At 46.4% G+C, this 1,153,433-nt stretch overlaps 1 protein-coding gene across 1 annotated transcript; it reads left to right on the forward strand.

Annotated features, from left to right (window-relative positions):
- The first annotated feature begins 280,750 nt into the window (after positions 1-280,750).
- Positions 280,751-946,614, forward strand: LOC138285069 (40-kDa huntingtin-associated protein-like). The gene is made up of 12 exons (XM_069224556.1): positions 280,751-280,877; positions 298,376-298,422; positions 366,119-366,191; positions 431,145-431,304; positions 523,906-523,974; positions 590,510-590,630; positions 657,482-657,574; positions 697,165-697,229; positions 739,894-739,975; positions 850,558-850,604; positions 850,699-850,754; positions 946,209-946,614. The coding sequence occupies exons 1-12, from the start codon at positions 280,804-280,806 to the stop codon at positions 946,288-946,290; spliced, it is 969 nt and encodes a 322-aa protein (XP_069080657.1). The 5' UTR covers positions 280,751-280,803; the 3' UTR covers positions 946,291-946,614.
- The last annotated feature ends 206,819 nt before the right edge of the window (positions 946,615-1,153,433 follow it).

Genomic DNA, 1,153,433 nt, shown 5'->3' on the forward strand with positions numbered 1-1,153,433 from the left:
AATGTAGACAGAGAACACACATCCCTTGTTTGCTGGACCTGTATAAACGTTGGAGCTATTGCCCCAGATGTTGTTCTAGTTTCAAGCTCTGTGTGACCAAGGAGGGGGTGTTCTGAGAGGACTACTGCACAACCAGAACTGGTGACTGCCTGACAGAGAACTTATCAAAGGTGAGGGGATATCACCTGGGGTCTAATATGGAGGAAGAACCTTTTACCATATCCTAGAATGTCTGGTGAGTCCTGCCTGAAAAAAGAAGGAAAGAGTGAGCCAACCTAAGGGGAGGAGCTGGCTGCTGCTGTGAGTAAGAGTGTTTGTTCTGTGGCCTTTGGGTCTGTCCACCAGTGATTCAAGAGTGTGACTGGCATGCTCTCGACTCAGAGTTGGTCACCTAATATTAGGAAGCATCTGTGGCACAGTTAAAGTGTGCCTGAGCAAATCCCCCATCATCCCTGCTTTCGCAGCCATGGCATTTGCCTGTGTGTGCCCATGCAGCCTGCACCATTCAAGAGGGGATTAGCATTTACACATAGCTCTGGTTCATGTGCCCCAAATGATGGTTTGCTGATGTGGCCATGACACTGGTCATTACATGGCAAAGCAGGCTGTACATCTGATGGGGAACCCTGTGAACCTGTGGCATCTTCCCCAAGATGCACCAGACTGCATGTTTAGTACTTACTAACCATGTGCCATGTGGAATGCACTGCATAAAGAAGAATCGGATCCATCAAGACACTTGTCCAGAATATGCAGAAGCACTGATTGGCTGCCCATGATCCTAACTCCCAGCTGCCCAATTGGACCTGCGCCGGGATGTAGGACAGCAACGCCTCCTTACCCAAGGGAGGTTCAATCAACTACTGGTAATCTGTTACTGATGCTGACAACTGCAGTGCCATCAGTGTAGGAGCGATGAGGCGATTTCTGTTAAATCCCTTGACGAGGTACACTGAAGGGTTTAGGATGCCCTTAGGAGGAGCCTGTGAGGAGCTGTCCATTGCAAGTTCCAACTTCAAGAGTGCAAAGAATTGAATAGCAGTTCTGAAGTAGCTTTCTGGGAAGAATGGTTTCACCTTCATTAATAGGTAGAGCTGGTACCAGGCTGTTATGATTTTGGGCACTATGGGGGTCATTCTGACTCCCGCCGGCCGGCGGGAGCCGCCAGAATACCGCTACGCGGTCAGAAGACCGCCGCGGTAATTCTGAGTTTCCCGCTGGGCTGGCGGGCGACCGCCAGAAGGCCGCCCGCCAGCCCAGCAGGAAACCCCCTTCCATGAGGATGCCGGCTCCGAATGGAGCCGGCGGAGTGGAAGGGGTGCGACGGGTGCAGTTGCACCCGTCGCGATTTTCAGTGTCTGCTTGGCAGACACTGAAAATCTTGGTGAGGCCCTGTTAGGGGGCCCCACGACACCCGTTACCGCCAGCCAGGTTCTGGCGGTCAAAACCGCCAGAACCAGGCTGGCGGTAAGGGGGTCGGAATCCCCATGGCGGCGCTGCATGCAGCGCCGCCATGGAGGATTCCCCTGGGCAGCGGTTTCCCGTATCTGACCGCGGCTGTACCGCCGCGGTCAGAATGCCCATGGGAGCACCGCCAGCCTGTTGGCGGTGCTCCCGCGGTCGTTGGCCCCTATGTGTTCCTTGGGGCTGAGGTTGGTGTCAATGATGAATCCAAGTGAATTGCCACAGACTGAAAGATTTAGTTCAGATCCTTCCAGGTCCTTAGGATTGAGACAAGTTTGGTCTTGTTGTTGCTTGTTGTTCTTGACAACTAGCAGGAACTCTGTTTTGATGGGACTGAGCTTCAGGTAAGTGCTAGACACTCAGGACTGGATTAGGTCCTAGCAATTTAATGCATTTAATGCCTGGAGTGGAGTAGTCTTTCAAGTAAAGTTGTGTGTCATCAGCACATTGGTGAATGTTGATGCTGTTATCACCGAGTAGTTTCCCAAGGGGCTCATGTAAGTTTGACCATGACAAGGGATAACATGGAACATTTGGATCGTTCAGGTGAGGGCAAGTTTCTTGGTCTTTGAGGTGCCCATGTGAATGAACGGCGTAGGTTGAATACTTAGGAGTGAAACAGTGAAGTACATTGTCAGTGAATTCAGTTTGAGACTTCAGAGTGTAGATGTGGTTAGGATAATTGATCATCTTCATCTTTGGTCATAAAGTCATCTTCTTTTACGTGAAAGGTAGCTGTCTGTTGCCGGTTGATATGAAGCTTAATTAGTAAACGTGCAGTAGATGGTTGTCAATGATGTGATGTTCGAGTTGAGTGTAGGCTGCTTTTTCCATGATCGTGTTGATGAAGGGTGGGTGAATGAAGGGTCAGTAGTTGGTGAGGTCATTGAGGCCTAGAGACAGGTCATTATTTTTGGAAAAGCCCAACACAGAACAGATCCTGCCCCAGGAGTGAGAGAGGATCTGGCCTGGGTTGAGACTTCTGGGCAGATGTCTTGATTAAGGAGATGTTGATGATAGTAAATGGGGTGGGAGAGCTTATCCACGCATTGATGAAGGGCCACATCTTCACAGGGCTGACTTTGAGGGAGATGAGTATGTAGATAAATATCTATGAGACACAGGTTTGAAGGATGACCGTTCTGGCATGCTACATGGAGGTGTGTATATAACTGGGAAGCAGGGTTTGTGTTGTCACTATGCTGCCCAATCTGTGGTTTATCAGTGGAGAGTTTGATGAACTGGTCTTTGGAGTGGGGTTAGGAGGATCAGAGGTGAGGTGGGGTCAAAGCAGTGTTTTATTGTCTTGAATAGAGTTATGCTTTTGATGGCATTTTCAATTATGGTTTTGGCATGGTTCTTGGCTTTGGTAGATGTGATAAGTTATTTGCGTGTCGTGCAGGGGGACCTCAGAAGGGTGAGTTCACGAGTGATTCTGCTTTTCTCCAATTTTTTCCTGTCTGCACATATAGCGTTTATTGTTGGCAAGTTCTTTGGATCACCAGGGTGGTGAAATGGTTGACTTGCACTTTCATGTTTGAATTAGAGTGTGAGGCTTCCCAGAAATGTTTTGAAGCCATTTAGAATGGTTGAAGAAGTGGCGGGTGAGAGATGAGTTCAAGCATTTGTTTGTCTGAATGTTTGTTGATCTTTTTTGGGTTGATCTGCCTTTGAGGCCGGTCGGGGGAGTCATCAATTGCATTCTTTGCCTAGGTAATGATACTAGTTACTGACAGCTAGCCTAGGTCTGACACACCGGCAGCACAGTTTCCCTTGGCCTGTAGCATTCTTCTAGTCCTCCTAATGCATACCTTCAAAATCCGTAAATTAAATGACAAGCCCACGGGGAGAAGAAGGGGGCACATAGGTAACAGGGGAGAGATCTTACCAGCAGAAGCAAGAAATTTTGGGCCAGATGTAGTCAAATCCGATTTTGCGAATCGGAAATTGCGAGTAGCACAGACACCGTCGATTCGCTATGGGGTCACAAAGACCCATCTCATTAATATTAACGAGGTGAGTTGCATTTTGCGACCCCATAGCGAGTCCCTGCACTCACAGGGATGGTGGCCTGCTGAAGACAGCAGACCTCCATGTCTGTGACTGCTTTTTAAATAAAGCAGTTTTTTTATTTTTATTTTGCAGCCCGTTTTCCTTAAAGGAAAATGAGTTACAAAATAAAAAAAATAACGAAACCATTTGGTTTCGTTTTTTCAGAGTAGGCAGTGGGCCATTGGATCACTGCCTGCTCTGAAAAAACATTTTGGGCAACATTCACAAAGGGGAAGGGGTCCCATGGGGACCCCTTCCCTTTTGCGAATGGGTTATCACCAGTGTGACATTGGTGGTAACTGCGAATTGCTTTGCGACCGCATTCGCGGTCACAAAGCAATTTAGCATCGAGATACGAGTCGCAAATAGGAAGGGGGCACCCCTTCCTATTTGCGAGTTGCATTCACAATTTGCGAGTCGGTACCGACTCGTAAATTGTGAATGAGCATCGCGATGAGCATTTTTCATGGCGCAAACTGCGATTTTCACAGTTTGCACCATGCAAAATGCTTCCTACATCTGGCCCTTTGTTACCAATCTACAGTGAACAAATCACTAGTAAAATCATCAGACTGGCTCAGTTTTGTATGACACATCTTAATTGTAACATTGTGGGGCCTAATATACATCATGTCCAGGTCTGGATGTTTCATATAGAGTATTGTCTCAAGTTCTAAGGCCAATAACTGGTGAGTTATGACCAGTTCTGGAGGCTGTATCACAAGTATTGTGTTTAGAGCTGAAGGCCTAATCTGGAATATTGTGTCAATTTCTAAAGCCAGATATATCATATTTTGGGAACACTCCTTGAGGCCACACTTGACGTACTTTGTCAAGTGCCTGAAGTTATGCCTGGAGTATTGTGTTCAATTCTTGCTGTCTCATCCTTCGGTATTATTACTCCTATAAATCTATAGACATATAAGAAGCACTGCATTCAGTTCTGATGATCTTATCTGGAATAATGTGTTAAATATCTGAATCCCCATATTTTGTGGGGCCCTCAATGTTTTCCAAATATTGCTGCATCTATTTGAGGGATGGTGTCTGGAGTTTTGTGTCTTGTTCTGAAGACTATTGTAGGTTTTTACAAAATAGTTTTATTAAACAATTGCCCAGTGCACAACACATACAGACAGAGAATCAATTGTAGGATACACATCGCAAGGTGACAGGTCACAGCAAAGTTTTAAGAGTCATCCATAGCACACATAAAGCATAAAGTCATCAACATTAATGTGATGCATTTCAACATCAAGAGGAGTCAACATTGCATGCCTAACCCCCCAAAGTGGCGCACAACATACAGTCCCTAGCATCATCCTCTATAGGCTTGCCAATTATTCCAAACCCTTTCCCATTTCTTAGGGAAGCCCCTAATCTGGTATACCATGTGTTCTGCATGCTGGCACCAGTCCAGATCAGTTTCCCAGTCTTCAACCCTTGGGGGTCTGTCTGCCACCCTAGCCCTTGCTATATGCGTTTAGCTACCCCCACTGCCAACACCAGCCTGATCCTCTGATATTTAGGCCACATCCCATTGCCTGTTATTGGTAGGAGATGCCATCGAGCATCTAGTGGGAACATAAGACGAGTAACCTGGGCCATTATCCGTGTTAACTCACTCCAGTATTGTTGAATTGATCAGGCACTCCCATACTATGTGAAAGAAAGAACCAATCAGACCACACCCCCGGGTCCACAGATTCAACTCACACCAACCCGAGTATTCTTTCTGGAATAGTATGACCTATGTAGTATTCTGAATAGGACTAAGCGGATCTGAGGCCTGATGGCCAACTCTTGAGGGTTCTACTCCTCCTTCACCCAGTCCTTGTCTTCAGTGAGACCAAGATCTCCCTCCCATGCCTCCTGCAGCGCCCAGAGGGGATCAGGAGAATTATTAATCAGTTTCTTATATGTCAGAGAAACAGCTCAGAGTTCATAAACCACCTTACTATAAAGGTCTGGGTTTGTTTTGTAGGGCGTATTTTGCAAAACATATGGTAGGTGGGGGAGAGTCATCATCTTGAAGAAAATAGCCCTGCCTTTCAAGGATAGAAGCAGCAACCACCTTTGGTCAACATCACTGCAGAGGTGATCCAACTGAGGAAGAAGGTTTCTCTTCATGAACTCTGAAAGCATCCCTTGTGACATGGATGCCTAACTAGTGAAATACATCCCGCACCACTGGGGCTGCACATCTCGATGGTAATCGACGAGCATCTCCAGTAAGAGGGAAGATAAGGAACTTACCCATTTAATCTGATACCCTGAGTAATCCTCGAAGATGTGGAAAATATTCAATATCCTGTCCACCGTAAGGTGAGATTGCATAACATACAACAGGATATCATCTGTGTAGAGAGAAATTTGTTCTTCTTAGTCCCCACTCCAGCTAATGCCTCGTATAAGCAGGTCCTGGCATAAGCATGCCACCAGCGGCTCCAGTGCAAGCGCAAAGGTCACCTGGGACAAAGGGCGGCCTTGCCTCATGCCCCTATGAAGAGCGAATGGCTGCGACAAGGAGTTGCTGACTCGCTCCCTGGATAACGGGGCCTTGGAGAGCAGCGTGATCCACCCACAGACTTTGGAGCCGAATCCCAATCTAGTGAGTGCAAATAAATAGTTCCATTCAATACTATTGAATGCCATGTTAGCATCCAATGAGAGAAGCACAGAGTGCACAGCCTGAGGGGGCTGCAGTAAGATGGAGCACCCTATAAATAGATTTCATCATGTTTCCCTATGTGGTATAAAGATGGACTGAGCTGGGTGTATTATTGTGGTGATTACCTTCCGCAGTCAGGTTGCAAGCAATTTCACTAGCACCTTCTAATCCAGGTTTAAACGTGTTATGGGCCAGTACGACCCACAGTTTACCTTCCTTAGGAATGACCACTACATGACCGCCCAGAACATTTCTAACATAGACCCCACAATTTTATCGGCCACACATTTATATAGTTCCACAGGCAGGCTGGTAGGCCCAGTTGCCTTTAAGGATTGCAAGTCTCGGAAGGCTCCCTGAATTTCCGATATCGTCAGGTCTTGATCTTAGGCCCCCCCTATCTTCGTCTGTAAGCATTTGTATGGAGATGTCCTCTAGGAAATCAGCACAGTCGTCACTTGATCTAGTTGTCGTGGATGTGTACAGTCCATCATAGTAGACTGCAAATGCTTCCACTATGTCAGGATCAGTCATGTGTAGTTTTCCACTAGCAAACCTCTATAACCCAGGTCCATACCCTGTCTCTTTTGTCCAGCCAGGCGATCCGTTTGCTGGCTTTATCGTCTACATCGTACAGGTGGCACTGAGTCACCAGTGCATATGTCCGGGCCTTGTTTTCAGTGAAAACCCTCAGCTTGTGCTGTTTAAGTCATAGACTATGTCTAGGGTTATCTGTCTCCCCTTCATAATAGAGGCGGCAATGGCAATGATCTCACTTTCTAGCGCTTCAGTGTTTAACTTCATTTCTTACTTTTTCTCCCCAATCAGAGCTTGAGCATGCCTGCAAGCCAGTGCCTTGAAGGCTTCCCACAGGATGTTGGCAGAGTCTACAGTCCCTTTATGGTCTAGGAAGTACTTATCTGTCCTTTCTCTGACTTTATCCCTGAAAGTATTGTCTTTGAGGAACCAGGGGGTCCATCTTTGGGGTCATCACTGACGTCCAGGGCTAGACAGTAGAAGCTCAACATGGAAGTAGTCTGAGATGCCACGTGGTATGTGGATAGCGCTTCTAAACTGGCCAGCATAAATGTGGTGGGCGAAGACATAATCTAGTCAGGAGCGACTCCCATGTGCCGTAGAGATATGTGTGAATTGACGTGCAGTTGGATTGTGTTCCCTCCATAGGTCGAGCAAGCCTATAGCATCCACAAATGCCCGAAGGGGGCCAGGCTCTCCACTACCAGAAGAGATAGGATCCCTGTCTAACTCAAGATACATTAGTTCATTCATGCCCCTCCCAAGAACCAAAATACCAGGTGTCAACTCCTACCGCATAGCACTGAGTGCAGAGAGAGTCTCTGCATGAAATCACGGTGGTACATAACTAGAGAAAATGTTGAGTGTGCCCCAAATAGCCCCAGAGGGTCATGCCATGTACTACGTGGAATGAAAGGGACAGAGGTTTTTATAAGGATCCCAGCCCCACCTTGAGTTAGAGGTATACCATGCATGGGCTAATAATGTGTACCCAAATGGATCCAGCGCCTTGTAGTGGTTTCCCTCAAGGTGACCCTCCTGTAGGAGTACCAGGTCTGGGGTTTGCCTACAGTGATACTGTAACTCAACAGTATGTTTGATTTTAGTACTCAGGCCATTGGCATTCCACATCATGATTTTCAGGGTCAAGTGAGTGCATGTTCCCATATTGTGGATGGAAACAAGTGTGCCGCCACACTAGGGTCATAAAACTCACCACTGTGTATTCATCCTATGCGTCCCTAACCCTCTAAAACAGATGCCTAGCGTCACTGAGTCAACATGATAACTGCATAATGTAACCAAGCTAAAACATCAAAAATGCTCTAACATAAAACAAGACTAACATTGTTGCATTACCCAACCAAGAAACTCCTCCCTCCCTGGTACCCTGCAATGCAGGCTCAGAACTGCCCACCACCCCAACTTGCAGAACCCCTATTGCCCAAACTATGAATTGCAAAACATCAGGTTGGTCGGCTCCACCCAGACAGACCAAAGAAATAACACATTTCGAACTAAGAATTGTATATACCCCTGTGTCACCAAATAGCATGCCAGTACTTGCATGTTTGCCACATTATCACCATCAGGTTTGTCCCTCTCTCCAGAGGCAAGCAATTTCTGTGTCCACCCGTTCAATAGGCACAGGGCACAGTCCAAATGCACCCAGTGCTATCAATTTATTTGTCAGCAGCAGTAACATTGCCTACTCCATCGTGCAGGTGGGATCCAAGCTTCCTCGGCCAAAGGCCACTGCATCACTCCAGTCAAAGGACTTTCAGAGTATCGCCTCCCGACTGTGCCGGCCCACTGGCTGCAGGAGTCTCAAGCAGCTGGTTGTGAACTGGACCCTTTGAGGGCCTCACAGATTCTGCTGGCCAACAGTGCACCAGCACTCCAGCCAGTCCTGAGCCTCATTTTGGTGAAGTGCCAGGACTTGCCCCCTGCCACTTCTCACAGTCTCGCTGGGTACAACATCATATATTTAAGTTCCTTGGTTCGCAGTGCCTTTTTAACTTCGTCAGATCTGCAATGCTGGCGCTGGACCTGCAAGGTGAAGTCCGAAAAGAAATGCACCATAGCATTCTCGTATTGGAGGTCACCATGACATTGTGCCACCTGCAGGATTGAGTCTTTGTCACAATAGTTAAAAACCCTAGTAATAATGGTCCACGGAGAGGCCCCAAGTCGGTGGCACTGGTGTCCTGTGCACCTTTTCAGTAGTGAAAACGTTTGACAGATGCAAGGGTTTGAGAGTGAGATTCTCTAAGAAGAGTTCAACACTAGGGCCCTCAGCCCCTTCAGGGACCCCCACAACACTGATATTGTTTCTGGACTCTCTGCCTTCCTTATCTTTCAGTTTAGCAGTCACCATGGCATTTTGTTTGTTGAGGTATTGTACTTGTTCCTCCAGCCTCTTGGTAGTGGACTTCATGGAGTTAATTCATCCTTGGTGAGTTTTTTCGTTATTTTCTTAAAGTTAGCTATCAGTAGTGTACCATTTATGGTCACAGCATTAATTTTTGGTTCAATAGTGCTCTATAGATCTTGGATGGCAGACATTATCTCCCTCAGGGATGGCTCTGCTGTGTCTAGGTGAGCCATCTTTGTCTCGGCGGCTTCATGACGAGGTCTAGCCACAGCATTTTTATCCATGTTGGATTGGAAGGTGCCCTATTTCTCACCATTACTCCAGACCCCCACGGTGGTTCCCCAGTGGGTGTCCTCCAGTCAACACCTTTCCCACTCACCGGATATAGGTCAGAATTACATCCAGTACGGTCCACCGCAGCCCAGACTAAGAGTTATGATCATAAATAGAATGTCAGTCTCACAAATGTTGGATTTTACATCAGATTCTTCCAAGTGCACCCCCTCAGAAGAATACCACTATTTTAAGATAACTATCCACCCCTGGTGCTAGTCCAAAGCACTCCTCCAGGACCCAACAGCGAAAAACAGCAATTCCCTTTTCAGTGCCTACATGCTTGACAACGCTAGTGTGTTCCTTAGCTCTGACTTTTGTGGTAGAAATGGGGAGGGATTGCCAGTGCCACTGACCCGCTGCTTGCAGGCCCCGCTGAAGAGTGGCAGGGGTGAACTATACTGCGGGAGGGCCTTCTGGGTCTCGCTGATCCCCCGACGTGCCAAGAACTTAATGAAGGCCCACTGGATCCCAGGCGCCCCACACCGACTGATTTTGGGCCCAATGAGACTCACTCCACTTCATGTCCAGACCATTCCGATATCAGTGGTGTTGGGAGGATGGGGCTCTCTTTCCCAAATCTCCTGCTGAGACTCACCACCGAGGCCTAGGCATCTGTGTCCCCATCGGTTGCTTCTACATCAGGTAAGGGGCCAGCAAATACCAGCGTGGGTACAGGATCTCTTGGCCCGGTCCGGGCTGCATGTTTGGTGGTGCAGATGCCAGCCAAATCCCGTTTGTGGACACTCCCATGCCTACGTCGGTCAGGCGTCAGGCGTCAGGTGCAGTGCCCCCAAGCTGGCTCAGCTGAACTTCTCTCCACAGTGCCGCCCAAGATGGGATGGCCCTCTTCAAGCCACCCACTGAGCGCTGTAATCGTAAGCCCGCCTCACGGGGCTCACTATGTAATGTAAAAAACAGAGATGTGTGCTGATGGTTGGGGTTTAAGGATTGTTGGCCGCGGAGCTCAGCTAGTACAGCCGTCCTAGGCTGTGCTTGACCACCCCCACCTTTTTAGGTTTTTTATGCAGTTCTGAAGGCCATCTGCAACATATTGTGAATGAGTAATACAATGTCACAATGTCTTCAGATACTAGAAAATTTTACAAATACTAAACAAGAAAATAAAATAAAAACTACATGTCCATCTCTCTCTCTTTATATAGAGCCACTCTGTAGTTATAGTTCAGATTCCCAGGTATAGGATTTCCTTTGAAATGTGGTCACTAATAATGTTGCTCCTGTTTGACGAATTTCCACAAAACGTTCAAGCCCTATTGCTTTTTCTACATTTACAGAGGATGGACAGTTTCATGGTAATTGGTCAAGGGGGTGCAAAGATAAAAAGGAGATCCCAAAACATGTTTTCCCCACTGCATTCTCCATAGACCTTTGTATCTTGTATAGGGCAAAAACCACTTAACAGATTTACACAAAATTTTGGAGGATTACACACTATGGTGCGCAGATGATCCTTTTAAGTAGTACAGGTAAGTAGGGTAAGGATTCTTTAAGTTATAAGGCTTTAAACCTTAGTGATATCTATTATTGCTGTATTTTCCTGAAGTTGCGAGGAAGTACTGCAGTAGATGGCGATGACAAGTCATTATGTGGTTGGCTAGTTACTGTCTTTACAAAAGTTAAAGGCAGCCATGTTGTTTTTAGGTACACTCTGATTGTGTTCTATGTTGCACACTTAGATATAGTATTAGGTTTGATATTTTTTCCCGTCCCTATTACTGCTTTATTAAAGTGATAATAGGTAGGGAAAAATGTGTATAAGTCTCTATATAATTTTTCCAAATGTACTGTGGTACCAATTATAAATGTAAAAAAGTATGTTACAAAATCAAAAGTACACTGTACTATTCTATATTTAAAAAATATAGGGCCACAAGGTTTTAGCGGATGCAAATGACGAATTGGGCCGTTTGTAACTGGTTAAAAGCCTTTTTACATGCACCAACCCTATTTGGTGAGCCAGTAACCTATTGCTGATTCACAAAATAGGGTTTGTGATTCGGTATTAGGAAGAGGCGTGTTAAGAGAGTCCCTTCCTAATGCGAGTTTTGGGGTCATGTATGAATGTTTTGTAACCGGAATGGGGTCGCAAAATATTCATACTTTACCGACTCCATGAAAGAGGTGGTAACCCATTCACAAATGGGAAAGGGGCCCAAAGGGACCCCTTTGCATTTGTGAATCTGGGCGCCACCATTTTTTAATTGCAGGCAGTGGACCTGTGGACCGCAGCCTGCTCTTAAAAAGTGAAAAGAACACTTTTCATTTTTAATTTTGAATTGCATCCCGTTTTCCTTTAAGGAAAACGGGCTGCATTGAAAAACATTGCTTTATTTGAAAGGCAGTCACAGACATGATGGTCTGCTGACCCCAGCAAGCCACCATCCCTGTGAGCGCAGGCCATTCCCAATGGGTCACAAATTGCAACCTGCCTCATAAATATTGGGGAGGCAGGTCCTTTGCGACCCATTTGGGAATTGCAAACAGTGTCTGACACACTGTTGTACATCGCATTTTGCAAGTTACTTGAGAGTTGCAAAAAGTTGCAATTAGGAACTCGGAAAATGGTGTGATCATACATGTGGCCTATAGTGTAGTATAGTGTATTTTCTATTTTTAACTATTGAAATGTTCACAAAAAAGTCTACCCAGTAACGAGGTAATGCCTACAAATTACTGTAATACTTAGTTTTTTAAAATAAATGCACAGACCTCCCTGAACTGCTGTAAAATATATATAGAAAATTATAAATCAATTTCTCTACCTAGTAACACTTCAATAAAGTGGTAATAGGTAGGAAACAACAATAAAACCTACTACTTACCTATGTCTTTTTTTTTACCATAATAATAACTTTATTTCGCCTAAAAGCCAAAAAAGCAATTACAAGAAAATAAATACATGTTATTTATAAAAACTCATTTAAGGTCTTAAAATGTAATTAAAATCAAAATCCATAAAATCACTGAGTTGATAAAACCTCACTGGCAGTCTCTCTGGTAAATCCATTACTACTCAGTGTCATCTTATAAGTCACAATACCAACCAAGTATATTAGTAATATTACAAACCAACCAAGTGTGAGCTCTCCCTAGATCTCAGAACCCAGGCACATTGAAGGTACCTTGTTACAGCAAACACAACCTAGTCACTGGAATCACTTTTCCATATACAAAGTGATTCCCTATGGCTCTTTACACCAAGGAGCCTGCATAAGGGGTCCTATATCTAAGACCCTAACCCTGAATGCAGTGAAACACAAAATGCAGCCAAGCTGCTATAAACTACATGGTTGCGTTTCACATTTGGTAAACACAACCATTAGTCAATCACATACTGCCTTATTGTGCTCATGTAACATGGCACAATATATAAGAAAGTATTTTAAAACTTATAACTTTAACACTACCTACACTATTCATACATGCTACCAAAAATTTACATTTACACCTAATGATGTATTTTCCTGACACATTACATCTACATCTGCTCAAAGTCTTTCACGTTACGTCTATTTGAATTACCACACTCCAGTCTATGCCACTGCACTCTACTTTATGCTCTTACAATAAACGTCACTCCAACTATGTCACTCCCACAATATGCCACTATCCTCTACCCCATTCCACTTTACACCACTGACCTGTATGTTATTACACTCTGCGCCATTCCATTGTATGACACTCCAGTCTGCACCACTGAAGTGCACGCAACTCCATTCTATACTACTCCACCATATCCTATTCCCCTATATGCCACTTCACTGTAAACCAATTCGTTGAACAACACTGGACTGTATGCTATTCCAATGTATGCCACTGCACTGAACACCACTCAGCTATGCACCACTCCATTGTACAACAATCTACTGTGCTATTACACTGTACATCACTCCATTCTATGCCACTGCTCTCTATGCTACTCCACTTTATGCCAATCGACGCCAATCCACTACACCCCAATAAACTCTATGCTATTCCTCTGTACAACACTCCATTCTGGGCTATTGTACACTATTACACGGTATGCCCCTCCACTCTACATCACTACACTATACACCAGTAACACTCAATATTATTCCACTCTACAGCACTCCACTGTAGAGTCCACTGTAGACTCCACTCTGTGCCACTGCATCCCATGCTATTCCACTGTACAACACTCCACTGTACCCCACTCCGCAGTTAGCTATCACATGGTACACAACTAAAGTCTATCCCACTACACTCTACTTCACTCCACTGTACAACACTACACTGCACGCCACTTTACAGTATTCCACTGTATGCCACTAAACTGTACCTCGCTCTACTCTGTCCCACTCTACCATTAGCTACTCCACTCTACGCCATTACATACCACTCTACCCCACTCTAATGTACAGTATTCCAATGTATGCCACTCTATACTTCTCCACGCTATTTCACTGTAAGTCACTACACTGTAGCTCTCTCCACTCAAGGCCAGTCCACTCTACAACACTTCATTGTACCCCACTCCAATCTATGCCACTTCATTGTACACCACTACACTCTACCTTATTCCACTGTATGCCACTATAAACCACTTCACTGTAGGCTATTCCACTGTATGCTGCTCAACTGTATGCCACTCAACTGTACACCACTCCATTGTCCAGCAATCCACTGCATGCTATTCCACTGTACGACACTCTAATGTATGCTGTACCACTGTATGCCACTCTACTGTACCCCGCTCTATCCCACTCCACTCTGTTCCACTCTACTGTACTCCACTCCACTACATGCCACTTCAGTCTTTCCCACTGCACTCAACTGTACTTTACTCTTTGCTACTCCTGCCCATGCTATTGCACTGTACGCAACTCCACTCTCGTCACTGCACTCTATACTATTACAGTTTCCGCTACTCCTCTCTATGCCGCTCACTGTGTGCTGTTTCTCTCTATGCCACTATGTTCTACACCACTCCTACGTATACCACTCTGCTGTAAGTTATTCCACTCTATGTCACTCCACTGCACACTATTGCACTGTATGCCACTACATTGTAACTCTCTCTACTGTACACCTGTTGCTCCATTCATCGCCACTTAACTCTACACTACTTCACTGTATGTTATTACACTCTAGCATACTGCACTCTATGCCACTCCACTGTTTGACACTTCTTTGAAGTAACTATTGCCCTTTAGATATACTAACGTATGTAACTTGACCAGTGCTTAATTTGGGGGCACCAGCAGTTATTTTGGGGGGCCAGCACTTATTTCATTTCATCAGGCATTTACTGCAAGCAAAAGACAAATGGGAAAGATGGAAGAGAAAGATGGAAAAGTGTCATAAAGGGAAAAAGCACAAAGCTACAAGAGTGAGCTGAAGGGGCAGAGAGGGGCACAAGATAGTCTTAGGATTATGCTGCCTCAGTCTTCTATGCTCAAACATTTAATTGCAGCAGCCGTGTGTTTGAGAGGAGAGCTTTGGCTAACAGCATGTTTTAATTTATAAATTAAGCACTGCACTTGGCTTTTTAGTTAGTTCTGTTTGTTGTTTAGGTTTCTGTTAACCGCCCTGGGAGTTTCTGACTATGCAGCGGAGGGACAGTTCTTTGAAGTAACTATTGCACTTTAGAAACCCTATTGTGTTGTATTGTATTGGCACTCTGCTGAATGATATTCTACTGGACGCCACTCCACTCTATGCCGATCCCCTCTACACCACTCCACTCTGTGTGATTCCGCTGTATGCCATTCCGAAGTGCGAAACTCCACTTTACACAACTCCACTGTAAGCCCCTCCACTCTAACCTACTCCACCCTAAACCACTACACTCTACAGCACTCCTATGTGCACTATTCCACTGCATGCCACTCCACTGTATGCCACAGAAGTCAGTGCCACTCCTCTATGCTCTATGACACCAAACTCTACGCTATTCCACTGTATGTAACTCCACTTTATCCCACTCCACTCTACACTATTCTGCTTTGTGTCACTTCACTTGTTTCACTACACACTACGCCACTCCACTCTACACCACTCCACTCTACGCCTACACACTTTTCCATTGTAAGCAGCTACACTCTATGCTGTTCGACTTTATACCACACTACCACACTCCATTGTACACAGCTCCACTGTATGCTATTCCACTGTACACTACTCCACTCTACCCCACTTCATGGTAAGCTATTCAACTCTAGCCATTGCAGTTAACACCACTCTACTGCATGCCACTACACTATACAACACTGTACTCTATGTTATTCCACTGTTGTAACTCCCCTCTAACCCACTCCACTCTATGCTATTCCATTGTATGTCACTCCATTTCACTCCACTTCACATCACTCCACTGTAAGCTATTCCATTCTACACCACTCCACTGTATGCTACTCCATTCTATTCTACTGTACTCCACCCAACTCCCCTACATGCCCCTCCATATGTTCTGCTCAACAACACTATACTCCACTCAACAACAGTTTGTGCCCCACCACTATGCCACACTATACTCCATGGTACAGCACCACACTGTACAACAATGTACTTGTCTCAGTGCAACTGTACATTCTATAGTAGTTTACAATACTATGTAACTCCCTCTATGCTGCTGTACCCAAGTTCATATTCTCTATGCTGAGACACACTACTCCACTTCTGCACTTAACTGTACACCACTTTATGTCACACACCTAAACAACAGTCAATCCAACTCCACGCTACAATACTGCACTCTACCCCACATCACTCCACTGTACAACACTTTAATCCACTCTGTGACACTTCACTCTATGACACTTTCTGACATTCTACAACACACCAGTCCACTCCACTGTACCAGACTCCACTCCACTCTACAGCACTTTTACTCCACTGTACTTCACCCCACGCCATTGTAGTCTAGAACACGCTACTACATTCTGTGGTCACCACTCCACTGGACTCCACCACACATTACTTCAATGCACGATACTTCACCCCACTCCATGACATTGTACAATACTGCACTCTACACTGCCGCACACTACTACACTCTACTCACCTTTATGCAGCTCCACTCTACCAGACTTTACTACACTCTTTGCCACTATACAAAAATGTGCTCAACTGTGTTCCCCTGCACTACACAATACAACCCTCTACTCCACTCTGTACCCCTACACCCCAGTGTGCAGCATTCTTCTCCACTGTACGACACTTGCTGAAACTCTACGACACACCACTCCACTATACTATACAAAATGCCACTTCTATTTATAACAATTTACTTGACTCTACAATACACCTGTCCACTCTAGTGCACTTAATAGCACTGTACTACACAACATGCCACTACACTATATACCTATTTACTTAACTTTACACTCCATGACTCCACTGTACTCTACTCTGCAGTACTCCACTCCACTATACTCTACTCTACTCTACTCTACTCCACTCCACTGTACCCCACTTCCCTGTACAACTCTACATTCTACGCCACTCCAATGTACACCACTCCACTGTAGTCTATTGCACTGTACTCCACTCCACTGTACCACGCTCCAATATACTCCACTCTACTGTACTCTACAACACTATACTCTACGTTAGTACGTTCTACCCCACTCTCCTCCACCCTAATCTACCACACTCCACTTAATTAACATTCAACTCAACAACAGAAAACTGTACAATTTGAAGATAGAAAATTATTAAAAATAAAAAACGACTGAAATTCAATGAAATAAACAAATGTTAGACCTTTGGAAAACTTAATTTATTCTTTTTATACAAACTAAACTTAAAATACACAATCAGTACAAATTCTCAAGATATAGTTAGACCTTAAATTTATAATTTACACACCCCCTTTAAATTATTGTAAATATATTTATTCTTTACCCACAAACCAAACTTAAACCACACAAAAATTTAAATTTCTAAACTTTTACTTAAACCTTTAATTTATAATGTATGCAGATTATTATAACTTGTGTACCTCCATGCCAATTTTATACAACTCGGTAGCCAACCTCCATTTACTATAACTTTGTGCCTTCTTTATGAACTGCTTATATTGTTAAATATTATCTCACTTATACTATCTAAAATAATAGAAACAAGAACAGTTATGACATTGGAAACGAGTGGCAATTCACACCAATCCACTGTATGCTATTAGACTCTACACCACTCCATTCTATGACACTCCAGTCTACGCAACTCCATCTAACACCCCTCTACTCTACGACACTCCACTCTATGCTACTCTACTCTGTGCCACTACACTCTAATGTATTTCACTGTATGCAACTCCACTTGACACCACTCCACTATACACTACTCCACTATGCGCCATTCCACTGTACCCTATTATAGTCTACACAACTCCACTGCATGCCACTTCAGTCTATACCACTCCACTGAATGCCACTCAACTCTAGGCAGCTACACTCAACTCTACACTGATCCATTCTATGCCACCCCCCTCTTAGCCACTCAACTGTACGGAACTCCGCTCTAAGGATATTCTACTGTATGCCACTCTGCTCTACGCCACTCCACTGCATGCCACTACAGTCAATTCTGTTTCACTCTACACCATTCCACTCTACTCTACTATACACCACTCCGTCCTACGCCACTCATATCTTTGTTATTATGCTGTACTCCACTACACTCTACTCCCTCCACTCTACCTCACTCCACTCTACAACATTCCACTCTATGCTATTCCACTCTGCATCACTCCACTGTACACCACTCTAGTCTTTACCACTCCAGTCTACACAGCTCCACTGCACAGCATTCGACTCTACGATTTTCCTCTGTATGTAACTCTATGCCACTCCACTCTATGTTGTTCCTCTGTACGCAATACGACTCGCTGCCACCCCACTCCATGTTATTTGACTGTACACCACTCAACTGTAGGCCATTTCATTCTACTCCACTCTACCACAGTCCACTCTACACCACTCCACTTTACACAACTCTATTCTATGCCACTCCACAGTATGCCACTCCAGTTTACACCACTACACTGTAGGCTACTGCACTCTATTCTACTGTACGCAATGCCACTCTATGCCCCAGCAGTCTATGTGATCCCACTCTATGCTTCACCATACCAAGCCTTTCCACTGTATGCTATATCACTCTGCACCACTCCACTGTACACTACTCCAATCTACGCTAATCCACTGTACACCACTACACTGTACCTCAGTCCACTCTATGCCACTGCACACTGTGTGACTCTACTTCACTCTACACCACTCCACTGCACCCTATTCCAGTGTATACCCCTCCAATCTACTCCTCTTCAGTCTAGGCCATTCCACTCTATTCCACTCCACTCTGTGCCACTCTATCCCACAAAACTCTATGGTACTCCACTCTACTCCACTCCACTCTATGCCACTCCAAATTAAGCTACTCCACTCCATGCACCTCCACTCTACACCACTCTACTCTACACTATGCCACTCCATGCTACTCCACTCTACACAGTTCCATTCTACGCCACTCCACTTTCCGTCACTCCACTCTATGGTACTCCAGTCTATGCAACTCCACTTCAACTCTATGCCACTTCACTCACCAAACCTCCACACTACGCCACTCCAATATATACCACACAACTTTACACCACTCCACTATATGCTGTCCCACTCTACTCCACTCTACTTTATGCTATTTCACTGTATGCCACTATGCTCTACACTATTCCACTCTACGCCACTCCAGTCTACACTATAACATTGTACACCACCACACTCTACCCCCACTGCAATGTATGGTATTCTACTCCACTCTATCCACTCCAGTCTTCGCCACTCCAGTCTACACCACTTCCCTCTTAGCCAATCCCCTCTATGCTATTCCACTCTACGCACGCCACTCCACTTTATGCTGTTCCACTGTATGCCACTCCTCTCTTTGCCACTCCACTCTACACAACTCCTCTCTACACGACCCCACTCTACGCCACTACAATTTACACTATTCCAGTGTACACTACCCCATTGTACCCCGCTCAATGACTCTGTACTCCACTCAACATTCGTCTATGCCCATCCACTCTACCACACTATACTCAGAATACCACTCCACTGTACAATGCACTCCTGTCAGTGTGAGTCTGCAGCACTCCACTTTACACTGTGCCACTGTACCACACTCTATGCCATTCTACAACAGTCTATGCAACTCCTTCTCTGCCGCTCCACCCCACTTTACTCTACTCTAGGAGGCACTACTCCACTCTATTCCACTACTGCACTTTATGCCACTCCACTGTATGCTATTTTATGGCACTCAACCCTACAACAGTGTTTGTCACTCCAGTCTACATTATAACATTGTATGTCACTACACTCTGACCTGCTCCACTGTACGCCATTCCACTCCCTCTATGCATCTCCAGTCCTCACCACTCCAGTCTATGGCACTCCAGTCTACACCACTCCACTGTTCGTCACTTCACTCTGTGCCATTCTAATCTAGACTAATTTACTGTATGCACCTCCACTTGACTGCACTCCACTCTACGGTATTCCTTGCCACTCCAGTCTGCAGTATTCCACTGTAGGCTGCTCCACGGTATGCTGCTCCATTGTACCCACTTGACTGTATGCCATTCCTCTTTAGAAAAACACAAAAGGATGATGGACGGAGTGCTGAACAATGCAAACACTTACCCCAGTCACAGATCTGGGTTTAATCCATCGTTCTTTTGCTCACTATGCCACCCCAGTTTGGACGCAGCCAAATGCAAATCAGTCTTGACCCTGCTCCTCATGGGAACAGTCCAACGCAGAACTGCCAAACTAGGTCCCTCCCTGGACCGGAAACAAGCATCCTAGGACTGGTTTCGGGGTATCACCCTTCATCAGCCAGGCTAGCTTGAATCCAGTGGCACAGTGAGCTCGGGACCCATGTCTGGGCATACCCTTCCCACTTAGGGCAATTTGAGCAAAACACAAAAGGATGATGGACTGAGTGCTGAACAATGCAAACACTCACCCCCAGTCACAGATCTGTGTTAAATCCATTGTTCTTTTGCTCACCATGTCACCCCAGTTTAGTCCCATCCATATGCAAATCAGTCTTGACCCTGCTCCTCATGGGAACAGCCCAGCCCGAACTGCCAAGCCAGTGTGTTCCCATTCCACTTTAAACAACTCCACTCTATGTGGCTCCTCTACACCACTAAACTCTACGCTATTCCAGTGTATGCCACTCCATGGTACACAACTCCACTCCATGCGACATCGCACAACTTTACTGTACAACAGTCTGCTCCACTCTACAGTACTCCACTCCACTGGACTCTACTCCAATGCACAACACTTTACCCCACTCTGTGCCACTGCAGACACTCCACTGTACAGCTCTCCACTCTATGACACTCTACTCTATTCTAGGCAACTCAACTCTACAAGACTCCACAACACGCTGTGCTACAATATCATAATCTACTCCATTCTATGCCTCTACCCGCTTACACTGTGCAACCCTCTACCCACCTCTATGTCCCTGCACTCCACTGTACAACACTCTACTTCACTCTGCTTCACTTACCCACACTCTGCTTAAACTACACAAATATTAAAAATGCTAAAGTTAAAGTTTAAATTTTACATTTAAGCAATGCCTTTAAATTACTATAACTTTATTTCTTCTACACAAACCAAACTTAAACTACACACACATTTGACATTCTAAAGTTACACATATACCTTAAAATTTCTAATTTATGCACCACCTTCAAATTATTATAACTTGTGCACCTCCATTCACGGTGTATGGGACTTGGGAGCCAAACTTCATTTATTTAAGTATAAGGTATAACTATAATGTTAACATTTCTAGTGTTTGTGTATTCAAGTTTGGTTTGTATAGAAAGAATAAATAAAGTTTTCCTAACTACAACTAAGGTTTAACCTTAGTTTTACAGGGATGTTATAGTTAGGTTCTGAATTTTCACGCACAAAACCATAGAAATTCAGCTGTGATAGTTTGAGTAATTTCATAACTTGTGCCCTAGGGCAACTATGATTTGCACCCCCGCCATGCACAGTTTTCTTATCAGTAATTTTATTACAAATGTTGCAGTGATAATAACAATAATGCTATGGAACATACCATGAATTATGTAATATGTGGGACAATTAGCTGTGCTTGGCAAGGGTGTGTGTTATAGTTACCTTAGGGCACAGGTTATAGTTAGTTGAAATAACTTGAAATATAGCAGCTCAAATTTCTATGGTTGTGTGTGTGTAAATTCAGAACCTAACTATAATGTCCCTGTAACCTTTGTTTTTTTTTTAGTGGATTTGTTTTTTTTTTAATGCAGCAGGGGTTGGCCACATGGCCTGGGCCCTGCGCCCAATATGGCATCAAACTTTGCACCACACACAGCAGAGGTTGGCTGCAGGGCCTGGCCTGTGGCAAGGCCCTGCGCCCAACCCACTATAGGCATCCAACGCCACGCAGAGCCCTCGGCCACGCGAGCTCATTGTTGCTAATAGGGATACCGACATTCTCTGTTCTCAACAGGAGTTAACAAGAAAAAACTCAGTTGTCACAGTCACTACAGAATATATTGTGCCCTAAAAGATCAACAATGCATTAATCTCCATCCAGGACTTCAAATAATTTTTCAAGGTGGAACTGCAGACAAAAGCACACTTGCTTTGCCTTGCCCAAGAGCAAGAAGCTAGGATGATTTGTACTTTATGGAAGTGGAGTTTCAACTGGGGCACCTGCTTTGTTTTTTATATTTGTAAGAGCTCCCCGTTGAGGTTTAATTGTTCTGAAATGATCATCAGTGCCAGAATGCATACTGACCTGCCTATTTATCCAACAAGAGGCCACAATTTTGCACAAAATGTCTATAAAACTGGAGTACTTTCTGCTGGTTAATTAGTAAGTGCTACCTCGTTGGGTAAATGTATAGTGTATATTTCACACTACAACTGCATAAAGGACCGTGAGGTAATGTCTACAATGACCTTGTGTGTCTGTAACTTTGGCAATGTGATTGCTCTTCAAGTGTCTTCATACAGAAATCTGCAATAACATGAATCATCGTGTAGAAAATATGACAAGACTACAAAGAGTTGAATCTCCACCAAAGAAGGGTACTTCCTCTTAATTATATGTAGTAAGTGCTTCTTTGTTTGGTGGATATATGCTCATATTCCTCTGTATTCAAAAGGTGTTTTCTTGGCCTCAATAGCCCCGTGGTCCCTTCGGGCTTCCCATCTTCATTGGGAGCCAGCATTGCTGCTCCATGCAGGGAGCAGCTAAAAATGTTGCTTCCTTCATGCAGGAGCAATCTTTTCATCTATTTTCCTGCTGGGTTCACAGCAGGTAGGAAAACAGCTTAAAAGCCCGCTCCCAGCAAGCAGGAGCAGTCTACCTGAACAGTTTGCTCTTGCTTGGTGGGAGCTGTCAAAGCTCCCGCCAAGCAAAAGCAAACTGCTATCTCCTGAAGGTGCATACCTTGGGAGATAGGGAGCTTGCCCTGGGGGGTGGCAGTCCCCAGGGCCATTAATAGCTCCATGACGGTGTGGGGTCGCACAGCCCCCCTTCTTCATTTTGCACAGGGCCAGCCCTGGGGAGGTGGTTGTCACTGGGGCCAAATATGGCATGGGCCTCCCACTTTTAATTTGCCATGAGCAGGAGAGGTGGTGGTCCCTGGAGCTGAATAAGAAGTTCTGTGGCCTGGGCAGGTGGTGGTTCCCGGGGCAGTTTGAGATACAGGAGGAGGGTCCACAAGACCCCCCTCTTATTTTCCGCACATGCCCGGGTAGTTGCCGTCCCTGGAGCCTTTAAATGCCTACAAAGGGGGGCTGCAGAGCCACCTCCTATTATTGCTGGCATAAAGCACCGCAGAGGTGGCAGTACCCTGGGCTCAAACTGCCTTTGGGGAGGAGGGCTGCATGTACCCTCTTCCCCTTTTTTTACATTTAAGAATGCCCTAGGACTTGGCCCACCCGGGGGCTGAAAGAAAAACAAATGTGGGGAACCACACCTTTTTTTAAACCTTTCTCTGGATACGCCGATCTACCACGGTTTCAGTGAAATGTTTTTTTTTAAAATGCTCTTTGGCCCTCGCGGGATCCCTGCGGGACTGACGCACCAGGCCTAGAGGGTCAGGGTATTCCTGCCATGCCCCATTTTCTTTATTATAAAGTTTAGTTTTTGGGTTCGGCTGAGTCCGAGTCCCAAAATGGCTGCCAACACTTCCTGGTTGAAGTGTCAGCCAATCAGATATCAACACAAGGACTGTCGGATCCGTTGAGGATTTGCGCCCCTAGGTATCTATTTTTTTTATTCCTTAATATCTCAAAAATTACTGAACGGATTTACACCAAATTACAAAAAGGACTCTTTCTGGACCAAGAGCTATCTTTCTGCCAAATTTGGTGTAATTCCGTCCAGCAGTTCGGGCTGTAGTCATGTTCAAAATCCCTATGGGAAATTGCATGGGTAAACCGCGTTTTGGGACACCCCTCCCCTCTATTTTCCCAGCCCCTGCTTGATGAATCACCCAGGAACTTTCAAAACCAAAGCTGAAGTGAGTGGTGTACTATTTTTGAAAATTTTGTGAAGATTCATCTAACAGTTATTTCCAAAATAAAAAATGCTTTTCCTATGGAACCTAGGTAGGTAAGTCATACAATATATATATATATATATATATATATATATATATATATATATATATATATATATATATATATATATATATATATATAAAAAACAGTGGTTGTATACATAGACATGACAAAATATATTTGTAAGGGTATAGGGCTGAGGTTGTCCTTGTACATGGAACAATGCTTCCAGTTATAAGCAGATACTCCAGTTATAAGCAGATACATCAATTTACAAGATAATGGGCCTGATTACGACCTTGGCAGATGGGATACTCTGTCACAAACGTGACAGATATCCCGCCCGCTGTTTTACAATTTCCATAGGATATAATGGAACTTGTAATACGGCGGTCCGGATATCTGTTATGTTTGTGACGGAGTATCCCATTCACCAAGGTCGTAATCAAGCCCAATGTGTATATCAGACCATCTAAATACTGTTACTTGTTTTCATCTTGTGCTAAAACTTTAATAAGTGTCATGTGCATATATGTATGCATGCATATCACTACATATTTCCATGTGCTGGTATGTTTCCATGCAAGTATATGTTAATTTCCCCTACTTGTTGATAAAAATTAAATGTATTTTCTCTTCAACCTTTGTCCCATCCTATTTCTCTCAGACGCATCTCAACCCTTTCCAACTACTAAGAACTCCCAAACATTCTTTTCAAAATCTACCCTTCTTTTTAAACAATTCACCCAAATAATAGGCGCCCATATCCATTACTCCCAATAACAACATCCCTTTTCTAATACACTCCCCTTATTCTATCCCTACTCAGAACATTAATCGCACAAGAACTTGACAGCACAAACTTACCACAGCTAATGTACAAGGAAAAAATTAAGCACATTCTAAAATTGTGTAATCCACCCTAAGCATTGGTGGAGTCCTCAGACTGCATCAGTGGGACTATCAGGTGGAAACAGGTATTGTGTATAATTTCTATAGGTGTAAAATTGCAAACGAGCCTTGAGGGACAAGACACCTCATCGATGATGTGTGGGAGGAGAAATTGTCAAGAATTACTTTTTGAGACTGATTTTCCAGAAAGTAGGCAAACCTTCTTAATACATGTCCAGAGGTACACATATCTGGTAGCCTACTGAGCAGGATGGTATAAGTCTACAGTATTGCCTACAGTACTAAATGTCACTGGAACATATCACAATGATAGGGTATGTGACACTGTCTCCATCAGAGGCCCTACGAAGTTTGTCTGTGGAAGATAATGCCTAATCTGTTCCACTTCCAGGGCAGAAACCGAGTGGCTTCTCATCTATAACAGCATTATTCTCTATGTGAGAACTAAGGGCCAGATGTACCAATGTCCTGAAATGCGACTCGCAAATTGCAAGTCAGACTGACTCGCAATTTGCGAGTCGCAATTCAGGATGCAGGATGATGTCCCTGACACCATCTGCGACTTGCAAGGGGGTTGCAAAGGCCCACCTCATTAATATTAATGAGGTGGGTCGCAATTTGCGACCCCCTTGCAACTTGCAGCACTCACAGGGATGGTGGCTTGCTGGAGACAGCAGACCACCATATCTGTGACTGCTTTTAAATAAAGCAGTTTTTTTTGTAATGCAGCCCATTTTCCTTAAAGGAAAATGAGATGCATTACAAAATGAAAACATGAAACGTTTCAGTTTCATTGCCCTGAAAAAATGTTTTTGCAGGCCATTCACATTTTGTGGTCACAGAGCAATGTAGCAATGTAGCATCGCGCTGCGCTGTTTGCGACTCGCAGTCACGTTTTGAGAGTCGGTAACCAGGTTACGGACTCGCAAAATGGGAATTGGGTATCGCGATGTGGGTTTTGCACGTCGCAAACAGCGAAATTCGCTGTTTGCGACGTGAAAAAACCTTTACTACACCTGGCCTTAAGTGGTATAGCAGCGTGGTATTGCATTATCTTGGCAGCTGCTGGCAATAATGCAATAGGCCTGTATCTGTCATGGATGGTAGGAATTCGGTTCTTTAGCAGGGACCTACAAGACTTCCCTCATGCCCTTTGGGAATTAAGCCTCGATTTTGAGCTGAATTAATCAGCATGAGTGAAAAGTTTCCAAATTATGGGAGCTTACAGATGAAAGATCTTGATTGGTCGAGAATCCAAGGGGGGTCCAGACGTATAATTCCTGATAGTCATAAGGATTTGGGACTCCAAAATAAGCACAAATGAGCCTAACCCTTGATTTCTAGCTTTGTCGAGGATACATGTGGAAATTCGGTTGTCAGATCATGGAAAAGTGCATTTCTGAACTTTAATCTTTAGTTTTTAATATTTTTTTTCGTACACCACATCCAATTGTTCCTTGCACCTAACCTCATATTTATGACCAGTTTTTACTACAAGCAGCAGGGGTTGGCGCAGGGCCAAGCCTTTGACCAGGCCCTGCACCCAATCCTCTGCAGGTGTCCACTTTTGCTGTATATATGGCCTCCAGCGTCGCCTCTCTTTGACGTTATTTTATTATTTTTGTATTTCTTTTTTTATTTGTTATCATGCCTGAACCCTAGTGAAGTCCTGATCCCTGATCGATTGTTGGACCTCCCCGGGAAGTGGGTTTCATAGACCAACAAGGGGGCATCCAACAAGGGACCAGGCCCTGTTGCTTGACATTTGTGGACCTGTGGCTCGGTTTTGCAGCCCTTGGGTGCCACACTCAGCCACAAAATATACTTTAAAAAAATTATTCTTAAATTGGAAGTTCCTTTGAGACCCCTCACAACCAAGCCAAGGGGTGAGGAGGTGGTACTTCTAGGCCCCATTGACTCTTTTCCATTTATTTTTCAGGATTTGGGTTCCAGTAATGGTTGCAGCCAGCCAATCAGAGAGCTTTGGATTAACAAAAATGACCATCGGGGGAAAAGCTCCCTCATGATGTCAGGTTTGAATTGTTTTTTTTTATTTTGCACTCCTGGGATTTCCACAATCCCAAGTTCGCTGACCTTCCTGGATGAAAGTTACACATGTCTCCCCCAGGAAATGTAACTTCTTCATGCAACTTTCTAGAAGACTATTGAACGGATTTGCAGAACAGCACCGAAGGTATTAAGAAAACAAAGCATTATTTTTCATTGGAATCTTTGATCTAATAATAATGACACAAGTTCTGTTTCGGCCTATTTAATTTATATGGCGGGGGCATCGGCAATGGTGTGCATTGTGTGCATTCCATATCATAACTGGCAAATTTAAGGGCTTTCCAGTGTTTTGATTCTTGAACCATTACTAAATTTCAATTGTTATTTTCAGTGATTTTGTTTTTTAATGCTGTACTGTATTCACCTTCTATGTTCCCACTCCACGCTATGCATGGTGTTCAATAGGTGTTGACCAAAGACCCATCATTTTGACAACTCCCACTGAGTTTCTGGCTGCTGTCTTGGGTCACGCACAACAGGCATTTGGCCGCAGGATCTCACCTTCGGTTAGGCCCAGCATTCCACTCTCCAAATCCCAAGGATATTGAAATGGAAATTTTGTGCCACAAAAAAGGAAATTTTGAGGTACACAACTGAATTGTTTGCAGCATTCAGCTGCACATTATTTTGAAGACATTCAATGCTCATGCAAACTTTAATGATTAATGATGGACTGTGGAGATTCTGTAGGTGGCGTTCCCATTTTATTTTACAAAGTATAGTGGACTCAAAAGATGTGACAGATAGTGATTACATTTTATAATGATGGTGAGAAGCTAGTGCTGCAATTGTCCTTCACCAACACAAACTCACGACAAGCTTTTTTTTAAAAGAAATCACATGCAGAAAAATAATATTCACTAAAGGGCCATGCATCAATATCACATTTATGATATGAAAAGTATGTGAATTATGACCCACAAGATAACCCATCTTAACAACAGCCCATGATTGGTGGTTTATATGTGTCTGCACTTTATGCAAAGCTAAGGCTGCCACATAGCTCCATGCCAACAGGGAGATTTTGTTCCAATCATAGATTCCTTCTAGATATCCCTTTTCAGCAGTTGTTAGTGTTGCTCCAGCTTGTTCCACTGAAAAAAACATAAGAACCCCCATAATCTGTTAGGATATGAAATAGTACAGGAACAAACGGGGGTCCAGGAGAAACCTGCGTCTGCGATACGTGCTGACCCCTGTGAGATATGCTTGTGTGGTCCTAGTGCTGTTTGCTGGCACAGGGATACGTTCTTCAGAGCCTCTAATTTGCTTTCATTGTGTTACGGGCGGCATCTAAAAGGGGGGTAAGACAGGTTTCACACCCAGTAAGGCCTAACACAAATGTCTCACTTAAAGGACTATCAGTGCTCCTTTTATTCAAGTCTACCGACAGCTGAGAGCTAGCTAATGCCTAACAATTTGATGCCAGACTTATCAACTGTATATGCATAAAGATGTTGCACTTACCATTCTTTTCATCGCTGCAGCCTTTTACTTTTTGCTCCTGGCTTTCACTTTCATACCTGCTGCCTTGTATGTAGCATTGGCTGTGTTCCTTAGCAAGGCTGTGTCGTAGTTTGGACTCTTGCTCTAGGCAAGACTGCTGGTTTAAGGATGACAGTACTTTTGTTTGTAGGTGACTATGCCTATCCTATCGCAACTGTCGTCCCAACCTTACTGGCTCACTAGCAGCACATCACCAGAAACACAATAATAAAAGGTGATTTGTGGCAGCCTTTATGCATGGACTTGAGAATAAGACATCTCAGGGAGTGTCGTGGTTAAACGGAGATTACCCCTTTCTCACAGATATATTGTCTCATTCAAACACAGGCAATGACAAAGATGCAGTAAAGTTTCAATAGTTTTTATTTAACTTAACTGCAATTTGCGATATGTTGCATGGGCTGCAATGATTTGGATAATAAAAAGTACAAGAAACAGAATTGTGAAGATGAGAGTCATTATTACAAAGACCCTCACCATCTTGCAATGCATGTAAAAGACGTAAGAGGTGTAATATGCCCTAACACACTAATATGATAGGCCTAACCTCCTACCTAAAGGAGAGCTGGGTTTGTTAAACCTAATCTGCCAATGCCATGTCCATGAGAGGAGCCCCCAACCCTTGTTACCTTGGAATGAGGTCTCTATCTCAGACTCTGCAGGGATACGAAGACTGGGTCAGCGTCAAGACGACGTGCAGCATCGATATCAGCAATGGTGGCGACCCCCTCTGGTCGGAATCCCTTTGATTAACTGTCTAAAGTGCGATGTATTTATACAGATCTACCAGGACCCCTGACGTAGGTGTGTTCCCAAACAATAAATAACAGACATGCTTGTGACGCCAATTATTATAAACAAATCCCTCGAAAGTATAGAGAGGGAAAATCCCTAAATGTGAACACCTACTGTTTGTTTGTCTTTGTCGCTTGATCTCGCGCCATAGCGCGGTAGCACTGATAATGCAAAGCATAACAAGTGGCCTAACTATAAACAAGGCAGCCATCTTAGATTAATTAAATAATTAAATGAGCTAAGACAGAGCAAGCTAAGTAGGTTAAAAGTCACTAGGTGACTGGGGCACGAGTCTGCAAGCCAAAGGCTAAGCTATCTCCTGTAATCCCATTAAAACAAACTAGGATTCACTACAGCTAGACTGGCCGTACCCTGCATCGGGCGTTTCCACAGGTGGCTGGAAGGGTGCAAGGACGCTTTTGTTAGGTGGTGAATCAGAGGTGATTTTGTAGCAGTGCAGCAGTTTTAAAAGCACTGCAGAGTTCCCTGTATATCCAACAGTTTTCAGGCAACTATAACAGTGGTAAGATAATTGTGGTGAATAATGTACCCACTGCAGAGAGATCCTTTGTCTAGTGTCAGTTTTGACTCATCCAAGGTAGCTCAGAGGGTTAATATGCCTGCTGCAAAGAACGTGTACTATGCAGATCACAGAACGGTATTTTATGTGCAGAGGTCATTGGAATACTACTTTTGACACAGGGATCTGTTTGTTATTGTACAGTTTCTAAGCTACAATCATAATCTAGCACAGTGAGCTATGAAGAAAGTTCAGTTTTTTCCCAGTCTTTGATTATCCTAATTTTGTTAAAAAGAGTTTGCTTGGGTAGAAATATTTTTTTATTATTAAAGTCAACTCTAACCACTGTTTAAAAATCCAGAATCCTGAATGTATGCTTCTCCAGACCAAGCACTGTTAGAAAATGCCTACAAGTAGGCATGACATGTGACTCATACACTTTGCCGTCCCCTTTGTCTTATGTAACATTTTCTATACACTGATTTTAACACATATGAGTCATTGTCTCTGCATGCACGTGTAAAGTAAAGTGCTCCAACACCCTAGGCTGGTAAATGAGGTATTATAAAGCAAATGAAATACATGTGAGATGGGGACTGTGGAGAGATGAGAGACACTGTTACAGGGTGATGGTGAGGGCATCATTGAAGCGCCCCAATAAAGATTGCCGTATCCTGGTGCACTGTAAGGTTATCATGTACAATGCTTTAAAAACTAATACAATTGATTATATAATTAAAATGTGTTGTAGAATGCACTGTTTTTGCCATTTTTTTCCACAGTTGTTTGGGGAGAAGAACCCTCGTAATGGTCAGGCCTGCTCGCCATGCACCCTTCAGGGACTGATCTGACAAACTTTGCCAGGGCTGTTTTGGGATCCCAGTCCGGCCCTGATCCTTAGCCTGCATCAGTGGGACTATCAAGCGGAAACAGGAGTTGTGTATAGTCTCTATAGGTGTAACATTGCAAACAAAATAAGCAAAGCATCATAGCCAAAGATTGATCATAGATAATACATAGATACCGATACAACGCTGAGCCTTGAGGGACAAGACACGTCTTCGCTGATGTGTGGGAGGAGAAATTGCCAAGAATTACTTTTTAAGACTGATTTCCCAGAAAGTAGGCAAACCAGCTTAACACCTGCCCAGAGATACCTATATCTCTATGTATACATGTCTATAGCATTGCCTACAGTGTCAAATGTCACTGCTGCCTTGTACTTCGTGTTGCTGACTTTTCTACTGCACCCCTACTGCTTTTAAATCTTTTTACTTCTTTTTTTCAGCTGGGGTCTAACATGCTATTTGCCCTGCTGCTTTCCAAAGCACCCAAAGCTCCACTTAATTAGCAGGCAGGGCAATTCTCTCCTTCCAGATCACTTCAGGCACGGTTGTAAGTCCTGAACTTTTGTGTGCTAGCCTAGTGCATTCTGGGTGTTTTAGTCTTGTTTTCCTTCTGTTCATTTAACTAGACTAACACACCTGAAATCGATGATTTGTTGGTCGAAAGTTCAGGCCTAGAAACATATTGTCTCTAGTGAGCTGAAAAGAAGTTTAATGCAGAGGCCGCCCCGAACAGAGGCATCGAGGGCTGGTGCCATAATGGCTGCCTTGGACCCATAAGGACCGGTTTGACAGGTTATGTGGCTGTCTGGCAGTAACATCAAAGGGCTAGTGTGCCCCTGCCCTCCCCCCGCTAGGTGAAAGCGCGCCGGGTTTGGCGCAAAGCAAAGTGGGCCAATGGGAGGGGGGTGAGTTATGGTTTAAACCCCCAAAACATGACATGACTCTGCATCTCGTAAGGAGCCCAGCCATCTAAGAAATACTCAAGCCGTGGTACTCTGCCTCCCTGTCTTCATCGCTGGCAGCCGGTGGGTTCGGCAACTGAGGATCGCTGCATCTTCGGCCATACAACACGGCCCGAAGGAAAAACACCCGGCCCCACCCATTGGAGGTGAGCTCCCTTAAAAGAGCCGTGTTACAATTTTACATCCGTCGGCTTACTCGAATCCCTTCTCTAGGGTTACCTGGGGCCTTCTTGGCACACGTTGGTCAGTGCTTTAATTTTTAAACATGAGGCCAGATAAATCTCAGGATTTTAGCAGCGGCAAGCACATTTTCGAAGTCACTATTCTTATTAGAGACAAGCACGCTGCAAGATAAATCCCCAGTTTTACATTGGGAAGAAACTTTTGCGTAATAGACTATTGCTTTGTGAAAAATATATGGCGGTGCATTAGACTTTGTAAGGTTTTGGCGGGATTTAAATGCACTACCTGCTGACACGATTCAGGCAGTGTGACATGGCCTGCACTGCTAGGAGGTCTGGGAGCAGGCCTGTCAGCGCTACACAACCCAGACCCCCTCCATCTACCACATTACAGTGACAGGTCGCTGCATGACAGACATGGAGGACTTAGGCCACAGCGAGCAGCCAGACGAGGTGGAGGAGATGCTGACCAGAATGAGGATGGCAGCGGAGAATCACAGGAAAGATTGGCTGCACCGCAAGCTGGACAAGTACATGGGACCAAGTCACAGTGAGCAGCCAGCGAGTGGATCGTCAGGCACCTGGGTTGATTCAGAGAAAACGAACGCTCAAACTGAGGTGTTGCCAAGACCAAAGAAGCGACAGAAAAATGAGAACAAGGAACCCAAGAAGGGTGTCGGCACGAAGGGTCTAACTCTAGGGCCAGCGGGACTGCCGCCTGCAGCCACTCTGCGATGAGGGGATTGAGCAGCGGGGGCAGGGCGAAGGCATCCAATGGTGAGCATATAAGTGCAATTGTTAAAGTGTTTAAAATAGTTTGCCCCCTTGCTGTTCAGCGGCAGTGGTGCAGCACTAAAGCAGGCTCTCCTGGGAGGGGGGAAGGGTTTGCGATCCAGTAGTGCGAGGGAGACAGAGGAGCACTCAGGTGTGAACAGGGCAGTTCAGAGTCAAGCACATCACCATGGAGCAGTAGGTAGCAGGGCACTTACAGTTAAAAGCCTGGTATCAGCAGGTCAGGTGCTGAAATCTTACACAAGGCCCTCACTGGGACAGCCCTCAATGATCACTAAGGTGACAGGATTAGTGTGGCTGATACCCCAAGCAGTTAAAGAGAGAATATGGAAGGAGTTTATCAACATATTCACCCTCCTAGAAATACAACTAGACGGCCTGGACCTGACCGTTTCTGATAAGAAGGAAGAGGACAGGTGGGAAAGGAAGAGACTGAGGAAAGAAAGGAGCTTTGGCAACTGGTTAGATGCTTTTAGGGGAATGGCATGTGTCATAGTAGAGAAGTTCCCGCACTGCGTGGATCACCTATGGCTCTATGAGTCTAAGACACATGATGCGAATAGACAATTTCCGGGTGATACTTGGCTGTAATACGACAAGGGGTTCATACTCAAAATGCAGGCACATCCGGGATGGAGTGAAATGAGGAGAATTTGTCTGGGTACATTCATAAAATGATGGTGGACAAAGAGGTCAAGGCTTGGGCAGAGAAGGGTGAGCAACCCTTTTGGCCCACCCACTTCAAGGGGAGTCAGGACAGGAATAGGTCAACAAACAGGCACAAATCACTCCATAGCTGGAGAACGCCCAGCGACAGGGAGCCACTAGCGATATATTGGAAATATGACACTGATGAATGTATTAGGGGGGCAGCATGACACACCTGCTCCTCATGTGGGAGACATCACCCAGCATGCAAACAGAACAAACATTGAACAGACCATAAGGAAAAGAAAAAGAAGCATTAGTCAGGGTGGGACATCTGGTGGCGGGGGTCACGTGGAGTGGACAGGTTTTCAGCTGGCCAGATCTACCATCAACATGCATCTACTCCAAAGGTTAACCAATGAATACACTAACAAAGAGAATGCTAGCTTGCTGGTAAAGGGCTTTGAGGAAGGATTTGTAATGTAATACTATTTGAGGGTGTCACATCTATGGGGAGGGGGTGGAATTTGAAATCAGCACAGGAATACCCTGAGGTGATGCAGCAAAAAATCAAGAATGAGAAAGGCCTGGGACGCATAGAAGGTCAGGTCTCCAAGAGCTTGATAATCTCACCCCCTTGGTGTAGTCCCCAATAAAGAACCAGGACAGTACAGACTCATTCAACATCTTTCATTCCAAGAGGGTGCATTGGTAAACAATGAGATTGACCCGGAAGCATGCTCTGTGGGGTACAGTGGAGATGCCATCGACTTGATGAAGGCAACAGGCATTGGAGTCCTCATGGCAAAGGCAGACCTCAAATCCACTTTCTGACTCTTCCTGGTTCACCTGGCAGGATATCTACTAGGTTTCCAATACAAAGGGCAGGTTTACTTTGATAAGGCCATGCCAATGGGTTGCTCAATATCCTGCTCATATTTTGAGCGCTTCATTACGTTTTTGGAGTGGGCTTTAAGAGGCACCCACGGGGAGACAAACTGCACTACCTAGATGACTTTTGTGGGAGTGTGGAATGTTGGAACACACTTTGGACATTTCTAGGGCTGGAAAAGGTGTTAGGAGTCACCCTGGCGGCTGAGAAGACAAAGGGCCCAACCACATCATTAGTGTTCCTGGGCATTGAGTTAGACTCAGTTGGGGGTACATCCAGGCTTCCAGAAGACAAGGTCACTGGGGTGAGAGAGGAGATCAGCACCCTATGCAGTAAAGAGAAGGCAACCCTTAGAGAGCTACTAAGAATGATTGACAAGCTGAACTTTGCAGCGATTGTTATACCAGCAGGGATGGTGTTTGCAGGACTCTTAACCAGACTGAAGCAGGCCTGTGGGACAAACACCACATCAGGCTGGAGGCAGGAGTAAAAAGAGAATTAGCTATTCAGGATTCCTTCCTGACCCAATTTAATGGACTCCTCATTTGGAGAGAGGGATGGGTGACGTCCAAACAAATGGCCCTATTCACGGACGCGGCTGGCAGCCACGGTTTTGGGGCTATACTGGGTAAAGACTGGTGCACAGAGCAATAACCCAGAAGATGGCACAAATTGGGTGTCACTGGCAACATGACCTTCCTCAAACTGTTCCCAATAGTGGTAGTCCTAACGGTGTGGAAAAAGAGGTTGCAGGATATGATGATCACACTGTGATCTAACAACCAGGGAATGGTCCAGGCCATAAATAGGGGAACAGCCACATGCCCGGATACATTAAGACTTATGAAGCATATGGTTAGGTTGCAGCTTGAGGGGAACCTTGACATTGGGGTGAGACATGTCCCATGCATAAAGAACTCACTGGTGGATGTGCTCTCTTGTTCCCAGATGGATGGGTTCAAAAAGCTAGCACCGGATGCTCATCAGAAAATGACACCTTTTCACAAAAGAATTGTGGGAGGTGGCAGAGCAAACCTGTCTATACTAGTTGAGCATGCCCTCACACCTAGCACAGCTAAGTGTTACAACAAAGATATCAACACTGTGATGAAGATGGGGGGGATTGCAGTAGTTGGGAAACCCGGAAGCCACGATTGGGGCAGTGGAGTGCTTAATCGAATGGGCCTATTATCGAAAGAAGACAAAGTCCTGGGCGCAAGCCCACTTAGGGGAAGTGGCCCATTTTTCAAAGCCAAGAGCAGGCAGGATCCCAGGGCCTCCCATTACATTAGAATAGCCATGAAGGGTTGGAAACACCTTGAAGGGAAGAAACATGATGCAAGGTGTCCCATGTATTTCGAAAAGCAGATCCGGTTAATCAACGCCCTAGGAAATAGTGGCTGACAATCCGTGTAAGTTCTCACTATTCAGGATGGCCTTTACAATAGCATTTTTGGGGCTTTCAGGCTGAACAAACTTGGGGCCCCCAGCAAAGAGAGACGCAGGCTCTGCTTGCTTATAAGCTTTGATGTCAGGTCAGAGTTAGACAAGGTTCAATTTCTGCTCAGGAAATACAAAATGGATCAGCAAGGCAAGGGAGCATGAGTACAGATCAGTTGCATAGAGGATCCAAGATACTGCCCAGTGTGCTGCTTACACAATTATGTGGTGATATGACCCAGTCAGGCAGGCAACCTCATAAATACATGGAAACGGTAATATGCTGAGCAGATACCGGTTCACGGTGGTCATGTGCAAAGCCCTGGAGCTAGCAGACTTTACCCCCTCCTTATTTGGGTCTCACTCATTCAGGATAGGGGTGGCCACAATAGCAGCACAACATGGGTTGCCCGAAGCAGGCATCAAGGAAGTTGGCAGATGGCAATCCAAGGCTTACACAATGTATGTAGGATCACAACTGCTATGAGCAAGCCCCCCGGCGTGCCACAGCTACAACTGACATAAGTGTTTTTGTTGCCTGGATAGGGGCTCGGCCCAGAACACAGTGGTGGTCGGGCAGCCATTTATCCAAAGAATGCTAGTCTGGTGAAACCACAACTACGGCAGTCAAGCAGGAGGCCCGAGAGCCACAGACATCAAATGGTGGGGCTACAGAGGGATGAGAAGGGGGCCAGCTTTCCGCAACACTGACCAGACTGCACACATTGACTTCCAGGCACCCTGAGGTCTTGAGCATACACTTGGGGGGTCAAGGACCTTGCTCAGTTTGGCAGAAAAGATCTCCTCAATGAGATTCGTTGGGTTTAACAGACGTGGCATGGTAATTTGGTAATACAACTATAATACGGTCCGAGATCATCCCCAGGCTCACATGGCTTGGGGTCATGTCTTACAGTGCGCTGGACAACTTAAAGAAAAAGCTGAATATTGCAGTTAGTAAATACTGCAAGGCAAACAGCCTTAATACCTTCCAAAATGGCCTAATTCACCTGAGACACCCAGAGTCAATCACCCTGTACGGGGTGCACTTTCCAAGGAAGGGATGGGTGTGTTTAGCTCCAATCTATGGGCAGCCCTGGTTCTCGTGGGCTGCGTATAATAAAAAAAAAAAAAAGAAGAAAATGATCTACAACAATAATACAGGAGGGAACCGCCTGGAGACATGAGCCTCACAAGCGACATGTCTATGAAAAGAGGGACTGTTGTTGGTAAGGCGCCTCATCTGGTAAGGCAGTGTGCCAAGGAAAGGCCACTCACCCTTGCCTTACAGCAGAGTGAATCAGGCCGATAGGTGGAGTAAAAGGAGCATGGCACTCGAAGCCCAGACCCATCGGAAAGACGGCAGGGCACAAAAACACACAGACAAGATAGCTAGTCGGGCCTAAGTAGCAGAAGGAGGCTACCTCCATTACAAGCAGAGTAAACCCCCCAAAAATCCTGAGGACCCCCAATGCGATATGTATAATTTCCTAAAAGGAAAAGGTGCCAGAAAGGAGGTCAAGCAGATGACAGGACTGGATGGAGATGTGAAAACCCTGATGTATGACCTAACAGCAATATATGATTTATGACCTGCCACTCACGATTGATTTATGACCATGTCCCGATGAATTACGATGCTTCCATGATTCATGACACATTAATGGTTTTATGACTCCGTCACCTTGAGGTGTGACTGGGTTCCTGTGAACATGCTTCCAAAAAAAAAAAATACAATTTGCTGCCATATTTTTCCCATAATCTAAACAAGTATATATGTCTTGTGTAATCATTTATCACAGATAAAATTAAGTGTGTTTGAGAGGACTGCAGTAGACTAGGTGCAGGAGATAGCAGACAACCTTCCTTCTCGCCTCTTCCCCCTGCCTTCAACCCAAGCTCAATCTGACCGTGTCCACATCAGCCTGCAACGATACAATACATTCTCAGTCATAAACACACTATCAAACATGTATGTGCACAGACGCTCACTTTACCCTCACTCTTATACACGCAGTTGGCATTAGCACAGGAGCTCATCAGGGGGCTTTCTTCTTCAACTTTTATGTTAACAATTATTCTCACATTCAGGGAACCTTTGTGAAATAAATTAATGGATGGTGATTTTATGAGGTTAATGATTACCTTGGGTACACAAACTCATCTCACATTTTATTCATGCAAGTACCTTCAAGTTCTGGATTTTCACTCACTGATTGGTTGCTGGTGTTGTAAATCTGCCTGAAATGGACAAATGGGTTCCTCATCAGTGCAGTCTCTGCTAGGCTTGACCCACCCAGAGAGACCACAGGTAGGGAGGCCTCATAGAGCAGAGCCTTTGTGGGCCTCTAGTGCACAGACCTCTCAAGTGTTCACAATTCTTAGGCATGAGACCTAATTTGCATATTGATGGCATCACTGGAAGTGAGGCCACACACATCCTTGACACTGATGACGTCATAAAACGTCACACCTGTAAAATGGTTTAAATTGTCAAAATAAATGTAACACAAATAAAGACTGAAATCTCTCTAAAGTAAGTATACAAAAAACTGCAGTAAACAGATAATATTTGCTGGGGTTCGGGTGGTAGTCTTGCAGCATGACTCTGCTCCCGCTCCCCGAATCTGATGTCCAAGTGTTGGGCCATATGGCCGCCCTCACCTTCTCTCTGGCCTTTGGTCTGCCTGCTGGGTTATTGCCTCGAGCTCTGGTTGGTGTTCAACAGTTGTTGAAAAGCAGCTGTCTGTGTTAACTTCCTGGTGCCTCTGCTGAGAGATTCACACATCCTGGGTGACTGATGATGCCCCCTTCTACTAAGCCACATATCGCGTCTCATACTAAAGCAGCACTGGGGTTGGCATCTGGCTATGCTCCAAAAGTCTAGTCCTGAAACCAGTGCCAGTGCCACACATCACTCTGAGGCTTGTGGTGGGCCGATACTGGCACAGATACCCTTCTTAGATTTATCCATCTGTTTGACCGCCTGCCGCTCCTAAGACCAGTCAAGATAAGCCTGTGTTGGCCTCCCCCAACCTTACTGCCCTTAGCTCTCTTCATGTAGATAAGGTCCCCACACACCCACAGTGTACCCCAGTCATTGTTATGAGTTACCTAGGCTCAATCAGTACTTATAATAAATTGCCATCATCACACTGTGACAGGGGAATCTGGGCTGTTCAGACTTCTGGTCGCAGCACAGGTTTGTAGCGGTCATGTCTGACCACAGCACCCTTGGGCCTCTGTCACTGTCACAGCAATGCCTCTGCTGGTCTAGCACATATTGCACCACACACCGTGCCACAGATCTTTCCTGGCATGTTCTCACCCAGAAGTTTGCCAACAAACTGAGTGAGATTGGGTGCAGGTCTGTGGGCAGACTAGCTATGCAATACCATGGTGCTGCACATGTTAAGAAAAATGACGCGCCCTTTACCTGAGCCCACTGAAGCCAAGCCAAGCCAAACTAAGCCCATTGTTAACCTGCAGATGCTCCTGACAGGCCTGCTCAAGCACTCCATGTGGCCCATGCTAGCAATGCTATGTACTGCCTTGTTGGCCTGTGTGAGTCATTGCCTCAGAGTCAAGACTTCAAGTGAGAAAGAAGCCCTCGGGAGGTGCATTCTGACACTGTGATAGTCTCTGGGGGTGCAATCAAATCTATGGGGACTCAATGGAAATGTGAGTGAGAATCCTCTGTCTCAGTATGACAGCTGATTTTCTGACCAATCTGTGTAATTCCCATGCTCAAGTACTCCAGGTAGGCCATGCAGGAAGCTATCCATTGACAACTCAAGGTTCCCATTTGGGAATACCAAATAGCGATTTTTAGCAAATCGTTAAATGGGATTCGCAAAATGCGATGTAACAACACCATTGCAGAATTGTTTGCGATTTCTCACAATGGCAATCGCAAGTAGCGAGTACCAAATAGCGATTCGGTAAAAGAGCGAATAGGTATTTGGAAATCGCAAATTGCGATTCCTGGATTCAGGAGCAGCTTGATGACATCACAACCAGGAAGTGGGTCAGTCCATGCTGTTTCCAGAAGCCAGATGAGCAGGCAGAGAGACCCAGCACAGCACCAGGGAGGCACTCAGGAGAGTCAGACAGGACCAGAAAAAACTATGGCCACTAAAGGGAATGAGAAGGACAAAGGAGAGAGAAAGAGAAAACTGAAATTCAGTGAGCAGGAATTGGAGGTGCTCACAGAAGAGGTGGTCAAGAACCATGACCAATTATTTGGCAAACACTCACTACAGGTCCCAGAAAGTGAGAAGAGGAAAATGTGGACTGACATCCAGACCAAAATACGCACAGTGGGTGTTACGCAGCGTTTCATCAAGGAGATATGCAAGCGATGGTATGACTTGCGATAACGTGCCAAAGAAAGGGTTTCAAGCGAGCTGAAGGAGGCAAGGAGCACTGGAGGAGGATCACCCACCCAGACACTGTCCATCCCCATGGAAGACATGGTGGAATCAACACTGCTGCTTGAAGCAGTTAGTGGTGTCACTGACATTGATACCTCAGGCACACCTGTCACCAGCAAAGGTAAGGGCAGTAATGATTTGAATCACCATATGTGCATGTACAAAAGCCCCTTAGAAAATTGCAATGGCACTATGCACAGTGATAAGTAGTCCATACCACATATTCCATTCAACACAACAATGCCTTATGGGAGTGGTAGTCCATACCCCAAAAGTGCATCTACTACATAAATAGTTATATAGTGTAAAACCAAACAGAGAAATAACACAACAGACAATTAGAGACACTATGCCAGGGGAAATGTTTATCATGACAGTAACTGTGAGATTACAAATGCAAGGTGAACATCATGAATGACGGCTGTTGCAGATGTTCCGGGCCCTAACGCAGCAGAAAGTAGAAAAGAGGGGAATGACGAAAGCCAGCCACAGGCAGATTAAAACATCAGTGAGTCCATCGTACAAGCACCAACTAGACGCAGGGCAAGAGTGCTACCCCTCCCTGAATTTACTGTGGACTCTGATGAATTGCAGGAAGAAGTACCTTCACCACCTTCAGAGGTTAGAAGCACCGACAGACAGCAGTCCCTGTTCCAGCATCAGTCTGCTCCCCTCAGGCGGAGTCATGAAGAAAGCAGACAGTGCACAGAGGAAGGTGAGGGCCCATCACTTTTTGGTGGCCTTGAGGCATCCATGTTGAAAGTGCAGCGCCTAGAATGTAAACGCATTAGATCAACATGGGATCAATGCACAGGCAGTTGGTGTCTCACAATAGCAACATGTGCAAGCTGCATGAGGGACAGCAAACTATAGCAGAACATATAAGGGAGATGACAAATGCCATTAGAGAACTCTGCACAGTAATGCAGCAGGAGCCCGTCACCCACTGTAGGCGCCATCACTAATTGATGGGCAGGTTGGGTGTGTTCAGCAGATCTGTCAATCTGCTCACTACCACAACTGCTTTGGTGTCACGACGTGCTGTGGCCATGCAAGTGGAAATGGCAAATTGCAGTCGGGGCGTTGCATGAGGATTGGTGCAAGTCACCAATGTATTGGAGACAATGCAGACAGCCCGGAGTGCTATAAACTGCAAACTGGGTGGTAGGGATACTGAGGAGTTCTCTAGCCTCAGCAATGTCACAGCCCCTGTGATGGATACTAGGCATCGCAGTTCCAGCCACAGCACTGTCTCTGAACCCGCAACAAGAGGTGCCACTGAGCCTACTGAGCGTTCAAGAGGAATGCGTGGGCGTAACAAGTAATGTCGAGGAGTACAGGGTACTTGCATATCATGTAGCAATGCATTGATACTATGATGTCAATAGTGTCACACTGTAATTGGGACCTGATTGTGTATTTTATATACTTAGGTCCTATTCACACATATATTACCTGAGGTCAAGACAATAAATGTGATCCCTACAGAAATAAATGAAAGTAGACATGGTGTTGTCATTACTTACATCAGAAATAGTTGTGCGTAATCTAAGCACATGTTTGCCTGCTCTCTGCTGCACTTGTTCTGTCTGCTGAGTGAAGGGGAGGCAAGGGGTCATCATCCTCATCGGAGTCTGGCTCTGTGGGTTCCACCGATATGCCTCTTGTCATAGCGATGTTTTGCAACATTGCACATGTGGCCACGATTTTGTAGGTGGTTTCCGGACTGTATTGCAGTGCGCCCCCAGTCTTGTGCAGGCATCGGAAACGACACTTCAGCAGGCCAAAGGTCCTCTCAATCACGCTACATGTCCTCTTGTGTGCTGCATTGTATCTCCTTTCACTTGGCGTGGCAGGATTGCGATAGGTTGTTAAGATGAAGGACTGCACTGCATATGCACTGTCTCCTAGAATGACAGGAGAGTAAAATGAGTTATTGTGTGACATCACATAGACATTATGCAACATTGTTCACTGTTATATTACTAAGTAGGTATCCTTCGCCAAACTCCCCAGCAAGAAGTCTTGTGTGTATTCCGCTGTGCCTGAAGATGTACGAATCATGTGTGCTACCTGGGTATCTGGCCACAAAATCAGTTATCGTGTTAGAGGCATTCCATGTGACATGGATGATCATAGAATGTGTACTCTTCCTATTCAATATACATACTCTGTGGCAGATAGTGGACAGATTGCTACATGTGTCCCATCAATGCAGCCAGTTACATATGGATTAGGCTACCTGGTAGAAATCAAATTTGGTGTTTTGCAAATCCAATGGGGTGTTGGCGAATTTTATGTGCAGATGGATTTTGGTTAACATTGCATTTAGGAATGCATTAAAGAAGTGTGAAAGCGCACTTTGAGATACACCTCTAGCTGCTGCTATGACCCCTTGACAGCTTCCTGAGGCTCAGAGGTGCAGGGAGCATAATACCTGCACATGAGTGGGTATGACATTGGTTCACTGTGTGTGTTGCTGCAGTAGGGGTTGTAAATCAGCTATTAAGCCAAGTATTATGGCTCAACCTGTACTTGTCAAAAATCTCCTTCCCTGTCTGTTCAAATAGGGTAATGTGCTCTTGTCTCTCCTCCCTCTCTTCAAACCTGCCAGGATCCTCATCCTCCTCGCCATGACGTAGAGTACAGTCATTGTTGAAAAGAGCTGATGCATTCTGGGCCTCTTTATATAGGTTGTACCTTTTTACCACCTGATTTCAATTTGTGGTAAATTGCACATGCAAAAACTCAAGTTTCAACTAATCGCAATTTGCGAATGCTTGATATTTTGCATTGCGATTCGGTATTTGCAAATCGCAGCCTGCGATTCACAAGATCTAGTTGCAATTTTAGGGAATATTTATATTGCACAGTGAATGCCTTTCATACATCATGAAAGGCAATTTTGCATTCGCAAACTGTGGAATTTACCGATTCGCACCGTTTGCGGATGCAAAATCCTTTGATACATCTAGCCCTTAGTCTGTTTAAAATAGCGTTAGGGCCTGATTTATATCTTGGCGGTAAAGGTTCAGCCATTGACCTTTTGACTGAAAAACTGACCACCACCGTGGCGGTCCCCCTTCTCTATTTAGATGCTAGTGGGCCCATACGTAAAAGACTCTCTGCTGTCACCACCAAGAATCACTGCCCTCGTCGATGGTGCCATAGGCAAAAGTAGCTGGTGGCAGAACTCCAGCCCCTTTTCCGGCCTAGCCAATCATGATGTGCATTCTCTCCGATGCAACTGTGGCGGTTAAACCTCCACACCTGAGTTGGCAGATTGGGAGGAATAAAAGCACAAAACTCACCTTTTTTGAGTTTACACATTTCCTGCCGCCATGAACCCGGTCATAAAAGCCCTGCTCTTGCTGCAGTTCTTGGACCAAGAAGAAAATCAACTCTATTGTTGCCAGAACAGAAGGTTAGCAACTGATAAACCTGTCATGCTCAGAATTGTTGCTGTACAGTATCATTGGAATAAAGCTTGTTTAACAAAGGGTTTTAAACAACAGTACAATGACGGGCAAAGCATATGCCTGTAGTGTTGTGCTTAGACTTTGAGGTATTGGTAGTACCCACCAATCTGGCACTAACTGCCTTCATGGCAATGGACACCTATACCATAAATGAGAGCAATCCCAAAAAACAAATGTGTCCATACAGGTATGTGCAAGAATGTTCCCGAACTAACATATCAAATACATACATAGTATCCCCAATAGGAAATAGTCAGTTCAATAATACTGTAGCAATTGCAATACAAAATGGTACACAGGGGTGTAAACAGAATGTACAACCAGTCTTACCTCCAAACTGATAAAATGGCAGAGAGATATGAAGGCCACATGTCCTGTTGGTGTCTGCCATTTTTTACAAACAGTAGATTGAATTTAACCCCAAAGTGTCTGATTCTCTGTGTAATGCATATGGGCATATTAGTGACACATCATGTCAAAATAAACACACATGCATTCTCCAGTCACAATATTAGAAACACATATAAGTTTGGTTTAAGTGTCCAATAACATGATGAATGCTTGTACCAAAATTAACATGTCACTCACACAACTACAAATGAATGTATGCATTCCAAAGATATCCAAAAATTAAAAACTGTGGTTATCACTGTCACAATTGAGAATAAGTGCATGGCACACACATTAGCAGAAATAACATCGTCAGCAAACAATTAGAAACAATCCAATAATAAGGCCAGAACAAAGTAATTTTCAAACAAAAATATTTATAATGAAAATGAGATAATTCTCTTAAAATTCAATTCCAAAATAAATTGTATGAGAAAGGGTCAAAGCCCAAATGTCCAAATCCTGAGTTGCATATGCAGTACTTGCCTCCTATTCACAGTGCCAGAATCAACCTTCACTGGAAGGGGCATCTATTGGGCAGAGAGCAGGCACATCAATGATCTTACTGGAGGGTCTTTGTGTGTGGGAGTGGTTTTGGGAGGGGTTGGTGGTGTTTAGGAGGGGTGGGTTGGTAAGTGGAAGGGGTAGGTTGAGATGTGGAGGGGGTGGAAAGACATTTGGGAGGGGCGGATTTACTTTTTTGAGGGATGGGTTGGGATTTGGAAAAGGTCATGACAAAAAAATGGGTAGGATAGTTGGGAGGGAGTTCAGGTTGGGAGATAGAAAGCGATTCAGTGGCTGTTGTGCATGTGCCTGTTGAAGCTGTGGGTGCCTGAGGGTCTTGTGTAAGTGCTGTAAGTTCTGCTTTGTGTTTTTTACTGATTATCTGTTGTGTGGGTGGGTGTTTGTGTTCAGTATGTGTGTATGTGGATGTGTCTGTTGTGGAGGTGGTGTTGTGGTGTCTGTGGGTGTGCTTGTGCATGTGTGTGTTGTGGTGGGTGTGGTGAATATGGGTGTACTTGTGGTGTCTGTGGGTGTTTTTGTTATGGGTGTGCTGATTGTAGGTGTGCTGGTGGTGTGTGTGGGTACCGGTGTGGTGGTGGGTGTGGTATCTACAGGTGTGCTAGTGGTGGATGTTTGTGTTGCGGTTGTTGTGGTGCCTGTGGTGGTGGAGTATGTGGTGTCTGGATGTGTGTATCTGCATGTGTGTATCTGCGTTTCTTGGTATGTTGGTGTGAGGATGTGCGCTTGTGGTCGTTATCGTGGGTGCATGCAAATGTTTGAGTCTACTTGGGATAGGGCTGGGTGGAGGGATTTTGGATGAGGAAGGGGTAGGAGTCTGGGCACAAAGTTGGGTGGGTGGGTAGGAGACGCTCAAAGAGAAGGCCAGACCCTGGAATGACCGCTCTACGCCAGACAGGGCACTGTAAGTGTCATCCAGGTAAGCCAGCATCTGGGTATTCTGGCCAGCCAGCCTCTAGATGGCATTCAGTAATGTGGTCTGGGCTACAGCAATAGTCCTTAAAAGATTTACAGTCTCCTGACTGAGCGCAGCATGGGACACTGGGGCAGTAGGGGAGGTGCTTCCAGCAAAGGTGATGCCACCCCTTTTGGGGGGGTGGCTACTGCCAACTGGGGGGAAGCAAAAGGGACAATAGAGATTGGAATGTGGGTGGCAGACGATGATGCAGGTGTAATAGTCGTTCCAGGGTCTGTGCTGCTGCTATGGACTGGTCTTCATTGTTGGCCTCCAAAGAAGATGTACGTGCCAGTCCCTTCACTCTCTGTGCCACTGGCTCCCTCAGTGTCTGTGGTGTCCACACTCGAGCCACAATAGCCAACTTCCTCCCCACTGATGTTGACGTCTTTGTCTTGCCCAGACAATGCTGAAAATACAGATGAGTAGCCGCGCTTCAGAAATCCTGATTGATTAATTGATTGATTGAAACTGGAATTGTGAGTTACATAGACAGATATTACAGTTTATCCTTTCAGGTGACTTTACATTTCCATGCGCAGACATATACCACAGTGGCAAAATACATTCTGTACCCAGCTAAATCATTCAGTTCCATACGTTCGAATCCCAACACTTCACCCATGAAGAAAAAGGGCCAAATTAGTCTGTGGACAAAAGAATTAACCAGTTAGCTAGTCAATCATTTCCCAACCAGACATGTACCTGTTCCTTTGGGGTCCTATAGAGTTGGCTGTACAGGGACAGGACTTCCCTAGCAAGAAGCTCCAACTCCTCCTTGCTGAATGCAGGGGTCTTCCCACCTGCTTTGCCTGGCATCCTGGCTCCCATATGGTGGAAACAGGAGCAACAAGCATTTACAATGCAACGGGTCTCGCGTTTGCTCATGTTAGAGCTGATTGCGTTGTAAACTCCTAACCCGACTTTTCACCTATCTGGTAAAAGGGCATTTCTGTACATAACCCAAAAAAGTGAAATTAACTATGTAAAGCGCTCGACTTCTGCCACGCGAGATCGCGCTCTTAAATTAAAGAAAAAGAAGCCCACGAGCCCGATGGAAAACAGCGAGCCTCACATGTTTTCTGTACTTGGTCGCTGCGCTCGAGGAGGGCTAGCTACCGGAAAGGGCATGACGTATGCGTGCCTTCAACTAATGAAAGCAAGCAGATTTTATTAGGCAAGCCCACGAACCAATAAAAAACACTGATGTGAAGTTGACAGGGCTCCGAGCCCTTTTCTAAATACTAAAGAGTCTCGCTGCGATACGCATGCGCGAGCGCATGCAACGCAGGCTCAACCCTAAAAAATTAGGAGGTCCTGTTGGCTGCAGTGTTAGGAGGCAGGTGAGCCTTTTTTCAATACACGGCGTACAAGTACATGGCGGATGCAATCCGTGATGGAGACGGACACAGCCATTGGCTTTCGTATGTAGCCACCACAAATGTTAGCCTACAGCAGGGTCCGTTGTGGATGGTACCACCTACTACGCAGTCAACTTCTGTCGACGGCCATTGGGTAGCCAATGTCCTGACGGCAAATTGTTAGAGCGTCACCAGCTCTCACAATAGAGGCTAGTTTATTTATAAATTTCAGATACGACGACACTGATCTTGGCAAGATAGGACATAATAAAATGTGAACCGTGATTGTGTTTGACATCGATAGTGCCGCAGGTTTAGATGCCTGGACACGACCGGTGGACCCTTCCTGTAGTCACCCAATAAGGTGTGCCAAATCACAGTTGCCTGCTGCATGCTCCACAACATCACCCTGCGATGGAACATCCCAGTAATCACAGAGGAGAGGGAAAGTGAAGAGCCACTGGGTGAGGATGTCGAAAAGCCCATTGAAGATGACAGTGGTGAAAAAGGAGCTGATGTAGGAAAGTACCATCTTTCTTGGCATGTTTCCACCAATTTCTACTTGTTTGTCAGTGTGTTTTGCCTGTCTCACTGGGATCCTGCTAGCCAGGACCCAACTGCTCATAGTTTGTGGCCTATGTGTGTTGTCAGTATGCTTAACTGTGTCACTGAAGTTCTGATAACCAGTAATCCGGTGCTTATGCTCTTTATACTTACCAAATTTGTCACTACACTTTAGTTACTCAATATTCCAATTCTGACTGGCACACTGGACCCCCCTTATAAGTCCCTAGTATGTGGTACCTTGGTACCCAGGGCATTGGGGTTCCAGGAGATCCTTATGGGCTGCACTATTTCTTTTGCCGCCCATAAGGATCTCATACAAACATTTCATCAGGAATGCCACTGCAGCCTGAGTGAAATAGTGCACACAATATTTCACAGCCATTTTCACTGCACTTAAGGAACTTATAAGTCACCCACATGCCTAACCTTCATTTACCGAAGACTAGCTGCAAAGTTACTGTGTGTGAAGGCACCCTTACACTAGCAAAGGGGCCCCCACATTGTCCAAGACCAATTTTCCCCGGACTTGGTGAGTGCAGGGATACCATTATAAGGGTGCACTCCATATATGTCAATACATATATGTAGCTTCACAATGGTAACTCCGAATATGGCCGTGTGAGGTGTCTACGATCATGGAATTGTCCCTCCAATCCAAATCTGGTATTGGGGGAGCAATACCATGCACCCTGGGGGCTCCAGCCCAGTACGGCCAAACCAGCTCTCTGAGGTTTCCATTGCAGCCCCAGCTGCTGCCACCTCACAGACAGGTTTCTGCCCTCCTGGGGACTAAACAGCTCTATACCAGGAAGGCAGAACAAAGCATTTCCTCTGGGAGAAGGGTGTTACACCCTATCCCTTTGGAAATAGGTGTTACAGGCTTGGGAGGGGTAGCCTCCCAGAGCCTCTAGAAATGCTTTGAAGGGCACAAATGGTGCCGTCCTTGCATAATCCAGTCTACATCGGTTCAGGGACCCCCAGTCCCTGCTCTGGTGGGAAACTGGACCACGGAAAGGGCATTGACCACTCCTCTGTCCATCACCACCACAAAGGTGGTGCCCAGAGCCCCTCCAGAGTGTCTCTGGCATTAGCCATCTTGGATTCCAAGGTGTGGGGACCCTCTGGAGAACTCTGGGTGGCTAGTGCCAGCAGGTGACGTCAGAGACCCCTCCTAATAGGTGCATACCTGGGTAGGTAGCCAATCCCCCTCTCAGGGCACTTTATGGTCTCTCCTCTGGGTGTTTCCTCAGATTCGGTTTGCAAGATTCCTCCAGGACTCCTCTGCATCCTCTGCTTCAGCTTCCGACCGTCGGATTAACTGCAGACTGCTCCCAAAACCGCCGTAACTGCAACAAAGTATCCAGGACAACTCCTGTGGCTGGCAACTTCAGCTCCAGACAGCTTTTGCAACAGTTTCCAAGGTGTGCACGCTCTGAGGACGGCCTGTCTTCACCGGAGAACCAGAGGAATCTCCTGTGAGGTGACAGAGTCACTACCCCTGCTTCTGCGGGCACCCTTCTGAGACGGCAACTGGCACTCTGGGACTCCTTTCTCGGTGACAAGCATGATCCTTGGAACACAGGTGGTGGACCGAAGTGACCCGGACTGTCAAAAGGCTCAGCTGTCCAAATTTGGTGGATGTAAGAGCGTGCCTCCCCATGCTGCGACAGTACCCCTGTGCACTGCGTCTTCTGCAGCTCCTTGGGCTTCTGTGCACTTCTTCCAAGAATCCTTCGTGCACAGTGTAACTCAGGTCCCCAGCACTCCATCCTGAGTTGCACAGCTCCCTGAGGAGTTCTCCGGCCCGTGTGACCTTCCAGTGTAGCGCTGCGACGACCACACTTTGCATCTTCTTTGTCCCCATGTTCTGGGACTTCTGTGGGTGCTGCCTGGTCTTCTGAGGGCTCTCTGAAGTGCTGAGAGTTCCCTATGTCTCCTCAGTCTGAGTTGAGACCACCAGGTCCCTCCTAGGTCTAGGCAGCTCCTTTTTGACACAAACCATGTACTTGCTTGAACCAAGGCCTTTTGGTGGAATCCAGTGACGCAAACAGCCTGCATCCAACAAATCGATGTGGGACATCTGCACCAAGCTGGAACCCACAGCCATCTTCTTTGGTTCTCTTCTGTACTTTTCTTCTGACCGGAGAATCCACTTTTGGACCCTCTTCTAGGTTGGCAGGGGCTCCTGTCCTTCCTGTATTCTTCTCCGACTTCTGGACTCAGTCTCCTCTTTTCACAAGTCTTCAAGTCCAGAAATCCATTGTTTGTTGCTTTCAGTCTTGCTTGGTTCTTGCAAAATCCTTTATCACGACTTGTAGTGTGTCCTGAGGAAACTTGCTGTACTTTACTCCCGCTTTCCTGGGCTCTGGAGTGGGGTACTTTACTTACCTTTGGTGTTTTGCTACACTCCCAGTGCCCCTCTACACACTACACTTTCCTTGGGGGAAGTTTGTGATTCGCATTCCACAATTTTAGCATATGGTATGTGTTGCCCCTAGGCCCATTGCAATCCATGGTATTTTCTACCGTTTGCACTATTCTATGACTGTGCACTTACCTGATTTTGGTTACTAGTGTATATACTGTGTATAATACTTAACACCAGAAGGAGTATTGCTTCTAAGATATTTTTGGCCTTGTGTCACTAAAATAAAGTACCTTTATTTTTTGTAACACTGAGTATTGTCTTTTATTGTGTATTAGTACTGTGCAACTATAGTGGTATTGGACGAGCTTTGCATGTTTCCTAGTTCAGCCTAAGCTGATCTGCTACAGCTACCACTAGACAGCATAAGCTGCTAGAACACTGCTTACAGTTCACTAATAAGGGATACCTGGATCTGGTATAAGGTGTACGTACCTCAGGTACCCACTACAAGCCAGGCCAGCCCCTTACAGCTGACCTACATCAAGATGTGATTGATTACTTCTTCAACTGAGTGTAAGTTTACCTTTATGTATTGTAACCTCCAATGACAGAGCATCTTGTGACATAGGGAGCATATCAGTCTGCAACGATAATTTGGTAGGGATGGTCAGTTCAGGAAAGTCCAAGGCAAAGACGTTAGTGGATCAGAGTTTCCTTACATTGGCTACTGTGATTATTGACATAGATTAACTTTGCTTGTACAAAGTATGTGTGCCCTCCTAACTTGTCATTTGATACAAATTTATTATGTGAAATCATTAATTATCCCTTGTTATTCTGTTTCAGGGTCCTTCACCATGCCATCTTCATTTGGATATTTCAAAGGTGTGACATCTGTGGTGATATGTTGCTGTTGGAAAGTACAAAGTGAGCATGTGTTGATCCTGGGATGGACACCCACTTGAGATGGACAGATCTTGTACAGAGACAACTTGCACTGTTGTAGAATGGAAGTTCATGAGATTGTATCAGATCTATTTTCTGTGTGATGGTGCCATCAAGGCTGTGTTCAGTGTAAGAAGCTGTTGATATGTCTTCTTATGGTTGAAAGAACTTTTTTAGCTCAGCACTAAATAGTGATTGTGTCATTGTACCAGATACTGTCACTGTGTCCTGTAATGGTCATGTTGCCTCATATTTTGTTACTGCCATGACTTAGACTATTGATATTATTGAAGTAGGATTCCTATTATGAGAACAGGCTGTAGGGCTCCAACTGAGATCATGCATCAATGATGCTTTGCCTATTTACTTTCTTTCCATACAATATTCCTTTTCTTCCATTGTGTCAAGGTTATGGAGCGTCCACCCCGGAATGGCACAGACTATTCGGGTTAGGCATGGTTTGTGAAACTCAACTCTGATTTCTTCAAGGAATTGTTAGTTACATATGTACATTCCCAATCCATTATGAATTGTCTTTGTTTTGTTTGAATGAAATGGGTAAAACATTACCTCTTCGACATTTCTCATTTTCATGGCACAATAAATTCAACAAGAGTCTTGTAGTTTGTTTCCATGTAATTTATTTGCATGACACAGAAGAACAGAAAGGCAAATAAAAAAATGTGAAAATAAACAATAAAAGTGTATCATAGTAGATGAAAGTATAGTAGTAGAGTCAAAACCAGTTTGGAGTCCAATGTACAACTTACAGCTGTGCTCAGAAAACATAAATGTGTCCCTAAAATAATCCAGCGAGTGAATGGTAGACACACACTGGAGGGAATTAGGATTGGATTCTCTTGGAGGTGGTGGTGGCGGTCTTCCCATCTTCTCCTGACGGTCTGAATGACAGTCCCCTCCCAGGAGGTGGGGGCACAATTGCAGGGACTGGGGTGGGAGGAGCAGCCTCCTCATGTGGAAGGGCCTACGTGTCTCTGGCAGGTAGTGGTGTACTTGGGCCAGATGTAGAGGGAACACCGACAGGGGCAGATGGAATGGGAAAAGCCCTGCTCACATGGTGGTGTATGTCATTTCGAACCCCAGTCAGAAATCTCATATTTTCATTGTGGTTCTGTATTTCTAACATGAGCTCCCTCTGCACCTCCTTGAACTCCTGGAGCTCAGTTACATCTTGGCCCATCATGTGTTGGGACTGTTGTACTGCTTCCAAGACTCGGTCAATGATGGTCAGGCTGAGAAAGACCCCAGTGGCCTCTTGTGGTTGACCCACAGATTCCCTCTCATGACCCCTTCCCCCACTACCCTGGTCCTTGAAGCAGTGTTCCCCATCCCACTGGGTCCTGGCATAACTGGAGGTTATATTGGTGGTGTCTCAACAGCAGCCAGGGCTGGATGGCACAGGATTGGTGTGTATCTCCTCGCTACATAGGAAGTGGAGGTGCCCTTATGCTGAGATGGTGTTGCAGCTGGGGTGGGAGGTGTAGGTGTGGACTGAGTGTGACTCACTGAAGCTGTCTGGCCAGACAGACCAGATGGACCAGCTGGCTCGTGATCATCCAGACTTTCAGCAGTGGAGTTCTCACTGAAGGCTTGCTCCTGGTCTGGAGCGGAGGTGTCTTGGGGGGCCTCCACTGGCCCGGAGGGTTTCGACCTGAGAAGGATGCAGAGAATATATCTTTATCTACGAATGGGGCAACCTAAAAGAGTAAAAACAGAGTGATTGACTGATTACTTCTTTGTGTGATTTTCATTGTTTTACACATGGAGGCTGATTTACACAGATGACATATCCAGTGATGACGTTGGAGACATGTCCTGAAATGCAAACGTGTTGTTTCTGAATAATACATTTCGTGAAGCAGACATTCAACCCAAAACAGTGGAGAGTAGATAATAGTACTGGACCATTCCAAGACCTAGCAGCCTACGAAAAATGATAATCAATGTTGTTCAACTTAGCATTGAAACTGTCATTGGTCATCATACAGACAGTGCAAAGCATATTATGTGTGGCTACTACTTCTATTTAGCACACCACAACACACTGTTTGAAATCTTGGATTCAAAAGACTATAAACAATGTGAGCATTTATATCATTTCAACATAGCTATGAGAAGGTGTCAACATGCTTGAGGTACACAACAAGTGACAATTTAATCCATGCAATGACATGGTGACTGTTAAATACACAGTTTTTTTAGATGTTTGCACATATGGAAGTTAAGGAAGACGGAGCAAGATTACTTTGCACTATTTTTTTGCAGATACAAAAACGGCATCATGGTAGTTGTAGTCATCAGTTGACACCATAGACAATACTTTAAAAAAAAAAAAACTTACACATATCTGTTTCATTGCCTGTAGTGAAGATGAAAACACATTTACAATGTGCACACATATGGGTATGATGTGTATAGGTGTAAATACCAACTACAGACACCATACCTTTCTGTGTAAACAGATGCAGTTTTGAACCTGGTTTGGGGAGAACAGTAACATACATTGATGAAAAGCAAGGGACTGAACAAATGCAAGGGATAATCCATGGGGGACAACATGCAATCTGACTACACATATTGCACATAGTTAAAGATAGCTATACAACCACAATGCTAGTAATTGTTATGAAACAAGATATTTTGTGTGACCTGTTTTGTAAGGGTGTTGAACCATTCTAAACATCTCACTTAAGGGTAGGACTCCATTTTTGATTGTTGAGACATTGCTAAATGCAACTTACCAGACTTCATTCCACCAAGGATTCCAGTCAAGCCTTCAGGATGTAGGATCTGCAAGACCTTCTCCTACCAGGGAAAGAGTTGTAATGGGGGCTTAGAGATCCATCAACAGTTCTCTGGGCCTCTAGGTGACGCTTGGAGGCCAGTGAATGCACTCTCCCCTGCAGGTCGTTCCACCTCTTCCTAATCTCCTCCTTTGAGCGCAGATTGTTAGATACAGAATTCACTCTGTCAACTATTCTAGACCACATTTGCCTTTTTTGATGTATGGTTGTATTGTGTACTTGTGCTCCACAAAATTGTGGCTCTACTCTCATGATTTCATCCACTACGACAGACAGCTGTCCCTCTCTGAAACAGGAATTTCTCCTCCCTGCCATTATCATTTTTTTCTAAACAAATCTAGTGCACAAACAATGAAGGGTACTGAAATAAAGTCAAATTGACAAAAAACACAGAGGGAGAGGAAAACAGAAAAAAAAACCACCTCCTGTGTTGTGAATTCTGCTGGGTGTCTAGTCTGCTGCTGTGTGATGGCACAGGATCATGGTTTAAAATTGAGTGTGCTTTATAGTGTGTTTTGCAGGTTTTCACAATTGTTCAATATACAACAGGTGTGGGCTACTAGCATCCAACCAATGACCACAGCCATAGTACTATACTGAATGGATCCCACAACGGACTCCTGCTGTTATGGGCCCATTGCTGAAACACCACCAGCATGACTATGTGATCTAAATAGGCTCTGCAGTATCCCTCTGTCAAGATGGCAACAAAGGGCCTGATCGTCAGCGTTGGAGTCCGCCGCATTGACTGAAGGATGCAGCTTGGACGACGGAGTGAACTCAGCTGCAATACATCTAAATTTGGCGGGCAGAACACTGTCAACTTGATGGTCTTTTCAGGCCCGCGATGACGGATCTTGGCGTAAGACCATCAAGATCTAAATCAGGCCCTAGGTTTGCTTTGCAATTGGGTGTCGCGTGTGACGTAGAAGGAAATAATTTAATTGCTGTGTCCAATATTGCCATGAAACCATAATATTGTGAGACTTTTTAATCTGCAAGCCATTCAAGCTGTGGGCAACAGCTTCTGACCTGTTTGACATTGTTGACAGCTTCTAGTGCTTCCATAACTTAAAATGGGAACACAATGCTCCTTTCATGTATGTTGCTATGGCAGTATTAAATGGCAATGTGTTTAAAAGGACTGTACATGTTATGTGGACTCACTGGGAAGCCCTTGCTGTCTGAAACATGGACTTGAACTTGAGAATATGATGAATTCTGCTATAAAACTGTTAATTTCACAAAGACTTATCTCACAATAGTTTATTTATTTGCAATTTTATGTGTAGAAATTGAAGCTAAACATGATGGTTTGGAGATTCACACAGTAGTCCAGTAGTTATCCTGGGGGAGTGTGCTGAGTCATATCTTTTAATTGTGGAATGAACTATGTCAATTCCTTCCAGATTTCGATCCCTGTATAGCACAGTTATTTATACTCCTCCCTGGCTTGCAGTTTAAGCATAGCTTGCCAACATCTTTGATAGATTAAGTTCCTTGAATCTGACTTTGCAAGCAGCAGAAAGCACTTCTTAACCATGAATAAAAAAATTCTGCCTCCAAGAAACTGCTGAAGTTATGGAGAAAAATAATTGAAGCTGTTCTGGTTTATCCATTCCAGTGTTTTTCAGAACCTTCCAGAATTAGATCCCTGCAAAGCTCAGTAATTTATAGTCCTCTCTGGCTTGTGTTTTAAGCATAGCATGCCAACATCTTTGATAGATTAAATTCCTTGAATCTGTCTTTGCAAGTAGCAGAAAGCACTTCTTTACCTTAAATAAACCAATTCTGCCTTCCAGAAGCAGCTGAAGTTATGGAGAAAAATAAATGAAGCTGTTCTGATGTATCCATTCCACTGTTTCCCAGATACTTGTGAGAAAATGGAATAATGCCTTCAAAGTGTTGCTGAGGTAATAAAAAAGTAATATGGCTTTCGTCAGAGGCAGTGTACAAATGTCTTTTCCTGGGGCAATGATAAAATGAATGACTGGGTCTTTAATCTTTTTCTGGTTGAGATGTGGGCTTGTTTCCCGATTTGCATTCAGGATGGTCTATTTGAGCTCCAGAGTACTGAAGGCGGAGTGCTATTCAAGACTGGACATGGAACACAACCTGACAATGGCAGTAACAAGAATCCACAGTCTAACTACAGTTGCATTAGTTCAGAAAGATGTTATTATCTAGATATATTGTCACATTATGTGTTCTATGGGGAAAGTAATGCACCTCTGAACAATTTTGTGCAATGTTTTTGAAGACTTTTAATTTTAACTGTGTGCTAACCCTCTTTCACCTAACCATAGTCACCACTCACAAACCTTTAGTCTACAAAAGACTGTAATTGTGTAGAATATTATTTCCTCACTGGGAAATGATTTGCCACAGATCTGAGGGTAGAGATGGTTGTTGATGATGCCATATATACACATTTCCATAAATTGTCTAATCAAATTCAATGCCAAATACAAATTAGGAGTTGAGGTGCTTGATTCCTAAAAGTCGAGGGGGAACGTTTGGTTTAAAGAAGCTTCAAGATCTCTGTGTTACATGTTAAGGTGCTTGCTTTGGAGAAACACAAAGTCAGGATTTAAAATGTGTGGCGGGGCTACAGAACCCGGTGCTTTGGGTTATGTGTACTAATAACTCATTTTTAGTAGCCAAAATAAGCCTTTTTAGCAAACTCAGGATAACAAAAGGTTGAGAAAACAGTTCAATGAAGTTCTAAACATATGCCTTGCAGTTTGCTTGCAGCTCCTTGGTAGTGATTTACAACTAACAGTGCTATATTACAATTATTATTATGTAATACCTGCACAAGGATTTTGTGACAAAAGTGATAACACACTGAGATATCAGTCTGAAATATAACTCAGTCTTCTGCATGGTACTTCTTGTGCTTTGCAGCAGGCAGTCTTACCCGAAATGCTATTCTATAATAAGTCAAACCTGTAACTAGACAGACACAAAGGGGGTCATTCTGACCCTGGCGGTCGGTGACCGCCAGGGTCACCGACCAGGGGAGCACCGCCAACAGGCTGGCGGTGCTCCGTCGAGCATTCTGACCGCGGCGGTTCAGCCGCGGTCAGAAACGGAAAGTCGGCGGTCTCCCACCGACTTCCCGCTGCTCGGGAGAATCCTCCATGGCGGCGGAGCGCGCTCCGCCGCCATGGGGATTCTGACACCCCCTACCGCCATCCTGTTCCTGGCGGGTCTCCCGCCAGGAACAGGATGGCGGTAGGGGGTGCCGCGGGGCCCCCGTAAGAGGGCCCCACAAAGTATTTCAGTGTCTGCAATGCAGACACTGAAATACGCGACGGGTGCCACTGCACCCGTCGCACCCCTGCAACTCCGCCGGCTCCATTCGGAGCCGGCATCCTCGTTGCAGGGGCATTTCCGCTGGGCCGGCGGGCGCTCTTTTGGAGAGCCCCCGCCGGCCCAGCGGAAATGTAAGAATGGCCGCCGCGGTCTTTTGACCGCGGTGCGGTCATTTGTCGGCGGGACTTTGGCGGGCGGCCTCCGCCGCCCGCCAATGTCGGAATCAGGCCCAAAGATCTCCTCACAAGTGCATTAACCACCAAAGTCATCTTACCATTATTGTACCCTGGAAATTGCTTTGTATCCAAAGATCCCCGCAGAAATTTTAAAATGCAACCATTTTGACCAATTACGCTAGACAGAACCTATTTACTTACATTTGTCCTTGTTACCCATTTCTTTATGGCAAAGGTTTGTAAAAATAAATGTATAAGTTGACTGTCAAACTCCCTTCCCATTGCTACTTCCTTTTATTTCTGCTACTACACCTTAACACCAAATTAATGGAATCCTGGAGTAGATATTTTCCATTTCTAGCACTGATGTTAAAGCAAAGCCCAGCACTGGAAACTCGTGTCCGTGATGACAGAGCCATCTAATAACTTTATACACTGGTACAATGCTCACTTTTTTACTTTTTACTTTAGTGATTTTGTCTCAAGTGCTCTAAAGATGCCAGTAGAAAGAATGTCTTTGCCCGATTTCGGTAGCGAGTAATTTCCTTTGGGATATTTAAATATGTTTTATTGAGCACGATTACTTAGATAAAAAAAATATATATAGCAGAACACTCTACTGTGGAAAAGCTCAAGCTTGTTTTCAAAAACTCTTTAAGGAAATACCAATGTGTTTAAATATAGGACAGGCCACTACAGATATAAAGTGTGTGCTCATCTTATTGTAACTAAATACAGAGAGATCACTGCCACTGTTGCCCTCCCCAGTCCCTGATGCAAATCTAATATCAGAGGAGAGAGGAGGGCTATGTTTCATGCTGCCAATGTTTGGAGCACATCTTCTGGAAGCAGGTAGGCAGCAAAAATACACTTCTCTGCTCCCTTTACTTCATTCAAAGGTATGTTTTAGCATGCTGCATGCAGAGGCAAAGGGGTAGCCATTGGCCCAGAAAGCAAGACTGTAGGGAGACTTTGTTTATTTTGAGGCACCTGGACTTGAAATTGCGGTGTGATGCACATCAGCAGATTTTGTGGTAAGTATATGATTTCAAAAAATTGCAAAAAGCAGAGTAGGGGAGAGGAGGAGGGTGGTAAATAGAGGTGTGCAACATCTTGCTAGATATGGTGCATTTCTGCCCTCTCCGTTAAACATTTGAAGGTGTCTTTATGTGTTTGACAGTGTCAAAGGTTTGATAAATCTAGGCCTAAGGGCGAACATAGAAATCTTGACTGGGCAAAGGCACCAAAAGTATACGCTGGTGAGGGACCTTTTCTGGGTGTGAAATTTGCATTTTTCCTGCTCTGAGCTTCCTGCCAAAAAGCAACAGCTTCACTGGGACTGCACCCAGTGGCAGGACCTTTGGGAGCCACTTTGTCTATAGCCAGCTCCCTTGCACCACTGACGATTTTGTACTTCCATTTTTGAGAGTATGTTCCAAGGTAAAACCTGTGACCAGGGAACCCTGGTTTTTGTACTGATCCCACGCCTCATTGTGGTTGGCCTCAAATTGTGCCTAGGTTTTGTCTACCACAACCAGTTAACTGTGGTTGACACTGGACTCTTTTTGGTACAACAGTTCCCCTTACAGGAGTTTTGTTGTTTTAGTGTCTTTTTATTATTATGATTTTTTTTCCTAATTTGGTTTGGGACTTTTTTGTGTTGTCTTTTGTCTTTATTACTATTTTTGGACTGCATAAATATTTCAACATTGCCCTATGTTAAATCTATCTGTTTTGTTCTGTGGCATAGCTACCAGTTAATCTAGTGACTTTGAGGGCTCATCCTGGCAAGGTCTATGATTATTCCTTGGGGAGAAGGGAGTCACCCACCACAAATAATAATCCATTATTGGTGAAAAATAGTGTTCAGTGGTAGGATCCTGGACTTGTGTTTGGCAGTTCTTCTCAGTGATTGAAGTTAGAATTAAAAATACCTTTTTAAATTTGATAGTAAACATTTACTTTTTGGATTTTTTACTGGCTTTTGGTTTTAATTGGGTCCTTTTTTCAAATGTATTCTGCCCTCCAGTCTCAGTATGGTAGAGCTGAAGAAGATGTGCAAGGGGAGAAGGCTAAGGCTAATTTGTTTGAGTTTTATTGTGTTGTGTTTTGACTTTATTACAGTTTTAATCCTGAATAAATACTTTAAAGATTGCCCTAAATTAATCTTGTCTACTTTATGCCATAGCTACAATGGGGTTGAGCTCAAGTTAGTTTATGACTTTGAGGGTTCACCCTAATAAGGATTGTGATTATTCTTGGGGTGGGTAGTCAACCACCCCAAATAATAATGAAATTTCTTACAGAGGGCGTAACTGGTTTGAAAACCTGAAGGATCCACTGGTCATGAGTAATTGCCCACCAGCCGGAAAAATGGTTAGCCCACCTTCCTCCATTCTCAGATGACAGCTAGGAGGAAATTAAAGCGGCTTGGTGACGGCTGCAGCGAATAACATGGAGGATTAGGAATGTGGCACCTGATGGTGGCTTCATCCCCTACTGGTAAGGTTGCTGTAGGAGACATGAAAGGACTGAACAGGCCACTGGATAGACTGAGAGTGTTCTGCCTGGTGATAGGCAAGGCCCTTCAGGCATCCATTAAATTTACAATTTTATTAGTGGAACTGTCAGGCAGGGGAAAGTTGCCCCAGAGACCAAGATATAGGTCTACTGCCTTTGAAGCGCCTCAGAGCCCAGTCTGTTTTTTTAACCAAACACCCTAAACCACACGTTTTAGGACAGGATGTTACCTGCCTGGTACATGGTCATGTTCCCCAGTCCTGTGTGCCCAGCTAAAAGTGTATCTTGTATCCTGACTTTTATTTTGGATGTGACGTCATGCTAATCTAGTCTTTACACAAAGGCCTAGGATTGTCCTTGACATTGCAAGGTTTAGTTGTGAGTTGAATTGTGTGACCAGACATTTTTAGGAGACAAAGTGGCCTATTGACACTGTCGTGCAATGTTCTTCTGTTAAGTGAATACCCAGAACTTTGCATTGGCATCCTGTGTGCATGGAATGTTTATTCCTTTAAGTCTCAATAGGAATATATAATGTAGCTTACCAACTTATTTTTGCCTGACTGGAACTGATAAGTTCCTTCTTATTTTCTACAAACTCGACATTTTGTAGGATGGAGAAATGAATTCTAATAAATAGGGATTGACATCTGGTGTGCACACAACTTTCTGTGGGTGTGTTGGCCAAATAATAGGAATAACAAAGAAAAGATTCTCTTGAGAGCAAGCGCCTACAGGAATGGGAATACTGCTCTTCTGGTCAGAAGATGTTGAAGTGCACCATGCATATTTCGCGCCTGCTTGAAGAGTCTTCTGAAGGTAATCATGACCAAATCTGATTTTTTAAGGTATGGTGGTCGGCGTTTCCTTAAATGGTTCTTCCTGCATCAAAACCATTTTGGAGCAGATTTCTGTTATCTGATATTAATGATTGTATTCCTGCCAGCACACCTCTAATCTTAGCTGCCAAGTTACCCTGGTCCATGCGTGAATAGCTGTTCTAATCCTGTTTTTTCCTCTACACTCTTGGACTTGTAGTCCTGTTTTATAGTAGAATAAAACAGAACTACAAGGCCCAGAATTCAAAGGAAAAAAACCTGGGCTGGAGCAGCACATCAGGCATGGACTTGGCAGGGTGGCACCATAATGGGGAAAGCACACTACAGGCAAATTAGCCACTATTTAATCAAAACTGAACCTCAAAGATTCCTGAAACATTGGAAGTGATGGACAGTTGGCATGGCAGGGAGGATGAGCCCCTAACAGAAGAGACTGATATTAATCACATCCTGCTAGGCAAGAACTGTGGCCTCAAATCCGCAGATGGCAAAATAGATAATATACAAAAAAGTATGCAAAAAAGTAATGGATGGCATGCTTGAACTTATCTCAGCTACTGGTAATTACCTGTGCCATAGCCTGTACCAGTGTTAGTTGGCACACTATGCCACCTCAATTTGGACCCAGCCATATGCAAATACGTTTTGACCCTGCTTCAGTTGGGATAGTGCACCCTGAACTGTCAGGGTAGGACCTCATTGAACTGGAACACAAGCAACCCAGGATTGGGTTTCTCCTAGTTAGGGTTATTTAGCCAGGTATTGTTTGGTTCCAGTGATGTAGTGTGCACTGGACACATGTTTGGGCATACATGTCCCACTTAGGGTGACACACTAAAGTTTACAAAAAAATAATGAATGGAATGCGTCAATTCATCTCAGCCACTGGTAAGTCCATGTCCATGGGCAAACTAAAGAGCTTTGTAGACAGCGCTTCTATTGGAGCTAGTTGATCACCACAGTTTTTCTGATATTTGTATTGTGGAAAGGGCACACAGATCATTGGATCCAAGACCACTACTGGGAGCAACGTTGCATTCAGTGATTATTGAACTTTAACAATTACCTGGACTACAATGCCCAGTAACCAAATCAAATCAAATCAAATCATAAACATTTATAAAGCGCGCTACTCACCTGTGCGGTTCTCAAGGCGCTAGGGGGATGGGGTTACCTCTGCTCGAAGAGCCAGGTCTTGAGTTGCCTCCGGAATGCGGATTGGTCCTGGGTGGTCCTGAGGTTGGTGGGGAGGGAATTCCATATCTTGGCCAACAGGTAGGAGAAGGACCTCCCACCCGCCGTGGTGCAGCGGATGCTAGGGACAGCGGCGAGAGCGAGGTTGGCGGAGCGAAGTTGACGGGTGGGTGTGTAGAAACTGAGGCGGCAGTTGAGGTATTCGGGTCCCTTGTTGTGGAGGGCTTTGTGTGCGTGGGTGAGGAGTCGGAAGGTGATCCTTTTGTTGACGGGAAGCCAGTGCAGGTGTCTCAGGTGGGCAGAGATGTGGCTGTTGCGGGGTATGTTGAGGATGAGGCGGGCGGAGGCGTTTTGAATTCGTTGCAGACGTTTCTGGAGTTTAGCGGTGGTTCCTGCGTATAGGGTGTTGCCATAGTCCAGGCGGCTCGTGACGAGGGCGTGGGTCACGGTCTTTCTGGTGTCGGCGGGGATCCAACGGAAGATCTTTCGGAGCATGCGGAGGGTGAGGAAGCAGGAGGATGATACGGCGTTGACTTGTTTGGTCATGGTGAGAAGTGGGTCCAGGATGAAGCCGAGGTTGCGTGCGTGGTCTGAGGGGGTTGGTGCGGTGCCAAGGGTCGTGGGCCACCAGGAGTCGTCCCAGGCGGTCGGGTTGTTTCCGAGGATGAGGACTTCCGTTTTGTCTGAGTTCAGTTTCAGACGGCTGAGTTTCATCCAATCTGCAACGTCTTTCATTCCATCTTGCAGGTTGGTCTTGGCGCTGGTGGGGTCCTTGGTGAGGGAAAGTATCAGCTGAGTGCCGTCGGCGTAGGAGGTGATGATGATGCTGTGTTTGCGTATGATGTCGGCGAGGGGGCTCATGTAGACATTGAAGAGAGTCGGGCTGAGCGAGGAGCCTTGTGGGACGCCGCAGATGATCTCGGTGGAGTCTGAGTGGAAAGGTGGGAGGTAGACTCTTTGGGAGCAGTTGGAGAGGAAGGAGGTGATCCAGTCCAGGGCCTGTCCTTGGATCCCGGTGGAGCGGAGGCGGGTTATTAGGGTGCGGTGGCAGACGGTGTCGAAGGCAGCCGAGAGGTCGAGGAGGATGAGGGCGACTGTTTCTCCGTTGTCCATCAGGGTTCTGATGTCGTCTGTGACTGAGATGAGGGCGGTTTCTGTGCTGTGATTGGCTCGGAATCCCGACTGAGAGGGGTCGAGTAGGTTGTTGTCTTCAAGGAAGTTGGTAAGTTGCTTGTTGACCGCCTTCTCTATGACTTTGGCAGGGAAGGGGAGGAGCGAGATGGGGCGGAAGTTCTTCACGTCGCTTGGGTCCGCCGTAGGTTTCTTCAGTAGGGTGTTGACTTCAGCGTGTTTCCAGCTCTCGGGGAAGGTGGCAGAAGAAAAAGAGCTGTTGATGATGGTCTGGAGATGCGGGGCGATGATGTCGTCGGCTTTGTTGAAGATGAAGTGTGGGCAGGGGTCCGATGGGGCACCGGAGTGGATGGAGTTCATGGTGGCTTTGGTCTCTTCCGTGTTGATGTGAGTCCAGGCGTTGAGGGTGATGGCTGGGGTTGTAGGTTCTGTGGTGGTTGGCTGGGTTTGGTGTCCAAAGCTGTCGTGTAGGTCGGTGATCTTACGATGGAAGAAGGTGGTGAGGGAGTTGCAGAGGTCTTGTGAGGGCGTGATGGCGTTGGCGTTAGGGTTGGAGAGCTCTTTGACGATGTTGAAGAGTTCTCTGCTGTTGTGACTGTTTTTGTCCAGTCTCTCTGTGAAGGAATTTCTTCTGGCGGCGCGGATCAGTCGGTGGTGGTCGCGTGTGGCGTTCTTGAGGGCAGTCATGTTATCTGCGGTGTGGTCCTTGCGCCAGGCTTTCTCGAGGGTGCAGCAGGATTTTTTTGATTCCTTGAGGGCATCAGTGAACCAGAGAGGTTTTTTGGTGTTGGTCTGTCTTGGGAGGCGTCTGAGGGGAGCGAGGTTGTCTGCGCAGTTGGTGATCCAATGCGTGAGGCTGAGGGCTGCAACGTTGGGGTCAGTGGAGAAGGGGGTTGGTTGTCGCTGAGAGTGGAGAGAAGCTGTTCCGCGGGGATTTTGTTCCACTGTTGGCGTGGGATGGGTTGTGTGCGGAGGTGGCGAGTCTCGCGTCGGAAGGTGAAGTGGACACATCTGTGGTCGGTCCAGTGTACTGTGGAGGAGTGGCTGAAGGATACGTGGTTGCTGGCGGAGAAGATGGGGTCAAGTGTGTGTCCGGCGATGTGGGTGGGAGTGTTCACCAGTTGCTTGAGACCGAGGTTGGCGAGGTTGGCGAGCAGGGCGGTGGTGTTGGGGTCGTTGTTCTGTTCCAGGTGGAAGTTGAGGTCACCGAGGAGGATGTAGTCCGGCGAGGCAAGGGCGTGCGGGGAGATGAAGTCAGTGATAGAGTCGCTGAAGAGGGCGCGTGGTCCAGGGGGTCGGTAGATGAGAGTTCCTCTGAGGGTGGTCCTGGGGTCAGTGTGAATCTGGAAGTGCAGGTGTTCGGCGGCGAGGGGGGTGTCTTCGGTGGAGGTGGTGACGTTAATGGAGTCCTTGAAGACGATGGCGATTCCTCCCCCTACTTGGTTGGTGCGGTCTCTCCTGGAAATCTTGTAGCCGTCGGGGATGGCTATGGCGATGTCGGGTGCCGAGGAGGCGTTCATCCAGGTCTCAGTGATGAAGGCGACGTCCGGTGCGGTGGAGTCCAGGAGGTCCCAAAGTTCAACGGCGTGCTTGTGGACGGAGCGTGCGTTGATCAGGATGCATTTGAGGTGGTTGTTGGCGCGTGGGCTGGCGGGCGTGGTGGTTTCGTGGTGGAAGGTGAGTTTGCAGGTGTGACATACGAAGGGTCCGTGGGTACGTTTCGGGTTGGCTTGGAAGCAGGTGCTGGAGTGCCCCGGGTTGAGGGCGTGGAGGGTGATGGGGTCGTAGCGGTGCTGCGGGGTTTGGGAGTGCTGGGGACCAGGGGTCGTGGCGCTGGGCGCGGTCCAGGCGCGGACGGGCGCAGACGGGCTTGCCTTTAGCGCACCCGCTGCGCAGCGGGCGCCATAAGAGGAAGGAGGGGTCAGCTGGGGGCGGGAGTGGGGCGACGAATGGGAGCAGGGAGGGCGGGGGCGAGCAGGAGTTGGCGGCGGGAAAGCGGAGGGTGGGGGGTCAGGTAGAGGGGAGAAAAGATAGGGGAGGGGGGTTAAAGGTGGAGGGGAGTAGAGAAGAAAGATAGGAAGATAGGGGAGGGGGGGTTACAGAGGTGGAGGGGAGTAGGGAAGAAAGATAGGAAGATAGGGGAAGGGGGGTTACAGAGGTGGAGGGGAGTAAGGAAGGACAGAGAGAAGAGTCAGGAGCCGAAGAACAGAAGAACAGCCGAGGAAGAGCAGAGCAAGCAGCAAGGGGCTGCAGCAGAGGAGCAGAGAGCGAAGGGAAGAAGGACGGTGGAGGAGCGGAGAGAGGTAGGAGGGGAGAGCAGAGGGCAGAAGACAGAGGCACAGGAAAAGAGGTGAGTAGCGCGGGGCAGGGCGAGGGGCTGGGCGGGGGGGATACTTACTGTATTTTCGCAGGACTTGCTTGGAGGTTTCAGGAGCCTGGGCTGGTGGAGCTGCAGCGGCAGGGGGAGCGACCTACCCTTGGGTCAAGGGTCGCTAATTCTGTCGCGCAGCGGCCGCCTTAAGAGGGAGGAGGGGGGGAGGGGTCAGCTGGGGGCAGGGGGTGGGAGTGGGGCGACGAATGGGAGCGGGGGTGGCGGCGAGCAGGAGGTGGCGGCGGGAAAGCGGAGGGTGGGGGGGTCAGGTAGAGGGGAGAAAAGATAGGGAAGGGGGGGTTAAAGGTGGAGGGGAGTAGGGAAGAAAGATAGGAAGATAGGGGAGGGGGGGTTACAGAGGTGGAGGGGAGTAAGGAAGGACAGAGAGAAGAGTCAGGAGCCGAAGAACAGAAGAGAGAAGAGCCAAGAAGAAGGTGAAGAAGAGGAGCGAGGAGTCAGGAGCCGAAGAGCAGAAGAGAGAAGAGCCAAGAAGAAGGTAATGAAGAAGAGGAGTCAGGAGCAGAAGAGCAGAAGAGAGAGGAGCCAAGAAGAAAGAAAGGTAAAGAAGAAGAGGAGCGAGGAGTCAAAATCCGAAGAACAGAGGAGAGAAGAGCCAGGAAGAAGGGTAAAGAAGAGGAGGAGAGAAGAGTCAAGGAAGAGGAGTCAGGCAGAAGAGGAGATACCTGAGAAGCAGAGGATACGAAGAACACAGATGAAGAACACAGAAGAAGGACCAGGGAAGAAGAGAGAACACACAGGACGGGGTGCAGGGAAGAAAGAAGAACACAGATGAAGAACACAGATGAAGAAAGAAGAAAGCACACGCAGGTCGCGTTGTAGAAGAGGAGGAAGATACACAGATGAAATACACAGAAGAAGAACACAGATGAAGAACACAGATGAAGAACACAGATGAAGAAAGAAGAAAGCACACGCAGGTCGCGGTGTAGAAGAGGAGGAAGATACACAGATGAAATACACAGAAGAAGAACACAGATGAAGAACACAGAAGAAGATCAAAGATGAAGAAAGAATCATGAAGAGAACGCGGTGAGGAAGAGGAGCGGGCCGAGGAAGAGCAGAGCATGCAGCAAGGGGCTGCAGCAGAGGAGCAGAGAGCGAAGGGAAGAAGGACGGTGGAGGAGCGGAGAGAGGTAGGAGGGGAGAGCGGAGGGCAGAAGACAGAGGCACAGGAAAAGAGGTGAGTAGTGCGGGGCAGGGCGAGGGGCTGGGCGGGGGGGTACTTACTGTATTTTTGCAGGACTTGCTTGGAGGTTTCAGGAGCCTGGGCTGGTGGAGCTGCAGCGGCAGGGGGAGCGACCTACCCTTGGGTCAAGGGTCGCTAACTCTGTCGCGCAGCGGCCGCCATAAGAGGGAGGAGGGGTCAGCTGGGGGCGGGGGGCAGGAGTGGGGCGACGAATGGGAGCGGGGGCAGGGGAGAGCAGGAGGTGGCGGCGGGAAAGCGGAGGGTGGGAGGGTCAGGTAGAGGGGAGAAAAGATAGGGGAGGGGGGGTTAAAGGTGGAGGGGAGTAGGGAAGAAAGATAGGAAGATAGGGGAGAGGGGTTACAGAGGTGGAGGGGAGTAGGGAAGAAAGATAGGAAGATAGGGGAGGGGGGGTTACAGAGGTGGAGGGGAGTAAGGAAGGACAGAGAGAAGAGTCAGGACCCAAAAAACAGAAGAGAGAAGAGCCAAGAAGAAGGTGAATAAGAAGAGGAGCGAGGAGTCAGGAGGCGAAGAGCAGAAGAGAGAAGAGCCAAGAAGAAGGTAATGAAGAAGAGGAGCGAGGAGTCAGGAACAGAAGAGCAGAAGAGAGAGGAGCCAAGAAGAGCGAAAGGTAAAGAAGAAGAGGAGCGAGGAGTCAAGAACCGAAGAACAGAGGAGAGAAGAGCCAGGAAGAAGGGTAAAGAAGAGGAGGAGAGAAGAGTCAAGGAAGAGGAGTCAGGCAGAAGAGGAGATACCTGAGAAGCAGAGGATACGAAGAACACAGATGAAGAACACAGAAGAAGGACCAGGGAAGAAGAGAGAACACGCAGGACGGGGTGCAAGGAAGAAAGAAGAACACAGATGAAGAACACAGATGAAGAAAGAAGAAAGCACACGCAGGTCGCGGTGTAGAAGAGGAGGAAGATACACAGATGAAATACACAGAAGAAGAACACAGATGAAGAACACAGAAGAAGATCAAAGATGAAGAAAGAAGCATGAAGAGAACGCGGTGAGGAAGAGGAGCGGGGCCGAGAAAGAGCAGAGCACGCAGCAAGGGGCTGCAGCAGAGGAGCAGAGAGCGAAGGGAAAAAGGACAGTGGAGGAGCGGAGAGAGGTAGGAGGGGAGAGCGGAGGGCAGAAGACAGAGGCACAGGAAAAGAGGTGAGTAGTGCGGGGCAGGGCGAGGGGCTGGGCGGGGGGGTACTTACTGTATTTTCGCAGGACTTGCTTGGAGGTTTCAGGAGCCTGGGCTGGTGGAGCTGCAGCGGCAGGGGGAGCGACCTACCCTTGGGTCAAGGGTCGCTAACTCTGTCGCGCAGCGGCCGCCATAAGAGGGAGGGGGGGGAGGGGTCAGCTGGGGGCGGGGGGCAGGAGTGAGGCGATGAATGGGAGCGGGGGGGCGGGGGCGAGCAGGAGGTGGCGGCGGGAAAGCGGAGGGTGGGGGGGTCAGGTAGAGGGGAGAAAAGATAGGGGAGGGGGGTTAAAGGTGGAGGGGAGTAGGGAAGAAAGATAGGAAGATGGGGAGGGGGTTTACAGAGGTGGAGGGGAGTAGGGAAGAAAGATAGGAAGATAGGGGAGGGGGGTTACAGAGGTGGAGGGGAGTAGGGAAGAAAGATAGGAAGATAGGGGAGGGGGGTTACAGAGGTGGAGGGGAGTAAGGAAGGACAGAGAGAAGAGTCAGGAGCCGAAGAACAGACGAGAGAAGAGCCAAGAAGAAGGTAATGAAGAAGAGGAGCGAGGAGTCAGGAGCAGAAGAGCAGAAGAGAGAGGAGCCAAGAAGAAAGAAAGGTAGTTAAGAAGAGGAGCGAGGAGTCAAGAACCGAAGAACAGAGGAGAGAAGAGCCAGGAAGAAGGGTAAAGAAGAGGAGGAGAGAAGAGTCAAGGAAGAGGAGTCAGGCAGATGAGGAGATACCTGAGAAGCAGAGGATACGAAGAACACAGATGAAGAACACAGAAGAAGGACCAGGGAAGAAGAGAGAACATGCAGGACGGGGGCAGGGTAGAAAGAAGAACACAGATGAAGAAAGAAGAAAGCACATGCAGGTCGCGGTGTAGAAGAGGAGGAAGATACACAGATGAAATACACAGAAGAAGAACACAGATGAAGAACACAGATGAAGAATACAGATGAAGAACACAGACGAAGACCAAAGATGAAGAAAGAAGCAGGAAGAGAACGCGGTGACGAAGAGGAGCGGGGCCGAGGAAGAGCAGAGCACGCAGCAAAGGGCTGCAGCAGAGGAGCAGAGGAGCAGAGAGCAAAGGGAAGAAGGACGGTGGAGGAGCGGAGAGAGGTAGGAGGGGAGAGCGGAGGGCAGAAGACAGAGGCACAGGAAAAGAGGTGAGTAGCGCGGGGCCGGGCGAGGGGCTGGGCGGGGGGGGTACTTACTGTATTTTCGCAGGACTTGCTTGGAGGTTTCAGGAGCCTGGGCTGGTGGAGCTGCAGGGGGAGCGACCTACCCTTGGGTCAAGGGCCATGAACCAAGGATCATCCTTTGCATTTTACCCAGACTTCATTGCGGCAGTGCAGACAAAAAGAAAGTGTTTATGGTCATTAAGAGGCAACTAAGGTAGCACAACATCGAGTGCTCTGCAAAGCTGAAGATATCACTAGATGAGAAACCAAGCTTCTTCACTGATGCTAAGGAATCTTCCAACTTTGCCAAGAAATATGGAGAGAAGTCTGCAAGGACTACAGTTGACATTGAAATGGATGCAGCCATATCCCCGAAAGAGTGAGAAACCTTAGTGATGGTGACTGGACCTGGAACCGCATTGCCACTTTTGTGTGTGTGTCTGATGGTGTTCTGCTACTATGCAAGACTTCACTGATATCTGCTAAAGGTGAGCTATGTTCACAAACCGGTGGCCATAGCATCAAGGCCTTATGCAAAGCTGGCACAGGCCTACAAACTTCTGGAACTGGCTAGTGTTAGAAGGACCAGTAATGTTCTTTATGTTGCACTGTCAGGTAGACAGAGGGCTCTACTGGCACAACTAAACCATAAATTGCTGTCCTTTAGAGAATTTGTAGATTAGGAAGTGGCTTTCCTTGGTAAATATGAGGAGGACAAGCACCCTGGGAAGGGGTTGGTGTAGGCTCTCTGAAACCAGAAAGCAGAATATGTAGTTATAGGAGTAGAAGAACAGTAATAGAAGATTCACAGGGACTGCCCATGGGAGACTCAGAGGATGTATTCACTGGTTTCTCAGATTACTATATATAACTATATGATGCAAAGACACAAGTAGATGAAGAGCAGCTAGATGAATACAGAGAGAGCGTAGCACTAGCATGGTTAGAAGACACGCATAGACAGTTCTTTTCTAAACCTACTAGTACAGTGAAGGTGATCTCACCAGGCAGAGGGCCACATAGTTGATGGCCTCAACCATTAAGCCTACTATGTGTTCCAAGAGGACAATCCGCACACTTAAATCATTGAAGAGGTATTGACTACTGAGACGTTGCTCCAGTCCACTAGAGAAGTTATTATTACAGTTTTGGTGAAATCTGTCAAGCGCAGGCTGCTTTGCACGCCCTGCAGACTATTTCCCTTAAGCAATGTTGATAACCAAATCTTTGTCAAAATCAACGCTGATCGCCACACCCCCTCCCTAATTTATAGATTGAGCCTACAAGATCATTCCAGGTTTATCCAGGTATCCAGGCAGGGATAAATCTTTCGAACACCGTTTGTTGTTTGCTGTCCGCATTCAGCTCAAAGCAGAGCTAACAGTAGTCTCTGTCCTGCAGAGAGGGCCTTTGACTCCTTAGAATGCCTGTTCCTCCTGCTGGAGGTTGTAGGAGACTACTCTCATTTATTGATCAAACGTTTTTAATCTGTTCTGGCCAAAGTAAGAATTAATTGCCATGTCTCTAAGCTACTTAGGGGGATCGGGTCAGGGATGTCCTCTATCCTCACTTTTGTTTGTGTTAGCTATGGAGGTCCTGGCATGCTGGCTCAGGGAATATCACACGCTAAGAGGGTTAAAATTCCTCAGAGAGTGACTATTAGTAATGTATTTGGGTAGCATACTTCTGTTTGTCAAACACCCTGGTGAGAACATGTCTCTAATAATCACAGACGTTTCTAAGTTTGGACATAGCTCTGCTACACTAATAAACTGGAACAAGTCAGAGGTTTTCCCATTAACCTCTAGTACAAAGCAGATACAGTTAGAGTTTCTGCTACTCTGCTGTAAGTTGGTAATTAAGTACTAAGGCGCAAAAGTGCACAAGAGCTGCGGCTTCACACTTACTGAAGACTGTAGCCCAGTGTTTTAAAAGATTGCTAGCCAGGCAGACGCTGAATTACTCTGCCATTGTCCTTGGCCAAAATGCTTGCTATAATCAAATCAGATACAGTGCTGAGGTTCCACTACGTTTTTGTCAATGTCCCTACAATATCTCCTAAAAGATTCTTCTAAATACTCCACTCCATCCTCTTACAATCGGCATGGGCCATCAAGATACCATTTATCAGGTGAGGAGCTATGACACCCCAATATGAGGGAGGGTTATGTCCCTAACTTGGAGATTGGTTTACATGCAGCTCATGCTAAATTTGCAACACACTAGTACCATACACACCTACATATAGCACTGGAAGGAGAACAGTTAGAGGAAGGCACGTTACAGAGAATGATTGCCATAAAACTTAAAATACCTAATGTGGAATCATGGACAGTGAAGCCTACTTGCTTGTTGTGGTATGTGTTGGGACGCTGATTGGATTTCCTCCAATCTTCTCACCAGCAATGCAGATAGTGTAAAATCTGGTGTTGTTACTAGAAACGGAAAATTCTCCCCTTGCCACACTGCAAAGGCAAGGCACAAGTCAAATGGGATGAGTGGGGGATTCCTACGGCTCAATGATTATAAAAATGTAGAGCCAATAACTTACTGGACATCTTCACATACTTTTGCACAACGCACACACTGAAGGCCGGGTGTTTGAAGTTCCCTAAGAAAACCGTAGATTTGTCAGTGTGAAACAAATCATACATGCACAGAGCACTAGGTGGGCGCGGTGTTGAGACTGTATGAAGGACCTAACCAGATGTGGAGTGATAAGTCTGATACATGAAATACAAATAGGGGAATAGATTTTGGAGGAGTGCTGTTCACAGACGCAGGACGTCTCTATGAACTATAGACAATGATTAGGTTTTAAACACCTGCACCGTGCTTGTTATTCTTCATTTATGTTGCATTAGGTTGACTCTGGATGTAACATAGCCTCAATTTACACAGAAGCCATGATGCGCATGCTGATTTCATGCACCTCAGCCCTTAGTGAGTGTTGGACACAAAAATGGTTAGCCTGTCTGGCATGATTTATTATAACATCAATTACTTTTATGTGCTAGTGCTCTTAGGGACGTCTCTTGGAGAGTCATAAATTTGCTAAACAACCTTGAGACAGCTAAGTAAGAATTTACTGCACAGGAACGTTATTTTCCCTTCTTTTTTAGCGAGTTGCCCACCTTCCTGAGTCAGCGTTCCAACACCCCATTTCTTTAAATAATGCAAAGATGAATAGGCACATCTCACAGTTAGTTCAATAAATCCAAACTTAAGGCCCCAGACATCTTGAAAAATGTTAAACGTTTGGCAGTTAGAACGAGGATTTGCAGAGTGCACACTCAGCACATCACAATCATGTACCAAGGTGATGGACATTCCATTGGGATTGCGTTGAGCTGATAGTGACATCAAAAATGATGTGTGGATGACCAAAATGAAGGCGTTTTGGATATTAATTACAGGCTAAAAGCCGCGAGAAAGCTTGTGATGTATAAGTGAAACATGTTGGCTGTCTGGCTGTGTTTTCTGAGGAAAATTGGACGAATAATAAAGAATTGAATTTTAACAGCATGAATACATCAGCAGAAAATGTGCTGATTTAGGCATTTTAAATAGTTAAAGGGTGGACAGCATTAACATTGATGCATGGCCCTCCTTCTCGACAGGCTGTACGATCTGGCACACTGTAGCAAATATGCCAACACCAACGCCAGCTCACCTCCCGTCTGTTCACGCCTGCAGGACATTTAAGTTCTTTTCTACTCCTACTTAGCTGCCCAGATGGAGATAGACCATATCAGAAATTATGAGATGTTAAGGACAGGCAGGGAAGAACTAAACAATAATACAGGAATTAGGTAACAATATGGGATCAGTATATACGACTTGTGAAATACAATATTTATATTGGGAAATGTGATATGCATGACATCAGATTCTGTGGCTGTTGTGTACCATGCCTGTGATATTCACAATGTTAGTGTCTAGGTCTAGAGAGAGATATGCGTTAATGATACTAAGCCATAAAGAGGTCTTTGTAGTTTCACCAATTGCAGAGAAAAAAGTGAGTTTCCAATAACAGCTGATTACGAAGTGGTAACTTTGAAATGTCTTACTAAGTAAGAATGCTGACAAGGAATGAATAAGAAAAAAAAGAAAAATGTAAGCATGCATTAGTGAAATGAGGGGGTAGCAAGTTATCCGTATTCTCCTCATCATTGTCATCTTCAAAACAAGGAACATGTTCCATTCCTTGAAGAGCATCGGAATTAGACCCAAAATGGCCTCCAGCCTCTTGAAATATTCCCTCTATGACAACGGGACAGGAATAAAGGCAACCTCAAACTGAGGCGGTTGCAAGTAAACCCCATAGAGAAATATGGGAAGCTCCCTAGCTGACTGGAACGGAAGCCATTGGAGCAAGGACCGGTGTTGGAACCAGAACACTTGACGAAGCCTTCTCCAAAGGTGTTTTTCTCTGCTGGTTGAAGAACAGGCTAAGACAGAACAGGGTAGGTCAGTACTGGGGAAGGACGCATCAGTGGAAGACTAACTGGAGGCCCAATGGATCCATGGGCCCCAAAGACACATCTGGGACACCTAACTTTTCTGAAAAGTAGCAGCATGGCTTCCTTGAAGGTTGCAGTGTGCTGAGAGTCAGTGATGGCCCAGAGAATTTTACGTGCATCCACTAAAGAACCTGGATTCAGTTCGAATCAGACATCGATGCTGGGGGCACTCTCGTTAAGCACCTACTGTAGGACTTCTGCTGAGAGTGGGAGTGGCGTGTAGGTAGTACCCATACTTGTGTTTTTTTGTGATTTCTCTCGGACTTGTCTTTCATCTTCCCCCTGGATTTACCTGAAATGGTGAACATGGGTGTGGGAACAACCTTGCTACTTGGAATGGGACTGGCCCTGCTTCTTGTGCTCATTAATGTAAAATTTGGTTTACTGCTCCCTGAAGGCCCTTGGATATATGAGGGAGCATGTGTCACAGGACTTGAAGTCATCAGCAGCAGATGTCTGTGACCGCCATCTACTTAAGACAAGCAAAGTATGATTTAAACCCTGTCATTTGTGGGGAGACATCCGTGCGCACTGTCCAGAATTTTTGACAAGAGCTTTGTAAAAGAACCAAGTCTCTGGCTCCACATTGAAGGGCACAGAAAAGCAGAGCTGACATAGGGGTGACAGCTATTGGATTGTCATGTCCGGAGGGGGGATGGAGTCATGACGTGGCCAATGGCGTAATGTCTGGCACTCATGGGCCATTGCAGAGAGTTTTCTGGTATTCTGGCACCTGCAGGGGCTCCTAAGATGAGGATTCCATGGTTAGGAGTATCCACCAGAAAGGTTTCATACGTTGTTTGCTATAGCCTTCTTAAAATAAACTATATTACTTTTAACCACATTGGGGGATTTTTTGTAATGAAATAAAGCAGTCTTGACTGAGTGTTACCACTGGCTGCTTGGGGTTACTTAAGTTATTCGATATGCAGAAAATCTAGGTGTGACTCTGGCCCCTGGTGTTTTCTAGCAAAATCAGAACAAAGTTAGTAGGTGCTTGCGGGTCCCCTTAGCTAATCCTCAGTTAGATGCAGATTGCATTGTTTTGATGAAATGACAAGTGTACTAGAGTAGACAGATATAGCAAGAGAGCTTAATGACAGATGCAGTCAAGATGTACTAGAGTCAACCAGAGCACTGTCCTGACCACTGAGTTTAGGGCCTGGACAAGGCAAAGGAAGAACACATACAGGCAGCCTCCCATGATCCCAATCATCTTCTTTACAATAATGTCAATGTTTTCGAAAAGGATCCAGTCCCTGAAAAATAACATTCTTCCCTGCCACCCAGACCTGAACCCAGGAAATAATTACATTTGGCACAAAATTGGCAGCTGATTTTAACAAGGCTCATAAATTCATGGAAGCTTCCTGTATCATTTTCGAAAATCAGAAATGTTATGGATCAAATCTGTTTATTATTTTAGCAGCACTGAAACATATAAATACAAAATATGAAATGCAAATACAGTACATCACAGTGCTATAGATGGTATATATCTCTGCAGCAGAATCTCTAAGTCCACTGACCATAAATCTTCTAGGCTAACTCTAAATTTGGCTCAGAGGAGTCTCGGTACAAATCTCTTCTTGGTAATAGAATTAGCATGCGGAGCGCATCTAAAAATCTTCCAAACTGCGAGTCCCGTAAATAAAGACCAAACAAACATACACATAGAACGAAACACATTAACAATGCTCCCCCTCCCCGACTATATCATCTTCCTGTCTCTCAATCATTCCTACCTTCCTCCCACCAAATCCAAGCCCTCTGACAGCTCTAAATCAAGCATTCTAATCATGGTTCAAGTCAGCCTCAGGACTCTCAGGTAAGCTGGGCATGTCAACTCTGTAAATTCTGCTGATAGAATCTGCAGAAATGGCTTCCATAATTCACTCAATTCCCCCGTCAGCGGCTGCGAGGCCAATGTGAGTTTCTCCATGGCAAGAATAAACCAGAGTTTCTGGAGCCACGCATTACATGTCGGGACCCTATCCGTACCCCACATGGTTAGGATCAGTAGTAGGGCTACTTTAAGTGCCAGAGCCATCTGTCTCCCCCTCAACGACTTCAAGGGAAAGGTAAGGGGATTAGGCAGCCCCAGCAAGATGTATGAAAGAAATCTGGGGATGTTAGTGTGGAACGCTAAATCAATCTCGTCAATAATGCCCTCCCAATAGCGATGAAGTTTGGGACAGTGCCAAAGCAGATGCACAAGTGTACCCGTGCCTCCGAATCTCCTCCAACTGAGGTCAGATTTAGCAGGGTCCCATGTGTGTATACGCGCCGGGGTGTAGTACCAGTAGGAGGCCACCTTGTATGACGTCTCCGTCCCACTGCATTATAGGCTGTGTGATGTATTCTGCAGAAAATACTGTCCCACTCCTCATCTGAGAGCTCCCTCTCCAACTCCCTCTCCCATCACAACTGTCCTCTAGTCCTAGGCAGGCGCTGTTCCCTCTGCAAGAGCTGATAAAGTTCTGAGATGACTCTCTTATCGTCTCTCTTTAACAGGAGCCATTTCTCGAATGGCGTAAGGGGTCTATCTATCAACGCCCTGTTTGCCGGCTGCAGTGCCCAGTGCCGTATCTGATAATACATATAATACATCAATCTATCTGCCTCCATCAAGCCATACGCTTCCCTCATCTGTTCAAAAGACAAGACCCCCTGTTCGTCAAAGAGACCCCCCACCCTTTTACAGCCCCCCCTCGTGCCAGAGTCTCAGAGCCTCCAGCTGAAGCCCAGGCTCAAAGTCTGGATTTGCACCTATGGGAGTCATCGTGAATGGGAAGGACGTCAGGCCGGATCGACTGGCCACTGCATCCCATGTGTGCAGCGTGACCCCCGTAATTGGGGAGGAATAAAGTCCAGTTGCCTTATGTCTGCTTCAAAGCCATGGCTCCTTCCATATATGCGAGCCCGCCACAGCCTGGTCCATGAAGCACCAATGTTTCTCAGTGAGCCAGCTGTTCCACTCCATAAGAAAACGCAGCTGTGTCGCCTGAAAGTATTGCTGGAGGCAAGGGATCGCTAAACCTCCCCCACTCTTAGTACGGTATAGCATCCGTTGTGATAACCACGCATCGCCCCTCCCATATAAAGTTCAGAATCGCCGATTGAAGAGTAGCCATCATTCTCGGGGGAGGACTTAGCGGAAGCACCTGAAACACATAGAGAATGCGCAGCAAGATTGTCATCTTCACCTCCGCCACCCTACCCAGCCAAGACAGTTTGTGCCTGCCGCATGATTCAAGATCTCGCTGAACTTCACGAACCAGCGTCGCATAGTTCAGGCTCGCTGTCTTAGCGACCGAGGCCGCTAGCTCTCAACTCCCAAATAGGGAAGACTCAAGGACGACCAGAGAAAGGGGTAGCTAGCTCTCAGGTCTGCCTCATGATCCGGTCTCACCGACAAACCGAGAACCTGAGACTTCTGCATATTAACTCGAAATCCCGAGACCTGACCAAACTCAACTATTATCTCCATGAGCGCTGGCAGTGAGGTTGCAGGCTCCGCCAGAGTAAGGATCACGTCATCCGCATAGAGGGTGATGAGATGGTGGTCTCAGCCAAACTTCACCCCCGAAACCAAGGGACTCCATATATAGCGCAAATAAGAGGGGAGAAAGCGGGCATCCCTGTCTGGTCCCACGTCCGACCGGAAAGGCAGGGAGAGCACCCTATTAACTCAAACCGCTGCCCTGGGTGACCGATAAACGCAACCGATCCAAGACCTGAAAACGGGGCCCAACCCGAATCACTCCAACACTTTAAAGAGATAGTGCTAATGAACCCTATCAAACGCTTTTTCAGCGTCGATAGAGAGGAAGAGCGCCTCCCTACGGGAGCGATCCGTTTTATCCAACAGGTGCAGGAGCCGTTTCGTATTGTCACCGCATTGGTGGTTTGGTATACAAGGAGAGACAAATTCCTGCGAGACCAGGAAAAAATCAAGCTGAGCGTAAGTCTTGGTTGCCGCCGAGTAAAAGGAGTAATCTCGGAGCTTAGGGTTCAACTTTCTCCAGATATCCTCCAACCCACAATCAGCCAGCCACTGACGCCAGCCACTGACGCCCCACCTCCGATAAGGCCCCGGTTTGTCCAAAGCACTGGCCAGAGCGGTCAAGCTTGTTGTCCATCACCAAGTTAAAATCTCCCCCCACTAAAATGGCACTATCTGGTGAACTAAGAGTTGGGGAGATCACCTGCCTCAGGAATGCCTCTTGCTGGACATTCGGAGCATAAAGAGAGGCGATAGTAAAAGAGAAGGCCCCAAGTTTTATTCTAATGGCCAGGAATCTGCCTTGTACTTCATGTATCCTCCCCACTATCTCCCCAGAGAAGGTCCTGGAAAGCAATATTGCTACGCATGCATGCTTTGTAGTTGCTGAGGACCAAATCTGCCTAGGAAACCACCTTGAGCGCATGTGATTTGTGTCCTTATGGAACAAGTGTGTCTCCTGCAGTAAACATATGTGACACCCAGATTTCTCCAGACCTTACAGAATCGCTAAGCGCTTAGTCGGATTATTCAGCCCACGGACATTTAAGCTAAGACACCTAACCGTCATACAGCACAGGAAAGCAGTTGTTCAGGTGGGAAGGAGCTCTAAGGAGGGGCCAAGATCCAGAACCGGACCCCTGCCGCTCCAGCTCACATAGCCAAACCTCCGAAACCATGCATGACCAAGCTCGCAGGGAAGCATACAAACAAATAACCAAAATGCACAACAGGTGCCTATACCAACAACGTCCTCTCTCCCACTTCCTAAGAGGTAAAAGTCTCAGCTGGGCTGTAGAACCACACATGTTCCTCCCCCAAGTCCGCCGGCTCCGCCGCCCAGACCCTTTCACTTAGCCACAGGACCGTGGCCAACAGCCTGGGCCGGCCAGAAAGTCCCCATCGCTCTTCATTTAGGCACTTGTCCCGGCTGCCACACTGCTCACTGCCGACTGACGCTCCGAGATCTGCTCAAACGCGGTAGGGCGTTGCTGTTTCTTTCTCCTTTCTTTCCTCCGCCAGCGTGGACCGTCGCCGTCGGTTGAACTCAACTTCGAACCCGAAGCAGGGGTGTCTTCCTCCAATCCCAGGATCCGGTTAGCCTCCGATATTGACTTCACCTGGTGAAGCTGTTCCTCCCAGCGAAAAACAAGGCGGAACGGATGGCCCCACGAGTAGGACACCGCCCGCTCGTGCAGGTGCTCTGTGATGGGTTTAAACTCACGCCGTCTTGGCAAAGTCCGAACCGAAAGGTCCTGGTATAGTTGAAGCTGATGCCCTCTAAAAAGGACCTGTTGGAGATCGCGGGCCTTTTGCAGTATACTTTCTTTCAGCCCAAAATTATGGACACATGCTAGGATGTCTGGCAGGCAATCCCCAGCTCCTCCAGGTTAGCCCACGCGGTGGACTCTATCGAGGGTGATCTCTCGGGTCTCTAAGACCGAGCGAAACAGCGCCACCACGAAGGCTCTAATGTCCTCCTTCTCAGCCCCACACGGCACTCCTCTAATGCGGATGGTGTGTCTGCGCGACCGGTTCTCCGGGTCCTCCACCGTCATCTGTAGGAGATCCTGCTGCTCCCGCAGGCGTAGAACCTCCTGCTGCAGGTCCGCCACCTCCTCGCCGCGGATAATTTCACCATCCTCAACCTTCGTCAGCCGCTCACCCAGGGATGAAAGCTCAACTCTCAGCTCCTTCACCTCATGAGATATGTCTTTGCGGAGTGTGTGGAGGTCACTCCTAAGTGAGTCGAACAAGGAGGTAAGAAAGCCCTTAGTGACTGGAGCTGCCTCATCCTCTGTCGCCTCCCTCACTGTCTCTGGGGTCCTCGTGGTCGGCAGCTCCTCCAGAGCCCCTCCTGGCACCTGGCGCCCGCTGGTCAGCATATCTCGAACCGTCCGGTCCCGCTTAGGCTTAGAGGTCGCCATCCCTTCCGCCCACTCACTGCAAGTAAGCAAATCTCCGACTGTCCACTTCCCAGAGTCGCTGCAGGCCACTTCTTCTAGGCCTCAATCCCTTGTCAAGGACATCAACCCTCCAGCTAAGATAGTCCATGGGCCTCCTCATAGCCCCTCTCACCTCCACTCCGGGTATGGCCCTCACGCGCCGTCCGCTCCACTGGGTTGCAGCACTGGTCTTCTTCAGGGAGCTCAGCTCCAGATGGAAGGTGGGCCCACCGATCCGCTCCCTCTTTCTTCTTTGGGGTTCCCCTGGCAGGGTCCAAAATGGACGGCCCGGTCGTCACCTGGGCCCGGCTCCAGGCCCCCACCGGGCCTCCAACGCCGGTCTAACATCACCGCGGGGGCGCAGCTCCCTCCAGGGGCGTCGCCGCACCCCCAGCAGCCTATCGAAGAGCCCGCGGCCCCTGCGCTCCACAGTCCCTGCCGCCGGTCTGGCACTCCCGAGTCCGCACTCCTCGGGTGCGGCGGCCCCGCACTCCACGAGGCCGCAGAGAGCCCCCAGTGTCCCCAGGTCCCGCATCCAGGCAGCAAATTTCGGGCCTACACGGCAGAGCTCGGACCAACACGTCCGCTCACGCCGCCATCTTGGCCACGCCCCCGAAATCAGAAATTTTAGAAACCTAGAATAACAAAAGAGATTTAGCTTCAGTTAGCAATTTGAAGATATAGGTATTAATTAAGACCCATGAGTTTGTGCTTCCAAAGAAATGTCTGTGACAAACTAGCCTGACCAGCAGCTTTGTCAGATCAAGTTCATTTGGCACCCAGTAAAGCCTCATTTTTCACAGTAGGGTCGGTATCCTTGTCCTAAATAGTGGGTCTTCAATCTTCTGTACAGACGTGATCACTATCAAGAGGCAACCATTCCTCTGAGGATATGCCCGAGCTGTTAGGTATATGTCATTTTTTGTAAACAAAAGCTACTCGATGAAAAACGTGTGTGCTTTTATAATTGATACATAAGCCTAACCTTCATGCTTCCCTGCCTGTAAATGTGCAGAAGACATTTTTTGGATTTCTTTCAGCTCCACTCATTTAAGTCCTCCTTTAGCCTAAGCATTTTCAATGCTGCTTTAATCCAGCTACATTTGGAATCAAACCAAAGTAGGACTTTTTACATCTTGTAGGAGCGAACAAAGCAGGCACAAGGTTATTCACTAGTTTTTCCAAAGCTTGAATAACCATAATGGAGCTACTGACTCATGTCTTTTGTCTTCTGCCATTCCATGAACAACACGAAGGGCTTGAATTACATCTTGACAGTGTTATTGCCAAGCTGCATCGACGGCAGACCCGAGAAGACCTTCAAGACGACTGTGTTCCACTTTCCATAGTAAGATGTTACAGCTCTGCAAGCGAAAGACTGGCGACAGACTACTGACAGAGGGAAATGGCAGCGGGACCCAATGAACTTTGTACAATAGCAGGGGCTATGGAATAGAGGTTAGTTACACACACACTGTACCTTAGCCACAGGTGTCCCCCCTGCACTACACACTGTACAACACACCACATACACACCATCATCCTTTACAATTCCAACACAACTCTTAGTTGTTGAAAACACACATTGACATACATCCACGTCACAACACACACACACCTTTGACACTGCACCCACACGTGGCAGAACCAATGCAACTACACACTCAGCTACACAAACACACTAACCCACAAGCACAACTGCACATATCACGACAACGTCTGCCACATTATAACACTCACCTGAATGTGTCACACGGCCACCTAACATACACAACACCATCAATCACATATGCAAGTGACACACATACAGATACAACCACATCACCCACTCCAGCTCCTTGCACCTCAATCAGTTAATCCACACATACACACACACACATATTTGTACTGACTCACATAAACAACAGGTAGCACAAACCTACCAGTACAGGTCCCATTACAAGGCACACACATGGATACCGTTGTCAAGTGTGAGAGTACCATCATTGTGGTGCCAGCATTCATTTGGCAATGAGTAATGACACCACAATGACATGCATATAGGTGTGCGATATGTGTTGTGTACAAGTGTGTCCCCATCCTGTCTGACAAATGCATGTCACAGTGATTTAAAATAATTCCCATGTCCCGATCTCCCATGTCCTGACCACCTGTATAGTGCCCAACCAATGTGCCGTGGCAATGCAGGGACCCTACCTGTGATTTTGACGATGGAGGGTGTAGTGTTTTCTCTGTGGGATGGTGGCAGAAGTGATGGCAGGTGTTGTCCAGTCATGTACAGTCCTAGAAGGGGGTGAAATTGGGAAAGAAGCTGTTTTTTCACTTGATTCCACCCCAATCTGCCAACTCAGAAGTGGCCACTTTGTTCTTGGTGGTAAGGCACATCCAAACCCGCACAGCGGGAAGGGTGACTGGGGTCCCTCCGGCATCCATTTTTCCATCTCCTGCCGTTGACTCAGATGGTGTTCCTTGGTGGAGGCAGTGGTTCAAATGTGGACTTTCACCTATGGGACCGCCGACATCTAAATGCGTTGAGCGGACCGTCATTGCGGCAAATGTGTTTACAGTCGACTGCGGGACCATTACTGCCAACATCTAAATCAAGCCCTAAGTCCCAAAAAAACGTTTGCGTGTTCTGGAACATTTACTTGATATTGTACTTTTCTCTTCACTCTTACCCTGTTTCAACAGATCACCTCATCAGAGTTTAGGCAACAGAGAGACACAAAGGCATTGACCCAAATTCTGATAATCAAAGAGATAATTGGGATACAATCACACTCAGGAGCATTCATTACTTGACATTACACTCCAGATGGCACCATGTAAACATTAACTAGGAAATAGACAATGATGGAAGAGAAGCTGGGGGAGCAGGGATGTCTCCTGAAGATTGACTGAGCACGACAGTCTCCACCAGCTCTTTTATTCAGCTGCTAACACGCATAACTAGCCGTAGACATACATAGCTCCTCTCAAATGTACTCTTTGTTTGAGGGAATGATTGCAAAAAATGTGCAAACGTCCTTATCAGTTTAAAAAATGATAACAAGTTGTGAAGGGGTAGAGTTAAAAGCCTCGAGCTGAAGAAAAATAATTTCACAATATTACTGTTGTCAACAAGACCCAGCCTTATTCTTTTATGCCTATCTGCAAATGTTTATGTTTTGCTGCTCTGCTAATGGCAGAGGCAAACAAGTGGTTTGAGGCAAAGTAAACACTTTCAAGTTTCAAGGTGCTATGCTCCTCTTTACCCATTTAGTGGTTAGCCACTAAAGACCAAGGAATTGTTGGGGTTAGGACCTCCACTAATAAGAACTAAGCCTACTTCAGCAAGGTCCTCCTTTTGTATGCAACACTGATTCTTAAAATTCTTTCCATCATGTTCTGTGAAGCCTTCATTTGCCTATCTGCTGAAGGTTTCCAGGAGTCTTTAATTGTGAACAGGTGACAGGACACTCTCTCTTTGTACGGCTAATGCCTAGAACTATTTCCCTTTTTTGATCAGGTCACAAGTAATCATGCATGGCTTAGGAAATTATGCAAGAGTTGAATCTTTGGGTATACACCCTGTACTAAACTGATTTGTTGCAGTATGGTTTTATAGCAGTGGCAATTTACTTCTGATTGCCTTTACTAGTGATGTGATACCCTGCTGGGTCTCTGCGTGTGCTTTATAGACCTGCAAAAATAAACTAAAAACTCTAAAGACCCTGGTCTGCCTCATATGTTCTAATCTGCATACTATGAGTGTTGAGTTTGACCTGATTGGCGGCTGAGGTCATAGTGGCTGGGACAGGAGGTCCACCTAATTGTTCCTAGGCTACACCTGTGGTTATTGAGATCATTTTTGTTAGCTATGGGGTTTAGATGAAGGGCCCTGATGTCCACCTGGTGAGTCTAGAAAGCTGGTTCATGGGCCCTGAGGGCCTGCTGATGAGTCTAAGAGGTCCAGGTGAAGGAGCTTCATGATTGTTTGGTTGTTTTGCCAACAGTAATGGCAATGTTGTGTTTACTACCCTGGTCAGCAGCATCACCAGTCAAAGCTGTCAGTGCTGCCCTCAGAGCAACAAGAACCAACCCTAGCAGTGTGTGTTGCCTTTGGAGCACTTGACACCTGGACCAGTATTCCATTTTATCTTTGTGACAGCAGTAAAGTACCATGGTGGGTGAACTTCCTTGATGGCAGCAAACATCAGCAATAGCTGTACATCCAGCGACTACCAACCATAGGGGGTTATTACAACTTTGGAGGAGGTGTTAATCCATCCCAAAAGTGACTGTAAAGTGACGGATATACCACCAGCCGTATTACGAGTCCATTATGTCCTATGGAACTCGTAATACGGCTGGTGGTATATCCGTCACATTTGGGACGGATTAACACCTCCTCCAAAGTTCTAATAACCCCCAATAGTGTTTAGCATTATCCTGTGAGCAGCTGACCAGAAATAGCAATGAATTCTGCCCTTGGGCAGCAGTGAAAATCCATAGTGGCTTGTGATGCCTTGAAACCAGCATGCAAGAACCGCAGTGTTTGCTGTTCTGGAGGCAGCATTTAACTGTACAAACATCTTGCTGTCTTTGGGGCAGCAGCCAATACATATACAATGACCAAAATCATTACCCATAATACTTGTACTGCCTTGGGGGAATCAGTGAAATGTGTGGAAGCTTCCTAGGGAGCTGCTGACTCCAGTAGTAGTGGCTAATGTTGCCTTCAGACAGTGATATGGCTTTTTCATATGCCTTCCATATCGCATGTGTTGCATTAGTGGCAGCCTTATTTAGTGCTGGTCTTATGGGTGCAGTAAGTAGTTTCTATATATATATCCTTTATGGGCATTAATATCTATATGTTATCTTTTCTGTATAGTCCTGTAGTTAGTGTGGTCCTTTTCCCGATCCCCTTTCTCTCTAGGTTAGATCCAGAGCATACTGGCAGGATGGAATTGCATGTTTAAGTGTCCAAACTCTCTATACTTGATGCCTGCTTCACAAACCTGACAGTGTGTGCATGTAATTGTAGTAGAGGATGCCAATGTTGATATCTATACTTTGCTAGTGCTTGCAGATGTTTTCCTCGTCCATCACGTGCCTTGATATTAACTTAATTTCATATCACATTCCTATTTTATGGGGGGGGGGGAGTTCTTTGTATTTTTAGCTTATTCTGTTATCCTTCTTGCCAGGTTTTCTTTGATATAAATGAACACAACATTTTGAACAATGTTTCTCTGTGTGTCTTCTTTATAGTTTTTTTATCACATTAAGTTTGTTTAGTGAAAGCATGTACAAAATGTACTATGTTGTGAATTATATTTTTCAGGTGCTTATCTTCATGTGCAAGTATGCAAATCATATTTCAGCTCAGACTAACCTTTTTAGCTGTGTCAGTGAAGAGGTAGACTGCCTAGTAGGCTGTCAGGCATGTTCACTGAGGCTTTTGGGTGTCATTGGCTATCCATGTGACAAGTGTTGTCCTACCCCTGGAGCCACTTAACTGCCAAATACTTTTTTTTAGGCTTTGACTTTTGCAGCATAAGACGTTTGAACAATCAAGGATTCTATGTCAGGACCATAGGCTCCGATTATGCTTTTCTTTCTTTACCTCAAAATTTTCAGCAGCCAATCACATTAAGTAAACAAGAAAAACTACATTACCTATATCCCCCAGCACATCTCATATCACATGCTCCAATAATATGCAATCACCCCACATAAGTATAGATGCCACCATTTTGTGTCCTTTTTCTCTGCTGCTTTGCAGCCAGATAAGTACTTTTCCCCTTATTGAAGGCATTGTTATATTGTGCAGTATTATTCATTTTGCCCCTTTATGATCGCAGGTATATGATTAACTGATCAGCACTTTGCCACAATGTTGTAGTGAAAACACAAGACTACACTTGTGCTAATAATTAGAGTAGTCAGGTTCCGACGCTCTTGTCTCTGTGGAGCAGGGAGCCGATTCTGCGCGTCTATCTGACGCGTGCAGTCCTATTTCTAGGCCAATTGAATCACCACTCAGTGCATGTGCAGAGTTACTGGCAGCTCTGAAATTGACTAATAAAGCACACGTCAGTTTCTCTGCACATCACTTAGCCCCGACTGTTGCCGTGGTGACAGGTCCATTAAGAACTGCTCCCCTCACGCCCTGTCTGGTAATTACAGGGTTGTAAAATCGACAAAGGCTTGCCTAGAGTGTCTCCAGGCGGCTCCCACCACTTTTTGATTGAGGCACAAAATAATAGGCTGGGCAGGTGTCCCACTCCCCCTTCTTTTCTCTTGACTACTCTGTGAAAACTATTAAAATTAAGAGAATGGCACAATGGGAGCCTTACGAGGCTGAGGTAGAATACTACGTTGTTGGTGACCAGTTTGAACTGGGCTTGGGGGAGGCCCTGGAGTGCAGTGTGCAGCAATCAGTGAATAAGGCACTTGTTGAGCTTTGGGCTCTTTTACAGGGCATTTATGTGATTTTGCGCACCAACAGGGCTGGCAACCAATGCTCGCTCCAACTGGCAGTGAAACTGTCCCTTCAAGAAAGGGAAAATCTAAGGCCCAGCCTAACATACATGCTGACGCATTTAAGTAGTTAAGACGCAAGTGAGTCTCGAAGCATGATTATAGTGACCCCTCCCAGGGAGGAACTCCTCCTTCACGCACTTCCACAGTTGCAGATTCTCAGGGGTCGGACTCTTCCTCACATGGTGAGGATAGAGATAAAGAGGACACCCCAGGCCCTAGTGAAAAGATAAGGTCCAGTCCGAAACCCCTCGGGTACTAACTTTTGACTCGGTGGATATAATCTACCCCAGAGCATCCAATTGGGCACCTTCTACAGAGGTGACGAAGTATGTTCAGTCCCACCTCCTACAGAGCTTTGATAAAGAGGTGGATGCACAACTACCCAATGAATGCCCTAGACCAGATTTGGCAGGCAAAGTGGCGGATATGCCAGAGGTAGTCCCGACCATGGTTATCTTTATGAAAAAATATGCCAAGGACCCCAAGAAGGGCCTTGACAGAGCATGGTGAAACTGCCAACACAAGCTCCTGGATGTTGTTGGACCACTGACTAAAATACCAGAGCTACCATTCCAAGCCAAAGAGTCCAACTCTCCAGTAGACCTAGAGGACTTAATTGTTTGGGCACAGAGAGCCATTTGTCTGTTGGGCAACACCAACTGTGCCATTTTGACAGAACGTCGAAGATCTATTCTGCTGATGATAGACCCTAAACTCAATGACTTAGCCACCTCTGAGGCCGGCCGGTGGCAGAAGGCTTGCTATTCAGAGGTCCATTTGTTGAGGAACTCTCCAGATTCTGCTCCACTTATGCCACACTCCACAAAGCTCAAATGTTGCTCAGAAAAGTTCAGCAGGGGCCTTTTTGGCAGGGCCAGACGCTATGGAGGGTGGGTGTCAGGCCGAGGAAATCCCCAAGGCTGTCAGTATGGCTGCTCCCCTGTGGCAAAGGGGGTTGGTATGGAGATCACTTGGAGCCTACATTCTACCCTAACCGCATCAGAGGTGGTCGGTTCTGTGGCGGGCGACACGGACAACAGGGAACTTCCCAAGACACAGGATATTCTGCAAAGCATTAGTCCTTTTTTCCAAGATACTCTTGGAGGAAAGAGTGGGCCTGTTCCCGGGCAATTGGAGACAAATCTCCAGGGATCCATGGGTCTTAGACACCATCTTGTGGTTCAAACTAGAGTTTCACGACACACCAGTTGGCCCCTCCAAAACAACTGTATTTTTCCCAAACAGAGCAGTCTTTTATAGACTCAGAAGTTCAAACACTTTTGGACAAAGGGGCAATAACTGCAACAACTCCCCATCCCAGGGGGGTTATAAGCTGGTCGAAAAGAAAAGAGGGGGTTTTCAATTGGTGTTAAACTCAAAGAGTTCAACGTCTGGATTTTTTACATACATTTCAAAATGTAGGGCATTAATTTACTAAGAGATATTCTCCATGAAGGCGACTGGACGGTCCGCTTAGACTTAAAGGACCCCTACCTGTCAGTTCCGAGATTTCCGACTCACAGATGATTCCTGCAATTCCTTTGGCAAGGGCAATGTCTAGAATTTGTGTGCATTCCCTTCGGCCTATCATCAGTGCCATGGTGCTTCACCAAGCTGATAAACCCAGTGGTGGAGGCTCTGAGAGCTCGGGGGTCCGTCTAATTGTATATCTGGACAATCTCCTTTTGATGGCCTGAGATCCTTTGACACACAGGACTCATTTATCTTGGACAATTCAACTTTTGCAGAGTCCAGGATTTTTAGTCAACTTGCAGAAGTCAGTCTTAGCCCGGGGCCAACAGATGGAATTTTTGGGATTCGAGATAGATTTGATCCGAACGCAGTTAGTCGTGTCCCTCCAGAAGATTTGGAGTATCAAGAAGGAATTGAGGTTTGCACTGTGCAGACAGACTGTGTCATTGAGATCGATAGCCAGAATTGTAGGTCTCTTGGCTTCATCAATCCAAGCTATATTCCTGGACCCCTTCATTATGTGCTCTTCAGAGATTGAAAATCCAACATCTTTGGAAGGGCCTGGCCTACTCGGAGCTAAGTCCCCTTTCAGACAAAGTCAGGTTGGAACTGAATTAGTGGCTGGAACACATGGAGCCTTGGAATGGCAGAGCCATTTTCTGCACAGCCTCAGAGGTAGAGATAGAATTGGATGCCAGCCTTTGGGGCTGGGAAGGTGAGATGCGGAACATTAACAACAGAAGGTCGCTGGTCGGAGAAGAAAATAGGTCTCCATATCAACTGCCTCAAACTCCTAGCAGGCTCTTTCACCATCAAGAGTCGTTCCCCTGTCAAGACAGACTGTTGTATTTTGCTGAAGATGGACAATATCTCAGCGGTACGTTATGTAAACAAGTTGGGGGATAGGAAATCCAGGCTCTTACCTGAGATTGCCAAGGACTTCTGGCATTATTGCCTCAGTCATCGGATTTCCCTCACATCAAAGTATCTGCAAACAAGAACAATCTGATAGCAGATTGGCAATCCCGGCATCTACGGGATTTCCGCAAATGGAAATTGAATCCCTTAGTATTCAATCAACTTCTCAAGAGATGGGGTCCATGCAATGTGGACCTGTGTACATCTCAGCTCAATCAACAACTTCCCCTGTTCTTCAGCTGGTGACAAGATCTGGAAGCTTAAGCCACAGACACTTTTCTCTAAGACTGGTCTCAGACACAGGGGTATGCCATGCCCCCATTCCTTATGCTCCCAAGAGTCTGACTCAGCTCAAACGGCAGAACTCAGAGATTATCTTCATGACTCATATTGGAGAGTTCAACCTAGGTTCCAAGTAGCTGTATGTTTAGCGAGTGCTCCTCCAGTTCGACTTCCTATCCTTACGGATCTCTTATTGGACCCAGAAGGATGTCCTCACCAGCTAGTCCTGTCAGATCAGCTAAGGTTGATGGCCTGGATGGTTTCAGGGAAAGATGGTATACCCCAGGTTTTTCACAACAAGCTGTGGACTTCATCAGATAAGCTTGGTCTAGTAGCACCCACAAGCGTTATTCCTCAGCTTGGAGGAGATGGTGTGCTTGGTGCAACAAACAGGGTATTGATCCCCTGGGGGCAGAATCCTGTATGGTAATAAATTTCCTTTTGGATTTGACATCCTCAGGTCTGGCCTATAGAACTATGAATAATTTCAGATCGGCTTTCTCGGCAGGACATGTTCAAGTGGATGGTAAGCCAATTGGTGAACATCTACTGATATGTAAATAGGTGAGAGGTATTCGTATGTATAATCCTCCGAGGCCCAAGTATGCATCTTTGTGGGATGTGAATGTGGTGCTCAGATTTCTAGAGCGATGGCAGACAAACAAGTACCTATTGCGTAGACAAATTTCCTCTAAGCTGACCATCTTGCTATGCCTGATATCATGTAAAAGAGTGTCTGATGTTCGGGCCCTTGACCTCACAGGCAGAGTTTATTCCCCAGAGGGGGTTTCATTCACTATCACTCGATGGACCAAATCTAAATCCAGGTTGGTAACATACCCAAGTTTTCCAGATAATTCATAACTTTGCGTAGTTCAATGTTTAAAAGAATATGACACTGCTACTTGAGATTTGAGACAGGAGTCTGGTGGACAGTTACTCATTGCATTACAAAAACCTTTTAGACCAGTGTTTTCAGCGACCTTAGCCAGGTGGGTAATACGGCTGCTGGCGGAAGCTGGTATTGACATTTCTGACTTTGGTGCTCATTCAACCAGAGGAACTACGGCGTCCAAGTCGTTTGTGTTAGGTTCCCCCATTGAGGACATTATGAGAGCTGCAGACTGGTTGTCAGAATCTACATTTTGAAAGTTTTATTAAAAGCCTATTGCAGATGTAGCGTCTGTGGTGGTGACGCAGCTTTAAACTAGAATAATCGGAGCCCCCGGTCCTGACATCGAATAAAAAAATGTCTAGCTTTCGCATCAAGAATTTTCGATTCTATTAAGGACACAGAGGCAAGAATTATCCCAGCCACTAATCATAAGATTTGTACTCAATGATATTATCTGTATACATAGAATGTGATATCCAAATTTTAAAGTACAAATTTCATGTAATTGTTGCTGTGATCTGTAAAAAGGTTTTATATTTGGAGGTGATTTTTCTTGTATTTCAGGAAATGAACAAAAGAGAGGTTGAACAGATTCAGCTCATCTGGGTCAGGATTTCCTTGGAGCATAGTTATGAAGAGCTTATTGTCTAATTCATTATTGGGACTCTGGTACTGAAGTGGGTCGTCAGCCTTGTTGATTGTGCGACATCCCAGTTGGATTGTTGGCAAGTTATGGAATCAACATTTGGATCGATATAGACTTGGTAACTATTACCCTGTTTCTCATGAAATATGCAGTATGTATGGCATTATCCTACAAAGAAAGAGGACACAAAATGGTGGCATCTATACTTATATGGGGTGATTGCATACTATTGGAGCATGTGGTATGAGATGTTCTGGGGGACATGAGTAATGTAGTTTTTCTTGTTTACTTAATGTGATTGCTGCTGAAATGCTTGAAGTAAAGAAAGAGAAGCAAAATATTCACCTCGTTGTTCTTCATAGAATTGAAAATCCTTGATGCGAAAGCTAGACATTTTTATATTACTGTAGAAGGGTGATTGTTAGGCAGAAAATTAGTTTCAGTCAGAACATATATACATATATCACACAATAACTTAAAATACCCTAACGGTTTTCTATTATTTTTAGAAAAGAAGTAATACTTTAATTGTGTTTAATATATATATTTGTGGGGAATGTGGCCAGCAAGATGGCCCACAGGACGCCTCTCTAAAAAGCTGCCATCTCTGATTGCACTATCCTGTATAATCCTTACATTGCTGGCGAAGATATTGCCCTAGCAACACAGAACCTTCCACCCCAAAAGCCACAAAGGCTCCGGCGCGAATGAGAAATGGCGGAGGTGATCCGACAAACAAAGGAAAAGACCGGGGCCTTCTGCGGCCCGCACGGACGGTGACTAGAGTAGGGACCTTTACCGTGGACAGTGGAGTTCACGCAGATACGCCGGAGAGGCTGGCGGTGCAAAGCGACAGGCTGATTGAGGCACAGCTCACCTGGGAGCGTGGTGAACGACAGCAGCGCTGACTTGGCTGACTCTGCTCACATGGGGGAGAGTGACACTAGGAGCTGCGTGACCCAGCGAAGTCCACGAAGAGCAGCGACCTCTGGCGTGTGCTCCTTTGGTGAACACATGCAATGAATGTAGCTTGGAGTGAGCTGCACTACATGGCTGGGGAGCCCCTGAGGCGAGCCCGAAGAGGCTGGAGAAGTGCACAGCCATCGCTGGAGGCGCATGTAGACTCTGAGCGATAACTCCCGCACTTGTCTCACTTCAGTCATTTGACTTGATACCGCAACTATGCCAGTAGTGTGCATAAAATCATACATACATGCCACATTTGGTAGTGGATAAATTGGCCTCTTTTATTTTCATAACAGACGTGTAATTGCCCGCAAACTTCTTAACTTTGCTAAAACCCATCACCATTTGTAAATTGTACAGATTATAGTCACCATAACACATTTTGCATACAATTCAATAATACAAGACTTCAGCTGAGTTTCCAATTATTTTTTAAAATAATGTTTTGCAGTGACTGGTCGGCCTTTAAGTCCTGGCCCCTGTAATGTCTTTTCGTTCCGTTATGGGCATGAGTAATCCCACGTTTAGTTTTTGGAGGGGTCTTAATCAGCGCGTTGTACAAGGTCTTGCTGTCCGTGTGTTCCTGGCTTAAAAGGGGGCTCCTTAAATGTCCCCCCAGCCTCGTTGGGCTTTGTTGCCCTGTCGCTCATTGGGAGGTTTGAATGCCTCAAACCTTCCCCATTGGTCGACTTCACTGGTTCTTGGCACCTTTCTTCCCCACTTGTTTATTACTGGAGAGGTGGGGGAGGAAACGACCCCCTTGGGGAGAGAGATCCCCGTAGATTCTTAAAACTGGTAGAACTGGTTCCTTCCGGGTCCCAGGCGGCCGTTATGGCGCTGGCCCGTGATGCCCCCTGCGGGGTGGCCTTTGCTCAAAACAATGATTGCTGCAACTCACACAGTGGAAAGATCGACACCTACATCAGGTACTGTGTTCTCCTTAGCAATTGGGCGTTTCTGGCACTTGGCTCCCCTTGAAGTCATAGAAAATGTACCCAGAGACCGGCCTGTATGGGGATGGCGGTCCATCATTGACTCACTCACCAGCTTCGGCTCTCAACAGTGAACTTGGGGAAAACATTATGTATCGGCTGGACTATGCCCTGCCTGAGCACTTGGGTGGAGGTGGCTACGGAGAATCTCACTGACCTATGGTCTTGGTCGCTGGTGGTGGCACAGCAGCAGGTAACATTACTTTCCTGGTTGTATCTGAGGGGCAGGCATTCAGTGTAAAAGGAGAAGCTGTCTGCATCACTGGGCTGGTGATGCCCGAAGCCTATATGTGGGGCCACTCTGCTGTGACTGTTTGTCCTGGGGGAGCCATTCCTGAGTGGCAAAGCTGATGCCCGGGCTCTGATGCTGAGAGACTTATCTCATGCCTGTAAGTGCAAACAATAAACTGACGCCCAGTGATTGGGTGTATAAAGGAACAGCGGTTGATGAGTAGGAGTGGTGCTGCTGACCCTGTGACCAGTTGGAATGTGGGGAGACCTGTCATGGGCACCCTCTGACATTTGCCCAACACCGGTTCTTTGATGCAAGCAATAATCCAGACTGAGATTTGAGTACTACTGTTCACCACTTGGGGGCTGTGCTGCAGTTGTTCTCCTTTCTGTGCATTGAGGCTTCTTACACACCAGAGATACGTACAGCCTGTAATATCAGAGAGGAACGACACTATAGATTGCTCAACATGGGTCATGACAGACCGCCAGAAGCAGGTACTGAGCAACATCATTACGCAATACTGTAGGAAGGTAGCCTCTTTCTGGCCTTGTTACCACCACTTTTAGCCTGTTTGTGAGTAGATGTCAGGGTGTTTTTACTGTCTCACTGGGATCCTGCTAGCCAGGGCCCAGTGCTCATAGTGAAAACCCTATGTTGTCAGCGTGTTTGATATGTGTCACTGGGATCCTGCTAGCCAGGACCCAAGTGCTCATAAGTTTGTGGATTGTATGTGTTCCCTGTGTGGTGCCTAACTGTATCACTGAGGCCCTGCTAACCAGAACCTCAGTGTTTATGCTCTCTCTGCTTTCTAAAATTGTCACTGCAGGCTAGTGACTAATTTAACCAATTCTCATTGGCACACTGGAACACCCTTATAATTCCCTTGTATATGGTACCTAGGTACCCAGGGTATTGGGGTTCCAGGAAATCCCTATGGGCTGCAGCTTTTCTTTTGCCACCCATAGGGAGCTCAGACAATTCTTACATAGGACTGCCACTGCAGCCTGAGTGAAATAACGTCCACGTTATTTCACAGCCATTTTCACTGCACATAAGTAACTTAGAAGTCACCTATATGTCTAACCCTCACTTGGTGAAGGTTAGGTGCCAAGTTACTTAGTGTGTGGGCACTAGCCAAGGTGCCACCACATTGTTCAGGGCAAATTCCCCTGACTTTGTGAGTGCGGGGACATCATTACACGTGTGTACTACATATAGGTCACTACCTATATGTAGCGTCACAATGGTAATTCCGAACATGGCCATGTAACATGTCTAGGATCATGGAATTGTTACCCCAATACCATTCTGGTATTGGGGGGACAATTCCATGCATCCCCGGGTCTCTAGGACAGAACCTGGGTACTGCCAAACTGCCTTTCCGGGGTCTCCACTGCAGCTGCTGACAACCCCTCAGACATGTTTCTGCCCCCCTGGGGCCTGGGCAGTCTGGTCCCAGGAAGGCAGAACAAAGGATTTCCTCTGAGAGAGGGTGTTACACCCTCTCCCTTTGGAAATAGGTGTGAAGGGCTGGGGAGGAGTAGCCTCCCTCAGCCTCTGGAAATGCTTTGATGGGCACAAATGGTGCCTATCTCTGCATAAGTCAGTCTACACCGGTTCAGGGATCCCCCAGCCCTGCTCTGGTGTGAAACTGGACAAAGGAAAGGGGAGTGACCACTCCCTGACCAGCACCTCCCAGAGGAGGTGCCCAGAGCTCCTCCAGTGTGTCCCAGACCTTTGCCATCTTGGATTCAGAGGTGTTGGGGCACAATGGACAGCTCTGAGTGGCCAGTGCCAGCAGGTGATGTCAGAGACCCCCTCTGATAGGTGCTTACCTTTCTCAGTATCCAATCCTCCTTTTGGGGCTATTTAGGGTCTCTCCTCTGGGCTATTCCTCAGATAACGAATGCAAGAGCTCACCAGAGTTCCTCTGCACTTCCCTCTTCGACTTCTGCCTAGGATCGACCGCTGACTGCTCCAGGACGCCTGCAAAACCGCAACAAAGTAGCTAGACGACTACCAGCAACATTGTAGCGTCTCATCCTGCTGGCTTTCTCAACTGTTTCCTGGTGGTGCATGCTCTGAGGGCTGTCTGCCTTCACCCTGCACTGAAAGCCATGAAGAAATCTCCAGTGGGTCGACGGAATCTTCCCCCTGCTAACACAGGCACCAAACTTCTGCATCACCGGTCCTCTGGGTCCCCTCTCATCCTGACGAGCGTGGTCCCGGGAACACAGGAGCTGGGTCCAAGTGTCTCCCACAGTCCAGTGGCCCTTCTGTCCGAATTTGGTGGAGGTAAGTCTTTGCCTCCCCACGCCAAACAGTAATCCTGTGCACTGCGTGATCTGCAGCTGCTCCGGCTTCTGTGCACTTTTCCAAGGATTCCTTTGTGCCTAGTCTGGGTCCCCAGCACTCCGTCCTGCATTGCCCAACTCGCTGAGTTGGACTCCGAAGTCGTGGGACCCTCCTTTGTGACTCTGAGCTGACCGCTGTCCTCAGATCTTCTAAGTGCCTGTTCTGGTACTTCTGTGGGTGCTGCCTGCTTCTGTGGGGGCTCTCTGAGTTGCTGAGCGCCCCCTCTATCTCCTCCTCCATGGGGCAACATCCTGGTCCTTCCTGGTCCCCAGCAGCACCCAAAATCCTCAACCGCGACTCTTGCAGCTAGCAAAGCTTGTTTGCGGTATTTCTGCGTGGGAACACTTTTGCATCCTCCAGCACGCTGTGGGACATCTTCTCACCAAAGGAGAAGTTCCTGGCACTTTCCGTTGTTGCAGAATCTTTGGCTTCTTCCACCCAGAGGCATCCATTTTGCACTTTCATCCAGGGTTTAGTGGGGCTCCTGCCCCCCCCTGGACACTTGCGTGACTCTTGGACTTGGTCCCTTTCCTTTACAGGTCCTCAGGTCCAGGAATCCATCTTCAGTGTTTTGCTGGTGGTTGTGTTTCTTGGAGAATCCCCTATCTCAACTATACTGTCTTTCTGGGGTAGTAGGGTAACTTTACTCCTACTTTTCAGGGTCTTGTGGTGGGGTATCTTTAACACCCTTACTGTTCTCTCACAGTCCCAGCGACCCTCTACAACCTCCCATAGGTCTGGGGTCCATTCGTGATTCGCATTCCACTTTTGGAGTATATTGTTTGTGTTGCCCCTAGACCTATGTCTACCTATTGCATCCTATTATGATTCTACATTGTTTGCACTACTTTTCTTACTGTTACAAACCTTTTGGGTTTGTGTACATATAATTTGTGTATATTACTTACCTCATAAGTGAGGGTATCCTCTGAGATACTTTTTGCATATTGTCACTAAAATAAAGTACCTTTATTTTTAGTAACTCTGAGTATTGTGTTTTCTTATGATATTGTGCTATATGATATAAGTGGTATAGTAGGAGCTTTGCATGTCTCCTAGTTCAGCCTAAGCTGCTTTGCTGTAGCTACCTCTATCACCCTAAGCTGCTAGAAACACCCCTATTCTACTAATAAGGGATAACTGGACCTGGCACAGGGTGTAAGTACCTCAAGGATACCCGCTAGAAGCCAGGCCAGCCTCCTACAAATACACAATGCCTTAGCAGGCTACCCACAGAATCACCTCACAGGGCAGGGGAACACCTGAGCGTTCACTGGAGCTAGCAGTGGAACCTTCGAGGGCTGCATTAATGGAGGCCATACAGGGTTCAAGACTGGCGTTGGAGGGGCAGATTGCTAGGGTATCAACAGAAGTAAGGGCCAGATGTAGCAAACTTTTGCGAGTCGCAAATGGCCCGATTCGCTATTTGCGACCACGCAAAATAGGAAATGGGATGCATCCCATTTCCGACTCGCAAAATGCGATGCGAGCCGTTACCGACTCGAAAAATTAATGACCCCATTTTGCGACCCGCAAATAGGAAGTCGCAATTTGCGCGTTGCAAACCATATGCAATAGCAACTCGCAAATTGCGACTAGTCGCAAAAAGCCCAGTTTGCACTTCCCATTTACCACTAACTCCGAGCAGGTGGTAACCATTACCAAAGTATAAAAGGAGACCCAGAAGGCACCTGGGTTACTCAAGATGGCGGAGATATACCTGATAGCAGTGAGGAGGAGAGCCCACGCCGCACAGCAGAGGAGGAGGAAAAGCCAGAGACAGGAGAAGATTTACAGAACAAGGCAGACCCTCTTCCAGCAAACTGAGGAGGAAATTTATGACAAATATAGACTTAGCAGCACAGCTATACTAGATTTAATAGATTTACTCAAACCACAGCTAGAACGCCAGACTGTGCGCGGCTGCGCCGTCCCTACGCATGTGCAAGTGCTATGCTCACTGCACCTCTTGGCCTCGGGTAGCTATCAGGGGGTCATTGCTGTGGCAGGTGGGGTATCCCAAAGTGCACTATCATGGTTCTTTAGGGCATTCTTAGATGCCTTTCTCACACACATTTCCCGATACATATACCTACCCAGGAATGTGGCAGAAATCAACAGTACCAAGTTGGAATTTTACCGGATTGCCAACTTCCCCCATGTCATACGGTGTGTAGACGGGACACATATTCAAATATGCCCTCCTGCAAACCTGGAATACCTGTTCCGCAATAGGAAGTGTACCCACTCACTCAACATATAGGTGGTATGTGACGCCCATTATATCATCACTGACATGGTTGCCAAATTCCCAGGCAGTACCCATGACTCCTACATTTTTAGGCACAGTGGGATACACCAACGCCTGGAACGTGGGGAGTTTGGAGACGGATACCTCCTAGGAAGAGCTGAATACACCTTGAAGGCATGCACACAGGTCAATGTGCAAACCACCCATTCCTTGCTAATAGTGTACGTTTTGTGCCCAACAGGTGACAGTGCATATGCACTACGTCCATGGATACTGACTCCGTACTTAACACCCAGCAATGATTGCGAGAGGCGATACAACAGTGCACATAAGAGGACCAGGAACATCATAGAACGAACCTTCGGATTGCTGAAGGCAAGGTTCAGATGCCTCCACCGAAGTGGAGGTGCCCTCCAGTATACCCCAATAACGGCATTCAAAATAGTTGTTGCATGCGCTATCCTGCACAACATTGCCACCCGACGTGGGCTACCTCTCACCCCTGAAGACCCTGATTCTGAGGATGAAGAGCAAGAGCAACCACATCGCCATCATGGGGATAGGAGTATCGCAAATCAAGGCCGACTGAGACGGGAACACATTGCAAACCAATACTTTGGAAGTTACGTGCAAACTTCTACTATACTCAAATTTAACAAAGAGTCCATGTGTTAAGTGGAAAGAACAAATGATTTAATAAGTGCAAATAACCATACTATGTACATGAAAAACAGTTCAGGGGCTTCAATAGTCCACCTGGCATGGGGACACATTGACATCATGTGCCCCAACCCCAGGGACAGTGTGGAGCTCACACCCTACGGCGGCCTCGGCCAGCCTGGCTGGTACTAGGTGGGTCAGCAGTGCTCTGCCTTGTGCTTCCACTACGTAGCACCCTGGTGTCACCGGCAGAGACACTGCTGACAGTGGAGCCCTCCTCACTGTCCTGTGGGGTGTCGCCTTTGCCCCTGGCCACCTGCCGTGCCTCCATTAGGTCTATTGCATGGTTGATCTGGCCCAGTCCCCATGCCACATCACCCGCAAAGTGGCCCATGTCCACCTGGAGGCTGACTGTTCGCCTAGACAGCCCTGTTGTGTTAACAGCCAGCCTAACTATAGAGGAGGCCATCCTGTCCAGGCGTTGCAGCAGCTGGCGGTCCCTGCGCCATGCACTGTCACTCAGTGTTAGCAGTCCTGCCACCAGTTCGTGCATAGACAGTGCAATACCCCACTAATCCTCCTTAATTGTTGGTTTTGCAGGCGCTGACCCTGTAGCAGATGGGCCTCTGTTGGTGTTGTGGAGGCATGCCCTGACTCTGCCTGCTGCTCTGCTGTTGTTATCCTACGTCGCCTGTGCAGCGGTGGAGGCCCTGTATTGTCTGACGTGGCACTCTGGCTTGTACCTGGTGCAGGCTCGCACACCACTATTGCAACAGGTGTTTCCAGAGAGGGCATGGTGTTGGTGGCACAGGGAGCAGTGGTGGCTGGTCCTGTTGTCTCCTCTCTGTGCTGGCTGACCAGTGGCCCCTGGCTGCTTGGGTTGGTGGGGGTGTCTTGTGGGAGACCTGTGGGACATAGGAAACACACTGTCAGTGTCTACTATCTGTTATTGACTTCCTAATAAACAATTGCCTATGAACTGCCTACTTGACTACATTGCCCATAATGCATCATTCTGGTGTTTGCTACTCTGAAATGGAGCTATCTTGGCTGTGCATGCCCCTGTGTACAAGGTGGGTGGGGGTATGGCATTGATGGGGGTACATGCATATCACATGGTATTCACCGGTTGATGGTCCTGGCTCAGAGGTGTCCAGATCTCCCATTCCACTGACAGCCTCAGGCTCAAGTGTCTCCTCTACCCTTTCCTCCAGGGGTGTGGGTGGTGGTACCGTCGATGGTCCCCCTCCTGTGCTTCTCATCTCCCAGAGCCGCTCTGCCACCCTCTCCTTGGTCCCGGAGCGCAGGTCATACCACCTTTTCTTAAGTTCTTCCACACTCCGGTGGCTGACCCCCAGGGAGTTGACCTTGTCCTGGATATCCTGCCATATTCTTTTTTTTTCTGTGTCTGGCACAGTGAGGGCTGCCCTGCCAAACAGGCGTCATGGTGCTGACAGCACTCATCTGCTAGCACCTCCAACTCCTTCTCAGCAAACTTTAGCTTCCTTTTCCTGGGAGTGTCAGCCATGGTTGCTGGAGCTCTGTTTGTTAGCTGTGCTGCAGTTGAAAAGGGTGTGGTCCTCCCTCCTCCCAGGTGTATTTGTAAACTTCCTGGCTGTGATGTCATCATCATGTGCCAGGAAGTGTTTTCCTGAGTGTTCTGTAGTGATTTCCAGAGTGTTCTGCAGCACCTGCTTTCAATTTTCAGCACAGTCGCAATTTGCAACACCCACTCGCAAATTGCGAGTCTGTTTTTTGTGCGGTTGCAAAAAGCGACATCGCAAACAGCGGACTCGCTATCTGCGGTGCAACTCCGTGTGCGAGTCGCAAATTGTCCTCGCACTTTCTACCTGCATTGCAGTTAACGACTCGCAAATTGCGAGTCGCTATTTTTTACCTACCTACATCTCGCCCTAAATCTCCTGCCCGCGGACTTACGAAAAATAGCTGACAAATTGAACACTGCGGAGTCCAATATCACGACTACAAGCTGACGAGCAACAGCATAAACAACAGGTGATGCGCCTGATTGTGACCATGACTACGCCTGAAGACCGAGCTGAGGATGCAGAGGGCCACTCGAGAAGAAATAATATACAAGTGTTGGGTTTCCCGGAGCACATGGAAGGTCAGTCGATGGAACGATTCATAGAACAATGGGTGACAGAAGAACTGAAGCCAAAAGGATTATCCAAACACTTTGTCATTGAACACGCGCACAGGGCACTGACACTCATGCCACCTCTGGGTGCCCCGCCTAGGGCTATAATAGCGCACCTGCTCTGAACTATAGAGATAGGGATGAGATACTGAAGGTGGCCAGACAGACATTGATGCCACAGTTTAAGGGACACAATATCGCAATATACCCTTACTACACACAAAAGGTGCAGGAACGTTGCAAAATGTTTGTGGAGGCAAAAGAGCGCCTACAATCTATATAACTTCTATATGCTACTCTATCCCGCCAAACTGAAAGTTATAGGTGTAGGAGGCTGGCCTGGTTTGTAGTGGTTACCTAAGGTACTTACACCTTGTACCAGGTCCAGTTATCCCTTATTAGTGAAATGTAGACAGTGTCTAGAAGCCAAGCTCTCTAGGGGTAGTGAGGATGAGCAGCTAAGGCTTAACTTGGAGACATGCAAAGCTCATGCAATACCACTGTAGTGACACAGTACTCACACACATGAAAGAAAATACTCAGTGTTACAAAAAATAAAGGTATTTTATTTTGGTGACACAAATGCCATAAATATCTTAGAGACTATACTCCTTTAGGAGGTAACTAATATACACAGTATATACTCTAGAATGCTGAATTAGATGTTACAACAGTTAGAAAACAGTGCAAATTGTGAAAATCACAATAGTTAAAATGGGCCTAGGGGGAACACAAACCATATACTAAGAAAGTAGTATGCGAAATTCGGTTTCCTACCTAGGCATGTGTGTGTAGAGTGCACTACAAATATTAGAAAACACCAAAGGTAAGTAATAGAACCCACCCCAGAGCCCAGGAAAGCAGGAGTAAATCACAGTAACTTTCCTAGAACACACAAGAACACGAGAAAGAAGATTATGCAAGAACCAGAAGAGACTGCCAGACACCATTGATGGATTCCTGAACCTGAAGACCTGTGGAAGAAGGGGACCAAGTCCAAGAAGCACTGAAGAGTCCAAGGAGAACAGGAGCCCCTGCTAACTTGGATGAAGGTGCAAATGAAGAACCACCGGTGAAGAACAACGGTCAGTTCTGCACCTAAGAAGACAGAAGCGGGTTCCAGGTTGGTGCAGATGATGTCCCACATCGGATGGATGATTGCAGTCTGGTTTGCATTGCTGGATTCCGCCCACAAGCCTTGGCACATGCAAGGCTCGCGGTTAGTGGAAAATGGCACTGGCCGGGACCAGGTTGGACCTGGTGGCCTCTACCCAGGAGGGGAAACATAGGGGGCTCTCAGCAACTCAGAGATCCCTCAGAGGACCAGGCAGCATGCACAGGAGTCCCACAGCTCGAAGACAAAGGTGTTGCAAAAGGAGGCCCACGCAACACTACACAAAGGATCCCACGCCGCCGGAGAACCACACTGGAGGCTGTACGCCGCAGGAAGGAGTGCTGAGGGCCGGAGCTGCACTGTGCAAGAAGAACTTCGGGGAAGGATGCCAACAAGCCTTGGCAACTGGAAAACAGGCAGTGCATGGGGGTACTGTCTTGCATGTTTAGGCAAGCTCTTATCTCCACCAAAGTTGGAAAGTTGGATGTCTGAACCATAGGGACCACTTCAGTCCCCCACCCGTGTTGCTGGATCCACTGACTTCTTCAGGAGAGGGGATCCAGGCCACCAGTCATTGCTGCAGAGGGGTGCCTGCTGAAGCAGAGAAGTGACTCCTTCACTTCAAGGGAGATTCCTTCGTTCTCCTGGTGCAGGCTGAAGACGGCTGTCCTCTGAGGATGCACAACTGGGAAACAGTTGCAGTTGCTGGCAGGAGCTAAAGATAAAATGTTGCAGAAGTTGTCTTTGCTTCTTTGTTGCAGTTGTAGAGTTCCTGGAGGGTCCAGATGCAGTTTCTTCGGTAAGAAGGTGAAGTAAAGGATCGAGAGGATTCCTGCTGGAGTCTTGCAATTCAAATCTGAAGAACCACCCAAGAGAGAGACCCTAAATAGACCTGAAAGGGGGATTGGTCGGCTACACAGGTAAGCAACTATGAGGGGAGTGCTCTGACGTTACCTCCTGGCACTGGCCACTCAGATGCGCCCAGAGTTCCCTGCCACCTTGGAAACCAAGATGGCAAAACCCAGGGACAGTCTGGAGGAGCTCTGAGCACCACCCCCGGGGTGGTGATGGACAGGGGAGTGGTTACTCCCCTTTCCTTTGTCCAGTCTTGCGCTAGAGCAGGGACTGGGGGTCCCTGAACTGGTTTAGACTGGATTATGCAAGGAGGGCACCAATTGTGCCCTTCAAAGCATTTCCAGAGGCTCCGGGAGGCTACCCCCATGCCTGTAACACCTATTTCCAAAGGGAGAGGGTGTAACATCCCTCTCCCAAAGGAAATTATTTGTTTTGCCTTCTTGGGCTTGAGGTGCTCAAGCAACAGGAGGGCAGAAACCTGTCTGAGAGGTGACAGCAGCTGGGGCTGCCTGGAAAACCTCAGAAGGCTGTAATGGCAGCGCTGGGGGTCCCCTGAGTGCATGGAATCATACAACCAAGACTTTCAAAAGCCTTGGGGTATGATTCCAACATGTTTGATACCAAAGATGGCCATATTCAGAGTTACCGTTGTGAAGCTGTACATAGGCAGTGACCTAGGTCCAGTGCACGCGTACAATGGCATCCCCTCACTCACAAAGTCTGGGAGAATGGTCCTGAAGGTCATGGGGGCGCCTCTGCTAGTGCAGGGGTGCCCTCACATACAGGTACTCTGCACCCAGCCTTCAGGACTAGAAGGCCTGCAATATGGGTGACTTATAAGTGACCTGGTGCAGTGTAAATGGCAGTGAAAGGGTGCATGCACCATTTCACACAGGCTGCAATGGCAGTCGTGTAGAAGCATTTGCATGGGCTCCCTATAGGTGGCAAAAGAAATGCTGAAACCCGTAGGGATCCCCTAGAACCCCAATGCCCTGGGTACCTAGGTACCATATACTGGGGACTTATAAAGGGGCACAAGTATGCCAATTGTGAGTGAAATCTTGGATTGCCAGTATCCTAGAAAAATAATTTAAGGAAGGGAGCATAACTACTGGGTCCTGATTATCAGGATCCCAGTAGACACAGTCAAACACACTGACAAACTGGCCAAAAGTGGGGTAACCATGCTAGAAAGTGGCTCCTTTCCTACAATAGATGCAGGAAAGACACACTTCTTTGAACGACCAAAAGACGTTTGGTCCTGGCTGGACATGGCAGGGACTTCCCAGCATCGTCCCCTTGCAAAACAGAAGCTTTCAACATCAGCAGAAAGCAGAGGAGGTCAAGACGTAAACGCCCTGACAAGAAGGTTTGCACGGATACAGGAGGCTCAGGCTGAGTAGTTATGCATGAAGATGTTACAATAACAGCGACGCCTGCTGATCTGCAGTAGTTGGATGAGACCCTCAGGGGAACGAACCCTGACAATGAGGAGGAATCGGATTAATTGGTGGGCTCTGAGGATATCCCGAATACCGTGATCTGACAGTCAGAATGTCCCTCCTATCTTCATCTTCCCACTTGAGAGCCTTCGCTCTGAGACTGAGGGCTTAGACGAATGGAGCAATTGCTATCATATATCAATGTCTAACACAAGCAAGATTAAATTCCTTTCCTGGTATGTGCGGGGCTAGGCACTTCTCGAAAAAGGTACAGTGTTCTTCCTGCTTAAACGGCATGGAGTGGGTATTAGCTGTCCGCAGGAAGCTCATCTTACAGAGGAGGAAGCAAACAAGTTGGCACAAAAATGGAGGGGTCAAATGTACTATTATTTGTCATACTCCAGAGGGATTTTGATGTGGTTCGCACCAGGCATCCCATTCGCATTGACATATATGGAGGCAGATGTGGAGGGGAGATACCTGTTACTACAAGGTAGGTTGAATGGAGTGGCCATGACCTTTGTAAATTCCTATGGGCTGAATGTGAACAATGACTCATTCTGTGGTGTGAAAAGGGATTCCATGTCTGCAGTGGCTGATATTGGCTTGCATTGGATGGGAGATTACAATTGCATAATTGATGGTGAACTAGATCGCCGCCCCCACGCCACAATACTAAATCGAATATGACATCAGAATTACAAGGACTTACAACACAGTTGGGGCTATGTGACTTACTGAGAGAGACGCACCCGTTGAAGCGGGAGTACACGTTACTCACCAACACATGTCACATTCAGTAGGCTAGATCACATAATGATGGCTCGGCACTTGGCCCCCAGAGTACTCGGGGAGAATCACTTGCCACAATGTTTGTCTGATCATGCATTAGTAACATGCACATTCAAATGGGGTGGGACAGTTACATGGAGATTTCCAGCCGAGGTGCTACAGGACAGTCTTGGTTGGGAAACACTGGCGGAGGCAGTGAAAGATTATCTCAAGACCAATTGGTTGACCACACAGAGTCACACTACAAAGTGGGAGGCAATGAAGGCTGTTTTGAGGGGGAGATGCATGGGCCTTTCATGTGGAGTATGTAAAACCCTCCAGTCAGAGCTCCTGTGCAAGCAGGGTGCTCTGGCGGAACTACAAAAAACTCCACCCTGGGATGAACAGGTAAGGTACGAGGAGACCATCTTGTGCAGTCAGGTGACATCTGTAAGGCACAGATTTGAACACTACTCCTTGAAGCCTTACCATCAACTATCACACAGAGAAAGAGTTAGCTCCGGGCGCCTCCTAGCCTGGATACTTCATCTCCAGGGACTGATGTATATACACAGCATGCTATCCTGTGCACGTTTAGGGATCACATGGAGCTGGTGTATACTAGTCCCCGCGGCCCAGATCAGGAGTGCGTTTTGGCCGTACTGGCGAGTCTACCTCTCCTGCAGGTGGGGTAACTAGCAGATCAAGAGCTGGTTGCTAACCTCACATTGGAGGAGGTATGACACACATTGGCATGCCTCCTTAGGGGGAAGTCGCCTGGGAGCGATGGATTTCCTGCTGACTTTTAGCAAGCCTACACAGCGGAACTTGTGCAATGACTACTAGAGGTAAATATAGAAGCAAGGGGTAGAGGAGTGCTGCCTCCATCCATGAGAGAGGAGTGTATCACCATATTTCTAAAACCAGGTTCAACGCCCTCTTACCCATCATCCTATGGTCCACTCATGATGATAAACACAGACACTAAAGTCCTTTCCAAGGTTTTTACTTTCTGGCTGTGACCGTTGATTTCTCAACTGATACTTCCAGACCAGTGCAGTCTTATTTTATTTTTTTCATAAATCTGTTTATTGACATTTTATCATTACATTGCTTCATGTTTTGATACTAGTTTAATTTTGACATAATATGATGTGCATTGTTTACAACATTAAGTATTAGTTGATAAATAGGTAACACAATGTTACAGCATATTGTATAGCATATACTCGCAGTTATTCAACTATTTATCTCGTTCACTGTGCTGCCTGCTGTCATACAGTGTTGTTTTTATTGTTTAGTATGCTTTACCATTGTCAGCCCGTGGATACAGTTTGAGAGGTCAGTAGTATATTTAGCGTCCATCAGCCAGCGCGCCGCTTGACAGCGTTCGCTGGCGTAACGTTGTTTCCATCACAAATGTTCAACTGAGGCGACTTTGTTAAGGAGGCAGAGATTATGTACTTTATATACACTAACCTTTGAATAAAAAAAGAAAAACAATGGTAACATTTGCCGGTAACAGACACTTGTACAAGTTTTTTGCATGTAAATATTTCCCTGTCGGGTGGGGATCACATTACAACAAATCGGTTTGCTGGTGGAGGGGCTGGGCCAGGTGTCAAGTCAAGTGAATGCTGTCCTCCTGCCTCCCAGTGTCGTAACGTTTCTCGCCAACTTTCACATTCAGTCCCCCCATGCAGTGCATTTTCTCATCAGCAGATACTCGTTCGTGCTAGTCCAATCCCTCCTCTACTGGGCACACTCCCATGTTACGCAGCCCCAGCAACAATCCCTCCCAGCAGGCGGACAGCGGAGACTGTTGCAGCCCCAGGACCTACTCCCGCTCCAGCACTGTGCCGTCTGCCCCCGCCCACACCTCGAGAGAGCGTCTCCAGGCCTGTACCAGCGGAGGATCTGGTGATTTCCACCTGCGAGTCACTAATCGCTTTGCCACAATGAGTCCTAAGTCCGTAAAGCGCACCTCCGCTCTGCGCTGCTTGCTTCTGGGGAATAGTCCCAGAATGCATACCTCCCATGTGAAGGGTATTCGTTGTGATATGCAGTCCGACAAATTGTCAATTACCACCCTCCAGTAGGGGCCCAAGCTAGGACAGGACCACAGCATGTGTAACAAGTCTGCTCCGATCTTGAGGCATCAGGGACAGGCCGCATCTCCGCGAGCGAAGTATCTGTTCACGCGGGCTGGCATAAGGTAGGCTCTGTGCACTATATAGTATTGAATTAAGCGAAATCAAGAAGTGCGAGGCACGTTAAGGTGGCCTGAAAGAGCAGACCTCCATCGCGCTATTGCAATCGAATCGCCAGTGTCCGTTTCCCATGCCGCGCGTAGTGTTTCGTTCTCAAGGGCGGTTTGGACTAACCAGCTAATCAAATGGTGCCCCCAACCCACCACTTGTAGATACTGAATCAGTAAGTGAGTAGGAGGAGCCACCGAGATGTCTCCCCACCCGGATCCCAGAGCCCTCACCAAGGAGCAGTATAATAGAAACTGGCCAGGTGGCAATCCCATCTCCTGGAGCCTAGCAAAAGGGAGCAACTGGGTTTCTTCATAGAGATCTTCCAGTGTGTACAATTCAATTTCGTGCCATGTGCGTAACTAGGATTCTGACGTGACTCTGGGGCCTCTTGGCGTGCCCAATAGCGCTAGGGCCGGCGCAAAGGGGATTACCGAATCTGTGAGGCGGAGTGATCGGCAGAAACATTTGTGGACCACTCTAAGAAACAGTTGCTGCAGGGTCTGTGCATGCGTGAGTGGGTGAAATAAGTGCTGTATCTGCTGGAGCGACCACGCAGCCATCCAAAGGCATCTCTCCCCTCTCCACAGCTGCAGCCAGAAGTGGAGGAAGAGGCCGCCAGGCTCCACCAGCCCCCTTGAGGGCCCGCTGGCACCGGGCCCACACCCAGTCCCAGTGCGGGACCCGCGCGGGCCGTGCGCTCACCTCTTTGTCCAGCTGCGGGGGGGCACTCCCCTTCCTCAGGCCACGTCTGCTGGCAATCGGGGGGGGGGTGACCCGGGGGGCCCCGGGCCAGGCGCACGGTTCCTCCTGCTCCGGCCGCTCCTCCCCTCGCGGCCGCTCCTCCCCTCGCGGCCGCTCCGCCTTGCTGCCCAGTTCACAGGTGCGGCCCGCGCGGCCGCGACCCTACTCAGCTGCCGCAGGCCGCTGAGGGTCCGCTTGCGGCTCACGCGAGCCCCTGAGACTTCTAGGCTCCAACCCGATCTGTTGGGGAGCGATGTGTCTCCCCAGTCCCCTCTAGTTGTGACGAATAAGCCAAATGCGGCGCGGAGCTCTAACGGCTCACGTCTGCCATGTTTGGTGGCTTGGCCACGCCCACCCCAGACCAGTGCAGGTTTATACCAGAGCTGAACATGACTATGAACCTAGTAATACAGATGCATGTTATGCATGAGGTTGATGAGTGAGGGCAGGACCTAGTGGTGGCATCTGTTGACATAGACAGGGCCTTTGACACTGTGAACTGGCAATATTCAATGACCGTACCGCAAGGAATGGGATTTGGACCACAGTTTAGATCGGGAATACAGCTATTATATACTGACCCTATTGCAGGGTCAGACGGGCCGGTTATGTTCTTACCCATGCGGGTGAGTAGGGGGACAGGGCAGGATTGTCCGCTGCCCCCACTGCTCTTTGCAATAGCACTGAAATCCTTGCCAATACAAATTACATGAGAGATGTCAGAGTGTGGTATTTGAGTGGGGAAGGTGACACATTTAGTGTCACTTCATACCAATGATACATTATTCTATCTTATGTCTCCCAGGGAATGACTGCCCTTGCTCTTGCAATACCTTGATAGTTTTGGAGACCTTACCGGATTATTGATTATTCAATGTAAATCGCTTGTGTTCCTATTGGGTGGGCAGTAGTAGCATTGGGCGATATAAGCTGGTGCCCTCTAATTATCTCTAACGTACCTACATCACTCCAGTACGTCTGCATAGGATAGATTCCAATAGCACTAGTGGATGTCACCGCTGTTTTGAAAGCAAAGCTTCATTCCTGCACTTGGCATGGCACTGCCCATTAGTTGGGGAGTTCTGGGATGCTGTGATGCTACACCTGACAGAAGTGTGTGGCATTAAAATACCACATAAACAACTAGTATGCTTAAAACCATGTAAAGACAGGAAGATGAAATACAAATTCAGTCAATTAACTCCATTAGCGAAACAGAGGGTAGCAATTACATGGATTAATCAAGTGGGCCCAAGTGTGGATGGTTGGAAAAGGGATGTGACAGAATGGATGGTGGCATAGGAAGCCTGCCTAAGAAGATGTAGGCGAGGCAGGGTGCTAGAAGACCTGCAGGTATGGGAGACATTATTGATGAGGTCTGAGGGAAGGAAAAGAGAGACCCTGGAAGGAACGAAGGTTGAAAAAGGATGACTACATGGGATGGTAGGGTTGGGACCTGCACAACAGGAGAGAAGCACATGGGGATCAGTATGGGAGATATACGGGTAACAACTGTTGGTCCATGATTTGAGATATTATGTTTATGCTACATGTCAATTACACAAAAATGTCTGTGATCTTTCCTTTCCTAAGGATTTGTTAAAATATTTTATATCTGTATTAGCTTTAATGATGGAAAATAAAATGATAAAGATTATTTAAAATATATATATATATAGTTCTTTGTTTATTTTAGAGTGGTGTAGAGCCTGTGATTGCTCAGGAGTGTTGTGGAGCCATATTAAGACCTAATATGTACGAGCTAAAGGAGCCCAATAAAAGTTTCTCAATTCTGCAAAGCCAAATCTTTAGTATCTTCCTGAAGACTAAAAGTTTCCCACTGGACCTAATTTCCAGTGGAAGAACATTCTTCACTACAGCCAGTTGCTAGAAGAAGGCTCTACAGCCAGTCTTATTTTCCTAAACATAGGGACTGTCAAGAGAGACACTGCAGCAGATCTTAAACGTGTGTAGGGTGGTCCTAGGAGACCATTTACCTAATGAATGTTGGGCCCATGGCATGCATGGCCTTACAATAAATACAGAGACATGTGAAAAGTACCCTCTTCTTCATGAGGACATGTATATGGAGCACAAGTGACATAGGGCTACAGCGATGTAGCAGTCATCCTGGAACATTTTGGACAAGTTGCAATTGGTTGATGGTACAGGTACGAAGGCCAAAATACAGTGCGTTAACAAAGTCAATCTGTGACTCTACTGCCACATGCAAAGTGGTGTAGTTCAGATTACTGGACAAAAAAAGGCAGAATTTACTTCAGTACTTTGAGATGAAGAAAACAGTAATAAAGACATATAGCACTCAGTATCCTTATGGTCTCTGCATGTCCCTGTGGGCAATTGGTAACACCTCTGCGCTTTTAAGTATTCTCTGTGCAGTCTTTTGACCTACCAGTGTCAGTCTTACTACAGCAGGACGAGAGACATGCAGAGTCTGGCTTACCTGGGGTATCCAGGCGTTTAAGTGTCAGTCTTAGTTCACTATGTGCCTTCAGTGGCAGTCAGGACTGCAGGCAGGGATAATGCACGTTTTTATCACACTGGCACAAATAGTAATCAGCTTTCTGTTGGTAGAGAGATTGTGACCTGTGTACCAGCAGAGGGGGTTTAGGATGTGTTTTGGCTGCAGTTACAAAGAGGAAAGGCTGACAGCTGGCTCCAGGTCAGGCAAGCCTATGGCTTCTTGCAGGTTCAGAGGGCATTGTTGGTGTGTGATGCACCTCGCTGGGCACAGAGAAAAGGAAGCCATGGACTCCAGTGGCTGTAGTGCAGTGCCAGGAGAACAGATATGCTTCATCGAACTAAGGGCCTAATTACAAGTTCGGCACCTGAGCCGCCACAACCCCTAATACAGGAGGGGTGAGGCTGACATCAAAGTGGTAGCCTCACCACCGTCGTATTACGATGTTTCCACCAGGCTGACCAGCAGAAACGTCATATTACAACGTGTCCGCTGGTCAGCCGGGGACAACAGTGTAGCGGCATTGGCCTTGACTCCATCAGGGTGCTGAGGCCAATACTGTTGCATGCAGCACCTTCTGAATGCGCACTGTCTGCCATAGCTTCGTGATCGTAGCACCCCTGTAACCTCCAACTCTGCTTTTCCACCAGCCTTTTCATGGCGGGCCCCCGCCATGGAAAGGCTGGCAGAAAGGAAAGTTGTGGTCAGCATGGCAATGCAAAACTAGTCACCGCTGTGGCTGACTATGACTTTTGACTGACACCAACCCGTCAGGATCCCTGATCCTGGCAGAGGCGTTGGTCTCTTGGCAGTCTGACCGCCAGACCGAATGCCAGGATTGCGGCGGTCCGACCACCACTGCAAGTTTGGCGGTCTCAGGACCCATAAACTCAGAAAAAGCCCCTAACTGCTTCTGAATTGTCATCACAGTGGAATTAGTGCAGGTGTGTTTTTTTTGGGCCAATCTAGTCATAAACGTCTGGAGCTACTGCACTCCGACCACATTCATGGGACAGCCCTGAAGGCCAAAGAATTAAGCCGGCAGGAGAGACAGACCTTGGCCAATTTAAAGCAGTCTGTCTAACAACTTCTTAACCATCTCCATGTTCAAATAGGGTCACACAGCTGCAATCTTCTTTTAGGGGTTTGATAAGAGGGCTGATGGCTTAGTGGACTAACCCGTCACTGGAGGGTCCACTCAGCCTTTCATCCAAGTTCTGAGGTCAATGAAATGAGTATCAATGAGTTGGGTAGCAATAAACAACTGTTATTCAGCTCCAAAAATCCTATGGGTGAACATGTGCTTAAGAAATTCATGTCATGTTATGTTATTAGAACTTTACTTTCTGTCCTCTACAATCTTGGGTTGCGTTGAGCTAGGCTGCAGTCAGAAGTCTCTGACCCTGCCTCAACTTGGGAGTACTGAATCAACGCAGATCCACTACTTGTCTGGCAGTTTACCTCCTTCACCTTTCAAATTACAGGAAGTCTTTTCCTCACCCTTGGAGTATATTGTAAACTATTACAAAGCATACTTGTGGGTTGTCTTATCTATGGTACTCTTCCTTTGTCTAGGCAGGTGTACAGAGCTTCTTAAAGATAAAAGACGAATTATGAGTTGACCCACCGTAACAAGTGACAGGTGTGCCCAGCAAAGTGTCCACTGAATTTCGGAGTTGTCCCTAATATTTTGTAGAGATTCAATAGTGCATACTCAACAAGCAAGAATCCAGCAACAGCTTCTGATTGGCCAGGTGTGTAATGGCTCCAATACTTATAGGCAGTGAACATTATGGAAAGTATGCCTGTCCTCCCCATGGGAACCAAAATTACAGCCCACCTTTGATAGCTGCATGCCTTTTTGTTTATTTCCCTACCACTCAGATTTTCCTGCAGTGCCTCATTTTGTATTGGGAGATAGGCGATACGTGATATTAGCATTTCATGAGCATTCCTTATTCTTTTTGCAGATGTTTCATTTCTCTGATCACAAGCTAACCTGCTGGAAAAGGTTTTAACGAGTCAATTGAACGCTGTGTGAATTCAAATCAGATATACTCGTGGCTTTAAAATGCCGCTCAGGGGGGACAGACAGGGAATGGGAGACAGCAAACCTTTAAGGCACCCTACAACCATTAGCTCCATGTACATGCAAGGGGATTCCTTCCTCGTAGCCTAAAACAATCCATTTGCAATTGGGATATAAAGTAACACCTAACACTGCAGACAGTTCCTGACTATCCTCAGACCAATACTCCAAGAGCAATGTGCAGTCCACAAATATATGTATGAGATTGGCATTATCCGCCCCACGCCGTAAACAAGAGGAGTCTTTTCTTCAACCTCATTGATGTAATTTTAGGAGTGTAGTCAAGATCATAAATAAATCTAAAATGGTGAATTTTAAGTTTAGCTGTACTAACAACTTTATGGACTGTAGTAATGCTACTAGATATATCTGAGCCCATAACTCACTCATTTAATTTAGTTGTCAATCTTTCAGCAATGTGCTGTACTTTTTCTTCATTCTTATCAGTGAATATTTCATATCGACTGTAAATCGCATGCTTAGAATCATACTGATAGAAACACTCAAAAGAGCAGAATTCCTTTAAAATGTATTTCCCAAATTTTAAATGTAAAGAAAAAGTAATGGAGCAGTAGCTAAGCTACTTACAAAATCCATTTCTCGGTATACCATACGTTGTCTGTAGTTGACTAAAAGTACAAAAGGTGGCATTATGAAAAACAAAATGCCAAACCATTGCCAAAGTCCCTACAATTATTAGGAAGTGCTGGACTGTTCCATATCAGAACGTATTCAGCAATACCGTAAAATTTCAGATAAATATTCTAACCGTGTGTAAACACTTCTAAATGGTTAAGTTTACATTTCTTGAAATAGGAGTGTTCACTGAAGAAAAGCAATCTGCTGACAACAAGCTGTGAAGGACATAAATCTCAAAGAGAGCAACAACAATCACTAATACCCGATATATGAAGTAGCCAACCCCCCAATGCTGCCCCATAGCAATATCTAAAATAGGGAAGTCTTACACTAACTCAGTTTATGAGTAGCTTCATAGAACATAGAGGCTGTTTATACCACAAATAAATCTATTAATGATGGAATCACTGCATTTGAAAATGCAAAACGATCACACGTGATATAGCTCTAAAAAGGTAGATTTGTTTTTCTTGACATAACCATTTTTAGGTTCGAGTGTGCGCAAGCACTCTGGCCCCTAATGTAAGCTCCCTGTGGGCTTTTAACCACTCCGATCAGTTTAGTTGGTTCATGGACTTGCCTTTTAAAATTCGCTTGATTTCATTAGTGAAAGGCATGCATACCTCATGCCTTTTCCGGTGTTTAGCCCTCCTCAAGAGCACTGGTAAGCTATTGAAAATATATGAGGTTCAGTGTTTTCCGAATGGCTTCTGCACTATTTCTTTTTATTTGCTGTCTAGCACGATCTCTCTGAGCAGTAGTTGAGCGCTTTGCATGACATCAATCCTGTTCAATGGATAATTTTACTTTTGCCCGTTACTTGGATAATTCTACTTATGCTAGTTACATGGATCATTGCACTTTTGCCTATATGTTTCACTGTGAGCGAACTTCAGTTTCATTTTCTGTGTCTCCTTCAAGCTCATGGCGACTGTCGGCTTGCATATGTGAAACTGTTTTACTTTTCATTTTCAGTTTATGTGGCAAGAAAAGTCCGGTTAGAAGTTTACAACGCCAATAGCTCCAAGCCAAGCAAATGTGAGACCCATTGCATTGCAAATGCTTGTTATAATAAGGCAATGACCTGTAGACAAGCAATTCCATTTACCCATTATGGTTGTAGATTTTCTTAACACCAGGTTATAATTCAGATCTAGATTCAATGTTTGGGTAAATTTTAACTGCCAAACAAGTAGCTAATTCTACAAATCCTTTATCCAGGATTTCAGGCGTCATAGAAATAATTATTAGAGGCTTATCAGTATTGAGACAAACTCCAGAAATAAAGCCAAATCTTTGCTGGGATTGCAATCGCCCATACAGATTGCCAAGGTCAGATGTAAATACAGCTATGTCATTGGCATATGCTGTGTTCGTTTGTTTGCATCTATGGAAAGATACCAGTACAATATCCCTCACCTTATCTAGTTGAATTAGGAGAAGCTCCAAATACAGGGCAAAAATCAGGGGAGACAAAGGAAGCCCTCCTTGTGCCATAAGATATCGTAACCAAACATACATGATTTGAACAGACTTTAAACCCTCAGGTGCCCAGGACAAGGTGGTATCATCCTCGTCTATGGCGCTCAGGCACCAGGGACGTAACCACCTCGTCCTGGTACAGGCACTGGGGGGAAGCACTACCGCTCTCCCCGAGGGCCTCACACACGACTCCCATGGGTAGGGATGAAAGGGGAATTGCTTCTCCTTCCACCCGCGCCCCCCGCCAGTGACATCTGATGACATCAGAGCACAATTGTGCACTGACCTCAACAGAGGCCGCCCCAACTGCACTGGAAGCTCACCTTCCAGCACGGATCGGAAGAGAAATGCTTTGGGGGCAGGCAGAGGCATCAAAGGAAAGGAAAGGCCTTTCCTTTTCTTTTAGGTCTCTGAGCATTTCTGACACCAGGGATGTTTTTTTAATTTTTATTTATGTATAAGGGGAGTGGCCCCATTGGCAAGGGCTGCTCCCAGGGGAACAATTTATTATTAGGCCTTTTCTGCCCGCCCAGGGGCAGATCGGCCTATTTTAATTAGGCCGATCTGCCAGAACCCACTAGACATCAGGTATACGTTTTTTAAACTTTTATACATGTTGGCAGCGACTCCTTAGTCAAGGTTCGCTCCCCTGGGGGGTAAATTGTTATTAGGCCATCGGCCTATTTTCATTAGACCAATTTGCCCCCACGGGGGCAGAAGCCACTAGACACCACAGATTTTTTCAGGCAAGGGTCGCTCCTCTGGATAGCAAATTTATTTTAAGCCATTTCTGGGGGAAGATCGACCTATTTTGATTAGGCCGATCTGACTCCTAAGGGACAGAAACCAGTAGGCACCAGGGATTATTTTTATTAAATGTTTTTACTAATGGGGAGCGACCCCTTAGGTAAGGGTCACTCCCCTGGGGGCAATTTTATTTTAGGCCATTTCTGCCCCCCCCCCCCCCCCTTGGAGGCAGATCGGCCTATTTTTCATAGGCAAATCTGCCCCCAAGGGTGACAGAAACCACTAGACACCAAGGAGGTTATTTTGCGCCAATTTCACGCAAAGGGAGTGACCCCTTAGGCAAGGGTCACTCCCCTGGGGGGCAAATTTATCTTAGGCCAATTCTGCCCCCCCTTGGGGGCAGACCAGCCTATTTTTATTAGGCCAATCTGCCCCCAAGAGGGTCAGAAACTACTAGGCAGCAGGGATCTTTATTTATTTTATTTTTTTACAGATGGGGAGTGACCCCTTAGGCAAGGGTCGTTCACCTGAGCGGGCAGATTTATTTTAGGGCATTTCTGCCCCCTTTGGGGGAAGATCTGCCTATTTCAATTAAGCAGATCTTCCCCCAGGGGGGCAGAAACCATATAGGCACCAGGGATTGGTGTGTGTGTGTTTTGTTTGGGGGGCAGATAGAGGCATCAAAGGGAAGGAAATGCCCCCACCCCAACTGAAGGGGGTAACAGTCTTTCAGCTCTCCCTCCACATACTAAAAGATCTTATACCACAGCAAGCAAGAGGACATTTGATTATTTTGGGTTTTGGTTTTACATTTGGGCCATGAGAGCTTGTCTAACTCTCAATATCGTCCCACTTGGAATGGTGAGGGCTGCACTTTTTGGACTTTTGGGACGCTGTCATGTAGAAAAATCTATGAGACCTAGACACATTTGAAAACCACATCTGGGTGAGTCCAAGTTGGTGTGCTTCACATGTCCCCCACACCATTTTCTTACCCACAATGTCATGCAAACCTCCAACCTTGCTTGAAATCACACATTTGTCCCACATTTTTGTGATGGAACCTTCCGGAATCTGCAGGAATCCACAAAATTCCTACCACCCAGCACTGTTGCATCTATTCCAATAAAAATTGTGCCTCACTTGTCAGCCTTAAAACGTTTTTTTCCTTCCAAAGGTAAGTCAGTGTGTGAAAAAGACTTCTATTTGAGAAATGCTCTGTAATTCACATGCTAGTATGCGGACCCCGGAATTCAGAGATGTGCAAATAACCACTGATTCTCAACACCTTATCTTGTGCCCATTTTGGAAATACAAAGGCTTCCTTGATACCTATTTTTCATTCTTTATATTTCAGCAAATAAATTGCTGTATACCCAGGATACAATGAAGGTGCATGGTGCAGCTCCTTTATTGACTCTGGGCACCTAGGCGTCTTGATGAACCTATAAGCCCTATATATCCTGCAACCAGAAGAGTCCAGCAGATGTTGCAGTGAAGGCGGGACACCAAACAACTCTAAATAAGGCCACATGTCCTGAAATCCACAGCCTTGGAGTGTTGTCATTCCACTAAAATTGCTTATGAGCCTGCTTGTCATTCTTCTTGTGCTGCGATCGACCATTCCTTTTCTTACGTCGTCTCATCACAGAAGAATTTGTAAAGCTTGTAACCATTTAGTATTTCTGGGTCCCCATCTGATCACTGCCCTCCTGGTACGTTGACGGATAATCTCCTCTACTGTTCCACAACCAAGTGATTAAAGAAAGTCATTATGCTCTTCTTTCCAGTGTTTCTTTTGGGGTGAGCCGAAGATCTCCCGCATGAAACCTCTTCCTGCCCAAAGAGATCTCAACCTCACTGGCATAACTACCTCAAAATTAGACGCCACTGAACTCTTTTTTTGGTAAACCACTCAAAAGTTGTCTTGATACAACTTTCTGCCATTATCAAAGTTAACAGCATAGTTTCAGATTATCAAGACTGTGGTACTGAATCCACACCTGATAAACCCTAGGATGACCACAATCTGACTGGCTCAGAAATGGTTCTCTGGGGCATTAGATATAGTCCATTATCCAACTCTACTACAAAGGATAGAGGACATTGGAACTTACATGTATGGGAATGAGAATCCTCATATCTTCAAAGAAGGCAAAATATAATCCTCCTCCAACTCTTTGAATTCCCAACTCTCAAGACAGAATCAGGCATCTCATAAGGCTCCCCATTGAATCCCTTCTCTTTAATCCCTATCAATCCTATCTCAGCTTGTAGCAGACAGTATGAACTCTTATAACTTCTCTTGCTAAACCTAGGTTGATGATACCAAGCTCATCCTAAAACTGAAACACCTTGTGAATATAGTTGTGTGCGCAGTGAGATTTATTGCAGCAGACAACTGAATGCATGAAGCCATCTCAAACTCAATATATCATGAACTATGGTTTTCACCTTTGGTAAATGAGCTACCTTCAGCCATCTTGCTCAATGGCCCCTGGAACCCTGGAGATGCCCCCATTGTTTCCAGCTTGGTTAGAATTTGATCTCCCTCTCCTCCCACGCATCACTCTGGTAACCAAGGCCTTCTTCTATACACCCAGAATCTTGCTGAATATTATTCTTATGTGAGAGTCCCTCATCAGGTCCAGGTCACAGTAGCCTTAGGTGTGTCCTTCCGGGATCCTACAAAGAAAACGTATGTGGGGACACCAGTGTGTCTTCTACATAGACTACAACAGATCCACAACTCTGCCATCAGATCTCTACTCCAACTCTGAACTAAATATTACATATCTCCATTCCTTCAATGCCTCTACTGGTTGACAGCGTCCAGACATTTATCATTTAAGGCTCTGGGTATCACACACTAAGCTGCTCTTGGTACTGTTGGAGTATCATTTTTTGTACAGATCATGAAGGGCTAGAATTACCTCCATATCTGGACAGGAATTCTCACCAACCACCAGGAATTCCAGAGAGCCTTTAAAACGTTGTTGTTGCTCCCTTATGTATGAACTCTTTCCGACCTATTAAAGTTGCTCCTGCCACTCCACCACCCAGAGGCTCGAAAATTGACACTAAATGGGTACTGGCAATTTGTCCATAGTCCAACGTTCTCCTGGAGGAGGTATATGAATATCCTAGGCTACACTACAACAATTGTGCTCTTCTGTATCATTGGCTCTTTTATGTGCAGCCCAGGCCTAAAACAACAAGACTGATCACTCTGTGCTTCACTTACTTTACCAATCACGCATTACCTGGCATGTCTTTTTGGAGCAGTTCGTCACAGCGGTTCAGGGGCGTGCCAGTGCTTATTTATGTATTTACTTCATATGTTTGTATAGCGCAGCGTCTAATTCTCACAGGAGTATCACGGCACTTAAACTGCAGTGACTAAGAAAGGCAACCGTGAAATTTAGAAATGTCAAGTTTCCAGAAGTTTTCTTGACCTGCCGAAGTTGCGACAAGAGCAAATATGAAACGGTAACTTGTACTAATAAAGGGGGGCTAGTTTAAAAAACGAGCACCCTTAATTTCGGGTAATACATATGCGCCGAGGAGTCAGTAATGCCTTTCCCGTAGACCTCAAGTATTTAGATGGTTGGCACCATGAAAGCCTCATACGAAGGTAGGCGTGCTTGTTATCAAACAAAGCTCTATGTATGAGACAAATGAGTTTAAACATATTGTGCTTCCTTACGGGTACCCAATGCAAAGCTTTTAGGGCCAGTCCAGAAAAAGAACCAGGAGGGATGTTTACAAACCTGGCGGGCTGCAGTGTTTTGTCCTACCTGAATTTATAACACTTTACAAAAATGCAAAACGTAATACGAGGTAATACCTTACAAATCCTTTTAGAAATATTAAACAACCAACGAAGCAATCCTAATATTAATCAGAAAAATCAGCGCTGTCAGAGCCTGGTAATTCAGTTATAAGTAAACATTTGTGTACAACGCTAAATGACACAGTTAATGTGCTGATTGATAGGAAGCAATGGGATAGCTGTAAAACAGGTTGATATGTGGACTGGCATGTGGTATTGGTCACATCAGACATATTTGACTTAGCTAGAGGCATTTTATGACTAAATGAGGTGAACAGAAAATTGGTTTTGTTAAGCAGATGTGCATGGTGGTTAGGTAATGCTACAACAACATGTGCAAATCCCAAACATATTACTTACACATGGTAGGCTAACAGTTGAAAAGTGAATATACATGGTGAAGCACATCTTAATAGCGGGGCATAGGTAGCAGGGTGAAAATGAAGGATCCACTTTTTTACATTAAAAACAGATCCTGGAGGCCTGCTGGTTTTGTGATATTTCCTAGTTTAGAAGACTATTTTTTAACATGTTTGTGCAATATGTCCATAACAGCAGGACGTGTATAAGCATTCCATATCCCCTCAAGTCCCTGCAGTACCAGAACCTCAGTCATTTTAGCAGTACATGCCAACCAATGCAATAGCATCAAGGCACATAGTTAGATATGGTGCAAATGCATTGGTCAAAACATCCTAATCACGATTGAATGTTACCATTTTCTAGGTATTATAAATGCAGGGGCATTTTGAGAATGTGAATGTCCAGATTACGTACCAGCAACCTTCATAAAGGCCTATCTTTTGAGGCGGCCTCATCTCCAGTGCAGGAAACATGAGTAGATATTGCTGAAAATACAAGATCTTCCACGACTATTGGGTGCCATAAAGGTGTTGACATTCCAAGCACACCAATGAAATATTAAAGCCACCATAAAAGACCAAATTCTTTGGGATGGTAGGGAGCATTTGGAACGAGTGTGACAAGGAAGACATATATTAAGTACAACAACACGTTTGTAATAAGGGTATTACTGCCCACCTCTTTTGTGCCCCTATGGATTAAGACACACAAAAACACACTAGAGATAATATTTATGTAAGCCCCCATAAAGCAGGAAGAAACCATAGGAGGGAAGGCAGTCCTGGACAAAAAAAACACATACATTTCATTAGGCAATGGATAGGGGAAAACAAATCAACAATACAATTCAATTAGTCTTAAAAATCAATCAACCAATCAATCAAATGTATTGTTTGGTTAGTAAAAATCATAACAAAACATTGTTAAAGGGAGACTCGCTTAAAACAATTATGAAAGTTAAAAGGAGATTGAACATTCTACCATTGCACCAGGGAGAGAACAGCTTAATCGCCCGAATGCACGCAGCTGTAATTGAAATGAAGTCTTAACAGTTGCAGTTTACTGTCAACCGTTTTATGAATAACAGCCTGTTGAAATATTCAGGGTGGGATAATCATCCCTTCTGTGCCTCTAATAGAACTGAAGATTCTTATTAGCAATAGGTTGAACACTTTTCATCGCATTGCAGAACCATAGGAGAATATTAAGCTAGTGCAAAGCTGAATAAGAACCAATGATTCAACATCCCTAATAGGTTTACAATAAAATTGCTTGCAGCCTCAAGCTCTCTTCTTACACAGTTCCTAGCAAATAATGTTATGCCTTAGAACCCCTGGTACAAGGGATTCCAAACGCAGGTGTATCGATCCCAGCTTCAGATATTCCCCATTTAATCTGTCCAACTAGGATGGTTTTAGAAGCTGCCAGTTGGCTGCCTCGAAGACAGGCAAGCTTTTTCATACAATCTTTACAGACCGTTAGGCGTTCCACAGCACACAGTTTAGCATTATTGGGGAAAACAGGATATAACTAGGTGCCTTTTACAATAGTGAAAAACCTTTACTAGAATCAATAATCTACTTGCTAAATTCAGAGCTCAAACATGTAACACTTGTTTGTAAGAGACCAGACAAAGCAACATAGCCAAGTTTGCCAACAGTTTTTTCTTTGAGCAGGCCTTGAAAAATAATAAAAATGTTTATTGAGATCCAAGATCAGAGCAGAAGATTCATATTACGCTCAGGGCGAAAAAGACACATAGCATTTATAACATCACATTTCCTTACCTTATACCATCACTTGGCAGCAAAAGCATCCACAATTAACAATACTAACACTACCATTTCTCAAAAACTGACCTTGCCAACCCTTAAGCTATTTTAATGTTTTCTATTGGCTCCATAAAACTTCCCCAAGTTTGGGAGAATCTCTTGGTCCTTCCAGATCTCATCGCATACATCCACTCCTGTTTCCGTACTCGTTTCCTTTGATTTACCCATTCCTCAACATTGGGAATACACGAAGTGTGCCAATTTTATAGTAGGAGAGATCTGGCCACAGCCGTGGTGATATAGACCAGTTTTACCCATCTGGGTGCAGTTTCACCCCGGAGTCATAGCCCAAGACCAGCAACCACACGCTGGGTACTATTTCAATATGTAAGGCCATTTATAGATACCTGAGCACCGTGCCCCAGAGCACTCGAATAAGCACACATTTGCCTAGCACATGTGTCCAGTTTGCTATGGCCTCTGTATGACATTGAAAGCAGTGACTAGGCCAGTTGGGATTTACCTGGGCTAGAAATTGCGGGGTGCAGTAGACCAGCCATTTCCTAAATAAAAGCATTCTATGCCAATTAGCTCCTCTCAATACACTGAAATTTAACCAATTGATTTTCTCCCAGATTTCTTTTGTTAATTTTAGCCCTTCGTATTTCTCCCATTTGCTAGTTGCTCTTAAAACGAGATCTGGGCCCTTCAGCTCTATAAACAGCCTTTTCCATTCACCAGCACATCTATCACCCGCGGGGTCTACCAGTTCTTTAACTATCTTTCGAGTGTCCCATATCTGATCGCAATCCAAATTGGCAAGACTCTTAAGTATAGTTCTATAAGACCTCATGAGCAAAAAGTAGCCTTTCACAGCTACCCCTAGATTCGCCAGAGTGATTTACTGCCAGCTAGAAAATCTCCAACATTCCCATATCCGGCATACTCACACTTCCTAATTACATCCCGATTAAGCAGAGTGCCGGATCTTATTATCAATTCAGACAGGGGAGTGAAAGTATTCACATATGAGATTGCATATCTCTGAAAGAAATCTGATCTCTTTCTAAAGAACCATTTCAATAACGCATTTTCTTTGGAAATTTCACTATTTGTGTAGCATCCCTTACACTGTGCTCCCTAAAGAATAATTCCCAAAAGTCTTGCAGGAATAAGCCTCTATAGAGCGTAGCTACCTTAAATTTGGCCATGTATTGTGCAAAAAATGTGAAGTAATAGTCTTTGACATTGGGGAGTGCCAAGCCTCCCTTTTCCAAAAATGCATATAAAGTGCTTAGTGCAACTCGAGAAGTTTTATTGCACCAAATAAACAATATAAATAATTATTCCAATTTAATAATAAAAAAGGGGATAGTTAACACGCATGGGAAGGCTGATAATCGAAAGTTAAATGGTAGCAAAATTGGCATTTTAATCAAGGTGACCGTCCCTAAAATAGTTAGAGGAAGTTCTCCCCACTATGCTAATAAAGTCTGAGTTTTAGAAAGCAGGGGAGCAAAGTTAAGATCATAAAGATCTTCGATTTTCTATGAGAATCTAGCCCCCAAGTATCTTTCAGGTCAAGAGTTCACACAAGGCATCAATCCTGTACCCCCCATTTGCTCAAACAGAGCAAATATTTTGAAGGCTTTTTCTGAGAACTTCTGTTATTGTCAAGAAATAAAATATCATCAGTGTACAGCTTAATCTTCAACATCCGCTTAATGGGGGGGGGGGGCAGGGGCAGATCATTTTATTTTGTCTAATTGCAATAGCCAGTGGTACAATAAACAGAGCAAACAATATAGGCAAAAGGGGACATCCCTGTCAAGTGCCCCGGCAAAATTGTAGTTTACCCACATTTGCATAATTAATTATTATGTTGACTTCCATATTGTGATCCATCCTTTGTACCAACCCCAAGATCTGAGATGGAACGCCGAATTTAGCTAAAATATCAAATAGCGTGTCCCATACCACTAGATTTTTCTGCGTCCAATAAAAGAATGGCAGCTGGGATATTATTAATAGAGAAATAATCCAATGCCTCAGAGAGAAAGTGTGTATTAGTTACCAATTGACGACCAGCAATAAACCCATACTGATTGTGATGAACCAAATTTGGCAGCTATCGAATTGAGACGGTTAGCCAGACGCTTCATAACAATCTTATAGTCAGAGTTAAAGAGCGTAATTGGTCGATATGAGTTACGATCTTCACTATCTTTATCTTTTTTTAGGAAGCTAACTACATTTCCTGCACGAAATGAGATCGGAATAGTGCCCCCGTTCAGCATGTTATTGATTACGAGCAGAAAATAATCTGCCAACACATCAATCAAAGTTTTTAAAAATTCTGCTGGGATGTCATCAGGGCCACAAATCTTACCATCCAGAAGGTTTTTGATCACCTCCACGAGATCCTACTTAGTAAACAGGCAAGATATGGCTTCCCTGTCTTTCTTGGACAGAGTGGGAATGTTGAGCCCACATAAGAAATCCCTGATAGCTGACGAGTTGACTACTTGGTTCCGGCTATATATAAGTCTGTAATGTTCTAGCATAATTTCTCCAGGACCATTTGTGGCAGGAACTATTCCAAGCTTCAAGATCTAACGATAACAAGTACTTTTGGGAACTCTTGACCAAAAGACAAAATGGTGGCAGGAATTTTCCAGACAATCATATACAACCGGAAAGCTGGGTGGAGCACTTTTCCAGTCTCTATGCTCTCCCAGCAGATCTGATGGTATATGATGAAGATTCCTCTCAAACAGTAAGATCAAATTCATGTTCTAGTCTGCCTTTACCTGGGGGAGGTGCCTATACCGCTGATGATTGCATCTTTTTTTCCATCAATGAAACTCTTGATGCCATTAGTTCTTTAAAACCGGGTAAAGCCCCTGGGCTGGATAAGCTCCCAGGAGACCCAAAATATGGTCCTGGTATATAAATGCAATCTCAAATCGTATAGCTGCAGGGGGGCCAATTCCTGACACATGGAAGGGAGCTGAAATTATACCAATCTACAAAAAAGGTAACGTTAATCTTCCCACCAACTACAGACCGATTAGCCTCATCGATAATTAACAAAAGATTCTTGCTAAACAACTCCTACAGAGGCTAACCGGCTGGGTTCAAGACCACCAGATACTTTCCCCACTTCAGGCTGGTTTTCGCTTCAAAACAAGTATGGTTGATCATGTCTTTAGGCTGACTGTTTTGTACTAGAAATATGTTGTTCTTTCAAAACAGCCTTCATATGTAGCATTTATAGATTTTCAATCTGCCCTTGACCTGGTCCCCAGAGCTAAACTTTGGGAAGTGTTAGGTAGACTGAGGGTCCCAGTCGACATACTACTTTTGCTAAAGCGACTTCATGAAAACACCTACGCAGAAGTGAGATGGGGCAAGCAAGGCGAGTTGACCGAAAAAATCCCCCTTAAAAGGGGAGTTCGCCAAGGCTGCGTGTTGCCCCCTTTATTATTTACCCTTTTTATTAATGAGGCGGTAAAGAATCTAATTACATGCCAGAACGATGCCCCATCTCTGAATGCACAAAAGATCCCTATTCTCCTTTTTGCGGACGATTCACTTCTCATTTCAAAAACACCAAGGGGGTTGCAAACTTTAGTTGACAGAGTCAAGCTATTTTGTAGTGAACATGGGTTGGAGGTAAACATCAGTAAAACTAAATTGATGGTGCTTTGTACTGGTCTCAGTAAAAGATGTACCATCAATATTGATGGACTTCCTTTGAACAAAGTTAGCTTCATAGATTATTTGGGTGTTAGGCTAACCAGTAAATTATCTTGGGAAAACCAAATTTCGAAGAGTGCGGGGCTGTTACAATACAGAGCTGCGCCCATACTGCACTTTTATTGAAGTTCTACAACAAAGGCAGTATCCCCTGCGATCAAAATCGACATAGCCAAAGCGCAGGGAGCTGCCTTGTATGGGGCAAAAGTATGGGGATACAGCAATTGCAGTCAGATATCAGTGGGCGAAAATAATTTTGCAAGGGCTTTAATTGCATGTCCCCGTAGTACACCTTTGATTCCTCTTTTTTATGATTTGGGGTTAAATCGGGTAGCCAACATAGTTGTTTTAAGACCTCTTTTATACTGGATAAGGATATGGACTACTCCCGAGTTGGAAATATACAAGGTTTCATTACTCGATCTATTAAAAAGCCAAAATGTTGCTACAATTCCATGGATCAGACATGTGTCCCACTGGGTGATTACTGGGAAAATCCTTATAATCTAGAGAGACGCCACAAAAATGTTCTAAAATCAGTTTATTGGTCCTATGTAAGGGACAACTATATCAGTAAATCACATGGTCATTTGACGAATCTTTATATTGATCTTCAATGGCTTCTGCAATATGAACCTTATTTAGATATCATACCCGATCTGCAGGGTAAGAGTTTGTACGCAAGATTTCGGTTTGGAACTCTACCACTGCAGTCCTTAAACAGTAGCTGGGGGCCATCCACTTTTTCTGATATATGCCTTGTATGTGGCAGTGCCTCAGAAACTGTTGCTCATTTTATGTTTTTTTGTCCTGCATATTTTACCCCACGGTCAAAATGGATTCGTAAAATTTGTCAAGATATGGGATTAAATAATTGTACTTCTGCACTAAGGATTTTAAAAACTCACAGTTCATATGATCTTATTATTGCAGTTAGCAAGTTTTTAGTAGCTGCGTGGCATATACGTCACTGTTTTTTAAAAAAACAAGAATTTATGAAGCTGACTTAGATGGAATTTTTAGGTGTATCTTGATTTTATTTATATGTATCAATGTTTTATATTTGATTATAGATGATTGTATTTAATTGTGATTATTTATTGTACTGTGTTGCTTTGATGGTCAATGGACCAAATAAAGCTTTCTTCTTCTTCTTCAATTTCTCCCACTTTCCTGTGCTCCATGTATCTTACCCCCATGGTTAGACATTTTAATGCATGGATTATATTACAAGCCACTTGGTCGCATGCTTGCCAGGCTAAGAATCTACCCGTGAAATTACTTTCCTCATACACACTTTGCTTGTGAGCTTGGTATATCCCCTCGGACTTTAAAAAATACTGGTTGGAAAATTCCCGCCTAGGCCGTCTAATAGTTTTTTATTCATTCTTGTGGGATACTTAAGTAAGGAATTTGGCTAGTCTCTTATGGACTTCTTCTAAAGCCTGACCTTGTTTTCTGTTGATACCCCTATTAGCAGCATCCTTTGCAATCAAAATCCCTCTTATATATAGTTTTAATGAATCCCACACAATACTGGGAGTGGCTGAATTGTGGTTCCTACTAAGAAAATCTCTAATCTCCTTTTTACAGACCAGAACCCATCCTTCCTCTTGAAGGTGTTGCTTATTAAATATTCACCTCCTAGGTCAAAGCATGTTCCTTTCCAAAAATACTTCCATAATGAGGGTTGCATGGTCTGAGAGGCCACTAAGCAGTGACCGATGACCGTTAAAGTTCAAAGTTTTGGTTAACAAAAAAAAAATCAATCGAGACGAGCTTTTAAATTGGCTGGAGAGGCATGCATAATCTCTTCTAATTGGAAAAGCGATCCTCCAGGGATCGCATAGCATCATCAATCTTAAATAGTTCTAAAAAACATTTGCAACCCTAGGTTTTGATTGTTTCTTTCCTTTTGCTGCTTGAGCTGTTGAGAGCCCTTTATAGTGTACTGAGTTTTTAAACATGACAAAATCCCCCAGTTTTTTGGCTGGAATATGAGTCTCTTGCCGTAGAATTACAGAGGGATTTTCTGCTTTAACCCATGATTTGATTGCACCCCTCTTCTTCCTGTTATTTAGGCCATTAAAGTTCAAAGAGACCACCTTTAACGTAAATTTTTATCTCGCCAGTTAGTCAGATAAGCACTAGGACATGCTTCAAGGATAACAAAAGCTGATTCGGACTACCATAGTTTATACTCCACGGTTCTCCTCCCCATGCCTGTGAGAAAGTAGCCTCTTTCTAGTATGGTTACCCCCATTTTTGGCCTGTCTGTCAGTGTGTTTTGACTGTGTCACTGGGATCGTGCTAGTCAGGACCCCAGTGCTTATGGTTTGTGGCCTACATGTCAGTATGTTTCACTGTTTTCTAAATTGTCACTGGAGTCCTGCTAATCAGGACCCCAGTGCTCATGCTCTCTCTGTATCCAAATTTGTCCTTACATACTGGTAACTTAGTATTTCACTCCGAATTGGCATACTGGTCCTCCCTTATAAGTCCCTAATATATGGTACCTAGGTACCCAGAGCATTGGGGCTCCAGGGGATCCCCGTGGGCTGCAGCATTTCTTTTGCCACCGATAGGGAGTCCATGCAAAGGCTTCTAGCCGGACTGCCATTGCAGCCTGTGTGAAATAGTGCATGTACTATTTCACAGCCATTTTCACTGCACCAGGTCACTTATAAGTCACCTATATATCAGGTCTTCCAACCTTAAAGGCTGCGTGCTAAGTACCTGTATGTGAGGGCACCCGTGCACTAACAGAGGTGCCCCCACAACATCCAGGCCCATTTTCCCGGACTTCGTGAGTGCGGCACGCCATTTTATGCGTTCACTGGACATAGGTCAATACCTATGAGCAGCATCATAATGGTAACCCCGAATATGGCCATGTAAGGTGTCTAACAACTGGGAACTGTACCCCAATACTGATTCCAGTATTGGTTGCACAATCCTATGCACTCTGGGGGTTCCACAGTGGACCCCCAGAACTGCCATACCAACATTTGAGGTTTTCCAGGCAGCCCCAGCTGCTGCCACCTCACAGACAGGTTTCTGCCCTCATGTTGCTTGAGCAGCTCAAGCCCAGGAAGGCAGAACAAATGATTCCCTTTGGGAGAGGGGTGTTACACCCTCTCCCTTTGGAAATAGGTGTTACGGGCATGGAAGGGGTAGCCTCCCAGAGTCTCTGGAAATGCTTTGAAGGGCACAGATGGTGCTCTCCTTGCATAATCCAGTCTACACCAGTTCAGGGACCCCCAATCCCTGCTCTGGCGTGGAACTGGACAACGGAAATGGGAGTGACCACTCCCCTGTTCATCACCACCCCAGGGGTGGTGCCCAGAGCTCCTCCAGAGTGTCCCTGCGTTTTGCCATCTTGGATTCCAAGGTGGTGAGGCACTGTGGGAGAATCTGAGTGGTCAGTGCCAGCAGGTGACGTCAGAGACCGCTCTTGATAAGTGCTTACCTGGTTAGGTGACCAATCCCCCTTTCAGGGCTATTTAGGGGCTCTCCTTTTGGTGTTTCTTCAGATTCAGATTGCAAGACTCCAGCAGGAATCCTCTGCACCCTTTACTTCATCTTCTACTGACGTAACAGCCGCTGACCACTCCAGGAACTGTACAAAACTGCAACAAAGAAGGAAAGACGACTTCTGCAACATTGTAACTTCCAGCAACCTACCAACAACTGCAACAGTTTCTAGGTCGTGCATCCCCTGAGGACTGCCTGTCTTCAGCTTGCACCAGAAGACCCAAAGGAATCTCCCGTTGGGGAACGGAGTCACTTCCCTGCTTCAGCAGACACCTCTCTGCAGCGACGACCAGTGGCGTGGGTCCCCTCTCCGGATGAGAGGTGTGGATCCAGCAACACGAGTAGTGGACTAAAGTGACTTTGACAGTCCCAACGTCCAGCTGTCCAACTTTTGTGGAGATAAAAGCTTGCCTCCCCACACAAGACAGTACCCATGTGCACCATGTGACTTGCAGTTGCCAAGGCTTGTGTGTGACCTTCCAAGAAGTTCTTCATGCACAGCACAGCTTAGGCCCTCAGCACTCCATCCTGCGATGCACAGCTTCTTGAGTGGTTCTCTGGCAGCGTGGGATCCCTTTGTGTCGTGCTTCACAGGCCTCCATTTGCACATTCTTTGTCCCCATGCTGTGGGGCTCCTTTGTGTGCTGGATGGTCATCTGAGGGCTCTCACAGTTGCTGAGAGCCCCTTCTGTCTCCCCCTCCTGGGTAGAGGCCACCAGGTCCCTCCTGGTCTCAGGCAGCGCCATCTTCCGCTAACCACAAATTTTGGGTGTGCCAATCTTGTTGGTAGAATTCAGTGACGCAAACCAGACTGTATTCATCCATCTGGCGTGGGACATCTTCAGCACCAACAAGGTACCCACGTATGTCCTCTTTGGTGCAATACTGACTTTGTCTTCTCACCGTGGTTCTTCTTTTGCACCTTCATCCGGGTTAGCAGTGGGTCCTCTTCTCTCTGGTCTCTTTAGTGCTTCTTGGACTTGGTCCCCTTTTCCCAAAGGTCTTCAGGTCCAGGAATCCATTGTTGGTGTCTTGCAGTCTCTTCTGGTTCTTGCATAATCTTCTATCATGACTTCTTGTGTGTTTCAGGAAACCTACTGTGATTTACTCATGTTTTCCTGGGATCTGGGGTGGGGTCTATTGTTTACCTTTGGTGTTTTCTTACACTCCCAGCACCCCTCTACACATTACACTGGCCTAGGCGGGAAATCGACTTTCACATTACACTATTTCAGTACCCGGTTTGTGTTCCCCCTATGCCCATTGCAACCTATTGTGATATTCACTATTTGCACTGTTTTCTGACTGTGTACTTACCTGTTTTTGGTTACTATTGTATGTATTGTGTATAATACTTACCTCCTAAGGGAGTATAGTCTCTAAGGAATTTTTGGTATTTTGTGTCACTTAAAAAAAAATACCTATATTTTTGTAACACTGTGTATTGTCTTTTATGTGTGTGAGTACTGTGTGACTACAGTGGTATTGCAAGAGCTTTGCATGTCTCCTAGTTCAGCCATGGCTGCTCTGCCTACAGCTACATCTAGACAGCCTGGCTTCTAGACACTGACTACATTTCACTAATAAGGGTGTAAGAGGGGGTCAGAAAATGGAGGGATGCAATAGTATCTTTATAGAATGATTTATTAAAGTAAAATATGGTAATAGCAGTCTCTTAAACTGTTGTCTTTGGTGGACCTCTAGTCTTTTCTTCTCTTTGCCTTCTTTGTGGGACTTCACGCTTTTCCTCTTGCTCTTCTTTCTTTTCCCCAGGGTCAACTCAGGAGGAGCATGCAAAGGAAAGACGAACACAGGCAGCTGGTAAGTATATTCTTCCTTATTCTCTCTCTTTTCCCTCTCTAGTTCCTTCTTCCTTTTTTTTTCGCTGTCACTTTTCTGGGCGGGATTTTCCCTTGTTCTCACTCTCTGTCCCTCTTCTTCTGCTGTGGATCTCTCCTTATTGTTTCTCGCTGCCACCCTCTGCCCTTCCACTATTCTCGATTTGTTTTCCTTTCTTCCTTTTCCTTTCTTTTTATCTCTCTCTTTCTTTTCTTCTCTGGTGACTGTTGTCTTTTCTTTTCTGTCTTTCACTGGCTTTTGCTGAAATTTCTATTTCTTGATCTTTTCCTTTGTTATCTGAATAAAAATAAATTGGTGCGACTATCGTCTCTTGCGTTCTCTTTCTGTTCCTGTTGTTTTTTTCAACTAAATGTTTTTCTGAACAAATGGGTACTTCGAGGCCTCAGTTTTAGTTTGAGGGAAAAAAAAATATTTAAAAAAAGTCAAAAAGCTTCCTGCAGCTGAGACCGGGATCCGGTTCTTTATTATGTGGGCAAAAAGGGGGTTTTAAACTAAAAGAATACTGAACTGAAGCTACCAATGAAAATAAACAATAACCCTAGAACCACTAATCCCAACAAATATGATCTTCATTAAAACAACCCGTCTCCGCCTTCCAACCTCCCCTCCCGTCCTGTACCTGGTTAGGCCATGCTCTCCAGAGCGTGGCCTGTTTCAGCGTGCTGCGTCCTCCTGGTTCCCTGCTCTGAGGCGCAGCAGTCGGCTGGGTTCATCCTCCTTGGCGACGCCATTGTCAGGTTCCCTGAAGCGTACTCCTCCAGTGGTTGCCGTCTCTCATGGGTGGTGCAGGCCCTTAAAAAGCCCCACTGAATCATCTCCGTTCGTCTCATCAGGAAATGCACAGAGCACGTCCAGGCCAGGAATGTTGTCACTGGAAGTCCCCCCGGGGCCTGCTTGACCCAAGACCGTACCCCAGGGGCACCTAGGGGCGTCTTCCGCCGAGAACACCCCGTCACAAAGGGATAACTGAATATGGTATAAGGTGTAAGTACCTTTGGTACCCATTACAAACCATGCAGCCTCCTACAATGCCACCATGTATTGGAATTCTTAGAGTCTCATTTGTATCCCTCCAAAAATTTGACCTGTACCAGCACACATTGGATTTATTCACATTTATGATCTAATTTCTCCCCCTTCCCCATTGATTAATTCCTTTATTCATCTTTAGGAACTCATTTTTACCACTTCCCCAATAATTAAAGCCACCCCTTACTGCTCCCCTACTCTGTATGTCTCTGGTCCCCCGCTCCCTCTTAGTGACCTGCACCTTGGGGCCCTCCCACCTGGGCATTCCGGGGCCACTTCCCACCGCCACTGTCTTTAGGTGACCCCGCTTCTACCTATCACCCCCAAAAAAAAACGGAATCTCAAAAAGGTGCCTTGACATGGCACCCTTATCGCCTGGAGCAACAGAGATGAGTTGTAATGAGTTATTTGTGACACTTTGTGCTATATAAGCAAGCTCCCCCAGGACTCTTGTGTGATTCATGACCATAGCAACTTATTCTGCTGCCCTGACCTCCCGTTTACATTTCGTATTGTGTGCAAAAGTGTTTTGGCTGCACCAACTGTTTGTAGTATATTTTACCGGTCCTTAAAGAAAACTTTAAGTTTTGATTGCTGTACGAGCCCCTTTGGGGCCCCAGCTTTTTGAAAGTCAGGAAGTCTCCTCCATGCGGCCAAGGCAGACATCTCTGAAAATGTTTTAAGAGTGTATTTGCCAGGAATCTGATATGCCTTTGTTTTAATTGCCTGTGAAAGAATGCGCTCTTTCATACGATAATCCCCAAAATTCACCAAAATTGTCTGAGGATATTTTGCACTGGGGGCCTCTCTGCTGGCACTGGATGAGCTCGTGTTATAGTAAGGTCTACAGTTCTGTCTACTGATTCAGGGAGGACATGCTGGCTTATACTTTCTGTAATTAAGTTAATTACAGTCTGCCCATTTTTGCGACCTTCTGTCATCCTAGTATACCTTAAATTAGATCTGAGTGATCGATTCTCCGCATCATCCATCCAAATCTGCAAGTACATTAATTCTGATTGACATTTGGAGACTGATGTTTCCAGATGGGTCCCCCCATCTTCCAAGTCTGAAACTCGTTCCTCAACCTCCTTGATACGGGTGCTCAGTTGTTGCATATTACTACTTATAAGATTTAACTGTGCTTCAGTCTTTTGATTTGTCTCTTCTTGTGACAGGTTCAAGGTTTTTAGCTCGCTCAAAATTTGAAGAATAGGATTTTGTGTTAGGGTATCGACATTTCCTTCCTTTACTCTTTCTTCTTCGGTTGGATTGCTTGGCTGGGAGTGCTCCAGATCCACCTGTAGGAGGGCAACTGCATTTCTGACCTCCTGCTGTAGCGGCCCATTATCCATAGACCATTGGGAGATGCAGTCGGTGCCATATCAAAGGGTATGAAGGGGTCTGAGCAGCGTTGGGTATTGGGCAGAGAACTGCCTTCAATGAATAATGGATTATTTTGATCCTGACTGCCTTTTTGCCATTGTACCGCTTGGCTGAGTTGTCTTCAGAGTTTCCTTAAGTTCCTTACATCCCCCTGTACTAAATAATGGATACTGCGAGCACCCACTGTGAGAAGCTGGCCTGGTTTGTAGTGGGTACCAGAGGTACATTCACCTTATACCAGGTCCAGTTATCCACCTTAGTGAAATGTAGGCAGTGTCTAGCAGCTTAGGCTGTCTAGTAGTAGCTGCAGCACAGCAGCCAAGGCTGAACTAGGAGACAAGCAAATCTCTTGCAATACCACTATAGTCACACAGAACTTATACAGAAGAAAGACAAATACTCAGTGCTACCAAAAATAAAGGTACTTTATTTTAGTGACACAAGGTCAAAAGTATCCTAGAGGCTATACTCCCTTTGGAGGTAAGTATTATACACAATATATACACTAGTAACCAAAATCAGGTAAGTACACAGTCATAAAATAGTGCAAACAGTGAAAAACACAATAGGTTGCAATGGGCCTAGGGGCAACACAAACCATATACTAAAATAGTGGAATGCAGATATTAGTTTCCCCCCTAGGCAGGTGTAGCATTTAGAGGGGCGATGGGAGTGCAAGAAAACAGCAAAGGTAAGTAAAATATCCTACCCCAGAGCCCAGGAAAACAGGAGTAAATTGCAGCAAGTTTCCTCTGAACACACTAGAAGTTGTGGTAAAGAATTATGCTAAAACCAAGTAAGACTGCAAGATACCAACGATAGATTCCTGGACCTGAAGACCTGTGGAGAGAGGAGACCAAGTCCAGAAGTCGATGAAGAGTCCACGAAGGACAGGAGCCCCTGCTAACCCAGAGGAAGGTGCAAAAGTGGATTCTCCGGTTGGAAGAAAAAGTCAGAAATGCATCAAAGAAGACAGCAGCGGGTTCCTGGTTGGTGCAGGAGATGTCCCATGTCGAGTAGAAGAATGCAGGCTGGTTTTCATTGTTGGATTCTGCCAACAAGCCTTCGCTCACGCCAATGTTGCTCTTGGCGGGAGAAGGTGCTGCCTGGGCCCAGGAGAGACCTGAGTGTCTCAACTCGGACTGAGGAGAAAGAGGGGGCTCTCAGTACTTTAGAGTACCCTCCGAAAAACAGGCAGCACCCAGAAGAGTTCCACAACACTGGGAAAAAGGAGTTGCAAATGGCGGTCGTCACAGCACTACACAAGGGGATCCCACGTCGCCAGAGAAAAACTCAGTGAGCTGAGCGTCACAGGATAGAGTGCTGAGAACCTGTGTTAAGCTGTGCACAAAGGATTCTTGGAGGAAGTGAACAGAAGCCCAAGGAGCTGGAGAACCCGTGTTGCACAGGGGTACTGTCTGGCACCGGGAGGCAAGCTCTTACCTCCACCAAATTTGGACAGTCAGGGTCACTTCAGTCCACCACCTGTGTTCCAGGGATCACGCTAGTCAAGATGAGAGGAGACCCAGAGTACCGGTCGTCGCTGCAGAAGGGTGCCTGCTGAAGCAGGGAAGTGACTTCGGGCCAGATGTAGTAAAGTTTTGCGAGTCGCAAATGGCCCGAATTGCTATTTGTAAATGGGATGTAAAAATCCAATTTCCGACTCGCAAAAAGCGATGCGAGCCGTTAGCGACTCGCAAAAATTGCAACCCCATTTAGCGACCCGCAAATAGGAAGTCGCAATTTGCGAGTCGCAAACCATATGCAATTGCAACTCGCAAATTGCGACTAGTCGCAAAAAGCCCATTTTGCATGTCCCATTTACCACTAACTCAGAGCAGGTGGTAATCATTACCAAAGTATAAAAGGAGACCCAGAAGGCATCTGGGTTACTCAAGTTGGCGGAGATATACCTGATAGCAGTGAGGAGGAGAGTCCACGCAGCCCAGCAGAGGAGGAGGAGGAGCCAGAGACAGGAGAAGATTTACAGAGCAAGGCAGACACTCTTCCAGCAAACTGAGGAAGTCATCCCTACGCATGTGCAAGTGCTATGCTCACTGCACCTCTTGGCTTCGGGGAGCTATCAGGGAGTCATTGCTGTGGCAGGTGGGGTATCTCAAAGCGCACTGTCAAGGTTCCTCAGGGCATTCCTAGATGCCATACTCACACACATGTCTCACTTCATATACCTACCCAGGAATGAGGCAGAAATTAACAGCACCAAGCTGGACTTTTACCGGATTGCCAACTTTCCCCATGTCATAGGGTGTGTAGATGGGACACATATTCAAATATGCCCCCCTGCAAACCTGGAACATCTGTTCCGCAACAGAAAGTGTACCCACTCACTCAATATTCAGGTTGTTTGTGACGCCCATTATGTCATAACCGACATTGTTGCAAAATTTCCAGGCAGTACCCATGACTCCTACATTTTTAGGCACAGTGGGATACACCAACGCCTGGAACGTGGGGAGTTTGGAGACGGATACCTCCTAGGTAGAGCTGCATACACCTTGCAGACATACACACAGGTCACTGTGCACACCAACCAAGACTTACTAACAGTGTAATGTTTGTGCCCAACAGGTGACAGTGCATATGCTCTACGGCCATGGATAATGACTCCGTTCTTAACACCCAGCAATGATTCCGCGAGGCGATACAACAGTGCACATAAGAGGACCAGGAACATAATACTGTAGAACGCACCTTCGGATTGCTGAAAGCAAGGTTCAGATGCCTCCACCGCAGTGGAGGTGCCCTCCAGTATACCCCCATTACAGCATTCAAAATTGTTGTCGCATGCGCCATCTTGCACAATATTGCCACCCGACGTGGGCTACCTCTCACCCCTGCAGACCCAGATTCAGAGGATGAAGAGCAGGAGCAACCACATCGCCATCATGGGGATCGGAGTATAGCAAATCAAGGCAGACTGAGGCAGGAACACATCGCAACCCAATACTTTGGAAGGTACGTGCCAACTTCAACCATACTCACCTATTGACCAAATACTCCATTTCTTAAGTGGAACAAAAAAACTATTTAATATGTGCAGAAATTGAACTATTTACAATGACTAACTGTTCATGAACATCAAAAAGCAAACCATGCATGGGGCACATTGCTGTCATGTGCCCCAATATCAGGGACAGGGTTCAGTCTATGTCCTACGGCGGCCTCTGCCAGCCTGGCTGGTCCCTGGTTGTTCTGCAGTGCTCTGCCTGGTACTCCCACTCCGGAGCACCCTAGTGTCACTGGCAGAGACACTGCTCACTGTAGAGCCCTCTTCGCTGTCCTGGGGGGGTGTCCCCTGTGCCCCTGGACAGATGCCGTGCCTCCATTAAATCGATCACATGTGTGATCCGGCCCAGGCCTCTAGCCACATCCCCTGCAAAGTGGCCCATTTCAACTTGGAGGCCAACTGTCCTTCTCGACAGGCCAGTCGTGTTAACTGCCAGTCTGCCTATTGATGTGGCCATCCTGTCCAGCCTCTGTAGCAGCTGACGGTCCCTGCACTGCCCACCCTCACTCTGTGACAGTAGTCCTGGCACCAGTTCCCTCATGGACAGGGCTAGGTCCCCAGTGTTTGTGCCAATCACGTCCAATTGGGAATGGAGCTGCTGCATGCTGGCCTCATTGCTCCTCACAAAGCGGTGCAGCACCCCACTGATTCTCCCTAACATATTGTTCTGCAGGCGCTGACCACGGAGCAGCTGTGCCTCGGTGTTGGTGGTAGATGGACGGCCGGACTCAGCCTTCAGCCCTGCTCTCCTGAACCTGCGTCGCCTGCGCACTGGTGGATGCCCTGTGTGCTCTACTGTGGCACTCCTGCCTGTTGCTAGCGCAGCCTCCTGACCCACTGTTGCAGCAGGTGTTGAGATCACGGGGATGGTGTTGGTGGTGCAGGTGAGAGTGGTGGCAGCTCCTGTGATGTCTTCATGGGGCTGGCTGCTGTGGCTTATGGTGGTGTCTTGTGGGAGACCTGTGGGACATGGGGAACAGACTGTCAGTGTCTACTATCTGTTGCACACTTCCTAATAAACATTTGCCTATTTACTGCCTACTTGACTACATTGCCCATAATGCATCATTCTGGTGTTTGCTACCCTGAAATGGAGCTATCTTGGTTGTGCATGCCCCTGTGTACATGGTGGGTGGGGAGTATGGCATTGATGGGGGTACAGGCATATCACATGGTACTCACCAGTTGATGTAGTGGGCTCAGAGGTGTCCAGATCTCCTATTCCTGTCACTGCCTCCTGCTTCCACCCTTTCCTCCAGGGGTGTGGGTGATGGTACGGATGATGGTCGCCCTCCTGTGCCTCTCATCTCCCGGAGCCTTTCTGCCACCCTCTCCTTGGTCCGGGAGCAGAGGTCATACCACCTTTTTTTGATTTCATCCACACTCCTGTGGCTCACCCCCAGGGAGTTCACTTTTTCTTGAATCTCCAGCCAGAGTTGTTTTTTGGTTGCGTCTGGCACATTGAGGGCTGCCTTCCCAAAGAGTTCATCATAGTGCTGACAGCATTCTTCTGTCAGCACCTCCAGCTCCTTCTCAGAAAATTTGAGTTTTCTCTTTCTTGGTGTTTCTGCCATTGTAGCTGCTGTCCCTCCTGTTTGCAGTTCAGCAGTTTAAAATGGGTGTGGTCCTCCCTCCTCCCAGGTGTATTAGTAAACTTCCTGGCTGTGATGTCATCATCATGTGCCAGGAAGTGTTTCCAGAGTGTTCTGGAGTGGTTTCTGGAGTGTTCTGCAGCACCTGCAATCAATTTATATGCAACTCGCAATTTGCGACACCCACTCGCAAATTGCGAGTCCGTTTTTTGCGCGGCCGCAAACAGCGACCTCGCAGAAAGCGGACTCGCATTCTGCGTTGCGACTCCGGGTGCGAGTCGCTAATTGTACACGGACATTGTACCTGAATTCCTATTAGTGACACACAATTTGCGAGTCGCACATGCTCGCAAATTGCGAGTCGCTAATTTTTTTGTACCTACATCTGGCCCTTCATCACTCCACAGGAGATTCCTTTGGTCCTTCTGGTCCAGAATAAAGACAGGCAGTCCTCAGAGCCTGCACAACCTGGAAACTGTTGCAGTTGCTGGCAGGAGCTGAAGTTACAGTATGTAGTCGCCGTCTTGGATACTTTGTTGACATTGTAGAGTTCCTGGTGCAGTCTGTGGTTGATCCGATGATCAGAAGCTGAAGCAGAGAATGCAGAGGAGTCCTGTTGTAGTCTTGCAAACCAAATCTGAGTTAACACCCAAAGGAGAGACCCTAACTACCCCTGAGAGGGGGATTGGCTACCTAACAAGGTATGGACCTATCAGGAGGGGTCTCTGACATCAACTGCTGGCACTGGCCACTCAGATGCTCTCAGAGGGTCCCCACACCCTGGAATCTAAGATGGCTAACATCAGAGACACTCTGGGGGAGCTTTGGGAACCACCCCTGGGGTGGTGATGGCCAGGGGAGTGGTCACTCCCCTTTTCCTTTGCCCAGTTTCGTGCCAGAGCAGGGACTGGGGGTCCCTGAACCAGTGTAGACTAAACTGGATTATGCAAAGAGGGCACCGTTTGTGCCCTTCAAAGCATTTCCAAAGGCACTGGGAGGCTACCGCTCCCATGCCTGTAACACCTATTTCCAATGGGAGCGGGTGTAACACCCCTCTCCTAAAAGAATTGCATTGTTCTGTCTTCCTGGGTTTGAGCTGCTCAATCCCCAGGAGGGCAGAAACCTGTCTGTGAGGTGGTAGCAGCTGGGGCTGCAGTGGAAACCCCAAAGAGCTGGTTTGGCTGTACCAGGGTCCATGGTGGAGCCCCCAGGGTGCATGGAATTGGCCCCCCAATACCAGAATTGGATTGAGGGTACAACTTCACACTCTTAGACACCTCACATGGCCATATTCGGGATTACCATGTGAAGCTGCATATATGTATTGACCTATATGTAGTGCACGCTTATACTGGTGCCCTCACACACAGTAACTATGCACCTAGCCTTCTGGAACTGAAGGTTGGACATATAGGTGACTTATAAGTTACCTGGTGCAGTGGAAATGGCTGTGAAATAGGGCTTGCACTATTTCACTCAGGCTGCAATGGCAGTCCTGAAGAAAGGTTTGTATGAGCTCCTTATGGGTGGCAAAAGAAATGCTGCAGCCCATAAGGATCTCCTGGAACCCCAGTACCCTGGGTACCTAGGTACCATATACTAGGGACTTATAAGGGGTGTCCAATATGTCAATCTGGAGTGGAATATGAAGTCACAAGACTATAGTGACAAATTTAACAACAGAGAGAGCATGAGTTTTGGTTAGCAGAACTCCAGTGACACAGTCAAGCATACTGACAACACAGTAATATATACTGACATATAGGCCATAAACTATGAACACTGAGGTCCTGACTTGAAGGATCCCAGTGAGACAGTAAAAACACACTGACAAGCACTGATAAACATGTCAAAAATGGGGGTAACCATGCTAGAAGAAAGCCACCTTCCTACAACTTCTTCCACTTTCCTGAGTGCCCCTGGCGACAGTCTTTAGTCCAATCTTTTGCTCTAAGTGAGAAAGTTCTTGCCTGGAGTTGACAGTTTTATCCAGGTTCCCAGGTTTACAAACCCCTCTACTATCGTTTGCCAGCTCAGTGTATCCCAATTCAGGATCTGAACCCAGACTGGTGTTTTGTGATGCCAATATCGGGGTAGTGGAACTAAAAGTCGGAAGGGAGGTAGAAGTGGAGAGGAGAGTTGTCTGGAGTGGTACTTTTGCACCTGAGCTTGCCCCGGAAATTTTATGAAGAACCATTGGGCGCTTACTCCTCAAATTGTATACCGTTTTAGGAGACTTAACGGTAGCACAGCCCTTGATCTGTGAATCATCGTTGAGTCAAAGAGGCACACGTAAGTCTCCTTTGTACTGTAGATGCACCTGGGGGCCACACCCATGACTACCCAGGCCACCTCCGTGACCACCCACAGCAACCTCCAGCCCAACCAGAAAGCCTAGCTCCACTCTTCCTGAGAGGGCCAACTTAGCGCCTACTCCTTTTCAAATATAAGCCACAACTAGTCCACTGAATTATATATCTCAGACGCTTTTGCATCCCTTATAAGTGTCCCACATTATAATCTGGGCATGGGACACTGTCCGTTTCCCATTACTGAACATGCCGCAACCAGAATCTGCTAGCTCCAAAGCTGGCCAGTTGAAAGGTTGTTATAGTGGTTTTGTATCTTTGAAAGGGGGTTCCGCAATAGAGCAGTAACAACTATTGCCTCATTTCATTTTTCTCTGGTAAAGCACCCAAGCAGTGCTATTACTGAATGGAATGGGGAGGGAGGGTCATGAACTGCCAGGAGGAGCAACAAGGGTAGGGGAAACTTCCCTTCAGTCTGCGTGTAGCCAGTGTATGAAGTGGTTCACCCCCCCCCCCCCACTCCTGGGCTTGTAATCCCTCCTATAATGCCTCCTCTGACTCTTCCTCCTCTTGCTGGGCTAGTTGTGCTCATCTCCTTCCTGCAGTTCCTCTTCTGACTCTTTCTTTCCACCAATCAGCCCGCAGGTCTGACAGCAGTCTGGGCTGCAGCACAGCGCATCTTTATCATCCTCACTCCATTCCCCTCTGCGCCATCCAGCGATTCAGCTGTGGAGCATAACAGGACCTCCTACGCTGTTTCCACAGTCAAATCATAAAAATGTTACCAGACCTGCAGGTCTAGTGACTTAAATAATCTGCTCAACCTAACTGTAATGCTCTTAACCTACACACTGGTTTCAAATTATGTAATCCTAGGTAAGTATTTAAATTCACTGAGCTGCTATTTTCTTAATCACATATGACAGCACCTTTAACTGTGTTAGTGCAGCATGTCTGCTGTACAAAAAACTCTTGTTTAACAGACTAGGGGGGTCATTCTGACCCCGGCGGTCCGAGACCGCCGGGGCCAGGGTCGGCGGAAGCACCGCCGACAGACCGGCGGTGCCCCGCAGGGCATTCTGACGCGGCGGTTCGGCCGCGGTCAGATGCGGGAAACCGGCGGTCTCCCGCCGGTTTCCCGCTGCCCTGCAGAATCCTCTATGGCGGCGGAGCGCGCTCCGCCGCCATGGGGATTCTGACACCCCCTACCGCCATCCTGTTCCTGGCGGGTCTCCCGCTAGGAACAGGATGGCGGTAGGGGGTGCCGAGGAGCCCCCGTAAGAGGGCCCCACAAAGTATTTCAGTGTCTGCTATGCAGACACTGAAATACGCAACGGGTGCCACTGCACCCGTCGCACCTTCCCACTACGCCGGCTCAATTCTGAGCCGGCGTCCTCGTGGGAAGGTTGATTTGCCCTGGGCTGGCGGGTGGCCTTTTGGCGGCCGCCCGCCAGCCCAGGGCAAATCCCAAAATACCCTCAGCGGTCTTTCGACCGCGGAGCGGTATTTTGGTGGGGGAACTTCGGCGGGCGGCCTCCGCCGCCCGCCGAAGTTAGAATCACCCCCTAGATGTTTGCCAATATAATACAAATCTGGCTGCATGTAGGATACACATGACCCCTGACTGGTCTTCATTAACAGTGTTGTCATCGAGGCAAGAATGTTTCTCTAATCATGGTTCAAAACTATCACTTTTAATGAATATGTATCTAAAACATGAAGTGGTAGCTGTAGGAGGCTGGCTCAGTTTATGGTGTACACCAGTGGTTACCAACCTGTGGTCCGGGGACCCGTGGGGGTTCTCGAAGTCTTCTCAGTGGGTCTGCAACTGCTTAAAAAATAAAAGAATATTAACACATGAGGTCCCCAGCTTTCATCAATGACTCAGTGGGAGGTCATCGGATTCCAATAATGATTCAATGGGGGTCCCCGGGTTGCATTAATGATAAAGTGGGGTTCCACAGAAGTCAAAAGGTTGGGAACCACTGGTGTACCCCTATGGTGTGGCACCTTATACTGAGTCCAGGCCATCCTTAGTAATAGTGTATAGGTGTCCAGATAGCAAAAGCTCTCTAGGGGTAGCTGAGGCGAGCAGCTTTAAATCTTTGCATCTCACTTCTGAAATAGAAAAAGGTGCATTTGTAATAACTGATATATTTTGAATTATTTGTACTATTTATTTACAAACTATTTAAACGTAAACTGACATCCTGCAGCCTTTTCTTTCTCAGTGATTGTCAAATAGCTTACTTTACAAAATCCTTTAGCTGTATTAAGAGAAATAAACACAATTTTTCAGGATAAGATAAGCTGCACTTATTAAAAAGACAGTGACATTTGACCTCTGTCCTTGAACAGACAGTAAATGTGCCAAGATAAAACATGATTTAAAGGCATTTTTATTGATCATTCATTTTCTGAATTAACAGAACACCTGTTCCCTTGCAACTCAAGTTTACTCACCAGAACGGACTAGTAGGTCCTAAAAATAGCTCGACTTGAAAAAATCTCACTTGCCATAGTGAGTGGAGGAGTAGATTTTTCGAGGCCTGTAGAGGAATACATATTAGGAAGCCAAGTTAAAAAAAATCATAGAACAATGTTAACATTGTATAGCTTAGCATACTTTGGTTCAGAGGAATGAGCGTCTGATTCCTTTCATGAGCTCATAGACAAGAGGATGCTGGCTGCTTGGGAGCTGAAAATCTGGTGATGGTTTATTGAGATGGCCGGCCTGCAAGTGTTGCTAGTGCAATAGGCCAGGGTCTCATCATTCAACTTTGAAAGGAAGTTAAAAACCAGGATATGTTTAATACCATGGAATGCAGATACATTCATCAAAACATTGTTGCCATGATGCCACACAGCACTTGTCCATGCTACTTGACCAAACATTAATGAAAGAAGAAAGAAGCTTATCTGAAAGTACAGGGGCCAGGATCACATAAAATACACCACAGCAATATATGCAGAGATCTCAATAGCATCCGTGGGTGAGGAGGATCCTGAGGGAATGGAATAAGAGGAGAAAGAGGAAAGCCCGATCTGAAGAGTACAGAAAACTTCCAGCAGAGCTGGAAAGTAGATTGTAACCGACAGATGAGTTGGTAAGATGAGGGCTATCCATTGTTGTCTAATTTAGGACACCGCCCTCAGTATCTCTATAAAGGCCATCCTTTTGCCCATAAGTTTCTTCCTTGCACCTGGATGGTGATATCACCTCCTTTCACCAATCTCAATTTAGGAATGGTATGTGTGCCATCACCCACTAGAAGAATGATAATTCCCAGCACCTCAACTCTTTCAAAAAGGAAATCTTGGTGTTTGGTTACTTGTCTGCCTTGGACTCTGACAGCCTCTGATGCTATCCAATTTGGTCAATAGCCATCACCCATCACCCCTCCACAGTATCTGGGCATCAGTTCTTCTAAGCTTTTTAGAACATGCTTTTTTCTGTAGCAAGTGCTAAGGAAGAGTCTTTCTCTTCTTCCTGTTCGTTATTGTAGAACTCAGGTCTAAACCTTTGTTACATCTAGGTTGGATTACTGCAGTTTTCCTCCCTTTAGCCTTCTGTACCTTAATCATCAGAACTTGGCAGAAAAGCTCAGCCTTGGGCCGAAGGAGCTGCATATTTTAGAAGGAGTCTTAGCTTTCATGGAAGAAACATATTGGCCTTTGTTAAATTCAAATTATTTTCTTTTCGCTACTTGCCAACAACATAGTACATGTCCCTGCAGCTCACCTCCTACAGATCCCTAAGGTCAAGCCAGTAACAATGTGTAGTAGACCTTTCTCTACCCTTAAAGGTTGTGCATTGTATTACTTGCCCCTGGACCGTCAGTCTATCTTTTCATTATCTTTGTTTAGTAAGCATCTCAAAAGTCATTTGCTCTCTTAATCAGGATATTGCTTCCAAATGTCTAGTGCCAGGAGACCCAGTTTGTGGTAATTACAATCTCTGTAGCTTCTCAGTCAATCAAGGGGGTTAATGCATTGTTAAATCCTTTGGACAAGCTTTGAAGAAAGGCACCTCTCCCCTCAGCCATTGAATCTTACTTACAGCTGCAGGAGAAGGGATGCTAAGAGTTGAGGATGGGAAGAGGTGTACATTGCATGAACCCATAACGGACATCAGTTTGGCAAAGAGGAGAGGATTCAGCATTAAATTGATGAGTTCTGCAGTCAGCTTGGTGGTTCCTTGGAGGTACTCCACAGATACCGTCAGAGAGACTCCAGAAATTGTTTGGCAAAAGGACTTGCCAGAAGCGTGAGATAATGTGTATGCTAACTCTCATTCATACAACTTTCTTCCAGTGGCAATGGCCAGTGTTCTGCATCTTGCACTCCAGCCTGATCTGCTGGCATCTAATTTGTCCACAATATCTGGACATTCACTAAATATCTCCTGCTCTTACAAACATAGGTGTGGTCCTGCTGCCACTGTATTTCCTGCTTGGAATCGGAAAGAGGCAGATGGTGTTGGAATACAGGCCTTACTGCAGGTGAAGGGTCTTCAGCCTCTGGAGGTCCCTGGAGCATAAAGGACCTGAATATGTGCCTGACTGGAGAATGCTGTGAAGTCTACAATTCTTGCCTGAAGTTGAACAGACATCTGCTGACACAGGAGAAATTGCTTTAATTCCTTCTTCATCAGCTTTATTTTAGAATTAGGAAGTTGAAAGAAAGTAAAAAGTGAAATCTATTTTCCTGCATTAAAAAGATGCCATAACTGGTGAAGCAGAGTTATCAACCACTTAAGATGGAGTAGCAAACAAGATGGAAATGAGAGTCATGGCATTGAGATAGTTAGGCACACTCTTTCCTTCCTCAAAACGTCTGTCACCAGCCTCTTCGGCTTCGTGGAGCACCACAGTGCTGATGAAAGCCCAATTTGGAGAGCAGTAAATGTATGAATCTGATTCTACCACTGCAGCTTGAGAGGTCTCTGGTGAGGGTGGATGGGCAATGACAAATAAGTGTAATTTAGATCCAAACAAATCATTCAATTGTTTTTCTGCAAAAGAAGGCAAAGAATGTAAATACCTTTCAACTTGAAGTGTCTGTATAGCAGCCATATCCTGTGGTTGACCACTAATCTAGCACGTCCTCCTTACTTCACAGGAAATATTTTGCTTCATATCATTATGCCATTATTCAGGATAATCTTGTACTGTTGTCCAATGATGTGTTGTTCAGGAGGCACTAGGTTTTCAGTCACCAAAGTGATACCTGTGTCCCTGTAGGCCTGGGCTTCAACACCATTTATGGAAACTGTCTGCCTGTACTTATCCATTTTAAGGGGACAAGCAGCCAGTGTGGCATTGCCAATGCCACCAGGTGTGACGGAAACTGTCTTGAGACTGACTACCCCAGTTTCAATGATGGACCCATAAGTGAACCCAACTACACCCTTATTTTGACTGTTGCCAGCAGTCCCACCACTATTACCACTACTGCTAGGGGCACTAGAGTTTGATGTATTAGTGGTGGTAGTCTCAGGGGGTTTACCTGGGCAGGACTTATCCCCTGGCCTATGGCCTTTATGTTTACACACATAGCACACAGGCTTTTTAATGCGTGTGTGTTGTGAAGAAGAGGAAGAATTTGATTTATCCCCAACCCCTGAAGAGTGTTTAGGATTTGAAGAAGGATCTTTAGTTTTAGATTTCTTACCATCTTTCTTCTTGCCATCCTTGTCACCTCCCGTATGAACTTTTCTGTTCACTCTTGTTCTGACCCATTTGTCTGCCTTCTTTCCCAAATCTTGGGGAGAGGTCAGATCTGAGTCTACCAAGTACTGGTGCAACAAATCAGACACACAATTGTTAATAACATGCTCTCTTAGAATAAGATTGTACAGGCTTTCATAGTCAGAAACTTTACTGCCATGCAACCACCCTTCCAAGGCATTCACTGAACAGTCCACAAAATCGGTCCAGTCTTGAGAAGACTCTTTTCTGGTGTCTCTGAACTTAATCCTGTATTGTTCAGTGATTAAGCCAAATCCATCCAATAGTGCATCTTTCAAAACTTTGTAATTATTGGCATCACTTTCTCTGACAGTAAGGAGCCTATCCCTACCCTTTCTAGTGAAAGATAGCCACAAAAAAGCAGCCCACTGCCTTTGAGGGACCAACTGTACCATACAGGCCCTCTCAAGTGCAGCAAACCACTTATTAATGTCATCCACCTCCTTGTAAGGGGGGACTATCTTGTGCAGATTCCTGGAATCTTGCTCTCTAACAGGATTGCTATCAGAAATACTACTGCTGCCACCATGGGGAACTAACCCCAACCTCTGTCTTTCCCTCTCTATGTCTAGGGATCCCCTATCTAAGGCCAGCTGCTGCTGTTTAAGCTTCAGCCTGGTCTCTTCTACCCTCAGCTTTCTGAGTTCCCTTTCTATTAAGATATCCTCAGGGTTGGTGGGTCGGGAATGTTTAGACACAGAGGAAATGTGAGAAGTTACAGAGGGAGACCTGTCCCTAACTGTCTGGACCCTAGTAACCTGGCCTCTAGGGGTGAAAGATGCCCTACTGGTGTGGGACCCTCTAACACAACCAGTGTCACTAGGTGCCCTGCTAGGGGGCAGGACCTTGTGAGAACCCTCCCCAGCTTCCTCATGGAACTCCTCTGAGTCTGACTGGGAAGCTTCCCCATTTTCTAACCTCTCCTGAGATGGGCCAGACTGGTTCTGGTCATCTACAATGAGCATGTTAAAGAGAAATTATTTTGTAGGATTCTTACCTATAATCAAACCTCTATCCAGGCAGAGACCCCTCAAACGTCTATAGTCCAAACTCTCATATGTTGCATTAACAGATTTGGGAGTGGGCTCTACAACAGACATGATAGAAAAGGTTTAAGGATAGTGAGCGAAAAAGTTTTAGAACTTTAGAAAGCACAGAGAAATAAACGTTTTCAAAAACTTTTCAGAACTTTGTTAAAAGTTTTAAAGTAGAAACGTAAACAGTTTTGGTTAAGTGTACATATACTGAACTATTTGGTATAAGATTTTCTTATGAAAAGCACCAAATGACAAAGTGCTAAAGCAGTTGGAAGTACTTATCCCACTGCTGCCACCAATGTAGGAGGCTGGCCTGGCTTATAGTGGGTACCTTGTGGTACTTACACCCTGTGCCAGGTCCAGTTACCCCTTATTAGTAGAATAGAGGTGTTTCTAGCAGCTTAGGCTGATAGAAGGTAGCTATGGCAAAGCAGCTTAGGCTGAACTAGGAGGCATGCAAAGCTCCTACTATACCACTTATATAATATAGCACAATCTCTTAAGAAAACACAATACTCAGAGTTACTAAAAATAAAGGTACTTTGGGGGGTCATTCTGACCCCGGCGGTAATTACCGCCATGGCGTAGGTTGGCGGTAGCACCGCCAACAGGCCGGCGGTGCTCCACCGGGCATTCTGACCGCGGCGGTACAGCCGCGGCCAGAAGCGGAAAGCCGGCGGTGTACCGCCGACTTTCCGCTGCCCGTCAGAATCCTCCATGGCGGCGGAGCGCGCTCAGCCGCCATGGGGATTCTGACACCCCCTACCGCCATCCTGTTCATGGCGGTTCTCCCGCCAGGAACAGGATGGCGGTAGGGGGTGCCGCGGGCCCCTGGGGGCCCCACAAAGTATTTCAGTGTCTGCCTAGCAGACACTGAAATACGCGACGGGTGCAACTGCACCCGTCGCACCTTCCCACTCCGCCGGCTCAATTCTGAGCCGGCCACCTAGTGGGAAGGTTGATTTGCCCTGGGCTGGCGGGCGGTCTTTTGGCGGCCGCCCGCCAGCCCAGGGCAAATCTCAGAATCACCGCCGCGGTCTTTTGACCGCGGTGCGGTGTTCTGACGGAGGCCGTCCGCCAAGGTCAGAATGACCCCCTTTATTTTTATGACAATATGCCAAAAGTATCTCAGAGAATACCCTCACTTAGAAGGTAAGTAATATACACAAGTTATATGTACACAAACCCAAAACAGGTAAGTAACAGTAAGAAAAGTAGTGCAAACAATGTAGAATCACAATAGGATGCAATAGGTGAACATAGGTCCAGGGGCAACACAAACCATATACTCCAAAAGTGGAATGCGAATCACGAATGGACCTCAGACCTATGGGAGCTTGTAGAGGGTCGCTGGGACTGTAGGAAAACAGTAAGGGTGTCCAAAATACCCCACCCCAAGACCCTAGAAAGTAGGAGTAAAGTTACCCTACTACCACAGAAAGACACAATAGTTGTGATAGGGGGATTCTGCAAAAACCACAAGCACCAGAAAAACACTGAAGACGGATTCCTGGACGTGAGGACCTGCAAGTCCAAGGGTCGCAATAGTGTCCAGGGGGGCAGGAGCCCAGGAAACCCCGGATGAAGGTGCAAAAGGGCTGCCTCCGGGTGGAAGAAGCCAAAGATTCTGCAACAACGAAAAGGGCTAGGAACTTCTCCTTTGGATGGAAGATGTCACACGGCGTGCTGGATGTTGCAGAAGTGTTTCCATGCAGAAATACCACAAACAAGCCTTGCTAGCTGCAAGAGTCGCTGTAGAGGGTTTTGGGTGCTGCTGGGAACTACGAAGGAGCAGGATGTCGCCCCTTGGAGGAGGAGATAGAGGGGGCACTCAGCAATTCAGAGAGCCCCCGCAAAAGCAGGCAGCACCCGCAGAAGTACTGGAGCAGGCACTTAGAAGATTTGTGTCAAAAGGAGGGTCCCACGACATCATAGTGCAACTCAGAGGGTTGAGCACTGCAGGACAGAGTGCTGGGGACCCAGGCTAGGCTGTGCACAAAGGAATCCTTGAAGAAGTGCACAGAAGCCGGAGCAGCTGCAAATCACGCAGTACACAGGTTTGCAGTCTAGCGTGGGGAGGCAAGGACTTACCTCCACCAAACTTGTACTGAAGGATCACTGGACTGTGGGGGACACTTGGATCTAGCTTCTGTCTTCCAGGGACCACGCTCGTCAGGATGAGGGGGGACACAGAGGACCGGTGATGCAGACTTTTGGTGCCTGCGTTAGCAGGGGGGAAGATTCCGTCGACTCACGGGAGATTTCTTCTTGGCTTCCAGTGCTGGGTGAAGGCAGACTGCCCTCAAAGCATGCACCACCAGGAAACAGTCGAGAAAGCCGGCAGGTTGAGGCGCTACAATGTTGCTGGTAGTCGTCTTGCTACTTTGTTGCGGTTTTGCAGGCGCCCTGGAGCAGTCAGCGGTCGATCCTTGGCAGAAGTCGAAGAGGGAAGTGCAGAGGAACTCTGGTGAGCTCTTGCATTCGTTATCTGAAGAATACCCCAGAGGAGAGACCCTAAATAGCCAGAAAAGGAGGTTTAGCTACCAAGAAAGGAAGTTTGGCTACCAAGAGAGGTAAGAGCCTATCAGAGGGGGTCTCTGGTGTCACCTGCTGGCACTGGCCACTCAGAGCAGTCCAGTGTGCCCCCAACACCTCTGAATCCAAGATGGCAGAGGTCTGGGACACACTGGAGGAGCTCTGGGCACCTCCACCGGGAAGTACTGGTCAGGGGAGTGGTCACTCCCCTTTCCTTTGTCCAATTTCGCACCAGAGCAGGGCTGGGGGATCCCTGAACCGGTGTAGACTGGCTTATGCAGAGAGGAGCACTATCTGTGCCCATCAAAGCATTTCCAGAGGCTGGGGGAGGCTACTCCTCCCCAGCCCTTCACACCTATTTCCAAAGGGAGAGGGTGTAACACCCTCTCTCTGAGGAATTCCTTTGTTCTGCCTTCCTGGGCTGGGGCTGCCCAGACCCCAGGAGGGCAGAAACCTGTCTGAGGGGTTGGCAGCAGCTGCAGTGCAAAAGAAATATTGCAGCCCATAGAGATCTCCTGGAACTCAAATACCCTGGGTACCTAGGTACCATATACAAGGGAATCATATGGGTGTACCAGTGTGCCAATGAGAATTGGTCAAATTAGTCACTAGCCTGCAGTGACAATTTTAAAGCAAAGAGAGAGCATAAACACTGAGGTTCTGGTTAGCAGAACCTCAGTGATACAGTTAGGCACACATATAGGCCACAAACCTATGAGCACTGGGGTCCTGGCTAGCAGGATCCCAGTGACACAGTTAAAACACCCTGACATATACTCACAAACAGGCCAAAAGTGGGGGTAACAAGGCTAGAAAGAGGCTACCTTCCTACAGGATGTAAGAGATGATTTTCTCTTAAGTAATCTCCTCATCAATGTAGGATGAAACCAAGGGATGCCACAATGGGAGGGGATTCATTTAAATTTATAATTGAAAGAGAGAAGCACAATTCATCCCAACGATAAAAAACTCAAAAGAGAGATGTCAGTGTACTAAAAACAAAGAAAAACAACCCCTATAAAGTATGATGACATAATACAGTGGGTTCTTCACCCCCTGCACTAATACTGAAAATCAGTAGAGAAAGCTACCATGAGTGAGGGGCTCAATGCCACAACAAGCTAAGTTCTTAGTATTGCAGTTTACTAACAATATCAATCAAGCTTGCAGCAGCAATGTGGTGGGAGGACTCAACAGGAAAGAGTCAGATTGGAAGACCCATGTGCAGGCTTACTAAGCTACTGGCTCACTGGCGTTCACTGCTGAAGAGAGCTTTCACCTCCAACTATAGCTTGCAATGGTATTCAGGTGGTGCGCAAGAAATAAATCTATGCTGCATGAGTAAGATCAGCTCTGCTTTTTCTGTAGCAGTTATAAAGCCACTGCTAAGTTCGAAGTGCCTAAAATAGCCCAGAGAGCCCAGCATCTTGTCTCATCAGTCTTGCAGTCTTGCAGTCTTGCAGGGAGCTACGCCTCTGGACACACCAGCCATTCCCTACAAACCACTAGCTTGGTTTAGCATACCACCAACAAGAACGTAGGATAAACAAACAAGCCCTCAAGATGTACCAAGCAGACCTCACAATTTACCAGTTAGACCTCGTGACTTAGTGGCCAGACCTCACTAGCGACTAGTTAAACCTCACCGCCCACAACCTGAAGCTTAGTAACCGTCAGAAAATCCTCAAGAAGTGTTTTGTTGGATATTGCTCAATCATCCTTTCATGAAGGTTATAAGGAGGCTGGCCTGGTGTGTGTGTGTGGTGGGTACCTAATTTGCATGTGATGCTTTCAAATTGTTTAATCTAAGTTGTAAACTCTTTCTACCAGTTCGCACCCAAAAAATTACCATAATCCATGTTTTTCTTCCTAAATTAGATTTGAGCCCACCAGTCAGGACAGCCCCTAAGGTGGCCTGAGCTGAGGTGACCCCTACCTTTAGAAATCCTCCATCTTGAGATTGGAGGATCCCCCCCAAAAGAAATAGGAATGTGCCACCCCCTCAGGGAGGAGGCACAAAGAGGGTGTAGCTACCCTCAAGGACAGTAGCCATTGGCTACTGCCCCCCAGACCTAAACACACCCCTAAATTTAGTATTTAGGGGTGACCCTGAACCCAGGAAATCAGATTCCTGCAACCTACAACATGAAGAAGGACTGCTGACCTGAAAGCCAAGACAGAGATGACGGAGACAACAACTGACTTGGCCCCAGCCCTACCAGCCTGTCTTCAGACTCAAAGAACCTGCACAGCGACGCATCCGACAGGGACCAGCGACCTCTGAGGACTCAGAGGACTGCCCTGAACCCGAAGGACCAAGAACCTCCTGAGAACAGTGGCACTGTTCGAAAACTGCAAGAACTTTGCAACTTTAAAGCAACTTTCAAAGAACTCTCTCTTCCCGCCGGAAGCGTGAGACTTTTCACTCTGCACCTGAAGCCCCCGGCTCGAGTTCAGGAGAACCAACATTGCAGAGAGGACTCCCAGGCGACTATGACGATGTGAGTACCCTGAGTCGACTCCCCTGCACCCCCACAGCGACACCTTCAGAGAGGATCCAGAGGCTTCATCTGACCGTGACTGCCTGGTAACAAGGAACCCGACACCTGGACCAAGCACTGCACCTGCAGCGCCCAGGACCGAGACGAACCACCTACCAGTGCGGGAGTGACCAGCAGGCGGCCCCCTTCCTAGCCCAGTCAGTGACTGGCCCGAGAAGCCCCCCTGTGCATTGCCTGCATCGCCTAAGTGACCCCCGGGTCCGTCCATTGCTTTCATTAGCAAACCTGATGCCTCCTCTGCCTACTGCAACCGGCTGCCCCTGTGCCGGTGAGGGTGTGTTTCGTGGGCTTGTGTGTCCCCCCCCCCCCCAGTGCTCTACAAAACCCCCCTGGTCTGCACCCCGAGGACACAGGTACTTACCTGTAAGCAGACTAGGACCGGAGCACCCCTGTTCTTCATAGGCGCCTATGTGTTTTGGGCCCTCCTTTGACCTCTGCACCTGACCGGCCCTGTGTTGCTGGTGCTCTGGCTTTGGGGTTGCCTTGAACCCCCAGCAGTGGGCTGCCTATGCCCAGGAGGCTGACTGTGTAAGTGCTTTATTTCCTGAGAAACCTAACCAAACTTACCTCCCCCAGGAACTGTTGATTTTTGCACTGTGTCCACTTTTAAAAAAGCTTATTGCAATTTTAACCAAAACTGTGTGGACTACTTGTAGGAGGCTGGCCTGGCTTATAGTGGGTACCTGATGATACTTACACCTTGTGCAAGGTCCAGTTATCCCTTACTAGTAGATTAGTAGTGAGAGAGCGTAGCTTATATAGTCTATATTAACATGAAATGTTTATGAACTAATGTATAATAATGCCGCATAGAAACTGTATTAACATGTTTTGCTAAAACGTGCACTTAAAATGTGCCCACAGGGAGTGACCGCCAATGTATACGGGGACGAATAAAAATGACTAATGTTGATGAATTATTATAAGTAAAGATGGTTTTACACTAATTATTAATGGTTATGTTATTAAAGTTTTGCTAATAAATTTTGTAGGCCTTAGTTATCATGAGTTGAGGCCTAGCTGTCTGACTCTCATATTAAATGTATTTTTCTAACGTGCAGTGTGCTGACTTGTTAAAGGACATGAACTCTTGTTTTTTAAAAGCTAGAAGCTGAATGTAACTGTAGTAGATCAGTTCTCATGAAATTCATCCTGCCTGTAGTAACATTTTAGCTGAATGTAATGTAGATTAATGCTATGTACAAGGTCGCCTAAACAATGGAGCCACTGACCGAAGATGTGCAAAGGACCACGAGACGATGAAATCATACCGGACATTCCACCGCTAAAGACGTCAATCATAAGCACCAATAAAATACGTGAGAACTGTTATGGGGTAACAAATTTGATGAGCTAATTTGATTTTAATTGGTTAAAGATAGTGGAGTGCAACCCCTTGTCCAATTAGATTTTAGGGGAATGTACAACGAAAAGGGGATAAGAACCTTTGACACCAGGAAGTAAACCAGAACGGAGGGAGAACAAGAGGGATAGGAGAGAGACTAGGGGACATGCTGATGCGATTTGCTATGATCCAGACACTTTGTCACTTTGCTTAGTGACTTGATAAATTTTAGATTAGAACCGTCCTTGTCCTTAGATTGCCCATATTACACTTTACCTCCATATGAGGGAAGTGCCCCTTTTACCTGAGCCGAGTTCCTGACTGATGGCGAACCAACTGATGTCCTGAAGACGAAGACTGAACCTGAGTGCTGACCCAAACTTGGAGGGTAACTATATGACAATGAAATTGTGATTGTCTGTTTGCTTTTCCTTCCTAGGTACCAACTGCTTTTCTTTTGACAGAGACCTTAGTTAGATGTTTTTCCAAATTGATGTTACTAAATTGTTTTGCATGAAGCCCAACATGCCAATGCTAATTCGAGGTTAGGTGAGGGGTTCACTGAACTGATGCAAATAGACAAATGACCGAATCTATGCTTTGCTGAACAATGCGCTAATATACTCTGCTTAGAATAATCTATGCTGACGTTGTGTTGTATTCTAATGTTTGTGATTCTTGCTTTGATTAAATCTTATCAGAGTTGCCATATTGTGACTCTGCTATTGTGCTTTTTGGTTTTGAGATTAATAAACTTGCTAGTAGTATTGTAACCAATAGGGAATAAATAATATAAAATTCATACTAAATTGGTGTGGTTATTCATGACTGAAAGGTCATGGTGGTGTCTTGAGTTTAACTAAATGTCATAAACTAAGGTGAAATGCATTGTGGTAATAAATATTGATGATATTATTGACGTATTGATTGACATGTTGATTAGCTATCTCGTCCTAAGGTGTCTTCCAACAGGGTCAAAAGATTAATTTGCCTAAAACGAGTCCCGATGTGTAATAATTCATCATAAAGGGACGCGTTAACAGTTCTGGTAGCAGAGCGACGGTTTAGGCCCTTTGGTGCCCTAGGACGTAGGACTATTGTTTTAAATTGTTTTTCAAGATAATGCAAATTGGAGGTATGATGTGTTTCTAAATTCCCCCTGACTTTCCCGGGATCTTGGAGCCTGCCTAAGTGAGTAGGGTATGTTTTCGGCGTTTTGGTATGTGTGATGTAGAATTTGCGCTTCCTCAGCTTATGCATATTGCAGATGGTTTGTGAAGTTTGTGTGAATATAGGCCAGGTAATGTTGTTTTAGTAGGAGTGGGCGTACGCCGCAGTATGAGAGTAGGGAAGTCAGCGTACTTCATGTGAGTGTGGCACTTTGTGCTCAATAATTATCCACGTGGTTGGTTGGTGATGTACGGACCCGTCGTGGTCTAAGACTCTGGAGTATATTGACAAGTGTATGAGACACTTGGGTTTATGTTGTAATTTGTGCGGTTTAATAGGTCAATTGGGCGTGGTTGACAAGTCGAGTTTGAGTCAAAGTGTATGAGTGAAATTTTCGATGGAGATTTGGCAAGTTCTAAAGTGCACTAGGACGAACCATTGACAAGTCGAGAGTAGGATTTGCGGGTTGAATTCTGCTTGCGTATGCGGGAGCTGAGAAGGAGAGAGGAGCGGCCGAGGCTTCAAGTGAAATCTCTGTAAAGTTCTGAAGCGAATGTGTTACCCTTCCTGTAGTAAACCGGCAAATTTGGGTTTTTGTTGTTAAAGGTGCTCGCAATATATTGCATTAGTTTTGTGTGAGGAGGACAAGCCGCAAGACTTTGGGCCTGATTCTGACCCCGGCGGTTCCTTACCGCCGGGGCCAGGGTCGGCGGGAGCACCGCCAACAGGCTGGCGGTGCCCCGCAAGGCATTCTGACCGCGGCGTTTTTGCCGCGGTCAGAAGTGGAAAACCGGCGGTCTCCCGCCGGTTTTCCGCTGCCCTGGGAATCCCCATGGCGGCGCAGCTTGCTGCGCCGCCATGGGGGATTCTGACAGCCCATACCGGCATCCTGTTCCTGGCGGTTCTCCCGCCAGGAACAGGATGGCAGTATGGGTTGTCGTGGGGCCCCTGGGGGCCCCTGCAGTGCCCATGCCAATGGCATGGGCACTGCAGGGGCCCCCGTAAGAGGGCCCCACTCTGTATTTCAGTGTCTGCATTGCAGACACTGAAATACGCGACGGGTGCCACTGCACCCGTCGCACCTTCCCACTCCGCCGGCTCAATTCTGAGCCGGCGTCCTCGTGGGAAGGGTCTTTTGCACTGGGCTGGCGGGCGGCCTTTTGGCGGTCACCCGCCAGCCCAGTGCAAAAGCCAAAATACCCTCAGCGGTCTTTCGACCGTGGAGCGGTATTTTGGAGGGGGGAAGTCTGGCGGGCGGCCTCCGCCGCCCGCCAGACTCAGAATGACCCCCTTTGTCAGGTGCAGTGTGTGTGAGCGTGACGTCAGTGGTGCTGCACTCGGATAGGTCAGTTGCTGAGAGGGGTCGTGCACGGATTGGCAGCCGTCTGTGAGAGGCAATAGGTTGAGAAAGGTGGGTAAAGAGTGTCCTGGGAATTAAAGTCACTTTCTGATTAGATTCAAAGCAAAATAAAAGACTTAAAAAATTAATATTTTCAAGGCTTTAAAGAGCGCTCTGAAAGGAGACGCATACATTATGGCGAGTGAGGGGTAGCCTACACCGCCTGAGGGTACTCCAGCTTATATAGTAATGGAGGAAAAGGGAGTGGCGCATTTCCTGTGGATGAAGCAGTGGCGCAAATTAACAGAGAAGGAGGAATGTTTAGCGTTTCCGGAGCATGGAACATTCAATACAAGAATTTTAGGGAACTTGAGGTGGATGTTACGTGTCCAAAAGCCGCCTCCGAGACCAGCTCAGTATGAGGCGTTAGCAGTCTGGGATTTAATGGCCATACGACAAAGACAGCAAAGACTTGAAAGGAGAATAAAAAGGGCAGGAAAGACTTTAGCCAAAGCTAGATGGGACAATGAAAGCAAAATGTGGAGAAGGGGAATAATTGACGGACTTAAATTGTTTCCGGCAATTACACAAGAAGATGAGACACAGGGAAAGAAAGCCGCCTGTAAGACAGACAAGGGCTCTAATAAGTCTAAAGAGACTCAGAAGTCTTGGGTAGACGAAGATGATTCAGACGATGAAGAGTTTCTTAATCAGTTGTTACATGATCGCCCGCCACCATATGCCATAAATGGCACTGCTCCAAGCACTAGTGCGGGTCCTGGGAATCCAACACAAAGTAAGGAAGTTACAAATGCAATGCAGACAAGTGATGCAGTTTTGATACAGAAGGGTGTCAGTGTACCCACTGCACCAGACGCGCAGATACAGTTGCAACCTCTTCCACAGATACAGAGGATTTATCCAGAAGTCCCAGTACTAGAGACAAGTACGAGTCTGATGGTGCCGCCTGATGCGATATACACCAGATCAAAGCTAGTACAGATTGAGCCAACTCTGCAATTGCTGCCCCAGCCGCAGCAACAACTGATTCCGGGTTACAATCCAGTGGCAGGGCCTCCGTTAGTACCTGCACCAGCCACAGTGAGTCAAGCTTTGGGATTTACTGCTCCACGGGGTTTGGGACCAGGTCAGACACCAGCTGCCATATCATTACCAATTACTGTTGGTCCCCCCGTACCATTGTATTCGCAGGGTAAGCCTGATGTGTGTGATCAGCAAGTAAGAACCCTAGAGGTAGTAAGAGGAGAGTTCACAGGAACTCCCCAGCCAAAAACAACAAGAGAACAATCAGCAGAAGGACTCCGGTCCTTGTTAGACCACAGTCCGATTGGGGCTCCTTTGGAGGCAATGAGACAAACAGGGTTAAGTGTGCTAGCCCCACAAACAATGAGTACAAATACATCCCAGTCACCACTGATGCATTCAGGGAACATTTCGTTGCAAGGTTTTTTTGCACAACAATTGAACGAGTGGTTAGAAAGGACTTATGCTTCCCAAAATACTGCGGTAACCACAGATAAGCCAGAAATGGAAGAATACCTGAATTTTGTGAGACTGGGCGTAGAAGCTGCGGAACTAGTGGAAGGAACAGTGGGGGCAAACAGATTAGAGTCATACACAGAAGCAGAATTGAGGTATCTCTGCCCCAAGATCACTAAAGAAGTGGGCAAGGTGCATCAGAGGTTGGCAAATCTGGCAGACAAGTACAACATAGACATTGGGAATACTAAACATTTGAAAAGAAGCTACAGATTAGACTTTTATTCTAAAGATTTTGAGCACATGAGATCTACCGGAATGAAAGCGCATCTTAAAGAGAAACTGCAAAGTGCGCAAATCTGGGGAGTCTTAGAGAAGTGGGAAGGCAGATGGGCAAAGAAAAGAGATAAAGAGAAAAGTGAAGGTCCGGAACCAAATCAGGGTAAAGCCGCACCGGACACGGGGACAGTAAAGATGTTGCCAATGAGAGAAACAGCTGGAGGGGTTCTAGTTCATGTACCGTGGTCTAAGGGAGACATCCTGTCATTTACAAATGATTATCCCAGGTTGAGGGAGAAGCCGATAGAATGGTACCAGCAGACAGATAGGTTTGTGAAACTTGCGAAATGTCTCTGGTAGGACTTGAATACCCTGTTTGAGATTATAGTTACACCGACTTATGGCTCGCGTGCAAGAGGGGTGTGGATTGGCCGACACAGGAACCGGCAAGGGATAAGGTGACTGGAGCACCATCTGAGGAAGTGATGAAGTACTATCATAAAGTGATTGAATTTTTGAAGCAGAAAGTTTCGCCGAAAGTAACTGACTGGCAGAAAATCGATCGAACCTCACAGGAAGCTAAAGAGTCAATTCATGCTTATTATGAGAGATTGTTGAAAGCGTTCAAGCACTACAGTGGCACTGAAACCATAGAGCCGAAAGACATGAATCATCTTGTGTTTAGATTTGTTGAAGGGCTGAAACCAGAGATTAGCCAGGTGATTGAAAATCATTTGATCTGTTGCCAGGCAAAGCCGATTGATGAGGTGTTGCAGTATGCAAAATACTGTAGTGATGAGATTGAGCTGAAGCAGAGAAAGTTGAAGGAGGAAGTGATGGTGATGCAGATTAAGGCAGCGCAGGCAGGGATGCAGGGAAATGGAATCCAGCAGATGGTACAGCAGCAACCGCAAGGGAATGGCATGTTTCAGGCACAGCTGAGAGGCCGAGGTCAGGGTTTTGTGAATCCCGGTCCAGACTTGAACACTGTTGTGGTTCAAAATGAAGTACAGGGGATGAAAAAGATGTCACCATGTCACGTGTGCGGGGGCGTGGGGCATTGGAAGCGTGAATGCCCAAATGTGGTGCAGGATGGTGTTGTTCAACAAAGCAGTGATGTCAGTACATTTCAAAATGTAAGGGGTCCAAAAGTGAGGGGCCAAAATCAAAACTTCCAGAATAACATGGTTCCGATGCAGGGGTTACACACCATGCAGCAAATACAAATGCCGCGTGTTCAACCAGCACAAATGCAGCAGGTACAACAGCAGGTTCCCCTGGTACCTAGACAGCAAATGCAATTACCATTAGCTCCAATGGGACAGAAACAGGTGATGCTTCCTCAGCAGGCCACAGGCCAAATGATGGGTCAAAATAACACAGTGCAACAGTTCCCATTGCGTGGTGAGGATGGAATAAATGATGAATGGTCGGATGATAGTTCAGACAGTGAGGAGTGCAGACTTGCAGCGACCCTAGAAGTAGATCAGGGGGGACCCTATGTAGTGGGAAAAGTGATGGGTCACAAGGTTTCATTCCTGGTTGACACAGGAGCTACACGCTCTACAGTCAGAAGTGCAGAGGTTCAGAAATTGCCACTTTCACGGCGAACCACAAGGGTGGTAGGAGTGGCGAATCAGTATTTGACAAACCCGGTTACAGACCCAGTTCAAGTTGAGATTGGAAACTTCCAGGGATTACATAAATTTGTAGTCTGTGATTCTAGTCCAGTATCCCTACTCGGAAGAGACTTAATGTGCAAAACAAAATGTTCGATTACCTGTTCTAATGAAGGGATTGAAGTGCAGACAAACAGTGATGATGAAGGGGACGATGGACAATTTACAGATCTAGAGACGGAAAGCACAAATGAGGAATACCCTTGGATGACCTTATTCCCAATGCTTACAGTGACTGACTTGCCGCCTGAGTTGCAGGGAACAGTGACAGAGAAGGTGTGAGACCTGACAGGAAAAGATGTAGGACTGATAAAGGGAGTAGAACCGGTTAAGGTACAGGTTAAGCAGAACGCAGTGTTTCCTCAGGTGCCGCAGTACCACATGGCACAAGATGTCCTCATTCAGGTATCACAGATAATTGCAGGCTTTATAAAGCAAGGAGTTCTGAAAGAAGTGACGAGCAGCCCGTGTAATTCACCAATAATGGGTCTGAAAAAGCCTTGTGGGAAGGTTCGAATTGTTCAAGACCTGAGGAAAATAAATGACATTGTGGTAAAGTGTTGCCCCATAGTGCCAAATCCAGTGGTGATCATGTTTCAGGTTCCGTGTGATGCAGAGTGGTTCACAGTTGTGGACCTGTCTCAAGCATTCTTTTTGCTGCCTCTTCATGAGGACAGCCAATTTCTCTTCAGTTTCAAATTCCTGGATAAGGTGTACAGTTGGTGCAGAGTTCCTCAAGGGTTTTCTGAGTCACCGTCCATCTTCAATAAGATATTGAAGAAGGACTTGGAGTCGCTGGAACTGCCTTTCAGTTTGACTCCGGTACAGTACATTGATGACTTGCTGATTGCATCCAGAACAAAAGAGGACTGTAGGTATGACACAATTGCCTTACTGAACTATTTGGGATAAAATGGACATAAAGGTGGTCATTCTGACCTCGGCGGTAAAAGGCGCCTACCGCCGGTCAGAAATCCTCCATAATCCCGCCGCGGTCGCGGAAACCCACCACGGTCATTCTGACCCGCAGAAGGCAAACCTCCGAAAATCCGACCGCCACAACAGACCGCCAGACCAGCGGTCGGCGGAAAGGTGGAGGTGACCAAACCTCCACCGCCACGCCAACAGAAATACGCCCATGCCATTACGACCCACGAATCCACGCGGCGGTCATTCAAACGCGGTATTCCATTGGCGGGACACACCGGCGCGGTCAGAATACACACAAACGAACAAAACTCACCCACATTGGACGATTTGAATCCCACACACCTGATACACATACACACACCACTCCCACACACACAATACAATATAAAACACCCACCCACATCACCCACAAACCCCTACGCTTAAAAATTCGTAAAGAAGACAAGAGCGAGACACCAGCATCCAAAACATAACAGCCACAGCCACTCAACACCATCACCCACACACTATCCACACACAAAACAACACACACCACCACACTCAACTCACTTAAATACACATACTCCACCCCACACATCATACACACCACCCCATGGCACCCCAAAGACAACCCCGCTTCACAGACGAAGAACTCAGGGTTATGGTGGAGGAAATCGTTCGTGTAGAGCCCCAGCTGTTCGGCACACAGATACAATACACCAGCATTGCCCGGAGGACGGAGCTATGGCAGAGGATTGTCGACAGGGTGAACGCAGTGGGACAGCACCCCAGAAATCGGGAAGACATCAGGAAGCGATGGAACGACCTACGGGGGAAGGTGCGTTCCATGGTATCCAGGCACAACATCGCCGTGCAGAAGACTGGCGGAGGACCCCCACCTCAACCCCCACAATTCACATCATGGGAGGAGGAAGTCTTGAACATCCTGCATCCTGACGGCCTCGCAGGAGTCGGCGGAGGAATGGATACTGGTAAGTTGAAGCTTCAATACTGCTTCCCCCCCACCTGCATGCCAAATCAGACCCCAACCCTCACCCCCATCCTCGAACCCCACCCTCACCCCCACCCCCATCCTCACCCCCACCCTCACCCCCACCACCATCCTCACCCCCACCACCATCCTCACCCCCACCCCCAGCACACCTATTCCCCGCCAATGTCTCACCATCACAACCCACACATCCCAAAACCTAGGCCTGCATGCGTCCACTAAGCATGGACACCCATCACCAAAGCATGCCCAATGCATATACACATCCCCCCCACAAGCCACCCTCACCAAAGCCCCCACACACGAATGCCAGCACTTGGGGACACGGGAACCCACAGATACACCCATATGCCACACATTGAAACTATAACCATACCTCTATACCCCTGCAGGACCCGACCGTCAACACACCGCGGCGGAGGGGCCAGAATTATCCACACCCCCCACCCAAGAGGCCGTCAGCGATGACAGCAGCTCTGTCGATCTGGACACCGATGACCAGCCCGGACCATCGGGGACCTCTGGACAGTCGGTTCCCCTCACACAGGCACAGGCCACTATAGACCCTAACCCCTCTGGGAACACCAGCACAGCTCCCACCCAGCGGGCCCATGCCTCTGTCTCCAGGGCGCGTCAATCTGCGGTGTGTCTACCACTACAGGGCACCCAGGATAACCCACCACCCCAACAACAACAGGGACCTGGGGGCAGTGGTAGTGGGCACACCGGCCAGGGGGCAGAGGCCCAGGGAAACAGGGCAACTCGGCGGGCAGCTGTGCGACAGGGGGGGGAGGAGAGGCCCAGGGAACCCACTCTCCACGAGGTCCTCACCACCATCATGGGAGCATACAACCGCTCCCAGGAGACGATGGCGACGGTACTGGCCCGGTTCCAGGAGATCCAGGTGCTGCAGGAGGAACACTATCGGGGGTACAGGGAGGACATCAGAGCCATCAACACCACCCTGGTTACCATGGTAGGGCTGCTGCAGGACCTCGTAAACAGCAGGGCGGACACTGAACAACACCCAAGGGCCCCTGCCACTAGCCTGGACCAAGAACAGCCATCCACCTCCGCCGGCGCTAGTGGACAGGAGGCCCCCGCACAGCAGCAGCCCACCAGACCCCCACCTCCTGCAGGAGAAGAACCACCCCGCAAGAGGGCCCTGAGATCTCGCAAGACAGAGTAGGATGTCAAGACCCCCGCCAGCAATGGATACCACCTGATGTCATCCCACTGTCCCACATTGTCACCCTGTCCATCCTCGAACTGCCCATGCTCCATCTCTCCACAGGCCTCTGGACAATGCACCTGTGTGACTGTTACTCTGGACTCTGCCATGGACATTCCTTCACCATAGCCCCCACCCACTTGAAACCACCCATCCCATTTTGAGCACTTCAATAAACACCTATTTTGCACCAAAATATCAGGAGTCTGGCTGTGATTTCAATAGATTGTAATTGACATGACAGTGCAAATATGTCCTTGTACATGGTGAAGTCAACAAACAGCTGCCACAAAGCTGTAGTCCATGGGGAAACGAAGCACAGGACTCGTAGTGGGGACCCCAGATCTGAAATAGGGAGGGAAAAGCCAAAACTCAGTCATCATACACTGGGGCAAATAGACAGGCAGCAGAGATGCTGCAGAGTAGTTAACATTTACTAAATTATCTTTGAAATGTTACCTGTGTCCTATTGGAAGTACTGTTCAATGATTCTGTCCCTGTTGTCTGTTTCAGCCCCGTCGTCTTCCTCCTCGTCACTCTCCTCAGGTTCCACCGCTGCCACAACACCACCGTCTCGACCATCCTCCTGCAGGAAAGGCACCTGGCGGCGCAAAGCCAGGTTGTGAAGCATGCAGCAGGCCACGATGATGTGACACACCTTCTTAGGTGAGTACATTAGGGATCCACCGGTCATATGCAGGCAGCGAAACCTGGCCTTTAGGAGGCCAAAGGTGCGTTCGATCACCCTCCTAGTACGCCCATGGGCCTCATTGTACCGTTCCTCTGCCCTGGTCCGGGGATTCCTTACTGGGGTCAGTAGCCACGACAGGTTGGGGTACCCAGAGTCCCCCACTAGCCATACACGGTGTCTCTGTAGCTGTTCCATCACGTAAGGGATGCTGCTATTCCTCAGGATGTAGGCGTCATGCACTGACCCTGGGAATTTGGCATTTACATGCGAGATGTACTGGTCAGCCAAACACACCACCTGGATGTTCATTGAATGGTAACTTTTTCTGTTCCTGTACACCTGCTCCCTGTCTCTTGGGGGAACCAAAGCCACATGGGTCCCATCAATGGCACCAATTACGTTGGGAATATGTCCAAGGGCGTAGAAATCACCCTTCACTGTACCCAATTCGCCCACATCAGGGAAAATGATGTAGTTCCTCACGGATTTCATCAGGGCAGACAACACTCTGGATAACACCTTCGAAAACATGGGCTGAGACATCCCGGAAGCAATTCCCACGGTTGTCTGAAATGACCCACTTGCCAAGAAATGTAGTACTGACATGACCTGCACCAGAGGGGGAATCCCTGTGGGTTGGCGGATGGGGGACATCAGGTCGGGCTCCAGCCGGGCACACAGTTCATGGATAGTGGCACGGTTAAGACGGTAGGTCAGGATAATGTGGCGTTCTTCCATTGTCGACAGGTCCACCAGCGGTCGGTACACGGGAGGATTCATCCGTCTCCTCGCCCAACCCAGCGGACGGTGCCTAGGAAGGACAACATGGAGCACACAGTCAAGCAACCCACAGGTACGTACTCACAGCTAGCACAGTATACGATTCTCTATGCAGTGAATGGCGTGTCTGAGTGGCTATGCAAGGCCTAGGCCTGTGTGACGCAGTTGAAATTGAGCCATGTGGGCCCTGGAAATGGCGGCTGCCTGACCTGTGAAGTGTGACAATGGGATGTGAGGTCAATGCGCTGGCGTGGCACACCGCGGCGGGCGGCGGGCGAAGACCGCGGCGCGAAGCCGCATTGGTTAACATTGAAGCCTATGGGTTTCAGGAGCCAATGGCGAAGGGCGCCGGCGGTGGCGGGACGCACCGCCGCGGTACGCACCGCCGCGGACGTGACCGCCATTTTCTATCTACTTATCCACTTGCGACTTGAACTTTCACAGGAGAGGACCTATACTGCAAGTGTTGCTGTGACCTCGGTCTGGAAGGGACAATGGCTGCTGCGACTGGGGAAAGGGCCCCTGCCTTCACTGGAGAGGAGTTGGAGAAACTTGTGGATGGGGTCCTCCCCCAGTATGCGCTACTCTACGGTCCTCCAGACCAACAAGTGAGTTTAATTCAATCTGGATTTGGGGCCACTGGCTGGCTTGGGGGCCTGGCGGGGATGGGGGGCATGTTGGGGCTGGCGGGGGGCCTGGCGGGGGGCCTGGCGGGGATGGGGGGCATGTTGGGCCTGGCGGGGGGCCTGGCGGGGATGGGGGGCATGTTGGGCATGGCGGGGGGCCTGGCGGGGGGCCTGGCGGGGATGGGGGGCATGTTGGGCCTGGCGGGGATGGGGGGCATGTTGGGCCTGGCGGGGGGCCTGGCGGGGATGGGGGGCATGTTGGGCATGGCGGGGGGCCTGGCGGGGGGCCTGGCGGGGATGGGGGGCATGTTGGGCATGGCGGGGGGCGTGGCGGGGGGCCTGGCGGGGATGGGGGGCATGTTGGGCATGGCGGGGGGCCTGGCGGGGGGCCTGGCGGGGATGGGGGGCATGTTGGGCATGGCGGGGGGCCTGGCGGGGGGCCTGGCGGGGATGGGGGCATGTTGGGCATGGCGGGGGCCTGGTGGGGGGCCTGGCGGGGATGGGGGGCATGTTGGGCATGGCGGGGGGCCTGGCGGGGGGCCTGGCGGGGATGGTGGGTGTTGGGCCACTGGAAAGGAAAATGCTGAGTAACTTGAACGTGGTATTTCTCCCTCCCTGTACGTGTCACATAGGTCCGCGCCCATGAGAAGATCGGGATTTGGCGTGCCATCGCCAAGGAAGTCCGGGCCCTGGGGGTCCACCATCGACGGGGCACCCACTGCCGCAAGAGGTGGGAGGACATCCGCCGCGGGACCAAGAAGACCGCCGAGTCTCTGCTGGGGATGGCCTCCCAACGTAGGCGGGGTGCCTGCCGTCAACTGAGCCCCCTGATGTTCCGGATCCTGGCGGTGGCCTACCCTGATTTGGATGGGCGCGTGAGGGCAGCACAGCAGACACAAGGGGGTGAGTCCAAGCATTATCTACTCTGTTGTCGCGCAGTGGAGGTGTCTGGGTGGGGGAGGAGGGCTGTGGGTCCCCCTAGGCCAGGGCGATATCTGTAGGCTGGGCACCCCAGTAAGCCCCTGTGTCCCCAGCCACCACCCTCAGTAGTTTGTCAGTACAGCCATCCCTGGGCCGTGTCATCCATGGGTGCAGTTGTCAACTCTAGGCGTGTAGGGCATGTTCCACGGAATGCGTAGCGGACCCCAAGTGCGCAACTTAGTGCAGGGGGCATCTGTGTCTGTCATGTCCGCTAACTGTACCGGAGATCCATGTAATCAATATCCCTTTATTTCTCTCTCCCCCCCCCTTTTTGTTTGTCTTTCTGTGCTTGTGTGCATCAGCATCATCAGGCGGAGGAGAAGTGGCATCGGGGCAGGAGGGAGCTGCATCTCACATGGCCCAGGAGGGCCATGCCACAGAGTCAGACTGGACCAGTGAGACGGAGGGCGAGGGGAGCTCCACGACGGGGACAACTGGAGCCTGCAGCGACACGGACACGTCCTCGGAAGGGGGCTCCCTTGCGAGGGTGGCACCATCCGTGCCCCCCGCCATTACAGGTACAGCCGCCACCCAGCGCACCATCTCCGCCCTCCCAGCAGCCCCTCCGCGTTCGCCCCGTGCCCGCTCTGCCAGGAAGCCGGGCATCTCCTTCGCCCCAGGCACCTCAGGCCCTGCCCCTGTTACCCCCGCTGCCCTCAGTGAGGAGGTCATTGACCTCCTCCGAACGCTCATTGTTGGGCAGACTACCCTTTTGAATGCCATCCAGGGGGTGGAGAGGGAGGTTCATCGCAGCAATGCGTACCTGGAGGGCATTCATTCGGGTCAGGCTGCCCATCAGCGATCGTTCCAGGCTCTGGCCTCAGCACTGACGGCAGCCATTGTCCCTGTCTCCTGCCTGCCTCTACTAACTCCCTCCTCCCAGTCTCCTGTTCCTCTGCCTGTCCCACCCACACCATCAGACCAGCCTGCACACACCTCAACACCCAAGAGAAGCTCATCCAAACATAAGCACCACAGATCACGCAGACATTCACACACGCAACATTCCGATGCAGACATGCCAACAGTCACTACCACCTCTGTGACCCCCACCTCCTCGTCTCCCTCCTCCCTCCCTGTGACGTCTACACTCACACCTCCATTCACCTCACCATCAGCCAGTGTTTCCATCACCAGCACACCCTCCACTCCAGTCCGCACACGTGCAGTCACCACCCCCACTGCCATTTACACGTCCCCTGTGTCCTCTCCCACTGTGTCTGTCACCCCCTCTTCCACACCACACAAACGCAGCCACCCACCCACCCAACAGGCCGACGACTAAGGAGGGCAAGGGCAGCAAGTTGGAGAGGTCAGGCAGCAGGCCTGCTGCCCAGGAGGAGCCCACAACCCCCATAGCCGCTGCCCCGGGAGGAACCGGCACAGCTGCCCCGGGAGAGCCCACCAGCCCCATAGCCGCTGCCCAGGGAGGACCCAGCCCAGCTGGCCAGGAGGGCCCCACCACCCACAGCCCAGGTGGGCAGTGAAGGAGCACCATCCCCGCTGCCCAGGAGGGCACCACCAGGCATTTAGCAGTTGGCCATAGACCGTCCGCCGTCTCAAGAACCGCTGAACTGGGCCCTTCAAGGCAAGAACCGCTGAACTGGGCCCTTCAAGGCAAGAACCGCTGAACTGGGCCCCGCCGTCTCAAGAACCGCTGAACTGGGCCCTTCAAGGCAAGAACCGCTGAACTGGGCCCCGCCGTCTCAAGAACCGCTGAACTGGGCCCGCCGTCTCAAGAACCGCTGAACTGGGCCCTTCAAGGCAAGAACCGCTGAACTGGGCCCTTCAAGGCAAGAACCGCTGAACTGGGCCCCGCCGTCTCAAGAACCGCTGAACTGGGCCCCGCCGTCTCAAGAACCGCTGAACTGGGCCCTTCAAGGCAAGAACCGCTGAACTGGGCCCTTCAAGGCAAGAACCGCTGAACTGGGCCCTTCAAGGCAAGAACCGCTGAACTGGGCCCCGCCGTCTCAAGAACCGCTGAACTGGGCCCCGCCGTCTCAAGAACCGCTGAACTGGGCCCTTCAGGGCAAGAACCGCTGGCCCTTTGGCAGACGTGGCGGGGCAGGATCTATCTCGGGCAGGGCTGCAGGATGTCCTCTGGCCAACTTGCCTCCTCCAGTGGCAGTGGGGTCTGTTATGGACTGTATGGACTGTGGCTTTGCTCTCCCCAGGATGGCCCAGTGGGCAGGCCACCCACTGTATGGACTGTTTGGACTGTGGCTTTGCTCTCCCCAGGATGGCCCAGTGGGCAGGCCACCCACTGTATGGACTGTATGGACTGTGGCTTTGCTCTCCCCAGGATGGCCCAGTGGGCAGGCCACCCACTGTATGGACTGTATGGACTGTGGCTTTGCTCTCCCCAGGATGGCCCAGTGGGCAGGCCACCCACTGTATGGACTGTTTGGACTGTGGCTTTGCTCTCCCCAGGATGGCCCAGTGGGCAGGCCACCCACTGTATGGACTGTATGGACTGTGGCTTTGCTCTCCCCAGGATGGCCCAGTGGGCAGGCCACCCACTGTATGGACTGTATGGACTGTGGCTTTGCTCTCCCCAGGATGGCCCAGTGGGCAGACCACCCACTGTATGGACTGTGGCTTTGCTCTCCCCAGGATGGCCCAGTGGGCAGGCCACCCACTGTATGGACTGTATGGACTGTGGCTTTGCTCTCCCCAGGATGGCCCAGTGGGCAGGCCACCCACTGTATGGACTGTATGGACTGTGGCTTTGCTCTCCCCAGGATGGCCCAGTGGTCATGGAGTCCCCTCGTGGATCTGGCGTCGTGTACTCAAGTGGCTGAGGTGCCCCCCCTTCCCTTCCCCCTGAGGTGCCTGTCCTATTTTCTTTCTGATGCCCCTGCAGTGTTCTCTCCGTGGAGTTCTTGTCGTGGGACTGGGCCTTGCCCCTTTGCACAGGACCCCTGTGATCCACGGACAGTGGTTGGACTACATTTAGTAGCTGTATATATTTTGTACATAGTTTATTTATTTTTTGGGATTAATGGCGTACATATTTCAATATATCTGCCCGTTTATGATCTCTTCTTTTGGTCTTTGCATTATTTCGGAGGGGGGTGGTTTGTGGGTTGTGACAGTGATCTGTGGGAATGCATTGATGTGTGTGTTGTAGTGGGTGTGGGTGGGTGGGTGTGTGCCGGTAATCTTTTCCCTCCCCTGTGTCGTAGGTGCAGTACTCACCGATGTCTTCCGCGCCGCCGGGCGTGCTCCTGGTATATGAGGAGGAATAGGAGTGCGGGGATGACCTGTAACTCTGGCTCCATACTGCCGGAATCTCGCGTGGAGTGCGTAGAGGTGAGCGTTTTCCCGTTCGTAGTCTGTTTCCGCCGTGTTCTTATCGGCGGTGCTCCCGCCCCGGAAAAGGTGGCAGATTGGTGGGTAGTAATAGGGTGGGCGGTACTTTGTCTGCCGCCGGGCTGTTGGCGGGAACCGCCGCGCTGTTTGTTTGTACCGCTGTGGCGGTCGGAGTGTTAAGTTGGCGGGCTGTGTTGGCGGTTCCCGCCAGGGTCAGAATTGCATATTTTAGACCGCCGGCCTGTTGGCGGCTTGGCCGCCGCTTTATCACCGACCGCCAGGGTCAGAATGAGGGCCAAAGTGTCCCCAAAGAAGCTGCAATACTGTCAGAAAGAGGTGAAGTATTTAGGTCATTTAATTGAAAAGGGCTCCAGGAGAATATCCAAAGAAAAGGTGACAGCCATACTGCAGATGAATCCCCCGACAACAAAAAGAGATGTCAGGATGTTTTTGGGAATGCTGGGCTACTGTTGTTAGTGGATTCCCAACTTCTCGATTATCTCCAAACCTTTGGTGAAATTGACAGGTAAAGAAGTTAAGGATGACCCAGGTACTATAATCATGTCAGAGGAAGAGATTGAGGCATTCATGGAATTGAGAGAGTGCATGTGCAGGGCGCCAGCTTTAGGTATGCCTGACTACACAAGCCTTTTCTACTGTTTTGTCATGAACGTGATGCCCGTTCTTTGTCTGACTTAACACAGGTCCATGAAGGTGGAAACAGCCCAGTAGCATATTTTTCAGCTACTTTGGACCCAGTCGCAGCAGCCTTACCGGGTTGTTTCCGCGCAGTTCCAGCAGTTGGTCAGAGCCTCACACAGTGTGAAGGCATAGTGATGGGACATCCCTTAACAGTAATGGTTCCACATTCAGTTGAAATTCTGTTAACCCAAACTAAGACTCAGCACATGACAAATGCTAGGCTGACAAGATATGAAACCATTATACTCGGGCTCCGAATGTTTCCCTCAAGAGGTGTACTGTATTGAACCCAGCAACTTTACTTCCTGTTGAAAATGCTGAGATTAATAATACTGAGGAAGTAGAACATGATTGTCTTGAGGTAACCGAAGTATGCACCAAACCCAGACCCGACATTAAAGATACACAGTTAGAAGAAAATGATGACATTATGTTTGTTGATGGTTCATGCTTGAGAGACTCAGTCGGAATACTGAGAGCTGGTTATGCCGTGTGCACAATCACCAGTATCTTAAAAGCTTCCTGACTCAAAAGAGTGTACTCCGCACAAGTGGCTGAATTAATTGCCCTTACTAAGGCATGCCACGTAGCTGAAAATCTGAAAGTCACTATCTATACTGACAGCAGATACAGATTCAGAATTGTGCCTGATTTTGGCCAATTGTGGTCACAGAGGGGTTTCATGACCTCTTCTGGCTCACCAGTGAAAAATGGCGAAAAGATTAAGGATTTGTTGCATGCGATTCAGTTACCTCTTGAAATTGCCGTGGTGAAATGCAATGCTCATGTTAAATCACAAGACTTTGGGGGTGATTCTAACCCTGGCGGTCGGCGATAAAGCGGCGGCCAATCCGCCAACAGGCCGGCGGTCGAAAAAATGGAATTCTGACCCTGGCGGGAACCGCCAACACAGGCCGCCACATTTACACTCCGACCGCCGCAGCGGTGCAGACAAACAGCGTGGCGGTCACCGCCAACAGGCAGGCGGCAGACAATGTACCGCCCACACTATCACAACTCACCAATCCGCCACCTTTTCCGGGGCGGGAGCCCCGCCGATAAAAACACGGCGGAAACAGACTACGAACGGGAAAACGCGCACCAAAACACACTCCACGAGGAAGGAGGACAGCATGGAACCCGAATTAAACATCCTACCTGCTCTCGTCTACCTTCTCATCTACCACGAGTACGAACTCCGGCGCAGACGACAACGGTGAGTACTGCACCTACGACACACGGGAGGGGGGAGGAGGGAAGCTTACGGCACACACATATGCGACCCCCCCCCCAAACTATGTACACACTAATGCAGAGCAACAATGCACAGTGACACCACCCAAACCCCCCTTAAGAATGCAAAGACAGAAATAAATTGGGACCATTTTTTTAAATAAAAAATAGACTCTGATATGGAGTGATCAACTATGCAAAATATCCATAACAAAATGATACTATGTACACTGCCATGGAGAACCGAGGCAATCAGTCCTGTACATGAAAGTTAAATGGAACAGTCCGTGGGCTACAGTGTAGCGACACAAGGGCAAAGCCCACACAGGAGACCTGAGTCCTTTGGAGAGAACACTGCAGGGGCATCTGATGAAAAAATTACAGGCACCTCAGGGGGAAGGGAAGGGGGAGGCACCACAGCCACATGACGCCAGATCCACGAAGGGGCCACCATGCCCATTGATGTATCCTGGGGAGTGCAAAGCCACAGTCTCTCAAGTCTCTACAGTGGGTGGGTTGCCCACTTCACCATCCTGGGGAGTGCAAAGCCACAGTCTCTCAAGTCTCTACAGTGGGTGGGTTGCCCACTTCACCATCCTGGGGAGTGCAAAGCCACAGTCTCTCAAGTCTCTACAGTGGGTGGGTTGCCCACTTCACCATCCTGGGGAGTGCAAAGCCACAGTCCATCTGGTAGATGACAGTGTCCACTGCTCAAGGAGGAGGCATGGTGGGCACAGTGAACCATAAACAGTGCTTGAGAGGAAGGGCTCAGCGGAGCGGTGCTTGAGACGGCGGGGCCCAGCGGAGCGGTGCTTGAGACGGCGGGGCCCAGCGGAGCGGTGCTTGACAGGAAGGGCCCAGCGGAGCGGTGCCTGAGACGGCGGGGCCCAGCGGAGCGGTGCTTGAGACGGCGGGGCCCACCGGAGCGGAGGTTGACAGGAAGGGCCCAGCGGAGCGGTGCTTGAGACGGCGGGGCCCAGCGGAGCGGTGCTTGAGACGGCGGGGCCCAGCGTAGCGGTGCTTGACAGGAAGGGCCCAGTGGAGCGGTGCTTGACAGGAAGGACCCAGCGGAGCGGTGCTTGAGACGGCGGGGGCCCAGCGGAGCGGTGCTTGAGACGGCGGGGCCCAGCAGAGCGGTGCTTGACAGGAAGGGCCCAGCGGAGCGGTGCTTGAGACGGCGGGGCCCAGCGGAGCGGTGCTTGACAGGAAGGGCCCAGCGGAGCGGTGCTTGAGACGGCGGGGCCCAGCGGAGCGGTGCTTGACGGGAAGGGCCCAGCGGAGCGGTGCTTGAGACGGCGGGGCCCAGCGGAGCGCTGCTCTTCTGCACGGCGGGGCCCTGTTCAGCGGTGCTCTTCTCCACGGCGGGCCCTGTTCAGCGGTGCTCTTCTCCACGGCGGGCCCTGTTCAGCGGTGCTCTTCTGCACGGCGGGGCCTGTTCAGCGGTGCTCTTCTCCACGGCGGGGCCCTGTTCAGCGGTGCCTATCTTCACGGCGGGCCCTGTTCAGCGGTGCTCTTCTCCACGGCGGGCCCTGTTCAGCGGTGCTCTTCTCCACGGCGGGCCCTGTTCAGCGGTGCTCTTCTCCACGGCGGGGCCCTGTTCAGCGGTGCCTATCTTCACGGAGGGCCCTGTTCAGCGGTGCTCTTCTCCACGGCGGGGCCCTGTTCAGCGGTGCCTATCTTCACGGCGGGCCCTGTTCAGCGGTGCTCTTCTCCACGGCGGGCCCTGTTCAGCGGTGCTTTTCTCCACGGCGGGCCCTGTTCAACGGTGCTCTTCTCCACGGCGGGGCCCTGTTCAGCGGTGCCTATCTTCACGGCGGGCCCTGTTCAGCGGTGCTCTTCTCCACGGCGGGCCCTGTTCAGCGGTGCTCTTCTCCACGGCGGGCCCTGTTCAGCAGTGCTCTTCTCCACGGCGGGCCCTGTTCAGCGGTGCACATCCAGTAGGTCAAGGGAGCCAGACCTGGCCTGGACTCCCTGCTCAGTCGCCCTCCGACCGTGATGCTTCTGGACCCTTCGGGGACGGAGTCCTGGGCCCTTTGGTGTCCTCCTTTCCAGCTGGGATGTGGCATGTGGGGCCCACCTGCTCCGCGCTCCTGCTGCCTGACTTCTCCGCCCTGCTGCCCTTACGCTCCTTAGATGGGGCTCTCGGGCCCTTGCCTCCCCTAGATGATGTGGCTGGTGAAGTGGGCGAAGTTTGCTCCTTGGGGGCAGCCGTGTCAGTCCTCGCACGGCGGCCCTTGTGTTTCCTGGTCCTCTTGCCGGGGGGGGGGCTGGATGTGTCCTTGCTGCTGATTGAGGTGTCACTGCTGGCAAAGGGTGGACTCCAGAACCCATGCACAACAGTGACACCCGAAGCTGGGCTGGTGGTGGCTGTGGTGCTCTTGGGACTCTTTGCAGATGGAGGGGGTAGGTCATCGGAGGGAAAGAGGTCAAGATTAGCCAGGAAAAGTTTTTTAGGGCCAAGGTAAAGGGTAGGAGAAGTGGTGATGGGAGTGGAGGAAGAGGATGTGGTTGTAGGAGAGTCAGGTGTGCTGTCATTGGGTGAAGGTGCTGGTGCTGTAGGCTGTCGTGAGGTGGATGTCTGTTGAGTGGGTGGCTGCCTGCGTTTGTGTGTCTTGGAAGAGGGGGTGACAGACACAGTGGGAGAGGACACGGGACGTGTAAATGGCAGTGGGGGTGGTGACTGCACGCGTGCGGACTGTACAGGAGGGTGTGGTGGTGATGGAAGCACTGGCTGATGTTGGTGTGCATGCAGGTGTGAGTGTAGACGTCACAGGGAGGGAGGAGGGAGACGAGGAGGAGGGGGACACAGGGGTGGCAGTGACTGTTGGAATGTCTGCATCTGGGTGTTGCTTGGGTGAGTGTTTGTGGGATCTGTGGTGCTTGTGTCTGGATGAGCTGCCCTTGGGTGTTGAGGTGTGTGCAGGCTGGTCAGATGGTGTGGATGGGATAGGCTGAGGAACAGGAGACAGAGACAGGCTGGAGGCAGTCAGAAGAGGGAGGCTGGAAACAGGGACAATGGCTGCCGTCAGTGCTGAGGCCAGAGCAGTGAACGATCGTTGATGGGCAGCCTGACCCGAATGAATGCCCTCCAGGTAGGCATTGCTCCGATGCACCTCCCTTTCAACCCCCTGGATGGCATTCAAAAGGGTAGTCTGCCCAACAATGAGCGTCCTCACAAGGTCAATGAGCTCCGCACTGAGGGCAGCAGGGGTGACAGGGGCAGGGGCTGAGGTGCCTGGGGCGAAGGAGACGCCCGCCTTCCTGGGCGAGCGGGCACGGAGCGTAGGCTGAGGGGCTGCAGGGAGGGCGGGGCTGGTGCGCTGGGTGGCGGCTGTACCTGTAGAGGCGGGGGTCCCGGATGTTTCCGCCACCGCTAGGGAGCACCCATCCGAGGACGTGTCTGTGTCGCTGCTCTCACCACCGGTTCCCCGTTGTGGTGCTCCCCTCGCCCTCCGGATCACTGGTGCCCTCGGTGTCTGTTCCTGGGCCCACCGGGGCCTTGTGACTTGCAGCTCCCTCGTGCTCCGATGCCAAATCTCCTCCGCCTGATGATGCTAATGCACACATGCACAAGAAGATGAAGAAGAAGGGTGGGGGGGAGAAAAAAGAAGACCAGGTTGAGTGCATGCAATGTCAACACCGTTGGCGGAGAGGACAGACACAGGAGCCTCATGCACTAAGCCGCGCATTCGGGGTACACTACTCAGTACTTCTGACTAAGACAACAGGTCAAGAGAGGACAAACACGCAGATGTGTGAGGCTGGACCATCAATAGCTGTACTTGTCACCCTACAGAGGTGGGGGCCGGGAGCACAGGGCCATGCCTAAGGGAGAGGACTACACTACAGAAAGCGCCCTGGCCTAATGTCACCCACAACCCTCCTCCCCCACCCAGACGCCTCCACTGCGCAGAAAGATAGCAGAATGTGCTGATACTCACCCCCTTGTGTCTGCTGTCATGCTCTCAAGCGCCCATCCAAATCAGGGTAGGCCACCGCCAGGATCCGGGAAATCAGGGGGGTCAGGGTACGACTGGCACCCCTCCTAGGTTGGGAGGCCATCCCCAGCAGTGACTCGGCGGTCTTCCTGGTTCCGCGGCGGATGTCCTCCCACCTCTTGCGGCAGTGGGTGCCCCGTCTGACGTGGACCCCCAGGGCCCGGACTTCCTTGGCGATGGCACGCCAAATCTCGACTTTCTGATGGGCGCTGACCTATGTGACATGTACAGGGTGGGAAGGAAACATTCATCAACTTACTGCATGTTAGATGTGATTGGCCCCCCCTCCCCAACCTTGCCATATGGCACATGCTCTCATCTGTCGTGCGTTGCACTCCTCATTCGCCCCCCACCCCACCAACTTACATCCACCCCACTCCACACAGGCATCGCCCATTCCATGTGCACCCGGGGTACTTACCTGTTGGTCTGGAGGACCGTAGAGTAACGCATACTGGGGGAGGACCCCATCCACAAGCTTCTCCAACTCTTCAGACGTGAAGGCAGGGGCCCTTTCCCCAGTCGCAGCAGCCATTGTCACTTCCAGACCGAGGTCACAGCAGCACTTGCAGTATAGGTCCTCTCCTGTGGATGATCAGGTCTCGAGTGATTAGGCAGATAGAAAATGGCGGTCACGCCCGCGGCGGTGCGTACCGCTACCGCTGGCGCACCTCGTCATTGGCTCCTGAAACCCATAGGCTTCAATGTTACCCAATGCGGCTCCGTGTAGCGGTCTTCGACCGCCTACCGCCACGGTGTGCTCCGCCAGCGCATTGACCTCACATCCCATTGTCCCACTTCACAGGTCAGGCAGCCGCCATTTCAAGGGCCCACATGGCATAATTTCTACTGTGTCACGCAGGCCTAGGCCTTGCATTGCCACACATACACGCCTTTCAAAACAAAGATAACCGTGTGCTATGCAAGCTGTGGTGAACGTACCAGTGATTGGCTTGACTCTGTGCTCCATGTTGTCATTCCTAGGCACCGTCCGCTGGGACTTGCGAGGAGAAGGATGAATCCTCGCGTGTACCGACCGCTGGTGGACCTGTCGACAATGGAAGAACGCCACATCATACTACGATACCGACTTGACCGTGCCACTATCCATGAACTGTGTGCCCAGCTGGAGCCAGCCCTGATGTCCCCCATCCGCCAACCCACAGGAATTCCCCCTCTGGTGCAGGTTCTGTCAGTCCTCCATTTTCTTGCAAGTGGCTCATTCCAGACAACAGTGGCCATGTCATCTGGAATGTCTCAGCCTATGTTTTCCAAAGTTTTGTCTAGAGTGTTGTCTGCCCTGACGAAACACATGCAGAGTTACATTATATTCCCTGAGGAGGTTGATTTGGCCACTGTGAAGGGTGATTTTTATGCCCTTGGACATATTCCCAACATCATTGGTGCCATTGATGGGACCCATGTAGCCTTAGTCCCCCCAAAAGACGATGAGCAGGTGTACAGAAACAGGAAAAGTTACCATTCTATGAACGTCCAGGTGGTCTGTTTGGCTGACCAGTACATCTCCCATGTGAATGCCATGTTCCCTGGGTCAGTGCATGACGCGTATGTGATGCGTAATAGCAGCATCCCTTATGTGATGGAACAGCTACAGAGACACCGTGTGTGGCTAATAGGTGACTCTGGTTACCCCAACCTGCCTTGGCTATTGACCCCAGTGAGGAATCCCCGGACCAGGGCTGAGGAACGGTACAATGAGGCCCATGGGCGAACTAGGAGGAACATAGAAAGGACCTTTGGGCTCCTGAAGGCCAGATTTAGGTGCCTGCATATGACAGGGGGATCCCTGATGTACTCACCAAAGAAGGTGTGCCAGATCATCGTGGCCTGCTGTATGCTTCACAATCTGGCATTGCGACGTCAGGTGCCTTTCCTGCAGGAGGATGGTCCAGATGGTGGTGTTGAAGCAGCTGTGGAGCCTGCGGAGAGTGAAGAGGAGGAATACTCAGAGGACGACACAGACAACAGGGACAGAGTTATCCAACAGTATTTTCAGTAGCACACAGGTAAGAATCACCCACGCCATTTTACTTTTCCTGCAAGCCTCCTGCTTCTCAACTTTGTCTATGACCCCCCAGTTCTTTTAAACTGATGTTTGATTTTCCCTTCCCTTTTCAGTGCTGTATGACCCACTCCGTGACTACTGCTTGGTTAGCCCATGGACTAATGCTTATTGATCTCGGTTTGTGTTCAGCACAAAGTTAACAGAACATAATTGATCGGTAATGTGTTATACATTTGTAAATAATACAGCCTGACTCCTGTTTGATTTCAGTGCATTGAGTGATTTATTTTTTGTGCTAGATAATGGTACATGATATAAACACGGTGATGGGTGGGGGTGGAGTAATGGCCATGGCAGAGTCCAGTTCTCAGTCTCACAGGTGCATTTTCCATATGCCTGTGGAAGGATGGAGCAGGGGCAGTTCAAGGTTGGACAGGGTGGCAATGTGGGACAGTGGGATGACTTCAGGGGGTGTCTCATGCTGGCGGGGGTCTTGACATCCTACTCTGTTGATTTTTTTGATCTCAGGCTCCTCTTGCGGGGTGGTTGTTCTTCAGCAGGAGGTGGGGTTCTGGTGGCCTGTCGTTGTGGTGGGGCCTCCTGTCCACTAGCGCCGGCGGAGGTGGTAGGCTGTTCCTGGCTAGTGACAGGGGCCCTGTGTGGTGCCACATGGTCCCGCAACGTGTCTTCTATCCGGTTGAGGGCCTGGACTATGCTCCCCATAGCGGTAGAGATGTTGGTGAGTTAATTGCTGAACCCCATGTAGCGTTCCTCCTGCTGTGCCTGGATCTCCTGGAACCTGGCCAGTACCGTCGCCATCGTCTCTTGGGAGTGGTGGTAGGCTGCCATGATGGTGGTGAGGGCCTCTTGGAGAGTGGGTTCCCTGGGCCTCTCCTCCCCCCCCTGTCGCACAGCAGCCCTCCGAGTTGCCCTGTTTCCCTGGGCCTCTGTCCCCTGGACGGTGTGCCCACTACCACTGCCCCCAGGTCCCTGTTGTTGTTGGGGTGGTGGGTTAGCCTGGGTGCCCTGTAGTGGCAGACACACCGCTGATTGACCTGTCCTAGAGACAGAGGCATGGGCCCGCTGGGTGGGAGCTGTGCTGTTGTTCCCAGAGGGGGTTGGGTCTGCTGTGGCCTGTGTGTGGGGAACCGACTGTCCAGAGGTCCCCGATGGTCCGGGCTGGTCATCAGGTTCCAGGTCTACAGAGCTGCTGTCATCACTGGGGGCCTCTTCCGGGGGGGGATGGACATTTCTGGACCCTCCTGGCCGGTGTGTTGGCGTTCGGGTCCTGCATGGGGTAAGAGAGTATGGTTATTGTTTCTGTGTGTGCTATTGCGTCCCATTGATTGGTGCCGTTGTCCCCCAGTGCTGCCATTCCCTTGGGGGAGGTGTTGTGGGGGTGTTTTGGGGGGGGGGGTATGTGCAGTGGTCATGCTTGGGTGATGGGTGTCCATAGTTTGTGGTGGCATGCAGGGGTTGGTGTTGGGTGGGTTGTGCTGGAGAGACATTCTCAGGGAGGATGTGTGATGGGGGGTTGGGGGTGAGGGTGGTGGTGGGGGTTAGCATGCTGGGGGGGGTGAAGTAGTGGAGATTGTACTTACCAGAGTCCATTCCTCCGTGTACTCCAGCGAGGCCATCAGGATGCAGGATGTTTAGTACCTCTTGCTCCCATGCTGTGAATTCGGGTGGAGTGGGTGGGGGTCCCCCGCCAGTCTTCTGCACTGCGATGTTGTGTCGCGAGACCATCGAGCGCACCTTTCCCCTTAAGTCGTTCCAGCGTTTGCGGATGTCGTCTCGATTTCTGGGATGCTGTCCCACCGCGTTGACCCTGTCCACGATCCGCTGCCATAGCTCCGCCTTCCTGGCTATAGTGGTGTGCTGCACCTGTGAGCCGAAGAGCTGGGGTTCAACTCTTATGATTTCCTCCACCATGACCCGGAGTTCTTGGTCCGAAAAGCGTGGGCGCCTTTGGGGTGCCATGGGGTGGTGTGGATGAGGTGTGGGGTGGTGTATATGGTGAAGAGTGTGTTGGTGTGTGGTGCTTTGTGCTTCTATGTGGTGTGTGTGATGGTGTAGTGTGCCTCTGTGTGATGTAGCTCTCTATTCTGTGATGTGTCTCTCTCTCCTTCGTCTCTGATCTTCGGTCGTAGGGGTTTGTGGGTGATGTGGGTGTGTGTTTTATAGTTGTATGGATGTGTGGGAGTGTTGTTGGTATGTGTGTCAGGTGTGTGTATTTCAAATTGCCCAATGTGGCAGTGTTTTGTATGTGTGTGTGTATTTTGAGCGCGGCGGTGTGTACCGCCAATGGAATACCGCGGTTGAAAGACCGCCGCGTGGATTGGTGGGTCAGAATGGCATGGGCGTGTTTGTGTTGGCGTGGCGGTGGAGGTTTGGTCATCTCCAGTTTTCCGCGGCCCGCTGATGAGGCGGCCTTCCTTGGATGTCGGGTTTTTGGCGGATTCACAGTTGGTGGTCAGAATGACCGTGGCGGTTTACCGCGGCCGCGGCGGTAGTATGGCGGAGTTCTGACCGGCGGTATGGGCCTTTTACCGCCAAGGTCAGAATGACCCCCTTTGTGTCAATGGGAAATGGCTATGCAGATCAAGTCGCAAGGTTTTGCGCATTGAACTGTATATCATTCAAGGAGCAGTGGGAACTATTACCTGAAACTGAAAATGAAACCTGCTTAAACTTTGAATTAAGAGTGGTTGATACATTAGATGAGCTAAAATCACTGCAGGGCCATGCTAGCAGAGAAGAAAAGCGCTCCTGGCAGAGAATGCAATGTGTACAAAGGTCTGACGACTTGTGGGTCTCAGAGGAGGGGAAATTGTTTTTGCCAAACAGTCTTTTGTCACAGTTTGCAAGGCTTTACCGTGGACAGGCACATCTTGGGAGAGATGCAATGATCAGATCATCCAAAATTGATTGGTTCAATCCAAAATTCAGACAAGCCGCAGAGGTTACCTGTCACAGGTGCATCATCCTTCAACAGATGAATGGAGGAAAAGGGACTGTGGTGACTTTGAGCCACATATGGAGAGCTGGAGGTCCGTTTAGCAAGATGCAGATGGATTTCATTGAGAGGCCTGTGTGTGGAGGCTTGAGGTACGTGTTGGTGATTGTGTGTGTTTTCAGTCATTGGATTGAAGCATACCCTACATGTAGGAATGACAGTCTCACAGTGGCAAAGCTGTTGCTCAGAGAGTTAATACCACGTTTTGGATTCCCGATCTCTTTAGAATCAGATAGGGACAGACACTTCGACAATGAGATGATAAAGCTCTTGTGTGCTTCATTAGACATTGAACATTAGCTGCATTGTAGCTACCGCCCTGATGCATCAGGACTAGTGGAACAGATGAATGGTACCTTGAAATCGAGAATGGCAGAGATGTGCGCAGTTACCAATATGAAATGGCCAGACGCATTGCCCTTAGTGCTGATGTCAATGAGAAACACACCTGATAAGAAGACAGGACTATCCCCCCATGAGATTCTGATGGGCAGAGCTATGAAGTTGCCCGCAGTACCTGCAAATGCTCTTGTGAATATCACAGATGATATGGTGTTGGACTACTGCAAGGGTCTGGCTGATGTGGTCCGCTCTTTTTCTCACCAGGTGGAGGCTAACACATTGCCACCGATCAGTGATCCAGGTCACACCCTGAAAGCCGGTGACTGGGTGGTTGTCAAGAAACACGTGAGGAAGTCGTGTTTGGAGCTGCGTTGAAAGGGGCCATACCAAGTAATACTGACAACAACCACTGCTGTGAAATGCGCAGGTGTTCCAAACTGGATACATGCCAGTCACACAAAGAAGGTGACATGTCCAACTGATGAGGAACTTGAAGTGTCCAAAACAACAACTGCAGAGAAGGAAGTCTCAGGGCAGGAGAGTATTCAAAGGGGAACTGTGACGGGCTGGAACCTGTTCGCCCGCACTCGGACTTCGCTTGTGCTGACGCTGCCACTGGTGGCCACAGGCAGCCCGGCTTCCCATCCCGTGATTGGCTGGACGATCGGGAGTGGCGGGATGTCAGGAAGTCAAAACCGCCGCTGTCCGAACGTACGGCGTTCGCTGGTTGTGAGGAAGGAGTTGGAGGCAAGAGAGGAACCGTGAACCATTCCTCGAAGGAGGATTCTGGAGAAAGCAAGGCGGACGACGAAAGCAGAGAATGGAGCCCAAGTAGGAGCCGGAGACAGCGGAACATTTGTATACTGGAGGAGACGGGTGGAGACGATTGCCGGAAGCCCCGATACCCAGCAACCGGGAGGACGAGCCGCTGCATCCCGCCACGCTTCCGGAAAAGCGTGGCAGTACAGGTGCGTGGGACCACGTCCCTGAACCCGAGTGAGAGATTTGAGTGAAGGGGGGGGAAGTGAGAAGAGAGAGAGAGAGCGACAGACAAGGGGCACGAGCACAACACAAAGGGGGGGGGAAGGAACGGAATCGAACTGGGGTTGACATAGAACTTACCACTGAACACCGTAGAGCACAATAACCAGACTAGGCCACCGAAGGCACCGCGCACAGGATAATGAGCACTGCAGAGGAATAACAAGACAGGAAGCACATACGTTAAAGTAAGAATCACCCGGAGAAATGTACCCATGAGAAGAACAGTAAGATAGGAAAGAAACATAAGGAAGACTTAAAGTAATGAGCAAATAGACAAGAGTACCTAGTCCACTTACCGATATTATTCTCTTCTCTCCACATGCGCCTCCCGGGGAGCACCCTACGGAAAGGGAACAGAAAAGAGAAGAGTGAAAAGCAGACCGCGAAGAACACCCCACCACCCTATACCCAGCATTCAAAGACTAACGAATACGTACCTGCTCATTTCCACATAAATTACTCCAAATAAAACTTCCTTGGTGTCACAACTACCATACGGTCACAGGAACTGAGACTGAAGGAGAGCCCACTGAGGACGGCTTAGTCCCTCAAACAGTAAACGAGTTCGAGAGAAGTGACAGTGAGCCTATCTCAGCAGAGGCAACAGGAGAACCGAGACAAGGAGAGGTTCTCCCAGAAGTAGACAAATACGGGTTTGAACTTGAGCCTGTTACAGACCTTGAAGACTAGGGGGAAGGAGCAGAAGGAGGTCAAAGTACACCGACTCTTCCTGAGCCCGTAGCAGGTCCATCAAGAGAAAACACCCTAGCACAAGAGGAGGGTGCTGTTCAACGTCCTGAAAGGTCAAGCAGGAAAAAAACGCATAAAGGTGATAACTGGCCTAAGAAACAAGCGGCAAGAGTGAAAGTCGTCCCTTGTGACACAATAGAGGAAGAAGTCGATACAACCAGAAGGGAAGATCTTAGTGAAGGAGAGTTGCACAGTAAACGCAGATTGAAAAGAAAAAGAGTCGCAAACAAAAGGTACGCAGGTCCTGAATGGGCATATGCAACATCAGCTGAATTGCAACAGGAATTCTTGGCGTTCTGTTTTGATAGAGAGGTACCAGGTCAATACTACGGCACCTGAATTCAAACAAGAGAAAGAGACTGTGTTACAATAGTGAAATTGAGACTGAAATCTGAAAAGCTGAGAAAAGAGACTGATAAATTACTGGATGTGACACTGATAACTTGAATTGACTCTGAAAACCGATTATGACAAGCTGTTAATCTGATTTGACAAAAGGGTCCTGGGGTGAGTGAAAACGCTGTAAATACTCGCAGAAAGAAAGAGAGATTTTGCATTAAGAAAAAAAAAAAGAGAGAGCTTTTAAATCGTCCTCAAGTTGATTGTTTGTTTTGTGTCTTCTGCTATTTGATTCTTTACAGATCATGGCTTACACTAGAGGTAGTAGCAAAAAATGTAGGGTGTGTGGTTGGTTAAGTGCTATCTTAGGTATTGTGTGTGCAATAATAATTATAGGTGTGATTGCGGGAATGCCATGGTTGGATAAAAAGGTGACTAACAATGCTTCAAAACCTGAGACTGCTACACTAACACCGTGGGAAAAGTTTGAGCAGGATGCAAAATGCTTGCATGAGGGAACTAATTCAAAAGGGGAACTTTCTATTAAAGTCTTCTATCACTTGCTGAATGAGTATGTTGATACTATGGATGCCAGAAATTGTTATGTGGGCACAAAGATTCCTTCATCAGTACAAGAAGGGGTCACCTATCATAATTTGCCTCTAACATACGGGATAAGCTGTAGCTTGCTATTAACAAGATTCTATGACCAGAAACATGTGCAATATTTTTATTCTAATTTAGATGTAGTGTTTTCTTTTGTGCCTGTGATTGAATTTCTGAACAAGTTAGCCAACAGCATAGCATAAAATTAGTTAGGGGTTTCTTTGAGCTGACACTAACATTTGGGACAGCTTATGCACACCACCACAATCTAACCTGCTTACTAACACCTGTAGAAAAGAGTTTCTTAGATCACACTGATGATAGACGCAAAGCACTGAAAGAAAGGCTAGACAAAGGACTAGAAAAACGCACATATGCAAATGATTATGCTTACACCGCAATAAAGACACAAGGCAAATTAGCTATATATGTATTGCATGTAGGTAGGCTTTGTATATATAGGCCAAAATCTGAGTATGATACTTTATTTGTGGGAACGCGTGAATGCAGGCATGTGTTTTTATTTCAGAGTAAATGGACGTTCATGTTAAATGGACAGGATCCAGCGATCCCTGGGATCTATTATATATGTGGACTTAATGCTTATTACCATCTCCCTAAGGGATGGTATGGGACATGTTATTTGGGAATAGTTTTCCCAAAGATCTACCAGATTGATGACTTAAAGCAAATTCCTAAAATGTCTGAATTACAACATGCTAGACAAAAGAGAGAGACAGCGGCTGCTGTCATTGGTGACATATTTGGAGCCATAATTCCTTCAGTAGGGGTTATCCTAAACTCCATAAAGATTCAAAAGTTGTCTACTATTGTGGATAACATAATGACAGATTTCACAGGGGCTATACTCCTGATGGATACTGAACTTGCTGCGGAAAGAGCTATGACTCTTCAAAACCGGCTTGCTTTAGACATTCTTTTAGCAAAGAGTGGTGGAGTCTTTAAGATGCTTAACGAGCGTCATTGCTGTACGTTCATTCCTGACAATAGCAAAAAGATTAGAAGTATGCTTACTAATCTAACAAGAGATAGTGCAGATTTGAAGGAGCTGAAGGAACCTGGAGTTTGGGAGAAAGTTGGGAAAGGAATTACTAGAGTAGGGAGTTGGTTTAGTAATATTTGGAATGGGGTACTTGCTAAAATATTAGGGGGTCTATTAATTGTCCTGATTTATTTATTAGGTTTATGGGGAGAATGCAAAATTAATGAAAGAATTAAAAGAAATGTGACAAAACGAAGTAAAAGAAATGAAGAAAATGAAAGGGAGAAAATGTTTAAGGAAATTTGGGAAAGTTCACACAAAGGTCAAGATGTTGAAATGTGCATTATGCGCAAGGTGAAAGGTTGAAAGGGAAAGGTTTGTGTGATGACAAAGGTCATCAGAGGAGGGACTGAGAGAGCGCAGCTTATATAGTCTATATTAACATGAAATGTTTATGAACTAATGTATAATAATGCCGCATAGAAACTGTATTAACATGTTTTGCTAAAACGTGCACTTGAAATGTGCCCACGGGGAGTGGCCGCCAATGTATACGGGGACTAATAAAAATGACTAATGTTGATGAATTATTATAATTAAAGATGGTTTTACACTAATTATTAATGGTTATGTTATTAAAGTTTTGCTAATAAATTTTGTAGTCCTTAGTTAGCATGAGTTGAGGCCTGGCTGTCTGACTCTCATATTAAATGTATTTTTCTAAAATGCAGTGTGCTGACTTGTTAAAGGACATGAACTCTTGTTTTTCAAAAGCTAGAAGCTGAATGTAACTGTAGTAGATCCGTTCTCATGAAATTCAACCTGCCACTGGGTCTCCAGCCCGGCGGCCGTGACAATACCGCTGCCGGTATTTTGACCCGGCTTACCGCTGTGGATTTCCAGCGGTAGGAACCGCCATGGATTTCATGGCGGTAAGCACTATCAGAGCCAGGAAATTCCTTCCCTGGCACTGATAGGGGTCTCCCCCACCCCCCACCCCGACTCCCACCCCTACACCCCCCACCACCCTTGCCAACCCGCAAAGGTGGCAGGGCCCCCCTCCCGACCCCGACTCCCGACATTACCTTACACATACACACCCGACACGCATGCAGGCACCACCAACACACATACACGCACACACACTGACATACATGCCAACATCCACACACACAGTCAGACACGTACACCCACATTCAAACATACACGCACACATCCATACAGACATACCTACAGACATACACGCACTCATTCCCATACACACAACACCCCTGCAAGCATACACGCACTCACACGCCCCCTCTACATACACACACACACACACCCCCATGCACACACACAACACACAACACCACCCCACCCCCCTCCCCTCACGGACGATTGACTTACCTGTTCTGTCGATCCGCCGGGAGGGGACGGGTGCCATGGGGGCAGCTCCGCCGACACCACACCGCCAACAGAACACCGCAGCGCAGAATCACAGGACGTGATTAGCTGGGCGGTGTTCTGTTGGCGTGGCGGTGGAGGTGGAGCAACCTCCACTTCCCCGCCGCCCGCAAGTATGGCTGTTGGCGGCTCTCCGTCGCAAAAACGACGGAGGGCAGCCAACAGTCATAATACGCCAAGCGGCAAACCGTCACTACTGGCGGTCTTCCGCACGGCGGTCCCTCTGTGGTCTTGTTAAAAGACCGCCGAGGTTGTAATGACCACCTTTGTCACTTTGCTTAGTGACTTGATAAATTTTAGATTAGAACCGTCCTTGTCCTTAGATTGCCCATATTACACTTTACCTCCTTATGAGGGAAGTGCCCCTTTTACCTGAGCCGAGTTCCTGACTGATGGTGAACCAACTGATGGCCTGAAGACGAAGACCGAACCTGAGTGCTGACCCAAACTTGGAGGGTAACTATATGACAATTAAATTGTGATTGTCTGTTTGCTTTTCATTTCTAGGTACTGTAGGAGGCTGGACTGGCTTGTAGTGAGTACCAAGGGGTACTTGCACCTTGCACCTTGCACCAGGCCCAGTTATCCCTTATTAGTGTATAGGGTGTCTAGCAGCTTAGGCTGATAGATAATGGTAGCTTAGCAGAGCAGCTTAGGCTGAACTAGGAGACGTGTGAAGCTACTACAGTACCACTTAGGGGGTTATTCTAACTTTGGAGGAGGTGTTAATCCGTCCCAAAAGTGACGGAAAAGTGACGGATTTACCACCAGCCGTATTACGAGTCCATTATATCCTATGGAACTCGTAATACGGCTGGTGGTCTATCCGTCACTTTACCGTCACTTTTGGGACGGATTAACACTCCTCCAAAGTTAGAATAACCCCCTTAGTGTCATATGCACAATATCATAAGAAAACACAATACACAGTTATACTAAAAATAAAGGTACTTTATTTTTATGACAATATGCCAAAGTATCTTAGAGTGTACCCTCAGTGAGAGGATAGGAAATATACACAAGATATATATACACAATAGCAAAAATATGCAGTATAGTCTTAGAAAACAGTGCAAACAATGTATAGTTACAATAGGATGCAATGGGGAAACATAGGGATAGGGGCAACACAAACCATATACTCCAAAAGTGGAATGCGAACCACGAATGGACCCCAAACCTATGTGACCTTGTAGAGGGTCGCTGGGACTATTAGAAAATAGTGAGAGTTAGAAAAATAACCCTCCCCAAGACCCTGAAAAGTGAGTGCAAAGTGCACTAAAGTTCCCCTAAGGACAAAGAAGTTGTGTTAGAGGAATAATGCAGGAAAGACACAAACCAACAATGCAACAACTGTGGATTTCCAATCTAGGGTACCTGTGGAACAAGGGGACCAAGTCCAAAAGTCACAAGCAAGTCGGAGATGGGCATATGCCCAGGAAATGCCAGCTGTGGATGCAAAGAATCTTCTACTGGACAGAAGAAGCTGAGGTTTCTGCAGGAACGAAAAGGGCTAGAGACTTCCCCTTTGGTGGACGGATCCCTCTCGCCGTGGAGAGTCGTGCAGAAGTGTTTTCCCGCCGAAAGAACGCCAACAAGCCTTGCTAGCTGCAAATCATGCGGCTAGCGTTTTTGGACGCTGCTGTGGCCCTGGAGGGACCAGGAGGTCGCAAATTGGACCAGGAGAGAGAGGGGACGTCGAGCAAGACAAAGAGCCCTCTCAGCAGCAGGTAGCACCCAGAGAAGTGCCAGAAACAGGCACTACAAGGATGCGTGAAATGGTGCTCACCCGAAGTCGCACAAAGGAGTCCCACGTCGCCGGAGACCAACTTAGAAAGTCGTGCAATGCAGGTTAGAGTGCCGTGGACCCAGGCTTGGCTGTGCACAAAGGATTTCTGCCGGAAGTGCACAGGGGCCGAAGTAGCTGCAAAAGTCGCGGTTCCCAGCAATGCAGCCCAGCGAGGTGAGGCAAGGACTTACCTCCACCAAACTTGGACTGAAGAGTCACTGGACTGTGGGGGTCACTTGGACAGAGTTGCTGGATTCGAGGGACCTCGCTCGTCGTGCTGAGAGGAGACCCAAGGGACCGGTAATGCAGCTTTTTGGTGCCTGCGGTTGCAGGGGGAAGATTCCGTCGACCCACAGGAGATTTCTTCGGAGCTTCTGGTGCAGAGAGGAGGCAGACTACCCCCACAGCATGCACAAGCAGGAAAACAGTCGAGAAGGCGGCAGGATCAGCGTTACAGAGTTGCAGTAGTCGTCTTTGCTACTATGTTGCAGGTTTGCAGGCTTCCAGCGCGGTCAGCAGTCGATTCCTTGGCAGAAGGTGAAGAGAGAGATGCAGAGGAACTCGGATGAGCTCTTGCCTTCGTTATCTAAAGTTTCCCCAGAGACAGAGACCCTAAATAGCCAGAAAAGAGGGTTTGGCTACCTAGGAGAGAGGATAGGCTACTAACACCTGAAGGAGCCTATCAGCAGGAGTCTCTGACGTCACCTGGTGGCACTGGCCACTCAGAGCAGTCCAGTGTGCCAGCAGCACCTCTGTTTCCAAGATGGCAGAGGTCTGGAGCACACTGGAGGAGCTCTGGACACCTCCCAGGGGAGGTGCAGGTCAGGGGAGTGGTCACTCCCCTTTCCTTTGTCCAGTTTCGCGCCAGAGCAGGGCTAAGGGGTCCCCTGAACCGGTGTAGACTGGCTTATGCAGAATTGGGCACATCTGTGCCCAAGAAAGCATTTCCAGAGGCTGGGGGAGGCTACCCCTCCCCTGCCTTCACACCATTTTCCAAAGGGAGAGGGTGTCACACCCTCTCTCAGAGGAAGTTCTTTGTTCTGCCATCCTGGGCCAGGCCTGGCTGGACCCCAGGAGGGCAGATGCCTGTCTGAGGGGTTGGCAGCAGCAGCAGCTGCAGTGAAACCCCAGGAAGGGCCGTTTGGCAGTACCAGGGTCTGTGCTACAGACCACTGGGATCATGGGATTGTGCCAACTATGCCAGGATGGCATAGAGGGGGCAATTCCATGATCATAGACATGTTACATGGCCATATTCGGAGTTACCATTGTGAAGCTACATATAGGTAGTGACCTATATGTAGTGCACGCGTGTAATGGTGTCCCCGCACTCACAAAGTTCAGGGAATTGGCTCTGAACAATGTGGGGGCACCTTGGCTAGTGCCAGGGTGCCCTCACACTAAGTAACTTTGCACCTAACCTTTACCAGGTAAAGGTTAGACATATAGGTGACTTATAAGTTACTTAAGTGCAGTGTAAAATGGCTGTGAAATAACGTGGACGTTATTTCACTCAGGCTGCAGTGGCAGGCCTGTGTAAGAATTGTCAGAGCTCCCTATGGGTGGCAAAAGAAATGCTGCAGCTCATAGGGATCTCCTGGAACCCCAATACCCTGGGTACCTCAGTACCATATACTAGGGAATTATAAGGGTGTTCCAGTAAGCCAATGTAAATTGGTAAAAATGGTCACTAGCCTGTTAGTGACAATTTGGAAAGAAATGAGAGAGCATAACCACTGAGGTTCTGATTAGCAGAGCCTCAGTGAGACAGTTAGTCACTACACAGGTAACACATTCAGGCACACTTATGAGCACTGGGGCCCTGGGTTACCAGGGTCCCAGTGACACATACAACTAAAACAACATATATACAGTGAAAAATGGGGGTAACATGCCAGGCAAGATGGTACTTTCCTACACACCCCCCCCCCCCAAACAAAGGACAATAAGACTAGCCATGACCTGATGAGTCTTCATTGTCTAAGTGGAAATATCTGGAGAGTCCATCTGCATTGGAGTGGCTACTCCCAGGTCTATGTTCCACTGTATAGTCCATTCCCTGTAGGGATATGGACCACCTCAACAATTTTGGCTTTTCACCTTTCATTTGTTTTAGCCAAAGTAGAGGTTTGTGGTCTGTCTGAACAATGAAGTGAGTGCCAAACAGGTATGGCCTCAACTTCTTCAGTGCCCAGACCACAGCAAAGGCCTCCATCTCAATGGCAGACCAACGCTTTTCTCTAGGGGTCAACCTCCTACTAATGAAAGCAACAGGTTGATCCTGGCCCTCAGAATTAAGTTGTGATAGGACTGCCCCTACTCCTAATTCAGATGCATCAGTTTGGACATAGAATTTTTTAGAGTAACAAGGGCTTTTCAGGACAGGTGCAGAGCACATGGCCTGCTTCAGCTCCTCAAAAGCTTTCTGACAGTTTGCTGTCCATAATACCTTTTTAGGCATCTTTTTGGAAGTGAGGTCATTAAGAGGGGCTGCAATGGAGCCATAGTTCTTAATGAACCTCCTGTAATACCCAGTGAGGCCTAGGAAGGTTCTCACCTGAGTCTGAGTGGTAGGGGGAACCCAGTCAATAATTGTTTGGATTTTCCCCTGTAGTGGTGCAATCTGTTCCCCACCAACAAGGTGTCCCAGATAAACCACCTTACCCTGCCCTATCTGGCACTTTGAAGCCTTGATAGTGAGGCCTGCCTTTTGCAGGGCCTCCCAAACTTTCCATAGGTGGACCAGGTGATCATCCCAGCTGGAGCTAAAGACAGCTATATCGTCCAAATATGCTGCACTGAAAGCTTCCAGCCCTTGCAGGACTGTGTTCACCAACCTTTGAAAAGTGGCAGGTGCATTTTTCAAACCAAAAGGCATTACAGTAAACTGGTAATGTCCTCCTATGGTTGAAAATGCAGTCTTAGGTTTAGCATCTTCTGACAATTTGATCTGCCAATACCCTGCAGTCAAGTCAAAAGTGCTTAGATACTTGGCAGATGCCAGTGTATCTATGAGCTCATCTGCCCTGGGTATAGGTTGAGCATCAGTTTTGGTTACCAAGTTGAGACCTCTATAGTCTACACAAAACCGCATTTCCTTCTTTCCATCTTTGGAATGGGGTTTTGGTACCAGTACCACAGGAGAAGCCCATGGACTGTCAGAGTGCTCAACCACTCCTAGTTCTAACATTTTCTGGACCTCTTGCTTTATGCAGTCCCTGACATGGTCAGGCTGCCTATAGATCTTACTTTTGACAGGCAAGCTGTCTCCAGTATCTATAGTGTGCTCACACCAAGAAGTGGTACCTGGCACAGTAGAGAAGAGTTCAGAGAATTGATCTAGGAGGTTTATGCAATTGTCTTTCTGCTCAGCAGTAAGACAATCAGCCAAAACTACACCTTCCACCAGAGCATCTTGTTCTGTGGAAGAGAAGAGATCAGGTAGAGGATCACTGTCTTCTTCCTGTCCCTCATCTGTTGCCATGAGCAGGGTGAGATCAGCCCTGTCATAGTAGGGTTTCAGGCGGTTGACATGGAGCACCCTAAGGGGACTCCTGGCAGTGCCTAAGTCAACTAAATAGGTGACTTCTCCCTTCTTTTCAACAATTGTGTGGGGTCCACTCCATTTATCTTGGAGTGCTCTTGGGGCCACAGGCTCCAAGACCCACACTTTCTGCCCTGGTTGGTACTGAACCAAAACAGCCTTCTGATCATGCCATTGCTTCTGGAGCTCTTGGCTGGCCTGAAGGTTTTTACTGGCCTTTTTCATGTACTCAGCCATCCTTGATCTGAGGCCAAGTACATAATCCACAATATCCTGCTTAGGAGCTTTTAAAAGTTGTTCCCAACCCTCCTTTACAAGTGTGAGTGGACCCCTAACAGGGTGTCCAAAAAGAAGTTCAAAGGGGCTGAAGCCCACTCCTTTCTGGGGTACCTCCCTGTAGGCAAAAAGGAGGCATGGTAGAAGGATATCCCATCTCCTGCGGAGTTTTTCATGGAGACCCATAATCATGCCTTTGAGAGTTTTATTAAATCTCTCCACCAGTCCATTTGTTTGTGGATGATAGGGTGTTGTGAACTTGTACGTTACACCACACTCCTTCCACATGGCCTTTAAGTATGCAGACATGAAATTGCTTCCCCTGTCTGATACTACTTCCTTTGGGAAGCCCACCCTGGAAAATATTCCCAGGAGGGCCTTTGCCACTGCAGGTGCTGTAGTGGTCCTTAAAGGAATAGCTTCAGGATATCTTGTGGCATGGTCCACTACCACCAAGATAAACCTATTGCCTGAAGCAGTAGGAGGGTCAAGGGGGCCAACTATGTCAACCCCTACCCTTTCAAAGGGAACCCCAACCACAGGCAGTGGGATAAGGGGTGCCTTTGGGGTGCCACCTGTCTTGCCACTGGCTTGACAGGTTTCACAGGACTTACAAAATTCCTTTGTGTCCTCAGACATTCTAGGCCAATGAGACAGGGGAACAATCCTGTCCCAAGTTTTCATTTGTCCTAGATGCCCAGCTAGGGGAATGTCATGTGCCAGGGTTAGGAGGAACTTTCTGTACTCCTGAGGAACCACTAATCTCCTGGCAGCTCCAGGTTTAGGATCCCTATGTTCAGTGTACAAGAGGTTGTCCTCCCAGTAAACTCTGTGAGAGTCACTGACATCCCCATTAGCCTGTTTGACAGCTTGCTGTCTGAGACCCTCTAATGTGGGACAGGTTTGCTGTGCCACACTCAGCTCCTCTCTGGCAGGCCCCCCTTCACCCAAAAGCTCAGCAGTGTCTGCTTCCAGCTCCTCTGGTGTAGGTTCTGCACAGGGAGGGAATTCTTCTTCCTCAGAAGTTGAATCCACTGTAGAGGGAGGGATAGTAGGAAGTGGTTTGCTTCTACTAGCCCTAGCTTTAGGGAGCACTTGGTCCATTGTTCCAGGATCCAAGCTTCCCTGTCCTTTTTGCTTTTTGGCCTGAGCCCTTGTCAAAGCAAAAATATGCCCTGGGATGCCCAGCATTGCTGCATGGGCCTCCAACTCCACATCTGACCAAGCTGATGTCTCCAAATCATTCCCTAATAGACAGTCTACAGGTAAATCTGAAGCTACCACAACTTTCTTTGGACCAGTAACCCCCCCCCCAGTTGAGATTTACAACAGCCATGGGGTGGCTAAGTATGTTGTTGTGAGCATCGGTTACTTGGTACTGGTGACCAAGTAGGTGTTGTTCAGGGTGGACCAGTTTCTCTATGGCCATAGTCACACTGGCTCCAGTGTCCCTGTAGGCCTGAACCTCAACACCATTTATTAGGGGTAACTGCTTGTACTTATCCATATTAAGGGGACAAGCAACTAAGGTGGCTAAATCAATAGCCCCCTCAGAGACTAACACAGCCTCTGTGGCCTCCCTAACAAGGCCAACCCCAACTAAGTTACCAATAGTGAGCCCAGCTACTCCCTTGGATTGGCTATTAGTAGGTTTGCTCCCACCACCACTGCTATTAGTAGGGACACTAGGAGTAGCAGTAGGGGTTGTAGTGGTAGGAGCATTGGTGCTTTTCTTTGGACAACTGGGATCTGTTGTCCAATGGCCTTTTATTTTACATAAATAGCACCATGGGTTATTTTCCTTGTTCTGATTAAAAGAGGATTTGGGCCCACCACCCCCACCAGAGTGTTTTTGTGGGCCTGATGAAGACTCATTTTTAGATTTGTCCCAAACCCTTGTCAGAAGACTTACCATCCTTCTTTTTGTTGCCATCTTTGTCACCCCCTGTATGAACTTTTCTGTTCACCCTTGTTCTGACCCATTTGTCTGCCTTCTTTCCCAATTCTTGGGGAGAGGTCAGATCAGAGTCCACCAAGTACTGGTGCAACAAATCAGACACACAATTATTAAGAATATGCTCTCTCAGGATCAAGTTATACAGGCTGTCATAATCAGTAACTTTACTGCCATGTAACCACCCCTCCAAGGCCTTCACTGAATGGTCAATGAAATCAACCCAGTCTTGTGAAGACTCCTTTTTGGTCTCTCTGAACTTTATCCTGTATTGTTCAGTGGTTAAGCCATAACCATCCAGGAGTGCATTCTTAAGAACTTGGAAATTATTAGCATCATTTTCTTTCACAGTAAGGAGCCTATCCCTACCTTTTCCACTAAATGATAGCCATAGGATAGCAGCCCACTGCCTTTGAGGGACATCCTGTACAACACAGGCCCTCTCAAGTGCAGCAAACCACTTGTTAATGTCATCCCCCTCCTTATAAGGGGGAACTATCTTGTGCAGATTCCTGGAATCATGCTCTTTTGCAGGATGACTATGGGGAATACTGCTGCTGCCACCATGGGTTTCTAAACCCAACTTCTGTCTTTCCTTCTCTAGTTCAAAAGACTGTCTATCCAAATCCAGCTGTTGCTTTTTAAGCTTCAGTCTGGTTTGTTCCACCCTCAACTTATTGAGTTCCCTCTCTAACATTCTGTCATCAGGGTTGGTGGGAGGGACATTCCTAGATACAGAGGTATGATGGGATTGAACAGAAGGAGACCTGTCCCTTACAGAAGCCACCCTAACAGCTTGGCTAACAGAAACATCACTACCAGTATGGTGAGAATAAATGCTTTTGCTATGATGTGAGACAACACTATTTGTATGGTGTGGCTCATCATCATTACCAACTATGCTAGACTGTCTAGTAATGGGCAGGCTAGGAAGTTTCTTTCCAGAATCTTTTCCTGGGGGAGTCCCTGGATCAGATTGAGAACCATTGGCTACTTTTTCAACAGATGGGGCACTTTTAGCCTTATCCTGTTCTCTAAGCATGTTAATTAACAGTTCTAAGGAAGGATTCTTCCCTACACTCAAACCTCTCTTTATGCAGAGACTCCTTGCTCCTTTCCAGCTAAGGTGATCATATGCAAGTTTGGACAGATCAACATTTTGGCCTGTGCCAGACATTTTTAGAGAGAGTTAAAAGTGATAGAAAAAGAGAAAAAAGTTTTCAGAACTTTTTAGAAAGACAGAAAAAAACTTTTTAAACTTTTAAGAACTTTTTGAAAGTTTTAGAAGTACTTTTCAGCACTTAGAAAAGAGTGAAAAGAGGAAATGCAAAACTTTTTGGCTATGTGTATATACACTGGTCTTATTTTGTATATTTTTCTCTTATGAAAAGTACAATGACAAGAGTGGTAAGTAGTCTCAAAGCACTTATCCCACCGCTGCAAAACCAATGTAGGAGGCTGGACTGGCTTGTAGTGAGTACCAAGGAGTACTTGCACCTTGCACCAGGCCCAGTTATCCCTTATTAGTGTATAGGGTGTCTAGCAGCTTAGGCTGATAGATAATGGTAGCTTAGCAGAGCAGCTTAGGCTGAACTAGGAGACATGTGAAGCTACTACAGTACCACTTAGTGTCATATGCACAATATCATAAGAAGACACAATACACAGTTATACTAAAAATAAAGGTACTTTATTTTTATGACAATATGCCAAAGTATCTTAGAGTGTACCCTCAGTGAGAGGATAGGAAATATGCACAAGATATATATACACAATAGCAAAAATATGCAGTATAGTCTTAGAAAACAGTGCAAACAATGTATAGTTACAATAGGATGCAATGGGGAAACATAGGGATAGGGGCAACACAAACCATATACTCCAAAAGTGGAATGCGAACCACGAATGGACCCCAAACCTATGTGACCTTGTAGAGGGTCGCTGGGACTATTAGAAAATAGTGAGAGTTAGAAAAATAACCCTCCCCAAGACCCTGAAAAGTGAGTGCAAAGTGCACTAAAGTTCCCCTAAGGACAAAGAAGTCGTGTTAGAGGAATAATGCAGGAAAGACACAAACCAACAATACAACAACTGTGGATTTCCAATCTACCTGTGGAACAAGGGGACCAAGTCCAAAAGTCACAAGCAAGTCGGAGATGGGCATATGCCCAGGAAATGCCAGCTGTGGATGCAAAGAAGCTTCTACTGGACAGAAGAAGCTGAGGTTTCTGCAGGAACGAAAAAGGCTAGAGACTTCCCCTTTGGTGGACGGATCCCTCTTGCCGTGGAGAGTTTGGCAGAAGTGTTTTCCCGCCGAAAGAACGCCAACAAGCCTTGCTAGCTGCAAATCATGCAGTTAGCGTTTTTGGACGCTGCTGTGGCCCTGGAGGGACCAGGAGGTCGCAAATTGGACCAGGAGAGAGAGGGGACGTCGAGCAAGACAAGGAGCCCTCTCAGCAGCAGGTAGCACCCGGAGAAGTGCCAGAAACAGGCACTACGAGGATGCGTGAAACGGTGCTCACCCAAAGTCGCACAAAGGAGTCCCACGTCGCCGGAGACCAACTTAGAAAGTCGTGCAATGCAGGTTAGAGTGCCGTGGACCCAGGCTTGGCTGTGCACAAAGGATTTCCGCCGGAAGTGCACAGGGGCCGGAGTAGCTGCAAAAGTCGCGGTTCCCAGCAATGCAGCCCAGCGAGGTGAGGCAAGGACTTACCTCCACCAAACTTGGACTGAAGAGTCACTGGACTGTGGGGGTCACTTGGACAGAGTCGCTGGATTCGAGGGACCTCGCTCGTCGTGCTGAGAGGAGACCCAAGGGACCGGTAATGCAGCTTTTTGGTGCCTGCGGTTGCAGGGGGAAGATTCCGTCGACCCACGGGAGATTTCTTCGGAGCTTCTGGTGCAGAGAGGAGGCAGACTACCCCCACAGCATGCACAAGCAGGAAAACAGTTGAGAAGGCGGCAGGATCAGCGTTACAGAGTTGCAGTAGTCGTCTTTGCTACTATGTTGCAGGTTTGCATGCTTCCAGCGCGGTCAGCAGTCGATTCCTTGGCAGAAGGTGAAGAGAGAGATGCAGAGGAACTCGGATGAGCTCTTGCATTCGTTATCTAAAGTTTCCCCAGAGACAGAGACCCTAAATAGCCAGAAAAGAGGGTTTGGTTACCTAGGAGAGAGGATAGGCTACTAACACCTGAAGGAGCCTATCAGCAGGAGTCTCTGACGTCACCTGGTGGCACTGGCCACTCAGAGCAGTCCAGTGTGCCAGCAGCACCTCTGTTTCCAAGATGGCAGAGGTCTGGAGCACACTGGAGGAGCTCTGGACACCTCCCAGGGGAGGTGCAGGTCAGGGGAGTGGTCACTCCCCTTTCCTTTGTCCAGTTTCGCGCCAGAGCAGGGCTAAGGGGTCCCCTGAACCGGTGTAGACTGGCTTATGCAGAATTGGGCACATCTGTGCCCAAGAAAGCATTTCCAGAGGCTGGGGGAGGCTACTCCTCCCCTGCCTTCACACCATTTTCCAAAGGGAGAGGGTGTCACACCCTCTCTCAGAGGAAGTTCTTTGTTCTGCCATCCTGGGCCAGGCCTGGCTGGACCCCAGGAGGGCAGATGCCTGTCTGAGGGGTTGGCAGCAGCAGCAGCTGCAGTGAAACCCCAGGAAGGGCAGTTTGGCAGTACCAGGGTCTGTGCTACAGACCACTGGGATCATGGGATTGTGCCAACTATGCCAGGATGGCATAGAGGGGGCAATTCCATGATCATAGACATGTTACATGGCCATATTCGGAGTTACCATTGTGAAGCTACATATAGGTAGTGACCTATATGTAGTGCACGCGTGTAATGGTGTCCCCGCACTCACAAAGTTCAGGGAATTGGCTCTGAACAATGTGGGGGCACCTTGGCTAGTGCCAGGGTGCCCTCACACTAAGTAACTTTGCACCTAACCTTTACCAGGTAAAGGTTAGACATATAGGTGACTTATAAGTTACTTAAGTGCAGTGTAAAATGGCTGTGAAATAACGTGGACGTTATTTCACTCAGGCTGCAGTGGCAGGCCTGTGTAAGAATTGTCAGAGCTCCCTATGGGTGGCAAAAGAAATGCTGCAGCTCATAGGGATCTCCTGGAACCCCAATACCCTGGGTACCTCAGTACCATATACTAGGGAATTATAAGGGTGTTCCAGTAAGCCAATGTAAATTGGTAAAAATGGTCACTAGCCTGTTAGTGACAATTTGGAAAGAAATGAGAGAGCATAACCACTGAGGTTCTGATTAGCAGAGCCTCAGTGAGACAGTTAGTCACTACACAGGTAACACATTCAGGCACACTTATGAGCACTGGGGCCCTGGGTTACCAGGGTCCCAGAGACACATACAACTAAAACAACATATATACAGTGAAAAATGGGGGTAACATGCCAGGCAAGATGGTACTTTCCTACAGGTACCAACTGCTTTTCTTTGACAGAGACCTTAGTCAGATGTTTTTCCAAATTGATGTTACTAAATTGTTTTGCATGAAGCCCAACATGCCAATGCTAATTCGAGGTTAGGTGAGGGGTTCACTGAACTGACGCAAATAGACAAATGACCGAATCTATGCTTTGTTGAACAATGCCTTAATATACCATGCTTAGAATACCCTATGCTGACGTTGTGTTATATTCTAATGTTTGTGCTTCTTGCTTTGATTAAATCTTATCAGAATTGCCATATTGTGACTATGCTATTGTGCTTCTTGGTTTTGAGATTAATAAACTTGCTAGTAGTATTGTAACCAATAGGGAATAAATATCATAAAATTCATGCTAAATTGGTGTGGTTATTCATGACTGAAAGGTCATGGTGGTGTCTTGAGATTAACTAAATGTCATTAACTAAGGTGAAATGCATTGTGGTAATAAATATTGATGATATTATTGACATATTGATTGACATGTTGATTAGCTATCTCGTCCTAAGGTGTCTTCCAACAGGGTCAAAAGATTCATTGGCCTAAAACGAGTCCCGATGTGTAATAATTAATCATAAAGGGACGCGTTAACAGTAGTGTTCTAGCAGCTTAGGCTGATAGAGGTAGCTAAAGCAGAGAAGCTTAGGCTGAACTAGGAGACATGCAAAGCTCCTACTATACCACTTATATAATATAGGTACTATACCATAAGAAACACAATACTCAGGGTTACTAAAAATAAAGGTACTTTATTTTAGTGACAATGTGCCAAAAATATCTCAGAGGATATACTCCCTTAGGAGGTAAGTAAAATACACAAAATCTACACACAAACCAAAATCCGGTAAATAAACAGTTAGAAAAATAGTGCAAACACTGTAGAATACAGTAGGATGCAATAGGCCTAGGGGCAACACAAACCATATACTAAGAAAGTGGAATGCGAACCACAAATGGACCCCTAGGCTAGTGTAGTGTGTAGAGGGTTGCTGGGAGTGTAAGAAAACACTAAGGGTGTCCAAGATACCCCAGCCCAAGACCCTGGAAAGTAGGAGTAAAGTACTACTATTTCCCCAGAAACACACTAAACTTGTGATAGAGGATTTTGAAAAGACTACAACAGACTGCAAAGCATTGAAGATGGATTCCTGGACCTGAGGACCTGCAAAGGAAGGGGACCAAGTCCAGGAGTCGTGAAAGTGTCCGGGGGGGGAAGGAGCCCACTAAACCCTGGATGAAGGTGCAAGTAAAAGGGTGCTGCCCGGGCCCAGGAAGGACCAGGATGTCGCCACTTGGGAGAGGAGACAGAGGGTGCCCTCAGCAACGTAGGGAACCCACGCACAAGAATGTAGCACCCACAGAAGCACTTCAACAGGGGTTTAAGAATTCTTAACACAGCAGTCGTCTCAACACTGCAAAAGAGGGTACCACGAAGCTGGAGGTCAACTCAGGGAGTTGAGTAATGCAGGACAGAGTGCTGGGGACCTGGGCTTGGCTGTGCACGACGGATTCTGTGGAAATGTGCACAGGAGCCCTAGCAGCTGCAGTTCACGTAGTGCACAGGATTACTGTCTGGAGAGGGGAGGCAAGGACTTACCTCCTCCAGATTTGGACAGTTGGAACACTGGACAGTCCACCACCTGTGTTCCAGTGGCCACGCTCGTCAGGATGAGAGGGGTTCCAGAGTACCAGTGATGCTGAAGTTTGGTGCCTGCTGAAGCAGGGGGAAGATTCCATCGACCCACAGGAGATTTCTTCATGGCTTCCAGTTCAGGATGAAGGCAGGCAGCCCCCAAAGCATGTACCACCAGGAAACAGTCGAGAAAGCAAGCCAGATTAGCCGCTACAATGTCTCTGGTAGTCGTCTTGCTACTTTGTTGCAGTTTTTCAGGCATCCTGGAGCAGTCAGCGGTCGATCCTTGGTAGAAATCAAAGAGAGAAGTGCAGAGGAACTCTGGTGAATTCTTGCAAGTCGTTATCTGAGGAAAAGCCCACAGGAGAGACCCTAAATAGCCCTCAGAGGAGGATTGGCCACCTAGTCAGGTAAACACCTATCAGGATGGGTCTCTGACGTCACCTGCTGGCACTGGCCACTCAGAGGTCTCCCGAGTGCCCTCACACCTCTGGATTCAAGATTGCAGAGGTCTCTGGACACACTGGAAGAGCTCTGGGCACCACCCCTGGGTTGATGATGGACAGGGAAGTGGTCACTCCCAGTTCCTTTGTCCAGTTTCGCACCAGAGCAGGGACTGGGGGGGTTCCCTGAACCGGTGTAGACTGGCTTATGCAAGGAGGGCACCAGCTGTGCCCTTCAAAGCATTTCCAGAGGCTGTGAGAGGCTAATCCTCCCCAGTCCTTAACACCTATTTCCAAAGGGAGAGGGTGTAACACCCTCTCTCAGAGGAAATTCTTTTGTTCTGCCATCCTGGGACTGGGCTGCCTAGACCCAGGGAGGGCAGAACCCTGTCTGTGGTGTGGCAGCAGTGGTAGCTGCAGAGAAAACCCCAGAGAGCTGGTTTGGCAGTACCCGGGGTCCATAGTGGAGCCCCGGGATGCATGAAAATGGCACCCCAATACCAGATTTGGCATGGGGGGACAATTCCATGATCTTAGACATGTTAAATGGCCATATTTGGAGTTACCATTGGGAAGTTACATATAGGTATTGACCTATATGTAGTGCATGCGTGTAATGGTGTCCCCACACTCACAAAGTCAGGGGAAATTGCCCTGAACTATGTGGGGGCACCTTTGCTAGTGCAAGGGTGTCCTCACACTTAGAAACTTTGCACCTAACCTTCAGCAAGTGAAGGCTAGACATATAGGTGACTTATAAGTTACTTAAGTGCAGTGAAAATGGCTGTGAAATAACGTGTGCGTTATTTCACTCAGGCTGCAGTGGCAGTCCTGTATGGGTGGCAAAAGTAATGCTGCAGCCCATAGGGATCTCCTGGAACCCCAATTCCCTGGGTACCTAGGTACCAAATACTAGGGAATTATAAGGGTGTCCCAGTGTGCCAATTAGAATTAGTAAAAATTGTCACTAGCCTATAGTGACAATTTTAAAGGCAGAGAGAGCATAAGCACTGAGGTTCTGGTTAGCAGAGACTCATTGACACAGTTACACACATTCAGGCCATAAACTATGAGCATTGGGTCCTGGCTAGTAGGATCCCAGTGAGACAGGCAAAAACAAACTTACATACATGTAAAAATGGGGGTAACATGCCAGGCAAGATGGTATTGTCCTACACACACACCCCAAACGAGGGACAATAAAGCTAACCTTGCCCAGATGAGTCTCCATTGTCTAAGTGGAAATATCTGGAGAGTTCATCTGCATTGGAGTGGGTACTCCCAGGTTTATGTTACACTGTATAGTCCATTCCCTGTAGGGAGATGGACCACCTCAACAATTTAGGGTTTTCATCTTTCATTTGTTTAAGCCATAATAGAGGTTTGTGGTCTGTCCGAACAATAAAGTGAGTACCAAACAGGTATGGTCTCAACTTTTTCAGGGCCCAGACCACAACAAAGGCCACCCTCTCTGTGGCAGACCAACACTTTTCTCTAGGGGTCAACCTCCTGCTGATAAAAGCAACAGGTTGATCCTGGCCCTCAGTGTTAAGCTGTGATAGAACTGCCCCTACCCCTAATCCAGATGCATCAGTCTGGACTATGCATTTGTTTTAGTAACAAGGGCTTTTTAGGACAGGTGCAGAGCACATGGCCTGTTTGAGCTCATCAAAAGCCTTTTGACAACTAGCTGTCCATAATAAATTTTTAGGCATCTTTTTGGATGTGAGGTCATTAAGGGGCAGCAATGGTGCCATAGTTCTTAATGAACCTCCTATAGTACCCTGTGAGGCCTAAGAAGGCTCTCACCTGGGTTTGAGTTGTAGGGGCAACCCATTCCATAATGGTCTGGATCTTCCCCTGCAGCGGTGCAATCTGTTCGCCACCTACCAGGTGGCCCAGATAAACCACTTTCCCCTGCTCTATCTGACACTTTGAAGTCTTGATAGTGAGGCCTGCCTTTTGCAGGGCCTCCAAACTTTCCACAGGTGGACCAGGTGATCATCCCAGGTGGAGCTAAAGACAGCTATTTCATCTAGATATGCTGCGCTAAAGGCTTCCAATCCTTGGAGGACTGTATTCACCAACCTCTGAAAAGTGGCAGGTGCATTTTGCAATCCAAAGGGCATAACAGTGAACTGGTAGTGCTCTTCAGCGGTTGAAAATGCTGTTCTGGGTTTAGCATCTTCTGACAACTTAATCTGCCAATACCCTGCAGTTAAGTCAAAAGTGCTTAGATACTTGGCAGAAGCCAATGTATCTATTAGCTCATCTGCCCTGGGTATAGGGTGAGCATCCGTTTTGGTTACTTGATTGAGACCTCTGTAGTCCACAAAAAAACGTATTTCTTTTTTACCATCTTTACTGTGAGGTTTGGGGACAAGCACCGGTGGGCTAGCCCAGGGACTTTCAGAAGGTTCAATCACTCCTAGATCTAACATTTTCTGTATCTCTTGTTTAATGCAATCTCTGATATGGTCAGGCTGTCTATAAATCTTACTTTTGACAGATAGGCCCTCATTCTGACCCTGGCGGTCGGTGATAAAGCGGCGGCCAAGCCGCCAACAGGCCGGCGGTCTAAAATATGCAATTCTGACCCTGGCGGGAACCGCCAACACAGCCCGCCAACTTAACACTCCGACCGCCACAGCGGTACAAACAAACAGCGCGGCGGTTCCCGCCAACAGCCCGGCGGCAGACAAAGTACCGCCCACCCTATTACGACCCACCAATCTGCCACCTTTTCCGGGGCGGGAGCACCGCCGATAAGAACACGGCGGAAACAGACTACGAACGGGAAAACGCTCACCTCTACGCACTCCACGCGAGATTCCGGCAGTATGGAGCCAGAGTTGCAGGTCATCCCCGCACTCCTATTCCTGCTCATATACCAGGAGCACGCCCGGCGGCGCGGAAGACATCGGTGAGTACGGCACCTACGACACAGGGGAGGGAAAAGATTACCGGCACACACCCACCCACCCACACCCACTACAACACACACATCAATGCATTCCCACAGATCACTGTCACAACCCACAAACCACCCCCCTCCGAAATAATGCAAAGACCAAAAGAAGAGATCATAAACGGGCAGATATATTGAAATATGTACACCATTAATCCCAATAAATAAATAAACTATGTACAAAATATATACAGCTACTAAATGTAGTCCAACCACTGTCCGTGGATCACAGGGGTCCTGTGCAAAGGGGCAAGGCCCAGTCCCACGACAAGAACACAACCGAGAGAACACTGCAGGGGCATCAGAAAGAAAATAGGACAGGCACCTCAGGGGGAAGGGAAGGGGGGGCACCTCAGCCACTTGAGTACACGACGCCAGATCCACGAGGGGACTCCATGACCACTGGCCCATCCTGGGGAGAGCAAAGCCACAGTCCAAACAGTCCATACAGTGGGTGGCCTGCCCACTGGGCCATCCTGGGGAGAGCAAAGCCACAGTCCATACAGTCCATACAGTGGGTGGCCTGCCCACTGGGCCATCCTGGGGAGAGCAAAGCCACAGTCCATACAGTCCATACAGTGGGTGGCCTGCCCACTGGGCCATCCTGGGGAGAGCAAAGCCACAGTCCATACAGTCCATACAGTGGGTGGCCTGCCCACTGGGCCATCCTGGGGAGAGCAAAGCCACAGTCCATACAGTGGGTGGCCTGCCCACTGGGCCATCCTGGGGAGAGCAAAGCCACAGTCCATACAGTCCATACAGTGGGTGGCCTGCCCACTGGGCCATCCTGGGGAGAGCAAAGCCACAGTCCATACAGTCCATACAGTGGGTGGCCTGCCCACTGGGCCATCCTGGGGAGAGCAAAGCCACAGTCCATACAGTCCATAACAGACCCCACTGCCACTGGAGGCGGCAAGTTGGCCAGAGGACATCCTGCAGCCCTGCCCGAGATAGATCCTGCCCTGCCACGTCTGCCAAAGGGCCAGCGGTTCTTGCCCTGAAGGGCCCAGTTCAGCGGTTCTTGAGACGGCGGGGCCCAGTTCAGCGGTTCTTGAGACGGCGGGGCCCAGCTCAGCGGTTCTTGAGACGGCGGGGCCCAGTTCAGCGGTTCTTGCCCTGAAGGGCCCAGTTCAGCGGTTCTTGAGACGGCGGGGCCCAGTTCAGCGGTTCTTGAGACGGCGGGGCCCAGTTCAGCGGTTCTTGCCCTGAAGGGCCCAGTTCAGCGGTTCTTGAGACGGCGGGCCCAGTTCAGCGGTTCTTGAGACGGCGGGGCCCAGTTCAGCGGTTCTTGAGACGGCGGGGCCCAGTTCAGCGGTTCTGGAGACGGCGGGGCCCAGTTCAGCGGTTCTGGAGACGGCGGCCGGTCTATGGCCAACTGCTAATTGCCTGGTGGTGCCCTCCTGGGCAGCGGGGATGGTGCTCCTTCACTGCCCACCTGGGCTGTGGGTGGTGGGGCCCTCCTGGCCAGCTGGGCTGGGTCCTCCCTGGGCAGCGGCTATGGGGGTGGTGGGCTCTCCCGGGGCAGCTGTGCCGGTTCCTCCCGGGGCAGCGGCTATGGGGGTTGTGGGCTCCTCCTGGGCAGCAGGCCTGCTGCCTGACCTCTCCGACTTGCTGCCCTTGCCCTCCTTAGTCGTGGGCCTGTGGCCCTTTCCTCCCTTTGGAGCTGTGGCTGGTGACTGTCTCTGGGTGGTGTCCGGGGGGGATGTAGAAGGCGGGCTCCTGCGGCGACCCTTCCGCCTTCTGCTCCTCTTCCCAGGGGGTGGGCTGGCTGTCCCCTTGCTGCTGGGCGAAGATCCAGACATGCGGGCTGGCGGGCTCCAATACCCCTGCACCCTTGTCAAGGGGGCTGCAGGGCTGGTGGTGGCTGAGGTGCTCTTCTTACCCCGACGAGAAGGAGGGGGGGGCTCAGGGTCAGGAAAGAAGTTAGTAGTGGCGAGGAAGAGCTTCTTGGGACAATGGAGAGTGGTAGGTACAGTGGGAATGGGAGTGGAGGGAGAGGATGTGGTTGTAGGTGAGTCACGTTTGCTGTCTTTGGGTGCAGGTGCAGGAGGGATAGGCTGTCGTGAGGTGGATGGCTGTTGGGTGGGTGGGTGGCTGCGTTTGTGTGGTGTGGAAGAGGGGGTGACAGACACAGTGGGAGAGGACACAGGGGACGTGTAAATGGCAGTGGGGGTGGTGACTGCACGTGTGCGGACTGGAGTGGAGGGTGTGCTGGTGATGGAAACACTGGCTGATGGTGAGGTGAATGGAGGTGTGAGTGTAGACGTCACAGGGAGGGAGGAGGGAGACAAGGAGGTGGGGGTCACAGAGGTGGTAGTGACTGTTGGCATGTCTGCATCGGAATGTTGCGTGTGTGAATGTCTGCGTGACCTCTGGTGCAGGTCATGTCAGTACTACATTTCTTGGTAAGTGGGTCATTTCAGACAACCGTGGGAATTGCTTCCGGGATGTCTCAGCCCATGTTTTCGAAGGTGTTATCCAGAGTGTTGTCTGCCCTGATGAAATCTGTGAGGAACTACATCATTTTCCCTGAGGTGGGCGAATTGGCTACAGTGAAGGGTGATTTCTACGCCCTTGGACATATTCCCAACGTAATTGGTGCCATTGATGGGACCCATGTGGGTTTGGTTCCCCCCAGAGACAGGGAGCAGGTGTACAGGAACAGAAAAAATTACCATTCAATGAACATCCAGGTGGTGTGTTTGGCTGACCAGTACATCTCGCATGTAAATGCCAAATTCCCAGGGTCAGTGCATGACGCCTACATCCTCAGGAATAGCAGCATCCCTTACGTGATGGAACAGCTACAGAGACACCGTGTATGGCTAGTGGGGGACTCTGGGTACCCCAACCTGTCGTGGCTACTGACCCCAGTAAGGAATCCCCGGACCAGGGCAGAGGAACGGCACAATGAGGCCCATGGGCGTACTAGGAGGGTGATCGAACGCACCTTTGGCCTCCTAAAGGCCAGGTTTCGCTGCCTGCATATGACAGGTGGATCCCTAATGTACTCACCTAAGAAGGTGTGTCACATCATCGTGGCCTGCTGCATGCTTCACAACCTGGCTTTGCGCCGCCAGGTGCCTTTCCTGCAGGAGGATGGTCGAGACGGTGGTGTTGTGGCAGCGGTGGAACCTGAGGAGAGTGACGAGGAGGAAGACGATGGGGCTGAAACAGACAACAGGGACAGAATCATTGAACAGTACTTCCAATAGGACACAGGTAACATTTCAAAGATAATTTAGTAAATGTTAACTACTCTCCAGCATCTCTGCTGCCTGTCTATTTGCCCCAGTGTATGATGACTGAGTTTTGGCTTTTCCCTCCCTATTTCAGATCTGGGGTCCCCACTACGAGTCCTGTGCTTCGTTTCCCCATGGACTACAGCTTTGTGGCAGCTGTTTGTTGACTTCACCATGTACAAGGACATATTTGCACTGTCATGTCAATTACAATCTATTGAAATCACAGCCAGACTCCTGATATTTTGGTGCAAAATAGGTGTTTATTGAAGTGCTCAAAATGGGATGGGTGGTTTCAAGTGGGTGGGGGCTATGGTGAAGGAATGTCCATGGCAGAGTCCAGAGTAACAGTCACACAGGTGCATTGTCCAGAGGCCTGTGGAGAGATGGAGCATGGGCAGTTCAAGGATGGACAGGGTGACAATGTGGGACAGTGGGATGACATCAGGTGGTATCCTTTGCTGGCGGGGGTCTTGACATCCTACTCTGTCTTCTTGCGAGATCTCAGGGCCCTCTTGCGGGGTGGTTCTTCTCCTGCAGGAGGTGGGGGTCTGGTGGGCTGCTGCTGTGCGGGGGCCTCCTGTCCACTAGCGCCGGCGGAGGTGGATGGCTGTTCTTGGTCCAGGCTAGTGGCAGGGGCCCTTGGGTGTTGTTCAGTGTCCGCCCTGCTGTTTACGAGGTCCTGCAGCAGCCCTACCATGGTAACCAGGGTGGTGTTGATGGCTCTGATGTCCTCCCTGTACCCCCGATAGTGTTCCTCCTGCAGCACCTGGATCTCCTGGAACCGGGCCAGTACCGTCGCCATCGTCTCCTGGGAGCGGTTGTATGCTCCCATGATGGTGGTGAGGACCTCGTGGAGAGTGGGTTCCCTGGGCCTCTCCTCCCCCCCCTGTCGCACAGCTGCCCGCCGAGTTGCCCTGTTTCCCTGGGCCTCTGCCCCCTGGCCGGTGTGCCCACTACCACTGCCCCCAGGTCCCTGTTGTTGTTGGGGTGGTGGGTTATCCTGGGTGCCCTGTAGTGGTAGACACACCGCAGATTGACGCGCCCTGGAGACAGAGGCATGGGCCCGCTGGGTGGGAGCTGTGCTGGTGTTCCCAGAGGGGTTTGGGTCTGTAGTGGCCTGGGCCTGTGTGAGGGGAACCGACTGTCCAGAGGTCCCCGATGGTCCGGGCTGGTCATCGGTGTCCAGGTCGACAGAGCTGCTGTCATCGCTGACGGCCTCTTGGGTGGGGGGTGTGGAGAATTCTGGCCCCTCCGCCGCGGTGTGTTGACGGTCGGGTCCTGCAGGGGTATAGAGGTATGGTTATAGTTTCAATGTGTCGCATATGGGTGTATCTGTGGGTTCTCGTGTCCCCAAGTGCTGGCATTCGTGTGTGGGGGCTTTGGTGAGGGTGGCTTGTGGGGGGGATGTGTATATGCATTGGGCATGCTTTGGTGATGGGTGTCCATGCTTAGTGGACGCATGCAGGCCTAGGTTTTGGGATGTGTGGGTTGTGATGGTGAGACATTGGCGGGGAATAGGTGTGCTGGGGGTGGGGGTGAGGATGGTGGTGGGGGTGAGGATGGTGGTGGGGGTGAGGGTGGGGGTGAGGATGGGGGTGGGGGTGAGGGTGGGGTTCGAGGATGGGGGTGAGGGTTGGGGTCTGATTTGGCATGCAGGTGGGGGGGAAGCAGTATTGAAGCTTCAACTTACCAGTATCCATTCCTCCGCCGACTCCTGCGAGGCCGTCAGGATGCAGGATGTTCAAGACTTCCTCCTCCCATGATGTGAATTGTGGGGGTTGAGGTGGGGGTCCTCCGCCAGTCTTCTGCACGGCGATGTTGTGCCTGGATACCATGGAACGCACCTTCCCCCGTAGGTCGTTCCATCGCTTCCTGATGTCTTCCCGATTTCTGGGGTGCTGTCCCACTGCGTTCACCCTGTCGACAATCCTCTGCCATAGCTCCGTCCTCCGGGCAATGCTGGTGTATTGTATCTGTGTGCCGAACAGCTGGGGCTCTACCCGAACGATTTCCTCCACCATGACCCTGAGTTCTTCGTCTGTGAAGCGGGGTTGTCTTTGGGGTGCCATGGGGTGGTGTGTATGATGTGTGGGGTGGAGTATGTGTATTTAAGTGAGTTGAGTGTGGTGGTGTGTGTTGTTTTGTGTGTGGATAGTGTGTGGGTGATGGTGTTGAGTGGCTGTGGCTGTTATTTTTTGGATGCTGGTGTCTCGCTCTTGCCTTCTTTCCGAATTTTTAAGCGTAGGGGTTTGTGGGTGATGTGGGTGTGTGTTTTATATTGTATTGTGTGTGTGGGAGTGGTGTGTGTATGTGTATCAGGTGTGTGGGATTCAAATCGTCCAATGTGGCTGAGTTTTGTTCGTTTGTGTGTATTCTGACCGCGGCGGTGTGTCCCGCCAATGGAATACCGCGTTTGAATGACCGCCGCGTGGATTCGTGGGTCGTAATGGGATGGGCGTATTTCTGTTGGCGTGGCGGTGGAGGTTTGGGCACCTCCACCTTTCCGCCGACCGCTGGTCTGGCGGTCTGTTGTGGCGGTCGGATTTTCGGAGGTTTGCCTTCTGCGGGTCAGAATGACCGTGGCGGGTTTCCGCGACCGCGGCGGGATTATGGAGGATTTCTGACCGGCGGTAGGCGCCTTTTACCGCCGAGGTCAGAATGACCACCATAGACTGTTTCCAGTGTCGATTATGTGCTCACACCAGGTAGTTGTACCTGGGATCAGTGAGAAGAGGTCAGAGAACTGGTCTAAGAGATTTATGCAATTGTCCTTCTGCTTGGCAGTAAGGCAATCTGCAAGCACAACTCCCTCCACTAGGCCATCAGCTTCAGTGGTTGAGAAGAGGTCAGGGAGAGGGTCACTCTCTTCTTCCTGCCCCTCATCAGTGGCCATGAGCAGGGTTAAGTCAGCCCTGTCATAATAAGGTTTCAGGCGGTTGACATGAAGCACCCTAAGGGGACTTCTGGCAGTGCCCAGGTCTACCAAATAGGTGACCTCACCTTTTTTCTCCACAATGAGATGGGGTCCATTCCATTTGTCCTGGAGTGCTCTTGGGACCACAGGCTCTAAACCCCACACCTTCTGTCCTGGGTTGTACTGGGTCAGGACAGCCTTCTGGTCATGCCATTGCTTTTGGAGCTCGTGGCTGGCCTGAAGGTTTTTACTGGCCTTTTTCATGTACTCAGCCATTCTAGATCTTAGGGCAAGTACATAATCAACAATGTCTTGCTTGGGAGCTTTTAAAGGTTGTTCCCAACCCTCCTTTACAAGAGCAAGGGGACCTCTTACAGGGTTCCAAAGAGGAGTTCAAAGAGGCTAAAGCCCACTCCTTTTTGGGTACCTCCCTATAAGCAAAAATGAGGCATGGCAACAGGACATCCCATCTCCTCCTGAGTTTTTCAGGGAGTTCCTTGGTCATGCCTTTGAGAGTTTTATTAAACCTCTCAACCAGACCATTTGTCTGTGGATGATAAGGAGTGGGGAACTTGTAAGTTACACCACACTCGTTCCACATAACTTTGAGGTATGCAGACATGAAGTTACTACCTCTGTCTGACACTCCATCCTTAGGGAAACCCACCCTGGAAAATATTCCCAGGAGGGCTTTTGCCACTGCAGGAGCTGTAGTGGTCCTTAAGGGTATGGCTTCAGGGTACCTAGTGACATGGTCCACTGCCACAAGGATAAACCTATTGCCTGAAGCTGTTGGAGGGTCAAGGGGGCCAACAATGTCAACCCCTACCCTCTCAAAGGGCACCCCAACCACTGGAAGTAGACTTAAGGGGGACTTGGGTGTGCCACCAGTCTTGCCACTGGCTTGGCAGGTCACACAGGAGTGACAAAACTCCTTGGTATCTTCTGACATATGAGGCCAGTGAAACAATGGAACAAGTCTGTCCCAAGTTTTACTCTAGCCCAAATGCCCAGCCAAGGGAATATCATGAGCCACAATCAGAAGAAACTCCCTATACTACAAAGGGATCACCAATCTCCTGGCAGCTCCAGGTTTAGGGCCCCTTGACTCAGTGTAGAGGAGGTTATCTTCCCAGTAGACTTTATGGCTATTAGCAATATCCCCATTCTGCTGTTTGACAGCTTGCTGTCTTAAACCCTTTAGTGTGAGACAGGTCTGCTGTGCCACACTCTGCTCTTCCCTAGCAGGCCCCCCTGCACCCAAAAGCTCAGCAGTGTCCGCTGCCAGCTCATCTGTTGTAGGTTCTGCACAGGGAGAGGATTCCTCTTCCTCCAAAGGGGAATCTTCTGGAGAGGGAGGAATAGTGGGCAAGGATTTACCCTTTCTACCCCCAAGCTTTTGGGAGCACTTTGTCCATTTTAACAGGATATAATTTTCCCTGTCCTCCTTGCTTCTGGGCCTGAGCCCTTGTGAGAGCAAAGATATGCCCTGGAATGCCCAGCATTGCTGCATGAGCCTCCAACTCCACTTCAGCCCAAGCTGATGTCTCCAAACCATTGCCTAGTAAGCAGTCTACAGGTAAATCAGTGGCTACCACAACTTTCTTTGGACCAGTAACCCCCCCCCCCAGTTGAGATTCACAACAGCCATGGGGGTGGCTAAGAGTGTTGTTATGAGCATCAGTCACTTGGTACTGCTGACCAAGTAGGTGTTGTTTAGGGTGAACCAGTTTCTCAATCACCACAGTGACACTGACTCCTGTGTCCCTGTAGGCCTCAACACTCAGCTCCATTGATAAGGGGTAGTTGCTTGTACTTACCCATATTAAGGGGACAAGCAACCAAGGTGGCAAAGTCAATACCACTATCAGAGACTAAAACAGCCTCTTTGGTCTCCCTAACAAGAACAACCCCAACTACATTACCAATGGTGAGCCCAGCTACACCCTTTGATTGGCTATTTGTAGTATTCTTCCCACCACCACTGCTACTACTAGGGGCACCAGAGGACTCAGTTGGGGTTGTGGTAGTGGGAGCCTTGGTGTTTTTCTTTGGACAAGTGGAATCACTTGCCCAATGGCCTTTACTTTTACATAAATAACACCATGGCTTCTTTTGATTGTTTGAAGAGGATTTGGGCCCACCTCCCTCAGAGGATTTTTGTGGGCCAGATGAAGACTCAGAGTTCTTTTTATCCTTGTCCCCACCCTTGTCAGAAGACTTACCACCCTTCTTCTTGCCATCCTTGTCACCACCTGTATGAGCTTTTCTGCTCACTCTTGTTCTTACCCATTTGTCTACCTTCTTTCCCAATTCTCGGGGAGAGGTCAGATCTGAGTCTACCAAGTCCTGATGTAACAAATCAGACACACAATTATTCAAAATATGTTCTCTCAAAATAAGATTATATAGGCTTTCATAGTCAGTCACCTTACTGCCATGTAACCATCCCCCCAAGGCCTTCACTGAACAGTCTACAAAGTCTGTCCAGTCTTGAGAGGACTCTTTTCTAGTATTTCTGAACTTTATCCTGTATTGTTCAGTGGTTAAGCCAAATCCATCTAAGAATGCATCTTTCAAAACTTTGTAGTTGTTGGCATCACTCTCCCTGACTGTAAGGAGTCTGTCCCTACCTTTGCCAGTGACAGATAACCACAAGATAGCAGCCCACTGACACTGAGGGACCAAATGTACTATACAGGGCCTCTCAAGTGCAGAAAACCACTTGTTTATGTCATCCCCCTCCTTGTAAAGGGGGACAATCTTATGCAGGTTTCTTGAATTTGTTTCTCTAACAGGATGACTATCAAGAATACTACTGCTGCCACCATGGGGAACTAACCCCAACTTCTGTTTTTCCCTCTCTACATCTAGAGACTCCCTGTCTAAGGCCAACTGCTGCTGTCTCAGCTTCGGTCTGGCCTCTTCCAACCTCAGCTTTCTGAGTTCCCTATCTAGGGTGTTATCCTCAGGGTGGGAGGCTTGGGAATTCTCCGACCCAGAGGTGATGTGGGAATGGGCAGGAGTGGACCTATCTCTAACTACTTGAACTCTGGTTACCTGGCCTTTTGGAGTAAAAGGTGCCCTACTAGTGTGTGACCCCCTCCCACTTCACTAGATGGCCTGTTAGTAGAACGTTCTTCTACCTTGTACCCTCCTCTTCTACCTCCTGATCTTGGGTTTGACCAGACTGGTTCTGGTCCCTTTCAAGCAAAAGACTAAGGAGAAGATCTTTGGTAGGGTTTTTACCAATCCCTAAACTTCCTTCTATGAAGAGACCCCTCAAACTTTTAAAGTTTAAATTGTCATAAGGTGTCTGTACAACTTTGGAAGTGGTCTCTACTACAGATATAGTTGCAAGAAAAGCGTTTCGAAGAGAGAGAAAAAGTTTAGCAAACTTTTAAGAAAAAGAGAAAAACTTTTACAACTTTTCTGAAACTTCAAACAAAAAAACATGCAGCACGCTCATAGGTAACGCACAAATCCCTATAAGTACCTAGTTGTCCACAATACTACGTGAAGGAATAATTATTTCTAGTATCAAACGGCGTGCAACTCCACCAAGGCCCCTGCTGCATAGAGAGCCTAAGAGGCAGGAAAGGGCCCCAATAGAATAAACTTAAACAGGCGGTGCACCACTAGGAAAGCAACTAATTAAATGCAGTTAAAAGAGAGTCCAATACTCCAGTAGTGATGATGAAGCAAGTCTTCCATTTAATTTTTTTCAATTCCGGTATTAGATATTCACACAGTTGTCTTATTGTTGCATAAGGTACAGAAAATTGACAGCCAATGCGCTTCGCCCATCAACAAAAGGGATTCTTCAGGGCTCTAATGTAACATAGAACAAAGGTATACAAAATATAAGAAAGGGAAAGAAAATAGTTGTATGAATGCAAAAATGGTAATACACTACATACCAACACAAACTGAGTCCCTATTATAACCAGTGCAAAGAAGCACGTGAAAGTGCATGAACGTAAGTAAGTGTTGTCATATCTGAATGAAAAGTGTCCTAAAAAACTCAAGTAGGTATTGGGAAGGACCAACAAGGAAAGTTGGAAAGATGTAAGAGAAGTGCATCAATACTTTAAAGAACAGAGAAACAAATTTTTTTTTTTTTTTCACCCAGTGCAAAACCAGTATTTGGAAGTCAGAGAAACAAAGTGAAGAGAAAATGTGAGAAAGAGTAGGCATGCCTAAGTAAAATACACATACCAGGAAGCTAGAAAGGCAAAGTTTCCACCTAGTGCGAAACCAGATTTAAAAAATTGAAAAAGATAGTGTAAGGAAATAGCAAACAATAGGATCAGCGTACCAAAGTAGTATCCAGTCAGTCTCAATAATCAATAATACAGCAAGTAGTAAATTGCCTAGTGGGGAAAAAATATGAAAACTTTTATAGAATTGTATATATAAATAAAGAAAGCCAGCAGGCAGTTCATAGTAACAAAAGTGGGACTATCTAAAATCGTAAAAAAGAGAGGCAATGTAAATTCAGAAAAGGCAACAAACCCCATCAGTTAACAATAATTATTATAATATTACACTGAGGAAAAAGGGAAAAAAAGGGGAACCACAAGAAAAAGAAAAGAAAATTAAGTAGCTCTTTATATGATGAATAGGCTTGATTTGTCCATTATTAAGACTCACACAAATATTTTGTTTGTTCTAATTTCAATTTTTGGAACTTATAATTGGTTCTTGTTGCCAACCGTTATGGTATTTTTAGCACATCAGTTTCCTTTGGGTTTTATCGGTTTTCTCTTTCCCCCTTCTTTTCTCTATCCACGTTTCTGTGTTTTGTTTCACATTTGCCTTGATTTAGCATGTTGTGGCATCCAGTCCGTCACTTTGTTTACATTTACTTCCAAGATGGCCTTTTCATTCAGTCCATCTTTTATTTTTGTTCCCACGGAACACCGATGTTCGGCGTTCCCATGCACTCGTAACATGATCCTTATTCTAAATGCTCACAAGATGGCTGCCTTGTGCTGTCCGTCTTTGATCTTTAATCTCTCTATGGTACTATCCGGATTTCCGGGTTCCTCTACTATTTTAACGTTGCTCATAGCGGGTGTTCTTCCTTGTTTCCACGCATCGGGACTGGCGTTTCACTTTCACCGGCCCCGTAACGATCACAACGGTCGCTCTGACCGTGATACTGATTATGGACCCAGCCTGTATTACATACTTACACTTTTTCTGTAAGACGCTTTCTCTCTTCCTTGTGTTGTGGGATGGTGGTTTGATCTATGGCTCTTTTTACGTGTAGGTCGTACTGGCCCTTGTGCCGTGCCTCTAACATGACGGTTTATAACCACCACATGTCTTTGAGTTATATTACTCACTGTGCGATGTGCACTTTATGAGTTAATTTTCTTTTCTTTTTCTTGTGGTTCCCCTTTTTTTCCCTTTTTCCTCAGTGTAATATTATAATCTTTACTGTTAACTGATGGGGCTTGTTGCCTTTTCTGAATTTACGTTGACTCTCTTTTTTACGATTTTAGATAGTCACACTTTTGTTACTATGAACTGCCTGCTGGCTTTCTTTATTTATATATACACCATTCTATATAATTCTTCTTATTATTATTTTTCATATTTCCCCCCTGCTACGCAATTTACTACTTGCTGTATTATTGATTATTGAGACTGACTGGATACTACTTTGGTACGCTGATCCTATTGTTTACTATTTCCTTACACTATCTTTTTCAAGTTTTAAAATCTGGTTTCGCACTAGGTGGAAACTTTGCCTTCCTAGCTTCCTGGTATGTGTATTTTACTTAGGCATGCCTACTCTTTCTCACATTTTCTCTTCACTTTGTTTCTCTGACTTCCAAATACTGGTTTTGCACTGGGTGAAAAAAAAAAAAATTTGTTTCTCTGTTCTTTAAAGTATTGATGCACTTCTCTTACATCTTTCCAACTTTCCTTGTTGGTCCTTCCCAATACCTACTTGAGCTTTTCAGGACACTGTTCATTCAGATATGACAACACTTACTTACGTTCATGCACTTTCACGTGCTGCTTTGCACTGGTTATTATAGGGACTCAGTTTGTGTTGACATGTAGTGTATTACCATTTTTGCATTCATGCAACTATTTTCTTTCCCTTTCTTATATTTCGTATACCTTTGTTCTATGTTACATTACAGCCCTGAAGAAGCCCTTTTGTTGATGGGCGAAACGCATTGTCTGTCAATTTTCTGTACCTTATGCCGCAATAAGACAACTGTGTGAATATCTAATACTGGAATTGAAAATAATTAAATGGAAGACTTGCTTCATCATCACTACTGGAGTATTGGACTCTCTTTTAACTGCATTTAATTAGTGGCTTTCCTAGTGGTGCACCGCCTGTTTAAGTCTTTTCTGAAACTTTTTAGAAAGTTTTTAGAGAGAAAGTAAAACTGTTTAGGTTAACTGTGTATATTTTTAAGTGTTTAGAATATGGTTTTCTTATGAAAAGCACCAATGATAAAGTGGTAAAGCAGTTACAAGTACTTATCCCACCGCTGCACCACCAATGTAGGAGGCTGGCCTGGCTTATAGTGGGTCCCTGATGATACCTGCACCATTTGTGGCAGGTCCAGTTATCCCTTATTAGTAGATTAGTAGTGTTCTAGCAGCATAGGCTGATAGAGTTAGCTATAGCAGAGCAGCTTAGGCTGAACTAGGGGCCACATGCACGTACCTTTTTGCACCTCACAAACAGTGAATTTGGCTGTTGACGATGCACAAACCCTGTTTTGCGATTCAGTAACATTGTTACCGAATCGCAAAACGGGTTTGCAACTCGCAATTAGGAAGGGGTGTTCCCTTCCTAATTGCGACTCATAGTGCAATGTAGGATTGCTTTGTGACCGAGAATGCGGTCGCAAAGCAATTGCAGTTACCACCAGTGTCACACTGGTGGTAACACATTCACATCCTATGGACCACTGCCTGCTCTGAAAAAATGAAACTAAAACATTTCATTTTTTGTTTTTGTAATGCATCTCGTTTTCCTTTAAGGAGAACAGGCTACATTATAACAACAAAAAAATGCTTTATTGAAAAGCAGTCACAGACATGGTGGTCTGTTGTCTCCAGCAGGCCACCATCCCTGTGAGGGCCGCCATTCCCAAGGAGGTCGCAAATTGCGACATACCTCTTGAATATTCATGAGTTGGGCATTTGCGACCCCCTTGAGAGTCGCAATTAGTGTCAAGGACACTGCCCTACATTCGGATTTGCGACTCGCAAATTGCAAGATACTCTGACTCGCAGTTTGCGAGTCGCAAATCTGAACTCTGCTACATGTGGCCCTAGGAGACACGCAAAGCTCCTACTATACCACTTATTTCATATAGGTACTATACCATAAGAAACACAATACTCAGGGTTACTAAAAATAAAGGTACTTTATTTTAGTGACTAGGGGCCAGATGTAGTAACCGTTTTGCATGGCGCAAACTGCGAAAATCGCAGTTTGCGCCATGCAAAACGGCCATAGCAATGCACATTCACAAAATGGGAATACGACTCGCAAATAGGAAGAGGTGTTCCCTTCCTATTTGCGACTCGCACTGCAATGCAGAATTGCTTTGTGACCGTGAAAGCGGTCACAAAGCAATTCACAGTTACCACCCACTTGAAGTGGGAGCTAACTCATTCGCAAAAGGGAAGGGGTCCCTATGGGACCCCTTCCTCTTTGTGAATGTCGCTAAAAATGTTTTTTCAGAGCAGGCAGTGGTCCAATGGACCACTGCCTACTCTGAAAAAACTAAACCAAATGGTTTCGTTCTTTTTTTGTATTGCAACTCGTTTTCCTTTAAGGAAAACGGGCTGCAATAAAAAATAAAACAAACTACTTTATTGAAAAAGCAGTCACAGACATGGAGGTCTGCTGTCTCCAGCAGGCCACCATCCCTCTGAGTGCAGGGAATCTCAAGGGGTTCGCAAATTGCGACCCACCTCATTAATATTAATGAGGTGGGTCTTTGCAACCCCCTTGAGAATCGCAGAAGGTGTCTGAGACACCATTCTGCATACGATGTTGCGAATTGGAAATTGCGAGTCGCACCAACTCGCAATTTCCGATTCGCAAAATCTTTTTTTGCTACGCCTGGCCCAATGTGCCAAAAATATCTCAGAGGATATACTCCCTTAGGAGGTAAGTAAAATACACAAAATATACACACAAACCAAAATCAGGTAAGTAAACAGTTAGAAAAATAGTGCAAACACTGTAGAATACAACAGGATGCAATAGGCCTAGGTGCAACACAAACCATATACTAAGAAAGTGGAATGCGAACCACAAATGGACCCCTAGGATAGTGTAGTGTGTAGAGGGTCGCTGGGAGTGTAAGAAAACACTAAGGGTGTCCAAGATACCCCACCCCAAGGCCCTGGAAAGTAGGAGTAAAGTACTACTATTTCCCCAGAAACACACTAAACTTGTGATAGAGGATTTTGAAAAGACTACAACAGACTGCAAAGCACTGAAGATGGATTCCTAGACCTGAGGACCTGCAAAGGAAGGGGACCAAGTCCAAGAGTCATGAAAGTGTCCGGGGGGGCAGGAGCCCACTAAACCCCAGATGGAGGTGCAAAGTGGTTGCCCATGGATGGAAGAAGCTGAAGATTCTGCAACAATGAAAAGTTCTAGGAACTTCTCCTTCGTGCAGAAGATGTCCCACGGAGTGCTGGAGGATGCAGAGTTGTTTCTTTGGCAAAAGACCACAAACAAGCATTGCTAGCTACAAGAGTCGCGGTAGAAGAAAAAGGGTGCAACCCGGGCCCAGGAAGGACCAGGATGTCGTCACTTGGGAGAGGAGACAGAGGGGGCCCTCAGCAACGTAGACAACCCACGCACAAGAAGGTAGGACCCACAGAAGCACTTGAACAGGGGTTTACAGAAGTCTGAACACGGATGTCATCCCAACACTGCAAAAGAGGGTCCCACAAAGCCGGAGGTCAACTCAGGGAGTTCAGCAATGCAGGACAAAGTGCTGGGGACCTGGGCTTGGCTGTGCACGACGGATTCCGTGGAAATGTGCACAGGACTAGCAGCTGCAGTTCACGCGGTGCACAGGATTACTGTCTGGAGAGGGGAGGCAAGGACTTACCTCCTCCAAATTTGGACAGTTGGACCACTGGACAGTCTGGGTCACTTGGGTCCACCACCTGTGTTCCAGGGGCCATGCTCGTCAGGATGAGAGGGGTCCCAGAGTACCGGTGATGCTGAAGTTTGGTGCCTGCTGAAGCAGGGGGAAGATTCCGTCAACCCACAGGAGATTTCTTTGTGGCTTCCTGTGCAGGATGAATGCAGGCAGACCCCAAAGCATGCACGACCTGGAAACAGTCGAGAAAGCCGGCAGGATTAGGTGCTACAATGTCGCTGGTAGTCTTCTTGCTTCTTTGTTGCAGTTTTGCAGGCGTCCTGGAGCATTTAGCGGTCGATCCTTGGCAGAAGTCGAAGAGAGAGGTGCAGAGGAACTATGGTGAATTCTTGCAAGTCGTTATTTGAGGAAAAGCCCACAGGAGAGACCCTAAATAGCCCTTAGAGGAGGATTGCCCCCCTAGTCAGTTAAGCACCTATCAGGAGGGGTCTCTTACGTCACCTGCTGGCACTTGCCACTCAGAGGCCCCCAGAGTGCCCACACACCTCTGGATTCAAGATGGCAGAGGTCTGGAACACACTGGAGGAGCTTTGGGCACCACCCATGGGGTGGTGATGGACAGGGGAGTGGTCACTCCCCTTTCCTTTGTCCAGTTTTGAACCAGAGCAGGGACTGGGGGTTCCTTGTAGACTGGCTTATGCAAGGAGGGCACCTTCTGTGCCCTTCAAAGCATTTCCAGAGGCTGGGAGATGGTACTCCTCCCCAGCCTTTAACACCTGTTTCCAAAGGGAGAGGGTGTAACACCCTCTCTCAGAGGAAATTCTTTGTTCTGCCTTCCTGGGACTGGGCTGCCCAGACCCCAGGAGGGCTGAACCCTGTCTGTGGGGTGGCAGCAGCGGTAGCTGCAGAGAAAACCCCACAGAGCTGGTTTGGCAGTACCCGGGGTCCATGGTGGAGCCCATGGGATGCATGGAATTGGCAACCCAATACCAGATTTGGCATGGGGGGACAATTTCATGATCTTAGACATGTTACATGGCGATATTCGGAGTTACCATTGTGAAGCTACATATCGATATTGACCTATATGTAGTGCACACGTGTAATGGTGTCCCCGCACTCACAAAGTCCAGGGAAATTGCCCTGAATTATGTGGGGTCACCTACGCAAGTGCAAGGGTGTCCTCACTCTTAGAAACTTTGCACCTAACCTTCAGCAAGTGAAGGCTAGACAAATAGGTGACTTATAAGTTACTTTAGTGCAGTGAAAATGGCTGTGAGATAACGTGTGCGTTATTTCACTCAGGCTGCAGTGGCAGTCCTGTGTAAGATTTGTCTGAGCTCCCTATGGGTGGCAAAAGAAATGCTGCAGCCCATAGGGATCTCCTGGAACCCTAATGCCCTGGGTACCTAGGTACCATATACTAGGGAATTATAAGGGTGTTCCAGTGTGCCAATTAGAATTAGTAAAAATGGTCACTAGCCTATAGTGACAATTTTAAAGGCAGAGAGAGCATAAGCACTGAGGTTCTGGTTAGCAGAGCCTCAGTGACACAGTTAGACACTACACAGATACACACATTCAGGCCATAAACTATGAGCACTGGGGTCCTGGCTAGCAGGATCCCAGTGAGACAGGCAAAAACAAACTTACATACATGTAAAAATGGGGGTAACATGCCAGGCAAGATGGTACTTTCCTACACTACTGTTTTAAATCAAAGTTCTATACTTACCTGTGTGAAGTACCTTGCATTTTATGTACTTACCTCAAATCTTGAATCTTGTGGTTCTAAAATAAATTAAGAAAATATATTTTTCTATATAAAAACTATTGGCCTGAAGTTGTCTTTGAGTGTGTGTTCCTCATTTATTGCCTGTGTGTGTATAACAAATGCTTAACATTACCCTCTGATAAGCCTACTGCCTGACCACACTACCACAAAATAGAGCATTAGTATTATCTAATTTTTCCACTATCAACCTCTAAGGGGAACTCTTGGACTCTGTGCACACTATCTCTCACTTTGAGATAGTATATACAGAGCAAACTTCCTACACCCACCAACGCACTACCAAACAGTGAAATTAGTTATATTTGGCATTTTGGCAGTCGTATTGCAAGTCAGAGGCCAAATTCCACCCCAAGAAGGCTCTTGTGAAACACAGGGAGTGCACTAAATGTACATGTAAGACAAGCCCTCCTGAGAAATGCTGCCGTGGGGAGGTGTTAGTAAAGGGTTGTCTGGTCACTCACAATATCACTCAGGAGCCAGAGTGAGAAAGAGACATCAAGAAATAGTCAAAGTTTACCCTGGACTTGTTATCATAGCGATTTTGTGTAGGTAGATGGCAAATGGTCAAGGTAGGAGTGACACACAGATCACCATACCCATCACTACTCACATTGGTTATACTCCAAGCACACCCCTCCAATAATATATAGAAATCTGCCTGTAAACTCTCCAAGGTTGTAGAAGTTGTGCACTGTTCAAATGCCAGGCAACACAAAAGAACGTTTTCCATTGCTAAATGGGAGAATCCAATGATGAAGCATTCCCCACTACGAGGGTGAGGGTCTCCTTTCCTACTCAACTTCTATAATAGTCAAGAAAATAGAACAACAATGAAATGGGAAATGTCACCCAATTCCTGAGGTCACATACCTAGACGCATAGGAGGGTCACCCATTCAGATTGATTTTTACTTGGAAAGTTCAATAGCATTAGATATGCTTGCTAGCAGAGGCAAAGAGTTTCTGGAAAATTTGCACCAATGGGCAAGAGAAAAGCAGTGAAAGAAAAGAAACAAGGTGCAAAAATGTCAGCCGAAATTGTGACAGAAAGAACTTTATTGTCTAATCGTGGGGATCCAAAGCCAATCACTAGTGGAAGGGATGGGTCCGCTGGAACCTCGGATGGGAGTAGTGACTGAGGATTGTAGCAAGAATGTGTCCACATAGCCTGAAATGTAGATCTTCTGGTATGAGGCATCCAGAAGCGGGATCTTAGGAGAGAAAACAAATGAATATTTCTAGCCTTTGAGCCATGCAGAGATTGGGAGTAAGTTACCAGAAGAAGATAGGTGAACACTTACATTTCATAGTAACATTTCGATTAGGGAGGTGAAGGAGGAGAAACACAGTCCTTAGGTTGATAAGGTGGGTAATGGTTCTGAGTGGAACTTGAGGGGAGTACATAAGGGAGATTTGTACAACACTAGCAGTAGAAGAGGGCAGCGAACACGCTAAAGGTTGAAACCCAAAGGTTGCATGGGGCATGCACAGTCTCTTGTATACATCACTATAGATTTTTTAAAAGAGGCGTTCCATGGTTAAGCTTATTAGTTTTAATGCCCAGGGTCCATCTCTCCCATCCAGCACAAAGATCGCTAAGTATGCTGCACTCTATAAAGGAGGTCATTTGCCTCCTGCAGGAACCCAACTACTCAAGAAAGATGCAATCTACCTCTGAACTAAGTGGTTCCCTAGGCATTACCTCCCGTCCCTCCCTCGCCTTCCTTTAACCAATGAGGCTTCCTGCCTCCCCATAGACCCTCCCTTCCCCTTTCAAACCCCTCCCCCCCCCTCCCCCCCCACTTCTGGTTCTTTTTTGTCTAGCCCACGCTAGACTTACCTTCTGCCTTTCCTCCACGGCAGGGCCTGGGGGTCATCGTTTCAGCACTCCTCGAGGCGCGGAGCTCCTCAGGGTGTGCTCCGGCCGGTCGCGTCTATGGAAGGCAGGCGGGGCTGCCTTGCAGACGCATCCTGGGAGTCGGCTGACGAGGTAAGTCGGCTCTTTGCGGCTGGGGAGGCTATTTCCAGTTCCTCGGCCCGCGGAGCCATGCTGAGGTGCTGGTTGGCATTTTCTGCATCATGGATGGAAGGACGGGCGTTCTGCCCGTGTTTTAACTTATCTTTTTAATTGATGGTGTATTTTTATTTGCTGATTGTTTTTTTGTAGGAGGACCTTTCCCTAGTATATATAGAGGTTGGTTTCAGGTGGATGGTAGTTCTATATGAGGTTATCATGCCGAAGGTTCCTACAAAACGGCGCAGGATTGTTTCTTCTTCCTCCTCCTCAGGGGAGGAGGGTAATGCTGCCATTTCTACACCTGGGGGTCGCCAGGTTTCGGGTAGTTCTCCTGCACCACTCATGTCAAGAGAGGAGGTGCAGGACATGATAGAGGTGGCTGTCTCTTGGGCTCTCCAGGAAGGGGTGGCCAGGCCTAATCGGTCTAATGCGGCCCGTCCTCCTGCGACTGCGGAGAGATCCTCTTCGGGTGATGAGGAGGAGGATGCTCCATCTACTTCTTCTCGGGGGAAATATGTCTCCAGGGAAGAGATGTGGGAGGTGATGTTGCATGTTCGGGACAATTAGGTTTTCCAGTGTTTCAGCCTGCGGGATCTGATTCACACTTGTTCCCTCAATATCAGACGCCTTCTAAGTTTGCCATGCCTTTTCAGGGACCTGTGAAGGATATGGTGTTTCGGGAATGGAAGGATGTGGATAAGACTCAAGTACCACGATTCCTTCAGAAACTTTACTTACTGGAAGGGGAGGATGTGCTACCTCCCTCTGTTCGTCTAGATTCCATTTTGTCAACCCTGATTGGCAAGACGGCAGTCAATCCGGAGGATTGTGTGCCTACTGATGCCACAGACCGTAAGGTGGAATCTGGTCTCAAGAGGGCGTTTGCGGCAGCGAATCTGGCCCTGAGAGCAGGTATCTATTCGTCTTATTCTGCCCAGTCGTTGGTGCAGGATTTTGCGAAACTGGCAGTTGCTGCGCAGAAAGGTGCAGAGTGCTCCGAACTTCTGTCTGTCATGGAGCAGCAGGCCAGGTTGCTGGCGGACGTATCGTCGGATGTGGTCCGTACTTCGGCGCTGGCATCTGGGGCTTTGATTGGGGCTCGTAGGTCCCTCTGGTTGCGGTCATGGAAGGCGGATCCTGGAGAGAAGTCTGCTCTCCTGAGACTGCCTTTTGAAGGACGTAGTTTGTTTGGTGATCAGTTGCCTTCCATGCTTTCCAAGGCGTTTAAGGAGAGGAAACATGCCTTACCTTACAAAGGTGGTTCTGCTTCTGGCAAAGGGTGGAGGAAGCATTCCCGTTCTTCTCCCAAGATGGATGCCAAATCTTTTTCTTTCAGGAAACGTTGTTTTCAGCCCCGTTTTTCCCCTAAGAAGTCTGCTCCTTCAAACCAGGGTGGGTTCAAGAAGGGGTACTGACAATCACTGTGGGCCTGGTATAGTGCAGATTGGGGGACGGCTAAGGCACTTTCTTCCTGTTTGGCAGGAGAGTGTCAGCGATCATTGGGTGCTGGACATTGTGGCCAATGGTTACGCCATAGAATTCAATATGGTGCCTCCAGATTCTGGGGTTTGTCCCACTCCTCTGCCTGCAGTCGGGGCACGGAGACAGCCTTTGTTGAATGGGGTCCGAGACTTGCTTCTCAAGGGGGCCATTTCCCGAGTTCCTGTGGGAGAAAGGGGCCTGGGCACTTATTCAGTCTTGTTTCTGGTTCAGAAAGTGTCAGGGGGTTTTCGGCCTGTCCTCAATCTGAAAGGAGTGAGTGCTTGGATCAAGACGGTACATTTCTGCATGCTGTCAATTCAGACTATTTTTCCGCTGGTCAGTCAGGGGGATTTTCTGGCATCCCTGGATCTGCAGAATGCATACCTCCATGTTCCAGTGGCAAGGTCTTCTCAGCGGTTCCTACGGTTTGCAGTAGGCCTGGAGCATTATCAGTTTTGTGTTCTACCTTTCGGCCTCAAGTCATCTCCCCGAATTTTCACCAAAGTGCTGGCCCCTCTGGTGGCTCTTCTGCATTCAGAAGGGGTGTTTATTCATCCTTATCTGGACGATATCCTAATCCAGTCACCGGCACAGGTTTAGTTGCGGAGGCATGTGGCCCGGGTTCTGGTGGTCCTGCAAAGCCACGGGTTTTTGATCTACTGGGGGAAGTCAGATTTGGCCCCTTCCCAAGATCCGGTGTTTCTAGGGGCTAAGTTTGTGACTCATCAAGGTTTGGTGACTGCATCGGAAAAGCGGTTGTGTGTCCTCCAGTCCCTGGTGAGGGCGATCGTGTCGCAGTCTGCCCCCGGGCGATCCTATGGTTACATCTGCAGGGTCATTTGGCATCAGTGATTTTTCTGGTTCCCTGGGCGCGATTCCATCTTCTTTGCCTAATGAACTGGTTCCTAAAGCGGTGGGCTCCAGGGTCTGGTTCTCTGCTGACTTGGATTCCGGGGTCAGGGTTGATACGCAGGGAGTTGGGATGGTGGTTGGTGTCCAATCATCTTCAGGTAGGGGTGTCTTTGGCTCCTCCACTCCCAGTTGTGATAATGACGGATGCCAGCCTCTCCGGTTGGGGTGCTTGGATGGGGTCGGCGCAGATTCAGGGGTTTTGGTCCGCGCTGGAAGCCAATCGGTTGTTGAATTGGCGAGAATTGAAAGCGGTGTTGTTGGCTCTGATTCATTTCCAGGTCTCCCTGAAAGGAGTTGCGGTTCTTATTCGGACAGACAACTTAGTAACCAAAGCTTATGTAAACCGGCAGGGGGGGACCAGGTCGAGGGCTCTGTTCAGTCTGGCAAGAAATTTTTTTGTGTGGGCTCAGGAATGGGTTCCTTCACTCCGGGCCACCTACATTCGGGGGGTGGTCAATGTTCGGGCGGATCTTCTAAGCAGGGTGATTCCTTCCTCGCAACTTTTCTCCCTCCGGGGGTCGCTGTTTCTTCATCTTGTTCGCCTTAGGGGTCTTCCGGTGATGGATGTGTTTGTGTCTCCAGAGAATGCGAAACTCAGTCGCTTCTGCTCCTGGTTTCGTTGTCCTCAGGCTTGGGAGGTGGACGGGATGTCGTGTCCTTGGCCTCGGGGTTTTTTGTACGCTTTCCCACCATTTCAGCTGCTGTTTCGCCTTTCTGTTGAGAGTACGTCATTTGGGAGCCAGGGTTATCTTGATTGCGCCCCATTGGCCGAGGGCGAATTGGTTTCCGTTGCTGCAGTTGATGGCGTCCGGTCGGATGTGGCCTCTTCCTCTTTGTCCGTCTCACCTGGAGTTTCCTTGCCTCTCGAAGGGGTCTTTGAGGAGGTTGCACTTGACGGCCTGGAAGTTGAACGACGGGGTTTGACGGGTTTGGGGTGCCAGTACCTTTGAGTTCTACTTTGCTGGCTTCACGGCGGCATTCCACTTTGATTTATTATGGTAGACAGTGGAAAGTTTTTTCTTTTTGGTGTTTCCGGCATAAGTTGGATCCTACGTTCACTTCTATTTTTGATGTGATGCAATTTTTTCAAGATGGTGCACAATTGGGTTTGTCGGTGGCTTCTCTGCGGGTGCAGTGGGCGGCTATTCAGGCATTTAGGGGTCCTTGGCGTAATCTCTCGGATGAGGGTCATTTGATGCCTAGGTTTTTTCAGGGTCTTCTTAACTTGTTTCCTCGCCCAGTATGTTCTTTTCCTTCCTGGGATCTTTCCTTAGTTTTGGGTGCATTGCCCCTTTTGAACCTCAGGGGGACTGTGACTTGCGTCATCTTTCTTTGAAGACTTTCTTTCTGGTGGCCATTACTTCAGCCTGCCGTTTAGGGGAATTGGGGGACTTGGCCTGTTCCTTTCCTTTTTGTAAGGTTTTTCCAGATCGGGTGGTGCTTGTTCCGGTTCCTTCTTTTGTTCCGAAAGTTAATTCTTCTTTCCATGCTCGCCAGGAGGTCATCCTTCCTTCATTTTGTCCGAATCCTTCCTCGGATGAGGAGGTTTGGTTACATTCTTTGGATGTGCGCAGGGCCTTGTTGGAGTATCTGTGTGTTGTTGCTCCTTTCTGTAAAGGTGATTCTCTTTTTGTAAATTTCGGTCCGGCCCGGAAGGGTGAGAAGCCTTCCACGGCTTCTTTGAGTCGGTGGGTTCGCTCCTTGATTCTGTTGGCTTATTCGTTGACAGGGGTGGTTCCTCCCCAGGGGATTCAAGGCCGTTCTACCAGGGGTATGGCGGCTACGGTGGCTGAGCTTCAGGGTGCTTCAGTGGTGGAAATTTGCAGGGCCGCCACTTGGGTCTCACCTTCAACATTTGTTCGGCATTTTAGGCTAGCGGACTTGGGAAGTTTGGAGTCGGTATTGGGTCACTGTGTCTTATCCTCTATGATGTAATAGGGGGGTAGGAACTCAGTGGTCTTTATGAATTGTAATTAAACTTATTGCAACTCAGTGTCCGTCCCCTGTTTTCTCTTGCTATGTCTCATTGGTTAAAGGAAGGCGAGGGAGGGACGGGAGGTAATGCGTCCATTACTTACGATAATGGCATTACTCCTAGTCCTACTCCCCCGCCTTCCTTTCCGTTCCCTCCCGCCCCCCGGTACGGACCGCCTGAGTTGCTGCTTGGGCTTGTTTTTGTACAGGAGGTGGCGGGGGGTTTGAAAGGGAAAGGGAGGGTCTATGGGGAGGCAGGAAGGCGAGGGAGTAGGACTAGGAGTAATGCCATTATCGTAAGTAATGGACGCAATACTTTTCCTCCACCTCACTACCTCTGAAAGGGTGGCAATGTTCTTGGGGGAAATTTTCAAGGGGAATTCCTATAGATCTGGTCACCTAATGCTGATGTTTAGACTAGGCACATATATATTTACAGTAGCCTACTTCTATACCCCCAAATCAGGGCAGGAGCAATACCTGAGAGACAGTTGTACAGGGATAATTGTACAAAGCACCAGGGGATGTCAGTGTTGGGGTGGCTTTAATCTAGTCATGGATGTTATTAGATACTGATCTGCCCTATTGAGTTAGGCAACCAGGGTCTCTATCAGCAGAGAGTAACAACCTGGTTACATCAGGCAGGTCTGGAAGATAGCACCCTCGGATTCAGATTATAATTTTATTCCAGGCAGCGCACTAAACCTGTGCACGGAGGGACTACTTTTTGTCTCCACCACCCCACATCAAGGTTTTCTGGTCGCAAGTAAACAGCTGTGACAAACAGTTCGTAAGGTATCTCTAAGAGATGCCTAACCCAATTAAAACCTAAGAGAAACACAAAAAAGTGCAAGAAGTGCAAGGAGTCTTCAAACACAGTGACTGACATAGACCTACAAAAGGCTTAATGTTACCAGACACCTATTTCTCAGCACTTGCACTCGTGCATTTCCCAAAAGGTCTAGGAGTGTCCAGACCACAGGGCTTAAGCTGTAAATCACTGACAATCCCTAAGTCGGAGGAACCTGGTCTGGAGTTGCTTGCATTCCCATCTAGAGGGACCTGGCCTGGCAGTTTGGGCTGGACTATTCATACAGAACCAAGACTGATTTGCATGTTGCAGTTCTCTGACTGCTGTTGCATAGTTGGCAGAAAATGATGGTCTGGAACTCAGCCCTGAGCATTCACCAGTTGAGATTAAATCAAGCGATTCTTTTATCAACTCGATGTTTTTGCAGTGGATCCACTAAATGTGACTCCACAGGCATGCACAGACATTGGTCCCATGCTCATTTGCCACAGGACTCAATCTATATCCCTCTGACAAGATCTAAGTAGGTTCCAACCCATCTGGGGTGACTTGTGTTCTCTGTCTCATAGTGGACCAAAAATTATGATCTAGAATGCAGCCCCGATGGTTGCCAGTGGCTGAGATTATTTCAAGCATTCCACCCATCACCTTGTTGTAGGTTATGCCCTAAGTGCAACAGGTATTCCCAAACATAGATCCTGTGCTCACTGTGCCATATGACTCAAGTGCACCCTACTGAAGAGGCCCAAATAAACCAAAGCTGATCTACGGTAGCTAGTGTTCCAAAAAATCTTTTTATTGAATTTTGACAAAAGAAGACAACAAAACAATCCCCCCAACCATAGAGGCATGTGAACAAGCATACATCAGCCAAAATTCATTACTACTCAGAGGTCTCTGACTGAACCGTGTTCTGCCGCTCTATATTGTAAACCATTGAACTGCCCCACAGGTCCTTGGGCTCCATCCGGGGCCTGATCTGGTCATACACCTTATGCTCTTCTGCCTCCCCTGGAACTCTACCCCGTCACCCCATGTGTCTCCATCCATGGACCTCAATTTCTTCAAATGTGCGTCGGCACCCCCTTGCAGGGTACATCAACCTTTCTGCCCCCAAACACCAGTCAATGCCTTTTTCGTACTCCTGCAAAGTTAGCAGTGACCTTGCCCCCTGCAGTATTTAAGAAGATCTCTATGTGCCACCATCAAGGCCACATTACTAAAGAGCAGGGCATAATGATCCAGGAATTGTTTGCTCCATATTTCTAGGGATATCAGTTGGGGTGTCAGCTACACCACACAATCCAAGACATCGGACAACCTCTTTCCTATCCTCTCCCAATAGGCCCTGACCTCTGGATATTCCCATATTGGGTGGAGTAGGGTGCCCCTCATCTGGCATCCTCATAGACAACGATCATGCTCCCCATTCTAAACATGTGTGTTGTGTGCCCTGTGAAACAGTTTTGTCTGGATCACTTGGAACCCTGCACTGATTGTCACCTCACTCGAGTATCTGCACACCATTCCCAAGTCATCCTTTTCAACCCTACCCAGGTCTATTTCCTATTTCTCCCTTAGTGACTCAATCTGCAAAAGGCTATTATTCAATAGTGTTGAGCAAATTTGGGACCCTGAGTGGCTTGTCAAGTGCGTGCCCAGCACTCTGTAGTCTAATGGGGTTTCCTCCTCTATTTCCTCTTGGAGGATCTTGCATTTCCCTACAATGTCCCTCAGCTGCTTATACCTCAGGATTTGACTTCCTGTCAGCTCATATTCCACCTGGAGGTCAGTACATGAGATCACTGACCCACTTTACAGACATTCCAAGCTTGGATATACCTAGCAGGTCCCGTTTTCTGTAGTCCTCCATTTCACGCAGTTCATTCAGAAGGTCTGAATCCCACAGGTGAGTCTCTAGTGTCAGTTTGACCCTCCACCATAGCTTCTGAGTCGCCCTTTTCTATATTTTCACTAACCTCTCAATCAGTTAGGGCCATGGGGCAACCACATGCCCCCATATAGTCTTTGCAGGAGGCACTCTGGGTCATAGCAGAATGATCTGCCCTCAAGGAAGGCTCCTGCTGCATCCAAAAGGCCTAGTCATTTACCGCCAGCAGCTGTAGATTCTGAAGGGAGATACCCCCATCCACCAGTCGTTTGATTGGAAGTAATAGGGCAATCCTGGGCACCCTACCATTCCACAACAACACTCTTGTGGTCCCGTTCACAATCTGGAAGAATTTACTGGGAAGGGGAATTTTTGTAGTACATACAGAAATGTGGGCAAATCTTGTGTTAAGCTATAGGTACTTAATATAGTGCAGCAAATTCCACCCCTCCCCCAAAGAGGGATCTCATTGCTGAAATAAATAGTTTTATAAAGGGCCGCATGACCCAGCAAGGATAGCAGGAGTGTCCTCAATCTCACCATATCACCTCGTTATGCCTCAAGGCCTTCAGTACATTATCCTTAAGTAATATGTCTCGATCAGGTGTTAAGAAAATGGAGACGTAGCAAAAACCCTGAATCTCCTACCTGAAAGAGTAGACCAGGTTTCGTTCCGGGCCTTTCTCCCCTACTGGGAATGCCACCGATTTGTGCCAGTTAATTCGGATCCCTGCACATGATCTAAACATTTCTAGAATGTGCAGGATTCTCTGTAGCTAGTGTGAGGGGTCTGCCAAATATAAAGAGATGTTGTTCGCATATAGCAAGATAACATCTTCCCAACACGGGTCCCATCAGAGACCACATATCAGTGCGTCCGTGGGAATCAAGGCTGCCATTGGCTTCAGTGCCACCACAAACAGTAAAGGCAACAATGGGCATCCTTGCCTGATTACTCTGGATAGCCCAAATTTCCCAAAAAGCACTTCATGACTCGGGCTCTCGCCACAGGATGCCTATATAACAGCCTGACCCAAGACAGAAAGTACAAACCAAAGCACATCTTGTCGAGCTCCACCATCATATATGGCATCTAAGGCCAGCAGGACCCCTGGATCACCCAACCTAGCACTATGCACTACGCAACCCATCAGCCACCTCAGGTTACGCTTTGTGGTCGTGTAATGCATAAAACCGGATTGATTGTGGTCCACTAGAGTCCACCACCTCTATCAGGGGGTTCTCAAGGATTTTCGCAAGAATGTTTTTTTCAACAATTATCAGCACAATTGGCCTATAGGAAGTACAATAGTCTGGCAGTTTTCTTTTTTTTCCGTATCAGGACAGTCGTCGCCTCTCTGAGGGCTGGTGACCGAGCTTCCTAGCCAAAGTAAACATTCTAAGCATTTGCCCCACTATTTATGTCTTCACACATTTAAAGAATTCCAACAGGAAGCCTTTGTGGCTTGGGGTCTTGCTACTATGTAATTGGGATATAGCCTCAACCAACTCCCCTTCAGTAAGCTCCTTCTCCAGCAGATCCCTCTGGTCGAGGTCAAGTCGGGTGGTTGGGAGATCCTTAACAAAGATATCTAGGTTGCCCTGCCCGGCCTCAGGACGGACCCTGTAGAGCCCCTCTAATTAGTCAGCAAATGCCTGTGCAGTCTCCAGGGGTGTTTCTTTCAAGCCTGACTCCCTTGATTTAAATCCCCGTACCCATCTCTGGCCCTTATTTTCTGTGGCCAACCAGGCCAGGAGCTTGCCCGCCTTCTTGCCTACTTCGTACAATCTTCCCTGGGTTGCTCGAAACTGGGTCCTGGCCGCTTGACATACTACAGCTGTGTATTCCTGCCTTCCCCCTTCTATCTTAAGGGCCAGCTCCCTGGAAGGAGAGGTAACACTGTCTACCTCCCACTGCTGTAGCCTCTCTTCAAGCTCCCTATCCATATCCCTTTCATCTCTTGCCTGCCATGCATGCAATCACCTATTCTCTAAGTATAGCTTTGTATGCTTCCAATGAGTCAGCCTCAGACTTGACGGACCACTTATTTTCCACAAAATATGGGTCAGTTGCAGTGACTATCAGTTATTGAGTATCTCTGTCTGACAGTTCCCGGGCATCAAGCCGTCATGTCCCCCTGAACCCTGGTATGCCCCTCTGAACCACTGTGGTCAGAGACAAGTGGTCCTATTTCCCACAAGAGAGAAAATCAGTGTGGGTGAACATGCCCATCTGATGTTTGGGCACCAGGAGATAATCTAGTCTAAACAACGTACCTATGGAGTTGGCCGCGTAGGAATACTGGTGTGGCCTGTGTGAGTCTCCCTCCATAAGTATACCAATCACATGGCCTCTACAAAGGTGACCAGTTGTATATCTGCTCCTGGCTTCTCTCTGGACCTCATTACCCTATTGAGGTCCCCCTGCAATGTCAGGTTGAGGTTTTGCCAATGATAGTCAGTCCATCTGGGGTAGCAGTTAACCAGGACCCGAAGCGGTCTAGGACCTCAGACTGTAGGCCTTGAGGAAAATACAAAGAACTGATCACTAAATCTTCTCCGTAACATTGCCTGTGTATTGCAGTGTGGCACCCATTCTTACTGATCTACTTCTTGGGGATTCTCATGGGAGGGATCTATGGGCCATGAGTCCCACCCCTTTAGGGCCGTTTCTGCCCCAGCCCTGGAATTTACAGTTATAACTCAGTAGGTAAGTCTCCTGCAGCAGGACTATATTGGGGTCATATCGAAGAAAGGATTTTCTGACCACTCCCCTCTTGAGCCTGTCATTGAGTCCATTTATGTTCCAGAAGAGGATGTTTAAAGTCTTGCTTTGATTCATTGTGATGTTCTCCCCATCTATTCAATGACTCACATTACTCCAGTCTCTAGTCCTCCCAGCCAGATCCTGTGCCAGAGCCCACATACCTTCCACATTCTCACTCTCCCAACTCCCCACACTAAATTACCTTGTGCTGCAGGTCCAAAACTACCCACATCCTCAATGCCTTACATGCCTGTCACTCCAACATTATAGTGTTAACTTAAATAGAAAACTTGTCTGATTTAAGGCCGTAGTCACCTCCTCACGCAGGGGTGCAGTTCTCCGGTCTACCAATTTTCCGTTGCTGCAGGCGTCCTGGAAACACGCCTTTTGTAAAAGTCAGCCACTTGAACCACCCCCAAAGTCCCATCTGGGAGCCAGTACTATCATCCCAGCATGTCTGCTGTCAAGGGGGTCACCACTGAGGGGGTCCCCTGCTGTCTGTTCCCCAGAGAGTTTTCAGATTCCTCCCCTTAGCCACCTGAAGTCATCAATTCTGCCCACTGATTACTTGTGGGCAGAGAGCAGTTCCTCTGCAACTCCGCAATCATTTTCTCTGGCTTCCTCAGTTTTGGGGGAGCATAATTTCCAAAACTCCAGCCTTACTCTCACAGGTACAGCTTTTTCAACAGCATCATTGGGGGCGTCCACCTTGGTAAACTGCCCTGGGCCTCTGTCTGCCACTCATAATGCAGGCCCCGGGGACCAATTCAGTCCACTGGACAAGCCTTTTGCCCCTTCTCCAGGGCTGCCTATCTTCTGTCATCTCACAGAGGCCAGGTATGGAATGTGCAAGGTGAGGGAGGACGCTGCCCACTCCACTCCACTGCTACCTCAGGTCACTCTTGCTTCTGCGGTCACCTCAGCCACCACTTGCCACTTCCTGGTACTCCTCTGTGCCCCAGGGGGAGCCTCTTACAGCAGGAGCAGCGCCACACCTTCTTCAAGGGCCCCAGCGCCTTCACAGGGCCGCAGCCGTGCAGCTTTTTCCAGCACTTGGAGGCCACTTTGGCTGACATTAACCTGCAGAGGGAGGGCCCTTCTCCCTGTATCTCTGCTTACGCCTCGGTCAGGGACACCCGACAGCCTTTTCAGGCAGTCTCCTCTTGCTAGGCAGAGGCCCACCACTACCGGCGTTCAGTATGCTCACCGGGCCGGCGCCATCTTGGAGCTTCCTCCTTACTTTTGTAAGAGTTTCATACTTTATCTGCCACATTCAGGGCCTCCTCGGGGCGGGCCAAGCCCATCTGTAGCTTCCAGAACCCCACCAGTGATGTGTTCGACTGGCCATGCCCCAGTGTGTTCCGTTCTTGAAGGATCCTCGCGTGGCAGTTCAGGATGGGCTGATCCCATGAGGAGCAGGATCACCACTGATTTCCATAAGATGGCCCTCTGTCCAGAGTGGTATGGTGGTGGGTTAACAGTGGACTGGAATGCAGCTCAGAGTGATCATCAGTGCTTGAAGTTAATTCAAACAGTCCATCCCTCACCTTGATTTTTGCGTATCGGTCACTCATCTATCTTCACTTGCAGTCTTATTTAGCCAAAATAATCTGGATACTTTCAGAGCATTCTGACATTCTCAATGCACCAGACACTAAGGGCAGGAAAATTCCTAGCACATCCTTGCTCTCATTGTGCCTCAAACTTCAAGGGATGGTAATATCAGTGTTTCTCAGTCATTAAAGACAATTAATACTGCTGCCGCTGTATGCATACTTTTGTGCCTCATTCACCAAATGCTAATTTTCCATCAGTGCCATGATGGCTAGGGAAAATGTGGTATACCAGTCCTATATTTACTGACGTTATTGTGTTCTGGAAGATTAATAGTGTGACCAGACCTTGTTTTTTGTGTCACTGAGGGTGAAGCCTACCCACCCCTCTCCTGTAAAGTCCCACTGTTATGTGTGTAGCCAGAGCTGGCATGCCCTTTGTATACTGAGCGTGGGAACATGTGTAGTATGAGCAAGTACCACTGTAGTTGTAGGACTAGGTGTGTGAGTAAGCCTTAGTACTGAGGTCAGTCGGATCCATTTTGCATACTCGTGGCTTAGCGCAAGATGGACGATAAAGACTTTTCTTTCAGATTGTCATAGTGTATTGTCTGCATCCAGTGCCTAGTGAAGAGAAATCTAGACACTGCGGTGAAGCACGTTGGGGATCGAGCTGAGTCTCCATTTTAGATTGCACATTTTATCTTGCCATCTTTTTCTGATGGTGACTTTTTACATGCTTTTAAAAAGCCGAGATAATGTACTGAGAAGACACTGTACGTGCAGCTTATTTTTCGTAAGCATTGTATGTGTTGCTGCCTTGTAGTTTGTACTCTTTGTCCGATACTAGGCACACATAACATGCTGCTGTTGTATAGTCATTGTCATTTGGAGACAGCTTTGGGGCTTCAGACACATCAGATCTGCACCTCTGACACACTGCGATATGAACAGTGCTTTCATCATATAAACTGCCTTTGTACCATATTCGGCAGAGGACTCTATTCGGCTGTGCACTCTGACTGAGTTATAGCCCTGCTAATTCTGACCTCCATCCTGCAAAGTATGATAGCTTGCACTACATCAGACCAGCTTCCTTGTACACCTTACATGGGGGGGTTAATCTATCCCGATGGATCTGGCTGAGGGTACTCCCACTATGTTCCTGCTAGTGTAGGTGGTAACAGATAGGAGTATCACAAGGAAGTAACATTATCATGGTTGAATTGTTTATCTTTTTTACCATTCATATAATGTTGGTTACCATGCTTTGTTCCATCTGCCTACAAATAGCAGTTCATGTTTTCTATACAAGAATATGATTGTTTCTATAAATGTTTGAAAATCCATTTTCTTTCTTGTGTCTTATCTTGGACATGCAAAGTAATAATTAAAGGGTAGATCTGTTTCCACGATTTCCTTGGGAATCAGAGTAGTCATGATTGAGGTAGCCGATCACATCTGGTACCCTAGGATGTTTAGAGGTTTACATGGGGCACCGTGAGCTAGCTAGGAATTGTGTCAACATTTCCTGATGGTACAGACGGTCTGAGTCCCTATATCCTTAAGGCTATGTTGACCGGTATGATGCACAATCCTACTTAATTTGTAGAAACCATATAATAGAACTGAAGTGAGGAGGGAAGGAGAAAGACTTACCTTCAGAAATTACATGAGGACATTTGTTAGTAAGGACCGGTATGTTAATATTTCCTGCGTACCAGTATGTGGTTCATGGTAGTAGTGAAGAGCTGGACTTTAGTTTTTGTTGGGTGAGGTCAGGGAGTTTCTGGATCAGATATGGCCTTTTGTGTATCCCTGATTACTAATTCAGCTGGGCTGATAAGAGACAGTTGCACGCATTTCATACTTTATTGTCTGTTGTGGGTGCTTCGGTTTGGAGATATCCCCAGTGCTCACTGCTTTGATTAGCATCATTTTACACAAAGGCTGTATCTGAAATTGAGAATCCCATTTTGTTCTAGGTCCAAATCTTTCATGACCAGAGAAATGAGTGCTCTGCAGAGTACTTGAAGTACTGATGTGCAGTAAGGGCTACTGTCTGCCAGGCAGCCAGTCTCCCACAGTGCCTAGAAGCCTACCTACCTGCTGAGATAGGAAAGGGGTTTGCCTGGTCCAACAGTAGGAAATCTTGTCCAGGAGGAAAGAGGCTCTAGGTGTCCCTGGGACTTAAAGACATCCAGAGTGAACTGAGTACCTCAGAGTAAGCTAGACGTCACCTGCACTGCAGAGAGCCCTCCTGCTCTCTCATATCTGGTTCCTGGAAAGAGCCACTTCAAATAAAGGTACAGTTGGCCTGTCAGGCCCCATCAGGCCAGGTCTGCCATGATCATCGGTATGGCCCAAATGGGGTTGCAACTGCCATCAGCCAGGTCAGGACTACATCTGTCATGATCAATGCTCTGGATCAAATGGGGCTGCAGCTGCCATCAGCCTTGTTAAGGCTGCAGGCCTCTCAAGGCAGCAGCCCTGATGGTGATTCATCTGCCATGATCATCGCATTGCTCTATCAGGGCAGCAACTACCCACGTGGGCCCAACCTAGAGGAGTGTGAAGGGGCCATGTGATCAGCTCTGAAAGACAGAGGAAGAGGCTAACGCCATCCTACTATACCACAAAGAAAGTAAGAACTGACAGAAAATGTGAACTGAATGCACATTTGACTTTTAGGGGAAATTTAACCTAAACCTAATTCATGCTATTAACTGTCTCCTGAAAGGGAACTTGGCTGCTGTGGTGCCACAGGTGAAGATTGTACCCAGGTTCAATGCCCTGTATACTAAGTTAAATTGTGCACTATTTAGCATGTCTGTGTGGTTAAAGGTGCACTGAGCCCTCAAAGTGGGGAGGAGTGGCTCCTGGCATACATAGCAAGAATGGCAGCTTTCAAGGCTAGATTCAATGTACTAACTCATAATGGATTCCTGGCCCCAAATGAATTTAGTGCTGCTGTGAAGGACTCAGTGGCCTGCCTCCAGATAATTGTGAAGTAGCCTGTCTGATCTCTCTGGAAAAACAGCAGTGGGACGTGTTTGTTGAGGTAAGTCGGCCAGCTGTATGTGTGCTCCTGTGGATGGAATCTGGTGAGGGAGACTCAAAAGGTCTTAATGTAGACAAGGAGGGAAGACGTTCTGTGCCCATGGGTTTTGTCCCAGGCCTCGGTGGGCCTCACACATTCCAATAGGGAAGCAGCAGGTGTGGTGGCAGCACCAACTTTGGAACCAATTTTGGCAATTCTCATCTATAAAAAAAAGGGTAAAAGCAAAGCAAAGGTAAAACGCAGAGGGTGAGTCGGAGTTGTCAGAGGGAGGCACTGGTGTGCCACAGCAAGAAAGCTTACCTCAGTAAGGCCCCAGGGAGGCAGGTTCTGTATCTCGAGGATGGGCTTGCACTCCATGCGGTAAGGGAAAGCAGGGGTGATCAACAATGGGGGCTTGGTGCAAGGAAGCGTGCTGCCTAAGGCACAATTTTGGGTGGAGTCGGCTGTATCAGGAACGCCAAAGGTAAGCACAGCAGGTAGATAAGTGGCCCAGGCGCTTGAAGTTTTTGGGCAAGTGGCAAAAAAAAGAGAGGCTACTAATTTGGGACAATTTAGTAGGCAGATAATTTGTTTTTACAGTTTACCTCGCATAAAACAGGATCAGCAAATGAAGGAGGTAAATCAGGAAGAGGCTGGTAGGTGGGGTTGGATACCTGAAAAAAGTAATACAGCACACAGATGCAAGATAAACAGTTAGTGGCTAGTGACAAGACCACAGTCCCTCCAGGTTGTGGTGGCCTGAAGTGCAGTGCTGGGCCGATGCTGAACATTGCCACAAAGTGTGGTTTGCAGTTTCCAGTCCGATTTAGTACAGCCGAGAGACACCTGGCTGAAGATAGGGAGAGGTCTTGAGCAACCATCCTGAAATCGAGGGAGGACAGGAGAAGGAACAAACTCAGCACTGCATCCAAAACAGATTTGAGATTGTATGATGGTGGTGTGGATGATGGTGAGAGGCCCAATAGCAGTAAGAGTGACGGAGTTTAGGGTATTTCTGATTCTCTGGAAATGGACTATGAAGGGGATGAGGATGAATTGGAAGAGGGCAAAATTGGCAATAGGAAGTGCTATTTTTCGGATATCCAGTAGCAAAATGCACGTGAGGTTAGAGAAACTGAAGAAGAAGGTTAGAGAGGAAAGGTAAACACAGGGGAAGAGAACAGCTAACATGCAACAGCAATTAATGGATGGTGGAAATGCTGTGAGTTAAGGGAGAAAGAGAAACACATAACAATGGTAAACAAAGGTGTTGGCACAGATGTGATGGACAAAGGGGTGGGTGCAGAGGACAATGTGGGTCTTACATTTTCAGGAGAAAGAAACCAGGAGACAAAGGAAGTGAGGAAACTGGTATGATTGAGGGAGATACGAATACCACATAAGGTGAGGTTCAGGTTGAAAAGGGTGAAGGTAAGAGCAAATCAGGCAGTTTTAGACATTTACCGTATATGGGTTTGGCCATGCCTTTGAGAGCTCTTTTCCTTACCCATAAAAGAGAAAATATGGAAGGGGAATCGATAGGTGTGTATTACGTTTTGCATAGATTTTTAACATTTAGATATTCAGGCTTAAGAGGGGTATAAAGAGGAATCATGGGACACTTGGACATCTGAATTGTTTATAAAATTGGGACATTTTCAGATAAGTCAGTGTCAATTTTAAAATACATTGATATCACCCAGAAGGCACATATGGATTTTGGGGTTTAAACTTAGTTGCGTTATGGTCAGGAGTTCAGATCCAGGCTAAGTTTGAAGATGGATAAGCTTTGGGGAAAGTAGGGTAATGATGGATGGGTTCCTATGGCAGGTTGCAGGCACCGAACGTAGACGCATGTTGGAGCTTCAATAGGAGATATTGCCTCAACAACGAATGTTAAGTACAAGCATAAATGCTCAAAATGCAGAGGTAAGCATGCAGGGCTACAGTGTCTCTGGGAACAAGCCCACCACAGTATTAGGGATCAGGACAGAGGGTATGGAGGGCAACCTATACCTGGTCAAAAAAGGCTTCTACACGAGTTACGCTGGAAGCTTTGTGTTCTTGGTTTGCCTTTAATCCACAGACAAAAGAGGCTTTGTTTTTGGAGTGTGGTTTTAGAAAAAGATTTCTAACAAAGATTTGTAGACAATTTGAGGTATGCCAGAGAAATGCCCCAAGTGATGCAAAACAAAATAAAGAAGGAGGTTGCTGATAGGCGAATAGCTGGTTCATTTGATTTGTGGCCTCTGTTTTCACCTTTGAGGGCGGTTCCCAGGAAAAAACCTGGAGAATTTTGGCTGATTCATCATTTGCCATGGCATGAAGGTTCCTCAGTGAATGATTTTATTGCAAAAGAGAACATAGCAGTACAAAGTGCATCAATGGATGTGGCTATGAAATTGGTGAGGCAATGCAGTGCAGGGGCAGAATTGGCCAAATGTGGCATTAAATCAGCCTTTGGAGTATTGCCAGTACACCCCCTTGTTTTCTCTTTGTTAGTACTAAAGTTTGATGATAATTTCTATGTTGACAAGGTATTGCTGTTGGGTTGTGCAGTATCTTGTAAGTTGTTTGAAACATTCAGTATTTTTTTGGAATGGTGATATAAGGTTCTGTCAGGCCATGCGTTTGCCACATACTATTTGTCACACACTACTGGAATGATTTTCTTTTTGTTGGAAGTGGAGGTACAAGAGCTTGAGGCTTGGTGTAGCAGAGTTTTCAGAAATTGGCTGTGGATCTTGGGGTGCCGTTGGCATGGGAAAAAAACAGAGGATCCAAAGTCAATGTTGGTTTTCTGGGCAACAAACCTGACACCATCCAAAATGGAAGCCAGATTACCTGAAAGCAAGATAAGAGAGTTTTTGCAGCTTTTAGATGAAGCTATTGAAGCACCTAAACTGGTGCAATTAAGCAGAAGCTATGAGGTAACTGATTTTGGCTGTAGGTGGGTCTAAGCTGGCAGTTTTTTTTGTAGGTGGCGTTGTTTCGCCATGGGGGTTGTGCACCTCCTGCACCATATGATCCGAGTCTCAGCAGCAATGAAGGTGGACCTTGAGGAATGGAGTATGTTTTTGAGTGTTTTCAATGGTGTTTTTATGTGGTCGATGAAGCAGGATTTTCACTGGCAGATTCAGTTCTTTTCATATGCTGAAGGTGGAGATGGATTTGGCCTTTTTTGGGAAGGCAAGTGGTGTATAGAGCGTTAGCATTACCTTTTTTAATTTTCCCCACTCTTTGTAGCACTAGCTTTGTAGTGTGCAGATCTGGCCAAAAACAGTTACCTTTCATGTGGACAAGAGCACTGTGATAGCTTTTGTAAATGGACAAAGACTAAGGACAAGAGATTGCTGAAGTTGTTGCAGTGTTCGTGCTCAGGTGTTCAATGTTTAACATTGGTTTTAGAGCCTGACACATGCCAGATGTGAACAATAACATCACAGGCACATTGTCTCATTCACACTGACAGGGACTCTGTGGTTTAACTCCTGGAGCAGACCTGCTGAAGACAGAGGTACCACCAGCAATCTGGGAACTGGGAGAGAGGGGATACTGGAACTGGTAGTGAACTCAGTACAAAGAACAGAACAATAACAGTTTATAAGCAAGCTTGGGAAGAAATATTGTGTAGCAGTGCAAGTAGGAGAGGCCAGGGTGAGAGTGACATGGCAGCCAAAAGGGTAGATGTGAGATTTATCATGGGTAACTTTGCTAGAGGGATCTCAGCCACAACAGTTATAGGGAAATTGCCTCGGATCAGTTTTTACTCCAAGTGTTCATGGGAAATATGAACCTAATGCAGGGGAAATGGGGTGGAGGATGCTTCAAGGATGAGCAAAAGAAAGGAAAAGGAGGTTACAAAAAGGGAGCCTGTTACTGTGTTGACACTGGTTCTGTTGGTAAGAGGTTTGCCTGATGTATGTTGGTTGGTTTTTTAGGTTAGGTTGTTTCATTTGTGCATATTGCGACTGTTCTTTGAAGCTTTTTGAATTTCAAAAGGCTGAGATTGTATTTTCAAAAAATCCAAAACATATCAACTTCGTAAGGGAGCAAGAATTGTCTTTCATGGGATACAAAACAGTGTGTGTTTCAGTGCAAGCATGGCACAAGTTCAAAGAGGTTGGAGGTGCCAGGTTGGGTTTTGTTTTTTGTCATGAAGATAGGATTAGGCTTTTACCTTCCCAATTGTAGGCAGTGATGAGGTAACTGTTATTGCACTTGGCGGAGAGACCAATGGACTTTGGTACCCATTCCTTCAGGTTTGGTGCAGCATCTGAGGCTACCAAATAGGGCTACTCTATGGAGGAATTCATGAGATTTGGTAGATGTTCATCAGTGTGTTGTATGTGTTACATCAGTGATATTGAAGAGCTGTGATGAGTATTTTCATTGTGGTAACATTTTCCCTTTCTAATTACAGAATGTGTAGCAGGACAATGAATGGTGGTTTCCTATGTTTTGACTATCGGCTGTTGTTAAATAGGCAGCAAAGCAGGCAGAGGCTCGTCCATTCAGGAAACAGTTGGGATTTAGATCCACAGAGTTTAAGATCAAGTGATAGGGTGGAGGAGGATAAAGTGAGGACAATTACTGACATGATTATCTGGCCTAGCGAGTGAAAGACAGCGCCCAGACACTCTCTTGTTCTATCTGAGGGAAAACAATTTAGTTCAATTATCTGGTTTGGGGGCTACTGAAAGAAATGAAGAAGGATTTGGTTACGATTAGTCGCATTTAGTTTGGGACTTTTGCATTTTTGGACAGCGCTAGTGGCAAGTAAGTTTTGGCTTAGGGTGGTGAAATGCTGTGCAGTGGAAACAGCTAGATGTAAGGTTAACAGAGAGATGTGCAGATTCTGTCAAGAAAGGGAAGTAGGGTAGAGGAGCATGGAGATATTAATAAAGAGGATTTCATGTTTTACAGGCAAAATGGGGTTCACTTATCATCTTTCATGGGGAACAAGTTATATTTGCTGGAAATAAAAGATTGATTACCAAAGAAGTTGTCAGCTTCATGATACTGTTGATTTTTTCAGACTGTTGGGGAGAAAGATTGTTTGATAGATAAGTAAGAGACAATTAGGACAATAGCCAATGCCCCCAAAAACTGCTCCCCAAAGGGGGGTGGACAGGAAAAACACCTCTGCTGGGGTTTCATGGGTGGCAGAAAAGCACAGAGATTAGGAAATTATATGCAAGGGTTGCAGCATGGCAGGGCAGACCTTGGCAGAGGGTGTACATGGGTGTGATGGTTGAGGCACATGTAAATACATGGTGACTGAAATGTTGGGGGAATGGTGAGACAGATTTACATGGTTTGTTGGGGGTTTTGTTCATGTTAGAAGGATTATCGGAGGGTGGAGTTAGTTTGAACATTGTATTAGTGAAGTGGGGCAAGTTAACATGTTGTAATGTATATAAGATTCAGCTGCATGGCTTTTCTAATAAAGTGGCCTTTTACTCTCAATTTGATCGAGTTATCCTGTGCCATCTCACCCGATGTGGGCTGCTGTGGATGGCATCCTTATGGTGTCCACCTTCGGATTGCCCCAGGTGGGTGGCACCTGTTCAGGTCCTACTGGCACTGAAATAGCTAAAAGATGTCATAGGGTGCTTAAGTGACAGTCTTCTAGAATGTAGTTGGGGTGAGCAGTGATGTACACTGTAGTCCTGGTAGGCAGGTCTGTAGTAGGGTCATTTTGTCCCCTGCCTAGTATTTCTTGGATGTTTTGTCACTTAGGACAGGTGGCAGAAAAGCATAGTGATCAGGAACAGGGGCACAGGAGTCAAGGCATGGCAGGGCAGATCTTGGTAGAAGGTGTACAGGGGAGTGATGGTTGGAGCACGAGTGGTTGCATGGCTAATCAAATGACAGGTGGATGCTGAGAAAGTTTCGGATGTTTTTTTGTAGAGCTTGTTCATCTTGGGGGCGGGGATTAACAGTGAGGGGGAGTTAATTTGAACATTGTATTAGTGAGGTGGGACAAGTTAACATATGTTGTAATGTCCATAAGTTTCAGCTGCATGCCTGCCCTAATAAAGCAATCTTTCACTCTCAATTTAGGTTGGTTATCCTCTCTGTTTCACCTGAGGGCTCCTGCTGGGTGTTGGTGGGTGGGGATTTTGTCAACCATTAAAATGCTGACACAGAACCCTCAGCAATTAAAGCGGGGAAAGGAGCGGTGGGTGTACTCTGAAGAGGCCCAGCAATGACTTAGATCTGTACTCTGGGGAAAAGCCCAGGAAGGATCATGAGAGGAGGGGCGGGGCCTCCTCCTTCCAAAGCTCGTAAAGCGCTCAGCTGCCTCCCGTTGCTGCCGGGGACCTGTACTCTGGGGAAAGCCCAGGAAGGATCGCGAGAGGAGTGGCGGGGCCTCCTCCTTCCAAAGCGCGTAAAGCGCTTAGCTGCCTCCCCCGGCGCGGGACACGCGAGGGCACGCCTGGGCAAAGCTCGGGCCAAGGGCAGGCCTGTCCTGTGCCCGTCGGGGACCGGAGGAGGCTGGGCTGGGCCCCCTCTCTTTCATCTGCAGGAAAGAGACTTGCTTTTGTTATTCAAGAGACCCCAGATTATTCTACACTACAAAGAAGTACAGTATATGGCCATATACAGATACTATTTAAATTGAGTAGTACTGATCCCCATTTACAGTCGCTATCAATAGCAGGCCTCTCTTACAAGTTCCCCTGCTGTTTTATCTGGTGGCTATTATTTGAGGGCTGCATTTAAGCAAGCATCTTGCCGACAAGTGGGACGCTGCTACCATCCAGAGGAGGCTTGGCAGGCAGGGCCAGATACTCCAGTGACAGGATATTCAATATACAAGTAAGGGAATCATCCTTTTTTTTTTCCTTGTATTTTGTATTCATTGATTTTACAACTATCTCTTATTATGGGGAAAAGGAAGGCTGTAGATTTACCAGCGCAAACCAAGGGAACAAACATAGCAAAAAACCGCCAATGTAGATCTCTGAATCCGGGTCCCTCAAATAGGTCAAATCCACTTGATGTAATAGATCTTTTACTCGAAGAAGTCGAGTCTATGTTAGGTACACAAACGATGGGGGTAAATAATTCAAAGAAAGGTCCCCCTAAGGATAGGAAAATCCCGAAGATATTTAAAAAGAAGGGGAAGAGGAACCCTCCAGATGTAACAACAGAGGTTGACGGGGATGGGGGCCTGCATATTTGTAGGGACCCCACTCCAAACCCCATACGTAGTATAATAAGTCCTTCAGTATCCCAGGAGGGTTCCCCACACGCGTCATATACACCGCCTTTCCCTCCGTTGAGTCCAGGGATCAAGGTGGTTCCAAGTTTATTGTGTACTAATCGTTTTGAACCATTGTCAGTAATAGAGGATTTGCCTGTGCCTATGAGTGTGCCCAAGCTTGTAGCTGGAATATCCAATCCTAGTGTTATTCCATTGACCTCCCAGCCTGATCTGGAAGGCACCGAACCTGTAGCTAGTAGAGACAACCTGGCTACAGTCCTCCAGAGAGTAGATGAAGTCAAGGGGTTGGTCCTAGAATTAATAGATCTTATGAAGAGTAACCTTGTGCACCAGCGTGGAAGTAACTGTACTTACCAAGGGGTTTGCAGGGTTTGTGGGGAGGCCAGGGGAAAAGATATATTTTCCTCTATTGTCCCAATTAAGGGGGCTAAGACAAGGGGTCATTTTCATCTTGCCATTAGAGGGGGGGCAATTTTATCAGGGAGAGAAGGTCACCGTTGTGACCCCACTAAAGATAATGTGATGCCCAAAGGGAAGCTTGAAAACGTACCCAGATACAGAGACCGTCAAGGAAATTGGGCGAGCAATTCAATTAGTGACAGAGCCAGAGGTAGGATTAGCGGATCTGACCTCCCGGAAGTTGTTCAAGAAGATAGTTCCACACAATCCTCCAACAGGCCATACAAGATTTCCTATAACAACAAAATTTCCTCTCGTAACAACACTGAGAACATAGTTAACAAAGAACAGGATTTGGGCATAAGCTATGGGACAAATAAAATCTATTTGACTAATGTTCCAAAATTATCGCCAGGGTCAGCCGAGAACCAAGCCTTTTTGATTAACAAAGTCATACACTGGATACGCTCCCGACGAAATTGCCTCTCTGTCATTTGTTCTGATATAACATTGGCTGAGAGAAGTACCATCCCAGGAACCAATTTTAATACAATTACTATTTATTTTGAAGATAAGACCTTGGTGACTCAATTAATGGACTTTGACTCTCGTACCCATTTGAACAATGCAACAACTAGGGGGAGGATAAGACTCACGCTAGACCCACACAATTCTGGACTAGATTTGGGATCAGATGGATTAGATGGCTTAACTAGCTCCCGTGGAGGCGCTGTATGTAAGGTAGCTACCGACCTTCGGTCGTTGCCTGATCCTATATGACTGGCTACTGAATCAATGACTCATGTGGTGGCCTGCTCCAAGGTCCCACATTCTAAGGGGAATGACAAGTTACCATCATTAGACATCTGTAGTAATGATTTGGGTCTGGTGGATGCTGGCTGTTTAACTACGGTGACTAATTAAGGCAAATGTACGTTAGAACTTATGTCCTGGAACATTGCAGGTTTGGCTAAGAAACTGGATGATAGCGAATGGGCTTTTTTAATTAAAGATATAGATATTTGTCTGTTTCAGGAAACTTAGGTAGAGGATGTTATTAACATAGATGGATCTCTTTCATTTAGTGTTCCTGCTACACCTCCAGAGAAGGGGTTGGGCCAGGCGAAAAGTGGGCTGCTACTACTTGTAAACAAGAACCTGCAGTGTGACTATAAGCTCCTAGAAATTGACTCTGTAGATGTGAAAGCTATGTGCCTCACGTTTAAAAGAGGTTTATCAATTGTTATTGTTAATGCTTATATACGATCGTCTCACGCAGCTCTGAGTCCCACACTTTGGCTATCTTGTCTGAATTTGTAGAAAGCCTCCACCCCTCGACTATTTTAATTATAGCTGGAGATTTTAATTGCACCTTCGAACCTTCCACCCTTACTAGTGGCCTAACCAACGAAGAGGATGAGTTGTGGGGATCCCACAATTAGCTATTACTCTGCCCTGTAAAAATTCTCGGGTTGCCATGGAACTAACTACACTATGTTTAAAACACGGCCTTAGGGCTTGCAATGGCAGAACACCATCTGATATGAATATTGCACCAACGTTTAAAAGGGGCATGTCCATAAGCACTATTGATTATTTTTGGGTTGATGTCAGGTTGTGGCCCCACTTGGAAGACAGGAAAGTAGAAGTGAGATGTGATAGTGATCACTTCCCCCTGCTTCTTACTTTGGCCGGGGAAATGTTCAGGAGAACACTCAATAATCATGTTACAATAATTCTGCCACCATGCTGGAACAATAAATTCACTAAGATTACTTGGCCAAAAGTGATGTCCAACCCATATCAGATTAGAGCAATATATCAATTGTTTTTAAATAGTTTGGCTGAGTATGAAGACCAGGCTGTGGGAAATATTCAGATTCTCAAAATACATGACAGCCTGGCTATTCAGCTACGGGTTTTTTTTTTATAAAGCGAGGCAGTCAAAGTCCTGTGAAGAAAAAAGGGCATGTAAGGGATGGTTTGATGAGAGGTGCTCCAAGGCAAAGTCTGGGCTAAAAGCAGTAGTAATGTCTGGTTCCCAGAAGGAGATTAAACAAGATAGGTCTACATACAAAGGAACCCTGTCCAATGCGAAAAAGCGGTGGGAGGATTCCCTGTGGCAGGAATTATTAGATGCCTCTAGAGAGAAGAACAACAAGCATTTTTTGTGAACTTCTGTCCAAAAGAGAAAATGGAGATAGGAACTGCCCTAGCAATCACATACAACCAGAAAGCTGAGTAGAGCATTTTTCCAGTCTTTATGCCCTACCAGAGGGCCTAATGGACACTAATGTAGTCCACTCTCCACCAAGGTTATTGGATTTGAACCCCAGCACGCCTCCCAAGTGGGGGCTCAGTGTGCCCTTCAGGGTCACCTTATCTTCAAAATAGAAGAAACCCTTGAGGCTATAAACAGCTTGAAACCTGGCAAAGCACCCGGACCGGATAAACTTGCTGGAGATCTCTATAGATCGGAACCAAATATCTGGTCCTGGTATATCAATGCCATTTCAAACAGTATAGCTGCAGGGGGGCAAATCCCAGGTACATGGAAGGGGGCTGAAATCATACCATTCTATAAAAAAGGAAATGCTAATCTTCCAGCTAATTACAGGCCAATAAGCCTTATAGATAACTTACAAAATATCTTTGCTAAACAAATTCTACAGAGGCTAACTAGCTGGCTTGAGGAGCACCAAATTCTCTCCCAACTACAGGCAGGATTCCGTGTTAAAACCAGCACGGTAGACCAGGTCTTTCGATTGGCTATATTGTATTGGAAATATGTACTTATCGCTAAGCAGCGTCTATATGTAGTATTTATAGACCTGCGATCTGCTTTTGACCTGGTCCCAAGAGCTAAATTGTGGGAAGTGTTGGGTAGATTGGGAGTCCCAGAGGACTTATTACTCTTGTTAAAACGATTACATGAAAACACCTATGCCCAAGTGAGGTGGGGTGAACAAGGCGAACTGACAGAAGAGATTCCAATTAGAAGGGGAGTTTGCCAAGGCTGTGTGCTAGCCCCCTTACTATTTACTTTATTTATTAATGAAGTAGTGAAGGCCGTGACCACATGTCAGAGTGATGCCCCCTCCTTGAATACACAAACAATTCCCATTCTCCTTTTCGCAGATGACTCGCTCCTCATTTCTAAGACACCAATGGGGCTGCAAACCCTTGTTGACCGGTTTAATCTATTCTGCAGCGATCATGGGTTGGAGGTTAATATTAACAAAACTAAATTGATGGTGCTATCCAAAGGACCCAGCAAAAAATGTTTCATTCACATTGACGGAGTCCCCCTGAAGGAAGTTAGCTCTATAGACTACCTGGGAATCAGGCTAACTAGTAAATTATCATGGGAAGAGCAGATCACAAAAAGCGCAGGGCTGTTACAACACATGGCTTCATCCATACTGCGCTTTTATCAAAGTTCCTTTACAAAAGCTGTATCTCCAGCAATAAAAATCTATATAGCTAAGGCACAAGGAGCAGCCCTGTATGGAGTGGAAGTATGGTTTTTTTCCAATTGTAACAAGATCTCAGTGGGGGAAAACAATTTCGCAAGGGCCTTGATTGCGTGTCCACGCACCACACCCCTGTTTCCATTATTCTCAGATTTGGGGCTAAGTCGAGTAGCAGATTTAATCATCTTAAGACCCCTCCTTTATTGGATCAGGCTATGGATTACCCCTGAATTAGATATATACAAGACCTCATTACTCGACTTATTAAAATGTCAAAATGATAACACGCTTCCCTGGATTCGACACGTGTCTCAATGGTTTCGTTTGTTGGGTCTGGGTGATTACTGGGAAAATCCTCATAAATTAGAGAGACGTCATGAAAATGTTTTAAAGTTAACTTATTGGTCTTGTCAGGGATAACAATATAACCTGTAAATCACATGGTCGTTTAACTAATTCTTTTATTGATCTTAAATGGTCTCCAAAGTTTGAACCTTATCTGGACATTATACCGGACTTGCAGGGCAAAAGTTGATATGCAAGGTTTCGGTTCGGCTCTTTGTCATTGATTCATAGTTGGGGGCCGATCAGCCTCCCTGATATATGCCCCACCTGTGGCGGTACCTTTGAAACCATCAAACATTTTATGTTTTTCTGTCCAGCTTATGCGATTCCGCGATCAAAATGGATTTGCGATACTTGTAGGGCTATGGGATTTAAAAACTGTTCCTTGGCTTTACGGGTGTTAAAAAGTCATAACTCCGTTGATGTAATCCTTGCAGTAAGCAAGTACCTAATGGCAGCATGGCGCATACGTTGCCATTTTCAAAAAGCAATATAAGGTTCCATGTAAGTGATCTAGATAACTTCTTAGAGTTTTATGTGTAATTTGATTTTACCATCTGTTTTAATGATTTTAAACTAATTCATAGATGTGCAGATGTTGTTTTTAAAAAGTGATTATTTATTCATGTACTATTTACTATTTATTGTTTTTTTATGTTGCTTTTACAGTCAATTGATCGAATAAAGCTGATGATGATGATGATGATCATGACTTAGAAATTGGTGGACAAGTTACTCTATCACAACAGTGACGGATATCCCTTCAACTGAAATCTAAATCCCATAGAATATAATGGGATTTAGATTTTGGCATATAGAACATCAGTTACCGTTGTGACAGAGTAACTCATACGCCAATATCTAAATCAAGCCCAAAGACTGCAAAAGCCCACAAAGCACTGAGATGAATATGAACTCCCACACAGCATACTGCAATCCACACAACTCAAATAACAATGAAAGGCAAAGTATGGATTAAATTATTTGGCATACTAAACTGATTGCTACAGGACACTTCATCTGGATGGTAGATACAGTCAGTCCCTGTTGCGCCACATCAATATAATGCTGTAGAGTTGATGGGGCCATCAATAGCAAAATAATTCTGACATAACAGGCAAACTTAACAATACATAGATCTTTTAAAATATATTTCTTTATTAATATTTGAAGGCATATCGTAAAGTACAGCGCAGTGCAGAATAACAATGCATAGACTTGTGTAAAGAAATAAACTATGCTGCAAGAGAACTGCTAGGGGAGAGAATAAGACACTGAAAACACCTAAAGCAGTACATACTAATAATGCAGCCGGGACACAAGGAATTACAAGCATTTGTCTTGTGTTTGCTCGAGTTAGAGCTACTAGCGTTGTAAATTCTTAACTGGACTTTTCTTGCCATTTAAATTGAAAATGAAAAGTAAAACAGTTGACATAAGTGGGCCGATTCAGAAGCACCATGGCCGCCATCAGCATGAGTGCAAAGGAAAGACACAAAAACAAAAATACATTTGCATGAAGTCAGTTGTATCGGCAATCATGCAGTTATCCATGTAACAGTGGCAGTTGGCAAGGCGGTAACAAAACCGCCCCAAGTAGGGACAAATATAAAGCATTTACCAATGGTAGCAAAGGATTTTTGAAAGGAAAGCCCAGGAACAAGTGAAAAGGATGGGCATGCAGTGAGCATGGTTAAAAGCCCACAGTATGTACAGCAGGACCCTATAAGCATGCATTTACTCAAAATGAACAAGTGACAATGGAACAGGAAAATGCTAGCATAGCAGTAGAAATCGTGGCAGCAATTAAGAACTCCAAGAAAGCAATTGTGAATTAAATAAACTAAATAAAAATAGAGGTAATTCTTATCTGATATGAGGAATATAACAGAATTAGCAAACTACAGAAGGAGAAGTGACAACTCCAAAGAATGAGATATGTGAGTTGAGGGACTCTGTTGCTGTGCAAAAAGCATTGCTGGGACAATTTGAGGAAAGAAAGAATTCCAGGTGGAATAAACAAGCTCAGATGTGTAAAGGGTTCCAGAGCGGTTGAAAGGGCTCTCAGTTGAAGGCTCTTTAGAGTGGATAAAATCAAACCCAAACACAGTGCAGAGCTCTTACAGCGTTTAAATGTCAACTAAGGACAATGAGAATATTGCTCATAGTTATATGCTCCTTTACCCCTCAAAACACTAAATCATTTCTAAAGAAAAAAGTCATTTCTTTGACAATCTGACGGAGGTATGGGAATGGCTAAAAAGTTGAGACAAGGCTTGACCACGAAGAACACAATCTATTTCATGTAGTGGTTCAACTAACAATAGAAGGCATGGTATTCCAGGTCTGCAGCACCCATTGCACATGGCACACAGTCGGGATCGCACACAACGTGTGCTGCTGCAGGAAAATGGTACCCTGAAAAAAGGAAAGTAGAAACACTTCACACAACTAGTAGTGAGCCAGAAAATGCGTTGAGGCACACAAATCTATATGAAATAATGATGCAATCACATAAAACTTTAAGACACAGCTCACCTTCAGGACTGCAATATGAAAAGGAAAAATGGGACAAGTTATTATTCATATAAATGCAGCTACGCAAACAGTGGTGTTTAGTAAAGCTTAAGAGAACAGGCTGGGAGGCGAAGCCGGGCAGGGAAGGCTCGTAATAACCGCCTCACAGGCGGTGGAAACCTGAAGGCGGGGCCAATGAGCCCACTGAAAATCCCGCAAAGGGCTTAACGGAAACTGGTGGCGGGTTTCAAACCTACCAATGGAATGCTGGCGTGGGATGGGACCCAGCGGTTAAGAGGGGTCCAGCCTGGATCAAGGCACAAAGAAGATCCAGTTCATCGCACGCTACTAGGAAGATGAGAAGCTAGTAAGAAACATGCTGGGACAACAACGGAGGATGCGATGGTCGGAGGCGTGTCAGGTGTCTGGTAGGAGGAGCTAGCTGCCGGAAGTCCCACTTGGCAGGGGCGAGGCGGGTAACAAGAGGGGCGGTGAACATGTTAGCGCGTCAGACCTTAATAAGTAAACTTACAAGGGGACGCAAATAGGTCGATGAACCTTTTGACTCGTAATTAAGAAGTTCTTACCATAGCACCAGTACATAATCAATAATCAATTCACAATAATCATTAATCATTAGTAATCAATAAAATCAATAATCAATGTAGTCAGTAAATGTCACGCACCATGACCTATCAGCCATGAATAACCACACATTTAGTAAAAGTTTAATAAGTTTATTTCCCTATATTAATAATGCTAAGGTCACGTAGATTACTCTCCAAATCAAAGGAAACACATATAAAAACAACACTGGTTGTCCAAAGTGGCAGAAGAAACACAATCTAATCAAAGCTTGAACCACAACACATTCTAGAGCTACAGTGAAAATGAATAGCAGAGTCAGTTGCAATAAGGATATAACATACATGGAATTCAGCAAGGTAATTCATCAATCATTAGTCCCTGTAATCGTCAGTCACATATGAGAGCACTTAACTAACACCAGATTAGCATCAGCATGTTGGGCTTCATGCAAAACAATTCAGGAACACAAATTTGGAAATACATCTAACTATGGATCTATTAAAACAGAGCAGTTGGTTCCTAGAAAGAAAAGATAAAATGCATAACAATCAGGTTTCATTATACCTACCTATCCTTGGTATGGGTCAGCAAAGCAGAATCAGTCTTCGTCCTCAGTTCATCAGTTGATCAGCAAAGCATCAGGCTCTCAGGCAGAGAGTATGAGCCCAATGACAGAATGAATCTCGAATCTCTCCAAAAGTTCTTCTCTCAAGTCTCTCTAGTTCTCAAATCTGAGAATAGGTCTGTAGTCCTCTCTTCTCCCTGCAGCGTTGTTATATCAAAGTCACCTAAACTATCCCCTAAATCCCTATTGTTCAGTTAATCGTACGTTCATACTTTACCCAATAATATTTCTATACCAAATCTATGAATTCTAATATTTCACTATTCACATGCAGTTGATTGGTCCGCCTTACGATGTTCTCACCATCCGACTCGTCTGGTAACAATATTGTTGCATCTTCAGTTCCAGTCAGTATCTTCATTGTGCGTGTCCTGGGAAAGTCAGCCTCACACACATTACACCTAAAACCTGTTACACTAATGGGAACATCATCTCCTTGCAGTCAGTTCTCACAAAAAACTTCTGATAAGCGCTATATAGCAGTTTTGAGCATTTTTATTAACCGCTAAGAAATACATCTTCTGCATGAGGGCTGGCAAGATAGGCCAAGACACTCGCTAAGTTAAGGCCTGCAATTAATAAAGCTAGAACATACTTCATAACCCTTAATATGACATATTACTGCATTAGTCTACATTTTCCATACTTCAAAAATATTAATCATTAACTAGTACACTTTGTGAACATTGGTGGCCATTCTTCGAGGTCACATTTTCAAAAGTGTGCATTATTTTTCTAAGTCATTCATTTTCTACAGAAACTCATTATTCAAAATACATAAACACTCATTAATAATTTCTAATTAAAACACGTGCTCTAGCATAGAGCAGCATGGGATCTGGCGGTCCATACCTTGCAGGGAGGGAAGGTTGCATGGCCAGGCGGAGGAAGGCTCCAAGCTCAGCGGCTGAAGGCTACAATCAGCGGGGGTGCGGGTTCTTTCCCACCGCTGACTGAGGAGTTGTAGTAGAGGGACAGCACAAGGCAAAGAAGCATTTCGTGGTGGCTGGTTGGCAGCGAGGTCGTCACTACAGGGCTTCGAGTGAGGAAAGGCTGCTGAGCTCGGGGAGAGCTGGAGTAAGGCTGCAACTGGGTGAACATTTATAAGGGCACAGAACTAATGAACCCCCCCTTTCCCCCTCCCCCTAATTGGCATAATTAAACTTGGCGGAGATAGTATAAAAGACAGTATAAAAGAAAATTGAAAATAATAAAAAAGTGCGTTCACAGCAGTAGGCACAGTAAAAAATGGCAAAACTGGAGAGAAAACACCCGGCAAGGCTGGCAAACTACGACAGCAATCCGGAGGCCAAGAGGAGATCACTGGTGAAGCCAAGGGTGACTACGTTGCCAGGGTTAGATGATGACCTACAAGTAATGCTAATGGCAGCAAGACAACTAGTGGTGCAGAAAGGAAAAGCAAGGGTGAATGCGCAAGTGTTGCAATCAAGGGACCAGCAGCAGTACCAGGGGAGTTCAAAGCAGCCAGGTCTGAAGGTGGGACAGAAGAGCAACAAGCCGAGTCACACACCGGTACGGAAGAGGCTTGTAGCCAAGTGATTCACAGGGTGCAATGTAAGGCACAAGGGCTTGTGGGAGAGTGCAGGAGCGAGCCACAGGACAAGTTCCCGGCCCTAAAGGGGCTGACAGCATCATGGAAAGTAGACTCCAGAGAGTATGCAGAGCAGCCATTGTCGCCTATAGCCAGCATCGCAGTAGCAGCATCACAAAGCGCACAACAAGGCAAAAGGCATGGTGAGACATCTGCGCAGCTAAAAATGGGAAGCAAGCAAGCGCTGGGGCGGGTAATGGCACAATGACAAACCTGGGAACTTAGGTGGGGGTAGTAAATATAATTCAGCAAGGGTCCCAAGGCGGTAGCGAGGTGCAATACCGGAACCCTCACCAGCAGGTGGGCCCCTGGACAGGGGGATGGGCCCCTTGGCCTGGTTCAATGCAAGGGAACCAAGGACTGGTGACACCTACTTACTGGGCATGGCATGGGGTAGGGGTCAATTTTCCCAGGGGTTTTAGCCCATTTGTTTGGAATAGCATGGCAGCAGGACCAGGGCAGTCTCAAGGGCTCACAGGGGATGGTGGGGCAGCCACACCAGTGGGGTAGGGCACAGTAGGGGGTAGTAGACCAGCAGACGGAGGCACAAGAGAGGGTGCAGGCCTCCAGGCTGAAAGTGCGAGGACTGCCCAGGTGCCTGGCAAGAGTAATGATGGTGACAAAGAAAGGGGGCAGAGATAGAGAAAGATGATCCTACCAAGGTCTGGGCTAAGGGGCCTGGCCAGGTGGGGGATTAGTGTAAACCGTCAAGTGCATATGTTAGGCCCTCACCCAGGGATCCCCCAGTGATGGTGAGGGAGACAGGCCTTGCTAGCCTTATCCCACTGTCAGTCAAGGAGAGGATCTGGGGAAAGGTATTTATCAATATTTTTTCAGTATTGAAGGTGCGCAATGCAGGGCTAGATTTCACAATACAGGACAAATTGGAGGAGGAGAAGAAAGCGAGGCGCAGACCCATGGTGGAAAAAAGCAGTGAAAAAATGGCTTAGGGCATTTCGGACTCTAGTAAGTGTTTATGTTAAGAAATTCCCAGAAAGCTCAGCAGCACTATTTTTACATGAACAAAAGGTGCACACAACCCAGCAACGGTATAGGAGCGAGGCATGGTTGTGCTTTGATGAGGGCTTTAGAGAAATGATGCAAGTGTGGCCCTCAATTGAGTGGGGCCAACAAGATGTAAAGGGGTACACTAATCACGTGGTCGCTGCCGGAGAATAGGTAGCACACGGGATTTTACTTTTCATGCACTAGTGGGGAGATGGAGGCCCCAAAAGACAAACTTGCAGCACACAACTATAGTTACAGGTAAGTCATTTATTTTCTTATTAATTATATGCATTCCCAACCAAGATGGAAATGGATCAGTGTGGACATTTCTCCCCCGCAAAAGAGAGAAAGGTGTTGCATCTTTGGTGCCGTGTGGAGTTGTGTCATAACACAATACCTTTTGTTTTAAAAACCTTACCACGTCTAATTTCGAAGCAATAGCCTTCCTTAATTAATTTGTTTTCTCTTTACACCAATCCATTGGAAGAGCGTATAAGAGCGTGTAAGAGTTTGATGTCATGTTCTTTTAGAAATGCATGCGTCCTTTTAGAAGTGAAATGTGCTCAATTGTCAGTGATAATATACTTCAGTGCACCTTCTAAGAAGAAAATATTTTCCAAAAACGTCAATGCAGAATCTGTGTTAGGAGATTCAACAAATGAGAAGTACATCCATTTAGAGAAATAATCAATCACAAGTATTAAATACCTCATGTCAACTGGTAATGATAGAATTGGTCCAGAAAAATATAAACCTAATTTTTCCCAAGCTGCCTCTGGAAAATCCACGGGATGCATTGGTGACTTGTGGACTTTCCAATGTTTATCAGAAAGCAGACATTCTGATCATTTGTCTATCATAGATTTTACCTGTGAGTCAATCCTGGGCCACCACTAATGTTTCTTTATACTCATGCTGGTCTTGGTTGAACCAAACTGACGTTGATGGGCCTTTGAAATTATAGTGTTACATAGATTCACTGGTGAAACATATTGATTCTCTCTTAATACCAACTCATTTATGACAGACAAATGTTCAGAAACTTGGGAAAATAACTTAAGTTCACCTGAGAGGCATCTCTTCTCAGGCCGGCATTTGACAACATTTTCTTTAATTTTACTTAAACCTTCATCATCTTGGCTATCCTTTAACCATTCTTCCTCGCTTAGAACTGTACTCCCCTCCACATCATCAATCACAGTGACACATTCAACATCATCTATGCTGTTGTCCTCAGTAATGTGATCAACTGGAATGCGCGATAAACAATTAGTACAGAAGTTTTTTCCGCCTGGAATATGTTTAACAATAAAGGTGTACTCTTGCATCTTAGATACTAATCTTGTTCATTAAGCAAAGATTGTTACCTGTTCTTGCACTAAAAATGTGTACCAAAGGTTTGTGGTCAGTATGTATTTTAAACTTGCAGTCCCAAACATACATCTTCAATTTATGGATAGCTCACACACATGCCAGAGCCTCACGCTCAATAGTACTGTATAGTTTTTCATACTGCTTCAATAATCTTGAGGGAAAGGCAACTGTACATTCTTTTCCAGAGACGTACTGACTCAGTTCAGCTCCAAGGCCATACAAGCTGGCATCTACTGTGATGACAGAAGTGTAACATTCTTGAAATGCATACAAAACTGGAGATGTCTCAATTAAATGTTTTACTTTGTTAAAAGCTTTGTCTTTTTCATCAGACCATTAACATTTCTGAACGTTCTTTAGTAATATTCCTAACGGTTCTACTGCAGGAGCATACCCTGATACAAACCGAGCATTATAATCTGCTAGGCCCAAAAAAGAATGCAAGGCACCTCTATCTTTGGGAGGTTTTGCATCTTTGATAGCTCTTATAAGAGAACATTTTGGCTTGATTCCTGAAGCAGTTGTAGTGTGACCTAGGTACTCTGATTCATTTGTTGCAAACATGCATTTGTCACGTGTGATTGGCATACCCCTATCAGACAAAATTTTCATACTTGTTTGAGGATCTGGTTGTGTTTCTAGAGATTATACGTGTATACAAGAATGTCATCCTGGTAGGCTTGCACCCCCCTGTGATCACTGAACAGATTATCCATTAATTTCTAAAAAACACGGCAGATGCCAAGCTGAATGGTAATCTCAGGTACCTGTATGCAGCAAGTGGTGTCACAAAGGTCATAAGCTCTTGGGATTCTTTAGACAGAGCTACTTGCTGGTAAGCAGATCTCAAATCAACTATTGAAAACCACTTGGCCTTTCTCAGGTTGGCTAACAGCTCATAGATCGTAGGCAGGGGATGACAATCCACTACTATGTTAGTGTTCAGAGCTCTTAAATCAGCGGAAAGACTGATCTCCTTGCAACAACAAGGGATGCAACCCATAATAAAGAATCACAAGACTCAATAATCCCCTAATCACACAATATTTTTACAGTGCACTTCAGTTCTTCTCTGACAATAAGAGCAACAGGACGTACCTTGTGAGTAAGTGGTTCACTGAACTCTTCCAGAAGACGTTTCAGGGGATTTTGCACGCAGCTGACATAATCAGTAGGTAATCAGTAGGTGAGTCTCCTACTCTTGCAGGTGTGTCTGAACCAGGAACTAGCTATAAACCCATCAGTGCAAGATCTTACCAACGTAATAGGTTTTTTGCGTTTAACAGCAATGTCATTTTTTGTGACTGTTTCCTTCCCAGACAACTCATTTTGTAACCTAATATATCAAAGTATTTTTCGGCAAACGCTTTTAGATTTCTATTAGTGTACTGTAATTGTCTCCTCCATTTCTCATAAAATGTAGTGGCTCTAAGGATAGTGATCAGAGATACAGAGTCAGCATTAACCTACAATGGAATGCTATCAACAGTTCATAATTAGGACCTTTAGCAATGTTATCCACAGAATTACATTTGACAGTCAGCACTACATTGTTTACAGATTCTGCACAAGTCAGTTTCTACATTGCTTATTCTTATGGGTGCTTTGCCACTTTTGCATACAACTTGAAAGTGACCCAACTTTTTGCAAACCAGACACTGCTTGCCAACGGCGGGACAAACTGCGAAATTGCTAAAATTATTTTTGGACACACATCTATAGCAAACACTTGTAGTTTTCTTGTTTCCATACTTTTTTGTTTTTCCTTTTAAAGATACAGTGCACAAAGGTTCCATAGATTCTGCTTGTTGATCACATTCATTAGAAACACTGTTGACTACAATGTCAGCATTGAGCACTTTAGAAGAAATCACGGACTTCTCAATACTTTTGGAGAGATCAATGACTTCCGCTAGCGATGGGTTTCTGCAGCTTAATAATCTCTCCTGTATTTGACTGGAGAAACAATGAAAAACAAATTGATTGTGAATATATGTGTCTAAATGGCCTCATTACGGGTCTGGTGGTCTTAAGACTGCTAGACTCGGTGTGGCAGTTGGACCGCTGCACTCCTGGCGGTCTGACTGCCACATTACGACCCTGGCAGTCGGACCGCCGTCACTACCGGGAACATGGTTCATGACCGGGTGGTGGCAGCGGTCTGAGTCACGGTCAGTCATGGCGGTGCTGAGTTCAGCGCCGCTGTGCTGATCACGAGTCCTCTTTCCACCAGCCTTTTCATGGCAGGGTCCCTGCCATGAAAAGGCTGGCAGAAAGCCAGTGCTGGGAGCCCCCCTGCCAGCACCCTCGGAATGCGCACTGTCTGCAGTGCAGACAGTGCGCATTCCAAGGGTGCTGCTGTGCCACGGCATTGCCATGGCACTGTATCCGCCAATTTGACCAGCTGAAATGCCATAATATGATGTTTCAGCCGGACAGCCTGTTGGAAACATCGTAATACGACTGGGGAGATGCCGCCAGTATGACGGCAGCCTCCTCCTGAGGGCTTTGAGGGCCATTCATTTGCTCCAAATTCACATCAATGGGAAAATCCTGAGAGCTGAAATATACTCCTCTACTTCTTCCTCAGTAAATAGTTTTTTGAAAAAAATATGTCTCTCTAACATAATACCAGGTTCCTCCAAAAATTGTTTGGGTAATCTTTCTACAGCCTCAAAGTAAATATTCCATCATGTGTCTCTTAATCGGCCTTGAGGTGCTTGAATTGATGGTAATTATCAAAGATTTATTGAGCAGTTTTGACCAGGACTGCTAAACAACAAAGCATATTTTCTTTCAGGACTGAAATTTCCTGCATCAATTGTGATGATGTAACTTCAAATAGTCTAAACCAGTGTTGTCACTTAACTGATGGTTTGCCAGACAAGATAAAAATGGAGGTGGCTGTGATACCTGTTGAATGTTTGCCATTGTTTTTTTCTAAATAGTTTATTTATGCATAGAAAAGAACACATACAACTATACACGACATTATTGCATATTACTTTTAGGGGGAAATTACAGTCCAGCCACACGGCCAATGGCAATACCAGTTTAGAGACCCCAACTCCGAGTTTATACATTGTGCTCTAGCCTAGCGAGCATAGAGAAATAAAACATTAATGGTAATAGACTAGGTCGACCCAACCATCACAAACTCAGCGAGCACATAGATTGGCGGTGCCAACCCCTACAAATTCAGTGCAGTACATTTCAATACATTAACTATCAAACAGAACACTGTAATTATAGTAAGCATCGACAGATCAGAAGAGAGCGCAACGAATGTCCATCAGTCATCAAAGGCATCACGCATATGCGGCTGAGGGGACGCCCGGGGAGCAACAATGTTTGCCATTGTTAATGAATACTGAGCACTCTTGGTTTAATGTAAATTTAACAATACTTATAAACTGAATGATGATGATGATGAATGCACAATAAATTGAATATAGAGTTATAACACAGCAGAGTCAAAGTAAAAGCTAGAAGAATACTGAAGCCTAATGTCACAAAACTAGGTATACATGTCTCACAATGCAGTCAAATGACAATTATGGCACTTGAAAATAAATACCTGTTGAATTTGAGTGATTTCACAAACCACCTATTAAACGCCGTTTGAATCACAAGTTGCTGGAGCGGCGTGCTGGACAGCGTGAAATGTAATTGACAGCAACCTGTCTCAAAATGGCTGCTGCGCAGGAGGTCACGCTGTGACAAGTTAGCATGTGTGTAACATTGACCATGTTGATTTGCGGCGTGAGAAGTCATGACATCAGTATGTGCGAGGGGCGTGCCGCAGGCAGTCTGTACAATTAATGCACCATGAACAGCACGCGCAAGAATTTCGCAGTGTGTGCCCTCACGGTGAACACCATGATAACTGATGGATATGCAGAAACACTGGAGTGAAGAGAGATTCTAAGCAGGAACCAGGCCTCGAAAAATAACAAAAAGTTACTAGACCTGCAGGTCCAGTAACTTGAACAATTTACTCCACCTAACTATAATGTACTTGACCTATAAATGAGTCTCAAATTTTGTGATCCTAGGCAAGTATTTTAGTTTACAGTGTGGCCTTTTTCTTCATTCTCACATATAAGTGCACCTTTAAATATGTGAGCTCAACATTTCTGCTGTACCAAAAAACCTCTTTTGTTTCATTAGCCCACGTACAGGGGACACATGATCCATGACTTGCCTCTTAGTTTACTAATAGCATTACCATCAGGGCAGGAGTGTTTCTAGGTATATGTTTAAACACTCACTTGTAATAAATATATTACTAAAGCATGATGTGGTGCAGACAGTGAACATCGCAACGGGTGCTGCTGCACCCTACACACTACAGCATTGCCTCTGGCTCTCTCATGAGCCGGCGTCAATGTTGTAGGCAGTCGAAAACACCGTTTCCGTCTGCTGACCCAGCAGGAACTCTTTATGGGAACCACAGGAAGGTGGGCGCACTGTCGGCAACCTTACCGTCGGAACTTCGGCGGACGGTGTAAACCATCCACTGAAGTCATAATGACCCCCTATGTCTTTTATCTATGTGTTTTGGTTTGGAGTGTAGGGTATGTACGTTGTGTGGAGTGGAAATTTGGGATTTGAATCTTAATTGTTACTTGTGGAATTGCGTGGTACAGAGTATATTTGTGTAGTGGAATTATGTGGCATGGTATATATATATATATATATATATATATATGAGAGCTGCATAGATTAGATAGAAAGGAAGATAGAGAGGGATAGGTAGGTTATTTATTTAGGTACTGGTGAATGAACTTGAGATAGAAACTATGCATTGTGGCTCCATTTCTAAAATTTATGTAAAGCTACTATCTGACTGATAAATTATGTGGCACTGGGGAGAATACATCAATAAGTAACTGCACATTTCAAAAGAACAAAATTCAGATGCCTAAAACCTTCCAAAAATATGTTATTTGTTGAAAGTAGCATGAAAGAGTAAAGGAAATAACATCAGCAAGCACGCAGTCACATGGTTAGAAGATGCTGCTTACTTTCTACCCTTTGTCATCCATTGTGGTCTATTTTCTATACCCTCACTGGGCTGAGAGGGTTTAAAAGTGCAAAACAGGCGAGCATTAAATGAGTGCAGGAAAGAAGCATCCCGGAGCGAGGCTCCGAGAAGCCATATTTGTGCAGGGAAATCATTTGAATGTGTGTGAGTGCGAGTATGGAGATTGATGAGTTTGTCTCCAGGTGGGGAGAGGGAAGGGATTCTGAGGAATGCAGAGAATCAGGGCAGGCTGAGGAGGGGGGCGGTACTGCCCTGGGATAACGTTCATCCTGCTGGTGCATAAGCTTGTTTAAAGAAAACCTCCTATGTGGTGAAGTTAGCCTTGAGATGTGTGCTCTGGAGGAAGCCAAGCACGTGCCTGAACTCCAAAACCAATTGCAACTGAAAGCAGAATCAGATGGGTGTAATTTCTGGTGGTGGTGTTGTTGGTTAACTGGAGTCCTTGAAGCACCTGGACAGTTTCAGAGCAAGACAAGAAAAAGGCTAATTATGAGTATAATGCGCATTTTGCGAGAGCATCAAGCAATATACCATTTCTATACGTTAAAAACTCACTGGGCAAATATTTTCATCTTTATTTGTACCAGTTTAGCACCCAAATACAGCAATAAGCAACTAAAGGGTGATCAGTCCGCCTTTGCCAAGTGCCTTCTACTGCGTGACAACACGTCATTATGTTTTAGTAAAGTTTGATCCTAGCTTGAGTTAGAATCAAGCTTTTTATTTTTGTTAAGATCTGCAAATTAGGAAGCCGATGATGTATTATGTGGCAAATCCCTATGTATGTGGAAAACACTAAAGCCGCAGAATTGCATAAAGTGGATGACAATACTACAAGTTACATCAGAGTTACATGGACTTAAAAGAAACCTCCTTATGGTCATGGAAATATTCACTGCTTTGCAATGTCATACGATGAACCTAATTACATTAATGATAATAATAACAACACTATTATTATCCACATCAATTGCATTGTTGTTGAAACTTCCAATGAAGTATTTATACAACGCCATGACACTGGAAGGTGGTTTCATAACGCATAGTACAGGGGGAAGTCCACAAAGTAAGTTCGGGCTCAGTGACATGAATATGGCTCAGTGGGTTCAAACACCTGCTGCAGAATTCCGTGGAATTTTCCACATTATCCTGGCTGTTGTGTGCTAAAATAAAACATGCAATCAGTGTAGAATAAATAATCTAGGGCGATGGAGTAATGGAAGACCAAATTATATTGCTGCATTTACTGATTAATTGTTTTGATAAAACGAGTGAAAAGTGTGTTCCCTTGAACAAAATGGGAACCACATGGCATAATTAAGTGCAGTTTGCAGTAAGGGGGCGTGGCCGGCGGCTGATGGAGCCGCAAGCTTAGAGAGGAGCTCCGGGAGAGCAAACAATGCCCGGCTCGCTGAAAACCCCAGTTCGGCGTCCTAAATTGAATACAGTAACTTGTGGACCCATTGGAGTGCAGCGGGACCACATAAGTATGTTTCCGTCCGGAATAAACCATGGGAGAGTGCCGAATTTAAGTCTTTTACATCTGCGGCCACTCAAAGTAAAATGGCGGCCGCGACCAAGTGATTTCTCCTTCAACCTGCGCCGAAGGGACAGGACACCCGTGACGTGAGCCGAACGACCCCCGCGGGATGGGGAGGCCCCGGGGCCGAGGCAGCTCGCCTGTAACGCGCTGGGAGAGCCGGTAAGTGGGGGGGGGTGATCGGGCAGGAGGAGACCGTGACCCTCGTCCGGTCGCGGCCCGGGGACCGCGCCTGCCGGCCTAGTGTCCCCTGAAACCCCAAAAAGCACATCGGAGGTCTCCGGGCGGGGGATGAGACTTGGAGAGAGGCCCTGAGACCCCACCCAACAATACTGCGGAGGCGCGTCCTCTATTTGGGGCTGGTTCGGGAGCGCCCTGGTTGCTCTGCATCGCGGCACGTGAGGAGGACGGAGCCCGTAACCTGAGGCCTCCGGGAGGAACAAATTACCGGGGGCAACCTGGGTGCCTGCCCCCCCCACCACCAGGCCTTTACAAAGAGACCCCCCCTCCGGTTTGAAGCCCAAAGAGTGGGGGGAGGGGAGTCTGGAACCCACTGCCCGCACCTCGTTGGTGCAGGAAAATAACAGAGAGAACCAAGTGCTCAAGGTTTCCCCCACAACAACTGTTCGATCTACGACGCAGGGCGAGGCCGCACCGCGCTGGCATACCCCAGCCAGTCTCAAGTTGAGTGGTTGAGCATGAGAACGAATACAGACCCCACCATAGGATAATCCGGAAGGCTCCCCGTAACAATTCAGGTCAAGGGAGAGGGGAACGGGGCTTTCACATCCTCCCCTTGAGTGGATTAAACAGACTGTTGAAATTTCCCCCGGCCCTGTCTCCCTCTTCCTCACTTCTGGAGATTCGGGATCCTCGTTTCACACGTTGCGCCCACTCCCCGGAGAGAAAACAGCGAACCATGCAAACACTGAGGGGTCCCTCCGAAAGTGCAACGTTAAGCAGGGGGCCGCCCGCCGGCACAGGCGAAACATTACCTCACCTAATAAGACAACTGTTCCAAAAATGGGGAAGACCAAAAGACGTGAAGAGCAGAGCCTAGACGAGGCTACAACCACCAAAACCACCAATCACCCCACAAAACCATCTTCCCCAGATGACAAGTCGCAACAGGAAACAACCCTGGACACGGTCCTCCTGGCCATTAGAGACTCCCAGGAAGCATTGGAGAAGAAAATAGATAACTTAGCAATGGCCCTCACATTACTGCGAGATGACCACCGCAAATTAAAGGACAGAGTAGGAACAAACTAAAAAACCCTCGCAATAACGACTCTCACGCAACAAGCAACAACCACAGAGCTCAAGGATCTCTCCTCGTGCATTACAACTCTAGAATCCAGAGCGGAGGACGCAGAAAACCGCGCAACGCAGGAGTAACCTTCGCCTAGTTGGGATTCCAGAGGGAACAGAGTCATCAGCAGACAGTATGGGAGCCTTTCTGGAAAACTGGATCAAAGCCCCTGTAGCCGAAGAGGGCCTCTCAGCATTCTTCGCAATACCATAGGGTACCCTCGCCCAATCATAGCAAAATTGTTGCATTACAGAGACAGGGACTACATTCTCTCGCAAACACGTCAACTCGGAGAGATAACATGCAATAACCAACGGATTATGATATTCCCAGATTTCTCCAGGGAAACGCAAGTACAAAGGGCCTCTTTCAATTACTCTAAGCGAACACTTCGCGAGTGTGGTATAAAATATGCTATGCTCTTCCCAGCTAAGCTCCGTGTGGAAACTGATGTCAAAACACACTTTTTCACATTGCCACAGCTAGTAAAGGAATGGATGGAATCCTTAAACATAACCAACCCATCCCCTCCTCTTAGAACCCCACGCAAGACGGACAGGAAACACAGCAAGTCCACCAATCGAGCCTCAGAAGCAGCTCCACCAAGACACCAATCAGTTCGGGAGATGCGGAATGCGGTAGAAACGGCAGCAGCTTTGAGTGGAGGAACCAGCCCTAGAGATCAAACCCTGGTCAACGTCTCCGACCTCGACTCGGACTGTGGGGGCTTGTCGACATCCTTGCGTGACACTATCACTAGCGTGCCCAAAATAACCCCAGGAACTGCAGAAGAGATCATCTAATTGCTGTATGTGAGGAACACATTTTATATGAGTACCAACATAGACCCAGCCAACTCAACTAGGGTAATAAGCAAGTACCCTCTTAGACCAACCAATAGTTTATGCCCCTTGGGCACACGCAACTGGAAGCAATGCATTGTGCAGCCGGGCCCCGGGAGCAGCTCGGAGTGGGGGCTCTCGACCTCCGACACGTCACCCACCTATAGGACTATAATTTCAGAATGTTTACGGTTTGGAAGGGAAAGGTTTTGGTCACCGGTCCTGGGGAGGGGGAGCTGGGGGTTAAATCTGTTTATATAGATAGAGGGGTTAACACAGCACTAATCACTAATGATTCAAACAATTCTCATCCTAGATCCTCAAACAAGACTCATAACGGAAAACCTAACTACAGGTCTATAACCACGCACGATCACCAATCTAAAACCCATAGATCATGGCCGCAATCTACAAAATGATAACATGGAACGTCAGAGGCCTAAATAATATGTCCAAACGGTATAAAGTATACAACTATCTCAAACGCAGGGGGACACACATAGCCCTATTACAGGAAACACATCTCTTAGAACGCAGCACTAAAAAAAAGATGGAGAGGCCAAATATTTGCCACCACCTACTCAGCATTCGCCATGGGAGTACTAAAATGGGTCCGACCGGGGGTACCTTTCCAGGCACTACAAACATCTATAGATAAAGAGGGGAGATATGTGGTGGTCAGGGGCAGATTGGACGGGAAGGTAGTAACAATTGGCGACCTATACGCACCGAACCTAGATAAAAAAAAAATCTTCAATAAATTATCCCAAGAAATAGGTCCGAACCTCGCAGGCCCAAAAATTCTAGGCGGGGATTTCAACTGTATAGCCAACATACACCTAGATAGGTCACACCCGCCACTGCCGCACTCACAAACCACAAAAACTGCCAAATCCTTTACAGAATGGCAACAACACTGGCAATTAGGAGATTGCTGGAGACAGCTTAACCCGCTCTGTAGAGACTATTCCTATCACTTGATAACACATGACCTACACCTTAGGCTAGACACCTTCCGAACATCCCACAAACTGCAACTGGTAGTAGCAGCAGCCGAATATTTGAGTCGAACTATATCGGATAATAATCCCCTGATGGTATCACTAGCTTGGAGGGGAGAAAGACCGTCCCCACTTGGCGACTGAGGACAGAAGCACTAGAAGACGAAGCATTCAAACACACCATACATAAAAGCATTGAGGAATTCTTCACTATAAACACAGAGACAGCATCTTCCAGAGCCCTTCAATGGGAAACCTTCAAAATAGTAACCAGGGGCAAAAGTATTGGCGAGTGTAATGGAGTCCGGAAATCAATAGAGAATGAACTAAAAAAACTTGAAGACTCCCTCAGAGACGTAGAGGGTGAGATCCCAATTCACCCTGAATTGACCCCCTCATGTCAGAAACTAAAGCTAAAATAATTTAGGCGAGCACTAGATTATTTCTCTTCGACTATAAGCAGTATTTAAATCAACAACATACAGAAGGCGACAAGGCAGGCGCCCTGTTAGCATGGCTAGCTAAGCCCCCTAGACAGCAATCCACCATAGTCGAGATTGAGTCACAACTAGGCGATAGAGTACATGGCCAAAGGGAGATCAATACGAGTTTCTTCGAATACTACTCAATTTTATATGCCCCACCCACGGATACTATTAGTAACAGTCAGGCCCAGGAATTAGAGACCCTTACTCTTCCTTAACTAAGAGCCAAAGAAAGTCTGTCCCTAGCCGCCCCAATAACTATAGCGGAAATTAAAATAGCGATACAGGGTATGGCAAGGGGTAAAGTCCCGGGAACGGATGGGCTCCCCATGGAGTTCTATTCATTATACAAGGACCTACTTGTCCCGAGACTCTGTGCAATATACACTGAAGCATGGCGCACCAACAAAGTGCCTCAATCCACCAATGAGCCTATAATGATTCCCCTTCTTAAGCCCGATAAACCACCCTCAGACGTTCGATCCTACCACCCATTATCCATGCTGAATCTAGATTATAAAATATTAAGTTGGATACTGGCAAACAGACTCTTACCCCTCATGACATAACTGATACACCAAGACCAATCGGGATTTATCCAACAACGCAGTACAGCACAAAATATCAGACGCTTAGTTTCAATACTGCAGACCCTGCCCCCAACAATGCCTCAAGCAGCGATAATCTCTGTAGATATAGAAAAAGTCTTTGATAGCCTAAGGTGGGACTACCTAGAACAGGTCATGTTAAAACTTGGACTAGGAGAGGGATTCACACGCTGGACAAAACTACTTTATTCTAACCCCACAGCGAGGGTGCGCACGGGCAACACCATTTCCGACTCCTTGCCTATAGGTAGAGGAAATAGACAAGGCTGCCTGCTATCTCCCCTCCTGTTTGCTATAGCAGTAGAGCCCCTTGCGCAAACAGCAAGATCCAAGAAGTGCTTTGAGGGCATTTTAATCAATAATTGGACACACCACATAGCACTATACGCCGATGACATGCTATTATTCCTCAAAAACCTGGATACAGACTTGCCTGGAGAAATAAACATGCTAGAGAATTTCGGTATGGCCTCTGGTCTCCGAATCAACTGGAGAAAATCCTCCATCTTTCCACTAACCAGAGACACTAGGGAACCTGCAGATACCAGGGATCTACCCTGGTCCCCGAGCACATTTAACTACCTGGGGGTCAATATATACCACACAGTAGAAGATCTACTAGATGGAATTATACAGAGGGCAATTAGAGGAATTAAAGCCAATATGCTCTTCTGGAGCACACTACCACTGACTGTCTTTGGGAGAGTTGCTTTACTCAAAATGATAGCACTACCCAGGCTACTTTACTACTTCTCCACTATCCCGCTAGTAATCCCGAAAAGAATATTAAAAAATATAGACTCCCTGATTGTAAATTTCATATGGGGACTGAACAGACACAGAATCGCTCTTAACACCCTCCGAAGACCCACTTCGGAGGGTGGATGAGCCGCACCAGACTTGGAAATCTACTACTGGGCAGGGCAACTACAATGGCTGGCTAAATTAATCAGCGAACCCCCAGGCACTAAGGACTTACAAATCCCTCTGAACTGTCCTCTCGAAAATATTGTAAATATACAACTGAACCCCTAAAAACCTAAACAACAGCTCCCACTGGAATGGAAAGCGTCAAGACATTGCTGGGAACAATTTCTGAGACGCACTCGCACAAAATCTCCATACACACCAAGATTCCCCTAATAGCATTAAACCTCACCCCGAAGAGACACATCACAACACACACTAACAAACTGATAGCACATAACATCACAAAAGTGGGTGATTTGTTCAGTAATGGTAAGCTCTGCTCCTACGCAGAGCTGCAAGAACAGTTTAATCTCCCCTCCGACTTGTTCCTTACCCACAATGCCTTAGTTAACACTATCCAAAAACTATGGGGAACCAAATATACATAAGGGATGTCAGTTCCTCTGTTCAATGGGAGACCAAAAATGAACAGTCTCAGGAATATACAGATCTCTGCAGAGCGACACCTGTGCACCAATGAATAAACTTAGAGCCAAATAGCAGACGGACCTAGATATTTTACTAGAGGACACTCAATGGTCTAGAATCACCTCTCACATCTACTCAGTATCCAGGAATGCAAGATTCAAACTGATAAACTTATATATCTATCATCGGGCATATCTAACTCCGCAAATGATAACCAAATTCTACAAAACACAAACAACTCTAAATTTCCCCGATGTGAAGAACTTACAGCAGACCTGGTACACATGCTATGGAATTGCCCGAGAATCCACTTATATTGGTCAGAAGTGTTCAGGAAAATATCATCCAGCACAGAAAAAACACTATCGCCTACCCCAGTAGTAGCAATACTGGGGGACTTTCCTTGCCCTCCAACTCAAAAAATAAATAATAGGTTCACAGACCTGGCGCTAATACTTGCAAGGAGAGAAATAACGGCGCACTGGAAGGACCCAGGAGGTCCCCAAGTGACTAGGTGGCAAATTGCACTAGAGAAATGGGCTGGAACTGAAAGCTCGGCGCTGCTGAAAGAAGCTCTACAGGGACAAAGGCCTAGAGATGATGCCAAACTTGGGACTCCCTGCTGGAAAATCTAAAGGCTATGGATGCTCCCACATCAGAGGATAACAACTCCGACAATGAATCAGAAACTGAGTAGACTGTCATATCCGCAACACAAAAACACCATGCAACACTGACAAAGCTCCTAACAGCAGAGAATTGTTATAATAAGAGTTTTTGTAGATGGACAAAGTGCTAATTGGGGGGAGGGGGGTAAGAACTCATTGTTAGGTCTAATTTAGTAATTGTACCGTTACATGCTATAATCCCTTGTTGAAAGCAATACAATTTTTTTTTTTAAAGTGCAGTTTGCAGTAACAATTTACTTCAAATGCGCCATTCAGAGTATGCCCTAGAACAGCGTGAACGGCAGAGTCTGAGTGGCTGTTAACAACTAGCAAGAAGCTTGTTTCCTTTCTATATTATGAGGACTAGATAAATGCAAGGATATTAATCATAGTACAAAAGAACTAATTTGGCTGCTGCTTGTGCATGCATGAAGAGCTGCTGGCTGCAAGTTGATGTTACTCAATTTAAAAACTGAAACCTACCCATCAAAATTAGAGGAAATAACTTTGAATGGCAAAAGCATAGAGGCAGCTGTTGTAACTCCACTAAGAAAACAATTCAAGTTATCAGTGACAAACAAGTGATAACAGTTCAAGCTGATGCCTGCTGTACGAGTGGAGCATGATGGCTGTCATACGCACGCTTCTCTTAGAGTTAAATAATCTCCTAACATAATATTAGCCACCAATGAGCGTAAGCGTGTTGGATATTGTCATGACAAAAAGCCTTGATTAAACGTGAAAAATGCAGCATAGTCACGGAAATGACAAGTGTGTATCTTGCAAAGTTAAATATGTTTGGAGCAGAGATTCTCCTATTCAAAAGATATTTTCTGAACTCGGGCGTTTAAAGTGGAAACTGTGATGGCCGTATTAGCGTGCACATAATGAAAAACTGTGAGTGCTCTTAATAATGAAAGTGAATGGTGGTTGTACTTTTCCTCATGTGACCCATGCCCATATTTGAAATTATTTTGGTTGTTTTATCAGATCATCTAATTCCCACTTCAAACAACGCCAAATGCGTTCCGCATTTGTATCGCAATTCCACTACCGTGCTCACAGTGACTGCAATTACTGTGTTTCTGTGCACATAATAAAGAATGCTGAGTACTCGTGGAAGTAAAAGTGAATGTTAACTGAGCATGCTACCCTTCTTATTTAGTAAGTCTGTGTCCAGGTTCAAGTTATTTAAGAGTCCCTTACAGATGAATGTTTTACCCCCGATTCAGACAATGCTGAATGTATCCTCCATACTAATCATCGTCCCTTGAAGGTGACCCATGTGATTAGGTTTGTATTTATCCAATGGTAAACAAAGTACACGCCGCGGGGCCCAGAGGAGGGTAGAATTGGCATTAACTCAAAACAAGCAGGAAAATAAAACATAAAGCGCAGTGTGTTAGCCGTGCCCTGCAGAACAAAAGGATGGGATGACATACTTAAGGATAAAGCAATGCGTGCAGCGCTGCAACAATATTACAAAAAAAAACGAGTTCACCCTAGCAACAGATGAAGAATGTAAGCAGGAGGAAACTGTAGTTGGGCAGTGCTCTTCTGCGAAAAACAGGAGTGACGTATCACTGCATGAATCACATAGGAGGCAGCAAAGAAGAGCAACACTGGACTAAACCGATGGTAAGCAGCAAGCGGGGGCAAAGTCCTTTATTCAATACAACAGGTCTTCCAGACAGGGCATGTGTGCTACCTAGGCTCGACCTAAAAATGGGTGTTCACAACTACTGAAATATAATTTGAAATGTTTATACAATGACTTAGGGGGTCATTATGACCCTGGCGGAAGGCGGAGAACCGGCGGTAAGACCGCCAACAGGCTGGAGGTCTTACTTTGTGGAATTATGACCATGGCGGTTACCGGCATGGTCATCCGCCGGTTCTCCGTTCCGCCCGCTAGGCTGGAGACCTGGGTCTCCAGCCCGGCGGCCTTCACTTGACCGCCGGCGGTATTTGGACCCGGCTTAGCACCGTGGATTTCCAGCGATTTGAACCGCCATGAAATCCATGGCGGCAAGCACTATCAGTGCCAGGGAATTCCTTCCCTGGCACTGATAGGGGTCTCCCCCACCACCCACCCCCACCCCTACACCCTCCACAACCCCTGCCACCCCCCAAAGGTGGCAGGGCCCCCCTCCCCACCCCGACCCCCAACATCACATCACCCATACCCACACGACACGCACGCCGGCACCACCTACACACTTACACGCACACACGCCGACATACATGCCTACATCCACACACAGTCAGACACGCACACCCACATTCAAACATACATGCACACATCTATACAGACATACCCACAGACATACACGCACTCATTCCCATACACACAACACCCCCGCAAGCATACACGCACTCACACACCCCTCTACATACACACACGCACACCCCCATGCACCCACACAACACCCCCCCAACCCCCTCCCCTCACGGACGATCGACTTACCTGGTCCGACGATCCTCCGGGAGGGGACGGAAGCCATGGGGCAGCTCCGCCGACACCACACCGCCAACAGAACACCGCCACGGCGATTCACAGGACGTGATTTGCTGGGCGGTGTTCTGTTGGTGCGGCGGTGGCGGTGGAGCAACCTCCACTTCCCCGCCTCCCGCCATTATGTCTGTTGGCGGCTCTCCGTCCATAAAAGGACGGAGAGCTGCCAACGGTCATAATAGGCCAAGCGGCAAACCGCCACCACTGGCGGTCTTCCGCACGGCGGTCCCTCAGCGGTCTCTAAAAAAGACCGCCGAGGTCAAAATGACCCCCTTAGTTATTTAAATGTTGTGTGTCTTTGTATAGCAGCTCAGGCAGTTCACCTTACAAAATCCTGAAACTCTGCAGTCAGAAGGAAAATTAATTGTAAGAAGACAAACTGACTTTTGACCTCTGTCTCTGAACACAGAGCTAATGTCACAAGATAAGAACAAAATTGAAAGTCATCTTTATTGCTCTTTCACTTTTTGACTGAACAGAACACCTGTTCTTTCTCAACTTGCCAGAAGGGGCCGGTAGGTCTAAAAATAGCTCAACCTAATAAAATATGACTCTCCATATCAAGTGGGCGAGTAGATTTTTTGAGGCCTGGGAAGAGATTACCAGGATGGAGAACTGCTGATATGCTATAGTGGAAAACAACACAGCGACTGAGGCTCGGTGGGCAAGGATGAAGTTCTCCTTGTTGCCAAATATGTAATGAATTCAGGACAATGTGCAGGTAAGATGTTTACTCTTTATTTCAGTAGCGGAGTACCCAAGTCAAAAAGGAAGATCATCCTAGTGTCATTCTGGAGTAATCTGATGACGTCAGTTTGGCTAATCCTGTAATTATCTGGGGAAGTCATCCCAAGCCATCCTGAAGTATATGTATAGGGCAAAATATTTAAATGAGATGACTCCAGAGTCATCACAAAACTACTCTAGGATGGTATCCTGATTTCTTCAATTGAAAATGGGTGATGATCTTGTACTACTCAAGGAATACTAAGTGACAACTTCAGGATAAGTGTGAATTACTCCAGGATGATTTCAGGACAAAGTCACGATTACTGTGGATAACTCTTGGATGAATTCCTGACAACTTCAGAAAGAGTGTGGATTACTTTTCAGATGACTTCATGATTACTGCATGATAAATGGAGATTACAGTTAACATACACAAGGGGAGTGGGGGAAGCACACTGTGATCCATTCCCTAATCAATGCATAACAACCTAGAGTACCAAGTGGAATAATTTTGAAGTAATCCATTCATAACAACCAAGAGAATCCACTCAGTGGGCACTCTTGGTTGTTACAAAGAGGATGACTTTTGAATGATTCCATGAAATGCTCTGGATGCTTGCGGATTGCTCCTAAATGTATAAGACGGAGCGTATGGTTTGATAATTTTTTTAAGACTCTGTGAAGCAAGTACATTTTATGAATGCCATTTTACACATTCAGGATTTCACAAGTCTAATTTAAAAACACAAATGTGAAAGTAAATACTTGGGAAGAACATGGCATGCTTGTAAAAAAAGAAAATGTTTTGGGTCTAAAACATGTTACTTCTTTGCAGAAGGTGAAGAGTGATATAAAATGAATTTGTGAGGAAAGCTGGTGTTGGCAAGAATGCCAATTTGCATTGAGTAGCAGCCTTGCAACTTAAGACATTTCCTGACACTCACTGTGTCTTGTCTTCATTTGAGATAAAGGGCAGTAACACAAATTTTGATATGGTGACCAGTGGCAATACACCAAACAAAGAATTGGTTGAAATAAAATGTATCTGGAATGACTTTCCATTGTAAGCTTTTATTCAGCTAAAGCACACACTTGGCTTCAAAGAGAAATAGAATGCTGTACAAGATAACATTAAAAGACAAAAGAATTGTAAACGGTCAACAAAAAAGCAACTCTGTTGTGTGTTCCCAGATTCAGAGTAATTTGTCCTCTTTTGCAATTGCTGTTTATTATGCCAAGATTACTCCTCACAGTTGGGTTGTTGAGAGGTGGCCACCTTGCACAAAGATTCCTTAACATCTTAAAACTATAACTAAAGCATAGATTAACCCTTGCTTTTACAAAGTTAGTTTAGGTTTTTTATTTAGACCGGCTGCCTTCATAAATTACTGGACTCCCTCCAGCATAAAGGGCCTTGTATGAGATGTTTTTAATGCTCCTTTGCTTATGGTGCTTGTGTCAAAGGTGCACATGTAAAATTAGACCATTTATCAGATGGAAGGTTTAGAAAGACAAAGATCACTTGGACTGTAAAGAGCAAAGGGGCAAGTTAGATTCAGAAGACAATACCAGAGTTTCACCATGTTGAGAGAAACCCAGTGTTTTCCTCAACAGACATGAGAATCTGAAGTTGTAATCTCTGACTCCAAACATTGACCCCATAGTTTGATAGCATAGTGTCTTTAAAAAATGCCCCTCCAACATACAGGATAACTAAAGATGGTCAAAAGTTGAAAGCAGCGAGTGTATTTTCCCAGATACCAGAAGCTGCATGTCACAATATGTCACCTATGCAAACAGGGAGTGAACTATCTTGGGTTCAACATGTGCTGCCTTCAAGATGGATATTGGAGGGTGTTCCCTTGAATTATGCTTGCAGCATGCCTGACTGAAAAAAAAAATAAGTTAAGAGACTGGCTTGGCGACCAGTACATGTCAGCGTACGAGCAAGTGTTTGGACTAGGGATGCAGATAAAAGTACAAAGTAAAGCTGAAAGCACTGTGTGCATTTCAGTGATGTCAACAAGTTTTCTGGTTTAAGTCCTGGGTGGCTTGCTTATTTCGAAAGAAGTAACTAAAAGGGTAGAAAGACAATACAAAACAGCAATAAAGGAACACTTCTGCAATAACGCAATCTGCTAGGTGACCATGTAAGCCTACATTTTTATCATTCAAAACAAATGTTTAATGTTAATTTCTGTTTTTACACTAACAATTTGCAGGTTTGACCCGAATGTTAGTTTCCAGAAGGGTAGTGAGGTTAGTTGGAATATCTTACTGAATCAAACATCAATTTTCAGTTGGTTCTTGTCCACAGCTCTACTCAGCACTCAATCATTGTAAAATTATTAGGGTCCAATAGAATTTTCACCAGCTGCTGCATATCATTCTTCAAAACAAAATACATAACATTATTGAATATATTCCATTGTATACAGATACCTTAAAAAATAAAAGTTTTAGTTTCTGGGTGGCTGTTTGACATTTATAAGCCCCATGTGTAACATTCATCAAAACCTGGTGCATTATTGCCAGAAATACACAGTAATGTAAAGACAATGAGGCAAATACCCTCTAACCCTTTCGACCAGGGTAGTAAATGAAAGTAAATTAATGGTCAAAGCAAGGGGGAAGTATACCTAGACTTCTACGGTGATCTAGTAGCTAAAATAATTATAAATATACAGTCTGTGTAGCAACAATAGTGATTTATTGCATTATTGTGTTTCTTCTTTACATGTTATCACAGGAAGAGGTTAAACTTATTCTGGTAGGTGCTCCTAGTTCAAAGTGAATATTGTGCAGGTAAGTGAAGGTGATATATTCAATATATACAGAAGGTGGTTTAAGATCATTATGGACTTCTATCGGCTTCGTCAATCCGGGCGGCCCTGAAGTCACATAAAATTTCTTTACAGTTTTTATTCCACATTCAAAATGATGTCAACGTTTCGACCCGAAATGTAGAGATAAATCAGAGGTGGGTCATCATGAGGACTGAGAATCAAGTCTGGTAGGTAGCACCTAGGGATTCCAGATTTGGATTTAAGATCTTGTAGTCTGATGCATCTTTATGTCAAGTAGTTCGATGACGTGTTGAACTAAGGTCTAGGGGTGTCAATCCAATTAATGCGGTGTACTGTATGATGTGTTCAAGACAGTACAATCACTGGGAGCCCTTCAATAACGTGGGCTGAGGCTCACGATAAGCCTTACATTAAATGAAGACCCCCGGTCACACTAGTCCACGTGCGTCGCCAAGAGAAAGGCCCCGGCGACTTGACTACATTCCTTGAATTGTACTCACAAGTGGTGCAGGATAAAGTGGAGTGGTATAGAGTAGTGGCATAGAGTGCAATGTTGCAGAGTGGAGGGGCATAGAATAGAGTGGTTCAGAAAGGTGTGGCCTAGACTGGACTGGTCTAGAATGCAGTGGTGAAGAGCGCAGTGGTGCATAGTAGAGTGGGGTAGAGTGCACTGGCATAGAGTTGAGTGGTGAAGAGTAGAGAAGCATAAAGTGAAGTGGCGTAGAGTGCAGTGGTGCACAGTAGATTAGAGGGGTGTAGAGTGGCATAGAGTGGTGCAGAGCAGAGTGCAGTAGCATTGAGTAAAGTGGCACAGTGTAGAGTTTTATAGAGCTGAGTGACTGAGGACAGTGCTGAAGAGTAGAGTGTAGTAGAGTGCAGTGGTATAAAGTTGAGTGTTGCAGAGTGCAGTGCTGCAGAATAGATTAGAGTGACTTAAAGTGGATTGATGTGAAGTACAGTGGCGTAGAATTGAGGGATGCAGAATAGAGTTGTATAAAATAGAGTGGAAGAGAGTGCATTGTTGTAGAGTAGACCAGCGTAGAGTAAAGTGGCATAGAGTGCAGTGGCTTAGAGTGCAGTGGCGCACAGTAGAATACAGTGGTGTAGAGTGCAGTGACAGAGCACAATGGCGTAGACTACAGTGGCAAAGAGTACAGTGGTGCAGAGTAGATTAGCATACAGTCTATAGGTTCTGATTAAAGTGGTGTGCATTGCATTGCCATAGAGTGCAGTGGTGTAGAATAGTGCACAGTAGAGTGGAGTGGTGCCGAGTGCATTGGTGCCAAGTGCAGCTTTTCAATATTTCACAACATATTGTGTTTTAAGTGATGCTAACCATTTGCAGTGCTGTCCATTTTCACTGTCCCTTACGCCCCTGCATGCCCCACTTCTCAGATAATGTATTTTGCATGATATGCCAGCATGATTGTTGGGAAATCTGAAGTTCACACCCTACCAATCTTACTGACCAAGCTACGCCCCTGTATGCATTGTATGATAGCACACTGCCATTACAAACAACACATCTTCAACTGACATGACATTACATTTGCACTCACATACAGTTTTCTGATAAAAATATATCGCACAAAAAATGTATTGAAATGTCATCACCAAGGGCCACATGTACGAAGATCCAGTTTTGCGACTCGCAAACTGTGAGTCTTAGCGACTCGCAATTTGCAAGTCGCAAAACCGGATGTACAACAGCGTCAATGACACTGTCTGTGATTCACAATAGGATAGCAAATGGCCTCCCTGATGAATATTCATGAGGTAATTCGCAGTTTGCGACCCCAATGGGAATGACGGCACTCATAGGGATGGTGGCCTGCTGGTGTCAGCAGACCACCATGTCTGTGACTGCTTTTAAATAAAGCAGTATTTTTTTTTTTAAATGCAGAATGCATTTCGGAAAAAAAAATGAAAAGTTTTCTTTTAAGTTTTTCGCAGGCAGTGGTCCGTGGGACCACTGCCTGCTCTGAAAAAATGTTTGCGCATGCATTCACAAAGGGGAAGGAGTCCCATGGGGACCCCTTCCCTTTTGTGAATGGGTTAGCACCAATTTGAAATTGGTGCTAACTGCGATTGTTTTGCGACCGCATTTGCGGTCGCAAAACAATCATACATACCATGTAGATTCAGTATTAGGAAGAGACGCCCTTGACACGCCCCTTCCTAATACCGAATCGCAAAACCCAAACTGCAATTCGATAACAAGTTACCGAATCGCAGTTTGGGCTTTGCACATCCCAAAACGCATTTTTCTAGTCGCAAATGGGCCGATTCTGTGAATCGGCCCCCTTGCGACTAGAAAAATGCTTCATACATCTGGCTCCTAGTGTATTGATACGATCATCAGCACAGTGCATTTACAGATATTTAAATTTCTATTAATAAGAACTTAGGGCCAGATGTATCAAAGGGTTTTACCCATTCTGTGTCTATGGGAAAATACGTTGGTACATATGGCCCTTAGTAGGTTAATGTGCATGCTGACAGTAGCCTTATGAACATGAAAATCAGGACTTGCATTCTGGCATTTTTGATCAAGAATTTCATCCAGCCATTATAGATAAGATTTGGAACCTTTATATTTAAGTATCCTTGCATACTGATGAGTAAAAGTATTTCAGTATATTTTGTGAAAAAAAGATGCCAATGATTATGGTAGTGCAAGGAAACATGGTAACTGTGCATATCTCCTATGCAAGTATCTTTTAGGCAGTTATGCATAGCATGAACTAGACCCAGATTACATGAGGGCCAGTTACAAAACACAAAGTCATATTCACATTTTTAAGGTGTAGTAAGATTAACCGTTTTGCCAACAATCATAGGCTGTTGAACTGACCTCGGGACTGAATCGCATTTCCCTGCAGTTCCAAAGCTGTCAGCTTTTGCCGTAACGCCACATTGATCTCTCGGCCATACCTACCCAGCAGCAGACCAAAAATAAACTTATGTGATACATTTAAAGACAAAATAAAATGAGAAAATACTATAATTTAGGCATTATTTTTACCAGACCAGTGCATTTTACATCGCATCAGCTAATTAACATCAGCGCTCTTTAACAAAGGTGCTGCAAATAAACTGAGCGACAAAAATCACACCATGGAGAAGAACACAACTTTTTACTAGTACATTTTACCAAACCGAAAATACTTCAGAACGCACAATTGCACCGTTTTTCTTTATTAGGGAGATTTTACTGGTATACGAACCTCCAAACTGCGAAAAAATAAAATGCTCCGATACCTGTTACCAACAAACCGATCACTGGCTGCTGAAATCTGTCCCTGTGGCCAGGAAATTCTTGAAGCTGGTAAAAGTAAACATACAAAGAGAGGGACATCACCATCATCCCCCTTTTTTTAAAGACGTCCACAACTTTCTCACCATCGGTTGTTACAAATGGCATAGTAAAGTGATGCAAATTCCGGCAATGGCAGATGTGCGTGTAATGTAAAATACATCGCAATTCTTCTAGTTTTCTACAGAGCAAACTCTGCCTGGGGCATAGTTGGAGTGCTACTCTTAAACTCTAGAAATACTTTGCAATTGGTCCAATTTGTTTGCACCTAAAGCACAGGGAGATTGAATAATTTGCTCAGAATGTTGATCTGGCGCAGAGACTCAAACCGAGTTCCCCTTACAAACTTCAGCAGCGTTAACTATTTGCCTGTTTACAAGTCCCTCTCTTTTTTACTGCACACCATGAACGGGGCGGGGTGGAGGTTTTAGTTAAAAATTATACAGGGCATCTTAATGAAGCCTTATTTTATTACCTTTCGTATTATGCCTACAGTGTGCAAATAATCCCCTTTATGAATCTAAGTGCATTTGTTTAGCTGTTGAGGTTTTATAAGTTGCTTTCTGGTACCTATGGTTTGGTATTTACCACTTGAAAGGCAGGACTACATGTCACACAATTCAACCAAATCAGACACTGCGCTATTAACATGTGACATCACCATTAGTACTTCTTTTGGCTGCAACTATTTCTGAAAGACCATAGTTTCTGAAATGCATGGTTTCTTATTTTTCTTAGGTCTCCTTTGGCTTTTAAGTATGTGCCACAAACAAATGACAGCTCTTTATTTGTTGACAATGTGGGATATTCTTTCTTTACTCATTACTGTTTTTAAATTATATTTTTCCTTTGCATCACAAAGCCACGCAGTGTGCCAGATTCCAACCTGCTGTTTCTTCTACAACTATATATGGTCTCCAGGTTCACCCTTCCTAATTCAGTTATGGTCAGGGCCACTGAAATTATTTGGCAAGAGTGTGCCAAATTATGTGGCAAGGTTGAGTAAATTATGCAGCATAATGCAGCCCGTTTTATAATAGTATTACTTCATTATTTCATCATTTTTAAACTTGGTAACACTGTCTGGGCATTGGTTGCACCTAATTAGTACCAGTTTAACAATAGAATGTAGCAATAAGTGACAGAAAAGTAACAAGCCCAACTTTGAAAATGGCCTTCAAAGGCAGTGTAACATGTCACTGCATTTTTAGTAACTTTTGAACTGTTTGAGCTAGAAACAATTTTTTTGTTAAAATCTGCAGATCATGCGGCAGATGATGGATTATGTGTCAAATCTATAATTCTGCTAAAATCGCCGAACAATTTTATAATTCCTACCTGGTTATGGTTATCCAAAGCAATCCCACTGTTAACATTTGCCTGCGCCACAAAGGAACCATCCAGTGAATGTGTTGCAATATGTCCCAAAATCCAATTTGACGTCAAAGAATGAAACTTTCTACAATGTCTGTGATTGGTGATTATAGCAATACAGAGCTGGGCAAAAATAACTTTTTTCTCATTTACACTTAATGATCCATTTAAAGAGCAAGGGGAGAGATGTGAGACCTGAAAGGAGACTAATATGGTTTAAGGGTTGAGATGGGAAGGTATGGATGAGAGATCGAAAGAGGATTACAGAGGACAAAGTTGAGAATGGTAAGTGAGAGAAGAAAGAAGGAGTTGTAGGGAAAAGTGGGAGGGAGAAAAGAGCAATAGGAGAGAGCAGAAGGAAAAGGGAGTAAGATAAAGGATGAAGAGGCCATAGCCAAAAAGAAAAGAAGATATCATATGAGAAAAGATTACAGATCAGAATAAGCTGACTGGTATAGCAAGGACTAGGAGAGAAGAGATTGACAGAGCAAATAGAAAGGTCGGAATCAGAGCTGGAAACACTAAAAAGTTGCTTTAGGATCCCATAACATGGGGTCAAGGTGAGGCAGTAGAAAGGGGTGGAGTCACGAAGGGTGGAGTAATGAAAAAGCTGAGCCAGACTTTCAACATATCAATTTATATCTCTTAAAACTCTGCTGCAAAAAAATTGGCACCAAGGACAAACATGATTGTAAATCTGTTTTGGCTTATTTATTGGTGACAAACAGGCTGCACTTTAAAAAATGTGTTGAGATTTAGGTATCTGCTGTGAAAATCTGTGTGTGTCATAAAGTAGCATTGGGGATCAATGTGCCTGCTACAGAGCACAACATGGAACAGACAGATCACAAATGTGTATTTTATGTGGAAAGTTCATTTCAGTTGGTTATTGCTTTTGTCACAGAAATACTTTTTTTACATGCAGCTCATAGCACAAGGAGCTATAAACCAACATTAAGGAGCAGCAGGCAAACTGCAAGGCATAGATTTAGAAACATTTAGCTTTTTTCTTCAATCTTATGTTATGTCAAGGTTTGCTAAAAAAGGGGTACCTTTAGGCAGTAATAAAGTTGTGTTATTAAAATAACCCCAACCACGGTGTTACATTTTAAATTCTGACTTTTAATTTTTCCAGGCCAAGATTTCTTAATATATGAGGCCTACCAATCTGGATGGTATGTGTCTTCTAAACCTTGAAACCATCATACAGGTGCATCTATCTGTTTTTACAGTACACTCATATCTCTTACATAAAAGGGTTGAACTAAATGAAAAACCTGCCTCCAAGTCATAGATTTTCTTAAGTACTTGTGAATTGATAAACTGGGTGCCCTTGTTTACCTCAATTCTGTTAGAGGGAAATCTGATAATAAAATAAGACATATCAATTTGACACAGTAATATAGGTTTAATCGATTTTCAGCTGGAAACAACAACAGGCAGTCTCGACATAGAGGCCATGACTGAATTTCAAAGTTCTAATTCACAAGCAGTGGTATTTATACTGTAAAAAACACACAAAAAACTATGCTGACAAGTTCAGCATTGACATAAGTAAGAACAAGCAGTACAGATAAGATAATAGGGGAGAGGTACCTCTTGACAAGAGCACATGCACGATTATTGGTCTCCTCATGGGTGGGTAAGTAACACTGACGTCATTCTGCATCTCTATCTTTTCTGCACAACAAGTGATTATATGTTACATGATGCTCACAGTAGCCCTGCCTTGTGCAAATGCTTATCTGACCCTTACACAGCTCCCCTCACCAAGATATGAATGACTCGTGTTTTTAGGACCCTTGTGCTAAGGCAGGATACACCCTTTTGTTCCACCCTGTTCGTGCTAAGTGAAGATTTTGAAAGAGACAGTTGGTGGAGCTTTAAAGAAAAACTCTCATTCTAATGTGGCTTGGGCCTCTTTTGTGTTTCATCACAGCTAACTTAACAATGCAGGATGTGTATAAGTTTCCTAAGTAATAAGTGTTTGTTTGTCCTAAATATGACCTGCCTTTTCTATTGAACCCACAGTCTGTCTTTTCTTAGCATGTCATGTATTAAGCCTTTCAGTACTTACATTGGTTTACAACTATCCCTAGCCTAAAATGTTTGTATTGGGATTTGGGAACGTATGTTTGTATGTATGTGATGTATATGTTTTCCTATTCTTCCTATGTCAATTCCATCAGCATCTAGGCGTTCGGTTCCAGATAGCCCCTAACCAAGATGAGACTTCAATAAAAAAAGGGCCGATGGCCCTTTAAGTTAGGTCTTTATGTTGTGCCTATCCTGATTTGCATAATTAATATTAAATGTCCAACATTTTAAGATTGGAATTGTTTCTGCTATCAAATATAATAAATAATGATTTATAAGGAACAAAAGCTGGTAGAAATACTAACCTGTGACTTAATGTTACCTGATGTATATCAGTTGCTGATCATTAAATATTATATGAAGTCATCGTGCAACAATCAGCAAATACTCTGGAAAATACCAAACCGCTTACACTTTAAAACAAAACTGAAACAAAAATGGCAAGCTTGCTCTTAAAATAAACAGCAAATCATTGTCAAACATTTAGGAACACTTTCATCTTTCGGAATACAAATTATCCTTGTTAAATAATCAGCTACCGGTTTTGAAATCATCCTCAAATCATCAGGAGCAATGTCATCTTGTGAAGTCATCACACAATCACTTTCAAATCATTCTCAAATCAACAGGAACAAAAAAAATATAGAGGAGTAATCGAGTACTCATTTTCAAGTCATCCTCAAATCATTGGGCACAAGTTTCTAAGCTTTGCTGATGACTTCAAGAGCTTGATGATGTCTGAGGATGTGAAAATGACTTCTAATGTAGTTGGATGATCCTCCAATTACTCTGGGATGGCTTTTAAAGTCATCCTGTTCAGTTTGGAGTCCAGCAGCAAATGTCCACAGCCGCTCAAACTTGCATTCACCCTTCACAGAGGAAGCGCGCCACAATCAAAGAAGAGATGCATCACACGAGAAAACAACACGTAATAATGTCTTCCTACATCACTATATCCGGCTTTAGGTGATTTCGCTTATTTTTGTACTGGCGGGACGTCAAAAGACGTCAGTGTGGTGGTGGTGGCAAAAAAGTCAGGTACCAACACTAATCACAACACTAGTCCTTGTAGGCCTGCGTTTAAGGGTGACCCGTGGCTAAAATACGAATATGGGCTTTGTTTAAGCTGCCTTATAGAAGTTCACTAAAGTCTAAGGGGACGGAAGGGAGTTTAAGTCTTGAAAAGCCAATAAAACTTTCAAAAATAAGTCAGGAACTGAACGACATTCGTAGATTGCAATGTTTTGAAAACATCATTCCCAGCGCTCGCGCCTTTTAAGTAGTCTTAAACTAGCTGATTTCCAGTTTCCCGTTCTGCAACTCCAATAGATTTGTGTTCCTTACTCAACCACTCCACTCCCAATGTAGGATACGACTCTACGAGCGCCACACCAAGATGGCGTTGTCAGCAACCGATCTGTAAAGCGAAGCAGCGCAAAAGCTGTACTCCAAGCATATTTTTGTTAGTGAGCCCAATCCAAGATGGCAACCGTCGACAGGCCCCTATGGCACATGAGCCCATTTCTCTCTCTATGGCTCTCGCGTGCACGTTGGGCGGATGTTGTGATTCTGCTGTCAGATGGTATCGCGAGTAATGGCTGCGGACGGAGATTTTCTGTTGCGGTATCGGGCAGTGTCGAACAAGCTCAAAAAGTGAGAGAACGGGACGGGACGGGAGGTGGAGTGAGAAGCGTGTATACCTAGACAGCTCTAACAAACCCACAGACATTGATGTCCGTTGAAGAGATTTTGCATGTTATTGTCATAGGGTCGGGTTTTAAGTGGGGCCGATCCTGAACCAGTATTTATTAAAAAACCGGCTTTGGAAACGCGTTCCTGTGTTCATGCCTTATATTCAGGTCAGCTCAAGGCAAAAACAGTGATCCGTCTTCAGCTGACTTTAGATATTTTTAATTTTGTCCATAACAGTGCTTCATTTGCCGTTTACATCACACCTTTTACTTCATCTTTCATTCCCTATCTCGTTTATTTACGCAATATACACATACTCCCATATAATGCGTACTTTGACCAGTCTTCTCCAGGTGTCTCGGTTAGTTCAGATTCTGGGAGGGTGTTCATGATAAATCTCTATTGCATAGCTGCCAAGTTTCTCTGGTTCTTGAATTCTGGCACTTTTAGCCCCAGTTTTATAACGGAATGAACAAGTCAAGAAGTCCCAGAATTCAAGGGGAAAAAACCGTGCACTGGACTGGCTAGTCACGCATGGTCATGGGTTATTTGACAGGGTTCCAATTGACAGTTCTGGCGTTGAGCCTGAAGATAGTGCGAGTTTTTTTCATGCCTGTCAGTGGGTTCTAAAGATGTGCCGACAACAAGCACATCTAACCATTGGCCTCCCTGTACAGTGATGGCCCTATATGTGCCAACTGTAATTGTGAGAATATGTAAGAAGAAGGTACGTAACTATTGAATTGTGAAGAGCGCTAAAGGCAAAGAATGTGCTGGCTGGCAAATGAGTGGGTAGTTTGTGTGTATTAGAGGATGGTGAAATGGGAAAAATGAAAGGAATGTGCAGAAGGAAAGAGTGAAAAGATTTGTTGAAAAGGAAAGATATGACGTTAGATATTGTATTGTAATAGTATTTATATAGCGCTTACTACCCCTGACGAGGCGTCAAAGCGCTTTTTCGTGAGTAGCATGCTACTCCGGAACCCAAAAGGAATTAGTGGTGGATTAGTATAGGGAAATATGGGTACAGTTTTAGTATTATTTTATGAGTTAGCTTGAGCCGCGGATATGTGAGTTTGTTAGTTGGATTGACTGAGGCATGGAAGGGTGGAGGAGGGAAGAATCCAAAAGTGTTAATTGGGAGTTTATGGTAATAGGATTTAGGCTTGGGATGAGTAAAGGGGGTATGGAGGAGGGAAGAGTCTGTGGAAAGGGTTACGGAGATCATAGTAGCAGGGTGAGATAAATGAGGGAGAATTTAGTAGGGTTGTTTGGGAGATCATGGTAGTAAAGTGAGGTTTGGGTGAGTTAGATGTGGAAGAGGAGGGAAGAGCGTAGGCAGGGTTATTTAGAAGATGAAAGTAGTAGAATTGATTTGGGATGAGTCAGAGTGGTAATGGAGGATAGATTGATAGAGACATGACATATGGTGATGGGTAGACAAAGTGTGATATAAAATGAGAGCAGGGATTCATAAGTATCTAATATAACAACTTATTTAGGAGTTATGCAATGACCTATGAACATGTTAAGCATAGAATAACATCCACACACACATATATATACATATATATATACACACACACACATACATACACACATGAATACACACAGATATATGTACATACATATACAAATCATGAGTAGGTATACATTAGTTAAACTGGTTTAGAGAGTGTGTGTAGTTTATTGTTATAATAGTGATACATATTTTCTAAAGTACTATTTATAACTAGAATATACACATAATCAGATGAAAAATATTTACCAACATAGGCATATGCAGTCTATAGCTGTTTGAATATGGTGGTTATGAAGTAAAGAGCCAACTCGAGTAGTTTTCTGAAGACAAGATAGTTATCTGTGGCTCTTATAGTCATATATATATTCAGATACAGGATTTCAGAAAGATGTGCAAAGAATAAGGGAGTATGTGTCCTTTTTACATTTGCCATGTGTTAAGACATGATGTTGCTGTAGTGCATCCTCTCTACAGATCTCAGTTACCTGCTGCTTAGCCAGTGTGTGTGATGTAATGCAATGTTGATGGGTGCCAGTGCTGGTAAGAGTATCAGTTGGAGAGAGTGAGGTGAGAATAAGGATGCTGTTCCTGGTGGGGCATGTATGCATTTACCTGTAATCTAAGAGACTTCTTTTTAATAAATATACACTTTTAACCTAAGTGACTGGCTACCTGACTTCTGTTTACAAGAGAGCCATCTTCAAATCAAATCAAACAAAACTTTATTCGGCTTTCAACGAGCCATAAAAGTGTCAAGTAATAGCACATTGGTAATAAATAAATATAAGAAGGGTTGTACATAAAATAAGTAAGATTATAAGACACATCCTTAATTCATTCAAGAACAGGTATATATAAAACTTGATAAATATACATCAGTGCAAGGACAGGTTCAATTACGGTGTTTTTTTTTTTTTTTTTTTTGGGGAGTAAAGAATTTGCCAGAAATTGCAGATTTAGAAGTAAATTTAATTCAGTACACCCATAGACTTCCTTACAGAGAGTACTGTACATAAAAAATTTGCTAAAATTCCACATATTTCAATAGAGGATAAAATCTGTAAGCTAAAATACGCGTCGCGACACTTGCGCATATTAGTTGATCTTAAAAAAGGCAGTAAAAAGCGTTTTCTTGGTATATCATAAAATTTACAGAAGAGGACCACATGCATTGTAGATTGGGGAGCTTTCGCATCACATGGACATGCTCTTAAAACTGTACTCCAGTCACGCATAGTCGGAAAAGTTACTAGCCGGTGGAAGATATTTAAGCGGAATCTTGTGAGAACAAATCGATGTCGGGGATTTACCACGCTTACTAAGTAGGGCTGGACTGCGTCCGTCGACAGAATTAGTTGATTAGACATTACTGTTGGTTTTTTTGATTCCACTTCCCATCTCTGTTCATCCAAATACTTCAAAGTCAGAGCCTTCAAGTCTCTCCTGGTTATTTTTTCCAGTGATTGTGGGTTTAGATAATACGCTTCGCAGCCCATATTTTTGAAAAAGGTCATGATATATTTTAGCCAGGGAACTCTATACGAGTGTGTTAGATTCATACAGTCGGATAGTATGGCCTGGTTTAGTCCGGTATGCTCAGAGGTCCACACTTTGTGCCATAATAATAAAGGCTGTATCTTAATTAAATCAGTTACAAAGTGGACCCTAAGTTCCGAATGGCTAAAATATGATGACGTGCTATTTGGTGCCAATAGTAGATATCTCAGAAAGTCATTTTCCACCAACTGTATCGCATGGCAGTTCGTGTACCCCCAAATGCATGCTCCATAGGTAGCCGCCGGGATACATTTGGCTTTGTAGATTTTTCCCATGTTTGACGGGGAGATTCCCCCTAGCTTTTTGGAGAAAATCTTCAAGGCCGCCGTTGTTTTAATAATCTGGTCTTTTTTTGTTTTCACACAGTGTGCCCAGGTGGCCTGTTTGTCAAACATTATGCCCAAATATGAGAAGGTGGGAGCTATCTTCACTTTGTCCTCTTGAATAGTAGTTTTATAGGGCTTACTCAGTTTCCTGCCACAGTTCATTATGAACGTTTTCGAACGGTTAACTGTGAGGCCCAGGGCTGTCATGTAATTTATACAGGAGGTTAGGAGTTTCTGGAGGGCTAGCGGTGTCGTGGCCATGAGTACTGCATCGTCTGCGTAAAGAAGTGCAGGGACGGGGCGGTTACCTATTTGTGGGAGATCTTTACATTTGTTTATCAATTCATTTTCTAGGTTATTTATATATAATGAAAATAGTAGTGGTGCTAAAACACAACCTTGACGCACCCCTTTGTATATACCGAAAGACTTAGTGCATTCCCCTCTCATCCCGTACCTTACACTTGCTCCACACCCAGTATACAGTTCTCTTATAAAATGGACTATTGTTGGTTCAACTCCCATGCTTGTTAGGATGTCCCATAACTTTTCATGCAGGACGCAGTCAAATGCTGAGGACAAGTCTATGAAGGCCAGATGCAAATTACCCTCTCTAGTCTTCGTATACTTCCCCACTAGAATAGTTAAGTTCAGAGCCTGTTCCACTGTGCCTAGTCCTGTGCGGAAGCCATACTGCACTGGGGATAAAATATTATTTTCTTCCGCCCATATTTGAAGTCTGTTTAAAATTATTCTCCCTGCTAATTTGGCTGATGTATCAAGGTGGGAGATTGGCCTATAACAGGCTGGGTTTAGACGATCGCCCTTTTTGTATATGGGTATGATGATAGAATGACGCCATGTTGATGGTGGGCCTTGTGAGCAAATGGCCCTCAGTACCTGCGTCAGTAGGGGGCCCCATAAGTCAATGTTAGCTTTATATAGATCAATTGGGACACCATCAGGCCCTGGCGCTTTCCCAGCTTTGCTTGTGTTTATAGCTTCTACTACCTCCCCTAAGGTAAACTGAGGTGATACTGCTAGGTGTCGGACTTCCTCAGGATCTGGGACTTTTAAAAGGTCCGGGGGAGCTCTGTCATTGGGTTGACAGTATATTTTAGAAAAGTATGTAATCCAGTCCTCTTCCGAAATTGCAATTTCCATGCTGGGGGTATTATTGGCCCCTAGAACGGGAGAATTTATTGTTTTCCAGAAGAGGGCGTTGTCTTTCGTCAGACTGGCTCTGTGTAGGTTGTCCCATGACTTCTCTCTCAAGGCGAGTTTCCTCTTTTTTGTGGCTATCTTGTATGCCTGTCTACAGGTACGTATTTCAGTCTGACATCTTATGGGGGCGCTTAGGGCTTTTTTTAATCTTGTGTGCGCTTTCGTGCAATCGTGGTCAAACCAACCGATTTCCCTTTTCTTGCCCCCTGCCCCTCCAGACCTAACCGTGAGGGCGTTTTTTACAGCATAGGTTATCTGTTGAAAGGCACTTAGGCGTTGTCCAGGGTCCGTGTCTTCACTAAGGCAATCTAAGAACACTTGGGTATGTTCACATAATATGTCTTTCAATAATGCCTGTGGGTCAGTCTGAGTCCATCTCAAAGTGTAACCATTACCCAGGGCTAGTTCAATATCGTTTGCCATTGTTACCTCTCTGGTTTTAGCCTGTGTGGGAGGGATTAATGAAAGTTCCAAGCTTTGGGGGAAATGGTCGCTTATTGCGATATCGTGGATTGTATAATTAATAAAATAGTGTAAAAAATGAGTTGACATTAAAATATAATCAATAATTGTGTGTGCACCCCTTCCATTAAAGGTTGGTTTAAGCTGTAGTTCTTTAGTCAGTAATTCATTTACAAAAAACAAATTATATTTTTGAGCCACTGAATTCATTGCCTCTCCTTGAATGGTATGTGAGAAGTGCAATCCTAGGCCAAGATCTTCGGTATCCCAGCCACACACCTTTCCTGTAAGTTCCTTGCAGAGGTGTATGTTAAAGTCGCCCCCCCATATAATGAGGGTCTCGCGTCTATTGCTCGCGCATATTTCCTCTAGGTCCTCACCCATCTCTGTTAAAATTTTGGGGACTTCTCTGTGGGTTGCATTATTATAGAAGTTGATGAGTACTAGGTGCGTGTTCTGGTCCAAGTTGCATTCAATCATTTGATAATAGGTTTTTGTAATTTGCATTTTTGGGTTATTTAGCCGTGCCTTGTTTGAGATATATGTACATAAGCCTCCCTTTGGCCTGCCGTGATTAACCTGTACAGCTGGTGTATGGAATGTCTTATACCCATTTATGTGAACTGGATTTAGTGTCCAGGTCTCCTGGAGACAAATACAGGGAAAATCCCTGATGAAATTCACCCAGAGTTCGTTGTTGATCTTATTGGTTAGGCCTGCCACATTCCAATAGAGTATAGTTGTTCCCGTGTATTGATAGGGTTGAGGGGGCACCTCCTCTATAGATGGTATAGGTTGTACATCGTCTTGAGTGTAGATTATTGGAGGGAGTTGGTTTCCCTGATTCGAACGGATATCTATGATGTTCCGATCGGGTGCCTTCTCTTGGGATACATTGCCGCTATTCTCAGTAGGTCTTTCTTTATTTACATCCGGGGCAAGGTCATATAGGGGATCTATCTGGTTCCTGTTTAGTCAGTCCAAATCTTCTAGCGTTTGAAGAGGTAGAAATCTATTACTAAGAGGATTATGGCCCAAGGTATTTAGTACTTGTTCATTTACGGGTTGTAGGTTCCTAACATTACGCCCCGGAGATCTTGGATAAAAGAAACCCAGGGGTAGCAGTGAGATTCCTTGGCAAGTGACTTGTCTAGCGCCTAGTTTGTGGATGATACTGTGGACCAGGTCTGGTGTCTTAAATGAAAGTACCACACAGTCTCCTTCCGCTACTTTTTCCCTGTTTCCTAGCCACTTTACTTTTCTTACCATTTTTATATCGTTAAATAAGACCCCCACCCCCCCAGGACCCAAGCGTGTTCCTATCCAGTTCAGGGCCTTATTCCTCAATGCCGGCCACGTTTCCCGGTATTGATCACCTATGGGGGGAACGTTTGACAGGACCACTACATATGGGGATGCCTCCGGAGGAAGATGTAAGTGATCACTAGGTATGTATGTGGAGTTCGGGGGTCTTGTTTCAATATGTTGGGACCTTCCTATGTCTGTTTGGAGAGTATTTATCCTAATTGGTGGAGAAGTATTGGGCAATGTGGAAGCTTGTTTATGATTAGTAGTTAGTGCTGGTGGGAATGATTGTGTACTAGATGGAGGCTTGTGAATAGGGAGTATATGGCTAGTACTTGCTGTTACGGAAGATACCTGTGGTTTAATCAAAAGCCTTGGGAACGAGTGTGGGTCATTAGCCTTATCTATGAGTATGGGTTCAAAATTTCGCTCGAAGTTTGAATTTGGCAATATTATACTTTGGTTTTGATTTAGGTCATGTAGAGCCTCTGGGTATAAAGACTTTACAGATCCCATGCCTGCCTCGACCCTACACTCCACTACTTTTAAGCGTTCCAACAGGGAATCCAATTTGGCCCCAAATGATGAGTTCATGCTATTTATTAGGTCACAGAGGTTGGCTAGGAGAGAACTAGTCGTGTCTGCTGGTTTAATTAGGAGTTTCTTGCGAGCTGACTTCTTTATGGGCTTTCTATCGAGTGTGGGTACCGAGTCATTCTTTAGAGATTTTTTAGGGGTGTTGTCTGCCTTCTCTGGCGGCGGCTTCCTTTGTCGTTTGGCTACAGGTGAAAGGTCATCTAGTGAGAGGATTGAGTCTGAAATGTTTTGAATGCATCAATTTTTTTCTATTACATCTCTGTTCAGTGCATCATTATTACACCTTATAAAATCATCAGTTATCACTACGTCCGTTAGGGATTGGGTACTATGGTCTTTAGATGTCAGGATTTTCCCCTCTACGTTAGCAATTTGTTTGTCTATCATACCCATAGCCCCTGAAATGTATTTTAATATAGAAGTACTATCTTTTAAGGTTGGGGGGTGACTCAGTTTTGAGTGCTTTTTTTCCCCATATTTTTATATGGTGTCTCTCTGAATCCGGTATGAGGAGAGGTGGGGTATTTGTTAATTATGTGGATCAAGATAACACCAACCCAACTAAAATAATTATAAGATTTGGCAGAAAGTGGAAATATATAGAGAACACTTTGCCGAGGGTAACAGTCTGTTTGAGTATGAATTAGAATTTTAAAAAAAGAAGGAAGATAAGAAAAGGAAGGGATAAAAATAAATTGTCACTTAATTATCCCGCGTATAGTAGCTCCTGGGATGTTCCTGCTCTTGGTGTCCCACCAAAGGCTGAGGCAAAACCCGAGGTTTCCCAAAGAGAAGCCGCTGGCCGGGTCAAAATGAGAGCCATCTTTATTTACAACACTGGTGACAATTTAGAAACGAAACCTTGCGTATGAAGATAGAAGAAACAAAGAGAAGAGAGGTTGAAGCCTTATGGAGAGAAGAGAAACACCCGAAAGCCCCACCAGTGTCTTTTACACCAGACAGACTACCTTATATATAAGTGTAAGGGAGTTTGACTGAAGTACGCAGATTGAGCGTGACTGATGTAACCTCTGTAATCTGTGCCAACAGTGTGTGAGTTAGCTTGTTCAACATTTTATTTGCTTTAGCAAAACTTGCTGTGGGGAGTGAACTGAAAGTATGTAAAGAGATACCGATGGGAGTGATTGATCCTCATGGAGACTTTACAGAGCAGGCGTTGTGAGCATGAGACTGGTGAGCCACAGTATTATTAGTTTTAATGTGGCCAGCGAGGCGCGCTGTCAACCAAGGCATTAGTGAGCCTCTGAGGGTTGGGAGAGTGCATGTCCCCTTACCGTTGTAGTGAGCGTAACTAATATGGCGTTTGAATTGGCCGCAAGGCTGCCATGTTCTGCTTCTGGCAACTTGAGAATGTTGTCTTTTGGCGGCGTTCTCAGGAGCTGCAAGGCTGGCATGTGTTGTTCTTGGAATTCCAGGTGTTTGCTAGTGCAGCAATAATGAGGACACCTGAGGCTGTTCAACATTCCAAGCGTGTAAGATGTACGCTTGCAGTCGACTCATGGATGTAACATTTCAGAGGCGGGAACCCGCACTGCTGTGTCAACAGGAAACAAGGGAACGTGAATTGCAGTACAACGTGCTTCGAAACCTGAATAAAGGGATAAAGATTTTAACATGCCCAGCGGCCGTCGGATTCCTTTTTGTTAGTAGAATTAAAGGCTTAAACATGCGCTTCATGTTCCCCATTCTTTGAAATATCAGGAACTTTGTGGGGGAGGGCAACATGCAGTCACTACCTATTGAAAGAAGAGTGGCCAGGGCACACCAGTAGCATGAATCCTGATCCTGATAATGTTCAAGAATAAATAGAAAGTTTGTTCTTGGAAGATGATGTGTAGATATTTATTATAAGTGCAGGTAGAAAGTAGAAATCTAAATCAAAAGACTGCGTTGTACAAAATGACCATGTGTCCAGAGCAGCCAGATGGTGATAAATGGTCAAAGTTACAATAGGATGTTCGAATGTAACAATAAGTCCATACAGCAAAACAGCCAACAAGTGTTTCGTCTTCAAGACTTTGTCAAGGCTTCAGATGTATATAAAACATTATATGTAAACACGAAAGGTACATAGATCAAGCTGCTGGTAGTCATGAGTCCTTGGGAGAAATCAAATAGTATTGGCAAATGATGGCCATGATAAGCCTCAAGTATTTGTGGAGCGAATAAACCCGTGCCGTGCGCGTCGGGATTTTGGCAGAGTGTACATTTGCCAATACTAATGGCTCTATTTTGTGGTAGTGTGGACGAACAGTAGGCTTATCAGAGGGTAGTGTTAATCATTTGTTGTACACACACAGGCAATAAATGAGGAACACACACTCAAAGACTTTACTCCAGGCCAATAGTTTTTATATGGAAAAATATATTTTCTTAATTTATTTTTAGAACCACAAGTTCAGGATTTGAAGTAATTACATTAAATGCAAGGTACTCCACACAGGTAAGTTAGGAACTTTGAATTAGAGCAATAACATATACAGTTTTTGTTAAAATGGCAAATAGCTATCTGACGTCACCTGCTGGCCCTGGCCACTCAGAGCAGTCCAGTGTGCCAGCAGCACCTCTGTTTCCAAGATGGCAGAGGTCTGGAGCACACTGGAGGAGCTCCGGACACCTCCCAGGGGAGGTGCAGGTCAGGGGAGTGGTCACTCCCCTTTCCTTTGTCCAGTTTCGCGCCAGAGCAGGGCTAAGGGGTCCCTGAACCTGTGTAGACTGGCTTATGCAGAAATGGGCACCATCTGTGCCCAAGAAAGCATTTCCAGAGGCTGGGGGAGGCTACTCCTCCCCTGCCTTCACACCATTTTCCAAAGGGAGAGGGTGTAACACCCTCTCTCAGAGGAAGTCCTTTGTTCTGCCATCCTGGGCCAGGCCTGGCTGGACCCCAGGAGGGCAGAAACCTGTCTGAGGGGTTGGCAGCAGCTGCAGTGAAACCCCTGAAAAGGCAGTTTGGCAGTACCAGGGTCTGTGCTACAGACCACTGGGATCATGGGATTGTGCCAACCATGCCAGGATGGCATAGAGGGGGCAATTCCATGATTATAGACATGTTACATGGCCATATTCGGAGTTACCATTGTGAAGCTACACATAGGTAGTGACCTATGTGTAGTGCACGCGTGTAATGGTGTCCCCGCACTCACAAAGTCCGGGGAATTTGCCCTGAACAATGTGGGGGCACCTTGGCTAGTGCCAGGGTGCCCTCACACTAAGTAACTTTGCACCTAACCTTTACCAGGTAAAGGTTAGACATATAGGTGACTTATAAGTTACTTAAGTGCAGTGGTAAATGGCTGTGAAATAACGTGGACGTTATTTCACTCAGGCTGCAGTGGCAGGCCTGTGTAAGAATTGTCAGAGCTCCCTATGGGTGGCAAAAGAAATGCTGCAGCCCATAGGGATCACCTGGAACCCCAATACCCTGGGTACCTCAGTACCATATACTAGGGAATTATAAGGGTGTTCCAGTAAGCCAATGTAAATTGGTAAAATTGGTCACTAGCCTGTTAGTGACAATTTGAAAGAAATGAGAGAGCATAACCACTGAGGTTCTGGATAGCAGAGCCTCAGTGAGACAGTTAGTCATAACACAGGTAACACAGTCAGGCACACTTATGAGCACTGGGGCCCTGGCTGGCAGGGTCCCAGTGACACATACAACTAAAACAACATATATACAGTGAAAAATGGGGGTAACATGCCAGGCAAGATGGTACTTTCCTACACTTTATTATTGGGGTGAGTGCTCCAAATAAATGTTGGTAGCTCGGACTGGAATACTGACACTGATTCCAGAAAAAAAGTGTACACACGTTTGCAACGTTTAACAATATGAGACTACATATGCTTCCAGAATTCTCTGATTAAATGCAAATATTTGCAAAAACTTGAAAGCAATATTGATGAGTCTTTTCTTTCAAAATAAAATTGTCACAAAAAATGCAGCTAGGAAGAAAATGTTCTGCTAAATTAGGGTGAGATTTTAGGTACAATTTCTTGAAATGTATTGATGCATGCTAGTTTTTTCAAATAATATTAATAATAGAACATCCGTGTAATCAGTTTCAACAAGTTTATGGAATGATGAAAATAAACAAGCAATGGCAAAACATTATGTCTGACATTGGTGGTTAGCCGTTTGGATGTCTCAGTGCGTGTCTTGTTTTGACATTTCTTTTTTAAAAAGTTATTGTTGTGGGGGCTGTCGGGCCCTCACCATTGTAACAAACATTGGCAAAACGCAAAAGTATTTTCAGGTCTCAAAAAGCACACATTGCCACAGTAGTTCCTGCCACTGAACAAAGCTACTTTGTGTGCTGATATGCTCTTTGTGAAAGAGCAGATTGTTTTTTTTGTTATATATATTTGTAAGGGTAGGTGCTGCCCAACATGGACATGACAGTGCCCCACCCAATAAATATTTGGAAGCAGTCTTTCTCCCCCTCTGGGGGGTAGATTGGCAGGGGTGTGGAATTTAATAAAATATCTGTTTGCCCATGGGACAGGTTGCTTCTTAAACCTACTTGCCCTGTAACAATTTCAGCTTGTCTCTTTGATGCCATGTAGTGCAGCGACAAATTATGGCAGCAATCTCATTATGTAAGAGCTCTGATAATAGCCTTTCTTATTATGTCAGGGCTACTAATATAGTAGGGCTTGAATACTTGCAATTTCAATCCGTACTATAGCAATTTCCTCATTTTGCCACCTTTCCGCAGATCTGCATACTGGGGCAGGAGGAAGCAGTAAGCAGCAGTTCCAGGGCAGAAATGCCTTTGAGTCTGCAACCCTACTAACTTTCATGTTTTAAGGTTTTTCACAGGCTCTTCTATAGTCTTTTCCCATAATGAGAAAGGTTGAAAATGTACTCCTGACAATGGCTGAAGTAGAAGTTCTTCCAGGGTTGTGGAAAAAAAGTGGTTAAAGGAAAGTGAACTTGTAAACGCTCAGTAGATTTTCACATGAGCAAATCTACACATGCGTATTTGCTTGTGCTACAATACAGTTCACAAATATTTTCTAGGAGTACAATTTCCTGGTCTACTTCTGTAAGTTCTTGTGAATTCATGAAAGCCACTAATTCAAAGACATAACCGCTGGGTGCACGTTTGTGACTTTCTTTAAGAATTGGGTCCCTAATTAGGTCCGGCGTTAACAAAGACATTTTGTTTTAATAAACGTTTGTTTCTCTCTCTGTCTATTGGCTGGCCTTACTGTGAGCCACCGCATTCTGCTCTTCCACGAGGAGCATATTGGCACACAAAGTAGTTTTGTTCAGTGCCAGGAACTACTATGGCAATCAGTGGCGTAACGAAACTGGAGGAGGCCCCCCTGCAAAGAACATGGAGACCCCACCCACTCCCATTCGTGACTCACTCAGAGCAGGTGCTGTGCTAAGGGGCCCCCTGGAGTGGAGCTGTGGGGCCCTTTGTTATGCCACTGGTGGCAGTGTGTGCTTTTTGAGACCCAATTTTTTTTTTCTTTTTGCCAGTGTTTGTTACAATGGTGAGGGCCTGGAAGCTCCCACAACAATAAAGTGTTACAAAAGCCATGTCAAAACAAGACATGCATTGATGAAACCAAAAAACTGGCAAAAAATGTTGGATCGGATGGCTTTGCCAGTGGTTGTTTATTTTCATGCTTCCCATAATCTTGTTGAAAATGTTTACACTGATTTTCCATTAGGAATATTTTTTGGAAATACCAGCATGCATCAACACATTATACTAAATGACTCTTCATAGAAATAGCACCTAAAATTACGTAGTAGCAAAACATTTTTTTCTACTTATTTTAAAGCAAAGACTCATCACTCTTGCTTACATGCTTCTGCAAACATTTGCATCTAATCAGAGAGCATTCTGGGAGCATTATATGTAGCCTGATAATATTAAACCTTTCAAATGCGTGTACACGTTTTTTTTTTTTTTTTTTTTTTTTACTGGAACCACTGTCAGTAGTGCATTGTGCCCTTAAAACATTTATTTACAGCGCTCACCCTAATAATGAAGGCTTTTTATTATTGAACCATAAATACAAATTCGAACAGCATTAACATATGGACACACATATTACCTCAACTGCATACAGTTCCCTTCTCTGCAAATTGACAGCCAAAGGGTTTGTTCTGCAGGGAGTTGGTCCTACTTGTCCCAAGGACAAAATAAAGATGCAAACTTGTTGCCCTTGACCCCAAACAATATGTCTTAGGTGTGAGGCGATAGGAATTCCACATCGCTGGATTGGGGGAACTACCCCATCTACCCTCCCTTGGGAGGGGGGGGGATGGCCGAAAGACCACTAGACATCTTGGATTACTTTTTTTGTTGTAATTTTATGGATGGGGGCTGCACGGCATGGCCAAGCCCCCAACCCCATACAAATGGTAAACAGTCTTTCTGCCCCCCCCCGGGAGGCAGATGAGGGCAGTTACCCCTCCATCTAGGGGCAGAAAGCTGACTAGACACCAGTGATTATTATTTTTTTTTTAAAGAATTGTAGGAATGATAGCTACCTAGCATGGGCATGGCTATAGCCCCACACCCATGAAAATAGAAAAATAGAAATCCCCCCCCCCTCCCCTCCTTTCTGAGGGGCAGATTGTGGTATTATCCTTGATTTCCCCCCCTCCCCCCAGAGAGACAGAAAGCCCACTAGCAGCCAGGGGTTGTTTGTTATATATAGGGGTAGGGTGCAGCCCAGCATGGACATATCTATGCTCCTAACCACTGCTAATCAGTTCTAAATTGCATATGCTCTCTCCCTAAAACATGGTGACATTGGGTCATACCCAATTGGCTTATTTAATTTACTTGTAAGTCCCTAGTCAAGTGCACTACATGTGCTACTAGTGGGTTGCAGCACTGGTTGTGCCACCTACACAAGTAGCCCCCTAACCATGTCTCAGGCCTGCCTCTGCAGTGCCTGTGTGTGCAGTTTCACTGCCACTTCAGCTTGGCATTTAAAAGTAAATGCCAAGCCTTAAACTCTCTTTTTTCTACATAAGTCACCCCTAAGGTAGGCCCTAGGTAGCCCATAGGGCAGGGTGCTATGTAGGTAAAAAGCAGGACATGAATGTGTGTTCTATATGTCGTTGTAGTGTAAAACTCTTAAAGTTGTTTTTACACTGCTGTGGGGCCTGCTCCGTTTATAGGATAGCATTAGGGCCACCCTCGTATACTGTTTGAGTGGTAGATCCTGATCTGAAAGGAGTAGCCAGGTCATATTTAGTATGGCCAGAATGGTGATACAAAATCTTGCTAATGGTGAAGTTGGATTTTATATCACTATCTTAGAAATGCTACTGTTAGAAAGTGAGCATTTCTCTACACTAAAATCCTTCTGTGCCTTCCAATCCACGTCTGGCTAGGTTTAGTTCACGGCTCCCATGTGCATTCACTCAGACAACCCCAAACACAGGATGCTCAGTTACACTTGCATGTATCTACATATTAAATGGGTCTTCCTGGGCTGGAAGGGTGGAGGGCTTGACACTTACCTGTCAAATGACAGTAGCCTGCCCTCACACAAAGGACTGCCACCCCCCCTATTGGCAGACAGGATGAAACTGAAAGGGGACCTTGTGCACTTCTAAGCCACTCTTTGAAGTCTTCCCCACTTCAAAGGCACATTTGGGTATTTAAGCAGGATCTCCGACCCTACCAACTCAGACACTTCTGAGGTAGACACTCTACTTCATCAGACATTTCTTGACAAGACACTCTTGTCACAGACACTTCCTGGAGAAGAGAACCTGAACCAGAACCTGCAACCTGCCAGAAGAACTGCCTGGCTGCCCAAGGGACTCACCTGACTGCTTTCTGTGAAGGACTGCTTCCTTGCTGTTGCCCTGCTGCCTTGCTGCTCTCTGGCTGTGGCTGTGCTGAGAAGTGCTCTCCAAGGTAGATAGAACCATACACTTCAAAAGGTACTTTAAACAAAGAGTACTATAAAGTCAATGTCTGGAGACAAAAAAAAACACCTCCCATATATTTCCAGAGAAATGTAATAAACAATTATTAACATAAAATGCCAAAGAACTTAAGGCTGATATTCAAATGTCCTGTACTTGAATAAGGATATCCAAGTCCAATTCTATTCATATTGATGAAGATTAACGTATGTGTTGTTCCAGTCTCTTTGATGATCAAATATCAATATCAGTGGACATTGATATTTGATCATCAAAGAGACTCAATATCAATGGACATTTATATTTGATCATCAAAGAGACTGGAACAACGCATACGTTAATCTTCATCAATATGAATTGAATTGGACTTGGATATCCTTATTCAATTACAGGACATTGAAATATCAGCTTTAAGTTCTTTTGCATTTTGTGTTAATAATTGTTTATTACATTTCTCCGGCAATATATGGGAGGTGTTTTTTTTGTCTCCAGACATTGACTTTATAGTACTCTTTGTTTAATAATGGTAATTTAACAAGTGCCTTTTGTTGTGTATGGTTCAAGAATTGTGCGTTTTAGCACACAGTTAGGGCTTAGGGGTGGGGCCCTTCCAGGGTGCACCGTTTTGGATATTGTTTTCACTTGATATTTACCTCATTGCCTCGAGCGCTATTGTTTCTCCCATTAGATTACACCCGCATTAAGTTACTAATAAGGGCTTGGATAGAGCTTGCCTCCTGTTCCCTGAAGTCTCAGAACCAAAAGGACTTCATCTCTGCAAGAAGAACTCCTTCTGTAGCGAAAATCAACACACAGCCTGCCAGAAACGATGCATAGCCTGCATTGCAGTGAAAAATTCACCGAAAGCTGAACTGGAACAACGCAGACTGACTTCGCAACAAGATCGACTCAGTGCCAGTGTAGCGACCGGAAATTCAATGCACGGCCCACAGGATCGACGCACAGCCGAGCCGGAACAACACAGCCTGATTTCCAGAGAGGAATCGACGCAGCGCCTGCCGTGCGGTAGAAATTTCCGCCCACCGGATCGACGCAGGCCCTGTGACTTCGTCCTGTCAGCACCAGATTTCAACGCATCGTCCCCAGGATGTCTGAAAACCCCGCAAACCAAAGAGGATCCAGGACTGAGCGCCGGAAATCGACGCAAAGCCTTCCCTGCGTGAAAAAGAAATGACTCATCGCGTGTGCGGCCAGAGAAATCGACACACACCTCTGTGTTTTCCACGCATCTCCTCCTCCGCGGGTCCTTGCAGAGATTTTGCACGCAAACCAGGTACATTGTGCCTGTAAGAGACATTTGTTGCTTTTAAGAGACTAAAGACACTTTATATCATTTTTACAGTGATATCTCAACATGTACTTATTGCATCTTAGTCGTTTTCACCTGCATTTATCCAGAGAAATATTATATATTTTTCTAAACACTGTGTGATGTATTTTTGTGTTCTTCTACTGTGTTATTGCATTATTTATTGCACAAATACTTTACGCATTGCCTTCTAAGTTAAGCCTGACTGCTCAGTGTGCCAAGCTACCGAAGGGTGGGAACAGGATAATTTGGATTGTGTGCGACTTACTCTGACTAGAGTGAGGGTTCTTGCTTGGACAGGGCTAACCTGACTGGCAACCACAGACCCCTTTTCTAACAGAGGCCTAAGCACAAACTACCCCAAATAACTCAAAAAAAGGCTTAGCGTGGGGAGGGGTGGGGGAGTGCAGAGGCCCAGCAGCGAAAGGGTTAAAATGGTATGTTTTAACTGACATTCTCACCTAACTATATAGCATGTGATTCACGTAGATTAAAAAAAAAAAATGCATTTCAAAGTTTTTTTTCTTGTAAAGATATTTCAATTCCTAATTAGAACACTACTTTAACCTTTGTTTTTCAGTGACTATATATTGCACACAGCTTCTAATTTATCCCCTTGTCTGTATATATAGGTCTGGTATGTTGCTACTAGCTAATCTGATTGGTTGTCCCACCAAAGAACTGCTTGTTTTTAGGAGGTCATAGGTTGCCTAAGCCCATATCTCATTGCAGCCAGTTGGCTGCTTCAGATGGCAAAAACTTTGTCAAGGGGAGAAACTCACCTTTTGTTGAAATACTACACAAGCAGTTTTTGAGCTGGACATGTTAGAATACTGCGTGCCAAAGACCAGAACTCTCCATCTTGGTACCAGACCCCTAGACTTTGTCGAAAGTCTTGCATCTATGTTATAAACATTAAATTAATACCTGTGATCACTGTTTTACACACAACTTATGAGCCAGTCCATGTGAACTGTCAGTGGTGCATGCTATACAAGCAGGGCTCTCTCACAGCCAGTGCAGACAGAAGGCAGTGGTGGGGATAGAAAACCACTAACATGTAGTACAGGCCTGTGTAGAAGTGTCTAGAGCATTTGCTTCCTTTGCAATGTGAACCCTATGAATGTTTTCTCATTCATACGTGTATATCTTTGCACTGAGGAATTATTTATAAGAGAAATTCTGTGATTATTGTTTTTCTAGGAGATTTTTACGGAAGCCAAATGTGGCTGAAGCAAGTGAGCAGTTTGGTGAGTTTTATGTTTATACAGCATTTTTACATATGAATACGAAAAATGTGACTGGCATCTTCTGGCCTATTTTATTACATTCTCCTTCTTGCTATTCCATTGTATTTTCTATGTCTAGAGTCTGATAACAAGATAATTGTAGGATCATTTCTTTTAGGTATTAATGTGCGAAACTCTATCAGAATGTGTTTAACATGCATCCTGGAGAGTTGTTTCTACAAGAGATTTTCAGGATATGCACTTGAAGTAAATTTGCATACAAGTAATCTATAGAGGATTGATTTAAATAGTCTTCTGATATTCCATAAATTGTGCATAAATCTGGTCGCCATGGACGTACATTGATAAAGTAAATTAAAAAAAATAATGATAATCTTTGTAGTCTTCAGTATTATATGATTACAACTTTTTTTTTTTAGGTGTCACCAACCAGATAGTAGTAGTTGTTTGGTTGTGGATGACCTATTGTAAGGTTACAGTGGGCTTGCAGCTTGCTATTGGTTAGTTTTATAGACACTCTTGTTAGCTTGCTCCCTATTCAGACAGCTTTTAGTTATCTGTTATTAAAGACCTATTGTGTACAATACCAATACTTAGAGCTGGCCTCAGGTCAGTCCACTGCTTATCATTTCTTGGCTTTCCTATTAACGTCTTATGCTTACTTCTTATTTGATGGTTATCCTTCCTCTTCTTGCTTTTGTCTCTCCCCAGGCATGAAGAGGACCACTTCCTGTGTAGTGTGGCATCTGGGCATGGCTCAATGCACCATTCTGTCCTCTTCCAGTTTGGCGGGACAACTCTTTTGGTGTGTTGAGCTCCTTAGCCCATCCCAGGGGGCTATGAAGGGAACTACACGCCCCTAGAAGACCGACTTGACAAGTTGTTTTCCCTCTCCTATCCCAAGTGCTAGCTTGTCTGCCTGAACGATAGAGCAGCACATCTCCGAAGTATTACCCATTTGCCCTTCAAAGGTAGCTTCTCCTTTGAAGCTCGCCTTTTGGGTCAACTTCCGTGTGGCTTCATACAGTAGAGAGAGCTGCCACATTCTTCCAGGTCAGGCCCCTGTAGCATGCTTTCCGAGGAGTCATTAGCTTGTCTCCCCACAAGGGCTGAAAGCTTTCTCGACGATAGGAACCCATGTGCAACCAGTATAGTAAAGTTGCACACTGCAACCTGGTATATTGATTTTGACCTGAAAATCATGTCCGGCTTAACGTAATAAGTTGTTTGATACCTTGGATGAGTCACTTTGGTCACACCATTCCAGAGTTAGCACAGTTGAGGGTCAGCGTGTAACTCTGCCCTTGCAGATTGGGTGACCAAGCTTTTCCACAGTAAAAAAAAACAAAAAAACAGAAAAGTGTTTGGGTATATTGCACCCAGCTTTAGGACTCAATAGGCCTGCTGTATGGGTGACTTACACATTTCTCTTCCAGGGGATCCTCATCAATAGTCATAAACATTGAATATTCCCAACCTCGTGCGGGGACCCAAGAGCATACATAAAATACACACATGTATAAGTATGAAAAATACACAAAAAATATATAGCATTTTTAGTAGACAATTTTCATACCAAACTCATGTATACATGTGTACAGCAGCAATGTAGACTATATTGATAAACAGGCTAAAATGCTTTATTTCTATGGAGTTTTTCTATTTATTTTTTTTTTTTGTTTTTTAACACTCCCTTTCAAAATTACAAGAAGAAAAAACTTTCCAAATCCCATAGTTGGGCCCAGGGAAAGAAGCAGTAGCAACAGAAGTGAAAAAGAGAAAATTTGGCACCGTGCCTTTAAGACCCTGAGCACCTACAGTATCCCACCATGCCTCAGGGGTGAAGGAGAGGTGACAGTTGGTTCACAGTTAGGTCAGCTCTTTTTTCCGGCTTCTTCTGAAAGGATCCTGGAGCATTGAGCTCTCAATTTTTCAGAGTTTTTCACAGAAAAATATTTCAAAACAGCATTTTTTCTATCTTCACTCAATGTTTTTCACCTTTGTCTGAGTCAAGGGATTTTTTCCTGACCGGAAAATGCCTTCTCTTTTTGTGAAGTGCCCTTCCTGTGGGACGAAGAAGGCCCAGTCTGATCCACACTCTCTCTGTATTGTGTGTCTGCCTCATAGCCACTGCCCTGACACATGCAGACAATGCAAGAACATGTCAAAAAGGACTCTGAAAGACATAGAGAAAATCAGGCTTCATGGTCTTCATGAGAGGCAGAAGACATCGTGCTCTGTACTTCCCAGGCAGTCAACAAGCCATTCTCAGGAGAGACAGCCTAGATCAACGTCAGCTGGTAAGAAGGTGCCTGTCTGTTCCCTGTCGACGTCATTGCTGCCACCGTGGCATCGTCAAAGATCACTGTCAACGGCGACCCGACCGACGTCGATGGATACGACGTCGAAGGTACATAGCCATCGTAAGGGCAGATCTCTGTCGATGGCAACCCACCGCTCGATGTTGAGCCAGCACCGTTGTGCTCATTCGCCGTCAAAGACCTCACATCCCTCGACGGCACGGAAGATGATGTTGAGATCGCCTAAACGGTGAGAGCAAAGACTTCCGTCATCAGCGGCCCATCACTCGACGGTGAGGCACACGATGTCGAGCAGGTCGCATTCAAGGGACCACCGGTCACCGTTGAGGCGCTCGACTTCGAGACCTGAGCAGTCCGTTGTACTCCCTTCGACGTCAGCACATCTTCCGACGTTGACACAGGTGTTGCCTATCTCGCAAGGAGAAGAGCGTCAGCTACCACCAGCTGATAAGAACACTCCAACACCAGTGGTCTCTATAAGGAGTGGATCGTCTGGGCGGTCGAGAGCTGCATCGTCTGGGCACATCTCGCCCATAAACCTATCGCCCAGGTGGTTGGAGAGTCTTAATAAAATGCCTACTTCTCCAGACTCTCAATACTCGCAAATGGACTCACCATTGGCTTCTCTCCCAAGGACACCATCGGCAACAGTGCGTACAGAACGGGCTCGTTCTGCGTCTCGCCAGTCTGCCACTAGGCCTCGGCGCTCTGCAACAAGATCTAGGAGCAGGTCACGCTCCCAGAGAAGATCAAGATTAAGATCGCGCCGTCACAGAAGATCTCCTTTTTGGTCCACATCGTCTGGGTCTTCAGTAAGAGGGTACTCCCTGACTCTAACGGATTCTCCACTAGCGAGAGTTTCCCCGGTGGACGACATCACAACTTTCAACAAGGTGCTTCTCAGGGGAGCACAAAAGCTGAATATTGAGGTCCCGGAGCCTTCAACCTCTTCGTTGGTAATCTTTGAAACCCTGCAACACAGGGCGGTTTCAAAGAAATTGGTACTGCTGGTGCCTGGTCTTCTACAACCAACCATGGAGACTTTATTAATACCAGCAAACCTCCGTTCAGCTCCCGCTAGGATGTTAAAGAAATACAAGGCCCCTGATCAAGATCCTTTGTTTCTCAGGGCTGATCAACCACCAGACTCAGTCATAATGGCCGCAGCCCGTAAGACACACTCAGTGGCGTCATCCTCGACGGTTCCACCGGACATGGAGAGTAGACACCTGGACTCTCTGGGGAGGAAGATGTGTGGCACGGCGGCGTCAACGATGAAGGTCTCCAGCGCCTCTACACTCCTAGGCAGATACGATCGGTCACTCTGGGACTCACTGAGCAGGTTTGCAGAAAAGCTACCTAGAGAGGACAGACAGGATTTTCAGGAGATCCTTCAGGAGGGAAGTCTGGTGTCCAATCAGGTCATCAGTGTGGCTGCAGATGGTGCAGACTTGGCAGCACATGGTTACGCACATGGGGTTTATGCGAGAAGGTCTTCCTGGCTAAGATTCACAGGATTGAAGCAGGAAGCGCAGCAGCGTATCTTGAATGTTCCGTTTAACGGAAACTCGCTATTTGGAACCCACACAGATGAGGAGATGGCGCGTATGAAGGCGGGGGTTGACACCATGAGGGCAGTGGGCCTCGAGAGAATGAAAGACTTCAGGCGAAGATATAGGCCTTACGACAGGTGCCCGTTCCAACAGAGGGTTCAAACCCCTCATTGGTCCCAGAGACCACAACAGAAACAGGGACATCCCCTCTTCCTCTCTCGTAAAGCCACAAGAGACTGAGGATCAAGCAGACCTCAGCAGTCTACCCCCAAAGCCCCCTCAAAACAATGAGGATTCGCTTCCCTTAATACCGTACACCACCCAGGTTGGGTGAAGTATCACAGCGTTCATTCATGAGTGACATGGCATAACAAAAGACAAATGGGTGCTGAACATTGTAGAGAGTGGATACTCTCTTCTTTTCTGGCAACCTCCTCCTCACTTGCCACCAACCAAATCCAGTCCGGCTCACATGAGCTTATTACACAAAGAGGTTCATGCTCTGTTACAGAAAAAAGCAATAGAAAAGGTTCCAGTTGCACAAAGAGGAAAGGGGGTGTACTCCTGCTATTTTCTAGTAGCAAAGAAGGGTCGGGAAGGAGTTTTCAGACCGATTCTAGACCTGAGGCTGCTGAACAAATACATAAACAAAAGTTCAGGATGCTGGCTCTCCACCAGATTTTCCCTCAACTGCATCGAGGAGACTGGATGTGCTCCATAGATCTGCAAGATGCGTATTTTCATATCCCGATCATTCCCAAAAATCGGAAATTCCTACAATTTGTGATAGCCTCCCAACACTATCAGTTCAAGATGCTTCCTTTCGGCCTAAAATCTGCCCCTAGCGCATTCTCCGAATGTGTAGCGGCGCATTTAAGGAGGCAGAAAATCTTCATTTATCCATACCTAGACGACTGGCTACTGAAAGCCTCCTCTCCGGAGCAGGCGAGAAACCATCTGGACATTGTGCTCAGTGTTTTCCGATCTCCAGGCCTACAAGTCAACTTCCAAAAGTCCAACCTCATCCCAACACAAACCCTCCACTACCTGGCAACAATATTGAATACATAGCTCTAAAGAGTGTATCCTTCGGAGGAACGACTGTTATCAATAAGGAGGAAATGGCAAGACCTTCTGGGTTCCCCCGTGCCGACGGCCCGTCAGGTGACATCTCTGTTGGGCTCCATGGCCTGTTGCATTTTCATTGTTCCGAACGCCAGATTGCATATGAGGTCTCTTCAAGAGGCTCTGAAGGAAAACTGGAATAAACACACAGGCCACTGGGAGGAAAGAGTGCTTCTTCCGGTAGGAGCGCGACAATCATTATGATGGTGGACGCACAGACATCACCTGTCAGTAGGAGTTCCTTTTCATCAGCCAATCCCGTCCGACACTCTGGTAACGGATGCGTCGCTTCAGGGCTGGGGAGCTCATCTGGGTTCCCTTCAACCTCGGGGCTTGTGGTCAAACAAAGAAAGGACGTACCATATCAACCTATTGGAGCTCACCGCGGTTCATCTGGCTCTCAAGTCTTTTGCTCCATCGATTCAGGGAAAATCTCTCCTGGTACAAACGGACAATACGACAACAATGTATTATCTGAACAAGCAAGGAGGGACGAGATCCCTGCCCCTGTCTCGGGAATCTCAGGCCATTTGGCATTGGCTCATTGCGAGGGGAATGTCTCTTACAGCAATTCACCTCCCAGGGCAGGACTTCCTAAGCAGAACCCTCGAGGACGCCCACGATTGGGTTCTTCACGACGAGGTCGTCGAACACATCTTCGTTCAATGGGGTCGGCCTCAGTAAGATCTCTTCGCAGACGAGGTAAACAAGAAATGCCCAGACTTCGCGCCCAGGTTCTACCGTCCGGGGTGATAAACAAACTCTACAGATCCAGCACCAGAATCATTCTCATAGCCCCGCAATGGCCTCGTCAGTTCTGGTACATGGATCTCCTCAACCTATCAGAACAACCGCACAAGAGGCTGCCGTGCAGACCGGATCTCCTTTGCAGGCTGGGAGGCAGGATACTTCACCCCAACATTCCCTCTCTGAGCTTGACGGCATGGCTCCTGAATTCCTGCAGTATGGGCATCTGGGGCTCTCGCAGGAATGCATGAACATCTTAAAGGAGTCCAGACGGCCTTCCACGCGGCGCTCTTACACGTTCAAGTGTAAGAGATTCTACATATGGTGTCGTCAGCAGGGTCAGAATCCTATTCTGGCTCAGGAGGAGGTCATATTATCTTACCTGCTCCACTGGCGAAATCGGGTCTGGATGTGTCATCTATTAAGGTACATTTATCTGCCTTTACAGCCTATTGTAAGTCACCTTCTCAGGAATCCTTTTTTACAAGGCCAGTAGTCAAGGATTTCTTAGAAGGTTTGAAGAAGGTTTTTCCACCCATTCGAAAACCCTCGCCTCCATGGGAAATGAACATAGTATTATCTAGACTCATGGGCCCTCCTTTCGAGCCTATCCACAAAGCTTCTTTACAACACCTTACGTGGAAGACAGCTTTTCTTGTAGCTATTACTTCAGCGAGGAGGGTCATTGAAATTCAGGCTTTGTCCTCCAAGGAACCGTACACGGTTTTCCATGAAAATAGAGTGGTTCTAAGAACTCATCCATCATTCTTACCGAAGGTGGTGTCGGATTTTCACATTAATCAGACTATTTCACTACCAACTTTTTTCCCCAATCCGGATACTCCGGCGGAGAAAGCTTTGCACTTTCTGGATTTGAAAAGAGTGCTAAAGTTTTACCTGGATAAGACAAAATTGATTAGACGATCTCACCACTTATTTGTAAATTACGGACATATGAGAACAGGCAATGCAGCCTCAAAACTAACCATTTCTAGATGGATTGTTTCATGTATTGTTACTGCATATCAATTGGATAACAAACAGTTATTGGCTAGGCCTAAGGCTCATTCGACAAGAGGAAAAGCGGCTACTGCTGCCCTCCTTAGTAATGTTCCAATCTCTGAAATCTGTAAGGCTGCTGCATGGAAGTCTGTACATACTTTTACTAGGCATTACTGTTTGGACTCAGATCCCAGAGCAGACGCTCAAGTTTGGCAAGCGTCTCTAAGAAATTTGTTTGCATAGTGTATATCTTTTCCAGCACTTCTATTAGACAGTCCGCAGAGTTAAGGGATGGGCTTGCTAATCTATTCAATGTTTATGACTATTGATGAGGATCCCCTGAAAGAGAAGGATAAGTTACTTACCTGTAAATCCTAGTTCTCTTCCAGGGGTATCCTCATCAAAGTCATAAACAACCCACCCTCCTCCCCAGACACAAGTCTCCTAGAAGTGAAGGACAGACCATATCTCTCTAAGCTATTGGATGCGTTGTCACCGTAAAAAAGTACTGACCTAACTGTGAACAAACTGTCACCTCTCCCTCACCCCTGAGGCATGGTGGGATACTGGAGGTGCTCAGGGTCTTAAAGGCACGGTGCCAAATTTTATGGTTCTGCTGTGTTAACCTGCATGCAGCCAATTGGCTAAGAATGCTCCATTGGTTTTCAATGTGGTTTTTTCTCTTTTTCACTTCTGTTGCTACTGCTTCTTTCCCTGGGCCCAACTATGGGGCTTTGGAAAGTTTTTTTATTCTTGTAATTTTGAAAGGGAGTGTTTAAAAAAAAAAAGAAAAAAAAGGAAAAAAAAAAAATACATAGAAATAAAGCATTTTAGCCTGTTCATCAATATAGTCTGCATTGCTGTTGTACACATGTATACATAAGTTTGGTATGAAAATTGTCTACTAAAAATGCTATATATTTTTTGTGTATTTTTCATACTTACACATGTGTGTATTTTATGTATGCTCCGGGGTCCCCGCATGAGGGCGGGAATATTCAATGTTTATGACTTTGATGAGGATACCCCTGGAAGAGAACTAGGATTTACAGGTAAGTAACTTATCCATATATATCGTTGGGAAATCTGTCTTTGCCATTGCTTTAAATGGCAAAGTTGGGCCAGCAGCTAGAACTGCTCTTCCAGCCTGCAAATGGCAAAATGGGGGTCTTGTTTTACTTGTGTCACACCCGGGGTGGCACAGCTAGTGTTCCAAGCCCTGGGGTGGCCTCCGTAATTCCATGCCGTGGGTACCATTTACTAGGGACTTAAAGGCAAGTTAGCGCAGTCCATTTTGTATGAGCCAGTTCGACATAGCAGCTTAAGGGTAACAGCATGGCTGGTTAGGAGACCTCAGTGCACTCTTAGAGTCCAAAACCAGCAACATTAGTACAAAAACGTGGGGCTGGCCATACAAAAAGAGATATTTTGTTACAGTGAGACCTAAAAAACTGTATTCCATAGAATGCTATGTAAGTTAGAGAGTGTACTGTGTATTGTATAACATGACTTGTGAATTTCAGGGGTTTTAGACCTTTACCTGTGTTTTATGTGGAATTTCTAGGGTTTATAATGCACTGAAATCACCTGCTTGGACCTGTTTGAAACTGAGAATACCAAGAGTTAACTAAAAATGCTAAGTCTCTGCCACATTTCAGCAGTTCCATCAAACAGTGCAAAAACTATCAGCAAACAAAGATGTTTTGATTCCTGCCACTCAAACCCTCTCGCCCATTTTTAAGTGTGGTCCCCTTTCAGATCTGCACAAAACAAGAAATCCCTGCATGGATTTAACTTGCTAAGTGCCTACCACATTTCCTAGATTCATCAAATACCACAAACGTTGTAACCAAATTACATTTCCTTGTTATCTCTTTACCTTTGCCCCTCCCCAATTTGATTGATTGGCACAAACACAAATGTGGACATAACATAAAACGAATCCTTCTAAATTTCTGCTGGAGTTTGCACAGATTGGTCACTTAGTGCCAAGGGTATTAACAAATGAGCTCATTTTTTTCCCCCACCTCCATTTTAATTGTCCCCGTTGATAGATCTGAATTAATTTGATTATACTAATAGTTAGCTCAATATGCTAAGTGTCTGACAAATTTCATGCATATTCCTGAAACTGTGCTAAAGGTATAAGCTAATCAGCGAACACCATTTCAACTTTTAACCGGTTCTGTGCATCTGATGGCCGTGAGCTGTCCGACACTGCAGTGCTCTTGTGCGTCAGATGGCTCCCGGCTGTCCGTGCACATGACACTTGAAATCCCTCTGTTGCGGGTGCCATAGCGATTTCCTTTAGGAAAAAGCTTCCCCATCTTCCGAGGCTGTTTCTTTGGTTTCAGTGAAATGATGATCAATCAGCGTGTGTGGCGCACTGATGTAATTTCACTGAAACCGTAAGTGAAACAAGCCAATTGGCTCATTTCACTTGGACTGCCTCGGTGCTCAGCTATTTCAGCCCACTGAGCAACGACGCAGACAGGAGAGGTACCATTGGAAAGTGGAGAATCTCCCCTTTCTAATAGTCCCTAGTGGATCCCTACTTGGGGAAAGCTGCAGGAGGGGATCCCGAAGCAAGGATCCACCCACTAGCCAACAGGGAGTGGGGAGCGGCCCCTTGGGCAAGGGCTTTTGCTCCACCTTGTTTTTTGCACATTTTTCCGTCTTTCTGACCCCCTGGGGGCCAGATGGGGGCAGTATCCTCTGATCTGCAGCCTCCAGGAGTGTAGGGGAGGCAGAAAGCCCACTTGAAACCAGGGATTTATTTTTTATATACATCTAGGGCTGGGGCTGCTCTAAATGGGCAGTGTAATGCCCCTACCCCTCCCAAAAAGCTGCACAGTCTTTCTGCCCCTCCTGGAGGGTAGATGGGAGCAGAAAGCCCACTAGGCACCAGGGATTTTGTTTCATTCATCTAGGGGAGGGGGCTGCCCTGAATGGGCATTGCAATGCCCCCTCCTCCCCCACAAAAAAAAATCAGGACAGTCTTACTTTCCAGAATGGGCATTGCAATACTCCCACCCTCCCCCACACACACACACACACATAAATCGGCAGACTTTCTGCTCAGCTGGGAGAAGATGGGGATTCTTAACTCTGATCTTAGCCCCAAGGCAGACAGAACGCCCACTAGACACCACGGAAGCATTTATTTTTAAAATAGGGGGTGGGGTCTGGCCACCACCATGGGCATGGTTATGACCCCCACCCCAACTGAATAGGGCAACAGTCTTTCTGCCCCCTATAGACTAAGGCATTGCATCCCAGTGGCATGCAAGAGGGCATTTGACTCCTTTGGGGTTTGATTTTACATAGGGGCCAAGAGAGCTTAGCTAACTCCCAATATCGTCCACTTGGAATGGTGAGCGGCTGCACTTTTTGGACTTTGGTACGCTGCCACCTAGAAAAAACCTACCAGACCCAGACTCTTCTGAAAACGAAACATCTGGGGGAGTCCAGGGTGGTGTGCTTCACATGCACCCCATACTATTTTCTCACCCACAATGCCCTGCAAACCTTCAACTTTGCCTGAAATTGTGCATTTTCCATACAATTCTGTAATTGAAACTTCTGTATTCCGCAGGAATCCACAAAATCCCTACCACCCAGCATTGCCTCACCTGTACTAATAAAAACTCTGCCTCACTTGTGTGGGTGCACAAAGCAGAGTCAGTCTAAAAAGTTATGAAAAAAAAAAACTGCATTTTTAGATCCGCTTTGGCTCCCGCTTAATTTCCGCAAATGTTTTACCCTTTCCTGTGGCAGGCACTTGGCCCAGCTATACAAGTGAGGTACCATTTTTATCTGGAGAGTGAGGGGAATGTTGGGTGGTAGGAAATGTGTGGCTCCCCACAGATTCTAGAATTTTCCATCACTGAAATGTGAGAAAAATGTGCCATTTTAGTCAAAGTTTGATGTTTGCAAGGGATTCTGGGTAAAACAGCCTAGTGAGAGCCACACAGGTCACCCCGTTCTGGATTCCCCTGGATGTCTAGTTTTAAAAAATGTACAGGTTGGTAAGGTTTCCCTAGGGGCGGGCTGAGGTAGCGCCCACAAACTACAGGTACCCACTTTGCAAAAAACTGATCAGTTGTATGTGGAAAAATCTGATGTATCCATGTTTGTTTTGGTCCTTTTCCTGTTGGGGGCACTAGACCTACCCACACAAGTGAGGTACCATTTTTATCATAAGTTGTAGGAGAGTGCTGGGTGGAAGGAAGTTTGTGACTGTGCAGATTCCAGAATTTTCCATCAGAGAAATGTGAGGAGAATATGTTTTTTAGTCAAAGTTTGAGGTTTACAAGGAATTCTGGGTAAAACATCCTGGAGAGAGCCACACATGTCACCGCACCCTGGAGTCCCTTAGTTATCTAGTTTACAAAAATGTATAGTTTTGCTAGGTTCCCCTAGTTGTCAGCTTAGGTAGGACTCAAAAACCACAGCTATCCACTTTGTGAAGAACAGGTCAGTTTTGCATGGAAAAATTTGATGTATCCATGTTGCGTTTTGGGGCATTTCCTGTTGCAGACACTAGTTCTACCCACACAAGTGAGGTACCATTTTCATCAGGAGACTTGGGGGAACACTGAATAGTAGAACAAGTGTTAATACCATTTGTCTTTCTCTGCATTTGTGCCTTCCAAATGTAAGACAGTGTGTAAGAAAGAAGTCATTGTGAGAAATACCCTCTAGTTCACATGCTAGTATGGGTAACCCCAAATTCAGAGATGTGCAAATAACCATTGCTTCTAAACTTCATATATTATTCCCATTTTTGGAAATAGATAAGTTTCCTCAATACCTATTTTTCACTCGTTATATTTTACCAACTGAATTGCTGTATACCTAGGATGCAAAAAAACATTGCAAGTTGTAGCTCAGTTAGCCATATATATATCCCTGCAACCAGAAGACTCCAATGGACGTAATGGTATATTGCATTTGACAATCTGCCATAGTTAGAAGACGTTACAGATGAAAATGTAGACACAAATGGCTGTTTTTTCCTACTCAATGTCAATATTCTTTTGATTTCAACTGTTACTTTCTTGGTTGGGAAAACCTTGAAGGATCTACACAAATGACCCCTTGCTGAATTCAGAATTTTTGTCTACGTTTCAGAAATGTATAGCGTTCCGGAATTCACCATTGGTTTCACACCCATTTCTCCCACTAACTGGAAGGAGGTTGAAAGCACAAAAATAGGAAAATAGGCTATGTTCCAGTAAAATGCCAAAAACTGTGTTGAAAATTTTGTTTTTCTGATTCCTGTTCTTGAAAGCTGTGAAGATGGTGATTTTAGCACTGCAAACATTTTGTTGATGCCTGATAAAAATGGGGTCTCTAGTTGGCAGTGGTTTGCACCCTGCCCAAGTAGGGACCCTCACTATAGACAGGGTAAGGAAGTCACACAGCTAGGATAACCCCTGCTCACCCCCTTGGTAGCTTGGCACAAGCAGTCTGGCTTATCTCAGAGGCAATGTGTAAAACACAAACACACACCTACACACACACACACTACACATTACATACAACACACACCCCACACCCCACCCTTGTGTGGACTATGTGTGGACACCTGCCTTGTGGGGACCACCCTCTCCCAATGATTTGAAAATATACCAATAACAGATTTTTTTAAAAAAACAATTCAAAATACACGATCCTGCTTCAATCGCGCACACAGAACCCCCTTTGTGGGGACTTGAACACGTGTTACCATCCTTGCGGGAACTTACTCAACAAATATCACTTGTGATTAAATACATTCATAAAAACATGTCAAAATGTTATTTTTCAGTGCTTTACCTAAAAAACCTAATAGTTTTGCCATATATAAATAGCTCATTGTGGCCCTCATTACAACATTGGTTGTAAGTGCCGCTTAACGCCATGCTGACTACTGCCAACATACTGCAACCGCAGAGGTATACCGCTACAGGTATTATGACCCACACATAGAAATCTGCCACTATACAGATACACACGCAAGTCCGCCAGACCAAAGGTCAGTGATAAACTGGTGGTACCAAAACCCACACTGTTACGCCTTCAGAAGTACACCCACAGCATCACGACCCACGAATCACCACTGTGGTCATTCAACCGCAGTAAACCATTGGCGGTACACACCGCCGCGCTCAAAATACACACACACTAACAAAACTACACCACATTGGACAATACAAAATACACACACCTGACGCTCATACACACACCACACCCACACACCCACACTACCCACAACCCTTTACTACCCAAAGATTTTGGCAAGTGAGAGAGAGACAAGCCAGGAGCACCCACTGAATCTGAGCCACAAAACACCATCACCCACAGACCATCGAGGCACCTCACAGCACACACCCCATCACATCACCCCACACACCCTCACACATACCACTCACACTACACCCATGGCACCACAAAGACACCCCAGGTTCTCAAAGGAGGAGTTAAGGGTCATGGTGGAGGAAATCATCCGGGTAGAGCCACAGCTATTCGGATCACAGGTGCAGCAAACGTCCATTGCTAGGGAGATGGAGCTATGGCGTAGAGTCGTGGACAGGGTCAACGCCGTGGGGCAGCACCCCAGAACAAGGGATGACATCAGGAAGAGATGGAACGACCTGTCGGGGGAAGTTGCGTTTCGTGGTTGCAACACACCAGATAGCTTTACAGAGGACTGGCGGTGGACCCCCAACCTCCTTCCCCACAACTAACAACATGGAAGGAGCAAGTCTTGGCAATCATGCATCCTGAGGGCCTGGCAGGAGTAGCAGGAGGACTGGGCTTTGGTAATTCAAATCTCTATTACTATCACCCCCCTACCTGCATGCCATCACAAACTTCTACCTCTACCCTCGCCCCCATCACTCCACCACCTCACATATACCCCATCATCACATCTCACTCATCCCAATACCAAGCCCTGCATGCAACACCAATGCATGGACCCCCATCACAGACCTGCATGGGCACCCATCACCACAGAATGCACACTAGTGACAATCACTTAGCCAAAGCAATCACAGCTCACACAACCCAAAGGTGCCTTGCTAATAACAGGCGTAGAGGGAAACATATCCATGCACAAGATGGCACACGCAAAAACAATAACACTGCATTTACATCCCCACAGGACCCCCACTCAACTTCACCGGTGAGCTCAGTGATCCTCCCTTGTTCGCCCATGTGCCTCATTGTAAAGTTCCTCTGCCCTTGTCCTGGCATTCCTTACTGGGGTCAGTAGCCATGAGAGGTTGGGGTAACCAGAGTCACCTGCAAATATCGAGGGATACCTGTTAGCCACACACTCACCCTTAGGACCAAACCCACACCAATATACCTACATCAACTGGGTGGGGACCATGGGCTCATCTATTAGCCACACCCGGTGCCTCTGGAGTTGAGACATCACATATGGGATGCTGCTGTTCCTCAAGATAAAGGCATCATGCACAGAGCCAGGATACTTGGCATTGACATGGGAGATGTACTGGTCTGCCAAACACACCATCTTCTCATTCAGAGAGTGAAAGCTTTTTCTATTTCTGAACACTTGTTCATTTCTCCGGGGGAGGAGGGTGGTGACAAATGCAATATCTGTACCATCAATGGCACCAATGATGTTGGGGATATGTCCCAGTGCATAGAAGTCAGCCTTCACTGTGGCAAAATCCTCCACCTGGGGTAATACGATGTAGCTGTGCATGTGTTTCAGCAGGACAGACAACACTCTGGTCAGCACGTTTGAGAACATAGGCTGTGACATCCCTGATGCCATGGCCAGTGTCGCTTAGAAGGAACCACTTGCCAGGAAATAGAGCACTGATAGGACCTGCACTAGAGGGGGGATACCTGTGGGGTGGCCGATAGCTGAGATCAGGTCTGGTTCCAATTGGGCACACAGTTCTTGGACTGTGGCCATATCAAGTCTGTAGGTCAGGATAATGTGCCTGTCCTCCATTGTCGCAAGGTCCACCAGGGGTTTGTACACGGGGGATGTCTCCATCTCCTATTCATCTTCAGTGGTTGAACTCTAGGGTGAAAAACAGGGAGCAGAATGTCAAATTCACACATATTTCAAGAGTAATATGCTTTTTTTCCTTCACAGAAACAGTGTGTGTACTCAAAAATCAGTTGATGTGCTAATGTCTGCTGTGACGCAGTTAGGTGCCATGGCCTGTGCCCCCCTGAAATGGTAACTGCCTGACCTGTGAGGAGGGACAAGTGGAAATGAGGTAATTCCGCTGGCGTTGTGTGCCATTGCGGTCTGAGGTCAGTGTCCGCAGCGCAACACCGCATTGGTTATTATTGGGCCCTATGGGTTCTATGAGCCAATGGCGATGTACGCCGGCGGTGATGGTACGCACCGCCGCGGACGTGACCACCATTTTCTATCTGTGCACTCACTTGCTACCTGAGCTTCAATAGGACGGGACCTACACTGCAAGTGCTGCTGTGACCTGTGTCTGGAAACAAAAATGGTTCGAGTGTCTGGGGAAAAAGGGCACCTTCCTTCACTTCGGAGGAGTTGGAGAGACTGGTGGATGGGGTCCTACCCAATACACTTTACTCCATGGTCCTCCAGACAAACAGGTGAGTACACTGTGAGCATGATGCATGGTCCATGAATGTATGGATTGCTGTGTGTGTAAGCCTCGTGTTGGGAGGGGGTCTGAGGGGTCCTGGGCATAGTACTGCATGTATGGTGGTCAATGTATGTGTGTAAGGGGATGGGGGATATGTTGGGTCATGAGTATAACAGTCCGGACGGGATGACTAATACCTTTTCTGCAGGTCAGCGCCCGTCAGAAAAAGGGTATTTGGCATGCCATCGCCAAGGAGGTGCGGACCCTGGGGGTCTTTGACAGGCGGAGCACCCACTGCCGCAAGCAGAGGGAGGGCCTGCATCGCTGGGCATGGAAGATGGCAGAGGCCTAGCTGGGGCTGGCCTCCCAACGAGGAAGGGGAGCCCGTCGTACCCTCACCCCCCTGAATTGTTCCGCATCCTGGCAGTGACCTATCCGGAGTTGGATGGGCGCTTGAAGCCATCACAGTAGTCACAAGGGGGTGAGTACAGATTCAAAATCATGAGTTTGCATGCGTTAAGGTATTACCTGGGTGGGGGATGTGGGCGCCCCTAGGCCAGGGCGCACATGGCAGGGTATGTTCAATGATGTGCAAGCTCAGATGTTCTCCAACCCCAATAATGTTAGTGGGCATCTACTACGGGGCAGGGCCCTGTGGGTTTCAAGTGTGCAGCTAATGGCGTTAGGCATTGTACCCCATGGGCTGGTGACTAGCATTGTAACTGGTAGTGCATGGCCTAGTACTTAGGGCTGTTCCCTGTGTGTAGTGTGCGCCAACGGTGGTGTTGTTGCTGGCATTGACCAAGTGTATCCTCAGTCTCTTCTCCCCTTTTTAGGGTCGAGCCTGTGTTGCATGCGCTCGTGCATGCGTATCGCAGCGAGACGCTTCAGTTATTAGGAAAGGGCTCGGAGCCCTGTCGATGTCACGTCAGTGTGTTTCATTGGTTCGTGGGCTTGCCTAGAAAAATCTGCTTGCTTTCATTAGTGGAAGGCATGCACACGTCATGCCTTTTCAGGTGGTTAGCCCTCCTCGAGCACAGCGACCAAGTACAGAAAACATGCGAAGCTCACTGTTTTCTGTCGGATCGTGGACTACTTTTTCTCTATTTTCCTAGTGCAATTTCGCTTGGCAGAAGTCGAGCGCTTTACACAGTTAATTTAACTTTTTCGGGTTACGTACATAAAAGCACTTTTGCCAATAGATGGAAAGTCGGGTTAGGAGTTTACAACCGATCAGCTCTAACATGAGCAAACGCGAGACCCGTTGCATTGCAAATGCTTGTTTGTTTTGTCACCCTGTCCTTGCATGCATTAGCATCATCTGGCGGAGGAGCAGAGGCACCGGCGACGGAGGGAGCTGCATCCCACATGGGCCTGGAGGCCAAATCCACCGACGGTGAGGGCACCATTGGGATGGAGGTGAGGAGAGCACCACGACCGAGACAGGAGGGGACACTACCGACAGCGACACCTCCTCCGGTGGCAGCTCCCTGGCAATAGCGGACACCTCTGTGGCCACCCCAACTACAGGTACAGCTGCCACCCCGTACCAGCACCGCCCTCCTAGCACTCCCTCAGCGAGTTTCCTGTGTCTGCTCACCCAGGAGGGTGGGCATCTCCTTCGCCCCAGGCACCTCAGGCCCTGCCCCATTCAGCCCTGCTGCCCTCAGTGAGGAGGCTATTGACCTCCTGAGATGCCTTTCTGTTGGGCAGTCAACCATACTGAATGCCTTCCAGGGTGTAGCAGGGCATTTGTAACAAACAAATGAATACCTGGTGGCAGCCCAACAGAGGGCGTTCCAGGCTCTGGCCAACGCATTGATGACAGCCCTTGTCCCTGTCTAGAGCCTCCCCCCTCCAACTTCCTTTACCCAGCCCCAATCCCCTCAACCCCAGCCTATCCCAAGCACACCTTCAGACCAGCAGTCACCCAAATCAACACACAGAAGTGGCTCAGGCAAACAGAATCACCACACAAGCACTCATCCACATGCAGACACAGCAGCATCCACTGCCTCCACTGTATCCCCTACTCCTCCTCGTCCACCTCCCTCCAAGTAGCGTCTCCATTCACACCTGCATGCACTACATCCTCATCCACTACTTCTATCACCAGCACGCCTATCACTATATGCCCCTCACTGGCAGTCACCACCCCCACATCCATGCACACGTCCTGTGTCCTCTCCCACTGTGTCTGCGACCCCTCCTCCCAAAGTACACAAACACAGGCACACACCCACCCAACAGCCATCCACCTCACAATCCAGCCCATGCACCTACACCTAAACACAGCAGACTGACACCACCTAGAACCACTCGCTCTTCCTACACTCCCAAACCTTCACCCTCTTCCCACCCCAGTGTCCCTAAAAAGCTTTTCCTCGCCACTCATGACCTATTCCCTACCCGTCCCCCTGTCCTTCACTTCGGGCCAGGGTGGCCAGAACCCAGCCCAGCACCTCAGCCACCCAGTCCACGACCAATGTGGTTTCTGCAGCTACTGCAGGTGTGAGAGGCTCCAAGGAGGCACCCGTCAGCCCAGCCAGTGTGCCAGCACCACCTGCCAAGGCCAAGAAGGGTCCACCACCTAGCAAGGGCAAGAAGGGGACACCAGCCAGCAAGGGGAAGGAGGCACCACCAGCCAGCAAGAAAAAGACACCAGATGGCAGAGGCAAGGAGGCACCATCATCTGCCAGGAGCAGGGAGGGACACACAACACCAGCCATGGCACTTCAGCCGTCCGAGGCTGCAGGTGAAGGCTTGGAGGCTACCGCCACCACTGCCAGCACCGCCACCTGCACCACGTCCAGCACCGTTGCCTGCACCGCCACCAGCAGCACCACTGCCATCCACTCAGCCCCTCCTTGCCAGGATAAAGCTCACTGGGCACAAGGCCCCCTCCAGAACCAGTGGAAGAAGCCATCCACTCAGCCCGTCCTTGCCAGGATGAACGCACTGGGCACAAGGCCCCCTCCAGAACCAGTGGAAGAAGCCATCCACTCAGCCCGTTCTTGCGAGGATGAAGCACACTGGGCACAAGGCCCCCTCCAGAACCAGTGGAAGAAGCCATCCACTCACCATCCTTGCCAGGATGAAGCACACTGGTCACAAGACCCCCTCCAGAACCAGTGGAAGAAGCCATCCACTAGCGTGACTGTGGCTTTGCACGCCCCAGGACCAAGCAGTGGGCAAACCACCCACTTGAGAGACTGTGGATTTGCACTCCCCAGTACCAAGCAGTGGGCAAACCATCCACTAGAGGGGCTGTGGCCTTGCACTCCCCAGGACCAAGCAGTGGGCAAACTACTCACTTGAGAGACTATGGCCTTGCACTCCCCAGGACCAAGCAGTGGGCACACCACCCACTAGAGAGACTGTGACCTTGCACTCCTCAGGACCAAGCAGTGGGCATGGAGCCCCCTTCAGGCCAGTGGCGTTGTACCATCTTCTGGCTGAGGTGCCCCCCCATTCCCCGTCCCCCTGAGGTGCCTGTGTGTTTTCAACCTGATGCCCCTGTAGTGTTCTCTCTGTATTGAGGCAGGAGTCAAGTGTGGCCTTGGCCTATGTGTTTTGGCCCATGGGCCACGGACATTTTGGAGTGGGCATTGTCCCTCCATCGTACATACTGTTTCTTGATTTAAGTACGTATTTTTCTAAGACTGTATTATTACACTCATTTTACTCCATTCCTTTTGTCCTTGCGTTATTCCTGAGGGTTAAGGGGTGTATATGTAATGTTGCTGCATCTGTTTGTGTGGTGGTGGGGTGGGGGTGTTGCGTGTGTGTGTCACTCTCTTTTTCCTCCGCCCCTCCCTTGTGTGCTAGGTGCAGTACTCACCATGGTCATCTTCGCCGGCGTTCGTGTTCCTGGTGTATGAGAAGGTACACCAGCATTGGGAAGAAGTGCAGCTCGGGGTCCATGGCGTTGTGCTTCTTCCTTGATTGTCAAGAGATGAGTCGTTTCCCTTCAGAGTACTGTTTCCGCCTGAAAAGGTGTCGGATAGGCATGTTGTGATGCAATGGGCGGTAAATTGTCTTCCGCCTGGCTGTTGGCGGTTACCACCGCTGTGTTTGTTGCTACTGCTGTGGCGGTCGGTGTGTTAAAGTGGCTGTTTGTATTGGCAGTTTCCGCCGTGTTCGTGGTTCTGATTTTTTTACCGCCGGTCTGTTGGCGGTGTTACCGCCGCTTTATCACCGATTGCCGGGGTTGTAATGAGGGCCTATGTCATAGGAGCACACGGAAAATGGATCTTAATGATAATGTTTTTCCCAACATAAAACAATACCATATCAAGTCCACGGAAAGGGATTCAAAGATATTTACCATATTGCTGAGTGCTCACAACATTAAGGGTCGAGGAAACAGCACATGAGTAACTAAATTTTAGATGTCAAAGATCCTGCAATGTGGTCAGATTGGAAAGCTAAATTGAGATTACTTAGCTGAACTTCATCACTAGGCTTCTTTGTATGTCTATGCAATAAGTCCCCAAACGTATGTCATATGATTATAATAATATTCTAGAGCTGTCAGAGAGAGTGATGATAGTCATTTCCAAGCCCTTGCTGAGATAGTGCATGCTTATATTGATGTACAAGTCCTCATAGATATAGGGCTTGATTTTGAGTTTGGCAGATGGTTTCCACTGTCCGCCGAACCTTCGACGGGAAGGTTGCAGCCACACTAGCTAACTCCCCACCGGGCCCATTAAGAGTTTCCCACTAGGTCAGCAGGTGGAAACGTAAGTTTCAGCCTGCTGGCATAGCGCCAAACAGCCTACAGCATTGTCTCCGGCTCGTAATAGAGTGTATTGGCAGTGCAGGGCCACCCCTTGAGCCCCCTGCGCCTGTTCTCTGCCAACCTTTTCATGACAGTGCTACCACCATGAAATGGCTGGCAGAAAACAAGGTCGTAACCCCAGGGCCGCACTGCTTGCAGTACTGCCCTGGTGGGTTAGGACCGCCCCCTTCTGACAGACCATCGGGATCCCTGATCCTGGCGGAGCTGGTGGTCCCCCCGCAGCACGAATGCCAGGGTTAAAATATGTCGATTGGACCGATCGTCAGACTCGTAATGAGTGTTAGTGTTTAACTATAGTCACGCTCAAGTCCCCATAACCATAGTGTGAGATTATATTTACCTTCAAGTTCCCTCAAAGATAGTGTGTGATTACGCTAACACTCAAGTCCCCACAGAGATAGTATGTGATGATAGATATGTTGACGCCACATGAGATAGTGTCTCATTAGGGTGATGCCCAGGTTGCCGCACAGATAGTGTGTGATTATAGTTATGTTCAGGTCCCCACAGAGATAGTGTGTGATGATAGTGATGTTTGAATCCTCCACAAAATAGGGTTCAAATCCCCACAGAGGTAATGAAGGATAATAGCTATGTTCAAACCCTCAAAAAGATAGGGTTTTCCTATAGTCAGGTCTAGGTCCCCAGAGATAAAGGCCCTCATTACGAGTCTGGCGCCCATTCGCTGGCTCAAGCGTCATATTTCAACCCTGGTGGTTGGGACAGGGGTGGGGGTGGGGGGGTTGGGGGGTATCGCCAGCTCTGCCAGGATCAGGGATCCCGGCGGTCTGGCAATCCTAATCCACCAGGGCAGCGCTGCAAGCAGCGTTGCCCCGGGGGTTACGACTGCGTTATCTGCCAGCCATTTCATGGCGGTAGTGCTACAATGAAAAGGCTGGCAAAAAACTGGTGCAGTTGCACTTGGCGTGGGCAGTGCAGAGCCCCCCCAGGAAGCACCTTTGCAATGTTTGTGAGGGAGCTGGTGCACCCTGCAGTCTACAGCATTGCCGCCGGCTCGATTACAAGCTGGAGCCAATGCTTTAGGCTGTTTCCCAATAGGCCAGTGGCTAGAAAGTTTGGTTTTAAACCGCTGATCTAGCTGGAAACTCTTAACGGGCCTGGTGGAGAGGTAACCAGTCTGGCAGCAACCTCCCCATCGGACGTTTGTCTGCCGATCTGATAATCAGGCCCTAAGTGTTTAGTTATAGACATGTTTTTTTGGGGGGTTTTATATATTTAATGATATATAAGAAAACATACAGCAAATGACAACAGAGGTAAGCCCGCAGAACAGAAAGGCAAAGGGAATGTAGGGTTCAGTCCCCGTCCGAGTACCCGGGCCCAGTCCATGACTCAAAATCACCAGCATTAATCCCAACCTGAGCACTGCATCAGGGTCCTCCAGCGAAACCGGAAGAGCCCCAACCACAACAATGTGTACATTACAAAATATAAATCCAGGGACGAGAACTGTGAAGGAAAGCTTTCGTAGGGCTACAAAACCTAGTAAGAACCAACAAGGTAATAGAGGAAAATAGAAGGGCAGACAGAGAGGGGAAGTAGGAGCGCACAGCAACCAACCAGCTTCACTCTGTGACCACGGCACAGTCGAGGAGCGATGGCAATCAGGGCCACTTGGCGCGTAGGCAAACATATGACACAGACACAGCTGCACTATAAGGTCTCCAAAAAGGAGCGCAGCGGAGCCCATATATCCCTTGGCCGAGCTCCCTCAGGAGCTAACTCCCAGAAAATCATCAGTTGCTGTTGGCAAAGGGAGGCGTTGCGCAGCCAGTCAGATCCACAGGGGGCTCGACCCCAGCACATTGCAACCCTGCGCTTAGCCAACAAGAGGAGCAGGCCCACCAATCGCCTATGGGTCAGTCGCACTTCATCCACACAGCCAAGCAGCGCTAATCTAGGGGAAGGGCCAGCTCCATACCAGTCATCTCCTCAATCATATGTATTACCTCCGTCTACAAAGCAAGGACTTCAGAGCAATCCCATGCGAGATGTAGAAAGCCAACATCAGGAGCATGGCACAGTTCACAGGTCGCATCTGCACGCAGGCCCATAGCGCATAGGCCACATGGGGTACAGTACAGGCGGTGCAAAAACTTGAAATGGATCAAATGTAACCTATAATTAGGGGACAAAACTCTCATGTGCACACAGCATCTCTGCCACACCTCCTCAGATATGGGCTCTCCAACATCAGCCTCCCAGCGCACTCTAGCAGACATTCCAGCGCCACTTTGCTGATCCTGCCTACAATTATACAATTTGGTAGTGAGCTTACGGGGTGACTGGGCACGGTACAGCACCTCCAGGGCCTGACACTCCAATGGAATCTCTGTAGGGCCAGAGAAACGAGCACGCAACATAGCACAGACACGCAACACATACAACCGCTGTTTATCATCTAGCGCCTCCCTGGGGGAAATCAGCCGACCATCTACAAACCAGTCTCCCCACTCAGGTAGGTTTGAATCGCGTAGGAAGTCGTGCAATCTCACTTCACAAAACATCCCAAGATCCACAACAGAGAGAACTGGCAGCGAGGGAGCAAAGGGGCTCTCACTCCAGAGCGATGCATTAACACAGTCCAAGCTCATGCGGTACATGTCATGGTGTCCACACTCCGCGTTCTAGGCCGGAAGGGATTTCCGAAGACACAGGACAAACCATCCGGCCATACCGCATCACTCTCAGGCACGAGATGTGGTAAATAACGAATCTGGCGAAGCCAATAATACGCAAAATGAGCCTGAGCACAGTAATAATAAAGCTCCAGCTCAAATGGTAACGTCAGCTTCTCCCAGGCAATTCTAGGCTGCTCGCCGGCCCACACCAAGCAGAGCGAAAATGCCGCAGGAAGGCCACTGGAAGAAGAAGAGGGAAGTTTACAAACAGGTACAGGAATTTAGGCAGCACCACCATTTTAGCAATAGCAATACGCCCAATAAGCGAGAGCGGAAGCGAGCGCCACGCCTTAACTTTATCTTCCAACCACGATATAGCCTAGCCATAGTTGGCCAGCCAGAGAGCCTCCACGTCACAACTCAACCAAACCCCCAGGTATTGTACTGGGCCACTCGACCAACCGATTGGGTACCGGGAAGGGAAGTCCGCCACACCCGAAGACAAAGGCATCATCACTGACTTGGACCAATTAATCTTGATTCCCGAAAAGGAGCCAAAGCGCACTATTTCATCCAACATAACATCAAGATTCTTCTGCGGCTCGCAAATGTACAACGCAATATCAGCAGCATACATGGATATTAATATAGGCTGCTGTCGGAACAGCAGCCCCTTGTCATTATGATTTTGTCTCAGCCACACCGCAAGGCGTTCTATCGCCATAGCGAAGAGTAACGGGGACAGAGGGCACCCCTGGGCGAGTTCCCCAAGCTACCGGGAAAGGGTCCGAAATATTCCCGTTCAAGCGCAGCCCGGCAGTGGGGGCCAAATACAACAAGCGAATCAGTTTCACAAAGCACGCACTCAGTCCCACTCTAGCAAACGATGCAAACATGTACTCCCAAGCCAGCGAGTCGAAAGCCTTAGCAGCGTCTAGAAACACCGCCGGCGCATCAGCCTCGGGCTCCATAGAACCCGCGACTGCAACGAACATGCGCAAATTGTGGGATGTGGAACTGGCAGGCACAAACCCTGACTGATCTGGTAGCACCATTTTCGGGAGCACCGGCTGTAGCCCCGCCGCAATCAACTTGGCCAAGATTTTATTGTCTATGTTGATCATAGAGAGCGGGCGATATGAGTCACAACAATATAGATCCTTACCAGGTTTGAGTATCATAACAATCAAGGCCTCACGAAGTGAGGCAGGAAGGGTTCCGGTCTCCATAGACTCCGCATACACCTCCAAGAGATGAGGAGCAAGAATATACTCATTATAGAACGTAGGAGTCAAGCCATCCAGCCCGGGGTCCAGGCAGACTGCGAATCGCAACGGCAACCTTCTCCATGGAAAAGGGGGCATCGAAATAAGAACGGTGCGCGTCATCAGTTATAGACATGTTTAAGTCTCCCTAGAGATAGTGTACGATAATAGTAATGCTGCAGTTCATGCAGAAATTGTGTGCTAATATAGTCATTCCCAGGTCCCCACAGTGATAGTGTAATTATAGTCATGTTCAAGTCCCCACAGGGATAGTGTGTGAATAAACTAACACTCAAGTCCCTGCAAAGATAGTGTGTGATTATAGTTATTTTGAATTCAGATGAGATAGTGTGTCATTAAAGTTATATCCAGGTTGCCGCACAAATAGGGGCTCATTACGAGTCTTGGAGTCACTAGACTGCCAGACTCGTGGATGACGGTCGAACCTCAGTTAATGTGGCGGTCCAAGTGTCACATTATAACCCTGGCGGTCAGGCCGCCAGGGCACCGCCAGCTCCACCAGGATTGGAGATCCAGGTGGTAGCAGTCCTAATCCGCCAGCAGCACTACCCTGGGGATTACAACCCCCTCCACTGCCAGTGGTTTCATGGCGGTACCACCGCCATGAAAATGCTGGCGGAGAACAGGTGCAGGGGGTCCCAGGGGGGCCACTGTACTGCCCATGCACTTGGCATGGGCAGTACAGGGGCCCCCCTGGCCAGCACCATCACAATGTTTACTGTCTGCTTTGCAAGCAGTGAACACTGCGAGGGTGCTGGTTCACCCTGGAGGCTACAGCATTGCCATTGGCTCAGTTATGAGCCGGAGACAATGCTGTAGCCTGTCTCCCAATAGGCCAGCGGGTGGAAACTCAGGTTTCTGCCCGCTGACCTAGCGGGAAACTCCTAATGGGGCAGGCGGGGAGGTAGCCTTTGTGGCGGCAACCTCCCCATCGGAAGTTCGGCGAACGCTAAAAACCGTCTGCCAAACTCAAATGATCCCATGGCACCATATCTACAAGTCTGTGAAAAGTAACGCACGGCGGCTTTACGTGGTCTTGTAGATATGGGTCTGCACTGTGCGCCGTAGGAGCATAAAAGAAAGTGACGCTCCGGTGGTGCATGAGGCTTGGAAATAAGCCCCTTGTGTTTAGAGATAGTGTGTGATTATATTTATGTTCAAGTCCCCTAAGAGATAGTTTGTGATCAAAGCCATATTCAAATCCCTAAATAAAGAGCGTTATGATACAAATGTGCAGGTTCCGGGAGATATGGTGTATTACAACAATCATGCTTATGTCCGTACATAGATGGTATGTGATAAGTGATGCCCAGACACCAGCATAGATGTGTGATTATAGTCACGCTCAAGTCCTGTAGAGATATTGAGTGATTATTGTAAAACACAGGTCCCCAAATAGATAGTGAGTGATAAAAGGGAGGCGCAGATAGTGATTATGGACCTGTAGAGAAAGTTTCTGAGAACCGTCAAGTTCAAGTCCCTGTAGGGACAGTCTTGTATAATAGACATTTTGATGTCTCTGCAGAGATAGTATGTGATGATAATAATGTTCAAGTATCCACAAAATTAATGCTTGATTATATAGTGTGTGATTATAGACATTCCCTGGTCCCTACAGAGTTACCTTATGAAGATACTCATGTTCAATTCCCTGCAAAGATAGTGTGTGATTGATTACATTGATGGCCATGTCCCCGCAGAGATAGCTTGTGGTCATATCAATGTCCAGGTCTCCACAGAGATGAAGTGTCATTATAGTAGTACCCCGGTCCTGCAGAGAGATGTGTGATGGTAGTTATGTTCAATTCCCAGCAAAGATGGAGTGGTATTAGCTATATTGATGCCCAGGTCCTCACTGACATAGTGTGTGATTATGGTGAGGCCCAGGTCCCCAAAGAGGCAGTGTGTGATTATAGTTGTGGTCAAGTCCCCACAGTGATAGTGTAGATAGTGTGTGATTATAATTATATTCAAGTCTCCACAATGATGTGTACAATGATAGTTATATTGAAGACCCAAAACAGATAGCGTTAGTTGTGTGAGTTAATGTATCCACTTGAGGGATCTGTGTTTGACCTTCCACTCACATGTTTGAATCCTGCTGCTTCCACTCAGCCTTTCATCCGTCCAAGGTTTATAAAATGAGTAAAACTGAATCAGATAACAGTACCATCTGTTATTCAACACCAAGATACCCCCAAGTGTTAATATTATCTTTATTAATACACAAGGAGATTTCATGTGATATTGTTGGTATTCAAGCCCTCACATGAGAGAGGCTGGGATTATCACATTGATCTAACAATCCCACTTCAAATGCAGCATTAACTGATTTAAACTGTGTTCATCCAGGAAGGCCCACACTTCCTTAAAAATCCAAATATCGGTGTTATCATTCTGGTTTCAAACCACCACTTTATGAACTAGTCTTCATAAGGAAGATAAAACTATTTCTGGCAAACTTCCCATACTGATTCTTTCTTACCCTTTTGAATGATTACATTGGAGAAGTAGATGTAAGCACTGGCATATCTTTTTTATTTTTACCTCTAGAATTCAAGAATGTCTGGCCTTTCCTCACAAAGCTCTTCCTTTTCCCAGAGTATTTCTTCTACCTGCTGTTGGGGCTCTTTATAGTCACTTAGGCTCATACTCCATAAATACCTGTATTTAGATACACAAAACTTGTTTAACAAAGTTAAAACAGTTGCTGTGTTTGGGATCACAAATTCTGTATGTGAAACATATAGCTGGATTTCTAAATGGGTCTAGAATTTGGGCAAGAGTAGAAAAAAATCACTTAGGCAGTGGTACAACCACCTTTGCAGGGGAAAATACACATTCGCAAGATATGTCCATTTGAAACATTGGTGACTTTTATAAAGATGAAACACTCCATTTGAGAACCCACGTTTTATGTTAGAGATGTAAAATAGGAACTCTTAAACAAGGCGGATGTGTTTTTTTTTGCACAATAATAGAAAAAGATAGTTTGGTAGTGGCACAACTGCCTTCTTCATTGCAAAATACACGTCAAGAGTTTTTGACCGCACTGTTATTTGAAGGCCAAGTCATATACACATGCCTCACAAATTTAGTTACTGAACTGGTATGCTCACCCTGTAAGAGTAGATAAAGTTCAATTTGGCTGACGTTTAGCTGTCTTTTTCATAATCATAGGAGGCCAAATGTTGTATGTCGGTGTATGTGGGGAATACAACTAGGCTTCCTCAAAGGTGCTGGTGAATTCTTTGTTCAGGAACAGAGAAGGCAATTTGATAGTCATGCACCAGCCGTTTTTGTGGGAAAAGAAAGCTTAAAACATGCCCCTGATAAACATAGGAGTCTTTCACAAAGTTGAAAAGCATGTTTTCAAGATTGGGCATAATTGACATAGAGTATTAAGCACTTCTTTTAATTTGGGCTTGTGGTCCCTTTGTGCCAGTATAAAGACAATCACTGATAGTTATGCAACTATATTTTTATGGGAAAGGGGACATTCTCAAAATGGGCACACGCTAACTATGGTAAATGAAACCAGTATTGATTCCGAAATATTGTGTGAAATAAATATCATCATTACAGAAATATTGTAGAACAGAATATTTATGAAACAATACTGTATTTCTGTATATAGTATCATTAAGAATATTGTTGCATTTAATAATATTGTTGACTTTTATATAGATGTATTAAATATTGTTTTTATTGAATTGTGTGTGTACATATATATATATATATATATGTATGTTAGCATATTAACTGTAGGTGTGTTGGTAACAGTAGTGTAATTGTTGTTTTTTCTAAATATAGATTATAATTTTAAACGTGTAATTTTTTTTTTTAGTAGATTATAAATTAGTAGCAGGTTGGTTCTGTAGGGTAATAGGTTGGAGAAGTAATTCAATTACAAAGAATTGTTTTTAATGTTTTTTAATTTAAGGTAAATTAAATATGTACATTAACTATTGGTTAATATATAAAAACGTTTATTGTTTATTTGCTACTTCATTTATTTTGGTTTAATTTGTGATTTTAAATGTATCTTTTTTATAGTGTAATTAATTTAGTAGCTAGGTGTTTGTAAATATTCAGTTGATAATTATCTATGTTTTACTTGATTATTATGTAAGTTCTTGTTTGGTGTGTTTATTTCATTTTGTATTTTTATACCAAAATGTACACTTTCATTACATTTATTTAGTGTAAATTTCTTTAGTTTGCATATTTTATATTAATTTAATGTTGATAATTATTTAAATATGTTTTAATAATGACTATGTTAGAATGGTATGTGTACCCTTTCTGAAGTACAACACTTTCCCTAATGTTGCTTAGAATGGAGTGGAAATAGAAAATCTAATCCCTTCAAAATCCAGTGATTTCCCTACTGATGCTTAAATTGGAGGGGGAATAGTAAGTCTAACACCTCTTAAGTCCAACACTTTCCCTACTGTTACTTACATTGGAAAGGGAATAGTAAATCTAACCTCTGTGAATTTCAACACCTTCCCAACTGTTGCTTACGGTGGAAAGAGAATGAAAAATATAGCACCTCTGAAGTCCAACACTTTACCTAATTTTGTTTACATTGGGTTGGGAATAGTAACCTCTTTCAAGTGTAACACCTTTTCCCACTTTTTTTTTAAATTGGAGTTACGTAATTTGTTTTAGCTGTCTTTGAATCACTGGTGTATTTTTTTTAATTTTTTGTCCCTTTGTTTGTTTTATTATTCTTAACATTTCTATTTTTCATTTGAAATTTATATTTTTATATTAGTTTGTTATTTAACTCATTATGTGGTATGTTTTTGTTAATATATTGTTTTTAATTTTTTAATTACTGCCAATATTATTAATTGCATTTTGTTCAATGTGTAAATATTGTTTTAATATTTCTATTCCATATGTTTGTAGGATATATGTTAACTTTTAGTTTTAGTAGTGTTTACATTTAAAATGCATTTCAAAAACATGTTTCATTATTATTTTTTTAACCTTATGAGAAATCAAGATTTAAAATGTATAGATATTGCATACCCCAGTGGGTCCGCGGTCCCAAAGGATCTTAAATTAAGGTTTGATTGTCACCTAACAAAGATTTAGTGGCAGTCATTTTAGGACTTATGGGCTCAGTCCCCTGTCCTGGTAAAAAGTGAAAAAAACATATGGAGGATCGGGTATCACTCCTGTGTCTGGTGGCAGAATTCCAGAGGAAACATCTCCCCCTGCCGAAACATATTTGCTTTTAGCTGTACTGCAGATTCATGGGGGGGGGTAACAGATTTTTTTTGGGTGGGGGGGATGCAGCCCTTCTACCAGGCTGATTCATTTATTATAGGGAAGAGGAATGCACCCCCCTCCATGAGCTTCTGTAAGGTTCTGGGGACACCATCTCCCAGGGCTGATTACGTTTTTTTAGGGAGAAGGGACATGTGGTCCCCTCTCTAAGCTTCCTGGAGCCCAGTGACCCTCCCCCTTTGGGCTAGTGTTTTTTTTTTTTTTTTTTTTAGGAAGGGTGTTGCCGGCCCCCCTCCCTGAGATGCAGACTGGCTCTAGGGATCCCATCTCCTCAGACACTGCTGTTTCCTGCCTGAGAGAGTGCAGACAGGGAATAGATGTTTAATTCCCTGTCTGCCCTCTTCTGGGGAGGTACCACAGTGCCAGGTGAGAGCAAAACAATGAATCTGGCTCTCTGTGGCACCCAGGAGAGTTTAACTTATCTTTTTAGATATGTATGGTCTTCAGCCATTGTGCCCTGGGGACACAATTGCCAGGGGCCAGCATATAAAAAGGAGGAGAGCCATGTAGCCTCCCTCCCTGAGCCTCAAAAGGCCCCAGAAACCCCATCTCCAAGGGCTGAATAGTAATGAAGCAGAGGCTCGAGCCAGTCGTAGCCCTAGAGCCCACCACCTGGGGCCAATGCTTTAAAAAAAGGGAAGTGTGCCAGTGACTCTTCACTCTGAGCCTTTTAAGGTCCTGGGAACTCCATTCACTAGAAAATGGGGGGAGGACTGTGTGGCCCCCGTCCATGAGCCACTTAAGGTCTGGCTAATCCTGTGCCTAAAGACTTTGCTGAAAATTGGCAAAAGGCTTTGTAAGTTTCCCAGCTCAGCATAGATGGCACTGTGCCAATCCTATCCTTACAATCTCTGCAAGAAAAACAGATATTTGGGGTGAGCCATTTTAGAGTGTCAGTAGAGGTGAAGACTTTTAAGTATAAAGGAGATGCTCTCCACCTAAAACTTGCAAACTACCTTGCTTCCTTTTTTGTATATAAACAGTGAAAAAACAAAGGTTAAAGTGACATTACACTTAGAGGAAAATGTCAGTTTAAACGTAACATCTTATACTTAAAAAAAACACTGAAATTCACCAGTTCTAGTTAACTGAAGTAACTGTAATTCTTGCATTGTCCTGATGATGGGGAGGGAAAGATAGACAACGCAATGTAGGTGGGTGGGTTAATAATGGTGCCCCCATCCTCTTCACTTTGGTGAATGGTCCAATCCCCATATATATGCGTGATGATAGTGACTTGAAAGTCACAAAAGATATAGAGGCATATTTATGACTTAAGCCCTCTTTATGAGTGTAGCAGTCTTAGGACCACCACACTCGCAGTGAAGGTCAAACCACCACACTCCAGGCGGTCCAACTGCCACATTACAACCCTGGTGGGCAGACCCGCATAAAGACCGCTGTACCCACTAGGAACATGGTTCCCAGCATGTGACAGCTTCCTGAGTTGTACTCAGCCAGGGCGGCGCTGAACTTGGCGCGCCTTGCTGATTACACCTCAGCTTTCTGCCAGCCTTTCCATGGCGGGGACAGTGCGCATTCTGAGTGTGCTGGAGTGCTATGATATTGGCCTCGGCTCCCCAAGACCAATATCATAGCACTGTTCCTGCTGGGCAGCCTGGCAGGAACTATGTACTGCAATTTTCCTGTCGGTCAGCCCGGTGGGAATCAAATCAAATCATTAACATTTATAAAGCGCGCTACTCACCCGTGCAGGTCTCAAGGCGCTAGGGGGGAGGGGGGGTTACTGCTGCTCGAAAAGCCAGGTCTTGAGGAGTCTCCGGAATGCGGGGTGGTCCTGAGGCTGGTGGGGAGGGTGTTCCAGGTCTTGGCTGCCAGGTAGGAGAAGGACCTCCCACCGTGGAGAGGCGGATGCGAGGGACGGCAGTGAGCGCGAGGCCAGAGGAACGCAGGAGATGGGTGGGGGCGTAGAAGCTGAGGCGACGGTTGAGGTATTCCGGTCCCTTGTTGTGGAGGGCTTTGTGTGCGTGGGTGAGAAGTCGGAAGGTGATCCTTTTGCTGACTGGGAGCCAATGCAGGTGTCTCAGGTGTGCGGAGATGTGGCTGTTGCGGGGTACGTCGAGGATGAGGCAGGCGGAGGCGTTTTAAATACGTTGCAGGCGTTTTGGGAGTTTAGCGGTGGTCCCATCATAGAGGGTGTTGCCGTAGTCCAGGCGGCTCGTGACGAGGGCGTGGGTCACGGTTTTTCTGGTGTCGGCGGGGATCCAGCGGAAGATCTTGCGGAGCATGCGGAGGGTGAGGAAGCAGGCGGAGGACACGGCGTTGACTTGTTTGGTCATGGTGAGAAGAGGGTCCAAGATGAAGCCGAGGTTGCGGGCGTGGTCTGATGGGGTCGGTGCGATGCCAAGGGCCGTGGGCCACCAGGAGTCGTCCCATGCGGTCGGGGTGTTGCCGAGGATGAGGACTTCCGTTTTGTCAGAGTTCAGCTTTAGGCGGCTGAGCCTCGTCCAACCTGCGACGTCCTTCCTGCCATCTTGTAGGTTGGTCTTAGCGCTGGCGGGGTCCTTGGTGAGGGAGAGTATAAGTTGGGTGTCGTCGGCGTATGAGGTGATGATGATGTTGTGCTTGCGTACGATGTCGGCGAGGGGGCTCATGTAGACATTGAAGAGTGTCAGGCTGAGCGAGGAGCCTTGAGGTACGCCGCAGATGATCTCGGTGGGGTCTGAGCGAAAAAGTGGGAGGTAAACTCTTTGAGAGCGGTTTGAGAGGAAGGAGGCGATCCAGTCCAGGGCCAGGCCTTGGATCCCGGTGGAGCGGAGGCGGGTTGTTAGGGTGCGGTGACAGACGGTGTCGAAGGCAGCCAAGAGGTCCAGGACGATGAGGGCGACTGTTTCACCGTTGTCCATCAGGGTTCTGATGTCGTCTGTGACTGAGATGAGGGCGGTTTCAGTGCTGTGGTTGGTTCGGAATCCGGTTTGTGAAGGGTCGAGAAGGTTGTTGTCTTCCAGGAAGTTGGTAAGCTGTTTGTTGACGGTCTTCTCTATTACCTTGGCAGGGAAGGGGAGGAGCGAGATGGGGCGGAAGTTTTGAGGTTGCTTGGGTCAGCCGTAGGTTTCTTTAGTAGGGCGGTGACTTCGGCGTGTTTCCAGCTTTCGGGGAAGGTAGCAGAAGAAAAAGAAGAGTTGATGATGGCCTGGAGGTGCGGGGCGATGATGTCGTCGGCTTTATTGAAGATGAAGTGAGGGCAGGGGTCCGATGGGGCGCCGGAGTGGATAGAGTTCATGGTGGTTTTGGTTTCTTCAGTGTTGATTTGGGTCCAGGCGTTGAGGGTGATGGCCGGGGGTGTGGGTTTGGTGATGCTTGGTTGGGTCTGGTGTCCGAAGCTGTCGTGGAGGTCGGTGATCTTGCGATGGAAGAAGGTGGCAAGGGAGTTGCACAGGTCTTGTGAGGGCGTGACGGCGTTGGCGTTGGGGGTGGAGAACTCTTTAACGATGCTGAAAAGTTCTCTGCTGTTGTGGCTGTTTTTGTCCAGTCTGTCTGTGAAAAAATTCCTTTTGGCTGCGCGGATCAGGTGGTGGTGTTCGCGGGTTGCGTTTTTGAGGGCGGTCATGTTGTCGGCGGTGTGGTCCTTGCGCCAGGCTTTCTCGAGGGCGCGACAGGTTTTCTTCGATTCCTTAAGGGTGTCAGAGAACCAGAGAGGTTTTTTGGTGATGGCCTGTTGATGCGTGCGTCTGAGGGGAGCAAGGTTGTCTGCGCAGTTGGAGATCCAGTTTGAGAGGCTGAGGGCTGCGTCGTTGGGGTCGGTGGTGAGGGTGGGTTGGTTGACGGTGAGTGCGGAGAAGAGTTGTTCCTCGGGGATTTTGTTCCACTGTCGACGAGGGATGGGTTGGGTGCGGAGGTGGCGGGTCTCGCGTCGGAATGTGAAGTGGACACAGCTGTGGTCGGTCCAGTGTAGAGCGGAGGCGTGGCTGAAGGAGACGTGTTTGCTGGCGGAGAAGATGGGGTCAAGCGTGTGTCCGGCGATGTGGGTGGCGGTGTTCACCAGTTGCTTGAGGCCGAGGTTGGCGAGGTTGTCGAGCAGAGCGGTGGTGTTGGGGTCGTTGTTCTGTTCCAGATGGAAGTTGAGGTCGCCTAGGAGGATGTAGTCCGGCGAGGGCGTGCGGGGTGACGAAGTCGGCGATGGAGTCGCTGAAAGGGGCGCGCGGTCCGGGGGGACGGTAGAGGGTGGTCCTGGGGTCGGTGCGAATCTGGAAATGCAGGTGTACAGCGGCGAGGGGGGTGTCTTCGGTGGAGGTGGTGACGCTGATGGAGTCTTTGAAGACGATGGCGATTCCTCCTCCTACTTGGTTGGTGCGGTCTTTCTTGGAAATCTTGTAGCCTTCGGGGATGGCAGTGGCGATGTCAGGGGCCGAGGAGGCGTTCATCCAGGTCTCCGTGATGAAGGTGACGTCCGGTGCTGTGGAGTGCAGGAGGTCCCAGAGTTCAACAGCGTGCTTGTGGATGGATCGAGCGTTGACCAGGATGCCCTTGAGGTGGTTGATGGTGCGAGGGCTGGTGGTCGTGGTAGTTGCGTGGTTGAAGATGCGTTTGCAGGAGTGGCAGGTGAAGGGTCCATGGGTGCGATTGGGGTGAGCTTGGAAGCAGGTGTTGGAGCGCCCTGGGTTGAGGGCGTGGAGGGTGGTGGGGTCGTAACGGAGCAGCGGGGTTTGGGAGAGCTGGGGACCAGGGGTCGTGGCGCTGGGCGCGGGCCAGGCGCAGACGGGCTTGCCTCTGGCGCGCCAGCGGCGTGGTCGCACAGCGGCCGCCATAAGAGGGAGGAGGGGGGAGGGGTCAGCTGGTGGCGAATGGGAGCTGGGGGGCGGGGGCGTGCAGGAGGTGGCGGCGGGAAAGCAGAAGGGAGGGGGGGGACAGGTAGAGGGAGAAGAGCTGGGGGAGGGGGGTTTAAGGGTGGTGGGGGGTGAGTTTTAGGAAGTTTAGGAGTTTAGGGAGAGAGATAGGAGTAAGGTTGGGAAGATAGGGGAGGGGGGGTTGTAGAGGTGGGTGAGGGTGAGAGCCATGGTGGTGGTGTCCTTCCCACAAGTTTGGCGGTCTCACGGTGGGACCGCCAAACTCATAATGAGGCCCTTTGTCAGTCAGCGCAGCACTGCGTGACAGGAAAAGGGCTGGACTGGGCTTCTCACAATATGGCGCATTCCTACATTTTTCTCCTGCCCTGGTGCCCTTTTGGCTGCCTAGCAGGGCTGCCTGCGTTGAATGCAGGATTATTTTTGTGCAGGAACGGGCACCTTCCTTCACAAAAACAATCCTGAGAGGAAGTAACAAGAAGAAATAAAGATCTTTCTTCACCTTATACCTCACCTGAGAAGACGCATTCCCACGCTACCAGTTTTGGGAAATTTGGGACTGCATCAAAAATCCTGGGAGTTACAATGAAGCGAGTATTTCAGGAGGTATCTAGATAGTCGTCCAAAAATGACAGGAATTCTCTGGCATAGCTGGGGAGGTGATAAACTAAGACCCCCACCAGCGATTTAGCTGATAGTGTGAGGCAGAAGCCAAGCAATTCTGCTCCCTGGAGCTCAGTTAGTCCAAAGGAGAAAGACTGCTCAAAAATTATAGCTACACTCTGCATTGTTTGTCTACTCTAACACAGTGAAATATTGTGTAAACTTTATGAATCGCTAATACAATATCTCGGGCTGAGCTGTCTGACATCCAAGTTTCACTGAGAAGAGGATGTCCAGCTGTTCCTGACTAATTAGATAACAAATTTGTAGTGCATTCTTACAGAGGGAGCAAATGGACCTCTAAAACATTGACAGACTTCATAGTGGGTCCGGGAGGCAGATGAGCGAAGTTCTCTGGCTGATCCGGTCCTAGCAGGTCACTGGAACAATATGTGCAGACCGGGGGGAGGGAAAAAATTGGGACAGAACTCATGCCTGAACAATGTGAACAAGAGTTTAATGAATGAAGCTCCAACGAAGAGTAGATCAAATTCTAACCCTGGCCTGGGAGAGATCAGGCAGCATGGCTGAGGGTGGGCTGAGTGCGGCTGGGCAAAGACGGGGTTGCTGTCCGTGAACCAGATTTCCTTAAAAATGGTAGGGACATCCCCTGCCCAGAACTAGACTGCTGGCTACCTCCCAAATGGCAGCCTAAGTGGCGAAATGGGGGTCTCTACCTGACTTGCGGCTCAGCCCTCTGGTGTAAGTGCAAACTAAAAACCTGTGTCCTACGTTTAAAAACAACCTAATCCCCCAACACAACTGTGTGTCGATTTATGTAGTGATCAGCAGTACATACTCTGTACATACTCTCACTTTCAGATTGTGCATACAACAATTAGGCCTTAAAACTGAAAAAAACAATGCCACATTCAAATTCACTTTTAAAACTCAGATTTGAAAACAGTATTATAAATGGCAAACAGTGTACCTTTACTAACAGTGGTGATCATCTAACCTAGATCTATGATGCTTAATGTGCGCTCTGTTTTTTCTTCAAGCCACTACTTAAACATATCAGGAAGGTTTGTCAAACCAAGGTCACTAGTATTTATTATAGGAATCACAAGCATAATGGTGAGATTCCTTTGAACTCTCCACCAACTACTTAACCACACTAAATATTAATAGTGTCAAATACAGGAGATTTGCTGTTGCTGTTACCTATTGATGCAATAATTTTAATGGAATGGATTTCGTAAATTAGGTCGGCACAGTCGTCCAAAATCTTAGCCTTGCGGAAGCAAACCACCATGTTGGCTGTTGCAGTTAATCAAAAGCAGGAGTATATAAGAAACTACTTTTGGCCTAATCATTAACAGAAGGGCAAGTTAATAAGAGAGTACTTGATGGACAAAACAAACCTTGGAACTGCATGGAAAACAGACTATTAATCAGTAAATGGTCAAGAAAATAGTTTTGTGAGAGAATTACACTTATGACCTCTAGATTCTCTTGAGATGGTCTTAAAAAGACAGTAGACTGAAATATTTTATCATATATAAAATTGAGGAGTTGTTAATTGTTCTTAAAACAGTTATCCTATATGAACTTCTTGGTTCTACAATAACATGTTTTGTACTTCTGCATAAAAATGTTGCAGAATATTAATGAAATTAAAATTAATTCTAGCAACTGTAACAACACAAAGAATTATCCAGCTTCTATTGACTATTGATTTCTACTATTTAACTACTGAGTAGTATTATATTTAGTCGAATCCTTTCTTGTATATCACAAGCAGGTACATTATGCACAACTACAGCAGATACATAAACCCCACAAGCTGTCTTATTCATTTGACACCAGTGATAGGTATATTAAAAACCTATTTGTGAGACAGATAGCCAAACATTTGAGCTATCCTATTGGAATTTACTACTACACATACTGCCACTGACTACATTTCTAAAGCACATATTGCATCATGATTCCTAGCTGCTACTATTTTAAGGAAGATGTGAAACTTGGATTGCCCCAATTAATGAGCTGCACCAAAGTATTTTGCAGTTAGTATGGCGGCATTGAATTGGTGGAGCAGAAATTTGAATGTTTGCAGGTTAGATGGAAGACTATCAGCTCATTTGGATTTAGAGAGGGGTGCAGTGTGGGGCTACACCAAAAATGTCAGCGCTGCGCTCCATCACTGTAGAAATGCAGGGATGTGGCGTATTAAAAAAATACGGCGCATCCCTGCGTTTCTCCTAGCGCTGGCCCTAAATTTGGCTGCCAGTGCCAATGCAGGCATCCTTGCACACCATAGTTCAAGGGTGTCTGCGTTGAAGGAAATGATTGTTTAGGAATGTGTCCCATCCTGCGCATAAACAATTTACAATGGCAATTTGGAACTTCTATGTCTGCCGCAGTACAGATCAGTATTATTGAATGATTGTTTATGTGCAGGAAGGGAAATACGGTGTAGTGCACAGCGCCACCGGAGCGTCACAAAAAGTGATGCTTTGGTGGCGCTAGGGGCTTTTAAATATGCCCCTCTGTCTGCATTCTGATGGTCCAGCTGCTGTATTTAGAGTCAGGCCTGTCGTTATGTTTCTGATGGAAGTGTTCTCTCAGGCTATGCCAGTGGAAACCCTGTACCGATAGCCCGACAACCACATTCCTGCTTTATCTCCAGTTTTATGTGGACAATGCCAACGCTTCACTGTGGTTTATTAAACAAATACTAATAAGTATTATGTATGAATCCTTGTGTTTTATGCTATGTTAAGTAACATTTGGAAAGCACAAATACTGTTGAAACCTGAGGGTTGTTTAGGTTATGCTGCAGTGTCATCAAAAGGGGCCCTATTTATAGTATGTTGTCCTAATTCCCATGTATATGGTCCAGTGTATGGGCATGATTTACAAATGTAACTTAACATTTTGAATAATTAAGCTTTTCACTATGTTTACTACTCTTGGGCTATTTGCAATTTTTAGTTAACTAACAGGTCTCCACCAAACTGAAGGGCTACACACTTGTGTGTAATCTACTCTTTTGACTATTCATAAAACACAAGTGTAAATCTACTCAGAAAGTGTAACCTACACTCCAATTCTGTGAATAGCCAAAAAGTAGTAAACTTGAGTAAAAGTGTAAATTACTCAAAAGTGAAAGTTATCTTTGTAAATCAGGACATTTTATATCTTCCTAGTGTTCCTCTCTCACACTATCAAGAGCTTCTGACTCCCTGAACTAAAGTCAAAGTTCCAATGTCCCAGTGTGATGTACCTTTGCCTAGCTGTCTGTACCCCCCCCCCCTACCATTGCCCTGGTCTAAGGCCATGTCTTGGAGTTTGTGACTCCCTGTTCCAGTGTCTCTTCGTCAGTGCAAATTTCGCCATGTCCCAATGTTTGTATCTCCTTGTACTGGAGCCAATGTAACCCTGTCTCATTAAAATTGACTCTCTTTGTGCCATTGTGTTTTCTTGCTTTCCCCATGCTTACCATATGCATGTCTTTCTATGTCCATGTCTCGCTATGTTTGTTTTTCTCCATGTCCAGCTCCCCATATCACTGACCGTATGTCTGTCTCATTTTGTCTTCCTGTGTCTGTCTTTGCATCCATGTCTCCCTGTATTACTTTATAGGCTTGTGTCTATCTGATCCATGTTTTAATGTGTAATTTTCCCTGTGTCTCCTGTGTCCCTGTGTTTTCCATTAATTACTTTGTGGTTGTGTATGCCTGTATCTTCCCACCTATATCCATTTCCATGTCCTCTCATGTCAGCCTCCCCCGTATCGTTGTCAGTGACTACCTCTGTCCATAATTCCTTGTCTCAGATGACAGTGGCTGACTGCATCCTTTTTTCCAACATCCTAGGGGTTCTAGAGGTACCCAGACTTTGTGGGTTCCTCCCTGAAGGAGACCAAGAAATTAGCCAAAATACAGCGATAATTATTATTTTTTTTAAATGGGGAAAAAGGAATGCAGAAGAAGGCATGTGATTTGTTTTTCCCTGAAAATGGCATCAACAAAGGGTCTGCGGTGCTAAAATCACCATTTTCCCAGCTTTCCAGACCAGGCAGACTTGAATCAGAAAAACAAAATTTCCACACAATTTTGGCATTCTACTGGGACATAACCCATTTTTACAATTTTTTTGTGCTTTCAGCCTCCTTCCAGTTAGTGACAGAAATGGGTGTGAAACCAATGCTGGATCCCAGAAAGCTAAACATTTCTGAAAAGTAGACACAATTCGGAATTTGTGTAAATCCTACAAGGGTTTCCTACAGAAAATAAGAGCTGAAATAAAAAAATATTGAAATTGAGGTAAAAAAACAGCCATTTTTTTCCTCGTTTTCCTCTGAAACTTTTTCCTGCAATGTCAGATTTTTTAAAACAGTATACCGTTACATCTGCTGGACTCTTCTGGTTGTGGGGATATATAGGGCTTGTAGGTTCATCAAGAACCCTAGGTACCCAGAGCCAATAAATGAGCTGCACCTTGCAATTGGTTTTCATTCTGTACCGGGTATACAGCTATTAATTTGCTGAAATATAAAGAATGAAAAATAGGTATCAAGAAAACCTTTGTATTTCCAAAATGGGCACAAGATAAGGTGTTGAGAAGCAGTGGTTATTTGCTCTGAATTCCGGGGTGCCCATACTAGCATGTGAATTACAGGGCATTTCTCAAATAGACATCTTTTTTACACTGTCTTAAAGACAAGGGGCAACAACACTTGTTTTGCTATTCTGTGTTACCCCAAGTCTCCCGATAAAAATGGTACCTCACTTGCATGGGTAGGCCTAATGCTCGCGACAGGAAACGCAACATCAATCAATCAATCAATCAATCACTGCATTTGTAAAGCGCGCTACATACCCGCAAGGGTCTCAAGGCGCTGGGGAGGGAGGGGGGTGCTACTGGTCGAAGAGCCAGGTCTTGAGGAGTCTTCTGAAGGCCAGCAGGTCCTGGGTCTGTCGTAGGATGGTGGGGAGAGTGTTCCAGGTCTTGGCGGCGAGGTAGGAGAAGGATCTGCTGCCGGCGGTGGTTTTTCGGATGCGCGGGACTGTGGCGAGGGCGAGGTTGGCTGAGCGGAGGCTTCGGGTGGGGGTGTGGAAGCTGAGTCGGTTGTTGAGGTAGGTGGGTCCGGTGTTGTGCAGTGAAGGTGATCCTTTTGTTGACGGGGAGCCAGTGCAGGCCTCTCAGGTGGAGTGTGATGTGGTTGCGGCGGGGACATCGAGGATGAGTCGGCCGAGGCGTTCTGGATGCGTTGGAGTCGTCTCAGGAGCTTGTTTGTAGTTCCTCAGTAGAGGGCGTTCCCGTAGTCGAGTCTGTTGGTGATGATGGCCTGGGTAACGGTTTTTCTCGTGTCGAGGGGGATCCATTTGAAGATCCTGCGGAGCATACGGAGGGTGTTGAAGCAGGACGTGGAGACAGCGTTGACTTGCCTGGTCATGGAGAGAGTGGAGTCAAGAATGACCCCCAGGTTGCGTGCGTGGTCCCTGGGTTCCGGGGCTGTGCCTAGTGACGTGGGCCACCAAGAGTCGTCCCAGGCTGATGGGGTGGGTCCGAGAATGAGGACCTCCGTCTTGTCTGAGTTCAGCTTCAGTCTGCTGTCCTTCATCCAGTCGGCTACGGCCTTCATTCCTCGGTGGAGGTTAGCTTTGGCGGTGTGGGGATCTTCGGTGAGGTATATGATCAGATGGGTGTCGTCGGCGTAGGAGATGATGTTGAGGTTGTGTTGTCGTGCGACGTGGGCGAGGGGGGGCCATGTAGATATTGAACAGTGTCGGGCTGAGGGAGGATCCCTGTGGGACGCCGCAGATGATCTCGGTGGTTTTGGAGCGGAAGGGTGGGAGGCGGACGCTCTGGGTTCTGCCGGAGAGGAAGGATGTGGTCCAGGCCAGGGCTTTCTCTTGGATACCGGCGTCATGTAGGCGTGCTGATAGGGTGCGGTGGCAGACGGTGTCAAAGGCTGCTGATAGGTCCAGGAGGATGAGGGCGGCTGTTTCTCCTTTGTCCATCAGGGTCCGGATGTCGTCAGTGGCGGCGATGAGGGCGGTCTCGGTGCTGTGGTTACTGCGAAAACCAGATTGGGACGGGTCCAGGATTTTGTTGACTTCGAGGTAGCGGGTCAGCTGTTTGTTGACAATCTTCTCGGTCACTTTTGCCGGGAAAGGGAGCAGGGAGATGGGACGGAAGTTCTTGAGGTCCTTGGGGTCCGCTTTGGGCTTCTTCAGAAGGGCGTTGATCTCGGCGTGCTTCCAGCTTTCTGGGAAGGTTGCTGTCTCGAAGGAACAGTTGATTGTTTTCCGGAGGTGGGGCGCGATGGCTGCACTGGCTTTGTTGAAGACGTGGTGAGGGCAGGGGTCCGATGGGGATCCGGAGTGGATGGAGTTCATGGTTTTGATGGTGTCTTCGTTGCTGACGCTGGACCAGACGGTCAGGCGACTGGTACGAGTGGTAGTCGCAGGGGTGGTGGACTCGGTGGTGGGTGCGGGGGGTCGGGGTTGAAGCTGTCGTGGATGTCGGTGATCTTGCGGTGGAAGAAGGTGGCCAGGGATTCGCACAGGTCTTGAGATGGCGGGATGTCGTTGGTGATGGAGCTGGGGTTTGAGAGTTCTTTCACGATGCTGAAGAGCTCTTTGGTGTTGTGTGCGTTGTTGTTTAGGCGGTCCTTGAAGGCGGTCTTCTTGGCGGTCCTGATGAGTTGGTGATGTCTGCGGGTTGCGCTCTTGAGGGCTATGTGGTTGTCTGATGTTCGGTCGTGGAGCCATTTCTTCTCCAGCTTCCGACAGGTGTGCTTGGAGATCCGGAGGTCCTTGGTGAACCAGGCAGCTTTCTTGTTGGTGTGGTTGGTTGTAAAGGTCTTGAGAGGGGCGAGGGTGTTGGCGCAGTCGTTGATCCACTGTGTGAGGTTGGTCGCGGCAGTGTCTGGGTCGGTGGGCTCGGTGGGTGGTCTCAGGGCGAGGGCGGTAGTCAGTTGGTCCTCGGTGACCTGGCCTCAGCAGCGGCGTGGTAGCTGTTGGGTGCGGTGGTGTGTGGTGGGTTTTCTGAAGGTGAAGTGGACGCATCTGTGGTCTGTCCAGTGTGGTTCAGTGGTGTGGTTAAAGGAGACGTGGGGGCTTGCGGAGAAGATGGGGTCGAGCGTGTGTCCAGTGGCGTGAGTGGGTGTCGTTACGAGCTGTTTGAGTCCGAGGTTGTCGATCAGGGCGGTGGAGTTGGCGTCGTTGTTGTTCTCGAGGTGGAAGTTCAGGTCCCCAAGGAGGATGTAGTCCGTGGAAGCGAGGGCGTGTGGGTGCTGATGAGGTCGGCGATGGTGTCACTGAACTGTCGGCGGGGTCCAGGAGGTCTGTAGATGAGAGTTCCTCTGAGGGTGGTGTTGGGGTCGGTGTGGATCTGGAAGTGCATGTGCTCGGCGGTGGTGAGGGTGTCGTCGGTGTTCGTTGAGTCTTGTGGATGATGGCGATTCCTCCTCCCACTCCGTTGGTGCGGTCTCTGCGGGAGATCTTGTAGCCCTGTGGGATGGCTATGGCGATGTCTAGTGCTGAGGTGGCGTTCAGCCAGGTCTCCGTCAGGAAGGCGACGTCGGGGGCAGTGGAGTCTAGGAGGTCCCAAAGTTCGATGGCGTGCTTGCGAGCGGAGCGGGTGTTGAGGAGGATGCAGCGGAGGTGGTTGGGTTCTCTGGCTGGTGGTGTGGAGGGTTGGATGCTGGTGAATCTGCAGTTCCGGCAGGTGAAAGGCCCCTGGGTGCATTTCAGGGTGGCCCGGTAGCAGGGGTGGTCTCGTCTGGTGTTGAGTGCGTGGAGGGTGCTCGCGTCGTAGTGCAGTCTGGCGTTGCGGGGGGTGCGGGTTCCAGGGGTTCTAGTGCTGGGTGCCGTCCAGGCGCGGACGGGCGCAGACGGGCTTGCCTTAGGCACGCCAGCGGCGTGCCCGCTGCACGGGTCCGTTGCACGCCCGCTTCGCGGCCTCCATATGAGGGCAGAGGGAGGGAGGAGCAGCTGGGAGGTGGGAGCGGGCGGCCAATGGGAGTGAAGGGGGCGGGGCAGCAGGGGCTCAGCAGCAAGGAAAAATCCAGGGGAAAACCCGGGGAAAAAACGTCAGGAAAAGACGGCGGGAGAGGGACAACAGAGCACAGGGGTACAGAAAGCAAAACACAGGGGCACAGAATAAGAAAAACGAAGTGGCACAGAAGCCAAGCGCAGGGGTACTGAAAAAAGGGAGCGAGTAGTCATGCGGCAAAAGCGGCAACGGAGGCTCAACCCACAGGGGGCTGCGTGGCAGATGGGGGGAGCGACCTGCCTGGTGACTCATCACATTTTTACATTGAAATCTGATGTGTTTTTTGCTGAGTGCCTAGCTGTAGATTTTGGCCTTTAGCTCAACCTACGCTTTTTTGAAAACTAGACACTTAGGGGAATCGAAGATGGGATGACTTTTGGGTCTCTCACCAGGTTCTGTTACCCAGAATCTTGTAAAAACCTCAAAAGTTGTCCAAAAAAACACTTTTACCTCACATTTCGGTGACAGAAAGTTTTGGAATCTGAGAGAAGCCACACATTTCCTTCCACCCATCGTTCCCCCAAGTCTCTAGATAACAATGGCACCTCACTTGTGGGTAGGCCTAGTGCCCACGACAGGAAATGCCCGAAAACACAACGTGGACACATCACATTTTCCCAAAGAAAACAGAGCTGTTTTTTGCAAAGTGCCTAGCAGTGGATTTTGGCCTCTAGCTCAGCCAGCACTTAGGTAAACCTACAAAACCTGTGCATTTTTTAAAACTAGACACCTAGGGAAATCCAAGATGAGGTGACTTGTGGGGCTCTCACCAGGTTCTGTTACCCAGAAACCTTTCCAAACCTCAAACTTTGGCTAAAGAAACACTTTTTCCTCATATTTCGGTGACAGAAAGTTCTGGAATCTAGAGAGGAGCCACAAATTTCCTTCCACCCAGCGTTTCCCCAAGTCTCCAGAAATAAATGGTACTTCACTTGTGTGGGTAGGCCTAGTGCCCCGACAGGAAATGCCCCAAAACACTATGTGGACACATCAAAATTATCAAATACAAAACTAACTGTTTTTTCGGGGACATCTGCGTTTTTGGTCCTGGGCTCAGCAGCCATATAGGGAAACCTACCAAACCCAAACATTTCTGAAACTAGACACCTGAGGGAGTCGAGGGAGGTGTGACTTGTGTGGATCTCCCGGTGTTTTCTTACCCAGAATCCTTTGCAAACCTCAAAATGTGGCTAAAAAACACTTTTTCCTCACATTTCGGTGACAGAAAGTTCTGGAATCTGAGAGGAACCACAAATTTCTTTCCACCCAGCGTTCCGACAAGTCTCCCGATAAAAATGATACCTCACTTGTGTGTGTGGCCCAGGTGCCTGCAACAGAAAAATGCCAATAACCTGTAGAGATTGAGAGGTTAGCAGAGCGAGTTGATAAGCACATATTTTTCTTTTATACATCTTTTAGGCTGACTCTGCTTTGGGGACCCACACAAGTGAGGTATCATTTTACTTGGGAGACTGAGGGGACCGCTGGGTGGTAGGAAATTTGTGCCGGAGCGGTGGTCCTACAAAGAAAAGTGAGGAAAATATGCTTTTTTAAGCACATTTTTAGGTTTGCAGAGGAGTCTTGGTAAGAAAATGTTGGGGGTTCCAGGCAAGCCACACCTCCCTGGACTCCTTGGGGTGTCTAGTTTTAAAACATGTCTGGGTTTGGTAGGTTTCCCTAGATGAAGGCCACACCCGGGACCAAAAACATATGTACCCTATCCCCCCAAACACAGGTAGTTTTACAATAGATCATTTTGATATGTCCACGTACTTATGTGATGCTCAAAACACTAAAATTGTGAAAAGAAATGCACTTAGCTTATGTTAAAAAGACCCCTCACCCACCAACCAAGTTGGTGGCATGCTTCATCATCGGGGTCCCACCCGAGACACCTAGCTTGTCTCGAGTGTGCTGCGACACCTGATTGCAGCGGAGCAGGTTTTGTTATTTTTACCACACATACTGGTTGGATTTGGCACAAGAGTGAGTGATGGTTCAGTAGATCAAATTTTATTAATAAGAGAGTTCACAAAAATTAAATGCACTGTTAATAACTGAAAGGCCAAAAAACTGAACCAGTGACTCACAGCTCGTGAGCTGTAAAGCCGCGACAAGGCACCAACCGCTTTACAGTCCATTCACACACCTTTCATACATGACATGCACAAGACCATTCACGCAGCCAGCCACGGTCCCAGCACATTACAACATTCGCATCGACAGACAGCGCCACTCAAGAGCCCATCACTTATATACGCCCACATGCCTGATACAGCAATCACACCAGCTTATGGGAGTGTGTGGACTGGCGTTTGGGTGGCAGTGTGTTGCAGTAGCCAACAGCAAGTCAGTATTTACACCGCCAGCCAAGTGCCACTCCACGCACACCGCCAGCCAAGCGCCACCCTATACACCGCCAGCCAAGCGGCACCCCACATACACCGCCAGCCAAGCGCCACCCCACATACACCACCAGCCAAGCGCCACCCCACACACACCACCATCCAAGTGCCACGTCAAAAGAGATCCAGTGTGGAGTGATGCACATGTAATCAATAGCCTGACAACTTGTTCACATGCCTGTCATCAAGTGGATAGTATGGACAACACGTTGCTGCAAAGCTTGTCCAACCAATTGCAGCACATCATGAGGCAGCGCTAGAACAGCAACTAGGGCAAAATAGGTCCGACTTGGAACCTTCCATTTTGGGCAGATGGTTGCCATAAACTCTAAGGAATCCCCCTCCTTCCACAAAAGAAAAATGGAAGAGGTCCAGTGCTCACATTTTTGCTAGCTTCCGATTGCACAAACCTGCCACTGGGTGGTTGCGTTCATAGGGCCCCACCTGCCTAAACATGCCTGTAATAGTAGCCTGTATTTTCTTCTTTTCTCGGGCCTCTGACACAGGCAACCTTTGAGAGGTAGGTGGTAGTTGAACCAATATGCGTCTAGGTGCAGTCACTGTATTCCGTAGTGTCCCCATCTGACTGAGGTTTCTTGTGCTATTGTGAGGTCGCTGAGGTAGGTGATTCTGGAGAATTGCTGGGGACAGGGCTGCTTTGCGTGAGGCTGTCACCCTCTCCTTTCTCACTTTCCACCATGATTTGACCTGCTCTCAGGTTCCTCCCCGGAGGCCGGTGTGGCATGGACACGTCTTTGGAAAAAGGTTGGGGTCGCCACACCACTGGTGGAAAGCTGCTTCTTCTCACTGGCCACTTCCTTAGAAGCAACTTTCTTTGATGCCATCTTAAAGCTCTCAGTTGGCAAGGGCACTAAGCGGCAAAAGTGGAAGTGATTTGAGGATTTAACTGTACAGGCCTTCTCTTTGGCAGTACTGCGGGTGATGTGACGTATCTTCTCTTGTGCAGCCAAAAGCAGCCAAGCAAGAAAAACATGTAGTTAGTGAAATGTGGCATTGTTGCAGGTTTAAATAGTACAGACAAATGTAATCTTAGTGCGGTTGGTTACTTTTGTAATAAATACCAATTTATTCAAACATTTTAAAGTCAAACCACACCACCATACCATAAAATATCAATTCAAATCAGGCAGCAGAACATGCAGACATAGCTCTTTGCTTTATCTCCGTCTGTTTTTAAAGGTAACCTCTGTGGTAGTCAGAGAGAGATGCATGGGTCAGTGGAATAATCCTTAAAAAACCTATGGCAACAAGGTGATCCAGGGGAATTTGAATAATCATTACAAAGATGAATTATGATGCAGATTTGTCCGCAATGCACCGCAACCAGGGTGTCCAGGAGGAAATGGAATTATTATACACCTAAAGAAACCGAATGCTGTAGTGCAGCTGTGCGCGTTTGGTGGATGGATCGATGGATGAATGGATGTGGATGGATAAATGGATGGATCAAGGGAAAATGCAGAATTAAATAAGATTAAATAAAATTAAAAAGATAAATTAAAAAAAGGAATATAAAAATTAAAATAAAAACAAACTAAAGACTTAAGATTAAAAATGTAAATGAAAAAATAATTTAAAAAAAATGTAAACTAAAAAAATAAAAATTTAAGTAGAAACTTAAAATAAACAAATGATCAATAATTGGCGATGTTTGTGTGTAACCTATGGCACACTGTCTGGATGCACAAATTGACTGCCAACCACATGGTAAACAAATACAAGGAGCAATGAGGCATGCCAAACAAAGGACACGCGCAAGCATATGGCAAAGGCACACTGGCTGGATGGACAAAATTGCCAACAGCCACATTGTCAAGCAAAAACAAGGAGCAAGGAGGCATGGGGACAAAGAAGAATCCATGCAAGCCTTTGGCAAAGACATACTGGCTGGATGCACAAAATGGCTCCCAACAAGGAGCAAGGAGGGGGAGGCATGGGAAACAAAGACCACATGCAAGTCTATTGCAAAGGGACACAGACTGGATGCAGAAAATGGCAGCCAGCAACATGGTCAGTCAAACAACAAGTGCGAACAAAGAGGCATGGAGAACAAAGAACACATGCAAGCCTAAGGACATAGACTACACAAAAGGGCCCCTGGACACATGGCATGGACAACAAAGACACATGGTGGACAATGACATACACACACACAAAAACACTGGCATAAGGAGGCATGGTGGCAACACTGAAAAAAACACTAACATTAATCCAGCAATGCAAAACATGAAAACAATTAACTGAGCTATAAAATTTTCATAACGTACACATCCTTTTAAGCCATCAAAAAGTACCACACAACATATACACTTTTTTGCTAATAAAATGAAATAAAAGCAAACAATAGCCAACATTTTGAATTTAATCCAATGCCATCCCTGCCCTAAATGAAGTTTTAAAAACCTAAACCTTATTTCATGCACTGATGACTACGGGTACTGGGGCTAGTGGCTACATGGAAATCTCGGCCACATAGTACAATATTATTACAAATGTTACAAACATGTAGAAAAGGACAGGTATTGAGCTGTGCAACAATTTTCCTTTACAAAAGATGAAAAAGCAATTGAATGCAAAATAAATAATTAGGCCCATACTTCATACAGGCCACACACCACTATTCAGTTTTAAAATCAAATTAAAGTACAAATACTGGTGCACGCCCAAGCAAACAAACAACACCTTTATTCAGTAGTTTTGGAACTTACTTGTGGGATTTCACAATCCAGGAGACAAAGAAGATGATCCTTCCAGCTTGAAATCCAAGTGAAAAGTGACCAGGAGATCAACAAAGCACTGAGGAGCCTGCTGGACAGGAAGAGGAAGTTAGAGTCTTGGGACACTACCTTACTGTTTGAAAAAGAAGAAAAAAAAGCTTCTCAGTCTAAAAAAAGAACTTGAAAGGTTCACTAGAGAAGAAAATCCACTCAAAAAACAAATTTTGACTATATTTAGATGTATCTGGAGTAGAAAATGTACTCCAGGTACATTTGCATTTGCAAGCGGAAATGTTTTGGCTGCCCTTGTGGCTGGGAGCAGCTCTGGTAAATGGGAAGTATTGTGCACGCAGCTGAAAACAGCATTAGCAAGTGAAAAGTCTTGTGCTTGCTAGCAGCCCTAGAGTATCGTTGTGCTTGCTAGAGAGCACCAAAACCCAACCTCACACATGCGAACAAACACACCTCTACGCCGAATTGCAGAATTTGGGAACTCTGCACTACTCTGCGTATGGCGAAGTGCCCAGATTCCGCAAACTCTACTGGTGGAGTGGAGTCCCACACCCTGGTCTAGTCTGCACAGGCTTTACTATGCATACCAGACACTAAAACCGAGCTGTTCTCTTGAAAATTCTATACCAAAGTTTCTAGCAACCAGAGCTTGCTTGTCTTTTGTTTGTCCATCAGGGCAGGATGCTTGGGGGAGAGGTCCATCCCAGTTACTTTTCAGTACTGTTGTAAGGGTTATTTTCAGCACCTATACGTTACCATTTTCTTCTAGAACATAGTATCTGATGACCCTAGAGTGCAGGAAAAGCCAGTGCAGCTCACCCAACAAATGCCCCTTGTGTATCGACAGGTTCTGTGGTCATTTATCCTTGGGGCAGACTGGAAGCACTGTCAGGTAACCACCTGCATGTTTGGGTTGGGGCCAAAGGCAGGCGGGCCTGTCATCTGACCGTGCGTAGTGTTGGCCTCAATTTGAGTCACATCCACCGTTGGGATGCCAGGCCACAGGCCTTGTGGGGTATCTCTCGCAGGAGGAGGAGGGAGCACTCACTCAGTAAAGCTTAGGTGTGGCACCTCCCCCCCCCCCTAGAAGCCTCTTCCAATGTGCTTTTAAATTCATAGATGACATCTGCTCCCCTCTGAGCCACCACTTGGTTCAAGAATGCGGGGGGAAACTCTTATGATGTGCCACTCATCTTCCAGGGGCTTCCGGCAAGCGAGGACAGTCATGTAGATAAAGGCACTGGTGTTCTATATCATTCCTTCCTATCCCCCTCTGGGTATAATAAAATGTAAAGTGGCACCTACTGTTTCAGCAGTGGGGGTCCGCTCTCAAAGTCCACTAATTGAGCACCGCACAGATGAATAGATGGACAGAAGGGTTTGAAGGGGAAATGGCACGGGTAAGTTGCCAGAGCTGTCCCTGACAAAGGAGCTCCTCAAGTGCTTTGCTACGTAGGCTGTAGGTCTGCAGGGGCTCCATTAACCAATGGAGGCCCCATGCACTCAACTTGATAGCCTTCTGTGTAGCTGGGTCGCCATGTTATCTTGTGGCTGCCATTTTGGGCTTTTGTGGCTCGCCTTTGTACCTGGCTGCCGTGGCTTACACATGGCTCGGGAAGGCAGTCACAGACTCCGAGCTTTAAGACTGCTTCTGTCGCAGAACTGTGAGCTGATAGAATTTGATTCGAGCTAGGGCTTACTCACCTCTGCCCACCTTGTTCCATGGCCAGGGCACGCAGCCAGATCAGGTGAGACTTGATTGCTTAAACTAAGATTCAATGATACTTGACCATGTTGGATCATACACTCTGCAGTTTGACATTTACATTGCTCACACTTGTTACCTTGTATGTATTTTAGAGACACTGACATGAAATGATTAGCCCAGCATTAAATCATTTGTGCCAGGTATCATAGTAAGAATTAAAACTGAGCTCTCTGTTGTTCTAAATTACTGCATTTAGTGGGCAATTCTAGTAACATAAGTGGTGGATGCATAACTCATGATTTTGATGTTTACTTTTCAGAAGTCAGTGATGTTTCTTAGTCTGACTCATTGGACTGACCTTTAGAATCTCTAACAATCATTAGTTGAAGGCACATTTCTTTTACCTATGCACCTCGGTCGATTCTGCAGTATATACATTAGGTAAGATTCCATTCTCCATGATTATATCACGGTTCCTATACACCTTTATTCTTACTTATGATGATTATTGTGAAGGGAGAAGCACACTGTGCCCCTTTGTTGGCTACTGGCCCCAATTTATCTTCAGATATGCTGATCAGATTCATAATTAATTTCTGCATGTTGTGAAAAGCTTATGTTGACACGTCCAGATTTGTTTTTATTACGTATCGCTGCTCATAAACTGCCATTGCAATGTAGTGCTAAGACGTCATGATAAGATTATCCCAACATCTGTGCTTCCTAAGAAACCAAAGCTCTACGAAAAAAAGTGCGTCAATAAGCTCTCTACAGCTTTGTAATACTGGATTTGTATGAGTTCTTTAAATGAATAAGCAAATTGGATGGATACATAATCGGAGACTGGGTGCGTGTAAACCATGTTTAACATAAAGAGGAAAGAGCTCACAATGATGTATTCCATAGCTCAGCTTCGCTTTCCTAATCCATTGACACATTCCTTGTAATCCTTTCCTCGTAAATGTTTTATTGGCTCTATCTGTAATGTGTCATCTAATATCGTAAGAAAGCATATACCATCTATAGACAATGTGAGGATGTACAAGAACTTGTCATGTTGGTTAAGCGTTCTTTTGTGTTTGCAAACATCCTGTTTTAAAATAATAGTGAACTCCCTTTTTCCAACTAGACTGAGTGGAAAAACCTAAAAAAACAAACCCTGTGATCTAAAGACTAGCGAAAGCAGGGCCTCTCTGCATCTCCTCACTGATGTTTCCAATTCCTTTTTTTGTAAACATTTGTCTATACTGCATGAATCACAGGACATATGGGAAGTGGACCCCAACAAATAGTTGAAGGGAGAAAGAAATAACAAGATTTATAGTCAGTCATACGTTGATTGGGCAAGCCACACAGCCTGGACCCGTTGTCAACTCCAGCTGTAGCATTTTGCAGCTGCTCCATTGCAGATAACCTCCAATCCACCTACTGAGAAAAATAGAAAGGTTATATGACGTTTGAGTGGAAAGTAAAATGTGGGGCAGGGAGAGACTGCTTTCAGATAACCAAAATATCTAGAATCTTCACCACTCTGTGGGTATCCCATCATGCAAACGTAACACCCATTGAAAGTAGTGCTTACCAGGTGTGACTGGTGCCGTTAAAGCAGAGATGTCATTTCAGAGCAGTGGCTCTTCATAAGAAGGAATACATTAATGAATAATGTATTGTATGGTTACTTAAAAACGAAGCTAAAATATCACAAACCGTATTCTAAAATCAGGGTCCAATACTGGGCAGATAGACATTAGTGGTGGATGTCCACCTCCTTCTCCACAGCTGCTACTCCAGTTTGCACATAAATTCTCCAATTATGCTCTTCATGGAGACGATCATTTTATCATACTGCTCCCCTAAAGTGCTTTTTAAAATATTTGCTTGCACCCTTTTAAGTTTAAAACAGTTGGAGAGGTATTTGGACTTGGAGCATCAGTTGGCATTTCATAAGGTTAAACTCTAAACGAAGTTGATCTTGAGATGTTGCATCAGGTAATTGAAATAAAAATAAGTATGAGTTGCACTGGATATTGTCAAGTCACTTAGCAAGAGTGTGTCTGCAATTCACCTTTCCGTACAACAAAGCGGAGTTAATTTACTGTTAATTACTTTACGTGATTTTCTAAGAACAGCCCCGTTTAGCTGTTTTAGCAGTCTCATGAAGGAGATATTCAGTGCATGAGTGGTATTCTTGATTACTGCGGCATTGTGCGGCCTCTTTCATCAAACCATAAACCAAGGCAATTGTAAGAGGAAACCCTTTCAATTATTTTATTTTATTTTTACCATTGCCCTGTCTTATGCAGCTTCTGACCAAAGGAGATTATTTTAGATTTGTCTGTATTGATCTCAGTGCAGTAACCAGCTAGATCATCCAGTGAGCGTTGCAACCCTACTGTAATCTGATCTAGTAAAATAGTGTTGACTACATATTTTCCTCCCATCCAGCTTCACACGGCACGCCCTTGGATATGTAAGGGCTGCGGGTATTTCCGACAAATGCAGATTGAGTAGGAAGGGGGTAAAGTATGTTCCTGCTTCAAGCCCTTTAGATGTATTTAATTTAGATGTCAATTATACCATGGCCCGTTTATTGTAATCTAGGCTTAATATTGCTTTTAATAACTAGTAAGTTTTCCCATTTCATTAATTTAGCCTAAAATTTATTACCTCGATTACATGGTTGTTTGCGGTAGCAAAGTCGATAAATGCTGCGTGCAATTTTCCTCCCTTTTCCTTCATTTCTTGGTCATCGAAATTGCTAGGGCAAGGAAGTTATCATCTATATCGCATCTCATCATCTCATGTTTCGCCCATCGCTCCAGATCTTTAAGCGAAGAGTTTCACATAGTATTTTCCTATGACATATAGGACCGCTATTAGAGGGTGATTCGCAAGGCTGTTATAGGATCTGTTTTTGTGGGTGGGAACCGATAGCGAGCTCTATCAACTCTCAGGGACCGAACTTGTAGCCAGCCAATAGCTATACAAGGGCACAAGAAAGGAGGGGGTCGGTTGTTCCTGACTGTGGAGTGTGTCCTGCTGCCTTGCCCCTCTTTCACTGCCTGTTACTAGTGTCACCGTGCACCTTATAACTGATGTTGGGTATTGACCTCCGATTCGCTTACCCCCCACCCCTTCCTGAAACTGGGAGATTCACCCCTCTTCTGACACTCGTCACAGGGGCCCTTAGTGACAGTGCGGTTGGAACCGAGTAGCGACTCTAGACAACAGACCTTTCTGACAAGGGATGGGATCTACATGGTCCATATGCGCATTTACCTCCTGGCCTCATACCTACCAGAGTGTCCCTACTGCACTTGGACACATACTACAAAACTGCTGAGGGACTACCCACGCGTGCTGCTGCAGAACTCCTAACAAGTTTGCACTGCCTTGAGTAATCATAGGCCCTAAGGTCACTGTGAAACACCCGGAACAGGTCCCTGGAAACGACACCTTGGAATCTGGCAGACACTACATCACTACTGGGGTTCACTGAGTTATGCGAGTTTCGCTGGCCTGCCTTCCCACTGACCCAGGATAGGCACAATACCCCTAAAGGGGTTTGACGCCCTGACTGCAGACTGCCAACAGAGCTTTCATCTTACACAGAACATTCTCCCACACTGTGACTGTGGGGGAGTGACTGCCACTACATTGTACAGTGTGGAACCCCGATCTCAAGGCAGGAACCGGAAAGCTGCCACAAGCCTCTTTAGGGACACACATGGTACTTTGAATAACACGTACTGGGACGGCTACGATTTGCATTTGAACTGCTAATTTGGGTCCTTTGCCTCGCCACCCTTCAGGATCTGCGCCATAGATTAGGGAACGCAGAAATGGGGAAAATAACTTGATAAAAGGATACAGACATCGGGCACTCAACCGTGGTCGATCCCTTAGAGCGCCCACCACGACAACGGGTCCTCAGAGATGCTGAAGACAAAGATCGACATTTTGGTGGCAGTTATGAGGATTTTGAGAGATGACCACTGTCACCCAGTGGAGTGACTCACGATGGCAGAAAGAGAAATAGCAGTGATTTCCCCAGATATAATGCAGTTGAAAGAGAGATTTACTGTGATGGAGAACAAGGTCCGCACTCTAGAGCTCAGGCCGGTGGATGCTGAGAATAGATTGCAATGAAACAACATCCAAGAGATTGTTTTACCGGAGTGGGTTGAGAGGACAGACATGCTGGCCTGCCTAGAACAATGTCTACATGCCAAAGTCGTCCCAGAAGGTCTTTCTCCGTTTTACGCCCTATAGAGGGCACACAGAGTACCAGCATGACCACCACTGTCGGGAGCACCATCGTGACCTGTGGTGGCCAGATTGCTGTGTTACAAAGTACGAGATCATATTGTGGGCCAAGCCAGGCAAAAAGGAGACATAGGAGATGAAAATAGCACGGTTATAATATTCCCAGGTTTCACTAGAGACATACAGAAATAGAGCTCCACGTTCCTAGATGCAAAGAAACACCTCTGACATATGCATCAGTCCTATGCTATGCTGTTACCGGTCCAGCTCTATGTGATGACCCCAAATGGAGTGCATCTTTTCAAGACCTCGCAGGAGTGTGGGAATGGATTGATCTGAACCCACAGTCAAACTCTGGTCCGAGTCACCGCTTAGGAAATCAAAAAGGAACAGGTCGCACCACAGACCACAAGATAACACCAGTACGGCCCTTCAAGGGAAGAAGCTCAAAAAGGACAGCAGTGGAAGTGGTCACAACAATGAGCGGTAGTGGAGTGAGCCCTGTATCCTCTGTGGGAGATGCTGACAATCGAGAATTGGACTCGGACCACAGATCCAGTTCATCCGGGAACTCCGACATGGAACTGCCTAGGGTGACCCCTACTACTTCTGACGAGATAATATGAAATTGATTTACTGTTGTACGATCTGAACTTGTTGTTTGTGTTATCGCACATTATGGTATCGGAGACGGGTATGGGGAGGACATCCTGAATCCTGGCACCTAGGGCTCCTTACCCTCTCTTTACTTATTGCTGGGTTGTGGGGGACCTGGCGGTCCATCCGGGATAGCCAGACTCTTGTTTGTTTGTTGTGTATAAGGTGTCACCCTCGAGTGATTGCAGCTTGACTGCAAGTTTGGATGGAGGCGTCCTTGCTTACTTGTCCTGTGGAATGGGAGTTGGAATGACTGTTATTTGTTTTGGGTAGTTTTGAACGTCATGCCCAGTGGAGAATCTGTACTCTGTCCCACCAATGGATGAGTGCTACTGATAGTAAGATCGAGTTCATGTGGTGGTTGATTTTGAATGTCTGTAGTGCGGCGCAGTGGCAACCCACATGACCTACATAATTTTTTTCTTGCAAGTCCCATGACATACAGCATTTTCTCCTGGAACATTAGGGGGATGCACACAATGACCAAGCGCTACGAGGTATTTCACACCGTAATAGGCGGGGTATTCATATAGCACTCCTACAGGAAACACGCCTAACAGCTAAGGAGGGGCAGCACTGTAAAGGAGATGGTGGGACAGGCCTATTATATTACCTGTTTGGCCTATGCGAGAGGGACACTATTATAGATTCGACCAGGGGTTCCAATTCAACACTCTGAGGACCTAATTGACCCTGCGGGTAGACTTGTGGTAGTAGCGGGCCGGCTTGAGGGTTGAGACAAAGCACTTATTAATGTCAGAACCTTGACCAAGGTATGTTCTTAACTGTCTTAATGAGATCCTTGGCCCTCTTTATGATGGATTTGATCATTGTGGGTGGCAACTTTTAACTGCATGGAAGACCCAGAGCTTGAAGGCTTCCACCGCCCACTGTGCAACTCTCTGGTCTAAAACTAAACTAAATACGTGAAAACCAATAAATAAATAATAATTAAAAAAAAGTCAGCACTAAGGGCGAAGTGCATTGCAGAGTCGAAAGGAGTAAGGTGTGCATTATTAAACAAAATCAGGGTGTCAGAGGAAGTGCTGAGAGATGGAGAACAATGTAGACGGATGTATGATGGAACAACGCATGCCTTTACAACGTGGTAAGTACAATGCATGGTCATTACCACGCATGCACTTACCACAAAATGTTTTTACAATGCATATACTTTGACCACAAATGTCTTTACATAGTTGGCTAAGGCGAATGCATGGTAAAAACTAGAGGTAAGTATAACATATATTTTGTATTTATATATATATATATATATATATATATATATATATATATATACACACACAAACACACCTTTCCACCCAAGAACCCTACCTACCCTAAACCCTAAAAATTACCTTACCACCCCAAACCCATGCCCACCCTAAAACCTAATGATGCGCTTACCACCCAAAATCCCATACCTACCCTTAAACCTAAAAATGCCCAACCACCTAAAAAGCCATACCCACCCTAAAACCCCCTTACCACCCCAAATCCCATACCCACCCTAAAACCTAAAAAGGCCCTTACCACCCCAAAACCCATTTGCACCCTAAAACCTAAAAATGTCCTTACCACCCCAAAACCCATACCCCCATACCCACCTTTTTTTACAACTTAAAAATGCAATTACCACCGTTAACTGTTACCCACCCTGAACACTATATATATATATATATATATATATATATATATATATATATATATATATATATACATACATACATCACTCAGCCCACTTAATACTTACCTGTACTTACCTTTAAAACCTTTACCACGCATACACCTTTACCATTCATGCCTTTACAACGAAATTAAACACATATGCGTTGTAAATGCATTTTGTTGAATTCACTGAGTTGTAAGTGATGTTTCCCAATAAAGACTGGTCCAAGCCCTACTCGAAGAAAATGAGTTATGAGGGCAACATATTGAGAAACTAAGATGTTTCGACTAGAGGGAGTATATTGTACAGGCAAATGCAGCACGGTGACACACTGGCTCACTCTTGGCCTGGCTTGCTTACCCTCCGAAAAGGGGTTCGGTCATAGTGGAGCTTGAGACTGCTCAGGGAACAAGGCTGTATAAGCAAGCAGAAACTAACCAACAATTCTCCACCTGCTACTCTGGGTTATACGCGAGCTCATCGGACCACGTGGACTATGCCATAGGCAAATTCTTGGCGGTGCTACCCCTCCCGACGCTTACACCTGAGGAGGCAGAGGAGATATTACCCTACATGAGGCTATAAAAGCCTTAGCTCATGGCAAAACACCGTGAACAGATGGGTTAATGGTGGAGCTGTATGCCACATATGTGTACGAGTTGGCACCTCGGTTGGTAGACTTGTACAAAGCGGTGGAAAACGCCTCATGTCTTCATCCATTTGGGAAGTGTTGGTGATACTGCTGTTAAAAACTGGAAGGTCTGCACATAATGAGAGCCAACTGACCATTATCAATTTTAAACATAGATTATAAAATCCTTATCCAGATCCTGGCCACTAAACTTCTCCACCACATGGCTAAATTGATTCATCCCGACCAGACGGGATTTATCCCTGGTCGCAACAGTGCGCTCAGTGCCCGGAGACAACTGACACTGCTAGAAGCTGACACAATCGTGCCAACGCAGCAGTCTTTGCAGTGGATGTAGAGACGTTTTTTGATAGTCCAGAATGGAACTTTCCCGATGGTATAGTGGATCACTTCCACCTAGGGCACGGATTCCTGGCCTGCATTTGATTATTGTACACGGATCCGATGGCCACGGTCCCAACTGGCTGAACTATTTCAGACCTATGAGATAGGCCAGGGGACTAGACAGGGTTGCCCCCTGTCCTCATTGCTCTTCATGCTGGCAATGAAACCACTGACTGGATACGCCAGAACTTGGGGCAGCTCCCGGGGGATTGAGATATCTGGGCAGACCCGCCATAAAGCTTTAGATGCAGATGATCTTTTGATCTTTCTCCAGAACACGACATCAGACCTGAGGTTGGTAAGGAGATTCGGCTCATTATCCAGACTACGGGTCAGCTGCCAGAAGTCCAGATTATTCCTGATTCTGACCGCCCAAAGCCCCATAGAGAGACTGGTGTCACTACCATGGGAGCCTCATTGCCTACCATACCTGGGAGTCCAAATTTACCATTACCAGGCCGATTTGCTACACAGGAATGTTGGGAAGGCAGTATGCATACTTAGCATGAGTGTTGAATTCAGGAGAACACTCCCTCTCTTGGTGGTGGGCTGAGAGGTCTTGCTTAAAATGATTGCACTCCTCTGATTTTCAAAAATCTGTTTATTATTATTTTCAGCGTATTGTAACATTTTGACTTACATCAACTGTAGGATAACAAATTTGTGCAATTATTAGTTAATTGTATACGCACAACAGAAGAAGGTGAGCATCAAACCAGCTGATAACTAAACCTCCAGTTAGAGTATTCAACCACAGTTTGCCCGAACTCACATAACTCAGGATTAACGGGCATACAAAGTCTAAAGAGAAGATACATAGATTAGAGTCCTGAAGCCTACAAACAATTTGAAGGACAACAAATATCTCTGTATCTCTTCAGACCATACCTGAGGATCAGCGTGTTCGTACATTGTTTTACTGGCAGGTATATAACTTAAACAAATCACAGTTAACCATAAGAACATGAACAACCGTTGGAGTGCTATTTATACAGTCAATAGATTGTACTTAAAGCATACCGCCATAGGTGTGGGAACCTCCCTGTACTATCCTTTCGCACCAGTACAGGACAGGAGCACATGCAAGCCACAATAACCTGCCACACTGATAACATCCAGCCCCGTCCCCAAAACTGAGAATGGACCGGCCACCCAGGCACCAGCACCTCCCCCCTCACATTCCTGCGCTGGGAGCAGATGCGCGTCCACCTCCGCAGTTAGACTCCCTCTGCATCGGTGTCCTGTCCCATACCCCGCAGACATGACAACATCTTTTCCCAGCTGTCCGATAACGGATACTTGCGCAGCCCCAGCGCGTCTTCTCTTCCCAACGCCACTCCCTCCACATTTGCCCACACCTCGAATGAATATTTCCAGGCCTGCTCAGCTGGTGGGTCTGCTGATTTCCACCTGCGGGTTATCAGCCGCTTAGCCGTTATCAGGCCCAGATCCAGAAATCGCGCTGCAGCTCTATGCCGCATGCCCCTGGGAAAGAGGCCCAGCACACAAACCTCCCAGGTGAATGGAACCGAACGCGACGTGCACTCCGATAGGCAGCCTACCACTGCCCTCCAGAAGCGATGGAAGGATGGGCAGGACAATAACATGTGTATCATGTCTGCATCTATGTAAGAACAACAGGGACTGGCTGCATCTTGACGAGCAAAATATCTGTTCACTCGGGCTGGAGTGAGGGTAGTCCCTGTGAATGATATAGAATTGGATCAAGCGAAATCTTGAGTTGCGGGGTACATTAACGTGGCCGGAGAGAGCTGATTTCCACTGCGCATCTGTGATTGAGGCGGTCGCATCCCTGTCCCAGGCCACATGCAGGGCATCACATTCCAGGGCTGTGTGTATGCGCAACGCGGTAGTGAGCCACCTAACCAGGTGCCGTCCTTGCCCCATCACCTGTATGTACTGTACCAGCAAATGCGTGGAAGAGGCTACTGACACGTCACCCCACCTAGATGCTAAGGACCTCAACAGTGAACTATATAACAGGAACTGTCCTGCAGGCAGCCCCGACTCCTGAACCAGTGTAGGGAACGGAATCAGCTTACCATCATCATAGAGGCCACCCAGTGTATATAACTCCGCCGCATACCCGCACGTAGCTCGGGACCTGACGTCATCTTAGGGCCACGAGTAGTACCCAGCAACACCAACGCTGGAGCAAATGGGACTACCCCCCCCATAAGGCTCAGGGATCTACGATAACAGCTATAAGCCACCTTAAGGAATATTTGCCCCGGCAATGCCACGCGTGCGAGTGGGTGAAACAGGTGTGACACTTGCATGAGGAACCAAGGGCCTTCCGTGGTCACCGTGTCGTGAGATGAAGACTCTTCAGCCAGTTGGACACCCACTGGAGTTGAGAGGCCAGATAGTAGTGCTCCAGATTAGGGACCGCCAGGCCGCCTCTCTCCAGCGGTAAATACAGTTTTTTCAGCGCGACTCCGCAGCGACCCCCATTCCAAATGAATTCCCGCAACGTAGACTCCAGACTCCTGAAGAAGCTGGGGGGGATATAGTGCGGGAGGTTAGAAAAGTAATTTAATAGGCGCGGTAAGACTATCATTTTTAGCAGCGCTATGCTACCTGCCACCAACAGCGGCAGCGTCTGCCAAAAAGCCATCTCTGATTTGATGGAAGACACCGCTCTCTTAAGATTTCCATCAACTAGGTCTCCCTCACGGTGATAAATACGGATGCCTAGGTACCTGAATGCATGTGGTTGCCATGGGACAATGCTCCCAGCAAGACAAAGCTCTGGGTTCGAAAGGGTAGAGTCAAAAGGGAAGAGGCATGATTTGGACCAATTGACCTTGAGGCCAGATAACGAAGCAAATTGTTGCAACAGGGTCCCAACCTCTGAGGGGATTCGCGTAATATCCCTAAAATACAACAAAAGGTCATCAGCGTACAGCGATGCCACATGCATGCCGTCCCCCAGGGTAATACCCCAACTAGAACCCCTGTCACGCAAAACCGCCGCCAGTGGCTCCATGGCAAAGGAAAACAGCAGCGGGGAAAGGGGGCAACCTTGCCTCGTACCTCTGCACACATTGACTGACTCTGATATAATGCCCCCCATCTTAACCCTGACCTGAGGATTAGTATATAGCAACTTGACCATCCAAGTAAAGTGGGGTCCCATGCCAAACCGCCGCAAGACCCTGAAAAGATAGGGCCACTCTAGGGAATCAAAGGCCTTCTCCAGGTCGAGGACAAGACATCCCGCTCGTGGCCAGTCCCGTCTCGCATAGTGCATGATGCGAAACAGCCGCCTGATGTTGTGTGACATGTCCCTCGCCGGCACAAACCCATTTTGATCCGGGTGTACCAAGCCCGATGTTATAGGCGCAAGACGAATTGCTAGTGTTTTGGCGAGGGTTTTATAGTCTGTGTTGAGCATTGCTAGCGGTCGGTACGAGCCCAACTCTACCGGGTCCTTGTCAGGCTTGGGAAGGGACACCAGCAGCGCCTCTCTCTGAGATGTCGTCAAGCATCCCCTCCGTACTGCCTCCTCATAAACACGGAGAAGCTTGGGTGCAAGAATTGAAGTAAATGCCTTGTAAAAGTCAGCCGGCAGACCATCTGGGCCTGGCGTCTTGCCAGACGCCAGTTCACGAATACTGGCCTGTATCTTAGCGAGATCAAGAGGCTCCTCCAGTGCATTCCCCTGGTCCACCGTCAGACATGGGAGTTCCCCGCTAGCGAGAAACTCATTACAAGACCGTTCAGGGGAAGTCACCATTGAGGCATACAGCGCCTGGTAATGCTGCGTAAACGCAGAATGCATTTCCCCAGGCGTATGCAACAGACAACCAGACTCCGAACGGACCTCCATAATCGGGCAATGGTCGCGATCACCTCTGACCAACCAGGCCAGAAGTCTGCCCGACTTGTCTGCTGAAGCGTGCATTCTCACTGAGTACGCAGCATAATTCAGACGACGCAGCCGTTCAAGTAGCGACAAACGCTCAGCACGAGCCTTGGATAACAAGGCCTCCTCTGCGGGGCTCCGAGCAGCTTCCCTCTCTGGGCGCAGCGAGTCCCGCTCTGTACGGGCTAGATCATGTTCAGTCGAGCAGCGCAAATTACACTGAGTCCCCATATAGTGACCTCGGATGAAGACCTTAAAGGCATCCAACTCCAGCAGGCCCATAGAGGCAGTACCATCATTATGCTAAAGTAATTTCAGGGATCGCCTCATCCAGCGATGCTTTAAAAGCAGCATCCTCCAAGAGCTCAGGTCTGAGTTTCCAGGTAGGAACAGCTGAGGGGGGGAGATCCCAACCCAAACGCATGATCTGTGGGTTGTGATCTGAGTGCGTGCGTCCCAAATAATCCACGTCCACGACCGCAGAGGTCAAGTCCTGCGTGCAGAACATTCTATCCAGTCGTACATGCAGGGAGTATGGGGCAGAATAATACGAGTAAACTCTGTCTGCAGCATTCCACTGCCGCCATACATCTATCAGGTGCCAATGTTGCGTCCAATTTACCAACCCACGCACAGATGCCACAGCAGGGGCTCATAAGCAATGGGGGGAAGGAACGATCTAAGTCAATATCTAGCACACTGTTAAAGTCCCCTACCAGTAACCAGGGATAGTCACTCTAACCCGCTAAGTGGTGGGCAGATTGTGCAGAAAGGAAGTCTGATCTACATTTGGGGCGTATATAGAGCCCAGCACTGTGGCCCGGCCCGCAAGCCGTCCACGGACCAGGGCGAATCTCCCTTGCGAGTCTATGATCTGCTCCTCTGCTACAAAGGGAACACCCGCTTTAATCCAAATCAGGGCACCCCTAGCATAAGTGGAGTGACCTGTTGCATATAGCTGCCCTCTCCAGCGGCACTGCAAGCGAGGGAGCTCTGAAAGCGCCAAATGGGTCTCCTGCAAGAAAGCAAGATGGACTGAGTGCCTTTTAAGATATGAGTATATGGAGTACCTGCGTCTAGGCGTGTGTATGCCGCGCACATTCCAAGTGATTGCGATATATGGATTCAACAGTGTGGCACGCCCACTCACTGCCCGTCCCACCCTTAAGGTAGTACTGCGCATGCAGTAACAGATTCCCAGCACCCGGTCAGACGCCCTGTATATAGCCTCCAACATAACCAGAACCAAACCAATACCATCAGATCAGATAAACAACTGGTCTGTGCCCAAACCCAACAATGTGGACATTTAACAACATAATCACACATTCTAATTCTCCGTTAGCAGGAGAGTGGGGTAGGCCAAATCATACAAGGAAGCAAGCACTCACTAAGCCAGTCAACCTGGCTAGAGTGGATAACAGAGGGGGGGAGGGGTGAGCGGCTAACCGCAGTTTTAAACAGCAATCGGAGACAGCTACAGTACCAGCAACAACCTGCTCGGTCTACCCATAAGAGTTTCCCATGCCTGGCAGTCGGGCCAACTATCGGCACATATTTAGTAATATATCAACTCTGTAGTCCAGGCGTCCCATTTACTCCAAGCAGAAGGTTACAGCATTGCCGGGCCATCCAAATAGGTACCAGTCCCCGAAGCCAGCTCTCAGAGTATGCCACCGCGTCACGGCCCTCCGTGCCTTCCGGCAATCCAACCACCCGTATGTTATTTCTTCTGCTGCGGCCCTCCGCGTCTTCCACACGACGCTCCAGCTCCACCACACGTGCTAGAACATCCCCCATCGTAGACTCCAAGCGAGAGGTCACCGGTGTCAGCTCATCCACTCACGCCTCTATCATACCTGTTTTATCCACCAGATTTCGGTGGGCAGCGTGTAGCAAGACAAGGTCGCTGGCTACCTTGTCGATCTTAGCTTCCAAAGATGTGCGAGCCCGCTCCAGCCAGTCGCCGATGTGTTCCTCTGCAGCCAGCACCGCATCAAACTTCTGCCTGTCTTGCGCAGCAGAGTCCTGCGACCTCCCAGCTCCTGTGCCAGAGCGAAGGCGGCCCGTCCCCGCCAGGATTAGGGCCATCGTGGGCTCCAGCCAGCGCCACTCCACTCGCCAGCCGGCACACCACCAGTTTCAGCAGCCTAGAGCCCCCTGGCGCACCCAACATAAGCGGGAAGACCAGGCTGGGAGACCATTGCAACCAATGCGGCAGTCACGTGGCAAAGTGGGCCCTCCAGGTCAGCCTCTAGCTCCTCTCAGTCAGCCACCACACTGGCTTGATTCCTCAGCACCAGATACCAGGGGGGACCGACTCCCCGTAGCCGGCAATAACTCCGCCACCCAGTCGCTTCTGATGCCGATCGGACCAGCACCTCACCAGATCTCCAAACAGGGCTAGGCCCGCTTGCTTGCGCCCCCAGAACGGCGCTGCGCAGCAGCACGAGCAGCCCAGCCCACGATTGCTCCACTACCTTCCTCCTGCCGCCCGCCTCTAGGCCACTGGGTACCAACTTAAGGCCCCCAAGGTCTCAGTCAAACCCTGCAGTCCGGGGCAGGCCAGCAATCCAGGCCGCGCGGTCGGAGGGCCCAGCCCCCCTCCCTCAGTGCCCAAGCGCCCCGCACAGGAGGCCAGCACCCCCCATCGTGCACCTGTAATGTCCTCGGGCTCCTCTTCTCCTCCATTGGGGCACTGTCCTTCCAGGGGCCCCTCCATGCAGGTTCCCGCGGCTGGGCCTTACCGCGCTGTGCTCGCGCGCTGCAGCAAGTCCATGCCCGCCGCTCACCCAAGCCCGGTGGGCCGTGGATCCACGTGGGCCCGGCCCGATTCCACTCCGCACTGCTCTTGGGGGCCAGCACCCAGTCCCGCCACGGCCTGGGGCCCCACAGCTGCCCAACACCTCCTCAGCCAGGTGCCGCCAGCCTCCGATCCCCCGTGTGGCATTGGATAAGACGGGCGAGACTCGGAGCTCACTCAGCTTGCGTCCGCCATTAACGCTGGCTTAGCCACGCCCCCATGATTGCACTCCTCTGATTATTATATTTCTTTGTGGTACTCCAACTATGGATTCCCTGGCCATTAACCAGAGAACTTCACACACTTATCATCCTTTTCCTGTGGGCTCAGGACGTGGAAGGGTAGAACTGACGAGACTGGTGGGGGAGGGAGGTATGGCCGTCCCTGAGTTTGAGTCTTACTATCTCGCAGCGCAGCTTCAGTGGCTGACGCAATGGATGGCTGGCACACCACATACCCACACTCCACCAACTGATCACAGTTTACTGTGCCTTGGAGGGCCATTCGGAACTGATACTAATGAGGCAATGTTGGGACGAGATGTCTGCAAAAGACCAGATAATCGGTTAGCTTTGGAGATGGGTGGGATATGAGAGTGCATTGCTGCTCTAGGAGGCTAGACAGCGGCGTGGTTCATTGGACATGGCGAGGGCCTGGGAGGGACTGGTGGATTGCATGAAAGATCCTGATCCCCGTTGCCAACGATGTTCCCGAGCAATCCCTTAGAGACAACCCCCGCTTAGAACTGTCGGACTACCTGAGACTGTTGATGCTTTGCTCCCTGGAGTCTGGCTCCAAACCATGAACCATGATCACAAATTGCCTTACACTTGCCGAAACAAGATGATTCCACTTTGGGCATAAACGTTTAATGTATAAATCAACAGACGTGACTAGGGGGAAGTGAGTGGATTTTTTCACAGAATAGGTTTGCAAGATCTGAACATGTTAGAGATGGTGGAGTTCTTGTCCTTACTCTTGCTGTACATTGCCTAACGTTTCTTGAAAACGAATAAAATCTGTTTACAAAAATAACTGTTGTTCATTTACCAGTTCCTCCTGTTGTGCTCCTAGAGAATTATACACCTATAAGCTGGTTATGAGAGCTGACTACTCGGCTGGAAAGATGTTAATTGCGGTTACTGATTTTTGAAGTGATAATCACCGATTCATTACATTCCAGAATTTCATGTAGTCATTCTGTTTTCCAGCCTCGTATAGTGCTAAGAATTGTCTCTCTTCATAACCATTTTTAAGTGCCCAGAACTATTTCCCATAATTTTATGTAATAGCTTGGATGCCTTCCTCCAGGTAGTGCTTCCTTTTCAAGAGCCTAATCTCTTCATTTTGGGTAGGATTTATTACATGTGACCCAGGTGAGACGGGCGAGCAGTGCAACACTGAATAGCCAGGTCTAGTACCCACTGACCATTGCTGAGAAGGATATAGAGAATAACTTGCTCCTGTTGAAAATGTGTCCATGCAATCCGTATATGGACCTACAGATTGTCTCTGACTCCTGCATCACCTGATTCTACATTGAGCTTTTTCCCTATCTAAACTTGTGCATCGTACAACCAACAGTTATTTTTTTGACACTTTTTGGGTAAAAATGGTCAGTTTCTAACATGGGATAATGGAGTAATAACTATTTTTTTATAGTCCATAATTGCAACCCCAGTGTAGTCAAGGGTGGGTCATCGATAAGGTGAGATGTGTGTATTCGGATGGTTGACGTGTAGTGAAGCAACAATTTAAATGTCACAATCCCAGGTTTTGGCCAAAGCTTCCCCTTTCCCCTTCTGGTGAGGTCTGGTCTGAGCCAGTTGAACTTTCCAGTAAGCATCAACCAGCTTGTGCAGTCAAATCTCGGTATCAGAGACAAAATGCTCTCCAATTAAATCCCCTCTGAGAATTCACATCTCATCTAGATGGACTGCCATTGTTGCTTGAATTGCAGGTAGTAAAGCTTCAGTTGTTTTCTCTTTATACACATCATATGGGTTAAAGTAGACATTAGATTTTATTAGGGGTTCAGTTTTGTTGCACCCCACTTTCCTGGTCTTAGTAGTAGCGCTAGCATATTTTTACCCCGTTTGTAGCTTTGTTGATTCCGATGCTATGGAGTTGTACATATATGTAGCAACGCTTAATGAGGCCTCCACACTTTGAGGGTGTGGCAGTACTGAAGAACTGTTAGGTAATTTGCTATTGGAGATGAGAAGAGAGATCAGATTCTCTGAAAACATACAGTATCAAATTCTTTAAAGGCCTTCAGCATGTTAAGATAATTTTTTTAATACTATTTATGCCCCTGGTATTCCGGGAGCTAAGACACATACAGTTCTCCCGCTTCATGAGATTTCACTTATGGCTGATTTTGAAGGATTGACGGAGCCAGGCCAATTAATGGATATGCAGCTGAAGTGACAGTGCTTGTTCTTATGTTATCTTTGGCTTCAGTGGTTACTTTTAAATGTGGGTCTACTCTGGTGTTCCCTTCTGCCCATTGAGCATCATGCAGTATTGAGATAATTACTGATCACATATTACTGATTCTAGTCTGTCCCGGTAACCTGGTGTAACCATTATTGTTTAGCCATCTGTAGAAGCAGTGGGGCCAGATTCCCCTAGGGCTATCAAAACTTTTTGACAAGCACTGAGACAGCATGACCACAAATTGACAGATTATCAGTAGAGGTGAGGTGCTGAGTTGCTTTGCGGATGCTCCATGAGAAAAGCCCAGGACCCTTACATTTGCAGACCTACTTGTATTTTCTAGAGTTTGTGTGAGTTCTGTGCATGTAATATAGCTGCCAATGTCCCCTGGCAGAGCTCCAATAACTTTCTCACTTCTCCATTTGTGGTCCACCATGTTTTGAACCTTGGCCTCTGAGTTTGTCACAGCTACAGTGCCAGTCACCCTTTTTTGCCAGGTTCCCAGATGTATCCACAGCTGATTTGTTCTCTGTCCTGTCCACCTTATGAGTGCTTCTTTCTCTGGTATGTTGCTGAAAGAAATATTTCCTGTCTTGCCCACAGTCAATGCTCCTCCTTCGTACAGCTGTTAGCTCAGATCACAAGCCAGGAAAAATGCAGCATCTAACATAGTAACTTTCTTCCTCTTCCTCCCACCACCTCCGCAAGGATGCAATGGGGTCCTTAGAGAGTAGTGGTGAAGTGGACCACTGCAACTTTACTTTTTCTGAAGAAGTGTCATCCACCTTGTTAGCTCAAGGTCCTGCCTCCGGCACCTCGGGCTAAACTGCAGCGCCATCTCAGATAGTGCAAAGAGTTTTCTAATCCCCACTCCTTCAGTAGCTGCCATCTTGGTCACTCAGGGTGGAATTTCTCAGTGCCTATAATTCAGCACTCCTCAAGTCCTGTGCTGCCCTCCACATGTTCAGGAACCTTCCAGACAGTTCTGACACCTGTTGTACATCTGTGGTAGGCCATGGCATCCCTCAAGCAGCTCAGCAGAGAAAATAATCTAGTTAAATTAGCACAGAAATGACTGACCAGCCATTAAATTCACCACCAGATGCCATCTTGCCACTATTTCTGAGACCATCATAAAAAATGTGTTTGGGGATAGCTTTCTCTAAGCATTTTAGACAACAGGTATTACAATGCATTTTTCTTTTTTTCTAGGTCAGTTGGCTAAGGAACTTAAACAGCAGGATTGCCTTCAATATGCTGGATTCTGCAATCTTGCCATGGCTCGGTAAGTATGTTTTATGGCATTTGTCTATCTCTGGAGTCTACTTGTCTTATTTGAGCATTGACCCTGGAGTTATTAGACATGTATTATATCTGGTTAGGAACATTGCGTTATTTTATGGAATTGATGGTTTGGCCATCATAGAATCAATCACCTTTAGGTGCAGAACATTTTATTCAGCATCACTAGACCAAATGGCCTAAGGTTTTGGAAAGAGAGATTTTCAATCCTTTTCTGAAGGAGAAGTTTGATGGCCTGAATTTGATCTGTGGGCGAATGAAAAAATATGAATCAATAGAAGGTAGCGTTGGAATATACTAATTATAATTATAGTAATGGCAGCATAGCTTGTAGTACCCATCACAACCTGACCTGAATGACTTTAGTGTGCGTCCACCCTGTGGCAATATGAAAGACTAAAAGAAGGTAAACGAAGTCAGGATCAATCATATGAATATCACATGTTAGTGCTGATGAATCATTTATAGGTCAGGAAAACACTTAGCCTGAACTAGGACATATGTGGCAGTGGGATCATTGAAGGAATTTGAATGGTTTCTCTCCTGTTTAGACTTTAAACTAGGTTGTGGTCAAATTTTGAAGCCAGGTCCATCTGCAATATTAGGAAGTACACATTTTGGGCAGTAGAGTGGTCCAGTTTGTATTTGATTTGTGACTCCACCAGGAAGGCATATTGGTTGGAAAGAAAATAGGTACAACTCTGCATAGCTGTTGAGGATGTCTTTGTTAGTTCGTTTTTTGTATGTCATTTGACCAAGAGGAACCCCAGATGTACAGTAGTGGTGATGAAGATGACCATAAATAAACAGATGGGGAAGAGTGCATTAGGTGGTCGGTGAGGTCTAGAACTTCAGTTTAATCATTTTCACCTCTTTCTATTTCTTTACAAATCTGGCTGCATCAGAACTGGCAGCAAAGTATTTGTTTGGCCCTTGGATGGTTAAGTAGACCTGTTGAGTGCATATGTAGATTTGAATTTGAAATATGGAGTTCAGGTCTGTTTGATTGTCAAGAAAGGACAGAAGGATAGAGGTTGTTCCTAGTGTTGAAAGGAGGTGTGCATTGAGTGGCAGATGGATTTGGATTGCAAAATACCCACTGAGAATCTGGTCATCTTGCAATACTAGTTGTTAGGTCTGATATTGCTTCTCAGTCATATGATTGTCTGAACAGGGCTGTTTGCAGAATTTCCCTGAATGTTGTGATTTCTGAAATTGGAGGATTAAGGGTGAGCATTAGTTATTATATACGTGGAACTGTGGGTAGCTTGTTAATGTGAACTGGAAGGCTTCAAACCGGGAACTTTAAAGTCTGTGATCTTAAGCCAACACTGGCCAGATCTGTTTCAGAGATAGGTGTGGAGCCTTGAAGGATGCAAAGAGGATGGACTAAATTAATCACATCACTGCAGCCACCAACCAGTTGAGGAAGATATTCAACTTTTATTTGTGAACTGACAAGCACATTGCTTCAAAAAGATCCATGTGTATCCAACAAGACTTCTGATGTATTTGAATGAAAAGTAAAAAGAATTAATGAGATGAAAATGACCCCCCTTACCCTATGTTTGGTTTGTTGTCCTCTTGTTAAAAATATCTACTTTTAAGCCTATTGGAAGTTGACGAAGTTAGTAAATTGGCAAATAATATCTAAGCGTTCAACTTAGTTGTGGATCTCTGTACAGCTTCATGTAGCATGATTTGTTTCCAAGCGCTTTTCTTTGATACTAAGATTGCATTAACTGTCTGAAGCAGTATATAATCTCTTGATTCTTGAAGAAAGACACAGTCTGTCCCAAGTTCAAGGTTTGCTAATGGCCCACTTTTAAATCTTCTATTTTAGAGTAAAATCCTTGAAATAGATGTTTGTTGAGATAGGAATATTCCCCACATGATAAACAGGAATGTACCTCTGTCCCTAAGTGCCCGATTGCATGTGAACGGGTATCCTGACTCTTTATTTTGAATTGGTATCTTCACTCTTTATTTTGTCCCTGGTTTTGCACTAATCTAGCAAGTGCACAGAGGTCTAGGCATATCCATGGAACACCAAAGTCCAGAACATATTCTGTGACCTGTAGGTGCCCACCATTCATACCATCATAATGGACATTGAACTACTGCCCATTCCCGGTGCATCACATGCAGGAGTGGTGGTCTTTAATGTGATCATAACCTTTTCTCTGTACTAAGGAGAGATTTTTGTGTGAAACCCAGAACCTTGCATTTACATCCTTTGTGCATGTCGAGTGTATGTGCAGTTGGTGTGTAGCACCTGTACAGTAGTGAGACTCTGTGTTGTGTGAATCTTAGTGCGGTGGCCAGTGGAATCCTTTTTGAACACCCCTGCCTTAATATGGCACAAGATGGAGGATGGAGAGAGCTTCCTGAGTCAGTTGTTATATTAAGCATTTAGTAAAGCATGCAGTTGCCTACAAAAAGGTATCCTGGTGCTTGAAAGTGGAAGTGTGGTGTATGGATGCCTCTGGCTGTGGAGTGGAGACTAAGGCATTGACATGAGAGAGGGTGGAGACCGGGCCTCCTTTTTAATTTTAGTGAGGACCATGGTTGCAAAGGACGGCTTCTGATTAGTTCTTTGTATTTTATAGATGAGTGGAGGTGAATGGTGAGACTGCATTTCTGTTGTTCAAGGTGAGCATGTTTCTAGGCAGGACCTATCTTTTTGTCAACCCATAATTACTATTTCAGAAAGGCTGATGACAGCTGCAGAGATCTCACACTTCATTGTGCGCTTGGATCCAGCCCCCTTGCCATCTGTTGTGAGTGCCAACACAAAGGTGTGTCTGTGGAGAAGCCTGAAAATTATATTTTAAAGTAAATAATCCAAACAGGTTCTGAGGCTTCAGTCGGTGATCTAAATCCCCTATCTGTGAAATGTGTATTAATGGTGAGATCCAACCCATGCCATTGTGTTTCAGGTCCAAGTTATTTCTGACTGAGGAAGGGAGTGCTCTAGAGAATACTCGAAGATCTGCTGTGTGACCAGGGCTAGTATCTACTTGACACCCTTGCTCCTGGAGGTAAGGCAGTGGCGGTTCCTCCTCAAGGGCAGAGGAGCATCACCCTGCCTGCTCGAGTGTAGCAGATGCAGCAAACATAATTGACATGATCACTTCAGTGATTAAGATCACACTGTGTCTCTCTGTGACAGGGCCATTCCTGCTGCTGATTGGCAGCAGAAATGATTTGCCTAAAGTGCGCATGCTCTATTGGCCGACTGTCTTGCGACGGCCAGCCTAACATGCGCACTTCAGCCCACACCAATACTAACTGTGTATCATACCGGGTGGACTACAGGAACAGGTTTCTAGTTTAAGGAGGAGTGCTATGTTGGCTTGCTCCGACCAATCCTGGCTGTACTCTCATGCTGAAAACAGCATGAAAGCAGCTCCATGATTCGTTGGCCCTTGTTCATTGCTCGTGCTGTGATCATGTTTGTCCTAAATTGCGAGCTAAGCTCTGGCATTGTTTGGTGTGAGGACATAGTGCCACAGGAAACATACCTTCTAAAAAAGACACTGAATCTGGAGCAAATTTGCAGCCCTGCCAGTAAATATTCAACAATCTATCCCGCCAGATAACTGAATGAATAGCTGGCACTAGCCTTTAATGCACTTGCTGCTCTTGTAAAGTGAGGTTTTTCCAGCCCTTCTGAGAATATCTTTCAAAATGTGGGTAATTAATTGCATGCAACTGACTGTGTTCCATTCCCGACGGCCCAAACACATTAATCTGTGTTCATTTAATTGCGTTTGCAGCCTATACTCCCGCATTAATGAGCTCTTCCGGGTCTGATTTCTGAAGAAATGCTTCTTCTCTGTTTGAACTCGCCGCTCTGCACACCATGGGTTTTGGCTGCCAAGCAGAGCATTGTTTTTATTACACGTTTCACCCGTGCGATGCCTAGGGCACCCAGCTGTGCCAGCCAGATTTATGGCTCGGGTTACTCGTGGCAACGAGGACAAATCCAGGACCCAAACTGTGAATAAAATTAACCGCTCAAAACCGGCAGAATTAGATATAAGAAGCGGCTATCTGGGTGCAAGGTTCGCCTCTGGTCCAGTTTACTACTGGCTGCTGGAAGTCAGCATCTTGAGGCGATGTAATCATGCGCTGTAAAGCCATACACTCAAGCAAAACATGCAAGAAGTGCACTTGAACAGGGGCGGACAGATCTAGATTCTAATGAACCACACAGTTCCTTGAGTTTTAGATGACAGTCAGCGCTCCGTGCCAGGGTATCCTCGCCTCAGTGCCTCGGTGGATGAACTTCAGTGTGCTGGCTAGGGCCCCCGTCTCTATGCGGCCAGTAGATATACACTTCTGACTGACAGCAAGCTTGTTCCAACTTCTGCGACATTGGCTCCGACACTGAAGCAGCCACACTCTGCAAGTAACAGTAGTCTACTGTGACCTGAAGACATCTACCCACAGTTTGTTAAAGCTGACCTTAACCATGCGCTGAGCTAACATCCCTTAAAACAATTGATTGTAAAATAAAAGTCCAGGACTGGAGCATTGCGTCCTTAGTGGCACAGATGTAGGAAAGTACCATCTTGCCTGGCATGTTACCCCCATTTTTCACTGTATATATGTTGTTTTAGTTGTATGTGTCACTGGGACCCTGTTCACCAGGGCCCCAGTGCTCATAAGTGTGCCTGAATGTGTTACCTGTGTAGTGACTAACTGTCTCACTGAGGCTCTGCTAATCAGAACCTCAGTGGTTATGCTCTCTCATTTCTTTCCAAATTGTCACTAACAGGCTAGTGACCAATTTTACCAATTTACATTGGCTTACTGGAACACCCTTATAATTCCCTAGTATATGGTACTGAGGTACCCAGGGTATTGGGGTTCCAGGAGATCCCTATGGGCTGCAGCATTTCTTTTGCCACCCATAGGGAGCTCTGACAATTCTTACACAGGCCTGCCACTGCAGCCTGAGTGAAATAACGTCCACGTTATTTCACAGCCATTTTTCACTGCACTTAAGTAACTTATAAGTCACCTATATGTCTAACCTTTACCTGGTAAAGGTTAGGTGCAAAGTTACTTAGTGTGAGGGCACCTTGGCACTAGCCAAGGTGCCCCCACATTCTTCAGGGCCAATTCCCCGGACTTTGTGAGTGCGGGGACACCATTACACGCGTGCACTACATATAGGTCACTACCTATATGTAGCTTCACAATGGTAACTCCGAATATGGCCATGTAACATGTCTAAGATCATGGAATTGCCCCCTCTATGCCATCCTGGCATTGTTGGCACAATTCCATGATCGCAGTGGTCTGTAGCACAGACCCTGGTACTCCCAAACTGCCTTTCCTGGGGTTTCACTGCAGCTGCTGCTGCTGCCAACCCCTCAGACAGGTTTCTGCCCCCCTGGGGTCAAGCCAGGCTTGTCCCAGGATGGCAGAACAAAGGACTTCCTCTGAGAGAGGGTGTTACACCCTCTCCCTTTGGAAAATGGTGTGAAGGCAGGGGATGAGTAGCCTCCCCCAGCCTCTGGAAATGCTTTCTTGGGCACAGATGTGCCCAATTCTGCATAAGCCAGTCTACACCGGTTCAGGGACCCCTTAGCCCTGCTCTGGCGCGAAACTGGACAAAGGAAAGGGGAGTGACCACTCCCCTGACCTGCACCTCCCCTGGGAGGTGTCCAGAGCTCCCCCAGTGTGCTCCAGACCTCTGCCATCTTGGAAACAGAGGTGCTGCTGGCACACTGGACTGCTCTGAGTGGCCAGTGCCACCAGGTGACGTCAGAGACTCCTTCTGATAGGCTCCTTCAGGTGTTAGTAGCCTATCCTCTCTCCTAAGTAGCCAAACCCTCTTTTCTGGCTATTTAGGGTCTCTGTCTCTGGGGAAACTTTAGATAACGAATGCAAGAGCTCATCAGAGTTCCTCTGCATCTCTCTCTTCACCTTCTGCCAAGGAATCGACTGCTGACCGCGCTGGAAGCCTGCAAAACTGCAACATAGTAGCAAAGACGACTACTGCAACTCTGTAACGCTGATCCTGCCGCCTTCTCGACTGTTTTCCTGGTGGTGCATGCTGTGGGAGTAGTCTGCCTCCTCTCTGCACTAGAAGCTCCGAAGAAATCTCCTGTGGGTCGACGGAATCTTCCCCCTGCAACCGCAGGCACCAAAAAGCTGCATTACCGGTCTCTTGGGTCTCCTCTCAGCACGACGAGCGAGGTCCCTCGAATCCAGCAACTCTGTCCAAGTGACTCCCACAGTCCAGTGACTCTTCAGTCCAAGTTTGGTGGAGGTAAGTCCTTGCCTCACCTCGCTAGACTGCATTGCTGGGAACCGTGACTTTTGCAGCTACTCCGGCCCCTGTGCACTTCCGGCGGAAATCCTTTGTGCACAGCCAAGCCTGGGTCCACGGCACTCTAACCTGCATTGCACGACTTTCCAAGTTGGTCTCCGGCGACGTGGGACTCCTTTGTGTAACTTCGGGTGAGGACCGTTTCACGCATCCTCGTAGTGCCTGTTTCTGGCACTTCTCCGGGTGCTACCCGCTGCTGAGAGGGCTCCTTGTCTTGCTCGACGTCCCCTCTACCGCCTGGTCCAATTTGCGACCTCCTGGTCCCTCCTGGGCCACAGCAGCATCCAACAACGCTAACCGCACGATTTGCAGCTAGCAAGGCTTGTTGGCGTTCTTTTGGCGGGAAAACACTTCTGCACAACTCTCCACGGCGAGAGGGATCCGTCCACCAAAGGGGAAGTCTCTAGCCCTTTTCGTTCCTGCAGAAACCTCAGCTTCTTCTGTCCAGTAGAAGCTTCTTTGCATCCACAGCTGGCATTTCCTGGGCATATGCCCATCTCCGACTTGCTTGTGACTTTTGGACTTGGTCCCCTTGTTCCACAGGTACCCTAGATTGGAAATCCATCGTTGTGCATTGTTGGTTTGTGTCTTTCCTGCATTATTCCTCTATCACGACTTCTATGTCTTTGGGGGAACTTTAGTGCACTTTGCACTCACTTTTCAGGGTCTTGGGGAGGGCTAATTTTCTAACTCTCACTATTTTCTAATAGTCCCAGCGACCCTCTACAAGGTCACATAGGTTTGGGGTCCATTCGTGGTTCGCATTCCACTTTTGGAGTATATGGTTTGTGTTGCCCCTATCCCTATGTGTCCCCATTGCATCCTATTGTAACTATACATTGTTTGCACTGTTTTCTAAGACTATACTGCATATTTTTGGTATTGTGTACATATATCTTGTGTATATTTCCTATCCTCTCACTGAGGGTACACTCTAAGATACTTTGGCATATTGTCATAAAAATAAAGTACCTTTATTTTTAGTATAACTGTGTATTGTGTTTTCTTATGATATTGTGCAAGTGACACTTGTGGTACTGTAGTAGCTTCACACGTCTCCTAGTTCAGCCTAAGCTGCTCTGCTAAGCTACCATTATCTATCAGCCTAAGCTGCTAGACACCCTATACACTTATAAGGGATAACTGGGCCTGGTGCAAGGTGCAAGTACCCCTTGGTACTCACTACAAGCCAGTCCGGCCTCCTGCATTGGTTGTGCAGCGGTGGGATAAGTGCTTTGAGACTACTTACCACTCTTGTCATTGTACTTTTCATAAGAGAAAAATATACAAAACAAGTTCAGTGTGTGTACACATAGCTAAAAAGTTTTGCATTTCCTCTTTTCACTCTTTTCTAAAGTGCTGAAAAGTACTTCTAAACTTTCAAAAAGTTCTTAAAAGTTTAAAAAGTTTTTTCTGTCTTTCTAAAAAGCTCTGACAGACTCTTTTCTCTTTTTCTATCACTTTAACTCTCTCTAAAAATGTCTGGCACAGGCCAAAATGTTGACCTGTCTAAGACTGCATATGATCACCTTAGCTGGAAAGGAGCAAGGAGTCTCTGCATAAAGAGAGGTTTGAGTGTAGGGAAGAATCCTTCCTTAGAACTGTTACTTAACATGCTTAGAGAACAAGATAAGGCTAAAAGTGCCCCATCTGTTGAAAAAGTAGCTAATGGTTCTCAATCTGATCCAGGGACTCCCCCAGGAAAAGGTTCAGGAAAGAAACTTCTTAGCCTTCCCATTACAAGACAGTCTAGCATAGTTGGTACTGAGGTGGAGTCACATCATACAGATGATGTGCTCTCACATTACACTGTCAGCCAAGCTGTTAGGGTGGCCTCTGTAAGGGACAGGTCTCCTTCTGTTCATTCCCATCATACCTCTGTATCTAGAAATGTCCCTCCCACCAACCCTGATGACAGATTGTTAGAAAGGGAACTCAACAAGTTGAGGGTGGAACAAACCAGACTGAAGCTTAAAAAGCAACAGCTGGATTTGGATAGACAGTCTTTAGAGATAGAGAAGGAAAGACAGAAGTTGGGTTTAGAAACCCATGGTGGCAGCAGCAGTATTCCCCATAGTCATCCTGTAAAAGAGCATGATTCCAGGAATCTGCACAAGATAGTTCCCCCTTATAAGGAGGGGGATGACATTAACAAGTGGTTTGCTGCACTTGAGAGGGCCTGTGTTGTACAGGATGTCCCTCAAAGGCAGTGGGCTGCTATCCTATGGCTATCATTTAGTGGAAAAGGTAGGGATAGGCTCCTTACTGTGAAAGAAAGTGATGCCAATAATTTTACAGTACTTAAGAATGCACTCCTGGATGGTTATGGCTTAACCACTGAACAATACAGGATAAAGTTCAGAGAGACCAACAAGGAGTCTTCACAAGACTGGGTTGATTTCATTGACCATTCAGTGAAGGCCTTGGAGGGGTGGTTAAATGGCAGTAAGGTTACTGACTTTGAAAGCCTGTATAACTTGATCCTGAGAGAGCATATTCTTAATAATTGTGTGTCTGATTTGTTGCACCAGTACTTGGTGGACTCTGATCTGACCTCTCCCCAAGAATTGGGAAAGAAGGCAGACAAATGGGTCAGAACAAGGGTGAACAGAAACGTTCATACAGCGGGTGACAAAGATGGCAACAAAAAGAAGGATGGTAAGTCTTCTGACAAGGGTGGGGACAAATCTAAAAATGAGTCTTCATCAGGCCCACAAAAACACTCTGGTGGGGGTGGTGGGTCCAAATCCTCCTTTAATCAAAACAAAGAAAAGAAACCATGGTGCTATTTATGTAAAGTAGAAGGCCATTGGACAACAGATCTCAGTTGTCCAAAGAAAAGCACCAAGCCTCCTACCACTACAACCCCTACTGCTACACCTAGTGTCCCTACTAATAGCAGTGGTGGTGGGAGCAAACCTACTAATAGCCAATCCAAGGGAGTCGCTGGGCTCACTATTGGTAACTTAGTTGGGGTTGGCCTTGTTAGGGAGGCCACAGAGGCTGTGTTAGTCTCTGAGGGGGCTATTGATTTAGCCACCTTAGTTGCTTGTCCCCTTAATATGGATAAGTACAAGCAGCTACCCCTAATAAATGGTGTTGAGGTTCAGGCCTACAGGGACACTGGTGCCAGTGTGACTATGGTCATAGAGAAACTGGTCCACCCTGAACAACACCTACTTGGTCACCAGTACCAAGTAACCGATGCTCACAACAACACACTTAGCCACCCCATGGCTGTTGTTAATCTTAACTGGGGGGGGGGGGTTACTGGTCCAAAGAAAGTTGTGGTAGCCACAGATTTACCTGTAGACTGTCTACTAGGAAATGATTTGGAGACATCAGCTTGGTCAGATGTGGAGTTGGAGGCCCATGCAGCAATGCTGGGCATCCCAGGGCATGTTTTTGCTTGAACCAGGGCTCAGGCCAAAAAGCAAAAAGGACAGGGAAGCTTGGATCCTGGAACAATGGACCAAGTGCTCCCTAAAGCTAGGGCTAGTAGAAGCAAACCACTTCCTACTATCCCTCCCTCTACAGTGGATTCTACTTCTGAGGAAGAAGAATTCCCTCCATGTGCAGAACCTACACCAGAGGAGCTTGAAGCAGATACTGCTGAGCTTTTGGGTGAAGGGGGGCCTGCCAGGGAGGAGCTGAGTGTGGCACAGCAAACCTGTCCCACATTAGAGGGTCTAAGACAGCAAGCTGTCAAACAGGCTAATGGGGATGTCAGTGACTCTCACAGAGTTTACTGGGAGGACAACCTCTTGTACACTGAGCATAGGGATCCTAAACCTGGAGCTGCCAGGAGATTAGTGATTCCTCAGGAGTACAGAAAGTTCCTCCTAACTCTTGCCCACGACATTCCCCTAGCTGGGCACCTGGGACAAATGAAAACTTGGGACAGGCTTGTTCCCTTGTTTCATTAGCCTAGGATGTCTGAGGACACAAAAGATTTTTGTAAGTCCTGTGAAACCTGTCAAGCCAGTGGCAAGACAGGTGGCACTCCAAAGGCACCCCTTATTCCACTGCCTGTGGTTGGGGTTCCCTTTGAAAGGGTAGGGGTTGACATAGTTGGCCCCCTTGACCCTCCTACTGCTTCAGGCAATAGATTCATCTTGGTGGTAGTGGACCATGCCACAAGATACCCTGAAGCTATTCCTTTAAGGACCACTACAGCTCCTGCAGTGGCAAAGGCCCTCTTGGGAATCTTTTCCAGGGTGGGCTTCCCAAAGGAAGTAGTATCAGACAGGGGAAGCAATTTCATGTCTGCATACTTAAAGGCCATGTGGAAGAAGTGTGGTGTAACTTATAAATTCACTACACCCTATCATCCACAAACTAATGGACTGGTGGAGAGATTTAACAAAACTCTCAAAGGCATGATTATGGGTCTCCCTGAAAAACTCCGCAGGAGATGGGATATCCTGTTACCATGCCTCCTTTTTGCCTACAGGGAGGTACCCCAGAAAGGAGTGGGCTTCAGCCCCTTTTAACTTCTTTTTGGACACCCTGTTAGGGGTCCACTCACACTTGTAAAGGAGGGTTGGGAACAACCTTTAAAAGCTCCTAAGCAGGATATTGTGGATTATGTACTTGGCCTCAGATCAAAGATGGCTGAGTACATGAAAAAGGCCAATAAAAACCTTCAGGCCAGCCAAGAGCTCCAGAAGCAATGGCATGATCAGAAGGCTGTTTTGGTTCAGTACCAACCAGGGCAGAAAGTGTGGGTCTTGGAGCCTGTGGCCCCAAGAGCACTCCAAGATAAATGGAGTGGACCCCACACAATTGTTGAGAAAAAGGGTGAAGTCACCTATTTAGTTGACTTAGGCACTGCAAGGAGTCCCCTTAGGGTACTCCATGTAAACCGCCTGAAACCCTACTATGACAGGGCTGATCTCACCCTGCTCATGGCAACTGATGAGGGACAGGAAGAAGACAGTGATCCTCTACCTGATCTCTTCTCTTCCACAGAACAAGATGCTCTTGTGGAAGGTGTAGTTTTGGCTGATTGTCTTACTGCTGAGCAGAAAGACCATTGCATAAATCTCCTAGATCAATTCTCTGAACTCTTCTCTACTGTGCCAGGTACCACTTCTTGGTGTGAGCACACTATAGATACTGGAGACAGTTTACCTGTCAAAAGTAAGATCTATAGGCAGCCTGACCATGTCAGGGACTGCATAAAGCAAGAGGTGCAGACATTGTTAGAACTGGGAGTGGTTGAGCACTCTGAAAGTCCATGGGCTTCTCCTGTGGTACTTGTACCAAAATCCCATTCCAAAGATGGAAAGAAGGAAATGCGGTTTTGTGTAGACTATAGAGGTCTCAACCTGGTAACCAAAACTGATGCTCACCCTATACCCAGGGCAGATGAGCTCATAGATACACTGGCATCTGCCAGGTATCTAAGCACTTTTGACTTGACTGCAGGGTATTGGCAGATCAAATTGTCAGAAGATGCAAAACCTAAAACTGCATTTTCAACCACTGGAGGACATTACCAGTTCACTGTGATGCCTTTTGGTTTGAAAAATGCACCTGCCACTTTTCAGAGGTTGGTGAACACAGTCCTGCAAGGGCTGGAGGCTTTCAGTGCAGCATATTTGGACGATATAGCTGTCTTTAGCTCCAGCTGGGATGATCACCTGGTCCACCTATGGAAAGTTTTAGAGGCCCTGCAAAACGCAGGCCTCACTATCAAGGCTTCAAAGTGCCAGATAGGGCAGGGGAAGGTGGTTTATCTGGGACACCTTGTTGGTGGGGAACAGATTGCACCACTTCAGGGGAAAATCCAAACAATTATTGATTGGGTTCCCCCTACTACTCAGACTCAGGTGAGAGCCTTCCTAGGCCTCATTGGGTATTATAGGAGGTTCATTAAGAACTATGGCTCCATTGCAGCCCCTCTTAATGACCTCACATCCAAGAAAATGCCTAAAAAGGTATTATGGACAGCAAACTGTCAGAAAGCTTTTGAGGAGCTGAAGCAGGCCATGTGCTCTGCACCTGTCCTGAAAAGCCCTTGTTACTCTAAAAAATTCTATGTCCAAACTGATGCATCTGAATTAGGAGTAGGGGCAGTCCTATCACAACTTAATTCTGAGGGCCAGGATCAACCTGTTGCTTTTATTAGTAGGAGGTTGACCCCTAGAGAAAAGCATTGGTCTGCCATTGAGAGGGAGGCCTTTGCTGTGGTCTGGGCACTGAAGAAGTTGAGGCCATACCTGTTTGGCACTCACTTCATTGTTCAGACAGACCACAAACCTCTACTTTGGCTAAAAGAAATGAAAGGTGAAAATCCTAAATTGTTGAGGTGGTCCATATCCCTACAGGGAATGGACTATACAGTGGAACATAGACCTGGGAGTAGCCACTCCAATGCAGATGGACTCTCCAGATATTTCCACTTAGACAAGGAAGACCCATCATGGAGTGACTAGTCTTATTGTCCTTCGTTTGGGGGGGGGGGTTGTGTAAGAAAGTACCATCTTGCCTGGCATGTTACCCCCATTTTTCACTGTATATATGTTGTTTTAGTTGTATGTGTCACTGGGACCCTGTTCACCAGGGCCCCAGTGCTCATAAGTGTGCCTGAATGTGTTACCTGTGTAGTGACTAACTGTCTCACTGAGGCTCTGCTAATCAGAACCTCAGTGGTTATGCTCTCTCATTTCTTTCCAAATTGTCACTAACAGGCTAGTGACCAATTTTACCAATTTACATTGGCTTACTGGAACACCCTTATAATTCCCTAGTATATGGTACTGAGGTACCCAGGGTATTGGGGTTCCAGGAGATCCCTATGGGCTGCAGCATTTCTTTTGCCACCCATAGGGAGCTCTGACAATTCTTACACAGGCCTGCCACTGCAGCCTGAGTGAAATAACGTCCACGTTATTTCACAGCCATTTTTCACTCCACTTAAGTAACTTATAAGTCACCTATATGTCTAACCTTTACCTGGTAAAGGTTAGGTGCAAAGTTACTTAGTGTGAGGGCACCCTGGCACTAGCCAAGGTGCCCCCACATTGTTCAGGGCCAATTCCCCGGACTTTGTGAGTGCGGGGACACCATTACACGCGTGCACTACATATAGGTCACTACCTTCACAATGGTAACTCCGAATATGGCCATGTAACATGTCTAAGATCATGGAATTGCCCCCTCTATGCCATCCTGGCATTGTTGGCACAATTCCATGATCCCAGTGGTCTGTAGCACAGACCCTGGTACTGCCAAACTGCCTTTCCTGGGGTTTTACTGCAGCGGCTGCTGCTGCCAACCCCTCAGACAGGTTTCTGCCCCCCTGGGGTCAAGCCAGGCTTGTCCCAGGATGGCAGAACAAAGGACTTCCTCTGAGAGAGGGTGTTACACCCTCTCCCTTTGGAAAATGGTGTGAAGGCAGGGGAGGAGTAGCCTCCCCCAGCCTCTGGAAATGCTTTCTTGGGCACAGATGTGCCCAATTCTGCATAAGCCAGTCTACACCGGTTCAGGGACCCCTTAGCCCTGCTCTGGCGCGAAACTGGACAAAGGAAAGGGGAGTGACCACTCCCCTTACCCGCACCTCCCCTGGGAGGTGTCCAGAGCTCCTCCAGTGTGCTCCAGACCTCTGCCATCTTGGAAACAGAGGTGCTGCTGGCACACTGGACTGCTCTGAGTGGCCAGTGCCACCAGGTGACGTCAGAGACTCCTTCTGATAGGCTCCTTCAGGTGTTAGTAGCCTATCCTCTCTCCTAAGTAGCCAAACCCTCTTTTCTGGCTATTTAGGGTCTCTGTCTCTGGGGAAACTTTAGATAACGAATGCAAGAGCTCATCAGAGTTCCTCTGCATCTCTCTCTTCACCTTCTGCCAAGGAATCGACTGCTGACCGCGCTGGAAGCCTGCAAAACTGCAACATAGTAGCAAAGACGACTACTGCAACTCTGTAACGCTGATCCTGCCGCCTTCTCGACTGTTTTCCTGGTGGTGCATGCTGTAGGGGTAGTCTGCCTCCTCTCTGCACTAGAAGCTCCGAAGAAATCTCCCGTGGGTTGACGGAATCTTCCCCCCGCAACCGCAGGCACCAAAAAGCTGCATTACCGGTCCCTTGGGTCTCCTCTCAGCACGACGAGCGAGGTCCCTCGAATCCAGCAACTCTGTCCAAGTGACTCCCACAGTCCAGTGACTCTTCAGTCCAAGTTTGGTGGAGGTAAGTCCTTGCCTCACCTCGCTAGACTGCATTGCTGGGAACCGCGACTTTTGCAGCTACTCCGGCCCCTGTGCACTTCCGGCGGAAATCCTTTGTGCACAGCCAAGCCTGGGTCCACGGCACTCTAACCTGCATTGCACGACTTTCCAAGTTGGTCTCCGGCGACGTGGGACTCCTTTGTGTAACTTCGGGTGAGCACCGTTTCACGCATCCTCGTAGGGCCTGTTTCTGGCACTTCTCCGGGTGCTACCTGCTGCTGAGAGGGCTCCTTGTCTTGCTCGACGTCCCCTCTACCTCCTGGTCCAATTTGCGACCTCCTGGGCCACAGCAGCATCCAAAAACGCTAACCGCACGATTTGCAGCTAGCAAGGCTTGTTGGCGTTCTTTCGGCGGGAAAACACTTCTGCACGACTCTCCACGGCGAGAGGGATCCGTCCACCAAAGGGGAAGTCTCTAGCCCTTTTCGTTCCTGCAGAAACCTCAGCTTCTTCTGTCCAGTAGAAGCTTCTTTGCATCCACAGCTGGCATTTCCTGGGCATATGCCCATCTCCGACTTGCTTGTGACTTTTGGACTTGGTCCCCTTGTTCCACAGGTACCCTAGATTGGAAATCCATCGTTGTGCATTGTTGGTTTGTGTCTTTCCTGCATTATTCCTCTATCACGACTTCTATGTCTTTGGGGGAACTTTAGTGCACTTTGCACTCACTTTTCAGGGTCTTGGGGAGGGCTAATTTTCTAACTCTCACTATTTTCTAATAATCCCAGCGACCCTCTACAAGGTCACATAGGTTTGGGGTCCATTCGTGGTTCGCGTTCCACTTTTGGAGTATATGGTTTGTGTTGCCCCTATCCCTATGTGTCCCCATTGCATCCTATTGTAACTATACATTGTTTGCACTGTTTTCTAAGACTATACTGCATATTTTTGGTATTGTGTACATATATCTTGTGTATATTTCCTATCCTCTCACTGAGGGTACACTCTAAGATACTTTGGCATATTGTCATAAAAATAAAGTACCTTTATTTTTAGTATAACTGTATTGTGTTTTCTTATGATATTGTGCAAGTGACACTTGTGGTACTGTAGTAGCTTCACACGTCTCCTAGTTCAGCCTAAGCTGCTCTGCTAAGCTACCATTATCTATCAGCCTAAGCTGCTAGACACCCTATACACTAATAAGGGATAAATGGGCCTGGTGCAAGGTGCAAGTACCCCTTGGTACTCACTACAAGCCAGTCCAGCCTCCTACAACAGAGTTATCTGGTAACCTTAAGTGGCTGCTGAGGTCACTGACTACCACCAATGCATTGGTATGTTTGTTGATGCAGAGATGTGTTTGATTAGATTATGATGGGCTCAGTATTTAAAAGTCGCTCATTTGTTCTTTATTTTTCATGATGTAATTTGAGTTAGAAGCCCCTCAGCCATTTTCTCTATATATCTCATGTGTTGTGATGTGAGTCCCAGTGAAGTCATTACTGGTCCAAAGGGCATGCAACATTTCCTGGTGAAACCATATACTTACGTGTGATTTTGAAACTTGAAAAATCCTACCTTTATTGGTCACAGATTGTTGTTAAGAATATTTGTCTGTGTTTCAAAAATCATAGTTGCTCTGTGCGCCTTTTGTACATTGGCACATAGCTGAAGGAAGACGTGTGTGGCTTCCATGATACGTGACACTATTATTGTTGTTACCCATTTATCTTGAAAAGCTAACAACCATTTACAAAGTCAGTCATACTGACAGGTTTTAGGTGTATGTCAGTTGTGTTATATATCTGGATGCAGTTACATCTCAGAAAGAAACCAAAATACTGGTCAGTGGCACACTATGTGAATCAGAAATTTATTTTACATATTCCCTTTTGGAGAGCCCCCACTTTTTTCATCCATTCTCACTTAAAGACCTGTCTGCACATATTTCTATATGGCTGATTGCAGCTAGCAGCCGTGGGTGCGTTAGGGAGCCTGGTTACAGCATTTTCTTCCAAAGTTGATGCCGCATGCAATGTAAGACACTGGGCAAGCACAAACTTTGAAGGGCTGAAGTTGTTGTGCTATACAATTTGCACATTACAGTAACTGTTTAATTAATGCAATAAGATATGGGACAGTTTTTAATGTATTCAGTATTTCAAGACTATGAGGGTCATTACAACCCTGGCGGACGGTGTTAAATCTGCGGTAAGACCGCCAACAGGCTGGTGGTCTTTTTTTTAGTATTATGACCATGGCGGTTACTGCCATGGTCATCCGCCGCTTTTCCGTTCCGCCCGCCAGGCTGGAGACCTGCTGTGGATTTCCAGCAGTAGGAACCACATGAAATCCATGGCGGTAAGCACTATCAGTGCCAGGGAATTCTTTCCCTGGCACTGATAGGGGTCTCCCCCACCCCCATCCGACTCCCTCCCCTACACCCCCCACCACCCCTGCCACCCTCCCAAAGTGGCAGGGCCCCCCTCCCCACCCCGACCCCCAACATCACATAGCTCACACACACACGACACGCACGCAGGCACCACCAACACACACACGCACACACACCGACATACATGCCTACATCCACACACTCAGTCAGACACGCACACCCATATACAGACATACACGCACTCATTCCCAAAACACGCAACACCCCCGCAAGCATACACACACTCACACACCCCCTCTACATACACAGACGCACACCCCCATGCACCCACACAACACACAACACCCCCCCACCCCCCTCCCCTAACGGACGATCAACTTACCTGTTCCGTCGATCCTCCGGGAGGGGACGGGAGCCATGGGGGCTGCTCCGCCGACACCACACTGCCAACAGAACACCGCCGCGCCGAATCACAGGACGTGATTCGCTGGGCGGTGTTCTGTTGCCGTGGCAGTGGAGGTTTTGTTTTCGCCAGTTTATCACTGACCTTTGGTGTGGCGGACTTGTATGGGTGTCTGACTTTCGGCGGATTCCTAGATGTGGGTCATAATAGCTGTGACGGAATTCCGTGGCCGCGGCGGTGTATTGGCGGTCTTCTGCACGGCGTTAAGCGGCTTTTACCGCCAATGTTGTAATGACCCCCTATATGTTCCCACTGCTTTATAAGCCTTGTTTTATCACTAAATTAATTTGTTTTAAAATGCACCATTTGAAAATCGTTGACTTTTTTTTATTGGGACGAGGAACCACTCAGACCCTACCTTTGTACATTAACCTTGCTCGCATTGCGCGCTACATAAAAGTCATAGCCAACTTTTACACCCAACCACTTCCGAATGTCACCAGCTGCTGCTGAGGTAAGGAGACATCTCCTGAATTCTGCATGCTCTGCCGGATGAGCTGATAGTCTGGCTGGTAGTGCACAGAATGCTTGGTGAGAGAGGGAAGGATATTGCCTGACCATGCAAAAGGAGAGACTGTTCAAGAGGAGACGTCTAGTATGTTCAGGACATGAAGAACAGCAGAAGAAAGCTGACTAATAAAGAGAGTAAAGCCAAAAGTGAGCTGTGCTGCCAGGGGGACCAAGAATGTGCAAGCACATATATCACTGTATTCTCTGGTAGCTGCTATGGGCTTGAGTGCTGGTACTGCTGATGCTGAAAGGAAAGAGCTTTGTCGCTACCAAAGTGGAGCGTGATCAGCCCGGGAGGTCACACCCACCAAAAACACATCTGATGAATGGACCTGGATGCTGCAGGTGCCTCACAGAGGTACCTGACTTTACTCTGAGTGGTGGGCTGTAGATGCCAAAGATGTCCTGTCATTTTACAGACATGCCATGCTGACGTTGTCCAGCGATTCCCATTTTAGTGGGAATCCCCTTTATAAACAAGCTGCTGCAGTGGGGGGCCGGGACAAGAGCTGTACTACACACTCTGTAACATCATAGAGCAGGTAAAGTGGGGCTTAGCCTATTAACACAGAGTGGACCTAAACACATACCAAGGAGTCAGGTGCAAGGTCTTGAGAAATTTCGTCCCGGATAATGCTTGCGATGCAAACTATTGAACTGAGGTGGGTATTTAATCAGGAGGGTAAAACTGAAGTAATTTGCACCTCTGCCTAACCTTACCTATGCTCACAGTTTATTGAGGACTATGGCCAGCAGAAGTCCCCAAAGCTAAGCAATATAACAAGTGTATTGTGTTACTAAAAATTTAAACCAGTATCAAAACACTAATTGAAATTTGTATTGGCTTACGTGCTATTTTGGTTTGTTGTGAGATTTAAGTACTTTCCTTTATGCAAAAAATAAAAACTGAACTGGACTGTAAATTAATGTATCTCTTGGTTGACTGCCAAGTTATTGGCACCTGCACTACCCCAAGAAGCCTTTGAATGTGGAAACAGTCTTTCCTCTGCAACCCAACCCCTTGAGTCGTATCCACAGTACATTCTCCAGAGTTATGTCTTTGGTGGTAATCTGTGTGTATCTAATGTTACACAAGTGTTCATATTGGGCATGTGTATGAAGAGGGAGGTCGACACATCTGTTTTCTTAGGTCCTGGACCGCAGTATTCTGCCAATTATATGGTGCATGTTATGTTATTGGAGGGGACTTTGGCCAGTGAGGATGCCGTTGATGTCTCTCTGGACTGTGGTTCTGGATCGTTCAAGCTTTCAGCTAGTGTCTCTCATTCATGGGCCTTGTCTAAGGGAGGTAGCCCACTTCTTGCCTCCAATAGTAGTGCCTCTCCCTCGTATGTGGTGCAGCGCTCAAGCTCCTTCCTCGACATCTCCACCTTCTGGACACTTGGGGCTTTCTGGTGTTGTGTCATTTCTCTTTTCGCTAAGACATATGCAAGGACCTGGAATTTACTGGTGACTTTTGTCTTGGAAGTGAGGGGGACCACCCCCCTAGAATTCAATGTTTAACTGTTTAAGGTATGCCACTAATTTTGTGACTTCTGCCCAGTATGTCGCTAGATGTGGGCATTCCCAGAACATGTGTTTGATGTCAGCTTCCTCCGCTCCACCACGTGGGCAAACTGTCCCTGTCACGGGAAAATATTTATGTGGGTCAATGTGAGGTATGCTCTGTGTAAAATGTAGTAGTTAATTAATTTAAAATGTACTTTACAGGTATTTTCGGGGTTGTGTCTGTTATGTTCTACTTAGCTTTTTCAGGGATAGATGTCCCAAGTACTCTTCATATTTTGCTTTTATGGTGTCCAAAGGGAGGAGCATGTTACCTTTAATTGCTCTGTAGAGGCAGGTGATCGCCTTAATCTTGCCGGCCGATATTGCAAGGTAGCGTGTGGACACTTGAGCCTGTGGTTGCGTTAGTCCAGCAATCACTCTATGGAGTAGGAAGTTTCCTTGAGGCAGGTTTTCTGAAGGCATCAGCACCAGCATCGTCGTATGACCTCAAATTCCGACGTGTCTCCCTTCACCTTTCGGTTCATTCATAGTAGGGATCCCCCTAGGCTCTGTAGTGGTGGAGTAAATGGTCGCAGGGGTCCATCCGGTGTTTGGCGCATTGCGATCCATTCTGTGAACCATTGCAACTACATGGCTAAATAGTAGGCTTCAAATTTTGGCACTGCAAGACCTCCATTTCCCATTAGGCATCGTAGTCCAGCTCCACAGAAAGGTTACCATTAAGGAGTTGAGGTCTTTAAAGTTCGTGCACGGAATCCAAACTGGGAGTACCAAGAAGAAATATAGCAGTCTGGGCAGGGCTATATTTTGATAAGGGCAGTGCGGCCTCCCATTGAAAGTGGGAGTGTTTGAGATCAGACCAGGCCACCCTTTAAAAATCTACCACAGGTTTGTGCTTTCACTCTGGCGAGGGCAGAGGATGGGGTAGGTCTCAGGCTACATGCTTTTCTGGAATTTTGCGAGTATTTTATTACTGGTATACGTGGTTGTGACAACACTGTGTTTTACCGCCATTGAAAGTTTTTTGCACAGTTTGGTTTATTTTGAGGTTTCTTGTTTAAATTTCTAGGCAAGACGCACAAGGGGTGTTTCTTCTGCCAGTCGAATAAGTAATTACCTAGCTGCATAATTAAGCCAAATCAAGCTTTCTTGATACACATGACTTTTATGTTGTGTGCTATAACTGTGTCCATGCTCCTGGATACAGGATTGCTATACATTTTGATGTCTATTTAATATTACTGATCACTTCTGTGTTTGTTTGCAGGTCAACAAAGGTACACATTACACCTTACTTTTCACCAGGGGAGGATTGTATAAGGAACACCATTAGGACTAATGTGTCCCCCCCCCCCAAATTCTGGCTCATTTCTGTTTTTAGGCATGACAGTAATCCCTGAATGATAAACGCAACAAGGAACACCCCTAGTCATTTTTAGCCCTCTATGCACCAGTATATCCACCTTCTAGACAGCACGCCTTCCTTTGCACCTCAGAATTCAGATCATCAATTTAAAAACATATCCAGCAAAGAGGCCCCTTGTGGGGCCCATTGGGCATTGCAGTGCCGGCCCAATGAGGAGCTACCTGATGATGAAGCATCGTACCCTTCAGGGTGTGTGAGGGCTTTTGCTTGTGAAACTAGCCCCCCTCCGGGATACTGACCTGCAAACTATTTCCTTGTTTTCTGTAGGAACTGCATCCTGATCTTTGATTATAGTTACATAGGGACATGTATGCAGGACCTTGATCTGCCCTCGGTCCCACTTTTATCTAGACTTGTAATGTAATAGCCTTGCTATCACTGGGCATGGTGGCGCTCCTTGAGGCAGAGGACACGGCAGAATTCAATGCGCTCCTTCTAGTGCAAGGAATGGGGATAGGCCTTCCGTTGCTACCTCTTCTCTTTGCCATCTCTCGAGGCACTTCACCATGTTCCTCCCCTCCACTCACCCCGGGAGGCCAGCCACTTGAGTATTGTTTCAGAGGGATCTGTTTTCAGCATCTTCTGCTGTCTGTTCCAAATGGCGTACCTTTGATTGCATCTCTGTGATTTTGCTGGACATATCACCTAGTTTCGGAGTAATGGGCTGGATGTCTCTATCAGTGGTGGTGACTCTGTCCACTAAGCCACAGTGGACGTCCCGTAGTATATTTATATCTGTGGCCAGGGAGTCTATTCAGCTTCCAATGCTTCTTGGGAGGCTGTAATGGCTTGCAGTACATCTCGAAGTGTGGGGTCATCTTAGTAGTAACAGGCTGCTGGTCGTACCCCTGCCAGGGGTCTGTTACTCCCTCCAAGTGTTCCTCCTCCACCATCTGATCTCTTTTGTGAGCTATCTTCCCCATTGCAAGGTGAAGGGGGGGACTGTCTTCTCCTGTTGTGAGTGTCCTGGGACGGGAGCGTTAAAGTACTGGGTAGTCTAACCCGGGGGTACTGTGACATTACCCTGTGGTGTTACGTCACAGTCGTCTCAGCTTTTATGGGTTCATGGTAATGATGGGTATCTGGGCCATTATCTATAGGTTCTTCTGGGTAAGTAAATGCCGGGGGAAAGGTCTTTATAGTGTGTCAGCAGGATTAACTTAATACCTTTTTTGGGGGGGGGTACTCACCATGGGTATGTCCCTATGTATTGTGTGTCCCCCCAAGTCTCATAGGGGTCGTAACCCGAAAGGTTTGTGCAATTCCCGTCATCCTCAGGGGGTCACAGGGCCTCCAATCGCCTCCTGGGGCCTCCCTGCTTAGGTGGTGGGCTATTTGAATTGTGGATCCCTATTGTTTGTGCAGCACTGTGTTTGGCGGTTTTGTCACTTTCCCCCTTCATAGCCGAGGGAGAGGGGTGAGGAGTCACTGTCAGTCTCCCCACTCACCTGTTAGCAGTCCTGGTCCTCAGCCTGGGGAGGCAGCAGCTATGTAGGCCTCAGTGGCATATGGTCTTGGTTTTGTCCGTCCCTCCGGGGCCTCCTCCAAGGTGTGCTTCTTGCGGCGTAAGATGCCTATAAGCAGGCCATGCTGCTAAGAAGAGCCACCATGCCAACGCTCTCTCCAGGCAGTGCCGCCCATGCGGGCCACTCCAGGATCCGCTGCTGGGGTGTCCAGATTGTGCTCTGCAGGATGTCCTCTGTGTCGCCTCTTTGAGGGTGTCCATCTCGCTGTTGGGCCGCGTCCTTTTGGCTGGTGGTAGCTTGTGCCTGGCCCGCCTGGTAAAATTCATGGTCTGAAGCAAAGGATTGGGTGAAATCATTCTCTCTTCGCTTCACTTGTGTGTCCATGAGGCAGTCTTTTCCTGTAGAGGGGCCATGGATCCGTCATCTCTAGGTGCGGTGTCAGCATCTCAGAACAGTGTGCAGGCCGTAGCTGCCATCTTGTGTGTTCCTGGGACGGCCGAGTAGGGCTGGTCTGTTCTTTCCCGATCCAGGTCTGTATATCAATTTTATAGGGGGTTGCTGACAGCAACAGTTTTTTATGGGCTTAGGATGGGGGCTGCCTTGTCCAGTGATAATGTTCAGGATGAGGCCAGATTGGGATTGCTGGCGGGATCACCCCGGAGTTCTGCCAACTCCATCGGTGTCAAGCAATGCCCCCCTCACTGTAATGTACTTGACCCATAAACTGGTCTCAAATTCTGTGATCTTTGGCAAATATTTTATTTTACAGTCATCTTTTTCTTCGTTTTCACATATGAGTGCACCTTCAAAATTGTGAGTTCAGCATTTCAAAACACAGCTCTTTTGTTTGATTAAATAGACTAAACTTTTGCTCCATTTGCAAATGATCCCTGACTTGTCTCTCAGCTTACTAATAACATTGACATCAGGGCAGGAGTGTTTCTCAGTTCATGTTTAAATGCTCATTTTCAATCAATATATTACCAAAGCATTATGTGGTAGCACACTGTCATTTACAGACAATGAATTTCCAAGAAATGTCTAAAAACCTTACCACTACCTTGTAGCTTTACTGATAAAACTTCATAGTTGATTAACAATAAACTGTGAAAATTGAGTTTCAGAAAACATGTTTATCATTTGCACATCAAGTAAAGTATTCTGATTTGTTTTTCATCCTATTCAAATATTTTGTTCATCACACAAAATTACAGAAAATGTATTTCACAACTACTGAAATATATTTTGAAATGTTTGTACATTTGTTGTATTAACATAAATGTGTGTTAGGAAACACTTGATACCCTACAGTCTTTCATTTCACACTTCATACAGCAGGTCAGAAGGCTCACTTTACAAAATCCTGGAACTCTGCAGTCAGAGAAGAAAAAGTATTTGTAAACTGACTTCTGACCTCTGTCTGTGAATACAGAGCAACTGTGACAAGTTAAAAGCAAGGTATAAAGGCATCTTTATTGCTCCTTTAGTTTGTGACTGAACAGACCACCTGTTCTTTGTCAACTCTCCAAAACAGGCGAGTAGGTTTTAAATATAACTGGATCCGATAACATCTGACTCGCTTTAGCCTGTGGGCGAGTAGAATTCTCGAGGCCTGGCCTATGACCTGCAAGTTCTGCAGGAGGAGCTGATGCTCTCCCTAAGTGTCTAGAGGCCAGCCTTGTTTTCTGAGAGAGGGAAGGAGATTGCCTGCCCCTTTTTAACTGCACACTGATGACGAGACTGCCTATTGACTCTTCCTCCTTAATTCCCTTGATTCTGTTGTGACTTTGCCACCAAAATTGTGTGTGTGTGTGTGTGTGTGTGTGTATATATATATATATGTATATATATATAAAATAGTGCACTGGGTACATGAGAGGTGGGGTACCCTCACTTTGGGGTCTTCTCTGTATATAGTCCTTAAAGTTGTTGGAGAACCATACTATATAGATAGAACTACTGTTTCCTCTTCCCCTGCCTTTCCCCTAGTGTTACTCTCTTTTCTTCCTTCACTGCAGAAATGACTGAAAAGCCTAAATGTTTTTACCCAGGTAGGTTTAAATGGAGGAAGAAGAACTGTTTGTGTTCACCTCCCACCCCTGGACTAAGTGAGTTATTGCAGATCAGCTTATGGTCTGAGAGGAGCACCACTCTAACAAAGCACTGTGGCTTAGCACATGACCAACACAAAAGATCAGGATTGTCTTCATATCCATTGCACCCTCTATCATGAGATACTAGAGGGGCAAGATTTCAGCAACAGCCTCTGAATGGCCTGAGGTCTGTCTGGCTCAAATCTTCCTGATGCACTCATCGTTATTAGATGCTGGCAGTCACCAAGGAAACCAGAGAGAAATCTCATATATGTTAGCAGATTGCCATGGAACTATTAAACACCTACACTATGGTACACTTTTATGCGATTGGTTTCCTTAAAAAAAATTGTGGACAACTTTAAAACTAAGTGGCTGCATGGCCTAGGACCAACTGCACCTAAAAAGCGGACTCATTTGCTTTATTCAGAGTTAATCTTTTGACCTGGAAGAGCTCTATATACCATTGCAGAAAAAGCAAAGAACATGTATTGCCTCCACGACATGAGTAGAGAATGAGCTCCACTACCAAGAAAAAAACATTCCTCTTGTTGAAGCCTAGAGAATAAAGGATGGACCTCTGCTTTCTCCCCCTCTTGTAGGTCGCCTTTGAGGGATTTCAACGCCTCTGCAGTAAGGGATGGCAATTTCATCAGTTTCCCCTTGCTGTATAGCTGTCTGTTGTAGCCCCCTGGTTCCATTGCTCTCGTGTCTACCGCTAGAGAGGGCTTTATCTGTGAATGACCAGTCATTCATGACTACCAATGGAGGCGCCTAGCAATATAGTTGGAAGTATGGCACTGCGATACACCGCATGTGGGTAAAGATGGGAATTATCCCAGTTTATGTGCAACCCGGAAAAATGAACCAAATATTTCATAGATCTTCAGTACTTTATTTTTGAAGTTTTCTGGCTCAGCTAGGTACATTTTGACATCATCTTCATATAGCTAGATTAAATTCTCTTACTAGTATTTGCAATAAAGTCTGTGTACCAGGGTGCCTCTGCGTATCCAGTTTACTATTGGTTCTATCACAATCATGAAGAGTAGTAGGGAGACGGAGCAGCTCTGTCTCATTCATTTCCCCAAGTTGTACTCTAAAGGCAACATGTCGTTTATCCTGACTCGACCGTGGGGGGGGGGTGTACAGAAGACAAATCCATGCCTAAAAGGACAGGCAGAAGCCCATCCATTCCAGTGGGGCCCTTATGTAGGACATTCTGAAGAATTGAAGGCCAGCAGTGATGGCTGGCTCCTGCAGACAACCGTCCCATCCTAGACAGCCGAAAAGGTGTATAATACTATGACTGGTTGACCTGTAGGGCATGAAGCCTGAATGATCCATTGCAGCAATAGTACTGATCACTTCCAGCGGACGATTTGTCAGCATCTAAACCAGGTCCTTCGTTTTGATGTTGAGGAGAGAGATTGGTTTGTATGATGAAAAGAGCTCAGGGTGCTTACCCTGCAGATAGAGTAAGACTATATTTTCCTATCGAAGGTGTAGGAATCTGGCCTGGTGTGTGGTGAGCACCTATGGTGTTATCACCTAATACCAGGCCCAGGTTCTCCTATTAGTGAAGTGTAGGCAGTATCTAGGAAGCCAGGGCTCTCTAGATGTAGCTGTGGATGAGCAGCCAATACGTACCTGGGAGACATGCAAAGCTTACGCAATACCACTATAGTCACACAGCACTATCGCACATGAAAAAACAACACAGTGTTACAAAAATAAAGGTACTTTATCATGGTAACACAAATACTAAATGCTATTAGACAGTCCCCCCAACTGGAGGTAAGTAAACACACTAAATATATATACAGTAGCAATCAGTAGGGAGCATAAAAGCAACAAGCATTGGCAAACGTGTTAGAAAATAGTGAGGGCCCTAGGGGAGGGCCAAACCATATACTAAAAAAGTGGAATGCGATATACAGTCCCTCACACAAGGATGTGGAATCATTAGAGGGGAGCGGGACGAACTAGGAAACCCAAGAGGTGAGTACCAGAGTGACCCCCCCAGCTACCAGGAGAACAGTGGTAAGTACCTGTTTTTCCCCAAAACTGACAGGAGGACTTACTAAAATGATTCCATGCACTCTGCTTCTGTGTTCTTCTTCTGTGTTCTTCATCTGTGTTCTTCTTTCTCCTCTGCACCCCGACCTGCGTGTCCTTTCTTCTTTCTTCATCTGTGTTCTTCTTTCTTCCCTGCACCCCGTCCTGCCTGTTCTCTCTTCTTCTTTGTCCTTCTTCTGTGTTCATCTGTGTTCTGCATCTGTGTTCTTCTTTCTCCTCTGCACCCCGACCTGCGTGTCCTTTCTTCTTTCTTCATCTGTGTTCTTTCTTTCCCCTCTGCTTCTCAGGTCTCTCCTCTTCAGCCTGACTCCTCTTGCTCGACTCTTCTCTCCTCTCCTCTTCTTCTTTACCCTTCTTCTTGGCTCTTCTCTCTTCTGTTCTTCTGTTCTTGACTCTTCTCTCCTCCTCTTCTTTACCCTTCTTCTTGGCTCTTCTGTTCTTCTGTTCTTGACTCTTCTCTCTTCTGTTCTTCTGTTCTGTTCTTGACTCTTCTCGCTTCTGTTCTTCTGTTCTTGACTCTTCTCTCTGTTCTTCCTTACTCCCCTCCACCTCTGTAAGCCCCCTCCCCTATCTTTCTCCCTTACTCCCCTCCACCTTTAACCTCCTCCCCTATCTTTCCTCCCCTCCCCTCTACCTGACCCCCCCACCCTCTGCTTTCCCGCCGCCACCTCCAGATCGGCCCCGCCCCCCCGCTCTCATTCGTCGCCGGCCCCTAGCTGACCCCTCCTCCCCCTCCTCCCTCTTATAGCGGCCGCTGCGTGACAGAGTTAGCGACCCTTGTCCCGAGGGTAGGTCGCTCCCCCTGCCGCTGCAGCTCCACCAGCCCAGGCTCCTGACACCTCCCAGCAAGACCAGCTAAAAAACAGTAAGTACTCCCCCTGCCCAGCCCCTCGCCCAGCCCTGCGCTACTCACCTCTCTTCTCCTGTACCTCTGTCTTCTGCCTTCCGCTCTCTCCTCCTACCTCTCTCCGCACCTCTGCTGTCCTTCTTCCCTTCGCTCTCTGCTCCTCTTCTGCAGCCCTCTTGCTGCGTGTTCTGCTCTTCCTCAGCCCCGCTCCTCTTCCTCACCGCGTTCTCTTCCTGCTTCTTTCTTCATCTTTGGTCTTCTTCTGTGTTCTTCTCTGTGTTCTTCTTTCTCCTCTGCACCCCGTCCTGCGTGTTCTCTCTTCTTCTTTGTCCTTCTTCTGTGTTCTTCATCTGTGTTCTTCATCTGTGTTCTTCTTTCTCCTCTGCACCCCGACCTGCGTGTCCTTTCTTCTTTCCTCATCTGTGTTCTTCTTTCTTCCCTGCACCCCGTCCTGCGTGTTCTCTCTTCTTCTTTGTCCTTCTTCTGTGTTCTTCATCTGTGTTCTTTATCTGTGTTCTTCTTTCTCCTCTGCACCCCGACCTGCGTGTCCTTTCTTCTTTCTTCATCTGTGTTCTTTCTTTCCCCTCTGCTTCTCAGTTCTCTCCTCTTCTGCCTGACTCCTTTTCCTCAACTCTTCTCTCCTCTTCTTCTTTACCCTTCTTCTTGGCTCTTCTCTCTTCTGTTCTTGACTCTTCTCTCCTCCTCTTCTTTACCCTTCTTCTTGGCTCTTCTGTTCTGTTCTTGACTCTTCTCTCTTCTGTTCTTGACTCTTCTCTCTTCTGTTCTTGACTCTTATCTCTGTTCTTCCTTACTCCCCTCCACCTCTGTAACCCCCCTCCCCTATCTTTCTCCCTTACTCCCCTCCACCTTTAACCCCCCCTCCCCTATCTTTTCTCCCCTCCCCTCTACCTGACCCCCCCACCCTCTGCTTCCCCGCCGCCCCCTCCTACTCGGCCCGCCCCCCGCTCCCATTCGTCGCCCCCTCCTGCCCCCAGCTGACCCCTCCTCCCTCTTATGGCGGCCGCTTGCGCGACAGAGTTAGCGACCCTTGACCCGAGGGTAGGTCGCTCCCCCTGCCGCTACAGCTCCACCAGCCCAGGCTCCTGACACCTCACAGCAAGACCTGCTAAAAAACAGTAAGTACTCCCCCCGCCCAGCCCTGCGCTACTCACCTCTCTTCTCCTGTACCTCTGTCTTCTGCCTTCCGCTCTCTCCTCCTACCTCTCTCCGCACCTCTGCTGTCCTTCTTCCCTTCGCTCTCTGCTCCTCTTCTGCAGCCCTCTTGCTGCGTGTTCTGCTCTTCCTCAGCCCCGCTCCTCTTCCTCACCGCGTTCTCTTCCTGCTTCTTTCTTCATCTTTGGTCTTCTTCTGTGTTCTTCTCTGTGTTCTTCACCTGTGTTCTTCTTTCTCCTCTGCACCCCGTCCTGCGTGTTCTCTCTTCTTCTTTGTCCTTCTTCTGTGTTCTTCATCTGTGTTCTTCTTTCTCCTCTGCACCCCGACCTGCGTGTCCTTTCTTCTTTTTTCATCTGTGTTCTTCTTTCTTCCCTGCACCCCGTCCTGCGTGTTCTCTCTTCTTCTTTGTCCTTCTTCTGTGTTCTTCATCTGTGTTCTTCTTTCTCCTCTGCACCCCGACCTGCGTGTCCTTTCTTCTTTCTTCATCTGTGTTCTTCATCTGTGTTCTTTCTTTCCCCTCTGCTTCTCAGGTCTCTCCTCTTCTGCCTGACTCCTCTTCCTCGACTCTTCTCTCCTCTTCTTCTTTACCCTTCTTCTTGGCTCTTCTCTCTTCTGTTCTTGACTCTTCTCTCCTCCTCTTCTTTACCCTTCTTCTTGGCTCTTCTGTTCTTCTGTTCTTGACTCTTCTCTCTTCTGTTCTTGACTCTTCTCTCTGTTCTTCCTTACTCCCCTCCACCTCTGTAACCCCCTCCCCTATCTTTCTCCCTTACTCCCTTCCACCTTTAACCCCCCCTACCCTCTCTTTTCTCCCCTCCCCTCCCCTCTACCTGACCCCCCCACCCTCCGCTTTTCCGCCGCCACCTCCTGCTCGGCCCGCCCCCCCTGCTCCCATTCGTCGCCCCCCTCCCGCCCCCCGCATCCCCCTCCTCCCCCCCTTCTCCCTCTTATGGTGTCCGCTGCGCGTCCCCGCCGAAGGCGCGCCAAGGGCAAGCCCGTCTGCGCCCGTCCGCGCCTGGACCGCACCCAGCGCCACGACCCCTGGCCCCCAGCACTCCCAAACCCCGCAGCACCGCTACGACCCCATCACCCTCCACGCCCTCAACCCGGGGCGCTCTAGCACCTGCTTCCAAGCCAACCCGAAATGTACCCACGGACCCTTCCCATGCCACACCTGCAAACTCACCTTCCACCACGAAAGCACCCCGGCCGCCAGACCATGCTCCAACAACCACCTCAAATGCATCCTGATCAACGCACGCTCCGTCCACAAGCACGCCATTAAACTTTGGGACCTCCTGGACTCCACTGCACCGGACGTTGCCTTCATCACTGAGACCTGGATGAACCCCTCTTCGGCCCCCGACATCGCCATAGCCATCCCCGACGGCTACAAGATCTCGAGGAGAGACCGCACCAACAAAGTCGGTGGAGGAATCGCCATCGTCTTCAAGGACTCCATCAACGTCACCACCTCCACTGAAGACACCCCCCCTCGCCGCCGAACACCTGCACTCCCAGATCCACACAGACCCCAGGACCACCCTCAGAAGAACTCTCATCTACAGACCCCCTGGGCCACGCGCCCTCTTCAGCGACTCTATCACTGACTTCATCTCCCCGCACGCCCTTGCCTCGCCGGACTACATCCTCCTCGGTGACCTCAACTTCCACCTGGAACAGAACAACGACCCCAACACCACCGCCCTGCTCGACAACCTCGCCAACCTCGGTCTCAAGCAACTAGTGAACACCCCCACCCACATCGCCGGACACACGCTCGACCCCATCTTCTCCGCCAGCAACCACGTATCCTTCAGCCACTCCTCCGTAATACACTGGACCGACCACAGATGAGTCCACTTCACCTTCCGACGCGAGACTCGCCACCTCCGCACACAATCCATCCCACACCGACATTGGAACAAAATCCCCGCGGAACAGCTTCTCTCCTCTCTCAGCGACAATCAACCTACCTTCTCCACCGACCCCAACGACGCAGCCCTCAGCCTCACGCATTGGATCACCAACTGCGCAGACAACCTTGCTCCGCTCAGACGCCTCACAAGACAGACCAACACCAAAAAACCTCTCTGGTTCACAGACACCCTCAAGGAATCTAAAACAAACTGCTGCACCCTCGAGAAAGCCTGGCGCAAGGACCACACCGCAGATAACATGTCTGCCCTCAAGAACGCTACCCGCGAACACCACCAACTGATCTGCGCCACCAAAAGAAATTCCTTCACAGACAGAGTGGACAAAAACACCCACAACAGCAAAGAACTCTTCAACATTGTTAAAGAGCTCTCCAACCCTAACGCCAACGCCATCACGCCCTCACAAGACCTCTGCAACTCCCTCGCCACCTTCTTCCATCGCAAGATCACCGACCTACACAACAGCTTCGGACACCAGACCCAGCCAACCACCACAGAACCTACAACCCCAGCCATCACCCTCAACGCCTGGACTCACATCAACACGGAAGAGACCAAAGCCACCATGAACTCCATCCACTCTGGTGCCCCCTCAGACCCCTGCCCACATTTCATCTTCAGCAAAGCCGACGACATCATCGCCCCGCATCTCCAGACCATCATCAACAGCTCGTTTGCTTCTGCCACCTTTCCCGAGAGCTGGAAACACACAGAAGTCAACGCCCTACTGAAGAAACCTACGGCGGACCCCAGCGACCTGAAGAACTTCCGCCCCATCTCGCTCCTCCCCTTCCCTGCCAAAGTCATAGAGGAGACCGTCAACAAGCAACTTACCAACTTCCTTGAAGACAACAACCTACTCGACCCCTCTCAGTCTGGATTCTGAGCCAAACACAGCACAGAAATCGCCCTCATCTCAGGCACAGACGACATCAGAACTCTGATGGACAACGGAGAGAGAGTCACCCTCATCCTCCCCGACCTCTTGGCTGCCTTCGACACCGTCTGCCACCGAACCCTAATATCCCGCCTCCGCTCCACCGGTATCCAAGGACAGGCCCTGGACTGGATCACCTCCTTCCTCTCCAACCGCTCCCAAAGAGTCTACCTCCCACCTTTCCGCTCAGACCCCACCGAGATCATCTGCGGCGTCCCGCAAGGCTCCTTGCTCAGCCCGACTCTCTTCAATGTCTACATGTGCCCCCTCGCCGACATCGTACGCAAACACAACATCAACATCACCTCCTACTCCGACGACACTCAGCTGATACTTTCCCTCACCAAGGACCCAACCAGCGCCAAGACCAACCTGCAAGATGGAATGCAAGATGTCGCAGAATGGATGAAACTCAGCCGTCTGAAACTGAACTCAGACAAAACGGAAGTCCTCATCCTCGAAAACACCCCATCCGCCTGGGACGACTCCTGGTGGCCCACGGCCCTTGGCACCGCACCAACCCGCTCAGACCACGCACGCAACCTTGGATTCATCCTGGACGCACTTCTCACCATGACCAAACAAGTCAACACCGTATCATCCTCCTGCTTCCTCACCCTCTGCATGCTCCGAAAGATCTTCCGTTGGATCCCCACCGACACCAGAATGACCGTGACCCACGCCCTCGTCACGAGGCGCCTGGACTACGGCAACACCCTATACGCAGGAACCACCGCTAAACTCCAGAAACGTCTGCAGCAAATTCAAAACGCCTCCGCCCGCCTCGTCCTCGACATACCCCACAACAGCCACATCTCCGCCCACCTGAGACACCTGCACTGGCTTCCCGTCAACAGAAGGATCACCTTCCGACTCCTCACCCACGCACACAAAGCCCTCCACAACAAGGGACCCGAATACCTCAACCGTCGCCTCATTTTCTACACGCCCACCCGTCAACTTTGCTCCGCCAACCTCGCTCTCGTCCCTCGCATCCGCCGCACCAAGGCAGGTGGAAAATCCTTCTCCTACTTGGCGGCCAAGACATGGAATTCCCTCCCCACCAACCTCAGGACCACCCAGGACCACCTCGCATTCTGAGGCAACTCAAGACCTGGCTCTTCGAGCAGCAGTAACCCCATCCCCCTAGCGCCTTGAGACCCTCACGGGTGAGTAGCGCGCTTTATAAATGTTTGTGATTGATTGATTGATTGACCTATGCTTTCTCCCCCTCTTGTAGGACGCCTTCGAGGGATTTCAACGCTTCTGTCCCCAATTTCGCTGTCAGGATGTCTTTGAGAAAGTTGTCCTGCTTCAGGTGACAGACTATTGTCCCAGCGCTAGGTGTAGAGCCTGCACTGTCTCCGAAGCTGTCAGCACTATGTCACCACCATCTCTTATTCTCTGCGCCCACCATCGGCGCTCCTCTCTCTGTGCCAGCCATGCTAACAGCTTACCTGTTTTATTTCCAACTTCATAAATTCTATATTATTTGGCTTTAAAAATCGACCTTGCTTCCTGGTGTGCCAGACTGTGGTATTCTTTTCTTATCGATTCTATTTGGGCGGCCAACTTCTAATTGGGTTGCACCATGTATTGGGTCTTCCAGTCCAATAACATTTCCTGCAACTCTCAACAGGCCTGTTCTCTTTCCCTCTTCATGCCTAGTATGTGCAAGTAGGCTGCCACTTGCCACTGTCTTGTATGCCTACCTCATATTAACCCCTGAGATCACTGAACCCTCATTTTCCTTAAAGTATGTCTCCATGTCCTCCTGTGCAAAGCGTTTAGATGACCAATCCTTTGGGACCCAGGTGTCTAGTCTGCACCTGGGGCCCGTGTGTGATAGGGGGTGCGTAAGCTGCATAAGTAATAGTGAGTGATCTGAGATTCCCTTTGTAGATATCTTACATTTCTGCACCTTCCTTTTTGCCTAGCTGGGACCAAAAAGTAGTCAAGCAGGAACATTGATTGACCCGTGTTGACCATGTAAGGGTATAGTTTCTCTTCTGGGTGGACGACCTTCCTGGAAGCCCTCCAGTGGAAGTTGCTCAAAGTAGCAACCATCTACCCAGCTCCCCATAAAGGTGAGGTTCAGATCTCCCTCTCACCTGGCGGGGCATGGCTATCAGTCAGCAATGGCGGATGTGTGATTACAGTGCTCCACTTGGGCTCAGATATTTCTCCATTGTCAGTCAATGCCCAGGGTTTCTCCGTTGCTCTGAAACCCTGTCCCTGGGAGCGGGGAAGTCGGCGGTGGTCGAGTCTGCACTCAGAGACTGCCAGACCCGACAGTAGGTGGCTCTCAGGAGGAGCAGCCGGTTTGCTGCAATGGCATGGAGCGGCCGGCTTCCGACTACGGGGAGGTCAGGATTTGTAAGCGCGGACCATGGTGCCGAAATTGGATCGGCATGGCAATTGCCACTGTTGAACAATCTAGGATGGAGGCAATCGCGGCTGGGGCTGACCCCATCCGGGTTGGGCTGAACTGTGCCTGTCAACGTGCTGCGTGGGCTGGCCGATGCGCAGGAAGCAGCGGGAGCAGTGAGAGCAGATTCCCCAAAACCAGGCTATCCGCTCCCTGGCCTAGCAATACTTGAAAGAGGAAGATGACGTAAGTGCTGTGATTCCCCAGGTCTGACTGACAGGACAGGGAAGCAGCAACACCACGAGGCGAGAGACTGAGACCAGGACACTGCTCGGAGCGATGGGGGAGAAAATGTAACCAGTGCTGTGGAAACACAGGCTTGGGATACATGTCGGAGATAAAGCGCAACAGGATGGAGGAATCCTCGGCAGGACCAACTGAAATCTCCCTCTGTCCTTAGAGTGGATTTGAGCACGTTCCACTCACAGAGGACATTCAATTGGGCTGCCGGGGCTGGCTGTGCTGCTCAACCCGTTGGACTGGTAGGGTGAGGACTGGATGTGGCGGAGTGCCCCTGACCCCCTTCTGATCCCTGAACTTGGTGCCCCTCGCAGGTTGCACCACTGATCGGTGCATGTGCATTCATTTCAGTAGGAGATGGCGGAGGGGATAGCAGTTCTTCTGCCTCTGTGCTCTCCCATGTGACCAGGACAGTAATAATTTCATCCCTCAAGTAGCCTACACTTGGCACTTCAGGAGAACAGCTAGCTGACTGGAGAATCGAGGAGCATAAACTGAAGGCAGTAAGCCCTAGCAGTCGGTGGGCTCTTAGACCAGTGGTTCCCGATTGGGTTGCGCACAATGGGGAAACCACAAGTGTAGCCCTCTCAGGCAGTTCAGGACAGCCTGAATATGCAGGAGGTGCTTTCAGATCAGGTTGAGATACCAAATACAATTCCAACTACTATGCAATCACAGTTCGACAAAATCTTGGCAGGAATAGTTGAAACCAAATCTACTCTTCAACAGGATATTGGTGCTGTCTTGTGGGACTGGGAATGCTACATGCTGAACACTGAAAGATAGCGGAAAGAGTGCAGGAAACGGAATGCTGTCTAGCAGATATGCGCCCAGCTCAAGAGGCTCTCACGCAACATGTAGCGGCACTGACCAGTCGAGTATGCATGCTAGAATACCACGCTGAGAATGTGGAAGGCCACAATAGACTCAATAATATTCATATAGAGGGACTCCCAGAGGGGACAGAAAGAAAGGATATGGTGGCGTATCTCAAGAATTGGATCGGAACAGAAGTGGCCCCTTATAAACTTACACCTTCTTCTTTACCCCAGGTAGACAGCCGTGAACAGTGGTGGCTAAACTAGTACACTGTCACCAAAGGAATATCCTACTGAACTATGCCTGCAGAGATGGACCCTACCTAGTCGAGAATGGAAAAGTTAACATGTTCCCTTATTATACGACCGCAGACCAGCAAAAAAGTGCTTTGTATGCCGAAGTGAAGAGAGCTCTGAGAGATGTGGGCATTCAATACTCCCTACTGCTCCCTGCCGCTTCCTGCCAAACTAAAACTGGTAGTGGACAGCAAGACACATTTTTGTGAATATCCCCATGACGCTTGGGACTAGCTGGAGGCACACAGCGCTGGGACTCTCTTGGTGGGGAAATAACACAAGCTGAGCGAACGCTTGCGTGGGCCTGATTGGAAATGCCAGAAGTCCCGTAGGTGTGATCAGTGGCTGCGGCCAACTCTGACACAGACTAATAATGACCGTGAGGCAGCACTCAAGGCAGCAGCAGGCATTGCCAGGCAGCGCAGCTCTGATCAACGATCTGGGTCTGACACAGGTGGTAGTCAGCGCCAGACTCTGAGGTCGACAAATCTACCAGGAAGAACCCCTCAGCCAGTGGACAAAATTATTTAACCACCTATGAACTTCCAGTGTTTCCAATTCTGATTTATTAGGTCTGGCCAAATATATTGGTGATGTATCAGATGATACTGGACCCCAGAAATACAGATGGCATCAAGTGAGAGGGAAACATGATGTTTGAAACTTGGTCTGATAAATCCTTGGGGTGAGCCTGGCTTTCTCCAGCTGTTTTGGGCACTCTGAGGACAACTAACATTGCACCAGATGGGCAGGAATGACTTTGTTGGCTTTGTACTGCTGGAGACATCCCCCCGTCACGATGCTCTTCGAAAGAGCAATCTGGAATAATGCAGGGGACATGGTTTCTTTCACAGAATTTGATTTGTTTGGGCAGAAGGCCATTGCAGTTCGGCCCAGGCTTTGGGGAGTTCAGCACAGGGTTTTGGTTTGTGTTTCAGCAACTCAAACTGTTCTACATGTTACAGTAAGATGTTGGGATTTGGGATTTGGGATGGGGTCAGGAACTACCACCTGGAAAGTTAGACTTTCCACTGACACATGGCTAAGACATCACAGCACATTCTATGCATGACCTGGAATGTCCGGGGCCTAGGGTCTGCAGCAAAATGTTACAAAGTATAGCAATACCTGCGCCGCAGCAGTAAGCATATAGCGATGTTGCAAGAAATATACATAGTGGGGGTATGGATTGCCTATTTACAGCATAGATGTGGACAACTTTATGCTACCGCATATTGTGCTTATGCAAGGGGGATACTGATATGGGTCAGACCAGGAGTTCACTTTGAACCTCTGCTAGAACTCATTGATAAGGAGGGGAGGTATATGCTTATCACTGGTAGGCTTTTGGGGAGGGAGGTTACCCTGGGAAGCATCTATCAGATTTTTCCAAACTTTGTCAGTCCAGGTGGGCATGATGATGAGGGGGGATCTTTTGCTAGGAGATAATTTTAGCTGGTAGATGACATCCAACTTGACCACTCCACTCCACCATTGCAGGGAGCTCTTGCCTCAAGACTGGCCTTTGGGTTCGGGGATTAACTGTGACGTTGGGCCCGCCCTGACTTATGGGGGCTCCAGCATGGGCAAGAACATGGGCAAGAACAAGATTACTCCTACTACTCACACATACATGATTTACACACCAGAACAGACAGACTGTTCTGCTCCGCTGGGTTATGTCACTCAGTGCGGACCACAGAATATCTTGGACGTACCCTCTCAGATCATAGCTCTTTTATTCTGACACTTGCTCCACTGCAGACCAGACCAGCAATACCACTTTGGTGGCTGCAACCTGCGATGTTTGAAGACAGCAGTTATAGGGAATTCTTGGACACGGCTATCACAGACTATTTTGCAGCAAATCAGGAGTTGGCCTCTTCTATCATAGTAAAGAAGGAGGCCTTTAAGGTCGTGGTAAGGGGGCACTGTATAGGACGTACCGAGGGGGTTTCGTAGGGCACTGCAGGAGGAGCTGCAGACCCTTGAAGCCGCCATACATCAATTAGAGACGACACAGAGGTCTGCCCTCCCACCCTGGTCAGGAATTGCGCATATACAGCATAGTGAAGCTTTGGACTGGTTGTGAATTCTTGATTATAAAGCATATGTGGATAGATCTCCCGAGGAGGGGGGGCAAGTGTGGACGCTTACTGGCCTGGTTGATCTGTCCTGAATTACGGGGCACTCCTATCACACACTTAACTACCATGACAGGAGAACATATATATTCCTTAAGTATAATTAATGACGAATTCAGAACGTATTATGAGACAGTCTACAGGCGACAGGAGGATATACCTGACCACGCCCAGGAGATACTTCTTGACAGAGTACAATTGCAGACTCTCGCTCTGGGTATGACTGAGACACAGGGGGCTCCGATTACTGCTTTAGAACTTCGCTAGGTAATCAGGTAGATGGGCAAAGGTAAAACCCTGGGGCGAGATGGCCTTCCGGATGAATTTTATATGACATAAATGAATGCACTGATTCCAAAGCTGGAATGCCTGTATGCTACCTCATTGGGCCGAGGTTATTTACTGGGATCCACTAGAAGTGCATTGTTGGTTCCACTCCCTAAGACGGCACGTTCAGGGGCTCCTGCCTCAGCATTTCGTCCATTGTTTATGTTGAATATGGACTTCAAAATACTCAGCAAGGTTTTGGCAAACAGAATTCTTCCCTATATGCAGACACTCATACACGAAGATCAGAACGGGTTTATCCCGGTTAGGAACACCTCCCTTGTGCAGACTCTTCCACATTTTGCACCATCCAGACGTGCGGTCCCAGGCTGAGACCACACTTATGTGTATGGATCTCAAGAAGGCATTTGATTCTATTCTCTGGGACTTTCTGACCAAGGTATGCAGCACATGGGCCTGAGGGAGGGCTCGATAAGGGTGGTGACTCTGCTGTACACTGAGCCGACTGCCAGGGTGCGAACTGGGGCTGCTGTCTCCCCTGAGTATGCGGTGCACAGAAAAACGACGCAGGGTAGCCCATTATCACCTTTATTATTTGCGCTTGCCATAGTACAATTGACAGCCTGGTTCTGACAAGATGGTGTGGAAACTGGATTACTAGTGGAAGGACAATGCCATGTTATTTCATTGTACGCGGATGACCTCCTCCTGTACGTGGAAAATAGTAGGAATGGTGTAGACAATGCCAAAGAGAGACTAGAGGAATTTGGAAGGGTATCTGGCTAACAGCTGAACCAAGCGAAGACCTGCCTCTTCTCCCGTACTAAGAATAGCCAGCGCCCACAGCACCTACCGAAGGGAACTTAGATACTTAGCCATCCAGATTTACTACAACATTGTGGATGTGTATGAAGGGAACCTTGGAAGAGCATATCACTCCTTTAAGAGTAATGTTCTTTTCTGGAGATCACTAAAATTATCCCTAATGGCTAGTATAGCAATAACTAAAATAGTGGTGTTTATACCGCCTCCTCTACCTTTTTGCAAATATACTGATTACACCAACAAACCCCACAACCTTAGCACACTCCACAACAACACCACCACAACCCACAGCAACACCAACACCCCCACAACGCCACCACACTCTGCAACATTACTAACACCCCCACACCAACACCATCACACACCACAACAATAACAGCCCCCGCAAGCACCTAAACTGCATACTCCTAAACACCCGCTCCGTACACAAGCATGCCATCGAACTCTGGGACCTTATCACATCACACTCGCCAGACATTGCCTTCCTCACTGAAACTTGGATGAATCCCTCATCTGAGCCTGATATAGCCACAGCCACCACACATGGCTACAAAATTCATCGTAGAGACTGTCTAAACAAACCAGGAGGTGGCATCGCCATTATACACAAAAACACCATTAAGGTCACCACCAACACACACAACACCCTAAACAGTGCAGAACACATGCACTTCCTAATTCACATAAACGCCAACACCACCCTCAGCGGAACCCTTATCTACAGACCACCAGGTCCTTGCCCCCCCCTTCTGTGATGCCATCGCTGACACCATCAGCCCTCACGCCCTCACTTCCACAGACTACATCCTCCTTGGTGACTTTAACTTTCACCTAGAGAACCCCCACAACCACAACTCCACATCCCTTTTAGACAACCTCATGAACCTAGGACTGAAACAACTGGTCGCATCACCCACCCACTCAGCAGGACACACACTAGACGCAATCTTCACCTTGAGCAACCACGTAACCTGCACTCACACCACCGAACTCCACTGGACTGACCACCACTGCATCCATTTCTCCTTCTCCAAACCCCCCCACACACCAACACACTACACCCTACCGCATGTGGGACAAGATCCCCACAGAACACCTGAACGCTCAACTTGCTCAGAACCCCTCCTTCACCAACGACCCCAACATTGCTGCCCATAACCTCACACAATGGATTACAACTTGCGCTGACTCACTCGCCCCTCTTAGAAGAAACATAATCACCCGCAACATCAAGAAAGCCCATTGGCTCACCACAGAACTCCAAGCCTCCAAGAGTGAATGCTGCAAAACAGAGAAAGCTTGGCGACAGGAAGCCGCAACCACCAACTTCTCCACCCTCAAAACCACCATACGCAAACATCACCAACTCATACGCACCACCAAAAGGGCATACTACAAGGAACACATAGACAGTAACCCACACAACAGCAAGGAACTCTTTACCATCATCAAAGAGCTCTCCAAACCCAAAGCCAGCAACATCGACCCCACTCACACACAACACCTTTGCGACTCCCTCTCCAACCACTTCCACTTCAAAATCTTAGACATACACAACTGCTTCACACCACAGGCACTCGCCACCTCCACCACCGACACGATCAGCAAAGACTCACCCCCAACCTACTACACACCAGGCCCATACCAATGACGAAGAAACTGAAAAACAATTAATTCCATCCATTCAGGTTCCCCCTCGGGCCTCTGCCCCCACCGCGTTTTCAACAAAGCCAGGCCAACCATTGCTCCCAAGCTTTGCGCCGTAATCAACAGCTCTTTCGGCGACACCACCTTCCCAGGCTTGTGGAAGCACGCAGGAGTCACCGCACTCCTGAAAAAGCCCAAAACAGACCCTGATGACCTCACCGACTACTGCCCAATTTCTCTTCTCCCCTTCCCCGCCAAGGTCGCTGAGAAACTAGTGAACACCCGCCTGTCTCACTTCCTAGAGGAAAACACACTCAACGCCTCCCAGTCTGGATTCTGCAAGAACCACAGCACTGAGACCGCCCTCATCGCATGTACTGCCGACATCAGAACCAGAGTCGACAAGGGCGAGACCGTCGCACTCATCCTCCTGGACCTCTCCTCTGCCTTCGATACTGTCTGCCACCAAATACTCCGCACACGCCTCTACAACGCAGGTATTTGACACAAAGCCCTGGACTGGCTTGCCTCCTTCCTCACCGAAAGAACCCAGAAAGGCCACCTCCCTCCCTTCCACTCCCCAGCCACCAAGATCATCTGTGGAGTCCCCCCAGGGTCCTCCCTCAGGCCCACCCTTTTCAACATTTACATGGCCCTGCTCGCCAACATCCTCCGGCCACACGGAATCACCATCATATCCTACGCAGACGACACCCAGCTCGTCATCTCTCTCTCCCAAAACCCTACCCCCGCCAAAACCAACCTCCACGCCGGACTCCTTGACACCGCCAAATGGATAACAGCAAACCACCTCAAGCTAAACCCCAACAAAACCAAAATCATCATCTTCTGCCCCACAAAACTATGTGGGACGACTCCTGGTGGCCCACCGCCCTAGGATCACCCCCAACACCCGCCACCCATGCACGCAACCTCTGCATCATCTTGGATTCTTCTCTCTCCGTGACTCAGCAAATCAACGCCATCACCTCCTCCTGTTTCAACACCCTCTGCATGCTGTGAAAAACCTTCAAATGTATTCCCATAGAGACCAGAAAGACCGTCACCCATGCACTCATCAGCAGCAGGCTAGACTACGGAAACTCCCTTTACACCGGCATCACAGTCAAGCTCAAGCGAAAACTCCAGAGGATCCATAACGCAGCCGCCCGCCTCATCCTGGACCTCCCACGCCATGAACACATCTCCTCTCACCTCAGATCCCTTCACTGGCTTCCGATCGACAAAAGGATCATCTTCAGAGTCCTCATCCACGCACACAAATCCCTCCCCAACACTGGACCAACCTACCTCAACGAAAGAGTGAACTTCCACACTCCCACTCGCCACCTCCGCTCTGCCGACCTTGCACTCCCGACAGTCCCCCGCATCCAACGCGCCACCACCGGAGGCAGATCCTTCTCCTACCTCGCTCCCTAAACCTGGAATTCCCTCCCCACCAACCTCCGCAAGACTCAGGACCTCCTGCTTTTCAGAAAACACCTCTAGACATGGCTTTTCGAACAGTAATCGTCATCACCACCCCCCCCCCCCCCTCCACCCCTCCCGCCAGTGCCTTGAGACCCTTACGGGTGAGTAGCGCGCTCTGTAAATTTTTTGATTGATTGATTGAAAATCCTGGTGGTGTGGTTTTGTCAGATGGATGCATTACTCAGGGACCTTATATGGGATGGGAGCAGACATACAGTGTCTGTCGCAGTTATGAAACGCCCTTCGGAGGAATGAGGACTGGGAGTTCCAGACTTTGAGTTATATTATTTTGTGGCACAACTGCAGTGGATTGCCAGATGGCTTGGAGGCGCCCACCAGGGGGTGTTATATTACATAGGTTTGACCCCTTTCCGAGGCTTATTAATACCACAATTACTGAGACCAGATGTACCAATTTCCCACCAGACGATATTGCTGAAAGTGGCCTTAAATACCTGGAAGAGAAGTCAGGTGAGGACTCAAAGGCCAGTTGTGTGTGCACCTGGGCTACATATAGTGGGCCTCCCACATGGCAAACCGGTTACTTACTTTACAGCGACCGGATTTTTGGGCTGGTCAGACGACTGTTTTCAGGAGGGAGGGCTCATCCCACTGGGATGCATTACAGTGGCCTGGAAATTGGCCAGATGACCCAGTTTTGATGAATGGGAAAAAGATGTCACAAAGTGGGCAGGGACAGAAGAATGAGCATTTGGGAAAGAAGACAGCAAGGGGATGAGGAGGCACCGTATAGCACACCTCCGGACAGAGATAATGGAAGCTTGCCTACAACCAAAAGTAGATACTGAGTCTGACAATGGGGAAAGCACCAACTATATGTACATGCTACAGAAGGTAGACCAGACGTGAAGGGGAAGAGTTGCGGGAGCAACAGCAGGAAGGCTTGGAAGTAGTGAGAGAGTCTCATGATAGCTTTCCTTGTCTGCAACAATAGGGATACTGTGCCTTGCCTTTAGGACCCTGGGCCAATAGATGCATGTTTAATTCCAAAATTGAGGGTTCCAAGTGTGACATATTAGCCTAAGAGAGCATACTGACTTACCCACAATCCAGCATATCAACTAACACTTGAGTAGTCATAGTTAAACTTAACAAGTTCCCTTTCTTTTATTTTCTCCAAGTTTTCCAGTTGTCCGTTTTGGACTTGACTATAATAGTGGAATTCTTCATCCCCTCCAAATGAGCAGAAGGCTCTTATGCTTGTTGCTTGTTTATTGACACTTATTCCCCTCTCAGATGGCTGAGTCTTCTGGTGAGGGTGTAGGAAGCATATAGATCTGCACTGAAGATCAAACATAACTGGAAGTATAGCCACACTCTAGATGGGGGGTCATGATAATCGACTGGAGATAGACGAGAAAATTACAGGGGATGCATGTATAGTAAGAACTGTGCTTAGAGTATCTGAATAGTCATTGGAGATAACAGTTGACATAAAGGCAAATGGAGATGAAACAGACAAAGAGCATGCATACGATAGCAGTTAGTTATAAAATTTTATATGTTGATAACGTGCTATCTCAGTGATCTATATATATGTTTGCACTTAATGATGTAAACTGTAACATTTTGAACCGACATGTTGTTCAATATTAAAAATGCCAATAAAGAGAAGATCTCCCTCTCACCTCTTTCAGTGCATCAGGGATCATCATGATCCAGTACGACATTCTCTTGAGGAGCTATGACTGAAGGCGTTGGGGGGGACGAATCTTCCTTTGGTCACTTGGTATGGGAGAGGTTTACAAGCTAGTATGCATGTGAACCTGCTGTGAATCCTGCATGTGCTAGCAAAGTTTATCTACCCCGGCCCAGGAAGCCACAGTTGTTTCCCAGTAAATGGGTCTTCTGTAGTAGGACAATGTCCAGCGTGTGCCTAGCCAGAAATTTCAGATCCATTCCCCTTTGAAGTTTGTTACCCATTCCATATATGTTCTATGATAAAATTGTGAGGGATGTTCCAACCTGGTATTGAGGTCTTGTGTCGCTAGTGTATGCGACCCCAGAGTCTCCCTGTCCAGGTGTATCGTAAGGATGCATCCATTGACTGTCACCTTGTTTCCCAGTGCAACCCCAAACGTTCCCCCTTCATGCTCCCTCCAACTCCCTAGCTATCCTGCCACCTCGTGCAGCAAGCTTGCAGCCACCAACCTATTCAGTCCCTAAGGTACTTGTGACCCTTCTCCAAACATGTTATACTGTACCCACAGTCCTGTGGATCTGTGAGATAGGGCTTGGCCTGCAGTTCCCATTTCGTCATCCACTCCGGAATGTTCAGGTCTTTCATCTGAGGTTCATGATGCAAGTCTCTCTAGGGTAGGTCCCCCCAGATTTGGGTCCCCAGATAATCTTTTCTGCCATCATGGGGGTGACCACCGGCAGAACCAATTTCTCCATACTGTCACCAGAGACCCCGTTGCTGTCTCTCAATTCGGGGGAATCTATCACAAGTGTTGACCAATTATTACATGTTGTTCCTTTTGGATGTCCTGCACCACTTTTGATTATTCCAGTTGAGCATGGTCCTTTGTGGCGGCCCCCCTACTTTTCTGTCTGACTGTGCGAATAGCTTTTTTCTCCTGCCATCCCAGGTAGCGGCTCGGCTCTGCTGACCCTGATTTTGAGTAGCCTTTATAAAAATCTACAATCTTCCCGATAACATTACATTTTCAAGTGTTGTATATTTTTTATTTGTGAATTAAATAAAGTATCATAATTTTTGTATTTGTTTGCTGTATACTTGTTTCTGTTTTTATTTAATTAGTTTCATTGGATTTTTGAGAATCAGAATAAAACAGACATGAGTAAATGTCTATTACATGACAAAGACAGTGCGGAAGGGTATCAGTTCACCAAATAGCGGCGCAGAATATAGTAATGACAATCTGAAGGCATATAGAAAGACATCATTAACTAGACAAGGACATTTAATTAGACAAGGGTATGAACTCTTAGTGGGCAATACTGCATTCGCTTCATCCTGGATATCAAGCTCATAATATTTAATCCAGCCACTGCATATTTTATGAAATTTACGTGTGCAACCTCCACTCTTAAACATAACCTGTTTTACAGCTACGTATAAATCCAACCCCTTCTTCCATTCCACTATTATCGATGTCTCAGGGGCTCCCCAGTACTCACCCAGATCTCTTTTACCAATCACTAAGGCCAGATTACAAAACAGTTTCGCTTGGGGCAGATCCACCTCTGTGGGGATACTTAGGAGGATATTTTGGGGGTCCTCTGGGGCACTGTCTCCATTATCTTACCCAAATTCGGATAAGTTTTTTTCCAGAAGGAGCATATGACTTGGCAGGTTCAAAGTGTATGAAAGGAAATCTCCCCATTGTCTCCTGCATTGCAGGCAATCTGATGACACTGCTCTCCCCATTATATACAAGTGCGCCCTATCATAATAGATCTGGTGGAGGACTTTAAGTTGAATAAGCCTCCGTCTGAATTTAATCGCTACTTTCATCGGAAACATTAGGGTGTCTTGGTCCTCTCGTTCGCCTATTTCAGCCTCCCACATGAGACTAAGGGCCTGATTCCGACTTTGGCGGGCGGCGGAGGCCGCCCGCCAAAGTCCCGCCGACAAATGACCGCGGCGGCCATTCTTACATTTCCGCTGGGCCGGCGGGCGCTCTCCAAAAGAGCGCCCGCCGGCCCAGTGGAAATGCCCCTGCAACGAGGATGCCGGCTCCGAATGGAGCCGGCGGAGTTGCAGGGGTGCGACGGGTGCAGTGGCACCCGTCGCGTATTTCAGTGTCTGCATTGCAGACACTGAAATACTTTGTGGGGCCCTCTTACGGGGGCCCCTGCAGTGCCCATGCCATTGGCATGGGCACTGCAGGGGCCCCCAGGGGCCCCGCGGCACCCCCTACTGCCATCCTGTTCCTGGCGGGAGACCCGCCAGGAACAGGATGGCGGTAGGGGGTGTCAGAATCCCCATTGCGGCGGAGCGCGCTCCGCCGCCATGGAGGATTCTCCCGAGCAGCGGAAAGTCAGCGGGAGACCGCCGACTTTCCGTTTCTGACCGCGGCTGAACCGCCGCGGTCAGAATGCTCGACGGAGCACCGCCAGCCTGTTGGCGGTGCTCCCGTGGTCGGTGACCCTGGCGGTCACCGACCACCAGGGTCAGAATGACCCCCTAAGTTTCTTTAGGGTGTCAGGTGTATTATTATTTATGGTTCTGTACACAAATGAAACCACCTTTTCTTCTATCAAAAGTGTACCCTACAGAGGTGCATACTCAAGGAGGTTTGTGGCGACAGACTCTGCTCCCCAAGCATGCTTAAGTGGGAGATATTTAAAGTGTTGCATATCATGACGTTGGTACTCACGCTTAAGGGAAGAGAATGACCTGCGGACATACCCTTCCATTGTTTCTGTGTTATTTTGTATTTTTTTTATAAATTGTTTAGGCTGAGCACCTCCGCTACTAGCAGTGATTCAGTGAGCGGGCCACAGTAGTGAAAACCTTAAGAACCTCTCTTCCAGACCATGTCCTTTGGATGTAAAACATTATTTTATTTATTCAACATATCAGAGGACTAAAATCCATCTTCACATTCTCTGGTCAAGCTAGCTTTATTTACCCCAATCCTAGGTTCAGCCATAATAAGAATAATAGTTGTCAGTGCACTCTATGTAACTATATTTCTGAGAACTCATTTAAAGCTCGTTTCTGACACAAATGCTTTGCAGTAAATGTTACTTCTCTCAGACTTTGGTGTGTTGCCCTAATGCATTACGAATCCATCTTTTTTTCCTCAGAACTTTGGTGAATCCATGGTTCTTGGTGTTAACCTGTAGTCTGTATTTGTTCTTCCCTTTCCTGAATTTATCTTCATTTGTTAATGTTATACTATGATTATGGCTCAAATCCATGCATTTAAAATAGCTTAGGGTGTAAAGAAGTCTCTTTTATCACAATTTTCTGTTATTTATGTACTGATTCAGGGGAGAGATTCGCACCAAAGTGGGATCCTCTAATTCTCAGCAAGTTCTTAGTCATATCGGTTTGAGGTACTTGTCCATTTTTTTTTCTTCAGAGTCACTGCTGTACCTGCTTTTCTAGGGGCTAGAGAAGTCTACCCCTTTGTACTTCCAAAGTGTGTTGTTTGCTTTTTAATAGCCCATGCTTCTCTTCTTGGCAATCCTGTTTTGCATCTTGTGGAAATTAGCACATGCACATTCCTATAAGCAGTTGTCTAAAATACGCGATTAAATATTTTCCTCAGTTAGTGGAAAATGGTTACCATTTGTAGCAAGACCTCCTTGGTGATGCAAAGGCCACTACTATTGGTTTACAAAAGTGCTCACCAACACTAAAATACGTTGAGGGTTACAATTTGTGAGTAGACATGGTGTTAAGGAAATGTTAGTTAATCTGGTCACCTCAGGATATGTTTCCTACATGATCTGAATGTCAATCAGATCCTTATATAAGTTAATTTGCTCCCAGCTAGGCTGGTTTGCTAAGATCTTCTAGATTTTCAAAGTAATGCACGATGATCGCAGGACACATCCTAGATGTCATTTTTGCTAAGCCTTAACTAGTTACCGTTCATAGCAGCGCGCCAATCACATGGTCAGACCAACATTTGGTAACTTTCTGACATAAAACACCACAAATAAACACACCCCACAATTACTTACATACATGCACCTATCGACCTTGGAGCAAACTCAGTTTTGATGATTTAGAAACACAATTAACAACCAACACAGATCTAGATACAATTTAAAAAAAGCTCTGAGTGGCTACAGGAAGCTTTTGATATTCTAATACCACTCAGAAAAACTAAACAGGAGAAAAGAAAGCCAACACCTTGGAGAAACACAGAACTTAAAAAGATAAAGTAACAAATCAGAACGTTGCAGCGGACCTGGCTCAAAACGAACAACAGTCAAGACAAACTGCAGCTACATAAACTTAACACAACATAGAAATCATTTTTCAAAAAAGCTAAAAGAGGTACTACTCAGACAGAATTCAAAATGCTAAATCTGCAACCAAAGAATTTTATAAAATTCTGAATGAATTTCGAAAACCTACATGCATGGAAGGAAGTCATCCCACTACTCAAGATTTCACAAACAAACTGGCAACTCATTACACAACCAGGGCAGACACATTGGACTCCTATTTAAAACAGAAGAAACCTATCTGCACCAACCCCTTTGCTAAAATACTCTCTAGGAATAAACCAACCCAGCCTCTACAGTCCTTCAAACAAATATCACAAGGTGAATTTATGGATTTGGTCAAAGCAAGCAGACATTCGGTTGCCCTTCTGACCCTTGCCGCACATCTTCAAGAACATTATTTTATCTACTTCTGCTGCCACCCCTGTAAGAAGAATCATCAACAACTCTTTAACTACAGGAACTTTTCCTGTAGACCTGAGAAAGGCATACATACAACCATTATTAAATAAAACAAACCTAGACCCGCTAGACCCCAACAACTACAGACCAATCACAAATAGACCTTTCCTGGGCAAACTGATAGAAAGAGCACCAATCACCCAGATGTCACAATTCATTGAACACAATTCTGTACATTCAGACTTCCAAACTGGATTCCACCCAGTAAGAGGCACTGAATCAGCATTCATAGCAATCTGGGATGATCTTAAAAACACAGTCGACCACAATTGGACCTCTCGGCTGTCTTTGATACGGTTGACCATGACACCCTAATTCAAAGACTCCATGAAGCTGGCATAGAAGGGACTGCTCTCGACTGGATAACAACTTACCTTAAAAAAAGAACTAATATCATCTATTCTCCCCCCTTCACGTCCAAACCCTACCTCATAAAAGCAGGGGTCCCCCACGGATCAATCATCTCACTTTTGCTTTTTAACATCTACCTGATATCATTACCAGAACTGATCAATGATTTTCATCTCACATGCTACAACTATGCAGATGAGAAACAAATACTACTTAAATTAGAATGCCCCAAAAACATTGAAATCTCACTAATCTCCAGTTGCCTCAAAGCCGTTGATCAGTGGATGACTTGGAGCCATCTCAAACTAAATGCCTCCAAAACAGAAATACTCATATGTGGTGACTGGAAAAATTATGACCCACTGTGTGCCTGGCCTGATAATCTCGGACCTCCTCCTCAATTATCCAAGGAAGTTAAAAACCTTGGAATCACCATGGACTCCAAGTTAACAATGAATGCCCAAGTGGAAAAATTAGCATGAACAAGTTTCATCACCTTAAAGACTCTACAACACATCTTCCCCACCTCGGATTTCCACACAAGGTGCAAGCTACTATCTCTCTTGTACTATCCAAACTGGATTATGCCAATGGCCTCTACCATGGATCATCTCTATTATGAAAAAACTACAACGTATTCAGAACTTAGCGGCCAGGCTACCATTGCATGTAAAGCCACAAGCCCACATCTCCCCTGCCTTGAGAGCACTACACTAGTTACCCGTTGCCAGAAGATGCACCTTCAAGCTGCTATGTATCACCCACAAAGCTATACATGGGTCAGGACCGCTTTTTATCAGAAACAAAATAACCAAATACATTTAACAAAGAAACCTCCGCTCAAGATTGGCACCCCGCCTTAGAACACCACCATACAAGAAAAAGACTATAGGTGGTACATCCTCCTCTGTTCAAGCAGTCAAACTATGGAATTCATTACCCCCAACTATAAGAGCCACAGATAACTATCTTGCCTTCAAAAAACTACTCAAGAGTTGGCTCTTTCCTTCATAACCACCATATTCAAACAACTATGGAATGCATATGCCTATGTTGATAAATAATTTTTATCTGATTATATGTATATTCTAGTTATATATAGTTCTTTAGAAAATATGTATAGCTACTATGTCATAACAATAAACTACACACATAGGCCCTCATTACAACCCTGGCGGTCGGTGTTAAAGCGTCGGTAAGACCGCCAACAGGCTGGCGGTAAAAAAAAATGGAATCACGACCATGGTGGAAACTGCCAACATAGACAGCCACTTTAACATTCCGTCCGCCACTGCGGTACAAACAAATAGCATGGCGGTCACCACCAACAGACAGGCGGAAGACAATGTACCGCCCACACTATTATGAGAGGCCAATCCGCCACCTTTTCCAGGGTGGATTCAACGCAAACAAAAACACGGCGGAAACAGGACTTGGAAGGGGAAACACTCACCTCCACACAACCCACGTGGAACCAGGATGCCATGGAGCCAGAACTCCAAATCCTTCCTGCTCCTCTACCAGGAGCACGAAAGACGGCGGAGACAACCACGTGAGTACTACACCTACAACACAGGGGAGAGGGGAGGGAAAAGAGATTGACACACACGCAACACCCCCACCCACAACAACACACACACCATTACATGCTGCAACATTACATTTACACCCCCCCAACCCACCAAAAGAACGCAATGACAAAAGGAAATGATTGTAACCATTGTAATCAATACAAATCCATTAGTTGAAACTTTAAATACACTATAAACAATTATGTACACCAACAATTCAAGTGCGGGTACTGCACCATTCATAGGCCGTGGACCACTGGGCCCAAAATGCATGGGCGAGGCCCACACTCGATACCCGACTCGAAACGGAGAGAACACTGCTGGGTCATCAGATCGAAATGAAACAGGCACCTCAGGGGGAAGGGAAGGTGGGGCATCTCAGCCGGATGAGTGCACGACGCCAGCTCCACGAGGGAGCTCCATGCCCATTGATGTATCCTGGGGAGTGCAAAGCCACAGTCTCTCAAGTCTCTCCAGTGGGTGGTTTGCCCACTGCTTTATCCTCAGGAGTGCAAAGCCAAAGTCTCTCAAGTCTCTCCAGTGGGTGGTTTGCACACTGCTTTATCCTGGGGAGTCCAAAGCCACAGTCTCTCAAGTCTCTCCAGTGGGTGGTTTGCCCACTGCGTTATCCTGGGGAGTGCAAAGCCACAGTCTCTCCATCTTTTACGCAGTGGGTGCTCTGTCTGTGGTGGATCCCCAGGGTCCGGACATCCTTGGCTATGGCACACCAAATATCCTTCTTCTGGTGGGCGCTGACCTAGAGGAATAGTACAGGGCAAAAGGAAAACTTTAACCGTCCGGACCGTCACAGTCATTGGCCACGTTCCCACACTTGCCCTGATGCACATACACTCACCGTCCGCTCATGCAGGCCTCCGTTCCCCCCGTATCTTCCATCCACACCACTCAAAACAGGCATTGCCCATACAGCATGCTCACAGTGTACTCACCTGTTTGTCTGGAGGACCGTAGAGCAGCGTGTACTGAGGGAGGACCCCATCCACTAACTTCTCCAACTCCTCCGAAGTGAAGGCAAGGGCCCTTTCCCCAGACACATGAGCCATTGTCGCTTCCAGACACAGTTCACAGCAGCACTTGCAGTGTAGGTCCTCTCCTGTCAAAGGTCAGGTATCAAGTGAGTGAACAGACAGAAAATGGCGGTCATGCCTGCGGCAGTGCGTACCGTCACCACTGGCGTACATCGTCATTGGCTCCTGGGACCCATAGGGTCCAACGTTAACCAATGCAGGATTGCGCCGCATGCTACTGTGACGGTGTAGAATGTCAGCGCTGTTACCTCATATCCCCTTGTCCCAACTTACAGGTCAGGCAGCCGCCATTTAGGTGGCTACATGGCATTATTTGTAAATGCCTCACACATATCTAGACCTGGGTCTCCTGAAACTTGGCCAGTACCGTTGCCATCGTCTCTTGGGAATGATGGTGCGCTTGCATGATGTTGGAGAGTGCCTCGTGGAGAGTGGGTTCCCTGGGCTGTCCTCCCCCGTCGCACAGAGGTCCTCCCAGTTCCCTTGTTTTCCTGTTCCTCTGTCCCCTGAACCGTGTGCCCACTGCCACTGAACCCAGGTCCCTGTTGTTCTTGGGTTTGTGGATTTGCCTGGGTTCCCTGTAGTGGTGGACACACTGCTGCTTGCCGTGTGGGGGGGTGGACATGTCTGGAACCTCCTGTCCAGTGACGTTGGGTAGGGGTCCTGCAGGGGTGTAAAGGCATGATTATTGCATCTGTGTGTGCCATGGTGTGAAATGGGTGGGTGACCCTGTACCCCAGTGCTTACATTCTTGTCTAGGACATTGTGTGATATTTGGTTTGGGGATCTGTGTGGGTATCTCTAGTGGACATGCTTTGGTGATGGGTGTCCATGCTTTGGTGTTGCATGCAGGGCTTGGTGTTGGGATGTGTGGTTTGTGATAGTGGGACATATGTGAGGTGTTGGAGTGATGAGGGTGGGGGTATGTGATATCATGCAGGTAGGGTGGGGGATGTAATAGTTAAGATTTGACTTACCAGAGTCCATTCCTCCTGCTACTCCTGCGAGGCCCTCAGGATGCAGTATAGCCAAGACCTGCTCCTCCCATGTTGTTAGTTGTGGGGGAGGAGGTGGGGGTCCGCCGCTAGTCCTCTGAACCGCAATCTGGTGTCTCGAGACAACGGAACACACCTTCCCCCGTAGGTCGTTCCACCTCTTCCTGATGTCATCACTAGTTCTTGGATGCTGTCCCGCTGCATTGACCCTGTCTGCTATTCTGCGCCATAGCTACATCTTCCTAGCAATGGAGGTGTGCTGCACCTGTGATCCGAATAGCTGTGGCTCTACCCTGACGATTTCCTCCACCATGACCCTGAGCTCCTCCTCATAGAACCTGGGGTGTATTTGCGGTGCCATGGTGTGGTGTGGGTGATGTGTGAGGTGGTTTGTGTTGTGATGTGTGAGGGGATGTGTTTGTGTGTGTTGTGTGAGGTGCATGGATGTTGTGTGAGTGATGGTGTTGTGTACCTGTGGATGCTAGTTTGTTGATGGTGGTGTCTCTCTCTCTGCTTCATTCTCAAATTTTGTCGTAGGGGTTTGTGGGTGTGTGTTATATATTGTATTGAATGTGTGGGAGTGGTGTGTGTATGTGTATCAGGTGTGTGTATTTCGAATTGTCCAATGTGGTGGTGTTTTGTAACTGTGTGTGTATTTTAAGCGCGGCGGTGTGTACCCCCAATGGAATACCGCGGTTGAAAGACCGCTGCGTGGATTTGTGGGTCGTGATAGTGTGGGCGTACTGCTGTTGGCGTGACGGTGGAGGTTTTGTTATCGCCAGTTTATCACTGACCTTTGGTGTGGCGGACTTGTGTGAGTGTCTAGATTTTGTCGGATTCCGGCCTGTGGGTCGTAATAGCTGTGGCGGATTTCTGCGGCCGCATCGGTGTGTTGGCTGTCTTCTGCACGGCTGTAAGTGGGATTTACTGCCAATGTTGTAATGAGGGCCATACTCTTTAAACCTGTTCAACTAATGTATATTTATTCATGGTTTAATGATGTACATATATGTGTGTGTATTCGTTTGTGTGTGTATATATATATATATATGTGTGTGTGTGTGTATATGGTATTCAATGCTTAACATGTTCATAGGTCATTGCATAGCTCCTAGATAAGTTGTTATATTAGATACTTATGAATCCCTGCTCTCATTTTATATCACACTTTGTCTACCCATCACCATATGTCTGGTCTCTATCAGTCTATCTTCCATTCCCACTCTGACTCATCCCAAATCATTCTACTACTTTTATCTCCTAAATAACCCTGCCTAAGCTCTTCCCTCCTCTTCCACATCTAACTCACCCAAACCTCACTTTACTACAATGATCTCTCAAACAACACTACTAAATTGTCCCTCGTTTATCTCACTGTTAACTCATCCAAAACCCATCCTGGTACTATGATCTCCCTAAGCCTTTCCACAGACTCTTCCCTCTTTCATCCCCCTTTACTTATCCCAAGCCTAAATCATATTACCATAAACTCCCAATTAACACTTCTGGATCCTTCCCTCCTCGACCTGTCCATTAGTCCAGTCAATCCAACTAACAAACTCACATATCATCGGCTCAAATTAACTCATAATACTAAAACTGTACTCCTTTTTTGCTATACTAATCCACCACTAATTCCTTTTGGGTTCTGGATCAGCGTGCTACTCACCAAAAAGCGCTTCAACACCTCGCCAGGGGCAGTAAGTGCTATATGAATACTATTACAATATTACATTACAATAAAATGTATGTTTATTGGCAGAGCTTTAAATGGGCCGGTCCTGTCCATTACTGAATACCTGCACTTTTTTTTATTTTGAGAGGGAGAGGACCAGCACATCTCTAGAAAAACGTAATACTTCTAATTGGAGAGTGCCAGCACTTCTCGCACTTTAATTTTTCCATTTCAAGCATTGTTTATTGGAATAAAAAAAGAAAATCTTTAATAATGCTCTCAGTTGAATGTATAAGTCCATCAGGACATTTGGAGACTCTACCGTTGTTTGCCAGCTAGGAATTAAGTTTTCATAACGCCACCGGTGAGGAGAGGAGGAGCCACTGTACTACACTTGTGCTGAGTGCTTTAGAAAGTGCTTGCCATATCCCATGATACGGTTGAGGCTGGGCCGGGCTGCTCCGGGCCGCCCCCTTAACAGCAGCCTTGTGGGGTGAGAGACTCTTCTTTCCTTCATTACAGCACCCTATTTTCTGTTAGTACAAGATGGGGAAGAGAAAGGTCGAACAGGAATATACGACTGACAAAATACTTCACACAGAATAGTATCTTGGCCTTTCTAAACACTGTGGGGGGGGGGCTTTCAAAAGAAATCACCCAGGTGGAAGATGAGTTAACCTCTCTTCCGGCCTCTTTTCTTAGAGTTACCCCAGGCATGTAGCCTGTGGTTGGAGAGACAGCGACCCAGCTCAATCTTATTAGTCCCTCAGTTGGTTGTCGCAACTCGAGCCAAATTCAAAGCCTTGATCCACTTCTGGTAGCTCTCATGATGTTGCGCAAGATGTATCTGCTACTAGATCAAAGCCCAATACTTCTCTGCCCTCGGCTCAGCCACTTTCAAGGAGAAAGGGTAGCAGGGGGAGTAAAAAACCTAAGATCGCGGAAGCTGCCCTGGAAGGCCTTGTGTGCCCGAATGGTACATCTACCTCTCTACCTGAGGTTGCATCGAAAATGCTGGGACCGCTTGAATAGTCTGGAGAACAGGCTGCAAAAAATGGAGGTGGAATGGCTAAGGTAGTGGCAGCCATAGAGAATCAGGAGCACATGCACTTTAATGTTGCTGTCCTGTACCTCTTCTCAGTATTCCAATCGTAGGCCACCCCAGATCCCCAGTTCCAACCCCACCTCTCCTCCAGCAGCCCAGGATCTTTATTAAGCTTTCCCCTTACAACGTGTTCCAGCAGGTGCTCACCCTTTTAACCATCAAAAGGCAGAGGGGATCAGCTTGTCAAATAGCTTGCCTCTTAGTCAACCTGTCACCTCCAGCGATAGAGGAGTTCCATCTCTTCATTCTTTTGGTACTTCTGTTCAGGCCCATCCTTTCAAGTGATTTAGCCTCCACGGAGACTGTGATACAACTGCCCCCAGCCTAAACACCTTATGTGCATGTAATTGCGAATATATCTCCTTGAAAGGGAGGCACGGTGGAGACCCATAGTCAGATTGAAAGCAAAGTGACGGGTGAACCTATCAGCTTCCTCTCTGTATAATGAAATTATTATGGTGCGCAGGATGGGCTGTATCAGAGACTCCGCTAAGTTATGTGAAGGGCATTGTATTGTGGATAATTTTCAAACAACTGCAGAGCAGCGGAACAGATCTGCTCCGTAGCAAGGCTAAATCAGATATTCAAGACTGATATCGCCAACAGCCTGCCATGTTTCCTTCGGAAGAGCAATTTAGTCATTCAGTACAGGTAGTAAATCCCTCTTCTTTATGTGTAGAGCCCAGTAATGACCTACAGCTAGGTAACAGATTCACACCCCTGGCTCAGCTAGTGCAGCAAGTGTGGTACTTCCCTCAGGGAAGGGAGGGAATTATCTATCACTTAGGGGGTCACCCAAATTTTTTGGGTTGGAATGTAGCTGAGCTGAGCCATATCCTGAAGGGTGGGCATAAACAGTCCTTTTTGCACTCTTTTGGAATTATCTGTCTGCAAGAAAATTGGAATGTCACAGGAGACCTTAGCCTGGATGGTTATGCTACATTTTTGGTGAACACTGCGCCCTCCCTCGTCCCATTGCAGGCCGAGGGCAGTGCTTGTGACCTTTGTTAAGTAAGTCAATCATTCTCTTTAAGAGAATTAAAGGCTAAAGAACAATTACTAATAGGAACATTTACCTGAACATGTGGCCTAACTGGGACTGAACTATAATTGCTAGGAACAGCAGTATAGCATTGTGGAAAAAGGGAATGGTCGTACAGATGACACAGGGAGTGTATTTGGATCCCATTATCTGAACTATTAGAATAATCTAAATTTGCCAGAAGGTAAAATTAATTACGACACAGTCTCCGTCATCCGCATTTCTTCGGTGACCAACCTGCTTTACTCTACGCGCCACAAGAATCTTATTGTTTGGATGATAGTTGGATTTAAATTTAGATTTCAGCCAATGAGCAGATTTCCTAATCAAGGCTTGGGTGTCTTCTTTTTTATTATTCATTTTAAGGTGGCCTTTCCCAATCACTGTATCTGGCAAAAAGATTTACCACCTTGCCCCTGCGATGCTAGTTCAAAGCAGAGTACTTCCAACTTTTTTCTTTTTTGTTCCCTTTACGCTACCCCTAGAAATGTTTTTATCTTACCACTTTTACATACATTAAGACCCATCCATTATGAGGAAGCCTTGATATATTTTCAGAAATTATCAAATGTCAAAATTTGTTTTCAGGTATTACATTTTATTAGATCATCTATTGCTATTAGGAACCGGTATTAACATTTTGTAATTATTAATCTATTTATGCTATTTTTAAAATCTGTTTTGTTTAAAATTTTATACTACATATGTGGTTTAGGATAGTATTATTTTATATGAAGTAAGGATTTTTATTATATTTTAGGGTATTTTAAATCTTTGGCATTATATTTTATGATACTAGTAAAAGTTTTGATAAGAATTATTGGAATATCTGTGAAAGAGGAATTTGGATTAGACTATTTTGTGCTCTTTTTGTAATCTATGTATGATATGATCTTTTGAACTGTGTTTTAATTTGTTCTTTATTCTGTTGCCTGCTCACTTGGACATGTGATTTGATCTGTACGTGTATGGCAATTGCCGAATTAAGATCTTTGACTGACTGACTGACTTTGTTAAGTTAGACTTAGGATGTAATATGGTGAACATTCTCATTTATTCGCCTAGTATTTTATTTGTGCTGTTAACCATCAACTTAATTATTAGAGAAAGTTATTAATATTTACAGCTACTCAACGTCTCTCAACTCCCTTCTAATGGAACTAAGGAACGTTTAAATGCATATTTATCGTCCTTGTCCAAACCCGTACCCATTAATTCTAGGGGATTTTAACCAGCACCAGTGCATGTCTTGTGGCTCAGTTCTGGTGAACGATATTTCATGCCTGGTTACCGACCAGGTACATTACAGCCACTCCCGTCAGGAGGAATTTTTAAATAATGTGCTGTCTGAATTTAACCTAATCACCTGCTAACCTGGGAGGATTTTTTCTCGCAGGTGCTCCTACCAGCCTCTAAGGGGCAGGGTTCTCAATGATTTCAAGACGTTGTGGAGTACCAACAGTGATTATAACCCATTAAGTGCCAAGTTTAAGGTGGATTTGATGGCTGATAATAAGCCCCACTAGTATAAAGAGCCACTCTTGGTAAAGGAGCAGATCCACAGACTAACTTGGGCAAAATAATCCCCGATGATTGATAACGAATTTGGTAACTTCATGCTTCACAGATTTTGACGTTTTACTATAGCTAGAGAGACCTGATAACGATATTCTAGATGCAGTTAAGCGCTTTGGATTAGAAATCCCGAGGGCCCTTACCAGGACACAGCACACGCCCATTATTCTTGGCCCCAAGTGCTTTGACAAGAATTGCTCTAGTTCTCACAAGGTCTTGTTGGCGGCCCTCCATCAAAAACCGAGATGCATTTCAACAGTAAGGAAGGCCAGACAGGTGTACACAACCACGTGCGTGGAGCCCAAAGCTGCCCTTAAAAGGGAGGCATGGGAAAACCTATTGGATATTTTCTCTCTTAGGGACAGTATAGCGTTTTGGAGTATAGTGTACCTGCCCCAGTTTGGTATAGATGCTCAGCCTAAATTGGTCCTGACAAGCCCCTCTCAAGATTGGGATAGCCACTTAGAGTCCATTTATAAAGTGCAAGATGTATCTCACTCCTCTTTCCACCCTAAGAGGAGGAGGAAGGTACTTTGTTTTAACTGGTTGGAGGTTAACAACGCTATCCTGGCCTTGCCTTCAGGGAAGGGCCTGACCATGATTGAGTGTCTGGATATCTTTATAAATCCCATGTGGAACTCTGGGACCCCCTTATCACCCAACACTTAAATACAGTTGCTCACAGTTATTTGCTGGGGGTAGACAGCGCACGTGTCACTTTTCTGTATGATTTGCAGTCTGGGTTTAAGGCCTCTGTTAGATATGGCCCTAATTGGAAGTGTACTCCGCATTTTAACTTGACTAGGGGAGTGTGCTAGGGCTGCATTTTAGAGCAGATTATTGTTATTCTTTATATTAATCATCTTGAGACTTTCCTAGTAGTACAGTGTAAGGATGTCTCTAAGGTGGTTGAGACGTGTACCAGCTTTATTATATGCTGATGATACTGTTCTTATAGCACGTACAGCCAGCGGTCTTCAGAAGCAGTTAGATAGGTTTGTTGTATTTAAGGATAGCTTGGGCCTGAAAACTAATTTTTCTAAATCTTATACCATGGCTCTCGTCCCAGTTAAAAAAAAGACTAAAATTTATAGGATAAAAGGTAATCTGATTGAAAGGGCCGAGGAGTTCTGTTATCAGGGTTTACTGCTCGACTCCAAATTGAATTGGCAATTTTTCCCGAATGCCCAGGCACAGTCCCTGTTTAGAGTATCTCAGAGCATTGAAGAGTTTTCCAGGCGACTTGTGTGGTCTCATATTGGATCAGTTCTAGATCTCTGTAAACTAAAATTTATCCCAGTTGCTTGGGGTTATAATTCTGTAATCTTATTCAGGTGGCAGAATTTTTTTTTTTTTTTAGAAGGGTACTTAGGTTGCCCCAAAGTGTTCCCATTAAATTTTGCATGAAGAATTGGGGATGGGATATATGTCTGATTATATTGAAGTCCGCCTGCTGATACTGATAACCTATTTTAGCATGAATTTGTTCCCGCAGTTACTAGTGGGATGGCACAAGCATTCTGATCCTCTGTCCTGCACACGTGACCTTGCTGCTAAGTTTGACACCTTGCATGTTGTTTTTATATGCTCGAAATTCTCTAGAGTACATTTTCAATATATTAGTATTTAGGTATACATTTTTACACAGGTCACGTGTGCCTTATTGTATCTCCAGTTTTTAGATTCACTTACTCTCAGTTTTCATGTGTCTTGGTTTTTATCAGGGGTGTCTCATTTATTTGTATGAGATGTTCCGAGGCACTATTTTGACTTTGGACGGTTTGTTGCTTTTTATTTCTGTATTTGTGTGTTTTTATGTGCTTTTTTGGTTTGTTTATTCAAATCGAACAAATAGTAATTGTAAATTGAAAGAAAAACATGAACAGGATCAGGGCACTCCTCAAACAATAATGCGGCAGAAATATGATGAAGTTACTGGGAATGTTTTTATTCCTTTTTGAAGATGGAGAAGAGAATTGTCCAGTGAATAAAAATGTTCATAAACGATACAACAGAAATCAGCCAACACGTGTTTCGTCCTATCGGACTTCCTCAAGGCTGCAAAATGAAAACAAAACAAAAAACAAAAAACAAAAGGAACTATTTACAAATATCACACTGTCAAAAAGATGGATACAATCATAGGCAGTGCAGGATCCAAAATGTCTCATAGAAAAGGGGAGACTGTGTAATATACAGGTTCAAATGTTTGTGTACACATGATTAAATACAAAAGTTTAGTTTGATAGTACGTGTCTATATACCATATTATTGTCGCCCAGTCCTCACATGGTAAAGAACCAAAAAGAGGTGAAATACATGCGAGAAGAAAGATGAGAGTATAGAGAGTACTCAGGCCCCAAGTGCGAGGAAGCTACTCGTGTAGTCCGGGACAGATCGAACTGATACCGTGCATAGTAGGTATGTAAGGTAGGATAATGCAGTGTGTAGGAACCACACCCAAATGTTGAAATTTACCTCTGAGACTTATGATAAAAACCAATAGAGTCCGAGAAAGCCTTCCACCAGATTTATCAGCAAGGTCGTTGCTAAAATCTAGGAGAAAAGACCCGCTGACCGACTTATATTAAAAAGAAAGAAAAAATGAACTGTAGAATCAAAGAAATATTTTTTGTGTCATGAACGTTGCCAAAGGTAATGAGACCTACCTAGGAGAGCAGAGAGTTACAGTACACGTGATAAATGGTGTCGAAAAAAGTTGGTGAATTGCTCCAAAATGTAGACAGAAAAACGTTCAGTTTAACCCCGTAGGTGTAAGGGAAAAACCCTCTGAACTTGTATCTGGGCATATATCTGTGGATGACATGAAACAAAAAAACCCCTCTGTAACAATAACCTCTCATATCGTATGTGAAGGAACAAATAAAAAATGCTAAACATGAGTTAAATCGGTAAATCAGTGAGATGGGCAACAGGGGTGCCCTAGTCTGAGACGTGTTGAAAGAATACCTCTGTAACGGAAAAAAAGTGAGCGTTCGCGTTATCGTAATGAGACCAGTGAAAATGACTAAAAAGTAAAAAAGATTCCAGGCAGTAAATAGTGCCTTGATAGGTTCAGTCTGACTATAGTAACATATTAATGTTAGAATAACGTAACAAAAAACCTGGAATTTCCAAGGACACTAGGACAATGAAAAATGGGAGTACTATGAAAGTTAGAATAATTCCTCCAGAGTTATGCACGCTAAATGCGGGTATGTCCCAATGCCGGGGGTGAGAAAAATGACGTAAAAAAACGGAAAACTAACGCGTAAAGAGAGGGAAACGATCTGCTAACAGTATCCTACCTGAAAAATGAAGTAAACCCGTCCTAAGTGCCGGAGCGGGTGAGTATCCAGCGTTGCACGGTTGCTGGGAGCGCGTGGTAACGCTTAAAGGCATGTAGGCAACTCTGTGTCCATCAAGGAGCGTCGTATATATGACGCAATACCGGAAGTGCCGATGTGAGCGCAAATGAAAGGATGCAATGTGAGACGGGTATTAAGAGAGTTGAAAAAGACGAGCAAATAACGGTCGCCATCTTGGTGGTGTATATTCACCGTATAAACAATAAAAGCACGAAATGCAACGTGTTGTTTAAAATAAACAGACACGATGCACATCGGACTCACTGTAGAAATGTGTCCTTGCGATGGAGGAAAACAGAGAAACACTTGGGTGAAGAGAAAGATAAAAAAGAAACGGAGGAGGGCAGATGAAGGGATTTATAGCAAACTACTAAATGGTGATTCTAGATGTTGGAGAGAGACTGGGCGGCTGGAGAGAGAGCACAGAAGAGAGGAAAGAACAAAAATAAATTGAAGCACAGTCTTGGGTATAGATTATTCTATACTATATACATATTCTAAAATTCACACGTTGTCTATAGATGGCAGTGTACTCAGAAATTGAACCTGGAATAAGCAGACTGATAGACATTATAAGAACAACACACAAAATATAGGGAGCTAAGCAGGAAGCATGATTATGTGTAAAGTTAATGGATACATGTTTATCGAACCGTGTGATGGCATGCTTGAATGAACATATATCAAAGAATATACGGTACATTATTAACAAAAATGATGATAGGGTGAGAGGGATAAACAACATTGGCATATCATAAGAAGTGCGGTATGGGTACAAAGTCACGTTGAGAAGGGACTAGGTGGCCGGTACGGAGCCACACAGAAAAAAACGAGCTAGTACATACAGTTTGGTCAATGAATTGTGTACAGAACAGTAATATGCTTTAGCTGAGCATTTACAATATGTGCATAGTACCGGTTAACAAAGTCGTGCGAATGACACATAAAATATATGAAATAGAACAGTTCTCATGTCATACTTCTCCTTTCCATAGACTGTGGATAAATACAAATCTTTACAGAGTCTATGCAGAGATATACAGAGGAAGATATGATAAATTTAAATTAAAGACACTAGGGTCGACAGGTGGATGTTATTCTTTTATACATGTACTGGATGGCATAGAGGCAGTAAATTCTATTGACAAAATGCAAAAAATCCCCACAGAAAAGGGGGGGGAGGGGCACAAAGGTATAAGATGTGCATGTAGTATGTACAAATGTATATATATTGACCACGTGACATTATACTTAGAAGACACATGCACTTAGAGAAATAAATAGATCGGACATGCGGTATGTTTCAGAGGAAAACATGAAGATCCTTATGAATATTAAGGCCCTGTTCTACTGCCCTTAATTTAATTATCCACCTACTCTCTAGGCGTCTGAGGGCCAAAGTGCGGTTTCCCCCTCGTGGTGTCTGGTTTACAAAGTCAATCCCATGTACGGAAATGTCCAAGAGTTCTTTTTGTCCATGTGCCTCATTGTAATGGGTGGCCAACGGATAGTTCGTGTTGGAAGTTCGGATGTCCCTGAGATGTTCCTGGATTCTTTCCTTAAGTGGACGAATGGTACTCCCAACATATATCAGTCCACATGTACAGACAATGCAGTAAATTACAAAGCTCGTGTTGCAGTTAATGAAATGTTTAAGTTGGTGTGTGACAGTGGTGTTATATTTGAATTTAACAGTTTTATCTTTAATGTACCTACAGATGTTACAGTGGCCACATCTGAAAGTGCCAGGAGGTGGTTTAGGTAACCAGGTATCCCTAATCTCAGATGGCATAAAGCTAGGACATAGGTGGTCCCGTATCGTAATACCCCTTTTGTAGATGATGCTAGGTTTAGAGGTGATACCCCTTTTTAGTGTGTCATCCATTAGCAGTAGAGACCAATGTTTGCGAACGATGTTTGATACCTGGGAGCTGAGTGCACTATGCTTAATGACAAGGGAAATCCGTTCGTGTGGGATGTCCTTCTTAGAGTTAATAAGTAAGTCAGGGCGTTTGGTTTTCATAATCTTATTGCAAGCTTTTGGTAGAATCTGAGGGTGATAGCCTCTGTGTCTAAAACGTAATTCCATGTTGTGCAACTCTTCCCGGAATATGTGCTCCTCACTACAGTTACGTCTAATCCTAGTACTTTCCCCATAAGGTATAGCATTGATCTGGGGTCTAGGATGTGAGCTAGTGGCATGCAAGACTGCATTGCATGCCGTAGGTTTTCTGAATAATTTGGTGCAGATTTTGTCGTGTTCAATGTATATGGTCAAGTCCAAAAAATGTATGGAAGACTGGCTGGCTTCATGGGTGAACTTAATGTTATACGCATTGTTATTCAGGTGTTCAGTGAACATTAACAGTGCAGTCGCGTCGCCAGACCAAAACAACAAGACGTCGTCAATATACCTGCCCCAATAGAGTATATGCTGTGTCAGGGCAGGGGGGCATTCACGCCACAAATGTGTCTTTTCAAAAACAAACATGTACAGGTTGGCATAAGACGGGGAAAACTTGGCCCCCATGGCAACACCCTGTATTTGGCGGTACCAGCATCCATTATGCAAAAAAATGCTGTTGTCTAATACCAACTTAATAAGGTCCAAAAGCATGTTTGTATGATCTAGTAGGGCAGCGTCTCGGGTATCAAGGTACTGTTGGATGGCAAACAGACCCTCCACCCTTGGTATGCTGGTGTATAGGTAAGTCACATCCAACGTCACTAAGTAGTGACCATTCGTCCATTCATAATCTACTAGTTTGCACAGTAAGTCCTTGGTGTCCTTGATGTACGATGGTAGGTTTTGGACATATGGCTGTAGAAAAATGTCTATGTACTCTGACAGCTTCTCTGTCGGGAAACCTATGCCAGAGATAATGGGTCTGCCTGGGGGAAAGGTGCCTGTCTTGTGTATCTTGGGTAAGATGTAGATACAAGGTGCAGTGGGTGTGTTGTTAAAGAGATATTATCTCTGGCATAGGTTCCCCGACAGAGAAGCTGTCAGAGTACATAGACATCGTACATCAAGGACACCAAGGACTCACTGTGCAAACTATATCTATACATTTATCACGTGTACTGTAACTCTCTGCACTCCTAGGTAGGTCTCATTACCTTTGGCAACGTTCATGACACAAAAAATATTTCTTTGATTCTACAGTTCATTTTTTCTTTCTTTTTAATATAAGTCGGTCAGCTGGTCTTTTCTCCTAGATTTTAGCAACGACCTTGCTGATAAATCTGATGGAAGGCTTTCCCGGACTCTATTGGTTTTTATCATAAGTCTCAGAGGTAAATTTCAACATTTGGGTGTGGTTCCTACACACTGCATCATCCTACCTTACATACCTACTATGCACGGTATCAGTTCGATCTGTCCCGGACTACACGAGTAGCTTCCTCGCACTTGGGGCCTGAGTACTCTCTATACTCTCATCTTTCTTCTCGCATGTATTTCACCTCTTTTTGGTTCTTTACCATGTGAGGACTGGGCGACAATAATATGGTATATAGACACGTACTATCAAACTAAACTTTTGTATTTAATCATGTGTACACACACATTTGAACCTGTATATTACACAGTCTCCCCTTTTCTATGAGACATTTTGGATCCTGCACTGCCTATGTTTGTATCCATCTTTTTGACAGTGTGATATTTGTAAATAGTTCCTTTTGTTATTTGTTTTTTGTTTTGTTTTCATTTTGCAGCCTTGAGGAAGTCCGATAGGACGAAACACGTGTTGGCTGATTTCTGTTGTATCGTTTATGAACATTTTTATTCACTGGACAATTCTCTTCTCCATCTTCAAAAAGGAATAAAAACATTCCCAGTAACTTCATCATATTTCTGCCGCATTATTGTTTGAGGAGTGCCCTGATCCTGTTCATGTTTTTCTTTCAATTTGTATACACAGCACGTAACATAGGTGGTTCTTCCTCTAGTTCCATCTGTGTTTTTGTGTACTTCTAAAACCTGTGGTGGTTGGGTTTTTTGACCAGGAGGGCACCCTTGATCTACTAAAATGATTCTGATTTCCAGAGTGTCTTCGGATGTGCAACGGATAGCATCAACCACCTACCTTTTTTAAATAGTAATTGTATACGTCCATCTTTATGTTATCATTTTCTCTGGCCGCTAGTGCGGTCTAAAACAAACAGTGCAATGCATTTTACTCATCCTGCATGTGAATACTGAGAAACTGAAGCCTGCTGCTGTTCTTTATATTTCAGCTGCGAACAGACTCTGTTCAATGCTCCGGGGGAAGCAATGGCCTTGACAGAAGCTGCCCGTCTGTTCTTACAGGCCGAGCAAGATATACATTGTTTGCAGTGTCCGAGCTTTGAGGAGCATCTGCAAGCTTCTATCAACTGCTTCAGCTTTGCTATAAAGGTAAGCAGTTGAATATAGTCACGTTGTTAGTCTAGGCTTGCTTTACAACGCAATGAAAATGATTTCTATAGTATTTCCAGTGGTGCTTTCAACTTTAAAGAACCCCCTGGAATCATTGGTATCCATGGAGGCTTTATTCATCATAAAATAGAAGCATAGGTTTTGCAGTATAAGATCTTCATAGATTCTCATGTACATTTAAAATAGTCTCGTCTTTGCACAGGACCTTGGAAGATCTATGACCATGATCATACAACCTTTTTAGATTGTATGCAATCTGCACTTTAGCATTGGAAGTGCACAGGCTTTCCACATCCTCATTGTTAGTCCTATTGTTGATGTTTGGGGCAGTCCACGCTTGGTTCTTCATAACTTCATTAAATGAAAGGCATCTAGGCCAAATTTGTGTCAATTTTCCACATGTTGGTGATTCTAAAGTTACCCCTTGTTAGTGAAATTAAGAAAATAGCCAACACGTAGCAACATGTGTTTGTTTTGAAAAATTAGAAAATGTGCTGTATAACAAAGATGATTGTGTAAAAATTACATCACTAAAACATTTATTGCGCTACGGTTGTCTTCTACCCAGCTATCTGAAAAAGAGAGAGAGTTGAAAAAAACGGGTTTTATCACAGTTTATTGGTAGACATGTTTTCCTAGTTTTTGTGGCTTCATCCAACTTGCAGTTTTCACGCTGGCTTGTGTTTGGAAGTCAGAAATGGAGGGCAGTTCAGTTGATCACAACACACATTATGATATTCTGTGTTCTCATAGTTGTGCTAATAAAACAGAACCCCACTTTTGGACCGGGCCTATCATCCACGACAAGGAAGGCCCTAAAAATAACAATGAAACAATGTGATTTTTACTTTCGAGTTTACTCATTCTGATGATGGGAGTAGCACGCAGTATTTGGCCTTTGGCTTCGCCAGCACCCTGGGACACCTACTGACCATAAACATTTATGAACATTAGTTCCCCTGGAAAGTCCAGGGTGATAAGTCTCATGTGGTTGTTTGCATACCCATAATGTACTGCAAACATCAGACTTTATATAAAATTACAGATTTTCCTCACATCTCTGTTTTCAGTGGGAGAAATATGAAAATGGAGGTTAGAGGAGTTTTGCCTTTTCCTGTATGTTTATGAGTTTTTCTGTCACACGAATGTGTGGAATCTAATTTTGTTGCTTATCTTTTAGATTTATATACTCTGATCAAGAAAACATGTGGATCTGTTACCCCTCCTGCCTCCCCTTTCTATGTTTCCTTTCCAGGAATGTCTGGGGTTAGTACGTTTCCCTGGGCGTCGGCTGACCCTGGTTCCAAATACTCTAGTCAAACCCTACATGAAGTCACCTTTTAATGCATTTGGGCGCTGTGTCAAAACTTTCCTCTCCCATAGAGAAACGAAAGACAGAGCTTTCAATGTAATTGTACTTAGGAGAAGTGTAAGAAGGATAAACAGTGTAACATTTTTCTTGAACATACAACATGGCCCTTAACTCACCATAACCAAATTCCACTGATGGTGTGTTAATCGCTGTTCATTACTTCATTGTTGTGTGCTGTTTTTCACTTTTGACTATGAGTTGCTAAAGCATGCCATACTATGTAGGTAAACACTTACAAACATAGTGTGATATGCTTCATCATCGGATCCTCATGTGTAGCACTGCAAAACGTCCTTTTGTGTTTTCTGGCATTTGTATAGCGTGCAGGCGGACCAGTATGTGTGGTTTAAGGAGTGTGTGATTGTAGTATGACCTGTTTGAGTAGTGCTGAATTCAAGTCAATCCTACTGTAACCTTTCTGCCTTCTATCTACATGAGATCTTTATGAAAATAAGTCTAGGCTCAGATTCCACTATTTTTACATGCCTCTTTCTTCCTTTCCTACTCTTGAGTCCTGACTAAAATTCTGTAGGTGACCAAGTTAGTACTAACACTTCTCTGTGGCAGTCTGCTTAGGAGGAAGTGTCTGTTTTGTACATGTAGCCCACTCACTGTGCTTATCAGGGGCCCTCTTCAGATTCCTGACCAGCGTAATGATTGTGTGGTTGTAATATGGGGGGTGTCTGAGAATTTTTTTATCAATTCCTCAGTGAGAGCAATGTGTTAAAATAAAAAGTATGTTAAAAATCTTGAGGCAGACTCATCTCAGTTTCCTAAATTGAATTTTCAGAAAGACTAAGGTGGTCATTATGACCTTGGCGGTCAGGTGACCGCCGCAATGGCGGTAGTACCGTTGCCAAGCCGGTGGTAATGACTGCCAAATAATGACCATGGTGGTGATCCCTCCCATAGACAGCCAGTGTAACACACCAACCGCCAGTGCGGTACGACCACTGATTACAGCAATAAGCACCTACAAGCAGGCGGAAGACAAGGATCCGCCCACCATATTATGACATAGCACACCGCCAGGATTTCCAGGGCAGCAGCAACACCACCAAAATCCCAGCGGAAACACATCATATAAAAGGACACACTCACCTCCAGGGACACAGGAGTTTGCAGCCTCCATGGAACCTGAACGGCAAGTCTTCCTGATGCTGTACCACGCCATGGCCGTCCTGGAGCACCAACGCCGACAAATAGGATGACGGTAAGTACAGCCTCCTAGCACACAAGCGAGGGAAGGGAGAGTGACACATGCACAACACACACACACACCGCAGAACCAGCTGCAGAGTATATCAACTGTAACAGGACCCATGAGCCAAGAAAGCCAGGACACATACCTCTGTTCCAACCACTGTAATCATTCTGGATGAAAATCCAAAATCCCAAAACATACACAACTGCATATTTACAGGCAGGCCCAAAGGCCAGTTCAAAGTCTCTAATGCCCATAGGGCAAAGTCCAAGCCCCAAATTGACTCCTGACAACATTGGGACTTCACTGTTCAGGGGCATCCTGTTGGAAATGGGCAGGCACCTCAGGGGGTGGGAGGGTGGGGGCTCCTTGCCCACTGGTTATTGAGGGGGCCCCTTGCCATCTGGTGATGGAGTGGGCTTTATGCCCTCTGGTGATGGAGGGGGCTCCCTGCCCACTGATTCTGAAGGGGGCTCCCTGCCCGCTGATTCTGGAGGGGGCTCCCTGCCCACTGGCCCTGGAGGGGGCTCCTTGCCCACTGGCCCTGGAGGGGGCTCCTTGCCCACTGGTCCTGGAGGGGGCTCCTTGGCCTCTTGTTCGGGATGGGGCTCCTTGGCCTTAGTTTTGTGAGGGGCCTCCTTGGCCTTAGTTTTGGAAGGGGCCTCCTTGGCCTTAGTTTTGGAAGGGGCCTCCATGGCCTTAGTTTTGGGATGGGTCTCCTTAGACCTTGTCTTGGGAGGGGTCTCCTTGGCCTTAGTCTTGGGAGGGGTCTCCTTGGCTTTGTTTTGGGAGGGGTCCCCTTGGGCATAGGTTTTGGAGGTGGCTCCGTGGTTTTGGTTGCCTGCTTGGGCAGGGGCTGCGCTTTAGCCCTCCGTTTTGGGGGCAGAGGAGTGTCCTTGGTGCGGGGGACAGGCGTCGTACTCATGTGCCCCTTAGTGGCAGCTGGAGACTCTGGGGATGAAACAGTGTCAGACTGTGTGCTTGAGGTACTGGGCTGTGTGGGGGGAAGGGACCTTCCTCTAACAGGCAGGGCGGGGGAAGGGGGAAGGAGGAGGTCAAGGCAGGCAAGGAAAAGCTTCTTAGGGCAAATGGGGCGGGATGTTGAAGGAGGGATGGAAGTGGAGGTAGAGGAAGTGGTTGTAGGAGGAGGAGGTGTACTGGACTTGGGTGCAGGTGCATAGACAGTGTGTGTGAGGTGGATGACTGTTGGGGGTCTGAGTGTGAGCATTTGTGTATCTTTGGAGGAGGGGTCAGAGTGGGTGGGGAAGGTCAAACATGACGTGTGGATGGATGTTGTAGTGGTGTCTGCAAGTAAGGTAGGTGTGCCGCGTGAGTTGGTAGTGGTGGTGGTGACTGCGCATGTGATGTGTGGGGTGCATGTCTGCGGGTCTGCTGTTGTGATGACTGTGGGCAAGGCTGTGCAGGTGGCAGGTTCAGGGACTGTTGATGCAGTGCATTCAGGTGTGAGTGTGGATGTGACTGTGAGGGAAGGAGGAGGAGTGGGAGACAGTGGAGGCAGTGGATAATGTTGTGTGTGCATGTGTGTGTTGGCTGTGTGAGTGCTTGTGGACTGAAGTATGCTGCCTGTGTTTGTCTGTGCGAGTCTTGTGTGCATGCTTGTCTGAATGTGTGCGTGGGTTGCATTGGGGATGAGGAGACTGGGACTGGGAAGTGGTAGTTGGAGGGAGGATGGAAGAAATAGGGACACTGGCTGCGGTCAGGGAAGAGGCCCGAGTCTGAAACTATCTCTGATCGGCCTCCAACACACTGTGAGTGCCCTCCAGGAAGGCATTGCATTGGTGCATTTGGGATGCCAGCCCCTGGATGGCGTTCACTATGGTTGACTGCCTTAAAGAGATGGATCTCAGGAAGTCAATAGCCTTCTCACTGAGGGCAGCAGGGCTGACTGGGGCAGGGCCTGAGGTGCTTGGGGCGAAGGAAATGCCCACCCTCGTGGGTGATGTATAGACAGTGAGGCAGGTACCCTCTACCCCTTTCAACCAGGGTAGTAAATGAAAGTAAATTAATGGTCAGAGCAAGGGGGAAGTACACTTAGACTTCCATGGTAATCTAATAAATAAATAATTATAAATAGACAATCTATGTAGCATCAATAGTGAAACATGATTTTGAATGTGGATTAAAAAATATAAAGAAATGTTATGTGACTTCAGGGCTTCCTGGATTGACGGAGCCGTTGGAAGTCCATATTGTTATTAAACCACCTTCTGTACATATTGGAAATATCACCTTAACTTCTCTGCACAATATTCACCTTCACTGTGTTTTTCAAATTAGGAGCACCTACCAACACAAGTATAATCTTTTTCCTTTGATAAAATGTAATGAAGAAACATAGCAAAAGCAATAAATCGCTATTGATGCTACATAGATTGTATATTTATAATTACTTATTTATTAGATTACCGTGGAAGTCTAGGTGCAGGTACTGGGGTTGCAGTAGAAAATTTAGCTGGGGTGGTTCCAGAGGGGTCCGCCACCACCAGGGAGCTCCCATCGGAGGAGGAATCAGAGTCAGTGGTATCAGCTCCTGTCCCTGCTGTGATGCTCCCCTCACCCTCTGTCCCACTGGTCCCCTCGGCGTCAGTGGACTCTGCCTCCTGGGTCCCATGGGCTGCAGCTCCCTCACTCTCCGGTGTCCCTGCTCCTTCGCCAGATGATGCTAATGCACACATGGACAGGATGACAAAAGGAGTGGGGGAGAAAGAAGGGAGCGCAGGGTCAATCACTGCAACAACAGCACAGATGGCAAGGACATCACTGTCACACACAGAGACTTAGAATGGGCAGCATGGACCACACTGGCATACCATTGGCTAGGTACCACAGCAGGTAGGAGCCAAACACTGCCATCTTCACACCAACTGAGCACTGTCTGCCATTGAAAGCCAGCTACCTAGCTATCAAAAACATACATCTCACCCTATTAACCTAAGCTGGACCATGTAGCAATGTGTAAACTGGCATATTGGTGCACCCACTGACTAGTACTCTGCACCCAAGTTCCATGCCAGGCAACAGAGATGGTTGTCAAACATACTGTACTCACCCCTTTGTGCCTGCTGTGATGCCCTCAAGTGCCTATCCAGCTCTGGGTAGGCCACCGCTAGTATGCAGTACTTCAGGGGTGTCAGGTTCTGACAGGCACCTCTCCCTCGTTGGGAGGCCGTCCCCAGATGGGCCTCCACGGTCTTCCGGGCCCAGCGTCTCAGGTCCTCCCACCGTTTCCCGCAGTGGGTGCTCTGCCTGCTATAGACCCCCTTGAGTCCGCACGTCCTTGGGATGGCACGCCACAACCCCTTCTTCTGGTGGGCGCTGACCTGCTGAGGAAAGACAAACAGTGGGACACCATTAACCAGACAATCCAGCCTGTCACACATATGGCCTACAAACTGCATTTGCCCCTCATCAGGCACACAAATGACCCATACCCCTGCGTTAACACTGCAATCAGCCATACCCCCCCAGATGACACACTGCCGGCATACACACATATTTCCATGCAGCCACGTCGCATGCAACGTACCCATGGTGTACTCACCTGTTGGTCTGGAGGCCCATACAACTGTCCATACAGGGGTAGGATCCCATCCACGAGCCTCTCCAACTTCTCCGACGTGAAGGCTGGGGCCCTTTCCCCTGTTGCACGTGCCATGGCAGGTTCCAGACACAGGTCACAGCAGCGCACACAGTGGAGATGTCATCCTGTGGAAAGTCAGGAATCAAGTGAAGTGGTAGAAATAAAATGGCGGTCACGTCTGCAGCGGTGAACACCGTCACTGCAGGTGTTGATCATCATTGGTTCCCATACTCAATAGAGGGCCATGTTAGCCAATTAGGAATTGCATGGGGGTGCAGACCGCCTCCCGCCATGACGCGAACGCCGGCGGAGTGAGGCCACTTCACCTGTCCCTGTATACAGAACAGGTGGTTGCCATTCTCTAATGCTAGTACACATGTACAGATTAATAAGTGCATCATTGTAGTTGAATGTACACACCTAGACAATTCCACTGTCCAACATACAAGCATGCTCTGTGTACACTGCTGTAGTGTGTTCATGGTTCACTCCCTTCTTACTTTTGGGTCCCTTAGGTACTAACAGCTGCGGGGGAGTAGGAGGAAGCAAGCACCAGTGTACAGACCCCTTGTCGACTTGGCTACACTGGAGGAGAGGCACATCATACATACCTATCGTCTGGACAGGGCCACTATCACAGAGCTGTATGCACAATTGGAGCTTGATCTGCTACCTGCTATCCGTTGCACACACAGTAATACACCCTCTTGTGCAGGTACTCTCAGTGCTCCATATCCTGACAACTGGCTCTTTCCAGGTGACAGTGGGCTTGGCTGCAGGAATGCCACAGCCAGTGTTCTCTATTGTGCTTGGAAGGGTTTTGACAGCCTTGCTCAAACACATGTGCAGCTACATTGCATTCCCCAGGTAGATGATTTACCCACTGTGAAGGCTGGATTCTATGTAGTGGGACATATACCACGTGTTATTGGGGCCATTGACAGCCCATATTGCCTTAGTCCCCTCCCCCAGGGGCAATGGACAAGTGTACAGGAATAGGAAGAGTTTCCACTCACTCAATGTCTAGATGGTGTGCCTTGCTGACCAGTACATCTTCCAAGTCACTGCCACGTATCCTGGCCCGGTGCATGATACCTTTGTCCTGAGGAATAACAGTGTCCACACAGCGTGATGGCAAAACTACAGAGGCACAGAGTGTGGCTTATAGGTGAGCCTGAGTCCCCACCCATTGTATGTCAGTGTATGCCTTCAGGAGTCATACCCCATGCCATTGTGCAGGGCTAATGTGTGTCTCTCACTTATTGCAGGTGATTCCAGCTACCCAAACCTGTCCTGGCTCCTGACCCCTGTTAGGAATCCGAGAACAGGGGCTGGGAATAGGTAGAATGAAGCTCATGGGCGTACCAGGATGATTGTTCAAAGGACATTCAGGGTCCTGAAGGCTAGGTTCAGGTGCCTCCGTCTGACAGGTGGATCCCTCTGCTACTCCCCTCAGGTGGTCTGGAGGATTGTTGTGCTGCATGATGCACAATTTGGCCCTCTGATGGAATGTGCCTTATCTGTGGGAGGAGAGGGGTGACAATGCAGCTGTGGCAGCAGTGGACACTGAGGACAATGAGAAGGAGGAAGAGGGAGGAGGAGGATGTGGACAACAGGACACATATGATCCAGCAGTACTTACAATAACACGCAGGTAAGGCTGTCTTCATTTCAGTGTTGTGTTGTGTTGCTGTAGCATAATGCCAGTCATTGCCTTTGCATCCCATCTGACTGTCACCTATGCCTTCCCTTATTGCAGATGTTGCTGAGGTTAACAGTGTAAAGCTGTGATGTGTTCAGACTGCTGAGACACATTTGTAGGATGGATCAACATATTACTGGACATTTACACAGGACCATGCAGTTAATTACATTTCAATGCATTGTACATTACCTTCAGATAAAGCACTATTTCTCAAGTTGTTTACAGGTGTGTTTATTAAAAAATTTTATACAGTGCAAAGGCAATAGAGTGGGGTGATGGTTGGGAACAGTCCAGTGTAGAGGGCTAGTCTGTTTGTAACACAGGTCCAGTGTCCAAGGGGCCATAGGAAGGGGAGCAATGGCAGTTCAAAGTGGACAAGGTGACACAGTGGAACACAAGGGGGACATTCAGGAGGGGCTCATTTCCTGGCAATGGTCTTGGCAACTGTCTCTGGTGTCTGTCTGGGTGGCAGGGACCGTTTGTGGGCTGGTTCACCTTCTGCAGGGGGAAGGGTGCTGGTGACTTGTGGGTCCTGTGGCAGGGCCTCCTGACCACTAGCTGCAGCAGATGTGGCGGCCTGGTCAATACACTGGTTAGTGGAAGGGGCCCCCTGGAGTGATGTGTAGTCCTTCATGATGTTGTCCATATCACCCAGCACCTCTGCCATGGTGACCGTGGTGGTGTTCAGTGTCTGCGTTCTTGCTTGATCTCCTGGTGGTGTTCCCCCTGCAGCCGCTGGTTCTCCTTCATGATGTTCATCACCTGACCCATCTTGTCCTGGAATTGTTGGTAAGCCCCCACAACATTAATGAGTGCCTCCTGGCAGTCGTTTTCCTGGGCCTGTCCTGCCCCTGGCACACAGCTGACCTCCAACCGTCCTTGGCCCCCTGTGCCTGTGTCCCCTTAACGGTGTGCCCACTCACCCCAGGATCCTCCCTGGCTTGCCTGTGAGGTGTAGACTGGGGTCTCTGTACGGGTGGTTACACTAATGATTGACGTGTCCTGGGTACAGAGTTCTGGGGACTTCTGATGGATACAACTACCTGTGGATTCCTCACCTATTGAATACTCCCATTGCACCAGCATCCAACGGAAATCTTCTTCCTAGCTTCTGCACGTCGACGAGGATGTCACAGTTGCCCACGCGACGCCGTCTGACGTCATACAGGCAATAAGAGGTCCTCGCCGACGTGCCGACTTCAGTTCCCTTTTTTCCGTGCCATTCGAACAACGGTTATTCTTCGAGGGAGCTACTGTTACTACTCGACGTAGTTACAGTTATTTTTGCTGTTTTCTCTTTGAGACAGTTTACAATGTCGCAAAAAAAGTCTGGATTCAAGCCCTGCAACGAGTGCGGTGGCAAAATGTCGGTTACGGACCCACATTCTGACTGTTTGTGGTGTCTTAGTTCTGACCACGACGTTGACAAATGTGACTCTTGTCAACGGATGAATCCAGAGGCCTTAAAGGAGCGTGAGGCCAAGCTCTTTTTGGCGAAGTCAAAGAAAAAGGAGAAAAGACAAAACCGCAAGTCGTCTTCACCGAAGTCGCATCGGCGTCATCGGGACTCCCAGCGTCGTCGAGGATCTCGATGCCGGTCGAGTAGGGAGAGATCACGATCGAGGTCACCTTCGACTCTACGTCGGAAGACTTGGAAAGTTAGTCCCACCATCTCTCCCCAACCGCAGACGCCGTTAGCATCTCCTACATCCCCGACTTCGCCTGTGAATCCTCCTTCGGTGTTCAAGGTTCCTCGGCGTCAAGAGTTTTCTCCGGCTTTGCAGACTTCGGGACCGGCGTCGATGTCGCCTTCAACCCAGGCTCCTCAGTACCCGGCTTTCCCGGCCCCTGGAGCCGATAGTTCCTCATTCTTGAATGCGATGTTCTCCATCTTTCAACAGATGGCTCCAGGTGGTGGACCTGCTGGTCCTTCGGGCCCTTTGGCCTTCAATATGGGTGCTCCGGCTCCGTTACGACGGACGTTAGGTGGCTGCTGTGGTGTTGGATTCTGAGATGTGAGGCTCTGTAGTGGACTGAGTGTGGGCTGACCAGTGGTCCCTAATGGATCAGGGAGTTCATCGAGATCCAGTATTCCAGAGTTGCTATCATCACTGGGGGCATCTTCTTGTGGGGGACTGGGTAGCTGTGGCACCTCCTTGACGCTGGGATTGGCTGGGGCACCTGTGGGGATGTAAGTGCTGTATTATGCTACATGTCTGTGACATATTCTACATTCCTAGCTTCCCCTATATTGTTGCTGTTGCCCTGCCACCTTTGTTTGTGTATGGTGATGTATTGTGGGATTGTTAGTTCTCCGTGCTGCACATGCATTGGTGGTGGGTGTACATGCAGGGCTGAGAGGGATGTTCATGCAGTTAGTATGGCATGCAGGGCTTGGCATTCACGTTAGTATATTGTGGCGGTGCACTGATTGTGGGGGAATGGAGTGGAGTGATGGGTGTCAGGGTAAGGGGTGGTGGTGGCTTGCAGGTATGTGGGGGGATAGGTTATACATATTGACTTATCAGTGTCCAGTCCTCCGGCAACTCCAGTGAGTCCCTCAGGATGCAGTATTGCCAAGACTTGCTCCTCCCATGCTGTCAGGTGTGGGGGAGGAGGTGGGGGTCCACCGCCCGTTCTCTGGATGGCGAGCAGGTACCTTGCTGCCATCGAACGTATCTTCCCCCGTAGATCATTCCACCTCTTCCTGATGTCGGCCCTTGTTCGTGGACGCTGTCCCATGGCGTTCACCCAGTCCTCAATTCTCCGCCATAGCTCCATCTTCCTTGCAATGGAAATTTGCTGTACCTGTGCTCCAAACAGCTGTGTCTCTACCCTGACTATTTCCACCACCATGACCCACAACTCCTCATCAGTGAAACAGGGGTTTGTGGGGACATGGGTGTTGTGTGGTGTGTGTTGTGCAGTGGGTGTTGAGTAATGTGGTAGGGTGTGCGGTGCGTGACGGATGAATGGTTGTTTGTGGTGTGTGTGTGTAGTTGTGTCTGTGATTTACGTGGCTATCTCTTGGCTATTTTTTGTGTTCGGAAAGGGTTTGTGGGTAATGTGGGTGTGTGTTTTATAATGCTGGTGGTGGGAGGGTGTGATGTGTGTATCGGTGTCAGGTGTGTGCTTTTAGTATTGGCCACTGTTGTGTTGTCTTATATTTGGGTGGCCATTCTGACCGCGCCGGTGTCTACTGCCAAGGGTTTATCGCCGCTGTGGTGATTCGTGTGTCATAATGTGGAGGGTGTTGTTTTGTTGGCGTAACGGTATGGGTGTTCATTCTGACAGTTTAACACTAACCTTTAGTCTTGCGGATATGTTTTTGTGGCAGTATTCTGTCGGTTCAGTGTGTGTGTGTCATAATATGGCAAAAGGATGTTCGCCTCCGCGACAGTATGTTGGCGGGCGTGACTGCGGTGGTAGGTAGGATTTACCACCAAAGTCATAATGAGGGAAATAGTCTGGATGGTTCCACGCTGCAGACTAAAAAACATAAGCCCTCATTTTAACATCAGCGGTACATTCCCCCTACCGCCACGGTGACGGCCACCAACATACTGCCACAGCGGCTACCATCCGTCCGCCACATTATGAGTACTGCCTGACTTTCGTCACAATAAGGGCAGAAATCCGGCAGTGCTCATGGTGTAGGACGGTAGTAAGCTGGCGCTGCTACTACCAGCACCGCCACGCCAGTAGAACGCCGCCAGCCGTATTATGACCAGTAATACGGCCTGGTGGTGTTCTGCTGGCGGGGCGCTGTTGGAGGTAGCAGTGCCCCATCCCGTTCCCTGCCGGAAGACTTCCTCGCCCGAGGTAAATTGGGCTTCTGACAGGGGAGGAGGTGGGAGGCTGAGGGGTGTTGCGTGTGTGTGTCTGTGTGCATGAATGTCTGAGTGTGTGTGTGAATGCTTCTGTGTGTGTTTGCGTGGGTGTATGCATGTGAGTGAATGTGTGTAAGAATGGTGAAGTGTGTGTGTGTCTGCATGTCAGTGTGATTGTGTATAGGAATGTGTGTGAGTATGTCTGGAACTATGCATGAATGAATGTGTGTATGTCAGTGTGTGAATGAATGCGTGTATGTCTAAGTGAATGGGTGTATGCCGGGTGCATGTGGGTGTCTGTGTGCGAGTATGCAGGGAGGGAGTGTGGTGTGAGGGGCGCTATGGCTTTACTGGGGGTGGGGGTGATATGTGTGTGGCTGTGAGGGGGTGGGGTCAGTTTTTTTTGGTGTGTTCATGTATGGTAGGGGTGAGTCAGTGGATCGGAGGGGGTGGGGGGCGAGTCTGGATGGAGGGGGTGGGGGGCGTCAGGTGAGTGTTGGGGGCTGGGGGAGCCACCTACTGGTGACAGGGAAGGAATTTCCTGTCACCCTTAGGGCCTACCGCCATGGTATTCGTGGATGGTGGTAGGCCGGCTCATAATGCCATGGGCGGTACTATGTCGGTTGCAGGGCTGGAGATAGATATCTCCAACCCGGTGGCTCATACCGCCATGGCAGTATGAGTGGAGAAGTGGCGAGTTGGCTGCAGTCAACCCGCCAGTCTCATAATGTGGCAGTATATACCACCAGCCTGTTGGCGGTGATACCGCCACATTAACCCTGGCGGTCAAAAGACCGCCAGGGTTAAAATGAGGGCCATAATCTCTTCTCATGACAGATAGGAAGTTAGTTGTTGCCCAAACGGTAAGAGAAGACCAGTAAGAATGCATAGATTTGTTTTCTACTCCCTAAGTGAAATGGGAGTTCCAAGGTGTGTCCTAAATGAAGTGCCAGAGTGCCTCCATGCTCCCTAAAAATTGTTTCTCATGCAAGCTTGTTTACTGCACAGTTTTCTTAAAGAACACGTCATCCATATATAGTGGGTATTGGTTAGTAGTAAATAAAACTGTAGTATTATCATTACTTCTAGCATTTCTAGTTAAAGGAAGAATTAGAGGTTAGAATCTATTGGAGACTGCCAAGTTAGCACTCTTCCTGTTGTCTGTGCAGTACTTGTACTCCAGATTGAGCTACACTGCCGTTGTTTCTCAGCTGCTAAGGTGGTTCTTGTGTACGGGTGTCACAGCTGTGCTGAAAACCCCATGTTCCTCACAGTTGCTGGACAATAAATCATCATCTACTGGAACTCTGCCAAATGAAAAAGCAATTCTGAATTCTGATCCATGATCTCCCTTCGATGCAGTCTCAGTATTAGAACCACCCCCCGAGTGCGCCTCCTTTATCTGTCTTAAGGTCTTCACAGCAGCCATCCATTTAGATGCCATGCCTGTTTCCTGTTTAAAACATTTTATATCAAATAGTACTATATAATAGTTAGTAGAATGCAGAGGTACTCGTAAAAGTGTTAACGCACCAACAATGCTGATAAATGTGTGTCTTATGAGCAGAAAATGAGAATGCAGTGCAATGCAAGTCAGAGTGAGGTAGAAAAACATTGGAGAAAAACATTGCAATGAGTCAACATATTTAAATCTTATTTGAAATCACTCCACCAACACAGGTGTCACGAAATGGTAAAAAGCAACCTACAAGAGAAGATTAAAAGAAAGTGCTTCAATTTGAAACACCCTCATCACGGTATACTGAAATGCAATTGCAATAACACTATTCACAGAAAGAACAAAGCAAAACTGTGCTGATGATAATTGAGACTGGGCAAGAAATTAGGGCAAAAACTTCCATGCAATTTCAAAATAGGATTACAGATCATAAGCAGAAGTCACATGGCAGAATAGTTGCAGTACACTTTATTCATTTGGGAAAGTGAAGGGTGGCTCAAGGCCACCAAGCACAGAAAAGCAAAGTCCAAAATGGTAATGGTGGCCTTAATTTTTCCCTTCTTGTATGTCCGATTGGGGGAAGAAGAGGGCCCGAAAGGAAGGGTAAATGGCCAAGATGGTTTTTCCCACAGAGTGGTTGACTTCTGTGCCAGAGGTGGCCGAATCCCATTCCCTCCTTAAGACCCCCTCTCTTTCATAAACAAGTATTTGCAATGTAATGGGTCTTGCATTTGCTTGAATTACAGCTACTGACTCTGTAACTTCATAACTGGACTTTCCTTGCCACCTAAATTGGTCAAGCCTGACTCATAATTTGGTCTTTTCCTGCCACATAATTCCAGTGGCCCTGCTTATAATTAAATCACTTCCATTTACCTTCTTGCTGTAACTGAAGCAAAAAATTAAAATGTTGCCATTTAGCATCCTAATTTAAATCTGCCAAGTTAATTCCAGTAGAATACCACTTTCACCACCCCACCATGAGAGTTGCTGGCCAGCTAACACAATTCCCAAAAAAGGATACAAGACAGCCACGGGGGAGTAACGAGAGAAATAAACCCAAACATATCAAGAGTGTTCTAACAGTCATAGTGTAATAAGGATACTAAGTTGGCCTGAATCATGGTCATAATTGCAATAAGTAGAGATGAATAAAACATATACAATTATCATATAAACCCAATAAAAACCTTTTTCAGAAATACACTCTTGGCATTAGACTGTAATACTCAGAACGGCACCCAGGGTAAACCATAATAAAAATAGCATTTGTAAGAAACATAGGCCCTCATTACAACCCTGGCGGGCGGCGTTATTTTGGAGAAAGGTACTGCCAAAAGGCTGGCGGTACCATTCCCCAAAATATGACATTGGCGGTTTGACTCCAGCCAGGCGGCAGTCACAATCCCACCTTCGGGATTATGACTCCATCTACTGCCATGGTTTTCTTGGCAATCTTTCCACCAAGAAAACCATGGCGCTAGGCACTGATAGTCGTCTCCCCCGCTCCCGACCCCCTCCCCAGAGTCCTCCCCTTCCAACTCCCGATCCCCCGACACACACACACCTATACACACAGACATACACACATTCACCCACGGATGCATACATTCATACACACACAGCAGAACACATTGACATACATACAAGCACACACGCATTCATACCACACAACATACACTCACACCCATTCCTGCACACACGCATTCCACACCTGCATGCACGCACACACAAAACAGTCACACACACCCCCCCACACACACACACACACAACACCCCCCTCCCCTGTCGGAGAACCCGACTTACCTGCTTGTAGGGGGTCCTCCGGCAGGCGACGGGACGGAATGCGGTGCTGCTGCCAGCAGCAGCGACTGCCAGCACAACACCACCAGGCCGTATCATGTGTCATGATACGGTCAGCGGCGTTCTACTGGCGTGGCGCAGCTGCTGGCAGCAGTGCCACCTTAATGCCGCCATGACCGTAGCCGGAATTCCGCAAGCCTTCTTGCGGAATTCCAGCTTTGGTCATAATATGGCAGATGGTATCATCAACAACAATAACATCAGTGAGCATTATGTATGGGCCTTCTTTACCGTCGACCCAGGGTAAAAATATGTTGAAGAAATCAACCTCTGGTGAACCATCGTCGAAAGGGTTTCACTCCTCAACATCAGCTCCATCGTCTACAGGTAAGAGATCAAAAGCTCATACATCGTCGACGCGGATACCATCAATGGCTCCGTTCACATAGACATACGAACCAGAAATTATGGCTTCACATACCTCACAGAGTAAGGTGTCACCTGTACCTCCAGAACATCATCTTGATGAGGATGAAGAGGAATATGAAGATGAGTTCTCAGACAGTGTTCTGTTTCCAGTGGCACGTAGTTCTTCAGACCTACGAATTAAATGCCAGGAAGAGGATGAGGTAGAGTTTGAAGGGATATATATTCAGCAATCGTTTCACGATCAACACATGCGTTCGCAAGAACAACAGCACAAACCAACAGTGCAGATGCCTGAGTCACTAATTGCCAAAAAGGCAGCATATGATGCAAGATTATTACAGTAGATTCCCACCACCAGGATCAACCACTCCGCTGCAGCATCCGCAATTACACTTAAGTCCTTCTTCCAGGGACCGATCCTCAGAGTTTCAAGTACCTACAGTACAGTTACCATCTCCATTTTCTTCTCCCAAAAATGATCCACCTTCCTCGGAAAAAGATCAAGAAGAAGGAGAGATCCAGGACTCTGCCTCACTCCCCAGTGAATGGGATGACTACCAGATGCAAACGTCATCCCCCTGTACTCCACCACCAGTAGATTCTCCACCACAAGATAATGGGGGGTTCCATAGTGTAATGGAAAGAGCAGCCAAGAGATTCCAGTTTCCCATTGTAGCAAAGCAGTTGGATTGATTTCTTTGTGACTTTAAGGAAGACACCAGAAACTTAGTTTGTGCGATCCCGATTGTAAACTTAATCTGGGAAGAGGGCCTTAAAGTAATGCAGACCCCATCCTCCATACCAGCGGTGCTTCGTAGACTAGACAAAAAATACAAAGCGCCAGAAAGTTTGACAGCTTGTTTGATTGGTCAACCCAAACCTGACTCTGTAATAACTCAGGCGGTCCAGCCCTGGTCCAGAAATCCATCTTCCCCACTTTCCGTACCCCCGCATCAGGAAAGACAGAGCTTAGATACAATAGGAATGAAGTTCTCCACAATGGCGGCTATAATGGTCAGGGCAGCAAACCTGTTGGCGATTCTATGCAGATGCAACCGCCAGATGTGGTTGGACATCTCCCAATACATTGATCTCCTTCCCGAGGACGCTAAAGCGGACACTTGAAAGATATTGCAAGAGGGAGAAAAGATCTCTGCCGAGATCATAGACTGTGCAATAGATGTGTCTTCCACAGGTTTGGTGTAAGCTGGAGCGGTACTACCAAGATGACAGGGTTGGCTGAAGGCCACTTCCCTCCCCCCAGAGGTTCAGATGAAGGTTCTGGACATGCCATATGATGGGGAACTACTGTTTGCAAGCATGTCCATGACGCGCTAAATCAATAAATGGACACAGCTAGATCTCGGTACTCTACAATTCAAAAGGCAGCCCTTTCGAGGGGCAAGAGGCAGAGGACTTTATCCCTACAGAGGTGGCCTGCACCAGTATAGACCTTACCAACCTTACCAGGGCCAGTTTCGCTCAGCCACCTATCAGCAACAGCAACAATCCTATAGGCAACCAGCATCTGCAGCCTACAGACATACCGCAAGAGGAAAGTCTACTTATAAGGGCAAGGACACAGCCAGAAAACACTGACCTCCACAAGGTACCTGCCTCCAACCCCTCTTCCTACTCTCAGATAGGGGGCAGAATTTCCAGTTTCTTCCGCCAGTGGTCCCAGATCTCCTCAGACAGATGGGTTCTCAATATTATCACCAGAGGGCATACCCTGGAATTTCAGAAACCTCTTCCAGAGATACCAGCACGAGGTCCTCCACCAGCCCACATAAAAGAGCTCCTTTTACAAATTTCCACAATGATAGACAAGGGAGCAATAGAGATCGTACCGAAGTCTGAGAGGGGAACCGGCTTCTACTCTCGCTTCTTCCTCATCCCGGAAAAAGACAGGAGCCGTATTAGATATGGAACAAGCAAAAGCTTTCGCCTCTCAGGACAGGCAGAAGAGGATTCAAAGTCTAGTGCTTTGCCACTTCTGTCCGGATTTACAAATCTTTTCTGGGAATGCTCTCCTTGTGCATTCCATTGATACCAAACTGCCGTCTCCATATGATACCACTTCAGCAACAGTTAGGCAGCCAGTAGAAACAAATAAACGGATCTTTTGACAATATTGTCCAAATAACCCCACCAATGAAACAAGCAATGAAATGGTGGTTGAAGACCCCCCACATCTCCAAAGGTCTCTCATTTCTGAATCAAAGCCCAGAACACAGACGTGTCTCTGGAGGGATGGGACGCACACCTCGAAGACCTGACAGTAAGAGAGAAATGGACCACCTACGAAGCAATACTCCACATCAACTTGTTAGAATTAAAAGCCATCTTCCTAGTGCTCAAGTCCTTCCCGACCAAGATCAAGGGCTCATCGGTTTTGGTTCTAACCGACAACACATCAAGTCTGCATTACCTCAACAAGCAGGGTGGTACAAAATTGCCAGCGCTGTCTCTTCTGGCGCAAGAGATATGGAATTGGGCACTTCGACATCAAATAACTCTCAGAGCAGAACACGTCCCTGGAGTATCAAACACCCTGATGGGCTCATTAAGCAGGACCTCAGCAACCTGCCATGATTGGGAGCTCAACCAGGCAACTCTCAGTCATCTTTTTATTCGCTGGGGCAAGCCCAAATTGGACCTCTTTGCGACAAATGAGAACAAGAAATGCCAGTACTACGCAAGCTGGCAACCGCAAAGAGGGTCGAGGGGAATGCATTTTTGATCAAATGGTCAGGAATCTATGTTTACGCTTTCTCCCTGCAACCTCTAATCCTGAGAATTCTAAAGATGATGAAGAGAGAACCTTGCCGGCTATCACTGATAGCTCCCAGATGACCATGCCAGTTTAGGTTCACGGAGCTCCTGCTCCTCTTGGAACAAGGTCACATTCTGTTGAAACCAACACCAAACTTGATAACGATGAATCCGGACCAGGTCGGTCATCCCAAACCGACTTCTCTTCTGTTATCCTGAATTCAAAGAATTTGCTGACTTAAACATTCCAACAGACTGTAGTGAAGTGCTTGCCAATGCTAGAGTCCAGGCTACAAATAAAACATACAAACTCAAATAGAAAAGATTCTGTATATGGTGTAAGCATTCCAATGTCCACCCTCTGACATCTTCTTCAGAACAGATACTTCCGTAACTTCTTCACTTGGCAAAATGAGGTCTCTCTCACTCATCCATCAAAGTTCACCTGGCAGCCATTTCTAGATTTCGCCATACCGCTAGTTCACCATCTTTATGGTCCTCCTGAATAGTAAAACAATTCCTAAATGGACTATGCAGATTGTTTCCTCCAATTAAAATCCCTCCTCCTCCCTGGCACGTCAATATTGCACTTTAGCAAATGATGAAGCTTCCACTTGAGCCTATACACAAAGCAGAATTGAAATATACTTCCTGGTAGACAGTGTTTCTCCTAGGGCTTAGCTCAGCAAAGAGGGTCAGTGACATTCAGGCATTCACAATCTCTCAACCTTTTCTTCAAGTCGGACACGGGCATCTTTAGAACTCCAATCCTAGATTTATCCCTAAAGTTCCCTCGAGCTTTCATCTGAATTAATCAGTAGTATTGAAGACTTTCTTCCCAAACCCCCAAACTCCAGCAGAAAGAGCACTACATTTCTTGGATACCAAGAGATGTCTCAAATTTTACATACAAAAGACTAGCAGCTTTCACAAGGCTGATCAATTGTTTGTAGGCTATGGACAACTAAGAAAAGGGTATCCTGTTACCAGACTATAGTTTGGTGGATAGCTACCACCATACAATTTTGTCACCAGCTAGCAGGAAAGCCACTGACAGCCAACGTCAAAGCCCACTCCACCAGAGCGGTCTCCACCTCTACAGCTCTCTTCACAGGAGTGCCTTTACAGAAAATATGCAGAGCGGCAACGTGGACTAACAGCCACACCTTCACTCAACACTACTGCCTAGATGTCTCATACAGGATGGATGCAGCAGTAGGACAAGCAGTTCTACAAAATGTATTTGCATAAGGTGAGACAATAATTCTTTACCCACCATCCACTAATATATTTGTATATATGGATATGGATATCTTATGTTTACTGCTAATTATTCTGATTCAAGCATGTGAATCTATGAAACATACCCCAATACTGGAGAAGAAAATGTTACTTACCTGTAACTGTGGTTCTCCAGTATTGGTATATTTTATAGATTCACATGCGACCCACCCTCCTCCCCATAGAGGCTCACTTCATGTCTTCTTCCTTTACACATCACTTGTGCTAGAAAATCTGAGAGACTGGAGCCTCTGTGTTGAGGGTTTTAAAGGGTGCTCGTGCCTGATTGGCTGGACTTTGGGTTATTTTTAATAACACTGATAAACTATTAAAGTGAATGTATTTTTCCATTAACTTTAATATTAAATTTTAATTTACTGCTTTCTATGTACTGTGGGACTCCCACTTCGACGACTGGGAATGATTCAAGCATGTGAATCTATGAAGGATACCAGTACTGGAGAACCACAGTTACAGGTAAGTAACTTATTTTCTTATTAATCATCCCTTACTTGCATTACCACTCCACTTAATGCCACCCCAATCTGACCCCACACTCTACAACACTCTACTCTGTGACACTCTACACCTTTTTACGCCACTTCACTCTAAGACATTCTGCTTCACTGTATGCCAGACCACTCTACTGTGCACCACTCCACTCTGTGCCGTTCCTTTCTACGATACTGTTCTATACTCCATTTGACTGCACTCCACAACACTCTTTACCACTTCACTCTACTCCACTCTGAGATTCCACTCCATTGTATGACACTCCACTCTACCAAACTCCTCTTCACAACTCTACTTGTGCCATTCCACACTGTCACATACACATAAGAGGTGCAATCTTCACTATGTATAGTGCTTGAAAAATTATTATTATTTCACGACCCATGAGAGAAGAGAAAATCACTCATGGTCTCTCATTTTATCTACCAATTCATTCCTAGTCATGGGACTATGAGGCTGGTGCGGTTCTTCAATAATAGCCTCCCCCGGTATCTCTCTCTGGTGGTTTAACACTCCACTCTATGCCATTCCACGCTATACTATTCCACGCTAAGCCATTGCAGTCTGACACTCTGCTCTGCGACACTCCAATCTACGACACTTAACTCTAATGGCATTCCACTCCACTCTAGGACACTCTACTCCACTCCACTCAGTGACACTCCACTTTGACACTCCACTCTACGACACTCAGCGACACTGTACTTTTTCCTTCTCCACTCCAGTCTATGACACTGTACTCCACTCTGTGCCGCTCTACTGTACTCTGTGCCACTCCACTTAGTGCCAGTCCAATCTAAGACACACTTCACCTTAGACCACTCTTATCCACTTTATACCACTCCACGACATTCACTCTGAGAGTTCCCTCCTCTCTACAGCTCTACTGCACTTTCAGCCACTCTACTCTAGGCCACCCTACTTCACTTTATGCCGTCTACTTCATTGCATGCCACTCCACTGTACAGCACTACACCGTTCTATGCGACTGTACGCAACTTTATTATACAAGACTTTACTGGACTATGCAACACTCTGCTTCACACACACCACTCTACTCCACACCACTTCACTGTATGCCACTCCAATTTACGACATTCTACTTCATTCTATGCCAATCCACTCTACAACACTGTACTCCACTCTACCTGAACTGAGCCAGTCAATGAGCGGTTCATTGCGGAGTGCTCTGAGGGGCATGATGGTCGAGTGTGGCGGTTACAGTGAAGTGGAGGAAACGCTGAAGAAACCACGGGCAGGGGCAAAGCTGAGCCGATATCAGAAAGAAAGCGCTGCCGTGCTTCCCAGGCCCCCAGGCTTTAGAGGCCAACCTGCTAGCCTACCTGTTCTCACTGCCCGTATTGCAGATATGCTTTACGCCGCTCCCAAGCAATGCAACTGCTGTCATTTACTCCCCAGTACCTTGGTAGCCCTGTCTGCAGCGGTTTTCAGGCTGCACAAGTGCCACACTCAGAGCCCTGTAGCGTGGGGACTCCTGAACTGCCTTCAAGCAGAGGAAGCAGTTTGCAGCTGACAAAGGTGCCGGCGTGGCAGTGTGACTCAGCAGTACGCCCCATCTAATTACTGCCTGGCACAAAATACTTAAGGTCCCATCTCCACTGGCCCTATTAGACTCCCTTCTCCCCACCAAATTTACGGGATGCACCACAGACAAGGAGAGCATGAGAACCACAGGGTGAGGCAAGATTGCATGGCGGCAATCTCCTGTTGGGGGGACCCTGCCAGTGGGAGGGGGAGCAGTGGCAGCAGAAGCTGCCAAGCTAGGCTTGGTGTGGCTGGCAGCCTTGCTACTTCCTAAACTGCCTCTGGCCCATTTCAACTGCTTGGGTGTGGCAGCGCTGTCCAACCAAAAGGGCAGCTTCCCAAGCCTCAGGGTAGCGACCACTGCTTAACAAACACCGTCCTCAGTGGGGATCATCACAGACTCCGTTGAGGTCAGGAGGAACAAGGGGGCCTCTCATCATCAAACCTGAAGAGAGAAGCGCAAGAGCAAACTGCAGCCAGCTCAAGCCCACTTACAAATGCAGCCAGGCTCCTCTCAGATTGAAATTGAGTTTGACAAGGAGGGCACAACAATCAACAACACAGGAGAGGCAAAAGAACAAGCCAAGAAGTGTCGTACTAACTAATTTCATCCAAAAATGTATCTGAAATTCAGTTTTTTTAAAAGACGCAGGTTCTCAAGCAACAGCTGGATTCAAGGCGTGCAGCCCCCTTTTCAGTCACTAGAAGCAGGCAGCCAAGTGAGGGAAGGCAGAAGGAGGGCCTAGGCAGAAGGAGGACCGAGGCCTGGACCTGTTTTTGCCATGAGCCCTCCATCCCAAAGCCAGGCTCTGTTAGCGTCAATACAAACAGTGCCTACTGTCCGGGTGGATGAGGTTGCAGCTCACAAGCATGACATGTGAGGCTTGCCCAGTAGAGATGATCAAAACTCAAAACATTAGTGCGGGGCCCAGGCCCCCTCACATTAATGTCCCAAAATAGGACCGCAGAAATGTGCAATGCACAAGACAGTAATAGACAGAGCACAAGGCTGCATAACCGTCAACTAAATGAGTCCCTAAATTTAACCGAGGAGGACATCCCGATCTCTCTGAATATCCTTTCCAAGTATCTGAAGTCCCATGCATTTCAAACCTCCCTGCTTTCTGTATCGGCAAACTGCGACAAGCCTAGTTCTCATCTCCTGTGCTCCAGGAGGGAGCTCAAGGAAACCAGGCGGAAGAGCAAGGCTGCTCTCATACCTTGGCACGCAAGAATGGGAGGACATGCTAGCGTATTATCCACAAGACATATCCTTGGGCACCGACCCTGCAGCCGATACACAAGGCCTCGCAGTAGCCCCCAGCACAACCTGCAAGGACAAGGCCAAACCAGGCAGTGGTGACAATGGAACACGGACAGCGCCTGGGCATATCTTTTAAACACCATGCAGCTCCTGGTGGAGGCTCTCCAATTTCAATTGGACAAAATGAATGTACAGCTGACGCTGCTTAAAACCTTGGCAGTCTTCATTGCATGCATTAATGGGAAGTTGGGGGAGATTGACTTTCTTCTCGAAAGTACACAGCCTGGCTCGCTTGATGCACAACTTAGCTGTATGTGTGGCCCAATTGTAGATAAACTATCCTCTCTCCCCTCTGTGCTCAGTAATCTATGTAATGAACTTACAAAAGAGGCTATGAGCAGTCATGCCGTACTGCCAAAGGATCAACTCTCTCCATGTCGAGCAGAAACCTGCACCAGTCACTTTAATAAGCTGCCTGCAAAAAACTTCCAACAACTTGCCTGGTGAAATAGGCCACTGCCCACAAACAGGCCACCCATCATTCATGGCTCAGATGGGCCTCATGAATCTTAGACCCAACTGCGGAAGAAGATCTGCCCCTGCAAGGTGCCCAATAAATAAAAATTAACACAATGCCAAAGGTAGATCCAACGGAGGAAAGGCCAGAATAAAAATCCTGCTCTAAATTACACAGGTATCTACCCCCTTTTCGGGCCACCCTCAGATCAGAAAAAGGGCACCATTGCCGACCAGGTCAGCCGATCAGAATCTTCAATGGATTCCAGGCAACACCCAACTGAAGAGATCACTCATCAGCAAGAATCAGATGGTACCCTCCCGGCACCCATGTTGCTGCCCACATCAGGTCTGCTCTCTCGGCCAGCGCTCCACCTTTCCCTGCAGAGGGGGGAAGTTCAGCAAAAGAAAAAGCCTGTGCAGCAAGGGGCTCAAGCACAGGAGTAGAGACACGCAACGACTCACCCGCTATCTGGAGCATTGCCAACTGCCTCCTCCCTCCAACAACTGCCACCCCAGCACCAAATGCCACACCATGGGAATTTAACACAGGACAGCAGGTACTTTCAGTCAGGGACTACAGGCTGAAAGCTACACTTCTCTCTGAGAAAACCGTTGTCCAGTTAGTAGACAACAACCTTATTGACATAATAATGAACTGGAGGCTACCAGGGGAAGGGGATCTACCGCCGGCTGAAGGTCACAGACCATCCATTCAGCACTCGGGTGTCACGACCCATTGGTCCTATGTTCCACCCAACTCTACCATTACATCAGCAAGCGGGTGGAGGTCAGGAGAACAGGACCAAACACCGTCTGAAGGTCATAGACGAGTCTTTTGCCACTCAGGAGCCACGACCAGTCAGACTCAGGATACAATGAACTTGCAGCCTGATGCTTATATTCTTCAAATCATACCTGGATACAAATCTAAAGGGAACTGTGGCATCAGCCTACTGGACGATTTGGAGCATCTCAATCTAAGGACTGTTAATGGTAGGTTGCAGGAAGATAATCCATCGGCGGGCTCCTGCTTCTCCTCCTTCGAATGCACGATGATAGATTATACCTTTGTCTCCCTTCTATTTTTTTAATGGGGCGTCTCACTCTACCTAGACTACAAAGGTGACAGCGACCATTGTCCTCAAGATACATCTCTACTTGCAGCTGCGCCCACATTGAACTGATCATTGGAGACTCCAGATTCCATCTTTATGGTCAGTTATATAAGGATCAAGTTTGCACAGTCAAATGTAGGGCATAAGTCTTAGTCTGCAGTGGCACTTCGACAAGCACAAAGAGGCCTTGCAGAAAGCGAAATAGGAAGGTGCGAGTCCTTTACTAGCAGTTTGGCAGAAACGTTTGCTGTACCACCTAAAGCTAAACCTCTCCAGATATCCAACGATATGGGGTGCATCCCCAATGTTCAATGGATCCTACTTAAGCAACTCAAAATAATTATAAACAGCACTCTAAGGTCTCTTCAACACAACCCCAAGGATTTCACTTTGCAAACTTGACTTCAACAGCAAAAGACAACATTGAAGAAGCTGAAGTGGACCGCCATCAGATCATGAGAAGATGAGGTCTGGTCAAAGCTATTTGCAGATATCAAGCACAATCACAGTGCACAATTCTGGGGGACAATCAACAAGCTAACATGCCCATCACATGGGGGAGTGACCTCTCATATATCTGAAGATACCTTAGCTACGTACTTGGGGAGGGCCACTTTATTCAGCACTACACTGCAAAACCCACAGGCATGGAAACAAGCAAGACTTGAGGGCAGCTTTTGACCATGTGAAGCAGGCCAGGCTCTGGAGTAAACTGGCACGCTGGGGATTTCCCAAGGCTCTGCTGGACCTGCTAATTACTGTTAACATGGGTGCAGGTAAAGCTAGGAGAAGGAACGCACCACTCAAGGTGAATAATAACAAGCAAAAGGTTGAAGCAGGGGTGCGTCCTGGCTCCCACCTTATTTAACTTTTTTCTGGCTGACATGACACAGGCACTCAATGCCTGCCACTCACATGCCCAAAGGCTAGGGGGTTTGGTGTTGTCAAGCTTAATTTATGCAGTTGATGTAGTCAGACAAATCCAGGTAGACCTGCAGCAAATAACATACAGGAATACTCTGATGAACATGGGTTACACAATAATCTTGACAAGACACATGCTATGACTATCAGCAACAATGGGAAAAAGCCATTGATCTGGTTTGGGGCAAGAATCAAGACAGCAACAGAATATAAATATCTAGGGGTGATTGTTATCAAGTAAGGTCAATTTGTGCGCAGAGGGAGGCAATGAAAAGGAAACGGCTGACACTGGAAGTGTTGCTAAACAATTTAAAATCAAAACTGAAGGGGCCAACGCTGTCCCCCCTGGCAAACTTTTACCAACAATAACATACAGCAGCATACAGTGAAAACTCTGGACAGCACCATAGTGAAAGCGTACAGAATAATCTTCAGTTTGCCAAAGTATACCTCCCCAGCACAGATTAAGCTGAAGTACACTCTGCAAAAACAGTCCCTGGCGAGGCAAGGAAAATTCATAATCTACCGGGGACAAATCAGGAAGGCTGCTCCCGGCACTCTTGTTATTAAATTGTCTTTATTAGTTTTAAAACATAACAGATAATCAACAATAAATATCTGTTGAAGTACATATCACCAGAACATGTCAAAAGAACATATGAGCTTCATGGGATAACATCCCAATTAGTGATAAAATAAAAAACAGTTTTATATAAAACCACACTATGGCCCTCATTACAACCCTGGCGGTCGGTGTTAAAGCAGCGGTAATACCGCCAACAGGCCGGCGGTTAAAAAAATGAAATTACGACCATGGCGGAAACCGCCAATATAGACAGCCACTTTAACACTCCGACTGCCATGGCGGTGGAAACAAACACCGCAGCAGTAACGTCCAACAGACAGGCGGAACCCAATGTACCGCCCACTGTATTACAACAGGCCTATGTGCCCCTTTTTCCGGGGCGGTACCAACGGCATCAAAAGCACAGCGGAAACAGGACTTGGAACGGAAGCCACTCACCTCTCAACACCCAACGAGGAACCAGGACGCCATGGAGCCAGAGTTACAGGCCCTGCCCATGTTGGTCTACCTCCTCTTCCACCAGGAGCAGCAAACACTCCGGCGACAACCACGGTGAGTACTGCACCTAGCACACAGGGGAGGGTGGGAGGAAAGAGAGTGTGACACACACACATGCAACACCCCCACCCACAACAACATACACATATATACATGCAGCAACATTACATTCACACCCCGTCACCCCCTGGAAGAACACAAGGACAAAATGAAATTATTGTAACCAGTGTAATCATCGAAAAATCAGATAGGCCAAGATAACTTTTAATCATCAGTATATACACATATGTACAGCAACTACACAAGTCCGGATAGTGTACCAATCATTGTCCGTGGACCACTGGTCCCAAAATGCATGGGCGAAGCCCACACATGATACCTGACTCCAAACAGAGAGCACACTGCTGGGGCATCAGATCGAAAATAAACAGGCACCTCAGGAGGAGGGGGAGCGGCGGCACCTCAGCCGGATGAACGGACTACGCCACTGCTCCACGAGCGGGCCCCGTGCCCACTGCTTTATCCTCGGGAGTGCAAAGCCACAGTCTCTCAAGTAGGTGGGTTGCCCACTGCTTTATCCTGGGGAGTGCAAAGCCACAGTCTCTCAAGTCTCTCCAGTGGGTGGGTTGCCCACTGCTTTATCCTGGGGCGTGCAAAGCCACAGTCTCTCATGTCGTTGACATGTTCCACTGGTTCTGGAGGGGGCTTTGTGCCCAGGGTGCTTCATCCTGCCAAGGACTGGGGTAGTGGATGCTTTTCTCCACTGGTTCTGGAGGGGACATGGTGCCCAGAGTGCTTCATTCTGCCAAGGACTGGGGCAGTGGATGCTCTTCTCCACTGGTTCTGGAGGGGTCTTTGTGCCCAGAGTGCTTCATACTGCCAAGTACTGGGGTAGTGGATGCTTTTCTCCACTGGTTCTGGAGGGGGCATGGTGCCCAGAGTGTTTCATCCTGCCAAAGACTGGGGTAGTGGATGCTCTTCTCCACTGGTTCTGGAGGGGGCATGGTGCCCAGATTGCGTCATCCTGCCAAGGACTGGGGTAGTGGATGCTCTTCTCCACTGGTTCTGGAGGGGGCTTTATGCCCAGAGTGCTTCATCCTGCCAAAGGACTGGAGTAGTGGATGCTGTTCTCCTCTGGTTCTGGAGGGGGCATGGTGCCCAGAGTGCTTCACAAGCAGTGTGGCAGGTCCCATCCCCTCACCTGTGTGTGTGTGCCACGAGATTGCCTGGGAACAGGTAGCATGATACTCCATGGAGGCAGAGACACACTCTACCCTGCTGCGACTTTGCCTGCCACCTGCTGGTACAAACAGTGGTGGGTGTCATGCCTCAAGTAGTCTGTGCATGGTCCAGGACGTCTCCTTCAGCCTCGCATGTCTGTCCACTGGGAATGTTAGCCATGTCGGCTGTGGTGACACTGTTTGAGCACGTTGCGGGGCTGGTGGTGGTGGTTGCAGCAGTGTCTGTGGCGGAGATGCTGCTGGTGGTGAATGTGTCAGCACATGTGGAGGGAGACAGCAGGACGTCTCCTGCAGCCTTAGACGGCTGCCCAGTGGGGATGACGCTGGGGACTGTTGCTGAGGCAGCAGCCGTGCAGGTGCCGATGTCCACCGCCGTACAGGTTGCTGTTCTGGTTGCCAGAGGGGCCGACTCTAGTCCCTCAGCCGGAGGCTCCGTGCCCTGTCCTGACTTCCCTTTGCCCTTGTGTCCCTTCCCCTCCTTGGATGTCGCTGCTGGTCCCTTGGCACTGTCCCCTTTTGGCTTGGAGGAGGCCTTGCTGGGTGGTTGGTGTGGCTTCTCCCTACAGCATGTGGGCACCTTCTTCACCTTTGCAGGTGGTGGAATGGGCTGATCCTTGGCCTTGCTAGGTGGCACACTGGCAGCCTGATGAGTGCCGTCCGCTATGTGACCGGACTTGCTGAGACCAAAGTGCTGGAGGGTTTGGTAGCCAGGAAAAGTTTTTTAGACACACTGGGACGGGAAGATGGAGGGGGTTTGGGAGTGGAGGAAGAGGTAGTGGTTGTAGGAGGTGTACGTCTTCTGAATTTGGGTGAAGGTGCATGGGCCAGAGGCTATTGTGAGGTGGATGGCTATTGGGTGGGTGTGTGCCTGCGTTTGTGTACCTTGGGAGGAGGGATCACAGACACACTGGGAGAGGACACAGGGGACGTGTGCATGGTAGTGGGGGTGATGAGTGCACGTGAGCGGTGTGTGGTGATGGGCGTGCTGGTGATTGAGGTAGTGGCTGAGGATGTAGTGCATGCAGGTGTGAGTGGAGACGAGACAGGGAGGGAGGAGGTGGACGTGGAGGAGGGGGACACACTGGAGGCAGTGGATGTTGCTGTGTCTGCACGGGCATGGTGCTTGTGTAAGTGCCTGTGGGATGTGCAGTGCTTATGTTTGCCTGAGCTACTTTTGTGTGTTGATTTGGGTGAATGCTGGTCTGATGGTGTGCTTGAGATAGGCTGAGGTAGAGGGGATTGGGTCTGGGTAGTGGAAGTTGGAGGGGGGAGGCTGGACACAGGGACAATGGCTGCCATCAGTGCTGAGGCCAAAGCCTGAAATGCTCTCGGTTGGGCCGCCACACCAGAATGAATGCCCTCCAGGTATGCATTTGTTTGCTGCAAATGCCTCTCGACACCCTATATGGCATTCAAAATGGTTGATTGCCCAACAGTGAGGGATCTCAGGAGGTCAAGAGCCTCCTCACTGAGGGCAGCAGGGCTGACTGGGGCAGGGCCTGAGGTGCCTTGGGTGAAGGAGATGCCCACCCTCCTGGGTGAGCGGGCACGGGAAACACGAAGAGGGGCTGCCGGGAGGGCGGTGCTGTTTGGGGAGGTGGCAGCTGTACCTGTTGTTGCGGCGGGCAGAGAGGTGCCCGCCACCGCAAGGGAGCTCCCATCAGAGGAGTCGCTGTCGCTGGTGTCTGCTCCTGTCCCCGTCGTGGATCTCCCCTTGCCCTCCGTCCCACTGGTGCCTTCAGACTCTGTAAATTCACCCTCCAGGGCCATGTGGGTTGCAGCTCCCTCCTGCTCCGGTGCCAATGCTCCTCTGCCAGATGATGCTAATGCACACAAGGACAGGGTGACAAAACAAAAAAGGGGGGGAAAACAGAAGAGACACATGGTAAATGCCTGCAACACCACTACTGTTGGCACACACAACACACAGGGAGCATACCTATGCACTAGCGCATGCACTAACAGTGCAGGGGAAAAGCACATGCCCATGGGGGACTCTGCCTAGACCCATTTAATGCACAGCTGGAACCCATAGGAGCCTGACTAGGTGTAGAGGGCAACTACCACCTTTGGGGTTGGAGTGGCACTGAGCCTGCAAAACAATGGATGTACCTTGGCGCGTCTGCCCTGTTCTAAGGGAACCCACAGCCCACCGTCCCCACCCAGACACCTCATCCGGCGCGCTGAGTCAGCTGAATAAGACTGTACTCACCCCCTTGTGGCTGCTGTGATGCCCTCAAGCGCCCATCCAACTCAGGATATGCCACCGCCAGGATCCGGTACATCAGGGGGGTCATGGTGCGACGGGCTCCCCTTCCACGTTGGGAGGCCATCCCCAGCTGGGCCTCCGCCGTCTTCTTGCTCCAGCGACTCAGATCCTCCCATCTTTTCCGGCAATGGGTGCTCCATCTATGGTAGGCCCCGAGGGTCTGCACTTCCTTGGCGATGGCACGCCAAATACCCTTTTTCTGGTGGGTGCTGACCTAATACAGCGAGGTAAAAATGGATGTTACTCCCCCGTCCAGTTCTGCTCACTCATTGATCAGAAACCTCCCACCCTGGCCCATAAAAACATACATTCACCATCCTCACATGCTGGCCTGTGCCCCCCGTCTCTTCCATCCACGACACTCCATACATTCATGTGCCATCAACCATGCACACAGTTTACTCACCTGTTTGTCTGGTGCACCGTAGAGTTGCGTGTACTGGGGGAGGACCCCATCCACCAGTTTCTCCAACTCCTCCGCAATGAAGGCAGGGGCCCTTTCCCCAGACACTGTAGCCATTGTCGCTTCCAGACTCAGGTCACAGCAGCACTTGCATTGTAGGTCCTCTCCTGTTGAAGGTCAGGTATCAAGTGAGTGAACAGATAGAAAATGGCAGTCAAGTCCTCAGCTGTGTGTACCGTCACTGCCGGCGTACATCATCATTGGCTCCTGGAACCCATAGGGCCCAATGATAACCAACGCTGAATAGCGCAGCGGTCTTTGACCGCCTACCGCGACACAGCACAACACCAGTGCAGTTACCTCATTTCCCCTTGTCCCTCCTTACAGGTCAGGCAGCCGCCACTTCAGGTGGCCACATGGCAGGCCAACTAACTGCGTCACAGCACTTTTGCCCATGAATACGGACAGACAAAGGCACACAAAGAATAGTTCACAATTGTGCTAAACAGCCTTGTGAAACCTATGTGGTGTTTGACCCTCTGCTCACCCTTCTCCTCCATAGGGCACGAACGCTGGGACAGGTGATGAGATGGCGGCATCCTCCGGTGTACAGACCCCTGGTGGACCTTTCGACAATGGAAGACAGACACATCATTATCACTTACAGACTTGATCGGGCCACAATCCAGGAACTGTGTGCCCAGTTGGAGCCAGACCTGATGTCAGCTATCCGCCATCCCACAGGAATACCCCCTTTAGTGCAGGTCCTGGTAGTACTCCATTTCTTGGCCAGTGGGTCCTTTCAAACAACAGTGGCCATGGCATCAGGGATCTCACAGCCAATGTTCTCAAACTTGTTGTCCAGAGTGTTGCCTGCCCTGCTGAAACACATGCACAGCTACGTTGTGTTCCCTCAGGTGGAGGATTTGCCCACAGTGAAAGGTGACTTCTATGCCCTGGGACATATCCCCAACATCATTGGTGCCATTGATGGTACACATGTGGCATTTGTCCCTCCCGGAGGAATGAACAGGTGTACAGAAACCGCAAAAGCTACCGTTCTATGAATGTGCAGATGGTGTGTTTGGCAGACCAGTACATCTCCCATGTAAATGCCATGTATCCTGGCTCTGTACATGACGCTTACATTTTGAGGAATAGCAGCATCCCTTATGTGATGGGGCAACTCCAGAGGCACCGTGTGTGGCTAATAGGTGAGCCCAAGGTCCCCACACAGTTTAAATAGGTGTCTGCGTTTGGGAGAGTCCCTAATGTTTGGAGGATGTCTAACAGTTGTCCCTCGATATTTGCAGGTGACTCAGGTCACCCCAACCTGTCATGGCTACTGACCCCAGTGAGGAATCCCAGGACAAGGGTAGAGCGCACCTTCGGCCTCCTGAAGGCCAGGTTCCGGTGCCTTCATCTGTCAGGTGGCTCCCTATACTACTCACCCAAGAATGTGTACCAGATCCTTGTGGCATGCTGTATGTTGCACAGCCTGGCTTTGCGACACCAGGTGCCTTTTCTGCAGCAGGATGTGCCTGATGCTGGTCTTGTGGCAGCTGTGGAGCCTGTGGACAGTGAAGAAGAGGAGGCAGAAGAACCGAAACAACATCATCATGCAATACTTCCAGTGAGACACAGGTAAGAGGATGGCACTGCTTCTCCCATCTCATGCTACTGTAGGACATAGCATAATTCTGCATTTTTGCCTCTGTGTATGGACCCTGACATGTCACTTTGGCTTTCCATTTCACAGATCTGGGTCCCACTTTGTGCCCTCTGCTATGTTTACTTCCGCCCAACAACTGTGTTACATTGGTATGTGAAAATGAACATTGACATTGCCATATTTCCGAAAGGTTGCAATTACACATTTGTAAAAGTACAGACTGACTCCAGATTGATTTGTGATTCAAGGGTGTTTATTTCAGTGCTAATAAGGGGAGGGGTGTGTGCAATGGGCTGGGGTGATGGTGGAGGAATTACCATGGTAGAGTTCAGTCTCTTGGTCTCACAGGTGCATTGTCCAAGGGGGCATAGGAAGGGGAGCAGTGGCAGTTTAAGGTGGACAGGGTGACAAAGTGGGACAGAAGGGTGACAATCAGGAGAGTCTTATTTCCGGGCGGGGGTCTTGGCAATGTTCTCTGTCTTGTTCCTGGATCTCAGGGACCGTTTGCGGGCTGGTTCTCCTTCTGTAGGGGGTGGGGTGCTGGTGGCCTGTTGGTCCTATGGCGGGGCCTCCTGCACACTAGCGCCGGCAGAGGGGGAGGGCTGTTCATCGTTCAGGCTAGTGTCATTGGCCCGTTTGTGTGCCACTGTATCCCTCATGGTGTTGGCCAGGTCTGCCATCACCCCTGCAATGGTGACCATGGTGGTGTTGATGGACTTCAAGCCCCCCCTGATCCCCAGGTAGTGTTCCTCCTGCAGCCGCTGGGTCTCCTGAAACTTGGCCAGTACCGTGCCCATGGTCTCCTGGGAATGATGGTATGCTCTCATGATGTTGGAGAGTGCCTCGTGGAGAGTTGGTTCCCTGGGCCTGTCCTCCCCCTGTCGCACAGCAGTCCTCCCAGTTTCCCTGTTATCCTGTGCCTCTATCCCCTGAACCGTGTGCCCACTGCCACTGACCCCCGGTCCCTGATTGTCTTGGGTTGGTGGGTTTGCCTGGGGTCCCTGTAGTAGTGGGCACACTGCTGATTGACGTGTCCTGGGGACAGAGGGATGGGCCCGCTGGGTGGGTGCTGTGGTGGTGTTTCCTGAGGGGGAGGCTCTGTGGTGGCTTGTGACTGTGGCAGGGGAACCGACTATACAGAGGTCCCTGATGGGCCGGGCTGGTCATCTTGATCCAGGCGTGCAGAGCTGCTGTCGTCACTGTGGGCCTCTTCTGTGGGGGGACTGGATATGTCTGGCACCTCCTGTCCGCTGATGTTGGGTATGGGTCCTGTTGGGGTGTAAAAGCATAGTTTTAGTATCTGTGTGTGCCATCTTGTGCCTTGGGTGAGTTACACTCTAATCCTGTACTTGACTTGTTGTGTTTGCCATTGTGTGATTAGTGTTTTGGGGTCTGTGTGGGTGTCTGTACTGGACATGCTTTGGCAATGGGTGTCCATGCTTTGGTGCTGCATGCAGGGCTTGGTATTGGGATGGTAGGGTTGTGATAGTGGGGCATATGTGAGGTGCTGGAGTGATGGGGGTGGGGGTGAGGCTGAGGGTGGGGGTATATGATGGAATGCAGGTGGGGTGGGGGGATATGGTAATAAAGATATGACTTACCAGAGTCCAGTCCTCCTGCTACTCCTGCGAGGCCTTCAGGATGCTGTATTGCCAAGACTTGTTTCTCCCGTGTTCTTAGTTGTGGGGGAGGAGGTGGGGGTCCACCGCCAGTCCTCTGTACAGCAATCTGGTTTCTGGATACCACTGAACACACCTTCCCCCGTAGGTCGTTCACCTCTTCCTGATGTCATCCTGTGTTCTTGGATGCTGTCCCACTGCGTTGACCCTGCCGACGATTCTCCGCCATAGCTCCATCTTCCTAGCAATGGAGGTGTGCTGCACCTCTGATCCGAAAAGCTGTGGCTTTACCCGGATGATTTCCTCCACCATGACCCTGAGGGCCTCCTCAGAAAACCTGGGGTGTCTTTGAGGTGCCACGATGTGGTGTGCGTGATGTGTGAGGTGATGTTTGTTGTGCTGTGTGAAATGTTGTGTTGGTGTGTTTTGTTTGAGGTGCGTGGATGTTGTATGCGTGATGGTGTGGTGTGCTAGTGGATGCTGGTGTAGTGTTAGCTATTCTCTCTCTGTGCTTCTTCACAAAAATGTTGTCGTAAGGGTTTGTGGGTAATGTGGGTGTGTGTTTTATAGTGTTGTGTGTCTGTGGGTGTGGTGTGTGTATGTGTATCAGGTGTGTGTATTTTGATTTGTCCAATGTCGTTGTGTTTTGTAAGTGTGTGTGTATTTTGAGTGTGGCGATGTGTACCGCCAATGGATTACCACGGTTGAAAGACCGCCGCATTGATTCGTCGGTCGTGATAGTGTGGGCGTATTCCTGTTGGCGTGACAGTGTGGGTTTTGGTATCGCCAGTCTATCACTGACCTTTGGTGTGGGGGACTTGTGTGGGTGTCTGTATTGTGGCTGATTACGAGATGTGGGTCGTAATACCTGTAGCGGATTTATGCCTCTGCCACGGTATGTTGGCGGCCTTCAGCACGGCGGTAAGCAGGATTTACCGCCAGGGTTGTAATGAGGGCCTATGTGTGAGTGGAATATGGGTGCCATTGAATCAGCAGGTATTAGTGCTCCCAACACTCCTAATTACTACTTATGACTGGAGCTGCAACAGAGAGACTCATTGCCCGTCAGAACTTATCTTAAGGAACCTTTAAGACCGGGTTTACCCAGCTTTTGGGCAGCCTCTCCCAGCCATTCTGTGTTTAAAAACCCTAGCATGTAAATCGATAAAGCCCCAGTTAGTGGAAGTTAAGGTGGCCTTCTCCGGCAGAGCTCATGTCTGGATGTCATTGAGCACCTCCAGCGCAGAAATATGTTAGCCTAGGCTTCTCCAGAAACATGGAGCAATTTCGAAACTATCATCTAGGGTTGTTATCTTGCTCTCTGCACTTTCCCCATTTGCTGAGAGAAGCCATAATGAAGGCCTGTCACTTGTGTATCACAGATACGGAAGATTTGCACTGGCTATGTACCTCCACAGAGTTGTTTGAAGAAAGGAGACAGTTGTTAAAAGCTCTCTTCAACCAAAGAGATATCCAATCGCAGAGACAGGAGGTGTTGACCTGCTTTGCCCCTTCTTGATACACAACTGAACTGCTGATTAGTAACATTCCTTGCACTGGTGCATAAGAATTTGTCAAAAGGAGACATTAAGGCGCCTTGACTTTGACTTTTCAGGTAACCTGTCTTGGCTGCCTTTGACACTTCCCACCACTGAAATATAAGCAATGGCTCCGTACTTAGCATTTTCTGTTCTCATTTTTACTTGCAATTGGCACCTTCAGTTCTTGGACCCTGTGTCAGGCTGCTGGGTGGAGGCTTCTTGTTTTCAGCTCATGTGAGGCAGTTCAAAGTGGCGCACTCAGCACTTTTTGGGGGGGGATTTTTTTGTACTTGGTACTTTTGGCACTTGAACCCAGAGATAGGAAGGGGAGGCACCTTTACTTATTAGCTCATGCAAAGCAGATCCAAACGGCAGTCTCTTGCACACAGTCTCTCACTTGGCCCAATGACAGGTGCGAGGAGGCTTGGACAATATTGTTGTTCTAACTATACCCAGACTCATGAGATCCTGTACAATGATCAAAGTATGATTTTAGCACTTGGCAATGTGACAGGAGCGAGGAGGTTCGGACAGTGCTGCTCTTTTAACTATAGCCAGGTTCTCGCAGATCTGTATGATGCCCAAGCCTTGATTTCAGTTGGCTCTTGCCATGACGAACAATCATATCTTTGCATGTGTGCATCACATTTTACTGTATGTACTCCACTCTATCCCACTCCACTCAACTCCACTTTCTGCCACTTCACTGTCTGCCATGCCACTCCACTTAATGCCACTATGACACTTCACTACACTCTACACCACCCCTTGATGCTTCACTCTACACCACTCTGACGCCCCACTCAATCACACTCTACTACACTCTGTGCCACTCCACTCTACACCACTCCACTCCACTTAGTGCCAGTCCACTCTGACACTATTCTTTACTATTTGCCTCCCCACTCTGCGCCACTCTAGGCAGTGTCAATCCACTCTGACACTCCACTCTACAAGATTTTATGCCACTCCATGATACACTATTCCGTCCTATGCCACTCCACTCTGACACTGTACTCCACTGTGTGCCACTCCACTCTTCCACTCATTTCCAGTCTACTCTGCAGCACTCTGCTCCACTCTGCTCCACTCTACACAACTCCACTCTGGCACTCTACTCCACAACACTCTGCTCCACTCTTTGCTATTCCACTCAGTGCTGTTCTACTAAATGACACTCTACTCTGCTCCACAACAACACACTTTACAGACCTCCTCTATACAGCTCTACACCACTGCACTCTGACACTCTACTTGACTTTACGTCACTCCTTTCTGACACTTTCCCCCACTCCACTCCGAAACTCCAACCTGATATATTTTACCCTTCCCTACGCCATTCCACTTTATTCCACTCCACTTTGTGACACTCCACTCTATGCCACTCCACTTCACTCCACTCTCTTGACACACTACTTCACTCTACTCTATTTTACTCAGTGCCAGTCCACTCTGACCCTCCACAATACAACACTCCATTCTGCTCCACTTCACATCTCTCTACGCCACTCTACTGTATGCTACTTTGTTCCACGCCACTCCACTCTGTACCACTCTACTCCACTGCACTCTACAACTCCACTCTTCAGCACTCTTTCGCCCCACTACAATAAGTGCCACTCCTTTCTACACTACTCTTCTCCACGCCACTCTATGCCACTACTCCATTCTATGCCACTGTACCCCTCTCCACTCTACTCGACTCCGTGACCCTCCGTGACACTTTACTCCACTATATGATACTCCAGAATTTAATAATATATCTACTTGTCCATGGGACAGGTTGCTTCATAAATCTACTTGTACTGTAAAAATTATCCACCTGTCCCTCTGGTGCTATGTAGTGTGGCAGCAAATTATAGCAATAATCTTTTTAGTAGCTCTGATAATAGCCTCTCTGGTTATGCTAGGGCACACACTATAGTTAGGTTGGAGGACTGGCAATTCCCAGTTCCTTTATTTTGCCACCTTTCTGCAAATCTACATATATGGGGGCTGGAATAGGGGAAAGCAATAGTTCCAGGGCAGGAATGTTCTTTTGAGTCTGTGCATACCTACTAACTTGCATGCTCCTAGGAGTTTTCACCCGCCTTCTCTAATCTTTTGTCAAACTGAGAAAGATTGGAAATGTACTCCTTGACAGGTGTAAAAGTTAAACTTCTTCCACATTTGGAGAACAAAAAGTAGTTGAAGGTAACATGAACTAGTAAAGGCTCAACAGATTTTTGCATGGACAAATCTACACATGCATATTTGCTTGTCCTAAAATGCAGTTCACAAATATTTTCTAGGAGTACAATTTCGTGGCCTACTTCTGAATTCATGAAAGCAGTAAATCTGCGCTAATGCAAGGGCATATACCATGGGTGCACTTCTGTGACTGTCATTTTAAGAATTATGCCCTCAATTAGGTCTGGCGTTAACCAAGAACTTTAGTTTTTATTAAATTATTTCTCTCTATGCGGTGGCTTCACCATGAGTGACAGCATTCTGCTCTTTCACCAGGAGCATTGTTTTGTTCAGTGCTAAGAACTACTGTGGCAATGTGTGCTTTTTAGACCAAAACATATTTTTGTTTTTTTACCAATTTTTTTTATAATGGCAAGGGCAGCACAGCAGCTCCCACAACAAATACATTATACAAAAACCGTGTCAAACCAAGACATGCATTGATAAAAACCAAAAGGCTTACCACCAATATCTGACCAATTGGCTTGACCTAAGCTTGTTTATTTTCATGTTTCCCATAATCTTGTTGAAACATGCTAGACTGATTTTCCATTATGAATATTTTTTGGAAATACTGTCCTGTATCAACACATTTTACATAATGACGCTTTAAAGAAATTGTCTCTAAAATTTCACCGAAGTCAGCAAAATGTTATTTTCCTATGTGCATTTTTTGTGAACATTTTATTTTGAAAGCAAAGAATCATCAATCTTGCTTTCAAGCTTTTATTAATATTGGCCTCTAATAAAAGATGATTCTGGGAGCATTATATGTAACCTCATATTGTTAAACTTTGTAAACATGTGTACACATTTTTATACTGTCAGTAGTGCTGGCTGAGCTAACAACGTTTCTTTACAGCTCACCCTAATAATAAAGGCTTTGAATTAGTGAACCAGAATTACAAATTGGAATAATAACATATGGACACAAAAATTACCTTATCTGCAGAGAATGCCCTTCTCTATATGTAATTGTATTTCTATAGTGCTTACTACCTCTAAAGCACCTTGCAGCGGGTAAAATACTTCCGGAGCCCAAAAAGGATAACTGGTGTATTAGTGTAGGGAAATGTTGTTAATTTGAGGAGTGGACATGTGAGTGTGTTGGTTTGATTGACTACAATAATTGAGGAATAGAGGAGGGAAGAGTCTAGAAAGTGTTATTTGGTAGATCATAGTAGTAAGATGTGGTTTGGGATGTGTTGAAGGAGGGATAGAGGAGGGAAGAGTCTAGAAAGAGATGAGGGATATCATAGTAGTAAATATAGTTTTGGAGTGAGTCAATGGAGAAATATGTGAGGAAAGAATCTAGAAAGGGTTATTTGGGAGATCACAGTAGTAAAATGAGGTTTTGGGTGAGCCAAGGCGATATAGAGGAGGGATGAGTCTAGAAAGGGTTATTTGGGAGATCATAGTAGTAAAAAGAGATTTTGGAAGAGTCAGAGAGTGGAGGTAGAGGATATATTGAGAGAGGTATAGGATGAGACCTAGACAAGTGCATTGGAGAGAGTTGAAGGTTTTTATTTCCTTCTACATTTGGAGTAAAGTGATAAATAGATGCATAACTACATAGAAAGGGTAAAGATGTAGAAGGAATATATATACAAGATGTATTGTATAAAGTCACATGTACATGTGTGGATAGATAGTTAGATACTCAGACTTTCAACTGTTGCTGTACCTGAAGTTGATTTGTGTCTTTTCATATATCTTGTACTTGTTTTATTTGTATATTTTCCCCAGTATTTTAATAGTGAAGCACTTATAGATGCATTGTTATGATCCTTTTTGCATATTGTAGTAGATAAAATTAAAACAGAGGCCCATAAGCATCAATCAATCATTCATTCAATCAGGATTTGTATAGCACTGCTTATCACCCAATGGGTCCCGGAAGGTTAATTCGGACAGCCAGGTCTTGAGAGACCTTCGGAATTCTGGAAGTCAGATGATGGTCCAGGGCTGGCTGGGGAAGCTGTTCCATCACTTTGCTAAGATGTAGGAGCAGGGTCATCCTCCACTTCTGCTTTGGCAGATACAGGGGGAGTGTGACAAGTGTAAGGGAGTTGGAGTATAATTTTCTCAATGGTTAGTGACAGTTCAGGCGGTAGTTGATGTAGGCAGATCCTTGGTTGTGTAGGGTCTTGTGTGCCTGGGTTAACAATTTGACTTGGCATCTCTTCTGTACTGAGAACCTTTGAAGTTCCCTCAGTTGGGGTGTGATGTTGGTCTGTCAGAGGAAGACGAGTATGAGTCTGGCGGCAGCGTTATGTATGATTTGAAGTCTTTGTGGGAAATGTGTGGCAGTTCCTTAGTGGAGAGCATTGCCATAGTCCAGTCAGCTGGTGATGAGGGCTTGTGTCACGGTGCGTCTTGTGTGCAGTGGTAGCCACTTGAAAATCCTATGTAGCATGCGCAGGTTGGGGAAACAGGTGGAGGAGATGGTACTGATCTGTGATTTCATGGTGAGCTTGTTATCAATGGTAATTCCAAGGATGTTGGCATGGTCGACGGATGTCGGGGTGGGTCCTAGGTCTGGTGGCCACCAGAAGTCGTTCCATTGTTTTCTGTTGGTGCCAAAGAGTAGTACTTCCGTCTTGTCCATCTTCAGCTTCAGGCAGCTGTTCTTCATCCAGTTGTCGACGTTTGTCATGCATCCGTGGAAGTTGTTCCAGGTGCTAGTAGGGTCGTCGATGAGTGTGAGGATGAGTGGGGTGTTGTCTGTGTATGATATTATGTTGAGACTGTGAGATTTAACAATATTTGCCAGAGTGGTCATGTATGCATTGAAAAGCAAGGGGCTGAGCAATTTGTATTTGTACAAAGAAATGCTCATCTCTGAATACATCCATATAATCATATTATTAGGGTTTACATACACAAGCATATGCTGTACATTTGTGTTAGGGTATGGTGGTTATGTAGGAAAGAACCAACTCTTAATTAGTCTTCTGGAGATAAGATTGTTATTTGTGGATCTTATGTTTGGGGGTATTGAATTCCATAGTTTGGCTACTGGAACTGAGAAAGATGTACCACCCATGTTTTTTTTGTATCTTGGGATTTGGAGGAGACTAGCCTTTGTTGTATGTATATTATTCCTGATGAATAGTAGTCCTCTTTCATGTATTGCTTTGTTGGTCATACAAAGCAGCTTGAAGGTGGATCTTCTGGCGACTAGTAACAAATGTAAGGCTAACAAGACAGAGGAGATTTGGACTTGTGGCTTTACATGTAGGAGTTATCTGACAGCAGAGTTATGAATTTGTTCTAGTCTTTTCATAGTTGATAAATATGATCCATGGTAGGGGCTATTGGCGTAATCAACTTTAGCCAGTACAAGCTAGATTGTGGCTGGACCTTGTGTGGAAATCCTAGGTGGGGAAGATGCGTCGCAGAGCTTTCATAGTCATAAAGATTGACCTTGCCAGTATGTCCACTTGGGCGTTCATTCATAACTTGGAGTCCATAGTAATTCCAAGGTTTCTTGCTTCCTTCGATATTTTAGGAGGCGGTGCCAAATAGTCAGGCCAGGTGCAGGGTGGATCATAACTTTTCCAGCACCAGGTGTATTTTAGTTTTGGAAACATTCATTTGAGATGCCTCCATGTCATCCACTGATCAACGACTCTGAGGCAACTGAAGATTTTTGAATTTCCCATGTCCATAATGTGCTACTGTACATGTGTAGTCAAAGGGTGTGTGCTGCAGGGGCTTGGGCCTACTTGTCAAAAGGACAAAATAAACATAAAAACTTGTAGTCCTTGATCCCAAACAACATGTCCTGGGTGTTGGGCTATAGGAATTCCACACCCCTGCACTCTACTCTACTTCACTCTGCAACACATTACTCACTCTACACCACTCCACTCCACTAGACACTACTCCACTCTACGACAGTGTACTCCACTCTACGCCATCAACTCTGTGACACTCCCTGACACTTTATGCCACTTCACTTTATGCCACTCTGCTATATGACACTCTATGCAACTGTTCTCCACTCTTTGCCTCTCCCTGTATGCTGTTCCTCTGTATGCCGTTCCTCTGTATGCCGCTCCAGTCCATGCCGCTCCACTCTATGCTGCTCCATGACACTCCACACAATTCTCCTTTATGCCACTAACTTTAAGCCATGCTGTACAGCAGCCACGCTTGTTTGCAGCATGGCTAAAGTGCATTGCCAAAGCCAGTAACTCTGACCTATCAGCTTTGCCAGTTCTTGTTGTTCTATGGCCCCTTGTCTAACATTACCTTTGTGCAGATTGATTTGTTCATTCGGCTTTCACATTAAATTATTTTCTGACACAGAAATCTCTGCTCTTTCATGACAGCACATGCCTCCTGGATAAATAACCACTGTCTTAAACTCAATGGTGAAGAGGACTTCCCCACCTGGTGACTGCCAGATTTGAGGACCCACCAATACCATATAACCCTGCCAAAAATCTGGGTTTTGGTATTGACAACATGCTGCTTTTTGATAAACAAATCCATCAGACAGTTGGCCATTTGTAATTCCTTCTCAGAACACTTTGAAAAATCTCACCATTTTGCCCAAATCTTCAGGAAAAATGTCATCCATTTCTTAGTCACTTTGCACCTGTTTGTGGAAAAACTGTTCACTGCATGTGTTGCTGGAGATATACATGCTCTGCATACTCTTGCCATCTTGTGTTGTGCTTGGACGTTTGCAAGTTTTTTTTTTTCGTTTTCAAAAAAAGTCTTTTGAGTCAAGAGGGGTAGTGACTCCTTCCTTAGTTGGTAATGCGCATGGGCATCAACTCCATGTTAGGCTGTTTTTTCCACCATTGTCTGTGGATGTTTACTGACGGGGCTCAGCATTCTAGCACTGTCCTTCGTGCCCATTTGGTTGATTTTACGACTAAGGGAACATCAGAAAAAACTCAACTCAAAGATAGTTTTGTGTTTTTTATTCAGAGCAACGGTCAGTGGTCAGCAGCCTTCTTTGATGCCTCACTGTCTGGACCTCGGACCATCTCTGGGGTCTTGTTCCTTTGTCTCAAGGACTTTTAGTCACTAAGAATGCGTTAATAGTGATGGAATGGACACCCTTCCAGTATTGCCCGCAGTGCCTCTCCAAATTTCCGTGGACCGAATACCACCAGGCCTACAGCCTCTGCATTCCCCCCGACCATGAAGATGCCAGGTGCAAGGCCTGCCCCACCTGCCGCTTCACTCAATGACACCCCCAACATCTTCAATGAACACAGCGTTGAGGCAGAGGAAGAAGAAAGTGGATCCTCGGGCGCGGCTTATACAGTCTTCTCTAAGCCAAGAGATTATCTTTTCCTCTGAGTCTGATGAGAAAGAAGAAACAGACACAGATGCCTCACAGACATGGGTAAAGACACCAACAGTCAGTTCTGTCATCTCCAAGACATCACTCAGGTCAGCACAACAACCCTGAGTGGAGGCTACGCACCACACATGAGGGGGTGGGATATCGAACCTGGCATCCAAGGTCTGGGAATTCTTAGTTATCAAACTGATCATCTCCAAACTTTGCAAAATGCAGTTGCCACACTGGTTCTGAATTAGCCACCATCTCCTCAGCAACCTCTTGCCTCTGACATCTTCACTGACTTTCATGCTAAGAGAAGTGTGTATTTAAAGACGTCTTCATGGTCTATAGAGTCATCAACAATTTGGGTTCTGCCTACTGAAGGAAGAGATTTCAAGACTACTACCGATTTTGTGGCTTATTAATTCTTGATCAAGCCCTGAAGAAATTGGTGGGGCCATTTCCCCAAGATGAAACACGTGTTGGCTTTTTTATTCAAGAATTGGCTGGGCATTGTGTTTGAAAATTGGCTGAATCCTCAAAGAATTGTTCATTGGACTTCGTGTTCGAAGATTGGCAGATTGCACAAGAATATATCAAACTGAATATCAAACAAAAAATGTTTTTCTTCAATAAATTATAAGGACTAGACTATGTATTAAGAACTGATCTCTGATGTTCATTTGGATTGTAAAATATTTTATTTGAGCATTTATTTACTCATGATTTGGATGTTCTTACTTGGTTAAACAAGAAAATATATGTTCGATGGCATCTGTCGCTGTAGATACGCATGTTTTGCATAGCTCGCCATCTGGTGTTGGGCCGGAGTGTTACAAGTTGTTTTTCTTCGAAGAAGTCTTTCGAGTCACGGGACCGAGTGACTCCTCCTTTTGTCTCCATTGCGCATGGGCGTCGACTCCATCTTCGATTGTTTTTTTTCCGCCATCGGGTTCGGACGTGTTCCTGTCGCTCCGAGTTTCGGAACGGAAAGATAGCTAATTTCGGAAGATTTTTCGTCGGTATTGTTGCGTTCGGGATCGACGTAGTTAGATTCAACACCGCATCGAAGATCGAAGAGCTCCGGTGCCCTTCGGGGTAGTTTTTCGATCCCCCGTCGGGGCCTGGTCGGCCCGACCGCGTGCAGAAGAACGCCGATGGAACGGACCCCGTTCCGTTTCTGTCCCAAATGCCACAATAAATACCCCTATACAGACCAACACTTGGTCTGTAACCTGTGCCTGTCACCTGAGCACAGTGAAGACACTTGCGAGGCCTGTCGTGCGTTCCGGTCCCGAAAAACACTCCGAGACCGTCGAGCCAGAAGACTTCAGATGGCGTCCGCGCCGACAGCCCACCGGGAGTTCGAGGAACAAGAAGAGGAGGGAACCTTTTCGATCCAAGATTCGGACTCCGAAGGATTCGACGATACACAAACCGTGAGTAAGACGTCGAAAGCCACTCAGAAGAAGATTTACAAGGCCCAGGGGACGCCACTGCCACCAGGCCATGGCTCGACCCATAAATTCGGTGACCGACCGTCGGCACCGAAAAAGGCCCAAACAGTGCCGAGATCGTCCGACTCGGGTCGAGACACCGGCACGCAGCCTTCTCGGGACCGAGAAAGTGCTGAAGACAAGCATCGACACCGAGATACCGGTGTAGACACGGCTCGACGCAGAGACAGCGGCACCGAAGAAGATCGACGCCGAGAGGTTTCGGCCCCGAAAAAGAAAAAAGTCACCTCGGTGCCCAAAAAAGATGCAGACAGGGTTTCGGTGCCAAAACAAACTGCAACCGACCCAGTTTCAGGCTCTTATACAGAAGAGCACTCGCTAACCTCCCAAATGCAAAAGCATAGGTTTGAGGAAGAGCTACACTCAACTGATGTAGACCATACGCAAAAGCGTATTTTCATTCAGCAGGGGACAGGAAAAATAAGCACCCTTCCCCCTATTAGAAGAAAGAGAAGATTGGAGTTCCAAACTGAACAGACACCACAAACAAAAGTGGTGAAAAAAGTGACCCCACCACCCTCTCCTCCACCTGTGATTAACGTCTCACCAGCACAAACTCCATCACATTCCCCAGCTCACACCACCATGAGCCAGGGTGACCAAGATCAAGACGCATGGGACTTATACGACGCCCCAGTGTCAGATAACAGTCCGGAGGCATACCCTACGAAGCCATCTCCACCAGAGGACAGCACTGCGTATTCTCAAGTGGTGGCTAGAGCAGCACAATTTCACAATGTAAGCCTCCACTCAGAACAGGTCGAGGATGACTTTTTATTCAACACACTCTCCTCCACCCGCAGCTCCTACCAAAGCCTGCCTATGCTCCCTGGTATGCTCCGGCACGCAAAAGAAATCTTTAAGGAGCCGGTCAAAAGCAGGGCAATCACACCAAGAGTGGAAAAAAAGTACAAGGCGCCTCCTACAGACCCGGCTTTCATCACTACACAGCTGCCACCAGACTCTGTCTTTGTAGGAGCAGCTAGGAAAAGGGCCAACTTCCACACATCTGGAGATGCACCACCCCCAGATAAAGAAAGCCGCAAGTTCGATGCAGCTGGTAAGAGAGTCGCAGCACAAGCTGCAAACCAGTGGCGCATCGCTAACTCCCAGGCACTACTTGCGCGCTATGACAGAGCCCATTGGGATGAGATGCAACATCTCATTGACCATCTGCCCAAGGACCTACAAAATAGGGCAAAACAAGTGGTTGAGGAGGGACAGACCATTTCCAACAACCAAATCCGCTCCTCCATGGACGCTGCAGATACAGCTGCACGGACAATTAATACATCTGTAACTATCAGAAGGCATGCATGGCTCCGAACGTCTGGATTTAAACCAGAGATTCAGCAAGCAGTTCTCAATATGCCTTTTAATGAAAAAGAACTGTTCGGTCCAGAAGTGGACACAGCGATTGAGAAGCTCAAAAAAGACACGGACACTGCTAAAGCCATGGGCGCACTCTACTCCCCGCAGAGCAGAGGGAATTACAGCACATTCCGTAAAACACCCTTTAGAGGGGGGTTTCGGGGTCAGAGCACACAAGCCAGCACCTCACAGGCAACACAGTCCAGTTACCAGGGACAGTACAGAGGAGGTTTTCGGGGACAATATAGAGGAGGGCAATTCCCTAGGAATAGAGGAAAATTTCAAAGCCCCAAAACCCCTACTACTAAGCAGTGACTCGCATGTCACTCATCCCCTCCACACAACACCAGTGGGGGGAAGAATAAGTCATTATTACAAAGCATGGGAGGAAATCACTACAGACACTTGGGTTCTAGCAATTATCCAACATGGTTATTGCATAGAATTTCTACAATTCCCTCCAAACATACCACCAAGAGCACAAAATTTGACAAAACATCATTCCAATCTCCTGGAGATAGAAGTGCAGGCACTATTGCAAAAGAATGCAATCGAATTAGTGCCAAACACACAAATAAACACAGGGGTTTACTCACTGTACTTTCTGATACCAAAGAAGGACAAAACGCTGAGACCAATCCTAGACCTCAGAATAGTGAACACATTCATCAAATCAAACCATTTTCACATGGTCACACTACAAGAAGTATTACCATTGCTAAAACTACACGACTACATGTCAACTTTAGACCTCAAGGACGCGTATTTCCATATACCAATACACCCATCGCACAGGAAATACCTAAGGTTTGTATTCAAAGGAATACATTACCAATTCAAGGTACTGCCTTTCGGATTAACAACCGCACCAAGAGTCTTTACCAAATGTCTAGCGGTAGTCGCTGCACACATCAGAAGGCAGCAAATACATGTGTTCCCATATCTAGACGACTGGCTAATCAAGGCCCATTCGTTAATAGAGTGCTCAAATCACACAAATCAGATCATACAAACCCTCTTCAAACTAGGGTTCACCGTCAACTTCACAAAATCCAACATTCTGCTGTGCAAGGTACAACAATACCTAGGAGCCATAATAGACACAACAAAAGGAGTAGCCACTCCAAGTCCCCAAAGAATTCAAAATTTCAACACCATCATACAACGCATGTATCCAACACAAAAGATACAAGCAAAGATGGTATTACAACTCTTAGGCATGATGTCTTCATGCATAGCCATTGTCCCAAACGCAAGACTGCACATGAGGCCCTTACAACAGTGCCTAGCATCACAGTGGTCTCAAGCACAGGGTCATCTTCTAGATCTGGTGTTAATAGACCGCCAAACTTACCTCTCGCTTCTGTGGTGGAACAACATAAATTTAAACAAAGGGCGGCCTTTCCAAGACCCAGTGCCACAATACGTAATAACAACAGATGCTTCCATGACAGGGTGGGGCGCACACCTCGATCACCACAGCATACAAGGACAATGGAACGTACATCAAACAAGACTGCATATAAATCACCTAGAACTTCTAGCAGTTTTTCAAGCACTAAAAGCTTTCCAACCAATAATAGTTCACAAATACATTCTCGTCAAGACAGACAACATGACAACAATGTATTATCTAAACAAGCAAGGGGGGACGCACTCCACGCAGTTAAGCCTGCTAGCACAAAAAATTTGGCGTTGGGCAATTCATAACCAAATTCGCCTAATAGCACAATTTATACCAGGGATCCAAAATCAACTCGCAGACAATCTCTCTCGAGATCACCAACAGGTCCACGAATGGGAAATTCACCCCCAAATTCTGAACACCTATTTCAAACTCTGGGGAACACCTCAAATAGACTTGTTTGCGACGAAGGAGAACGCAAAATGCCAAAACTTCGCATCCAGATACCCACACAAACAGTCCCAAGGCAATGCCCTATGGATGAACTGGTCAGGGATATTTGCTTACGCTTTTCCTCCTCTCCCTCTCCTTCCTTACCTGGTAAACAAACTCAGTCAAAACAAACTCAAACTCATATTAATAGCACCAACTTGGGCAAGGCAACCCTGGTACACAACGCTGCTAGACCTATCAGTAGTACCCCACATCAAATTGCCCAACAGGCCAGATCTGTTGACACAACACCACCAAAAGATCAGACACCCAGATCCAGCATCGCTGAATCTAGCAATCTGGCTCCTGAAATCTTAGAATTCGGGCACTTACAACTTACCCAAGAATGTATGGAAGTCATAAAGCAAGCCAGAAGGCCATCCACCAGGCACTGCTATGCAAGTAAATGGAAGAGGTTTGTTTGCTACTGTCATATTAATCAAATACAACCATTACACACAACTCCAGAACATGTAGTGGGTTACTTGCTTCACTTACAAAAATCTAACCTGGCTTTCTCTTCCATTAAAATACACCTTGCAGCAATATCTGCATACCTGCAGACTACCTATTCAACTTCCCTATATAAGATACCAGTCATTAAAGCATTCATGGAGGGCCTTAGGAGAATTATACCACCAAGAACACCACCTGTTCCTTCATGGAACCTAAATGTTGTCCTAACTAGACTTATGGGTCCACCTTTTGAACCCATGCACTCCTGCGAAATACAGTTCCTAACCTGGAAGGTTGCATTTCTCATCGCCATTACTTCCCTAAGAAGAGTAAGCGAGATTCAGGCGTTTACAATACAAGAACCTTTTATACAACTACACAAAAATAAGGTCGTCCTAAGGACTAATCCCACATTTTTGCCTAAGGTTATTTCACCGTTCCATCTAAATCAAACAGTGGAACTTCCAGTGTTCTTTCCACAGCCAGATACCGTAGCTGAAAGGGCATTACATACATTAGATGTCAAAAGAGCATTGATGTATTACATTGACAGAACAAAGAACATCAGAAAGACAAAACAACTATTTATTGCATTTCAAAAACCTCATGCAGGAAACCCAATATCAAAACAAGGTATAGCCAGATGGATAGTTAAATGCATCCAAATCTGCTACCTTAAAGCTAAACGACAGCTGCCCATTACACCAAGGGCACACTCAACCAGAAAGAAAGGTGCTACCACGGCCTTTCTAGGAAACATCCCAATGCAAGAAATATGTAAGGCAGCCACATGGTCTACGCCTCACACATTCACAAAGCACTACTGTGTAGACGTGTTATCCGCACAACAAGCCACAGTAGGTCAAGCCGTATTAAGAACATTATTTCAAACTACTTCCACTCCTACAGGCTGAGCCACCGCTTTTGGGGAGATAACTGCTTACTAGTCTATGCAAAACATGCGTATCTACAGCGACAGATGCCATCGAACTGAAAATGTCACTTACCCAGTGTACATCTGTTCGTGGCATCAGTCGCAGTAGATTCGCATGTGCCCACCCGCCTCCCCGGGAGCCTGTAGCAGTTCGGAAGTTACCTTCAACTATTTGTATATATATCATCTCAAGCTTAAATAGGTACATACTTAGTCAATCCATTGCATGGGCACTATTACTACAATTCAACTCCTACCTCACCCTCTGCGGGGGAAAAACAATAGAAGATGGAGTCGACGTCCATGCGCAATGGAGACAAAAGGAGGAGTCACTCGGTCCCGTGACTCGAAAGACTTCTTCGAAGAAAAACAACTTGTAACACTCCGGCCCAACACCAGATGGCGAGCTATGCAAAACATGCGAATCTACTGCGACTGATGCCACGAACAGATGTACTCTGGGTAAGTGACATTTTCAATATATGTTTTTTTGTGTGCCTCACTCAGGTTTGTATTTAGTATTTGTTTACTTTGTAAACACTATTAGGGAGTGGGTGTTGTCCCTTGTGAAGGCACCTTTTGTTTATATTGTGCCATATCAGCCTTGGGCGCCTCTGTCTTCCCTCACAATCACACCCTACTCATATACCATACTCTGTTCTTTGCAACCACATTTAGAAAACTAAAACTAAAACATGGCTTTTTTAATAATTCCTATACATGCAGGTGTTTCAGCTTCCCTGTGAGGACACCATTAGGGAAATTTGTCACGCTCTAGAAATCATTTAACAATAACTGAGGGTTTAAGTGCAGCAAACAAGAACTGACCTGAAGCATACGTTGGGCTCAAGTTCCTACATTGTATGTGTTTTTCACCTCAATAAATAGAAATGCAACATCCATGTAAAGCGGAAAACAAGGCACTGCTTCTTTAATGAACTAGCAAATTTTATATGCATTATGCCTTCTACTGTAGTTACTATGTGGGGTATTTTCTGGCTCATGTAAGACAATTTTTGAAGACTTTTATTTTTTTTTAACAGTCATATAGGACTCTAATTCTGTTTTCTTTTACTAAACGTAATTAAATAAGTGTTTTCCGAGAGACTTTTTGTGGACTTTTCCACTCATTTCCTCAAACAGTTTCAGACATGCCATCTGTGTTAGCCAAGTACCCTTTCATGTGAACAGAAAAAAGCTCCAGACAGCCCACATATACTTTTTGTGGCCGATCCAGACAAAGGACACATCTGTGAGAAAAAGAGACTTAAGACTATCCAGCCAACAGCAAGCATGTAGTATATTATGAAGTAACATTTGGAATCGCATACTACTTTGAGTAGTCACAGCAAAGTTGGGACTGTGGGAACTCTGCAATCCTACGAGATGCCTTTAGTGATTGCATTGGAATAGCAGGGTACTTGACTTGTTCCAATCTGCAGATGGATGGTAGGCTTAAACCATGGGATGTTCTGGTTTGCAAAGAGGACACAGAATCGCAAAATTCAGAAATATACAGTTCGAAACATGAACCGTTATGCAATAGTTTGAATATTGTAAGTAAAATGTATTACTGCTAGAAGGATCAATCTGTAGCTCGAGTTACCTGTTCAGAGAGGTGGCGTGGCTCAATAAACAGAAAGACATTTCTGAAGAAGATTGGAAACCACCACATAACGTCTGGGAGGGATGATTTCCAATGCTGACGTTTTAAAATAACTGGTAAATATGCCTGAACGTTTTGTACAAAACTCTAAAGGCTTTACCACCCACAAGTAATGATCTCTTTGCCATTCACAGATTTGTACTGTACAGGAGAAAATAGTAAAGTTCTAAGAGGCTTTAGAGGCTCGAGAGACAGCATGTAGAAAATGTGCTCTAACAGTGGTTAGTGAGTGTACAACACTCTGTATTTTTAGCCGAACTCTAGGTAAAACAATCACGGATATTTTTAGTGAAGAGATCGAGGTAACAAATATTTTGGTTGTCTTTGGTATTGGAAACTTATAATTCACCCTGCCCACCAGTTAAAAAAAAAAACCTTAGTTATTATTTTGCTTGCGATGATGAACCATGTAACAGATCTGTAAATATTGGGTTGAACAATTTCCTTGCCTATCTTGAGATTGGTTAAATATACTTTACTGGCTGAGTGTAAGCTCGAGAAAGACTGACAACCATCTGCCGAATGGTTAGAATGCCCGAGGGGAAGCTAACATGGTGTAAATGATTCTGTGCTTGTATCGGTCCATCGATTATACTTAATTAAAAATAGAACTTATTTGCCTGTGCATTAAGAGAGCTTTCTATAGAGAGAAAATGTTGGTCTCTCTCCTGCAAGGGTTACTAAGTTTATATTTGGTAAGAAAAACTGAAAGTCATTAGAGGAAATAAAAACGTGTGGTGCACCCGTTCATCATCAAGGTCCGACACGCATATTCACTGTTGAAGCCTTATAAGGTGACTGTCACAACATCAAAATAGCTTGACCATACACTGTCAAGAATACCTACTACATCAGGCTGATCACACTATTCTTCGACACAGAGTAGATTGACTATGTGGAGGTTTGTTTCTTGTTCACTGTCTCCTGCACCATTTTGCAGTGTTCGCCGGTTGTTGTGATTCCTCAGATGACCAGTTCAGACACTGTTAATGCCTCTGTAGCTCCTGGTGGGTTCCAAAGTGTTTATAGTGCCTAATAAAATCTTATCTCTTCCACTGAGGAGAAATACACCACTACCTTCTGTGGAACCTAAAAGAAGCAAATCTACTCCAGCAAGTGCAACTAACTTGCTAGTGAATCCAACAAGCCGCATAATGTCTACCAAGCTATTGCCTAACCACCGTTGACTCTTTGCAACTGAGGGAGTAGTAGTTCTTCCCCAAACAAAAAAGCGGCCACTTTACTCTGTCTCCTCTTAGATATGCAGATAAAGATAAATTCTCTTATGTTCCCTTCCTACACAGTTATCTCCACCTGGCTCTCCATTATTAGTTTTATGATCTTACCACATTTCATGAGCTGCCTCTGGACACACTGTGAAACGGATCTCCTTTGAGACATCCCGGATGCGGGCTTTGTGTAGATTTTGGAAGAGAATTTCCTCACACTAACACCCACTAAAGTAGCACATCTGCAGCTGCTTATAAAATGCAGATACTCTGAGAATGATCCAACACTTCTTCTGGCTAATTCCAGACTTGACTCATTCATTGTTTGTCCAGTCAGCAAATGATACGCCTCGGCTCGTGAAAAAATGATGCCCCTGGCAAGAAAAAGCAAACCAACACAACAAGATGATGGACAGAGTGCTGAAACTTTTCAAACACTCACCCCCAGTCACAGATCTGGGTTAAATCCATTGTTCTTTTGTTCACCATTCCACCCCAGTTTGGACCCAGCCGTATACAAATCAGTCTTGACCCTGTTCCCCACAGGAGCAGTCCAGACCGAACTGCCAGAACAGGTTCTCCCTGGACCGTAAGCAAGCATTCTGGGACTGGTTTTGCGTTATCGCCCCTCGTCAGCCAGGCTAACTTGAATCTAAGGGACTCACGTCTGGGCATACTCTTGCCACTTACTGCAGACATAGCAACACAAGATGATGGACGGAGTGCTGAAACTTTTCAAACCCTCACCTCCGTCACAGATCTGGGTTAAATTTGTCGTTCTTTTGATCACTATGCCACCCCAATTTGGCCCTAGCCATATTCAAATCAGTCTTGACCATGTTCCCCATGGTAACAGTCCAACTGAATTACCAGGCCTAGTCCTCCCTGGACCGGAAACAAGGATCCTGGTACCGGTTTCGGGGTATCACCCCTCATCTGCCAGGCTAGCTTGAATCCAGTCCAACAGTGAGCAAGGGACCCAGGCTGGGGCATACCTATGCCACTTCGGGCGAACATAGCAACACAACATGATGGACAGAGTGCTGAAACTTTCTAAACACTCACCCACAGTCACAGATCTGGGTTAAATCCATTGTTCTTTTGCTCACCATGCCACCCCAGTTTGGACCCAGCCATATGCAAATCAGTCTTGACTCTGTTCCCTGTCGCATTGGCTCTCATTGTACCAATGAGGCTGGTGGATTTGGGCGGCAGCATCACCTGAATTGTGATGAGCTGAGTTTGATTTCACAGCATTTGACAAATATCGGCCTACTCCGTTTCCAGCCAGCTAGCTGCGTCTAACCTCTGCTGAAGAGCAGGGCTGATCCGTGGCAACCGGGCACATGACATTGTAACTTCTCAGGGAAATCGTGGTGGATCAGATCTCATCCTTTTCACACATGCAGAGACAAACAGAAGCAGGGAATGGTTCAATAAGAATTATTGGATCAGCTGCATCCTAGATAAAATTACATGAACTGAAAGAATTAGGATGATAAAACATACTAGAAGCAGAATGGTGACAAGTAAAGTGAAACAAAAGAAAATTCCCACCATACTGTCACTATACAGGATGTGTGATTTCTTCCTACGCTACTAATGTTCTATGTTAGAGCACAGCAGGATAACCTCTAATCCCCCCTTCGGAAACCCTTGGGAAGACATCGTCCTCCATAACGGAGTATGACAGTAACCTGAGTATGACAGTAGTGAAGAAGAATGTTGTCTATTGAGAATCTTCCCCATATAGGCCAGGGAACCAGCAGGCTCAATGAGCAGCTGTAGCGAAGTCAGGCAGCATGCGGTAGTGGTCATCTGGCTGGAACCTCCCTCTAACTTGCAGGGGACAGAACAATGTTCTTATAATAAAACAACTAGTGTTCTGAGAAAAGTGTACCCATGTAAAAAAACATATGTTTCTGTGAAATGTTATAGACGCGGTGTACCACTTTGTGCTTGCAACCATATGTGGTTGCAGCCTTGAAGAAAGCACAGATCGAAAGAATGTCATGCTAAAAAATGTACATGCTTTCCTAAGCGAAAGGACAACAAGATAAAGGAAAATAAAACATCATCACAGATGTGATTGTTTCTAAAAGAATACAGTGAAAAAAAGGAAACGTTAGTATGCTAAAGGGCACAGACAGCAGGCCTAGTTGCTAAAATAACGTGCCTACAAGCATCACTAAAATGGCTTCACAACACTCTCCCGATGTCGGTTCAGAAGTGGTAAAGCAGCCTACTCCCCAAGTTAAAAGCAACTAAAGCACAGTACTTTAAAACATGTATACATATGTCAATTGAGATATGTCGAAACATGCTCAAGCAGGAGAATTATAAAAGTGAAGTGGACAATTTTTTTAATTTTAGCAAGGACGTCAAGAAAGCCACATTTTAGTAGTCTGCGTCATTTTCAAAATCTCCAATTACAGCCAGGACAATTGAAGCAAGGAAATATTCCACTGTGGCAGGTGGTAATGTGATAAAATCGGTACCAAGGAAAACCAAAGAGTACTCATGTTCCAAAGCCTGAGCTCCAACCGAGGGTGTCTGGTAATGAGCCCTCAGTGAGACCATCAACAGATAAGCGTCCAATGAAAGTAAGCACAGCTTAGAAAGACAAACTTACAAGTGTACATTCAAAAAAGCACCAGGGGCACCAAAACACGGGCTGCACACAGTCCAAAACCGGTTTAAATGACAGAGACCAGCTACACTCCAGTTCTTCCAGGAGGGGTGCTCCGAAATACTGCATCATGCGTTCACGACACAGTTGCGCTGGTGGAAGCTCCATCAATCTTCCTTGTTGCGATAAGACAGCCATTGCAAATAAAAAACAGCAACAGCAAGATGCCACCTATTATAGCCAAAGTAATTGGAAATCCCCTGAAAATACTTGAGAATATCGAGTGTTTGGCTGAGGGTATTATGTCAAATACAGAAGAGAAGGTGTTGACAAAACCAGAACCAAAAGTCTTAAAGAAATGTACAATCCCTGCAGTAATGGACGCATTAAAAATCAGCCCCACAAGTTCACCAAAGTTTCAGGGAAAGTTGTATTTAAAATGGACTGTATCTCTGCAAATTACCTTTCCATTTGGAGCGCATAGGTCTCATGTGCAGATGTCAGCATCACATGTTTTTGGAACAGTAGAGCTTTTGGTCTGCTTAACTTGTCAAAATTCACATTTTAAGTAGCAGTGTGAGGCCTAATGCCTCCTACTTTCTTCCGTTGCAGGGGGGGAAAAAAGTATGTTACCGCAACAGGTGATAATTTGGGAAACTGAACCTACATAAGCAATTTGAGCTCGCATTCCTCAACAGCTCTCACTGTTAGGAAATATATAGCTTACATTAGAGGCCACCTGGAATGCTAGTTTAATCGAGGGGACTGGAACTCCCTTCAGAAAGCAAGCTAAATTCTCCACTGAAGTGTTGCACGCCCCGTGCAAGGACAGCTGCTTACAAACCTTTAAATGGGTCACAGAAGTCAAATTCTTTACTGCTCAGAAAGACCTCTTTCATGCCATTAAGACATTTGTGCAAAAAAGGGAGCTCCCTCACCTCATGAATGTAACTATCTCCCAGCCTTTCATATCTATCCAATGGAATGTGTTTTAAGCAAGATGTAAATTGCAATAGGCAGATTGATAGCCCCATATATTAACGATTCAGCAGATGGTATTTCGGCCACAGTAAAATGCAACTTTTCCAACTTTTCAATGTTTAGCATAACATAAGTTGCTTCCTTCATAGCCATTATTTGTTGCTTTCGTGTCAGTTTAAATGCTGAAAAGATGTCCCTTGCACTAGCGTGTTGCCAGTGAACACAACCAGTTTTAATGTTTGTAGTGTCCATCAAAACTGTATATTAGACCCTAATTGGCTCTGTCCATGTTGTAGAAATGACAAGTCACTTTGTACTATGTCTATTGCAGATGAAATTATGTTGTCTAAAGTGTATGTGCAGTCAGACCAGGTGCTAATCCCATTATCTACAACAGCTAATGCTTTCTGTAAATTGCCCTGATATATTTGCCTTAACCGAACAGCGGCTTCTTGTTGGGAAAGTTTTCAAATTTCATAATAAATTGTACATAAGAAGCACTTTCCTCATTGTCTTCTGGGGCCTAACAGGAAATTCTGCAAGTCTGTGTTGTTAGACAGGAGACCGAGGTGTTCTTTAACAGCATCTAGTGAGGAACATTTTAACCATTGCTGACATAATTGTCCTACACTGTATGTTGCTGTACGCGAGTGTTCTGACGACACATAACGAGGGTCTGATCTACTCGTTGCAAAACCCCCTGTGGCATTTACAAAACACGCACAACAATCATTTGTGTCCATTGGCCACAATAACCACCTGCCAGGACTTGAAAGTGATGTTAAATGTTCCATTATGGGCCCACCCATCGAGCTGATCTTCAGTTGCATTCATGTATTTTTGCCATTTATAGAATTTAGCAGAACGATGCCCAGATGTTGTGAAATGTGTGTTTTGACCACTGATTTCATGTTGCACCACTTTGCACCTGGATTAGTTATCCAGTGTTCACCAGTTACAAATTCGATTTTGTATTCAGTTTAGCCTTAGCTTCATTCTGCCTATTGACTTTATCTTAGCATTCTGCAAGTGATTTCCATGTTGTACACTGTGCTGTCTTGTTTTCGTTTCTTCCCACCAAGGGCTTTGGCTGATAAGAATGTACTCAGACAGCAGGGAACGGCCTTGCTTTGACTTTAAATCTCAACATGTTAATTTCAAAGCGTACCTAAACTAGCCAGCATGTTTGGATACTTCTTGCACCAGCAGGAGGGGTTTCTCCATAAAGCTCCTTCTTCGTTATTTTAAGATATAAAAGAGACCCAGATCGACAGTAGGTGATTCAGAGACTTCAGTCAGGATTCAGACGTCAGGTGCCTGCTATAGATTTCCCATGAGGTTAGAGATCTCTCTTTCTCGCAGTCCAACAGAGTCATCGGCTTGCTGGCAGGAGAAAGATGAACCACCTGACAGTCCCTACGGTGATGAATTTTTAATTCATTGTTTGCTTTGCATTATAATATAGATACATATATTTCATTGTTATGACAATTTTTAAATGTCTGCTTTCAACATGCTAAACTCCTTTTAGGAACCTTGCGTAGTGAAATAATAAATGTCTTCTTTGGACTAAGAAGTGCATTCCAGAGATTTTTTGTCAGTGCATGAGTATTTCACGTCTGTCATTAGTGAAATGCAAAACATCAGGTAAGTGGACTCTGTAGAGGGGAGCTGGAGAAACTAGGAACCCCAAAAGGTAATTATCACAGTGCTCCACAGCGACCAGGAAGAAAGGAGTAAGTTACTGTTTTTTCCCAAACCACCAAAAGGACTGAAAAGAAGAAGAATGCTCCACCCAGACAAGACTGCAAGAAACCAGCATTGGATCCTGAGGAAGGAAGACCTGAAAAGGAAGGGGACCAAGTCTAGAACTCGCATAAGTTCCACTACCCACCGGTCTTCGGTTGCAGGAGTTGGTCGACGTTTGGACGAAGACGGTCAGCAGTGCTGCCCTGGAGCCAGTGAAGAGTTCCTAGAAGATGCAGTCGACGTCCCACGCCAGATGAAGATTGCAGTCTGCCTGTGGTGTGGAAAAGCCTTGGCAAAGGCATGATTCGTGGTAGACGAAGGGTGGAGCTGCCAGGGACCAGCAAGGTCCAGGGGGACTCAACCCATGGTGTGGAGTCCCAGGAGACCCTCGGCAGTGCAGCGAGTCCACAGAAGAAGAGGCAGTCCCCACAGGAGTCCAACTGGAAGAGGACCTAGGAGTCACAGAGGAGCCCATGCAGCAAAACTGTAGAAGGGTCACACGATGTAGGAGAGGCACCCAGAGGGCTGTGCGTCACAGAGAGAGTGCTGGGGGCAGGTGCTACTCAGAGCCCGAACATCTCTTGGAGGAGATGTCAACAATCCTTGATAGCTGCAAGAGATGCAGTGCATGGCGATACTGTTCTGCGTGGGAAGGCAAGGGCTTACCTTCACCAAAGTTAGACAGCTGGCAAAGAGGACCAAGGTGACCACTTCAGACCACCACCAATGATGCAGGATCCACACAACTCAGGAAGAGAGGAGATCCACTCAGCCGGTCGTCGTTGCTGTTAATACTTGCAGATGCAGGGTAGTGACTCCTTCACTCCAATGGAGATTTCTTTTTGCTTTTTATGCAGGTTGAAGACTTGATGCCCTCAGAGGGATGCACAGCTGGGGAAATGTTGCAGTTTCTGCAAGGAGCCGGAGAAGCAATGTTGCAGGGTGAAGTTGTCGCTGTTGCTGAAGATTGTAGGTTCATATGGAGTCTCATGTGGTTCCAGTGGCCAGAAGTCGAAGTAAACGGTGCAGAGGAGTCCTGCTGGAGTCTTGCTCGTCGAATCTGAGGACCCACCCGAGAGGGAAACCCTAAATGGCCCTGAAAGGGGTATTGGTCACCTAGACAGGTGACCACCTATCAGGAGGGGGCTCTGACATCACCTGGTTTCAAGATGGCATAATCAAGAGGCCCTCTGGAAGAGCTCTGGGCACCATCCACGTGGTGGTGATGGACAGGGGAGTGGTCACTCCCTTTTCCATTGTCCAGTTTCGTGCTAGAGCATGGACTGGAGGTCCCTGAACTGGTGCAGACTGGTTTATGCAAGGAAAGCACCAAATGTTCCCTTCAAAGCATACCAGTGGCATAGGGAGGCTACCTCTCCCAAGCTATGTGAAACCTATTTCCAAAGGGAGAGGTGTTGCCTTCCTCTCCCAAAGGAAATCCTTTTTTTTTTGCCTTCCTGAGCTGTTCAAGCGGCACGAGGGCAGAAACCAGTCTGATGGGGGGGCAGCATCTTGGGCTGCCTGGAAAACCCTAGAAAACTGGTAGGGGCAGTGCTTGGAGTCCTCTAAGGAGCCCCCAGAGTGCATGGAATCATTCAACCAATACTGGCAACAGTATTGGGGTATGATTCCGACATGTTTAATACTAAACATTCCTAGGTTCAGTGTTACCATTATGTAGCTGGACATAGGTAGTGACCTATGTCTAGTATACATGTAAAATGGCATCCCCGCACTCACAAAATCCAGGAAATGGAGTTGGAGTTGATGGGGTCACCTCTGCTCATGCAGGAGTGCCCTCACACCAGGTACCCTTCCCTCTGGGCTTCGATGGCTTACCGTAGGAGTGACTTACAGTGACCTGGTGCAGTGACCTGTAGTGAAAAGCATGCATGCACCCTTTCACGGAGGCTGCAATGGCAGGCCTGCCGATACACTTTGCATGGGCTCCCCATGGGTGGAATATTACATGCTGCAGCCCTTGGGGGACCCCTTGTGCCTCAATGCCCTCATACCTGGGTACCATATACTATGGACTTACATGGGGGCTCCAGCACGCCAAATTTGGTGTGTCTGTGGTCCAAACAACCAAATTTAAAGGGAGAGAGCACAGTCACTGGGGTCCTGGTTAGCACGACCTTAGTGAAGAAAGTCAGCACATACTGACAACAGGCAAAAAGTGGGGGTAACCATGCCAGAAAGAAGGTACTTTCCTACACCGAAGCCATAGCTTCTACTGATATGGCTGCTTCATCAGCCAAGGTATTGCCTGTAACATGTATTCAAACACGTTAATGCCCCAGTGTATGAACTCCACGGTCATTGGGTAGCTTTTCTTTTAGATCCACTACTTTCCACCACAATAACTTGTGTTTGATGATGTTGCCCTTTGAATATCTGAACCCATTCTGGCACCAGGATTGCAGGAATGCAGATATTCATTGAAGGACTGGACACAGTAGGATGAATCACAGATGATTAATGTTAATTGTCTATTACCCTTATGACCAAATGTGTTTTGTTGCCCTGTTGGAGTCTGCAAAACTTTATTTGCAAGACTAAAGTGCTAAATCTTGTTAAATCCTTACTTTCGGACGCTATATTTTGGCAGAAGAAACCGTTGGAAATATCCAAGGTGTTTTGTATTTTTTGCGCACTATATTGTTAATAAGTGCAATAGTGTGTGCATTTTGAACGACAAATGTGCTTGTATGACTATTTAAATGTCTGTAGTCTAGACTATTCTATATGAATGGTCCGGTTTAGCTACAGGGAACAAATGGTTGCTCATTGGTGAGACACAGGGTTCAGTTACGCCCTGGTACTTTAACTGCGGATTTCTTTCACGGGTGCCTTAGCTTCATGTTTGCTTGGATATTGGGGCTGAGGTTATGGTTGGGACCTAATTGGTATTATGTGGTAGAGAAAATCCTTATCCCACCCTAAATGGTTACAATACAGCGCGGGTGCCTGCACCAATGCCCAATCAATAGCACAAGCCTTCCTGAGCCTTACTGGAAGTAGTGGTGAGAAAGATGGTTCAATTACCTCTTCCCCATATTGGAGATTATGGACAAATTCTGGTGGCCAGTCGTTTTCGGCCAATTAAATATCATAAATGGTACTTATGCGATTCCCAAAAGATAGCATAAATTTTGCACTTAATGTCTCCTTTTTATTGGACATTCAGTTTATATACCATATCAGGTGTGAAGACGCACATGTCCACATTCTTGACTTGTAAAAAGATTCCGGCGAACTATTGTGACCTCTGCTGTGCTGTCAAGCAGGGTCAGTGCACACTTCCTGTTCTTCTATAAAGCTGTCATTCTAAGTGGCATTCTGTACAGAAATCGCTTCTATCTTCTTTTTGAATTTGAGGTTTTTATCTGACAGAGGCCTATACCTCCAGATTCCTTACCTTTAGAATTTCCCAGCATCAGACTTCCGTTCTTTTTCTTCCGTGGCTGTTAAAGCGCAGATCCGGAATAGAGCCACCCTCTGTCTTTTTTGACAGGCCTTTTTCGATCTTTTTTCAGAGATTTTGTTTTTTGTCTGTGCAGGATGGCTTCTAGGAAGACGGGATTCAAGCCATTTGGCGTCTGCCACCGCGCTATGTCGGTGACAGACCCCCACTAGGTATGTCTCTGGTGCCTAGACTGAGACCATGACTCTAAGTCGCGTTCGGACTGCCAGGTCATGGCTTCGAAAGCTTTGAGGGAGCGGTCCCTGAAGCTCATGGTGGCCTCTCAGTCGATGTGGCTGCCGCGACTCATTGGAAGTCACGGTTCTGGTCGAGGAGGAGGTCGCGGGACTGCTCCAGGAGCCCCAAGTCCTCTTCATCCCACTTGAGGTCCTCCAGGCACAAGGGGAAGAGGCAGAAAAAAAAAAAAAATCCAAGCAGGCGTCGACTTCAACTTGCTCGTCGGGCAACGAAGCGAGTCGGGAACGTCAATGTTCCAGACACGGTTCTGTAGAACCGTTACTAGGGCCGACCCCAAGCCTCCCTCCCTTTCTGGGACCTGGAGCGACCCCAGCTCAACTCAGAGTTTTACGAGGCTGTGCATCTCATATTTAAGCGGGCTGGCCCCGGTGGAGCGCCTTGGGGCCCCGCGGGGTCAGCAGAGGCCCTATTAGGATCCATGATGGCAGCTTCAGCCCTGGCTCTATGGGGTCTCTTGGATCCGACATTGGATCTGCCCTCATACCTGGGTACCATATACTATGGACTTACATGGGGGCTCCAGCACGCCAAATTTGGTGTGTCTGTGGTCCAAACAACCAAATTTAAAGGGAGAGAGCACAGTCACTGGGGTCCTGGTTAGCACGACCTTAGTGAAGAAAGTCAGCACATACTGACAACAGGCAAAAAGTGGGGGTAACCATGCCAGAAAGAGGGTACTTTCCTACACCGAAGCCATAGCTTCTACTGATATGGCTGCTTCATCAGCCAAGGTATTGCCTGTAACGTGTATTCAAACACGTTAATGCCCCAGAGTATGAACTCCACGGTCATTGGGTAGCTTTTCTTTTAGATCCACTACTTTCCACCACAATAACTTGTGTTTGATGATGTTGCCCTTTGAATATCTGAACCCATTCTGGCACCAGGATTGCAGGAATGCAGATATTCATTGAAGGACTGGACACAGTAGGATGAATCACAGATGATTAATGTTAATTGTCCTGGATCCGTGCATTCCAGTGCCATCAACAGAGGTTTGAGCTCTGCTGATTGTGCAGTGCAGGCCCCTAAGGCTTGCGGGTAGGTATGTTATTGATGGAATTCACCATCCTTCATGTAGCCACATGGATTTATTGATGTTTAGTGCCTTTTGCCGGTTGGGCTCAACAATTAGTTTAAATGATTTTATGACATTATTCAATAAGCAAAGTGTGTGCTGGAACTGGGTATTATAGTTCATATTGGAGAAATTCTTGAGTTTGTAATTTAGGGTTGAAAACATAATCAGCAGCAGTAGCCGTCAGAGATGTTGTCCATTGAATCCAACACGAATGTAGTGCCTTGGCGTTAGGAATGCTGACTTTTGTGACATCCTCGAGGGCTGGGATCGGAGATACGACAATAATGCGTTTACCCTGGGTGGGAGGTCTCTCTTTAATGACAACCATTTGAACAGCAGTCAGAATGTTTCCTGTGGGAGCAAAGCTTTGTTCAGCTGTGGAATGCAGATGTGATCTGTATGCTATAGGGACAGTATTGCCCTCATTGAACGTTAGTTACCTACCGGAAACCAATGGCACCAGCTATTACCCTTATGACCAAATGTGTTTTGTTGTCCTGTGTGTGTAAATGTTTAGTTGCATGCATGTTTTGTTGCAATGCTCTAAAAACACGTGTGTCTGACTGTCCAATATTTACTTGAAAAATCAGGACATGTTAAATCATATAATGGTTTAATGCGTTATGCACGATCTGGAATGTAAGTTCTGCCACAGTTTAAAAAGCCCAACAATGACTGGAGCTTTTTGATGGTGTTCGGAATTGTGTACACTTTTCTAGAAAGTGGGAAGCTAGACTCTTGCCTTCATCTGATAATTCGTATGCCAAAAATAGGACACTATGAAAGGCTATTTTTTTTTTACAATTAAATTTGTAGCCTATTTAGGCAAATCCCACAACAATGCAGCTCACCTGTCTGATATGTTGAATGAGATCATCATCCATAAGGTAGATATCATCTATGTAGGACAATGCCTCAGGGTCAGAGTTGTGTAAAATTGAAGTTACATGAGCTGAACACAAACGTGGACTGTTTAATACCCCTGTTGGAGTCTGCAAAACTTTATTTGCAAGACTAAAGTGCTAAATCTTGTTAAATCCTTACTTTCGGACGCTATATTTTGGCAGAAGAAACCGTTGGAAATATCCAAGGTGTTTTGTATTTTTTGCGCACTATATTGTTAATAAGTGCAATAGTGTGTGCATTTTGAACGACAAATGTGCTTGTATGACTATTTAAATGTCTGTAGTCTAGACTATTCTATATGAATGGTCCGGTTTAGCTACAGGGAACAAATGGTTGCTCATTGGTGAGACACAGGGTTCAGTTACGCCCTGGTACTTTAACTGCGGATTTCTTTCACGGGTGCCCTAGCTTCATGTTTGCTTGGATATTGGGGCTGAGGTTATGGTTGGGACCTAATTGGTATTATGTGGTAGAGAAAATCCTTATCCCACCCTAAATGGTTACAATACAGCGCGGGTGCCTGCACCAATGCCCAATCAATAGCACAAGCCTTCCTGAGCCTTACTGGAAGTAGTGGTGAGAAAGATGGTTCAATTACCTCTTCCCCATATTGGAGATTATGGACAAATTCTGGTGGCCAGTCGTTTTTGGCCAATTAAATATCATAAATGGTACTTATGCGATTCCCAAAAGATAGCATAAATTTTGCACTTAATGTCTCCTTTTTATTGGACATTCAGTTTATATACCATATCAGGTGTGAAGACGCACATGTCCACATTCTTGACTTGTAAAAAGATTCCGGCGAACTATTGTTACCTCTGCTGTGCTGTCAAGCAGGGTCAGTGCACACTTCCTGTTCTTCTATAAAGCTGTCATTCTAAGTGGCATTCTGTACAGAAATCGCTTCTATCTTCTTTTTGAATTTGAGGTTTTTATCTGACAGAGGCCTATACCTCCAGATTCCTTACCTTTAGAATTTCCCAGCATCAGACTTCCGTTCTTTTTCTTCCGTGGCTGTTAAAGTGCAGATCCGGAATAGAGCCACCCTCTGTCTTTTTTGACAGGCCTTTTTCGATCTTTTTTCAGAGATTTTGTTTTTTGTCTGTGCAGGATGGCTTCTAGGAAGACGGGATTCAAGCCATTTGGCGTCTGCCACCGCGCTATGTCGGTGACAGACCCCCACTAGGTATGTCTCTGGTGCCTAGACTGAGACCATGACTCCAAGTCGCGTTCGGACTGCCAGGTCATGGCTTCGAAAGCTTTGAGGGAGCGGTCCCTGAAGCTCATGGTGGCCTCTCAGTCGATGTGGCTGCCGCGACTCATTGGAAGTCACGGTTCTGGTCGAGGAGGAGGTCGCGGGACTGCTCCATGAGCCCCAAGTCCTCTTCATCCCACTTGAGGTCCTCCAGGCACAAGGGGAAGAGGCAGAAAAATAAAATAAATCCAAGCAGGCGTCGACTTCAACTTGCTCGTCGGGCAACAAAGCGAGTCGGGAACGTCAATGTTCCAGACACGGTTCTGTAGAACCGTTACTAGGGCCGACCCCAAGCCTCCCTCCCTTTCTGGGACCTGGAGCGACCCCAGCTCAACTCAGAGTTTTACAAGGCTGTGCATCTCATATTTAAGCGGGCTGGCCCCGGTGGAGCGCCTTGGGGCCCCGCGGGGTCAGCAGAGGCCCTATTAGGATCCATGATGGCAGCTTCAGCCCTGGCTCTATGGGGTCTCTTGGATCCGACATCGGATCTGGAACGACGTCGGGTCCACACAGTCGACCTCCTCTGGTGTCGCTCCCGACGTTGATGATCCTGGCGCCACCGTTGCTGACCGGTGGCGTGAGCCCCATTTTAATAACTGATAATCCAGAGCTGGAACACCGACTGCGGTGAAGACGGCACCCATATGTGCCAAGTCCTTCCTTGAGCATTTCTATGAACTGCCAGGCTCTAGTGAGGAATGGGAGGGGTCGCAGGACCCTCTAGAGTCCCAGTTAGAGGCCATAGACTGGTTTGAGGAACTAGGAGAGGCCAGTGGACTGGACATCTCTCCACATACTGGCATGCTGTCACCTCCTACTGTGGCTACAGAGTAGGGTGCATCATATGCAATGGTGGTACGCAGGCAGGGCTGTGGAATTTAATAAAATATCTACATGTCCATGGGACAGGTGGCTTCCTAATCTACTTGTTCTGTAAAAAAATCAACTTGTCCCTTTGGTGCCATGTAGTGCGGCAACAAATTATGTCTGCAATCTTATTATGTAAGAGCTCTAATAATACCCTCTCTGATTATGCCAGGGCTACTACTATAGTAGCACCTGAATACTTGTAATTTCAATCCCTACCATAGCAGTTTACTTATTTTGCCACTTTCTGAAAATCTACACACTTGGGCTGGAGGAAGCAGTAAGCAAGAGTTCCAGTGCTGGAATGCCTTTGAGTCTGCAAACCTACTAACTTGCATGTTTTAAGGATTTTCACCAGCTCCTCTCTAATTTTTTCCAATAATGAGAAAGATTGGAAATTTACTCCTGACAATGGCAGAAGTAAAAGTTCTTCCAGGGTTGGGAAAAAAGTGGGTGGAGGGAAAGTGGCATGCATGCGTTGCGCCACTTTGTAAACCCTTGCACCACATTATGCCTGTGCCAGGCATAATGTATGCAAGGGGGTGAGGGGTTTCCCCCCATTGGAGAGGGGGGTGAAAAAATGGCACAAGGAAATCTAAGAGCTGTTCTTGCGCCATTTATTTCGGTACTTTTAACGCCTGCTAAGAGCAGGAATTAAATGGAGCATACCATTATTTATAATGGGCCAGATGTAATCTGCAGGAATAGCGCCAAAGTTTTGGTGCTACTCCTGCAGAGTACATCAATAGCGTCATAAATGACGCTATTGCTCTCTAGCCCGCGCCATGGTGCGCTGTATTTTAAATACGGCACACACATGGTGGCGGTATGGGGGCGGCAAAGGACGCAAGAAAGGTGGTTCTTAAATATACCCCTTAGTGTTTCAAAAGCCATGTAAGAAACACGCATTGATGAAACCAAAAGACTCAGATGTCAGATCGGTTGGCTTTGCCAGTGCTTGTTTATTTTCATGCTTCCCATAATCTTGTTTAAAATGGTTATACTGATTTTCCACTAGGAATATTTTTTTGGAAATGCTCGCATGCATCAACACGTTTTTCTAACTGACACTTCAAAGAAATAAAACCTAAAATTTCATATTAGCAAAACGTTTTTGTTTCCTACTTGCATTTTTTTCTGAACATTTTATTTTGAAAGCAGAGGTTCGGCAAACATTTGCATCTAATTACAGAGCATTCTTGGATCATTATACATAGCCTCAAATTGTTAAACTTTTCAAACGTGTGTACACTTTTTTTTTTTCTGGAACCACTGCCAGTAGTGCAGTGTGACCTTAATACGTTTATGTACAGCGCTTACCCTAATAATGAAGGCTTTTAATTAATGAACCATATGTACAAGTTCAAACAGAATTGGTATTGGACACACCTTGCCTGAACTGCAGACAGTTCCCTTCTCTGTAAACTGGCAGCCAAAGGGTTTGTGCTGCAGGGGGTTGGGCCTACTTGTCCCAAGGACAAAATAAACATGAAAACTTGCTGCCCTTGACCTCAAACAGTATGTCCTGGGCATCGGGCGATAGGAATTCCACGTCCCTGGCAGGGCAGCTGAAGTCTTGGACCTTGAGCTTCCCTCTGTGCAGGTCAAGACCTAAATTTTAATGGATGTGCTTCAGCCAGGGGCTTCATCATCGGAACCGATGTTGCCCTTTAATGAGACCCTCACCGATGTCTTGCTGGGGACGTGGTTCAAACCCAGCACTGGGGCGCCTGTAAACTGGACAATTGGCCACTGCCATTGCCAAATGCAGCACCCCACCTAGGAGGGCTTGGCGGTCCAGGCCTCTACTTCCCACGGGACCTTCCTGTCCGCACCCATCTTCCTACCCCCCCTCCACAGACCACAGATAGGGGATTAAAGACACTGGACCAATTGGTAAAGAAGAGGTTTTCTTCCTCCAGCCAGGCATTTAGGTCAGTAAACACCTCATGCCAATTGGGACATTTTTCCTATAATCTATGAGATACAGTGGTGCAGGTGCTCCCTCAGGTCCCGATGGACGTGCGGGCCACACTCTCACAGGCAGTTAAAGATGGGAGAGATGCAGCCAAGTTTGCCATCAGGTGTTGTTTGGACCTGACAGACTCGCTGGGCAGAGCGTTCCCTCGACAGTGGCCCTTCACCGCCAATCCTGGCTACGTACCTCTGGCTTTTCGGCACATGTCCAGGTAAACCTCATGGATGCCCTTCGATGGGACCCACATTTTTGGCAAAAAGGTAAACTCAACTCTGGAGCGCTTCAAGGACTCCCGGGCTATGGCCAAGTCCTTGGGCCTCTCGGCGACCCCTCGCCAACAGTCTGCCTTCCGAGTCTTTGGAAGAGGCGTGGCACTGCGCCATCCACAGACTAGCCTCCATACTCCGCCATGTCAACATCTTATCCGGGGACATGGTCGTGGTGCCTCCATACTCAAAGGGTCTGGCAAGAAGCCGCCTACCACCCAGACCCCCACCTCCACAGCGTCCAAGCCCTCCAAGTATGATTCTGCAAGACCATGTATGTCCAGTTGGAGGAAAGATTCAATTTCATCTCCCTCACTGGAGGTCTATAACATCTGACAAATGGGTCTTGCGGATAACACAGAAGGGCGATTCCCTCCCATTCCAGTCTTGCCCTCCCTGATTGCCACCCTCAAAAGAACTAATGATGGAGGGTCACTTGGTTTTAGTCTGTGAGGAAGTTACGCCTCTCTTGGCCAAAGGAGCGATAGAAAGGGTCCCAATATCAGGAGTAGGCAGTGGTTATTGTTCCTGCTACTTTCTGATGCTCAAAAAGAACAAGGGCCTTCACCCTATTCTGGACTTGCGGGATGTAAATCCCTTACTCAAAAGGGAGAAATTCAGAATGCTCACTCTAGCTCAGGTCTTATCTGCCCTAGACCAAGGAGACGGGATGGTAGCATTGGGCTTGCAGGATGCATATTTCAATATCTCCATCCTGCCTGCTCACAGGTGTTACCTGCAGTTCAAAGTGGGCCACAAGCACTTCAATTTACTGTGCTCCCCTTTGGACTCACCAGTGCCCCTTGGGTGTTCACCCAGGTGATAGCGGTTGTCGCAGCTCATCTGCACAGGATAGGGGTTTCATTCTTCCCCTACCTCGACGAGTGGCTGTTGAAGGCTTTTTCACCCTAGGCTGTTGTCACCCATTTTCAGACTACGGCGATTTGCTGGGGTTCACTGTAAATGTGCCAAAGTCACACCTGACTACCTTTCAGATGCTCCCTTTCATCAGAGCTGTTGTGGACAGAGTGCAGTTTCAGGCCTATCCTCCTGAGCCCCAAGTTCAGGATATTCAGTGTATAATTCCGATGTTTTGGCCTCTATCCTGGATTTCGGTGGGGCAGACTCTGAGACTGCCTGGCCTCATGGCCTCCTGCATCCTGTTAGCAAAACATGCAGTTGGCAAATGAGGCTCTGCAGTGGGACCTGAAGTTCCACTGTGCACAGCATCGGGAAAATCTTATCAACACAATTCAGATCTTGGAGGGAACTGCAGTGGTGATTAATGAACCACAATTGGGTCAGAGGCAGACTCCTCTATATTCCCCAACCAGAGTTACAGTAGTGACAGATGGGTCACTTTTGGGATGGGGCAGCCATCTGGGAGAGATGGAGATCAGAGGCCTCTGGTCTCCGGTGGAGTCTGGACTCCATATCAACTTGCTGGAGCTCCGGGCGATCTGACTAGCATTGAAAGCTTTTCTTCCTGTTGTCAAAGGGAAAATAGTGCAGGTGTTCATGGACAACACCACTGCAGTGTGGTACCGCAACAAGCAGGGTGGTGTAGGGTCATGGACCCTTTGTCAAGAGGCCCTGCATCTTTGCACATGGCTGGAACAGCAGGGCATAAACCTGGTGGTTTAACACCTGGCAGGTTCTCTGAACGCCAGGGCGGAGAAACTCAGCAGTCAATGCCTAGCGGATTACGAGTGGCGTCTCCATTTGGAGGTGGCACAAGGACCCTTTCAGCAGTGGGGAGAGCCTCGGTTGGATCTGTTCACATCTGAAGAGAACGCTCAATGTCAGCAGTATTGCACATTGGAGTTTCCAAGGCGGCATTTGCTCGGCAACGCTTTTCGACGCAAGTGGAGTTGAGGCGTCCGGCCCATATCACGTCTGTCCAGTCTCAAGAAGAACAGGAACGACTGAGACCATGTAATCCTGGTAGGTCAAGGATGGGCACAGAGAGTCTTGTATCCTGAGCTTCTGAAAATGAGCACTGTTCTTCTGATCAGGCTGCCCCTTTGGGAAGATCTTCTGTCACAGCAGCAGGCAAAGGCATTCCACTAGATCCTGTCAACTCTGCCCCTTCATGCATGAAGATTGAGCGGTTGCAGTAGACAGCCTTCACCCTTTCTCCCGAAGTCTGTAATGTTATTCTGACAGTCAGGCGTCCTTCCACCAAGACAGAATATGCCTGCTGTTGGAAATGTTTTGTATGTTATTGTACAGAAAGATCCTCTTTCTGCTTCTCCTTCTGATATTCTTCTCTTTGTCTTATACCTTGCCCAGCAGGGCTATGCATTGGGCACTCTCAAAGGGTATCTTTCCGCCTTATTGGCGTTCCTTCGGTTACCTGATCAGCCTTCATTATTAAAATCACCTATTTTACATAGATTTCTCAAAGGGCTTGTACATATGTATCCTCCTACATCCTTTGTCATGCCTCAATGACACTTAAACCTGGTCCTCACATTTCTTATGTGTGCTCCCTTTGAGCTTTACACAGCTGTCCCCCCCTGCTGCTCACCATCAAGTCAGCCTTCTTAGTGGCATTAACATTGGCCAGGAGGGTGAGTGAAATGCAGGCTCTCTCATCTTAAGCCGCCATATCTCACCATGTTCCCGGACAAGGTGTTACTTCAAACTTGTGCCTCTTTCCTCACCAAGCTGGTGACCCCATTTCACGTGGGTCAGAACATCACTCTGCCCACCGTCTTTGATCTGCCGCATCAATCTAAAGAAGAGGAGCAACTCCACCGGCTGGACCCAAAAAGAGTGTTGTTGTTCTACCTTGACCGCACCAAAGAGTTCCAGGTGGATGACTAACTCTTTGTGGGGTACGTGGGAGCATAGGGGCAAGACTGCTACCACTGCTTTAGCATGGGGTGTTCCAGTCCTGGACATCTGTTAGGCAGCTACGTGGGTGTCCTTGCACACGTTTGCAACACATTACTGTCTGGACAATCAGGTCCGTAGAGTTGGGCTCCTTACCCGTTTGGTCCTGCAGGACTTTTTCCTGTGAAAAGATTTGTCCCCAGCCCACCGCCAGGAGATTATGGCTTGGGTATCTGTTCTAAAGATAAGGATTCAGCAGCTAGAATTCTCTATCAGATGAACAAGTGACTTACCTTCGGTAATGCATTATCTGGTAGAGAATTTATCTAGCTGCAGATCCGTTACATCCACCCATGCCTCCCCTCTGTGCGGACACTTCTGCTAGGGTTAGGGATTGTCCCTTTCAGGGCCCTAGTTTTTTTTGCACAGACAAAAAACTATTGGTGCTTTCCATGGCTCTGTGCTTCCGGTGTGGAAGTTTTGGGAAAAGTACTTATGTCTGCACGCCTGGGTGGGTGCCTTTACAGGTGACAGTGACGTCGCAGACGGCTCCAATGATGCCACGCAGATCCGAACCACACTACCCAAAGGCACGAGCAAGGGTATTGCTCTGCAAGAGTTCCGGAATCCAAGCTGACATCAGGAAATTCTAAAGGTAAGAAATCTGCAATTAGATAGTCTCTACCAGCTAATGTGTTACCGAAGGTAAGTAACTTGTTCGTTGGGGATGTTTCTCTTCCTTCTCCCTGCTCTGACGGCCCACCTCTCACTGCGTTTTTCGGTGAGTCCTGAAAGGAATCAGTCTGATGTGTAACAGTATATTGATATGTATTGCAGGAATATGGGGTTGAGAACGTGCAAAGATGCCCTAAGGTTGATGTTGAGAGATTGCTCCTCTTTCCTAACTTGTGCGGTCAGCAAGTTCCTTGCATCCGCCTGGCACATACGTACACATTTTTTAAAAGATCACAGTGATTTGTTATTAATTGAACCCTGATTCTAATTTATTTAATTCAATAGTTTTACTCATTGAAATTTTTATAAAATTATTGATGAGGAAGTTAAAGGCAGCCAATAATAAGGAATTCTGACGTTTCCCCCTCATATATAGGATGGGAGACACATGTGAAGATTTATATCTACCTTTTCTCTTTTGTACACTCGCAGATCTCTCATTTTATTTTTATCTCATCCTCATTATTTACTTTTTAATCTTGTTACTATATATTTATTATGTATAGATCATGGTTTTATTGTTGTAAGTTATTGCTTTGATGGTTTAATTAGACCGAATAAAGCTTGTGTGACTTGATATGTATCATAAGTTTTTATATTATCTCTATTTACAAGGTTATAGCGGTTTTGAGGGGTCTCCGAACGCGAAGATTCTCCCCTTTCTTTTTTAGGTGTTTGTTTTTGTTTATCTCAGCATTTTTCAGAACCCTCAGGTGCTTGCTTGGTAGAATCCTTATTGGAATTACCCTGTAGTTGTGGTTTATTATGAATGGCTCCCAGACTATCCCGACCAATACCAGAGTAGGTCTTTGTAGGAAGTTGGCTCTGTATATACTATCTCAAAGTGAGAGATAGTGTGCACAGAGTCCAAGGGTTACCCTTAGAGGTTGATAGTGGCAAAATTAGATAATACTAATGCTCTATTTTGTGGTAGTGTGGTCGAGCAGTAGGCTTATCAGAGAGTAGTGTTAAGCATTTGTTGTACCCACACAGGCAATAAATGAGAACACACACTCAAAGACTTAACTCCAGGCCAATAGGCTTTTATGTAGTAAAATATTGTTTTCTTAATTTATTTTAGAACCACAATATTCAGAATTTAGGTAAGTACATAAATTGTAAGGTACTTCACATAGGTAAGTATGGAACTTTGAAATAAAACAGTAATGTAGACAGTTTTGGCAAAAATGTCAATAAGCTATTTTAAAAGTGGACACAGTGCAAAAATCAGTAGTTCCTGTGGAAGGTAAGTATTGGTTAGTTTCTCAGGTAAGTAAAGCACTTACAAGTTCAGTCTCCTGGGCATAGGCAGCCCACCGTTGGGGGTTCAAGTCAACCCCAAACACCCAGCAACACAGGGCCGGTCAGGTGCAGAGGTCAAAGTGGGGCCCAAATAACATAGGCGCCTATGGAGAACAGGTATGCTCTGGTTCCAGTCTGCCAGTAGGTAAGTATCTGTGTCCTCGGGGAGCAGACCAGGGGGGTTTTGTAGAGCACTGGGAGGGTCCCAAACAGGCACACAAAATACACCCTCAGAGGCACAGGGGGAATCGGGCTTTGTATTCAAGTCAGTGGAGGGACCCGGGGGTCACTCTGGTGATGCAGGCAGGGCAAGGGGTGCTTCTCGGGCCAGCCACCGACTGGGCTAGGATGAGGGCGCCTGCTGGTCACTCCTGCACCAGTGGTTGGTTCCTATCGGTCTTGGTGGCTGCGGGTGCAGTGCTTCTTCCAGGCATCTCGTTCTTTTGTTACCAGGCAGTCGCGGTCAGGGGGAGCCTCTGGATCCTCTCTGCAGGCGTCGCTTTGGGGGTGCAGGGAAGTCGATTCAGGGTGTCCTCATCATTGGAGTCGCCTGGGGGGTCCTCTCTGTGGTGTTGGTTTCTCTGGACATGAGCTGGGGGCGTTGGGTGTAAAGTGTCAAGACTCACGCTTCCAGAGTGAGGCTGGAGTCTTCTTTAAAGTTGGTTTCTTTGTTTCTTGGTCCTTTAGGTGCAGGTCAGTCCTCAGAGACCTCAGAGGTTGCTGGCCCAGCTGGATGCGTCGCTGTGCAGGTTCTCTGAGTCGGGAGACAGGTGGGTAGGGCTGAGACCAAGTCATTTGTCGTCTCAGTCGCGTCTGTGGGGCTTTCAGGTCAGCAGTCTTTCTTCTTTGAGTAGGTTGCAGGAATTTGATTTCCTGGTTTCAGGGCAATGTTCCCTTTGAGGTGCGCGCGTGTGCGTGCGTGCAGGATGTCTTTTCCCACTACGCACACACCTTTACAAAGCAACCAGGTCACAGGAGTTTTATTAGCTTTGTCTGGCTGGAGGGCACCGGGCTGCATTCAGGGCAATAAATCATGCGTATCAGCAGGCTGGCTGGCTGAGGTGATTGCTTCCTAGATAAAATGTTCATTTTGTCACCGAGGGCATTGTGTTGTCTCCAGTGCGTAAAGTCCTCTTCTTAAACATGCGGCTGCTTCAATTAAAAGTGCAAACACAATACTAAGGCAGCATAATACTGAAGCCATCTCCGGCCTCTTCAATCTATTTAAAGCCAGTTCCTGGCCCTTCAGCTCACTCGTGCAGCTTTCTGTTTTCTCCCATTTTGACTCTTTTTTGTTTTTCTTTTCCACCTGTCTTTCCCATATGTGCCTTTTACTATCGGCCCTCAAAAATAGGAAACAACAAGTAAAACGTTTATCTTAAATAAAAAAAAGTGCCAGTGCCCAAAGAGCTGCTGCAATTAAAAGTGCTGCTTATAGGTACATTTCAAAGTACATTTCACCGGCTTTATGACTGGAATTTCGTTCTTCCGTCACATTTTAAACATTTTGAGCAAAGGCAAGAGGATGTGCTGTTTCAACTTTGAACTTTGAGGCTGGGACAGTTTTTAAGTCTCGGAGGCTCAACATCCTGTGATTTTGGCAAAGGTGCTTAGTTTCTCCATGACTAAAAAATAAATGTCTCTGTCTATAAAGCTACTGGTGCTCGTGTAAACCACATTAACTATATGCAGTTACAAATTCGAATGTGCAGGAGCATCCTTTGACAAACCGTACCTGTGTTTCCAATATCACGCTATAAGGGTAAAAAACACTTTTAATCACACTCTGGGAGAGAAAAAAGAATTATTAACAGTAAAGAAAATACTAAAAGGTCTTTCTATAGGTAAAACATTTCACATATTTCTTTTTGCATTTTCTGTGGAGAATTGCTTGTCTCTTTGGAGCCCATCGCCAGCTCCCAGAGGAATACCTGGAATGCAGAGCAGGCCTCAGAAGTGCAGTCTCTGTTTGCTTACAAAAACAAGCTGGGCAGTTCTTGTTTACCAGCACCCTCATTGCACAAAATTGAAGAATAGCTCTGGCTAAACACTTATAAGGTCCTAAAGCCAAGACCTAAAGGCAATGCCAGTGCTTCATGCACTACTGCTGTGCTGTATCTGCGCTGTGTATGAGGGAAGCTTGCACTGCAGCCTGAACTGTATGTGTGCTGTGTGTGACGGAAGCTTGCACTGCTACCTGTGCTGTATCTGCACTGTGTATGAGGGAAGCTTGCACTGCTGCTGCCTGTGCTGTATCTGCTCAGTATGAGAGAAACTTGCACTGCAGCAGTGCTGTAACTGTGCTGTGTGTGGGGAATATTGTTCTGCTGCTGTACTGTATCTGCTGTGAGTAAAGGAAGCTTGCACTGCTGTTGTGCTGTACCTGTGCTGTGTGTGAAGGAAGCTTGCACTGGTGCTGTGCTGTATATGTGCTGTGTTTGAGGGAAGGTTGCACTACTGCTGCCTGTGCTGTAGCTGCTATGTGTGAGGGAAGCTTACACTGCTGCTGTATCGGTGCTGTGTGTGAGGGAAGCTTGTACTGCTGCTGTGCTGTATTTGCTGTGTGTGAGGGACGCTTGCCCTGCTGCTGTATCTGCACTATGTGTGAGGGAAGCTTGCACTGCTGCTGCCTATGAAGATCTGGTGTGTGTAAGGGAAGCTTGCATTGCTGTTGTGCTGTATCTGCTGTGTGTGAGGGAACCATGCACCGCTGCTGCCTGTACTGTATCTGCTTTGTGTGAGGGAAGCTTAGACTTCTGCCTGTGCAGTATCTGCTGTGTGTGAGGGAAGCTTGTATGGTAAATTCTGTGAGGGAAGCTTGCATAGTACCTTCTATGTGAGGGAAGCTTGCATTGTATCTTCTCAGTTAAGTTATAAACTACCTATCCCTCTCTATCTTCCTTTCTATGTATTCTATGCAGCTCTCACCCATATATTTTCACCATGCCACATAATTGCACTACACAAATACACTCAGTACCACACAATTTTACACCGCACAATTCCACAAGTAACAATTCAAATACAAACCACAAATTTCGACTCCACACCACATACATCCTCTACACTCCAAATCAAAACACATAAATAAAAGACATTGTCATTTACAACACCAATAGCTTTCACTCTTGCCAATGCAAGACCTATTGTATTGCAAATACTTGTTATATACTGTCCTTCTAATTGACTGATTTGTCAAGCGTCTTGCTTGGGAGACTCTGTTGTGTACAGTAAAGGGCTTGGAGCCTGCCTGTCACTTACTTTTTGTTGGCTTGCTTGGCACTCTTCTCTACAGTCTTGTAATTTGTCACTGGAAGCCAAGCATCATTTGCTTTCCTCTGTGTGGAGCAGGTACCAAGCACTGATTGATTCAACTTAATCTGTGCCCCTTTGCTGCTCTTGATGTGAACAAGATACTATTTTCTTCTTTTTAACTTCTAATGCCCTGCCTTTTTTGCTTTAGTGGTAAAACAAAGCTATGGAGTGGCAAATGCCAATGATCTTGGTAGTTATGGGCTGCGCTCGCGTGAATGGTTAATTTCTTGGCGCATGTATCCTTAGCTGCAGCGCACAGAGACCTTACCCTGCCGCACACAGTGGAAAACAATTAGGGGGAACATTGGTTCAGGGTTGTCCCTAAATACTCAGTTTAGGGGTGTGTTTAGGTCTGGGGGGCAGAAGCCAATGGCTACTGTCCTGGAGGGTGGCTACACCCTATTTGTGCCTCCTCCCTGTAGGGAGGGGGGGCACATCCCTTATCCTATTGGGGGGAATCCTCCGAAGCAAGATGAAGGATTTCATAAGGCAGGGGTCACCTCAACTCAGGACACCTTAGGGGCTGTCCTGGCTGGAGGGTGACTCCTTGTTTTTCTCATTATCTCCCCCGGACTTACCACCAAAAGTGCGAGCTGTGTTCGGGGGGCAGACATCTCTAATAGCTGTAGTGCCTTGCAGCATTGTAACACGAAGGCTGAGCCTTTGAGGCTCACTGCTAGGTGTTACAGTTCCTGCAGGGGGGAGGTGTGAAGCACCTCCACCCAGTGCAGGCCTTGTTTCTGGCTTCAGAGAGCACAAAGGCTCTCACCCCTTGGGTTCAGAAACTCATCTAAGTAGCAGGCTAGCACAGACCAGTCAGTCCTGCACTGAAGGATTGGGTAAAATACAGGGGGTATCTTGCCCTTTGTGTGGATTGTTTAATAAATCCAGCACTGGCATCAGTGTGGGTTTAATATTCTGAGAAGTTTCATACCAAACTTCCCAGTGTTCAGTGTAGCCATTATGGAACTGTGGTGTTTGTTTTGACAAACTCACAGACCATATACTTATTATGGCCACACTTTACTTACAATGTCTAATGACAGACTTAGACACTGTAGGGGCATATTGCTCATGCAGCTATCCCCTCACCTGTAGTATAGTGCACCCTGCCTTAGGGCTTTAAGGCTTGCTAGAGGGGTGACTTACCTATGCCACAGGCAGTATTTTGTGTGCATGGCATCCTGTGGGGGATGGCATGTCGACTTTGGCTTTTTCTCCCCACCAACACACACAATCTGCAATGCCATTGTGCATGTGTTAGGTGTCCCTTAGGTTGGGGTGGGACAACACATGCTGCAGCCCTTAGGGACCTTCCCTAATCACAGGGCCCTTGGTACCACTGGTACCTTTGACAACTGACTTATCTGTTTGCCAGGGGTGTGCCAATTGTGAAAGCAATGGTGCGTTTTTAGTGAAAGAACACTGGTTTTGGGGCCTAGTTAGCAGGGTCCCAGCACACTTCTTAGTCAAGTCAGCATCAATATCAGGCAAAAAGTGTGGGGTAACTGCAACAGGGAGCCATTTTCCTACAGTCTTGACGATCATCTTTGGCAGCTCACATTCATGATCCTGTATAGGAATGTCCCAGAGCTGCATTCGCACTGCTAGTGCTACTGCTTCCCCTTTAAAATTAGTTAATATTATTGAATACACAGTGGCAAAATTGCCCATTAATTGCATCCCCAAATCTAGAGCTGGGGCAGTCCTGTAGATTGGCAAGTGTTGGTGTGCAGTGTGTGGTAGTATAGAGTGTGGCAAATACTGTGCCCCACGTGTTGCAGTTCTCCACTGCTGGAGCCATTCCAAATCGCAAGCACATAGTGAGAATTCTATGTTTATCTTGAGGTCCCTTATGGGGAAATACTACTTTCACCATGTTAATTGTTTTAGCTAACCAAAATGGAATTTCTTCCCATTTGGCGGGTACCTTACCCATAATTGAATGTACAGTTGCAGGGTTAATGCCTAGTGTAATAGCGTGCGGTTGCACTGGAGCATCGCATTTCGGGTTAGTATTTAATGTTTGCCATTCAAACTGTACTAAGAGTCCATACATTGCTGTAAGCTCAATGTATGAGAGGTGAACCTCAGCTACCGCCAAGGTGTCTGCATCAGGATGTGGTGTGTATGTGGCCAACAAGACCCAGGTAAGACCATCATTACTCAGAGGACCTAACCTAACATTAAGTATTGTGTGGGGTAGGTCACCATCAAACTAATTATGGTGGTCTTGAAAGGATAGAAGTATGTGTATGCTCTGTATTGTGCAGGTACATTAGCAGGTGTATAATGATGAAATGTATTAGTGTTCCCATCAACCGCTGAACAATTGTCCCAAGAATAAAATCTTTCTGTTCTATAGGCTGGATGAGCCTCAACTACAAAGGTAACAGGACCCCGCTGGGCAGTAAGGCTGTTAGCTAAAAAAGAGCAGTGAGGGGAGGTCGCATGTTTACTGGAATTACCACCTGTTGCAGGTTCGCTGTGGTAAATGTAGCTGTTCAGAGATAAGGACCCCAAATTAGGATCGGTCCTTTTAAAGTTCAAGCTTGAACAACCTACAGCAGTGGTTCCCAACATTTTGACTTATGTGAACCCCAGCGCAATGATTATTGGAACGCGGGGACCCCACAGAATCTTTATTGGAGTCCAGGGATCCCCCCATTAAGTCATTACTAAGAGCTAGGGACCTCATCTGTTAATATTCTTTAATTTCCTAGCAGTCACAAACCCCCTGAGGAGGCTTTGTGAACTCCCAGAGGTCCCCGGACCACAGGTTGGGAACCACTGACTTCCAACATCGAATAGGAACTACCTATCTAGCTGAAGAGGCAATCCTCAATACCACAGACGTCTCCATATATAGTATTAAGTTGCCTTTAGCAAATAGTGAGACAGGTATATTCGAGAAGATCTGAAAATCAGTGCCTGATCAAACAATGACTCTCATTGTAGCAGTGAGGCTGCTGGATTTGGGTGACACCATCACCTGAATTGTGGGGAACTAAGTTTGATCCCACACCATGTGACAACTGTCAGCCTACTCCATTTCCGGCCAGCTAGCAGCGCCTCACCTATGCCCAAGAGCAGGGATGATCTGTGACAACCGGGCGCATGACATTGTGACTTCTCAGGGAAATCATGGTGGATCAGATCTCATCCTTTTCTCTCATTTACAGCCGTCTCACACATGCAAAGTCAAATAGAAGCAGGGAATGGTTCAATATGATTTATTGAATCAGCTGTATCCTAGATAAAATGACATCAACTGCAAGAATTAGGATGATCAAACATACTAGAAGCAGAATGGTGACAAGAACAGTGAAACAAAAGAAAATGCCCACTGTGCTGTCACTATAGAGGATGTGTGATTCCTACCTACGCTACTAATGTTCTATGTTAGAGCACAGCAGGATACGCCTTAATCTGGCCTTCAGACCCTTGAGATGACATCACTCCCATACCTGAATATGACAGTATTGAAGAAGCCTGTCTATTGAGATAACCTCCTCATATAGGCCTGTGAATTTGCATTCTCAGTGAGCAGCTGTAGCAAAATCAGACAGCCTTGGTGTACTGGTCATCTGGCTGAAACCTCCCTCTAACATGCAGGAGACAGAAAGATGTTTTATAATAAAAAAGCTAGTGTTTTGAGAAAAGTGTCTCCATGTTCAAATATGTATTTGTCTGTGAAATATTAGAGGCGCGGTGTACCAATTTGTGCCAGCAACCCTATCTTGTTGCAGCCTTGAAGAAAGCACACAGTGAAAGGATGTCATGCTAAGAAATGTAAATGCTTTCGTAAGCAAAAGGACAGCAAGATAAAGGAATATACAACATCACCAACAATGTGATTGTTTCTAAAAGAATAAAATTAAATAAAATGGAATGTTACTAGGCTTAAAGACACAGACAGCAAGCCTAGTTGCTAAAACAACGTGCCCACAAACATCACTAAAGGGGCTTCACTACATCACCATGGAACAGTACAGCCAAACTGCCAGACTGGGTCCTCCCTCAGAAACAAGCTTCCTGGGACTGGTTTTGGGGTATCCCCCCTCATTAGCACGCTAGCTTGAATCCAGTGGCACAGTGAGAAGGGGACCCACTTCTGGGCATACCCTTGCCACTTTGGGCAAACATAACAGCGCAAAAAGATGATGAGCGGAGTGCTGAAACTTTTCAAACACTCACCCCTAGTCACAGATCTGGGTTAAATCCATTGTTCTTTTGCTCACCATGCCACCCCAGTTTGGACCCAGCCATATGCAAATCAGTCTTGACCTGTCCCCATGAGAACAGTCCAGTCCGAACTGTGAGACTAGGTTCTCCGTGGACCGTAAACAAGCATCTTGGAACCAGTTTTGGGGAATCATCCCTCATTAGCCAGACTAGCTTGAATCCAGTGGCACAGGGAGCAAGGGACCCACCTCTGGGCATACCCTTGCCACTCAGGGCGCACATAGCAACACAACAAGATAATGGCCGGAGTGCTGCAACATTTCAAGCACTCACCACCTTTCACAGATCAGGTTTAAATCTATTGTTCTTTTACTCACCATGCCACCCCTGTTTGAACCCCGCCATCTGCAAATCAGTTTTGACCCTGTTCCCCATGGGAACAGTCCTTCCCGAACTGCCAGGCCAGGTCCTCCCTGGCCAAGAAACAAGCATCCTGAGACTGGTTTTGGGGAATCACCCCTCATCAGCCAGGCTAGCTTGAATTCAGTGGCACAGTGAGCAAGGGACCCACGTCTGGTCATACCTTGGCCACTTAGGGCGAACATAGCAACACAACAAAATGATGAATAGAGTGCTGAAACTTTTCAAACACTCATCCCCAGTTACAGATCTGGGTATAATCATTTTTTCTTTCGCTCACCATGCCACCCCAGTTTGGACACAGCCATATGCAAATCAGTCTTGACCCTGTTCCACATTGGAACAGTCCGGCCTGAACTGCCAGGCCAGGTCCTCCCTTGTGTTGCTGGAGAAAAATCAAACAGGCAGGGTTCCTTGTTTGAAAAGATGTGTGGCACTGCATGTATACAAATGAAAGCTGTTAATGTGACAGCTTTACTAGGAAGCTGGGATAGAGAGGTGTGGGAGCTGGTGAGAATGAGAGGAAGACTTCATGGAAATTCTAACTGAAGTCCTCTTGTTGTCAAATATATTATTAGTGCATTGTTAGACTCTGCAATGTAAGTGGCATTGTAATATTGCAAAGGACTTACTTTTTGTAGACCATTATAGATAAGAATTACATCTCCCTTCTTTTCTCAGGTTCAGTTATCTTTGGGGTCTACATGATTGAATAGATGCAGAGCATAAAGGGAGGGGCAGAAAATCTGACAGCTGTTAGTGTGGAGAAAACAAAACTGTACTTTGGGGCACAGTTCAGGCAGTAAGAGATACTTTACCACCCATATAAGCATCATATGGTTTAAACACCCATCAACAACTGCATTAACAGCAGTCTGAACAAAGACAACATTATCTTCAGACAGAGGTCTTCGAGAAAGCAATGTTCCCAGCTCCAAGATCCTGGTTGGGAGTCTCAGAACAACAAACTGAGACTTCTTTACATCCCTAAATCCATAGGTCATTCTGGTGGGAAAAAGTCTGTTATCTTGAAGAATGGCAAAGTCATTACCAAAGTCAGATGGGTGCTCTGCATGGTACATAATGGTATATTCCACATTTCAAGATGCATGGAATATACCGAATCGATGCAAGCAAAAAAGGCTCCAAAGGTTCTGAAGATGGCACTTAAAATATCAGCAAGTAGGCAGTGGTGAATATATATGTCTGTTACAACAGCAAGTAATAGTTATCTGTTCATTATACTTCTTGAAACAGAAGAAAGTTCCCAAAAAAGATTACAGGCCAGTGGTGCATTAGTAAAAAGCCAACATGAAGATTACAGTGCAAATATTTCAGATGTTATCTGATCATCTACTATATAAACTCTTACAATTGGAGATTGCAAGTGTGCAGCGGACTTGCAAGACACCTACTTCCGCATTCCGATAATGTGAAAGCAAAGGAAGTTCCTGAGATTTGTTGTTGACAAGTCACCTTCCCAGCAAAGGTCCTTCCTTTTGGGTTGAAATCTTCTCCCAGAATTTTGCATGCCGTTAGCAGTGACATATTCAAAATAGAAAAGTATTCCCGTTTATCCATCTCTCAACAGTTGATTGATCAAATTTGGTAGTCCGGACAAAACTGGCTGTTCTGTGCAAATTCGGTCTTCAGGTCAACGTTTCAAGATCAACATCCACTTAGTTCAAACTTACTCTGTACATGAAGTTAGGAACCGTATTTCATTCGGAGGAGAGTGTATTGTCATTAATTCTTAAATGTTTGCCGCAACAGAAAAAAGCCATAACCTTGTTCCTTTTTGCAATTTCAACTGCAAGTTTTCCAATGATACCACTTCAACAGTGCCTAGAGGACCAGTGGAGCCTGAACCACAGAAAGTTTGAAACACACGTCTTATTTCTCTGAAAGTTAGTCGATCTCTACCTTGGTGGCAGAATAATTTCATTCTTTTGCAAAGCATTCCTTTCAATCAATAATCATGTTAAGAAGTGTGATTATCTGTCATACATTTATCTATCCATCAATCAATCAGATTTGTAGAGCCCGACTGCATCACCTGGAGGTGTGGGGGGGTGGAAGTGGGGAGGGGTGAACTGCCAGTTCTTCTATTGGTTGATCATCCAAGTCTTGTGGTTCTTCTTGAACTGCTGGAGAGATGGCAAGGATCTAAAGGTTAAAGTGCAGGAGAAGGCCTGGTGGGAAAAGGAGTGGCCTCCACTGTTCATCTGGTGTATGCGATGTGTGGCTGCTAGGAAGAGGAACCTAGAGCGGAGTTTCCTGGTAAGTTGGTGGAAGTTCACTCGAGTGTTGAGGTACGCCAGCCCTCCATTGTGTAGTCCCTTGTATGCGTGGGTGAGAATCTTGAACTGGCATGTCTTCGCTGCTGGTAGCCAATGGAGTTTCCTGAGGTGAGGGGTGATGTGAATCAATGTGGGGATGTTGAGAATGAGTCTGACTGCAGTGTTCTGGATAATCGGTAGTTTCATCATGAGTTGGATGGAAGTTCAGACGTAGACGGAGTTGCCGTAGTCTAGTCTGCTGGTGACTAGAGCTTTTGTGACTGTTCACCTGGTGTTGGGAGCCATCTGAAGATCTTTCTGAGCATTTGGATGGTGAGAAAGCAGGCAGAGGAGATGGCGTTGACCTGCTTCTTCATGGAGAGTGGCTGTTGAGGATAATGCCAAGGTTGCAGGTTTGTTCAGTGGGTATGGGGGTTGGGCCCAGTTCGAGTAGCCACCATTTTTTGTTCCAGATGGTGTCATTGCCTTTCCCGAAGATTAGTTCTTCTGTCTTGTCGGTGTTGAGTTTGAGACAGTTGTTCATCGAGGCAGCCATGTCTCTCATCCATCTTTTGAACTTGTTCTTGGTGGTTATAGGGTCATTAGTCAGGGAGAGGATGTCATGGGTGTCACCCACGTGGGAGATGAAGTTGAGTCTGTGGTTCCTGACAATGTTTACCAGGGGTGTCATGTACACATTGAACATATTATTACCTCAACTCCTAAATCCTATCCAGAATTTACAAATCTATGGCAACAGTGTTGTTTGTTTGCAACTACCAAGCAACATGATGATACATCATTCAGTCTATATTTCTCTTATAAAACTAGTACAACCTAATGCCAATTTTTCCAAGCTCCCGCCTATAAATATTACGGAGGGGCGACCTTAACATAAAATTTGCTCAATAGCAGACGGAGTCAATAAACAGACATGTTTCCATTTGCCCTGATTCTTCGATTACCAACACTAACCTAGGACTAAACAAAATAAACTATTTTCCCAGTTTGTGTATTATTCTTGAATCTCAATATGCATTGTTGTAAATGAGATTTGTTCCCTGAGAAAGCTGCACCAGCAAATGTGGACAGAGAAAGACTAATGTTAGCAAAAGGGAGAAGTAAGTCTTGTTGTGTTATCTTTGCTATATAACAGTTTGTGTGTTTTGGAATAGAATCAGTAGTGAGCATCACACTTTGATTGGAATTCAAATCCTATTTGCATGAGTGATTTGTGAGACTAACCTGTATAGAATCAAACAATATGGTTAAAAAACTAAATATAATTTTTGCTACATGTTCTTGGCGCATTGTTCTGTCATTATTTGTTGAATGTATGTTATATGTAAGTTGGTTGATGAAAGTGATTATGAGAATCGTATCACCTAACTGGTCATTTTAGCCTCTTGTGAATTAACCAGGTGCCTATCAGTGCAGTGAAGTGTAGTACTCTGTGCATTGTGATTCATATAGCACTTGTATAAGGAAACAGGAAACAACTGACATGAGGTAGTACAGCATCTAAACACATTTTTTTCTATGCATTATCTCTCACTCTTTAGGACAGGTCTCCTGTTACTTATCAAAATAAAGTCCACTGAAAGAGAAACATATGTACATTTGTGAAAGTAAGTTCTTGAGAATTTAGGATGGGGCCGTTTATGAAAAAAAGATTAGCGATAGTAAATTCATTTCAAAGCAAGACGAGTGACATCAGCATATTTTTTTCTACACAGTCAAGAAGGCACGCCTATTTAAGTTTTGTTTGCATTTGTTATTTTAATTTATTTTGTTACTTTATTGTTATTTCCTAAACCCCCTTTCTTTAGGGTCATCAGATTGTTAGTGTTGCCAGGGTTTGCAGTGTTGCCGAGTTAATGCTGCCTCTGTGATCGTGCAGTGAGAAGAATTTGTTCCGGTTTTGATACCAAGCTTGAGACTACCTCGCTGTGAAGAACATCAGTTTACATAAAGGTGGTGTCTGGAGAACACCCTGTAGATGACATATGAAAGAAGAACCACCCCAAACTGGTTCTGAAAGTGGTGGCAGTGGATCCATATCTCCTGTTGTCTTTGACTATATAAAAGCAGAACCCACTTGTTGCGGTTCTACGTTCTCTGTGACCAAGAAATGCAGTGCTTCGTAGACTAGTCGAGAGGACTGCAGTGCAGTCCAAGCTGGTGTCTGCCTGACACCCAACATCCCAAAGATAAGAAGACATCTCCTGAGTCCACCCCTTGCGTCGAGGCTGATTACCTGTCCTGAAGCACCTAGAAACCAACGTGCTTGCTGAGAGAGGGAAAGAACCTACTAATCTTGCACCATGGTGAGGGGAGGGGATTATTTACTGGGGTTACCCCCAATCGCCCCCCCCTCCCCAAGGGAGCAGAGCACCCACTAAAGCATCAAAGATAACATTTTTTTTATATGGGATGGGGTGGCCCACCCTGGTATTATGCCATGCACCCATCCATCCCATTACAACTAAAACTATTTTTCTTCCCCTCCTGAGGGGCAGAGAGCCCACTAGACACCTGGACAAATACAAAAGAAGGGGTGGGGAATGCCTGCCCAGACGGCCTGACCGACGGCCATGACATCGCCCCGATGGATGAGTCCAAGTCTTTAGTAGGGGTTTTGAATTGGTTGATGTTTGGGGTGGGAGTGGGTGGGGGGTGTTGGGCCCATTTGGGGACCTGAGTGGGTGGGGGGGTGCTATATGTACCGGTGGTTTGGTTTGATATGTTGGTTTTGACTTTCCTTCCCATTCCCTGTCCTGCAACTGCTCTTACTCCCGTCCACAGTGGGGAGGGTGGTGGGGGGGGGGGGTGGAATGACTGTATGATTGATTGTGATGACTTCCTAAAATATGACTCCTGTGCGCTGCCTGAAGTGGAATGTCTGGAGGCTAAATGATGGACGCAAGATGAGACTGTTATCAGCTTATATGATAGATATATGCATGCACCAGGAAACTCACTTGACGGATGCCTCGGGGTCCAGGGTGAGGGCTAGCTGGATTGGTGAAAGTCATATGGCGGTGTATTCCTGCTATGCTCGGGGTGGCTATATTACTTTGAAAGGGACTGCAGTGGAGCACTGATAAAGTGATCACAGACCCACAGGGCCGATATGTTATGTTATGACAATAGCTGGTCCTGCACTGACAGATGGCTCGGCTGTAGAGATGTTGAGATTTGGGCTGAGGCTATTCAACATATGCCGCGCACCTTGTCGGACCACTCTCCGGTCCTGCTGGAGCTGGCGATCCCCAGGGGCCCCTGCCGTTGGTTCTTGTGGAGATTGCCCTGCGGAGCGCTACGCGACCAAGCCTTTAGAGAGGAGATTCGCACTGCTGTAGTAGTCTTTTTGCGGCCAATCGGGGCTCAGTTGCTTCGGTGGGTACCTTGTGGGAGGCATTTAAAGTAGTGATCCGCGGGATCTGCATTGCCGAACAGCATGGGGTGCTGAGAGCCCTCCGTCGCAACTTGACGGAGCTAGAGGCACAGCTGGCACTGCTGGAGAAACGACTGGCTGTGAATAGCTCAGGAGAGCTCCTGGCCGTGATGAGGGAGACTATGACAAAATATGAGGAGGTGGCCCAACATGAGATCTGTTTTTTAGGCAGAACACGTAGATATGGAGAGAGTGAGCGAGCTGGCAAAACACTAGCTGCTATGCTCAGTGGGCAGGGAAGTATATTGTGAAACTCCTTGATTCTGATGGGGTACGCCATACTGGCACGAAGGAGGTAAAGCGGATCTTGACTGATTTCTATTCTGATCTATATGTAGAGGGAACAGAGACGTGCTCTCCGACTCCTGCGGAGTACTTTGAGGAGATAAGTTTGCTCAGGCTGGAAAATTCTCAAAGACAGTACCTGGATTTTCCCTTCTTCGTAGAAAATGTAAAACAGGCCAAAAGCAGTCTGCCAGGAGATAAGGCCCCAGGGTTGGACAGCCTGCCTGCGGCCTTTTATAAGGAGTACACGGACCTACTTGCGCCACACCTGCTAGAGATCTATGCGGAGGCGATTCAGAAAGGTATGCTCCCCACTTCGCTGTGGGAGGCACTCATAGTGACAATATTGAAGCCCCGGAAGGACCCACGCTGCTGCGGCTCATATGGACCTGATCACTAATAAACATAGACAATAAGATCCTAGCGAAGCTTATTGTGACTAGATTGCAACCCCTGCTTCCTTCTCTGGTATTGCTGGACCAATCAGGGTTTGTTCCTGGACGCTCCACCTCATATAACCTCCGTACCTTTTTTGCAATATCTAGCATGATCAGGCCAGATGAGTGTGCTGCAGGGGTGTTCCTTGATGCCACTAAGGCATATGACTCTCTGGCGTGGTCCTACATGTTTAGCCTGCTGGCGATGGTGGGGCTAAGCCCTCGGTTTATTCAATTGATTTGTTTGTTATACACGGCTCCTCTTGCTAGACTGAGAATCAACGGGACGGTGACAGACCATTTCCCGATAGCTAGGGACACTCTGCAAGGTTGCCCCCTCTCGCCGCTGCAGTTTGCGGTGGCGATGGAGCCGCTGGAGCCGCGATTGAGGCAGCATCATAACCATAGGGGGTTGGTGTTCAGGCAATGACCAATTCTCGTCTCTATGTGTGCAGATGATGTTGTACTCTATGTTGGTGACCCACATCTCCATCTTGATACGTTGATAGACAAGATGGTGCATTTTGATCAAGTTTCTGGGATCACGATCAACTGGTCGAAGTCAGTGTTGCTTCCTCTGTCGACCGCAACACAGAGATGTCCTTCTAGATAACCTCTCGGATGGGCTGAGGGGCCGGTGAAATATTTGGGTATATGGCTTAGCAGAGAGGCAGGCTAATTGTGGTCAGCCAATTATGGCATAACCATTATGTGGCTTGAAGATAAGGTGGCGGTCTCTACCGCTTACGTTGATTGGCCGTATAGCAATAGCTAAGATGGTGGTGCTGCCCAAGTTCCTTTATTTGTTTTTTAATATACATCTAGTTCTTACGACTGGCTTTCTAAGGAGACTTTGATCTTTAGTCATCGCTCTTGCCTTGGGGGAGGGGGGGGTACCCAATCATGATTTTAATGGGAAAGATTGACGTTGGCATTTGAGCAGGGTGGTTTGGCAGCTCCAGATCTGGAAATTTACTATAACTTTGCACAGGCCCATTTTGCACACTTCTGGCTGCACCCTATTAAATATTTACTGCCTCTGGCTCCGGAGGGGGATTCCATCTGGGGCGAGTGGTAGGATCCAGACTGAGATGGATAGATACTGTGGAATGCACGACACAAGCTTGGAGAGCTCTTCTGAAACGGGCAGAGGTGGAAGAGCCCTTTGCGCCTTTGATGCCGGTGAGGGATATTATGGAACTGCAGCAGTCGGAGGAGGGGCGGGTATGTTGAGCACTGGCTTATTCTCAATATGTACACTCTGGAGTCTTGGTTTCCGGGGGAGTTGTTTGTCTCATCAGAGGCAGCGCTGGGTGAGATGCATGATATTGTGCTGTACCTTTTACTCTTTCTAAGAATTAAGGCTGCGATATGAGCACAATACCTCTGTTTCCCTGAGACTCCTCCAGTGTGCAATGCATTCGAGCTGGTGTATAAACTACTGTCCCCACATGGACTGATCACGGGCCTGTTTGTTTGTATGCAGAATACAACAGTCCTGAGTAGGACCACAGCTCAGGTGAATTGGGAGAGGGATATAAGTGAAACTCTTTCAGACGGGGTATGGCGATATTGCTATATGCTACTGTGAGAACTCTTCCCTAACTATAGATTGCGCTGAATTGATTTCAACTTCCTACACCGTTTATACTATACGCCAAGCAGATTAAAGAAAATGGGTGTGAGATCGGATGCTTGCTGTGAGAGATACTCGGCTCCAGGGGCAGACTTTCTGCGTGGAGCTGTGGAGCGCTGCAGTGCTATTGGACAGAGGTGCTGGAAGCGATTGGTGAAATGGTTGAGCAAGATGTCCCGCATACCCCCAAGGTTGCTCTCCTGGGATATGTTAGAGGCATACCCCCAGAACATAGGAAATTGACGGGGTTGCTGCTACTGCTAGCTAAATGCAGGGTTGCGGTGTACTGGGGGAGGAGGCAGATACCCTGGTGCAGAGAGTAGCTTGGGGATGCTGCATATTGACAGGAACAACTCTTGGTCTATTGCTAGCTGATGCCGGCAAATTCTAGGCCCCAAGATATAGGGGCCCCCTTGCGATCTTACCTCGTGACTTGATCATGAGGAGAAACTGGTCAGTTGACCCATAGAATTAGATACTAGGCAGGTGGCGAGATCCTCTGGAGAAATGTGATGTAGCTACCCCTCTGAGGGTGTGAAGCAGTGAATATGCAGGCCCCCCCTTCTTACCTTCTTCCCCCCTCCTCCTGTTTCTTGTTTGTTCTTTTGTTCGGTGTTGAGAGTGAGATGTTGTTCACCATAGCTGATGCCACTTGATACTGCGCTGGCACATCCAAATATTAGCAGTAATTCTCTCACTGCTCCTTTTTGTGACTGTTTCTTGATTGATGCGGAAGAAGACGATATCTTACAATTTCCCGTTGGTTTTAATGATGTCTATGATACCACATCATGAGGCTTAATATAAGCATGATGCTCATTATGTTTTCATTTTGTTGAATCCGCTTCATGGTGTAAGTTGTGTTTGACTGTGTCTATTGTAAAAATCATTATAAACAGGAAAAAAAAACTTTAAAAGATATCACTTCGAGGAAATGCATGAAGCTACACTGCAACATATGATCTGGAAAGTAGCCTTGTTAGTGTTTTTCACCACAGTTCATAGAGTGAGTTAGATTCAGGTACTGAGCAGAAGAACCTTTTATGGTTCTCCACCATAGCAAAGTTTCATATCAATCAGCTTCACTGCCTATTTCACTCTCCATCAATGAGAGATAATTACACACTGAAGATGTTAAAAGGGCAACAAAGTACTGCTTAAATAGGAAAAAATAATTAGGATCATCAGATAGTTTATTTGTAACTATAGCCCTTTAACACTGGCCAGCAAGCATCTAAAAAGAATTACTGAAGATAGGTAGTATCTGAAAAAAGTGGCTCACTGGATGGTAAGCTGGTCTTTGAAACTGAATGGAGACAAAACAAAGCTATTAATGGTGGGTAATAATGGTTCTTCTAGAGTATACTTGGTTGGCCGAACAGCCTAGAGACTCCTCCAGAGCCTTCAAACGCTACAAAAAGCCTAGGAATATGGCTGGGCATCTCCCTGTCGATGGAAGTACAGGTAAAAGAAAATGACCTGTTCATGCTTCACCCCGTTGTGAGCACTGCAGAAAATATTGGACCTCTTCCATACTCCATTTAGAAGAATTGAGGTCCAGGCACTAATATTGTCATGCTTGGACTAAGAAAACTCCTTTTATGCGGGCTCACCTAAAACAGTCCTAAAGACACTCCAAGTGATCCAGAATGCTGTGGCCAGGACACTTTTCAAGCTTCCCAAGTTCACCTCAATCAAAGAGGCCTTGGCATCTTTGTATTGGCTCCCTGTGGAGAAAATAATTAAATTCAAGACGCTGCATATCACCCGTAGGGCATTCAGTCACAGAGGACCCAACATGATTAGGGGTCTTCTCACTCCCTACACTCCTGTGATGCTATTAATTGTGTTTGACCAATGACTTTGTGTTTCACCACTGCGCATATTAGTTGCTCAATGTTCACCAGTAGCACATTATATGTTTTGTTCAGTTTAGCCGCCTATTGGCTTTGACATTGCATTAGCCATTACATTCTGCCTATTGGCTTTGACATGCTGTATTCAGTTTAGCCACCTATTGGCTTTGACATTGCATTAGCCATTACATTCTGTATTCTGCCTATTGGCTTTGACATGCTGTATTCAGCTCAGCTGCCTATTGGCTTTGACATGATATTAGACATCACATTTTGTATTCAGCTCAGCTGCCTATTGGCTTTGACATGACACTAGACATTACATTTGATATTTAGGTTAGCTGCCTATTGCCTTTAACGTGGAGTTAGACATTGCAGTTGAGAATCCAAGCTGTATTTTTCCAAGCTGTGTTTTTCCACAAGATGAACCAAGCTGTTTTCTTCACAGCAGACTAGACCTGATAATAGAGAGTACATTTGGTGTTTTCCTTTCTGCTCAGGCTTGGGAAGAGGAGAAGTCGAGGAGATCTGGTCAGTCTCCAAAGGCTTGCGTAGTTTTCCCGAGTCTGAGAGGAGGGGGCACGCTTTTGTAAGGATGACTCGGGGCTTCAGAGATTTAGATTCGAATCTGCTTGACTTCGGACTGGAACTTGCCGCCAGTTGCCAGTCTCCCGTGTGGGTAGATAATCTCTTTCTCGCAGTTGACCGGAGTCATCAACTTGCAGACCCCAGAAAGATGAAGCTGTATATAGGCCTTACACGGTTAAGAATGTAATTTATTTTGCTTTGCATTGAATATCTTATATATATAACCTGCTGTGTACATTGCAACTGAGAAGTACTGTGATATATTTTGTTTTCATTGCTGCGACTACTTTTGTGCTTGAAATCTATTAATTCGTCTCTCAAGAACTTGTGGGTGGGGAAGAATTAACAACAATAAAGGTCTTCTTTGAACTCAGAAGTGCATTCCAGAGATGTTCTGTAAGCTCTAATACGAGATAAGTAGGAAGGCAGAACAACTCCCAAGAGGACATTAAGGTTTTCCAATACGGGCCTGTTGAAATTCCTTTGCAACCGAAAGGCCAGATGGGAAGGTAGATCCTTTTCCCATGTATCCCCTAAACCAGTGGTTCCTAACCTGTGGTCCGGGGACCCCTGGGGGTCCGCGAAGCCTCCTCAGGGGGGCCGCAGCTGCTTAGAAAATGTAATAATATTAACAGATTAGGTCCCCAGCTTTCAGTAATGACTCATTGGGGGTCCTCAGATTCCATTAATCATTCAGTAGGGGTCCCCGGGTTCCAATACTGATAAAGTGGTGGTCCACAGAAGTCAAAAGGTTGGGAACCACTGCCTAAACTGTGGAATACTGTGCCCATTGGATTGAGAACAGAACCTAATGAAATTCATTTTAGGAAACTGCTTAAAACCTGCCTTTACGCCAACTAGCTGAGGTACACGGGAACAGGCCTGTTCAGTAGTTACTCGCACAGCGCAGGGAAGGCTGCACTTTATAAATCCACATAAGATAAGATCTTGCATTTTGTTGTATTACCAGAGACAAATAGTTTGCTTTAGAACAAGCCTAAAGTGCCCTCAACTACTGGCCACTATGATCGCTATGTTAAGACATGTACTAGTGATAAAATATATAGAGAGCTGCCATCTGGAAATCATTGCATACGTTTGCAAAGCACTGTTGTCTTGATTCTGATTCTAGATCAGACGTCCAAGTTGGCAAGGCCTCTCTGTGTCACCTGTTTGACTAGAAAACTCCTTAAGTATCTTAGCAGTTTTCCTTTATTTTGCCCTCTTGACTCGGCCCATCTGAGGGATTTTGTAATTCTGGTCAAAGTTTATGAATATTCGCTAACATTTCTTACCTGTACTACTGGTTTACCATATTAGGAATCTTTGGTCAGTTCATGAACAACACTCCCTCCGTCCTGGAAGTCAAGGGAGATCAAGATTATGATTTTGTTTTTCTGTAGGATTTAATCAGTAGTCTGTCTATTCCTATGTAGTCATTATTCTTTCATTTGTCCTATATTTTAACTGTTGAACGTTTTGTTTTTAAGAAATTAGTTCTTGAGGTTTTAACTTCAACAGAGGAGGTTTAACGTTGTTTTAAAAGCAGTCTAGAGAATAGATAATGCCTTTCTAGGGGCATCAGGCTACATAGCTTATGAAAAACGTGTTTTTGTCTTCTAAATAAGTGCTCCAAGGTTAACACAATTAGGTTTAAATCTTCAGTGTTCATGAATTCAACAAAGATTTCTATAACGGACAAAATGTATTACAGGTGAGAAATATTTTCTTCCTTCATATTTTAGTCTTCTCATGCATTTCCATTCTTGCCGCATCTCCTTCATGTCTGCACATTCTGCCTAGGGTCTAACTGTCTAACAAGTTACAAATCATTGAGTAAAATCTACCTTCTTGTAGCTAATGTACTGGAATACTTACTGTGTAACCTATATTCAAATCAGGTGAAAGTTGTGTATTAAAAAATCGTCAGAGTGGACAAAATAATTTGAGTTTTGTGCTTCTTGTTTGTTACTTCTGAAGTCATTTTCAACCTTGTTACCAGAAGTCTTAATCATCTCTTTCTTTTCTGCTAGGTTTATATTGAATTGAACCAACCAGTAATGGCAGCCAGCCTGTGCTTGGAGCTTGGGAATGCCCTGCAGGTTTGTAAAACATATTAATCACTCTAATGTGAGAACATAAACTTCACCCTCATGGGATCTCCATTTGGAATTATCACCGAAGTGCAGTATCCTTACTCACAAATATGTTTATATACACTTATCTTCTAAAAATGCAACTTTGTAAAATTGAAAAAACAACAAGTGATGGACGGAATGCTGAACATTGTCAAACACTCACCCCCAGTCATAGATCTGGGTTTAATCCATCGTTCTTTTGCTCACCATGCCACCCCAGTTTGGACCCAGCCATATGCAAATCAGTCTTGACCCTGTTCCTCATGGGAACAGTCCAGACCGAACTGCCAAGCCAGGTCCTCACTGGACCGGAAACAAGCATCCTGGGACCGGTTTCGGGGTTTCACCCCTCATCAGCCAGGCTAGCTTGAATCCAGTGGCATGGGAAGCACGGGACCCACGTCTGGGCATACCCTTCCCACTTAGGGCGACAAAGCAAAAACAACAAGTGATGGACGGAATGCTGAACATTGTCAAACACTCACCCCCAGTCATAGATCTGGGTTTAATCCATCGTTCTTTTGCTCACCATGCCACCCCAGTTTGGACCCAGCCATATGCAAATCAGTCTTGACCCTGTTCCTCATGGGAACAGTCCAGACCGAACTGCCAAGCCAGGTCCTCACTGGACCGGAAACAAGCATCCTGGGACCGGTTTCGGGGTTTCACCCCTCATCAGCCAGGCTAGCTTGAATCCAGTGGCATGGGAAGCACGGGACCCACGTCTGGGCATACCCTTCCCACTTAGGGCGACAAAGCCAAAACAACAAGTGATGGACGGAATGCTGAACATTGTCAAACACTCACCCCCAGTCATAGATCTGGGTTTAATCCATCGTTCTTTTGCTCACCATGCCACCCCAGTTTGGACCCAGCCATATGCAAATCAGTCTTGACCCTGTTCCTCATGGGAACAGTCCAGACCGAACTGCCAAGCCAGGTCCTCACTGGACCGGAAACAAGCATCCTGGGACCGGTTTCGGGGTTTCACCCCTCATCAGCCAGGCTAGCTTGAATCCAGTGGCATGGGAAGCACGGGACCCATGTCTGGGCATACCCTTCCCACTTAGGGCGACAAAGCAAAAACAACAAGTGATGGACGGAATGCTGAACATTGTCAAACACTCACCCCCAGTCATAGATCTGGGTTTAATCCATCGTTCTTTTGCTCACCATGCCACCCCAGTTTGGACCCAGCCATATGCAAATCAGTCTTGACCCTGTTCCTCATGGGAACAGTCCAGACCGAACTGCCAAGCCAGGTCCTCACTGGACCGGAAACAAGCATCCTGGGACCGGTTTCGGGGTTTCACCCCTCATCAGCCAGGCTAGCTTGAATCCAGTGGCATGGGAAGCACGGGACCCACGTCTGGGCATACCCTTCCCACTTAGGGCGACAAAGCAAAAACAACAAGTGATGGACGGAATGCTGAACATTGTCAAACACTCACCCCCAGTCATAGATCTGGGTTTAATCCATCGTTCTTTTGCTCACCATGCCACCCCAGTTTGGACCCTAGCCATATGCAAATCAGTCTTGACCCTGTTCCTCATGGGAACAGTCCAGACCGAACTGCCAAGCCAGGTCCTCACTGGACCGGAAACAAGCATCCTGGGACCGGTTTCGGGGTTTCACCCTTCATCAGCCAGGCTAGCTTGAATCCAGTGGCATGGGAAGCACAGGACCCACGTCTGGGCATACCCTTCCCACTTAGGGCGACAAAGCAAAAACAACAAGTGATGGACGAAATGCTGAACATTGTCAAACACTCACCCGCAGTCATAGATCTGGGTTTAATCCATCGTTCTTTTGCTCACCATGCCACCCCAGTTTGGACCCAGCCATATGCAAATCAGTCTTGACCCTGTTCCTCATGGGAACAGTCCAGACCGAACTGCCAAGCCTGGCTGATGAGGGGTGAAACCGGTCCCAGGATGCTTGTTTCCAGTCCAGGGAAGACCTGGCCTAGCAGTTCGGGCTGGACTGTTCCCATGGGGAACAGGGTCAAGACTGATTTGCATATGGCTGGGTCCAAACTGGAATGGCATGGGCAGCAAAAAAACGATGGATTTAGGCCCAGATCACTGTACTGGGGGTGAATGTTTGACAATGTTCAGCATTCCGTCCATCACTTGTTGTTTTTGCTTTGTCGCCCTAAGTGGGAAGGGTATGCCCAGACGTGGGTCCCGTGCTTCCCATGCCACTGGATTCAAGCTAGCCTGGCTGATGAGGGGTGAAACCCCGAAACCGGTCCCAGGATGCTTGTTTCCAGTCCAGGGAAGACCTGGCCTAGCAGTTCGGGCTGGACTGTTCCCATGGGGAACAGGGTCAAGACTGATTTGCATATGGCTGGGTCCAAACTGGAATAGCATGGGCAGCAAAAAAACGATGGATTTAGGCCCAGATCACTGTACTGGGGGTGAATGTTTGACAATGTTCAGCATTCCGTCCATCACTTGTTGTTTTTGCTTTGTCGCCCTAAGTGGGAAGGGTATGCCCAGACGTGGGTCCCGTGCTTCCCATGCCACTGGATTCAAGCTAGCCTGGCTGATGAGGGGTGAAACCCCGAAACCGGTCCCAGGATGCTTGTTTCCAGTCCAGGGAAGACCTGGCCTAGCAGTTCGGGCTAGACTGTTCCCATGGGGAACAGGGTCAAGACTGATTTGCATATGGCTGGGTCCAAACTGGAATGGCATGGGCAGCAAAAAAACGATGGATTTAGGCCCAGATCACTGTACTGGGGGTGAATGTTTGACAATGTTCAGCATTCCGTCCATCACTTGTTGTTTTTACTTTGTAAAATTGAAACACTTAATTTTCAACACCTAATGAAAGCTATAATGATCAATGTTTGCATACATTTACTAAAACAAAAATCCAGTTATCTATTGAAACAGTGTTTAGGTTTGTTGAGAGGACAAGAAAAACTCTCAAAACCTTTTACAAGAAAGAGAGGAAAGAAAATCATGGTGATGTAGCTAATGAGGCTGCATCCTAAAATTTCAAATCTGTTTGCTTTGCGTGACAATGCCATTATAGTGCCGCTTGCGAGTGACTGCACCTGGAGCAGATTCTCTACTTGAGAAGCAGCTAAATCTACTCGAAAAAATGTATTCAAGTAGATTTTCTACTCCAATAGGCTGTTCAAGTTGTTTTTTAGTACAGCAAGCTTTTTTTTTTTCCCCCCCGACGGGATAGAATTGGCCCAAGGACTCCAACTTCCTGTTCCTGTCCAGCATGTACCTCATAGTGCTTTGTCCATCTCTCCGTCTTTTTTCACTTAGATTTCAAGGTGGAAGGATGACTCTCTTTGTGTGCTGAATATATACCTTTGGATTTAAGGACTTTGTTATTTTGATAAAACACAAATAAGTTCAAAAACTATTGTAAAGGGTTTTGTTTGTTTGATAGGGTATGCATCAGCATTTCTTGGTACTTTTATATGATTTTTAAATGTCATTGTGGTGGGTGGCCTTGAGTTTCAGTAGGGGCCTAAGTTATTTGTTGCAGTTCATTTATAACCTGTTAAAAAGGAAACATGTGGCACAGTAAAGTTCAGTTCATTAGTGCATGAAAGACCTGTTTCTGTGGTATATGTTTTTTAAAACAACATTTAAGGCAAGGATGGCATTGGCTTAAATTACAAATGCTGGCTATTGTTTTTATTTCATATTTGTTTCCTACAAAAAGTATATATGCAGGGTGATATTTGATGCCATAGGAGGAGTTGTGTTGTTGTTAAATTTGTATAGCCCATTTAATTTTTGTGTTTGTCATTGCTGACTTAATGGTAGTGTTTTCTTCAGTGTTACTATGCCTTCTCTGTCTGGCCAGTGTGTGTGTATGTGTTTGCCATGGGACACCATTTGTCTTTATTCTCCATGCCATGTGTGTAGGGGACATGTTCTGTATTGTGTGTCCCCATAGGCCGGAATATGTTCTTTGTTCTCCATGCCTCCTTGCTCGTTGTTTTTTTACCATGTTGCGGGAGACAATTTTGTGCAGCTAGCCTGTGTGTTTTTGCGATAGGCTTGCACGTGTTCTTTGTTCTACATACCTCCTTGCTTGCTGTTGTTGTTTGACCATGTAGCCAGTGGCCATTTTGTGCAGCCTATCAGTGTGTCTTTGCCATAGGATTACATATGTTGTTTGTTCTCCATGTCTCCTTCCTTGCTGTTGTTGTTTGACCCCGTGGCCGGCGGCCATTTTGTGCAACCAGCCAATGTGCTTTTGCCATAAGCTTGCATATGTTCTTAGCTCTCAATGCCTTCTTGCTCACTGATGTTCCTTGACCATGGGGGTGGAGGCCATTTTGTGCAGTCTGACAGTGTGCGTTTGTCATAGGTTTGCACATGTTCTTTGTTCTCTTTGACTCCTTGCTTGCTGCTTTTGGTTTGACCATGCGGGCAGAGTCCATTTTGTGTACTCAGGCAGTGTGCTTTTGCCATAGGCTTGCACATGTTCTTTGTTCTCCATGCCTCCTTGCTTGCTGTTGTTGTTTGACCATGTGGCCCGCGGCCATTTTGAGCAGCCTGCCAGTTTGTTTTTACCATAGGCTTGCATGTGTTTCTTATTCTGTATGCCTCCTTGCTTGCTATTGTTGTTTGACCCTGTGGCTGGCTGACTTTTTTGTGCAGCCAACCAGTGTGCTTTTGCCATAAGCTTGTATGTGTTCTTTACTCTCCATGCCTCCTTGCTCGTTGTTGTTGCCTGATCATGAAGCTGGAGGCCATTTTGTGTACTCAGCCAGTGTGCTTTTGCCATAGGCTTGCACTTGTTCTTTGTTCTCTATGTCTCCTTGCTCGCTGTTGTTGTTTGACCATGTGGCCAGCGGCCATTTTGAGCAGCCTGCCAGTTTGTTTTTGCCATAGGCTTGCATGTATTTCTTTGTTCTCCCTGCCACTTTGTTCGCTGTTGTTGTTTGACCATGTGGCTGGCAGCCCTTTTGTGCAGTCAGCCAGTGTGTCTTTGGCTTGCATGTGATATCAGTTTAATAATATGCTGGAGGATCATTATAGTATATGTATATTATGAACATGATTATGATGAACAGTGCCTTATAATATATTAGATGTAATTTCTTGCATTTTTCATCTGCACCTCCTTGCTTCCCATAGATTTCTCATACTACAGTAGTACAAAAATCAACAATTCATTTTCACTTTTTTTTTTTTTTTAATATTATTTTTAATAGTTTATTTAATTTATTTTGTAATCTTTTTCATTTTGCCTCGAACCAATCCATCCACCCCTGACTGCTATAAGCGCACAACAGCATTAATTTTTTCAGGTATTATTCCTCTTCCCTCTAGACCCCCTGCCAGCCATAGAATTGGTGCACTGCACACATACCAGCATCATCCATTTTTAATGATTATTCAGTTTCGTCCTGGACCACCTTGCCTGCCATAACACACAAGGCTTAATTTTTTAAGGATCCTCCCTGGCTGCCACAGGTGTCTCCTTTAGAATAGATGCACATAAAGCAAATAACTATATCTATATGTTGTGTTACCCTGATTGAAAATGAAATTTTATGTTATGGTGGTGTGGTCTGACTTTAAAATGATTGGATAAATTGTTGTTAATTATGACCTAAGTAACCAACCACAGTAAAATATATTGTCTTTGTCTGTACTAACTCAAACTGCGTGTTTGCTTTTAAGTGCGTAAGAGAATAAGAGACATCTTTCACAGTACTGCCGAACAGAAGGCCTGTACAAAAATACATGACATCAGTCCTCCAATCTCTTCACTTGTGCAGCTTAGTGCCACTGCCAACTGACAGCTTTAAGGGGGCCCCAAAGAAAGGTGATACCAAGAAAGTGGCCAGTGGGTAGAAGCAGCTTTCCGCCACTGGCATGCCGACCGCAACCCTTTTCAGGAGGAGTGTGCCTATCGCACCGGCCTCCGTAGAGGAACCTGAGAGCAGCACTCCAGCATCAATGGCACCACCCCAACCTGAGCCCAAGCCCATGTCTGTCAGTGAGTCAGCCACTGCAATCATGGCGACGCCGATGAGCAGTGACGTTGAATTGGATGTCGCTTTTGCAAAGTACTACCCAATTGTTTCAGGAAACAGAGGAAAGTTGGCAGCAGCCGCAGCCAGCAATAGTAGATCTTCCTGAAGTTGGAGCAGAACAGGAGGTTGAGCTTCCTGCCGAGCAACACCCTTCTCTTTTAGAATCATTAGCTCGGAGATTTCCAGCAAGAAATTAGAAGGGTACTCCACCATCTTCTTCAAGCACCCCTTCTGATTATAATGATTTGGATGTGAATTGGACCCCGACAGACACCAAGAGATGTCAGGAGAGGCAAGGTAAAAGAAAAGTTCCTGAAAACCTTTGAATTATTGAAGGGGATGATGAGAAGGATGACGGTGAGCCAGTCGTTGTTATGGAAATTGGCACAGAAGAGTCTGAAATTACCCCTCCTATTCAGCCTGCTCCGAGGGATGTGGCACAGGTACCACCACCAGCTGCCACATTTCTGAAACCCTGCACCAGCCCGTAAATCAGTAGAAGTATGCGTTGCGGAGAGGCAATCAACGACACATCCACCTACCTCCAGTTCTTCTCCAGGGATTTGCACTGACACACTAAGAAAGTACTCTTTCCCATTTTGAGACTTTTTTACAATGAACAAGCAGGAGGCGAGCATTATAATATGTTCCATATGCCACATAAGTCTTCCTCGAGGTAAGCCTGGTTCACACTATGGTCCTGGAGGCCAAACGACCCATATGAAAAGCATTACACAATCCGGTGGGAGAAGCACCTTAAAAAAATCGCTGAATTTGATGATGGTGAAAGTGAGGAGAGCTGGGAAACATAAGCTCCAATCACAGTGGGAGGTCATGAGGAAGAAGAGGGTGACATTTTTACGCAAAGCAGCCCTGTCCCCAGTGGTGCACCGGCGTCACCCACCTCAGCTACTGCAAAATGGCCTAAAAGACTCATAGTCAAATGTCACCAAATTCTCAAATGTCACCTTTGTCTGTTGCCCCAGAAAAGAAGAAAATCCAGGCCACTATTATGGGATTGTTTGTGCAGGAGGGGCCCTACGATCACAACCACCCAACGGCACATTTGTACAATGAGAATCTGGCTAAAATGTTAGCACTTGACCTCCACTTTCTTTTTTTTGGGAAGGAGTGGGATTTTTCAAATTTGTGGCAGCCATCTGCCAGAAAAGGAAAGTGCCAAGTTGGACTTATTTTGCCAGAGTAGCTGTTCTGGCGTTCAATCATGATGTGCTGCACTTGGTTGGGCAAGCTTTGAAGCAAAGTGCTGTTCACACTATCCACCTGATGACAGACATGTGGACCAGTTGTCAAGCGACTGATTACATGTGTATCACTGCACACTGGATCTCTTTTGCGGGTGTAAGACAACAGCTGTCTTCAGGTGTTGGTCCTGAAGAAAGTTTTAAGAGCATTTGTCGGCATGCAACAGAACCCATGTTCACCATGGAGAATTCCTACACATCTGCAAACATCATGGACAAATTTAACAGCAGCATGCTTGGATGGCTGCGACCTAGAGGTCTCAGAATTGAATTTTCTTGCCATTGAAAATGGCAGTGAATATAGTCAAGGCCATAGCAGATGGTTGCTATTTCGGGGTCCCGTCCTAGTCAAATGCCGGACACAGATGCTACTTCCTTTTGAAGTTTTCACAAGGGAATTTAGCAGGGAGGACAGTATGATTAGCCAAGCTTGTTGCATCTGCTACAGGACCAGCTAAAGAAGGCGTCTGAAAGGTTTGCAGTCGCAGGTGTGAACAAAAACACAAAAGCTCATGCATTGGTTGATAGCTTAATCCTTTGCTTGGCTTGTATAGCAAGGCTGCAAAATTATATCATGTTGTCCAAAGAGGACATCGTTGTCGCACTACTTGATTCAAGGAACTAAAAAATTCGGCCACTTGCATTCCTTTTTCTGAAGGGGATGTTGGAAAGTACAAGAGATGGATTGTTCAGCAAGCCAGCGATCTGGAAGAAGAACGGCTGGAAATTACTAGACTCTGTCTCCTTGTTAGAAGTTCTTGAGTGCTATCTTAAGAGTAGCGAACAGCAGCACCAAGAACACAGGCAAAAACAAAAAAAACAACTACAGGAATAGAAGAATTGGCCCAATCTTCTGCATTGGCTTGGCTTCAAGTGGCAGGTCTTAAGTCCAGTGCAGAGGCAAAGGCAAAAGAGGTTTAGCAAGTGACAGCATCAGTGGCCACTGAGAGGATGTTACAGGAGTATCTGTAACTCTAGCTAGATCAAAACCCATTGTTGTATTGGTATGCACCAATGGCCTGTGCTCAGCAGGCTGACAATAAAGTATCTGGCTTGTCCTGTTGCCAGCGAGCCTGCTGTGTGTGTGTCCAATGCAGCTGGCGCAGTTGTCACAGTGAGAAGTACCAGCCTTTTGCCTCAAAACGTGGAGAGATTGACTATGATCAAAATGAACCAACATTTCATACCACACGATTACACCGTTGCTGAACAGCACAAGATGAGGAGAAGGATGATTGGTCAAAATCAAGTGTATTAGCTGACCAACTTGTGGGTGAACCATCTACGTTTGGGGGGTGAACTCTACATCCCTGACTGAGCATGCCACCATAGTTCTTTTTAATTATTTGCCATTTAACTTCTATTTTTGTCAAAAACACATATAGCTAGTAGAACTTTATTTATGTTTGATTTATGCTGCCCTACCATTAGTCACATGTATTGCCGTATTGGAGTTGGACCAGAGTACAGGGAAGAAGCCTTTACATTTCTTCAGGACATTGAAGACCATGCCTGCTCCCTCACATGCCTGTCCTTTTTTGCATCACCTGAAGACAACGATTCACAAGTCTGCCAATGCCAAATACCAATGTTTTGCTTGCATGAAAGGGAGTTACAATTGTGTTGTTAACACCATGCTTGAATTGGAAGAGGTAACTTTTGTACCAATGAGGAATGATATATTATTGAGTGATTGTGAGTGATGATTGATGATTTATGTGGTGACAGACAGTGAAGGAGGGTGTTCATCTAATTAGTAAACTTGATTTTGATGATTTGCAATGTTGGGGTTTTGATGGGTGATAATTTTTCCTGTAGGTGATCGGCCCTTTTTAACTTAGTGAAATTTACCTGCATGGTCCACTCCTTTTGTTTGGTTCTTCAGAGACCACACCAGTGACTTTAGTTCACAAACACAAATCTACTACACAACAAAATACTCCAATTCTGTATCTCTATTTGTTCTTCAACAGCAGCACACTAATGGTCTATCTCGTGCAGGTCGGGACTGGGACGGAGATACTCGGAGTCAGGAGGAGGATAGAAGGACTCATGGCAGCACTACCTCAACAGCCAGAAGAAGGAAGTTATTGACTTCAGAGGGAAACCAGGATGATGAAGACTCCGAGGCCTAGTACTTAGCTCTGTGGGCTGGAGAGAGGTGTGTTGATTTGGAAAATGCTAATGAGTGTGTGTCTGCAGTGCTAACTCAGACATGAAACTCATCTTATGCTCCTGCTCTGCCTTTGAGTCCTCTTGATACACTTCCCATGGAGCTTACCTTCCTTCTGTCCTTCTTCTTAACTCTACAGTACAGTTTCTGTTTTACAATCCTCAGGACTTTTCCTCGCCTGCACGAATGAAAGGCTAAAGTTCAACACACCTACTTACCTACCGGACAGGTTCAGCCAGGCACCCATGAGTGACGGACATTCCGAGAAGAATACAGCTGCACCACCCACTTTGGCAATACATTATTTTTCTTTGAACAATCATAACGTTTTAGAACTGGGTGGGTTCACTTCACTCCTCCATAATTTATATTTTTCAAGCCTAGATGACAGAACATTTAGATATATACTATCTTGGGTCTCTGGGGTTTTAGGACTGTTTACAATGCAATTAGCTGAACTTTGTCATACTCATACATTTCCTTCCACAGTAGATTGATGATGGTGTGCTACTCAGTGCCCTGATAAATATTGATGTGTAGTGTTTGTATTTGTCACACCTTTCCCCAAATTCCCTTTCCCATCCATACATTGAACGCATAACCCTCTTCCCCCGGTCTGTGTGATTTATTGAGATGTGACTTTATTTTACACCATAAGTGGATCACACACTTTGTGGGGTGGATGTGGTGAAAGCGACACCAACTCATTGCCGGACCTTCTGTTACCTGAGCAATAACCCACAATGACCCCATTTACCCACCCACGCATCATTTGTCAACATCATCATTTAGGCCTTGTGTTGTATTGCTTAAATGATTAACCTTGTCCACGCCACTCCTTAATCTGAGTCCACTTCTCCTGACTCAAAGATTTCTTAAGTTTAGTTTTAATTAAATACTAGCTTCCCATTGCTTAGAAGAAGTTACTATTTCTAATTTTAGGTATCATACCAGGCCTTCTTTTGCTGGATCATGGTGGTAGACTGGTCTCAGTCTCTCTAAAGTTATGATCTAAATAATATGACCCAGCAACTCTGTTTTCTTTCAATCTAATTGCCCATGATGGATAATCCCTTGATCAATCCTACAGTTGATGTTCACTTAGGTGGGAGTGTAACCTCTCTGCTACTACTACTACCACCACCACCAAAATGACACTTTGAGAAATCCTGCAGTAAAAAGACTAAGAGAGGTAGCAAACCTCACTTCATCTATTCAGGTAAGGAACGTATGGAGTGAAGTGAAATAGTTTAGTTAGTAACTAACGTCTTCGGAAGATGTTGTTTGTGTGTATCTCAATTGTTGTAGGCAGTATAGGTAAAGGCAATCCCCACTTAGTGTTCAATGTAGTTATAGTGTGTAGTAGGGTAAAGGTGTTACTAACTGGCATAAGCATTTTTTTAAGCAAATTTCAAAAACAGGCAATGCTAAAAAACGGCAGTGCAAAGTAAAACAACAAAATAAAGATTTAGGACATAAATATAGAAATTATTCCCCTTTTAGTTTTTAACAATTCTAAAACCCACTCTTTCCACCCACAACAGCACCACCCCTCTCCCTGAGGAAATCACACTCTCCCCAACCAATGTCCAAAGAAAACGTAGTTGCCTTAGGTCCAAGCTAGTTCAAACCTCGGTCCCAACTCCCTTTCCCACCCTTTCCACCAACAACAACTGTCCCTTCCACGCTAAAATATATACTTTTTTTAAAAAGAGCTAAAAGGGGGTGTGCTCTACGCGGTTCCAGAGATCTTTGAAGATTTCCTCAAGGTGTGCCACCCTGCGATCACAGCACTCCAGAGGGACGCGATGTTGGAAAATGCGGTCTGAGTGAGAGGGTGGGCATCAGTGGTCACACATTAATGGGCAGCTGCCAGTAGACGGCTGTGCTGCCAGTGTTTTTGCTGCTGGGAAGCTGGAGATGGTGGCGGTTGACTGGAGGATCTGGGACCTGCAGGCAAAGCAGCTGCCTCGTCCTGCTCCTCCTGCAGATGCATCAGCCACTACGTGGTCCTCCTGGACTAGCTATATCAAGCGAAATAAAAAAAGACAAAATATAAACAGTGCTCTGTGCAAACACTTATTTAAAATTAGAGGAACACAATAGCAGTACATTGTTGATCTACTCGGACCATTGGAATTTGATGTGGCTGATGACGAGTCACAGGGCCGTTTTTTACCAGCACATGCCTCACTGTAGTTGACGAATATTGAAAGGAAAACATTTGAACATGCATGAATCCGGTATGGAAGCCATGAAATATATGAATGACTTCTCCAGAAAAATGTGTCACATCCCAAAAGAGATTTTTCAATTTCTTTTTGCTGGCTAGGACAGAACCTAGGAAAGAATAAAGGACTGAAGTACTAGGAGGTGACTGAGTGGGCACTGGGAGAGAAGGGAAAGATACCTTGTTTTCAGTTTGAAATGCATTGAGAGCTTTGTAAATACTGCATTAACTGAAGCGAATGCACATTACACAGACAACACTATTGTACTTCCGAATTAGAACAAGCTGCAGTTAGGTCATGGCATGGGTGACTAAATGTCTTGGCAGGGACATGATGAATGATGATGGGTGGGCAGATACATATCTGCCCTGCTTGACAAAAACAGTGAGTTAAAGGAGTAGACAGAAAATTAAAATAACCTCCACATTGAACCAAATCTTTGATATCTAAGCATACATTTCCCTCTCCAGAAGAGCTCCCTTATTTCTTCATCCAAGCAATTATCCATTCATTCTTTCATTGTTCTAGTCATCCTTTGATGCTTGCCATTTAAGCTTTACATTCTCTCATTCCAGTCTTTCACCATTCCAATTCATCTATCCATATATCCACCCATCCATCCATACATTTACCTAGGCAACCTTCAAACCATCCTTTCACCCATCCATCCTTTTACCCATCCACCCTTCATCCACCCAGGCATTTCTTTCACCGATATACCCTTTCATCCATACTTTCACCCACCCAAGCATTTCCTATCACCGACGTACGCAGCCTTTCACCCACCCACACACTCTTTCACTTGTTTATAATTTCACCCATCTTTTATTTTAACCGTCCCTCCTCTTTTCCATCAACCCATCATTTGTAGGGTTCATTATGAGCTTTTGTCTACAGAGTTGCAGATAGAAGAGGCCATTAAGAACTTAAGCCCTGCTGTAGCTGCTAAAGCAACGGGTTCACAAGCAAAGCCCTTTCAGTGAGTATACTACTAATTGTCAATAAGCAAGCAGTATGACTTACCAACACTTGTCCCTGCTGCTGCCTGTTTTCCCCCTCCAACCACTGTCGAGTGTAGTGCACTGGTGCTGCCGTTAGCCCCAGCACTGGTGGTCGGTGCAGCTCAAAACAAATTACACATCTTAGATGCCAGATATGCCTGCCATTGTTATTTTTTAAGAACAACTACAACTAAATACAACTACAGTAGATTGCTACAGTTCTGTATTCTTCTATCATTCACTTTAGGAATTTTGTTGGTTAACTATGTTAGAAAAGCCAGGTAGTCAAGTCAAGCCAACCGCAAACATTTCGTAATGGAAGGGCAGAACCAAGTCACTGAAGCGCATTGAAGGGGTGGAATAATTGATCAATCAAGGACATATGGTGAGGTCATGGTAGGCAAATGCAATGAGACTGTCCTCATACTACTTTCCAGCAATGCTTTACTGTCCTCAACACTGCTGGTATGGTATACAATTAAATAAATGACTGATAATTACAACACAACATTTGGGGTGGGGGGTCCACCATGACTATGGCCGCTCTCTTGTTTTACTATGAGCAAGAAAAAGAAAGCCTTCTTCACAAACATGCGTGGAAAAGCTTACATGGGCGTACAGCCTTGATAGTAGAATACCGGTCCTAAAATCGATTCTCTTAGTCTTACAATACCGGTCCAGATGATATATAAGGGGAAAGGGAAAGCTTACTAAGAAGCAGAAGAAAGCTGCAGAAGAGTACAGACAGCAGGAAGTCAGATACAGAAACATGAAATATAGAGAAAAAAACAGGATAATGCAGGGATAACAAGAGTTTAACAAACCCTGGATAGATCAAAGATGAGTAGGGATAAAATAGTCAGGCACAGTTAAAAAGGAGAGATTATTCTAAATGGGGAGAAGTAAAAGTTAGGGAAATAATAATATAAACAAGAGGACGTATCAGGGCCAGCATATCTGTCAGCTGCTGCACTAGTGGTGGCACCACTGTCTTCCTGACCCTTTTCTTGCTCTTGGGTGCTGAGATAAGAAATAAAGAAGATAAAAAAAAAACAGATTAGTGATACAGTTCCTCTCCCAAACAATACTTTGACAGGCAAATGAAGTAACATTGTACTTTTCTAAATCAGATCACCTATAGTACTAGTCGAGTTGACCTATTATTAATTTCCAAAACAGCCCTGTTCCAAATTTCCTAAACTTGAACTACATTGGGAACTAATAATGCATTGCAACAAATGATCTTTGCTTCTTAACCACCTTTGATGAGTCATTTCAGTCCCCTTTTTCAATGCATAGATGCTTACTACACATCACTCGGAGACTGCGATTGGGACTGTATGAGCTACACAAAGAAATGCACAGACAGCACAAACTCACTGATATTAGTTACTACTTCTACCACTATCTTAGTTGCAAGACAGCAGAGTCTGAATGACTCCTTAAATAATCAGCCCAAGGAGTGCTGACGAGTAGGATTAGATAGCAGCAAACACCTGGCTAGCTCAAACTGGATCACATAATATTCTTCGTAATATAAACTTAACTTACCTCTGAGTGTGAGCAGCATGCTATTTGAAAAAAAATAGCATTGTAGAACACAACAAATAAATAATTACTCACCAAGTCCTGACCCTTGTCGTCCAGCAGGTCTTCCTCGTGGTCCAGTATGTCTGACTGCTGCTGGGAGCGCTGGACCCCAGTGTGCAGACACACACACACTGGTGCACCTTCCCCCACAGCAGTCAACACTCCCACAGGACTTAGCCCCTCCCAGGGCTGCTGCCTGCTGTCAGCATGGAGGAAAAGTGGTGCTGCACATGAAATACATATGCTTCTGCCTTGGAAAAAATGTGGTGGGGTTGCACCCCTTGGTAGTGCCAGCGACCACAAGGTCTGCAGCTAGTAGATGCTCAGTCTTTCGCCCTGCACTGCCATGCGCTGAGTGATAAAAAAAAATAAAAAAAAGAAAGAAATAGACTAAGGAAGGAAAAAAGGAAATACTAATGAACTAAAGGGAAAACCAACAAAGTACCAAAAGTCACGAAAAACACAAAAAAATCACAAACATAAAATACAGAAACACAAAGACACACACTTATACAATAAAGGAAAATGAGGGGTGAAGGAACCAGATAGGGGGAAGATTGAAAAGATTAAGGGTGGATACAAAACAGGGCCCAGCACCATGCACAGAACAGAAGAAAAACAAAATGGCTGCACACATGCAAACCGCGAGGTGCTTTTAGCACGCAGTTTCCAGCATGAGAACGTGCCTCACGCTCCTAAATGTCAACGGGCATGCCAAGCAGCTCTTCCTGCTGACAGTATTCCACAAAATCTTACTCGGTTTTGGGCCACTCTGTGGATTTCCACATATCAGAGCTCCTCCCAGGCCTAATACAGTGTGTGTTTTACAAAAAAAAACGGGTTTGCCTTCCACACAGCTATGATTATTTTGTTTATTTATCTAGCTGCCTGAGGTTGAACTTTCAGAGGCAAACACATGACATTGTAATGCTAATAAAGTGTCTTAGATAACCTGATAAGTTATGGTGTTTTTCTCTTACAACAGTACAGAGAGGAGGAGAACGGCAGTCATTACTGTACAGGGATTTTTAGGTCTGGATTGACAGTGCGACGGTCACCTGACCTTTTAATCTACATTAATATTATGCAGTTATTAGCTTTCACACAAATACATATCCATTCAAATGCTATCTACTTGTAGTGTGTCACATTACCGTAGAGCATTCCTTTAAAGTAAGACCTATTGGAATTGCCAATGCTTGTTTAATGACAGAATGTATTTTCTTTTTTTCTCAGCCCTTCCTCTCTTTTTGGCACGTGAACATCATATGGCAAAAAAGGCTAAAATGGATCCACACTGTTTGTGTGTCCTTTGCTTTCCATACACTCTTCTAAGCAATTTCAAATTGTGCCACAACATGTCGAAAAGAATTCTGAAAGACAGAGAGAAAATTAGACTTTATAGAAAAGCTGAATACCAAAGCTTGAATTGCTGTCTAGGAGGTCCGTGAGTGTGGAGAACAGACTTCTTGTGCCTTAACTCAGATCATCATCTCTACAGACTCAAAGGAGCATCCAGAAAGAGTTGCAAAACACTGTCACTCCTGTTGAGGTCATGGACCTCAAGGACAGAAAGAGCTGCTTCTTGTCCTTCTTGGATCTATGTGCCTCTTTAAGGAAACTCCCAAGTCCAGAAGTCTGCCTCCAGTTCCTGTTTCTGAATACTCCAAAGTGTACTTTACATCTAGAGAAGTCTCTCCAGAGTCCCTTTTTTGCCTTCCTCTCGAAGGAGCTTTCTTTTGAGGTACTCTCCAGCTCCTCCAAGGGATCTAACTGCCACTATTTATACTACGCCTCCCCTCCTCCATCCCCTAGGCCTGTTCTTTCAGTAACTCATTTTGCTCTATCTAGCGAGCCTAATAATTCCTCTAGTTCACACAGAGAGAGACCCAGTGGGTCCCTTTCCAAGAAGGTTTTGTTGTTCTTGTATACCCAGACTATATTGAAGGACCATTGTTGTAGGAAAGCACTTCTTCCTAGGCGTCATTGCTCTTCTAGTAGATGGTAATCTTGCTCTCCTGATGCCTATCGAGCTGCTAGGACTTTATCCACTTAACCTTTCTCCATCAGGACATATTCATATAGGCTGTCAGACTCTGTCATCCAGAGTCTCACCACTAGCTGACATTCCATCAGGAGATATTCATATAGGCTGTCAGACTCTCTGTCATCCAGAGTCTCACCACTAGCTGACATTACCTCCATCCCTGAAGTCATAGCAAGGTGCAGATAAATTAAATATGATTGTGCCTGCATCACTGGCAAAGAGATCTATCAATTATCAGAAGCTGGAATCTTTTCCTGTGCTTCCCTCACTACAAGGCTTTCTTGAATGTGCCATGGACCTCTTCATAACTCTAGCATCAACAGAGGCTGCCCCTGTGTGCCTTTTGAATAAATCCAGGCCATCTGAACAGGCTCCTCTGTTTCTCAAAGCATATCCCTCTCAGACTTAGTTATTATCCTAAAGGCAAAAAGAGGTTCACAGTGCTTTATTGACAGTACGTTTTGATACAGAGAGGAAACACGATGATCCTCATGTCTGCGGCTAACTGGTCCGAATCCTGTATCGCAGCTGCACAATACATCAAAATTACCTGAGGTTTCTGGTGAGTAAAGACCATTTTCAATACACTCTCATTTCGTTTGGGCTAAAGTCAACCCAAGAACATTTTTCACATGCATGACATTTAATTATATAAGGTACATCCTGACTCCAGTTCAGTTGGCACCCCGGGACGAAGCAAGAGCTGGACATAGGGGGTGGCAGACCCCAGGGCAATGATTGGCTCCATGAGGGGAGCCATGCAGCCCCCCTTCAACATTACAATTTGCCCCGGGAAGGTAGTGGTCCCCTGGGTCGGCTGTCTACAACAGATAACCTATCTTATTTAAATTCAGCCCCTGTGAGGTGATGGTCCTCAGGAGTATGGGGGGGCTGGGCATCCTCCTGCATTTCTTTGTATGTTTGCCCTGGGGAGGTGGCAGTCCTCGGGGCACAGGGGATCCGCAGGACCCCCCCACTTAAATAAAGACATTTTGCCCCGGGGAGGTGGTGGTTCCCGGGTCTTCATCCTGCCACCCAGGGGCTTCATTTAAACAAGCACAGAAGCCTGCACTTATTTTTGTTGTTGTTTTTCTTTTTTTTTTTTTTTTTTTAACATTTTCACCGGATCTGCTGTGGCTCCCTGTGATAATTCTGAAAAAAAAAAACATTTTTTGCTGGGAGCGGGGGTATCCCTCTGGGGGCTAAGATGTCAGGGTGTCCCTACCTTGGTCCCTTTTCTTTTTAAAAAAAAATCATTTCTTTCTGGGACTCAGCTGAAGCCAAGTCCCACGATATCTGCCAACGTTGTTGCAGTGTTGGCAGCAAGTCAGATCTCAGCATGAGATCGGGAGGGTTTGCGGAGTCTTTGCATCCCTATATACACTATTATTTTCTTTAATTTCTCAAAAACTACTGAGTGGATTTAGACCATGTAGCAAAAAAGGTTGCTTTCTGGACCAAGAGCTACCTTTCTACCAACTTTGGTGTAATTCTATGGTTTGGACTCTATTCCTGTTCAAAACCCTATGGAAAAATGCATGAGGAAAAAGCGCTTTGGGATTCTCCTTTTTCTCGGCCCCCGCTTGACAGATCACCCTGAAACTTTCCAGACAGATGCTGAAATGAGCGTCATATTTTTTTGGGGAAATTTAGTGAAGGTGTCTGCTCAAAGTCACCTAAGTCCGCGCTACTCATGAGCGGATGCAAGGAAACATGACGGTGAACTTGCATACATATATCCTCTCGTCCAAAATATAACCCGCACTCACAGGAAAGAAGATTCTAGATTTTATTCACGGAGTTGCACGTTCAACAAACAAAAACGAGGTTCGGCAAATGACTTTGTCAGTATCCATGATCACATTACTTGAAGCATGCTTAAATAACTCAATTCATTGGCTTATGGTCATCATTGAAATAATTAACACCTGCAACTTGTTCTGAGTACTCAATAGCACAGTCACCATCTTGGAGTTCCTCCAACTCTCATGATATTCGCAGTCTGCACCAATCACTAATGTAATCAAACTCTTGTATAATTACAGTAGGGAACAAAACTGTTCCAAAGGTTAAAAAAGGTTACAAAGGTTAAAAAGGGCTACATCCCTAAATGGGCAAACTGCATATTAAAGACGTTTTCAAATATCACAGTCTTATGCTAGATTGTATTACCCTCGGTGTGCACAATAGTGTGGGTGTCATCTTGGAGTTCCTCAACTCTTGTTATATTTGCAATCTGCACCAATATAATCAAACTTGTATATGATTGCCTTGACAAACAAAAAGAAAAAGAAAAGAAAGAAAAAATATAAGAAGAAACTAGAAAAGACACAGCCCTGGATGTGTAAACCGGCTTTTGGAAACGTTTTAAAATGCTGGGGGTGCCAAACATGACGCGCGCCACTGAGTCTCAAATCCTCACTTGCCTTCAGTTATCCAAGAAGGTGAAAGGCACGCCATGAGCACTGTGAAATGCTTTTATTATTGTTAATGGTGCATAGAGTCATTCTGCATGGTAACACTGCAGGACTTACTGCAGCTTCTCAACCAGGAGATTATATGTCAACCCTTGATCTTCAAGATGCATATTTTCATGTTCCAATTCACCCAAAACACAGTAAATTTCTAAGATTCACAGTAGCTGACATCCACTGTCCGTTCAAGGTGCTTCCCTTCGGGCTAAAGTCTGCCCCTCTTATTTTCGAAAAATGCTTGGCTTTTCTAAGACAAGACATACATCAAGTGTTTTTTTATCTAGACTACTGGTTGGTCAAAGCAGCTTTCTGCTGAGCCGCACAGAGATCAGCAACCACCTGCATGAGCGAGGATTCGTGCTGAATCCACAAAAATCATTTCTTCAACCATTGCAAAGGATGCCTTTTTTTAGGACCTACTCTAGATAGAACATACAGCAAAGTGTATCCCACACTGGAGAGACAACTAAAGTTGATCACTTTAGCAAAATCAGTTGAAAGAAAAAAGTTGCTTTCAGTTCGCCTCTTCAAGTCCCTCCTATGGATGATGACATCTTGAATTCCACTTGTTCCATTCTGCCACCTGCCCATGCGTCCACTACAAGAGGAACTGGACAGGCAATGAGTACAGTCCCCCAGTAGCTTTCAACTTTCTCATCCAAGTGACTCTGGGCATTATCAATGCTTGATCATGGTGGACACGGCAAGCACATTTGTCAATCAGCCAGTCATTTCTAATGCAACCTTCTCCTTTGATCATCACCTCAGATGCTTCTCTGGGAATTCGTTTTCGATTGCATGGTCCATACTCTTTACCTACACCTTTCCTCTGATTCCTCGCCTCTCAAAAGTCCTCATGAATATGAAGGCTGAACTATGCAGGATCATTCTCATAGCTCCAACATGGCTGCACCAACATTCGTTCACAGAGTTCCTACTTCCCTTTGAGAGACCTCCGTCCAGTTGAAGCCAATACACTCTCTTCTAACAATGAGCCATGGCCAAGTACTACACCTGCATTCCAAATCACTTCATTTGGCAACCTGGCTCCTGAACACAACAAATTTGTACATCTGAATATCCCCACAAGATTGCAGGGACATCTTGGCCCAGGCCTACACAGACAGTACAAATAAGACTTCTTGTCCCAGGCGGAATTGGTTTTGCATTTGGTGTCCTGGCGCTAATATACATCCGCTTTCATCATCACCAGAAGAAATCCTTCTGTATCTTCTGCATCTGTCACTTTCGGGACTTGCCCAAGCATCCATCAAGGTCCACTTTGCAGCCATCTCCCGCTTTCGGCGATCACCCACATTGCCTTCATTATGGTCCAGCAGACTTGTAAAACAATTCCTAAAAGGCTTACTCTGAACTTTTCCATCAGTAAGACTTCCTCAACCTCCTTGGCAACTCAATGCTGTTCTTTCTCAGCTCATGAAAGACCCTTTTGAACCTATCCATAAAACAAACTTTAACCCCTTCGCTGCCAGGCCTTTTCTCCCTCAGCCTTTTTTTGGCTATTTTATCTACATAAGCTACCCACGCCAAATTTGGACCCGGACTTTCTGGGTTCCCCTGAAGGAGACCAAGAAATTAGCCAAAATACAGTGTAAATGTCGTTTTTCTAAAAATAAATTGGAAAAAAGGGCTGCAGAAGAAGGCTTGTGTTTTTTTCCCTGGAAATCTCATCAACAAAGGGTTTGTGGTGCTAAAATCACCAGCTTCCCAGCTTTCAGAAACAGGCAGACTTGAATCAGAAAACCACATTTTTCAACACCGTTTTGGCATTTTACTGGGACATACCCCTTGTTTACGAGTTTTTATTTTTTTGCTTTCAGCCTCCTTCCAGTCAGTGACAGAAATGGGTGTGAAACCAATGCTGGATCCCAGAAACCTACACATTTCTGAAAAGTAGACAAAATTCTGAATTAATTTATGGGTAATTTGTGTAGATTCTACAAGGGTTTCCTACCGAAAATAACAACTGAAATAAAAAAATATTGAAATTGAGGTGAAAAAAACAGCCATTTTTCTCCAAGTTTTACTCTGTAACTTTTTCCTGCAATGTCAGATGTTTGAAAGCAATATACCGTTACGTCTGCTGGACTCTTCTGGCTGGGGGATATATAGGGCTTGTAGGTTCATCAAGAACCCTAGTTACCCAGGCCAATAAATGAGCTGCACCTTGCAGTGCGTTTTCATTCTATACCGTAGATACAGCAATTCATTTGCTGAAATATAAAGAGTGAAAAATAGGTATCAAGAAAAACTTTGTATTTCCAAAATGGTCACAAGATAAGGTGTTGAGGAGCAGTGGTTATTTGCACATTTCTGAATTCCGGGGAGCCCATACGAGCATGTGAATTACAGGCCTTTTCTCAAATAGATGTCTTTTTTACACACTGTCTTATATTTGGAAGGAAAAAATGTAGAGAAAGACAAGGGGCAATAACCCTTGTTTTGCTATTCTGTGTTCCCCCAAGTCTCCCGATAAAAATGGTAACTCACTTGTGTGGGTAGGCCTAGCACCCGTGACAGGAAATTCCCCAAAACACAACGTGGACACATCACATTTTCCTGAAGAAAACAGACCTGTTTTTTGCAAAGTGCCTAACTGTAGATTTTGGACTCTAGCTCAGCCGGCACCTAAGGAAACCTACCAAACCTGTGCATTTGTGAATGCCCCAAGGGGGGGAAGAAATGGCCTTAAACAAATTTGCCCCCCCCCAGGGGAGAGACCCTTGCCTAAGGGGTCGCTCCCCTCATCTGAAACTGACAAACAAAATAATCCCTGGTGTCTAATGGTTTCTGCCCCTCTGCCTAATTACAATAGGCCGATCTGCCCCCCAAGGGGGGCAGAAATGGACTAAAACAAATTTGCCCCCCCAGGGGAGCGACCCTTGCCTAAGGGGTCGCTCCCTTCATGTGAAACTGACAAACAAAATCCCTGGTGTCTAGTGGTTTCTGCCCCCCTTGGGGGCAGATTGGCCTAATAAAAATAGGCCAATAGAAACGGCCTAGAATTATTTTTGCCCCCAGGGGAGCAACCCTTGCCTAAGGAGTCGCTCCCCACATACAAATAAAAACAAAAACAAACAAAAAAACATCCCTGGTGTCTAGGGGTTTCTGCCCCCCCCCCCGGGGGTAGAAATAGCCTAGAAATAAATTGCCCCCCTGAGAAGCGGCCCTTGCCCAAGGGGCTACTCCCCATATTTCATAAAAACACACAAAAAAATTCCTTGGTTTTCTAGTGGCATTTCTGCTGCCCGATCGCCTGGCGATCGGGCAGCAAAAATGCTCAGAGAAACATGAAAGGAGGCCTTTCCTCTCCTTTCATGCCTCTCTGCCCCCTCCACATGATCGGAGGAGAAATGCAAAAGCATTTCTCCTTCGATTGGCGCTGGAAGCTGAGCGGAGGGGAAGGCCTCTGATGAGGTCATGCGCTGACGTCATCAGACACCACGGGGTAGTCAGGGGGCGGGCGTGGAAGGGAAAGCGATTCCCCTTCCATCTCTGTCCAGGGGAGGGGGGTGCTTGGCCATCTGGGGGAGCGCTAGTGCTCCCCCGGGGCCCATAGCAGGACAAGCTGGTCTCAGCCCCGGGCAACCGTTGCCGAGGGCGATACCAGCTCGTCCTGGACACCTTAGGGATTAAGTATCTTTTATGGAAAGTTGCTCTACTCTTGGTCTAAGCCAGAAGAGTCCACCATTCAGGAACCTTTCCTTCAAGTTAAAAGCAATAGGGTAATTCTTCACACGCTCTAAGTTCATTTCAAATGTCCTATCAAACTTCACCTCAGTAAACCAGTGAATCTTAAAACTTTCTTTCCAGACCCTAAGTCACCAGCAGAAAGAGCTCTACACTGTTTGGATGTCAAAAGATGCTTAAAGTTCTACTTGCACAAAACAAAGAGCTTTCGCAAATCCAATCAACGGTTTGTGGCAATCAGCGCCCCAACAAAAGGCTTCCCACTCTCAAAGTAGAGCATTGCTCATTGGATATTTAGTGCCATTCAATTCTGTCACTAGAAAGCTGACACACCATTGCGCTGAAAGGTACATGCTCATTCTACACAAACTATGTCTACTTTGATGCCGTTGTTTGCCAGTGTGTGTCTCCGGGAAATTTGCTGATCAGCGACCTTGAAGAATGGAAACATTTGTACACAGCACTACTGCTTGGTAGCAGCAATTCACAGAGATGCTTCAGTGGGACAAGCAGTGTTACGACATATTTTCCACTGAAAGTGAGCCATTACCTTTTCCACCATACTCTTACCCATTATGCGCATTTTACATCATATTTATATGCATTCATAGAAATGTTCTCTATTTATAGGTACATGACAGTATATACATATCTGTATATTTTTTTTCTGACACAGTTATACTTGGGTTTTTCTGGGGAAATGTGCTATTGAGTTGCTGTTTAGTCTGATTCAAGCATGTGAATCTATGAAAGATCCAATAGTGGAGTAAGAAAATAATTTACTTACCTGTGACTCTAGTTCTCCAGTATTTGAATCTTTCATAAAATTACATGCAACCCCCTCCTACCCTGGGAAGCTCGCCTTTTCTCTCAGTGGGTGTTTCTTTACACTCGTGCTCTGAAAATATAATGGGGACTGGAGCTTCTCACAGGAGTGTTCCAGTGGATGGTGATGGCTGAAACCTAGCTTTGGTCTCTTATTTTCTTTTTAAATGACTGATATGTACTAAACTGAAGGACATATGGCCTTTCTAGTCAGTACCTATCATTGCGTTGCTTTTCTAAGGTACAGTGTGACTCCCATCTCAACGACGGGGAATGATTTAAGCAAGTGAATCTATGAAAACTTCCAATACTGGAGAAGAACAGCTACTGGTAAGTAACCTATTTTCTTAGCTGTTATCAGTTCTTCAGGGGGAGTCTTCATTAAAATCATAACCAGCCATCCCCCTCTTGGCTCAAGAGTAGAAACAATGTTGGTATTTGTGGTAGTAACCTTTTTTTACCACACACTTTGTTACCACACAGAAGAATTGGGATAACTGCCACTGATTGGGCACAATGGAATACTGATGGTGTGTTCCCTAAAGGAGAGTGCCAGATTTTCAGCTTCACCAGGCTGTAGCCAAGTTAGGTACACTGCCCTGCATTTCCTCTTTTTCCTTAAAAAAAGGTGGCAATGTTTTTGTGTCAAATCAACACATTGCGTGTTTTTGGTTATAATTGAATTTTGTACAGACAATATGTGGAAATTGGTCAATTTAGCCTTTACTGGGCTGTTAAAAATGTGCTTTATTATTACAAATGAGCTTTTCTAGAAGACATGTAAAGTGCTTTCTGGGATTCTGCTAATGGGCTGGGACTGCTCAGTGCACATGATTGCAGTGGACATCCTAGTTCAGGAGTACTAGGATTACAGGTTAGTAATGTTCCTCAAATACTGTTTAACACATTGTTCTCTGCATGTTAACATGTCTTGAAATTTGTTCTCCTCTGAAAGCGATACAAACACTTAGAATACAATATTACATTTTTTTAAAGACTTAAAAATAAAATATAATAATCCCACTCATAATCCTGTAGCGCAGAGTGCAGCATTCCAGAGCCTTTCTATAAATTGTATTTTATCTCCTTATTGTGGATCTTTAATCTTTATGCTTTGATTTTTTGTTTTGGTGCTTTTTCCTAGTGTCAGACATTTCTTTTTCTGTTTTTTCTTATTTACCATTCATTTTTTCTAATAGTGGTTCCTGGCAACCTTTAAAACTGTTGTGACATAATCCTTGTATTGAAATCCATTGAGCATGCCTGACTTCTTCATGGGGATTTTGGGGGCTTTGTTCACACTTGCACTCAGGGCCTGATTTAGAACTCAGTGGATGGGTTACTCCGTCACAACTTGGGATGGATATCCTATCTGCCAAAATCTAAATCCCAATATATTCTATGGGCCTCAGATTTCGGGTGATGGAATATTTGTCACCATTGTGATGGAGTAACCTGTCCTCCAAGTTCTAAATCAGGCCCTCAGCCTTTTTTTTTTTTTTTTAAATATTTTTATTGGTTTTATGTTTCAGACATAAAATACAAACTGTTCAGTTATCGGCAGCAGGATCTCTAAAACCTTGTCCAATATTGAAACCATTTAACAACCACAGACCCCACCCCTAATACACGCATCGGAACACTATCAATCCTATAGTATCTTTTCTTACTGCAGTTGCCAGAAGTCTGTCTTGTGTTAGCTATCATTGGGATTGCACGCTCGTGGCCAGAGTGGACCCTATTCAGCTGGGCCTATATCACTAGCCGCCTGGTGGAGATTCCGATTAGGTTGCCAACCGCGGATGGCTGCCCGGGTGGCTCTACACCTTATACTTTATTAGTGTACTTGCGTTGGGAAGCTGGTGAGTTGTGAATACAGGAGGAAAAGGGGGGAGAGGTGTTTGTGCCATCATGCCGGGTCGCCCTGCGGACTGTGCCTCAGTGTTGGAGGATGTGGAGAGAGTTATATCGCGCTTATTATAGGTGTGTATTCCCTGGTTCATGGAGGCATCTCGTCATTTTTGGCTTCGAGTTTGGTAACCAGAATTTCCCAAGTGGAACACCCTGTGTGTTGTCGCCCCTCCCGCGCAAATTTTTTAAGTACGTGGTATCCGGTGCGAGCCCAGCGTAGTATAAGAGTGAGCCAAGATTTACGATCAGGAGCGTTGGGGGCTTTCCAGTGCATCGCTATCAGTCTTTTATACATTAGACAGGCTAGATCTACGAATTTGTGCAGGTATCTTTGCTTTTTAGGTCTCTCCCTCAATCTCGGTAGACAAGACCCGGGGTCTGCTGACAACGCAAGCCCCGTTAACTCAGAAATCTCCCGCACCACCTCCAACCAGGCAGTTTGTACATTAGGGCAGTCCCACAACATGTGGTAGAAGGATGCTGACAGTGCCTTGCATCTGGGACACACTGGCTCGGAGTCGGGGAACATTCGCTTTATCCTGGCGGGGGATAAATATGTTTGATGCGTGAAATTAAATTGAGTGTACCTGAATCTGGGGTTCCTCGGCACGCCACAGGTATGATACAAGGCTTTTGGCCAGTCCACCAGTGGGATCGGGGCGGGGAGTACAGCTTTCCATCTCTCCCGGGCTTTCTCCGCTTGTGGTTCGGGAGATTTGTTTAGGATTTTGTACAGGCTAGATATTATTTTTATTTGGTCATTGTATTGTAGGAGATGGTGAATGACTGGGGAGACCGTCGGTTCCGAGATGCCTGCCCCCCACGTTTTCCTTATTGCGTGGCATATAGCGTGGTATGTCAGAAACTGGCCGGGGCATATCTCAGTGAGGGCCTGTAAGGCCTCAAATTACATTAGCTTGCCATCTTCGAAGCAGTCGCCCACTGTCTGTACCCCGCCTCCATCCATGTACGCGTCGCCCGTGCGCCAGCTGCGATGCCCCCCAGTATGTATAGTCCAATGGTATATGTGGGGAGTAGGGGAGCCTACTCGCTCCGTTTTGCACAAATTTAGCCCAGCACGTGTGCGCCACCGCAAGCAATGGGTTGACATGTTCCGCCTTAGGGTGTTTAGATGTCAACCACTTTAATAGGGGGTCCCTTCCAACCAGGGCTCCAGGAATGTGGCTTCTGCCTGCGCTGGTCTGTGGATCCAATTCAGAACCCACTGCAGCTGTGCAGCGGCATGGTAGCGTTCGAAGTTGGGGGCCCCCAGACCGCCCACATCCACCGGCCGTTGTAGCGTGGCTAGAGCCACACGTGCTCTGCCACCACCCCAGATGAGCTGCACCCTTCAGGATAAATTGGCCTCGCCCGGGACGGAGCGCTCTGCTCAAGTGACCATCCAGGCCGCCATTTTAGCTCCTCCCCCCTGGCCCTCATCCTCATTGTTTATTTCATTCTGATTTAGAGTTTGGCGGAGGGGTTACTCTGTCACTATCTCAAACTATACGAATGTCCCCTCTGCTGTTTTACAATTCCAAAATATCCTTTGAAACTTGTAATATGGCAGACTAGATATCTGCTTTAAGGTTTTGACAGAGTAACCCCTCCGTCATATTCTAAGTCAGATCCTTAGTCTCATTTACTTACTCTGATTTGCACTTGCACTCAATTTTACTTACTATGACTCACTTGGTTTCATTGACTCATGCAGTCTCCTTGATTTTCACTCAGATCCACTCAGTACCACTCATTCCCACTCATTCGGAATCACTCAATCTTATTTTGACTCACTTAGACTCAATGATTCTCTCAGTCTCACTTGTTCCAATTTACTCAGCCTCACTCAATCTCACTTATTTGCATTCAGGGTCACACATTTACACTCAGTCTCACTCATTTGCAACTAGTCTCATTTACATTCAGTCTCACTAATTTGCATTCAGTCTCATTCGCTGTTAGTCTCACTCATTAGCTGTCAGCCTTACTCATGCTCACCCAGTCTCACTAAGTCCCATTCAATTTTACTGATTCACTCAGTCTCACTCACTCATTCATATTCAGTCAGTGTCACTCTGACACACTCAGATTCACATAGTCACTCATTCTCACTTTGACCCACCTAGTTTCGCTCAGTCTGACTAAATCAGTCTTACTGGTTCTCACTCTGACTGTCTAACTCATCTCTTGTTCACTCAGGCTGACTGACTCACTCTCACACACAATAACATTCAGTTATACTCTTTCTCCCTCATGCTTATTCAGTCTCAGTCATACTCTTCCTATGACTTAGGGTCACGGTGGCTCACCTATTCACAAACTCTCACTTTCACTCACATACACATAGACACACATGCTCACACCTACAAATGCTGTTTCACACACACTCTAATCCATATGCACACAACATTTAATGTTTTCTTTTTTTCTTTTTTGTCTTGCTGCCTCTATAGGTCCCTTTTGGACTCCTGCTGCTTCTTTCTACCAGTGTAGGCACATTAAATTGAATACCTGACTTGCGCAGTCACAGACTCAAGATTTCAGTCTTTGCTCTTTCACTCCACCCTTTCCCAATTCTGTGATAAGTTGGGAATGGGAGGGGTGACTGGCTAATTAGCATGTAGCCATGACCGGGCAGGCCCTAATCCAGCTGCATACCTTTAGCTGTGATGCTTTACCGTGTTACAGATGGCAGAGGCGCAGAGTCTTACTAGGGCCTGGATAATTTCTCTAATGGCTGGGGAAGGCCCCTTCATGCACCTGCGCCAGCCATCAGACAGTGTCACTAGCTGCTTCAGGCTGTTGCTGAAAGTGTTTTTTATTATACTAAGAGTGAATAGTAGATTAATATTCACTCTAGGCATAATACAAATGTCCAGAAAACAAGGAGGGTGTAGCTCTGGATCCCATGAGGTGGAACCACCACTAGTTTTTATCCGTTTGTTCACCATGTTTTAATTTAGCTTTACCATATTTTACCCCTTTGACATAAACAAATCCTTGTTTTAAACATGAGGGGGGCAGTGTTCGTTAAAGTGTGCATTGTGTGCACCATGAACAAAAGCTGACAAATTGCAGTGGCTTTACACCTTTAAGCCAGAAACCTAACTAATTTTTTAATACTTTTTTCAGTAATGTTTTCAATTTTGTTAAGATGTGCTTAATCCAAATTGCGCTCCTCTTAGCTGGCCTGCAGCCAGGCTGTGTACTCACACCCTTCTGGCAGCCAATCCTGCTGCGTGTGGCCTGCATTCATACACGGGACGTGTCGCCAGTCTAAGCCAGTGACAAATCTCTCTATGGGGTGAAAAGTTATAGGCATATCAAAAATGCCTTTTCAGGAGAAAGTGCAGCTGAACCATAACTTCTCACTGACGAGCTCCCTCTCCTAACTATAGCGTCTCTGTAACGTTTGTTTTTTTCAATGAATTTCTACTTTTTTTTAATCGTAAAGTAATTTTCATTACTACACGTTAATCAAACCACCAGCGCTTGATAGAAAACAAGCGCAGGGCCCTGCACTTGTGTTTAAAAAAAAAAAAGAACTGTTCCTGGATTTGCGACCCCGTCGCAAATTTGCAACAAAATGTTTTTTTTTTTAAGTGCTGTTTAGCCCTTGGGGGTCATCTAGGACCCCACCACCAGACCCCTTTTCTTTATTTTTAATATATTTTCTGGGATGCCGCTGAAGCCAGCCCCAGGATAGCTGCCAACACTTCCTTGTTGAAGAGTTGGCACTCAGTCAGATCTCAGCACAAGATTGTGAGAGGTCGCAAATCCTTACATATACAAATTTGGATTTTCATGAATGTCTCTAAAACTACTGAATGGATTTACACCAAATAACAAAAAGGACTGTATCTGATAGAGACTTCTAGCAGCAGCTTCCTTACCTTAGAATTCCCTGGCGTCAGCTTTGAATCTGGAGTTTTTTCTGAACAGTACCCTGCGCGCGCTGTCGGGTGGCGTCGTTCGGATCCTCGTGCGTTGCCCAGCTCCGCATGCGTTGCCAGCGTCGTTGGAGCCGTCTATGACTTCACGGTTGTCTATATAGACACCGTCTCATCGCGTGTATGTCAGTTCTTTTCCTTCCGTGCCGGTTAAGCGCAGTTCCGGAAAGAGCTACCCTTCTTCAACGGTTTGTCAAGGCTTTTTTGACTGTTTGAAGTCATGTCTTTGAGAAACACAGGGTTCAATCCGTGTGGTGTGTGTCATCGCACCATGTCGGTGACGGACCCGCACCGTTTTTGTCTTTGGTGCCTGGAGAAGGACCACGATTCCACCTCGTGCTCCGACTGTCGGGCCGAAGGCCTAGAGGGAGAGATCCCTTAAGCTTCTTGTGGCCCGAAATTAGTCTTCGGTCGGCACGACTCCGTGGAGGTCACGGTCCCGCAGCAGAAGGAGGTCGCGTCACCGCTCCCGGAGCCCCAAGTCCTCTTCCTCGCATTCAAGGTCATCCGAAGGTAAGAGGCGCAAGAAGAAGAAGAAGTCCAAGCGGACTTCATCTTCACCACGCCCATCGGCCGATGAGGCGTCTAGGGAACGTCAATGTTGCAAGTGCGGTTCCGCAGAGCAGTCACCAGGGTCGACTCCGCGTCTTCTCCCCTTTCCGGGGACCGGATCGACCCCCGCTCAAATAAAAGTTTACGAGGCCATGCGTCTCGTTTTTGAGCGGCTGCACCCTCGGGTGGGTCTTCGGGCCCCGCGGGGTCAGCAGGGGCCCCTTCGGATTCGACGCCAGCAGCTTCCCTCACAGTCATCCTCCTTCAGCGCCGGGTCCGACGTCGACGATTCTGCCACCGGTGGCAGCCCATCCTTATTCCGGATGATCCGGAGCCGCAGCAACGACGTCGACTCCGACTTCGACTGAGCCAGGTCGGCCCAGATCATTGTCTGAGCATTATTTAGATCAGCCAGACGCAGGAGAGGAATGGGAGGGGTCTGAGGACCCTTTAGAATGTGGATTACAACAGGACTGGTATGAGGATCTATGGGAGGCGAGTGGACTGGACACTTCTCCAGATACTGGTATGCTCTCTGCTCCTAATGTGGCTATGGAGGAGGGTGCTTCTTTTGCTATGGTGGTGCGTAGGGCAGCTGAGGTCTTGGACCTAGATTTGCCTACGGTGCCAGTCAGGACGAATATCCTGACAGAAGTGCTTCAGCCGTGGGTGACAACAACAGAGCCGATGTTGCCCTTCAATGAAGCTCTTACAGACGTCCTTCTGGGGTACGTGGTCCAAACCCAGCACAGGGCCTCCTGTGAATAGGAAGGTCGGCCGCCGCCATAGGCCCGCTCCGAGCTACCCTAGTTTCCTGACACAACACCCCACTCCTGAGAGCTTGGTTGTCCAAGCCTCTACTTCCTATGGTGATTTCCCTTCCGCTCCCCCGGATAGGGAATCCAAGAGGCTGGATCAGCTTGGGAAGAAGATGTTTTCTTCCACCAGCCTGGCTTTGAGGTCTATAAACACCTCTTGCCTATTGGGCCATTATTCCCATACTTTATGGGATACGGTGGCACAGGTGCTGCCCAAAGTCCCGGAGGGCGTACGGGACACTCTCACCCAGGCTGTCAAGGATGGGAGAGATGCAGCCAAGTTTACGATCCGGTGTGGTTTGGACACGACCGACTCGCTGGGCAGAGCGATTTCCTCATCAGTGGCCCTACGTCGCCACACCTGGCTACGTTCTACTGGTTTCTCAGGGGATGTCCAGTACAGCTTGATGGACGTGCCCTTTGATGGCTCTCGCCTTTTTGGCGAAAAGGCAGACTCCGCGCTTGAGAGGTTCAAGGATTCTTGAGCCACGGCCAGATCCTTGGGCCTTTCAGTGCCAGCACAACAGCAGTCTGTCTTTCGACGCTTCGGAAGGGGCATGGTACCACACCAGCCACAGTTCAGCCACCGTCCTCGGGCCTCACAGCATCCCGGAAGAGGACGTGGTCGTGGTACCATCAGACCCAGAGGGTCTGGCCGGAGGTTGGCCGCCACACAGCCCCCCTCCACTGCACCCAAGCCCTCCTAGTATGGTTCTGCGGGATCACGCCCGTCCAGTTGGAGGGAGGATTCATTTTCATCTCCCTCACTGGCTTTCCATCACCACGGACAAGTGGGTCCTGCAGATCATACAGAAGGGCTACTCCCTTCCCTTCCCTTTCAGTCTTTCCCTCCTTCTATCCCTCCGACAAAGGAATGGCTGATAGAGGACCATCTAGCTTTGCTCCGCGAGGAAGTTACGGCTCTCTTGGCCAAGGGAGCCATAGAAAGAGTCCCGATATCCGAAGTGAGCAGTGGTTGTTATTCCCGCTACTTTCTGATTCCCAAAAAGAATGAAGGCCTTCGCCCTATCTTGGATTTAAGGGACGTCAATCTCTTCCTCAAGAAGGAGAAATTCAAGATGCTCACTCTTGCTCACGTTTTGTCTGCCCTAGACCAAGGAGACTGGTTGGTAGCGTTGGACTTACGGGATGCGTATTTCCACATTCCTATCCTGCCAGCGTTACCTGCGGTTCAAGGTGGGCCACGAGCACTTTCAGTTTACTGTGCTTCCTTTCGGTCTCACCAGTGCCCCTCGGGTGTTCACAGAGATGATGATGGTGGTGGTGGTGGCAGCTCATCTGCGCAGGTCAGGGACTTCAGTCTTCCCCTACCTGGACGATTGGCTGTTGAAGGCTTCTACGCCCCAGGCTCTCGTCACCCACCTCCAGGCGATGGCGGACCTCCGGCATTCGCTGGGGTTCACTATAAATGTGCCAAAGTCACACCTGACTCCCTCTCAGAAGCTCACTTTCATCGGAGCTGTTCTGGACACAGTGCAGTATTGGGCTTATCCTCCCGAACAGCGGGTCCAGGATATTCAGGTTATGATACTGATGTTTCGGCCTCTATCCTGGATTTCAGTGAGACAGACTCTGAGGCTGTTGGGACTCATGGCTTCCTGCATCTTATTGGTCAAGCATGCCAGATGGCGCATGAGTGCTCTGCTGTGGGACATGAAGTTCCAATGGGCACAGCATCAGGGAAATCTTACCAACGTGGTTCAAATCTCGGAAGGGACTGCAAAAGATCTGCAGTTATGGTTAGTGAACTGCGATTGGGTCAAAGGCAGACTCCTCTCCCTTCCCCAACCAGATCTAACGGTAGTGACAGATGCGTCACTTCTGGGATGGGGCAGCCATCTGGGAGGGGTGGAAATCAGAGGTCACTGGTCTCCGGCGGAATCCGAGCTCCACATCAACTTGCTGGAGCTTTGGGCGATCTGGCTAGCATTAAAAGCATTTCTTCCTGTTGTGAAAGGGAAGGTGGTGCAGGTGTTCACGGATAACACTACCGCAATGTGGTACTGCAACAAGCAGGGCAGTGTGGGGTCGTGGACCCTTTGTCAAGAGGCTTTTCGTCTCTGTACATGGCTGGAACAGCAGAGCATGACCCTGGTGGTTCAACACCTGGCAGGTTCTCTGAACACCGGGCAGACGAGCTCAGCCGAAAATGCTTAGTGGATCACAAATGGTGTCTCCATCCGGAGGTGGCGCAAGGACTCTTTCAGCAGTGGGGAGAGCCTTGGTTAGATCTGTTCGCCTCTGTAGAGAACGCTCAATGTCAGCAGTTTTGCGCGTTGAAGTTTCCAGGGGGGCTATCGCTAGGTGACACTTTTCATCTCGAGTGGGGTTCAGGCCTCCTGTACGCCTTTCCGCCTATACCACTTCTGCCCAGAGTTCTCAAAAAAATCAAGAACGACCGGGCCCAAGTAATTCCAGTGGCTCTGGATTGGGCACGGAGAGTTTGGTATCCAGAGCTTCTCAAAATGAGCATTGGTCCTCCAATCAGGCTGCCTCTTCGGGAGGATCTTCTGTCGCAGCAGCAGGGGAAGGTTCTCCACCCGAACCTGTCAACCCTGCGCCTTCATGCGTGGAGATTGAGCGGCGAAAGTTGATGGTTTATGACCTCCCTCCTGAGGTCTGTGATGTCATTCTGGCAGCCAGGCGTCCCTCTACTAAGTCGATCTACGCCTGCCATTGGAAACTTTTTGTTTCATATTGTACAGAGAGGTCTATTGATCCTCTTTCTTCTTCTCTGTCTAACATCCTTTTGTTTATATTGTCTCTCGCCTAGCAGGCTTCCTCCTTGGGGACTCTCAAGGGCTATCTTGCAGCCTTATCGGCTTTTCTTCAGTTGCCTGATCAACCATCTCTGTTTAAATCACCTATAGTACAGAGCTTTTTGAAAGGGCTTGTGCATCTGTTCCCGCCTGTGCCTTTCGTTATGCCCCCGTGGGATCTTAATTTGGTTCTTACCTTCCTTATGTGTGCTCCCTTCGAGTCCTTGCATAACTGTCCTCTCCGGCTGCTCACTATTAAAACAGCCTTTTTGGTGGCAATTACATCTGCCAGGAGAGTGAGTGAGCTGCAGGCTTTATCTTCAAAGCCACCTTATCTCATGATATATCCTGACAAGGTAGTGTTAAGAACTCGTGCCTCTTTCCTCCCCAAGGTGGTGACCCCTTTCCATCTGGGTCAAAATATCACCCTGCCCACCTCCTTTGCACCACCGCATCCCTCTAAGGAAGAGGAGCATCTCCATCGGCTGGACCCAAAAAGAGCGTTATCGTTCTACCTTGACCGCACTAAAGAGTTCCGGGTGGACAACCAACTCACTGTGGGGTACGCTGGTGCAAAGAAGGGTCGGGCGGTGCAGAAACGATCCATTTCATGCTGGGTCGTTCTCTGTATAAAGATCAACTACGCTTTGGCAAAGAAGCAGCCTCCCGAGGGCTTGAGAGCTCATTCTACTAGGGGGAAGGCTGCTACTACTGCGTTAGCACGTGTCGTACCGGTGGTGGACATCTGTCAGGCTGCAATGTGGGCTTCTTTGCACACGTTTGCAAAACACTACTGCCTGGATAGCCAGGTGAGGAGAGTGGGGTTTTGCCCGGTCTGTTTTGCAGGACTTCCTAGTGTAAAAATCTCCTTCAGACCCCCCGTCAGGGGTTATAGCTTGGGTATCTATTCTAAGGTAAGGAAGCTGCAGCTAGAAGTCTCTATCAGATGACCAAGTTACTTACCTATGGTAACGAGGTATGTGGTATTGACTCTATCTAGCTGCAGATTCCTTACACCCACACAAGCCTCCCCGCTCTGCGGATATTTTTTTTTTATACATAGATATATAAAAATGATTTTGCCATTTTTGCCTTTCTTAAAGGCATGAAAGAATTTTTACTTCAAACAGTCAAAGAGGTAAAATCCATAACTGTTGGTTCTTCCATGACTCTGCGCTTCTGGCGTGGGAAGTTGTGGAAAAGAACAGACGTACGCGCACTGAGACGGCGTCTATATAGACAACCGTGACATCATAGACGGCTCCAATGACGCTGACGACGCACGCGGAGCTGGTCGACGCATGAGTATCCGAACGACGCCGTCCGACGGCGCGCTCAGGGTACTGCTCAGAAAAAACTCCAGATTCGAAGCTGACGCCAGGGAATTCTAAGGTGAGGAATCTGCATCTAGATAGAGTCTCAACCAGATACCTCGTTACCGAAGGTAATTAACTTGTTCTTCTGGACCAGGAGCCATCCTTCTGCCAAATTTGGTGTAATTCCATCCAGTTGTTTCGGCGCTGTCGCTGTTCAAAATCCCTGAAAACGAATAGTGAAACCACGTTTTGGGACCCCCCTTTTTCTTAGCCCCTGCTTGATGGATCACCCCAAAACCTTCCAGACAGCAGACAGAGGCTGAAGTGACCTCTGTTGTTTTTGGGAAAATTTCATGAAGATTCATCAAACGGCGCTATGCTATTAGTGCAAAAAAAAAAAAAAACGTTTTCTATAAAAACTCATACGTCCTAACTATAACTCAATATATATAATGTTGCCATTGCGTAGTTATGATTCAGTTGCACTTCCATGGAAATAGTACTTTCTGATTTTCCTATGGCTTTGGTCCTGTGGGTGGATCTTCACCAAATATGCTACCCCCTGAGAGTCGTCAGCAAAGATTTGGCATACTAAATTTCATGCAGTTCAGTGTAGGGTAGAAATAGGAGGGAACAAATATGTTTTACCGTGCTAGCTTCTAAAGGAAATTTTGCTCCCAGTTGCAGCAAAAACCACTAAACGAATGTACACCAAACTTGTCATGAAAATATGCTTTTCTTGGTTAGTTGTACATCCATGCAGTTATTTTTTAGATGCTATCTTTTAAAAAGAAGTGCTTGGTGTGCCTGAAAGCGTTAACACTTTTGTTAATCTTGGCTGTTTATAATTGTAGTTCTGAAAATCAGCATTTTTGTCAATCATACTTGCATTTTTTCTGCAATTTTGAAAATCCTGTGGGTTTTTTTTTGTTTGTTTTTCACAAAATTAAAATTTACATTTTCCCCGTGGACGAACAATCTCAACAGCACAGGAAGGGTAAGATGCACACCCCTGGAGAGTAGGAGTAGAATACAGAGGTTCGAATATGAGTTCAAAATTGAAAAAATTAGTTCACTACTGTAAAACCATAAGAAGTGGCCTAGATTTTGTATTTGGGGAAAAAGATCCCATTTTGTTAACAAAACAAAAAAAAAAAGTTTTTGTAAAAAGGCTGTTTGAGAAAAGACCCTGATATAATCCGCAGACAGGTTCTGCAGGTCAGTCATCCCACAAACCTTGAGGGTGGAGTGGAATCCCAGACACAGGGGGGGATTTCGTATAAACATATTGATTCAAGTTGATATACTTGGCATACAAAATGTTTCCAATTCCAAGGATGTTAAAACAAAATTAAATATCCACCTCAAATTTGGCATGATGCAAGAGAGTCAGACACTGAAATAACAGGTTAAGTATAAACACAGTTCCTTGAATCATCATCATCCACTAAAGTAGGAGGCATACTAAAGAAAGTGTACTAAATGCATGTTCACAAAAAGTCAAAGTGTTTCGGACTTTCCACTATATACCTGTTCCCTCAGCACCTGAGTCCAAGTAAACAAAACTAGAAGATAGAAAGAATAAGAACAACAGGATACCTTATATATGACTGACCATGCAAAACTAAACTTTTGGAATCTGAACTGGACATAAAATGTGCTGAAATACAGGAATTGATTCATACATCAGTAAACAACCAACTCCTACAACACAAGTATCCCACCTGTAGATAGCTACACTCCGAAGCTACCTATTACTATCCTATAGGATATAGATTCCCTCCAAAAGAAAGACCAACTCTAGTCTTGCAAAAACAACATATTACAGATATGAATGCCTAACTCCTAAATGGTGCTTTTCCCGGTAAGCGCAATCACTTATCTTCAATTTGGTCAATAATTCTTCCCAATCTGAATTAAATTCCTCTTTCTGAAATCAACCAAAAGTTCTCTGGCCCAATTTATTGAAGACTTCACAGTACAAACCTTTGCTTGTAGGTCCAGATAACACTAAGATCACTTAATGAAAGCTAGAAATGCTGGATTACTTGGGTAGCCTTAGTTAAAGATTGTAAGAAATTGGAATGTTTGGGGTGGGTGACTACCCGCCTCATGAAATAATTACAACCTTTGTCAGGCTGAACCCTCCAAGTCACTAAATTAACTTGAGCTCCATCTCTTCACAGCTATGGTACAGATCAGACAGACTTATCATAGGGCAGTGTGTAAAGTATTTATGCAGTACCAAACAGTAATAAAGTTGAAACGAAAAAAATATTAATAATCCCAAACTGAATTAAAAGTAGAGTAAAATGTAATAAACAAAATTACACCGAAATGACTAAACAAATCCAGTAAGGTGTATCGTAGACATGAATTTATAAAGTCTTAAGTAGTAATTGTGCCGGGAAGCAAGATTTGCCAATGATATTCAGTTTTTGCAGTGGACCGGAACTTAGGTGCAATGTGACGATGGAGTGCAGGTGACTTACACCAACCAGCTTTTTCCTGGTCAATGATACTACCTTCAGTCTTTAGTCCTTTACCTCACAACCCACCACAGGAGTACACTTCTAAAGTTCCCCAGGACCTCAGGGAAGGCCCTTTTAAAGGATACATCTACCAGCAGCTGCCTCACTTGTAGCTCAAACCAGAGGTGTCAGACTGGATCTGGAAAACTCAAAGCTACTAAGTCAGTGGTAGAGGGTGCTGTACCTGGTCCGTGCCAGAAATGACATCAGACAAAACCACTGAGGCCATAAAGTGCCAGCCCCAGCACACCACTGTCAATTCCCTGTTTTCTATGCCTTTAACATGGATCCGTAGCTTCCTTCTCTCTTAGGAGTTTTCCTCACACATTCTTTGCAAACTTGCAGTACCATGTCTCCTCCCAAAAATTAGGATTCAAACCCTGTATGGATTGTGAGGGACATATGTCCATAATGGACCTCCACGTAGTTTGTTTGTGTTGCATAGGTTCCAACCATGACTCAAGGCCTGCTCGTCTTGCCTTGGCATGTACCCTAAGGCCATAAAGGAGTGAGAGGCTAAGCTCTTCATGGCAAGGCTCAGGATAGACCATCAATGCTGTAAGCTGTCTTTGCACTGTTCAAAGTCCCCTTCATCCTCCTAGCTGCGAAAAAGGAGAGGAATCGCTGGAAAGAGAAACATTCCTAATGGAAGCTCCCTCATCGCTCTCTGTTTTCTACAGGACCTTTCTCCTCGGAACTGGAGCTTGTCAACTTGCTACCATTGGACCCTCCTCAGTGCAGGGTTGCTCCACCACTGGACCTGGCTCTGAACAGACCTTCACCCTTTCTGGAACCCTTTCGTGCCGACACCTTCACTGCACAAGACTCTGCTTTGGCCCCGACCTTCTCTGAGTTCCCAACTCCAGGGTTGATCCCAGCAGTGTCCCTTAATGCCATCCTTGTGAAGGCTTTGACACCGTCCTGCCCCCTTCAGGCTTAGTGGCACCTCCAACTCATCTTCAGGTGTTCTTACCCTTCCATCCAATTACTTTTGGCATCGCTCAATCAGACCCAGTGCCATTACCACACTGCTTCCACCTTGCTCTTCGATATACGATGCAACAACCAAAGCCATGGATGGTGCCGCCCTGCCTCCACTGGCTCCAGATACTGCACCACTGGCATCACAGCTCAATGCCAAGGCTCTGATTCACTTGCAGGAATACCTAGCGGCTGTTGGAAGAGGAGACGTATAGGACAAGACCCCATGAAATTCATATAGCAGACTCTGACACTGTGGATTTTCTTCCATATTGTGACCAGTATTGTCTGAAACTTCAGGGACTGTCTTTGTTAAGTGGTTTGGACACTTATCCTGTACTGGCTCTGGAGTGCCCCATTGGACCACTGATGTTTTAAGTAGTGTCTCTGCATAAAGCAATTATAAAAGCTGCATAGGTCTTGGATTACTAGTTGCCATTGACAGAGATCAAGATGAATGTCCTCACTGAGATCCTCCTCTCCTCTTCAGCCTCATTGGAGCCTCTTCTCCCCTGTATTAAGGCACTATATGAACCCATTATGGCAGCTTGGGACAACCCCTCTTGTACACCAGCAGTAAACCAGCTTGTAAGTCGATGTTATCGACCAACTCTTGATAATCCAGAATTTCTTTCTACAGACCCTTCATCCGAGAGCTTCGTCATCCAGGCATCCTGTTCGAGGGTTCAGTCTGGTAGTGCTTCCTCTGATAGGGAATCTAAGCAATTTGAGGTATGGGCAAAACACCTTTTTTTCTGTGGTAATGGCCTTCAAATCACTTAACACCAACTGTCTTCTAGCCCGGAACAATCGTGCCATATGGGACATGGCCCAAATGATCTTGACACATGTTCCTGCTGCTCTGTAAGATCATTTCTGGGAACTTATTTCAGATGGTCAAAACACTTCTCACCACATCATTAAATCTGGGCTTGGCACTGTGGATTCTATGGCCTGAGCTTTACGAACTTAGGTTACCAGTCAGCGTCTTGCTTAGACCTCCAACTTCTCCAATGTCCAAGACACCTTAATGGATCTCCCTTTTAATTGGGTGCATCTATTTAGGGATGAAGAAGACTTGTACCTGGAGCCGTTTGAGACCTGAAAGGCCACAACCAGATCCGTAAGTCTACAGCGTCAGCCTCCTACTAAGGAATATCAGTTGTTTTGTTGTTTTGAAAGAGGATTTTCCTTTTGATCCAGAGAATACCAACTGGCACTTCAGCAACAGCCCAACCCCTTCATCAGGCAGTGCAGAGACTACAGTAGAGGAAAGGGCTGCAAATACACCTTACAGCCTTCCTTGTCATCCTCCTCCTCCTCCACATGCCACCAGGAAAGCAGGCCTTTCTTGTTTCCCTAACCGCACATGAAGCCTGTGGGAGGGAAGGCTTCTGACGTTCTTCAGGACAGCAAGGCTCTTACTTCAGACCAATGGGTTCTTCAAATTAAGGAACAGGGCTACACACTTCCCTTCCATCAGGTTCTGTCCCCATCACTACCCCCCTCCTTCTCACCTTCGGGCTATTTGGCTAGTTTACAGGAGAAGGTGGCAGCTCTCCTTCTCAAAGGAGCGTTGGAGTTGGTGCCTGAGAGAGAAAAGGGACTAGGTTGTTACATGCGTTACTTCCTGGTGCCCAAGAAGGACGGCAGTCTGCATTCTATCCTGGACCTCAGGGACTTGAACTTCTATCTCAGGTAGATTATATGATAGAGAATTCTAGCTGCAGACTCCTTACCTTTGAATTTCCCAGAAGTCAGACAGGATCTGGGAACTTTTGCTTGAGCAATACCCCTGCACACGCCATCCGGTTGCTCTGTTTGGTTCCCCGTGACGTTGTTGGTGCCAGATGTGACGTGGCTGTCACCTATATAGGCGCCACACCCAGGCACGCAGACTTTAGTTCTTTTCTTTCCATGCAAGGTAGCGCAGATCCAGAGAGAGCTACCTCACTGGCATTATTTGACATGCTTTTTTTGATGTGTTGTCAATTTATTTTTGTAAAGTGTGTCAAGATAACATCTAGAAATTAGGATTCAAGACGTGTGGGCCCTCTTATGACACCAGGTCAGTTAAGGACCCTCGTCTTGTCAGCCTATGGTGTCTTGAGCGGGATCACGACTCAGTCATGCTCAGACTACGGGCCATGGCACTAAAGACTTTGAGGGAGCTGTCCCTAAAGCTGCCTGTGACCCAGTCTTTTCAATCAACAATCCCAAATCTCACCTGTGGCCTAACAACTCCAGTTCATAGGGTCAGTACTCGACACCACCCTTTTCCACACCTTTCCTCCGACACAGAAAATCAGAGACATCCAGGAAATTATTCCATCTTTTCAGCAAGGTGCAAGAGTCCCAGTCCTGAGATTCTTAGGTCTGCGGGCTTCCTGCATCCTCCTAGTCATAGTTGCACATTGGCACATGAGGGCCCTGCACTAGTGCCTCCAAAGACAGTGGATCCAGTATGGGGGAAGACCTGTTGGACTTTATCATGTTATCTCCCCCAGCACTGCAGCAGAAGTGGCATGGTGGGGGAATAGAGGCAAACCTGACGCGTTATGGCCTTCACCCCATCTTGATTTCCCCACAGACAGGACTACGGTAATGTCAGATGCCTCCACCCTAGGGTGGAGAGCCCACCTGGAGGCTCAGGAGAACAGGGGCCCCTGGTCACTAGAAGAACAGGTTCTTCACATCAACCTGCTGGAATTTCAGGTGATTGGGCTGGCACTCAGTCTTTCTCCCCTCCATCGTAGGTAAGTTAGTCCGGATTTTGACAGTCATCACAACTGCTGTGTGGTACGTGAACAAGCATGGGGAAGTAGAGTTTCACCTCCTTTGCCTGGAAGCATTAAGACCGTGGCCTTGATCTTGGGCACATCACCAACGCACCTCGCTTATGGCCAATCACCTCGCTGGTTCTCTGAATATCAGAGCCTGAGCCAGCATTGCCTTGCCAATCACGAGTGGCGACTTCTACTGGAGGTAGTCCAGTATATCTTTGCTATGTGGAGCACAGCTCAGGTGGAAGTATTTGTCTCTGTGGAAAATGCTTAGTGCCAGCAGTTCTGCGCCGTCTAGTATCCATTGATGAGGGGCCTTGGGGCAGGCGTTGCAGTTTAGGTGGAACTTTCAGCTACATTATGTGTTTCCTCCATACCCTTGATCTCTAGAGTTGTCAGGAAGATTTGTCAAGCCTACGTCCAAAACATTCTCCTCTCCCCTGATTAGCTGAAAACAGTGTGGCATGAGGACCCCCTTTACTTCTCCACATGCCCACTCTTTGCCTTCCATTCAGGCTGGACTTTCTCTCCCTTTCAAGGAGAATGGTTCTGCACCCCAATTTCTGAGACCTCCACCTACATTGTTGGAGATTGAGTGGGAACAACTGAGCCCCTTTCAGCTGCCATTGGAAGTGGACAACGAGATTTTGTCTCTTCGTTGCCCCACCATTAAGTCTGATTACTGTGGCAGATGGGGCAACTTTGTGTGGTCTGTGAAAAATGGTGTGAACCTCTTGCAGGACAAAGTATCTCAAGTGTACGAATTGCGCTTTCCCTTACTCAAAGAGGTTGTGTTCTTGGCAATGTGAAGCGATATTTAGCCACCTTGTCCGGTTTCCTCTGCCTGCCAGATCATCTGTGCTTGTTTAAATCCCATGTTGTGAAACATTTGCGCAAAGGTCTGACCAACCTCTTTTCTCCAACTCCATTTTTGGTTCTTCAATGTGACTTCTTACCTTTTTGTTGGGAACTCAGTTTGAACCCCTTTACAGTTGTACTCTTCATATGTTAACCCTGAAAAGTGCATTTTTGGTTGCTATCCCTTCTGTACAACGGGTCAGGGAGCTCCACGCACTTAGCTGTCGCCCTCCGTTCACAACTTTTTTTTACAGATTACTTGATATTGCGAACCAGGGCTGCTTTCCTCCTTAAGAATCTTGTTCAGGGAGGGATTGTTGCCTATGTTAGAGCTTAGGCAGGCAGTTAACCACTACCTGAACTGCACCAAGGATTTATGGTCTAATGATCAGCTCTTTGTGGGTTACTATGGTGACAAGAATAGTTGATCTACCTCAGTGGATCAGCCTTTGCATCAAGACCTGCTAAGCCTTAGCTAATGAAGAGCCTCCGGAAGCGATCAGAGCCAATTCCACCAGTGCTAAGTCAACCACTTCTGTATTTGCTAAAGGAGTCTCAATTGCAGAAATCTTTAAGGTAGTGATGTGGACTTCCTTGCATACCTTTGCAAACCTTTGTTTGGATTTGGACGTGTGCAGGGATCGGCATTTTGCAGTGCTAACTTAAAGATTACCATCTCTCCTTCTGAGCAGAGTATTGCTTTGAAATCTGTTCTACAGGTGAGGAACCTGCTGATAGAAGTGTCCATCAGAAGAAGAAGTTACCTTTGGTAACAATCTTTCTGGTGTATACCTACCTGGAGATTCCTCACGGACCTGTCCACTTAACCGTTTGATGAGTGAGTTGTAGGAAAAGTCAAACAGATCCTGTGATATATATTTTTGTACTGTAATTCCTTCATCAGTGTCATTCCACCCTCTCGCCTGAAAGGCTTGGAAAAAATAGAGGGAAACTCACGTTGATGCACAGGGCAGGCACTTGAGCGCCTCTGAGGTGTCACATAATGTCATGTCCGGCACTGACAGGGTCAGGTGCCTCTACTGGTGACTTAATAGCTTTGTATTTTTCTGGATCCAGTCTGACAACTTTGATTTGTTGCGCAGTAAATATGCAGGTAGATGGAGTATCCACCAGAAAGATTGTTACCGCAATTAAATAACATTTTCTTAGAGATTCACAGATTGTCAAACAGACGCCAACAGGAAGAGTCCAGTCAGGTTAAGCTGTACTGGTCAGCTGGGGCAATTGCAGTAAAAAGTCTCTTGTACCTTGTTGGGTCCCTATAGCTTCACCAGGAGGTCAGCTAAAGATCCTTAGAGTTCACTTCTTTTGTCCTGGGTACAAGAGAAGAGGGCATGTTGTTTCCTTTAGGGCTAGTTTCCAGGCCCAACCCTACCCACTTTGAGCAGTTTCAAGAAGTCAAAAGTCTTCGGCCACACTAAACTTGGGCTCTAAGGGCTGGTGGTAAGTTTGGGGAATCTACTATGATAATCCTATTGCCTTCCCACATCTAACTCTAAAATCCATTTAGGCATAGTCTCTGTACCCGGAATAAATCCAGAAGAACACATCTGGTAGAACAGAAGAAGGGTTTCGCAGCACCCGACAGTGTATACACAAGAATTGCTTTGGCAGCCTGTTTGCCTTCCTTTCAAGTGTAGTCCAATTGTTGTTTGTAAACCCAGAAGGTCTGTCAAGCAGGATTTCAAATTGAAGCTGGATTTGACACTGTAATGTCGAAAAGGATGCTTACAGCCCCAGCTTTCGTATTCTATGAGGTCCTGAGGACACCTCTCTGCCCATTCAAATCATCCTACTATTTGCTTCTGGAAGGCACGTCACACCTTTCTCAGACCTATTCAAATGCTAATCGCTGTCTGACAGACGTGGCAAAGCAAATGTAATTTTAATCTCCAGGAACTTCATGCAGTTAAAAGGTAAGATTCTAAAAGTCACTTTTCCTTAATATTTTTTAACAATATGACTTCAGCAATGAATTGGATTTTAATAACTAATAAAAATAGTTCTGTAAATATTTTTGTAGCTAGTCCCATTCATGAAATACAGTATTAGGGTTTTTATTCTGTATTCTGTAGTCTGCCACGGTGAAAAACAGCTTTGAAAGCTAGTCACTTTAAGGACATGTTGAAATTAAATTTCAGCTCATCCTACTTTTAAATACTGTATATCATGCCTTGTGGGCTCCAAGGCCTTTATAAAGGTGACTTATTATTTAAAAAGAAGGTTTGGACCTGTCAAAATGGTTTATTTTGACAAGTTGAATTCCAGTGTTTAACCTGTTGGGTGCCTGGGGTGAAACGGTTACGTCCTGGGCAGCACCACTCAGGTGCCCAGGACGGTTACGTTCTGCATCAGGCCTAGCGCTCCTCCTGAGGGCCTCCCCTCCCCAGGGCAGGGCTGGAAGGGTCACTCCCCACGGGGGGGATTTTTTTTTTAAGGCCATTTCAGCCCCCCCTGGGGGCAGATCGTCCTATATCAATTAGGCAGATCTGCCCTGGGGGTGGGGCAGAAGCCATTAGACACCAGGGATGTTTTTTGTTTTGTTTATATTTATAGGGGAGCGGCCCCTAGGCAAGGGTCTCTCCCCAGGGGCGAAATTATTAGTAGGCCTTTTCTGCCCCCTCCCCCCGGGGCAGATCAGCCTCTATTAATTAGGCCAATTTGCCCCCGGGGGGGGCCAGAATCCACTAGACACCAGGGATTTTTATTTTATTTTTATTTTGTTTATATTGATAAGGGGAGCGACCCCTTAGGCAAGGTCGCTCAACTGGGGGGCAAATTTATTTTAGGCCATTTCTGCCCATCTTGGGGGCAGTTCGGTCTATTTTTTTTTTAGGCCAATCTGTCCTCAAGGGGGCAGAAAACCACTAGACACCAGGGATTTTTTTTAATGCCATTTTCACAAAAGGGAACGACCCCTTAGGCAAGGGTCACTCCCCCAGGGGGGGGGATTTATTTTAGGCAATTTCTGGCCCCTATGGGGCAGAAAGCCCACCAGACACCACGGATTTTCTTTTTCTTTTCTTAAAGGAAGGTGGAGGTATGGCCATACCCCCACCCTCAATAAATGGGGACAAAGTTGTTCTGCCCACTGGTGGGCAGATGGGGCATTTACCCCCGATCCACTCCCGAAGGGGGCAGAAAGCCTACTGGATGCCAGGGAATTTACAAAAAATTAAAAATAGTGCGGTGGTGGCAAGCATCCATTATGGGCATGGTTATGCCCCCACCCCAACTGATGGGGATAACAGTCTTTCAGCTCTCTCTCCACACACTAAAAGATCTTATCCCAACAGCAAGCAAGAGGACATTTGATTATTTTGGGTTTTGATTTTACATTTGGGCCATGAGAGCTTGTCTAACTCTCAAAATCATCCCACTTGGAATGGTGAGGACTGCACTTTTTGGACTTTGGGACGCTGCCATGTAGAAAAATCCACAAGACCAAGACACATCTAAAAACTAAACATCTGGGTGCATCAAGGGTGGTGTGCCTCTCATGCACCCCGCACCATTTTCCTACCCACAATGCCCTGCAAACCTCCAACTTTGCTTGAAAATCACACATTTTCCCCACATTTCTGTGCTGGAACCTTGAGGAATCCACAAAATTCCTACCACCCAGCATTGTCGCATCTATACCGTTGAAAATTCTGCCCCACTTTTGACCTAAAAACATTTTTTTCCAAACTGCCCTTTTGGACCCGCTTTGGTTCCCCCTCATTTTAGACATGTTTTTGGCTCTTTCCTGTCACAGGCACTTGGCCCACCTACACAAGTGAGGTATCATTTTTATCGGGAGACTGAGGGGAACGTTCGGTGGCAGGAAACTTGTGCCGGTGCGGTGATTCCACCCAGAAATCTGGGAAAAATTTGATTTTTTACCTAGATTTGAGGTTTGTTGAGGATTCTGAGTAAGAAAACACTGGGGGATCCACGCCATTCACACCTCCCTGGACTCTCTCTGGTGTCTAGGTATCAGAAATGTCTGGGTTTGGTAGGTTTCCCTAGATGGCTGCTGAACCCAGGACGAAAAAACGCAGGTGCCCCCGCCTCAACACAAAAAAACAGGTAGTTTTGAATTTGATAATTTTGATGTGTCCATATAGTGTTATTGGGGCATTTGCTGTCACGGGCACTAGGCCTACCCACACAAGTGAGGTACCATTTTTATCAGGAGACTTGAGTGAATGTTGGGTGGAAAGAAATTTGTGGCTCCTCTCAGATTCCAGAATTTCTATCACCGAAATGTGAGGAAAAAGTTTTTTTTTGTGCCATATTTTGAGGTTTGCAAAGGATTCTGGGTAACAGAACCTGGTGAGAGTCCCACAAGTCACTCCATCCTGGATTCCCCTAGGTGTCTAGTTTTGAAACATGCACAGGATTGGTAGTTCCCTAGGTGCCGGCTGAGCTAGAGGCCAAAATCCACAGCTAGGCACTTTCCAAAAAAACACATCAGATTTCAATGTAAAAATGTTATGTGTCCATTTTGCTTTTCCTATAGCGGGCATTTGGCTTACCCGCACAAGTGAGGTACCATTTTTATCAGGAGACTTGGTGGGGACACATAATAGCAGAACAAGTGTTATTGCCCCTTACCCTACTCAACATTTTTTCCTTCCAAATGTAAGAGAGTGTGTAAAAGACATTTGAGAAATACCCTGTAATTCACATGCTCGTATGGGGACCCCGAAATGCAGAGATGTGCAAATAACCACTGCTTCTCAACACCTTATTTTGTGCTCATTTTGGAAATACAAAGGTTTCCTTGATACCTATTTTTCAGTCTTTATATTTCACCAAATAGATTGCTGTATATCCGGTATACAATGAAAACCCATTGCAAGGGGCAGCTCTTTCATTGGCTCTGGGTACCTAGAGTTCTTGATGAACCTTCAAACCCTATATATTCCCGCAAAACAGAAGAGTCTAGCAGACGTAACGGTATGTTGCTTTCGAAAATCCGACATCACAGGAAAAAGTTACAGAGTAAAACGTGGAGAAAAATGGCTGTTTCTTCACCTCAATTTCAATCTTTTTTTATTTCAGCTGTTATTTTCTTTAGGAAAACCTTGTAGGATCTACACAAATGACCCCTTGCTGAATTCAAAATTTTGTCTACTTATTAGAAATGTTTAGCTGTCTGGGATCCAGCATTGGTTTCACACCCATTTCTGTCACTAACTAGAAGGAGGCTAAAAGCACAAAAAATAGTAAAAATAGGGTATGTTCCAGTAAAATGCCAAAATTGTGTTAAAAAATGTGGTTTTCTGATTCAAGTCTGCCTGTTCATGAAAGCTGGGAAGATGGTGATTTTAGCACCGCAAACCCTTTGTTGATGCCATTTACAGGGGAAAAAACCCACAAGCCGCTTTCTGCAGCCCTTTTTTCTCCCTAAAAAAATAAAATAATAATAATAATTTTTGCTGTATTGTGACAAATTTCTTGGTGTCCTCCAGGGAAACCCACAAACTCTGGGTCCCTCTGGAATCCCTAGGATGTTGGGAAAAAAAGGGCGCATATTTGGCGTGGGTAGCTTATATGGACAAAAAGCTATGAAGCGCAAACTGCCCCAAAGGGCCAAAAAAGGCCTGGCACCTTAGAGGGAAAAGGCCTGGCAGCGAAGCGGTTAAATTGCCACAGGCTACAGTGATAGGCTTGAAGCAATGTTTTACACTGTCACTGGAGTGAATGGCACAACAGGTGCTGCGGCTGCTAGTTAGATTTAACTTACAAGTCCCGGCATCGATCACGGAGCCACTCTCAGCATTCATTGTTCCACTCTAAATCATCAGGTGAGTCCCACAACACAAGAAGTCACAGTGTTGTTGGACTTCCCCTTAACCTGTCGGAGAGACCAGATGAAGTGTGGGAATGTATGCACTCTAAGCCTCACTCTGCAGTGGAACCTCTGGCTGAATCCGCTCCACGCCTCTCAGACGTTGCCAGGGCCAGAGTTATCCCACCCAACTTACAAGGTTCTATGAAGGCATGCACCTCATATATGGGTACCCTCACCCCTATGAAGCACCTTTGGGCCCCAAAGTTGTACTGGATTTCCACCAAAGATTCTGCCCTCCGTGGAGGACGGGCCTCCTGGATGTGATACTGGATCAGGAGCGACTCTGCCTGTGAGACCACAGCCTTCCTCAGAGCCTTCTTCAGTTCCATCATACGCCATGCTTGACCATCGTTATTCCGGACTCTGATATGGAGCAGGATGGGTATCGCCATCAAGCACCATCCAGTCCCATACCCTCTTCCAAGTCAGAGCCCCTGCCTTTTTCCTTCGTTAGACCTTGAGAGGGAGACAATCGGGAGGGGTCTGAGGACACTTATAGATACCATCACCTCTTTGAGGAATCTGAGGACAACTGGCATGAGGAACTGGTGGATGCTATTGGTTTGGACACATCACCTGACACTGACTTGGTCTCGCCTCCCAAAGTGGCTACAGAGGAGGGAGCCTCTTTTGCTATGGTGATGCAGAGGGCGGCTGGGGTCCTGGGCCTTCATCTGTTCTCAGTGGCAGGCAAGGCGAGTGTCTTGAAGGTGTTGCTCCATTCAGGAATTGCCTCCTCCAAACACTTGCTCCCATTCACTGAAGCCCTTAGAGATGTTGTCCTTGAGGCCTGGTCCAAGCCCTGCACAGGCGTTCCTTTGCAAAGGACAATTGCTCATCGTCATCGCCCTGACACCAGTTTCCTGAACAGGCACCCCACCCGAAAAGGTTGGTGGTCCAAGCTTCCACCTAATGTGTTAACCCTGATATGTGCCCTGCTGTTTCAGCAGATAGAGAATCCAACAGACAAGATACCTTTGACAAGAGGATGTTGTCTTCCACCTGCCTAGAACTGTTGTTGACGAACACTGAATGCTTTTTTGGGTAATAAACTCATGCAGTGTGGGAGTCGGTTACACAAGTGATGCCTATAGTCTTGAAGTAGACTGAGCCATAGTCACCAAAGCAGTTGTTGACGGGCGAGATGCAGCAAAATTCACCTTCAGATGTGAGCTGACTATGACCCACTCACTAGGCAGAACTATTGCATCTTAGACCCCCACACTTGTTAGAGAACTACTGCCTTTTCAGGGGATGTTTGAGCTACCCTTATGGACATGCTCTTTGATGGCTTCTGCCTTTCTGGCGAAAAGACAGGCTCAGTACTGGAGCAGAACTATGGCTAGGTCTTTGGGTCTATGCATGGTTTACTGCTAACCCCAATCTGCCTTTTGTCTCTTCTGTGGCTATAGGAGAGTCTACCAACTGCGTTCTTTACTGCCAAGCCACCAAGACCAACAGGCTTCCTAGCCTTCTAGTAGCTGTGGACCCGGTTCCTAGTAACCATATGGGGCAACCTGTCAGAATTTGGGCCAGTCCACTCCCCTTGCTCTCTAGCCTCAAACTTAAAAACCCTTTAATTTGCCCCTTATATTAGCATGCACACTCAGTGGGGGGCAGGATCTACCATCACCTGTTCCACTAGCAGGTTGTACCATCAGATAGGTGGGTTTTACAGATTATCTGTAGGGGCTACTCCATCCCCTTCCTGGAATCCCACCTCCCATGCTACCCATTTACAATCGGCTGATGGAGGACCACCTCTCCTTTCTCCATCAGGAAGTGTCAGCCCTGTTGGCCAAAGGGGCCATTGAGAGGGTGCCGCCATCAGACGTAGGTCATGGTTGCTATTCTGCTACTTCCAGTTGCTTAAAAAGAACAAAGGTCAATCTGACACCCTTTCCTTTCCTTTCATGCCTCTGCCTGCCCCCTCCTCCAGAGCAGAAGAGAAATGCTGAGCATTTCTCTTCTGCATCACGCTGGAAGCATGTTCCCGGCGTGATGGGATGTGACCTCCGATGAGGTCAGCACGAGATTGGGTGCTGATGTCATCAGACATCTCTGGGGAGGGATCGGAGGGGTTGGGGGTTGAAGGGGAAGCGATTCCCCTTCCATCCCCGACTGAGGGGTGTGGGAGGGAGGCCCACTGGGCTGGGTGCAGGACGAGCTGGTTTCATCTCTGGCACAAGGGAACCGTGTGCGAGGACGAGACCAGCTCGTACCTGGCACCCTAGGGGTTAAAGGTTAAGTTCAGCATCCTAACAGGAGTCCACATGCTGGGGCAATTATCGACTAAGCCCCACTTGCATTTTAATGAGACACTTAGGGATACCTTTTTAAAAGCATGGACCAAACCTTGCTCTGGCCCCCATTCAAAGTCTGAGCACAAGATGCCACAGCCCTGCTCTGGCGACCCTTTGTTTTGACCCCTCACCTGAATGCTTAGTGATGCATGCATTTACAAGCAGGACAAACCCAAACACTTTTCTATTTACTCTGCGTGATAGGGTGTGAAAATGGCTGGAGGCAATTGGAAAGGGAGTCTTCTCGTTCTCGTCCACCAGCTTGGTTCTTAGTGAATGCCAGCTGCCCCCGGAGCACTTTTCTCATGCCCTGTGGGAGTCGGCGACTCAAATCCTCCCGGATGTTACTGCAGATATTTGACTTGTCCTCGCCCAGGCTACACAGGGATGGTTGTGATGCACCAATGTTCACAATTTGTTGTAGCTTGAAAACTACTGATTACATTTGGTAGCCCTTGCCACTAGTGTTGCCATTCCCGCCATGCTTGGGTGCAGTCAACTGGTTTTTCAAGCAATGTGCGGTCGTCCCTCATAGACATGCCTTTTGGAGTAACTCCCTTGTTTGGGAAGATGGCAGACTCTGTTCTCGAGCTGTTTAAGAAGAATAGAATCACGGCATGCCAACTTGTCTTATCTGTTTTACCTCGCCAACCTCATCAGCCCTATAATTCATTTAATGGCTTTGACAGAGGTACCCCATACCATCAGCCAGTCCAACCTCAACAAGGTGGCAAGCAATTTTGCAGTTGATACTTGTGTCCACCGACCCTGCAGTCAAGGTCAACTGGCCACCCAGTCAGCTGCCCCATAACCCCTCACCCTCCACACAGCCTCAACTGCCAGCTTCCTTTAGCCTACTATTAGTGGAGCACAGCCCCCCTGTGAGAGAGAGAGAGAGGATCCGACTATTCTTGCTAAGTTGGCAAGCCAACACATTGAGCAGGTTGTTCCAAGGGGATATGCCCTGCCCTTCCTTTTCATACCATTGTACCTTCCACCATCCCCCCAATGGCTCACGGAGTACCATATGTCCGTTTTACAGCAGGAAGTGCAAGACCTTTTAGCCAAAAGGGTTATCAAGAGGGTGATGGGCCAGATGTAGGATTTGGTTGCTACTCCCACTACTTTCTGATGCCCAAGAGGGTCTTTCTCCCATTTTAGATCTGCGCCCTCTTAATGCCTTCCTCAGTAAGGAACAATTCAAGATGCGCACTAGCCAAGTCCTTGTCTGGCCTTGACTGTGGAGAGATTCAGTGAGGTTGACTCAAAGGCTGCTGGGGCTGATCGTCTCCTGCATCCTGCTGGTCAAGCACGGCAGGTGGCATATGCTGGCTGTGCAGTGGGATCTTAATTCTCAGTGGGCCCAACATCAAGGGGGCCTCTTCGACCACATTCAGATTTCGGAAGAGACTGCAAAAGATCTGCAGCTGTAAGTTGCAGACCCCTTTCCCTTCCCCACCCAGAGCTGACAATGATGACTAGTGTTTTGGTTCTGGATTGGGATGACCATCTGCAAGATGTGGGGCTCAGAAACATCTGGTCTCCGGCGGAGTTCAGGCTCCATATCGACCTTCTAGATCTGAGGGCCATCCATTTGGCTTTGAAAGCCTTCCTTCCTCCCATCAAGGGAAGGCTGGTATAGGGACTTGCAGACAACACTACACCATGTGGTACTGCATCAAAGAGGTTGTGGTGGGGCCATGCACCCTGTGCCAGGAGTCCCAGCACCTCTGGAAATCTGGAAATGGCTGGACCATAAGAGAATATGGGTTGTGATGATTGACTTGGTAGGCGGTGACGCAAAGTCTCTTCTGCAAATGGGGAAAATCTTGGCTCAATCTGCCCTCCACCACAGAGAACGCACAATGTCAGCACTTAAGCGCTTTGGAGTTTCTAAAGGTCCCTTTCACTCTGAGACACATTTTGCCCTAGGTGGAATTTTGGACTCCTGTATTCCTTTCTGCCGACACCACTCATGCCCTGAGTTCTTCAGAAGATCAAATGCGACCAGGGATAATTCATAGTATTGGCCCCGTATTGAGCACGAAGTATATGGTATCCGGAATGCCTGGGCTTGAGCATCTGTCTTCCGATCAGGCTGCCCCTTTGGGAGGATCTACTATTGTAGCAGCAGGGCAGGGTTCTCCACCAGTCCCATCACAATCTCCACCTTCACGATTGGCGATTGAATGGTGACTGCTGAACACCTTTGACCTTCCTCTGAAGGTGGTTGATGTCATCTTCGCTGCCAGCTGTCCCTCGACAAAACTGTTTACGCCTGTCATTGAGACAAAGTTGTGATTTGGTGTGGTACTCAGAAAATAGAACCACTCCAGACGAAGTTGTCTGACATTTTGTTATTTGTTTTGTCCCTTGCCCAGCAAGGCTTTGCTCTGGGCAGCATTAAAGGGCACCTTTTATGGATCAGATCTGTTTATTATTATTTTCAATTATAAGCATCACATATGCATTGCATCAAAAATAATACAGTTGCCGTGGCATGAGGCAAGCTCCATATACAGTGACAATAAACATGAACAAAACTTTAACATTGTTTCCCTGCTACTGGCACATCATACAGCCATTACTCGGTCTCAAGCCTTGTTCCAATGTGATCTTGGTCCTACGTATAGATCTCTCATGCTCACTCACTTCCTTTCGCTCAATTCAACTCAAGCACCCTCAGGTAGGCCAGACATGTCAATTCTGTGAGCTCTGTGGATAGTAGTTGTAAGAATGGTTGCCAGAGTTCCTTAAAGTCGCCACTGCGCTGCTGTGAAGCTAAAGTGAGCTTTTCCACAACTTATGGAACCATGAAGTTACTGTCGGGATCTTGTCCCCCACACGGCCAACAACAGCTGCAGTGCCGCGTTCAAGGCCATCTGCCATCTGCCGTCCCTTCAGGGATCACAGGTGGAAAGTAAGCGGGTTAGGCAGGCCCAACAAAGTATACGCAGGAAATCTGGGGATTTGAGTATCAAACGCTGCATCAATAGTATCTATAATATTCTCCCAGTACCGATGAAGCTTGGGGCAATGCCATAGTAAGTGCACAAGCGACCCTCCGCCCCCGCAGCCCCTCCAACAAATGTTAGACTTAGTGGGATCCCAAGCATGAATCCTTGCTGGGGTGTAGTACCAATAGGAGGCCACCTTATAAGCTCTCTGTGCCTGACACATTGTAGGCCGTGTGGTGAGTCCTGTAGAAAATGCCCTCCCATTCCTCATCAGAAAGCTTTCTCTCCAGTTCCCTCTCCCACCTCAGCTGAGCCTTAGTCTTAGGCGAACGGGCTTCCCCCCTCAGGAGACCGTAGAGCTCCGAAGTCACCCGCTTATCGTCCTTTTTCACTAAGATCCATTTTTCAAACGGTGTTAACGGCCTATCTATTAATGCTCTATTGGCTGGCAACATGGCCCAGTGCCGTATTTGGTAATACATCATCCTGTCTGCCTCCGTTAAGCCATATGCCTCCCTCATCTGGTCAAAGGAGATCACCCCCTGTTCATCGAAAAGGTAACCTACCCTTTTGCAGCCCCCTTCATACCAGCGGCGTAGTGTCTCCCGTTGCATGCCCGGGCCAAAATCAGGGTTCGCACCTAAGGGAGTCATTGGGGACGGGAATGTCGTCAAGCCCAGTCTGCTAGCTACCACATCCCATACCCTCATCGACACCTCCGTGACCGGGGACGCATACAACCCCCGCGCTCTGTGGTGGCGGCGGAGCCAGGGCTCCTTCCATATATGGGAACCCGCCACCGCTTGGTCCATGAAACACCAATGTTTCTCAGAAGACGAACTGCTCCATTCTAATAAAAAACGCAATTGTGCTGCCTGAAAGTATCGTAGAAGGCAGGGGACCGCAAATCCTCCCTCCTGCTTAGGGCGATACAACACCTGACGTGGTAACGGCAGCGCCTTTCCTTCCCAAATAAATTTTAAAACCACTGTTTGGAGGGTTGCTATCGTCCGTGGCGGGGGCGCGACCAGAAGTGCCTGGAACACGTACAGAACGCGTGGTAAGATGGTCATCTTCACCACCACCACCCTGCCCAGCCAAGACAGTTTAAGTCTCCCCCAGGTCTCTAAGTCGCGCTGCACCTCCTGGGTCAGTTTTGTGTAATTCAACGTCGCCGTACGAGCCACAGTGGACCCTAAGTCAATCCCCAAGTACGGGAGTTTTGAGGAAGACCATATAAAGTGAAATCGGGCCTTCAGATCTCTTTCATGTTCGACACTAATAAACCTGCTCATGGCCTGGGACTTTACCATATTCATCCGGAAACCTGAGACCCATCCAAATTCATCTAATATCTCCATTAGTGCAGGCAGTGAGGTCGCAGGCTCTGCGAGGGTACGAATCACATCATCCGCGTACAATGAAATGATGTGCTCATCTCCCCCAAACTTCACTCCCATGATCTGAGGGTCATCATGAAGCCGTTGCGCCATGGGCTCCACATAAAGCGCAAACAAGAGAGGCGACAACGGGCACCCCTGCCGGGTCCCTCTTTGAATTGAGAACGGCAACGAGAGCGTCCCGTTGACCCGGACCGCTGCCCGAGGCGCCTGGTAGATACAACGGATCCAAGCCATGAAACCCGGGCCCAGTCCTAATCACTCAAGCACCATGAACAGATATGGCCAATGAACCCTATTGAACGCCTTTTCGGCATCGATAGAGAGAAAGAGCGCCTCCCTGCGTGAGCAATCAGTTTTATCCAATAGACGGAGCAGTCTCTTAGTGTTATCACTACACTGCCTATGCAGCATAAATCCTGCTTGGTCGGGATCCACAAGGCCCGGCATGTAATAATTGAGACGGTGTGCGAGTATGCCAGTGAACAGTTTGGCATCGATATTCAAGAGGGAAATAGGCCTGTAGGAGGCGCACTCCTCAGGATCCTTCCCCGGTTTCTGAATAACCACAATAGTGGCATCCAGCATGCTGGCTGTGAGAGGCTCCGTCTGCCAAAAGGAATTGAAGAGTCGCACTAATATCGGTACAAGTTCCACACAGAAAGTCTTGTAAAAAAGTGCGGAAAAACCATCAGGGCCAGGTGACTTCCCGACCTGCAAACGTGAAATTGCTGATATGACCTCTTCCGCCCTAATAGGTTGATCTAATGAGGTCGCCTCTCTCTCGGTCAAAGAAGTAATTGCTATACCCTCTAGGAAGGCCTCCGGAGATGCATTACCGGGATCCTCAGCCCCATATAGTCCCCGATAGAATTCCGCAAAGGCCTCCGCAATTTGGCATTCATGCGCGCTTCCGCTCCCGAGGGAGAGCGAACCATTTTTATCATTGACACTGCGCGCTGCGCTCACAACCGATGTGCCAGTAGCCTTCCACATCTATTGCTCCCTATATAGTACTTATGCTTAAGGCGCACCACCGCATACTCTGCCCTGTCCCAATCCAACCGCCTCAACTGCTTCCTCACTTTCTCAAGCTCTTGCCAGACTCTCGGAGCACCGGTATGTTTATGTGAACGCTCCAGTACTCTCACTCTCTGTTCTAAATCCTCTCAAAGCAATCTCCTTGCTTTATTATCCCTAGCGGACAGCGACATCACCTCACCTCTCAATACAGCCTTCAGTGCCTCCCACAGCATCACCAAGCAAGTGGTCCCATCATCATTAAGGCTATGGTAGACTATTATTGCGCTACGTATCGCCTCTACTGTTGCACCGTTCTGAAGCATTGAGTCCCTGAATCGCCACCCCGATACGCCCACGCGCTCCATACTCATGACAACCTCAACAGTAACCGGAGCGTGATCCGACAGGGCTGGAGGCTCGATCACTGACTCCCTAACCTGGGGAAGAAACTCCTGCGAGGCCAAGAAAAGGTCAAGCCTAGCGTATGTCTTGGTCGCTGCTGAGTAAAAGGAATAGTTCCTTAACATGGGGTGCGCCCTCCTCCACACATCCTCCAGACCACACTCACTCAGCCATTGACAACCCGCCACTGTCATTGACCCCGTCTGCCCATACCGGTGACCTGAGCGATCCAGATCACCATCCATCACCAGGTTAAAATCGCCCCCCACCAGGATAGCACCGTCCAGAGATTGGAGCAGCGAGGTCAAAGCCTGTTTTAGAAGGACTTCCCGCTGGGAATTAGGCGCATATATAGAAGCAATAGTGAAGGAAAAACCCCTCAGTATCAATCTCATGGCTAGAAGCCTACCTTGCACCTCATGCAATTTTGTCACCACTTCCCCAGGGAATGAGCGCGCCAACAATATCGCAACCCCTGCATGTTTCGTTGAAGCCAAAGACCAGAACTGCCTCGGGAACCACTTAGAACGCATGCAGTAAATATCTTTTGGGACGAGATGTGTCTCCTGCAGCAGGCATATATGACTCCCCGACCTCTCTAAGGCGGACAGGATGGCTAGCCTCTTCGTAGGATTGTTAAGCCCTCGGACATTCAAGCTTGTACATTTAATAATCATACCCTATAATGAGAGAAATATTCAAAAAGGAAGGGACCTCACAGGAGGAACACCCCCCAGGCCAGAAGATGAACCACCTCAACCACCAAGGCCTGAGACTATCTCCAGATAGAGGCCAGCGTTGCAGGGAAACACAACAACGTTCAAACAATGCGCACAGCAGGTGCTCACAACCGAGAAGTCCTCGCGCATCCAGATTCATGAGGAAATGTGTCCACAGGGCCGTAGAACCATCCATGTTTGGTAAACCAGGTCCACGCCCCCGCCGCCCTGACCCTCTTCAGCGGCCGACAAGCCATCAGCATCAAGGCCATCCGCAGTTCGGGTCCCTCCTACCCCCCTCCTCTAAGCTGAAGTTCCGGCGGCCACGCTGTTCAGAATGGATTCCCGCTCCGAACTCAACTCCGAGGCCTTAGGGCGCTGCAGTTTCCTTCTTTTCTCCTTCCGCCGCCAAGGTGGGGGGCTCCCAACAGGCAAGGTTGCCCTCTCACCTGCGTCCTGGCAGTTCTTCACCAAGCCCAAGATCCGAAATGCTTCCGAAACGGATCTCACCTGCCGGAGCTGTTCCTCCCAACGGAAGACCTGGCGGAACGGATGGCCCCAGGAGTAAGACACATCGTGCTCCCGCAAGTGCTCCATAATAGGTCTAATTTCTCTCCACCTCTGCAGGGTCCGCACAGAGAGGTCGTGGAATAATTGAAGCTCATGTCCTCTAAAAAGTACCTGCTGAAGATTGGGAGCCCGCTGTAAGATTGTTTTTTTAAGCACAAAATTGTGGAGATAGGCTAGGATATCCGGGGGGCGGTCTCCAGGGCCACCAGCGCAGCCCACCTGATGAACTCTGTCCAGGACTATCTCCTGAGTGTCCTCCGGACCCAGCAGAGAGCGAAACAGGCCCACCACATACTCTCCAATGTCCTCCTTTTCCGCCCCCACCGGAGCCCCTCTGATGCGGATATTTTGTCTCCTCGAACGGTTTTCCAAATCCTCGACCGCTATCTGGAGGAGGTCCTGCTGCTCTCGGAGACGGACGACCTCCTGCTGCAGGCCCGCCCCCTCTTCACCACTAGGAATTTCGCCATCTTCCAGCTGCGCCACTCGATCTCACAGGGAGGTGACCTCTCCACGCAGCTCCTTCACCTCCTGGGATATGTCCCTACGAAGCTCCTGGATGTCGCTCCGAAGCAAATCAAACAGGGAGGTCAAAAAGCCCTTTGTGACTGGGGAGCCCTCATCCGACTCCATCTCTGTCCGAACCTCCAGGGGTCTCGTCGCCAGTGGATCCTCAGCCATGCCCCCCGATGTCGTGCGGGCCCCTGTCAACATTTCTCTCACTGAGCGTTCAAGCTTGGATTTGGATGCCGCCATGGCTCTCGGGCATGGACTCGGCTTGCTGGGTCACCCCCCAAGTCTCTCCAAAAGCTCCATCTGTGAGTAAATCACCAGGTGTCTCCGTGTCAAAGATTGCGCCTGGCCTTCGCCCTTTGTAGCCTCCTCCTGCGAATCCTCACCTTATGTAGCCTCTACAGCCTCCCACAGGGGCCCGCACTTACTTGTAGACCTTGCTGGTGAGTATAGTGACCTCAGGGCAAAACGAAGGCCTCTCCTCTATTTGCCCGCGTCTTAAGGTTCCTCCACGGTCCTGGAGAGACCCTATGGGGAGGGGGGCTCCCCTCCAGCCCCCGATCAGGTCCTTCAAACGGGGCACCTTCCACGCCCAAGGCGCTTACTAAGCCTTGGGTCTAGGCCCCTTTTGTGCCCCGGCAGCCCATGGGGCCCAGCGTGATCCTTCTGGGGCTCCGGTGCCTCCAATAAAGGGCCCAGGCGGCCGCCGAAGAGAGGCACCACCTCGCGGCCCAGGACGCCGCCCAAGCCGCTCCGCGGCCCCGAACATGTTTTGGGGCCGGCCTCTCCTCGCTCCCCAGGAGCAGCGTCGCACACTGCTCAGCCCTGTCGGGCTGCCCCCAGCCAAGAGCAGCGCCTGTCGCTTCGGGGGGGGGGGGGGCCTCAGGACGTCCCCCTGCAAGGCCAGTCATCGGTGTTTCGGGCCAGGGCGGCGGAGCTCGGACAGGCACGTCCTAGCGCGCCGCCATCTTGGCCACACCCCCAAAGGGCACCTTTTAGCTTTTACGGCCTTTTGGAAGTTGCCGGATCAACCTTGTTTAATTTTTCAGTAGGTGTGTGCTTTTTGAAAGGTTTAAAAATGAGTTTCCTCAATTTTTTTTGTCATGCCACAGTAGACCTTAACTTGGTAGTCACATTTCTGATGTGCACTCCCTTTGAGCCTCTTCACAGCTGTCCCTTGAAGCTTCTCACCCTCAAGACAATGTTCCTCATAGCCTAACATTAAGCCATATCGAGTGAGCATTAAACTATCTGTGTCAACCCACTTGATGCACATTCTTCCTAGATAAAGCTGGTTTTGCAGACAGACATCTTTCTAAAGTTGTGACACCGTTCCACAGTGGTTAAAACATCACCTTGATAGTGTTCTGTACTCTGCTTCGCCCTTATAAGGAGAAGGAGAGACTTCACTGTTTTGACCCAAAGAGAGCTCTTAGCTTTTATATTGATCATAGCTCAGAATACTGGTGGCCAATCAGCTCTTTGTGAGGTTTTCTGGAGCGATAAAAGGCAAGGCTGTGCAGAAAAAGGAGAGGACCATCTCCCACTTGGTCATACTTTGCTTTAAGATTTGCAGTGCAGGGGCATAAACCCTGCTAGGGCCAGTTACAAGCCCAGCTGCAAACAGAGAAGGGTTATGTGTTGGGCTAGCTACCTCACCATGTAAAAAATTCCTACCTACAGAAATGTCAACCAAAAGACATCCCAACCTTTGGGAGAAAGGAATCTCCTTCACAGAGAGCTATGACATCTTGTAGTGAAAGCCAGAGATCCCTGGAAGCCACAAAGCCGATCCACATGCTTGAGACAAGGACTGTCGCCATCGGGATATGGAACTTGAGGACCATGTATGAGCCATGCAAGACAGCCCAAATGGCAGCAAACATGAACAATTACAATCTTGCCCTACTTGGTATCAGTGGACATAATCCGGACAGAAAAGACATGCTCTAGGAGGAATGCTGCTGTGTTATGGACACAAGGAAGAGAACGTCCCACACACTTTGTGAGTAGCACTAATGCTAATGCTACCAGCAAACAGATCTCTGATTGAATGGGAAGCCCAAGGTCCCAGAATCATCACACCGACCTTCCGCACAAAGAAAAAGAGGATCAATAAGAAAGTTACCCAGTGCTGTGACCTATGAATTAAAGCAAAAAAAGAGGAAAAAGGACAGTTTCACAACAGACTCCTGTCCAGCCTGGAGGAATACATTGAGAGAGACATCACTATACTGATGGGACACCTCAATGCCAAGAGTAGAAACAACAGCACTGCATACGAAGAAGTCATGGGCAACCATAGCCATGCCAACATGAACGGTGAAAGGCGCACATATCTCTGTGCCTTAAACAGTCTTGTGATAGGTGGTGTTGTATTTCCACACAAAAGCATATAGAAGGCAACATGAGTGTCAGCAGACCATTTAACAGTGAATCAGGTTGATCATGTCTGACTTGCCAAGAAGTTCTGGATGTCTCTCAAGGATGTGAGAGTGATGAGGGGAGCAGATGTGGGGTCAGACCATCACATTTTCATGGCCAGGGTAAAACTGAAGCTGAGGAAAGCATGGATGGAATGGACAAACCAATGCCAGTGATACAACACCACCATCCTTAAAGATGCACAGTTATAGAATGAATACTCAGTCACCCTCAGTAACACGAAGCAACCCCTGCTAGAACTAGAGGACGGCAGAGACCACTGATAAAATCAGTGGGAGAAGATCAAAGAAACTGTGACATCAACCTGCCAGGAGGTACTGGGTCCCAAGGAACACCAGCAATAAAGAATGCATCTCCACCAAGCCTCTGCAAAATCAAAGAGAGAAATGAAAAGAAAGCTGCAGTCAACACCAGCTGAACAAGAGCAGAAAAAGCAAAAGCTCAAGGTGAATACACCAAAACCAACAAAAAAGCAAAGAGAAGCTTAAGAGCAGACTGGTGAAGATTTACCAGTAGTCTTGCCACAGAAGCCCATAAAGCAACAAGCCATGGAAACGTGAAAGAACTTTACGACATAACAAGGAAACTCTGGCAGCTACAACAAGCCAGAAAGACCTGTTAAAGACAAAGCTTGGAAGATAATCATGGGTAACTAAGGCCAAAACCGAAGATGGGTGAAGCATTTTGAAGTACTACTGAACCAGCTTGTGCCACAGTCTCCACCAGGCATACATCCAGCTGACAAGAGCTTACCAGTTTACTGCAGCAGACAAACCAAAGAAGAGAATCTGCAATCCATCAAACATCTGCAAAAATGTAAGGCAGCAGGACCTGACAGCATCCAGGCAGAGGCACTGAAGGCAGACTTGAAACATGAGAAGACATGCTCTAACCCATGTTTGTAAGGAAAGGGGAAGAGAAAGAGATGCCAGCAGACTAAAAGGAGGCATATCTCATCAATATCTTCAAGAAAGGTGACCTGAGTGTGGAAACTACAGTTGTTTCCTCTAGCTTTTTCTCGCCCTGCTGGCCATGGACAGGATCATGAAGGCATTTACAGCTACAGGAGAAGAAATTGGATCCTGTGGACACCTTGGACGCAGCTCGAAGACCTGGACTTTGCATATGACCTGGTGCTACTCCTGTACTCATCTGCAGATGCAGTTGGACCTGGACTTTGCATATGACCTGGCGCTACTCTCCTATACCCTTTTGCAGATGCAAGATAAGATTGACAATGTGGCAGCCACATCAGCACAACTTGGCCTGAACATTCACAGGGGAAAACCAAGATCCTGAAGGCTACCCCACCCAGCACAACTGCAGTCACTCTTGCAGACAATACACTGGACGTGTTTTAGGCCATTACCTACCTCAGCAGTGTCATAGATCAGCAGATGAGCACATACGCCATTGTCAAGGCAAGAAAAGGCTGCCTTAGTTCAGTTAAAGACAATCTGGTGCTCCAAGGACACAATGCTGCAAACCAAGATCAGGCTTTTTAACACAAAAAGTAAAATTGGAGGACAACAGTGACCACCACCAACAAAGTCCAGACCTTCATCAACACCTGTCTCAGCAAAATCCTCCAAATTCTGCTGACCCAACACTGACAGCAAAAAACTGACCCATGGAAGCAGACTTTCCAACTCCCTGCACACGAAGGACCTATGAAAAGATGCTCTGGCTGGATAGGTTACACCCTCCACAAGCCTGCGTCGAACACCACTAGGCAAGCCCTGAAAGAGGAAGGCCAAGAAACACCTGACACTTGTAGGGAAACGGTTACCCCTGGAGTCAGATTGAAAGAAAAGCCCAGGACAGAGATGGCTGGGAGAGTCCTGGTTGATGGCATGCACCTCAGGAGGTAGGTAGTAGGCATAAGTAGGTGAGTAAGTATGCAGTGGCCAAAAGCAGCCTCCAGAAGGACTGCTCATTCTACCAGAACCAAAGCTGCTACCACTGCAAAGGCACGCAGAGTCCCCGTCCTGGACATTTACCAGGCAGGTGTGTGGACATTTCTCCATACATTCACAAAGTATTATTGTCTGGACAGTCAGGTTCACTGAGAGTGGCATTTTGCTTGCTTGATCTTGCAGGGCTTTTTGGTTGACTAAATGTACAGATCCACCTCCAAATAACTACTGCTTTGGTATCTATTCAAAAGGTGAGGAATCTATGTTCTTCTACCAGAAGAACAAGTTACTTATCTTCAATAACGCTCTTTCTGGTAAAGACTTTATCTAAAAGTTTTCTGGACTCTAGACTGGACGCTATCCATTAACAATATCCCAAGTATGGGAATCTGCACACTGATCCCAACCAATTTCTGTTTCTTCTCTGCATCTTGGGACACGGACAGTTTGAAAGCAACTGATGTCAGCACACAGTAGTGGCGCCTTTATAGGCTCTGCACATAATTTCTGGAGCACTACAGCATCTGTTCGGAGACACCTACTGGCGTGCAGAGGCACTGCAAAAAAGTTTCTGATTCCATTGTGATGCCTGGGCAATATTCAAAACGTGAAGAATATACAGCAACATAGTCTCTTTACCAAAAAGTGCATTACAGAAGGTAAGTAACTTGTTTTTCTTCACTAATGACTAATGGTCTCCAACATATTCCATGAGTTGGGGTGTGCGCGGGGTGGGGAGTTGGAGTTAGGTTTTTGATGACGCCCTGCTGGAGGGCTTGATCAGCCCCCATTAAGGGGAAAATGCGCCACTGTAATTTATTCCCTGCGGGGTCAGTCCCTATGCTGGAAGGGGCCACCTCCTCAAAAAGGGGTTAGTGTGGTCATTCATGCTGGTCATGCAACTTTTTATGCAGGAGCGGGTTTGTGGAATGGGTGATTGCCATCACTTTATTGCCTGAGGGTGGTGATCGTGTCTTTCTAGGGGGCGAGATTTGTCCCTTAGGAATGGAAAAAATGTCCACTGCTGCCACCCTCAAAACAAGGTTCCTGGTACCAAGTCCATGAGCAGCAATCCATTTGAGAGAGGCTTACCCCCTTCCACTGGTGACTCTGTCATGTTAGTAGGTACACACTATATATGCACCACATTACTCACCTTCTGTATTCGGCTGCATTACTGAATTGCAATTTGTATTTGCAATTTGGTATTTGAAAGGTGTGTGTTTTGGGCATCCCTTCAAATATCAAGTCTGAATAAGACGTATTAATGTTTTGTGACCGAAGTCTGGTCTCAAAACAATACGTTACAGATTCCTTGCTGGAGCTGGTAACCCATTTGCAAGAGGGAAGGGGTCCCAGGGAGATCCCTCCCCTTTGAGAATGTAAAAAATATTTTTTAACCTCTCTAGTGCCTTGGACTAGGTCACCTCGTCCAAGGCACGGGAACTGGGGGGAGCGCTAGCTCCCCCCTATGCTCCCCACCCACCCCCCCAAGGCAGGGATGGAAGGGGATGCCCTTCCCCTTCCACCCCAACCCCCCCACCCCACTGTGACGTCAGCATGCTATTTTAGGCCATTTCTGCCCCCCGGGGGCAGATCGGCCTACTGTTATTAGGCCGATCTGCCCCCGGGGGGCAGAAACCTCTAGGCGCCAGGGCAATTTTTTTTTTGTGTGTGTTTTTTTTGTTTGTTTGTTTTTTTAGAGATGGGGAGCGACCCATTAGGCAAGGGTCGCTCCCCTGGGGGGCAAATTGTATTTAGACCATTTCTGCCCCCCTTGGGGGCAGATTGGCCGATTTTAGGTCAATCTGCCCCCAAGGGGGCAGAAACCACTAGGCACCGGGGATTTTTTTTTGGGCGCCAATGTCACGCAGGGGGAGCGACCCCGTAGGCAAGGGTTGCTCCCGGGTGTGGGGGGGAGGGCGGGTGAGGGGGCAAATTTATTTTAGGCCATTGGCCTATTGTTATTAGGCCGATCTGCCTTCCAAGGGTCGCTCCCGGGCGGGGATTTGGGGGTGTGGGGGACAAATTTATTTTAGGCCATTTCTGCCCCCTCTGGGGCCGGCTGAGCTAGAGGCCAAAATCCACAGGTAGGCACTTTGCAAAAAACACCTCTGTTTTCTGTGAAAAAATGTGATGTGTCCACGTTGTGTTTTGGGCCATTTCCTTTCGTGGGCGCTAGGCCTACCCACACAAGTGAGGTACCATTTTTATCGAGAGACTTGAGGGAACGCTGGGTGGAAGGAAATTTGTGGCTCCTCTCAGATTCCAGAACTTTCTGTCACCGAAATGAGAGGAAAAAGTGTTTTTTGGGCTAAATTTTGATGTTTGCAAAGGATTCTGGGTAACAGAACCTGGTCAGAGCCCCACAAGTCACCCCATCTCAGATTCCCCTAGGTCTCTAGTTTTCAAAAATGCACAGGTTTGGTAGGTTTCCCTAGGTGCCAGCTGAGCTAGAGGCCAAAATCTACAGGTAGGCACTTTGCAAAAAACACCTCTGTTTTCTTTCAAAAAATGTGATTTGTCCACGTTGCGTTTTGGGGCATTTCCTGTCGCGGGCGCTAGGCCTACCCACACAAGTGAGGTATAATTTTCATCGGGAGACTTGGGGGGAACGCTGGGTGGAAGGAAATTTGTGGCTCCTCTCTGATTCCAGAACTTTCTGTCACCAAAATTTGAGGAAAATGTGTTTTTTTAGCCAAGGTTTGAGGTTTGCAAAGGATTCTGGGTAACAGAACCTGGTCAGAGCCCCACAAGTCACCCCATCTTGGATTCCCCTAGGTCTCTAGTTTTCAAAAATGCACAGGTTTGGTAGGTTTCCCTAAGTGCCGGCTGAGCTAGAGGCCAAAATCTACAGGTAGGCCCTTTGCAAAAAACACCTCTGTTTTCTTTCAAAAAATGTGATGTGTCCATGTTGCGTTTTGGGGCGTTTCCTGTCGCGGGCGCTAGGCCTCCCCACACAAGTGAGGTATCATTTTTATCGGGAGACTTGGGGGAACATAGATTAGCAAAACAAGTGTTATTGCCCCTTGTCTTTCGCTACATTTTTACCTTCCAAATATAAGAGAGTGTGTAAAAAAGACATCTATTTGAGAAATGCCCTGTAATTCACATGCTAGTATGGTCACCCCGGAATTCAGAGATGTGCAAATAACCACTGCTCCTCAACACCTTATCTTGTGCCCATTTTGGAAATACAAAGGTTTTCTTGATAGCTATTTTTCACTCTTTATATTTCAGCAAATGAATTGCTGTATACCCGGTATAGAATGAAAAAGCATAGCAGGGTCCAGCTCATTTATTGGCTTTGTGTACCTAGGGTTCTTGATGAACCTACAAGCCCTATATATCCCCGCAACCAGAGGAGTCCAGCAGACGTAACAGTATATTGCTTTCGAAAATCTGACATTGCAGGAAAAAGTTACAGAGTAAAACGTAGAGAAAAATTGATGTTTTTTTCACCTCAATTTCAATATTTTTCTTTTTCAGTTGTTATTTTCCGTAAGAAACACTCGTAGGATCTACACAAATGACCCCTTGCTGAATTCAGAATGTTGTCTACTTTTCAGAAATGTTTAGGTTTCTGGGATCCAGCATTGGTTTCACGCCCATTTCTGTCACTGACTGGAAGGAGGCCGAAAGCGCAAAAAATAGTAAAAATGGGGTATGTCCCAGTAAAATGACAAAATTGTGTTGAAGAATTGGGTTTTCTTATTCAAGTCTGCCTGTTCCTGAAAGCTGGGAAGATGGTGGTTTTAGCACTGCAAACCCTTTGTTGATGCCATTTTCAGGGGAAAAACCACAAGCCTTCTTCTGCAGCCCTTTTTTCGAATTTTTTTTTAAAAAAACGAAATTTTTGCTGTATTTTGGGTAATTTCTTGGTCTCCTTCAGGGGAACCCACAAAGTCTGGGTCGCTCTAGAATCCCTAGGATGTTGGAAAAAAAGGACGCAAATTTGGCTTGGCTAGCTTATGTGGAGAAAATGTTATGAGGGCCTAAGCGCAAACTGCACCAAATAGCCAAAAAAAGGCCTGGCACAGGAGGGGGAAAAGGCCTGGCAGCGAAGGGGTTAAGACCAGGCATTGGTTCCAGGGACCACTTCCTACTGTAAAAAATGACACTTCAGAGTTTAATTTTATTTTTTAAATGCCTCCTGGTTTACTTTAAGGAAAACAGTCAGCAGATTGCTTTATTAAAACTGTTTTTTGAAAGGTGTATGTTTTCTAATATCAGGAAATGCGATTTCCTAATTGTAATTTGGTAAGCATCGCAGTTAGGAAAGCACAATTCTAAAGTTGTCAGTTTTGTTCCAAAATTCATTGAGCAACAGTAAGAAGACATGCTTGCACGACTTGAGCCAAAAGTAAATTTTTGCAGTTTAATACTACACAATATAATATATACTATTGCCCCAACATTCTTCCTGTAATAACTGCATGAGGCACTAATATTATCTGTTAATTTATTGCTATGCTCTGTTTTTCATACTACCTTTAGAATTAACTCCTTTGAAACAATATGAGATGTAAGCAACCTCACTATGTGACTTTTATTTGTGTTTTCTACAGGAGATGAATAGAACTGGAGAAGCTGTGATATATTTTCAAAGAGCTGCAGAGTTGCAGTATCAGGTCCCCATTGAGTGCCTGCTTTCATTAGGATATGTGGCATCCTGCAAACTAATGACAAGTATGTTCGTATCATGCATCATGTGCAATTAAAATGATACAGTTGAATGATGGTATACATATTGAAACAGCATTTCTTTTAAGAAGGTGTAGGTTCCTTAATGGGTCTCCCTTTTTAGTGGGGGAGGATCACCCGCATGTCTTTACTTCTGCATCATAGGGTTATCATAACAGTTGTAAACACTAGAATAGTGACATTTGGATGCAGGATTCAGAAATTATTTTCCAGAGAATATATGAATTTGTCACCACTTCGGGGCGAAAAAAGTCCCTCTCTGGCCCTTTTCGGGCCTAACTCTTCTGCGTAACATCGAAATATGCAGGCGTAATTAAACGTACTCCATTTCGGTTTTGACCTCGATGCCACTCAAAATGTCCACACACGGACCACCACCAAGTGTGTAATCTGTGTCTTTCCCATGACCTCAACGAGCAGACCTGCGAAGAGTGCCGCTATTTTAGATCAAATAAGAGACTTAAAGATCGAAGAGCTCGTCGGATGGAAATGGCGTCTCGACATCCAGATGACACTCCAGACGGCTTCAGCGACGAGCATGCACAAGAAGAATTGTAACAGGAGAGGGCCTTCGGACTGTGATGTGCAGTCGAACATTGAGAGTCAACCATTACAGGCAGCGCAAACTGTGAGTAAAATGACCCCTTTTCCATCAACCAGAACACCATCAAAAGAGGTCACTAGTCTGCCACTGCCTTCCAGCCATGGTTGGAGCAGAGAAAAGCATTCAGATGCCCGCATTCCAGCTCGGCATTAAAAAAGCCAAAGAAAAATCTTCTGCATCGACCTCCAGCGCCTCCATCTTGTCTCCAACAAGTCTGAAAATACAAGGTGCTTCGGTGCCAACAACTTTGACACTGAAAAAGAAAAAACATCCACCTACAATTTCGGCACCATGTTTTCTGTCCACAAAAATTTTTGGAATGGAAAATATCAGAAAATACCTTCAGTGACTCTGGACAGTCTATAACCACCACTCCATCAGAGGTGGAACCAATTCTAAAAGACATGGACGCTTGGCAGAGCAGACTTCAAATTCAAGAAGGAACAGGGTGGATTTTAGCATCACCTCTGCCACCTATAAAGATGAAATTAACTTTCCAAGAGAGTCTTGATTCCTCTTTGCCTCCAAAAAAAGACTGAATTTCTTACTCAAACTTCTCCTTCTCCACCTTCTTCTTCAAACATACTCCTCCACCAACATCTCCCCCTCCTTTAGGGTGCACACCACCTAGTTCACCACCTGGTGGGGCTTAAGATTTAGGGGATACATTAGATGAGCAGGACCCATGGGATGAGTATGATTGAGATCCTATTATGCCAAATGATCCAGATCTTTACCCAGCTAGGCCTTTACCACCTGAGGACTCAACCTCATATCAACATGTTATTTTTTTTAAAACAAATTTTATTGCCATTTTAGTTCAAAAACATTCAATTTCTAATAGTGGCACACTGTATACATATATCTTTTGTCACTAAACATAACTTTGTTAAATACTTCTCAGCGTTTGCTATTGTTACCTAATTATAAAAGCATGTAGGTCAACTCAGGAGAGTCATATATCTTCCGCCCCTGGTTCCTCTGATTAGGTTGGTTCCCAATATACGTTTGCAAGAGGGGAGTGTTTGTGTATGTCTCTCTTGCCAGTGAGCTAGGATGAAGTAGTAATCAGTGCCATTCAACTCTCAACTATCCCCCGGATACACACCACCTATCCGCCCCCAACCTGGTGCAGACATTTCTTGATGTGCCAATGCTTGTGTTGTGTTGTGGTGTCTCTCAGAGTGCTCAAGTTTATAGGTCACTTACGTGCTCTATTCTATGCTCGGCCTGCTTTCCACTTTGAGGATGTGGTGTTGCCTCATGTTGTAGGTGGCGTTGTATTCTCAGTCACTTCTATGTGGTAAGCCCTAGTTTCTTCCTGTAATGTTGTGACAGTCTGTTCCCAGGCATTTGTTATCTCCGGGGATCCCCTTCCCCGTCGGTGCTCCCTTTTTAGCACTAAGCTTTCATACTCTGCCCATCACCTTAGCTCCCTCTTCCAGCATTGGAGGCTGGGACCTATCAAGCTCTTTCTGTTCTTTGTCAACTCTCGTTTGGCCAGTGTTCATGCAAGGTCCTGGAATTTGCTAGTTGCCTTATTCTTGGGAGTGTAGGGGACCCAATGTAACAAACAGTGAGCTGGAGTGCACCCAGCTTCACGCTCAATGATTTCCACATGCCATCACCGCTCTCCAGTAGGTGGTTAAGTATGGGCAAGCCACATCATGTGTATACATTCCACCCCCTCTTCTCCACATCGGGGACATTTTGCGTCTATTACGTGGAGGTGATCCCGAAGCCTCTTCGGGGTGAGATAAGCTCTATGTATGACATAAAAATGTATACGTTGTAACCTTGAATTTCTGGAGACCTTTGGCGCCCTCTCCAGTATCTGTTCCCAGGCCCCCTCTGGTATTGGGCTCCCAAGGTCTAACTCCCATTTATGTTGTAGGGCATCTAGGAGGCGCATCGCTGTATATAAACCAGTAATGGCTTTGTGTGTGCATTGGAGGTCATTAGGTAGGTGCTTGGCCCGTTAAGGAGGGTCTCGACACTTCCCGTTTGCCAATGGCCACCAAAAATAACCCCTCGTGCATCAGGAAGTGGCCCTGCGGTAGGTCATGGTCCTGCCGAAAGTGTTCGAATTGTATCAGGTAGCCCTCTCGATGTAGGTCCCCCATCTGCAAGGTCCCTACCTCCTCCCAGGTCGTCAGTCCCCTCCAATCGCCTGCTTGAGGTAGCCACTGAAGCCACGCCATTGGTATCTCAGGTGTATTATGCCTGTTCAATAGAGGCATCGTCTCCAACATCGACGGAGGACCCGAAACCCCAGAGTGAGTACTGGGTCCGACCCAGTGAGATTAAAGAATAGGCCCGCCAGTACAGAAATAGGGGGAATCAAGGTGGCTCCATCATCCGTTCGGGCCCTGCGCTCCACCACCCACCCGGTCAACCATTGTAGCTGGGCCGCCAAGTAGTAGGTCTCAAAGTCAGGGACCACTAGCCCCTCCCCCCCCACACAAGGTCGCTTCAGAGTGGCTAGTGCCACTCTGCATCTCCCATCTCCCCATATAAACTCTGTGATTAAGGAATCCAGTTCCCTGAAAAGCACAACAGGGACCCAAATCGGCAATACCACAAAATAATATAAGAGCCTCTGCAGCACCACCATCTTAATTAGTGCTATTCGTCCAGCCACAGAGAGTGGGAGTAACCTCCAAAAGCTTATACTGGTTTTCAATGCCCTAATGGGGCTCCCTATATTACCATGGAGGATGTCCGCCCTAGAATGGTACACCTCGACTCCCAGATAATACGTACATCGGGGCTCCCATGACACATTTCTAAGCCCGTCAGGTGGGTCACGGTACGCCAATAGCGGGAACAAGTATGATTTCTGCCAGTTTACCTGCAGCCCTGTCGAATAGCCAAACTGTGCCAAGAGTGCTCAGGCTCCCTTTAGGCCCGCACAGTGTCTTGTAAGAATAGGAGCAGGTCATCCGCGTACCTCGCTATCATGTGACGCCGGTCACCCTGCATCATTCCCTGTTACCAAGTGGCAGCTCAAGCTTGGGCAGCCAAGGGTTCCATTGCAAAAGCAAATAATAATGGCGAGAGTGGACAAACCTGCCTGGTGCCCCTTTCTACTGACTATTGCTCTGGGATTGTGACCCCGGTTCTGACCCGCGCCTTAGGGGTCTGTGTATAATAGTTTCGCCCATTTAACGGCCAGACCCATGTGAGCAAGAACTGCGTCTAAATAATCCCATTCTAAACTGTTGAATGCTTTTTCTACATTTACTGCCAGTATAGTCACCGTATCTACGTTTGGAGCAACAGTGTCTAGAATGTGGATAGCTTGTTGGATATTCTGGACAGTATTTCTGGTGGGGATAAAACTGCTTGGTCAGTATGAACCAAATGGGTCATATATGGGAGCAACCTTCTCGCTAGTATTCGACTTAGGATCTTGTAGTCCGAATTCAGCATGGAAAGGGGCCTATTGGCTTTGCTATCGTTAGGCGGTTTATCGGGTTTGAGTAGAGGAATTATCAAGGCTTCCTTTGTGGAGTTTGGGATGCGTTCCGTCTCGCGTTCCTTACTATATTATTGCGCTAGTTTAGGGGTCAGTTCCTGTGCATACATTGCATAAAACACTATTGGCAATCCATCTGTGCCGGAGATTTCCCCCCTCGCCAGGCCTTTAATGGCTTCTTTTACTTCTGAGAACTCCACTTCACCCCCACAGTGCAGTTCTCTGCTCCTCATTAAGGCACCGTTGTGGTAGCTGTCTGAGGAATGTCTGTATAGCGTCCCCCTCCCCATGTGGAACACTGGTATAGAGTGTAGTATAGTATTCGAGGAAATGCTGATTAATTTTGTCCTGCCAATATAGTCTATACCCTTTAGGGGTCCTGATCTCTATTATGGGGGTCCCTCGTTCCGCAGGGTTGGCCAACCATGCCAATAGTGCACCCGCTTTATACCTCTCCGCATGTGCACTCATCATGTAGTTTTTATAATCGAAGCCTCTCAGTGTGTTCTGTAACCCTCCCTCTAGCCTCGTGTGCTTCTCCCCGCAGCTTAGGGCATTTCCAGACTCAGTTTTTCCAATGTTCGTAGCTCTTTCTCAGCTATCTCTATCTCTCGTATCAGTGTCCTCCTAATCCCCATTGATGCAGCGATACACCGTCCCCGAACCACCACCTTGAATGCATCCCGCAGTATCTGGGGGGAAGGGGCCGTAGCCATATTATCCTCAAAATAGTGTTTAATGTGTCCTCTTATTAGATCGGGAAAGACAGGCTCTTTTATGGAATTGGGTTTTAGGCGCCAAGTAGGTATGCATGTCTTAGTTTTTTCCCAGGATAAATAAAGTAGGATAGGGTTGTGGTCAGAAATTGTTCTTCCCAAGTACTCTACATCTCCGACCTGTGTATGTACCTTAGGCGTGCATAAAAAAGTGTCCAGCCACACATGTAAGTCATGTATTGCTGAATAGAAGGAGTAGTCCCTGGTGTCTCCAGGAATATAGTAATTTCTACTCAGCCTGCCATTCCTGGAATTTATTTAGCTAGAGCCTTCACTGGTGATTCCCTCTACGGGGTGGGACCTATCTAGTTTGGGATTGGCCACACAGTTAAAGTCCCCCCACCCCCCAATCAGTTTTGCGTGAAGCAGGTGGGGGGGCAAGTACACTCCAGAGACGATCTAAAAATGTGCTCTGGACTGTGTTTGGCCCGTATATATTTATTGGCACAATATCTCCCCCCCGTCCCCCTCCCCCCCACCCAAACCGGCCAGTGACCACTACAAAGCACCCATTAGGATCTATAAGTGTACTGGTCATTTGGAATGGTACTCCCACTTTTATCCATATTAGGGTGGCCCGTGCATACTCTGAGTAGGTTGTGTAATACACTTGGCCCCTCCATCTTCTCTTCAGCGCCGCACCTTCCGCTGCTGTCATGTTTGTCTCTTGTAACATTACTATGAGAGCCCCTCTCCTCTGCAAATAGGAGTATACCTTGTAACGCTTAGCCATACTATGCATGCCCCTTATATTCCAGGATACCACCTTGCAATTTTGTAGATCACCATGAGAAATCAGTAGTACTTTTGTGTCTATTCATCCACCCATCGTGCAGTAGGCGCATATTGTCATTGTTTACTTCCTGAAATATTTGTTGGATGAGGTAGTTGGCAGGTTTCCCTATAACTGTAAACAACTCCCTTCCCCCAGGACAGGTGTCAAAACAGCTCCTCATACAAACTATTACAAACTGAAATCAGTACTTAAGGGGTGGATGAGATTAGTTCTCCAGCCGCGTGGAACTCACAGCGCCAGGCACTCCACCGTCTGGATTTCTCAAGCCTTGGCGTTGCATCTCTCATCTGGTCCCGGATTCACCACGGCAGAGCCCCCACGTAACATCAGATCCTGGCCATGGTGTCAAATTATATCCTCAGACGTTCCCGGTGCCAACACCGGCAGTTCCACGCCCATTGCTTCTGAGCTCTCAGATTCCACATCAGAGTCCGATCCTCGCGTTTCTCTCGTTGTCGCCTTAGATCGTGGGCTAGCCTTCCCCTGCTCAATGATGCCAAAGGTGCATTGGCACGCTGTCTCTCCTTGCTGGCTTCTTCCAAGGTGGGCGCTGCCCCCTGCGCCCAGGACCTCTTGATTGCTGTTGTCTGCTCCTGGGTCTGGTTCTGCGAGGTGCTCTGGTGCCTGTGGGGCCTTCCCGCTCATCTAGCTACTCCCTCACTTCTTGTGGTGTACGGAAAAATCTCGCCTCTCGGCCTTCCGCCACCCTCAGCGTAGATGGAAAAAGCATGGCGTACTGGAGGTTTAATAATCGCAACTGTTTCTTGATCTCTAGGAAAGTTGCGCTTTGTTTCTGCACATCACAAGAGACGTCAGGGAAAATTCGGACTAAGCTGTTCTCTAACCTCACTTCCCCACCTCCTCTAGCTTGAGCAAGGATGTGGTCCCAGTCCTTATAGTGCAGTTGTTGGGCCACCACCGGCTGTGGCGGGGCCCCGGGGTGGGGGGTATATTGCTCCGGCACCATATGTGCCCTCTCGAAAGCAAAGAATCGCGACAGGCCCCCCCAGTGCCACCTCAGTGCTTATCCAGTTTTCTAGGTACGCTGTTAAGTCTTTTAGCTCAACTTTCTCGGGTAGCCCTACTATGCGGATATTGTTTCTTCTTGACCTGTTCTCAGCATCTTTAGCGTGGGCCATTAGCGTCCCTACTTCCTTCTCTAGGAGAGATACACGATCTCTTGTCACTGTCATTTCCGGTTTGAGCTTCTCCATGCTTCGTTCCGTTGTTGCAACTCTTTCTGCCAGGCGTCTTTGGTCCTCTCCCAGTGGGCCCAAGTCCGTAGCAAACATATCATTTTGTGACTCCACGAGTTCCCTGGAGGTCGTGACTGCCTGCAGTATGTCTCCCAAAGAGGGGCTTCATGCTGGGTCGTCAAGGGGCACTGTCTGTGCCGTGCTTGTAGGGGAAGAGGTGGGACAGCCGTGTTGCAAGCTAGTGTCTCCTGTCATGTCCTTTTTCCTGTTAGCTTTGCCCATTGTTTAGTAACTCTCCGTCGTTCCACAACATCACTGACTGTTCATGTGCCTAAGTCCAACAGTCAGACTTTGTTCGCCCCCTCCAGGCTCTTCTCCACTATGCCCCCGGCACAGTTCCTGTAAGCGAGGATGGGTCCCCACCAAGCACGCAGTCCCCCGCACCCTCACCACATTCAGACACGGGGAGAGAGTTGTCGGTGTCTTCGTCTTGGCCCACTGCCAGTCTCCTTTCTTGGGCCTCGCTCCAGGCCCCCGGTCGAGGACACTTACCGCGGGCCCGATGTATCCCCCGGGCCGCCCCTCCTATTTTTGTCCTTGTTCCTCTCTGTGGACTCCCTCATGCCAGTTGACTTTAGCGGCCCACAGATGCCACGCGGGGCCGCTCCAGTCGCCCCCGCCGTTTTGCAGGCAAGCGGCTGGGTGCACTCTGTTCTCACGGACCGACTATGGACCCTGCCTTCACTACTCAGTTTCTTCGTGTGCTCCCCCCCGCCAGACCTTGGGGGGGGGGGTGAGTTGTCACACAAATTACGAGGCTATGGGGTCAGGATGCATGTGAACGGAGGGTCCTGGGCTGGAACTCCTCTCCTCGACTGCTCACTCCATGGGCTCCAGGCCACACCCTCCCATATCAACAGGTTATAGCTTGGGCAGCAGCGTTTTACAATGTACAAATGTACACTGATCCAAAACCCAGGGTGCAACACATCAGTAAAGTCACTTCCTTCCAATACTTCCAGGCATGCTCGGACATGCAGATGAAATATTTAAAAAGCCTTTTAGATAAATACAAGGCTTCACCTATTGATCCTTTATTTATAAAAACACAGATCCCTCCAGACTCTATTGTTGCCTCTACTGCACGCAAAAGGACTAATAGCCAATCAACAGGAGATGCACCTCCTCCTGATAAAGAAAGTAAAAAATTAGATGCGGCAGGAAAAAGAGTGGCACGTCAAGCAGCCAGTCACTAGTGAATTGTAAATGCACAAGCGTTGTTAACCCGGTATGATAGAGCTCACTGTGATGCCATGGAGGAGCTTTTACAATACCTACCAGAGGAGCATCGAAAAAGAGGGGTAGAAATTGTAAGTGAGGGACCAATAATTTCCAACAACTTAATTAGATGTGCGCCTGATGCTGCTGATACAGCAGCATGCAGTGTTAACACCAGTGTCATCATTAGGCACCATGCCTGGCTCAGATGTTTGAACCGGAAGTAAAACAATTAGTTTTAAAAATGCCCATTGATAAAAAGCATTTATTTGGGCCACAAGTGAATACCACACTTAAAAAATTAAACAAAGACAATCAAACTGATAAAGCTATTGGAGCTCTACGAGCAGCACACATCAGGGTACTTTTCGTCTTGCCAGATTTGCAGGTGGCTTTCGATCATCATTTCAGGAACATTCTTACAGTCAAACAAAGCCCACCTCTCAATACACCAGAGGTTACTTTAGAGGATCATATAGAGGCAACAATAACAAAGGAAGAGGAAAACTATCTACAGCTAGAAGTTCTTCATCCGCCACTAAATAATGACTTAAAACAAAACATAGCAATCCACACCACTCCTAAAGGGGGAAAGTTACAACTTTTTCCCCCAATGGTCTCAAATTACGACAGATCAATGGGCACTTCAAATTATCCAAAATGGTTACTGTCCACGCTTAAACTTTGGAAGAATCTTTCTTTCAAGTTCATAAAGAAAACATTGTGTTAGGAACAAATCCAAAATTCCTTTCAAAGGTAATTTCACAATTCCATATTAATCAAACAATAGAATTACCAGTTTTCTTTCCACAACCAGATTCAGTGGGAGAAAGAGCTCTTCATACTCTAGATGTTGAAAGGGAGCTAATATATTATATGGATAGAACAAAAAAATTTTAGGAAAACAAAACAACTTTTTGTGGCTTTCTCCTTACCAAACAAAGGAGAGCCTATATCTAAAACAACTAGCTAGATGGGTAGTCAAATGTATTCAGACTTGCTATAGTAAAGCCAAACAACAATTACCTGTACCACCTAGAGCACAATCCACTAGGAAAAAAGATGCATCTATGGCATTTTTAGGTAACATAACTATAGTAGATATTTATAAAGCAGCAACATAGTCTACACCACACGCATTTACAAAACATTATTTTGTACACGTATTTGCCCGATAACCGGAAAATGTTGGACAAGCTGTACTTAAAACACTTTTTCAAACAATTGCAACTCCTGCACACTAGCCGCCGCTTTATGGAGGGACTGCTTTACAGTCCATGCACAGCACGTATGTCTACAGCTACACATGCCACCAAACAGAAAATGTTACTTAACAGTAGACATCTGTTTGTGGCATGTAGTGCTGTAGATTTACATGTGCCCTCCCTCCTCCCCAGACGCGTGTTGATGTTGCAATTTAATAATATGTAAATAATGTACATATGTAAGTGACATAGCATGGACATCTTTTCTATTCTACTCTATATTTTCACTACTTCACTCTCCTTTCTGCGGAGAAACAATCTAACAAAGGACTCAATGCCCATCTGCATTATTACCGAGAAGAGGAGCCACTCGTTCCCGTGACTCGAAAAGTTTCTTAGACGAAAAACAAGTAGTACTACTCCGAACCCAATAAAAGATGGCGAGCTACGCACAGCATGTGAATCTACAGCACTACATACCACAAACGGATGTCTACTGGAAAGTAACATTTGCCTTCTTCATCGCAGGATCTTCATTGATAGCCCAAAATAGTCTTGCTGCATGTGTGGACTCCATAACTCTTCAAAATACTTGTCCATACTATGACAGGGTACAAAATACAATATGTCCATATGATGACAGCACACTTCAGGACTAAAAACTGTTTACATACTTTAGGCTACCAGTCCTCTCAAAACTGCATTGCAGCATCTACAGCCCAGACTGTTGTATACATGTCTAATATTGAGGGATACGCTCAGCCTGATAGACTTACATCAAAAAAGCTTAAGACCAACATCCTTTTTCTCTAAGACTCCAGGACCTTCCACTACCCAGGATGCTTCCTATTGGCACATGCCTCATCAAATCAGTTCTGTTTTTTGCCTGCTAAAAAACATTGGTTAGTTCACAACTCAGTTTGAGAACAATTTCAATTTATTTTCATGTTCATCCAAAATCTTTACATCTCCCAAGCTAGTGCACCTCTTTTTTTTGGCGTTCTACATGTTTCTTTTCTGTTGGAATACTGCCTTTTGGCAAATGCCCCTTGTTTGGGGAAAAAGGAAGGTAACTTCTGGCCTAAACAGGGGTATATTTGAAGTGTCTCTGCTCTTCGCATTCAGTAAAAGAATGTTGAATGTTGTACAAAGATGTCGAGGAGGACTTTAAAAGAGCTTGAGGACATTAACTTACGAGGCATGCTGGAAAATCTGAGGGTGAATGAGGAGGAGCAGTGGGAGACGGTAACACCTGAAAGTCCCTCCACCCACTCATCCTCTAGAGAGAAGGCAGCAGTTCACAGAGGGATGTCTGGGGAAAGAAAGTCTGGTAAAGGTGAAAATAGGCTTTCCCTTCTCTGTTATTGTGTGTATTTGTATTTTGCCTCTGTTGTTGCCCTCTTATTTCAGCTATTTATAGATGTATTTTGGACCACAGTTTGTAGCACTGTTGCGGTTTGGTAGCACTGTATTGTCTTCCTCACTGTTGCTCAGCTTAATACTTAGCCTGCTCTGTCTACGTTGCTTGCTCTGATACATAGTATCACTGCTTTTCTCAGAGCCAGCTGGCCGAGCCACCCGCTCTTTTCCCGCCGCTGTTCTTGCCGCCTCCTGCCACCCAACACCCTTCCCCCCCACCAAGGACCTACTTAGTGGAGACCAAAGCAAGGCCACTCAGTGGCCTGGACTGCACCGAGCACCAGGAACCCTGGCCCACTCTCGACCCGCAGATACACTACTGCCGAACTCCAAGCACTGGACCCTGCAACAACAAATTTTGCCCCACCTCACTTCAGACAACAGCAGGACCTTTCTTTTGCTGGAACTTTCGCATCACCTGCAACACCGAATCACCCGCATGCACAAAGAGAATCACCACATCACTGACCCTGACTGCTTCTACACAACTCCACTGCCTCCTGCTCAATGCACGATCTCTCTGCAAGCATGCCACTGAAAAGTGAGACACCATCACCTCCTTTATTTCGGATGTCATCTACCTCACTGAGACCTGCCTCATACAGTCGTCCGCACCAGACATTGCCTAGGCAACACCCAGAAGCTCCAGAATTACTCACAGAGACCTCATCAACAAACATGGAAGTGGAATCGCCATAATCCACAAAGACATCATCCACTGCACCCCCACCATGGACAATAATACCACTAACATGGAGCAACTCAACTTCCAGCTCCACACCAATGGAAAAACCATTATCAGAGTTACCCTCACCTACAGGCCACCTGGGCCTCGTCCCAGTTTCTGCAATGCCATTCCCGATGTCATCGCCCCTCTTGCCATTGATCCCAAACACTAAATATTTCTTTGTGACCTCTTTTTTCACCTCAGGAACACCGCCTATCTCCTCGAAAGCATGGGCAACATCCACCTAACTTGGCTTGCCACCAACTCCACCCACACCGGAGGACACACACTCAACCCCATCCCCATGACCAGTGACAGTCAACTACAGCGACGTAACTGAGCTGACCCGGATTGATTACACCAGTGTGCACTTCACCATCTCAGAACCCCCCCAACACTGCCACCAAGGGCCATATGTACAAACACTTTTTCCCATAAACACAGAATGGGTAAAAACCTTTGCTACATCTGGCCCCCAGTCACCAAGCATAGTCAACTGGAACTAGAGCAAAGTATCTGAGAGACAGTTGGCTGATGCCCTCAAAACAGCCCACCCCTGCATCACAACCAATCTTGAACAGGTGGTCAACAACTTCTGCTCATGGATCACAGATTGCACTGACAAAACTGCTGTGTGTTACCCACCACACCCGAGGTCTTCCAAACAGGCCAACTGCTACACTACAAGCCTGAGAACCACCAAATGAAAATGCAAGCAACTTGAAAGTAAATTGCGCACCAGCAAAAAGCCCACAGACCGTGCTTCCTTCAAGACTCCAATCAACCTATACCACCAACTCCTGAAAGAGACGTAAAGGAGTGCCCTCGCCAACCACATCAAGCCAGTTCAAGCCACAGCAAAAAACACGTCCGTGTTGTCAGAGAATTCTCCAACCCATTAGCCACTGAAAATATAATCACCCCGTCTCAGGAACTCTGCAGTACCCTGGCTGACTTCTTCCATGACAAGATATCCTCCATCTACAAAAACCTTGCAACACAACCCGCCGACACCTTCAGCCTCCTCACTCCGACAGACATGAACCCCAACCTCATGCTCACCACATGGAATCAGCTCATCACTGACGACACTACTGTCATCATGAAGCCCATCCAATCTGGATCACCTACAGACTCCTGTCGCCTCTACATCTACAATTTCAGGAGCAAGATAATCAACATCAAACTCTTCACCATCCTCAACACATCCATCACAACGGCCACCTTCCCCGAGGAATGGAAAAACACAGCAGTCAAAACTCTCCTCAAGAAGCCCTCCACCAACCCCAGCAAGCTCAAGAACTACCATCCTCCTCTCTCCCTGCCCCTTTTGCCGCCAAAGTCTCTGAAAAGGCCATCAACCACCAACTCACGCAGCACCTGGAAAGAAACAACCTGCTAGACACCTCACAGTCTGAATTCCATTCTAACCACAGGATTGAGACCCCCCTGATTGCAGCACTCAGAACCCTTCTTGACCGGGGAGACACGGCGGCCATGATCCTTCTCAACCTATCAGCATATTTTGACACTGTATCCAATTTCACCCACATCAAGAGCCTAAACCACATCAGAATCCAAGGAGACTTCCTCAAATGGATCACCTCCTTCCTCCCCGTTGGAATGCAGAAAATCTGTCTACCTCCTTTCACCTCGGAACCTAAGCTCATCAATTGCGGCGTCCCTCAAGGCTCGTCACTCAACCCTACTCTGTTCAAACACCTATGTGACCCCTTTAATCAGCATTGTCAAAAATCACAGACTAAACATCATATCCTATGCAGACGACACTCGGATCATCCTCTCTCTCTCTCAGAAAACCCATCTACCACCATGACCAACTTAACTAGGTGCAAGACTAGCATCGCCGAGTGGATGAAAGACAGCTGCTTGAAACTTAACAAGGACAAGACAGAAGTTTTGATCTTACGGAACAACATCTTCCCATGGAGCGACTCCTGATGGCCTTCAGAACTGGGACCCTCACCCACACCGAGAGACAGCGCCTGCAACCTTGGAATCATCCTTGACAGCAGACTCACCATGAGAACCCAGATCTTGCATTCTCTTCTGCCTGCATCTTCACCCTCTGCATGCTCCATAAGATCTTCAAATTGCTCCCACGGACACCAGATGAACTGTCACTCTAGTCCTAGTCACCGTCTGGCTGGACTACAGGAATACTCTCTATGTAGGAATCAACTTTCACTTCCTGAAAAGACTACAGACAATACAGAATGCGGTGGCCAGACTCATCCTTGACCTCCCCAGGTAGACCCACATTACCCCCTCACCTGAAAAAGCTCCACTGGCTCCCTTTGAAGCAGCTCCTTTAAAGATGAAGAAGAAATTCCTCTTGAGACAGAAGTAGCTTCTTATGATTTCTTTATTCTTTCAGTTGCAGTTACAGAAAACTTCAGCCACACCTCCAGCTGCTCCTTCAGTCTACAACTGCCCAATACAACATTATAGATCATCCAATACTAGAAGCAGAAGGGGGGAGCAGAGCATACCAAGTAATACATTTACCATAAATACAATTGAAATTAAGACAACAAATACTAAGCAAAACAACTACAAATACAAATAAAGGGAGAGAAATATACTACACTACCTCCCTTTTTATAATGACAAAAAAAACAAAGAGAGAAGAAAAAAAAAACAGATTATCTTAGTTTAACAACTCTATTTAAATTCCAAATACGCCCATCATCTACCTTAATCGTACCATGAAACCCATTAACCACTTTGAAAATTTTGCTAAAATGAGACTGTCAACCTCCTGTTTTCCCTGGCAATTTGATTTTAACAAAATCTCCCACATTGACATGTACTTCTTTCACAGACTTGCGTATATCATAAATGCGTTTTCTCTCATTTTGACAATTCAAATCTTTTTCTAGAGCAATTTTCCTTTGCAACTCATAATCAAACTGTTTTTGAGCATATTTTTGTACCCATGGAGGATCTATTCTAGTATGAGGAATACGTTTCTTGAACATAACAAAAGGAGATTGTCCAGTGCTTGAATGGGGAGTAAATCGGTAATCCTCAACCTTACCCCTGACCATACTCACCCAATCTCCACCCAAATGTCTAGCTAATTGAATGGTCTCTTTCAAAGTCCTATTGAAGCGTTCTATCATTCCATTCGTTTCAGGATGGTAGAGGGCACACCTCTTGTGAACAATTCCTCTCGAGTTAAAAAAATCACACATTAATCTCGATATAAATTGAACACCATTGTCAGACAAAATACACTTTGGGTTACCTTCCCTTCCAAACACCTCTGATAAAAACCGGACTACTATTGATGAAGTAACTTCAGGAGTGATCATTATTTCTGGCCACGTGACAGTACATCCATAACAACAATGACATATCTAGAAGCAGAACCACTACCTATGGGGCCCATGATATCAATGGAGATTTCCTCCCACACCTCTCTGGGTATTTCTTTCAAAAACATGGTTTGAGTCCTAAGTTTTAAACTTTTATCTGCCACCCTACAGGCAATCACGAACTCTCCTCTCTACCTCTAGATCCATTCCTGGCCACCAGTATACAATCCTCATTCTTTCTTTAGTTTTACAAATGCCCTGATGTCCGTTGTGCGCAAGGTCAATCAAAAGCGCACGCAGCTTTATGGGTGGTATCAATCTACTACCTCTTACAACTAATTCATTGCATACTGAAAGCTCATGCCAAATTTTTTTAAACTGTTCACAAACCCAACATTTTTGCCAAGCGACTCACCTGCAAACAGCAAGCTCTTGATTGTTTTTAATTCCTCATCATTGTCTAACTCTAGTTTGCACTCTTCCTCTGTAACACACCTGTCAGTTACATTGCAACCCTTTACATCTTCGTACACCCACCAAGAATCTTCTTAGTCATTCTCAACTAAATCCTTCACCCTCATCCTAGATAAACAATCCGCAGTCCTGTTATCACACCCAGGTACATACTAAACTGTAAAATGAAAATCTTGGAGGCCAACAATCCACTTACATATTCGAGAAGAAATATTATCCAATCCCTTCTTCTCAAACACTTCACGTAAAGGTTTATGGTCCGTCTGTACTTCAAATTGAGTTCCCCAAAGAAACTGCCTCAACTTTTTAATGGCCGAAAATATCGCCAAAGCTTCCTTTTCTATGGTAGAGTACTTGCTTTCTGCTCCAAGCAGACTACGTGAAGCAAAAGCTATATTATTGATCTTACCATCATTCGCCTGCTTAATAACACATCCTAAACCTTTCTCCGAGGCATCTGTTGTAAGGTAGCAAGGAAGACCAGGTTGGAAACTGCTGAGAGATTGGGCTGCAGACAAAGCTTTTTTCAAATCCTCGAACTCTGTTTGATAATCCACATCCCAGACAAATTCAACACCTTTCTTGAGAAGATTCCTTATGGAAGAGCTTCTTTTAGCCAAGTCAGGAATGAACTTTGCATAAAATTCTGACATTCCCAAGAAAACTTGAACATCATTCTTATTCACAATAGACATCACCAATCCCTGTTTAGGTTTAACTCCATCCTTTGATAGGATATGACCTAAATACGATATATCTGATTTGAAAAATCTACACTTAGCACCTTTCAACGTAATGCCTTGCAACTGAAATATTTTGAGCACCTTTCTGACTAATTCCTTATGTTGTTCAAATGTTTCTTAGAAAATCAGAACATCATCTTGTAAAAATGTCACGCCCTCAATGCCTCCCAAAATATCATCCATCAACCTTTGAAAGACAGAGGCTGCAGAACACAGTCCAAAAGGCATCCTGTTAAACATGAATACGCCAAACAGCGTAATGAAGGAAGTAAGGGGTTTGGACTCTTCACACAACTGCACCTGGTGGTAAGCCGAACTAAAATCTAGAGTGGTGAAGAACTTAGCATTTCCCAGAGAACTAGTCATCTCAGATATATTTGGCAGGGGAAATCTATCTTCAACAACTACTTTGTTAAGATTCCTCAGGTCCACACACAATCTGATCTCCCCTGAGCTCTTCTTAGCAACCACAATGGGCGCAATCCATTCTGCCGCTTCTATCTTCTCAATTATGCCCTGAGATAGCAGACTCTGAAGTTCCACTTTAACCTTATCCTGCACACTAAACTGAATATTTCTAACCTTACATGTTTTGGGAGTGGAATTATTCTTCAGAACAATACGGTGCTTATACCCTTTGATGCATCCCACCTCATTATTGAAAACACTAGGGAATTCACACATCAGATCCTCACCTAAATTTGTAACCTCTTGCACTTGTACTTGAGGAACAGAATTAGGATTTAATATGATTCCCAATAACTTATGATGAGGCCAGCTTAGTATGGTATCCCCTAAAACAGGAACATAAACTTTGCCTACAATTTTATTTCCCTTGAAATTAATGTTCGCATTGAAGTAGCCTTTTAGCTCAATGGGCTTACCCCCATAACCATAAGGTGTAACATCGGATTCGTGAAGAATTATTTTACCCATAAAATGCCTAACATAATCGGATTCTGAGACAAGAGTCAACTTTGCCCCAGAATCCATCATCATTGAGATGTTGACACCAGCCACCTCCACTATATCTGAAGGGTATACACATTGATGATTGGAAATGCAATTGACATCATTAACAATTTGAAGAACGAAACTGCATTCATCTTCCACCCGCTCAGCACACTCAGTTTCGTTAATTTTCACACCCTTCTTTCCCAAAGACTTACAACACTTAGCAAAGTGACCCCTTTTTCCACATTTGTTGCATACAGCATTAATAGCTGGACAAACTTTATTTGCCTAGTGCGACGGTGAATTGCACCTGAAACACAGTAATTTTCCCTTTACATTAGTGTTTTGCTTAGATTTAGTTCTAGTATCTAAAACATGCACCGTGGTATCCACATTCTTAGACTTCTTTAGATCTTCGATACAAAACTCAGAATGTTCAATCTGTTTGGCCACAATTAAAACTTTCTCCAACGTTTAATCACCTTTAACCACAAAGCTTCCCTTACTTTGTCACTCTTGCATTCTAGCATGAACTGATCGCGAATACGTTCATCCAAATTGTCACCAAATTTACACTGTGCAGCTAATTTCCGCAGATTGGTAACAAAGTCTTCAATAGTCTCAGAATCACCTTGTTTGCACTTCCCAAAGTAATACCTCTGAAGTATAATAGAAATCTTAGGCAAGTAATGTCTGTCCAATTTAAGCAACGTTAGCTCAAACTCATTTAAGGAAGAGTCTCTGTCCGCTCCTTCAGGGTGACTGATAGATGGTAGAGTCTCTAAAATGTCTTGTCCTTCAGCACCCAAACAATGCTGTAGTAGCGATTTCTTTCTTTCAGCTGATAAATTACTTCTACAAACTCGTATGTATGTAAGAAAAACTTTCTTCCATTTGTACCAAGGAATGGGTGGGTCACCCGGTATTGAAAGAAAAAATGGTGGCGGAGAAATCTTCTGCATTATTGACCAGGAAAGAAGGCAAAAGAGAAAAGAAAAAAAAATGTATACTCAGGTACTTTTAAGTGACCAAAATAAAGAAATAAAAACTGGAGAAAAACTGTGAGTAAAAAAAGAAAAAAATCCGTTCAGATCAGTAAGAATTGAACTTCCAATCAAGTTTAGTTTAATATTCCAAACCAACCAGAAATCCAAATATGCCACAAAACATTTCACACATCCCACAAAATATTTCGTTTCACCTTCTCATACAAATGCGCTGTGAGAAGTGTGGCATGAGCTATATCCAATTTCTTCAAAGTGTCTGTTTCAGAAATCCTGTCCATTTTCCTGCATGCTTACAGTAGAGAGCTTCAATTCTCCTGGAAATTATGCGAAGGAAAAAAAAACAAAGAGGCAGCAGAGACAGAGAGAAGAATGCATAGCTATGGCAACGAGGACGCTGTAAAGAATGAAACCGTGCTGAAGCCGGTGCCAGTTTCTATAAATAACAACAAAAGCAGCGGCGCTTCGTTTAAGTGCGAAAAAAAAGGAAGGTCACAAAGTAACAGCTGAGTATTTTTAAAAGATGAAAACATGAAAACACAAAAGAATAAATGTCACACAGGTCAAACTAAAAATACCTTACAGTTTGACCGATACAGAGATGAGTTGGAGTTTCTTAGATGAAAATGGGTTCAGTTCAGTCACCAATCGTCGCCAATATGGAGTAGCTCCTTTAAAGATGAAGAATAAATTCCTCTTGAGACATAAGTAGCTTCTTATGATTTCTTTATTCTTTCAGTTGCAGTTACAGAAAGCTCCAGCCACACCTCCAGCTTCTCCTTCAGTCTTCAACTGCCCAATACAACATTCTAGATCATCCAATTCTAGAAGCAGCGGGGGGAAGCAGAGCATACCAAGTAATACTTTTACCATAAATACAATTTCAATTAAGACAACAAATACTAAGCAAAACAACTACAAATACAAAATAAAGAGAGAGAAATATACTACACTCTCCATCCGGAAAAGATGTCAATTCAGTATGTTGACTCACACCTACAAGCCCCTTGACAATAAGGGACCAGAATATATCAACCACAGTCTGAACTGCCACCAACCCTCTAGACACCATTGATCTGCCTCCTCTCCCTCACTCACACTCCCTGTATCCGGCATAGCAACTGTGGAGGATGCTCCATCTCGTACCTCGCCGCAAAATCCTGGCACAAGCTCACTCTTAACCTACGGACATCATCCTCGCTGCTTGAATTCAGGAAAGGACTCGAGACCTGGCTGTTCAACTGATCTTCCATCGCATCAAGATCCTCAATGCTTGGATACCCTCACTGGTCACAAGTCGCGCTTTATAAATTCTGTTTGATTGAGCGGTATCAGTACCAGAGGAAGCCTTCTAAAGCCTAGACTACACTGACATAGCCTTCTAATAGTTCTGGAAAACCATCATCCAACAGCTGCTAGTGATATTGTACCTTCCAGCCCCTCTGTGTGCACTGCTGTTGGGGAAACACTACCTGCCCAGCTGCATGAGCAGGAAAAAAATAACAGGGTGCTGAATATAGTAAGATGTGGGTATTCTCTACCGTTCCAATTCCTCAAAACCCAACCTCAAAGCATCAGATAACCATCTTGAGGAAACAAAACTCTGTACTTTTGCAGAAATGTGAGATCAAATCAGTTCCAACCCCTCAGAAGGCAAAAGGTAAATTTAAAGTATATTTTTATTCAGAAAAGAGATCCGAAAACTGAATTCAGGACGATTGTTGTTCACCAACAAGTGGATCAAGAGAAATAAATTGCAGATTCCTGCTTCAACCGGTGGGCTTTGGGCGAGGTTTTGCCACTGATCAGGGCTCTGTACTCCAACCCCACAGTGCGTGCGTGCAGGTCAATGGTACCCTATCTTCGATCATTACTATCCGTCGGGGCATGCAACAGGGCTGCCTTTGTCCCCCCTTCTTTTTACTTTGGCTATTGAGCCACTAGCACAACTGATCAGGACATCCCCCCTATACCCTGGCTGGAGATGGGGGCATTCCTCTGAGGACAGGGCGGCCTTGTACGCAGATGACGTCCTGTTATATATGGGAGAACCCAGTGTGACGGGTCCTCGAGTCCTCCACCTTCTAAGATGTTATAAAGAAGCAGCAGGGCTCAAAATGAACCCAGCCAAATCGGTTCTGGTGCCTTTGGCCAGTTCACAAGACTGCTTTGAATGGCAAAATGAGATGCCCCTGGGCAGGCTCAGTTTTAAATATCTTGGTGTTTGGATAATGCTTCTTCCTTAACTTACATGGGCCAGGAACTTGGCCCCACTCCTAACCCGCACTAAGGCAGACTTGCAGAGGTGGCAGACATTGCCATTGAATGTGCTGTCCTGTGTAGCCCTTTATAAGATGATGGTATTACCGCAACTTTTATAGGTCTTTCATAACTTTCTACTCCCAATCCCACATCCATGGTTCAGGGCTTTGGAGAAAACCACCAACTTATTTCTGTGGAATGGGAGGAGGTACCAGGTGGCCGCACAGCACTGTCGGAGGGGGGTGTATGACGGGGGAGTTGGGCACGGCGGACCCCTATTTATATTATCTGGCGACTCAGCTCCTGGTTGTACATGACTGGTTTACTGGGGGGTGGGCAGACCTGGCCTGCCAGGTTGAATTGGAGACGTTGGGTTTCCCCCGTATCCTTGATTTGCTTTATGGCACCCCACTCCCCAGAGACGTAGTCGGTAACTAAAGTGGTATTCCCAGTGGAATGCTGTTGTCACCTGACAGATCCCGCTGTGGCATGGGAGGTGGCTGAGTGAGGCAGTGGCACTGGAGGGGTTCGCTGAATGGGATCTACTGAGTATATCACTAGTGGGTGATGTATGGAAAGGTGAATCAGTGAAATAATTCCAGGAGCTACAGGCTGATTTTCTGCTGTCCCGGGCACAATTTTTCAAATACCTCCATCTCCAGCATGCCCTGGGTACCGACTTGACTCCTACTGACCCAATAGCAGAATTCAATCCACTTGAAGCCAAGTTGCGTATGGGCAATTTAGGGGGGAAAGTTGTTTCCCAGATTTATAAAAGGTTAGTTTACAATGCCGCGGGCAGTTTGGAATCAAACAGAAGTAAATGGGATTCATGGGTGGAAGAGTTTGAAGAAACTGACTGGGCGGAGGAGCTAATGGCACCAAGGGTGCTGGCGGTGTCAGCGAGGCTTCGCGCGGTGCAGTTTTACTACTTACATAGGGCATATCTGGCGCCCGACAGGCTGCACCGGGTGGGTCTTTGCCCCACTGCTCAGTGCCCTCAATGTGCAGGGGAACCGGCTGATTTTTTCATATGGTGTGGTCCTGTCCGATGCTGCAGGTCTACTGGGGTAAAATAACAAGTGAATTGAATACGGTAGTGCGGCAGAAGCAGCAGATGTCCACTAAACTAGTATTATTAGGTGTGATGGAGGAACTGAGAGGCACGCGAGCAAATCGTGCTTTTGTGGGTTTGGGTAGAAAGTTATTTTATGAGTTAATAAAAACCATAAAAAGGAAAAAAAAAAAAGAAAGAAATGCATTGGGAAGATACATCAGATACATCCAAAAAGTGACCTAAAACAAATGTACAATATAATATAGACAACATTAAAAAATTAATAATAAAACTGGAGTGAACCCCTCTTGGTAACAACGGGGGTGCCCAAGTGCAATTAGGCCCCACAAACCTATAATTTTTGGGCAGGCAAACGAAATGAACTGAACTAACACTGGACAGGGCCGCCTGTTAACCAGATGATGCCTTCAGGATGTGCTGCGGCCCTACATCCCCGATAGCTGGTATCCACGGGGGGAGTTCTAGTATTATGGGACTGGACAGTTGACTTTTGCTTAACTGAATTTGCTGGGACCACCAGGGCTGTGAAGATTCTCAGAAACTAGATTAGTCTGGTATTCAGTTTCACATTACTTTGGTCAAGAGCTTTTATAACGGCCGACCTGCATGACCGGACTCCCAAGATGTTGAATTAATTCCATAGCAGTTTCCTTCTCTGACGTCCCATGACTGGGCAGATGCAAATCACATAGATTAGGGTCTCCCTGGTCTGATGACATAGGGGGTGATTCTGACCCCGGCGGTCCTTGACCGCCGGGGCCAGGGTCGGCGGGAGCACCGCCAACAGGCTGGCGGTGCCCCGCAGGGCATTCTGACCGCGGCGGTTTGGCCGCGGTCAGAAGAGGAAAACCGCCGGTCTCCCGCTGCCCAGATGAATCCTCCATGGCTGCGCAGCTTGCTGCGCCGCCATGGGGATTCAGACACCCCATACCGCCATCCTGTTCCTGGCGGTTCGCCCGCCAGGAACAGGATGGCGGTATGGGGTGTCGTGGGGCCCCCCTAAGAGGGCCCCACAAAGAATTTCAGTGTCTGCTTTGCAGACACTGAAATTCGCGACGGGTGCAACTGCACCCGTCGCACCTTCCCACTCCGCCGGCTCCATTCGGAGCCAGCTTCCTCGTGGGAAGGGTGTTTCCCACTGGGCTGGCGGGCGGCCTTTTGGCAGTCGCCCGCCAGCCCAGTGGGAAACCCAGGATAACCGCAGCGGTCTTCTGACCACGGTGCGGTATTCTGGAGGGGGGAACTCTGGCGGGCGGCCTCCGCCGCCCGCCAGAGTTAGAATCACCCCCATAGTCTTCAAACCTGTGTTTGCCATCCTGCCTCTCTTTTCCATTTCGTAAGGAAGTCCAGAGTTGGTAGCTCTCCCAACCTCATCCGTGGTGGATAGGATACGAGGTTCCTCATCCCGCACAAATGAATTAAGGACTAGCCATCCATGCGAACGGTTTGTTAGCGCCTCCATATCTTCTAGTCGGCTTAAGATCTTAGCCGATTTGTTGGCTCCTTTTCTGAAGGCTACTGCTGATAATGTGCTGTAGGAAGTTGACTCTGTATATAATATCTCAAAGTAGAGATAGTGTGCACAGAGTCCAAGGGTTCCTCTTAGAGGTAAAATAGTGGCAAACTTAGATAATTCTAATGCTCTATTTTGTGGTAGTGTGGTCGAGCAGGAGGCTTATCTGAGGGTAGTGTTAAGCATTTGTTTTAGACATACAGGCAATAAATGAGGAAAGCACACTCAAAGACTTATTCCAGTCCAATAGTTTTTATATAGAAAATATATTTTCTTAGTTTAAGAACCACAGGTTCAAGATTTGAAGTAAATACATATAATGCAAGGTACTCCACACAGGTAAGTTAGGAACTTTGAATTAAAGCAATATCACATAGTGTCTTTGTTAAAATGGCAATAAGCCATTTTAAAAGTGGACACAGTGCAAAAACCAACAGTTCCTGGGGGAGGTAAGTAAAGGTTAGATTGTGAGGTAAGTAAAACACTTACAAGTCTCAGCTCCTGGGCATAGGCAGTCCACCGTTGGGGGTTCAAGGCAACCCCAAAGTTACCACACCAGCAGCTCAGGGCTGGTCAGGTGCAGAGGTCAAAGAGGTGCCCAAAACACATAGGCGCCTATGGTGACAGGCCAGTATGGCTGGGGCCAAAGCAGTTGTTGTCGTCGTCCGTTGTCTCTGCAGGCTTGTAGGTCAGCAGTCCTTCTTTATAGTTCAGGTTGCAGGAATCTGATTTCCTGGGTTCTGGGGTTCCCCTAAATACGAGATTTAGGGGTACGTTTAGGTCTGGGATGGCTACACCCTCTTTGTGCCTCCCTGTGGGGAGGGGGGCACATCCCTAATCCTACTGGGGGAATCCTCCAAAACTAAGATGGAGGATTTCTAAAGGCAGGGGTCACCTCAGCCCAGGGCACCTTAGGGGCTGTCCTACCTGGTGAGTGACTCTTCCTCCTTGTTTTCCTAATTATCTCCTCCAGCCTTGCCGCCAAAAGTGGGGGCAGTGGCCGGAGGGGCGGGTATCTCCACAAGCTGGGATGCCCTGGGGTGCTGTAACAAAGGGGGTGAGCAGTGGCTGGAGGGGCGGGCATCTCCACAAGCTGAGATGCCTTGGGGCACTATAACAAAGGGGGTGAGCCTTTGAGGCTCACTGCCAGGTGTTACGGTTCCTGCAGGGGGAGGGGTGAAGCACCTCCACCCAGTGCAGGCTTTGTTCCTGGCCACAGAGTGACAAAGGCACTCTCCCCATGTGGCCAGCAACTTGTCATAAGGTTTTGCTTAGACACTGTAGGGGCATAGTGCTCATGCACAAATGCCCTCACCTGTGGTATAGTGCACCCTGCCTTAGGGCTGTAAGGCCTGCTAGAGGGGTGACTTACCTTTGCCACAGGCAGTGTGAGGTTGGCATGGCACTCTGAGGGGAGTGCCATGTCGACTTAGTCATTTTTCTCCCCACCAGCACACACAAGCTGTAAGGCAGTGTGCATGTGCTGAGTGAGGGGTCCCAGGGTGGCATAAGACATGTTGCAGCCCTTAGAGACCTTCCCTGGCATCAGGGCCCTTGGTACCAGGGGTACCAGTTACAAGGGACCTATCTGAGTGCCAGGGTTGTGCCAATTGTGGAAGCAAAGGTACAGTTTAGGGAAAGAACACTGGTGCTGGGGCCTGATTAGCAGTGTCCCGGCACACTTTCAATCAAAACTTAGCATCAGCAAAGGCAAAAAAGGTAGGGGTAACCATGCCAAGGAGGCATTTCCTTACATGTGCTATCCCACAAATCACCCAGTTTAAGGAGGGCTATGCTTTTTTTCCCAGTGGTCCTTAAAATGTTTGTTACCCCTCTCAAGGGTAATTTCGTGCCAGACTAGGTTTGTTAAAGACCCCCTGGGCGTGGAATAGAGTTTATAGCAGCCGTTTGCAAAAGCTACTAACCTTGCCAATGAAAACTCCAGTCTGACCTGGGCTGCAGATGCCGTCTCAGTAACTGGAGGACTTGCTTAAAGGATTTCACTAATAACTTGTCCAGTGTGGCTACCTCCGTCTCCCTCATTATTTCAGTCCCATATGCAAGGGTTGACAATAATTATGCTCACATGATCATGGTCTTGGTTTTAGGGGCAGCCGAAGGGTGGATTTTGCCAGAATACCAAAAGCCTGGTTCAAAGCTTGTTCCTTCTCTCTTATTGCTTCTTTGTGTGCTGAGAATGTGCCCCTGGAGTCGAACCTGACTCCTAAACATGTGTACACCGCTACCTCCTCAATGTACTGCCCATTTAACATCTTTTTTGGGTACGGCCCTGTTCGTCGCCGAGACATTGCAGCAGCCTGGTACTCATCTGTGGGCCCGTCCCTTCAAAAATGGAGACATGGGGTGGACTGGTGCGCTAACCAAGAATAACTGATCTATTAGTCAAGGGACTGTCCCCGGAAACATGAGAAGGTATAGAGAAGGTGGCTGGGAATGTTCCTGTAGACCCCTGGGTGTCACTGCTCCCTTTGTAATGCTTAAATTGGACTGGAAGTCTATCGCATTGGTTTGGTTTAATGTCAAAGTACAATGTTTTTGAGTTTTCTTTCTACCCTTGTTTTCCCTTTCCCTTTTCTTTTTCAAAACAATAAGAATTTGTTTATACAAAAATTAATTCAGATTCCCTTTCCACCAAGTATTTCATGCCTCAAACAAGGAGACTCGATGTGCACAATAGAGTTTGCAGATCAGTGGTTCCCAGCCTGTGGTCCGTGGATCTCCAGAGGTCTGTGACACATTCTTAGGGGGTCGGCAGGCCTGGGCCGGGAGGAAGGCACTTCTCCAGCTGGGGTCTCTGACAAGCATGTACATGTTTTTATATGTATTACTTCCTTTCCAGCAGCTTTAAAAGCACGGCATACTTCCTTGTACATCCAGCAGCTTTTGGGCAAAAATGAAAGCCTCAAGATAACTCTGGTGATTAATGTACCTGCTGGAGAGAGATGGGAGTTTTGTGCAGTGGCAGTTTTGACTCAGATGTAGCACAGATAGTTAATATGCCTATTACAAAGAACATGTGTCATGTAAAGAACAGTATTTCATGTGCATAGCACAGTGCGTTACTTCTTTTATCACAGAGATTCTTTTGTTACTGTTCAGTTCAAAAGTTACAGTCTTAATCTAGCACAGTGAGCTGTGAACTGCCATTAAAGAGCTGCATGCAAACTGCATGGAAAAACTTTGTATTTTTTTCCCATCTTTTATTTTCCTTATGCTGCTAAAAAAGGGCTCATTGTGTAGAAATACATTCTTATTATTAAAGTAAATGCTAACCAATGTACTGGGTTTGTGCTTCTCTAGACCAAGCACTCTTAGAAAATGCCTACCAGTGTGAATGACGTGAATCCTACACCCTGTAGTCCCCTGTAAAGTGCTCCAACACCCTACACTGGTATGAGAGGTGCTATAAAACAGATTAATTACATGTGAGAGAGAGGCTAGGAAGAGATGAGATAGCTTTATGGTTGTACTTCCTTTCCCCACCACATATTTATTTGAAAAAGCTTTCTCAGATCCTATGTACCTACAAAATAAGAACAGAAAGCCCTTGGGAAATGTAGAATCTGACCTGGGGATTTAACTTTCCTAAATAAAGCCAAAAGTTGAGAAGTTAGTAATGAAGATGCAGTGTCAGCCTTCTCATTAAAATGTTTAGAATTTTTTTTTTGCCTATTTTTTCAGTATAAAATAATTATATCTTTAGTAATTTGAGTATTTGTTTTGTGTTATTTTGTGTTGTACTTGTTAGTGTATTTTTTGCAAATTATTGTTTTAATGTTTTAAATTTAGGTGGGACAAATTACGTGGGGGTACCTGGCTTCCAGTAATGATTTAGAGGGGGTCCTCGAGACTCAAAAGGTTGGGAACCACTGTTGTAGATATTTATATTCAAGTCCCTGTATCAAAACACCACAGGTAATACCTAAGGTTCGGAATATATAGTATTCAGTACTGTAGTCTGACCCATGTATGTTTTCCTCTAAATCGGTGGGAGTAGTGGTGGCCCACCTATGTTGTTAAGAATAGTAATCTATCCCTACCTATGTTCTTTGCTAATTGAATCAAGACTTCCAAAAGACAACCTCATTGCTGTTCAGTCTAGATCTACAGATCAACCATCACATACACATACTCCTCAATTTCTATCATGTCTAGGGGAGACCCAACTGAAACATGTTGTTACCTAACAATTCAGTCTGCTTTCAAACAGATCTGCTCCATAAGGACCTCACAAATACTGTATCTTCAAAAACATGTCTATGTCTAGTTTCCAGTCCTTGAATTCTTAAAATTCCTTGAAAACCAATGTGTGTCACCATTGATTAACCCAGCCATATTCTCCTGTGTGGTACTGGCCTTGACTATTTTTTTCTCCAAACTTGACCGTTCAAAAATTGATAACCACATTAACTACATCTTTTGAAATAGGATTATAACCCCTTCTAATACACCAGCAAACCCATTTTGATATTCTAGTTTATAGGCTTTCCTAATTCCTGGTGTCCAAGATATCAAAATACATTTGAAAGCTCCTGCCAACAGACCTGGCGTTTCCCGCTGTCTCTGGACATCTTCCTTGCCATCAACGCTTGTTATTCCTGTGCAATCAAACTGTGAAATTCCTCTTGTGGACCTATTATCAGACTCTTGACTCTCAGAAGGCAAATTGGGAAGTCCACTGACATCTCTATTATAATAGGGAGCCAGGCTTTAGACAACCACATTAGAGTTATCATAATCACCTTCTCCTTCCACCTCAGAACCTTCACCAGAAACCTTGGCAGCAATATAAATGTAGGAAATGAGTAAGGAGGTTAGCCCACTCCAGTCCTCTTAGAATGTGTCTATGCCCCATGCCTCTGGATCTGGCCCCCATCTGAAAAAAACATTGGTGAATGAGTATTCAGTCTGTTGCAAATAGGTCTACACTGAAGGGACCCCTAATTTTCATAATCTTAAAAAACATGACCCTGTCCAATTTCCAATAGCTTGAATCCTTATAATTTCATGAAACCTGTCCACCACACCATTGCTGAAACCAGGAATATGTTTTGCCCCTACAGACATCTCTTTGCTCAAACAATATTCCCCCAAAAGGCTTTGCTATATTATCCCACCCCTTCGATTGAGGTCCACCCATCGTGTTAACATATCTCACTGAAGCCACATTGTCTATGTATAACATTTCACAACATTTCACCTTCTCCTGAGTGGAACAGCGAACAGCAAATGAACCTGCCAACAATTGCAGACAATTTATGGGCAAGCTTTTGTCTTGATCTGTGCAACGGCCACCATCAGACAACGTTCCACATCTCGTGCCCCATCCTTTCAAACTCTCATCTGGCTCTGTCACTATTTCAGGTGAATCCCTGAAAATCGATCTGCCATTCCAGGCATTTACGTTGTGAAGCCACCAATTCAGCTCTTCCTTTGACTCCTGATCCAAAAATATTGTTTGACAGTATGACCAACTCCATCTCAGATAGCTCATTTTCTTTTTTTTTTTTTAATAGATATTTTTATTTGCCTTTAAATTGAGACATAACATTTCCAATACATTACATGTACGGATCACAGTATAGTGTCTCTGGGAAAAAAGAAATATATGTTCAACAATGAAGATAACTCTCCCTACCCCCCTCCCCTTCCCCCAACTCCCTTTATGGCACCCTGCATCTCTTTGACCAGCCCCACCAACCAGCCTGTTTGTTACTGTCCATCCCCATATCCATAGTTGCGATCCCTCCATTGACAGCCCTTGGTCTTATTTCTCTCATGACTCTCCCAAGGCCATTTTCAGTCTGATCTATATCTCCAAAGAGTAGTATGCAACCCAGTTTCCCCATATCTTTTTAAACTTTTGCGGGCATCCTCTATTAATATACATTGTATTTTCCCCCCATCATGAACCCATCCATACCCTTTTCCCTTATGCCTATTGTCGGGCAGCTTTCAGCCCCCCATAGACGCACTATGTCTCTTTTGGCCACCATCAGCCCTAGCCCGCAAAACAGGAGCTTCCTTCTGGGCATGTCTATGTCATTTGATATGCCTAGTATTATGTATTTAGGGTCTAGGGGGATCTGCTCCGCCAGGACTCCGGCAAGTATTTCTATCACTTTGTTCCAGTATGCCTTAATCTTGGGACATTCCCATAGTACATGAAAAAAGGATCCAATCCCACCACATCCTCCTCTGCAGTCTGGACGCCTGGCCCTCCCCATCCGGTGTAGTCTTTGTGGGTCGTAGTATATTCTGTGTAGAATCTTAAATTGTATCAGTCTGAGTCATATCCTAATTGCGACCTCCCTGGGAAACATCAAAGTGGTTTCCCAATCTATATCCTCTATGGGGCCTATTTTGGTCTCCCACCTGGTGCGTAAGCCAGTCAGTGTATTTGGCATGTTGCTATTTATGGTCTTGTATACTGCCGAGGTCCCTTTCTCTATTATTTTGGTCGACAGCAACTGGCCCTCTAGGGGGGAGCAAGCTGGGATTTCCATTCCCTGAAGACCCTCCGCTATCCAGGCTTGTCTTAGTCATAAATAATGAAAGTATTGAGTTCTATTTAGGTCATATTCTGCCTGTAGAGATTCGAAGGGCACAAGTTTTCCATTTTGCATCAAGTCCCCAAGCTCAGAGATTCCAATCCTGTCCCATCCCTTTCAGTCCTTAAGTTTCTTAATTTCTTTTAACCAGCCACTCTCCCAGAGAGGGCTCATACTAGTGGGTCTTCTATACCATCCCATAATTTTGTTAGTTCTTTTCCAGGCCATTATAGTCACTTTCGTGGCTGGGGTGAGGTGTCGGTCCCCCACCTTCTCATAGAGGAATTGTCTACATGTCTTGCCCTCCCATTGTAGCCGTTCTAGGCGGAATGTGGGATGTTCGTCTGTGGCGCATACCCAGTCATTCACATTGATAAGATGTGCCGCCCAATAGTATGCCTCTATATCCGGTAGGGACAGACCTCCAGCATATTGGTTACGTTGCAGCGTTATAAGGGCTATTCGTGGGTGTTTCCCTTCCCACAGAAAACGTCGTATATCCCTTTCTATGTTTCTGAATTGGCCTGAGGAAAGATGGTAATACGTGTTCTGCAGAACATATAATAACTTTGGTAGAGAAATCATTTTGACCATAGCTACCCTTCCCATCAACGTCAGTGGCAAGGTTGTCCATCTGTTGAAATCAGAACTGCATTACCTCATCACCTTCCCCAGATTACTATTATGGCTTCTGTCCGCCTCGTGTGTCACATAAATGCCCAGGTATGAAAATCCTTCTTTCGTGCACTGTAGCCTCATCGGCAATGGGGGCATATGAGCACCCCCTGCTTTGTGTAAAGGATCGACTTCTGCCAGTTAATGCAATAACCGGACTGACTCCCATATTCCTCAATTAGCAGGAAAAGTCGTGGGAGGGTCCGCTCAGGGCGGGTGATGTAGAGGAGGACGTCATCCGCATACAGTGAGATACGTTCCTCCTCACTTTCGTCTGTCTTGAGTCTAAAGCCATATAGGCCTATTGAGTTCCTGATCTTACACGCTAGAGACTCAAGAGTAAGGGCAAAGAGTGGGGGATAACGGGCAGCCCTGTCTCGTACCTCTTTCAATGGAAAATTCTGATGAAAGGACTCCATTAACTCTCACCCTCACCACCAGTTTTGTGTATAACAGTCTCACTCACTCTGCATACTTTGGGCCGAAGCCAAATCTCTTTAGCGTGGCCTCCAAGAAGGGCCAGTGGATGGCGTCAAAGGCCTTTTCTGCGTCCAGGGCCAGGAATAAGTGCGGTTCCAAGCGATTCATAATTGTGGCTAACCATATATGTGCTCTTCTCAAGTTGTGTCTAGTGGACCTTCCCGGCATGAAGCCGGTCTGGTCCAGATGGACCAATGAGGAGATGACCCCTATCATGCGAGTGGCCAACACTGTGGCGAGTACCTTTACCTCAACGTTCAGCAGGGATATCGACCTTTATGAGGCACAACTGTATTTGGGCCTTCCCTCTTTGTGTATAACCGCAATTTCTGCCCTTCGTAAGTCTGGGGGGAGAATTCCTTGTTTCCGCGCCTCTAAATACATGTTCAGTAAGTGGGGAGACAGTATTTCACGGAGGTTTTTAAAGACCTCTGCCGGGAAGCCATTTGGTCCTGGTGCCTTGCCGGGTCTGAGCCGTGCCATGGCGGTCAAGACTTCCTCTATCGTGATTTCGCTCTCAAGTCCTTTCCGTCCCTCTTCATCTAGAGTGGGGACCTCTATCTCATTAAGGTATTCCTTAATGTGTTCCGCGTTTGCCAATGGTCTAGCTTTATAGAAGTCTTCTTAATACCTGGCAAATGTCTCCGCAATGTCCTCGTCTGCGGTCACTCTAGTCCCGTCTTGGGTCTCAATCTCTGGAACGCTTCTCTTTCTTTTTTCCCAAGCCAGGCCAGAAGTTTTCCGGCCTTGTCTCCAGTTTCATATAATCTGTGTTGTGTCACCTGGAGGCGGGAGCGTGCCTCTCTATCTGATGTCTCTCTATATTCTACCTTCAATAGCTCTATCTGCTTGATAAGTGCGGGTGTGGACGCCCATACCAACTTCGCCTCTAACTCGAGGAGCTTTCCTTCGATATCACTCAACTGTTTATTATCTCTTCGTTTTTTTGGAGCCACTAGATTTTGAGAGCGGTCTCTAAGCACGGTCTTATATGCTTCCCATAATGCCACTGCGGAGTCCACTGTCCCTACATTTTCTTTGTAATACAATTCTGTGTCTATTCTCAGTCCTCTATTCACTTCATGGTCTTGGAGGTCCCAGGAGTTTAGTCTCCAGACTCCGCGACCCCCCCTTTTCCCTCCTATTGTAACCAGTAGGGGAGAGTGATCCGACAGTCCCCTTGCTAGGTAGTCTGCCCCGGTCACCTTTCCCACCTCCCCAGCCGGTGCAAAGACGTAGTCCAGGCGGGAGAAAACTCTGTGTGCCCCTGAGAAGTATGAATATTTTCTTTCCGTGGGGTGTACCCTTCTCCATAGATCTGTCAATCCCAGTGATGCCGCGAACCCCTGTAGTTGAGTGGCCTGTCCTGTTAACGGTCGTACTCCTGATCTGTCCAGTCCTATGTCCATCACATCATTGAAATCCCCACCCAATGTGTGAATGGATGCTGAAGATGCTAGTAGGAGCCCCGCAATCTTGTCCAGTAAGGGGCCCTGCAGTCTCGGGGGAGCATATGCACTCACCAGTAGGATTTCCCTCCGTCCCCATGACCCTTCCACTCCCACAAAGCGACCTTCTGTGTCTTCCCATTTTCGGGAAATCCGAAAGGTGGGGGGTTTACGGATCACAATTGCTACTCCTCTAGAGCCGGCTGTGTATCCTGCATGTGCGAGGACTGTATAGGGGCCTCTACTCAAAAAAACACATCTTGTACCTTTGAGGTGGGTCTCCTGTAGGAACACTATGGGGGTTATTCCAACTTTGGAGGAGTGTTAATCCGTCCCAAAAGTGACGGTAAAGTGACGGATATACCACCAGCCGTATTACGAGTTCCATAGGATATAATGGACTCGTAATACGGCTGGTGGTAAATCCGTCACTTTACCGTCACTTTTGGGACAGATTAACACCTCCTCCAAAGTTGGAATAACCCCCTATATCTGGCTTTTGTCTTTTAATGTATTGGGAAACTAGACCTCTTTTCACTCTATCTCCAAGACCGTTAACATTCCAGGAGAGCAGACTAAAACCTTTGTCATTTCCAGGGGATATCACCCTATCTGCACTTCCAGGCGCCATCACGTTCTATAGAGGTCACAATGTCGACCTTTACGGCCCTACTGGGGCACCCTCGGGTGTCATCATGTCGTTTGGGGATATACTCTGGTGTCTCGTGGTTCTCATCTACTCGCCTCGGTGCCTGTGGGCTTGCCATATAACTTAAAAATAACATTTTAATGTATAACTGACTGTAACTAAACTTCCCTCCCATCCCCCTCCCTACCTCCCATCGACACCTGTGAGCGTGTGCCTGCATAGTTCTAGTCCACAGGAGACTGGAGGTCTGTATTCCCTTCTCCCTTCCCCACCCTTACAACCAAGTAAACTAAATATAGTATTCAAGCCACCCTGCTATAAGGGGTGTAAAACCTTTTAACAAGTTTAGGTTAAGGTTGAGATGTCTTACCACCTCTTTCTGACACTATCTCGTATCTACCCATCTTGACTCGGCTGAGTCCGTGCCTCTTGTTCCACCTCCATTCTGTCAATAGCCTCCAACAATGGGTGCAGGGACCCTCCACCCCGGCCCACCCCATTCTCTGACATCCGCGGGCTTGTTCCTTCTTGACCCCTTCGTGTCCGGGCTTGTACCCTGCGGCTACCCTCCGAGTCTGTGGTGTTCACTCTCATATTTGTATGTCTGGGGATCCGCCAGGGCGTGCTTCTTCCAGTTCTCAGTCACCGCCTGCCTCTGCGTACTTGTAGGGACCATTCTTTGGGTCTCCCACCTGCTGCTGTCCTGGGTGACTTTTCAAATTCTTTAGATCTCCCACTGCCAAGCCGGGGTCTCTCCTCAATCCAGTCCCAGGCCTCTTCCGGAGACTGAAAAAAAAAGGATTTCCCTTGAAACAGGATTTTAAGTTTGGCCGGGAAGAGGAGCATATATCCAAGCTGGAGGCCCCGGAGCCGAGCTTTTACTGCATCAAAGGCTCGTCGCTGTTTCTGGACCTCCCTTGTCTAGTCCGGGAAGACAAGGATCTTTGTGTTCTCGTGTCTGACTTCTCCCATCTTGCAAACTTCCGACAGGATCATATCTCTATCCTGATAGTTGAGAAAGTGGGCAATTACTGGTCTGGGGAGCGCGCCCGATGGGGGCCTTCCTCCCCAACGCCCTGTGTGCACGTTCTATTATGAAACATGTCGAGAACTTTTCGGGCAAGATAACACGTTTGAGCCATTGATTTAGGAAGCGGTTCATGTCGGTCCCTTCCGCTCCTTCCGCAAAGCCCACAAATCGGAGGTTATTGCGTCTTGCTCTATTTTTGGAATCTTCCAGCCTCCATGTTACATCTTTGTTGATTACTTTGATTTCTGCTACCTCTTTTCGTAAGTCCCTTACCGTATCTTCCATTTCTGAGATGCGAGTCTCTGCGGACGTGACCCTCTCCACCACCTTGCGAAGGTCTTGCCGGAAGAGGGACACCTCCGAATGTACCTTGCCCATCTGTTGGCACCCGAGAGGCCTGTATGGCCGAGAGGAGCTCGCTGTTGTCCGGGGCAGGCGCAGTATCCCCCACCGGCACCGGGGGTGTCACTACTTTTGTATACCTGTCCATTTTGCCCTGTCGGGTGGCTTTGGGTCTTTGTCTCGTGCCATCTGGGGTCTCCAGATCCCCTTGTTTCAGAAAGGCCCAAGAAACCCACAGCAGGAGTACTTGTCTTTTACCACAGTAGGCAGTCAGCGACGGTCTCAAGGTAGGACACCCACCACCGAGCCACCACCACAGCTGCAGGATTCTCCTCTCGATCTTACGGGGTCCTCGCCGATTCCAAGTTCTGTGTAGGGTGCTTCCCCCTTCATGAAGTTCTGGCGGATTATCTACAAATAAAGCAGAGAGTGATACAGTGAGTAACAGGCGCTCTTGCCCTCAAAATCGAACCATCCTTAGTGAACTGCACACAGTGCTAAAGACTAGGGTTACACCCCCAGAAAAAAACCCATACGATAGCACATTTAGTTATCCAAAATAACAATGAGTAATGGCATACGTGTGAACAATACAATATAACAGTACATAAAATATGTCAGATTCACATATGGAAAATCAAAATGATATTATGTACTAAATAATGTTTTCTTGAGTTCAGAAACACAACATTTATTTTAAGTGAATTTTAGCAGTCCAAAATTACATAATCCATCTGTGGTTTCCACGTACGGTATACTCCTACTTCAAAAGCAGTCTCTGATCCAACAAATTAACATAATTCAGCACGCAGTTTTTTACTTTATCTTTTCCTAAAATCCTAACCTTTTTAGGTCTTTCTGAGTTAGGATCCTCTGATACGCTTTCTTTGGACTTTTCCTACCCAGCCACTGCATGCTACCCTGCCATTAACTCTGTGCTCCTGTGAGGCACTACCCTCGACAGCCTTCTTTTTCAAACTTGGCCCTATGCCCTTTGATTTCTTATCAATAGTGTCTGTAATTGACTCCATTAGCTTTCTCAGCACCTTATCATATTTTCCTTAAATTTCACAAGCAAGTTGTTCCTCCAGCATTCCTAGTGCAGGCTCAATTCATTTAATGTCTAAACTAACAGAACTCTTTGGACTCCTCACACTTGCCCAGGCATTTGAAACGGCTGCTTCAAATTAGTTAATCAAGATCCCAATTCTCAACAATGGCTGTGATGTAGGATGCACATATTACATCATGTGCTAGTTTTCTACACTTTCAAAGAGTATTTCCTCTTAGGTGTGAATTGTATGCTTATAAAAACACAGATACAAGTGTCAGTCAGTCAGTCAAAGATCTTTATTCGGCAGTTGCCATAAAAGTACAGATAAAATCACATATCCAGGTGAGCAGGCGAACAGAAAAAAGAAACAAATTAAAACACAGCTCAAAAGATCATATCATACATAGATTACAAAAGAGGACAAAGTAGTCTAATCCAAGTTCCTCTTTCAGGGATATTCCAATATTCTTATCAAAATGTTTACTAGTATCATAAAATATAGTACCAAAATTGTTTAAATACCCTAAAATATAATAGAAATCCTTACTCCATATGGAATAAAATTATCCTATACCACATATGAAGTATAAAACTTTAAACAAAACAGATTTTAAAAGTTAGCATAAATAAATTAATAAATTACAAAATGTTAATACCGGTTCCTAATAGCAATAGATGATCTAACAAAGTTTAATATCTGAAAAAAGAAATTGACATTTGATCATTTCTGAAAATATATCAAGTCTTCCTTATAATGGATCAGTCTTAGTGTACGTAAAATAGGTAAGATAAAAACATTTCTAGGGTAGCGTAAAGGGAACAAAAAAGAAAAAAATTGAAAGTACTCTGCTTTGAACTAGCATCGCAGGGGCAAGGTGGTAAGTCTTTTTGCCAGATACACTGATTGGGAAAGGCCACCTTAAAATTAATCAAATTCAGTCTAAAAAGAGTTAAAAGAGAATATATTTTTGGACATGAAAGCCAAGTCAAATAAGCCATAACAATCTGAGTATAAGAATCTAAAGATTTCAGTTTCAAACAACTATGAAGTCTTATGTACAGAGTATGCTCAGAGTGACATGATTTCAGCAGGGACCTAGCAGTTGTGGTTAACAGTTGTGGTTCCTCAAACATATACCTAAGCCCCAGCTTGTCAAAAGATGATCGCAAATATGAAAGCCAGGGAATCCTGTTCGAATTGGCCAACTGTATGCACTCAGTAATACATTCCTGCCGCTGGATTCGTCCAACATCTAATCCACAACCAAAGGAGGGCAATAGAGACCGTGTCCTCTAAGAAGCATTGGCCCACCTCCTCGTGGATAATGATTTTTGCTATACACTTGGGTACCATCAATAATCTGTGCTTAAATGTATTCTCAATACGTTGGAGAGTGGGTACTTTGATGTAGCCCCAGGCAGCAGCCACGTATAGGGCTGCTGAGGCACACTTGGAATTATATAGCATCATGATCTCAGAAGACGGTCTATGACCCAGTTTACGAGTAAAACGAAAAATCACTTCCGTGTTCCTTGCCATTTGTTGGGTCTTAAATTTAAGGTGAGTATTCCAAAGCATAGAAGAACATATATGCATACCTAAGTAACAGAATTCCCTCACCTTATTAATGATATTGCCCACCATAGTAAATTGTTTAGATTTTGTATTTCGGGGGCCACATGTCACAACAAATGTCTTAGAATAATTAACTTTCAAATCAAGGTCCAGCATGTAGTTCAAAAAGAGGTCCAACAGGCCTTGTAAACCATTTGCAGTGCGTGCGATAAGTACAGCATCATCTGCATATAATAAAACTGGAAGCAATCTCTGACCCATGTTTAGCACATCTTTCCCATTTTTTATCAATACGTCATAAAGCCCATTTATATATATATCAGAAAAAGAAAGGGGGCCAGAATACATCCCTGTCTTACTCCCCTAAATGAGGAAATGGGGGCGGTTCTCTGTCCCGATGGGCCAAACTGAACTGAAACCCTTAAATCCATATGAAGACGCTTTGTAAGTTCCAATAGCGTTGCATCGCACCCCAGGGTTTCCATGATTTTCCATAGCTTCTCCCTATTTACCAAGTCAAATGCGCTGGATAAATCAATAAAGGCCATATGAATTGACCCCCTTTTGGCAGTTACATATTTGCTAAGAATGAGATGCAAGTTTAACACTTGCTCATCTGTACCCAAACCGGGTCTAAAACCAGGCGAGATAAAATCACACTGCCCAGAACCTTGGCCGTAGAATCAATCAAAGATATTGGTCTGTAACAAGAAGGGTCTTGTCTATTGCCCTTTTTTAATATAGGAATAATAATTGCCAGTTTCCAAGAAGGGGGTATATTACTTTTAACAGCACTTATTAGGACATTTGTTACTAGGGGACCCCAAAGATTAGGCATAGATTAAAAGATATAGACGGGAACACCGTCAGGGCCAGGAGCCTTCCCTTGTTTTGAACGATTAATGGCTCCAAGGATCTCATGTAGATCAAATTAAATATCTATAGTGTTTATATTAGGGTCTGTGTTGATCCGGTTGGTAATATTATCCTCCTTAATCAGAAGGTCATTATCTGGATCAAATACTTTCCTAAAGTGGTTCAACCAAACCTCTTCTGCAATAAGACAATCATCAACCTTAGTGTTACTGTCCGAGAAATATGAATGATTGACCACCTTCCAGAATTTTGAAGTATCCTTCAGATCGGACGCAGCCTGTAACTCTTCCCATGCCTTAGACCTTATCTCTGATTTCCTTTTTTCCAAGGTGGCCTTATACTCAGCCCTAGCTAATTTAATTAAATGACGGGAAGAAGGAACTGTTTTAAGGGCATCTTTTAATTTTTTGTGAGCAGTTGAACACGCAGAATCAAACCATCCATGTGCTGGCAAACCAATGGTAGGCCTGTCCACCACAAGAGCTTGCGAAATAGCATTACTTAATAGATGAAATTCTGGAACTATATGATCATGGTCAGACCGCTGAGATAAACAAATATTAATGGAGTCAAACCTAGATCTTATTATTTCTTGATTGAAAGTCGTTGGGTTTATTTTGTCCCATTTCATCGTTTTACTTTATTTCGGTAAGAAAAAACATACCATAAAAGTACAATACATAACAATATAAAAGAGAAGTCATGAGAAAAAATACGCAGTAAAACGAGTAAGAGACATTAAAAGAACAAGCATTTGCAATGCAACGGGTCTCGCGTTTGCTCATGTTCGAGATGATAGCGTTGTAAACTCCTAACCCGACTTTTCACCTATCGGCAAAAGTGCATTTATGTACGTAACCGGAAAAAGTGTAATTAACTATGTAAAGCACTCGACCTCTGCCAAGCGAAATCGCGCTAGTAAATTAGAGAAAAAGTAGTCCACCAGCCGACAGAAAACAGTGAGCCTTGCATGTTTTCTGTACTTGGTCGCTATGCTGGAGGAGGGCTAGCCACCGGAAAAGGCATGACGTATGCATGCCTTCGACTGATGAAAGCAAGCAGATTTTAATAGGCAAGCCCACGAACGAATGAAAAACACTGACGTGACGTCGACAGGGCTCCGAGCCCTTTTCTAAACCCTAAAGCGTCTCGCTGCGATACGCATGTAACGCAGGCTCGACCCTAAAAAAGGGTACAACCATGAAAAAATAGACATAAAAGAATTACATTCTTCGATTATATAAAAAACAACACCTCTGATCCCAGAGAATGCCAGCTTATATCATACGCCAAAATACAATAAATGTGCATAAAAAAGTCTAAATCCAAAAAGCATCTACCCAATCTTATTCTTTAAAATTGCAAGTCTAAAACGCCATATTGATTCAAGACATTTTGCCACAGGATAGTCTATATAAACAGATGAATCAGATGTAAAAATTCTCTCGGCGAATAAACAGTTCCTAAAACCCATTTGTTTGCATAGGGGACTAATCCAAGAGGCCCTCTGTTTGTCATATGTACGACATTGAAAAAGGACATGTAGGACAGACTCTTCGTTCTTACAACCCATCGGGCATAGCTTAGACTTGTTGATGGAATTAGAACATTTGTAAGTAAAAGAACACAGAGGGAGGGACCCAAATCTAAATCTGTTAAAAAAGGGCATGTGCAGATGGAGAGAGTGCTGCATCTATGAATGGCTCAAACTTGTAGTGGCATTTGAATTGCAAAAAGCTATCAGACATGGAAAACGGCTGGCACAACATCAGCCAATTGAGCAGTTTGAACTTTAAGCCAAAAAGCGTCCTTCAATAACTGAACAGCGTTTTTGGGAATAGAAGATGGGTCCTTCAAATAGGATCCCAAACCAAGATACATTAGAGACCGTTCGACATAGACACACCAATTGATTTTGGTACTGGGGTTGGGGCCCACCAGATTGAGCAGCCCACATCTGAATAGAATTAGGGCATCTGATGACCAAAGCCGGATCCAAAACAGAAGAGGCCTTAGAGCAGCAATCTGGTTAATTGGAAAGAGACTTAAATCCATTCGGATAGGCAAAGATGGAGTGCTAGAAGGAACTTTTAACAACATCTTCAAAAACTGGTTTTCCGTCCTGACCAGATTCTCCAGGTTGCAGTAACCCCAAAGCTCAGCATCGTACAGAGCCCTCCCCCACCCCCACCCCCGGTTTGTGATTTGTATATTTCAAGAGCAGGAGGTATGGCAAAGCTGGGGGGTCTGGTTGCAAATCTCACCATGCCACTTTGCTTAAGGCACATTAATGTTTTCTGACGATGGGCTTGCCAATAATGTGAATCTTTTAATTTTATACCTAGGTAATCAAAGGTGCCCACTCTCTCCAGGGAAATACCTTCTAAATAAACAGGTCTCTTCATTTTCTGCTTTTTATCCCCAAACACCATGTATTTAGTTTTTGCTGAATTGATTTCCAAACCATGGTCCTTGCAGAACTCCATGAACCTTGCAAGCAAGCTTGAAAGACCCATGGCTGTTCGAGAAAGTAGCAAGGCATCATCAGCAAATACGAAGATATGGAAACTTCTGCCCACCCATACTGGGGGCGTCACCAGGGCAATCCAAAAGGTACGGAATACAAGCATTGATAAACAGGAGAAACAGGGTGGGGGCAAGAACGCAACCCTGCCTCACACCGCGGACAGTGGGGAATGCTGGAGTCAGATCACCTGCCACGCTCCATCGTACTTTGGCACAGTTGCCAGAGTAAAGATCTTTAATTATGTTAAGCATGGAGCCTGGGACTCCAGCTTTGCTCATGACCACGCACAGCTTGGGACGCGGGACAAGGTCAAAAGCGGATTTCAGGTCGACAAAGGCCACGAGAAGGTGGCCATGATCCACATCTACGGTCTTCCACTTTATAGTAATAAAGCGGAAGACCTGATCGATGGTACTGACCTTGTCCCTGAACCCTGCCTGAAGATGGCTTAATACCTGTTTTCCGCTATCCAATGCTTCAGCCTACTTAACAGCTGAAAGCAGAATATGTTTTGCAGATTGTCTAATAAACTAATAGGTCTTTAATTTCCTTGGAGACTTTTCTCTCCTTTCTTATGAATGGGCACAATTATTGCCTCCTTCCAGGAATCAGGATAAGACCTGGTAGACAAGGCAATATTCGATATACTGTTAATGTACCGAGTCCATGTGGGCAAATCTGATTTGTACAAATCTGAGGGCATGCCGTCTGGTCCAGGAACCTTCCCTGATTTTTGGGCACAAATTGACAACTCAGTTTCTTTTAAAGTAAAGAGAGGCACCACAGGGCCACATGATGGAGGTTCTGCAGGGCTGGTGGCAGCAAATTCCAGCGTGGAGCCAGACAATTCCCTAAAATGGGTGAGCCAGATGTCAGCAGCGATGTGGCATTCTGGAACGGGTGAAAGATCTGGATCTCTATGTGAAACCAAAAGCCAAAAAGGTTTGACATCACGGGTCCTGGCCGCCTCAGCCAGATCTCCCCTTAAACTTTCCTCATGCTTGAGTTTACATAGTTTGCATGTGGAGACGTAAGTTCTTCTCGCACTCACAATGGATTCCCGATTCTTCGACTTTAACGCTTTAGTCAAAAGGCTCTTGGCCTCATGACACCTCTTATCAAACCATTTACAGCTGGGTGGAAAGAAAGAGTTCCTTCGGTTCATGGCAGATTTAGTGAAAAGCTCCTTAAGGGCTGCAAAGAGGACTACATGGGAAGACATAACTTCCAATGGGGTTAATACAAGGTAATCATCAAAAAGCTGGTGTCTAGAGACTAGGGCGCACAATTTATCCCTTAAAAAGTTGGACTTCTGAAACAAAACCATCTCACAGCGCGCATATTGCTGGACAATTTCAAAGCTTCGTGAGCATTTGGAGCAAAAAGAGACGGAGGTCCTGCAAAAAGAGTTCTATTAAATACAAGGAGCATGATCACTAGTGTGCCGTGGACCCACTTCCACATCAATTATGGAATGCCAAGCCCGTAAATCAAAAATAAAATAATCCAGAATACTGCTATATAGGCCCCTAAAAAAGTTTGTCTTGCAGGATTATCAGCAGGAAACTGACCATTCCCAAAACGAAGGCAATGAATTACTGTGAGATCTATTATCTGCGTCGCCCTGCAACATGCTGATTGGGTAAAAGGAGGGGGAATATTCCACACTTCATCTTTGACCTGCGTAGCTTCGGCATAAGCCGAGTCGAGTTCAAATTGCGCGTTGCGGTCACCTGCAATGATAATACGATATTTAGAACGGAAGTCAGATATGAGATTATGCAGGAGATGATATAGTAGCAGACCGATGATTAGGAGGGCCTGGTCTATTGTAGATATTAATACATAAGACCGGAGTACCTAAATTTGGCAGTATTACTATTGCCAAAATATCACAGGAATCTACAGAGATCCCCTTTGCTTTGCCCACCTCAGTCATCTTGACCCAAGTACATAAACCACTTACCCATAGAAGACTGCATAGCATTTTTAGTGAAGGAGCAGAAACCTTGCCTATACACACTTTCCATAGCCCAAGTTTATTGGAACATGCAAATACAAAAGGGTTCAGTGAATTTGCTCTTAATACCTGCCACATTCCAGGACAAAATGTTCCCTGTGACATGTATAATACTACAAGTGGCTTCACAAAAATCAACATCCAGTGCTGGATTGGAGTTCACAATAGAAGCAATAGGGGGATCCCATAGGATGTGAGTGCCCGGACTTGACAAGGTTCTTTGGTGAGGCAAGGTCTGGGAGTCAAGACTGACACTGGATTTGCAAAGACTGGGAGAACATAGTCAATCAACATCAGAAGTATCCCCCTGAAGCACAGAATCACATGCACTAACAAATTTAGAAACAAGGACCATGTCAGGCTCATCAGCAGGAGTAGATGGCAGGCCAGGAGAAACAACAAGGCCAGTTGCGTTAGATGGTATCGGCTTATCCATACTTGGTCGCGTGGACAAACTCATATTTCCCAAAGCGGGCATGCTGTCACTAAAAAAATATATCAAGTTCCTTCCTTGTAGGGTTATGTGCTCCCATCTACAGGAGGCCCGTGACTAGAGAGGGGCTTGCAAGATTGAGTTTGATAATATCTCGCCTGCCGGGACGACCACACAACCGTAAGGCAGGTACAATATATGTGTTGATAATTGAGTCACAGCCTCTAAGATGGCAGATCCAATGCGAAGCCTTGTTGATTAAAGAAAATGTATCTTCCCTCGATTGAACTGTAAGAAGGGGGACATTGCGCATATAGATGCAATTGCGATTGGACGTATAGTTGGAGTGGCCGGAGACTGATGTGATATCCCGATTCCGGTCGATAATGGGAGAAGAGGATATGGGTTTTGCCAAAGTGGAGCGGTAGGTTTGCCATAATGAGACCTGTAACTAGAGCTCTGAGCAGCCTTCAAGATCGTCGATGGATCTGCTGTCAAAGGAACAGATACCGTGTGGTAATTGCGTTGCAATGGCGCTGGGTTCAGAGCACACAGAGGAGTTGGTTCAGGTTTTTTAAGTAGCTTGACAACTTTGAGCATTAGGATCTTCAACTCCCCTACTTCACGCCTTAAGCCAGAGACCAATGCTGGAAGATCTTCTCTAAGGGGATCACAGTTGGAAAACACAAGGATCAAAGGAATCTGGAGCGCTGGCCGAATTTAAATGGTCCAAAACAGAAAAACGATTTGAACAGTTAACCCCATGGAGTATAGAGTCAGTGGCTATAGCTTCCAAATTAGAGACAGGAGCAGGTAAAGGTGAAGAGTTGGCCGTACCAGGCAGACTTGTGGGGGCAAGAGCTTGAGCTGGAATTCTTGGGGGCTGAACATCAATAGGGGGATTGGATCCAGATGTTAAAAACTGCAGTAAAGTTCCTGGTTTCAGCCTCTTCCGAGCATTGCTCTCTTATGCATTGAGAATTAGCTCCACTTCTTCAATTAAGTTATTGATTTCTCCAAACACGCAATTAGAATGGAGTTTTTGGAATTTTGGATTTAACAAGGCCTGAGTCTGGACTGGGTCTCACCTTGCGTTTTTCCATTCTAAGTGGATAAAAGGACTCAGCACCAATATGGGGGCAAAAAGGAAAAGTAAACACAAGTGTATAGAGATGGCCCCAACCGTACCTTGGATCCCAGAGGGGGGCCCGGCCCGTCCTCAAACAGTCCCTGGTACTCGCGAGCAAGTCAGACGATGTTCTGAAGACCACAGCAGGTAAGCCAAGACTCCACAGGCCCCTCGGAACACCAGTCGCCACAGAATAGCAAAAATAAGAGTGTGGCCCAGCCCAGTCTCTTCCGGGCGATGACTGGTGGAGGACGGGCCTGCCCTTGGACCGGGCTTAGCCCGGGTGCATCCCCGCCCCCTCAGTCAGCTGGTGCCCTCGGTGCACAGCAAATCCTTTGGCACGTCCCGTGGAGCGCGCGCGCATTGGAAGTTAAAGGGGCTTGGGTCCCCGCCCCCTCAGTCAGCTGGTGCCCTCCAGTGCACAGCAAATCCTTTGGCGCGTCCCATTTCAGACGTAGGCCAGAATTTGTATGAAAAGTGATGTTTCTTCTCAATCCCTTATCCCTAGATATGTGGTCAATAATTAAGTCTAGGTTAATACACGAGGGATTGTGGTCACTGGCACAGTGAGGGATTATCTTAAAATCACAGATTAAATTATAATGAGGGGAGCCAATAAGAATAAAATCAATAGTACTCCCCTTCGCATTCCCTGTGAACGTTGGAACATTTAAAGAATCTAGCGCTACTTTCTCCCTAACATGAACCAGATCGAAGTTACATAAAAAGGAGTTCAGAGCTTCTTCTTCAGGTGAATGAATAAAGTGGATTAACAACTCTCTACCTTCAATGGGAATAGTACACATTTCTAAATTTTCCTGACAACATAGGGGAATATTAAAATCACCGACCCATAAGACTACAAAATCTTCATCCTGTAAATCAGTAAAGTTCACATCGTCCTCTAGCATTACTTGTAAGGAGACCACGTGGGACATTGTTATAGAAATTTAAAATCAAAATACCTTTACACCCCCTTATAGATAGTAGAACAATCATAAAATAAGGTGAATACTAAATTAAAGAAGCCTTCAGTGATGGTAGTCGTAGGGATACAAGAACTAAAAGACCGCCTCGTGCTCTTCCCATTGAAGAAGTTAATGTCGGCTGGTAAAGAGTTATGTACCCATCCAAAAGGAACGTATCTTTTGACCAAGTTTCCTGTAAACAAATTATGTCAAAAGATGATATAAAACTCGTCCAGTCTGGGTTATTTATTTAAGATCGAAGCCCCACAATGTTCCAACTAATCAAGGATATGAGCTTTGGTCCTGAGTGTAACGCCGATTTATCAGTATTATTTAAATGGAAGGTATCAAAAATGTTCTCTCTTTCTTCCTGTATAGCGTCATCATGATCATCATCGGTCATTAATCTCAACAAATTTATAGGACCCGGACTTACGGTAACCGTAAATAAATCATTCTCGTCAAGAGAATAAAAGGCCAAAGGACAATTGCTAGTAGGAACATTTACCTGAACATATGGCCTAACTGGGATTAAGCTGTGATTGCTAGGGACAGCACTAAAACATTGTGGAAAAAGGGAATGGTCATAAAAATGGCACAGGGAGTGTATTTGGAGCCCATTATCTGAAATGTTAGAATAATCTAGATTTGCCAAAAGGTAATCAACTGAACACGGGTTAGCGAAATTGATTACAATACTGCCTCCATCATCCACTTTTCTGCGCTGGCCAACTTGCTTCACTCTACGCGACATAAGAATCTTATTGTTTGGATGATAGTTAGATTTGAATTTAGATTTCAGCCAGTGAGCAGACTTCCTATTCAAAGCTTGGGTGTCTTCTTTTTTGTTACTATCCAAAGGAGGCACGTTTGTTAACACCAAAACATAAGGAATAAAATCAGGAGGTAAGTGCAATACATCTGCTTGATTAATGGATTTATTTAATAGGGGAAGATTTGGGCCAAGGGAGATAACTTCTTTAGGGATTACTTGCGGGAACTCATAGGTAATGAATTTTCTTTTGTTACCACATCCCGGCTAGGTACCTTTCCCTCACTTGATACTCCTGAATTAAATAACTGGGCAAAAGTACTAAGCACATTGTTACAAAAACAGTCAAGTCTTTTAGTAATCATAGTAATAAGTTTCTCCTCTAGGGTAGCACAAAAAGATTTAAGTATGGAATCTATTGTACCAAAGGAGTCACTGAAAGCCTCATTGCTTTTTGGATGTTCGTTAGGTGAAACCAAAACAACTGATTCATTGGCACTAATTGCCGGTGAAATATGAATTCTCTTTTTAGGGCCCGAAATCTTTTTTATATTCTTGAACCTTTTACCCGCTCTCCTCTTCTTCAGTGGGGGGGGAGTGCCTAGGAGCATTCCAAGGATGAATTAGCACTTTGAACAGGGGGTTTGGGTAAGTCTTGTGGGGGCATATCACAGTGAACAGATTGTGCAATATTATTAAACGAAGCCAGTGAAGGTGACTCCTCCTTTGAATTAGTGGTTATATGAACAATAGGTTCCAGTGGGGGCTGCTGGGCAGATTTTTTAACAGCCCCGATCCTTTCTTCAACTTGCTCCAATTCATATTCAGTAGCCCCTATTACGGAGGATAAATAGCTAGTAATAGAAGATTGGGCTAAAGAACCAGGCCCGCCTTCCCCCTTTTGGAGACTGTTCTTTCTTTTCCCCATTTCGAATAATAGTCACACACGTCTCCTAGAAGAGAAAGGACAACAACAGTGCCTTCAAACTGGGGGGCGTGGCCTGGGACTGATGGAGCTGCATGCGTAGTGCGGCGCTCTCAGGCCAAAATCCAGGCCCGAAGCTTAAATCCTGCCATAATAGCGACCGGAGGTCTTAAAAATTGAAGAGAAATGAACGGAGAACATACAGCATGAGTAGGGACCGTGGCGACCCACTTTGAGGCAGAGTTTAACCAGAAAACACCCTGACAACTTTGCGGCTGCCGCGATCCAAAATGGCGGCCGCGACAGAACAGTGAACTCATTGCAGCCGCGACCCTCGGCTGGGAGGATACGAAGGCCCCGTGGAGGTGAGGACCCCCCATCATCCATAGAGGAGCACAGGGGGCCCAGACACCTTCTCCACCAACGGCGAGGGCAACAATACGAAACGGAACATCAGCGAATTCAGAAGGAGTGGTGAGGAGTGGATGAAGAGCGAAGTCACTGGAGCTTCGAGTGAGAGAGAAACGGCTTCGATGAGTCGGATTACCAGGGAGAACGCAGAGGCCACATGCCAGGACAGGAACTAATACTAGCATATTGAGGGGAATCGGAGACTGCAGTCTCGTGCTGGAAGGGGAGATCGGGAACACCGGTACAGAACCTCCCCCTGGTATCAGAACAGTATGCAAATGCCAACATCCGAAGCCCGACCAGAGGTGAGAATGTAATACTGTTTTTCGGGATTCTAAAACTGCCCTTGCCGGCGACTTTAATTATGAAAGAACCCCCTCGTGGTCACACAGCTCAACGGTGAACTTCTAACAGTGCTCTTCATGTGAGAACATCAGGACTGGAACAGGCAACATACAGTCTGGTCGAACGACACCACCTCCCACTAATACATACGGCCTTCGCCAACCGGTGACCTATTTCAATAGTAAAACCCCAAAAACACGCCAAACCACCAGCGGGGGAGTCCTCACCCACTGAGAATCCACCCCCAACGCCAGCCAGAGAATCACAAGCGGGGCACGAACAACAAGAAACTACCCTGGATATTGTGCTGCTGGCCATTAAAGATTCCCGCGAAGCGCTTGAGCGTAAAATCGATAACCTTACCGCAGACCTTTCCCTTTTACGAGACGACCACCGTAAATTAAAGGAAACAGTGGGTTTGTACAAGACTACGCTGACAGGAGTATTAGGGCACACAAAGATGCATCCTTAGAAATTAAAGACCTGGCCACCCGGCTGAAAACATTGGAGGCAAGGGCAGAAGATGGCAAAAACCGAGCCCGACGGAACAACATTAGACTGGTGGGGGTTCCAGAGGGGGCGGAGTCCACCGCAGCTAATACAGAAACATTCCTGGAACAGTGGCTTAGAGACACGATGGCATTAGAGGGCTTCTCACCATTTTTTGCGGTGAAACGAGCCCACAGAGTCCCCGGTGGGCCACCTCCACCGGGAGCCAGGCCACGACCAATAATTGCTAAGTTATTCCACCACAAATATAGAGACTACGTACTATCACAATCCCGCCAACAAGGGGAGATGCAATTGGCTGGCCAAAAGGTCATGATATTCCCAGACTTTATAAGAGAGACACAAGCACAAAGGGCATCGTACATTGCAGTAAAACGTACCATGCGTGAGCATGGTATAAAGTATGCCATGCTCTTTCCGGCAAAACTCCGAATGGAGTATGATAACAGGACCCACTTTTTTCTCACACCTCAGCTGGCGATGGAATGGCTCGAATCGCTGAACATCCACTGCAGATCAACCCGCGACTGAACATTTCGAAACCCCGGGAAGAAACATAGTAGATCCCGGAAGAAGACTACAGAAGCGGCTCCATCGAAACATCAGTCACAACAGGAGATGCATGATGCGGTGGAAACAGCGGCAGCGCTGAGCGGAGGAGACTTCCACACACGTCGGACCCCAGATGCTACATCGGATGTTGATTCAAACAGCGAACACTCCTCAATATCCTCCCAGGACACTCTCATCGGCTTGCCAGCGATCACCCCAAGAACAGCGGACGAGATTATTTGACCTTGTTGAAAGAACAAGTTGACAAGTGAGCTGACGTCTGTGGGGGAACCTCACTCTGTTTGGGGACCTTGCTGGGTTCCAACCGTGAATATATAGCGATATGACTCTGGATGACACTACTTAACCGGCACATCACACGTGATCGGGCCTGGGGAAGGGCCCGGGGCGCTGCCTCTTGGTCTCTGGCACACCTCCCTACAATAGGTTGATAATTAAGATTACACTAGTTGTAATGGTTTGGACGAGGAGAGTTGTAGGTACCGGTCCTGGGGAGAGGGAGTTACAAAGGGGGTTTGATTTTGTTTTTGTTGTTTTAAGGGTATATCAGGCACATCTATCTCACAGTCAAAATGGTTCACACTTTAGATGACGAAACTCAATGGGATTGTCCAGTGGTAGTAATAGAGCGGCGTCAGTAGGCCACCTTTACATCCCTCCTTAAATTATGACCACAGAATACAAGATTATCACATGGAATGTCAGGGGCCTAAATAACATGTCCAAGAGGTACAAGGTTCACAGTTTTCTTAAACGAAGAGGAGTGCACATAGCTATCTTACAAGAAACTCACTTGTTAGAGCAGGAAATCAAGGCCTTGAAAAAGCGCTGGAGGGGACAAATATTTGCCACTACCGACTCAGCATTTGCGAGGGGAGTGTTGATATGGATAAGACCAGGCGTTCCATTACAGGTTCTCCATACCTTGATCGACACTAAGGGGAGGTATGTAGTGATTTCTGGTAGATTGGACGGGAGAGAGGTAACCCTTGCGGGACTAACCACGAACAGGGAAGATTCTTTGACTGACTATCACTGGTCATGAGCACACTCCTCACCAGCACCACATTAATTGGAGGAGACTTTAATTGTGTAATGGACACCGCAATGGATAGATCACACCCACCGCTGTCACAATCCGCAACCTATAAAACAGCACTGCACTTCCAGCAGTGGCAAAAACACTGGCAATTAACGGATTGCTGGCACAAACTTAATCACCCCAATACAGAATACTCTTTCTATTCAGCAGTTCACAACCTGCATGTACAACTGGACACCTTTCTGGCGTCTCCAGAAGTGCAATCTGTGGTGGCGAAGGCTGAGTATCTTAGCCGCACCATCTCAGATCATAATCCATTATTGATTTCTTTGGCCTGGTGAGGCAAGAGACCTCTGATTCCCACTTGGCGTCTAAGAGCAGAGTCACTTGAAGACAAAGCTTTTAGGGCTCAACTGAATACGCAGATCACAGACTTCTTTGGGAACAATGCTGGAACTGCTTCATCAAGATCCATTTAATGGGAATCCTTTAAAACAGTGATCAGGGCATATTGTATTAGCACAACTGTAGGAGTACGGAAAGTGTTAGAGACAGAACTAGGTGATCTCGAGAACTCCCTTAGGGATCTCGAACGTAAACTCCAGACACAACCCGACCTCTCAACACAACTAGAAGAGACAAGGGCTAGAATAACAGAAACTAACACTAGATTGTCTCGTTTCGATTACAAGCAATTCTTGCAGAAGCAACATACAGAGGGTAACAGAGCAGGTGCCCTATTGGCCTGATTGGCCAAACCACTCCAACATCAAACCATAGTGGTAGAGTTGGAGACCACCCCGCGTATTAAAGTATATGGGCAGAAGGAGATCAATGCCACCTTTTTTAAAAAATATTACTCAGAGCTCTATGCCCCCCTCACCGAAGTACTCAGCGACGCTCAATTACAAGATCTGGGAAGCCTCAACCTCCCGGCACTGGGAGAGGAGGATAGAATAGCCCTTTCGAGCCCCATATCGCTTACAGAAATAAAGACCGCAATCCAGAGTATGGCCAGGGGCAAGGTACCAGGAGCAGATAGCCTCCCCTTGGAGTTCTATCTTACGTATCAGGACTCATTAGCCCCCCAGCTCAGCATACTATATGCGGAGGCATGGAATAACAACAGCCTGCCTCCTTCCACTACAGAAGCCATGATGATTCCTCTTCTGAAACCCACCAAATCCCCCACAGAAGTTCGATCATACCGACCACTATCAATGTTGAACATAGATTATAAAATACTAAGTAGGGTGCTAGCTAACAAACTTTTACCACACATGTCCTCCTTAATCCATTAGGACCAATCAGGATTTATCCCACAGCGAAGCACTGCCCAAAACATTCGTCGATTGATTTCACTCCTTCATGCTCTGCCCTCTGATGCAGCTAGAGCAGTAATCATCTCGATAGATGTCGAGAAAGCTTTTGATAGCTTACGTTGGGACTACCTAGAACGAGTCATTCTGCAACTAGGTCTAGGGGAAGGGTTTGTCAAATGGACAAGGCTTCTCTATACAAACCCCACAGCGAGAGTGCGCACTGGCCGTACAATATCCCTTTCCTTTACCATAGGTAGGGGCACAAGACAGGGCTGCCCGCTATCACCTTTAATTTTTGTGTTGGCAGTTGAGCCTCTCGCCCAGTCGGCTAGGTCCCAGAGGTTTTATGAATGCATTACAATCAATGCCTGGACACATCATATTGCTCTATATGCGGATTACATGTTACTCTTTCTCCGGAACGTGGAGGCCGACCTACCAGGAGCAATGACAATGTTAGATAACTTTGGGGCTGCATCCGGACTCCGGATAAACTGGGGGAAGTCGTCCATTTTTTCCAGCTACAAGGGGTATCGAAGAACCAGTGGACAATCGGGGCCTCCCGTGGTGTCCGTCCACATTCAAATACCTAGGGGTTAATATCTATCACTCAGCTGAGGATCCACTAGAAGGGAACATACAGAGCACGATTAGGAGTATTAAAAACAGCATGATATTCTGGCAGACACTGGGAGAGTTGCACTGATTAAGATGATAGTATTGCCTAGAGTGTTAAATTACTTCGCAACCATCCCACTCATAATACCGAGGGTAGTATTTAAAACAATCTCGTCCTTGATTACAGGATTTATATGGGGAACCAACAGACAAAGAATAGCATTGCGCACCCTCCAGAGAACAACAGAAGAGGGTGGTTTGGCTGTCCCCGACTTCGAACTATACTATTGGACGAGCCAACTCCAATGGCTGGCACGATTTATCAGAGCACCCACAGTGGGGGAAGCACTGAGAGCCTCTCTCCACTGCACTAGAGATAGAATTCTGGGCATCCTACTAAACCCCAAGAAACAGAATAAACTTCTCCTGGTGGAATGGGAGGCATCATGTCACTGCTGGGAACAGTACCTAAAACGAACACACACCAGTACACCATACTCACCAGAGGCCCCCCTGATCTATGTGGGAGCTATTGCAGGAAATCATGTGATAGGGGGTATCAGCCGATTCATGGCATTTCAGATCGACACCATAGGGGCCCTATATAATAATGGGAAACTGTGCTCCTATGCGGAACTGCAGGAAAGGTTCCAGCTACCACCAGGGCTGTTCCTAACCTTTAACGTGATTGCCAGAACTCTTCGTAGACAATGGGGCACAGGGCTGGAGGAACCCCCCAGACATACTACCTGTGACCAAATATGCACTATAGGAGACCAAGGGAGGTTGATCTCAGGGATATATACATCTCTACTAAACAGCACATGTCTTCCCTTGAATAAACTTAGGACCAAATGGCAGGGGGAGCTAGATATTACAATAGATGACGCACAGTGGTCCAGAATAACCTCACACATATATACAGTTTCCAGAAATGCCAGGTTTAAATTAATAAACTTATATGTCTTTCATAGGACCTACCTAACCCCATATATGATATCAAAGATCTATGGTGTAGAAAATGCCAGCTGCCCTCGATGTGCAGAATTAGCAGCAGAGTTGTTGCACATGCTCTGGAGTTGCCCACTAATTGGGGAATACTGGACAGGGATATTTGAGTCACTCTCCACCTGCACAGGCAGAATAATACCCCGATCAGCCATAGTGGTGGTTTTGGGGGATTTCCCCCGTCCTAGCAAGCATAAAATTACAAACCGATTCATAGACTTGGCCCTGATACTGGCAAGGAGAGAAATAACCTCGCACTGGAAAGACCCAAAGGGCCCACAGATAAATAGTTGGAGAAATACATTAATTAAATGGGCAGAAATTAAAGGGACAGTACTACTAAAAGAGGTACTCAGGGGCCTAGGAACTAGAGACAATGCTCAGCATTGGAACACGATACTGGACAATTTTAGAACACCCGACAATACTAACTCTGATACAGAGGCTAATATATCAGAACCAGACCATGTATAGCTGACTAAGACATTCCCATTGAAGACTGTACAAGAGACCAAATATGTAACTCATTTGTGAACTGAACAAACACTTCTATGTAATTGATAGAATGTGCAGAAGGGATGAGGGCGGGGGGTCACAAAAAGATGGGAAGTTATTTTGTTCTGTATGCGTTTTCATACAAGTATAAAGCAATAAAAGAGATTTAAAAAAAAGAAAACAGTGCCTTCAAACTCAACGTGTGTATTGTGCAACAAAAACAACACAGTGCAATAGTAAAGTTCCATCCCCACAAGGGGACAAAAGATCCTAGGCCAGGGAGCCAATAAGCCAAAAAGCCCCTCCAACAAAGTACAAGTACCTTTTTAGCGGCTTCCAGGAAAATGTACCTCCAGATGAAACAAAGTGAATGTTAGGGGGGGGCCAGCCAAGCCTCTTCCTGTCGATGACGGGCGAAGGACGGGCCCTCCCTTGGCCCGGGTTTTGCCCGGGCGACGCCCACGCGCATCCCGCAAAGCGGGAGCGCAATAAAATATTTAAAGGGGCTCAAAGCTTGCCCCTTCCACCAGGCTCCAGGCAGCAAAACAGCAGGAGCATGATAAAATATTTAAAGGGGCTCAAAGCCCGCCCATTCCACCAGGCTCCAGGCAGCAAAACAGCGGTCTCCACGCTTCGAGTGAGCAAGGCAGCTTGGTAGTAGAATTAAAAGCCAACATGAAACATGAATCCGGTAAGAAAATACCGGCTCATGCTATGTTTAGTTTTCAAACCTTTTGGCCTCAACTGTCAGGTTTGTGCCCACATCAGTTATAAGGAGTTGACACACATATTATATTCATTGTGGCACCTACCACACTGACATTGTATGTTTGAGTTATACATTCAGCCAAAATAAAATACCTACATTTGCTAAAGTAATAAAAAAACATAATCTACCTACAGAGAAAATAATAGATAACGCCTGGAATCTTATCATAACTACACAAGCTTTCCCTTCACACATAAAATTCTATGTGGGCTTCGAAACGTGAGTCAAAAGTAAGGTCCATAAATATTTTGTGAGCAGCAGCAACAAACAAAGTATTATTGGGTATTATAGCTTGTTAGAATGTGAAAAGTTCTAAATTCTTTTAATTTTTTCTCCTGTGAGTGTAGCAGTAAAAGGATATTACATAATATTAGCCTCTGTGGTTTGACATTAAATCACAAGTGGGTCAGTAGACCTCTTTGCAACATCACGAAACACAAAGTGCCAAGGCTTCAAGGCCAGCATTCTATAGTCAGGCCTGTTGGGCAATGCCCTTTTGATAAACTAGGCAAGGGCATTATGCCTTTATTCTAATCCTACTAATACAGCTGTGATTCTGAGACTCTGCAAGCCTCATGCAGCAATGATTTTCAGAGCACTGGAGTAGCCGAGGCAGTGGTACAGGCCTATTGCAGATGTCCCTCAAACCATATGAGATTTCCATGCAGACTGAACCTCTCAAACACGTTATGGGACAATTGTTTCAGCCAAATTTGACATCACTGAATTTGGTACCATGGCTCCTGAGAGCAGACAACATCGACATTTTACTTTCGGATAATCTAAATTGTAAATTTCCTCTATATGGGCTCATTTTCCTGCAGTTAAAGTGTGTAGGAAGAACTGAGACAAAATTTGTCTTCAAAATTCAGAGTGTCAAGGTCTTTTTAGAGGACCTGAAGAAAGAATTACCGCCAGTGAGAACACCCACTCAGTTCCCTTGGGAGCTCAATCTAGTTTCATCTAAATTAGTGGGCCATATGTTTGAACCTGTTGACAAAGCATCATTATACTATTTTTCTTGGAAGACAGTTTTTTTGTTAATGTAACATCATTTCATAGGGTTAATGAACACAGGTTAATGAAATTCAAGCCTTCTCAGCTGTTAAACTTTACACTGTCTTTCTTTGACCGGGGTGGTGAGGAAGACCCACCTTCTGTTTCTTCATAAAGTAATAACTGAATTCCATATTAACTAGACCCTCAGCAGAAGCACTGACAGCCTTCTACGGATACAGACACCAGTAAAACAATGTTGTCCAGCCTCCACGATCAGCGTTATGGTGAGAAACAAAGTATTTTCAACTGTCTCTCAGCATGGCAGCGATCTGGTGTTTTAGATATTGTGTAAAATGGGCACATTATCAAGGTTCCCAGCTCTTCTGTTCAGATCCCACCAGTGAGTTTGAATCTTGCAATTTTGGATCATCTGATAAGGGAGACACTTTTTCTTCTAGGAAGAGATGCCATAGAAAAGGTATAAATTCAACAAAGAATAATAAGGAAGTCTATTGTTAAATCAAGAAAAAAGCCAGGCAGATGAAGAGACAAATTCAGGAAGTTGTCTCATCAAATGTTTCTGCATCTTCAGCATAGCAATTGGATGTGCTTTCTGGATTTGCAGGATGCCTGTTTTCATTTTTCCACATGCAAAAGACACATATTTCTTTTCCATGATTTGAAATTGGAAGGAAACACCAGTACAGAGGTCTTTATTTAGAGTTTAGCTTCTGAGATCTTACGTTATAAACGAGGCAGATATGCTGTACTATATTACAAGTGAAGTTCAGTATTTGTTGTGTATAGTACAATGGACAAGATGTCTGTCACATTTTAAGAGTATCCCATCTGCCAAATAATAAATGCTGCCCAAAGTTCTTCCTTTAGTGTATGTTGAAGTCTGCTACCAGAGCTTATATTAACATTTCCGGCATTTCTCCACTTAAGGGTGGGGGGTTTATTTAACTTACTAGAGCAATTGGTTGCTCAGGGCATCCTCTTGTCCAATGCTTCCTCAAGACCTTCAGTTGAAAGTAGATTTATTCTTCTGGTTGGGTCTTCTACTGAATGTAAAGAAATCACTGTAAATGCCTTCAAAGATAATTCCATACGTATGAGCTGCTCTACACAGAGAAAGAGGAAAGGTTTCTCAAGAAAGATTGCTTTCAAAGTGCCACAAGCGCCTTCAGCTCTGACTGCTTCTGTTTGATTCAGTACCTCGGATGAGTTTGTTCTTAGACACAATGGCCTCATGTGTCTCACCAATGTGGGAAATTAAGTTGCATGTGAGACCCCCTGCAGGAATTTTTTGAAGATCAGTGGTGCCAGATTTGTAAAACTGGGTTGGCAATTGTGAGGAAATGGGTTCTGCCATTCAAATCTGCCCAAATCTTATTGCTTTTTGACCACCTGGTATGTGACATTTTTGCTGTGGTTGAGTCTCACAATCTGTTACTCACTCACAGTAAATTCATGGTAACGGACTGTGCATTTTTAGCAGCAAGGCTAAGGGGTACTTGGCTGGTTACACATGCACGCATGTGTGCACAAGTGAAATGGCTGTATGTGGGTGAATCCTGTTGTGTGCAACCCGTTAACTGCGCATAGGTAGTCTGGCACTGAGTGGACTCTGCAGGATTGGATATTGACCTGGGGTAAGTCTCATAATGTTAGTGTACACTCATTGGAAAAGTCAGTGTGGTTTACTGTCTTGTCTGCAGCGACACTCCAGTAAACTCTTATGGGAAAGGTTACTTTAGTTTGCAGTTTGCTATTCTTTGACATGCAGAGATCAGTGACATATCGAATTATGGCATAACCAGTAGAGGAAAATCAATTCTGCAAGTTTAAAAAAGATACCTGTACAGCTTATGGGTCAACCAGGAATATCCCCAGGCCTTTTGTCTCCCTGCTGTGCCAAGTAAATTAAATTTCTCTCCAAGGCAGGAACAAAGGCTTCCCCACAAAAAGGGAGCACTTAACAGTACTTGTCTCAGCTCCTGAGGAGGAAAGTGATGGAGAGTAAGGATCTGCGTCAGTCACACCGTACCAGGGATGGGCCTGCCCAAGCCCACTAAACAAAGGAGGAAGCCAAGGCCTCTGGAGCAACACAAGAGGGGACTCCCTTTGAAGATTTGGTGGTAAAGGCCCTGGCAGTGATGTCAGCGAGGGGCGGAGCGGAGGTCCCCAGTGCAGATGTGACAGTGACACCAATTTGAAATGTCCCAGCAGGCTGTGCAGGAAGGTTGGGACAGGGGTGGAGAGGTGATGTGGCACCCCGGAATAGGCCAGAAATGCTTTGCTTCTGGATCATTCTGCCCTCACTTAGAATGTCTTGCGCAAAGGGGGAGCTCTCTCTTAGTATTTTTCCGCTGAACACTGGGAATGGATGTAGCAGCCATTGACAATTGGAAGGAAGACCCTCCTGATGCCATCTGGACTAAGGACTCTAACTTCAGTTGACCCCAGGACCAGTGGGAAGCTGGTCCTTTTACACCACCTGAAGAATAGTTGAAGGGGAATACTGAGCTTCTACTTCAAGGAGGAAAGTGGCCCAGAGAAACCAAGAAGAAAGGGTAGCACAGGAAGCCATTAAAGCCCTTGAAACCATCTGTCTGTAAAGTTTGTCACCTTAGCGGCCAAGAGGCTGAAGGCAAGAGCTCTAGGTGGCTTGAGCTCACCACCCACAGCAAAATGTGCCCAAAAGCATGCAAATCTGCCCAGGGGGACAGAGATATGAGGAGGAGAAGAAACTTGACTGTTGAACCCCGAGCAAGGCCCCTGCCAACTCCAAATATTTACCCCAGTGTGGTTCAAGGCCCACTGGTTCCTGCAAGGAATCTTTTTTTAATCTAAAGCCACAGGAAGGGGGCTTGTTTGGAGCACCCTCACCAGAGCCCCAAAAACCTGTGAATACCAACCTCTGGGCTGTGCAAGGAAATTGGGTCTGGGAACCCATCTCCAGACTCCTGCTGCCAAAGGTGATCGATGAGCACCGTTGCAACCCCCCACAGGACTGGAGGCAGTGGCCTAGTACCCTGTCCCTGGGCCCAGGAATCAAGGAGGTGCAGGGGAGTAATGCCAGGCTCCCTCTAGTAGTAGGTGGCCCTCCCCACTCTCTGCATCCGTGTCTGGGGGAGTGGGAGTTTGCTAAGATAAGCCGTACCTTGCCTGCAAGGTGGGCCAGAGAGACCTGCCAGCTCCTGTGACATTACAGAAAAGTGCTTCTCGCACAGGGACCCTGCGGGGCAGTGAGTGTTAGGTTTCCTCAGCTGCCCCGATCGTGGAAAGCACATGGGAATGCCCAATTGAGGCAGTGCATCCCCAAGAAAATGAAAGTAAAAAAGAGCATGTGCGGTGCAAAGCCTCGCGGCTACATAAAAGGAAGCAACAAAGCCACTCATACTTTATTTGCGAGCTCGACAGGAGGACCCCATAAGGACCTGTGGGGATCCTCAAGTTGGCACAGTTTTTCAGTACATGGTGGCCCCAACAATGTCCAAAAGGGTGCAGGGGAGCTGCAGAAGTGTGGCAGCTCCTCTCCACAGGATTTAAAACAGTACTGAGCCTAAGTCTGCAGTGTCCAAAAATGAAGAACCACTCCCTTCGAGTTTCAAGCATTTGCCATTCCCAGGCTGGAACATGTACACTTCAGCTGGGAATGCAATGCCCTCTACCGGCTAAGTTTATGGTCACAATCAGTGTGGCCTAATGGTGCCTAAAAGGTGTGTACAAGATGTGCAACACCATCTATGGGTAAAGTTTATTGTTACATGCTTTGTGAACCAAATGTGAAGCCCTTTAGGTGCTGTTTTTATAATTGCATTTTCAGTGGCTGGTTAAAAGTAGATAAAGAGCACACAGACATGTAATAATTATTTTTAAATGCTTTATTGAAAGACTAATGTTGATGGTGATTACTGATAAAAAGATATATGCTTTATTAAAATTAACAAGTGCATCTCCATATGTTTATTTCTGATTATTGCATTTTGTCTTAAAATTATGATATTTTGACATGTGGCGTTTTTTTTCTTAAACCTTTGACCAAGTCACTGATCTTAACTGATGTGTTTGTTGATCTTGACCCCTTTAGGGGGCCAGAGGTGATTACTCAATGCCATCACAAGCTGTTTTCATCAATCTAAAGTATATTTGTAAATTACTGCATAGTATTGAGTAATGTGTGTGTGATAAATGTGCTTTTTTCAAAAGAGAAAGCTCTGACTGGACAGTAATTTATTGAGTGATGATGTTGCTTGTCAGTGAATGGTGATTATTAGCCCACACCGCCCTCCATAGGTAGGCCTTGGACTGCTCTGCTCCGCTATTCTGAGAGTCAAGTGCTACAATGGGATGTTTAGTTCCCAGTGGAGGACAAATGCAGGCCCATCACTTGCGTAGGCCACACAACTAATGTCCTGTTTCTTTACAGCAATGTGAACTGTTGTCATATGCATTGCATGATGGTGGTACAAGAGTAGAAACCTGTCTGGTACCCCCTCTGTTGTCCATTGCTTTCTGAATCGTTAATAACTGATGTTTCTCTGGAGGATGAGGAGCCCACATCTACAATCTGTCACCTCAAGGTCTGTGGTCTTCTAAAGACTGTAGTTATCACACCAACGTGATGATGTTGAGGCACTAAAGGGTTCAAACTTAAGCTTTCTTCTGCTTTAAGTGGATAATATGTCAACCATGTGCTATCTGAAGAAGCAAGGGTGTACTCTGTCAAAGATGCTCTCAAAGGAGGCTTGGACAGTTTCCCACTGGTTGATAAGGGAAATTTGGCTGACAGTGATGCATAGACCTACAAAACACAAAAACAGCCAAACTGAGTCCTCACTTGCCATAGCAGTACTGTGGGGATTGGAATTGCCCCTATATAGTAAACGTGTGTGCCCCCCATCCTGACGAACCTCACTGCATGTGAAACTTGTGTCCTCATTTTTATGTCCCTTTGCCTCCAGAACATGTTAAATCCTGTAAGTTCTCTGAGGAGTGGGTACATTATTGACCATGAGATGCAGGACCTGGCTATGAGGTCAGACGGGTCCTTATAAGCATTCTCTATAGTGCAGGTACGTGCATGTCAGATGTATGTTTTTGTATGGTAAATGTTAGTAGGATTTCTTGTATGCAAACATATAAAAGCTGAGGTCAGTAAGATCCACTGCTGATTGCCCTTGCATTTACATGGCACAAGATTGAAGCTGTGATATAGCTTCCTAGATAATTAAATTATATTGCCTTCACCCTTTAGTTGGAGGGTGGAACCCCAGTTGTTATATGCTTTTGTGCAAGAGGCCTCATCATTAACATCTAATTCTTTCTGCCCTTTCTCAACACAAGCATCTGGATAAAGGAAATGTATTCGCTGATGAAGTAAGGTCTATAGACTTAGCACCTCAGTCGCAATCGGGTCAGGGACTTTATTCTCATTATGTTATCATTCGAAAGAAGGATGGGAGTCTTCATCAGATTTGGCACCTCCCAGCATAGAAAAAAGATGGCAGATGACACAGGGATAAAATGTTGACACTAAACCAGGTTCTGCATTCCCTTCAGGAGTAGGACTGGCTTGTTCCTAGGTCTCTTAGATGTGTACTTCCATATTTTGATTATGGAGTCTCAGAGGAAATTTCTGAGGTTTACTGTGAGGAATAATCTGATATAGACTTATAGTTGCAGATTCCTTACCTTAGAATTTCCCCCAGACGTCAGACTGGATCCGGATATTTTTCTTCGAGCAATAGTCTGCGTGTCGGTAGGTAGCATCAGTCGACTCTGCGGGCGTTATTGGCATGGTAGTCGCCTTGATGACGTTAGAAGTAGTATATAGACGCCACCTTTGTGAAGTGATGTCAGTTATTTTCTTGCTGCGCCACGCGCTGATCCGGAGAAGAGCTACCCTGGTCTCTTTTTGACTGACTTCGACCGTTTTTTCGAGTGAGATACTTAGTGCGTCGAGGATGTCTCCGAAGACCGGTTTCAAGCCATGCGAGGACTGTCATCGCACGATGTCAGTGACAGATCCACATCGGATTTGTTTGTGGTGTCTTGAGCGCGACCACAACCTGAAATCATGTTCCAAGTGCCGGGCCATGCATGCGAAGGCCTTGGCACTCCACTCTGCGTAAATCCCGGTCTCAGTCGAGAGGAAGGTCTCGAGACCGTTTGCGGAGCCATCACCACTCTTCATCTTCATAATCTTCGGGTGCAGGTAAGAAAAAGAAGTCGTCGACGAGGACCCATCACTCTCCGACTTTGCCCCGACGCTCGGTTGACGTGACACGGGAGGAGCATCGACGCTCAATGCCTCCATCCTCGAAGCCTGCGTCTGGGTCCGCTCCACGCTTCCCCGAGTTTACCGGAGTGACCCCGTCCAACTTAGAGTTCTATGAGGCCATGCGCCTCATCTTTGGGTGGACCGACCCCGATATGGTGCCTTCAGGCCCAAGGGGTTCAGTTGCGGGGCCTTTGGGTTCCGCGCTGGCAGCTTCGGCTCTGGCCACCGAGGTCCCCTCCAGATCCGCTTGCGGATCCTCGCCAGTCGCACCATTGAGAGCTTCCCCGGCGCCGGGTTTATTTTCGATGCTCCCGACGTTTTTAGTGCCCACTGTCGATGTCGACCTGATCCTTATCCCCGACAACTCTGAGTTGGAGTGACGTCAGCCGACGCGGCCTTTGTCTTCAATGGGGCCCATTTGGCCCAGGGCGGATTCAGACCCTTTTTCTTAAGGGTACGAATTCGGGGAAGGATTGGAAGGGTCCCCGGACCCTTATGAATACCAGGATGACCCTTCTCTGGACTGGGCTCAGGAATTGGGCCACGCTAGTGGTTTGGATACTTCTCCAAACGCTGGCATGCTGTCTCCTCCTACCGTGGCTACGACAGAGGGAGCAACTTATGGTATGGTGGTCAGTAGGGCAGCTGAGGTCCTTGGCCTTGAGCTTCCTACTGTAGAGATCAGGTCCAATCTCCTGACGGAGGTGCTTCAGCCAGGGGCTTCCACATCCGAACCCCCTTTACCGTTCAGTGAAGCCCTCACCGATGTCCTTTTGGGTACTTGGTCCAAACCCAACACAGGGCCTCCTGTGAATAGGACTATCGCATGCCGCCATCGGCCTACTCCGAATGATGCTAAATTCTTGTTCCAACACCCCACGCCTGAGAGTCTTGTCATCCAGGCTTCCTCTTCTTCAGGCGCATTCCCTTCCGCACTCCTGGATTGGGAATCAAAAAGGGTGGAATAATTTGGTAACAAGTTGTTTTCTTCTTCCAGTCTCGCGCTGCGGACTGTGAACACCGCATGCCTTTTGGGCCACTATACTCACTCGTTGTGGGATACGGTTGCGCAGATTCTGCTGCAGATACCGAAGGAGGCCTTTGCTATTGTCTCCCAAGCTGTGAACGATGGGAGAGATGCGTCGAAGCTCACAATCCGTTGTGGGCTGGACACGACTGACTCTCTGGGCAGATCAGTCACTACAACAGTGGCCTTGAGATGCCACGCCTGGTTGCGTACTTCTGGTTTTTCTGGGGATGTCCAACAGTCCCTCATGGGCATGCACTTTGATGGCTCCCTTTTCTTTGGAGACAAAGCGGACTTGGCCTAGGAGAGACTCAAAGATTCCTGGTCTACGACTCGGTCCCCTGGTCTTTCTTCTGCCCCTCGCTCCCTGCAAGTCCGCTTTTCGCCCCTTTCGTGGCCACGGAAGGGGCTCCCTGTCGCATCCACCACCCAGCCACCGTACCACACATGCTGTCTAGCCTCTGCGTGGCCAGGGATGTGGAATCCCACGTGGAGGTGGGACAGGCAACCATAGGTCTCCCCAGTCCACCTCTGCCCCCGCTGCAGCCTCCAAACCCTCCTAGTCGTTCCCTTACTTCCATCCAGTTGATGGCAGTATTCGCCATCACCTGCCCGATGGGAATCCATCACTACGGACAGGTGGGTTTTGCAGATTGTTCGAAAGCGCTACTCCTTCCCTTTCAAATCTGCTCCACCAGCCATGCCTCCATCCTTCTGCCACCTCCCAGAGGATCATTTGCCGCTTCTCTGCCAGGAAGTCGCAGTTCTCTTGGCCAAGGGAGCTATAGAGAAGGTCTCTGTGCCTGAAGTAGGTTGTGGTTGTTATTCCCGCTACTTTCTGGTGCCGAAAAAGGACAAGGGCTTACGTCCTTTCCTAGACCTTCGGGACCCAAACTACTTCCTCAAGAAGAAGAAATTCAAAATGCTCACCCTGGCTCAGGTTCTGTCTGCCTTGGACCCAGAAAACTGGATAGTAGCATTGGACTTGCAGGACGCTTATTTCCACATCCCCATCCTACCTGCCCACAGACGTTACCTACGATTCGTGTAGGTCACGAGCAGGGCCTTACCAGCGCCCCTCGGGTGTTCACAAAAGTGATGGCGGTGGTTGCAGTTAGTCTGCGCAGGTTAGGGGTATCAGTCTTCTCCTACCTCGACGACTGGCAGTTGAAGGCGTACTCGCCCCAGAAGGGTTTTTCCCACATTCAGACTACGGCTAACCTTCTGTGCATGCTGGGGTTCACTATAAACATGCTGAAGTCACACCTGACTCCCTCTCAGACGCTCCCGTTCATCGGAGCTGTTCTGGACACAGTGCAATTTTGGGCTTATCCTCCCGAAAAGCGAGTCCAAGACATTCAGGCTATGATTCCAATCTTTCAGCCCCAGTCTTGGGTATCGGTAAGACTGACTCTGAGGGTGCTGGGCCTCATGGCCTCCTGCATCCTGCTAGGAACACATGCCAGATGGAATATGCGGGCTCTGCAGTGGGACTTGAAGTTCCAGTGGGTGCAGCCTCAGGGGAATCTCTTCGACGTGGTCCAGACCTCGGAGGGGACTGCGAAAGACCTGCAGTGGTGGCTTTCGAATCCGCATTGGGTCCACAGCAGATCCCTCTTCCTTCCCAAACCAGATCTATCTATAGTGACAGATGCATCACTTCTGGGTTGGGGCAGCCACGTGGGAGAGGCGGGGATCAGAGGCCTCTAATCTCGGCGGAATCTGGGCTTCATATCATTCTTCTGGAGCTCTGGGCGATCATGCTTGCGTTGAAAGCATTTCTTCCCTCTCTCAAAGGGAAAGTAGTGCAGGTGTTCACAGACAATACTACCTCCATGTGGTACTGCAACAAACAGGGCGGAGTAGGGTCCTGGACCCTTTGTCAGGAGGCACTACGCCTCTGGACATGACTGGAACATCAGGGCATTACCCTGGTGGTTCAACATCTGGCGGGTTCTCTCAACGCCAGAGCGGACAAACTCATCCTTTGATGCACAGCCGATCACGAATGGCATCACCATCAGGAGGTGGAGCAAAGTCTCTTTCAGCAGTGGGGAGAGCCTTGGTTAGATCTGTTCGCCTCTGCAGAGAACGCGCAATGTCAGCTGTTTTGCACGTTGGAGTTTCCAAGGCGGCACTCGCTCTGAGTCGCTTTTCATCTCGAGTGGAACTCCAGCCTCGTTTCCGCGTATACCACTTCTGCCGAGAGTTCTCAAGAAAAGCAGGAACGACAGGGCCCAAGTCATCTTGGTGGCTCCGGCCTGGGCACGGAGAGTCTCGTATCCAGAGCTATTGAGCATGTCCATCGATCCTCCACTCAGACTGCCTCTTGGGGCGGATCTTCTGTCGCAGCAACAGGGGACGGTTCTTCACCCAAACCTGTCCAACCTCCGCCTTCATGCGTGGAGATTGAGTGGCAACAGTTGACGACTTTTGATCTTCCACCCGAAGTCTGTGATGTTATCTTGGCAGCCAGGCGTCCCTCCACCAAAACTGTATACGCCTGTCATTGGAATAAATTTGTAGCATGGTGCACTAACAAATCTGTTGATCCCCTCTCTGCTCCTCTATCTGAGATTCTTCTGTTCATTCTTTCTTTGGCCCAGCAGGGCTCTGCTTTGGGCACCCTTAAACGGTATTTACCTGCCATTTCAGCCTTCCTTAGGTTACCTGATCAGCCCTCACTCTTTAAATCTCCTATTGTGAGTAGATTCCTAAAAGGCCTCACCCATTTATTTCCTCCCACTCCATTTATCATGCCTCAGTGGGACCTCAATCTAGTCCTTATTTATTTAATGTGTACTCCCTTTGAGCCGATGCACAATTGTCGCTTACAGCTTCTCACCTTCAAAATTGTCTTTCTTGTTGCCATCACCTCTGCTCGCAGGGTGAGTGAGCGTCAAGCCCTCTTGTCTAAAACTCCATACTAGTCTGTACACCCTGGTTTTGCGCACTAAAGCTTCCTTCCTTCCAAAGGTGGTTATGCCTTTTTATGTAGACCAGTCCATCACCCTGCCTACTTTCTACGCACCCCCACATCCTTGTCATGAGGAGGAGAGACTCCACCGTCTCGACCCAAAAAGAGCATTGGCGTTCTATCTTAATTGTACTAAAGATTTCTGGGTGGACGATCAACTCTTTGTCGGGTATGTGGGTGTGAAAAAAGGGAAGGCGGTACAAAAATGTACCATCTCTCAATGGGTACTTCTTTGAATAAAAATGTGCTACGCTTTGGCCAAGGCGCAACCCCCTGAGGGCCTGCGCGCTCATTCCACCAGAGCGACTGCTGCATCCACTGCGTTAGCACATGGAGTTCCTGTCCTGGATATCTGCCAGGCAGCTACGTGGGCATCCCTGCACAAGTTTGCTAAACACTACTGCCTGGACAGTCAGGTCCATCGGGCGGCTACTTTGGTCGTTCGGTCCTGCAGGACTTCCTAGTATGATCTTGGTTCGCAGCCCACCTCTCAGGATGGCATTGCTTGTCTATCTATTCTTAGGGAAGGAATCTGCAACTAGAAGTCTCTATCAGATGTACAAGTTACTTATCTTCGGTAACGAAATATCTGGTAGAGACATATTCTAGTTGCAGATTCCTTACCGCCCACCCATCCTCCCTTCTAGGGACAGGGATTCCCCCCTTTGAGGTCTTTAGCTCTGGCGCACCAATCTCAGTGTTCTTAGCGGCTCTGCGCTTTGGCATGGAAAGTCGTTAAAAGAAACTGAAGTCACTGAGCGAAGGCATCATCTATATACTACTCCCGACATCATCACTGCGACAACGACGCCAAAGACGCCTGCGAAGTCGACCGACTCCACCTACCGACACGCAAAGGTATTGCTCGAAGAAAATTCTTCAGATCCAGTCTGACGCCTGGGGGAAATTCTAAGGTAAGGAAACTAGAATATGTCTCTACCGGGTATTTCGTTACCGAAGGTAACTTGTCCTTCATTTACAGTTCAGAGTTTTTCCATTGACTTGTCTTCATCACCAAAGGTATTTACGAAGGTGATGGCAGTGGTTGAGCTGTTTTCTATGCCTATACCTTGATGATTATCTGATAAAAGACCCTCTTCAGTGATGTTATGTTACTCACTGTCATGTACGATCAAGCTGTATTAGAATTGGAGGTTGGTTCTTGACCAATGTGAAGAGGTCTCATCTTTTCCTGTGTCCACATCTCCAGTTCATAAAGGCAATTTTGGATATGGAATGACTGCTGATGAGTGAGTACCAACTAAAGTTGTAACAAAGAACACAGGAGATTGCTTCTGACAAATGGATGCTGATGGCCACAGTCACGTGGTGTGCGCTGACAGGATTAGTCAATGACTAAATGCTGAGAGAAATCATTGGTTGCTTTGTGACTACACAGGTTTTAGAGGCCAACACCTTCAACTCCTCCCGGTGAAATTTCTTTTCTTTCCCTCCTTCTTTTTTTTTAACAAGGTAAAAGCACGTTTTTAATGTTGCCCTTTCTCTGAAGCGGTTTCCTGCCAATATCCCTTTTCCCTGAGGGCAATCCTGAAACTACAAACAATGGATTCTCTCTAAGTGGAGATATCCTGCATAATGAGATATGCATGATGAGAGACTTCCTGGTTTTACTCTGTGTGGCAGCAGTGGCTGAAGACAAAATGTTCCTGAGTTTGAGTCTAAAACATATAGAGGACACAAATATGTGTTTCTCACTTGTAGAGGGATTGCTAATAGTACATGAAGAAAAGGAGCTGAGGCCTGAAAAGCTTGTTTTCCCTGTCAAAACAGGTGTTAAGAGTTACCTTGTTTCACTTGATATGTAGTAGATAATCTGACGATTGAAGCTTCGGATTTTAGCTCTGTGCCTCTTCACTATATTGTCTGGAATTTGGGTAACATAATTGTGTTCATAAACTACATATAGTAAGTGTACTGCTAACACAATACTGATTGAATGTATATCTACACTGCTCTTTACTAATTGACCTATAATACATATGAATTTTGGGTAGTACTTTATGCTGACTTTCTAAAGTCTTAATTATATGAGGTATAAATCAAATATCTTAAGCTCCTGTGCAGTAATAACCTTTTGTATTCACATTTATGCTTGCTTTTGTATAGGGGATTATGATGGGGCACTGGCTGTGTTTACTGAGATGCAGCTACTCGCTCAAGAGAAAGGACTTCCCAACAATGGGAGTGGTACTCCGATAGGTAATGTTACCTTTTGCTATCTTTTCTGCGTATTGGGATAGGACTTGAATGCATGGTAATATAAGTGTATCCTTCATATAATATTTCGCATTTCTGGCTTTCAGTTAAAACAGATTCTAATGGAAAAACACCAACAGAGGGAATGTTGGCTTTTAAATAGAAATGAGAAAGCACTGAACTTTGCTGCCCCTTTACTGCTTTGGTGCCCCTTAGTGTTAAAGCAGTGAAAGAGCAGCCTCCACCTGTGAGCATCTTTCTTTGATGGTTGTCCCCACAACGACCCATGTGGGTCATGGTAAGTCACGCAAATGTCCTTTGGATCATCCACCGGTTCCTTGTAATCCCGGGACCTACTTTGTCTCCTGTTTTGGTAGCATGGCTGTCCTCATGCGGCTTCAGCTCATTGTTCCCTGGAGACTGGGCATAAGAATTGCTCCAGAATTAATTTCCTCCTACAAAGAACTGTACTTAACACTGTGCTTAGTATTGCAGTGTGGTGGATTAAAACGCATGAATATTGACGCCATCTTCCCTTGTTCAGAAAGACATGAAATATATTATAAACGCCTTCAGTAGTTATGGTGAAGTCCAGAAAGGATGTGAAGCGGGTTCATAAATTGGTTTGGCTGAAGCTGCATTGCCGCCAGCGTATATGTTAAATTCAAACCTATATGAGTCCCTGAATGAGATGCTGCTCAGTTTCCTAGTATGTGCTGCAGACACAGATCAATTTTAGCAAAAACAAGTGTATGGCACCCCTTCTGAGCAGGCACACCAGAGTGGAGTGTGTTCATAATACAAAACCATGAAAGCTAAGATCAACTTTCATTCATACTGCCTGTATGGCATAATGAAGCTTGTAGCCTTTTGTGCCAAAATGTGGCCTTTAAAAACCAGGGCGACTGTATTTAATGAAGGTATATTGAGCTAGGCTTTATTTTCCCCAAGGTGGAAAATGCACTAGAACAGTAAACCCTGCACAGAACACAAAGATAAAGCGCCTTGTGCAGCTTTTACACAAACATTAGCAGTGAACAGGTCTCCGCACTGCTTTCAAATCAACAAAGCCGTACGTGCACTGTGAAAATCAATACTTCGTGGTCCTCGAACTCGCTTACAAATAGACTAAATTGTATATTAAACTTCATTCGTAGTGTGCAGTGCACATGCACACATCTCAAAGCATCCTGCAGGTCATGACATTTCTTACTAACTCAGTTGCTTCTTTTTACAGCTAAACAGGTTGCTGTCACTAAATCCTATATCTAACATTATGCTTACTAATTCCTTGGCAGACTTAGACCACATTTATTACCCCGGTCCTTTCTTGGCATTTCAAGACAAAGAACTGGGCAGTGTATCATTGTCTTGCACTAACAGAGCACCAAGAATAGAAAGCGCACATCTTAAGTAGATAATGGGCCTTCGATGTGTGGCATTTGTCTGAGAAACAGAGCTAAATGATCACAGTTAATTTATCTGCTGCAGTTTATTCTTAAGGAGGTGTAAACATCACCATCCACGCACATCCTGGAAATGTGGTGGGATTGACCATATTGCAAGAGTGCTGGAAAAAGAGACCAGCAATATAGGTGAGGGAAGTGATGAAAAGTTACTTGTAAGAGCAAATTCATGGAAAAGGTACATGGAAACAAATTGGGAGGATGAAAGATGGAAGTAAGAACTGATAATAGAAATGAAGGAAGGAAGGAAATAAAATCCACATTGCTTGCAAGCGCTTGATAAACAACATCCCCATGATTACAGCACAAAGAAGAGTAAATGCTGATAACCACAGTTTTTCTTTCAATTTCCTGGCTGACCAGTTGTCAGAGGTCCTTTGACTTTGCAACTTCAGAATGCCTACTTCATTTTGAGTGAGTATACTAATGTTGATACATTTTTGCTTGTGACCACCATAGATAGTATGACTCCCATTCATAAGAGATTGTTTGCATGTCAAGGATATTGCTTTTTTGTTTTCCGAAAAGAAAACCCGCTTTGTTTTTATTCCAGAAAAAAATAAAATGCTCATCTGCCCGTAAGTGCTTTTTGCCTTGTTGGCGGAGTCACCTTCTGGGGAAATTTTTAGCCACAGTGTTGAGGAACTCTAACTTCACCAGCAACATTAACAGGCCACCACGGGCCTGGCTGGCAATGGGGTCTCTACTTCCCTAGTAGCTTGACCTAAAAATGTATAATAAAGACATAGGACAAAGAAACAAGTTATCTCATAATTTTAACGACAGATCATTTAATCGAAACATGGGCGATAACGTATGTCTCTGATGAATGCGTAGAGCATGAATATCTCTAAAGTGACTAAGTGCACGACCTGAGTACTCTTTTGTGTTCTTCTCGATAGTAAAGTAATATCCCTCAGCCAGAAGTCATAGCAGTCCACCAGAGGCATCTGTTTTGAGCTTGAATGTCCAGTTCTTATACCTAAAACACAATAAATACTGTAACATTCTAAGAATATAATGATTCTAATGCATGGCGTACAATCAGTAACAAACTAGTATTTTCGTCATTGGTTAATCATTTCATTTGCATTTGCAGTATCTACACACATCCTGAGTCTTGAGCTGGGCGGTTCTACTTACAAGGATTTATCATTCAGTTGCAGGACTGCCTGACATATATTTCAAATATCGAGCTGACAGTTGCCGGAATTTCATGGATAGGCAGACAGCCACTGCATATTTACAGGTTCTCAAGCTTAGTTGCAGGAAGGCTGGCCGTAGCCATTACCTTCTAAGTAACAGTAGTGAGTGCAGATACAAGTTATATGCCTTAGAGACTCTGACTGCAGTCTGGAAAGTCAGCATGTCCATTCCGTTGTGTCTTTAATTTTCCCGAAACAATATTCTTTCATTTTGGTTAACCCACACCTTAGGCGTAAGAAACTCTGCTACATTGATATTTTCCTGGACAAATCCAAACACCAGTAGGCTCTGGTGTCATTGTACTGGGAGAGTAGGCCTTCTGGTCACCCCATACCAGAGATGGCTTCAATGTCTGTTGATTTAGAAATTAATCTGGCTTGCTTGGACAAGATTCTGGACATGAGCTTTGGTGAGATGTTGCTGTTCCAAATTTCTTCTCCTAGGGAATTTACAGCTGATACAAGATAAGTATGCTGCTTCAGATTCTTGCTCGAAATTGATTGCCAAATAAGATGTCTCAGTGTGCCGACTTAGCATTCCTTGTCTTTGCACAACAGGCAGTGAAGCAAGATTTTATTATTAGGCTTTGTGTGGGCAAGTTGAATAAGAGGTGCAGGCCCACTACAGGTGCACAGTTAGGCAGCGAGAAGACAGCACTATAAAAACTGTTCTGGGTGCGATCTAGCCAATCCCCTAAGTAGTCTTTAAAGGTGAAGGTTCTGTACATTAAATACTGCTTGGTAATTATAGCATTTAATAAGAAGGCAAGTACCCCCCAACTTATGAAGTTTATACTACAGCCTTCCGTTGTTCACGCAATCGAAAGCTGTAGTAAAGTCAATAAATGCAGCAAACATGGGGAAAGAGTTCTTCTTGGTGGCCATGTCTGGTAGACAGGCCAGTGCCATTAAATTGTCTTCTGTGCTACATCCACTATGGAAAGCTGTCTGGGTTGGGGGTTTTATCTTTTCTTTTGGTGCTAAGTGTTCCAGATCTTCAAGTAAGATCCTAGCATATGCCTTTCCATCCATGTCCAAGCAAACAATTAATCTATATTTGGAGAGATTATCATGGAACCAGGACCGAACCTCGCCAGCTCTCGAGAATGATGTTATGCAGCTGGTATTTTAATAAATGAGTACATCATCCCTGCCTATTCCATTCTTGCTACTTCTAAAATTCTAGAAGGGAGGCCATTTGGTCCTGGTGCATCTGCAAGCCACATGGACCTTATGCGCTTGTGGACTTCTGTAATAACGGGCAGGAGTGCTCCACTATGTCAAAAAGGCTTAGTGGTTCCACTTGTTGATTGGTCCCGTACAATTTAGCAACATAGGGCACCCAGGATGCTGCCATGATGTTAACATGCTTTTGTTGGTTTTTTAGGGTTCATTATCCCATGTACCAGCTCCCAGAAAGCACTAGGTTTGGCAGATTTTGCTACTTTATGCAGATTTTATTCACTGGTTTTCTTCTTGTGATCGGTCAGATGCTCATCTCTTTTTTCTGTATTCCTTCAGTGCCAACCTTAGCACAAGTCACGCCAACTCCATCAATTTATTTCTCGCCTAAAAAATATGTCACTAAGATTCACTCTTCTTTTTAATTGAGTAATTTCCCTTATGTCATTGTAGGAATATTTGACTTCTTATGTAATTTCATCAGTTGGAGTACCTGTGCTTTTAAACCTTTCTCATATGCCATTTATTATGATGGGCCAAGTAGCTGTCGTACTCTGTTTTCCCTACTCAGACTAGCTACGAAATTTGTCTTAATTAGTGATGTCTTCTTCCCGAGACTGTAGTTGTCATTTGATTTTCTTAATGGTCATGACATCCATTTGATTACCCAGTGGAGCAATAAGGTCCCTCAAACACAGGCCCACCGATAATTGCCACTGAAGGATTGCCTGGTCACTGTCACCAGTATAATCAATGTGAAAGTTTTTTATTCTGTAGAAGTGAGCTGCTGTGATCCAAAGATAGTGCAGCATTTTTTCTTCGGTCACCAGCAGCGGGTGTATAAAGCAAGCTAGTCAGTTGTAACTCTGCCATTCATAACGCAGAAACCTAAATCATTCAGAGCACTAGTCAACTGGAAGTCATTCCATATTTCCCTAGTATTGTTCTTAACTATTCGAGGGATCCCCATCTCAGAGTCCTTTACTTATTACCTCATCAATGTAAATGTTTGCACCACAAGTTACAGTTGAAGTCCTCTGTAAGGAACGATAGCACATCAGGATATAACAATAAAGTATTTTGTAGGACCTCAACCAGACTTTTTTTTCTTTGCAGTTGTCGATTTATATAGACATTTCCAATAATCAGGGTTGATGACGCTAAAGTACTGATAACCAGGAAGTAATTTGATGACAACAAGATCACCGTCTCCTTTGTGTAGTACTGTGACTTCAACTCCCAAGTTCGTTTGTACATATATTGCCACTCCTCCTGACGGATGACCCTTTTTTCTGCTGATTCAGCCGGGGTGTAGTATTGGTAATGATTTTGCAGAGGCATGATGATCATTGCCAGGTCTCTCAAAGGAATACTATTGGTGTTTTAAATAGGTTGGTCAAGTCTCTGACGTTCCAGTATGCAATACTTAAAATTTAGAAAGTTTTGATTTTGGTCGCCGCTGCTTGAAAAACTTTCTGTGTTAGCGGCATGGATCATTATTAAGTTGTACAAGACTAGCGTTGCTGGTATACTTTGGTTTCGCAACACATCTCAAAATTGATATCCCTATAAAGAGATTTCCAAATAATTCAGGGTCTTTAGCATACTGAAGGAAGGATCTAGTCTGAGTCTTGTGCTGTAGCACAATTCTTTGGCCCATTTGTGTGGATGACAACCCTTTCTAGGCCAGTCGGCTGAACGTTTCAGGATATCAAATAACATGAGGGGTCCTTAACTGAAAGCCCCATGCTTAAAGAAATGATTTATGGGATACTATGTTAACTTTATTATCACTACTAGAAAGTACAAGATTTGTACATTCATTGATGTCTCCATTTTCCTTCTGCTGAATGCTACCAAATAAATATCTGATTAGGAGATTTTCTCCAGGCCTGGTAATGTAGCAAATAGTTGTAACAAGTTCCCTCTATTTATTATAATATGTTTTTCTTGTGTTGGATACTTGGGATTCAAAATTAGCAAAACCGATTCTTCTTTCAGCAGTTGGGAGCTGTTTGGTAGTTTCTGAGTGACTGTAGCAAGCCTGGCCCTCATAGGACTGTCACTATGCTTTGAGGCGGTATTATTAGGCCCCAGTTTTCTATTGCAGCACTTCTTGTTTCTTTTAGTTTCTACTCATTCTTGTTCAAGTCCGATGCCACTTTATTGATCGCACTCCCGCTGGGCAGTTGATTCTTAGTTACTGTAAGTCTTACACATGTTGAAGGCTCCAACATAAGAAATGTATTTATACACAGTGGAGCAGCATTCTGGTCATTGTTATTACATATGCTTCCTTAATTAACTAATGTAAAATTTTCAGCCTGAGTTAGTATTTAATTACTGTGTTGCTTGTCTTCAAATTTCCTCATGCATCCCTTTGAGCGCTCTGTCTGTATTATATTCTTCTCCACGTGACACTTACTCAATTCGATAGGGCGCTCTCGGAGTGTCAAAGTTTTCTTAGTGTGAGGCTTACCTGATATTTCCATGTGGCGCTTGACTGATGTTCCGTCCGTTGGTATTGTTCCTATATTAACCGCCTTGGCATCCTCTTCCTGTTCCAATTCATCACGTGGAGCCCTCTGTGGGCCAGGCTGTTTAAAAAGGGGAGAAAACGCTTATTATGTTGGCAAGGTTTTTCCCCTTTTTTATTAAGCTCTTTCAATGATGTTTTATTCTTTCTTGAAAGCACCTGGGGGGACAGGCTTTATCATCTTCTTTTGGCTTGTCTTCTTTTTGATGAAGATCGGTATTGGATAGATTTAAGTCTGCCTGTATCACTACTTCTTCCTCGATGTTCAGATTCATTTCTTGTCTCTGAAGTTTCTAATTCTAGACTTCTACTAACAAGATTTTTCTCATTTTGCATTACAGAATTGCTCCTCAAATCTTGGATTAAACTTGATAAAATTTCAGGCAGACTGGCTACTATTGTGCCATTATTCAATGTGCCCTAAATGCCACTGATTCTGCTTTTTTGAGGGTGGGGGTGTAACAGCAGCATCCACATCAGATGCTGTGCATGGCTTTGCACCTCAGATTTTAAACCCAATGTACTAATGCATCTGCTTAACCTGCCCTTCAATAGCACACCTCTTCAGTCTGCAGGTTGACCAGATGCTGGAAAGTTTAAGAAACTAAATCTGGGACTACCCTCCCAACTTCATCCCTTAGAGGCTTCTTTCAGAGACACCAGTATAGGGTTGGCTCTAAGGCCAACTCATTGGATTCCTTCCCTCCTATCAGAGATGACAACTGGCCTACCATCAGCAGGCACAGAGGGGATACATCAAGGATGCCTACAGTGACAACAACAGTGGTAGGAGAAGAAAAGTTCCAGCAAAGCAGCCTCCACCTCTAAACACTGACTGCTCTTGCCTACCCCTCGATCACAAAATGCCTATCAGGGCAGACTGCAAGATATTCTTCTTCAGTGGCAGAAAATCACATCAGATAAGTGGGTCTCACTGTTCCTTCACCATAGCTATTACGTAGAACTTCTCACACCACCTTCCAACATCCCACCCTGCACTCAAAACCTCAGCAGAAAACATTTCAGTCTTAAAGAGGAGAAAGTCCAAGTGCTTCTTCAGAAACAGTTCATAGAACCAGTGCTCCCCCATCCCCTAGAAGGATGACTCCCTCAGGCCAATCCTGAAACTCAGGCAAGTACACCCTCTCCAAACAGTTCATAAGGTACCACTTCAAGATGACATCACATTGCTTCAAAAAGGCAACTAAATTGCAGCATTATAGATCAAGGATACCTACTTTCAAATCGCCATTCAACTCGGCTACAGGCGCTACCTTCCCTTTATGTTAAGTGGCAATCATTCCCAGTTCAAAGTATTTCCATTCGGTATCACCACTGCCCAAAGCATCTTCATCAATTGCCTTGCAATAGTTACTCCGTTTTAAGGACCCTTTAGTACACGTTTTATTCATATATTTTTTAGCAAGCCTGCTTTTAGTAATTATTTTACATATTTATCTGCTGCCTCTTATAGGAAGCAGAGTTCACTCTGCACATTTTATCTGCTAATGTATGACATGTAATCTGTGCCTGTGTCCAAGACTGCCATGTAAAGAACATGATTTGCTAAGTTGTATTGCCAGCCCAGGAGGCAGCTTCTATCCTTGAGACACAGCATTACGTCACGCCTATTCTTCAAACACTATATGGGTTATTATATAAACAACACATAGGCCTAAGGAGGGTAGAGGGCATTCCGGTCATAGCTGTCCTGGAACATATACTACATGACCGACAGCTGTGCTGATCCTGGTGCTGACTGTTCATCATCCTGCCATCCAGACAAGCCGACCCCTGCTATTCTAATCAGGTATGGGGTTGAGGCTGATCCCTTAGGTCAGGCCAGACAGATGGGTCTCAACCACTATGCTCTCAGTTCTAGGTGTAGGGTTTTTGGGTAGGAACCTTAAGAAATCTCTAGACTCTCTAGACTTACAAAAAATGGTGGGGTTGATCATCTTCTCCTTGGCTGTAATGATGATTGTACATGATACACAATAACAGTACTTTGCACCAGCATTTCCCAAATTTCCTGCCACAACTCTTTGCCCCACACCTCCTTTGAATGTATTTGCCAGTTATGTGCATGTCATGTGGGAAGCCAGGTGGCTAACCAATTGACGGTGGACCAAGAATCAGTATAAATGTGACAGGTTCCAGGTAATTCTTGTTTCAATGCTTGATACACAGCGTAAAGTTCTGCATATTGACTACTCTTCCCTTCTCCTGTAGTGGCCAACAGCTTCTTGGTAATCAGGTTGTATGGCACTGCTATCCAATGTCTTTTGGCCCCCAAATTCTTGGCTGAACCATCAGTAAACCATACATGCTTCCTATCCTCAGGGGACAAGGATTCAAATGGCTCACCCCACCTCACTGGTGACTTTTGTTCGCAGTATCTCCTGCACCCTTTTCTCATCCTGCTTGTGACACCCGTTCATGTAGAGCTCCTGTGCCTGCTGGTCCCACTCGGCCCTGTCTTGCATGTACCATTTTCAATGTATGATACTGGCTTCTTGTGCATGTCCTATACGGTGAGTTTTAAGTGAACTCATCGCCCACTGCATTATTGGAATCTCAGGTATCGAAATCACATTATGACCTAGGGTCATTTGCTCAGTATCCCCTAGAGTTCAGTAACATGCACATAACTGTTTCTCAAAGCATCAGGTAGCTTTTTAGTCCAGAAACCCAGGGGCACCCTCGTTCTTCCCTGTTTTTGCCTCATGCTCCAATTTGCATATTGCCCCTGAACACATGCTACTCAGTGTCTCCTTCCTGTACTGGCCACAGGTCTAAAGTCTGTTGAATCCTTTGCCAAATCAAATGCACACTGCTGCTGTTCATCCCATTCAAACTCATGCTTCTTTCGTGTCACTTTATACAAAGGGGCCAGAATCTGACTCAAGTAAAGAATATGCTGTCTCCAAAAAGCAAACAATCCAATGAATCGCTGTGTCTCCTGCTTAGTGCAGGGAGTGGCAAACTCTAAAATCTTTTGTTTTGCCCTCGGCAACACCCCTCTGTGTCCCTGATTCCACTGAATTCCTAGAAGCTTCACATTTTGAGAGGGGCCCTGTGCCTTGTCTGGATTAATCATCCACCCTTTGCTCTGCAAATGTTCCACGACCCGCTCCAACCCAGTCTGCACCTATTCTTGTGTCTCTCCTTGAATCATCACATCATTAATGTAATGGGTCTATTGCACCCCTGGCATGACAGATACTTCATCCAGGTGCTCTGTCACCAGCTGGTGACAGATAGAGGGGCTATGTATCTACCAATAGGTAAAGATAACATTCAGAATTTTCTACCACAATGTGAGAAAGCAAATTGTTCCTGACACTCATGGGCCAATAATATGGAAAAAAGCATTAGCAATATCAAAAGTTGCATACCAAGCCCCTGTCTGTTTCTGTATTCTTTCAATCAAAATGATGGTGTCAGGGACCGCGGCTGTCAAAGGGGGTGTATGTTTATTCAGCTTGCGGTAATCAACCGTCATTCTACAGTGCTCATCACCTTTGCCTATGGGCCACAAAGGTTTGTTCCATTCAGTGGTGGTTGGAGCTATCACACCAGCCTCAATCAATTCTTGTATAGTTTTACTTATTTCCTAATCCCCTTCTGGAATGTGGTACTGCTTGAAGCGGATTACCTTGGTTGCTGGGGATATCTTCAGATGGCCCACCCTCATGGTTGCCACTGAAATGTATCTCTTTGATCCAAACTGATGATAACCATCATTCAAAAACATAGTCATTCCCTTTAAAATGTAAATTCCTAATATTTATTCTAGAAGGGGCACAATCAGAACAGTTTGTTCTCTTTTTGGAGTTCTTCCTGTTTTCATTTGAACAGTAGTCTGCACAGCTGGAGTTTGTTTTCCAACAAACCCTGTGATGGTGTAAACTCTTTGGCATTTCCATAAATTAGAGAGGCCTTCGCTCTGGTGTCAATAAATGCTCGGACTCTTTGAACATTTTTCTGTTTCTAGTGTATTTCTAAATCAACATGGGGTCTGTTATCTTCATGAGCCCATCTCTATACCGGACCTTGGTCTGTTTCGTAATCTGATTTAAACATGTCAACTTTTGCCCAAGTCAGGTTTGGATATATACTTTCATATCTGCGAGTAGATTCTCCTCCTTCCCTGTTCTCAGTTAACCACTCGCTATCCAAATCTTCCTTCTCTTTCCCTCTTGAAGAAACATTTATTTTTCTTCCTGTTCCATCCTCCTTCGTCTGTGGCTGGCCCTGATTCACTCGTTTATTATTCTGCTTGTTTACTTTTCTACTGCCTTCCTTTCGGTCCAGCCGTCTTTTGCTGTACATCTCCCACAAGCTTTTAGTATCTCATCCATCAATCTACTCCTTGCTGACACCATCCTTCAATAATACCATAAACGTATCTCTCCTAGAAACTCGGTTATTATCTGTGCGACCCTCAGACCTCATAGCCATCTCGGGTTTATACCAGTCTCCAAGCTCTCCTTGTTCGCGAACTGCCTCCAACACATCTTTCAAGGACTGCCCTGTCTGATTAATTAGAAGAGTCATTATTACTTGCTGATAGGCTGGAGGAGCAAGGCCAATGATTTTATTTTGTACTTATACAGAAAGTGATCCGTCTAACAGATGGTGAGCATCACTCAGGAAACTAGCATTTTTAATTTTCTGCATTGCATCGCCTAAGGTGTACCAGGGTTTATCATTTGGTGGCCAACCTGATTCTGTAGGATACTTTTGATTGCACCCCCAAAACGGCAGTAGGGTGATATGTTAGTGACCCTGATAACTCCTTAACTTCTCCTGTATTATGGGGTTAGTGCTAAGGGTGCAAAACTTTGGAGCGTCCCTTATATCTAACATTACTTCAGAGGCTCCTGTGTCAAATAATCGCACCATCCATGTGAGTAATGGTTCCCCAGCTCTCTGCTTGAATCTATTGATAATATCATTAACTTCCTGCTTGGTGTAATCTTCTAGAGAGTGCATTTCAATTCCTGCTGGATTCTGTGGAGTGCCCTGTATTTTTTATCTAAATGTGGGCTGTGCGTGAACCATTTTTGGCTCGACTGACTCTAACTGGCCCCCAGCTTTTTTAACCTCTTCATCACTGGAGTTTGAGAAATCATTACTTTCCCAATATTAATGTCCCATTCATCCAGAGTCCAATCTAACCCAGCTTTAGCAATTGCTAAATTAATTTATTTTTTATTTATTCTACCTCTGCGTTTCCAGAATCTGTTTTGAGCGACTTTGACCCTTGGCTTTCTTTGTCACGGACTGATAAGTATCAGCCTTATCTTGCAGTAGCTTATTCTGACAAGACAGCATATATATAGTATTTTTAGTATCAACAATCTGCCTCTCTAACTGCTGGTTTTCATGTTCCAATTGCTTACATTTTTATGCATTCTGTGTGCTGACAACAAAATCCATTCTCTTTGACCTTAAATAGATAAATTGCTACCCCGTTCAAGCGGTACTTTTTTAACATAGAAGCACATTCTGGGGTTCAGCTTCACCAGGTCATTCATCCCATGACTCTGAAAGCCCTGAACAACAAAACCTTTTGTTTTCGACGACATTATAAGGCTCTTTGATCCACCATGGAATCTCACATGGGACTTGAGAAATGGCTTGTGAAGCTGCTTTTGACTTCTTGCCAAACACTTTTTACTTTTAAACTTATACTTTTACCTTTTCCCTCGTACTGATGACTACGCCAGATTGTTCTGCTCTACTTCAAACAAAGACCAAAAATACAGCACTCTTTAGTCTGAGTGATGAATTTATTAACGCACTTCTCAAGTCTCATGCACAGAAGAAATAATGTGAGTTTTTATTTCAGATGCAGAAACACACGTGCAATGCTGAAATGATCACAGCAGTGAAATAATAATGATCACAGAACTCAACAATGGTTATTGTATACGTGTATATATTAGCTATAGACTACATGCACAACACATAGCAAAAAATAAGAATTAAAAATACATCACCATGAGGCTTGACATCAACATCATCCCTTTGTTTGCCAGCATCAGCCGTGGAACCCGGACGACCTGAAAGAGAGAACAACTCGCAGTGGGATTAGGTTCTAAGCAATGAGTCCCTCCTCAGATGAGCTCTGTCTACCTAGCCGCCAAGCTCCCACTTATATACTTTAAACATACTGTAGAGGAGAATTCTAGAAACTCACCCTCCCATCCAGTAAGTTGTTGTTCAGACGCTGGCCATACCAGATCAGTGTTGAAATAAAAACATGCTAGAGACTGACCAAATCTCACCGTGTTTTTCCAAGACCGAGCTGTTCCCTGCCTTACCATAAACATTCTCAGCCTGGTACATCTGATCACACTTATTCTTTAATCCCCCATGTTATGTACCCATTCTTTAGTGAGAAAGAGCAGAAAAACATTGCACAAGCTGTGAGCGGAAAAATACCTGCGTCACGCATGTGATGGTGTGTGAAGCTAAGCTAAGAACAAAATGGAGTCATTGGTCAAGATGGAGCTGGTGGTTAAATATAAATAGCATCACAATACTACAACCAGTAGTAATACCAGTAAATTATAGACAAGCTGTCACACAACATTTACTTACTAATGTGCTTCCTAAAGGAGGTGGAGTTGTTTGTAGTGGAAGCCCACAATACTTGCAGAACAAAAACATTTTATTTGTATATCACTTGTCCTACAGTTGATGCAATGGCAAAAACATTTCACACATACACTGTAGCAAACGCACCTGCACAATACAGAGCTTATCAACATTTAGAAATACCATTAATATATCAAGAATACCAAAATTGGTTTCAAGGCGTCCTCCCACACATAGTTGAACACATTAGATTAGGTCCTCTCAATAATGTAGGACTAACATGGCCAGTATTGGCTTCATGTGTACCACATCCAAGTGTACAAAGTCTGCAGAGACGCTTAACACAAATCATAATGCAAACCCTGAAAACTGCCCCAGCAAGGTCTGCTCCAGCTGTCCAACAATTGGCTACACCAGGGATAAACTAAGTAAGTAGTAACGCAATTATGTCCAAGGTTCCCACCAAAGTGAAGAAATTCCGTTCGGATTGCACAAAAAGCAAACCAGCTTGAAGCAGTGTTTCCCCACACGGGACCCCAAGGTAAACATAGAATTCTCACAATATGCTTGCCATTTGGAATGGTTCCTTCAAAGATGACTGCGCCACTTGAGGCAGAGTATTTGCTGCAGTATACACCACAATGCATGGCACTCATAACACTCTCTAACCTTCCAGAGGTGTGAAAATAAATTCAAAATGAACAAGGGACTGTCCCTGCCCTGGATTTGTGGTTGAAGTTACTGGGCAACTTTGCCACAGTGTCCTCAATAGAAGCATTGGCAGTATGCCAACGGCTCACACAAGTTGCTCAAATAGATCAGGAACACGAGCTACCAAAAATGATCTAGAAAACTTATACCAGTATAGTTCAGGATAATGTGGGGGCCAGACCAAATAAGCCACAGGTTGAGGATAATTCCGAAAAGGATAATCCCAGGCAAGTGCGGGAGAGTTCTAAACAACAGTCTAAAAAGATAAAATAAAACCATGAGGAGAATCTCTGAAGTCAGAGACCTCAGAGAATTGCTATAACCTAAAAAATAGTGATCATTTGAAACCCCCAGACAGGTATCAATTTACTATTACATGCCCTTCTCATTCCTTTCAGGAGTAATCTGACAAACAGACCGAGAGAAGTAGGCAGTCAGAACGTAGAAAACGAGTTTGTGAAACCAAAGGGGGACACACAACGCTCATCTGACGTCACGATAAAAAAGGAAGAGAAACCACGCGGGCTGGGATATGTACTCTCCTTATTATGTTATACCTATATGGTCCAGTGCAGAAGTATAACTTCAGTACCCAATAAAACATGATGCATAAGCCCATGTGAGGGAAATTCTCTCATAGTTAGAGTACCAGGAAGTAATTGCACCCTGCGTATCACCAATGAATAACCCTTTATTTCCCAGAACAGAAGCGGGACCATTCTTATAGAATAGTCTTAGATTATAGACATTGAAACAGTAACACATGCACATGTGCCACTCAAAATTCACATACCACAGCCCTTCTGAACAACATTGTGCATAAGAAATACAAAATGGCTTCGGACATTTCCAGCAGATTTTTCTACCAAAATCTAGCGCCTAAAAGCAGAGATTTAAGTGCATTTTCCACATTAGACTCTCAACGTTGCTTTTGCTTACTCCCCGTGGGTACGAGGACAGTCCAGAATTGTTGACATTAATATTACATGATATTGATTCTGAAGCATTGTCATATGTAGCTAACATTTTTCTGATAGTCAACAACCTCAAACACATCTGGTCAGGGTAGATCACATTGTGTTGGGATTTTCCGATCCGGGCTATAAAGAAAACTAAAATTGCTTTCCCCAGTTTCCTGTTTCTGGGATATGAGCTTATAAATGAGGGGAAGAGTCTGGCACCACACTTCTTAGAGAAGTGTGCACACCTGCAACCACCAAACAATATAAAAAAACTATAATCCTTGTTAGGATTAATTTTGGAAGAACATATAATCCAGATCATTCAAAATGCATAAAACCACTTTGTGATTTAATTTGTCCAGATTTCTCAAACAACATTGGACACCACAATGTACACAAATTCTCAGATCATTACAAACTGACATGCTTGAAACAAAACACTTACACAAACATCCGAATAATTCTGGGTGCCATCGGATTCACATATGTCACGTTCAGTGAAGGTGATAAAGTACCAATTGTGTACAAATCACATTTACACTCAAATGCAGAAATGCATTTTGCACCAACAGGAAAAAATACTGACTGCAATTCAGATGACTACTGTCAACCAGGAGAGACCATTAGCTCATTGTAAATGCATCATTGTCGTTGCTCCAGTCCCAACCCTTGAGGCTGTTAGTAAAGCCAACGTGCCAAACACAAAAGCATTACATCCTCGATGAATACAATGGGCTTCCTCCTTGACTGCAACTGACATTGATAATGTTTTTGATCCAAAACTTCAAACCCAAGAATTTCTCCAATATGAACTTGAGTACCCAATGATCCCTAATGTCATGCCTCTTGACCATTACAAATACATCATCTATACTGATGGTTTGGCTCAACCAGATGTAGGTATTATACACCAAAACACCGTGGCTTGTCCAGCATTTTGTGGAGTTATGAGGGATGGTGAGTTCCACCCTCAACAAACCTACACGCAGTCCCTAGGTGATTACATAGCACAACTTGCTGAGCTGAAAGCATTTATCTTTCCACAGGAACATGCAAATCCTGAATTCCCCACAAGTGTTGTGTGTGATTCGTACTTTTGTGTCTTGTGTGTGATTCATACTTTTGTGTCCAATCCTTCAATGAAAACTTACACTACTGGAGCCTTAATGGGTTCAGAGATTCAAAAGGAAACACCATAAAACACACATTTTTGGGGGAGAAGAGTTTAAGGACAAACTGCCATGGGCTCACGTAATACATACACTGGGCCATCAATGTGTTGGAATACACATTGTACAGAATTCATTTGCTGACAAAGCTACCAAAACTGCAGTTGTTACAGCAACTGTTGATTTGATTACGGGTTCCCAAATGAGGGTGGATGATGACATTCTGGCTGCTGTGATTCGGCTGACAACAAGCATTTACCAAACGCATATCCCACTAAATATTCCTACCATTTAACTGACCAAATAATTCCCTTTGTAACAATACCAGGCTTGGGTGATCCTCAACCAAGATCGTAGGCTAGAACTGATCAAAGCAGCTCATGAGGGTGTTGCTTCTGCCCATGTTACTATGGCGACTTCCATTTCCCTTTTACAAAACACTTTTGGTGGCAGGGCTTACTAAGCAGGCCAAACAGCATGTCCTTAGTTGTGACATCTGTCAACAAATTAAAGATTACACCATCAAGAACCCGCTGGCAACATCCTTCTTAATATCAAACAAGCCTATGTAATGTGTCTATCTGGACCATTGTGGTCCCTTAAATTCAGATGGTGTATACAAATACATTCTACTAGCAGTGGACTCTTTTTCCAGATTCCTTTAGGTGTGGCCACAACGATCGTCTGATGCTCGCACTGTTATTAAAGATTTACAAGTCCTTACCGGGACATATGCAGTTACTGCATTCCATTTGGATAAGGGCCCTGCTTTTGCATCTACGGCTTTCAGGGACACCATGGGAATGTTCTGTGTAGCAGTGTATTATTCTTCTCTATACCATCCTGAGAAAAATTCGGTCATGGAGAGAAAAAAATCAGATTTAAAGCAATCCTTAACAGCTAGAGTTATAAGTTCAGGTCGTAGTTGGATTGAACACCTGTATAGGGTCCAGTGAGAATTCAATTATCTGCCTAGAAGATCTTTGGGAGGACGTACCCCGTATGAAGTCCTGTTCGACTTCGCTACGTATGTCCCAGATCTTGATGGTCCTGGTGCGGTGGTGGCAGAAACACCTTTTGACATGAATTAAAGTGTCACTGTCTCATAGGAATTACAAAGGTTCAGAGATGAATATTCCACAGCACATGCCACCACTTTGGAAATGAGGGATTCAACAACTTCCAACGGCTGGATTCCAAATATTGTGGATCTGGTTAAATAAAAGATACCTGTGGAGGAGGAGTTTGGCCTATTCTACTGGACACTGTGCCGGTTCTTGAAATACAAGGTACAAGAACTGTTATTCTACCACTGTTGCCTGGCTCCAAAGAAAATCGCTTTGTCTCCATTGATCACATAAAGTTGCATTATGTGGCTTATCCTGCACAGTAGACCACAAGGATTCCTGGGTAGTTTCCTTGCCCCTCTCACTACTGTACAAGAAATACCTCTTCAAGCATTAAACAGCGCTGAAATTATTTCCCCAAGATTGGGGAGGGCAGAGAATGATCCTTTGTTGATTCCATAACCACTGCAAGCACAAGATATTCCAAAATGTGAATCTGCAATTTACATATGCAACACAAATTGATGGGATTGTCTACGGTGAACCACCATTGAATACATCTACCAGTTCTGTTTCACCTGCATCTGCTCTTTTTTTTTTTGCACAGACCTCTTCTGGTAATTTGTTAACTTAGATGATTTTTCTTCAACTTCAGCTACTGTTTCAGTACATTGTCTACGTAAGCGGCTTAAGCATGCTAATTTTATTCGTCCATGGTATTCCATGTGGATTATATTGGCATTGCTTGCTTTTCTCCTATTGGATTTGTTACTGTTTTCTTTTTACTTATACATGGGTATTACCTTCCTGAAGGCTGTGCCGTTGAACTTGTGGATAAGGTTTTAAAGCCTTATTTGTCTTCCCACAAAGTGCAAAGACTCTTGTCCCTTGTGAACATTTCTGCTGTTCTACTCGCTGACAGGATTGTTTGGGGTAAAGTTGTATATGACATATTTGGTCATACTGAAATGATAGATATCTTATGTTTATAATATTTCCATGAATTATATTGTTACACCTGGTCATGTTTCTGGTGACAGGGATGTTAAAACAGTCGATTCCATGCTTTCTGAGCTTGAGTATTATACTGTGTTTGAAAGTGAAATTATACAGGAATTTACTGTTACCATTATTTTAGACATCATTGTTTACATTGAGCTAGTACTCCAAGAATGTTTTTCACTTGCACACAATGGGAACATTGTCTGACTGCGCTAGTGGGGAGTTCCAAACCATATGTAGAAAAGTTCACATATTTTTCTGGGCATGATGCTACTAATCCTGAGTCATAATAATTCAAATGACCCACTGCAATATCAAGGAAAACACTACTGACTGATACTAAATTAATTTAGTCAGATTCATTTGTTGCCCAGTTGGCCATACAAGGTTATGATTATTCGGAAAAAAGACAATTGACTTGAAAACGGTTTGGGGAATGAAAGATGAGCTGGTACAAAGATTGGAAGACTTATTCAAATTATGTTTTACTCCTTACTCATGATATTCTTGAACAACACTGTTCTGCAAACAACTTGTCTTTGATTAGTAAAAAAAGATTTATATGCCCAGAATTCCCTCAATAGCTACATTTGACAAGTGCCAAAAGCTCGTGAATTTTTCAGAAGACTAGCTTAATGGTATGGTTCAGAACAGTACATTCAATTCATCACTTTCAGGTTTCAGCGGGTGGTTATTGTGGGCAGTGGGCACAGATGTTGTCATGTGCATTTTATTAACTCCACGCAGGGTTTTAGAGCAAGCAGACCAGATCCTCGTTATGTTATCATACAGCATTGAGGTATAGTCACTATCCGTAGCATAGGTAAATTATGTCAGCAATGTTTGCAACATTCCACATAAACATATATAAAAGAACATCACTCTCTCCTTTCCGAAGACGTAGACTTACAAGATTTCTTGTTAGGTCCCAATAAACCATGCTCCAAAAGATTTCTCTATGTAATATATAACTAAATTTGGAAGCTTTCAGAAACGGAAGCTGCTGTTCATTTAAGACAAATATATAAAGAAAATTTAGAAGCTGCATTAGCTGTTGTCGATAATGGTATGTATACCCTGTCTACTTGCATATACACATTAGACATAGGTGGTCATTATGACCTTGGCGGTCAGGTGACCGCCACTCCGAGGATGGTGGTAGTGCCATCGCCAGGCCGGCGGTAATGACTGCAAAATAATGACCATGACGGTGATCCCTCTCATAGACAGCCAATGTACCACACCAACGGCCAGCGCAGTACGACCACTGAACACGGCAGTAGCCAACTACAGGCAAGCAGAAGACAAGGATCTGCCCACCATATTATGACATAACACACCACTAGGATTTATGGGGCTGTAGTAACGACATGAAAAACCTGGCGTAAACACATCATGTAAAAGAAGACACTCACCACTAGGAACACAGAGGAGTCCGTGGCTGCCATGGAACCTAAACTGCAAGTCTTCCTGATGCTGTTCCAATGCCAATGCCATCCTGGAACACCAACGACGACGGTCAGTACAGCCGTCTAGCACACAAAGGAGGGGGGGGGGAAGGGAGAGTAACACACACACACTCAACACACACCATACACCCAAAACCAGCTGCAGAGTTAATCGACAGTAACAGTACCCAGGAGCAAAGAAAGCCAGGACACTTACCTCTGTTCCAACCACTGTAATCATGTTGGATGAAAATCCCAAATCCAAAAACATACACAACTGCATATTTACATGCAGGCCCAAAGGCCAGTTCAAAGTCTCTAATGCCCACAGGGTAAAGTCCAAGCCCCAACTTGACTCCTGACATCGGTACTCCACTGTTCAGGGGCATCATGTTAGAAATGGACAGGCAACTCAAGTGGCGGGGGTGCGGTGGGCGGGGTTGATTTCTCATTGGGAGGGGGCTCCTTGTCCACTGGTTCTGGAGGGGGCTCCTTGCCCACTGGTTCTGGAGGAGGGGTCCTTGCCCACTGGTTCTGGAGGAGGGGTCCTTGCCCACTGGTTCTGGAGGGGACTCCTTGCCCACTGGTTATTGAGGGGGCTCCCTGCCCTCTGGTTATTCAGGGAGCTCCATACCCACTGATTCTGGAGGGGGTTCCTTGCCCACTGGTTCTGGAAGGTGCTCCTTGCCCTCTGGTGATGGAGGGGGCTGCTAGCCCTGTGCTTCTGGAGGGGGCTCCTAGCCCTGTTCTTCTGGAGGGGGCTCCTTGCCCACTGTTTATGGAGGGGGGTCCTTGCCCTCAGGTGTTGGAGGGGGTTAATTGCCCTCTGGTGATGGAGGGGGCTCCTTGCCCTCTGCTTCTGGAGGGGGCTCCTTGCCCACTGGGTCTGGAGGGGCCTCCTTGGCCTTAGTTTTGGGTGGGGCCTCCGTGGCCTTAGTTTTGGGTGGGGCCTCCGTAGCTTTAGTTTTGAGAGGGGCCTCCTTTGCCTTAGTTTTGGGAGGGGTCTCCTTGGCCTTTTCTTGTGAGGGGTTCCTTGGCCTTTGTCTTGGGAGGGGTTCCTTGGCCTTTGTCTTGGGAGGGGTTCCTTGGCCTTGTCTGGGTAAGGGTCTCCTTGGTCCTAGGTTTTGGAGGTGGCTCCATAGTCTTGGTTGTCTGTTTGGGGGGGAGCGACACTTTAGCCCTCCATTTTGGAGGCGGAGGAGTGTCCTTGGGGTGGGGGGCCGGCGTGGCACTCATGTGCCACTTAGTGGTAGCTGGAGACCTTGGGGGTGCAACAGTGTCAGACTGGTTGCTTGAGGTACTGGGCTGGGGGGGTGGGACATTCCTCTTATGGGCAGGATGGGGGGGAGGGAAGAGGTCAAGGCGGGAAAGGAGAAGCTTCTTAGGGCCAATTGGGTGGGATGTGGTAGGAGGGATGGGAGTGGATGTAGAGAGAGTGGTTGTAGGAGGAGGAGGTGTGCTGGACTTGGGTGCAGTTGCATGGACAGTGTGTGTGTGTGAGGTGGATGGCTGTCTCAGTGCAAGCGTTTGTGTGTTTTTGGAGGGGGGGCAGACGGTGAGGGAGGACAAACAGGACAAGTGGATGGATGTTGTGGTGGTGTCTGCAATTGAGGTGGGTATAGGCATTGATGTGGTGATGGTGGTGGCGACTGCGCATGTTGTAAGTGAGGTGCATGTCTGCGGGTCTTCTGTTGTGACTTTGGGCAAGGCTGTGCAGGTGGCAGATTCAGGGACTCTTTATGCAGTGCACACAGGTGTGAGTGTGGATGTGACTGTGAGGGGGAAGGAGGAGGGGGAGACAGTGGAGGAAGTGGATGATGTGTGTGCATCTGTGTGTTGGCTGTGTGAGTGCTTGTGGAGTGAAGTATGCTGCCTGTGTTTCTCTGTGCGAGTCTTGTGTGATATTTTGTGTGTATGCTTGTCTGATTGCATGCATGGGATGGGTTGGGGGTGAGGAGACTGGGTCTAGGAAGTCGTAGTTGGACGGGGATGGAAGAAACAGGGACAATGGCTGCTGTCAGTGAAGAGGCCAGAGCGCGCAACGATCTCTGTAGGGCCGCCAAGCCACCGTGAATGCCCTCCAGGAAGGCATTGCATTGCTGCATCTGGGATGCCAGCCCCTGGATGGCATTCACTATGGTTGACTGCCCTACAGAGATGGATCTCAGAAGGTCAATAGCCTCCTCACTGAGGGCAGCAGGACTGGCTGGGGCAGGGCCTGGGGTGCCTGGGGCGAAGGAGATGCCCACCCTCCTGGTTGAGCGGGCATGGGCAACTCAGTGGGGGGGCTACTGGGAGGGCGGTGCTGGTATAGGGGTGGCTGTAGAACCTGTAGCTGGAGTGGTCCCATCGGAGGAGGAATCAGAGTCAGTGGTATCGGCTCCTGTCCCCGCCGTGGTGCTCCCCTGGTCCTCTGTCCCACTCGTCCCCTCGACGTCGTGGACTCTGCCTCCTGGGTCGTGTGGGCTGCAGCTCCCTCTCTCGTTGGTACCCCTGCTCTCTCGCCAGGTGATGCTAATGCACACATGGACATGATGACAAAAGGAGAGAGTGGGGGAGGAAGAAAGGGAGCACAGGGTCAATCACAGCACCAACAGCACAGATGGCATACACATCGCTGTCACGCACTGAGACTGAGAATGGGCAGTATGGACCACACTGGCATACCACTGGCTAAGTACCACAGCAGGTAGGAGCCAAACACTGCCAGCTACACACCAACTGGGACCAACTAAGCCCCGTCTGCCATGGAAAGCCAGCTACCTAGCTATCAAAAACATGCATTTCAACCTATTAACCTGGACCACGCAGCAATGTCTAAACTGACATATTGGGGCATCCACTGACTAGTACCCTGCACCCAGATCCCAAGGCAGGCAACAGAGATGGTTGTCAAACACACTGTACTCACCCCCTTGTGGCTGCTGTGATGCCCTCAAGTGTCCATCCAGCTCTGGTTAGGCCACTGCCAGTATGTGGGCCATCAGGCGGGTCAGGTTTCGATGGGCACCCCTCGTTGGGAGGCCGTCCCCAGCTGGGCCTCTGCAGTCTTCCGGGCCCAGCGTCTCAGGTCCACCCACCGTTTCCTGCAGTGGGTGCTCCGCCTGCTATAGACCCCCCCGGGTCTGCGTGTCCTTGGCGATGGCACGCCACAATCCCTTCTTCTGATGGGCGCTGACCTGCAGAGGAAACACAGACAGTGGGACACCATGAACCACACAATCCAGCCTGTCGCACATATGGCCAACAAACTGCATTTGCCCCTCATCAGGCACACATGACCTGTACCCCTGCATTAACACTGCCACCAGCCATATCCCCCCCAAATGACACACTGCCAGCACACACACACACTTCTCCATGCAGCCATGTTGCATGCTCCGAACCCATGGTGTACTCACCTATTGGTCTGGAGGCCCATACATCTGCCCATACAGGGGCGGGACCCCATCCACGAGACACTCCAACTCCTCTGACGTGAAGGCTGTGGCCCTTTCCCGTGTTGCACCTGCCATGGCAGGTTCCAGACACTGGTCATAGCAGCACACGTAGGGAGATGTTGTCCTGTGGAAAGTCAGGAAACAAGTGAAGTGGTAGAAATAAAATGGCGGTTACGTCCGCAGTGGTGAATACCGTCACCACTGGCGTTGATCATCATTGGTTCCCATACTCCATAGATGGCCATGTTAGCCAATGATGAATTGCACGGCAGTGCAGACCGCCTCCTGCCGTGATGCGAACACCGGCGGAGTGAGGTCACGTCCATTTGTCCCGGCATACAGGACAGGCAGTTGCCATTTGTTAATGCTAGTACACATGTACAGATTAATAAGTGTGTCACTGTAGTCAAATGTGCTCACCTATACAATTCCATACAAGCATGCTCTGTGAACACTGCTGTTGTGTGTTCATGGTTCCTGTTGTCACTCCCTTCTTAGCTTTTGGTCCCTTAGGTGCCAACCACTGCGGAGGAATAGGAAGAGAAGGCAAGCACCTGTGTACAGACCCCTTGTGGGCTTGGCTACACTGGAGGACAGGCACATCATACTCACCTATTGTCTGGACAGGGCCACAATCACAGAACTGTGTGCACAATTGGAGCCTGATCTGCTATCTGTTGCACAACAGTATTACCCCCTCTTGTGCAGGTACTGTGAGTGCTCCTTTTCCTGGCAACTGGCTCTTTCCAGGTGACAGTGGGCTTGGCTGCAGGAATGTCACAGCCAATGTTCTCGATTGTGCTTGGAAGGGTTTTTGCAGCCTTGCTCAAACACATGAACAGCTACATCGCATTCCCCCAGAGAGATGATTTACCCACTGTGAAGGCTGGATTCTATGCAATGGGACATATACCACATGTTATTGGGGCATTGACAGGACCCATATTGCCTTAGCCCCCCCCCAGGGCCAATGAACAAGTGTACAGGAATAGGAAGAGTTTCCACTCACTCAATGTCCAGATGGTGCGCTTTGCTGACCAGTACATCTCCCACGTCACTTCCAGGTATCCTGGGGTCGGTGCATGATGCCTTTGTCCTGACACAACTACAGAGGCACAGAGTGTGGCTTATAGGTGAGCCTGAGTCCCCACCCAATGTATGTTAGTGTATGCCTTCAGGAGTCATAACGCATGCCATTGTGCAGGGCTGATGTGTGTCCCTCACTTCTTGCACTTGATTCTGGATACCCAATCCTGTCCTGGCTCCTGACCCCTGTTAGGAATCCGAGAACAGGGGCTGACAGTAGGTACAATGATGCTCGTGGGCATACCAGGAGAATTGTTGAGAGGACCTTCGGGTTCCTGTAGGCTAGGTTCAGGTGCCTCCATTTGATCCCTATACTACTCCCCTGTGAAGGTCTGCAGGGTTGTGTCCTATTTGTTGCACAATTTGGCCCTCAGACAGCATGTGCCCTATCTGCAGGAGGAGGGGTGACAATGCAGCTGTGGCAGCAGTACACACTGAGGACAGTGAGGAGGAGGAGGATGTGGACAACAGGACAAATATGATCCCAGCAGTATTTCCAATAACACTCAAGTAAGGCCTTTGAACTAAACATTTCTCCATTTCTGTGTTGTTCTGTGTGGCTGCAGCATAATGCCAGTCATTATGTTTGCATCCCACCTGACTGTCACCTATGCCTACCCTTATTGCAGATGTTGCTTTGGTTACAACAGTGTAATGCTGTGATGTGTACGGACTGCTGAGACAAATTTGTAGGATGGATCAACATATCACTAGACATTTACACATGATCATGCAGTTCATTATAGTTTAAAACATTGTACATTACCTTCAGATAAAGCACTATTACTCACGTTGTGTCCATGTGTGTTTATTAAACATGTGTATACTATGCAAAGTGCAATAGAGTGGGGTGATGGTTGGGAATAGACCAGTGTAGTGGGCCAGTCTGTTTGTAGCACAGGTCCAGTGTCCAAGGGGCCATTGGAAGGGGAGCAATGGCAGTTTAAAGTGGACAAGGTGACACAGTGGAACACAAGGGAGACATTCAGGAGGGGCTCATTTCTTGGCGGTGGTCTTGGTCCTGGTAACTGTCTCTGGTATCTGTTTGGGTCGCAGGGACCGTTTGCGTGGTGGTTCACCTTCTGCAGAGGGATGGGGGCTGGTAGCCTGTGGGTCCTGTGTCAGGGCCTCCCGTCCACCAGCTGTAGCAGATGTGAAGGGCTGGTCAGTACACTTGCTAGTGGAAGGGGCCCGCTGGTATGCTGTGTAGTCCCTCATGATGTTGGCCATGTCACCCAGCACCCCTGCAATGGAGACCATGGTTGTGCTTAGAGCCTGCAGTTCTTGCTTGATCTTCTGGTGTTGTTCACCCTGCAGCGGCTGGTTCTCCTGCATGATGTTTATCACCTGACCTATCTTGTCCTGGGATTGTTGGTAAGCCCCAGGACATAAGTGAGTGCCTCCTGGTCAGTCGGTTCCCTGGGCCTGTCCTCCCCCTGGCTCACAGCTGTCCTCTGACCATCCCTGGCCGCCTGTGTCCCCTGTACGTTGTCCCCACTCCCAGTGACCACAGGACCCTCATTATCTTGCCTGTGAGATGTGGACTGGGGTACCTGTACAGGTGGTCACACTACTGATTGACGTGTCCTGAGGACAGAGGTCTGGGGACGTTGTGTGGCTGCTGTGTTGTTGGGTTCTGAGGGGTCGGGCTCTGTAGTGGTCTGGGTATGGGCTGGGGTAGCCGACTAACCAGTGGTCCCTGATGGGCCAGGGAGTTCATTGAGATCCAGCGCTCCAGAGTTGCTGTTATCACTGGGGACATCTTCTGGTGAGGTACTGAGTAGACGTTGCAACTCCTCGCCGCTGAGATTGGCTGGGGCACCTGTGGGGATGTAAGTGGTGTATTATGCGACATGTCTGTGACATATTCTGTATCATTAGCTTCCCCTATATTATTGTTGTTGCCCTGCCACTTTTGTTTGTGTATGGGGATGGATTGTGGGATTGTTAGTTCTCCATGCTGTGCATTCATTGGTGGTGGGTGTACATACAGGGCTGGAAGGGATGTGCATGCAGTCGGTATGGCATGCAGGGCTTGGCATTTATGTTTGTTAATTGGGGTGGCGCACAGTGTGGGATGATAGGAGTCTGGGTGAGGGGTCGAGATGTCATGCAGGTATAGGGGGGTGATATGTAGTAAATGTTGACTCACCAGTGTCCAGTCCTCCAGTTACTCCAGTGATTCCCTCAGGATGCAGGATTGCCAAGACTTGCTCCTCCCATGCTGTTAGCTGTGAGGGAGGAGGTAGGGGTCCACCACCAGTCCTCTGATTGGCGAGCTGGTGCCGTGTTGCAATGGAACGCACCTATCCCTGTAGGTCGTTCCACCTCTTCCTTATGTCATTCCTTGTGCGTGGATGTAGTCCTATGGAGTTCACCCTGTCCACAATCCTCGGCCATAGCTCCATCTCCCTGGCAATGGATATCTGCTGGACCTGTGCTCCTCACAGCTGTGGCTCTACCCTGACTATTTCCTCAACCATGACCTGCAACTCCTCATTGGTGAAACAGGGGTGCCTTCTTTGGGACTTGGGACATGAGCGTTGTGTGGTGTGTGTAGGTTGTGCAGAGGGTGATGTGTGATGTGATGTGGTGGGGTGTGTGGTGTGTCTCAGATGAATTGGTAGTTGTGATACGTGTGTGCAGTTCTCTTTTGGATTAGCGTCGCAAAGTGTAGCCATCTTGTCATATTAGCAAAGCATTGTGGGTGATGTGGGTGTGTGTTTTATAATGCTGTTGGTGGGTATGTCAGGTGTGTGTATTGGTGTCAGGTGTGGGTTTTTTGTCCTGGCCAATCTTGTCTTGTTTTGTATTTGGGTGGCCATATCCGCCACAGCGGTGTAAACCGCAAATGTTCTACCACCATTGAATGTCCACTGTGGCAATTGGTGGGTCATTATTTGGAGAACGTAGTATTGGTGGTGTAACAGTATGGGTGGTAGTTGTGACAGTTTATCACATACAGTGGGTCTGGCGGATTTGTGGTTGTGGCTGATTTCTTTCGGTTTTGCATGTGTCATAATCTGGTGGACGGATGTTCTCCTCTGTAGCTATATGTTGGTGACAGTCACCGCGGCTGTATTCACAATTTACCGCCAATGTCATAATGAGGGCCATAGTGTCTTCTGCTATTGACTTTATTCAAAACAATATGTCATTTTCTACATCATGGACAGTCAGTTTAGGTTCATTATGCAGTTGAGTTGGACTTTACAAGTTCTTAAAGCGAATTGTATGCTCTGAAAGCATGTGGACTTCAGGGAGTTTTTTGCCACATTCAACTTTACAAGCAAAAGCAGATAATGGTGAAAAAGGAAGCTAGTTACACCATGCGTCATATAGAAAAGCTAGAAAAGTTGCCCTTTACAGTAGCTAAACACCTTCATCAGTGTGGGTAATACATGGGGTGATATCCCTGCCCGATATCCACATTTCATTTCACCTCATGCTTGAAACATTTTCCTTTTGGCAGGTTTGAATATTTAGGGGAGGATTATATTCATGAGTTGTTGGAATTGCCTTTCAATTACAAATGCATTAGTGAGAAAATGTTTTTTCTTAGCTGAAGCGAATGTGAGACTTCTGTAAGCCATTCAGTGACTTGAAAACAGATGGCATTGCACAGCACTTGCGATGCGTTGGTCATCAGCTGAGACACAGTCCTTTTAAATACAAATTTCCCAAGACACTTTGGTGTGTCGTATTTTCAAGGCATCAAATACTGCAGGTATTATACACTTCTTTAAGGCTGTTGGATCAGGATTTATAAGTACATTTCAGACTGTTTTTGGGATTATACCATCAGCCATACACTTGGCATTAATTGGCGGTATCTTGATGTTGCTATTTTCGATTCACAGTGGCTGCCCCACCTTGACCAAACAAAGTTAGGTGAACACATGATGCAGCACTTTGGAGTTTCTCTGGTGGAAGAACTTGATAAGGACTGGTCATTGTCATTTCGACTGGTACTCTGCTGTGTGCAGCCTGTCTTCCGTTGCTTATGGTGCCCTTTTGAATTTGCAGTGGAAGTGTCTTGTTCAGCAACATGTACTTTATATGGAAATTAATCTGATGATGTTCCAGATGAGAGTTAATTCCTAGAGTTGTCCTATGTTATTAGGGTTGCACTGTGGCGTCTTCTATGAACCATCCTTCATGGACCAGGTTGCTTTGGCTCCCTATGCCCTGGCATTTGGCACAGTACGGAATGCTGCCCCCTCGGCGGTGGCTAAGGTTACCATTTGCCGAAGTGAGGTCTTTCTTGGATTCCATGTCTATGAATGTGTTTCATGACCTCATGCGTGATTTTGATGATTTGTAATTGGCACTATTTTTCACAACAGCACTGTTTTTATGTACATTTGGCCTCGTCCTTTGGTTTGTTCTGCTTGTCGATTTGGGCATTTTTATATTTTTTATAGTTTTATATATTTTATATTATGTTTTTATTTAGCTTGCTCCTTTTGTTTAAGGGATACTAGATTTTGCACTCCTAATCTGGCAAGGGGAGTGAGTTGTAAGGGCCCTTTAGTACCTGTGTTGGGAACCCCTAGTTTAGCTCATATTCCCCGGTTTGTGCCTTTTACATTCATACATGTTTTATTCACATTTTTTAGCAAGCGCTTTTAGTAATTGTTTTTTATATTTTATCAGCTGACTTTGCTAGGAAGGCAGAGTTCATGCTGCGGATTTTGTCAGCCATTGTCCGACATGTAATCTGTACCTTTGTCCATGGCTGCCATGTACAGTACATGATATTCTTAGTTGTATTGCCTGCCCAGGAGCCAGTTTCTGTGCTCAAGACACAGCAGTACGGCAGGCTTGTTCTTCAAACACTGTTCAGGATATTATATAAACAACACATAGGCCTAAGGAGGCCATTTGTGGTTTGGAAGATGCAGCAAATGTCTCAGACCCAAAGTGTCTCCGGTCCTTATCCACATAGCCCCTACCTGGGTCAACAATCTAGGTACTCACCACTCCTAGAGATGTTGATCAGTTCCCTTGAGAAACTCTCCAAGTGGCCGGACCTACTCACCAGGAACCAAGGCCAGATGAAGCACCCAGATCCCGAGCATCTGAATCTAGTGATTTGGCTAACCATAAGACAGACAGGAAGATAATATGGTCCAGTGTACAGTCCCCTATTTATAGTAACAATCGAAAAGATACACTGTTTTCCAAGAAAAGGCACAAATCCACTAGGCACTTCAAAAGTGGAAGCAAAAGCCCTCACACATCCATTGGATGTCATGCTTCATCATAGGGCTTGCTCCTCGTCAGACTGACGCGGCAATATCTGACGGGCCCCACATGGGGGCTATTTGCTGGAGATCATGAATGTGACACATTTGAACCTACCGTCAAAGAGGAGCTGGGGAAGAAGAAACTAAAATTGGCTTGAGAACCTCAAAAATCCACGCTTTATTGATCGTAAAGGGTCTCGGTCAAGGGTAAAAACATCAAGGAGTGGAATGGAGATAATGTTCCACTACTCCAGCAATATGCAGAGGGATAAAGGACAAATCTTCCTTCAGCTACTAATCAAGGTCAACATGTTTCACGCCTAACAAAAGTCCCTATGGATCAAATGGTGTTTCATCAGGACCAAAAACAAGGTCTCTTAAGCTACACTATTTGAAAAAATGTGTAAGGGAGTATACCTATATCATGAGTTTAATTTACTCAAAATGCTACGCATCTAACAGTCTAATTAGATGAGACCTGTGGAAAAAACAGAGTCAATGAACGTATAGTCAAATCAAATGCACATATCAAATTAGACACAAGTGTTGTTGCACCCAGTGATGACATGCTGCCATGCTTCGTGTTAATGCAAACTCAAGGTAACAGCCGCCTACCCTCCTCTATTGGGGATGGGGCTCCTTGGGAAAGTGCGTGCCAGAGGACAATCGTTGCTTCTATAGGAATATACAAAGTACATCAAAAACAAGATCGGGAAGGCACAGGATAGAGATATGCATCTGGGCATTCATTAACTATTTGTTTACAGAACATATTTCCTATAAATACGGAAAAAGGATGTCACCCCGTCTAATGTATGTTAATGACTGTTAATTGTGCCAGCGGTGTCTAGTCGAGCGTGAATATCTAAAACCTCAGACAAACAGCATGGCCGGCAAAGGTAATATATACGAGACCTCCAGACGAAGTATCCTTGAGATACCGTCCCTTATTTCTGCCATCTTTTTAAATATGAGTGTCAATGAGCCAGTGTAATAATGTAAAAAAATATGTCAAGAAATGAATACGCTATGGCGTACAATGCTATCACTAATCCATTGTATGGAGGAAATATCTATTAAAAATACAAAACAAATTAAGGTACCTCCCTTTAGTGTCAGTTAAGATCTGATGACTTTGTCAGTCTAGAACTCACAGGGAGAAAAAAGAAAAGCTCATAATAAGCATTGACACTTACTTAATAGAGTGAAAGTTCGGTGCCGGTAACCTACTGAGTGGCTGCGTTCCTGAATTTAAATGGGGTACGCGGCCGGAAGGTCAAATAACCCGGTCACCAGATAGCACTCCAATCAGAGCCTTGTGTCTCGTGTAGTACAGGCGGACATGATACTAATGACGTCCTGCCCACAACTCACAAATCAGAAACAAAGGACAAGAAAACTGTCTCTGGATCAAGACGGGGCGCATTGATTAAAGACCTTGCGTCATGCCGTAGCGAACGCTAGCAACGGAGACTCATCCAGGGGTCTTAAAGTGTTCAAAATACATTTTTTTAAAAGAGCCAAAAGAACGAAACAAGGAGACACCTCAAAGGGTTTGTCTCTAGAATCAGATAAAATCACAATACAGGATGAGTCAAATAATTTGCTCAGACATGTGTTGTTAGGTCAGGATGTGTATAGTCATTGCCAAAAAGTAATGGCAAATGAAAACATGTGTAAAAAGGCACTCTACATATGAATAGGGGCATCAATAAAAATGTCATAGGTGTAAATCAGTGTCCTTAAATACAAAAAAACAAAAGGAATCGTAAGAGTCACAATGGTGGGGTGACTGAGTGTGGAGGGGTACCAACATAAAATGCCACTTTCCTCTTGTGTGGCGTGCAACTGGACCTTATGGTACTCACCTGCACAGAGAAGGACACTGTGGTATGATGAAGTGTCATTTAGAAGTGAGGCCTTGACAGGGTCTGATATGTCTATGTCAGGGCTGGGAAGATCTATATTATATTCCTTTCATGGACTGGGACAGTCTGGGTGCATTTCCTCAAATTCATCAATGCAATGTCAATGCAGCTCATATAAATCTAAATGGTGTAGAGCCTAATGTCACAGGACTGGAAGCTCTATGCTGAACAGTCTTTTTTTTTAGGTGACTGAGGGTGGTCAATGGCCTGTCTCTTTCATTTGTAGGATACATTTCCAGTTACCAATTACATCTGAAAAGTTTATTTTCTCTCCATAAGTCCTTGGAGGTTTTCAAAGACATTATCCTCTAATTCAGGGTCCAGGGCAGTTTTGTTTTTATTTTTTGTAGAAACCTCTTTTTTATGTGACTTGTCCTTGTGGGTCTTTTTTGGCAGATTCTTATGTGGAGGGTTGACGTTCAATGTTGCCTTCGACGTCGATGGCACTTTCGGCGCAAGCAGATGGGTTGGCATCAGTGGCTTATGTGGAGTCAACGGTTTTTGTCTGCTCATCTCTAATAGCTTCTACAACACCATGGGGGTGCTTGGTGTTGATGGTTTGGATGGCAGTGAGGGCTGCACGGGCATCAATGGCTTTGTCGGCATAGACAGCTGCTGTAGCTCTGAGGGCTTTTTTGTCCCCTTCAAATTTGCCTTTGCATCCTGGAGCCCAATGGGGATCAATAGAGTTATCGTCTTGTCTCTGCTTGTCAACCAGAACCCATGGGCTTTGGTGCACCAAGATGATGGAGAAATGGTGGTGTGGTTATGGGGTTTAAGTATACGATGGTCTGGTTGAGTAATCACAGCCTTCTGAGTGGTCTTTTTCTCAAGGCCAAATCCTGTGGGCGTTGACTCCTCGAGGCGCTCCACGGTTGGAGGTGATGGTTCATCTTGATCATCCTCCTTGGGATGACCAGAATCATCAAAAGCAACGTAGTGTGGACTGCACAAGATGGTGGAGCCTTCATCATACTCTTCCTCCTCCTTTCTACTAGTGACAACCTGTTTTTCTTCCTCCACTGAGAATTTTGCCTCTGCAGCCATCTCTATATTGTGTGCTAGATGTCGGTAGCGTCAAATCTTTGTTACTGAACAGGCTGAAGGCTGTGCAATCTTATTTGTTGTGCTCCAGCTACAGGCAGAGTTTTTCAGGACGTGTGTTGGTCTGAAAAGGTGTACTTTGCCCAACAATGTGCGCACTTTCAGAAAAGTCTCTATCTTCCATTCCATTACCTGGAGCAAAGCATTCTTTTTGAAGCAGAAGTGATACACATGAGGTGCCTGCTTTGGTCGACTACGTTTTGAAATTCATTGGAAATACTTGGCAGTCGATGAAGCTGAGCGACAAGTGTAAGCGGGTATCGGGGTGTAGGAACATCTTGTTTTCTGTTTGGCAACCAGAAGACGTAAGAGAGCCAAAGTCACACAGAGCACACAGACTATATATCCAAACCCGATGGCAGAAAAAAATCACTTGAATAATGGAGCCCTTCACCATTTGCATTCACTCGAAAAAGAGGAGTCTCAACACCATGTCATCAACAAAAGGCATCTTAGAGAAAAACAAGTTGTACAGTATGAGCCCAACACTAGATGGCAGGAAGAGTGTATGGCATGTGTATCTGCATCCAACACATGCTACGAGTACATTCTTTTGGCATGAAGTTTTTTAGATTCCCTATACAGATGATTAGTGGGGAAGGAGTTTGGACTGCCTGAACAGTTAGCCACTCTGCTGTAGGATGCTTGGTAAAGAGCTGGTCTGTGTCTCCTCATTACACTTAAGACGAAGAAGGGTACAAATTACTACCTCTCCATTATACTGGTGATGGATTGTACTTCTGCATTTCTTTTATCTCCCTACAAGGGTGCCCTTCAGTGGGTATGAACTTGAGCCAAAATAAGTGTCAATCCTTAGCTCATAGTGACAGCAAAGCAGGGGTCCAGGATTGGAATCTGCAACTTAATGCAGGGAGATAAAAGAAATGGAGTTAAGCATATTCACCAGGGATCTCATGTGAAAGAAGAGGACCATAAGGTTGGTTGGATGGGAGGGGGACTCATCAAATTAAGAGCTCATAGTGACAGCAAAGCAGGGGTCCAGGATTGGAGTCTGCAACTTAATGCATGGAGATAAAAGAAATGCAGTTCAGCATATTCACCAGGGATCTCATGTGAAAGAAGAGGACCATAATGTTGGCTGGGTGGTGGATCTCATCAAATTAAGAGCAGGTCTGCAGGACATGTAATGTGTTGTGACCAGTTTAAAGCACTAGCCAATTACTATATGACAGTAATAACCCACGGGCATTACGGAATAATTTACCATATGGCCAATTGTTACGTCTTTGTCGTAATTGCAGTAACATCTCTACATTTGAAGAACAAGCTAATGACCGGTCATTGAAGTTTCAAGCAAGACAGTACCCACTGCAGATAATCAATACAGCTCGCAAACGGGCATGCAACAACCACAGAGATACATTTTTGACAACTGAACCCAAGTACTGAGATTCTCGGTTAACCTGCGTTTTCACTTTCACTCCGCCGTCACACACTATTAAAAAGCTCATAAACAATTGATGGTCTATACTCAACAGTGGTGGAGCATCAGTACCCAAACCTTTGTTTGCTTTTAAGAGAACAAAAGACATAAAGGGTCTAGTGCACACCCGCCCAATAACTGTCTACCCAGTATCTAGTCAGACGACATTGTGGCAACCCCCACCAGTAGTAGGTCATTTTCCATGCGGCAGCTGCAATGTAAGTTCACTGACCAAACAAGTTGATTTCCTTGACTTGGAACCTGTAGGCAGATGGCGCCTTTTGAAACACATTAATTGCAATACCCGTAATTGCATTTATATGATCACTTGCCCCTGCAGCCTACAGTATATTTGAATGGCCACTAGATCAGTTAAGGTGAGGATTAATGAACATCGTAGCAACATTCAATGTGGTCGACTGACTACTAAACTAAGTGTCCATTATCATGATAAAAACCATAGTCCTAATGATATGTGGTGGGTAGTCCTCGAGACACCCTATCTCGTACTAAATGGGTCCAAAACCTTACTGGAAAAAGAACAATGGTGGGTATTCAAACTTGGGACTCATATAAAGGGGCTTAACAACGACATCCCCTGGATGAGCTTCCTTTCCAGCACTAGATGAGATCAGTGTTTTCTGCAGTGCCATGGCTTTGGCACCGTACTAGAAAAATGATGCGTTTTTCCATATGTAGAATTTTTTTACCTTACTGGAGGTGCTCTCCAAGCCGAGCGCCCTGTTCACTACTTACCCACGATAGGGTCAAGGCTACAGGCCTCCCCTGAAATTTTCAAACAGCTAGGGAAATCAAGCATACTTAGTGCCTGTATTGAGCTCAAATATAAGCATTCCCCTACTGACCCACTTTACATTAGGGGGGACCCTGTCGTGGGCTACAGCACCTCCATAACCAATACAGAGGAAAAGAGGGTGGACCTCGTTAATGAGCGCAAATACATTTCAAATGTTTCAACTAGATGTGCCCTGGACGGTGTAGATACCGCTGCACAAGGGATTAATTCCCCCATTGTATTGTGCAGGCATGCTTGACTGTACACTTCAGGGTTTAAACCAGAGGTGCAGCAACACCTTCTCAGTGTCCCATTTGAACCACCTCTTTGGTCCAGAGGTAGATGTCCAATTAGAGAAAATCAAAAAGACCACAGAGACAAAAAGAATCCAGGGTTGCATTGCAGACAACAGCCCCTAGGCAGCAGTATTTTTATAGGTACCAGAGCAGAGGTGTGGCCAGAACCACCACCACTGACAACTCATACAAGAAGTAACAACAAACATACCATCAGCAGGGAGGTAAAGGTTATTACAGGGGAGATACAAGAGTGGTAACCAGAGAGGTAGAGGTGCCTCTAGAAAGGGGCCCTCCACCTCAAAGCAGTGACTAGCCTCACATTGCCCTGATCTCACAACACCTGTCAGGAAAGGCTACAGCAGTTTCACCACCTATGGCCAGATATAATTCCAACCAGTGGGCACTGTATTTTGTTCTGCAAGAATACTGCATAGAACTTACTTCAAACCTTCCAAACATACTTCCGCACAGAGAGACCCTCAGTCCTCACCTGCATTTTCTTAAATAGGAGATAAAATCACTGCCTTTGAAAGGAGCCATAGAACAATTTTCAAAGCAACAGCAGGGCAGATGGGTACATTCCAGTTACTTTCTAATACCCAAAAATGACAGAAAACTGAGCCCGATGCTAGATCTTCAACCCTCTAACTACTACATCTTGTCAAAACACTTGCACATGGTGACACTATGATTCCAGTGCTACAGTAAGGGGAATTAATGGCGGCACTAGGCCTGAAGGATGCTCACTCTGACATCCCCATCCTTCTGGCATATCACCATTACCTGAGCTTTGTGGTAAGTGGAAATCATTACCAGATCAAGGTATTTCCTTTCAGGGTGGCAACAGCACTGCAAGTATTTACGAGATGTCTTGCAGTCGTGGCAGTACATTTAAGTAGACACAACATTCATGTCTTCCCCGACCTAGACAGTTGGCTGATAAAGAATTCATGCAGACAGAAGTGTCTACAAGACACATAGATCACCATCAATCTGTTACACAAATTGGGATTCACAGTCAATGCCACCAAGTCCAATTTTCAGCTGCTCCAGATAGAGCCATATCTGGAGCAACTCTGAATTCTGTCACATCCAAAGCGTCAACTCTGAATTCTGTCACATCCAAAGCGTACCCCAAAGCACAAAGGATTCTCAGTCTCCAGAACTAACTGGCTATTTTTCACCCACACCTGCCAGTCAGAACCATGATGCGTTTATTGGGCATGATGGCTTCCTGCATAGCGACCGTCCCACACGCCAGGCTTTGTATACACTCACTACGGGAGTGTCTACCATCTAAGTGATCAAAAGAGTAGGGCAAATTGGAAGATCTAGTGTTGATTCCACCTGGGGTCCATTGCTCATTACAATGGTGTGGAGCACAAACAGTCTCCTCAAAGGCAGCTCATTTATGGACCCAATTCCGCAAGTGACTAAAGGCAGCTCATTTATGGACCTAATTCCGCAAGTGACTATAACCACAGATTTATCACTCACCGAATGGGGAGCACATATGGAGGTCAGTCATGTTACCCCCTGTCAAAGCAAGGACCCTCACTCTAGTGAGGGTAAAGGAGACTCACCCTCAGTTAACCCCCGCTAACCCCCTTGGTAGCTTGGCACAAGCAGGCAGGTTTAACTTCACGAGCAATGTGTAAAGTATTTGTACAAACACACACAGTAACTCAGTAAAAACACTACAAAATGACACAACAAAACCTGGCCCTCAGACAACATGTGCCTTTTCTGCAGGAGGAAGGTACTGGAGAAGACCCAGTGACAGCAGTGGACCCTGAGGACAGTGAGGATGAGGAGGCAGAGGATAAGGATGAGGACAACAGAACATCAGTTATACGACAATACTTCCAATGACACACAGGTGACACAGTGGAACTGACCATTACTCTGACTACTGATTTAACTGTGTGGCTGTAGCATGATGACATTCACTTACTTTGCATCTCAACTTATTGTCAGCGATGGCTTCTCATTTTCCAGATGTTGGTGATATGACAACAATGTCCTGATGTGATTACTACAGAGAGTTACAGGTCATTATTTGTATGCTATCACAGTGTTCAGATCATTTGCACTCGATGTGACTGGTTCTACAAATGCACATTTAAAAAATCATAAATGGTGTCACTCATATTGTGTTCAAGGGTGTTTATTGTAGTGCTATATAATTGAGGGTAAAGTGCAATGGAATGGGATGATGGTGGAGGAAAGTCCAGGGTATAGTTCCAGTCACTTTGTAGCACAAGTCCAGTGTCCAAGGGGCCATAGGAATGGGAGTAATGTCAGTTCAAAGTGGACAAGGTGACAGGGTGGGACACAAGGGGGACAATCAGGAGAGTCGCATTTCCTGGCAGTGGTCTTGGTCTTGGCATGTGTCTCTGGCTTCTGTCTGGTTGACAGGGAACGTTTGCAGGGTGGTTCACCTTTTGCAGGGGTAGGGGTGCTGGTGGCCTGTGGGTCCTGTGGCGGCGCCTCCTGTCCACTAGCTGCAGCAGATGTGGTGGGCTGGTCAATAGACTGGCTAGTGGTAGGGGCCAGCTGCTGTACAGTCTATTCCCTCATGATGTTGGCCATGTCTGTCAGTACCCTTGCTATGGAGATCATGGTGGTTTTGAGGGCCTGCAAATCCTCCCTGATCTCCTGAATGTGTTTCTCCTGCAGCCACTTGTTCTCCTGCATGTTGTTCAGGATCTGGCCCATCGTGTCCTGGGATTGTTGGTAGGCTCCCAGGACATTAGTGAGTGCCTCCTGGAGAGTCGGTTCCCTGGGCCTGTCCTCCCCCTGACGCACAGCGGTCCTCCCACTGTCCCTATTGACCTGTGCCCCTGTCCCCTGAATGGTGTGCCCACTGCCACTGACCCCTGGTCCCTGATTGTCTTGGGTATGAGGAGGGAACTGGGGTCCCTGTAGAGGTGGGCACACTGCTGATTGATGTGTCCTGGTGACAGAGACGCGGAGATGCTAGGTGGGTGCTGTGGTGTTGGTAACTGATGGGGGAGGCTCTGTGGTGGACTGTGTGTGGGCTGGGGTGACTGACAGACCAGTGGTTCCTGATGGGCCAGGTTGTTGATCCAGATCCTGAAGTCCATTGTTACTGTCATCACTGGGGCATCTTCTGTTGGGGTACTGGATAGTCGTGCACCTCCTCTCCACTGAGATTGGCTGGGGCACCTGTGGAATGTAAGTGATGTATTATGCTTCATGCCTGTGATGTATTCTACATCCTATCTTCCTTTACTTATATACATCAACCAGGGAATATCCTTAGCATGGTCACATAACATGCAGTTTTGCAGGATTTCTGTGTTAAAAGAGGTAAACTCATTAGTCCAGGTAAAGATCCACAACATAAAAGGAGCAATCTTGATGGTATCTTCTATGAAGTCTAAATCCAATTCAGCATGCAAACAGAAGCCAGAGGTATTTTTACCAACTCCTAGCAAACTTCTAAAGAAGTGATTTTCCTCTATCGCAGGGGTCCTATTTTCTGTTGAGCCCCAGAGTGGAGGCCCATACAACAGGACTGGGAGACATTTGCGCCTATAAATTTCAAGCAAGGGCTTAATAGTTGGGTGCAGTTTATTTTGTGGATGAAAGCAGAAGACAGACTTCTTGCGTGAGTCCTCAGAATTACGGTGTTCTTGAAACAAGCCCGAAAACTGCTTTTCTGGGTGGATCAACCATGACAGAAAATATTGGATACACCCTGGCTCAGACCTGTTCGCTGAGACAACAGTACGGCAAGAAAAAGCTATCTAAAACGTTTAGATAGCCAGCGATTTGAAAAATCTAGATCTCTAGTTGCTTGGAGTAGCACTAGAAACTGAACACTGCTGTATGGAGAGTCTCTTGCAACACAGTGTTTGTTGAAATCTGAACTGTGGTGACCTCAAGGGTGTGGCCATTAGAGCATCTCGTTCTGCTTTGGAGTAATTTTCAGTAAGGTGATTTGACTACTACACTGAATGTTTAATTGTTTCTTTTTCTGATTGGTGTTGGCTGCTGCCATAGAAGGTGACTGGAGGCTCCCATATGGATGGCTGGGAAGGATTCAATTGTGTGAATCGATTAAAGATACCAATGTTGGAGAAATGCAGTTACAGGGAAGTTTTTTTTTTCTTTTTCATGCTAAATTCAGAATTTGAAATGTTGCCAAGCTTCTTCAACAAGCATGTCTATTCTGCACTTTTGATCAGAAAAGTAAGTGACGTAATATATTGGCGTTTGAAACTCTGAGCAGCCAGGCTTACAAGCTGATGTTGTTTCTAGAATTTCCCATACTCCGTATGCTCCTAATTCAGGGCAAAAGAGCCCTGAATTAAGACCACAAGACATTTCCTGAGAAGCTCAAATAGTCTGCAGTTTGTTCATTCGAGTGGTGATGTTTGTCCATATTCCTGATTTGAAGAAAAAAAGCAATTAGATGGTGTTAGTAGATAGCTAGTTAAACTGCAGTAGTATACGTTTCATTCAGACATGGCTGATTTTCCTTTTACAGCATCCTGCAAAGGGGTGCGATGCACTGAAATCTCTTCAGTGAAAAATTACTTGAAGCTTTTCTGTTTATTACGAATTAAGGTCGATTTTTCCAAGTGTGCCACTTCTCTAATCGGCAAACCTGCTCAGTCAATCCCCCACAGGGCCTAAGGTCAGAAAACATGGTGAAAACCTGTCTTGTCATGAGGATTTAGAATCTAAAGTACAAATGTCCCTGCATGACTAGAACAATTACTATTTTTTCATTGACTCTTAAATAAACACCAAATGTAAAGATTGAATTTGAGAACTGTAAATTTCAGCAACTCTGTTTCAGGTTCTGTTACTCTAATATGCCAGTCCATTTTTTCTGCTTACAATCTTATCTCTGTACAGGAGCTTTCTTGGACGTGATTGTGAGATGTGAAATCTCCAGAGTATTACTTCTTATGCTGTTACAGGTAAGGGTTTAACTTTCAAAGCATGCTTCTGATGATTATTATACTGTCATTTGTAAGTTATACTCATGTGCTAAACATATATGTTCTCCAGCATTGGATCTTTCAAAATTTCACGCACTTGGATAACTCACCATTATTAGGCTGGGAATATAGTGTAGTTTAAAACAGAAACAAGCAGTGTTAAAAAAAAAATAGTGTTAGTGCATTCATATCATGGAAGGAAACATTGTCGCCAAACAAGTGAATATACCAGCACTCTAAGTCTCCCTAGAGGCCACAATAGCATAGAGTTCCTACTGCACGTTGAGTGTGTGAGAGTTCCTGAACAGTGATCTGGCCTCTCTGAAACATTTACTTTTGAAACTCAGTATTTCAGCTTTTTAACTCCTCTCAGCCCTCTCCCAGGCCCTGCTTCAGTCTCTGCTTCATGGTGTGTTGTTAATGGATAATTTTCTTGTGGACCATGTATAATGTCTGCCAAGATGTCACCTTCTCAGAGACAGATGAATTCACTTTTTAAGAGCTGTTTATCTTGTGACAATACCTGCTTTTACACAAAACATAATGCATGAAAATATGACATTTGCAGATATTTCACGCTCATGACTGTACATGGCTAGCACAGGCATTTATCTCAATACCTTCAAGTGCACAAGGGAGATGCCTCCACTTCAGGAGGTATCACCTTCTCATGAGAAAATCCTGAGAGAAGTGCCCCTTCCCCAACTATTGCAAAAGAGGTGCACAAAAGAAAGCACCTGGCACGGTCTGAGGTTCTCACTAACAGGGCTCCCCCTGAATTTACTGTTACTTCACAATCATGTGATCGCAAGCTTGAACAGCAGCTTAGTAACATGGCACTGTACATAAACCCTCAAAAACATTGTTACTGACACATTATGCATGTAGTCTATTCACCTCAATTTCTGAAACAATTCTTTTTTTTTATTAAGGTTTTGTTAACACATACTCTTGTCTACAACTGGTGGCCAGCGAGGAAATGCTAATGTATGATGAGAACCCCTGTTGTAAGAGACAGTTTATTGATGAACAAACATATCTACTCTCCACCCATCTCCCCTGTTTACTAGACCCAAGATCAGACCCACTACTAGCACAGTCAGTTCTATAGGAAGGCCTCAGATATCCTTACCTTACTTCTAGTTATGGGGGTAACTACTCTTCCTCACCACCTTCACACTCCTTATGGTCTCACACTAGGTCAATCTAATTCCCCACCCTTGTTGGCTCTTGTTGTGGTTATTTGGAGCACCTTCAGTTATTTGAGACAAATTCCTCAGAAAGAAAACTTACGAAACCGTACTTTCTCATAGCTGTCTCTGGACCTATCTATCATCATGGTGCTTTATTCCATTCACAGGACCTCCCAGAAGGAGTAGAGCCTGGAGTGGTTTGCAAGATTGTGTCCTTATCCCACAGGGTGACAATTATACATTTCCCCTAGTAGAGGGCCAAAGCTATCTGTTTACCACTGGGGAAATAGAGAGATTAAGTTTATTTGTGAGTAAGGTCTAGGATCAGGCCAGGAGTCTAGAGACTTGTGTGTCAAAAATGGTCTCTCATTAATCTAGGCCACCTTTACAGTATTTATCCAGATTTTGAAATTGATGTAAGAAGTGTAGAAGGGTGCCTGTGGTCCTGCAGTTTCTTTAACAGTTGATATTTGTTGGGGGTCCCATGTGTGCACCTTTTCATGTGTGTAGTACCTGTTGGAGATAATTTGTATAAGGAACTCTATACTGTGTGTGTAGCTAGTTGACAGTCTAGTCCTTCAGTGTAGATCCCTCCATTCCTGGTGGATATTGAGCCTACCCATTTCTTTCTCCCATTGTTTCTATTAGGTTGACTTTGCTGTTTCATGCGCTTCAAGGAGTATTGGGTATCACTCAGAGAGTGTTCGCTTGTTGCTCTCCTTGGATAGGCATTTTTCAAACTTAGTCAACTGTCTAGAAGCATAGATTTAATTTTCCTTTCCAACACCTTGTGTATAATCTGATAATAGTGCATTCTCTAAATCCTTGGGTTGTCAGATTTCCCTTGATTTGAACAAAGAACTTGATATTGTTTTCATCAAACAAAGGCACCCATCTATGTACATTCCTTGTTTCATCACATTGTCTAGCCTCCCCTTGTGCAGCTGATAAAAATGCTGGGTTGTTGTCAGTGCTGTGACCCATACTGCTGTTGTGCCCTATGTTGTTGTTGAGCAGTATATGCCCCAGGAGAGACAATTTGTGTGTAGCCAAGGCACCTCCAAATATGGCTATTTGTGATCATTTAGTGAATGAAGCATCATTGCTTTTACAACTCTTTCCTGTGCCTCTGAACCATATAGCAGAGTTACTTACTTGATAATATTTATTAATATCTGGCATTCCAGACCATCCTAATTCTGGTGTCTGCACGTTCACAATTTAGCCACCCTCTCTCTGTCTCTTCCCAACTCATATAAACCAGTCTGTAGCTTTTTGCAGCTACTGGGGGCTGAAAGGTTTGTAATGTTTAATATGCATTCTTTACAATGCAGAGTTTTAAACCACAAATATTTATCCTGCAGGTAAGTAGCTTGTAGGCTTTTCCCAGGCCCTTTACACTGCAGAACTTTACCACATGTGTGTGTGTTTTTTAAATAACAATTTTATGTTACCTATAAAAGATTGAGGTTTAAGGGTTAAGGCAAGGGGTATTTAAGGGTAAGGAGCAGGTAGTAAGGATGGTAAGGGGGTTTTAGGGTTCAGGGGCTGTTCCGGTAAAGCTAGGTAAGGGGTATTTAGTATTCAGGGGGGGTAGTGGTAAAAATGGGTCCAAGGCTTTAAGGATTAAAGAAGGGATGTTTGGAGGGGTAACATTACCCATACAAAACAGAAAAAGGAAAAAAAAAAAAAGGGATTTTGGAGTGTAACCCTTATATATTCATTGAAAAAAAAGTTAAAGTAACGTTATATTTAGGTGTAATACAATATGAGTTTTTGATTGAAAAAAATTAGAAATTCACTAAGAAAAACAAAGGTTAAAGTAACTTTATAGGTAGGTGAATTTCTCAGTGACACTATTAAAGTATTGAACTAAAAAAACACACAAATTCACTTGTTAGTTAGCACTAATTATAACTTGCACTCCTGCTATACACTGCTTATGATCTCATGTGACATCACATCACTCATGACATGTTCTATGACATCACTTATGATGACATCTCAAATTTCTGAAGATCAGAGTTACACCTTTTGTTATAATCTGTTGTACAGAGTTCTTTTTCACCTGGTCAGTTATTATTGAATGTCAATGTTTAATAATGAAGTCAGTATAGTATGTATATTGTAATAAATATTTTGTTTACAGACTTGCAGCTCTTGCAAGACGATCGCGAGAGTCGAACACACAGATCCTGTCCGGCTATCACGATCCGCTTCCGAGATCATTAATTTGGAATTAAGTCAATAAAAGTGTATGTTTATAATTGTGAAGAAAGTAAGGCATGACAAGGGTTATTTAAAGTACAAAACCAGTTGATGTATTGTTTTGATTTTAAGAAAGTTCTCTGTATTTTACAATCTTGCTGCCCTCTCCCGAGACAACTACTAGACGCCTGGGAGAGGAAAGACATCCTAAAGAAGGATTCTGATTGGCGCATATGATTGTCTTTTTTTTTTTTTTTTTTTTCAGCAAAGAAAGATTCCTTCCTAGTTGCATCATTTGCCTATAGGGTTTTTTTCTCTGATTGCACCTTTTTGGTTACCTGTCTAATTTTGCTGATTTTCTGTGATCAGAATGTCATCATGTGACTCAGATGAGAATCGGACTTCTGTTCCTGCAAGTCAGCTCCCTCAGCCATCCACGGAGCCCTTGGTCTAGCAGTTTAGTCAGATGAGACCTGGTGGGAAGAAAGTGTCTGCCAAATATGTAATTTGTAACATATGCCAAAAAGAGTTCATCTGGGACAGCCGGAACAAGCAGTATTCCATGAGTACTACTGGGATGTGGTGACATTTGAGAGCTATGCAACCTGAATGCCTTGCTCAGGCTAAATTAGGCTGTGCTGCAGACCATGATAACTCCTCAAGGACGTCCACATCTTTCCAACCTGGTGACAGTGTGCCTGCCCAGGTACTCCCTGTGCAAGCAGATAGCCTGTCATATCTGAAGAAAGTCCTTATTTGCTGTTTATGCAGGGAAGTTATTTTTTCTTCTGAGACAAGCAAGGGAGCATGGGGCAGGCTTGTCCAAGACCATATAAATACCCACCCAAGGCAGTAATGTTTTTTTTTTTTTTTTACATTTTTTCCTACATTTTTCTTCTCTTTGTTTTAAATATGTTTTTTTTTAACTCCCAGTTTCTTGTTTTTGTTCTGTCCCTATTTTATAAAAAAATTCCAAAAAATTAAAAATGTTTTAAAAAACACAAAAATACACTTTGAAAATACAACTTAAAAAAGCTCCTTTCATATCTACCCTATACTTTCATAATGTATGGTGTTTGTACTATGTACCCCCTTCTTTTTTTCTATTTTATGACTCTCGCAAGACACTCATGAGAGCCATGAAGCTCTCATGCACATTTGACTTTTGTGGGCCTCTCGTGAGAGCTGGCCACACAGTCCCCCATATCCACTCCGAGGGGGCAGTGTTTGCTGTTTTACACTTGCAAGCCTCTCACAAGAATGTGCTTTTATAATGGAATTCACATTTTCACTAAACTTATCCTGTTGTAATAGGTATAATGTATATGTACCAGATTTTCGCTATCCCCTTTTCCTTTATAATATGATCCTGCAAGACTCTTTCAGGATCATAAAAATACTTTCAGGGAAGAATTTACATTTTCCTTCATTACGATACCTACCTCTAACAATCCCCACCAACAGACTATAGGGAGACATTGCCCTCTCCATTGCGACCTTTCATTAAGATAACTGATGTGAAGAGTAGAGTGGAAAGAGACACTGCCTCTCCGTACACACCTTTTACAGGCTTAGTAGTATGCATGGTAGGGTGGGGATGTTACTCACCCAACATGTAAGATCTCATTATTCCATACTAAATAAAACAAGTACTGCCCTCTCCACTGAGATCTCGCCTCAGGGAAATAACCATATTTATTAGTATTTGGTAATGGATTTCCGTGTCCACAGCATGACAGATATACACAGTAGTATGTAGGAAAACCTTGTATTCTGCGCAAGCACCTATCTTCAAGACAACTTGGATGTACAGTACAGTGTAGTGAAGCCATGGCATCTTTCCTCATACCGCTCCTTAGAAAAATAGAGATATGTAATGCTGTCTGGGAAAGAAGTCCTATCTGTGCTAGCACATCTTACCAGAGTAAGAGGTGTCCCTAGTAGGGTTTCAGACAAATGTATCACAACTCATACCTCTTCTCATGGTGACAGGTATACATAGTAGGTTGTGGGGAAAAACTGCTGTCTTTCCTGAGACAGGTCTCATGATAAGTCTGCACAGTATAGTGTTTAGAGAGACTGGCCTTTCTCCTGTGATGTGTCTCCTAGATTATGCTTGTGCTAATTAGGGTGTGAAAAGTGGTTTACCTTTGTCGTCACACCTCTCTCCATTATGAAAGGAGTACAGTTAAATTATGCAGTCAAAATTATCTTTATACTCAGAAGTATATCTTGCATAACAACTATAGAGACTAAGATATGAAAACACACTACCCTCTTACCTGAGACATCTCCTTAGAGTGCTACGTGCAAAATATGATGTGGGTAGAAACTGCTGTCTTTGCTCATACCTCTCTTCATGATAATGAATGTCATTAGTAGAATGTATAATGGAGTATCCTTTATTTTGACAACTGTGTCTTGCACAACCAGTGTGCACACTTTAATGTGAGGACACACTCAACCCTCTCTCAAACCTCTCCTTAAGGGGATAGACATGTGTAATACAATGTACACAAAGACACACTTCTGCGCTGAAACTTCTCTCCAGAGTGACAAGCATATATACTAGAATGTGTAAAAGAACTGCCCTCTCCGCTAGAAGACGGCAATGAGTAGTATGCTAAGAGAATGCATTCACCTCTGTACCAAAACCTACCTCTTGCATAAAAATCTTTATTCTACAGTGGGAAGAGGCACTAATCTCTCTACATTAAATACAAATACATGCAGGAGAACAGTTACAGTTCTTGACGAATGAACTGCCACTTTAAGTCAACATTAAAAGACTGTATTCATTTTAAAATCTTTAAAAGCTATTAAGGAAAGAAATCAATAGTGACTTCAAACATTTTATTTTAAAAACAGTTTCACAACATAACAGACAAAAATAACAATAAACTACAACTGCAGTAAAAACAAAAAACTTTAGAAATTATTATTTATCTTTGCTGATATGTAAAATGTCCAAAAAGGAGTTCAGCAGAGGCAACAAGAGCAAATAATACACTCTGAGTACCTCTGGCATGTGGCGACATTAGAAGGCTATGCACCCTCAGCGCCTTGCTCAGGCTGAGTTACCCTGTGCAGCCAAGCTTGATAATTCCTCAGGGTTGTCCTTATCTTTTGAACCTGGTGACACTGTGCCTGCCAAGGTACTCAGTGCTCAACCAGATAACAACCTTCCCTATACAAATAGAGCACTTCTTTTGCTGCTTAAATAAGCAGATCATTTTGTCATCAAAAACAAGTAGAGCAGAGCTACACAGAACAAGTTTCCCCAGGGGTATAAATGTCGCTGTAGGTAATATGAACAACATCAGTTGTGCAATTACCTTTTTCCTGACTTACTACACAGTTACTGTTCTATCTTTCTTCCAAAGTAAAGCGTTTTACACCTCCATATATTGTGTGACATGATACTTCTGTTTTTCAGAGATTCTTTATCCATTCTCTCCCTAAAAAAAGAAAACATAATCAAAAAATATAAATTTACATACTGATCAGTAATTGATAACAATGATACATCACTACATTCTCTGAACACTTCTACATGTTTCACTTACAATCACATATTTATATGTGCTTTACCAATAACATCAAGTTTCTATCTGTTAAAAAAATCTACAGCCTCAAACTCTGCATTTATTTCCACAATTAAGTTACAACATGCCTTCAAACATTGTTCTATAACAATTTGTAAAGTAACATTCCTCTTTACACACCTTTGCAAACAGAGAGCACAGTGTTTTACTCTAGAAATGGCAATATCTCCACTCAGACATCTCATACGGGTTAAATAAGGTTTATAAAACCCTAGGATTTTATTAGTAGATTGCAGATGCTTTGTTTTATAATTTTAGAAACATTGCCTCTTTTAATTACAACTACATACGGATTGAACATTTCATTTTGTGACACAACATCCAATACTTGGTGATATCTCTCCACAATCTAATTCTACCTCTGAAAACCTATATTAATAAACATGCACCTCTACAAACAGCTTTTCACTAACTAAACCTTGTATAGACTACATTGACCAACGTCAGTGCACTTACTGACACTTATAAACAAAGTTCCTAAAGTATATTTCTAATTACCTGAACTTAGAGCAATTTCTTACATACAGCTAAAGACACCAGTCTGTCTCAGTTTCAAAGTCATTTCTGCTGAGCCCAACTCCCACAGGCTTCGTTCTCCTCCAAATCACCAAGAATTACTCCACCCCCCCCATGCAATACAGCAAGATTCTAACAGGATTGTAAAACACCTCATGAGAGGCCAGTAATTTCCAATGGCGATCTCGCAAGAGCCTTGAGGATTGTATAGCACCTCTTGGCAGGCTCAGTAATTTCCCCTTGGCTTTCACAAGGGGAACACAAGATCGAATGTGGCAATCTTCACTCCTTGAAGCTTGTGAGCTACTCTCATGAATTGCAACAAAATTGTAGGGAAATATTAGTATGTGGGACAGAATATCCTCTCCACTGAGACCTGTCTCTTACATGATGGGTGTGCGTAGTAGGGTGTGAGGAGAGACTGGCCTCTTCTCATAGACCTTTCTCTTAAATAAAAGGTGTGCGTAGTAGGGTGTCTGCATGGACTGCCCTCTCTTTCCACACTTCTTTCTCTGATAGGAGTGTGTAGTAAGGTGTATACATGGACTGCCCTCTCCTTCCAAATGTCTCTTAGTTGATGGGTTTGTGTAGTAGGATATATGGAGATGCTACCTCTCCACTTACATATTAGGGTGAAGTACATGCCCTAGCCTCTTCTTTCAGACCCGTCTCACAATGGCTGTGCGTAGTAAGGTGTGCACATGGACTACCTCTCCTGTCAGACCTCTCGCTCAGGGGTGTGCGTAGTAGGGTGTCGGGATGGAGTGGCCTGTCCTTTCAGACCTATCTCTCAGATGACAGGTGTGCACAGTAGTGTGTGGGGAGGTATCTACCTCTCCTGTCAGACCTCTCTCTCTCAGATAACTGGAGTGCATTTTAGGCTGTGTACATGGACTGCCCTCTCCTGTCAGACGTCTCTCTTAGATGACTGGTTAGTGTAGTAAGGTGTGTGCATGGACTGATCTCTCGTTTCAGGCCTCTCTCAGATGACAGGTGTGCGCATTAGGCTCTGTGGAGAGAGACTGGTTTCTTTGCTAAGATCTCTCTCAGATGACAGATGTAAGTAGTAGTGAGTAAAGAGGGAACGCTCCTCCCTGTTAATACCCCTCTCTCTGATAATTGCTGTGCATAGTAGGGTGTGGGAAGAGACTATAAACTACTCAGAACTCTTACAAAGCAGATGGGTGAAAATAGTACACTCTGACAAATATTATCTCCATTAATACTACTCCTACAATAGCAGGTATGCATACTACAGTCTATTGAAAACACCTACTCCTCCCTAATGTTCACAATCCTGTGAAAGGCTTGCAAGATTGTCATTTATTTTTGGGAAAATAGGAATAACCATGTACTCATCACAGTACTTATCTCTTACACGCTTCTTCTAAAAAACAAAGACCTTAATATGCATTCCTACTAATAGACTGTATTCAGAATGCATCTACCCCTTTTTACTATTCATAATCCTGCGGGAGTCTCTCAAGATCGTAAAAGTTAATTAAAAACAATATACATTTATTTTCTTAAGAAGATTTATCCCTTAGACACCTCCTCTCTAAATCTAAGGGGACAGCATGCCTTTCTGGCTTCCCCTTCTATTCCTTTTTTATTTCATTTCCTCAGCAACTTGCATTTTTCACAGTAAATAATGGATACCATTTCATTTCTAGCATTCCAACAGCCAGCCACTCAGAGTGTTCCCTTGCTCCTGTGAAATGTAAAAGGATCATGGGAAAAAATGACCTCTCGACTAATCACAGAGCTCCATTTTTAAATTTACACTCCCGTAGAACCTCAGTGGGACTTTTGCAAACCCACTGTCTAATTATACAGTTACTTTTGCTCTTAATTTCTCAAAAGCTACTGAACAGATTTACACCAAAGGTCTATGGAAAAAGCATGGGGATTTTTACGTTTTGGGATCCTCATTTTTGTTGGCCCCTTGTTTGATTGATCACCCCAAAACTTTCCAGGGAGCAGTATGAGGAATGATTTTTTTTTAATTATTATTATTATTTTTTTGGGAATGTTTTGTGAAGGTTCATCAAATGGGGCCAAAGTTCTTAGCAAACCAAAAAATGCCCAGTCTGTGGGAATGCAGACCTAACTATAACTACCTCCTGGCGACCGCCAGTATGTTATATACATATATATATATATATATGTTCTGTGGCATGTGTAGCTGTGCATTAGTCCACCATCTAGTGTTGGGCTCGGAGTGTTACAAGTTGTTTTTCTTAGAAGAAGTGTTTTTCGAGTCACAGGAACGAGTGACTCCTCCTCTTCGGTCCCATTGCGCATAGGCCTCGACTCCATTGTTAGATTGTTTTCCCGCAGAGGGTAAAGGAAGGAGTGATAGAGTATATAGGTATAAAGTAAGAGATGTCCATGTAAATGTATATACATATGTACAGATGTGTAACTTAAATCACTACAGGCTTCCGGGGAGGAGGAAGGGTGCATGCGAATCTGCAGCAGAACATGCCACCAACAGATGTACAATGGATAAGTGACATTTTCAGTTCAATGGCATGTGTAGCTGCAGATACACATGCTGTGCATAGACTACAGAGGAGTTTGTCCTCCCAGAAATTAGCGGTGGTCAGCCTGTAGGAGTTGAAGTTGTTTGAAATAATGTTCTTAGAACAGCTTAACCTACTGTGGCTTGTTGTCGTGATAATACGTCTACACAGTAGTGTTTAATGAATGTATGTGGAGTTGACCATGTAGCTTCTTTACATATTTCAGCTATTGGTATATTCCCTAAAAAAGCCATTGTTGCATCTTTGTTCGTGTAGAATGCGCTTTTGGAGTAATTTAAAGCTGTCTTTTGGCTTTGATATAACATGTTTGGATGTACTTTACAATCCATCATGCTAAACCTTGTTTTGATATAGGATTGCCTGTATGTGGTTTTTGGAAAGCTACAAATAGTTGTTTTGTCTTTCTAAATGGTTTAGTTCTGTCTCTATAGAACATTAAAGCTCTTTTGACGTCTAATGTATGTAGAGCTCTTTCTGCCACAGAATCTGGCTGTGGGAAGAAGACTGGCAGTTCCACTGTTTGATTTATATGAAATGGTGATACAACTTTTGGTATAAATTTTGGTGTTTGTTCTTAGTACAACTTTGTTTATGTACTTGGAAGAAAGGTTCCTCAAGAGTAAAGGCTTGGATTTCACTTACTCTTCTTAAAGAAGTAATTGCCCCTAGGAAGGCAACTTTCCATGTTAGAAATTGAATTTGATACGAGTGCCTAGGCTCAAATGGTGGTCCCATAAGTCTTGTAAGCACTATATTTAGATTCCAAGAAGGAACTGGTGGTGTTCTGGGTGGAATGATACGTTTTAAGCCTTCCATGAAAGCATTAATGACAGGAACTCTAAATAAAGAGCTATGTTGTATATTTTGTAAATATGCTGAAATTGCAGTAAGATGTATTTTTATTGAAGAAAATGCTAAGTTTTATTTTTATAAATGAAGTAAATAACATACAATGGTGGTCATTACGACCTCAGCGGTCTTTTCCGAAGACCGCCGAGGGACCGCCGTACGGAAGACCGCCAGTGCTGGCAGTCTTCCGCACGGGCCATTATGACCGTTGGCAGCGCTCCGTCCTTTTACAGACGGAGAGCCGCCAACAGCAATACTGGCGGCAGGCGGGGAAGTGGAGGTAGCTCCACCTCCACCGCCACGCCAACAGAACACCGCCCAGCGAATCACGTCCTGTGATTCGCTGTGGCGGTGTTCTGTTGGCGTGGCGGTGTCGGCGGAGCTGCCCCCATGGGTCCCGTTCCCTCCCGGAGGATCACCGGAACAGGTAAGGTGATCGTCCGTTAGGGAAGGGGAGTGGGGGGTGTTGTGTGTTGTGTGCATGCATTGGGGTGTGCGTGTGTGAATGTCGAGGGGGCGTGTGAGTGCGTGCATGAATGCGGGGGTGTTGTGTGTATGTGAATGAGTGCGTGCATGAATGCGGGGGTGTTGTGTGTATGTGAATGAGTGCGTGCATGAATGCGGGGGTGTTGTGTGTATGTGAATGAGTGCGTGCATGAATGCAGGGGTGTTGTGTGTATGTGTGTAGAAATGTTGGGGATCGGGGTGGGGAGGGGGGTCCTGCCACCTTTGGGGGGTGGCAGGGGTTGTGGGGGGTGGTAGGGGAGGGAGTCGGGGTGGGGGTGAACCCTGTAAGTGCCAGGGAAGGGATTCCCTTGCACTGATAGAGCTTACAGCCATGGATTTCATGGCGGTCCCAAACCGCATGAAATCCATGGCGGTAAGCCGGGTCAGGCGGGTTGTGATACCGCCGACAGTATAGTGACGACTGCCAGGCTGGAGACCCAGGTCTCCAGCCCGGCGGGCGGAACGGTGAAGAGGCGGTTGGCCATGGAGGTAACCTCCATGGTCAAAATCTCATTTTTTAGACCGCCAGCCTGTTGGCGGTCTTACCGCCGCTTTACTGCCGTCCGCCAGGGTCGAAATGACCCCCAATATGTTGTATTGATGTTGTAAGACGATCTATATTTTTAGATTGACAGTAATCTACAAATCTTTTCCATTTGTTTGCCTAGCACTGTCTAGTAGTGGGTTTTCTTCCTTGCTTAATAACTTCTTACATTCTGATGGGAGATGTAAATATCCAAACTCTATGACCTCAGGAGCCAAATTGCTAGATTGGGTGTCTTGGGATTTGGATGTCTGATTTGACCTCTTTTTTGTGTCAACAAATCTGTTCTGGATGGGAGTTTGGAGTGTGGTACTACCGATAGATCTAATACTGTTGTGTACCACGGTTGACGCGCCCATGTTGGTGCTATGAGTATGATGTTGAGTGAAGTTTGACGCAACTTGTTGACTAGAAACGGAAGGAGTGGGAGAGGGGGAAAAGCGTATGCAAATATCCCTGACCAATTGATCCATAGAGCATTGCCCTTGGATAGGTGATGTGGATGTCTGGATGAAAAGTTTTGGCATTTTGTGTTTTCGCTTCTTGCGAACAGGTCTATGTTTGGTGTTCTCCACAGTATTGTTGAAGTACTTGAGGATGAATCTCCCATTCGTGAATTTATTGGTGATTTCTGCTGAGGATATCTGCCAGCTGATTGTCTATCCCGGAATGTATTGTGCCAATAGATTAATTTGGTTGTGGATTGTCCATTTGCAAATTTTTGGGGCTAGAAGGGACAGTTGGGATGGATGTGTTCCTCCCTGTTTGTTGAGATAATACATGGTTATCATGTTGCCTGTTTTGATAAGAACATTCTTCTGTGTGAGAAGAGGTTGAAAAGCTTTGAGTGCTAGAAAGACAGCTAATAACTCCAAGTGGGTTATGTGTAGCTTTTTGTGTTTGACATCCCATTGCCCTTGAATGTTCTGATTGTTTAGGTAAGCTCTCCAACCAATCATTGATGCATCTGTGGTAATTGGTCTGTGGCACAGGGTTTTAAAACGACGCCCCTTGTTTAGATTTGTGTAATTCCTCCACTGAAGGGACATACATGTTTGGCAGTTTATCAACACTAGATATTGGAGCTGACCGTGTGCCTGTGACCATTGTTGTGCAAGGCACTGTTCTAAGGGCCGCATGTTTAGTCTTGCATGTGTAACAATTGCAATACAGGATGCCATCATTCCTAGAATGTTCATTTTGATTTGGTTGTATTTGTGGGATTAGATTTTGGAAAGCTTGTATCCTTTGTGTATTTGAATATGCTAGAGCTTGTTGACTATTTAGTATTGCACTCAAATACGATTGTATTTGTGCTGGCTGAAGGTGTGATTTTTGGTAGTTGATTCAGAAACCTAGTGTGTGTAAGATTTGTATTACATAATGCATATGATTTTGGCATTGTGTATGACTGCTTGATTTTATTAGCCAATCGTCTAGATATGGAAAGACATTAATATGTTTTCTTCTTAGGTAGGCTGGCACTACTGCCAAGCACTTTGTGAATACCCTTGGTGCTGTTATTATTCCAAAGGGTAACACTTTGAATTGGTAGTGTTTTCCCTGAATGACAAACTTGAGGTATATTCTGTGTGCAGGATGGATGGGTATGTTAAAATACGCATCCTTGAGGTCTAAGGCTGTCATGAAATCTTGTTTTTGTAGTAGTGGGATGACATCCTGTAAAGTTACCAAGTGAAAATGTTCTGACAGGATGTAAAGATTTAGGGGCCTGAGGTCTAATATTTGCCTGAGGGTGGCATCGTTTTTGGGAATTAGAAAGTATAGTTAATAAACTCCTGTTGCTATCTGAGACTGTGGAACCAATCCTATTGCTTGTTTGAGTAGTAGAGATTGGACCTCTTCTTGTAACAGAATTGTGTGTTCTGTGGATAGTTTGTGTAACCTTGGTGGAATATTTGGAGGAGTGTTCATCAATTTTAGGCAATAGCCATTGTCGATAATCGATGGCACCCAGTTGTCTGTGGTAATATTTTGCCAATTTGTGTGTGGCTATTGTAGTCTTCCCCCCACAGGAGAGGTGTGGAGTGGAAGGGAATGAGGGAAGTCTCTGTTTTGGGTGTTGTAGAGGCTGCTTAGAGGCCTGGAATTTTCCTCTATTTCTGGGGTATTGTCCTCTATATGTGCCTCTAAAACTACCACGTTGGTACTGTGGTTGGTAGGCTGGCTTTGTCTGAGATGTTGATGCCTCTGATGGCTGTGTTCTGAAACCACCTCGAAATTGAGGTTTACGAAATTACCCCCTATATGGTGCAGAGCAGAGTGCACCCATTGCTTTTTCTGTGTCAGAGTCTTTTTTGTAATTTTTCATTTGATTTGTCTGCCTCTGGCCCAAAAAGATGTTTTTTGTCGAAAGGCATATTCGACACATCCTGCTGTATTTCTGGCTTGAATCCAGAAGATGGGAGCCATGCATGCCTGCGTACAGTGACAGTTGTGTTGACACTCCTAGCAGCGGTATCTGCTGCATCTAGGGCAGATCTTATCTGGTTGTTTGTAATGGCTTGCCCTTCCTCCACTACCTGTTGTGCCTTTTTCTGGTGTTGTTTGGGGAGATTGTATTATATCCTGCATCTCCTCCCAATGGGCTCTGTCATAACGAGCTAATAGTGGTTGCGAGTTGGCTATCCTCAACTGATTTGCTGCCTGGGACGCAACTCTTTTCCCGGCAGCATTGAATTTCCTGCTTTCTTTATCAGGAGGGGGTGCATCTCCTGAGGACTGACTATTTGCCCTTTCCTGGCAGCGCTAACTGCCAGGAAAGGGCAGCCCTGGACAGCCACACTCCAGAAACCCCACCCAGGACACCACTGACACCCCTACTATTCCTCTACCAGCTCTGGTCAAACGACCCCACACTAGTGTCACCAGGCCACGGACTGGTTGCCAACATGTGCAGAGGCCCAAGTCTCCACCCACCACCAGGCAGGATGATGAAGGGCCAACTGCAAGTGGGACTGCCAGACCTGTGCAGGGGACACAGGCACGGGGGCTAGGACCAGTGGGAGGGCATCAGTGGCCCAGGGGGTGGTACAGTGATGGATGCTGCAGCCCAGGAGGTCTTTTCTGAAGTCCTGGGAGCATATCACCATACCCAGGTCAGGATGGACCAGATTCTGGCCACTTTGGAGCAGAATCAGAGGCTGCAGGTAGCACACCACCAGGAGGCCATGGAGCAATGGAAACAGCTCAGTACCACCATGGCCTCCATTGTAGGGGTGCTGCAGTGCCAGACGAACATTCAGCCTGAGACCTCCACCCACCTGCAGGCCACTTACACTAGCCAGGACACTGACCTGCCATCTACATCCACAGCATCCACTGGACTGGTGGCACTGCCAAAGGACTCAGAGGACACCAGCACACCTACCCCTGCAGCCCACCTGCACCTTCGCAAACGTGCCCTCAGACCCAGACATCCCACTGAAACACCAGTCAAGACCAAGCCCAGCGCCAGGATGTGACTCTGCCCTGAACTGTCTCCCTTGTTATGTTATGTTATGTTATAACTACTTATATAGCGCCTAAAACTGCCCGAAGGCCTCGTAGCGCTTTCTCTGCAAAACGGCCAATGTCACCATCTAAATTCAAATAGAGATTAAGCTTTAAATAGCCAGGTTTTCAAGGCCTTCCTGAACGAAATCTTTTGGGATATTGATCTAATACTAAAAGGAAGGCTATTCCAAAGAATGGCCCCTTGATAGGCTAAGGATCTTCCTCCCCATCTTACTTTCTTTATTGTGGGAACTGTGGCCAGCATAGCTGAGGAGGATCTCAGTAGTCTAGTCGGAATATATACAAATGCCAGGGTTTTAAGCATTTCAGGGCCATGATTAAATATGGATCTATGAAAATGGCATAACGTCTCAAACTGAATTCTTTTATCCACTGGAAGCCAATGTAGGGATGAGATTGCAGGCCGTATGGAATGATGTTTAGGGGTATTTAAGAGTACCCTTGTGTCTCACTGAGCTACCTAGTTGACATGCCACTGCAATCTCACCATCTTCCAATGGCCCAATGTACAATACCCCAGAGCAACCAACAGCCGAGCATTTGTACCTGAGTATGTTGTTCACCATGTGCCCACTCCCTTCCACTATCCCAACACTCATGGATGTTTTGACGTGGAATAAATACACCTGTGCACTCAAAATATCTGTCCTTAATCAATATGAGCTATCAATTGTGATTGTGAATGCATTAGCCAGTTACCATCATAATGCCGCTTTTATTGCAGGAGGGGGTCTAACAGACTAGTGTCTTAAGTATGTCACACTGTACATTCTATTGCGTGCACTGACATCTGCCATGATTTTGCTTTTTTCACTGGTAAAGGACACCACAGTACTTACTACATGAGTCAGCCTGAAACAATGCAGTGAAGCCATCAGCATCATAGGACAGTACCTGAGAGTCACTGGAAGTATAGCCAGATTACCTGGGTCCTGGAGGTGATATCTTCCCCCTCTTCTTCACCATCACTCTCATCCCTCCTCTGAGGTGGCAGGGCTGGTTGGACAGCATTCTCCTCTTCTAGAAGTGGGATAGCTTTTCACACAGCCAAGTTGTGCAGCATGCAGCATGCCACCGCTGTCTTACACACCATTTCAGGGACATAGCACAGGGATCCTCCAGAGAGATAGGGGCAACGACATTTTGCTTTTAGGAGTCCTATGGTGCGCTCAATCACCCTCCTAGTACGACCATGTGCCTCATTATAATTCCTCTCTGCATCTGTCCTGGGATTCCTCACAGATTTCCGGAGCCATTGCATGTTGGGGTAGCCAGAATCCCCTGCAAAAGTGGGCGAAAGAGCATACAGCCTGGCTGTCAAGTTTGTAACTGATCCAGTGTCATACACACTCACCTATGAGCCAAGCTCTGCCCCCCTGTAGTTGTCCCATCATGTGTGGCACTCTGCTGTTTCTCAGGACAAATTAATCATGGACTAATCCTGGGAACTTTGCATTGACATGTGAAATGTAACGTTCAGCAGTACACTCCAATTGGACATTCATGGAGTGATGTTTTTTACGATTCCGATACAGCTGTTCATTCACTCTTGGGGGTATGAGGGCTATGTGGGTTCCATCAATGGCACCTATCACATGGGGGATATTTGTAAAGGCATGGAATCCTGATTTGAAGGCAGTGAGATCAGCCCTTTGGGGAAACTGGGCATAACTTTGCAAGTGTTGAACGAATGCATTCAGGAAATTGGACTGGATGTGGCTGAACATTGGCTGAGATACCCCTGCCCACTGTCAGTTGAAATGAGCCTGTTGCCCAAAAATGGAGCACAGATAGTACCTGCACAGTTGTAGGTATGGCATGGTGATTCCTATTGCCCGGCTTCAGAACAGAATCCATTACTGTACAGAGGTCAAGGATTGTAACTCGATTAAGTCGGTAAGTTATGATGATGTGCGTTCCTCAATGGTGGCCAGATCTACTAGGGGTCTGTAAACAGATGGGGCTCTCTCTCGCCACGTGGGTCTGTACCTATGGGTGATGAAAAAACACATTTTGAGTTTGGACATACACTTGCATCACATGGTGAGACAATTAATTTTTACAATGCAATACATATGTAACGCACACACACACTAAGAAGGAGGTAGTCCGTCAGGCTAATGTGTGGTGAGGTGTCTCATTCATAATGGCATCACACTGTAGACACACTTCCAACCATGATTACATGTGGGGGACAAGTACTCATGTCAGTACTCAAGAAAGGGGAGAGAGAATGGGGCCATGGATGAAGCCCCCAACCAGGCTATGTAGCCGTGGTGGAAGCAAAATGGCAGCCTGTGGTGTGGAAGTTACTTCATTCCGCTTGCATTAGTTGTAATGGCAGTAGGCAGTGTTCACCGCCGTGCACCTGATCATTGGATTACATGGTTGTCAATGTGGAACCAAGGCCAATCATGATCGCCGCCGGCAGTGACGGTGCGCTCTGCTGCGGTATTCACTGCCATTTTGGCAGGCCCTTGACACTTGACTCCTGCATTACGAGAAGGGAAGAACTCCACTGCATGTGCTGCTGGTTCCTGAGATGGTGCCTGTTACAGGGGAACGGGACCCGGCCTTGACCGCGGAGGAGCTTGAGAAGCTGACCCTACCCCTGTATGCCAAGTTGTATGGGCGACCAGAGGAGCAGGTGAGTTGCTATCTGTCCTCTTTAGATGTGTTTGAATGTGGCGGATGCCTATTTGCGTTTTTTGTTCGCTGTGTGACTGCTCACCCCTAGTGTGTCTGGCAGTTTCGGCTTGTAATTAGTCCATATGCATGTCTCCATGGGCCATGTCAACATGAACGGGCATGCCATTTGTGTATGGGGCACCCATACTGATGTCTGTTTCTTTACTCTGTGTGTCCCATGCAGGTCAGCACCCATCAGAAGAGGGGATTATGATGAGCCATCGCCAAGGAAGTGCGGACCCTGGGGGTCTACAACCGGCGAACACCCACTGCAGGAAGCGGTGGGAGGGCCTGAGGCGCTGGGCCAGGAAGACCAGAGAGGCCCAGCTGGAGAAGGCCTCCAGACGAGGGAGGGGTGTCCTTTGGACCCTGACGCCCCCTAATGGCACACATTCTGGTGGTGGCCTATCTAGATTTGGATGGGCGCTTGAAGGCAGAACAGCAGCCACAAGGGAGTGAGTGCCAACACTGTTGTGGTGCCACTATGATAAGTGTAGTTAGATGCTAAGACAGTTGTGCCCCTGTAGTCCTGCCCCCGCTCCACGTCCGTGGGATAGTGTCATAGCTAGTTTTGGCAGGGTCTGTAGGCCTGTGAGTGGTCCCCTGTTAGGCCCATTGCATTCAATGTAGCCTCATGAACTTGTAGATGTGTTGGCTTGCCATCGTCTCTCATTGGTTCACTTCACAAAGTGTATCAGAGTAGTGGGTTAGGATGGGAATGTAGTGTACTGTGGGGTCATGCCTAGGGGCACATCCATAACGTGTTATGTCTGCTGGGGGTTTGTGCCTGAGCTGGGTGGAATGTATGTGTCTCAATATGTACATATTTCCTGTAATTCCCCACCCATGTGCTCTTGTGTCCCTGTGTACATTAGCATCATCTGGCGACGGAGCTGTGGCACTGGCGAGTGGGGATGCTGAAGCCCACGGTTCCCAGGAGGCAGAGTCGACCGACGCAAAGGGGTTCAGTGGGTTGGAGGGCGAGGGGAGTACCACGGGGAGGCATCTACCACTGGAGATAGTGACTCTGAGGGCAGCTCCCTGGTGGTGGTGGACACTACTGGGCCCACCCATTCTTTGTCATCTTCTGTCGCCCCATACCATCACCGTCCTCCCAGTTGCTCCCCATGCCCGCTCACCCAGGAGGGTGGGCGTCTCCTTCGCCCCAGGCACCTCATCCCCTGCCCCAGTCAGCCCTGTTCCTCTCACGGAGGAGGCTATTGACCTCCTGAGAACCATCTCTGTAGGGCAGACAACCATTGTGAATGCCATCCAGGGGCTAGCATCCCAGATGCAGGAATGCATTCAGGAAAGGCATTCACGGTGCTGTGTCTGGCCTACAGAGATAAGTTCAGGCTCTGGCCTCCTCTTTGATGGCAGCCAGTATCTCTGGTCTTTCTGTCACCATTCCCAAAACCTCAACCCCTTCCAGCACCCCACGCCCTTCACCCATCCAAAGCACACATACAGACAGCCATGCACACAGATCAACACAGAAGAAGCACACAGAGAAACACAAGCACCACACTTCCCACCACAGGCAGGCACACACCCAACATACCAAAGCAGACACAACAACATCCACCTTCCCCAATGTCCGCCTCCCCCTCCTCCCTGTCTGTCACCTCACCATGCATACCCACATGCACTGCACCCTCAGTCACTGCTGCTCCCCCCATTCTTGCAGTCACCGCACCAGCTGACATCCAGTCATGCACCCCAGACACCACACCTGCACTCACCACAACCTCATTCACAGACACTTGCAGCACACTCACCAGACCTGCAGACACCCACACAACATCTGTCTAAACTGGCAGCCTGTCTTCTTCTACTGTGTCCACCCCCCCCCCCCCCCCAAAAACATTCAAACGCTCACGCTCATCCACACCACACACATCCACCATACATAAGCATACTAAACACTCACCTGCATCCACATCCAGCACACCTACACCTTGTACCACCACTTCCTCAACCTCCACTCCCAGACCTGGCTCCAAATCTCCTCCAACTGCACCTAAGAAGCTTTTCCTCTCTTGTGTTGACCTGTTTGAACCCACTGGCCCACCCCGTCTTGTCCCTAAATATTCCCATGCCCTAGCCCAGTCCACTCCTTCCTCGTCAAAGTCCGCCAAGTCTGCCCTTCCCATTCCCGTGCCCCTTCCCCAGGGAGGAAGAAGCCCTGTGTTGCCCCAGGTCCCTCTGCCACCCCCCGGTCCAGGCCCACTTCCCCTCCTTCCAAGGCTAAGCCCAAACCCTCTCCACCTCCTAAACCTAAGCCCAAGACCCCCACTTCAAGACCTGACTCACCACCCCTGCCACCCCCTGCCGCTGTTCCCTGAGTTGCATGGCTGCCCCATTGATGCCCCTTCTCAGTGGTGTTTTCTTTACCATCATAGGGGTCAAGTGTGGGCTATACTTGCCCTTCCGGGACTTTGAAATGGACTGGCCAATGGCCTTATTTGAAAATTCACACATATTTTTTTTTAACAATAAATGTTAGTGCCCAGCAGACATGTTGGTGCAATATTGAGCCGTTGTGTAGCATTTCAATGTGGGGGTGTGGTGTGCGCTGGTATGTGCATTGGTGCAGGTATTTGTTGACAAGTATGTACATTTTGTTATAGCATATTTGGCTTGGGATGGTGGGAGGGATTGGGAGTGCGTTGCGGGGTGTGTGGAGTGGATGGGTGTGTAACTGTATCCTTTCTTCCCATGTGTAATAAGCTGTGGTACTTACCATCGTCATCTTCGTTGTTGGTCATGGTCCTGGAGAAATATGGCAAAGAGAAGCACTGGGATTATTTCCAACTCTCGCTCCATGTCTGTGTGTTCTGTGTGCCTCCGGTGAGTGTTTCCCTTTATATGGGTCGTTTCCGCCACTCTTTGCTTGGCTTTGGTTCCCGCCCCAGAACTGATGGTGGTGTGCTGTTTCATAATTTTGTGGGCGAGTAGGGCCTTTCCGCAAGCCTGAGGGTGGCCTCCCCTGTTGTCGGCGGGACTACTAAAATGGCGGGAGGTGGGCGGCCCGCTGCATGATTCTCATTGACTTCATTATTTAGCAGACCGGACCGCCAGCCTGTTGGTGGTAGATACCGCCAGCGGTGCGGTGGTTCCCACCATGTTCATAATGACCACCAAAATATTTAACATCATGCATAGTCTTGGTCAGGGAGCGCAGAAGAGCAACTCAATATATACTTTGAGGTCGAAGACAGTTTGAGGGCCTATTAGCCTCTCCAGAGGCTGCTTATATCATAGATGCTAAAACACCGGAGTTCTACTGTTGAGTATACAGACAATGTTATATCTCGGTCAGCCTTTGATCAAATAGATAGGCAGAGTTTTCTATCTCTTGCTCTGGCGATCTCATTAGGTTCACCTTCAAATCCTTTACTATCCAGGATCTGGCAACAGGTCGCCATTTTGGTCGCTGAGCCGCTAAGATCTATCTGTAATGCCTCTCGCTCTCCTCGGGCACTGTTCCCATGGAGCTGAAGAAGACCATTGTCCTGCTGTTGAAGAAGCCCTATGTTGACCCTGTGGAGTTGAACAGTTTCCACCCAATTTAACTACTGCCATATCCTGTTAGGATTTTTGCAAAATATGTTAATCGTATTTTGTCTGATTATTTAAAATCTCACTACTTCTTGTACCCTGCCCAAGCCGGTTTTCTTCCATCCCATGGTATTAAACCTGCCTTAATGTCAGTGTTGGATGGCCTTCGGATGGCAGAAGGCAAGGCAATTTTGTGTTTATTGTTTTAATAGAACTGTCAGCTTCTTTCAGTGCACTCACCCACACTATTAGGATCACCAGCTGGCTGACTGAGATTTGAGTCAAGGATTTGGGTCTTAGCCTGTGCATGCCCTATCTTACTGAAAAGCAGCAAGCAGTTCTTTCTCCACATCTGTTCTATTAATATTTACCTTACTCCTTTTAGCTGATTCACAGACGAGAGCGGGTTAGATTTAAGGGTAGGGAGCCTGGGGGTTGGGATAGTTTTGTGGGTTTAGGCCTTGGGGTAGTTTTAAGAGAGGGGGAAGTTGGGCTGGGTCGGGGTAGATTTTTAGGTTTAGGGCTCAGGTCGGGTAGTGGGATGATTTTAAGTACAGGGGCGTGTTAGCGTGCAGGGCGGGGGGGAGAATTTACCACACATTTTACTTTACCACATAAGCTTTGACAACAAAATGCATTGTAAAAGCATGCATGGTAAAGCCATGCGTGGTAAAGACTCGGTTGTGGTTCTGACCGCGTTGTTCAGGCATGTTGTTTTTGCATGCGTTGTTGTGTCATACAACCTGATGGTATATTTTGAGTAGGCTACACCATGGCAGTTCTCTTTTTCTGAGTTGTCCCAAGAACCTGCTTAATAGTCTATTTCAGATACAACATGCCCCAGCAAGGCTGGCATTGTCACTGCTGCATCCATCTTCGAGTTCTGCTGCATCCATCTTCGAGTTCTGCTGCATTAAATAAGTTACACTGGCTTCCTGTACCAAAGAAGATAATTTGTAAGTCTCTCTGTATGGTGCACAGATCTATTCACCTGGAAGCGCCACTATTCCTTTCAAATAAATTTCAGCATTATCAACCTAGGTTCCCCTTATGTTCCTAGTAATCCATGTTGTTGGTCCTGCCTAAGTTTAAGGGAGTCTGACTAGGGGCAGAGCTTTTCTGTGCAAGCACGTCATCTCTGGAGTAACCGGCAGAGCAGTTTGAGATCAATTGAGGGCCTTTTACCTCTCCACATAGCTTTGAAGAGCTGGCTGTAGAGCTAGTGATCTATTCTAGGTGAGCTCAATACAAGTTAAGTGAGACATAGCGCCAAGACACCTTTTCTGATACAGCTGTTTAACTGCAGATTCATTACTTTTGAATATTCCTCAGGACTCAGACTGGATCCAGCAACATTTTGTGAGAGGTGCCCCTGCATATCAGTAGGTGGTGTTTGGCTCTGTGTGGGATTGTCAACGTCGTCTGCTCCTGAAGTGATGTGCGCAGTGCCTATATATGTGCCACCCAGTGCGCCGACATCAGTGCTTTTCTTTCCACGCCAGTCCGGAGTGAACTACCCCCACTGACGCTTTTTCAACCTCTCGTCATAGAATTTGTGAGACTGTCTCCTGGTGTGCAGGATGTCCACCAGAAAGGCAAGTTTTAAACCATGCAGCGTCTGTCACCAACAGATGTCGGTGATGGAACCCGCACTTGGTTTGCCTCTGGTGTCTTGAACGACATCACAATGCCAAGACATGTGAGGATTACTGCACTATACACCCCAGGGCACCAAGGGAGTGATAATTAAAACTTCTCCCCACTAAACGTTGAACGATTTCGCACCGCTCCAGATCTCGGACTCAAGGAAGGTCCAGAGATAATTCACAAAGTTGTACCCTGTGATCATCGTCTCATCCCATTTTAAGTCATCAGGGAAGTTATGTAAGTCCCACAAAAAGAAGTTGTCATCAAAAAGGTCTTCGATCTCTCCATGCAAGTCTTTAAACGAGTCCCGGGGCTGCACCTTGGCCATCTCTGCACCTCTTAATTTCCGAGAGCCGGAGCAACCCCTGCCCAAATTAAAGAATTCTGTGAGGCCATGTACCTCATCTTTGGATGCCCAACCCCTCTGGAGTGCTCCCAGGCCCCACAGGTCTGGGAGGGGGCTCTACTTATCTTCCCCAACCAGGATCGCCCTCAGTGCCAGTCCAACCCCAGGGCTCCATTGATGGATTCAGTGTGGCGTTGGTCGAGTGACCATTACCTTCTCCAGCACCACCAACACTCAGTGGGGGCACTGCCCCATTATCATTCCCAACTCCGATACGAAGCCGAACAAGCGGTGTCTGTTGCCGATCGGGGACAGAGTCCCCATATCGGAGCGCCTCATTACTGTACAGGCCTGGATTGGGTGAGGCTTTGCACATGAACATGCCCATTGATGGCACCCGTCTTTTCGATGAGAAGGCTGGCTCAGAGCTGGAGCACTTTAAAGACAGAAGGCGTTCATATCCTTTGGCCTTTTTATGGCCCCTCACAAACCCCAGTCTGCCTTTCACCCCTTTTGAGGCCATGGAAGGGGTTTACACTCTCAGCCACAACAGCTAGTAAGTTTTCAATCTTTTCGTAGCAGAAGACGAGGTTCCCATAGACCAGTGGGACAGGTAGTCAGAAGATGGGCAAGTCTACCACCCCCTGGCAGCTGCAGCCTACAAACCTCTTTAGTTTGCCCTCCGCCCATCATGGGCATCCAGTGGGGGGCAGGATATGCCATTACCAACACCATTGGAGGTCAAGAGCATCTGACTGTCAGGTTTTGCAGCTCGTCCAAAGGGGCTACTCCCTACTCCCTTCCCTTTGTGACCAACCCTCCTCCCATGCCTCCCACTTACGACAAGCTGGTGGAGGACCACTTCTCCTTGCTCCATCAGCTGACTTGGCCACGGGACCTATAGAGAGAGTGTCATCCTCAGAAGTAGGCCGTAGTTACTATCCCCACAACTTTTTGGTGCCCAAGAAGGACACAGGCCTTTGTCTTATTATAGACCTTCACCTTCACAACCTCTTTCTGAAAAACGAGAAATTCAAGATGCTCACTCTCACATAAGTCCGGCCTGGAGCTAGGATATTAGATGGTAGCGTAGGGCTTACAGTGCTCATATTTCATCATCCACATCCTGCAGAGGACATTACCTGCAGTTCACAAAGGGGCAAAAGCACTTTTAGTTTGCCGGTCTCCCCCCTTTGGTCATGCCAGCGCCACTCTGGTGTTCACCAAGGTAATGGTGGTTTCTGCAGCGCAACTCCTGAGGTCAGTGGTTCCTTTCTTCTCCTAACTCAACAAGTGGCTGTTGAAAGGGTTTGCAAGAGGCAGTCGTCTCCTACCTTCAGACTACGGCAAACTTTCTGCACTCTCTGACACTTACTTTCATCTAAGCTGTTCTGGACACTGCAGTTTTGGCCCTATCCCCTGAGCGGTAAGTCCAGGATATTTGGGCTATGATTGCGATATTTCAGACTCCTAAATTTCTGTGAGATTGACCCTGAGGCTGTTGGGCCTCATGGCCTCCTGCATCCTGCTTGTGACGCATGCCTGTTGGCATGTGCAGGCATTGCAGCGGGACCTAAAGTCCCATTGGGTGCACCCTCTGGGGAATCTCTCTGACATGGTCCAGATTGTGAAGGGAACTGCAAAAGACCTTCAGTGGTGGCTGACGAACTGCGATTGGATCAGTAGCAGACCCCGCTCTCTTCCCCAAACAAAGCTGGCTGTAGTGACAGATGTGTCACTCCTGGGCTAGGGTGGCCTTCTAGGAGAGGTGGAGGTCAGAGGACTGATCTCTGGTGGAATCCAGGCTCCACATCAATCTTTTTCTCCTTTGGGCAATCCGTTTGGCATTAAAAGTCTTTCTTCCTTCAGTCAAGGGAAGGCTGGTACAGGTGTTCACGAACAAAACCACTGCCATGTGGTATTGCAACAAACTGGGCAGGGTGGGGTCATGGACCCTCTGTCAAAAGACTTTGCATCTCTGTACATGGCTGCAACACCAGGGCATATACCTAGTGGTTCAACACCTGGTGGGCTCTCTGGACATCATAGCGGACAAACTCATCCATTAATACTAGCAGATCATAAAAGGCATCTCCATCTGGAGGTTGCACAAGGTCTCTTCCAAGAGTGGGAAAATACTTGGTTATAGCTGTTTGTCTCCAATGAGAATACACAATGTCAGCAGTGTTGGGCTCTGGTGTTTCCAAGACAGGTCTCAGAGACACTTTTCATCTTCAGTGAAGCTCCAGCCTCCTCTTCGCCTTTCCACCAATTCTTCTCCTAACCAGAATTTTGAAGAAGATTGGTTCTCTGATCACGCTGCCTCTTTAGGAGGATCCTCTGTCGTAGCAGCAGGGCATGGTTCTGTACCGAACCTGAAAACACTTTGCCTTCATACATGGAGATTGAGGAGCAACAGTTGATAGCTTCAACCTTCCATTTGAAACCTACAGTATTATCTTGGCAGCCAGGCCCCTCCATCAAGACAGTATATGCCTGCCGTGCAAGCAGGTGTGTGGCATAGTGTGCATATAACCAAGTTGACCTTCTATCCGCACCCTTTCCCAGGTTCTCCTGTTTAATCTTACCTTAGTCCAGTAGGCCTCTGGCTTGGGCACATTGAAGAGTTATATTTCTGCCATTTTTGCATTTCTGTGGTTGCCTGATCAGCTATCCCTTTCAAATCCCCTATTGTAAATAAGTTCCTGAATGGTCTCCAGCACATGTTTCCACCAGCACCTTCTATTATTCCCTAGTGGGACCTCAACCTGATGCCCACTTTTCGGATGTGTGCTCCCTTTGAGCCGCTCCACAACTGTCCACTCAGGCTTCTGACTATCAAAACGTCCTTCCTAATGGCAATAACATCTGGCTGGGGGGTCAGTGAGCTACAGATCCTTCCTGTGCATCATCCATACTTCACCTTCTACCCTGACAAACTGGTTCTTCACCTTCTACCCTGCCAAACTGGTTCTTCCGTAAGTATACTTCTTACGGAAGATGGTTAACCCTTTCCATGTAGGCCGGCCCATCACTCTACCTACCTTTTATGCTCTGCCTCATTCTTCTAAAGAAGAGAAGAGACTCCCCAGACTGGGCTCATAAAGAGTTGTTGCTCTACCTTGATCACACTCCTAACTTCTTGGTGGATGACCAACTCTTCGTAGGGTCTGTCGGAGCCAATAAAGAGAAGGTGCTGCACAAGCTCATCATCTCACAATGGATAGTCCTCTGCATCAAAGTTTTTTATGCATTCGCCAAAAAGCAACCCCGCTTAGGGTTTGTGTGCTCAGTCCACCAGAACTAAAGCTTCAACCACTGTGTTAGGTTGTGGAGTTCATCCCGTGGATATTTGTCAGGCAGCAACATGGGTTTCCCAACACATATTTGCAATGTACTACTGCCTAGATAGTCAGGTCCGGTGTGATGGTTACTTTGCCTGTTCGATCCTACAGGACATCTTAGTATAATACGTATCACAGCCCTACCTCCCGAGAGGTATTGCTTTGGTTCTATTCTAAGGAAAGGAATCTGTGGCCAGGAGTCTCTATCAGATGAACAAGTTACTTGCCTTCAGAAGCACCTATCTGGTGGGTTTTCTATGTAGCTGCATATTCCTTACTGACCCACCCATACTTCCCGTTGTGCGATTGGATTACAGTTAAGGGCTCTAGATTTGCACACCAGTGTTCCTCTTGACTCCTTGCTTTTGGTGTGGAAAGTGGCAAATGAAACTGACGTCAATGCGCTGGGTTGGTGCCTTTATAAACACTGTGCACGTCACTTCCAGTGCGCATGACACCACACCGAGCCAAACAATGCAACTTACAGGTGCACAGGGGTACTGCTCACCAAAGGCTTCCAGATCCAGTCTGATGCCTGGGAAATGTTCTCAGATAAGGAATCTGCAGCTAGATAGTCTCTACCAGATAAGGTGTTACCCAAGGGTAAGTAACTTGTTCTTCAGGTAACAGTTTGCACTTTAGAAATGTGTAAATAAATACATAAATTCCGACTTGATTGCGTGGCTCAGCTGCTCAAAATTAAGGAATGTATTTATACCCCTCTGTTTTGAAAGTTCACTAGCAGCGACTTACTGGCACAAGATTTTCATCACAGGGTGCCCCACGAAAAACTACATATGTGGTTACCAACAAGAGTACTAAGTTATGTGATTTTCTTGCCTGTCCGCTCCGCAAATGTTTTAAGAGACAATTGGGGACCCGATCAGTGTAGGAGTGAATAGCCTTAGTTGCTGGAGACTGGATTCTAGATAGATTTTCTGCCTGCAGCCCTTGCTCAATACTGCTAGGAGGGCCCTCATAGCATATGTGCGTGAACACATTTAATTGGCTACCGACGAAAGACACACGTCTAGCGTATCTTGGAGCAGAGCTTCAGTGTTTCAGGTCAGTTCGGTTCTGCGTGAGGAGGTTGGCTGAAAAGTGAAGGATACCATGTTGCATACTTTCGTCATTGAAGCCAGTCATTAATATGGGTAGTTAGTGCCTGTCTGGACGGAGAGCATCAATTGCACATGGTGCGGTTGGTCAGGGTCAGCCTCAGGGAGCAACGCCTTTAGGTTCAAAATAAATAATGCCTAGAATTGGGCACTAAGCAACCAGTGACTGAAGGCTTTGAAGTTACCTTTTATCTTGCACTTAAACGAGTGAATGTCAGCACTCTAATCGAAGCACGTTTGCGCTCTAATTTTTTAACCATTGTAAGTGTATATGAAGAAAAACTCATCACTTCGTTTCATGGACATTCGTCCACTCTCCCTTACATGTTTTTGGGTCCTCTTGTTTATTTCTCCTAATTTAAAAACACTTATGTTTATTAAAGCGTTTTCCCTGTTAACACTTGTACTTTTTACTAAACGCTTGCCCCATTGCATATTCTGTGTGCTGCGTCTTTGAACAATTTAATAACTAACAACCATTTCACAAATTTTTTAAAGACTGATCACTGTAGCTGTTCTCACAATAATATCTATTGTAAATCATTCAGCATTTGGTGTGTACAGCACTTAATGTGTTTAAAAAATACTACCATGGCCTGGCCGCAAGTCATTCTTAGGAGATCACCAACAATTATCTTCCACCACTGGCACTGTTACTCATTTCTGACCTTAATGACATCGCAGGGTACAAATAATATGACAGCAATATGCGTACTTCAATAACTGTTGCCAGATTTCATCCCACACACACACTGTCAGCCATTCAACCACCAGCTGCCAGATTTGCATTTTAAAAGATTGTGCAGCTTTCAGAACTTAGGTATTCTACCTGTTCAAGGAACACACACTTACTTCTTGCCAGTTTAAATTCACAGATTCACTAAAAGGAGTATGACGACTAAATAAATCATTAGGCAGTAGCATTACAAAAACAAAATCACTAGCATATTGCCTAAATCAAAAGGGTTATGGGGTTAGTTGTTCTCCATCAAATTTTTGCCTCTAGACTTGCATGCGTGCATTACCATTATTCAGCTCACTTCTGCCAGCATGTTATAGCAGTGCTCCTTATTAAGCCAGTACTCCTGTCCTGCCAGCCAGTGGACACTACACACAGCTCTGACAATGCTCCTTGCCCCTAACATGAAGTTTGTTGCAGAGACACTGTCTACTCCAATACCGAGCCCACACAGAGCTTTAAGGCAGGAAGCATTGGCAAACATTTGGCACAGTAGCTATTTTACTACTCTCTTCCATCAGCAGCTCTACATAGCACCTAGGTCTTAATATACAGAGCCCCTGTTATGCAAATATTGGGAGCTTATACATAATGTCCTGTTTCTGGAATCAAGATTGGTGGTCAGCTGTTACTATAAGTACTTGTCCCATTGACCAGTTGGTTGTGCTAAATTTCTTTCTATAATTCAAAACAGAGCTACATACCAGTGTAGTGGAGAATTAAGTTCCAGTGGCATCACTATGATAGGGATTGTTCTATTTCGTCAAGCTTGGACTAAGCTTGCAGCATACTCTAGAACAAGAGCTTCTTTATTGCTCTCTGCCAAAAAGACTTCTGTGTGTCGAGAAAAAACACTGAGTAGTGCCCTGTCAAGAGGAGTGGCACTTGCCAGGGAACCGGAGCCCAGCTCAAGGAGACCTGTGTGAGTCACAGGGATATCAGTGGTCAGGGATTCACCATCTTCAGTTTGAGAATACTTCTAATTTTACTTGCATCACTCATTCAAGGGAAGAGTATCTGTCTTCGTCTTTTGGTGAGCCTCTTTTGCTTGTGACCCCTCCTGCTCTAGATTCAATTCTTCCATGCCCTAGTTGTCTTCTGGGACCTCAATAACACACTTTGGCCTGCGTTAGCCAGAGGGGTAGCTGGAAGAGGCTGTGCTGATTTAGGATCAGTTAACCTCATGTAAATCCATCCAACATTACCCAAAAAAACAGCTTTTGAATTATCAGTCCGTACCCCAAGGACTGGTTTGTATTAAGCACTGCTTTCTCTAGTCCCCTGTCCAGTGGGCACCTTGGCACCATAAAATTGAACCACTCTTAACATCGAATTCTTTGAAGTAATTGTGCCAAGTCCACTGAATTCTGGTGTACAGGCACTGGAACAGAATGTATTTCCCCACCGTAGCCAGGCTAGTAGACTCATATAGGACTGTGCCCAGGCAGTGGGCTCTGGATTTTGACACCTTATGGCTCTTTGTGACTGTTAAGCTTACCAAGATTTGAAAGGGCTCTTCTTGCCCTTCTTCTTCTTCTTGGGAGGTTTCTTGAGCACTATTTTGGGCGTCAGTGGTTTTGTTGCAGATGCATCGAAACCAAGTTCTAAATGTTGTATCATTGAACAGTAGCCACGTTTCAACAAATTAAACGGAGAGATATATTTCTGCTTTAGTCATAACAAACCAACTGGTGGCTGATTGGTGGCCGCATTGAACTGTAGCGTGTGGAGCTGAGATTGTACATTGTATGGAGACCGTGCTTCCAAACAGAATGTTGTTAACAATCCCCTTTGAAGTAAATAGTCAACAGTCTGTGAGCTCGGGTTCCGTACTTGCGAAGTAAGTCAGGTTCTTATAATCACCATCATTTCCATAAATATGCATTGGCCATGATTTCTACCCTTGAAGAGCTAGGACGAGCTAGGGAGTTTGGGTTTTGTTTGTATATCGTTATTTTATGTATAATGTTTAGTCTGTTTGTATTAAAGTACTTTAAAAAATAAATAAAAGTGAAACACTGTTTGGACCTTCCGTTAACAAGGTGTGTTGTTGTGACTATAAACTGTATATGCTTCACCACCTCTTTGAATAAGCCTTGAACTGCTCTGCTTCACTCTCTAAAAGACAAACACTGGTAAACCAGTTTGGGGTCCTGAAGGGAAGCAGGCCTTGGGCACCGGTTCTAAATTGCATTTGTTACTATTTGAGCCCAATAACCCCTAATTTCCCTGGGGGCTTTCGAACCGGTTCTGTCTTATGGGTGCATCATAATACAAAACTGAAGCACTTTTTAATTTGCTAGCACTGCGACTTCATGCATTATTCTTTAAGGTCACCACAATCCTGATCTTTTGCATCCGTTTTCAAGTGCTGGGGCTTACAAGTATTTGACAAGCGTAGGACACTGGCACCATGTTGTGCATAATTAGCTTTGTATATCTTTGTGATGGGTATCGGGGAAAACATAGAGAGCCCCCCTGCACCTCTGTGTCTGGGGAGGGGTTTGAAATGGCGAAGCAGCAGGGTAAATGACGTTGAACAATGCGGGGTCAATGACAGAGTTAGCTGTTGAATAACATTAAAAAAAATACCTCTTACTCTTTACTGCTGAAGCTCTATATTTTGGGCTACCAGCCCACCAAATAAACATCCTTAAAGCACAGAATGCTGTAGTTCATCTCATACACAGACCAAAGAGGTAACCGACATCCCATGTACCACTGCAGAAATCGTATACAGGCTCCCATTATAAGCAAGGCTAGTCTCCATGATCATCTGCCACACCCTCAAATGCATGAGTGGTTCAGCACCCACTTATCTGCAAGGTAAACAACATAAACATTGGTAAGGCCAGTGGGTCTGGACTTGCAAGCCTGCATTTTTTTCATTTTTATTTTTTGTAAACATATGCAGTAAGCATTAATATTTCAAAGTAATATAAAGACAAAATGCTGCTTTTTGAAGGTAGTGGGAAAATGTTTGCATAAAAAGGTTTAAAAATGACAATTTGCAAAAATAAATAAAGAAAACATAAATAAAAGAATAGATTGGACCACCAGCCTTGGCAATGAAGGGCACTACTTTTAAGTGGATGTGTCCATGTAGGAAAGTAAAATGGCATCACTCAAAATGAAGAGAATGATTGACTGAAGTAGGCCGATCCACTGTCCTGTGCTGTATGTTAAGGGAAGAGGTAGTAAAATGTGAGTTAACAGACAAATGGATGACGAGGGCTGACTGAAAGCCCTCATATGAATATATTTATGGTGGACATCCCTCTGTGCTGGTAAAGCAGAACTAGTCAAAAGTCAAGGCTCATGCCATATAAATCTACTGAAATGCCGAGCAGTCCATCAGCTTCTCCCGTTCTTCCTTCCAGCATTCAGTATAAACTGTGCTTGTTCAGACGGGCAGTTCAACAACTATGTGCTTCCTGAACATGCAGGGAGAAACAAGGTCCAGAGTCTGTATTGAGAAGCCCAGATGATCTAAAACTAACTTTTCACCAAGGATCTACAAATGACCACAGTTCTTCCAAGTGTTAAAACGCAAAAGTAGATTCACTCAGCAGATAATTTCAGAAAAAAACACAAATAAGTCTAAATAGTGCACTGGTACTATGCAGGTCATTTAGACCACACATGGGTCTAAATTACCTGCAGGTGGTATTGTGTGTGGGACACTATGCCTCTGGTACCTGAAAGCATCTACAAATAGGTTTATCCAGCAAAAGTAAAAAACATGACCTTCTGTATGACTGATCAAAAAAAAAGTATTTATGGTTTTTCTTTGATACACCTGCTACAATTACTCTTAATTAAGCTGAAAAACTTTAAATTAGGATGATCCTTATAATTTTAGAGTGACCCTGACAATAGAGGTTCACTGACATGTTTCACCAATCAGGAACCGCCTACACAGCAAGCTCCCCTGCACACTGGGTCTTATTTACAAATACAGAGGCCAGATCTTGCACCTCCGCTACCCTTTTGGCTTGGCTTCCGAAGTCATGCAGTCAAATGGGTGTGTTCTCCCTCTGATTCCTCATATGAACCGCCCAGGTGCCACAGACCTGGATCTCAATACATTTTTTCCAATTACATGTCATCAGCAAAAGGTGCCAATTTTTGGCGCTGTACTTAGGGTTTCAAGAAGATATTTTCCCAGTCAAGTGGCCTTCACCTTTTTGGGAACTGAATATAGACCTCTTGAAAAGTGTGGTTCCTCTTTTGTGCCTATCTACAAAGCTTTGTTACTGCATCTTACTTAGAAGGCCACTTTCCAGCCACTGTAGTCTCAGAATACAGATAGTGAGATTCAGGCTTTTGCACCCATTGGCCACATACATTGTTCCATACTATAAAAACAAGATGATCATAAGAAGACATCCAGGTTTCCTTCCTAAATTAGTTTTGGGATTCCATAATAATTTGTCCATCCTCATGCTAACCTTTTTTCAAAACTCTTCTAAAACATCAGAAAGTTCAGGAGAGGTTGTCAGGAGAGTAATGTGATTTCAGCTAGATAAAGCAAAACAGACTTAGCATTTCCTTGCAAACTGTTGAACAGTTGGAACAGGTTGAACCACATAAAGACAATCCATAAAAAGATGTATAGTTTCCTTCATTATGCCATATTACCAAAAGGATAACTTGACCTTAGTTGGTAGACTAAAACTGACTTTACTAGAAATAAAGTTGCAACGGCTGCTTTGTCAAGAAATGGTACTGTTGTGGAAATCTGCAGTGCAGCTACCTTAAGGTTTGTACGCAGGTTAATGAGACAATACTGTCTAAACCCAGACTCCAAAGCTTACACCATAGTAGGTCAGACCTCTTTAGGGACCCTTTTTGGGAAGTGCATAATTATTCTGTTTCTTGCTTTCACCCTGTCAATATATGAGCTTGTTTCTCTATCTGATGCTGGTGAGTATCAATAAAGATCCACTAATTGAAAAGGAAGGTTACTCACCTAGAAACCTAGTTCTCTTTTTGGGGAATCTTCATTGAAATAACAAGCAACCCTCCATGGATCCTCATGGAGCAAACAAGAAATTTAGTGCATATGTTTTATGATCCTAGGTTTCTGGGAAAAAAATATTAAAAGCAGTTAGTTTATAAAACTTTAAACGAAGCAAGACATTTTTTCTTCAACCTCTGCATGCTGCAGCCTGGCTAGTTACATTGCCCCTGTTTTCTTTCTTTTTTTCATTTTAAAATGTTTGTAAAAGTTTTCCTTGACACTTTTGTTAATCTAGTGACTTTTGAATGAGAAATTGCTCCTTTTTGTAAGAAAAATAAACACAATGTGGCCAATGCTGCTAAAGGATAGGCTACAAAAATGCTTTTTGTTTCTTTAAAAAAAAAAAAGCCTTATCTAAAGAAAAGTATTTGTACATATTTTATAAAATGCATAAGACTCCACTGGAGGAGAACTAGGACTGCAGGCAAGTAAATATTTCCTTCTGCTTCGCTGGATTTCTCTGGTGCACCATCAAATCTTCAGCAGCTCAGGGCACACTGACTGTCCTCATGAACAATAGCCATTGCTTGCAACAAAGGTTACACTACAAACTGTGCATATCTAATTGGATAGAATCTTACCTGATTGTCTTCAAAATTGCTTAAAGACCTACTTGTGGTATGAAGCACTGTACAAATGTGTGGGGAACAAACCCCAATATTGTCCGAACCCCTACATAAAATCACCCTGATATTTTACCAAAATAATTTGACTCCACTGTCTTCTGTTGATCTAGCGATTAGTGACTACACTCCTCACCAGGAACTCACAGTTTATCAGAATTAGACATAATAAAATATTGGAAGAATAACGTACTGACTTCTAGAGCAACAAAAGGCAACATGTGAATGTATTACAGAGTAGTCAAAATGTGATACAGAGAAAATTGCATGAAATGCCATAAAGGCCCAATTACAGAAGTACAGATACATGCAAAATTAACCTCTAGTTAGGCAGAGCCTAAGTAAAAATTGTTAAGTGTCAAACTCAAAAAGAGAATTGACAGCATCCCACTAGCCCAGCAATTTGAAGAGTAAAAGAGGAGTATGGCCAGTCCCGTCAAGGCGAATAGTAAAAGAAAGAATCTTCTGCAGGCAACGGAAGCCCAAAAGTTTTATAGACAGATCACACAAGATAGTAATAGATTTTACACATATCACCATGGTATGATCATGGTTAGGGTTGAATTGGCAAATCAGAAACAACAAAGTAATTTTCTAAATCTTTAGCACTAACCAATTTCTTAAGGTAAGTGGAATCTTCCACTTGCTTCCTGTTCAACTGCACTCCAGAGTTGTACTGCTAAAATGAAACAGTTTCTTAAACAGTAGCACAACTGTACAAACGCTTCCAGCAGAAGTCCTTGAAAATGATACTTTGAGCACACAAAATAAAAGCTCCATTCACAGTACATGCTTTCTAACAATATTGTATATTTTCGTCAGTCGCTTGATGTGCTGCGGAAACAAAGGGTGAGGTGGCTTTGCAGCAGGACACTGATTGGGAGGGAGAATGAGCAGAAGCAAGTTGAGTAAAACACCAGAAACTGTATCCGTTTAAAAAATAATGGCATATTAAATGAAAATGTGGCGTAACTATTCATATTGTTCTTTTACACTGCTAAATGACCTAGGTAACTCATTCCAAGTACAACGTCATTAGTTCATCGGTTACAACTCTATGCATTAAAAACACTAATTATGAAGGATAATTTTCACACAATAGTTGCACATTTTGCATTATTTCTATAACACTATTACATTTGTTATAATGCAATATTGAAAAGGTTAAATGTTGTACAAAGAAATATTAGACCAGGGCACATGAGTACATGGAAGCATTATGAAACTCAAATACTGTGGGGAGCTTTACTGAGGATGTTTTGATGTTTCTTAGGCATAACACAAGGTAACGGGGATCTGTGTGCAGGTACTTAAAATGGCTTGGTTTCTTTAATTGGCATCTCATATTTCCGATAGAGACTTCTAACCAGAGATTTCTCCCCTTTCGAATACTTCTACAGGCATCAGACTGGATCCAGAAAATCTTCATCAATACCCCTGCGTGCCGGCTGGAGGCACTTGCGACTCTGTCAATGGCGTTCCACACTGGCTCTGGTGTGCGTTGACCTATATAGGTGTCACCATGCGCACTGACACCAGTTCCTTTCTTTCTGTGCCAACAGACGCACATCTGGAGCTACCATTTGTCTCATTGAGACACTGCTACAAAAAATTCTACTAAAAACAGTATGCAAGGGAAATATGTCAAATCCCAAATCTACATGCCTTAAGCCCTGTGAGATATCAAATCAGATCAAACAAATGTTTGTGACTGATCCACATGTGGTTTATCTGTAGTGCCTGGAAGCAAAGCTCTTCATGATGAAGTGTAAAGATCAGTTTGGTCTAAAAGTTGGTCCCGATCCTGCTTCTGAGTTTGCTCCTGGGCGTCGTCTTCATGTTCTTAGTCCTCAGGCAAAAATAAAAAGTGTAAAAAAGTTGAAGCAGGACTTCTTCCTCTCTCGAGCTCCAGAGAATACAAGAGGGCATCATCCTGCCTCCAGGTTGCGCTTCTGAAGTTGCTCTACTTGGGAGTAGGTTTCAATTCTTGTTCTTTGGCAGCCAGATTTCCAGGACCATCATTAATACCAAAACAAAATCAAAGACTTTCGCTAAGCCATGCTGCAGCGTTTTGGCATGTTACTGTCTCTCTCTCTCTCTGGTGTGCCGGGGTCCCCAAGGACCCAGCAGGCCTACCAACAAGTATTCCGCCGACCCACTGGATGCGCTAAGGGCTCCAGACCAACTTCAGTACCAGTTTCCTCCCTGGTGCCGTGACCCACGCCGGAATGCAATCCACACAAGCCATTGCCGGTGTCATCAATACCAGATGATAACAGCCAACCCATAGTACTGTCCAGTGTTGGGATGGCACCACGCCAACTTCTACTGAAGCTACTCACTGCTTTGTTTGAGCCTCAACCTCTTTACAGCCCTTCTATTTCTGACTCAGTGGCTCTGCCTTCTGGAAGGGGGTTGTGAAACTAGGAATGGGGTATCCCAGCCTTACCTAGAGGACAACTAGTATGAGGACCTCCAAGATGTCTGAGTGCTTCCCCAGATACTGGACTAGCCCCCCCCCCCCTTTCAGGCCTGCCACAGAAGACAGTGCTCGCTTTGCTATGGCTATGCAACAGAGGTTCTTGATGTTCAACTTCCCACTTGGAAAGTTAAAATCAATGTTGTGAAGGAGTTGCAGCCTGACAAGTGTTGCATAGAAATTCAAAACTTAAAAAATGGAAAGAAAGACAAACTCCTCTTTGGCAATGTAAAGACAGCCTTTTACTGTGGCGACAGGGAGATCGACCCTCCTCACACAAGCAGGCGGTTGGTCTCAATTTGCTGTAACATAGACAGCTTCTTATATACAAAATCACACAGTGCTTTATTTCAAAACAGTTAATAATAATTGACTGTCCAGTTATTGATTGAAACAGAAAAACATTTAAACACCTGTGACCCTGTTAACCCTTAAACTCTAAACTGCCTTCTACACATTCTTCATCTGTGGATTTAACAGTGCTTGGCAAACTAACCAGTCTTCATTCTTGAACAAATACATATTTGTGGTAGATACAACTTTAATACCATGTGTGCTTTATGAATGTAACCCTAAGATCTCCATGTAGTCTGAACTGATTAGATTTCCTGCACTCATTGTCTAATCAGGTTACAGTTTATTTTGAGACAAGAAGTACATGCCATTGAGCCTCTGTGCCAAGAGTGGTAAATACCTACATGGTTGCTAAACACAAGTTGGCTTTCAACTGCAAACCTTTCAAGTTACTTATTTCATTATGTCCTCAAATGAACTCTTCACCTTATTCCAGTCAGTATTAGTTTTGAACCTGCAATTTTATTTTACTTCGTACATCTGCATAGCGCTTTCTTCCAATGTCTATTTTTGTATTATATTTTCACATTTATAGTCTACATTTCCTGTAACACCAGTCAGGTTTTGAGCTCCTTCTCCCATTGATTGAGGCTCTTACTTACATACTATTAGATTCGAGGGAAAACCCTGCTCTGTCCCACCGGTGCATCACCAGATTGCCAGGTGGCATCGCCTTGCTACTGATGATACAACTTTCCTCCCGCAGTCCCCCACTCCTGCAACCTTTGTGGTACAGACTTCAGCCAGGAGGGTAAACCCAAATATGTTTCCCACTACTCCCCCTGACACAGAATTGAAGAAGATAGAAACATTTGGTCAGGGAAGTTTTCCTTTACGAGTTTGACCCTTCGCTCAGAAATGGTAGCTGCCTTTTAGGCCACTACTCTCATGCCTTGTTCGTGGTCTAAGGATTGCCCATGGTCTCGGAAGTAGCCCAGGCTATACTTTCCCAGGCCATGCAAGATGGTTGTGTTGAGACTACGATCACCATCCACTGCAGACTGGATATCACTGCTTCTCTCAATAGGGCTATTGGCACCAATGTGGCAGTTCACAGGCACTCCTGGATGCGGTCAACTTGCTGTTCGGGAGACAGTCAGGCCAGTCTCATGGACATGCCATTCTCCCAACTTTTCAGGGGTAAAGCAGACTTGGCCCTGGAGAACATCAAAGATAACAGGGCCACAGCATGCTACCTGGGCCTTTTCTGAACCTCCGCATCACCCAAACCAGCTGTTTCACCCCCTTTATGGCTATGGTAGGGGATACCAATATCACCAATAGCTCCACCACGTGCAACAATCACCCCAGCCTTAGGGCCATGGCCACACTACCCACAGGGGAGGGCCACAGTAATACCACGCAGCCCAGTGTTCTACCCCCACAGCTGCCACTTCCAAAGCTTCTTTAGGGTACCTTTAATCAGCTAACAGCCACTGTATCAGAGGCAGGAACCAACAGTTTCTTCCATGATGAGAGGCAATAACTTCTGCCAAGTTGACTGCAAATTGTTCGCAGAGTTATGCTTTACCATTTCTCGAGACCCCACATCACCTTCCACTATCCGCAGATCGAGCGACAGAAGACCACCTGTCGCTTTTGCAGCAGGAAGTGCAGACTCTTTTGACCAAAAGAGCCATAGCGAGGGTACTGGTACCAGAAGTTTGTTGTGGTTGTTATTCCTGCTAATTCCTGGTGCTGAAAAAGAGCAGGGGCCTCAGTCCCATTTTAAATCCTTGCCCTTTCAATGCCTTACTGCAGAAAGACAGGTTTAAGATGCTTACTCTGGTCCAGGTTTTGTCTACCCTCGACCCTGGAGACTGGATGGGAGCACTGTACCAGCAGGACACTTATTTACACATCCCCATTCTGCAGGCCATAGACGTTACCTGCAGTTCACAGTAGACCACAAGTATTTTTAGTTTTTCTGTGCTCCCTTATAGCCTTACCAGCACCTCTCAGTTATTCATGAAAGTGATGGTGGTGGTAGCAGCACATCTCCGTATGTATAGTGGCTTCAGTCTTCCCCTACCTCATCAACCGATTGTTGCGTGTGGGCTCGCCACAGGTGTGGGTCAGCCACCTCCAGACAATGGTGAACCTTCTGACATCATTGGGGTTCACTAGCAATTTTATAAAGTCGCACTGACTCCTTCACAGGTGCTCCACTTTATTGGAGCCAGTCTGGGCACTGTGCTATGTCACACCTACCCCCAAAAACGAGAGTCCAGGACATTTTGACTATGATCCTGAGGTTGCAACTTCTGTCTTTGATTTCAGTGGCTATAGCTCTGAGGCTGCTGGCCTCCTTCATCCGGCTGGTTAAGCACTTCAGATGGCAAATGCAGGCTCTATAGTTGGATCTGTAGTCCCAGTGGGTAGAGCACCAAGGGGACTCCTTCTGATCCAGTTCAGATTTTGGAGGAGACTGCAAAAGCTTTGCAATGGTGGATGCAGACTGTAATTGGGTCAGTGGCAGACCTCTCTCCTTACCCCACTCAAAGTTCACAGTGGTGAATAATGCGTTGCTTTCTGGTTAGGCAGGAAATCTGGGGAGGTAGAGATCAGAGGCGTCTGGTTTCCAGCAAAGGACTGGCATTTTTTCAGCCTTTTGAGCTGAAAGCCATCTGCTTGGCGTTGAAAGCCATCCCGGCCTCCATCAAAGGGAAGCTGTTGCAGGTGCTCTCGGACAACTCCATTGCCATCTGGTACTGAAACAAGCAGGCCAGCGTGGAAACGTTGACTGTGTGACAAGAGGCTCTAGAGATGGCTAGACCAACTAATTTTTCTGGTAACACACCACCTGGTGGTTCCCTGAACCCCAGAGCGGACAAACTAAGCCAATGACTCATTGCTGATCACAAATTACAGTTACATAAAGAGGTGGCACAGGGTCTTTTCCATGAATAGGTAGAGTCCTGACTCGATCTCTTTGCCACAGATGAGAATATGCAATATCAGCAGTTTTGCACATTAGAATTGGCAAGGCATCTCTTGCTCTGAGACTTTTTCTGTGTAGAGTGGACCTATTCCAACATTACCTCTCCTGCCCCAAGTTCTGAAGAAAATGAGGACTGACTGGGCCATAGTGATTCTAGTGGCTCTGGATTGAGCACAGAGGGCATGGTATCTCAAACTCCTGGGCATGAGCATTAGTCCTGTGATCAGACTGTCTCTTCTGGAGGTTCTCGTATGGCAGCAGAATGGTGAGTTCTACCCACTCCGTGCAAAACTGTCCAAAGTTCTGTTGTTTGTGTTGTACTTTGCTCAGGAAGGCCTTTCCTTGGACACTGGGAAAGGGTACCTGTTGGCTCTTTTGGCCTACCTAAGGTTGCCAGACCAGCCATCATTATTTAAATCACCAAATCTGATGCATTTCCTCAAAGGATTGCAACTTGTTATACTCAAAGGGACTTAAATTTGGTCCTCACATTCCTCATGCGTGCCCCTTTTGTACTCTCCACATTTGTTCTGTCAGGCTCCTTTCCCTCACAACAGTCTTTCTTGACACTATAACATTGGTGCATAGGGTCAGCAAGTTGTAGGCCCTTTCTGTAAGCCCGTCATACACCATGTTCTATCCAAACAAGCTGGTTCCGCAGACTTGAGCCTTCTTCTCTCCGAAGGTAGTGATTCTCTTTAATGTTGATCTGAATACCATCCTTCTGCATTTCTTTCGTCTGCCTCAACCTTCTGAGGAGAAACAGAGACTTCACAGGTTGGATCGGAAAATGGTTCTTAGTTTCTGCATCAGTCATATGAAAGAGCACCTAGTGCATTATCAGCTATTTGTCTGGTTTACGGGAGCAAAGAAAGGCAGGGCTCTACATAAACAGATATTTGTGCGCTGGATCAAATTCTGTATTAAGATCTGCTACACACTGGCCAAAAAGCAGCCTCCTGAGGACCTGTGAGCTCATTCTACCAGGGCCAAGGCTACAACATTCGGGGCATTTCTGTCAGCTCCTCCAGGAAGGGATCAAAGAATGCAGGGACTGTCTGTGCACCTCTGAGTACACCAGTGTGTCAACTGCATTAACATCTTGTTTACTTTCAATTTTCTTGAGCGTCAAAAATATCTAATTTGGAAAATAATTTCTCCATCTGCAGTAGGCCTACACTTATCCGACCTTCCAGGAAAGACGTCAGTAGTGGGTTGTTAGCTATACTCAGGGGAGTATTATATTTGCTTGAGACTTTACACTCTGCTCATTCTCCAAATTGCCGAGTGCATACTTTTTTTTAATCTCTATTTTGATTGTGCATACAACTATCAGTTTGAATAAGACTGGAAAGCTTCTTTATTTGGTAGGTCAACAATGTCTTAAAACACATTTCTATCTATTCTCTTTCAGTTGGCAGTTGTGGATCCTGATTCGAGTGATAGGGCAGTCTGGCAGTCATTCTTGATCTAGTTTAGTTTTCTGTCTTGTCAGTTTTTTGAGAGACTGCATTAGAAATGTTCAAGTATGTAATTTGCAAGAGTTAATATTCATGTAAAGCACACGTTTTTTCAGATGAATAGGAATGCCCTGGAACATTATCTACTGCCCTTCCAACCTCCCTTTTATGATGATTGTGTTATGACACATGTTATGTGCTCCTACGTTTGACATCCTTATGTCTTTTGAAGTGTAGAATATTGATGGAGCTGGTACCACTGACGCACTTGACACCTTACATGGCAGTCAGCACATTACTTCCAGTATTGGTGTGAGAATACGCTGTTGATGCAGTGTGTTTCTTCATGATGGCAGTAGAGATGAGTGCTATGGCAAATAAGTAAGTGGGTTATTGTACGTAGTGTGCAGAGTTAGTTAAGTGCATCTAAAAGAATGTTATAAAGGTAAGTAAAGTGTTCTTCTAGGCCTGTAAACATCAGACAAAGCACAAAGAAGCCATCATAAATATTCGAGTAGAAGATGGTCTACTATTCAACCCCAGTCCTTGAATATTTGGAGAAAGTATATTTGTGGCTAGCAGAGAGAGTATGTACAAAAATGCCTATTCACGTGCAAAGTGGAGGCTGACTAGAATTCTGTCTCCATCTACATGACAGTGTTCCATATTTTCATGTCCCCTGAATCACTCAGAAACAATATGTCTTGACATTAATATCATTCCATATATTTAACTTAATTTTTTATTGAAAATGTCTTTTTTATCAAAAGTATTGGTTTCTGAATTCTGATTGTGCGAATTGTGTATTCCTCTAGCCACCACCTCAGAAACTGTTGCCAGAACATGCACAGACACTGGAGAAGTATGACTGGGAAGCTTTTGATAGCCATAGCCACGGTAAGGCTCTACTTCAGGTCTTATTAGTTGAACACATATCTTGCAAATGTGAATTGGTTCATGTTGCTTGTCCCAGCTGTCACCTAACAGTGGTTAAAGGGAACCACTTTGTGTGCTAAACACCTTAGTTTAATTTAATAATTCTACAAGCTGGTATAATGTAATAATACTACAATTTGATGTATTTGTTTATATCAAAAAATGAGCCATCTAGGTTACTTTTTTTCAATATTTTATTTACTGAGTTTTAGTATATCATCAAAAGCCAATACCATTACATATTCTTTGCAGCAGGCATAGTTTACAGTATAACCTTCATTTAGTACATTTTGAGCAAAAGACATAGGCCCTCATTATGTCTTTGGCAGTCTTTTACCAAGATTACCAAAGCCACGGGCGCTAGAAGACCACCAGTGCTGGCAGTCTTCCGCCCTCCATATTACGGGTACTGCCGGATTTACGCCACACTGTGGGTCAGAAATCCAGCAGTAGTCGTGCTGGCGGGCGGTGGTGCTTTGGTGGTTTTACCACCTGCCCCACCAGAAGGATTCCACCAGCCGTATTATGACCAATAGTACAGCCTGGCGGTGTCCTGGTGGCTGGGTGCTGCCGACGGTGGAAGCGGCCCTTCCTGTTCCCTGCCAGACGACCTTCTCCCTGGAACAGGTAAGGTGATCTTCCGACAGGGGAGAGGGTGGGGGTGTTGTGTGTGTGTGGTGTCTGTGTGTGTGAATGAATTTGTGTATGCGAGGTTGAATGCGTGTGAGTGAATGCGTGTATGAATGTTCAAATGAGTGCATGTCTGCATGTATGTATGCGAGTGAATATGTATGTTGGGATGGGTGTGAGTATGCGTGCCTGAATGTATGTATGTGTAGCTGAGTGCGTGTATGGATGCATGTGAGTGGATGCATGTTTGTATGTGTAGGTGAATGGGTGTATGCGTGGTGCGTGTCTATGTGCATGTATGCAGGGAGGGCGTTGCTGTAACTGTAGGGTGGGGGTTGTGGGGGGGTCTAGTGCTTGCTGCGGGGGGGGGTCTACAGGTGACTGGTAATTAATTCCATGTCACCTGTAGCCTTCCCGCCATGGTTTTCGTGGCGGTGCCACTGCTGCAGAAACCATGGTGGAATGCCTGCTCCTCATACTGCTGGCGGTCTTCTGTGGATCTTTGACTCAGAGATAATCATCTCAGGCCTGGCGGTTCCGACTGCCATGGTGGTATGAGTGGAGTTGTAGCGGGTTGGCAGACGCCAACCCGCCACACTCATAATGTGGCAGTCTTCACTGCCAGCCTGTTGGAGGTGGGACTGCCACATTTACCCTTGCAGTCAAAAGACTGTCAGGGTCACAAAAGGCCCATAGTGTGTCCTTCAGAGTCCGGTGCCGCCAATCCCCCCCTCTTCTGGCCCCTGCAAAGTGGTCAGTGCTACCTGCCTATGAGCTGAACCCCAAATAAACAATATGATTGTCGAATCTAGCTCTCTAAAGGTTGCCCTAGGTTTCCATAGTGGGAGCGCCCCCAAAAAAAGAGGTGGGGCAAAACAATCATTTTCAACAGTGCTATTCTGCCTACAGTGGGAGGGTCTTCCAGAAATCTATACTGGACTTCAGGGCTCGCAGTGCATCCCCTATGTTACCATCTAATAGGTCTTTGCAAGCATAGTAAATCTTAACCCCCAGGTAGGAAATACACCTAGGGGCCCACTGCAGGGAATCCAGATTTTCCAATGGTGCTTGCTCCCCATTCATTGGGAATACCCAGGATTTCTGCCAATTTACCTTTAGTCCTGACATCCATCCAAATGCACCTAACATGGCCAGGCTCCTGGCAGCTCATCTGTAGTATCTTTTAGAAATAAAAACAGGTTGTCAGGATATAAGGCTATCCTATGCCCCAATGCTCTGTCACTCTCAGTCCCTGGTAATGAGCACCCAGGCAAGCATGGGCCGCCAGCGGCTCCATCGCCAGAGCAAAGAGCAGAGGTGACAAAGGACACCCCTGTCGTGCCCCCCTCTCCACCTTATAGCTCTGTGATATCACCCTGTTTGTTCAAACTTGTGCTGTTGGACCCATATATAGTAGCCTCGTCCATGCCAGGAAGTCTGCGTGTGCGCGACATCACTTTGTATAGATATTTCCACTTCAAACTATCAAACGCCTTTTCTATATCGACCGCCATTACTGCTGCCCCTTCATGGGCAGATGCCCCTTGTTCTGGAATCGAGAGCAGGCGTCTAATATTGATGGCTGTGTTAGGCCCCGGGATGAACCCAGCCTGATCCAGGTGTATACGCCAAGGCATGTGATGGAGCAAGCGTGTGGCCAGTATTTTACTGAGAATTCTATAAACAACATTGAGCATTGATAAAGGCTGATAGGCCCTGTAGTCACTGGGGGGTTTTCCGGGGTTCAAAGGTGTCACCACTAGTGCTTCTTGGATAGTATATGGTTGATATCCTACTGTCCAAGCCTCGTTAAACAGGGCCTCGAGCCATGGGCTGCATAGATCATGTACCATTCTGCAGGGAACCCATCTGTCCCTCTGGTCTTCCCCCGGCCATGCCCTTTATTGCCACTTTAATTTCTTGTTATCGTCCCCAAGTTCCTCTGCCTCCTAACAAGAAAGGCATGGTAGGTCTAAAGGTTCTAAATATTCCCTCACCGCTGTTGCCTGAGGGGTGCATGCACTTTGATACAGTTGTGTATAATATTGTAGGAAACAATCATTAATCTTTTTCTGCCTAAATTCTCTCCCACCCCCATCTGTTTCTACTTCTACAATTGGAGTCCCTCTCTTAGTGGGGTTGGCCAACCAAGCCAGCAAGGTGCCTGCCTGGTCTCTCTCCACATGAGTGCGTGCCATATACCCCCTGTAATCAAAGCAGCAAAGTCTCTCTACCTCAGTTGCTACCTTTTCCCTCTTATCCAACAGTGGTTGTTATTGATCTGGACTCTCCTGTCCCTGCCATTCAAGCTGGTGCAACTCGTCCTCAGCATTTTCCTCATAACCCCCTCACAACCATACCCTTCACCAGCCACTGGCTCCTCAGCGTTACCTTGAATGCTTCCACTCTGCGTGTTTGCTCGTCGCAGTCCCTTCATTCGTTTCAGAATATTGGTCTTTGTTCTGTTCTAGTTCTTCTCTAAAGACCTGGTCTTCTAACATTTCATATTTTAGCCTCCACGTGGGTATCCTAGGTCTAGTGCAGTGCCAATCACAACTCATGAGGATCGGATTATGGTCCGAAATCAAATATTCTGTGTTAGTTACTCTGCTATGGACATCCGGGGAACATAAGGACGGTATCCAGCCATGCATGTAGGCTGTATATACTGAAAACGTAGGAATAGTCCCTTGTGTGGGGATGTGTCATTTTCCAAGTGTCTATTAAGCCCCACTCCCACTGCCAATTTAGGAAAGTCTGGGCCAATCTCAGTGCCGGAGACTCTTTTACCGAGGAATGCAATCTATCCATCCCTACATCCGCCACACAATTAAAGCCCCCCGACCAGTGAGGACTGTGTCATGTAGTGCGCCAAGGTACCTGATAAGTTAGTAATAAAGAGAGCATAAATGTTGATAAGGGTCAAGTCCCTGCCCTCTAACTGCCCACTCACCACTACATATCTCCCCTCTGGATCTATTGTGTGCGCCACGTGCTGGAAGGGAGCCCCCACTCTTACCCAGATGAGGACCCCCCCTCCCAAATGCAGAGTAGGTTGTATAATATACCTGGCCTTGCCATCTGCATTGCAGCGCTATCCCCTCCTGGGCAGTGAGATGAGTCTCCTGGAGAAACGCTATATGTATGCCTCTCCTGTTCAAATATGAGAATACTTTATATTTCTTTGACATGGTGTTCATACCTCTGATATTCCAGGAAATTATCTTATACCTTATTTGCGGTTCCATGTGGTGTGCTGATAGTGTAGGTCCCCATCTTTGTGCTGTTCAACATTGGTGTTAATTTATATACAAAGAGCTTGTCTTTTGGACAGATAAAACTGCTTTCTGGGCTGATCACTCAGGTCAGTCTGTGTTTATCAAACAAACGTAAACACGTTAACGTGAGAACGGTAGTTAACTTGGTCAAAAAAGTTGAAAAAGAAAATATTTGCAATATTATTCTCGGTTGATAGAGCGATATCTTTCAACTTGAGGGGCATGTCTTTTCTGTCTTCGTTCTTATGGTATGCTCAGTTTTGCAAGAACTAAAGAGCATTCACAATTTTCAATGCTGAAAATGTAGGCAGCAAAGAGGGTTGCATTGCCATGTATGGGGCTGGGATGCAGAATTACGCAAACACTACATTTTCACAAATGGAGGAAAATAGATTTTTTACCAGCGGCTTGATCTACCACAACCGGTTTCAACTTTTTATGTGCATCAGGTGATTATGATTGCAGACAAGACAAAATGTGCTGTATTGTTACATATATTAATTTGGTCCAATCAGTTGTGCAAACCAGATCTATTTTGATTGACATCTTGGCAATGGATTCCTTTAGTGTTCCTTGGTTCACGTGTATCTGGGAAATACTAACTGTGACTACATTTCAGCCATTCCAAAAGGATGCTTATACCATATAATATGCAAATTTCCATTTAGTTTCAATCTGATCTTCAGGAATGGGAGATGAATGAATTAAGCTAGCCATCTGTGTAGGCCCATTACACACGTCTGCGGATGGAGCAGCAATTAGATTGGGTGAATAATCATCTGAAGCGAAACTTGTAGGAGCTCTTTAGATCTGTTCACCTGTCAGAAATGATAAGCTTCCCTAAAGCAATATTGGCCGAGAGTTTCTCTACCTTTGCTCCATGATGGCATTTCTTGCCAGTTCTGTGTGCACCTTTTATTTCTAAATATTTTGAAGCTCCTAGAAAAAGGTATTTAAAACTGCTGCTTTTATCAGAGAGCCATTGTAACGGTTTTGCTGTTATTCAGTTTATTTTATCAGCCCTTGTTATTCAGTTTATTTTATCAGCCCTCAAGATAATGTTTAACTGCGAAGAATGAAAATTCTGGTCTGAAGGCCCTTAAACTGTAGAATTTGATGTCCTTTTTTTAAATTTATTGAAATATATATTTAAACTGTGATTTCATTGTGAGGATGTTAAATAATTATTTAAGTAATTGGGGTCTGCTTATATTTAAAAAACAGAAAAACAGAAAAGTATGGGTCAAAATTTACGCCACTGCTTCAGGGTGCTTTTCCCTTTTTTTTGGAGTTCACAAACTTTCCCAGAGGTATGCCTGTAAAGCTGCAGCAATCACAGGTTTCCAGGTGTACTTTGGGAGTGGCTTGTGGTGTTTTGGAAATCCCCTTACCACAGCTGAATTCTTAATTTAAGAGGGGCCCACACAGGAGCAATGAAGCTCTGTGTGTAAATCAACAGATTTTTTTCTCCACATAAACATTTTTTCCTGTTGAGAAATCCCTTTCCTTACACCCCCACCAAGTGTGTGCGTATAAAACTACTGTGTACCAGTGGTGGGCTCCCTGGATAACAGTAAATGAGACTGCCCCAGAGGATAGGGTCCCCGGATCCTTTAAAGGCTCAGGAACAGAGACCCCCCCTCCCTATAAACTTTTTTTCAGTCCCAGGGGGTAGATTCCCCAGAACCTACAATGGCTCAGGGAGGGGGTGGGGGCGCTGTCCCCTCCCTTTTTTCATTGAATACAGCCTCGGGGATGCAGTCCCCGGGGCGTAAAAAGGCTCGGGGAGGGGGACCTCATATGCCCTCCTCTTAACACATTGGGCACCAAGGATGGGATCCTTGGTGCTGCAGTTGGCCCAGAAGGGAGGGCAACTTGCCTCCCCCCCTTACTTAAGTTAGCCGACCCTGGTAAATGGCATCCCGGTGCCCAAAACGGGCTTAGGGAAGGAGGTCTGTAGGATGCAAGAGAGGTTATGGGCCACGCAGGACCCTTCTTAAAAAAGTTGCTATTTAAGTTGCCAAGGTTGTTGAAGAATCTGAATATTCTATGAAAGAAATGGAAAGGAAAGATGCTAGAGTCCCTGGGGAGGTATCTTTGGTGGAAACTGAAGTTGCAGCGACATCCAAAGGGTCATTCAGAAGTGCTTCTAAACCAACTAGTGGACAAGCTAGTGAGGTTAAAACTTTTAGTAAAAATTGCAACAGGTGTGGCAGTAATTATCATTCATCTGATGCTAAAAACTGTTATGCCATTGGGAAGGAGTGTAGGAAGTGGAGGCATAAAGGCCACTTGGTTAGGATATGCAAAGATAAGGATCATAGCAAAGGAAAAGTAGCAATGGTGATGGAGGAAATGTCTGGAACGTTGGTCGATTCTTTTACTGAAAACATCCTGTGTGTAGTTGATGTTTGCAAAACTCATGAATCTATGGGCAAATCTCTGTCATTAATAACAGAGTGGTGGAACTAATGGTAGATTCCGGTTCATTATATACCATCATACCAAAGAAAATGTTGTTACAGGAATGGCCATCTTTGCGTTTATTACCTAAAGACATTAACCCAGGTGGGAACCAGGGCAAACAAACTGATATAATAGGTTACATGCACACAGACATAAAATTCAAAGATAGAAGCACGAGGGGCAAAATGTATGTGGCTGAATCTGGGCCTCCTATTTTGGGTTTGTATCACCAGTATGATCTTCACATTATATTAAATCCACAACCCCCTACCCAGGTAATGGTGATTGAAGATACATCACTGGAAGAGATTTTGCAAGGGGCAAAGAAGGTGCTCAGAAAAGAAATGGGTGAATTGAAAGATTTATGTCCATAAGATAAAGTTGGAGCAAGAAGCTATTCCTGTTCAACATAAACTTAGGAGGGTGCCTGTTCTGGTTAGAGAAGAACTAAAGAATTTGCTGAATGAAACGCTCAAAAGTGGGGTGATAGAACCAGTCAAAGCATCTGAGTGGATATCTCCTGTCGTTATTACCAAAAAAACAGAGGATGGCAAATTAAGATCCTGTGTTGATTTGAGAAGATTAAATCATAACATTGTGTCAGATAGCTTTCCGTTGCCAATTATTAATGGATTTATTGTGTTACTCAAAGGAGAAAGGTTCTTTTCAAAGCTAGATCTTAAAATGCCTATCACCAGATATGGTTACAAAGTAGTTGGAAGCCCTTAATAGCATTCATGACCATCAAGGGCAATTATGTATTCACCAGAATGCCTTTCTGAGTGTCTTCCAAAGGATGATGAGTGAATTTTTTAATGGTTTGGACAATGTTATCTACTTCCAGGATGACATTCTGGTTTTTGGAGATACTGTTGAGAATCACAGTGTCAACTTGAAGTTGATGTTGGACCGTATCTCTGATTCAGAGTTAGCTTGAGACAAGAAAAATGCCAGTTCTTAGTGGAAGAGATTGAATATCTTGCTCGTACTCTAACTGCAGATGGGGTCAAACCAAAAAAGATTTGTTATCTGCAATCGAATCTGCTCCACTGCCATCAGGCAAAGAGCAGTTGCGCTCTTTCTTGGGGTTAATATTGTATTACTTTAAATTTGTAAACATGTTTTCCAGTAAGGCAGAAAATTTGAAAGTTCTCTTGTGTAAAGGTGTGAATTTTGAGTAGTGACTAGAACAGCAAAAATGTTTTGAACAAATCAAGGATGAAGTGTGCAATGCTAACATATTAGTGCCATTTGACAATAAGAGAAAAACAATCATTACAGTAGATGCAAGTGCCACAGACATAGGGGCTTTGTTGTCTGCAAGGCATGGTGTTGTAGACAGTCTTTGACAACTGCTGAGAGATACTATGCTGTCAGAGAGAGAGACACACACACACACACCATGGCAGCAATGTGGGGTGTAGAGTATTTCCAGATATATCTGTGGGGATTCCATATCATTCTAAGAACCGATCACAACCTACTCCAAAAACTTCTGTCAACATGGAGAACTGGCAGAGCTTCAGCGAGATTAGCTAGATTAGCTTCACGCCTTCAAGAGTGCAACTACAGTGTTGATTTTATCCTTGGTTGGAGAAATGTTCATGCTGATCGTCTTTCACTGTTACCTTTGGACTGGGAATGTGTAATTAGAAAATGAGTAGTTTGGAGTGAATGTGAAGGAGCTGAAGCAAGTATAAGTGAGTTTGTGCATTGGAGTAAAGGAGTAGTGAGTGAAGTTGAGTGGTCTACTGCCATGGAAAATGACAATGTATTCATAAGTGTAATTGAGTTAATAAAGAAAGGGGGGAGAAGGAAGCGTACCCTGCCTAGCATTGTGCGGTCCTATGGGAAAGTCTTAGAGGAACTTTCTGAACTTGATGGGAAAATAATCACGCATGGTGATAAAATAGTTCCACCTTGTGAGATGCGCAAAATACTTTTTGACATTCCACACAAGGGACATTTAGAACAGACTATTACAAAAAAAATAATTGAGGATGCGATTTTGGTGGCTGGCTATGGTCCATGATATAGTCAAGTGGGCGGAACGTTGTTCAACATGTAAACAATGTGGGAAGAGGTTAAACATTGGAATACAATCTGATTTTGGCAGTATTTGTGATCCAGAAAGTGCTTGGCATCACATGTGTATGGATTTCATTGAACCCATGTCAACTTTAGGTCAAGGAAGAAGTTTTGCAGTAGTAATGGTGGATGTCCATTCTAAATGGTTGGTGGTGACATTTTTGTCTGAGATCACTACTACCACAATTACAAAAACTGGGTGAGGTCTTTCGTTAAGAGGGATTTCTGGTTGTACTAATTACCGACAATGGGACACCGCTGACATCTGCAGAAATTAAATATTTTTTTATGGCATGTGGCATGAGACATTCACATGCTGCTCTCTACAGTCCTCGTGCGAATGGAATTGTGAAAAGGGCGAATTGCATGATTAAAGTGTCCTACAAATAGCTGAAGTTAATAGATTAAATGCATAAGTCATGATTTCAGATTTAGTGTAGGCATATCGGATGACAGAAAACATTACTGGTAGAATACTTTTTTTTGGTTGTTGAGGGATTGGAAAACCTATTTCCAAACTCAGTCCCACTAGAATTCGAAATCTGATTGTAGTTAAGGTTGTTGGGCATTACTGTCTTCAAACAGAGCATGGCACGCATACAATTGTGCCAGGTGATTGGGTCAGAGTTAAATCTGGATGCAGGGGTAAAGGGTTGATACATTTCAGGGCTATTTAAAGTGAAAGAGGTAGTCAGATGGCATGTAGTTTTGACAAATTTTGAGCATTGGAATTTGAGAAGGGTGGTCAAATAGGATACTCAAGAGTGTAGGAATGAGTATGATAATAGTGATGGGTGTGAAGGGTATAGTGGTTACATGTTAATGAGAGATGAAGCAATGTTGGAACCTAGTAACATCAGCGCACAACCTTGTAACATCAGTGTACACATGCCAAGCTTCTTTGAACGTGGTGAGGGTAATAGACATGGAAATTATTCCAGTGCCAGTATTAGAGCAAGGATTGGGATCAGTAGGATTCCGTGACCAAGATGAACCTCTAGGCCACCCATGCATTTACAAGGTTATGTTCAATGATGTGTCATTGATTTTGTACAGTATAGATCTACTTGAATACTGTTTCGTTATAACTTGAGAGTGCGGATGGGATCACCCACCAGTTCTTCCATTATTATGCAATGTTTATACCTTATTTTACTCCATAATTAGAGAGGTATATCATTTTAGTTTTTTTTCCATTACTATGCAATATTTATACCTTATTTAACTCTATAATTAGAGAAGTACATAATTTTAGTTTCCACAGTATTTCCTGTGTTCTTATTTCCCCTTTTCAGTTCACTTTTTGTTGTTAAAGTTATTCTTCGGTAGTAGAAGAGGGTGTCTCATAATGCATGAACATGCTTTTGCAGCCTTGTTGTGGCTTACAAGAATTCTATTGATTTGAGGCTCTGTTAAGGAATGCTCCTTAGTGGAGTTCTATTTACTGACATTTGCCTGCTGACTGGTTTAAGGGGGCACCATGTTGGAGAGTGCTGGCATTTTCAATGAAAGCTATAACCTTCTACTCAGAGTACAGAATTATCACCACAAGGCCCCCCCTCATGCCCCCTCCCCAGATATAGAAATTAAAAATGTCAATCCCCTACCCCCTTGCGAAATCCGGTAGGAGTCTCGTGGGATCGTGGCAAAACCTGCCATTTTCTTTTCCATTTCCTAGATTTTCCCTGACTGAGTCCCTCTGAGTCCACCTCCAGAAGGATTAGGGGGCAGGGTATCCCTACTCTGCCCCATTATTTTTGTTTTTTGATTAGAAAACCTCAGGACAGAGGGCTAATTCTCTAAGCCCTGTAATGGCTGCCAGCAACATTTTTCTCATGTTGCTGGCTGCCAGTCAGATCGCTCATTCCCGCAGGAGTGTAACTCTGGAAGAAAATTGGTCCAAGGCAACAAAAATCTCCCTAGGCCAATCAGAACGCTCTCTGTTTTAAAATTAGGTTTGCAGGACTCTTGTGAGAGTCCCTCGAAACCATCCGTCCAGATATCTAATTATTTTTTTACCTTAATTTCTCAAAACCTACTGAGTGGATTTACACCAAGTTTCCTGCCAAGTTGGTGTGAGTCTCTTCATTAGTTTTGTGGTAGCACTGTCTATTGGAAATGCATAGGGATTTAGCATTTTAGGGAATCCCTTTTTTCTCAGACCCTCATGACGTATCACCCCGAAAAGTTTCCATGCACAAACTAGTCAAAAAGTAGCACTTTTTAAAAGTTTCACAGATAATTGTCAAACAGTGCCAAAGGTGTTAGCAAATCAAAAAAGAAATGTTCTATTGAAATGCTCACCTAACCATACGTACCCAGTGCGACTGCCACTAGGCTTTATGAAAGGTTGTTGTTTTGATATATTGATAGATACATAGCTATATGTGTAAACTCAGAGATGATCAAATAAGCCTTTTGAATAAAGGTCTCTTTTGTTATCTGGATGGTTCCCTGGATGAAGCAAATGTAAAGATAGATCTTTACAAAGTTACTAGAAAATTTAAATTGAAGAAACATTTAAAAACGCACGTTAGAGCTGAAACCTGGAGGGAAAAATTGAAATATCTATTCTGAACATTTGTGGGATTCCATGTTTAGGAGCCCTTATGACACTAGAGGAATGCAAAGAGAGTTCTGATGAATTAACAGATTTGTAGCTATGCCAAAAAGTGTAATAATCACACACATAAGCAGAGCAAGTGGGTTCAAAGGAAAATTGAAATTTTGTCTACAATTTCCCCTAAGAAACAAGATAGATTTTTTCCTGAAAGTGGTTATCAAAGCTCTTAGAAGAAAAATAACCAGTTTCAGGAAAGTGAAACAGTCGAATTTAACATCAAAAGAATGGAAGGCTTTGAATGAATTACATGGTGATTATAGTATAGTCTTCAAGGCATCTGATAAGCATGGAAACAGAGTGATAATCTTCTTACATTCGGGACTCTGCAGACTTTCTATCAAGAATAAATGACAACCCATGGGAAAACAGTTACTGATTGGCTGCTTTTGATGTAGTGGCAGTAGAAACATCAGTCCAGTATGAGGATGGGACTAATGGCGGCTAAGCATTTTATAAGGACCAGATCAATTAGCCTACTGTAACACACAGATGCTAGAATTTTGTCTAAAAAACAATGTTTTCACCTTTGATGGAACCCACTATTTCCAGAAGTAGGGCACATATGCCAACCTACTGAAGAGATTTTGGGGGGAAGAAATAATGCGGACAGAGAAAAATGAAACAGCAATGAAACAAATCAAAACGTGGGTCAGATTCATAGACAACTTGTTTTTGATCTAGTAAGGCAGTATAGACTTCTTGGAGACATTTATTGTGATGTTAAACCACAATAACTACAATTTAAGATTCAGGCATGGTAGCAGCAGTAAGAAAATTGACTACCTGGATATACAGATATACATTGAACAGGAGAAACGTACACCAAAATACATAAAAAAAAATCTTGGCTGGCAATTCCACCTCCATGGAAACAGCGGGCATCCGAAAGATCTGACATGGCGCATTCCCTATGGGGAGTTACTGTGGTTAAGACAAAGGTTAATTGAAAGGAAAGCAGGGAAAATGATATCACAGTTCAAGGAGACTGGAATATCCTCTGAGATGTCTTACAAAGGTCAATAAAGAGAAGAAGAGAGGAATTATTGAATTGTATACAAAAGAGAATGGAAGAAGACTCAACAATAAAGCTTATAATGGACTTTAGATCAAAAATTGTTTTAAAAAAGATTGGAAAAACTTCTAATGGATACGGATTTAAGAGACAGGTTGACACACTCTCCACTAATTACACATCGTAAAACTTCATTGCTAGCAAAAATGTTGACCGCCACTGATTTACAGCCCAAATGGAAGGAACCATCAATCTGGTTAATCAAACAAAATAAAAATGGATTTCAGAAATGCTCCTTGTGCATTGCATGCAAACATATGGCATAAATATAAATGTTGTTGAACTATCAAATGGGAAAATGAAAACTATCGAAGAACACATAACCTGTGAAACAGACCATGTTGTATATATATTGCAATGCACTTGCAAAAATGATACATAGGAAGCACGACAAACAAAGTGAAACTCAGAATCATGCAACACTTTAGAGCTAGAAAAACAAAGATTTCAGCTACCCAATCACACTGTTGAGAGAAATCTGAAGGGAATACAGCGGATCTAAAATACTATGGTGTTCAATAGATTGAGAAATTGTGGAGAGGGAATTAAAGCTAAGAAAGGCAGAATCCAGAATGATTATCCTAATGAGCATAGAGGAACAATGAGGGTCCATAACACAGTTGCGGAATTACATGCATATTTACAATAGAGAATACTTCAGCTAAAGGTACCCCACCAACCAGAATCAGTTTTTGAAGGAACATTTCATCACATCACTTGAAAATAAGGAGAAAAATAACAAATTTGGGTCTCAATAATTAAATCAACCATCCATGAAGTAAAATAAGATGAGCTTGTAAGGAAAGGCATGAGATCCCACATTGATGAGATAGATGACCCTACAGTATAGAGTATATTCAAAGGAGAGACTCTCATAAACATCATTATACGGTCTTGAGGAGTATTAAAAAGAGTACTTTATAGAAATAAATGAATTGAGCAAAGAGTGCAAGCATACAAATAAATAATAATGTAAGGATTATATTCACTTGAATGGAAAATAATATAGAAATAATTGTGTTGTTTGAATGATCAAGCTTTTCATAGGAATTGGAATGCTTTAATACTCTAGTGCAGAAAGTATAAATAATAAGACTCCTCGCTAAGAGAGTAACATCAGTTGGAACAATATGAGTAATGAGACATAGGATATCTTAATGAACTTCAATGGAAAAATGGCATCAACAATGCTCCTTAATAAATGGACTCAGCCAGTGGTCTATTTTTTTTTTATTTGGTGGAAGGAGAACTCACACACTTTAAATGCACTGTCTACACTGGGGGGCACTATGGTCTTGTAGAAGGCAGAGAAGCCGAAACAGGTTGGCCTTCTCTTTTGCACAAAAAAAGAATAATTAATTGGTAATTAAATAATAAATAAACTAAGTTCCTTAAGCTTTACTGTGTAGTGCCAACTGCTTCGATCCCCGGGAAGGCAGGAAGAGAAGCTTGCTGTAAAAATATATGTGTTCGATGGCATGTGTAGCTGCAGATACACATGCTATGCATAGGTCATGCCATCTAGTGTTGAGCTCGGAGTGTTACAAGTTGTTTTTCTTCAAAGCAGTGTTTTCGAGTCACGGGATCGAGTGACTCCTCCTCTTAGGCTCTATTGCGCATGGGCATCGACTCCATCTTAGATTGTTTTCTTTCCCCCATCAGGTTCGGACGTGTTTCTTTTCTCTCCGGTAGTTCGAGTCGAAAAAGTCCTGAAAACTCTCTAGTTCGTCGGAATGGTTTCGATCTCGTATCATCTATCATTGACACTTCGGTACTGGTGGATTCAACTTCTTTACTCACCCTTCGGGGCACCTGCGCCCAATTCGGGCCTGGTGGGGCTAACCAAAGTCTCATCGAAGCCTCATGGACCGGACCCCATTTCGCTTCTGCCCTCGGTGCCACGCCAAGTTCCCATATACAGACCGACATCTCGTCTGTAACCTTTGTCTATCTCCAGACCACTGAGAGGATACTTGTGAGGCCTGCAGATCCTTCCACTCGAAGAAGACTTTACGAGATAGAAGAGCGCAAAGGTTGGAAATGGCATCGAGAAGCACCGAACGTCTCCACATGGAGGAAGAGGAGGTTATGCACACCACAGTCTCCGTTCGAGGGTCCAAGTCAGAGTCCGAGGAGGACAGAACGGTCACGGCAGGACAGCACGTGAGTACGCCTGCCCCTGTCCAATCCAAGCCCAAACACAAGGCCTCAGGACCGCCACTGCCGGAATGCCATGGCTTCACCCGCAAAAAGACTTCCGGTGACCAAGCAACAACTTCGGCACAGAGAAAGGCCACGCCACCGAAGCCTTCGGACTCGAGCCGAAGCACAGGCTCTGAAATAGGCAAACACAGACCCATTGAGTCGAAGCCTCCAAAATCCCTGTCAGAGGCGAGGCCAACATACACTCAAGGCCTTTCGATCCCGAGAAAACCGGCTTCAGAGCTGAAAAGAACCAAATATACAGAGGAGCATGGACTTTCAAAACAACTTAAAGAAAGCCATAGATTTTCAGAAGAACTCAAACAAATGGAGGAATTTGATGAAAGGCAGGCCAGAATTCATATTCATAAACACACTGGCAATATCCTTACTGCACGTCCTCTAAAAACAAAGCGGAAACTAGCCTTTCAAGGACAATTGGAAACTGATCAGCCACCAGCTAAAGTGTGAAGACACAAACAAAAAACTCTGCCTCCTCAATTCTCACCTCATCAGTCTCCTTCTCATTCTCCTCACCTGACTGTCTCTCCACCTACTACCCCTACTGCACAGTCTCCAGTACTCTCTGCAGATTCACACCAAGACAGTGTCGACCCATGGGATCTCTACAATGATCCCATTTCTGATAACAGTCCAGACTGCTATCCTTCAAAACCATTGCCACCAGAAGTTAGCACTTCATACACTCAGGTTCTAGCTAGGGCAGCGTCATACCATAACATAGCCATGCACACCGAACCTCTTGAGGATGATTTTCTCTTCAACACATTATCCTCCACTCACACTGCTTACCAGTCCCTTCCCATGCTTCCAGTCATGTTGAAACATGCACATCAAATTTTTCAAGAACCAGTTAAAGCCAGAGTCATCACTCCTAGAGTGGAAAAGAAATATAAGCCGCCTCCCTCTGATCCAGCATTCATTACCCAACAGCTACCTCCCGATTCTGTAGTTGTCAGTGCGGCAATGAAAAGGGCTAACTCCCAGTCGTCTGGTGATGCACCGCCACCAGACAAAGAAAGCAGAAAATGTTATGCTGCTGGTAAAAGAGTGGCATTGCAAGCAGCTAATCAATGGAGAATAGCCAACTCCCACGCACTACTGGCTAGGTATGATAGGGCCCACTGGGACGAGATGAAAGATATCATCCAGTATCTCCCAAAAGACCAACAAAAGAGAGCACAGCAAATAGTCGAGGAATGGCAGGCTATTACGAATAACCAGACTAGGTCAGCTCTAGACTCAGCAGACACAGCAGCTAGGACAATAAATAATGCTATCACCATTCGGAGACACGCATGGCTTTGTCGTCAGGTTTTAAACCAGAAATCCAGCAGGCTGCCTTATCATGCCATTTAATGAGAAACAGCTTTTTGGCCCTGAGGTTGATACGGCCATCGGAAAATTGAAAAAGGACTCAGACACTGCTAAAGCCATGGGTGCTCTTTATACTACACAGTACAGAGGTCTATTTCGAAAGCCTCAATACAGGGGTGGTTTTAGAGCCCAAACATCTGAAGCATCCACCTCACAATCAAAACCGTTTTACCAGCCTCAGTACCAACGAGGGGGGTTTAGAGGAGCTTACAATGGCCAATTCCCCAGAGGTAGGGGAAAATATCAGCCAACAAAACAAACCTCACACACAAAACAGTGACTTGCTCCACATCTTCCCTCATCACACTTTGCCTGTGGCAGGAAGACTGCAAACATTCCACAAAAATTGGTTACCCATTACAACCGACAACTAGGTATTATCCATTATCCTTAATGGTTACTGCATAGAATTCGCACAAATTCCTCCAGATATACCTTCAAAACTACACAAACTCTCCTCCCAAGCCATAGAGCTTGTACCACAACATCAAATAGGAACAGGGGTTTACTCCCTGTACTTCCTTATTCCCAAAAAAGATGGAACCTTGAGACCAATACTAGATCTCATAACTCTCAATCTTTACATCCTATCAGAACATTTTCACATGGTAACACTACTGGATGTAGTCCCACTGTTACAACAAGATTTTATGGCAACATTAGACCTCAAGGATGTGTATTTTCACATACCCATCCATCCAGCGCACAGAAATCTCAGGTTTGTAATACAAGGAAAACATTACCAGTTCAAAGTGTTACCCTTCGGGATAACAACAGCTCCCAGAGTATTTACAAAATGCCTTGCCGTAGTGGCAGCCTACCTAAGAAGGCAACACATCTATGTCTTCCCATATCTCAACGACTAGCTAATAAAATCCAACGGCCAGACACAGTTTCAAAACCATACACATCATGTAATACAAATCCTACACACTCTAGGGTTCTCAATAAACTACCAAAAATCCCTTTTACAACCAGCACAAATCCAACAGCATTTAGGAGCCACACTAAATACGCAAACAGCACTTGCAAGCCCAAGTCCGCAAAGGATACAATCATTCCACAATATATTGGCACAAATTCAGTCAAACCAACAGTACACAGTCAAATTTGTCATGAAACTGTTGGGCATGATGCCATCATGCATCGCCATTGTCCCAAATACAAGACTAAACATGCGGCCCTTACAACAGTGCCTTGCAAAAAATCACTTCTGTGGTGGAATTCCACAAATTTGAACAAAGGGTGGCCATTTCAAGACCCTGTGCCTCAAACCACACTTATAACAGATGCATCAATGATTGGGTGGGGAGCACACCTCAACAATCACAACATTCAGGGACAATGGGACAACAAACACACAAACTTCACATAAATTACCTAGAATTGCTAGCCGTATTCCTAGCACTCAAAGCCTTTCAACCTCTTCTTGTTCACAAACACGTTATGATCAAAACAGACAACATGACAACAATGTATTACCTAAACAAACAAGGACGGACCCACTCATCGCAACTGTCCCTTCTTGCACAAAAGATTTGGCATTGGGCAATACACAACAACATTCACCCTGTAGAACAATACATTCCAGGGATACACAATCAATTAGCAGATGTTCTCAGCCGAGATCATCAACAAACCCACGAGTAGGAAATTCACCCCCAAGTACTTCAAACATACTTTCATCACTGGGGAACACCGGATATAGACCTATTCGCCACCAGCGAAAACATAAAATGCCAAAACTTTGCATCCAGGTTCCCACACCCTCTATCCAAGGGCAATGCTCTATGGAACAATTGGTCAGGGATATTTGCTTACGCTTTTCCCCCTCTTCTGCTTATTCCATTTCTAGTCAACAAACTGTGCCAAAACAAACTCAAACTCATACATCTACCGCCAACGTGGGCACGTCAACCATGGTACACAACATTGTTAGACCTGTCAGTAGTACCACACATCTAACTGCCCAACAGATCAGATCTATTAACACAAAACAGACAACTGATCAGGCATCCAGATCCAGCAATACTCAATCTAGCGATTTGGCTCCTGAAGTCTTAGAGTTTGGATATCTACATATTCCAACAGAATGTGATGAAGTAATTAAACAAACTAGGAAACCCACTACCAGGCAGTGTTATGCAAACAAGTGGAAAAAGTTTGTGTTTTACTGTCAATCCAAACAGATTGCCCCTCTTTCAGCACCACTACAAGACATTGTAGGTTACTTGCCTCATCTACAAAAGGCAAATGTTGCCTTTTCATCCATCAAAATACATCTCACTGGTATTTCAGCGTATTTGTAAAATATACAACACACCTCTCTGTTTAGAGTCCCTGTTATCAAAGCCTTCATGGAAGGACTAAAACGTATCATACCACCAAGAACACCCCCAGTACCTTCATGGAATCTAAATATTGTACTCACACGACTCATGGGTCCACCATTTGAACCTATCCATTCGTGTGAGATTCAATACTTAACATGAAAAGTAGCATTCCTCGTTGCAATCACTGCATTAAGGAGAGTTAGTGAAATACAAGCTTTCACTGTTGAGCAACCCTTCATACAAGTACACAAACATAAAGTAGTACTTCGGACAAACCCAAAATTCCTGCCTAAAGTGATTTCACCGTTTCATATCAATCAAACAGTGGAACTTCCAGTCTTCTTCCCACCTGCCTAGCATGGTCAGATGGCTGCCGCCTGTACCCTGCCTGTCTGAGTTCCAGGCCCCTCCCTCCTGTCCACCATGGTCCATTTTGCTGCCACTCCCTTCTGCTTGTCATGCTCTATTGTGGTGCAACTGCTTCTGCCTGCCTGCCCGGCATGGTCAGTTGTTAAGCCCCTTCCCCTGCCCTCTCTTGTCTGGGTCTAGACCTTGCTCCTCCTTTCTGTCCTCCAAGGTCCTTTGTGCATGTCCCTGCCTGCTCCCTCTTGCCCCCCATGACCGTTATGCTGCCACTACCTCTCCTGCTTGCCATGCATGGTCTTCTGTGCTGCCACAGCCCTCCCACCTGCCCTCCTTTTTGTTTGCATTTATGCCGTTATAGTGGCCCTCCAAGGTGTGGTGTTCTTCCAGTGCCCATCCTGCCTGCATCCATCGTCAGCTTGCTGCTCTTGCCCCCTTCCCTATGTTTTCCATGTGCAGGCCCCTGTCCCCTCCCTTCTGCCTTGTCTGGTCCATTGCTGTGAACCTTCCCCTCCTCCCTGTCCTTCATGGTCCGTTATGCTGCAACTGTCCCTCCTGTCTGTCCGGTATGGTCAGCTTGCTGCCCTTGCCTCTTTCACCTTTGCTGTCTGATGTCCATTTGGATGGCCCTGTCCTCTCCCTATTCGCTTTCCATGGTCTGGTGTGCTGCACTGCTGTCCACTTGCCCTGTGTGGTGTATTGTGCTGCTGCATCCCTAGACACCTGTCCTGTAAGGCCAGTTTGGCACCCCTGCCCATCTCCCTCCTACCGTCTGTTATCCATGTCCATGTCCCTACCCCATTCCTCCTGCCCTTTATGATCCAATGTACCATACTTGCCAACATTTTGAACTTGATATGAGGGAGATTTTGAAAAAGAAACCTGGTGAATTGATTTTTCCCAGTGACTTAAATTGAACAAGAGGACATTTGAGGCAGGAGACAGATAAAATAAAGCCCTTCTAGGATCGGGTCTGTTGGCAGGTATAGTTGTACTGCCATTGCCTCTTCCTTCTACCCTCAATGGTCTGTTATATTGGCACCGCCTCTCTTGCCTATCCTGCATGGTTGGTTTGTTGTCTCTGCCCCTTTTCCCGTGCCCTCCCTGATCTATTGTGGTGCCACTGCCCCTTCTGCCTGCCCATTGTGGACAATTTGTTGCCTCTGCACCCTCCAGCCTCCCCTCAATAATCCGAGTCAGTACCCATGACCTCTACCTCCCCACAGTATTCTAATGAACAACTAGATTGCTAACATTCTATATTTATTACAACAGTGTGGCACGCCTAAAGACATCTTGATATAATCAACACTGTAATACCTAAACCATTTAGAAATTAAAAAAATAAGAGCGTCTTATTTCCATAAAAAATATAGTTAGTACTCTACAAAACTAAAATTATGACATATTGTCTGAGTTCCTAAATAGTGAGTAAGCACTTTTAAATTATTTGCTATCTTTATATTTTTTTATCCAGTTGATCAATTGATATATGTTTCACTTAGGGAAGAGGATGTGACATTAGTCCCAGAGGTGCAGACTTTGCAACTGGGGAACTAGGTTTGAGTTTCAGCGTCAGCTCAACATCCTGTAATTCTGGGCAAATCACTTTGGCCCTCATTACAACATTGGTGGTAAAAGCCGCTTACCGCCGTGCAGAAGACCGCCAACACACCGCCGCAACCGTGGAAATCCGCCACAGCTATTATGACCCACAGCACTGAATCTGCCAAAATTCAGACACCCACACAAGTCCGCCACAACAAAGGTCAGTGATAAACTGGCAAAAACAAAACCTCCACCACCACGCCAACAGAAATACTCCCACACTATCACGACACTTGAATCCACGCGGCGGTCTTTCAACCGCGGTATTCCATTGGCGGTGTACACCTCGGCGCTCAAAATACACGCACTTTTACAAAACACAGCCACATTGGACAATTCGAAATACACACACCTGATACACATACACACACCACTCCCACACACCCAGTACAATATAAAACACACACCCACATCACCCACAAACCCCTACAACAAAAACACCGAAAGAAGGCCAGAGAGAGACACTACAAACTACTACCAAGCATCCACAGGCACACCAGACCATCACCCACATAACTTCCACGTACCTCACACAGCACACCACTACATATCAGCACACTTATCACCACACACACCACCCCACACATCACCCACACCACCCTATGGCACGGCAAAGACACCCCAGGTTCTCGGAGGAGGAGCTCAGGGTAATGGTGGAGGAAATCGTCCGGGTAGAGCCACATCTATTCGGATCACAGGTGCATCACACCTTCATTGCAAGGCAGATGGAGCTATGGGGAAGAATAGTGGACAGGGTCAACGCAGTGGACAGCACCCAAGAAATAGGGATGACATCTGGAAGAGGTGGAACGACCTATGGGGGAAGGTGCGTTCCATGGTCTCAAGACACCACCTTGCGGTTCAGCGGACTGGCGGCGGACCCCCACCTCCTCCCCCTCAACTAACAACATGGGAGGAGCGGGTCTTGGCGATTCTGCATCCTGAGGGCCTCGCAGGAGTAGATGGCGGAATGGACTCTGGTAAGTCAAATCTTAACTATTACATCCCCCACCCTACCTGCATGCCATCACATACCCTCCCCTCACCCTCACCCCATCACTCCAACTCCAACTCCTCACAAATGTCCCAACATCATAAACCACACATCCCAACACCAAGCCCTGCAAGCAACAAAAAAGCATGGACACCCATCACCAAAGCATGCCCACTGCACATACCCATACACCCCCCTAAACCATCATCACACAAGGTCCCACACAGGAATGCAAGCACTGGGGTACACGGTCACCCACTCATTGCACACCATGCCACACACAGATATAATAAACATCCTTTTATACCCCTGCAGGACCCCTACCCAACGTCATCGGACAGGTGGGTCCACACATGTCCACACCAACAACAGAAGAGGCCCACAGTGATGACAGCAGCTCTGTCCAACTGGATCCAGATGACCAGCCCGGCCCATCGGGGACCTCGGGACAATCGGTTCCCATCACACAGTCACAGGCCACTACAGAGCGTCCCCCCTCTGACAACACCAGCACAGCACCCACCCAGCGGGCCCATACCTCTGTCTCCAGGACACGTCAAGCAGCAGTGTGTCCACCACTACAGGGAACCCAGGCTAACCCACCACCCCAACAACAACAGGGACCTGGGGGCAGTGGCAGTGGGCACACGGTCCAGGGGACGGAGGCCCAGGAACACAGGGGAACTGGGAGGGCTGCTGTGCGACAGGGGGAGGACAGGCCCAGGGAACCCACTCTCCACGAGGCCCTCTCCTCCATCATGGGAGCCTACCACCACTCCCAGGAGACGATGGCAACGGTACTGACCAAGTTTCAGGGGACCCAGCGCCTGCAGGAGGAACAGTATTTGGGCTTCAGGGAGGAACTCCACCCTGGGCACCATCGTAGGGGTACTGAAGGAAGTCCTCAACACCAGGAGGGACACTGTGGCACAACAAGGGGCCCTTGACAGTAGTCTGGACGATGAACTGCCCACCACCTCTGGTGCTAGTGGGCAGGAGGGACCGCCACAGGACCACCACACCAGCACCCCACCCCCTGCAGAGGGAGAACCACCCCGCAAACGGTCCCTGAGATCCAGGACAAAGACAGAGAACATTGCCAAGACCCCTGCCAAGAAATGAGACCACCCTGAATGTCATCCTTCTGTCCCACTTTGTCACCCTGTCCATCCTTAAACTGCCCCAGCTCCACTTCCTATGCCCATTAGGGCAATGCACCTGTGAGACTAATAGACTGGACTCTGCCATGGACATTCCTCCATCACCCCTTACCATTTTGCAACCCCCTCCAATATTGAGCACTTAAATAAACACCCTTGAAGCACAAAACAATCTGGAGTCAGTCTGTGATTTCGGAATAGTGTATTAGCAATTACAGTGACAAAAAGCTCTTTCAATTGTAATGTCAACATACCTATGTCACACAGCTCTAGTCCATGAGGAATCAAAGCAGATGTCACACAGTGGGGCCCACATCTGTGAAATCATAAGGGAAAGTGGCAACTCAGTGACCATACACTGGGTGAAAACGACAGACAGTAGATAGGTAGTAGTGTTAAAGTACATGTAGTAGACAGGTTTGTATTCTTACCTGTGCCCCACTGTAAATATTGCAGGATCACCGAGTTCCTGTTGTCGATGTCCTCTTCTTCTGCTTCCTCGTCTTCACTGTCCACAGGCTCCACAGCTGCAACAACACCGACATCTGGACCATCCTCCTGCAGAAAAGGCACCTGTCGTCGCAAAGCTAAGTTGTGAAGCACACAGCAGGCCACGATGATCTGGCACACCTTCTTTGGTGATTAGAATAGGGATCCACCTATCATATGGAGACACCTGAACCTGGCCTTCAGGAGGCCGAAGGTCCGCTCTATTAACCGCCGTGTTCGCCCATGGGCCTCATTGTAGCGTTCCTCTGCCCTTGTCCTGGGATTCCTCACTGGGGTCAGTAGCCATGACAGGTTGGGGTAACCAGAGTCACCTGCAAATGGCGAGGGACCACTGTTAGACACACACTAACCTGTAGGGATAACCCCATGCCCAGACAACCATTCCCACTGTCTCGCTTCCGGGTGCTCACCTAATAGCCACACACGGTGCCTCTGGAGTTGACCCATCACATAAGGGATGCTGCTATGCCACAGGATGTAGGCGTCATGCACTGAGCCAGGGAACTTGGCATGCACATGGGAGATGTACTGGTCTGCCAAACACACCATCTGCACATTCATGGAATGATAACTCTTCCGGTTTCTGTGCACCTGTTCACTCCTGCGGGGTGGTACCAAAGCCACATGGGTCCCATCAATGGAACCTATGATGTTGGGGATATGTCCCAGGGCATAGAAATCACCTTTCACTGTAGGCAAATCCTCCACCTGAGGGAAAACGATGTAGCTCCGCATGTGTTTCAGCACGGCAGATAACACTCTTGACAGTACAATGGAAAACATAGACTGGGACATCCCTGATACTATGGCCACTGTTGTTTGAAATGACCCACTTGCAAGGAAATGGAGCACTGACAGTACCTGCACTTGAGGGGGGATTCCTGTGGGATGGCAGATAGCTGACATCAGGTCTGTCTCCAGCTGGGTACACAGTTCCTGGATTGTGGCACGGTCAAGCCTGTATGTGATGATCACATGTTTTTCCTCCATTGTCGACAGGTCCACCAGCGGTCTGTATACCGGAGGATGCCGCCATCTCCTCACATGTCCCAACGGACGGTGCCTATGAAGGACAAAAGCGAGCACAGAGTCCACCAACTCAGAGGTACGTACCCACAGCTTACACAGAACACGAATCCTAATCCGAAAAGTGGCCTGTATGTGTGTTGAGTCTAGGCCTAGGCATGTGTGACGCAGTTAAAAATTAAGCCATGTGGGCCCCTGAAATGGCGGCTGCCTGACCTCTAAAGTGGGATAGTGGGATGTGAGGTAACTGCGCTGGCGTTGTACACCATCGCGGTAGGCGGTCGAAGACCGCGGCGCAATGCTGCATTGGTTAACATTGGACCCTATGGGTCCCAGAAGCCAATGACAATGTACGCCGGCGGTGACGGTACGCACCGCCGCAGACGTGACCGCCATTTTCTATCTGTTCAAGCACTCGATACCTGATCTTCGACAGGAGAGGACCTACACTGCAAGTGCTGCTGTGACCTCGGTCTGGAAGAGACAATGGCTCGAGTGTCTGAGGAAAGGGCCCCTACCTTCACATCGGAGGAGTTGGAGACACTCGTGGATGGGGTCCACCCCCAGTACACGCTACTCTACGGTCCTCCAGACAAACAGGTAAGTGTACTGGGAGCATGCTGTATGGGCTATGCTTGTGTGGAGTGTGGTGGATATAAGATGGGGGGGAGATTGTGGAGTGCATTAAATGACGGTGAGTGCATGTGCCACATGGCAAGGGTAGGGATGGGGGCCAATGACTGTGACGGTGCAGTTGGTAATAGGTTTCTCTTCCCCCTGTACAAATCATGTAGGTCAGTGCCCACCAGAAAAAAGATATTTGGCGTGCCATCACCAAGGACGTCCGGACCCTGGGAGTCTACCACAGACGGAGCACCCACTGCCGGAAAAGATGGGAGGACATTCGCCACTGGAGCAAGAAGACGGCGGAGGCTCATCTGGGGATAGCCTCCCAACGTGCGAGGGGTGCCCGTTGCACCATGACACCCCTGATGTTCAGGATCCTGCCGGTGGCGTTCCCCGAGTTGGATGGGCGCTTGAGGGCATCACAGCAGCCACAAGGGGGTGAGTACACTCTCATCCTGCTGATTTTGCGCACAGTGGAGGTGTCTGGGTGGGGGAGGTGGGCTGTGGGTTTCCCTAGGCCAGGGCGAGTTTAGTAGGCAAGGTCCCTCCGTAAGGCAGGCCATGTGGCACCCCACGCCACCTCTGTAGAGTGCCAAGTACACCTAGTCATACCCCTGTGTCATCCATGTTTGCAGATGTCGTCCATAGCCTTGTAGGCCATTTCACAGGGATTGAACAGTGGAGCCCAAGAGTGCAGCGTAGGGCAGGGGGCTTCTGTGTCTGTTGTGTCCGCCTACTGTAGCGGTAATGCATGCACTGAACATGTCTTTCTTCTGTTGTTCCCCCCCCCCTTTTTGTGGTCTCCCTGTTCTTGTGTGCATTAGCATCATCAGGCGGAGGAGCAGTGGCACTGGGGAGCTCCCTCCCACATGGCCCTGGAGGGCAAGGCAATGGACTCGGAGTTCACCAGTGGGACGGAGGGCGAGGGGAGCTCCACGGCGGGGACAGGAGCTGACACCAGCGACACGGACTCGTCCTCTGATGGGAGCTCCCTTGTGGTGGCGGCAACATCTGTGCCCCCCGCATCTACAGGTACAGCCACCACCCCCCCACCACCACCGCCCTCCCAGCAGCCCCTCAGCCTTTGCCCCGTGCCCGCTCACCCAGGAGGGTGGGCATCACCTTCGCCCCAGGCACCTCAGGCCCTGCCCCAGTCACCCCTGCTGCCCTCAGTGAGGAGACCGTTGACTTCCTCATGTCCCTCACTGTTGGGCAGTCTACCATTTTGAATGCCATCCAGGGTGTCGAAAGGCAGTTGCAACAAACCAATGCATTCCTGGAGGGCATTCATTCTGGTCAGGCGGCCCTTTAGCGAGCTTTTCAGACTCTGGCCTCAGCACTGATGGCAGCCATTGTCCCTGTCTCTAGCCTCCCCCCTCCAACTTCCTCCACCCAGACCCAATCCCCTGTACCCCCAACCTATCCCAAGCACACCTTCAGACCAGTATGCACACATGTCAACACACAAGGGAAGCTCAGGCAAATATAAGCACCACACATCCCACAGGCACTCACGCAAGCATCACACACATGCATACACACCAACATCCACTTCCTCCACTGTGTCCCCCTCCTCCTCGTCTCCCTCCTCCCTCCCTGTCTCGTCTACACACACACGTGCATGCACTACATCGACAGCCAATACTGACATCATCAGCACACACACCAGCACACCCCGCTCACTTGCAGCCACCACCCCCACTACCATTCACACGTCCCCTGTGTCCTCTCCCAGTGTGTCTGTGACGCCACCTCTCAAGATACACAAACGCAGGCACACACCCACCCAACAGCCATCCACCTCACGACAGCCTACAGCCCATGCACCTTTACCCAAAGTCACCAAACGAACACCTCCTACAACCACAACCTCTTCCTCCACTCCCAAACCCCTTCCAGCTACCCGTCCCAGTGTATCCCAAAAACTTTTCCTGTCCAACCTTGACCTCTTTCCCACACCTCCCCCACCCCGTCCGTCTCCTAGGGCCCGACTCTCCAGGTCCAAACCTAGCACCTCAGCCACAACATCTCCGGGACCAGTGGTGCCTGTAGTCACCGGAATCTGGGAGGCACCGGCCACCAGGGCAGCCAGTGTGGCACAGAGCCACAGCACGGACAGTCCCCCACCTGTCAAGCATCAAAAGTTAGCCAGTGCCCGGCGGGAGAGGGGGAAGTCTCCAGCCACCAAAGCCGCTCCCAGGGGTCCCGGTGGGAGTGTGGAGTCAGCTGTGACACCTTCCTAGGTGGGGAAGGGCCACAAGAAACTCAGCAAGTCTGGGAAGAGCAGCACGGCGGAGGAGACCGCCATCATCCCCGCTGCCCAGGAGGCCACTGCCATCATCTCCGCTGCCCAGGAGGCCACCACCATCATCCCCGCTGCCCAGGAGGCCACCGCCATCATCCCCGCTGCCCAGGAGGCCACTGCCAGCACCTGCCCTGCTGCCCAGGAGGCCACCGCCAGCACAAGCCCCGCTGGGCTAGAGAGGACTGCCAGCACAAGCCCCACTGGGCTAGAGAGGACCGCCAGCACAAGCCCCGCTGGGCTAGAGAGGACTGCCAGCACAAGCTCCGCTGGGACAGATAAGACCGCCAGCACCAGCCCCGCTGGGCTAGAGAGGACCGCCAGCACAAGCCCCGCTGGGAAAGAGAGGACCGCCAGCACAAGCCCCGCTGGGCTAGAGAGGACCGCCAGCACAAGCCCCGCTGGGACAGGGAGGACCGCCAGCACAAGCCCCGCTGGGCTAGAGAGGACCACCAGCACAAGCCCCGCTAGGACTGAGAGGACCACCAGCACAAGCCCCGCTGGGTTAGAGAAAACCGCCAGCACAAGCCCCGCTGGAACAGAGAGGACCGCCAGAAGCTGAGTCACTGCAAAGGAGACGGCCGCCTCAAGCATCGCTGAACAGGGCACCACTGCCTCAAGCACCGTTGAACAGTGCACCGCCGCCTCAAGCACCGCTGAACAGGGCACCGCCGGTACAAGCACCGCTGAACAGTGCACCGCCGCTACAAGCACCGCTGAACAGAGGCACCGCCGCCTCAAGCACCGCTAAACAGGACACTGCCGCTACAAGCACCGCTCAACAGGGCACCGCCGCTACAAGCACCGCTGAACAGGGCACCGCCGCCTCAAGCACTGCTGAACAGGGCACCGCCGCCTCAAGCACCGCTGAACAGGGCACCGCCGCCTCAAGCACCGCTGAACAGGGCACTGCCGCCTCCAGCACCACTGAACAGGGCACCGCCACCACAAGCACCACCTGGCCCATGAGCGCCAAGGGCACTGACGCTACTGAGTCCATCACAAGCAGGATGAAGCACTCTGGACACAGAGCCCCCTCTGTCCTCAGCAGGATGAAGCACCCTGGGCACCATGCCCCCTCCAGAACCAGTGGAGACTGTCATCCACTACCTCTGTCCTTAGCAGGATGAAGTACTCTGGGAACCATGCCCCCTCCAGAACCAGTGGAGACTGTCATCCACTTGAGAGACTTTGGCTTTGCACTCCCCAGGATGGAACAGTGGGCAACCCACCCACTGTATAGACTTGAGAGACTGTGGCTTTTCACTCCCCATGATGGAAAAGTGGGCAAACCACCACTGTAGAGACTTGAGAGACTGTGGCTTAGCACTCCCCAGGATTGAACAGTGGGCAACCCACCCACTGTATAGACTTGAGAGACTTTGGCTTTGCACTCCCCAGGATGGAACAGTGGGCAACCCACCCACTGTATAGACTTGAGAGACTGTGGCTTTGCACTCTCCAGGATGGAACAGTGGGCAAACCACCCACTGTATAGACTTGAGAGACTTTGGCTTTGTACTCCCCAGGATGGAACAGTGGGCATGTGGCCCTCTCGTGGATTTGGCGTTGTGCACTCAACCGGCTGAGGTGCCCCCCCCTTTCCCTCCCCCTGAGGTGCCTGTTTTCTTGCTCTCTGATGCTCCTGCAGTGTTCTCTCCGTCATGGTCGGGGATCTTGTGTGGGCCTCATCCATACCGTGTGGGCCCAGTGTTCCACGGACTTCATTGGAGCACTACCTGGACTACTAAGCTTGGTGTATATTTTGTTTATGGTGTATATATATATATATATATATATATTTTTGCGTACTTGATTTTAATATACTACAATGGTTACACTAATTTCCTTTTGTCTTTGCATTCTTCCGGGGGGGTTGGGGGTGTAACTATAATGTATAAATATTTATTAGTGTGTGTGTTGTAGTGGGTGAGGGTGGGGGTGTTTCGTGTGTGTGTCCCTGTTTTTTTCCCTCCCCCCTCCCCTGTGTCGTAGGTGCAGTACTCACCGCTGTCTTCGCCGCCGGCCTTCGTGCTCATGGTAGAGGAGCAAGAAGATGAGGGCTGGCGGGATGTGCAGCTCGGGTTCCATGGCATCCGGATTCCTTGTGGGGTGTGTAGAGGTGAGCGTTTTCCCTTCGAAGTCCTGTTTCCGTCGTGTTTTTGTCTGCGGTGAATCTGCCCCGGAAAAGGTGGCAGATTGGTAGGTTGTGATACTGTGGGCGATACTTTGTCTTCCGCCTGTCTGCTGGCGGTGACCGCCAAGCTGTTTGTCTGTACCGCCGTGGCGGTCAGAGTGTTAAAGTGGCTGTCTTTGTTGGCCGTTTCCGCCACGGTCGTAATTCCAATTTTTTTACCGCTGGCTTGTTGGCGGTCTTACCGCCGCTTTAACACCGTCCGACAGGGTTGTAATGACCACCTTTATCTCCCCATGCCTAAAACCAAAACACTTGTCATTAGGCCATACTTGGGCTACCTTTGGGTGATATTTGTGCTACATTTGGGCTTTTTTTCCTCTGGTGGCCATCTTGGGAGACTTATTTGTTATGAAGCTTCCTAATCTCCACACTTACTGCAGTATCCTCAGTAGAAAATGCTTTCAGTTTTCGATTTTGATTCCATTAAGATGGTGTCCAGATGTGTCACACTTTCTGCATGAATTCAGAATGTTAGCACTCTAGCTGCTCATTAGAACTTTGTAGTAAATCCGCTGATCACCAGGGAGTTAACTGGAAGTTTGCTGCTGGTGTTGAAAGTGCATGTTTCAGTCTGCATGTCAAAATGTTTTAATGAAGTAAAACAGGAAGATATTCGAGAACTCACTTAAAACATGTCCTACTTTTTCTTTCTATGGAACTGACCATCATTTCTAAGACAATCTGATAGAGACTTCTAGCTGCAGATTCCTTACCTTAGAATTCCCTGGCATCAGCTTCTAATCCGTAATTTTTCTACTGAGCAGTACCCTGCGCGCGCACAGTTGGGTGGCGTCGTTCGGATCCGCGTGTGTCATCTGGCTCCGCGTGGCGTCGTCAGTGTTTTTGGAGTTCTCTGTGATGTCATGTCCTATATAGGCACCACCCTGGCGCGCGTATGTCAGTTCTTTTCCTTCCACGCCGGTTAAGAGCAGATCTGGAAAGAGCTAACCTTTTTTCAACATTGTTGTCAAAGATATTTTTAGAATTGTCTGAGCGATATCTTCGAGAAAGACTGTATTTAAACGGTGTGGTGCATGTCATTGCACCATGTCGGTTACGGATCCACACCAGGTGTGTCTCTGGTGCCTTGAAAAAGGGCCACGACTCGAAGTTGTGTTCCGACTGTCGGGCCATGGCTCCAAAGGCCTTGAGAGAGAGATCTCTCAAGGCTTCTAGCGGCCCGGCAGCCGTTTTTGGTTAGGGCGACTCCAAGGAGATCACGGTCCTGGTCTAGGAGGAGGTTGCTGCACTGCTCCAGGCACCCCAAGTCGTCATCTTTGCATTCTAGGTCTTCGATGTATTGAGTTAAGAGGCACAAGAAGAAGAAGTAGCCCAAGTGGACTTCCACTTTGTCATACCCGTCAGCTGACGAGTCGTCCTGGGAACATCGATGTTCCGAGCGCGGCTCCGCGAAGCCGTCGCCAGGGCCAACTCGACGTCTTTCCCCCTTTTCTGAGGACTGGAGTGACCCCCACTCAAATCAAAGAAGTTTATGAGGCTATGCGCCTTGTTTTTGAGCGGGCTGCATCCTCGGGTGGTTCTTCGGGCCTTGCGGGTCAGCAGGGGCTCATCGGATTTGACATTGGTGGCCTTGGCACCATTGGGTAACCCAGGATCCAATAGTGGATCCGGACCGGTGCCGGTATCTCACAGTCAACCTCATCCGGCGCCGGGCCCGACGTCGGCGCCACATCCACCACCGGCGCCCAATGATGGTGTTAGCACCATCCTCATTCCGGATGATCTGGAGCCGGAACAACGTTGTATGACGCCGATTCTGAATTTTAGGGTGCCGATTAGACCCAGATCAATGCCTGAGACTCATTCAGAACAGACAGGCATTGGAGAGGGGAGGGAGGGGTCTGAGGACCCTTTAGAATATGGATTGGAGCATGAACAGGACTGGTTTGAGGATCTAGAGGAAGCCAGTGGACTGGATACTTCTCCAGATGCTGGCATGCTCTCTCCTACCGCTGTGGCCTTTGGAGGAGGGCGCATCTTATGCCATGGTAGGGCAGCTGAGGTCTTGGACCGAGACTTGCCCACAGTGCCAGTCAGGACTAATCTCCTGACAGAGGTACTTCAGCCAGGGGTTGCTACATTGGAGGCCTCACAGATGTCCTTCTGGGAACATGGTCCAAACCCAGCACAGGGGCTCCTGTGAATAGGGCAATCGGCCGCCACCTCAGACCTGCTCCAAACAACCCTAGTTTCCTCACCCAACACCCCACCCCAGAGAGCTTGGTGGTCTTCCGTTCCGCCCCTTCTGGATAGAGAATCTAAGAGCCTGGACCAACTTAGAAATAAGTTGTTTTCTTCCTCCAGCCTGGCATTGAGGTCGCTAAACACCTCTTGTCTATTGGGCCGTTTTTCCCATACTTTATGGGATATGGTGGCACAGGTGCTGCCCGACGTCCCGGAGGGCGTATGGGACACTCTCACCCAGGCTATCAAGGATGGGAGAGGTGCAGCCAAGTTTAACATTAGGTGTGGCTTGGACATGACTGACTCACTGGGCAGGGCGATTTCTTCCACAGTGGCCCTCCGTCACCACGCTCGGCTACGTTCTACTGGCTTTTCGGGGGATGTCCAGTCGAGTTTGATGGACATGCCTTTTGATGGCTCTCGCCTTTTTGGTGAGAAGTCAGACTCTGCACTTGAGAAGTTCAAGGATTCTCGAGCTACGGACAGATGCTTGGGCTCTTCAGCAGTATGTCTTTCGTCCCTTTCGAGGCTTTGGAAGGGGCGCAGTACCACGCCAGCCACAAGTTAGCCACCGTCCTCCGGCTTCACAGCAACCCGTGCGAGGACGAGGTAGTGGTACTGTCAGACCCAGAGAGTCTGGCCAGAGGTCGGCCACCACACAGCTCTGCTCTTCCGCAGCGCCCAAGCCCTCCTAGTATGGTTCTGCAAGACTATGTCCATCGAGTTGGAGGGAGGATTCAGTTTCATCTCCCTCACTGGCAGCCCATCACATCGGACAAATGGGTCTTGCAGATCATACAGAAGTGCTGTTTCCTCCCCTATCAGTTTTTCCCTCCCTCTATCCCTCCAGTAAAAGAACGGCTGATGGAGGATCATTTGATCTTACTCCTCAAGGAAGTTACAGCTCTCTTGGCATAGGGATCCATAGAAAGGGTCCCGTGTCAGAAGTAGGCAGTGGTTGTTATTCCTGCCACTTTCTGATTCCCAAAAAAGAACAAGGCCCTTCGCCCTATCCTGGATTTAAGGGGCATCAATCTCTTCCTCAAGAAGGAGAAATTCAAGATTCTCACTCTTGCTCAGGTCTTGTCTGCCCTAGACCAAGGAGACTGGATGGTACCGTTGGACTTGCAGGATGCGTATTTTCACATCCACTTCCTGCTCGCCCACAGGCGTTACTTGCAGTTCAAGGTGGGCCACGAGCACTTTCAGTTTACCATGCTTCCCTTCGGTCTCACCAGTGCCCCTCGGGTGTTCATCAAAGTGATGGCAGCTCATCTGCGCAGGTTAGGGATTTCAGTCTTCCCCCACCTGGACGACTGGCTGTTGAATTCTTCAACGCCCCAGGCTCTCATCACCCACCTTCAGACTATTGCGGACCTCCTGCTTCTGCTGGAGATCACTATAAACGTGCTGAAGTCACACCTGACACCCTATCAGAAGCTCCCTTTCATCGGAGCTGTTCTGGACACAGTGCAGTTTCGGGCCTATCCTCCCGAGCAGCGACTCCAGGAAGTCAGGTTATGATACTGATGTTTCGGCCTCTTTCCTGGATATCGGTGAGACAGACTTTGGGGCTGCTGGGACTCATGGCTTCCTGCATCCTATTAGTCAAACATGCCAGATGGCATATGAGGGTTCTGCAGTGGGACCTGAAGTTCCAATGGGCACCTCATCAGGGAAATCTTACTGACATGGTTCAGATCTCGGGTTGAACTGCAAAGGATCTGCCGCGGTGGTTAGTGAACTGCGATTATGTCAAAGGCAGACTCCTCTCCCTTCTCCAACCAGATCTTACAGTAGTGACATATGCGTCACTTCTGGGATGGGGTGCCCATCTGGATGAGGTGGAGATCAGGGACCTCTGTTCTCCAGTAGAATCCGGGATCCATATCAACTTATTGGAACTACAGGTGATCCGGCTAGCATTAAAGGCATTTCTTCCTGTTGTGAAAGGGAAGATAGTGCAGGTGCTCGTGGACAGCACTACCGCAATGTGGTACTGCAACAAGCAGGGCGGTGTGGGGTCGTGGACAATTTGTCAAGAGACTCTATGTCTCTGTATATGGCTTGAACAGCAGGGTATAACCCTGGTGGTTCACACCTAGCAGGTTTTCTGAACGCCAGAGCGGACAAACCCAGCCGGTGATGCTTAGCGGATCACAAATGGTGTCTCCATTCAGAGGTTGTGCAAGAACTCTTTCAGCAGTGGGAATAGCCTTGGTTTGATCTGTTTGCCTCCGAAGAGAACGCGCAATGTCAGCAGTATTGCAAGTTGAAGTTTCCAAGGCAGCTATCGCTAGGTGACGCTTTTCATCACGAGTAGAGCTCAGGTCTCCTGTACGCCTTTCCGCCCATACCTTTTCTGCCCAGAGTTCTCAAGAAAATAAAGAACGAACGGGCCCAAGTAATCCTAGTGGCTCCGGATTGGGCACAAAGAGTCTGGTATCCAGAGCTTCTCAAAATGAGCATCAGTCCTCCACTCAGGTTGCCTCTTTGGGAGGATCCTCTTTCGCAGCTGCAGGGGAAGGTTCTCCACCCAAACCTGTCAGCTCTGCGGCTTGGTGCGTGGAGATTGAGCGACGGCAGATGATGGTTTATGACCTCCCTCCTGAAGGCTGTAATGTAATTCGGGCAGCCAGGCATCCCTCTACTAAGACGGTTTACGCCTGCCGTTGGAAACATTTTGTGTTACATTGTACAGAGAGGTCTATTGATCCTCTTTCTTCTTCTCTTTCTAATATCCTTCTTTTCATTCTGTCACTCACCCAACAGGGTTCCTCCTTAGGGACTCTTAAGGACTATATTTCTGCCTTATCGGCTTTTCTTCACTTGCCTGATCAACAGTCTTTGTTTAAGTCTCCTGTTGTACAGAGATTCTTAAAAGGGCTTGTACATATGTTTCCATCTATGCCTTTTGTTATGCCCCAGTGGGACCTTAATCTAGTGCTTACTTTTCTTATGTGTGCTCCTTTAGAGCCTTTACGTAATTGTCCTCTCCGGCTGCTCACTATCAAAACAGCCTTCCTAGTGGCGATCACATCTACCAGGAGAGTAAGTGAGATGCAGGCTTTATCATCAAAACCACTGTATCTCACAATATAAGGTAGTCCTCAGAACTCGTTCCACTTTCCTCCCGAAGGTGGTGACCCCTTTCCATTTGGGTCAGAACATCACCCAGCCCACCTTCTTTGCTCCACCGTCTGGACCCAAAAAGAGCATTGTCGTTCTACCTTGACCGCACAAAAGAGTTCTGGGCGGACGACCAGTTCTTTGTGGGGTACATTGGAGCGAAGAAGGTTGGGCAGTTCAGAAACTAACCATTTTGCGTGGGGTCGTTCTCTGTATTAAAATCTGCTTTGCATTGGCTAAGAAGCAGCCTCCTGAGGGCTTGAGAGCTCGCTCTGCCACAGGGAAAGCTGCTTCCACGGCGTTAGCTCGAGGCGTGCTGGTACTAGACATCTGCCAGGCGGCAACGTGGGCTTCCTTGCACACATTCGCAAGACACTGCTGCCTGGGTAGCCAGGTGAGAAGAGAAGGGCCTTTTGCTTGCTCGGTCCTACAGGACTACCTTGTATGAAGTATATCTTCACAGTCCACTGCCAGGAGTTATAGCTTGGGTATCTATTTTAAGGTAAGAATCTGCAGCTAGAAGTCTCTATCAGATGAGCAAGTTACATACCTTCAGTAACAAATTATCTGGTAGAGACTCTATCTAGCTTTGGATTCCTTACACCCACCCCGGAGATATATATATATATATATATCTTAGATATCTTTTTTCTGATTTTTACCCTTTCTCCAGGGCATGTAATTTTGCTCAGAGAACAAAAAAAAAGTTGGCTCTTCCATGACTGCGCTTCTGGCGTGGGAAGTTGTGCAAGAGAACTGACATACATGTGCCGGGGTGGTGCCTATATAGAAGGCTGTGACGTCACAGACAACTCCAACGACACTGATGATGTCACGAGGAGCCGGACGACGCAGGCGGATCCGAACAACACCACCCAACAACGCGCACAGGGTACTGCTCAGCAGAAAAATTCTGAATTCGAAGCTGACGCCAGGGTATTCTAAGGTAAGGAATCTCCAGCTAGAGTCTCTACCAGATAATTTGTTACCGAAGTTAAGTAACTTGTTCTTTTTTTCCATTCTAAACTAAATTAAATGTTTTAAGTTTTACCAGTTTGATCCCCTTCCTATTAAGTTATGTTCAGCTCTTATGGACATGTTCATCAGTGCATTGTAAGGATCAGGGAGGAGGGTCTTAGTCGCTCCCCAGCCCCTTTTTATTTTATTTTATTTTTTCATTAATTTGGCTCCAAGGGATGGGGCCCCCTGGGGATATGTATGTATATATATATATATATATATATATATATATATATATATATATATTTGTACACATACATTCATAAAACACTTCCAGGATTAAAGTGACGCATACATTATGCAAAGAAAGAAGAGAGAACTCTGGGTAGTTTCCAAGTTTAGGTGGAAAGCAGCTCCAGTAAGGAGCACCCTGCAACACCAGTGACACTCTAGATTTGCTCGCTTCAAAGGTCTGTTTTTCTAGCAAAGTTTTTAAGCATAGGAATAGCGCAGTGCCACCCATGCCGAGCTAGAAAGGGACAAATTCTTTTGCCATCTGCACAGCAAAATCTTTAAATATAGGATTGTAAAATACCATTCAAGCCAAGCTAGAATGAGCAAAAGCAACCCCTGACAAGTGTTTCTCTGTCAATATAACCCATCAGAGAGGTTTAGCTTTGTCCAGACACAAGAGAGCACCCAGTATAAGTCAAAACAAAACCCTTTCAGGGTTAGAGTGACACGTAAATTATGCAAAAAAAGAAAGAACTCTGGGTAGTTCGCAAGTTTAGGTGGAGAGCACCATGCAACACCAGTGACACTCTAGATTTGCTCACCTCAAGTGTCTGTTTTTTCTAGAAAAGTTTTTTAACATAGAAATAGCACAGTGCAATCCACTCCGAGGTAGAAAGGACAAATTATTTTACATTTGTACAGGAAAATCTTGAAGATCAGGATTGGCACAGTGCCATCCTCGCTGAGCTGTAAAAATGACAAAAGCCTGAAAAAAGCCTTTTGCCACTCCAGGTACGGTATTATAGCTTTGGATTGATAAAATACCATCCAAGCCAACCTGGAATGCGCAAAAGCAACCCCTGACAAGGGTTTCACTATCATTATAGCTTATCAGTGAGGTTAGCTTTGTCCACATACAAGGGAGCACCCAGTATAAGTCAAAGTATAACCCTTTCAGGGTCAGAGTGATGCATAAATTATGCAAAAAAGAAGAAAGAACTCTGGATAGTTCCCAATTTCAGATGTAGAACAGCTTCAGTAAGGAGCACCCTGCAACACCAGCAGCATTCTAGATTTGCTTGCCTTAAATGTCTGTTTTCTAGCAATTTGTTTAAGCATAGGAATAGCACAGTGCCATCCGTGCCGAGCTAGAAAGGGACAAAGTCTTTTGTCATTTGTACAGCAAAGTCCTTAAGCATAGGATTGGCACAGTGCTATCCACTCCAAACTGTAAAATGACTCTATACTGGAGTTGTTCTCCACGTAAACTTGGGAACTATTGTTGCCAAATGGGTATTGTTTTGATATATATATATATATATATATATATATATATATATTCACAAAAAAGACTAAGGTTACAGGGATGGTATAGATAGGATCAGAATTTACACGCACAAAACCATAGAAATTCAGCAGTTATGGAGTTATTTCAAGTATCTGTAACTTGTGCCTCTGCCATGGACAGTTTTCAGATCAATAATTCTTTACTGCAAATGGTACAATGATAGTGTCAATCATGTTATAGAAGATGCAATTACTGATGTAATATGTGGGTTAATTAGCAGTGCATGGCATGGGCACAAATTATAGTTACTTTAGGGCACTAGTTATAGTTACTTGAAATAACTCTATAACAGCTGAATTTCTGTAGATTTAGGCATGATCCTGACAATAACGTCCCTGTAAACTTTGTTTTTTTGTGAATTTCGAAGTTTATTTTAATTTTAATAACTAAATAATAACGTCCCTGTAACCTTTGTTTTTTCAGTGAATTTCTATGTTTTTTATTTTTAATTCAACGCGGGGGGGGTTGGCCATTCCCTGCGTGTATCCAGCGGCACGTCATGAGGGAAAGGTAAGGAGAAGGCACTCAAAAAACAAGGGGAAAAGCAAGGTGAAAGCATTGAAAACTAGGGAAAAGCAAGGAGAAGGCACTCAAAACACAAGGGGAAAAGCAAGGCGAAAGCAGTGAAAACAAGGGAAAAACAAGGAGAAGGCCCACAATAAACAGGGAAAAAGACAAGGAGCTAGAAATGAAAACTAGGGAAAAGCACGGAGAAGGCACACAAAATATGGGGGGAAAGCAAGTAGAAAGAAGTGAGAGTGAGGGAAAGAAAGGAGAAGGCTTGCAGAAAAACAAGGGAAAAAGCAAGTAGAAAGCAGTGAAAACGAGGGAAAAGCAAAGAGAAAGTAACCAAAAAAGGGGGAAGAAACATGAAAAAGCAGTGAAAATATGGGAAAAGCATGGAGAAGGCACACAAAAATGGGGAGTAAAGCAAGGAGAAAGCAGTGAAAACATGGAAAAGGAAGGATCGGGAAAATGGGGGAAAACCAAGGAGAGGACACAAAAATTGGAGAAAGGAGTGAAAATGAGGAAAAAGCAAGGAGAGGGCATACAAAAAATGGGGGGAAAAGCAAGGAGAAGCAAGAGGAATGCAGCAGCACCGGAAGAGCTGTACCTTTTGTTTTTAATTTAGAAGGCATTAAAAAAACGGAGAAGAAAGCAGTGAAAATGAGCGAAAAGCAAGGAGAAGGCACATAAAAAATGGGGGGCAGGGAAACAAGGAGAAAGCAGTGAAAATGAGGGAAAAGTAAGGAGAGGGCACACAAATAATGGGAGAAAAGCAAGGTGAAAGCAATGTAAACGAGGGAAAACCAATAAGAAGGCACTCAAAAACAGTGGAAACAGCAAGGAGAAGACAGGAGCAAGAGTGATGCAGCACCACGGGGATAGCTGGGGCTTTTTTAAAAAAAAATTATTTGCTGCAGATTCACAGATCCGCTATGGGGAACATGTGGGACCCTGCTGCCAGGCCTTGAAGGTCAGGGTATTCCTTCCCTGCCCTCTTCTGCTTCTTTTTAAACTTTTTTCTTGGGTCTCAGCAGAGTCCAAGTCCCAAGATGGCTGCCAGTACTACTTGGTTGAAGTTCTGGCAGCCAATTAGATCTCAACATGAGATCTGTCAGATCCGCAGAGGATCCACATCCCTGGATATACAAGTTTATTTTTTATTTAATTACTCCAAAATTACTTAACAGATTTACACCAAATTACAAAAAGGACTCTTTCTGGGCTAAGATCTATCTTTCTGACATATTTGGTGTAATTCCGTTCACCAGTTCCGGCCGTAGTTGTATCTAAACTCTCTATTGAAAATAACATGGGAAACACACATTTTTTGACACCCCGCCTTCCCCTCCCCCCTTTTTCTCTGCACCTGCTTGACATCCCAAAACTTTCCATGCAGCCTTAGACAATGAAGGGCACTTGCACTTTATATGGAAAATGTTGTGAAGATGTGTCAAACGGTGCCTAAATTATAAGCAAACCAAAAACCATTTTTCCTGTGGAATCTAGGTCCTACCAATAACTACCTACTGGAGATACTCAGTACACACACACACACACATACAAATCCTCAAAGGCCAATCCAAATAAATGCTCAGTCAGAATGATATCCCTCTTGTGCATTTATTGCAGCACCACGCTGCGTTTCAGTCAAAGGACAGCTTTGTTCACATGAAATATTACAACCAAACACTGTGATTAAACGTATTAAACATCAAAGAGAAACATCAATACATACCACTGTACAGAAAACATTGGTAACATGAGTGCCATCTTAAAGTATTTTGTATGATACTATCAGCATGTTACTAATGCAGTATCCATTCTATGTAGCTAGCCTGATTAATATTTCATATAGAAAATAAATATGCATGATGTATAAAAAGCAAATTGTAGTTGAAAATGCTAATTAAACAGTACAAGATAATAATTCACTGCATATTCCCATACTTTTGTGTGCAAATTCACCTTGAGACAAAAATAGATAAAAAGATCTGCCAGCATTACAAAATACCATGCCAAAGGTAATGTACACTGACACAGTGATAGAAGACATCTACCCTCTCTCCTCTTAAAATGTTCAGACTAGGTTAGTGTGAGTCGTGCATGAGGTGCTCCAAGAACAGGACTGAAAGCCCACGCATTGCTTTGTAGAATACAGGGGAATAAATCCTCATGTCAGAGTATTGTGCAATCACACCCGAATGGGCACATGCACCCCATCCAACAAATGTGTGTGCATAAACTGAAGAAAACGAAAAACTGAAAATATTAAAAAGAAATAAAAATTGTAATTAGTCGCACATAAATCAGTGTTGTCCCTGCAAATGGTATGTGTGGGAATGAGGATATAGTTGCTTATATTCAAGTTCCTAACAAAGTCTTCTGCGGACTGTCTCTGAACTTTCCAGAATGATAGAAAATCATCAAAGTACCTCAGCCGCATAACTTCTTGTTCCATCATGCTAGTTATCATTGTGTCCTAAAACATTTTCCCCTTCCACCAACCCAGAACAAGGTAGCAAAGCTGGGATCGAAGCAAGTCCCCATCACAGCCCCAAGTTGTTGCTTGTACAGTGTGCCATTAAAGAGGAGAAGATATTATGCGTCAAGCAATAACAAATTATTTCAGTCAACGTTTCTGTGTTTTCTAGTTACCTGATGGGTCTAGCTCTGAGGAAATGTTTACATGCCTCTATGCTCGCCTTATGTTCTATGGTGGTGTAGAGGGAACTGGCATCAAGTGCCATCAGAAGAAAATGTTATTTTCAGTTATGAACTTCTAATTTACAGAGGAAGTCCTTCGTGTCTCTGACATGTGAGGGAATGCTAGTGACAAAATCCCCCAGAAAAGAATCTACATACTTGGACACATTCTTGAAAGCACTGCCTTTGAAGGACACAATGGGTTTACCAGGTGGGTTACTTTGGGTTGTCATTGGTGATGTCATAAATGATATCTTAGAACATTTCATGAATTATGTCATATGTGAGGTCATAAGCAGTGCATGGCGAGGGTGCAGGTTATAGTTAGCGCTATCAACTGGTGAATTTATGTGTTTTTTCTTTTAGTTCAAAATGTTAATCATGTCACTGACAAATTCTGCTAATTATTACGCCACTTTACCTTTTGGTTTTCAGTATATGTTTGTATGTAGCAGTAGCCACTCTGTAGTTATCATTATGGCTACCAGCAAAAGAAATTCCTTGGATTTTTCATCATTAATAACTTTCCGCCCATTTGACACATCTACACAAAACTTTCCTGACTGATTGCCTTTTACTACATTGGCAGAAGATTGGAAGGTTTTGCTTTGATTGGTCAAGGAAGAGCAAAGCTAAAACAGGGGTCCCAGAACTCGTTTGGGCACCAATGCATTTTTCCATAGATTTTGTATTTGCATGTAGTGGTCAAACGCCCAGTCCGATAGCCATGAAATTTAGCAGGATTACACAGCATGTTGTGCAGATGATCCTTTTGAGTGCTACAGGTAACTATTTTTTTTAAGTTGCAAGGCATTTTTACTTGGTGATATCTGTTGATGCAATACCTTCCCAAAATGTTGCACTATTTTGTGTAAGTACCACAGTACAAAGCGATAAGGCATTTTGTGATTAGATAGTGACTGCCTTTACAAAAGTTAAAGGCAACCATGTTGTTTTTTTGGGTACACTTTGGCCCATAGGTAAAGGTAAGTATTAGGTTTGAAATGTTGCCCTACCTATTACTGCTTTATTAAAGTGGTAATTAATATGTATTGAAAAATATCTAAACGTTTCCATAGTATTTAAAGAAAATATACGAAGTACCGCTGTTCTTCCTAAAGGGTACTGCACTACTTAACAAAAAAAAAGGTGTACTACAGTGTGTGTTCATTTTTAACACATTTAAATCGTCACAAAAACTTCTATGTGGTGCCACGATAATACCTACAAATGGCTGCGCTACCTAAAATGTTTTCTTTTTAAATGCGCAGTTCTTGATAAACTGCTGGAAAAGCATATAGAAAATGTAACATTTCTCTAACTGTTATCACTTTCATAAAGTGGTAATAGTTAGGCAACAACAATAAAAACCAAATACTTCCCTATTTATAAGGCTTGTATCCAGAATGCAGTGAAAGTTTGCTGAAAACGACACGGCTGATTTTTATGTTTTGGTCATTAGCCAATCAGATACTTCCTTCTTATCGTCATGTACAGTGGTATACCACAAAGTTACTGCTGTGTACCTTGGCACTATATATTGCTAAATATTTTAATGCTTAGAACTTTAACACTACTTTCACTATTTACACCTACTACCAAAACTTAGCATTTACACCTCATAATCTATATTTATGCCACATTACATTTACATCCAGTCCCCCACTTTCATGCTACACCTTTCAAGTACATACTCCACTCCACTCTATGCCATTACACTCTGTCACTTCTCTCTACGTCACTACACTACAGGCCGCTCCAGTCTACACTAATCCATTGTACTATACTCTACACTAATACACTATACACTACTCTACCACTTTCCACGCCACTAACTCTAAACCACTCCTTTATATGAGATTTGACTTGAAGCAATTCATTCTACCACACTGCAGTGTACGCCGCTACATTATAAGCGACTCTACACCATGCTACACCACTCTGTCACACTACACCGTATGATGCACCACTCCACGCCACTTCTCTGTACTCCGCTCCAGTGTACATCACTCCATGGGACGATATTTCACTGTATGCCACTTCAGTATACACCACTCTACGACTCTCCACTGTACGGTATTACACTGTACACCACTCCATGCCTGTCCACTCTACGACACTCCACTGTAAGCTACTGCAGTCTATGATATTCCACTGTACAGTACTCTGCCCCACTCCACTGTTTGCCACTACACTCAACATTATTCCACTCTACACCACTCCACTGAACACAACTTCACTGTGTGCTACTACGGCACGCCAGTTTACGGCACAACAGTCTACCCTAATCCACTGTGCGCCACTCCATTTTGCACCATGCCAATGTGCGACCCTCCACTGTATGCAGTTCCACTAGAAAACACCTCACTCAATACCTTTAAACTCTGATACACCATTCCACTTCACATTATGCAGTTCCACTCTACACCACTATGATGTACTGCACTCCACTCTTCCACTCGAATCTGCCCAACTCTGCTGTATGCTGTTCCATACTACTCAACTTGATTCTACACTACTCCATTGTATGCTGTTCCTCTGTGTGCCACTACACTCTACCACATAACATTCTATGCCACTCCACTGTACACTATTCCACAATACACTACTCAACTATACCCCACTCCAGTCTTTGCCATTCCACACAATTCTACTGTCCGCTATTCCACTGTATGTAACTACACTCTGTGCCTCTCTCCTGTATGCCACTCCAGCCTACACCACTGCAGTGTACCCCACTCCACTCTATGCCAACTCTCTCTACAACAATTCACTACACACTATTCCACTCTATGCCACTACAATTTATGCTATTTCATTGTACACCACTCTCTACCTAACTCCACTTTATGCCACTCCACTGTATGATATTCCACTGTACTCTACTGCACTGTACCCCACGACACTAAGCGCTACTTCACTCTACACTGTTCCACCCCACTCAACACCACTACACTGAATTCCACTGCAATGTACACTACCCCACTGCGTGCTACTCCACTTTCCCATATTTTACTTTATGGTACTCCACTGTGCACTACTGCTCTCTATCCCCCTCTAGTTTATGCACTACACTCCATGCTATCCCACTCTACTACACTCCATGCAGCTCCACTCTCTGCTATTCAATTGTATGCCACTTCATTCTACAGCACTACACTGTACGCCACACCACTCTACACTATTCCACTCTTTGCCAGTCCACTGTAAGCTTTTTTACTGTATGGCGCTTCACTGTACAGTACTACACTGTCTGGCAGTCTGTTTCACAACATTCCACTCTAAGGTATGCTATTGTATTCCATGCGGTTCCACTCTCTGCCACTAGACTCTTCGCTGTTCCACTCCATGCCACTCCAGTCTGACACTCTTCTAAATGTTATCCACTGTACACCACTCTACTCTACCCTGTTCCACTGCATGCCTATCTACTCTATGCCACTCCACTGTACACCACTGCAATGTACGCCACTACCCTCTATGGTATTCCACTATAGACCACTACACTATACCATACTACACTTTACTCCGCTCCACACCACTCAACTGTACACTGTGCGACTGTTTGCCTCTCCACCGTAGCACACTCCAATGTAAACCACTCCACTGTACGCTATTCACCTGTACACCACTCATCGTTACCATACTCCGCTCTGCTTCACTATATAATACTGTATTTTGCGACACTACATTGTGTAAAACTGTCTTCCACTATACTATATGGCACTCCACTCAGTGACACAAAACTGTACACTTTCAAATACATTGTTGTTAAAAAAAATGAAAACTTAATGAAATAACCAACGTTTACACCTTTATTACAGTTAGGAAAACTTTATTTCTTCTTTTTTTATACAAACCAAACCTATACTACATTTATACCTTACATTTATAATTTATGCAACACCTTCAAATTATTTTAACTCACACACTTGCATACACAGTGCATTATACTCTGTATCCACACTATTTTAACTATAACTTGTCACTCTAACATGCACTGTCTTCTCACAGATTATGTGATTTGTCAGTGTTATAATTATCATTGTAAATGCTATTATTTTAGATGGTATAACTAATATAAAAGGGTATAAGCAGTGCATGGAGAAGATGTGAGGTATAGTTAATACATACGTTTTAAGTGTAGAATTAATAATTTTGTGTAGTTTGGTTTGCCTAATGAATAGATAAAGTTATAGTTAATGCTGGTGCATATATTATAGATTTAGTACAATTTCTAATTTGTAATGTTTGTGTAGTTTGGGTTACATAAGATGAGTAAATAAACTTTAATTGAATATATGTGTGTGCTTGTGTGTGTGTGTGTATATATTTATATATATATATATATATATTAGTATATATATACACACACACATACTTGTTTGTGATGTGTAACAGTAGATACATGTGCTGTGCATACTCCTGCTGTCTAGTGTTGGGGTTGGATCTGTTCAACTTGGTTTTGTTCCAAGAAGTCTTTTCAAGTCATGAGGTATAGTGACTCCACTTATCTCTGATAATGTGCAGGAGCATTGGCTCCATTGTAAGATTATTTTTTCTCCAACATCTGGTTCAGATGTGTTTCAGTGAGCTCCAGTTCTACGCTGCGGGGTGTTCTTGCCGAGCTCTTGGATCCTTTCCTCGATATTTGACTCATTGGTCTCCTCCATTGCGTATCTCTTTGATTCTGTCCTGCAGTCAGTGGTCTCCAGCGTTCGGGGCTCAAACACTCCTGCCTACCAGCATTTCGATATCTGAGAATGTCCATGTGATAGAAAGGACTCCATTTCGATTCTGCTCTACTTGCCACATAAAGTACCCAGGCAAAAAACCTGCACAAGGTTTGTATCCCCTGTCTGTCCCCCAAACATCGAGAGGACTCCTGTGTGGCATGCCTTGTAGTCCACAACAAAGAAGCTTCAAAATCACCTAGCACATCGGATCGCTTCGGCTTTCATGGTGAATCGCCGATAGGAGGACAATACTCTGGACCTCTTCAGAGACAGAGAGGAAGAAGATGATCTCCCACAGCTGGGTGTGTCCAGTGTTGAGATTGAAGAGACTTTGTTGTTGGAATGCAATATCTCTGAGGTCAGCGCTAATGCGCCCAACAACGAAGGCTGTAGTGAATAGCTCTCTCCCAAAAGCCACTCACCCTAAAGAGATACCACCTTCCAGCTCCCTTTCCTTATCAGAGGCCTTTGATCTGCCACTGTCTCAATGCCGTGGTCGGCACTGAACTTCCAACGAGACCTGACGCGCTCATCCCAATTGGAGCCAAAGTCCTCCTTGAAGCCTCATGTGTCCACATCCACTGCCATCTCAATGCTGGATATGAAGGCACCATCTTGGATACTTTAGGAGCCAAGACACTCCGCCCCTAAGACTTCGGAACCGAGACACCACACCCCAAAGCACTTGGAGTGGAGACCCACTGAGCCGAAGCCCACTTTGTCCCCCTCTGTGCCTTGACCCTCCTCTGCTTCTTCCAGGTCGCTGTCCTTCCGCTACATCCTATAAAGCCTTTAAGGAGCTCGAAGAGCCAATTCTCCAAAAGCTTCAAGAACAGCTTGATACAGTCCGCCTGGCACTGGTCGAATTTGGGCTGAGTCTCCACAGCCACCATTAGAGGAAGTTGACTTTCGAGGTAGCCCTCATACCTCCTGGGGAGTCATCACATAAGAAGCCTTGTGCCACGTAAAAAGGCACCTCCACTGCCTCCTGTTCCTTTCCATCCTTCTACCGCTCCTCCTTCCCCTGCATCTCTCCTGCAACCTGTAGACCCTCAGGTTTCTTCACGCTTGAGGGGAGGGGATAAGCTTGGCTTTCTGTATGAAACACCCTATAATTCCCAGTCCCCTTATTTCTGGGACGACTATGATGTGAAACCCCCAGTTGACACAGGCCCCAACTTATGTCCTGCTAAAGCCCTTATTCCTTGAGTGATAGCACTCGTACCGGGAGGTCTTGCAAAGAGTGGCCACTTTCTTAACGTGGAGCGTCATGTCCCACATGAGGAAGAAGACTTCCTCATGGAGACCCTCTCCTCTACACAGCAGTCCTTCCAGTACCTTCCAATTTTAAAGGCCATGCTTAAGCCTGCTGGAGAAATCTTTAAAGAGCCCATGTAGGCGTGAATATTCACGTTTCCCTTGAACAAAAAGTTGAAGGTTTCACTCTCGGAACTACCCTACATCAGATGTCACTCCCCCTCATTCCTTAGTTGTCCATGTGGCAAGGAAACAGGTGAACTCAAAGGCACAAGAGGTGCCTCCCACTTCCCCCAGACTCCCCCCCCCTTCAGATCAGGAGAGTAAGAAGATTGATGCCGGTGGCAAAGGTGTTGCGGCACAACCGGTCACCCATTGGCATATTGCCCATTCTATAGGGCGTCTCTCTCGATACTGCCATCTTCACAGGGATCAGGTGGAGAACCTCATCCAGCATTTCCCAGAACAATATTGAAAGAGGGGTCAAGAGCTGGCAGCGGAAGGGAAGGTCACTTCTAACACCAGCATCCACTGCGCCCTAGAAGCTGCGGACACAGCTGCTCGCACATAAATACTATTGTCCTTCTCCGCCACCACGTATGGCTGCATGTTTCCGGCTTTAAGCTGGAGGCCCACCAACACCACCTTAATGTGCCCCTCGATGAGAGACATTTCTTTGGGCCCCAAGTCGATGATCAAGAAGGACACAGAGACAGCTAAAGCCATGGGGGACTTCCAAACACCAGCTGTTTTTTCTGTGCTTCTGGTTTTGCGGCACAGTAAAAACTTCCGCTCCAGAGACTTCCACCTCCTTCCCCAGGCAACAGCTGCAGAATCCCTCATAAAATTACTGCGGTGGATTCTATAAGCGAAATAATGGCAGGGAAAAGGGCACAGCCTCCCAAGAGGCTACCCTCCAAAACATTTTCGCTCTTTCCCATCCCCCTGACCATAAAACATCTGTTGATGGAAAATTGGCAGAGTTCCTGCACCAAGGGGCGGAAATCACCTCTGACCAATGGGTTCTAGACATCATACAGGAGGGGCACTGTTTAGAAACCGCTCACACCCCGCCAAACATTCCTTTCTGCAAACACATTGTCCCTGGAACATCATCATCTTTTCCATGAGGAGATGCGTGCACTACAGGCCAAGGGAGCCATAGAGCCAGTGTCTCTCTAACATCACGGCCAGGGGAGTGTACTCCCTATGCTTTCTAATCCTCTAAAAGGTCTGTTGTCTCTATTTGAGGAATGCCTAATTCCACATACTCATCCACCTGGTGCATTGATCCATTCTTGACGCCTGCGAAGGGAAGGCTTATCCCAGCCCTGCATGAGTAGAAGCATTCCAAACTCTACTGGCTCTTTTTCAGCCATAGCACCAGGTAATAGGAGTGATGTCTTTACTGGGCATGTTGTTGTCCTGCGTCGCCATAGTGCCTCACGCCAGGTTACACATGCGTCCTTTCTAATAGTGCACAGCTGCGCAATGGACTCAGGTGGAGGATCATTGGGAGGATCTAATGTTGATTTGTCACTGTAAGCATAGCTCCCTGCACTGGTGGATTGAACCCATTGTGTTGAAGGGACAGCCTTTTCACAAACTAAGGCCCTCATTACAATCCTGGCGGTCAAAGACCGCCATGGCTGTTTCGCCGATTCCTTGGTATTATGACCGTGGCGGAAGCGCCGCGGTCGCACCGCCAGGACTGTCGGTTTACCGCCACGTTGGTCCCTGCGGTTGTAATCCTCCCCCAGGGGATTACGAGTTCCCCTCCCACCAGCCTTTTCATGTCGGTAGGAACCGCCTTGAAAAGGCTGGCGGAAAGAGGAGTCGCGAGCCCCTGCACTGCCCATGCCTTTGGCCTTAGGCATGGGAAGTGCAGGGGCCCCCTGCCACAGCCCCATGGAGCTTTTCACTGTCTGCATAGCAGACAGTGAAAAGCGTGATGGGTGCATCTGCACCCGTCGCACTGCCGCAACATCGCCGGCTCCTGTGTTGCAGCCGACAACCGTTGTGATGGCCACCGCGGAAGTGCGGCCACATTGGCGGCCGTGCGGCGGTTGCCCGCCAAAGTTGTAATGAGGGCCTAAGTTCCTCAAGAGACCATCACCCCGGATGAATGTATGATGACACCACGCATGCCTTAACACGGTCAGAACAAGGACTGCGTTGTTTCCACATGCCTTTATCCCGCATGCCTTTACAACGATTTGTCATTGTAAAAGCATGCCTAGTAAAGGCATGTGTGGGAAAGGCCCAAAAGTACCCCACCCCTAATACTTAAACTATGCCGACCCCCCCACCCACCCTAAAAACAAAACTACCCTGACCCCCCACTCCCTCCCCTAAAAACAAAACTACTCTGACCCACCAACCCCTGCCCCTAAAAACAAAACTAGCCCGATGCCCACCCTGCCCCTAAAAACTGAACTAAAATCTTCCTTGACCCACCCATCCAATGAACAATGGAACCCCCACCAGCCCTAAAACAAAACTACCCGACCCCCACCCCACCCTAAAAATAAAATTACCCCCACCCTGACCCTAAAAACAAAACTACCCTGACCCTCCCCACCCGTCCTAAAAACAAAACTACCCCGACCTCTGAAAACAAAACTACACCGACCCCCTCACTCCCGCCCCTAAAAACCCTGACACCTCCTACTGACCCTGAGCACTAAAACCTTCCCTGACCCCCACCCTATAAACAACCACCCCCCCACCAGCCCTAAAAACAAAATTACCCGACCCCCCATCCCCACCCCTCAAAACAAATCTACCTGACCCCTCACCCCTAAAAGCTGAACTACTCTGACATCCCCCACCCACCCTGAGCCCTAAAACCTTCCCTGACCCCCCACCTGTCCACAAAACAACCAACCTCCACCCACCCTAAAAATAAAACTACTCCAACCCCTCCCACCCGCCCTAAAAACAAAATAACCCCGACCCCCTACCCACCCAAAAATAAATAGCCCAACCTACCCACCCCAAGCCCTTAATCCACCACCAAAAACTACCCCCAACGCTGTCCCAGCCCCACTTATCTGACCACGCCCTCTCCCGATACACCCTAATAAGAAATAACTCAAACACCCCACGCCTAAAAAAAAATAAAAAAATGCCCAACCCACCCATAAACCAAGCCCTTTATCCACCCCTTAAAAAACTACCCGCTAAACCTCCGCAGCTCCCCACCCTAAGCCCTACCCTTAAGTTTAAAAAAATGCCAACCACCCCCGACCCAGCCCCTAAAGAAAAACCAAATCAACCCCCCCACCCCCAAGCCCTCTAACCACCCCACCCTAAAAACTACCCCTCAACCCTGCCCCAGCACCTACTTTCCTGACCGAACCCTCTTCCGATCCACTCTGCCTTAACCACACATATGCATAGTTCAGCACATGCGTGGTTAAGGCAGAGAAAAAGGCAGTCATTGTTCCAGCAAGCGTGGTTACTCTTGAATTGGAAACGTCCACGTTGTTCAGGACGTTTCCCACCCCATACGTGTCGCTCACTGTCTGGGGCGGGGGGGGGTCACACCTACAAGACCTCACTATCTCATGGGTGTGGGCTCCTGCATACCAGAGATTGCACATCAGCCACCTAGAACTGATAGGTATCTAGCTGGCTGGCCCTCAGGGCATTCCTTCCTTTACACAGCAGAAAGCAGTCTTGGCCCATACAAACAACACAACTGCCATGTTTTAGCTACAAAAAAGGGGGAGTGGGAGTGTAGTTGCTCCAGTAGTCTGCTTTGGCCAGGAGCATTTGGCTTTGGGCAATACACCACAGGGTACATCTGCTGATTCAGTACATTCCTAGGATGGACAAAGGCTTGGCAGACTTGCACAGCAGTATTCAACAATTCCACAAATGGGAACTCCATATCTAAGCCCTACTCTCATACTTCCATTGTTAGGGATTCCTGCAGATAGACCTTTTTGGCACTGCCAAAAACTCAAAATACCTAAGCATTGCCTCCAGACTCCCACAGTCCATGGGCAATACACTATGGATAAATTGACCAGGGGTATTTGCTTACACTTTTCAGCCTCTCCCGCTCCTCCTATTTGTGGATAAAAAGCTGAAGCAGGCATCGTACACCCTCATCCTAGTACTTCCAACCTGGGCACACCAGCCTTAGTGCACCACTATGCTTGAACTTTCTCTAGACCTTCACAAGAAGGTCCCCAACTGACTGGACCTTCTTTCTCAAAACCAAGGATCTCTGAGACATTTCAACCTGCAGCAGTTCGATCTTGTGATTTGGATCCTGAGGTCTTAGAGCAACGGTTTGTGCACTACTGTCTTCCTAAATATTTTGACCCTCTCACAGCCTCTGCACAGGACATTGTCTGTTACCTTCTTTGCTTACAAAAGTCCAGTTTTACCTACAGGGAGTGCAGAATTATTAGGCAAGTTGTATTTTTGAGGATTAATTTTATTATTGAACAACAACCATGCTCTCAATGAACCCAAAAAACTCATTAATATCAAAGCTGAATATTTTTGGAAGTAGTTTTTAGTTTGTTTTTAGTTTTAGCTATGTTAGGGGGATATCTGTGTGTGCAGGTGACTATTACTGTGCATAATTATTAGGCAACTTAACAAAAAAAAAATATATACCCATTTCAATTATTTATTATTACCAGTGAAACCAATATAACATCTCAACATTCACAAATATACATTTCTGACATTCAAAAACAAAACAAAAACAAATCAGTGACCAATATAGCCACCTTTCTTTGCAAGGACACTCAAAAGCCTGCCATCCATGGATTCTGTCAGTGTTTTGATCTGTTCACCATCAACATTGCGTGCAGCAGCAACCACAGCCTCCCAGACACTGTTCAGAGAGGTGTACTGTTTTCCCTCCTTGTAAATCTCACATTTGATGATGGACCACAGGTTCTCAATGGGGTTCAGATCAGGTGAACAAGGAGGCCATGTCATTAGATTTCCTTCTTTTATACCCTTTCTTGCCAGCCACGCTGTGGAGTACTTGGACGCGTGTGATGGAGCATTGCCCTGCATAAAAATCATGTTTTTCTTGAAGGATGCAGACTTCTTCCTGTACCACTGCTTGAAGAAGGTGTCTTCCAGGAACTGGCAGTAGGACTGGGAGTTGAGCTTGACTCCATCCTCAACCCGAAAAGGCCCCACAAGCTCATCTTTGATGATACCAGCCCAAACCAGTACTCCACCTCCACCTTGCTGGCGTCTGAGTCGGACTGGAGCTCTCTGCCCTTTACCAATCCAGCCACGGGCCCATCCATCTGGCCCATCAAGACTCACTCTCATTTCATCAGTCCATAAAACCTTAGAAAAATCAGTCTTGAGATATTTCTTGACCCAGTCTTGACGTTTCAGCTTCTGTGTCTTGTTCAGTGGTGGTCGTCTTTCAGCCTTTCTTACCTTGGCCATGTCTCTGAGTATTGCACACCTTGTGCTTTTGGGCACTCCAGTGATGTTGCAGCTCTGAAATATGGCCAAACTGGTGGCAAGTGGCATCGTGGCAGCTGCACGCTTGACTTTTCTCAGTTCATGGGCAGTTATTTTGCGCCTTGGTTTTTCCACACGCTTCTTGCGACCCTGTTGACTATTTTGAATGAAACGCTTGATTGTTCGATGATCACGCTTCAGAAGCTTTGCAATTTTAAGAGTGCTGCATCCCTCTGCAAGATATCTCACTATTTTTGACTTTTCTGAGCCTGTCAAGTCCTTCTTTTGACCCATTTTGCCAAAGGAAAGGAAGTTGCCTAATAATTATGCACACCTGATATAGGGTGTTGATGTCATTAGACCACACACCTTCTCATTACAGAGATGCACATCACCTAATATGCTTAATTGGTAGTAGGCTTTCGAGCCTATACAGCTTGGAGTAAGACAACATGCATAAAGAGGATGATGTGGTCAAAATACTCATTTGCCTAATAATTCTGCACTCCCTGTATAATTCTGACAGGTTCCATTTGACTCCTGTGGCAGCATATCTTCAAAACAGGCTGCATACTTCACCTTCCAGAATCCCAATTAAGTCTTTCAAGGACGTTCCTGGGTGGAACCTCAACATAGTACTTACTTGTTAGAAATGGGGTCTCTAGTTAGCAGAGGTATACACCCTTGTCCAAGTAGGGACTTATCATGGTCTAAACCTTAACTTCTTTCTGGGACCTCGTGAGAGTCAGGACTTCAACTCGATCTATATGTTACATCAGTGTTACGTTTTGCAAGAATTGGGAAAAAAAGTTATTACCTTAGTAACTTATTATTTGCACCTTGAAAAAGTCAATTTTTTGGCGAAACATGTGTCGGCTGTTGTTGGTTTTGAATCACTTCATCGGCTGTAGTTGGCTTTGAATCGCCTCATCTGTTGCGGCTATTGATGGTGTTTGAACCGCTTCATCTTCTGTATGATATACGTGTCTGGATGAGAACTACTTATCATGGAAGAATAAATTAGAAAAACATGGACTGTTTGGGATGTGCTGTGGTCTGATCATTACTCTACTTGTATTTGCTAACCTTCTGGTTAGCAAACTTTACACCTTAGTGGCTGGATGTTACACCACTTGGGCACCTCTTGGAGAGTACATCTTTGGACTTTTATACATTGTACTATTACTACTTTAGCACAAATTAGGAAGTGCGAACCACGTTAACACACCCACTGCCCACTTTCTGTATGACAATTCAGATTACCATTGGATGTTCTGTTAAGAGGGCCACTATTGAGCCATAACCCTTAACAAATCGACTGTAGTACCCAGTGAGGCCTAAAAAGGCTCTCACTTCTGTTTGAGTTCTAGGTGGTTGCCAGGCCGTGATTCTCAATCTTGGCCTAGAAGGGCTGCACCTTTCCACCACCTACTAGGTGTCCCAAGTACACCACGGAATCCTGCCCAATCTGGTACTTACTGGCCTTGATTGTCAGGCCTGCCTGTTGCAGGGCCTGGAGCACCTCTTGGAGGTGAAGCAGGTGTTCCTCTCAGCTGGCACAGTAGAGGCCATGTCATCTAAGTAGTCAGCACAGAACGCCTCTTTACCAGCCAGGACCCTGTTAACCAACTTTTGGAAGGTAGCAGGGGCATTCTCCAAGCCAAAGGGCATCACCTGGAACTGGTAATGTCTCTCAGGGTTTGAGAATGCTGGCCTCTCTTTGGCCCCCTCAGTCAAGGTGCTATGCAAGTACCCTGAGGTGAAATCTGAGGTACTGAGGAATTTGGCAGTGCTTAGCCTGTCAATGAGCACATCAGCTCGGGGGATGGGTTGTGCATCCATCTTGGTGACGGAATTGAAACCTCTGTAGTACACACAGAACCAAAGATCTGGTTTGGCATTGGGTGCGGCAGCCTTGGGTACCAGCACCACAGGGCTGGACCAGGAACTGATGGACTTCTCAATCAACCCAAGAGCCAGCATCTTGGCAGCTTCCTCCTTGATGCTGGCCTTCAACCTGTCTGACAACCTGTAAATTTTGTTCTTTACATGGGGACTGTCTCCCGTGTCAATGTCATGGACACACAAGTGTGTGAGTCAAGGGGTGAGGGAAAACAGGGAGGAGTACTGTTCCAGTAACTGTTAGCAGTCCCCTCGCTGGTCCAGGGTCAGGGAGTCAGAGTGATTGATACCCTCCACTGACCCATCATCGTCTTTGGCAGAAAGAAGGTCGGGTAGAGGTTCACTCTCCTCCTCCACACCCTCATCTGTCACCAGAAGCATGTTGACCTTAGTCCTCTCAAAATGAGGCTTCAGTCGGCTCAGATGGAGGACCCTTAGGGGATTCTTAGGAGACTGGAGTTCCTCTAAGTAAGTGGCCTCCACTTTACGCTCCTTGATCGCAAATGCGCCAGTCCATTAGTCCTGGAGAGCTCTAGGGTCTACTGGCTCCATCACCCAAACTTTGTCTCCAGGCTGAAACTCCACCAGGGTGGCCTTCTGGTCATACCAGCGTTTCATCACCTCTTGACTGGCCTTGAGGTTGCTCTTGACCTTTTCCCAGAAGGGTTGCACCTGTTGCAGAGGGCCAGCATGTAGCTGACCACATTCTGAGGGGTGCCTTGGAAGCATTCTCTCACCCCTCTTTCACATCCTAAAGGATCCCCTGACAGGGTAGCCATAGAAAAGTTCAAAGGGACTGAACCCTACCCCTTTCTGTTGTACCTCTCTGTAAGCAAAGAGAAGGCATGGCAAGAAGATGTCCCACTTACACTTCATGGCCTCAGGGAGGCCTGTGATCATGCTTTTCAAGGTCTTGTTGAATGTCTCCACAAGACCATTGCATTGAGGATTATAGGTTGTGGTGAACTTGTAGGTTGTGGTGAACTTGTAGGTCACCCCACACACATCCCACATGGACTTCATGTATGCAGACTTGAAGTTTGTGCCTCTGTCAGACACAATCTCCCTTGGGAATCCCACACGGGTAAAGATCCCCATTAGAGTTCTGTTCACCATTGGTGCAGTCACCATCCTCAGAGGGATTGTCTTTGGGTAGTGGGTGGCATGGTCCACCAAACCCAGGATACACCTGTTGCCTACGGCAGTTTTGGAGCCCAGTGGACCAATGACGTTGATGCCCACCCTTTCAAAGGGGGTGCCAACGACGGGGTGAGTGGGATCGGGGGGCTTGAGCCCTTTCCCTGTCTCCTCACTGGCCTGGCAGGTGAGACAGGACCTACAGAATGCATCTGAGGCCGTCCGCATTCAGGGCCAATAAAAGTGGGTGACAAGCCTGGCAAAGGTCTTTTCTTGCCCTAAATGTCCTGCCAGGTGAATGTTGTGAGCCAGGCCCAGTAGGAAGGCTTGGTAACCCTGGAGACCACCAGCACATATGAAGCCCCAGCCTCCGGTACCTTAGGCTCACTGTAAAGGAGATCATTCTCCCAATAAATAAGGTGATCACCAGAGGCTTCACCTGCTGCTTGGGCTGAGGCCTGTTGCCTCAGACCCTCAAGAGTGAGGCATTCTTTCTGCGCCTTGCAGAATTCTTCATTGGTGGGTCCACCCTCAACTTGCCAACCAGCGAGCTCAGTAAGTCACCTAGGGCAGCAGTGTCCTCCCCGGTTGGCTCAAGGGCCCCATTAACCACCACGGGAACTTCTGGGACTGGTTTACTGTGACTCTTGCCCCTCTCCTTGGCAGCTGTCTGGGCCATTCTTCCATGCTCAAGACGCCGTTTACTCCCTTTCCAGGCAGCCATAGACCTTGTGGTCATGCAGACCCACTCAGGCAATCCCAACATTTTCAAGTGAGACCTTAGCTCTACCTCCTTTCAGGTAGTGTACTCAAGGTCATTGCCTAACAGACAATCTACATGCATGGCAGGACACGCAGTTACTTTTAGGATACCAGAGACCCCCCCACCACACTCAATGGGAACCAGAGCTACTGGTAAGTCGCTGTCACGATTGTCAGCAGCTATGACTTCGTGGAATGTGTTCAGGAGGACCTGCTCTGCAGACACCAGCTGTCCCCCGGCAGTAGTCATGCTGGCTCCTGTGTCACGCAGAGCCTCCACACATTCCCCATTGATATTGACCCACTGCCTATACTTGGAAGTATTTGCAGGCATGTGGGCTTTTGACACCATCTCTGCTTCCCCTGGGACACTAGGGTTACCTCTACCTGTTCCCCAAAACTAACTGGGACTACCTCCTACCTGAGCACTACACTAGCCATCCCAGGTGTCTGCCCTCTTGGAACACTTGGAGTCGCCCTTAGGGTGACCATGCTTGGAGCATTCTGCACGTTGGGGTACAAACCTCCCTGTCTTATGGTCAATTAACCCTTTGCTCTTGGAATCAAACTGGGACTGGCTACCACTATTCCCTTGGGAATTATTTTAGGGACCTTTTGAGAACTCCTTATTTTTAAGTTGTTCTTCCCCTCTTTCTTCTGGTAGGAACCCTGACCACCTATAAGGGTGCCCATACCCCCTCCCCCACCCACCCAAGATGCCTTTTCAGACACTCTGGTGGTAACCCAGAGGTCACCCTCCTCAGCAAGCTTCCTGGGATCAGTCAGCTTACTGTCAACTGTAAGCTGGCGCAACTCTTTACAGCAAATACTGAGCATATGCTCTCTCAGGATCAAATTATATAAACCCATGTAATCCTTTACTTTACTGCCTTGCACCCATCCCTTCAGTGCCTTGCTAGAAGAATCATAAAGGTCTACCCAAGTTTGGTTGGGTTGGAGAGTTTGGTACTGTCCCTGAATTTCTGGCGATACTTTTCAGAGGTCAGTCCAAACTTGGCAATCAAAATGGTTTTCATGACTGGGTAAGTGTTCTCGTCCTTAACTTCTAAGGTGAGTAGTGTGTCTCTCTCAAGTACACATGTTTCCACAAGTCCACCCCCATTGCTCTTCAGGAACCCCAAGAACCTTTAGTGCAACTTTATAAGCAGCAACCCACTTGTCAATGTCATCTCCCACCACATAACTTGGCACCACATCTTTTGGGTACATGAACCTTTTTATCTCCAGCAGGTCCTGTATGTATGCTGCCACCATCACTGCTGGACTCAGACTGCCTAGACTTGATCTCCAGCTATTTCAGAATCAGTTCATGAGCCAGAAGTAGTTTCTATCCTTTCAGCCTCAGCTTGTTTGGCTTCTCTCTCAGCTTTCCTCTCCTCTGTCTCTATGTTTAATCTGACCAACTGCAGTTGAAACTCTCTCCCCTCCCTCCTTTCTTCTGTGGTCATGCAGCGACTTGAGACACTGTTCCCTGGTTTAGCCGGGGGCACAGATCCAGGGATGTCATTCCTCACTGCTGTTGGCAAATCATCTGGAGAACCATCCTCTTGCTCTCCCAACTCAACATTATCTTGTGAACGGGCTTGTGCCCATGCCCTCAGCGCCATTTGGTACTCCTCCTTTATGGAGGCTCCCCCGGTAGGTAGTCCCATCCCCTTGCAAAACCCTTTCAGCTGGCTGACAGTATATGCCTCAAGCTTGGCTAGGTCAAACTCTCCAGCTCCTCCTTGAGACCCAGCTAGAGACATGTTGTATAGGATTAGATTAAAATGTCTGGCATAAAAAAATTGCAGCAAAAAGGGAACACAATAAATTGACCTTTAACTGCGGGTAGGTAATGTACACATAGCTATTGTATGTCACTGCACAAACACAAGTCCTATCCTCACCCCTGATCACCAATGTTAGAAATGGGGTTCCTAGTTGGCAGATGTATACACCCTTGTCCAAGTAGCAATGGCAATCCTAGTCAGGGTAAGTCGCACACAATCCAAATTATCTTGTGCCCACCCTCGGATAGCTTGGCACTTAGCAGTCAGGCTTAACTTAGAAGGCGATGTGTAAAGTATTGTGCAATAAATCATAGAGGAACACAGTAAAAACACCACAAAAAATACACCACACAGGTTTAGAAAAATATTTATATTGATCTGGTTAAATTAAGGTCAAAACGATACAAATTCAATAAGCACAAGTTAAAATATCACTTTTGCAAGTTTAAAAAGTCTTAAATCTTAGAAATCAACAGATGCCTGGTTTGTGTAAAAAATAACGTGCACAGAAACCACAGAGGAGGAGATGCGTGGAAAAATATGGTGTGAGTCAGATTTTCTGACACGGCACAGACGATGCATCATTTCTTTCCACGCTGCAAGGGACTTGCTTTGTTTTTTCGGTGCGCAGTCTTGGTTCCTCACTGCGATGCGGGGATCTTTTTGATGCCCAGTGACGATGTGGGAAAATCCTAGGCACGCTGGAAGAAGTCACTGGCGTAGCGTCGATCCAGTAGGGCTATGCGTCGAATTTTCTGTTGCAGGACAGGTCCTGCAGCAATTTTCCACTCTGGGAATCGACCGCGTCCTTCTGGTTTGGCTGTGCGTCGATCCGGTAGGGCTGTGCGTTAAATTTACTGTCAGAAGGCAGGTGCTGAGTCGAATCTCCACTCGGGAAGTCAGGCTGCATTTTTCCAGTTCGGGTGTGCAGCAGTTTCTCAGTTGCAAGACGGCTGTGTGTCGTTTCTGGCAGTCTATGCCTCGATATTCAGTGCACAAGGGGTTTTATGAAGAGATGAAGTCTTTTTGGCCCTGAGACTTCAGAAAACACGATGCAAGCTCTATCCAAGCCCTTGGAGAGCACTTCTCACCAAAGTCACAGGCCAGCAGTGCAAAACAGGGCAGCAGTCCTTCTCAGCAAAACAGTCCAGATGGGTCTTTTGGGCAGCCAGGCAGTTCCTCTTGACAGGTTGCATGTTCAGGTCCAGAAGTGTCTGAGTTCGTGGGGTCAGAGACCCAGTTTATATACCCAAAAATGCCATAGAAGTGGAGGAGACTTCAAAGAGTGGTTTTGAAGTGCATAGGTTCCCCTTTCTGTACAGGTCTGTCTGCCATGGTCACAGTAGGGGGTTTGGCAGTCCATTGTGCGAGGGCAGGCTACTAGCCTTTGAAATGTAAGTGTCAGGCCCTCCTCCCTTCCAGCCCAGGAAGACCCATTCAGTATGCAGATGAGTGCAGGTGTGACTGAGTGTCCTGTGTGTGTGGTTGTCTGGGTGAAATGCACAAGGGAGCTGTCAACCAGCCCGGATGTTGATTGGAGACAGGCTGTAAGTGCAGAGAAATGCTCACTTTGTAAAAGTGGCATTTCTAAAATAGTAATACAAAATCCAGCACCAATAAGCAGGATTTTCTATTACCATTCTGGCCATACTAAATATGACCTGGTTACCTCTTTTTGATCAGAATCTACCACTCAAACAGTATGAGGGCAGTCCTAATGTTAGCCTATGAAAGGAGTAGGCCTCACAGTAGTGGAAGACGAATTTAGGAGTTTTCCACTACCAGGACATATAAAACACACATGTACATGTCCTGCCTTTTATCTACATAGCACCCTGCTCCATGGGTTACCTAGGGCCTAACTTAGGGGTGACTTATATGTAGAAAAAGGGGAGTATACGACTTGTCAAGACCTTTTAAATGCCTAGTTGAAGATGCAGTCTTGCTTATTGCAATTTCTTTCTTGGAAGGTGGCTTTCCTTGTTGCCATTACTTCCCTTGGACATGTCATCGAAATACACACTCTCACCATGGAAGAACCTTTCTTCCACGTGCATTATGATGGAATGGTTCTAGGACTAACCCTAAAATCTTGTCCAAGATAGTCTGAAATTTTCATCTCAACCAGATAGGAGAAATTCCAGTGTTCTTCGCACATACAGAGTCTATAGCTGAGCGTACTCTTCATACCTTGGATGCCAAAAGAGCGCTCATGTACTACATTCACAGAACAAAATCCTTTCTTAAGACACAACAGCTCTTTGTGTGTTTTGTTTTTGTACCAACCACACCGTATTTTTAAGGCAGGTGTTGAACATTGGCTTCTTGGGCGCATATAGGCCTGTGATGCCCAAACAAAAAGACTCCTACCCTTCCATCCCAGGCCATGCTCCATTTATAAGAAAGGAGCTTCTATAGTTTTCTTGTGCAGCATACCTCTAGTTGACATCTGCAAAGCAGCTACATGGTCCACCCCTCACACGTTCACTAAACATTACTGTATGAGTGTATTGGCCCACCAGCAAGCTAATGTTGGGCAGGTGGTAGTACTCACAGTTTTCTAGTTGGCTGGTGATGAGGACATGTGTCACTGTGCATCTCATATGTAGGGGTAGCCACTTGAAGATCTTGCTTATCATTTGCAAACTGAGGAAGCAAGCAGAGGAAATAGCGATGATCTGTGATTTCATGGTGAGCTTGTTGTCAGTGATGATTCTGAGATTTCTGGCATGATGGAAGGGAGTGGGTGCGGGCCATAGGTCTGATTACCACCATGAGTTGTTCAATATGTTGCTTCTATTGACAAGATCAGTACTTTCGTCTTGTCCGTGTTCAGCTGCAGGCAGTTGTTCTTCATCCAGTCAGTGACGCTTGTACATCTGTGGAAGTTGTTTCTGATGGTGGAGGGGTCATCTGTAAGTGAGAGGATGAGTTGGTGTCATCTGCTCAGGAAATTATGCTGACACCATGGGATCTGATGATGTTGACCAGTGGGGTCATATATGCAATGAAGCGCATGGGGCTGAGGGCTGAGCCCTCGGGCACATCACAGGTGATTTCCTTGGGCTTACAGGTGAAAGGTGGATCCTCCGGGTTCTTCCGGTGAAGGAAGTGATCCATCTTAGGGTTTACCTATGGATGCCAATGTGGTGGAGTCTTTTGCTCAGCTTGTGGTGGGATACGGTGTTGAAGGCTGCCAATAGGTTCAGGGGGATCAAAGCTGCTGTTTCTTCTTGGTCGAGGAGGGTTCAAATGTCATCGGTGGCTGTGATCAGGGCAGGTTCGGTGCTGTGATTGCTGCTGAAGATGGATTGGGAGGCGTTTAGTAGCTGATTCTGCTCCAGGAATGACATGAGTTGCTTGTTGACAATCTTTTCTAGTACCTTCGCTGTGAATGGGGGCAGGGAGATTGGCTTGTAGTTTTTGATTTGCTGGGGTCAGTAGTGGTTTTTTTGAGTAGTGGTCTGACTTCACATGTTTCCGGGCGTCAAGAAATGTTGCAGTGGTGATAGAGGTGTTGAACAGGGTGGTGAGTTCCTGGCTGATCCTTTGGTTTCCAAGGTTAAAGATGTGGCGCAGGCATGGGTCTATGGGAGCTCCTGAGTGGATGGATTTCATGGTGGAGGTGATGTCCTGGGTGAAGAGGATTTTCAGGTCAGTGTGTGGTACGTGTCAGTTACGGTGGTGGCGTATCTGTCAAGGAAGTCTGTAGTTGTGGGTTGGGATTCGAAGCTTCTGTATGTGGCTGTGATCTTGTTGTGGAAGAAGTTTTCAAAGAGTTTCTGTGAAAGTGTGATGTTATCACTAGCAGCCGGGTTGGAGAATTCCTTAACGATGTTGAAAAGTTCCTTGGTGTTTTTGGCACTGGTTTCCATGTGTGCGGGAAGCGCTTTTTTCTCTGTTGCTCTCAGCAGGCGGTGGTAGAGGTTGAGGGAGGTCTTGAAGGCTGCTCTGTTGGAGGCATGCTTGCTGCCGCACAATCTCCTCTGCAGCTGTTTGCTGTCTCGTTTTGCTATTTTGAGTTCTTGGGTGTACCAGCAGGCCTTTTTGGAGAATTTTCTCTGGCTGTTGCTCATGATGGGGACAGTGCTGTTGGGGCAGTTAGGGATCCAGGCTTTGAAGTTTTTCACTCCCTGTTTGAGGCTGGTGGCGGAAGCAGGGTTCAGGGTGTCTGCCCATCTGGTCTCTGAGATTGTGGTCCACCTCCAGAGGTGGGCGCTGGTCATCTTGGGGGTGGAGGTGCGGGGGCTGGAGATGATTAAGTGGATGATGGAGTGATCGCTCCATGTGAGTTCTAGGACATGGCTGTATTTACCACGGTTGCTGGAGGTGAAAATGGGGTCCAGCATGTGTCCTGCAGTGTGTGTAAGGTTGTGGACGATCTGGGTCAATCTGAGGCTGCTCATACTGTTGAGGAGGTGTGCAGTGTTGTTGCTGGGGTCATCGATGTAGAACTGTACGTCACCAAGGAAGATGTAGTCCTTGGAGTCTAAGGCTAGGGGCGAAGTGAAGTCTGTGATGGTGTTGCAAAAGCTGGAGTGTGGGCCGGGGGTCGGTATGCAAGGGGGATCTGATGGTTTTTTTGTCATCCGTGTGGAGCTTGAAGTTGAGATGTTCCATGGGGGTGATGGTGTTGTCGTTGGTGGTGGTACACTGTATGGTCTCTTTGTGGATAATGGCTGTTCCTCCTCCCGGCTTGTTGGTGTGGTCCTGGTGAGTGGTTTTATATCTGTCGGGGATTGCTGTGTCAGTGTGTGGGGCAGATGTGCAGCTGAGCCAGGTCTCGGGGAGGAAGACGATGTTAAGTGCAAGGGTAGCAGTAAGGTCCCATAGTTTGGTGGAATGCTTGCATAGTGGTTGTTTGTTGAGAAGGGTGCATGCGAGTTGCTATTTTTGTTCAGGTGGTGTCTGTGATGTGTTCGGGGTGGGACTGGTTGGTGGGCTGGTGTGTGAGCTGTGGCAGGCGAAGTGGCAGTGGGTGCAGGTGAGAGGTCCTAACTTGGAGCATAGGTGGCACTGTTTGTTGCGGTGCTTAGGGTTGAGGGTGTAGAGCTAGGCGATGGTGTATCTTCGGGGGAGGGAGGGCCAGCGATCGTGGTGCTGGGTACAGTCCAGACGCAGACGGGCTTGCCTTTGCTGCACTAGTGGCGCGCGTCCTCTGCGTGGTCGCACTGCAGCGTGCATTAAGTAGGTCCTGGGGTGGGTGGGGCTTCTGTTGGCAGGAAGAACGGTGAGTGGGAATACCAAGTTGGGAAAACCCAGGAAGCTAACAAGTTACTGGATCAGTCTGGAACAAGTAGGAACTGGAAGCCACAGGCAAGTGGCAGGCTACGTGTCTAGGTGCCTACTGTAGTTGGCAGGAGTATGAACAGCATGTGAACCTATAGCACTACTTACCGCAAACAGATGCTTACAGGGTAAGTAGTGGGGTAATGTGTGTGTATGTGTGTGTATATATATATATATATATATATATATATATATATATATATATATATATATATATAATTCTTCAACAGATGGATAATTAGCCATCTGACGGCTGCACCGATCCCGTTAATAAGTTTTCAATGGTGAAGTAAACTCGCATCCAACAGGCTCGAATTCAGTTGATAATTTTATTTCTTAATACAGGTGACACAGCGTCCTGAAATGCGATGTCAACGCGTTTCGGCAGAACGCCTTCTACTGGACAACTGTGGCTACAAAGCCAGCATCTTTTAAGTGCAAATTAACAGTCCTTCATTTATTTCCATAACATCACAATGTGAACTAAAGCGGCGGCCATCTTAAAACATGTTTAAATATAAAATTATGTTTAAATTTCACAATTAATAAAGGAATCACCTATAATCGTTAAGCTACTTTAAATAATTTACATAAAAGAGACATAGGTACTTTATAGATATGACATGATAAAACCTCAATAAACAATGTATAATTATAATTCAATCCGATGTCAATCTTTAGTTATCGTATTCAATAAATAAATAAATAATAATACATGTAATTTGTCAACAACTCATCAATTTCATCTATAATCTATTTATAGCAACAATAACTTACATTGTATTTATATTACAATCTAATCTATGTCATCAAAGCGACATCATGTTATTAGTGGGTTTTCATATCTAGAAGACATTCAATCAATTATAGTCTACGACCTCATTTTAAGTTATTTACTTAACAGTTGATATCCAATTTATTTAATATTTTTGTATTTGGTGTATATGTGGCCAATTGGTGCCATACTCCAAAAGACATCTTGAGTTCTGTCATAATACTTAGATATTTGTCTAATGTCCACATCTTCTAAAGTGATTCATCCTCGTTTTTATCTATATATTAATTGGTTCTATAGATACATGTTGTCAGTCTATAATTAGATGAGGCCTGAGCTTAAAGTGCAAAGTGCTAAGTGATACACTAAATATGTGTGCAAAACATGCATGTAAAGTGCAACTAAATATAAAAAACCATGCTAAAAGGACTGTATTCATTACTTTCTTCTTCATATCCTATATCCTGTAAATATATGTATAAATTCAATTTTCTGCATATCTCAGATTATGTGGAAGATATGATCTTAAAACGCATAGCAAATAAAGACCTATAGGGACATAACAGACAGCCATTTTTCGACATAACTTCTAGACCTTTCATTTGGAAGTGGAGGTAAGTATGAAAGATTGTTATCCCTCTAGAATTTTTAATCACGGTAATTTTGATTTTATCATCTCCCTCTATAGACACCATTATGGTTATGAGAAGATATTATGTTCACCATTCTATTTATGGAGTTGAATAGCCATTCAACATATCTTTCTATACTCAAGCTCAGTACAATACAGAAAGTTAAAATTGAAAGTTAAAATATCATCTGAGATGGACATAAAGCTCAGCATCAAGATTGTGCCCCCAAGGAGACTCAGAGCCTAATAGTAAAATCATTTTCGATTCCATTTGTCTAAGCTTTAATGTTTTATTGCCTGCCCTAGGATTGTTTTTAATAGATTTAATACCATAAAAGGATAATGTACTATAATTTCCTTTTTGTATGTCCCAAAAATGCTTAGCCAGGATAGGTCCTATCATGATTTTTTATGGCTCTGAAGTGTTGTAGGAATCTGACTTTTAGCTTATGAATAGTACTCCCAATATATTTCTTGTGACATCCACATTCAATAACGTAGATCACAAATTCCGTATCACAGGTGATTCGATCTTTAATTTCACACTGGCGACCATCAAAGGTTTGATACTTTTGCATATTCTGGGCATACTTGCAGGCCTTACAATGGCCACATTTCCAAAATCCCAAACTTTTTCGGTTCAACCAGGATGTATTGGCTTTCATCGAGAAATAGCTTCTAGTTAAATAATCTCCCAGTGAGCGCGCTTTACGAAAAGTTATGGATGGATGTGCACCTATGTTATCTCTGATGATTGAATCATTCTGTAAAACGTGCCAATTTTTTTGAAGTATAGTTCTTAATGACTTATGTTGTTGATTGTATTGGAAGAATATTCTAGGTGGTGATTGTTTGGACTTACTGCTGGTTAGTCTATTATTGAAAAGTAACTCATCTCTGTTTTTACCTTTAACCCTGTGCTGTGCATCCATCAGGATTTTAAGAGGATAGCCTCTGCTTAGGAATCTTTCCACCATTGCTCTAGCTTCAAATTCATATTTGTTTTCATCCGAACATATCCTACGAGCCCGCAATAGCTGACTGTATGGTATGCTCCATTTCAGTGCCATAGGATGACCACTATTGGTGTGCAATATGGAGTTGCAGGCCGTGGGCTTGCGATATATAATGGTCTGTAGATGATCGTTCTCTACTTTCACTAGAACATCTAGAAATGCAATAGTGTCTCTACTGTAAATGGCATCCAAATAAATATTGAATTGATTGTTGTTCAATACATTTATATATTCCAACAATAGTTGTTCTGTGCCATCCCAGATAATGAACAGGTCATCGATATAGCGTACCCACAGTATCACTTTGTCCATGTAGATGTTGTTGTTCTCGGACCAAGCCACCTCCTTCTCCCACCAGCCCATATATAAATTGGCATATGTGGGAGCGAAGGATGCCCCCATAGCTGTCCCTTGTTTTTGTAAAAAACATTCATTGTCAAAAAGGAACAAATTATGGGTTAAGCAAAATTGTAGCATGGATAGGAGCATATTGGTATGTTCAAGAAATTCTATGGGTCGTGTTTGCAAAAAGTATCTACAAGCCTGTAACCCATAATAATGTTTAATAGAAGTGTACAGAGATGCCACATCCATAGTGACCAATAAATAATCTTTATGCCATGGGATGTTGTGTATCTTGGCTAAAAACTCATTAGTGTCACGTAGATATGAGGGTAGTTCAGTAACAAACGTACATAAAAACAGATCTAAATATCGCGAGGTATTTTCAAGTAACGACTGATTCATGCTAACTATTGGTCTGCCTGGAGGATGTGTCTTGTTCTTGTGAATTTTCGGCAGGAAGTAAATGCATGGAATTTTTGGATGATCAATTTTTAAATATACAAACTCATCATAATCCATCAGTTGCTTAGTATACCACTCATTAAGCATCTCATGATATATCGCCTGATACTGAGTTACAGGATTGATCGATACTTTTTCATAATGGTCTGTGTTCATCAATTGTCGAAATGCTTCTTTGGTGTAATCAATTGTATCCATTATGACAATATTACCACCCTTATCAGAGGGTTTGATGACAATTGTAGAGTTGGATCCCAGCATATTTAGGTCTTTCCAATCTTGTCGGGTAAATTTGGATCTGCTCGTCATTCTCGATGTCTTTGATAAACCTTTTCTGTGAAATTTGTCAATATCGTTGATTACTAGTTCGTGAAATATATCTATCAAATTGCCACTAGGTAGCGGGGGATTAAATCTACTTGGCAATTTTAGATGGCTGTTGTCATAAAGATTGGTTTTGAATCCCATCTCATTAAGTGTGGTAATACTGTTATTCACATCATCATGTGAAGAACTTCCAACTTCATTACTGTCACTGGCTAGCTCGTTAATGGCTATCAATTGTGGGCTGTCATCAATACTGAATCCAGAGGCCACAGCCCTCGTGTCAATATTCTCCGCCATTCGATTGATGTCTTTGTTAGAAAAATGTTTGATTAGACGTAATTTACGAACATATTTGTAAAGTTCAATTCGAATATTGACATAATCCCACTGAATATTTCGGCAGAAGCTTAATCCTAAATCAAGTATACGTAATTGATTGTCAGTAAAGATGCTGTTGGAGATATTTACAACAGTACTCAAATGACTCGATATGTTGGTAAAGATGGGGTTCAAATCTGTTGTGATTATTGATATATATATATTACCCAGTGCCATTCGCCACTAGGTAGTTATAGTTAGGACCTAGTTTCTATAGAAAAAGCATTTTTTGACTTGCCTATATCTTTGGCGCCACTTGACGAATCTTCATGACATTTTCCAAAAAAGTTTGACAGTCTCGACAGCAACTGTCTGGAAAAATTTGGGGGGATCCATCAAGCAGGGGCTGAGAAAAAGGAGGGGGTCAAAAAGGTGTGTGTTTCCAATGTTAATTTCCTTAGGGATTTTAAGCAGGTCTACAGCCCGAACCACTGGACAGAATTACACCAAATTGGGCAGAAAGGTAGCTCTTGGTCCAGAAAGTGCCCTTTTTGTTATTTGGTGTAAATCCGTTCAGTAGTTTAAAAATATTAGAGAAAACACAAATTTGTCTATATAGGGATGCAAACTCCTCCAGTCTTGGCCAGAGATCTGATTGGCTGCCAACACTTCAGCAAGGGGTGCAAGTTAGTTACCTTAGGGCAATGGTTCCCAACCTCTGGTCTGGGGACCCCTGTGGGTCATTGAATCCTCCTCAGGGGTCTGTGACTACTTAGAAAATTAAGTAGTTAACAGATCGATAAAGTGTATATAAAGAAAGTGGCTAAATGTATAATTGAACATTTTAAAATATACTGTAAATGTCAAGGAACTTGAAATTGGATGCTAAAAAATTAATTAGTATCTGCAGTTTGATTTGTGGGAGTGGTGCAGGTGCATCAGACAGTATATTGTATGGACAATATGTAACTTCAATTGATTTTATAAAAGCTCCAACCTTCTCTTAATTTTTCTTTTTTACATTTTTAAAAAAATTGCAAATTTAATAAAATGTGTTATCATTTGTGTATGTGTTTGATGGAATGCTTGTTTCTATATATCTTGCCTTGAGCTCTCGGGCTTCCAGTAATGACTCAGTGGGGGTGTACTCAGATTATAATGATTCAGTGGGGATCCCCGGGTTCCAGTAATGATAAAGTGGGGGTCCACAGAAGTCAAAACATTGGGAACCACTGCCTTAGGGCATGAGTTATAGTTACTTGAGATAACTATAACTACAACAGGTGAATTTCTATGGTATGGTATGTTTAAAATGTGAGCCTAACTATGACATCCCTGTAACCTTTGTTTTTTCAGTGAATATATATGTAGATATATATCCATTTATGTTTAGCTGCGGAAACCACAACTTGGCCCACCAGTGCTCAGCTCATACACTCATTGATGACGTCACAAATTACATCTGTGGTAGCATTACCTATTACCTTACTACTGACATAAAATTGCACTTTTTGATGATATACTATATCCAGTACCTATGTTTTAATATTCTAGTATTCTGATCCCTCTTTATAGCCAACCTCGCCTTTGCTGTGCACTTTGGGGTTTGACCGCAGAGCATATCATTTGGCCAGGTCCATCACACAGCCCTTTTATTGCTTCCTGTAAGGCTAACTCCAGCTCTGCAAGGCCGAGCTGAAAAAGGGGCATGCACCCACCAAACCTCCAGGACAGCCATCAATACAGCTAATTGCCTCTAACATGAATTTCAGTCATGTACTGCAGGGGTTTGCTACATTGTCATGTCTTTCAATCAGGGCCTGGTCTGCACCAAATCTCTCACATTGCTTTTCTTAAGCCATCTATGCAGTGGGTAACCTCAGGGTTTCCCCCACAGACACAGGCTGTTTGCCTAGCTTCCGGTGCTGCCAAGCTCCACTACTTGCTGCTTTTTACAGTATGGTTTGGCCCTGTGCCTAACATGAAGTAGCAAGGCCGAGCCTGCGAGTTTCAATTCTTTTTTTTTAATTATTTCATATTTTGTAAATGGATCTGGAACAGGTTTGTCAGACCTCAGGACCTGCCAGATGGTTTGTGGGCCTCCATTTGTGTACTAGGTCTGCTAACTCAGCCCCTGCTTCACGGACCCTTTGATAAAACCTGCTTTTTTTTGTTTACTTGTTTCACTACTTCCCCCTCCCCCACATTGGCATCGGAATAAGGAAATTCTTCCCTTATCCCCTTCTACCTTCTTTTCAAGATTTGTGTCCATGGACCCAGGTCTGAAAACTAATAGTCACCATTACTTTTTAAACGTCTCAGCAAAGTCTGGACATATTTATACTAAACCACAACATGAACCCAGCAACGTTGTTCATTTGAAGAAGATCCGTTTAGACCGAAACACATTACCTCAGACCATGATGTTCCACAGAATTCTTGAATAAAAAAGTTATTTGCACTGCTATCCTCATGTGCTTGTGCCTTAAGAATCTTTTCTGTACAAAGTTGTGCTGTATATATGTGTGTGTGTGTGTGTATATATATATATATATATATATATATATAGATTGTACACACACACACAACTATTTAGACAAAGCTTGATCCGTACAAATTAGCTATAATTGTAGACTAATTCAAAATACAGAAACAATTAGCCTGAAGTTAATATTCAATATTCAGTTCCAAAAAGGCATAAGGTCCCAAATATATCAAATATACATCATGTATGTAAAACTATGTGAATGTAAAATGTCCTAGCTTTAGTAACAGTAAGTCTCAATTCTATAAAGGACATGGAGTCGAGGATTATGCTCAGAACTTTCTTTCCTTAAATACTTCCAGCGGTTTTCAACAATAAAGAAAAACTACATCTCCCATGATGCCATAGGAAAGCAATACACGAGAAACTATGAACCACTAAGAGACCAATACCCCAAGTCCTTATTAGTAAACAGCTCCCATGACCCTTCCTCTTTCTTGAGTGCAATTAGTAGATCAATCTGTGTCATTCGCCTTTATTGGAATCTGCGCCTGAGAGGAAAACATATATATATAAAAATGACTAGCGTGTTCTCATTAAACATCTGTAACCATCACATTTCTTGTAGTGCCCAGAGCAAGTACATTGAAAAAAAGTAATAAAGAAACAGAAGAACAACAATCGCATTAACATCATGAAACAATACAGTAATGCATGTTCCCTAAAACCATATAATTGAAAGCTACTTACTCATAACAGTGCATTCATGAAACTTAGGCCATAAAGGTGTCCCGGGTGGGAAAGAGTGATAACGAGATGGGAAGGAATAATCCTCGCCTCCATGTCCTTAATAGAATTGAAACTTTCTGTTACTAAAGCTAGGAAAATGTACATTCTATGTCAGGACCGGAGGCGAAGGGTATGCTCATTCAAAGCTTAGGCACCACCAAAGACACTATGTCAATGACCGGTTTGAAATAAAACCATTTAAAAATAGAGTCTGAAGACCAATCAGCTACATTAATTATATCCTCTAGTGTAACCCCTAGGGAAAAGGCTTTGGAGGCCATTGCCACTCTCAAAAAGTGGCCTCCGAAATGCAACATTGATGCCCGCTTCTTGCATAACCAGTGTACCCAGCGAGATATGTTGGGGGATGAAACTGCTTTAAAACATTTCCTTAAGGAAATCAGTAGTTGCCTTTCCCCTGGTGCACGGAACTCCTGTGTCAATATGCTTTAAGACACCTGACCACACATAGGTCGGGTTGGTTATCAAAGGCTGGATAGGATATCATCCTGGAGTCTGCATTAGTCCTCCTGGACATGTGAAACATAATCCCATGTGGAGTGAAAACATGACCCGAAACATCAAGGGCTCTGACATCCAATACCCTGCGGCATGAAACTAGATGGCGTAACATTGCCAGTTTTGCCAAGAGTTCCTTGCATGAAAAATACTTGTTCCTGTGATGAGACAGGAAGAGATTCAATACCAAATTGACATCCCAAAGGATTGAATATTTGGGCTCCGGAGGAAAAGACAGCCAGATGCCTCATAGCAGTTTGAAAACCAGAGGGTGCAGTCCTACGGGAGCCCCTTGTATCGGCCAAAGGCCAGTGGAAATGGCAGAGCAATAAGAGTTTATCATCCTGTATGCCAAGCCCTGCGATGCTAAAGAGGCTAAAAAAATGTAGGATTGGGACAACATCACACCCCATGGGATTTTCCTGGTGTTGACCACACCAACACACCCATTGGGGCCAGGCTGACTTAAATCTCTTGGCGGTCCCCTTTGCGCAGACTGTGGCCAGCATACACTCAGCCTCTTGTGAAAGGCCTGGGACTCTCCATCTCTCCTGGTAATCCTCCATGCCATGAGTGGTAGACCGCCTTGGAGGACTAGTGGGTGGCACTGGCCTATGGGATTCTGAAGAATATCTGGAATGTGGGGAAGACAGATTGGAAAATCCCAAGAAATCTCCAGAAGAACTGGAAATACTCTTGCGATCCCCAACTGGCGTGATCAATACCATGTCCACCTGCTGCCTCCTCAATTGGATGGACAGTCTCATTATCATGGCAAAGGGGGGACAGGCGAAACCACTCTCCCCCGACCAGTCTTGTAGGAATGCATCTGCTCCTAGAGCTAGGGGATCTGGCTTCCAGCTGAAGTCTCTGGGAAGCCGATGATCCAAGCAGGACCCGAAGAGGTCGACCGAGAATGGGCTCCATTGACTGTTGAGTTGGGAGAATATCCAAGGATGTATCTGCTACAGACTCATGTCTGGCCATTCCCCCGAATACTAATCCAGATGCTCCCGGAAGGTGTGCCGCATGACCGATATATTGTTGTTGAGGCAATAAGTCCTGAATTCCTTGGCTAAATCCGCCAGTATTTTGGACTTGGAGCCCACTATGTGGTTATGTAGTGGACTACTGACATGTTTTCCATCTTCAATAGCAGTTGACATCTTATCTCTTCCTTGGTCCAGCATTGGTCCACGGAAGAACCTGCCATGAGCTCCAGGCAATAGATGTGGAGAGCTTGTTCATCGCCATACCATTTTCCTCTTGTGAATAATTCTCTGCAACATGCTCCCCTACTGTATTTTCTGGCATCCGATTCTATAACTAGGTCTGGACCTATAGCTAGCTCTGCCATTCCAGGCCTCCATATGGGACATCCACCATACTATTTTGGTTGTGACCTCCTGCGTCAGAGGCCCCTGCTCCAAATACTGGAGGTCTCTGCGCATGTGGGAAGCTTTGAGCCTCTGAAGGGTCCTGTAAAGTAGTGGCCCTGGAAAGATTGTCTGTATTAAGGACGATAGGAGTCCCTCTATTGGTGCCACTTAGCTCAGAAAGATTGAAGATCTGGAAAGAGTCTTTTTCCACTCTCTCCAGATACTTGTCATCTTTCTGGAGGGCAAGCTGAGAGTCTTCTCCGCTGAGGCTCTGACAAACCTGAGGAAAGTGATCCATTTGGATGGAACCAAGCAGGATTTCTTGATGTTGATGATAAACCCCAAACTCTCTAAGAGATTGATCGTCTACTGCAATTGACTCTTTAGAGTGACCAGACAGTGGTCCATGAGGAGAATGTTGTCCAAGTAGATTATCATACTATACCTTGAGCCCTCAAGAGTTCCACTACCTACATCAGAACCTTAGTGAAACACCAGGGGGCCGAAGAGAGACCGAAAGAAAGGGTCTTGAACTCAAAAACTGTGCCGCACCAATGGAATTGTAAGAGCCTGCGGTGAAGGGGGGAAATGGGGACTGTTAACTATGTGTCCTTGAGATCTAAGTGCACCATCCAGTCACCTAGCCGATATGTATCGCCTCATTGAATTCTCGCAGGTTGATCACTGGTCTTTGTCTGCCATTTCGTTTCTCCACAAGCAAAAGGTTACAGAGGAAGCCACATGGATGGAGCTAGGAGGGGTCAATACCTTCCTTGCTGAGCAGATCTTTCACCTCCTGATCACCAAGGGGCCGAGAAGAGACCAAAAGGAAGGTTCTTGAATTTAAATACTGTGCCGCACCACTGGAATTGTAAGAACCTGCAGTGAAGGGGAAAAATAGAGACTGTTAAGTACGCGTCCTTGAGACTTAAGTGCACCATCCTGTCGCCTGCGCATAACAAGTCCTGAAGGATATGGATCTCCTCCTTTTTGAAATAGCGGTTGACTAGCCAACCATTGAATTCTTGCAGGTTGATCCCTGGTCTTTGTCCGCCATCTCGTTTCCCCACAAAGAAAAGGTTGCAGAGGAAGACACGTGGATGGAGTTTGGAAGGGACAATAGCCTCCTTGCTGAGCAGGTCTTCCACTTCCTGATCTATCAGAGATGTGAGATTTGGGAAAAAACCTCCGGTGGTGGTTTTGAGTTGATGTGAGACCCGTAGAATTCTAATTGGAACCCCTGTACTGTTTAAAGTACCCAAGCGTCAACCAGTAATTGTAGGAAAGTACCATCTTGCCTGGCATGTTACCCCCATTTTTACTGTATGTATGTTTGTTTTTGCCTATGTGTCACTGGGATCCTGCTAGCCAAGACCCCAGTGCTTATAATGTATGCCCTGTATGTGTCCCCTGTGTGGTGCCTAACTGTATCACTGAAGATCTCCTAACCAGAACCTCAGTGTTTATGCTCTCTCTGCTTTTAAAATTGTCACTGCAGGCTAGTGACTCATTTTACCAATTCTGATTGGCACACTGGAACACCCTTATAATTCCCTAGTATATGGTACCTAGGTACCCAGGGTATTGGGGTTCCAGGAGATCCCTATGGGATGCAGCATTTCTTTTGCCACCCATGGGGAGCTCAGACAATTCTTACACAGGACTGCTACTGCAGCCTGAGTGAAATAACATCCACGTTATTTCACGGCCATTTTACACTGCACTTAGGTAACTTATAAGTCACCTATATGTCTAACCCTCACTGTGAAGGTTAGGTGCAAAATTACTTAGTGTGTGGGCACCCTGGCACTAGCCAAGGTGCCCCCACATTGTTCAGGGCAAATTCTCCGGACTTTGTGAGTGCGGGAATGCCATTACACGTGTGCACTACATATAGGTCAATACCTATATGTGGCGTCACAATGGTAACTCCAAACATGTCCATGTAACAAGTCTAGGATCATGGAATTGTCACCCAAATACCATTCTGGTATTGGGGGGGCAATTCCATGCATCCCCAGGGTCTCCAGCAAAGAGCCTGGGTACTGCCAAACTAACTGTCCGGGGTCTCCTCTGCAGCTACCACTGCTGCCAACCCTTCAGACAGGTTTCTGCCCTCCTGGGGCCTGGGCAGCCTGGTCCCAGGAAGGCAGAACAAAGGATTTCCTCTGAGAGAGGGTGTTACACCCTCTCCCTTTGGAAATAGGTGTGAAGGGCCTGGGAGGACTAGCCTCCCCTGGCCTCTGGAAATGCTTTGAAGGGCACAGATGGTGCCCTCCTTGCATAAGCCAGTTCACACTGGTTCAGGGATCCCCCCAGCCCCGCCTCTGGTGCGAAACTTGTCAAAGGAAAGGGGAGTGACCACTCCCCTGACCAGCACCTCCCAAGGGAGGTCCCCAGAGCTCCTCCATTGTGTCCCAGACCTCTGCCATCTTGGATGCAGAGGTGTGAGGGCACAATGGACAGGTCTGAGTGGCCAGTGCCAGCAGGTGACGTCAGAGACCCCTCCTGATAGGTGCTTAACTTTCTCTGTAGCGAGTCCTCCTCTGTGGGCTATTAAGGGTCTCTCCTGTGTGTATCTCACCAGATAACGAATGCAAGAGCTCACCAGAGTTCCTCTGCACTTCCCTCTTCGACTTCTGCCAAGGATCGACCGCTGACTGCTCCAGGACGCCTGCATAACCGCAACAAAGTAGCAAGAAGACTACCAGCAACATTGTAGCGCCTCATCCTGCCGGCACTGTTTCCTGGTGGTGCCTGCTCTGAGGGCTGTCTGCCTTCACCCTGCACTGGAAGCCAAGAAGAAATCTTCTGTGGGTCGACGGAATCTTCCCCCTGCCGACGCAGGCACCAAACCTCTGCATCACCGGTCCTCTGGGTCCCCTCTCATCCTGACGAGCGTGGTCCCTGGAACACAGAAGCTGGGTCCAAGTGTCTTCAACAGTCCAGTGGCCCTTCTGTCCAAGTTTGTTGGAGGTAAGTCCTTGCCTCCGCACGCCAGACAGTAAACCTGTGTACTGCGTGAACTGCAGCTGCTCGGGCTTCTGCGCACTTTTGCAAGACTTCCTTTGTGCACAGCCTAGCCCTGGTCGACAGCACTCCGTCCTGCATTGCCCTACTCGCTGAGTTGGACTCCGACGTCATGGGAACCTTCTTTGTTGATCTGAGTCGACCATCGTCCTCAGATTTTCTAAGTGCCTGTTCAGGTACTTCTGCGGGTGCTTCCTGCTTCTGCGTGGGCTCTCCGTGTTGCTGAGTGCCCCCCCTGTCTCCTCCTCCAAGGGGCAACCTCCTAGTCCTTCCTGGGCCCTGGCAGCACCCAAAACCTTCAACTGCGACTCTTGCAGCTAGCAAGGCTTGTTTGCGGTCTTTCTACGTGGAAACAACTCTGCATCCTCCAACACGCCGTGGGACATCTTCTGACCAATGGAGAAGTTCCTGGCACCTTCCGTTGTTGCAGAATCTTCGGCTTCTTCCACCTGGAGGCAGCCCTTTTGCACCTTCATCCGGGGTTAGTGGGCTCCTGCCACCCCGGACACTTGCGTGACTCTTGGACTTGGTCCCCTTCCTTTGCAGGTCCTCAGGTCCAAGAATACATCTTCAGTGCCTTGCAGTCATTTGTTGCCTTTGCAGAATCCCCTATCTCGACTTGCTGTCTTTCTGAGGTAGTAGGGTAAATTTACTCCTACTTTTCAGGGTCTTGGGGTGGGGTATCTTGGATACCCTTAGTGTTTTCTTACACTCCCAGCGACCCTCTACACACTACACTAGGCCTGGGGTCCATTCGTGGTTCGCATTCCACTTTTGGAGTATATGGTTTGTGTTGCCCCTAGGCCTATTGTCTTCTATTGCATTCTGTTGTGTCCTACAGTGTTTGCACTACTTTTCTAACTGTTTACTTACCTGATTTGGTTTGTGTGTGTATATTGTGTGTATATTACTTACCTCCTAAGGGAGTATATCCTCTGAGATACTTTTGGCATATTGTCACTAAAATAAAGTACCTTTATTTTTAGTAACTCTGAGGATTGTGTTTTCTTAGAATATAGTGCTAAGTGATATAAGTGGTATAGTAGGAGCTTTGCGTGTCTCCTAGTTCAGCCTTAGCTGCTCTGCTATATCTACCTCTATCAGCCTAAGCTGCTAGAACACCTCTAATCTACTAATAAGGGATAACTGGATAACTTCTTGTGTAAGAAGAGAGGTAACCGACTCCCCACATGAACATGAGAATGGAAGCAAACACTTAACGGGGCTGGGATCCCTAAAATTGTCCCCTGGAAGAACCTCTGGTGCCTCACCCTCGCTGGCCCTTTCTGGTAGGGAAGAACTCTCCGGGGCAAGGTTGATCTTTACCTCTCCAGAAGCCTTGTGCTGACTAGACTTCTACAACCTATCAATGCCGTTCTTGGGGTCACGTATAAACTTTTGCAGAAAGGTGGCCATGCAGGCATCTATCTCAGGGGTGGCAGATACATAGCCAGTTAGGGAGGGTGTGGACATTCTGCGCAGAGTTTGGCTCTAACCTCCTTCTCCAGGAGCTTCCTCAGACAGTTTGACACATATTTGGCCACTTTATCCGAGGGAAACCACTCCGCTTACCTAGGATGAACTAGGTCCTCAGGGTCTCATCTGTGGAGTCCCCCTGAGATTCATCGTCATCTCCATCGGCAGAGTAGAAAGGGAGAGGAGCCGTTCCTTGAGCGCTTAGGGCATTCGCCAAGGCTTCCAGACCTTAGGGAGCAGGGCGCTCGAGTAAGACCTTTTTCAGCCTGTTGAAAGTCGTAAGGTCCACCCCGCCTCTTACTAGAGTTTGGGTGGTCGCTGCACCTGTTGCTTGATTCCCAGCAAGGAAACTTCGGTAAGGGGTCTACTGATACTATAAGGAGAACAGGGCAGGTATAGGCCATTTGTAGCCGGCGCCACTCCAGCGGTTCTTGCCGAGGCCACCGCCTGGTGAATGTCCATTGCCTGGCAAAATTAACAAAATATACTCCATCCTTATTGGATGTCATGACCTTGCGTATGAAACAAATAAGCACCTCCCACTAAGTAACCCGCATGGAGTTCAGAAACCCAGAAGTGAGTCTGTTAATTATACTAGGGGAGGCCCGCAAATTTTAGGCCCCCATGGCATCTAATAATGGGCCAAGTGAAACCAGGCAGACACTGTAGTGTGCAAAGCTCCAATTATATAATGCAAGTCAAGAGCACCCCTTTATGTCAGAAGGGTTAATACTCGCACTAGTAATTTGTCAGCAGTGTGCAGACACCTGAATGGGTTATCTAATTTTTACACACCATCAAGGTGTCAGCTTCCCAGTATTTAAACAGACACTGCGCTCGCAGGGCGTCAGGCTTCCGAGGCGGATCAGGATATGCAGGCACAAGAAGGCTCTATCCAGGGAAATCGACCCCTCTCTGTATGCAGGAGATGCTCTTCCCCGTTGAGCAATAGAGACGCACTGATAATCCACCCTCTAGCGGACTTTTGACCTCACTGCACTCCGCGGCCCCGAGAAATACAGCAAAACCAGACGCTAATGGAGTGCTGTCATACACGCTTCCGCGGCTAAACCCTACTCTGTGAGAAAAACAAATACCGAACAGACAATGGCTGTAATAAAGCATAGACACTAAAGGAAACTTATTTTACTGCTGGAAGCAGGAAAGAAAGAGGGAATGTTTTTGGAGCTGTTTACTTATATGGACTTGGTGTATGTATTTGTCTCTGATTAGTTCGATATAACTTGTTCCTTTCGTATGGCATAGTGGGAAAAATATTTTTTCTTTATTGTTGAAGACTGCTGGAAGTATTAAAGGAATAAAAGTTCTGAGCATAATCATCGCCTCTAGTCTTAGCATAGAATTATACATTTAAAAAGAAAATGAACATGTAGTTTAATTTGCCCAATCACTGTTCTATCACTATGTGTTTAAAATAAATGGGAAAACGCAGCTGGTTCAAACTAGACACATAGAGGTTGCCTTAACCCCTTCGCTGCCAGGCCTTTTCACCCTCAGGTGCCAAACCTTTTTTGGCTGTTTGGGGCAGTTTGCACTTAGGCCCTCATAACTTTTTGTCCACATAAGCTGCCCACGCCAAATTTGAGTCCTTCTTTTCCAACATCCTAGGGACTCTAGAGGTACCCAGACTTTGTGGGTTCCCCTGAAGGAGACCAAGAAATTAGCAACAAGACAACAAAAATGTCATTTTTGTTTTTCAAATAAATGGGAAAAAAGGGCTGCAGAAGAAGGCTTGTGATTTTTTCCCCCTGAAAATGGCATCAACAAAGGGTTTGCAGTGCTAAAATCACCATCTTTCCAGCTTTCAGGAACAAGCAGGCTTGAATTAAAAAAAAAAAAATCAACACAATTTTGACATTTTACTGGGACATACACGATTTTTACTATTTTTTGTGCTTTGAGCCTCCTTCCAATTAGTGACAGAAATGGGTGTGAAACCAATTCTGGATCCCAGAAAGCTAAACATTTCTGAAAAGTGGACACAGTTCTGAATTCAGTAAGGGGTAATTTGTGTAGATGCTAAAAGGGTTTCCTACAGAAAATAACAGCTGAAATTAAAAAAAATATATATTGAAATTGAGGTGAAAAAACAGCAATTTTTCTCCCCGTTTTACTCTGTAACTTTTTCCTGCAATGTTAGATTTTTAAAAGAAATATACTGTTACGTCTGCTGCACTCTTCTGGTTGTGAGGATATATAAGGCTTGTAGGTTCATCAAGAACCCTAGGTACGCAGAGCCAATAAATGAGCTGCACCTTGCAATGGGTTTTCATTCTATACCGGTTACACAGCAATTCATTTGCTGAAATCTAAAGAGTGAAAAATAAGTATCAAGAAAACCTTTGTATTTCCATATTGGGCACAAGATCAGGTGTTGAGAAGCAGTGGTTATTTGCACATCTCTGAATTCCGGGGTGCCCATACTAGCATGTAAATTACGGGGCATTTCTCACATAGACGTCTTTTTTTACACACTGTCTTACATTTAGAAGGAAAAATGTAGAGAAAGACAAGGGGCAATAACACTTGTTTTGCTATTCTGTGTTCCCCAAGTCTCCCGATAAAAATGGTACCTCACGTGTGTGGGTAGGCCTAATGCTTGCAACCGGAAACGCAACATGGACACATCACATTTTGACTTTGCGGACGAAGCGGGGGAGCATGGCGGCCAGTTAGCGGTCTGGCCCGCGAGCTCTCCGTCGGATGGGAGATGTCGGAAGCGTAACGCCGCATTGCGTTGTGTCTGGAGCGTTGAGCTCTCAGGCCGGCGTTCGAGAAGCCGCTTTGCCGCTGCTGCTGCTTCTCTGCAGCGGCAGACCTGGAGATACGGGGAACAGATTTGGCTGGAGCCTCGTTCATGAAAAATAAACGCGGAGCGGAGCAGGATCGAAATTGCAGGTTTTTTCTTTCCTCTTGTCGTGCGGCCTGGAACGGAGTGTTTTTTTCTCGAGGAGGGGGTTTTGTCTGTGCTCCCGCGGTGTAGCTGTGCACGGGGCGAGTAGGATTTTTTATTTTTTATTTTTTGAGCCGGAGGCAGACTCAAGAAGTTAATCACGTCTTTGCTCATCGTTGAACTACATATTATACACAGAACAAATAACTTGGTGTATATTCTTCCATTAACTCTGTCTGTCCTAATGACCATCTCAAAGGTTTTCAGCCCTATGTTTAATTAGAGAGCGGAGAGCAGCCATTAATAAGGCTACATAGCAATTTTTGACTTAAAAAAACATGAAACTCAACTTGTTATTCCCCATTTTGAGAGGTGGGGGTTTAGAACTGGTGCAATTTAGCACGCTGAGCAAATACCAACTATAGGCTACATGTTATCTCTCTCAATTCTGCGTCCTCGTTCTCCTAACGACAATGCAAGAGGTCTGATAGATCTGGATTGAGGCATTGTCCCGGGCTCCCAAGCGCGCATATGTACCCCTGGCGTAATTAGCAAGGTCCTTTTCGGAATATACTGGGGAAACATAGGCTACTACAGACTTGTGGATTTTTTTCTTCTTTTTTTCAACAATAGAGGCACTAATAAAATCTTCAAGAAACCACAAGAGTACAGGCTTTTTTTTTTTTCTTTCACCGAGTTGGCACGCACAAGGATTAAAAGAAATAGTTGGAGTTTTTTTTTTCTTTCCTTTTTCTCTTTTTTCCTTCTGCCACAGCCCTGTTGGGCTTGAGAGCATAACGGCGGATAGGGGATTTTAAAGGTTATATTTCACAACTTATCTATCAATTTTTTATTTTTTTTTCTTCTTTCCTGCTGCACTGTCTTCCCGGCCCGGGTTGGGTCATTAAGAAAAACGGCGGATAGGAGAAGGGAGTCACGTGCTCCGGCGAAAGGTGGTGAGGTGGTGGGCTGGAAGCACGTATCGGTCTCCAGCGTCTGGGCAGAGGCGGTGAGGGGTGTGCGACGCGGGAGATCTTACACCTCTCGCTGTTCTCTTCGTGGAGGCTTGCCAGAGACTCCGGGGTTTTCAACTAGGAGGAATTTAAATGGAAGTTTGATAAGAGGAGAACGGAACAGCATTGGAGCTTCACGGTGCATGTCGCCAGTCAAGCGTCGCCCCAGGGGTGTCCGGGCAGAGGTAAATGACTTGGTAGGTGTGAAGAAAGGTAAGCCTGGCCCCCTGGGGGCGAGTATCAATCCCCAGCTACCAGAGACCATAGCAGCAGCTATCGTAAGTACAGGATTAGAAACTCGTGGTGATGGTTCAGTAAGGGGGTGATCATATAGTGTCACAATTGGAACTGCCCCAACTCCCCCTAGAGGAAGTCCGAAGTGAGCCTCTGGGAAAGGGTGAGTCGTTGATCACAAGGTATTTCCGGAGCACAACCTTCCCCCCGCAGGTTATGGCAAATGCTCAACCTCTTTTAGGCGATTTGGGAGCCTTAAAACAAGCCACGAGTTTGGACACAAATATGTCAGATCAAGCAGTTAAGGAGTTAGAAGGACAGAGGAGGGACTCTTCCATTACATTAACCTTGCCGGAAGCAGAGGGTATCCCCCCTGGCGGTTCAGTGATTCATAGTACAGATGTACAGGTTTTGTTAATTTCCCTTACTAAAGAGATTAGGGAGAAATTCGAGATCTCAGAAAATAATCAAGCCAGAATCCGGGAAGCCTGTGAAGTTTTGGAAAGCAAAATCAATCTGTTATCAGACCGGTTGGGTAAGCTGGAGGCTTTGGTGGAGGCTCAGGAGGAGCGGTTGCTAGTACAATCTAAGGATATTTCTCAGTTAAAACGCAGAGAAAAGATGTTGCAGGATAAGCTAGAGTCATTGGAAAATAACATGAGGAGAAACAACATAAGGCTTTTGGGAGTTCCTGAGGGACTGGAAGGGGAGGATATTAAAGCCTATGTGATTGCTCTAATCAAGGAGGCTATCCCAAGCATAGCAATGCTTAATTTAGAGGAGGATATCCAAAGAGTCCATCTGGATCCGTTTAAGAAGAACCCCGGAAGGAAAAACCCCAGGAGGATTTTGATAAACTTCAGTACATATACAACTAAGGAGAGAATCTTGTCTGAAGCCCTAAAAGTTGGAGTCTTCTCCAAAGGAGACTGGTCCTTCCGTATAAGATCGGATGTGTCTAAAGCAACGTTAGATAGGCAGTGGGAATTGGGAAATTTTATGCGGGAGCTCCGCTCTCTTGGGGCTACGGTTCAATTAAGATTTCCGGCTGCTTTACGTATTATGTGGAAAAACAAAATGTATAATATGAGAGATCCGGGAGAGGTTAGCGCTTTCATAGAACAGATTAAGGTGTCTTAGTGAGATCTGGGAAATTCCCGTCCGACGGTGAGTTCGAATAAAGGATAACAGGATGGCTATCCTAGGAGAAATAGGGAGGGTTCCCTTGGGGGGGGGGGGTTTGGGTGTGTTGGTGTTGGTGGAGGGTGAGGGTGGCACGGGGTGTAGGGGTTGGTTTTGGGTTAGGCGGTTAGAAAATGATAAAAATAGGAAAGTCCTTATAATTTGCTTAGATAGGAGGGGGCAGGTTTTGTGTTCAAGCCTTTTTTTATTTTTTCCTTCTGGGAATGACTAAGTGTGGTAATTTACGATTAAAATTCCTTTCTTGGAATGTTAATGGCTTAAGGGTGCTACATAGGAGGAGGAAGATTTTTGAATATTTAAGATTGGCTGAGGAGGATATTATTATACTGCAAGAATCTCATCTTCAACGAGAGGAGTGGGAGAGTTGGCTTAAACGACTGAATTGGGTTTTATTTAGTGTATGTTCTTCCCAAACTGGTGCGATTAAAGGTGTGGCAGTTCTGTTTAAAAAGTCTATAAGGTTTAAGATAGGAGAGGTGCAAGTAGACTCCAGGGGTAGATGGGTAGTAGTAGAAGTGTGTGTATGTGGCTACTGGGTTACAGTTGCAGGTTATTACAGCCCAAATCTAGATGACCCAACGCCATTTCAAGACCTATTTAACATTTTACTTTTAGCTAGGTACCCAGTGGTACTAGGTGGGGATTTTAATATACTGTTAGATCCCGTTTTTGATAAATCAACCCCCGGGGTACGGTTAATTCACCTAAAACAAGGGCACACGTGAAGCAAGCCATGCAGGATCTAGGATTGATAGACATATGGCACTGGAAAGGGGGTGAAGGAGATAGATACACATTCCACAATAAAAAATATGGACATAGATCTAGAATAGATTTTTTTTTAATACATAAGAGTTTTATGTTCAGAGGTGATAATGGTAGCCCACAATCCAGCACACCTTTCGGACCACTCAGCTGTAAAATTACATTTGGATATCAGGGTCATAAGTAAGGGTATTAGGAGTACAATCAATCGCTCTTTACTCTTAAATGATTCGATAGTAGAGGTGTTAAAGAAAGATACAGGAGATTTTTTCTATTTAAATCGAGGAACAGCAAGTTTATGGTGTGTCTGGGACGCTTATAAGGCTTATATTAGAGGGAGGCTTGTGAGCCTGGCAATATACAAGCATCGCGAAGAAAGGAAGCAGCTGGGGGGCATGGAATCATCTTTAAATACTTTTCAAGTTTTAATTCATAATGCACGAAGAGAAGGGAAGGAAAAATTACTAGAGGAGTTGATACGCCAAGAAGAAAAGGTTCGGATCGACTTAGATTCTTTTTTGGAGAAGCGTAATAGGTTAAAGTGGGAAAGTAGTCGATATGCACATTACGAATACGGAGAAGGTTGTAGCAAACTGTTAGCTTGAAAGGTTAAGTAAGATGTCTCTAAAAGGCATATTTTATCGGTTAAATCAGACCTTACGAATCAGATTTGTGTGGAGCAAGATGAGAATGAGGGGGCATTTGTATCTTTTTTTCAAGAAATGTATTCAGAAAGTTTGGTAAATTCAGAGGAGTCGATCAGAACATTTTTGGAAAAAGTGCATCTTCCAGTTCTAGATCAGAGCAAAGCTGTCATTGAATTCTGAGATAAGTGGGGCTGAGCTTGCTGATGCCATAAAAGCTTTGAAGAGAGGGAAAGCAGTTGGCCCAGATAATTTACCTAATGAGTTATATAAGGTACTGGGGGAAGAACTTATTCCGATTTTATTGGAATTATTCAACTCCATGCTTGTAGAAGGGGCACAGGTACCTAATTCCTGGAGAGAAGCTATAATTTGTTTATTGTTAAAACCAGGTAAGGACTCAGGGGGTCATTCTGACCCTGGCAGTCCAAGACCGCCAGGGCCATGAATGACGGAAGCACCGGCAACAGGCTGGCGGTGCTTCCAAGCCCATTCTGACCGCGGCGGTAAAGCCGCGGTCAGAAAACCGGGGCCGGCGGTTTCCTGCTGGTTTTCCCCCGGCTGGGCAAATCCGCCAGGGCAGCGCTGCCCTGGGGATTCTGACCCCCTTCCCGCCAGCCTGTTTCTGGCGGTTTTCACCGCCAGGAAGAGGCTGGCGGGAACGGGTGTCCTGGGGCCCCCTAACAGGGCCCCATGAAGCTTTTCACTGTCTGCTTAGCAGGCAGTGAAAAGCGCGACGGGTGCAACTGCACCCGTCGCACGCCCGCAACACCGCCGGCTCCATTCGGAGCCGGCTTCTGTGTTGCAGGCCTTCTTCCCGCCGGCCCAACGGGAAGGTTAGAATGGGGGCAGCGCTATTTTGGCCACGTGGCGGCCAAATGGCGGTTCCCGCCTGGCGGGCGGCAACCGCCGCCCGCCTGAGTCGGAATGACCCCCTCAATGTCTTGTTCATCATACAGACCGATTTCCTTGTTGAATTCGGATTACAAACTGTATACAGGGATCTTATCTAGGAGACTGGGGAAAGTTATGGGTAACTTGATTCACTTGGATCAAAAGGGATTTATGAAGGGTAGACAACTCTATGAGTTAACTCATGAGTTATTCGCTGCAGTACACCTGTGGAACAAGAAAAGGCTCCATTAGCGATTCTGACTTTTGATGCAGCGAAAGCCTTTGATCGTGTTAACTGGTCCTTCTTGGGGGTCACGTTGGAAATAGGGGGATTGGGAACTCCTTTTATTAGGGCTGTTAGGGAATTGTATAGATGCCCTTCTGCGAGAATCTTGGTTATTGGTCAGCTATCACAGGAATTTAGGATTTGTCGGGGTACGCAACAGGGGTGTCCTTTATCTCCCTTGCTTTTTAATTTATATATTGAACGTTTGGCAATCTTATTATGGACTTGTAAGGACATTCCCCCGTTTCGGATTGGGGGTTGGGAAAAGAAAGTAGCGTTATATGCGGACGATCTTATGCTATACACTAGTGATGTGATGACTACTTTACCTATTGTCAATACATTGATGGAGCAATTTGGTAGATTTTCAGGTTATAGTATAAATACAGAAAAAACGGAAATTATGTCATGGAATTTGGCCTATGTTTCTCCCTTAGTTAAACAAGAGATCAAATACTTGGGAATTCGGTTTATAAATGATCTAAATGATGTAGCTAAGTTAAATTTTGACATAACTTATAGGGAAACTAAAAAACTGTTAAAGGCATGGGCTGTTCTTCCACTTTCTATAATTGGAAGATCTAATATCCTGAAGATGTGTATTCTTTCAAAGTTTACTTTTTTATTTAACACAATCCCACTAGAGTTTAAGGGGAGTTGGTTTAAAAAAATTACAGGGAGATTTATCCTTGTTTGTTTGGGCTTCCAAGAGAGTGAGGATTTCTTGGAAAAAGATGAGTAGAAAGAAAAAGTGGGGGGGTATTGCATCTCCAGATTTTTTTAGATACTATCTGGCCTTTCAACTAAAAAACACCAGAATGTTATTGAATAAGAAGTCAGAGTACTCATTGGTCTGGAGAGCTCTGACGGCACATCTTGAGGAAGGAGTGGATTATTTTTTATATAAATTTGGACACCCAAAGTACTTCAAGAACGTGCGTTTGAAGCTCCCCAGACAGGCTTGTAATGTTTGGATTCATCTTCAGAAGGTGCTAGGGATACCTTATTATTGTAGTTCCGCTCCTATCTTGGACTCTCCCAGTACTCCTGAATGTCTTATCGATAAAGTATCAATTCCTTTGAGAACTAGCGGGATGGTAAGATGGGGTCAGATTATAGAAGGTTCTGAATTGTTAACCTGGTCTGCATTTCAGGAGTGTACTAGAGGAACAATTTCTAAATTCAAGTACCTTCAGTTATCTAGATGGGTTAATTCTCGACGAGCAGGAGAATTAGGGAGGAGCTCATGGGAAGGGAAATTAAACCAGACAGCTATTAAAAAAGAAGTTGCCTTTTGGTATCATGCTCTGTTGGAATCAGTAGACGACGTCCCTTCCCTCCCTCTGTTGAAATGGGGGAGGATCTTTCCAACCCTAGAAGTTACAGCTTTGTGGCAGAAGTCTTGTTCAGAACTGTGGTTTACTACTAAACCTGCGGGGTTGAAGAAAAACCATTTGTGTACACTACATAGGGTTTATTGGACACCTGCTAGATTAACAGCTATCGGGAAATTCAAGAAAAACTGTCCGCGGTGTGGGGAAGACAAAGCAGATGATGTTCACATGTTTTGGCAATGCTCAATGTTGATTAAGTATTGGTAGGATATAGGAAGTATTCTGAAGGTAATTTTTGATGTAAACTTAAGAATAAACCTTCTTATGGTGGTGTTTGGGGTTTGTGAACCGGGCACAAATTACCAGAAATTGTCAGTACAACAGGAGCATTTGTTGTTTGTACTAATGCTTTTGGTTAGACGGGAAATATGTCGTAAATGGGCGGATCCATTGTCCCCCCTTGTTAAGGATTGGCAATCATCAGTGAATCGATTGTGTAAAATGGAACAATGCGATCCTCTTACTAGAAGAGATAATTTTTGGGTGGATTGGGAAAATGCTTATCAGTAGCTTACAAATGTGGAGTAGTTTCAGTCATATCATTCATGTTTTTTTGGTTTCTTTGTTTGGTCTCCTCCTCCTGGAATTTAAGTCCAATGATTAAAACTCCCCTCACCTTATTGGGTGCTGCTTTGGTTATGATCAGGTCTCGAAGAAAACAGTAAGACTTGGTCGATGGCAGTCGATTGGGAAAAGTGCAATATATAGAACAGGTGGGGCGGCCCATCAGCGCTGCGGACCGCACATCTGGATTCATACCATAAGTGCCTCGGCTTTTGCCTTTTTCCTCCTAACCAAAGCATGGGTGGCAAAATGAGGACAAAAAAAAAAAAAATGGACACATCACATTTTGACATTGAAATCTGACGAGTTTTCTGCAAAGTGCCTAGCTGTAGATTTTGGTCTCTAGCTCAGCCGGCAGCTAGGGAAACCTACTGTTACCTGCACATTTGTCAAAACTAGACACCTAGTGGAATCCAAGATGGGGTGACTTGTGGGGCTCTCACCAGATTCTGTAACCCAGAATCCTTTGCAAACCTCAAAATTTGGCCCAAAAAACACTTTTTCCTCACATTTCGGTGACAGAAAGTTCTGGAATCTGAGAGGAGCCACAAATTTCCTTCCACCCACCAAGTGTCCCGATAAAAATAGTACCTCACTTGTGTGGGTAGGCCTAGCGCCCGCAAAAGGAAATGCCCCAAAACACTATCTGGACACATCAAAATGATCAAATACAAAACTACCTGTTTTTGCGGACGGGCACATACGTTTTTGGTCCTGGGCTCAGCAGCCATCTAGGGAAACCTACCAACCCAGACATTTCTGAAAACTAGACATCCTAGGGAGTCCGGGGAGGTGTGACTTGTGTGGATCCCCCATTGTTTTCTCACCCAGAATCGTCAGCAAACCTCAAATTTAGCTAAAAAATCCATTTTTTTCCACATTTCTCTGTGAGATCACTGTGCCGGGACAGATTTCCTACCACCCAACGTTCCCCTCAGTCTCCCGGTATACTTGCGCTCCCCTTACGCGCAAGTATAAAAAATAAAAATCCCTGGTGTGTAGTGGTTTCTGCTCCCCTTGGGGACAGTTTGGCCTTATAAAAATAGGCTGATCTGCCCCCAAGGGGGGCAGAAATGGCCGAAACACAATTTACCCCCAAGGGAGCGACCCCTGCCTAAGGGTCGCTCCCCAAACATGAAGTAAATAAAAACAATATATATATCCCTGGTGTCTAGAGTAGAGTCTAGAGTTAATTATAATAGGCCCATCTGCAGAAAAGGCCTAAAAATATTTTTCCCCCCTAGGGAGCAGCCCTTTCCCAAGGGGCGCTCACCTTATGCATAAGTATAAAAAATAAAAAAAAAATAAATTCCCTGGTGTCTAGTGGTTTCTGCCCCCATGGGGGGCAGAAATGGTCTAAAAATTATTTGGCCCCCTCCCCTCCGGGGAGCGACCCTTGCCTAAGGGGTCGCTCCCCATAAATAAATAAAAAATTATAAACAAAAAACAAATTAGCCCTGGTGTCTAGGGGGTTTCTGTCCCGGGAGGATGGGGGGGCATAAATGTCCTTAAAATATTTTGTCCCCCCTGTGGAGCGGCCCTTGCCCAAGGGGCCACTCCCCTTATGTGTAAGTATCACCAAAACAACTTCTCTGGTGTCTAGTGGGCATTTCTGCTCCCCGATCGCACCATGATCGAGCAGCAGAAATGCTTGCAGAAACATGAAAGGAAAGGAAAAGAAAGGTCTTTCCTTTCCTTTCATGCCTCTGCCGGCCCCCTCCTCCCGAACGGAAGAAAAATACTGAGCATATCTGATAGGGACTTCTAGCTGCAGATTTCTTACCTTAGAATTCCCTGGCATCAGCTTAGAATCTGGAATTTTTCTGCGAAGCAGTACCCTGCGCATGCTGTCGGGTGGCGTCGTCCGGCTCCGCATGGCGTCGTCCGGCTCCGCATGGCGTCGTCAGCGTTGTCGGAGCCGTCTGTGACATCACGGTCTTCTATTTAGGCACCAACCCGCGCGTAGGTCAGTTCTTTTCCTTCCGAGCCGGTTAAGCGCAGATCCGGAAAGAGCTACCCTTTTTCTTCGACGTTTGTCAAGCTTTTTTCGGCTTGATTGTTTGAACATGTCTTTTAGAAAGACTGGATTCAAACCGTGTGGTGCATGTCATCGCACCATGTCAGTCATGGATCCACACAGAGTGTATCACCGGTGTTTGGAAAAGGATCACGACTTGACTTCATGTTTCGACTGTTGGGCCATGGCTCCGAAGGCCTTGAGGGAAAGATCCCTCAAACTTCTTGCGGCCCGACAGCCATTTTCGGTCGGCCCGACTCCGAGGAGATCATAGTCCCGGGTTACGGTACGGCTCCCGGAGCCCCAAGTCCTCTTCCTCGCATTCGAGGTCATCTGATCATTCAGGTAAGAGGCACAAGAAGAAGAAGGAATCCAAGCAGACTTCGACTTTGCCATGCCGGTCGGCCGACGAGGCGTCTACGGAACATTGACATTCCAATCGCTGTTCCACAGAGCCGTTGCCAGGGCCAACTTCTCGTCTTCCCTCTTTTCCGGGGACCGGAGCGACCCCCGCTCAAATAAAGGAAATTTCCAAAGCCATACGCCTTGTTTTGGAGCAGTCTGTACCCGCGGGTGGTTCTTTGGGCCCCACCGGGTCAGCAGGGGCCCCATTGGGTTCGACGTCGGAGGCTTCAGGACTCCACGCCGTTGGGGACCCCAGGATCCAATAGCAGATCCGGACTGGCGCTGGTCCCACACAGTCGACCTCCTCCGGGTCCGACGTCGATGTTTCCTCCACCACCGGTGCCCACTGGTGGTAGCTCCATCCTCATTCCGGTTGATCCGGAGCCAGAGCGATGTCGTACGACGCCGACTCCGACTTTGACGCCGCTGATTAGGCCCAGATCATTGCCTGAGCCTTATTTTGAACAGCCAGGCACAGTAGACGAGTGGGAGGGGTCTGAGGACCCTTTGGAGTGTGAATTGGAGCAAGAGCAGGACTGGTAAGAAGATCTAGGGGAAGCCAGTGGACTGGACACATCTCCAGATACTGGCATGCACTCTCCTCCTAATGTGGCTACGGAGGAGGGAGCCTCTTATGCTATGGTGGTGCATAGGGCAGCTGAGGTCTTGGACCTAGACTTGCCCACGGTACCAGTTAGGACAAATCTCCTTCAGTTGGGGATGACTACATCAGAGCCGATGTTGCCCTTCAATGAGGCCCTAACGGACGTCCTTCTAGGAATTGTCCAAACCCAGCACAGGAGCTCCTGTGAATAGGACGGTCGACCGCCGCCATAGATCTTCTCCAAACTACCCTAGTTATCTTACCCAGCACCCCACGGCGGAGAGCTTGGTGGTTCAAGCCTCCACTTCCCGTGGTGCCTTCCCTTCCGCTTCCCCGAGGCTGGATCAGCTTGGAAAAAAAAAGTTTTCTTCCTCCAGCCTGGCATTGAGGTCAGTAAACACCTCTTGCTTATTGGTCCTTTTTTCCCATACCTTATGGGATACGGTGGCACAGGTGCTGCCCCAGGTCCCGAAGGGCGTACGGGACACTCTCACCCAGGCTGTCAAGGATGGGAGAGATATAACCAAGTTTACAATCAGGTGTGGATTGGACACGACTGACTCGCTGGGTAGAGCGATTGCGTCGACAGTGGCCCTACGTCTCCACGCTTGGCTACGTTCGACTGGCTTTTAAGGGGATGTCCAGTCTAGTTTGATGGACATGCCCTTTGATGGCTCTCGCTTTTTTGGTGAGGAGGCAGACTCCGTGCTTGAGAGGTTCAGGGATTCTCGAGCTACGGCCAGATCCTTGGTCCTCTCAACGCCAGATTGTCAGCAGTCTGTCTTCCATCCGCGGTACCATGCCAGCCACAACTCAGCCACTGTCCTCAGGCTTCATACCATCCCAGGAGAGGATGTGGTTGTGGTACCGTCAGACCCAGAGGGTCTGGCCAGTGATCGGCCATCACACAGCCCCCCCTCCACTGCATCCAAGCCTTTCTAGTGTGGTTCTGTGGGACCATGTCCGTCCAGTTGGAGGGAGGATTCAATTTCATCTCCCTCACTGGCATTCCATCACAACAGACAAATGGGTCTAGCTGATCATACGGAAGGGCTGTTCCCTCCCCTTCCAGTCTTTCCCTCCTTCTATCCTTCTGACAAAAGAACGGCTGTTGGAGGACCATTCGGTTTTGCTCCGCAAGGAAGTTATGGCTCTCTTGGCCAAGTGAGCTATAGAAAGGGTCCCGATGTCAGAAGTAGGCAGTAGTTGTTATTCCCACTACCTTCTATTTCCCAAAAAGAACAAAGGCCTTCGCCCTATCCTGGATTTAGGGACGTCAATCTCTTCCTCACGAAGGAGAAATTCAAGATGCTCACTCTTGCTCAGGTCTTGTCTGCCCTAGACCAAGGAGACTGGATGGTAGCATTGGACTTGCAGGATGCGTATTTTCACATCCCCCATCCTGTCTGCCCAAAGGCATTACTGGCGGTTCAAGGTGGGCCACGAGCACTTTCAGTATGCCGTGCTCCCGTTCGGTCTCACCAGTGCCCCTCGGTGTTCACCAAAGTGGTGGCAGCTCATCCGCGCAGGTTAGGAATTTCAGTCTTCCCCTACGTAGACGATTGGCTGTTGAAGGCTCCGACGCCCCAGGCTCTCGTCACCCATCTCCAGATGACGGTGGACCTCCTGCATTCACTGGGGTTCACTATAAATGTTCTGGAGTCACACCTGACACCCTCTCAGAAGCTCACTTTCATCTGACCTGTTCTGGACACAGTGCAGTATCGGGCCTATTATCCTGAGCAGCGAGTCCAGGATATTCATGTTATGATAATGATGTTTCAGCCTCCATCCTGGATTTCGGTGAGACAGACTCTGAGGCTGTTTGGACACATGGCTTCCTGCATCCTATTGGTCAAGCATGCCAGATGGCATATGAGGGCTCTGCAGTGGGACCTGAAGTTCCAGTGGGCACAGCATCAGGGGAATCTTACTGACGTGGTTTAGATCTCAGAGAGAACTGGAAAGGATCTGCAGTGGTGGTTAGTGAACTGCGATTGGGTCAAAGGCAGACCCCTCTCCCTTCCCCAACCACATCTCACAGTAGTGACAGATGCGTCACTTCTGGGATGGGGCGGCCATCTGGGAGAGGTGGAGATCAGAGGCCGCTGGTCTCCAGAGGAATCTGGGCTCCATATCAACTTGTTGGAGCTTCGGGCGATCTGGCTGGCATTAAAAGCATTTCTTCCTGTTGTGACAGGGAAGAAAGTGCAGGTGTTCACGGACAACACTACCGCAATGTGGTACTGCAACAAGCAGGGCAGTGTGGGGTCAAGAGGCTCTGTGTCTCTGGACATGGCTGGAACAGCAGGGCATATCCCTGGTGGTTCAACACCTGGCAGGTTCTGTGAACTTCAGGGCGGACAAACTCAGCCGGCGATGCTTAGCGGATCACGAATGGTATCTCCATCCGGAGGTGGTGCAAGGACTCGTTCAGCAGTGGGGAGAGCCTTAGTTAGATCTGTTTGCCTCCGTAGGGAATGTGCAATTTCATCAGTTTTGCTTGTTAGAGTTTCCAAGGGGGCTATCGATAGGCAACACTTTTCGTCGCAAGTGGAGTTCAGGCCTCTTGTATGCCTTTCCGCCCATACCACTTCTGCCCAGAGTTCTCAAGAAAATCAAGACCGACCGGGCCCAAGTAATCTTAGTGGCCCCGGATTGGGCATGGAGAGTCTGGTATCCAGAGCTTCTCAGTCTTCCAATCAGGTTGCCTCTTCGGGAGGATCTTCTGTCGAAGCAGCAGCAGAAGGTTCTCCACCCAAACATGTCAACTTTGGGGCTTCATGTGTGGAGGTTGAAGGGCGACAGTTGATGGTTTTTGACCTCCCTCCCGAAGCCTGTGATGTCATTCTGGTAGCCAGGCGTCCCTCATCTAAGTCGATTTACGCCTCCCGTTTTGTTTCATATTGTACAGAGAGGTCTATTGGTCCTCTTTCTTCTTTTCTATCTAATGTCCTTTGGTTTATTCTTTCACTCGCCCAACTGGGTTCCTCTTTAGAGACTCTTAAGGGCCATCTTGCTGCCTTATCAGCTTTTCTATGCTTTCCCGACCAACCGTCTTTGTTCAAGTCTCCAGCTGTAGAGAGATTCTTAAAAGGGCTCTTGCATATGTTTTCACCGGTGCCTTTTGTCATGCCCGAGTGGGATCTTAATCTTGTACTTACTTTTCAAATGTGTGCTCCTTTTGAGCCTTTACATAACTGTCCTTCCCGGCTGCTCACTATCAAAACAGCCTTTTTGGTGGCAATTACATCTGCCAGGAGAGTGAGTGAGCTGCAGGCTTTATCATCGAAACCGCCGTATCTCACGATATATCCTGATAAAGTAGTCCTCAGAACTCGTGCCTCTTTACTCCCCAAGGTGGTGACCCCTTTCCATCTGGGTCAAAATATCACCCTGCCCACCTTCTTTGCGCCACTGCATTTCTCTAAGGAAGGGAGCATCTTCATCGGCTGGACCCAAAAAGAGCGTTATCGTTCTACCTTGACCGCACAAAAGAGTTCCGGGTGGACAACCAACTCTTTGTGGGATACGTTGGTGCAAAGAAGGGCCGGGCAGTACAGAAACGGTTGCTGGGTCGTTCTCTGTATAAATATTTGCTACACTTTAGCCTAGAAGCAGCCTCCAGAGGGCTCACTCTACCAGTGGAAAAGCTGCTACCACTGCGTTAGCTTGTGGCGTGCTGTTACTTGACATCTGCCAAGCGGCAACCTGGACTTATTGCACATGTTTGCAAGACACTACTGCCTGGACAGCCAGGTGAGGCGAGAAGGGCATTTTCCCCGCTCGGTCCTACAGGACTTCCTGGTGTGAGAGATATCCTTGGGACCCGCCATCAGGAGTTACAGCTTGGGTATCTATTCTAAGGTAAGGAATCTGCAGCTAGAAGTCTCTGTCAGATGAACAAGTTACCTTCGGTAACAAATTATCTGGTAGACACTCTATCTAGCTGCAGATTCCTTACACCCACCCAGGCCTCCCATATATATATATATGCATCATGTTTTTGTATTTTTGCTTTTCTTAAGGGCATGTCTTTTTCTCCAAACAATCAAGTGAAAACTAAATTGTTTGTTGGCTCTTCCATGACTCTGTGCTTCTGGCGTGGGAAGTTGTGAAAAAGAACTGACGTATGCACGCCAGGGTGGTGCCTATATAGAAGACCGTAACGTCACAGACAGCTCCAAAGATGCTGACGATGCCATGTGGAGCTGGACAATGCCATGTGGATCCAAACGACGTCACCCGATGGCGCGCGCAGGGTACTGCTCAGCATAAAAATTCCGGATTCGAAGCTGACACCAGGGAATTCTAAAGTAAGGAATCTGCAGCTAGAAGTCTCTGTCAGATGAACAAGTTACCTTTGGTAACAAATTATCTGGTAGAGACTCTGTCTAGCTGCAGATTCCATACACCCACCCAGGCCTCCCATATATATATATATGCATCATGTTTTTGTATTTTTTTTTTTCTTAAGGGCATGTCTTTTTCTCCAAACAATCAAGCGAAAACTAAATTGTTTGTTGGCTCTTCCATGACTCTGCGCTTCTGGCGTGGGAAGTTGTGAAAAAGAACTGACGTACGTGCGCCAGGGTGGTGCCTATATAGAAGACCGTAACGTCACAGACGGCTCCAAAGATGCTGACGACGCCATGTGGAGCCGGACGACGCACGTGGATCCAAACGACGTCACCAGATGGCGCGTGCAGGGTACTGCTCAGCATAAAAATTCCGGATTCGAAGCTGACACCAGGGAATTCTAAAGTAAGGAATCTGCAGCTTGATAGAGTCTCTACCAGATAATTTGTTACCGAAGGTAAGTAACTTGTTCTTCGGTTCCGCATCGCGCTGGAAGCAGTGACTTCTGATGAGGTCAGCACGTGATGGCGTGTTGACATCATTAGATGTCGCTGGAGGATCCAGGGGGTGGAAGCGGAAAATATTCCCCTTCCAGCGCTTCCCCCGAGGGCCTATACCAGGACGTAGTGGTTTCGTCCGTGGAGTAACCACTAGGTCCTTGGCAAGGAAGGGCTTAAGAGAGAGAACGTGGAGCTTCCACAGCAATTATACTGCATGATGTTCCTGCTGCATCCTTTGGTATAGTAGTTGGATAAGGATAAGAATTGGGAGAAATGGATTTCGCAGACACACATGCCCCTGCTGCAGCTTCTCAGAGGGGAGTGGCGATATACTGATACACTCAGCATATGTGATTAGGCAGGTGTGCAAAGTCTGGTGCAGGGTGGTTTATCACATTATGAAACACGCACCGTTTGCGGCCTCAGTGCAAACATGAAATATCGATGCATTCAGACCGATCATGAAAGATGTGGCAATTGCAAGTTTGGAGGAGGGCAGATATGAAATTCAGGGAGACCTGTTCCTCCCGGAAGTAGGTTTGCAAAATCACAAGACACGTTCAGGTTTCAAACTGATCAGTTTTTGCAATGTACATGCATAACGCCAACTGTTAAAGAAGTCTGGCATATATTCCCGAACACTTCAGACACCACACAGAGATATTGCAAGTGCATATTTGTTCACTGCATCTGCTCAAGAGAAATTTTCAAAATTGTTTAGTCGTTCATGGCTCCCAAAACTTGTACTAGGGGTATTATTCTGTCAAATGAGCTATTTGGAAATCTTTCACTTTACTTCTATGAGATGATTGAAAATATTTATACCGATTTCCCAGAAGATTAGACTTATGTTACTAACTCATTAGCTCCTCAAGGAGTAGTGGAGCTCTGGGTCCTGCACCATTTTACTTTGAAAACATTTCCTTAGGATTGTTGGGTTAAGGCCATTTTAGACTGCCATTCTGGCTGTCATTTAAATCCTTGTCCCCGAGGATTCTTATTAAGGCAAGTCATATTTTAAATTTGATCTTAAATGAAACATATAATCAGCCACTTCAGCAAGCCGTAGTACCTAAGAGATGGAAACATGCACAATTGATTCTGATTTTAAAGAAGCCCTTAGCTGACCCTGAGGTTTTGCCTGTTTGCCCCATTTCCCTCCTACCAGCCTTTTCCGAAATGTTGGAGCATCTGGTGACCCAACGTCTTGCATAGTCCCCAGTTGGGATTTAAACCTTGTCATGGCATTGAGTCTGCTCTGTTAGAAGTAACAGAATTTATAAAAATGAATTTGAATCAGTGCAAATAAGCTGCAGTGATATTATTAAACCTCTCAGGTGCATCTGACACTGTATCACATCAGACACTAATACAATGTCTGGGGAGTTGTGGCATATATTTATCTGCCTTGGCGTGGCTTAATGCTTTATTTTGGACTGGTCCTAATCTGTTTATTTGCCAGCTTTCACATCCTCACCTGAGGTTTTGAAACCAGGAGTTCCACAGGGTTCAGGATTGAGCCCTACATTGTTCAATGTTTACATTGTTCATTTACCTGAGCTTATTCAGCTGTTTGATCTGAAAGTAGTGTAATACGCTGATGACAAGCAACGTATGTGTTTTGGAGGTAAATGCGGAACTTCAGAATGTATGTCTATCTTGCATGAATAATGTGGTGAAGTGGATAAAAAGCAGCAGCCTGAAACTTATTTGGCCCAAATCTGAAGTACTGCTCTTCTGCTGCTCCTCTTCAGTTTGGTCCATGGCTTGGTGGGCGTCAGAAATTGGTACGCCGCCTAGTCTGGCGAAAGAGGTCCGGAATTTTGGGGGTCAGATTTGGTAATGAACTGTCGTTTGCTCCTCAAGTGAAACCAGTGACAGCTGGTTGCTTCACCCCTTGAAAATGTTTTAAAAACTAATTCCATAATTCACAAGGAAAACAGTGGTTCATTCTTTTACTATCTGTGGGCTGCACTATGCCAATATACGCTACTGTAGTCTTTTAGAATATTCTCTTTGTTGGTTATAGATGGTACAAAATGCATGTGCTGGGCTCCTGTTAGGAATTCCTAGGCTGGAATCTGTCCCAGAGCATTTAAAAAATGTACATTGGTTCCTAGTTTGCCACTGCATTCATTTTAAATGTCTGCGTTTTAGTATTAGAGTGATTCACATTAACTGACCTAGTTATCTGAGAGATAAAATCCAAATGTATCACCCTACTAAAACAGGGCGATCCACAAACAAGTTCTGTTTGGCAGTATCACATTTTGCCAGGCTTGTTTATGTGTCATATTGTTTTCTTTGTTAGCCTCCTGGGATTTAAATGCTTTGTCTTTAGAAATCTGTTAAGCACCAAACAAACTTTCAAGAAATAATTGAAGACTTGGTTGTTTGGTCAGACTATTTAGCCCTGATTAAGAGACCTCCTTCAGCCCGTTAGCACCAGGACAGCTGCCAGAGAGCTGTTCACTTTATAAATATTTAATTCATTCATGCGATTTATTTGGTGTCCTCTAGCTTACCAAGATCTACTTAGGTTGGATCTCGAATTGCCCTAGTTGGTGGAGAAAATTAACAGACACCTTAAACATGACATAATGGTACCATCTTGTGCAAATCTACTCTTCGAACATGGTGGGGATGCTGCAGTGGAGCACCAAGGAACTTCATAAGCTCATGCAAAAGCATTGCTTGCTTGGGTTGCTGCTTAAAATAAAGGCGAGTAAAATGAAAAGGAGATTTGCAGCATTATGGGCAATACTGTCTGAAAGAATGTTAGCTGTATATTACCTGAGATCACCAAATCTTAGTAAATGGGTCATAACCATGTTGGAATAGGCTGCTGTGAAAGAAAGCTAAATGAAGAAAGTCAAGATGAAAAGATGATGAATGAGCAGAATAGTACCAATTAAACTTAAGTCTGCATTGATCATGGATGTTTTGATTTCAAGGAGTATTGAAGTATGTTAGAGATGGACAAAAATAAGCTAGGTATTCACAGCACCTACAACAGTGAGGCCTCTGATCCCCAGAGGCTGGTGCCATTCTTACCCAGCCAGGTGAAGTGACAGTGTTCAATGATATAATGAGTGCCCTGTCCTTGTGTGATCCCAAGTCTGGATCCTGTACAGAAAAGTCGGGTCATTCACGATAGACATGGCAGCACCCAGGGGCATAGGCTCAACCTGTCGTGCAGTGCTGTTGGTCAGTTTCCAGAGCTTGGAGCTGCTTCCGCTTGGCAGATGGAAAAGGTAAGTTGCCCTTCCCCCTAGCAAAAAAACAGGGTGGGGGTGGAGTTCTTTGGCCGGCCAACTCACTTTCAGTTATCGGTGCGACATCCTCAGCAACTACTGCGACCCTTTGGGAAACAGGGGCAGCTGGCGGGCTAGACCCAAAGGTCATGGTAGTAATCCTTTTTTCTGGGCCACTTCATGAACAGTTAGCCACAGCAATACTGGCAGCCTCTTCTGGCATATCGGGTTGCCTCGTGGCACCCTATCGGGTGCAGACACTTTAGGGTGGGCACCCTAAAAGAAATGTCATCCTCTGGCCCAATTAAGTTTACTGGTGGCTCCTTCTAACATAAGGGGTCATCGCTGTGAGATGCTGCAGGCCTGGTGCTTTCCTTCATGGGTCACTTCATGTGACTGAGGTCACAGCAGCTCTCCCTTGGCATACTGGGGTCCCCGGACTGTTCTGCACATGGGCAAAAATCCTAATGGTGTGGAGCCGCCCTCCTCACACCTCGCTCAGAGATTCGTCTCTTCAGGACTCCCCACTGGACCTAGCTCCCACTAACACTCTCCTCTTCCTCACAGTGCACACTGGTCTTGGCAAGCAGGCAGGCAGGCAATGGTGCTCCAGGGCAGGTGGTCTTGGTGTCCCTGGGTGATGTCGTCTCTCACAGCAGGGAGACTGGCAGGCCTAGACCCCTAGCCCCGCCCAAAAACAAAATTCTTGCAGAACTTCTCCTCACGTAGCCCACCTGGCTGCTTGGTGGATGACATTTTTTGGGAGACTCTCCTTCTATTAGTCCTTTTCCAGACACCAAATGTAATTTAGGGCATGGGTCTTATGTTGGGGTTCTGCTTCTTTTGAAGTGGGTACTTATCCTTTTCACCTTCCTTCGTTAAATAAATCTATCACTGAAGGCTCGCCTCTGAATCTGATTGTCCTTAACATAACTCATGGGAGTTGCCAGAGTTCACGCCTAGATATCAGCCACAATGATATGTGCATCAGAATGTTAATTACAGCACCCCAGCCCTACTCTTTATGATTTTTTTATCAGTACAATCTCCCTTCCTGAGATCTGTCCAGGCCCCTTCCATGTGATCTATCCCTAAATCAAAGTACCTTCTTTTGAGATGTAAAGGGAGTCTCTCCCTTCACTCGATTGCTTCTTTATTTTTTAGACCTAATTCTCATAATTCTGCCATATTGATTCTAATCAAACCAAGAAATGTTATTATCACAACCTCAAAACACTTATGAAGTTGCTAACTGTACAGTGTTATGGTAACCTACATCTCCTTTTTGTTATCATAGGTAAATGTTCACTCCAGATTTCTTTTTATGGATATAAAGGGTGATCCAGGGTATCATTGTGTATATATACATGCAAATTATCTTATATTTGTAAAAGTTTACAAGTCACAAAACCTTCTTCTAACTACCAGTGAGTTTAGCCTGGAATATGTATTTGTATTCTTTGTTTACAATTCTGATCATTACAAACGGGTAGACAATTTAAAGTGTCAGAATGTTAGTACATAATGCGAAGTCAGTCAGATTTATGCTATTTTACACTTTGTTCCCCTGATTGAGATGACAGTGTTTTCAAATTATTTTATTAAATTTACTATTTTTACTGTTGCAGTTTGTAACAAATTTTATAATAATATCCTCTGGTAGCAAAACACTAGTTTTATTTTTTAGAGGTTCTTCTCTGTCCCCGATCCTCAGTTTCCCAGCCCCTTTTGAATTTTTTTTGATTAATATAATGCACCAATTTAGCATAGTTTTTTAGCTCATAAAAATTTGTAATTGGGTGTGTTCTCAGTTTGTCTTTTTGATGCCCTGGCCATGCAAGTCAGATATAATCATAGCTGTCTCTTTTCTGTATAGTCTACACTGCAAGTTATCGTTTTTCACAAATATTTTTCCATGTTTTGTCACTATACTCAAGGGAATAATTCTTCATTTTTGTGATGCTAAGTTGGATCTTCAAGATATTCTTTTCATTTGTTCGGGCAACTGTAGATAGTTGTAAAATCATCAAAGTACCATTTCCAAAATGTAATCTGTTGTTGAAAGAAAATAGTGTTGGTACTTCAGAGAATCTCTATCTCAAACCTACCCATGAAAAGATTGGTATAGGAGAAAGCACACCTTTAGCTCATAGAATCCCCCTACTGCTTGCTGCTCTCTAATTATAGTAACTTTGTAGAGAAAACAGAGAGTTCTTTAACAACTGTATTCTGTATTCATTGTCTTTCAAACAAATAATTGGTCTAGTATTGAGAAAATATTCCTTTACCTTTAACCACCTTGATGTTTAATACTTGTTCATTTACCTTTAATATCCACCCATACCAGTTGTCATGGCCCATCAAATATCTTACCAGCAGGCTTTTACTATTTCTGGTATACAACAAGAAAACAAAGTGAATGCTATATTCTTTTAGGTTCTCTGTGTAGTCAGGCTACCTATAATTGTTTTTGCTAGCCGAATGGTACGGTGCATGAGATATTTGGCAGAGTTTTTCCAGTTCCATTCTGATATGAAGAGTCAAGAGTTGTGATATAATTATAAGATGCATCTGGCTCTCTAGGATGATAATTTAGTGTTTTTTTGTTAGTTGTATATATGTAATTAGAGTCAGAAATGTGTTCTTGTAACTTGTGCTTGACTGTTATAAACTGAACTAATTATGTGCTATGGTTACCAAGTGAAGGCTTTCTACTTCACAAGGCTATGTCATTTCGTTGTGCGTATAAGTCTCCTAGTACACATTATGTGTAAACAAGTGTTTTGTACAGAATTCTTCAGATAAGATAGCTATTGTGTTTTATTAACAGCACAGTATAGGTCCCTGTCTTATATTTTTTGTTTGATTGTAGGTCTGGAGTTTCCCAAACAACACTGGCATTCTGAAGGGATCTTTCCATCCTCTTATTTATTAGTGTAGCAATTGATAGTGGTGTGTAGAGGTTTGAATTGGCGTCCATAAGTTTATATTGAATGGCAAATTCACTTTTACATCTACTTTTTGACATATGTAGATTCAGTCAACTAAATGTATAGGAGATTGGGGTTATGTTTTATGTATTTTAAAGTTATTGTGATTAGGTGAAATATCGTCTGTTTTGACACGAGTTTCTAATGTAAACATATTCTGGAAAAAAGTTGGTAAAGATTGAAACGAGCTAACTTCATATGATTTGTAGGGGATGCTTTTCGAAGATAGTACCTTTTTTGGACTGACTTACGATAAATTACAGTTAGCATTTTGAAACCTTTTACTTTATTGTTTGGGCAGCAGCCCAAAAAAAACAATTTTAAATGGTCAATACAAATGATGGATATGTTCTTCTAGATATAAATTGAAGTTGTATTGAAAGACACAAGAATTTAGTTCCTTAACTACAGAATCATAAAAGATTTTAAAATTATTTCGAAACTGTGAACAAAGGAAGACATATTATATGAACTATAGAATGGAGGAGGTGGGGCTGGAATTTCGTGCTATCGTCTCTGGAGATTTCAATGCCAAGCTGGGAAGGCTCAGCACTTGGGTTAATCCCTTTATCTGTGACTGTGAGGATTACTTAGCGGACGGTCTGCTGGACTCTAGAGGCAGGGATCTAATTAAGGAACTCAGGAAAATGGGCCTTCTGAATTTTTAGGATATAGAAGCAGTAGGCACTCAGGAAGAGGGTCTGGATCCACCATTGACTATATTTTTGTGTCTCCTCCTATGAGACATCTGGTGATTGGGGGTGAGGTGTTAGGGGAGTGTTTCAGCGATCACAATCCCCTTAAAGTGTCCTTTAAACTCCTTGGGGCCCTACGTAAACTAGGACGAGGTAGGCCTGTAGCAGTGGTGACAAAGGACCAGGGTAGGCGGCTTGGCTTGGGTGGAAGCAAGTAGACTCCCAAAAAGTTGTAGGAAGGGTGGTGGGGGAAAATCTACATTTATTTATGGAAATACTCCTGATAGAGGCTCCAAATCCTAAGACTGTTATGGATGCTATAACAGTAGTAAATACAGCAGTTAGAGACTGCCTTTTTTCAGTAGGCAGCCACCCCAGTAAATGCAAATGTGGCTGGTATGACAAGGCCTGCTATGATGCAAGGGCAAACCTAAAGATGGCCACCAAGAAACATCCTAGAGATTGGGTCCTCATAAAAGAAGCTAGAATGAGGTATAAAAGGGCCCTGAGGGATAGTAAGCTAAAACATAAAGATAAAGCCTGGGAAGAGTTAGAGCGTGCTATAGCGCTGAAGGACCCTGGCCTGTTTTGGAAGGTGGTAAATAGAGGTTCCTTTGAAACAGAAACATCTGAGGGCCTTGGATGTAACATTGCCCCGGAGGCCTGGGTAATTCACTTTTGTAGAATTTTTTAGGGTACCCCCTTAAGAAATATCCGGGAGAATGTGTATGATATGGCTCCTAACCTAGCAATCAGGTTTTCGCTCCAGGAGGTTATTGATGCGATACAGAGTAGCGCGAGTAATGAAGCTCCGAGCCCGGATTCGATCTCTATGGACTCGTATAAAGCTAACCCCCAGCTATGGGCACCTATTCTCCTAAATGTTCTCAATGCAGCAGTTACTGTGGGCATTCCTGCCTCTTGGAGACCGGCATGTATTGTCTCAGTGTTTAAAAAGGGCGATCGAAATGATCCTAAGTCTTATCGCCCTATATCTCTCCTGGACTCTTCTGCGAAGATTCTGGGACGGATTATTCTAATGCGTCTGGAGGTCTGGATGATAGGAAATGATATTTTAAGCCGGGACCAGTATGGTTTTAGGGAAGGCCTCAGTACACGAGAACAATGTCTCAATCTACTGATGATGATCGGTAAATACACGCAGGCCAGGAAAGGTACCCTTTATCTTGCTTTTATGGACCTTAGCTGTGCCTTTGATAAAGTGAACCAGTCTATATTATGGGAAAGGCTAAATCAGTTAGGGTTGGATCCTAATATTGTAGAGCTGCTCTGATATCTCCATTCTGGGACAGTTGCAAATGTGAGGGTGGGGCCTAATGGGGAATGCTCAGAGGCTTCTAAGATTTCAAGGGGTGTGCGCCAGGGGTGTGTCCTGGCTCCTACTTTGTTCCTTCTATATACAAATGGATTGTCTGATTTTTTGATGGAACATTGTAGGGATGTCCCAAAGGTGAAGGGTATTGATATCCCTGTGCTGACGTACGCGGATGACACGGTCCTCATGGCCCGCACGATGAATGGTCTCCGGGAAATAGTTAGAGCCAACGCCACCTTTATGTCAGCTTTGGGTTTAGAGGTCAATTTTAAGAAATCACATTTTATGGTTTGCGGAAGACCCTTGAGCAGGGTGGGGGAGCTAAGGGTGGAGGATCCAGTTATTAGCAGGGTCCATGAGTTCCCATATTTAGGGGTCATTTTTGATGAGAAAGGATCTTGGAAACCCTGTATTGCCAGAAGGGCTGTGCATTTTCATGCAACAGTTGGTGCGACTTTTGACTTTGCTGTAAGGGTAGGTAGTAAACCTATCAAGCCCTTGCTTGAAATTTATAGGCGGAAATGCCTTCCTGTCCTGCTGTATGGTGCGGCACTTTGGGGGTATGGGGATACCCGAGCTCTTACAGTGGAAGAAAATTGTTTCTGCAGAAGGCTTCTGGGAGTGGGACAAAACATCCCTGGTTTTTGCCTTCACCTGGAACTGGAGCTTGAGTTTGTGCAGGACACTATCCAGTTGGCTCCCCTTCTGTTATGGATCTCAATCTGGAGTAACAAACATGCCACTCTTAATAGGGATATTTTAAGGGATTGTTTGGCTTGCAACAATGCAAAGAATATTCCCTGGCTGACGCACATAAGGAAGATGGCTCATGACCTGGGGCGGCCTGAATTGTTTGATTATCCTGAGGGCCTGACTAGCTATGATAAAAAATGGGTTAAGGATCATTTTCTGAGAATCCAGGAGACCAAGAGGGAGGGGGAGGCTTTAGGGAAAAAATCGATCAGGGATTTCATCATGCTAAAGATGTGGGTGGGTCCTGAGCGCTATCTCTTAGAGATAAAGGACGTGAGGGAAAGGTCTCTTATAACTCGATTCCGTCTGGGGATCATTAGAAGTAATTTGTGTTTCCCGCTAGGTCAGTATGGGGAAAAATGTATTAGACCTTGCCCCTGTGATGGGGTGTCCTATCAGACCTTGCTCCGTTTTACATTGTTTTGTGTCTTTTATGCACCGTTTAGAACTCGATTTTTATTACCTATCCTAAGGCCCAAGGGTTTCGTGCAATATCGTCCTGCTTTTATGTGGTTGCAAATGGCCTCCGATGTATTGGTGTGGAAGGGCCTGGGATCATTCTTGAAGGGAGCTATTACTTGGCATAAAAATGTAGAGTTTTTAGAATGAATTCTTCTATTTTATTGTTTTTATGAATGAGGTTTTTATATGTTTATATTTTTGATGGGTGTTTTTACTATATATGGTTTTATTGGTATATTAACAATGTATTGGTGATTATTTGCTGTAATGGATGAATTTTTTTCATACCGAATAAAAGTTTTGTTTCAAAGGAAGACATAACTAAAATAACAGTGGAGAATTATTGGATTTCAAATTTACATCAAGAATTTTGATTTTTGTATATGCCTTCCTAACTTTGGGCTGGACAGTGCACTAATTGCACCACTGAGGTTCACAGTGCAATAAGTAAGAACTGGCCAATAGATTCCTGTTAAAAACCCTTTGGCTTGCATATTGTTCTGCTCTCTATTGTGTAGTAGTTAAATATGCACTATACACTGCACGAGTGGAGCATATACCCAGTATGGCACAAATGGTAAATGGGAGTTTTTGGTCTGTTATTGAGTAGATGTCCCTTCACACACCACAGTGGTGTCAACACTTGAGTGCCAGGACAGGTAGTGTGAAAGCTTTCAGATTCACTTGGAAGAAATAAACCACCAGAAGTGAAACCACCATTTTTGCAGTCTACACTGTCCTCCATAGGCTCTCATTCCAGCCACACAGCCAAGTGTAAAATAAATCATACACATACTCACACACCCTATTTTGCAAACTAAAGCACACATACACTCCTTATACACAATAAAGTGCACATTCTTGGTGGAAAGAAGGTCAACATTTAGGGGGAAATGCACGTGGGACTGCCTTGCAATATCCTATTTAGGGATACTGTTAAAAAGTACAATCATGCATTTCTGATGGATACAACTACCTGTGGATTCCTCACCTAATGAATACTCCCATGGCGCCAGCATTAGACGGAAATCTTCTTCCTAGTCTCTGCACGTCGACGAGGACGTCACTCTAGCCCACGCGACGCCGTCTGACGTCATACAGGCAATAAGAGGTCCTCGACGACGTGGCGACGTCAGTTCCCTTTTTTCCGTGCATTCGAAACGGTTATCTTCGAGGGAGCAACTGTTACTTTCGTGGTTACAGTGTATTTTTTGCTGCGTAGTCCTTCGCTGCAGTAATAATGTCGCAGAGAAAGTCGGGTTTTAAGCCTTGTCATGAGTGTGGGGGCAAGATGTCAGTTACGGATCCTCACTCCGACTGTCTTTGGTGTTTAAGCTCCGACCACGACGTCTCGACTTGCGATTCATGCCAGCACATGAATCCAAAGGCCCTCAAGGAACGTGAGGCGAAGTTGTTTATGGCGAAGTCGAAGAAAGAAAAACATCATAAGAAGTCTTCTTCGCCAAGGCATCGGCGTCATCGAGACTCCCGGCGCCGTAGAGAATCATGGCGCCATTCGAGCAAGGAGACTCGTTCCAGGTCTTCGGATCAGCGCCGGAGGACTTGGGAGGTCAGTCCCACGGTCACGCCGCATCCATCGACGCCGTTGCCCTCTCCGGCGTCACCGACTTCACCTGGACAGGCGTCGGTGATTGAAGTGGTGCAGCCTCTGGTGTTGTCCCCTGCGTCGCAGACGTCGAGGCCGGCGTCGGGGTCGCCTTCGATACAGGCACCCCAGTATCCGGCTTTTCCCACCCCTGGAGCCGATAGTACTGCATTCCTAAATGCGATGTATACCATCTTCCAACAGATGGCTCCAGGGGGTGCTCCGGCTGGCCCTTTGGCCTTTTCATTGGGTGATCCTGCGCCTCTACGGCCGGCACCCTTTATGCCCTTTCTCCCTTTTGGGAACGTGGGCTCGGCGCCGGTGTCGGCGCCGATGGCCGCTCTGGTGGCTTCGGAGGGATTGGCCCCGGAGATTTCCATCCCGTCGACGTCGGGATTTCGTCCTGTGACTCCGGTGGGTCCATCCGCTCCGAGTGCTCTTTCATCGGCGCCGAAGTTACCTGTGGCGTCGGACGCGGCGTCGGTGGCTTCTGAAGATCGGCGCCGATCTTCGGCTTCGGCGGAGGCATTGTGGACTCCGCATATCGAGCAGAGACTTCATTCGAGGAGACGTGCTCTCCGTTTATTAGAGGAGCAGGAGTACCAACGAGTCCTGGAAGAAGGAGAACTAGAGGACTCGGGTGATGGACTGCATGGTCTAGATACAGCCAGTGGGCTGGACACTTCCCCTGAGTGGGATCTTTCGTCTCCAGGGGAATACACGGAGGAGGCTGCTTCCTTTCATGCAGTGGTACGGAAGGCAGCTAGTTTTCTGGACCTGCCTTTGCCGGTGGCAGAGACAAAACAGAACCTTCTGACAGAGGTGCTTCATCCGGCCTCAGCTGCGGCAGAGCCTCTATTGCCCTTTAATGACGCTTTGCTGGATCCGGTGCTAGAGGTGTGGAAGAGACCAGTATCTTCCCCAGCGGTTCATAGAGCCGTAGCCAGGAGGTATCGAGCTGCACCAACTGACCCTGGCTTTCTTTCTAGGCACCCTACACCGGAGAGCTTGGTGGTGCAGGCCTCCTGTTCATCCAAATCAGCGCCTGGTTCTTTCCCGACGGTGCCTGGGGACAGAGACTCGAAGAAACTGGATGCGCAGTCCAAGAAAATCTTTTCGTCCTGCAGTCTGGCGTTGAAGGCCACCAACGCAACTTGTATCCTGGGGAGATATATTCATGCTCTTATGGATGACATTTCCTCATCATTTACGGAGCTTCCCCAGGGTCTTTTGGATGTTGTTTCAGATGCCCAGGCTGCCGCGACCCAGATTATTCAGTCTGGGCTGGACACGACCGACTCGGTGGCCAGAGCAATGGGCACGACTGTGGTGGCAAGGAGACAGGCCTGGCTCCGTAATTCGGGGTTTTCTGCAGATGTGCAGTCAACCCTATTGGATCTCCCTTTTGATGGGGACAAGCTGGTGGGCGCCAAGGCAGATTCGGCCTTGGAACGTTTTAAGGAGAGCAGGGCCACAGCCAAATCGCTAGGACTCCAAGCTCCTTCTTCCTCTGCCTCTTCCAGGATTTTCAGGAGGTTTCGGGGATTTGGGCGTGGCTCTTCCTCCTCTTCCTTTCGGGGGAGATTCCAGCAACCTACCTCTTCCCATCCCTATAGATCTTTCAGAGGGAGAGGGAGGGCCCGCACCAGAGGAGCCTCTCAGCAGCACTCTGCCTCTTCCTCGTCCTCTGGAGGGGTGCAGCAGGGAAAGCAGCCTTAGGCTTCCACCATTTCCCACTCACTCCTCTCCTGTAGGGGGAAGATTACAGCATTTTCTCCGCAAGTGGAAGACTATTACGACGGACACTTGGGTTCTCAGTATTGTGGGAAAAGGCTACACCCTTCCTTTTCGGGAGTTCCCGCCCCTCATCCCGCCCCGCTCGTCTTATTGTTCAGAAGAACACCTCCTGTTGCTAGAACAGGAGGTACAAGTCCTCCTTTCAAAGGGCGCGGTAGAGTTGGTCCCAGAGCAGGAAAGGGGTCGAGGTTGTTACTCAAGGTATTTCCTGATTCCCAAGAAGGATGGTCGGTTGAGACCAATCCTGGACCTGAGGATCTTGAATTGGTTCCTCAAACAGGAAAAGTTCAAGATGCTGACCCTAGCTCAGGTGCTTTTGGCGTTGAACAAGGAAGATTGGATGGTGTCTGTCGACTTGCAGGATGCTTACTTTCATATCCCGATACTCAAGTCACACAGGAAGTATCTCCGGTTTATGGTGGGATCGCAGCACTATCAGTTTGCGGTCCTTCCGTTTGGTCTTACTTTAGCACCTCGAGTCTTCACGAAGGTGATGTCGGTGGTTGCGGCAGAGCTCAGAAGGAAAGGGATAGCAGTATTCCCTTACTTGGACGACTGGTTGATCAAAGCAAAGTCGCCGGAGCTTGTGTCGCATCATCTGCAGTCAACGACTCAGTTGTTGTTCGACCTGGGTTTTTCGGTGAACGAGCCCAAATCTCACCTGGAGCCCTCTCAGCGCCTCCTGTTCATAGGGGCAGTACTGGATACAACATTGAGTCGAGCCTTTCCTCCGCCTCAGCGGATTCAAGATATTCAGGAATTGGTTCCAATGTTTAGAAATGGAGCGGTAGTTCCAGTCCTCAAGGTCCTTCGTCTGCTCGGTCTGTTTGCCTCCTGCATTCTGTTGGTCACACATGCTCGCTGGCACATGAGGGCTCTTCAGTGGTGCCTCCGAAGGCAGTGGTCTCAACACAAAGGAGATCTAGAAGGTGCTGTCAAGATCTCCAGAGATGCTGCTGTGGACTTGAAGTGGTGGATTGCGAGCAACAATCTTTCACAAGGAAAGCCGTTCGCGCAGTCGCCACCAGTGGCCACGGTCATAACGGATGCTTCCACTCTAGGGTGGGGAGCTCATCTGGGGGATCTGGAGATCAAAGGCCTTTGGTCTCCAGAGGAGCAGATGTTTCATATCAATCTGTTAGAGTTACGGGCTGTACGTCTGGCTCTCAAGGCCTTCCTCCCTTCCCTTCGTGGTCAGTCGGTACAGGTCCTGACGGACAATAATACCACGATGTGGTACATAAACAAACAGGGAGGAGTAGGGTCGTACCTTCTCTGCAGAGAAGCTCTTCGACTATGGACCTGGGCAAAGGACCATCAGATTTGCTTGGTAGCAAATCATCTGGCCGGGGTCTTGAATGTACGTGCGGACGGTCTCAGTCGCCAATTCTCGGCAGACCACGAGTGGCGTCTCCATCCAGATCAAGCCCGTTTGATCTTCCAAAGGTGGGGGTTTCCTCGGGTAGATCTGTTTGCCACTCTGGAGAACGCGCATTGTCCGTTATTCTGCAGCCTCCAGTATCCGATGCAGGGAGCGTTGGGGGACGCGTTTCAAATAACCTGGTGCGGCCAGTTGCTTTACGCGTTTCCTCCCATACCCTTGATTCCTCGAGTATTGAGGAGGATTCGCCAAGACCGGGCGCTAGTCATCTTAATAGCTCCGGATTGGCCAAGGAGGGTGTGGTACTCCGACCTTCTCCAACTCTCAATGTGCCCTCCGCTCCGTCTCCCTTTCAGGGCAGACTTCCTCTCGCAGTCGCAGGGGCAGGTTTTACACCCCAACCTCCAGAGTCTGCACCTACATGCCTGGAGATTGAACGGGGCAACCTGAGTTCCTTCTCTCTCCCGCCTGATGTAGTGGATGTTATATTAGCGGCCAGGCGACACTCCACTAAATCTATCTACGCTAATAGGTGGTCTAAATTTGTTGCGTGGTGTGGAGAGAGGCAGATTGATCCCTTACATGCTCATCTACCGGACGTTTTGTCTTTTGCTCTATCTCTAGCGCAGAAAGGTTGTGCAGTGGCTACCATTAAGGGTTATTTGTCGGCCTTGTCAGCCTTCATTTGTCTTCCAGACCAACCATCGTTATTTAAATCCCCTATTGTTATCAGATTCTTGAAAGGTCTTCTAAATAAATATCCTCCAAAACCATTCGTTATGCCGCAATGGGATTTGTCCTTGGTCCTGACTTTCCTTATGGGGTCCCCTTTTGAGCCTATGCATTCTTGCCCCTTAAGGTATTTGGTTATAAAAACAGTTTTCCTGGTAGCTATAACATCTGCAAGGAGAGTGAGTGAGTTGCAGGCCTTATCGGTAAAGCCCCCTTATACAACTTTTTATGGAGATAAGGTGGTGTTGAGGACCAAGGCTGCTTTCCTCCCGAAGGTTGTTTCACCCTTCCATTTGGCTCAGACAATTACTTTGTCCACGTTCTATCCTCCGCCTCATCCTTCTAAAGAGGAAGAAAGACTGCACCGTCTGGACCCAAAGAGGGCGTTGAGCTTCTTTATTGATAGAACAAAGGATTTCAGGCTGGAGGATCAGCTGTTCATCGGGTACGTGGGCAAGAGGAGAGGAAAGGCAGTCCACAAGAGAACACTCTCCAGGTGGGTGGTTCTTTGCATTAAAATCTGTTACTCTTTGGCAAAGAAGGACCCTCCTGAGGGCATTAGAGCTCATTCCACCAGAGCTAAGTCGGCCACTTCGGCCTTGGCCAGGGGTGTTCCTGTGGTTAACATCTGCAAGGCCGCAACTTGGTCGTCCCTTCACACTTTTGCGAAACATTACTGTTTGGACTCTGAGGTCAGAAGGGACGGCCATTTTGCACGGTCAGTGCTGCAGGATTTCTTGGTTTGACCATTTAGGCACCCGCCACCGGGCGTGGTACTGCTTTGGGACTCTATTCATTAGGTGAGGAATCCACAGGTAGTTGTATCCATCAGAAGAACGAGTTACTTACCTTCGGTAACGACTTTTCTGGTGGATACATTAGCTACCTGTGGATTCCTCACGGTCCCACCCGCCTCCCTGTTGCCTTTCTGGTCTTACCAAGTAATCCTTGAGTGCGCTCCTCTTGGTCTTCAAGGTTGCAATAGACGTTGTATATATGGATACTTGTGTATATTATCTGTATATATATATATATATATATATATATATATATATGTATATATCTTTGTGTACATACATGATTTGCATATATTTGTTCGTTATATTAAATTTACAGCTATTCATTGCAATATTGTGTATTTTACAAGGTTATGGGATGTTGCCTTGCTCTTTCATTGCATTGGGTGGTTGTTCTCATGCACGTAAAAAAATGTTGGTACTGACGTCGGCACGTCGTCGAGGACCTCTTATTGCCTGTATGACGTCAGACTGCGTCGCGTGGGCTAGAGTGACGTCCTCGTCGACGTGCAGAGACTAGGAAGAAGATTTCCGTCGAATGCTGGCGCCATGGGAGTATTCATTAGGTGAGGAATCCACAGGTAGCTAATGTATCCACCAGAAAAGTCGTTACCGAAGGTAAGTAACTCGTTCTTCTGCACTATAATTGGCTGCTAGTAACCTTGAATGTCCTAGCCTGGTTCAAATGACCAGTAGTAACCCCTTAGTAGTGGTGGAGGTACATTTTGAGCGCTCTCCTTGTCAAGTTTGTGTTGTGCGTTTGAATGTTACCAAGATTGTGGCATACCTCCAAGGCACTCAACTTGTCATGCCCACTGAGGGATAAAATGCAGGGCAGGTGACGAAAAATCTGACGTAGGCAAAATCTAACAAAGGCATAGTGACACAACTTTACTGCCAACCCTGCACCCCATTTTTTACAAATACTGTATGAAGAGGACAAATAATTTTTAGTTTTGGTGGTTTTACTCCTTATATACCTGCATTATTGTAAAGCATTGAGCTATTCTGTTGTTGTGATCATGTTTTTTTCTGTTTACCGTTAGCTGACCTCAAACTAATGCTTCAGAATATTAATGTAAATTTTTGGACTTCACAGTGAATTACTTGCCCGAAGAAGTTTTCCTGTTGCTGCAGTCAGTGGTGGTAAGTGTCTCCTCATAGCTTGTTTTCTGATGATTTGAAAATGTTAACACAAAGGAAGATGAGAGTATAAATAAGCAAGTCTTGTTTGTTTCAGATGGCTTGTCAAGAAAAGGATATTGAATCTTTGAAAATCTTACAAGTGGAGCTCTGGTAGGTATCCCTCATTGTAAATAACTCTTATCCCTGATCTGTGGTTGTCAAATACACTGCAGCCCTTATGTATCGCAAACAGTTATATTCAGACAAGATACTTAAGTGCTCCTCCAGCAAAACTGTGAGTTACAATAAATCACTATGTATTTCTTTTCAGTGGTTTCCTTTGTTCTACCTGTTAGGCAAGTGATCCATTGTGGGCTCAAGACAGCTCAACTCATGCAATAATTTAATTTACTGAATATTAATGGAAATTATATATGTAGTATTGATTCTGAAATGTATGGTATATATTCAACCCTTCTGGATCGCTGCTGCATACACTTGTCTTACGCTACCTGCAGTTTTTCTGTATATAAAAATGACCAATAGGCCCATCCTGCCATCTTCAGAAAATGCTGCTTTTACTCTGTCTCCAGCTTTCTAAGAGAGGAGGATTTTGAATTACCGGAAACTGCTGCTTCCAAATTACAAGAAGGCTGCTTAGTAGGGGAAGGCATTGAACAACTATTGCACAGCGCATGGCCCTCTTGTTTGATTTGCAAGACTGCAGCTCTTTCTCAAATTTCTCACATGTTTGTTCTTAAGATATTTCACTTCATTTTGGTTTTTGGAACTCGCCGGGAGTTCTGTCCGTCACCTGTCCTCCCTTGCTTGTTGTCTCACGGCTGTGCCTCAAGTTTGAGCTTTCTTTCCAGACCCACTTTGTTTGAGCTTTCTTTCACAAATACTATGCCATTACCTGGGGATTAGCCACCATATTCCCGCTTGTTACATGTATGACCCTGCCACAACCAAATATGGACCAGAAAAGTATTCTTTCAGTTAAAAGGATTGCCCCTCTACCCCTGTCAAGGGTGGATCTGAGGTGCCTTAACATCATAACTGCAAAACCAGCTGCTCCTGAGGTGACTTAACACAATGCTCCGTCCTGAAATGCTGTAAAACTGTGCATGAGGTCTATGTTGCTCATAGGTTACTGTATAAAAATGAATAATTGATCTTAGTTTGCTACCAAAGGTTAAAGCATTGACTAGCCTCACCTTTTCTGTGTAGTCTCTGCTACACTACTTCATACCGTTTATGAGAGTTTTTGGCACTACAAGACAAATATACAAAGAGTGAGTATGAATTGCATTGTATTACACTGTAATTACATTTATGTCCACTTATGTAGTGCCGCCTATCCGATGAGACCCTAATAGGCTTCGTCGAGAGGTAGCCCTCTACTCTGAGAATGTCATGGATGGAAGATCGTATCTGTTATATGGCCTATGTGGGTAGAATGGGTAGCGTTATTAAGGACCAGGTTTGTACTCTCATTGTATTTCATGTCACTGTGCATATGCATTGGCTTGAGGAGAAAAGACTAACTTACAGAATGTCTTGCACGCAGATAGGCATGTAGTCTGTTAGGTAATCTACAATTTGGTCCTAAAACTGATCACGCAAACAGTCATGCAAGTGGTCATGCAATGATATGCCTACCATATGATATCAGAATTTGGAAACTTCATATAGCCCTTAGTGATGGGTACTTCTAATTGCAGATTTCTCACGTTGGGAACCTCCCAAGACCCCAGATTGAACCCAAAAACCTTTGCAATAGCTCCTGCAACCGGTGGGTGGTGCTTTTGACTTCTATTCTTTCACAAGACAGGACAACTTGGACCTGGATATACACGACAGCCCTCTGTGCCTTCTTCAGTTCCTCTTTATCTGTTTTCCTAGACTACCAATTTTTGTGTAATTTATGGAAATATTGTCTAAAATCAGATATTTGCCCTGTGCAGGGATATTGTCCTGAAAATGACAAATTTTAATTCATGTCGAGCATGCCAAAGCAGATGTCTAAAACAGGCCTACGTGACTCCAATGTTTGTGCTAAGTGTGTTCTAATGCATCTAAAAGCCACCCAGAAGAGGGAAGCTAAAGTGTAGACCGCCATGTAAAAGAAGAAAAGTCTTGCTTGTCCAGGTTGGCCACAACAGGTAAGTTTAAGACTAAGAATTAGTCCAGGGAGAAATAAGGTTATAAGCACAAGAAGCTTCTTGACATTCAGATGCTGTTGTTCCATGTGAAGGTCAAGGAGAGGGTGTTTGAGAAACCACACTTGGCCTCTGCCATTTGACTTTGATCTGATGCCACATCTGGAACCCATGCTCCCAGAGTTCTCCTAGCCACCTTCAACTCCTCAGCCAGTAAAGTACTTCCAGAAAACTATCCTGCAGAAATTCCAAATTGTTTTGGGCTCATCTGGTGCACCTTTTGACTCTGTGAATCTGTTGAGGGCAGTCCACCCCATGCCACCTACACCATCGGTCCATTCTCAAACCCTATTATGCCACCTGTGCTGGTTACTCCTTCAGTGATCTTATCCCGGTTCTAGTAGTGTCAAATCTGGATCTGTCTCTGAGTCTGGTACCTTTCTCATCAAGAACTCGAATGATGTGAAAGTTTACCATTGCAAAAGCAGAACCACGAGTTGAAGAAGACTTGTTCCTCTGCCCCAACAGTACTATTTCTAGGAGATCAGATGCTTTCCAAGGCCTTCAAAATACACCTCATGGTGTTGAATATGTGGAGTCAGATAACTTCCTTCTGTCTCATTATACAACTGAAGAACTATAGCTTGACTTTTAGAATGCCAGCGGCTTGGGACCCACTGCTGTTGTTGGATGCTGGGAATCAACTTTTCCTCTAGTCAGATCAGGAGCCATAGGCACAGTCCAATATTTACTAGCCCAAAGTGCAGCAGGTGCAGCCTCTCTCTGTTTGGGTCCAAGGTTAGCTAGGCAATTCTTCTTTGGTCCTCTCACTTATTCTAGTGTGATCTGAGGGTCAGGGGGGCATATTTAGCCCAGGAAAGTGCCCTGTGGGGACCATGTGGTTATTAGCCAATGGGCTGCTGGGTTCCCTCCTGCTTAGTGATGATGTTCTTGTGATGTGTGGCATCTGGCTATTCCAGAATACCAGATTCTTGCTCCTTTCAAGATGGCATGACCCTTCTTCGGTCATCAGGAGCATGGTAGCCCACCCTAGATATGTGGCTACCTGAGGGCTACAAGCCCACAGTAATACCGGTTTGGGGGTGAGTTTCCCCTCCCTAGCCCTGTCTCCATGCTATCTACAGGAACAAAAGACATCCTGCTCAGGGGTGTTGTGCCGGGCGGCACATAAAAGGCAGCTTCCCCTTTGAAGCTTGCCTCTGGGCTAACCCCTCATGTGGCCATCCTCGCAAAAGAGGTGACACCTCGCTGTTGCTTTGGCACTGCCTTTGCTCCTGGGCCTAGGCATTGCTCACATGTCTCCCCAAATGATCAGAAAGCTTTTTGTGTGTGTGCCTTTGTGGGAACACAAAGTGGCAACTAAGTTGCCTAATTTTAATAGTGACATTAATTCCAACCTGGCCATCAGGTCACATTTAATGCCACAATTGATTTGATAATTTACATGACCCAGTTTGGTAGTCCCAGTTAAAAGTTTGCCTGGTTAGACTGCTAACTTTACCCACAGCAAAACAACAATTTGGAAGTGCTGCTGCTGAAACATATGTCTTATTTAACAAAATATAGCTCTGTGCCATAGGACTCCATTGGCCTTCCTTAGGTAAGACATATAAGGATAACGTGGCTTCACTATTAATGTGAATGGCAAATTTGAACTGGCAGTGAAAACACTGTCCTTCCAGCTGGCAGTGGCAGGCTGAAAGGCATTTTGTACCTTTGTCACACAAAGGGTGGCACAAACAGTGCTGCAACCCTAAGAGGACACTGTGTCTTACATGCCTTGGGTACCCTGGGTACTATATACTAGGGACTTATAAGTAAACCAGGCCTTTCCAGTTGGATATTTCCAGTTCACCATGTACCTTGTATAGGGTTAAAACACTGAAACTGAGGTCTGGTTAGCAGGCCTCAGTGCACTCAGCTACCAGCAGCTTCAGTCCAAAAAGTTGGGGGTGAATATGCAAAAAGAGACATTTCCTTATACTGTCAATCATCCTATCACAAGGTGCCACTGGCAAGCACCTTGTGGTTCTAAATTCTTGTCCCAACGTCTTAATCCAGAGAGCCTAGTAGTATAAGCTGCACAACTAATGCCAATACAAATTATTTTCCTACTACTCTACCAGAGTCCAAGAGAATCAATGCTGTAGGCAATACACTGTTTTCCTCTGCCAGTGTCACACTGTGCTCTTTAAATGCAGTTTACCTCCTGTTTGCTACACTTACGTCTTTTAGGACATGAGCATTTTTGCTTTTGTTCAGCTGGTCCATGATGGACAAGACATTTTGAAATACGTCCTGCATTCTGTACTGGACACCATGGATTCTGTTGCTTGTGCAGTGAACACAAGTTTAATTATCAGACCGCAGACTGCGCTCTACTGGGTTTTTGGGGACACCCATACTTCAATGCTATGTATGCTCTTTCATGGGGCCAAACTTTTTGTCAAAAAGCTGAGGTTCCCCCAGAGTATCTAAAAAAAAAACTATGGTATCATGGCCTCGCCAGTTCCATCAACAGGATAAAAAAATTGAAGGCTGTTCTAGCACCGTTGCTTACCATTAGTGGCAGCTCTTTCAGTATTCAACCAGCCAATGACTGGTAGTAGGAGCAGGGATGGTACCAGAGAATTAGGTCAAAAGCAGCAGAAAAACTACTGTCCTCCCCTCTCTTCTAGGTACTACTTTCAAAACTCTTAAGGTTATTCTAAATCAAACATTTGAGACCACTAGGTGCCAGGATTAAGCATTATCTAGCTCACTGGTACTCCATTATGTCACACCAACAGATCTTTTTGATTGCCTAAGTTGTATGTGCTCTTCTCTTTCTGAACACCTCTCCCAACATGCTGCTAGTTTTCACTTAGATGTCAGCATTTTACAGTAGTGTTCTTTCAAAAGAAGTGCTCTTTTGTTTGCCAAAGTGGCAATTAATAATGACCCATGGTGGAACAAAGTTTGAGATGTTATTTCTAGTACTTCCATGTCCCAAGAAGCATTGGGGCTTGAGACAGAGAGGCCTAAGAATTTTGATCTCTTGAATATATTTAGAATGATGTAATTTGCATAGGTTTATGCGTCCTTCAACCTCCCTGGTCTTTCAGGACTCGTACTTTCCTGAATGAGTCCTGTCATCCCAGAGGAAGTATAATTTTGTGATGGGGTCATATCACATTCTGTTCATCATCCTACCTTTCAGCCTTACATCAGCCTCTCAGGATCTTACAAGGTCATGTTCATGATTATGGCCCTTCTTCGCAGTTTGGGATAGATAAAGTCTGTTACATTAGTGAATGATTGTTGAAGGTGGGTTTGCTTCAGCTACTGTAGGGGCACCTGCAAAAGATGGTGTTATTATAATCCGTCCCTGGGTTTTACATAAGCGCCCCGTTATGAACCTCCTCAGAGCCTGCATTTTATGTGGGCTGTTCTGGATACAGTGGATACTTACACTCTCACAACGAGTCCAGAGGAAAGCTGTTCCAGAATTGATGTTGATCATGCATCCTTTTAGTGACTTATGCTTGATGGCATATGTAGGGGCCTTCAGTAGAACCTGAGCTGCAGTGGGTCCAATATTGGCGATGCTTGTTGGGCAAGGTCTGGATTACTGATAAAGCATCTCAGATCGCTCTGTAATAGATGTCAGGTTCTGATTTGATGTGCAGCAATCTGCTTAATTTGTTTCTTCAATAGAACATGGTGGTGACTAATGCATCATCTTTCGGATGGGCAGGTCACCTGGACAGTATGAAGATAAGAGACTTCTTGTCTCTAGTGGAGCAGCGCAATTACATAAATCTTCTCAAGTTTCTTGCTGTCACGCTTGTTCTCAAGGCCCTACTGTCTTCCATCAAGGCAACACAATCAAGGTTTTAATGAACAACACAACTACTTGGTGCTACTGCAAAAAGAACATCATGGGTGACCCAGTATCTTACTCGGGCATTAAGTTTGTGGCACTGGCTGGCACTTCATGGGTTCTCCATAATGGTCAGACATCTGGGATGATCCTTTGAGAAGACTGACTCAGCAGCGGCCGTCTTGCTGACCGTGAGTGGCTCCCTGAGGTTACACAGGACATCTCAGCATTATGTGGCAGGCCTTCGTTTTATCATTTTGCCACCACTAAAAATATTCAGTGCCCAGTGTTTTTCTAGAGTTCCCCTTCAAATGTTTCTAAAAAACATGTTCTGATTTTGGCCTTCTGTTCGATTTCCACCTCTGGTTTTGATCCTGAGTGTGGTGAAGAAAGCCAGGTAAGACAGAACAGAACTTATTCTGGCTGCCCCAGACTGGGCTTAGAGGGTCTGGCACTCCATATGCCCTCCAACTAGGCTTCCTTCATCAGAGGATCTGCTGTCCAAAGCATTGTGCCCAAACCTCCACTGTCTACATCTTCATGCATAAAGAATGAGTGGAACTACCAAAGAGATTTTGATCATCCATTAGAAGTTGTGGATGTCATTCTAGCAGCTCACTACCCCTTTCTAAATCTATACTCAGGCCTCTGGAGTGAACTTGTCACCTGTTGTAAAGAAAGTCAACTCCCTACATACAAAACTGTTATTCTGACGTTCCATTGTTTTTCTTGTCTTTATCCTGGTAAGGTGTTGCTAAAGGGACAGTTTAGTGTGACTTGAGATTAGTTTTGGCCTTTCCTTGTTTAACTGATCAGCCGTCATCATAACTCAGATCACCAGTTGCAATGCTGTTTTTAAAAGTGACTTCTCATATGTCCCCTTTGCTCCTGCCAATATGCCATAGTGTGACCTTAATTTGGTGTTAAACTTTATGATGTATGCTCCCTTTAAGCAACTAAATAGCTGTACTATGAAACTCTCGACCTTGAAAACTGTGTTTCTCGCTACAGTCACTTTTGTATGTCATGTCAGCACACTGCAGGCCTTGTCAGTTCAGCCTCTTTATAATGTCTTTTTCCTTGACAAGCTATTATTTTGGGCCTGTGCATTCCTTCTCTCCAAAGATGTGTAGCCTATCCATGTAAACTGTATCACACTCCCAGTATTCTTCTTTCCACCACATCCAGGTAAAGAGGAAGCAAGGCTTCACTAGTTGGATCCACAGCGTGAACTTAGTTTTAGACATTGACAGGAGTAAGCACTACCACATCGACAATCAATATTCGGGGTTACCATTGTGAAGCTACATATATGTTTTGACATATATGTAGTGCACACTTATAATGGTGTCCCCGCACTCACTAAGTCTGGGAAATTCGACCTGGACAACGTGGGGGCACCTTTGCTAGTGCAATGGTGCCCTTACTCACAGTAACCTTGCACCTAGCCTTCAGGAGCTGAAGGTTAGACATATAGGTGACTTATAAGTTACCTGGTGCAGTGAAAACGGCTGTGAAATAGTGGTTACACTGTTTCACTCAGGCTGCAATAGCAGTCCTGAAGAAAGGTTTGTATGAGCTCCATATGGGTGGCAAAAGAAATGCTGCAGCCCATAAGGATCTCCTGGAACCCCAATGCCCTAGGTACCTTGGTACCATATACTAGGTACTTTTAAGGAGTGTCCAGTATGTCAATCTGGATTGGAATATGAATCCACTAGACTATAGTGACAAATGTAACAATAGTGAGAGCATGAGCACTGGAGTTCTGGATAGCAGACCTCCAGTGACACAGTAAACCATACTGACAACACAGTAACACATAGGCCCTCATTCTGACCCTGGCGGTTTGAAACCGCCAGGGCAGAGGGCCGCGGAAGCACCGCCAACAGGCTGGCTGTGCTTCATGGGCAATTCTGATCGCGGCGGTAAAGCCGCGGTCAGAAAAGGACAACCTGCGTTTTCCCGCCGGTTTACCCCTGGCCCAGGGAATCCTCCATGGCGGCGCTGCTTGCAGCGCCACCATGGGGATTCCGACCCCCTTCCCGCCAGCCTGTTTCTGGCGGTTTTCACCACCAGAACCAGGCTGGCGGGAACAGGTGTCGTGGGGCCCCCTAACAGGGCCCCACAATGATTTTCAGTGTCTGCTTTGCCACTGCACCCGTCGCACCCCTGCTTCCTCTTTGCAGGGGCTTTCCTGCTGGGCCGGCGGGCGATCTTTTGAAGATCACCCGCCGGCCCAGCGGGAAAGTTGTGATGACCCCCCCCGTGGTCATTTGACCGCGGTGCGGTCTTTTGGAGGTTTCCGACCGGCGGGCGGTGCCCGCCACCCGCCGGGGTCGGAATGACCCCCATAATGACATATAGGCCACAAACTATGTATACTGGGTTCCTGACTAGCAGGATCACAGTGAGACTGTAAAAACACACTGACAAACGGTCAGAATTTAGGGGTAACATGCCAAGAAAGACAGGTTTTTCCTACACAACCCCACCCCTACCAAACGAGGGACAATAAGGCTAACCTTGCCCAGATGAGTCCTCATTGTGTAAGTGGAAATATCTGGAGAGTCCATCTGCATTGGAGTGGTTACTCCCAGGTCTGTGTTCCACTGTAAAGTCCATCCCCTGTAGGGAAATGGACCACCTCAACAACTCAGGATTTTCTCCTTTCATCTGTTTTAACCATAAGAGAGGTTTGTGGTCTGTCTGAACTATGAAGTGAGTCCCAAATAAGTATGGTCTCAACTTCTTCAGGGCCCAGACCACAGCAAAGGCATCCCTCTCTATGGCTGACCAACACTTTTCTCTAGGGGTCAACCTCCTACAGATAAAAGCAACAGGTTGATCCTGGCCCTCTGAATTAAGTTGTGAAAGCACTGCCCCAACCCCCAGTTCAGAAGCATCTGTCTGGACAATGAATTTCTTATAGTAATTTGAGCTCTTTAGGACTGGTGCAGTGCACATAGCCTGTTTAAGCTCATCAAAAGCTCCTTGACAGCTGGCTGCCCATATTTCCTTTTAGGCATCTTTTTAGAGGTGAGGTCATTACGAGGGGGCAACAATGGAGCCATAGTTATTAATCAACCTCCTGTAATACCCAGTGAGACCAAAGACGGTTCTGACCTTGGTCTGAGTAGTAGGGGGAGCCCAGTCTACAATAGTCTGGATCTTTCCCTGTAGTGGTTCAATCTGTTCACCACATACCAGGTATGCCAGATAAACTACTTTCCCTCCCCTATCTGACATTTTGAAGCCTTGATAGTGAGCCCTGCCTTCTGCAGGGCCTCTAAAACCTTCCACAGGTGGACCAGGTGGAGCTAAATACAGCAATATCATCCAGATATGCTTCACTAAATGTTTCCAGACCTTGGAGGACTGTATTTACCAGCTGTAAAGTGGGAGGTGCATTTTTCAGATCAAAGGGCATAACTGTAAACTGATAATGCCCTCCAATGGTTGAAAATACAGTTTTTGGTTTAGCATCATCTGATGATTTGATCTACCAATACCCTGCAGGCAAATCAAAGGTGCTTAGATACTTGGCAGATGCCAGTGTATCTATTAACTCATCTGCACTGGGTATAGGGTGAGCATGTTTTTGTAACTGTATTGAGCCCTCTGTAGTCTACACAAAACCTCATTTCCCTTTTTCCATATTTACTATGAGGTTTAGGGACAAGCACCACTGTGGATTGTCTGATTGCTCAATAACACATAGGTCCAACATTTTCTGAACCTCAGATTTAATACAGTCTCTGACATGGTCAGGTTGCGTATAAATCTTACTTTTGACAGGCAAACTGTCTCCAGTATCAATTGTATGTTCACTCTAAGTAGTTTGACCAGGTATGAGAGAAAATAGTTCTGAAAATTGGCCTAGTAAATTCTTGCAGTTCTCCCTCTGCTGTGAGGCAGTCTGCAAGCACAACTCCTTTCACTAAGCCATCAGCTTCACTGTTGGGGAAGAGGTCAGGGAGAGGGTCATTCGCTTCTTCATGCCCCTCATCTGTGGCCATGAGTAGGGTTAAATATGCCCGATCACAGTAAGGTTTAAGGCGGTTGACATGAAGTACCCTAAGGGGACTTCTGGCAGTTCCAAGGTCTACCAAATAGGTGACCTCACCTTTTTTCTCCACAATGAGATGGGGTCCACTCCATTTGTCTTGTAGTGCTCTTGGTGCCATTGGCTCCAAAACCCACACTTTCTGTCCTGGTTGGTCCTTAATGAGGACAGCCTTCTGGCCATGCTATTGCTTTTGAAGCTCTTGGCTGGAAAGAAGGTTTTTAGTGGCCTTTTCATGTACTCAGCCATTTTTGATCTTAGGCCCAGTACATAATCCAGAATCTCTTGTTTGGGGGGCTTTAAGGGTTGCTCCCATCCCTCTTTGACAAGAGCAAGTGGACCCCTAGCAGGGTGACCAAAAAGGAGTTCAGAGGGGCAGTAGCCAACTCCTTTCTGGGGTACCTCTATATAGGCAAAAAGGAGGCATGGCAGGAGGACACCCCATCTCCTTCTGAGTTTTTCAGAGGGTCCCATGATCATGCCTTGGAGAGTTTTGTTAAATCTCTCAACCAGTCCATTTGTTTGTGGATTATAGGGTGTGGTGAATTTATAGGTTACACCACACTCCTTCCATATTGCTTTTAAGTATGGAGACATGAAGTTACTACCGCTGTCTGATACTACCTCTTTAGGAAAGCACACCCTGAAAAATATTCCCAGGAGGGTCTTTGCCACTGCAGGAGCTGTAGTGGTTCCTAAGGGGATAGCTTCGGGGTATCTTGTGGCATGGTCCACTACCACTAAGATGAACCTGTGTCCAGAAGCAGTTGGAGGGTCAAGGGGTCCAACAATATCAACCCCTTCCCTTTCAAAGGGCACTCTGACCACAGGCAGTGGGATTAAGAGGGCCTGCCGCCCATAAGGATCTCCTGGAACCCCAATGCCCTGGGTTCCTAGGTACCATATACTAGGGACTTATAAGAGGTGTCCAGTATGCCATTCTGGAGTGGAATATGAAGTCACTAGACTAAAGTGACATTTTTAACAACAGAGAGAGTATGAACACTGGAGTTCTGGTTAGGAGAACTCCAGTGACACAGTAAAGCACACTGACAGCACAGTAACACATACTGACATATAGGCCACAAACTGTGAGCACTGGGGTCCTGACTAGCAGGATCCCAGTGAGACAGTAAAAACATACTGACAAACAGGCAGAACTTGGTGGTAACATGCCAAGAAAGATGGTACTTGCCTACATTTACTGTTTATTTTATGAAATTCTGCTTGTTATCCCTCTATAGCAGCAGTTTTTTGAGTAGGGAGCTTATCTATCAAACGCTCAATTTCATCCTCGGTGATGTCTCTTTCTAACTGTTGGATTGTTTCGTACGACTGGGATGGCAATCATATAACGGAAAGAAATCACTATTTTTGCAAGGAACGTGTTTTGACCTTCTGTTTTCTACAGGGCTTATAATAGAACTGGAAACCAACAGTATTTCAGTGGGTAAATGACTAATTGACCCTGGGCATTTCGGATTGCTGGCATGGTGTGCTTAGCTAACTGTTGCAGTAATTGAAGAGCTACTAGCAGGCGACCAGCTTTTCCCCTCTCTCAGTGATGCTATTTAAAATGGAAAAGAGACTTGTTATGGAGGTGTATATCTCATTCAGCTCATGTTTTGCCATTTAAAGCTTGTGTATTGTTTCTAGAGTTTGCGATATCTGATAGCTTTTCGTTAATTCAGTGACCATCAGTTTCAACTCTATGCTTTCTACAGGCCGAGGTCCTGCCTGAACTTACCCTTCGCACTTGATTTACCTGCTGCCCTTAACACCCAGAGGGAGGATACTGTTCATTCTTTGTTAACTATGTTTAGAGTATGTCAAACATGTTATTTGCCACCTGAGAGTTTATTGCATGACAAGGTCCACTGGTGTATGTTTGGATTCAAAGTACTGTTGTATGCTGATGATACCCATATCTTTGTATCTATCTCCAACATCCTGATCTTGGTTGCAGAAACATTTGATCACTGGATGTCCAGCATTAATAAATGGATGCATGACAATGCAAATAATAGGTTTTGGTCTTGGGCGCCCAGGAATGCCATTCAATGAGGCTTTGTCAGAGCTAGTTCTAGATCCATGCCAGAAACCTGTTTCGACTCCTGCAGTTTTGAAATCCATTGCCATGAGATATAGGGCAGCACCAGGGGACTCACAATCCTGTGCAAAAATCCAGCACCCGAAAGCCTGGTGGTACAAGCCTCATGCTCTTCGAGGTCTGCACCTGGTTCCTTTCCCACGACTCCTGCTGACAGGAAGTTAAAGAGGTTGGAGCAGTCAGCAAAAAAGATCTTTTCATCTGAAAGTATGGCATTGAAGTCAGTCATTGCCACTTGCCTGTTGGATTGGTACATCCATGTTCTGCTGGATTCGTCCAAAGAGGTTATCCCCAAACTGCTTCAGGATATACAGTCTTTTTACTGAACTCTTGCAGACAGCCAGGTGGCAGCAAAGCAGGTTATACAATCAGGCCTGGATACGGCAGAATCTGTTACCAGGGCCTTGGGGACTTAGATGCCAACAGGAGGCATGCCATGGAACCAGGTTGTTTGGAGCCAAGGCAAATTGAGCCTTAGAGAGGTTTAAGGATAGCAAGGCCACAGCTAACTCCTTAGGCCTTCAGAAACTCTCCACAACCTACAGACCTTTCTGTAGGTTTATGGGGTTTGGACGTAGCTCCTCTTTTCGTGAGAGGCAGCACTTTCAACAACAGCAGTCTACCAACCCCCTATATAGATTGTACAGAGGTTGTGGGAGAGCTTAGCAACATGGTGCACTCCACCAACCTTCCTCCTCATCCACTTCTTCCTCCTCTGCTAATCTTTCAGGGAAGCAACCATAGTTCTCATATCCTTCACAAGTATGTGTTACCTATAGGGGGAGGTTAGTTCATTTCCCTCAAGAGTGGGAGGCCATAACTGTGGACAGTTGGGTGTTAGGCATTGTAGGAAATATGTATGGCCTTTGCTTCCAGGAGTTTCCCCCTCCTTTCCTTCTACAACAAAGTATTTGTTTAGAAGAGCATCTGCTGCTGTTTCAGCAGGAGGTACAAATTCTGCTTTTAAAGGATGCAGTGGAGTTAGTTCCAGAGCAGGAAAGGGGTCACAGTTGATATTCAGGGTATTTTGTGATCCCAAAAAAGGATGGTTGTTTGCGGCTGATCCTAGATCTGAGGATTTGAACTTGGTTCCTCAAACAGGAAAAAAACAAAATACTAACCATAGTACAGGTGCTCCTGGTACTGGACATAGAAGACTGGATGGTTTCCATAGACTTGCAGGATGCATATTTTCATATTCCCATCCTCCAGTTGCACAGTCTTCGGTTCATGGTAGGGTCAAAGCATTACTAGTTTTCAGTCCTTTCATTTGATCTTACTTCTGCACCTCCAGTCTTCACAAAGGTGATGGCAGGTGTTGCAGCACATCTACAAAGGAGGGGAATATCAGTATTCCCTTACTTGGACGATTGGCTGCTCAAAGTCAAGTCTCCAGAGTTAGTGCTGCACCTTTTGCAGGTGACAACCCAGTTGTTATTCATGCTTAGCTTTTAGTTTAATGTGCCCGTATCTCACCTGGAGCCCTCTCAGCATTTCTGTTCATAGGGGCAGTACTGGACACAAAAATGAATCATGTCTTCCCCCCTCCTTAGAGTACTCAGGACATTCAGGCTATGATTCCAATGTTTCAGGGTGGAGCGGTTGTTCTGGTCCTAAAGGTCCTATGCCTGCTCAGTCTGTTCACTCCCTGTATTCTGTTGGTTACTCACGCATGTTGGCACATGAGGGCTCTCCAGTGGTGCCTCTGCAAGCAGTGGTTTCAACACAAACGAGATCTCAAAGAGTCCATTACAGTCTCCAGAGACACTGCAGTGGATCTTCAATGGAGGAGTGTAGACGGCAGCCTGTCCCAGGGGAGGCCATTTTGTCTTCCACCTCCTGTGACCACAGTCATAATGGATGCTTCCACTCTAGGGTGAGGAGTGCATCTAGAAGATATTTAGATCAAAGGTCTTTGGTCTCCAGTGGAACAGATGTTTCACATCCATCTTTTGGGAGTTACAGGCGATACTTCTGGCTCTCAAGGCCTACCTCCCTTCCATTCACGGTCAGTCGGTTCAAGTATTGAAAGACAACACTACTGCAATGTGGTAGATCAATAAACAGGGAGGGGTAGGGTCACATCTTCTCTTCTGAGAGGTTCTACGACTCTGGTCCGGCGTTCAGGACCATTGGATTTGCATCATAGCAAACCCTTTTGCTGGAGTTCTTAACGTGAGTGCGGACAGTTTCAGCCTGCACTTTTCAGCCGACCATGTGTGGCTTCACTTCTTCCAGTTGTGGGGGAGACCTCAGATAGACCTCTTTGCCACTAATGAGAATGCTCACTGCCCATTGTTCCTCAGCCTCCAGTATCCAGTGCAGGGAGCATTGGGGGACATGTTTCAGTTGAGCTGGGGCAACTAGGTGCCCATACGCCTTTTCCCACATCCCCTTGATTCCACTGGTTCTGCGGAAGATTCACAAAGACCAGGCCCAAGTTATATTAATAGCCCCCTGATTGGCCAAGAAGGGTGTGGTGCACGGACCTCCTTCACCTCTCTCTGTGCCCTCTGCTCCGTCTCCCTTAGAGGGCAGACCCCCTCTCGCAGTTGCAGGGGCAGGTGCTACATCCCCACCTCCAGAGCCTGCACCTACATGCCTGGAGATCGAATTGGACAATCTAAATTCTTTTTTGACTCCCCCAGAAGTGGTGGATGTTATATTATTGGCCAGGTGACACGCCAACAATGCTGGTAGATGGGCCAAGTTTGTTAAATGGTGTGAGGAGAGGCACGTGGATCCTTTAAAGGCCCGTTTGTCCAATGTTTTTCAATTTGCTCTCTCCTTGGCACAACAAGATTGCGCAGTTGCGACAGTGAAGGGCTATCTGTCTGCACTGTCGGCATTTATTGGTTTACCGGACCAACCCTCTTTTTTGAAGTCCCCTATAATTCTAAGATTTGCTGAGGGTTTGACTAATAGGTTTCCCCCACTCCGTTTATACTACCTCAGTGAGATTTAAATTTAGTTTTAATGTACCTGATGGGTACACCATTTGAACCATTGCATATTTGCCCGTTGAGGCTCCTTACGTTTAAAATTGTGTTTTATATAATGATCACGTTGGCTAGGCCTCCACACTTTCGCAAAGCGGTGCTGCTTGGATTCTTAAATAAGGAGGGAATGTCGTTTTGCCCGTCCAGTGCCGTAGGATTTCATGGTATAGACAAGCAGCCACCCACGTCCAAGTGCAGGACTGCTATGGGATTCTATTCAAAAGGTGGGGAATCCACAGATAGATGTATCCATCAGTAGAACAAGTTACTTACCTTCTGTAAAGCTTTTTCTGGTGGATACAGTATCTACCTTTGGATTTGTCACAGTCCCACCTGTCTTCCCGTTGCCTGACTAGTTATGCCAAGAAAGATATGATTTGTATTTATTGTATATATATATATTTCTGGCAAAAATCGAAGGCACATTATAAAAAAAAGTGGCTGAAACTGATGTCAACAAGCTGGCAAGGACTTCGCATGGCTCCGATGACGTCAGGCGGAGTGGCGTGCTAAGCTATTCCGTTGTGACATTCTCATCAACATGGAGAGCTAGAAAGAAAAGATTTCTGTTGAATGCTGGCACAATGGGAGTATTCAAAAGTGAGGAATCCACGGGTAGATTTTTTTATCCACCAGAAAAAGCGTTACCAAAGGTAAGTAACTTGTTCTTCTCATCCTTTGAGCCCAATCCATACATCTTCATTACTATATACAGGAAAGATAATGCAAACAAAATCATATCTGTCTATGTCCGGTGACAATGCTATATTAAGTAGCCTTCAGTGAAGATTCTGACTTGTCTTTGGAAATGTCAGTTGCTTATGTCCTGCGGCACAGTTTCTCATCACTTCTTCCAGATGATCTCTTTTGGTTGGTGGGGACCTGTCTCTGGTCTTAATGGAATGACTAGTCAGCTGTCCTGCCTTCATCTGTGAGGATAATGTTTCAGTGCCGCTGCTCCCTATGTAGTCAGGAGCTCCTCTAGTTGACTTGGATTCTTAAGCTCTTTGGTACATCCCACTTTGGTGAGTAACATGGTTGATGGTAATCTGTAGCAGATGTTCAGCTTTTTTATCTCCCCACTAGTGCTGTTATTTATTTTAATCCTGTGGGATCGCTACATTGGGGGTTGGGATGTAAATCCAGCTTTGTGAGTTTTGGGGAATAAAGTAAAGTATGAACACCATCATATTGTCTTTTCTGAGGTGTTCTGGAATTTCAGAGAATTGTAGATTGTCCCTTCTGTTCTTGTCCTCAAGTTCAGTAAGCTTTACTTGCATAAACCAACAATCTTGCTCCCACTTATTCGCAGTCACCATTGTTTGCTCCACTGCTGCTAGTCTTTGCCAACAATTGTGAGTTAAATCCATAAAGATATGGTTTTATAGACAGTTCTTCAGATGAGGTCTTCACTTTGTTCTCTTCAATCAGAGACCATAAGACTGTTAATTGTTTCTGGTTAGTTTGCGGAACTGCTTCTTGCATCATTGTATCAGTGTCCTTCGGGGGTTGTTGCTGCTTCCCACCTTCTACTGCTTCCGTGAATAAACTGATGCAGAGCCATTTTTTACGTGGTGGTCCTAACTTGGTGCCCCTAACTATGCACATTTCCAAGAGCCTTGTTTAAATCCTCTGATTCTTTCATTATTCCGACAAGAGGATGTTAGGACAGGCCTACGGTTTGTGGATGCACCTAAGGGGCTCTATATTTTTGGGTGAGGTTCACGGACATTCGCTGTATGGGTTCCTCGGATAGTCCTAGTATTACGATGCCAGCCCCTGTAGACTAGTTGTCTATTATGTCCCAAGGATGCTTACAAATATGGTGGGCATCTTTAGGGTTGAGTTGCAGTTCTTTTCTGTACAGCATAGGGAAGTGTCTTGAAACAGTACTGTGGATGGGATCCTCCACTAAATAAGTCCAATCGTAACTGTTTATCTGAAGCGGTGGACATTAAGAAACTACTTGTCTCTTTTAGTGCATCTTGAAATGTTGCTTTTATTTGCAGCACATATTGTAGTTGTTTAAAAGTTATGCCTACAAAATGCTTTTTTGCCACTTAACTGATCAGCTATACTTGCCATTTTGTGTTGGATTGTTATACCCCCTAGGTTCCTGAGTGGATCTAGAGCATTTTCTCAGCAATTTACTCATGTCATTTGGTGGCATCATTCCGCTCTCCGTCAGGTTCATTACAGCCAGAATGGGACATCGAGCCCCTACCCAGCTGCCTTCTTGCACAGGAGGCAGGTCTTTCTCCTACCTCGCCCCCATAACCTGGAACTCCCTCTCCACCGACCTTCGCAAAACCAAAGACCTCCTGGTCTTCAGAAACAACCTCAAGACATGGTTGTTCGATCAGTGACCCTCCCAGCCCCCCCGATTTCCCCTCTCCCCCAGTGCCTTGAGACCCTCACAGGTGAGTAGTGTGCTCTACAAATTTTTTTGATTGATTGATTCTTTGTGTGCTAACACCTGTTTTCTTTCTGCACCATCTGATGCGTGTCCTGACCTTGCTCCACCAAATTCTGTCAGGACTGACCAACTTTTTTTGTTGCACAAAATACATTTTTCCAGTGTGCAAGGGACATGTCCTATCTGAAAACTACAGGTTGTAAGCCATGCAAAGGTTGCCACATACAGAAGTCTGTTACAAACCCCTATAACATTTGTCTCTGGTGTCTGGACTCCAAAGATGAACCCGAAAGCCTGGGCACAGATGCTCTCTTCTTTCTGAAGCTGCCTTTGAGATCATTCATCTTTGAAGCTAACATCTTCAGGTAAGTCTAATAAATCAAAGAAACACAATAAGTCGAAGTACGTCTCTCCTTCATCCTGCCACTCCCACCATGATATGTTGTGTGGCACCTCAAGGATCTTCCAGCTGCTAACTCAGTTTCCATCCTCTTAGCTGGGTTAGCTCAGAGGATGGAGACTGCCTTAGTTTCCTGAAACAGAAGGTGCACATTCACGGTCTTATTTCGACTTAACCTACTCAAAGGGACTGACTGACTCCTGGAATTGATATCAGTGGGACCCTTGAAATTTCAAAGATGGGGAATATTCGGGGTCAACAAAAGAAAGCAACTTTGGGAAAACACCTGGAATGTGGCTCAGAAGAATCTGTTCTAAGGGGCCTCTGCAGTATCTCCACCCTGGCTTCTTACCATAGTATCCTCCTCAGAGTTTCATCAGTTTTTTCCTTACCACCCATTTTCTCCAACTGATCCTTAACAAATCCCACAACGGTCCCACTATTCCTGGAGCCTTCGACCTCTCTCCAAACACAGATACCTTAAGTAAGGTCCAAGTGTCAAGGCCAACATCCACCAAACATGTATCTGCTAGTTCACTATACAGGTAATGCTGTGTTAAAGCTAGACATATTGTTTTGTTTGAAACAGTTGGAATGTAATTTGCAAATCTTATTGCTGCGACCCATTGTTGTACCCCATTCCCATTATCGAAGCTGTGTAGCTACGATTGTTTACTTTTTGGTGTGATGGGGTTTGTCATACTATACATTTGCAGACTGGGCAAAGAACACTGCTTATGGAGTTGATTCTAAGGTTTTTGAAGGCAAGCACTGAAAGGCTTCACAAGGAGCTAGTGTGGAGGTTAAAGATTCAGGAGTTAACATTCAGTCATGTTATCGAGCGAGGAGGAAGACAGTGCTGCTGAAGAAGCCAAAGGAGAGGGCTCACCCAAAAAAAGCAATCATCAATATGGAGATGTAACACAAGAAGCTGAAAGAGAAGCATGCTCAGGTAACACAGAAAAACATGGGAGTGGTCCACTCCGGAACTTTGGACTCCAGACCACCAGAGACTGCCTTGATGCCAAACATTTTGCTGACTGAATGCAAGTCGTGGCAAAAAGAGCCCCTCCGGTCCCATACAAAATACGCCACAGGCAGTCAAGCCTCAGAAAAGACACCAGCGTCAAAAGCTGATCAAAGCCTAGAGAAAATTAGGAAGATGGCAGCCGAAACTCCCAAGCTGAAGACAAGACCAGTGATGGCACTTGATGCCGAAGAGGGCGCCCTTGAGATCAAACGCAAGTCGAGGCAAAAAGAGCCTCTGAGGTCCCATACAAAAGACTTTGCAGGCAGACGAGCCTTGAAAAAGACACTAGTACCGAAAGGTGAACAAAGCTGAGAGAAAATAAAAATTATGGTAGCTCATTCAATAGCACCCAAAACTATGACGCCGAAGAAAAGACAGGGGCTCTCTCTTGATCAAGGCCGAAATGTCCTCAATCCTTCAAAAAAAAGAAGAACTTCGATTCCTCCCTCCAGGGATTCTGAATACCATTGAAATATACAGGGATAAGCCGACAGGAGGAGAAAGGCTCAGAGGATTTGGAACCTCCAATGACACCAGAGCCACAAGAAAAGGAAGAACAAGAACTCTTCTATGAAGAGGAGGACCCAGAGGCGCAGGATCTGTTCCAGCATGTCGAGGGGTCTGAAAGCATTGAAGTGTAATTGCAAGAGGGGTTGGAGCCAAAATGGCGGCCGGGATGGACCCCTAAACGAGCGCTCCGTCCAGGGCTCACCAGAAAACATCCTGTAGGGCGCCCCCCCAGAACCCCACACACGGATCGCGAAGGGCGGACCGCCCAGGGTGCACTGGAGCGTCCTGCGGGGGCTTCGCGCTGGCCAGACTTAGACTACAGCGCCAGAATCTGCTCGCGGGCCCTGGAGCCGCGGGGCGCGGGCCCTTACCCGGCTGGGGCCGCTGGGAGGAGGAGCCGTGCCGGTTGTCCTGGGCTCGCCTCATCTCGGCGACGCCTGCACTTGCCTGATTTTCTCCCCTCTCTTGAAAGCCCGGGCGCACCGGGGGCGTGGGTCTCCGCCCTTGATAATCGACCGGAGCCCGCCGCCAGGGAGAGAGGCAGCGGCAACCACCGTGTGATATTGAGGTGGGGGGAGAGCTGCTGGGGGAGACACTGCTCAAATGGGGGGGAGCCACCATTAACTCCCCCCCCCCCCCCTCCACGCTCCTTCTTCTGCCGTTCTGCGGCTCTGGGATGGCGCTGCGGGCCGCCTGGACTCGGGTGGTGTCCCACTCCCGGGGATCCATGCAAGGGCACAACTGACTCTGCCCCGCAATGCTGACTCGCCCCGGAGGAGGACCCACATCGGGGGCGGAGGACACCTACCTGGGCCCCCACGGCACAACCCTATAAAATGTGAACGGTTTTCCTACCGCTTCCATGAATCTCTGTCAGTGACTACAAGAGGGAACCTGGAACCCGCCCAGGGGCTAAACATTCGCTCCCCTCCGGCGATTCACCCTGCTGCGCTCCCCGTTGTCGCCGTCCCCCCCCCCCCCCTCCCTCCTGGGGGCGCCGCTGCTGCCTGGCCCTTTCGCTGCTTCTGTGGGAACCTGTACCCTAATTCAACACATACCGGACTCACCCTCACAAGGGGTGCAACACTCTGCTTTGCGGTGACCCAGCACCGAGAACAGTGGGCGCACACTGTCGTCCCCCGCACCGGCCCGCGAGCACATAGACGCACGTGCCGGGCACTCAAAAGCTAAGATTAAGCTCCTCCCGTGCTCCACTAACTAACGTCATTCCTGGAGTATAAAAGGGCACGGCATACTGAGATCAGCAATCAAAAGGTTGGTCCTCTGAGTAATCTGCGCCAAGCTGCATGCAGTAACATCCCACAGGGCAATTCCTAATCAGTCATAATGGCTGGCAGGGCCAAATCATCCAAGAACCTGGATCGCAATACTCTTGGAACAGCACCCAATGATCAGCAGACAAACCTGTCCCTACAGTCCTTGGAGAACACCCTCATGTCGCATTCAGCACAGTTTGAGAAAGTGTTACAGGCGATCTTGGACACTAAGTCCTCATTGGAAAATAGAATAGATGCAGTCTCACAAGACTTGAATCGCTTAAGAGTGGACCACCGCAGCCTAGCGGAAAGAGTGAAAACGGCTGAAGAAGGGCTATCAAATCTAACCCCTACGGCTCAAGACAATCGAAAACAGATCCAGTGCATAGACGCAGAGTTGAAAGTGCTCTGGAGGAGATCGGAAGAGGTGGAGAGTAGGGCGTGCCGCAACAACGTGCGCTTTCTAGGGTTTCCGGAAACTATGCCGCAACCTGACTAGGAAATCTCTCTGGAACAATGGCTCATCAAGGAGGTGTTGAACGGAGCCCCATCCAAGTTCTTCTCTGTCGAGCGGGCGTACAGAGTACCGGGCAGACCCCCAGCCCCAGGCCAATCACCCAGACCTCTGTTCGCCAGATGTCTTAACTACAGGGATCGAGACGCAATATTACAACAGTTCCACACCAAAGGCCCATATAAGTACGAGGACTTGACTATCAATGCCTACCCAGACTTCACCCAGGAGGTGCAAAATCAACTCCTATGTCAAAATTAAACAACGCCTGCGTGAACACAACATAAAGTATGCCTTGTTATTCCCTGCGAAACTGAGGGTGGTATCGGAGGACCGCACCCACATATTCACCACTCCTGAGGATGCTTGGACCTGGCTGCATGCCAAGGGCCATGCCCGCCCAGGGAAGACGCGGAAGGAGACGAGGAATGGCAAACATCTGCCTCAAGAAAGCGGACCAGGAGGCGCGCCAGGGGCCAACCTAACGACCAACAAATAGCAGAAGAAAGAGCAAGAGTACTGAAAGAGACTCCCCTGCTCATGCAGAGCAACTTTGCATCGGTTAGGAAGCCCCTTGAGATGGGCACAGACTCGGACACGACTAGCTCCGTATCCACAATAACAGGCGAGCTAGGTGGACCGAGGATCACCCCCAGATCCGCGGACGAACTTTAATCGAACTTAATTGCTCCTACGGACCGGTGGCACTAACATTGGCAGATCTATGGAGTCACTGGGGACCCCGAGGCGACGGCGGGGTCCGAGGCGAAGGCGCCACCAGCAATGTGTATCTTTGGCATAAATGTATAACTAATTGCGGCGGGATGGCCCGGGGAGTGTTATTGGGGGGGGGGGGGGGGGGGGGGCAGGGACGGAGCGCGGAGCACACATATTACCAGGGGGCGCCCAACGGTATTAGCAGACTCAGTCTGCGGAAAGATGTGAGCCCAGCAAAAGAGCCATATCTGGTAGATATGATTACTCCACCACGGAAATCCAATCAGATATGGGTTTTATCACACACTTATAGGTTCAGTAGTTGCGCACAAGTTGTTAGAAGGGTTGGGGATCCATTTGGGGTGGTTGGGGTTAGTAGTTTAGTAAATTCACACATGCCGGAATCACTTAAAACACAGAGGAATCTGCTGCACATGCCCCCCCTAACAAACAGCTATGCCAAAGGGGCAGTGACCAAAAGGGCCAGGCTCAGGGTCCGGGACCCATGCACAGAGGGATATCCCAGACACTCTAATGGCGCCACACGGGAGAAATAACATACACCAGTTGTCATAGTAACATGGAATGTGAGGGGCTTGGGAACATCGAGTAAAAGGACCAGAGAAACACGCCTTAGACGAATAGGAGTACACATTGCCATCCTGCAAGAGACGTACATATTAGAGGCGGACCTGTGGGAGCTACGCGTGAGATGGGGGGGGCCAGCTCATAGGCACTACATATTCGGCTTTTGCAAGGGGGGTACTGATCTGGATCGCACCCGGGGTCCCATTCCTCCTATCGGCCCACAAGATAGATCAAGGAGGGAGATATGTGGTAGTGGAAGGCCGACTGGATGGCAGACAGCTGTAGTCGGAGTATACTCTCCAAATAATGGGATTGCAGGTTTCCTGGGCTCTCTCACGCCGACACTGTTGACAAACCCAGTGGCCCTGGCCCTCTGGGGCGGAGACTTCTATAGCAGCCCAATTGCAACACTAGATAGATCCCACGCCCAAGCGAGCTCGTTGGTAAATAGGAAAACCCCAGGCCCACTGCAGGAATGGGCAGGCGCTATGAGACTACATGACTTATGGCGCTTAGGGCATCCGCAACAGAGGGAATACTCATTCTACTCAGTCCCACACAAATCCCACACTAGAATAGATATAATATGGGGCACCCAGGTTATAGGAGCACTGCTCGGTGAGTCAGAATACCTAGCGAAGACACTGTCAGATCATGTACCTCTGAGAGTAACACTGAACTGGGGCTGGACACGACAGGCGATTCCCACTTGGCGACTGCAAGTGGAAGCTTTACAAGACCAAGCATTCGCTGAAATCCACACTAAGTCAGTACTGGGAGGCAAATGCCATGACCGCAAAGTCACGAGCTATAGAGTGGGATGCACACAAGGTAGTGATCCGCATATTATGCATATCCTCCACGTGGGGAGTACGATGCACACTACAGACGGAAATCGGCAAACTAGAAAAGGAGTTTAGAGCGGCAGAGACAGCAGTAGCACGAGGAGAAATGTCCCACACAGTCCTAAAAGAAAGGCGCACAAAATATAACGAGGCTGACAGCAAACTCCGCTGCCACGATTATAACTACCATTTAATGCGTCTGCAAACAGAAGGGGACAGATCGAGCAAAATGCTGGTGTGGTTGCTACGCGATGATAGACAGATGTTAAATCCTACAGACCACTATCGCTCCTAAACTTAGACTGCAAAATACTAGGCAAAATTTTGGCAAATAGACTAGCTCCTATATGACATAATACATGACGATCAAAACGGCTTTATACCAAGGCGCAACACCTTCTTAAATATCCGTAGACTACTGTGCATAATGGGAGACACCCCCCCAGATGCATACGAAGAAATGGTGCTCTCGCTGGACATTGAAAAGGCGTTCGATACGCTTGAGTGGGACTTTCTGCTGTCCACAATGAACCGCATGGGAATAGGCCCCAATTACATACGCTGGGTCCGGACACTGTACTCTGGCCCACAAGCCAGGGTGAAGGCGGGCGGGGTGATCTCCGGCAGTTTTTCGACCACTAGGGGCACAAGACAGGGCTATTGTTTGCAATAGCAGTGTAACCACTAGCGGCAAGAGTACGCTCCATGGAACGCAGCTGGGGTATAGTCAGGGGCGGGGTCCACCACACAATCTCGCTTTATTCAGAGAATGCATTAATATATATCTGGAAAGGCTATGACGTTGTCCCCTCAGTAATATCTCTACTCGCTGATTTCGGAGCCCTGTCGGGTCCTGGTGGTGAAATGGGAAAAGTCATGTGCATTCCCGCTCGTAAAGTGGCCACCCGAAAGACAAGGGGCCCCCTTGTTGGGGCGCCTGAAATGGTGCTCTGAATCGTTTAAGTACCTCGGGATAAGCATATACCATAACACAGAAGATCTCAGAGACGGGAACCTGGGCAGGGCGCTGGCCTCCATAAAAGGCTCGCTGCAGTTCTGGAACAAGCTACCGCTCTCTCCACCAAGGAAGGTGGCGATTGCGAACATGCTGATTCTGCCCAGGCTGCTATACTAATTCGCGGCCCTACCGATCACTATCCCCAAAAGCTTCTTCGGTAATTTGAATACAGCGCTGCTGCAACTCATCTGGGGCGGGGGCAGAGCCCGAGTGGCTCTGACCACGCTGCAGCGGCCGGTAGACGTGGGTGGCCTGGGGGCCCCCAACTTCGAACACTACTACGCAGCCGCACAGCTACAGTGGGTTCAGAATTGGATCCACAGACCAACACTGGCGGAAGCCCTGTGGCTGAGGACCTGGTTAAAAGAAACCCCCCTGTTAAAGTGGCTGGCATCCAAACACTCCAAGGCAAACACTGCCAACCCACTGATGGCAGTGGCGCACGCCTGCTGGGTTAAATATGTGCAGGGCGGGGTTTCAGGCTCCCCTACTCCCCATACATCCCGTTGGGTCACCTCCCGGAGTGGACCGGGGCGAACACGCAAGTGACGGCAGTGTGGACAGAGGCGGGGGTGCAGACAGTGAGCGACTGCTTTGAAGACGGCAAGCTAATGTCGTTTGAGGCCTTACAGACCCTTTCCGAGATAAATCCTGGCCAATTCCTGACATATCACGCCATATGCCACGCAATTAAAAAAATGTGGGGGGCAGGCACCATAGAACCAGAATCCTCCCTTGTAATCCACCATATTCTACAATATGACGCCCAAATAAAAGTAACATCTAGTCTATACAAAATCCTTAATAAACCCCCGAGCTACACGCGGAGAAAGCGAGGGAGAGATGGAATTCCGTTCTCCCTGGCCCGATTACACAAGCCGAGTGGCCGAACGCTCTGCACCATGCCCGAGGAGTATCAAGGAACCCCAGATTCAGGTACACCCTGTTCAACTACACACATCAAACATACTTGTCCCCTGCTAGGATAAAGCGTATGTTCTCAGACTCAGATCTGACATGCCCTAGATGTAAAGCGCCGCTAGCACACTTCTATCACATGGTCTGGGAGTGCCCAAACATACAAAAAGCATGGATGGAGGTGGTCCAGGAGATCTCCGAACTAATGGGGCTTGCACTGGCAGCAGAACCCAAATCCTGCCTACTGGGGCTTAGGTCAAGATCTAAAAAACAAAGACACCTGCATAAATTCGCAGATCTAGCATGCTTAATGTACAAAAGATTGATAGCTATGCACTGGAAGGCGCCCACAGCACCCGATCGGAAATCTTGGAGCACCCTAACATTACGCTGGGCACGCACGGAATACCAGGTATTAAAGAAGTTGGCGCGGGAGGGACAACAGCACACAGGGTGTGCCGCTTGGGAAACACTGGTAACTAAACTTGAGGCCAAAAATGATGATAAGCCCCCATGAACCGGGGAATGCACAGACTGAATAAGCAGCACAAATCCCCCTGCGCCTCCCCCACAAAAAGCACAATCAAACGCTCGGCACACCAACGCCGAACTGGCTTGATCACCCCTTCCCTAACACGTTAACAGTCCACTAGCCCACCAGCACAATAACAACTATAATATACAGGGCAATCATCCAATCTCCGTTATTATCAGTATTTGCAGGGCCCACTCCGAGCCACCACTAGGTGACAAGCGGTGCAGATCCAGCAGCAAAAGGCCCACACTGGCGACACACGCGACCTCCCATCAGCTACTTAGCATACGCTAACGTTTTCAGCTAATGCAGCAGGAAATGATACTGAAGGTTAAATAGTGTTCCGAGACGTGTTTATTGTGTGGGTTTTGGGGATGTTACATGTTTTCCTCTTAAGCAGATAAATGGAATCCTGTGGATGACAATCGAACAGTATGTAATGTGTATCTGAAATATAAAACCAATAAAAAGTGTAATTGCAAGAGCTTGATGCAGATTCCCCCAAAGAATGTGTGGATGCATATCCGCTGAGTCCTTCACCCCAGCATGACACTGCAGTGTTTAAACAGATTGGTTATTTTTTTTCAACTTTATTTTTTCTTTTAGAAGAAAGACATAACAGGATAAAATATCTAGAAATGTGTCACACCTCAAGTATAGTCAGATTGTTAAAAGGGCAGCAAACCTGTATGTGGTCCAGTTGGGTGAAGAGAAGTCACATACATGCTTTCTGCTAGAAACACTCCTGCCCTCATAATGCAAGAGCCAGTTCCAATGCTTCTGAGCATCTTGGACCAGGGTAGAGAGGCGTTTAAGGAATCAGCAACCTGCAAATCAGTGACACCCCTTGTCAAGAAGAAATATAAACATCTTTCTAAGGACCCCACAGCAGAACGAAGGGCGTCTTATCCAGAGACATTCAGGGCAATACAGTGGTGGATTTAATCATTGTAGCCATCACTGCGATAAGAGCCAATGTGCCAACCACTTCCGGGCCACCCCCGGATAAGGAAAGTAAAAGATGGAAATGGTGGGTAGAAAGTGCAAGAGGCGCAACACAGTGGCTCATGACAAACCTGAATGCTTAAACAGTTATGCCCACCATCACTGGGAGGAGATGGCGGAGTTAATGAAACAGCTTCCAGAACAATACTAGAAGAGGGCCGCCACCCTGTCAGAGGAGGGAAAGAGCATAGCAAAAGAATGCCTAAAATCAGCACTCCCTGCTGTAGACACAGAGGCAAGAAAACTGGCAATAGTAACAACTTTAAGGAGGCATGTCTGGCTGTGAATCTCAGGGTACACGAGTGAGGATCAGGCCATCATCATCAGCACCCCATTCAAAGGAAAATACCTATTTGGCAGTGCAGTAGATGACACACTGCAACAGTTAACAAAACAATAAGACACAGCAAAGTCGATGGCGGCCCTACAGCTTAGAGGGCAGTAGAGACGGGGAGTCACCCCCACTAGATGGCTGACAGGAAGAGGAATCTTTCAACCGTTGCAACGCATCAAGAGTTCAATCACACAAGCTAGGCCAAGTACTAGCACAAAAGTGGCAATTCCAGGTGTCAAAGTGACTGCTCTTTCGTGGGAAAGCGAGAGACAAAGGACAGACATCAAGAGCAGTGGCAGCAGAAAACAAGTGACTCACAAAACTGCCAGTTCCACCCACACACAAAATCTGTAGGGGGAAGAATAGGAGTGTTGCTCCAGGAGTGGAAGGAGATCACATCAGGCAAGTGGATACTCAACATAATCCAACATACATATTGCATAAAACTGGAAAAGTACCCACTAAGACGGGCCTAATGCACACAACCCATACGAAAGAAGAGAAAATCTTTCTCTGTTGAGAAGTATAAAAATTGCTACAAACAAGGCAATATAGAGAGAGTGCCCTAGAAGGTGATCAACCAGGTAATGTACTCAACATACTTTGTGGTACCAATACCAGACAAAAAACTACAGCCCATACTAGACCTCCGCTTCCTAAACAGGTTCATAAAACATAAAAGTTAAAAATGACAACTCTACAAGAAGTTATCCCTCAACACAACACAATACTAATGGTGGGAGTGGGGGCACTGGACGATGTGCCGTTTGTCGTGCGGCAGACAGTGCAAATATGGCAACAACTCGTTACTGTGGTGTTTAGCTGCGCCCCATTCCTTTGTTGGCATTGTGGATACTGGTGCTGGTCCAACAGTTGGCTCCAAATGTTTCCTCCCAGACATGGAGGGATAGTGGCTGTGAGCTACTGGGAGACTTGTATCCTTATGAGACGTACATCACCTTTGAGGAGACACGTGCAGAGTTTGCGCTGGTGCTGGGACATTTCTTGCACCACGCCGCCTTGTCAAAGATTGCCAAACAGGCTGCTATTAGACCATCTACCTTGTTGTGGTTCTTAAGCTCAGCTCTATGTAATCAAATTGGGTTACATTATCACTACGACGAACAGCATACATGATGTCATCCCTAATTATGGACCTGCACTCTCTAGTACCGCGGTACTCATAGTACGGCCCGGCAGACCTTCCATGGCGGCCTGCGGACCTTTCTTCCTAAGTGTAGACTCTACGAGTCCACAACTGCATCCAGTTGCGCGATAGCAGCTTTGCTGCGCATGCCTCTCATTCCAGAAGCCCTCATCTGTGTTTCCTGCCCTGGAGCCAGAGCCAGGGTGATGTCATGCTTGTGGTAGCGGGACGCAAAGACCCTTTAAAAGTCAGCTGACTTTTAAATGGTCTTTTGGAAGCTTCCCGCTACCTTTGCCGCCTGCATCAATGTCTCTTCACTCTCCCTGATTTAAAGGTAAGCCCCACGATCTGCTCCATCTATGGCTCAGGGGGGGGTAGGTCGGGGGGGGAGGGGTGTATCGTAATCAGTGCTTAATTTGTAAATAAAAATGTGCCCAAATCTCTCCTCTTAAACATGCAGCTGCTGCAATTAAATGTGCGAACAAGGAATACTGAGGCAGCGTAATCCTGAAGACATCTCGGGCCTCTTCAATCCATATAAAACCACTCCCTGCCCCTTCAGCTCACTCTTGCAGCTTTATCCCTTTGTGATGCTTTTTCGTTTTTCTCTTCCTCCGTCTTACTGATATGTGTCTTTTGCTCACAATAAATGCCTGAGGCATTAAAATAGGCGCCGGCCCTCAAAAATAAGTGCTGGTGCTCCACACTGGAAACTACAAGCACAAATTAAACACTGATCTTAATTTTAGTCTGCCTAATTTTTATTCATTTGCATTCTTAGAAACTGAAGCCTAACGGTAGTAATGGTGGTTGAAGTGCACAGCAACTGCCGGGGTTCTAATGGGTTAAGCCACCAGTTTCATGCATCAGGTTGCGCCGCAATAAGCGTGACTTCTGTGTGTGTGAGTATGCTTGAGTGTGCGTGCCCCTGATGTGCTTATATGTGTGCCTTTGTGTATGTGGAGTGGGAAGAGGTATGTATACCTGTGCTTCTGTTTCTGTGGGATTCTTGAGCACTGCATCTTTCCTACAATATTTATGAATAGTATTTTGCACCTGAAGTCCCATGAAAGCGGTAGCAATCAGCAGGGCCTTCCCTGCCTCTGCTCATTATTATATGTAAAGCGCCCCTCCACTCCTGCGGCTCCTGGTCATGGCTCCTGGACACTGATTATCAGGTTATCAGGACAGAATAATGTGCAAAGAGTTTGGTACAGGGAAGAGAAAGGTTAGTCAGGTTAGGTGAAAATGTTTGTTAAACCGTAACGTTATAAACTCAGTTGGAATTCACCAGTTATAGTTAGCTCAAGTTGATTTCTATTGCTGCATCCCCTAGCATTCCGGAAAAAAAAATCTAAAAAGGAGGGCCTACTTACCAGTCAGTGGCCTCCTTATCACTGTATGATGCCTAGCAAGTTGCAAGCATAATTGCGAAAACTCATTTTTATAACATACTCCTCTGGAAATGGACAAAGATCAGCATGCTAACAATTGCACGTTTAATCATAATGTGCATCCATTGCTTTTTACACATCACTTTGTATGGTTAAACAAAACATTACTTTGGTGTTGCTCACAGAGGTCTGCAGCGAGACGCGGTGTCGGTCCATTGTTCGTAAGGAGGTGTTGGTCCATCCGTCGTGAGGTTGTGTTGGTTCAGTGGTTGTGAGGCGGTGTCAGTCCATCGGTCGTGAGGGAGAAATCTGATTCCTGGTCCTTGTTACTCATTGCACAGTAACAAACCCACCTAAGAACTCTGCAATGGCCTACAGTCCAGCTACCAAGCCTTGCAAACAACCCAGATCCGTACAGAGTAAACACAGGTCATTCCAGGCAGCATGGGAAGAAGTGTACTTGTTTGTGGAATGGCCAAAAGAGAAAGCCACCTGTTTGCTTTGCAAAGAGAAAGTAAATGTTCTTAAGAGATATAGGCCCTCATTATGACAGTGGCGGTAAAAAACGCCTACCGCTGAGGCGACTGCCGCCAAAAAACCATCGCTGCGGCTACCAGCTGTCCACCGTATTATAACCATAGCCGGAATTCCGCCAGATGGATGGCGGAATTCTGGCTACAGTCATGGTGGTGGACAGCGGTAAGGTGGCGCTGCGTCACGCCAGTAGACCGCCGCAGACCGTATCATGACCCATGATACAGCCTGGTGGTGTTCTGCTGGTGGACGCTGCTGCTGGCAGCAGCGGCCTGTCCCATCTCCTGCTGCAGGACCGCCTGACATCAGGTAAGTTGGGTGCTCCAACAGGGGAGGAGGGAGGAGGGTGGGGGGTGTTGTGTGTGGCTGTGTATGTCTGTGTGTGCGTGAATGCGGGTGTATGTTGCGTGTGGTATATGTGTGCATGTGTGGATGTGTGAGTGCATGTATGTCGTGTTGTGTGAATGCGTGGGTGCTTGTATGTATGCCAGTGTGTTTGGATAAATGGAATATGCATACGTGGGTGCATTTGGGTATGATTGTGTGTATGAGTGTGTGTGTGATGGTGCGTGTTAGTTAGGGGGTGGGTCTGGAGTGGGGGGGTGAACCTGTGGAGGTGGAGGGGGGCAGGGGAAGACACCTATCAGTGACAGGGAGGGGATTCCCTGTCACTGATAGTGCCTACCGCCATGGTTTTCATGGCGGTAAGGAGGCCACGAAAACCATGGCGGTAGACGGGGTCATAATTCTGACGGTGGGCCAGTGACGGCCGCCAGGCTGGAGACTGAGGTGGACGGACAGAATGGTACATTGAGCCAAACCGCCAATGTCATATTATGGGTAGAAGTACCACCAGCCTGTTGGCAGTACTTTTCTCCATAATACCGCTGTCTGCCAGGGTCATAATGAGGGCCATAATCTGGAACGGCACTACAAAACTTGACACGCAGGATTTACTGAGAACTTCCCATTGCACTCAAAGCTGCTTTCAGCAAAAGTGGCTTTGTCAAAGCAATCGCTTCTTTCCCAGCAGAAGCTCTTCCTTTGCCAAATGAAGGAATTTGAGGCTGTTACAGAAGCATTGTTCAAAATATGCTACTTGCTTGCCAAACATAAGAAGCCATTTACAGAGGCAGAGCTGGTGAAGAAATGTTTGACAGCAGCTGAAATTTTGTTTGAAAACCCTAGCAACAAAGCCAGCATTGTAAAAGAATCAATGCATTACAGCTATCAGATTCCACTTGTGCACACAGAATAGAGGCAATGGTTAAAAATGTCCAGGAACAGGTGATCAAAGCAGTCAGAGTCACAGTTCTTCAGCATTGCCATGGATGAGTCCACAGATATAGGCGATGTGGCCCAGCTATTAATTTGGGTGAGGTATTTGGACCAATTGCTCCACCCCAAAGAGGAGCTCCTTTGCCTTCTACCATTGCAAGGGCACACAAGAGCAGAAGATATACTGGATAGCATCTGCAACTGAGGCTTTGTATCTCTGCTTAAAAAAAAGCTTACTGGACAGACTGTGATAGACTACCACTGCATTATTCATCAGGAAGTTTTGTGTGCAAAATCAAAGCATGGAGACCTGAATAATGTCCTAAAACTTGCAGTGAAAATTGTTAATTTTATTTGTGCCAAAGCACTTAACCATAGACTATTCAAAACTATTCTGCAGGATTCTGTAGCTGAATATACAGAACTCCTGATGCACATTGAATTGTGATGGTTAAGCAAAGGGAAAGTTCTGGAGCAGTTCATTGCTTTGCTTCCTGAAATGGAACACTTTGTAAACAGTAGAGGTCAATCATTCCCAGAGCTAAAGGATGTGAAATGGCTTTTATTACTCCATTTTCTTTCAGATCTATTTGCACACTTCAATGCTCTTAAGGCAAACAACAGCTTGTTTGGTCCATGATGAATGGTATTTACTCATTTGAAAGTAGGCTTGTGCTATTCAAAGAACAACTGGATGTTGTTGACTTCACCCACTTCCAAAAACTGTTGGCTATGATTCAGGGGTTTCCAAATGCACAAGAAATGCTGCCAACGCTAAACCTTACTGCATATCTTGCAGAAATTTCTGAGACAATAAGAAGGCGATTTTCTCAATTCAGAGCCCCTACCCTTCTGTTCCAGCTGGTTGAAAACCCCTGGATGGTAAGCGCACGAAATCGTGATGTGGTTGAACTTGTTGGCATGAAAAGGGCACAAGCACAAATGGAGCTGATAGACATGCAGCACAATTCAGCTCTCGAAGCATCTTTTTTGGGGAAGGCACCAAAAGAATTCTGGATCATTGTGCCTTCTGACAAAATTCCTGCTCTTTTTACTGTGGCCCAGAAAGTAATTTGTATGTTTGGGTCAACATATGTTTGTGAAAGTTCATTTTCCACAGTGGGACTGTTGAAGAGTAAACTGGAAAATAAGCCAGCAGACTTACATCTGGATCAACTCTTAAGGCTTGCCATTTCAGATTTAGTACCAGATTACAGGACACTAATAGGAGACATGAAGTGTAAAATAAGTTCTTGATGGACCTATTTTTCGGTCTTAGTTAAACCTGTGCAGAATATCCGCTTAGCGAGGATTGCACTGCAATGCCTCTTAAGAATGCTATTGTATGATGATAAACATGTATTGTAAAAATATCTAGCTTTGTACTTACATCTGGCTTTGAAATAAAGCATGGTCTAGTGATGTTTTTTTTTACACCAGTAGCCCCGCCCCTTAGCTCTGGCCCTTCGCCCCACCAAGCCCCCCTCACAGGCCCATCTGTGTGAACCGCGGCCACAAACCAGGCTGTAATATTGTCCCCCGGCAAAAAGTTTGTGAGTACCCATGCTCTAGTATGTCGAACCCAGTGAATCACTTTGTTGACCCAGTAATTGTAGGTTTCACTGCCTCCTTGTGGTAATTTGGAAACATTTGTCAGATATATGTAATAAGAATGCAAATTTGCCTAGCTTAAGTGAAGGTAAGTTTCAATTCTATTAAAAACATGCTGTTCCTTCTTCACTGTAATAACATATCAAAACACACAGCAGCCATTAAAGGGACATAAGCTACTTTTCCCATGAGCACCAGGGACAAACAGGCATAAACTTCATAAGTCCTTCTTTAGCTTCTGCAACCAGGTCCCAACATAGTCCACCATCACAGCCTGCTCTCGCTCTTTCTTTGCAGGAATCACGCCTTAAGTTCCTTCGCACATATCTTGTTTAGCTCCATCATTTTCTGTAAAGACATGCTACGTTAGTGACCATTCCACAACCTCATAATTTTCGGAGAGTATCATTGCTCAGTGTGAAAGAATCAATACTGTAGTAGGCAGGCATATCTAGTCAACTTTGATACATAATCAAATGACAAGCCATTAAATGTAAAACAAACTACTTTCTCCAGAATGGGTGGGGTGTTGTCTGCACTGATCATCGGATAATGCTTGCCTCTGTGTCCTTAATAGGAAACTTATCTTCACTTTAGCTAGACACATTTTTATTCTGTGTCAGGACCGGAGGTGAGGATTATGCTAGTTCAAAGCTTACTTACCACCGATTGGGCCACATCCCCCAGTGGCTTAACCCCTTCGTTGCCAGGCCTTTTCCCCCCTCAGGCGCCAAGCCTTTTTTTGGCTATTTGGGGCAGTTTGCGCTTAGGTCATCATAACTTTTTGTCCACATAAGCTACCCATGCAATTTTTTTACCAACATCCTAGGGATTCTAGAGGTACCCAGACTTTGTGGGTTCCCCTGAAGGAGACCTAGAAATTAGCCACAATACAGTGAAAATGTAATTTATTTTATTTTTTTTAAAGGGGAAAAAAGGGCTGCAGAAGAAGGCTTTTGTGATTTTTTTTTCCTGAAAATGGCATCAGCAAAGGGTTTGGGGTGCTAAAATCACCATCTTCCCAGCTTACAGAAACAGGCAGACTTGAATCAGAAAACCTAATTTTTCAACATAATTTTGGGATTTTACTGGAACATACCCGATTTTTACTATTTTTTGTGCTTTCAGCCTCCTTCCAGTTAGTGACAGAAACAAGTGTGAAACCAATGCTGGTTCCCAGAATGCTAAACACTTCTGAAAAGTAGATAAAATCTGAATTCAGCAAGGGGTAATTTGTGTAGATCCTACAAGTGTTTGCTACAGATAATAACAGGTGAAATAAAAGAATATTGAAATTGAGGTGAAAAAAAACAGCCTTTTTACTCCTCATTTTACTCTGTAACTTTTTCCTGCAATGTCCGATTTTTGAAAGCAATATACTGTTACGTCTGCTGGACTCATCTGGTTGCAGGGATATGTACGGCTTGTAGGTTCATTAAGAACCCTAGGTACCCAGAGCCAATAAATGACCTGCACCTTGCAATGGGTTTTCATTCTATACCGGGTATACAGCAATTCATTTGGATCCTGGCCTGTTCTTAAGGATCCTGGCCTGTTCTGGAAAGTGGTAAATAGAGGTTCCTTTGGAACAGATACATCTGAGGGCCTTGGCTGTAACATCGCCCCGGAAGCATGGTTAGCTCACTTTTGTAGTATTTTTGAGGGTTCTCCCCTAAGAAATAACCAGGAGAACGAGTATGAGATGGCTCCCAACCTAGCAATTAGGTTTTCGCTTCAGGATGTTATGGATGCGATACAGAGTAGTGCGAGCAATAAAGCTCCGGGCCCGGATTCGATCCCTATGGACTTGTATAAAGCGTACCCCCAGCTATGGGCACCTGTTCTCTTAAATGTCCTTAATGCAGCAGTTACTGTGGGTACCCCTGCCTCTTGGAGACTGGCATGTATTGTCCCAGTGTCTAAAAAGGGCGACCAAAATGATCCTAAGTCCTACCGCGCTATTTCTCTACTGGACTCTTCGGCGAAGATTCTGGGACGGATTATTTTAAGGCGTCTGGAGTCCTGGTTGGTAGGGAATGATATTTTAAGCCGGGACCAGTATGGTTTTAGGGAAGGCCTTGGCACGCGAGATCAATGTCTCAACTTATTGATGCTGATCGGTAAATACACGCAGGCCAGGAAAGGTACGCTTTATCTTGCTTTTATGGATCTCAGCTGTGCCTTCGATAAGGTGAACCGGTCTATATTATGGGAAAGGTTAAATCAGCTAGAGCTGGATCCTAATATTGTAGAGTTGCTCCGATATCTACATTCTGGGACGGTTGCAAATGTGAGGGTGGGGTCGAATGGGGAATGCTCGGAGGCCTTTAAGCTTTCAAGGGGTATGCGCCAGGGGTGTGTTCTGGCTCCTACTTTGTTCCTTGTATATACAAATGGATTGTCTGATTTTCTGAGGAAACATTGTAGGGATGTTCCAAAGGTGAATGGTACTGATATCCCTGTGCTGACGTACGCGGATGACGCAGTCCTCATGGCCCGTACTATGAATGGTCTTCGGGAAATAGTTAGAGCTTATACCACCTTTATGTCAGCTTTGGGTTTAGAGGTGAATTTTAAGAAATCTCATTTTATGGTGTGTGAAAGACCCTTGAGTAGGCTGGGGGTGCTAAGGGTGGAGGATCAAATTATTAGCAGGGTCCATGAGTTTCCATACCTAGGGATTATTTTTGATGGGAAAGGATATTGGAAACATTGTATTGCCAGAAGGGGTACGATTTTTCATGCAGCTGTTGGCGCGACTTTTGATTTTGCTGCAAGGGTAGGCAGTAAACCTATCATGCCTTTGCTTGAAATTTATAGGCGGAAATGCCTCCCTGTCCTGCTGTATGGTGCTGCACTTTGGGGGTATAGGGACTCCCGAGCCCTTACGGTGGAAGAAAATCAGTTCTGTAGAAGGCTATTGGGAGTTGGACAAAATATCCCTGGCTTTAGCCTCCATTTGGAGCTGGAGCTTGAGTTTGTGCAGGACACTATTCAGTTGGCTCCCCTTCCGCTATGGATCTCAATTTGGACTAACGAACATGCCACTCTGAATAGGGATATTTTAAAGGATTGTCTGGCTTGTGATAATGCAAAGAATATTCCCTGGTTGATGCACATAAGGAGGTTGGCTCGTGATTTGGGGCGGCCTGAATTGGTTGATTATCCTGAAGGCCTGATTAGTTGTGATAAGAAATGGGTTAAGGAGAACTTTTTAAGAATCCAGAAGAACAGGAGGGAGGGGGAGGCCTTAGGGAAAAGATCGATCAGGGATTTCATTATGTTAAAGATGTGGGTAGGTCCTGAGCGCTATCTCTTAGAGATAAAGGATGTGAGGGAAAGGTCTCTCATAACCCGTTTCCGTTTGGGGATCATCAGAAGTAATCTGTGTTTCCCGTTAGGTCAGTATGGGGACAAATATATTAGACCCTGCCCCTGTGATGGGGTGTCCCAACAGACCTTGCCCCATTTTACTTTGTTTTGTGTTTTTTATGCACCATTCAGAACTCGTTTTTTATTACCTCTTCTTAGGCCCAAGGGTTTTGTGCAATATCGTCCTGCTTTTATGTGGCTGCAGATGGCCTCAGATGTATTGGTGTGGAAGGGGCTGGGATCATTCCTGAAGGGAGCTATTACTTGGCGTAATAATGTGGAGTTTTTAGAATTAATTTTTCTATTTTATTGTTTCTATGTATGTGGTTATATATGTTTTTATTCCTGATGGGTGTTCTTATTATTTATGGTTTTATTGCTATTTTTAACAAATGTATTGGAGATTTTTTATTATAATGGATGAGTTTTTTCATACCGACCCCACCGTGGCGTCACACAGGAAAACATGGGGATTACCGACCAAGTGCTGGGCTAGGCATCACTCTGAGCAGCAGGGACAAAGCTCTCGCAGATCCAGGCTCCAGCGGTGCGCGTATAACTCCCGATATGTAGAGGACGCGCATCACGGAGCCAGAGCGCCTCGCCCATCGCAGCATCCTCTTTGGGCTGGCGGACTGCACTGCGGTCAATGAAATAGGCTTAGATGCATAAGGAGTGCAGCAACGGTCCCGCGACAGTGGGGAATCTGCAAGGGGGAAAATGCATGTTAACAAGCCGTTAAATTAAGACAAAACAATGAATTAGCCTTTAGTATGTGAGCGAAAGAAACACCACTTAACTGGCTGCTGAGCAGCGGAGAAAGAGGGAGAGCAGGCAGCTAAAGTGGACTGTGACGGGATCTGGTTGCAGAAGCTAAAGAAGGGCTTATGATTTTATGGTTGTTTTTCCCTGGTGTTCATGGGAAAAGTAATTTTATGTCGCTTTATAATGGCTGCTGTGTGTTTTGATATGTTATTAAAGCGAAGAAGGAACAGCATAATCCTCACCTCCCGTCCTGACATAGAATTAATTTTGGCCTCATTATATTTAGTGACCATTGGGACTACCCCTTTTGTCACAGTTACAGTCAGTGTGTAGGTTGAACCAGTTCTTGTTTTCCATCATGATTAAACGAAAGGCCTCAGAGAATCTACTGGGGGCAGAAGGAGCAAGCAAAGTACCTAGGTACTCTGCAGAGCATTATACTCTGAGTCAAACAGATAACCTGATAGAAGTGGACGGCCTATTTGATATGAGTGAATCAAGAGGGGAGGAGGATTTCACAGAAGGATATTTGCTCGTATTTTAGAAAAACAAATTATAGTTGTATTACTGGGAACGGTCTGAAGGGCAAAAGTATCACTAATCCCCCTGTGGAGAAATCCCTAGAATGTGTCCCAATAGCCCACTGCAGGTTTTGCCCTTGGAGGAAATACACAAAGACATTACTTATTGCGTTAACATTGAATGCTCAAATCGCTATGCCCATTTACAATCCACTGAAGCAGCCAAACTCTCACATAACAATATGATGTCTGGCCATATAGGGACTGAGGTTTCCAAAGCTGTCATTTAAGAAGGTGGTGGGGAAACAGCCACAGAATTGGACTCGAGCTAAACATACAATAGTCAGCCAAAAAAAAAACAGAACCCTTACAGAAACCCAATTAAAATTAAATTTAATGAGGCACAATTAATTCTTATGTTTATCTGACAAATGTTCCTAAATTACCACAAGGAGGCAGTGAAACCCACGATTCCTGTGTCAACAAAGTGATTCACTGGTTCTGACATACTAGAGGATCCAGATCCATAATTAGGGAGGACATCATGCATTCCATTCTCCATAGTGATAATGTAGCCCAATGTGATTACATAGGGCTGAAGCTTAAGAACCACAACATGATGAATGGTCCAATAGCAATAGAATCGAGGTTTAGACCTGATATAAAATCGCAAATTAGACTTAAAATTAACACCCCAAAATTTCCAACAGAGTCTAAGGAAGCGGTGACTTGTAAACCTCCAGTACCCAAACAATGTTCTCCTGATTTAGTTGAGTGTTTCAACCTGTCTGAAATTGACAGACCACAGGGGAGCAGGAGGCTCATAACAGCTACCACTATACCTACAGAGGGTGATCCTGATATTTCCTATGGACTAGCGCTGCCACAGGATTTATTTGCCGGAGAAGTGAGAGGGGGGACACAGTGTAATTACACGAATGATGAGAAGAATGTGCTCGGATCTGAGGACCAGTATTGCTCCCCAAGTAGGTCAAGTTTAGAAAGGGGGTTGATAGGTGAAAACTTTCTTTGATTATTACCTTGGAATCTGGCGGGCGTGAGAGCGGGGCTCACAGACCCTGAGTGGGGGGAGTTTATTGACCAACATTGTATTATCCTTTTACAGGATACCTGGGCAGTGGCACCGTTTTTCAGAAGCGGTTTTATTATATATTCTATGCTAATGCCGTAGAATCCACCTTGGGGAAAGCTTCAGGTGGCCTATTGATTTGGTTAAGGTTGTACCTCTTTCCAACAGTTAAAGTAGTTCCATCAAAGAGTAATGACTTGCTGGTATTGGAAATAAAAATAAAAACTCCTCATGTGGTGAGACATATTGCTATTGTCAATATTTATGTTAGATCAATTCCTCCGAATATTCAAACCCCTGTAGTGATCTATCTTTCAGATATGTTGAAACATTTAAATGGTAATGCTCTAAAACTCATCACAGGCGATTGTAATACGAGACTTGTAATGGAACAGACCAATTTAGACCAACCACTGCAAACGTTTGGTATATCAACTATATCGAGGGCTCCTGAGCAAGTTGTAACAAAACCAACTGCAGTGGCAGGCCAGTAGAAGAATTTACTTGTAGAACATGGCCTAAGAATTGTCAATGGCAATACCAGATCAGATTCACCCCCTTGCCCAACTTTGAAAAGAGGCCTTATGACAAGCTATTTTGATCACATACTATTGGATCAGGCTGTATGGTCATCTAGGTTGTTGTTCCAAGACCGGATAGCGACCATCAAGATCTGAGAGCCAAATTCACAATTTCTGTTTTATGAGCTTAAAATTATTACCTTTAATCTTTAAATACCCGTTGAGGCAGTTAATAATATGAGGAATGTTGAATGGATGAAAGATTTTGGCTAATTTCGCTGTTCACACACAAATATATGAGTTATTTGTTGAAAATTTAGCATCAACAGCTACCCTAGACATGTCTAAGACAGAAATTGTTACTGAGCATTGACAACTAATGGAGCAACTGAGGCCTTTGTTTACAAAAGCCAGGAAACAGGGGAGTCACTACAAAATCACACCCGGTTAGTTTAGTAAAGAAAGCCTGTCTGCAAAAATGTGTCTTTTAGATGCTTTAAAGAAGGGTAGCAAGACTAAAATACCGTCGCCAGGAAAAGCTATAAGATAACTCTGACTAAAGGCAAAAGGGGCTGGGAGGTGCACCAGTGAACAGAGCTTACTAATGCACTTGGAAATAAGAATTCAAAGGCTTTCTGGAAGCTAGTTGCAGTAGGCAACTACTTAGAGGCAGTAGTGCAGCCAGATAAGTGGGTTGCTCAATTCAGGGCCCTTTACAGTGAGTGGGGCCAAGTAATCGAATAGGAGAACAATGAGAAGAAACCTTCAACAGAACAAGTAAATCTAACTCACACTGAAGGGGGGTGGTTGCAGTAGACAGGGGGCCCTTATATTTTATTTTGCTGAAAGGGCAGGTGCCTTAAATCAAATGAAGAAGGAAAAGCTCCCAGGCTGGATGGTATTCTTGGCGATCTTTTTGTGTTGCATCCTGAAGTGTGGGTCCTCTATCTCAACATGTTGAGCAATGCTATTATGAGGGGAAAGAATATGCCACCTACTTGGCTTTGTGCTGCCATAATCCCAATTTTTAAAAAGGGAGGTAGAGACTTGCCTTCCAATTATAGGCCAATGAGTTTATTGGATAATAGTCAAAAACATTCTTGTAGGCAGGGCCTGATGAGGCTACAAACATGAGCTACTGATCATCACATTCTTGAGGACACACAGGCAGGCTACAGGAAAAAAAGTTAGTACCTTCAACCAGGTCTTTCGCTTCATGGTGCTGTACTGGAGCATGTCACCCTTAAGAGAGATCATTTCTGTGTCATGTTTATTCATCCGAGGTCAGCTTTTGCCCTGATACCGAAGGGCAGCTTATTAAGGGTATTGGAAGCCTATGGGATACCTGGAGACCTCCTTTGGATCCTAAGAGTCCTTCACACTAATACTTATGCAAAAGTGAGGTGGAACATGGATGGTGACTTAACTGATGGAATCCCGATTAGACGAGTTGTAAAGTAGGGATGCTTACTGGCCCTGACACATTTTAGTCTTTACGTCAACTGGGCAGTTAAATCGTTATCTGAAAGTATGCATGACTCACCCAAGATAGCTGGAGTATCAGTCTTGATCTTAGTGTTTGCAGGCGATACTCTTCTTATCTCAAGAATTCTCATGGGCCTCCAGACTGACTTCGACTCCTTTGTGGTTTTTGGTAAAAAGAGAGGCCTGGAAATTAACCCAGCAAAAACTAAATTTATGGGGATAAAAACACACAAGTCCTTCAGAGCCAGAATGACGATTGAGGGTTCATCGATAGAACAGGTCAAACATTTTGACTATTTAGGAATAAGACTGTCAGACACCATGACCTGGGCTCGCCAAATGGAGGTGAGCAACACAGCCCTTAATCAGAGAGCACTCCATATTTGAAGGAAATATAAGGCTACTGCAGGCGGTGCGGTGTCACTGGCCCTCAAAATATACAGATACACAGCAATGGTGGCAGCCATTTATGGGGAAATACTGACATATCTGTTCTTACATCTGCAGATAATAATTTCATAAAGGGCCTGCTCAACTTGCCATTGGGCTCACCCCAACTTCCATTGAGGATAGACCTAGCATTAAACCCTATTCATTTGGTGTCTTTTTTAAAGCCACTATTAGGTGAGGATGTGGTCAACCTCAGAGTTGACTCCCTACATGGGCTCTCTAGTGGACTTAATCTCCTGTGACAGACAGTTCCGTGCCCCCTGGTTTAAAAATTTCAAGAAGCGGTGTTAGCTGCTGAAAATGGCAGAGATTTTGAAATTGCCTGCAGTAGTTGCTTAAGGTGCTACCCAGAAATTCAAAAAGCATACTGGGAACATGTTTTGCTACAGGTTTGGTCTGATCATAAAGATGGGAGCCTAACAGGGCACTGTTTGAGCATTAAATGCTCACCTAATTTTGAAGCATATATGGACAGAATGTATCTGCCTTTAGAAAAACGCTTGTATGTGCAATTTAAATGTGGCTCATTACCTTTGAGATCATTCATAGCTAAGTGGGATAAATCAGGTTGCCTCCCAGAGTACTGCCCCCATTGCCCTCTGGCAAAAGAAACAGAAGATCATTTCCTTTTATTCTGCCCCCCCGGTAGTTACTGTAGCGTAAGAAATGGATAATTGCAGTCTGTGAGTTGGAGGGTTTAAGGTACTACTGGGAGACTCTAAGAATTTAAAGTCGGCTTGGAAGAACAGATCGTAAGGAGTTGCCCCAGGGAACCCGTAATCTTCTATGATTAGTTATGGTGTGAATTGTGTATCTGTGTACAACTTCAGTACTTCAGTACAAGTGGGTTATGATGGAGTGGTGGCGACCAATCAATGCTGCTTGTTAGCAAACATCAAAAAGCCCAAAGGCCGGAAGATGGCATAAAAAGTTTTGCAATTAGCATTGGTAGTTGCCAGACGCAGTGTGGCCATCATGTAGCTGGGACAGCATGCCCCACAGTTAGCTCACTGACACAGGAATGTAGCGGATAGGTTGTTAGGTAAGAAAATTCTTATGAGGCTAATTAGACAAGGCAGAAAAGTATCGCAGAACATGAGCAACAAGCTCCTGGACCCTGAGACTGACACAACGAGTGAGGATGGTGACAGCATTACCAGCTCTGAAGGCGCTGACCGGTAACACACAGCTCATTCAGCCCCCCTGATTGGTGTGTGAGTAGGTGTTTGTATTGTAGTGTTGAGTGAGTGCTTTACATCCTTTTTACATTGATCTTGTGTATGTTTACGTGCTGTAAAAGTGTGAGTAGCCTCCTGATTTGCTCTCTGTGCTGTGATTGTGACCATTACCTCTACCATGTTAGGTTATGTAAAAATGACAAATAAAGATGTTATAAAAGGGAAAATTCTGCACACAAGTGTAGAAACAGCATAACATTGATGATGTTACAGACTGTGGTTCACCATAATCATGGAAAAATCTTCATCCGTGCCAGAACAAGAGGAGCACTTCTTGGGAGCCGGAATAATCACAGCTGCAGCAAAAGCGTTCCTGTGCGAAAAAAGGCTCCTGGCGATAACACAAGAAGCTTGCTGCTACCAGAAGGGTCAGTCTCCACAGTGAGGACTGTGAGGAAATTGCTGGGAATTATATCTTCATGCACACATACCATTTGTGAGGCTACACATGAGACTGATCTAGGCATGGGTCCAAAGCCAATAGCCACAAACAACAGGCTGGTGGGAGGATCTAGTGGTTGTCACGCAAAGAGTACAGAAGGAAATGCTGGTGGAACAGGATGAATATGAAGTCTCTTCATGCCACAAACTCCAGCAGTAACCATCACCACAGATGCCTCACACATGGGATGGGGAGCATATATGGGGAAACTCAACATCAGAGGGGTCTGGAAACCGGATGAAGTGGTACAACACATACATTTGCTGGAACTAAGGACAGTGTTCCTAGCCTTAAAAACCTTCTGAAAGCAGTTGTGGAGCAAATCAATACAAATTCAGACAGACAACATGGCAACAATGTTCTACCTCAACAAACCAGGGGAGTCAACATCTTTTGTCCTAATCAGAGCTAGCTCAGGCGATATGGAGGTGGGCCATACAGGGATAGATAACCATAACAACAATACCTTTAACAGGAGTTGACAACGTGGAAGGGGACGAACTGAGCATGCATGCATTCACCTTGCATGAGTGGGAGTTGAATCTTGCTGTGATCGAGAAAGTGTTCAAAAGGTCGGGGTATCATAAAATAAGCCATTTTGGGGCGTGGTCTGGTCGTGGCTCAAGATGGCTGCTTGAAGAAGGAGCTCTGCGCGCCGGCGGGCCCGAATGGCGGGGGATGGAGACCTGCAGTGACGGGCAGGGGTGGGAGCGCAACATCATCCAGAATGATCTCGACCTTCTGGATGGCAGAATGATGCCACGGACAGGACCTCAAGATGGCGGATTTGGCTCAACTGCGTGCAAGGCCTAAGGGGCGGAACACCCCAACATTGCAAACTGCGGACAGCGCATACAGGAGACCAGACTTGGCCTAAAGGAGCACACGGTCAGTGATTGGGGAGCCAGGCACAGGGGAGAAGTACCGAAGCCTTGCTACCCCCACCCGCACCCCCACATGTACCGGAGTGCATGTCTACCATGAGGCCAGAGAGGACAGGGATCGGGAGGGCCCCATAGACCCTACTCGGGTGAAGCCTAGAGGTGGTTCTTGGCTCCATCAACTCTTCCAGTGGGCAGGAGAAGGCCTTGCAGACAGCACCTGTTACACCCGATACCAGGAACTAAGAAAGGGGGCAGCACCTGCTTGAATCAGGCCTAGAAGAAGTTTTAGAAGTCACCTCCAGTGCAAAAAAGCCTACATACTTAAGCCCCAGGCCTAGTGGTTACTCACCGGCACTGCAACGCTACATTACGGCACAGCTAACGTGGGAGGGGCCGCCAGAATACTGGAACACTGTCGATCAGCTCAGAGATGTCCCCAGAGAGATCACATAAATCCGCCAATAAGCCCATACAACTCTGAAGCGATACAACAACCCCGCTCCATGGCTGAGCCAGGAGGAACACCATCCCCAGACCGCACAACAGCCCCTTCCGAATTGACAAGGGGACCCATTATGGAACGAATCCTGCAGGAAATAACGACAGTGGGTCGTAGATTAGAGGGAATGATGCTAACATATCGGCCCAGGCGGCTGAGACCAAAACCATACGACAGGATATTAACAAATTCCACCACAGAGTCCAGGGGCTAGAACAGAGAGTTGCAACAATGGAGGTCCGCCTCAATGTAGTCCCAGACTGTGGCCAAGAACTTCTCCTACGCAGTAAAATAATAGACTTAGAGGATCTGACCCGAAGAAACAACGTCAGGTTTTTTGGCTTCCCGGAACAATAAGGAGATACGAACATTGCACTATTTCTTTGCCAAACCCTTCCAGAGATCACGGGTCTCGCATTTGGCCCTCCACTGGAGTTCCAAAGAGCACACTGAATGGGCCCAAAACGACCCGAAGGATCGGCAAGACCTTGCCCCATCAATGCCTGGTTCATGCGACACGAGCAGGTATGCCAGCTCCTTACCGAAGCCCGCACCCATAGCCATACAGTCATGGGGGGCACAGGATGTGCATGGCAGCTGATTTCTCTAAAGAAACCAATGATTGACGCAAAATGTTTCTCTCCTTCTGCCCCCAGCTTCGACAGTTGGACATAAAATATGGCCTCTTTGAACCCGCACGGATGTGGATCACCAGCCAGGGTAAATCCAGAGACTTTTTTGATCCGGAGGACCTGCTATACTTCCTGGACACGCTCATGACACAACATATGGACACGGATGCGACCTCTGGATCGGTAATCCCAAATACAACTTCCACGCCACCTATATGTCACTCAACCCCCTGTGAGTCCCACTGACAAGAAAAACCTGCCTCTCACCACAGGGGAAGAGATCACAGCAAACTCTCTCGGCCTAAGGAGGACAGAGATCAGGTACTAGTGGCAGTGGCCCAGCTCCAAGACAGGGTTTCAGCTCACTGCTGAAGCCCAATCCTCACCCCATCTGAGGCCAGCAGTATTCTGAAACCGGCTTCCCGGACCTGCGCGACATCCCAAGGAGACCAGGCAATATCCAGGAGCATTGCTCCAACACACGGAGAAATATCATTAAACTCATAATCAGAGCCACAGACCCACCTCCTCAAGGTTTTCTTCGTCCCAAAACTCATGCTCATCGCCTTCAGTCCACCACACAGCTTATGACAAACAATGTCCTTTCTATGGCCCGCAGAATGAATACTAAAGCCTAACAATGCAGACCTTTTTCCCCGGAGGAGAGGTAGGCCTAAAGCGTACAATACCTTCATCGAAAAGTAAGACACTCTGACGCGTATGCACACACCGGCCAACATTGGAACATAAACCATTATTACTCGTAAGCTATCCGGACACTGTGGAGTTATGATGAAGAGCAGCCAAATCTCTCCTACAAAGAGCCACAAGGCAAATCTGCTACATAGAGACTTCTATGCCCATTGCCTATGACCTAGAGACACACCTCTGCCAAGATCTATACTACTAATCCGTGTCCTAAGGGGATACAATCCGGGCCCTACAGATTTTGACATCACATGCCCCTTTTGAGACAATGGTCTTTTGTGAGACATAACCATATCAGATTGCCTTCTGAGGATACTACAATGCGGATATAATGCATGTTAACATCTTTTGTGGCTATGTTTACCCCTAATATTTGAAGTAGAATTGTTTATGGTTCTGTTTATTGTTAGGCAATTATTACCCTATGCCTATCCCTCCCACCTTATTCCTCACTCCAAACTTCCACCCTCACTCTCATACTCACCTCTGTCCTCTTCAACCGGGTATGCCTGTCCCCCTCCCACTCACTTGCTGAAACACCATACTCAGCCTATACACACTTGTGGGATGCCCCTCTCCCGCCGGCCGGGAACGACCAGCAATGCTGATGCCCTCCAAGTTTAGACCCGTGGATTACAGAACTGAACCGTAGGGGCCTGACTTTGACTAGTGTTGAACTTCCCTCCCCTACTCCTCTCTTCCCTGGTAGCCCCCTCAACTTTGTTCTTATATACCACTAACTCCAACTCAGGCTAGACACCCACCCACTTCTTCTGTGTCTTGTGGACGGCACTCTCACCAGTACCCCCTTGACAGTGTACAGTATGACCCCAACCTCTCACACACTCCCAACCATTACACATATCCTCGCTTCTGACACCCCACACACTCATATCGCCTCCCTACCTTTAAAAACCATAGCCCTATGGCTCCTCCTCTGCCTTACGGTCAAAGCCCTGACGTGAACGTCCCCACTAAGTCCTGCACTGCCCACCCACTCAAGGTTATGACATGGAATGTCCATGGGCTCACCCATTATGTGAAATGCAAAAAAGTACTCTCCTTTCTCCAGTCGAAACATTTTGATGTGGCACACCTTCAAGAGACACACTTAGATGACCTTGAATCCGAAATGCTAAGACGCGACTGGGTGGGGAAAGCCATATACAGTAGCTACCCTAACCCCTCTCAGTTGAAGTCTGAGACGGTCAGAAAATGCGGAGTGGAGCTATTACTGCGAAAAACACTGCCCATAACTGTAACTCGGACATGGACAGACCAGGAGGGATGGTACGCCTTTGCGAAACTAAAGGCAGGGGACAACTCACTATGCGTGGGTACCATCTATGCCCCAACAGGTCTTAAACGCCCATTCTTACTCCACCTCAACCGACTCCTAGTAGAGATCGGAGCCTCACGATATGTCATAGGTGGAGACTGGAACCTAGCTCTTGATGCTATACTCTATACTAGACAAGACAGGATCAATAGACATTTACAATAATCCCGACTGGGCACTACTGAGAGACATCATATTGGACCACGGACCGGTTGACCATTGGAGACTAACACATCCTACAGACAAGGAATACACTTATCTATCCTGGGTCCACAGTACCTGGTCCCAGCTGGACTACTTTCTCACTTCACAATCACTGGTAGCCACAGTGGCGGAATCGCGGATCCTGGAGACAGCACTCTCAGATCATGCCCCTGTCATAATATCACTGACCCTAGGCCTTACATCCCCAGGCCGCAAACCCTGGCGACTAGCAACACACTGCTACTGAACGCCGCAGGGTAAGGAGCAACTCCAAGCCCATGTCTCCGAATACATCCAAGACAACAAAGGCAAATTTTCCTCCCAAAGAATGCTCTGGGCAGCGGCCAAGGCTACCATTAGGGGAAGCATGATGAGAAACTCAGCTCAGGCGAACAAAATGGCCAAGGAACAACAGCAAGACCTCGAGAGTCAGATCTCTTCTCTCATCCATCTTTATACAACTAGCCCCACGCCACCCACGCGCCATAAACTAGAACAAGCATGCGCAGCCCTGAATGCGCTATACACATCAAAAGCAGAATACGCACTGCAACGGCTCAAAACTCGCCATTATAAACAAGGTGAAAAAGCTGGGTGTCCACTGGCAGCACAGCTCCAACAGCTTGAAGCGGCACAGGTGATACCTGCCATTACATCCTCTAAAGGGGAGATTCTTACAAAACTGCAGGAAATAGTGAACAAATTTGCAGACTTTTACAAATTATTATACACCCCTGAATCAGTGGCTAGTACCCAATAAATAGAGTCCTTCTTGGATGAAGCGCACTTGCCTATATTGTCGGATGCAGGACGAGATCTATTAGAGGGAAAGATTACCAAAGACGAGATATGAACTGTATTAACCAATCTCCCCTACCATAAATCCCCGGGGGAAGATGGATTCCCAGCGGAATTCTACAAATGGGCGGGAGAAGAGGCAACTGACACCCTCAATGGGGCACTCCAAGAGGCCTGCGAAGCTGGCTCCCTAGGACCCATCTCTAACAGAGCCGTGATAGCGGTAATACCCAAACCGGGGAGGGACCCTCTCCACTGCAGTAGCTATAGACCCATCTCCCTCCTGAATAGTGACGTTAAAATATTGGCCAGCATCCTGGTGACCCGACTCCGCAAAGTCATACCCTCCCTGATCCATCATACACAAGTGGGGTTCGTCCCGGGACGCACCTCCAGGAATCACTTCAGGAACCTAACCCACGCCTTATGGGAAGCAAAAAGTAGATCGGAGGAAGCCATAGCCATATCATTGGACGCAGAAAAAGCGTTTGACCGCATAGAATGGAATTACTTGGTAACTGTCATGCATAAATTTGTGTTGGGGGACCAATTTACAGCAATGATCCACCTTCTATACGAAAAACCGGCGGCGCAAGTAAACTGTGGTGGTTTCCTCTCTGACCCCTTCCCGATACGAACGGGGACGAGGTAAGGTTGTGCACTCTTGCCCCTTCTCTTCCTTTTGGCCTTAGAACCCCTATCGGCTACGCTCCGACAGTCACCACTCCTTGCGGGGATCCGAGTCCCAGGGGGGGAGTCAAGAATTTATCTATATGCAGATGATATACTGGACCTGCCCCAGTCTCTACCAGCCCTGTTGGAGATTATAGTTGGCTTTGCGCTTCTCTCTGTATACAGGGTCAACTGGGATAAAAGTGAGGCACTGCCCCTCTCCATTTCTACTATCAAAGCGGCGGTTCACGGTATCCCATTTGGATGGACGCCTTTGCCCTGAAATACCTGGGGGTTTTGATAAATAGAGGTCTTGATAAGCATGGTGGTGGACAACCTAGACCCACTCTTCCTACGTATGCGATTAGACTTCACCAAATGGTCGCAGCTTCATCTTACTCTCTGGGGCAGAGTACAAGCAGTGCGAATGGTGACTCTCCCGCGATTCACCTATGTCCTGGGCATGCTACCAATACGAGTGCCCTTGCCGACCCTACAACTGGTGAATAAGGAGATTTGCAGCTTCGTATGGCGTGCCTCCCGTCCCTGCATGACCTCCGCTAAACTCATGGCACGACGGACCGCTGGAGACCTAGGACTCCCATCAGTGAAACGTTATGCCTTAGCCTTACAAATCTCCCAATTGGTGTTTCTGCTACTGGGAGTACCAGACCCGCCTCAGTGGGTCACGACCGAAAACTACAAGATGCCGTGCTCGACTGCCAAGGGGCTCACCTTGCTGTATCAGAACCAAACAACCAACAACGATCACCCAACCCAGTGATCCAGGCCATGCAGATGGCATGGGACAGGGTGCATAAATGATTGGGGGTATAACACCGCCCACACCAACAAGCTCCTCTGCGGGGCAGTTGCGCTCTCAAAATAGGTGGATTGCCGTTCAGATGGCCGCAGTGGGAAGCGGCTGGTATATTAACCCTTGACTAAGTGATAAAGGAGAACGGAATTGTGCCCTTTGAACATCTCCGAGAGACGTACAATCTACCTCCCAAACAACAGTGGAGATACATACAACTAAAGTGCTGTTTACGTTGCTGCCTTGGAACCTCCCCAGGCCCTCTGTTACCTTCCCCAATAGTGACTTATCTCATGACCTGGGGACGATCTAAGGGGGTGATGTTGGATCTATATGAAGTCCTTGCTAACCATTCCTTCTTGAAACCCCACCTAAACAGTCTGCGAACCAAATGTTCTGTACGTCTGAACATGGACATCGGGGAGGAAGGATGGCCAGACCTACAAGAGGCACTGGACAAAGGGGTACAAGAAGCGAGGATGAAATTTTGTCTATTGAAGACCTTACATGACTGGCATTGGACAACTGTGAAGCTACATAGGGCGGGACTGCTGCCGCACCCAAATTGCTGGAGGTGTCTGAATCACCGATGTGACATCATACACATACTCTGGGACTGCTCCTCAGTTCAGGCCCTTTGGGAGGAATTTGCCAATACATTGGGACAGATTATGCCTATCCTAATGCCACTGACACTCCCGCTTATCTTCCTTCATGACATAGGAGACACGTCAGACCTATGACGACCCCAATGCCGACTTCTACACACGGCCTTTATGACGGTTAAAAACTGTATCCTACGACATTGGAGGTCACCTACACCCCCGTCCCCGGTGGAATGGCTGAGAGCAATGACACATACTGCAGCCCAAGAAAGAATCGTATATGCTCTACAAGATCAAGTAGCCCTCTTTACCTAGATATGATCACCTTTTATTAAGGAGTCCCCCTGAATCGGGGAAAGGCCGAATAGATTACACTTACCACCAATCAGTGAGGGGAAAAGGACTATGATTTTATATATATATATATATATATATATATATATATATATATATACTTATACAGGTCTACCCCCCACCGCTCTCAATAACCCCTCATTATCACCACACCCTCCGCTCCCATAACTTGCTGGCCATTGACTGCATAGAGCGAGTAGCTACGGACTGGGAACCGGAAAGACACCTAATGTAAGATTCCCTGAGAAATTGCGACCTTAGCACCTGCACGTCTGCATCGTATGCTGTAACACCCTCTTCACTGCTGAATCCTAAGGGGCCTCATCAAGGTCAATACACCGTGCTGATATTCATGGACCCCAACCCCACCTAAATCAACACACCCTCGGTAAACTACCTCAATATCCCATTAGCTGCCTCCTCCACCCCGGGCTTTACCCTGTGACGGAAACTCCTAACACCCCACTCTTTTATAACCCGACCAGGAGCTGCTAACTTTACATGAAAGAGGACCTGAGGTCAGAGTCTCTGGTTAAAGACCTGAATAAGGACACGCAGCTCCTACAGGAACAGACTCTGTAGTCTTTTTCACACACCCTCCTTAGCTCTTACCAAACCCCCACCCTTTCTCCCTTTACCCATACAACTATTACACCACGAATATATCCTACTGTAGTGTTGAATTGTTTGTCATTATGTTTTTTATTCCCTTATATGGATCATTATGTAAATGAATGTACAGTGAAATTATGCTTCTCCCATAATAAAATCTCCAAAAAAAATAAAAATTAAAATGAAAAAAATAGGCCTGTTTGCAACACCAGGAAACGCAAAATGCCAGTTCTTTGCATCCAGATACCCATTCTCTTTAGGTAATAAGTTGTTGATAGACTAGTCAAGGAAATTCACTTAAGCTTTTTTTGCCGACCTCGCTATTATCAATGGTGATCAACAAGAGCAGACAATCACGGATGATGTGGATACTCATCGCCCCCCATTGGGCAATTCATATCAGGTTCTCAGGTCTGATAGAGAAGGCACACAACTTACAGAGACTGCTAGCATCACAAGACCTTTCCAGGGAGGGCGGAAGGTTCTTCACCCAGAACAAAGCACGCTGAGTCTATCAGAGTCTAGGGCGATAATGTATTATATGGAGGGAACAGAATTAATCAGCAGGTGGAAAGCAACTCTTTTTATAATTTGCAGACAATAACAAAGAAAACCAGTCAACAGGAATACCATCACAAGTTAGAGAACTCAGACATTTAATGTGTGCCACAAAAGAGCTGGCATGCAGTTAGAAACTAAACCGAAAGCTCATTCGACAAGAAAGAAGAGAGCTATAATATTCTTCCTGGCCAACATTTCTCTTAACAATATATGTGTGCAGCCACATGGTCGGCAGCGCATACGTTGACAACACTAAACACTACTGCATCAACGTACAGATAAACAGAGAAGCACAAGTGGAACAGAACTTACTGAAGCTTTTGGTTACAATCTCAAATTTCATCTCCGACTCAGCCAACTCAGTGGAGAGATCACTACGAAACCAATGCACAGTATGTGAACCCAGAAAAGATTAATGCTGCAAATCAAAATGGTTACTTACCTGTAGGAATAGTTTGGCCAACAAAATGTAATGATACTGGTTTCACTTCCATTTGCGTTACTTTTAGCAGGGGTGCAAGCCTGTATGCTATGGAGGGCCCAACAGATCTACTACATCGACAACTAGTCTCTGTGTCAAACTCCAGCATTGCTAGCTAATAGCCCATGCCTCATGAAAGTAGTAGGTAACTCAGACTCGGAGGCGCGCTCACTCAGAAAGAGGGGAAAACTTGGATACCTCAAGAGCAGGTCTTCGAACATTATTTAGGCTTGGCTACCGGGCTCCCCTTTGAGAAGAAATAGGTTACCATCACCAAAATGTAAATCAGAGGGAAAGAAGGTAGAGACTGCATCGTCAGACAGCATGGGAGAATATTGTGTGTGTGAGGCTTGTGTGTTGTGTTTGATATAGAATCGTACCCTAGACTCTCAGTAGTTTCCTACTTAACTCAGTAGATCAACCAATAACATCATTAGCAACATAGCACATAGCAAATATGACAATCTTTGCTGCTAATATACATCCACTAAACCTCAAAGCTAAGTATGTCAAGCAGATTAAAGTGTTGCCTCTAGAAGTCAAGTCTCAGCTGAGCCAGGTTCATGGAGGAACAGGACTTATTAATTTCCCTCATTAAGGATTCAACAGTCCGGTGTAAACCTTTTATCTCCAAACATCTGTATGATGACTTGTCCTGATGGGTCGCCCAGGTGTGTAGAAGACTGCCTTGGTCAGCCTCTGCCATTGCAATGGGAACTGCGACCCACCTCGATGTACGTTGAGTTTAAAGTCTATAAGAAACCTTCAAGAACATAAAGTTTCATGTATTCTATTGTTTTGCCATTCATTTTGGTGAGCATGATTGCCAGCTCCATAAGCCTGTACTTGATGCCCTGTTTCTTCAGTTGTGGGTGCTTTGCCAAGAACTCTTTTTGATAAATTAATCTAGCAAAATATGGTTTGAGTGAGCCTGAAAATAGAATGTCATCCCTTTCTTCTTGGCAGCTTGCAGGGTCGTCATGACATATTGATGCCCCAACAGAGGGGCAGTTATTTGTTGTGGCCTGTATGAGGTCGAATGATTATATGCTCTAATCCAGTGGGTTCTGTGAAGTTGAAGGCATGCTAAGAAATGCACTTCTGACTTACAGGAAGAAGGTCTTGCAGGAAACAAATCTTCATGGTTTTCTGCTTCTTCCCAGCACTGCATAGCATATTACGATATATCAGCGGTATTAGTCCTTGCAAAGTGGAAACCAGATTTCACCCCTTGGTGACACTTTTGAGCCTGTTCTCCACTGCCCTAATCTCCTTTTCAGTGGAATATAGGCGATGGTAAAAGTGGCCAGTCCTTGGCCGCTTGATTTGACTTAAGTGAACTTCACCATAACGGGATTCTATCAGTTTCATCCTAGATTTGACCCAGTGGCAGAAATTTAATTTAAGATCATCTCATGCCTGCCATTGGATATCTTTGAGCGCACTTGTTGTGCCACGTGTTAGCTTCCTGATTAGGCTTCTGAGATAAGTAGTTGCTGGGCTGGTTTCAAGAAAGACTTGAGTGCTATATATTTACTAGTATGTAAGAAGGTCCTAGTTGTAGGTCACAACAGTGAAGTCAACAATGCCGCTCTTGCAGTAATGAAAGGTAGTGGGTACCACATGCAGAGCGACTTCAGGCAGAGTTTCAGTAGGTCAGTAGTACTCCTAGGCATAGCAAGAGTCTGAGGCTGGGTGCAGGCATTCATGGCAAAAGCCGGGAAAAGGATAAAAGTGGTGCAGCAGTTGATTATTAGATCACTAGCAATCAGGTAGATATGAGCGGCCTTGCCTTGCTGCCACAGAATGAAGGGCCCATTACACCCCAATGCGTTTTTCAGTAGGAAGGGTTCCTGCAATTCCCAGACAACCTGACATGCAGTGGTGTCTGCGAGTAGGTGTTGTCTGCCATAGGCGCAGGATTTGCTGCAGGAGAGAATAAAGTGCTTAGTGGGCCTTCAGGTCAAACAAATGTATCTCACCAAAACACCAGTCCAGTAGGAAATGGGCAGGCACTCTCCCCAGCACACTTCCGGTTAGGAGCATCAGTGAAAGCAAGCGGATTTTTTTAAAATATCGGCCACATGAGTCCATCCAGTAATACTGTGCCACACACTGTGATCAGATCATATCACTGGATCAGTCACGTGCTCCTTGCATCAAACATTACTCTGTCAGTAAAAGCAAGGAGGGCTAAAGTCCCCACGGTCTTGTCTTGCGAAGCCCAACACTCATCAGTCAGGACCACTTGACACCACGCAATCTGCCTACATATTGGATACCAATAAAAAAAAATTAAAAAAAACATGCACACACGCGCTCGCGCGTCCCTTCAGAGAGCATTGTAGTGCGTCAGCCAGTGGGGCTCCCTGTCGAGCAACCAGCTTGTGTGCTTCCCTTTATGTACATTTAAGTACATTATTAATCTTGCCCTTCAATGTATAGAATAGATATACATTGCTGTATAATTTTCCAAGATACACGCATATTTATCTCATCACTGTATATGGGATGCAGTGGACTGGGAGAATGCGCTGAACACACTGTTATATATATACGATAACATTCCATTTAAAAGTTATCCCTTGTATGTTGGGAATATTTCCAACACACAGAAACAGTAGAATACTGATGGTATCTCTAAGAACAGTGTGGATTCAGAACTTAATTATTTTTGTAGGGTGTCAGGTGACATAAAAATCCAGTGCTCCAACTAGAAAATGGGTTTCATCTGGAGCCAAAAATCTCGTCAACGTATTCTACTTTAGTTTAGTGAGGGATACCTAACATTAGCTCCCAATCAACTAATCTTTAACAACATTTAAGTATTGTGGAATTTTAGAATAATGGTACAGAGATATCTGTACCACGGTCTTCCGAAGCTGACCTCCTTAATTTCAGTACTGACACATGCCTTCTTACTCGACAGGTTTGCGTGTATTCATAGAACCTCTGTCCATAACCTCTAGAAAGATAATGGATGCCGTATTAATGTATGGAACAGCATATGGAGCAGCAACTGTATCCTTTCTTACTGTTCTTCACGGAAGGCATGAGAATCCTGTACACCAACAGAAAAAAATGTATATGCTTGTAGTCGAGGAGCAACAAGATCTAGAATCTTATCAGTGGACCAGCATTTTAGGACTTGGCACACAAATACTGGATTTAGCCCACTGAACTTCTTCCCAAAGCAAAGAAGGTTATCGTGCCCACAAGTGGAAACTGAAAGGAAAAGTAAACATTTTAATCTTTCAGTTTTGAGGAATGAAACAAATGTTTTCATGAAATCGAAAAAATATACAAGTCAAAAATGTGCATCCTGATTCTGAAGAACACGCATTCAATGAATTAGCCCATTAAATAGTTCATGAAAGTACTTTAGAAGTCTGTGTTCTTCTTGAAAACTGCTGAAATGCATAGTTCAAGATTTTCATCATAGCACCAGATGGAGACAGATAGAGATGACATTGAGATGCAGTTCACCAGTTACAGATCACCATTGCATACATGTCAACATTTTAGGAGAGAAAAGTGGGAGATTTCTAGAAAAGAAATTGGGAGCATGTATTTCCTCCCTTGACTTCTACTGGGGCCTGAATCGGGTTACTGTTATGTATTGGATGTGCAAGTTTGCTGATGCAGGATCAGATATTAGATACACAAATGTTCGGTTTTTTTCCTTACCTGTCAGGAGCACAGAGAAATTGCTATTGCAGGCAGAGAGAGTATGATGCAAGTGATGTGCACTGGCCTGCAGGAGCAGGTTACTGGCACCAGGCCCTATCAGCTGAAGCATTATAGAACAAAATAGGACAATAAATATGAATTCAGTAATAAAACCAATATCACATGCAATATAATGATGCAGTAGTAAAACATCTAAATAATGGAATACCCCTATATATTTGGAATGATGCTGACAAGCTTTCAAAAAATATTTGCTACTTAAACTGAATAAGCTAATCAAACACTACGTTTGCTGCGGCCAAAAAACACACTTAAAATGAACAAACTGCAGGCAGACACGAAATCAGGGGTCTACACCTACCTGACATGACGCTCTGCTATAAGGTGCATCTGGCACACTTCTACTCTGTGGGCTTGGAGAGGGTGGACTGGGTCCCACTACATGTGCATGAACCTTCTTTGATTTGTATTTTACAACCCGTTGGTGGAAGGGTGTAGGACACACTGTTAGAAGCATCGAATGCTTGTGTGCTTATTCATTGTAAATGTGACACTACAAAAGCCAGATTACATGGTTCATCGCATGTGATGTTATTTTATTCCCACTGTTACCTATAGTTGCGAACTACACCCTGGTCCCACCTCCATGATATTGCTCCTATTTGGGAAACGTAGGCCATCCATATTAATGAGCCCACCATAAATTGGAAACCTTGTGCGGCAACTATTGAAGGTGACCTGCTTGAAACCATTCACAGCCTTATTGTGTGAGTTCCAACTGGACACTCAGAAAAAAATGAAAGTACTTCCAACTAAGGCACTGTTTATGGTATGCAAACGTTGTGCTATGTTTTTAGGGTCTAGCATGTGGGAGCAGCATGCGAGGCGCCTTTGTGTTTAACGAATTGCATTCCACCCTCTGATTACCGTTCGTGGGCATCCCTACAAAGTTTTCTAGGTCCAGGTCCATGCATGCATGATGTACTGCTCCAGTCAAGGGTTTCTCTTTGGATCCTGGGACTTGTAGTCTTGTTTATTCCAATATATAAAAAAAAGAGTACAAGTCCCAAGATTCAAAGGGAAAACCCTGAACTTGAGCAGCACATCCCAAACTTGGTGGCTATGCGTTGGCTCCTTTGTCACTCGTATTTACTGTCTCCTACTTGGCCAGTATGTGCCTTGGCGTCACTAATTGTTTAGTATGAGCCGCGTGGCCCAACCACAGATCTGTTTGTTTTAATTAGTGACCTTCCAGTAATTCCGCTCTGATTCTGGCACTGTTTGATAGTCTTTCTTTATTCCCCCTCCTCAGCCGCCAGTTATTCGTGGTTCATTCAGTTAATAGTGTTTATGTTATTAGTGTTTCTTTATGTTGTTTGTGTTTCTTTATCTTCTTTATATAGAGAGCTACCTTATTGTCCTAGCTATGGCCTTGTTCGTAGAGCTAATGATGGTGACGCATTTCATGGCTAATTGCAGTTAAGAAAATAATCTATGTGAAAAATTGAGGCATAAATTATCCATTTAAGTGCAATTTGTAAATAAAAAATCTTACATAAATCATCATCCTATTCAAAGTGGCTTCAGCTCAATACTTACTAATTTTCTAACAACTCCAGAGCCACAAGGAAATAAAAATCGGGTTGAGGGAACTGGACTAAACACAATACACAGTATGCCCACCAGGTTGCAGCAGCGTTCCACATAGCATTCGAGCGTCACAAGCTGAATTTTTCACATAGATGCAGGGCTTAAGTGGAAAATAGAACATGGGTATTTCTGCAGAATCAAGCTCTTCAAAATAGTAAATCTTAATGTAAGGAAAATGTATGCACTACATACTTCTATTGACCCCTTTTCAAATTATATTAGGCTCCCCAAATACAATGCTTGTGTTGTCCTGTAATGTGTTTCTGTACACTGGGGTACTCTTGATCTCTTGCCTTAGGTCCAGGAATAAATCTAGATTTGGGTGGTGACAGGTTCTTGCCAGTGAAGGAATTCCATATCTCGGTACTCCTGTTTCTTATGTTGGCAAAAAACAACTAGAGTACATTTGTGGCTGATAGAGGAACATTTTTTATACATTTGTCTATGACACTCTACTCTGCAACACTGCACTCTCCATCACTGAACTCGACGCCACTCTGCTCTGCACTACTGCACTCTGCAGCACTCCACTAAATGCCACTGCACTCTATGGAACTATACTCTACTCTGTACCACTCTACACCTGTGCATTGTACCTACTTTACTCTACATCACTGTTTGTCACTTCACTACATGCCACTCTACTCTGCACTCTACGTCACTGTATTCTGTGCCACTGCACTCTACTATACACCACGCTGATCCGTGTACCTACATTCTACGATGCTGAATTCTGTCACTGCACTCCATGCACTATACTCCGCATCACTCTATGACAATGCACTCAACACCAGTCCACTCTACACCACTCCATTCCACTCCACTATAACCTACAGTAAGCCATTTCACTCTACTCCACTCTGCTCTACGCCACTGCACTCATCTACAGTGCACCACTTTACTCTCCACCACTGCACTCTGACACTCTACTCTGCAACACTGCACTATACAACACTGAGCTCTATACCACTCTACTTCACACTACTGCATTCTTAGCCAGTGCACACTATGCCACTCGATGTTACTACACTCTGCAGCATGCCACTCTATGCCACTGCACTCCACTATACTCTTCTCTGCACCACTCAATGCCACTCTAGTCTGATCCACTCTAGGCCACTGCACTCTTATGCAACACTCTAATCTACATCACTGCATTCTGTGACCCTGCATTGTGCACCACTGAATTTAGTGCCATTTCACTCTACGCCACTACACTGTACACGTTTATTCAGCAACACTCTAAACCAATGCACTCTGCACCAGTCCACTCTACACCACTCCACTATATGCCATGCTACACAACTCCACTCTATTCCACTCCAATGCTCAACACTCTGTGCCATTCCACTCTACAACACTGTACTCCACTCTTCGCTATTCCACTCAACAACATTCCATGCCACTCTCCTCCACAGCTCTTACATTTAGCCATGCTAGTGTACAACATTGACAAACACATTGGTGAAGGCAATAGCTCGTGCATAGGTGAGAGTCAGTGGCTTTGCCAATGCTTGTTTTTCTTTTTTCTTTTTTGCCAATGGATATTTTGCCACCTGCAGTGCAATACCTAATTAAACAGTGCAGTTGGTAGTGGGGAAATGCCTCTGGGCAGAGTGGGGAAAGGGGTAAGAGGGTGCCCCCCCCGCCCCCCCCCCCCCCCCCAAAAAAAAATGTAAAACAAAACAAACAAAAAAAGGCAGTCACCAAGGGGCAGACGCCGGCATCAAGTGTGTGTCGGTGTTTGCCTAGCAGCGGAATGTCCGCAAACTGTTTACAGTGCATAATAACACCTTCCCACCTCAGCAGTACATGATTACTCATGAAAATTTTACTCGTTCACAGAGGTCAATTCTATGCTATATATTGAAAAATAAACTTTATTCCAATTCTGTCTGAGCATACTTACTAGAAATATGGCAAACCAAGAATACGAATACCCAGGTTCACGAGAAATACTAAACTACTTGACACCCGGAGCAGAGGCCTACGAGAGGCGAGACTAAAAGCTTTTTGAACCTTTTGTAGGGTTAACTCTGACTCCTCAGAGGCTGCTTTAGCCTGTCTTACCCTACATTAGATTGCTAGAGATGGGGTCACCAAGGCGGAGAGGAGATATAATATATTTGGTATGGCCATGTGCGCATCTTCAAGTGTTCTGGCATCAGTTAATTAATATTATGAATACTACTAATAACTCGAGCCTGCAGTTGTCTACTGAATGGATCTTCTTACATGCTACCCTTGATATTCATGACATCAACCTCTGCACAAAGAGATGGGTCGATACAGCACTGATGCTGGCCACTTTGTCAATCCTAAGGAGTTGGGAACAACAAGTACCTCCCTCAAACACAGACTGGATGCGTGATGTGACTGTTGCAGTATCTTATGAAAAAAATCATACACCGGATGATGGACCCAGACCACTGTCTTTGAGTGTATTTGTCGTTGTTTTGTTCCAGTGTCGGCCCCCGCCTTTATATGAACCTTAAGGCCTTTATTTTTCAGGACCAAACCGAGAACACATGGTTAGCTCATTGAACACCTTTTTCGAACTCCCCCCCCCCCCCCCCCCCCCAACTCTCTATCTCTTCATAACACAGGAAAGGTTAACTTACTGTTTACCATACCTTGGCCTCGAGTGCCCCACGAAGATAAGTTGTGCCATTGATATTTACCTGACTCACAAATTTATGCCGAAACCTTAATATACCTTACATTATACACCGCTCAATGTCGTTCACATTTTCAGATGAAGCATTGTTATGTCTTCTTTGATGGTTGTAAAATTCCCAATAAATAAATATTGCAAAAACAAAAAAGAATGTAAAATGCAGTGACATACTCTCACTAAGCTACTATTAAAATTAATGTCCAGTCCACAAGGTGCATACATTATTATCTCCACAACATATCGAAGTGACAGCACTAGGAAATAGCTCATGCTGTCCAGCATGTTCCCTACTGCTGGCTGTGGAGTGCCCTCATACATGTATCAGTTGACCACAGTGGCGACATGTCGCTGCCAAGGATTTCTTTTGGGAGGCCAACATGATCTTCACAAAGCCTGGCAATAGCTGCTTATTATTGCATTTAAAGCATATTTTCACAACCTGTCTTTATAATCTTACACCCAGTCTAAGGATTGCAGGTTTGGTCTGTTTTAGAGCTAGGCAAATGCAAAGAAAATAAGACAAATAATGTGAATTGGTGTTGTACTAAAAGCACACATTGTTAATTGTTGCGTTTTCCAGCTCCGTCTAGCCTCACTAAAATCAAAAGGGTCGAATTTCAGTCTCAAGTAGTCTGTCTGTATAGCCTTTCTTAGCGCAAAGTTTGACTGTGGTTGAAATCCTTCTTTCGTGGATGAGCGCCCCAGTAAACTCAACAATTTGTGACCTTTAAACGTTAAGGGCCCTGATTAAAAGATAGGATTCTCAAACGACGTTTTAAAATACTTTTGAAGTGACTGTAAGGCAGACCTTGACTCCAGATTCGCACCATCCCTAGGTTATCTTGGGCTTCCGCCAGATTGAGTCCCTTGCAGACAATTTAGATCTTTCCATAAAAAAACAAGCATTTACAATGCAACGGGTCTCGCGTTTGCTCATGTTAGAGCTGATCGCGTTGTAAACTCCTAACCCGACTTTTCACTTATCGGGCAAAAGTGCATTTATGTACATAACCCGAAAAAGTGAAATCAAGTATGTAAAGCGCTCGACTTCTGCCAAGCGAGATCGCGCTCGTAAATTAGAGAAAAAAAAGTCCACAAGCCCGATGGAAAACAGCGAGCCTCGCATGTTTTCTGTACTTGGTCACCGCGCTCAAGGAGGGCTAGCCACCGGAAAAGGCATGACATTTGCGTGCCTTCGACTAATGAAAGCAAGCAGATTTTGTTAGGGAAGCCCACGAACCAATAAAAACCACTGACGTGAAGTTGACGGGGCTCCGAGCCCTTTTCTAAATACAAAAGAGTCTCGCTGCCATACCCATGCGCGAGCGCATGCAACGCAGGCTCGACCCTAATGACTAAAGTACTATATCTTTCACATTTTTCCTGCACGGATACCGAACTAGAGAAGCCTCAACTGCCAGGTGTTGTTTTAGCAACTAGTCTAACAGGGTGACGAGGGAGAAAGAAAGAATAGGTGCCTATTAAATTGCACTAGGCTAGGTTTCATAGGATAAGTTACCCCGAAAGTCTTCATTACCGTACACTAAGGCTGGAAGGAATTTAACTTTTATAGTTTACAAACTTGGGCTGAGATGGGCCAGAAAGCTTGCTTAATAGACGATGTAGCACAAATGAGAGTGATACAGATATTGCTTTTAGGTTATTTAAATGAAGGTTATGGCTGTCTCTCACGTGACCATATTCCAAGATATTTGTATACATTTGGCCATAGGCATTGGAGATGCCTCGCATCTCCTTGTGGTAGTCTTTTTAAATCTTTTGCAAAATATTACGTTTTGTTTTGAGATGTTTATCTACAGGAAGTTACTGTCACAAGGCCGTCAATCGGCATTGACGACCAGAGTCAATCTTGTTTGAGGGTAAAGTAACTTCAGTGCATTGTAATATTGACATGTGCTTCCTTCTTAACTTTGGAGGACAAAACATAATTCCTGAGAGCTATTCCGAGGTCTGTGACATACACATTGAAATGTGTGGATGGATACTAATGTGCAGCCTCGTTTTATGACCATGTTTGTATTTATTGATTATGATTAGGCTATTCCTAATTTGATTCTAATATAGGTCTTGTGGTAAAACCACAGTTAAAGACCTGAGTAATAACTGGGGATTGATTCCTCACCTGTACAGTTTGCTCCGTAAAATATTTCCATTGATTTTGTCAAAGGCAGTTTAGAAAGCTTTGAAGCAAGTGTACAAAGGAGAGCAGCTGGAGGTGGTGTGAGTTTCCGCCAGCATGGGAAGAGCTAATATGTTATCAGTTGTTACAGCGTCCTCATAAAAACACGTCTGAAACAATGGGTTCTTTTTTCATTGGCCCTATCCTTCAAATCTTCTAATAAAAGAAAAAGAAAGGCATAAAAGTTGACATCTGTGCCAATGATAACTACCATTCTGTAGCTTTTGGGGTCTCTACGATAGGCCTTTTTGTATTGAGGGTGTAGGAATGATCCTAACCAGTAGTCGGTATTTTCTTTGTGTAATAACATTCATTAAAAAAAGAAGTTAGGTATGCTGACCAAAACTGAATATCCAATTTAAAAAGAGAATGGGAATGCCGTTTGTTTTTGGGGCACTGTCTGATCTACACCTTTTGAGGATTGTGAATACACTTTCCATGGTTTGGCAACCTCATAAAGCATAATGAATGACACAGTTGCCTCTGTGACATAGAGTGATGTTTTAAGGTTTTTCCAAGCACAATGGGAACCTAAATATTGTTTGATCTGGCAGTGTGTTATCTCATTTGTTTATGTAATTACAGAATTTTGTGGAATATGTAGCAGATATTAGTGAATGTAGTTGTATTTCTTCTATCTATTAATGGCATCCCTTTTGGTTTTCTTTTAGCCACTCTTAACTTCTTTGATGCTAGCCTCAAATTCCGACAACGTGGAGCGCCCTTTGAGCTCTTTTTAAAAGCATGTTTTGCCTCTTTAATTAATTGATGTGCCATTTGATTGTTGACTTAGTGGGGTGGTTAATATTGCCAGAAAATCAGATACCTCACTTAGGCAACCCAGAATGCAGCTGGCAAGTTTTATTATTTTTTCTTTTTTTTTACTTCAAAGAACCCCAGGTGAAACCTTTTGAATTTTGCATAAACATTTACAGCAACTTCAACTAGAACCAGACCCTCACTGTCACCATGGATGACATCCACATGACTCGATGGAGGAGACATTGGGATATCTCGGTAGCATTTTACACAGTCTCCCACACCATCCTCATGAAATGCTTACACAATATTGGAATACAGGGACATGCACTCTGATTAATTTGCTCCTTCCTGAGTAGAAGGACCGAGCCAGATGGCCTGACACCATACACCTCAAACACCCGCAACTTCATCTGCAGAGTTCTCCTACCTAAGCCCAGTTCTCTTCAACACATGCATGATCCTTCTAGCCAGCATGATCCGCTCTTACAACATCAACATTCTTTCCTTCATCAGCGACACGCAATGTATTCTCTGCCTCACAGACAAGATGTCCTTTACCCGGATCAAGCTCCATGCCTGCATGACTGAAAATGTCCAAAGGATGAAGGCCATCTGTCTGAATTTGAACACCGACTAGATTGAATTGTGATCTTTGGGAAGAACACTTCATGGTGGGACTCCTCCTGGTGGCAAACAAAGCTCGTACCATCAACCACATCAAGAACTTCCAGATCATCAACAGTAAACTTGGCAAGACCTCCCTGCTCAACGTCGTCAATACCTCAAGCTTTCATACCATACCATGAAGATCCTTAGGCCAATTTTTAAGTGGCTCGCATTCTGCACCCAGAAAATCCTCACGCATTTCCTTGTCACAAGCAAGCTGGACTACAAGAACATCCTCTATTCTGGGATCAACAAAAATCTCACCAGAAGGCTGCAGATTATTCAGAACTCAGCAGCCAGAAACCCTCTCAACCTCCCATACCACAGGCACATCACACCACACCTGAGGGAGCTCCGTGTGCTCCCCATACACAAACGAGCACAATTCAAACTCCCTACTCACAATTTCAAGACCCTCCACAACACTGGCTCACCATACTTCAAGTATCGCATCTGCTTTCACAAACCTTCCAAAAACCTCTGCACATCTGGACTCCTACTTACAGACATCCCATGCATGCATAAAACCAGATCCTGCCTTCAAGCCGCCTTCTAAAGCATAGAACGACCTGCCACTATATCTAAGAGCCTTCTCTTCACTTCTTGAATTCTGCAAGAAGCTGAAGTCTTGGCTTTTCGACTACTCCCACTAGGCCCAACGTTGTCTAGGCTCAGCCTCGCCCAGCGTTAGGATACCCTTTCAGGTTGATGTGCGGTCTACAAATCTGCATAACATAACACAACACATTTCAATTGTTTATTAGAAATGCTAATTGATTCTTAATAACTGGACAAGGCCATTATGCCTCCTTATGGACTTTGCCTTTTGGAGCTCAGGGACTGGGATATGTTGATGTAAAGTTTGAGGAGAGTGATCTTTCCCCACTCTCAGGGTTATTTTTCCCTTAATGATGACCTGGAAATATAAAGTCAAGAATGGGTATTCTATGGAACTAATGCAAGTTGGTCTTAGAGGACAATCAAGTGCTTATAGAACTAATCCCTGCAAAGGATTAAAGCATACTGAGCCACATTTGACTGCCTAGTGAAAGTCAAGTCTGCCTGTATTAGGATAACCCAAATCTGTCCTGTTCTTTTAGAAGTTCATCAACCTTTTCCCCTTAGATTTGAGTTCAAATCACTATTGTCTATTGAAGGTGTCCTGGGAAAACGAACTTGTAGACATAACAACAGATAAACTAATTGGCATTGTGATTGCTTTTTCTATGTATGTTGAGGATTCATGTAAACACATATCAGAACAAAATATCCCACAAAGACCTCTTTCTCTTGTCAAATTAACAAAGCCTGTATGAAAGGGCTGTCAATTCTGATACAGTATGCCTTGCGCGAATGGGTGATGGCAATATATATGACTCGCCCTCAGTCATTTCTTCCCTCATGTATAGTTTAAAGCTGGGGCAGAAAAAGCTAAGTGAAAAGGAGAGTGGAATGTATCAGTACACCAGGTCTCCTGTAAGTAAATAATGTCAAAGATTTCTATAAACTTAGCAGTGTCAATATCAAATTGCAGTCAACACAAGCCACATACTGTGGTGGGAATCCTGTTATGAAACAGGACTGCATAGGTGTGACTGTAGAACTTCAGGATGTGGGGGACTGAGTCTTTCCACACCATCATAAACTGTCATCTCCGTTCCTGACTTAAATCTTAGCGCGTCACTGAAACCCCCTACCCTTACATAAAGAAGGTGATTTGTGGCAGCCAGAAACATGACACTCTGACTTGTAAGGGAAGCCGTGGAAACAGATCTAACCCTTTCATCATATTACTCATGCATGCCAAGGCGAAAACACAAAGATTATGAGTGCTGAGTTTTCAATATATTTATTGAAACTAACGTAATCTTATATAGAGAGAATGAGCTGCGAAAATTATGCAGACGAAAGAGAGCAAAATAAACAGTGTTATGAACAGGGTGAAAACAATGAACGCTCCTACCATGGCTAGTTGGTTCTAGAAATTCTAGAGATTCCTCCTTGGCCCTAACACCCTAAAGAAAGCATATTTGGGTGTACCCTTCTGCCTGCCTAATCCAGCAGATTAGCCTTCGCCTCATACCTGTAACTGGTGTCAGGAGTCTGCCTGTGTGATGAATGGCAATCCTCATCAAGAGGCTGGTGGATCAGCGCCAGTAAAGTTGCATTGTCGAGTACAGCGGTCCCAAGATGGTAGCGGCTGGAATGCCCCCCTGGTCAGCGCATTGCTCATATGATAAAACTGCTCTGTGTTAGAAGATGCAGCTCTGACATGATGCTTTGTCTTGGTATTAGGTGTCGCCTAAACTGGCAACACGGCACCCAGAACCTCTTGTTCTGTATTTAGTCTTGTACAGAGTGTCCCTGATTTTGTATCAAGAACGCCAATTAAAAACAAGCACCATGTACTCTGCCTTCTCAGAATACTATCATGCAAGCTTAGACATAAAAACTAATAGCTCTAAAAATACGATGTAGCGAAAATGTGCAATATGTAAAATGTGCAATACAAAATAGCTGAAAACCATGGGGAACCAAATCGGTCCATGACAGTCATCACTACACGCTCCCCTTGCTAGTGACTGGGACAGATTAAAAAAAACTCTGCAGGCTAAAATCATATTAAATGATCAAATGTTCACTCCAACAATTGAAGACAAATTAAAAAAACGTAAATCTAAACTAGTCCGAATTTAGATAAAAAGAAATAGGAGCCAAATTCAAATGTTCAAGGAGGCATCCAAATTGTCAGTGTCAATGAAATCCAGAGTGGATCCCGCTTCCCCAGATGATAGTACTGCCAAAGCCTCAGTGAATAGGTAGGAGGGATACACATGGTCAGTGACCTCAGCTGCGGCCGAGACAGTGGCATCCTGTGTAGTGTCTGCTGATGATGAGCCATCAGGAACAAATTCTGACGATGTATCAACTAGAAGTGGCTCATAAATGGGATCCTGAAGCAATCCTCTTCTCATAGTACAACACCAAAATTGGACCCTTAACAGAGACATCAACAGATTCATGTCCATAGATTGTACCAATTGCGTTGCAAGACTAATATCCATTGTGCTTTCATAAGGGCATCTAAGACAGCGGAACACAGGCTGGACATAATAGAACCATACTGGTCGAACGGACAGAGATCAGTCTTCATTCAGTTCCTCCAGTAAAGATGTGCCAAAGTAATGTATCATACGTTTATGAAACAGGTTGACATCTGGTAGTTGTACTACCCTCTGGCTTCGAGATGGGACATCTGTTGTGGAGCAGAAAAAACAAGACCAAAATGTCACCTACTAGAGCAATACCTGTGGCAAGCCTTTAAAGACACTCGGAAATAAAGAGTAAACAGCAGCAGGAATTACTCCAAAACACAATCTAAAAGGTACTGACAAAGCCAGACCATACTGCTTCAAAAAAGTGTACAATTCCTGCGTAGTGTGACGCATTAAAAATGCGACCCAAAAGTTCACCAAAATGTCTTGGCAATTAGTGTTTGAGTGTCTGTATTTCTGAAGGTGAACTTGCAACTTGCAATTCAAACATTTCACTGGCAGAGGTGAGTGCCAGGTTTGCTTTGAGTTGGCTCAGCTTGTCAAAGTTAACATTACATTTTGGAATGGGAGACCACACTCTGACTACTCTAATCTTATGCGTGGGAGGAAAAAGTATGTTACCATAGCAGGTCACTATTTGAGAAACAGAACCCACATACAGGACACCTGCCCTCATCCCACAACAGCCTTGATCATTCAGTATCAAGTAACTTCCATATGAAAGTAACTGAAACACTGGGTGAATCAAGAAAACTGGTACTCCCTTCAAGTAACAAGCCAGTTTGGCTGCCAACACATTACAGGCCCCTATCATGTCACCTGTTTACAAAGCATAGGGTTGCTTAATGAAGTTTTACATTTGTTTCCACTTAGAAAAACTTCCCTTTCCCCAGTTGTACACTTGTAATCAAAAGGCAGTTTCCACACCTCATGGATGAAACTCTCCCCTAAAGCCTCATATCTGCCCAACGGAAAATGTTTCAAACATGCAGTGAATTTAAATGAGGAGAAAGACAATGAGATGACTCTGTATTAGCCATACTGCTGAAGGTGTCTCCTCTACAGTGAAGGCAATGTATCTAACTTTTTCTGTTAAGCATTGTGTATGTGGCATCCTTCGTAGTCATTACTAGTTGTTTCTGAGTCAATGTAAAGGGCAAAAACAATTCCGAACAGTTGACGTGCTTCCAGGGTTTGCAGCTTCCCTTTAATACTTGTAATGTGCAACCTCCAAATGCATAATAGACTTCAGCTGACTCTGCCCATGTTGTAAAAAAGACATGTCATTTTGTATAATGTCAATTGCAGAAGAGACAATGCTATTCAAGGAGAGATGGTATATGGCAAGGGGAACAGCCATCTACATGCCCCAGTAGTGACTGCAACAGGAGCCACTCCCACACGTGAGAGCGCAGTAGGAGGCACTTATTCGCAACAGGAGGACCCCCTGTGTGGGAGATAGTGTGTTGTCGGGGGGCAGCCGCCTACATGCCCAAGTAGTGATCGTGGCATGAGCTGCTCCCACACGTGACAGCATGCTAATTGGCATCCAGAGGACCTGCTGCGCTGGAGACTGTGTGTGGCAGGGAGAGGGTGGGGAGCAGCCCTGTACATGCACCCATAGTTACCACGGCAGGAGCCACTCCCACATGTGAGAACGTGCCAGGAGTTGCTTATTGGCAGCAATGGGACCTGCTGTGAGGAACGTGCCCAGGCTAAGCCTGGGCCAAGGGCGGGCCCGTCAGAGGCTGGGATGGGCGACCCCCACCCTTTCGTCTAGGCACCAACGCCATCATATGACCTGCAGTGCTGCTGAAGGTATGGCTAAAGCCCATAATGTTTTTAAGGCATTACAGAAGCGTACCTCCATACTGACCTATCTGACTTTGGCAGTAGGCACTCTCTTAAAAGAGATCCAAATTGCAGAAGAGTTGTTGGGGCTGAGTAACGGGGACCTGTTGCCGGGAAGATTGGAAGGCCCTGGGCCTGCTCTGGAAGCCCACAGAACCACAAAGAGTGAGACTCTGTGGTTAGTAGAAGGCAGTACGCCTCAGCCCATGTCACATTAGTGCCTAAGGAATCTTGTTTAGGGGATCTTTCTGCTTTCCTAGAACATCTCTCCCCACCATCTGGTGAAAAAAAAACAGAAGAATAGCTCACCCAAGGCAAAGGCAGCACCGGGAGGGGGCCCTACTTTTGTGGACACACAAGACATCTGCACAAAGATCAAGGCTGACTCTGTGAGGATTGAAAATCAAATTGATTCTGTGTTGCCCTTTCCCCTGGACAGCCTGATGCAGTCAGTAATTGAACCTGTGTATACGGTCCTCAGAGAATACTTTGCAATTAACTTTACAGAAAGCTTCATAGGAACTACACAAAAGGTTGGGGGCTATAAAGGCATTGTTGTCTGAATTAATTGTCGCATGTAGGGGCTGTCACTGCCAGGGGAGAGGTCAAACATGTAATAACTTTACTAAGGCCACACATGGTGCGGCTGCAGGTTTAGAGTCCGTGTCAGGCAAGGTAGCAGCTCCAATTTTTTCTCCCCACAGGAGACCTGTTTGTCTCAACTGTCCTGTTCCTCAGGCAGCGCCTTGTGCTAGCGCTGAGTCGAGGGAAGTATTATATGCATCCCATTCCCTGTTTCAAAGTTACACCCCCGACCGGTGGTGAACGGACAGGATGCAAGGATTGTGGTTGACGTACCCGACCTAGTTCTAGCACAGGCTAGAAATAAAAGGGGTATACACAGATTACACCTTCCACCCGAAGCAACCCAGCTGGTGGCGGTAATGGTGGCGGTTTCTCTGGTAAAGCTAGGGGTGAATGAGACAACATCAGAACAAATGCGAAAGGCCAGGTTTTGGTGTACTAACACGATTGGAGCAGGGGTCAACATTTCTTCACACATCGTTATGGCCAGAAGCGTGGAGTGGGTGGGCTTCACAGAGAAAGGAGTGGAAGGGGGTTGTATAGTATTGAATGTTGATAGGGCGGAAGCTGCAGGATCCATTTTGAACTCCATAGCATATAGGTGTGTGAAGGATAATAGGGTATTTCCCTGGGCTATTTTTGTTCTCCTAGAACTAAACAGTGTCAGCAGGGTAATGGGATGTACAGGAACAACAGGGAAGGCTTCCCACTGCTGAACAGAAATACAAGTGAACCCTCCCTCAAACGATTGGCTGACTTGTTCTGTGCCTAGTAAGCCCCAATCTCGGCAAACCAATGAGGATGAGACCCCTTCACCACAGGAGCTCCGGTCTAATAATAATAATATTATTACTTCTGGTAACCTAAGTGCCCTAAAAGTACTTAGTTGGAACACTGGGTGTGAAGGGGGAACCAGGAGGATCCCAATTGGGTTTCTGTGCTGTGTGATCAGCACATGATAAATCTGCAAGAGACATGGCAAGTTAAATCTACCCTTGTTTTGCCTTTGTACACCTCTTTTGATGAACTAGCTCTGCCATCATTGGCCTGTAGGGCCAAAGGAGGTTTGTTTACACTTGTTTCTTTCAAACTTCCCTGTGTTCCTCATAAGATGATAACTGGGTCAGTTAATCTCCTGACTGAGCTATTTGTTTTTAACAATGGCCCGGATATACTGATAATGAATTTCTATAATTCATTTGAGAGGGATAGTCCCACGGAGCATTTGCAGTCTCTTAATTCATTCTTAGAATCATTCAGGGAAACTCAAAACTCTCCCTACTGGATTGTCCCTTTGGGGGACTTCAATGTGCACTTTTGTTACAGTGGGTGTATTATGTATGATGATGAATTTATTATATTTTTACCTTGGCATCTTTGGAAGTGTGTGTCCTTTGTTTTGAGATCAAGTGGGAGCCTCATAGCGATCACAACCCTTTATATTTGTCCCTTATGGGGTTAGGGGGGCTACAGGATAATCCAGATATCGGACTTTCAAACTCAGGCATTACCTGGAAAGCTCACACCTGTAGATTAAAGTGGGCTAAGAGTGTGCCAGACTAGCTACTTATGAAATGTTTTATGACAAGCAGCAAGGAGGTATCTGTCTTTCTGGATGAAGACTCCCCTGAGGTGGTGCTTTTAGGTGTTTTTTTTTGTTGTTGTCAGTATTTAGCTGCAAGCTTCACAAAGGTATCTGGCAGAAAATCGATGGGAGGGGAAAGATGGTTTGACAGGGAATGTTCGGCCGCCAACAGATTGTTGCTAGAAGCCTTAAAAAAGTTGGTAGTACAGAGAAGGAAAGTCTATAAGCTTACCATCAAGGAGTGTAAAACGAAAACCAAAGAGAAAACCTGGAGTAAGCTTATAGAGGTGGAGATGTTAAATAATAGCACTCGATTTTGTGAAGTTGTTAGCCGCCCATATTTTTCTGGGGTGCCGAACTCTCCCATTGATTGTTTTATCCCTGCTGAGATCTGGGTTACCCACTTTAAGAGCATGTATGACCGCCTAGAAATGGCCCAGTTTATTCAACCCACGGCTTTAAAGCTGAGTTATTGCAGATGTAACATACAGGAAAGAGAAAGTACTTTTAGTAATTTTATATATGTCTAGCGATAAGGTGCCACGACCTGATGGGGTCCGAGTGGATCTGAACAAATCCAACCCTCCGCTGTGGCCCAAAATCCCCCTTATCCTGGTTGCACTCTATTTTGTTGCCTGTATTTAAGAAAGGGGCAAGGGATGATCCAAAGTGCTATAGGCCAGTCTCCCTTATCGATTCAACAGTGGCAGTGCTTGGGAGAGGAGTCTTAACCAGATTAAGTGAATGGGCAGAACAACACAACATAATATCGAATCTACACGTATGGCTTCAGGGCAGGAAAAGGTACCGTAGAACAATGTTTCAATCCTCATCTTGTGATAGAAAAATACACTGTGGTAAAGGCTAAGACATTGTATTTAGTCTTTATGGACTTAACAGCTGTTTTCAATAGAGTCAACAGATTGAAGTTGTGGTCACTTTTGACCTCTATGGGAATGGAGCCGTGTTTAGTTAGTTTTTCGCATGACCTGCATGTGGATCTGAGTGCTGCGGTAAGATATACTCATACTGGGAGCCTTTCTTCATCATTCAGTGTCCAGCGGGCTTGAGGTAAGGCTGTTTTTAGTCCCCTTTTTATTTACTCTTTATATTAATGGCCTGTGCCCAGCACTGAGCGTTATATGTAGGGATATCCTGCAGGTGGGGGACTAGCCTATTCCAGTTCTCCTGTATGCAGATGGTGCTGTCCTGTTGGCTAGGACAGCAGTCGGGCTGCAGCGGTTATTCAGGGGCTACATGGAGTTTATGGATTGACTGGATTTGAGCACACATTTTGTGAAATCCCACACAGTGGTACTGGGTTTGGGTTGGAAAACCAAGAAAAAACGATTATGGAGGAGATCGTGAGAGTTCCAAACTTTTCCTATCTGGGGGTCTTGTTTGATGTAAATGGTTCTTGGGTACCTCAGCTAAAACTAAAGGACTTGCCCTGACTAGAGCCATAGGAAGAGTCCTGGACTTTGCTTAAAAGGTTGGGGACAAAGCCAATGCAGGCCCTTTGAAGGTTTACAAGGCAAAATGCATTCCAATTGCTTGTTATGGAAGTGAGGTCTGGGGATATAAAGCTTTCAAGGTACTACAAATTGTGGAAAATAAATGTTTGTGCAGGTTTCTTTCATAACCCCAATCTGTGCCATCATTTATTGGGGGTGTGGTATCAGGTGCTTTTAGCTGACTCTGTGGATTAGGATTAGGTCTAACATGGCTCTCAAACGAAACCAGAAGACTTTTAAGGATTGTCTGGCTCTGGAAAAAGGTAGTAGGATATGTTGGTTTCAACATATAAAAAGCTTGTCCCAGAAACTGGGCCACCTGGAGATGATTGAGTCCCCAAGCACGCTCACTAAAAATGGCTGGAAATGGGCGCAAAGGCAGTTCACACTAGTCGCCTACCTGGAGCCACTGAGTTAGCCAAACCTTCTTCGCGGTCCTTTACTATGCTCAAAAACAGTCACACCATTGAGCCTTATTTGCTTGAAATTAGGAATCCTTATCATAGATTTCTTTTGACCAGATTTAGGCTAAACATTCTGTATTGGTTGGTAGCAAGGCCCCAGGGGATTTATAATCTGTAGGAGGTGGGCCTTTGTTCGTGCGATAAGCGGTCAGCTCATTTTGTGTTATTCTGTGTACATTATCTGGCCCCTCGCCAACAGTTCATACTCCCTTTGTTAAAGGGAAAGGGGTTCATACAGGTGAGACCAGCCCTGATATATCTCCAGATGTTGGGCAGTGTGTAGGAAACGGTTCAGATCACCAGTTGTTTAGTGGCCGTGACGAGATGTAAGAGAAGGGCAGGTCCCCAATTAAGAGGGTGGTTTGAGAGATCTTTCCTTGGGTAAGGAATGGATGGTGAGTTTTATTATGTTTTATGATGCTTAAAGCCGTCTTAAATGTTAGTGATTTTAGTCGTAAATGGATTTTAGAAGTGCATGTTTTTAGCTGTGTATATAATTTGTAATTGTTTTCTCCTCTGTGAGTTGTGTGCTCTCTTGCATGATTTTAATTAACCAAATAAACCTGATTTGACTTTACTTGACTATCCAATGTGTAAATGCGAATGGACAATGTGTTAATTCCAATATCAACCTCACCCAATTCTTTTTCTAAATTATCCTGATCATTTTGCCTTAAAAATGCTGCCACTTTGCTTTCATTTGTGAAAGCTTCCATATTTCATTTTAAATGGCATACAGGAATCTTTTCGATCTCAGTTACCTAGAGCCTAACAAGAAATCTTGCAAGTCAGTGTCATCAGAGAGGAGAAAGAGGTGCTTTTTAATGGCTGACAATGTGGAGTGTTGCAACCGTTGCTGACATAACTTCCACTGTAAGTTGTAACTATCTCTTTGTTTTGTGAGATGTAACAAGGGTCCGGTCTAATTGTTTCAAAACCCTCCAAAGAGTTAAAAAAAAACAAGTATTACAACCATTTGTGTCCACTGGCCACAATAACCACTCTTTGGACCTGGAAGTGTAGAATTAAATGTACCATTCTGATGGATACAACTACCTATGGATTCCTCACCTAATGAATTCTCCCCAATGCGTAGCATTCGACTTAAACTTCTTTCCAGCTCTGCACGTCGGCGATGACGTCACAATTGCCCGACTCCACGAGGCTCCGTCTGACGTCATTGTGGCAATAAGAGGTCCTCGCAGGCGTGCTGACGTCAGTTCCCTTTTTCCCGTGCCTTCGATAACGGTTATTTCTCCAGCTCTTGTATCGATTGCTGTTGAAAGGGATACTTTGTATTTTCGGAAAATGTCTGCTCCGAAGAAGTCAGGATTCAAGCCTTGCAGAGAATACGGAGGTTGGATGTCAGTTACTGATCCGCATAATGACTGCCTCTGTTATGTAAGGTCGGACCACGCCGTTCAGGAGTGTGGTTCGTGCCAGAAGATGAATCCCAAGGCTCTTAAGGAGCGTGAAGCCAAGTTGTTTTTAGCAAAGGCTAAAAAAGAGAAGAAGAGTCACCATAGATCTTCGTCGGGGAAGTAGGCGAAGAGTCATAGAAGGCGGTGCCATCACGATTCCCGGCGTCATTCCAGAGGAGGTCGTTCGAGGTCGAGGTCTCCATCTGCTTGGCGCCATAAGTCATGGGAGGTCAGCCCGACGGTGACTCCTTAGCCTTCGACTCCGCAGACTTCTCCGGCGCCGTCGGTCTTTGAGGTGGCGGAACCTCGGAGTCCTACCTTTTCTCCGGCGCATACGGCTATCCAGGATCTGGCTCCGACTCCACAGGAGTATCCTGTCTTCCCTACTCCGGGTCCGGATCCAGCAGAATTCCTTAATGCCATGTTTGCCATGTTTCAGAGCATTTCGCCGGGAGGTGGTGCGCCGGCTGGCCCCACTGGTCCCTTGGCATTTAATTTAGGTGCTCCGGCTCCTTATAGACTGGCGCCGTTCATGCCGTTCTGTGCAGCAGGGGACACTAGCCCGGCGCCGGTGCCGGCTGTGCAGCCATCGACTTTGGTGGAAGGGTCTTCGACGCCGGTGTCTGTCCAGATGGAGACGTCCCGAAGCCGGATGGCATCGGTTGGTGGAGATCAGCTGTCCACGGCACCGATGGATCCATCTCCGGCGTCGGATGGGTCCGGAGATCGAGTGTTGACACCTACTCAACACCATTCTTCGACGTCGAACAACTCTTTGTCGACGCCAGGGCTGGAGGCAAAGTTGCGTTCCCGAAGGAAGGCCCTGAGATTGTTGGAGGAAGGAGAGTACCGGAGACAGCTCCTTGAGGAAGGGGAGATTGTGGAGCCCCTGGGTGACTTTCAGGGGTTAGACATTGCCAGTGGGCTGGATACATCCCCGGAATGAGATTTAGCCTCACCAGGGGAGTATACCGAGGAGGCAGCCTCGTTTCATTCTGTGATAAGAAAGGCTGCTGATTTCTTAGATCTCCCGCTTTCTGTTGCCCAAGCCAAGACGAAAATCCTGACGGAGGTGCTACATCCTGCCACTGCTGTTGCGGGCCATTGCTGCCTTTTAATGAAGCTCTCATGGATCCCATTGTCGAGGTTTGGAGAAAGCCTGTTTCTTCATCAGCAGTGAACAAATCGGTGGCTAGGAGATATAGATCAGCTCCAGGGGACCCTGGGTTCCTTTCGAAACACCCGTCTCCGGAGAGTCTGGTGGTACAGGCATCTTGTTCATCGCGGTCTGCTCCTGGCTCCTTCCCTGGTGTGCCATCCAACAGGGAGTCCAAAAGGATGGAACAGCCTGCAAAGAAGGTTTTCTCGTCCTGCAGCATGGTGCTAAAGTCAGCAAATGCCACGTGTATCCTGGGTAGATACATTCATGCTATTATGGATGCGGCTAAAACTGCGTTGCCTGATATGCCCCAGGACTTGCGAGGACTCGTTACGGATGCCCAAGCTGCAGCGACGCAAGTCATACAATCAGGGCTGGACACCACAGACTCGGTTGCTAGAGCCCTGGGAACTTCCATTGCTACCAGACGTCATGCTTGGTTACGTACGTCTGGGTTCTCTTCGGATGTCCAAGCCACTCTGTTAGACTTGCCCTTTGATGGCGATAAGTTATTTGGCACTAAAGCTGACTCTGCGTTGAAGCGATTCAAAGAGTGTACGGCAATGGCGAAGTCCTTGGGCCTGCAAGCTGCTTCGACCCCTTTTAGGTTGTTTAGATTTTTTAGAGTGTTTGGACGAGCGGCGTCCTTTTGTGGAAGATCACAGCAGACAGGACAGCAGCCCTCAAGTCTCCCTTACAGATCTTTTAGGGGGAAGGGTAGAGTCTGCACTAGAGGGGCCACCCAACAGCAGCACCCTACCTCTTCCTCGGGGGAGGTGCAACAGGGGAAGCAACCCTAGTCTTCTAACCATTGCGTCCCATGTATCCCCTGTAGGGGGAAGGTTGCCTCTTTTTCTTCCCATATGGGAGTCAATCACATCAGACTCCTGGGTCATCAGTGTGGTGAGGAAAGGCTTTGTCCTTCCCTTTCGGGAGATTCCTCCTCCCTTCCCTCCCTGTTTTTCCTTGTGTTCAGAAGACCATCTCCTGTTGTTAGAACAGGCGGTTCTATCCCTATTGTCAAAAGGTGCAGTGGAGTTGGTTCCAGAGCAGGAGAGGGGTCAGGGATGTTATTCAAGGTATTTTCTGATCCCCAAAAAGGATGGGTGTCTAAGACCTATCCTGGACCTGAAGTTTTTGAATTGGTTCCTCAAACAGGAGAAATTCAAAATGCTGATTCTGGCACAGGTGCTTATGGTGTTGAACAAGGAGGTTTGGATGGTGTCTGTCAACTTGCAGGATGCTTATTTCCATATTCCCATTCTCAAGTCACACTGGAAGTATCTCCGGTTTGTAGTGGGGTCGCAACACTACCAATTTGCGGTCCTTTCCTTTTGGTCTTACTTCTGTGCCTCCAGTCTTCACGAAGGTGATGGCGGTGGTTGCAGCACATCTCAGGAGGAGGGGAATAGCAGTATTCCCTTACCTGGACGTTTGGTTGATCAAAGTCGAGTCTCTGGAGCTCGTGCTGCATCACCTGCAGATGATAACCCAGTTGTTGTTCAGTCTGGGCTTTTTGATAAATGTGCCCAAGTCTCACCTGGAGCCCTCTCAACGCCTCCTGTTTATAGGGGCAGTACTGGACACAACATTGAATCGAGCCTTTCCTCCGCCAGAGCGGATTAAGGACATTCAGGCGTTGATTCAATGTTTCGAGAGGGAGTGGTTGTTCCAGTCCTCAAGGTCCTTCGTCTGCTCGGTCTGTTCGCTTCATGCATTCTGTTGGTCACTTTTGCACGCTGGCACATGAGGGCTCTTCACTGGTGCCTCTGCAGACAGTGGTTTCAGCACAAAGGGGATCTCGCTGAGTCGATAAGGACACTGCAGCAGATCTACGATGGTAGTCTGTAGATGGCAACCTTTCTCAAGGAAGGCCTTTTTCACTACCCCCTTAAGTGGCCACGGTGATAACAGTGGCTTCCACTCTGGGGTGGGGAGCTCATCTGGGGGACCTGGAGATCAAAGGTCATTGGTCTCCAGTGGAGCAGATGTTTCATATCAATCTGCTGGAACTGCGGGCGATACGTTTGGCTCTCAAGGCCTTCCTCCCTTCCCTTTGCGGTCAGTCGGTTCAGGTCCTGACGGACAACACGACCGCGATGTGGTACATCAACAAGCAGCGAGGAGTAGGGTCGTACCTTCTCTGCAGAGAGGCTATGCGGCTCTGGTCCTGGGCTCGGGACCATCAGATTTGCTTAATGGCAAACCATTTGGCCGGGGTTCAAAACGTGCATGCGGACAGTCTCAGTCAGCTCCTCTCAGCCGATCACGAGTGGCGTCTTCATCCAGATCTGGTCCTTTACCTCTTTTGGATGTGAGGATTTCCCCAGGTAGACCTATTTGCCACTTTTGAGAATGCGCACTGGCCGTCGTTCTGCAGCTTCCATTATCCGATGCAGGAAGCATTGGGGGACGCGTTTCAGATGTCCTGGAACGGCCAGTTGCTTTACGCATTTCCCCCGATATCATTGATTCCTTGAGTTCTGAGGAAGATTCACCATGACCGGGCCCAAGTCATCTTAATAGCTCTGGATTGGCCAAGAAGGGTGTGGTACATGGACCTTCTCCAACTGTCACTGTGCCCTCCGCTTCGTCTCCCTTACAGGGCAGACCTCCTCTCGCAGTCGCAGGGGCAGGTTCTACACCCCCACCTCCAGAGCCTGCACCTTCATGCCTGGAGATTGAACTGGGCAATCTGAGTTCTTTTTCTCTCCCACCGGATGTGGTGGACGTTATTTTATCGGCCAGGCGACACTCCACCAAATCTGTCTATGCGAGCAGATGGGCTAAATTTGTGGCTTGGTGTGGAGAGAGGCAAATAATCCCTTAAGTGCCCATTTGTCAGACATATTAATGTTTGCTTTGTCCTTGGCACAGCAAGGCTGTGCTGTTGCTACTGTCAAGGGCTATATTTCGGCTCTCTCAGCCTTCTTATGCCTACCTGATCCAACCCTCTTTGTTCAAATCCCCTTTAGTATTGAGGTTTTTGAAGGGGCTTACTAATAGTTTTCCTGACCAACTCTTTGTCGGATACGTGGGGAAGAGAAAGGGGAAGGCTGTCCACAAACGAACACTATCCAGGTAGGTGGTTCTTTGTATTAAAATTTGTTATTCATTAGCAAAAAAAGTTCCTCCTGTTGGTATAAGAGCCCATACCACCAGGGCTAAGTCGGCGACATCGGCCTTGTCTAGAGGTGTTCCAGTGGCAGACATTTGTAAGGCTGCGACTTGGGCAATCCTCCACACCTTTATAAAGCATTATTGCTTTGACTCGGAGGTGAGGAGGGATGGCCATTTTAGTCGGTCTGTGCTGCAGGATTTCTTGGTGTGACCAGTCAGTCACCCACCTCCGAGGTGGTACTGCTTTGGGACTCTATTCATTAGGTGAGGAAACCACTGGTAGTTGTATCCATCAGAAGAGCAAGTTACTTACCTTCGGTAACGCTTTTTCTGGTGGATACACTAGCTACCTGTGGATACCTCACGGTCCCACCCGCCTCCCCGTAGTCTGTCTGGTCACACTGAGATTTCCTTGGGTGTATATATATATATGTATATTTGTATATTGCTGAATTATGAGAGGATGTGTATATATATATATATATGTCTATATATATATATATATATATATATATATTTATGTATGTATATGTAGGTATTTGTATATAGTAATGACTATGTATTCTTGTGGCTATATATTGATATTGTTTGCTATTTCTATTTGATTAAATTTTGTATAAAAGTTTTCTTGGATGCAATCATAATGGGTATGGTCTGTCAGTATTCACCTGTTCGCCTCAAAGGCACGTAAAAAATGGTGTAAACTGAGGTCAGCACGCCAGCGAGGACCTCTTATTGCCAGGATGACGTCAGACGGAGCCACGTGGAGTCGGGCAATTGTGACGTCATCGCCGACGTGCAGAGCTGGAAAGAAGTTCTCGGCGAATGCTACGCATTGGGGAGAATTCATTAGGTGAGGAATCCACAGGTAGCTAGTGTATCCACCAGAAAAAGCTTTACCGAAGGTAAGTAACTTGCTCTTCTGAACCATCCCATTGAGCCTTTTCTCTGTGTAATTGTTTAACTCTTGCCATTTATCAAATTAGGCAATTGAGAGAATACCGGGCACATTCATTTCCTTCATTTTAGGCAGAGCTAGCTAAGTAGCCTGCTCTATCATGTAATTCAGAAAATCATCTGTAGTGAAATCAGACACACCATAAACACGGTATCCACACCCTGTACCTGACAGTGTTTTGTTTCCCAAACTGTTTTTAAATCAGTTGTATCTTTCCAATAGTCATATCCATTGACAGATAGTTGGGAAAGTAATACATTTGAATAAATTAATTTGATGTTGGTCAGCATGTTTTCCTTCCTTTTGAAGGTGTCAATTTGAAATAATAGGACACAGGATCTGTAGAGTCACACCCAGAAAAAAAGTAAATTTGTCTGAATGTTCTTTAAAACGACCCACTGATGGAGTCGGGGAATGTTTCCATTGTGTATAATTTAAAACTATGCTAGCTCTATGTAAAAAATGGTTTTAATAATGATGGTAACAGAACATTTCTCCATAAGTGGCACTGCTCCTATACGTATCTTCCTTTTTAAACACAGTATATTATTAAAGCACAGATAGCATTGAGTTAACTGTTTTTAAATCCCAATCATCTGACAGCACACCAGGTGTAACTACATCGTCTATTGAAATCTTAAAGACTTAATGTATTTGAAATGCTTCTCAAGGACCAAATATATCATAAGGTACTTTATCCCATACAATTTCATCAAGAACTGAAACAACAGAAACGTTTATAAGGGGCAGGTCTCTTCGTAATTTGTGAGAAGATGAGTGAGGCTGTAGCACTTTAGCTACCAGTTCCTCTGTTGAGCATTCATGAAGATAATGCTCATTTATAAGCAAAAAGAAAACAGTCAAATCCAGTCCATAAAAGTACTGCAAGCAACACGAGAATATTCCAGAAATAGGACCATGGGCGGACCGACTAGGTGCATTTTAGTCATTGAAGAAATTGAAATTAAATGGGAGATGAATCAGAATTTAAAATCATCAATGTCAACAAAGTAGGCAGAAGCAGTCTGTGTGAAAACTGGAGCATGAGCAGGTGCAAGGGAACTGGTAGACACCTCCAAAGGAGGTTAATCATAAACTATGTTGCTGTGAGTAGTAGTATTACTTGGAGACTTACGTCAGATGTTGTAGTTGCAGCGGTAACAGGAATCAACAAAATTTCATCCTCCACCCACCACAGCCCATGGGAAACAGCGTTGGTGGTGTTCAACACTTGAAGTGGTATTTCCTGTATGGTAGCTAGAGGGGTTAGGGCAATACCAGGGAAGCCTCTTGGCCTACTATTCAGTAGTGGCCACATGATGCAGTTTAACTTAATCAATGGAGACAAAGCAGACATCTCTGCAGCCTGCAAGCAGTGATAGGACAACAGTTCTGGTACCTTGAATTCCAGGCCTGGCAAAAGTGCATGATATGAAGGACCAAATTCCTTCTTCACTAGTATTTTTTTCTCGAACCAAGTCCTCAACTTTCAGGTCGATGTTAACTGCTCCTTCACTCCTTCAGCAGCAGCTTGTGTCGTAGAGCTTGCATCGCAAAATGCTTGTAGTTCCCATAAGACCAATGTTAATTTATATCAAAAGGTGTTTCTGCTGATACTGTACCAGGACCATCTAGATCTGGGACGTCCATCTGTATGCCAAATAGGACTTCATAAGGCATTCGGCCACGCAAGGACCTTCTAGGCAGATTATTTAATCCTCACTGAACCTTATTTATGTGCTGGACCCAACTGCGACCTGAACCAAATACTCAAGCTGTTAAAGACTGCTTTAAGTCACGGTTCTTCCTCTCCACAATGGAATTTCCCTAACTATGGTATGGTAAGGAATAATGCACATCCACACCCAAAGTTCCCATGGTGTTCCTGCAAGCCTTAGAGGCAGGGTGCTGGTCTGAGTGGAATGCAGCTGCTGCATATGTCCCGAAGAAGACTTGCAAGTCTTTAAAAACATTGTGAGCATCAGCCTATCGTTGTGGACACACCCAGAGGAATCTGGTGCATGAATCTACCTCAAGTGGAACATATTTGAAAACTCCATCAGTGTTTAGGGTGCTGCAATGGTCTAGATATATACATTGAAATGGTTTGTTGGAAACTGTGAGGGGTGACTGCAGTGGGCACCTAATGGTGGAACATTTAATTTGCTGACAGATGTTACAGCTAAGGACATACTGCTTGGTCTGTTTGTACAAACCATTCCACCGATAACATTTTTGTAATAAAGAGACTGTAACTGCCACAACAGATTGGGCAGATGAAACTCTCACATTTGCTGCTTTTAATAATTATAGCCTGCGGTCCTTTTTGGGGATAACTCAATCTCCCACCCTTGGTTTTGTTGTACATGGAACATTTTGGGCACTTATGTGGTAGGAATATTTTCCTGGATATGCTATGGGTAATGCATGTTATTGGCAAAAACATTAACAGCTGTCATAATGTCTTCATCCACCCTCCTATGAGAACGAGTAATCGCAGCTACTTTGGCAGTCCTGACTGCACTTTTTGCAGCTTCATCGGCCAGTGAATTCCCTACAGCATGTATACCAACATTTTGGTGGCTGAGTGTATAGGTAACATGAGTCAGTGGCAGGCTGGCTTGTACGTCTGCCACCTTCCGCCTGAGTATTATGTGCTTGATAATATTCCATTTAGAGTCTCTGAATCCTTTTATGCACCAACAATACACATTTTCATTAAAAGACTGGGCACAGTAATATGAATCACACTAAGTGGGAAACACAGGATCTGTGTGTTCCAATGGCAGAATTAATTATTTTAGTTCATCAAGCTGTGCTGTGCAGTTCCCAGGAGACTGTTTATGTTTGTTGAGGGTAGAACTCCCCATCCCTCATTACTCCATATACGGCTGCGCAGGCCGCAGATTATTGGTGTTTAGTACCTATAGCAGGCTGGGCGGATGCTGCAGTATATATTATGTATTTATACAGTTTAAGAGGCAAAATGTTTGTTGGCATGAGGTACTCCTGTTTGTAATATAAACATTTTTGAGCTTGCAGTGTAAGTCAGAGACATAATCTACATCATTGGTGGTCATGAAGAGGCCCATTGTATCCATCCTGGATGTAGTGCTTTGGTATTTAGTACACTAGCTTTAAGCATCTAAGGCTGGGATGGGAGTAACAACAATTACGCAATTACCTTGAGCCAGCAGTCTTTCTTTTGAGAGCCAACAACTGTAGTCAGCATTTTTTAAGGAGATGCATAACGAATTTCTGCTGGAGTCTATAAATGCGATGTATATGCTATCAGCACTGTGTCACCTTCATTGATTGTGACGTGGGTAAAGTCAATAGCACCAGAAATTATCCATATGACTACATTTGTCTTTTGTTTGTAGATGTCGTGCTGCAAGCATGTCAGTCTGTTGTGATCTGAATATTTGTGTATGTTGTGGAGTCCAGTGTTAACTGGAAACATCTGGTTTAATTAAATCATGTAATGGTTTGTACATAGTCTGGAATGTAAGTTCTGCCAAAATTAAAGAATCCTAATAGGGATTACAATTTAAAAATTATGTTTGGTGTTTGTAATTGAGCACACTTCTCTCCGAAATGTAGTTCTAGGCTTTTTCCCTCATTTGATAGTTTGTATCCCAAAAATAGGACACTGAGAAAATATTTTTTTTTACTGAAATTAAATTTGTAGCCATGTTCAGCAAATCCCAAAACAATACGACCAACCTGGCCAAAGGTGTGTTTACGTCATCATCCGTTAGCTATTTATCATCAACTTAGAACAATGCTTGTTGGTCAGTATCATGCAATATTGATTTTACTGGGGCAACAAACAGTCCAGGACTGTTCCTATACCCTTGAGGGGGTCGACAGAGGTGACGCTAAGAGCCTAATGCAGAAAAAGTGATTAAATCTCTGCTTTCAGGTGCTAAATTTTGACAGGAAAACCCGTTGGAAATGTCCAGGGTTATTTTGTATTTTTTGCGGACTATAGTAGTCATTTTGACCCTGGCGGTATTCTGACCGTCAGGGTAAATGTGTCAGTCCCACCACCAACAGGCTGGTGGTACAGACAACCACATTATGAGTGTGGCGGGTTGGCCTCTGCTCTCTGCTCATACCGCCATAACGGTCAGAACCGCTGGGCCGGAGATGATCATCTCCGAACCGGCCGTCCACAGAAGACCACAGGCGGTATTAGGAGCTGGCTTTCCACCATGGTTTCCTGTCACGAAAACCATGGCGGAAAGGCTACCGGTGACAGGGGATTTATTCTCTCACCAATAGACAGCTCCCCAGCCCTCACCCCCCCAGCAAGCACTGGTCCCCCTCTCTACCCATACCACACCACCCCCCCAGCAAGCACTAGACCTGACCGGTATCAGTATACTGATACACGCCCTTCTTGTTACTTTTAGGACTCATCTGACAAATGGAGTGAGAGGTGGCAGTCAGAACGTCAACAGGAAGAGTATGTGAAAGCAGCGCTTGTCTGACGTAATAATTCAAAAAGAAGAGCAACTTTCACAACAAAAACCCAAATTCAAAAAGAAGGTGGTTGCGGGAATGTCAGCAAAACATGCCATATATATTGAGAACTTTGCTTCAGAATAGGACGTGGGCAGTGACTCTGCTAGACAGTGTGGCAGAGGTCACAATAGTTTGCTAGAGTCTTCGAGAGTCTCTGGATACAACAACATCTGATGAATGTGCAGAACTAGAAACCCCAGATCAGCGAGTCACACCTCCAGATATACTGTGGAAACTGAATATACAAATTGAAAGTAACATAAAAAGCACAATTAAGGTAATTTTCTGGGAAATTAAACTCAAAGCTCTGACATTCTCTTGGCTGAAAAAGATTGGCCACTGGAGTTTGTTAGGACTCTCCCACAAGAGAAGAGTTAATGTTATCGCCTTTCTCGGTCCTAGTTCCCGATCAAATAAAAGAAGCATATGTTAAAGGCTGGGCTCTTGCACAAAACCCGGGGTTGTACCTCAACCATGTAAGCTGGGATGAAGAATCACCTTATCACGTATTGCCTATAAGGTCCAGCCCACAACTACAACTACAGTACCCAATAAAGCATGAAGCCAAAGCTCTAGTGAGGAGGTTCTCTCACAACTTCGAGTAACAGGGATTAATTATACTCTGTGCATCTCCTATGAACAACCCTTTGTTTCCAGTAGCTATGCCGGACCATTCCTATGGAATAGTCTTAGATTACAGACATTTAAATAGTCATACACAAACATTTACAAAATAAAATTCACACACTACAGCACTAATGAACAATATTGTCTGCAAAAAAAAAAAAAAAAAAAAAACCTTGCCCATTTCCAATGCTTTTTTCTGCCAAAACATAGCACCTGAAAACAGGGATCTAACCACTTTTTCAACACTCGTCTTTCAGCCAGCGTCGATTTTGCCGACTTCCCCAAGGTTATAAGAACAGGCGAGGACAGTTCTCTGCCCAGGTAACATCAATTTTGCATGACATTGATCCAGAGGTATTGTCCTATGTAGAGGACATATATCTGCCAGGCGATGACTTAAACACACATTTAGCCAGAGGAGATTGCATTGTATTGGGATTTGCTGAACATGGCTACAAATTCAACTTTAAGAAAACCAAAATTACTTTCTTCAGTGACCTATTTTTGGGATATGAGCTTTTAAATGAAGGGAAAGTGCCTGGCACCACACTTCCATGAGAAGCGTGCACAGTTACAACTACCAAAAACTATTAAAAAACTACAATCCTTATTAGGATTTTTCAATTGTGGCAGAACATACATACCTGATAATGCATAAAACCACTGTATGCCTTAATTCGTCCTGATTTTTCTAGAAAACACTGGACACTTGAACACACACAAATACTCTGATCACTACAGGCTGACCTGCTTGAAGCAAAACATTTAAACACATGTGAAAACAAAACACACTTGGTAATCTGGATCACTCCAGGTGCCATTGGCTTTACCTGTTTCACATTCAATGAAGGTGACACAGTGCTGATTACATATAAATCACTTTATTTTCTAATGCTGAAAAGCTTCTTGCATCCATTGAAAAAATACTGACTGCAGTTCCGATGGCTGTTGTTAAGGAAAGACCACTGGCACAGGGAAAAGTGAAACATAGTTGTAACCCCAGTACCTGCCTTAGAGTCATTCACAAAGGCTACTGTTCCAAATTCAAAAGCGTTACGTCCTAGATGGATACAATGGGCCAACTCCTTGACTGGCACTAAAGTAGTTGTTTCTGACCCAAAGTTGCAAACTCATACATTTCTCCAATATGAACTGGAGTACCCCATGCCCACTAACATCAGTATAAATATATTATTTACACTGATGGTTTAGCCCAACCTGCTGTATGTACCAAACATCAATACTCTGCGGCTGTGCAGCTGTTTATGGAGTTGTAAGGGATGGAGATTTCCACCCTCAACTGACCTTTAGCAGTCCCTAGGGGATTCCACTGCACAGCTGGCTGAACTAAAAGCACTGATTTTGGCACTGGAACATACGGATCCTAAATTCCTTCCACTTATTTGGCATCATTTTTACTATTGTGTTCAGTCACTTAATGAAAATCTGAGCAACAGGCGGCTTAATGGATTCAGAGACTTCAAATGAAACACCAGCAAGCATAAAATGCTCTGAGGGAAGGTGGCAGAGTTTAAAGACAAACTGCCACGGGCTCATGTAATACACATATTGGGCCATCATACTGTGTACTGGTGCAGTTTTCGGAATCCACTGTAACAGAACTGTGATTCTACCACTGTTTCCTGGTTGTAAAGAGAAGTGCTTTGTCTCCTTTGATCAAGTCAAACTATCATGTGGTCGATCCTGCACAGTAGACCTAGATAATTCTTGGGTATTCCCTATCCCCTTTCACTTCCATACAGGAGATACCGCTTCAAGCATTAAACAACACTGAAATTGTTTCCTCAACTGGGGAGGGTGGAGAATGAACTTTTTTTGTTTCCAATTACCATTACAAATACCAGAAACACACCTGACATAAGTCTACAACTTTCAACTATTCCTCAAAACAATGTTGTTGTTTATGATGAACCACCTTTAGATGCGTCTACCAGTTCTCTTTCACCTGTAGTGGTTCCTTTCTTTACACAGACTGCTTCCAGGTCCTTTGTCGACACTGACAATTTCTCTTCAGATTGAACCATCAGTTCTCTTCGTGGTATATATAAGCTTTTTAACTAGTTTAAACACACTTATCTGATCCATCCCTGGTCCTACTTGTGGATAATACTAACTTTGTTTGTGTTCTTCTTGTGGATTAAATTTGTGATCATCTTCATTCTGCTTATAAATGGGCATTACCTTCCTGAATGCTCTGCTTTTGAACTGGTGGATGGAGGTACTGAAGCCTCACTTGTCTTCCCACAAAGTGCGAAGAGACTTGTCCCTTATAACATTTCTGCTGTTTAAGTTCCTGATCGGATTGTTTGGGATACATTTCCATATGATATATTTGGCCCTACTGAGACTGTTCATATTCTGGGTGCTTTTTTTAAAATTCTATGAATTATATAATTACACCTGGTGTTGTTTCTGATGACTGGGATGTGAAAACCGTATTTGAAAGTGAAGATATGTACATGAATTTTGCGAATTATAGTGAAATGTTTTGTTATCATTAATATGGACGCCATTACTTACGTAGATCTAGTACCCCATGTACAGTTTTTAATTACACACAATGGGAACACTGTCTGGCTCCACCAGTACAGACTTCTAAAACATGTATAGACAAAGTCACATATTTTTCTCTGCATGCTACTACTGATCCTGCGTCATATTATTTCAAATTACCAGCAACAAAAGCAAGAATAAATGTGGTGACCACTCCTAACTTGATTTATTCATATTCTTTGGTTTCCCAACTAGCTGTTAAGGGCTATAATTATTAGAAACAAACAATTGAGTTAAAATCAGTTTGGAGAACAAAAGATTGGCAACTACACAGCAACTACACAGATGTCTTATTTAAAGTATGTCTTATTCCATTACAGATTATTATTATTATTATTATTATCTTTAACCCCTTCGCTGCCAGGCCTTTTTTTGTCTATTTGGGGCAGTTCGCGCTTAGGCCCTCATAACTTTTTGTCCACATAAGCTAACCAAGCCAAATTTGCGTCCTTTTTTTTCCAACATCCTAGGGATTCTAGAGGTACCCAGACTTTGTGGGTTTCCCTGAAGGAGGCCAAGAAATTGGCCAAAATACAGGGAAAATTTAGTTTTTTTCAAAAAGATTGGAAAAAGTGGCTGCAGAAGAAGGCTTGTGTTTTTTCCCCTGAAAATGGCATCAACAAAGGGTTTGCGGTGCTAAACTCAGCAGCTTCCCAGCTTTCAGGAACAGGCAGACTTGAATCAGAAAATCCAATTTTTCAACACAATTTTGGCATTTTACTGGGACATACCCCATTTTTGCAATTTTTTGTGCTTTCATCCTCCTTCCAGTCAGTGACAGAAGTGGGCATGAAACCAATGCTGGATCCCAGAAACCTAAACATTTCTGAAAAATAGACAAAATTCTAAATTCAGCAAGGGGTCATTTGTGTACATCCTACAAGCGTTTCCTACAGAAAATAACAACTGAAAAAGAAAAATATTGAAATTGAGGTGGAAAAAACATTAATTTTTCTCTAAGTTTTACTCTGTAACTTTTCCCTGCAATGTCAGATTATCGAAAGCAATATACCGTTAGGTCTGCTGGACTCCTCTGGTTGCGGGGATATATAGGGCTTGTAGGTTCATCAAGAACCCGAGGAACCCAGAGCCAATAAATGAGCTGCACCCTGCAGTGCATTTTCATTCTATACCGGGTATACAGCAATTCATTTGCTGAAATATAAAGATTAAAAAATTGCTATCAAGAAAACCTTTGTATTTCCAAAAAGGGCACAAGATAAGGTGTTGAGGAGCAGTGGTTATTTGCACATCTCTGAATTCCGGGGTGACCATACTAGCATGTGAATTACAGGGCATTTCTCAAATAGATGTCTTTTTTACACACTCTCCTATATTTGGAAGGAAAAAATGTAGAGAAAGACGAGGGGCAATAACACTTGTTTTACTAATCTATGTTCCCCCAAGTCTCCCGATAAAAATGATACCTCACTTGTGTGGGTAGGCCTAGCGCCCGCGACAGGAAACGCCCCAAAGCGCAACGTGGACACATCCAAATTTTTGAAACAAAACAGAGGTGTTTTTTGCGAAGTGCCTACCTGTAGATTTTGGCCTCTAGCTCAGCCGGCACCTAGGGAAACCTACCAAACCTGTGCATTTCTGAAAACTAGAGACCTAGGGGAATCCAAGGAGGGGTGACTTGCAGGGCTCGGACCAGGTTCTGTTACCCAGAATCCTTTGCAAACCTCAAAATTTGGCTAAAAAAACACATGTTCCTCACATTTCTGTGGCAGAAAGTTCTGGAATCTGAGAGGAGCCACAAATTTCCTTCCACCCAGCGTTCCCCCAAGTCTCCCGATAAAAATGATACCTCACTTGTGTGGGTAGGCCTAGCACCCGCGACAGGAAATGCCCCAAAGCGCAACGTGGACACATCCCATTTTTTGAAAGAAAACAGTGCCTACCTGTGGATTTTGGCCTCTAGCTCAGCCGGCACCTAGGGAAACTTACCAAACCTGTGTATTTCTGAAAACTAGAGACCTAGGGGAATCCAAGGAGGGGTGACTTGCGGGGCTCGGACCAGGTTCTGTTACCCAGAATCCTTTGCAAACCTCAAAATTTGGCTAAAAAAAACACATGTTCCTCACATTTCTGTGGCAGAAAGTTCTGGAATCTGAGAGGAGCCACACATTTCCTTCCACCCAGCGTTCCCCTAAGTCTCTCGATAAAAATGGTACCTCACTTCTGTGGGTAGGCCTAGCGCCCACGAAAGGAAATGGCCCAAAACACAACGTGGACACAACATATTTTTTCACAGAGGTGGTTTTTTTGCTCTGCTCCCAGCGCGATGGGGGAGGCCCCTGTGACTAATCAGCGTGCGCTGACGTCACAGGGGGGGGTGGGGCGGGTCGGGGGGTGGAAGGGGAAGAGTAGCAAGTTTGTGGCCTTCCATTCCTACCTTTAATGTTAGCTTTGACAAGGTGAAAAGCACTATTGTTCGAAAAACATATGGCACTTAAATCTGCCCATGAAACATTCGAGCTGCAAGTGGTGAGGTCATATGCAGAGATACAGTCGCTTTTATATACTAACTTTCCGAGGCACTTAATTGAACTTGTGAGCCACATTTTTAATGCCTCAGACACCGCAGTTGTTTTGCACTCTTTTAGGGGAATCGAGTCTGATTTTCTCAGCACGTTCCAGACTGTTTTTAAGGTGATACCATCATTCAGCCATTCTCTATTTTCTAGTGTTTTTGGAGGCATACCACTTGTATTGCCAATAATTGGTGCTATTTTGCTATTACTATTTTTACTCCGCAATGGATGTCCCATCTCAAAGCCGAATGATGGTGAAGCTACCGAACGTCCAGCTGTGTCGTGAACGCATAAAACGGCTCTTTGGAGTATATTTATTGGAGGAAATAAACAACAACTGGTCTCTGTCATTTCGACTGGTTTGGTTCTACTGTGTACAGCCTGGTTCTGCTGTCTTTGGTGCCCTTTTGAGTGTTCACTGGGTGTGTCTTGCACAATAATCGGTACTATCTGTAGAATGAGACTGCTGTTGCTCCAAGATGCCTTTTATAAGCCATCTTCCTTATATATGGATGTTACAGCTCCTATGATATTTCTATCTGGCTTAACAGTTGCGGGCATTGCACAGGGTACTACTTCCTTGACGGAGGATGAGGCTTCAGATCATGTTTGTTCCTTCGATTTGCTCACCACGACTTTAATGGCTCGGTCATCTGTGGATGTGGGTTCCTTCTTGGACTCCCTTTCTATTGATGTTTTGTATGACATCATATATACTTCCAATAACTTTTAAATTTGGCCTTTGTTTTAAGCAAATTGACCATTTGTAATTGGCTTATTTTTACTTGTTTGCTCTGCCTGTTGGTGTGAACATTTCATGGCTTCTAGTATCTTAGGATGGGTTTTTAGAATCTGTCTACGATATCTGCCAAGGGGAGGGTGTCATGAGGACCCTTTAGGACCTGGGTCAGTCACCCCTTTTTTAGCCTAGTTTTACAGTTCATGTTTTTACTCACATTTTATTCATGTTAGTAAGGCTGCTTTTTAGCAATGGCTTTTTACACATTTTATCTGTTTGCTTTTATTCTAGGAAATCAGAGTATGCTGCTCATTTAGTTAGCCTTTGCTCATATAATCAGTACTTTCTGTCCAAAACTCTGAAACACAGTACACTATATACTAGCTTGTGTTGCCTGTTCAGGAGACAGCTTCTATCACTTAAGACACAGCATTGTTTGGGAACAGTATTTCCAATGTGGTGTGGTTTATTATATGAACAGAGCACTGACCCAAGGAGGGCAGAAGGCATTTTGGCTGCGATTATTCTGGGACGCATGCTTTGTGATATGTTGCTCCACTGGCACTGATCTGCTAGTTTCGCGACAGGATTGTGATCTACACCACAGGCTGATTCCCAACACACTTTTCAGTTATGGGTATGTTCATCTTCTTTACCATGTTCTTAATGCTGATTAATTTGCTTTGTTTCATCTGCCCAATAATTGCAGCTCACTCTTCATCTGCTAGATTGCGATTGTTTCAAAAAATGTATTGGAAACCTATTTCGCATCTTTTTGTCTCTTCTTGGCAGGCATGAGTAATAGTACAAAAGGGGTATAATAATTTTCCACAGCTTCCCTGAGGAGCTGGAGTGTAATGTTCATGTTGCCATAATCACCATTTACGCCGGTTGGTTTGGAGGTTTGGGTGAGGCATTGTGAGCTAGCCAGGAGTTAGGCCAGTAGTTACTAACTGCTTGGATAGACTAAGTCTTTCACACTTTGCCATTCTGCTGTCCTAAGCATGCACTAGAGGTTCCTCACCAATGTAAGAACTGCTAAATATTACACTGACAAACATCACTGGTCTTGTCTCATGATTGCTTTGCACATCTGCTGAGTTCAGTTTTTTTTTTTACTCTAAAGTTTAAACGTGTACATTTATCTGAGTTATTGCATGAACTTTGGACAGAACAAGTTGTAAACAGTTAGAGGTAATCTCTGCTCACTGTTCCTAATTTTCTGTTTGAACTTTAGACATCTTACAAGTAGAAAGAAAAGTTGCATGGCCCTGTATCGCATAACAGCCCTTGAAGTTCTAAACTTCAACAATATTTATTAGAAGCTTGCTGCTTATCACAAATTCATGCTCTTTGGTGCCTGCTTGGTTCATTTGGATTTCAGTTCTGCAAAACTTTGAGATAAACAAACTGATGTGAAGTGCTGTTATGCCCATGAATTGCCCTCTAAGTATTTGATGAGTTAGACAGGATTGGCCAGCCTAGTGAAATTAGAGGGCCATGCAGGAGTGGACAAAAATTCCTCTCCCTGCTGAAGCTTGGCTGCAACTTGAGAACGCTCAAGGTCAGAATTTCAGTCTAATATTAAGAACTGTGGGGATGTCAATGTGTCTTCCTTGCCCTGAATCATAGGGACCTTTTGTTTTTTCCATATATACCAATATGGAAGAAAGTATGTAGTTTGTAACTCTGTAGTGCACTTTTCTCTTTTGTAAGAGTATATACTGTTTTTCATGTCGAAAGGAACAATTGAGTGTGAACAATCTTCACAGAGGTGCAAAAACACCTCCCTAATGCTTGGTTTGTGTGCGGTGCAAGGTGCCCTATTTTGAAAGCACCACTTTCTCTTCATAATAGTAGAGATCCCCTTCTACCCCTGAAGGACCCCCAGCTCACAAAGGCTGTCCCAAGTCTGGTGTGTGTATATATAGAAGTTCCTAACCCTTAACAGACTTCCTATGGAATGAAGTGTACCCATACAACTGTTGCTAAACGTTCATGCACCTAGAAGAGAGACTGGACTTGAACTCCCATTCTGTTTCTCATCACCATTATCATTGCTTACTTATTTTACCACTCCTTCAGTGAAGCACTTTCATACCTTGGCCCCCAGTAGAGTTAACATCTCTCCTTTCGGTAAACTCACAGGTTAGCACGGAAACTAATCTCTGAAAGGGGGTACAACTTTCTTTAACATGGTAGAATTTTGTTTTTGTATGCTGGGCAATGTGTTTGGTTTACATGGAATGTCTTTTTTCCTTGGAAAGAAATTGAGCTGCCCAAGTAGATAACCCTTCCCTCTTCCAAACCTTATGCCGGATGTTGTCTCACGCCATCTCCTCCCTTCTCAAGGAGAACAATCATAGGTTCCCCAGTCCCTGCTTTTGTCGGATCATGGTCAATCTGCTACCAGTACACACTTCTTTAGGGGAGTCATAAAGCCCCAAATGATACTGCTTCTGCAACCAGTTTTGTAAGACTCCTTTGAGATCTGGACCCTCAAATCCTTATGGGAAACTAATAAATCAGAAACAGGCAGGCTTCATACGAAGTGCAATATTGAGCTTTTTAATCCCTGTGAGGACACCAGTGATTTAATTTGCTACTGCCAGACATTAACATCAGTTTAATTTTTCTTTGATTACATAGGGGTGATTGCCAGAGAAGGATTTACAATGCCTGTACCACATCAGGCCCTCAAGGAAACATATGCGCTGGTGGCCTTGAGATGAGAAACCAGATACAGGAATCCACGTTTAGTAGTGTTATCACTCATTGGGGAACCACAGTTCAGTACATAATCTGTTTACTGGAGACAAATGTTCTCTTCATCCTTTAGAAAAAAGAAACATGGCAACACTGTTGACACCATGCATTGAATCTTCAGGAATGCTGTGCACTTTTCAAGACACACTGATTTCAACTAATCAGCTAAATGTTCTTGTGCTGGAACACATCATCTGGAAGACTGCCACAAATAGACACTTTGAAGGGCAGATGCACAATTTAGTTCTCTTCCTGTGTGGTCTGCAATGTTAGATGAAATCAGGGGAATTTCCTTAGCGGCCATGACAGTGTTATCAGATACCAGATAATTTGTATCTCTGGCCTCACTCATACACTAATAAGGGTGACCATTGCTTCACTGAATGTTTCCCTTTTCCCTCTGTGAAGGATCTCTGCTAAGTTCTCCATTAATCCCATAGGGCCCAACTGTAACATCCTTTCATTTTGATGGAATTCATCTCCTCGCGCTGTTTCTTTTTTCTTTTACCAAATAAGCTGAGGCGTTGGGGTCTGGAGCATTTAAGCGTTTTCTAGTTGCTGCTCCTAGTAGCAAATCTGATGAAGGGTTGCCTTAAATGTAAAAGGGAAGCTGGTGCTTCTTCAGCTTCCTTCCTGTAGGTTTAACAGAGAAAAGGGTGGAAATGTGTTGTGCGCTCTGGTATAACTAGAACATACACATAATCTGTTTGTGTTTAGGAAGGAACGTTTTTAAAAAAGGTACTGAGGTCTCACACAGAAGTGGAATTAATTCAGTGTGTGTTCAGTTTTTTTAGCTTCTCAGATGGTGACCATATCTAGAGAAGAAATTCAGAATCGTGGAGTTAGGGTTTTTTGGAATTCAGGTATTCAGTCTGTTGCTTTTTCAGTGCACCATACAGAGCTCTATACTATGCCTCTTAACCCTGTTTTAATTGTGATTTCTTGTGGTTGTATGAAAAGGAGGCTGGGAAGAGGGTGGACAGGGAAAATGTGCTGGATGTCCATGATCTAAGCATTAAAAAAAAAGATTACTATTGGGAAGTACATTGATGTTGAATGAATGATCTCAGAAAACCTCAACATTAAACACATAAACATCAGACGGGAACATGATTTTCAATGAAGGGTGTTAATTTGTGGAGCACTGGGAAGCGAGTGGACAGTAGACCTGTTCATGCTGATAGAAGGTGAGGATACATGTTCTGTTATCCTTTTGGAGCTTTTGGACCCTAGAGACATATACTTCACTTGTCCACCTTTCACCCTCTACTTAAGTTTCCTACTCTAGACACGTTTTACACTATTTTTATGGAGTAATAGTCTGAAATTCACATAGCACAAATATTATGTCCATCCAAAAAGAGCCAACATGGTCACTGAGAAAACAAGCTGAGGAGAATTAAAACTTGGAACAAGAAGGGAAGAAAAAAAAACCCTCCCAATCAAAATATACTGTAAAATGTGTTCTGGGGGTACTGAGTGAAGATGTTCTCATTTTTATGAATTCAAAGAATACATCCTTTATGGAGAACTAGGATGACTGGTAAAACATTTGTACTTCCACATAATGCAAACATTACATGTGACAATGTTTCTCCATTGTGGGTATTGTTCATGGATCTGTGTTTAACTGTGTCTTCCTCCTTCTCTGAAATGACCGGTATAATCCTCTACTTCAGCTTTGTAAGTGACACTGTGATCTGCTCTTAACACTAGGGTAACTGGAAATTAGATTAAGTAGAGACCAACTGAAGAGGTGCATGGGTAAAACCAAGTCATATCTGCAGTGGCTTCAAGAGGAATAGGGCTATACGAGGGACTCAAACTTAAAGGTCATGCAGTTCGACTGGCTGGGGGTTGATTTGTGGCAAAGAGAAAAACAAAAGAAATCACAGACATCAAATTAAAACAAATAGCCTACCTGCATGAGCAATGGATGCTTCAATTAAAAAAAAACAATAATCTGGTGAAATTGGGTTACATTAGTAGACTCTGTAGAGTCTATTGATTAGGGCATGAATATGGCCCTTTTCAGCATATTGGTGTACAGTCGTTGTCAAATTATGTTTGGTGAAGATACTAATGTTGGATAAGCATTGCAATAGGCATGTTGCACTTTTCTTTACCTCATTGATATGTGTTGTCTTCTTCAGGCCACTCCTGACTGCTGAGCAGAACCACCTGCTACACCTTTTGCTGCAAGAAATTATGTCCCCTTGGGGTCAGGGTGTCTAAATTGGTCAATGAACATTCTTGGTATACAGCACATGTGGTACCAGTGGATCTTAAAGAAGCTGACGTTGTGGATCTTAAAGAAGATGACATTATTTAGTGTGTGGAAAGTATGAGTCATTTAAATGAGCTATATGTGTTTTTCCTTAATGCTTGGAAATTGTGGTAAAGAACAGTTATTTATGGGATGTTACACTATGATGAAACTCCATATAAGTAGGAAATGTACAACAAGTCATTAAGTGAATCTGCTGGTGTTCAGTCTTACTCTCATGGAGTCCTTTGTTTTAGAAAAGTTTAAAAATAAAGTACCTAGTGAGTAAAATATGTCATTTATGTCTTGCTTCGTCTATACAATGTCATTAAATAATACATTTTCATATACTGCAAGCAGTCCATTGAATGTGACGATACCATATGTTTTATAATGCATGTTATTTCATGTTAAAAACGTGCTGCACATGCCTGGTTCTAAGTTTTACTATCTTTAGCATCTTGTAAGGGATATATTCCCTTATGAGTGTGTGTGATATAGCTCGCTAATAATCTGTTACGTACTAATTCCATTATATGCATACACATAAGAGAATGTTAAGTGTTTCTCTTTTGCAACCAGTATTCTTTAGTGCAATAGACACTTGGTAAGAATGATGAGAAATACTCCCATTCCGAATACAGCTTCTTTTGGCACTTCTTTGTAATCCACATCATTATTATGACTATTATATTAGTGACTGCGTAATTCAAAAAGTGTATTCTATGTATACATTTTGGTTTACTCATCTCTGACATACATCACCCTTTAATATGTAGCGAAAAATCTGGTTAGCTTGACTTGATTAACACCTTACACTTTCTTTAGTTGATGGCAACAATATTTGCGAGAGAATTTGAAGATTTTTTCAATGGCATAGAATATAATCCTTCTATGGAGTCAGACAAACCCATCTCACATTAAAATTAAGAAATGTTTAATAATAGTTTATTGAATCCACGCTAAATATATGTCATTCTGTGTGTTTCATAAGGAGCATTTTAGCAGAAAACCTAAAACGAAAATCAAGAATAATTCTGTATCCATATTTAATAAGGATGAGGCAATGTAACATTTCATGAAGTATGCATTGCAGTCTCAGTGGTCCAATCAGTTTGCACTTAGAAACCAAACTATTATCTCTAATAATTATACAACATATTAACAAATATTGTCAATATATGTAGCAACATCAGTATTTTTAGGATACCTCACTGTGCCACTAGTAGTCACACTAGGACAGCAGCAAGTTTGATACATTCTACCTACTAAACTGTATGTCTTGGGGGCGTGGCCAAGATAGCGGCGTGCTAGGACGTGCCTGCCCGAGCTCCGCCGCCCGGGCCCTGAAAATTGCTGACTGGCCCGCTGGGGGGTCGCCCTGAGGTTCCCCTTAAGAGACGGTCGTCTCCGAGGGCCGTGGACCGCCCGTTGGAGACTCTGGGAGCGCTGCGCTGCTTCCATTCCGTGGGGGCCGGCGGGCCCTGAAGCGCGGTCTAAGCCGCGGAGCTGAGCGGGCAGCGGCCTGGGCCGTGAGGCGGACCTTCCCCCGGCGTCTTGCTGGACTCAGCGCCGGGGGGGCTGAGGGGCGAGGGGGCTCGTTCATGGCCCCGTGGGTAGCGGGGCCGTGCTGGGGGCCTGGGCCTCGGGATCTACGAATGCTTTGGGTGCAGGGGGGGCACCCTTCCACGCGGGAACCTGTTGGGGGCTGGTGCCCCCAGCCTGGCGTGCCTCTGAAAGACGGGAGGGCGAAAGGAGAAAAGACGGAAGCTGCAGCGCCCAACGGCCTCGGAGCTGAGGTCGGAGAGGGAATCTGTTTTGAGCAGTGTGACGGCTGGAACTTCAGCTTAGAGAAGAATGGTCAGGGGTGTCCCGGACGGTGGTTGGCCTTGCTGTGAACGGCATTTCGGCTGTTGAAGAGGGTCGGGCGGCGGGGGCAATGGACATGGATTACCAAACATGGATGGATCTACTGCCCTCTGGAGACTTTTCCTCGTGAAGACGGATGATCTAGGACTCTTATGTTTTATGCACCTGTTGTGCTTATTGGTTGAATGCTGTTGGGTTTCCCTGCTAGGTTGTCATTTAAGTGGAGATATTCCCAGGGTTGCTGCTATAGGTGGCATAGATTTTGGCACAGGGGAGTTTTTTCTTGTGAGTTCTCTTCCTTTCTGCCTGCTGCCCTCATTTTAGCATATGATTATTAAATGTATGAGCTTGAATGTCTGTGGGCTCAATAACCCTACCAAGATGTTAGCCATCCTGTCCACCCTAGAGAGATCGGGGAGTCACATATGCCTGCTACAGGAGACACACCTCATCCTAAAAGATATTTATTGTATGCGCTCTAGGTGGTTCCCCAGGCAGTTTTGGTCCTCGGCAACATCAGAGCACGCAGGGGTGGCGATACTACTAGCGCGCTCATTCCCTGGGGAAGTGGTGTCAAAACTGCATGAGGTGCAAGGGAGGCTTCTGGCTATGAGACTGACACTGGGGGGTTTCTCCTTCACCATCGCCTCTCTGTACGCGCCTAACTCCCAGCAGGAAACCTTCCTAAAAACAAGCTTTAACCCCACTGCAGCAATCCCCTGAGGGTGCTATTCTGGTGGGGGGCGATTTTAATTTGGTGATGGACGGTGATATGGATCGTTCGGGTCACCGGTATGGGCAGACAGGGTCAATAACGGAGGCTGGTCGTCACTGGCTGAGTGAGTGTGGCTTGGAGGATGTGTGGCGTAGGGTGCACCCCACGTTAAGAGATTATTCCTTTTACTCTGCAGCGACTAAGACATATGCTAGGCTGGACCTTTTCTTGGCCTCGCAGGAGTTTCTTTCCCGGATCAGGGAGTCACTGATTGAGCCTCGAACCCTGTCGGACCACGCCCCGGTTACAGTGGTGGTCCGCATGAATATGGAACGAGTGAGTGCATCGGGGTGGCAATTTAGGGACTCAATGCTTCAGAGCGATGTAACAGTACAGGCGATTCGAAAGGCAATAATAGACTACCTCAGCCGTAATGAGGACGGGACTATAAGCACGTCGACGCTGTGGGAGGCACGGAAGGCTGTAGTGAGGGGTGAGGTGATGTTGCTGTCCGCTAGGGACAACAAAGCAAGGAGACTACTTAGAGCGGATCTGGAACATTGCTGGAGCGTTCACACAAACACACCGGAGCACCGAGAGTATGGCGAGAGCTTGAGAAAGTAAGGAAACAGTTGAGAGGGCTGGACTGGGATAGAGCAGAGTATGCGGTGGTGCGCCTCAAGCACAAGTATTATATAGGAAGTAATAAATGTGGGAAGCTGCTAGCGTATCGGTTGCGAGCCCAGCGTCAATGATAAAAATGGTTCGCTCTCCCTCAGGAACGGAAGCTCGCACAAGCGACCAAATAGCGGAGGCCTTTGTGGAGTTTTATCAGGCATTATATGGGCAGAGGAGCCCGGTAATTCAGCACCGGAGGCCTTTCTAGAGGGTATAGCAATTACGCCCTTGACCGAGAGGGATGCGGCTTCTTTAGATCAACCCATAAGGGCGGAAGAGGTTATATCAGCAATCGCGCGCTTGCAGGCTGGGAAGTCACCTGGGCCCGATGGCTTCTCCGCACTTTTTTATAAGACCTTCTGTATGGAACTTGTACCCGTTTTAGTGCGACTTTTTAATTCCTTTCGACATACGGGGGTTCTTACGTCTAGCATGCTTGATGGCACTACCGTGGTTATTCCGAAGCTGGGGAAGGACCCCGAGGCCTCGCCTCATACAGACCGATCTCACTCCTGAATATAGATGCCAAACTGTTCACTGGCATATTGGCACACTGTCTAAATTACTATATGCTGGGCCTTGTTGACCCAGACCAAGCGGGATTTATACCGCATAGGCAGTGTAGTGATAACACCAAGTGACTGCTCCATCTATTGGATAAAACTGATCGCTCTCGAAGGGAGGCGCTTTTCCTCTCTATCGATGCTGAAAAGGCGTTTGATAGGGTTCATTGGCCATACCTGTTTAAGGTGCTAGAGCGCTTTGGGCTGGGCCCCGGTTTCATGGCATGGATCCGATGTATTTACCAAGCACCTCGGGCGGCAGTACGGGTTAATGGGACGCTCTCGTTGCCATTCTCAGTTCAAAGAGGAACCTTCAGGGGTGCCCCCTCTTGCCACTCTTGTTTGCACTGTATATGGAGCCCATGGCGCAGCGGCTTCGTGATGACCCTAGGATTACGGGCGTGAAGTTTGGGGGAGATAAGCACCTCATCTCATTATACGCGGATGATGTGATTCTTACTATGGCGGAACCTGCAACCTCACTGCCTGCACTAATGAGTGTACTTGAGGAATTTGAAAGGGTCTCGGGTTTCCGAATCAATATGGTAAAGTCACAGGCCATGAGTAGGTTTATTAGCGCTGAGCATGAAAGAGATTTGAGGGCTTGATTCCACTTCATATGGTCTACCTCAAAGCTCCCATACTTGGGGGTTGAGTTAGGCTCCACTGTCGCCCGTACGGCGACGTTGAATTACACGAAATTGACACTGGAGGTGCAGCGAGACTTGGAGACCTGGGGAGGCTTAAACTGTCTTGGTCGGGTAGGGTGGCGGCAGTTAAGATGACCATCCTGCCACACGTACCGTACGTGTTTCAGGCACTCCCGGTGGAACCTCTGCCACGAACGATAACAACCCTTCCAGCAGCGTTCCTCAGATTTATATGGGAGGGGAAAGCGACGCGGCTACCACGACGTGTGATGTATCGCCCTAAGCAGGAGGGAGGACTGGCAGTCCCCTGCCTCCTGCGATACTTTCAGGTGGCACAATTGCGTTTCCTATTAGAATGGAGCCGCCCGTCCTCGGAGAAACATTGGTGTTTCGTGGACCAGGCAATGGTTGGCTCACATATAGGGAAGGAGCCTTGGCTTAAGCGCCGTCACAGAGCGCGTGGGTTGTACGTATCCCCGGTCACGGAGGTGTCGATGAGGGTGTGGGACCGTGTGGCCAGCAGAATGGGCCTGACGACGTTTCCGTCCCCAATGACCCCCCTTGGCGCGAATCCTGATTTTGGTCCAGGCCTTCAAATGGAGGCATTCCGTTGGTGGCATGAAGGGGGTTGTAAAAGGGTTGGATGTTTTTTCGATGAACATGGAGTGATCCCCTTTGACCAGATGATGGAAACATATGGCTTAACCGAGGCCGACAGGATGATGTATTATCAAATACGACATTGGGCCCTGTTACCAGCTAATAGAACATTAATAGATAGGCCCTTAACACTTTTTGAAAAATGGATCATAATGAAAAAGGATGATAAGCGAGTGATCTCCGAGCTTTATGCTCTCCTGCGGGGGGGGGGGCTGTCCGCCTAAGACTAAGGGTCAGCTGAGATGAGAGAGGGAGCTGGAGAGAGAGCTCACTGATGAGGATTGGGAGAGTATCTTTTACAAGACACACCACACAGCTTACAATGCAGCAGGAACAGAGACAGCCTATAAAGTGGCCTCCTACTGGTACTACACCCCAGCAAGGATTCATGCCTGGGATCCCGTCAAGTCAGACCTTTGCTGGAGAGGGTGTGGGGGGGTGGAATCGCTTGTCTATCTACTATGGCGCTGCCCCAAGCTCCATCGGTACTGGGAAAATATAATAGACATTATTGATTAGGCGTTTGATACTCATATCCCCAGATTTCCTGCGTACATTTTGCTCGGCCTGCCCAACCCGCTCACTTTCCCTCTGAGATCATTGAAAGGACGACAGATGGCCCTAGCTTTAAATGCAGCCATACAGCTGCTGTTAAGCGTGTGGGGGACTGACCAGATTCCGACGCTAACATTATGGCTCCATAAGCTTTGGTTTATTCTCGCTATGGGAAAGCTCACTCTGTCTTCACTGCAGCGTAGTGGGGATTTCAAGGAGCTTTGGCAGCCATTCTTACAAATACTGTCAATGGAGTTCACGGAACTGACATGTCAGACCTACTTGAGGGTGTTGAAGTTGAATTGAGTGAGGGGGAGCGAGTGTGCAGTAGTTACGTATACCCGGGGCCATGATTTCGCTGGCACAAGTCCTGGGATTGCATGATGGTGATATGGTATGCGAACCATGGTGAAACAATGTTTGATGTTGTACTTAGTTTTTTCTATCGCTATGCATGGAGCATGCTGTATATCATGGGTACTCGCAAACATTTTCCTAGGGGCCAAAAAGTTTGGTCTGTGACGTGCCTGGGGCCCGCATTGATGCCTGAGCGGTGGCGGTCGGGTGGGGTGACTAGGAGGATTGGTGGCAAGGTAGGTGTAGGGGAAGCAAAGGATATACATCTAGTAGGTGAAATAAACAATGGAAAACCAGAACCCCTGGAATTTATCCCGGCTTACCCACTTTTCCAAATTTTGTGATCCTAGGCAATTGTTTAGTGTCACTTTCTCTCCTTTTTCTGCATTATCACATTGAAGATGACCTCAAAATCCATGATTCACGGTGCTGCACAAGCCCTGCTTCTATGTTTGATTTAATAAACTATAATGTTGTTTATGTATGATAGGAACCCAGGCCACCCATAAAGTGCACATACCAAGTGACTTGCCTCTTTAATTTACTATTGGTGATGTTCTCAAGGTAAGGGAAATAATTAATGTTTCCAAATTAATGTTTGAAAACTATCACTTTAAAATGAATGAAATAAGGCAGATTAGTACTACAACAAACTACACCTTTTCTTCTAGAAAGTGTGACAGCAGTAATTGCATGGGCAGTACCTACAATATAGAACAAAGATTGTGTGAAGCACAAGACATTATTCTTGTTGTCAAGTACAAATAGTGAGTCCAATTTATTGTTGACATTGTGGTGCTTTATTCTGTACAGTAAAACTGCATGAGTAACATTATACATTTCCATTATTATTTCTCTTTTTCCGATGACTCTTAAAGGTGCATCAAGCCTCAGACCATCCTCTATCATGTGACTTGGTTATCACTCAAACCTCTGAAATCAGTTCTATGGACATTAATAGATACCTTCGTTATTTTACATCTTTCAGGACCATAGCTTTAAAAAAACTATGGGTGGAACTCAACTTCTGTATAATTTATCTGATGCCTTACTTTGGTGACATGTTTCCTTATTTTTGTCAACTCCCTGGCTTTCTCATATTCAAAATCTTTGTTCACTATGAGTTTCTTCCAATATGGAGTAGACCAAAATGACTTCACAGTCTCTCCTCACAAGACACATTTTCTAATGCATAATTATTTTACAGCCTTGAAAAATTCACCCTGGCAAAACATGTATCAGCTGTATCGGCTGTCCTACGGAATTTCACAGTGACTTCACTATTCAACTCCAGGAGCCCCCCCAAAACTTTTTCTTGTGGCATATATATAATGTATCTTTAGGGTGTAAACCATATACTGTGACAACATTGTAATTGCTATTATTATCCTGATTAATGTAATCCACTTAAGCTTACTGTGCAGAATAAAACACCACAGTATCAAAATTCATTGCACCTCTTATACTTGACAACACAAATAAAATATTGTGCTCTAAGCAATCTCTGACCTCATTGTTTGCCTGTTACCAGCCTTTGTGAGAGTTGAGTCATTGATATGCGTACATGATCACAGTTCCATAGTTTAAGAAAGTCAGAACGGGAGGCCACTTGTTGGTGAGGGTGACTGCTAAATTATGGAACTCTCTTGTAGTAACTCTGTGCTTGGAACAAAACTTTAGGTTCTTCAGAGCACAACACAAAACCTTTGTAGTAACATCTAAGCACTTGCCTCTCTTCTAAGGATAGATTAAATTATTCTCCTTCTTACTACCTATCTCACTCTTTTTGTTTATCATTCAAACGCTAGTACACTTAGGGGGTCATTTCAACCCTGGCGGTACTGGACTGTCAGGGCTGAAATGACAGAAGCACCGGCAACAGGCTGGCGGTGCTTCCAGGGTCATTCCGACCGCGGCGGAAGCGCTGCGGTCGCACCGCCGGGGCCGGTGGTTTCCCGCCACAATGGCCCCGGCGGTAGTAATCCGCGCTGCCCAGGGGATTACGAGTCCCCCTACCGCCAGCCTTTTTGGCTGGCGGTATGGAGAGTCGCGGGCCCCTGCTGTGCCCATGCCACTGGCATAGGCAGTGCAGAGGCCCCCTGACAGGGCCCCATGTGGCTATGCAGACAGTGAAAAGCACGACGGGTGCAGCGGCACCCGTCGCACGGCCGCAACACTGTCGGCTCCATTTGGAGCCTGCTCCCATGTTGCGACCCAGCGGGATGTCAAAATGGGCACCGCGGGAGTGCGGCTGCATTGGCGGCCGTACGGCAGTTACAACTTGGCAGGTGGCGGTTGCCGCCCGCCAATGTTGTAATGAGGGCCTTAATTCTCGAAGTAGCTGGATATTAATGCAGTACAAATGTTCTTTTAAAAAGGCTTCCCAACATTGATCCGTATTCTAGGGAAGATAGAAGACTACTGTCCAAAATTGAAAAAGAAGTTGCCAACCAAACTTGGATTGAAACCAGATGGCATACATACTTGAGTTTTTAACATACATAACATTTAGTTTGTTATAAAAACATATACTGTTGAACATATATTGTGTGAGGAGTTTTAATTTCTCTCCATTTGGTTGGCCGCACAAAAGACTGCTAAAAAATATCACAACTTCAATTATCATCTTAAAACAGATTACTCTGCTCTTAAGCCTTAACTTCGCATACCGCTATTACTGTAATGTATAAGCAAGATAAGATGTTAAATCAGTTACATCTCCAATGTTGGTATCTGAATACTAATCAGATAACATATCCGGTAGACCAGACAGTATTAAGTTGTATAGTGGAATAAGCAAAATCTTCACCTTCACTCAAAAGATTTATTTCAATGTTATGAGTTTGGGAGTATGAACACCCATGCACAGAATGCTTTTTGTGTTTGTAACTAGAACACTGTCAGAATGGCTTAGTGAGTTAGGTGCATTCTTCTGAGATATGTGGTTATTTTCGGGCCACAAGTTTGAATTCTGACAAAGCCAAGTAAGCTTTTCATTTTTCTAACGTTCAGTTCAATTCAATTCTCTTTATTCGGTCAAAATTTAGACCATTAGAGTACAATCAACCATACATCAGTACATAAAAAGAAGAAAAACGAGAAAGAAATAATAAAAAAGCTCTTAATAAATACTAAAAACAGGAACAACCTTTGGTTTCTTCATAGTCTAAGAGAAATAAATAACAGGAAACCTCCATGCCTGCTTAAAAACTGATCATCAGCACATTTCAGCAAGCTCCTGCTAGAAGATATTGGATTCCCATTCACAGCTATTTGAAATGAGATGTGCTTTTAACCATTAATACTTGTATAAATACATAGAATCAAGACTTCAGTATAAAAATAATTTCGAGACTATTAATATAAGGTTCAGTATACCGTTAGCCTAAAAAGGAAAAACACATTTTGTAGCCAAAACTACTCTTAATAAAATAATTCAGATACTATTAGTTTAAAGTGCAATGTACTATAATACGGTAAATAGTTTTATGAATAGATGCGATATCTCAGCCGTGAGTCATAAAAACTGTTTTGATCATAACAATCTAAAGTGCAGTGTGCTATAATACAGTAAATAGATTGACGGATAAGTGCTTTATCTCAGCCATTGACCATGAAAACTAAAAATAGTAAAAGCAAATGCTGTTGTTATCATAATATTGTCACTATAAGTTATAACAAGATTTAATAAGAAAATGTAATCTCTAAAACCATTAAATAGAAACATGAAAAAAGGGATAAGCCATCCAAAAATCATAACCTTCTGTGTTCCCCGCTATACCTGCTATAAAGCTCAACATTGGAAGTCAAACATTGAGAGTCGCCCTATAACGAATAGACCAAGCTGCTGTCAAAAATTTAGTGGCTGTGCTTACAACCAATGTAGACGAGTCATATTTACAAATTCTATAGACGTTAGCTCGGTCATATAATAGCAAAGCTTTACACAATGGAATAATCCATTTCCCCCTGGGACTCTTATATAAGGGGCAAAAAAACAGAACTTGTTCGATTGATTCCTCCAATGTATTACATTTTGAGCATTTATTTGCCTCTAAACTGTTCTTCGACCATCGAGCAATAAAACTGTTGACTGGTAAAGTTCCATATCTAAAATGGAGGAATAGAGCACGGGCATAAGCAGGTATTGGAAGATCAAGAAATTGCTCAGGCCATGGTTCTTGTTTTACAAGCAGGAACTCAGAAGTTAATTGGCCCACCCCATTACTATGAAGGATCTCCGCATTGGCCCTCTCCCAGTATCTCTGTTTAACTAATAAAATAGCATTAGTGGGGATCGACTCAGGTTTTTCCCAAAAATGAGGGAAGGCCAATTCGTAACAGGCCAATTTCATCTCCCTCAGCCAGCTGACCTTTTTCTCTTTATGAGATCTTTTATTGCCTCTCTAAAAGATTCCAGTTCTTCAATTTTCCATATGCGGATCCAATATAAGAGAGGTCTCAGACCCGCTACATCTTTAATGCTATTTGTTCTGAGATCAAGTCTGAGAGGGATCATCGGTGTACCTTTCCCCAACCTGGTTATATACCTGGGAAAATAATTCTCTTCAATTTGGAGAACATCCAACTGCCTTTGAGAACCCCATAGCACTGCCCCATATAGTGCAGCACCTCGGATTTGAACTTTATATATTTCAAGGATAGGATTCAAGGGCGGACTGGCTACAGTCCTAGCTTTTCGTCCTAGGGCCCCACCTCTTTGGCATATTATAATGAGCCTCTTTTCTGATAGCTGCGACCCAACTGCCCGAATCCATTAATCTGATCCCCAAGTAATCATACTCGGTGACCCTTTCCAAAGGAATGGAATTCATTATAATGGTCGCTTTAGCTTTTGTTCTCCTGGAGCTACATATCATAAGCTTGGTTTTGTTAACGTTAACTTCCAAACCGAAATCTTTGCAGAACAAACCGAATTGGTTAGCAAGATTTTGCAATCCCATTGCCTGCCAACTTGGGCAAATCATTATTACAGTTGGTTAAATATTTAATACAGTTGTTTATATATAAAAGGAAGAGGGTGGGTGCTAAAACGCAGCCTTGCCTAACTCCTCTTTCGATAGCAACTGGGTCAGATAATTCACCATCCTTACCGCTCCTGATTTCGGCAAAGGTACTTTCATGAAGTCGAACTGTAAGGTTTAGAAGACCTTTAGGGACACCCATATTAGATAGTGTCAGCCAAAGTTTATTCCTAGGTACCAGGTCAAAAGCCGCTCTGAGATCAACAAAAGCCACATATAGATTTCCACCTCCTACATCCACTGTCTTCCATTTAATTGCTAGAAACCTTAAGACCTGGTCTATTGTACTAGTCGCAGGTCTGAACCCTGCCTGTAAGTCGGAGATGGCTCCATTCTCTATTATCCACTCTTTTAAGTGGAACAAGGTCTGCTTTTTAATGAGTTTTTGGAGGTTATTGAGTAGGCATATTGGGCGATAATTAGAAGGATCGCTAGGGCTGCCTTTTTTAAGGAGGGGAACTATCTCGGCTCCCTTCCATGTCCGGGGAATGGGTGCTCCTGCAACAACTGCAATGCAGACCAAGTTCAGATAAGGGGCCCAGATTTCAGGGTTCGATTTATAAAGATCACCAGGGATTTTGTCGAGACCCGGGGCCTTCCCCCACTTCAGAGAGGTTATTGCTGCCTTGGTTTCTGCCAAGGTGAATATAATCAGTGGTACAACAGATTTCCTGGTTTCAACCAATTCCCTGGAATTTGATGCATCTGCCTTTGTATAAAGAGACCCAAAGTGTTTCACCCAAGTTATAGGGAGGCTTGAGGTACCAGGTGGAGGACAGGAGTCACCACAATCACGCGGAATCCAGGAGAGCAGCCCACCTCGCTTCCTCCCAGCTCCTACGAGCCTTGATGAGTTCCTGTTTATAGCTCTCTCTTGATTGCCTTATAGGCTCTCTAGCCCCCCTTCTCAGATCCCTCAATAGCTTAAGCTTAGCTTCCCTACATGAATGGTTAAACCATCTCTCACTGCGCTTATTCCTTGTTTTGGCAACCGTCTCTTTGATTAAATGATTTTGGAGAGAGTTAAATAAATCTAAATGTGCTGCCATAAGCCTATCCCCCTCCTCATGTAACCAGAGCATATGCTTCATTCGTTCTGCTAAAAGGCTGTATATCGATGTAAGGGAGCCCAATGAAGAATTAACAGCATTCCACTTAATGTTGTGTTCGTCATTGGTCATGGCAAGCTGCTGTACATAATCCTTATGGTCAGAGGCTTCTTATATAGGCAGCAAACCCCTAGTACATAAAACTAGTTGTTCATGGTCGCTTTCCTCATGTTCCATTACCATCCTATCGGCCATATGTCCCCACAAACAGATATCCAATAAAAAATTGTCGATATGGCTCCTGTAAGCTCCTCGCCTAAAAGTGGGGCAGGGTTTAACATCTGAGCGAGAGCGGACATTACAGGCACGAAGACCATATGCAAGTGTGATGTCAACAATTTGGTAGGCTGTTCTGCTCATTCTAATACTTTTATTCAATGTTAATTGCGGAATACCCCAATAAATATCCTCTTCTACATAAAGTTCTTGGGCCACTGGGTAAGGCTCGAAAGTCGCATTGAAATTCCCCTGCAATTATGATATGATGAGTGGTTGATTTGCTGGCTAAGATATTGTCTAATGCAATCAAGACGTCAGACTCACAATTGCTACCCATACTCCTGCTATATATGTTTACTAATAATAGAGTTTTTTCCTTATGGGTTGATAGTATAAAGCCTTTTAGATCTACACTGCCCATATCTATTTCTTCGACCCGGCACTTAAGTGAACAATTAACCCATATAAGTAAGCCACCCGAAGGTCTCCCATAAGTCGCCTTACAGGCTGGGACCCAATAACTTTTAAAACCACATCTATACTTGGGCTCCAAGGCCCATGTCTCTTGGAATAAGCATATCTTGTGCTCATCTCTGAAATGGCCCCAGTCAGGGATTCACATTTTATACTCGAGCCCAGCTATATTCCAGCAAATAAGTTTTGCTGAAATATTATCTCAGACTTTTAATGCGTCGAAGCTTGAGGAGTGGTAAATTGGTTGCTCATAGGGTTTGTGTTACACGTTACGACTGTCGATGAACAACTCCCAATAAGTCCCCCTGCATCTTTGTCTCCAGTAGTATCCCTCGCCCCTGTAAGTTCAGGGTCTGTTGTATTCCATCTAGTTACTAGAGACCTTGTGTCATTCTGGGTTAGCATTATGGTTTGGGTAGAGCCCCTAGAATCCGCATTTAAGATCAAGAGTTCCATCTAGGTTTCCTACTCTGGTTCTTTCTTGCTCAATGACACTGGAGATGGTGCACACCCTGATAGTTGGTCCTAACCTCAGGATCTCTGAAGTGTCCTGTATAACATTGGCTTTATGTCAGTCCACATCTGAAAGGATAGATGGTGGACGCCTAAGTTTAAACTGGTGAGCATGTTGCATTTGGGGGAGAGGGTGGTGAGGGGGGCCTCTAGGATCGGGTATTGGCATACTTAGGGCACATTTGGCTACTGGGAGATAAAAAGCTGTAAATCTACACAAGGAGGCACCTGCTGAAGGGCCAGTTCTACATGGATTTGTAAAAAGTTGTTGGACCAAAGCGGGTGAGTTAAAGTTAACAACAATGCAGTCCCCCGTTCCAATCTTATTCAATGGACCCACCCATCCCACCCTCCTCACCATTAATATAGAGGGTACCATACAAAAGGCAAATTTAGCATTAACATGCAACCAGTGTGTAACCTTGTTTTTCAATTCAATATAAGTTTCCAGGCTATTTGATCGAGATCTGGGAACGTTAGTGATTACAAGGACATATGGACAGGATTCCGGGGGCAGATGTAAGACTCTAGACTGGCCCCCATGATTGTCTAAACTGATTCTGCTGGGCTCCAAGTCCATCTCTGTGGCGCCGTATTGATGATGCTCGCAAGCATTAAAAGCTTTGCTGGAATTAGTTACTGTTTTAATAGTTGGAACTACTCCTGCATTTCCCCTAGAAATAGTAGCTGTTGCCTTAACGCAATTATTATCTGAGTTGGTATGCGACCTGGCAATCCGACCCATCTCTAATCGGTGAGGGTAGTCACAACAATCCTTGAGTGACAAAAAACCCTCACCTGAATTTACGGAGGCCCTGTCATTAGTACCAGAGGAGTGACCCAAAGTAAGGGGATGACAGTGGGATTGTGTGTCGCCTTGCATGGTGGTATCAGGCATATAGGGCTTAGGAAGCTCTCCTAATTTCTCCTCGATAGCTTGGAGGCGGATTTCAATAGGATGCAATCTCTTGATGAGTTCCTTCCTTATGTGCTCCATTATACATTCAAGCGCCAATTACCCAGCGGCACTTTCTTGTGATATTGTAAACCTGTCATTCCCAACTTCAGAACCCAGATTGTTGGTACTCATAGTACAGGCTCGTTTGTTCCTCAGATTGACCTCACCACGCATAAAATAAGTTCCATTAAGTTGGTTAATAGTTACACTTATTGTTACAGTGCTTAGATTTGCTATATGATGCACTGTGAAAAAAATGCTATTGTTTTACCTTTTTTGGTATTTTCAAAAACATAATTTCCCCCGTAAAAGCCCATAGCTATGTATAGTGTTTATATTTCATTTTGCTCAAAAAGGTATACTTTAAAATAAATTACTATATTTCAATTATTTCATTATTTAGTAAACATTTTTGAAGACGTAATGTGATCTAACATTTTATTTTATTAGTTCCAAGTTATAAATAATAATCAAAATATATTCTACATTTTTTTTTTAAATATGCTTTTTTTAAAACATGTAAGTAGCTACAAAACAACCATACAAAGACTGGTAATAATGAAGAGTTACATGCAGAAAACAACTTTCAATAAATATCCTACAGATTAGCAGAACATACTGAAAAAGACTGCAGCTATATAATCAGTTGAGGTATGATATGATGGAAGATTTCCAAAAATCAAATAAGCAGATTTCATATATGTTTTATGATATGAAAATAGAAAGTGAGGGAATTGCAGATACAATGTTTTAAATAAATAAAATATGAAAAGAAAAGGTATTACTATTTTCAAGTCCAGGAATAAAGTGATTACTAAAAGAGAAAGAATATAACCAAAGTAATCAAGGAGGGTGAAATAATTGAATAACATCCGAGTACCCACAAGCATACTTGTAAAGACAGAAGATTAAAGGTAACCACAATATATCTCTTTTGATGGCTCTCTGGACAGAAGGAGTACCGGCCCTATGGAGCCTATGATTATAATAGAACATATTCCAGTACTTGGTAAACAAAACATTATAACATAACATATTCCACTACTTGGTAAACAAAACACACTTAGCATTTTTCAAATTAGAAGTAATAATTTGAAAATTGATAGCAATAAGAGCTACAAAATGACCTTTTGTTTAGTTATGTGAACATTATCCATGTAACCCACCAAGGAAAACCTATTGGATTACAAATCGCACTAGAGTTTCACAAATGTCTGAAACTTTATCCCAAATCTGCGTTCCTTGGGACAGTGAAAAACTATATGTAAGACACTGCTTTTATCTCCATTGCGTAACCAACATCAACTCTCCTGAATGAGTTTCATCTTGTGTAACAAAGTCAGCATCAAGAAAAGTCTAATTAAAAAAGATAGAGGTTTTGAGTAGTACTGGCAGAATTTTGAGTAGTACTGGCAGATTGAAAAGTGGAATGAAATTTTGACCAGATTCCGTCCCAGAGAAAATGGAGATAACAAAATCCAGGCCCTTTTCTATGCCATTTGTGTCGATGTTTTGGGTCTGGTAGGACTGCATCCCAACAGTAGATGACAGAGGCTTTAGCAATGGAAGTGAAATCATAAGTGGTAGATGGAAAGGTGGATAGAGGCAAATCGGAGTCAGAAGAGATTGGCATTGCATGACTGATTGCAGTGATCAAAAGGTTATTCTTAACATAATAAGTGTTAATTAATTATCAACCTTTCATTGTTCTATTAAATTTATGCCCTTGTGTAACTAGGGACACTAACAACTTGTCCTATTGTTATATGTAATGTTTGTATTTTGTCAAAATAGGGAAAGACTTGAAAATAAATTTGTAGAAAAAGTCTAGCCGATAAAGCAGAACAAGTGATATATATATATATATATATATATATATATATATATATATATATATATATATATATATATATATATATATATATATATATATATATATATATATATATATATATATATATATATATATATATATATATATATATTACGTACTGGCAGTCACCAGTAGGTAGTTATAGTTAGGACCATGTTTCCATTTATAAAGCGTTTTTTGACTTGGCTAGATCTTTGGCACCATTTGACAAATCTTCACGAAATTTTCCAAAATAAGTGATTCCTGGTGCCAATGAAATGTTTCAGGGTGATCCATCAAGCGGGGGCCGAGTTTCCCATGTTAATTCCCATAGGATCTGTCAACATGTCTACACCCCGAACCACTGGACAGAATTACACCACATTTGGCAGAAAGCTAGCTGTTGGTAGCAGATTGTACTTTTTGTTAATTGGTGTAAATCTGTTCAATAGTTTTGGAGAAATTTAGGGAAATTCAAATTTGTTTATCTTTGGCCCCGAAGTATTTGTGAACAAAAACGAGCTTGTGCGGGGAAATGCACAGCTCTGATTGGCAGCCAACACTTCCAACCAGGAAGTGTTGGCAGCCATCCTGGGACTCAACTCCCAGAAAAAAAGTTAAAAAAATAAACAAAATGAAATGGGCGATGGTCTAGATACCCTGACCCCTTAGCACTGGTTGTCTAACAAAAAATGTTCTTTTAATTATTTGTTTGACGCGGGTTTGCAAGATTTGTGAATTCACTGCAATTTTTTTAAATTTAAAAACAAGCACTGGCTCCCACACTTTTTTATTTTTGTATAGGCCCCCGGGTGGGCCAGGTCCCGGGGACATTACAAATTTTGTGTGGGGGGGCCTCCCAGCCACCGTCACAGCTCTGGAGATCACTGGCTCCCCTGAGCTTTCATTTTTTAATATGGGGGGCCTGCGGACCTCCCACTGCCATGGGCACTGCCACCTCCCCAGGGATTACATTTTTATATATGGGGGCCCCTGGTCCCCCGTGCCCTGGGGGCCACCCCCTGGGGCATCTATTATATCATATGTGGGGGGCAGTGGCCCTCCTGCACACTGGGGACCACCAGACCCTGGGGCTTCTATTATATCATATGCGGGGGCCCATGCCCCCCGCTGCCATGGGGACCACAACCCTCCAGGTCATTGATGAAATGAAAGGACATATACCATGGGTACACTTTTGTGACTTCCTTTAAGAATTGGACCCCTAACTAAGTCTGCTGTTAACCAAGATCTTTTGTTTTTTTCATTACAATTCTGTCTCTCGCTCTTCCTTCTCTTTCTGTCTGTTGGCTGGCTTCACTAAGAGTGACAGCATTGTGCTCTTTTACGAGGAGCATATTGGTATACAAAGTATTTTTGTTCAGTGCCAGGAACTACTGTGCCAATGTGTGCTTTTTGAAACCTAAAAATATTTATGCTTTTGCTAATGTTTACTGTAATAGCGAGGGCCCTGCAGCTCCCACAGCAATAATGTTTTGCAAAAAGCATTTCAAAATAAGACATGCATTGAAAAAAACAAAAGGTTGATAACCAATGTTGAACCTACTGAATTTGACAATGCTTGTTTATTTTAATGTTTACCATAATCTTGTTGAAACTGGTTACACTGATTTTTCCTCTGTGGATTTATTTTGTAGAAATACTAGCATGCATCAACACATTTTGCTTCATAGTAATGGTACCTAAAATTTCATAGCAGCTTAGCAAAATCTTTTATATAATAGATGCCTCCTGGGGGCCACCCCTGGGGCATCTATTATATCCCACACCCCGGAGACCACCACACCCTTGGGCTTCTGCTTTTCTGCCCTGAGGACCACAACCCCCCAGGACATTGATGAAATGTAAGGACATATACCATGGGTGCACTTTTGTGACTTCCTTTAAGAACTGGACCCCTAATTAAATCTGGTGTTAATCAGGATCTTTAGTTTTTTTATTACAAGTACCTAAAATTTCACAGGTGCTTACTAAAATGTTTTTTTTCCTCATTGCATTTTTTTAGTGAACATTTGGACTTTAAAATCAAAGAATCCTCAATATCGCTTTCATGCTACTGCAAATATTTGCATCTAATCAGAGGGCATTCGGGGAGTATTATACGAAGTCTCATATTCAACTTTTCAAACGTGTATACACATTTTTATACTGGAACTATTAGTAGTGCTGTCTAAGCTTACTTAATTTCTTTATTGCGTGCTCACACTAATAATAAAGGCTTTGCATTATAAATACAAGTTTGACCAGCATTAACATGGACACAAATATTACCTTTACTGTAGAAAATGCCCTTCCCTGATCCATAATGTGGTACAGTAAACTGGCAGCCAAAGGGTTTGTGCAGCGGGGGTGGGACCTACTTGTCCCAAGGACAAGATAAATATATAAGCTTGTTGCCCTTGACCCCAAGCAATATGTCCTGGGCGTCAGGCTAGAGGAATTCCACGCCCATTCTCCTCCTCCCCCAACACGTAACACCAGCTTTACCTGAAGAGTAATATTTAGAATAATATTATTTCATTGGCAGGGTCTGCTTTGAACTCACCTGTTTTGTTCCTGTGGCAGTTGGCTTGTCTGAGAGGCTCAAACAACTTCTCAGCCGGCTGAGCTGGAAGTGTTTGGTAGAGTTCTATTGGAAAGCCATTGCTGCCCGATGCCTTTCCTTTAGGCAGTGACTGTATCGCCTCCTTCATTGCTCCCAGACGAGGCTCTATTTAGAGTTTCACCTTCATATATCATCCCTTAATTTAGAGGGCTTTAAATCCTCCAGATAGGCCTCTTTCGAAGTCTTCATTCCTGAATCTGAGTTTTTATACAGGTGCCCTTCGTACTACCATAGAAATGTATTTATACTGGCTTGTGTTGTTTCTATATAGCCAGCTGAGTAGTTCAGAGCTAGTATTGGAGAGGTATTTAATTCTCTCTTTAATAACAAGGCTTGAAGTTTGTCAGATCTGCCCATTCCGTATGAAGCCTTTGCTTGTACTCTCTCAGAGTCAGTCTATCCCATATCTCTCCCAGTGCCCTTTTAGCCTCCACTATTGCAGCCTTCCCCTGAGGGATGTGGGTTCCTGTTTTTGGCAACCAAACTACTTTCTCCTCCTGCAGCTTAATGTGTGTCTGTCTCCTTATATTTTATACTTTGCCTAAGCATTCCTCTAAAAACCACCTTATTAGCTTCCCATTCATTCACCCTTGTGTATGTGGATACCCAATTATTATTAAAGTATTTACCTAGTGCATTGTTCAAATCTGCAAAAATATAATAAGGTTTATGAATATCTCAAGGGTCATTTTCCAAGTGGGAATTTGTGAGATACTCTGCTATGGTCATGCAGTCGCTCTGCCTAAGGTAAGAAACTGGGCTAAGAGTCAGTCTATTCTCAACCAACTTTTATGGCTCCCTGTCAAAGGACGTTTCAAACTTAAAATATTTTGCCTGCTAAACAGATGGCTGTTTGGCACCCTTTACTACGCTACTCCAAACACCATCACAGGATCTCATGCTATGTCCTTCTGTTCCACCATCTTCTTTCTCTAATATTTCCACTTCACCTTAAAATATGTTTGTAGCATAAAGAGATCAGATTCCTAATCTGGCAAGAATTCATTTTCTGGCATTTATGACCCTTAGAAAATAATCTATGTCCCTAAATCTCTGAAAGGTTGAGATACTCCTTATTCCACCTATTAAAGAGGCCTTTGTGTTTTCATGCAAAAAACTCCGTCCTGAAGATGGTCTCATGGACGAGTTAATTGTGAGACCGAAATGTTGACACTCTACCTATCTTTCTTTGGATATTGTCTGGAATCTATTCATGAACTGGTGTTATGTCATTCAGACATATATTATTTTGATATCCGGAAAGTGGGCACATCGCCATTTGTCTCCAATATCATGATGGAATTACATATGACTGTATTAGAACCTACAGTGTCATTGTTACTGAAACAATTGATTCTTATTACAAAGTTTTCCAAGATGCATATGCTTCTGAGATTTATTTCTGTGGATTCTAAAGAAATTGACTTGACTTTAAGTTGTATCTGAATAGAAGACATCCATTTACTAGGTTGAACTCATTTAATGTTCCTCTAAATAAGATCACTATCTGTTACGTGGTCCACCCTGGCGTGCTGACATCAGTTCCTTTCTTCCCTCGCCAACAAGCACTGATTCGAAGAGAGCTACAGCTCAGACACTTCTTGACTGTTTTTTTCAACTTTTTGTAGAGGATTTTTCATGTGTTCTACTCCTGGTGCATCAAGGATGTTCTCCAGAAAGACCAGCTCCAAGTCCTGTGGATCCTGTCATCCGGCGATGTCCATGAAGGATCTGCACCTTGTGTGACTTTGTGCCTGGAGCGCGACCATGACCCAAAGTTGTGCGCCAAGTGTCAGGCCATGCAGCTCGACTCCGCGCAAATCACGGTCTGGGTCGAGAGGAAGGTCCCGGGATTGGTCGCGCAGTCCTCCATCATTGTCGTCCCACTTCAAATCCTCAGGACAATTGGGTAAGTCAAGGCATAAGAAGAAATCTAAGAAGTCGACTTCTCATCATCTGTCTGCCGACAAGATGAGGGATCATTGGTTTGTGCTTTAGGCCTCGTTCTGTGGAACCTGTGTCTGGGCCAACTCTGGGCCTTTTTGAGTTTCCAGGAGCCTGCACAACTCAGAGAGTTTTACGAAATCATGAGCCTTGTTTTTGGGCAACCCAATACTGCTGAAGCGCCTTTGGACCCCATGGAGTCAGAAGGGGCCCCTTTCTGTTCCAGGCCGGTGGGGCACCCAGGTATCCAGTTCTGTATCCGGATCGGCATCAGTCGTTCCACCTCAACCTTCCCTGATGCTGCCGGCGCTATCCATGCCCACAACCAGTGCCATCCCCATTGTGATCCCCGATTTAGGTGAGGCCAGCGGACTGGATACTTCTCCAGATACTGGTATGCTTTCTCCCCCTACCGTGGTTACGGGGGGAGGGTGGTATCTTATGCTATGGTGGTGAGAAGAGCATCTGAGGTCCTGGAACTTCCACCACCTTCAGTGCCTGCCAAGACTAATCTCTTGGCGGACATGCTACAACTGGGAGCTTCCACCTCAGAACCCCTGCTCCCTTTTAATGAGGCCCTCCCTGACATACTACTGAGTACCTTGTCCAAACTCAGCACAGAGGCTCCTGTGAACAGGGCAATTGCCTAACACCATCGCCCTCCTCCAGGGGACCCAGGTTTCTTGACACAACACCCTACCCCTGAGAGCTTGGTAGTTCAAACCTCTACCTCCCAGGGTTCGTTTCACTTCACTGCCCTGGATAGGGAATCCAAAAGGTTGGACTCACTTGGGAAGAAGATGCTTTCTTCTGCCAGCCTTGCATTGCGGTCTGTGAACACCACATGCCTTTTGGGTTGTTATTCCCACACTCTGTGGGACATGGTTGCGCAAGTGCTGACACAGGTCCTGGAGGAGGCCCGGGATGCACTCCATCATCATCAACATCATGACTTTGTTTTGCCCGTTGGACATAAAAGTATAATCATCCAACATCAGAACATAAAAATATATTAAAACCTCTCATAAATATCTAAAAGCCCAGAAGGGCACACAAAGATAACTAATACATCACTATTCTTAATATGAAATATATAAAAAAGAACAAAGTACATACATATATGCATAATAGAAAAATGGCAACCTTAAAATTAATCCATCATTCATAAAATGAAAAGATAGAAGAAAAAATAAATACTTAATAAAAGAAACCAAATCCCTACCCTTGTAAACAGCAGCCACTAGCAAGGTGCGTAAGTAAAACCTTAATCCCGGTCCAATAAAAGAGAAGCAACCCCTTTCGATCTGTGTCTCCACATATATAGTAAGAACCGGGACACAGCAAATACAATTGGATATGCCAGATTTGTTCTAAGTATTCTAAGAACAGTTCTGAAATCCCTGGTACTCAAATTCCGTCATGCTGGGAGAATCTAGGTCTTCCTGTGAACCAGATACTGTCGGCAAAAAAACAAAATGCTCTAAGGATTCCTTGATCTCATGGCAAAATGGACAACTCATCTCTGATGAGGAGGCAGAGCACAGCCACTTCGCCGTAAATGACCGGACTGGCAATATCCCAATTCAGTACTTAATATACAGTGCTCTAGCAGCCAAGGCTCAATAACATCCATATAGTCCTTCAATGAGTAGAAGTCCTTAAATTCTGAAAAAGTTGAAGTCAGGGAGCCCACTCTTTCATCTTATATAGCTCTTCATCTATATGTCTCCAGTACATTCCCTTTAACATAGCCTTGGAAACCCTTCTCACAGATTCCGGGTTTGCCCATAAGCATTTACATCCAATCTCAATCAGGCACAGTTTTATGTAGCCCACCCATGAAATCCTGGCAACCCCAGTGATGTAATCTCAGCCCAGCAGGAAGGGCTCCATATCTGAGGAGGACTAAATCATCCTCCAAAACAATAAAGGCCTAAGTCTACCCTTATGGGCAAGAGATCCGATACCCAAATCTGGACAAGAGAGGTACTAACCGGCATGTTAGTGAGGAGGCGCAAAATGCGATTCCCCACCAGCTCCAAATCATTTACATTACCATGCCCACATAACTCACCACCATACGGTGTCCCGCCCAAAGCTTGCAAGTTATACATTTGTGACATGGGGTCACTGGACAGAAGCTGGTACCCTGGGCTGCCCTCAAGATGCCACCAGTATAATGCTCCAGTCTAAGCTTGCACTTCTAAATCTGTGAGGATCAACCAAAGGACTCAGTGAGGGTGAACCCCATAAGTTAGACTCTCTAGTTAGACACCATTTAACATTAGGTGATACCAAGTAGTATGGCAGGGATGTACTTGGTTTTGCTTAGATTGATCTCAGGTCCCCCCTGTCTACAGAAGACACCAAACTGATCGAGCAGATTTTGGATGCCCATAAAGTACTTCGATATCAGTAAGGTGTAATCTGCAAACAGGAGGGCCGGGACCCTCCTGCCAGCCAGACTTGGGGCATCATGTTTACATTGTTCCGAAAAGGCTACCAGCTCATCATCAAATAACAAGAATAGGATTGGGTCTAACATGCTCTCCTGCCTCACACCCCTGGACACTGGAATGGAATCAGTCAATTCCCCATGTGACAACACTGCTATCCCCCCAGATACAAGATGATTCACCACGACTGCCCCAAAAGACATGGTTAAGGCATCGCCATTATACATAAGGACTCACTCCACTGCACTACCTCTGATGACAACACCACTCCTCTGATGGAACATCGCAATTTCCAAATCAAACCAGATGTCAACACCACCATTAGGGGAATCCTCACCTACAGACCTCCTGGCCCCCACTCCAACTCCTGCAACACAATATGGGACTTCATTGCCCCTCTGGCAGTCGACTATTCACACTACATCTCCCTAGGGGACCTGAAGTGTCACCAAAAATACCTTAATGACACCAACTCCACCTCACTCCTCAAAAACATGAACATTATTGTCCTCCAGCAGCTGGTCACCCCCCACCCACAGTGCAGGACACACACTGGATCCTGTATTCTCCACCATTGAGAGAACCAAATTCTCCCACACCACTGAACTGACATGGACCGACCACAGCATCTTACACTTCACCATTGACCTGCCACACGATGCCTCAACAAAATCCCCCCCTTGCAACAACTGGGGAAATGTCAGAAAATCCCACTGGATCACTACCCTCAACAACACCCGACCCAGCCCTTTGGACACCCTCAATCTTTGTGTGCAAAACCTCTCCAACTGGCTAACCACTGCCGCCGACACCACAGCCCCCCTGAAAAACACCATCAGCAACAAACCCTCCAAGCAAGCCACATGGTTCACCCCTGAATTCCAGATGCTCAATCAGCTCTGCCGAAAACTAGAAAGGCACTGGCGCTCCAACAAGACCTCTGCCAATCTCGACTCCATCAAATCCACCCTCAAGGCCTACCACCTCCAACTCAGAGAAACCAAGAAAGAAGCATTGACTGCAAGCATTAATGCCAGCACCAACCACACCAGGGAGCTCTTCAACATCGTAAGAAAGTTATCCTGTCCTTCTGCCACGCCGAACACAATCCACCCCACCCAAGCCCCTGTGACAAGCTATCGGACTGCTACACGACAAAATCTCCAACATCTATAGAAACTTGGAGATCCAGCCCACCGAACTTGACCCCCCACCTGAAGCAATTCAAAACAGAAACCCTCATCTTCGGCAACAAGCCTTCCCCCTGGGACGACATGTAGTGGTCCACCGCCCTTGGTCCCCCATCCGCACCCACCAGCCATGAGCGCAACCCATGGATCACCCTAGACACTCATCTGACCATGGACCATGAAGCAGCAGATCAACTCTGTCTCTTTGGCCTGCTTTAATATCCTCTGCATGCTCTGCAAGACCTTTAGTTGGATACTCATCGTCACCAGGAAGATGGTCACAGGCCCTCATCGCCAGCCCCCTCAACTACGGCAGCGCACTGTACGTCGGAACCAGCAAACAGTTACTAAGCTGCCTCAAGATCATCCAGAACACTGCGGCAAGATTCGTCCTCGACCTCCCCGGAAGGACCAGCATCTCTCCCCACCTCGGGGTCCTCCACTGGCTCTCCATAAAACAACAATGCCACTTTAAGCTCATCACCCATGCTCACAAGGCCCTCAACAGTGCTGAACCCACCTACATCAACAACAACCTCGATTTTCACCTGCCGACCAGAGAACTCTGCTCAGCCACCCTCGCCCTGGCTCATGTCCGTTGCATCTGTCGATAACTCCTCAGAGGAAGCTCCTTCTCCCACCCCGCTGCCAAGACCTGGAACGACTGCCCCATCCACCAGTGCACGTCTACCTTCCTAAAGGACTTCAGGCTTTTTGACCACCACCATGGCCACTCGTGTGAGCCCCCCAGCACCAAACCAGTGCCTGGAGACACCTGCGGGCTGACTATCTTGCACTCTACAAGAAACCCCTGATTGATTGACACCTAACTTGGGCATCATTGTTTGCTTGGAGCCTCCTAAAGATGTCAACAAGGTAATTGGGCACACCCATGTTAGTCAAAAATTCCCACAAGGCGCCCCTAGGGACAAGGTAAAATGCTTACCGAAGGTCAACTAAAATTATATAGAACCACCCACCATCCAGCACTACATGTTTCCAGTATACTAACTGAAGCTGTAAAACCTGGTCAGTGGTACCTATCCCTGCTCTTAGCCCAGGTTGGAGAGGAGTGAGTACATCTGTTTCCTCCATTCAGGCTTGCAGTCAACTCAATAGAACATGTCTAAAAAGCTTTCGCTAGCTATCTATTAAACTACTGGGCAGATAGATGGAAGGGACTTTAAGCCCTTTTTTATAAATGAAATAATTTCAGCCCCAGCCCTTGTCTTTGGGATGGGCAGCCCATTCAAATACTATTAAAAAGCAGGCATGAATAAGGGCCCACAAATCCCTTTCTCTGCCTTAAATAGGAACCCCCTGGGGCCTTATCCAGGCTGGGTGCTTTCCCTGGAGTTATCCACTCTTAGCCTTAACAACTCTGCTTACAGTAATGGGGTAAATAGCACAGTCAAACTGCCTAGATGTTACAACCCCAAAATCTGTAATTACACTAGACCCATTACTTCCAGAATCACTTGCATAGAGGCCAAAAAATGTTCAACTTCGGCAGAAGCCATTATATTACATGGTGGTGAGACAGTGAATGCTGGGCTCCTTTTAGCCAAAGTATGGCAAAAAGAATAGCGATAATTCTATAATGCAGCAGCAGTAAAGCCTCCCAATAGGCCACTTCATAGATATGTGTGCCTTTGCTATAGATGCCTTATAAGAAGCCCTAACTGCCTGAATAGAGGCTCTGGTACTGCTTTTGATAGCAGCCATCAGAAAGCTCCTAGATGACCTGCAGACCTTGGTATACCAACGTGGCTCATGGGACTGTTTAGGAAGGGACCTGGCCTCTACCATAAAACGATTCTTTAGGGAGCAAAATAAGACATTATGCCCCATATTTATAATTTTTGACGCAAAACTGTGCAAAGGAAGTTTTGCATCAAAGAGTATAGCGCTGGCTTGCGTCATTCTGGAGCGATAGCCGGGTGCTAAATTTATGGAACCCCGCAAGCTGGCGCAAAGGGTGGGCTAGCGTAAAAAAAAAAAGACTTTAGCCAGGTGGGGGTGGTGGTATAGGAGAAAGGGGTTTTGCACCAAAAAATGACGCTAGGCTGGTTAGAGGCAAAAAATGCCTTTAACCAGCCTAGCATAATTTTCTGACGCAAAAACATCCATACCACATGACATCTGTCTTATAAAAGACAAGAGTCATGCCCACCTCCCCAGTGGCCAGCACAGGGGACAAGGGTCCCCTGGGCATGGCCATTGCACCCAGTACCATGTAAGGTGGGGGGCATTTCAGGGCCCCCAAAGGCACTTTAAAAAAGTTTTGAAAATACTTACCTCTACTTACCTGGGATGGGGACCCTCATCCTCCGGTGTCCCTCTGGTTGGGGTGGGTGTGTTCCCGGGGCTTGGGGAGGGCACCTGTGGACCCATTCCATGGTGTCTGACCATGGATATAGGCCCACAGGTCCTCTAATGCCTGGTCTGACCCAGGCATTAAATAATGGTGCAATACAAGCTTTGCACCATTATTTGGCCCCTCCTCCCACCCATGCGTCATTTTAGCACGGGGGATAAATATAGGGCTATGAAGATAGCACCATTTTAAAGATGGGAACGCCTACCTTGCATCTCATTGACGCAAGGTAGGTTCACGCATCTAAAAAATGGTGCATACTCCAATATTTTGATGTTAGACATGTCTAACATCAAAATATAAATATGGAGTTATGTTTGCGCTGCATTTGCGTAAAAAAAATGATGCAAATGCTGTGCAAAAAAGTATAAATATAGGCCTATGAATAGTTCAAAAAGCATCCCACGAATCTGCTGAAAGAGAACTCCCTCCCAAGGCCATGACTGCTTCAATAGCAACAAGAGTTCCATACAAGTGTTGCTGAATGATGGAGGATGAAGTAATGGTACCATACTCTAGCCTGCGGTGTTTACTAGTTAACAGGAGACTCCTATCACAAGGTTCCTGCTCACATGGAGGAATAAAGGACCCCATCGAAGTAAGTGAAAATACCAGGGCATTGTGATCGCTGTCCTGTCGCAACACTACCTCCATATCAATGACTTGCCTCCACAACCGTATATCTATCAAAATGTTATCTATGCAGCTTCTTCCTTCTAGTCAGTTGAAGGTGAACTTCCCATCCTTATCTGAGGAAGTCCTGCGATTATGGACTCTCAACCCATTATTAGGAGTAAAAACATTAATTTGCAAGGCAGCCACCAACTATTTTTTCAAAGGATCAATAGATAGCACGGGGACAACCCACACTTCATCCTCCTCTCCAGAAAGGAAAAATGTGTTGATACTAAGGGGTTCAAAATTACAGTTAAAGTCACCAGCCACAATCCTGTAAACATCATCAGCAGGTAGGCATTAATTGCATCAGTAGGAGCTAAGCGAGTCTTGCTACCTTCGTGTCTACAATAGGCATTAATTAAGCATACTGTAACCCCATCAGGAAACTGCAAAGTTACACACAGTATGTCCGGTGAATCAAGAACAATGATCTTAGAAGTGCATACCAGAGTGTTTTTCAACCAGATTGCAAGGCCCCTAACAGCCTGGCCTTGATAAAAGCTAAATATAAAATAATAAGATAAAAGCTAGCAAACCCATGCCGGAAAGAAAGTAAGGCAGCACAGGTTTCCTGGAACATACATACATCATGTTGATCCACAAAATCACCCCAGCCCGACAAGCCAGTTTATTACTAATTCTGGCAACATTCCAGGAGATCAACTTAGTTAAACGCCCAGCTCCAGGCTCAGGTTCTCTAGTAGTAGATGTGCCAGAGGACACTATTACAGGGGGACAGGAGCTAGAAGATGCATATTAATGCAATGTATTATCAAGAGTGGCAATAGGAGCATCAAGGACAAAAAAGGAGTCATCATCAACATGAGTCACCAAAAAAGCACCCAATCTATCTTCATCTTCCTCTAGGCTGGACGATGATGAGACCCTCTGCTGAACTAAAGCTTGTATGACTCAATCAAGATCAGAACGAGGCAGGAATCTGTGGGAGGTGGGAACAGGTGGGGCTCCCACATTTTTTACTTTCTGGTCAAAAGACCTCCTTCTTGCCATCCGGCCAGAGGAGCAGAATAGGCCAGGCCTATAAAAATACCCCAGTGAAACATTGCTTGTAGTAAGACCAAAATCACCAGAGACTGATTTGCAGTGGAAACAACTGGGGCTTTGGCAGATATTGGCCATTGGTCATTACAACCCTGGCGGATGGTGTTAAAGCGGCGGTAAGACCGCCAACAGGCCGGCGGTAAAATAATTGGAATTACGACCGTGGCGGAAACCGCCAACAAAGACAGCCACTTTAAGACTCCGACCGCCATGGCGGTACAGACAAACAGCTTGGAGGTCACCGCCAACAGACAGGCGGAAGACAAAGTACCGCCCACAGTATCACAACCTACCAATCCGCCACCTTTTCCAGGGTGGATTCACAGCGGACAAAAACACGGCAGAAACAGGACTTCGAAGGGAAAACGCTCACCTCTACACACCCCACGAGGAATCCGGACGCTATGGAACCAGAGCTGCACATCCTGCCAGCCCTCATCTTCTTGCTCCTCTACCAGGAGCACGAACGCCAGTGGCGAAGACAACAGTGAGTACTGCACCTACGACACAGGGGAGGGGAGGGAAAAAACAGGGACACACACACGGAGCACCCCTACCCCCACCCTCATCCACTACAACACACACACTAATACATATTTATACATTATAGTTACACCCCCAACCCCCCGGAGGAATGCAAAGACAAAAGGAAATGAGTGTAACCATTGTAATATATTAAAATCAAGTACGCAAAAATATATATATATACACCATAAACAATATATACACCAAGCTTAGTAGTCCAGGTAGTGCTCCAATGAAGTCTGTGGAACACTGGGCCCATACGGTATGGGCGAGGCCCACACAAGATCCCCGACCATGACGGAGAGAACACTGCAGGGGCATCAGAGAGCAAGAAAGCAGGCACCTCAGGGGGAGGGAAAGGGGGGGCACCTCAGCCGATTGAGTGCACAATGCCAAATCCACGAGGGGGCCACATGCCCACTGTTCCTTCCTGGGGAGTGCAAAGCCACGGTCTCTCAAGTCTCTACAGTGGGTGGGTTGCCCACTGTTCCATCCTGGGGAGTGCAAAAAACACAGTCTCTCAAGTTTCACAAGTGGGTGGGTTGCCCAGTATTCCATCCTGGGGAGTGCAAAGCCACAGTCTCTCAAGTGGATGCCTTTCTCCACCAGTTCTGGAGGGGGCCTTGTGCCCAGAGTGCTTCATCCTGCTAAGGACAGAGGTAGTGGATGTATCTCTCCACTGGTTCCTGGAGGGGGCATTGTGCCCAGAGTGCTTCATCCTGCTAAGGACAGTAGGAGTGGATGTATCTCTCCACTGGTTCTGGAGGGGGCCTTGTGCCCAGAGTGCTTCATCCTGCTAAGGACAGAGGTAGTGGATGTATCTCTCCACCTGTTCTGGAGGGGGCATTGTGGCCAGAGTGCTTCATCCTGCTAAGAACAGAGGTAGTGGATGTATCTCTCCACTGGTTCTGGAGGGGGCCTTGTGCCCAGAGTGCTTCATCCTGCTAAGGACAGAAGTAGTGGATGCCTTTCTCCACTGGTTCTGGAGGGGGCTTTGTGCCCATAGTGCTTCATCCTGCCAAGGACTGAGGTAGTGGATGTCTTTCTCCACTGGTTCTGGAGGGGGCTTTGTGTCCAGAGTGCTTCATCCTGCCAAGGACTGAGGTAGCGGATGCCTTTCCCCAGCGGTTCTGGAGGGGGCCTTGTGCCCAGAGTGCTTCATCCTGCTAAGGACAGCGGTATTAGATGTATCTCTCCACTGGTTCTGGAGGGGGCCTTGTGCCCAGAGTGCTTCATCCTGCCAAGGACAGAGGTAGTGGATGCCTTTCTCCACTGGCTCTGGAGGGGGCATGGTGCCCATAGTGCTTCATCCTGCTCGTGACGGACTCAGTAGCGCCAGTGCCCTTGGCGCTCATGGGCCAGCGATGCTTGAGACGGCATTGCCCTGTTCAGCTGTGCTTGAGGCGGCGGTGCCCTGTTCAGCGGTGCTTGGAGCGACGGTGCCCTGTTCAGCAGTGCTTGGAGCGGCGGTGCCCTGTTCAGCGGTGCTTGAGGCGGTGGTGCCCTGTTCAGCGGTGCTTGAGGCGGCCGTGCACTGTTCAGCGGTGCTTGAGGCGGCGGTGTACTGTTCAGCGGTGCTTGAGGCGGCTGTGCCCTGTTCAGCAGTGCTTGAGGCGGTGGGCTCCTTTGCAGTGACTCAGCTGCTGGCGGTCTTCTCTGTCCCAGCGGGGCTTCTGCTGGCGGTCCTCTCTGTCCCAGCGGGACTTGTGCTGGCGGTCCTCTCTGTCCCACCGGGGCTTGTGCTGGCGGTCCTCTCTATCCCAGCGGGGATGATGGCAGTGGCCTCCTGGGCAGCAGGGATGATTGGGCAGCGGGGATGATGGCGGTGGCCTCCTGGGCAGCGGAGATGATGGCGGTGGCCTCCTGGGCAGTGGGGATGATGGCGGTGGGCTCCTGGGCAGCGGGGATGAGGGCGGTGGGCTCCTGGGCAGCGAGGATGATTGTGGTGGCCTCCTGGGCAGCGGAGATGATGGCGGTGGCCTCCTGGGCAGCTGGGATGAGGGCGGTGGCCTCCTGGGCAGCGGGGATGATGGCCGTCTCCTCCGCCGTGCTGCTCTTCCCAGACTTTCCTGGTTTCAGGTGGCCCTTCCCCACATTGGAAGGTGTCACTGCTTACTCCACACTCCCACCGGGACCCCTGGGAGCGGCTTTGGTGGCTGGAGTCTTCCCCCTCTCCCGCCGGGCACTGGCCAACTTCTGATGCTTGACAGGTGGGGGACTGTCCGTGCTGTGGCTCTGTGCTACACTGGCTGCCATGGTGGCCGGTGCACTCCAGATTCTGGTGACTACAGGTATCACTGGTCCCGGAGATATTGTGGCTGAGGTGCTAGGTTGGGACCTGGAGAGTCGGGCGCTAGGAGACGGATGGGTTGGGGGAGGTGTGGGAAAGAGGTCAAGGTTGGACAGGAAAAGTTTTTTGGAGACACTGGGACGGGTAGCTGGGGGGGGTTTGGGAGTGGAGGAAGAGGTTGTGGTTGTAGGAGGTTTTCGTTTGGTGACTTTGGGTGAAGGTGCATGTGCTGGAGGCTGTCGTGAGGAGGATGGCTGTTGGGTGGGTGTGTGCCTGCGTTTGTGTATCTTGGGAGGTGGCGTCACAGACACATTGGGAGGGGACACAGGGGACGTGTGAATGGTAGTGGGGGTGGTGACTGCACGTGAGCGGGGTGTGGTGGTGTGTGTGCTGGTGATGGCAGTAGTGGCTGTAGATGTAGTGCATGCAGGTGTGAGTGTAGACGAGACTGGGAGGGAGGAGGGAGACGAGGAGGAGGGGGACACTGTGGAGGCAGTGGATGTTGGCATGTCTGCATGTGTGTGATGCTTGCGTGAGTGCCTGTGGGATGTGTGGTGCTTATGTTTGCCAGAGCTTCCCTTGTGTGTTGATGTGTGTGCATGCTGGTCTGAAGGTGTGCTTGAGATAGGCTGGGGTACAGGGGATTGGGTCTGGGTGGAGGAAGTTGGAGGGGGGAGGCTAGAGACAGGGACAATGGCTGCCATCAGTGCTGAGGCCAGAGTCTGAAAAGCTCGCTGAAGGGCCGCCTGACCAGAATGAATGCCCTCCAGGAATGCATTGGTTTGTTGAAGCTGCCTTTCGACACCCTGGATGGCATCCAAAATGGTAGACTGCCCAACAGTGAGGGACCTGAGGAGGTCAATGGCCTTCTCACTGAGGGCAGCAGGGGTGGCAGGGGCTGAGGTGCCTGGGGTGAAGGTGATGCCCACCCTCTTGGGTGAGCAGGCACGGGGCAAAGGCGAGACGTGTCGCTGGTGTCAGCTCCTGTCCCCGCCGTGGAGCTCCCCTCGCCCTCCATCCCACTGGTGAACTCTGAGTCCGTAGTCTCGCCCTCCTTGGACATGTGGGATGCAGCTCCCTCGTGCGCCGGTGCCACTGCTCCTTCGCCTGATGATGCTAATGCACACAAGAACAGGGAGACCACAAAAAAGGGGGGACAACAAAAGAAAGACATGTTGAGTGCATGCATTACCGCTATCGTTGGCGGACACGACAGACATAGAAGCCCCCTGCACTACGCCGTGCTCTTGGGCTCCACTGTTCAATCCCTGGGAAATGGCCTACTAGGCTATGGACTACATCTGCACACATGGATGACACAGGGGCATGACTAGGTGTACTTGGCACTCTACAGAGGTGGGGTGGGGTGCCACCTGGCCTGCCTTACGGAGGGACCTTGCCTACTAAACTCACCCTGGCCTAGGGAAACCCACAGCCCACCTCCCCCACCCAGACCCCTCCACTGTGCGCAAAATCAGCAGGATGAGAGTGTACTCACCCCCTTGTGGCTACTGTGATGCCCTCAAGCACCCATCCAACTCTGGGTACGCCGCCGCCAGGATCCTGAACATCAGGGGGGTCATGGTGCGACGGGCACCCCTCCCACGTTGGGAGGTCATACCCAGCTGAGCCTCCGCCGTCTTCTTGCTCCAGTGGCGATTGTCCTCCCATCTTTTCTGGCAGTGGGTGCTCTGTCTGTGGTGGACCCCCAGGGTCCGGATGTCCTTGGCGATGGCATGCCAAATATATTTTTTCTGGTGGGTGCTGACCTACATGAATTGTACAGGGGGAAGAGAAACTTATTACCAACTGCACTGTCACAGTCATTAGCCCCCATCCCTACCCTTGCCATGTGGCTCATGCACTCACCTTCGTTTCATGCACGCCGCACTCTCCCCCCCTTCTTATATCCACCCCACTCCACACAGGCATAGCCCATACAGCATGCTCCCAGTGTACTTACCTGTTTGTCTGGAGGACCGTAGAGTACTGTGTACTGGGGAGGACCCCATCCACGAGTTTCTCCAACTCCACCGATGTGAAGGCATGGGCCCTTTCCCCAGACTGTTGAGTCATTGTCTCTTCCAGACTGAGGTCACAGCAGCACTTGCAGTGTAGGTCCTCTCCTGTCGAAGATCAGGTATCGAGTGATTGAACAGATAGAAAATGGTGGTCACGTCCGCGGCAGTGCGTACCGCCACTGCCGGCGTACATTGTCATTGGCTCCTGGGACCCATAGGGTCCAATGTAAACCACTGCAGCATTGCGCTGCGGTCTTCGACAGCCTACCGCAACGGTGTACAACTCCAGCGCAGTTACCTCACATCCCATTGCCCCACTTTGGGGGTCAGGCAGCCGCCGTTTCAGGGGCCCACATGGCTTCATTTTTAACTGCGTCACACATACCTAGGCCTAGACTCAACACACATACAGGCCACTTTTCGGATTAGGATTCGTGTTCTGTGTAAGCTGTGGGTACGTACCTCTGAGTTGTCTGACTCTGTGCTCGCTGTTGTCCTTCAAAGGCACCTTCCGCTGGGACATGTGAGGAGATGGCAGCATCCTCCGGTGTACAGACCGCTGGTGGACCTGTCGACAATGAAGTAAAGACATGTGATCATCACATACAGGCTTGACCGTGCCACAATCCAGGAACTGTGTACCCAGCTGGAGCCAGACCTGATGTCAGCTATCCGCCATCCCACCGGAATTCCCCTCACGATGTCCCAGGCTATGTTTTCCAACGTGTTATCCAGTATTGTCTGCCCTGCTGAAACACATGAGGAGCTACATCGTTTTCCCTCAGGTGGAGGATTTGCCTACAGTGAAAGGTGATTTCTATGCCCTGGGATATATCCCCAACATCATAGGTGCCATTGATGTGACACATGTGGCTTTGGTCCCCCCCGTAGGAGTGAACAGGAGTACAGAAACCGGAAGAGTTATCATTCCATGAATGTGCAGATGGTATGTTTGGCAGACCAGTACATCTCCCATGTTAATGCCAAGTTCCCAGTGCATGACGCCTACATCCTGCGGAATAGCAGCATCCCTTATGTGATGGGTCAACTCCAGAGGCACCGTGTGTGGCTATTAGGTGAGCACCTGGAAGCAAGACAGTGGGAATGGTTGTCTGGGTCTGGGGTTATCCATACAGGTTAGTGTGTGTCTAACAGTTGTCCCTTGCCATTTTCAGGTGACTCTGGTTCCCCCAACCTGTCATGGCTACTGACCCCAGTGAGGAATCCTAGGACAAGGGCAGAAGAACGCTACAATGAGGCCCATGAGCGAACACGGCGGATAATCGAGCGGACCTTCGGCCTCCTGAAGGCCAGGTTCAGGTGCCTCCATATGACATGTGGATTCCTATTCTACTCACCAAAGAAGGTGTGCCAGATCATCGTGGCCTGCTGTATGCTTCACAACATAGCTTTGCGATGACAGGTGCCTTTTCTGCAGGAGGATGGTCCAGATGGCGGTGTTGTTGCAGCTGTAGAGGCTGTGGGCAGTGAAGACGAGGAAGCAGAAGAAGAGGACATTGACAACAGGGACTCGGTGATCATGCAATATTTCCAGTGAGACACAGGTAAGAATACAAACCTGCCTACTACATGGACTTTAACACTACTACCTCTCTACTGTCTGTTGTTTTCACCCAGTATATGGTCACTGAGTTGTCACTTTCCCTTACGATTTCACTGATGTGGGTCCCACTGTGTGACATCTGCTTTGATTCTTCATGGACTAGAGCTGTGTGACATAGATATGTTGACATTACAATTGAAAGAGATTTTTGTCACTGTAATTGCTAATACACAATTTCGAAATCACAGACTGACTCCAGATTGTTTTGTGCTTCAAGGGTGTTTATTTAAGTGCTCAATATTGGAGGGGGTTGCAAAATGGTCAGGGGTGATGGTGGAGGTATGTTCATGGCAGATTCCAGTCTATTAGTCTCACAGGTGCATTGCCCAAATGGGCATAGGAAGTGGAGCTGGGGCAGTTTAAGGATGGACAGGGTGACAAAGTGGGACAGAAGGATGACATTCAGGGTGGTCTCATTTCTTGGCGGGGGTCTTGGCATTGTTCTCTGTCTTTGTCTTGGATCTTAGGGACTGTTTGTGGGGTGGTTCTGCCTCTGCAGGGGGTGGGGTGCTGGTGTAGTGGTCCTGTGGCGGTCCCTCCTGTCCACTAGCGCCGGTGGAGGTGGTGGGCAGTTCATCGTCCAGGCTAGTGTCAGGGGCCCCTTGTTGTGCCAGAGTGTCCCTCCTGGTGTTGAGTACTTCCTTCAGCACACCTACGATGGTGGAATTGATGGCTCTGAGTTCCTCCCTGAAGCCCAAATACTGTTCCTCCTGCAAGCGAAGGGTCTCCTGAAACTTGGCCAGTACCGTTGCCATCGTCTCCTGGGAGTGGTGGTAGGCTCCCATGATGTTGGAGAGGGCCTCGTGGAGAGTGGGTTCCCTTGGCCTGTTCTCCCCCTGTCGCACAGCAGCCCTCCCAGTTCCCCTGTGTTTCTGGGCCTCCGTCCCCCCCTGGACCGTGTGCCCACTGCCACTTCCCCCAGGTCCCTGTTGTTGTTGGGGTGGTGGGTTAGCCTGGGTTCCCTGTAGTGGTGGACACACTGCTGATTGACGTGTCCTGGTGACAGAGGTATGGGCCCGCTGGGTGGGTGCTGTGCTGGTGTTTCCAGAGGGGGGAAGCTCTGTAGTGGCCTGTGACTGTGTGATGGGAGCTGACTGTCCCGTGGTCCCCGATGGGCTGGGCTGGTCATCTAGATCCAGTTGGATAGAGCTGCTGTCATCACTGTGGGCCTCTTCTGTTGGTGGTGTGGACATGTGTGGACCCTCCTGTCCAGTGACGTTGGGTAGGGGTCCTGCAGGGGTATAAAAGGGTGCTTATTACAGCTGTGTGTGCCATGGTGTGCAATGGGTGGGTGACCGTGTACCCCAGTGCTTGCATTCCTGTGTGGGACCTTGTGTGATGATGGTTTAGGTGGGTGTATGGGTTTGTGCAGTGGGCATGCTTTGGTGATGGGTGTCCATGCTTTGGTGTTGCATGCAGGGCTTGGTGTTGGGATGTGTGGTTTGTGATGTTGGGACATTTGTGAGGAGTTGGAGTGATGGGGATGAGGCTCAGGGTGGGTGTATGTGATGGCATGCAGGTAGGGTGGGGGATGTAATAGTTAAGATTTGACTTACCAGAGTCCATTCCTCCATCTCCTCCAGCAAGGCCCTCAGGATGCAGAATCGGCAAGACCTGCTCCTCCCATGTTGTTAGTTGTGGGGGAGGATGTGGGGGACCTCCGCCAGTCCGCTGAACCGCAAGGTGGTGTCTTGAGACCACGGAACGCACCTTCCATCATAGGTCGTTCCACCCCTTCCTAATGTCATCCCGATTTCTTGGGTGCTGTCCCACTGCGTTGACCCTGTTCACTATTCTTCACGATAGCTCCATCTTCCTAGCAATGGAGGTGTGCTGCACCTGTGATCCGAATAGCTGTGGCTCTACCCAGACAATTTCCTCCACCATGACCCTGAGCTCATCCTCCGAGAACCTGGGGTGTCTTTGCCGTGCCATAGGGTGGTGTGGGTGATGTGTGGGGTGGTGTGTGTGGTGATAAGTTTGCTGATATGTAGTGGGGTGTTGTGTGAGGTGCGTGGAAGTTATGTGGGTGATGGTCTGGTGTGCCTGTGGATGCTAGTATTGTTGATGGTGGTGTCTCTCTCTGTGCTTCTTTCTCAATTGTGGTCGTAGGGGTGTGTGGGTGATGTGCGTGTGTGTTTTATATTGTATTGGGTGTGTGGGAGTGGTGTGTGTATGTGTATCAGGTGTGTGTATTTTGAATTGTCCAATGTGGCTGTGTTTTGTATGTGTGTGTGTATTTTGAGCGCAACGGTGTGTACCGCCAATGGAATACCACGGTTGAAAGACCGCTGCGTGGATTCGTGTGACGTGATAGTGTGGGCGTATTTCTGTTGGCGTGACGGTGGAGGATTTGTTTTTGCCAGTTTATCACTGACCTTTGGTGTGGCGGACTTGTGTGGGTGTCTGAATTTTGGCGGATTCCGTGCTGTGGGTCATAATAGCTCTGGCGGATTTCCACAGGCGCGGCGGTGTGTTGGCGGTCTTCTGCACGGCGGTAAGCGGCTTTTACCGCCAATGTTGTAATGGGGGCCATAGTCTCCTGGGTTAAATTGCAAGAGCTAGAGATGGAACTGGGGCCATTTTGGGTTTAGCTTGAGCATGAGGTTGTGGTCGCATGACAGGGCCAGGCAATGATAAATGCTCCAATTTCAAACAAAGGTTCCGAATAGCTACTTCCAGAGAAGTAATCCTCTCCATGAGTGGTGCAATAGCAGTAGACACTAGACTTTTAACATGGTCCATGAAGCAGTCCCACAATGTGCTAGACCCCACTCCATCTTTTACCAATTGTCTAAGTTGGTACACATCTTCATCCAGTGGACGACCCCAACGAAAGACTATGGACCAGTGGAAGATCATGCAATGGCCCCGGCTTTTTGATAATACCAGGCACTGTGCTAGTTTTTGTCTTTTGCTTTTTCCTTGCCTAGTTGCCACAGGGGCTAACAGCCAAGAGTAGATCAGAAGCATCACGATCAGAACTCCCTAACCTCCAGAGCCTGGGAGGAAGGGCTTAATGGTGCAAATACCAGGTTCGACCTCTTGAGAAACAGCTGAAATGGTGTCCAAACTAAGTGAGACGGAGCTAAGCCTCTGCCTCATCTCTAGGGATAAGTATCTCTCAGCCAGCTCAATCTCTTTTAAGACTACACATATGGCTCAGACCAAAAAAGAATCTAAGGTGGATCCAGCTTGAGGAATCATAGTAACTCCATCCTTCCCAGCAGCCAATTTGTGTGTTGCCCATTATTGAACTCAGATCTTACAGTCAGCAAGGGAAATAAGCCATACTTACCAAGGCAAAGGCATGGGCCATCAAAGGGGGCCAAGAGTGGTGGCCCTGCCCACCCTCTTGCAGGTGATGATGGGCGAAGACGAGCCTGCTCCTGGGCCAGGCGTCTGCCTCGGTGTGATTCATCCGCCCTGCGCTGTGGGAGCCGAACACACTTACAAGTGCTGCTGCTGTCAATCCTGGTGCAGGCTGAAGATGAAGACCCACCCCAGCCAAGTAACAGTGGTGGTGAAGAGGCAGCAGGAAACCACAGGTAAACACACCAGCGCCACAGTAGCCCAACACGCTTATGAGCGCTACTGCTGTCAGTCCTGCTGCAGGCTGAGGACGAGGTCCCACCCCAGCCGAGTAACAATGACAGAAAAGAGGTGGCAGGAAACCACAGATAAACATACTTGCGTTGCAGGATCCCAGCCCACTTATGAGCGTTGCTGCTGTCAGTGCAGGTGCAGGCTCTGGGACGAAGTCCCTTCCCAGCCGAGTAACGGTGGCAGTGAAGAGGCAGCAGGAAACCACAGGTAAACACATTCTCGGGCTGTTGCTGATGGGAGAGACCCAGCAAAGTTCACAATCCATTGTGGACTGGACACTACTGACTCACTAGGCAGAACAGTTTTATAGACAGTGACCCTGAGATGCCACATCTGACTGAGGATGTCTGGCTTTTCAGGGGATGTCCAGGCTTTCTTGATGGACATGCCCTTTCATGGCACTTTTCTTTTCAGAGATAAGGCAGACTCGGCGCTCGAGCACTTCAAGGATTCTCGGGCTACAGCCAGGTCCCTGGGTCTCACAGCAGCCCCCGTTCCTTCCAGTCTGCCTTTCGCCCCCTTTGTGGCTATGCAAGGGGCCTCTAACCAAGTCGATCCCTGGCCAGTCACTGTGCCGCGCATCCTAACCAGCCTCTGTGTGGCTGAGGGTGTGGGATCCAACAACCTCGTTGATCAGGTGTCCAGTGGTCAGGGCAGTCTGCCACCCCCCCCTACAGCAGCCTCTAAACCTGAATCTCCCCCACCATGGGCCAGTTGGCAGCAGGATTCCCCATCACGTGCTCTGCTGGCAATCCATCACGTCAGACAGGTGGGTTTTGCAGATAGTCCATAGGGGCTACTCTCTCTTCTTCAAGGCTACCCCTCCACCCATTCCGCTATCCTACAGTTGGATAATGGAGACTCACATATACTTTGTCCACTAGGAAGTTACAGCTCTTTTGGCTAAGGGAGCATAAAGAGGGTTTTTGTGTCAGAAGTAGGTGATGGTTGCTGTTCCTTCTACTTTCTGGTTCCAAAAAAGGACAAGGTCCTCCGCCCTATCCTAGAGCTTTGCCCCATGAATCCCTTCCTCAAGAAGTAGAAGTTGAAAATGCTCACTTTGGATCAGGTCCTATCTTCCCTGGACCTGGAAACTGGATGGTAGCCTTGGACTTGTAGGATGCTTATTTTCATATCCCCACTGTGCCTGCCCCTAGGTGTTACTTGCGGTTCACGGTAGGTCACAAGCACTTTAAATTCACCCTGCTTTCTTTTGGCCTTACCAGCGCCCCTAGGGTGTTCAACAAGGTGATAGTGGTGGTTGCAGCTCTTCTGCGAAGATCAGGGATTTCACTCTTCCTCAATCTCGATGACTGGCTATTGAAGGCCGGCTCCCCCCAGGTTGTCATCTTCCTACTCTGCTGCATTCACTTGGATTAACTATAAACCTGCCAAAGTCACACCTGACTCCCTTTTAGACGCTCCCTTTTATCAGAGCAGTTCTGGACACAGTACAGTTTCAGGCTTATCCTCGTGAGTGGCAAGTCCAGGATATTCAGGCTATGATACTGCACCTTCAGCCTCTATTCTGGATTCCAGTGAGAATGATTCTGAGGCTGCTGGGCATCATGGACTCCTGCATCCTACTGATGACCCATGCCAGATGGCATACGTGGGCTCTGCAGTGGGACCTGATTGGGTCTGAGGCAGATCCCTCTACCTTCCCTGAACAGATCTAACAGTAGTGACAATATGCATTTCATCCCTCTATCAAGGGAAGGATGGTGCAGGTGTTCATGGACAACTCCACTGCCATGTGGTACTGCAATAAGCAGGGAGGGTCAAGGTCATGGACCCTTTGTCAGGAAGCTATGCACCTCTGGATGTGGCTGGAACAGCTGGGCATATCCCTAGTGGTTCAACATCTGGCAGGATCTCTGAACACCAGAGTGGACAAACTCAGCCAAAAATGCCTAACAGATCACAAATGGCTACTCCATCTGGGGTGGCGCATGGTCTCTTTCAGCAATGGGTAGAGCCTTGGTTAGATATGTTCACATCCACCGAGTATGCGCAATGTCAGCAGATTTGTGTGCTGAAGTTTCCAAGGCGGCAATTCCTCTGAAAAACTTTTCATCTTGAGTGGAACTCAGGCCTCCTGTATGCCTTTCAACCCATGCCACTTCTGCCTAGAGTTTTCAAACAGATCAAGAACGACCAGGCCCAAGTTATCCTTGTGGTTCCAGACTGGGTACGGAGAGTCTGGTATCCTGAGCTGCTGAGCATGCCCATCGATCCTCTGATAAGACTGCCTCTTCAGGAGGATCTTCTGTCACAGCAGCAGGGAAGGGGAGGGTCCTGCATCCAAACCTGTCCACTCTGCGCCTTCCTGCACGGAGATTGAGCAGCAACAGTTGACAGCTTTTGACCTTCCTCTGGAAGTCTAACTTAACCTTGGCAACCCTCCAACAAAATGTAATACGCCTGCCGTTGGAAGAAATTTGCAGCATGGTGCACAGACAAGTCTGTTGACCTCCTTTCTGCCCTCTTTCTTGAGGTCCTGTTGTTTATCCTTTCCCTGGCCCAGCAGGGCTCTGCTATGGTCACTGTTAAAGGTTATATGTCCGCTATTTCTGCTTGTTGAGGTTGCCTGATCAACCACCTTTGTTTAAGTCCCCTATTGTACCTAGGTTCCTCAAAGGTGTTACACATCTCTTTCTTTCATTCCCATTCAATATGCTCCAATGGAATCTGGGTTTGGTTTTGGGATTTCTGATGCACGCTCCTTATAAGCCTCTCCACAATTTTTCTCTCAGGCTTCTCACTTTGAAAACTGCCTTCCTAGTGGCTATTACATCTGCCCACAAGGTGAGTGAGCTGTAGGCTTTGTCATCTAAGCCACCCTCCCTTTCCATCTATCCTGACAAGGTAGTGCTTCAGACTAGGGCCTCCTTTCTGCCAAAATTGGCTAACCCCTTTCATGTAGGTCAATCCATCACCTTGCCTACTTTTTACACAACCCTCATTATTCTAAGAAAGAGGAGAGACTCCACCGTCTGGACCCAAAAGGAGCATTGTCGTTCTACCTTGATCGTGTAAAAGATTTGTGGGTGGAAGACCAGCTCTTTGTAGATTATGGGCAGGGGGCGTGCCAAGGCATAGCGCGCCCCCAGGACAGGTGTGGGCCCGATCGGATTGGTCACAAGCAGCGGCCCAAAGGTGGGCGCCGTGCAATTTTTTAAATTCGCGCTCCACCCCATGGGGTGAGCTGATTGGTAGCTGGGGGTATAGTGGGGGCTCCTGGGGCAGTCTCCAGGGGCAGCCGGGCAAGGGTTAAAAGGGACAGCAAGTCCCGAGCAGGTCATCTTGTTTTCTTGACCGTGGCTGCCCCTGATGATCGTCGACGTGCCCACCTCTGGAGGGCTGGAGGAATATTTTACAGTGGAGGAATTGTTTCTTCTTTGCCTCTGTTGCTGCCTTTGACCTCTGCTGCAGACCTGCCCTCGGCCTTATCGCTTCGACTTTTTCCTGGCCTGGGGTGGCGGTGGCTGGCAGGGAAACCCCAGCCGATTGATTTAAGGTCTGCCCTTGACCTTCGTGACCTGCCCTTGCTGCCATGCCGTCATTTTGGGGCCTGGAACCAGGAGCAGCATCACAAGCAGGGTAAGGAGTGGTGGGGGTTGTGAATGTGTTCTGGGGGGCAGGGGTTTTCCTTTGCTGACTGGGGGGCGGTGGGCTCCTTGGGGGCGAGCAGGTGACTCATGTTCTCAGGAAAAGGGGGATTTGGTAATTACTATACCACGCTCAAAGACAGACCACTTGGGCAGAGGTGAACAGTTAGTACCAGGGATGGCCGGTGACTTCCGTGGTTGCCCAGTAAGTGCGGTTCACAGGTACTTGCAGATTGGTTCCCGGGTTTCTTACACCTCCTTATTGGTTAATGCATCTGGGATCCCCCTAACTAGGTAACAGTTTTCCCAAGTATTGCACAAAGCCTTGCTGGCGGCTGGCATACAGGGCAAATTTAGTTCCCATTCATTCAGGATAGGGGTGGCAAAATCAGCTGTGGGTGGGGTTCAATGGCGAGATAGTCAAGGGGATCGGGAGGTTGAAGTCAGATTGCTATAAGCGCTATGTACGTCTCCATATGATATAGGAATAATTGCTGGCACACACCAATGATGACATGTGTAACAGATTCTTCTTTTTGTTCCTTGCACCTCTCAGTCTTCCATTGAGCACATAGCTCTAGCCAGTGTTTGGGTTATTGGACATTCCTTTGTGCACCGGGCGCGGCCGTTCTTCAACCAGTATCACAGTCGGGCGCAGGAGCAGGTCCCCAGTTTCTTTGGATAGCAAGAGGGGGTCAGCACCTTGATGGTCTTCGCCAGATCATCAAGGAGGTTCTGCGATGGCGGCTACCGCAGCCAATGCTAATCATCCTTCACATAGGAGGCAATGATCTGCCAACAATGGGGAGAAGAGCAGTGTTTGAGGACTTGATGGTGGAGATCTCTTGGTTAGCAAAAAGGTGTCCAGGAGCTATCATATCCTAGGTAGATATGCAGATATGGAGGTCAGGGCGCTCAACGAAGGCCCTTAACGAATCAGTCAGGCAGCTGAACAGCCGCATGAAACGGCTTCTCAATATGACAATGGTAAGGACTATTCTGAATGGGTGCCTTTGAGGGGAGGCAATGTTTCACAACAATGGAGTACACCTGTTGTATGGCGGACATGTACTGTTTGTTGACAACCTAGTGGCACTTGCAATACAGTGTCTCTCTTAGTCTTTGAGGGAGGCCTGGTTGGTCAGTAAACCATCCAGGCCTATAGGAGGGAAGGAGTCATGTTTGGGCACAAAGCAGGTGGACAAGCTTGGCATCAAGAATACTAGTGCAGGCGAACTCAAGATGGAATCAGAAGCCTTTTGGTGGTGCTGTGAGTGTAGAAAAAGGGCTTGGGATGACCGCTACCACAAATGTCCACAGCCCCCCCCCACGGTATTCCATTACATGGTCCTGGGATTTGGGGGGATGGAGACTGCGCCAGGGGACCAAGGTATTGCCTGGTTGCCCAGGACCATCCCCATCTGGTGCCAAGGGGGATCCCTTCTTAGGGTTGGCTCTGGCATGGTTAGTTTTAGGGGACAGTTTCATGCTGGCCCACGCCCCCTCTTGAGGAGGCAGGTGAGTTTCACCTTGTGAAGTGTAACTTGTTTAGGGGAAACACGGCCCCCAGTCAACAGTCGATGCCACATGTGCCTGGAGGGTGGTCAACCATGACTCCTTTTAAAGAATTGAAATTGTGTACAAGAGTTTGCCCATTAAAATAACTTGAGATACATATTGTAAATAAGTATTGTAAATCAAGGATGAAAAGAAAAATACAGTAAAAATGTGGTAATGTTCTTTTATGTCGTGTTTATGTGGTTGTAAATAAATACGGCCTGAGAATTGTTTTATTCTCTATCGCAGGAAGGTTTTCAGTCTGCTTTGTCTCCTTGAAGGGTAGGGATGGGGGGGGGACAGAAAATAAGTATGATCTTTCAAGGGAGAGGATGAATTAGTTGGTTATTTGGTGGAGGTCTCTGTACTGTCCCCCACCTGTGTTGGTGCAAAGAAAAGTTGGGCAGCGCAGAAGGGGATCATCTCCAGATGAGTCACACTCTGCATCAAGATCTACTATGCACTGGCCAAAAAGTGACCCCCCTAAAAGTTTGCATGCTCGTTCTACCTGAGCTAAAGCTGGAACCACTGTGTTAGCATGCAGAGTCCCAGTACTTGACATCTGTCAGGTGGCAATGTGGACATCTCTGCACACGTTTACCAAATACTACTGCCTGGACAGTAGGGATGGACACTTTGCCCGTTCTGTCTTGCAGGACTTTCTAGTATGAACTTGGTTTGCACACCTATCTCCCCAGATTATATTGCTTGGGTATCTATTAAAAAGTAAGGAATCTGCAAGTTTCTATCAGATGAAAAGTTTCTTACCTTTGATAATGCATTATCTGGCAGACACAGTATCTAGTTGGAGATTCCTTACTGACCCACCCATCCTCCCCTCTCTGCAAACTGATTTCGAGGGGCAGGAACTCCCCTTCCGGGGGCTTAGTTTTGACACTCCTGTAGTCAATTTCTTTATGGCTCTGCACTTCTGGCGTGGAAAGTTGTGGGAAAAAACTTACCTCAGCACACCAGGTTGGTACCTATAGAGGGAACACAATATCATATTTGGTGCGGAGGATGAAGATGACAGTTGAGGAGCTGGTCAAGGCCACCTAATAGCCTACAGGAGTACTGCTCACAAAAATCTTCTGGTTCCAGACTGACATCTGGGGAGAATTCAAAGGTAAGGAATCTACAACTAGATATTGTCTCTGCCAGATCAGATTTTTACAATGGTAGGTAACGTTTCCTTCAAAGTCTCACAATTTCAGAATTACAAAATTTCAATGTTATTTATAACAAAATCATTGTTATTACTCATTTATCTCAAACATCTAACAACCATTGACAAAGCCAATGGTCCTGGCTGGTTTTAGATGTATGTAGTTGTATCACATATCTGGATGAGATAAAAGAAAGGTCAGAGCGGCACCAAAATGTGGGTGGCACACTATGGAAATGAAAGAAATCTATTTTAGATGTTTAAGGCCCTCCTTTAATTATATAGGCCTCGCCCCTTTAGAGACACTTCACTTTTTTCATCCTACTTAATGCTCAGCTTAGAGGGGTATTTTAGCAGGCCATGTGTATCCATTGGTCTGTTGTTGTGTCATTCACTTTATTCCGCCCTCTACAGCATCCAGCATAGGGAAATGGGTCAGCCCACTTCAACCATTGGGTGTTTACGCTGTAAGTGCAGCATTTTGCTCTTTCAATAGGTAAACATCCTCACACAAATTAGTTCCTTTCAGTGCTAGTGACTACTGTGGAAACGTGTTCTTTAACACCAAAACCAAATATTTTTGCTTTTAGAAATTGTTTTTTAGATTGATGATGACCCAGAAGCTCTCCTAGAAATAAAGTTTTACAAAAGTCATAACATAACCAAACAAGCATTGACAAAGCCAAAAGACTTCCAGGTAGGGTCTGACCTATTGGGTTTGGCGGTGCTTCTTTAGAGATACGAGCAGGTTGAAGGCTAATGGTCACCTCACTGGACCTCATCCCCAAGAGGAACCCCTTACTTTTGCACTGGCGAACCAACCAGAAGGTTACTATCATTCATGTATGACTAAGGGACTTTCTTTGTGCACACCGGCTCATTTAGGGGAATTCAAGCCACATAACAACTTAGTGCCAGGAGGTGCCGACGTGAGGAAGAGAGCGATGGCAAGAGCCTTCACCCCCATTGTGCTGAAAGTGCTGCTTGCTCTCCAGCTGCACAGGACTTTCAACGTGCACGCTGACTCATTTAGGGGACTTCAAGGCCTATAAGAACCAAGGCCCATATTTATACTCTGTGCCGGATTTGCGTCATTTATTTTTTTACGCAAATCCAGCGCAAACGTAACTCCATATTTATGGAGTTAACGTAATTTGAAGAATGCGTGACACCACATTTCATCAATGAGATGCAAGGTAGGCGTTCCAGTCCAAAAAATGACTCAAACACCCTATCGCCATATTTATCCAACAGGGCAAAGATGATGCACAGGTGGGAGGCGGACCCAAAAAATTATGCTAATTCCAATCTGTGTCAAATTTTAACGCCTGGGTCAGGGCAGGTGTTAAAATGCAGCACACACACCACTACTTAAGGAAAACACGCACAAGCAACATTACAGACCAACAGGACAACATGGAGTTGCTACTGATCTAGCTTGCAAGACAACATCGAGCACAGGACCAATGGCAGCAGCCACCACCATCCCAAAGCTGAACACAAAGGCAACTCAGAAGGCAGGAGAGACTTTTTAGAAACAGGACAACCCTCCATGGCCTCAGGGAAGAGGACATCATTCAGAGCTATTGTCTCAACTGGCAAGCCAGGCAGCAGTTACTTCGTGATATTGAGCCACAACTAACAGCTACTCTGCAGAAACCACCAACATACCACCTGTGACCAAGCTGCTAGTTGTCCTGAATATGTTGGCAAGTGGATCCTTCCAGACAACAGGTGCTGTGGTTGCTGGGGTATCACAGCCCTCATTCTCGGCTTTCCTGCCCAAGGTGTTAGATGCCATAATCTCTCTCACACCCCGCCACATCAGCTTCCCCAACACCCAGCAGAAGCAGCAGGAGATAAAACAGGGGTTTTATAAAATCCAAGGCTTCCTTCATGTGTTTGGTGCAATTGACTGCACCTATGTCCGGATCGTCCCACCTGCAGCAACAGAGCACCTATTCAGGAACAGAAAGCACACACATTTTATCAAAGTGCAGGCCATAGTTGACCACCAGGGATTGTTCACAAACATCTTGGCCAAGTATCCTGGGATTGTCCTTGACTCCTTCATAATCCGGTACAGCAGGATCAATGAGGACTTCCAGGATGGACAATATGGAATTGGCCTTTTTGTCGGTAAGTCAACAAAACTAGCAATATACACACAGCACAACAACCCTGAAGGACACACAAGACATGCACCACTGCATTGACACATGGGCAGGGCGACCCTGAGTTGTGACACTGATAGTTATGTTGTACACTCTGACACAATCGGATACACATCTCTGGACAACTGATGGCTGCCACAAACATTAGCTGCCACTCTAGAGCACCAAGGAACCAATGTCAAAGGCCACAGTGACAATGACATGGCCTGCACTGTAAGTACAACTTGGAAGATTAACTACTTACAATTACATTAGGCCACATAGTCAATCGGTTACCCTCCCAAGCAGTACGTAGCGTGGAACGGGGTGCAATGTGTGTTGCAGCAGGTCTAACACCATGAGACACATAGGCCCTCATTACAACCCTGGCGGTAAATGCTGCTGACCGCCGTGCTGACGGCAGCTAAGATACCGTGACCGCGGCGGTATACCGTTACGGGTATTATGACCCACACAGAGAAATCCGCCAGTATAGTGACACCCCCGCAAGTCCGCCAGACCAAAGGTCATTGATAAACTGGTGGTACCAAAACCCACAGCGTTATGCCAACAGAAATACTCCCACAGCATCAGGACCCACGAATCACTGCAGCGGTCTTTCAACTGCGGTAAACCATTGGTGGTACATACTGCCACGCTCAAAATACACACACACTTACAAAACTACACCACATTGGACAATTCAAACTACACACACCTGACGCACATACACACATCACACCCACACACCCAATCCAATATAAAACACACACCCACAATACCCACAATTTCTTACAACAAAAACAAATATTGCCAACTGACAGAGAGACAAGCCAGGAGCACCCACTCAATCTGAGCCACATAACACCATCACCCATACACCATCCACGCACCTCACAGCACACACCCCAACACATCACCCCACACACACCACTCACACTACACCCATGACACCACAAAGACACCCCAGGTTCCCTGAGGAGGAGCTAAGGGTCATGGTGGGGGAAATCATCTTGGTAGAGCCACAGCTATTCGGATTACACGTGCAGCAGACGTCCATTTCTAGGAAGATGAGCTATGGCGGAGAGTCGTGGACAGGGTCAACGCCATGGGACAGCACCCAAGAACAAGGGTTGACATCAGGAGGAGGTGGAACGACCTATGGGGGAAGGTACGTTCCGTGGTTGCAAGACACCAGGTAGCCGTACAGAAGACTGGCGGTGGACCCCCACCTCGTCCCCCACAACTAACAACATTGGAAGAGCAAGTCTTTGCGGTTATGCATCTTGAGGGCCTCGCAGGAGTAGCAGGAGGACTGGACTTTGGTAAGTCAAACTTTTTACTACTTTATCCCCCCCACCCTACATGTATCACTAACTCTCACCCCTACCCTAACCCCCATCACTCCACCACCTCACAAATACCCCACCCTCACAACCCACCCATCCCAATACCAAGCCCTGCATGCAACAACAATGCATGGACCCCCGTCAAAGACCTGCATGGACACCTATCACCACAGCATGCACACTAGTGACAATCGTTTAGCCAAACCAATCACAACTCACACAAGCCAAAGCTGCCTTGCTAATAAGAACCATAGAGGGAAACATACCCATGCACAAGATGGCACACGCAGAAACAATAACACTGCATTTACATCCCCATAGGACCCCCATTCAATGTCACTGGAGAGGAGGTGCCAGCCACATCCAGTCCCCTCCCAGAAGAGGCCCACAGTGATGACAGCAGCTCTGCACGCCTGGATCACGATGACCAACCTGGCCCATCAGGGACCTCTGGACAGTCAGTTACCCTGCCACAATCCCAACCCCCCACAGAGCCTTCCCCCTAAGGAAACACCAGCACAGCACCCACCCAGCGGGCCCATACCTCTGTCCTCAGGCCATGTCAATCAGCAGTGTGTCCACCACAACAGGGACCCAAGGCAAACCCACAAACCCAAGACAATCGTAGACCTTGGGTCAGTGGCAGTGGGCGCGAGGGTCAGGGGACAGAGGCACAGGACAACAGGGAAGCTGGGAGGACTGCTGTGCGACAGGGGGAGGACAGTCCCAGGGAACCCACTCTCCATGAGGCACTTGCAGGGATCCTGGGAGCATACCACCATTCCCAGGAGGCCATGGGCCAGTTAATGTACAAGTTGCAGGAGACCCAGCGGCTGCAGGAGAGACAGTACCCGGGGATCAGGGAGGACCTCAAACACATCCACACCACCCTGGTCACCATTACAGGGGTGCTGGCAGACATGGCCAACACCCTGAGGGAGGCTATGGCACACCAAGAGGCCCCTGATAGGAGGCCCCGCCACAGGAACAACAGACCACCATCACCCCTCCCCCTGCAGATGGAGAACCACCACGCAAAAGGTCCCTGCGATCCAGGCAGAAGCCAGAAAACATTGCCAAGACCCCCACCAGGAAATAAGACTCTCCTGATTGTCACCCTTCTGTCCCACTCTGTTACCCTGTCCACCTTGAACTGCTATTGCTCCCCTTCCTATGCCCCATAGGACAATGCACCTGTGACACCAATAGACTGGACTCTAACCTGGACTTTCCTCCATCATCACCCCAGCCCATTGCAATTCCCCCTCCACTTGTTAGCACATAAATAAACACTCTTGGAACTAATACAAGTAAGGAGTCTGTCAATTGATTCAAATATGTATTAGTTTAACAAGCTGTAAACATTGCAATTCAAATGTACAGTCATGTATACATAGGTATGACCTGTAGTGGGCAGCAGGGAACACACCAGGAGCCAGAGTGGGGCACAGAGATCTGAAAATAGAGATGTCAAAGGGTACAGTAAGTGTACAGGGAATATGGAAAATCAGGCTGCCGTGTACAATGTCCAACACAAAACTGAAATGGAAAGTGAAGTTACAGTGTCACTGGAAGTACTGTTGAATGAGTGAACTTCGGTTGTCCACATCTTCTTCCTCTGCGTCCTCTTCCTCACTGTCCACAGGCTTCACCGCTGCCACAAGACCTCCCCCGGCTCATCTTCCTGCAGAAAAGGCACCTGGCATCTCAAGGCCAGGTTGTGCAACATGCAACGATGACATGGCACATCTTCTTGGGTGAGTAATACAGGGATCCACCTGTCAGATGTAGGCACCGGAACCTGGCCTTCAGGAGGCCAAAGGTTCTTTCAGTTATCCTCCTTGTTCGCCCAAGTGCCTCATTGTAACGTTCCTCTGCCTTTGTCCTGGCATTCCTCACTGGGGTCAGTAGCCTTGAGAGCTTGGGTAACCAGAGTCACCTGCAAATATTCGAGGGATACCTGTTAGACAGACTCTCACCCTTAGGGACAACTCCACATCCATATACCTACATCAACTGGGTGGGGACCATGGGCTCACCTATTAGCCCCACCCGGTGCCTCTGGAGTTGAGACATCACATATGGAATGCTGCTATTCCTCAAGATGAAGACATCATGCACAGAGCCAGGATACTTGGTATTCACATGGGAGATCTACTGGTCCGCCAAACACACCATCTGCACATTCAGAGAGTGATAGCTTTTTCTATTCCTGAACACTTGTTCATTCCTCCGGGGGGAAATGCTACATGTGTACTGTGAATGGCACCAATGATGTTTGGGATATGTCCCAGGGCATAGAAGTCAGCTTCCACTTTGGCCAAATCCTCCACCTGGGGGAATACGATGTAGCTGCGCATGTGTTTCAGCAGGGCAGACAACACTCTGGTCAACACGTTTTAGAACATAGGCTGTGACATGACTGATGCCATGGCCACTGTCACTTGGAAGGAACCACTTGCCAGGAGCACTGGCAGGATAGGACCTGCACTAGAGGGGGGATACCTGTGGGCTGGCGGATAGCTGAAATCAGGTCTGGCTCCAATTGGGCACACAGTTCTTGGATTGTGGCCCCATCAAGTCTGTAGGTTAGGATGATGTGTCTGTGGTCCATGGTCGTCAGCTGTCTGTACATGGGAAGATGTCCCATCTCATATTCATCCTCAGCTGTTGAAGTGTCGCGTAGGCTCACATTATTCTAATGAGACTACTGTTTTTTGAGCAGCAAGATCGTCCATGGTGTGGGAGACTGAGTCTGACCCACTGTGGGTGACACCTGCTGCCCTAAATCCGGGTTTTGCTCTGGCTAACTAGCAGTGCCTCATCTCTACCAAAGGATAGGGATGATTGGGCAGCCTAGCGCATGACATATTAGGCTTCTCAGGGAAGTCGTGGTCACTCAGGTTGCATCCAGTTCTCGAACTCACACTTCGGTCTCATATATAAATGACAATAAGAAGCAGTGTAAGTTTTAATGACTGGTTTAATAAAAATGACTGCATTTTAGATAGCAAAGCGTGAGCTGCAATAACCAGGACAACACAACATGACAATATTAAAATGGTGACGAGGAGAGTGAAGCATAAGAATAACGCTATCATATTGTCACTAGGAGTTATGGACTATTCCTATCTAAATCATAATCTGAGCACAGCATGTTAAGCTCTAATTCTGTCTTTCAGGTTCCCCCGGGAGGATTTCAACCCTCATACCTGAGCAAAGGCCTGTAGTCTCTGTTAGCATCTGCAGCGAAGCATTCAGCAATCAGCATACAGTCGTGGTTCCCTGGCCGGAACCTCCCTCTTAACGTGTAATAGGACTAGGAAGTGTTTTTATAATAGCACAGCTGATGTTCTAAGAAAATGTCCCTACGTAAGGATGTGTATTTTCTACGAATGTTGGAGACTAAACTTCTACCACGTTCACCGGCAATGTACAAACTGTAGCCTTGACTAAAGCACAAAGTGATCAAAAATGTCTTGTTTGAGAACACAGTGCTGGGCTAAGCAAAAACAGTTAGATATATGAAAATAAAACAAGACCGTAAAACTGGTTATTGTAAAAATAACAATGCGAAGCCGAATAAAATATCTCTAGGTCAAAGTGCACAGTGGCCTAGTGTGTTAAACTAACGTGCATGGAGCTATAACTAAAATGGCTACACAACACCCTTCCCTTGTTGGTTGAAAGTGGTAGAAAGCCAAAACTAAAATGTCATTGCTAAAAGCTCAACCTAAGATACCCCAGCTTTCAGGAACAGGTAGACTTGAATTGGAAAACCCAATTTCTCAATACAATTTTGACATTTTACTGTGACATACCCCATTTTTACTATTTTTTGTGCTTTCAGCCTCCTTCCAGTTAGTGACCAAAATGGGTGCGAAACCAATACTGTATCCCAGAAAGCTAAACATTTCTGTAAAGTAGACAAAGGTCTGAATTCAGAAAGGGGTCATTTGTGTAGATCCTACAAGTGATTCCTACAGAAAATAACAGCTGAAATAAAATAATATTGAAATAGAGGTGAAAAAAACAGCCATTTTTCTCCACGTTTTACTCTGTAACTTTTTCCTGCGATGTCAGATTTTTTAAAGCAATATACTGTTACGTCAGCTGGACTCTTCTGGTTGTGGGGATATTTAGGGCTTGTAGGTTCATCAAGAACTCTAGGTACCCAGAGCCAATAAATGAGCTGCACCTTGCAGTGGGTTTTTATTCTATACCGGGTATACAGCAATTAATTTGCTGAAATATAAAAAGTGAAAAATAGGTATCAAGAAAACCTTTGTATTTCCAAAATGGCCACAGGATAAGGTGTTGAGAAGCAGTGGTTATTTGCACATCTCTGAATTCCGGGGTGCCCATACTAGCATGTGAATTACAGGGCATTTCTCAAATAGACGTCTTTTTTACAGACTGCCTTACATTTGGAAGGAAAAAATGTAGAGAAAGACAAGGGCAATAACACTTGTTTTGCTATTCTGTGTTCCCCCAAGTCTCCCGATAAAAATGGTACCTCACTTGTGTGGGTAGGCCTAGCGCCCACAAAAGGAAATGGCTCAAAACACAACGTGGACACATCACATTTTTTCACAGAAAACAGAGGTGTTTTTTGCAAAGTGGCTACCTGTGGATTTTGGCCTCTAGCTCAGCCGGCCCCAGGGGAGGCAGAAATGGCCTAAAATAAATTTGCCCCCCCCCCAACCCCTCCAGGGAGCGATCCTTGTCTACGGGGTCGCTCCCCCTGCATGACATTGGCGCAAAAAAAAAGATCCCCTATGCCTAGTAGTTTCTGCCCCCCTTGGGGGCAGATTGACCTAAAATCGGCCAATCTTCCCCCGAGGGGGGCAGAAATGGTCTAAATACAATATGCCCCCCAGGGGAGTGACCCTTGCCTAATGGGTCGCTCCCCATCTCTAAAAAAACAAACAAACAAACAAAATAAAACACAAAAAGAAATTAGCCCTGGCGCCTAGAGGTTTCTGTGCCCCCTGGGGGCAGATCAACCTAATAACAATAGGCCTATCTGGGGGCAGAAATGGCCTAAAATAAATTTGTGCCCCTGCCTCCCCCACCCCCGTGGGCAGATTGACCTAAAAACGGCTGATCTGCCCTCAAGGGTGGCAGAAATGGTCTAAATACAATTTGCCTCAGAGGGGAGCGACCCTTGCCTAAGGGGTCGCTCCCCACCTCTAAAATCAAAAAGAAAACAACAAAACTATTATCCGCGGGGGGGCAGAAAAGGCCTTAAAAAAAAATGCCCCCCCTGGGAGCGACCCTTGCCCAAGGGGTTGCTCCCCTCATGCCAGTTTCATTTAAAAAACAAATCCCTGGTGTCTAGTGGGCGTTTCAAAAGTCGGATTGCTTTACAATCCGGCTTTTGAAATGTAGAGAGAGACTTCAAAGGGAAGGAAATTCCTTATCTTCCCTTTGAAGCTTCTCTGGCCTCCCCCACGTGATCAGAAGAGAAATGCAAGCTGAGCTTCCAGCACGGTGGGAGGAGGCCTCTGTGACAATCAGCGCGCTGATGTCACAGGGGGGTGGGGGAGTCGGGGTGGAAGGGGAAGGTCTTCCCCTTCCATCCCTGCTTTGGGGGGGGGGGGTGAACCCCACAGAGGGAGCGCTAGCACTCCTTCTGGGCTCTGTGCACAGGACGTAATGGTTACGTCCTGGGCACACGAGCACTGTGCCTCAGGATGTAACCATTACGTCCTGGGCACAGAAGGGGTTAACCAAGGCGGCATCCCGTGGAGTGCCCATTGATGAGTCATCTGCAACTTCCTCCAGAAAGGGTAACTCATAATTAGCTTCATGTAGCAAACGCAACCTCAGTGCGCATGTCTGGTAATGAACCCTCAACGAGAACATCAACAGATCAGCATCTATTGCTGGGGGGCGCTGCTGTGAAAGACAAACTTCCAGTGCATGTTCGAAAGAGCACCAGAGGCACCAAAACACGGGGTGCCCACAATTCAGAACCGATCTGAATGACAAAGACCAGTCACACTCCAATTTCTCCAGGAGTGTTGCTCCAAAATGCTGCATCATACGTTCACGACACAGCTGCGCTGATGGGAGCGCCGTCATTTCTCCTCGTTGCAGCGGGACAGCCATTGTGCTTAAACAACAGCAACAGCAGGATGCCAGCTAATAAAGTTATCGGAAATCCCCCCAAAATACTACCGAAAATTGAGTGGATAGTTGAAGGTATCAAACCGAATATGGAGGAGAAGGTGTGAACGAAACCAGACCCAACAACTTTAAAGATATGTGCGATTCCAGCCGTGCTGGACACATTAAATATTCGTCCCACGAGTTCACCAAAGTGTCTCGGAAAGTTCGTATTTAACAGGGACTGTATTTCTGCTGATGACCTTGCCACTTGAAGTGCATAGGTCTCGCGCCCAGATTTAAGGGCCACATGCTTTTGAAACAGTAAAGCCTTGAGTCTACTCAACTTGTCCAAATTCACGTTTGAAGTGGCAATGTAAGGCCAAATATCAGCTCCTTAAATTTAGTGGGGGAAACAGTATGTTCCCGCAGCATGTAACGACCTTAGAGACCGAAACAATGTAAACTATTCCGGCCAGCATGCCACAACACCCTTCACTACTGAGAAGGACGTAGCTGCCATTTGAAAGCACCTGGAGCGTTGGTCTAATCAAAGGGACTGGGACTCCCTTAAGATAACAAGCCAAGTTTCCGGCCAAGGTGTTACACGCACCATGCAAGGACAGCTGTTTACTACTCATCGAATGGCTGACTGAAGTCTTCCATTCACTACCGCTAAGAAAGACCTCTTTCATGCCACTGAAACATTTGTACGAGAAGGAAAGCTCCCACACCTCATGGATGTAACTATCTCCCAGCTTTTCATATCTGCCTACAGAATATGTTTTAAACAGGAGGTGATTTGTAGTGTGGAAATAGGCAGATTAATAACCCCATTTATTAACCACTCAGCCAATGGTATTTTGGCCGAGGTAAAAGGCAATTTTTCTAATTTCTCAATGTTAAGCATGACATAAGTTGCTTCCTTCTTAGCCATTAGTTGTTGTTGTCGTGTTAGATTAAAAGAAGAAAATATCCCCCTTGCACTGTTGTGCTGCCATGGAATGCGACCCGCCTTCAATGTTTGAAGCGTCCAACCCAACTGCATAATGGACCTGATCTGACTCTGTCCATGGTGCAAGGAAGACATATCAGATTGTATAATGTCTATAGCAGAAGAGACAATATTATTAATGGTATATATCCGGTCAGACAAAGTGTTAATCCTATTATCCACAACAGCTAATGCCTCTTTTAAATTTTCCTGGTCTAATTGCCTTAACCGGGCAGCAACATCTTGTTGGGAAAGTTTTCAAATCTCATTGTATACTGCATATAAAAAACGCTTCTTACGTGGTGTTCTAGGACCTGACAAGAAATCTTGTAAGTCAGTGGAGTTAGACAGGAGATTGAGGTGTTCTCTAACCACATTCAGTGAGGATGATTTTGGCTGCTGTTGGCATATTTTTCCCAAACTATGGTGGTCATTACAACCCTGGCGGACGGTGTTAAAGCGGCGTTAAGACCGCCAACAGGCCGGCGGTAAAAAAATTGCAACTATGACCATGGCAGAAACCGCCAACAAAGACAGCCACTTTAACACTCCGACCGCCACGGTGGTACAGACAAACAGAGCAGCGTTCACCGCCAACAGACAGGCGGGAGATAAAGTACCGCCCACAGTATCACAACCTACCAATCCGCCACCATTTCCGGGGCAGATTCACTGTGGATAAAAACACGGCGGAAACAGGAATTTCAAAGGGAAAACGCTCACCTCTACACACTCCACAAGGAACGACAACACCATGGAGCCGGAACTCCATATTCTTCCTGCACAAGTCTTCCTGCTCCTATATGACGATCATCAACGCCGGCGGCGAGGACAGCGGTGAGTACTGCACCTACGACATAGGGGAGGGGGAGGCAAAAGACAGGGACACACACACGCAACACCCCCACCCGACCCTCACCCACTACAACACACACACCAATGCATATCCAAACATTACAGTAACAACCCCCAACCCCCCCGGAAGAATGCAAAGACAAAAGGAAATGAGTGGAACCATTGTAATATATCAAAATACAGTAACCAAATAAATACATATATATATATATATACACATTAAACAAAATATACACCACGATTAGTAGTGCAGGTAATGCACCATTCATTGTCCGTGGACCACTGGGCCCAAAATGCATGGGCGAGGCCCACTCTAGATACCTGATCAAAACGGAGAGAACACTGCTGGGGCATCAGATAGAAATACAATCAATCAATCAATCAATCACTGCATTTGTAAAGCGCGCTACATACCCTCAAGGGTCTCAAGGCGCTGGGGAGGGGGGGTGCTACTGGTCGAAGAGCCAGGTCTTGAGGAGGCTTCTGAAGGCCAGCAGGTCCTGGGTCTGTCGTAGGATGGTGGGGAGAGTGTTCCAGGTCTTGGCGGCGAGGTAGGAGAAGGATCTGCCGCCGCCGGTTGTTGAGGTAGGTGGGTCCGGTGTTGTGCAGTGCTTTGTGTGCGTGGATCAGGAGCTTGAAGGTGATCCTTTTGTTGACGGGGAGCCAGTGCAGGCCTCTCAGGTGGAGTGTGATGTGGCTGCGGCGGGGGACATCGAGGATGAGTCGGGCCGAGGCGTTCTGGATGCGTTGGAGTCGTCTCAGGAGCTTGTTTGTAGTTCCTGAGTAGAGGGCGTTCCCGTAGTCAAGTCTGTTGGTGATGAGGGCCTGGTTAATGGTTTTTCTCGTGTCGAGGGGGATCCATTTGAAGATCCTGCGGAGCATACGGATGGTGTTGAAGCAGGACGCGAAGACGGCGTTGACTTGCCTGGTCATGGAGAGAGTGGAGTCGAGGATGACCCCCAGGTTGCGTGCGTGGTCCGTGGGTTCCGGGGCTGTGCCTAATGACGTGGGCCACCAAGAGTCGTCCCAGGCTGATGGGGTGGGTCCGAGAATGAGGACCTCCGTCTTGTCTGAGTTCAGCTTCAGTCTGCTGTCCTTCATCCAGTTGGCTATGGCCTTCATTCCTCGGTGGAGGTTAGCTTTGGCGGTGTGGGGATCTTCAGTGAGGGATATGATCAGCTGGGTGTCGTCGGCGTAGGAGATGATGTTGAGGTTGTGTTGTCGTGCGACGTGGGCGAGGGGGGCCATGTAGAAATTGAACAGTCTCGGGCTGAGGGAGGATCCCTGTGGGACGCCGCAGATGATCTCAGTGGTTTTGGAGCGGAAGGGTGGGAGGCGGACGCTCTGGGTTCTGCCGGAGAGGAAGGATGTGGTCCAGGCCAGGGCCTTCTCTTGGATACCGGCGTCATGGAGGCGTGCTGATAGGGTGCGGTGGCAGACCGTGTCAAAGGCTGCTGATAGGTCCAGGAGGATAAGGGCGGCTGTTTCTCCTTTGTCCATCAGGGTCCGGATGTCGTCAGTGGCGGCGATGAGGGCAGTCTCGGTGCTGTGGTTACTGCGAAAACCAGATTGGGATGGGTCCAGGATGTTGTTGACTTCGAGGTAGCGGGTCAGCTGTTTGTTGACAATCTTCCTGGTCACTTTTGCCGGAAAAGGGAGCAGGGAGATGGGACAGAAGTTCTTGAGGTCCTTGGGGTCCGCCTTGGGCTTCTTCAGAAGGGCGTTGATCTCGGCGTGCTTCCAGCTTTCTGGGAAGGTTGCTGTCTCGAAGGAACAGTTGATTGTTTTCCGGAGGTGGGGCGCGATGGCTGCGCTGGCTTTGTTGAAGACGTGGTGAGGGCAGGGGTCCGATGGAGATCCGGAGTGGATGGAGTTTATGGTTTTGATGGTGTCTTCGTCGCTGACGCTGGACCAGACGGTCAGGCGACTGGTGCGAGTGGTAGTCTCAGGGGTGGTGGACTCGGTGGTGGGTGCGGGGGGGTCAGGGTTGAAGCTGTTGTGGATGTCGGTGATCTTGCGGTGGAAGAAGGTGGCCAGGGAGTCGCACAGGTCTTGAGATGGCGGGATGTCGTTGGTGATGGAGCTGGGGTTGGAGAGTTCTTTCACGATGCTGAAGAGCTCTTTGGTGTTGTGTGCGTTGTTGTCTAGGCGGTCCTTGAAGGCGGTCTTCTTGGCGGTCCTGATGAGTTGGTGATGTCTGCGAGTAGCGCTCTTGAGGGCTATGTGGTTGTCTGGTGTTCGGTCGTGGAGCCATTTCTTCTCCAGCTTCCAACAGGTGTGCTTGGAGATCCGGAGGTCCTCGGTGGTGTGTGGTGGGTTTTCTGAAGGTGAAGTGGACGCATCTGTGGTCGGTCCAGTGTGGTTCGGTGGTGTGGTTGAAGGAGACGTGGGGGCTTGCGGAGAAGATGGGGTCGAGCGTGTGTCCAGCGGCGTGAGTGGGTGTCGTTACTAGCTGTTTGAGTCCGAGGTTGGCGAGGTTGTCGATCAGGGCGGTGGAGTTGGCGTCGTTGTTGTTCTCGAGGTGGAAGTTCAGGTCCCCGAGGAGGATGTAGTCCGTGGAAGCGAGGGCGTGGGTGCTGATGAGGTCAGCGATGGTGTCACTGAACTGTGGGCGGGGTCCGGGAGGTCTGTAGATGAGAGTTCCTCTGAGGGTGGTGTTGGGGTCGGTGTGGATCTGGAAGTGCATGTGCTCGGCGGTGGTGAGGGTGTCATCAGTGTTCGTTGAGATTTTGATGGAGTCTTTGTGGATGATGGCGATTCCTTCTCCCACTCCGTTAGTGCGGTCTCTGCGGGAGATCTTGTAGCCCTGTGGGATGGCTATGGCAATGTCTGGTGCTGAGGTGGCGTTCAGCCAGGTCTCCGTCAGGAAGGCGACGTCAGGGGCAGTGGAGTCTAGGAGGTCCCAAAGTTCGATGGCGTGCTTGCGAGCGGAGCAGGTGTTGAGGAGGATGCAGCGGAGGTGGTTGGGTTCTCTGGCTGGTGGTGTGGAGGGTTGGATGCTGGTGAATCTGCAGTTCCGGCAGGTGAAAGGCCCCTGGGTGCGTTTCGGGGTGGCCCGGTAGCAGGGGTGGTCTCGTCTGGTGTTGAGTGCGTGGAGGGTGCTTGCGTCGTAGTGCAGTCTGGCGTTGCGGGGGGTGCGGGTTCCAGGGGTTCTGGTGTTGGGTGCGATCCAGGCACGGACGGGCGCAGACGGGCTTGCCTTAGGCGTGCCAGCGGCGCGCCAGCGGCGCACCCGCTTCGCGGCCTCCATATGAGGGCAGAGGGAGGGAGGAGCAGCTGGCAGGTGGGAGCGGGGCGGCCAATGGGAGTGAAGGGGGCGGGGCAGCAGGGGCTCAGCAGCAAGGGAAAAACCCAGGGGAAAATCCAGGGAAAAAACTGCGGGAAAAGACGGCGGGAGAGGGACAACAGAGCACAGGGGTACAGAAAGCAAAACACAGGGGCACAGAATGAAAAAAACAAGTGGCACAGAAGCACAAGCTCAGGGGAATAGAAAAAAGGGAGCGAGTAGTCAGGCGGCAAAAGCGGCAACGGAGGTTCAACCCACAGGGGGCTGCGTGGCAGATGGGGGGAGCGACCTGCCTGGTGACAGGGTCAAAGGTCGCTCTCTACCACCGCTGGCACCTCAGGGGGAAGGGAAGGGGGGGCACCTCAGCCGGATGAGTGCACCACGCCAGATCCACAAGGGGGCTCCATGCCCATTGATGTAACTTGGGGAGTGCAAAGCCACAGTCTCTCAAGTCTCTACAGAGGGTGGTTTGCCCACTGTACCATCCTGGGGAGTGCAAATCCATAGTCTCTCAAGTCTCTACAGTGGGTGGGTTGCCCACTGTACCATCCTGGAGAGTGCAAAGCCACAATCTCTCAAGTCTCTAGAGTGGGTGGGTTGCCCACTGTACCATCCTGGGGAGTGTAAAGCCAGTCTCTCAAGTCTCTACAGTGGGTGGGTTGCCCACTGTTCAATCCTGGGGAATGCAAAGCCACAGTCTCTCAAGTCTCACAAGTGGGTGGGTTGCCCACTGTACCATCCTGGGGAGTGCAAAGCCACAGTCTCTCAAGTCTCTACAGTGGGTGGTTTGCCCACTGTACCATCCTGAGGAGTGCAAAGCCACAGTCTCTCAAGTGGATAACTGTCTCCACAGGTTCTGGAGGGGGACTGGTGCCCAGAGTGCTTCATCCTGTGAAGGACAGAGGTAGTGGATGCATGTCTCCACTGGTTCTGGAGGGGGACTGGTGCCTAGATTGCATCACTCACCCCGTGATGGTCCCAGTTGCGTCAAAGCCCCTGCCGTCCATGGGTTAGTGGGGCTTGAGTTGGCAGTCTTTGCCCTGTTCAGCGGTGCTTGCCATGGCGGTCTTTGCCCTGTTCAGCGGTGCTTGAGTTTGCAGTTTCTGACCTGTTCAGCGGTGCTTGCCATGGCAATCTTTGCCCTGTTCAGCAGTGCTTGAGTTTCAGTTTCTGACCTGTTCAGCGGTGCTTGCCCTGTTCAGCGGTGCTTGCCCTGTTCAGCGGAGCTTGCCATGGCAGTCTTTGCCCTGTTCAGCGGTGCTTGCCATGGCAATCTTTGCCCTGTTCAGCAGTGCTTGAGTTTGCAGTTTCTGACCTGTTCAGCGGTGCTTGCCCTGTTCAGCGGAGCTTGCCATGGCGGTCTTTGCCCTGTTCAGCAGTGCTTGAGTTTGCAGTTTTTTACCTGTTCAGCTGTGCTTGCCCTGTTCAGCGGAGCTTGCCATGGCGGTCCTTCATTGGGCAGCTGGGCTGTGGCTGCCGGGGCCCACCTGGGCAGATGGGCTGTGGCTGCCGGTGGCCTCCTGGGCACTGACTCTGGCGGTGGCCTCCTGGCCAATGACGATTGGGCTCGCGGTGGCCTCCTGGGCAGTGGGGATGATGGCGGTCTTCTCCGCTGTGCTGCTCCTCCCAGACTTTGGCGATTTCTTCTGCTCCTTCCCCACCTTGACTCACAGCTGAGTCGACACTCCCCCCGGGACCCTTGTGAGTGGCTTTGCTGGCTGGAGTCTTCACCCTCTCCCGCCGGGCACTGTCCAACTTCTGGTGCTTCACAGGGGGGGGACTGGCTGTGCTGTGGCTCTGTGTCACACTGGCTGCCCTGGTGCCCGGTGCACTCCACATACCTGTAACAACAGGCACCACTGGTCCCGGAGATTTTTTGGCTGAGGTGCTAGTACAAGACCTATGAATCAGAGGGGGGGTGGGAAAGAGGTCAAGCTTGGTCAGGAAAAGTTTCTTAGGAACACTGGGACGGGTAGCTGGAGGGGGTTTGGGAGTGGAGGAAGAGGTAGTGGTTGTAGGAGGTGTACGTTTGGTGACTTTGGGTGAAGGTGCATGCGCTGGAGGCTGTCGTGAGGTGGATGGCTGTTGGGTGGGTGTGTGCCTGCATTTGTCTACTTTGGAAGGGGGCGTCACAGACACACTGGGAGAGGACACAGGGGACGTGTAAATGGTAGTGGGGTGGTGAGTGCACGTGAGTGGGGTGTGGTGGTGGGTGTGCTGGTGCAGGACGTAGTGGCTGTAGTGGTAGTGCATGCAGGTGAGAGTGTAGACGAGACTGGGAGGGAGGAGGGAGACGACGAGGAGGGGGACACAGTGGAGGCAGTGGATGTTGCTGTGTCTGTATGTGTGTGATGCGTGCGTGAGTGCCTGTGGGATGTGTGGTGCTTATGTTTGCCTGAGCTTCCCTTGTGTGTTGACGTGTGTGCATGCTGGTCTGATGATGTGCTTGGGATAGGCTGGGGTACAGGGAATTGGGTCTGGGTGGAGGAAGTTGGAGGGGGGAGGCTAGACACAGGGACAATGGCTGCCATCAGTGCTGAGGCCAGAGTTTGCAGGGTTCGATGAAGGGAAGCCTGACCAGAATGAATGCCCTCCAGTAATGCATTTGTGTGTTGCAATTCCCTTTCTACACCCTGGATGGCATTCAAAATTGTAGAATGCCCAACAGTGAGTGACCAGAGGAGGTCAATGGCCTCCTCACTGAAGGCAGCAGAGGTGACCGGGGCAGGGGCTGAGGTGCCTGGGGCGAAGGTGATGCCCACCCTCCTGGGTGAGCGGGCACGGGGCGAAGGCTGAGGGGCTGCTGGGAGGGCGGTGCTGGTGGGGGGGGGCGGCTGTACCTGTAGAAGTGGGGGGCACAGATTTTGCCACCACCACAATGGAGATCCCATCGGAGGACGAGTCCGTGTCGCTGGTTGCAGATTCTGTGACCGCCGTGAAGCTCCCCTCGCCCTCCGTCCCACTAGTGTATTCCGAGTCCGTGGTGTGGCCCTCCATGGCAATGTGGGATGCAGCTCCCTCGTGCTCCGGTGCCACTGTACCTCCGCCTGATGATGCTGATGCACACAAGAACAGGGAGACCACAAAAAGGGGGGGGACGACAGAAGAAAGACAGGTTGAGTGCATGGCTTACCGCTACCGCTGGCGGACAATACAGACACAGAAGCCCCCTGCACTACGCCGCGCTGTTGGGCTCTACAGATGCAATTCCTGGGATATGGCCTACATGGCTATGGTCGACATCTGCACACATAGATGACACAGGGGCATGTATACCTGTACTTGCCACTCTACAGAGGTGGGGTGGGGTGCCACATGGCCTGCATTACAGAGGGTCCTAGCCTACGTAACTCGCCCTGGCCTAGGGAAACCCACAGCCCTCCTCCCCCACCCAGACACTTTCACTGCGCGCAAAGTCCGCTGAATGATGTTGTACTCACCCCCTTCTGTCTGCTGTGATGCCCTCAAGCGCCCATCCAACTCAGGGTAGGCCACCGGCAGGATCCGGAACATCAGGGGGGTCATGGTTCGATGGGCACCCCTCCCACGTTGGGAGGCCATCCCCAGTTGAGCCTCCGCCGTCTTCTTGCTCCAGCGGCGAATGTCCTCCCATCTTTTCCGGCAGTGGGTGCTCCGTCTGTGGTGGACCCCCAGGGTCCAGACGTCCTTGGCGATGGCATGCCAAATATCCTTCTTCTGGTGGGCGCTGACCTACATGAAATGTACAGGGGAAGAAGAGAAGTCATTAGCAACTGCACCGTCGAAGTGAGTGGCCCACATCCCTAGCCTTGCCATGTGGCACATGCATTCACAGTCCTTCATGCACGCAGAACTGTGCCCCCTTCCTTCTTACAACCAGCCCTCTCCACACATGCATAGCCCATACAACGTGCTCCCTGTGCACTTACCTGTTGGTCTGGAGGACCATAGTGTAGCGTGTACTGGGGGAGGACCCCGTCCACGAGCTTCTCCAACTCCTCTGCAGTGAAGGCAGTGGCCCTTTCCCCAGACGCACGAGCCATTGTCTCTTCCAGACCGAGGTCACAGCAGCACTTGCAGTGTAGGTCCTCTCCTGTTGAAAATCAGGTATCGAGTGATTGAACAGCTAGAAAATGGCGGTCACGTCTGCGGCGGTGCGTAGCAACACCGCCGGTGTACATCGTCATTGGCTCCTGGGACCCATAGGCTCCAATGTTAACCAATGCAGCATTGTGCCGCGGTCTTCGACCGCCTACCACGACAGTGTACAACGCCAGCGCAGTTACCTCACATCCAATTGTCCCACTTTGGAGGTCAGGCAGCCGCCATTTCAGGGGCCCACATGGCCTAATTACCAACTGCGTCACACAGACCTAGGCCTTGTCGCACAACACAAAGACAGGCCAGATTTTGTGTATGAATGGTGTTCTGTGTAGACTGTGGGTACATACCTCTGAGTTGTTTGACTCTGTGGTCGCTGTTGTCCTTCCTAGGCACCGTCCGCTCGGACATGTGAGGAGATGGCGGAATCCTCCGGTGTACCGACCGCTGGTGGACCTATTGACAATGGAGGAGCGACATTTGATCATCACCTACAGGTTTGACCGTGCCACAATCCAGGAACTGTGTGCCCAGTTGGAGCCACACCTGATGTCAGCAATCCGCCATCTCACAGGGATCCCCCCTCAAGTGCAGGTGCTATCAATGCTCCATTTCCTTGCAAGTGGGTCATTTCAAACAACAGTGGCCATGGCATCAGGGATGTCCCAGCCTATGTTTTCCAATGTGTTGTCCAGAGTGCTGTCTGCCCTGCTGAAACACATGCGGAACTACATCGTTTTCCCTCAGGTGGAGGATTTGCCTACATTGAAAGGTGACTTCTATGCCCTTGGACATATCCCCAACATCATAGGTGCCATTGATGGGACCCATGTAGCTCTGCCCCCCCCCCCCCCCCCAACAGGAGTAAACAGGTGTACAGGAACGGGAAGAGTTATCATTCCATGAATGTACAGATGGTATGTTTGGCAGACCAGTACATCTCCCAGGTAAATGCTATGTTCCCTGGCTCTGTGCATGACGCCTACATCCTGCGGAATAGCAGCATCCCTTATGTGATGGGTCAACTCCAGAGGCACCGGGTGTGGCTATTAGAGGACTCTGGTTACCCCAACCTGTTATGGCTACTGACCCCAGTGAGGAATCCCAGGACCAGGGCAGAGGAACGCTACAATGAGGCCAATGGGCGGACCTGGAGGGTGATCGAACGCACCTTCGGCCTCCTGAAGGCCAGGTTCAGGTGCCTCCATATGACAGGTGGTTCCCTATTCTACTCACCAAGGAAGGTGTGCCAGATCATCGTGGCCTGCTGTATGATTCACAATTTGGCTTTGCGACGACAGGTGCCTTTTCTGCAGGAGGATGGTCCAGATGACGGTGTTGTGACAGCTGAGGAGCCTGTGGACAGTGATGAGGAGGAAGCAGAGGAAGAATACATTGACAACAGGGACTCAGTTATCCAGCAATATTTCCAGTGACACACAGGTGAGAATACATTCCTGCCTACTACAAGTATTTTCACACTTCTACCTCTTTGCTGTCTGTCGATTTCAACCAGTATATGGTAACTGAGTTGTACATTTCCATTACGGTTTCACAGGTGTGGTTTCCAACGTGTGTTATCTGCTTAGATTCCTCATGGACTTGAGATGTGTGACATAGGTATGTTGACATTACATGAGAACGCATTTTGTCACTGTCATTGCTAATACACATTTTCAAAATCACAGACTGACTCCAGATTGTTTTGTGCTTCAAGGGTGTTTATTGCAGTGCTAAATATTGGAGGGGGGTTGTAAAATGGTGAGGGGTGATGGTGGAGGAATGTCCATGGCAGAGTCCAGTCTATTAGTCTCACAGGTGCATTGCCCATATGGGCATAGGAAGTGGAGCTGGGGCAGTTCCAATATGGACAGTGTTGCAAAGTGGGACAGTAGGATGACAATCAGGGTGGTCTCATTTCTTGGCGGGGGTCTTGGCATCGTGCTCTGTCTTGTTCCTGGATCTCAGGGACCGTTGGCAGGGTGGTTCTCCGTCTGCAGAGGGTGGGGTGCTGGTGTGGTGGTCCTGTGGCAGTGCCTCCTGACCACTAGCGCGGGCAGAGGTGGTGGGCAGTTCATCGTCCATGCTAGTGTCATGGGCCCCTTGGAGTGCCACAGTGTCCCTCCTGGTGTTAAGTATCTCCTTCAGCACCCCTACGATGGTGCCCAGGGCAGTGCTGATGGTTCTGAGTTCCTCCCTGAAGCCCAAATCCTGTTCCTCCTGCAGGCGCTGGGTCTCCTGAAACTTGGCCAGTACCATTGCAATCGTCTCCTGGGAGTGGTGGTATGCTCCCATGATGGAGGAGAGGGCCTCGTGGAGAGTGGGTTCGCTAGGCCTGTCCGCCCCCTGTTGCACAGCAGCCCTCCCAGTTCCCCTGTGTTCCTGTGCCTCCGTCCCCTGGACCGTGTGCCCTCTACCACTGCCCCCAGGTCCCTGTCGGGGTGGTGGGTTATCCTCGGTTCCCTGTAGTGGTGGAAACACAGCTGATTGACGTGTCCTGGGTACGGAGTTATGGACCCGCTGGGTGGATGCTGTGCTTGTGTTACCAGAGGGTGGAAGGTCTGTCGTGGCCTGTGACTGGTTGTAAGGAACCGACTGTCCCGAGGCCCACGATGGTCCGGGCTGGTCATCTGGATCCAGTTGGACAGAGCTGCTGTCAGCACTGTGGGCCTCTTCTGTGGGTGGGGTGGAGATGTCTGGACCCTCTTGTCTGGTGACGTTGGGTAGTGGTCCTGCAGGGGTGTAAAGGCATGATTATTGCATCTGTGTGTGTCATGGTGTGCAATGGGTGGGTGACCGTGTACCCCAGTGCTAGCATTCCTGTGTGGGGGCTTGTGTGATGATGGTTGAGGGGGGGTTATGGGTATGTGCAGTGGGCATGCTTTAGTGATGGGTGTCCATGCTTTGTTGTGTCATACAGGGCTTTGTGTTGGGATGTGTGGTTGTGTTATTAGTACATTAGTGAGGAGTTGGAGTGATAGGGGAGGGGCGAGGGGAGGGGTCTGTGATAGCATGCAGGTAGGGTGGGGGATATGATAGTTAAGATTTGACTTACCAGAGTCCATTCCTCCACCGACAGGATGCAGAATAGTCAAGACCTGCTCCTCCCATGTTGTTAGTTGTGGGGGAGGAGGTGGGGGTCCGCCGCCAGTCCACTGTACCGCGATGTTGTGTCTGGAGACCACGGAATGCACCTTCCCCCGTAGGTCGTTCCACCGCTTCCTGATGTCGTCCCGATTTCTTGGATGCTGTCCACTGTGTTGACCCTGTCGACTGTTCTTCGCCATAGCTCCATCTTCCTAGCTATGGAGGTGTGCTGCACCTGAGATCCAAATAGCTGTGGCTCTACCCGTACGATTTCTCCACCATGACCCTGACCTCCTCCTCCGAGAACCTGGGGTGTCTTTGCCGTGCCATGGGGTGGTGTAGGTGATGTGTGGGGTGGTGTATGTGGTGATAAGTGTGGTGATATGTAGTGGTGTGTGGTGTTTTATGCGTGGAAGTAGGGTGGGTGATGGTGTTGAGTGCCTGTGGCTGCTAGTTTGTGGATGGTGGTGTCTCTCTCTGGCCTTCTTTCAGATTTTTTTGTCATAGGGGTTTGTGGGTGATGTGGGTGTGTTTTATATAGTATTGAGTGTGTGGGAGCGGTGTGTGTAAGTGTATCAGATGTGTGTCTTTCGAATTGTCCAATGTGGGGGTGTTTTGGAGATTTGTGTGTATTTTGAACGCAGTGGTGTGTACCGCCAATGGAATACCGCGGTTGAAAGACTGCAGCGTGGATTCGTGGGTTGTGATAGCATGGGCGTATTTCTGTTGGCGTGACGGTGGAGGTTTTGTTTTCGCCAGTTTATCACTGACCTTTGGTGTGGCGGACTTGTGTGGGTGTCTGAATTTTGTCGCATTTCGGGACATGGGTCATAATAGCTGTGGCGGAATTCCGTGGCCACGGCGGTGTGTTGGCGGTCTTCAGCACAGTGGTAAGTGGCTTTTACCGCCAATGTTGTAATGACCCCCTATATATTGTAATTATATCTGCATGCTCTGGTGATATATAGCGAGGGTCTGGCCTACTCCTCCTAAAACCCCCCGAGGAGTTAATAAAACGTTGATGACACCCATTGGTATCTATTGTCCACAATAACCACCCGCTTGGACGTGTCAGTGAAGCATTAAACGTACCATTCTGGACCCACTCATCAAGCTCATCTTCAGTTGTATTCGTATATTTTTGCCATTTGTAAAATTTTGCGGGGGCAGGTATACTGAGCATGTTTAATTCCCTGATTGTTGCTAAGCCTAAGCAACTCATTTGTTGCACTGTTTCATTTAAAAAAAATCATTTGTACAGTAATGAGACTCTAAACAATGTTTCTTTTCCCTTAATTTGCCAAACTTTTGTTCCCCAGACACTTTTCAGATCAATTGATTTGGACCAATATTCATAGCCTTCTATTGATAACCGGGAAACAAAGGATTCCAAATATATACTTTTCGTATTGGTCAATAACGTGTATATCCTTAGTAGATGGTACTTTAAAAAAACATGACTCAGCATTCTTTTGATTGTGCCCAGAAAAATATGCAAACTTTTCAGAATATGTTTTGGAACTCCTGTGTGGCGGAGTCGGGCACTGTTCCCATTGCGTGTAATTAAAAACAGTTTTGGGACTTGTCGCTCAATGTATGAAATGGTCATAATAATTATAGCAAAACACATTACCATCATTTTCTTTAAATTGGTAAACATCTTCGTATTCAAAGACAGTTTAATATTGCAATTCAGTCATCACTGAATCAACTGTTTTCACATCCCAATCATCAGAAACAATGCCTGGTATCACTATATCATTCATTGATAATTTGAACACATACGGTATTTGAATAACGTCCGTGGGACCATATACATCAAGCATTACTTTGTCCCAAACAATCCCATCAGGAATTGGCACTGCGGAAATGTTCACAAAGGATAAGTCTCTTCGGACTTTGTGTGATGAAAAATGTGGTTTCAAAACCTCTTCCACCAGTTCAACTGTTGATCTTTCAGGAAGAAAATGACCATGTATTAATAAGAAAAAGGTAATGACAAACCCAATCCAAAGTAGAAAGGCTAGGACAGTCAAAAAGAGCCATAGATAGTTCCATGGAAAAATAAAATATGTTTCTTTAAGCCAGTTTGTTAGCTTACGTGTACTTGACAAATCAGCTGTCGAAGAGGCGAATGAGTCTGAGAAATCATTGTTGAAGTCAGCAAAATAACCAGAGGCAGTTTGTGCTAATGGCAGAGCCGTTGTCAGTGGTGGAGTTGGTGTTTCTTGTGGTGGCACACTATAGACAGCACCATCCGGTTGGCTTGAAGTCGAGTTGACTTGGTCAAATGTTTCTAAAATAGTTGACGTTAGTGGAACTAATGCAAGATCATCTTCCATCCTCCCCGTGCTCTGAGAGGTGTTGGTGTAAACAATTTGTAGAGGAACTTCTTCGCCAGTAGTGAGAGGGATTCGGGAACTACTGGATGTTCCTCTTGGTCGGCTGTGCAGGATCGGCCACATGGTGTAGTTTGACATTGTCAATAGAGACAAAACGATTTTCTTTGGCACCTGCCAACGGTGGTAGAATAACAGTTCTGGTACCGTCTATCCCTAGTACAGGCACTGGTGCTCGATAAGAAGGGCCAAATTCCTTTTTCATTGAGACTTTTTCACTTACAAGATCCCCAACTCTGGGAATCCAGCCAGTAGATGTTACAGGCACATCCTTATCTCCTGTGGAGGCGGCACATTTGGAAGAATTATCATCACAGAACTTTTGCAATTCCTGTAAGACAGTGACACGTTCATTTATGTCAAAAGGTGTTTCTGCTGCCTCCACACTAGGACCATCAAAATCCAGAACATACATTTAAGTTCCGAATAGGCACTCATATGAAGTACGACCCCCCAGGGACCTTCTATTTAGTGCTCTCTGGACTCCATACAGGTGGTTAAGCCAGCCATGACCCGTACCTAAGACTCTAGCTGTTAAGGATTGTTTTAAATCACGGTTTATTCGCTCCACAACACTATTTCCCTCGGGACGAAATGGAGACGCGTATTGGAGTTGGGCCCCAAACAAAGCCATGGTGTCCCTTGAGGCAAAAGCAGGGCCCTGGTCCGAATGGATATGGGCTACGTCTCTGACAGCCACTGATGTAGACTACATTTTTGACCCAAAGCTACAAACTCAGGAATTTCTACAGTATGAAATAGAATATCCAGTTCCAGTAAATACTTTGCCTATTGATCATCATCACAGAGTCATGTACACCGATGGCTCCGCACAACCTGCAATTGGAACTAAACATCAATATTCTGCTGCTTGCGCAGTCGTAAGTGGCTATATGGAGGGCAGTACATTTTGCCCTCTACATACCTTTACACAGATCCTAGGGGATTGTACAGCACAATTGGCTGAGCTAAAAGCTCGGCTGATGGCACTGGAACACACGCATCTGGCACAGCCTATGCTGATTGTTTGTGATTCATATTACTGTGTCCAGTCCTTTAATGAATACCTGCATTATTGGCGCCAGAATGGGTTCAGAGATTCCAAAGGCAACACCATTAAACACAGACTACTGTGGGGGAAAGTAGCTGACCTGAAAGAGACGCAACCGAATGCCCATGTTGTACATACACTTGGAATCCAGCGCGTTGGAATACATGTTGCTGGAAACACATTGGCTGATGAAGCCGCAAAGTCAGCAGCTGCAGTTGCAGTAGCTGCAGTGACTCGCTCGAGTTCCAAACCGGACGCAGACATTTGGGCTGCTGTGAAAGCTACAGCTGATGGTACGCCCTATCCTAAAGGATTTCCTAACAAATATCATTATCGTAAGGAAAGTATGCTGAACGCTGAAGTTAAGATACCAGGCGTAGGTGTACGAGACATCCATAACAAAGACCACAATTGATTAAAGCAGCGCATGAAGGTGTGGCATCCGCCCATGCTGGTGTGGCGGCTACAATTTCGATCTTATTGGTGGCCAGGTCTCTACAAAGAGACTAAGCAGTATGTCCTTTGTTGTGACATCTGTCAACAAATCAAAGTTTCCACTGCCAAGCGCCCGCCGCAGACACCCCTCTTAATTTCAAACAAACCATTACAATGTGTGTACTTGGACCACTGTGGTCCCTTATCACCTGATAGTGCATACAAATATATTTTAGTTGCTTTTGATTAATGCTCCAGATGTGTATGGGTGTGGCCACAACGCTTGGCTGATGCTCGGACTGTTATTAAAGATTTGCAAGTCTTTATCGGTACATATGGATGTAATGCTTTTGCGGTTGAAACGCTAGTTTTTGTAACAGCCTCTAGGGCTGGGATTGGGGAAATGACAATAATGCGTTTTCCTTGGGCAAGAGGTCCTTCTTTAATGACAGCCATCTGAACAGCAGTGAGAATTTTCTCTGTGGGAGCAAAGCGTTGTTCTGCTGCTGAGTACAAATGCGATTCCTATGCAATCAGGACTGTCTCACCTTCATTAAATGTCACATAGGTGAAAGCGATGGCCCCAGCTATTACTCTGATGACCAAATGTGTTTTGTTGTCCCTCGTATGTAAATGTTGTGCTGCAAGCATATCTGTCTGCAACTCTCGAAGAATATGTGTATGTTCAATTGTCCAGAATTTACTTGAAAAATCAGGACGTATTAAGTCATATAAAGGTTTTATTTGTGTAGCATAATCTGGAATGTATGTTCTGCCAAAATTTAGGAAACCCGATAATGATTGGAGTTTTTTAATCATATTCGGTGGTTGTAACTGTGCGCACTTCTCTAAGAATTGTGGCGCAAGGCTCTTCCCTTCACTTGACAGCTCATGTCCTAGGAACAGGACGCTGAGGAAGACTATTTTTGTTTTTTTAAGTTAAATTTGTAGCTAAATTTGGCAAACCCTACAACAATGCGGGCTACCCGTCTTAAATGTGTATTAATTCATCATCCGTCAGGTATATATCATCTACATAGGACAATGCTCCAGGGTCAACCTCGTTCAATATAGCAGTGAAACGAGCTGCGAACAGGCCTGGGCTGTTCTTATACCCCTGAGTGCGCTGAAACTTATTAAGTCTCTACTCTCAGGTGCTATATTCTGGCAGAAAAACCCATTGGAAATGTCTAGTGTTGTTTTGTATTTTTTACGCACTATGTTGCTCATTAGTGCTGTGCTATGCGAATTTTGGATAGCATAGGTATGTGTATGACTGTTTAAATGTCTGTAGTCTAAGACTATTCTGTATGAATGGTCTGGTTTAGCTACTGGGAATAATGGGTTATTCATTGGTGAGACACAGGGTTCAATCACACCCTGGTACTCTAATTGCGTTAATATTTCTCTCACTGGTGCTTTTGCTTCATGTTTTATAGGATAATGCGGTTTTGGCTGAGGTTAATTTTTAATTGGTATTACATGGTAGGGGGATTCTTTATCCCATCCCACGTGATTTCTGTATAATGCAGGTGCTTGTGCCAAAGCCCATTCAATGGAAAAGGATTCAGCAAGTTCCTCTGGAACAAGGGGCGAGAAAGAAGGCTTAATGACATCTTCTCCATATGGGCAGGTACAGACAAAGTCAGGCGGCCAATCTTGTTCGGCCAACAAGACATCATATACTTTTATTATGCGATCCCAAAAGATGTCGTCTATTGTGCGTTCAATGTCTCCTTCTAACTGTAGCGTTACTTTGTACACCCTATCAGGCGTGGAGACACGCATGTCCGCAGTTTCTACTTGTATAAAGTCATCAGTTGCTTTCACCTCCAGATGCTTTAGAAGATTCTGGTGAACTATTCTGACCTCTGCCCTGCTGTCGAGCAAGGCTAGAGCCCAATTCTTGTTCTTCAAGAGGACCCTCTTCCTGTGTGGCATGTCGGACTGCAACTGCTGACACTTTTTTCTTTTTAAATTGTTCTTTTTGTTGGGCAAGTTTTTCTTCCTTTTTAACAGAATCCTCCGAAGAGCGTTGTGATTCCTGTCTCGGTTTCACGTACTCTGTTCTTTGCTCTGATCGCCCACCTCTCCCATTTCTTTTTTCCGATGAGTCCTGAAAGGAACGAGATTGGCGTGTATCAGCATATTGATATCTATCAGGCATTTTGATATTATCTCTGTTTCTGAGATTACACCTATTCTGTGGGGTCTCCATACGCAGAGATTCTCCCCTCTCTTTCTTAGGAGTTTGTTGCTTTTTATCCCAGCGTTTCTTATTACTCTTAGGTGCTTGCTTGGGGGTATCTTTGTTTGATTTACCCTGAAATTTAGGTTTTTGTGGTCTGGCCCCTAAGCTATCTCGACCAATACTTGAATAGGTCTCCGCTATTATTTTAGGCAGCTCTCGTTATTGATCCTGTTGTGGAACCTCACGAAGCCACATGCGCACTGCAAGTGCAACTGCTTCCCCTTTAAGGTTACTTAAAATTATTGAGGATACTGTGGCAAAATTGCCCATCAATTGCATCCCCAAATCTAGGGCCAGGGAAGCCCCATATTCATCTTGAATTTGTTGCAGCACTTACGGTAAATTGGCAAGTGTCGGTATACTGTGTGCAGTTGTGTAGAGCGCGGCAAATACAGTGCGCCAAGTATTACAGTTTTCTACTGTAGGGACCATCCCAAAGGGCAAGCACATCGTTAATATTCTATGTTTATCCTGAGGTCCCGTATGGGGAAACACTGCCTCCAGCGTATACATTTTCTGTGCTAACCAAAACGGAGTTTCCTCTTGTTTGGCGGGTACTTTACCCATAATAAAATCAAATCAAATCAAATCATTAACATTTATAAAGCGCGCTACTCAACCGTGCGGGTCTCAAGGCGCTATAATCGAATGTACAGTCACAGGATTTATACCTGGCGTTACTGCATGTGGATGTGCTGGGGCAGCACGTGCTGGGTTTGTATTTAGTGTTTGCATCACAAATTGTACTAATCGTCTATATATTGCTATTAATTCAATAACTAAGCGATGAACCTCAGCTACTGCTTAATTTGCTACCGCAGGATGTGGTGTATACATGGCCAATAAAGGCCAGGTAGGACAGTCATTACTGTCATTACTTAGTGGACCTAACCTTACTGGTAATATTGTGTGGGGTAGGGCACCATCAAGCCAATTATTATGTTCTTGATAAGATAGAGATATCTCTAAATATGCGTACGCTCTGTATTGTCCAGGCGCATTCGCAGGTGTATATTGGTGAAATGTATTTGTGTTCCCATCAACTGCTGGAAATGTGACCCAAGAGTAAAAGAGTTATGTTCTAGAAGCTGCATGGGCGTCCACCACGAATGTAACTGGACCTCCCTGGGCCATTAGGCCATTTGGCCATTTGCTAGTAAGTGTGCTGTTAGAGGTTGTCTCATATTAGCTATTTGTACCTGTTGGGGATTCACCATGATAGTAACACTATGAGTTCAGAGAAGGCACACCAAAATGGGGTTTCCTTTTAAATTTCAAGCTTGAACAACCACCAGTTGTAGTAGGATTACCTACACAGCTGTGGTGGAAATCCTCAGCACCACGGACGTCCCAGCATACGGCATTGAGGTGTCATTATATTATATATAATGAGACAGAGATATTCAGGAGGACCCGAAAATTAGAGCCTGACCAAATGTTGGCGCCGCCATGTCGCGTAGGCTCTCATTATTCTAATGAGACTACTGGATTTTGAGCAGCAAGATCGTCCACAGTGTGGGAGACTGAGTCTGACCCACTGCAGGTGGCACCTGGCGCCCTAAATCTGGGTTTTGCTCCGGCTAACTAGCAGTGGCTCATCTCTGCCAGAGGATAGGGATGATTGGGCAGCCGAGCGCATGACATATTAGGCTTCTCAGGGAAGTTGCGGTCACTCAGGTCGCATCTGGTTCTCTCACTCACACTTCGGTCTCATATATAAATGACAATAAGAAGCAGTATAAGTTTTAATGACTGGTTTAATAAAACAACTGCATTTTAGATAGCAAAGCATGAGCTGCAATAACCAGGACGACACAACATGACAATATTAAAATGGTGACGAGGAGAGTGAAGCATAAGAATAACACTATCATATTGTCACTAGGAGTTATGGACTATTTCCTATCTGAGTCATAATCTGAGCACAGCATGTTATGCTCTAATTCTGCCTTTCAGGTTCCCCTGGGAGGACATCAACCCTCATACCTGAGCAAAGGCCTGTAGTCAGCGTTAGCATCTGCAGGAAAGCATTCAGCAATCAGAATACAGTTGTGGTTCCCTGGCTGGAATTTCCCTCTTATCGTGTAATGGGACTAGGAAGTGTTTTTATAACATAGCTGATGTTCTAAGAAAATGTCCCTATGTAAGGATGTGTATTTTCTACGAATGTTGGAGACTAAACTTCTACCACGTTCAACGGCAATGTACCAAACTGTAGCCTTGACTGAAGCACAAAGTGATCAAGAATGTCTTGTTTGAGAATACAGTGCTGGGCTAAGCAAAAACAGTTAGATAGATGAAAATAAACCACAACCGTAAAACTGGTTATTGTAAAAATAACAATGCGAAGCCCAAAAAAATATATCTAGGTCAAAGTGCACAGCGGCCTAGTGTGTTAAACTAACGTGTATGGAGCTATAACTAAAATGGCTACACAACAGAAGTCTAGGGAGAAAAACAGTGACCAGAGGGTCATGTTCACACATCTGTTGAAATAATGATGCATTTCTTCCTTTACAGAAACAGTATGTGAATTCAAGAGTCAGTTGATGTGCCAATATCTGCAGTGATGCACTTAGGTGCCATGGCCTGTGCCCCTCTGAAATGGCGGCTGCCTGACCTCTGAGGAGAGACAAGTGGAAATGAGGTAATTCCGCTGGCACTGTGCGCAACTTCGCATTGGTTAACATTAGGCCCTATGCTTTCCAGGAGCCAATGGGGATGTACGCCGGCGGTGATGGTACGCACCGCTGCGGACGTGACCGCCATTTTCTATCTGTACACTCACTTGCTACCTGATCTTCAACAGGAGAGGACCTTCACTGCAAGTGCTGCTGTGACCTGTGTCTGGATGCAACAATGGCTCAAGTGTCTGGGGAAAGGGCCCCCGCCTTCACTTTGTAGAAGTTGGAGAAACTAGTGGATGGGTTCCTACCCCAGTACACTTTACTCTATGGTCCTCCAGACAAACAGGTGAGTACACTGTGAGCTTGATGCGTGGGCCATGAATGTATGGGGTGCTGTGTGTGTAAGCCTCATGTAAGCCTCATGTTGGAGAGGGGCTAAGGGGTCCTGGGCAGAGTGCTGCATGAATGGTGGGCAATGTCTGTGCGTAAGGGGATGGGAGGGTTTGGTGAATATGACAGTCCGGACGGTATGACTAATACCTTTTCTGCTGTATTTTTCCTGCAGGTCCGCGCCCTTCAGAAAAAGGGTATTTGGCGTGCCATTGCTAAGGAGGTGCGGACCCTGGGGGTCTTTGACAGGCAGAGAACCCACTGCTACAAACGGTGGGAGGACCTGCACCGCTTGGCAAGGAAGACGGCGGAGGCCCAGCTGGGGCTGGCCTCCCAGCGAGGAAGGGGTGCCCGTCGTACCCTGACCCCCCTGATGTTCTGCATCCTGGAGGTGGCCTATCCGGAGTTGGATGGGCGCTTGAAGGCATCACAGCAGCCACAAGGGGGTGAGTACAAATTCAGAAACATGACTTTGCGCGCTTTAAGGTTTTACCTAGGTGGGGGATGTGGGCTGTGGGTGCCCCTAGGCCAGGGCGAACATGGCAGGGTAGGTCCCTTGTTGGGCAGGCTCTGCAGCACTCCAACTCCAATAGTGTTAGTGGCCATCTACTACTGGGCAGGGTCCTGTTGGTTTCAGGTGTGCAGCTGATGGCGTTATGCTATGTACCCCATGGGCTGGTGACTAGCTTTGTAAATGGTAGTGCATGGCCTAGTGCATGGGGCTGCTCCCTGTGTGTTGTGTATGCCAACTGTAGTGTTGTTGCTGGCATTGACTAAATGTATCCTCTGTCTCTCCCCCCTTCTTGTTTTGTCACCCTGTCCTTGTGTGCATTAGCATCATCTGGCGGAGGAGCAGAGGCACCGGCGACGGAGGGAGCTGCATCCCACATGGGCCTGGAGGCCGAATCCACCGACGGTGAGGGCACCAGTGGGATGGAGGATGAGGGGAGCACCACGACAGAGACAGGAGAGGACACTACAGACAGCAACTCCTCCTCCGATGGAAGCTCCCTAGTGGTGGCGGACACCTCTGTGCACACCCCAACAACAGGTACAGCTGCCACCCCGTACCAGCACCACCCTCCCAAAATGTTTCCTGTGCAAGCTCACCTAGGAGGGTGGGCATCTCCTTCGCCCCAGGCACCTCAGGCCCTGCACTTCTCAGCCCTGCTGCCCTCAGTGAGGTGGCTATTGACTTCCTGAGATCCCTCACTGTTGTGCAGTCAACCATACTGAATGCCATCCAGGGTGTCGAAAGGTATTTGCAACAAACAAATGCATACCTGGAGGGCGTTCACTCTGGCGTGGCGGCCCAACAGAGAGCATTTCAGTCCCTTGCCTCCGCACTGATGGCATCCTTTGTCCTTGTCTCCAGCCTTCCCCCTCCCACTGCCCCTACCCAGTCCCAATTCCCTCAACCCCAGCCTATCCCAAGCACACCTTCAGACCAGCATTCACCCAAATCAACACACAGAAGTGGCTCAGGCAAACACAAGCACCACACTTCATCTCACAGGCACTCACTCAAGCACCATCCCCGTGCAGACACACCAACATCCACTGCCTCCACTATGTCCCCCTCCTCCTCCTCGTCCTCCCCTCCCAGTAACGTCTCTACTCACACCTGCATGAACTACATCCTCATCCACTACCTCCGTCACCAGCACGCCTATCAGCATACACCCCTCACTGGCAGTCACCACCCCCACATCCATGCACACGTCCCCTGTGCCCTCTCCCACTGTGTCTGTGACCCTTCCTCCCAAAGTACACAAACGCAAGCACACACCCACCCAACAGCCATCCACCTCATAACAGCATCCAGCTCATGCACCTGCACCCAAACAGAGCAGACTGAAATCTCCTACAACCACTCCCTCTTCCTCCACTCCCAACCCTTCACCCTCTTCCCATCCCAATGTTCCTAAGAAGCTTTTCCTAGCCAACATTGACCTCGTCCCTACCCCTCCCCACTCCTTCACTTCAGGCAAGGGTGGCTAGAACCCAGGCCAGCACCTCAGCCACCAAGTCCACGTCCGCTGTGGTTTCTGCAGCTGTCAGAGTTTCTAAGGGGGCACCCGTCAGCCAAGCCAGTGTGCCACCAACCCCTGCCAAGGCCAAGAAGGTTACGCCACCTGGCAAGGGCAAGAAGGGGACAGCATGCAGCAAGGGGAAGGAGCCACAACCACCCAGTAAGGTCACATCAAAGATTCCAGCTGGCAGACCTAAAGAGGCACCACCACCTGCCAAGGGCAGGAAGGGGCACAGAACACCAGCCAAGGCACTTCAGCCGTCCGAGCCTGCAGGTGAAGGGCTGGTGGCTACCAGCACAACTGCCAGGATCGCCACCTGCACCGCCGCAAGCACACCCACCTGCACTGTCGCAAGCACCACTACTGGCAGCAGCCCCAGTGGGCAGCCGCCCAAGGCTGCAGGGGAACGGCTGGAGCCTACCCCCACCACTGGCAGCACTGCCACCTGCACCGTGGGCAGCACTGCCAGCTGCACCACTGCAAGCACCGCCACCTGCACCGCCGCAAGCACCACCACTTGCCTCAGCAGCAGCCCCAGTGGGCAGCCGTCCGAGGCTGCAGGGGAAGGGTTGGAGCCTCCCCCCACCACTGGCAGCACCGGCAACTGCACTGCAGGCAGCACTGCCACCTGCACCACCGCAAGCACCGCCACTTGCACCACCGCAAGCACCACTACTGGCAGGAGCAGCAGCCCCAGTGGGCAGCCGTCCGAGGCTGCAGGGATAGGGCTGGAGCCTACCCCCACAACTGGCAGCACCCCACCAGCACCGGCACTATCACAACTGAGCAGCCATAGCCGCCGGCGGATGAACTGTAGTCCTGCCTCCATGGAGTGTCATGCATCCTGCCCACTGCAAATCTTGTGGGTCTGACACCCATGTGAGGGACTGTGACCTGGCACTCCCCAAGTGCTGCCTCACTTGGCACACAGCTCCCTCCAGAACCAGTGGAAGAAGGCATCCACTCACCCTAGCCTTGGCAGGATGAAGCACACTTGGCACCCTCCACAACCAGTGGAAGAAGGCATCCACTCACCCTATCCTTGGCAGGATGAAGCACACTGAACACAAAGCCCCCTCCAGAGCCAGTGGAAGAAGGCATCCACTTGAGAGACTGTGGCTTTGCACTCCCCAGGACCAAGCAGTGGGTAAACCACCCACTTGAGAGACTGTGGCTTTGCACTCCCCAGGACCAAGCAGTGGGCATGGAGCCCCCTCCAGGAGCAGTGGCGTTGTACCATCTTCTGGCTGAGGAGCCCCCCCTTCCCCGTCCCTATGAGGTGCCTGTGTGTTTTTGACTTGATGCCTCTGCTGTGGTCTATCCATTTTGAGGCAGGAGTCAAGTGTGGGCTTGGCCTATGTATTATGGCCCAGTGGGCCACGGACTATCTTTGTGTTAACATTGTCCCTCATTTTGTATATGTTGTATATATTGTACATATTGTTTATTCATTTCTGAACGTATTTCTAAGTATTTCGACTATTACACTCATTTGACTCCATTCCTTTTGTCCTTGCGTTATTCCTGAGGGTTACAGGGTGTATATGTAATGTCGTTGCATGTGTTTGTGTATATGGTGTTGGGGTTGGGGGTGGGGGTAGGGGTGGGGTTGTTGCGTGTTGCGTGTTTGTGTCACTATCTTTTTCCTCCCACCTCCCTTGTGTGCTAGGTGGAGTACTCACCATGGTCATCGTCACCGGTGTTGGTGCTCCTGGTATATGAGAAGATACACCAGCATGGGGAAGACCTGCAGCTCGGGCTCCATGGCATCCTGGTTCTTCCTTGAATGTCGAGCGGTGAGTAGTTTCCCTCCAAAGTACTGTTTCCACCGTGCTTTTGATGGTGTTGGTACCGCCCCGGAAAAGCTGACGGATGGGCGGTTTGTAATGGGGTGGGTGGTACATTGTCTTCCGCCTGTCTGTTGGCGGTTACCGCCGCGGTGTCTGTAGGCCCACATGTGACTTGGAAGTGCACCAGTGCCAGTATACTAACACTGGGTCATACCGTCATTCTCACAACACAGTGATGCACCAGTTTTCCACACAAATTGGTGCATCCCTGTATTGTAATGTACATGTAGGACTGGGTGGGTAACTGTCCCCTAACATGTAGCCCCATAAGTTGTACTCCATTTACGTGACACTTATGTGGTATGTAATAGGAGTTTATGCAGGTCAAGGCCAGACGTGTGCTGGCATCAATGTGGGTGTTTAGGGAATTGTGTTGGCAGATCAGGTGTTGATGGGTGTCCACACCTGGACACATGAATGCAGATGTGAATGACCTATGGATACCTGCTTCCTAGGTAGCAGTCCTCCTCACGTGTTCCACTCCCTAAACCCATGTATAAGTGGACATGCCTTTGAGGTTGACCTCAAAGTTTGTGCTGATGGATTGCGTGCCCATCCCCTCTGAGGCACCGGGGTAGGGGAACAATATATATGTAGGTAGATGTGATGGTCACAGTGTAGATGACAGTCATTTCATTCAGGCTTCAATGTGTCCCAGTCAACACTGACCCCTTATGATTAGCAACTGAATACTGTACTCCCAATGACATCTACTAGTTACTGATTTTGTGTGCTTTAAAGTTGACTCAGATGATGACGATTAGCGGACCTGACCCATGTGAAGTAGTTGCTGCCTTTACATTGTGGCACATTGCACTAAATCAATGCACAGATTAGTTTATTTGGTTCCAACTCTTGTTGTACATCACTTTGGTGTTAAAGACATGATGGCTAGGCAGCGTTGCTGTTACATTCATCAGGAACATTGTATTATCTGGAATGTGATTCGGAGTGCATGTGCAAATCGAGGCAGAGTGTTAGAGTATCATCTGTACATACATCACACAATGATGACACTGATAGTTGTCTGTCTCAATTTAACAGCTGCCAACATGGACAGTGCGGAACTCAGGGTGTTCTAGAAGAGGACAGTCCGCTATTGCCACATATTGGATGTGGAGTCTGGGTACCGCAAGATGGCACGAGGCTATTGAAAAGAGCGAGCCACTGGGGAATGGTGGGCTTTCAGCCGGGGGGGACCCGCATTGGCCACAAAGAGTGGACCGAGCACCACACCTACACAGGGGGCCACAGCCGCCCCCATCACATCTGCCCCACCTGCAGCATCCTAAACATCGGCACCACAGCCCAACACGCCTGCTGTAATGGACATGTCAGCAATAAAGGACCTACAGAGGGACATGAAACAGATCCTCAAGAATTTGGACAGCCTAAAGAAGAAGTTGGACTGCAGTACAAAGATAATGAAGGCGATCAAGAGGACACTCAGGAGGGCCAACCTCTGAACTGATGCCTCCCTTCACCCCTAGTTCAGTCCCCTCCCTCCTCATTCCTTATGATGTTTTGTAGTGGGTTTAAGGGGGTTAGTGATAGGTTAGATTAAGGTAGTTATGTAGATAGGATAAGGAGGTTTGGGGGTGGTTTTTTCATATTATTACATGTTAGTTTGTGGGCGGGTGGGTGGATCGGTAATGTTGGGGCATTTGTGTTTAAAAACATATATATATATATATGAAAAAAATATATATATTTTTTTTAGGATTAGATAGTATATATTTAGGTTAGTATATGTTGTCCTGCATGTGTCTCGTGATATAAGGGGGGTGGGCGGGGCAATGTTTAGAGTGTGTTGTTAAATGTGGTAAGCAATCTTAGCATAGGGTAGTTAAGGCCAGTTGTGGGTAATGTATAGGTAGGATAGATTTGGTTTGGATAGGTGCTTATCATAGTTTTCAGTTCAGTTTTCTACATATATAATAAAAGTTTGGGTACTCTCTTGCTGCATGTGTCATATGCCTGGGTCTCAGGGTCTTTGCTTGAGTATACAGTGCCAATTGTCTGTTGGCCTGGGGATTCTGTCCTGCATCCAGATCCCTCTCTTGACACATTCATTCCCACTTTCAATTGAGCTGTCACATTGGCAGCTACGACAAATCTACTTCCTTCTCAATGCATCTGTCATCCAATGTACCCACCACTCAAGGTGAATATAGTTCCCATGTATTGGACAGGTAGGTGTGATTTTCAAGCTGTCATTGTTTGGGTTCTGTGTCGGAATGTTGGGCACTGTTGGACGTCTGCCTGTAGCCTGAAGGCCATGTCAACACTGCTAAACTGAGCAGTGCCAATTTCAGATGACGTCAAGTATAACTATTTCACACCAATGTGTTTCACTGATACTCCCAGCTGATGTTATTGCCCGAGCACTCTTACACAGCCATTCCTGCTGTATGTAGTGGGTGAGGAATACATGTGTTAAACAAATGTCTTATACACAGTGACTTGCTTGTAGGGGATGTGGCCAGCATTGACATTTATCATGTAGGTACCTCGTGCTTAGATATGTGCCTACATTATTTCTGCACTCTTGTACTGACACTCTGGGGGTCATTACAACATTGGCGGTAAAAGCCGCTTACCACTGTGCAGAAGACCACCAACACACTGCCGCGGCTGCGAAATTCCACCACAGCTATTATGACCCACATCTCGGAACCCACCAAAATTCAGACTCCCACACAAGTCCGCCACACCAAAGGTCAGTGATAAACTGGCGAAAACAAAACCGACACCGTAACGCCAACAGAAATATGCCCACACTATCACGACACACGAATCCACGCGGAGGTCTTTTAACCGCGGTATTCCATTGGTGGTACACACCGCCACGCTCAAAATACATACACTCTTACAAAACACAGCCACATTGGACAATTCAAAATACACACACCTGATACACATACACACACCCACATCACACACAAACCCCTACTACCAAAAATTGAGAATGAAGCACAGAGAGAGAGACACCACCAGCAAGTACAACAGCATCCACAGGCACATAACACCATCACCCACACAACTTCCACACACCTCACACAACACACCACTACATATCACCACACTTATCACCACACACACCACCACACACATCACCCACACCACCCCATGGCACGGCAAAGACACCCCAGGTTCTCGGAGGAGGAGCTCAGGGTCATGGTGGAGGAAATCGTCTGGGTAGAGCCACAGCTATTTGGATCACAGGTACAGCACACCTCAATTTCTAGGAAGATGGAGCTATGGCGAAGAATAGTGGACAGGGTCAACGCAGTGGGACAACACCCAAGAAATCGGGAGGACATCAGGAAAAGGTGGAACGACCTACGGGGGAAGGTGCATTCCGTGGTCTCAAGACACCACATTGCGGTCCAGCGGACTGGCAGCAGACCCCCACCTCCTCCCCCACAACTAACAACATGGGAGGAGCAGGTCTTGGCGATTCTGCATCCTGGGAGCCTCGCAGGAGTTGGTGGAGGAATGCACTCTGGTAAGTCAAATCTTAACTATTACATCCCCCACCCTACCTGCATGCTATCACATACCCCCACCCTCGCCCTCACCCCTATCACTCCAACTCCTCACAAATGTACCAATATCACAAACCACACATCCCAACACCAAGCCCTGCATACAACAACAAAGCATGGACACCCATCACTAAAGCATGCCCACTGCACATACCCATACATCCCCCTAAACCATCATCACACAAGCTCCAACACAGGAATGCCAGCACTGGGGTACACGGTCACCCACCCATTGCACACCATGCCAGACACAGATGCAATAATCATGCCTTTCCACCCCTGCAGGCCCACTACCCAACGTCACCAGACAGGAGGGTCCAGACATGTCCACCCCACCAACAGAAGAGGCCCACTGTGATGACAGCACCTCTGTCCAATTGGATCTAGAAGACCAGCCCGGACCATCGGGGGCCTCGGGACAGTCGGTTCCCCTCACACAAGCACAGGCCACCACAGACTTTCCTCCCTCTGGAAACACCAGCACAGCACCCGCCCAGCGGACCCATACCTCCGTCCCCAGGACACGTCAATCAGCTGTGTGTCTACCACTACAGGGAAGCCAGGATAACCCACCACCCCAACAACAACAGGGACCTGGGGGCAGTGGGCACACGGTCCAGGGGACGGAGGCCCAAGAACACAGGGGAATTGGGAGGGCTGCTGTGCGACAGGGGGCGGACAGGCCAAGGGAACCAACTCTCCATGAGGCCCTCTCCTCCATCATGGGAGCACACCACCACTCCCAGGAGACAATGGCAACGGTACTGGCCAATTTTCAGGAGACCCAGCGCATGCAGGAGGAACAGTATATGGGCTTCAGGGAGGAACTCAGAACCATCAGCTCCACCCTGGGCACCATCGTAGGGGTGCTGAAGGAACTACTTAACACCAGGAGGGACACTGTGGCACTCCAAGGGGCCCCTGACACTAGCATGGACGATGAACTGCCCACCACCTCCACTGGCGCTGGTGGACAGGACGCCCCGCCACAGGACCACCACACCAGCACCCCACCCCCTGCAGAGGGAGAACCACCCCGCAAACGGTCCCTGAGATCCAGGAACAAGACCGAGCACGATGCCAAGACCCCTGCCAAGAAATGAGACCACCCTGATTGTCATCCCACTGTCCCACTTTGTCACCCTGTCCATAATTAAACTACTGCAGCTCCACTTCCTATGCCCATATGGGCAATGCACATGTGAGACTTATAGACTGGACTCTGCCACGGACACTCCTTCACCATCACCCCTCACCATTTAACTTCCCCCTCCAATATTTTGCATTTAAATAAACACACCTAAAGCATAAAATGATCTGGAGTCTGTCTGTGATTTCGAAATAGTGTATTTGCAATTACAGTGACAAAATGTTCTTGAAATAGTAATGTCAACATACCTATGTCACACAGGTCTAGTCCATGAGGAATCTAAGCAGATGACACGGTTTCACAGATGTGGGTCCCAACGTGTAAGGGAAAGTGACAACTCGGTGACCATACACTGGGTGAAAACGACAGACAGTAGAGAGGTAGTAGTTGAAAAGTACATGTAGTAGGCAGGAATGTATTCTCACCTGTGTTTCACTGGAAACATTGCTGGATCACTGAGTCCCTGTTCTGCATGTCTTCTTCCTCTGCTTCATCCTCATCACTGTCCACAGGCTCCACAGCTGCCACAACACCGCCATCTGGACCATCCTCCTGAAGAAAAGGCACCTGTTGTCGCAAAGCCAAGTTGTGAAGCATACAGCAGGCCACGATGATCTGGCACACCTTCTTTGGTGAGTAGAATAGGGATCCACCTGTCATATGCAGGTACCTGAACCTGGCCATCAGGAGGCCGAAGGTCCGCTCGATCACCCTCCTAGTTCGCCCATGGGCCTCACTGTAACGTTCCTCTGCCCTGGTCCTGGGATTCCTCACTGGGGTCAGTAGCCATGACAGGTTGGGGTACCCAGAGACACCTGCAAATGGCGAGGGACAACTGTTAGACACACACTAACCTGTAGGGATAAACCCAGACACCCATTCCCACTGTCTTGCTTCCAGGGGCTCACCTAATAGCCACACACGGTGCCTCTGGAGTTGACCCATCACATAAAGGATGCTGCTATTCCGCAGGATGTAGGCGTCATGCACTGAGCCAGGGAACATGGCATTCACATGGGAGATGCACTGGTCTGCCAAACATACCATCTGTACATTCATGGAATGATAACTCTTCCGGTTTCTGTACACCTGTTCACTCCTGTGGGGGGGGGGGACCAAAGCCACATGGGTCTCATCAATGGCACCTATGATGTTGGGGATATGTCCAAGGGCATAGAAGTCACCTTTCACTATAGGCAAATCCTCCACCTGAGGGAAAACGATGTCGCTCCGCATGTGTTTCAGCAGGGCACACAACACTCTGGACAATACGTTGGAAAACATAGGCTGGGACATCCCTGATGCCATGGCCACAGTTGTTTGAAAAGACCCACTTGCAAGGAAATGGAGCACTGATAGCACCTGCACTTGAGGGGGGATTCCTGTGGGATGGCGGATTGCTGACATCAGGTCTGGCTCCAACTGGGTACACAGTTCCTGGATTGTGGCACAGTCAAACCTGTAGGTGATTATCAAATGTCTTTCCTCCATTGTCGACAGGTCCACCAGCGGTCGGTACACCAGAGGATTCTGCCATCTCCTCACATGTCCCAGCAGACGGTGCCTATGAAGGACAACAGCGACCACAGAGTCAAACAACTCAGAGGTACGTACCCACATTTTACCCAGAACACCAATCATACACAATAGGTGGCCTGTATGTGTGTTGAGACTAGGCCTAGGTATGTGTGACGCAGTTGGAAATTAGGCCATGTGGGCCCCTGAAATGGCGGCTGCCTGACCTCTAAAGTGGGACAATGGGGGCGTGGCCAAGATGGCGGCGCGCTAGGACGTTCCTGCCTGCGCTCTGCTGCCCTGGCCCCGAAAACAGACGACTGGCCTGACGGGGGCGTCCTAAAGCCTCCCCCGAGGTGACGGGTGCTGCTTTTGGCTGGGGGCAGCCCGACCGAGGCTGAGCGGCGTGCGATGCTGCTCCTGGAGAAAGAAGAGCGGCCGGCTCCGAAACATGTTCGGGGCTGCGGAGCGGCTTGGGTGGTGCCCTAGGCCGCGAGGTGGTGTGCTTCTCCGGCGGCGGCCAGGTCTCATTTGGAGGCACCGGAGCCTCGGAGGGATCCTGCTGGGCCCCGTGAGTCACGGGGGCATGGAGGGGGCTTAGACCCCGAGAGAAGTTACCGCCTTTGGAGCGGAAGGAGCCCCCTTTGGAGGAACTGGTCGGGGCTGGAGGGGAGCCCCCCCATTGGATCTCTCTAGGACCATGGAGGGACCTGGAGGTGCGATCAGATAGAGGATAGGCCTTTGTTTGATCCCGAGGTCTTCATACCTACCAGCATGGACCACAAGTAAATGCGGGCTCTTGTGCGAAGCGTCGGAGGCTACAAAAGACGAAGACCAGTGGGAGGAGGTTACACAGTGCGTAGGCCAGATGCAATCTTTGACACGGAGACACCTGGGGATTTATTTCCAGGCGGAGCTTTTGGGGAGACTTGGGGGGGTGACCCGGCGAGCTGAGTCCGTGCCTGCGAGCCATGGCGGCATCCAAATCCAAGCAAGAACGCTCAGTGAGAGAGATGTTGACAGGGGCCCGTATGGCATCGGGGGGCATGGCGGAGGATCCACTGGCGACGAGACCACTGGAGGGTCGGACGGAGATGGAGTCGGATGAGGGCTCTCCAGTCATGAAGGGCTTTCTGACCTCCCTGTTTGATTCGCTCCGCAGCGACATCCTGGAACTTCACTGGGACTTATCCCAGGAGATGAAGGAGCTACATGGAGAGGTTACCTCCCTGGGAGATCGAGTAGCGCAGCTGGAAGATGGTGAAATTCCCCGGGGTGAAGAGGTGGCGGGCCTGCAGCAGGAGGTCGTTCATCTCCGAGAGCAGTAGGATCTCCTCCAGATAGCGGTCGAGGATTTGGAAAATCGTTCAAGGAGACAAAATATCCGCATCAGAGGGGCCCCGGTGGGGGGCGGAAATGGAGGACATTGGAGAGTATGTGGTGGGCCTGTTTCACTCTCTGCTGGGCCTGGAGGACACCCAGGAGATAGTTCTGGACAGAGTTCACCGGGTGGGCCGCGCTGGAGGCCCTGGAGACCGCTCCCCGGATATCCTGGCCTGTCTCCACAATTTTTTGCTTAAAGAAACGATCCTACAGCAGGGTCGCAATCTTCAGCAGGTACTTTTTAGAGGACATGAGCTCCAACTATTCCACAACCTCTCTGTGCGGACCCTGCAGAGGCGGAGAGAATTTAGACCTATTACGGAGCACTTGCGGGCGCATAATGTGTCTTACTCCTGGGGTCACCCGTTCCGCTTGGTCTTCCGTTGGGAGGAACAGCTCCGGCAGGTGAGATCTGTTTCGGAAGCATTTCGGATCTTGGGCCTGGAGGAGAACTCCCAGGATGCGAGCGAGAGGGCAGCCTTGTCTGGCGGGGGCCCCCCACATTGGCGGCGGAAGGATAAAAGAAGGAAATCGCAGTGCCCTACGGTCTTGGAGCTGAGATCGGAGCGGGAATCCGTTCTGAACAGTGTGGCCACCGGAACTTTAGCCTAGAGGAGGGGGGGGTGGACGGACCCGAACTGCGAATGGCCTTGATGTTGACAGCTTGTCGGCCGCTGAGGAGGGTCGGGGCGGTGGAGGCGTTGGACCTGGTTTACCAAACATGGATGGTTCTACGGCCCTGTGGACACACTTCCTTGTGAAGTTGGGTGTGCGAGGACCTTTTGGTTCTGAGCACCTGTTGTGCGCATTGTTTGAATGTTGCTGTGTTTCCCTGCGATGCTGGCTTCTGCGTGGAGATAGCCTCAGGCCTTGGTGTTTCAGACAGTTCATCTTCTGGCCCAGGGGGTCTTCTTCCTGTGGGGCCCTTTCCCTTTTGAATGCTTCTCTCATTATAGGGCATGATTATTAAATATACAAGCTTCAATGTCCAATGGCTTAACAATCCTACAAAGAGGCTAGCCATCCTGTCTGCCTTAGAGAGGTCGGGGAGTCATATATGTCTGCTGCAGGCAACACATCTCGTCCCAAAAGATATTTACTGCATGCGCTCTAAGTGGTTCCCTAGGCAGTTCTGGTCTTCGGCATCAACGAAACATGCAGGGGTTGCGATATTGTTGACGCGCTCATTCCGTGGGGAGGTGGTGACAAAACTGCATGAGGTGCAAGGTAGGCTTTTAGCCATGAGATTGAGACTGGGTTTTTTTTCCTTCACTATTGCTTCTATATATGTGCCTAATTCTCAGCAGGAAGTCTTCCTAAAACAGGCTTTGACCCCGCTGTTACAATCCCCGGACAGCGCTATCCTGGTGGGGGGTGATTTTAACCTGGTGATGGATGGGGATTTGGATCGCTCAGGTCACCGATATGGGCAGACGGGGTCAATGACTGTGGCGGGGCGTCAATGGCTGAGTGAGAGTGGCCTGGAGGATGTGTGGAGGAGGGCGCATCCCATGTTAAGGGACTATTCCTTTTACTCAGCAGCGACCAAGACATATGCTAGGCTTGATCTTTTTTTGGCCTCGCAGGAGCTTCTTCCCCGGTTTAGGGAGTCAGTGATCGAGCCTCGTGCCCTGTCTGATCACGCTCCGGTTACTGTTGAGGTTGCCATGAGTAGGGGGCGCGTGGGTGTTTTGGAGTGGCGATTCAGGGACTCGATGTTTCAGAACGGTGCAACAGTTGACACGATTCGTAGTTCAATAATAGATTACCTTAGCCATAACGACGATGGGGCCACTTGCATGGCGACGCTGTGGGAGGCACTGAAGGCAGTATGAGGGGTGAGGTGATGTCGCTGTCAGCTAGGGATAATAAAGCAAGGAGATTGCTTAGAGAGGATTTAGAATAGAGAGTGAGAGCATTGGAGCGCTCACCTAAGCATTCTGGTGCTCCGAGAGTCTGGCGAGAGCTTGAGAAAGTGAGGAAGCAGCTGACGTGGTTGGATTGGGACAGGGCAGAGTATGTGGTAGTGCGCCTTAAACATAAGTATTACTTAGGGAGCAACAGATGTGGTAGGCTACTGGCGCATAGGTTGCGAGCGCAGCGCGTGGCGTCAATGATAAAAATGGTTCGCTCCCCTTTGGGAGCTGAAGCGCGCACCAGCGACCAAATTGCCGAGGCCTTCACAGAATTTTATCGGGGACTATATGGGGCTGAGGTCCCCAGTAATGCATCTCCGGAGGCCTTCCTAGAGGGTATAGCAATTACTTCTTTGACCGAGAGAGAGGCGACCTCATTAGATCAACCCATAAGGGCGGAAGAGGTCATATCAGTGATTTCACATTTGTAGGTTGGGAAGTCACCTGGCCCTGATGGTTTTTCCGCACTTTTTTACAAGACCTTTAGTGTGGAACTTGTACCGATATTAGTGCGACTTTTCAATTCCTTTCACCAGACGGGGGCTCTCACAGCCAGCATGCTGGATGCCACGATTGTGGTTATCCCGAAACCGGGGAAAGATCCAGAGGAGTGCGCCTCCTACAGGCCTATTTCCCTCTTGAATATCGATGCCAAACTATTCACTGGCATACTCGTACACCGTCATTATTATTAAATGCCGGGCCTTGTGGATCCCGACCAAGCAGGATTTATACCACATAGACAGTGTAGTGATAACACTAAGAGACTGCTCCATCTATTGGATAAAACTGATCGCTCACGCAGGGAGGCGCTCTTTCTATCGATGCTGAGAAGGCGTTCTATAGGGTTCATTGGCCATATCTGTTCAGGGTCCTTGAACGATTTGGACTGGGCCCGGGTTTCATGGCATGGATTTGTTGCATTTATCAGGCGCCCCCGGCGGCGGTCCGGGTCAACGGGACGCTCTTGTTGCCGTTCCAAATTCAAAGAGGGACCCGGCAGGGGTGTCCTCTTTCGCCTCTCTTGTTTGCGCTTTATATGGCACCCATGGCGCAGCGGCTTCGCGATAATCCTCAGATCAAGGGAGTGAAGTTCAGGGGAGATGAGCCCATCATTACATTGTACGCGGATGATGTGATTCTTACCCTCTCGGAGCCTGCGACCTCACTGCCCGCACTGTTGGAGATATTGGAGGGATTTGGACAGGTCTCGGGATTCCGGATAAACATGTTAAAGTCCCAGGCCATGAGTAGGTTTATTAGTGTTGAACATGAAAGAGATCTGAAGGCCCAATTTCCCTTTACATGGTCTTCCTCAAAACTCCCGTACTTGGGGATTGACTTAGGGGCCACTGTTGCCCGTACGGCGACGTTGAATTACATGAAACTGACCTGGGAGGTGCAGCGCGACCTAGAGACCTGGGGGAGACTTAAGCTGTCTTGGTTAGGCAGGGTGGCAGCAGTGAAGATGACTATCTTACCACGTGTTCTCAACTTCTTTCAGGCACTTCCGGTGGCGCCCCCGCCACGGACGATAGTAGCCCTCCAAACAGTGATTCAAAAATTTATTTGGGAAGGTAAGGTGCCGCGGTTGCCGCGACGGGTGCTTTATCGCCCTAAGCAGGAGGGAGGACTGGCGGTCCCCTGCCTTCTACGATACTTTCAGGCTGTACAATTGCGTTTTTTTATTAGAATGGAGTTGCCCGTCTTCCGAGAAACATTGGTGTTTCATGGACCAAGCGGTAGCGGGCTCCCATATATGGAAAGAGCCCTGGCTCCGCCGTCGCCAAAGTGCGTGGGGGTTGTATGTGTCCCCGGTCACTGAGGTGTCGATGAGGGTATGGAATGTGGTAGCTAGCAGACTGGGCTTGACGACATTCCCGTCCCCAATGACTCCCTTAGGTGCGAACCCTGATTTTGGCCCGGGTCTGCAACGGGAGGCACTACGCCGTTGGTATGAAGGGGGCTGCAAAAGGGTAGGTTACCTTTTCGATGACCTTTCCTTCAACCAGATGAGAGAGGCATATGGCTTAACGGAAGCAGACAGGATGATGTATTACCAAATACGGCACTGGGCCATGTTGCCAGCCAATACAGCATTAATAGATAGGCCGCTAACACTGTTTGAAAAATGCATCTTAGTAAAAAAGGACGATAAGCGGGTAATCTCAGAGCTCTATGGCCTCCTAAGTGGGGAAGTCAGTTCGCCTAAGACTAAGGGTCAGCTGAGGTGGGAGAGGGAATTGGAGAGAGAGCTTTCTGATGAGGAATGGGAGGGTGTTTTCTACAGGACTCACCATACGGCCTACAGTGCGGCAGGCACAGAGACAGCCTATAAGGTGGCCTCCTATTGGTACTACACCCCAGCAAGGATTCATTCCTGGGATCACACTAAGTCTAGCCTTTGTTGGAGGGGTTGCGGGGTGGAGGATCACTTGTGCACTTACTATGGCATTGCCCCAAGCTTCACCGGTACTGGGAGAATATTATAAATGCTATTGATTCTGTGTTTGATACCCAGATTTTCAGATTTCCTGTGTATACTTTGCTGGGCCTGCCTAACTCGCTTACCTTCCCCCTGAGATCACTGAGGGAGCGGCAGATGGCCTTAGCCTTGAACGCGGCACTGCAGCTGTTGTTGGCCGTGTGGGGGGCTGACAAGATCCCGACAGTAACCTCATGGCTCCACAAGTTGTTGTTCATTCTTGCTATGGAAAAGCTCACTTTAGCTTCACAGCAACGCAGTGGCGAATTTAAGGAACTCTGGCAACCATTCTTGCAACTACTTTCCACGGAGTTCACAGAATTGACATGTCCGGCCTATCTGAGGGTGCTGGAGTTGACTTGAGTGAAAGGGAGTGAGTGAGCATTAGAGACCTATACATAGGACCAAGATCACGTTGGATCAAGGTTTGGGACTGAGTGATGGCTGTATGATGTGCCAGTAGCAGGGAAACAATGTTAAAGTTTTGTTCATGTTTATGGTCACTGTACATGGAGCATGCCTCATTTTACGGCAATCGTACCAATTTGATATAATGTATTTGTGATGTTTATAATTGAAAATAATAATAAATAGATTTGATCCATAAAGTGGGTGTTACGGGGTGGGTTAGGTGATATGAAGGACTCTGAGACTCGAGTATGTGCAGGTGATAATTTATTTTAAGAGTTCTTGACAGTATTAAAGTGGTGTCTTGGTGCGATTCTCTTCTTTAAAGTCTCTCTTGTGGTTCCTCCCAGGTTCCCTTCTTGACTGGCGATGATTCCCCGGTGGACTCGCAAGCGTACCGGAAAGAAGAAACGAAAGGGAAGGTAAGTCAGGGTGAGTATCTCTACCGTAAGAGTGAGACTGGAAGAGAGAGCGAGGGAGAGAGAGAGAGAGAGAGAGAGAGAGAGAGAGAGAGATCCGGTTGTGTGTGTGGAAATGGAGGAAATCAGGTGCAATTCACTCAGACACCCTTCTGTGCTCCCAAGTAGTGTCTTGTATCTCCAAAACTTCCTAATGCCTGAATTTCAGTTTTAGTGCTCGTTTTCCTGTCCTTCCTGACCTTCTCGGTTGCCCCAGCTACTCCCCTCTCAAATCCTCTCAGCTGTTCTCCTCTCAACCCTTCCCTCTCCGTCCCCGCGCTCCTCCCCTCTGTCCCCCGATTCCGTATTTCTTTTACTCTGTCCTTTAAACAAGGACCGTACCTTGTTCAGCCACTCCCCTCCTGGGATGTGGCGGTGAGCGCGTGTCTCCTCGCTGTAGTCTTTCCTCACGGGACCCGTTTTCTTGGTGGGAACGTCAGAGTTTCCAGCCCTTCCTTCTCCGCATTGTCCACCAGCGTCCGTCTGTTCCTTGGCTCTCCTGGTCTCTTCCGTCGCGTCGTCAATCTCCTCCTCTCTTCCGTGGAGTCCATCGTCCACCTTTACCTTCTCTGCATGGGAACGGCAGACGCTTTCCTCTGACGCGCGCGAACAGCGCCAGTCGAAGGAGTCCGTAGCCACGTTAGCCGACAAACGGCTACAGTGGGACAATGGGATGTGAGGTAACTGCGCTGGCGTTGTACACCGTCGCGGTAGGCGGTCGGAGACCGTGGCGCAATGCTGCATTGGTTAACATTGGACACTATGGGTCCCAGGAGCCAATGTGATGGTACACACCGCCGTGGACGTGACCGCCATTTTCTATCTGTTCAATCACTCAATACCTGATCTTCGACAGGAGAGGACCTACACTGCAAGTGCTGCTGTGACCTCGGTCTTGAAGAGACAATGGCTCGTGCGTCTGGGGAAAGGGCCCCTGTTTTCACATCGGAGGAGTTGGAGAAGCTCGTTGATGGGGTCCTCCCCCAGTACACGCTACTCTACGGTCCTCCAGACAAACAGGTAAGTACACAGGGAGCATGTTGTATGGGCTATGCCTGTGGGTAGAGGGCTGGATGTAAGAAGGAAGGGGGCATAGTTCTGCGTGCATGAAAGACGGTGGGTGCATGTGCCACATGGCAAGGGTAGGGATGGGGGCCACTCACTTTGACGGTGCAGTTGGTAATGACTTCTCTTCTTCCCCTGTACATTTCATGTAGGTCAGTGCCCACCAGAAGAAAGATATTTGGCGTGCCATCGCCAAGGACGTCCGTACCCTGGGGGTCTACCACAGACGGAGCACCAACTGCCGGAAAAGATGGGAGGACATTCGCCGCTGGAGCAAGAAGACGGTGGCGGCTCAGCTGTGGATGGCCTCCCAATGTGGGAGGGGTGCCTGTCGAACCATGACCCCCCTGATGTTCAGGATCCTGGCGGTGGCCTACCCGGAGTTGGATGGGCGCTTGAGGGCATCACAGCAGACACAAGGGGGTGAGTACACTCTCATTCAGCTGACTTTGCGTGCAGTGGAGTTGTCTGGGTGGGGGAGGAGGGCTGTGGGTTTCCCTAGGCCAGGGCGAGTTCCATAGGCTAGGCCCCTCCGTAAGGCATGGCCCTGTGGCCCCACCACCCCACCTCTGTAGAGTGCCAAGTACAGCTATTCATTCCATTGCGTCATCTATGTGTGCAGATGTCGTCCCTAGCCTTGTAGGCCATTTCCCAGGAATTGCACTGTAGAGCCCAAGAGCGCGGTGTAGTGCAGGGGGCTTCTGTGTCTGTCTTGTTCGCCAACGGTAGCAGTAATCCATGCACTCAACATGTCTTTATTCTGTTTCCCCACCCCACCCTTTTTGTGGTTTCCCTGTTCTTGTGTGCATTAGCATCATCAGGCGGAGGAGCAGTGGCACCGGAGCATGAGAAAGCTGCATCCCACATGGCCATGGAGGGCCACACTACGGACTCAGAATTCACTAGTGGGACGGAGGGCGAGGGGAGCTCCACGGCGGGGACAGGAGCTGACACCAGCGACACAGACTCATCCTCTGATGGGAGCTCCCTTGTGGTGGCGGCAACATCTGTGCCCCCGCATCTACAGGTACAGCCGCCACCCCCCTACCAGCACCGCCCTCCCAGCAGCCCCTCAGCCTTCGCCCCGTGCCCGCTCACCCAGGAGAGTGGGCATCACCTTCGCCCCAGGCACCTCAGGCCCTGCCCCAGTCACCCCTGCTGCCCTCAGTGAGGAGGCCATTGACCTCCTCAGGTCCCTCACTGTTGGGCAGTCTACCATTTTGAATGCCATCTAGGGTGTAGAAAGGCAGTTGCAACAAATTAATGCATTCCTGGAGGGCATTCATTCTGGTCAGGCGGCCCTTCACCGAGTCTTTCAAACTCTGGCCTCAGCACTGATGGCAGCCATTGTCCCTGTGTCTAGCCTCCCCCTCCAGCTTCCTCCACCCAGACCCAATCCCCTGTACCTCTGCCTATCCCAAGCACACCATCAGACCAGCCTGCACACACCTCACCACACAAGGGAAGCTCAGGCAAACATAAGCACCACACATCCCACAGGCACTCACGCAAGCATCAGACGCATGCAGACACACCAACATCCACTGCCTCCACTGTATCCCCCTCCTCGTCGTCTCCCTCCTCCCTCCCAGTCTCGTCTACACACACACCTGCATGCACTACCTCTACAGCCACTACGTCCCTCACCAGCACACCCACCAGCACACCCCACTCATGTGCAGTCACCACCCCCACTACCATTCACACGTCCCCTGTGTCCTCTCCCAGTGTGTCTGTGACGCCCCCTCCCAAGATACACAAACAAAGGCACACACTCACCAACAGCCATCCACCTCACGACAGCCTCCAGCGCATGCATCTGCACCCAAAGTCACCAAACGTACACCTCCTACTACCACCACCTCTTCATGAAGGACCGCCAGCACAAGACCCGCTGGGCCATGAAGGACCGCCAACTCAAGCACCGCTGGGCCATGAAGGACCGCCAACTCAAGCACCGCTGAACAGGGCAAGCACCGCTGAACAGGGCACCGCCAAATCAAGCACTGCTGAACAGGGCACCGCCAAATCAAGCAGAGCTGAACAGGGCACCTCCAAATCAAGCACTGCTGAGCAGGGCACCGCCAATTCAAGCAACGCTGAACAGGGCACAGCCAACTCAAGCACCGCTGAATAGGGCACCGCCAACTCAAGCACCACTAGCCCATGAGCGGCAGGGGCACTGACGTAACTGGGACCGTCACTGAGTGAGTGATGCACTCTGGGCACCAGTCCCCCTCCACAACCAGTGGAGACATGCATCCACTACCTCTGTCCTTCACAGGATGAAGCACTCTGGGCACCAGTCCCCCTCCAGAACCAGTAGAGACATGCATCCACTACCTCTGTCCTTCACAGGATGAAGCACTCTGGGCACCAGTCCCCTTCCAGAACCAGTGGAGACTGTTATCCACTTGAGAGACTGTGGCTTTGCACTCCCCAGGATATGGCAGTGGGAAACCCACCCACTGGAGAGACTTGAGAGACTGTGGCTTTGCACTCCCTAGGATAATGCAGTGGGCAAACCACCCACTGGAGTGACTTGAGAGACTGTGGCTTTGCACTCCCCAGGATAATGCAGTGGGCAAACCACCCACTGGAGAGACTTGAGAGACTGTGGCTTTGCACTCCCCAGGATTGAACAGTGGGCATTGAGCCCCCTCGTGGATCTGGGGTTGTGCACTCATCCGGCTGAGGTGCCCCCCTTCCCTTCCCCCTGAGGTGCCTTTTGTATTTCTATCTGATGCCCCTGCAGTGTTCTCTCTGTTTTGATCTGGTATCGAGTGTGGGCCTCGCCCATGCATTTTGGGCCCAGTGGTCCACGGACTATAAATGTTGCAATACCTGGACTACTATTCTTGGTGTATATTTTGTTAATAGTGTACATATGTATATTTTTGCATACTGCATTTTAATAGATTACAATGGTTACACTCATTTCCTTTTGTCTTTGCATTCTTCTGGGGGGGTTGGGAGGTGTAACTATAATGTATAGATATGTATTAGTGTGTGTGTTGTAGTGGGGGAGGGTGGGGGTGTTGCGTGTGTGTGTGTCTGTTTTTTGCCTCCCCTGTGTCGTAGGTGCAGTACTCACTGTGGTCTTCGCCGCCGGCGTTCGTGCTCCTGGTAGAGGAGCAGGAAGACTATCGCAGGTAGGATTTGGAGTTCCTGGTCCATGGTGTCCTCGTTCCTCGTGGAGTGTGTAGAGGTGAGCGTTTTCCCTTCGAAATTCCTGTTTCCGCTGTGTTTTTATCCGCGGTGAATCCGCCCCGGAAAAGGTGGCAGATTGGTCTGTCATAATAGTGTGGGCGGTACATTGTCTTCCGCCTGTCTGTTGGCAGTGCCTGCTGCGCTGTTTGTTTGTACCGCTGTGGCGTTCGGAGTGTTAAAGTGGCTGTCTTTGTTGGCGGTTTCCACCACGGTCGTAATTGCAAATTTGTTTTCCGCCAGCCTGTTGGCGGTCTTACCGCCACTTAAACAACATCCGCCAGGGTTGTAATGACCACCTCTGTGACTATAGACATGTTACATGCATCACAAATCAACATCAAAGTAGAAGTGTCACATTACACAGAGACAAAGTGATTGTGTAGGTGCTGTTTATTTGAAAGTGCTGTAGTGCAACATTTACATTGTCCAGGTCTGTGACCCCATTAGTGAAAACCATTCTATTGTGACACAACACAAGTCCAGGGTTGAGGAACATGTCATTGGACATATATCTATCCGCAACAAAGTATTGTTAAGCCCATATGTCAAGTTAATAGTTCAAGTCTTCACATCAAAGTCATATTTAAATGAGAGCGTTCAGCCAAGTCAGTGAATCCAATGGGGATTAATTGTGAGGTACATAGAGGAGAACAAATGCTGACACATGTTTTGCCCCCTGGCGGTGTGTAAACCTGGGGCTTTCTCAAGGCTGTAAGAGTACAAAGGAAAAATTTAAAAGAATTGCTCTTCTTATTGAGAGATAAGAAGAAAAGTTCTGAAATGTCACCTGAAGTACAATAGGAAATTAGATTTTTCAAAAGAGAGATCCCCACCCACACCTCCTTGGCCAGCTCCTGCTGGACTCCTATTACTGTCCTCTCAAAGGTAGTCCCTGTGTCATCAGAGTCCTCAGCTGTGTTTGAGCTGGCAGATCGTACTATTGGGGTGGTGGGTGGGGCCTCTGAGATGGCTGCTACATGAATGCTCCTCCTTGCGACTGGAGGTGGTGTCCGGAGGGGTCCCAGGAAATCTTGGAGGGTTTCCTGGCTGATGGTTGTCAGCTGGTCATACAGGTCATCAGGGTAGTCCAGGACAGGCAGATCCATAGGACAGCCATTGTCCTCTGCAATGAGATAGTGAACAATTAGTGTGTCTGTGTTGTGGCAGTTGATATGTGATGTCACTGACTTCCAATTGGTGGCACATTGTCATCTTGGTTCCCATGCATTGTTCATGAACTTACTGCTTGCAGTCTGTCAGCCCTATGCCCCACCTGCATGTCACATTTAGGGAAGGGCAGTATGCGCAATTGTCTGCGTCACATCTTCTAGGTGTAGGTTCTGTCCAATTTGTGGCTTGCCACCTTCTTCATCAACCCTCCCTATGCTTCCATTTACATGGTGAGGTCTTGCAATGGCTGTTGGTGTGTTTTTTCACATACACCTATGCGGTGCTGAGACCTAGCACCACCCCATGCATGTCATTGCAGGAGACAATGCACTTGTTACCATTGGTAGTTCCTCATGTTGATGTTTGCGTATGTGTGCCACATTGCATTGCACTGATGGACCTCGCAGAGTTCCATTTCCTCTTGTGACTGTGCGGGTGTGTTCACCTTCCTACACACATATGTCCTCCCCCTCAATGCAGTCGTCTTTGCACTATGATACCTTAGATGCTGAATGGTGGCATTGCAGCTAATGTGACACAGGCAAAGGGGTAAACCCAGGGATGGTCAGCATGGGTATGAGATTACTGCTGTGTACATCATTATGTATGGGACAGTGCCTGATGGTTATTGAGTCTATGGACATGACCAGTTGACAGGAGTTGCACTTATATAGAGATTGATAGGGATTGATCACATAGTCATACTGAACCCTCATTTCAAGTGTGTTTGTTCTATGGGCACCTAACTGACATTTCCTAAATGACCTGTGCCAACAGCCCAGGTGGTAGTGGCAACTGTTGTCAATGGGGAAGGCCCCTTGGGCCAATGGCTGGCACTGGGCAGTTTCCTACAGTTTACATTCTGGCAATACCAGCTGTCTTGTGACCCCAGACCAGTTTTACGTTCTACCCTACTCTCCTGGTCTGCTTCAACATTTCCCCCAGCCTTGGCGTGGTGGTGTACCCCCATGCAAAGGCTGTTGGTGTTGTGTTGTGCTGTGCCCCTGGATGCTCCTGCATTGACCATGCCCTGCTTCTTTGCCCTTTTCACTTCCTGATTTACAGGGCTAACATGCATTGTGTAGTAGCTATGTCCCTCCCTCTTCTTGCACTTGACATTTTGGCATATTTGTCCCCCATGCAACTTACCCTGCATATGTGTTGTTTCCTGGTAGTCTGCGCTGTCCTGTCCTGCGATACCAGTGATGATTTCTTCCGGGATGACTGCTGCAACCATCTTCTCCATCTCATACAGGTCCTCTTGTGGTGCTGGACTCCCACCTCCGGTCTGCAGTGCTGCCTTCTTATTCCTTGCCATTTTCTCCTTTGTCCTCCGCTGGCAGTCATGCCAGCGTTTCTTGCACTCAGTGACAGTGCTCCTGACCTCTGCAACACTGTTAATCTTGTCCACAATCTGCTTCCATATTGCCTCTCTCCTTCCAATTGGCAATTTAGAGGTGATGAAGAGTTGATGTGTCACCTTTCTCACCAGTATTCCATGCTCCTCTTCACTGACACAACACTTCCTCTTTTTCTTGTCTCTCCCCTGGTTCTTGTCAATGTCCTCCTGGGTGGTTCCTGGTTCTCTGGGGTCTCCCTGGGGTCTCTCCTGGCTTTGCACTGTTTGCTCCGTTAGCTTCACCTTTTGATGTTATTGCAGGCAAAAATGGCGCATTTCCGTTTTGCGATGTGTTTACATGTTGTAAACTGGATTAGAGTCATTTTTCCTGCATTAACGTCATTTTGCCTTACGACAAGGTGCAATGGTTAGCATCAGGAAAAATTATTCTAACCTATTCTTAGCGCCACCCAGCTCCATAGTATAAATATGACACCAGGGTGGTGTTAAAAAATGGCGCTAGCCAGCGCTAAACTTTTTTGACGCAAAACTGCATTTGCGCAGTATTGTGTCAAAAAGTATAAATCTGGCCCTTAGTGCCGGTAGGCAACGACGTGATGAAGGAGAAGGGGGGAGGAGCCCTTACCCCTCCAGCGCTGAAAGCTCCACTAACTCTGCCGCTGCATGCGGGCGGTGCCCAGGCGAAGCCTGAGCTAGGTGCGGCCTGTCCTGCGTCTGTCATAGACCGGAGGAGACCGCTCCCTCCATCTTTGTTTCAGTCTTTGGGGGTTGCTTGCCAGCCATTCCTGCGGATTACCATCAATGACCGGAGGTGAGGCCTGTCTCAAAGAATTTTATTGTACCCAGATTACCTTTTGGTCTTTATGTACACTTGCTGACTATTGGGCCTGACCAACAATACTGTTTGCAAAATAGTTTATATTCAAAGCTAGGGGCTCCAGGAACAAAATACGCAAGTGCAAATTATCTAACACCACCAAAGCAAAGAATATGATGATGGACAGGTTCATTGAGCAAGCTGGGTGGGTTATAAATAGAGATTCAGCTTGCCGAGCGATGACTTTCCCTTGCTGCCGATAATCTCAACTCGATTCCTTCTGCTAAACCCACTGGCCTACCTGTCCTTGTTGGGGGGACCCAAAGTAGCTGACCAGATGGCTGTCAAGCCTACTTATCATCCGGCCCAGGTTTGCACACCACAAATGCTGCCAACTTTCTCCCTTCTCCAATTGAAAGGAAACTCTGAATTATTGCAGAGTGGGAATGGTGCCCTTGCTAGGGAGCAACCCAACTGTGCTGGGTACCTTCTGTTCCTGTCCCCCTTCTTCTGCAGACGTTAATACGGTCCAGTTGCTCCCCCACGTGTCACCACTTCTCCAGGCATCCTCAGATGCTCCATCTATTATATCAGTTCCAGCCAACCCTACGGGATAATATTGGATGTTACATTTACCCCCAGCAACCCATCCGTATACTAATGTTCCCAAACTTGACCCTCAGGACTCTGAGAATACTACCCAGCTAATGAACAAGGCTACCCACTGGCTTCACTTCCACATCCAGTGCAAAACTAGTTGGTTTCCATGCATTTTGTTTGCTTGTAGAGTGGTCTAGATGGGTGGATCTGGTAAAGAAGTTTGCAAGAAACTGTGTGGTTGATAACTTTGCCAATCCACTTGTCGCAATCTTATTCACTCGTTTTATCAAGTCTGAGTTTGGATAGTGAAGTAAAACTGTTACCACTGGGTTACTTGTACAGAGATTCAAGATTGAAGGTTGGGTAGCTGAGTGACAGGTGTGGTCCTCTGCCTACGCAAAGTGTGTCTTTTCCCATCCCCACTCACAATACATTTTCTGCCTTTTCCGGGCTGGGTGAGAATGACTGATTCAACAATTCTAAATTGTCTATTTTGTCTACTTGGATACAGTCAAATCAATGTTAAACCAACTTCAATGTGCCTTTTAGTGAGCCCACTGTGTCATCTGTTAATGATTCTATTTTAGAGGGCTCTGATAGTGCCCGTGCCAAGATGACCCTTTTTGTTCCGCCAACAAGGTCAGGTTATTGAGCTGGAACATTGCCGGGCTAGCAGCCAAAGTACAACTGAGGAGCTGGGTTGATTTTATATCTGCTTTTGATATTTTTATTTTTCAGGAGACCTGGGCCTCTAGGGACTTGTTTTGTGATGGCTGTAGTTGCTTTTCTGTCCACGTTACTCCATCAGCAACGGGCAGGGCTAGGGCTGGGCTAGCTGTGTGGTATAGGATCACTCTTGGCTACTCTATTTGCCCAACCCCACTAACAGTAGCTGATTCAGGCGTTCAGCATCAAATGGCCCAATTTTCCGAGTTTTGTTCTAATTAATTTTTACAACAATAATTTTTCTATCAAAGTAAATCCCAATTTTTTATCTCATTTTGAATTCTTTGATGAGTTGGGATCCAGTCCTGCTTACTGAGACTGGCTTGAATATCATTCTAGCAGGGGATTTTAATGCCAGTCTTGGTACTGAGGTGGCTGGAGAAGCTGATCGAGGTTAACAGACTTTTAACTATCAACATTCTGTGACTTCTGTCTGCACAAGAGAACGCAGGGGCCTGATGCTGCTTCCTTATCTGCTCAAACATGACCTCTGCAATACATTTAAATGGGCTGTGCAAGGGACCCCCACTTTTGTTGCAGGGGCAGGTATGTCCATAATCAATTATATATTTGCCAGCATGAATTTGTTAGACTATAATAAGGATGGGGTGGACATTCCCAGCCACTTTAGTGATCACAACCCATTTCTTAATACATTGACATACCCGATGCGCAGTACTTTGGCCATTGCTATGGGAGGTCCCAACTAACTCCTGAAAAATGAGGGGCTGAGGTTCCTTTGGAAGTCCGCAAATCTGAATGCTATCCAGCGTGGGCTCTGCAATGATCATCTGACCCTGCTCTTTGAATGTCTTAGACCTAACTGTGATCCCGACTGTAGTCTGGATTCTTTCATCCTCCTAAGTCATACCTTTAGATCCTAGCTCCTAAAACCATTTGTTTGCAACAGGGACCATAGTCACTCTTGGTTTGACAGTCTATGTAGGGAGACCCAGAGGCACCTTCATAGCACCTTAAGGACAGGACGGCTATCTCAGAAAATAGGAGGCGCTATAAGTTAGTCATCACCATGAGGAAGTGAGAGCTGAGTGATGAAGCTTGGACGTCATTGGTTAGTTCCTGCAGGGCCAGAAATTCTGGCCCATTTTGGAAAATTGTTATGATAGTAAGACCTTGAAACCTGATTGTAACCAGGTTTGTGCTAACATCCCTGCAGACTCCTGGGTCGAGCATTATAGCAAATTATATGTACCATTCAGCTGATCTCGATAGCAAGGCATTTACCTCCATTCTGCTGACTTTTCCTTTGGACATCGAGTTCAGTGTTGACAAAATCTCAGAGGAAATTCACAAGAGCCCGAAGTTCAAAGCCCTGGGACCTGATGGGGTTCCTATGGACCTATATAAATTGGAGGTGGATCTATGGTTGCCTGTTATCACCTACCTCACAAATGTAGCCTGCAAAAAAGGCATTCTGGAGTCCTGGTCCTGGCATTCAGCAATTATCGTGCCTATTTTCAAAAAAGGCAACAGGACCTCCCCCAGTTGTTACAGGCTGATTTCCCGTATCAATTCTACTGTTAAAGTAATTGGCAGGGTATTTCTTAACAGAATTATGTCGTGGTTTACTGAGAATCACATCATCTTGGATGTTCAATACGGCTTCAGAGCTGGCTTGAGCACCCAAGAGCAGTGCCTTACTCCTTCTACTCAGCAAATATTCCTTAGAAAAAAGAGGCCACGTCTATCTTGCTTGGATGGACCTGGCCTGTTCTTTTAATAGTGTGGTCAGGGCAAACCTCTGGGAGGTACTTGAAGATAAGGAGCTGGATTATGGCCTGGTGTCCTTCTTAAGAACCCTTCATACAGACCTAAATTCTACAGTTAGATAGGAGGCTAGCAGCAAATGTAGCGAGAAATTGGGCCTGGGCCAAGGTGTCCAGCAAGGCTGTGTTTTTGTGTCAATTTTATTTGTATTAAATATTAACGATGTGGATCTTAGTTTAATTATCAAGGGAAAGACTTACCTGCTGCAGGAGGACGGAGTATCCTTGTCCTCCCTTACACGGATGATGCATGTGACAGGGGATTTTGTATCCTGTGGGTTTCATATATCAAGGCCACCTGTGTGAAGTAAAGCTGACCTGATTTATTTTTTCAGCCCACTAATAATTCAAGCAATGGGTTAAGTCCAAAATTAGGGAGCTTATTTGGGGGGAAAGAGAATTGTTGGAGCTGAAGAAACTGGCCAACAGTGGGTATCTGTCAGTTCAAACCACGTCAGGGCTGGAACCGTATCTCTAGTGGGTTCCTAAATGTTGGGACAGGACCCTATTGACTAGATTTAGGCTGGGATTGATAAGGAGTCAGTTCTCGTTCGCCCTAGGTCAGAACCATTCTAATTTTATTATGGTATGTCCTTGTGATGAACACCCTTTGCAAACTTTGGTGCATTTAGGGACATATTTAAAAGCCCCTTGTGCCTCCTTGCCCACACTAGCGTGATTTTTTTTATGGTAACGTGATCTTAAGGAGGCCATTTCCCCACACCATATTTACAAGTGGCACAATACATGCATTGCACTAGTTTGTAACCCGTTGCACCACCCGCTGTGCCACATTATGCCTGCACCAAACCTAATGTATGCAGAGGGGGCGTTCCCACACCGGGAGGCCTGTAAAAATGGTGCAGTGAAATTTACAAGCTTTCACTACGTCATTTTTCGAGTAATTTTTAATGCCTGCCTGAGACAGTCTTTAACCCCTTCGCTGCCAGGCCTTTTCCCCCTCCTGTGCCAAGACTTTTTTTGCCTATTTGGGGCAGTTTGCGCTTAGGCCCTCATAACTTTTTGTCCACATAAGCTAACCAAGCCAAAGTTGCGTCCTTTTTTTCCAACATCCTAGGGATTCTAGAGGTACCCAGACTTTGTGGGTTCCCCTGAAGGAGGCCAATAAATTAGCCAAAATACAGTGAAAATTTCGTTTTTTTAAACAAAAATGGGAAAAAGTGGCTGCAGAAGAAGGCGTGTGTTTTTTCCCCTGAAAATGGCATCAACAAAGGGTTTGCGGTGCTAAACTCAGCAGCTTCCCAGCTTTCAGGAACAGGCAGACTTGAATCAGAAAACCCAATTTTTCAACATAATTTTGGCATTTTACTGGGACATACCCCATTTTTGCAATTTTTTGTGGTTTCAGCCTCTTTCCAGTCAGTGACAGAAATGGGCATGAAACCAATGACGGATCCCAGAAACCTAAACATTTCTGAAAAGTAGACGAAATTTTAAATTCAGCAAGGGGTCATTTGTGTAGATCCTACAAGGGTTTCCTACAGAAAATAACAACTGAAAAAGAAAAATATTGAAATTGAGGTGAAAAAAACATCAATTTTTCTCTACGTTTTACTCTGTAACTTTTCCCTGCAATGTCAGATTATCGAAAGCAATATACCGTTACGTCTGCTGGACTTCTCTGGTTGCGGGGATATATAGGGCTTGTAGGTTCATCAAGATCCCTAGGTACCCAGAGTCAATACCTGAGCTGCACCTTGCAGTGCGTTTTCATTCTATACTGGGTATACAGCAATTCATTTGCTGAAATATAAAGAGTAAAAAATAGCTATCAAGAAAACCTTTGTATTCCAAAAAGGGCACAAGATAAGGTGTTGAGGAGCAGTGGTTATTTGCACATCTCTGAATTCCGGGGTGACCATACTAGCATGTGAATTACAGGGCATTTCTCAAATAGATGTCTTTTTTACACACTCTCCCATATTTGGAAGGAAAAAATGTAGAGAAAGACAAGGGGCAATAACACTTGTTTTGCTAATCTATGTTCCCCCAAGTCTCCCAATAAAAATGATACCTCACTTGTGTGAGTAGGCCTAGCGCCCGCATCAGGAAACGCCCCAAAACCCAACGTGGACACATCCCATTTTTGTTTAAAGAAAACAGAGGTGTTTTTTGCAAAGTGCCTACCTGTAGATTTTGGCCTCTAGCTCACCTAGGGAAACCTACCAAACCTGTGCATTTTTTAAAACTAGAGACCTAGGGGAATCCAAGATGGGGTGACTTGTGGGGCTCTGACCAGGTTCTGTTACCCAGAATCCTTTGCAAACCTCAAAATTTGGCTAAAAAAACATGTTCCTCACATTTCTGTAGCAGAAAGTTCTGGAATCTGAGAGGAGCCACAAATGTCCTTCCACCCAGCGTTCCCCCAAGTATCCCGATAAAAATGATACCTCACTTGTATGGGTAGGCCTAGCGCCCGCAACGGGAAATGCCCCAAAGCGCAACGTGGACACATCCAATTTTTTTAAAGAAAACAGAGGTGTTTTTTGCGAAGTGCCTACCTGTAGATTTTGGTCTCTAGCTCAGCCAGCACCTAGGGAAACCTACCAAACCTGTGCATTTTTGAAAACTAGAGACCTAGGGGAATCCAAGATGGGGTGACTTGTGGGGCTCTGACCAGGTTCTGTGACCCAGAATCCTTTGCAAACCTCAAAATTTGGCTAAAAAAACACATGTTCTTCACATTTCTGTGGCAGAAAGTTCTGGAATCTGAGAGGAGGCACAAATTTCCTTCCACCCAGCGGTCCCCCATGTCTCCTGATAAAAATGATACCTCACTTGTGTGGGTAGGCCTAGCGCCCGCGACAGGAAATGCCCCAAAGCGCAATGTGGACACATCAAATTTTTTAAAAGAAAACAGAGGTGTTTTTTGCAAAGTGCCTACCTGTAGATTTTGGCCTTTAGCTCAGCTGGCACCTAGGGAAACCTACCAAACCGGTGCATTTCTGAAAACTAGACACCTAGGGGAATCCAAGATGGGGTGACTTGTGGGGCTCTGACCAGGTTCTGTTACTCAGAATCCTTTGCAAACCTCAAAATTTGGCTAAAAAAAACACATGTTCCTCACATTTCTGTGGCAGAAAGTTCTGGAATCTGAGAGGAGACACAAATTTCCTTCCACCCAGCGTTCCCCCAAGTCTCCCGATAAAAATGATACCTCACTTGTGTGGGTAGGCCTAGCGCCCGCGACAGGAAATGCCCCAAAGCGCAATGTGGACACATCACATTTTTTTAAAGAAAACAGAGGTGTTTTTTGCAAAGTGCCTACCTGTAGATTTTGGCCTTTAGCTCAGCCGGCACCTAGGGAAACCTACCAAACCTGTGCATTTCTGAAAACTAGAGACCTAGGGGAATCCAAGATGGGGTGACTTGTGGGGCTCTGACAAGGTTCTGTTACCCAGAATCCTTTGCAAACCTCAAAATTTGGCTAAAAAAAACACATTTTCCTCACATTTTGGTGACAGAAAGTTCTGGAATCTGAGAGGAGCCACAAATTTCCTTCGTTCCCCTAAGTCTCTCGATAAAAATGGTACCTCACTTCTGTGGGTAGGCCTAGCGCCCATGAAAGGAAATGGCCCAAAACACAACGTGGACACAACATATTTTTTCACAGAAAACAGAGGTGTTTTTTGCAAAGTGTCTACCTGTGGATTTTGGCCTCTAGCTCAGCCGGCCCCAGGGGGGGGCAGAAATGCCCTAAAATAAATTTGACCCCCCACCCCCCCAAACCCCCCTGCCCGGGAGCGACCCTTGCCTACGGGGTCGCTCCCCCTGCGTGACATTGGCGCCAAAAAACAAATCCCCGGTGCCTAGTGGTTTCTGCCCCCTTGGGGGCAGATTGACCTAAAATCGGCCAATCTGCCCCCAAGGGGGGCAGAAATGGTCTAAATACAATTTGCCCCCCAGGGCAGCGACCCTTGCCTGATGGGTCGCTCCCCATCTCTAAAAAAAACAAACAAACAAAAAAAAAAAACACACAAAAAACAATTTGCCCTTGCGCCTAGAGGTTTCTGCCCCCAGGGGGGCAGAAACGGCCCAAAATAAATTTGCCCCCCCAACCTCCCCCCCCCGGGAGCGACCCTTGCCTACGGGGTCGCTCCCCCTGCGTGACATTGGCGCCAAAAGACAAATCCCCGATGCCTAGTGGTTTCTGCCCCTTGGGGGCAGATTGACCTAAAATCGGCCAATCTGCCCCCAAGGGGGGCAGAAATGGTCTAAATACGATTTGCCCCCCAGGGCAGCAACCCTTGCCTGATGGGTCGCTCCCCATCTCTAAAAAACAAACAAACAAAAAAAAAACCACAAAAAATGTGCCCTGGCGCCTAGAGGTTTCTGCCCCCGGGGGGGGGGGGCAGAAATGGCCTAAAATAAATTTGCCCCCCACCCCCCCGGGAGCGACCCTTGCCTACGGGGTAGCTCCCCCTGCGTGACATTGGCGCCAAAAGACAAATCCCCGGTTCCTAGTGGTTTCTGCCCCTTGGGGCAGATTGACCTAAAATCGGCCAATCTGCCCCCAAGGGGGGCACAAATGGTCTAAATACGATTTGCCCCCCAGGGCAGCAACCCTTGCCTGATGGGTCGCTCCCCATCTCTAAAAAAACAAACAAAAAAAAAAACACAAAAAAATGTACCCTGGCGCCTAGAGGTTTCTGCCCCCGGGGGGGGCAGAAATGGCCTAAAATAAATTTGCCCCCCACCCCCTCCGGGAGCGACCCTTGCCTACGGGGCCGCTCCCCCTGCGTGACATTGGCGCCAAAAAACAAATCCCCTGTGCCTAGTGGTTTCTGCCCCCTTGTGGGCAGATTGACCTAAAATCGGCCAATCTGCCCCCAAGGGGGGCAGAAATGGTCTAAATACAATTTGCCCCCCAGGGGAGCGACCCTTGCCTAATGGGTCGCTCCCCACCTCTAAAAAAAACAAAAAACAAAAAAACACACACAAAAAAAATTGCCCTGTCGCCTAGAGGTTTCTGCCCCCCCTGGTGGCAGAAATGGACTAAAATAATTCCCCCCCCCCAGGGAGCGACCCTCGCCTAAGGGGTCCTTCCATCCCCGCCTTGAGGGGGAGGGGGATGCACAGGGGGGGCGCGCTAGCGCTCCCCCTAGTTCCCTTGTGCCTTGGACGAGGTGACCTCGTCCAAGGCACACGGGAACTGTAGCCTTGGACGAGGTCACCTCGTCCAATGCACAGAAGGGATTAAGGTGACAATGCCATTGTTTTCAGTGGGTTTCCCATGACTTTGCAGGATTAGCACCATCATTTTTGGCGCTAATCAAGCAAAGCGCCATAATAGTGTCAATATTGTTTATGCTATTGTCCTAACATGCGCTCTGGTGTGCCATATTGTAAATACGGCACACACATGGTGTCATTAGGGGGGCGTAGGGCGACGCAAGAAAAGTGGCACATTACGATGGATGCACCACTTTCTTGTAAATTCGCCCCTTTGCATTTTTTTGGTAGATTTTATCGCTGTCGCACGAAGAGGTTTTTAATCCTACTCCTCAAAGGTGCCTCGATTAGTATTAGCTGTGCTGTTCTTTTAAGTATGATATTTGTGTTTTTTATTCAGGTGGCTTCTAATAAACACCAGAAGAACTGTCACTCATTCCCTCATCACCAGCAGACTGGACTACAGGAACACACTCTACATAGGAATCACTGCACGCTTCTTGAAGAGACTAGACAATAAAAAAACTCAGCGGCAAGACATCCTTGACCTCCCCAGACGGATCCACATCACACCACACCTCAAGAAGCTACACTGGCTCCCGATCCAGAAGAGATACTAGTTCAAGATTTTGACCCACGCATACAAAGCCCTGCACAACGAAGAACCAGCATACATCAACAAACTAATTACCTTCCACCAACTGACCAGACACCTTGGATCCACCTCCCTCTTCCTCGCAGACACCCCCCCCAGATCTGCCAAGGCAACAGCAGAGGGTGCTCCTTGAAAAATCTGGTGGCCAAAGCTTGGATAGACCTTCCCCTGCACCTCAGGACTGCCTTTTGGTTCTGGGAACTCAGGAGAGGACTCAAGACCTGGATGTTCATCATGAAGCAGTCAACAACTCCAGCGCCTTGAGACCCTCACCGGTGATTTGCTGCGCTTTACAAATCTTGATTGAGTGATTGATTAAGCTTCTGGGTGTTATTTTTTTATATAGTATATTTTCTTGTTTTATAGCTTTTTTAATGTTTTTATGCGTATGTGTGTTGAAAATACAAATTCCATAATTGAAGTGGAAGGTTATTCACAGCATCACAGCAATGCGTCCTCCAGGTAGGACAGTTCCAGTTCTAACTGTAGTGCAGAGCGGTGTTCCAAGATCAACATTCCCATGAAATACAAAATGCTCTCAAAACATAACAGGGCACAAGCCGGGAATGAATGCAATTCCATACTCATAATACAACAATGTGCGTTTATGGTTCTGTCATTATGAATCCAATAAAGTAATAAAAATTGTGAAGACCTAAGGTGCCCTTTGAAATGGGAGACATTCTGGGACATATTTACAAAGAACTGGTGCAGCGCCAAAATTGGCAACACTGTGCTGCATCAGTTCTAAAACACAGCGATACGCCTTATTTACACAATTACGGTGCATCCCAGCGCTAAATTTGCTGCCTAGCGCCAATGCAGCCACCCTTGCATCATGTTGCAAGGATGGCTGTGTTTCAGGGTAGGTTCTTTTTGTGCAGGAAGGTAAACCTTCCTGCACAAAAACAATCTATAATGGTGATATGCTCTTTCTGAAGTACGCACAAAAAGAGCCTTGTTACGCTGCCACAGATTTACGATTTATTGTAAATCTGGGGGTAGTGTCAAAATGCAATGGGTGTTACTGTGGAACGCCCACAGCTACACTCATTGCATGCCTCTTCCACGCACAGTGCTGTATGTGAGGGGCTGTATTTACAAGGTGGCATGAATCTACAAAAGGTGGCTTAACCCCGCCTTGTAAAAATGGCACGGTGCACAGCGCCACCTGAGCATCACAAAAAGTGACGCCCTGGTGGCGCTAGGGGCTTGTAAATATGCCCCTTAGTCCTATAAATCCTGCATTAGAACCTAAATATGTTCCTGAACCTCTGCGTCATATAAATGTAAAGAAGGGCATCTGTGCCAGCCCAGTGCAATCCCAGCAATCCCAGCAAGTCCACTGCCGAAATCTGAAGAATAGAAAGAAAGGCTAAAATGTGCTTTTAAAAAAAATTAACCCACTTTAATTCTTGACAAATACTTTTGACCAACATAAAAAAAATACCCGGTTATAGTAAAAGTCGAATGCGGGTTACAGTTTAACTGCACAGTGCTGATTCTTTTCCTCAGCCGTGCTTTGTGAGTATGTTTTTGTTTTGTCTTGATTTTGAAGTAGAATTTTTCACCTTTTCACCTATGTGGCTGTGTTCTTTTGAAAAACAAGACTGGGATCCTTGGGCTATTTTTTCCAGAAATACATTTCAGTGTATCACCTTAGAGCAGGTGGGCACACTACAAAATACTGGCATGCTGCGTGCAGACATGGTTGAGCCTAAAACCGTTGGAAAAAAGGGCCCTGTGCTCTGGGAAACGCAGAGCCAAAAATCCGTCTTCTTCCGTGCAGCTGGGTCTATTGCTGATTTTAGTTGTAGAGGAACAAACGTATAGTTTTAGTTTTAAGTATGGCAATTTACATATTATTTAGCGATTTCTCTTTGCCAGTCAAGTAATGCAAGAGGCTAAAGCCCAGTAGCATCTTACGTTAATGGTTTATTTTGGACACGCCAGTTTACTTTGACTGCTTCACTTTACTGTAAGACTGCTTGTCGATTACTTTATATTTTTTGCCTTTCTTCCCTTTAAGAAAACGGGCGGAATATGTTTAGCTGAGCACTTTTACCACGAACTGTTTGGCAATAAATTCTGCATTTTAAACAAAACCATAAGATACATCATCCTTAGTTAGCTGCCACAAGGTGGCACTGTTTGTTTGTGTACAGCGGTTCTTTCTGTCAGACACACACGGTTTCTGTGATTAGCCCTGATGCTTTCTGGGAAGACGAGCATTGCTGGCAAGTTTTCAATTTGTTTATGTGGGACATTTCCACATGTGCAGTGCGTTTATGTGGGACCTTTCAAGCCTTATGAGTGACACTTTATTGTGAGTGAAATAAGATAGTTGAATCCATGTCAAGAGTTTGTTTTTAGAAATGACACCCTTTTCTCATATCTGACGGTCCTTAATGGGTGTATTGACCCGCACAAGTAAATTAGATGGTTTGCTCAAAATGACAGAATGTTAAGCCTAGGCTGGGATTCAAGTCCTCTTCTAGATTCTTGAGTAGACAATTCTGTTTGCTAGGCCACACCTTGTCACGCCTCCAACTTCTTCTCCCTGTGCAGTTCTTCAATTAGGCTCCTCTTTTACTGCAGTTTAGACTGACCGAGTTTTTGGCATATATTTAGAAGCATCATTTTGGGGCTGGACATTGTTAGATCGTGTAGTGCCTAACGATAGCCTTCGGATGCACAGATACCTCTGGTGCCGCCACATAAATAAACACACCACACGCATATCCTTTTTGCTCGGCTCGTAACTGTTAGCGCCACGACAACCCAGCCCATTTATTCACTCCCCTTACGTCAGGGGCTAAACTACCTTTCCCTGATTTACAGGGGTAGACTACCTTCGCAACGAGTTACAGCACACGCCATAAAGTGACCCCTCCACATTTGGTATATTCAGGAGTGTCAAACATAACATTCCTCCTCAACTATAAAATAAATTAAACTTAATGATGAGACTAAAACAGAAATGGTGATGCAACATTTACATGGGGCTGGCGGACAAAACACAACTGAAAATACATGTTACCCAGACATTAGTGCTGACTTTCACCAGCTGCTGCAAAATGATCTCGAGTGTCCAGACTATTCACCTACATAGTCTTTCAGTCTTTCTGGGGTTGATAACACGGGATCGCAAATGGTACCTGTCGATGCCTCCTCTTCGGATTACCTCAGGGCGGCTACCCTCAGCTGGCACTTCTGCTGGACTGCTCCCTTCGCTCCGTGCAGGTGATCTCGGTGGTGCGACTCTTTTTTCTTCCAGTTCCTCCCTGATTTGTGATGGACCACTCATCAGCCCGTCCTCTGCAAAGGAATATGGTCTCCTGAATCCTTCGTCTTCTCTCTCCTGGCTCCTGTCATTTTCGCTCCTTTGAGAATCGAATTGGTCTCCATGATATAGCTTGAAACATGAAATGTTCCTCATTACTATCTCATTCCTTCTTGTGACAGTCACTAGGGTTCCTCTTACTCGGGTGACTGTCCACAGACCTGACTCGAATGGTGTTTTGAATTTGCCCCCTGGATGTCGATTCTTCATCAGTACAGCATCCCCGATGTTGAGATTTCCTATGCGAGCTCTCCTTTTCCTTGGCATCCGCTCATTGTAAATATGTCTTTTTTTTGTCTTGTTTCCACTTGTTTCAGTCTGGTTTTCATCTGTCCCGGCTTCTCTGTCATGGCTTTCACCTGGGGGATGGTGTCTCTCACTTACCGTTGCATGCAAATGGAGCTCGGGACACCCCTGTTGTTTTATGTGGTGTCAGGCGATATTCCCTCAAGAACTCAAAAATGGCACAGTCTAAATTCTTCCCTCTCACTTCCGCAATTCTCAGTACTTTATTTAGAGTTCTCATAAATCGCTCTGCCTCTCCATTAGCTTGAGGCCATTGCGGAGTGATTTTTCTACATTGGGTCGCATGTGATGCCAGATATGCTGCAAACTCATGACTAGAAAACGGGGGACCATTGTCTGTTCTTAATTCTTGTATTATCCCATGGGTGGCCATTATTTTCTCTAGACAGGGTATAACCTTCTCGGTGACAGTAGATTCCAACAGCTCCACCTCCGGATACTTTGAGAAGTCATCTATTACTACTAGCATGTGCCTTCCATCCGGTAGGCTCCCCAAGTCCGCACTGGCCCTCTGCCAGGGAGTGGACGGAATGGGTTCGGTGATGATGGGGGGTGGCGGATCAGTCGGCCCCACCAATTGACACACATGACACCTTTGTATGGTCCTCTCCACCAGTGCATCTAGGTCTGGAAACCACACTTTGCTTCGTAGTCTTGCCTTGGTCTTCACCATGACCTGGTGTGAGGCATGGGCTAAATCCACCGTTCTTTGCCTCATACTGTCCGGGATGACAAGTCGGCTTCCTCGCAGTAAACAGTTTTCAGACGACACCGCCAATTCGTGCCTGACTCGGAATAAAGCTTGTAGTGTGTTGTTGGCCTCCTCAGTCCTCAAAGCCAAATTTTGTTTCAACAGGTGCCATCTTCCATTACTGACACATGACATTGCCAATTGCAGGACCTCATCTTCTTTTGTGGCATCCTGTATTTCCTTCAGTGACATAGGCAGTGGCCGAGATCTCTCTACTACCAGCCTCACATACTCCTCCGTATTCTCTGTTTCTTCTTCTTCAAACGCGGTAATCGGTCTTGCGTGTCGGGATAAATAGTCTGCTGGGTTCTGGGCACCTGGGCGATATACAACAGAGAATTGATATCCCTGTAGCTGAAGGATCCATTTTTCAATCCTTGGGGGAGGCTGTGATGCTGTTTTATTGAATAACGGTATTAGCGGCTTGTGATCTGTGTATATCACAAATGGGTGACCATATATGTACAAATGATACTGGCGACAGGCCCAGTTGATCGCTAACGCCTCTTTCTCTATGTGTGAATACCGTTGTTCCGTTGCCGTCAAAGCTCAGCTGGCATGTGCCACTGGTGCCCACTCGCCATCATTTCCCTTTTTGAGACAGCACGGCTCCGAGACCTATTGGGCTGGCATCCACTGACAGCTCTGTTTCTCTTGCCGGGTCGAAGAATACCAAGGTTGTCTCTGCTGACAGTGCCTGTTTCGTGTCCTGAAACGCCGTTTCATGTGCCACATTGCACTCCCACGGAGTGTGAGTCTTCGTTAGTTCTCGTAATGGGCAGTGAGGAAGGTCAGATTGGGAATGAATCTCCCGCAGTATGTCACCATTCCCAGGAAACTACGAACGCCCGTGACTGAGGTGGGGGGGGGGCTCTGACTTTATATCCGCAACTTTCTCTGGATCAGGTCGGACTCCTCCTTCTGAGAAATGATATCCGAAAAAGGCAATGTCCGTACTCAAAAATTCACACTTCTCGCGGTGCAATGTTAGTCCGTTTGTATGTAGTCGTTGGAACACCGCTCATAGCCTCTGTAGGTGTGCCTCTACCGTGGGAGCATGCACCAGGATATCGTCACTCACATTGATGACTCCCTTTACGCCAGCCAAAACGCCTCTTATGGTGTCCTGGAAAACTTCAGCCGCACTGGCAATCCGGAAACTTAGGCGTCGGTATCTTCTTAGTCCCACATGGGTGGAGAAAGTGGTGATGGCTCGAGATTCCGGAGCCAACATGATCTGATGATATCCGGCTCTCAGATCCATTTTTGAGAACCATTTGGATCCGCTGACTTCCGCCACTATGGGGGTTATTACAACTTTGGAGGAGGTGTTAATACGTCCCAAAAGTGACGGTAAAGTGACGGATATACCACCAGCCGTATTACGAGTCCATTATATCCTATGGAACTCGTAATACGGCTGGTGGTATATCCGTCACTTTACCGTCACTTTTGGGACGGATTAACACCTCCTCCAAAGTTGTAATAACCCCCTTTGTCATCAACAGTCGGGGTAAGGTGACGTTCTCTCCGGATGGCTACATTTGGGAGGCGCATATTGACACATATACGTACCTCCCCTGGTTGCTTTGGTTTTCTGGTGACCACGATGGGCGGCACCCATGGGGTTGGTCCTTCTACCTTCTCAATGATGTCCGCTTCTTCCAGCTTCCGTAGCTCTGCCTCAACCTGTGGGCGGAGATGAAAAGCTATGCGTCTGTGCTTTAGTGCGACTGGTTCCATGGACTTGTCAATGTGTAATTTTATTTGACGGTCCTTCAGGCAGCCAATGCCTCGGAACAGATCATCGTACTCTTCTTGCAGACTCTCGAGCTTCCCCACATGTATGCTGAATGCAAAGGCCACCAGTTTCAGTTCTTCCGCCATACGGCAGCTGAGCAACATCCCCGTTACTATCTTGGTGACGTACACTTTGGCTTGTACAGTTATGTCATCATGAGTGATCTCTGTCACAAATACTCCTGCCATTGGGAGAGGTTTTGTTGATCCAAAAGCGAATACTTGTACTGTTGTGTGCCAGAGAGGAGGATGATGTGGCATTTGGTCAAAGACGGATTGCGGCAGTATGTTAATTGAAGCCCCCATGTCAATTAGGGCTGTTACTTGGTGTCCCGCTACTTTCACTTTGCATTTCGGAATTTTCTTTCGGCTTCGACAGCCTGGTTCAGTTGTGTGGATTATGTATACAGTCCCTTCTGGCTCATCATCGTCATCCATGTCGGGAATTAGATCTGGCGGTTAGATTGCTTTTGCTCCTTCACTTGTCTTTTGCCTGTCTCCTTTGACTCTGGTATTTGAACGGCAGACCTTTGCAAAATGATTTCGTTTTTGACAGTTTGTGCACTGTTTTCCCAAACCCGGGAATTTTCCTTGATGTGGGAAGGTTCCTCCACACATGTAACATGATCGGTGGGCACTGGCCGATCTTGTCTTGTCCTTTCTTTTTGTCGCAATACTTGAGGCGATGAAATTTACCGGTTCGGTTTTGATGGTTTGTGCAAGCGCCGATTCCCTGTGTGCTGCTCTTACCCGGGATAACTCCTTTGACCTGCCCATCGTTAGCATGTCAGCCATTGTCATGCCTGGGATCTGGAGGATATGTTCTCTTAGTTTTGTCGAGTGGCATCCTTGAATAAATTGCACTCTTATTTCATCATCCGGGTCCGGTAATGTGCATGTGCTCGCTAGTTCCTTTAATCTTGCATAGTAGGTGTCTACCGACTCATCTGGTTGCTGTCTGGCTTGTCGCAGGAGGAAACGTTCGTAGTCAGGATTTGCCATTGGTTCAAAATATGCCGTTATTGCCCTTTTTTCCCGTTATTGAGTTCGGTACGTGAATGGGGGTCCTTCTTCCGCCACTGTTTTGCTGATTCTGTGCAGCATCGCTCCCCCCATGTGAAGAAGCATCGGTCTTTGTCTATCTGGGTCTAGTGCGACAGCTGCGAAGTAGTTCTCTAAACGTTCCACCCAGGATTTCCATTTGGCGGCTTGTGCTGATGGGGGCCCTTCCATGACAAAAGGCTCTATTACAGGAAAGGTGGCCATATTGCTTGTTCTCCACTCTTTGTCTATTTGATCTCTGTATGTGCCGTGTATAGTTTATTTTCACTTGTAATGTGGCTTATGGTTATTTTCTTCTTTGTGATGGGATGTGTGGTACCCCTTCCTTGATAATGTTCTTTTTTTTTTTTTTTTTGACACTGTTGCCTGATTATTTAGTGTTTATTCTTTTTCAATTTTCTTTTTGTTTTCTTTATTTACCCATCCTCTCCTCTGAATGCTGCCTTGTTTCTTGTGCCTGAGCGTGAGGCCCAATTATTGTTTAAATGGGGCCTCGCGCTCCTACGACGCGGGCCACTCCCTTCGGTACCCTAGCGAAGTGAGGAGTTGCCAGCCTGTCTCCCGGGATCAGTGGGGGGGCGGGGCAAAGTGTTCCCTCGGTGTGCGCCGTCACCTGTTTTTTTTTTTTTTGGTTGGTTGGAGCGCAGAGCTTCAGCGCTCAGCCCAGGTTTCCTGTGGTGAGTCTTCTGTTCTTTCCGCCTCCATTCTCACACGCGCTCCGGTCACGGCGTGTATTGCCGATGTGCCTGGGCCGCCGCCCTGCTCAGATCACCATGTGGGTTTGCTCTCTCCTCGTCACCAGTTTTGTTAGGTCTTGTAGTGCCTAACGATAGCCTCCGGATGCACAGATACCTCTGGTGCCACCGCATAAATAAACACACCACACGCATATCCTTTTTGCTCGGCTCATAACTGTTGGCGCCACGCCAACCCAGCCCATTTATTCACTCCCCTTACGTCAGGGGCTAAACTACCTTTCCACGATTTGCAGGGGTAGACTACCTTCGCAACATGTTACAGCACACACCGTAAAGTGACCCCTCCCCATTTGGTATATTCGGGAGTGTCAAACATAACAGACATCTCTATCTGTTTAATATGGTTTGTGCAGGTGGTGCTTTTTTACATTAATTAGGCGGGTGTGTGATTTTCTGTTTCAATATTCAGATCTCTGTAGTTCGCTTTTCAATGTTCAAATCTCTGTAGTTCGTTTGGTTTGGAAATGAGTGTCTATGATGGTAAAATAGTTCCACCTCGTAATATATATCAAGAATTGTATATTTACTGTTGTACACTAGCTCCATCTTGTGTCCTCTGAAAAACAGTACTCGGAGCTCACCCTTTTTGCGTCTCAGCAAACGAGAAACTGGAACTACACATTTTCATTGCACTCTAGGACATGGTTCTTTTGCGTGACCGTCTCAGGCATTGTGGTAATGAGAGAAAATTACAGAAAATGTATTATTTTACCGCAAGATGTGTGGCACTTGGCAGTGTTGGACAAGAATTTTCCTATTTTGAGGTCGCGCATTTGAGACCTCTTGTGTATACTTTAGTACATTCATTCATTCATTCATTGAAACTCTTGTATGTACTTTAGTATAAACTCTTGTGGGCTTAAAGCCATTTCCCTGTTTTCATTTGTTTGTTTCAGTGTCCTTTAAAAATCCTTGCTTGCTAGTGGTCATTCTTGCCTCTTTGTCCCTCCTTTTTTTCTCTTTCTTTTCTCCAAGGAAGCAGGGACTAACTAATGTACATTTCTGCTTTGGTTCTTTATGTCTTGCTTTGAGAGACTACTTTATCATTTCTTTGTTGTTCCTGTCACACCGTGAGTACTTCAGGCCGTAGCTGCTAGAATTTTATTGCATCATTCGTCCCTCCCACCTCCTCCCATGTCCCTGACATTCTTTTACATCCCGTGATGTCCTCGTCCCCCTGTTGCTCCTCGAACATGTGCTCCACCATTAACAAAAGGCAGCTCCCAGGCTCGGCTTGTTCTCAAAAGTAAAATCCCATGGAGTATTGCCACAGGATTTGTACTATTCCACTTTTGTCATTACGTTTCTTGTTTGTGGCACTTTTTTGTCTATGTAGAATGAGCACTACTTCAAAGTGATCATGTTTTGTTTTGTTTCAGTATGCACCCATTTCAAGAGTGCCTCACTGAAATGCTATAGTGAACTTGGTCCATGTTTACAGTGTTTGTTTCTTTTGCCATATTGTCCTTGGCAGCGTTATTGCTGTTGTGTTTTATTTTTTACATTAAATTTTATTTTAAAAAAAACTTTTTTATTGCAGGTGAAATTACATTCAAACAAATCAAAGCTTGGTCACAACCTGTCCTGACATACAATTCCTATAAAACGATTCAGTGTGTCACACTTCTTTCAGATACATATATCCCCATACTAGTGAGACAGCTATAGCTATGAGAGGGGCCTTATGTCTCAGCCTCTTCTTCCCCATTCCTGACCTAACCTCTCCATGACTTACATCTTCCTCATCCATATACTCTGGTATCTCCGCAGGGCTCCAACCCATTGAGCATGCAAATTTTCCTTTGCTTGTGTTGCCTCCATCTTTGCTTCACATGCCTCATATGTAGGGGGCTTTGGTGATTTCCACGCCTGAAGAATTAGTGATTTGGCTATCAAGGTTGCCACAAATATGAATTGTTTGGATGAAATAGCCAGATCTGTGCATTGCGAGATACCCCATAATGCCACTAGTGGACTAGGGGCTAACACATATGATACCATAACACTAATCCTTTGAAAGATCTTCTCCCAGTACCCTGCCAGATGTATGCATGAGAAACACATGTGGAGCCAATCCCCCTGGACCGTTAAGCAGCATGGGCACGACCCTGATGTCTCTGGGTACATTTCCTGTATTCTAACAGGGGTATAGTAAAGCAGCCAGTTGGAAAAGAATGACATTTTCCTTAAATTCGCCCCCCAAGTGCTTTTTGTGACACCTCATTGTACTTTCTCCATTGCTGTATCCCCATTTTTACCCAGTAAGTGCTTCTACTTTGGCAAGCAGTTGGGAAGTTGCCTTAGCTGGATACCCTTCCCGGAGCATTCTATACCACTTGCCAATGCCCAATTGGTTATTATAAAAGGCCTGGAAGATAGCTTGATTGGGACCCCCTACAGCTTTTTCTGTTGTTAGTAAAAAATGTTGAATTTGACAGTAGGAGAATTTAAGGCTTTCTGAAATATCAGTTTTTCCTATTACTGTAGGAGGCTGGACTGGCTTGTAGTGGGTACCAAGGGGTACTTACACCTTGCACCAGGCCCAGGTATCCCTTATTAGTGTAGAGGGGTGTCTAGCAGCTTAGGCTGATAGAAAAGGTAGCTTAGCAGAGCAGCTTAGGCTGAACTAGGAGATGAGTGAAGCTCCTACAGTACCACTAGTGCCATATGCACAATATCATGAGAAAACACAATACACAGATATACTAAAAATAAAGGTACTTTATTTTTATGACAATATGCCAAAAGTATCTCAGTGAGTACCCTCAGTATGAGGATAGCCAATATACACAAGATATATGTACACAATACCAAAATATGCAGTAATAGCAATAGAAAACAGTGCAAACAATGTATAGTCACAATAGAATGCAATGGGAGCACATAGGTATAGGGGCAACACAAACCATATACTCTAGAAGTGGAATGCGAACCACGAATGGACCCCAAACCTATGTGAGCTCGTAGAGGGTCGCTGGGACTGTAAGAAAACAGTGAGGGTTAGAAAAATAGCCCACCCCAAGACCCTGAAAAGTGGGTGCCAAGTGCACCTTAGTTCCCCAAAGAGCACAGAAGTCGTAATAGGGGATTTCTGCAAGGAAGACCAACACCAGCAATGCAACAACGATGGATTTCCTGACGAGAGTACCTGTGGAACAAGGGGACCAAGTCCAAGAGTCACGATTAAGTCGGGAGTGGGCAGATGCCCAGGAAATGCCAGCTGTGGGTGCAAAGAAGCTGCCACTGGATGGTAGAAGCTGTGGATTCTGCAAGAACGACAGGGGCTAGAAACTTCCCCTTTGGAGGATGGATGTCCCACGTCGTGTAGAGTCGTGCAGAGGTGTTTCCGTGCAGAAAGATTGCAAACAAGCCTTGCTAGCTGCAAGGGTTGCGATTAGGGTTTTTGGATGCTGCTGTGGCCCAGGAGGGACCAGGATGTCGCCAATTGCGTGAGAAAACAGAGGGGGCGTCCAGCAAGACAAGGAGCCCACTCAAAAGCAAGCAGCACCCGCAGAAGTGCCGGAACAGGCACTACGAAGTGGAGTGAACCGGAGCTCACCCGAAGTCACAAAGGAGGGTCCCACGACGCCGGAGGACGACTCAGGAGGTCGAGCACTGCAGGTTAGAGTGCCGGGGACCCAGGCTTGGCTGTGCACAAAGGAAATCCTGGAAGAGTGCACAGGAGCGGGAGTAGCTGCAAAACACGTGGATCCCAGCAATGCAGTCTAGCGTGGGGAGGCAAGGACTTACCTCCACCAAACTTGGACTGAAGAGTCACTGGACTGTGGGAGTCACTTGGACAGAGTTGCTGAGTTCAAGGGACCTCGCTCGTCGTGCTTAGAGGAGACCCAGAGGACCGGTGATGCAGTTCTTTGGTGCCTGTGGTTGCAGGTGGAAGATTCCGTCGACCCACTGGAGATTTCTTCGGAGCTTCTAGTGCAGAGAGGAGGCAGACTACCTCCACAGCATTCACCACCAGGAAAACAGTCGAGAAGGCGGCAGGATCAGCGTTACAAGGTCGCAGTAGTCGTCTTTGCTACTTTGTTGCAGTTTTGCAGGCTTCCAGCGCGTTCAGCAGTCAATTCCTTGGCAGAAGGTGAAGAGAGAGATGCAGAGGAACTCTGATGAGCTCTTGCATTCGTTATCTAAGGAATTCCCAAAAACAGAGACCCTAAATAGCCAGAAAAGGAGGTTTGGCTACCTAGGAGAGAGGATAGGCTAGCAACACCTGGAGGAGCCTATCAGAAGGAGTCTCTGACGTCACCTTCTGGCACTGGCCACTCAGAGCAGTCCAGTGTGCCAGCAGCACCTCTGTTTCCAAGATGGCAGAGGTCTGGAGCACACTGGAGGAGCTCCGGGCACCTCCCAGGGGAGGTGCAGGTCAGGGGAGTGGTCACTCCCCTTTCCTTTGTCCAGTTTCGTGCCAGAGCAGGGCTGGGGGATCCCTGAACCGGTGTAGACTGGCTTATGCAGAAATGGGCACCATCTGTGCCCATGAAAGCATTTCCAGAGGCTGGGGGAGGCTACTCCTCCCAAGCCCTAACACCTTTTTCCAAAGGGAGAGGGTGTAACACCCTCTCTCTGAGGAAGTCTGTTAGAAATGGGGTTTTTGGTTGGCAGTCAGGTTACCCCCTGTCCAAGCAAAAGCCCTCACTCTAGTCAGGGTAAGTCACACACAATCCAAGATTATCCTGTGCCCACCCTCTGGTAGCTTGGCACGAGCAGTCAGGCTTAACTTAGAAGGCAATGTGTAAAGTATTTGTGCAATAAATCATACAATACCACCATATAGCACCACAAAAATACACCACACAGTGTTTAGAAAAATATATAATATTTATCAGGATAATTGTAGGTCAAAAAGAATAAAGTTGCAATGGGAAATTGTAGAGATATCACTGAAAAGTGATATAAGGTGTCTTAAGTCTTTAGAATGTAAACAAAGTCTCTTTCAAGCACAAGTACCTGGTTTAGAGTGGTAAAATCTCCTCAGAGGGCCACAGAGGAAGAGGTGCGTGGAAAAAGGGTGTGTGCGTCGATTTCTCCCCAGCACACGGGACTTGCGTCGTTATTTTCCACGCGGGGAAGTCGTGCGTCGTTTTCCGGCGCGCGGACAGTCTCTATCTGTGGATCGCGGGGATTACCAGATGTCCCGGATCTGTGCGTGGATTTTCCTGTTTGTTCTCCGGCTGCGCGTCGGTCTGCGGGGCTGCGCGTCGAAATTACGATCTCACGGCAGGCGTCGCGTCGATTTCTCCTCTAGACGTCGGTCTGCGGGGCTGCGCGTTGAAATTACGATCTCACGGCAGGCGTCGCATCGATTTCTCCTCTAGAGGTCGGGCGCCGTTGTCCTTGCGAAGCCGTGCGTCGGATTTTCGGGCGTCGCGTCGATCAGCGTCGGTGTGCGGCGTTTTTCTCGCCGCGGAACAAGTTGTGCGTCGAAATTGTCGGCGCACGGAGCGTCCAAGTGAAAAAGAGAAGTCTTTTTGGTCCTGAGACTTCAGGGAACAGGAGGCAAGCTCTATCCAAGCCCTTGGAGAGCACTTTCACAGCCAGACCAGAGTTCAGCAAGGCAGCAGGGCAACAGCAAGGCAGCAGTCCTTTGTAGAAAGCAGACAGGTGAGTCCTTTGAGCAGCCAGGCAGTTCTTCTTGGCAGGATGTAGTTTCTGGTTCAGGTTTCTTCTCCAGCAAGTATCTGATGAGGTAGGGCAGAGGCCCTGTTTTATACCCAAATGTGCCTTTGAAGTGGGGGAGACTTCAAAGAGTGGCTAAGAAGTGCACCAGGTCCCCTTTCAGTTCAATCCTGTCTGCCAGGGTCCCAGTAGGGGGTGTGGCAGTCCTTTGTGTGAGAGCAGGCCCTCCACCCTCCCAGCCCAGGAAGACCCATTCAAAATGCAGATGTATGCAAGTGAGGCTGAGTACCCTGTGTTTGGGGTGTGTCTGAGTGAATGCACAAGGAGCTGTCAACCAAGCCCAGCCAGACGTGGATTATAAGGCACAGAAAGATTTAAGTGCAAAGAAATGCTCACTTTCTAAAAGTGGCATTTCTAGAATAGTAATATTAAATCCGACTTCACCAATCAGCAGGATTTTGTATTACCATTCTGGCCATACTAAATATGACCTCCCTGCTCCTTTCAGATCAGCAGCTGCCACTTCAACAGTGTATGAGGGCAGCCCCAATGTTAGCCTATGAAGGGAGCAGGCCTCACAGTAGTGTACAAACTAATTTAGGACCTTTACACTACCAGGACATATAACTACCCAGGTACATGTCCTGCCTTTTACCTACACAGCACCCTGCCCTAGGGGTTACCTAGGGCACACATTAAGGGTGACTTATATGTAGAAAAAGGGGAGTTCTAGGCTTGGCAAGTACTTTTAAATGCCAAGTCGAGGTGGCAGTGAAACTGCACACACAGGCCTTTCAATGGCAAGCCTGAGACAAGGTTAAGGGGGCTACTTAAGTGGGTGGCACAACCAGTGCTGCAGGTCCACTAGTAGCATTTAATCTACAGGCCCTAGGCACATGTAGTGCACATTACTAGGGATTTATAAGTAGATTAAATAGTCCAATCAGGTATGATCCAGAGTTACCATGTTTAAAAAGGAAGAGAGCATATGCACTTTAGCACTGGTTAGCAGTGGTAAAGTGCGCAGAGTCTAAAAGCCAGCGAAACAGGGTCCAAAAAGTGGAGGGAGGCAGGCAAAAAGTTAGGGGTGACCACCCTAAGGCATGTCAGGTCTAACATGTGTCCCCCCCAGCTGAAAGTGAGGAGAGCTACCCGACCTCCTGGGAGCTCTCATCGCTAAGGCGTAAGTATCTGGAGAGAGCATTGGTGTGGTCAACCCCTGGGCGATGCTCCACCGTAAAGTCCATCCCCTGTAGGGAAATGGACCATCTCAAGAGTTTTGGATTCTCACCCCTCATCTGCATGAGCCATCTGAGGGGCCTGTGGTCTGTCTGAACCCGGAAGTGAGTCCCAAACAGGTAGGGTCTTAGCTTCTTCAGTGCCCAGACCACAGCAAATGCTTCTCTCTCAATAGCACTCCACCTTTGTTCCTGTGGTAATAGTCGTCTGCTAATAAAGACTGCTGGTAGGTCTGAGCCCTCCTCATTCAGCTGTGCTAGAACAGCCCCTATGCCATGCTCTGAAGCGTCTGTCTGAACAATAAATTCCTGGGAGTAGTCAGGGGCCTTGAGCACGGGGGCCGTGCACATGGCTTCCCTCAGAGAATCAAAGGCCTTCTGACAGGCCTCTGTCCAATTCACCAACCTAGGTTGTTTCTTGGAAGTGAGTTCAGTCAAGGGGGACACAATGGTACCATAGCCCTTGACGAACCTGCGGTAGTATCCAGTGAGGCCCAAAAAGGCTCTCACCTCAGTCTGTGTTCTAGGTGGTTGCCAGGCCTTGATAGTTTCAATCTTGGCCTGGAGCGGCTGCACCCTTCCACCACCTACGAGGTGTCCCAAGTACACCACGGAACCCTGCCCAATCTGGCACTTACTAGCCTTGATAGTCAGGCCTGCCTGTTGCAGGGCCTGAAGCACCTCCTTGAGGTGGAGCAGGTGTTCCTCCCAGCTGGAACTGTAGACAGCTATGCTGTCTAGGTAAGCTGCACAGAGGGCATCTTTACCAGCTAGGACCCCGTTAACCAACCGTTGGAAGGTAGCGGGGGCATTTTTCAGCCCAAATGGCATCACCCGGAATTGGTAATGGCCATCAGGGGTGGAAAAAGCAGATCTTTCTTTAGCCCCCTCAGTCAGGCCAATCTGACAGTACCCGGAAGTAAAATCGAACGTACTTAGGAACTTGGCAGCGCCTAGCCTGTCAACGAGCTCATCAGCTTGGGGGATGGGGTGAGCATCAGTCCGGGTGACTGAATTGAAACCCCGGTAGTCCACACAGAACCGGAGTTCTGGTTTCGCACCTGGGGCAGTAGCCTTGGGAACCAATACCACAGGGCTGGCCCAGGGACTACTGGATTTCTCAATAACCCCCAAAGTCAACATCTTGGAGACCTCCGCCTTGATGCTGGCCTTCACTTTATCTGACAACCTGTACATTTTGTTCTTTACAGGAGCACTGTCACCTGTGTCAATGTCATGCACACAGAAGTGGGTTAGTCCAGGTGTAAGGGAAAACAGGGGGGAGAACTGCTCCAGCAGCTCATAGCAGTCCCCTCTCTGTGTTGGAGTCAGGGAGTCAGAGAGAATGACACCACCTACTGGCCCATCCCCTTCTTTGACAGCGAGGAGGTCGGGGAGAGGTTCACTCTCCTCTTCCATGCCCTCATCGCTGACTAGGAGCATACTGACCTCAGACCTCTCAAAGTGAGGTTTGAGCCGGTTGTGATGTAGGACCCTTAGGGGTTGCCTAGGGGTCTTGAGGTCCACTAAGTAAGTGGCCTCCCCTTTACGCTCCTTGATCTCAAAGGGACCAGTCCAGCGGTCCTGGAGAGCCCTGGGCTCTACTGGCTCCATCACCCAAACTTTGTCTCCAGGTGAGAACTCAACTAGAGTGGCCTTTTTGTCGTACCACTCCTTCATCACCTCTTGACTGGCCTCGAGGTTACTCTGGGCCTCCTTCCAGAAGCGTTGGGTTTGTTTGCGGAGGGCCAGCATGTAGCTGACCACATCCTGGGGAGGGGCCTGGGGAGCTCTCTCCCAGCCCTCCTTAACGATGCTTAGGGGTCCCCTGACATGGTGACCATAGAGAAGCTCAAAGGGGCTGAACCCCACCCCTTTCTGGGGCACCTCTCTATAAGCAAACAACAGGCAGGGTAAGAGGACGTCCCACTTACGCCTCATGGCCTCAGTCAGGCCACCAATCATGCCTTTCAGGGTCTGGTTGAATCTCTCAACCAGCCCATTGGTTTGAGGATGATAAGGGGTGGTAAACCGGTAGGTCACCCCACACTCATCCCACAGGGTCTTCATGTATGCAGACATGAAGTTTGTGCCCCTGTCAGACACGACCTCCTTAGGGAATCCCACACGGGTAAATATTCCCATCAGGGCACTGGTCCCACCTTTGCAGTCACTGTTCTCAGAGGGATTGCCTCTGGATAGCGGGTGGCATGGTCCACCAAAACTAGGATAAACCTGTTGCCCAGGGCAGTTTTGGGGTCCAAGGGACCAACAATGTCGATGCCCACCCTTTCAAAGGGGGTGCCAACGACTGGGAGTGGGATCAGGGGAGCTCTAAGCCGTTTCCCTGCCTTCCCACTAGCCTGGCAGGTGGGGCAAGCTCTGCAGAAGTTATCTGAGGCTTTCCTCATTCTGGGCCAATGAAAGTGGGTGTTAAGCCTGTCAAAGGTCTTGTCTTGGCCCAGGTGTCCTGCCAGGGGAATGTCGTGAGCCAGGCCTAGTAGGAATTTCCGGTAACACTGGGGGACCACCAGCACACGGTGTGGCCCAGGACCTGGAATTCTACGCTCACTGTAAAGGAGATCATTCTCCCAGTAAATATGGTGAGCGCCAGAGGCGTCACCTGCTGCGTGGTCTGTGGCCTGCTTCCTCAGACCGTCAAGGGTGGGTGTTGGAAAATGGGTTATTGGTAGGGCAGGTAGGTACCTACACCTAGCAACAAGCCACTAACCTCCACATAGGTACAGTTAGGTCTCAGTAAATTAATCCCAGCTCAACCCTTGGTAGCTTGGCAACGAGCGTCAAGGCTTAACTTAGGAGACAAAGTGTAAAGCATTCAAATATCACAAAACAGTAATTAAATAAAACACAGGAAACAGTTTAAAAATCCAAAACCAATTTATAAAAATAGTTTATATTTTTATCTTTAAAATGACACAAAAACGATTAAAATCGGTTCAGGGGAACCGGAGATATGAATTTTTAAAGAATTATTACTTTTCTAGCGCTTAGAAACAAAAAGCGCCAATCGGGTCATCTGGTTGCACCTCGACCGGGGCAAAGTCAAACTTTCAGGCCGACCGCGATGGAGCCCTGCTCGGCTACAGGTCGCGGGAGGCCTCGGTTAAAAAGTTACCTTCTGACTTAGTCTTTATTTTGAAGTTTTTCTTCACCGGGACGAACCTGCCAGTTGAATCCGACCTCCTGGAGCCCTTGTCCGGATACGCGATGTGGGTTTCCTTGGTGGAGACTTTTACCTTCGGACGTAGTCGTTTTTTCGAGATGAAAATCCTTCGACCGGGGTAAACCTGGATCTTGATCCGACGTCCATGGAGCCCTTCTCGGATACGATGGCTGGGAGGTCCCGGTCAACTTTTTACGTTCGGACTTAGTCTCTTTTTTGGATGTTTTTCTTTACCGGGACGAACCACGAAGTCAGGCCGGGTCGCGGTTGAGGGAAGCCGGCTAGAATTTCCGTGGCGGGTCGGTCCCTCTCTGGAGCTTTTTTCCAAAAATTCTCAAATCTTTTCCAAACTTCTGGGGCTTCACCCAGATGTTCTTTTAAGGTTCTTTTGGGGTCCACAGCTCACCCCAAGGGTCCAGAAGTTCTGTGATGGTCCTTGGGGGGTGCGGACTTCAACTCCCAGAATGCACCTGGCGCAAACTCCTTTTTGGCCACTGGACAGTGGTCAGCTGGTCGCTTTCTTCAGGAGTTGGTGCAGGGGACTCTGGTTTAGCAATTTGTCACCTGTAGCAAACAGGGAGTCCCTCCTTGAACCAGTTGAAGCCAGGCAAAGTCCTTCTTGTGGTGAAGCCCAAGTGTGCAGCTGGTGCAGTCCTTCTGAATGCAGGGTCCAGGTGCAGGCCAGGGGTCCAGCAGGGCAGTCCTTCTTCTTCTTTAGTTCCTTTCGTGTTGAATTCTGGAGGGGTTCTGAGGTGTGGGGGCAGGTCTGCCAGTTTTATCCTTGCTCCTGGGTGAAAAGCAGGGGGGTCCTGGTCCTCCAATCAGGTACAGGGTCGTCCCCCCGTGATGACCAATTCCTGGGAAGTGTGGCAAAAATCCATCCCAAAAGGCAACAGTCTCTAAAAATCCAACATGGCTGAATCTGATTTTTGGAGGTTACATCTGGCTGAGCCCACCCACTGGTGTGGCTAAAAATCATAAACACACCCCTCTCCTGCCCTCTCCTAATCTAATCAAGGGGGCACCTAGCTGTCTGGGGTTGCAGGATGTGGGGGTGTTGCTGGGTGCTGCAAATGTCCTTCTCTGCCTTTGAAGACCAGTTTGGCAGCCCTCCCCCTTCTTGCCTCACCATCTGCTGAGGGGAGATTCTCTCCCCCAAGCACATTCCTTTGTGTGAAGCCAGGCCACTTCACACCTAATCAAGGCAGCCTGGAAGAAGCTGCTGCAGGCTGGCCAATCAGAGCACAGCAGCAAAAACAATGCAGAGCTGAAATTGGCAACTTTTTAGGTAAAGTCTAAACTTTTTACCTGAACAAGTTATATTAAATCCAACAACTGGAAGTTGTGGGATTTATTACAACAATTAATTTGATACCAAATTCTTGGTATGTAACATTTAAGGAGACTTTAAAATTTAAAATAAAGTCTGCCCATTCTAGCCTATGAAGGCCATTTACTTCAATGAGGGAAAAACGAATTTGGCTGTTTTTACCTCACCAGGGCTTATAAATCTATTTTTATAAAGTCCCTGCTTATAGTTACATGGCACCCAGCCCTAGGGGCACATAGGGCACACCTTAGGGGTGACTTATATGTAAAAATAAGGTAGTTTAAGACTTTGGAAGTACCTTTAATTCCAAAGTCGAATTTGCATATAATTTTAATTTAAAAGCAGCCAGCAAGGCAGGCCTGCCTTTAAAATGACACTGGGCACCTCAGCAGTGCACCTAGGTGTGCACCACCTATGCTGTGGTCCCTAAACTTACATGCCCTACCATATACTAGGGACTTATAGGTAGGTTAACTTAGCCAATTATAATTAGCCTAATTTGCATTTCCATTTTACACAGAGCACAGGCCCTGGGACTGGTTAGCAGTACCCAGGGCACCATCAGAGTCAGGAAAACACCAGCAAAAAGTGGAAAATGGGGGCAAAAAGTTATGGGGCCTCTGCAATCAGCCCTGTTTTCTCACACAACCCCCCCCCAGCCCACACGCCCAGGAGACTCAGCCCAACCCTGGGAGAGTCTTCCTGGCTTGTTAGGCGAGGAAGACAGTGAAGAAAACTGGCTGTCCCTTTGCAGGGCCTACTCTGCCTTACATCCTCCAGTCAGGGTCACTCCCTCTGGGTAGTGAAGCCATCCCAACAGTAAAAGGACCCAACTCAAACTGAAACTTCCCTCTAGGGGGTCTTCCTCCTCTCTCTCTGCCAACTTGGGTAGGGAGGTGCCCACCTCCCCTACTCCTAACTTTGCTAGGGCAACACCTAGCTTACCCAAAGAGGTTACCCAACACTTGAGCAACCCCACCATGACCAATAGGGTCAGGGGGCCTACTTTGCTATTGGCCCTGGGGTCTGCCTCCCAGGCCAAGTACAGTGCTGCCAGGAAGGCTAGCACCCAGCAGAGGCTACTGACAGCTGTCAGTACCCAGAACCACACCCTAAGCTCTCCACTGACAGGTGGCTGAGCTGCTTTAGGGGCATCTTTGGGGTCCTGGCACCCCTCTTGCTGTCTAGAGTGGGGGGCTACCACCTCCTGTGGCAGACACCCTCCTTCCACTCTCCCTTCTGTCAGTGCAGGGGCAACACCTTGCATCTGGACAGCTGCCTGACTACTCAGGACTTCCTTGGGGTCAGGTGAGGCCTCACCAGTGCCAATTCTGGGCTCCCCCCCTACTGGGGCAGAAGGCCTTTGGCTCCCTGGAACTCTCTTTAAGAGTGGCCTACCCTTCCTTTTCTTCTTTCCTTTTCTTGGGGACCCCTGTCTCCTAACTGTAGGGACTGACTCCCCAGGACTTTGGGTTGGGGGGGCGCCCTGGGCGACCACCCCATCTGTGACCAGACTCACCTCTGGGAGGTCATTGCCCAGGATACAATCTAGGGGAAGGTCAGCACTGACTACCACCCTAATCCAGTCAAGGATACCCTCCCTCTCTAGGGGCACTATGGCTACAGGTTTGGAGGTGACCTCCCCTGTGGCTATCCTGACTTTCTTTGTCTTTCCTGGGACATACATGTCTGCGGTCACTAACCGGTCACTCACTATAGTGTGACTGGCACAGGTGTCTCTCAGGCCAGTGGTAGGGATCCCATTCACTTGAATGTGGTGGAAGTGCCTACTCCCACCCTCAGGGATCACCAGCTTACCATCTGGTCCTGTCTCCCAGCTCAATGCTAGGAGGACTTCATCATCTGAGGAATCCTCCTCTATGGCTACACTGGACAGCCCAGTGCTAACCACCTTCTTTGGACAGGCTGCATCTCCTCTGAAGTGACCTGTCTGCTGACAGTCAAAGCACGCCCTACTGTCCAAGAGCTTTTTTAACCCTGGGTCCAACTGTCTCTGCTGGTCAGAGTGGGATTTACTCTCCTCCTTCTTAGGGTTCTGGGGTACAGAGGGAGTCTCTGTGGTGGGCTTACCACTTCCCTCCTTAGGTTTTTGGGGACCTGTCCCCCCCTTCTTGGAGTTTCCCCCCTGGGACTTGACAACCACCCTGGTTCTCAACCACTCATCAGCTGCCTCCCCTAGCTCTCTAGGGTTGGTCTGCTTAGAGTCCACTAGATGCTGGCGTAACCTTTCTTGGATACAATTGGTCAAGATGTGCTCTCTCATGATCAGATTGTATAACCCCTCATAAGTATCTACTTTGTTACCAATAATCCAGCCCTCTAGTGCCTTTAGTGAAATGGCCACAAAGTCAACCCAAGACTGGGTACTGACCTTCTGGGTATCCCTGAACTTCATTCTATATTGCTCTGGGGTCAGACCAAACTTCTTGGCTAAGCACCTCTTCATACTAGGGTATGAATCTGCCTCCTCCCCCCTTAAGGTCAGAAGCCTATCCCTCCCTGAGTTGGGGACCAACTCCCACAAAAGGGAACCCCAGTATTGAGGCCTAACCCTTCTCATTTGGAGTGCCCTCTCAAAGGCCCCCAGCCACTTATCTATGTCATCCCCCTCTACATAAGCAGGAAGCCCCTTGGGTAATCTGGGGCAAACTCCCCCACCCATGGACACCTCAGCTTCTTTATCGCTGCTTCCATCTCTTTTCTCTTTGTATGCCCACTTTTTCTTTTCTAGGGCCAGCTTCTCTGCTTCCAAAGCTATGTATGCTAGCTGGGCCTCCAGCTCTCTTTCTCTGATGGATGGGTTCTCTCCTCCTGAAAGGACCCCCTTCCCACCACTAGCTTTGGATCTGCCCCTAGTGACTGTATTTACTGAGGACCTTTCTTCCTCATCCTCACTTAGGCTCAGATGCCTTCCCTCCCCTGAGTGGTTAGAGTTAGCATCCTCCCTTCTTTCTCCCTCCTCTGGAGCTTCTTCTGACTCTACCTCTTGGGCCTCAGCCCATGCTGTCAGGGATGTGATCAGGATTTGCTTCCTGAGATCAGTGGTTGCAGGCAACCCTCTTTCAATACACAACCCCCTAAGCTGGACTACTGCCAGTGTGGGTAGGCTAGCCAGATCAAGCTCCATGGTTCCCTAGTTTTGTGTCAACAAAAACTTTTTGCAAAAATTGGAAACAAGAATTTAGAAAAATTACAAAAATTCAATAATTGAAATTAATCCAAATTAAAAATTAAAAACAATTTTTGCACTAGGACAATTTAAAGGATTTTTAATTTGTTTTACCTAAAACTGTAACGTGATATTGAACACAAGTACAGGATCCCGTCGCTGCTTCCAATTATGTTGGAAAATGGGTTATTGGTAGGGCAGGTAGGTACCTACACCTAGCAACAAGCCACTGACCTCCACATAGGTACAGTTAGGTCTCAGTAAATTAATCCCAGCTCAACCCTTGGTAGCTTGGCAACGAGCGTCAAGGCTTAACTTAGGAGACAAAGTGTAAAGCATTCAAATATCACAAAACAGTAATTAAATAAAACACAGGAAACAGTTTAAAAATCCAAAACCAATTTATAAAAATAGTTTATATTCTTATCTTTAAAATGACACAAAAACAATTAAAATCGGTTCAGGGGAACCGGAGATATGAATTTTTAAAGAATTATTACTTTTCTAGCGCTTAGAAACAAAAAGCGCCAATCGGGTCATCTGGTTGCACCTCGACCGGGGCAAAGTCAAACTTTCAGGCCGACCGCGATGGAGCCCTGCTCGGCTACAGGTCGCGGGAGGCCTCGGTTAAAAAGTTACCTTCTGACTTAGTCTTTATTTTGAAGTTTTTCTTCACCGGGACGAACCTGCCAGTTGAATCCGACCTCCTGGAGCCCTTGTCCGGATACGCGATGTGGGTTTCCTCGGTGGAGACTTTTACCTTCGGACTTATCGTTTTTTCGAGATGAAAATCCTTCGACCGGGGTAAACCTGGATCTTGATCCGACGTCCATGGAGCCCTTCTCGGATACGATGGCTGGGAGGTCCCGGTCAACTTTTTACGTTCGGACTTAGTCTCTTTTTTGGATGTTTTTCTTTACCGGGACGAACCACGAAGTCAGGCCGGGTCGCGGTTGAGGCAAGCCGGCTAGAATTTCCGCGGCGGGTCGGTCCCTCTCTGGAGCTTTTTTCCAAAAATTCTCAAATCTTTTCCAAACTTCTGGGGCTTCACCCAGATGTTCTTTTAAGGTTCTTTTGGGGTCCACAGCTCACCCCAAGGGTCCAGAAGTTCTGTGATGGTCCTTGGGGGGTGCGGACTTCAACTTCCAGAATGCACCTGGCGCAAACTCCTTTTTGGCCACTGGACAGTGGTCAGCTGGTCGCTTTCTTCAGGAGTTGGTGCAGGGGACTCTGGTTTAGCAATTTTTCACCTGTAGCACACAGGGAGTCCCTCCTTGAACCAGTTGAAGCCAGGCAAAGTCCTTCTTGTGGTGAAGCCCAAGTGTGCAGCTGGTGCAGTCCTTCTGAGTGCAGGGTCCAGGTGCAGGCCAGGGGTCCAGCAGGGCAGTCCTTCTTCTTCTTTAGTTCCTTTCTTGTTGAATTCTGGAGGGGATCTGAGGTGTGGGGGCAGGTCTGCCAGTTTTATCCTTGCTCCTGGGTGAAAAGCAGGGGGGTCCTGGTCCTCCAATCAGGTACAGAGTCGTCCCCCTGTGATGACCACTTCCTGGGAAGTGTGGCAAAAATCCATCCCAAAAGGCAACAGTCTCTAAAAATCCAACATGGCTGAATCTGATTTTTGGAGGTTACATCTGGCTGAGCCAACCCACTGGTGTGGCTAAAAATCATAAACACACCCCTCTCCTGCCCTCTCCTAATCTAATCAAGGGGGCAACTAGCTGTCTGGGGTTGCAGGATGTGGGGTGTTGCTGGGTGCTGCAAATGTCCTTCTCTGCCTTTGAAGACCAGTTTGGCAGCCCTCCCCCTTCCTGCCTCACCATCTGCTGAGGGGAGATTCTCTCCCCCAAGCACATTCCTTTGTGTGAAGCCAGGCCACTTCACACCTAATCAAGGCAGCCTGGCAGAAGCTGCTGCAGGCTGGCCAATCAGAGCACAGCAGCAAAAAAAATGCAGAGCTGAAATTGGCAACTTTTTAGGTAAAGTCTAAACTTTTTACCTGAACAAGTTATATTAAATCCAACAACTGGAAGTTGTGGGATTTATTACAACAATTAATTTGATACCAAATTCTTGGTATGTAACATTTAAGGAGACTTTAAAATTTAAAATAAAGTCTGCCCATTCTAGCCTATGAAGGCCATTTACTTCAATGAGGGAAAAACGAATTTGGCTGTTTTTACCTCACCAGGGCTTATAAATCTATTTTTATAAAGTCCCTGCTTATAGTTACATGGCACCCAGCCCTAGGGGCACATAGGGCACACCTTAGGGGTGACTTATATGTAAAAATAAGGTAGTTTAAGACTTTGGAAGTACCTTTAATTCCAAAGTCGAATTTGCATATAATTTTAATTTAAAAGCAGCCAGCAAGGCAGGCCTGCCTTTAAAATGACACTGGGCACCTCAGCAGTGCACCTAGGTGTGCACCACCTATGCTGTGGTCCCTAAACCTACATGCCCTACCATATTCTAGGGACTTATAGGTAGGTTAACTTAGCCAATTATAATTAGCCTAATTTGCATTTCCATTTTACACAGAGCACAGGCCCTGGGACTGGTTAGCAGTACCCAGGGCACCATCAGAGTCAGGAAAACACCAGCAAAAAGTGGAAAATGGGGGCAAAAAGTTATGGGGCCTCTGCAATCAGCCCTGTTTTCTCACAGTGGGGCATTCTCTCTGCGCCTTGCAGAATGCTTCCCTGGTTGGCCCCCCCTCTACTTGCCAGCCAGCAAGTTCAGGTAGGTTACCCAGGGCAGCTATGTCCTCCCCGGTTGGCTCGGGGGCCTCCTCTTCCTCAGGGACCTCATCTACCACAGTGGGAACATTGGAGGCGGGTTTCCCGTGCCCCTGGCCCCCCTCTTGGGCGGCTGTCTGGGCCATTTTTCCAGGCTCCAGACGACCTTGACTCCCTTCCCGGGCAGCCATGGACCTGGTGGTCATGCAGACCCACTCAGGTAACCCTAACATCTCCAGGTGAGATCTGAGCTCTACTTCTTTCCAAGCAGTGTGCTCAAGATCACTGCCTAACAGACAATCTACAGGCATGGCAGGACTCACAGCTACTTTCAGAGTACCAGAGACCCCCCCCCACTCAAAGGGAACCAGAGCCACCGGTAGGTGACTCTCACGATTGTCAGCGACTATGACCTGGTGGAATGTATTAGGGACTATCTGCTCTGGGGACACCAGCTGACTCTGGATAGTAGTCATACTGGCTCCTGTGTCACGCAGAGCCTCCACCTTCTGCCCATTAATGGTGACCCACTGCCTGTACTTGGAAGTATTTCGGGGCATGTGGGCTTTGGGCACCATTTCTCTTTCTCCCAGGGACACTAGGGAAATCTCTACTTGCTCCCCAAAGCTATCTGGGTCCATCTCCCCTCCAAGCGCTACACTAGTTATCCCAGGTGTCTGTCCGGTAGTGGACGGTGCCCTTTTGGAGCACTGGGGGTCGCCTTTATAGTGACCATACTGGTAACACTCCATACATTTGGGGTTGGATTTCCCTGACTTATCAAATGTCCCTGGCTTCTTCCCAAATCTAGAGAAAGAATGGTTGCCACCCCCTCCCTGGGAATTCTTTTGGGGGCCTTTTGAGAGTTCCTTATCTGTAAGTTTATCTCCCCCCTCTTTCTTCTGTTGGGAACCCTGACCACCTTTGTGTGAGTCCCCCCCAGGTACCTTTTTGGACACTCTGGTGCTAACCCAGAGGTCCGCCTCCTCAGCAAGCTTCCTGGGATCAGTCAGCTTACTATCTACCAAGTGCTGGTGCAACTCTGTAAAAGTAGTATTAAGCATATGCTCTCTCAGAATCAAGTCATATAACCCTTTATAGTCAGTTACTTTGTTGCCCCGCACCCATCCATTCAGTGCCTTACTGGAAAAGTCAAAGAAATCTACCCATGTTTGTGTGTGTTGTTTGGTGCTGTCCCTGAACCTCTGACGGTATCCCTCAGGGGTCAGCCAAACTTGGCAAGTAAAGTGGCTTTCTGAAGTGGGTATGTGTTTTGATCAGGTTGATCCAATGTGAGAAGTGTGTCCCTCCCCAATGGCGGCACATAACCCCACATAGCTACCCCCCATTGCCCTTCAGGAACCTCATGAGCCCTTAGTGCAACTTCATAAGCAGCTAACCATTTATCTATGTCATCTCCCACCACAAAACTGGGCACCACATTTTTGGGTATACGAACCTTCTTTTCTCCTGCAGGTCCTGTCTGTATGCTGCCACCATTATTGCTGGATTCAGACTGTCTCGCCTTGATCTCCAGCTCCTTGAGACTCAGTTCATGAGCCAACAATAGTTTCTTTTCAGCCAAAGCTCTTTCAGCTTCCACCTGTTTGGCTGCTCTTTCAGCTTCTGCTTGTTTGGCTGTTCTTTCAGCTTCAATCTGTTTGGCTGCTCTTTCAGCCTCAGCTTGTTTGGCTTCTCTCTCTGCCCTTCTCTCCTCCTGTTGAGCCTCAATTTTCAGTTTTGCCATTTGCAATTGGAACTCCCTTTCTTCTCTCCTTTCCTCTGCGGTCAGGCTTTGCACAGAGACATTGCTCCCTGGTCTGGAAGGGGGCACAATTGCAGTGGTAACACCATCCACAGATATTGAAAATCCTTCTGAGGGGCCATTTTCTGGCTCCTCTTCCTCATCATCCTCTAAATGGGCTTCTGCCCAGGCCCTCAGCGCCACTTGAAAGTCCTCCTTTCTGGAGGCCCCTTGGGTGGGTACCTCAATGCCCTGCAGAATCCTCTTAGTTGTTTGACCGTATATGTATCCAACTGGACTAGGTCAAAGTCCCCTGTCTGAGACCCAGTCAGAGACATGTTGAGTGAGGATTTCGTTTTTGAAAATTGTCAGGAAAAAAAAAAACGGATTTGCAAAAAGAGATAAAAACCAAGTTGACTTTCAACTGTGGGTAGGTAGTGAAATACTTAGCTACTGTATGTCACTGCACAAATACAAGTCCTATCCCACCGCTGCCACCAATGTTAGAAATTGGGTTTTTGGTTGGCAGTCAGGTTACCCCCTGTCCAAGCAAAAGCCCTCACTCTAGTCAGGGTAAGTCACACACAATCCAAGATTATCCTGTGCCCACCCTCTGGTAGCTTGGCACGAGCAGTCAGGCTTAACTTAGAAGGCAATGTGTAAAGTATTTGTGCAATAAATCATACAATACCACCATATAGCACCACAAAAATACACCACACAGTGTTTAGAAAAATATATAATATTTATCAGGATAATTGTAGGTCAAAAAGAATAAAGTTGCAATGGGAAATTGTAGAGATATCACTGAAAAGTGATATAAGGTGTCTTAAGTCTTTAGAATGTAAACAAAGTCTCTTTCAAGCACAAGTACCTGGTTTAGAGTGGTAAAATCTCCTCAGAGGGCCACAGAGGAAGAGGTGCGTGGAAAAAGGGTGTGTGCGTCGATTTCTCCCCAGCACACGGGACTTGCGTCGTTATTTTCCACGCGGGGAAGTCGTGCGTCGTTTTCCGGCGCGCGGACAGTCTCTATCTGTGGATCGCGGGGATTACCAGATGTCCCGGATCTGTGCGTGGATTTTCCTGCTTGTTCTCCGGCTGCGCGTCGGTCTGCGGGGCTGCGCGTCGAAATTACGATCTCACGGCAGGCGTCGCGTCGATTTCTCCTCTAGACGTCGGTCTGCAGGGCTGCGCGTTGAAATTACGATCTCACGGCAGGCGTCGCATCGATTTCTCCTCTAGAGGTCGGGCGGCGTTGTCCTTGCGAAGCCGTGCGTCGGATTTTCGGTCGCCCCAAGGGCGTCGCGTCGATCAGCGTCGGTGTGCGGCGTTTTTCTCGCCGCGGAACAAGTTGTGCGTCGAAATTGTCGCCGCACGGAGCGTCCAAGTGAAAAAGAGAAGTCTTTTTGGTCCTGAGACTTCAGGGAACAGGAGGCAAGCTCTATCCAAGCTCTTGGAGAGCACTTTCACAGCCAGACCAGAGTTCAGCAAGGCAGCAGGGCAACAGCAAGGCAGCAGTCCTTTGTAGAAAGCAGACGGGTGAGTCCTTTGAGCAGCCAGGCAGTTCTTCTTGGCAGGATGTAGTTTCTGGTTCAGGTTTCTTCTCCAGCAAGTGTCTGATGAGGTAGGGCAGAGGCCCTGTTTTATACCCAAATGTGCCTTTGAAGTGGGGGAGATTTCAAAGAGTGGCTAAGAAGTGCACCAGGTCCCCTTTCAGTTCAATCCTGTCTGCCAGGGTCCCAGTAGGGGGTGTGGCAGTCCTTTGTGTGAGAGCAGGCCCTCCACCCTCCCAGCCCAGGAAGACCCATTCAAAATGCAGATGTATGCAAGTGAGGCTGAGTACCCTGTGTTTGGGGTGTGTCTGAGTGAATGCACAAGGAGCTGTCAACCAAGCCCAGCCAGACGTGGATTGTAAGGCACAGAAAGATTTAAGTGCAAAGAAATGCTCACTTTCTAAAAGTGGCATTTCTAGAATAGTAATATTAAATCCGACTTCACCAGTCAGCAGGATTTTGTATTACCATTCTGGCCATACTAAATATGACCTCCCTGCTCCTTTCAGATCAGCAGCTGCCACTTCAACAGTGTATGAGGGCAGCCCCAATGTTAGCCTATGAAGGGAGCAGGCCTCACAGTAGTGTACAAACGAATTTAGGAGCTTTACACTACCAGGACATATAACTACCCAGGTACATGTCCTGCCTTTTACCTACACAGCACCCTGCCCTAGGGGTTACCTAGGGCACACATTACGGGTGACTTATATGTAGAAAAAGGGGAGTTCTAGGCTTGGCAAGTACTTTTAAATGCCAAGTCGAGGTGGCAGTGAAACTGCACACACAGGCCTTGCAATGGCAAGCCTGAGACAAGGTTAAGGGGGCTACTTAAGTGGGTGGCACAACCAGTGCTGCAGGTCCACTAGTAGCATTTAATCTACAGGCCCTAGGCACATGTAGTGCACATTACTAGGGACTTATAAGTAGATTAAATAGTCCAATCAGGTATGATCCAGAGTTACCATGTTTAAAAAGGAAGAGAGCATATGCACTTTAGCACTGGTAAAGTGCGCAGAGTCTAAAAGCCAGCGAAACAGGGTCCAAAAAGTGGAGGGAGGCAAGCAAAAAGTTAGGGGTGACCACCCTAAGGCATGTCAGGTCTAACAAAGTCCTTTGTTCTGCCTTCCTGGGCCAAGCCTGGCTGGACCCCAGGAGGGCAGAAACCTGTCTGAGGGGTTGGCAGCAGCAGCAGCTGCAGTGAAAGCCCCGGGAAAGGCAGGTTGGCAGTACCCGGGTCTGCGCTAGAGATTTAGGGGATCATGGAATTGTCTCCGCAATGCCAGGATGGCATTGGGGGGACAATTCCATGATCTTAGACATGTACATGGCCATGTTCGGAGTTACCATTGTGACGCTATACATATGTCGTGACATATGTATAGTGCACGCGTGTAATGGTGTCCCCGCACTCACAAAGTCCGGGGAATTTGCCCTGAACAATGTGGGAGCACCTTGGCTAGTGCCAGGGTGCCCACACACTAAGTAACTTAGCACCCAACCTTTACCAGGTAAAGGTTAGACATATAGGTGACTTATAAGTTACTTAAGTGCAGTGGTAAATGGCTGTGAAATAACGTGGACGTTATTTCACTCAGGCTGCACTGGCAGGCCTGTGTAAGAATTGTCAGATCTCCCTATGGGTGGCACAATAAATGCTGCAGCCCATAGGGATCTCCTGGAACCCCAAAACCCTGGGTACCTCAGTACCATATACTAGGGAATTATAAGGGTGTTCCAGTATGCCAATGTAAATTGGTGAAATTGGTCACTAGGCTGTTAGTGACAATTTGGAAAGAAATGAGAGAGCATAACCACTGAGATTCTGCATAGCAGAGCCTCAGTGAGACAGTTAGTCATAACACAGGTAACACATACAGGGTACACTTATGAGCACTGGGGCCCTTTCTGGCAAGGTCCCAGTGACACATACAACTAAAACAACATATATACAGTGAAATATTGGGGTAACATGCCAGGCAAGATGGTACTGTCCTACAATTACACACTGCGCCCATGTTTTAATATCATCACCTGTTCAAAAATCCGCTAGGGTCCCAATCCCTGCTGCTTTCCACTTCTGGACATATCTCTGGTTAAGATTCAATCCCACCATCCATGCATCCTGAAGTCTAATTATCGGACAGAACTTATAGATTTTTTATTTGGCTTGTATCTGCAATATACTAGACTGAATCATTACTGATAGCTTGTATTTTACCCGTTTCGGGAGGTTGGGGTATTTAAGAAATTGTGAGAGCTGTGTGTCTGTTTCTGCCAACATCTGGTTAAGATAGAAGTTAGCATTTGGTATTAATTCGGCTCTTGAAGTCCAATCCAGTACCGAAGCTTCATAATACATTTAAAAATTGGGGAGTGACAGCCCCCCATCTACCACTGTAAGCGTTAGTTTCTCTATCTGTAGGCGAGGCTTCTTATGATTACATATAAATTGTCTAATCAGTGAGTCCAGCTCTCAAAACTATACTGGAAAATACAAATAATAGCAAAGGGAGTATCATCATTTTGACCAATGCAGTCCTACCTATAATCGTTATACTAGATGCCTACCAATTCAAAAGTAGTCCTTGAATCTGTTTAAAAACCCTTATATAATTCAACTGAAACAAATCTGCCACATTATTGGACACATAAATGCCTAGGTATCTAATAGGGCTAGAAGATGCTGATAGCACCCAAATATCTTTTGGTAAAACTGGTATTTCTACATTGTATAGGAGAGCCTCAGATTTGGACCGATTGATTTTATACCCGCCTTAGTCCGAGAAAGCCTTGATCTTTGCAAAAGCTCAATCGATATTATGTAGATCTGCCTGAAGATACAGAATCGTATCGTTGGCGAATAATTTCACCTTGGGTACTACAGGAAGCAGGGATTATATATGCTGGTCCTGCCTAATTGCTGCTGCCAATGGCTCGATAAAAAGTGCAAACAGGACAGGGGATAGAGGACAGCTGTGCTGTGTAGCTTGCAATATATGTACCAGTCCTGCTATTTGTCCATTTATTGAGATCCTGGCTTGGGCTCCTGCGTACAACCTTCGTAGTGTCTGAGTAAACTTACCTGGGAAACCAAATTTACCTAAAACTATAAACAATGCTTTCCACTGGACTAGATTGAATGCCTTCTCGGTGTCGAGCATTATAATCGCCGCTGGATGATGATTATAAGATAGATAATCTATTGCCCGGATCAAAAAGTTGGTATTGGTAGACAGCAGCCTGCCAGGTAGGAACCCACATTGATCCTCATGTATTAGTCCTTGCGCCACCTGCACTGTATGAACTGCGAGTATTTTGGTAAATAATTTATAGTCCTGATTTAAAAGACTAATTGGGCGATATGAGCCCGGATTCCCCGGGGGCTTGTCCTTTTTTACAAAGCTAACCACTATTGCCCTAGAGAATGAGGAGGGGATCTCTGTTCCTTCTAATATTTCATTGAATAGATCTACTAATATTTTGGCAATTTGACCCTCTAGTGCTTTATAAACCTCCACTGGGAGCCCTTCTTCTGCTGGAGCTTTACCATTTGGAGCTCCCCGTATTGCCTCTACTACTTCAGTAAGAGTAATAGGGGATATTAGTATATTCTGTGCTCCTTGGTTTAAGCCTCGCAGCGCCACTGAGTCCCAATACTGTTTAATTTAGGAAGGATTTGCTTGCGTTGTCTCCGTATATAACTTACTATAATGCAAGAGAAATATCCTTTCTATCTCTTCGGGCTGACTAACCATTATACCCTGCTCCTCATCAAAAATAGCTTTTATTAGATTAGAATTGGATTTTTTTTAACTAACCAATCCAGGAATCTACCTCCATGCTCGCTTTCTTCGTACTGCCTCTGAAAGCTTGTGTGTCTATGGAGTATCTCCCGGGACAGATAGAAATCCCTTAATTTGATCTGAGCTCTTCCTAATATTAATTCTGTCTCCGGACTAGGTAGTAGTCTTTTTAGTGCCTGCTCTAGTTCCCCTTGAAGTAGTTTACTTTTCTCACAAGCTGTTTTCCCTAGGTAGACCTTATAAGAGATTGCCTCCCCTCGTGTATACACTTTAGTGGCTCCCCATATATTAAAAAGAGAGGCTGAGTTTTTATTTATCGCCAAAAATTCAGCAACAAATGCTTTGAGAGTTGCTACCCAACTCTCCTCTGCCAAAAGGGTTCTAGCCAATCCCCATTGTGGGCGACCCTGTTGATTTTCTGATTCATTGATATTAACCCAGGGAACAGAATGATCGGAAAAAGGTATTGCAAGTATTCCTGACCCCTGCTGCATCAGTGCAAATTAAGTTAGAATATAGTCGATCCTTGATGTGGTATTGTACCTTTTCGAATAGCATGTAAATTCTCTCTCCTGGGGATGATCAGCCCACCACACATCTACTAGTGCTAGATCCGAAATCATTTTGGAAAGCATTTGATAAGCTCTTGGTTTATTTTGGGCTTCGTTCCTACATGATGTGTCCCTTTGGCTATTGGGTATAAAATAAAATCCTCTCCTATTATAAAATGGCCTGAAAGTGAAGTTAGATGTACATATAGAGCCTTAATTTATGCTATATCGTCTTCGATTGGCGCGTAAAAACTTAGAAAATGAATCACTTTATCTGCCAACATACTATCCATCTTGCCTGCAAATCTCTAAAAACTCCCTTTATCTTCCCAACAAATTTTCTGGAAAACAAAACTGCCACACCTCATACCGCGGCTTTCGCCGATGCAAAGAATGAATGGGCAATGCACCCAGGAAGTTTAGGTAACTTAGCATTAGCTTTCAAATGGATTTCCTTCAAAACAGCAACTTGCACTTGAGATGTTTCAAGACAGTTAAGTACTGCTTGGAGTTTAACATTGTTATTAGCCCCATTTAAGTTGCATGAAGCTACTTTTAACTTATACCCTATCATTTCTTAGTATTCCCCCCATCATCTCCATGGCCAATTGTATTTCAACTGCATTCTTAAATGCGCTTAATTGCACTCCCTTCTTGTATCTTATCTTTCGATAAGGGATATGGCTGGCTGACCTCCGCCTGCATTTTTGCTCTAACTCCACCCTGTGCCTCCTCCCCTCCTCATCATCATCGAGGGCCTCACCCATCCTCGCCCCTCCCTCCCTTGAACCCCCTGTGGCCTCCTATCACCATAGCCCCCCAAACACCCAAAAAAAGAGTGCACTGACATGGCACTCCTAAAGCCTGACCCCGAAAGATCAGCAAGAAAGGCGGGCGGAGGAATCCAAGAGAGAGAAAAGGGAAACACAACACATCAATTCAAATAAACAAAAATATTCACAAAAAAATAGTTTTCCTTCCTACTCTTTTCCCCCTTCTTCCGCCTTACTTCGCTACTTGTCTTATCTCCTCTTTCCCCCTTCCTCCTCACTTAGTCCTCCCCCACTCTCTAGCAAGCACTGCATCAACTTTTCTTTAAAGATGCTAAAAAGTTATTTGCATCCTGTACGTGCTGCAAACCATGTGCTTGTGCTTCATGATAGTTGTAGAATACCGGCCGGAGCCCCCAGCCCTTTAAAGTCATCTATTAGTCCAACGAACTCACGCCGCCGATGGGCCGCAGTGAAATACATGTCAGAAAACACTTGAAAACTGAAGGTGTTCCCAGACTTATTTATCGTTCCTCTTTTTGATTGCTTGCGAAAGAATTTGCTCTTTGATCCTATAGTCTCTGAAATTTACTAATATAGTACGAGGATATTTTGAGTTTGCGGAGCGCGTAAATGGTACCCTATACGCTCTTATTATTGAGAGATCCCCTTCAGTTTTTGCCTTATGTGGAAGAATGCAATTGCAGATGAGATCAGAGACTACCTTGGTTACGGATGTAGCTGCCTCCATCTCTTCCGGAACCCCTACAAACCTAAGATTCGAATGCCTAGATCTGTTTTCCATCTCGTCCAGCTTTAATTGGAGATCCTTTAGTTCTGATTAAATTTGAGGTATTGCCAATTCCGCTTGATTTCCTGTGTCTTCTAGATCCGAGACTCTCTGTTCCACTTGAGTTAGTTAGTCTTGTAGAGAGATGGGTTAGATGAGTGTTCAATTGACTAAGCTGATCAATGGTCTCCTTATGGACCACCTCCTGAGATAGTTGTATTGCTTGCAGCTCCTCTAAAATCTGCTCCATCCATTCCTCCATTGAAAAGGTACCAGGTAACCTGCATGTTGGGCTATGGTTACTAGGACTGAGGCTGGAGGCACGAGGAAGTATACCAGCACAAGCACTAGCTCTAGCATTCGGTAGTATCAGGTCGGGCATAGCCAATATAGAATTTGAAGTCACGCCGGGGGTTGCACCACTGTCTATAGCCCCTTCTCTGGCTGATGATATTGCTTCCTCCTGTCCTACTTCTTTACCATTCTCCCTTATCACCACCTTCAGTGCCGCTTTTGCATTGTTGCTAGTGGTTGAAAAAAAAGGGATAAGTAGACATCTCTTTGTATTGCAAACTTATGATAGATGCTGCAAAGGGGGGTTGCTAGAAGTGGCGAGAACAGATGGGGAGGCTACTGTGGGAGGTGAGTTAATATTCCAGCTAGTTGCATTGGCCATAGTGTTGATCGCTCATGACCTTCTGCCCAACTGGGCACCAATGGCACAGGGAGGGCTGGCGAGGGAAGTGGTACATCCTGTGGTGTACCCTGTGCTCCTGTGGATTCTCTCAGCACCCCCTTCAAGGCAGTTGCTCAGTGCTATATCTTTGTCTACCTGCGGCGGAAGTCAAAGTCTTAGTTTTAGAGCCCTTAACATTTTAGATTTCTGTTTTTGTTTGTTTTTGTACGTTGAAAATATTCCACTTCTATTATTAAACTTTAGATTTTTGTTTGTGTTTGTATTTTATTGAGAAAATGGACCAATATCATTGGTTTTGTGTTTTTTTTTATGCTGTGCAGCGCCTGCTTTATGGCAGTAGCGATGTATTTTTCCCCCTTTCATCGGCGTAACTTCTAACTTGACCTGTTGCTTCTCTTCGTCCCAAGATCAACCAATAGTAGCTCATTTAGAAATCACACAGTCGACCAATCGGTGAACAGGCTGTCACTGAAGGAGGAAAAGCTAAAACCAAGTAAACAGTGTTTGCACGTTCCATACCTTTGTGTCATATGGTTACATGACATATGCACCAGTTCTGCGTTGTTTCCTGTAATGGGAAGGAGTCTCTCCACAAGATGGCTGCGCATCATAGGTAGAATACGGCCCAGAGAAGAAAAGTAGAAGTATTAGGCGCTACATGTGTGTAGACAGTGAAGCCGAGTAGGAGATAGTTGGCCAACTCTTTGTTTTGCGTTGGGAGTTTTTCACTTACGCATGTGCTTGTTTTCATTACTACAAAGAAAGCTTGCTTTGGCGGCTGGTTGAAAACAGTTTTATTTCTCAGCAGGCTCCCTTGTTTATGCCTCCCCCTCCGTTTTCCTCCCGACCTGCCCCTGCTATATACTTGACCTATCTGTCCTCCCTCCTCCTTTATCCTTGACCTTTCCCCAGTCCGTTGCTTGCCGCTTCCAACTTCTGTTGTTTGCTCCCACACAGCGTCACAGGTTGTTAAAAAATAACACAGAGCAGAGAACATTGAGTTTTAACACACTCTGCATTATGGCACCATAAAAGAGTATCTGAGTGAAATTGTACTGATCATTGGGATCAGTACTGCCATGTTTTCTAGCAGAATAGAAACACGGGTCTCATTCTGGGTAATCATTATTTCAAGAAACTAAGGGAAAAGTCACTACCGCTTGGACGAGCTGGCAAGGAGTAAGCCCATGAGGTGTACAGAGCAGGATCGTCGTCTCTCAGAGCCTGCAGATATTTATTGTGAGCATCATCATTAGCTCATGCATTGTTGCAGGTTGTGAGGCTTCAAGCAGAACCTTATATGGCATTGCTTTGAAATTGCTATGTACTGTGTATCTCAGGTGTCTGATCCACCTGGTGCCTGTTCTGCATTTAATGTGTCTCTGGGTGTGTCTGGCTCCACTCAGTGTCTGCCCTGCATGTACTGTGTTTTTCAGGTATCTGATCCACCCAGTATCTGCCATGCTTCTACTGTGTTTCTCAGTAGGTATCTGGCTGCACTCAAGGTGTCTGTCCTGCATGTACTGTTTCTGAAGTGTCTGGCTTCACCCAGTGTTTGCCCTGCATGTACTGTGTTTTTCAGTAGGTGTCAGCCTTCTCTCAAGGTGTCTGTCTTGTGTGTACTATGCTACTCAAGAGTTTGGCTCCACCCTGTGTATCTCAGGTTGTGTCCGGTTCCATGCGAGGAGTCTGCCTTGTGTGTATTGGGTATCTCCTCATTTGTTAGCACAGAGCGCTCTGTACATTTCAGGTGATGTCTGTTCTGTGTGTGATTTTGATCTCAGAAGGTGCATGGCTCCTCCACTCAAGGAGCCTGCCCAGTACTGTGCATCTCAGCAGGTGTCCTTTCTAAATGTCTGTTCTACCTGTTCTGTGTATCTCTTTATGTGCCTAGTTCCATTGAAGGAATCTACCCCCAGTATACTGTGTAGCTAAGCAGGTGACTGGGTCCACTCTAGGTTTCTGTTCTGCCTGTACCATGTATCTCATCAGGTGTCTAGTTCCACTGAAGGTGTCTGCCCTGAGTGTATTATGTATTTCAATAGGTGTCTATGTTCACTCCAGGTGTCTGATGTGTGTATCTAATCAGATTCCTGCGTCCATTGAAGACGTCTATTTTGCCTGTACTGTGTATCTCATCAGGTGTCCGGTTCCCCTGAAGGAGTCTGCCCTGAGTGTAATGTGTGACTGTGAAGGTGCCTGGGTCCAGTCTAGGAGGCTGCTCTGCCTGTACTGTGTATTCCATCGGTTGTCTTGTTCCATTGAAGGGGTCTGCCCTGAGTGTACTGCGTATCTCATGCATCTCAATAGTTTTTTTGTTCAAATCTAGGGGTCTGTGCTGTGTAGTTCCTCGGCTGTCTGCCCTAGGTGTACTGCTTATCCCAGTAGGTTTCTGGTTCCAGTCTAGGTGTCTGTACTATGTATATCCTCAGGTGTCTGCCCCGAGTTTAACCTGTATTTCACCAGGTGTCTGCTCTCTGTGCATTAACTTAAAAGTAGCTCACCTGAGTTCCTCTGAAATGCCCCCATACCACTTTCAGACTCTCTCTCTATCTCATCCACAGAGCACCCGTGTTTTTATTTCAACTCTTTCTCGTTCTCTTCGTTGCCCTGCCCGGTAGTTATTTTGAGCTTTAAAGTTGTATTTACTGTTAACCAATGATGGTGCTGTTGCGTATGTACGTATGTATGTTTATTTCGTTGTTATGGCTGCTGACGTGTTGCACTTTATCCTCTTGAGAGGGTTTGAGACACTGTAACAGACATAATTTCATGAAAGAAATGTCATAGATTATAAAATTCAAACAATGCAATAAACCGCCTGAGAACTGTGCATCGTGGCTGAGTGCACGTGTGGTGCTGCGTATCTGGGTGGGCTGGTGCTTTTCAGCGATTGATGGGCAAAGAAACAAAACTCAAGCCAACCTCTCTCTAGCCCATGACCTTCACTTTTGAGCTCCTAGACTCACTACTTCGTCTCTGAGAGCACATCTACCCCCCTCAGCATCACTCTGCATCACTGCAGTATCACTCAGCACCACTTGAGCAGCACCTCTGCACAAACACACCACTACCTCAGCATCACTCAGCACCACTTCAGCATAGCACCATCATATCAGCACAGCACCACTTCCTCATCAGTGCACCACCAACTCAGCACCAGCGCAGCACTAGTGCAACATCAGCACAGCACCATCTCAACATCAGCACAGCACCACCTCGGCATCAATGCACCACTAGTGCAGCTACACCTCAGCACCAGCGCGCCTCACCAGTGCTGCCCCACCTCTGCAGCAATTCAACACCAATGCAGCACCACTTCAGCATCACCTCAGCACAGACCCATCTGCATCACTCCTTACCACCTGAGCACCAGCTCAGCACCACCTGAGCACCAGTGCAGCAGCACCACCTCAGCATGACTAGGCACCACAGCACCATTCAGCATCACTCAGCACCACCTCAGTATCACTCAGCATTAGCTGAGCATCACCTCCGCACTAACACACCACCACCTCAACATCACTCAGCACCACCTCAGCCTGCCCTCGAAAACGGACATATTGATTCTCCCCTAGTTTTAAAAATAAAATCGGTGTTACTCATTGCACTTTATGGCCCTCAGCTGCTCATCTGCTCTTAATCTTGTTTGTTATTTCTGTCCTCCCATCCACCATTTTCTCTTCCAGAAGCTTTAGCTGCACCAACTAATTGCCATTCAAGTCAGAAGAGCGGAGAGCATTCCTCCCCCTTCATTCATTTTTGCCAGCTCCCCGCACCTTCTGTTTTTTTCCCCTAGCTCTGGAATCCTCCATGGTGAGTTAAAACTTGTTACAGCAGCAGATTGCTCTGCTAAGCACTCTACTCCAGCCCACAAGCTTTTCGGAGGCTTCTTAACATGAGCAAATTCATGCAACATCGTGAAAACATTTTTAGTTCTTAAGTACCATCAGCCATCTTGGAAATATAAATGAAAGTTTTCAAATAAAATGCCAAAATAGCAGCCACTACATAACAATATAGGTGCACACAAAGGCACTCATCATCAGCCATGTTAGAAATGGGGTCTTTAGTTGGCAGTCAGGTTACCCCCTGTCCAAGCAAGGACCCTCTCTCTAGCCAGGTTAAGTCACACACAATCCAAATTATCCTGTGCCCACCATCTGGTGGCTTGGTACTGAGCAGTCAGGCTTAACTTAGAAGGCACTGTGTAAAGCTTTTGTGCAGTAAGTCATGCAACACCACAGTGCAAATACAACAAAAATACACTACACAGGTTTAGAAAAATATAGAATATTTATCTGAGTAGATTAAGGTCAAAACGATCAAGATTTGATGAATACAAGTTGAAATATCACTTTTGTAATGATAGAGTCTTTAGTTCATAAAACAACAATGGTCTCTTGTGAGCGCAAAGTACCTGGTTTGCGTCTAAATTATCCCTACGGGGCTGCAGAGGAGGAGATGCGTGGAAAACGGGGAGGTGTGCATCAGTTTCTCCTGGCGCACACAGACAATACATCAATGCTTTTCCATGCAGTAAGGGCTTTGCGTCGATTTGCAGCACACAGACTTGGATCCTTTTCGGGTTGCGGTGTATTTCGACGCCCCGGGGACGATGCAGAGAAATCCTGGGTGTGCAGGATGAAGTCATAAGAGCTGCGTCGATCTGGTGGATGAATCAGGGACTTTTCTGTCATAAGGCAGGCGCTGCGTCGATACCTCTCACAGGAAGTTAGGCTCTGTCATTCAGGCTCGGTGATGCTTTGATCCAGTGGGCTGCGCGTCGAAGTTCCGGTAGGAACGCTGGCACTGCATCGATCTCCACTCAGGGAGCCAGGCTGCGTCATTCCAGTTCGGCAATGTAGTGATTTTCTCACTGCAGGGCAGGCTGTGCGTCGATTCTGGCAGGCTGTTCGTCAATTTTTGCCACACAAGGAGTTCTTTGCAGAGATGAAGTCCTTTTGACCCTGAGACTTCAGGAAACAGGAGGCAAGCTCAATCCAAGCCCTTGGAGAGCACTTCTCAGCAGAGCCAGAGGGCAGCAAGGCAGCAGGGCAACAGCAAAGCAACATTCCCTTACAGCAAAGCAGTCAGGTGAGTCCTTTTGGCAGACAGGCAGCTTCTCTTAGCAGGTTGCAGATTCTGGTTCAGAATTCCTTTCCCAGTAGGTATCTTGTCAAGAAGTGTCTGAGTTGGTAGGGTCAGAGGCCCTGTTTAAATACACAAATGTGTCTTTGAAGTGGGGAGACTTCAAAGAGTGGCTTATAAGTGCACAAGGTCCCCTTTCAGTTCCATCCCTTCTGCCAGGGTCCCAGTGGGGGCTTTGGCAGTCCATTGTGTGAGGGCAGGCCACTGTTCTTTGACATGTAAGTGTCAGGCCCTCCAACCTCCCAGTCCAGAAAGACCCATTCAGTATGCAGATGTGTGCAGGTGTGACTGAGCATCCTGTGTTTGGGGTTGTCTGAGTGAAATGCACAAGGGAGCTGTCAACTAACCCAGCCAGACATGGATTGTAAGGCAGAAAAGGATTTAAGTGTAGAGAAATGCTCACTTTCTAAAGGCGACATTTCTAGAATGGTAATATTAAATACAACTTCAACAATAAGCAGGAGTTTCTATTACCATTCTGGCCATACTAAATATGACCTGGTTACTCCTTTCACATCAGAATCTACCACTTAAACAGTATATGATGGTAGCCTTAATGCTATCCTATGAAAGGAGCAGGCCTCACAGCAGTTTAGCATGTATTTAGGAGTTTTACACTACCAGAAAATATAGAACACCCATGTTCAGGTCCTGCCTTTTACCTACATGGCACCCTGCCCTATGGGCTACATAGGGCCTACCTTAGGGGTGACTTGTATGTAGAAAAAGGGGAGTTTAAGGCTTGGCAATTACTTTTAAATGCCAAGTCAAAGTGGCAGTGAAACTGCACACACAGGTCTTGCAGTGGCAGGTCTGAGACATTGTTAAGGGCTACTTATGAGGGTGGCACAACCAGTGCTGCAGGCCCACTAGTAATATTTAATTTACAGGCCCTGGGCACATGAAGTGCACTTTGCTAGGGACCTACAAGTAAATTAAATATGCCAATTGGGTATGAGCCAATGTCACCATGCTTTAGGGCGAGAGTATATGCACTTTAGCACTGATTAGCAGTGGTAAAGTACGAAGAGTCCTAAAGCCAGCAAAAATGTGGTCAGAAAAAGAGGCGGAGGAAGGCAAAAGTTTGGGGGTGACCCTGCAGAAAGGCTATTTCCAACAAGCCTTATATACATTTGATTTCTCAGAAAAGATCTTGAGCTTAAATTGTCGACTGTGGAACCAGTAGAATTAGGTTTTAATCCTGACTCTTTCGCTTGACTACATTATGTATTATTGGGAAAATCTGGTAGTCTTCACTAATGTGAATCCTATCTGAGTATTCTGAAGAAGCTCCACTGACTTGGGCCCCTTGTGGTATACCTGGATGTTTAGTGTGACATACAACACCACAGAATTCCTCACTACACAATTCACCATCACACAATTCAACACCACTTAACATAATTACACTCTACATAATACCACTCAATGCAACATGATTCAACTCCACATAATTACACTCTATACCAGAAAATACACCCCACATAAAACCACTCTATGCTACATAGCAACACTCCACATTCATACATTCCACACCATGCCACATAGTTCCAATCAGCATCATTTCACTCAGCGCCACACAGTTCCATGCCACATAATTCAACTCCACACATTTCCATTCCACATACCATAATTCAACAACAGACCACATAATTCAACTCAACAACACAATTACACAACACACCACATGCATCCAAACCACACCACAGAATTCCACATCATGCCACAAAATTCAACAGCACATCACATAATTAAACACCACTACACACCACTCCACGCACAAAATACCAATTCACATGATTACACTCCACCCTGAATACCACATAATTCCACTGCACCCCATGCCATAATTCCACTACACGCATCCACTCTACACCACACAATTCCACAACTAACAATTCAAATACAACCTAGACAATTTCACTCCACAACACATACATCCACTCCATAACACATGGGTAACAGGCATTGCCATTTACAACACCAATGTTTAGTTTTAAGCAGAAACAGGCCATGTCCCACCCAGCTCCTCTGTTGTTCCCTTAACTCCCTGTTGCTGCTGCAGTTCCAACGTTTGTCTTCCTAAATAATCTGGACAGCCCCCACTAAACTCCTGTATTGCTCCTCGACCTCCCCTGTTTCATTCCAGCAGACAACATGCTTGTTTCAAAACAGACTGCTAAAAACAAAGACAATATTATAACTTCAGGAAAAAAACATGCATTGTTGCTAGTTTGACATAGCAGTAGATATCCAGCAGTATTAAATCTCCATAGAGGGCTGGTGACTGGCCCATCCTACTTAGCTCCATATCTTTTTTTCACAGGTAGGCTCTCGTTTGTTCATAGGCTTATCCTTCAGATGGAAATCTACAGTTTAAATACATTTCTTAAGTGCATCTCTGATATGCTTATTTCTCAATTCCGCCACCTTTCAGTTACACAGCTTGCTTAGTACTATTCAATTTCATGCCTATCATATATCTTTATATTTGATATCGCTAACATTCATGCCTTTTGCTATATACACTTCTTCTTTATCTATCACTGGCACAATCCTTCTCATTTCAATAATACTTGTTCTTTGCATTTATGTAATTTAAGTTCTGCTTAGCTGTATATCCTGAGGTGCATTCATTCCTTTCGCTTGCCCATGGTTGGCAAATATCTCATATGTATACAACCTAGGTTAGGAATCTTTTAGTTCATTTATTTTATCTACAAAACGTGGAGATCATTACCTTGCACACAATTTACTTTCATTTTTTTTAATGAATTATATTACATTTGTGTAAAAATACATACAGTTGTCATATAGCAGAACAAAAATATGTGTAAGTTACACATGTGCGATTTATTTCAATTCACAACTTCAAAACTTAGGAGAGGGGTTGCAGGCAAAGCATATCTGTGACATCACATTGTAAATGTAGTGTGACAATTATTGAGTTGCCATATTTGCACATCAGACTACTGCAATACGCACGCTCAGCTTGGTTTGACTCTAGTGTGCTAGCACGCAATCTGGGGTACTGCCCGTCCAGTTTCCTCATGCAGGCAAAATTGTGACTCATTATGCTGAAACTACTGACCTAGAGATTGAATAACTAATATGTACTCATAAAAAGTATAGGGGAAACCGATAAGTATACATGTAAGCTAGAAGGCACATGTCAAGTCTAGATCGCTGTATTTGCTGGACCGCCTTAATCAGTGGCGATGCTCTGACCATCTTGAAATTCTCAGCAGACCTGAATACGCATATGTTGGACTGGACCACTGTTGTAACTTATCTGCCCTGAAACATGGGATTGTGGTGGCCATCTTGACATTTTCAGCCAATTACACCTAGTAATGTGACCCAGTAAACAGACTGCAGGCACCTAATGATGAGGACAAGAAAATGCAAACTTTCTAAAAGTGCCATTTTAAGAACTGTGACTTAAAATACAACTTTACTATTAGAGAGGAACTCTTTAGAGACCAAACATGACATTTCTATGTGTTCCCAAGCAAAAGCTATCACTTATTAAATGTACTAAGGTAACCCAATGTTATCCTATGGGAGATGTAGAGCTTGCAGTAGTGAAAAACAAATCTAAGAGTTTTCCATTACCAGGACATGTTTAACTTAAAAGTACATGTCCACATTTTTAAATGTACTACACCCTATTGTAAGGCCTGGTTAAGGCCTACCTTTGAGGAAACTTAATTGAATTAAAAATAAGGTCTGGCCAGCGGGTTATATTGTAAGTGGAATTGGCAGTTTAACAGTGCACACAAGCTGCAGTTGCAGGCCAGAGACATATTATGAAGGACTACTGGGGGCATGGCCAAGATGGCGACGTGAAAGGACGCTCTAAAGTGAGCTCCGTCCACAGCCGGCAAAAGATCCTGATAAAGCACTGAAATCCCAGATATTGCACATGAAAACTGCTGTAAATGAGCGCAATATAGAACACACAATAAGTAAGACCGAACAACGGAAACCCACGATGCAGTGAGCGCAGACCGGACGACCCGCAAAGGAGCCGAGGCGGCGCCCACACGCGGGCCTACTCGAATCGGGAGAAATCCGACCGACGGAGCGGGACAAGACGGAGGTGAGGAGCGCACGACCCCGAGACATAAATCGGAGCCCTGACTCGCACCGCTGCTAACGCCACTACCAATGCTGAGACCACTTGCGGAGCTAGGCCCTGGGCGAGAGGAAACATCTAGCGACGAGAGCTCAGAATCGCTTAAACAGGGAGGCGATCGGCTGGGTGGTACGGAGCAAAGGGCCTAAAGAAACGATGGAGGTGGGATCGGGCCCCGGCCGCTAAATGCGCTGAAACCCGTAGACGACACCGACATCGGTGGACGTGCGCAATAAGCACCAACGCTTAAATCAACCCGATAAATCGAACAAGGCATGCGGCGCGGCGCCGCTCCACTATAGTTGCGCATTTCCGCAGTTCTTCTACGGCTGACACATAGAGGCTCACTAGTGTGGAAGTTGTCGAGGGGCACGGGCTGGATGACACAGGACGGACGCGGCTGAGAGGGGAGCGGGGTGACCGCTGCATGCACGCGTGGAGTGGCGGGGATCTCGACCTCACCTAGCCCCAAAATTGGTACATAGCACCAAACACACGTGCAGTCACAACTATAAAATCAAGACCACCGGATAGAGCGACGTTGCTGATCAACGGTCCCGTGAAGGTTGCTACCGCGGAGGACAATCTGCACAAACTTAGAATCAGATACTGACACTTGAACTTAAGGTTAATATAAAAATGGTGAAACTTAAAGTACAAAAAACACAAACTGAAACTGGACCCTCATCAGCCTCAGAAATGGACACAGAACCTCACCCAAATGTCCTACACAGAGTAACAGAGACCTTATCCGCCCACTCCGTGCAAATGGAAAAGGTACTCCAAGCAATACTTGACACCAAAACATCGTTAGAAGGAAAAATAGACACTGTAGTGGCTGAAGTCAACACGCTTCGAATGGAGCAACGAAAACTCACAGAAAGGGTCGCAACAACTGAAATAACCCTTAAATTAACGCAACCAGATATAACAGACCTAAAACAACGGCTTCAACAACAGGAAACTGAAATACTACGACTAAACAAACGGGCCGAAGAGGCGGAAGGACGCTCTCGCCGCAACACGCTTCGAATGGAGCAACGAAAACTCACAGAAAGGGTCGCAACAACTGAAATAACCCTTAAGTTGACGCAACCAGACATAACAGACCTAAAACAACGGCTTCAACAACAGGAAACTGAAATACTACGCCTAAACAAACGGGCCGACGAGGCGGAAGGACGCTCTCGCTGCAACAATGTGAGATTCCTCGGTTTCCCGGAGAAGATCGAAGTCCCAAACGCAGAGCTATTCCTGAAGCGCTGGCTTAGTGAAAACATATTTGCAAACAACCCCCCACCACTATTAATAGTGGAACGAGCACACTGAGTCCCAGGGGGCCCTCCCCGTCCGGGAGCCCCACCAAGACCACTAATCGCGAGACTTCTCAACTACAGAGACAGGGACCAGATACTAAGAAACTTCCGCACAACAGGCCCAATTGACATAGAGAATACAAAAATCACGGCCTACCCAGACTACACAGCTGAAGTCCAACACAATTGTGCTACCTTCAACACAGCAAAACAAATATTGAGAGATAAAAACTATTCATACTCATTGATGTACCCAGCTAAACTGCGGGTAGTGGACGGTGAAAGATCGCATATATTCCCAACATCAGAAGATGCATGGACTTGGATACACGCGAAAGGACTGATAGACCCTACAGCTGAGACCCGAAAACAAAAAGAGTGGCTGACTCCACAACCACGACGCAAAAGAAAATCAACACGTAAGACAGAATCGGGTCCAACGAAATCGCAAGTAGAGGCGGAACTAATCCAAGTCTTAAAACTGGCGAACAGGTTTTCATCCATCCAACCACGATCCAGCCAAGACACAAACAATTCAGATTCCGACTCAACAAACAGTCAACAAGGCCTAACTGCATCGGGACTTACCGCGGGACCAACGTTTACCCCACGCTCGGCAGATGACCTTTAACTCTGTATTAGTGGGACTTCCTTAGTGCGCACTTAAGAACTCAAGGAACAAAAGCAGAATAATGAAAATATCACAGAAACTCTTCCCCCAAAAATCAAGTAAGCCTGGAGCAACAACCAGACTTGACACAAATAGAACACGTGAGGGGATGCAAGTACAAACAACCGGGCTGGAAATCGGAGACACTCTGGGAAACAGAACAACGCCCCTCCCCCCAACCCAATGGGTAACCAAAAGGACCTTGTAGTAGCAAATGTAAAAAGTTGCACCAGTTGTGCCTTGCAGCCCCCAGTAAGATTAACCAATGTAAGTTCTACTCTCTCTTTTACTTTTATTCTCTCCCACAAGATGCTTAATATCCCACACAAAGGAGATTTAGGGCGTGGCATGTGTAATGGCCTGGGACCGGGGACACGTGAAACACACTATACTAAGCAATCCACACAAAATGACGGTATAATATATAGTAAGCTGGAATGTTAGAGGACTAGCAAATATGACTAAAAGACATAAGATACACTCAAACCTTAAATGACACAAAATACACATAGCTATCCTACAAGAGACGCATGCTACAGCACACGAACTGCGTGAAATAGACACAAAATGGTCGGGAATAACACACAGAACCAAAACCTCGACATATGCGAAGGGAGTATTAATATGGATAGCTCTGGGTGTACCGTACACAATCAAAAATGTACATACAGACAACAATGGAAGATACACAAGTCTAGATGGAGAGTTAGACGGAAAGCACCTAACGATAATTGGACTATATGCACCCAACATGGGACAAGGTGAATTCCTCCAAACTATCACCACGCAAATCCCATATGACCAGACCATACCCACTATTTGGGGAGGTGACTTTAATAGTGTAAATAAAATGTCATTAGATAGATCACACCCCCCAATGAGAGACACCCAGTGCAAGACACTGTCCTGTGCATTCAATAAATGATACAAGAAAGAGAACTACAAGACATATGGCGACGCTTACACCCCTCAGACAGAGAATACTCTTTCTACTCACCAGTACACCATCTCCATACGAGAATAGATTTATTATTATGCACTAACGGGCTAGCACATATGATACATAACGCAACATACCTCACCAAAACCCTATCAGACCACTGCCCGCTACTAGTAACATTAAAATAGGGCAGACAAACAACATGCATACCAACATGGCGCCTACAACCCACCCTGTTACGTGATCCCCCTTTCTGCGCTAAAATAGCAGAAGAAATAGAAACATACTTTGCAATTAATACAAAGACAACAACATCACGTGCTGTAGAATGGGACGGTCACAAGTTAGTTATAAGGGGCATGTGTATAGCAATGGCAGGAGGGGTCTGCCGAGCACTAAGTGCAGAACTACACGAAACAGAAAGCAAAATTCGCAACACAGAATGTGAAATGGCTCTGGGAAGAGGCAATAGTAACGAACTAGCTAACCTCAAAAATCAGTGGAACGCAACCGAGACACGATTGCATAAATTCGATCATAAACACTACATAGCACGTCTACACGCTGAAGGCGACCGGTCTAGCAGATTGTTAGCGTGGCTAGCAAAAGTGACACAGAAAGTCACTCCCATAAACGCTATACGCCAAGACACAGGCACAATGATAAACACACAACAAGAGATTAACGATACATTCAAACAATACTATAGCACACTGTACACAGCTGAACCTCCCCCACATCCGACACAACTGGCAAAGTTCTATCAACAAGCCCCAATGAAAAGATTAAATGCAGAACAAATAATTAACCTTGATAGACCAATCGAAAGGGAAGAGATACTACAGGCATTAAAACAGTTGGCACACAATAAGACTCCAGGAACAGATGGTCTCCCCATCGAATACTACCAAACTTTCACACCACAGATAATCACATCACTCCAAATTATGCTACAAGAAGCATATGAAAGAGGACAACTCACAGAAACGCAAAGGGAAGCAACAATTGTAGTCCTACACAAAAAAGGTTGTGACCCTTTAAACGTCCGCTCCTACAGACCCTTATCTCTATTAAATTCAGATTATAAAATACTGGGGAAAATCCTAGCCAATCGCCTCCTGCCGCTAATGACTACCCTAATACACCCAGATCAATCTGGCTTTATACCAGGGCGAAATACCGCTATTAATATAAGAAACTTAATACGCATAATGTCCATGACTCAGGAACTGGATCAATCCAGCGTGGCGGTGTCACTAGATGTGGAAAAAGCCTTTGACACTCTGGGCTGGCCATTTCTGATGACAACGTTACAAAAAATGAGATTTGGTGCTGGCTTTACACGCTGGATATCCATAATATACACTAACCGCAAAGCACGGATTATGACCGGCGCAATCATCTCAGAGAAATTCGACATAGGTAGAGGAACTCGACAAGGTTGCCCGCTATCACCACTACTATTTGCACTCGCAATAGAACCACTCGCGGCAAGACTACGCAATGAAACAGTACAATGGGGCATCCCAGATGGCAAAGAATTCCGCATAATATCACTATACGCAGACGATGCACTAATATATTTACGCAACCATACAGAATCTCTACCACATGTATTACAACTACTTAACACATTCGGAGACTTATCTGGTCTGCGTGTCAACTGGTCCAAATCATTCATATTCCCCATGTGCACGTCCCCAACACAACACGCCGAAACGTCAACTGATGATACATTACAATGGGAACATACCACTTTTAAATACTTAGGAGTCCACATCTATCATAGCGCTATAGACCTAAAGGAAGGCAACCTGGACAGAGCCATCAGATCAATCAAAAGCTCAATACCCTTCTGGTGCTCACTACCCCTCTCACCTATGGGAAGAGTGGCTCTGGCCAAAATGATAGTACTACCTCGACTACTATATTACTTCACAGCACTACCACTAATATTACCAAAAACACTCTTTACACAATTAACAAAACTATTGATTGAACTGATATGGGCGAATGGTCGCAGAAGGATAGCTATTGAAAAACTCTACCTCCCAATGGAAAAGGAAGGAATGGGGGTACCGCACCTCGAGCATTACTATGCAGCAGCACAGTTACATTGGATCATGACCTGGCTACAAGACCCCCCAAGTCCGGAGGGACATAAAGTCAGAACACAATTAGGGAGAACAAAGATACTAGATTGGCTCATAGGAGTGATACACACCTCACATCACAAAAACGCACTACTGACAGTTGCCGTACGCACCTGGAATCTATATGTATCTCAGGGAACCAGCACACCACAATACTCATCAAAGATTCCCCTGCTATCCATACCAGGAATTAATAAACTGCACGAAACACTGTATCTAGCGTTGTGGATAACAAAAGATATACAGCAGGTCGGCGACCTATATGTAGACGAGCAATACATAACATATACAAAATTGGCAGAGACATACATCTTAGGACCAGGGGAATTTATAACATACGGGGCAATCAAAGGACTGATACGCAAAGTATGGGGCCAAGGCAACACAGAACCACCAACAGCCCCCGCCCTACTCGAACTACTAGCAGATATTAACACGCCACCCAGTATATCTCAAATATACCAAATACTACAAGCCTACCCTGCAAAAACACAAGCACAAGCCAAATCACACTGGGGTAAGGCTCTGCAAACACCTCTCACAGAGCAACAATGGACCATGGCCCTAACGACCACGCGAGAAATTTCTCGCAACGCCCGCTTCAGATATACCCAACTAAATTATTTACACCAGACATATTTAACCCCACTTCGCATAAAACGCATGTTCCCACAAGCAACATCTGAATGTCCACGTTGCGGAACCATGGAAGCAGATTTTTGTCACATGACCTGGAGCTGCCCACCACTACTTCGTGCATGGCACACTGTCACACAACAGACAAATAAATGGACGGGACTAAAGCTGAATCCTACACCCGAATCCTGCATATTGGGCATACGACACAGACGCAATAAAGACAGGCAAAAACATAGATGCGCAGATCTAGCGTTTATTATCTTTAAACGCCTCATCGCAACACAATGGAAGTCTCCTGGCACCCCGGATATAAATAGATGGCATAAAGACTTAATACACTGGGCCAAAGCAGAAAAACACGTATTGGACTCATTAAAAGATAGAGGGATTGTAGTCAAAAATGCGGAGACATGGGACACCTTCCTAAAGCAGTTCATTGAAAAGGATGATACCCGCCCACCTTGGAAAAATGTTGCAAGATAACGGCAAATGACAGTAGCAACAAAACACTACAACCGCAAACCATATACAAGTACTCGCAATACTCCTCTAAAAGAAACACATAAGACTGAAATATAGAACCCCCAAACCCCACACGAACCACGCCAGCCTAACAAACATCCACAAAGAAACCGTCAACTCCCCAACCAACGCATCATCATCACTAGCATCTTTCTCACCTCCCCTCAACCCATTACACATATAACCTTGTTTCCACAGCCCCATTCTGGCTTCTTTATCTTTTGTTTTCCTCTTTCCAGTTTTCTCATTACTTTTACAATGCTCTTTGAACCAAATGCAATAAAGATTCTAACTGCAAAAAATGTAGAACAAAATGTATAAAATGATCAGAAGTAAAATAATGGAAAGAAAAACTCATAATTGCATAAAAAATACACTGTTTATTAATCAATGTAAGAGCTGCTAACTGTAAAATTCAATAAAGATATTTAAAAAAAAAAATGAAGGACTACTTAAGTTGGTGGCACCATGAGTGTTGCAGGCCCACTGGCACATTTAATTTACAGGCCCGTTACATATGGTACCGCTCTACTAGGGACTGTAAATTAAACGTGCCAGTTGGATGTAAGCCAATTCTACCATGTTTAAAAGAATACGCACAAGCACTTTAGAACTGGTTAGAGTGGTAAAGTGTACAGAGTCATAAGGATAACAAAAATAAATTCAGAAAAGAAAGGAGGGGAGAAGACAAACTGTTTGGGAAAAGACCAACCTAAGGCTGACAGCTCTAACAGGTCTTAAACAACACTTATCACACACAATAATTGTGAGGACATACAAAAACAGTGCCATAATACAGTATGTCTGTGGGGACTTGAAACCTACTCTCATTGCACTCACACAGTATAATGTCACATCATCCCAGTAGGGACCTAAACAGCACTGTAATCACCCACCAACTCTGTAGGGACTCGAACAGCACCAATAACATACTATCTCTGTGAGGTCTTGAAAAACAGTGTAATCACATATTCTCTCTATGGGAACTAGAAAGCTACTGTCATTCCACTATTTCTGCAGGGATTTGGCCAACAGTACAATAACAGAGTATTTCTGTACACTGTCATTATACAATATCTCAGTAGAAATGTAAACACTGTAATCACATAATCTATGTAGGAAATTAAATAACGCTAATTTATATAGTATTTGTACAAGAGTGATCGAAAGGTAGCCTTTTAGAGGATTTTTACTACCACTGTATGGATTTGACTATGATAATCTCTAAACACTCTGCCAGTAGGCACTTCAACACCATCATATTACACACAATGCAGATTCTTAAACATGTCCATAGTCACACACTATCTCTGTGAGTACTCGATCATCATTATCATAACACTATCTATGGGGAGAATTGAACATTATCTTTAAACACAATCTTTGAGGGGACTTGTGGGGACTTGAACATTATTACCTTCACACACCATCTCTGTGAGAGCTTGATACTCCCAAAAAGCACACTGTGAGGCCTTGAACATACCTATTAACCACCCACTATCTATGTGGGGACTTGAACATCACTATACTCATACATTTGCTCTGTGGAGGCATGGATATCTTTATCTTTGCACACTATCACTGTATGGATTTGGCCATGATAATCTCAACAGATGTGGATTCTTGACCATGGCTTTAGCCAGACACTATTTCTGTGGGGACTTGAATATCAATTTCTTTACACACTACCACTATATGAACATGGCTATAAAAATCTCCACACACTATTGGCCTAATTTAAAACTCAGCTGACGGGTTACTCCTACCCAACTTTGATGGATATTTCATCCACCGAAATTTAAATCCTACAGAAGATAATGGGATTTAGATTTCGGCAGACGGGATATCCATCACCGCTGTGTTGGAGTAACCCATCTGCCAAGTTCTAAATCAGGCCATATGTCGGTAGAGACATGAACACCACTAAAATCACACATTATGAGGAGGGATGAACATGCCTATATTCACACACTATCTCTGTGGGGAGTTAAACATCATTATCTTCTAACACTATCTGTGTGGAGACTTGAACATTATCTTCACACACTAACATTGTGGGGACTTTAACATGCTTACCTTCACACACCATCTCGCTGAGGTCTTGAACATCCCTTTAACTACACACTATCGCTGTAAGGACTTGAACATCGGAGTAATCACACAGTATCTCTGTAGGGACTTGAGAATCATTTCATTATCTTCAAACACTATCTGTGTAGAGACTCAAAAATTATCTTCACACACTAAATTTGTGGGGACTTGAACATGATTACCTTCAGACACTATCTCTGTGAGCAATTGAACATCCCAACAACTACAGACAATTCTGTATGGACATGAATACCCCAGTAAACACACACCAGCACTATGGGAACCTGAACATCCCAGTAAATACACACTATCTCTCTAGCTGTGAAGGCAACCTTCGATAATGGTCATTGACTACGTTATTGGTAACGTGGAAGCTTGGACAGCGTTCCTCGACATGGCCGTGGTCAGTAGAATGGAAAGCAACCACAATCCACTCGTTCTTAATATGAGGCCAAATGTCATAGGGATAGGAAGCATGATAAGGCAGGCACCTGGGCTATATGAGAGGGAGATTGTTCTGTCTAATTGCAGAAAGAGAATACGGTGGGATAGCGAAACATACCTGCAGGGTCTTCCACAACTTGAATTCATAATGGTTAACTATGGGCAATTTGTTATAGATGCTTTGCCCAATGACAGTCCCCCAATCTTAGCGGCGTTTGATGAAATGATAGGGGAGTTGAGGGCCCTGTGGTCTAAACCTGTAACATACAAGCTAGAAGACAACAGCAGAAAAAGGCAGACAGGTTGCAAAGGCTGGTTCGATAAGGACTGCATAAGGGCAAAAAGAGAAGTCTCCCTTGCCCTATCCCGGCACCATGATAGTTCAGCCAGTGAAGTGAAATTCAGAGCATATAGAAGAGGCTTTAAGCATCTATTGGCAACAAAGAAACAGTTGTACCACGGTATACTCTGGGCTGAACTTAGAGAAGCTACTGTGGAGCATAGCCCAAAAAGATTCTGGGCACTGGTAGCCAGAGTGGCTAAGGGGATAGTGAATGTCATAAAAACCTGCATAGGCTCCCTTGCTTGGGTTGATCATTTTAGCACACTATATTGTACCACAGCGGTTGATTCACTGGCTTCCAGGCGGGTGCAAGATGTCCTTTCTCCTGCCCCCTGTGAAATAGGAATTCTGATCCCAGAAGTAATTAGAGCTGTGTGAGCAATGAAGAGGAACAAGGCTCCGGGCCCGGATATGGTGGGGGTGGATCTCTATTGTGAGGCACCCCTTTATTAGGCTAAAATCCTTACTAAAGTGTTCAACACAGCCCTTCAGGGGAATACAGTTCCGCAGTCCTGGCGCTCTGCCGTCATTGTCCTGATTTATAAGAAGGGCGACAGAGGATGCACCCCCAATTATCAGCCAATCTCTCTGTTAGGCGGGGCCAAGAAGGTTCTAGGGAAAGTTCTGCTTAATCGCCTCGAGGGGTGGTTTGACACCCAGGGTGTGATAACAGAAATGCAAGCGGGCTTTCGTTCCGGGGTTAGAACCATCGACCAGATCATCAGTCTTTACCTGATTGCATATCAGTTCACAGTAATCAGGAGGTCCTCACTGTACCTGGTTTTTATTGATCTGAAAGCTGCCTTTGATTCAGTAGATAGGGGCAAATTATGGAAGTCATTGTTAGGCATAGGGATTGATGCCCCCCTAGTGAAAGCCATAGTAGCACTGCATTTGGACAACACCGCTAGAGTGAGATAGGGGATGGGTGGGGAGTGCACAGACCCCTTTCTGGTGCAAAAGGGTGTCCGGCAAGGTTGCGTCTTGGCACCCCTACTCTTCAGCCTCTTATTGAACGGTGTGACCCAGTTCCTCCTAGGGGAGCAGCTAGATGTCCCTCTTGTAGCCAGAAGGATGGTTCCAATACTATTATTCGCGGATGATGCAGTCATTATGGCACGCACTGAAAATGCGGCCCATAGGCTCCTCGCCCGCTTTGTTAAATATTGCGAGGAAAAATCATTAACTATCAATTTTATGAAGACCATGAGGATGACTTTGCAGCCCTTTCTAAGCCTGCAGAAGAAACAAACGATTAATTATGCCCCAATTGAGATTACCAAACACTTCGACTACCTAGGTGTGTGGTTCTCCGAGAACCTAAGCTGGGACTGCCAAGTTCGAAAGGCAGCCAGAGCCATTAAACAAGCAGCCAGGGCAATACTGAGATTCAAGCATAAGGCCGGTGGCCAAAGTATCAGTATTATCCTGGAGATATATGTACGGAAAGCAGTGGCTGCAGCACTGTATGGAGCAGAACTCTGGGGATCTACAAATACTAGAGTGCTGCAGGTTGCTGAGAACAACGTTCTGAGAACCCTATTGGGCAGGGGAAACCCCCCCGAAAGCCCTCTTTGCAGAATTAAACCTGATATCGATATCAGAGTGTAGGCGATGGGTGCGGTGTAGGGGTGATAGAGGACACAACCACTGAGGTTAACTACCCTTTTCAGGGGTTTACGTGCTTTTTATTGTTCTTGGCGGCAGAAAAAAGGGGAGAATAACTTAGAACAGTCTGTGAGTAACCGGTGGTTCTGGGTTCTCTTTTCCTTTTCTTCTCTCTCTGCTCTGGTCTCTATCCGTCTCAGGTGGGTTGCTTATTTCTTCCCTTTCCTTTTTCCTTCCAGGTGGCGCGTTCCGGTATCCTGGCGGCAGGTTTCCTCGGAAGAACAAAAACAAGGTGGCAGCCGGTAAGTGGGGAGGGTAAGCACGGTTTTGGTTCTGTGTGGGGGTATGGGAGAGGAGGTGAAATACGGAGGGGGGGGGAGGGGGAGTGGCGGAGGGGTTACTCTATCCTTTTAGTGGGGAGGTGAGTGGGTTTCTCTCTTAGTGCCAGCACAGTATACGTGGTTGTTAGGGTGCCCAAGGAACTTGTCCCGCCTCAGGCGAACCCCTTTTAGAGGTAGTCACCCTGTCTCCCTTCCTCCCCTTTCCTCCCCTTTCTAATCCTCCACTCGCCTCCTACCCTTCCCCTTCCCTGGGTTCTGCTATGGCCCTTTACTAGGGCACGTACCTTGTCCAGCCACGACCCTCCTGGGCCGTGGCAGGCTGTTGCGTCCTCCGTCTCCTCTCGGCGTGGCTCTTCCGTCCTTTCTTCTCTCTCCCTTCCTGGGTATCCCGGGTTGACGCTTCTCTCCGTCTCCTCTCCGAGGTCTGGCTCTCCGTTTCTCTCCTTCTCGCGTTTTTCGGTCGTCTCTCCCTCTCGCTCCGTGTTACGTCCTGAGGAGGAGTCACGTCCCGTCCCGTTGTGCCCTTCTTCACTCTCGGCAACCCGGAACTCCGGGGCCGACTTCCGTCTCCTCCCCGATGCGTCTCCATGACGACGGGGTTGTAGGTCCGGCGAGGCGTTCGAAGAGCGCCATGATTGAGATTCCGGCGGCGCTCTCCTACACACCCCTTCCCACGATCGGGACTGGTATAGGCCCGAGGAGTCAGGGCAGCGGGAGAGGAAGTCTGCGGGACATTGGCGAGCCCCAGGGATATGGCGGATCTGAAAAGTAAAGGGTTGCAGTTCAAGGAACCAGCGGAGTACTCTGGAATTGGTGTCCTTATGGGAAGCCAACCATGTCAAAGGCGCATGATCGGTGTAGAGGATGAATGGGCGTCCCAGGAGGTAATACTGCAAACATTCGATTGCCCATTTAATGGCTAAACACTCCTTCTCGATAGTGGGGTAGTTCGTTTCCCTAGGTAATAGCTTCCTACTGATGTAGACTATTGGGTGTTCATGTCCCTGGCGGTCAGGTTGAGCCAACACGGCCCCTAACCCGACATTGGATGCGTCCGTAAAAAGATGGAAGGGCCTGGCAAAATCGGGACAACGCAACACTGGTTCGGTTGTAAGGGCGTCCTTGAGCCACTGGAATCCCTGAAGTTGGGAGGGGGAAAAAGGAGGTAGGACCGTCGGGTATTGTTTTTTTAAGAGGTCCGTAAGGGGGGCTGTTATAGTAGAGTATTGAGGGATGAACCTTCGATAGTATCCAACTAGCCCCAGAAAGGAGCGAAGTTCCTTCTTTGTGGTGGGGAGGGGAATCTGTCGAATGGTGGCTACTTTATCCTTTTGGGGACTCAAGAGCCCATTCCCAATAACGTAACCTAGGTAGGCTATCTGGGTCTGACCTAGTACACATTTTTTTGGGTTGGCGGTAAGCCCGGCTGCGGATAGTGCGGAGAACACCTTATCCAGGTGAAGGAGGTGGGTAGACCAGGTAGAACTAAAAATAACAATATCATCAAGATATGCGGCTGTAAAATCATGGTAGGGTCTTAGTAGTTGATCCATTAGTCGTTGGAACGTTGCTGGGGCACCATGAAGCCCAAAAGGGAGCTGTTGAGGGTCATACAGTGAGGTGGGGCACAATTCCAACCCTAAAGGTTGAGTCGGCGTGATCAGACATCCCCTCGCTAATGCTAAGTTACCGCTTGCGGGTTCTTCCCATTTCTTTAATAGGTTAATGTGGTAAATCTGGGTTCGCCTCGGATTATTTCTTAATTCTAATAAATAAGTAACGGGGGTAACTCTTTTTAAGATTTTGTATGGACCCTGCCATTTGGCAATTAATTTGTGCTCTGAGGTGGGCCTGAGGATTAACACCTTGTCATTGGGTTGTAAGATCCTTAGTTTGGTACCCTGGTCATAGTAAGTTTTTTGGTTATTTTGGGCTTCTGTTAGATGTTGCCTTACGTCCTCCCATACTGATTGGAGTTGGGTTTTTAGCTTATGGACATAGTCTAGGATAGGACGTTCTTCGTTCTCCTCCTCCTCCCAGAGTTCCACTGCCATATCTAGAAGGTTTCTTGGTTGCCTCCCAAATACAAGTTCAAACGGGCTATGCCCAGTAGAGGATTGTTCATGTGTCCTTATCGCGTACAATACTAGGGGAAGCTTCTGATCCCAGTCCTTACCTGTCTCATTCACCACTTTCCTTAAAAGGGTTTTTATGGTGCGATTATACCGTTCGACCAATCCATCCGTTTGGGGATGGTAGACAGATGTTTTTATCTGTTGAACCCCTAGGGATGTACAGATTTGTTTCATTAGTCCTGAGATGAATGGGGTTCCCTGGTCCGTAAGGACTTCTTCGGGGAATCCCACCCGGGAAAAGAAAGATATCATAGCTTGTGCTACGTTTTTCGTAGTGGTGCTGGAAAGGGGAATGGCCTCGGGGTACCTACTTGCGTAGTCTACGAGCACGAGAATGTGGGTATGCCCTTTACTAGACGGTAAAAGAGGACCAACTATGTCCATACCGACCCGTTTGAATGGTATATCAATCAGAGGTAGGGGTCGCAATGGTGCTTTACGGAGGGTTCCTGGCTCCACAAGTTGGCACTTAGGACATTGAGCACAGTATCTTCTGATATGGGCATATACTCCCGGCCAGTAAAACCGCCTGAGTAAGTATTCTTCCGTTTTCTCCCTACCACAATGTCCTCCCCCTGGTTGGTTGTGGGCTAGGAAGAGTACCTGGGTTCGGTAAGATTCGGGAACGACGAGCTGTCTTTTCTCCCCATTTGTTTTGGTGGTGACCCTATATAACAGATCTTTTGAGGTCAAGAAGTAAGGACCTACCTCTCCAGTTGAGGCGGTTTTAGCATTTTTCCAAGCATGTTTTAAGGTGGGATCCTCGTGCTGACTCATCCTAAACGATGTGGGGGCTGCGTCTAGGAGGGCCATGACTCCTTCTATGTGTTGTTGGTCCTGTTGCCAGGCGTATCTCTGTTTCTCCGTTCTCCTCTCCTTTCGTGTTAACTTCCGTCTAGTGGGATGACTAGGTATAGCATCATCTCGGAATGGCGCGTCACCCCACCAATTATCCACTGGGTTCTTCTGTCTGGTCCTGTCTAAAAGGTCGTCGAACCTTTGATAGTCCGTTCCTATTACACATTCCTCTATCAGGTTGTCCATGAGCCCCACAGGCAGACTGTCTATATGTCCGTCCCAGCCTATGTCTATGTTGAGAAGCGGATACTGGGCTCGGTCTCCATGGACACAGCATATCGTAACCCATTGGTCCTCAGGGGGTGGTATCTGGTGAATCAGACTACGTCAGACTACCGACTGACTACACCCGGAGTCAATTAAGGCCATAACAAGTTTTCCGTTGATCATCAGGGGGTATTTAAAGGACACGCCACTCTTTCCTAGGCATAAGACTCTGCCTCTAGTCATGCCTATCTCCATTGGCTCTATACCCTCCTGCTTTCTGGGACATCCACGGGCGATATGGCCCCACTCCCCACAGTTGAAACATTGGGGCTGCTGCATTGGGCTTCTCTCCGGGTTCCTAGGTAGGCCGGTCTCTTCGGTGGCTCGTCGTGTGTGGAATTGAGTAGGGGTTATTGGTGGTTTCCCCATGGGGCGGAAGGGTTGTGGTTTACCCTCTCCCGATCTGTGATAAGCACAAGCTAGATCAACCGCTGTCTCAGTATCTATATTGGGGTGTTGTCGGATCCAGTGTCGGGTATGGGGCGGTAGGGAATCTAGATACTGCTCCAGAATAATCGCCTTAATTATGTCCTCACGTTCCGTTCCTAGTGGTCCCAGCCACTTCAACCCTAGATCCTTCACCCGGTAATAGTATGTCCGAGGGTCTTCATGGGGTCCCCATCTTACTTTCCGGAATCTAGTTCTATAGTATTCGACGTCATGTCCGACTCGTTCCAAAATACTCTTCTTTATCTCGGCATACGGGGTGACACCTCCTGGGTTTGCGGCCTGATAAGCGGATTGGAGGGTTCCTGTCAGGAGGGGAGCTACATACTGACCCCACCTCTCTGCCGGCCATTGAGCACTGGAAGCGACTCTCTCAAAGTTCGTAAAAAACGAGTCAGGGTCTTCTCCTTCTTGGTATTTTTGTAGGACGGAACTTGGCACATTAGGGTGCACCTTACTTGCAGCTATAGTGTCGGTCAGCTTTTGTATGGCAGTCTCATGAACTAGCTGATTACTGGCCATAATGGTGGCCTGGCTTTTCAATGCCGACTGTAGGGCCTCCCTATCCTCCTTGGCCTCTCGTTGCTGGGCTTCCCAGACTAGCTGGAGATGGCGCTGTCCTTCGGCCAACTGTTTAATCATTTCTTCAAGACTGGACTTGTCCTCCATTATCCCGTGTCCGTCCAATCCCACTTCTGACACCACTGTAGGCGATGGGTGCGGTGTAGGGGTGATAGAGGACACAACCACTGAGGTTAACTACCCTTTTCAGGGGTTTACGTGCTTTTTATTGTTCTTGGCGGCAGAAAAAAGGGGAGAATAACTTAGAACAGTCTGTGAGTAACCGGTGGTTCTGGGTTCTCTTTTCCTTTTCTTCTCTCTCTGCTCTGGTCTCTATCCGTCTCAGGTGGGTTGCTTATTTCTTCCCTTTCCTTTTTCCTTCCAGGTGGCGCGTTCCGGTATCCTGGCGGCAGGTTTCCTCGGAAGAACAAAAAATAGGTGGCAGCCGGTAAGTGGGGAGGGTAAGCACGGTTTTGGTTCTGTGTGGGGGTATGGGAGAAGAGGTGAAATACGGAGGGGGGGGGGAGGGGGAGTGACGGAGGGGTTACTCTATCCTTTTAGTGGGGAGGTGAGTGGGTTTCTCTCTTAGTGCCAGCACAGTATACGTGGTTGTTAGGGTGCCCAGGGAACTTGTCCCGCCTCAGGCGCTCCCCTTTTAGAGGTAGTCACCCTGTCTCCCTTCCTCCCCTTTCCTCCCCTTTCTAATCCTCCACTCGCCTCCTACCCTTCCCCTTCCCTGGGTTCTGCTATGGCCCTTTACTAGGGCACGTACCTTGTCCAGCCACGACCCTCCTGGGCCGTGGCAGGCTGTCGCGTCCTCCGTCTCCTCTCGGCGTGGCTCTTCCGTCCTTTCTTCTCTCTCCCTTCCTGGGTATCCCGGGTTGACGCTTCTCTCCGTCTCCTCTCCGAGGTCTGGCTCTCCGTTTCTCTCCTTCTCGCGTTTTTCGGTCGTCTCTCCCTCTCGCTCCGTGTTACGTCCTGAGGAGGAGTCCCATCCCGTCCCGTTGTGCCCTTCTTCACTCTCGGCAACCCGGAACTCCGGGGCCGACTTCCGTCTCCTCCCCGATGCGTCTCCATGACGACGGGGTTGTAGGTCCGGCGAGGCGTTCGAAGAGCGCCATGATTGAGATTCCGGCGGCGCTCTCCTACACAGAGCTAGCTGCCCTAAGGCCAATACTGTATCGCGTGAGGTTCGTTCATAACCCTAAGGGCGGTGGTGTATCTAGAAAACTTGGAAGAGGTCATTGTGTACGATGGATCTGGGGGTGCTCCTGGAGAGCTCATGTTAAAATGTTTCTGGGGAACCTCCGGTTGGAGGACCTATGGGCAGACCCAGGTAGAGTCAGCAAGGATACCGTGGGCATAGTAAAAGATCAGTACCAGGAATTTAACAGGATGAGGGTGTACTGGGAACTTAGGCCCAGCTCGATCACACATTATAATTTTAATAACGTTCACGATAAGGTCCCCCAGGCATATTTGGATATGATGTATCCTGAATTGAAGCACACTCTTTATATAAAATACAGGCTGGGAGTGCTGCCCTTAAGAGGCTACCTGGTCCGCTCTCGCAGGCTGGCGTCAGGTTTGGAGTTCTGCAACAGTACTACTGGGGAGGTAGACAATGTGGCTCATTTTACCCTAGCCTGTAAGAAATTTGATGAGGCCAGGCGCCAGTGGCTCCTACTTCTTTTTAAGTCTAATGGAGAAAATTGCGCCAAAACTGCGCTTGCGCTTTGTATGAGGCGGGGTAGCACGAGCGAACATAACAATCGCTTCATATATATGGGCCACTTGGCCCCGGTTAAGGGAATTGCCAATTAAACTAGGAATGCCTGATCCATAAAATCCTATAAGACCTAAGAGGGCCTCAGGCGCTGGTGGTGAGACGGAATTATGGTTCTCCCCACACTGGCACAAAGCCTTCCCTTTTTTCATTGTTGCTAATATAAAATACTGTGAGCACAGGCACTTTCTACTGAGCTCCCCCCTCCAGTGAGGGGTAGGCACTGACAAGGGGCTGCCCCTTTCTTATAATGTGTAGCGGGGTGTAAGGGTTTATTAATTATTCAATGCACTTATCTAATTAGTGTTGATTGCTGCTAATATGCTTTTAAATCATGATTATGGTTTTATACAGATATAAGCATATGGTTGTGCGTATTGTTTTATATTATTGTAAGGCTTCTTGCTGATACAATTCAATAAATTAAGTAAGAGAAGGTAAGTGCACATAGGTATGTATAAATGTACCATTCCTAACTCCACTTCTATGTACCCTTACATATCTTCAAGGTACATATATGGGAGTTTAGTATAGTAAAACTTGCTTTCCCATAGAAACTTACTTTCATGACATTTTTGTCCTCAATATTCTTGACAAAATAGTTTGTCCACACAATAATTTCTCCTCAATTTTCTGTCCAAAGACCAAACTAATGAAGTGCGATACATCCCAACACAAGTCGTGGCGTGCCAGCTCCTGACTGATGGCTTCCTCAGAACCGACACAACGTGATGCATGTTGATGCAAGTCCTCGCATCACCAGCTCCAGACCAGTGGCTTCATCAGAACCGACAAAGTGCACCGCAACTCAGCGGCAGACCTCCCATCTCAGCTCCCAATCGGTGGCTTCACCAGCACTGACCCAGCATGACACATCTCAACGCAAGTCTCCGCAACGCAGCCACAGACCGGGAGCTTCATTGACGTGACTCAGCATGTCACATCTAAATTGCAGCTTCTGATTGGGGGCTTTGACAGTGGCAACCCAGAGTGACGCATCTTGATGCAGGACCACACATAGCAGGTCCTACTAGACAGCTACTCAAGGCAGCATGATGCAGGCCGATGCAGACTTCACATCTTCATTCCAAGGACACAAGGTACTGTCTCAGCGGTCCGAATTTGGTCCTCGCCCGGCCTGTGCTTTATCGCAGTCAGCCTGAACTTGTGACTTTGTCCTGGTCCTTCACAACCAGAATACCATAACTGGTGCTATTTTCTTCAAAGCACTGTTTTCTCTGAACATATTTGAAACTAGTTTTACTGATTGGATTTTTGTTGTTTTGGTGACATTTTATTTATCAAATTGTGCTCCATTTTTCTAAATTGGTGTGGAATTTTCAGTGTCTGGTGTTTTCAATTTATTACTGCATATGTTCTGCACAAAATACTTTACACATTGCCTGCGTGAGTGCTTTTGTGCAAAGCTACCAGAGGGTTAAGCATAGGTTAATTTAGTGACTTTGTTGTGTACCATGACAAGGATATTGGGTGTTGCTTGAGTAGGGTTCCCCCCACCAGCCAATATCCCAATGTCTCATAGGTCCCCACCGAAATGGTGTGTGATAACCGTATACAAAGCTACACAATGAATACAGTGTTGGTCAAGTCTCCACAGAAATAGTTTGCAATGACAATGGGTTTTAGGTCTCCACAGATAATGTATGAGTATACTGTTTTTTCAAGTCCCCACAGAGATGGTGTTTGACTACTATTGATGGTGTGTGATTACAGAGTGTGTGAATTCTCAAATGAGATAGCGTGCAATAACAGTAGATTTATGCCTCATAGTGATAGCGTTATTGATAGGTGGAAGCTCATTTTTTGGATTGTCGCCTTTGCTGATGTATAGTCCCTGATATTATACCACTTTGTATAATTATGCCTCACTAAAAAGTAAATTCTACAGTGGGTGCACAACAGCAATAAAAATAACCAGAATGTGAGTGTCTGTTGTTTGAAGCACTTGTAGGTATTCTTAAACCAATTTCAACTTGCATAAATTTCATAATTTTGCACTCATGTGGCACGTCACTGTTGCGTCAAACACAACATTGTACAGTGAAAAGATCTCCCATCAAAAAGTTCCCTCCCTCTGCTTGGTGGGGGCAGTAGGGCCCACTAGTTGTGAAGTGCCCGCCTAGTGAAGGAGCTGGACCGGATGATGAGGCATGCCAATTAAGTGGGTGAGGAGTTAGTATCCTTCTTTGGGTTGCCCTCGGTAAATACTAAGATGGCAGCTACTGGACACATCCTAAACTCGACCCTTAGGTGTTAGGTAGAGGCTCATTTTTTGGAACGTCGCATTTGTTAATAATTAGTTCCTGAAATGAAGCCACTTTGTGCAATTATGCCCCACTCGAATGGAAATCCTATAGCAGGTGCACAACAACAATATAAAATCACCAGAATGTTACCAACTGTTGTTTGCAGCACTTGTGTATTTAGCACTATATTTATTAGTACAAAAAGCACATTTAACCCTAAAATATAGCACTAAATAACAGAGCTTATTTCTGCATATTTTTTCATTCAATTTTACGTAATTATGCAAAATCAAATGATAGGAATTTCACACACTCTTGGTTAGAATGAAGGGGCATTGCGTGAACTTTGAGGTTTTACCAGGTGGTGATGGACAGAAAAAAGGATGCCCTGAAGTTTGTTTTTGGGTTGAAATCATATTTGCTTAGTAACATGAACATTTTGCATTTGTAACAATAACGCTGTGACGTACAGAACTATGGGCCAAATGTAGGTAGAAAACATTTTGCAAGGTGCAAATTGCGAGTCCCAGCGACTCGCAATTTGCACCTCGCAAAATGTTATGCAGGAAGTTGTCTCAGACACCTTCTGCGACTCGCTATGGGGTCGCAAAGACCCACCTCATTAATATTTATGAGGTGGGTCGCAGTTTGCGACCCCATAGCGAGTCTAGGCACTCACGGGGATGGTGGCCTGCTGGAGACAGCAGACCTCCATGTCCGTGACTGCTTTGCAATAAAGCAGTTTTTTTTTTCTCTTTGCAGCCCGTTTTCCTTAAAGAAAAACGAGGTGCAAATAGAAAAAAAAATACCGAAACCTTTTTGTTTCGGTTTTTTTCAGAGTAGGCAGTGGTCCATAGGACCACTGCCTGCTCTGAAAAAATATTATTGTGAGCATTCACAAAGGGGAAGGGGTCCCATAGGGACCCCTTCCCGTTTGCGAATGAGTTACCATCCACTTCAAGTGCATGGTAATTGCGAGTTGATTTGTGACCACCTTCGCAGTGCGACTCGCAAATAGGTAGGGAACACCCCTTCCTATTTGTGAGTCTGAAACACATTTTGCGAGTTGGTACCGACTCGCAAAATGTGTTTCAGCATTGCGTAAGGGCTTTTGCGCCTCGCAAACTGCATTTTTTGCCGTTTGCGAGGCGCAAAAGCCTTCTTACATCTGGCCCTATGTTTTCTTAGCATAGACTGGACTAGGCCTTAATAAGGCCCCAACTCCATCTTAGATATAGAGTAGCCATTTTTTCACATGTTCTTACTCCTTGCACTGCATTCACCAAAATGTGCACCAGTGCTTTTTAATGACACTGCCCTTGGAGATTCTCGGAGGCAGTTCTTTAGGTAAATTTTGCAGTCCAAGGACTCTTCCTGCTCTGTTCACTGTAGACCTATTTATTTATGAGATGTTCATTGTTTTTGTAACTATGTTTGTGCTAACACGTCTAGTGACATTAAGTCAGAGGAGATTTTTGAATATTCATTTCGGCAGTTAGTGCTAGGACAGTGGTATTATATGATGTTTTATAATGCTGCATTTTGATTTGTCAAAGGTGATACATTTGCTCACCTTATGCTGATTGTACATTTCATTGATTTACATTATGGAGTTGGCTATAAAAACCCATACTTTTGAGAGACTGTGTGCCTTTTTCCCCTAGCTTCTAGGGATTCTGCCCAATTTTCTATTGATTTGCTGCACACTCTGGACTTAAAATATGTTTCAGATGTTGCTCATGCTGCATCCCTTTCAAATGCTGATAGCCTTCATGGCAAATTACTTCTGAGCCCTGTGCTAATTCCTATGACTGAAATAGTATGCATTGTATCTAATTTTGAGACTAACGACATTCTGTCTTCTATACTACTTTAACATTTTTTAATACCTTCTGATTTCTATTTTACTAATCTCAATGCTTTTTTAATCTAGGCTACTATTTGAAATGCCCTCATCTAGTTTGTGGACAACACTGTCCATGATCCCACACTGGCACTTTATCGCTATCATATTAGATTATATGTGTTATCTCCAAAACCCTTCCTCTGATGGCCATTGCTGCATCAGGCTGATGGAGGAAGCTTTCCATTGACTGAGCCAATGGGTGCACCGCCAACAGAAATCTGGCTGTCAGGCCCGACTTTAAGTGAGGTGAGAAGATTGTCTGTTTGTGGACTGTCTGTTTGTGTGCAGGCTACTCTATTGCATTTGTGAGAGAACATCTTTTCTGACAAACTCTAAATCTGTACATTTGTCAAGAACAGAAACACAGAAATATTAGCCGTGATAAGAATAGGAATGTTTGTGTTTCATAGTTTTGGTGTTTTCAGTTTTTAGTAAGCAAGGACATCGTTTATAAGGAGGCTGGATAACAGCTTTTCTAGAAGTCAGCCCTGGCAAACATCTGAGGATATGTAGAAGCTTTGGTGCATTCTTCCAGTGGGGCATATCACACTTGAGCAGTTGTTGCTGCATGGAGGTCCTTCACAGCAGCTAAAAACGGCTTCTCAATGCCCAGTTTGCCTGGTGTATGCCACCATTTTGGAATGCTGTTCAGGGTAAATGCTGATTTTAGCTCTACAACCACCATGTAAAGGGGGGGTGTTTTCCTGCACATATTTTGTGAGTGTTAAGTGCAATCATACGGTTTTTTCTGTCTATAATCCTCTTGTAGTGTTCCTTAGTTTGATGAAGATTACTTTGTTGGTGGCACATGAATACCATATCGTCAGGGCATGTGTGAGATCCTCTCCATTTGCCATCATTAAACATCAAACCACTGATGCTCTTTTTGGATATTCTTCCTCTCTTTGGTTTAGAAATGGTCCAGAAGGCCGATGCTTTAATGGTAACTTGCTCAATTAGTTTCAGGACTATTCCCTTGTCGCCTTCCCTTGCTGAGATGGTGGGCATTTAGGTCAACCACTAACTTATCCATCAAAAATGGGCAAGACTACTGAAGGTCTGCATCTTCCTCTGCTATTTTTTGGAAAGATCTCTAGGAAGCAGTCATGCAGCCCTGTGTCAATGGAATCTGATGCTATCAGGTCTAACTCAAGAATGTCTACCCAGTGGGTCATAGTCATTCTCCAAGTGCAAGATCACCTCCATTTCTACTATCTATGCCCAGACTTCAACATTTTCCACAGCATAATTGATTAGACTGGCTGTGTTCCTGAACATATAAGATTTTCTGGCAGGGATGCCTTATCTAGTGCAGTTGTTTAAGAACATAACTTACAGTTGAGGGGCGTCGCTGATCGGGCCAACATGGCGGACGCTTAGTTTCAGAGCTCCTTCGAGGCCTTAATTAATCCTGTAAAAATCAACATCCTCCCGGGTGCCAAGAGTGCGATCCTGAAGATGCGGAGCCGGGTTGGCCGTTGAGACCACCGGATCGAGAGGGAGAGCTGCAAGACGAACCCAGGCGACCGGGACCCAGCGTGAGTGTGGTCCCGGGCTAGGCCGGGCCAGAGCTACGAAGCGTGAGCAACATTGGGCAGAGGTGAGGAGAGCCGGACGCCGGTGGGTGACCCCGGGTGAGGCTGAGGCTACGTGCTGCTTGCTGCGGATGAGACGTGGAGCTCCCTTGGCTGCTCCCGGGGGAGCGACGATCCGGCTGCCGAGACCTGCGGAGGGAAGCCCACCGGGAGGGCACCGGTGGGATCCAATAAAATTCAGCATCCTCCCGGAGCCGGGGATACGATCTTGAAATTGCAGAGCCAGGCTGGCCGTCGAGACCACCGGTCCGAGTGGAAGAGCTGCAGAGATGAATCCATGCGACAGGGACCCGGCCCGCGTGTGGACCCGGACTAGGCCGGCCCGGGGTTACGAAGCACGAGCAGCGGTGGGCAGAGGTGAGGAGAGCCGGGCGACAGTGAGTGACTCCGAGTGCGGCTAAGGCTGAGGCTATGTGCTGCTTGCTGCGGCTGGGGCGTGGAACTCCCCTGGTTGCTTACGGGGGAGCGACGACCCGGCTGCTGAGACCGGTGGAGGGAAGCCGGCCAAGAAGGCCCCGGCTGGGCCGGACCAGAGTTACAAAGCATGAGCAGCGTTGGGCTGAGGTGAGGAGAGCTGGACGCCAGTGAGTGACTCCGGGTGCGGCTGAGGCTACGTGCTGCTTGCTATGACTGAGGCGTGGAACTCCCCTGGTTGCTCCCGGAGGGGCGACAACCCGAAGCACGAGCAGCGTTGGGCAGAGGTGATGAGAGCCGAGCGCCAGTGAGTGACTCCGGGTGAGGCTGAGGCTGCGTGCTGCTTGCTGCGGATGAGACGTGGAACTCCTCTGGTTGCTCCTGGGGGAGCAACGACCCGACTGGCAGGGTCCAATACGAGTGCCGCAGGGAGCGGAGGCATGATGAAGGGCGCCGCGAACGAGCACAGAAACGGAAACGCCGCTGGAAGGCCCTGCTGGCCTGGGCCGTGAGGACCCACCTTTCCGAGTCCGGGACAATCTGATTGGAACCAGGCTTGCACATTCTGGCAACCGGTCTGGAGGGCCGCAGATCAGACAAATTGGATCCGACGGGGAGAATGAATACACCCATTCCCAGTTGGTGAGTGGGTCCACCGCCCTGTTCGACATCTAGCCCACAGCAACACGAGTCCTGAATGTCTTCCAAGAGTAAGACCAGAAGCAAGACATTGCATCGTAATCCCATAAGTACACAACAGAAAGAGACCATGGGGGACTTCGCTCAACCAACGGTTCAGGCAACCCTGGAGAAGATCCTGGGGGCCATTGAAGACACAAAAATAACTTTATGACAAGACATTAACCAAGTGGCAGTGGAGCTGGGGTTGCTGAGGGCAGACCACACCAAACTGGCAGGCAGAGTGAAAGCCACAGAGGCAGCAATATCAGAGCTCACTCCGAAACACGAAAACCTTGCAGCCTCAGTTCTACAGCTGACAGACCGGGTACACCGCCTCGAACGCCGCGTGGAAGATGCAGAAGGCAGGAACCGCAGGAACAACATTCGGGTGGTGGGCCTTCCGGAGGGAGTGGAAGGTTCCTACATGGTGGAATTCCTCAAAGGATGGCTACGCACGGCCGTGGCGCCGGATCACCTAACGGCCTTTTTCTCCCTGGAGAGAGCACACCGAGTCCCCTCGAGACCTCTGGCGCCGGGAAGCCACCGCGGGTGGTGGAGGCGAAGTTAATGCATTATAGAGACAGGGACTGTCTGCTCTGTAGAGCCAGAGAAGCTGGGCCCTTTGAAGTTGAAAATAGCGCGGTGACGCTATTCCCGGACTTCACCTTGGAAGTCCAGTTGAAATGTGCCTCGTTCTTGGCCCTGAAAAAAGCCCTCCGCAAGGAGGGGATCCAGTACTCACTCCTCTTCCCGGCCAAACTACGAGTGGTCCTGGATGGCAAAACTGTGTTTCTACAATCGCCAGAGGAAGCATGGGAATGGTTGGAGTCGAGGGGCTTGACGGCGGGCCGTCACGAACAGCCCGGACCGGCCGCCCGCAGAGGAAAGAAGAGACAGCGCAATAGAGATCGGCTGCCTGTGGGGCCAGCCAGGGCCCAAAGAGAGTCAGCGAAGATGGAGGCCCTGGATGCGGTGGCCTCGGTGTGCGGGAGTGCGCCCTCGCAGGTCAATAGTGCAAAAGACTCGGACGTGGCGTCGGTCTCTTCAGAAGGAGGCTCCAGCTACCCCAGCGACACCCCTAGAGTTACTCCCCAAACTTCGGATGAACTGGCATAAGTGTCCTCCCGACTGGCACTGGAGGATAGCAATGCTTTGTTAAAGAGGCCTTGACGACCTCGCAGCCACCCCCTCAACCGGTTTCTCGGCCGTTCAATCGGAATGGTTGAGAACTCAAACTGACTTGTTATTATTACGGCACTGTTGCAATGTTAACTGGGCAACCTACAGTTTGAGAGGTGCCCTGGGGTTGGGGCGTTGGTGTTTGCAATTTAGTTTATTGATGGTGGCACTGGGGTTACGATTTGCTCACATTAAGCTTAACGAGGAGGGTAAGGAACTAAGGCACGGGAAGGAAGGGGGGAACAATGTGGCTCACCACACACCAACATGGCCAGTTATTCATTCTTGACCTGGAACGTCAGGGGACTGGGCTCGCCCTCTAAGAGACATTGGCCCTCATTACGACCCTGGCAGCAGACGGGAGCACCGCCGACAGGCCGGCGGTGCCCCGTGGGGCATTCTGACCACGGCGGCTTAGCCGCGGTCAGAGAAGGGAAACCGGCGGTCTCCCGCCGGTTTCCCGATGCCCCCAAGGAATCCTCCAAGCCGGCGCAGCTTGCTGCGCCGGCTTGGGGATTCCGACTCCCCTTCCCGCCATCCAGTTCCTGGCGGTTCTCCCGCCGGGAACCGGATGGCGGGAGGGGGAGTCGCGGGGCCCCCGTAAGAGGGCCCCAAAATGTATTTCACTGTCTGCCTTGCCTGACAGTGAAATACGCGACGGGTGCAACAGCACCCGTCGCACCTTCCCACTCCGCCGGCTCGATTACGAGCCAGCATCCTCGTGGGAAGGGAGTTTTTCCCTGGGCTGGCGGGCGGTCTTTTGGAGACCGCCCGCCAGCCCAGGGAAAAACTCATAATACCCTCCGCAGTCTTTTGACCGCGGAGCGGTATTATGGAGGGCTGAATTCTGGCGGGCGGCCTCCGCCGCCCGCCAGAATCAGAATGAGGGCCATTGTGTGCTCTCATACTTGAAACGGAGGGGGGTACATGTCGGCCTGCTGCAAGAAACCCACCTTACAGCTACTGAGATAGATAAATTGTAGCGCAGATGGAGGGGTCAGATCTTCGCTACTAAATACTCAGCCTATGCCGGGGGAGCACTAGTGTGGCTAAGAGCGGGGGTCCCTTTTGAGGTTACATCCACCAAAATTGACCACGAAGGCAGGTTTGTGATGGTGGGGGGCCTCCTACACTGTGTACCAACTACCCTATGCAGCATTTACGCCCCTAATCAGGACCAAATCCCCTTTTTACAGCAATTGTCTAGACATTTTACACGTAGAAACGGGGAGGAATTATTCATCGGAGGAGATTTGGTAGATGTGGATATGGACCACTCCACCCCGCCACTTAAGGGGGCGATAACACATAAAATAGCCAACCATTCCAGAGATTGGATGCTGAGTTGGGGACTGATAGACGCTTGCCGTGCTCAACACCCGACAGACAGGGACTACTCATACTACTCTAGCTTACACCGCCTACAAACTAGGATAGACAGGATCCTATGCTCTGCACAGGCTACACAAAATGTAACTCACACGGAATACCTAGGTCGCACCTGTCTGATCATAACCCCTTATTACTGGTATGGAAGGCAACTGAGGATAGGCCCCCATTCTGTTGTGGAGATTACGTCTGTCTGCCCTGGAGGACCAGGCATACAGAGAGTCACTCCGCTCTCACATCACAGATCATGTCACCCTTAATGCCAGATCAGCAACATCTAGGGGCATAGAATGGGAAACCCTTAAGGTAGCAGTGAGAGGCCAATGCATGAGCCAGACGGCTGGAATCCAGCGCACACTAGAGAAGGAGCTGGTTAAGCTAGAAAAGACCATCCGTGAAGTGGAAAGGAACAGTAATGGTACAGAAACAGAAGATGACAGATTAAAAGAAGCAAGGTCCTCGCATTCCCGAATTGAAGAACAACTAAGATTACATAGCGCATGAAGATATTGGGCCTCAGTGCAAGCAGAAGAGGGTAGATCTGGGAGAATGCTGGCCTGGCTAGTGAGACCGGCACACGAAGGGGCACCTATAGTAAATGTGCGTGACATGAAGGGGAGGATTCACCACTCACCTATAGAAATCAATGAGGCTTTCCTAGAGTACTATACCTTTCTATACAGGCAGCCAGATCCAATCGAACTAGAGCAGGTCCGGGCATACATACACCCGTTACCACCATCCACACTGACAGATAGCAACAGGGATGTCCTGGGGGGCCCGGTGTCCCTGGAAGAAGTACAAGAAGCCATATCACAGTTAGCAGCTGGGAAAACCCCAGGTACTGATGGGCTGCCGATGGACTTCTATAAAAAGTACTCTTCACTGCTAGCTCCCAGACTGGTAGAACCATTCACAGAGGCATTCCAACAGGGTATGCTTCCCGGCTCTATGAGGGAGGCACTGGTAATCCCCCTGCCTAAGCGAGACACAGGTGAGCTATTGGTGACCGACTTCCGCCCATTGTCAATGCTAAATTGTGACTTCAAAATCCTCAGTAAACTTATGGCCAATCGGATCCTTCAACATATCCCTAACCTGATACACCATGATCAAAATGGTTTTATCCCAGCACGGAACACATCCTTAAATCTGAGGCGCCTGTTCTCCATTTTACACATGCCACAGACTGAGAAACCCCTGGGTGCAACTCTGCTGGCAATAGACTTCGAGAAGGCATTTGACTCCCTAAGATGGGATTTCCTACGGACAGTGATGCTCTGAATGGGGCTAGGAACAAACTGGGTGCGCTGGGTGGATCTATTATATGCATCCCCCCTTGCGAGAGTGAAGACCGGTAAGTCAATCTCGGAGGCATATCCAGTTTACAGGGGCACTAGACAGGGATGTCCCATCCCCTCTATTGTTCGCCCTGGCTATTGAGCCCCTGGCCGCCCAGGTCCGCTCCGCCGGCTTGGGCAGGGGGATAGTGCTAGGACAAACTGAAAATATCATCTCACTCTACGCAGATGACATCCTAATATATTTGAGGGAGGGCCAGACAGGCCTGCCCTGGGCATTAGCGGCGCTAGACAATTTCGGAGCCCTTTACAGAAGTAAGACCTTTGTCTTCCCACTGGAATCAGGCGGAATGCGCCCATCGACATGCCCTCCGGACGTTGTGTGGGCCCCACACACCTTTAAATATCTGGCCATCCAGGTGTTCCACGACCTAAGAGACTTACGCGAGGGTAATATAGGTAAGGCAGTCCGAGCGCTCCGCTCCTCGGTGGGATTTTGGAGATCCCTGAAACTGACCATATCAGCTAGGATATCCCTATCAAAAATGATAATGCTCCCACGCCTCCTGTATTTCTTTACTAACCTACCAGTAGTGATTCCCTCAACTTGGTTCCACGAGTTAAACACCCTACTCAGAGAGCTAAAATGGGATGGAGGCCGCAGACGCGCCTCGCTCCCTGTCTTCTGCAGGCCGGTGATCGTGGGGGGCCTCGGGTGCCAGATTTTGAATCCTATTACTTGGCCTGTCAGTTGCAATGGGTGGCCGGATGGCTAGCAGGGAGAGGATGCACGGAGGAACTCATTGCTGGCGGGGGGAGTGGTGGAAATTGGATGCTGCCGCTCATGCTCGCCCGAACAGTGAAGTGCAAAGTAGAGAGTACATTACTGAAAACTGCATTAGAATGCTGGAAGAGATGCTCACGCAGAACGGGAATAGGTACACCATATTCCCCGGCCCTCCCATTACAGTGGCTGGTGCTTGACCCATTAGACGGATCGAGGACTTGCAGTGGCCTAGGGATATGGGCGAGTAAAGGGGTTGGAACTCTTGGAGACTTCTTTCAGGGAGGAATACTGAGATCATTCACGGATCTAGTCAAAAGGAATACAATACCGACTGGGCAGTTCTTAACCTACCAACACCTGACTCACTGTATTAAAATAAACTGGGGAACGATTAATGCAGAACCAGAAACACACAATATCATGCATATCCTCCTGACCATGGGCGAGGATACCCACCTGGTCGCCAAACTGTACAGGGCCCAAAATGAATGCACTCTGACCCCCCTCCAAGCCCTTCGTGAGAGATGGGAAAGGGCACTGGGTAATACTCTGACAGAGGCTGAGTGGAAGAAAGCAATGGCATACCCTAGGACAGTAACTAGGAACACACGTTTAAGATATATACAATTTAATTATTTACACAGAACATATCTCACACCACATAGACTAAACATCATCTATGGGGGAGACCCCAGAACATGCTGCAGATGCAACGAACTAAATGCAGACCTGGACCATATGCTATGGCACTGCCCGGGCATCCAGTGGTCCTGGGAGGAGATACTGGGCGAACTTGAGAAATCACTGGGTGTCAAACTGGCGCAGACCCCATCGCTGTGCTTGTTGGGACTGCACTCAGGACTGGGGCTGGGTGCAGTAGCTACCTGATTTCTGGACCTGGCACTGGCTCTCTATAGGAGACAAATAACACTAAACTGGAAAGCTTCTAGCTCCCCCCCCCATTGGAAGTCTGGCGACGTGAAGTCACGAAATGGGCCAGAGCAGAACTTCAGGTCTTGGAGCGTGAAGAATTGAGGGGACTGCGCCAGAAACCCATTGCTCCTTTATGGGAGGAAATATTAAGAGGATGGGAATCTCGAGATAGCGACGAGGAAACACAAGGAGAGTAGCCGAGACACCATCCGGCCAGGAGTAATTAGGTAGACCAGAACACATAAACTTGCACTACGAACTGAAGGGGAAGATCGTTGGATCTAGCACAGAGCGTAAGATAGCCAAGGAGGGCAGCAGCCACATGGGAGTGAGCACCACTACATAACTCTAATCAGGAGCCAGCCCAGGCACCCACACACACGACCAAATAACCCCTGAGTAGACAGTTGAGATTAAACTTAACAAGAGAACTCCAGTCCCAGCTGACTAGTTCTTAACCCACCCTACTAGGAACATTCACCTCAATTAACCACCATCATGTAAATAGTTCTTAAGAATATCTACTGAGAAGCTACATAGACCACAAATACGCTGATGCAGGCACTATCCACAGATTAGAACGTTACAACAACTGTTGGCAATAATTAATGCGGACTATTGTACAAGTTATAATTATATTATTAACGTATAAAAATAAAATTACAATAAAATATTGTTTAAAAAAAAATTTAAAAAAACATAACTCACAGTTTAACAACGGAGAAAATCATTAGCCTTGTTGGGAGTTCTCTGCTCTAACATAACCCTGTCCATGCTTCAAGCTCACTGTGGATTGTTTTTTTTTGTATTTCTGTATGGGGAGATGTATTGAAGTTTCCACAGATAAGAAACATATGGTGCTCAAGAGCACTTAGAGCACTTTCATTTTGGAAGGGAGTTTGTGTGCCTTGTTGTATTACAAGAGAACATTTGTTTCATATAGCTTTCTTACCTTAATGTCAGAGGTTTGAGCAAGAGAGGTTCAACGTTTTTGATTCTCATTGGGTGCCCAACAGTTTCAGGTTTCCAAACAGGTAGGAAGGTGTGAAATGCCATAGCTGATTCTGGTTCAACTCTAGGTGCTTTAATCCACGAGCTTGACATTTCTGTCTCTCTGAATAGATTTTTTAAGAGTACACATTAGCCTCTTTTCCCCACTTCTTCTTACATGTCTTTCCTGCTGCTCTTGTGCTCTTATTTACAATACTTAGTGGATAATCTGGATTGCTGTTGTAGATTGGATCACTGGATACACCTTTGCTCTCCTTACCAAATGGATTGGTAGTCTTGCAGAAGCATTTGACCGCCAGTTACTTGGTGCACTTTAGTGGGCCATTAGGAATTAGGGCCTGAATTGAAACTATCCCATCCACTGAAATCTAACTCCCATTATATCCAATTGGATTTAGATTTCGGCAGACACGATATCCATCACTGTTGTGATGAAGTAACCCGTCCTCCGAGTTCTAAATCAGGGCCCAAGTCCGGTTTGCAAATTGAATGGAAAAGGTAGTGCTACAGACACATTGACTAACACTTGTAATATGGTGGTTAATGGTGAAGCATGGCTCGAGACTGCTTGTGACTTCTCAAAGGGAAGCAGATTAGATCCTAGTATTCTCTGTAGTGCTTGCATCACCGTTGAAATCACATCACGATTTTCAAATGGCGGAACAAATCTCCATTTCTTGTATGAGTACCTTGAAAGTCAGATTCTGCAATGCTGGGCTGAGTACTAACCTCGACCCCCAACTTCTCATCTTTCATCTGCCCATGAATCTTAGCATCTTGCATCCACTCACCTGTAAGCACTACCTTTTCCTTATCTTTTGCCCTGGCAATATATTGACAATTGTGTATTTTCTTGACTCACGTTTGCATAGACGTGTGAACAGCTGTCAATCCTGGCCTGTTAAGAACACCCACTCAAAACCTAAACGCACACAGGTGTATAAAGGTAGCTATTTTCACACTTCGCATTATATATGAGTAATATGTAACAAGGAAATCCTAAAGAAACACCAACTACTTCAAGGGAAGTCAGGAGTAACTAAAAGGTGAAAGGTAAATGGGAATACATAGCTGCTCCCAGGCCAGTGTCTGTTTTTGCCTGCTACAGAGATCATCTGGTGGTATGGCACAAGGAAGGTTTTGGGGGGGAGTCAGGATAATTCCAGATGGGGAACTGGTCCTTAATAAATATCTGATTTATGAGGCAGAGAATTGGTTGGGGACTACGAGTCTGCTTTTGGAGACTGCCTGGCTTGGTGGTGTTCTAACCTTGGCTGTAGAAGAGGTCCGGACAGTGTATTTTGTGGCTGTTCCATGTGTTTTCCAAGGTTAGTCAATATGTGAGCACTGAATACAGTGCCAGATGCATGATTAGCCCTATGTCATGTTGTTGAGTTTGGCCCGTTTATCCAGCTCACCTATGCATTCCAGGACATTGTCAATTGCACAGTGCAATGGAATAAATGTCCGGGTGTCTATGCTGTGTGGGAGAAACCCAGACCGGCTCAAAGTGTAGCACATATGGCCACTTGCCATCTATGAGCATGCACATCTATCACACTGGCCCCATGTCACACCACTCTTTACCTGCCATGGCGTTTCATACCCCTATGTGGAGTCCTGGAACATATTTTTGAATGAGTAACATGCTACACCATGAGGGACTGCATCATTGGCGGATCCTGGCAAATGTGTAAAATAATGTCAAAACGGAAAAAAGGTGGGAGCTGGTGATAGCAGCAGCAGCAATGTACCTTTTTGTTTTTTAAAGAAAGAGATGCTGTATACTACTGTATAGTTATATATGAAGGACTTCAGGGGAGAACACCATGAGATTTGGAAAGATGGTCCAGTGAACGATTTTTGACTAAAAGAAATGCTTCTCTTGCGTGATCTTGCCAAGTGTATATCATATGAAAAATAAGTTAATTAGACTGTAAACGACTTGATTAAAAATAATGAAACATTGGCATGCAGTCATCATTTGTACATAACAGCACATTTAGTAAGAGCTATTGTTTTTTTTTCTCTGCTTCTGGAAAAAAGTTACCAAATCGAATTACAATATACATTTTTTTTGTTAGGCATTTGCCTATGTGGGACCGGACATTTCACATAAATGAAACGTTAAATGGTTGAAGCATTTTTATTTTTTATTTTTACCACTGAGTACATCCCCATTCAAACAGCGTCCATTCCAACCTCTTCCACACCCACGGGAATTTCAATGGAAGGAGGAGGAAGGGTCTGTCACAGAGGACAGAGCACTGAATGAGCTTTTGTCTTTGGAACTGCAAGGTTTTCAGGTTTGCAGTAAGTGGCCTTTGAAAAGGTGCGATTCAGCACAATGAAAGTCTGACTTGGAAATTCTTTCTAAAAATCCACTGTAAGCCATTTCTGTAGATAATAATTTTGAGTTCATCCCAAGCAAAACAAAACATGTGTTATTTTCTATCTGTATATATCCTTTTTAAAAAATCTCTACAGTATTAGTGTGAAACGGTATTTCTGAAAAACACACCGTGCTCTGCTTTAAATGTCTTGAGCGTTTACCTTGACTCAAATTTGATTGGTAAAGCTTCTGGCCTAGCTTTAAAGATATTCCATTAAGTGCTGAATGTAGGGTTTCTCAGTACTGGGTTGTAATTAGGAGTAGGCGTATTTGCGACAGTTTAGTCAAAATTATATGAAATTGCCTGTAATTATGGAAATACAAACTATTAGTTTGTCCTATATTTTTGTCCGAAATGCGTCCTCGTGTAAGTGTTGGTGCAAGGTTGCATCTGACAACAAGCATTGGCAAAGCCAGAAGGTCTCGCCTGTGCAAGAGCTGTTGGTTTTGCCAATGTGTTTTAGCCATGTTGTACACCCACATGGCTGCTGCTAAGCATGGCTAAAAGTTAGTGGCATGGAGAACAGTGGTGTGGAGTGATGTAGAGTGGAATAGTGAAGAGTGGAGTAGAGTGTTGTGGAGTTGAGTGGCATAGAGTGTTGTGTGTTGGAGTGGCATCGTATGGAGTTGCATATAGCGGCATACACTTGAGTGGCATGGAGTAGAGTGGCCTAGTGTAGAGTGCATTGGCATAGTGTGTTGCAGAGTATAGCGGCATAGAGTGCAGTGGCATTGAATTTAGTAGTGTACAATGTAGCATTGTGGAGTGGCGCAGAGTGAAGCGGCATAGATTAGAGTAGAGGAGAATGGCATAGGGTGCTGTGGCATAGAGTGCAGTGGTGTAGAGTAGAGTGGCATAGAGCTGTGGAGTGACATAGAGTAGAGTGGCATAGAGTGCAGTGGCTTAGAGTGCAGAGTAGAGTTGAATAGCTCAGAGTGAAATGGCATAGTGTGGTGCAGAGTAGAGTGGCATAGTGTTCAGTGGCATAGAGTGGAGTAGCACAGAGTGGAGTGGTGCAGAGAAGAGTGGTGTAAAGATCACTGGCAGAAAGTGCAGTGTTGCAGAATAGAGTGCAGTGGAGAAGAGTGGAGTAGAGCGGCATAGAGAGCAGTGGCATAGAGTACAGTGATGGCGAGTAGAGTGCAGTGGCGTGGAAGAGTGTAGTGACTTAGAATGCAGTTTTTGAGAGTGCACCTGCATAGAGTGCAGTGGTTAGGAGTAGAGTGGCATAGAGTGCAATGACAGAGTGAAGTGGTACAGAATGCAGTGGAGTGACATAGAGTGCAGTGGCGTAGAGTAGATTGTATTAGAGTGGAGTGAAGTGGCGCATATTTGAGTGGTGCAGGGTAGATTAAAGTGGCATAGAGTGTAATGGCATAGAGTAAAGTGATGAAGAGAGCAGTGGCATAAAGTGCAGTGGTGCAGATTAGATTAGAGTGGCATACAGTGGATTGCCATAGAATGCTGGGGCAAACAGTTGAGTGTTTCAGAGTAAAGTGCATTGGTGTAGGGTGTATTGGCAGAGAGTGCAGTGACATAGAGTGCAGTGTTGTAGAGTTCAGCAGCATAGAGTAGAGTTGTGCAGAGTAGTTTGGTGTGGACTAGGCAAGAGTGCTGTAGAGTGCAATGATGAAAAGTTCAATGGCATGGACTAGAGTGGTGAAGAGTGCATCGGCATGGAGTAGAGTAGTACAGGGTAGAGTAGAGAGGCGAAGTATGAAGTGGCATAGAGTGTAGTGGCATAGAGTGGAGTGGTGCAGAGTAGAGTGCAGTGGTGTGGAGTGGTGCAGAGTAGAGTGGAGTGGGGTAGAGTGGAGTATTCATGGTGTGGTAGCACACTGTCATTACAGCCAACACATTTTCAATTCAAATGACCATTACATTTGCACAGACATACAATTTTGCTAATAAAACTATGCCATTCAAAACACGAAAATGTGTGAAAATTCCATCACCTAGCTTAATGATTCGTTTTGATCATATTAACGTATTTGTTTTCAACACGCTTCTGAAATAACACAAAATGTGCTTAATTTGTGCGTTAATAATTTTGCTATATTTTGAAATACTTACACAGTTTATTTAAATGTTGTTGTGTGCTAGAAAAATAATCTTTTACAACCCCACTATCCAGCAAAGTTGTCACATAAATTCTTTCACTTTGAAGTCAGAGAAAGAAAAGTAGACAAGCGCCTGGCATTTTACCTCTGCCTTTGAATGCACAGCAATTGTGACAAGATAAGAACAAGATTTAGAGCCCTGTTTCCAGAAAGAGACCTCTTGGAAGGATTCTGTGAATAAGGTTTTGCAAAGGGAAGGACCAACATTAAGCTGGCCAGCCTAAAACAAATAAAGCAAGCAAATAGAAAGCAAGAAAATGTGAGTTACAAACCACAGAGCCAATGGCAAGCAATGGACAAAATGAATTCCTAGGTCAACTTTCTTCCCAAGAACTCTCTGCTGTCTGGTAGGCTGAGGCGTAAAAAACTTTGCAAACATCGGTTGCTCTTGTTCTGTTGTTCCGGTAAATCTGCACTGAATTTCTACTGCAAATTGTATATTCTGCATACATTTTTATAGGGAATATTGTGTAAGTATGCAAAATGGCATAATGTCATCATTTTGGGAATTAGCAAGTATAGCGTGAAATTCAGAAACTACACAAATTATGCCGACATATTTCAGTTTCACCCAGGCCTGGTTGCAGCAAGTTTCTAGTTCTTAAAGAAGTTTAGTGCATAAGGAATGGGCTTGCGAAGAGTAGCCTATGAAATCATAGATTCAGTATTTGAATTAAGGAACTACTATTTTACCTTTTCCGATTGCAAATACAGGACTATTAGCCTGGGAATGCAAAAAAGACAGGATAAGCACCTCGTATTGGATCATTATCTCTCTCGTAATGAACATGCCTCTTAGCTTGGACTTCGAGTAAGAATAGCAAACTTAAGGCTTTATTTGGAGAAGCGTTCCCCTTATAAGTGGGAATGAGACAGTTTTGCCCAAATCCCAATCCAATTCCACAATGAAGCTCTAGGCGTATTGCATGCAAGTTAAAAATAGCTCAGTCTTGATTTCTTCTTTATATTATGGGCCTGCAGATGTGACTAGTCATTGCATCAACACAGATCCAACTATTCATCACACATTTTTACAATGTGTTAACCTTTGATTCCTGAGCTGGGAGCAGAGCTGTGTTCGTAGTCAGGCACCTGCTTTCATGGGCACAGGCTTGCAGTCTTTAGGGCTCCTATCTGGGCAGAGACCTACAGTCTGACCTAGTCACCGGAGGCAATGTGATCTGATCAAGGACTTTACATTTCAGCAGGGCACAGGGCTACTGGTTGAGCTTCAGACAGGCCGGAGCCTTGCAGGGGCACAGGGCTGCTGTTTGCTCTGCTCATGGGACAACAGTCAGAGCTGCATACTGCCTTGTACTTAGAATTAGGCATAGTCTTGAATTGTGACCTGGGCGCAGGGCTGCAGTGTGAAGTGGACACAAGCTTGCATTCTTAATTGGGCACAGGGTCACAGTAAGAGCTTGGCAGAGACCTGTATTTGCAGCCGGGCACAGGCTTGCAGTCTGAGCTGGGTTCAGATCTACAGTATGGGCTGAGCACAAGACTGCAGTGAGTGATGGGGACAATACTGCAACCAGAGTTTGGTACAGGTCTGACATCTAATTTTGGCACAGGCCTTCAGTCTGAGCTGGGCACAAGGCTGACTTGTCTGTGACTGCAGTCACAGTTTGACACAGACTTGTAGTCAAAGCTGGGTGGAAGAATGAAGTCTGAGCTAACCACAGGTTACAGTCTGAGCTGGACATATGGCTGCTGCCTGAGCTGGGCACAGGACTGTCATGTGAGCCAGGTACAGGCCTTCAGCCTGAGTTGGACATAGGCTTGCACTTTAAGCTGGGGTCTGGATACCCAACTGCAGACTCAACTGAACACAGGCCTGGAGTCTCATATGGGCACAGAACTTAAGTTTCAGTTCGCTATCAGGTCTGCAGTCATAGGTGGACACAGGGCTGCAGTGTGAAGTGGTCACAAGCCTGAACTTTCAGTTTGGCACAAGGCTGCAGTTTGAGCTGGACTATATTTACAAGGTGAGCTCAAGGCTGATATATGATCTGGTCGTAGACCTGAATTCTGGCCTAATGACTGGTGTACAGCCAAAGCTATTCAAGGGCCTGAAATGTTACCATGGCACAGAGATGATCTCATGCCCTTGCCATGCACAATCTTTTCGGCAAAAATGTTATTGCAAATATGACATTGATATTATTAATGATGTTATTGAAGATGTCATGAGTGTTGTAATTTGTGGGGGTCATTAGGCGTGCATGGCGAGGCCATGTGTTATAGTTATCTTAGAGCACAAGTTATAGTTACTTGAGTTAGCTCTAACTGGTGAATTTCCATGGTTTCGTACGTTTCAAATGTGAGCCTAACTATAGGGTCCCTGTAACCTTTGATTTTTTAGGTGAATTTCTGTGTTTTAAAAAAAAATGTATTTCCCAACTATAACACCCATTTAACCTTTGTTTTTTTAAAGAACTCCAAGGGCTTTTTATCATATAGAAAGCTTCATTTCTATACGTTAATCCAACCACCCCGTGCACAGTCTTTGGCCTTGCACGGTGGTGGTTGGGCACAAGGCCTGGTCTCCGGCAAGGTCCTGAGGCCAGCCCCCTAATAGCACCTAAACTTGCAACATGCATGGCCTTCACCTTCGCACAGGGTAGGTTGCCCGCAAGACCTGGCCTGCAGCCAGACCCTGCGGATAAACCCCCTAACCACCCAACACCATGCTGTCCACAGCCCTTTGTCCGTGCGTGACAGTAGTTGGGTGCGGCCTATATGGATGTGAGAATAGGTGTGAGAGGGTGTATCTGGGGGTGAGAGTGGCTGTCAGACTGTCTGTGTATTTGTAAGAGTGGATACATCAGTGTTTTAGTGGGTGAGTCAGTGTGTGCAAGAGTCTGTGAGTGGGTGCATGAGGGTCTGACTGGGGCTGTGAGTGGGTGCAAGAGGTTCTAAGAGGGTCTGTGAGTGGGAGAAATTGATTGAAGGAGTCCGTGAGAGAGAGAGAAAGTGAGAGGGAGAGTGTTAGAGAGTTTTTTAGGCTTTGATGTATGCTATACTTAAAATGAGATATTTCTCTATAATTTAAAATAAAAAATGTATCTGTCATTTCTAAAAATGAAACTAATTTGAACTAAAAAAAAAATAAGAAAACGTTGGGAAGCAAGTCTGACTGGACCTGAACCCTGACTGCTCATTGTGAAAGTCTGTGACCTTCACACTGAGTTATTCGTTTTTTTATTTTATTTTTTTTAATTATTTTTTTTGCCCTTTGTGGGCTTTCAGGGATCCCGGGGAAGCCCTCAGGATCCCCTGCAGCCCCTACATATTTTTCTATTTATTTAATTTTTCAAAATGCCCTCTACAGGCTATTTGGCTCCACGGGGATGTCTTAAGGCTTCCTTCGCAGTGCCATTGCTTCAGCAAGCATGGAGCTGCTTTAACAGCAGCTCTGTTCTTGCTGAAGCAGTGCAGGGGACAGAGAGGAAAGCTTCATTTTTTGACAGTGTGACCTGCTTGACAGGTCCCCCTGTCAAACATTGAAGTGTTTGCTGTGACTTGGCTGCAGCTTCAGAGCTGCAGTCAAGCCACAGCAAACAACTATGTCCTGGGGATGGGCACCCAGGGACATAGCAGGTGCCGGCCCTGGGGGGTGGCAGTCCCCAGTGCCACCAGAGGCTCCTCGAGGTGGGCCACGTGGCCCCGCTCCAACAATCAGCATCGGGGAGGTGGTGATTCGCGGGGCTAAAGGGGGTCTGAAATTGACCCCCTCACTATTTTCAATCTATGCCCTGTGGAAGTGGTGATTCCCAGGGCAGTGGGGGGGGGGACGTAGGGCCCCCCACACACAATAGAAATGGCCCAGGAGGTATTGATATTCGGGGCTGTGGGGGGCCGTGTGCCCCCGCAAGTCAATAAAATTAAGCCCCCAGGGAGGTGGTGGTCCCGGGGCTGTGGGGGAGGCCATTGGGCCTCTCCCACGTTGCAATCCATTTTTGCCCCAGGGGTGGTGGTACCCAGGGCATGGGGGAGACCAGTGGACCTCCCCCACTCCAGTTTGATTTAGGTCCGGGGAGGTGGTATTCCCCAGGGCTTGGGGGCTACAAAAAATTCCAGAAACAAATGCCCCTGGGACTTGGCCCACCCGGGGGCTTAAAAAAACAAAGTGTGGGAGCCTGTGCTTCATTTAAAAAAAATATTTTACGGCAGATCTGTATATCCACCGTGACTCTGCCCGTAAAATGAACAAAAAAGCTTTTTTAGCCCCTGGGTGTCCCTTTGGGAACCCACCACCAGAGCTAAGGGGTCAGAGTGTTCATACCCTAGCCCCCTTTCTTTATTATATACTTTTTTTCCTGGGATTCGGCTTCAGCCGAGGCCAAAGATGGCTAACAACACTTCAACAGCTTCTGTTTTTTAAGTGTGGTCAGCCAATCAGTTCTCAGTACAAGATCAGGGGGGTTCGCAAATCCTTCGTTCCCTATATATACACATTTGTTTCTTCCTTAATTTCTCAAAAACTACTCAATGGAAATACACCAAAACAAAACTACCTTTCTGCCAAATGTGACGTAATTCCATCCAGTAGTCTTAGTGCTATCGCTGTTCAAAATCCCAATGGAAAAATGAATGGGTTAAACATATTTTGGGACCCCAGGTATTTCTCGCCCCCCTCTGGACGGATCAGCCCAAAACATTCCAGACAACAGCTGAAGTGACTGGCAAATTTGTTTGGAAAGTTTCCTGAAGATTCATCAACAGTGCCAAAGATATAGGCAAGTGAAAAAACACTTTTAATATTGAACCTAGGTCCTAACTATAACTACCTAGAGGTGACAGCCAAATATATATATATATATATATATATATATATGTATATATATATATACAGTATATATATTCACTGAAAAACCCAAAGGTTACAGGGACCTCATAGTTAGGAAATAGGATTAGAAAAAACATCTAAATTCCCTCAAAAAACAAAAGGTTACCGGGAAGTTATAGTTAGGCTCACATTTTAAATGTATGAAACCATAGAAATTTGCCTGTTATAGTTATAGTTATCTGAAGTAACTATAACTCGTGCCCTAAGGTAATATAACTCACGCACCCGCTGTGCACAGTTTTTTCAACAAAAATTGTACTGCAAATAGTACACTGATATTATCAATGATGTTATCAAAGATGTCATGAGTGTTGTAATTTTGTGTGTAATTAGCAGTGCATGGGGAGAGCGGGAGTTATAGTTACCTAAGGGCACAAGTTATAGTTACTTGAAATAACTCTATCTATACCAGGCACATTTCTATGGTTTTGTGTGTTTAAAATGTGAGCCTAACTATAACGTCCCTGTAACCTATGTTTTTAAAGTGATTTTCTCATGTTTCTCTCAATGTTTTTTTAACGTAAAGTGATTGTCATTACTATACTTTAATCCAACCACCAGTGCAAATGACGTTTGGCTGTGCATGGCAGCGGTTGGACACATGGCCTGGCCTGCAGCCAGACCCTGCGGCCAACCACCCAACCCTATGCTGCACACGGTCCTTTGGCCGTGCGCAATGGGAGTTGGCCACGGCATATCTCTTTGGATGTGAGATTAGGTGTGACAGGGAGTATCTTGGGGTGCGAGTGGCTGTGAGAGTGGAGTGTCTGGGTGTGAGAGTAGGTGCATCAGTGTCTTAGTGGGTGTGTCAGTGTCTCTGTGAGTTGGCGTTTGAGGATTTCAATGGATCTAGAGTGGGTGTGTGAGACGGTCAGTGGGTCTGTGAGTAGGAGCGTGAGTGTCTGTCTAGGTGTGAGAGTGGGTGCATCTGTGTCTTAGTGGGTGTGTCTGTCTGGGTCTGTGAGTGGTGCTTGAGGGTTTCAGTGGGTCTGTGACTGAGTGGGTGAGTGAATGGGTGTGTGAGGGTCTGAGTATGGCTGTAAGTGATTGCGTAAAGTTCTGAGCGGATGCCTGAGTGGGAGAAAGAGATTGAAAGAGAGAGAGAGAGAGAGAAAAAGAGAGTGAGAGGGAGAGACATAAAGAGTTTTTAAGGCTTTGATGAATGAGATGTTTCTGGACAAATTGAAAATAAAAATATACTTGTTAATTAAAAAGAGTGAGACCACCTTTCGGTATGTATCTTAAATATTTTAATTAGAAAATAAAATGAATGAGAGAAATGAACTCAAACACATCGAGACTGGGACCCTTAACCTTTGCGGTAAAAGCTTGAGAACCTAGACATAGACAACTCTTTACTACAGCGTATCCACATATAGCTATGACATTCAAACTGAAAGGTGTGATGGGAAAACACATAAATGTTGCACCAATAGGCATCTTTAATATTAAAAAACAAGTAAATAAACAGACACGCTACGGGATTTAGAACTTTCAACTTACAGGGAGACAGTTGCACTTTACCAGCAGGACACCAGTGACTCTCTTGTGCTGTGTAGCAAAACATGTCTATGACATTCGAAGCAACAATCTCTCTCTCTCTCTCTTCCCCTGCAGTGCCATTACTTCAGCAAGCCGGAGCTGCTTTGACAGAAGCTCCGTGGTTGCTGAAGCTTTTCATCTCTGTCCCCAGCTTGTGTGCTGGAGAAGGAGATGAAAGCTTTGCTGTTTGACAGAGGGACCTGCTTTTAAGGGTCTGCTGTCAAACAGCAGAGTGTTTGTTATGGCTTGGCTGCAGCTGCAGCCAAGCCACAGCAAACAGCTGTGTCCTGGGGGTTGGCACCCTGGGACATAAGTGGCACCCCGGGACATAGCAGGAGCCGGCCCTGTGAGGTGGCGGTCCCCAGGTTTATCTGTGGGTCCATGAGGGGGGCTACATGGCCCCCCTCCAATAAGAATAGCCCCAAGGTGATGGTCCCCAGGGCTTGGGGGTCCCAAAGGGACCCTATCTCTGTTTTTTTTACACGTTTCTCTGGGGCGTGGTGGTTCCCAGGGACTCAGTGGGTCGTGGACCCCCTACATGTATATAATAGGAAGCCCTGGGGAAGTGGTAGTCCCCAGGGCAGCAGGGGGGCCTTGGGCTCCCCCTGCAAAATAATAAATGAAAACCCTGTGGAGGTGGCGGTCCCCAAGGCAGCAGGGGGGCCACATGTCCCCCGCAATGATAAAAATAGAAGCCCTTTGGAGGTGGGGGTTCCCAGGGCAGCTGGGAGGTCGTGGGTTCACCTGCATATAAAAAAATAAAAGCTCCGGGGCAGTGGCCAAGAGGCTCCCCACACTAAATTTTAATGACTCCGGGACCTAGCCCTCTCAGGGGACTATAAAAAAACAACCGCAGGAGTCTGCTTTTTAAAAAAAAAAATGTATTAGTTTGTCAGAAATTTGCGAATATTGCAAACTCATGGCAAAAAAATAACTTAATTTTTTTTTTTTTTATCTTGTGGTGCCCCTCTGGGGCCCCCCACCAGTGCTAAGGGGTCAGGGTGTCGCTACCCTAGCCCCTTTTATTTTATTTTTACTTTATTTTCCGGGACTCGGCTCCAGCTGAGTCCCAAGATGCCTGCCAACATTTTGGCTTTACCTATATTTTTTTTTAAACTACTGAACGGATTTACTCCAAATAAGTGAAAGCATAATTTGCATACCAACAGCTAGCTTTCTGCTAAATTTGTTGTAATGCCATCCAGTGGTTTGGTTTGTAGCCGTGTCTAAAGAATCCTATTGAAATTAACATGGGAAACGCAATTATTTTTAGCCCCCTTTTTCTCGGCCCCCGCTTGACAGTTCACTCCGCAACTTTCCATGCACAACAAGAATCACCGCAACACTCTTTTTGGAAAACTTTGTGAGGATTCATCAAACTGTGTCAAAGACATAGGCAAGTCAAAACATGTTTTGTTCTATGGAAACATGGTCCTCATACAAGTGCTGTCGGATTCCGTCATGCACCCGAACACAGGGTGCGTCATCACATCGCAGAGATAGCAACCCAGCTCACATTTATATATGTGCTGCTGAAATCCCCATCATAAGCATTTCGGCTGTCCTGCAGCTTTGCTCACAGATAGTGAGGCACCATGTTGCCATCGTATTTACAAGATTTAATATGTGACATCACCCAAACCAATGGTGAAAATGTAAAAAGACTTCAGTTGGATTGGTAACATAACTTGTACCAGATTTCTTTGTCAAATTTCACACAAATATATGAAAACCTGATAAATGCTAGCCTGCAGATAAGCAGGGCATTCGCAACCTGATTAAACACATTGCTACAATGATTTCACAGCCATTATTACAACCAACTTAAACATATGTTAAACAATCAGTGCCTAAAAGATGCCCTAGTGTATATAACGAAGGCTATTACAAAAAAAGTAATTCCATTGTATTAAAACAAAAAATAAATAAAGATAAAAGTAAATGGAATAGCCATCCCAAGTGGGCGTGGCCAACCAAGAACTTACAGATTCACATTTCACCATAACATGGCATGATGGGCACCTTGCATTTTTCGTTGTTCTAGTAACACAAGGCCACTGTGATCACATAACGTCTATGATTAACCAAGACATCGATATTTATGGGGAAGCACCCACTGATTTCAAGCCAAAGTCCAAATTCACACTGAATATGTCAAAAGATGCCTTAGACATCCATAGCGACTTAGTCATTCAAAAACTGAAAAACGTCTTCATCAAGATGAATAGAAGGAGGAGTAAGAATCAAAGAGACTATTTCGATTTAATGGAGAAGTTGGGAGAAGGTGAATCATAAAATACATACAATATTAAAAATCAGTCAATACTTCAGTGGTGTAGGATTATCCTACACCACTGAAATATTGGCTATGTTTTAATATTTTGCATGAAAGCTACAGCACTTGATGGACTATAGGTTTGATAGCCAAGGGTTGGATTCTTAGAATAGATGGAGGGCACTCTTATATTTGTATATATTATGGCTTACTAGGAAATTTTAAGCACCCTGGAGACATGCCTAGAAAGCAATAATTGTTTTGTTCTGAACTTTTTTTTTTAAATACGCAATATAAAATGTCTTTACATGGTTATTTGTTATATACCATATGCAGTATAGGCCTAAAAACAAACATGGATTTTCACCAATGCTTTTGGAAATATGTGGTGTACATTACATTGCATAAATTATGCTCTATATTTAGGCACACCAATGACATTGTGTGTATTATTGATGTTTACTCATTAGTAGATTAACAAAAATGAAGTATTCAGGTAGTCATTCCCAGTACTGTTTTTTTAATGCGGCTATATCGCACTCAGTAAGTAATGATCCCTTGCTGTGACCAACGTACCAGGTGCAGTAGTGCCACCACATGAATTGTGCACCTCGGTATAGGGATAAATGAGAATATCAAATGATTGTTCCAGTTTGTGAGGTGCAGGAGTAGAGAGTGGTACACTCTTCCCTGCACTGATAGTTTCAGGATTTACTTCAAAATCAAACACGTAGGTGTGGTCATTGCAGCAACATGGTGAATCCCGAACTGAGATTCCTACAGTACTATGACTGAGGATTTCAGATTAGCTTAGGTGTCATATGAGTCCTCTGGAAAGTTTTTGTCAAGTGATAAACATTTGCTACATTTGGACAGACACATTACCTGTTTTACTACCAGAAAACCTTAATGTAAATAATTTATTTTCTACATCATTAAGTGCCACTGTTTTTTAATGATAGCATTATTTGTGAATGAAAGTCATGGAGTTTTTGGGCTAGTCTGAGATAGTTCTGAAAATAAATTGTCTTATATTTTCACTATATATGTGCAGCCGTGAGCAAGCTGGCAAAATGCCTGAATGAGTTCATTGTTTACTGGTGACATCAATGTGACCTCCAGGACAAAAATGCACATCCTAACAGGGCTGACTCAGTACTTTGGGGCTGATATGAGTTTGGTGGGCGGTGTACACCGCCTGCTGAACTTCCAACGTGGAGGTTGCCGCCATAGTAGCTACCTCCCCACTGACCCCATTAACAGTTTCCCTCTAGGTCAGCAGGTGGAAACCTGAGTTTCCGCCTGCTGGCCTAGCGGGAAACAGCCTGCATTATTATCCTTGGCTCGTAATCGAGCTGGCGGCAATGCTGTAGAGCGCAGGGTGCACCAGCACCCTCACAATGTTTACTGTCTGTCTGTGCTTGCGAAGAGACAGCAGGAGTCTTCATCACCTCCCTCATAATTACTGGAAGAGGAGTTATCGAATGGGACTCCTCCGACTAAAAAATCACTCCCGGAGTCTGCATCATTGTCCTATCCCTCAGATGCTGTCTCAGTATCTGCTGTCTCAGTCTCTAATCCTATGTCAGAGCTGTCCTCTAAAACCCGAGTGAGGGCTTGAGCACAGTCCTCCAACGAGATGCCATCTCTGCTACTGACTAAACTGTTGCTCTAATACACTAGCCTACGCAGACAGTCACAAACCTGATGGTGTGCATGTGTGTGTGATAAGTGCAACTGTAGAGGTCACCTTACCTTTGCTTTTTCCCTCAATCAGCACATTCTTTCAAGACACTCAAAATACACCTTGTCATATACCAATCGTCACAGTCTTTAGCACATCTAGCGCCCAGTCCAACAATCATTATTGGTGCTCCCACTCCCATGTCCTCCTCCTCGGATTTCCTCACTACCACCCAGCAAAAAGTGCCCTTCATCTCTCCATAACCGGCCCCTCGCACATACATTTCATTTATATTATAGCGCAGGTAATGGCTGACTTTACTAATGTACTCAGCTATTTACATAAAATACAGATTTGCCGTTTGCAGTAGGCATATAAACCTTCTGCGCTACTTTATGGCATCAAAACTGCCACTAGACAAAAGTCTGATCCTTTTGTAGCAGAAACATAATCACAAGACTTACTTGACTTTTTTACTGCTGCCTAAAAGCTACAGTTGAAACGCATCAGTTGAAGTATGCGCGTTGCTTTGAAGACGCAAGCTGCAACTGCAAGACAACTGGTGGAAAATATATATGTATATATATATATATATATATATATATATATATATACACATACATGTATAGAGAGAGAGAGATCACTTTTATATGTGGATGCGGTGTTCCTGGGGGGCGATCGCAGCCCCCAAGGAAACCAAACATGCATTGACAAAAGTGATATATACTGTATATATATATATATATATACTTATATATATATATATATATATATATATATATATATATATAGATATATGTACGTAGATATGTAGATTGAAGTTGTATGGTTTCCCAGGTAAACAACAGAACTACTAGAAAATGATTGCCCCCACAGGGGGTCGCCCCCATGTCAATGTCTTTTTTTTTTTTTTTTAGACCCTGGGCGGCGCTATCGGGCGCAATCTACCTTTTTTTTTTTTTAAATATGGCCCTGAGGGGGGGGCTTGCCTGTTTGCCGAGGGGGCTGACCCCCCCTAGTCAAATCCCTGGTGTCTAGTGGGGTTTCCTGGCCCTTGATTGCAGCTGTGCTGCGATCGAGGGCCAGGAAACCTGTTCAGGGAGGCCTTGTTTGAAAGGGGAAAGTCTCCCCTTTCAAACAAGGCCTTCCCGAACATCGAGAAGGCCATTTGGGGCTGTTTTCACCATTGGAGCAGGAAGCGGCCGCAAGAGAAAACAAAACAAAACAGTGACATCAGCGGGCTTGGCGGCGCGCTGATATCACAAAGGGGTGGGTTGTGGGGCGGGGGAGACACGGAAGATCTTCTGTGTCTCCCAGGGTATTTTTAGAAAGTAAAAAAGTCCTCTGGTGTGACACACCCAAGGATTTTTAAACCCCCTCCCTGGTGTCAGCCACTGGTCATGACCCGCACCAGGGAGGTAGTGTGGGCGTTGGCCAGTGGCCAATGTCCGTACTGTAGGGGTTAAAGGAATCATGGGCCATATTTATACTTTTTGACGCAAAACTGCGCTAACGCAGTTTTGCGTCAAAAAATTTAGCGCCGTCTAACGCCATTCTGAAGCGCCATGCGGGCGCCGTATTTATTGAATGGCGTTAGCCGACCGGCGCTGCCTGGTGTGCGTGAAAAAAAACAACGTACACCAGGCAGCGCCGGCGTAGGGGAAAATGGCGTATGGGCGTCTAAAAATGGGGCAAGTCAGGTCGAGGCAAAAACATCGTCTTAACCCGATTTGCGCCATTTCTTTACGACGCCCATCCCCCATCAACATGACTCCTGTCTTAGCAAAGACAGGAGTCATGCCCCCTTGCCCAATGGCCATGCCCAGGGGACTTCTGTCCCCTGGGCATGGTCATTGGGAATAGTGGCATGTAGGGGGGCACAAATCAGGCCCCCCTATGCCACAAAAAAAAAAAAAAAAAAATACTTACCCCAACTTACCTTTTCTTCCCTGGGATGGGTCCCTCCATCCTTGGGTGTCCTCCTGGGGTGGGCAAGGGTGGCAGGGGGTGTCCCTGGGGGCAGGGGAGGGCACCTCTGGGCTCATTCTGAGCCCACAGGTCCCTTAACGCCTGCCCTGACCCAGGCGTTAAAAAGAGGCGCCAATGCGGGGTTTTTTGACCCGCCCACTCCCGGGCGTCATTTTTGCCTGGGAGTATAAATACCACGCACATGCCTCGGAGTCATTTTTTAAGACGGGAACGCCTCCCTTGCATATCATTAACGCAAGGGAGGTGTTCACGCCAAAACATGACGCTAAGGGGCATATTTATACTCCGTTTGCGCCGAATTTGCGTCGTTTTTTTCGATGCAAATTTGACGCAAAACTAACTCCATATTTATACTTTGGCGTTAGACGCGTCTAGCGCCAAAGTTCATGGAGTTAGCGTCATGTTTTCGGTTGAACACCTCCCTTGCGTTAATGATATGCAAGGGAGGAGTTCCCGTCTTAAAAAATGACTCCGAGGCATGTGCGTGGTATTTATAATCCCGGGCAAAAATGACGCCCGGGAGTGGGCGGGTCAAAAAACCCCGCATTTGCGCCTCTTTTTAATGCCTGGTTCAGGGCAGGCGTTAAGGGACCTGTGGGCTCAGAATGAGCCCAGAGGTGCCCTCCCCTGCCCCCAGGGACACCCCCTGCCACCCTTGCCCACCCCAGGAGGACACCCAAGGATGGAGGGACCCATCCCAGGGAAGAAAAGGTAAGTTGGGGTGAGTATTTTTTTTTTTTTTTTTTTTGTGGCATAGGGGGGCCTGATTTGTGCCCCCCTACATGCCACTATGCCCAATGACCATGCCCAGGGGACAGAAGTCCCCTGGGCATGGCCATTGGGCAAGGGGGCATGACTCCTGTCTTTGCTAAGACAGGAGTCATGTTGATGGGGGATGGGCGTCGTAAAAAAATGGCGCAAATCGGGTTAAGATGATTTTTTTGCCTCGACCTGACTTGCCCCATTTTTAGACGCCCATACGCCATTTTCCCCTACGCCGGCACTGCCTGGTGTACGTCGTTTTTTTTCACGCACACCAGGCAGCGCCGGTCGGCTAACACCGGCTAACGCCATTCAATAAATACGGCGCCCGCATGGCGCTTCAGAATGGCGTTAGACGGCGCTAAATTTTTTGACGCAAAACTGCGTTAGCGCAGTTTTGCGTCAAAAAGTATAAATATGGCCCTAACTCCATGAACTTTGGCGCTAGACGCGTCTAACGCCAAAGTATAAATATGGAATTAGTTTTGCGTCGAATTTGCGTAAAAAAAAACGACGCAAATTCGGCGCAAACGGAGTATAAATATGCCCCCATGTTTTTATTTTAGTCATCCCTTACTCCTTGCATTATTGACATGAGGGAATTTACGGCACCTTCCAATTTGCTCCACTGATTGATGTGATAAGTGCAAACTATTGCACATTTGGCAGTTTGGGTATCTAATATATTAAATATTACTAAGCACCTCCGAAATGTGACTTGTGGGCCATTAAACTACACTGATTTTCCTAATGGAGTTGGAGAGTGAGAAATGTGGCCAAAGCTAATTTTGGATAATAATGTTTCTGTTTTGGCACAATTTGCCTCATTAATCAACATGATTCATCTTGTGACACGATGACTGCCCCCATTATAATACAATTTTAAGTTAGCTTGCATTCTGGGCTATTTTTCAATGTATATCATTTGGGTCATCCTACTTCTTCAGCACAGTTTTCATGGTATCATGATAAAAAAAGGTGTAGTAAATATGAAAGCAAAAATACACTAGAATGCATTAATGTGGCAGTGCAAAGGCGTTTCCCTTAATTGGTAACCAATAATCCTCAATGGCCTCTGTATGCTCTTATGAGCACAAATGAGTAAGTTCAAATTCATTAGTTTTATCTCTTGTCTCATTTTCTGTGTATAAAAAAATGAGTATAAGTACTCAGGCTAATAACTGCGACAGTCTCTCGCATTCAACTGTACATGCATGCCTGGATGTGCATATTCTGTTTAAATATTTCAAGCATTGGTAATGATGGAGTTTTTCTCTTACTGAGTTGTGAGAATATTGCGAGCCCTTCGCAGTACTGTTGTAAATGTTTATATATTTGTCAACCTTGTAACCCAATGCTGAAGGCTGAGTCCCTGTAGTCTTTAAGATATTGCCTTGTAGAAACACACATGCCAGACATCTCCATACTGCTCCTTCTTTACTATTTAAGACAGTTGCTGATTGTGAACGCTGAGGTTTCCTCTGTGCTTTAAAAATCATTCCTCTTCTAGGAATTGCTGAAAAGCACATAAATGTCATTAGGGGATGCTGTGTAGTCTGCTAGCCATTAATATGCTAATGAAGTCTTTTATCCCAAGATGAGTGGTGCTCCTGTTGGAGAAAGGCCACCTAAATCAGCCCATCCCAAGTTAAGAGCTGTGATATTGGCTTTGTTATGGCTGATCACTTCCTGCTGATAGGGGTACACAGCCACATTCTCTTCTACCCGCTTTACCTGATCGCAAAGTCACTAACAAATCAAGAGGAAACTGAGGGTTCCCCTTGACACTTGCACTACAGGTAAAAATGAAGAATAAGTTACATAATGTTTTCTTTGGCAATAAATAAAACATAGGTTTTAGTTTGGCACATCTGCATTCAATAGACACTTAAAAGCAGGATGTTATTTACTCAATGTACGGTGATAACGCGTCCCAATCTAGATATTCTACCATGCACGGGGACTCGTTTTAGGCCAATGGACCTTTTGACCCTGATTGGAGACTCCTTAGGACGAGATCTCTATTCAGCATTTCAATAAATAGATCAATAACATCTTCAATATTCACAAAACCTAATCAATCAAGCTAATCCATAACATTTAATAAGAATCAGACACACCATGACCTTTCAGCCATGAAAAACCACGCAAATCTAGTAAGATTTAAGATATTTATTCCCTATTAGTTACAACCTAGTAGCATATTTATCAGTCTCCATATCAATAAACACATCAGAAGCACTATAATATGGCAACTTGAATAAGACTTTATCAAAGCAAAGATCAAGAACATTAGAACAAAGCACAACTTCAACATGAATCAACTTTAGCAGAGTATCATTAGTACATTATTGAACAAAACAAAGATTCAGTCATTTGTCTATTTGCAGTCGATATTAGTGAATTCCTTAACTATCCTCTAATTAGCATCAGCATGTTGGGCTTCATGCAAAACAATTTAGCAACACAAATTTGGAAAACATCTAACTATGGCCTCTATCAAAAGAGCAGTTGGTACCTAGAAAGGAAAGGCAAACAGACAATTACAATTTCATCATCAGATAGTTACCCATCCAACTGGGGTAGCACTCAGTATCAGTCTTCGTCCTCAGGGCATTGTAGTGCTACATGCACTACGTGCAAGATAAACAATGGTGCAGGGTGTGGACCATTGGCCTCTGCTTCCATTGGCCTTCGCTTCCATTTTGGTTCACGACTCCATTTTGTTGAGTCTGGTTCTGTGCTGTGTTTTTCCACAAGCTTCGGCAAGCTACAGGGTGGGGTGTTTTTCTGCTCAACTTTGCTCCATCTGCCTGATACGAAGGGCGCTATTTACATTCCACGAGCTATCAGTTAGAACAACAGGGGGATGCGCCTGTACTCAAGGAGGAATGCAAACTTCACCTTGGAGCCCTCTCCTGGGAACTTGGCCCGTTCTGAGGAGACGTCTCGAAGGGTGAACAAGGTACCGCCGATTGCACAACTTGTAAAGGAGGGGGTCTTTTTCTAGAAAAGACTCCTGGGCGTTAGTAAATACTATAAAGGTTGGGGGCCTGGATGGACTGGTTTAGGAACTCTCTTCTGGGTTGGACGCAACGCCAGGAGGACTGATTCTCCCGAAAGAGGCTCCCTGTGCCAGCCAATTTGGGTTCCCCTGCTTTGTGTACGGCGGAGGGATGCAGACGCTCTTTTCGGTGAAGCTTTTCAATTTACTAAGTATGTTGTGTGTGCGTGCGTAATACGCACTTATTCTTGCAGTCATTTTCCTGCTATTAAGCATTGAAGTATATATTGTGTGTGTGTGTATTATATGCACTTACTCTTGCAGTGATTCACAGAGTGCTTATATTCTCACCATTATTCTCATGTTATTCTCTTGATATATATATATATATATATATTAGTGTGGTTAGTTTTGCCATATGAGAACTTGCCCCTTAAATAAACTTGATTATTTACTCACTAAGGTGTCTGAAAGTGATTGCTTTACATTGTGCCTTAAAATATCCTGAAGTGCATAGTTTTGATATTCTGAAGAGTAAAGCAACACAAAATGCCACTATGAATCTGTGCAATATATGGACATAGTATCTTCTCCACATGCACGTCCATTGTATATTAGATTCAGGATAGGCTCTCTTCCTCTGCGCACCCTTACATATAAATGGTCTAACACTAGTTGCACTTCTAAGATGTGCCCGATGGGCTGTCCCAGAGAAGAATCTATAACCCACATCCTTTTCCAATGCCCCGCATACCACAAACAGAGAGTCCGTTGGATTATTCCTTTATGTAGGAAAATGGGTTTTAAAAACTGTTCACTGGCTTTGAGAATTTTTAAATCTGACTCATCTGTTTTAGTGGCTTGCAGCCTGGCAAAATATCTAGATTCTATCTGGCATAATAGACTGAATACGCTTAAAAAAATAGAGGAAAAGTTAACAATGGATGTGGGGAACGGTCATTGATGAACCCATTTTTGTATGCACTTATCACTTTACATTGCCTAGATATACTTTTTTTCTTTTTTATGCTTAGATATTTTTATATTTTTAAACAGAAATGTCTTATTTTACGTGATATGTTTGGCTAGGTTTGTATTTGACTTTTAGTACCTACTATGCATTTTTATACGACTCTATAATATGGTATGAATTTCCAGTAGGACAAATGCTTATGCCTAACATTTTTTATGTAGCTCAATCTTTCATGTTCAAAATCTTTTTTATTTAGCTTGTTGTCTTGCTAAACCACGAAACTGTGAACTGTGATGTGCTTTTATGGTATTTATTTTTACTGAAATAAAGCTAATAATAATGAATGATGAACGAAAGGAGAATGCATACGCATGAGTTGTCGCAGTTGTAATGTAGATCAACTTTATATCCGACGGTCGCTATTCATAAGAAGCAGTCAGCGGCGATTATAAGGAAGACCAAGCCACCTAACTGCAGTATCTCCAGAGAGGCCGTAGGCCTGTATCAAGAAGGTATGTAAGCAACAACCCCAGGTGGGGGCCAGAGAATCTAGAGAAGTGCACTTACTTGCTTGGAAACTGGCGTAAACTGCAGCACCTACCCAAGCTCTGCGCTCCCTGAGATAAGGCGGCGCAGAGGGGCAGTGGCTTTTCAAGGGAAGGCCAGCGGTCAGTAACATAGAAATGGGACTACTAGAGCACTCTAGAATGGTGATGGCCATCTTGTAGTGTTGGATCGTGGCTGATGGTAAAAATTATGTAAGAGTGGCGGCCATTATGGTATATCATACTGGTCATGTGAAAACATGTCCATTAATACTAGAGTCAATAGTAAAGCATATATTGTTGCCTCATCGTGTGTGTGTATCGTTAGGATCCTTAGGCATATTGGGTAAGAGCCTAAGAAATCATCATGATTAGAGCTACATATACCCTAGTAAAACGCAACAATGACTATTGAACTAACCAAACCTATGGCCTCTTTGGCTCGAAAGTGGCGCAGCATGGTGCTGTGCAAAATTTGGCAGTGTACCAATGCATCACTTCAGGAATGCAGGGAT

This window comes from Pleurodeles waltl, chromosome 3_1, assembly GCF_031143425.1.
Source record: "Pleurodeles waltl isolate 20211129_DDA chromosome 3_1, aPleWal1.hap1.20221129, whole genome shotgun sequence".
In the NCBI taxonomy this organism is placed as follows: Eukaryota; Metazoa; Chordata; class Amphibia; order Caudata; family Salamandridae; genus Pleurodeles; species Pleurodeles waltl.

Excerpts from the sequence above, each read along its gene's own strand:
- LOC138285069 (XM_069224556.1), top strand. The coding sequence starts at position 280,804 with ATGGTATCGCGAGTAATGGCTGCGGACGGAGATTTTCTGTTGCGGTAT. Across the intron at positions 280,878-298,375 it reads GTGTCGAACAAGCTCAAAAA|GAGATTTTTACGGAAGCCAA; the intron begins GTGAGAGAACGG and ends TTGTTTTTCTAG. Across the intron at positions 523,975-590,509 it reads AGCTTGGGAATGCCCTGCAG|GAGATGAATAGAACTGGAGA; the intron begins GTTTGTAAAACA and ends TGTTTTCTACAG.